Here is a 1,153,433-nt window from a genome sequence, read left to right on the forward strand (position 1 = left end):
TTCTCAAACTATATTTTTAGAGTTGGAATCAGGACTACTGTTAAGAAACATCTCGAAAAAAGTGGGGAAAGCACTCAATAAGTATTAACACAACTTTTGAAATTGTCCAAACAAGAACACAACATTGTTAATAGTTGAAGCAAGTCTCCAAATAGCAGGGGTGGCTGGTGGATTCTAAAATTGGCAGACCTCTGAACGAGCAGCAACCAAATCTGAACTGAAGGAGGGTCTTGCATGGCTTTTTATGTTGTTACTCGAAAATGTAGGAAAAAGGTTCATTTTTAAGTATCAAGAAATCTCACTACAAAAGTTGAAAAAAAGGTTCAAATGATGCTTTTTACATCTCAGATTCCTATACTCCAATACTTAATATTTGATGCTATTGGTCTCTTCATGGCGTTCTTAAGCTACACACCACCCAAACCCACAATAACACCAGTGGCTAGCCCTGGCCATTACCCTTCACAAGCCAGGGCTCTGCAGCTTTTGCCCTGGGCCACAGTGGTCAACAAACATAGGCAGCACTGATAAACTGACGATTCCCATCCCACCTGATGTCATTACATTGACTTGTGCCTAGAGGGCAAGTCAGGAATCCTGCTCTAGATGCTGCCTGCAAAGGATGCCTTTTTAAAAGATAGTTGAAACACTGTCATGTGCTTGCATCCACAGATAGATGATATGAAGAAGTCCAGCTGTATCATGGGTGCAGGCTAACCCAAATTCTGCGTTTGGCCCACAGTGCCTGCACTTGAATGAACTTTAGACTAATTTTAAATAGAAATACATTACCAACCAAGTGAATTAAAAACAGTTGCTTCATAATTTAATCCTACAACAAACACTGCCTTTTGTTGCATTATGTGTTTTCGTTTAAAAAAGGATTTTGTAGATCAAATTGTGCTGACTCAAAGCATTTTATCATTGATTGCTATCTTAACCCAAAAGACGAAAGAGCAAAGATGTCATCAAAGTCAGCATTTGGCTACATCATAATAAACAGAGATGTAATTTAACCCCTTCGCTGCGGCGGCTATTCCGCCGCAGCGCTAAGGGGGTGGGGCACCCGTGCAGCGGCTCCATACTAGTGACGGAACCGCTCCGTCACGGCTCGCGGGTGAGCTGTGCTTGTGACGGAACGGTTCCGTCACGAACCCGCCCGCCCGCCCATTAAAGTGTCAGTGCAGGCGCGAAATCAGCGCCGCGCAGGCGCGGCGAGCGGGCCGTGACGGAACCGTTCAGACACATGCACAGCTCACCCATGGCTTGTGACGGAGCGGTTCCGTCACAAGCATGGGAGGGGTTAAACCTGTGTTTCAGGACATCGTGAAATCAACATGTTCAGCCCATCACCCCAGGATAGGATGTGGCCGAACGTCTAAGGCGGTCGACCTCGAAGCTGGCGAATCAGGTTCGAGTCTCGGTAGGGACGCTCAACATCCTATGATTCTGGGCAAATTACTTAAGCTCCCCGTGCCTAACAAAAAAAAAGAATGTGTCCGTCTGTAGCGCAACTGGTGCTCTTGTAAATCGCTTTGATACCTTCAGGTGTAGTTTTATGCTATATAAAAACGAAAAAAAATTAAATTAAAAAGTATTGATTTTTGCAGAGTAAAGTTTCACTCATCAAACATCTGGGTAACTATAAAAAAAATGAAGCTTTTTAAAATGTGAAGTGAGGCTTGGGTCCGGCTGCTGAACTAATAGTGACCTAGAACCTGGCACTGTCAGAGGGAGGGAGGCTATTGGGCTGCAAAACTCCTGCTGTTTCAGCAGTCTGTGCCCAGGAAGTATGCCTACCAAGCAAAAATCAAACTTGAGAGAGCGCTCCCAACTTTTGAATTCCATAAGGCTTTTATTGTTCTGTGAGAAGCAACAGTCCTGCAGCTGTTTCTGCCACAGAAGGCCCTTCCTCAATACTAAAGTGGACTTTCACAGCAACAAAAAAAGAAAAAAAATGGCGGGCATTGATGTGTTTAACCCCTTCGGTGCTCATGATGGAATGGTTCCTTCATCAGCACCAGTGCTCGTGTGCTTATGACGGCACCATTCTGTCATGTGCACACTAGCACAAAATCCTTCTGCTGTACACAGCAGAGGAATTTCCTTTTTTTTGCCTCAGGAGGTGGGAAAGAGCTTCCCAAATCTCCAGAGGCATTTTTTTGTTTTTGGTGTACTGACAAGCGTGCGAATGGCGCGCTGACTTCATTACATTACAAATTAAACTGAAACTCCATTTCAGTTTCACTGTTTCAGTGCTCGTGGGGCTTTCGCAGTACCGAGCACCAAAACAAACCTGAGAGGTATCATTGGAAAGGGGAGAATCTTCCCTTTCAATTGGTACCCTTCTCTGGTGGATCCCTGCATGGGAATCGCCGCAAGTGGGTGATTTCCAAGCAGGGATCCACCCACTAGACACCAGGTAGTGGGGGAGCGGCCCCATGGGCAAGGGCCTTTGCTCCCCTCATAACAAAATGGGCGTATGAAGTCTTTCTGCACCCCGAGGGGCAGATGGGGCAGTAACCCCTAGTCATCAGGGATTCTCTTTGTATAGCTCAGTGGTGGGGGCTACCCAGAATGGTCATGCCAATGCCCCACCCTCCCCTCAAAAATGCTGAAGTCTTGTTTTTCGCCCTCAGGAGGCAGATTGGGGCAACAGCTCAGGAACTGCATCCCCCCCAGGGGGTGGCAGAAAGCCCACTAGGCACCAGGGATTTTTTTTTAAATACGTAGAGGTGGGGGCTGTGCTGGATAGGCATTCAAATGCCCCCATTCCCCCACAACTTGCCACAGTCTTTATGGCCTCTCTCCAGGTTCTGTTACCCTCCCATGTTGTTCTTACCCAGAATCCCCTGCAAACCTCAAATTTTGCTGAAAAAATCAGATTTTTCTCACATTTTGTTGTGGGATCACTGGGCTGGCACACACTTCTACCACCCAGCATTTCCTCAGGTCTCCTGGTCAAAATGGTGTCTCACTTGTGTGGGTGGGCCCAGTACCTGTGGAAGGGAAGAGCCCAAAAATATATTGTGGAGACATCATAATTATCTATCACAAAATGACTTTGGTCCCGGGGTTTGGCGGATATCTAGGGAAACCTACCAAACTCACACAGTGAGGTGTGACTTGCATGGATCCCCCCAAATTTTCCAACCCAGAATCCCCTGCAAACCTCAACTGTAGCTGGGAAACAAAAAAATCCCTCCATTGTGGAATTACTTCACCAGCACAAATGTCCTACCACCCAGCCTTCCCCTTGGTCGCCCGATAAAAATGATACCTCACTTGAGTGGGTGTCCAATGCAGGATCGCCTAAAAATGTATTTTAAAAAAAATATTGCGCTAAAAGTTCTCTAGTCCCCTCATCCCTATGTTTTTGGCCCTTCCCAGTCTCAGGCCCTCGGCCTACCCACACAAGTGAGGTATCATTTTATTCGGGAGACTGAGGGGAACGCTAAGTGGTAGGACATTTGTCCTGGTGCAGTGATCCAGGCAGAAATGTGAGGAAAATTTGATTTGTTTAGCTAAATTTGCGGTTTGCAAGGGATTTTGGGTAGAACAATATAGGGGGATCCTCACAAGCCATACCTCCCTGAATTCCCCCGGTCTTCTAGTTCTCTTTTCATAGCTGGATTTTGTAGGTTTCAATAGATAGCCGTCAAGCCTGGGACCAAAAATGCAGGTGGCTCCCTGGCAAAACCAGGTAATTTTGTGATAGATAATTTTGATGTCTCCACAATATGGTTGGGCCCTTCCCTGCCGGAGGTACTTGGCCCAACCACACAAGTGAGTTACCATTTTTATTGGGAGGGTGAACGTTTGTGGCTCCCTGCAGATTCAAGAACTCTCAATCACAGAAATATGAAGAAAATGTGTTTTTTTTTACAAAGTTTGAGGTTTGTGAGAGATTTTGGGTAACAGAACCTGGTAAGAGCCATACAAGTCACCCCATCCTGGATTCCCTATAACATCTAGTTTTTTTTTTTTATAGGTTTCCTTACGTGCTGGCAGAGGTAGGGTGCAAAATATACAGCTAGGCACATTGCGAAAAAAAGGTACGTTTTCACTGGAAAAATGTGATGTGTCCATGTTGCGTTTTGGGCCGTTCAGTCACAGGTACTAGGCCTAACCACATAAGTGAGGTACCATTTTTATTGGGAGACTTTGGGGCATTCTGGGTGGGGGGAGTTTGTGGCTCCACGCAGATTCCAGAACTTTCCATCATAGAAATGTGCTGAAAATGTGTCTTATTTGGCAAGGTTAGAGGTTTGCGAGGGATTCTGGGTAACATAACCTGGTGAAAGCCACATAAGTCACCCCACCCTGAAAAGGTACAGGTTTGCTAGGTTTCTCTAGGTGCCGGCTGAGCTAGAGCCCAAAATCCACAACTAGGCACATTACAAAGTAGGGGTCAGATTTCTGTGGAAAAATGTGATGTGTCCACGTTACATGTTGGGCTGTTTCCTGATGCAGGAACTAGGCCTACCCACACAAGTGAGGTATTATTTTTATTGGGAGACTTAGGGAAACACGGAATAGTAGAACAAGTGTTATTACCAATTGACTTTCTTTGCATTTCTGCCTTCCAAACGTAAGACAAGGAGTAAAAAATAAGTCTTTATGAAAAGAGACTTCTAATTCACAAACTTGTATGGGTACCCACAATTTCAGAGATGGGCAAATAACCACTGCTTTTAAACTCTATAATTTGTCCCCATTTCAGAAATATATTTGTTTCCTTGGTACATATTTGTCTCTCTTTATATTTTACCAAATTAATTGCTATATACCCTTTACACAATGAAAAACCATTGCAAGACACAACTCAGTTATTGGCTCTGGGTACCTGGAGTTCTTGTGAACCTACAAGTCTAATATATCACTACAACAAGAAGGGATCAGCAGACATAATGGTATATTGCTTTAAAAAATCTGCTATACTTAGGAGAAGTAACAGGTGAAAACGTTGGCACAAAGTGCTTTTTTTTCAACTCCATTTCAATATTTTTTAAATTCAATTGGTAGGTTCTATAGAAAAACCTTCAATGATGTACACAAATGCCCCCTTGCTGAATTCAGAATTTTGTTTTCTATTCAGAAATGTATAGTTGTCTAGAATCCAGTATTGTTTTCACTCCCCTTACTACCACTAACTGGAAGTAGGTTGAAAGCACAACAAATTGGAAAAACAGGCTATGTCCCAATAAAATGCCAAAACTGTGTAGATAATTACGGTTTTCTGACAAAAGTCTGTCGGTTCCTGAAAGCTGGGAAGATGGTGATTTTAGCACCATGAACCCTTTATTGATACCTTTTGAAGGGAAAAAAACAAATGCTTTCTTCTGCAGCATTCTCCCCCTCAAAAAAAGAATTTGAAGTATTTTGGTCAATTTCTTGATTCGCTCCAAGGGAATCCATAATCGCTGTGTACTTTTAAAATCCTCAAGATGTTGGAAGATAAGGACGCAAAGTTAGCATGGATACCTTATGTGGACAAAAAGTTACAGGGGTCGACGTACGAACTACCCCAAATAGCCAGAAAATGGCTTAGTGCGGGGGAGGGGAGGGACAGCAGGAGGGAGGCCTAGCAGCGAAGGGGTTTAAAAACATGCAGAGCTTTAAGCTTAATTCTTCAATTTGTCTTTAAATGCATGTTTAGCCCTGTACTAGCAGAGGCTAGCCAGGTAATCAACCTCGCATACCACACATTTTTCTCAACGTGAGAAATGCACAAGCATTGAGGTAATAGAAGGACCCTTTTGGTGAAGAGAAGTTGAGAAGATCTAAAGGCCAGAGATGCCAACTTTGCATCAAGGGAAACAGATCGAGTCTCAGTGTGGGCTCACCATCCTTTGTGATCCCAGGCACATCATTTAACATCCTGTGTAATGTAATCTAGTGGTCCTGTGAAGCCCTCCATTGCCCTTGGGAGGAGTTTGTGCTATACAAATCTGCAAAAAATAAGTATTCTCTTTTTTATTTTAGACTATTAGTGCTTAGCAATGGCATAAACCTAACCATGAAAATCCTGCTCCAAATCACCTTTTTGCTTTAGCTCTGAGTCTTATTTGCCACTACCTGCCAGCAGTTGTGCGTTCTGCTCACCTCCGTTGCATGCCCAGAGATCACTGTGGACAGCCTGACAGCCTCGTATTCCCAAACTCCTACCAGGATGGGTTCAAGCCATGGAGACTTTTTGATCCTGTCCCACCCTGTGACGAGTTAGGAAATGGGCAGGTATAGTGTCGTACAGTGTGCACCCTCGCTGATTTGCAACAGCCAAGGAAAACGCAGGGCTTCAGCTTTTTTAATCGGAGTGGCTGCTCTGTGTCATAGAGGGCAGTTTTCTTACATTGTTGCAGGGTACAGAGGACCAGGGCTCAGATCCAGGGGTCGAGTATTCCAAACTCGAGGGGCAATGATGGAAAACCTGCGTCCTCCAGTCCACTGTTTTTGCACGGAGGAACCACCAAATATTGTAGATGGCTACATCTCAGTTCTCTGGTAGGACAATAGTTGATGATCCGCAATTTCACGAAAACAGGACAGTTCAGATACAAGGCCTTAAAGACAGTGCCGCACACCTTGAACATTGTTCTCTGTGCAACTGGCAGCCAGTGAAGGTCCTTCGTCACTTTGGAGATGTGGCCATATTTGGGCAGATAATGTATCAGCCGAGCGGCTTGGTTTTGGATTAAGTGGTTGGGAAGACCCAAGTAAAGACAGTTTGCATAGTCAACTCTAGACATGACTAGGGCTATTATTACTTGGGTCAAAGCCTCCCTGGTAAGGAATTTCTTTCTCTTTTTTTATGCACCGCAGTTGGCAGAAACTTGCTGATGTCACAGCTCCTACTTGCTGCTTGTACAATGACTCCTCATCAATGATGACCCCTAGGCTTTTTACCACCTTTTTTAGTAGAGGGAGGGGGACCCATCTCGCTGGGCCAGAGTGATCGACTCCAATGGTCCACTTTACTTTTCGTAATAAGTATCTCAGTTATGTCGGAATTCAACTTCAACTGATTGCTCTTTATCCAATCCCGGATGAACAGCATGGTGTCCTGACATTGTTGTCTAGATGTGGGGCTGTCATTGATCATGAATAGTAATTACATATCATCAGCATAGTGAAAGAAGGTGATTTCCTTGTACTTAAGGGAACTGACCAAGGGGTGTATGTAGATATTAAAAAGGTGAGGAGAAAGAGAGGAACCTTGTGGTACCCTGCAGGTCAGTTGTACATCAGATGACACGAAGCCCCGCTGCCCTGATCCTTTCAGTTAAAATGGTATGGTTGACTGTGTCAAAAGCAGTAGAGAGGTCCAGTATCACCAAGACTTGAGTATTGCCGTTATCAGCTTCCTTCTGCATGTCATCAACAACTGACATGATCACAGCCTCTGATTTTCAAATGTTGAATATACTCAATTTTAGAGCCTGGCGAGTACTTTGACCGCCATTTCCTCTCCGCTTGTCGGAGCTTTAGTGTTGCTAGTTTCAGCTCGTCTGAAAACCATTTATTAGCCTTGTGTTCTTGCTGGTCTAGATCTATGGAGTGGAGCGTGATCTTTACTGGTCTTCCTCAGCCAGCTCATGATTTCATGCTCAAAAATCTCAATATCCTCCTTGGGTCCAGGCAGGGACCTTCTTAATGCCTGACAGAAGGCCGTAGGGTTGATCTGGGCCAATTTCTTGCGATGATGGGTGGTCCGGTGGGGGGGGGGGGGGGGGGGGGGCTATTCCGATTAGGCAGGGATACTGAAAAGGAAATCAGGTGGTGGTCAGACCAACCACAAGACAATATACTCAGATGCCTCACCGGGAGTCTGGTGGTCCACATCTGATCCAAGATGTGTCCTTTGATGTGAGTTGGGAGATTTACTGCTTGTTCTAAATTTAGATCACTCAGGGCCGCAGTAAGATCTATAGCTTGCTGTCCCCTCTCTTCTAATTACCCCAGTAGTTGAAGTCTCCTATGAGACTGACATTGGCATTATCAATAATAAGAAGTGCAATTGATTCTGCCAGGACCTGAGGGAATTCCTGCATGCAGTTAGGAGGTCTATATAACAGTAAAAATGTAAGGGACAGAGTCGAAGACCCCAGTTGGGTTACTAAATTCTCTACCATGGGTAAATCTAGAGGGAACATTTTAACAAATCAGAGATTTTTCTTAATAATAGCAGCAACCCACTCTTTCTTCCCTGTGGTCCTGTTAGTTAACAGAATATAATACTGGTGAGTAGTAGTCGAGAGTATATCCTGTGAGGACTCCTCTGTGAGCCATGTCTCACTTAGTAGCAATATGTCCGGCGATTGAGACTCCAGGAGATAAAAAATGTGTTCCTAGTGTCTTACTAAGGAGCGAGTATTCAGGTAAATCACCCGAAGATCTGCTCGATTTACTTTCATGAGTAATGAGGGTGGGGCTTGAATTGATCTCAGTCGTTTGGGTAATATACTGGCAACGAAACTCGCTAGCCACTGCTTGGGGAGCTACCAATATGCCTGTTATGTTGTGCTTTCTTATCTTGCATCTTCCTCATTACATTCTAACCCCACTTGCTTAGAATAGGATTGATTCCATGTTCTTAGAATAGGAATGTACATGATGTTCTAGGTCAGTTACGACCTGAAGCTGTTGGTGGATGAGGCGAATAAACTGGACTCTTGAACTACACTTTGTTTCCTGCTTACTTCATTTTGGGAAACACCACATTATTATTGGCGACGATCCTACCTCTGAACGCCTCAACACGCAGCTGTCCTCATCTCGATCTACCTCCCCTGCGGCTGTACTCCATTGAAAGGAAGCGAAGTCTTCCCAGCGGCTGAAACGAAGCATCAAAAGAAGAAAGAAAACTCCTTGATGCGGTGAGGAGTACGGCGGGAGGTTAATTAAAAAAAAGGGGACGTAAAAGATAGAAAATAAACAACGCGCGTTGTTTAATAATCAAGCCGTTAAATGCGCTCACGTGTCTAAGCGCGATCGAGTTCAGCGCGTGTAACAGGAAGGCTCCATGCGTTTCAATGACGCAACACGCAACGTGATAAGGAAGTCGCGCTGCGTTTCAAGCCTCGCTGCGCTCTGAAGCAAACGCGCATTTTGGAAAAAGAACACTGATTGTTCTTATTCATAGTTTAAAAGAACGAAGAGTGAAAGAACGTTCTTGTGAAAAGATTAGAACGTGCCTTTGTTTAAAAAAAAAAGAAAGATGATCTCACAAAGCCTTTTCTATTGTTACTGAAAAGAAAGGCAATTTCTTTAGTAAAAAAAAGTGAGACAAAGAGAAGTTAATTTAACAGAACTTTATCATAAACAATGACATTTCTTTAAAAAAAAAAAGAAAGGTAAATTTATAAAGGACACAACAAAGGATAAGGAGAGGAAAGAGTATATTATACATATAAAAAAAAAGAGGAGAAAGAAAATGCAGAATGTCACCCAACCAGCATTCTTTTTGATAAGTCCAGGTGAACCAAGTGTGAAATGGCAGAAATGGAAGAAGATTTTTGCGAATTATGCGAGGGTTTGTGGCACAAACCTAAGTGCAGAAAGGAAACATTCTTTACTTTTACACTGTCTAGGAGGTGAAGGACAAGACGTATTGGAACACTTGCCGGAGCTCACAGCAGCAGAACAGAGAAATTTAAATGAGTACGAAATAGCCATAGAACAATTAGATCGTCACTACCTTCCAAGGTTGAGCACAATAATGGAGAGATACCATTTTGGCTTGAGAGGTCAGAAGAGAGATGAGTCTGTAGAAGACTACGTATCCGCTCTAAGAAAATTGGCTTCTTCATGTAAATTTGGACAAACATTAGAAGAAAGAATAAGAGATCAGTTTGTCTTAAAATGTGCTCATGACAGCATTCGAAAGGAGTTATGGCTAAAGGATGAACCACCCTTAGAGGAAGTACTTGTAATAGCAAAACAAGTCGAACACATGACCAAATGTGTAGATGAACTGAAAGGAGAAAAAGAGAAAATCGTGGAACCTGAGAAGAAAGCTGAATCCAAAGTAGAGGAAGTAGTTTGTCTGGTTCAGAAAGAGGGAAAAGAAGACAGTGGGAAGAATGACAATGTGATGAATAGATTTAATCCGAGTTTTAATATGTCTAACAAATTTTCTTGTTTCAGGTGTGCCAACCCCGGCCATTTAGCTAACTCTCCAAATTGTCCTGCATTGAAATCGATTTGCAATGAGTGTGGGAGAAGAGGTCATTTTTCAAAATGTTGTAGGACAAAAGGTAATAAAAGGGATAATACGTACAAGAAATGGGCACAACCACAGGTGAAAACGGTTACGTTTCAGGTTAGTGGTGGGGTATTAGAACATCCCACACATTTAGTTAAAGTAGATGATGCCATGATTGAATTCAAATTTGATTCTTGTTCCCAGATCACCATGATTGATGAAGAACTTCTGCACAAAACCTTTGGAAAAAATGTAAAGCTGTTCAAGAGTGACATCTTACCGTTAGGGTATGGCAGTAAACCCATTAAGATTTTAGGTTATTTTATGGCCACTATGGAATTAGGATGCAGAATCATTCCTGGGAAAATTTATGTTACCAATTTTGGGGATGCACTAATTAGTTGGAGAGACCAACGTGACCTTGGAGTTACACTTGATCCAAATGCCACCCCTCAGGTGAGAATTCAGGAAGTAGAAAATCTTGCTGACATGTTTGCTGAAAAGTTTCCCTCTGTGTTTAAGGATAAGTTAGGATGTTTAATTGGATATAAGCATTGTATCAAGCTTAAGAAAAATGCAATCCCTATAGTAGTGAAGGTTAGAAGGATTCCACTTGCAGAACAGGTAAAGGTACAAGAAGAGATAGAGAAGTTAGTTGCAAATAACATTATAGAACCTGTAGAAGCCACAGAATGGTTGGCTCCCATTGTGGTTGCAAAGAAACCAACTGGTGAGATTCGTTTGTGCATTGACCTAAGAGCGTTAAACAAGGAGGTGGTGGTAGACAGATTTCCGTTACCCAACATAGATGAAATTGTAGGCACATGAGAGGGAGCGAGATACTTTACCACTCTGGATCTGGCATCTGCCTACCACCAGGTTGAACTGGACACTTCTTGTCAAGACTTAACTGCATTTGTAACACCGATGGGTACCTTTAGGTTCAAAAGAATGCCATTTGGATTGATATCAGCTGCCTCGGTATTCCAACGAATCATGACACACATACTTAAAGGTCTTCAAGGGGTAAAATGTTACCAGGATGATCTTCTAATATATGGGTCAGACTTGCAAGAACACAATGAACGTGTGTGTGATGTGTTGAGAAGATTGGCTGACTCTGGTTTGACTCTTAAGAAGGAGAAGTGTAAATTTGGCTTAGAAGAAGTAAATTACCTAGGGCACTGTATTAAGAGTCAAGGGGTTTTTCCAAAATCTGATCTAGATGCTTCCATCAGTAATGTTGCAGAACCTATCAATAGAGAGGAGTTATTATCCTTTCTAGGGATGGTAGAATTTTATGGGAAATTTATCATACATTTTGCGGACAAGACAAAGAACATGAGGAGACTTACTGGGAAAAGTGTCACTTTTGTCTGGTCAGATGAGTGTAAGAAGGAATTTGAGGGAATAAAAGAGGAATTGAAGAAAGCTCCATGCTTGCAAGCATTTGTTCCTGGTTTACCTACGTTCATATTCACTGATGCAAGTGAAAAGGGATCAGGAGCGGTGTTGGTGCAAAATAAACATGACCATGACTCTTTAATTGCATGTGCATCCAGGTGTCTTCGTGGTCCGGAGTTAAACTACTCTGTAATTGAAAAGGAGTCATTAGCGATATATTGGGCGCTAAAAAAGTTCAAAAATTTAGTTTGGGGGACTAAATTTATTGTCAAATCTGACCATAAGCCATTAAAAGAGGTGTTTTGTAAAAAGGGACTAGATTCTATCTCTTCTCGGATTAGAAGGTGGATTATATCTTTACAGGAATTTGACTTTGAAGTGCAATATTTACCTGGTGTGTCAAACAAGGCTGCTGATTGTTTTTCTAGATTGGTGAAAAGCGATGATACGGGGTGTGAAGATGACTATGTTGATGAAGATGATTATTTAAATGTTTGTGAGGTTACAGAGGGTGTTGTAAGTAAAGAAGAGTGGAAAGAGGAATTGTTAAAGGATAAGGAGTTGGTTAAGGTAATGTCTCTGTTAAAAGATAACAAGCGTCTTGACAAACCTTGGTCTCTGGTTTCTCAGGAGCTTTCAATTTCAGATGACATGCTAACTCGTGGGTTGAGGCATATACCTCCTTTCTCTTTAAGAAAGAAGTTGTTGTCTCATGCACACTCTGGACATTTGGGAATAGTAAAAACCAAGGAGATGGTTCGCACTCAGTTTTGGTGGCCAGGAATGGACTTAGAAATAGAACGTTTGGTTAGAGAATGCGTTGAATGCTGTGCAAGTGACAAGATTCTAAAAGTCAGGCAAATGCCTATGGTATGTAGAGAGTTACCCAATCATCCTTGGGATGAATTAGCCATTGACATTTTAGGGCCTCTTACTGGAGTTTCTGATACCCCCTACCTGATAGTTTTAATTGACTTGTATTCACGGTGGATCGAGGTTTGCGCAGTTAGTGAGATTACTTCAAGTTCTGTCATCAAATTTTTATCTGATTTATTCTTGAGAGAGAGTTTCCCAAATAGCATACTATCAGATAACGGTCCACAGTTCTGTTCTAGCTTCTTTGAGGATTATCTTAAAAAATGTGGAATATTACACAAGAGAACATCCTTATATCACCCTGAAACTAATGGTGCAGTTGAGAGGGTCAACCGTACATTGAAAGAATGCATTCAGCTCGCTAGAGCTAGTGGCTTAAATTGGAAAGATGCACTAAGAGAAAGAATAGACGCTTATCGTTGCTCCCCTCACTCAACCACTGGTAAATCTCCCTTTGAGCTATTTAGGGGTAGAGTTCCTAACACGATGTGGTGTCCAGGTTGGATGAATCTGAAGAAGGGGTTGGTGGACAATCGTGTGGGTGCTTGGAGGGGGAGAGAAATAGAAAAACAAACTTGCAGGAAAGCATATTTTGACAAAGTTAAATGTGTTAAATTTCATGAGGTAAAGGTAGGTGACCTTATAAGAATAAAGGCACCTGTAGGGAGAAGGCCTTGGTCCAAGTATACCAATGTTAGGCCTGTCATTGAAGTTTTTGGTAATGCCGTCAAAACACAAGATGGGAGGATTTGGAACAAAAGTCGAGTAGTGGTTGTTAGATCGAAGAACCTTACTCAGTCTGACTCTGATACCAAATCTAATCTTTTTGGCATAAGCAACTCTTCTCCCTCTTGTGTCAACTCTTCACCCAGCTCTCGCGTGAGGAGTCAAAGGTTACGCAGTGCTCCAATGTACATGAAAGATTATGTGTAAGCAATGTTCATTTCTTTCCTGCTTATTTATTAATTTCTTTTATCCCTCTCTTTTGGCTTATTCTTCTGTTCACTACTTTTTGTAAAGAAGGGAGATGTGTTATGTTGTGCTTTCTTATCTTGCATCTTCCTCATTACATTCTAACCCCACTTGCTTAGAATAGGATTGATTCCATGTTCTTAGAATAGGAATGTACATGATGTTCTAGGTCAGTTACGACCTGAAGCTGTTGGTGGATGAGGCGAATAAACTGGACTCTTGAACTACACTTTGTTTCCTGCTTACTTCATTTTGGGAAACACCCCAATGCCTAAGTCCTTTAGTACCATAGTATTAAGAGGGGAAATATTTTGCCTCCCTTGGTCACACCTCAGCAGTTCTTCCCTGGAATAAATGATAAAAGGGGCAAAATAACTGGCGTGGATGGGCGCAGACGGGCTTGCCTGTGGCACGCCACCGGCACAGACACGCCATGCTTCCCCTTAAGTAGGCGTGGTAACAGCCTTCCACAGCTTACGTCCAACCATGATGCTGATTGGTTTACCCACTGACCAATCAGCTCTCAGCAAATCCTGCAAAACAAACTACGGACTGCCGAGCTAAGAGGCCAGGTAAGCCGTATTTCGCTGTGAACACAAACCTAATTACAGTCACAGTGCTTTCCCCCACCACAATTCCTAGTTAAAATTCAATAAAACAGTTCAAGCATATAAAAAAGTTGTAGTCGCAGTATGGTCTACACACTTAATCAATAAATGGTTCACAAACTCACTAAGAAATACAAGACCACTTTATAAAAAGAACGCAGGTTTGTATAAGAATTAAGAAACCAAGATCTTTAGAATAACTTTAGTACAAGCAGAGATATCGATTTCAGAAGCAATTGAAAAATTGCTCAAATAACGTTTTCTGAGGCATGCGCCTCGAGCGCTACATCGTTATCCTATAGGAAAAAAGCAAACAGGTACTTGCAAGCGGAGTTCAAGGTGCCATTTGGAACTTACGGTGCTAGGGGGTTATGGTCCAAAGTACACCAGCAGATTCACTTTACCTGCCCTGGTGTGTACAGGTGCATAGGGGCTGGTCGGGATAGTAGTCTTGAATGCTACACTGTTAAAACCAATGGACCTGAAACAAAGGCTGTAAGGTCGAATGAACCTTGGGGGGGGGGGGGTTTGGGGGAGGCGCAATCAGAAGTCGGAGATCCAGGCGGTGGAGCTTGGCTGACTGGCCACACGAGTTTTAGGCTCTCACAGTTGTTGGTATATGTTGGTATACTCGCAGAGAGGAGAAAAACAAGACAGAGCCACTCTGGCTGTGGGTCTTGTCTATCCTGATGTCCCTCGACGTGAAGGGAGGCTTCCAAAAGGCGTATTGTCCGGGCTGGACACAAAACAATCCTTGGCTGGTGCATGTGCCCCAGTACTAAGGGTACTTGCTCTGTGGGGCTCCTGGAGCGTTCAGCATTTCAAAACTCAGCTGAGATGGGACTGACTTCCTAGAGCTAAGGAGGCCTCCTTCTGAAGTGGTGCTCCCTTGGCGGGCCCGATGGCCAGTCACACGGTAAACAGGACAGATGCTGTTTGTGTGGCGGATGCCGGGGGATGGCTCCTCCACCCCAAGAGGGACAGAGGATGCAAGGAGGGGAAGTCCAGGTGAACTCAAAGGGGGGCTCAAATCATGGGGACTCCTAGGCCAAGGGGGCGCAGTCAGAAGCCAGGGACCTGTGCGGTGAAACACGGGTGTAGGGGTGCTTGGCTGACTAGCCACATAAGACTGAGGCTCCCACAGTTGTTGGTATACCTGCAAAGTAGAGAAAAACAAGAGAGCATGGCCACTCTGGTCATGGGTCTCATCTGTGGTGATGTCACTCGATGTGCACGAAGGCTTCCAAGGTGGTGTTGTCTGGGCTGGATGTGAAACAAGTCTTGGTTGGTGAGAGTGCCCTGATACTCAGCTATTGGTGCTGGGAGGATCCTGGAGGGTCTAGCGCCTCGATACTTGGCTGAGAGATGGGGCTGACCTCCTTAAGCCACGGAGACCTCCTCCTGTAGTTGTATTCCCTTGCTGGGCATGATGACCAGCCATACAGTAAACTGGACAGATGCTGTCAGTGCGGCGGATGCAGGGGGATGGCTCCTCCAGCCCACGGGAAAGGATAGCAGGTTGTCGAAGTGCTGGACAGTCCTCTAAGTGTTGAGGAGGATGTACAGATGCAGGATGAGTCGGGTCTTTGCAATTGTTAAGGAGCAAGCAGCAAGGCAAGGTTTGGTACCAGGTTCTGTGCAGGACCTTGGTTCTTGCGTTGTCGTGTCTTCTTTGTTTTTCTTTAGTTCCCAGGAAGTCGAATTGTGAACCTAGTGTTGAGGAACCCCTAAATACTCAATTTAGGGATGTTTAGGGGAGTGCGAGGTAGTAGCCAAAGGCTACTTACCCCTAGTGTGACTACACCCCCTATATAATCACTTCCTGTGAGGAGTGGGTATAATCCTGACCCAGAAGTCCCTATTTCACCATAAAGAAACCCTTCACTGGCTTTTCACTTCGTGTAGCCCACATTAGAACTGTGGCTGGCCTGTGGGTCAAACACTCCTCCTGAATAACAAATTTTTCACCTGGTCTGGTGCCAAAAGTGCCCCAGGGCAGGGGGTGGTGTCCCCCGGTTCAGAGGGGAAGCTGGGGTTGGCTGTCAAAGGCGGCAGAGGCTTTGAAGCCTCTGGCCTTGATATTCTAAATTGGTAGCCATCCATCACCGGTCCTCGGAAGCTTGTTTCCGGTCCATATAAGATATGGCTTGGCGGTTCGGGCTGCACTGTTCCCATGAGGCACAGGGTCAGACTGATTTGCATATGGCCATGTCTGAACTGGGGTGGCAGAGTGAGCTAAAGAATGGTGATGGATTAAACCCAGATCAGTTGACTGGGGGTGAGTGTTTGATTTGCTCAAACGCTCCGTCCATAATCCCCTTTTGTATCGCTTTGTTCGCCCTAAGTTGGCATGGTATGCTCAGACGTGAGTCCCTTGCTCACTTTGCCACTGGATTCAAGATAGCCTGGCTGATGAGGATTATGAATCCGAAACCAGCCCCAGGATGCTTGTTTCCGGTCCAGGGAAGACATGGCTTGGCGGTTCGGGCTGGACTGTTCCCATGAGACACAGGGTCAGACAAATTTGCATATGGCCATATCTAAACTTGGGTGGCAGAGTGAGCTAAAGAATGATGATGGATTAAACCCAGATCAGTTGACTGGGGGTGAGTGTTTGATTTTCTCAAACGCTCCGTCCATCATCCCCTTTTGTATCGCCATGTCCAAGAGAGGCACTTTCCTACACAGTTCACAAATATTTTCTAGGAGTAGGGTTTCCTGGCCTACTGCTGTAAATTGTTGAGAATTCATTGAAGCCATCAATCTGCACTAATGCAAGGACATATACCATATTTACAACAAGGGGTGGCGAGGGACAGAGTCTCTGAATTAAGCAGAAAGCTCTCACCCAGTCAAGAGATCAGGGCTAGATCCAACACCGTTTTTTAGCTCACTGCACCATCCCAGTTTCAGAACCTGGCTGTATGCAAATTAGTCTGTTCCTGTCCCAGTACATGATGGGAACAGGGCAAACCAAACTACAAAAGCCAATTCTTACACTAGGAAGGAAACAAGCTCCCGGGGACCGGTTTCTGGCATTACAGCCGTCTTCGGCCCGGTTTGCTTGAATCCTGATGGTGCAATGAGCAAGGGTCTCACATCTGAGAATACCCTTCCACGCTTAGGGTGGACAAAAATATTTACAACAAGGGGTGGTGAGGGACAGAGTCTCTGAATTAAGCAGAAAGCTCTCACCCAGTCAAGAGATCAGGGCTAGATCCAACACCGTTTTTTAGCTCACTGCACCATCCCAGTTTCAGAACCTGGCTGTATGCAAATTAGTCTGTTCCTGTCCCAGTGCATGATGGGAACAGGGCAAACCAAACTACAAAAGCCAATTCTTACACTGGGAAGGAAACAAGCTCCCGGGGACCGGTTTCTGGCATTACAGCCGTCTTCGGCCCGGTTTGCTTGAATCCTGATGGTGCAATGAGCAAGGGTCTCACATCTAAGAATACCCTTCCACGCTTAGGGTGGACAAAAATATTTACAACAAGGGGTGGTGAGGGACAGAGTCTCTGAATTAAGCAGAAAGCTCTCACCCAGTCAAGAGATCAGGGCTAGATCCAACACCGTTTTTTAGCTCACTGCACCATCCCAGTTTCAGAACCTGGCTGTATGCAAATTAGTCTGTTCCTGTCCCAGTGCATGATGGGAACAGGGCAAACCAAACTACAAAAGCCAATTCTTACACTGGGAAGGAAACAAGCTCCCGGGGACCGGTTTTTGGCATTACAGCCGTCTTCGGCCCGGTTTGCTTGAATCCTGATGGTGCAATGAGCAAGGGTCTCACATCTGAGAATACCCTTCCACGCTTAGGGTGGACAAAAATATTTACAACAAGGGGTGGTGAGGGACAGAGTCTCTGAATTAAGCAGAAAGCTCTCACCCAGTCAAGAGATCAGGGCTAGATCCAACACCGTTTTTTAGCTCACTACACCATCCCAGTTTCAGAACCTGGCTGTATGCAAATTAGTCTGTTCCTGTCCCAGTGCATGATGGGAACAGGGCAAACCAAACTACAAAAGCCAATTCTTACACTGGGAAGGAAACAAGCTCCCGGGGACCGGTTTCTGGCATTACAGCCGTCTTGAATCCAAATGGTGCAATGAGCAAGGACATATACCATGGCGGCACTTTTGGAATTGTTTCAAGTATTGGGCCCCTAATTAGGACCTTTTGTTTTTATTAAAATAATTATATGTGTCTACCAATCAGATGGCTTCACTGGGAGGGACAGCATTGATCTCTTTTACAAAGAGCATATCGGTGCTGGTGTTGTTCAGTGCCCGGGACTACTGTGGCGAAGTGTGCTTTTTTCAGAACCAAAAATATTTCAGCTTTTTGTCAATGTTTGTTATAATGGTGAGGGCCCAGTAGCTCCCACAACAATATAGAAAGAATGTCAAAACGAGACACACTTTGACAACACCAAAAGGCTAACCACATATGTCAGATCTATTGGCTTTGCCAATGCTTGATTATTTTCATATTTCCCATAATCTTTTTGAATCTGGTCACAGTGATTTTCCATTATGAATATTTTTGGGAAATACTAGCATGCATCAACCCATTTTACTAAATGATGCTTCAAAGAACCAGTACCCAAAACTAAACAGTAGTTTAGCAATGTTTGTTTTTCTTAGTTGTATATTTTGTGAATTTTTTTATTTTGAAAGCAATGAATCCCCAATCCTGATTTCAAGGTTCTAATCAGAGAGCATTCTGGGACTTGTATACGTAGCATCATAATGGTTTACAAAATAAACATGAAAACTTGTTGTCCTTGATCCCAAACAATACGTCCTTTGCATCTGGCCGTAGGAATTCAACACCCCTAGAGGTACCACCCATTTCAAGGCATATAAGCTGGGCCAACAACCTTCCAGGTTGGTTTCCTTTCTCCTGTGATGACAGCAGAGATGTACAACTATTTAATTATAATTGGCTGTGAGAAAGTGCCAGCTTCCTCGCATGGTATGCCCCCACTTTTTGCTGAATTGCTGATGTACTTTGACTGAGTGTGCCCTGGGCTCCTGCCAATCAGGTACCCAGGGCCGGTGTTCCTTCCCTAAAACTGTATTGAAACCTAAACCCAATTGACATCTCTGGGCTCTGGTAAGCCCCTGGTAAATGTTACCCTAGGTACCCAGGGCACTGTGACCAGAGAAGGCCCCTAAGGGCTGCAGCACTTATTGTGCCACCCTTTAGAGGCCCTGTACCCTGACACATACACACTGCCTTTGCAGGCTGAGTATCTTGGTGCAGAACTAAACAGAGAGTGAAAAGGGGCGACCACTCGGTCCCCCCGAACGTATGGTCGGGTGCCCCGATCCCCCTGGGAAACCATTTTGGGTGGGAGGCGTGTCTCGGCTGGTATGCCCGAAGTGGCGTAGCCGGGGCGCGCCTTTTCCCGCCCAAGAGGGGTTGTCCTAGACACCTACACCGTTGGACACGCCCCGTAGGCGGTTGGAGGAGGGTCCGCGCCCTCCCGAGGAAGAATAAAAGGAGCAACAACCCAAGGAAGCATCCTCTTGTTCCTGTGCTTGGAAGCTGCACACCCTCGTTGCACGTGAGCCCGAGACGGAACAAGGAGCCAATTTTGAGAACTTGTAATTTTTGTGTTTCTCTTTCAGTGAGTCCGAAGCTTTGGATCCAGGACTTCGAATCGAATATCCGTGGACGATGCCTGGCAAGAAGGTCGGAAAGAAGGTCGGGACCGAACAAATGCTTCGCATGCTGGTGAAGGACATGGCGAACATGAAAAAGCAGATGGCGGCAATGAATGGCACGGGTAGACCGAAGAAAGTCATCGGACCAGCATTGCCGGGAATAGTCCCTGCCGGGAGAGGTAAAAGGGCCAGGAATAGGGCGGCAGGAGGCGAGGCCCCGGTTCCAGAGTCAAATCCGGCGAGCCCGGTCAGTCCGGTGGAGGCTCCAGTTCCGATCCCGGACGCGGGACAGCCGATCCCGGTAGTCAAGTCAAGTCAAGTCAGAAATTTATATAGCGCGCTACATACCCAGAGGGTCTCAAGGCGCTTGAGGAAGGGATGGGAATTACTTGTCGAATATCCAGGTTTTAAGTTGCTTTCTGAATGCTAGGTGGTTCTGAGTGAGACGTAGGTGAGTGGGGAGTGAGTTCCATGTTTTAGCTGCGAGGTAGGAGAAGGATCTACCTTCCATGGTGGTTTTATTGATGCGAGGAATGGTCGCAAGGGCTTGGTTGGAAGATCGTAGCTGGCGAGGGGGGGTGTAGAAGGAAAGTCGTGTGTTGAGGCATTCGGGTCCGAGTTCGTAGAGTGCTTTGTGAGCGTGGGTTAGGAGGCGGAAAGTAATCCTCTTATTGACGGGGAGCCAGTGGAGGTTTTTCAGGTGGCTAGAGATATGGTCTTTACGCGGGATGTCTAGTATGAGTCTGGCTGATGCGTTCTGGATGCGTTGGAGTTTTTTCTGGAGTTTTGCGGTGATACCGGCGTATAGGGTGTTTCCGTAGTCCAGGCGACTTGTAACCAGTGCATGGGTGACTGTTTTTCTGGTTTCGGTGGGGATCCAGCGAAATGTTTTTTTGAGCATGCGGAGGATGTTGAAGCATGAAGATGAGACTGCGTTGACTTGTCTGTTCATAGAGAGTGAGGAGTCCAGGATGATGCCCAGGTTCCGTGCGTGGTCCGTCGGGATGGGTGCTTTTCCAAGGGCCTCTGGCCACCAAGAGTCGTCCCAAGCGGAGGGGGAGGTGCCTAAGATAAGGACTTCTGTTTTGTCTGAGTTCAGTTTCAGACGGCTGTGCTTCATCCACTCTGCTACTTCTTTCATACCTTCATGTAGGTTGGTTTTGGCGGTGTTTGGGTCTTTGGTGAGTGAGAGGATCAGTTGGGTGTCATCTGCGTAGGAGATGATGTTGAGGTTGTGTTGGCGAGCGATGGTCGCGAGGGGGCTCATGTATACGTTGAAGAGGGTGGGGCTGAGTGAGGAACCTTGGGGTACGCCGCAGATGACTTCAGTAGCCTCGGATTTGAATGGTGGGAGGCGGACTCTCTGGGTTCTTCCGGTGAGGAATGAGGTGATCCATTCCAGTGCTTTTCCTTGGATCCCGATGTTTTTGAGGCGCTGTAGAAGAGTGCTATGGCAGACTGTGTCGAAGGCTGCGGAGAGGTCTAGGAGGATGAGGGCGACTGTGTCTCCATTGTCCATTAGAGTACGAATGTCGTCTGTTGCTGCGATGAGGGCGGTCTCCGTGCTGTGTTTGGCTCGGAAGCCGGACTGTGAGGAGTCGAGGGATTTGTTGGTTTCGAGGAAGGCGGCGAGCTGGTTATTGACGGCTTTCTCGATGACTTTGGCCGGGAATGGAAGGAGCGAGATGGGGCGGTAGTTTTTGAGTTCGGTGGGGTCCGCTGTGGGTTTTTTCAGAAGGGCGCTGAGTTCGGCGTGTTTCCAGCTTTCCGGGAAGGTGGCGGAGTTGAGGGAGCAGTTGATGACATCTCGGAGGTGTGGTGCTATGATGGAGTCAGCTTTGTTGAAGATGTGGTGAGGGCACGTGTCTGTGGGGGATCCTGAGTGGATGGAGTTCATCAGGCGGATGGTGTCCTCGGTGGAGATTGGGTTCCAGTCGTTAAGGATGTTCAAGGGGGGTGAAGGTACGGCAGAAGATTGGGTGGGGTGGTCTCCGGGTTGGTTGTCGAAGCTGTTGTGGATGTCTGCGATTTTGTTGTGGAAGAACGAGGCTAGGGAGTCGCAGAGAGCTTGAGAGGGGGTCATATCATTGGAGTTGGCTGAGGGGTTGGTGAATTCTTTGATGATGTTGAATAGTTCCTTGCTGTTGTGGGCGTTGTTGTCTAGTCGGTCTTGGAAAGCGGCTTTTTTAGCAGACCGGATTAGTTGGTGGTGTATGCGGGTGGCGTTTTTGAAGGCGTCCCTGGTGCTGGTGTTTGGGTCTTTTTTCCAGGCCTTCTCGAGGGAGCGACAGAGTTTCTTCGATTTCTTAAGATCATCGTTGAACCAGGAAGCGTTTTTGCTGCCAAGTTTGATTTGGCGTTTTTTCGGCGGTGCTAGGATGTTGGCGCTGTTGGATAGCCATTGGGTGAGGTTAATCGCTGCTTGGTCGGGGTGTGAGGAGTGGGCAGGGGGGTTTTGAAGAAGCGATGAGGAGATCTGGTCGATGGTGATTTTGTTCCAGTTTCTACGCAGAGTGGGTTGAGGATGGTTGTTGGTAGGGGTCTTGTTGTAGGTAAAGTGGACGCAGCTGTGGTCCGTCCACTGGAGGGTAGTGGTGTGACTGAAGGAGACATGTTTGCTGGAGGTGAAGATGGGGTCGAGTGTGTGACCTGCGATGTGGGTAGGCGTAGAGACAAGTTGTTTGAGTCCGAGGTTGGCGAGATTGTCCCGAAGGGAGGTGGTGTTGCTGTCGTTGCTCTTTTCCAAATGAAAGTTGAGGTCTCCCAGTAGGATGTATTCCTCGGAGGGGAGGGCGTGTGGGGTGATGAAGTCAGTGATAACGTCGCTGAATTTTGCACGGGGTCCTGGAGGTCTGTAGAGGAGAGTGCCTCTGAGTGTGGTCTTGGGGTCGGTGTGGATCTGGAAGTGAAGGTGTTCGGCGCTAGCGAGGTTGACGTCTGAGCTGGTAGAGATGCAGATGGAGTTCTTATGGACGATAGCGATGCCTCCTCCTGTTTGGTCGGTGCGGTCCTTACGGATGATCTTGTATCCTTCCGGGATGGCAATGGTGATGTCAGGGGCTGAGGAGGCGTTCATCCATGTTTCTGTCAAGAAGGCGACGTCAGGAGAGATGGTGTCTAGAAGATTCCAAAGTTCGATGGCGTGTCTGTGGACTGAGCGGGTGTTGAGCAGGATGCATTTTAGGTGGTTGGGGTCAGATATCTGTTTTGTGTCCGTGGATGTGGAGTTGATCTTGCTGCCGTCGAACTTGCAGGATTTGCAGGAAAAGGGACCATGGATGTGTCCAGGAGTGGCTTGGACGCAGTGGGGGAGTCGGCCGGGGTTAAGGGCTAGGAGGGTGGCGGCGTCGTAAGTAATGCGGGGGAGGTGGGTGGTACGAGGACCAGGGGGTCTGGCGCTGGGCGCGGTCCAGGCGCGGACGGGCGTAGACGGGCTTACCTTTGGCGCACCTTCGGCGAGGCCGTAGCGCGTGGACGCTGCGCGTGGACGCTGCGCGTTGGGACATCTGACATAAATGGGGAGTGGAGGGGGGCGGAGCGTGGGAGGGTCAGCTGGGAGGCGGGGTCTAGGTGCAGGGAGGGTCTGCAAGGGGTCCTAACAAAATGGCTGCACAGTAAACACAGTAAACAAACAGATCAGCAAAGCTCCGACAACAATCTCGAGGTGCACAACAATAAAAGCGCTAGCAGAAACAAATGCGAGGCAAGTAGCGTTATTGAGCACTGCGTGAAATAATTAATTAAAGCACTTGCAGAGGCACTAAAGCGCACAGGTCACGAGCGCTGCACAGTCAATTATAAGAATAGCGCCTGGAGTACAAATGAGCACAGGACACGAGCGCTGAACAGAATCAATTGAAATTAAAGTGCCAGGAGTTAGCGAGGGGGATATGCCTCCCGAATTGGCCGCCCAGTTGGCGGCGTGGTTAGGCAACAACAACAAGAGTGCTGTGGCACCAGGAGACATGGCCGAAGAGGCCAGGTTAATAATGAAGCAGTTGCGGCAATCGAGAGATGCTGCGAAGGCCTCTTGTCCTCTTGTTTCCCCACAGGTTCCCGCGGAAAAGCCAGCGACAAGCGGGGGAACAACAGCAACAACAGATCCAGCTACTGGTTCGGGTAAGCAGCCGTTGCCAATAGCGGGGAGGGATCGTTGCCCTCGAGGAGGGAAAAGGTGGTTCAACATATCCCGATGGATGTGAAAGAAAGGATTTGGGCTGATAAATATGTGAACATATTTTCACTGTTGACCGATCACTATGAGATAGAGCACGTTAAAAATCAGAAGGAGTTGTTGCATCCGAGTGTATGGCGTGCAAAAATGGCGAATTTCAGAGTAGATGAAACGATCTCTAATTGGGGCAGGGCGTTTGGAATGTTCACAGCAATCATGGGGGAACGTAGGCCTGAAGTGTTGTCGGAATTAGCCTGTTACCAAACGCGTATTATGGAATTTTATGAATCATATGAAGGCAATCAATGGATGGGTTATGATAACAAATTTCGTAAGGCCAAGGAGCACGACTCATCCCTGACGTGGGATTGTTTCGACTCCATTTCCTGGCAGAAACAGGTTATGCCGAACATGGCAAAGTCGTCTTCCTTTGGCGGGAATGGGCAGAGCCTTCCCGCCATTATGTGGCGGCGCACTTTCGGGCAGGCGCCAACGGGGAACAGCACACAAAGACTAATGGGAACTCAGGTAAAAAAGGGGTCTGTTGGAGCTTCAACAGAGGCAAGTGCACCAGGCCACAAGGGACATGCAAGTTCAGGCATGAGTGTGCAGGGTGCGGGCAGTCTTCACACCCCGAGAGTTCGTGCAGAGCCAAGAATGGTGATACAGGAGGTAGAGGAGGGGCCAAACAGGTCTAACATTGACCGAGGGGCAACGTTACCTACTCCTGTTGATATCATGGCAATGATCCCTTGGCTGAACGAATACCCTGATCATGTCTCCGCTGGGGTGCTGCGAGACGGTTTCTCATATGGTTTCCACATCCCGGCGGGGGATTTTCGGGGGGAAGCACAGTGTAAAAATCAACTATCGGTTCAAAAAAATACGGCGGTGGTACAGGCAAAGATTGCAAAAGAGGTGACCCGAGGTCGGGTTGCGGGGCCGTATGTGAACCCGCCAGTTGTTAACTTTGTTTGTTCACCATTGGGAGTAGTCCCCAAGAAGGACCCGGGTGAGTTTCGGTTAATCCATAATTTGTCCGCTCCTAGGGGTCTTTTGGTGAACAATGCGATTGACCCGGGAGTTTGTTCGGTGCGGTACACATCCTTTGATGAGGCCGTCGCCATGTTGAATCGCCTGGGGCCCGGAGCGCTGATGGCTAAATCAGATATCGAGTCAGCGTTCCGGTTGCTCCCGGTACACCCACAGGATCGGCGTCTCTTAGGTTTTATGTTTCAAGGACGCTACTACATGGATAAATGTATGCCGATGGGCTGCTCCATCTCTTGTGCGTATTTCGAGAAGTTCAGTACTTTTCTGCAATGGGCGTTCACCAGAGCCACGGGCTTCGAACAGGTTATGCATTACCTTGATGATTTTCTGTTTTTGGGGACAGCCGGGGGCACGGAATGTGAACAGGCTTTGATGGAATTCTGTAATCTCATGAAAAGATTTGGCGTGCCACTGGCACCGGGCAAGACAGTGGGGCCATCTACTTCACTCGAGTTTCTGGGAATTGAGCTCGATTCAGTGGAGGGGTGCTTCCGTTTGCCCAAGGAGAAGGTAATGAAATTTAAGGCCTCGCTCGAAATATGCCTTGGCGAGAGAAAAGTAACTCTCCATCAGTTGCAACAGGCTGTGGGTCAGCTTAACTTTGCCCTTAGAGTGATACCGATGGCTCGCCCCTTTTCCCGCTCTATCGCACAAGCTATGGTTGGCCTCAAGGAAGGGCACCACCGCACAAGACTGTCAGCAGAGGTCCGCCAGGATATGCGCATTTGGCTGGCATTTCTGGCGGACTTCAACGGTCGCGTCGTGTGGAACAAACCGTCAGCCTCCTCCGAAGAGCTGGGGTTGTGGACCGACTCGGCAGGAAGTGTGGGTTTTGGCGCCATCTTTGGTGATCGATGGTCGGCACAAACATGGCCAGCGTGGTGGCACAATAGTGGGCTCACAGGTAACATTGGGTTTCTTGAGCTGTTCCCCATTCTGGTGGCCTTGAAAACATGGCCAGAGGGGTTTCGTGATCGTGCTGTAGTATTCTGGTCTGATAATATGACTGTTGTGGAATGTATCAATAATCAGGCAGCACGCTGCAAGTGGATTTTGAGATTGCTGAAAGAAATTGTCCTGCTATGTATGAGACTAAACGTCCACTTTAGGGCAAGACACGTGCCGGGGGTACTGAACCAGGCAGCTGATGCACCCTCTCGTTCCCATATGCAGGCCTTCCGGGGTTTTCTGCCCTCAGCGGACTTGGTGGCGGCACCATTTCCCGAAGCTCTCTGGTCTCTCGGTGCCCCGGATTACAAAACCTCGTGGGAGAGAGTCTAGCGCCCAGGACAAGGAAGGCATATGAAGGGGCGTTCCGTTCCTATTGGTCCTTTTTGGGTTCAGCTAGGGGGGAGCATTGGGGGCAGGAGGAGTATGTCCTGAAATTTCTGGTATCTTTACATCAGGCAGGCCGATCACTGGCAACAGCCAATAGGCACAGGGCCGCCATTGCCTTCATGGCGCAGGCTCATGGCATCCAGGACCCCACATCATCCTTTCTCTTAAGGAAGGTACTGCGTGGGTGACATCTCTGGGCTCTGGTAAGCCCCTGGTAAATGTTACCCTAGGTACCCAGGGCACTGTGACCAGAGAAGGCCCCTAAGGGCTGCAGCACTTATTGTGCCACCCTTAGAGGCCCTGTACCCTGACACATACACACTGCCTTTGCAGGCTGAGTATCTTGGTGCAGAACTAAACAGAGAGTTGACATGGCACACATCCCTGTGCAACGAACCTTGGCATTTGTCGTGTTTAAGCAAGAGGTTTGGATGGGCACAGTTTTTACATGAGAAAAATGGGAAAACGTCATATGAACCCTGCATGTAGAGCATCAGATAAACAATTGAAAGAATACCAATGAAATTTTGGAGTAATTTGAAAAGAAGGATTAAATGATGGAGTAATTGTGGAACAAATTAGCCATGTAGGCGCTTTATTGCTGTGCAAATCGGTTTGGGGCAGAAGTCCGACTCATTTCTACACATTGGAACACATCCCTGTGTGCCATGTTCCACAAACACACTGCCCTGGCATACCTCAGTCATCCCTCTAGCTGGGTACACTATGCCAGTGGTGTGGGCACAGGTGCATTAACCCTGTGCCCCTACAGTACCTAGGGCCATTCCTGAGCACTGTAAGTACAGTGATGCCATTAAGAGTATATGGTGCTGGGAGGTTGTCACTACGAACTCCACAGCACCATAATGGGTTTGCTGAAGACTGAGAAGTTTGGTATCAAACTTCTCAGCACATTAAACCCACACTGATGCCAGTGTGGGAATTATTGTAAAATGCACTACAGAGGGCATCTTAGAGACGCCCCCTGAAACCTAACGAATTCCCAGTGTCCTGACTGCGTGGCTATCGAGGCTGCCACCACCAGACATGTTTCTGGACCCCTGGTTCGAGAGCTTGCCGGTCTCGGGCCTGAAACAATGCACATCCTGGGACGAGGTGCCAAGCCTCCTCCCCCAGGATGGGCAGGGGAAGCTTCAAAGGCATGCCACCTTTTGTGAGCTTCCCCAGGCCAAATGCTGTACTCAGCAACTGGCCCCCACCAGTTCTGACCCCCAGTCTGGTGGTAAGACAGGCGGGAAACCCTAAGTGAGAAAAGATGGTGTGCCAGCCTCTGCCAACCCCACCCCTCAGGTGGGAGAGGCGAGGTGAAGCATAACTCCGGGCTCCCGCCATCTTGAGGATGGGGAGCCCTACCCAATCAGAGATAGGCTCTTGCCCCCCTCCTACAGAAGAGGAGCAGGATATTTTGTATTTTTTGTATTTGTATGTCGATTTGTAGAGCGCGATTGCTGCCCGGGGGCGTCCAAGCGCTAAGAAACCAACAGAACAAGAGGAGGTAGCCAGGGCGTTATTGGGCAGCATTGAAGAGGAATGTTTGTAGCTGTTTCCTGAATGAGGTAAGATTAGGATTTTTCCTTAGGTGGAGGGGTAGGGTGTTCCATAGCTTGGAAGCATTGTAGGTGAAAGTCCTACCGCCAGTTCTGGATTTTTTTATTTTGGGAATTGTGACCGTGAAGGTCTGGTTGGATCGCAGATTCCTAGTGGGAAGGTAGTGTGACACTAGGTTGCGAGTGATGAGAGGGCCCGTTTTCCAGAACGCCTGGTGCGCAATGCATAAGGCTTTGAATTGTATTCTTTGGGGAATGGGTAGCCAATGCAGTTTTTTCAGTCCATTTTTGACTGATTGACGTCGAGGAATCTGAAGCAAAGTGCGCGCGGCACAGTTCTGCACCGTCTGTAGTCTCCGTATCGTGTACTCTGGGGCGGCGAGGTAAAGGGCGTTGTTATAATCCAGTCGTGATTGGATAAGGCCCTGAATGGCTACTTGTTTTGCCTCCATCGGTAGAAGATGGAGTACCTTCCTTAGCACTCTAAGGAGGCCGAAGCAGGTGGCTGCCAGTTTGGTGGATTGGGTGCCGAAGGACAGAGATCTGTCTAGCCACACCCCAAGGCTCTTGATACTGTCCTTTGGGGCCGGAGCGGTGCCCAGGCAGGGTGGCCATAGAGTGCTGAGGGAGTTAGGGTTGGCAGGGCCTAGGAGCATAAGCTCTGTCTTGTCTCCATTCATTTTTAATGAGGAGGAGGACATCCAGTCCTTGACTTCCTCTAGGCATTTCCTCAGCCCTCCTTTCGAGGTATGGTTAGCTTCCTGTGCCAGTGAGACCACTAGCTGAGTGTCGTCAGCATATGAAATGATCTTAATTCCATACTGACGAACAACTTCAGCCAGTGGCCTCATATGTATGTTGAAGAGCGCCGGGCTCAGTGAGGAGCCCTGCGGGACTCCACATTTTGATGGTCTGCTGGTAGAGGAAGATGTTCCATCAAATACCCGAAAGGATCTGTCCTGTAAAAAGGATTCAAACCAAGACAAAGCTTTGTCCTTTATGCCGATGTTTGCCATGCGGTCCAGCAGTATGTCATGGCTGACCGTGTCGAAAGCCGCTCTTAAGTCAAGGAGGATCACTGCCACTGATCCTCCCTGATCCAAGATGTTTCTGGATTCCTCGGTGACCATGAGGAGCGCGGTTTCGGTGCCATGTCTTGGTCTGAAGCCCGTTTGGGTAGGATCAAGAAGCTGGTGGTTTTCGAGATATTTGATCAACTGGCTGTTAATGTGTCTCTCTAGAATTTTACTAAGCCATGGAAGGAGAGAGATTGGCCGGTAGTTACTGAGGTTCGAGGGATCCAGATTGGGCTTTTTTAATAGTGCTCGGACCATGGCTTGTTTCCATTGTGGCGGGACTACGCCAGTAGTAATGGAGGAGTTAAGGAGGTCCATTATGACGGGCAGGGTGATAGCCGAGGCTGACATAATGATGTCTGGCGGGGCTGGGTCCCCTGGAGACCCGGATTTGACTTTTTTTACCAAGGACTCAAGAGTCGAGAGGTTAAGAAGAGCAAAGTGGTCCAAAGTGGGGAGGAGTTCAGGTCAGAATTGCTCGCGGTAGAGAGGGTGATGGGAGGAGCAGGGAATGATTCATAAATGGTAGTGATTTTTTGCAGGAAAAAATCTGCCATGTTGTTGCAGTGTACTGCGGTCTTGGTCTCATCTAGACTGGGTGGTAATTTGGTGAGGCTTTTCACGATACGGAAAATTTCCCTGGGTTTGGATTTCGCTAGGATAATTTCGTTGGCGAAAAAGGCTGTTTTGCTGGCCTTGATTTGTTCTTTATATATTTTGAGTAGTTTTTGGTATTGGATTTTGTTTTCTGGCAAAGAGTCCAGGCGCCATTTCCTTTCCGCTTGTCTACACTGACGTTTTGTAGTTCTGAGGGGTTCAGAGTACCATGGAGCTGATTTTTGACAGCGTTTTGTGGTGGTTTTCCGTTTAGGTAGGGAAAGATCGAGTGACTTGGTGATCCATTCCTCATAAGAAAGGTTTGCGAAGCATGGGTCCTCATTAAGCGGGGGTGTGTTGCTGGACAGTTTTTTGGTCCATGTCTCGATAGGGAGGCGGGACCACGGTCTGGCTATTCTTATAGTGGGTTTGGTGGCTGGGGGTCTGGGGGTGTGCCATAAAAAAGGGACCAGTAGATGGTCAGTCCAGGGGAGAGGGAGAGGTGGACTAGTTGTCAAATTGGTACAATTACTGAAAACTGGGTCAAGCAGGTGTCCTTGATCGTGGGTAGGGGAGCTGACCAGTTGGTGTAATTGTAACGCGGCAAGGTCGTCGGTAAGAAGAGCTGCTGTGTGATCTAGTTTGGAATCGAAGTGAAAGTTAAGGTCACCCAACAATGTGAAATTGGCGGTACTGCTGACACGTTCTGCCACAATCCGTGCTAGTTGGATGTGGAATTGTTTTGGGGGGCCGGGGGTCTGTATATGAGGGTGCCTGAGAAGCAGTTGTTCGGCGAGAGCTCCAGACTAAACGCTAGGCTTTCGCAGTCTGGGATGCTTTCTGCAATAATTCGGCAGAGGAACTGCTCTTTGTGAACGATTGCTAATCCTCCTCCTCTGCCTTTTGGGCGGTCTTGGCGGGAGATTTGAAAGCCAGGGGGAATGGCTGTAACCAAGGCTGGGTCCGAATCTAAGGTGAGCCAGGTTTCCGTTAGGAAGACAATGTCGGGCTTGTGCTCCTCCATCAAGAGTGCAAATTCGTTCTTATGCTTGGACAGAGACCTACAGTTAAGCAAGAATATGCGGTACTCATGGCACTGGTCCGAGGGTAGGAGGGGCTTGAGGGTGGATTTGCAGAGGTTGCAAGTATACGGGAGACATTCAACGTGGTAAGGATGCTGGCTACAGTTCTTTTGTAGGAGTCTTAGCTCTAAGAGTTTTCCGGGGCTGTATTGCCTGGGTTTCGTAGTCAGGGGTGTAAGGGGGGTGGCCCTAGGCCCGGACTCGGCGCGGACGAGCGCAGACGAGCTTGCCTTATGCGCGGATAGGGAGTGTACTCACCCCAGGACAGGGACCCATTGGTCCCTGCCCTTGCCCTACCTGTAACAACCCTAGATTTAGTATTTAGGGGCACCCCGAACCTTCCTTCCTGAGATCCCGATTTCAAAACAAGAAGAAGAACAAGAAGAAAGAAGACCTGCCATGCAGTTGCTAACAAAAGGACGACACCAACTGACTTGACCCATCCCTTTAGGCCTGCTGATCCTTGAACGTGCTCCTGATAAACCCCGGCGTCTCCAGCGGACAGCAATCTCGAACACCCCAGAGCATCTACCTGCCTTGCACATCTAAAGACTGGGACTCCCACGAGCAGTGGTTCTGCTCAAACAACCAACACCCCTGTTGCCAGCCAGGAACCGCGAATCCAGCACCACCCGAGCCCGGCCTGTGCCTGAGTGAACAAAGACCACGAGGACATGCCCCCGGCGATTGTGACCTGAAATCCAGTGCCCAAGGACCCTTCTTGACACACCTGACGATGCCTGCAGCCTCACAACAAGGGACCCCTTCAACCACGACCAGCTGAGGGTAGGATTTCCCGAAAGCACCCTGCACCCAGCTGCCCGAGAGCCTATTTTCTGCTAACAAAATTAGAAAGATCCAGGATTCTTTCCCTAGCTCCCAAGGGGCTAACATTCAGGATAAGGTCCCCTCCCATCTTGACCTTCAGGCGAGCTGCCCTCTCTTAACGAAGTTTCCTCCTTTGTCATTGGCAACCTCATTAGGCATTCTGAAGAACCTGAAATCAGGTGCTCCTTCCGACCCTTGCCCTGCCTCTACGTTGGCAGCAATAGCTCCCTCAATTAATCTCTATTTGAACCAGATTTTTAATATCTCCCTGCAGATGGGGCTGGTTCCCGGCAAGTGGAAGAAAGCACACATTCTTCCCCTTCTGAAAAAGCCCAATATGGATCCAGAGCTTCCCGTTAACTATAGGTCTATATCCCTTTTGCCCCCTTTTTTTCCCAAAGTACTGGAAAAACATGTTCACTCAGTCACTTCTGCATTTCTTGAGACTAACAACATTTTGCATCAAAGCCAATCTGGGTTTCGCCCTAATTTTAGCACCGAAATGTCACTTCTGGAAATTTTGTAATCCATTAAAGACGTCTTGGATAAAGGCTGCAAGACTATGCTGATATTGTTAGATATTGTTAGATCTTTCAGCAGCCTTTGATACCGTCCCTCACAGCCGACTCCTGAAGAGACACCAGGAGGCGGGTTTTGGAGGGATGGTTCTCAAATGGTTTGCCTCTTTTTAGTCAAGGCGCCAACAAACTGTGTGGGCTCCCCCTTTTTCCGTCTTAATCCCTCCTCTGGAGGTAGGTGTACCACAGGGCTCGGTGCTTGGTCCAACTTTATACAATCAGTACATGTCCCAATTGGCTAGTCTAGTTGGGTCGTATGGAGTTAAAATAGTGTTGTATGCTGACGACACTGAACTCCTTTTTACATGTGACAAGGATTCAGCGTTCAAGGGGGAAGCAATTAAGGCCTGCTTGTCGGCGGTGTTCTCCTGGCTCCAGCTGAATGAACTTAAATGTAATTCCTATAAGTCGGAAATCATCTTCTTTGGTTGCCCATCTAACATATGGCAGAACTGGTGGCCTCAGGACATGCACCCTCCCGCTAACCCGGTGTCGTCCGTAAAAAATCTGTGTGTAAAACTGGACAATTCTCTGAGTATGAAGCCACAGGTTCAGACTGTGGCCAGTCAGTGCTTTGGCTTTCTGAAAATGCTCAAACAATTTCTTCCATTACTTTCGATCCCTTACAGGAAAACTGTGGTCCAGGCCTTTATTGGTTCTAGGCTGGACTACATAAACATTCTTTATCTGGGTCTTCCAGAGCATCTGCTTACCCGTCTTGAAGTAGTGCAAAATGCTGTGGCCAGGGCCATTCGTTCTCTTGGCCCAGGACCCAGATATCTGCTCATTTGAATTCTCTCCACTAGCTCCCAATCCATAAGCAGATACAGTTCAAGGCCCTGGTGCTGGCTTTTAAGGCCTTACATGGGTATGGTGCCCCTTACTTGTGGAAGAGAGTTCAATGTTATCATCCACAATGCTCTCTTCACTCCGCCTCATTGGCGCTAGTCTGCACTCCGGTGGTGAAATTCTCTCGAATTGGAGACCGCTCCTTCTGGCTGAGAGTGGCAAAACTATGGAATTATCTGCCACTTGCTGTGAGACTTCTTCAAGATCTGCTTCCCTTCAGAAAAGCCCTAAAAACAACATGGCCGTTTCAGCAATAAGGTAACACTTTGCGCTCTGCACACTTTCCTTTTCCTGTCTAGTTCAGTCACACTCACCCAGCGCGGGGACACTCAGTAGAGTAGCTGCGCGCTTTATAAAACCCCGGTTAACATAACAACATAACACTGGAAGTGCAGCATCTATCCTACTCTACTTTCCCACTTGCCCTGTGTAAGTGACCAGGAGCTCAGCTCCCACAGCCACGAAGTCTGCCTGCTCGCAGCCATCAACAGAAGGCCCCCTATCCTCCATAGGATAACATTGTGCCTACTCACTCTGCAGGTTGCCCCTGTGCCGCTGAGGGTGTAACAACTGTATTTACCTGACCCTGGGAGACCCCTGAGTCTACCCCCAGAACCTTAACTCTGCCAGCCGAGTACTTACCCAAAGACGGTTAACATGATTTTCTCAATATGGTAACATTGGCTGGGTGTCACTCAGAATTTCTTCTAAGTGTCGAGTTTTGCAACTTTGAAATATTCCTTAAAAAATCGTCCGAACAACAAAAACGAAATTTCTCACCTGTCATTAGGAGAGATCACAGTGCTGTATCTTTGAGCCCCGCACTGAACCTGAAAAGTAATTATAACCATGATTTACTGTTAACCCAATTTCCCCCATAGGAATACATTGTCTGGTTTTTGCCAGAAATTCTTCTGTTGATTTTCAAAACTTATAATAATAATAAAAGAAATTATAAAGCGCCTGGTTACGCCAACCGGCGTGTCCCCGTGCCGGTTGGCGCGGAGAATAGCCTGTGTAACAAAAACGATTTCTTTCAACTGTGTACAGGAAATGCACCAGGGCTAAATCCAGGATCCAGCCCGAGTAAAAAAAAACATTTGTAAAGTGATTTTATTGCATTTACTTAAAACTTCCCATTGAGCTCAGTTATTTTGTGTTTAACTTGTGTTGCATTTTGCAACAACTGTAACTATTGCATTTAAAAGTAAATTTACTATTTGAAAGTTTTCAATTGCAACATCTCATTCTGAGAAAGTATTTATGATACCTACTGTGATTATATATTTTTATATACAAAACAATTGGCCTAGAGTTCAGTTCTTGAGTGTGTGAGACCATTTGCTGACTGAGTGTGTACAACAAATGCTTTACGCTGTCCTCTGATACTGCCTTACAGCTTGACCAAGCTACCAATTTTGAGAGTAAGGTTATATCTAGCTTTAACCTCTGCCATACCTCTGGGGACTGTGGACTCTGTGCACACTGAACCTTACTTTGGTGCAGTATACACAGAGCCACTTTCTTACATTGGCTCACCTTCAACCATTTCTAAGTTGCGTATTATGCTATCTACTTTGTAAAACAGTTCAGCCTTACCTGAACAGTGGCCTCTCACCACCACTCAGAGAGGGATTCTCTAAGAGAGTCTCTAAAGGAGAGTTATTTAAAGTGTTGGGCTGTAGTCTTCAGGTTGGCACCAGGGGTCTTGGTCGGTCTGTCCGAATCAACACCAGAAGAGGGTTACTGTCAGACAGCGTTCGTTCATAATATTCTGCTGTCCCCATCATAGGGCACAATTGGGGTGAACATAGGATCTTATCAAGTATACATGAATATATAAACTCCAACAATTGCTGCCGTGGTGTAACATCCAAATGTCGATCAGTCCCCAGTTGCTTAAGGAAGTATAAAATCTCTTAGTCACCTTAATCGAGTGCACCCCAAATACCAGTGGTGTAGACTGTTCCAGCTCTATATCATTAACACAATTGTAAGCTCCACTGAGCTAATGTGGACAGCTCATAACTTGCTTAAATTGTGGTGAAGGAATGTTAAAGAACTCAAATTAGTCATGATTTGGGGCATATATGCTACCTAATAGGATCTCCTGGCTATCCAGCCTGCCCTTCACCAGTACCCACTGCCCTTCCTTGTCTATTCTGCAGTGAAGGTGTAAAAGGGACTCTGTGCCTAACCCAAATTAGTACCCCCTTCGCATATGCAGATAATGCTGTTACAAATACTTGCCTTCTCCATCTGCGTTGTAGACTGACTACCTCCTGGGTGGTTGGGTATATATTACTTGGAGGCATGTTATATGCAAACTTCTGTGTCTGATGTAAGCAATTACCTTAAGCCTCTCAGCCATAGACCCTGGGCCCCTTGTGTTCCAATTGATAAGGTCATAAGTTGTCAGGCTCCGTTTTATGGTAACTCTGAATTTGTGGGCTCTAGCCAGCCCCCAGCGTCCCGGAGGCGTACGGCGTGGCAGGATCTCTTAGTCCCTACTCTTCATACCCCTGTATCAACATGCTGTGTTACTCATCCCAGGAGCTCCACTCCTTGCGCTCAGCGGCGGCGTCCTGTTATTCAGTCTTCCCTGGTCGCCATAGGGGTAAGCACAAATGCCCAGGCTGTAATTGGCATCTTACTAGCGTACCTCCCTCCACTCTCTATACGAAGGAGTGTAGCATTAAACATCTTTGTCTACTCCTCAACACCAGGTCAATGCATAGACATGCACAGGAGATTTTTGATCTCCTTTCCACGGACAAACCTACCTGTCTTATGCTTACTGAGACCTGGCTCAATGAGTCCTCTCACCCTGACATTGCTGCTGCCATCCCCTCTGAATATAACATCTTTAGACAAGATAGAGATAAGGGTAGAGGGGGAGGAGTGGCCCTCGTGGTGAAAAAACTCTCACGTGTTCAGTCATTCACACGGAGACCATCAAGGGCGCCGAATCCCTTGCCTTTACCCTATCCCTATCACCTCAGCAATCTGTCAAGGGGCTTTTAGTATATAGACCTCCGGGACCTGCGGGCTCCTTTTTTGAGGAACTCCAGCAAGTCATGTCTGCATTAGTTCTGAGATCTGAGCGGTGTTTATTGGCGGGAGACTTCAACTTCCACATGGAAGATTGCTATAATCAGGATGCTATTAAGATGCTTGATGTTACGTCTGCCTTGGGCTTGCTCCCCTATCTTTCTGGCCCGACCCACGACAAAGGTCATACCTTAGACCAGTTCTTCTCCACCTCACCAATTGAGGTCACTGCACTGCTGCCGGTATTATGGTCCGATCATCGACTTGCCTATTTCCAAATCTTTGGCACTGAGAAACTAGCAAATACTGCTTTGAGACAGCAGGGTAGCAATTTCAGAGCTTATCATCGGGTGACTCCAGATCTGTTAGCCCAGGCCCTGGTGAACCATCCTGTGTCCTACACTGGTGACCTGGACAATGACCTCGAAACCCTGCAGACCTGGCTCTTAGCTAGATTGAATGAGCTGGCCCCTTCACAGCCCCCCCGATCCGGCATAAAACGGGTCTCGGCCCCTTGGTTTACGGTGGAGTTGGCCCACTCCCGCAGACAATGCAAAGTCGCCGAACGGACGCGGAGAGCACAATATGACGCTGAGGCTAAACTGACTTACAGGTCTATGATTAAATCTTATCATAAACTAGTCCTACAGGGAAAGAAATGCTACTTCGCTAAAAGAATCGAGGAAGCAGCTAATTCCTGTAAGGAGATTTTCTCGATCGTAAGGAAATTTACTACCCTGAGATCGAACTCAGCACAGGAAATGCCGGCTGAGACCTGGGCTGATACCATTGCTAATTTTTTTACCACCAAAATTAGGCAGATACAGGATTCTTTTCCCCCGAGACCGACAGTCGATCCCTCGACTTTGCCGGAAGAGCTAGTCCATCTGCACTCCTCTGGCCCTATCCTGGCGAACTTTCCGCCTCTCACGATATCCTCATCCCTAGCACTAATGAGGAATCTTAAATCTGGCTCACCACGTGATCCCTGCCCGGCCAAATTTTTGGCTAAAATGGCAGATGTTGTTAACCCCCTAGCCAACCCTATCTTGAATCTTTCCTTGAGTCAGGGAGCCATACCACATCCCTGGAAACAGGATATGGTTATTCCTCTCCTTAAAAAGCCTAGCCTTGCCCCAGAAGTCCCCGCCAATTATAGACCTATCTCGCTCCTTCCAGCACTCACTAAAATCCTGGAGAAACATGTTCACAACGTGCTCTCCAATTTCCTGGAGTCCAATGAGCTTCCATTAAGCAAAAATAGAATGGATACTTGTTTCTACAAAACCATTGGTTTGTATTCGAAAACCCTCATAGACATCCTGGTATTGTCGTTTGCGGTTTATCTTTTCTCCGCCCCATCAGGAGTCATGGCGTATTCATCGGGTGATCGATTGACGTGCTGGGTGCCTGCCTCACCTGAGGCGACCTCTGGTGCAAGTAGAAGTGTCCAGAGATCAAAAGAATATATGTGAAGAAATAGACTAAAAATAGTGTCTAATCAAAAAAGGTTTATTTATTCTGGATAGTTTAGGCACTGTGGTTAAAAAGGAATTGCGATATAAGGTGGTCAAGTTACTGGACTACCATATCTTTTAAGGGACGTGTCGACATGTTTCAGCTCGCTCGACCCGGTCGGGTCTATGGAGCTTTCGTCAGGACAAGAAACGTATATACAAACAAACAAAAAGAAATTAAGAAATGAGCTTCACACAACTTGTGTGGGATTTAGTGTTTTGAGGAATGGGAAGTTCCCATGCTGTGGAGACAAAAACCGACACAGACTATTATTAAGGTCGGTACTCTATTCAGGTGAGTAGACAGTCATGCTGGATTCTATGGGGAGCGCTATTGCTTGACTCCAAATATAGAATGCGCGCCAACATTGTGGCATTTAAACAGTGAGTATGAAGAAAAGGAAAACAAATTAGGTCTGAGGGGAAAGTGCAATAATGGCGAAACCAAGATTGTGATAGCCAAGGCAACAAATAGTTACAAAACATACATGTATATCACATGCACAGTAGATCAAATGGTATTGAGTCTTGTAGGAAGGGGGAGGCTCTAGTTGGCGCAGTGCAACACTAGCGACAAGCAGGGACTCTCTCTTCCTCGTCAGGCCTGAGGGTTACCTTCCAGACAACCTCTGCTTACCCTCTAGGTAGTGTGGCTTAAGCAGTCGTAGGCTAATCTTTGGGGCACATAGGGTTAAACACTTGCAATAGTACACCTTTACAACCAACCCACCACACAACGAGACCAGACTGTATTCTGTAAAAATATATATCTTTATATAGATTTTAAGCAGGCTTGTGAATACAGTCAACGTACTTTATGATAACGGTTGCAAGTTTACTCAGTTCAGGTTACCACAGTTCTTATGCAGTTCTCTTGAGGCCCGTAGGCCGGTGTTAACCAAAGTCCTTGTGGAGCCGGCGGCTTCCAGGGGATCTGTCCCACGTCGCGTTGCCTTCCCGGGGTCGCTGATCGTTGCGGATCTTCAGCCGAGCAGGTCACTGGTCATCCGGGGCAGCGGTGTTCTGTGGCGGCAGGGTCCTCTCCTTGTCGTCCGCTCCGACCCTGGAGGCGGCGGCTGTGCGGCGGTGGCAAGTGGCAGTACGGTCCCCAAGTGCAGGACGTACCCAGCCAAGTGCCGGTGCAGCTGCGGGCTCACAGCTGGGCTGTCGGGCAGGCTACCGACCTGGCGGATTCTCACAGGGCAACTGTCCGTCTTTGCAGGTGAGTGGCTGCTCGTTATGCAGTCACCTCGAGAGCTCGGACCGGACGGGTCCTCCTTCGCTTTGCTCTCGGGCTCCCGGTGCAGTTGCGGTCACGGTGTTCGGGCCAGCGGCGGCTGGTCCTTACTTTGCTCTCGCTGTTGCTTTGGGCCCCGGTCACGGTGGTCAGGTGGATGTCGTTGCCTTGGAGGAGATTCCTCCGTCGGTGCTGCGGCGATGGTCAGCACCCGCAGTCGCTTTCTTCCAAGGGGGTAGCGTCCACTGGTCCTGGGACGCTGGTCAGGGGGCAAGTTCAGTTGCAAGCCCTAGGAGATCTCTTTAGCAGAGTTTGGCACAAAGTAAAGCAAAAGTCTTTTCGTAGTCTTTTCTTCTTCCTCTCCTTCAGCAGCAAGGCACCAGACACAGGCAAGAGTCAGCACCCTTCCTTGTCTCTCACGGTCCTTCTCGTAGGGCAGAGTCCTTCTGTGGCCCAAACAGGATCTAATTTTCAAGGAGCAGGGCTCCTTCTTTTATAGGCCAATTCTTTTGTTCTCGCAGGCCAGGGGGGCCTTTGCATAGCCACTCTCAGTCTTTGAGTACCCCGGTGGGTGTACTCCGGCTTCTGCTTTCAGTGTGAGGGGCAGGCGCATCAGACGCCCCACAGGAGGTGGAGCCAGCATTGTCCGGACAGGGGTGGCCAGAGTACCTTGTTGATGGGGGCTGCGCCCTTCCTGGGCCAGGCGTCGGCAGAGTCATCCGCCGCTCCCCAGGAGGGTGGAGCCAGCATTGTGGTGGTCGAGCACAGCTACAGTTCGAGTCAAGAGGCACTCCTACCTCCCACTAAGGTGTAATCTGCGCATTCACTACCTGCCATCCCTCCAGCCCTGTCACTCACACATACCAGACAGTCAGATACACATACCAGCAGAGGCGGGCTGAAATGGTTAAGCAAGCAAATGCTAACTTTCTAAAAGTAGCATTTGCAAACCCAGGATACTAAAATAAACTTGACTACAAGAAATATTTTATCATCCTGAGTTCAGGCATACTAAACATGACTCGCTACCATGCTCCTTGAGCCTGCGGGGATTATAGGGTGTAATAATTCCAGCAGCTCAGTCTGGCCTAATGGAGCAGGTAGCCTTCAATAGTGAAATACGGTCTTGGTTGTAAGTCACTACTAGGACATGCCACGCACATCAGGGCTTGTCCTACCTTACACCTACAACGCACCCTGCCCGCAGGCCTACCATAGGGGTGACTAATATGTAGTCAAGGGAAGGGTCGGTGCTGGCAAGTGGGGACACTTGCCCAGCTAGCGTGACAGTACGAGACCGCACGCGGGTTCTGCGGTCGCAGTTCCCAGACACATCTTTACGGCTGCTTCAGTGGGTGGCGCAACCAGCGCTGCAGGCCCACCAGCAGTATTGGCATCTACCAGCCCCGGCACTCTCTAGTGCACTTTACTAGGGACTAACAGTAAACCCAAAGAACCAATCATGGATACCAATCGCATGTACAATTTACAGTAGGGAGCACTTGCACTGCGGCACGGATCAGCCGTGGTGCAGTGCCCTGAGTATCGGAAAACCAGCAAAACATCGGAGGCACATCAGCAAAAGTGGAAGGGAGACTCACGCCAAGGTGCCAGGTCTAACATGTGTCCCCTCCAGCTGAAATGTGGGGGGAACTACCCTTCCCCAGGGAGTTCCACATCACTAAGGCGGAAAAATCTGGACAGACCGTCAGCATTGGCGTGATCGGTGCCAGGGCGGTGTTCCACCGTAAAGTCCATACTCTGTAGAGAAATGGACCACCTCAACAGTTTCGGGTTCTCACCCCTCATCTGCATCAACCATCTGAGGGGCCTGTGGTCCGTCTGAACTCGGAAGTGAGACCCAAACAAGTAGGGTCTTAGCTTCTTCAGCGCCCAGACCACAGCAAATGCTTCACGCTCTATTGCACTCCACCTACTTTCCCGTGGAAGTAACCTCCTACTTATGAAGGCTACGGGTTGGTCAAAGCCCTCCTCAGTCATCTGTGAAAGAACAGCCCCTACACCATGCTCTGAAGCGTCTGTTTGCACTATGAATTCCTTGGAAAAATCAGGAGCCAGGAGCACGGGCGCCGTGCACATGGCAGTCTTCAGGGTGTCAAAAGCCTTCTGACAGGTGTCAGTCCAAATCACATTCCTGGGCTGCTTCTTCGAAGTCAGCTCTGTCAAGGGGGTCACGATCGTGCCATAGCCCTTGACAAACCTCCTGTAATACCCAGCTCTCACTGCAGTCTGGGTCTTGGGGGGTTCCCAAGCCAGGATGGTCTCGATCTTGGGCTGCAAGGGTGCTACCTTGCCACTTCCAACCTGGTGTCCCAAGTACACCACTGAACCCTGCCCAATCTGGCACTTGCTTGCCTTGATTGTGAGGCCTGCTCTGCGCAGGGCCATCAACACTTCCCAGAGGTGTCGCAGGTGTTCGGGCCAGGTACCGCTGAACACCGCGATGTCATCCAGGTAGGCGGCACTGAACTCGTCCAGTCCAGCCAACACCTGGTTGACCAATCTCTGAAAGGTGGCAGGGGCATTCTTCATTCCAAATGGCATAACCCGGAACTGGAAATGCCCATCTGGTGTAGAGAATGCCGACCTCTCCTTTGCCCCATCGGTCAAGGCGATCTGCCAGTACCCAGACGTTAAATCAAACGTGCTGAGGAACCGGGCAGCCCCTAGCCGATCAATGAGCTCGTCAGCTCTGGGGATGGGGTGCGCGTCAGTCTTCGTGACTGAATTGAGTCCTCTGTAGTCCACACAGAACCGGAGTTCGGGTGTGGCTCCCGGCGCAGCAGCCTTCGGAACCAAGACCACGGGGCTGGACCAAGGACTGCTGGAAGACTCAACCACCCCGAGGGCAAGCATCTTGGAGACCTCCTCCTTGATGCAGGCCCGGACCCTGTCAGTCACCCTGTAAGCCTTGTGCTTCACAGGTAAGCTGTCTCCAGTGTCCACATCATGGACGCACCAATCTGTGACACTCTGAACCAGGGAAAACAGGTCTTGAAACTGCCCCAGCAACTGGCGGCAGTCCTCCTGTTGTTCGGCGGTCAGGGTGGGTGAGAGGTTAACTCCATCCACTGACCCATCTTTCTCACAGGCCACCAAGAGGTCAGGAAGAGGCTCCGACTCCTCCTCCATTCCGTCATCGGTTGCCAACAACATGCCCACTTCGGACCTTCGCAATTGGGGCTTGAGGCGGTTGACATGTAGGACCCGCAAAGGGTTCCTGGGCGTCTTCATGTCCACCAAGTATGTCACGGGGCTCTTGCGCTCCACAACCTCAAATGGGCCTGTCCACTTATCTTGAAGGGCACAGGGCTCCACTGGGGCCAGGACATACACCTCTTGTCCAGGCTGAAGCTCGACCAGAGTGGCATTCTGATCGTACCACCGCTTCATTTCCTCCTGGCTCGCTTCCAGATTTGCCTCGGCAAGTTGTCTGAAGCGTCTGGTCTGGTTTCTGAAGGCCAGCATGTAGCTATATACATTCTGGGGAGGTTTCCTGGGAGATTGCTCCCAGCCTTCCTTTACCAAACTCAGCGGTCCTCTCACGGGGTGACCGTACAGCAGTTCAAAGGGGCTGATCCCTACGGACTTCTGTGGCACCTCGCAATAGGCAAAGAGCAGGCATGGTAAGAGGACGTCCCACTTACGCCTCATCGGACCTTCCAGGCCCATGATCATGCCTTTTAGGGTTCGGTTGAATCTTTCAACCAACCCGTTACCTTGGGGATGGTAGGGCGTGGTGAACTTATACGTTACGCAACACTCCTGCCAAAGGGACTTCATATACTTCGATATGAAATTGGTCCCCCTGTCGCTCACCACCTCTAGAGGGAATCCTACTCGTGAGAAAATTCCCATCAGTGCACGCCCCACCACGGGAGCCGTCACTGTCCTCAGAGGGATGGCTTCAGGGTACCGGGTGGCATGGTCCACCAAGACCAGGATGAACCTGTTGCCCATGGCTGTCTTGGGGTCCAGAGGCCCAACGATGTCAATACCCACTCGCTGGAATGGCGTACCGACCACAGGGAAGGGTTGGAGGGGAGCCTTGTTCTTCCCTCCCGTCTTCCCACTTGCCTGGCAAGTTGGACAGGTTCTGCAATAAGCATCTGAACTCTTATGCATTTGGGGCCAGTAAAAGTGGGTGACAAGCCTGTCATAGGTCTTGTCCATCCCCAAATGTCCTGCTAACGGCACATCATGAGCCAGACCCAGTAGGAAGGCTCTGAACTTCTGGGGTACCACCAGCACACGGGCTGACCCAGGTTCAGCAGCCTTAGGCTCTGAATACAGGCGGTCGTTCTCCCAGTACACGTAATGTGTTTTGGCCTGAACACCATTGGCCTGGTCTGCAGCCTGCTGCCGCATACCCACGAGAGAAGGGCATTCTTTCTACTCCTTGCAGAATTCCTCCCTGGAGGGTCCTCCTTCTTGCTGCCAATGGGTCAGCTCAGGCAGGTCCCCCAGTTCGGCGATCTGTTCCCCTGTAGGCTCCAGGGCATCCCCCTCAAGGTCTGCTTCCTCCTGGACCGTGGGAACTTCAGGAGCCGGTTTCCCGCGCCCCCTGCGCCTTCTCCCTAAGGCCGGTTCCTGGGCCTCTCCTTCAGGCCCCAGGACCTCTCGATCACCCCTACTGGCTGCCATCGACCGGGTGGTCACGCACGCCCAGTCAGGCAGACCCACCATCCGCAGGTGAGTCGTCTTCTCCACCTTTTCCCAAGGGGAGTGCTCCAAGTCATTCCCTAGCAAACAGTCAACAGGCATGGTTTTTCTTACACAGACCTGCAGAGTACCAGAGACCCCCCCCACTCGAAGGGAACTTGAGCCATCGGACACTGACTCTCTGAATTATCAGCGTTGATAACCCTACAGTAGGCATGGGGTACAACCTGCTCTTGAGACACCAGGTGCTGCCTCACTGCAGTCACACTGGCTCCTGTGTCTCTAAGAGCCTCAGCTTCCTTACCATTGATGATCACCACCTGCCCATATTTCTTAGTGTTAGAGGGCAGGTAGTTCGCAGGGATCATCTCACTGTCTCCTAGCGAGACTAGGGTCATGTGAACGGGATCTCCACCCCCCGGGACCATAATTTCTTCTCCCAGGTGAACGCTAGTCACTTGTCGGGGCGGAGCACCAGTGGGTGCGGGTTTTCCAAACAGGCGACACTTGGGGTCACTGGATATGTGCCCAGGCTCGCCACATTTGAAACAATTGAAGGGCCCCTTTGGAACAGGTTTACCTGTCGGGGCCCCATTCTGCTTCGGAGGTGGGGGAGGCTGAGAACCCTGCTGCGGGCTCCCTTGGGAACTACTTTGGGGGCCTTTTTGGAACCCTTTCTGTTTTCCCCCTTTGTCCCCCCCACTCTTCTGCTGGGGACCCTGCCCACTCTTGGCGGAGTCTCCCACGGGACCCTTGTGGACCCTGGTGCTGAGCCAGCCGTCCGCCTCCTCAGCAAGCTTCCTCGGGTTGGACAGCTTGCTATCGATCAGGTGTTGGCGTAACTCAGGAAAACAGTGATCAGACAAGTGCTCCCATGCAATTAAATCAAAGAGACCTTGAAAATCATTAACTTTGTTACCTTTCACCCAACCATCCAGTGCTCTGCAAAAGTAAGTCACATACTCCACATACGTATTCCCAGGCCGCTTAGTACACCCCCTAAACTTCTGTCTATACATTTCAGGGGTAAGCCCGTACCTGTTCATTAAAGCTTCTTTCATGTGGGCATAGGATCTCTGATTTTCTACGGGCAAATCTAGCAAGGTATCTCTCCCTTCGCTAAGGAACCTTCCCCACAACCCCGCTCCCCAATCCTTGTCAGGGACCCGGTGGGAGGACATGGCTACCTCGTATGCCCTAAACCACTGTCCTATGTCATCCCCCTTAAAGAACTCCTTAACTACGTCCTTCGGGATGTGCCCTCTTGACTCTACCTGCACTGGCGATGCGCTGCCACCAGAGGGAGGACGATCCAAGTCTCTCTCCTTGAGACTTATCTCCCTCATTTTTACTTCATAATCCATTTGGTGCTTTCGCTCTTCCAGCGCCATTCTTTTCGTTTCAAGCTCCAGCTGGATTTACAATTCTGCCAGCTTTCTTTCGTGATTCCTCGTTTCCTTCCTGTCCGCCAGCTCCTCTGGCGACAGGCCTTTACCAAAGCTGTGCTTGCTGTCTTGCCTCTCGAGATCGATCAGATCCCCAAGTGCATTCTGCTCCGTCGTTGCATTCTGCTCGGCGAGGGCGTCTTGATCCTCCGGGGTCTTTCTGGACTCCAACCAGGCTTTCAGGGCCTTGTAGAGCTCCGGCTTGTTTTTGCAGCCAGCGTGCGGAACCTTGAGTTTCCTACAGAAAAACTTCAGCTCCGTCTTTGAGTATTTGTCCAGCTTTGCGGCGTCCCACTCTACCTCCAACACCTCGGAGGTCGTGGACTCCGCTCCATCCAGGCTCTTTGTGCCCGGCATGGCTTCTGCACTCGGAATCTTCTTTCGGCAAAATTCAAAAAGCAAAGTCTGTGGCTAAGTAACTGGACCGTAATCCTTGTGTAGTGGTCAGAAGCTCAGGTATAGATATCGCAAGTGTAAATTCGAAATCCTCACCGCTGCGTCCAATGTAGGAAGGGGAAGGCTCTAGTTGGCGCAGTGCAACACTAGCGACAAGCAGGGACTCTCTCTTCCTCGTCAGGGCTGAGGGTTACCTTCCAGACAACCTCTGCTTACCCTCTAGGTAGTGTGGCTTAAGCAGTCGTAGGCTAATCTTTGGGGCACATAGGGTTAAACACTTGCAATAGTACACCTTTACAACCAACCCACCACACAACGAGACCAGACTGTATTCTGTAAAAATATATATCTTTATATAGATTTTAAGCAGGCTTGTGAATACAGTCAACGTACTTTATGATAACGGTTGCAAGTTTACTCAGTTCAGGTTACCACAGTTCTTATGCAGTTCTCTTGAGGCCCGTAGGCCGGTGTTAACCAAAGTCCTTGTGGAGCCGGCGGCTTCCAGGGGATCTGTCCCACGTCGCGTTGCCTTCCCGGGGTCGCTGATCGTTGCGGCTCTTCAGCCGAGCAGGTCACTGGTCATCCGGGGCAGCGGTGTTCTGTGGCGGCAGGGTCCTCTCCTTGTCGTCCGCTCCGACCCTGGAGGCGGCGGCTGTGCGGCGGTGGCAAGTGGCAGTACGGTCCCCAAGTGCAGGACGTACCCAGCCAAGTGCCGGTGCAGCTGTGGGCTCACAGCTGGGCTGTCGGGCAGGCTACCGACCTGGCGGATTCTCACAGGGCAACTGTCCGTCTTTGCAGGTGAGTGGCTGCTCGTTATGCAGTCACCTCGAGAGCTCGGACCGGACGGGTCCTCCTTCGCTTTGCTCTCGGGCTCCCGGTGCAGTTGCGGTCACGGTGTTCGGGCCAGCGGCGGCTGGTCCTTACTTTGCTCTCGCTGTTACTTTGGGCCCCGGTCACGGTGGTCAGGTGGATGTCGTTGCCTTGGAGGAGATTCCTCCGTCGGTGCTGCGGCGATGGTCAGCACCCGCAGTCGCTTTCTTCCAAGGGGGTAGCGTCCACTGGTCCTGGGACGCTGGTCAGGGGGCAAGTTCAGTTGCAAGCCCTTGGAGATCTCTTTAGCAGAGTTTGGCACAAAGTAAAGCAAAAGTCTTTTCGTAGTCTTTTCTTCTTCCTCTCCTTCAGCAGCAAGGCACCAGACACAGGCAAGAGTCAGCACCCTTCCTTGTCTCTCACGGTCCTTCTCGTAGGGCAGAGTCCTTCTGTGGCCCAAACAGGATCTAATTTTCGAGGAGCAGGGCTCCTTCTTTTATAGGCCAATTCTTTTGTTCTCGCAGGCCAGGGGGGCCTTTGCATAGCCACTCTCAGTCTTTGAGCACCCCGGTGGGTGTACTCCGGCTTCTGCTTTCAGTGTGAGGGGCAGGCGCATCAGACGCCCCACAGGAGGTGGAGCCAGCATTGTCCGGACAGGGGTGGCCAGAGTACCTTGTTGATGGGGGCTGCGCCCTTCCTGGGCCAGGCGTCGGCAGAGTCATCCGCCGCTCCCCAGGAGGGTGGAGCCAGCATTGTGGTGGTCGAGCACAGCTACAGTTCGAGTCAAGAGGCACTCCTACCTCCCACTAAGGTGTAATCTGCGCATTCACCACCTGTCATCCCTCCAGCCCTGTCACTCACACATCCCAGACAGTCAGATACACATACCAGCAGAGGCGGGCTGAAATGGTTAAGCAAGCAAATGCTAACTTTCTAAAAGTAGCATTTGCAAACCCAGGATACTAAAATAAACTTGACTACAAGAAATATTTTATCATCCTGAGTTCAGGCATACTAAACATGACTCGCTACCATGCTCCTTGAGCCTGCGGGGATTATAGGGTGTAATAATTCCAGCAGCTCAGTCTGGCCTAATGGAGCAGGTAGCCTTCAATAGTGAAATACGGTCTTGGTTGTAAGTCACTACTAGGACATGCCACGCACATCAGGGCTTGTCGTACCTTACACCTACAACGCACCCTGCCCACAGGCCTACCATAGGGGTGACTAATATGTAGTCAAGGGAAGGGTCGGTGCTGGCAAGTGGGGACACTTGCCCAGCTAGCGTGACAGTACGAGACCGCACGCGGGTTCTGCGGTCGCAGTTCCCAGACACATCTTTACGGCTGCTTCAGTGGGTGGCGCAACCAGCGCTGCAGGCCCACCAGCAGTATTGGCATCTACCAGCCCCGGCACTCTCTAGTGCACTTTACTAGGGACTAACAGTAAACCCAAAGAACCAATCATGGATACCAATCGCATGTACAATTTACAGTAGGGAGCACTTGCACTGCGGCACGGATCAGCCGTGGTGCAGTGCCCTGAGTATCGGAAAACCAGCAAAACATCGGAGGCACATCAGCAAAAGTGGAAGGGAGACTCACGCCAAGGTGCCAGGTCTAACAAGTCTGATCGCTGATCTATTATGGACGGGGAGTTGGAAGTCAAAGTGCCCCGCAATCGTCTGTTAAATGGAAAATAGTGCATGTTCGGTGGTGGTAGATATTTGATGAGTCATTTTGGGGTTTTTAAAGGAGACGTGAATAGTGACTTGTGTAACCAATTTAAATGAAAAAAGTTGTAAATACCTGTTTTGCGCAAGGTGAGCACTTCAACAGGGGCACCAGAGTCGCATATGGTAATTTACTGTCAAAGTAAAGATGGGCCCATTGATTAGTACAGTGATTGATCTTACCCGTTTTGCTGGAGAGCGGTGTGCTACCATTCTTACCCATGAGGTACAGCTTAGTGTCCCTTGTGCTGACTCTTCCCCTGGCTATGGGCGGGACTTTAGATTTCAGTCTTTTATACTGGTCCTGAACACAAAGAGGGGACTACTCTATGTGTTGGAAAGAGTACTAGTAAAATGGAGGATACTCAAGGCAATGTTGTTTTTTCAGTAGAACTGGTGCCAAGGAATATGATCGTTCATCCCCAGTATGTCTGTTTTGAGGCGGTCTACCCATCTTTGCTCTTTTTCGAAAAGAGTTTGCTCTGCATTCTGGCTTTTGAATTGGAGCATTTCAATGACTGTCCATCTGAGTTCATCGCAGGTGTGACCTGCCTCTACAAAGTGAGTACTAAGTTTAGTGTTGTTTTTCTTGAGTCTGATGTTGCTCCTATGTTCTCCTATGCGGAGTTTGACTTTGCGACAAGTCATGCCTACGTATTGGCGTTAGCAGGGACAGGTGATTAGGTAGATTACGTGAGTTGAGTTGCAGTTAGTTTGGCTTCTTTGAGTCCACAGTATGTTGTCTGTTAATTGCAGTGTCTTGGTGGTATTCGTGAACTTGCAAACTCCACATGTGCCACAAGGGTAGTGGCCAGTGATTGGGGTCATGTTTGTATCCCAATTGAATTTGCCTGAAGTCAGGCATTCTCGGGCCTCCTACAGAACACCAACAAAGAACCAATAAAAGATCTTGTCACTTGTGTTAACACCTTTTGCCCGGCAACCTATGATGTTCAAAAACTCATAAGAAAAAACTGGCAAATACTGACTTCAGGCAAATTCAATTGGCCCAAACCCAGATTTGCGAACAGAAGGACGAAGAACATCAAAGACGTCCTTGTGCACACTAGGCCAAGGAATAAACCACTCAAGTCTACCATCAGGGATACAAACATGACCCCAATCACTGGCCACTACGGTCTTTCAGGATGCTGGCCCCTCAGTTGTGGAATTCTTTACCGCTGTCCTTGCGGTCCACATCTAATTTGCTTGCTTTTAGGAAGGGTTTAAAGACCTGGCTCTTCACTGGCTAGATCTTCTTAGTTTTATCCTCTGATTCTGCCTTCTTTATATTTTGTTATGTTCTATCAGTTTCCGTTCTGGGTCTGGAGCACAAAGCGCCGGGACACTCCTTTGGAGTAGCCGCGCGCTATAGAAGACCCATAATAACATAACATAACATAACACCATCAGTGTACCACACATACCCATTTAGGTGAAACCTATAGTTAGACGTGACAAAAGAACCATATGTGTAAACTTGTTAATCCAACTCACGCTGCAGGGAACCCACATATGGGCACAGCCTTCCATCCTAGGGTGTCATGCTAAAGTATACAAAAATTTTATGGATGGAATTCTGGAATCATTCTCAGCCAATGAGAACAGTTCAACTTGAACTGCCAGGCTAGGCTCTCCCTGAACTGAAACACAAGAAAACAAAGACTGATTTTTTGCCCTTATAATGGCTCATCTGGCAGATATAGCTTGGTTCCTGAGCACACTGTACTACTGGAACCAAGATATAGTCAAATGATGAGACCCAATAAGGGCCTGGCAGTTTGGGATGGACTGTTCCTATTGGAGCAGTGTCAAAATTGAGTGGCATATGCCGGGGGCCCAAATTAGGTGGCAATTCTGTGGCAATGGTGTGCCACCCTGCTACCTTGCAATTACCAGTGGCTGAGATTAATTCAAGCATTTCCATCAATCACTTTTTTGTATTCTTCAGTAAAACCATAAGGCTTCCTTGCCAGTGTCCAGCTGGCACCTGACCCCTGTTTGCTCCCATGTCATGAGATGTGTATTGCTCCCAAACAGTGGAAAAGGGGCGCTGGAAGTGGAGAAGCTGACTCCTCCCCTGACAAGATGACCTGTGGGGCTGTGGCCAGCCCCTTCCTGAGCTTCAAAGAAGCTCACACCTAGGCTTGTCTCACATTTATCTCTTGATGGCACCAAACCCAGTGGCAGCAGAAGAACTGAGCAGAACTGGTTTATGGGATGGACAAAGGCTTGCCTCCACCCACAAGCTGGCACTGGGCATATAAGTTGATCCCACAGACCTTTCCTCACAAAACTCCTGGTGCTGTAAAAAATCAGACGACAGGCTGCCTTGCCGTCTAAAAAAATCTGAAGGAAGACTAGACCTGCTTCGCTTGAACTCAGGACCCCAGAAGTGAGTTCAAGGGTCTGTTGGCTAACCTCCTGTGGGTGCTGCTACAGGGACACAACAAGCGTGCAGAGGCCTCTCTCTTTGCAACTGTCAAGCTGACTAGTTCCAACTGGACTTGCCTTGTACTCTTCACCACTTCACCAGAGGCTGCTAGCCTCTGGTGAAGTGAGTCCTACCAGCCCCAAGTGATGCTCCCCCAGATCTTAGACGCTTTACTTGTGTTACAGTGTACTCCTCCTCTCCCGAAACGACAAGTGGGACTTTAAAACGTTTTACCAGCTTTCTGCCTGCAGAACTGTCAGAGACCGGGCCCGCTGTTGTAACAGAAGCCATCAGCGTTGAATTGATTATCAGCCTCAGCTTGCTGATTTGTCCCACTGAAGAAGATCTAAGTTCCAGAAAAGTTTCTAAGTCCGAACATATAGGGCATTATGGGGGCGATGCCGAACAGCATTCAATTAGCTTTGAGGTTTTCCCTGGCACTGACTTCACTCGCAAGGAGTGTCTCGTCTTTGTTGACAACTGCACCGAAATCCAACTCTTAAGCAACACACATATATATATATATATATGTGTACAAGGGAGCTTGACTCCCGAAAAGCGTCAATGTAGTTTGTCATTTTTAAATTAAAGGACTTTTTCAACCCTACCGTGGAGTGCCAGGGCAAAAATCTGGATCCCAAAGGATACAATGAGTTACAAAGAAATAAAATATCCAAGACAGAAGTGACTCAAACAGATAGACCCACCAAAGAACAAAAATATATTTCCACTACAACTATATCTTCGAGAGAAGATGCAGACTCGCAGAATACTTTTACAATAATTCTAATGTTGATCTGCCAGGCTACCTTCCAGATCCATTTAAGAAGTTCCGCCATCCCAAATCATGGACTCCTCAATGTGGTAGAAATCCTGTTCTTGATACATACATTTTATCCATCAACAAACTCATCAAGGAATCAACACCCAAAAGGATTTTTGATAACATTAGCAAAGAAGAAAGAAAAGCTCTCCACCGTCTTCAACAGAGAATGGATGTCATTATAAAACCGGCAGACAAAGGTGGTGCAGTGGTTGCCATGAAAGTAAGTGATTATATTGAGGAAGGAATGAGACAACTAATGGATACCAACACTTACAAACCTTTAGAAACTGATCCCACTGAAGATTTGAACAAAGAAATTAAAAACATGGTGGTAAGGTACAGGTGCTTAAACCTCATTGATGAAACAACAGCAGATATACTTGTTCATCCCAAACCAAGACCTGGGAGATTTTATATGCTTCCCAAAATTCACAAAATTAACAATCCTGGCCCATCATCTCTGGCAATGACACCGCCACTGAGAGACTATCTTTATTTGTTGACCTGCACCTCCAGCCCATTGTACAGGAACTTCCATCATTTATTAAAGATACCAGTCACTCCCTTCAGATTATTGAAAAATTAAACCAAACCTACACATTTGATGATGAAACTCTTCTGGCTACATTTCATGTTACATAATTATACACCAATATACCACATGAGGATGGGCTTATGACGTTATCTGAAGCTCTTAGTAAAAGAACTGTGAAAAAACAATCAACAAATGTGCTTACCAACTTTGCTAGAGTTATCCATAAATCCAACAATGTTACATTCAATGGTAAACACTATCTGCAGATACAAGGTACTTCCATGGGTACTCGGATGGCTCCATCCTATGCAAATATCTTCATGGGCAAACTAGAGAACAGTATAATTGCTACTTCTAGCATCAAACCACTGGTATTAGTATGATACATTGATAACATATTTATAATATGGAATGCAGGAAGTAGAACATTGGAACAATTTACAGCTAATATCAACAATATCCATCCTACCATCAAATTTACAGGCAGCAATACCAAACAGAAGCATCATCTCCCTTTTCTGGATGTGCTAGTCACCATTCATGAACACAAAATTACACCTGATCTGTACCACAAGCCTACAGATGCTCATTTGTATCTAAACTGGACTTCATGTCACCCACATCACACTAAACTGAGCATAATCTACAGCCAAGCACTCAGAATAAGACGCATCTGCAGCAATGAGGAAACCTGTAAAGACCATCTACAGGAGCTTGCTACATTATTTAGAAGGCAAGGCTATCCTCTGCATACATATCATACAGCAACAAATTGACAAGTCTTTACAGTTACCCAGAGAAGCACTTATTTGGAATACCAACGCCAGAAACAAAAGAGACAGAACTCCATTTGTAGTTGACTATCATCCATCAGCTCCCAACTACAGAAATATAATGCAAAAAACATTTCCCTTACTGTCCACTTGTGAAAAATTGCAAAAGGTTTTTCCAAAACCGCCAGTCATTGCTTACCGCAGAGCTCCAAATCTGCGATCTCTCATTGTGAAAGCTGAACTCAAGCAAGCTGTAACAAATGCAGGGGTTCATTGCTGTGACTCTAAAAGGTGCATCACGTGTGAATACCTTTTACAAACATCATCAGTTACTAGTTATGTTACCAGAAGGACCTATGCAATAAGGCAGCATTTTACATGTCGCTCAACATGCATTATTTATGTGATTCAGTGCCAACGGCAAAGCTGTAAAAAACAATATGTAGGCCAAACAGTGAATGACCTCCGCACACGATTCAGGAGCCACAAATCAGCAATAATTAATAAGAAAATTGACCAGCCTGTAGCCAATCATTTTAACCTTGTGGATCATTCACTATCAGATTTAAAGATTTTCCCCGTGGAACATGTCTCAAAGGAAGAACTACTGGACTCCAGAGAAAACTTCTGGATGTACCGTTTAAAATCATTGCATCCAGATGGACTGAACATTACTGACAATACAACCTGATTACTGCATATCTCAAGCACTCTCAGGACTGTATTGATTCCACATTCCAAATGGAATCTTCACGCATGATGCTTTTTGAAAATTCAGCTGTGTCATCTGTGCAGCCACTGAGCTTACCATCTTGAAACTACCTGAGGAAGGCGGAAGCTGAAACGTTGTAGTGGAAATATATTTTTGTTCTTTGGTGAATCTATCTGTTTGAGTCACTTCTTTCTTGCTTTCTTATATATATATATATATATAGTTATAGATATATTTATAGATATACATATATGGACTGCCATTAGGTAGTTATAGTTTGGACCTAGTTTCCATAGGAAAAGCGTTTTTCTGTTTTCCCAATAACTTTGGCGCCGGTTGACGAATCTTAGCAAAATTTTCAAAACTCGTGGAGTGCTCCGGTCAACTCATATCTTGAAAGTTTCAGGGTGATTCAGCAAGCGGGGGCCGAGAAAAAGGTGTTTTCTCCATGTTAATTCCCAGAGGAAACTTTAGACATGGCTACAGCCCGAACTGCTGAACGGAATTACACCAAAATTGGGAAAAAGGTAGCCCTTGTTTCAGAAAGAACTGATTTTCTTAAATGGTGTAAATCCGTTCAGTAGTTCCTGAGAAATTTAAAAAAAAGAGGTAGAAAAATGCATTTTCCATAGGAATCTTTAGACACGGCTAGAGCTCGAACTGCTGAACAGAATTACACCAAATTAGGCATAAAGGTAGCCCTTGTTTCAGAAAGAACTCTTTTTCTTAATGTAATCTTCCCAAGATCTCGGGATCGGGGAGACGATAATAGCCACACAACAACAACAAGGTGTTAGGTTTGCTTACACAGCAACTGTTTAATGTACACAGTATTTTAAGGGCAAAGGAAATAAAGAATAAGTGCTTCACTGTCTCGCTATGGTGAGAATACTCCCATCCATCTTTTGCTAAATAATAAAGAAACAAGAAAGTATAACAATACCCATCAGCCGTCGCCCCGGTCCTTAGCAGGGCTGAGTTCCAACCGTCCTCCACATAAATACCGGTCCCGGTATTTCTCCAACGGAGGACACCGTACAAAGTAATGGCCGAAAATGCCGTTCGAATACGACTGATGGGGCAAATTCTGTTCTCTGCGTGACAGCGCCTAAGTTGGTGACCTTGCGCTGAGGAATACAGCACTCGGGAATACCCAGCCGGGCACTCTACCGAAGTGTCCTGTTGTTGTTTGAAGGGAGCGGCCGCTCTACCTTCGGCGTCTGAACGCAGGATAGCGCTACACTGGTCGGGATGATATACACAAGGGGTAGTGACAGTTGCTACACCCCTTTTGGTTTCCCTCCGGTAAGCTTCCAATAATACCCAAGCAGAGACGCGGCAAACACCTCCGTTGGTGTGCGTCTCTGCCCAAAATCCGTCCTGGGAGTGTGGAAAGCAACACTCGACCAAAACTCCTTCGGTGCTAAGATAAAACAAGCAGCCGCTCGTCTTACCTCCTTCTCCGATCCTGAGAACAAGAAATGCGGGTCCGCTACTTCCGTAAAGCTACACGGGTCGGGCTTCCACGGACAACAAGGTTACTGCGGTAATCAAGGAGGCCGGCAAGAATCAAAATATCCGACAACGTCCCGTCGTCCTATGCGTCTTAAATACGCGTTTCCGTGTGCGCGCTAGTCGCTCCAGGCATGCTGGTCTTCGTAGTTTCTTGTCCGCCTGCCGATGCCGGGTTCTGCGGCTGCCTCCGCTGCCATGCCCCGTTGAGCCACACAGCGGACAGGAATTCCTGACACTTAAATGGAGTAAATCCGTTCGGTAATTGCTGAGAAAATAAAAAAATAAACGTTTTGTTATATAGACGCACAGAGGATCCGTGTACCCTCCCAAGCACGAGCTTTATTCTAATTAGCTGTCAACACTCAAAACAGGAAAGTGTTGGCAGCCATCTTGTGCCTTGGTAACCGAGGCACAAGAAAACAGGGAAACAAAGGCGTAAAATAAGAAAAGGAGGCAGGGTAGAAACACCCTGTCCCCCTATGTCTGCTCAGTGAGTCCCCCATGGACCCCCAGGGCCAAAGAAAGCATAAAAAAAAATTGCCAAGATTCGTGCACCCGCACAAATTTTGGCCGAAATTTTTTTTAAACCGATAGGCGGGGTTATTATTTAGCCCCTGGGTGGGCCAAGTCCCGGGGGCATATAAAATTGAAACTGCGGAGCTCCTGGCAGGCCCCCACAGCCCCGGGGACCACCACCCACGGGGCTTTCATTAAATATTTGTGGGGGGCTCATGGCCCACCCGCAGCCCCGGGAACTGCAACCTCCAGGGCTTTGCTTATTTTATGTGTGGGGGGCCTCCAAGGCCCATCCTAGCCCCTGGGACAGCCACCCCCGGGGCATTTAGTTATTATTTTGCTGGGGCACAATGACCCCCACTGACAGGTGGACTGCCACCCCCGGGGCTTTAAAAAAAATCATACACCTGTGTGTGGGGGGGGGGGGCTCGAGCCCCCAACACGCCCCAGGGACCGCCACCTCCCCAGGGCACTAACATTCAAATTTGGGGGTCTGTAACAGACCCCCGAGCCCCAGGGACCACCACCTCCCCGGGACTATGCAAATGTTGGGAGGGGGGCCCCTCCTGAAGGCCTTGATGGACCTGGGGACCGCCACCCCCCAGGGTCGGCTCCTGCAGTGTCCCGGAATACCCACCCCTGGGACACTGCTGTTTGTAATGACAGGGCAGGAGCTGTGCAGCTCCCGCCCTGTCATTACAAACTCTGCTTTGCTTCATTGAAGCTATGGCCCATGAGGAAGGAACCATAGCGTTCCGAAATGCATTGGGCGAAAAGAATCGCCATATTCAATCGATATGTAAATTATTGAGAACAAACGTAAACATGCATATGTGAATGTAACAAAAATGTATTGTCTAGGACCAAAGGTGGATGTGTCCATTTAGGAATGTATTATTATTTTGTAATAAGTAAGGAACTGTATCATTGAATATATACAATTTAAATTTCTTTAATTATCAATGTTAAGACAATACAAGTACTTTTTGAAAAGCAATCAGTTAAGGCTGAGTATTTGTGAATTTAATAACAGTGATAAATAGTTCTCACTAGGAACAGTGCACACTATATGCAGGGTCATTCCTGTAAGTTTGAGAGAGGTGGAACAGGCCACGCCCCTTTTTACACCTCTCTGCACGCAGCTCTGTGGCGCTTACTGGAGGTACCTGGTGATCTAGTTGGACCTCAGGGACCCTCAGGATTCAAGGGGACTTAATCCGCCAACTTAAAACACGCCACGTGGGCGCCTTTGCAGAGTGGTAGAGGGAGAAGGCGGGGCCTGAGGTGACATGTGTGCAAACATGCCCTGTGTCACGTTTTAAGATGGGGAATGAATTCCCCTTCAATCCTGAGGGTCCCTGGGGGCCAACTATCCCATCAGGTACCTCCAAGAAGCGCCAGAGGCCTGCGTTGCAGAGAGGTGGTCTAGGCCACGCCCCTTTTTACACCTCTCTGCAATGCAACTCTGTGGCACTTACTGGAGGTACCTGGTAGACTAGTTGGACCCAAGGGAGCCTTAGGATTCAAGGGGACTTAATCCCCCAACTTAAAAGGTGCCACTGGCGCGTTCGCACAGTGGTGAAGAGAGGGGGCGGGGCCTGAGGTGACATGTGTGCAAACACGCCCTAAGGCGGGTTTTAAGTTGGGGAATGAATTCCCCTTCAATCCTCAGGGCCCCTGGGGGCCAACTAGCCCACAAGGTACCTCCAGTAAGCACCAGAGGCCTGTGTTGCAGAGAGATGGTCCAGTCCACTCTCCTTTTGACACCTCTCTTGCAGTCTTTGTGTTCAGGGGGCTCTGAGCCCGGTCCAAACCAGTTCTGGGTGTCTTCCTACCAGTGCACACCTTCTTTCTTTGATAGTGAGAGTCTGGGCCTCAGACACTCCACAGGAGGAGGAGAAAGTCTTTAATGGCAGCAGCACAGCCCTCTTCGCATCAAAGGTGCTGCTCCTCCCACCACACCAAATGCAGGACAGCCTGTTGCTGTCTCACTTATTCCTCCCTGGTGTCAGGACACCTTCCAAGACCCTGTCACATCCAAACCCAGTCAGTCAATACACAACCAGGTAGAGGCACCCAGGATGGGTAGGACAAGAAACCAGCCACTTCTGAAGGCGTGGTTTCTAAGCACACAAGTTAAAAACCATCTGCACAAAAAGATGTGTTATTAAATTTGGAGTTCAGGCACACTTAACTCCATCTCTCCTTCTTATGCCTATGGGAAGATAGGCTAGAAACATGTGACACAGCCTTCCCCATTCTGTCCTATGGGCAAGATGGCCTTGCACAGTGATAAACGAATTTGGCAGTATTTTTACTGTCAGGACATGGTACACACCTCAGTACATGTGTTACCTTTCACATACACTGCACCCTGCTCAAGGGGGTACCTTGGGTCTACTATAGGGGTGTCTGATGTGCATAAAAAGGGAAGGGTAAATCCTGGCAAGTGGGTCCACTTGTCAGGACAACAAGGCAGTTAACAAACTGCGCGCAGGCACGCAGTGGCAGGCCAGAGATCTCTTTTTAAGGCTACTTGTGTGGGTGGCATAATTAGTGCTGCAGGCCGACTAGTAGCATTTGCCTTACCACCCCTGACACACATAGTGCACTTTACTAGGGACTTTACTAGTAAGACAAACATGCCAATTATGGACGACCAATTATCATAACACTTTATACAGGGAGCACTTGCACTTTGACACTGATCAGCAGTGGCAAAGTGCCCAAAGCATCCAAGTCGGCAACATAATGTCAGAAAAAGGTCTAGGAGGAAGGCAAAAAGTTTAAGGAACTTTAGCCAAAAAGGCCAAGTCCAACACCTGCATTGTACAATTTAAACACTACAGTAACTGTTTAAACAAGTGCTGCAGGATATGGGCCACTCTTTCAGGTTTTTAGGTTGAGCCTGGGCAGCGCATGCACTAGTCTGCGAGCAATGCTGATGCCCATATTTGTAATTGCCTTGTGTCATTGTCCTTCGTAAATGCTGGCTTTTGATTTGTTAATATCCATTAATTATAAAGGGGTAACCCAGTAACCCTCAGAACCTGGTTATTGAAGCTAAACAAAAACAGTGGTTCTGTTGGTAATCACGAATACTTAGTTTCACTGTACTTAATACGTATCATGAATCATGTTTCAAATATCAAATGAAAAGCACAAAGAAATACACAGCACTAAATTCAGTTCTAAAGATAATTTTTTTTTAGTACATACATTTTTGGAATAAATCAATAGATATCTGGCTGTCCGAAACAGAAACACACGTGGACTGTGAAACACTTAGTGACTGGTCGTGATTGGTGACATAGTGCTTTACAGAAATAACACACGTGACATATATTCATACATCTGGACAAAATATTTCACGAGTGTCCACTCTTAAATGCATACGCCACAACAGGATGCAGTATTTCCTTATTTTAGTAGAGGCGTTGCGTGGACGGATTGACTTAAACGTCGACGTTTCGACCCAATGAAGTAGTGCAAATTCATATGCATCTGTGTCGGGTCTTCATCAGGACTTTTGTTTAGCTCTGATTCGTTAATAGGCTTGTTAGTCCCTCCTTAGTATCGCCTTGTTTTCATTTGTAACCTCCCATGAGGACTGGCCTTTTTACAGCGGATGTTTCACAGTACGTCCTATTTAGTCTGTAAACACTACTTTTTTAATGAGTTTCTCTTACTGCAGGCACAAAATGCTTTCCTGTAATATTCAGCACACCATGCGCTGGCGCTTTTTTTTTTAAAGCATTTATCTGTCAACTAGACAAACAAATGCTTTTTTTGGTAAAAGCGCCCGATACCGCGCTTTCACTTTAATAGCGTCCGCGGTCCTTTCTTTAGACATGGCCTGTCTTAAGAAAGGGGCGTGGCCTCTCTTAATGTGAAAGTGCAGCATGGCACGCTTGTAAACAACAAGCATTTGAATAGCTCCCAAGGTTTCAAATCTCTGTGTGGGACATTTTCATGATTTCAGTATCTTTATGAGTGACATTACGATGACTATGAGTGACACTTTGTCACAAGCAAAGTTTAGCAATGAAGAACAGGGAAACACATAAATATCAGAAATTACACCCAATCGAGTAACAACAAACACTAAGAAGATCTTAGAATTTTTTCTTTTTTTTTGTATGTTCTTATATAGTGCTCGAATCACCGGGGAGGTATCTCGGCGCTTGCCTTGGGAACCCGTCCTGGCTTTTCCCTGTGAGATAGCCCCTACAGGGCATCCCCAAGGTGAAAGCCAGGCATCCCGCCACAGGGGGACAGTTGTGGAGATTAAGCAAGCTTAATGCCCAGAGTTGCAGAGTGTAAACCCATGATTAGGTCAGGCACCGAAGCGAGAATTATCGAGTCCGTGGACATTTGAGCTCAAGACCCTGCCGCCTCGGGAATTGAACTCTGGTCCCGGGTCTGACCTCTGCTTCAGGGTCTGCCTGCTCTAACCAGTGAGCCACACTTCTCCACTTCACTTGAAATGGAAGGGCAGGAGAGGCAAACTCACAGCCTAGGGGTCACATCTTAGCCGCAGGATGTAATTTATTTTACAAAAAGACACGCAAATAAAAGAGTAATTTGCACAGGCGTACTAGTCCTATAAGCAATTATCACATAATTTGAGGCACAAACAATGTTTAATTAGGATAAATACACTTTACCTGCGCGCACTTGTAATGCAGCATGCAGACTCCTCCTCACAACAGCTGGGTGAGGCGGCGCCGCGGCCCAGTGGGCTGGGGCCACTGGTGACTTTGATTCCCTCCATTTCGAATGTGCAGTTACACTGATGCGACCTATATGTGCCTGCCTAACTTCACTTACTGACTGTAGTAACAATTAATAGCCTGCCTCATACTGGGTCTCAACCAGCGCTAGTGGGCCTGGAATCGAGTGCGGGATTTCATATTTCTGCATTATTTACAACTTATCATCGATGTATTACTTGCTGGGGTGCCCGCGTTGGTGTGCAGCTCTGCTGGCAGGCTGTACCTTCATGGCACCCAGCACTGCAGGTCACCTGCACTAGACTGCGGTTCGAGCAGCAAGGTCGGAGGAGCTGCTCCGGAAATGCACTCAGTGACTTCTTGATCCCTGAACGCCAAAGCATAGCCGAAACTTACGTTGCCCGCTTGCACTGCAGATGGGCTGAGCACAAGGACAGACCTGTGACTCTCCGTGGTCAATGTAGTTCACTAGTGGCGGTCATTGTGAGGGGAGGGTGGTGGTGACCCGATTGACTCGCGGGATCTCCATTTTTAGGTAATTTCCCATCCATGGCACACGCGGTGCAAGCGCATGCCGTAACTTTATTCTATTGAACTGCAGCCGCGCAACGTGCAGTAGCGTCAGGACGTCCCGGCTTTGTCATAGGTGTGAGTCACGTCCTCAATGATATCACAAACGCGCACAACGCAGAGTAAGGTCAATATTGTTACATTGTGTCATAGTACTACCAACTAGCGCCACGGACTCGGAGCAAGCCCTAAGCATGCCGGGAGTAACGCGCACAGCGCGCTGCCTCTCCACCTCAATTTCAGTCTTAATGGTGCATGAATTCCAGCGCTCCAGCTTTATAGCTGAGGATGCTATATTATGCGTGACTTTTGTATTTCAGTGCGGTGGTGCGGACACCACACTGAAATGCGTTAGTATCACGCCTGATGCGTGATACTTGGCAGGGATGCATTTGCAATGCAACAGGTCCCGCATTTTATAAACTTTGACCTATTGGTATGGTAAATGACAATGCCTTTTATTATTTCAGGTTTTTTTTTACACATAAATAAAAGTCATTTTCATTTACAATGCCAATAGCTCAAAATCTCACAACTGCGATACCTATTGCATTGCAAATGCTTGTTAAATGCATATTAAGTAGGCTACACTTTCAGAATTTGCTTTTTAAACTTCCCTGCTATTTCGAGCCATTCTTTATCAAAATTAGCGTTATAATGTGCTATGTGCCCCTCTCTTTTTAAAAATGTCTCTGGGTGGTAAACTCTCCCCATCCCCAAAGCTCCCCTTATTTCAGTCAAGCTCGGGTTTAAGTCACATTAGGTCACTTTAATACCCACCCGCTTTGCAATGTCACCATCTCACGGACTGAACAAGTAATTACTTGCCTGGCATTTATTTCAAAAGTTGATCTGCTGATTGGTGCATTCAGATGTAATACCATGGTACTAACTTTGCCAAAAGTGAAGGCAGTATTATTGTTAAAATGGCAACATTATACCCTGGTACTAACAAGGTGCAATGTTGCCTAAAGTGCAGACTACATTATATTGCTGAAATGGCAAAATAACCAAATAATACAGCCAGCTAATACTGCGCACGATTCGCTACTATTTTCTTCTTTCCTTGTAGTATCGGCACCCAACGCTGCCTCCTCCTAAAACCAGCACGTCAAGATGGGCTACTTCCGGGTGCGCGTGGATAGAAATCACGTGCTGTCAGAATCCGTCACGTGAGCACGGCGGTTACTGCAGTTTTGTCGCTATGTCTTTCCAGAGTGACGCTTTGCCAAATGAGAGAGATTTTGACGCTTTGCTGCAGGAGAGAGCGGAGCGTCTAGAGAAGAGATGGAAGAGTCTGGAGAAGGCAACGAGTCAAGAGGGTGAGATGGGGCGACATCTGTCGGGGGAAGGCGGGACTTATTTCCAGAAGCTAGTTATTGGGAACTAAACTGTGGGCGTTGTCTCATCAGCTGGCGGAACCGGGGCGGGGTCTATGAAGATGGTGGCGGTGATGATGTCACACGATGCTGATCCTCTGGGATGTTACTGTATCGCCCTGGCACAGTTTTAAAGCAACCAAGTTATGTTGCGTTAGTTCACGCTTGCACTGGCAAGCCGTTACTTTTATTTAGGTCGCCCTACTGAATGTTCTTTATTATTGTTTCGGATCACCTTCCACGTTTCAATCATACAGCCTTAATTTTTTTTCTAAAGTGGAACGTGTATTGCAACTCAGTGTCATCAAAGATGCAATGTGACAGTGTCTTTTCTTAGTTTACTAATCCAGAAGTCTGAAGTTTTCAACATTCTTTAAGCATGAGACCAAATTTACGTATGGTTGATATCGCAGGAATATATATCACACAATCTTTGGCGTCTATTAGATAAGAGCATTTGATAGATATGCTAATAATACGGTAAAATAGCTTCAAATAACAAAAGCTTAAAAAAGTTGACGCAAGATAAAACAAGAATTGGTAAAGCCACTGATAGAGCACGCAGGTTACCCGACCAAACATAATGCACACTCGGGCCCATAAAATACCTTTTCATATAAACTTTAATCAGGTAACCTACACGCTGTTATCAGCAATTCAATTTCCTCCTTTCTATTTTCGTGTACCGGACTTACCAATCCTTGTAACAGGTGCCTAAGATCACAATAGATCAGGAGCTAGTTTGGGAGTAGGTAAATAGCGTAAAAATACCATGCAACATTTGAAATAACGGTTGTACTTTATAATAACCACAAACGCAAGAAGTTTTCAAAACCTTTAGCTAGTTCTCTTCATTCTCAATTGCCATGAGCCACAAATTTACACAGATCAAACTGTCTATAACTAGGATTAGAACGATAGTATAAGCTATGAATTAAAGTAAGAAACATTTAGAAATCGGTAAATAAAGGGAAGGGAAAAATAAGGAACACTCTATTTTAGATCAGCAGTCTTTCACAACTTCACCAGAGGCGGGTAAAGAAAGGGAACATACTAATCAAAGCAGACTTTCAGTTATTACTAACGGTCTATAAGAAACTTATGCAATTTGATTCGTCCAGATGCTCTTATTCTCTAAAGGGAGAGTAAGAATGGAACAAACTATATATGAAAATGATTCTGCATTTGTCTAAGGGTAGGAAGAGAGCGGAACAAGCTAATATACCAGTATGCACCTAAACCTTATTTATAGAAACAGGGTAAAAGACATAGGCAATTATGCTTTATTCAGGACAAGAGAGAGAAGTTTAGAATGACAACATCCACACTCAATTATATTTACCTAGGATAGATTGAAGACTAACCCTGGCCACGGGTCAGTTGGAAAAGGCGGGAAGGGACCCTCAAGGACTTAGGCTGCCAGTAGGCGAGCAGGTACAGCTCATGGACATTTAACAACAAAGAGGGACAAATTGAGGACAATATTTATAGGGGTCCAGTGTACCTGTCCTATGAACAAATAACCAAAGAATGTACAAAGTTCCCCAAAAGGTAATGATTATGTGACTAACGGAATCTCTCTCTCATTGAATGGATGTGTATACGAGTGTCAGGGAATCAAAGTAATCCCTTATCGGAACTTAGGATGCCTCACACAACTAAAAAGCTGGACGACTGTTGTCATCCTATCTGATGGTTGTTTTGTCTCATCATTGGCCTCCTGCTCCAGCGACAGGCTGGCGCTGCAATGCCTGACGGGTAGCACGGGGTGCTACACTTTAGTGGAGTTCTTTTATTCCTGGCCGTTGGATTAGTGTGTTTGAGGGGCCTAGTGGGTGAAGTAGTGAGCGTGAAGGAGTGATTAAAAAAGGTAATTATAGTCCACTCAGACAACTTTATTCATGTGGCTAACTGCCTTATTAAAATGGTGAAGGGAGGGGTACCGAAGCTCAAAAGTGAGGTAGTTTGGCTTCGTTCAACCCTCGCCTATAGTGTGGTCAACATGTTTCATGCCGTATCGGCAATTCTTCAGGACCTAAACGTGCTCATAAACTCATAAGAAAACCTATCCAGGCTGAAAGAAGTATCATATATAACCTGCGTGGTTGAATGTACCAAGGCAGGATGGAGTCCTGCGTGGAATCCCGCCCTAGGAGAAGAAAATAAAGATAAAAGACTAATCATTCTCCACAGCCTCATATCAGATATGCAGGTCAGGTCTTTATGTAAAGAAAGGGACAGACCCTTTTCTCCAGTGATTGTCGTGGCTCAGTGGGGTCACAACTATGAACAGTGAGAGAGAGAGAGATTCATGGTGCGTGCCATGTATAGATATGCATAAGTGAAACAATTTAAAACTATTGACTATACATTATGTACTAAACCCATTGCTTATTACTGATTCGTATGTCAAATGCAAGGGGTTGGTTAGTTACTGAGAGGGTAGCCATGTGCGCCTGAAAGGGGATGAGGATGAACAGGACCCCGGTGCGTGCTGATAAAATGTTGGGATCTTACCCTCAATCCCTGGTAGATGGTCCCCACAGACTGTCCTTGTGGGGCCTGAGCTGCTAGGTAATTTACCTGGATGAAAAGGGGGGATAAGTGGACAAAGTTAAACTGTCCCGGTAATCAGGACATAGGGGGGTAGTGGTGGAGGTGGACCGAGCTGGCCAACAAGCCGTGAGGAGCCCAGTCACGGACCCCGATAACGCCCAAGGGAACGTCACCTGAACAAGGCAGCCGCGGAGGTAGTGATGCCGCGGGCACCAGTCGGGCCCCGAACAGCACCGCCGCATGCCACCCGGAGCCAATCACCATCCAGCCACTTAGAAGGAAATTTCTGCCGCAACTAGATCACGGCAATGCTCCCAGGGAGGCACCGAGTGAGTCCAAAGCCCGGCGGCGCCCTGCGGGAGAACACCCCGACAGAACCAGGACAAGAGTAGTCCTCAAGGGGGCATCCCCGGGGCACCGGGAACAGAACCACACACAACTGCGCCGTGAAATCCGAGGTGCGGAGAATACCGCGGGCCAGCCCCATATGATCCGTCTCCCCACCTTACCTTGAAAACTCGAGGCAAATGCTTGTAGGCACCTACCCCTACCACGGCGACGAAATTGGATCGCTGGACACCCGGCAACTGAGCAGGAGTGCCTGTCAGACTTAAATGCGGAAGTCCGCGATCGCCGTGGGTGGGCGTGGCCGAAGGCTCGTTGCTAAGCAGCGCGGCCAATCGTGTTTACCGGTGTGACGAGCAGGAAGAGGGGGGAGAGAAAGGAAAAGGCTCACACTGATGCCCTGGTTAAGCGCCATCTTAGAGCGGGACTGACCCAGTACACACGAGTGAGAGTGTTGTGTCACTCGAGTGGGTTTTAAGGATTATACCGGCAAGATTCAAGAAATGACACGTTCAGGTTGTGTATGTAGATCTGTTAAGAGGACCTGCTGGACTCGTGGGAATAAAAGAGCCCAACTATCTCTGATGATGGGGGGCTGTATCCCCCGCAGGTAATGATCGGGTGAACACTGTGTTTCTAGACCTCTCTTATCTGGGATCAAGGGTCCGCCCCGGGTTTTTTTTTTATAATACTCGATATTCAAGGCAAGATGCCTAGATCAAACAGCCAAAGGGATCAACCAGGCGCCATGTTGGAACAGTGTAATGTCATGGGGGGTTGACCCAAGACATGTGCTGGTTTGATAAGTCTTTGGCGGAAAAGTATAGTATATCTTATACTATCAGTGAGTGGTTTATCTGGCCAGCATATTCCAGGGGACAGAGTCATTAATTCCCTGTGTGTCTGTTTGTAGACGATGCACCCATCGCTGTTCGATTCTGTATAGGGCTTGTTGGTTGATTGAAGGATGACATTCTAGAACAGTCCATTGTATGCTCTCAGCAGGGTGGCCTTGTTCCTTGCAGTGTTCGTATAGACAAGTGTGTATCTTCATACAGCGGACGTTGCTGTTGTGTTCCATAATGCGCAGCTTTACAGTACGCATTGTCATTCCGATGTAGTTTAACCTGCATGGACAGGTCAGCATATAGATGCATTTAGAACTGTTGCAGTTCGTGTGTTTGTTAAGGTGCCAAGTGAAGTTGTTAGACAGTACTATGGATTTACCTTGTGTTGACTGGGGACATACGACACACGAGCCGCATCGGAAGTGGCCCATAACTGGGGGAAAATCCCAGAGGGTGTTCTGAGGACGAGTACTCGTCTTCTTTGGTCGAGTATGAATCAGAGTGTCTTTAAGATTGGTTGTTCTTTTAAAGGCAAACTGGGGGCGGGGGATGTCCAACCCTGCCGAGTTCAAGATACCCCAGTGGGAGTTCACTGTTTTTTTGATGAACGTGGAGTTTTTAGCGTAGGAGGTGACACATGTGATGATATCCTCTGTCTCCTTGGTGTGGGTTTCCAGGAGAGAATCTCTGTTATTATTGAGCGCTCTCTTCACCGATTGTTTAAGTAGTCTTGTCGGATATCCCCTGTCCTGGAGTTTATGTTGTAAGGTAATAGCTTCTCGTTTGTAGTCCGTTACCAAGGTGCAGTTTCTGCGGAGCCTCAAAAATTGACCGAACGGCAGGTTGTCCCTCAGGGCTCTGGTGTGGTGGCTGTTATACAAAAGGAGGCTATTTCTATCGGTTTCTTTTTTGTAGAGGGTAGTGGTGATTTCTGTGGGAGTCAGCTGGATAGTCAGATCCAAGAAGGGTAAAGAGTGTTCAGAAATGGTACCCGTGAATTTTAGAAATGGATCCTGGAGGTTAATCCATGCGCAGAAGGCCTCACAGCTGGGCCGATCGCCTTTCCAGAAAACCAAAATATCGTCGATGTAGCGACGCCATAAGGTGTGGTTTTCGAGGAACGGGTTGCGATCAGATGGGTAGATGAAGTATTTCTCGAAGGTGGCCTAAGTTCCGATAAGGGATTACTTTGATTCCCTGACACTCCTATACACATCTATTCAATGAGGGAGAGATTCCGTTAGTCACATAATCATAACAGCTCATGGACAGTCAGGACAGGATAACCCCAGGATTTGGATCAGGACTGGGCTCACCAAAGGGTACGACCAACACCTGCAGATTCGGATGCAACGCCTGCGCTACCCCCTCTCTGCAAGGAATCTGCCAATCACCCCGATTGGGTTCTCGAATCTCCCACAGGGGTGGGGAAATCATATCGCCCGACGCCCGAACCATGTTGATTTTTACCACGGGCAAGAAGATGTAATGTTTATTTTGCCCAACGGACATGCAGACTATAAATCGCGTACATGATACAGGCTGTGGACACTCTGGGGCTCACAGCCAATCAGAAAGGCTGGCGGGGAGCTGCAGACGCTTTTTTGGCCTCTGATTGGCTAGCAGCCCATGACTGGGCTCTAGCCAGTGATTGGATGGGGACTGAAACTTCAGTCTCAATAAGCGGAAGTCGCAGCAATCGGGTGTCTTGCTTCCTCAAGATCAATGGGGTGGACGTGCAGAACCCTGCAGAAGCTGTCTCAATTTTAACAGAAGAGGATTGCACAAATATCTCGCTGATGGTGGTGTGACCTGGAACTGGGGTGAGGAGGCAGGGGGGCATTAATTTTGACAGGCTTATGCCAAGTGAGCTTGCGGCATCAGGGGCGTAGGAATACAGTTAACTTTATCCTTGTTGCTCGCGAAGGGAAGAGGCAATGCAAACATCCTGCTGAGAGCTCAGTGGATTGCAGTCAAAATAACAGCATGACGGGAGTGCCCAGTTAAGATTCCACAAGAGAAAACAGAGCGCTAACTCGGGGTTTGGACCGGACTGATTTTTAAGTGGAGCTCACCAATGCATCAACGCATATTATACTACATGTGGCGTTAAAGAATTGTACTGGGGCGTAATTACATTTAAAATTCCCGCGTTCAGTATAACCAAAGGATAGCATTAGAGCAAACGAGCAAAATGATTGTTTTACCCTGCATTGCCTTTGAAAGCTGGTGAAATTTTAAAAGTGGTGGGCGTATATATGACTTTTTAAATTTTCTTTATAAGAGTGCGACAGAAGCTGCTATCCGTTACCTGCAAAGTGCCTGATCGAAGTCGTCTACTTTTTGCCGGTGAACAGTGAGCTGCTGTGTGCTGTTACATAATATATGTAAAGACAAAGAGATGTTGAAATTCCAGTGTCCCGAATCCGTCATTACCGCAGACACTCGTTCATTGGTGGTCTAGAGTTTGCGCCTCACATTGCACACAATGTGACATGAGTTAACAGTATTAGTCTCATTCTCTCTCTTTAGCCTTATTTTTCTCTCATGCGCCCATGTTTCACGCTCTCTTTCCTGCTATTTTTCGGGAGCGTGTGCCCGTGTAACAACATTGTTAAATAACTGCTTGGTTTGTGAGTGCTTCATACAGCCACATGCTGCAAGCGCCTCGGCCCGGTTTCTTTCTCCCCAAAGCCCCTCCTAAGATGTTTCTCGCACCTCATTACTTGCACTTTAACTGTATGGGTCAAACCACACCAGTTTAATCAGAGGACGCCTGGCACCCTCTCTCTTTGGCACATGACATGTTGCGAGTTCGGGGGCACACATTGTCTGCTTTCTTCCAGGTGGCCACAAGGAAAAGCATTTCCCACTAGTGCTCTAACGTCAGATGTAACTATTGTGTGTATTTACAAGCTACGATGGAACTCAGCAAAGTGCTTCGCCAGCACTTAAGGTTTCTCAAACTCCGACTGAGTCTGTGGAAATTACGGACAGAGTGCTCCGCAGCTCTCTGTATCAATCACCTATAGAGTTTGTTGGGTCAGTGACAGGTCAGCTATTCGGACAAGTCGGACAATTTCTCTAGCTAAACCTAGGCTAGTTATACTGTTTTCGGGTCAATGTACCACCCACAAATGTTGCAAGTGAAAGGTTCCCTAAATTCTGATTGGGCAAGGGAGGAGGTTAGGTCATGGTACCTCCTAAAATTGAGACTTTCTCAGACTTAATATTCATTTTCGAACCCACCCCTTACATTCCAGTTCCCATGGCAAGAGAGTTTAAGAAGACAATAGGGTACGCTGTAAAATTTATACGATTGTAGCAAATGCAGGTACAGTTCAGCTTCGTCCTGCTGGGTTGCATGTCAGTTCCCAGGAGCATCTTGGCTTCGGCTGCCAGCTGGCTGGGTTCCACTGCTGCATGACTTTCTTTTCCCCCATCACATGACTGGTACTATACGGGCTTCAAGATGGAGTAGCAAGCGCCTCCCGGGCCCCCGGAGAATGATACATGAAAAGTAAGCGAAAACAATTTAGAAACACAGGAAAAAATGAATACACCGTATACCGTAAATGGCTATACTACATCCCTTACTTTATAATAACTATAGCATTAGGAGTTAGGCAGAACAGACAGCTTTGCAAAAGCAGCAATGCAAGCACGGAGCATGTGAGAAAACAAAGCGACCATTTTAGCAATACTGCGCAAGAGCAACAAGTTCCCTCCAGAACTGCGAGTGCGTCACATCACATGGGTATGACCGACGCATGCGCAGACTAGATTCCCGCAAAGCAGCAACCATTTTTAAGCAAGCATTATTACTGTTTAATAAACACATAGGCAAGCTTCTCTGGGACACCCCGTGTAGTGTAAAATGTGCAATATTAGTGAGGCAAACAAATTGATTACAGAGTTAAAGTTACTCGAGGTTCATGAATTCAAGCAAGTCGCGTAACGTGTGAATACTTGCTCCATCAATCCCCTCTTTGATGATATTTACTATCATCACTATAAATGGAACCAGATGCCAACTTGTCACATATTCCCCAGTTCAATCTCTTCAAGCATTCGATTCATCTTTTCTTTCGTTTCCTTATTAGGGTGAGAATTTTTCACCCTTTTATAAATTTGATTATTCAGTTCCTCCAGTTCCAATTCATCCACATTTCTCTTCACTCCTCTCTTGTTCACAGTATACTTTTTCTGATGCTTGCGACATTTACAACAAATGAATATCAAAAACACTACTATACTCATTCCCATGATTGGCAATAGTATTTTACTCAAAAAACTTTTCTCTAATTTAGAAAACCAATGTCCTACAGAGGAGAGACCATCAGTTAGTCTCTTCCATGCACTGTCAACTTCCAGTGGTTTGAGCTCTTTTTCCAAATTTGTAATATTCCTCACATACCTTTTGATCTCCATACTTTTGTCAGGTATGTAAGTGCAACAATGTTGCGCTTTCAACATTCTACAGACTCTGCCCTCTTTTGCTAATAAGGTGTCAAGAGCAAGCCTGTTTTGTAAAACCATAGATCTGATCGCAACCATCTCGGTATTGACCATCAGGAAACCTCCAGCAGTGTCAGTAGATAACCGATCCACCACTGTTGATAATTTGCAAATTCTGTGTGTATTCAGAGTCACTCCCACTGCAGGTATCAATGCACTAAAAATATCTCCTACTATTTCTCCGGCACTTTCTCTTTTTGTGCGGGCTAATTTGTTAGTCTTTTCAGTGCTTCCAGTGCTTTTCCCCACATGGTATATCTTTGGAAAGACAATACCAAAGTAACAGCTTCCGTACCAATGGTCCGGTAATTTGAAATAAGCCTTGTTTTCGCATATAAAATAAATTCCAGGAAACACTGGCTCTGACCCATCTTTGAATCCCCAACCCCCAATTACCTTATAATTATGTTCTCACTCACTGGAACCAATTAATATGTTATTATAGTAACTAGTCATTTCTCTGTGAAGACAAAGCTTCCCCTTCTTTTCGAAATCCAGCAACAAGGCAGCATTTGCTCTACCATTTGAGGTACTCTCTATATTTTCTGCCCATTTAGGAACTTTCTAAGTTTTGTCTTTGGCCTTCTTTTGGAAACTTTCTCTTCTCTTTTCTGCCATATCTAGAAATTCTTTCTCCTTTTCATGTAAAGAACAAGTCAAGTTATTTTTGTGCATGTCATCTATGTTAATTTTTTCTACAGTTAGAAAATAATCACCCATATATTTAGCTACATCGCTAGTCGTATGTACAGGGTTCAGGTTTCTTCGAACAGGAATTTCAGAAAATGTCACATCAAGGTTTGAGAAGTAATACTGTAACGGTCCTCTTCTGTAAAATAAGCTAGTCAGTATACTACAGGAAATTCCATAGGTTAAGGGTAAGTGATGGTACGTCACGCCTTCAGCTACTGAAGTGGGTAGCTTCATGCAGACATAACAGTCATCTATTTCCATTGTCTCTACATAATGTACTAATAGGTTTGCAAAAACATTTAAATGAGTTTTGTTCCTGATTTTGTTAAAGTGTAAGTCTTCCTCATCTGATGCTTCTAAATCTAGTTTTGTCTGTTTCAGGCTAAGTGGTCTGTCTAGTACGTCTATACTTTGTGGTGTATTTCTAGTATGTGATTCTACAGTGTCATCCGGTAGGTTATTATTGGGGTACAGACTTGGGTTTTTGCTCATCATAGAAGGAATGGTTATAGTCAGTCCTATCCATAGTATTATAATTAGTGCTATACTACATACACATATTTGACAACATGTTTTACAACAATTACGTCTAGGTCTTCCATTCACACTGGAATCAGACATTTTGTCTCGAAAGAAGTTTTTCAAACTCTCTTTGTAACTTTATACAGGTTTCTTACACAGAGCAACTTCAGATTGGCTCTTCTTCTGTACTCTGATTAGCAATCACCTCTTCATTACTTTTGTCACTTATATCAAGATCCTTAAATTCTTCCAATACCAGAAAAGTCCATTCAGGATTCTGATATTTACTGTTTTGTCTTTTTACTCGGGCACTTCTTCTCTTAGGTTTTACTCCAGACTGTTCTGCTTTACTGGAGGCTTGTTTCCTTTGTTCAAGCTTCTCTTCTACAGTCTTTAGTCTTAGTCTTTTTATGAATCTTGGTTCTTTATTCCTTTTCTTGAATCTTTTGACTGGCACTGTTACTTGGCTTTCTTCTAATGCTCTTTTATTTTCGTTCAGTTGTGGCACATCTGCTTCGATGGTTTCTTTTTCCCTATCTGTCTGACTAGTTCCAGGTCTTGGGTCAGTTTCTTAGCTGACCTTGTTCAGGTGTATGCTGGATGTGACTTTGTTTGATTTCAATTTCTTCTTCCTGAACACATTTATCTATTTCTATCTGATCCTGTTCAAGCACTTCGAACCCTTGATTTTCTTCTGCTTGAACTTCCGCCCTATTTTCTATTTGTCCTTTTTCAATCTCAGGAGTTCTTGGAGGTGTGTCGATAATCTGTTCTGTCCCTATCTGACCTTCCTCGTTATCCGATTTGACATGGATTTCGATGATCTGATTATCTTTTTCTATTCCTGTCTCGTCCTCACTATCCCACTCTCTATCTAAGTAGGTTTGTCTTCTGGTTCTTATGGAATCGAATGTCAGGTCGATTACTGGGATCCACTCATCTTGACTGGTGCTTGGTTGTTCGTCATCAGCTACTTCAGGACCAACGTCAGGAGACCCCCCAGCTGCACAACCTTCAGCCTCAGTTTCTTCGTCTTCAGTCACTCTTTTCGTATGGCTGGCATGGATCCACTTCGGCACACCTGCACACTTCACCTCTGTTGTGGTAACAAGAATCACTTGTCTCAGTTTTCCCCACTTCGGTGCAAGGCAACTCGACTGGGTATGTTTCTTTAGTACAACCCAATCACCCGGGTTCAGATTATGGGCTGGAGTTGCAGGCCTGGTGACGGCGTCCTCCCCAATCTGGTGAGAGATAGAACGCACTTGGTCACCCAGTTGCTTGCAGTACTCTAGCACCAAATCATCAGAAATGCTTAGCAGTTTGTGTCCTGGTACCCATGCTTGTCGCATTACTCTTCCCATTAGTATCTCATGAGGGCTCAGGCCTGTCTTCCGATCTGGAATACTTCTGATTCCCATCAGGACAAGGGGTAAGGCGTCTATCCAATTCATACCAGTAGATTCACACATTTTTCCTAATCTTGACTTGATAGTGCCATTCAGTTGTTCTACCACTCCAGAAGCCTCTGGGCGATATGCACAGTGCAATTTTTGGGTAATTTTGAATGCTTCACAGAGTTGGCCTATTACTTCATTCTGAAAATGCTCACCTCTGTCTGATTCAATTGTAACTGGAAAACCGAACCTAGGTATCAATTCCCTCAGTAACAACTTGGCTACAGTAATGCCGTCATTTTTCTTTGCAGGATAAGCTTCTACCCATTTTAAAAATAGACAGACAATGACAAGGACGTACCTCATTCCTTTACAGAGGGGTAACTGAATAAAGTCAATTTGTAGTCTTACAAAAGGTCCTTCTGCCTTTCCGATTGTACCTGGCAAAACTACTGTTTTCTTTCCAGGATTATATTGCTGACAAGTTAAGCACCTCTGGCAGAGTGCCTCCGCAATGTTCCTGAATTTCGAATTGAACCATGTCTGTTTAAAGACCCAAACCATAGCATCCCTTACTATATGTGCATCTCCATGTATTAGCCGGGCCATAGGAGCAAGCAAGCTGTCAGGCAATACAGGCATACCATAAGTGTAAACCATGACACCATCCTCATTCCTTTTCTGACAACCAAACTTTCTCCACCTTCTCTTTTCCTTTGGTCCTGCTGCATTTTGCAATTCTTTCAGTTCTTCCCATAATTGTACATCCTCAAACACCATAAGTTGGAGGCTGTTTCCAAATACCCCCCAACTTGATGTTGACTGACATTTTATACCTTGCATAATATTGGGCTAGTTGGTCAGCATATCGATTACCTGCTGTCACTTCGTCATTGCCAGATTTGTGAGCAGCACACTTGACCACTGCCAATTCTTTTGGTAACTGAATTGCTTCCAGTAGCTCCTGTACAACTCTCCCATTTCTGATAGGAGTACCTGAAGAAGTCAGGAACTCTCTTTGCAGCCACAATTGGCCGAAGTCATACACAACCCCATAACCATACTGGCTATCCGTATATATGGTTGTTCTCTTATTTTTCCCAACTTTACAGGCTCTTGCCAATGCAACCAATTCGGCTACTTGTGCAGACTTGACTCCAAACAAATAGGATGCTTCTACTGCACGTTCTAATGTGCACACTGCATATGCAGCACTTAGGCCTCCATCCTCATGTCTCAGACACGAGCCATCTACAAACAGTTCGAAATCTTCAATAGGCAAAGGCATTTTTTTAATGTCTGGGCGTGGTTTTGTACTGAACTCGGTCAGGTCAAATCAATCATGCTTGACCTCTCCCTTTACTTCTGCAATAAGGGAATCTGGTAATAGGGTAGCTGGATTCAATATGTTACATCGAGTAATGGTTACATTTGCTGCGCCCACCAGGATCCTTTCATACTTAGTCAGCCGACTAGGTGTGAGATACTGGGTTTTAGTTTGGGTCAGTAAGATTACAACTGCATGTGGAACATACACAGTTACAGGATGTCCCATTAAGATGGATTCGCTCTGCTCAAGACTCATGCAAGTTGCAGCTACTACTTTCAGACATCCAGGCAATCCAGCAGCCACTGGTTCCAAAGTAGCAGAAAAATATGCCACAGGACGTCTAGTCAAACCATGCGCTTGGGTCAGGACTGACAGGGCACAATTGTCTTGTGTGTCATAAAACAATGCAAATTCTTTTGAATAATCAGGCAGTCCTAATGCAGGAGCTGTACACAGACAGTCTCGTAATTTGGTAAAAGCTGACATGCTTTCTTCGTCCCACTCCACTGGGTCCTTTGCTCCTTTCTTTGTCATTTTTATTAATGGTTTTGCTAGAACTGCAAATCCCACAATCCACTGTCTACAGTATCCTACAACCCCAAGGAACATTCTGATCTCTTTCTGAGTATTGGGTAGATGCAGGTTTCGAATTATCCTGATTCTTTCTGTGGATACTTTCCTGATACCTTTCTCTATCTGGTGCACCAGATATTTTACTGAAGAGGTACAGAACTGTAGTTTGTCTGGTGATACTTTATGCCCCCCTTCCCCTAAATGGTTCAGTAAGGCAATGGTGTCAACAACACAGTCTTTCCGACGCCACCAAGAGGTCGTCTATGTATTGCACCAGGACTGATTCTCCAGGTAAGACCAAAGATTCAAGGCACCTTTTCAGAATCTGATTAAAAATTGAAGGACTCTCTGTGTACCCTTGAGGGACACGATTCCAGACGTAGACATGACTGTCGAATTCAAATGAGAAAAGGAATTTGCTGTCTGGATGCAATGGGATTGAAAATAATGCGTGACATAGGTCAATGATGGTAAACCATTCAGCATTCCATGGAATTTGGTACAATCTCACTGCAGGGTTTGGCACAATAGGACAGCAAGGAACGACAATTTTGTTTATCTTGTGCAGGTCCTGCACTACCCTGTACTTACCACTCGGATTCTTGATTCCAATTACGGGCGAATTACAAGGACTGCTCATTACCTCCTGTATGATGTTTGCTTCTAATAATCTTTTAATTCGATGGCAACCCCTGCCTTTACTTCTGCACTCATTTTGTACTGTTTGGTATTTGGGTAAACTGCATCTTCTCTTATGGCTATTTTAATTGGGTCAACATTTGCCATTAATCCTACATCTTTTCCTGTAAAATCCCATACCTCTGGTTTCACTGTCTGTTGTAGCTCTTCAGGTAAGTCTTTTATCGTCAGTCTTTTAATCTCGGAGTCAGGCCTTATTAACATTAGTTTGTAAATTCCATCTTCATCTGGGGTCTGAATTAAAACGCCTTTTGGTATGCAAAAGATGGTACAATTCATTTTGCACAACAAATCACGTCCTAGTAAGTTCACAGGACTTGAATCACAGACTACAAATCTGTGTATCTCTTTAAAGTTCCATATTGTGATCTCCATGAGCTCTGTAACTGGGGTACTAATTAATTGATTAGAAACACCCACTACTTGGATTGCTTCTCCCGAGAGGGGTAGGTTTGGAACATCTGCTGTTCTCACAGTAGAACGGGTAGCACCAGTGTCCAACAGAAAGGTGACGTCATTTCCTTCAACCTTTCCTTCAAGGTATGGCCCTGACTGGTCTACCGGCAAGGAGGCGCCAAGCACGCACTCCTCATCCTTCCCCCTCAGGCACCGTCAGTAAGGTTCATCACAGAGGAATGTATCATTCAACAGGAATTGCGAAGTTGCCGCATTTCTATCCTCCCTTCCTTCCCAAACCTCTGCTTCCTCACTCTGTTTTGCTCTGCTCCTATAGTTTGGCCTAGGTGCACAAGACAACTGTTGCTGTTTTACCTGTTGCTGTGTCTTTCGTGGCCCCTCCTTCTGCACCTGTGGATTCAAATCATTATTTGGCACGTTACCATTCTGTACCGCCAGACACTCGTCTCACCAGTGCCCTATCTGTCCGCACCCTTGACAGGGGAACTTCTTTTTGGCCTCCTCTCGGCTCATCTTGACTCTGGGTATTATTATTCATTTTACTTAACTGCTTTTCTTTTTTTTTTTATTAAATGGTTTTTATTGATTTTTGTATAAAATCATAGAATACATAAATTTACACTGAGAGAGTTCACCAGAGCCCCCTAGCCCTCCCCCCACCCTTTAGTCTGGCAGATTTCTATAGGAAAGGAGAAAATATAAAAAGAAAAAAAAATATGAAATATATGGATACCACATTATGCATCGTTTAGCCCAGTATAATAGCTGTGTGCTGTGCCCAGAAATCAATCACAGAGCTGGCATTTGAAAATAATAAATCAAGCTACATCAAACTAGACACATGTGTAATAAAAGCACAACATAAAACTAATCATCAAATAAGAATACAGAGGCCTTTGTCATTTGAACTACAAATACAAGAGCAATTATCAGTTCCTTTGTTCCTTACTACCTGGGTAAATAGTTAAATCCCACATATAGACTTCACTAAGAGTGACACCAATACATCTAAATTAGGTTTGAATGAGTTGCCTATTATTGTTGTTATTATTACCTTGATTATCGCACCATTCCTGTAGCGGAGCCCAGATTTTCAGGCCAGCAGTGCGTTTCTTTCTACCTTTCCCTTTATAGATTGCAATTTCCAACTTAAATGTGGCTAATAATCTGGCGAGCCATTGCTGAAATGAGGGTGCCAGTTCATCAAGCCAGGCCGATGCAATACACATTCTAAAAACAGCCATTGACATAAATATAAATTCCGCCCCTTGTCTATTCCAGTTTGGGTCACTCGCTCCTAAAAGCATTGTTTCAATAGTCAAGATAATGGGATTTTTCACCACCGCTGATATAAACCGCTCAATATCGAGTTTCAGTTGGGATAGGCCGTTCCAGGTAGCAAAAATATGTATACTGTCTGCATTCGGAAAGTGGCACCGGGGACAGTAAGTTCCTTTACCCGAGCCCCATTTTGCAATTTTGTCGGGAGTGTAATATAACATAAAGAGGGTTTTATAAAACTGTGTTTGTAGTTTGGTTGATAGCAAATAATTTTGAGACATTGCCATTGTACTTTCAATTTCAGCGCGGGATATGCCAATTTTGTTTTCCCATTTCGAGGCTATCTTTCCGATATCATCAGGTACAGAGTTGCTTAATAGGGTATATATTTCACTAATGGTGTTAACTTTACTGGACGACAGTGTCTCAAATATCTCACATTTTACACTGATGATTTCACAGAGAGTTCTGTTTGTTATGAAGTCCCGTATTTGTAGGTATTTGAAGAAGTCTCTGTTATTAATTTGAAATTTCGTTCTTAGTTCCTCAAATGTGTGAAACCCCGAAGGAGAACAGAGATTGCCGAAGTGTGTAATTCCGGCAGCTTCCCATTTCTTCATACAGCTATCCCTGAAAATAGCGGGCAGATCTAGATTATCTTTAAAAAGTGTATAGTGTGAGATTCGCCTAATATCCATTATTTTTCTTATTTTTTGCAATATTTTAAAAGAATGTAGAAGTGGCTTAAATTTTACTTTTTTGTGATAACTGTTGTGTAGTTGACGCCATAAATAACCAGAATTTTTTTCACCTAACAATAGGTTATAAATAGAAGGTTGCCCACCCCGTGATGCTACATTTGTTAATTCAATTTGAAGAAGTTCTTGACTGTTAATCATGTTTGCTGCCCAATAATAGAGCCGCAGGTTAGGTAAACCTAAGCCCCCCCGTTCCTTTGGTAGAGTAAGGAATTTTAATGCGCGTCTTGGTTTAGAATATGACCAAATAAATTTTGAGAAGGTTTGTTCCATTGATTTTAAACAGGAGTCCGGGAATTCTAGGCATATTGCTCTAAATAGGTACAGCAATTTAGGGAAAAACGCCATTTTAATGGCGTTTACTCTACCAATCAGGGAAAGGTGCAGGTTATCTAGTCGGTGGAGATCCTTTTGTATTGTCTTTAAAACAGGTTTTACATTAATATCTACCAGAACTTCTAGTTTGGCGGTGATAGAAATACCCAAATATGTTGCATTTGGAGTAACTCTGGGGTCGGCAAAAGCTAAATTATCATTAATCACAATTTGGGTTTTACCTTGATTAAGGGCGTATCCGGAAACAGCTCCAAATTTGGTGGCCTCGTCAACGATAGCAAGCATAGATGGTGCGGGGTTCTTAGTGACGATTGCTATGTCATCAGCATAGGCTAATATTTTAGTGGAGCGATCGCGTGATATAATAGGCTCTATTACCAAATTCATTTCCAATCTTTGTAAAGAGGGATCTAAATAGAGGGCAAATAGCAGTGGCGAGCAGGGGCAGCCTTGTCTCGTCCCTCTTGATATCTTAAATGATTTGGTAAGATTGCCATTGACAGAAACCATAGCGGTCGGGTTGACATATAATTGTTGTATTGCCATGTTAAAGCTTGGGGGAATTCCAACTCTTTTCAAAGCTGCCCAAAGGAATTTCCAGGAGACCCTATCAAATGCCTTTTCCGCATCTAAGAGTATGAGGGCCATAGGGTCTCCTGAAATTCGTGACTGATCAAAAAGTGCGATAACTCTATGGACGTGATCAGTAGTAGATCTTCCTGGGACAAAGATATGTTGGTAATTGGCTATAACTAAATGAATAATTGGGGCCAGGCGATTTGCAAGTATTTTGGAGTAAATTTTAGAATCCGCATTAATCAAGGTAATTGGTCTATATGAGCCTAATTGATCAGGTGTTTTTTTTTTTTTTTGGAAATATTATAATTTTTGCACTGGACCAAGATTTAGGAGGGGTCCCCCCTCTGAAAATATAACCAAATAGAGTCACCATTATATGTTGAAGTTCGGTTAGGAAAGTTAAAAACAATTCCGACGGAAGACTATCTAAGCCTGTCGCCTTTCCCTTTGGTAGATTCTTGATTATTAGTTGAATTTCCTCTAAGTTTGGATCATCCATTAATACCGATTGGTCTGTTTCACCAAAACTTGAGGTGTTTAGTAAGTTAAGATACTCATTTATCATATTTTCTATATTGTTATCCTCCCTTCCCTCTGTATATAATGAGCTATAAAACTGGAAAAAGGCTTCCTTAATGTCTTCGGGATCAGTAACTGTACCTTTTATTGGATCTGATATCTCCTGAATAGTATTGGTCGTCTCTAATTGACGCAAACGGACCGCTAGTTGGTGACCAACAAGTTCATTTACCTCGTATACCATCTCTCGATTAGCAGTAGCTCTTTTTACCGCTTTAGCTGTAATATCATCAATAATTACTGCTCTAGCTATTGCTACTTGAGTTTGGTTTCTTTCGATTATTTCTTTCCCAGCATGCGCTTTGATGGCCTCAATTAGACCCTCTTCCGCCTGTCGAAGTTCTTCTTGTTGAGTCTGAGATTTAATGTGAGATAAACGGTTTGATCTTACGGAGTATTGTAAGGTTTCCCCCCGAATCCCCGCCTTTAATGCATCCCAGACCACATCTATTCCAGTGCTACCCAGATTCTCCTGTATAAAATTTGGGATCCACTCTCGCATATGTGAGCAGTAGTTAGGGTCATGTAACAGGGTTTTTTCAAAGGTCCATGATCTTATTCTTTTTTCAATGGCGCCTATATTCACCATACACATTAAAGGATTATGATCGGAGAGTATTTTGGTTAGTTTATTAATTTTACTTATATTTTTTAAAGAGTTAGAAAAGAAAAAAAAATCAATTCTGGCATACGTGTGATGTGGATATGAGTAGAATGTATACCCAGTATCGTGAGGAAGTTGTGTGGTGGATTGCCATCCGTCTACCAGTCCATGCATGCAGCAAAGATCTTTTACTGCCCTAACGACCTTTAGTTTGCGGCCCTTATATACCCAGTGGTCCTTAGACGACCAATCATGGGGCAAATTTAAATTAAAGTCACCACACAGTATAATCGGTAATGGCCAGTGTGCTAGTTCATTAGAGATTTCGTTAATGCTTGAGGGGTCATCTTTATTGCTACCATAAAGAGTGCAGATCGTCGTTTTCCTCCCTTCAGTATCTTGTCGCATTGTGATTGCCCACCGCCCATTTTTGTCAACTTTGCTTTTCGGAAATGTGTGTCCCTGACCCTTGAACAAGATAGCAACCCCCTTAGTCCTAACACCTTGAGTGGTAGCGCATACAAGCCTAAACCCGAGTGATTTTAAAAGGTGGGTTTGAGCAGCCTCAATATGGGTTTCTTGTAGGCATATTATGTTTGCCCCAACTGATTGGAGCCAGATGGCTACATTTTGACGTTTATTTATGTCGTTTAAGCCACAAATGTTAACAGATAAAAATTTTAATGAAGACATCGTAAAGTCTTAGGTATAATTTTCAAGGTTTGTTCAATCATTGTAGCCAGCCGAGAACTTATCTTCTGTAAGAAGCATTTCGCCATGTGATATCCTTTTTTTAACCCCACCAAAGTAATTAATATTAGCCAGACTGCCCCTTCTGTCCCTCCCCTTTGAGCCCCATCCCTCGGCAATCCCACCCTGTCAAAAGAATAGCCCTCCCCCCCCCTCCCACTCATAGAGGCGTCCTGGATCCGAGGGGATCCAGGTGTGGGCATCTGGGTGGTCAGATCGCCGACGACCACTCTCACAGCCTCCTATCCTGCCTGTTTGAAAAGAACAAGAATCAAAAAATAACTATCGAGAGCTATATTTCCATACCTATAAGAAGGCATAAGTACACAACTGCAGTAACTAGATTGAGCCCAAAACTAGTGTATGTAACAAAAAATATGCATCACACATGTTAAGAGGGCATAGGCAGGTGTGCTATAAAACAAATAGCCGAGTAGCGACCATAGGTATATATTCAGTTAGCAGTATATAGTCTTTATCAGTTTGTCTTCCTGGCAGCATCTGTTAGTTCTTGCAGGTAGCTTTCTGCTTGGATTTCACTGTAGAAGATACGCGTTGTTCCTCTAAAGATTACTTTCAGACGACAAGGGTTCTGCAGGTACACTGTCGCACCAATTTTTTCAAAGGGGGTATAAAGTTGTCGCATTCTCCACCTTCGTTCCACAGTGAGATGTGCAAAGTCTGGTCTGACAAAGAATAGAGATCCGTTATACTCCCGTTTGCTGGTAGGCCGTGCCAGGTCATAGATGGCCTCACAAAGCAGAAAGTTCCCAAAATAAACCAGGATAGCTCTTGGGTATTTAGGAGATTTCTCGGTGTATTTCCTTTGCATAAGGGCAAAGCGATATGCTCGCTGAATTTCCTTGTCCATATCCCATTTTGTTAGTTCCGGGAAGGATTTTTTCAGATTACTTATGTATCCTCTGACGTCATTATTCTCCACAGATTCTGGGATCTTGTTGCTCTGCTAATTTTACTTGTGCCCACATAACCTTTTCTTTTAATTCTTTTAGTTTATTTTCCAGCTCATCTTCACAATACTTAGCGTATTTCAGGACCTCATCTATAGGCTTGGCTTGCCAACAGATTTTATTGTCTTTAATCCTCTGTGAAATTTCAGGTCTTAACCCTAACACGAATCGATAAATGAAATGGGTCATGTCCTTCATTTCAATGTTATCTAGTCCACTGTACGTTTTGAACACCTGTAACAGTCGTTCATAATAAGAGTGTACAGTTTCATCACGATTTTGGGTAGTTCTATCTATGCAGGTCCAATCAGTTTCTTTAGCAGGCACCTTTCCTTTTAAATACAGTATTACTTGGTCATACTTTCTCATCACCTCCGCTATGGGGGCTACTGTCCTTGGGTCTCTGGCATATTCTTAACTTGGCCAATGAACAGCAATTTTTTTCATTCTGTCCACAAATCTACTGGAACTACTATGTCAAAGAACCCATCTAAATCTTTCAGGAGACATTTTTGAACTTTAATAAATCTGTCAACCTGCCTGTCCAATTCTACAGGTTTTTCTCGTAATTTTGGGAAATCATTTGTGAATGACACAATATCATGTCGGGACCATGGAACATGTACATATTTTCCACCTGGCACTTCTCTCATGGGATACAATGTTTCTGCCTTGTCAGCTTCTTTTAGGACATATTCAGAGGACACTTGTCTGGACCTACTGTCTTCCTTTTTCTTCGTCCACCTCGTTTTCCATTTTTCTAGGTCTCCCCATTTCTGTAACAGGTTCAGCAATTCCCTTATCTGCGCCTTTTTCCCTGACACGTTCATGTTTTCTAAGTCTTTGTCAGAAAATTCTGCTCTATAGGGTTTTTGCAATACTTTGGATTTGCTGACATCTATTCCCATATTAGTTGCTGTGTCCATTAGTTTCTCATGGAACACTCTGGTGTTTCTAGTAATACTCTTGCAGATGAACAGTAGTTCTTCCTCACTAAGGGTGGTCCCACATTTCCAGGCATCAGTTCTTCCAATTCAATTTTTAATTTGTAAATATCCAATGGTTTTGGCTGAGGATTTATTTTCTCTAATTCTCGGGTCCATCGATCTATTTCTTCCGGAGTCACTACCGTGGCACTTCGAGTACCTGCAAATGACTCTATCAGGACTTCTCTTGCACTAGTCTGAGTGTTCTTTCTCTGTGCACTGCCTTCCGGTTCCCTTATGGGCAAATCCATCAGGGAAATTACAGACTCGCAATCACTTGCCTGGTCATCAACTATTAAAGGCTCTTTTCTTGGCTGCATTACAGTTGGAGTAATAACTGGAGTCTTTGGACTAGCCTGTCTATCCCCATAAAGAGGAACAACTGGGCCAATAGTTACTGGAATTGTCAGGGCTTCAGGACTTGAATTTAACTGGGATATTTTCTGAATGAGTTCATCTCTCTTTCTCGGTCCTGTAAAACCTTTTCCATGGAGTTTTATGTATTACTTGTGGAATAAAGGTGGATAAAGATTCGAGGCAGTAGGAATTGTCGTACTTGGTCCCTCACCACAGGACGGTCTATAACATGGAACAGTTGTGTCGGGCAGGCCTATAACCTGGACCTGTCGTATCAGATGCACTGGCCCTTCTATTACTGGAAGGCCTAAAGAATAGATTTTTTGAACTCAAGGACCTAGACTCCTCATCATAGGGCGGTGCATTTTTCATTAACAAATCCTCCAGGTATTCATCTTCTGAATCACCCGCAGTCATTAGGTGTCCGGTTTTCTCTGTCCTTTTCCCTCCTATGGGTTCGTCTACAGCACGTACTGGAAATAGTCCTTCCACCAACATATTCTGTCTCCACTGTTTCATTTTTTTCTCTCGGGTCTCCCTCTGATTCTTTGGATACAATTTTGCTAACCCCTTATCCATTCTGGGTCTGTCTCGCTCAAAGGCCTCAATCTCCCATTCTTCTAAAGCCTCATATTGCGTCAGTCTTGGTCTGGGGTGTAAGTCATTCATTCGGGTCCTCAAATTAAACAAAATTCTACCATTAAAGGTACCATCTAAAGGAAATGCCAAAACTCCGTCATCTTTAGTATATTCCACCCAATTTTCCAACCATACACAGGTATGATACCCTTTATCAAATAACATGAAAGATGCAGGAGTATTAGGTGGTGGAATGATTACACCTTCTCTAGTTTTTATGGGCTTATCTTTTTTGAAGTAATTTTTAACCTTGTCGACGAAAGTCATCTTTCTCTTGCTTCCGTACATTCCGTCTAGTCTACGACCTTTCCACTGATCTTTCGCAAACCCTAAGTACCTAGGATCAGGTCAAGTCTCGGGATTAAGCGAATACCACATATATTTCGTAAAACCTATTCAGGCTTAAAGTACGTATTTTTGTTTACAAATTTTTCTTCCAATGCTAGTGCATCTTGTAACTTTCAACAACCAATCAACTCTGTGATTACAAATAATTTCATCCAATGGGTGTGCGGCCTTTCCGTGAGACGCGGTCTCACGCTCCGGCACTCACCCCTCCTTTACAATACCAGCTCCGTTACACACCCGCTGTTTCAACCAATACCAGCGCGGCACAGAGTGACGTCAGCACAGCTGCGCGACTGACGCCCTCCTTCACAAGGTAACGGACACTTGATTTCTTTCTTAAAGTGCAAGTGCTCTATTTAGTTTACAACGTATAACATTCGCCACTGTACTCGAGTGTCTAGAAAGGAAAGATTTGTATCACTGCAAGTAAACCTCTTCTGTCTACTTTTCATATACTACGGATAGATCTTTCTGTCTATCCTTCACACAAGCATTAGAGAACCTGCTACTTCTTTGACTCATCCACTTTTTTCAGGATATATACTAAGTCTAAAGTTTCACTAGCGAACTCCTTTGCTATCACTCAAGCTCCGATGAGCCTACTACTTCTTCCTCGTGTGACCCTTACTAGGTTATATCACAACTGAAGTTTCATTAGCGAACTCGTTGCTATCATTTATTCAATTACTCATACAGAAAACCCTAATTAGCGCTTCCAGTTCTACTTAACCACGCACTAATTTTCCTCGCTGTAAGTGACCTCTCTGCCAAGTGGATTCTCCTCACCACCCGCTATTCTGCCCCCGGGGATTCCAGACAACATATAACAATCACTAACAAGTGGTTAATACATTTTAAAAATCATACAGCAGCATTTCATCACAACCTAAAAAAAAACATTTCATAGTATTACAATATTTTTTACATTTGATCGATCGATTTTGCAAAGAAAGATATTTTTAGCAGCACATTTAATTTTTCACGGTTTATCAACTAGTAAACTATCTACCTATCTTAATTAGTCCTAACCATAGCTCTGCTACCAGAAAATTACTGATAGAGCGAGCAGGTCACCCGACCAAACATAATGCACACTCGGGCCCATAAAATACCTTTTCATATAAACTTTAATCAGGTAACCTACACGCTGTTATCAGCAATTCAATTTCCTCCTTTCTATTTTCGTGTACCGGACTTACCAATCCTTGTAACAGGTACCTAAGATCACAATGGATCAGGAGCTAGTTTGGGAGTAGGTAAATAGCATAAAAATACCATGCAACATTGGAAATAACGGTTGTACTTCATAATAAACACAAACGCAAGAAGTTTTCAAAACCTTTATCTAGTTCTCTTCATTCTCAATTGCCATGAGCCACACATTTACACAGATCAAACTGTCTATAACTAGGATTAGAAAGATAGTATAGCTATGAATTAAAGTAAGAAACATTTAGAAATCGGTAAATAAAGGGAAGGGAAAAAATAAGGAACATGCTATTTTAGATCAGCAGACTTTCACAACTTCACTAGAGGCGGGTAAAGAAAGGGAACATACTAATCAAAGCAGACTTTCAGTTATTACTAACGGTCTATAAGAAACGAAACTTATGCAATTTGATTCATCCAGATGCTCTTATTCTCTAAAGGGAGGGTAAGAATGGAACAAACTATATATGCAAATGATTCTGCATTTGACTAAGGGTAGGAAGAGAGTGGAACAAGCTAATAGACCAGTATGCACTTAAACCTTATTTATAGAAACAGGGTAAAAGACATAGGTAATTATGCTTTATTCAGGACAAGAGAGAGAAGTTTAGAATGACAACACCCACACTCAATTATATTTACCTAGGATAGATTGAAGGCTAACCCTGGCCACGGGTCAGTTGGAAAAGGCGGGAAGGGACCCTCAAGGACTTAGGCTGCCAGTAGGCGAGCAGGTACAGCTCATGGAAACTCAGGACAGGATAACCCCAGGATTTAGATCAGGACTGGGCTCACCAAAGGGTACGACCAACACCTGCAGCTTCGGATGCAACGCCTGCGCTACCCCCTCTCTGCAAGGAATCTGCCAATAACCCCGATTGGGTTCTCGAATCTTCCAGCAAAGTGCTTCGCCAGCACTTAAGGTTTCTCAAACTCCGACTGAGTCTGTGGAAATTACGGACAGAGTGCTCCACAGCTCTCTGTATCAATCACCTATAGAGTTCTTTGGGTCAGTGACAGGTCAGCTATTCGGACAAGTCGGACAATTTCTCTAGCTAAACCTAGGCTAATTATACTGTTTTCGGGTCAATGTACCACCCACAAATGTTGCAAGTGAAAGGTTCCCTAAATTCTGATTGGGCAAGGGAGGAGGTTAGGTCATGGTACCTCCTAAAATTTAGACTTTCTCAGACTTAATATTCATTTTCGAACCCACCCCTTACATTCCAGTTCCCATGGCAAGAGAGTTTAAGAAGACAATAGGGTACACTGTAAGATTTATACAATTGTAGCAAATGCAGGTACAGTTCAGCTTCGTCCTGCTGGGTTGCAGGTCAGTTCCCAGGAGCAAATTGGCTTCGGCTGCCAGCTGGCTGGGTTCCACTGCTGCATGACTTTCTTTTCCCCCATCACTTGACTGGTACTATATGGGCTTCAAGATGGAGTAGCAAGCGCCTCCCGGGCCCCCGGAGAATGATACATGAAAAGTAAGCGAAAACAATTTAGAAACACAGGAAAAAATGAATACACTGTATACCGTAAATGGCTATACTACATCCCTTACTTTATAATAACTATAGCATTAGGAGTTAGGCAGAACAGACAGCTTTGCAAAAGCAGCAATGCAAGCACGGAGCATGTGAGAAAACAAAGCTGCCATTTAGCAATACTGCGCATTAGCAACAAGTTCCCTCCAGAACTGCAAATGCATCACATCACATGGGTATGACCGACGCATGTGCAGACTAGATTCCTGCAAAGCAGCGACCATTTTTAAGCAAGCGTTATTACTGTTCAATAAACACATAGGCAAGCTTCTCTGGGACACCCCGGGTAGTGTAAAATGTGCAATATTAGTGAGACAAACAAATTGATTACAGAGTTAAAGTTACTCGAGGTTCATGACTACAAGCAAGTCGCGTAACGTGCGAATACTTGCTCCATCACCACTAGGTCTCACCTTATATGGAACAATTCGATTTATTGGAGCCCGTAATATTAATTCGACAGCTATTTGCCTACAACCAATGGCCAGAAGCAAGATGAGCATATTGAAGATGGTATACAGCTGAATGACTACAACCCTGAGGCCAGCAGCAATGAGCGTGTTATGGTGGCACTATATCACGGCCCAATTCCCTGCTGACACAACAACACGTACACTGTGGTGGTAGTCTGGGCCGGAAGTCCCGTGCGGCCTCCGTCATTGTAACACAAGAGTGTTACATTGTGTGTTTGCCCTTCCGGACTATGGGTTTCACTACTGCGGAGGGAAACGACTAGACCATTACATTCCATCCGAAATCAGTGTCCAACAGGAATGTCAATGTGGCGTCAACATGCAAAGTCTGCCAGTCTCGGACTTTGCCTGTGGTTTGGTCTTAAGTTGTACCGGTGCTGTGTGTCGCGTTGGCTTCTCACCGGGCTGGCGGCTGGCGCAGCTTCCAAGATGTTATGTTGTCCGCCGTCTGTGGGTAGAGTGACAGTTTCTGGATTCCTGCGCGGAGACAAACTGCCATTTGGAAGGGACTCATCACATGGGCCACTGGGATGTGACGGCTCAGCTTTGCCACGTTGTACCTGCTTGAACCAGGAAATGTTTCGGGTGATCGTTTCTCCTCATATAGCAGTGAGGGCGGTTCCGTTGATGTTCAGTACGGTCCACAGTCCCGGCTCGTACATTGTGCGGAATTTTCCTCTGCTGCGGCGGGGGCGCACTAGGACGGTGCATCCGGGTGCTATGACTCGGGGTCGTGCTCTTCTTCGGCTGCTAGCTTTGTTGTTAGTCATGATTTGTCGAGTTTGCGTGTCAACTGGATTGTATAGTTCTGACACCAAGTTGTCGGCCACTGGCATGGTGTCTCGCCGGGGCCCGGCCAACATTAGTACACACGGTGACCGCTGCGTGCTGCAGTGTGGGGTAGTGCGATATTCTCTTAAAAATCGGTGAAGGGCCACTCCAGGATCAGACTGTTCCGCCACTGCTATTCAGAGAATTTTGTTTAGTGTTCGCCTGAAACGTTCTACCTCGCCGTTAGCTTGCGGCCACTGCGGGGTGATGTAGTGATGTTTGACTCCTAGCTGTGTTAGTAGTTCCTTGAACTCTCCTACTTGGAACGGTGGTCCGTTGTCGGTTTTCACAACTTGGGGTAGACCAAAAACGGTGAACACCTTCTCCAGTACTGGCTGCCGATAGTTGAATGATGTGGGTGGTATGACTTCTACAAGAGGGTAATATGTGTAACTGTCGACCAGGACAGCAGTCACTCTTCCGTCAGGGAAACTTCTGAAGTCTAGACCCACCCATGACCACGGAGAAGGCGCTGGATCCTCTGTTATCACCGGCGCTGGCGCTTCTGGATTGCAGGTGAGTTGGCAGGCACGACAGTTTCTAACAAAAGTATCTACAGCCGCTTCTAAGCCAGGGAACCACATCTTTTCCCTCATCCATGACTTCATTCTCACGGTCCCATAATGGACTTAATGCACCAGAACTGTTGCTCGTTCTTGGAGGCCTACCGGGATGACAATCGGTGACCCTTGTAGTACCATGCCACTGTTGGTAGCGCTTAGCTCGTCGTGGACTCTCCACATTTTCCCCAGCCGGGTTTGTTCTTCTTCGTTCCATCCTGTGATGCCTTGTAGGAACCCTTCACAATACCCACGGCGAAGGGCTTCCAGTACCTTCTAAAGTACTGCGTCATTATCCGTTTCCGCCTTGATCTCTTCTATTGTGAGGGCTCATGGACAGGCCCATTGAGACAGCATGTGTACGTATTCTTCGGTATGTTGTTCATGTTCGTCCCCTCCTCGGAGCACCTCTGGCGGATGTCATGACAGGAAGTCGGCCGGATTCTTGGCCCCGGGTCTGTACTCTATCTCCATTTGGTAATGCTGTAGTTGTATCTCCCACTTGGGAGGCGGATGCGGAGCGGTGCCTCTGAACAGAGGGAGTAGTGGCTGGTGGTCGGTTACGATTTTGAAGGGTGTCCGCTGATAGAGGTGAAAGTGGTTACAAGCCCATTTGATGGTTAGCGCTTCTTGTTCAAATTAAGAGTAACGAGCTTCGGTTGCTGTGAGAGCTTTGCTTGCGAACGCTAGTGGGGCCCACTTCCCTGGCTCTATCTCTTGAGCGAGGAGTGCTCCTAGCCCTAAGGGGCTGGCGTCCATTATTACTTCTGTACGGTGTGCAGTATCGAAGTAGGCCATGGTGGTTTTGCTCAACGTTACCCTTTAGAATGCCTATTCTTCTTCTTTTCCCCATTTCCATGCAGTATCTTTTTTGGTGAGAGCCCTTAGAGGTTCGGCTATCGTAGCAAGGTTGGATATGAACCGACCACAGTATGTGGCCATGCCCATGAAACTCCGGACTTCTGACGCTGTAGTAGGTGCCAGTGCTTGCTGAATAGCTTGCTATTTCCTGGGATCTATCTGCACGCCGTCTTGACTGAATACATAGCCAAATAATTCAATGGACTTTTGGAAGAATTGACATGGTCGACTAGGCGTTGTAGAGTGGCCTGGAGATGACGTTGATGCTCTTCCAGCTTTGCTAAATGTATGAGTATATCATCACTGACGTTAAGGACCCCTTGAAGTCCTGACAGAATCTCTCTGACTGCATTTTGGAATATCTCTGCTGCTGAAGAAATACCAAAATTCAACTTATTGTAGCGCCGTACTCCTAGATGGTTTGAGAAAGTTGTAATGTATCTGCTTTCTTCCGCCAACTTCAGTTGGTGGTATCCGGCATTGAGGTTGAGTGTAGGAAACCATCTGGAGCCGTTGAGATCAGCCAGGATGTCATTGACCATTGGGGTGAAGTGTCGCTCCCACTTTATTGTTTGATTCGGCATGCTCATGTCGATACAGAACCGTATCTTCCCGGGCTGCTTCAGTTTCTCAGCAATGACCGTGGGCGGTACCCATGGAGTCAGTCCGGTCACCTTTTCCATTACTCCTTGCTGCTCTAGACTCTGCAACTCCTGCTCGACGAGTGGCCGGAGGTGAAAAGGTATGCGACGGTGTCGTAAGGCAACTGGTTTCACAGCCTTATCAGTGTGTAGCTTCACAGAGGCCTCTTCGTGCTCCCAAGGCCTTTGAAGAGTTGTGGGAAGAGGTCCTGGATGTCTTGACTGCATTGGCAAACACTACCAGCCCTAGATCTTCTTCAGCTGTATGGCTGCCTACTAAGATGTCTTCCTCTCGGTCTATGACGTAGAATGTCGTAGTGTCTTCGTGAGTGTTGGACTTGACCTGCACCTTCATCTTTCCTTTGAGAGGTAACGGCTTCTGGCTTCCGTATGTCAGGATTTTGACGTTCAACGGTGTTAACGCCGGCTTTGGCTTCAGTTGTTTGTACTGCTGGCAGCCCATTACATTCACGGATGCCCCAGTGTCGATTAGAGCTGTCACTGGTGTACCTGCAATCGCGATGGCGCACGTCGGTTGGAGTCTCCGTCTTCTTTTAAGGTCACTTGCAAATTTATATCAGATAGACTTCCACCTCGTCATCAGGGGATCATTCTTCTAGATACTGCCTCTGATTAGCTGCTGTCTTCACCGTTTTGGGGTTCTCTGCTTCGTCGAGAGATAACTGTCGCACTGCTTTGGACAGTGGTCATCTTCCGCAAGCTCCTCTGCTTTGGCTCCTCCTCGGCAGACGCTTGCATAGTGATTGGGAACACAGCATTTAGAGCATGTCTGAACCTGTGCAGGGCATTCCTCTGATGGGTGTTCTTCATCCCCGCAGTAGCCACAGCGCGGCCCGAGCGATTTTTTTTTTTTGTTCGTTCATCTCCCTCTGGTGCCGCTGGATGGGGTATGCACTGCATCTGCTCTTTCAGTTTTAATCGTTGCTGGCTTTTCTGCCTGTTGGGCAAGTGCGGCCTCCATAACAGTTTTTCTGGCACCGGAGAGTTTATGTGAAATTGCTAAGATAAGAATATCTTCCAAGGTGATTCCTGGCTGTCACAGAATGAGGCTCCGGAGATGTTTGTTGCGGTACCCTTGGATTGCTTGGGTTTTTACTTCCTTATTCTGGTCATTGTCCGTGCAGGTACTGGCTTGTTCTCGCAGGCAAGCGTGAAAAGCGTCCACCGTTTCGCCCTCCCTCTGACGCGCTTGACGGCCCATGAAGCGCTTGTAGTCTGGGTTGAGTTGCGGGTCGAAATGGCCATTAAGTGCTCTGACTGCTGCGCCGTAATCAGTGGGAGCGCCAGTGTTTGGGAGGTGAGTGAACAGTTTGTATATTTCTTCCCCGCCAAAATGGAGTAAGAATGACCTTTTGACCTCGCCGCCCGTCTCACGAGTGGCGGTGAAGTAATTGTTGAGCCGGCCAATCCAGACTGTCTACCTAGGCAATGCTGTGGCTGGATCAATCAGTTCGCTGAACGGAGGTAGTGATGTAATCTGTGAGTGCTGCGACGTGGGTTGGGCAGGCGGCGCATTCTGCTGGGCTGCTGGCACGGCTGCTGCTGCTTGGAACGAAGATGGCGATATGTTGGTGACAGCAAAGTGACTTTCACTGTAGGGTCTGTTGGCATCTCACCAGAAGGAATTGTTGTGTCCCTGACCTGTTTGGCTACACCTGTTTTGCCTCCCTTTTTCGTGATTTCGTTTTCTTTTTTTTTCCTTGTGGATGGTTGGGAGGTGGGCTTTCACTTGGCAGGCTGGGAGTCACCTCTCACAGTTGTGCCCACGGAGGATGGTGCATGCATGCACACTAGCCAGGCAGCAGGGCATCAGAAGGACCACACGAGGCAGGAAGAGAGCGCACACAGCGCCTCTGCAGCGTGCAAGTGTTCCCCAGCACCAGCAGGTGGAGCCCTCGCGTGATGAAGCGGGAGAGGCAGAGCGCCGTGGCAGGCACCAGATCCGACTTGGTAATGCACGTAGGCGCGCGACTGGGAAGCTGCATGGGTGGTACGACTCACCCCGGGCAGACAGCAGGCAGGAGGCACTGCTGGTCCGTTGGCGCTTCAGAAGCGCAGCCGAAACTTCTCGCCCCCTCTCATGCAGCAGCAGGCTTGCTCCGGGACGCCGTGGGAGCGTGCAGGCCTAGGCGCGATGAGCAGGCGCCAGGATGACCACGATCCAGGCACTTGCAGGCTAAGGCAGTAGAGCGTCGGCAGGTGGATATGTACGCCCACCCTTGTCGCCAGTGTTATGGTGGCACTATATCATGGCCCAATTCCCTGCTGACATAACGACACGTACACTGTGGTGGTGGTCTGGGCCGGAAGTCCTGTACGACATCCGCCCGTTTATTTAAGCTCTCTGCCCACGTCTGGCCAGAGAGTGTTACATTGTGTGTTTGACCTCCAGGCTATGGGTTTCACTACTGCGCAGGGAAAAGACTAGACCGTTACTGAGCGGGCAATTTTAAACATTAGAAAGAAAGAGCAATAACCAATGGAACACCCCCCTCAATCTGGAAGATTCAGTCTTATAACCCGATGATGTCACCCAGTGTCTCAACTGTAAGTAAGGGAAAAAATAAGTTGGAAGAAAGGAATAGTCCTGCTTGAGTTGGTAGAAGGGGATAATCCTGTTACGATCAAAGAGCGAACCCACTTGTTTACATTCCCTTTCGTGCCAATGGTTAAATACCTCCAAGTTATGGCCCAGAGGGAAGTCGGGTTGTTTGGAATAGGTGTCATTGGGAAGGGAAACGTCCTCAGTCCGTGTTTAAGGACAACAGAATTCCACACTTTCATCGTTGAGCCTGTCAGCGTCAAGGAGTACAGCCCCCAAATGGGGTGTTTGCGAGGAAGCCAAGCCTCCCCAAATATTGGTGCCAACCACAGCATGGTCCATAAAGACCAATACTTTTCTGAAAGGGTGCGATTCCACTCTACTATGTAGTGAAGTTGTGTAGCTTTGTAATAACGTGCGATCAGTGGGAGCCCCAAGCCGCCGTCCCTTTTCTGACGGGATAGCTGTTTATGGTGGAGATGCGCCTTCTTGCCATTTCAAATAAATCGATTGATAGCTATTTGTATTGTGAGCAGAACTGAGGTGGGGGAGGCCAGAAGGATGGTTTGGTAGACATAGAGTATGCGCAAGAGCACTGTCATTTTAACTGCTGCAATGTGACCAGTCGACGAGAGACAAAGTCGGCACGAGGAGGATAATGTCTTGTTTGTTTCTGGTCTCACCTTTTAAAAGCTAGTGGCTAACAACTGTCTTGTGCAATGCTTCTTGTGTCTTTGTTAGAGTCCTCTGTATTTCCCTGCTGGTATTCAGCATTGGCAAAAATATAAAAAATGTATATATGTATTGTTATGATACTAGTCAGGGGCTGGATTACCTACTAGGTCCAGGGGTCATGGGTGGGACCAGGGAAGGGGGTGGTTACACCCCTTTCCCTTTGTCCAGTTTCGCGCCAGAGCTGAGGCTGGAGAGCCCCAGCACCGGTTTGAACTGGGCTATGCTTGGGACACTGTGTGTGCCCCAGGCAGTGTCTCCTTTCTTTAAGCCCTCCCTGCCCTAATACACAAAACCCTGTCTGGGGTGGGGCTAGCACCTCCCAAGACAGGAAACCTATTGTCTAAGCCTCCCTCGCTGGAAGGACTCCCAGCAGCAGGAGGTCAGACTTGTGTCTGTGGCAGCAGCATCCATTTTCTGATGCTGAGGCTCTGGTTAACTTTAACTGGGAATAGTAGGAACAACATGTCTTCTCCCTCTAGGAGGGTGGAGTGCTACCCCCGGCGCCAGAACTGGCGAGGGGGTAGTATTCCAAATCGTATGACACCTTACTCGACATGTTTTGATGAAGCCAAACCATAGTTAGCATCTGACCGCAAGGTTCATAATGCACTTAAGAGTATATGGTATGGAAATATCCTAGAACAGCTATAAGGACATGGTTCCGAAAGCTGCAGACAGGCTCAGCTCATGCTAGAGCACCATCACACATAAAACCAAGCACTCTGCCTCCAGGATTGTTAAGGCCTGCCATAGGAGTGACTTATAGGTGTATATGTGTCTAGATATAAGGTTAGATATAGGTATACTACATCTAAGCAAGGGGTGATTACACCACCTTGCCCCAGCTGAGTGATCAGCCAGTTGTGTCAATTTGGATGGCCAGCCAGGGGTGGCAAAATATATGCTGCAGCCCCTGGTAGGCCTTGGATGCACCTATGCCCTGGGTACCTATAGTACACTCTACAGGGGCTCATAAGGTGACCCAATATCCAATTGGAGATGTATCTAAGGTACATGGAGTCCATTTTACAGAGAGAGCAGATAACCTGGGGCCCTGATTAGCAGGATCCCAGGCCAACTAATTCGAAAACCAGCTAAACACTAGGCAAAAAATCTGGGGTAACCATAGTCCGGTATCCACCTTCCTACAGAAACCAGCACCCTTAAAACGGATTTTAAAAGCTTCGTGCAGGATCCACGCTGAGACATTACTGAAGTGGACACAATGGTAGACGACCTCGAGTGCACCATGGATTCTCTCGCAGAAGATCAGGAGGCACTGTGACGCTGCATACCTACTTTTGGGGCCCAACAGATTAAGCTTCAGGCCAAACAGGAGGACCTGGATTACCACAGCTGCAGAAATAACCTCATCTGGGGAAACCCCCGGGAGTGAACGGGGATGACATCATGGCTTTCACAAGAGACTTGCTTCAGGCCTTCTGTGGAGGCTCGGAAGAACTCCCCCTGCTCCTTGATAGAGCCCATCGTATTGCGGCCATGACCGGCCGCCCAGACAATACCCGGACATTTCTACTAGAGTAAATATTTTTTAAGAGAGAGAGGCTATCTTGAGGGCAGCTGGGGGAATGCAAATCTGATTTTCCATGGCCACACACTGGAGATCTTCCAAAACCTTTTACCCCTGATGCTCAAAAAAAAAGTGGAGCGTCTTTAAGCTGGTCACACAGAAATTGTGGGAACTAGGGCTCAAATACCAGTGGACTGATTAGAGAGAGAGATTAAAAGCTTATAAAGCATCGGTTACTCCAAACGGAGTGTGTCTGCGCTAAAAATTCCTCCTCTCTGTACAGTGGCCCTTTGTCCAAAATAAAGGTTATCTTGGCACCAGTCTATCTGAGATGACATGAAGAGCCATGTTTTGAGGTTTCTACGGAACAAAACTTCTGAGGGCTGCATCCTAAGATACAACAGCAGTTAGTTCCAAGCTTTCGCAGCTAAGAAGCTAAAGGATCTACCTCCTAATCGTACCCTTTGAATTTTAAGCACTGTCAGCTTTGCTGCGCCTGCAGACCTAAGACTCCGAATAGGTCTGTAAGGGATGAGTAGGGGTCGAAGATAGCTAGGCCCTTTCTCGTTCAAAATCCTATGGCAGAAGCACAGAGCTTTAAAAGTTACTCTGTCCTGCACCGGTAGTTCCCTCAGGGCCGTTCCCACTGGGGCTCGCCCTGGGATGTTTAATAGTATCCGGGCTGCAGCATTCTAGACTTTCTGCAGCATTATCATATTACTTTCTGTGACCCCTATGTAGAGAATGTTGCAGTAATCCAATAGAGATATAATCAAAGCCTGAATAATGGTCTTTTTTTGCTACCAGCAGTGGAAGATCTAAAACACTTCCTTATCATCCTTAATAGGCCAAAACAGGTACCGGACAAATCTGCTATCTGTTCCGCAAAAGAGAGGGTGTTGTTGAACCATACTCCTAAGTTTTTTTTTGTGTTCAAATCATTTTTATTAAACAAGAAGAAAATAAGGAAAGGAAAGCAAATGTACAAACATTAATACAAATAATCATGCAGTTACATTTCAGAGGTCAAACAAAATTAAAGTGACACAGAGAATGATCCAGAGCCACACCTTCATAACTGAAAAATTGACACTCGTGAGGATGGTATTGATACTTGAGGTGACATTATACACAATAGACGCAAAATGACTGATTATAACAATCAAAGTCACCGTTCAGCAATACGATGGTACAATACACCATCCTAGTGATCTCAGTGTGGACTTTAATTAACAGTTGGTTTTCAAAAATATACAATGTATAAACAACCGTCGTGCTAATGTGCCTAGCAATATAAGAAATAGGTTGTGCAACTAGAATGGGGCTCAACAAACAGTGTGCAGGATCTTACTGTTAATATATGGTCATGTGCCTAACAAATGATGGTTATACTATGGCGGGCCAAAGTAAAAGGAGGATGCGTCCAGAGAGGTCCAGAGTCTCTTGCTGGAAGTTTGCCACGGGGAAGAGTTCAGGGCCGGATTATCTATTCCTCTAATACAACATAACCACTCCTTCCAAGCATTGAAAGAGACCTCAGAAGCTGCCTTCCAGTGACAGAGGACGACCTTGCACGCCAGGGTGAGTAACAGGTCAAGTAGTTGAAGATCGTGGTCTTTTACTAACAATGGGTCTATGGCCCCCAGAATTAAGTAGATGAATTCCCTCGTCGGTTTGATGTTAAATATGCGTTCAATATAGTTAAAGACGTTGGACCAGTATTTATGCAGCAGAGGACAGTGGAATAGCATGTGTGGCAGGTCCCCATCAGCTAGGGAGCAATTCCAACAAGTGGGGGTCTCTCTTAGATTGAGTTTAAATAATTTTTGGGGGCTCCAGAACACCCTATTGAGTATCATGTATTTGGTTTAAGAGAAGATTGGTGATACTTTGTGTGTGAGGGCTGAAGCATGGATCTTATCCCAGTTAATAAGTATTCCGGTATTGTTAGGTTCTGCTTCCCATTTAAGTTCGTTTTGTCTCAGTGATTTGCTCAGCGTCGGCGCGAGAAATTTGTAAACTTTAGATACAAAGTGGCCTGAGGATTGTAGGTGAGGGAGCATCTTTTTCAACCACGGTGCCGACTGTATGAACGTGCGTGTAGACATAGCTGACTTTAGTTTTAGGAACGCATAGAAATCAATTGGTTCAAGGGAATGTTTAGACTGGATCGCTGAGAAAGGTAACGGCGTGTGTCCGTCATAGAGATCTGAGACCACATTGATTCCTTTGTCTGACCAATGCTTCCAAAGAGGGGACGAGCCATTGATCTTTATGAGTGGGTTACACCATAGAGATGAGGAAGCCTACTTCTTTATCTGTAGGCCGAATTTATGTGTTTGGTCTAATCTAAGAAGAGCTCTTTTGGTGTTGAGCATGATGTATTTAGAGTGCGTGAGGTGTGACAGGTCCATGGTGAGTGACAGGTCCACGCTGCTGCTGCGAGAGGGGCTTTACCTATGACAGCCTTTTCTATATTGGTCCACAACGGCGTGTAGCCAGGTGTTTCATTGAACCAGGAAGCTCCCTGTTTACATAAGAAGGCTGATTGATAGTTCCTGAAGTTGGGTAATCCTAGCCCACCTTTTTGTTTTGGGAGTTGCAGTTTTTTCATAGAGATTCTGGGTTTTTTCCCTTTCCATGGGAAGTTACTAAATAATTTGTTTATTTTTTGTAGGAAGTATTCTGTAAATGTCATAGGGAGCATGCTTGCCATATAATTGATTAAGGGGGTGACCATCATCGTTAATGTCTCCGCTCTACCCCACCATGACAGGAATTTCGGAGACCATCCTTCCAGGAGCCTGTGTACTTTTTTGAAGAGTATATCTTTGTTGATTTTCAGTGTCATGATTAGGTCCTTCTCCAACTCCAGGCCAAGGTATTTGAAGGTATTTGAAGCTCTTTGGCTGCCAGGTGAGCCCAGAATCGCCTAAAATATTTCTATTACTCATGTTATTTAGCATTTTCACCTCAGTCTTGTCCTTATTCAGGGAGTACCCGGAGACACAGGAGAATTCCTCTTTCGTGGAGAGCAACGCAGGTATAGCTCTATCAGCCTGTTCACTGAGTACTAAAACATCATCAGCGTATGCCGTGAGTTTGATAACGCAGTCATTGAATGGGATTCCCAGGATGTCAGCATTCTCTCGAATTCGGTACAGGAAGGGTTCAATTGCCAGGAGGAATAGGGATGGGGACAAGGGGCATCCCTGTCTGGTCCCTTGCTCTAGTTTGAAAGGTGAGGAGAAAGCTTCACCGGCCCTCACTCTAGCAGTGGGACATGCATATAGCGACATTACCATTCTAGAAAAAAGAGGGCCCAGCTCGAATTTATGGAGTACCGCTTCCAGGTATGTCCAATCCACCTTGTCAAACGCTTTCTCTGCGTCGAGTGTTATCGCAGCAGTGGGCGTGGAGAGGAGCTTAGCCTTTTCTATCACGTGAGCTAGGATTCTGGTGTTGTCACTTGACAATCTATTCTTCAGAAAGCCGGCTTGTGAGGGGTGGATTAAGGAGGGCAGTACCCTCTGGATGCGCTTTGCGAGGATTGATGCAAAAAGCTTATAATCCAAGTTTATTAACGATATGGGTCTGTAGTTTTTGGCGAGTTTAGAGTCTTTCCCCTCTTTTGGAATCACGGCAATCACCGCCTCGGCCATCGTTCCCTTTACCTCTCCCGTAAGACTAATCTCACTAAACGCGTTCAGAATTGGTTCCGTAAGCGTGTGTGAGAAACATTTATAAAATGTTGCCGTAAATCCATCTGGGCCAGGGGCTTTCCCACTTTTTAGAGACTTGATCGCACTTGTAACTTCTGCCTCAGATATCGGTTCGTTTAGGGACTCTTGTTCTGAGGGGGTAAGTGTTGGTAATGCGCACTTGGAGAGGAAATCCACTACTTTCCCTTTATCCACATTTATATTCCTGGCATACAGCTTCTCATAGAAATCTTTAAATAAATCGGCAATTTTATTGGGGTCCGAATTGGGGGTGCCTTTGTCATCCATTAAGGAATTGATCGCGTTCTTTTGAATTTTAAATTTAAGGTAGGCTGCTAATCCTTTCCCCGCCTTATTAGAGTCACAGAGTCACTTGCAGCCATTGCGGCTATTTCTTACACTAATATTATCCTCTGCGTAGTGCTACGTAGTGTAGTGCTGCACCAACTGTGTACAGGTCCTCGTGCAACCTCTAATACTAATACAGCTCAAAGCAGTAAGGCAGAATGTTACACACGACAGATGATGGCTCACACTATAGACACTCCTATAGGGACGACAAACATAAATAACCTTAAAGTGCTCTCACTGAATGTGAAGGGTCTGAATCAACCGATTAAACGACAAAAAGTACTTGATTATCTCCGTAGACAACATGGTGATATAGCCCTACTACAAGAAACAAGACTGGAGGCAAAACACTTTCATACCCTACGTAATAAATTCTTTACTGAAGTAGTAGGCTCAGGTGCTGTGTCTAAGAAAAACGGGGTAGTATTATTGCTAGCCAAGAAGTCCAATGTGGAGGTGGTTTCCTCCTCTGTAGACACCAAAGGCAGATGGATCTCGGTAAAATTAATCAAAGATGACACCGAATTCTACGTCACAACGGTATCCGCCCCTAACACACATGAACCTTCCTTCTGGTCAGAAATCGCAAAGCAGATAGACACCATTCCGGACTCATCGGTCCAAATACTAGCAGGTGATTTCAACCTTCCGTTTGACCCGGCCTTGGATAGAGACTCTAAGTGCACCTTCAGATCAGGCAAAGCACACTAAGCTCTGTACCAGATTTCATATGATAGACACATGGCGTATACAACACCCCGACGGTAGAGACTACTCTTTCTACTCCCCACTGCACGACTCGTTTTCAAGAATTGATTACATATTCATAACTAGGAATGCCGTAGCCAGAATAGAGGAAACAGACATTGCACCACGACTCGTTTCTGACCACTCTTGCATTTCACTTACTCTATCGAATATTAAGCCAACAATCCGCCAGTCAATGTGGCGCCTCAATGACGCCATTCTGAATGATGAGAAGCATAGAGATACTATAGAATGCGCCCTCAAAGACAATTAATAAAAAAGATGACACCTCTGACTTAATTCGGTGGAAAGCTCTAAAGACCACCATAAGGGGACTAATCATAAAGATATCATCTGCAATAAACAAAAATCATAATGCCGCCCTCTTAACTCTGGAAAAAGACATCTCTATACTCCAACGCGAATACCTGCACAGCAGAAGCGCAAAATCACTGTCTGAACTGACCAACCGAAAATATACCTATAATAAATTAGTGAGTGAAAGGGCGGGAGTCTGGCTAGACAGAAGGAAACGCTTTAAAATCTGTGACTCTAATAGGGCGGGAAAAGGATTAGCAGCCTACCTTAAATTTAAAATTCAAAAGAACGCGATCAATACTCCTAAGTTTTTAATCTTTGGTTTGGGAACCGGGGTCTGCCCTAATTCTTTTGGACACCAGATATGGGACCCTAGGGAAGGCTGATTACCAACTACCATAATATTAGTCTTACCTGCATTTAATGGGAGGCAACTGAGATTCATCCTGTTAGCCAGATCAATTAAGCACGTTTTTAAATTTAGGTGCAGCCTCTACATCCTTCTGTTCTAACCGATGATCCGCTGAGTGTCATCAGCATCGGACACCAGCTTCACCCCAAATTTTAGGACTATGTCTGCTAGTGGACGCATATAAACGTTGAATAACATGGGACCTAAGGGCAGTACGCTGTGATACCCCTTGTAACAGGGCTCGGATTTCTGACTTAAAGGGCCATTACAGGACTTGAATGGATCTATCCTGTAGGAAATGCTTGATTCATTCCCAAGTGCTGCCTCTGATACCTGCATCCAACAACCATTCCAAAAGAAGGCCATGGGATACTGTATCAAAAGCTGCACTTAAATCCAACAGTATCAGTGCTTCTGTCCTACCTTCACCTGCTACAATTTTCAGCGCTTCAGAGGCTAGGAGTAAAGCATATTCAGTGCTACATAGAGCCCTTAAACCAGACTGAGTTTGGTGGAGAACCTGGTTTTCTTCCATAAACTTGGTTAGTTGAAAGTTAAGAAATGTTTCTGCTATTTTAGCGAAGAAAGGTAGTAGTGATACTGGTCTCAAATGTTCTGGGAGCGCAGAGTCCAAGGACGTTTTCTTCAGTAAAGGAACCATCATTGCATGTTTCCAGTTGCCCAGAACTGAAAGATGAGTTCAGCAAACTTGTAAGCACACGTGCAATAGCTTCCTTCCCTCGTAACAGCATGTTAGGGGTGATGATATCCGTGGGAGAGCCCGATTTTACTTCTGACATAAGATGTTTTACTCTTTGAAGGAAGGAATGTAAAATTCCAAGTGGCTACTGGGAAGGTGGCATGGATCTTATTGATTTTTCCGAAAATAAACTAACTACTTTATCACAATACTCCGTAGATGCCGGCATCACTGCTGTAACTCGCTCCAAAGAGATTAGTTCTTTGACAATACGAAAGGTGTCTTTCGGGGCATTCTTAGCAGAATCAATTTTATGAGTATAGAGATCCCGGCGTTTTCTCCTGATCTGTTTGTGTTAGTGTTTTAGGGCTTCAAGATATTTCAACTTGTCCTCAGGCTGATAATTCCTCCCCCAGCAACGTCCAAGACATTTACATAGTTTTTTAAGCATTGCTAACTCCTCTGAGAACCATTCCGCTGAAGGGTTTGAGTGGAAACTGTTACATAGTTTCAGGGGTGTTAAGGAGTCAACTGCCTCCTTAATCCTAGAAGAAATTTTTTCGCCAGCTATCTGGGTAGAAGCCTCCAGTTCCGTAGTGCTCAATGTCAATTTGGCCGTGAAGGTGTTGGAATCATTTCCGGGTCCATTTTGATTCAGAAAAACTGTTTCGGTTGGCCCGAGACTTTCCTTGGATTCCTGATCCTAAATAAAAAAATCAAATGATCAGACCATGCCATAGGCACAGGAAGTACAGCTTCCACCTGAGCACTATTAGAAAAGATAATGGGCCATATGTATGAACACATTTTCCCATAGACACAGAATGGGTAAAACCCTTTGATACATCTGGCCCAATATCTAGGTGTGATCCCTAAAATGTGTAGAGGTATGAACTAACTACTCCAGCCCTAGGGCCTGTAATCCAGTTGTAAGCTCACAAATTTCTTGACTACCCATGTTGTCAAAATGTAAGTTCAGGTCAACTAGATTTACAAAAGTTGAGTAGCGGATAGCATAAGAAGGTAATATTTCTGCCAAATCATTAATAAACACTCTAGCCGGGCCCGGGGGACTATAAATTAGATGTCCAGCCACTGACCAATCACTGTTTAGAGACATGGTAAAAAACGCTGCTTTACACCCCAAAAGTGGCAGTTCAGTGATTTTAACCTGGTAATCCTTTTAAAAAATCTCTTCTAACCCCCGCCTCTCTGACCAGGCCTATCTATTCTCAAAATAGCCTATCCCTTTGGTAATGCCTCTAGAATATCCGGCACTGGGGGCGTGGCCAAGATGGCGGGGTGAGCGGACGCTTCCTCCCGTAGCTCCTCCAGCCCGGCTCAGCTCGTGCCCTGATTTCTGCGCTTCTCTCCCCCCACAGCTGCTTTGCGGGTGAGGGGACTGTGCCGGAGTTCCTGGTGCACCTATTGATACTACTTTGACTCCTATCGCCCCGGGGGAAGTACCCCGAAAGTTTGTTCAAAGTTCGGAGCGCGGAGGAGAGCCTGGGAGGCGGAGCGTTTTGCATTGCTGTCCAGGCGCCTCGGCTGGGCCTGGTGCTGAAAACTAGTGATCCCGAGTGTTCGGGCCCGTCGTGCTCCGGAGAATAACAGCACCCCCTGACCGGAGCCTATGTGACCGGTGTCACCAACACGCAGCGGACCCTGGACCTCAGCTGCCGCTTTGGCCCCTCGATACCGACGACGGTGCATGGTGTGGCGAGGGCCCCGGACCTGGAGACGAGGGCCGGAAGCATCTACGCGGCCGCTGGCCTGGATGGACCCGCTGGCGAGACTGTGAGACACTGGCTGCGGACCTTTCTTGCTTACTGTGTCCCGGAGGTCGCTGGCGGCTTCGCCAGCCTGGCCCGATCTCCCGGGCCCGCCCTGCCGCCATCTTCTCCCTGTGGTGCTGGAGTTGGCGACCTCCACCCGTGCCTTAGGCGAGCGGGCGCCTATTTTTTGCCTTGGCTCCTGACCTAATTTACCAAGGGGTGCGCTGCTGAGACCCTGATTTTAGCCCCGATTGCCACCCTGGTCGGTACAACGGCTGTCTCGCCCCGGACTGGGCCGCCATTTTGTCGCTTGTGACGCAGCACCTTTGTCCTCGGCAGGGCCTCACATCTGGTGCCCACGAGCGGCTGGACGCATCTACGGCGGCCGGCCCTGGGCCTTGCCCACTGCAGCGGTCACGATGGCTGGGAGAAGAGGCTCGGGAAGGGGCGACCGCACTCTGCCGGACATGCTCAGCAGGGCCCAGCAGCTGAGGGACAGGACGCAGCCGTCGCCGGGGTCCTCCCGGGCCTCGGCAGACGCAACTGGGGGCGAACCGCCGGTTACGAGGTCCTTTATGGAGGACTTATTTAGTTCCCTCAAGGACGACTTCCAAACGCTGAAGAAGGAAGTGGCCAGCGAGGTTCGAGAAGTGCGAAGAGAGGTGGAGGGCCTTGGCGAGCGGGTCGACACGGTGGAAACGGCGGCCCAGCGCCGGGATGAGGAGATAGTCCATCTCCAGCAGGACGTTCTCCGTCTCCGGGAGCAGTGTGTCGAGCTCCAGGCCCACTCTGAGGACCTCGAGAACAGGTCCAGGCGGAACAACATCCGGGTGCGGGGTGTCCCATCCGCGGACGAGGGGTCGGATCTGGTGGCCTATCTACAGGACTTGTTCCGAGAGATTTTGGGAGAAGATGCAGAATTTCCGATCCGCATAGATAGAGCACACAGAGTGGGCCGACAGCGCCAGTCACCAGCACCCCCACCGGACATTCTGGCGTTCCTGCCTGATTTCCCCTTGAAGGAGCGCATCATGGCGGAGGCCCGCAGGCAGCAGCCCCTAACTTTCAGAGAGCGGCCAGTGGCGCTCTACCAGGACCTGTCCGCCATCACGCTGCAGAAGCGCAGGTCCTTCCGGATAGCTACGGACTTTCTGCGGGAGCACGAGACGCCCTACTCCTGGGGTCACCCCTTTCGCCTCATCTTTAGGTGGAATGGAGTGCTGCACCAGCTGCGCTCCCTCCAAGACATCTGTGGGGTACTGGGACTCACAGCCACGGAGGAAGACGGGGCGACGCCTACATGGAGGCGCTCGGAGAGACGGAGCCGGCGGAGATCGACGAGGAGACAATCGTCGGCGACTGCGAGTCGCCCTGATTCCCCTACCATCAGAGCGGATATGGAGGAAGCCCTGAGGACAGCGGCCAGGAACTTGCCTGAATCCAACGGCGTGGCCATGACGGCCTAACTTCACTCCGGGGGGAGAGCTGCTTAGCTTCTGCGATGCTGGGTTGGGGCTGGGAGTTGGGGGGGGAACGGTTGGAGGTGAGTGGCTGAACGTCCACTTGATTGTTTTCTACAGACTTGCCCGATCGGGCTGGACTGAGACAATGGGGTGTTTTTCTTTGTTTGTGGTTTTGGCTGGTTGCCATGGGTTAGTTTTGGGAGGGCTTAAGAATAGTTTTGTTGTGGGGGAAGTCCCGTCCGATAATGCCCAAGCACGCGTGAGGCCGGTCATGGCCTTCCCTGAGCTCCTGCCCCGCGCGCCCCCGCCGCTGATCCCTCGCTTGCTGCATAGCGCCTCGGTTCCCTGGGGGAGATGCCGTCCTTAAAAGTGGTGACCCTTAATGTTAAGGGTCTGAACAATCCCGTGAAGCGCAGAGCGATCCTATCCCTACTAGAAGGGACGCAGGCGGACATATGCCTTCTGCAGGAAACTCATCTGCTACCCAAAGATTGTCACAGGCTGCGCTCTGCCAAATTCCCCACCCAATTCTTCTCGTCGGCAGCGACCAAGACTGCAGGCGTAGCCATTCTTTTAGCTAGCTCTTTCAGGGGCGAGGTCCTGTACAAATATGCCGAACAAAAGGGGAGGCTCCTGGTGTATCGGTTGCGGCTTGGGGGTATTGCCTTCACGGTTGGATCCGTTTACAGCCCCAACGATCACCAGCATTGTTTCCTGGAATCAGTGTTGGTGGATGTTACTGCCTCGCCCGATCGCCATGTTGTCTTGGGGGGAGACCTGAACATTGTCTTCGACTCGGCTATGGATAGATCTTCCCAGCGCTCCCCGCAGACGGGGGAGCTTTCTCGCGCGGTGCAAGACCGGATTGCAGAGATGGATCTGCATGACCTCTGGCGCACTATGCACCCCACCGATAGGGACTATTCCTATTTCTCTCACGCGCACCGCACTTATTCGCGGTTGGACTACCTCCTGGTGAGTGGACCGCTACGCACGGCCGCCACGACGGCGGACATCGGGGTCCTGTTCCTGTCCGATCATGCGCCGGTTTCCGGCGTCTTTGCATGGCCGGCGGCCTCCCCCTCCAGAGGGTTGTGGCGGCTCCGGGATACTCTCCTGCATAAGAAGTCGGTTGTGAAACGAGTGGAGGAGGTCATTCAGGACTATCTGGTCCACAATGGCAACTCCGACACGTCTCAAGCTACGCAATGGGCGGCCTTGAAGGCTGTCCTCAGGGGGGAATTTATCTCCATTTCCTCGGCCGAGAACAGGGAGAGACAATGCAAGAGGGACGAACTGACTGCGCAGGTCAGGGAACTTGAACAGGTTCACAGCCGAACAGGGGCTCCTCGAGTTTGGAGGCAACTGAAAGCGGCGAGGAAACTCCTTTCTGCGCTGGACCTAGACCGGGCGGAATATGCGGCGTTGTGTCTGAAGCATGCCTTTTACACGGGCGGGGACAAATGCGGTAAGCTCCTGGCCCATCGGCTCAGGGCTGCCCAGCAACGCAATATGGTGAAGGAGCTAGTGGGTGCAGACGGAGTCTCTGTTTCCGGTGACGCAGAGATAGCAGACTCCTTTCGTAGCTTCTATGAGGAGTTGTATGCCGCAGAACCGTCCTCGCCGAGGGACGCTGAGGATTATCTGGAGTCTGTGACCCTCCCGGTGCTTGAGCCCGCCCAAGCTGACCACCTAGAAAGGGACATCCATGTAGAGGAGGTTATCTCCGCTATAGGGCGATTGAAACACGGTAAAGCCCCGGGCCCGGATGGCTACACGGCCTTGTTCTACAAGACCTTCTGTTCCACAGTGGCGCCTATCCTGGCTCGCCTGTTCAACTCCTTCTCCGAACCGGAGGCTATCCCGCCGGACCTTCTTTCCGCGACTGTGTCGGTCATTCCGAAACCCGGGAAGGACCGGACCCTGTGTGGTTCTTATAGGCCTATTTCGCTTCTGAATGTTGATCTTAAGCTCTACACGGGGATCCTAGCGGCCAGACTTGGCCTGCACCTACCGGGTCTGGTGGAGGCGGACCAGGCTGGCTTTGTACCCGGTAGACAGACAGTTGACAACACCAAGAGGGTAACGCACATTTTGGAGAAGGCCTCGCACGTCCCGGGGGAGCGGATGTTACTGTCGGTCGACGCGGAGAAGGCCTTTGATAGAGTTCATTGGCCGTACCTTGAGCTGGTTCTCGGGAAACTGGGAATCGGCGAGAAGTTCCGCACCATGGTCTTCAATTGTTCTAAAAGACCATCGGCATCAGTTCGGGTCAATGGGCTCAGCTCGAGTAGCTTTGTCATTGAGCGCGGTACGAGACAGGGTTGCCCCCTCTCGCCGCTTTTGTTCGCCCTCTACATGGAGCCGTTTGCCCAGAGGATACGCGATAATCCGGACGCTGTTGGGGTTAAGATGGGTCAGTATACCCATGCTGTTAGCCTGTATGCGGACGATGTCCTGTTGACTTTAGATGACCCCAGGAGGTCCCTCCCTGCTTGCGTCCAGGAACTGGACGCCTTTGCTCGCGTGGCCGGTTTTAAAATGAATGTGACCAAATCGGCTGCCCTGGACGTGTCGCTCACCGCGGACACCAGGAGAGACCTTCAGCGTCTTTTCCCCATGCAGTGGTCCTCATCCACGGTGCCATACCTGGGGATCCTGCTGGCGCCTTCGCTACCTGAAATGGTTAAGGCGAATTACTCTTCCCTTAGTAAGAAGATTAAGGAGGAACTCGGCCGATGGAACAAGGGCCTGCTCTCGTGGTTGGGCCGTATTGCAGCGGTGAAGATGACGGTGCTGCCTCAGATCTTGTACCTTTTTCGCGCTCTACCTCTCCAGCCCCCTGTGGGTTGGATACAACAAGTGCAGGCTGACATCTCCCGTTTCGTGTGGCAAGGCCGCAAGCCTCGGATGAAGAGAGTTCTCTCCACGCTCGCTCCGGAGGCGGGAGGTCTTGGTATCCCGGATCTCCGGAAGTATTTTCAGGCGGCGCAACTCCGATATTTGGTGGAATGGAGCAGGTGGGAATCTGACAAGCATTGGCTCTTTCAGGATCAGGCGGTAGCGGGACGCACCCTTCAGGAGGTTCCGTTCCTGCGGCGCGCACACCGCCCGGCTAACCTCTACGCCTCCTTTGTCACCCGGGTTCCCCTGCGGGTATGGGACGCGGTTTGCGAGCTTCGCGAGCTGACTACCTTCCCATCACCGTTTACACCCATAGTTGATGGAGCCGGGAGCTTTTACCCACTGGGTGAGTGCGGGTTGCAGGGCACTTTTTCAGATTTACGGGCCGGAGGGCGTGCTTCCTTTCCAGCACCTCCAACAGGAATTTGGTTTGATGGAGGTGGACAGATTGCGCTATATGCAGGTCCGCCACTGGGCTCTCCAACCCCAGGTGCGCGACGTCGCAGCCCGTCAAATCACTCCTTACGAGCGGTGGCTAGTGACCCGGACCTCGGACGCCAAGCTTATTTCCGATCTATATAAATTTCTTCAACCCCCGCCGTTTCATTTCCATAATCCGGGGAGGGAGCGCTGGCATAGAGAGTTGGGCAGGACCCTGAGCCACAAGGAGTGGGGCAAGATCGCATATCGGGCGAGGCACTCTGCATACCACACTGGGCTGACGGAGACTTTTACTAAGGTGTCCACCTACTGGTATTACACCCCGGAGAGGCTCTATGAGATGCACAAGCTCACCGACAAGGGATGCTGGCGGGGCTGCGGACAGGAGGGTACTCTGTCACACATTCTCTGGGATTGCCCGGTACTGACTGCTTACTGGAAGGAGGTCTTGGACGAGGTGGATAGACACTTTGAGATTGAACTGCCGCGCTTCCCAGCGTATGTCTTGCTAGGCCTCCCCAACGACTTAATGTACCCGCTGAAGTCCCGTAGGGGTAGGCAGATTGCTATTGCGCTAGGCTCGGCGGTCCAAAATATCCTTGTCCACTGGCGCACCTCCACGACCCCCTCCATCACTGGTTGGTTACATAGACTCTGGCAGGTACTGGGTATGGAGAAGATGTCGCTTACAGTGGCTGGGAATGTAGATCAGTTCGAGGAGCTCTGGCACCCCTTCCTGGCACTGCTGTCCACAGAATTTAGGGAGCTCACATGCCCGAGGTACCTGCGCCTACTTAGGCTTACGCCACCAGCGGCCCCGGCGGATTAGGAGGGATGGGGCTGGAGGGCTTAGGGGTTGGGGGTAGGCTGTTCGGGGCGGATATTTTTATTGAGGGCTATTGGACGGGGATGTTGGGGTATTATTTTCCTTTTTCTTTTTTCTATGGGGGCGGGGGGCTTGGAGGGACTGCGTTGTGTTTGACTGTGTTGCAGGAAGCTACTCGCTCTTAGCTTTGGTTGGGGGGGTCGGGGAATATAGGAGGGTTGTGCGCACTACCTTATTGCCTTACGGCTGATGCCTTCCCTTCCCCTCCTGGACCACCAACCTCCCCCCTTTCGACTAGAACTGCTGCGACATGTCTCTTTTATCTCTTCATTGTACTGTATGTAACCTTGACCTCCACTTCCCTTCCCCATGTTCCTTTTGTTATAATAATAAAAAATGCTTTAAACCTAGAATATCCGGCACTGACTGTCCATGCAGCCAGGTTTCAACGAAGAACAGCCCTATTGGCAACTGGTCAACTAATTGCAAATAACTGTGCAACCACTTCATGGCTGATATGTATTTATTAAAAGTGATAGTTTTTAAACATGATTTGAGAAACACTCCTGCCCCTGCTCTGATGACAATGCAGTTAATGAACTAAGAGGCAATTCGGCAGTCATGTGTGTATCCTATTTGTGGCTAGAGTTGTATTATATGTGGAGCAAAACGTTTGTCTATTAAATCAAACAAAATTATTTGTTGTACAGCAGACATACTCAACTCGCGATTTTTAAGGCGCTCTCATATGTGATAAAGAAGAAAATGGCAGCTCAGTGATTGCCCCTGATCACATAATTACTTTAACCAGTTTGTGTTAAGAGCATTATAATTAGGTTTAGATTATTTAAGTCACTAGACCACCAAGTCTAGTAACATTTCTATGGTTTTTCGAGGCCTGTCCTCTTTCCTCCTCCCCTTCCCCAGTATTACCCAGATCTACTACTTGAGGTGGTAACTTTACATTTTTTGTTAGATTGTAGAGCCATTCCACAGGTTTGATGTCTTCGCTTCCCCGCTACCCACGTTTAGGCCCGTTAGTCTGTTGTTCTCACCTGATGGTGATACCGGATAAAGCCCCACCACTGCCCGCCTCCGCTCCATTGTTCCCCCAGAGCTCTCTTTAGTGAGTGTCGGGCAGGTGACACCCGAACACTCGACTCTTGAATCACGAGATACCTCACTGGAAGGCAAGTCATACCTGGCTCACAATGCTTAAATATACCATGATGCTCTTGCATAATTTTCGTAGATGCACTTCATTGTTGTTGCTTTGTTACTGGTCAGCTGTTGCACTACACACTAACTTGTGGTTTTCGGTGCTCACACCGGAGCTAAAGGCTTGTACTTATAAAGCTATTCAAATGTATCTCTGCCATTCTGAGGCCTGATCTTTGTACCACAATGCCGTTTTACGTATGCTTTGTTGAAAAAAATCAGTAAACAGATTCGGAGTAAGAAAAAGGAATGCTAGGCAGGATGGGGACGGTTGGAGAAAGTAATGGTGGAGCTGGTGGATGGGAGAGCATCCCAAAGTGCAAGGGGTAGGGGTTTAAAGGGGAAGCGGCACACTGGGGAGAGGCAACAAGCAGGAAATCACAAGCACTTCCCATGAAGTGGTTTATTTGTAAAAGAAAAAAATATGTTTTGAAAATATGCACAGAGTAAGCATACAAGTCATATGAACAGAACATGGTAAAGGTAAAATGCTCCAGATGTGGAGCAAACGGAGAAAAGGGAGGAACGTCATCAGATATTAACACTCGCAATTAGATAGACAACCAATAAAAAGCAAGGGCTCTGAGCAAAAGCACATGCATATATTTTAATGTACTAGCTTACCGTCGCGCGTTGCTGCGATCTCAGAAGAAAGGAAATTCAAGGAAACTCGTTATGATAACATTCAATTGATATTGTGTCATTTTTATTGAAACATTTTTCATTTTAATATGGAAAACATTCGAAAGTGTGGCTTGAGCAGTGCGTACTCGATCGGCTTCCAATCTTGATTCTCGTTGCTCTCCTGTTTCATTTGAGTGGGCTTGAGCAGTGCGTAATTGATTGGTTTCCAATCTTGATTCTCGTTGCTCTCCTGTTTCATTCGAGCGGGCTTGAGCAGTGCTTAATCAATCTGTTTCCACTCTTGATTCTCTTTGCTCCTTCATTTGAGAAGAACGGGCTTGAGCAGTGCGCACTCGATCGGCTTCCAATCTTGATTGTCATTGCTCGTTCGTTTGAGAAGAACGTGCTTGAGCAGTTTGTGTTCGAACAGCTTCTAATCTTGCTTCTCGTTGCTCGTCTGTTTCTGAAGCTTGTAAAGCCTTTTTTGTTCGTGCATTAGATGTAGATCGACCAATCGATTTCCGTTTGGGGGGCATAACTGTCGACAATGCTCGCAAATTTGCTGATAATTTCAGTATTCGAAAGATTATGAGGGCCCTGGGGGGCCGATATTTAAAAAATGTATATGCCAGAAACCTTCGCAGGAGTGTACTCAACAACTTCCCAAAGTTTCATGGCGATCGGATGAATGGTGTAGTAATGCATTAAGGACAAACAGACAGACAGACAGACGTTTTTTTATATATATATACTAGCTTACCCAGTGGCGGGTTGCTGCGATCTCAGAAGAAAGGAAATTTAAGGAAACTTGTTATGATAACATTCAATTTACATTGTGTCATTTTATTGAAACGTATTCATTTTAATATGGAAAACATTTTAAAGTGTTGTTTTAATTCTGTTTATTTATTCGAGTGCTTGTGGATACACTGTATTTTTTGTTTTTCCGTCTGGTGCATACACAAATAAATCAGAAGGTTTTCCGGTGTGTGAGCTGGCCGCATACAGTTGTCCATGTGAGAAGCACAGATTCTCCAAATCTAGTCCACACACTTGCAGCGAGTGTCCTTGTGCTTTGTTGATGGTCATTGCAAAAGCGAGTCACACCGGAAATTGTTAACGTTCAGCATTGGAAAGATTATGAGGGCCCTGGGGAGGCCGGGGGGCCGATATGGAGCCCTAGGGCCTGTAATCCAGTTGTAAGCTCACAAACTGAGCCTCCCCTTGACCTACATAACAAGCTTTACAACCACGTGCAAATCAAAAGGCTGTGGACATTATAACTGCACCATACTAAGACAAATGCCTGCATATAACATGCATATAACATGCACACCGAGACACCCAAAGACAGATAAGCAGACCTGATGACCATTTTTGTCTATCAGTGCTAGATGGTGAAATTTCTAAACAACAACAGCAATACACAACAGGTTGTCAGATACACAAGATTTATCCTATTGCGTCTCTTTGTTGCTCAAATTTGAATTTATCTTGAAAAAACAAGAGGCATTTGGCAAAACAGGAACAATGGGTTTAATCAAACTCTTTGGCCGAGAGAACAATTACAGAGTCAGGGTCTGAGGACTGTATCAAAGTACAATCAATCTAAGCGCCAATATATACATTTTTTGGAGCATCATAAAACAATTCAGAGACCCTTTTTAGGAAGAGGAGTGTGGGCCTAGTCATGAAGTCAATAATTACTCCCACCTGATAACAAATGCAGGTGGGTCCCGCCCATACGCGGACACTAGAAGGGCCAGTGGATAACTGGTCCAGGCATGTTATCCACTGGCCCTTCTAGTGTCCGCGTATGTGCGGGACCCACCTGCATTTGTTATCAGGTGGGAGTAATTATTGACATCTCGAGTGCGTGATCACTGCGTGTGCTGTGTACTGATTTCCCGAGTGTTCCTAGCTTTATGTGGCATGTAACATTATAGTGTTTTGGGAACACACGTTCCCCTCTGGCTATGTGTGCTTTATTAGGGCCAATCTCCCTGGACCATTGTGGGGATGCTGCCTGTCTGTGGGATTGATCTGGTCTTTTGCTGTTCGTGTGTTTGTTCTGCTGGTTACGAGCCCTCCCATCTGTGATCTGTCAATCACTTGCCTCAGCTCTAGGTTGCAAACTCTGACTGGCCATGTATTTTTGACTCTGTGTTGATGGAGGGGTCATATCGGGTAATTTTGACAGAAGTGATACAAACTAATTTTTATACACATGTATCAATGCGTACATCGACTTTTTCAATATTAACATCTTCAAACTAACTACCTGGTGCAAGGCCTTGGGGCACAAATAAGGTGTAGAAATTCCAGAACCATTCTCCACAAGTGAGCTTTAGCCACTCATGGAAGACCGTGATAAAGGTAATGCTTACACATTAGTAATAGCTGCTGTCCCTGCCACCTCAAGCCAGTGGCGGCCCCATCTGGTCTACTAGTTCATCAGATAGGTGCGCAAGTCAATCTGTATCCACCTTTCAGCGACTAAGCTGGTCCTGTCACCGTGGCACTCTGATGGCACACATTTATAAGCCAACTAAAGAATTACTTCAAGGCAATTATAGAAAGCGATATCTCCGCTCCGTGAACTGCGCGCCCCCTCCACTATACAGTAGACAAGATTCTCAAGCTTTTCCAGAACATTCCAAGCCTAGCTATTGGTAAAGGCAGACATTTGAACTGCCAAATATCAAAAACAAAACCATCATCTCTTCTGTGGATGCCAAAGGCCCCTAGAAATCAGGACGCAGATCAAACCTGATCTGGTAAAATCTTAACGTCAAGGTGAGAACCACCCTGCCGCTAAAGGCCCTGCTCAAAAGAAGACCTCTTCGAAGTGTAGCTGTTTGAATCATTTCACAAGTGTCTTCAGAGATGTTTGCCGCAGCAGGAATCTGACAAGGCAAAACACACATACAGTTCACTGTGATTGGTCACCTACAAAAAGAAAGTTGACGTGTCACACCACCAGCGCCTGGAGCACCCAAATCCACAATGAAAAAGATGACGAAGAACACATTTTCCTAATTTTCTTCTCAGGTGACTCTACCAATAGCAAAAAGCCACAGTCTACATACCTAGGATGTAGATCACCACTCTGAAAGACACAGTAGCATTTGTGACCGCCATGAACAAGACACAGTCAGAAAACTAAAACCTTGACCTAAGCAGTCTACAGAATAACAAAAATCTATGCTTAAGGGGAATGTGAACCAGTGCCACCATATGCACAACAAAATGAGACGCAGAAACACTAATATGTAAACTAAGGTCTTTGTGAAAGAAGCCGGGACTATAACCCTGATTAGCTGCACCACTGCAGAAGAACTGGGAGGTCTCTTTCATGCACTGCATCAACACAAGCTACATTAAAGGATTGCTACGAGATTTCGATCAACTGTTCCAAAGCCTAGGGTGAGTGAAAGCACCACCAGGTCAAATTTGCACATAGATAACCAACTAGTAACCCCTGGTAAAGGCAGTGCTTCTAGCACTGGAAAGTCAAGGATTCATCAGAAAAGTTTCAGACCATACACCATGGGTCTCTCACATGATAGTTACAGTAAAACCCAAGCAGACAGAAGCAGTACGACTTTGCATTGGCAGGCGGCTGTCAAACAAAGCAAAGCGATTTAACTTTCATGACAGATGACATAATCCCTAACCTCAGTGGATTCAAATGGTTCTCCAAGCTAAAGCTTAACACTGGAAACTGCCAGGTGAAAAGAGCTGCTGCATCACTACATTTTCAACTCACAACATACTTAGACGATTTAAGAGATTACACTTCAGTATCTCTTTAACAGTAAAGTTTTCCAAAATGCTGTAAAGGAGGCACTCTTCTAGCCTGCATGGAATCCTGAATGTCAATGACAACATCTTGATCAACGCAGCACCATCAAAGAACCTCTCAGGAGATACAAAAGTACCCTCCAGAGAATCTGAATGTGGATTTACCCTACACCCCTGTCAGTGTGGGAAGTAACGCCTACTACTTTTGTCAAGGGGTCACCACAATAATATATGTAAGGCAGGCCTACTGGATGTGTCAGGGTGTAACATCAATATGTCATATTTATTTGTTACGTTTTATCATTAACCGTATAAGTGCGGGTGTCGGCCAATAGCAGACACCCACACTATCTTCCCAGTGCTTCTGGAATTTGAAGGACTCCACAAAATCCCTATAACCCAGCATTTTCCCACATGTGGCGATAAAAATGCTGCATTCACGTGTGTGGTTGGGCCTGGTTCCAAAAACAGGAATGGATCACATCGAGGTCAATGGAAGTCCCACACAAGGGCTCCCATTGACCTTGGTTTGATCCATTCCTGTTGAAAGCACTAGGCCCAGCCACAAAAGTGGAGCAGCGTTTTTATCAGCACAAGTGGGTAATGCTGGGTAGGAGTATTTTGCGGATTCCTGCAGGTTCATGAAATTACCAACACAGAAATGTAAGCAAAATGTGTGATTTCAGGTAAAGTTTGAGGTTTGCAGGACATTTTGGGTATAAAAGCATTAGGGGATCCACACACGTCCCCCTATCCTGGATTCCCCTAGTGTCTAGTTTTTAAAAATGTGCAGGTTTGCTAGGTTTCCCTAGGTGCCGGCTGAGCTAGGGCCCAAAATCCACAGCTACCCACTTTGCAAAAAAATGGGTCAGTTTTGGGTGGAAAAATGTGAAGTATCCATGATGCGTTGTGGGCCATTTCTTGTCATGAGCACTATGCCTACCCACACAAGTGAGGATCCATTTTTATCAGAAGACTTGGTTGAATGCTGGGTGTAAGGAAGTTTGCGGCTCCCTGCATATTCCAAAACTTTCCATCACAGAAATGTGAGGAAAATGTGTTTTTTCAGTCCAAGTTTGAGGTTAGAATGGGATTCTGGGTTAAACAACCTGGCGAGAGCTACGCAGGTCACCCCATCCTGGATTGCTCTAGGTGTCAGGTTTAAAAAAAATCTGGAGGTTTGCTAGGTTTCTTGAGGTACCAGCTGAGCTAGGGACAAACTCCACAGCTACTCACTTTGCAAAAAACAGGTCAGTTTTGAGTAGAAAATATTTGATCTATCAATGATGCGTTGTGGCCTATTTCTTGTCATGAGCACTGGGCCTACCCACACAAGTGGGGTACCACTTTTATCAGAAGACTTGGGTAAATGCTGAGTGGAAGTAAGTTTGCAGCTCCCCGCAGATTTCAGAACTTTCCATTACATAAATGTGAGGGAAAATGTGTTTTTTAAGTCCAAGATTGTTATTGTATGTTAATTTAATTTAATATAGCGCACAAGTCACCCCCATCGCTGTATCTCTACAGTGCCGATAGACACAGACAGACAGAGAGTTAGTTAAATTAAAACTTTCTTAAGCATCTTCCTGAATTTAGCATGATCTATACCGGTACAGATGTAATAAGGCACACTATCCCAATAGGATGGGTCCAGATAAGAGAAGGACCTGCCTCCGCACCTTGTCAGTTGGATAAGGGGAACCCTAAATAAGGGTTTATCCGTGGAACCCAGATTCATGTCTGAACAGTAATAACTAAGGGCCTGATTTAGAACATGATAGGATGTAATACAATTTATATTTCGGTGGACAGGGTACGTGTCACCATTGTGATGGAGCACCCTGTCCGCCAAGTTCTAAATCAGGCCCAAAACCTATATAAATATTTGGGACCCTTTCCTATAGGGGTTTAGGGCATAGGGCGACGGCTTTTAAAGATTATTCTTTTCTTACCAACATACATTTTAATAAAGTCTATTACATGCAGAAGGAATCCATTTTATGGTCTGCATTGTATACTTGGTGAATGGCATTAGAAATATTATCAGTAAGCCTTTCAGTAGGGGTTCAGATGCAGAGCCAGGAGAGAGATTATGTCATGCAGCTGTGTTTTAGACAACTTGCATTTTGGCCAGTATAGTCTCATTCGCTGATGCAAGTAGGGAATTTCCGGAACAAGAGTTTTCCTGGCAGAAAGAGAAAAGTGAGGGAAATCCTTCTTCAGCAGGCACATCATGTTGAAGCAGATCCCACTAATGGATATAACATGGTCTTTCATGCATAAAGATTGATCCATTTTAACACCAAGATTCTTAACTGCCTGTTTGGGTATGGGGCCAAGACCTAATTTTGTAGGCCACCATTCTAGATTCCAAAATTGTTGGGCCTTACCAAACAGCATGATCTCTGTTTTGTCTGTGTCTATCTGTAAGCAGTTTGTTGCCATCCATTCTGCTATCACTTTCATGCCTTTAGAAGAATGGTCCTTCACTTTATCCAAGTCTTTATCAAAAGAGACAACAAGCTGAGTGTCATCAGCATATGATATTATTTTAAAAACATAGGTCTTGGCAATAATAACCAGGGTGGCCAAAAAAATGTTAAACAAAGTTGGACAGCTTAAACAAGAGCCCTGCAGAACCCCCTATCAATCAACATGGTTTAAGACTTGAATGTGCCCAGCAAAATAGTTTGAGTTCTATTTTCTAGGAAATCTTGGAGCCACTGTAAAGCGGAACTAAAAATATCAATCTCATGGAGCCTTTGAATTAGCCTGGCTTGGGACATGTTGTCAAAAGCCACAGACAAGTCCAACAGCACCAACATAGATGCAGTTCCAGTATCCAGAGAGAGTCTTATGGAGTCAGTGACTGCAACCAACGCAGTCTCAGTGCTATGGACGGACTTGAACCAAGATTGGGATGCGTCCAGAATCCTAATCTCCTCAAGATAGACTGAAGGTTGTGTATTTATTAAACCTTCCAATGACTTGCCCAGAATCGGGAGCAACAAGATACCATGGTAGTTTGTTCAATATTTAGGGTCTACATTGGCTTTCTTTTGTATAGGTGCAACCAGTGCTGATTTCTAGGCCTGAGTGATTTTCCCAGTGCCCACTGATAAAAGAAATAGTGCCCTGATAGGAGGTGTGATCTGGTTAGAAAGTAGAACTGTAATCCGTGGAGGACACAGATGCATGGATGTAATGGCTGGATTTTCTGAGTAGGTGGGATCAGCCCCCAGGGGCCCCTGTGACCCAGCCAAAACGTACTCACCTTCCGTCCTCAGGACTCCTCTATATCCAGGCACCTGGTACCTACCTGAGGATAGGGAACTCGCAATATACAAGCTCATATTATTAAAAACACCACTAAATCTATAGGGATACTAAGAATACTCACTGATTACTAGGGATATCCATACCCTACACCACACTTATTCACATCAGTTGGTCTCGCGGCCACCCTGACCCAGACCGTTCTACCCTAGGGCAGATCTGACACACAATCTGGTGCGTCTACACACGGGCCTGCAGAACCCAATGCTCCCTTTTCCAAATTGTTCGCGATCCTGCGAAACTCCACGTCAGTGTCCTTCCTGACGCTCTCACTTATTTTAAGCCACAATCTGGTGGATTTACACGCCGGTCTCCTTCCCGACGCTCTCATTAACGCCGCATATCAACGACGACCACATTCCTATGAACACCTATACATATATATATATATATTGGGATATTATCTCAGCTGTCTACTCGGGATGAAACTACAATAATAACTTTGAATATGGGTCCGGATTGTATAGTGTACTCTCTGCTCTTGGCATCAAAGGTTCACTCACTCCCTATTTATGTGATCACCACTTACCTGATTGGGATTACTCATCCATTCACATATCTAGTGCTCACCTAGGAGCTATGTTTACCTTTAGTGAACAAGAATAGGGGCTACACACCAGTTTGTTATAAACTGGGGATCTTTTATTTTAGTAATATAAACATTTATACAAATCTAACAAAGGCTATAGGTAGAACACACCACTTAAAAGAGAAGGATTACACATAACAGGAACACTCCGCTGAAAGGGAAAAGATTAAGTGTAGCTAATGTGATGAAAACAATATCACCTGATTAGTGTGAAGTCTTGTTCTAGCTGTCATCTGGGTTCCTCTCTCGTCTGTGCCTTGGCTCATCTCATGCTCTCTCTCTCTCCTGCACTCTTGGGTACACCTCTGCGCTGATCACTCTGTCTCTGGACTCCTCTCCCCCACACGAACTGTCTCTCCACCTTCCGTCTTCAATCTTAATGGTTCCTGCCGCTCTGATCACCGTTCATTCCACTATCTTATTCACTCTGTCTCTGCGCCAATGTCCAATTCCATCTGCTCCCATAGGTTAATCCACGAGCTCTCCTCTATCTCTTCTAAAAGGCATTACTTCAGACTCCAGCTATTCACACCTCCTCCTGATAAGCAACTGCTTCTAACTGCTTCCTTCAGTTCCAGCTCACTATTCAACTCAGCTCTTCTCCAGATTGAACCCTCTCTCTCTCTCTCTGCCAACTCCACTCCACTGCTGGACTCTCTCCTCGACTCTCTCCTCGACTCCCCTCTGCTTGACTCTCTCCTCGACTGCTTCCTGCTTGACTCTCTCCTCGACTGACTGACTCCGCCTCTGCACTTCACAAATATAGAATGCTGTTTCCTCATGGAAAGTTCCATCCATCAGCCCGCCGCTTACCAGGTCTCTGCATCACCTCGCATCAAGGACACACACCCAGCCGGCCGGCCTTTTGTTGTGTCTTCTACACAGAGAATAATACAGCCTACCGATAAGGGCTGGCCCAGACCGGTTCTCTCCAAGTGAAAAACAGCCTTAACTATAAACTTCGCCTTTGCCCTAAAAAGCCTCCCTGCTTCCATCAAGATGGAGTCTCTCTAGCTTTAGGCTTGTAGGCCTGAAAGGGGTGAAATGCTCCTTAGCTCTGTCAGAATACCTACATAAACCATACCAATATGTCTAATATGTCAAAGCCAATAGGCAATAGACAGGTTAAAGTCAAGAATAAAGGCATATTAAGCAGCTATCCTCTTCTAGATCTGGAAAAAGGGCTTAAAAGGGCCAACACAGGCTAAGAATACCTATACTAGATGCGAGCAAGAATAATGATCTATATCACTGCTAAATAAAGCCAAAAACTCTGCCATTACACTGCACCCTAGATCCTTATCTTGCGAGCATCTTATAAACAACAACAACCATCTAAACAAACATCAACATAATCTATCCAACATAGGCTAAAAATACCTATCCTAGATGTGAGCAAGATTAAGATCTATATCACTGCTAAATAAAGCCCAAAAAACTCTGCCATCCACCCTTAGATCCTTATCTTGCGAACATCTGACAAACAATAACATCTAAATAAACAAACATCAACACAATCTATCAACAAATCAAAACCTAAAAAACTCCCTAAAAACAATGACAACTCAAGAAAATCCACCTGAAACTCAATTGTAGAAAATAGAAACCTAAAAACAAATCAAAGCACCCTTGACTTGAATGCTGAAAATATCTGAGATTGGATCTGATAACAAAAGAAACTAACCAAAGCATCCTCAAACTAAATGTTGCTCAACTTCTAATGATAACTGGTGAAATCTAGTGATGTAGGGACTTATGTGTTGAATGAAAACAGCAAGGGGCCTAAATGGGGCCTACTTCGGACAACTTAAGGCTAAATGAGGCCTACCTACTAATGTCAACTTAAGAAATAAATGTGCTTCAACTCCTAATGAGAAAACAAGAAAGGGCCTAAATGAGCCTTACGTACTATAGGCAACTTAAGCTAATGATGACACATGAAACTAGTGGTGTAGGGGCTAATATGTGAGATGAAAATAACAATAGGCCTAAATGAGGCCTACCTGCTGACGTTTGTCAATTTAAAGTGAAATCTGAGAAATACAGTTGCAAGGTCTGGGCAAACATTAATACATAATCATACTAAAAGACACACCACCCAGAACAATCAAAATTTTAAGGTAACCACCCTCTGATCAATCAAGGTGAAAATGTAAGAACAGTAAAAAAAAAAACTACAACAACCCCATTTAAGAACACATGTGGGCACCGCCATTCAAAAAAGTCCTTAAAAAACTGTTTTGAAGAAAACAGAAAAACTATAATAGGTGGCACGTTTTTTTGCTTAAAAAGTGAGGCCTGATCGTCCAAGGGATTATTCAATGTCCAAATTCTTTTATAATACTGTTACAAATAAAACATGTTTTAGTTTTTTTGTTCTTTAAAAGTGGGGCCTGCTCGTAGTGATGTCAACAAAAAATGCAGGCTAGGAAATTAAATAGGTGACATGTATTTTTTTTTTTTTTTTAAAAGTGGGGCCTGATTGTCCAAGGTATTATTCAATGTCCAAATTCTTCAGTGTAGGCCACCACCCTGCATCCTCGGTACTTCCTCCAATGTGGCCATCCATCACCCGGTCTGGTCTGGTCTGGTCTGGTCTGGTTCCATCATCCAAAACAATAAACTAAAATAATAACATGAACATAAAAAGCTAAAACAAATAAAGGGAGCGGGAGGGGAGTGGGCAGACGCACGCACGCACCCCAACTGCAGCAATCCTAGAAACAAGAGAAGAAGTATCATTATTCTTGTAAAAATAAAATTTTCCATTTAAAAAGCACCCCGGGTGCCTTTCATTATTGAAAAGAAAATATCCTAATTAATTAAAAAACATTCAAAATTTAACTTTTAATAACTTTTATCGCAGGGCCTAACATACCCTAATCCTAACTAAGCCAGTCCCACCCTTCAGGGCAAGAGCCATGCTACAGTGTGAAAAAAAATTGTAATACTGCCAAATGATGACAGCATCAGCAGGGCACTGCAAGCCTCCCATTTTCCCAGGTCTGAGAAGCCCGCCCAGGCCCATCCAACTAACTAACTCCAAGGGAAGAGCCAGGCCACCCCGCCCTTAAATAAACAAGCCGTGCGCGGAAGAAAATTGAACTGTAGCCAATCATAACACACTGGGACGTGATCGAAACTTGCAGAATGAAAAAGCTCGTCTGCACAGACCAGCTGGTCTGCCAAGGTCAAAAAACAAATTTCACATGCCTTATTTTGTAACTAACAGAAGCTCGAATTTAACAAAAACAATTCTGTTACAGTGCATTGCCAATTAAAAAAGCTCCAGTTTTTTTTTTTTAAAAGACGTTTGTCCAACTAACTCAACTAAAGGCAAGACATTTAAAATATGGGCACTTATTTAGGGTCCATTTGTCAAAGAGAAATAATTTGTAAAACAACATAAAATGCAGATACATTTTAACATTGTATTTAAGTTCACATTTATAAAAACATACATTTTCATTTTAACATTTTTCATTTCAAAGGCAAATAGTTGCCTGACACTAATTAAAAGCACATGTTACCATGCACAGTCGGACAAGATTTATTATTTTTAAACCAGCACATTCCTGTCTAGATGGAAACCCCTCACAGAAATAATTAATGAAAACAGCTCGTAGCGTGCACTCTAACGGGCTATCTTTTTAACATTTCACTCATTTTAAAAGAACACAGCTTTCTCCGTAAGGTTAATTTATAACCACATCAGTTCCAAGGTGAACCCACACAAATTCGTAGACGCATTTCAAAAGGAATGTGAAATGAACAGAACCCTTCTCAAAACACAAGATGTTACCTTTCCGTCAAGAAACTGACAAAGCACGTAGGCAGACCAAGGAACCAAAAAAAAAAAAAGTCAAAATCAAACCATCAAAAAATCCACTGACTTTTATAGTCAGGTCAGATAACCATGCATGTTGACAGCATGTAAAAAATAAAGGCTGCCATCTGAACTCAAGATATTAACCCTTTGGCAGCTCAAGCAGAATCATTTCCCAACGTCCATTTTTACATGGGAAAATCATTAGCACATTTCTTCACATTTACAAATGACACGTACACATATTTTCAAAAACGTTATCCCCAAGCACCCGAGAAAGATCCAGCTCTCTCCTGCCAAACGTAATGATAACATGCCCTGTCCAAGCCATGACCACATGGCGCTATTCACAAGCCATATTTACAAGACAAGCCTTTCACAAACAACATTTCCAAGGCGCAATGCACAAGGAACACAGCAGATCAACATGAGAACATGCACCTCACAAGTCACAAAAATATGGCGCTATTCACAAGTCATATTTACAAGACAATCTTTTCACAAACAATGTATCCAAGGCGCAATGCACAAGGAACACAATAAATCAACATGAGAACCTGCACCTCACAAGTCACATTAATATGGCGCTATTCACAAGTCATATTTACAAGGAGCTATATTCACAGAACTCCACAGATCATAGAACAATGAACACATTTCACATTGCACAGCATAAGCAGATGCAGCAAGCAATTGAATGGGAAATTTAAAAGCATTGTTACACACAGTTATACAATTGAACCATCACATAGATGTAACTGGCTTCCTCATGTAATGCCATCCTTCAACTCTGACAGTTTAAACACCAAGATGAAAACCATTCCTTCCACCCTGAATAAACCAAATGCCATGATGTAATGCAATCTCCTCACGCTGCAACTGTTCAAGCCAATAGGTCTAACAGGCTACATAAACTGCAACATTACGCCAGATGGAACTAGCGTTCAGGGCACTCCCTCAGAACACATGGGCAACTCTCTAAACACATGGCCAGGCACACAGGCTTCGTAAACTGTCCGACTACGCCAAAATGTAATGGCTGGATTTTCTGAGTAGGTGGGATCAGCCCCCAGGGGCCCCTGTGACCCAGCCAAAACGTACTCACCTTCCGTCCTCAGGACTCCTCTATATCCAGGCACCTGGTACCTACCTGAGGATAGGGAACTCGCAATATACAAGCTCATATTATTAAAAACACCACTAAATCTATAGGGATTCTAAGAATACTCACTGATTACTAGGGATATCCATACCCTACACCACACTTATTCACATCAGTTGGTCTCGCGGCCACCCTGACCCAGACCGTTCTACCCTAGGGCAGATCTGACACACAATCTGGTGCGTCTACACACGGGCCTGCAGAACCCAATGCTCCCTTTTCCAAATTGTTCGCGATCCTGCGAAACTCCACGTCAGTGTCCTTCCTGACGCTCTCACTTATTTTAAGCCACAATCTGGTGGATTTACACGCCGGTCTCCTTCCCGACGCTCTCATTAACGCCGCATATCAACGACGACCACATTCCTATGAACACCTATACATATATATATATATATTGGGATATTATCTCAGCTGTCTACTCGGGATGAAACTACAATAATAACTTTGAATATGGGTCCGGATTGTATAGTGTACTCTCTGCTCTTGGCATCAAAGGTTCACTCACTCCCTATTTATGTGATCACCACTTACCTGATTGGGATTACTCATCCATTCACATATCTAGTGCTCACCTAGGAGCTATGTTTACCTTTAGTGAACAAGAATAGGGGCTACACACCAGTTTGTTATAAACTGGGGATCTTTTATTTTAGTAATATAAACATTTATACAAATCTAACAAAGGCTATAGGTAGAACACACCACTTAAAAGAGAAGGATTACACATAACAGGAACACTCCGCTGAAAGGGAAAAGATTAAGTGTAGCTAATGTGATGAAAACAATATCACCTGATTAGTGTGAAGTCTTGTTCTAGCTGTCATCTGGGTTCCTCTCTCGTCTGTGCCTTGGCTCATCTCATGCTCTCTCTCTCTCCTGCACTCTTGGGTACACCTCTGCGCTGATCACTCTGTCTCTGGACTCCTCTCCCCCACACGAACTGTCTCTCCACCTTCCGTCTTCAATCTTAATGGTTCCTGCCGCTCTGATCACCGTTCATTCCACTATCTTATTCACTCTGTCTCTGCGCCAATGTCCAATTCCATCTGCTCCCATAGGTTAATCCACGAGCTCTCCTCTATCTCTTCTAAAAGGCATTACTTCAGACTCCAGCTATTCACACCTCCTCCTGATAAGCAACTGCTTCTAACTGCTTCCTTCAGTTCCAGCTCACTATTCAACTCAGCTCTTCTCCAGATTGAACCCTCTCTCTCTCTCTCTGCCAACTCCACTCCACTGCTGGACTCTCTCCTCGACTCTCTCCTCGACTCCCCTCTGCTTGACTCTCTCCTCGACTGCTTCCTGCTTGACTCTCTCCTCGACTGACTGACTCCGCCTCTGCACTTCACAAATATAGAATGCTGTTTCCTCATGGAAAGTTCCATCCATCAGCCCGCCGCTTACCAGGTCTCTGCATCACCTCGCATCAAGGACACACACCCAGCCGGCCGGCCTTTTGTTGTGTCTTCTACACAGAGAATAATACAGCCTACCGATAAGGGCTGGCCCAGACCGGTTCTCTCCAAGTGAAAAACAGCCTTAACTATAAACTTCGCCTTTGCCCTAAAAAGCCTCCCTGCTTCCATCAAGATGGAGTCTCTCTAGCTTTAGGCTTGTAGGCCTGAAAGGGGTGAAATGCTCCTTAGCTCTGTCAGAATACCTACATAAACCATACCAATATGTCTAATATGTCAAAGCCAATAGGCAATAGACAGGTTAAAGTCAAGAATAAAGGCATATTAAGCAGCTATCCTCTTCTAGGTCTCGAAAAAGGGCTTAAAAGGGCCAACACAGGCTAAGAATACCTATACTAGATGCGAGCAAGAATAATGATCTATATCACTGCTAAATAAAGCCAAAAACTCTGCCATTACAATGGATGAGCCAGATTTGACTTTTTCTAAAGTCTTCTGGATCTGCTTGAGTGAAAAAGATTCAATTTTTCCAAACTGCAGACACAATAATGAGGGGGAGAGTTGTAGATTGGCAGTGTTTGAGGTTGACAAGGGATTCTGGGTAAAAAAACCTGGTGAGAGCCACACAAGTCACCCCATCCTGGATTTCCCCATGGTCTCTAGTTTTTAAAAATGTATATATTGCTAGGTTTCCCAAGGTGCCGGCTGAGCTAGGGTCCAAAATATCCAGCTACCCACTTTGCAAAAAACGGGCCAGTTTTGAGTGGAAAAATGTGATGTATCCATGTTACATTTTGGTCCGTTTCCTGTCACAGGCAGTAGGCCTACCCACACAGGTGAGGTATCCTTGTTATTGGAAGACGTAAGGGAATGCTGGGTGGAAGTAAGTTTGTGGTTCCCTGCCTATTCCAGAACTTTCCTTCACATAAATGTGGTGAAAATGTGTTTTTGTTTTAGTTAAAGTTTGAGATGTGCAAGGGACTCTGGGGAAAACAATCTGGTGAGTGCCACATAAGTCACTATCTTCTGGATTCCCCTCGGTGTCTAGTTTTCGAAAATGTGCAGGTTTGCTAGGTTTCCCTAGGTGTCGGCTGAGTTAAGGCCTAAAATCCACAGTTACACATTTAAAAAAATATACAGGTCAGTTTTGAATGGCTCCAGTCCTACCCACACAAGCAAGGTATCTTCTTATCAGAAGACATGTAGGAGCATATAATAGTTGGATATTTGTTACTGCCAATTGTATTTAATCTCATTTATGCCTCCCAATTGTCAGCCAGTGTGTAAGAAAGAAGACGTTTCGAAAAATACTGTTAGACCTGGCAGCCTTTGAATGGTGTTTCCCCAGTCTTATCGCTTGTTTACCTTCTCTTTGTCCTGATTTTTTTTGTTGGACTTAGGACTCGGAACACTTCACCACTGCTGACCAGAGCTAAAGTGCTTGTGCTTCGCACCTAAACATGGTAACATTGGTTTATCCACAAGTGGTATATTTAATTTGCTTGTAAGTCCCTTGTAAAGTGGTATACCATATACCCAGGGCATGTAAATTAAATGCTACTAGTGGGACTGCAGCACTGCTTGTTCCACTAGCCCTTCACAACTGTCACTACAGGGCCTGTGTTTACAGTTTACTGCCATTTTGACTTGGCATTTAAAACCCCTTGCCAAGCCTTAAACTCCCCTTATAGTACATATGTCACCCCAAAGGTACCGGGCACTAGCGAGCCCAGCAGCAAGTTGGCCGCTTTCTAGTGGACTCGAACATGGCCCAAACTGCAAGGTCAGCCCGCAGTAGACTGAGGTGATGCCGCCCATGTAATCTACAAGCCCCCTAAATACCCATACAGCATCAGTCTCCACCGTGGCCCACACTGGGCCTGCCACTGCTGCAAGAGCTCTCCTCTCACTCTACGATATCCGGGACACCCTCCGAGAGCTAGGCAGTGGGATGACGAGACTTGAGACATCGGGATCGAATGTGGTGCTGCCAGACTACTCGTGGCCTCGGGTGGGCGGGAGCGGTCTACCTGCTTTGCAGCCCCCTCTGGGGCTTACGTCGCTTGCCACCATCTCTGACTACCACAATGACACTCCCCCGGGCAATGTGACATCAGATGCTTAGGATGGGCGGTGAGGCCGGCGCTCAGGCAGACCACCGATCACCTCTGGAGTTCGGCTAATGACCTGGCCCTGGTTCACTGTCACTGGGCACTGAGGCGGGGGCAGAGACCTAACAACACCCGGGAGGCCTTGGCAGTGTCCCAGAGTCGTAGATCACTGTCAAAGAGTCTGTGCTGTGATCGACCCCCTTGGACCCGGAGGAACCTGTGGCCCAAACTGTGGTGAGTGAACAGCACCCCACGCAATGCCTTCCTTTTGGAGATCGTAGCATTTGGCTGGGCACCTTCCTCCTGCACTGACCATATCATTGGGCCGTGTGTCTTCACTGGCTCGGCCCTGCTGCGGAGGGCCACACTACTCACTTCCCCACCTGGAGTCTGCCTCATTGAGGCCCTGCACTGCCCAATTCCTATCATCCAGCCGGGCCTGCCAATTCCACACTTAACTTCTGACACTGTAGCCTTCTGGACACTTCTGAGGGACCTATCAATCTAGCAAATGGCCAGCATCACTGTTGACTCCCTTTCAGATCTTGGACCTGCTCATCCCCCCCCCCCCCCATCTGGACTCTGCTGCTGTAGGGGAGAGGCGGGGCCCGGGGAGCTGCTGGACATCTTCCTCCACCTCAACACATAGCCTGATATCTCGTGACCGGATCGCCGTTGTGACCACTGGATGCAAACTTGAAAAACTGTGGGCAATTGCTGGCAGGGGCCCTGGCCCACAACTGCCTCATTGCCAAACCCATTGGACCTGCACTCCTGCCGTCTTTCCACCGGTCTCGCTCCTGCCCTAAAATCCAGAAAACCATTTGGAAACAGGACTTGCGCTAAACTGATCTTTGAGGGCAAGCGGCAAACGTGCCATTCTGATATAAATAAGACTGGCGAGCACCCTCCTGGCCCAGCTCCATGCTGACTCCCTGCCAGACAATGACCTACAGGAATCCTAGTGGACATCAAAAATAGCCTGCATGCCATGGACGAAAAGATTGACCTACTAACCAGTCGTATCAACTGTATGGAAGAGAAAGTTGACAAACATGAAGACCGGCTTAATTACCTCGAACCCTGACTGTTGGATGCTGACAATGCGCAGGCTGCCACCGGTGAGCACCTTCTACGCATGGATAAAGTTCTCGAACTCATTAAACTAAAAAAATCACCTTGAAGCACGGTCCTGGTGAAACAATCTCTGCATAACCGAAATCCCGTAGTCTACGGCCATCGGTAAAATGAAAGACTATGTAGAGACAATGCTCTGAACGCTTTTCAACGATGCCCTTTCCCTGGTACACCCACCCACCAGTCACTCGGACCGTGTCCCATCAGGGCCCACGGCTCGATCCATAGTTGCTGGACTCCTTAACTACAGAGACCATGATGCGGTCTTCCGGCTTGCCCACTAATGCCGCTCTGTCCAGTACTGGAAAACGCTGTCTCCTTTTTCTCCTATTTCATGGTGGCAGTGCAAGCAGCCCACTGAGAATTTCTTCCGGCCAAAAGACTCCTTCAGAAAGTGGACATTTGGTATGCACTTCTTTACCCTGCTATGCTGCCCTTTCACCATGAGTGGAAGCCTCATTACTTTACAGACGCTAACGCTGCCCTATAAGTTGCAAAACATACCAACGTCCAGAAGACGCCACCTCTGGTGTCCCTGTAGTATCGTGATAAGAACCTCGTTAGTGACAAGGTTTAGTTTAGTTTAGTTTATTATTAAACTAGCTTACCCGTCGCACGTTGCTGCGATCTCAGAAGAAAGGAAATTTAAGGAAACTTGTTATGATAACATTTAATTTACGTTGTGTCATTTTTATTGAAACGTATTCATTTTAATATGGAAAACATTTTAAAGTGTTGTTTTAATTCTGTTTATTTATTCGAGTGCTTGTGGAAACACAGTATTTTTTGTTTTTCCGTCTGGTGCGTACACGAATAAATCAGAAGGTTTTCCGATGCGTGAGCTGGCCACATACAGTTGTCCATGTGAGAAGCACGAATTCTCCAAATCTAGTCCACACACTTGCAGCGATTGTCCTTGTGCTTGTTGATGGTCATTGCAAAAGCGAGTCGCACCGTAAACTGTAAACGTTCAGTATTGAAAAGATTATGAGGGCCCTGGGGAACCGGGGGGCCGATATTGAACAAATCTTCTAATTTGTTTTTTGCCAGAAACCTTCGTGGGAGTGTACTTAACAACTATCCAAAGTTTCATGCTGATCGAATAAATGGTGTAGTAATGCATAAAGGACAAACAGACATACTTTTGTTTTTATATATATAGACTAGCTTACCCGTCGCACGTTGCTGCGATCTCAGATGAAAGGAAATTTAAGGAAACTTGTTATGATAACATTCAATTTACATTGTCTTTTTTATTGAAACTTGTTCATTTTAATTTTGAAATGATTTTAAAGTGTTGTTTTAATTCTGTTTATTTATTCGAGTGCCTATGGATACACAGTATTTTTTGTTTTTCCGTCTGGTGCGTCCACAAACAAATCAGAAGGTTTTCCGACGCGTGAGCTGGCCACATACAGTTGTCCATGTGAGAATCACGGATTCTCCAAATCTAGTCCACACACTTGCAGCAATTGTCCTTGTGCTTTGTTGATGGTCATTGCAAAAGCGAGTCGCACCGTAAACTGTAAACGTTCAGTATTGGAAAGATTATGAGGGCCCTGGAGGGCCAATATTTAACCAATTATTTTTGTTTTGCCAGAAACCTTCGCAGGAGTGTACTCAACAACTTCCCAAAGTTTCATGGCGATCGGATGAATGGTGTAGTAATGCATAAAGGACAAACAGACATACTTTAGTTTTTATATATATATATAGATTAGCACAGTTAACCCCTTCCATGCTAATGACAAGGTCAGCTCGTCATGGGTGTTACCTGCGCTGTGCTTATGACGAGCTGACCTTGTCATGAACAATGGGAAATAAGGATCTGCAGCACAGGAGGGGAAAACCCCCTAGCAGCCAAGGTGTTAATTAAAACCATTGCAGTAAAATGTCATCATAGCGCTGTTACCACGTTAAAGCCAGAAACAAAGAAAACTATCAAATTTAAGTTCATATACATATTACTGACGAGGCAGTTTTGAAGTTACTATTATAATCACGTAATTTCTTTCCAGAGCCAAGGACCAAATAATTTGGTACAGGAATACTAGGACAGGGGGCAAAAAAAGTTTGTGATAAGTTTTTGGGGGGAGGAACTGGAAGGGCGGGGACAGGAGGGGGTAAAAACAGATTGTCCAAGAGTCTCACATATTTTCCAGCCCTTGCAAGCACTTGAATCTCTAGGGAAGTAAAGCGGAGGGCCGATGCCTCCCAACATGTACTGGTGCCCCTTTTTAAATCTTAAGGTTTTAAAAGAAGTCTTCTGGGAGTGCCAAGGGCGGGACAACAGCACAAAAGATGCAACCATGATTCAGACCTATAGTTGCACAGTCTGCTGCCCCCCTCCTCACTTGATGGAGCCCATTGGTTGAAGGCAGTGGAGCGTAAACCTAAGAGACGCATGAATATTATATTCCTTCGGGCCACTGCGCTCAGACTTTCCAGGAGGTAAAATTGAGGTACCCCAGGGAGGTATGAGTTATTCAAGGGAAGCAGGATAGTTGTTGTTTTTAGGACCTGGATGTCCATCTGGTAGGAAATTTGTCTAACCTGCTTGTTGATGGCCCTTTTCCAGACTGTGGATGGAATAGTGTCAGTGGTTTGTAATGATTCGTCGATGTGTAGTGTTCTTATGGCCTTTCTAATTTGACGGTTCCACGGATTCCCAGAGCTGCCAAGAGTTTCTTTTAACCGGGCTTTAAGGGTGTTGTCTGCGGCTTTTAATGTCCTTATAAAACATTTCAGGGTATCAGCCTCACAGAAAATAGATTGTCTTTGGAGGCCCAGCTCCAGTCGTAGTCGTACCCTGTGGATGTAATTCGGGAGATGAAAGATTTTTTTTAAATGGAAACCTGGGCGTTGTCGAGACTGGCCAAGCATGTGCCAGGAAAGGCCTGATGCCCATAACTTAAGGCAGGGAGAAGAGTGGCTTTAATCACCTTCAGAATGGGTTCGGCAGAAGGACTACTCGGGGACTGATTGAGTCGGGTCAGGCTGTACGTTATTTCTCCAGCACTCTTTTTTAAGGCGGCAAAGTGTACTGATGATCTAGATGACTCGCTAAACCAGAACCCCAAGTAATTGTATTTTGATGTTGTTTTGATCTTTGAGGGCCCAAAGTTCCACGTTAAACTTTTCTTTTTCTTGCAACAGCTGAAGATCAAGACTTTGGTCTTATCCTGATTAATTTTTTGAGCGTTAGCAGTATTATATATGTGTAGCGTGCTCAAGGCTCTTTCAAAGCCAGATTTTGCCTGGTCCATTATAACAATATCAGCTTATTGCAGAATATGCAGGTTCCTTGTTGCAAAGCCCTGTTTTGGCGGAAGGAGACTACTTTCCTCCAGGAATCTCCCCAGATCGGCGGTGTAAAGATTGAACAAGTGGGGAGAAAGAACGCATCCTTGCTTTAGGCCATCTGAGGTTGGAATTTTTGCAGAGACTGTTGTTGGGCCAGTTCTGACTCGTACCCATGTGCTAGGAGATAATGGCTCCTAGCAGACTCTCAGGGATCCCCCACTTGTCCAGTTACCTCCATAAGGTGTTTTGCGAGTCACATTGTCAAAGCCAGTGCTGTAGTCTATAAAGCAGCAATAGTGGGGGAGATGATTTTTTTGCGCTGCTTGATGTTGAGGATAGCTAAGGTAGTAATATTGTCTATTGTGGAGGCTGAGGATCGAAACCCAGTTTGAAAGTATGGTAGAATGTTGTTTTCTGCGACCCATTTTTCTAGCGACCTGAGAAAACACAGAGCATATACCTTAGCCTCAAGATCGAATAGGGCAATGAGTCCGTAATTAGCTGGAAGAGAGGGGTCTCCTTTCTTACAAATTGGGCATAAGATTTCCATGAGTCTGGTAACCGATAGGTAGTAAGCACGTAGTTGTATAAGGGGAGTAATAACAGCCCAATCTTCCAGCGCACATTTGAATACCGCAGATGGAAGGGCGTTGGGCCCGGGAGCACCATTGTTTTTCATGTTTTTCAAATACTTGCAGACCTCGGCCGAAGTGGTCAGCTTGTGGGTTTCTATCTGCGTAGTATTGGCAGGATCTATAATTTCGCCCTCCCTCGAATGCAGAGTATCACTGCAGTATTGTTGAATCACTTACTGGGACCAGACTTCTTCACGGACTGCGTTCCCCCTGCTCTTATTGGAGGAACAAAGCTTGTTTATGTGGTTACAAAAGTGGGTCAAGTTTTTTCCTTTAACAGGGCAAATATTTTTAGACAGTCATTCTGTTCTTTTTCTTTCTCGGCTTCCCATGTTGATTCTTCATAAGATTTGCGCTAATGTTAAAATCGCCTAATAAGAGTACTTCTGCAGAAGCGAATTCCAAAATAGGTTCTTCCAGGTGTTTGACCAAATGGACTGTTGGCAGTGATTTTGATGTTTTAGCTATATTGTGGTAACAGTTGATTAAAAGCAGAGGAAAGGCCCTGTTTGAAGTTGAAAGACCGGTTATTAGTACAATTTGCACGGCCGTTAAGTTCCGATAGAGGGGGGTAGCTGTGATCTTGCACCTGTGTTTGATAAAAATGGAAAGGTCCCCAGAAGCTCTTCCACAAGGACTAAGATTCCACACTGCTGCAGGCGCCCTGTGACTTTAATGACAACGCACTACCTTCTTAAACAAGTTAGAACTTTAATTGATCTTTGATGCCCCACCTGTGGTAGACGGGTGGTCACCTTGCGCATTTTGTTACCTTCTACACTGCCGCTGACCCTGTGTCAACTAAATGTAAATGTAAAATGTAATTTGATACTTGTATAGAGCACTACTCACCCGCAAGGGTCTCAAGGCGCTTGTACGAATACCGCTGTGGAACCCATCCTGGCTGTCCCTGTGAGGCGTTCACTCCTGGGCACCCCCAAGGTGGAGGCCAGGCATCCTTAGCGTTGTGGGGGCCGTTGTGGAGATTAAGCAAGCTATTGCCCAGAGTTGCAGAGTGGGACTCCATGATTGGAATAGGCACCGAGGCGAGAATTATCAGGTCCGTGGAATTTTGAGCCCAAGACCCGCCGAGGCGGGGAATTGAACCCTGGTCCCGAGCTAGACTTCTGCATCAGGGTCTGCCGCTCTAATCATTGAGCCACACTTCTCCACAGTGCAGTTTCTCTACAGCCGCCATTCAGTTCGACCTTGACTGGGGTGTACGCTTGGCTCCCGGCCGAACCCTGGGATGATTACCCCACGTTGTTTGATTTCTGTTGAGTTGGCTATTGTGGTGGGGGTAGAGATCGATGCTCTCAACCATGTTTGGGCATTGGAGTGTGTGGGGGTGGGATTTGTTTAAGGATTTCTGTTGGGATGGGTTGTGTTTCTTGACCCCTTCCCTGCATGATCTCCCATTGGCACGGAACAGTATGCATCACTCTTGGCTAAGCACCGGACTACACCATTTATACATTTGGACCATGCTTGGCCAGCACTCATCACAGGATTTCCCCTCGAAAGTGCGATGACCACAACTAGGTGCCTGACCTGGAACGTTCACGGACTGAACGACCAGTGAAAGGCCAGATTGATCCACCTTTATCTCAACAGGCACTGTATAAATATTTGTTTTCTTCAAGAACTCCACCTAACACAGTCAATGGCATCCCACCTTCTTGTTTATTGGTGTGCGAAAACACATGTATCCCTCTACTCTAATTATGCTCAAGGCACTGCCAAACTCCTGCATAAATGCTTCTCCTGGCACTTAACACAGACTATCAGCGATGCTGCTCGGCTGTATATCCTCAAGCGCACACTCCACAGACACCCAGTTATTCTTGTCTAAATCTACCGCCCAAATGTTGCCAGCCCAGAGTTTTTGCAAATGTTTGGCAGTTGTTAGCCGACTTGGGACAGGGAATGGCGACCTTTGACCCTGCTCGCAGGCAGGTCGCACCCCACGCCACCACACAGCCGCCAGCTGCCTCGTTTCCTCCTGCTGCCTGCTGCCATCTCCCGCTCCTTCCTTCCCGCCGCTGCGTCCCTGCGGCCCTGATCCCCATTGTCCACCCCTCTCCCGCCTCCCAGCTGCTCCTCCCTCCCTTTTCACCTCTTTAGGGGGCTGCGCAGAGGCGTAGGAGCGACCTTTGACCCTGCTCGCAGGCAGGTCACTCCCCACGCCACCACACAGCTGCCTGCTGCCTCGATTCCTCCTGCTGCCTGCCACCATCTCCCTGCTGCCTGCCGCCGTCTCCCGCTCCTTCCTTCCGGCCCGCCCGCCTGATCCCCATTGGCCACCCCGCTCCCGCCTCCCAGCTGGTCCTCCCTCCCTTTCCACCTCTTAAGGGGGCCGGGCAGTGGCGTAGGAGCGACCTTTGACCCTGCTCGCAGGCAGGTCGCTCCCCACGCCACCACACAGCCGCCTTGTTTCCTCCTGCTGCCTGCCGCCGTCTCCCGCTCCTTCCTTCCCGCTGCAGCGTCCCTGTGGCCCCGCCCCCCGATCCCCATTGGCCACCCGCTCCCGCCTCCCACCTGCTCCTCCCTCTCTTTCCACCTCTTAAGGGGGCCGCGCAGTGGCGTAAGAGCAACCTTTGACCCTGCTCGCAGTCAGGTCGCTCCCCACGCCACCACACAGCCGCCAGCTGCCTCGTTTCCTCCTGCTGCCTGCCGCCATCTCTCTGCTGCCTGCCGCCGTCCCGCGCTCCTTTCTTCACGCTGCTTCGTCCCTGTGACATCGCCCCCTGAACCCCATTGGCCAACCCGCTCCCGCCTCCCAGCTGCTCCTCCCTCCCTTCCACGTCTTATGGAGGGCGCGAAGCAGCCGCGCGCAGCGGGCGCACCAAAGGCAAGCCCGTCTGCGCCTGGACCGCGCCCAGCGCCAGTACCCCTGGACCCTGCGAACGCCACAACACCAGACTCCACTTCGACGCCAGCACCCTCTACGCACTAAACGCCGGCCGAAACCACACCAAGCCGCCCCGAAGCGGACTCACTGACCTTTCTCCTGCCACACCTGCAACTTCACCTGCGACAGAACCACCAAACCTCCAAGGACTGGACCCAACCACCTCCGCTGCATACTCCTCAACACCCGCTCCGCACGCAAACACGCTGTCGAGCTCTGGGATCTACTCGACACCTCCGCCCCAGACATGGCCTTCCTGACCGAGACCTGGTGGAAAGACTCCTCGGCGCCTGACATCGCCATAGCCATCCCGGACGTTAACAAGATCACCCGCAGGGATCGCGCCAATGGAATCGGAGGAGGAATAGCCATCACCCGCAAGTCCGCCCTCAAGGTCGCCACCCACGCAGACGACACCCTCAACCCGCCGAACACCTGCACTTCCGGATCCACACCGACCCCACCACCACCCTCAGAGGAACCCTCATCTACAGACCACCCGGACGCCGAGCTCAATTCAGCGACTCTATGGCCGACCTCGCCAGCTCCCACGCACTCACCTCCACTCCTCGGGGGCCTGAATTTCAGCCTTGAGAACAACAACAACACCAACTCCGCCACCCTGACCGACAATCTCGCAAACCTCGTCCTCAGATAACTCGTCACCGCACCCACCCACGCCGCTGGCCACACACTGGACCCCATCTTCTCCACAGGCATCCACGTCGCCTTCGACCACACCACCAAACTCCACTGGACCGACCTCTGCTGCATCCATTTCGCCTTCAAGAAACCAACTACGCACCACTGCACCCAACAGCTGCCTCGCCTCTGCTGGAGCAAAGTCACCGAAGACCAGCTGACCACCACCCTCGCCCAGAACCCACCCACCGACCCCACCAACCCAGACGTCGCAGCCCGCAACCTCAGAAAGTGGATCGATGACTGCGCCAACACCCTCGCCCCACTCAAGAAACCCTCCAACAACCATGCCAGCAAAAGAGCCACCTGGTTCACTGACTAGCTTCAGACCTCCAAACCTCCAAACGCGCCAGCCGGAAACAGGAGAAGATATGGCTCCACGAACGCACTCCGGACAACCACGCAGCCCACAAGGACGCCACTCGCAGACATCACCACCTCATCAGAATAGCCAAGAGATCCTCCTTCAAAGACCGCCTGGATAACAACGCACACAACAGCAAAGAGCTCTTCAGCATCGTAAAGGAACTCTCCCACCCCAGCGCCATACTGCCCTTACAAGAACTGTGCAACTCACTAGCCATCTTCTTCCACCGCAAGATCGCTGACATCCATGACAGCTTCAACACCATGACCGTCCCGACTAGGCCAGACCCCACCTCCCCTGTGAACACCACCAGCACCAACCGCCTGACCTCCTGGTCCATCGTCAACGATGACAAGACACGCAAGGTCATGAACTCCATCCGCTCAGGATCTCCGTCAGACCCGTGCCCACACCACGTATTCAACAAAGCAGACGCTGCCATCGCACCCCAACTACGGAAGGCCATCAATATCTCCTTCGAAAAAGCGACATTCCCGGAAAGCTGGAAACACACCGAAATCAACGCCCTCCTCAGGAAACCCAAGGCGGACCCCAAGGACCTCAAGAACTTAAGGCCCATCTCCCTGCTCCCGTTCCCGGTGAAGTCCATCAAGAAAATCGTCAACATGCAACTGGCCCGCCACCTGGAAGACAACAACATCTTGGACCCGTCCCAGTACGGGTTCACACGAAACCACAGCACCGAGACAGCCCTCATAGCTGCCACAGAAGACATCAGGTGCCAACTAGACAACGGCGAAACATCAGCCCTCATCCTCCTGGACCTGTCAGCCGCATTCGACACGGTCTTCCATTGCACTCTAAAGTCACGCCTCCTAGAAGCCGGAATCCATGAGAAGGCCCTTGACTGGACCACGTCCTTCCTCTCCGGCAGATCCCAGAGCGTCCGCCTCCTGCCCTTCTGATCCGAGGCCACCGGCATCATCTGCGGTGTCCCCCAGGGCTCATCCCTCAGCCCGACGCTGTTCAATGTCTTCATGGCCCCCCTCGCACAAGTGGCCCGCTGTGGGAGGGCAGGTTTGATAAACAGGCGAGGAGGCTGAAGTAGTGGTTTAACAGTAGATGGTTTATTGATAACAGGAGGGGTTGCAAATTGGTTGGATGAGTGTCTTTGGTATTCTTCCTCTTCTGATGACTGCTGTGATGAGCTGGAGGGCATTGAGACGGGCAAAGGTGTTGTCTTGCTCTCTTGATCCTCTTGACCGAGGTGGTCTCCCCGGAGGCTCATAGGAGGATGAAAAAAAAACAAATGGTGGAACCGTGAGAATGAGGTCCTAAATACTATGGAGTTAGATCTTCCTTCACCACATTTTTGTGCTCTATCTACGTCGTTTGTGCCAAGTCTGTGAAGATTGAAAACACTGAAGCGCGCAAAATGAGTTCAAGGAGAGAGGAAAGTGGGTGGGGTAGGATTTTAAGTGCCTAAAGAGGGGAAACAAAAGGGTGCACAATGGTATAGATGAGGTCAAGTTGGTGATGTAAAGTAGTATTCCTGGGTGATCATAGACTGTCGTATAGCTCAACAGGGGTGGGACACAATCTCAGTTAGTACCCTTCCTGTTCACGAGTCCCACCCTGTACTCCCTCCCGCTTCTCCCCTTCCCAGTAACCCCAAGCCGTTAGTACTGACCGGCTCCGCCGTAACTCTCCTGAGTTACGGCCGCTCCTCAGCACCACCAGTCCTCGTACCAGCTTTCTTCTCTTTCCTCCACGTTCCCTGGTGTTCTGGCGTCCGGTATGTCGGGTCCCGCGTCTTCCTCTTCGGGTCCCGCGTCTTCCTCCTCGCGTCCCACGTCTTCCTCCTCGGGTCCTGCGTCTTCTTTTCCGACCTCCACACTCCGGCGTTTCTGCACTCCTTTCGCGCCAACGCTCTCTGCCCTTACTCTTTGACCCTGCCCGATTTTCATTGGCTCGTGTCTCTCTTCCGGTTTGCGGGGGAGTTACTTCCGGGTCAGGTATGTCGACGTGTTCCTGTGGAAAAACAGTAGAGGAGCATGGATTTGGTAGTCCTGTGTGGCGTCGCTAAGATGGAACACATGATTGTGGGTCCCCACCCGGCGCTAGTCCGGTAAGTCTCTCTTCCAATACCGGGTCCTTCTCACACCCGCCAACACTACCTCAACATCCTCTCCTACGCCGTCGACACCCAGCTCATCCGCTCCCTCGCCAAGGACCCGCACACCCCAAAATCAACCTCCACGAGGGAATGAAGGCTGTTGCAGAGTGGATGAAGTACAGCCGTCTGAAGCTGAACTCGGATAAGACGGAGGTACTCATCCTCGGACCCACCCCCTCAGCCTGGGACGACTCCTGGTAGCTGACCACACTGGGAACAGCACCGACACCCACCGACCATGCACGCAACCTAGGATCCATCCTGGACTCCTCCCTCTCCATTTCTAAACAGGTCAAAGCTGTCTCCTACTACAATACCCTCCGCATGCTCCGCAGGATCTACAAGTGAGTGTATCCCGACCGAAACAAGAAGAACGGTGACACAGGCCCTCGTCAGCAGCAGACTGGACTACGGCAACGCACTCTACGCAGGAATCGCAGCCAAACACCTACGATGACTACAACTGATCGTCAACGTCCCCCGCCGCAGCCACATCACCCCCCACCTGAGAGACCTACACTGGCTCCCTGTCAACAAGAGGGTCACCTTCAATCTCCTCACCCACGCATACAAAGCACTCCACAACGCCGGACCAGCCTACCTGAACAGTAGGCTCGGCTTCTACACCCCCACCCGCCAGCTCCACTCCGCCAGCCTCGCTTTCGCCGCTGTCCCCCGCATCCAACGAACAACCTCCGGCGACAGATCCTTCTCCTACCTCGCCGCCAAGACCTGGAACACCATCAGTGCCCACCTACGGCAGACCCAAGACCTACTCGTATTCTGAAGACTCCTCAAGACCTGGCTCTTCAAGCAGTAGCGGCACCCCCACCCCCCAGCGTCTTGAGACCCTCATGGGTAAGTAGCGCGCTTTACAAGTACTCTGATTCATTGATGGTTATGAGATGGCAACTTCAATGTAGTGCTGGAACCCAATATGGACCACTCAGGCGCCCCGGGACAACCCAGCCCTAACTCATCTGAGCACCTCTACACCTTGATGAGGGACAATTGCCTGACCGATGTTTGGTGGCTAAAACATGCGAAGAGAGCACCTGTGTCTTGACAGCGTGCAGCTCATGGTTGCGACCTGACTATTTGCTACTTACCCAAGATGCTCTCACCCGGACCACCTCAGTGTCCACCTACCCTGCACACTTTCTGACAGTGCTCTGGTGCTACAGGAACTGTTCCTGCCTCTAGCTTCCCCGTGGGCCTTTACCTAGTGCTTAGTTCCTGGGTGCTGTGTGACTCGTTGAGTATTTTGCCACTAATGTGGGGTCTGTTTCCTCCTTTTCGATGCTATGGGAGGTTTTCAAAGTAGTTATCCGGGGTGCATGCATCGTGAAGCAGGTGGACGTTCTCAAAGCATTCTTTATGCAGTCAGCTAAGATTGAGGGAGAGCTTAGATCGCTTGAACTTGAAAAATTTGCCACCAAGAGTGCTTCTATCATGGCAAATATTCGCAGACAACTCTCAGAATACAATGAAGAGTCCCTGCGGAAAACTAACTATTTGCATCGCGAAGCAAATTCATGCTGCTAAGGGGACTGCCCTGGGAAGACCTTGGTCAAGATGCTCCGCAGGCTATGTGGCTCGGACTTCATGGCCGAAGTTCTAGAAAAACATCAGGTACGTCAATCCTCCCCTGCCAGCCTGCTACAAACCATGGCACCCTTCTACACCTATATAAACAACAAAGAAACCTAGGGGTCTCAAAAAGAGGATGTATATCAGCCTCTACATAATTATCAAGATGCCTAGATTAGTACATCCAGATAAAGTCAAGACTAACTAATTTTGACTTAGGACAAGGAATTGCAAAAACATGTGTGTACCATCAGTGATTGAGAAGGAGGACCATTTCGGATTCCCATCAAAGACTTGTATGATCAATATTATCACTTGGTTATCCTTTAAGGGTCATGTGTCTCTAGATCATTGAGACCTGTTAAAAACAAGAACAGTGCAGTGCATTGAGACATTGATTGTACCCTGTTTTGAGAAATGGGTTACCGCCCCACAATCACTTAGGGACCATGTGATTCTGATCCGATGGAATCAAGTGCAGTGCAAAAATATATGTGAAAGTGGTGATTTTAAAATAGGATAGAGAATCACCAGGAAAATGTTTATTGATAGAGGGGCCTCTCCCTGTTAAAAACAAGAACAGTGCATAAATATATGTAACTAGCAGTTTAACCAAAAACCTGCATAGGCATGCACTGTTCTTGTTTTTAACAGGTCTCAATGATCTAGAGACACATGACCCTTAAAGGATAACCAAGTGATAATATTGATCATACAAGTCTTTGATGGGAATCCGAAATGGTCCTCCTTCTCAATCACTGATGGTACACACATGTTTTCGCAATTCCTTGTCCTAAGTCAAAATTAGTTAGTCTTGACTTTATCTGGATGTACTAATCTAGGCATCTTGATAATTATGTAGAGGCTGATATATATCCTCTTTTTGAGACCCCTAGGTTTCTTTGTTGTTTATACAGTTTTTTGAGGAATATAACCTAAGCTGGTCTGTAAACATTCCTCAGGCCCTCCCCAATAGTATTGTTGTTTATACCCTTCTACACCTACCTCTACAGCACCAGCCCGGTGCAGTACAGGGAGGAATTGACAGCTTACTTTGACCCCATATAGTTGCTCTGGCTTGACTGGGCCATTGCTTTTACCTAGATTCCCCTTTTACAGAGGAGGAAGTGCTCCACATCATACAAAGTCTCCCCAGTGAAAAAGCGCCCGGCCTAGATGGGCTTACAAGTTCCTTCTATAAGGAGTATGCCAGCCTTTTGGCCCTGCACCTCCTAGTGATGTATGACGATGCCCTGACCTTGAGAGAGCTGCCACTGTTACTCAGTGAGGCAGTAATCGTTACAATGCATAAACCAGACAAGCCTGCAAATCGATCTACAGTGCACAGCATGTTTGCCCTCAAGCATTCCGTGGATCCCCAGCTAGCTGTGGTCGCTGGTCGCTGTCCTACTGGACACCACAAAGGTATTCGATTTGCTGGAGTGGCTATTTCCATTTCCCCTCCCAGCACACCTCGGTCTCAGCCTGCGCTTTGTGCACCTGATTCAGCTTTTATACACCTCCCGATGGCCTGACTACGATTAAATGGAATGACCTCAGACCCATTCCCGGTTGCGAGTGGCACTAGGCAGGGGTGTCCACTATCCCCAATTCTTTTTGCAGTTGCAATGGAGGCAGTGGCTGCCCAGCTACGGCAACACCACCAGCGGCTTAACTTTGTAGCCTGCAGGATCTTAGTATCCATGTACCCCGATGATGTCACGATATATACCCGAGAACCTCAAACAAGTCTAGACCCGGTAATTCGCAAGGTCATCAGGCTTGGAGGCTACACATAAACTGGGCCAAATCCATCTTATGCCCTCTCACCGAAGGCACGCAGCTATTCAAATCAGAATGTTCATTGTAATGGGCCTCCGAGCTGGTGTGCTATCTCGATGTTAAGATCTGTCACGACATCAACTAACTTTGGTGGGCCAATTATGGTAGAGCTCTGACGTAGCTAGAGAAGCGAATCCCGACCTAAAGTAGGCTATCACTGTCCCTCACTGGCCGAATAGTGAATGCAAAAATGGTCGTGCTGCCTAAATTTCTAGACCTATTCCTCAATACCCCGATTGCACTCAACTCACAATTCCTCCGGCCCTGCGCTCCAACTGGTGTCCCTGGTTTGGACTAGAAAACAACCAGGGATCACATGAGAGACCATTGTGTTAAGACCACCCACACTACCATTCGAGCAGGGAGGCCTTAATGCATCCAACATGACCCTCTACGCCCTATGTACTCAGGCCCAATATCTCCACTTCTGGCTTTACCCCACGCACTTTCAGCTACCCATAGTGGTAGAGGCAGACCTGGCAGGTCCATGCCCACTGTGCACAGCCCTTCACATCAACACAAACTAAAATAAAACATTGGGTAGTGTGTCTGGTGGGCTTGGGATGGCATGCAGCGCTGCACACAACTGCTCTTCTTCTGCAGTCCCTCCATTCCTCTCATGCAAAGCACCCAGATACCGGTGCTCCAAGGGCATGGCGCTAGAGCGTGCGCATATAGTTGCAGCCTCATCACATCTATCCCGATGGTCTATTCTTAATCCCCCCCCCCACCCCAGGCCATCTTGCTATACCACCAGATACATGCCACCTGCTGCGGGCTGCACTCCATCTTCCCTACATGCCCGCCTACACTTCATGTGCGTGAATATCTGGTAACAAACACCTCTCCCTGTAAACTAATTACCTGCTTATAAAGGACAATGCAGGATAAGGCACAAGTGTGTAACCCGGCAGCCCGCCCCGCCTGGGATCTAGACATCGAGCCCCCATCACAGATGCTCAGTGGACATAATTACAGGCTGCGTCTCATCCTTTTAAAATTCTTGCATTAGCTATACCGCACCCCACTGCATCTACTACACATGAGGCTGGTGGATGAGGTTCGCTGCTTGGCTGCTCACATCCAAAAGCCTCCTTCCTCCATCTTACCTGGAAGTGCCCATGGTGGCAGGATATTGGTCAGAGGTGTATTCCATTCTGTACCAGATACTGAGCCATCCGCTCTCACAGACCCCACTAGTTGGACTTCTGGACTATGTCCAAGATTTCCCGTCTGGACTCTGAAGCCTGCACAGCTATGCTCCTGCTATTAGCCAAATGATGAGTTGCTATGCACTGTGGCGGGAGGCCCGAACCTCAAGGAGAAGCCTGGCTATGGGAAGACATCTATTGTCAAGAACAAATATCTACATACCGGGACTTGGTGGCACCAAGATCCTGCCCGAAAGACATCTGGTAGCCACTACCACCTTATCTCAGACAAAGAGACACCCCCTCGGGGGGGGGCGTGGCCACGAGCCGAGCATGGGGGACGTGCTATAGAGCGGCTCCGTCCACTGCCTACAATATTAGCATAATATCCTGTTTCCCCTGCTCCCCCGATCGCCACGATATTCCCCCTCGAACCTGGGGGGTGGTGCGAACCTCCGACGGCAGTCTGCTGACCCCGACGGTTGCCGGTGAGCAAACGCGGAGAACGGCCTGAGTGCGGCTTGGATCCTCTGGCGCAGCCGCGGGCTGAAGTGAGGGGGCGGTCCGATACTACTGAGACAGGCTACGGGCGAGACACAGGACGCTGACGGAAGGTGAGCCGGCCGAGATTGGCAGTGGAGCTGGGGAGAGACTGCGGCAGCGAGGGCCTCAGAGCTCAACGGACATCATGGAGAATTGATGGAGATTACTCGTATGGACTAACTGTGTAGGAGGCGGCGCCGGACATACTGGGCCACTGACTGGGCGCGCCTTCCCGCAGCACATTCAGATAGCGCCCCGGTGGCGCCGACCGCTACTTACCTACTTCGAGCAATTGCAACCAGGAGGACTGTGAACGAGCGCTGGGCGAACTGCGCTGAGCGGGGGACCTCCATTGATTCGGGGAACACTGCCTGCCGTGTCCCTCGTGCTATCCGGCGATTCTTACCGAGACGACACGCTGGGGTGCTGCTGGTATTGCATCATTGCGGCTGCGGTCCCGGCGTCTCCTACATCTACCGCAACCCTGGCAGTGGCGCATGGCGGCCATTGGAGTAACTAGGAGGCCTCCATCACCCATCTGACCACCATCAGCGCCCTAGCGATCTGCGCCCCAAGGGTACTGGTGGGGCCTACTGCTGAAGGAGGCCCCGGCACAGACACACTGTGGGCTACCCTTCCACGAATTGCTGTCAGCGACTGCACGCCGGCAGCACTTGCGGCATATCACTTGCTTGCAGGACACCTTTGCCTGCCCCGACTCGGTGGCGGAGGAGGACCACAGCGACCATCACCCTGCAGACGAGGGCCATGGGCAGGAACAAGGCCAAGGTGCAAGACCACAGAGCCAGCGCCGATGTCCAATCTACGGGATCAGAGGATCCACTGGCCTCCTCAAACGTGGAGATGATCCCCCCAATGGGCAAGACCTCGCAGAACGCAAAACTGGACCTCATATTAGCCGAAATTAAGGCATCCAGAGAGGCGCTGGAGTCCCGTATGGACACTATGGCGGCAGGCCTGTCGCTACTCAGGGCAGACCATACCAAGCTGGCGGAGAAGGTCACTGAGCACAAGATAGCGCTGGACGACCTTATCCCGCAACAAACGGTCCACTCAACGAAACTCGAAAATATGAAGAAACAGATTAAAATTATATGGGACAAAATGGACGATGCGGAAGGGCGGGCGCGCCGCAACAACGTGCGCATTTTAGGTATTCCGGAAAGGAGCGAGGGGAAGAACCCCACACAATTAGTGGAGAACTGGCTGAAAAAGATCGTTGGCCCCCAGGACCTCACACCGATGTATAGTGTGGAGAGAGCGCACCGGATGCCGGCGAGACCACCGAGACCGGGGGCGCCGCCGCGCCCACTGATCGCGCGACTACTGCATTACAAGGACCGAGACTCTGTCCTGAGAGCGGCGAGAGAAAAGGCCCCATTGCGCTATGAAGATAAAACCATCTCGGTGTATCCGGACTTCACCCTGGCGGTACAGAGGGCTAGATCATCATTCCTGGGGGTGAAACGCAAACTGCGGGACAGGAACCTGAAATACGCCCTACTGTTCCAGGCCCGGCTTAAAATACTTTACGAAAACAAGTCATACTTCTTCGACACACCGGAGGAAGCAGCGGAGTGCATGGAGGTAACCCTGACACCCCCAAACACGCAGGACCCCTTTGAAGAAGACCAGGGAGAGGGACTTTCACGCCGGGAAGAGCGGAGCCAGACTGCAGAGACCATGGGACGTGCGAACAGATCCACAGCCCCAGGGGGGTCGCCATCGGCCAGGCCTAGGAGGGCGACGGGAAGTGGTCAACTAACGAAAGCCGCTCTGGCAGAACACGACGCTCAGGACCACGCGGCCACAGATAGCCTCTCCGCCACACACACGGAGGTGTCGGGCTCGGCTGACAGCCTCCAACTGTTCCCTAAGATCACAGCACAAGAAGCGAATGAACTGTGAATACAGCTATAGAAGACGTCGGGTGGTAACGTATGAACTATATATGTAAGGGCGATCGGGGGTGGGGGTCTCACTTGCTATGGGCACTACGGAGTGATACCAACAGACTCTGGACTGCTGTAAGTGGTCCCTGCTCCCCACCATATAGACATTTTTCGCTGTAATGCATGCCCAGGTTGGGCAGTAATGTTTGGATCCCGAAGGGTTTTACTCGGGGACCTTGTAGTTATGGGGTTGTTTTTTGTAATGGCATGGGATTCATGGCTGATTATGTGCGCCCGCTCTGTGGTGCAATGCTCACTGACTTTACCTGCTACTAACTGGAATGGGGACCCTTAAAGATTACAAGATGTGCACCTGGAACGTTCGTGGTATGGGGTCTGTCCACAAAAGGCACAGAATCTTAGCTCAACTCAACCGTAGGAATGTCAAAATTGCCTGCCTTCAAGAGACCCATTTAACGAACACAGAAAGTGGGAAATTGCTCAAAAAATGGAAGGAACAATTGTTCGCTACCTCTTATTCAGCATTCTCGAGAGGGGCAGCTGTATGGCTGAGCAACTCAGTCCCCTTCAAACTAGTGGAGCTGCGGTCAGATACTGAAGGCAGATATTTATTTATCCGAGGGTTGCTGGATGGCTCCCCTGTAGTGATAGGCAGTGTATATGCGCCGAACTCGGGCCAATCGGCCTTCCTAGTAAATATTAACGGAGTGCTAGCTGATTGGGCAGATTTCCCTTGGTTAATAGGTGGGGACTTTAATGCAGTGCTGGATGTCTCCCTAGACAGGTCCCATCCGCCCTTACAAGCAACCGAGAGTAGAAAACAGGCTTCAGCGCTAGCACAGTGGGTGGAGGGATGGAACCTTGTAGATGCATGGCGAGGTAAACACCACTTGGACAGGGAGTACACATTCTACTCACCACCTCATAAATTACACACCAGAATTGACCATGTTTTTTGCACTACAACACTGCTGGGGGCGGTAACGACAGCGGAGCACATGGGCATGACTTTCTCGGACCACAACCCGGTGGAAGTCATTTTCCAGTGGGGTAGGACTCCAACACCCATACCAACTTGGCGCCTCACACCAGACCTACTTGAGGATACGACCTTTCGCACAGCACTTGAGGAAGCTATCACATCTTACTTTGCTGTGAATAGCGGGTCTGCGAGTTCTCGCCAAATAGAATGGGACGCTTTTAAAGTATTAATTTGGGGAGAGGCGATGAGCACGCGGGTGGGTATGAGACACAATGTGCTGGCTAGACTCCGGGAAGTGGAGGGGCGACTAGCCATGCTCGAAAGTGAAGCTGCCGGCACGAATGTGCCCTTCACACCACTACAAGAAGCACACATCCAACACGCAGAACTCCTAGAGGAATTACGCATACTGGACTACAGAGACTACACGAGCCGACAGCATGCTCAGGCGGATAGGGCGGGACCCTAACTGGCCAGACTGGTGAAAGATGAACCGGTCCAGCTACCAATACTGGAGGTACTTGAACAAGGGGGGTCGAAGGCAACGACACAGATGAGTATTAATACAGCATTTAGAGATTATTATGCGACACTATACGGCCCACACACACCATTACCTGATGGGGCACTTGAGGAATTCAAGGAGGGGTTAGCGATACCGAGACTCGAGGACCGACCGAGGAAGGAGCTAGCACGACCAATCATGGTGGCGGAAATACGCCATGCCATTCGTACACTCCCACGAAACAAGGCCCCGGGCACGGACGGCCTTCCAGTGGAACTCTATGGAACCTTCATAGATCTTCTGGCACCACGGCTCCTTGAGGTGTACCGGGAGGCACTGAAGTCGCGGGGCCTCCCGCAGACCACACTTCATGCCCTAATAGTGTCACTGCTAAAGCCGGGCAGGGACGGCTTACATATGGCAAATTACAGGCCGCTGTCGCTACTAAACACGGACTACAAAATATTGAGTAAAATCCTTGTGACAAGACTGGCCCAATATATTCCGTCGCTCATTCACCCAGACCACTTTGTGCCGGGCAGGAGCACTGCTATGAACCTGCGACGACTCAGCCAACTTATGCTAGGTGCACCAGGACGGTCGAGCGTGGAGGGATGCATCTCACTAGATCTGAAGCAGGGGTTCAACTCTATTAAATGAGACTACATGCTTGCGGCACTCGAATACTTTGGGATACCGCCAGAGTATATTAACTGGGTAAGGTTGCTTTACACCTACCCGCCTTCACGGGTCCGCACGAATAGATGCATCTCTGCGCAATTGGACATAGCGAAGGATACAAGGCAGGGATGCCCATTATCCCCGCTATTATTTATACTGGTACTGGAGCCATTACTGTGCAGACTTGGAGAGTCTGCACAGCACAGGGGAATACAGAGAGACGGGGTGACCCATGTGGTGTCAGCGTATGCGGATGACATTATCCTCTACTTTGGAGACTTGGAGGGGGATTTGAGACCTGTACCTAACATATTCGATAACTTCAGCGCCATGTCGGGTCTTACAATCAGCGAACCTAAATCGTACGGGTTTTTCTTCTCTGCCGCCAGAGCGGAAACCCACCTACTCTTTGCGCCTCACTCTTTCCAGGTGGCGGAGACCACCTTCCGCTATCTGGGAATACACATCTACAGAGAGACGAGGGATCTGCTAGATGGCAACCTGGGGAGGGCGATAACGGCACTGAGGTCACAAGTGCAGTTCTGGACTACGCTGCCGCTGGCGGTGGCAGGCAGGGTGATCATTTCCAAGATGGTAGTTCTACCCCGCCTGTTGTACTACTTTACTGGATTGCCGTTGAGGGTCCCTGCCTCCATATTCAAAACGCTTAATACGCTGTTGACTGAACTGATTTGGGGCTCTGGGAGGTGACGTATTAGCCTGAATAAATTGCAGCTCCCCACGGACACGGGTGGTATGCTGGTCCCTGACCTCCGGGCATATAACTTTGCCTGCCAATTGCAATGGCTGGCTTACTGGCTGGCAGGACGCAACCTACACGAAATTGGCATGTCAGACTCGGAATGGAATAGGGGAGGTGTCCACACCCTGCTGCTCCCGAGGGCGGAAGTCCCGAGGTCAGCGACCCCCTGCTCCGAATAGCGGTCGAGTACTGGAAACGGGCGGTGAAATATACGTCTACCACGTCAACTTATGCCCCCACGATACCACTGCTAGGACTCCCAGTTGGACTGAGAATACTTTCGACTCTGATGCTTACGGAGTGGCATGACTCGGGCGTGACACACGTAGGGGACCTATTTAGAGATGGCAGGATCATGGCGTTCGAAGACTTCCGAAATACACACCTCACACCCGGAGGATCGTTCCTGCTGCACGCAGGGGTGAAACGCTATATCACACAGGTGTGGACTCCGGACGGGTCCGAGCCGCCCACAAACCCACTACTCACCATGCAGTACCTGATGGGACGGGAAGACACCTGACCAGATGGATTACACACGGTATAAGGGAGGACAGGGCTATCTCATTGCAACCCATACGAGATAAGTGGGAACATGATATTGGGAGGCCGCTCAGGGACAAGGAATGGGACCGGATTTTGAAATCCCCTAAGAAGGTGTCGAGAAACCAGAAGTTCAAATTCATACAGCTCATGCTCTTACACAGGGCATACCTGACACCCCACCGTCTACACACAATGTTCCCCGACACACCTGATACATGTCCCAGATGCGGGGCGGAGGATGCCCGTATAGTCCACATGTTATGGCCCTGCCCCAAAATAGGGTATTACTGGACTACGATACAGGATGACCTGGCTAGGCTGGTCCCCACCAAACCATACACCACACTGGAATACACCATACTGGGACTGGGCCCTGTGGAACGGAAGAAGAGTGTAGGCACACGATTCACTGACTTAGCCCTGATCCTAGTGAAACGTACCATAACCATGAAGTGGAAGTCGCCTAGGCCACCGGACCCTGAGGTGTGGAGGGCGGAGGTGGTGAGATGGGGGAAGGCTGAGAGCATAGCATTGCAACGAGAAGAACGTAGGGGGCTTAGGAAAAACCCCATTTCCTTGGATTGGAACACGTTATTGGGGTCATTTGAGACAGGAAGCGACATAGAGTCAACCCACACAATAGATATAGTGCAAGAGGAGTGATGACATATACAAGAGATACGATGCTCCTCATTGGACTTGACCTGAACAGGATGGGTCCGGTACACGTAATTCCGGGTGCACGAGAAGTGCCTAGTATAAGTGAAGAATTTTGTATACCTTAAGTACGGTTACAGCAGGGTCGTAATAAGCAATGTCTGTGACTAGAGAGAGCTCGGAACCACGAGTGAACACAATGTTAAGTAGATCAGTGCCATGTTTGGAACGTTCTTAAATAACAAAATGGAAATGATTGCATCGTAATGTCGCGACGATACTATATGCGTACAATGTATGTAAAGTGTGAATATACTGCACTGTCGACTAAGAATTGAAATTATCCTGTTAATAAAGAAATTTTCACAAAAAAAAGAGACACCCCCTCCATCTGTTTCAGGGAGGAACTCGCGCAACGCGGGCCCTCCTGCCGGATCGGAGAGTGTACCTGGCACCCTGACTATCTGAAACCTCGAGGTGCGAGTGTAACCTGATCCCTGTGTTTTCTTTTTCCATTAGCCCCCCACTGCACTTTTTCCTCATTGGTGTTTATTCCTACGTAGTCTTAGTTCAAAAGTGATATGATGGAGAGATGTCATAATGTCTTTTCAGAATGTACTGTCTTTCTAACTGTGCCTGCTCCCTTGTCCCTGATCTTCTCATTCTTCTCACCCCTTCCCTTCTTACTTAGAGGCCATCACTTCACTGTTTGTAATGCCAATTAAAACAAAAAAAACTCACCCCCTAATGTAGGCCCTAGGTATCCCTTAGAGCAGGTTGCCATGCAACTAAAAGGTAGGACATGTCCTTTTAAGTTTTGCATGTCCTGATAGTGACAAACACCCAAATTCGTATTTCACTACTGTGAGGGAATTTGTTATTACACTTTTTTTTTGTTGTTAACTTTATTTTTATTGAGTTCCAGGCAATGAAAATTACATTATGCAAGGGGTACATAGTTTACCCCGGACTGATTTCAGATGGAAAGTAAGTTTGTTGGGTAGACCTAGGAGTGTGCACGCTGGAAACCTAGGGATTTCGGTGTCAAAATGTCTGTCAACTTCATTGAGAACTTCTACCCAGTATCCCTCCACCTCCCGACAACCCCAAAGCAGGAGAGTTAGAGTACCCTCAGCAGTCCCTCCAGCAAGCAGAACTCCGACTCGGATTACCTCTATTCAAGCGGACCGGGGTCAAATACCAGTAGGTGGCTACTTTGACCGCCGCCTCCCTACTCGCAGTGTTCCTTGTAGTGTGGTTTGCTCTGTAATATATGGCCTGCCATTCCTGATCAGAAAAAGGCCTGCCCAGTTCACCTTCCCGCCGTTTCGGATCTGCTGAGCGTGGTGCAGGGATCTCCGGGTAAAGCATGCGATAGAGCTCCGAGATTAGTTTCCGATCTGATTTCTTAGTGACTAGCCATTTCTCGAAAGCCAATAGTTTCGGACCCACCTGTGGGCGTACCTCCGGGTGCATCAGCCAGTGTCTAAGTTGAAAGTACTGGTACCTGCGTGGCTTGGGAAGGTCATAGAACCGAGTGAGGTCCTAGAATCGCATAAAGCCTTAGAGATCGAAAAGGTGGTCAGCTGATTTGCATGCGGATGTGCGCCATTGTGGGAAAGCCAGGCTATCCATCCCGGGCTCAAATTCCGGGTACTCAAGCAGCAGCGTCAGCGGAGAGGGAAACGTAGTGAGCTCCCTCCGGGGTGCGACCGCATCCCAAACCCTCATGATTGTGCGCGTTACAGGGGATTTGTTGAGATATTTCAGCCTGTCCGTGCGCCTCAGGAACGGAATCTTCCATAAATCAGTTTGTGCCATCGCGCGGTCCTGAAAGAGCCACCTTTTTCCGACTTGGGCCGGCTCCATTCCACCAAATACCGGAGTTGGGCTGCCTGAAAGTACTTTAGGAGGTTAGGAATCCCAGCCCACCCTAATCCGGTGGCCGATGGGACAAATCCCTGCGCAACCACGGCCTTTTCCCTGCCCAAATGAACTGTTGGATGGCATGTTGTAACTTACGAATAGCTCAATAGGTAGGACCAACTGAGATGGTTTGGAAGACGTATAAGATTTAAGGAAGATGGACATTTTTAACGCCGCAATGTGGCCCAACAGATAGTGAGTGTTGTTGCCATTCACGCAAATCCCCTTGAATTTGAGAACTAAGTCACCCATAGTTCGACGAAACCGTCCGCTCTGTGGACGGGGTTAGAGTAATTCCTAAGTATGGGATCTCCGGGAAAACTCGAAGGTCCCCAAAGTCAGGTGGAATATGCGCGGGCCCGGAAGTGTTACTACCTAGGGGGAGAAGCATGGATTTCCCTGTGTTAATTTTAAAACCCGACACCGCCCCAAAGGCATCTTGCTCGCGTAGGAACGCGGGCATCGACCGCTGAGGTGTGTCTAGTGCAGCCAGGATATCGTCCGCGTATAGACTGAGTGTATGTTGCTCCCCCCCAAAAGAAACCCCCCAGATGTCGGGGTTGTCCCGGATTCTCTGGGCCAGGGGTTCTATGTAGAGCGCAAAAAGGAGGGGATGTTGTACCTGGATCGATGCCCTCGGCTTATCATAGCAGCTCGCAACCCAGGCCCTATATCGATCCCCAATGCCAAAGTGTGCTAGCGTCTTGTCCAGGAACCCCCAGTCCACCCGATCAAATGCCTTCTGAGCATTGATTGACAGTAGCATGGCGTTCGATTGATTATAGTGGGTTTTGTGAATGAGATGCATGAGGGGTTTGGAATGAAGCCAGATTGATCAGGCTCAATGATGCCAGGAAGACGTGGACCCAATCTGGAAGCTAAAACCCCCGTAAACAATTTAAAGTCAAGATTGAGTAGGGAGATTATTCTATACGCGGAGCATTGGGCAGGGTCTTTCCCTGGTTTAGGCAGCACAATGATGTCCGCTTCTAACATATCCGGCGGGATGGAGCCCAGTCCCTTAAAAAAATTAAAGAGTCGGGTTGAAATTGGCGCTAACAACGGGCAGAATGACTTGTAGAATCGCGCAGAGAAGCCATCAGGCCCTGGGGATTTCAAAGGTTTGAGTCTAGAGATCGCTCCGATGACCTCTTCTATCCAGATAGGTGCATCCAGAGCTGACGCCCCCGAGGCGTTGAGGGCCAATGTTGCCGCTCGGCTAAGGTAGACCTCACACACCGTGTCTATGGTCTGGTCCATGCTGTACAGGAACTCGTAGTACTCCCTAAATGTATCCGCAATCTGGTCGTCGGATGTAACCGACGCGCCCCGAGCATCACGGATGGTAGTAATCTTGGCTTGTTGGGTACGGGCTCTGAGTTTGCTCGCCAGGAAACGCCCTGTTTTGTTGCACCCCACATGGTGTGTTTAAGCCGCAGGGCCGCAAATTCTGCCCGGTCTAAGTCTAGGCACGCAAGTTGTGCCCTGGCCGCCTTCAATTCGCGCAAGACCCTAGGGGCTCCCGTATGGCTATGAACCCATTCAAGCTCCGTAACCTTGGCCATGAGAAGTCCTCTCTGTTCCGCCCGCTCCCTATTTTCTGCTACGGAGACTGCTATCAGTTCCCCCCTCACCACCGCTTTCAGTACCCCCCACAGTGTGGGGAGGGATCGTTGATAGAGAGATACTAGTTGATACATTTACTAAGCTGCTAAAGCACCCCTTTCCTATGTAATAAAGATTCTCGTAACCTCCATCTGGCCTTAGGTCTATGTGTACGGGGAACTGTAAGGGAAAGTGACAAGGCATTGTGGTCAGCAGGGATTATTTCCACTTCATCTATCATCGGGGAAAGTTCTGAGGAACCAAGGAAATGGTCCAACCGCGCGTACGTGTGAGTAAAATGTGTATTGAGTACTCTGGGGATGGGCCTCCCACCAAACATCCAAAAGCCCTCTCTGGCTCATCTAAGCCCTCCCATTAAGTGAGATTGCCCCTGTCATGCCATAGCGGTGCCCAGACCTATCTCTGTCCCGGACCATAACAAGGTTGAGGTCCCCACCAATAAGAACATATTTACCTTGAGACAGCAAGACGTCCGACACTGCACCCTTAAGAAAGGATTCCTGCACTGTATTAGAAACATAAAGAGATCCCACAACCATAGTCATGTCTCCCACCATGACCTTGTGTGCCAACAGTCTACCCCTAACCTCCACCCTCTCCCCCACCGAGCCCTGGAAGTGTCTGGCAACCAGAAGGGCTACCCCGCCTTTTTGTCTGCGGTGGAGGAATAATATTGATACGGAAAGACTCTGGAGCGCATCCTGTGCCAGACTTTAGATAGCAAGTGTGTTTCTTGAATGAGACAGATGGAAGCCCCCGAATTCTCTAGGTAGGACAGAATGGCTCTACGCTTGATAGGGTTGTTGAGCCCCTTTACATTCATGGTGGGGCTCGACATAGTGTCAGGGTGTGGTAACATCGCGTCATCCAGGGAATCTCAGCCACCACAAGCCGACCCATTGCGGACCCCCCTCCTGATGACACACCGGTTCTCCCTCCTCCATACCGTCCCCTGTCCTTGCCCCAACCACACACCCCTCCCTCCTCCCAGCCCTTCCAAACTCCCCACCCCTCCCTAAACCCAACTGGATGTCCCCAACATTCAATCAAAGTCCCATGTCCGCTTTCCAACCTCGCAGACATGTGGAAAAGTACCTGTTGGTGCGTGCAACCTTGACCACTAGCGGCCCCTCGCTCCTCCCCCCACCCCCGCCAGACAGCTATGATTCGCTACTACTGTAGCCCCCGCTAAATATTCAGTCAGGCATCAGGAGAGGTGTCCCTGAGTTCCGCCGTCACTGCAGCCTCTTGTTCTTGCGACACAGTGACCAGGTCAGGTTTCAAGCTCGTCGCCGGTGAGGATCTTTGTCTGCGCACCGTTTGCCACCAGCCTTCGCGGGATTGCTGGGACCAGAGAGGCGAGCCCCCCCGACTCCGTGTGATCAACGCCCAAAAGGTCGCAGGTCTCCCGGAGGGACCTCATCTGGTGCAGCGTGCCGTTCCACTTAAAAATCAGTCTGAAGGGATGGCCCCAGGCGTATGCAACTCCTTTGTCTCTGAGAAAGGATGTGACCTCCCTGAACGCCTTCCTTTTCTGGAGGGTTATGGAGGAGAGATCTTGAAAGAGTGCCACCTTATGACCTAGGTATTGTAGTGGTTGCTTCAGCCTAGCTTCCTTGAGAATCTTTTCCTTCAGAAGGAAATCAGGCAGAAAGGCAAGGATGTCGGGTAGAGGAGCAGAGGCCCGTCTCGGTGGGCCCACCCTATGCGCCCTGTCAATTCGAATGTCCAACTCCAGGCCGGCGCCGAGGATGTCTCTGAAAAGGCCCTGTAGATATGATGCAACGTCTGCTCCTTCTGCGGACTGTTGAACTCCCCGGACACGTATGTTGTTTCTGCGTGATCTTTTTTAAAGAACCTCTGCATGGGCTTGCAGGTCTACTTGTTGCTCCTTGAGACAGATCAGTTCTTGTTCGAGTTGTTCCACTTCGGCACTCCTGGATTGATCCTTGCCCTCTAGAGCGGCCACCCTTTCCCCCAGACCATCCATGTTGCGCCGTATCTCCCTCACCTCTCCTTCCACCTCTTGCTTGAGCGTCTGGAAGTCCACCCTGAGTGAGTTAAAGAGCGTTTGAAGGAATGTGCAGGTGATTGGTGCCTCCCCCTCAGCGTTGTGACTTGGATGGGGATGTGGACGGACGGCCTTAGTCTCTTTTGGTGTGTCCCTTGATAAGCATGTCCGTGAGGGTGGGTTAGCCCTTTTTATGCGTTGAGGCCATGATTGCCTCTCCACCACCTACGGCAGATGCTCGGTTCCCTTGTGTTGTGCCTCCTGCTGTGATCCCCGGCTCGGCAGAGACCCCAAATAGTGCTGCCGAGTGCACTTGGTGGCCGTCCACCCACTGAGGCACATGCACCGAATACTGGCAGGGGTCAAGGGCACCTCCCCTGCGTGCCCCGCTAGTGTGGGGGGATTCCGTTTGGCCGGCAATGTGGGGGAGTTGGCTCTAGCCCCCCCCTGCCTCTCCAGTTGCTGGCCGCCTATGCTGTAGTAATGCGGGGAGGGGCAAAGATCACAGCGGGCCCCTCCTCGCCAGTGCCCACGAAGAGTTGTTGAAAAGCTGGTCCGGCTGCTGGACAGCGGGCCACGCTGGCGCACCTGTCCTCCGCTCCTGGGGCCTGGCCGCGAGCACCCGCCCGCCCACCCTCAGGGTGTCCCCTCCGGTGGTCACGCCACAGGCCGAGCGCTCACCTGTGGCGCTGTACTCCCTGTTGCTCCCTGACAAACGGGAGTGGTGCTTTGGTGCCTTGATCGGTGCAGTTGCGGGTACAGTGGAGTAGATTGTGTGGTTCCGGCTCAGCGGGTCCTCCTCCCTCCGGGCCAGGCCCCCAGTCCCAGCCACCACTAACACATGTTTACTATCAGTGTCCGCCTTTCAAGATAAGGCCGCTGCAGTGCAGCTATGGTAAAGGGCACTAGGCTGGCCAGGGGAGCGGGTTCTTAATCTAGTCCCACAACGGCGTTGAGAGTTAACTAGGCGGGTGCAGGGGGGGGGGGGGGGTGGAGGGGCAGCAAGGTCTCTCTCCGGTGTTGCAGAGTGTCTTTACAGGGCCTGGCCGCCAAACCTCCTGCGTGCCCCCGGCGCCATTTTGTGATGTGAAGGCACGGTCAGGCGGCGCCGCAGCCCCCAGTCGGCTCCTGATCCAATGTCCTCCCGCAATGGCAGCCCTGTGTTGTGTAGTGGAAGCGCTAGAGGACCCCGTGTCGACTCCACGGGACCAGGCCCTCCCGGCCTCGAGTTTCGCGGTGTGGTAAATAAAATATTACCCTGTCGGAATTTCTATACTTAAACAATGGTTCATGCATATAATGAGAGGCAGAGTCTGTGGTGTCCGATTCAAAAGGGCTTTATTTCAGTAACTCGAGTTAAGGGAGAATCGAGTTCCATCACCACTAAGGTTCAGGAAGGATCGTCATCTGAACTTTATTCACAGAGTACATTATTTATACATTTAAACATACATTACATTGCATAGAGAAGGCGGAGCGCTCCAGGCAGAGCAAGAGAAAGAGAGAGATAAGAGCATATGGGCGTGTAAAAGGCGTGCACGTGGGCGTTCACTTGAGGAGTCATAGATGAGTCATAGATGGGTGGATACATGGAGGGGGTCTGCATGGTCAGTTGGAACCTTTACCCTACATGTGTGCGTAACTTGGTCATGACGTGCAATTAACGTGGAACTGGGGGAAGCTGGGGGGAGCTAACTTTCGATCTAGTAGGGAAGCCTTCAGTGTCAGGACGACCTGTACGTCTGGTATTATCTGATATCTTGAGTTAGGAGGATGTATTATCTGAAGTAAAAGGTCGCTCGAGCAAAGGTTGCTCATCACCAAGAGCCAGTGTGTGCATATATTTCTTCGTGCATTGCGTGGAGGCCATGGGCTTTCTATGGATGCGAGCTCTGCAAATCACTTAAACGGAGACAGAAAGGCTGGGCTCTATCTCTGCAGACGGGGTTCTGTTTACCTTCTTCACTAAGCAGGAATGTGATTCTGTGGAGCAAGTAGATAACTGTGTGCAAAATACTGTCTTGGCAGGCCGGGCTGGGCCAGAAGTATGCTAAAGTTCAGGGATACATAGCTGAGCTGCAGCTTTCAGAGTGTCTGTAGGCAAGAAACCTGAGGCTCAAGCTGAGCCACAAAATGGGTTCATCTCGACTTTTATTAAATGTGCACCATGCAAATACATTGGCAACATGGGCAACATAGGCCTCATTGCAGAATTAACGTTTCTTTCATGGAAGGCTTGGTACCCTGACATTCTAATGTGGGACAGAAATACAGGGGCATTATCATTACAGGCATGAGAGGGAAAAAATGCATGGGTAACATGCACATGTACTAAACGTGGGGTACACGCAGGGGACACATTGGCCACGTAAAATTTCTATTTCCTCATTCCCTCCTTGTCCCCTACTGTGCCCTTCAGGACACATCTATATTCATGAGACCGTATATCTGATCATACAGCATCATTTGTTCGTCTTTTTTCTTTTGTATACTTGCATGGGGAATACAGGCAGTGGCACACAAGCCGCAAATCGCCGGGCCACATTGCAGACAGAGACAGCAGCTGAATATCATAAGCAGTATCATTCCTAGGAACGACAACACTTTCCATCCCCATGCTGATATTACACCCCAGAGCCAACCGGACCAAGTCCATGTGCCTGGGTTTTGATGTATCTCGTGAGCTATCTTGTGGAGTCTTGTTATTGATGCGTACACGGATGGCGCGTTATTAGGAATAAACACGCAACAACTGGAGCCGATCACTCTACAAGCCCCGCCCCTATCTGCCAGGATGACGTCAAGAACAAGACGATTCTGAAGAACAACAAGTCGCATGGCAGACTGCTCCTCGGTCAAGTTCGCTAGAGCAGATGCAGTCTCATTCACTACTGCTTCAAGAGTTCTTGTTAACCTGCGTATTAGTTTACTGTTTTGGATGGGACCTATGAAGAAAAAGAATCCTCTATTGAAATCTGTATATTGCTCCCAAGCTGTCTGTCTGATCAATCACTGGGGAATCGGTCTCCCTCCTGTTTCTAACATGCACTAGTCGTGAAAATCGATGATAATGGGATGGGGCTAGAAAGACTGGTGGCAGCAGGAACGCTATGTAAGATGTCCCACCCCAGTCTAAGGGCAGACGTACATAGGCTGTCTGACCGCAAATGAAATAGGAATGGCGGGAAGCTTTGAAAGTAGACTTTCCTTTGTCATTGAACTCGACTATAGTATTACAATCACTGTGTCCTAAATGCACTGACCCTTTCTTTCTAACGCACAATTCTCCTTTTACTGGTAGGACTAATATGAACGGTGGACCTGTATTTTGCTCGGGCTGAACATTCAGAATCATAAAGTTAAGGGAAGCATTTCCTTGTGCGTACACTTCATTTTCTAGATCGGTCCCGTTCTTTTGGGGAAGACCATCTTCGTCTGGAAAACATGCCTCATTCATTACTTTATTCAAATCTCCCCATATCCAATCGCCCTGGGAAACTGTGGACTTTCTGTCTAGTGATGACATTAAAGCAAACCATGCTCCGCACAAACCATTGTGCGAGAACGGAAAAGGAAAAAGGGGCAGAACTCCCTTCGTTTTCTGATAAGGTGGGAGTCGGCCACATACCCAGCAATTTGTTACATTGCTGGTTTGATGAGAATGGTGCAACATCCGAATAAAAGTATTGTTGCGCAGGGCTAGTCGATATGACAGTTCATGGGGTGGCAGATCACTGAATGTGTGCTCTGTGGTGTCATTAAAGGAAGAGTGTATATGTGAGGCAATAGGAGGAAAGAAAACATGTAGTGCCAAGCTGATACATATAATCGTTATACTTAGAAGAAACATAATAATCAGAGTTACTATACATTTACTGCGTAAAATCTTGCAGTATTTCTCTCTCATCTTGCTCTTTTTGCTATTCTGGTCTACGATCTTATACATGTCAGGAACCTGTCTAACCGATTCACCACCTAGTGGACTTAAACAATTAAACGCTGTCTGACTTACTAGATCGTAATTTGGACCTATAGTCCTGTTGCGGGGTCTTTTCTAGAAAAGGGGGCTTACAGTCCGTACTATCGGGGCAGTCTTTAGTTTTGATCAAAGTTCCGGAATTTCCGAAGAATTTTTTACAGTGCTGGGCGTGAAGCCAACCTTTGCGTCCCTCGACCTTGACGGCAGTCCTCGTGGTAAGCAGAACTAGCTTCGGTGTTTTCCAGCGTGGCTCAAGAGGGCTCGATCGATCAAAGTTCCGAATGTAGACTAGGTCACCAGGGACGATGGTATGCTCTTTGACTTGGGTGTTGTCGGGGAAAGCGGCGGCAACCTGTGAACGACAAGAGAGTAGTGCAGACATCAAGGAAGCCAGGTAATCTGTCAGCATATTACTGTCAACATCAGTTATTTTCTTAGGCATAGGCGTACCCCACATATTCGGTGGTCTACCAAAAACCACTTCGTACGGAGATAGGCCTGTTCTGGAATGAGCTACCATATGCATGTAGAAGAGGGCAACCGGCAGGGCTACCATCCAATCCACGCCTTTTTCTGCACAGACTTTCGCTAATTTCGTCTTAAGTGTCTGATTGTGGCGCTCGACAAGTCCAGCTGCTTCTGGGTGTCGTACACAATGAAACTTCCACTGGTATCCTAACATAAGGGACACTTGTTTCATTAACTCAGAAGAAAATGGCTGACCGTTGTCTGAGTACACGACACGGGGCAATCCGTACCGGGGGAAAAACTCTCGTACCAATTGCCTGGCGGTGGTCACAGCAGTATAATCTGGGACTGGATACGCTTCTGTCCATCTGGATAGTGCACATACAACTACTAGGATGTACTTGTAACCTCTACATCTGTTCATCTGGATATAATCCATTTGGAGGACTTCAAAAGGATGGTCAGGAGGATGAAATCCACCTTGTTCCACCGGGACACCTTTGCCTGGATTGAACTGGCAACAGATCATACAGGTACGTACTTTCTGTTTCGCTGCTGCACGCAGGTGCTTGTTGAGCCAGATATTCTGTAGACTGTCTAGCATTGCCTTTTCTCCTAAGTGTGCTGGACTATGTGCTGTGTTTATGATGACTTGTACCATAGAGTCTGGGAGAAACCATGTAGCTTTGCCTTTCGTCATCCAACTTGGGTCAGTCTGGACCCCTCCTTGTTCAGTCCATTTCTTTATTTCGTCTGGAGTGGCATGTGTCTGTATGTCGAGTACATCTTGTGAAGGATCCCTGACTGTCATGCTGTTTGTCAATAATGGTCCCTCTGTCTTTGTCGTGTCTGTTGGTGTCTGGGCTGTAAGTTTAGCTGTTCGGTCTGCCAGATCGTTACCCTGGGAAATGGTGTCTGTAACTTTCTTGTGTGCTTTGCATTTCATGATAGCTATGGCTGCAGGCAAATGTATTGCTTCTAACAGAGCCTGAATAAGGGGACCGTGCTGAATTTTAGCCCCATGAGAGGTCAGGAAACCTCTCTCCCTCCATAACACTCCGAAGTCATGAACAACCCCAAAGGCATACTGTGAATCTGTATATATGTTCACTTTCAAGCTCTTGGCTCGTATGCAGGCTTGTGTCAGAGCGATGAGCTCTGCTGCTTGTGCTGACAGTGTGTCTATTCTTTGTGTCTCTATGACTTCGGTATCAGTGGTCACAGCATATGCGGCCACTAACTCTTCTGAGCTTGTTCTCGTGCATGAACCATCTACATAAAGTGTCAGGTCAGGATCGGACAGGGCAATGTCTGTCAGGTCTTGTCTTGGTTTCGTCACTGTATTTATTACTTCCACACAGTCATGTGGTGCAGTGTCTACTGTGCTTGAGGGCAAGAGTGTAGCAGGGTTGAGAATATTGCATCGTCTAATCTCTATGTGTGGCTGAAATAACGTCAGTTCATATCCTGTCAGTCTCGCTATAGTCAAGTGCTGTGTCTGTGTCCTATTTAAGAGAACCTCCACTGCATGTGGTACCTGGACTGTCAGGGGGTGTCCTAACACTATGGAGTCACTCTGTCTTATATCTAGGGCTGTTGCTGCAACTGATTTCAGGCACGCAGGCAGAGCCTGGGCCACTGGATCCATTGTACTAGAAAAATAAGCGCAAGGCTTGTGTTTTCCTGCTTGATCTTGTGTAAGGACAGATAATGCTGTTCCATCTCGTTCAGTGACAAAAAGCGTAAAAGATTTGCTGTAACAAGGAGTCGCTAAAACTGGTGCTTGACATAAGGCTCTTTTTAATTCTTCAAATGCCAATGTATGTTCTTGTGTCCAAGGGAGGACAGTCGAAGACGCTGCCTCCTGTGTTGTCAACTGTATGAGTGGTTTAGCTAGATAGGCATACTGAAGAATCCATTGTCTGCAATATGAAGTGAGGCCAATGAAGGCCCGTACTTCCTTTTGTGTCTTGGGCTGTGAAAGGTTAGCAATTAACTGAATGCGTTCTTGTGTCAGCTGTCTACCCCTCTTGGACAGCAAGTGTCCAAGGTACACCACTTGCTGTGCACAGAATTGCAACTTCGAAGGGGACACTTTGTGCCCCTTTTCTGCCTGGAAGTGTAAAACTGTCAGTGATGCATGTTCGGAGTCTGGTTCTGATCGTGCTGTGATTAGGATGTTGTCTACATATTGGAGCAGTGCAGTGTTAGCAGGCATGTGAATACTGTCCAGCTGTCTTTTTAATGCTTGGCTGTAAATGCTAGGACTCTCTGTAAAACCTTGAGGAGCTCTCGTAAATTTAAAGCTGCGTCCATTTAAACTGAATCCGAAGAGGTACTGACTATCTGGATGAATTGGAACACTAAAGAAGGCATTCTTCAAGTCAATTACAGTAAAGAACGTTGCCTCAGAATCAATAGCAGTCAGTAATGAAGAAATGTCGGGAACCACTGGGTATTGAGGGACTATACATTTGTTCAATTCTCGAAGGTCAATAACTATTCTGTAAACAGGTGGTGCATTAGGGTCTGTTCGTTTAAGAATAGGGATGACAGGTGAATTACATACATTCGAGTAAGTCTCTACTACCACTCCTTGTGAAATGAGTTCGTCAACAATTTTCAGCAAGGCTACTACGGCATCAGGTGGTAACTTGTATTGTCGGATACGTGGCAGTACTACTCCTGTCTTGAGAGTGACACGGTGTGGTGTAATGTGCATGTAGCCTACGTCAGTCGGACCTTGTGCCCATAGATGCTGTGGTACATTCTGGAGTCTGTGGTCAAAATCCTTTAACACATAATGTCCCTTAAAATCACGTAAGAACAGTCGTACTCCTTCCGGAGAACAACATATAACTGCTCCTAGTTCTTTCAATGTCTTTATACCAAGCAAGTTTTCTGACATGACTTAGTAAGTAGCAAGTCTGTGGTACGTGACAATGGACCAACTCCTAGGGAAACTGGTTCCGATACTTCATTAACAATAGGCTTTCCTGAAAATCCCAGGGAAACATTCTGTGAGCCTGAAAGGGGTGCCCCTGGAACCTCGTCATGACTGATGGTAGTTCTGCTTGCCCCTGTGTCAATCAGAAATTTCCTGTCCTTTCCCAATACACGACTATGTACATAGGGACCCTCTTGATCTACGGGCACCTCAATAAGGGGCAAGCCAACTTCCCTCTCTAGGCTGTTTCATGAGAACTGTTGGTATTCTGGATAGTCTGACTACGTGTACTGGTACATTTGTGTCGGGGCAGTAGCAGGTGGCGGTGGGGGTGGTAAGGTCGCTACTGTCTGGTTTGTGTTCTGTGGGGTGCTATTCTGCCTTGGAACGTGTGGTCGTTCTTTTGTTTTGCCTGTAGCTATATTGTGTTTCAGGACAGCACAATCCTTTACAAAGTGACCTGGCTATTTGCAATAATTACAGTTCCCAGTAACAAGTGTCGTGCCTTTTTTGTTCGCATTAGCTGGTACCGATTGTGCAACCAGCACTTTCATTTTCGTATCTTTCATGCGTCTCTTTTCATGATCCTGTTCCTCTCTAATTCTGTTCTGGTGATATTGTAACATTTGCAACATTTGCGAAGGACTATTTGCTTGCCAAGTACTCTCAACCTTCAGTACTCTATTCTTGATCTGGGGTAAGGAATTCTCTACTAATTTGCTCACGAAAAGATGTGGATATGACTCGCTACTGGGCTTAAGGCCACTATTAATAGAAAAACATTTCTCGAATCTAGAATAGAAATCACTCGTGTCCTCGTCTTGTTTCTGTTTACAGGCTGAAATAGCATCCCAATCTTCCTTTTTAGTAATCAATAGTCTCGGCAAAACCTGTATCAGGAGTTCAGGTAGTTCTCTAGCTTTTTCCCCAAGACCAACACCCGGGTGCCGGCCTTTATCCTCTGTTTCCAATACTGCCCAACTTATCTTTTTCTCTCCCACCTCCCAGTCTTTTTCCTTAAGTTTTTCGTAAATACCAGCAGGCAACAGTACTTTCAATAACTTTATAATATCAGCGTACGTGTAATCTCCGATGCGGAGGATGTCTTTTAATTCTCGGTGAAACCCCCCCGGGTCTTTATCATGGCAGGGCAACATCTTTTTCATTTCCAGTATTTTATTTTGGTCAAGGGTGTGTAAACATACACTCGTTGAAGCTCACCCACTTCATTTTTGACGGGATATACCTCTCGTAGGGGATTCTGTCTGTCTATGTACAAGTTCTTTCTGTCGTGATGTGGGGCGGGAAGCATGCATGTGGTCAGGGAAGTCAAGTACTTATGTCGTTGGTCCAGAATGACATTAATTAAATCAGTACCTAGGCCGGTCCATCTGTCTAGAAGGATATCGTCCAGTAATTTATACAATGGACCGGGATCAGAATATCGGTTCTCGTATAACGTGATCAAATGTTGAACCTTGTAAATACCAGCCAAACGCTGTTCGTTCGGTGGAAGGCTCAAGAAAGTCTTGGCCACTATATCACTGTTATATATGTTAGAATTGGACACCCATTGGACGGCTGACCGGACCAATTCCTGTTCGTGTGGAGTGTGGGGTCTCTCGCTCTCTACCCGTCTTTTCAGAGCTTTTTCGGTAGCTTGGAATAGATTTTCAAGGGAAAATCTTTCTTTTATAGCATGTCCCTGTTTACGGTAGTCGAGACACTTGGGCCTGTCAAACTGTCGTGCTTTGCCTACGTAATTTATTTTGTCCTTTTCCTAGCTTTCTGGGTCAACATCTTCCGATGATGACTCATACTGCCCGTCAGACTCTTCCTTGTGTATTTCTACGATCGCCTTTCGTATTTTCCTGTACACATTTTCTGTCTGTCCCTGTTTATCATGCCGACCGGCAGTTATGTTATCACTCCACTCCATCAGTCCTTTCTTTACCTCCTTGCCAGGTTGGTCTTGTTCCCTGATCAGACAGTTAATCAAAAAACGTAAAATGAAGTTCTTAACCTCCACCTTTCTGTGTTCCATGGCCTCTTCTACACTCTCGGGTCCCTCCCCCGTTCTAACGAAATGGTATATTTTAGCTAGGTGTTCCTTCATGCCTGGTAATGTGATCAAATAGTCGGTGGCGTGTCTTAATCTTAGTGAATACACGAGCATTGCACCTTCTCCTGGTACTGGATCATATATGCAATGTGGGATCGTTACACCTACATACTTAAATGGTGTTGATGTCAGTTGTGGCGTACGTGGTGGCCCTAGCCCTAACGGTGTTCGTGTCGCCGGCGGAGTTCGTGGCATTTGCGGTGGCCCCATCGGTGTTCGTGACCTTGGCGGTGACCCCCCTCCCACTGCCCCGGGCCCTACATCTTCTTTCATGATCTGCTGGAGCGGGAACTGTTGGAGCTGAGCCGCTGGTGGGGGCGTAGGGAACTCTGCGTTCACATAGTCTGGTGCGGGCTCCTCTAGATAGGAGGAAATAAAAGCCTCAGCTGCTGTCGGCTTCGCTCTATGTACTCTAAAGGGTACTGGTGGTGGTGGCAACTTACTGGGTACTTCTGAGGGGGTCGCTTTAGCTAGTTCTTCCGAGAGGACGGGATAAATACCAGCAACGAGGGCATTTCTTTCTCTTTCAGCCTGTTCTGCCTTGACCCGTTCCCCCTCCTCCTGCAGTTCTTTTTCTTTGGCTTTTTCCGCTGCGTGTTTACTTCTCTCTGCTTGGTGGAATTCATTCTCTGTTCTCCTATGTGACTCTTTACGCCATAACTCAATGGCATCTTTCTGGGACGGTCTTACTTTCCTTTTCCACAGCGCTTCCTCTACTTTCATAATGCATTCAGAATCCCATGTTCCTGAAGCAGGCCATCTGTACTTTTCCTCTAAATCCTTTGTGTAATCTGCCCATAAGTCTAAAAACAATATGGCATCTAGCCCATGCTTGTTGTACATGAAATGTCCAGGTGTGTCTCTAGGCGGGACGGGAACCGACTCCTCGAGTATCCCTTTCCTGGTCCCTATCTGACGTAGTTTCGAAAACAGTGGCATGTTGGAACTGTCTTAACGGAAAACACAATATACACCAAAATAGACTGACTGAAACAATCATTCACACTACAACACCAAAACACTAAAACAGATACATTCTAACTAATACATGGAAAAAAACATGAACTCGAAAACAGTTTAACTTTATGCACTGGGATCCAGTACAGCCATACCGGTCTCATAAAGAGACACGTCTTTACCGGGCCCACCGTAATGGACACGTCTATACCGTGCCTGTGTGAACAGACACGTCTTTACCGAGTTCAAATAAATGAACCCGTCTTGAACTTTATGCGTTCCCTACAACGGTACTCACCGGGAAGCAGAACTTGAAGGCCTCGGAAACTTGGTACTGCGTGAACTCGATACTGCGATACTGCGGTGCTGCGCATGCGCCTCGGAACAGGTGGGCCTCTGGATACCTCGGACCTTGCTCTCTCACGGCTTGGGCTCTGGTCGGGATGATCCGCAATCCTCACCGCCTCGTGTGGATGCCTGGGTCACAGTCCGTCCTCCTCGTGGGCCTGAGGGAGTAAGCAGGAAGGCCTGCTGGCGTGTACACTTTGAAGTCCGTCACGGCTGTAAAAGGGGGCAAGGGCTGGACCTACATCACCGGCGCATGGGGAAGGGGACTAGTCCCTGTTCGGGCGCCAGATTATGTGGTAAATAAAATATTACCCTGTCGGAATTTCTATACTTAAACAATGGGTCATGCATATAATGAGAGGCAGAGTCCGTGGTGTCCGATTCAAAAGGGCTTTATTTCAGTAACTCGAGTTAAGGGAGAATCGGGTTCCATCACTACTAAGGTTCAGGAAGGATCATCATCTGAACTTTATTCACAGAGTACATTATTTATACATTTAAACATACATTACATTGCATAGAGAAGGCGGAGCGCTCCAGGCGGAGCAAGAGAAAGAGAGAGATAAGAGCATATGGGCGTGTAAGAGGCGTACACGTGGGCGTTCACTTGAGGAGTCATAGATGAGTCATAGATGGGTGGATACATGGAGGGGGTCTGCATGGTCAGTTGGAACCTTTACCCTACATGTGTGCGTAACTTGGTCATGACCAATGTTCCCTCTAATTTTTTTCCTCTGTGTGCGGCAGTGTGGGGTCTCTGTGCGCTGCAGCCATGGTTATGTGCGCCAGGAACCAGACCGCGCGTGTGGGTGCAGCGCCAAATATCAATCCAAACTCATGTTTAAACAAGTGAAAAGACTGGATTTTCACACATAAATCGCACTAGACAAACCTCTATCTCTTTCCAGCAAGACTATTAATCACCAGAGTATCTAGACATTTTAATTGATGCCTGAAAATAGCTGGAGGCCAGGAACATGCATGACATCCAACTCTTCACACGAGGACAACACCCTCATATATGTATAGTCAGCTGCATGCAGCAAAGCCTCGCAGCGGCCTTCGTCTATCTCCATGCACAGCTCACAATCTGGCAGCCAACTACTGCTGTGTATAACTTTTAAGAGGCTTGGCTGCAGAAAGCCCAAAAGCACGATGTGTGCTTTACACATAGCTGCCAAGGTTTCAGATTGCTTGTTTGTGACATTTTCATAATTACAGTGTAATTATGAGTGACATTTCAACAACTGAGTGACCCTTTCTGGCGAGTAAAATCCAGCCATGAAAAAGAGGAAAAACCTATAAATAAAAGAAATTACAGCTATCTGAGGGGTGTAATGTCTCATCTTTATGTTTCCGTCATCTTCATTGCTTGATTTTGCTTGAAAGTGTCACTCTCATTTGTTGAAATGTCACTCAAGATTACATAGAAATTATAAAAATGTCCCCCATAGCAATCTTAATTTAGTCTCTGCCTGCAAAAGGGTCAAAGTAAGTATAAGCCACCCGAGTGCGTGTGCTTATTTTACCGTGTGAAAACAGTATGTGCAGAAATATGTGACTAAACCCATTTGTTGCCCAAGTAAAACAAAATAAGTAACAATGTTGATTTAAAATTTTAGAAGACCGTTATTGCAAACATTAACAAATTCCATAAATCTGCCTTTGTTTAGATGTCTTCTTTCAATGATTGGCGGGTTTTGTGCAGATTAGTGTCTTTGGAGGGCGTGCGAAAGTTTGCGAGAATGATCTGTACATTGGTCGTACATGCTGCGTTTCAACAAGTAACTCCTGTTATGCACGAATCCTGGACGTTTTTTCTGAGGCAGGAAAATGTAACATGAATTTGGTTAAAACCCTATGATGGCTGTAAAATTCTATCGTGAGGTACTAAAAGGGTGGCAACTGTGGTCTAAACTGCAGAGATGGGTGAAAGTAAAGGCTAGTGCCAGTAACTTTTTTTGCAATAATAAATGTGCAATTCCCAATACATCACAGCTTTCGTGCCATCAGGACTGAGCATAATCTTAACAACAGAGCTGGATCGTCGCCTTCTAAGTAAAGTGTTCTGAAACTCTGGTCAGTGAGACTTTGCTATCAGCCTAACTGTGGCCTAAATGAGCGCCTCCCACACTCCACTTTCTAATGCAGCGCTACTTACAGCTCATGTGGTCGGCAGCAATCGAGTAAGTCTGCTAACCAATCACCTGACTATAATAAATTATGGACACCTTCCAGTCTGCTTTATCTATTTTCTGAAATGTTGGCTGCAGTCTGATAAAATAGTTGTTTAACTATTATTTCTTATGCTGTGAAGAAGCTAACGTAAACTCTCTCTTTACTCAAATGATTGTAATTTCTGATATTTATGATTCCCTCTTCTTCATTGCTTTATTTTGTCCGCGAGCAAGTGTCATTCATAGTAGCTGAAATGTCACACATAATTTCAGTGAAATTATGAAAATGTCACACATAGCAATCTGAAACCTTGGCAGCTATGCTTAAACATTGGTAGCTATGGCCTCTGTCCCGCCCGAACTGTCAGCTGAGCAGAGCGCAGAGCGCACATGCATATGCCCGAGCCAGCCACAACAGAGACCTGTAATACTAGCGAGGAGGGGCTGGTGAGGTGACATGATTGAAAGTGGCAAAATAGAGGCGGGAGACACCGCCTGATCCTGTCTTTTCTTTTGCTAAATTTGTTCTATAATGGGCTGTGGCTGCGGGCTGTTTGTGGCCCCTTGTGAAAACATTTGTTAATAGCAGCACCGTCAAGCGCTGCAATTAACAAACATTTTCACAATGGCTCACAATCAGCCCCCAACCGCGCTCCCTTAAGAGAAGACATTTAGCAAGTCCAAAAGCATTTGTGCTTTTGGACTTCCTAATGGCTTCTCTTAAGGGAGCGCGGTTGGGGGCTGATTGTGAGCCATTGTGAAAATGTTTGTTAATTGCAGCGCATGACGGTGCTGCTATTAACAAATGTTTTCACAAGGGGCCACAAACAGCCCGCAGCCACAGCCCATTAGTGCGGAGCAATCTATGATCTTTCCCCCAAACACGGAATTGCCGTTTTCGCGCCGCTCGCGTTTTAAACGCGGGGGCGCGAAAGCACTCACAGGATGAATGTGTGCGCGCTTTCCACGGGACTCTGCGCGCTCGGGGCAGCAATTTGCGCGCGCGCGCGCGCGCGCGTTAGAGGGAACACTGGTCATGACGTGCAATTAACGTGGAACTGGGGGAAGCTGGGGGGAGCTAACTTTCGATCTAGTAGGGAAGCCTTCAGTGTCAGGACGACCTGTACGTCTGGTATTATCTGATATCTTGAGTTAGGAGGATGTATTATCTGAAGTAAAAGGTCGCTCGAGCAAAGGTTGCTCATCACCAAGAGCCAGTGTGTGCATATATTTCTTCGTGCATTGCGTGGGGGCCATGGGCTTTCTATGGATGCGAGCTCTTCAAATCACTTAAACGGAGACAGAAAGGCTGGGCTCTATCTCTGCAGACGGGGTTCTGTTTACCTTCTTCACTAAGCAGGAATGTGAATCTGTGGAGCAAGTAGATAACTGTGTGCAAAATACTGTCTTGGCAGGCCGGGCTGGGCCAGAAGTATGCGAAAGTTCAGGGATACATAGCTGAGCTGCAGCTTTCAGAGTGTCTGTAGGCAAGAAACCTGAGGCTCAAGCTGAGCCACAAAACGGGTTCATCTCGACTTTTATTAAACGTGCACCATGCAAATACATTGGCAACATGGGCAATATAGGCCTCATTGCAGAATTAACGTTTCTTTCATGGAAGGCTTGGTACCCTGACATTCTAATGTGGGACAGAAATACAGGGGCATTATCATTACAGGCATGAAAGGGAAAAAATGCATGGGTAACATGCACATGTACTAAACGTGGGGTACACGCAGGGAACACATTGGCCACGTAAAATTTCTATTTCCTCAGCGGCACTGGGCTACAGCTGTATGCGGTGTCTTGGGCCCCTCGCTGTTTGTTGCTGTGAATGCGGTGTCCCTACTGTGCGCCAGAGTCTCCGACCCCAGACTCGCTGGATGCCCTCTCCTCACCTCAGGACTTCTCGTAGGGGTGGTCCCGGCCATAGTCCCAGCGGGCTGGGCGCCGATCGCCCGCTGGGCGGCCCGCAGCCCCGGCCTCAAGTTTCACGGTGCTGGCGATGGGAGCAGGCAGATCCTGCTTGCCTCTCGTGACTGACGGCGGTGGGGTCAACAGCTCACCCCCGCTACCGGCTCGCTGCAGCCCGCTCACCGCCACCGACGCGATGTACTTGCACTCCGAGGGGGAGCCAGCCAGGCTCGGGGGTCACCTCCGCACCACTGGAGTCTTCCGCTCCGCCGCTTCCGAAATGGTGTTCAATGTGATACACAGCACGGGGAGCCCCGCAGCCGCCGATCCGTCTCACAGCGCCTCCAGATACACTCCTGTGAGCAGCTCCACACTCCCCCACATGCAGGGACCAAAAAACCTATAATTTGGGGCCACTTAAGTTGATTTTGGCCGGGAAAGGAGCCTGGAGCCTCATGGAAACTCGTCTGACTAGTTCGCCATCTTTGCCACGCCCCCCTGTTATTACACTTTTATGCTGTAATTCTTGATTTGAGAAGGAGTAGCAATGTCATGTTTGATATCTTTGGAATATATCTATATATATTATATATATATATATGTATTATATATTTATTATATATAGATATATAGTAATATTATATGTGTACTGCTGAAGACTTGGCTCTCCCTGGAGGAGTTTAGACAAATTGGGCTCAGAAAGGGGTCAGATCGATAAATTGCATATTTCTGTCCTCGCTGGGCTGATACAGAAAATCTTTGGCTCGTTTTAGCACCTGGTAGTGATCTCAAGTCACACTTCCTGGCTTCTCAAGGGGTGCACTTCGCAAGGAGCTGGATTTAATGATACACTGCACCAGGTTTCTCCTCTGTCACGCATCTGTTGCTCCTCACCTGCTGAGGTGGGCATTTTACACAGCCCCTTTGCTCCCAGCCAGCAGAGTACCTTACTGCTTGCAAACCTTAGATCCCAGAGCCTGCTAGCGGTCTTGCAGATCACCTGGGGGATCATGGAGTCCAGGGTTTTACCCGAGTTGGTCCTCAGGGGGCATAAGGGGGCCAACACCCCTGGAGAGGCCCATCCAAGTCCTGGGGGTCAGCTGATGACCAGGTCCTTAGTCCATCTTGGCAGGACATGAGGTGTCTTCTCTTTCCAGCTGGCCATTCTTCGTGTGTTGTCTTGTTTAGGGCCTTCTCAACTGTCTGTGTCTCTCATGCAGGTATTTTTAGGTGGGGGTGGAAAGTTCCAGATGCCAGGCTACCCTGGCAAATCCTAGGAGCCACATCATCCTTCCACCCCAGTTCCAACCCTCCTGCTCAGCATTCTGGGACACTCCAACATGGCTCTGTCAGATTTTCTTTGGGAAGAGCTCCTCAGCTCTGTACCTAGTTGACATCACTAACAGATCTTTTCCCACCAAAATCTCAAAGATGTTGGCTTCAGAGGCTTGGACTTCCTCCTTTGTTCTGTGGAATAGGTTCGGGCTAGGTGCACCCTGACAAGCTAACATACCTTGCTTTCCCTGGAAGAGTCAATCACTAATAATTGCTCCTTTAAGTGGGAATGCTTTTGTTCCTCTTGCTTGGGAGCAGAGCAACTTGGCCTCTTAGAGGGGACAAAGCCTGGAATCTGATTATAAGTTGAGCCAGAGAAATATGACAATTCCTCAAGTCTCGTTAAATGTTGTTTTAATATGTAGAGAACTGCTGAATCAAACTTGGCATGCATATGTTAGCCCAGTGTGACACCTTGCTGGACTGTCTAAGCCAAAGTGGAGCGAAACTGCACTTTAGGGCAATTGAGCCTATATGTTTGATACAGTGAAAGCACTTTAGAGTCCCATCTATGTCTGTCTACCTGTGCACAATTTCTGGGATGTTTATGATGGTAGTCAAACACCCCAGTCCATTCACATGCGTGTGTACCTGTTTTCTCATGTATCCAGCCTAGTGCCCTTTACCATAGCTGCACTGCAGCGGCCTTATCTTGAAAGGCGGACACTGATAGTAAACATGTTCAGTCTAATTACTGTGAGTGAGACCCAGGTAGTGAGACCCACAGTAAATATCCAAAAAACAGGTAGTTCTAAGCGAAAAGTCCTGGTGAAATTTGTTACTATTGATGTACACAATGATAGGTGTGCGCATGAAAGGGAAATTGAATCACTGTTGCCGAAATCACTAGATATGACTTCTCCATCAACCCAGAGTCTGAAATAAGTAGTCAGGCAAGCCCTGCGACCTAGGCAACTGATTGACAGATCACAGGTGGGGTTGTACATAACCAGCAGAACAAATGCACTAACAGGAAAAACCCAGATCAGTCCCACAGATAGGCAGCCACACCACAGAGTTCCAGGGAGGTTGACCTAAAAAACACACCTGGCTTTAGGGGCGCACTTCCCAACACCCCATAAGTTAAATGCCACATGAAGTTAGGAACACTCAGCCAATCAGGAGATAGCAGGCCCAGCACAAGCAGTGATCATATGTTTCCCATGCCGGACATCTGGACATGTTACCCACTGGCCCACATTGTGTTCACGGAAGGTTGAGAGCCACCTGCGTTTGTTATCAAGTGGAAGTAATTTATGGTTCCATGAGTAGACACACATTCTTCTCCCGAAACAGGGTCTATTAAATATTTTATGATGCTCAAAGAAATGTATATAAAGACGCTCAAAATGATTGTACTTTGAGTCAGTCCTCAGACCTGTTTCTGTATGCTGTACTCCCGACCATGATGTTTAATCAAGCAGCTGTTTTGCCAAATGCCTCTTGTCTTTGTATTTTCAAAGTAAACTCATCATATTCAAGTAACAAATAAATGGGTGGAACCAATTTTCATGAAAATGTATTTACACTGCTATGGAATAAGCAATTTTATGCTCTCATCGTCCCCTACAACGGCTCTGACTGGATCCACAAATGCAACCAACATCAAGAATGCTCACTGTTAGAACCGGCTGTCTCTAGTTGGCAGAGGTATGCACTTCTGACAAATAGGGACACACCTTTTCTAGTCAGGGCAAGGGGATCACACCCTTCGATAACCCCTGCTCACCCCCTTGGTAGCTTGGCAGAGCAGACAGGCTTATCTCAGAGGCTGTGTGTTAAGCATTTATGACCACATACAGTAATAAAGCAAATACACTATAAATGGACACGACACAGTAGTATTATAAAAATAAGTATTTTTATATAACAGACCAACTAACGACAAAAATGTACACAATCTTAATAAATACTCGGGGAAGGGAAAAATGATAGTTCAAAGGTAGTTTCTTCTTTAGCACAAAGTCTTTCGTATCAAAGCAAATCTTCTTCTTGGAAACACAGTTCTTAGCAACAGGGTATCCCACACGGGGGCTACACGACGTTGAGGCAAAGTTAATCCAAAGGTTCGGCGTCGACCGCGAGGAGCGCTACGTCGAGCCCGGAGTCACACGGACCCCCAACAACACAGTACCTTTTGGAAAATGAAGCACACGATGATCAGCGGCGTCGAGCAATCCGGCGTCGCGTCTTCGGTGTCGATCAGGCCTCAGCAGGCGTCGTCGTCGATGATGCGGTTGCGCAGAGTGTGCAGCGCTCACGGCGTCGAGAGGGCACGAGGGCGATGCGATCAGCAGCGGTGCAGACACGAGGTCCCTTGGAGCTGGAGCCGTACTCCCACTCACTGGCGTTGCTGCTGGCGTCGGTCGGGCCCGGCGGCCGGTCGTCGAGGAAGCGGGACACGGGCCGTTACCCACTATGTCGAGCTGGGTTCGGCGACGTCCGTCGGCGTCGAGGTTGCCGGCTCTTTCAGGGGTGCTGGATTCACAGTTCCAGCAAATAGCACTTTAAGCAGATGAAGTCCTTTAGCCCTGTGACTTCAGCAGGAGACTGGCACTCTTCCAGTCCTTGGGGATGTTCTTAGCTAGCGTGAGAGTACACACACAGTTCCTCTCTCCTGATTCCTTGGCAAAAATAAAGAAGCACTGCAGGAGTCCCCCCAGCAAACAGCACACTGGCAGAAGGGGTAGGCAAGTCCTCAGATCAGCAGGCCCCTTGTCCTAGGTTACAGGGTTCCTTGTCAGAAGTGATCTGATCTCATGGTTCAGGGGTCCTTCTCTTATACCCCTTTTCGGCTTTGATCCCTTTGTCCATGCAGGGGAATTTCCCAACATCCTGGGTCTGTTGTGGGGGGAGCCAGGCAGAAGCACCTGGCTTATTCACTGAGCAGGGCTGGGTCCTCAGACGCCCAGCAGGAGGTGGAGCCAGCATTGACACTGGCAGGAGCAGAGCCATCGGCCGCTTGGCAGGAGGTGGGGCTAGGATCGTCCATGGCAGGCACAGAGCCATCAGCCGCTTGGCAGGAGGTGGAGCCAGCATTGTATCGGCAGGGCAGGCTATCAGCAACTACTCTCCCCCTACTCTCAACGCAAATGTCCCACTCATCCCACACTGACTCATCCAGACCTGTGGAGCCACCCAGCTCCTGACACACGCAAGACCAGCAGAAACCAGATATGGTTAGACAAGAAAATAGACACTTTCTAAAAGTGCTATTTTCAAACCCAGAGTCCAAAAACCATCCACACCAACGGATGCGTAATTAAACCCCGAGTTCAGGGATACCAAACTCGACATTGCACCATGCTCCCCGAGCCAGCTAGGATCATAGCGTTAATAATCCCGGCGGCCCATTCTAACTAATAGAGAGCAGGCTACCTCGCAATAGTGAAGAACGAAGATGGCGGTAATTCACTATTAGGACATGCCAACTTGGTCAGGCGTGTCCTACCTTATACTTACAACGCACCCTGCCCGTGGGCCTACCATAGGGGTGACTAACATGAAGTCAAGGGAAGGTTTGAGGGGCTGGCAAGTAGGTATACTGGTGCAGCCTGCGTGACAGCACTAGGCTGCACGTGGGTCTCGCAACGACCGACCCGTAGACATTCTTTTACGAGGCCGCTCCTGTGGGTGGCACAACACGTGCTGCAAGCCCACGAGCGGCATTTGTATTTACAAGCCCCGGCACTCCTGGTGCACTAGACTAGGGACTGACAGTAAACCAAATAAGCCAAACATGGATGCAATAGATACATCAATTTAACATAGGGAGCACTTGCGCTATGGCACTGATCAGCAGTGGCACGGCGCCCAAAGCATGTACCAGCAAAACATCGTAAAACAGTGGAGGCAAACAGAAAAAATGGAGGAGAGACTCAAGCCAATGATGTCAGGTCTAACACGTGTCCCCTCCAGCTGAAATGTGGGGAGAACTACCCTTGACCTAGGGAGTCCTCTTCACTAAGGTGGAAAAATCTGGACAGACCATCAGCATTGGCGTGATCGGTACCAGGGCGGTGTTCCACCGTAAAGTCCATCCCCTGTAGGGAAATGGACCACCTCAACAGTTTCGGATTCTCACCCCTCATCTGCATCAACCATCTGAGGGGCCTGTGGTCTGTCTGAACCCGGAAGTGGGTCCCAAACAGGTAGGGTCTTAGCTTCTTCAGCGCCCAGACCACAGCAAATGCTTCTCTCTCTATCGCACTCCACCTCGTTTCCCTGGGAAGTAACCTCCGACTGATGAAGGCTACAGGCAAGTCTCGGCCCTCTTCATTCACCTGAGCTAGAACAGCCCCCACGCCATGCTCTGAAGCGTCCGTCTGGACAATGAATTCTTTCGAGAAGTCGGGTGCCTGGAGTATAGGTGCTGTGCACATTGCAGTTTTCAGGGTGTCGAATGCCGTTTGACAGGCATCAGTCCAGATCACTTTTCGTGGCTGCTTCCTGGAAGTCAGCGACGTCAAGGGGTGCACAATGTTGCCGTAATCCTTGACAAACCTCCTGTAATAACCCGTGAGTCCTAAGAAGGCTCTCACCTGAGTTTGGGTTTTGGGCGGCGCCCAAGCCAGGATGGTATCAATCTTGGGTTGCAGGGGGGCAACCTTGCCACTCCCTACTTGGTGCCCCAAGTACACCACCGAACCCTGCCCAATCTGGCACTTACTGGCTTTGATTGTGAGGCCTGCTCTGCGCAGGGCCAACAACACTTCCTGGAGGTGGCGCAAGTGTTCCTCCCAGCTGGCGCTGAACACTGCGATGTCGTCCAGGTAGGCGGCACTGAAATCCTCCAGTCCAGCCAAGACCTGGTTGACCAACCTCTGGAAGGTGGCAGGGGCATTCTTCATCCCAAAGGGCATCACCCGGAACTGGTATAGCCCATCTGGTGTGGAGAATGCGGACCTCTCCTTTGCCCCATCAGTCAAGGCGATCTGCCAGTACCCAGACATTAGATCAAACGTACTAAGGTACCGGGCAGCCCCTAACCGATCGATGAGCTCATCAGCTCTGGGGATGGGGTGCGCGTCAGTCTTCGTGACCGAATTGAGTCCTCGGTAATCCACGCAGAACCGGAGTTCTGGTGAAGCACCAGGCGCTGCAGCCTTCGGGACCAAGACCACTGGGCTGGCCCAAGGACTGCTAGAGGACTCAACCACCCCTAACGCAAACATTTTGGAGACCTCCTCCTTAATGTATGCTCTGACCTTGTCAGTCACCCTGTAAGCCTTGTGCTTCACAGGAGGGCTGTCTCCTGTGTCAACGTCATGGACACACCAATGTGTGACACCCGGAACCAAGGAAAACAGATCTGGGAATTGTCCCAACAGGTGGCGACAATCCTGTTTCTGCTCAAGGGTCAGTGTGTCAGAGAGGACCACACCATCCACTGACCAGTCTTGCTCTTTAGCACACAGGAGGTCAGGAAGAGGCTCACTCTCCTCCTCTGTTCCAGCATCTGTAGCTAGGAGCATGCCCACTTAGGACCTTCCTAAGTGGGGCTTCAAACGGTTGACATGCAGGACCCGCAAGGGGTTCCTGGGAGATTTCAAGTCCACCAGGTAGGTGACATCGCTCTTCTTCTCCACAACCTTAAACGGTCCAGTCCACCTGTCCTTGAGCGCACAAGGTTCCACAGGGGACATGACCCACACTTCTTGACCAGGCTGAAGCTCTACCAGAGTGGCATTCCGGTCGTACCATCGCTTCATCTCCTCCTGGCTGGCCTCCAGATTTGCCTGAGCAAGTTCTCTGAAGCGCCGAGTCTGGTTCCGAAAGGCCAGCATGTAACTGTATACATCCTGGGGAGGTTTCCTGGGAGATTGCTCCCAGCCTTCCTTGACCAGACTCAAAGGTCCTCTTACCGGGTGACCGTACAAAAGCTCAAAGGGGCTGAACCCTAGAGACTTCTGCGGCACCTCTCGGTAAGCAAACAACAGGCATGGCAAGAGGACGTCCCATTTCCGCCTCATTGGTTCTTCAAGACCCATGATCATGCCTTTCAGGGTCCGGTTGAATCTCTCAACCAGCCCATTTCCTTGAGGGTGGTAAGGAGTGGTGAACTTGTAGGTTACCCCACACTCCTTCCACAGAGACTTCATATAGTTCGAAATGAAGTTGGTGCCTCGGTCCGACACCACCTCTCTGGGGAACCCCATCCGGGAGAAAACACCCATCAGTGCCCGTCCCACCACGGGGGCCGTCACTGTTCTGAGAGGGATGGCTTCCGGGTACCGTGTGGCATGGTCCACCAAGACCAGGATGAACCTGTTGCCCAGGGCTGTCTTGGGGTCCAGGGGCCCAACAATGTCAATACCCACCCGGTCAAAGAGGGTACTGACCACTGGAAAAGGTTGGAGGGGAGCCTTCTGCTTCCTTCCGCTTTTCCCACTTGCCTGGCAAGGGTGACAAGTCTTACAATGGATGTCTACATCCCTACGCATCTGAGGCCAATAAAAATGGGTGACAAGCCTGTCATAGGTCTTGTCCTGCCCCAGATGTCCAGCTAATGGAACGTCATGAGCCAACCCCAGTAGGAAGGCTCTAAAGCGCTGGGGTACCACCAGCACCCGGGCTGACCCACGTTCAGCAGCCTTAGGGTCACTATACAGGAGGTCGTTCTCCCAGTACACAAAATGTGACCCTGACTGATCACCTGAGGATTGCGCTGAGGCCTGCTGCCTCATGCCCACAAGAGAAGGGCACACTTTCTGTTCCGCACAGAATTCCTCCCTGGAGAGACCACCATCCTGCTGCCAATGGGTCAGCTCGGGCAGGTCTCCCAGTTCGGCAATTTGTTCCCCTGTGGTCTTCAGGGCATCCCCCTCAGGGTCTACCTCCTCCTGGACCACGGGAACTACGGGGGACGGTTTCCCGCGCCCCCTGCCTCTTCTCTTCACAGCTGGGTCCTGGGCCGTACTTTCAGGCTCCGGGACCCCATCAACACCCTTACTCGCTGTCATCGATCGAGTGGTTGCACACACCCACTCTGGCACGCCCAACATTCTCAAATGTGTCTCCCTCTCCACCTTAGCCCAAGGGGAGTCTTCTAAATCATTGCCCAGGAGACAATCGACAGGCATGGCGGGCCTCACAGCAACTTGAAGAGTACCTGAAACTCCCCCCCCCATTCAAAGGAAACCTGAGCTACCTCACACTCTTTCTGGGAGTTGTCGGCAGCTATCACAGGGTAGAATGCGTGGGGAACCACCTGCTCTTTGGACACCAAGTGACACTTGACAGCTGTCACACTCGCTCCGGTGTCTCTGAGAGCTTCCACTCTATGGCCATTAATGGTCACCCACTGCCTATATTTACTAATGTTACTAGGCAGAGGGGGTGGAGGGACCATTTCCATGTCTCCTAGCGAGACCAGGGACATTTCTGCGGGACCCCTCCCACCATGGACAACCATCTCCTCCCCTCCCAGGGCTACACTCGCCAACTGACGGGGGGGTGCACGCGGCGGTGCATTCGAATCCTTTTTGGGACACTGGGGGTCATAAAACCGGTGTCCCACCTGCCCACAACCGTAGCAGGTTAGGGGGCCCCTATGAACAGGCTTACCCGTCAGGGCCCCTGGCTTCTTCTCAGGGGGAGGCTGGGAACCTTTCCCTTGGTTCCCTTGGGGATTACTTTGGGGCCCTTTCTGAGACTCCTTCTGTTTACCCTTGTCCCCCCCACTCTTCTGCTGGGGACCCTGCCCACCTTTGGCTGAGTCTCCCACTGGACCCTTGTGGACCCTGGTACTGACCCAGCGGTCCGCCTCCTCAGCAAGTTTTCTAGGGTTAGATATCTTGCTATCAATAAGGTGCTGGCGCAGCTCTGGAAAACAGTTATTAGACAAATGCTCCCAAGCAAACAAATCATAAAGAGCTTCATAACTTTCCACTTTGCTGCCCTTTACCCAACCATCCATGGCTCTGCAAAAATAAGACACATATTCAACCCACGTCGTACCAGGCAACTTCTTACATTCTCTAAAAGCTTGTCTGTACTTCTCGGGGGTTAGGCCATACCGCAACATTAATGCATCTTCCATATGAGCATACGACATCCTATCCGCAACAGGCATGTCTAACAGGGTATCGCTCCCCTCATTCACAAAGCGACCCCACAACCCCGCTCCCCAATTCTTCTCAGGGACCTGGTGGGCCAACAATGCTAACTCATATGCTTTAAACCACTGACCAATATCTTCGTTCCTATGATAATCTTTTATCACATCTTTGGGAAAGTAAAACTTACTTTCTGCAGGCCCAGATGGGATGCTGCCACCAGAGGGATTCAATTCTAACTTCTTTGCTTGGATGTCCAACTCCCTCAACTTGGTATCACGCTCCAAAGCTAACTTCTCTCTCTCAAAATCTAACCTTTTGGTCTCCAAATCAGCTTCTCTTCTACCTCTTGCATTCTCTAACTCCAACTGCCCATTTATCTTTAGCCTTGCCATTTCCATGTTGTATGCACGCTCCTTCGCCCTTTCTTCTCTTTCTTCAGGGGAAAGACCTTTGGAGGAAACACTGCTTCCGGGAGAGGACTCAGGCCCATTCGCTGGCGCCTCCTCTCCCCCTTCCACTGGCGGTACCACCACCGGATCAGTGGGATTTCTGGATTCCAACCAGGCCTCCAAAGCTTTGAGATATTCCTCCTTCAATGTGATGCCTTTGGTAGGAACTTTAAACTGCTTGCAGAAGGATTTCAGTTTCTTCAAGCCGTAGTCGTTTATCTTCGCTCTGTCGAATTCCTCCTCAACAACAACAGGGGTAGTGACTCCGTTGTCACTCATGGTCAAAACTGGCAGTGTTCAAAAAATCAATCAAGCTTCAGAAAAGCGGAGAACCAAAAATAGGATCCTTCCCAATTAGATTGTGACTGCGCTATGGTCTGCTTTCACTACGTAGCGTACACTAATCACTGCACATGGGTCATAATTCTGATTCGGTTCACTTGGTCATCCCTGGGACCTTCTTCTGCGAGGGCTAATATACTTTGCACCAAAAAAATCAATAACATTACTTTAGCGGCTACTTTGATTAAGAATCGCCCTACTTTGGGTAGTAACCTTACCACTGCGGTATCATCCTTCAATGAATGGATGGCGGCAGGGATTTCAGTCTCGTCCAAAGGGAGGGGAGGCAGACTGCGTTCTTCCCCCTCGCAACCGTGGTTCTCCCCGGAGCTACGTTCCCTTAAATTGGCCTGTAAAAAACTTGAGCGGGTTTGGCGGCGATCTTATTGCCCTTTGGCCAAGGAAACACTGCGAAAAGAACAGAGAACCTATTACGCCAGTATTAAAAAGGCAAAGGGCACCTACTACGCCAATCGGATCGCCAAGGCCAATAACAACAGCCGAGAGATCTTCTCAATTGTTAACAGCTTTCTGTCCCCTTGCGCGGAGGAGCGGACAGTACCAGCTTCTAGGGATTGGTGTGAGAGTCTGTCTGGGTTTTTTGAGGATAAGATCGCGGCTATTTAGTCCAACTTTGCCGCTATTATTCCCTCAAATGCCTTAACACACCTGATTCCTCTGAGGGCTCCAGCGGCTTGGTTGACGGAGTTTGCCCCTCCTTCAACTACCGACACTCTTGCTGTGATTAAATCTTTGAAATCCGGGTCACCATCGGACCCTTGTCCAGCAAGAGTGTTAGCGGCGGTTGCCGACGTAGTTGTTCAGGAGGTATCACACTTAGTCGGCCTTTCATTTAAATCAGCCAGCCTGCCTTCTGAGTGGAAACAAGCCAAACTTCTGCCCCTCCTTAAAAAGGCTGGTGCTGATCCGGCGGTTCTGACTAACTACCGTCCGATATCGCTGCTCCCTGCTTTGGCAAAAATTGGAGAGAAACTGGCCTTCCAGCAGCTTAACAAGTTTGTGGAAAGCTCCGGAGCTCTGCTTGAGGCACAGTCCGGGTTCCGTGCTGCCTATAGCACTGAATCGGCTCTTGTGGAAATCTCGGAGGCGGTCAGAGAGTGTTTGGATGGTGGCGGTAGAGCGGCTCTAATTTTATTGGACCTCTCTGCCGCGTTTGACACGGTTCCCCACCAACGCCTCCTGACCAGGCTTGCCGACATTGGCATTGGAGGTCTTGCATTAGATTGGCTGAGCTCATTTCTGTCGGCTAGATCCCAACAGATTTGGCTCCCCCCTTACTCCTCTTCGGCGAGACCTCTCGTGACAGGAGTCCCACAGGGCTCGACTCTGAGCCCTTTGCTCTTTAATATATATTTGACACCTCTGATTGAACTAGCAGAACATCTGGGAGCCAAAGTTATAGCCTACGCGGACGACACGCAGTTGTTGTTTACCTGGCCTGGAGAGGCGCTTGACACTGAGCAGATTCAGAACTGTCTGTCCTCAGTCTTCAATTGGTTAGCGTCTGCTCAATTGAAGTGTAATGAGGACAAGACCGAAATCCTACTCTATGGCCAGTTCCCCCCTGATTTTCGATCCCTACTGTGGCCGGTTGGCTTTCCTGCACCATGTGCCTCTAACACCTTGGCTAAAAACCTTGGGGTCTGGTTTGGGGAAGACCTCCGCTTTGAGGGGCACATCAAGAGGCTCACTGGTGGCTGCTTTGGGACTCTGAAGTCTCTTAGAAAATTTTTCCCTTATCTGCCTGCCCCGGCCTGCGAGTCAGTCGCGAGAGCTTTAATTCTCTCGCGTCTGGACTACGCCAATGCCCTGTTCAGTGGCTCACCGGCCTATCTGATCGGGCGGCTCCAGATTATTCAAAACGCCACCGCCAGACTTTTGGGGAATATCTCCAGGCGGATCAGTGTTAGAAGTTATCTGGAGAGCCTGCATTGGCTGCCGGTACAGCATCGTATTACCTTCAAAATTCTGACTCTGGCCCATAAAGCCATCAATGGGTGTGGCCCTGCCTATCTGATGAAACGTTTCACGCGGTACTTCCCTAACAGAGATTTACGCTCAGCAGCTCAACATCTGCTGCTGGTCCCGCGCTTCCAGCGTGTTCGGCTGGGAGGCCACTCTGTGACTGTAAAGGCCGCGCGCGCATGGAACGCCCTCCCTGCGGCTCTACGCTGCATTGACGAATTCACTGCTTTTAAAAAAGCGCTGAAGACTCACCTGTTTAGAATAGCTGTCTAGTATGTTTGCTGATCTATGCTCTGCGTCTACTGTTCCCCTCTTTCCGCGCCAGGATACTCCGGAGTAATTGTGCGCGCTATAAAACAGCTTAATAATAATAATAATAATAATAAATGCAAGGTCCAAATCCTCACCGCTGCATCCAATGTTAGAACTGGCTGTCTCTAGTTGGCAGAGGTATGCACTTCTGACAAATAGGGATACACCTTTTCTAGTCAGGGCAAGGGGATCACACCCTTCGATAACCCCTGCTCACCCCCTTGGTAGCTTGGGTCCTTCTCTTATACCCCTTTTCGGCTTTGATCCCTTTGTCCATGCAGGGGAATTTCCCAACATCCTGGGTCTGTTGTGGGGGGAGCCAGGCAGAAGCACCTGGCTTATTCACTGAGCAGGGCTGGGTCCTCAGACGCCCAGCAGGAGGTGGAGCCAGCATTGACACTGGCAGGAGCAGAGCCATCGGCCGCTTGGCAGGAGGTGGGGCTAGGATCGTCCATGGCAGGCACAGAGCCATCAGCCGCTTGGCAGGAGGTGAAGCCAGCATTGTATCGGCAGGGCAGGCTATCAGCAACTACTCTCCCCCTACTCTCAACGCAAATGTCCCACTCATCCCACACTGACTCATCCAGACCTGTGGAGCCACCCAGCTCCTGTCACACACACGCAAGACCAGCAGAAACCAGATATGGTTAGACAAGAAAATAGACACTTTCTAAAAGTGCTATTTTCAAACCCAGAGACCAAAAACCATCCACACCAACGGATGCGTAAATAAACCCCGAGTTCAGGGATACCAAACTCGACATTGCACCATGCTCCCCGAGCCAGCTAGGATCATAGCGTTAATAATCCCGGCGGCCCATTCTAACTAATAGAGAGCAGGCTACCTCGCAATAGTGAAGAACGAAGATGGCGGTAATTCACTATTAGGACATGCCAACTTGGTCAGGCGTGTCCTACCTTATACTTACAATGCACCCTGCCCGTGGGCCTACCATAGGGGTGACTAACATGAAGTCAAGGGAAGGTTTGAGGGGCTGGCAAGTAGGTATACTGGCGCAGCCTGCGTGACAGCACTAGGCTGCACGTGGGTCTCGCAACGACCGACCCGTAGACATTCTTTTACGAGGCCGCTCCTGTGGGTGGCACAACACGTGCTGCAAGCCCACGAGCGGCATTTGTATTTACAAGCCCCGGCACTCCTGGTGCACTAGACTAGGGACTGACAGTAAACCAAATAAGCCAAACATGGATACAATAGATACATCAATTTAACATAGGGAGCACTTGCGCTATGGCACTGATCAGCAGTGGCACGGCGCCCAAAGCATGTACCAGCAAAATATCGTAAAACAGTGGAGGCAAACAGAAAAAATGGAGGAGAGACTCAAGCCAATGATGTCAGGTCTAACACTCACCAACCCCAAAACGCATCAGAAATGCAGAGCTTTCTAGGCATGACAAAGTATTTTGACAGATTCATGCCCAGTCTCGCAATAATTACAGAACCTCTGAAACTTGTGACCAAAGCAAATGCCCTGTGGGGTTGGTGTGATGCACAACCAAAAGCGTTTGATCATATCAAAGCAACACAACCATGGAATATTTCGCCCCAAGCAAAGATACAGTGTTAGTCATTGATACCAACCTTATGGGACTAGGGGAGCAGTTGAGGCCCACATATTAGTCTCAATTGTATTTGCCAGGAGAGCCTTGTTGAAAAGGAGAAACAATACAGATTGAATGCGAAGCCCCTGCTATCAAGTGGGGCTACCCATTTTCATCTGTATACATATGCACAACACTTTAGAGTCGTCACATACCACAAACGTCTGGTATATATTACAGCTGCAATAATACTGATTTTCACTAGCGTATTACCCCAGGAAAGACAGTCTAGCCAAATGTTTATCAGTCCACCCTGTCTTTAACAAGTCCTTTAAGTGTACCAGAAGGAAGATACTGAGTGGTATGTGAAAGTCATTGCTTTATCTGTCTGCTTTCCGTGCAGTCAATTGAAGAGCCAGTGAGTCAGCTAAGAATGAATGTCTGCTGTGTTTATTGGCATTTTCTTAATTGCAGTACAAAAACAGTGCAAATCTCCAGAGCACATGATTTCTTTGGTGTTACATCAACAGTATATTTCACTAGCAGTGGTATACAGATGAACAACAATTCGGTGTTCATAGAGGGCACCATGAGCCCCTCCCCCCCACCCGTCACCCAACCCTGATGGATGTACGTTGTTACAATGCATGCATTTACCACGCATGCTTTTACAACGCAGGTTTTTCAATGCAAGTCGTTACAACGACTTGCGTTGGGGGGTGCCGGATAGTGAATAGTTTAATTTACTATTCCAACTCCAGTCCCCGTGGATAGTAGGGAAGGTGTTGGATAGTAAATAAACTATTACCTATCCTAGAGCGCCTCCCCGCGCAATTCGTTGTAATGACTTGCGTTGAAAAACCTACGTTGTAAAGGCACTGCATGGTAAAAGTTGCATCGTAAAGGATGTTTCCCACCCTGATGGATCACTGTGAGTCAGTAAGCCTGAGACCATAGTGTGTTAGCCACAGCTTCAATATTTTCCAGAACTTTTTGAGACAGCCCGTGCAGTATGTGTCGTTTTCTCTCCCAACAAGTACATGTCCATTTCATTTCTCCATTTGGCCATTGATGGGCTCGGTGTAGCCCCCCCATGCCTTTGCCAGGTTGCGTTTGGCCACCACTAACCCCAGTTGAAGCAATGTTAACTTCGGTCTGAGGAGGTCAAACTCTGTGTGTAAGCCCAACAGAACAAACAGGGGACTCAAAGGTATTGTCTCCTCCAAGATAGCTTCCAGCTCTTGCAGCAGGGTTGCCCAGTATCCTTGAATCTGCAAGCATTCCCATACCGTATGGCAGAATGTACCCTCGGTCATGTTGCATCGCTGGCAATTGGGCGCTTCCGCCCTCCCTATGTGGTGCAGACGAGCTCTATCGTAATATGCTCTCTGCAGGTATTTGAATTGAATTAATCTAAGGAGTGACTTGATTGCCACCTCATGGGGTTGCTTAGCGCCATTTCCCAATCCAGATCCTCTAGCTCACCCAAGTTGGCCTCCCATCTCGCCCTCAACTTCTGCAGGGAATCTGGCTTGTTGTTAATTATGGTTCTATATGTCCAGGAGACTACCTTTTCCCCAATCTCACCCATCAGGAGTCGTCCCTCTAACGGGGCGTATTCGGGGACGTCGCCTTTATCTATGTGTTGTACCCGCCACGCATGCACCAGTTGCAAGTATTTATAGTATTGCATCTGACTCATGTCATACTCTGTCTAGAGATAAGAGAATGTTACCAGCTCTTTATGATATAATATGTCTTTAAGTTGTGAGATACCCAACAAGTCCCACTTCCCGAAACCTCTCAGCTTCGCAATTTCTTTAAGACGGTTTCCCACCCAAAGTGGTGCTTCCCTGGTCACTCGGTCCTCCCATTTCATCTGCTGTTCTGCCTTCTTCCATGCTGCTATCACAATCCGTGTAGCTGTTAGGAGCTTTGTGAAGCCCCTCACCCCACAGAGGTAATGTGTGTACGAGCGCCCAGCTAATTGTGTGCGTTCAAGTGCATACGTATCTTGCTGCAAAAGATTGGAATGTATTGGGAGGGCTAACTACTCCCCTACAGATAAAGAAAACTATAAACTTGCACTACGTAAATACCATTCTTTATGCAACACCGCCAGGGCCAATCATGTCAACTCCACGATACTGAAAGCCCAGAATAGTCCCAAAGTCCTATTTAAAGCAGTACAGGAACTTTCCGGAATGTCTTGCGCTCCCAAAGCCCCCTGCTTGGACACCACGCAATGTAATTCCTTGGCTGACTTCTTTAGGGAGAAAATTGACAACATCTACGCTGGCTTTGGAGCTATACTACCTGTTTCATCCAGCTTCTCCGTGCAGAGCCTAGACCAACTTCCTTTTCAGGAAGACTCTGCACTGTCCTCATTTGCTCTTGTAGATAAATGGGAACTCATATCTATGCCTTCTTTTCTGAATCTGCTGGTGGGGATCAAATCCGGTTCTCCCATGGATCCTATGCCCCCCCAGATTCTCTGTACCCTAGCCACCTCCTCACTCTATCCCATTTTGGCTCTCTTGAATGCCTCTCTCATTGAGGCTATTGTCCCTAATGTTTGGAAGCATGCGATGGTGGTCCCGCTCTTAAAAAAAGCTAATGCTGATCCCAGCAACCCAGCCAACTTTCGACCCATCTCCTTGCTTCCCTGCCTCTCGAAAGTGCTGGAGAAACATATCAATCGTCACTTAACATCTCACATTGAATCGGCCAACGTCCTTCATCCTTCCCAGTCAGGTTTCAGGGCGGGCTTCTCCACGGAGTCCACCCTCTTGGGAGTCACGGAGACCGTCAGACGCCAGGTAGATGGAGGGGAGACGGTGGCACTCATCCTTTTGGACCTGAATGCCGCTTTCGACACCGTCTCCCACTCCATCCTTCTCTCTGCCCTGAAGTCTGTTGGTATCGGTGGCTCCGCACTTGCCTGGATTTCCAATTTTCTTTCAGATCGCACTTTTCAGGTTTTCTCCCCCTTCTCTGTGTCCTCTGTTCATAATTCCCCTCATGGTGTTCCCCAAGGTTCTATTCCTAGTCCTTTGTTTTTCAACATTTATGTTAGACCTCTTGCTTTTCTTGCTGAACAATCTGGGTTATCTATTTTTTCTTACGCAGATGATACTCAAATCATCTTTTCTCTCTCTTCCAACCAACACTCTCCCTCATCTTCCCTTCGTTCTGGGCTTATTGATATCGCCAATTGGATGCTGACTAACAAACTGAAGCTGAACGGCGATAAAACGGAGCTGCTCTTGTTTGGGCCGGACTCCGCTCTCTGGGGCCCACAACATTGGCCTCAGCAAATGGGACTGCTGCCAGTCCCAGCAACAACAGCCCGCAATCTCGGGGTCCTCTTTGACAATCAGTTATCTATGAGGCAACATGTGGTCAAAGTCTCAGCCACCTGTACTACCATCATCAGGTGGCTGAGGAAGATCACATGGATGCTTCCCTCAGGCACCCAGAGGTCAGTAGTCCAGGCCTTAGTGACATCTCAGCTGGACTACGGGAATGTACTTCTACTAGGTGCCTGCAAAGAGGTCACCCGCAAGCTCCAAGTGGTCCAGAACATGGCTGCCCGATTACTCTGCAATCTGCCTAGAACTGCCCCAGTCTCTGCTTCCCCGCGCAGCCTGCATTGGTTGCGCATAGTGTCTAGGTCCAAATTTAAAGCACTATGCTTCATGCATCGCATCAAAGCTGGAAAATCCCCCCACTATCTATCCTCCTTAGTCCATCTCTACTGTCCCTCCCGCATCCTCAGATACTCAACTCAAAGCAGATTCTGTGTTCCCCGTTTCAAGCGGGCTAGAGCTGGTGGGCACTCGTTCTCCTACTTGGCGCCCTCGCTCTGGAATTCGCTACCCGTCCCTTTGCGGTCGGAAACTTGTTATCTCAAGTTCCGCAAAGGAGTGAAGACCTGGCTGTTTTCTTTGTAACCTTTTTCCTTCACACTCCTCTGCTTCTGCTTTCCTAGCGCCGGGAAACCTACGGGTAGCTGCACGCTGAATAAACTCATATATAATAATAATAATACGTAGGGTGGTCTCTCTCCACGTGTTCCCATTCATTTACAACAATTAAATGAGCCGCCCAGTAAAATGCCCGAAGATCAGGTAGGGAAATGCTGCCGTTATATTGGTTGAGTTACAATGTCGCCATCGCTATCCTCGGAGGTCTCCCGTCCCAGAGAAACGTCCTCAGTGTGTCGTCGATGTTAGTGAACACCTTATCCGGTATCAGCTGGTATGTGTTTTGCAGAACATAAAGGAATTTCGGGAGCAATATTATTTTGTAAAGCGCCGTCCTACCTAGCAACGTCAACGACGGGGATTGCCACCGCTCCACATCTGAGCAAAACTCCCGAGCACCCTATAAAGATTGCGATCCAGCGCCACTGCTGTATCCATTGTGACATAAATCCCCAGATATTTTATGCCATTGGGGGCTAACTGAAGCCGGCTTGGGCGAGCATTGTACCCTCCACACCGGCCCACTGGATAAAGACATGATTTTTCCCAGTTAATTCTTTATCCCGCATATGCGCCGTAGTCTTCTCAACTAGTCATAATATTAGGAAGCGTTGTTTCAGAGTTTGTTACATACAGTAGTATGTCATCGGCATACAGGGAGATGCGCTCGTCCTCATTCTCTCCTCCCCGGAAACCTGTTATACGCGGGTGCACTCAGATGACACATGCGAGGGTCTCCAGAACCAGAGCAAAGAGTAGAGGGGTCAGGGGATCCCTGTTGAGACCCCATCCTATTGAGGATTCCAACAACTTCACACGATTAACTCTGGTTCTAGCCAGGGGTCTCTCATATAGAATGGCGCTCCATTGCCTGAAGGCAATCCAATCTCCTCCAGAGCCAACATAAGAAAAGGCCAATGAACGGTGTTGAATGCTTTTTCAGCATTGAGGGACAGGATAAGGTGCAGGTCCTTCCTTGAGGTTACCACCTCCAGCCAATTATGTAACCTCCTAAGGTTAAGGCTTGTCGACCTCTTTGGCATAAAGCCAGACTGATCTTGATGGATGAAACCGGTTATTACCACGGATTAGCCTGTTGGCTAGTATTCTGGCCAGTATTTTGGTCTCCATATTAATAAGGCAGATGGGTCGGTACGAGCTACACTTCTGTGGCGGTCTGTCCTTCTTGTGAATTACCACAATTGTGGCTGTCCACAAATCCCTTGGGAGACTGCCCACCTCCTTCACATCAAGATATAGCTGAAAGAGGTACGGACAAAATAGCGTCACGTTCTGCTTAAAACATTCAGTGGGGAGCCCATTAGGGCACAGGACCGTTCCAGTTTTCAACTGACCAATGGCTTATGTGATTTCCTCTTTTGTGATTTTTCCGTCCAGTGTCTGCGACTCACTGGTTGCTAGCTTAGGGAACTGTATTGTGTGAAGGTATGCCTAGACTTCTGCTGGCTCTGCCAGAGAACGTTGCACATAGAAGGCCTCATAATACCCAGCGAAGGCATTGGCTATCTCAACAGGAGTTGTATGGGTCTGTCAATCCTCTCTCTGTATCTGGGCTACCCACCTACTATCTAGCTCTTTTTTGCTAAGCCATGCAAGCAATCTACCCGTCTTGTAACCTGCTTCGTACAGATGCCGGTGCATGGCTTGTATCGTGTGTTGCTCTTCTTTCTTGGCCAGTGCGAAGTATTCCAGACGAAGAAGTTGTAATCTTCGCAACAGGGAAGGGTCGTCACTCGTGATGACCTGCGTTTCGATCTGCAATAGCCGGGATTCAAGCCCCGCAATCTCTTCACCTTCTTGTCGCTTTTTATAGGCTATAATGTTCTGGGCACTATCCCGCAGAGCAGGTTTATATGCCTCCCAAAGCGTGATGGCGGAGTCTACTGACCCCACATTTTCACAATAGTATAGTTCTGTGTCCACCCTGATTTCCTTGGCAACCTGAGGGTCCCTCAGTTTTCAGGGGTTGAGCTTCAATTCCCGGTCAGGTGTTGTGTGCGGGCACCCGCTAAGAGCCACAGGGGCAAATGGTCCGAAAGACCTCTTGCCAGGTATTCTATCTTTTGTATCTCCCCTATTTCTCCTGCCAGGGCCAATATGTAGTCTAACCTTGAGAAGGCTTTGTGTGCGCCTAAATACAAGGAATAAATAGGCTTTGGTCTGGGAATGCTGCCTACGCCATAGGTCAATACGTGTCAGTGTGTCCGCAAACCGTTTAAACTGTGTCTCTTTGGGGCCTCCCATTGGGACAGTCGTACGGTCCAGTGTGAGGACCATTACGTCATTGAAGTCTTCTCCAATAATGTGCATGTCGGAGCCTGCTTCCAGAAGGATAGCTGTAATCTTCTCCAGTGTTTGTCTTTGTAACCTGGGGGGTGCATGTACACTGAGGAAAGTGATGTTTTGTCTGTCCCACACACCCTTAACAGCGACATATGTACCATTGGGATCTATCCAGGTGCTCTCAATTCTGAATGGTGGGCTTTTCCTGATTAGTATGGCCACACCTCTCGCCCCGGCGTGGGCTAGTGTCTTATATACCCCTCTACCTAGGAACCAGCAGTGTGTGCCCTTTAAATGTGTCTCCTGTAGAAGGATGACATCTAGCTTTAGTCTTTTGAAATACGCCACCACCAGCCCTCTCTTGACCTTATTTCCCATCCCGTTTACATTCCAAGAGAGGACTGATACGTGCCTTTACTATGTGTCCCCATGATGTTGTCTTGTTGTGACCTTCCCACTGTTCTTGCCGCCTACCCGGTTCCTCTGTCTCTGTTTCTGTAATCACATAATGCCTACATTCCTGCTATTTTGCCAAATAACTGTGTAAGAACCCCAGCCCCCCCAACTAACCCCGCCCCACACTCCCCAACTATCCAAACAACAGCCCGTGGGTCAACATGACCAACTGTGTCGTGTTCAGATTGGAGAGGTCTGTCGCCCCCCCAAGTTTCTCCCTGTCCCTACAGCCCCCCCACCCTCCCTGCTCAGGTCTACTGGCCTTAACTAGGCTGTCTGAGGGACAGGATCCCGGGCTTCTGATGCCTTAAAACTATCCAGGAGGCAGGGAGACTCTACACAGGAGTAAACAGTTAAAAAAGTCCAACCTAAAATAAAAAAGATTAGGACAGGAAAGGGGGGGGGGAAGAGGGGAAATGCAAGGGAAAGGGATGAAGGAAGTTCAAATACACCAGGAGGAACTGAACACGTGGGATGGCGTGCGAGTTACTCTGTTGGTTTACTGTCCTTGTGACTCTCCAGGCCCGGTACTGCTTATCATTCTTCTTTGTCTGCTTGCTGGGTCCGAGAGTCCAAGTCAATCTCAGTGCCTGCCTTTCCCGGATTTTCAAGGAGATTAATGTTTTGCAACAAGGCGTGATCCTCCTCAGAATCCATTGTAATGTCCTGATCAGTGCAGTCCGCCGAGTGCTGTGGAGCAGATTGTTCCGCCTGCGGTTTCACGCTGGATCTATCCATGCTGTGTGTGCTTTCAGAGTCTGATGCCCGTGGCGTTGACCCTGCCACCCTCCTGCTCCGGTACGGCGTCGCCCTAAAATGCACACTTAGGGCAGTCGCGGTTAGTTCCTCCATTTAAGGCGTTGAGATCTGGGTCTGTTACTGTGTATCGACGGGGCTTTCCCTGAAGTGGCGCCGGGCTCCCTGCTGCTTTTATCAGAGGGCGCTCCTCTAACCAGTGCCAGGCCTCTTATGGAGTGTTGAAAAACAGTGTCTTGGCTTGATAAATCACTTTGAGCTTGGTGGGGAAGAGAAACATGTACATGATTTGCAGCTGCCGTAGTTTATCTTTCACGGAATCAAATGTTTTACGTTGCTTCTGCCCCTCTAGGAAATAGTCTGGAAACACCATGATCTTAGTATTGTCCATCTTGATTTCCCCCTTTTGCCTGATTTCCTGGAGGATGAGGTCACTGTCTTGATAATTAAGGAACCTTGCGATCAGCGGACGTGTTGGGGCTCCCATTGGAGGTCAAGTCCCCGGTATTCTGTGTGCTCTTTCGATTATAAGGCATGGTGAAGAGCGCATCAGGGAGTGAGTCCAGCAGCCATTTACGCAGGTAAGCACTAGCCTCTGACCCCTCAATGACCTCTGGAAAGCCGAGAAAGTAGAGATTGTTTCTTCGGGCTCGATTTTCAGCATCGTCGACCCTCCAGAGCACCTCCTTCATGTCTGCTGTTAGGGCCGTGATCTCTCCTCGGAGCATGTGTGCTGTGTCTTCAACTTCCAATATGCAGTGCTCGGCTTGTGTGACTTTTCTGAGACATTCCGCAGATCTTGGTGGAGCAGGTTAACGTCTATTTTAATTTTGTCGACTTTCCCTTCCAACACTCTGTGGAAGACTGCATTGCCTGAAGCATAACGTTATTGTCTGGTGTGTCCATGGAGGCGGAGGCAGGGGGGTCGGTCATGGGCAGAGGTTTGGCAAATTTGTCCATCTTCCCCTGTCTCTGTGTTTTTGGGTCTTTGTCCCATGCCACCTGCGACCTGCACCCGTGCAGGCAGCAAGGTTATAGAGGCTAGGAGGACCGCGGGGTCACTTGTGTCCGTGATTTGTGTGCTGTCAGCGGGCGGGCCCCGCGTGGCCACTTCAGCTCCCGCACCGGTATGACAGACTCCCTGTTACCATCCACTGGATTGCTTATAGCTACTGCACCTTCTTGCAGGGCTCTGGTGGGCCATACAGAGGTGGGGCAAGGCCCACGTGATGAGTTTTCTCTTTGCTCCCGGATGTCCCTCACAGCCCCAGGTGTCTCAAGGCTTTGCCGCCATCCTCAGGCGGTGTCTCCCTGCCGCGTATTCGTCCGTGATGGCCGTCACTGACGCTCCCTCGTGCCACACTGCAGGCCTACTGGCGCCACACCATGAAGGTCCCCATGCGCTCGTCATAGTGTAGCCAAGGTCTCGGTCCTTCATGGGCACAGCGTGTGATGAGTCCGCGCCGGCCGACCACTCCGAGTGCCGCCAAACTGTACAGGAGCCCCCCAGCACCTCCAAGTCCCCCTCTGCAGTCCTCTCGTTCTGATTCCAATTTTTCCCCCAGGCTACAGGCTCCGTAGCCTTGTGAACAGGCCTACGGGCCACGGGTGACAAACACCGGTCACAACCTCGCAGGTTCTCCCGCCTCTCACTCGCGCCAGCGGGCAGGAACACCACCGCCAGTGTCTCTCTGCAGGGTTCCGCACAGCTCACCGGCCCCCGCGCATCATCTCTCAGTCCGTCACCAGGATCGGCTTCGCGACCCTTCACTGCGCCACACCAGTCATCGACTCGTTCAAGGGACAGAGGAGGGGGAACGAGGAGGAGGGAGGGGGCCGACAGAGTTCCACTGATGCCCGCTCCTCACCACATCTGTCCACCTTGGTCCGAGGTCAGCTCGCAACCCCTCAGTGATGCCTCTTTCATTTCTCGGAGCTCAAGCCTCCACCCTTTTGTCCGTGGTCAGGTATCCGGTCCTCGCTACCTTTCTTTTGGATATGTGCTAGTGTTCGCCGGGACAAGCCAGTCTTGGCACGAGCGCTGTCTTGCCGCAATCAGCCTGTGCTTTTCATAACAGGGTCACAATGGTGAGCGAAGTAATTTACCAGGATCAGTTATGGGCCATCGGAGCTCCGGTAGGACATGTCTAGTCCGCCATGTTGTTGCACGCTCCCCGAATGTCTGCTTTTCGCAGTGGCAGCAACAAAGGGTCATGTGTACAGGACCTTTCCTAGTGCTGTGTGGGTGTAGAATTGTGGTGCCCCATTCAATAAGGACACAGTTCACAAGGGCATTCATGTGGAACTCATTTTTGGAAAGGTTTTTAAGTATCTTTCAGTGTAGAGTACATTTTTATATTGATCTTAATAATAATAATAAAACCACAAAACAGTGTGTCCCCGCGCTAAATACTGCTAAATTGCCCGAGGAGCGAGCGAGAGAGAGCCAAAAAGGTGCAGAGGGATGACGAAGGAATTATACCGGGGGGAAAAAGGAAAGTTTTAAGTTTTCCCCGGAACCTAGTTTCCGAGGGTTCCATCCTAAGATCGAGCGGGAGTTCGTTCCAGCATTTGGAGGCCAGGTATCTGAACGAACACCCACCCATCCTGGCTCTGGTGACTTTGGGGAGTTTAAACATCATCGTTCCGGATGATCTCAGGTTCCTGATGGGGCGATGTATGGTGAAAAGATTTTTCCGGTAGTTCGGACCTTTGCCATGGACAATGCGATGCACAAAGCACAGGGACTTGAATTTAATTCGCTCCTTAATAGGGAGCCAGTGGAGTTTAGCCAAAGCGGTTTTCCCAGATGCTCTGCGGGGGAGTCTGAGCACAAGGCGATGGGCGGCATTTTGAGCACATTGGAGTTGGCAGAGCATTCCCATAATCAAGGTGGGGGGTCACCAAGGCGTGGACTATGGTCTTTCTGTATTCGATGGGGAGGATGTCTAAGACCTTGCGGAGAACTTTTAGTGTGCTTAAGCACCTGGCTGTCACTTTGCTGACCTGAGACATATAGGAGAGATTTGAGTCGAGTGTGATGCCAAGATTGCGCACTGAGTCCACAGGACGAGGTGGGATACCTAGTTCCGCAGGCCACCACAAGTGTGACCATGCTGAAGCGGATTTCCCTACCACCAGCAGTTCGGTTTTGTCGCCATTAAGGCGCAGGCAATTGCTGTTCATCCATGCTGACACTGATGATAGACAGTTGGAGAAGTTGGTGGCATCTTCTCTGTGGTCAGGCGTGAGCTTGAACATCAGTTGGGTGTCATCAGCGTAGCTGACAATGCCCACCCCAAATGCTTTGTGGAGTGTGGGGGTGTGCGGGCCGGAATAACAGGCGTGGAGGCCGGATGTAGTGTGCAATGATTAGCAAGGGTTTTATTGGTATACAGAAAAGTCAAGCCCTTGGGCACGGGGACTAGGTACAATCCTCGGGGTTCAGGTCGGGGTTCCTCGCGAGGGGGTCCGATGAGGAGAACACAGGTAGGTCTTCCACTGCAGGGCTGGTGTTCTCCTTCCTGGTTGCGGGCATTGGGGTGTCCCTCGGAGATAAAGGAAAGAGACACAGGGCAGTTAGTTCCTATGGTCACGGAACTCAGACGACTGACACCGGCACCGGGAGTGTAAGGATGGAAATAGACCGTGAGGGAGGGCGGTAGGGTAGGGGAAGAGGGGAAAGAAAAGACGGGGCGTAGGGACGGAGTGCAAATAGTGGGGGGGGGTTGGGGTGGAAGGTAATTTACAGTGTAGGAGTGAATATAATATACAGTGGGGTGCGCGTGACTTCTGTACAAGATTTACACTAGTTATACTATTTACACAGGGAGGGGGAAACACGGAGAATGGTAACAGTTTACTCACGTGCCCCGCCGTAACTCTCATCCGAGTTACGGCCGCTTTCCAGCCACCTCCTGAGGATGCCACCAATCCTCGCACCAAACGTCTTCCTCTTCTTCCCTCTCTCGCCTCGTCCTCTCTCCTACAGTCTTCTCTGCCGGTCCTTCGCATCTCGCCAACTCCTGCCACGAGTCCACCGCTGGGAACCTCTCCACCTCTGCGTCGCCGGCTTTTCTACCATCCGATCGGGTCCCTGAGGAAAGGCTTCCGGGGTCAGGCGGGGTCACTTCCGGTCCTTTAGTGGCCGTTGTACTTCCGGGGTCAATCCAGGCCGCTTCCGGTCCGCTGTGCTCCGGTGCTGCTGTCGGCGCCTGCAGGGAGACAGAGAGAGGTGTAGCCGGTTTTGGCTGTGGGTTAGTGTTGTCGCCCGTATGGGCGTTCCTACGGGATCGCTGCGCCCGGGAGTTAAGGTCCGCCCCTTCACATCCCCTTTCCCTAGGATTGTTTCTTGTAGGGGTTGGGGAAGGTGGATACCGGGAGAGGTAGTCTGCATTGCCCTGTTCCAGCCCTTTCCGATGTAGTGTTCGAAAGCGAAAGGGTTGAAGAGAGAGGAACCACCTGAGTACTCGATCATTGTTACCCCGGTTACGTGCCATCCATTCCAGAGGGGCGTGATCTGTGTACAGAATGAATTCCCGCCCCTCCAGGTAATACCGGAGGCTTTCTATCGCCCATTTAATGGCGAGTGCCTCTTTTTCAACCACTGAATAATTGGTTTCTCGGGGAAACAATTTCCTACTTAGATATAGGACAGGTTTTTCAGCCCCCTCTGCATCTTTTTGGGACAGCACCGCCCCCAAACCCTGGTCAGACGCGTCGGTCTGCAATATAAAGGGTTGGGTATAGTCAGGACTCATCAGTACTGGCTCCGATGTTAGGGAATGTTTGAGTAGATGAAAGGCATGTAACAACAAGGGGGTTGGGTGTTTGAGGATCTCTTCCGTTTTCGTTGTTTTCTTCAGGAGATCCGTCAGGGAGGCTGCAGTATGGGAGAAATTGGGTATAAATCTCCTGTAGTATCCCAACATACCCAGGAAAGCACGGAGATCTTTACGGGTTTGGGGAAAAGGAATGGCTTGGATGGTCCTGACCTTACTGTCTTGTGGACGGATATGCCCCTCCCCCAGTAGGTACCCTAGATACTTCACGCTCTGGGCCGCTAATGTAGTCTTGGAGGGGTTAATGGTGAAGCCGGAGGCGCCTAGGGAGGTGACAATTGACCGTACATGAGACAGATGCTGTTCCCAGGTGTCACTATAGATGACTATGTCATCTAGGTAAGCGCCCGAGTAGAGGGAGTGGGGTTGTAGGACCTGATTCATGGCCCTTTGGAATGTCGCTGGGGCTCCATGAAGGCCGAAGGGCATAACTTTAAACTGGAACAGGCCCTCTGGGGTGGAAAAGGCGGTCTTGTGTTTGTCCTCTGCTCTCAAGGGGATTTGCCAGTATCCCTTGCAGAGGTCAAGGGTACTTATATACTTAGCCCTGCCGATGCGTTCGACCATCTCGTCTACACGAGGAAGGGGGTATGAGTCGAAGGCTGAGATCTTGTTCAACTCCCTGAAATCTATACAAAATCTGGTGGAGCCATCGGGTTTTGGTACTAAGACGATGGGCGAATTCCAGTTACTGCAGGAGGGTTCAATGATGCCCATTTTTAACATTTGATTAGTTTCCTCTTTTATGACAGCTCTTCGGGCTTCTGGGACACGGTATGGTCGCTGTCTGACTATTTTCCCGGGTTCCGTATGGATGGCATGTTCCACTACTGTAGTGTGTCCCGGCAGGGAGGAAAATACTGTTCGTACTGGTGACAAGGTCTGGCACAGGTCCTGTTTCTTGCTCTCTGATAGCTCTGCATCAAAGCAGCAGACAAGATGGGACGAGGGCCCTCCCATTTCTTTAGGAGGTTGATATGGTATATCTGGGCGGACCCCCTGGTGACGTCTGTTTGGACTTCATATGTGACCGGAGTCACTTGTCTTGTGACAGTGAATGGACCCTGCCATTGTCCTAGCAACTTATGGTCCGAGAAGGGAAGAAGCAACAGTACTAAGTCCCCGGGAACAAAAGACCGGGGTTTGGTTCCCTTGTCGTATTGTTGCTTTTGAGAAGTTTGAGCGGCCAGCAGGTTCTGTCTCACAATCTCTCTGATCTCTCCTAAATGTGTTTTCAGGTTGTTGACGTATTCGGGGAGAGGACGGGTCCGATCTGGCTCGGCTTCCCAGGCCTCACGAGCCATGTCCAAAAGAGTCCGGGGGGCCCGACCATATAGCAGTCCGTAGGGCGAATAACCCGTGCTGCTTTGGGCTTTGCACCGGATGGCAAAGAGGGCCAAAGGAAGCAACTCCTCCCACCTTTTGCTCTCGAGACCCAAAAGTTTTTTCAAGGTGGTCTTTAGCGTGGCATTATAGCGTTCCACCAAGCCGTCCGTCTGGGGGTGGTAGGCGGAAGTTCTTATTTGTTTAATCCCCAGATTGGAACAGACTTGGCGCATAAGGGAGGAGACAAAGGGTGTGCCTTGATCGGTCAATATCTCCCGTGGAAACCCCACCCTGGAAAAAATGGAAATGAGCGCTTTGGCTATGTTCTGGGTGGTTGGTTGACGGAGAGGCACAGCTTCAGGGAATCGTGTGGCGTAGTCCACTACCACTATGGCATACCTACAGCCGCTCTTGGAGGGTAACAGGGGGCCTATAATGTCCATCCCCACCCTAGTGAAGGGGACATCAATCAGAGGTAGGGGCTGTAGGGGAGCTCTCGGTGGTCGGTACCGGCTGGTTTTTTGGCACACCGGGCATTCCCGACAGTAGCGTTTAATCTGAGCATACACGCCTGGCCAGTAGAATTTCTCCAAAATCGCCTCTCCAGTCTTTTCATCACTGAAATGTCCTCCTAACAGATGGCTGTGAGCCAGAAACAATACCTTATCTCGAAACAGCCCCGGGATGACCAATTGAGTATTAGCCTGGGCTCCTCCCTTCCGATACAAGAGTCCGTTCCGTATGAAGAAGTAGGGACCTACGTGTAAGGGGTCTTCATCGGGGAGCGCACGACCCCAGGCATCCTGCAGCACTGGATCCTCTTGCTGTGCGGCACGGAATTCTCGATCGGTTTCCCACGGATGATTGTCCACCTGTGCGGGGCAGGCCAGGGCGAACCCCCTCTTTTCTTTTTTTCTTTGGGCCTTGGTCTTCAAGGGTTTGGGAATCTCCACTGAAGCAGGGGTATCACGGGAGAACGGAGCCTCCGCCCACCATTTCTTCAAGGAGTCTGTGGTGTCTTGAAGGAGATGGGGAAGACCGCTATAGTCGCTCCCCAGAATTGCCTGTTTGGGTAGGTTGGGCACCAAACCGACTGTCAATAAGCTTCCTTTGTCGGTAGGATGTTGCTCACGTACTTGTGCAGTTGGGTAACATTTGGTGTCTCCGTGGACACATTTGATGGCCACCGACCCGGTCACGGGTCCCACTGCGTGAGGTAGTTCTTGGGGACGCAGAACACTATGGCGACACCCGGTATCTGCAAGGGCCATCATTCTGTGTCCGTCGATCTGTACGGGGCAACGGAAGGGCGGAGGGGTTGTTTCTGTGGTGAGACACACATAATTCCTGGTCAACCCTATCTCCATGGGTTCCTCCTTCTGAGGGCATATGCGGGCAATGTGCCCATATCCACCACAATGATAACATTGAGGTCCTGGTTGAGGTGGTCTCGGCATGACCGGATAAGGCATCAACGGGGCTAGTTCTGGTTTTCGGACCACCGGAGGTGGTCTCGATGGTCGGGGATGGCTGCCACGAGCTACGTGGGCAGGGTGTTCTTCCTTCACCCGCTGGGATTCCTGGGCTCGATTGTAGGCACTGGCTATTTCGACTGCACTGTCAAGAGTCAAACGGGCATGTTGGCGGACCCACTTCTGCGTGGCGGGATGTAGGGAAGCTAGATATTGTTCCAGGTATATCTTGGCCATTATTTCTGCCTTGCTGGAGGTCTCAGGTTTTAGCCATCGGTCGGCCAAGTCTTGTATACGGAATGACAATGCCCGGGGATTTTCTTGGGGTCCCTCCTTGGCCTGACGGAGCCTAACCCTATATGTTTTATCATCTATCCCCAGACGTTCCAATATGCACTTTTTGATATCCGCATAAGGGGTTTGTCCCTGTATGTTTGCTTGCTGATAGGCTGCTTGCAATTCTCCTGTCAGTAGGGGACCAAGGTAATGACCCCATCGATCAGCGGGCCAGGCAGCGGCCTGAGCGAGGCGTTCAAAATTGGTGAAGAAAAAGTCGGGGTCTTCGCCAGCCACATACTTTTGCAGGACTACCGAGGGCAGAGATGTCATGGGTCTTTGCTGTCCCATGACGGTTGTTAACTTTTCCAGAGCTTGGTCCTGGGCCGTGCCCTGCCCCTTCAGGACGTCGTGCAACTGTCCCCTGTCATCTTCTGCGGTCTTGAGGAACCGCTCCATCAGCTTGCCGAGAAGTTCCTGGCCTTCTGCCAGCTGTTTGACGGCGGCCTCCATGCTTCCGGGCGATCCCACTTCTGACACCACTTGTGGAGTGTGGGGGTGTGCGGGCCGGAATAACAGGCGTGGAGGCCGGATGTAGTGTGCTATGATTAGCAAGGGTTTTATTGGTATACAGAAAAGTCAAGCCCTTGGGCACGGGGACTAGGTACAATCCTCGGGGTTCAGGTCGGGGTTCCTCGCGAGGGGGTCCGATGAGGAGAACACAGGTAGGTCTTCCACTGCAGGGCTGGTGTTCTCCTTCCTGGTTGCGGGCGTTGGGGTGTCCCTCGGAGATAAAGGAAAGAGACACAGGGCAGTTAGTTCCTATGGTCACGGAACTCAGACGACTGACACCGGCACCGGGAGTGTAAGGATGGAAATAGACCGTGAGGGAGGGCGGTAGGGTAGGGGAAGAGGGGAAAGAAAAGACGGGGCGTAGGGACAGAGTGCAAATAGTGGGGGGGGGTTGGGGTGGAAGGTAATTTACAGTGTAGGAGTGAATATAATATACAGTGGGGTGCGCGTGACTTCTGTACAAGATTTACACTAGTTATACTATTTACACAGGGAGGGGGAAACACGGAGAATGGTAACAGTTTACTCACGTGCCCCGCCGTAACTCTCATCCGAGTTACGGCCGCTTTCCAGCCACCTCCTGAGGATGCCACCAATCCTCGCACCAAACGTCTTCCTCTTCTTCCCTCTCTCGCCTCGTCCTCTCTCCTACAGTCTTCTCTGCCGGTCCTTCGCGTCTCGCCAACTCCTGCCACGAGTCCACCGCTGGGAACCTCTCCACCTCTGCGTCGCCGGCTTTTCTACCATCCGATCGGGTACCTGAGGAAAGGCTTCCGGGGTCAGGCGGGGTCACTTCCGATCCTTTAGTGGCCGTTGTACTTCCGGGGTCAATCCAGGCCGCTTCCGGTCCGCTGTGCTCCGGTGCTGCTGTCGGCGCCTGCAGGGAGACAGAGAGAGGTGTAGCCGGTTTTGGCTGTGGGTTAGTGTTGTCGCCCGTATGGGCGTTCCTACGGGATCGCTGCGCCCGGGAGGTAAGGTCCGCCCCTTCACATGCTTCCACTATGCGAGCCAGGGGTTCCATATAGATATTAAATAAAGTAGGGCTCAGACTCGAGCCCTGTGGAACCCCGTGGCTTGCTTTCCTAAGAGAGGATTTGAAAGGGGGGCAATGCAACTGGAAGCTCCTGTCAGCCAAGAAGGACTTAATCCAGGCTAATGCCCGTCCCTCCACACCCATATCGGACAGCCGAGACAGCAGCGTTGAGTGCAGCACGGTGTCAAAGGCTGCACTAAGATCTAATAGAACCAACGCTGCTCTCTCTCCTACATCCACTATTTGCAAGGATTACAGCACTGCCAGAATTTGTGAGTAACTTCTGTTCGGCTGAATCGAGTTTTTATTAAACAAAGATTATTTAGGTAAACAATCAATAGGTGTAGCTCAAAGCAATAGGAGGAATTTAGAAAGAAAGAATGAGTGGACCCCAGGTGTAAAGAGAAACCAAAACTCAATAAAAAAACTGGTTTGGCTGAACTGCAGTTACTCACAAATACTGGCAGTGCTGTAATCCTTTCCACAAATTCTGATTTAAGATCATTGTTACTGTTATAAAGATTTACTGTACACATAAAGATATGTGATACTTTTAAAACCTTTCCAAAAATGAATTCCATGTGAACGCTTCTTCCAAGATTAACTTAATACCCCTGTTCACATGGACATAAGGGTTGTTCTTATTTCTGTTTAAAAAGTTTGCCATACCAAGCTAGAGGAGCTGGATATCTCCCAGCACCAATAATTTCAGAGGAAGGATGCACAATGCTATGGACTGCAGCCAGTGCAGATGTTTGCACATTACCGGATACGAGGTATACATTAGTCTTCATTGATGTGTACGTGGAATTTCCAGTAATGGAGACTATCATTTCGACATCTTTTGATCTAGTTAGGCAAATCTGGCAGAGACTGTCGCCACAATTGCCAAAGTAAGTACAATGAAAACAGACAACAGGCCTCCATTTCAAGGTAGTGAGCCGAACATTATATATCTCAAGAACCTGGGTTCCATCCCTGTACAATTACCCCATGATGACCGCAAGTCAACGGGATAGTAGGAAGGTTCATATGGGCTCTATATAAAACCTTACTAATATGTATTCTGGAACACCCCACATTGCACTAAGCTCCACTTGCCAGTAAATGTGCTGTTTGAGTATCTGCTGAGGGACACCATATGTGCAGCACCAGAATGGACAGCCCTGCATTCAATCATCAGCTCCACCAACAGAGGCTTGAGTAAAATAACATCAGGGCGAGCAAAGTGAGGCTAGCCAAACGTAACGTATTGTGGAGAAGTGTGGCTCAACGGTTAGAGGCGGCAGACCCAGAGGCAGAGGTCAGCCCGGGACGAGGGTTCAATTCCCGACAAGGCTGGGTACAGGACCAATGTCAGTGGGCCCGATAAATCTCGCCCCGGTGCCACTCTAACCATGGGGTCCCACGCTGCAACTCTGTGCAATAGCTTGCTTAGTCTCCTCTCTGGCCCCATCACCGCCGGGGATGCCTGGCTGCACCTTGGGGATGCCCAGTAAAGGGACCATCTCACAGGGAAAGCCAGGACGGGTTCCCCAGTGGTACAGCGCTGGGACCCTCCAAGGTAACCACGCGCTCTATAAATCCAACATTCATTCATTCATTCATTCATTCATTGTTGGTTCAAGACTGACCCCTAGGAGGAAAATTCAGAACACCATTTAAAAGTGATGTCTGGAAGGTGAGTGAGGTCTGAGGTACGATGAGGTAAAGAGGTGAAAAGAGAAACTGGAATGTATTGGTGTTTAAGAAACTGAGAGTCTGCGATCAACACATGCTAAGACTTAGACACCAGGAGTGAACTGCCAGAACAGGAAGACAACATCGAAAGAAGGCCGAGTAAAACAAAATCACTGACAGAAATTAGCTATCATTCCTTAGGGAGTGAAGGCACCTTCCAGCGTAGGTGTGCAGGGCTACGGTGTTGACACAAGGGATACTACCTTTACTCCAACCTGCAGCCATCCTAAAGGCTGAGTGATGACTGTATTCACAGTTGAGTAGTGATCTAGTGTAGCACACGGTGCCAAGCAGCAAGTCATCGTGCATTCTTGTATCTGGAATGCTTGGTGCTCCACCAGAATTTAATAAAAGGTTACAGTGCACTCTTACCCAGTGTGAGTAGTGTCCTATTTGTATGCTTCTGGCTCCCTCTGTGGGGCCTGCTTCAATCAATCATCACCATGCAAGATCCTGCCATATAAATGTATTTAATTACTGATTTTCTGGGAAGTGCTGATCACTTTTTAGAAACGTAGGCCTTTGTGTCCAAGGGTCTGCTTCTGTGTTTTATCTGCTTGAAAAATTGTTGCTGGATAAAGTTAACAACAGACTAGATTTGTAGCCGTTATGTTACTTGTAGCTAGGTTTTGTAAGTATTTAGGCTTTTTCCAGCATGCTTTGTGGACAATGCGTATAACCCTGAATTTGTTCCAGGTCGCTAATGGAGGGCCTTAAAGCAAGTCTAATGTGACCTCGCTTATATAGATAAAGGCATATTCTGACTTCCTGGTTTTGTGGTGTTTGTAGTCTGACCATGAACATTTGAACAGGGTATTGGTTTTGAAGTAGTGCATCCATAACTAAGGCTGCCACCTGCCAGTAATCTCCTGGATTGACCAATATGTCAAGGTTGGTAAAAGAAATTGAGAAAAGGGGAAAATCCGATACTCTTTCCCTTTGACACAGCAAATATAAAAAAGGAATCACTTTAAAAGTATTTTAGAGCGGTCTAAATAGTTTCTTAATGATTATTAAAGTAAACAGAAGTATAATTCTATGTCAGGACTGGAGGCTTCAGATTATGCTTTTTCCTTCTTCGCTGTTTATTTATCACAACACACAGCAGGCAAAAAAGCAAAGAAGCAGGTTTTAACAGTGTCCCCACAGAAAAACGCCGGTAGGCGGCAACGCGGTAATAACCGTTTTACAGACCCCGGCGGGCGTCAGAAGGGAACTTAGGGCAGAGTACTGACCCAGGAAGGCTCTGGGCGTAACGGTGAGGTGGTACCAGGGGCTCCGGCGGCTCGCTCTCCCCAGCGCGGTTCTCCAGAGGAGAAAAAAACCACGCTGGGACAGCGAGACGCTCCGGCGCCCCCTAGCGGCCGGAGGAGGCCGCGAACTGGGTGAAAGTCGCGTAAGGGACCGCGAATGTCCCCGCGGCTATGAAGGAGCTCTGAAAAAGAACAGAGCAACGGAACAAAGAATTTACAGCTGCAATAGCAATCCAACGAAAAATCACCACAATAACAACAACTCCAATCGTCCACACAAATGAGAAGACAAGGAGAAGCACTTAACTGGCTGCGAAGCAGTGAAGAAAGAGGAAGTAGACACAGGGAGGACGTCCTTTCTAGCCTGCATGGACATTGAGGAAGGACTAAACTATGGACTGCCTGACTTGCTGTCATGGGACTTGTAGTTTACTGAGAAAAATTTGTTGTTGTTGTTCTAGCCCTTTTACCTTTGTTTGGGGGTTTAGGGCTCGTGTTATTGCTTTTTTGGCTGCTGTGTGTTGTGATAAATAAACAGCGAAGAAGGAAAAAGCATAATCCTCGCCTCCATGTCCATAATAGAATTGAAACTTACCGTTACTATGCTATGCAAATTTCAATTCTGGTGTTAAAAACAGTTCAAGGATTTTATAAAAACCCTTATTTAGCTACAGGCTCCTGGTGAATCTAGAACAGCAAATGTTTAAGAAATTGTTAGTCAGTTTGGAGTATTGAGACCATTTTGAAGAGTAGAGAGAAATAGAGAGAGCGCCACACCCAGCAGGGTGAACTGTGCAAGGTATGGTAGGGGTTCAAGACAGTTGATAAAAGACGCATTTTAATGCAAAAAATGCAGCATTGTTTACTTTATAGTGGGATGTTTACATCTGAGTTCTTGTTTTGAAATGTAGTGTCTTTAACACAGAGGTTCAATTATGTTATTATTACTTAGGGCTAGATTTAGAGTTTGGCGGAAGGGTACTCTTGCACAAATGTGCGAATATCCTGTCTGTCTTATTACATGCATGGTCATTAGGACATGCACTAGGACATAAAACACTTGTAACAAGGGGGCACAATATCCGTCAAGCATGTGATGCATGGATTCTTGCCGCACCTTTGCATGTGAATTAAGACAGCAATGAGAGGGGGGCATGGCTTGCCGGCAACTGAGATGGCTGCATAGCTCTGAGGCTCTGAGCCACCTTCATCCCCAAAATATCTGTTTAATTATCCTGCATCTGGGCGCACTGTCATGAACTGGATAACCGCTGCCCTGAGGACTCTCCCGATCTTTTCCTGGCCAAATTGGTGGCAGTAGATCTGGAGCTTTGTTGAAGTGAGGAAGCGCGAGCCGTGCTGATGTCCGGGACAGAATCAAGCGAGCACCGGTGCGGCCCTTGGATCCCGAGTGTGGGGTGGCCCTCGGCTTTGGCATGTTTCTTTCCCGACGGCTGAGGGCAGGGAGGTCGCAGGTGGTGCCCCCCCAATGACCTTGTGAAGTGGAGTGTAGTGGAGTGGTGTGGCTCACTGGTTAGAGGCGGCAGACTCGTAAGCAGAGAACGGCCCGGGATCAGGGTTCAATCCCCGACGCGGCAGGGTCGTGGACCAGGGTCAAACGCCCTCGATAATTCTCGCCTCGGTGCCTACTCTAACCAGGGAACACACTCGGCAACTCTGGGCATTAAGCTTGCCTCATCTCTACAACGGCCCCCCACAGATGCCGGGGATGCCTGGTTTCACCTTGGAGATACCCAGAAAGGGACCATCTCACAGGGAAAACCAAGACGGGTTCCCCAGCGGTCTTCAGCGCCAGGATACTCCTTGGAGTCACAGTGCGCTTTACAAGTACACCCACATTTACATTTACCTTGTGGAAGACTTGAGACAGCACTGCTCCGGGTGGGCTCCAGAGTGCGCTTTTAAATAATCATGCCGAGGGCGTCGGCCGGACGGGTTATTTGGGCCCAAAACTGGAGTTTGGCATGGTGCGGAGGTGATCCGGTCTAGCCCCCCGGTGCGGCCCGAGCAACAACACATTGGACGACAGGAACGAGGTACTCGGCCCCCCAACGCCCCCCCTCTCGCTCGCTGTATGGGTGGGGGTTGAAACTGTGAGCTGAAAGGGACACTGCTCTACGCCTCGTGTGGTGGTGCCCATTCCCCGCCTTCAGCTGGATATTGGTCCCCGCGAGGTGACGGGTTGGCACTAGAGGGTTACATTACAATCAGGCAGTCCCCACCGGATTGCGGGCCCCAGCTGCTCCAGTACGTCATTGAGGTGTGTATGGGGTGTTTGTGACTATCCTCGAGTTCATGGGCCTTTGTCCCGAGGGGCCTGTGCGGTGAAGCAGTTGCAGCTTCTCCCCCTCACCCCCCTACACAGTGGGAAACCGGGTGGGGGCAGACTTGGGCCCAGATTTGACCCACGTGGGACACAAGGCCCCCCCTTCTCTTCTCTCCTAGCATGCTGGACTTGATTTTTGCCCGTAAGCATCCTTTGGGTAATTGGCGACATGGCTACTAATAAAGGGACTCGACAGTCTGGCCTGGCTAAACTGTCCAAGTTTACACTCTCGAAGACAGGAGATGCGGAGGACGGACAGGCGGAGACCGGGATGAAGCCACTGATGCCGGCTGAGGGCTGATCCCTCATGGATGTAATGGAGGCCATCCTGGGAGTGTGCGCGGCACTATAAACTAAAATAGATTCTGCCATGACAGAGATTACTTTTATCCGGGCGACCTCCGCAAAATGGGGACAGAGTCAAGGAAACAGAGGATTCAGTTAAAACTTTGTCGGCTTCTGCAAAAAGTCCCTTGAAGCGACAGTCATACGCCTGGAGACTCAGGCATCCGACTTTGAGGGGAAGCTGGAGGATTATGAGGGTGGAGCTCAGAGGAATAACGTCCGAATTTTCGGGGGTCCCTGAAAAATCGGAGGGGCAGTCCGCAGACCTGTTTGTGGAGGAGCTGATGCAGAAGCGTCTGCAACCTCGAGCCCTCTCGAAATACTTCTCTGTGGAGCGGCACATCGGGTGGTCCCCCCACGGCCTGGAACCACTCCAAGACCCTTGCTGGCACAATTTAGTTTTCCGGGATCGGGATATAAACCTCCAGACGGCAGGACCCCCCCACCTCGGAAACTTGATAACGCCATTGTCACCTTCTTCCCGGACTTCACCTTTAAAGTGCAGCAGAAACGAAGGTCCTTCCTAGAGGTTAAACGTGCCCTCTGAGAAGAGGGCCTAAAGTACGCGATGCTTTTCCCAACAAAACTGAGAGTCCTAGTTGATGGGAAAACATATTTTTTTCAGACCCCGTAGGAGACTTGGGACTGGCTCGAGAACTGGCGTACTTCTTCCATCCGTCATCGATTGTCCCAAGCACAGAGGCATGGCCTAGATTGTTTGCAGGATTGCTCGGGAGGCACAGGAACTGGTTGATCCTTGCTATACGTCCACTGTGTTCAAAACTGGTTCTGGGTGATGGAATGGTGATGGACCCACCTGGACACGATGAGTATTGACTCGCATAGCTGGGGTGGTCGGGCTGGCGTTTTGGGCTTCCCTTTGTTTTAGAGAATCTGATCCTATGGAACTGACGCCACCTTGTCTTTTTGTTTTGCTGAGTTATGAGGGGTAGGGAGGAGGATTACCTTACTTGTTGGGGTGACAGATCCTCAGGTTTAGCTAGCAAGTGTTATGGCTGCTTCACTATATCATTCAGCGGGTTTGTTGGGTGGCCGCTCGGGTGGCTCAGCAGCGGGACATACCCTCCTTAGTTAAGATGTATGGGGATTACAGGCGCTCTGCAAAGTGGGGGGCGGGCAGTTTTGAGTCCACATTGCAGGGAGGCAGAGTGGGGGGGCATCCAGGGTTAAGGTGGTTTTTTTTGTGATTACTTGAGGGTTATGTTATTGAATGTTGTAATTGTTGAATCGACAAGACAATCCGACACACATGCAGAGGAAATGAGAAGCTACACAGGGTCCAGTGGGTACACAGTGGGACAAAAGTTTTAAAATCCTAAGTTGGAATGTCAACAGGCTCAGGGACAAGGTCAAGCGCAGTGTCGTCCTACAGTATGTTAAACGACAGGCCCCCGACATCGTCCTACTCTAGGAAACACACCTGGTGGGTAACTCCTGTACAGCTCTAAATAGATGGGGCTACAAACTTATGGCATATGCTGGCTACACGACCAGTTCGAGAGGGGTTAGCATCATGGCGAGAAACTCCTTTCCATTTTCTGTAGAGTCCACATGGACATACATCGGGGTAGATATATAGGGGTCACTGGTTTATGAGAGGGAAACACACTGACGCTCTTATCGGTGTATGTGCCACCTGCCCTCCAGAGCGAAACATTTAAAGACCTGGGCTCGCTCCTTCTCTCAATCCTGGAAGGTCACCTGGTGGTTGGCGGCGACTTCAATACGGTAGCATCGGGCACCATTGACCGCCACCATCCTCACGAGATTGGGCCTTCTTATCAATGGCTGTCTGACTTCATGGAAGCGCTGGTGTTGGTGGATGGGTGGAGAACGTACAACCCAGACAGAACCTAACACACCTTTCACTCCGGGGCCCACCATAGTCTCTCCCGCATGGATTATATCCTAGTCCCGGCCTCCCAGGTGGCTAATATCCAGGAAATCAAACATTTAGCAAGAGGAATCTCCGATCAATCCCAGTTATGGGCGCAAATAGTCCTCAGCCAGGTAAGGGTGGGGAAAATTGCTCCTATCAATCCATGGTAGCTCCGAGACCCTGGGGTCAGTAAGGTATTACTTGAAGTCGTAGATAATTATTTCCGGGAAAACAAGGGGTCGGTGGGCTCCACGCAGACCCTGTGGGAGGCACTTAAATCAGTTGTCCGTGGTGAAGCTCTATCACAAATTGCTGGGATGAAAAAAGAAAGGCAGAAAGAAATTGTAGAGTTGGAGAATGACATCCTCTGGCTGGAGGAGGAGTTATAAGCTGAGGAAACGCACGAGAAAATCCATGGACTGCACCTCAAACAAGACAATTACAATGCTCTAGCCACAGACAGGGTTAAAAGCCTGGGGAGGAAAAAGCTGGGTAGAATATACGACCTGGGGACAAAGCAGGAAAACTGATCGCGTGGCTCGACACAAAGGAATGGGTTAGAAAGACTGGTGCCGGAACTCATAGGTGCTAACGGCAGATCCCTGACTGACCTACAAGACATTTCAAATCAATTCGCAACTCACTACAGCGCTGTATACCGCAGCATTGCGCCATTTCCTGAGGAAGTCTCCCAGTCTCTATTACAAGATATAGCGCTCCCCACCCTGTCAGAAGAAGACCGTCACTTTCTGGAGGGAGAGTTGATGAATGACGAAATAGCGCAAGCCATCAGGTCACTACACTCAGGAAAAACCCTTGGCCCCAATGGCATCCCCATAGAGTTGTATAAACTTAGACCAGACAAATTAGCCCCATATCTGCAGGCCATTTTCGAAGAGAGCAAGAACCTGGGAATCCTGCCAATGTACCAGAGTGTGGCCACACTAGTCACTATTCATAAGGAGGGTAAACCGAAGACTGACTGTGCCTCTTATAGGCTGATTTCCCTCCTCAATGCAGATCGCAAAATTCTGGCCAAGCTCCTTGCAAATCGCCTTGTCAAGGTGATCAGTGGCTTGGTCCATCCCGATCAGTCAGGGTTCATGCCGCACCGAAAAACCGCCCTGAAATTGTGCAGGGTACATGGGGTGTTGGGGAGAGTTGCCAAGATTCAGGGAGCAGCAATAATTGTATCGTTAGATGCGACCATGGCATTCAATACCATCGAATGGCTGTATCTCTTTGCAGCCCTTGCAAAACTGGGATTTGGCCCGGGCTTCACTCAGTGGGTGCGGTTCCTATATTCGGAACCCCTGGCACAGGTTGTTGTTAACAATTAGAAATCAGAAGGGTTCGGCCTGAGTCGGGGGACCCATCAGAGATTTCTTCTCTCCCCCCTCCTCTACGCCCTTGCATTGAAGCCGCTTGCGGCGTGGATTTGCAAAGACCCAGTGATACGAGGTCTGTGTTGGTCCCCCGAATGGGAGGACCGTATCTCTCTATACGCAGACGATATACTACTGTACTCAGCCTCCCCAAAAAGCGTCACTAGTCGCTGTTCTGGACATCTGGGCGATATTTAGGAGATACGCTGGGTTCTCCATTAATTGGAGTAAGTCCCTCCTATACGTCCTCAAAGGCGACCCACCCATCCTACCACGGGGCTGCCCCAACCAAATCAGCACAGTGGGCTTAACTCACCTGGGTATCTTTGTCTCCCCGGATCAGCCACTCCGTTTCAATCACAACCTTCTTCCACCACTGCAAAGGTTGAAACGTGACATTGCCATCTGGAAACGGCTTCCGCTCTCACTTCTGTGTAAAGCAGCCTTCTTTAAAATGATGTCCCTGCCCCCCTTTCTGTACGCATTACTGAACTCCCTGGAACCCGCTCCAGCATCGTACTTTAAGGAAATCGAGGGCCTGCAGCAGTATTTATTTTGGGATGGGAAATCCCAGATAGCTTTGGCCAAGCTCACATTGAACTGGTATAACGGGGGGAATCAGTCCCCCAGACATCAAAAAATACTAATTGGCAGCTCACCTTGCAGCTATTAACCAAGGCACTTACGGCCGCCCGGACGATACGGGATATGCCATGGATAGGTGGCTCCCACCGGAAGGGAACTATAATAGGGCGCCCTACCCGAAACCCAAAAGCAACTCCCTAACCGGACCAACCAAACACTCGGTCCAAGTGTGGCACACCGCAAACAAATCCCTGGGATGGGGCCAAACGCTCACGTTGGCAACCCCTTTATGGGACTTGGAGAAGTTGGGCAACTTGTGGAGAACAAAAGGGTTCGATAAATGGTACCTCATTAGGATTTCACAGATCAAGGATGTCTGGGTGAAAGGCGATGTAATAACATTCGCCTCCTTGCAACAACAGCATGACCTAGCAGACTCAGAATGCTTCAGATACGCACAGATTCGCCACGCCCTACGTCACATATTCCAACAGGCTCCCCCCCTCGCTTCCCCTAGGAATCCTCTCCACTTGAGGATCGACTGCTGGACGGTCACCTGCCCGAAAAAAACATATCTTTAACGTACAAGAAATGAATCAATAATATGGATGACCCTCTCCGGCTGCTCCGTGAAAAATGGGTGGGGGATGACATCGAGCTCGATGATGAGGAGTGGCAAGAAGCAGTGTCCTCCCCAAGGGTGGTGGCAATCTCGGCTACACACCGATTAGTGCAGCTCAACATTCTCCACAGAGTATACGTCACGGGACCCTGTTTGGTGCGCATGGGTAGAGCTGAGAGAGGAGACTGTAGACGACAATGCGGTCAAGTGGGCACATTCATGCACATAATATGGGAATGCGATCACATACAAACATACTGGATTAAAATACACGACATTCTCAGCAAAGTACTCACATCTGTCCTCTGTCCAGAAGCATGGAGATGCCTACTTAATGTGTGGTAACCTACGGACCTCAATAACTATGCCAAACAATGGGTCACACTGGGAAATATTGCGCAAATGTGGGTGGGGAGCCCCGCAGCCACCTAGAGTAGAGCCATGGAAAGCAGACCTAGATTGATGTATGTATAAGAAAAGACAGTATATGTGGCACGGGGCTGCCCTAGAAAGTGGTCACAGATATGGAGCCCCTGGAACGTCTACTGAGGGAATATTTGCAGCCCGCCACATAGTATTGATCTGGACGAGCCCTCTAACCCATAAAATGTCCTTCCAGTGTACTGTTCATGCAATGCTGTCTGACAATGTCTCTGCTACCCAGAAGGTGTAATTTGTTTCTGCATATTCTATGTCGATGAATGTTTGATGAAAATAAATATTTAAAAAAAAGACAGCAAACAGACAACAAATCTGTGGGGAACTGGGCCAGCATAGCTGGTCCATTAATTCCCACTGCCCGGCCTGAGTACCCACTGCCCGGCATTATTTGCTTTGAGGGAGCCTATTAATACACAAACAACTATGAGAGAGGGAGGCAGGTCTTCACCAGACAGTTACCATAATCATTGAAAAAGCCAGGTCCGCAAGGACCTTTCATACAGAGCAATCAAGAAATTATTTGGTGGGCACCAAGAGATCAGAACTGTGGCAGATGCTATGGGTGTCTTTGGTCACTCATATGCCCCCTAGGACATATGTGGGACCCAGATCCTAGAAACCATTGACCGGTCTATATAAACTTTGGAGACCAAGGTAAACAACATATCCTTGAAAGTGAGCCTTCTCAGACCGTAACTTCGTAAGGTGAAAGAAAGGTCCTTTGAAACAGAAAAGAATGTAGACAGCCTGAAGAGGAAGTATGATATCCTTAAATCTAGAGTCCTATCCCCCATTTGAACTGACTAACCTTTTAGGTAATAGGCTTGAAGACGCAGAGCGCAAGTCCCATCTGAGCAACCTCTGCTTCGTGGGGTTTTACGAGCAAGTTGTGGGGAACTCCCCAGTGCTTTTTTTTAATGTAGTTTTATATAGCGCGAATTTGACCCGAATTGGGTATCAGAGCGCTTTACATAGCACCAGTTGCATTACATGAGGACACATTCATTTTTGTTAGGCACGGGGAGATTACGTGATTTGCCCAGAATCGCAGGATGTTCAGCATCATTGCCGAGACCCAAACCCAGTTCCCCAGGTTCGAGGTCGACCGCCCTAGCCGTTAGGCAACCCCTCTCCCCTTTTCCTGGAACGATGGATTAGTAAATCTCTGAAGTCGAAGGCAATGTCTGCAATTTGTGTATTGAAAAGGACTCACAGGGCTTATGCCCCTCCCCCGTATTATAGCTGACATACTGAACTAGCATGGCAGGAACGTAATACCATGAATGGTCCAAAATTGAGAACAGAACTATGAAGGCCGTGCTATTTGCATCTTCCCATATTACACTCTAATAGTTCAGAACCTCTAGAAATCATTTGCTGTAGTGAAACAGGAACTCAAAGCTATGTTTCATTTTCCTGGAGAAGCTCCGATTAGTACACCAGGGAGAGTCGCCCTTCTTTTTGACCATGGAGGAAGTGTGGTACTTGCTAGAGATGGATGGTAGGAGTTGGCTTAGACAACCAACAGGATGATCTGGAGGTTCCCAAAGAATTAGCCGACAAACTGCTACAGCCAGGAGTCGGAGTGTGGCAATGATCCCGAATGTCTCCAAGATAGTAATAAGGCAAAACCACACAATGGAACTGGAAGTTCAGTCTGCATAGGAGTGATAGGAGCTGGCCACATCAGACTCCAACATGGGGTTCTCAGGGCAATCAACCAGATCACCTGAGTCACATGATTGGACCGAGTGAGACCTGCATAGGGGCATTCTAGACAGCATGATGCGTCCTCTAATACCAACTGAAGTGATATTCGAAGCTGTGAGAATACTTAAATAGTGTAGCATGTATGTTATTAACAGTACATATTAAACTGTGGGGAATGGGGCCTTGTGGTTTAAAGGGAATCCTGGGAGTCAATTAGAAAGTTTGCCACAACTGAGCCCCTCCTGAAAGTGGTTAGGTAACAGACCCATTTTTTGGGTACTGTGGACTCAGCGGTGGTTGCAACCTTCAGCATATAGACTACGATTATTATGATTTTTGTTCTAAGGTTTGAATGTTGGTAGCTATGAATGGCGATCTGAAAGAGTTAGGAGTAAGGGGTTCTGAATTTACACTACTTTAGTCTGGGGAGATCCTAACTGTTTAGGTTTTGGAGTGTTTACCTGTGATGAGGGTGTCTTGTTATAGTACATGTTTGGTTTATCTGAAATATTCAGTGGTTGCTCCTGTCTGGGCACTACTGAGAGAACCTCTTCATAGTACACACAAACTGGAAATGGACTGCAGTTGTTTTCCCACAGCTTTCATGGTTGTACCCTACTTACTTACACCCTACATAGTATGCATATTTATGACAAAATAGTTAGGGCTATACAAATGGGCACATATAATCTCTGAAGCCTTCATAATATTTTGAAAAGACAAATAGGTACATATGCATCTTAGATATCACGTTGTGGAGATTGAGGTACATACCTGACAGACACTGAGGAAGGTGAGGTCAGAAAAAAATGGAGATGGCCGTTCTTCTCAACCATAGTTATGCGAGAAGGGTGTTGATATAGTTGTTACTAAGAGTGCTGTTTGTGCACAGGGGCCTCAGGCACTACCTAGAGGGGAGGTACATATTACTCTTAGGAAGCCCTGAGATTTTCCTTATATACATATGTGCCCCTAATATGTGTTAAGGCTCCTATTTTAGGGAAATATTGGAGGTAGTTGATAATGTAGATTTAGGAAGGAGACTTACATTTTGAAATAAATGGTAACATGGACAGGCAGCTACTGTTTTGTACCAGACAGGCAGGCTCTCAGATCTGGTACGAAACCTATAATGTAGAAACTCCGACTGAAGTTCTGGATTTATTGAATTGTATAGCTCTTTGATGCTCCCAATATCTGACCAGTAGGAGTTTTCATGTTGTACGTCCACTCACAACACATGTAGTAGACTGGATCGATTTTAATTACACAAAAACTGGGACAGGAGTACAGTTAGCAACAACCATAACCGGTTTCTTTCAGACCACTTGCCACAACTGATGGATTATACAATAGTGGTAGGTCAGCCCCTGTATTCCCACTTGGTGATAGCAATTCCAGAGATCCTGCAAAATACAGCCTTCATGTCTGCTGTTCATAGTGCGATAAGCACCAATTTAGAACCAATTGGGGGATACTCGAGGTCCAGGGCAAATGCATTGGAAGCCTTGAAGGTGGTGTTGTCGTGTTGAGTGCATGGATATGATGTGGCAGAAAGGGACAATTACAAGAAGGCTTGATGAGCTGTGAGACCAAATTACTATAGCCATAGCAACAAGTAGCAGAAGATCCAGAATATACTTGGTAACAAGTAGAGCCCAGTCATAGAGTGCTGCGACAGGAAATGATGGACAGAATGCAGAATAAATCAAACATTCACCCCACAGTCAAGGTATCTGGGTTAAATCCATCGTTCATTTGCTCACTACATCACCCCAGTTTGGACCCCGCCATATGCAAATCAGTGTTTACTCTGCCACTTCTGGAAACAGTCCAGCCTGAACTCCCGAGCCGGGTCCTTCCTGGACTGAAAACTAGCATCCTGGGACCGTTTTTGGGGTATCTCCTCTCCTCAGCCAGGCTAGTCATAGAGTACGGAAACTTGGAATGCTTTGGATTAATTTAAACAGGAGGAGTACATATAGAAGTTACTTAAAGAAGGGAATAAATCTGGGGAAATTTTATCCTGGCTGCTGATCAGATCAGGTTAGATACCACACTTTTAATGACACATGTGGGAATTAACGACTCCGTCTCCCAGTACTCGGCAAATCTGTGTATCTATGTCCAGGATACTATTTTTCTCTGGACCTATGACTCTGGTGTATTCTGGTGGGGGGGCTGATATCAGATAGGCGGATTATAGAAGGGAGGAGCAGACATTGATACCCTTGTCCCTGCTGCTATTTGCCCTGGCTGTGGAACCTTTGGTGATATAATTGCGTACATCACTGCACTGCCAAGGATACAGTGCACATGCTATCTATGAATGCGGATGAGACTTTGTTATGTCTTGGAAAACCCCAGGTCTTAATTCTTCGATTGCTACTCAAGTTAGAACACTTTGGGAAGAAATCTGGTCTATAAATAAACAAAAGATAAAACATTCCTGTTCCGTTTGGCAGGGTTGGTTTGGAGGTCCTTGGAAGAGCTCCGAGGGTGGGACTGAAGCGATAACTCGACAAGTTTCGATATTTGTCAATACAATTAGCCCACACTGTAGAAGAGCGATACTCATTCAACGTGGAGAGGGTGGAGAAAAGTATTAAATCATCAACTCAGTTCTGGAATACGCTCCCAATATCTACTAAAGGCAGGCTAGCCAAAGCAAAGATTGTGCTCCTCCCAAGATGCTTATATATTCTGCCAAATACTATGTGGCCAATCTCCAGGCAACCTTTAAGGAGCTTAAGAATTGCGTGACATCATTGATATGGGCAGGTAAATGAAGCTGGGTTAACCTGAATACACTGAAACTCAACAGAGAGGCGGCGAGGCTGGATCTGCCAGACCTGGAATGATCTAGTAGGGGAGCTTTAATATGCAACTGTTTGGTGAGCCACGTTCATACATGTGATCTGGACTGGTACAACATAGCGTAATACTGGGAGGCAGTGCTGACGAGATTACAAAGTACATCAGCTGTTGGTATAGAAACCTCTATCAAGCACTGTCTTCTAGGACAAAATCATAAGTATAAGAAAATGCAGTTAAGGTTTAAGGTTTGTCAAATTGATGCACGGTTCAGACATGGGAGAGAGATATGTTGGAGTGGGATCTCCCTGAAGAAAAAAATTGATGAAAATTAGAACAGACAGTACTGTGGCAAATGATTAGGACATATTGATGTTAAAAAAAACACGTTTAGACCGAATTGACACAACATTGACTTCACATAATCTAAGTTTTGACCAGTTCCTTTTGTTGGTGATGGACACAGCCACATATATGGGGTCCTGTTTTTATCAACAGAAGTGTGGGAAAACTGGGTTATAGGACTTGGTCAATTACTACAATTTCGTAATTTTTTTTCTCACAGAAACATGAAGAAAAATTATGTGTTTTAGACAAAGTTTGAAATTTGCAGGGCATTCTGGGTAAGAAAACGTCGTGGAACCCACTCAAGCCAATCCAACCTTGGTAGCCCCAGTGATTGTTTTTCAGAATATCTGTAGGTTCTAGGTTTCAGTGGGTGCCAGCTGACACTGGCTATTGTAGCTACCCATATCTTCAGAAAGATTGAAATTCAGTTATAAGCTACTGATGTCTCCACATTGCATATGGTCTTTACTGTCATAAGTGTTAGGGCCACCCAAAGAAGTTTAGCACAATTTTTATCAGGAGAACTGTGGAAACACTCAGTGGTTGGATATTTGCTGATTCCCATAGATTCCTTAACTTTTCTTAACAGAAACATAAAAATATTTTCAGATGTTAGCCAAGTGTGATGTTTGCATGGCATTCTGATAATTGAAATTAGTGCGATGCATTCAAGGCACACCAGTCTAGACTTGCCCCCATGTCTAGTTTTCAGAGATGTTTGGGCTAGGTAGGTTTCCCTAACAGACCACCAACCCTGGGCACCTATTACTGCAGCTACCTACATCCTCAGAAAGATTGAACTCAGGAAAAATCTTGTTGTCTTCATGTTTCATTTTGGGGCCTTTACTGTAGTGGACGATGGGCCCACCCTCATAAGAGAAGTGTGGGAACACTTAACAGTAGAACATTTAGTATTGTATATGGAATTTCTCTCAGTTTTTAGGCTTCCACTTTTAAATCGATGTTCAAGAAAGAACACATTTTTAAAGTAGTCACTATTGCTGAGCTCAGATTCTTGGTCACATTTTCAACAAGCATTGCTGTCCATTATACACATTTTTAGGTATTGGCTATACACCGCATGCGCTGTCTCGAAGAAACATGTGTTTAATCAGTGGGCTTCAGCCTGGCTTCAGGCTTCCCATTTATTTGCTCACTCCATCGTGTCTCATATTCTTTATCACCATTTGTCCCTTAGATGCATGGTCATGCCACATCTAGTGTTTAGCTCTCCCCCAGAGCATGAACCAAGTACTTGTAAACATCAACTGCTTTTTGACCATTTTCGGACCTACATTTTTCTTTCTTTTATCAGCATTCTACACAATGCTCGTACTTTTACCAGCTCCGTCCCCTCCCATCTGCCCTCATGCCCTACCACAGATCACCCCATCCCCTCCCTCGTCACTGCTTTTCCATTCATTGCTGCTTTTCGTTTCCCCACCTCCTCCCTCCCATCTCTGCTTGCTCTCTAGCACCTCCTGGTGCTTGACCCATCCACAAATCACCCCTCCCACTCCCCCATCACTGCTTTGAACCTCCATTGTAGTCTGTTTCGTTCTAGTGAGTGGTGGTGGTCTGCTTTTTAATGTCCTATTAGTGTAAAGCTGACATGCTGATTGGAACATGTGTGCCCGGCTGCTATTACTTGGCACTCGTGTAGTCTCTGTTTATTTTCTGCACGTGTGGGTACTAAGTGTTTGTGTGTTTAGACCATATGTGGTCATTCAGCAATGGTGCTTATAGCTGGAAAATCAGATTTCAAGTGAAAAGGGTATGTGCGATCACAGGGCTTGTCAGAGCTTCTAAAGTACCTGTGTCTTCTGCTGTAATTGGGTAGCCGCTTTTCTCCTGAGCGAAACGATTAAACTGTTCATGTCTCACCATGTTGCTTTTCATTTCATAGGGTGGGGCTCTATTTCTTCACATTTCTCTCGTCTGGACACTTTCTTACTTTTTTCGCATTCACCGCTGAAGTGTGCCATTTGCTATTGTTGCTTAACTTGAATTATCTTCAAAGGACCCAGGCTGAGTCTTGATGTCATCAAAGATGCCATGGCAACCGTAGTACATTTAATGTGGTTGTCGATGTAATGTATTTCCTCATGTTTGTTATTGTAAACCAGACTAACACTGCCATTTTTCTTTTTGTACATTTTTATATAGTGGCAACAGCACCCAAAGGTTTTGGAGCACTTTACATTAGCACCCCTTTCTTTACACAAGGGCACATTCATTTTTTTAGGCATGGGGAGATTAAGTGATTGGCCCAGAATCAAGGATGTTAAGCTGATGCCGAAGCCCAAATTTGGTTTCCCAGTTCCATAGTCAACAGCTGTGGCTTACTCCACATTGTCTCCCAGGAGGATGCCGCATCATCTCCAAAGCCTCAGCCTCAGTTCCACATTTTGTGATTACGGTCAAATCACTTTGGGCCTGATTTATATTTCGGTGGATGGGTCGCTCCTTCACAACGGTGACAGATATCCGGTCCGCCAAAATATAAATCCCATAGGATATATTGGAATTTATATTTCAGGGAATGGGATATCCGTCAACGTTGTAACAGATTAATCTGTCTGCCGAAATATAAATCAGGCCATTGCCCGCATTTGCTGTTGGTTGCCCTGTCACCTCCCGCTGTTTGCCCCGCTGAACTCTGTTTCACATATCCCCTCCTCCCCGACTCTTCTTTTCTAATTTTTATTTTGTCTAGTTTTATCTAGCGCCAACACCAGCGCTTTACATTAACACCAGTTACTTTTCACGAGGACACAGTAAACGTAGGAAAATCAGTAAATCTCCCTGTGGTAGCGCACATTTCTGTTGGTTGTTTGTCAACCGCTCGCCCGTCGCTGCTTGCCGATGCTGAACTCCTGTTGCACAGATCCCCTCTTCCCCCAGATCCCCTCCTCCCCAAGATCCTGTCCTCCACCGACTCTGCTTTTTACAATTGTTTTTTGTATGCAGTTTCATGTAGCGCCAACACCACCTGAAGGTATTGAAGCACATTACAAAAGCACCAGTTACTTTTTTTGTGCAGTTTTATATAGCACTACACCATTCAGAGTTTTTGGAGTGCTTTACATTAGATCCATTTACTTTACACAAGGGCACATTCATTTTTGTAGGCCAGTGAGATGAAGTGATTTGCCGAAACTCAAACCCAATTTACCAGCTCCATAGTCGGTAGCTCTGACCCTTCTGCCACATCCTCTCCCTAAAGGACACCATATAATTTCCCTAGCCTCTGCCTTAGTTCTAGATCTTTCGACTAAGGATAAATCACTTAATCTCCCACTTGTTAGACACAACTAACATTGGCAAAGCCAGTAGATTTTCCCTGTGCGACATCTACTATTTTTAGGGCTCAGCTAGATAGCGCATGTGCTGCTCAGTAAGACAGGGCATGCTCTGTCTCGAAGGTATGTGTTTTATTCTATCTATGGGCTTACAGGCCGCCCATCTCCTACCATTGGTAAACTTCAGCGTCACTCTCATTTTCTTTGATGCCATTTGTCATGGCATGCAGGCATCATACCCTGTTTCGGCCCTCCATAGCGCATGTACCAAGTACATGTATTCTTACACTGCTTCCAGTTTGTGCAGCTTCTTTGTATTCGTTTTCAAGCACTCCAAAGGAGTACTTGTGTTTTCAGGTCGTCTTCCTTGTACACATACAACTAACATGCATGTGTATGTACATATTTGAATGCATTTCTTAAAAAAAATTTAAAACATGAACAGCACTTGTTAACTTATTTTTTTTGCACAATTCAATGGTATTGGAGCGCTCGCGCTGTCCTCTGTCTTGCCGTAGCGCGAACACAAGTTGGTGGTATTGAATAGCTTTAAGTGCTCACCAGTTACATTCTACAATTACACATTCATTATTTTCTCTGATTTTGCTTTAATTAAGATATTTTTTAACCCCTTCATTGCTCCTTTTTTCTGCCCTCTTTCACCGTTGCTTGTCCATTTCCCCATCTTCTCCGGTTTCCCTGCTTGACCCGTCCCCCCTGACTATCTCCCTCATCACTGATTTTATTTATTTATTTTTGTAACACTCCTTCTGTCCTCCATCTCATCATAGGGCTATCACCAGCCAGTATTGGAGTGCTTGAAGTGCTCACCAGTTACCTTACTCAGCACAATCTTTGTTGTACACAGGGGGAAGCCCAGAATCACAAACTGTTCGTCCGACCCTGAGATTCGTACCTGGTTCCCTAGTTTGCCTGTCGGCAGCTCTGACCGTTACGCCACACCCTCACTTCACTTCAAAGCTCTTCAACTGTTTTTCCACATTTGTTTAGCAAGACTTCGTCAACACCAAAGAAGCAATGGTAAAGCCAACAGATCTGAGAAATGCCAGAGCTTTTAACCTTGTCAATGGGAATGTCTTTTAGACATGTTGTTTAGCAGCACATCTGCTCTTCAGCATTGTTTAACCACATGGCTGCTGGGCGTTTCCCCCCCCCCCTGTGCTGGAAAATGCCATTTTAGTGGCACCATGACGAGCTCAGCTCGTCATCAGCACACGACACCCGTGGGTGATGACGAGCTGAGCTCGTCATCAGCATCGAAAGGGTTAAAGTCACTGAAAAAGTGCTATGATGCGACCAGTACAGGCCATGTCATAGCGCCTTTTCGGTTAGGAGGGGCAGGATAATAAACTCAACGTGGGGGCGAAGAGCCTCGCGTTGGCTCAACTTCTTGTGATTCTGGTCTTTCAGTGACTTTCAGCCATGCTGAAACGCAGATGTGCAGCTAGACAGCATTCATGTAAAAATAATATACTATTACGGCAGTCAGATATATATATATCTTTTGTAGCTTGACCATTGGAGAAAAAATAAATGTAAAACATTTTCACCTAGTTTTGTTTTTGTCTACCTATTTTCATTACTTTTGATTTAAGTGATTAGTTTCTTTAGAGAAATCATGGGCGAGTTACACCAATGACTCCTTGCTGAATTCAGGATTTTTTTCACTTTTCCGTATTGTCAGCATTCTGAGTTCAGCAATAGGTTTGACATCCCTTTTTCCTACAAAGTGCAAAAAAGTAGAAACTGCAAAAAACTGGTGATATTGTGTTCCTCTGTAAAAAAAAAACTGTGATTTTTTTTTTTTTAAAAGGTATCTTTTTAACAACTCTAACTGTTCCTAAAAGAGGCCAATCTTAGCAAAGCAAGCCATTTGTTGCTGCCAAACTTTAAAAAAAAAACATACACTTTCTTTCATAGAACATTGTGCCAGAAAACAAGATTTTACTACATTTGGCTTCAGGGAAACCCTCATACCTTTGGTGCCTTCAGAATCACTAGCATGTGGGTAAAATGTCCCAAATTTGATGTGGATATCTTTTGTAGGAAAAGAGGTTATGGAGACTTGAGCACAAACGACTAAAAATATATTAAAAAGGGCATAGTTGGGGCAGCCCTGTTTTATTCACCCATTTGGCATTGTTTTTGTATTACGGAAGCACACACTCGAAGCAAGAGTTTATGTAAAACAAATAAATCAATAGTGTGACACTTAGGGCAATTGCAATTCTTTTGCCTTTGTTTGCCATGCCTTGTATGCCTGACCCAGCTCCACTGGGACCTGGTTGCCCATCAACAAATAGTGTTTCTCAACCTGGGGGTCCGCGAAACCTCCTCAGGGAGTCCTCGACTACTTAGAAAAGGAAATAATATTAACAGATTGAAACATTCTATAAATATAGAAGCTATAATGTACAATTAAACATTTTAAAACATGCTGAAAATTAAAATCAGTATCCTCAAATTGATTTGTTGGAGCAGTGTGTGGAGATTTCATTCTTCTATTGCAGAACTCAGTGATGTCATAGAATGACATCACTGAGAGATTCTGGGAAGACAGTGAGTTAAAGAATCTGGAGGTTGCTGTACACTTATGAAGATGTACTCTTGAATAAAGACTTTTATTCATTAACCACTGCCTCTGTGGTTACTACATTTTATGGCGACTAGGATGGGATGTGGCGCACTCTGTCGCGAGACAAAGTGCTTTCAAAGTAAACAAAGCCCAGCATGAAGCCAAGCGGGAGGCAGAGAAAAGTGCTCCCAAAGCAAACAGATGAAGCTAAACGCGAGTCAGTTAATTGAAAACAAACACAAGGCGTGTTAAACACAAGAATGCAGTTTACCTGTCTTAGAAGATGATTCTGACTGGGGAAGGAATTTAATGATATCATTTCCCCATGTATTTACTGATAAGTTGGGTATGCTGAAGAAATTTACTCACCGCATTATCCTGAAAAATAATGCTCGTCCTGTAGTGCATAAAGTTAGGCCCATACCTTTATTAATGAGAGAACCATTACAAAAAGAGCTTGACAAATTGCTAGAAAAATTATTGAGTCAATCGAATCTTCAGAATGGCTTGCTCCGATTGTCGTTGCATCCAAGGAAGGAAATAAGGATTGTCTATGTATAGACTTAAGAAACTTAAATAAAAACATATGGGTAGACCGCCAACCACTACGGAATATAACGGAGATGTTGAGTGTAATGGGTGGTGTATTTTTTTTAGTGTTTTAGACATGTCTGCTGCTTATCACCAGGTAAATCTGCATCCAGAGTCACAACCATTACCTTCTTTTGTCACACCGTTAGGGGCTTACCGCTACCATTGCATGCCATTTGGGTTAGCTTCAGTCCCTGCGGTGTTTCAAAGAATTATGCAGAACATATTTCAAAGAATGCATGGAGTTTTATGCTTTCAGGATGACATAATGGTGGTGGGTAGATCTTTTAAAGATCATGACGAGTTAATCGGTGAAGTTTTGAAAAGAATTGCTGGCCATGGGTTGACCATAAAGAAAGAAAAATGCCAACTGAGAAAAGAGCAAGTAAACTATCTAGGCCATGAAATATCTGCTGATGGAATTAGACCAAAGAAACGTATAGTAAGAGCAATTATTGATGCTCCCTAACCATCCAATAAGGATTTGTTAGTCATTTCTTGGCCTTTCTGAATATTGTTCAAAGTTTGTATCTAATTTCTCAGATACTGTGGAACCTATGAGAGTATTGTTGAAAAAGGTGTGTCATTTGAATGGAATTCTACATGTCAGGCAGCATTTGAGAAAATCAAAACTTAACTAGTTACTGCACCTACCTTGGCTCATTTCGATGTAAGAAAGAAAACTATATTAACAACTGATGCTAGTAATGTTGGGTTGGGTGCTGTTTTGACCCAAAGAACAGCAGATGGAGAAAGAGTAATTGGATTTGCATCACGCCGCTTGCAGGGAGCAGAGAGATCCTACTCTACTATTGAGAAAGAGGCTTTGGGTTGCTGTTTGGCAATAAATCATTTTAGATTTTATTTATGGGGATTGCCTTTCATTCTCAATATGGATCACAAGCCCTTGGTGCTCATTTTCAAAGGTGGAAAAGGTCTTGAAGGAAATGTGACTCCACAAATTTCTCGATGGCTGTTGTCGGTAATGGTTTACAATTTTTCAATTGTTTTTTTAAGGGGTAATAAAAATGTCATTGCTGATTGCTTATTGCGCATGCCGGTTGAGGGAGAAGAAGAGGATTCTTCCTTAGTGTCTGAAGTGGAACCCTTATGCATTGTTAATGATTTAGATTTGACTTTAAGACAGGAAGAGTGGAACGAAACCTTGAATAGTGATAAGGAGTACATGGAGCTTAAGGATGTTATACGTGATGGGTGGAAAAATGTGATGACTTTAAATGAAGAATTAAAGAAATATTTAAAGGTCAAAGATCAGTTGAGTATTCAATTGAATAAGGTCTTGAGATGCAACCGTGTAGTTCCATATAGAATGTTGAGAGGGAAGTTTGTCAAACTTGTACACGAAGGACACTTAGGGAGAAAGAAGCATGTGCAAAAGAAGATTGAGACAAAAGTTTTGGTGGCCTGAAATGGATAGGGAGGTAGAAGAGATTGTGAAAGACTGTCAAGCATGTAGTAATAGTGACAAATGTAGAGTGATCCGTCAACCTCTCCTGGGGTGTGCAGGTGTTCCTGATTGACCCTGGGAGAAGTTAGCAATGGATTTTTTAGGTCCAATTGATAGATTAGGTGTAAGGATAGATTTTTAATTGTTTTAGTGGATTACCACAGTAAATGGTTTGTAGTTAAGTCTGTGGAACACATTACGTCAGAGATTGTAGTTGAATTTTTAAGGAATGCAGTTTTGGAAGAAGGGATACCTAAGAGTTTAGTTACGGACAATGGAGTTCAACTTGTTTCCACTGGCATGGCAAGGTATCTTACATGATTAAGTATTACGCATGATAGGGTGGCGCTATTCAGACCACAAGCAAATGGATTGGTCTAGAGGGTTAAACGCATTATAATGGACAATATCCAATTATCCTTAAGTAATGGATTAAGGTAGAAAGAGGGACTAGATAAGATGATGTGGACTCACCGGGTGACTCCTCACTCTGTTACGGGTGTGTCACCTTTTTGTGATAGAACGACATCACTGAGAGATTCTGGGAAGACAGTGAGAAGCTGGAGGGTGCTGTACACTTATGTAGATGTACTCTTGAATAAAGACTTTTATTTATTATCCACTGCCTCCGTGGTTACTATACAATGCAAGTGCATCAAATAGAATATAGTATGGAGGATGAGTGGCCTCAATTGAATTTAGAAAAGCTCCTACCTTCATTTTTTTTAAAACACATTTTATTGGTTTTCATATGTTCGTCATATACCATACATAGTCATAGATCATCAACTTAAATCAAACACCTCAGTGGATTTCCCCCGCCACACAGCATATAAACCGTCCCTTATGAACGCCATGTTGTTATATAGTAACAATTAACGCATGATCATGCTATCAACCTTGAGTTCCAAACCTTAATTACCAAATAATACACCCCCAACCCTCCATAATCCTCCCTCCCCCTCCCTCTTCACCGGTGTGCAACTGTAAACATTTTATTCCATGTCATGTCAAAAAGCAGCCACAACTGATAACATTCTTCAGTGTACCTGTAAATGCCCAAAGTCCCCACCCATCTCAGTTCTCTCCACCTACTCCTCCCCCGACTGATGATTCCGTAGTGCTTGCACCAGTGTTTCCCATGCATTTGCTGATTCTAGTATCTTATCGTTGTTAAGTCGTCTCGCCTGCTGATATCTGAGTTCACTCTCACCACCTGCCCATTTTAAGAACTCAGCCTTCCATCTCTACCATTAGGGCCCTCTTTTGATTTCCAATGCTTTGTTATTTCTCTCTTTGCCAGCAGTAGTCCCATGTCTACAAATTTGCTTGACACCTTGGTTTTAGATGTGTAAGGGAACCAGTGCAGTATGCATGTTGCTATATCAAATGTTAATTGTCGGTCCGTTGTGGTGTTCAGTGTGTCTCCCACTTCTTCCCAATAGTCTCTTATTTTAGGGCATTCCCATAGCATGTGTTCAAGCTCAGCCCCTGCACTCGCGCACCTAGGGCATGCTGCCTCTTCTACGTTAAAGTACTTCCTAATTTTCCCTGGTGTCAAATATACCCTATGTAGTATATAAAAATGCACCAGTTGAAATCTTGCGTTCCTCGTGCTTTTCCAAGCCCTCCGCATTATCTGTCCCCAGGCCGTCTCCGGTATTGATTTCCCTACCCCAGCTTCCCATTTTGCTCTCAAGGTGTCCAAGGGTGTTAGCCCTTCATTCATCCTTCTAGAATATAGACTGCTTTAAAAGTCCCAGCTGCCATCATAGTGTACTGACATGCCATTGTTGTCCTTGGCTCTGTGAGCCCTTCTCGCCACTGTGCCTGTAGCGCCCGAACTAGTGCGGCGTGTATCAAAAATCCTCCTCTAGGCAGGTCATACCTCTCTTGCAGCGCTTGATACGGTAGCATTACCCCGTCCTCATATAGGTCTCCAATTACTTGGATCCCTGCTTGTTCCCAATCCTGTAAGGGCGTCCAGTCGCCTCCGTGGGGTAGCGCAGTAGCCATCCCCAACGGAATCTCAGGCGCATAAGGATGTAAAACTCCCGCCCTACGCTGTGATCTATTCCAGGACAGTCTCAGTGTTGTTTCCTCCATAGAGAGATTCCTAAGGTCTAGCTTTTGTTGCATAACTCTGAAAGAGAGGACATGACGCGGGATCCCTCTACCTCTCACATGTTCAGGACCCCTAAATTCCTTTGCTACCGCTTGCGTCAATATCTGTAATTGTGCCGCCAAATAGTACAGCTCGAAATCAGGGACCGCTAGCCCACCCTCCGCTTTTGGTATAATCAGCGTTGCCTGAGCTACTCTCTGTCTGCTGGACCCCCACAGGAATCCCACCATCAGTGATTTCAATAGTTTAAATATCGAACACAGTATCCAGACAGGTAGCGTTCTGAAAAAATACAGCAGCCTGGGCAGTGCTGTCATTTTTAATAAAGCTATTCTACCTGTCACAGAAAGCGTGAGGGCAGCCCAAAAAGCAATGCTACCCTTCAGTGCCCTCACGCATCTCCCCATATTTCCCTCCAGCATATCAGTAGCTCCATGATAATTGTGTACACCGAGGTATGGCAGGCACGTCGGTTCCCAGCGCACTTCCCTAGACATCATGGGTAGCAACCCCCCAGGCCTCGTCGGGAACAGTCATGTCTTCGACCAATTCACCCGCAGGCCTGAAATGTCTCCAAATTCCGAGAGCAAGTTTGCAGCTCCCTCCAGTGCCCCCTCTGCATCTTCCAGAAACATCAGCAAGTCGTCGGCATACAACAAAATATACTGCCGATCTCCCCTGCACCATAGGCCATCATATTTCTTACTCAGTCTGGCCCTTGCTGCTAGTGGTTCTATGGCTAGGGCGAACAGTAACGGGCAAAGCGAACATCCTTGATCAGTCCCACGAGCCACCGGGTATTGAGTTGATATCAGTGTTCCAACCCTCACTCTAGCCACCGCAGATGTATAGAGCCCCTTGGTCCAGGCCACAAAGTCGGTTCCTACCCCAAATCGTCCCAATGTCTTATACAGATATAGCCATTCTAAACTGTCAAATGCTTTCTCAATATCAACCGATAACACCACAGGTTGCTGTGCTCCCGGTTGTTCCTCTTCCAATATACCTACTAACCTCCGAACATTAGCAGATGTGTTCCTCGTCGGGATAAACCCAGCCTGATCTTCATGGATCAGAGCCGTCATATGCTGCAAGAGGCGAGTCACCAGAACCCTGCTCAAAATCTTGTAATCAACAGTTAACATTGATAACGGATGATAGGAGGCTGTGTCTGTATCCACCCGGCCAGGTTTCAATAGCGGGATACCGAGTGCTTCCCACATGGAGTTAGGGAGTTGACCCAATTCCTTTGCCTCCTTGTAAACCTCCAAGAGCCTTGGGGCTAATAAATCCACATATTTCCAGTAGAACTCTATCGGCAGCCCGTCAACTCCCGGTATTTTATTCCGGGCCATGTGCTTGATAACACTCCTAATTTCCACTATCGTTATGTCATGGCCTAAGCATTTCACCTGTTCCTCCTCCAGTACTGGGAGAATTATCTCGTCCAGAAAGGAGTCGATTTCATGGTCTCCCGCCAGCGAACTCTCATATAATGCTTCATAATGCTGCAAAAATCGGTTTAATATCGCACTCTGGGTAAAAACCACCTCCCCATCTCCATCCTCTAGTGCCAATATTGGTGAACCTCTTTTTGTCGGATTGGCTAGCCAAGCGAGCAACGTCCCCACTTTGTCTCCCTCAGCATGTGTTTTCGTGAGGGAAGTTTTATGATCAACGCAACCTCTCCATCTCCACTGCCACCTCTTTTTTTGCTGCCATTACCTCTGCTTGAACTTCAGGATAACGTTAATTCGCCCAAAGGGAATTATTTTTGGCTTGCGTCAACTGTGGAACCCTATCCCTTTGGTCTTGGGGTAACGTTAATTCGCCCAAAGGGAATTAATTTTTGACTTGCGTGAACTTCAGGATGCCCAGGTCTGGCTAGGTCCGCCTTTCTCAGTCTACTCTCAGCCCGGTCCACGTCGCGTAGTAGCACTTTCCGTACCCCTACCTGTTTACCAATGCAGAGCCCCCGTATTACAACCTTAAAAGCATCCCATTCCGTCGCCCTTGCGGTGGCCGTGCCAGCATTCTTAGTAAAGTAATGCGTTATTCCTTCACTCACTTCCCTCTGAAAAATAGTGTTTCAGGTCGTAAACACCATGTGGGGATGGCAGACACCGCCGTCATCCAATGCACAGTAACCAACAGAGGATTGTGATCAGACAGTGTTCTGGTGAGATATTCAGTGTGCACTATGGAAGGCACCATCATTGTCGAGCATAGGACTGCATCCATGCGAACGTGCAGATCATGCATCGCGGAAAAGTATGAGTAGTCCGGGTCGTGTGGGTGGCGCGTGCGCCACACGTCTTCGAAACTCCACCTATCTTACCAGTCCAGCCTACATTTAGTCAGTCTGTTTACAAGAGGTTCTGCTAGTGGGGGGTGTGATCTATATAGTGATACATCCGCTATGGAATTGAAGTCCCCTCCAGGCATCACAGAGCCTGTGAAGTAATGTGCTAACGTTTCAGATAACCGCTCTAAAAAACGCGGTTGGTCAATGTTTGGTGCGTAGATGCTACACAGCACTATGTCCCTCCCACGGAGCCTCCCTTCTACTGCCACAAATCTGCCTTCAGGGTCTATTGTCTGTTTCGTTACCTGGAATGGAACTCCAGCTCTAACCCATATTAGTGCTCCCCGTGCAAATGCTGAATATGTGGTGTTAAATACCTGTCCCCTCCATCTCCTTTGTAAAGCTATACCCTCCGCTTGAGTGAGGCGAGTTTCTTGAAGCAGCGCTATGTGGATTCCCCGTCTGACCAAATATGCATGGCTCTTGTGGCGCTGTGTCATTGTGTGGAGACCCATCACATTCCAGGTTATGCAACGTAAGTCAGCTACTGCTCGCATCACTAACATGTATTATCTGCATCTCAAGTCGTATTTCAGCATCCACACCGGTGAACCCCCTATCCCAACTTCCCTCTCAACAGCCTCCCAGCCCCACCCCCCCAAGAACAGGACCTAGAACTAAACAGCTAGTCCCTATCCAAACCACTGCAACAAATAGCACACATCTAAACCCATCAGCTGTAGCTGATGGCATGCCTTATGGGCAACGAGGGGAGCTCAGTGCCAAAGGGTCGCCGCTTATATCTTGCATTCCTTCCGCCCCGAAAACCCTCCAAATAATGAAATGCATTGTGCATGTCCACCCCCCAATCACCACCTTCATTCTCCATGAGCACAGCTAATAGTTCAATCGCATCTCAGACCACCTGGAGCAAAGGCATCCCCCCTCCCCGCACAACAGGCAACCTTAGTATACCTCCCCAAACAGCTCTGTTCACATTACTTCTCCCCGTTCCCAGCCACATCATGATAACCTCCCCAAGTTTAATTTTCATTCATCCAATATCTCATCCGCTGTTGCTGGTGTAATCAATGGCAACGTATACTCTCCGCTTCCGTTGTCTCAGTGTCAGAGTGATCCTTGTTCTTTTCTGACCGGAGACAGCAGCTTCCGATCTCCCGAGAAAGCAGAGATCGCCTCCAACACCCTCCTTCGCTCCTCCTCAGTCTGCGACGTGGAGGATCTCCGCAAGCCTCGCTGCCTTTGACGCAGTCTCTGCGATTTACGCTGTGGTAGCACTTCTGAGGTGTTTTGGGTCCTCCGCCCTTGGCCATCTTTCCCGGCTCTGTAGGATTCCAACCATACGCATGCTTCTTCCGGAGTTTTGTGGAAGCATGTCTTGCCATCCACAATTATTCGTAATTTGGCTGGAAATAACAAGGAGTACTGAAGCCCCTCCTACCTCAGTTCTTTTTTTAATTGCCAAGAAGGATGAGCGGCGTGGCAGGGTCTCGAATCTATAGTCTGGGAACAGGTTGACCTTAATGTTCCCAACATGGTAGGGACCATCGGTGCACGCCCTCCGGAGCAGCAGATCTCTGTCCCGGAAGGCCGAGGGGACCGCCCCTGCTGCGGCGGGTGCGCCGGTACTCTGTGCGCTCGTTCTAATGAATAAAAGGGGGATAATCCTTCCAGTGCAGCCACTTACTTCAGACAGCCCTTCAGGTACCGCACCTTATCTGACCCTTCCGCTTTCTCCGGGAGTCCCACTATGCGGATGTTTTTCCGCCGATTTCTCCCTTCGGCATCCTCAGCCGCCTTTCCAGTGCAGTATTACGTACAAGGCATTTGTCATTGTGGCTATTAGCGCATTCTGCGCCGGCTGTATCACCTGAAGTGCCCCCTTCACCAGTTTCACTCTGTCCGCCAGTTTAGAGTGGTCCGCCCGCAGGAGTGCCAGTCCCATCGCTACTTGCGCTATATCTTGTTGGAGAGCAGTGCGGGAGTCGGCGATCGCTGCCAGGATTTTGTCAAATTGTTACTGCATGTTAGGTTCCCGAGGTATTTCGAGCGCGTCTGGTTCTGTCTGGCCTGGGGGTTCGCTATCTGACAATTGTTGTGCCTGTCCTTCTTCCCCTTCAATTTCCCCATATTGATGTCCGTTAGAGGTGATCCTGTTAGTCACCAGGGGTCTGGTTAAGGTTGCTCTGCTGTCTCACTCTATTGCAAGAGGTCAACTATACAGCTCATCTCCTTCAACAATGCCCCCAGAGTTCAGCGCAGGGACCTAAAACGCCCACAAATACCTGTAGCGGGTCCCAGCTCCGTCTGCGCTCAGGGTCGCCAATGTCACTCCTTAATTAAATGCCCACTTGGGTGTCGCCTTCCTCGCCTTCCATGCCAACTGCTATGTCCCGCCAACAACTCACTTAGGCCAGCCACCAATGTCACTACACCAGATCTCAGTGGCCCGAGCAGGACCAGCCCGCACCCCTCTTTGATGTCCATTCAGGCTTCAAATGCACCCCTCCAAGTCTTAGACGCCTGCTACAGCGGCTCTCTGGCCCCGTCAATCCCCAATTATGTCTGCCCGACCAGTGCTTCCTCGCATGGGGGGTTATTCCTCCATTGTCGCTGCTCCTTTGGGCCTGCCGCCGCTCCCCACGCCTCCAAGTACACGCACTGCACCGCTCCAGCAGCCGACGGGCTGCCACAGGTACTCGTCCCCTCCCCAGTTTGCAGACCGCGGCGTCCCTGGGACCTCGCGCCCGCCTCCGCAGCCCCACTCACCAGGGCAAGTTCGGGCCCTTCCCAAGCTCCCGGGCTGGTCGCTTCATCCGCTTCAACGAGTTGGTCTTCTTCTGGAGTCCCAGGTGGCGCGACGATCTCCACACTCCCAGTACCTTCCCCCTGGCTTCAGCTCTGTAGGCAATGTTCAGGCAGATCACTGGTATCGCGGGTTGGCAGCTCGCTCCGTATCCCACCTCCGTTCCGTCTCTCAGGTCGGGGGTCTCTCAGCTGCCTCAGTCGTCCGTCCCTCTGTGCCGACGGCTCCCTGTCGTGAAGCGGCAGCCGCCGCGATCTTCGCTCTCACTGCAGCCCCGCCACCATTTTGTGTTTGCTATCCGTCCCTGCCTCAAGCCGGGGGAACGGTAAAATGCTCCGGGGATCCGCTCAGCACCTCCTCGGAACCGCACCAAAGTAAGCGCTCGCCACTCCACAGTTCATTGGTGGCATCAGGGGGTCAACAAATCGAGATTACAGGATAAATGTGGGCTTTTTCGGCGGAGCTCGTCGCTCACGCGGCTTCCTTCATCGGCTGCTAAGCCACCCCCCAAAAGCTCCTACCTTCATATTACAATTTTGATTTTTTTTTAATTGTATATGTACTTGCGAATTAAATAAAATGTGTCATCATTTGTTTAAATTTTTTTCTGTGTGTTATTTTGTGGTTCAAATTATTGACACTGCTTAGGCTGGGGCCCTCGGCTACCATTCATGACTCAATGGAGGGTTCCCAGATTCTAATAATGATTCGGAGGGAGGGGTTCCACATTTCAGTAATGATTAATTGGCGGTCTCCAGAAGTCAAAAGGTTAAGAACCACTGAGATAGGCCCTAGGTTCAAGGGTTTCTGACCTTTAGCTAACTGAGACCCTGCAGTTGAAATTCCTGTATCCACCTCACCCCAACCCCAAGTAGGCCAGGGTAGCCGCACGTTTGGTGGAATGGAAGCACCGTCAAATTATATCAGTGCTCCTTTCTAGCTACACTCTAGATTGGTGTCCTATTATGTGAAACAGTGTTTGGTTGGGATGAAGTTACTTTGAAACTCACTTTGCCTCACTGTTTGGCAAACTTGGGTTGGTGTATTATGTGCCCAACATCTACTATTGTGTTCCCTGCGAGGGTACAGATAGTTAGGTGTCTGTATCTGTTAAAGAATTGGCCGTAGTCAAGATATTCACGGGTGGGTTGAGGAATATCTGCACAATGTTTGAAACTTGATCAGACATGTGGTGTTTTCACAAATATAATTTTTTATTTTATTTTATATTTTTATTGAGCAGAGCATGTGAACATTGATATAACATATAAACACACATTGACAGGAGTGCAAACAAGAGTAAAAATGACTTAAAATCAATTCAAATGTCTACAACCAATAACATGTAAAAATAGAGAAGCCGTTTTATATAAAGTTGTCATATATAGCTACCTAGCTGTTCAGAAGACAAAAAAAGAGGGAGTACAGCTCAGTAACGAAAGGATTCTAAAGTACCCCAGTTTTAAAGTGCAAATGTGCAAAATTACTAGACTAAAGTGCAAAAAATGATCTGGAGAACGATCCGGAAAATTACCTCCAAGCTTTCTAAAAAATTATTTGTTATTCAACCAAACATTCAAAAAAGAGAGAGAGGGCCTTACTTCCTCCCTCTTCCCTCAGGGTGATACTACTCATCCATCTGATGTTACCAATTACCCAAAAACTTCTCGTTTTCACTAAACTTCTTGAAACCTCCAACAAGGCATGCATAGGCTTCTTCAAAGGCGTAAGTGAAAAATTGTAAGTGGAAGCTTCCCTAGACCTCCAATTCTGGAGAATTAGAGAGTGGGCCACCAAGGAGGCAATAGAAAGAAACATTTCCTCAAATTCGTCCTGTTTTAGCAAATTCCTAACAGGGCCACCTCAGCCGGTATCCTTATTTTTGAGAGCCCTATTCAGAGCCGAGAAGATCTCCCCCCAAAAGATCCCAAACTAGGACATGTAAAAAAATATGTAGCCAACCCCTTTCCCCATCCACCTGACATCTGTTTTCAACTTCCGGGTACCTTTTATTAAGTGCTTTTGGAATGAAATATGCCAGCCATCGGGATGGGAAGGCCATTCTTTTAAAGTTGGCTGCTTCCAACATATAGCTTCCCATTCGTTATAGGAAAGGGTACATTGCATTACACAGGTCACCCTTTCCAAATGATTCTTTATCGATGGAAGTAGGCCCTGGTTGTGTAGCAAATTATACCAATTCCCTACGCCCCTTAACTTTGCCCCGAAAAGGGCTGTCACAAGTTTATTCGACATGTCAAAGGGCAAATTCAGTTGTTTTTTTTTAAATGGAAAATTTGCAGATACTCAAAAAAATGCAAGCCTCCTCTGATCTCTACACCTCAATAACACCTCCTGCCATGTAATGATCCTGTTCTGAATTAAAAAATATCTGAGTTCTCCTAGCCTCCCAATTTCTCAAGTGGCATGATTAAATTTGAAGGTCGAGGTTCTTACATTCCCTCAATTTTAAATAATGACACCCAGAGGAGCGCGTCACCCTAAAAAAATATTGAAGTCTGGTAGAGTAGTCCTTCATCGCCTTATATCTTGTTTTTTTCAGAAGTTTGGAGGTTTCTAAAAATATCGGGCTTTGAGAACCGGCTTCCTGCACCATTTTTTTTCCCCGAAAAAATTGACTTTTAACCCATTAGAAGCCAAGAAACAAGCCAGTAAATCCAAGAAAGCTGCCTTGTGGTAAGCTTGTATGTGTGGTAAAGCCAGTCCTCCCTTTTCAATGGTTAATTGTAAGGATAAAAGCTTGACCCTTGAACCATTTTTCCCCCAGACAAACTGTCTGATCATGGTTTCCAGCTCTTTGAAAAAGTCTATATTCATTTTAATGGGTAAATTAATAAAAAGAAAAATAAGTAGCGGAAGTATGAACATCTTGATGAGGGATACTCTTCCAACCAGAGCCAGGGGGCGTAAAAGCCACTGTTCTAGCAGCGTCTTGATTTTACCTAACATTCTTACATAATTCAAATTATATAACTGTTGGTACTGGTTGGTAACATATATCCCCAAATACCTCATGAGGGTCAGGCTTAGCAGCTTGCAATTTGAGGTTTGCTGGGAGAAAATTTAAGTCTGTATTCAATAAGAGTACTTCTGATTTATTTTATAGCCCCCAATTAGCTGAAATGTACTAAATTCCCTAATGACTGCTTCCAAATTCTGAGTATTGGGCTTCAAATATAAAATAATATCGGCCGCAAAAAGTTTTATTTTGGCCATACCCAAAATTGGAGCATTAATAACTGCATTGTTACACATTCTAATGGCCGAGGGTTCTATAAAAAAGGTCAAAAGCAAAGGGGAAAGCGTACACCCTTGTCTAGTTCACCGGTTAATTTTTACTGTCTCTGCCCGTTTAGCATTTATTACCACCCGAGCCTGTGCCCCCTGATAAATATTTCGAAGCATTGAAATAACCTGAGAAGGAATACCTAATCTATTGTGTCCCAGTTCACTAGATCAAAATCTTTTTCAGCATCAACCATCATAATATCAGCCGGGATAGAGTTAGTATTACAATAAATCAATGCCTGAATTACACATTTTGGATTTGCTGCCATAGATCTTCCAGCTATAAAGCTGGCCTGATCTTTGTGAATGATTTCCTGTGCGGCGGATAAAAAACGCTGCGCCCAATCTTTCATTAAATCTTATAGTCTTCATTGAGGAGGCTAATGGTAACATGTTTTGGCTTTTTATCCTTTTTTACAAAGCAGACAACAATTATCTCTTTAAAATCCGAGGTGACCTGGCCACCATTCTTAATGTAATTAAAAAGTGTTTTCAGAGGTGGAGTCAATCCTTGTAGGAAAGCCTTATAAAATTCTATCTGGAACCCATCCTCTCTGCACACCTTGGCTCCAGCTGTAGATTTTATAGCTGCCGAAATCTCAGAACTTTTTAGATCTGATTTTAACAGGTCAAATAATCTAGGGAAGTATACATTATCAAAGTATTCCTGTATATTATCTTCCCCCGCTGAGTATTCCGTGGTGTAGAGCTGCTGCAAATGTTTCCCAAAAAATCTGAGGAATCTCCTCCGTATTTGTTACTTCTATTCTGGTCTTAGAGTCAATCACCTTAGAGACTAACGCCGCTTCTTCTAGTTTTTGTAGAGCTGGCTAGCAGTTTCCCAACCATCTGACTTTCTTCGTAGACCTTTTGTTGATAGTATCGGGAACTGCTTATCACTTCTAAAACAAAGAAGTCTCTCAAGGCTTTTCAAGCACTTTCCAGCTGTTGTGGGTGTGATAAGTTCCTTTGAACCTGTGCCCTTTCCACAGGCCCCTGTAATTCAGCTATTTTGGCCCTTCCAGCTCTAGACTGGACGGTCGAAAAGGAAATGGTCTGTCCTCGAGCTGAGGCCTTAAACCCTCCCCACACCGCGAAGGGTTCTGCCGTCTCCTCATTAATCTTAAAATAATCAGAAATCTATATTCTAAAACCCTCAACCTATTCAGAGTTTTGGAGAAGGAGGCAGTCCAGCTGCCATCTGGGCCGCTCCCTTCTTACTTCGCCAAGCTCGAGTTGAAGCCTAATATATGAATGCTCAGAAAAGGGATTGGTCCCAATATCTGCCTTTAGGGTATAAAGAGATCTCGATGTTGGGCAAAAAATCAATTCTGGTTGCTGTCTGATAATGGCGAGAATGACATGTGTAGATATTTTTGGCAACATTGGCTTTACGCCAGGGATCTGTTAGTTGGTAGTCATGTTTAATAATCTCAAAGATTCTTTTAGTGTTTGGTTTCAATTTCTTTTTGTTTTTATTCGAGGTGTCCTTCTTTAGATCCTGTATAAAGTTGAAATCTCCCCCGATAATAATCTGGCAAGGAACACCCCTTAACAGCTCATTAATCTTAACCAGCCCAAGGGGTCGTCTGTAACCGTGCCATAATAGTTTACAAAATTAAGGATCCTCCCGTTCAGTTTCGCCACTACTCATAGCCATCTCCCCTGGAGATCTCTAATAACTTGTTCGAACTCCCACTGCAAATTTCTGGAAAAATATATAGCAACCCCTCTCATAGCTAGCCTTGCTGATGCGAAAAGAGTCGGAAAATACCCTTGGTAATTACAACTTGGGAGATTTAGACTTTAAGTGTGTCTCTTGATAAAACAAGACCTGGGGATTAAAATAGGCAAGCCATCTAATGAGCCCACCATATTTTTGTTTATTAAGCATGGCATTTATATTGACTGACAAAATACTACATTTATTAGCGATTTCTATTTTTTTTTAATAAGCTAGTTGTTTGCTTGAATGCAAACTCCTGTTTACTCCTCTCTTTGTTTCTTTTGCTATTGCTCTTTTTTCTGCTTATGGTCCTCCCAGCGGACCCCACCACCCACCCCAAAAAAAGAACAAACCCCTCCCCACAGAAATGTGGAAACCCCCACTAGCCTTGCAAGCCACATTTCAACCCTCCCTGCTGACCTAATGCGTGTAAAGGAACAACACCCTTGTTGACACCTCTACCCCCAGCAAAAAAAAAAAAGCTTAAACTTTCTTTTATACAAAATCACTTTTAGCTTCCCAAAGAAATCTTTTTCAATGAGCTCTGGGTGTCTTCCAGATTTGAAAAAAGATGAAACCTCCCCGTCACCAAGACGCAGAGCTTTGATTGTTGCGCTATTGAGGCTTGGGCACCCTCAGCTTTAAACAAGTATAACATCCTTACAAACTCCTTGTGCCTACATGCTGCCAGAGCTGTCATGTCCGAGAATATTCGACATTTGAAAGTGCAATTTATTTGGAACTGTCTTAGCTGTATTGCCTTTGCCAGGACTCCCTCTTTAACACGGAAGTCAGCAAAATTCAACAAAATAGTTTGTGGTATCTTTGAATTTGGAAATGGATGAGCGGGTACTCGATGTGCCCTTGTGATGGTTAAATCTCTGTCAAATTCTGAAAGAACCTTCTGTTTAATAAATGTGTCAACCCATTGAAGTGTTTGGGATCCCTCGATTACCTCAGGGACCCCCACTATTCGAAGATTCGACCTTTGGGAGTGGTTTTCCAGTTCCTCTAGCTTGTTCTCCAGAATCTTTTGTTATGGACTGCTTCATTCACCTTTCCCAGCATATCGCTCATTTGATCTTCTAGTAGCGAGATTCTTGTATCGGCTTCCTGCAGTTTAATTGGGAAACATACTGCTTCTTCAATTTTGCCTAGTGATCTCCAGCTCTTGTGCTTTTTTAATTCCCCTGATCTCCTCCAAGATAAGGTTCAACATGTCTCTTATGTTCATCTGTTGCATGAAAGACCTTTCTCTCGCTATACCACTGGTAATTTGTGATACCATCCCATCCGGTTTCGGATGTTCAGCGGGAGAACTCTCAATTTCCAAGCTGGTTTCACCCGACAGTTCCCCAGATTGCAGAGGCTGAGACCGAGGCTGGAGCTAGGGCTGAACCGGATACTGTAACTGTAGCTGTAACAGATTTACCTCCTCTCTTGTTGACGTCTTATTAACATCGAGCGAATACTCCCCTAAATGGGTCGGACTACGTACCTTGTCTGCTACTGAAATTAATAGTTCCATAGAACCATCCTGGTCTTGTACTGCCGGACCCCTTTCGAGGGAAGGGGGTGGAGCCTGCAAAAACAGCTGGGCACACTGCGATGATGGTGGGGCTTGTTGAGAATCCTCTGGCACATCAGGTACTTTTACACTAATCTTAAGAGCAGCTGGTAAAGATGCTTTTTTCGAGAAGAGAGGAAAGTCGTTGGCACCCTTTAGTTCATTTTTAAGCCCTCAAGTTATTAGAGCGTCTTGTTGTTCCTTAGTGGCCAAATTCTATGCAGCTAGGGTCTCTCCTTCTAACTGCTTCGGTGATAGAGCAGGGGGCATCTCTTCTTCTGACCTTTCAAAGCTAACATCTGAGCCTCGGGTTTGTGCTATGTTCCCTTCTAGCCACCAGTGCAGTTGCTTTAGCCTGGGCAATATGATTTTTGGCTTTCAGCCCGGCCGCTGAGTCAACCTTGGCTACCGCATTTGAGTGTTTCAGATGCCTTCCCATTTTCATCTCCTCTGATTTTCCCCTATAATCAGTCTGGGTGCCCCCCTTCACTGAGCAAAGCTGCTCCCAGTTTTTATCAACAAAACCACGTATGCAGGAGCCACTTTCAGCTGTTGAACACCCAGAAAAAGGGTTCCTCCCACCTCCTTCCACCACTCCCAATTCGGCACCTCTGTGCCTCTGTACCCCTTCAGTCTGCTGCTTCCATGGAGCTTCCATTGGTATTCCAGGCGTTCCTGACGTTTCTGGTGTTCTGGCGCTACTTCCAATTCTGTGCCTGTGTTCCTCTGTGTCTCCTCCGCTTTCAGCCCCGGCGTTTCCACGTGAAAATTGCTCCCTACCGCCTACTTCCAGAACCAGCGCCTCGTGATTCCTAATGCCTGCATGGCCCCAGGGACACCTACAGCAAAATCGGACAGCCGTGCGCAGGCCCGCTATATTTCTTTAAAGAGAACTGCGCTTGACGTGAAAAAAGCGGGCAGCAGGAGGTCTGGGCTTTCTGTATTTTGCACCGGAGCTCAGAAAGGCTGCTACTCGCGTTCACTCAAGAACGCCAAACTGTCTGTTCCACCATTGCTGGGGAAGGAGCAGCGTCACCTGAGGCTACTGGGAGGCGGGATCTCCGTAGCCATCCCCTGCTCACAAATATAAATGTTAAGAGTTATGAAATCAGGTTGTCAGCAAGTTGAAAAGAAGGGCGAGCATGAAACAGTGTTAAGAAATATACCTTCATGGAAATTCTCTTACTCTTAATCCTAACTGACTCTCCTTCAATGACAACTATTTTTTCAATCCTGCCTGCCACCACTGACGTTTTCCAGTTTATTGTAAAGCAGTGAAAGCCTCCGCATTAAACATGAAGGTATTTGTTCTATTGTTAGGTCCAGTAATGTGTGGGAAATCTATATGAATCAGATAAACATTGTAAAACAGGACTGCAGATGACATTAGCCAAAACAACTGATTTCATAAAGAATAAGTCTTTAAATTGTATTTTTTCCTCAGATTGCTTCTTAGAGAAGGCCTCAGCAACATTGGAGAGGCTAAGGACATTTTGCAGAGAAGGTGAAGAGAATTTGGATACAAGCACATTTTTACAACTTTATACCCAGGTAAATGTATTATCTTTGTTATACCATGCCATAGTTAAAATCGCTGATGATGTGAAATGGCGGAAAAATTACAAAGTAGATGAAACTTCAATTTTTCATGTGCTTTGTGTGGGTATATATGCTCTATACAGAGGAGAAAACAACGTTTGGAATATATAAAACATCAAAATTCAACCTAAAACATAAGTGAAAAGTATGTTATAGTTACGCTTCAAAGAATAAACAACCTGATATTTGACACAGTGAACTATGTAACCATAACTCGAACATCCAATCCACTCATTAATCTTGAGGTCATGCATGATGTCATTTGGGAATGACCATGTGCTCCAGCTGGGAGAATGTCCAGTGTGCATTGTGTTTAGTGCTGAGGCCACTTTGTCAGGGAGGCATATTACCTGGTTCATGTTGCTTCGCCTATTGAAGATAGGTCCTCCTTCTTGCATTTTGTGAACTTTCCCCCTGTGCCTGTTCAGGGGTTCATGTTCCTTCTCTGGGGAGCTGTAGAGGTAACAGATGACCGGTTTTGCCATGTCATCAGTCTTCTTTTTCTGCGCTGGGCAGTCATATATCAAAGGGGCTGCAAACAGTCTGCTTGCAGAAGTGTTTACTATACATTGTCACCTGCTGGGGAGATGACTGTTCTAACAGAATACATCTGGATCCTTGTTCTAACCATCGTGATCCACTTGCTAATTTGGAAACCACCATTTCTAGATCTTGCCCGAGACCCTGTATGCGTTGTTGCTTGCAAGACATTTTCTTTACTTATAGGGGGCTTAGAGCCCACCCATTGCTTACCATTGGTTGGCTTCACTGTCACTGTCACTTCCTTTCTTTTCTTTGGTCAGTACATGCTGACTTCGCTACGTCTTTCTCTGCTTGACCCTCTCCTGGAGCATGGCCCAAGTACTGCTTCCCTGCCCAGTGTCCCTTCACTGCTCACATTTTCGGACCTACTTTTGTCTTGTAGTTGCATCACACCATAAGGGTGCTTGGGTTTGCAGGCTGTTCCACTCCCCCCCCCCCCAAAAAAAACTTGCTCCTCATTACATTTTTTATTGTTGTTGTATTTGTTACAGAGCGTGAAATTGTCCCAAGGATATTAGAGCGGTTTACATGAGCACCAGAACATGTTACACAAGGGCAGACATAGATTTTAATTTCTTTATAATTTGGTACCTATCCCAGGGCATTGGAGCACCTTTCATGAGTACCAGATTATGTACAAAAGAGATGGTTCAAATATTTTTTTTGCTTCTTTTTTTCTTTAAAAAGTCTATGATGCAGCCAGCTTTGGCATCTAGCACATTTTTTATTGCTGATAGGAGGCGGTGTGAGGGGGATCTGGACCCTCCTAGTGCATGTACTCCATCCCTTCCTCCGAATTTCCTTCTACCGAGCCCTTCCGCTACTATTTCAAATAGAAGTGCTATGATGTGCCCAACATGGTCACGTCGTATGGCTTTTAATTTTTTTTCCACAGAATCTGCCCCGAGACTTGTTAACCCTGTTTTTTGCTCCACCAACATACACGACAGGTGATTTCTCCAGTGAAGCGTAAAGGGCCATCTCTTTTCAGGCTCACAGAAAAATGTTTCTGCAGACTTCTCTCTGAAGACAAGCTAGAAAGGGAAGACATTTCTCATGCTGTGACCAGCACTCTGTAAATAAATATCAGATACCTCCTACCATTCTCCTCTTCATTAGTGGAGAAAACCAAGAAATTCCATAAGCCATAGGATCTTGGGCTGTTTCTGGAATCCTTAGGGTTATTGAGTATGGATACATCGCATTCCCCACCTATGTTAGGCGCTATAGGACGGACAGATCAACTGACATGCACTCGCTGTACTCACTAGGGACACTGCAAGGCTACAGATTTACAACAGTCATAAAGTCATAATTGCCCAGGGATGTACAATACACTGTGTTAGTGCCCTAGGAATTGCTGTATCAATTCAACTGGGGGTTCTTGTTATTTTTCACTAGGTTCGCCATGCATCACAGAGACTTAGGCACTCCATCCAGAAGCCCAGCTGTCGGGCTTCCCATTGTAGGTGACCTGCAAGAGGGCCTAAAGCATCCAGGTCAGGACAGAATAGTAGTCCCTTGGGAAACCCAGATATAATCCCAGTAAGCATCACAAGGGTCTGAAGCTACAGTGCGAATAAATTGAGGAGATTGACGGGTTTCCCGTACAGCGTGCCCTCCACCACCACATACTGGCACTGGGTCAGAGGTCGCCCGGGTCACCACCAAGGGGGATGATCTATGCAGAAAGATAGCTGCACTACTAGAGCCCTGACATATCATGCATGCTATGTCCGATCATGCTGAACCTGCACAAGAAGGAACAGTTGGTACCCAGGAGAGGAGTCTCTTGTAGCATGTTTGATATGATCTAGCAGACCATTGACGTTCCTCATCATAACCTGAAAGCTAGCCTTAACCACTGCAGAGGAGAAAAGGGGGGTTCGAAGCTAGGGTCTCCATGGGAGGAGCAGTCAGCGGCTCCCCTGCAAAGCTTGTTGGGGAGGGTTACAGCATGCACAAGCAGTGCATAGTGGGTGCAACCAATGAACCAGGTAAACCTCTCAATCCCTCACAACTCCACCCTCCCCACACTTCCACCCCAGAAGCATTTGTCACCCAAACATAGAACATAACAAGCAGCAGATAAACAGGCATTAGAGGTGGACCTCTTTCCTACAGAGGATCAATTGATAATAGGTCAGTGGGAAAAAACATGGATCTGCTCAACCCGCTGCCCCCAACAGTAGGCAGAGAAAGAAAAGACGGGTCAGAGAAACCCGCTTCTGTCCCCAACATGGGCATCCCCCTGTAGGTCCCTGGTGGGGGACCCCGCTCCTGAGTGTGAAGTCATTGAGCTCCGGTCCAGGACCCGCCTTCAGTCCCAGAGGAATTAGACAAATTCCATCTGCATCTTCAGTAGCCCCCAGGACTTCAGGACCCTCCTGGCCCCGGTAGTCGGGACAAGTAGCCCTGAGATGGCCGGCCAGACCATCATGCGCACTGAATAGCAGTGCCCAACACTCCCCCTCCAGCCTGTCATCACACTGGCCATGCCCCCAAGACTCTATGGTAGGAGAAAAATAATAATAAAAATAAACGTGGTTTATTATCATTTTATTGTTGGCGGGGGTGATGCTCCCCTGCCGTAGCAGAGGAGCTGCTGCTGCAATGGAAGCTCATAGTCCTCTTGACCAAACTGTGATGGATTATGCTGACTGTGCACAAAAGCCCATTCCCAGGTCTTCTTGCGGCTCGTAGAGAAGCAAGTACGGGATTCGGATATCACTTTCAATTTGGCCGGGTAGATCAACATATAGGCCAATGTGAACATTTTCAGTTTGGCTTTGACTTTGTCAAATTATTTGCACTGAGCCTGGACCAGCATGGTGTAGTCAGGGAAAATCACTACTTGATTTAACTGAAAATGAAGCGTACCTTTCTTTTGGGCCACCTGGAGGATTACATCCCTATCGCAGTAGTTAAGGATCTGCGTGATCATGAGTGGGGCGGCACTGGAGTCAGGCTCTGTGAGCCCTCTCTTCAACAGGGCGCCCTCTGGAATCCAGAATTTAGGGCAGGCATCAAGGAAATTCCATGAAGCAGAGGTTATTACAGCAGGGCCTGTTTTCTACATCCTCTGCTATCGCTTCAGGGGTTCAGGAAGTGGTAATCTGCCTGGCAACTGGCATCTTGAGATCCGCCATCTCGTTGTGAGATTCGTTCCTTGGCCTCAGACACCCTATCAGCAGCACTGCGACGGTCCTGTTGCAGGAGGATCACATCCATCCCTACCTCTCTGACCTTTGCCTCCACCACTTCTCGGAAAGTCTGAATGGCTTAGAGGATAGCTGCCACATCAGTAGGTCAGACTGGTACTACACCGTAGACTCAGAAGGCGGACTCGGACAGCCCACCACCAGTGAGGCGACCCTGTCAATACAAGACTCCATGTGTAGTGTTTTGCTCTTGTCATTTCACCATGACACCAGGAAGGCGGACGGGCACCACATCTCCGGTGGCTCCGAGAAGTACCCAGTCAAGATGTGGGGGGGGCAGGCGACAACCTCACCACACATGCTAAGCTGCCTGCCAGGAGAAGTCTCATTGTAAATGGGGAGGAGGCCACTAGGCTAAAGCAAGCACTGTCACACTCACAGGAGCATGGAGCAATGAACGGCTCCTGTCACCCCCAGCTTCAGCGTGCCTCCCCGCCACACCACGGTGCCAACAAAGAATCAGGAGGTGGCGACAGAGGGGGAGTCATCTGTTAACCTCACAGTAGCAGGTCATCAGAGGGCCACATGGCCTGCTTGCCACTGAGCAAAGCAGAGCAGCACGAGAAGTCGAAACTTCCTAGGCACAGGATCCAAACAGGCCAAGTAGCAAGGTGCCAGAGGCAAGGATGGGGTAAGGTGGGGGCATCCTATCTCAGACAGCCAACAAAGGCATCCAGCTGACTGGTCCCCCCCCAGAGCACCAGAGGTGACACCTGCAAGCCCAGCTGGCAGGGGGGGCGTAGGGGCACTACGCTGGGCAGATGGCCCAGCAAGGACCACTTAGCTAGCCAATCTCCCAGCAGGGAAGGCACCTCTGCAGTGAGGGTATGTCAGCAAAGGCTGGTTCTAAAAGGGTACTGTGTTGCGGGAGCCCAACACAGCGGGCTGCCTGAATGTCCCCAATCAGCAGGGCAGCTGCTATGTGCCTCCAGGGCGTGCAACGGTGCAGAGGTGCCAGCCTCACCGCCATCCACCACTAGTTCCCTGAACAAGCGAAAGTCATCTGATCTGAGGCCTCTCTTCTCTCCCGCTCAGCCCAACAAAGTCCAATGTCGTGGGCAGCCGTCACGATGGGCCAAACAATCCCTCCTAGGCAGCGGGGCCTGTAGCCGTTGAAGCTGTGGGCCCCGGTGGCTCCCCCAGTCCGTGAAAGCACTAGCCGTGCCTCCAGGCCCCATCTGGAATCGGCCCTGCCTCGAGGTCACACCTCCGCTCCGCAGCCATCCCCAGGCGCTATGTGGGGAGCATGGCAGGGATCAGGTCACCTGCACGGTGGCCATTCGGATAGTTGCTAGAGGCAACGTAGGTTGACAGATGGCTGAAGCAGGCGGCTAAGGAGTTTGGATGGCGGAGGAGGTCCGGAGCATTGTTAAAACGTGTCCACCATCTTGGCATCCCTGGCCACGCCCCCATTTATGTATCTTACTGTAAGCAACTCATCTATTGCCATCTCTGGCAAATATGTTTTATGTACTCTGAAATGTAAAACAGCAAATCTAAGCTGAGCAGAGATCGCACAGTAGGCTGGAGGCCACCAGTATCGGTCTGACAGAAACATTACAAAAAGTAACAACAACACTGCACCAAATCAGCATTGGATGATGCATAACCACCTGACCATCTGGACCTTGACGTGGAGTCGTAGAGCTGAGTTCAGAAATAAGTTGTACTGATAAGACAAATATATCTACAAATTTACAACAGTCATAAAGTCATAATTGCAGAGGGATGTACAATACACTATGCATGGCGAACCTGGCATGCAACAGTCTTGAGATTAGACCTCCTTTTACCAGCCACTGATATCCATCCGTCAACAGCGTGTATACTCCGTAGGGGAATCTCTGACCACTCACCGATGCTTGTCTACTTTGGACCTCGAGCCTAATCTAGACGTCTGGTGTGGCATCTTAATGCCTGGTACCTCACAGAAGAATGGCTCTAGGAAAACCTCCAGGCAGATCATGGCTGCTACTTCGAGACCATGTTGGGTTTGGTTGCCTCTTCTGGCTCCCTTTACCAAGCTACCAAGACCACGATTTAGAAGATCTCTAAATCCTACCTCTGTAGGCTGGAAAGGCTTAAGGGGGAGTAGCTTGCACACTTCGAATCCCACATCGCAACTCTTGAAAAGCACTGTTCTACCAGGCCCCTGAGGGGCTTCACCAGCAGTTCAAACTCAATCAAGTCTACCTGCGCCAATTAGCGCATGACGAAGCATGGCAGTGCTGGCAGGCATCCACCTGAAGGGTCTACGAACACTGCAACAATAACAAGAAACTCCTTTATTGGCTTGCTGTGGGTGGGATGAAATTCCATATATTCCAGGTGGTAGGGATGTGAAACGCTGCAGCCTCACCGGCTCTGATGAAAAGGTGAAAGCATTCACTTCTTATTACCAGGCCATATACACCCACCACCCTCAGCCCAAGCGTGACTGGGCTAGTCCATTTCACCACGATGTGGCCTTAACCAGGATTACAGCGCCCCAAGCTGCGAACCTCGAGTCTACTATCTTAACAGACGAGATGGAGGTGGCCAAATGGGACCTGAACATTCGCCGGACCCCTAGAATGTACGGGTTCCCGGTGGAATACCATTGGTGCTTTAGCTCCATGCTTACACCTCACATTGAGAAGCTGTACTCTGAATCGGAGCAGTGGGGCACCTTTCACCCAGTAGTCCTTCACGAGAGGGGCTTGCAGCCGATACCTGCACCTCACACTGTTCCATTTAGTTGATTAACGCAGAGCTCAAGATTTTTGACAAGGTTTTGGCGAGTAGATTGATGCAGGTGGTACCTCACCTTGTCTACGCTGATCATGGTAGCTTCATGCCCCAGCTCCATACTTGTCATTGGATCCGCCAAGTCAATATCGCTCTCTGCCACAAGCTGACTGACCCCATAGTGCTACTTCTGGTTGACTTCGAAAAGGCTTTTTCCGCGGTGGATCGGGTCTACCTAGACCAGGTTTTTACCACATAGGCTTCGGGCCAAAATACCGCCGGGTGTCCCTTCCTCTATAAGGAGCCCACTGCCCAGGTTCTCCTTAATTGTGCAATCTCAGCACCTTTTATCTGTCGCAGAGGCACTCGACAGGGGTGCCCCTAATCAGCCCTCCTGTTTGCCATCTAACCGCTAGCGATAATTAGCCAACATGATGCCATGATATGGGTGTGGTGATTGGGTCAGGGCACAAATGACAAGATAGCCTTATATGCGAATGTTGTGCTCTTCCTCCTGACTCAACCGCAGTTGTTGGGCCCTGGCGCCCTCCATATCCTGGACGTGTTTGAGGATGCTTATGGCCTCTGGGTGAACTGGGAAATGTCTTTTCTGGTTCCGCTGAGAGGTGATGCTGTGATAGTGAACTGACAGAGTACAATGCCAACTCAACACCTAAGGTTCAAGTACCTTGGGGTCCACATATCCCTTCTGCCGAATCTGGCTCAGATTATCAATCTCGCCCCTCTGCTTGCCAACCCAGACGGGCATTGCAGTCTTTGTCCGGTCTCACACTGAACCCACAGGGTAGGGTAGCCTTGTTCAAAATGTTTTTACCCACTAAGTACCTATGTGCCCTATGCAATTTTTCATATCCCATCCCTGCCTCATAGTTCACGCAGCTTAACCCTTTCCATGCTCATGACGAGCTCAGCTCGTCATGATGCACGGTTGAGCTGTGCTGGTGACGAGCTGAGCTCGTCATGAATCAATAGAAATAATGAAAAGTCAGCATAGGAGGGGAAAACACCTAGCAGCCAAGGTGTTAAAGCTCTTATCCGTTCCTCCATTTGGCTGGGGAAGCCTCTCACTTTGCCTGTAATAAGTGCTGCTCTTCAACATGTGATGGGGTCTTCGGTGTTGGCTGATATTGAGCTCTCTTACTGGTAATCTCATCTGCTGGCCATAAATGACTGGATGATGGGGGATTTGGAGTAACCCTGCACACAAAGTAGAATAGGCCCTGCTGGGGGTGGACAGGGTCTTGGGTTACCTATATGGCAGCCCTATCCCCAACACCACGCTGGAACACACTGAGGTGGGGCTGCTCTGCTGGCGCACAGCAAACTCCACTATGGAGTGGGCGCTGTCCGTATCATACAGTCCAAATCGTGGGATTTCATCAGTAGGATCAGATCTGCATCCCGTCCCTAAGGGATGTATGGAGCTCCTCTCACATGACGTCCTTTGCACAGTTACCGGCCCTCTTCCAGTTCGACCACACACAATTTCATAAATACTTACAGGTTTGCCACAGACTGACCGCCATTGTGCCGAACTTACAGGCCTCCCTGAGTACAACCCATAGGAGGCCCACCCGTTGATGGACAGCATTCTTGCTCATTAGTTCAACACATCCCCGATTTAGTCATGCCCCTGAAGCTGTAATGGTAGCGTTGGGTCGGGAGCTTGATGAAGCGGACTGGTGAGATACGCTTATGGCACAGAGGACAACCGTCACTCTGGCCTGACTGTGACTTATCCAACGGAACTTTTAACATTCAACGTACCTAACACTCCTTTGGCTCTGTCGGGCGGGAAAGCTCTCCGCGCCCTAATGGCTCCACTGCACCAATCCCAAGGCAGATTTTTTCTATGTGGTTTGGTTGTGCCAGTGCATCACACCATTCTGGGATTGCATAGCCATACGCGGATATTAAGGAGACTAATCACGCTGATGCCCAGTGTGGGACTTCTTGATATCCTGGCCGACACAGGTGGCAGTTGGGGCGAACGGACACTGGTCTACGCTAGACTCCGCGAGCCTTAGATCGCCAATCGCTGAAGCCCATGCAAAACTCCACAGACGCTAAACCTCCAATTGTTAGAACTTACTCCGTGAACCTCCAATCGTTGGAGCTCATATAAAACTCCGCATAAATCAAACCGCCAACCGTTGGCGTTCAATTTGGAATCTCTAACCATGAGGTCTACGCTAGACTCCGCGAGCCTTAGATCGCCAATCGTTGAAGCCCATGCAAAACTCCGCATACACTAAACCTCCAATTGTTAGAACTTACTCTATGAATCTCCAATCATTGAAGCTCATACAAAACTCTGCATAAGTCAAACCGCCAATCGTTGGCGTTCAATTTAGAATCTCGTTACTCCACACATAAAATGACGTAAACAAAAGAAAATAAACAGGTGCTAATGATTTACACCAACTAACTTTGGTATAAATACAAGCCCAGTGAAAAGGTAATCGCTCATCATTTTCCCGCGCTTGCTGTCGCTGTGAGACATACTTACCCGCCACCGGACATAGGGAGCCCTGCCGACCATCCTCAGGTGAGATTCCAGAATAGAGTCGATAACTAGAAACTAAAATTTGATTATTTGCGATAAGATACAACATTCCCCTTTTCTGTATATTCTTCTTTATATTCACAGGCAGGGAGATCTTTTAACATTAATCCTGCACATACAAGAATCGAGAAACCTTTTTATCTTTGAGACCTGAGAAGTACAAGTATCCAATCCTTTAGGTAAGACGGTTAACAAAAAAGTTAGGGATTCAACTATCAGAAAATAAAGAATACACAACTTACCCCGAATTTTGCATATATATTTTTTCTAGGCAAATAAGATGCCATCAAAACCAATATTCTACTAACAGAATATTTCCTAGAATGGAAGCTTGATTTTAAGACCTTGAGAAAAGATTGATATACTTTATAGGTAAGATAACCGCCATCTGCTGATATATTCCGAACAACTTTAACCAGCTAACTAACCATAATCATCCTTTGGAATATAAAAAGTAAATATCCCATTATCTCTCTTTATGCTCCAAAAATCAGAAACCCAGAATACTCCTGGAGGAACTTATCATGAAAATTATCCAGCACGAATTTATATAAAGGGTTCCGGTTGGCGGGCATTAACTATTTGATTACCAAGCTAATCAGGTAAAAACAGCGTAAAATGCTAGTCTGTTATAAATAACGCTAATCTGACAACTCCTAAAAACTAATAGTCTGCATGATATCGCTTCCCTTTTTTTTTTTTAAGTTTCACCCAGACTTGACGTTGAAAGAATCATAATAAGAAACTGAAAATTTATTTTGATCAGCTCCTTAGAAATTTCCTACTAGTAAGTATCCTACAAACAATACAATAAACTATGATAAATGAAATTCTTCATATTAAACCACTTTCAAACAAAGAAACTTTAGAGTAGACCTCATAAAATAAGAACTATCTATGCATAAGAATACCATAGTTAACTGTGCATTATTTCTCATATGCATATCTATACAGCAAACCTTTTTGCTAGTCATTATGGCTGTCTTATCACACACAAATCTGATCACTTATAAAAATCTAATAAAGCGTCTCTCGAACAATCACTTTTAAGCCAAAAGATTTTGCCATAAATATTCTATGTATATACCCATCCATGGTAACTCCCCTTTGCTGCTTTCCCTTTTTATCACTTAGGATTCTCCTCCGTTTGGTAGATAGACAGAATACCGCAAGGAAATGACAACAAAAAATAAATGTAAATTAGATTGTTTTTATCAAACTATAGCTGCTAAAATTTAGATCTTTCCATTGTTAGAACTTGTTTTTAATTTGTATAAATATATAACTGTGAAACGATATAATTTTGTATTCTATATGCATCTTTACTCTATAGATATTACGTGGCTGCTCCATGAAGAAGGCGCTGGCCGCCGAAACGCGCGTAGAGACTCAATTTTTGTGCCACCTATCTTTTTTTTACTGTTTATTAACCTTCATGTATTGGTGTTTATGTTAAATGTATATTGTGAATTTTTAACCTTGATTCTATGTTATATGAATGAATTCTTTTAACTGTGTCAATTGATAAATAAAATTATGTTTTTAGTCAGCTGTAGTCAACCCTTCATCATTTTTTACCATTAAGGTATTTTAATTTCTAAAGTTGCCTAGGTTGTTATTTCTCAATTGAACGGACACTGGTTGGCATTGCCTTAGCCCTGCCTTAGCGTGAAATATCATGGTGGTGGAGTTTCCCAGCACGGGTGATGGATTGGTGTTTCAAAATGCAGGAGACAGTATACAGAGCACGAGGATGCATGCTCGACTCTAGTGCAAAGGGAGAGACTACTATGGACTCGGTGGCATTCCAGTACTTGAGAACTGATGCAGGTCCTGAAATGCCTTCGGTGGCTATCGGTATGCTCGGGTGAAGGGGATGTGTGGGTTGGGCAGATGGGTGTGCACTGTGTTGTTAAAAGGTCAATAACATTTGATTTATATATATATTTTTAAAAAGATAAGTATATGTACACCTGCTCCCTACTTTTCCTGCCTCTGATATTCTCGTGTATAGGTTTGGGAATACTCACATTTGTAGTACTTAACACAAGTGCCTTGACACAAGTGTGTTCAATGTGTTTGCTTGCTCAGAAATATTTCTGTGTAATCTGTTTTTTGTTGTTGCACATTGCCAAGGGCCTTCTTGCTTTCCCTGTTTATTAACTGCAGCTTGGAATTATATCAATTGGAGGTATCTAAGCTCCCTTTGGTGTGGAATGCTCGTGTACTGAAAGACATGCTAACCAAAGGGCCATCAGTCTGCAGCAAGTAAGCATGGATGTATTACATGGCTTGGCAACTAGGCAGCATAATCATACAAAAATATATAAGGAAATTAGTATATTATGCTGTTGATGTGGAATAAACAGTTTTTGGGTATATATCCTATTCATTCTAATAATATTAATAATTGATACAAATTGAAATATATGAAATACATTATATAAGAATCTACTAAACACTGTAAATTCTGGAATACAAAGGTGTGTGTGTTTTTTTGTGGTACACCTTTTAGTACCTTGCCTGGTAGATCTGTTTCTTAAACATATCTTAAAAAAATTAAAGTATTCCAAAAAGTGATGGATGGAATGCTTGAATTAATCTCAGCCACTGGTAATTAATTACTTGGTTTGTATCCCAATGCATTGTTATTTTACACACCATATCACCTCAGTTTGGACCCAATTATATATAAATCAGTCTTTACCCTACTCCACTCAGAACAGTCAAGCCTGAACTGCCAAGCCAAGCCCTCCCTGAACCAGAACATAAGCAACTCAGTACATGGTTTGCCCTAGTTAAGGGCTCATCAGCCAGGTATAGCTTTGTTCCAGTAACACAATGTGTGAGAAAGTGCCCTCATTGTGCATGGTTGCCCCCACTTTTTGCTGCATTGCTGATGTACTTTGACTGAGTGTGCCATGGGCTCCTGCTAATCAGGTACCCAGGGTCTATGTTCTTTCCCTAAAACTGCATTGAAGCCTAAACCCAATTGGTCCCTCTGGCCACAGGTCAGCCCCTGGTAAATGGTACCACAGGTACCCAGGGCACTGTGACCAAAGAAGGCCTCTAAGGACTGCAGCACTTATTGTGCCACCCTTAGAGGTCCTGTACCCTGACACTCACACACTTTGCAGGCTGCCTGTCTTGGTGCAGAACAAAGTGAAGAGATGACAAGGCACCCATACCTGTGCGCCATGCCTACAACCTACTGCCCTGGCATAGAGCAGTCACTCCTCGAGCTGGGTGCACTATACCAGTCGTTAGGGTACAGGTGCATGAGCCCTGTACCCCTACAGTGTCTAAGTCCATTCTTAGACATTGTAAGTGCAGTCCTGCCATTAAGAGTATATGGTGCTGAGAGTTTGTCATTACGAACTCCACAGCACCATAATGGCTACACTGAACACTGAGAAGTTCGATATCAAACTCCACTGCCCATTCCATCCCTTACGCATAACTCTCAGTCCACCCCATCTTGAAGATGGGGGGACTTAGCCAACCAGGGACTGGCTCATGCCCCCTTCCACTGGAGGTTAGGCATAATAGGGGGTGCCTGCCTTTTACCTACCTGTAACGACCCTAAATCAAGTATTTAGGGGCACCCCTGAACCGTGCTTCCTCAGACAAGAACCTGCAAGAAAAAGAAGAAGAAGGACTGAACTGTCATGCAGCAGCTAACAAGATGAAGACGGCTACTGACTTGGCCCTAGCCCGACCCGCCTGTCTCCCCCTCGAACCTGCTCCTGCAAAATCCTGGTATATTCTGCAGCCAGCAACCTCGAAAACCCCGGCGGACCTGCCTGCCTTACTACAAAGACTCTGTCTCCCGTGAACACCGGATTTGTTCATCTGCAACCTGACGCCATGGATTTGCCCCAATCTGCAACCGCCGTCCACGGCCCAAGCTCGAGTATTCAAACACCACGAGGAGGTCAACCTTGTAATCCTGACCCAAGATCCGGTGACCCCTGACCTGCCTCAAGCCTCCAGCTGACGCCTGCAGCCTAAATCAAGAAGGTCCCCTGAACAGCGACCAGGAGCTGGTATGAAGATCGGACCCCAAAAGGCACCCCTGCACCAGACGCCACAAGGACTTGTGTGCCCAAATCAATGGTCCCTAATCAACCCCCAACTTCCCAACTTAGCTCTTGAAGTGGTGGTCGCACCCAGAAGACCTTCGTCCCCGAGCCTGCAGTGCCTTTGCAAACTGGAGGTTCCCGATTGGAACCAAGAGGGCGCCCGATCTTGAAACCGCACCCTTCACCAGGCTGCCCTAGTGCCGCTGGGGGTGCACCTTTGGTGCTACTTTGTTTCCCCATATGCCCTGAGCTAAAGTCCAGGAGCTTTGCACCCACAGCTGAGTGGCCTGCTAGCCAGCAGCCACCAACCAGAGGCCCCCTGTCCCCCATTGGACATCGTTGGGCCTCAGCACTCTGCACCCAGCGCCCTAGTGCCACTGAGGGTGTAACGAGAGTGCATCCTTGACCCTGGGGAAACCCTTGTTCTAACCCCAGAAGCTCGACTCCAAAGACCGATTACTTACCTGGTAACCGTTAACTTCATTTCTCTGCATAGGAATCCATTGACGGTTTTTCCCTGAAAAATGTTTTAGTGTGTAGATTTGTATGGAATCCTGGAAAATAACAATTGTGCAAAACTGATTTTACTTACCTTTTCTCTAGGAAATGTCATAGTGTGATATCTATTATTGCTGTATGGCGTTTTAGATTCCGAATGGATTTTCCCGATTCATGCCCTTATATAGGTACAATTCATGTTGCCCTTATATAGGCAAAGAAATCAAGCCCTTATTTATGCGTAGCCCATGCAACCCAAATACAGGCATGGCTACTTCCATCCGTTCACCAAACGTCACAACGATTTCTTGGAAAACCATCTTAAGCCGTTATGGACTTCACCTTGCTTGAATATTGATTTTTCTAAGAACTCAGTTAGTTTTACAAAGAACAACTATTCCCCAGGGGTTCATTCATGATGTTCATATGCCTGACTTTACGTCAAACATGGCATTCCTAAACACCTTCAAGGTATAAATATACCTTCACTTGCTATGGAAAAGCACGGTGGTTCAGAGCAGTTCGATGACCTACTTGCAAGTGCTGAAGGAAGCCGACTCTCCAGCTGACGTACTGATCAGGAAGCTGCCCTCCTCTGCTGAGAAGCCCAGCTCCAGTGTTTCTGATTCCCAATGTTCTGATTCCCAGTGTTCTGATTCCCAACACCCCTTGCGGGGTGTTGGGAAATCGAGTGCCGAGACAGAGATACCAGATCTCCTTCATTCTGAGGTATGGAGCTGATTAGAACCTAGAGAAACCTTTGGTAGATTCTTGGCAAAAACTAAACCTATGCTGAAGACCATACTTACTTCTTCCCTCGTACTAGACCTTGGTTAGGTACATTGGGGTAGGCGTATTTCAGAAGCACCAGTTGATGTTTCAGGCTATGTTATTTATGTATGTTTTTTTATATGGCTTAGAAACCACACAATGCCCTTACAGTATTATTTCATATTACTGTTTACGCTGTATGCATTATACTTTGCATTCTGCCTAACGATTGTAGCAGTTCACCTCTCTTGCATGAGAAAGAAGATTGTTCAATAAACCTTTGATTGAAACGCCCGTCTCACTATTTCTCTGCAACTCTGTAGAAACAAAGCATGCACGATTGTAAAATAGATATCTATTGTTTCCACGACTCTGAGAGATATGTTTTTATTCTTGGGGAAACTAAGTTGTCCTGTTTTATGCGGTTGTCAGAAACTAATCCCTTCTTGTGTGTTCGAGAAAGTTTCTAGTGACCTCTGAGCTAGCTGGCACTCACTATTAGCTTTAGTATATTCGATGTAGGACTTAAGTCAGTAGGTCTCTATCAAATCTATAGGATATATAATTCCAATGTTCAGAGTCTATTGGGAATATAGGAACTACACTACATTATTTCTAAAGACAATGGTCTCTAGACAAGGATTAATGAGAGCAAACAATAAATATAGACCCAATCAGTACTATATTTTACAGCTGTGCAGCTTCATATGCCCGATCCCGACAGGCAAGACATGCTGTAACAGAGGTTATTCGCAGATTGGCTGTGACCCCATTCTTTCTGACTTGAGACCACGGGCGCGGCTCACAGGTTACTGGCTTGCCGTCCCTGATATACAGCAGCCCACTGCAATAGGCCACTCTGATTTTGGGACCCCTCCACGGCGCGAACATTTCAAACTCCTTCTTTAAGCTGTTACAGCCTTTATTAGATCAACTCTGACCCAGCATCCAACTGCACAGCCGCGGCCATGGCTGTCTGCATCCTTTACTCTCCCTGTACTTGGCCTGGACTTTTACTTAGTCTTTGCCTGAAACAAACCTCCTCCAAGTCACTCTGTCCTGGATCGAGGCAAAATGTATACAGGCATACCATTGTTAATGTCCTGATGAGGATCCTATATCTTTTGCAAGAATCGAAATGCTGTTGACTTGTTGTACGCCATATAAGCCTCTTTATTTAATACTTATTATGTGTAATGGTGTCTCTACTATAATTTGTTTCTCCTACCAAAATGTGTCTCATATAAACAATTTACTCTGCCTGAGCTTTTTTGTTTCATGTCCTTCCCACTAAGTTGGATACAGGCTTGTGTCCCACTTTATTTGTTTCTTGCTGAAATTTGTCTATATTTAAGCAACTATTTATTAACCCCTTCCATGCTCATGACGAGCACAGCTCGTCATGAGGCACAGTGGAGCTGTGCTGATGACGAGCTGAGCTCGTCATGAACAATGGAGTTCACCAAGGGTCAGCACAGGAGGGGAAAATGCACAGCAGCGATGTGGTTAAAAACACCTGCCCAGCTGGCCAGCTGTAAAATGTAGTACTGATTGGGTCTATATTTATTGTTTGCTCTCATTAATCCTTATCTAAGGACCATTGTCTTTAGAAAAAAATGATTTCCCAAGGTCCCTGACCAACTGTATTTGGGTTCCCTTGTTTTTCATAACCAGTATGATATCTAGGCATATCACACTGAGTAGAAAAAGTAATCTCAAAAGTAACGTAAAACTCGCCTGTAACTTTCATTGCAAAATCAATACAAAGTATATGTACAGCATTTCACAGTATTGCATTACCAGTAATTCAAACTGTAACAATTTCAAAGTACATTTACAATTGCATTACAAACTGTATATTTACTGCAAAGTATTTATCAACTTACCTGTGCCAGGCTTGCTTGGTTCTAGAAAATAAAATAACTAAAAGAATATCTTTATACAAAAACTATTGGTCTGAAGTTCAGTCTTTGAGTGTGTGAATTAATTTGCTGACTGAGTGTGTAAAACAAATGCTTAACACTGTCCTCTGATGCTGCCTTACTGCTCGACCACACTACCACAAATAGAGAGTGAGGTGCTATCTAACTTTACCTCTGTCTACCTTTGTAGATCCACTGGACTCTGTGCAACCTATACCTCACTTTGGTATAATATATACAGAGCCAGCTTCCAACAGTGTGCACAGAATCTATGTCTGACACACAAAATTATCCCAAAAAGGGATGGATGAAATGCTTGAATTATTCTCAGCCACTTTTGCAAAACCCTGGAGTTCTGAGGTATTTTGAGTGCTCATACAGTTATCCCATATACGTATTTAAGAGCAGGGTTTTTGCCCGCTGTGCATTCAGTGGTGCGAAGGTACACCCTACTCCCCTTGGTACAATCCTGAGACTGAAGAGCAATGTCTAATGTCATGAAGCACACACTATTCAGAAACAGAAGAGATTTCTTTTCTTTTCTTCTATTGCTGTGTTTTAGTTTATTCAACGACCTTAGTGGTACAATAAAAGTAATGAATGAAATGCTTGAATTCCTCTCAGCCACTGGTAATTACTCGGGCCGCATCCCAGTCCATTGTTATTTTGCATACCATATCACCTCAGTTTGGACCCAGCTATGACGTCTACAATATGTCTCCCTCCTGTACGTCAACTTATCAATCTATCATTTTCTTCAGGCATAGTACCTCTTACGTGGAAACAAACTTATGTTACCCCTATTCTGAAGAAACCTGCATTAGATCCTCTCAAGCTAGAGAATTATCGACCTATCTCCCTTCTTCCATGGGCCGCGAAGGTTGCCGAGGCCTATGAATATGGTATTCTGTCTAACCATCTGCAGACTGCCAAGATTCTGGACTCCTCCCAGAATGGATTCCGTGCGCTACATAGCACTGAGACTGCCCTTCTCTCTATGATGGAACATCTGCGTCTCATGCTGGATTCTGGTCGAACTGCGGCGCTGGTGTTACTTGACTTCAGTGCCGCGTTCGACACTGTCTCCCACGCGATACTACTACAGCGACTGGGAGAAGCGGGTGTCTCGGATGTAGCGTTGGATTGGTTTCGATCATTTCTGACAGGTCGTACTTTTAGGGTTGTTACACCGCCCTTTGAGTCTAAACCCCATGCTATTGAACAGGGAGTACCTCAGGGTTCGGCACCTAGCCCCATGCTGTTCAATCTCTATGTGCAGCCGCTAGCTGCGGTCGCCAAGCGTTGGGACTTGACTATGGTCTCTTACGCTGACGACACGCAGTTGGCGGTTGCACTTAGCGGGAACTCCGACCTAGAGGCTTCCAGGTTTCGAGATGGTTTGACAGCAGTAGCTGGTTGGATGAATGCTAATTGTTGACAACTCAATGCAAAAAAACCAGAGGTCTTAATCGTTGGCAAACATAGCAACCTCTGGGGCGATAAGTGGTGGCCCTCAGAATTTGGTCCAACTCCCACTCCGGCATCTGAGGTTAAAAACTTGGGGGTCTGGCTAGACCCCGCCCTCAGTTTTTCCGGTCATACAAAAAAAAGTGGCTGCCACTTGCTTCAAGATTTTACGTGGACTCAGGCCAATTTTGAAATTCTTTGATGCCCCCACCAGGCAGTTGATAATTCAGGCCACTATCCTGTCACGGCTTGACTACGCCAGCTCGCTCCTGCTGGGGGCTAATCAGGAAGTTATTCGGATGCAGCGTATACAGAACGCTACAGCCAGAGCCTTGGTAGGCTTACCCAGGTTCTGCTCAGTCAAGAAAACCATTCGGAAACTCCACTGGCTACCTATGACACAAAGGATTGAATTTAAGGCATTATGTCTTTCCTTTAAAATTCTTAAATTCTCTTCTCCCCAGATTCTTGAGCATCTCCTCATGCCTTATGTTCCCTCTCGGAACCTGAGGTCATTGGGACAAAATCTGACCAAAGTCCCACGATTTAAACGCTGTAGGGCGGGAGGGCGTTCCTTCCGCGTTTTGGCGGCAAAGCTTTGGAACTCACTCCCTGCCCACATTTGTGCTATGGATGAGCTGCTTGCATTTAGGAGGGCTATTAAAACATTTCTTTTCCCTCCTGTTTCCCAATGACTGTCTTGCTGTTAATTCATCCTCTCCACTTGTTTTCTTGGTTGTGTTCTTCCATCCAGATAAAGCCCTTTGCTGGGGCAGCCGTGCGCTCTAAAAGTGGAAGTAACATAACATAACATAACATAACTATGTGCAAATTAGACTTGAGCCTGTTCCAATAAGAATATTCCAGCCTGAACTTCCTAGCCAGGTTCTCCCTGAACCGGAACACAAGCAAACCAGGACCGGTCGGGGACATCTAGGTGTTTTATGTGTTCTGATGAAAATATCCTGTTCTTCTCTTCTTGGTTTATATCCCAAATAAAGCTTCCTGGCTGCACAATGTCTTGGTTCCCTCTTTATTATACTTGATATCAGGATTTATTTAGACATCTGAAATGAGGTTCTGTGTTCTGGTCTTTCCATTTGTATCATTTTGCAATTGATATAGGCTTTCTCATCGTCTTTAATTGAAGAATGTGAGATAGTGCTCCAACAGATAGTACCTAAACTGCTCAGATAATAAAAGGATCAAGTCACTTGTTCACCATTTATTTGTAAAGCAACTAGACCTTATCTAGGTGCCCATGTTTGTACAAGAAGATGTATCAAAATGGGGCAGAGCCTTCTCCGTCCTGGTCCCAAAGCTATGGAACCAGCTACCTGAACACCTCTGAAAGGAATCCACTCTCCTCCTGTTCAGGAAGCAGCTCAAAACGCTCCTGTTCAGAAAGGCCCTAAATACGGTCTAAATTCCCTTTTCACACATTGTTCCTGACTTTGTCTAGTATCTCTGCCCTCTCTCCCCTGAGCGCTAAGAGACCTGCCTGTGATTTGGCTCTATATAAATACCAATTAACATTAACAAATGGAAGAAGCAAGCCGATATAATGGAAAGAAACTTAGTAATTATGTTTTCACAGCCTTGCCAAAGGCGAAACATGATTAATATTTGTGAATGTGAGTAGAAAAGTTGTTCCTGAGTTTGGCTCTTTAAATTACATTCCCTACCCCGTGGAGTTAATCAGAAGCATCAAGTTGATCAAAGCGGACTTGCAAGCATGCATTTAAAATACTTTTCTTTTAATTCAAATATCATTGACCCATTCCTTGGACATATTTGCAGGCCAGGAGCAGAATACTAATGCTAATCTTAGTTTTTATGTGTAGTCAGTGGATCAATTTCTGTAGATGTCAGAATGGATCAATTTTGCATAGTTTAACAACGAAGCACACAGCCACATTTTGTAGCCACTGTAATCCTCGAATTTGGTAATTCGAGAGTCCACAAAAAAGACCATTGCAATAGTTGGACTTTGAGTTAATGAAGGCTCCAACAGTGATTTTGTGACTATATGTGGACGACTCCAAATAAAACCAGCATTCATCATCCAGTGTATGAAATGAGAGGAGAGACTTGTGTTAGAATTTCAAAGGATGCCAGGATTTTTGACGACCTGAGTAGTAAATTGCATGGGACATTCATTAAATTGGGAGGTGGAGGACTGAGCAAAGGGTGCTACATAAGTGTTTTGAACCCAAAGGACTACTTCTGTTTTAGAGGCATTAACCTTGTGGCCACCGAATCTCAGCCAATTTGTAATCTTGAGTCTCTCTGGTTTAAGGTCTGAAATGTTACCAAAGTTGCAGCTATCTGTATATCGATCTAGATATAATTGGCAAATGAGCGAAAGTATAGTTCCTCACAGTGAACCAGATTGAAAATTGTCCAAAAATGATACATGTTAAATAGAATGGGCAATAATGCAGAGCCCTGCAGTATGCTACAATCAAGTGGCATTGAATATTACTAATTTTCTGAATAAAGAACAAATTGAAGGATTCAGCCCAATCTTGTGTGGCGACAAGAACATTGAGATAGTGCCAGTGGCAGGAGATAGGTCAGTACTATTTATATTAATTCTCACAGTTCATTTACAACTGAAAGATTTTTTTTTATTATGGTTGTTTTTTTGGGATCAAAAATCAATTTACGATATGTAACAGAGGCAAATTACCAAGCAGCTAAAGTTAAAAGCCACACCACTGTCATATAGCTAATTCTTTTCTATATACTGTGTTAAGTTAGCATGAGCTTATTAAATGTTTAAACACCATTTTTCCTTTTGCTTCATTTTGCACACAACACATAATTGTTGTTTTAGCTTTCAACCCAGAAGAGCTTCGTGATTTACTTGAGAAATAATATGTTATTGCTCTGATATCAGTTTTGCTCGGTACACTGTCTGCACAGTGAGTGCTGAAGGCTCCAAGGATAACTCGACACAGTGTTGTTGTGAGGTCTGATCTTCGCACCTCCATAGACATAACACACATGCTGCTGCCAAAATCTGGCTCTAGGCGGGTTTTATATTGTTGTGCTGAACACACACATAACACACTTGATGGTGCTTCGCATGCAGAGAGCTGGTGGAAGATGATGTGATCCTCTGCCACTGAGATTTTGAGGTATGGGCCCACCCTGCTAAAACCCAAATGAGACCTTCATAGATATAAAATACTATGCTAAATTGGGAGGGTGAGAATTAGGTATTGTTAATTCCTATTCATTACAGCATCTTAGTATGCTGTCACCATTCGCTTTTTATGGACTAGTGACTATGCTGATAACTTTGTTGCTTATAATATGTTTGCTTGTATTATATAAGATACTGCGTTTGAGAACCCTGCATTAGTAAATAAATATTTCAAATATGCACGTGTCCTTATTTACTCCACGTTCTGGTTTGAAATGATTATGTAGCGAAAGAGTGTTCATGTGTTCCACGATACCTGAGGTAATCTAAGTTCATGTTCTGGTTTGTCTAAGAATTGGGAGTTTGTTATGACCAATGAGACACTGTAGCTAGCTCGGTAAGGGGATTTTGGGTACTGAGGTGAGTTTTGGGCCATCCTAATTCACCGAGGTTCCAGGTCTCTATGCACAGTTCTGTAGGAGAACGGAATTCCCGCTACATGGCGCCCATATGTTGTTGGCCTTATATCATGACACTCGAGTAGTATATCATTCAATCCTTAACCCCTTCACTGTCGTTTCCGGAAAACGGTGGTGTCGGAAAAAATCTACCTATTTTTGAAATAGGTATTTTCAAGCTTGAATCTTTCTAAAATGGTTTCCTTGAATTACTACCCGGTTGTGCTACAAAGTTTACTTTGTTTTTCGTATTTCCTGTGCTGTCATGGCTGCCGTGGACATTCCGCAGCATAGTCGCATTGCGGTGCGAGATCATTTGCGGATGTACAATGTGCCTTTGGAAGGCTTGGATGTGATCATGGTGGTGAGTGCGGAAGCTGCTTACCCTTACAAACTGTTTTATTCGTGGGTGACATTTCCGGCGGTAGATGCAAATTCTAATGTGTTCCACACGTACACTCCCACGGCTGTACCTAATGAGTATACTCCGTACAGGGCACAGGAAGTTCCTATTGACGTTTGGCAGCATCGAGTTAGGTTTGGTGGCGCCCTACCCCATACCTTTGTCCATTCCAGGCGCTAGTTGGCCTCTTTTGGCTGGATTTGCTCCTCATCCTCTGCACGGCAATTGTAACGTGGCTGAACTTCGACGACTACATGTAGTTGCAATTGCCGTGATTAGAGCCTTAGTGCATTACATGGACCGTAATCTTCCGAGTGGAGCCCCGGGGGGTGCAGCGCTTCCGGCCGGACAGGGTGGTTTGAAACTCAGTCCCGTCATGGTCAATGCCGTAATGGGCAAGAAGCCCCAGGATAAGGATGATTTTCCTTTCTGGCTTGCCGAGAAATTTGACCAGCTGGAAGCTGTATTTCCTAATACGACTCCTGGTGAAAAACACCGGATTCTTACGCTTAGTTTGCTGAAAGATTTGGCCCCTGAGCTCGTTGACTGTGAGACCTGTGGTAAGATTTTTGCAGCGGTCTATGCAAGGTGCTACGGCACCCCGTCTATGGCTGTGCTGCCTACGGTCCTTAAACGTGTTCAGGATGATCACGGACCGGAGTCTGCGGTGAGAGTTGGGCATGCGCCTGTGTGGCACCTTTGATGTGGTTTGCGATCTCATCCTTGCTAATATCAAGGGGGATGCAGTGAACTTTCAGGTTGCTAACGCTTTGGCGGGGCTTCCCGATGCCGAGAAACCCCGACAGTTAGCGAAAATTATTATGGCGGCTTATAAAACCGTGGGTCGCAATAGTAAGGGTCTTAAGCCTTTTTCTGTTAAGGGGAAAAAGCAGCCCCAGGGACAAGCTTCGGAAACGGAAGTTCTGCCCAAGTCCAAGAAACAGAATTGGCCTAAGAAACAGAAACAGGGAAAGCAACAGCAACAACAACAAACCCAGGTTTCTCGTTCTGCGTCTCCGTTGCCTGCGCAGTCGGAACGTTTTTATGACTTGAGCGATCGCGCGATGATTAAATCTCCTGATCGATTGCAGGCTTCTGAACAACGCTCTCCTCGTTCCTTTCAGGACTCATCGGCCCCGACAACCTGTGGTGGAGGGGGCGGCAGGGGTCGGGGTTGCCAGCAAGGACGTGACCAGCCCCGCCGAAAAACTGTGCAGAAAGGCAAAAAGGCTTGACACCGAAGAGACCGCAGTTTGCAAAGAAGAAAGTCGCAGCCTTAACAGCGCATCAATATGCCACAGATAGTGAAAACGCGGCTTCGGAATCTGACGTGGGCTCTGACCTTGCTGGACAGCGTGGGGGAGATTACCATAGTAAGAGAGGCTCTGCGTCCACTACTGAAGGTGACAGCGACTGATACTTATGTTGTGATTGAAACAGCTGATACAAGAGTTGCTCCCCCTGATAGACTTTTTGAAATTGTCCTGTTAATCGAAGGTGACATACAGCGAACCATTAAAGGGGTATTTTGGGAAAATCTTTCGTCTACATATGACATTTTGCTTTCGGAGGCTGACTGGCCCCCACCTTTTGTTCTCGCAGCTCCGCGAGGGGAGGAGGTAATCCTCCCCAGTTTCGCGAACACAGTCTCGAAAGAGGATGCGCTGCATTTTGCAGAAGAGTGGGCTCTGGCTCTAGCGCCGGCTGTGTACCGCAATCAATGTGGTTGGGATAAATTGTCCCCATGCCACGAGATTCCTTTATGGTCTCAGCCACAACCTCAACCTCAATATCCCATACGGCGTGAAGCTAAGGCTTCCGTCGCGGCTATCCTTGAACAATTGGAATATCAAGGTGTAATTGAAACATGCGTGTCACCGATGAACAACCCTCTTTTTACTGTAAACAAGCCAGACGGTTCAACTTAAACTCGCATTGCCGTAACTGTGCAGTACAGAATACTCACTGCTCTGCCCTACTGAATAGTCTTGTGCGTAAGCGGTTTAAAACCACGCTTGACATTTCGAATGGTTTTTATGCCCATCGATTGGATGGTCTAAGTTCCCAATGGACCTCCTTTACTTGCGGCGGTGTCCAAAAACAATTTCGGCATTTGCCTATGGGCTTTAAGAATAGTCCTGGGATTTTTACTGCCCACATAGTCTCTCTTTTGGAGAGAATCGACCCTGATGCTTGTTCGTATGTGGATGACATATATCTCACAGACGACGAACTTTGGGAGCGTCTGTGTCGAGTAAACGGGATTATTTGTACCTTTGCAAACTGGGGTTACAAATTCAACTTTGAAAAATCGCACATTGCAGAGTACACAGTGTTGTTTCTGGGCTACGAGCTCAACAATGAGGGGAAAGGTTTGGCTCCTCAGTTCCTGGAGAAATGCGCACAACTGCGCGCTCCGACAACACTGAAAAAATTACAGTCTTTACTGGGCTTCTTGAATTTCGGGAGAACATACATTCCGGAATATGCCCAGCATATCAAGCCTTTGTATGCTTTGATACAACCATCTTTTTCCAAGTCATGCTGGCTGCCTGAGCATTCAGCTATTCTGCAGTCATTGCAGGCTGATCTGCTCGCTTCTAATTTCTTACTGACTCGTGATAATCAGATCAACCTGGTGATAAGAATTATCCCTGGGATGGTGGGTTTCACGTACCTGACTTTTAATGAAGGAGACACAGTACCTATTGCTTACTAGTCACACTTGTACACTTCGGCTGAATTGTGCTTTTCCACTGTGGAGAACGTTTTGACGGCTGTGCAGATGGCGATTCTTAAGGAACGTGCCCTGTCACAGCGAAAACGCATGTTGGTTGTAACCCTGTGTCCTGCCTTGGAGGCAGTCACGAAAGCCAGTGTACCAAATTCCAAAGCTTTGCACCCTCGGTGGATTCAATGGGCTGCATCCTTGACATCCCAGGATGTCACGTTTATTTTTGACTCCTCATTACGGTCGCAGGAGTACTTACAGTATGAATTCATTCATCCGGCTCCTTTAGCAATGCGACCCTTGGAGGATTTCCATTGCATCATTTACACTGATGGTTCGGCACAGGTTGTGCATGGCTTTAAACATGCCTACGTTTCCGCATGCGCCATTGTGGTCTGTGCCATGGAGAACGATGAGTTCAAGTCCAGTGCCGTGCACACGCAGACACTAGGGGACTGCACCGCACAATTAGCAGAACTTCGTGCTCTGATGCTTGCATTGGAGTACGCGGATCCTAGTGTGACAACTCTTATCGTAAGTGATTCTTACTACTGTGTCCAGTCTTACAATGAGAACTTGTTCTTTTGGATTCAGAATGACTTTCGTGATTCCAAGGGTAGCACAATAAAACATAAGATGATCTCGGTCCGAGTGGCTGAGCGTAAAGAGCAGTTGCCGCTTGTGTTTGTGATTCATACTCTCGGCCATCAGCGTGTTGGAGTTCACGCTGTCGGTAACTCGCTTGCTGATGAAGCGGCGAAGTCTGCAGTATCAAAATATTTAGTTGTAGCGATTACACGGTCCAAAAGCAAAATAGATGATGACATCTTGGCGGCTGTCGCTGCCACTGAGAAGGGAGGTAAATATCCTGCGGGGTTCCCTTCGAAGTACACATACCACTTAAGTCCAGATAAGGTTCCTTATGTGAAAATTCCTGATGTTGGGGAACGGTTGATTCCCAACTTGGATCGCAGGGCTGCATTGATTACAGCGGCGCATGAAGGTGTGACGTCTGCGCATGCGGGCGTCTCGGCCACTGTAACTCAGCTACAACAACGGTTCTGGTGGCGGGGACTGTACAAACAGACGCGCAATTATGTCCTTCAATGTGACATTTGCCAGCAGATTAAGCCTTCGACTGCTGCGCGTCCGCCTCAGACACAGTTGTACCTATCTAATAAACCACTGGGTTGCGTTTATTTAGATCACTTCGATCCTTTTTCTTCTGATACTGCGTATAAGTACATCTTAGTAGCAGTTGATTCATGCACACACTTTGTGTTAGTATGGCCCCATCGCAGAGCTGATTCACGGACTGTCATAAGAGATTTGCGTGTCTTTGTAGGGATTTTTGCCTGTGGTACCTTCCATTCGGATCAGGGTCCGGCTTTCGCCTCTAAGGCGTATAAGGATGCTATGATTTCGTTGGGGGTCCAAGTCAAGTTTTCGTCTCCGTACAGACCTGAGGGTAATAGTGTAGTGGAGCGAATGAACCATGACTTAAAGCAATCTTTGACCGCACGAGTTATAGGCACTGGCAGAAACTGGTTGGCCCATCTCAATGGCGTGCAGCGTGCTCTAAATAATCTCCCAAGAAGGTCCCTGGGTGGGCGGACCCTGTACGAAATGCTCTTTGGTATCAAGATGTATGTCCCTGACCTCGACGGTCTAGACTGCGTGGCCCAAGCCACGGCCTTTGACGTAGATGAACATTGCAATGTTTTACAGGATCTACAAAAGACCAGAGACAGTCTTGCAAACCCTCACGTTTTGCAGTTTATGCTGCATTATTTAAAAAACATTTTTTGATCCCTCCTTGGACATATATTTGGCTGGTGCTTTTTTCAGTTTACCTTTTTATGTAAATTGGTTTTGTGTTTTATTTTTTCCGTCTCATCGATGGACACTATGTCGAGGAGAGAACATGCATTCGGCATCTTAATGGAACTTTGGCCCCCTTTTCCTCATCACATTCAGCAAACAGACTGAAAAGAGACTTGAATTTTGTTAACATCACTGCTTGGCCGGTTCTTGATGGGATTGTGTGGGATGCAGTTAAATTTCAAATCCATGGCCCTATTGAAGTTGTTAATGTCCCTAATGTACTCAGAGTGAACATGGGGGATGTGGTGAAACAAAACATATGTTCTGATGATTGGGATGTTCAGGCCGTAGAATCATTATTCTCTGATTTGAAATATTATGCTGCCTTTGATGCTGAAGAATTATATTTAGAATCTGCTAATTATGGTGATTTATTTTGCTTTCAACATTTTGGTAACCATTTTCTGCATAAAACGAGTTCCAGAAGGGGTACTGTAAATTACACACAGTGGGAACATTGCAAGGCAGCTCCAGTACATTTTTGAAAAAGTACACTTATTTTACCGACTTTCATCAATCAAGTCCTTTTTTAAAAAAAATGTTATTAAAGTTTTTTTTGACAGCACTCAGAGCACACAATACAATTTACATACGTCAGCCACATATATACAGAAAGCAAAACAAAGCAGAACAGCCAGCACTAATAAATAAAAACACAGACTTTAAAGAAAAAAGAATATCTTAGACAATTATATACACTCCTGATTACATAACATTCCTAAAATCCAAGCCACGTAGTTATAGGTTGCCAAATTTGACAGCTTTGCCTTTTTTTCCGTCGACCCTTAGTTCTATACAGTGCCATCTCAAGGTGATATATTACAAGCAACTTTTTTTGCTTATTAACAAAAGATGGAGGATTAGCATCAAGCCGTTGCGAAGTTATACACAACCGATACAGAGCCATGCATATGAATATCATCCCCTCCTCATCAACCGGTCGCCCATTGCATTGCCATCCAAAAATTACCAAAGATGCAGTTATTTGTACTGGGATTCCCAAACTGACATGTATAAAGGTCTGAATTTCCCTTATGAAGTCTTTAAGTTTAGGACAATTGAAAAACATATGGAGCGAATCAGCAGCTTATTGGCCACAACGACTACAGCTACTTCCTCTACCTGTGTTCCATTTAGCCAGTTTCCCCGGAGTGTAATAAAGTTCAAAAATTGCCATGAAGTGCTGGCTTTTCAACGGGCCATTAAACAAAACATTAAGTGACATTTCAATACTTCTCGTCAAATTGACCCCTTCAGAGCCCAATTTGATAGCCCATTTTGCCTCCTGAAGCTCTAAATCATCTTTAACCTCGCTCAAGAAAAACTGATACAGAGGACCCATTTTACCTCGTGCTTTAAGTAGCTCCATGATCTCAATTTTCCGTAAAATAATTGCGTTTTGAGCTTTTTTCCCCTCACAGTAACTGCGCAGCTGGAGATATTTAAAGAAATCCCCTCGCGGTAGCTTGAATTTACTTTGTAAATTTTCAAAAGACATAAATTGCAATCCTACAAATAAATCCCCTAAAGTACGAATTCCTAAATTATACCATCTTTTCATAACCGGGTCAGCAAATATTGTGGGTAATAAAGGGCAGCCTTGTAGTGGAATGTATATATTCAAATTCTGACCAATACCCAACCTCTTTTTAGTTTTCCTCCAAATTGTATAGGCTGCTATTACCGGCTAAACCTCGTCTTTTTGAAATAACTAGGCTCAATTATACGACTTAAACACTGCTTCGATTCTTGGCCCAAGAGCATCTCATAAATTGAGGGCGCCGCGTGATCAGGAGTTGTATCTTCCGATAACAATAACACCCCCATGTTTTGTAAGATTGCAACCCAATGATATAGCTGAAAATCTGGTAGTCCCCAACCTCCTCTTTCCCGTGGCAGAATACACCAATTCATAGCACGCCGCGCCCGGTGGTAGCTCCATATAAAACGTGAGCACATTCTCTCAATACGAGAAAAATATACTGCCGGTATTAAAAAAGGAATGGCCCGGAAAACATATAAAAATTTCGGAAATATCAACATTTTGATAACATTGCTGCGACCATACAAAGATAAATGGAGGTTATTAATTCTTTGCAGTGTTTTATTTGACGAGGATATAATAGGGTCAAGATTTTTAGCAATAATATCCTCGACATCGGCTGTGATTCTTATGCCTAAATATGTTGCCTCAGAATCTAGATTCATATTCTCAGGTCGTCCAGCCTATGAATGAATCACCTGAGTCTTTGCAACATTTAATTTATACCCTGAATATCGCCCGAAGGCTTCCGCCGCTTGGATAATTCGGGGAAGTGCTTCAATTATATTAGCAGTAACAACCGCAATGTCATCCGCATTTGCATAAACTTTGACATTGTGTCCTGATCTGTACCGGGTTAATATTATTATCTGCCTCTAGTATAGAAATAAAGGGATCGATATATAACGCAAACAAGAGCGGGGAGCAGGGACACCCTCGTCTAGTGCCCCTTGCTATAGACACCTGTTTCGATAGTCTACCCCCTATCCGAAGTGCAGCTGTTGGATGGAGATACATCGTTTGTATAGCTTTTATGAATTCAGAAGGGAAGCCCTTCCAGGCTAGAACTGCCCACAAAAACCGCCAGGTGACCCTGTCGAATGCCTTTTCGGCATCCAACAGGGCCACTCCGACCAGTGATCTACTGTTCTGAGCCCAGTCCAGTATTGCTATTACTCTATGAATATGATCCGTAGTATCTCTGAGCTGTATGAAGCTGTGTTGGCGTAGGGACACTAACTCTGGCATCAGGTCATTCAGCCTGGTGGCTAAAATTTTTGAGTAAATCTTATTATCTGCATTTAATAAAGATATGGGCCGATATGAGCCCATTTCTAATGCATTTTTCCCTTTCTTTTTGAAAATAACTATTGCAGCCTGCGACCATGAATCTGGTGCGTGTCCATTAAAGGCTTGTTGACATACTTCTAATAATTCTTTCTGAATTGCTTTACAAAACGTCCTATAAAATTGCAGAGGGATAGAGTCCGGACCCATAGCTTTTCCCTGTGCTAAACCCATTAACGCCGCTTCCACTTCCTCCCAAACCGGTGGGGCAGATAGCATTACCCTATGATGTTCAGCCAGTACGTTAGTCACTAGAGGAGAGAGATAATGTAGCTCATCCTCACCACTTATTCCATCTCCAGGCTCGCAATATAATGCTTGATAAAATTCATGAAATGCATGAAGTATCCCAGTTTTTGCCTCTTGTAGCCTTCCATTCATATCTGTAATTTTAACAAGATCACCATATACGGCCTTTTCCCTCAACCTTTTTGCCAAGAATCTCCCCGTATTTTCACTATACTCATAAGCTTCTTCCTTGTATTGTTTATATTTTTCCGCTATCTGCTCAGCCACATTGGAATATGCCAGTGTCCTTATAACAGTTAGATCTTGTTGGGCTTTTTTTTATTGCTTCTGAGTCTCCACCTTGATATATTACTTCCGCTAATTTATGTTCTTTCCGAGTAACCTCTGCAAAATCTTGGTGATGTTTACTCAACCATTGTTAACGTTTATAGTTTGAGAAATTGAGTGTTATCCAGTATTGGGGTATCTTTCATAGATTCACATGCCTGAATCATTCCCCGTCGTCGAGGCGGGAGTCCCACGGTAAATTATATATATATAGCAGTGCCTAAAAACCATTAGTAGTAGGCTAAAAAAGTATATAGGCCCAACTAGGCCCAAAACTTAGCAGCCTATCTACCTCATTATGTAAAAAGAACTGAAAATGTAGCCTCAGCCAATCAGCTAACCTCACCCTCTAGAACCTTCCCAGCCCAGGCAGTTCTCCTCAGATTTTCACCGCACTTCGTGTGTAAGGGAGTCTCCCAAGTGCCTACTCAGTTTTCTTCAGAAATTTTCTTCAATTCTTTCAAGATGTCGGAAAAGAAGGCTTTATTCAAGGCCTGTGCTTCATGCTTCAAGAAGAGAGTTCACGTGGACGACGAGCACTCGGACTGTATTTATTGTTTGCATCCTTCACATGTTGTGAAGGATTGCAGGATATGTCGAACCTTCCCTCCTAAGACCAAAAGGGATAGAGAGGCGAGAGTTCTTTTGTGGCTGAAGTCGTCTGTCAGAGATGACGAGGACAGAGCCTCTACTTCTAGTAAGAGAGCCAGTTCCAAAGAGAGGTGTTCCCCTGAGAGATTGAAAAAATCTAAGTTCTCTCATAAACCCTCTGAATCCACAAAGAGTGCTGCGTCAACAGAGTCTTCTACTGTGAGTACAGTCCGCACTAAAGCTGTCACTTTAGTGTCTTCTCTCACTGTTACCACCTATTCTACGTCTTCTACTTCTTCAAATACTGTTTCCACCTCAGCAATTACTTCTCCTGTGATGTCCGTCATGGCCTCTTCTTCTGAGACAAGATCGTCAAGGAAAAGCGCGTCGTCGACGAGTCTACCGTCGACGACCAAATCACCATCTTTGAAGCGCTCGTCATCGCTTCCGTCGACGCTCTCGTCGACGGCTCCCCCGTCGACGAAGACTTCCACTATCCCGTCGACGAAGACCCAGTCGACGAAGATCCCGTCGACGAAGATCCCGTCGACGAAGACCCCGTCGACGAAGACCCCGTCGACGGAGGGCCCGTCGACGAAGGGCCCGTCGACGAAGGGCTCGTCGACGAAGACCCCGTCGACGACAGGCCCGTCGACGACAAGCACGTCGACGAGGGTTTCAGCTCCGTCGACGACTAGCTCGACGACGAGGAGTCCGTCGTCGGATCCGTCTACTAGAACGCCTTCCAAGAAGTCTTCATCCATGATTACAATACCTGTGACGATACCGTCGACGACAACATCGGCAACTCACGCATCTGTTTCTCTTTTGCCATCAACAGCAGCGCTGGCATCTTTGAATGTGCCATCTACGCATTTGTTGCCCACATCTCCGGTTAGGGTGCAGTATACCCATTTTCAGATGAAATCTTTTCAGAGACAGAGTTACTCTCATTTGTCTCCCCTCTTGCCTTCGCATATCTTGGAAAATTACGTGGAAGCAGATTCGGATAATGAAGAGGATGATGATGATGATGATCCTTTTGGAGTGGCCCATCACCCTTCCCAGTTGCACATAAAATATCAAGAGGATGAGGATGATGATGAGGTTCATTACTATCAGGAAAATTTAGCTACTCCTTATCATCAGGAGCAACAACACACAGAGGACACGACTCATCTTCCGTCTGTTCTAGTACAGGATTTGCAGGCCATGCTGGCCGATTATCGTCAGAGGTTTCCACCAACTCTGCCTACTCCAAATACTGTGCCAGAGGACATGCCAGTAAATCCACCGCCACATCCTTCACACTCTCCAAGGCAGGATGTTGGCCCCGGAACTGGAGATCAGGATGTTGACATCTCATCTCCAGATGAGGATGAAAGGGAGGATGGAGAACTTCCGGATTCCACGCCTACGGAACCATGGAATGATTACGTCATTCCTATGCCCTCTCCTAATCTGCCAAAACCTTCAGATTCTCCGCCAGAAGACATAGGAGGTTTTCATAACATCATGCACCGGGCGGCTGCTCGATTTGCAATCACAGTTTCGGTTGAACAAACCAACTGTTTTCTTCATGATTTTAAAGAAGGGTATAGAAGGGTGTCCAGATCTATCCCTATCATTGATTATATCTGGAAAGAAGGGATTGATATTATGAAGACGCCAGCTTCCATCCCGGCGGTTCTTCCAAGAGTCGACAAAAAGTACCGAGCACCACCGGACACTCCTTCATGTTTGATTGGTCATCCGCGTCCTGACTCAGTGATTTCACAAGCGGCTCAACAACGATCCAAAAATCCGGTTGCACCTCTTTCAACGCCTCCAGACAAAGAGGGCAGGAGATTGGATGCAATTGGAAAGAAGTTCTCGGCTAATGCCGCTGCTATTGTCAAGATTGCTAATTCTTTGGCGATTTTAGCACGGTACGACAGACAAATGTGGTCAGATCTGTCGGAGTTCATCAATTTGGTTCCCGATGACCGTGTTGAAGAGGTCAGGAAGGTTGTCTTGGAAGGCGAGCGGGCAGCTTCTGAAATTATCGATTGCGCCCTCGATGTATCTAATACAGCCTTTAGACAATTGGCCGGAGCGGCAGTTCTCAGACGGCAAGGATGGCTCAAGGCGACTTCTTTCAGACCTGAGGTCCAGACCAAAATACTGGACATGGCCTATAATGGCGAGTTATTGTTTGGCAAGCACATAGATGAAGCATTGCTTGCGATAAAAACGGATACTGATACGGCCAAATCGCTGGGTGCACTACAGTATAAGCGAGGTTTTTTCAGAGGAGCAAGAGGCCGTGGGTTTTCATCAAGAGGACATTATCAAAATCAACAAAACCGCCAGTATCAACCTCAAAATAAGCCGTACTACCAGCAGTCCTATCGGCAGTCATCGTCAGCGGGTTTCTCTCGTCAAGGAGGGAAACGACGTTCTAACTACCAGGGACGAGATTCAAATAAACGCCAGTGAGTTTTGCCGGACACCATCCTCCCTTCCCTCCCTCCCCGTGGGCGCCAAGATTTCCGCCTTTTATCAGCAGTGGCGGAAAATAACTTCAGATCAGTGGGTTCTGGACATAGTCAAACACGGACACACTCTGGAGTTCTTGCAGAAACCTCCAACATTACCGCCCAGGGGTCCCTCCCCTCCTCGTCTTCATTTGTTATACATGGAAGCCATGAAAATGCTGCACAAAAATGCGATAGAGAAAGTCCCAGCATCCCAGAAAAATCAGGGGTTTTATTCTCGCTTCTTCCTTGTGGAAAAGGTTTCAGGAGAGTGGCGTCCAATTCTGGATCTACGAAACTTAAACACATATCTGAAAAAGCAGAGTTTCCGCATGGTGACACTCACGGATGTCCTCAATTGCCTCATGGAGGGAGATTTCATGGCATCCCTGGATATGGAAGACGCCTACTTTCACATTCCAATTCATCCAAACCACCGCAAGTATCTGAGATTCACAGTGGCTGGTGTCCATTTGCAATTCAAGGTGCTCCCTTTCGGCCTGAAGTCTGCACCAAGAATCTTTACCAAGACTCTAGTCCCAGTTGCAGCTGCGTTGAGGTCACAGGGAATCCAAGTATTCCCGTACCTCGACGATTGGTTAATAAAGAGTCCGACGAGGACTTCAACAAGGCAATCGGTCAAGAGTGCTCTGTCAATGTTCTCGAATCTGGGTTTGACCCTCAACGCCAAAAAATCTCAACTTCAACCCAGCCAAATTCTGACGTTCCTGGGAGCAGTACTAGACACCTCTCAGTGCAAGGCCTTCTTGACCCAAATTCGTCAGGACAAGATCACAAAGCTGGCAAGCCAAATACGGTCAAAAAAGTCTCTTTCGGTCCGACAGTTTGTTTCCCTGCTAGGGATGTGTTCCTCCGCACTCCATCTAGTCCCACTGGCTCGACTCAGAATGAGGCCTCTCCAGGAGGAATTGCATCGACAATGGCGGCAGATAGACGGATCTTTCGAGGACCGTATCAAGGTCACGCCCAAGATAAAACAAGCTCTTCTGTGGTGGGCGGCAAAGAACAATTTGTCTCCAGGGCTCACTTTTCTTCAGACTCTACCGGAATTTACTCTAACGACAGATGCCTCCATGGAGGGTTGGGGAGGTCATCTCCAGGACCTTCGGGTGCAGGGACGGTGGTCCCATCAGTACAAGCACAAACACATCAACTGCCTCGAGTTGAGGGCAATTTTCCTGTCCTTGCGAGCCTTCCTGCCAAGAATTGCAGGCTCTGCAGTACTGGTGCGCACGGACAACACCACCAGCATGTTTTACGTAAACAAGCAAGGGGGCACAAAATCTCTGGCCCTGTCTCTTCAGGCGCAGGAAATGTGGGAATGGTTACTCCACCACAAAATTTCCCTCAGAGCGGAACATGTTCAAGGAATTCAGAATTCTCTGGCCGACGATCTCAGCAGATCATTCACAGGATGTCACGAGTGGGAACTCGAACAACACCAAGTGGAAACAATCTTCCAGCTCTGGGGCACACCAACGCTGGACCTGTTTGCCACGCAACAGAACAGCAAATGCATATACTTTGCCAGCAGGTTCCACCAGCAAGGATCGAGGGGAAATGCCCTGTTGATGAGGTGGACCGGAATCTTTGCATATGCCTTCCCGCCGATTCCTCTCATTCCAAAGGTTCTACAGAAAATGAAGAGAGAGCGTTGCTCTCTAATCCTAATTGCTCCTCGCTGGCCGAGGCAGTATTGGTTCCAGGAGCTTCTGATACTCTCCCATCAACCTCCACTGCGCCTCAAGCCGACGCTTTCAATGCTGACAAGGGAGGAAGGACAAATACTTCATCCAGATCCTCAGTCGCTACACTTGCACGCCTGGCTCCTGATTTCTTAGAGTTTAAGGACCTGGAGATTTCTCCAGACTGTAGAGCTGTTCTATCTCAGGCTCGTGCACAGTCTACCATCAGAACCTATCGCTTCAAATGGAAGAGATTCTGTTTATGGTGCGGAGAGCATGACGTCCATCCACTACAGGCTCCTCCAGAGAAGATTCTGCCTTATCTGCTGTCTTTAGCCAGATCAGGTCTCGCTTTTTCTTCTATCAAAGTTCACCTTGCTGCCATATCCAGATTCAGGAAGAGTTACAACAAACCATCTTTGTGTTCTTCTTCTTTAATTAAACAGTTCCTTAAAGGATTGTTTCGAGTTTTCCCTCCAGTGCGGCCTCCTCCTCCTGAGTGGGATCTCAATATTGTGTTATCTCAGTTGCTGAAAAGGCCTTTTGAACCAATTCATAAATCGGAACTTAAATTCTTGACTTGGAAAGTGGCTATTCTGTTAGCCCTCACTTCAACCCGGAGAGTAAGTGAGATGCAAGCGTTCACTATATCAGAACCTTTCCTACATTTTTCAAAAGATTGTGTGACACTTAGAACTCATCCTAAGTTTATTCCCAAAGTTCCGACCCAGTTTCACATCAACCAACCGGTGAAACTCAAGACTTTCTTTCCAGACCCCAAGACTCCAGCTGAAAGGATGCTGCATTCCTTGGATGTCCAAAGATGCCTCAAATTCTATTTACAAAAGACAAAAGATTTACGCAAATCTACCCAACTGTTTGTGGCTTATGGTCAAGCTACACGTGGTCAGGCAGTGACGAAGGCAACTATAGCCAGATGGCTTTCCTCTGTCATTGTCTTCTGTCATGAGAAAGCGAACAAGCCCCTGACAAGAACGGTTAAGGCGCATTCCACCAGGATGATGTCAGCGTCTACTGCCCTATTTGCAGGGGTGTCCCTGGAAAACATCTGCCGTGCTGCTACATGGAAAAGTGTGCATACTTTTACCAAGCACTATTGCCTGCAGCCGGTGCTACATGAAGATACGTCAGTGGGAGAAGCAGTGTTACAGCATCTTCTTCACTGAGGTCAGCCTGTTATGGTTTTTCTTGTTTCTATTGCTATATGTGTGCTAATATACTGTTTTAATGCTCTGTATATAGATATATTTTATATGAAGGTATTGTCATGATTTTGCATATGTATTGAAATATGTTATTGCTCTAGTACCTTCCAGGTTGTGTGGGGATATATGGTTTGGATTGTCTCCCACCTTCCTCTACCGACAGTTATGGTGATTACTGCTTGCTACTCTGATTCAGGCATGTGAATCTATGAAAGATACCCCAATACTGGATAAGAAAACAAGTTACTTACCTGTAACTACAGTTATCCAGTATTGGTATCTTTCATAGATTCACATGCACCCACCCTCCTCCCCGGCAAGGCAGTTCTTATTATGGATACTACTTCTCACTTGTGCTGGGAAAATCTGAGGAGAACTGCCTGGGCTGGGAAGGTTCTAGAGGGTGAGGTTAGCTGATTGGCTGAGGCTACATTTTCAGTTCTTTTTACATAATGAGGTAGATAGGCTGCTAAGTTTTGGGCCTAGTTGGGCCTATATACTTTTTTAGCCTACTACTAATGGTTTTTAGGCACTGCTATATATATATAATTTACCGTGGGACTCCCGCCTCGACGACGGGGAATGATTCAGGCATGTGAATCTATGAAAGATACCAATACTGGATAACTGTAGTTACAGGTAAGTAACTTGTTTTCTTTCCCCACGAATAACCGACTTAAATGTATCCCATACTACCCCTTGCGAGGCCGTGCCCTTATTTATCTAAAAAAACTCCTGAATTCGAATAACCATTAGTTGACGATAGTCTTCATCCCCTAATACCTTCCTATCAAAAGTCCAAGTTCTCTGCTGTATCTTTTGTGTCAATTCCAACTCAAGCTCTAAAATCACTGGGTTATGATCCGAGACCAGTTTCGGATGAATAACTATATTGACCTTGTTCAGCAAGTCGGCAGAAGCTAAAAAATAGTCTAATCTAACAAACTTTGTATGGGGTGCCGAAAAAAAAGTATAACCAGGATTCTCAGGATATAAGCATTCCAAACATCATACAAGCCTTGATCCATCATTAAGCCACGTAAGGCGCTATACATCAGAGTTTTTCTCCCAGTATGTCTGTGGTTCGATCTAACATTTAAAGCAGCAGGAATGTTTATATTCAAGTCCCCACATAATATCACAGATTGTGGCCATTGGGCCAATTCCTCGTTAATAAAATTAAACAGTTCCGTGTCATCCAGATTTGGCCCATAAATATTACAGACAGTAAATGTCCTGGATTCGATCATTAACGTTCCTATAACCCACCTGCCCCATTTATCTGCAGCACAGTTAATACACTTGCCCAATCCATGTCTCATCAAAATAGCTACCCCTCTTTTTATCCCGGTTTGTCTAGAACAAACAACCAATTGCATACCCAGATTCTTCAAAAGATCTTTTTTTAACCAAGGCACATGTGTCTCTTGCAAACATAATATATCAATTTGCAGTATTTGAACAATTTTTGCCAACATTTGTTGCTTCTTAACATTATTCATACCAGCAATGTTCAACGTACATATTTTCACATTTTTATTCATCATAAAAGTAAAAAAAAAAAAATTCTATCCCCAGCATGCTTGCCTTTAGACAATACCTCTTCTTCTCTCAATACTAAAAAGATTAGCGAAAAAATATAATTCTCATACTTCTGAGCCTTCAAAACCCACTTGTGCTCTAATGCTGACTTTTCACCCTGCCACCACCGTGTGGTAAATAGTTTTACCTAATCATTTTTCCGTATAATTATCATTACAAGGCAGCTCATATAAATGAGAGGCAGAGTCCGTGGTATCTGAGTCTTACGGGTTTTTAATGGAAAACCTCGAGGTTGGAGATCATGTTCCGTCACCACTAGGGTTCGGGAAGGGACAGTCAACGTTTTATTAACATTACACATTATATATAGTAAAGTATCATAATCGAATCCAATACAGTAGGCGTAACAGGTGGAAAAGATCGAGATAAGAACACATGTGCGTAACAGGAGGCGTGAAAGAAGGCGTGTAATAGGCGTACACGGAGGCGTGCACAGTGCATATCAGAGAATCGTCACAAGAATCGTCACATGTGGGTGGGTGCACAGAGAAAGTTGCAGGATCAGCAGAAAAGTACGGATGCGCGCGCAGCTAGCATGACGTGACATAGACGTGTAACTGGGGAGAACTTTAACACTAGTAGAGGAGACAGAAGTCTGGGATGTCAGAACGACCTGGACCTATAACATACCTGGTATCTTATGTTTGGAGGATGTATTATCTGAAGTAAAAGGTCTCTCGGGCAGAGGCTATTCTATACTGAATGCTAGTGCGTGCATATGTGTCTACGTGTCTACGTGCAGGGGCCATAGGCCTACTATGGCAACGGGAACTGTAAATTACTTGCATGGAGACAGGAAGGCTTGCTCTTTGCTCTGCAGCCGGGGAGATGTTTACCTAAATCACTAGACAGGAATGTATTTTCGAGGAGGCTGGACAGATAACTTGAAGGCAAAATACGGTCTTGGCAGGCAGGCCAGGTTGAGCCAGGCACCGCTTCGCTTGGCAGGAAGTAAGGCAGAGGTCAGGGATACGCGACCATGCTGCAGCTTTCAGAGGCAGGAGGCAGAAAGGGCTTGGAGACAGAAATCAGGGCCTAGCTCGGCAGTGCCAGGAAAAACGTAAAAGGGTACCATGTAAAGACGTTGGCATGGTATGGTTAGGAACTGAATTATCGATCCATTCATGGTGGATCTGAAAGAGGACATGTTAACGTTGGACGCAAATGTATTTGCGTCTTCATATTCGGTCATGGAGGGAAAATACATGTACTCGAAGCACGTACATGGAGCCGTTGGGGTACACGTTAGGGGATACACTTGACCATAAAAAGTTCGATTACCTCATTCCCTCCGTGCCCCTACGGACCCTTCATGATATGTCAATCCTCATGAGTCCATCTATCTGTTCATATAACATCATTTGCTCATCTTTTTTCATTCGGGAGATGGAACGTGGACTTGGATGGGGAATACATGATGTGGCGCACAGACCACAAATCGCTGGCCCACATTGTAGACATAGACAACAACTGAATACTATGAGAAGGGCTATTCCGAGGAAGGATAGGACTTTCCATCCCCAGGCTGATAACACGCTCCAGAGCCAACCGGACGAGGTCCAGGTGCCTGGATTCTGGTGTATCTGACTTGCAATCTTGTGGAGCCGAGTTATGGCTCTATATACTGACGGTGCGTTATTTGGAATGAAAACACAGCAGCTTGATCCGATGACTCTACAAGCCCCGCCCCTATCTGCCAGGATGACGTCAAGGACGAGACGATTTTGAAGAACGACAAGTCTCATAGCAGATTGCTCGTCTGTTAAGTTACCTAGGGCAAAAGTAGTTTCATTTATTACTGCTTCAAGGGTTCTGGTCAAGTGACGTATCAGTTTACTATTGGAGACAGTGCCTAAATAGGGGAAGAATCCTTTATTGAAATCTGTGTATTGTTCCCATGTCGTTTCAGTTTAATCGACAATCGGGAGATCTCTCTTGGGTCTAACATGAATGAGATGAGAATTTCTATGGTAATCAGGTGGGGCTAGAAAAACAGGTGGCAGTAAGAATGCAATGTAACAAGTACCATCCCAGTCTGGAGGTAAACTTATATAAGCTGTATGGCCACAAATGAAATAGGAATGTCGGAAAGCTTTGAATGTAGACTTGCCCTTATCACTGAATTCAATAACTGTACTACAATCGCTGTGTCCTAGATGTACTGAACCAGTCTTTCTAACGCATAGATCACCCTTCACTGGTAAAACTGAAATTGAAGGTGAGTTCGAACTAGTTTCTGACTGAACATTCAAAATCATGAGGTTAAGTGTAAAATTACCTAATCCATACACTTCGTTTTCTAGATCGGTACCTGTCATTTGGGGAAGACCCTCCTTGTCTGGGAAACATGCCTTATTCATAACTGTATTCAGGTCTCCCCATATCCAATTACCTTGGGAAACTTTGGACTTACTGTCTAACGAGGACATCAATGTAAACCATGCACCACATGAACCATTATGTGTAAACGGGTAAGGAAAAAGAGGCAAGGCTCCCATCATTTTCTGGTAGGGAGGGAGTCGGCCACATACCCAGCAATTGGTGGCATTGCTGGTCTGGTGAGAATGGTGTAACATACGGATGAATGAATTGTTGCGCAGCGCAAGTCGATAGGACAACTCGTGAGGGGGCAGATCACTAAATGTGTGGTCTGCAGTGTCATTAAAAGAAGAGTGTGCATGTGAGGCAATAGGAAAGAACATATGCAATAATATACTTATGCCAATAATCGCAAGACTCAGAAAAACATAATCAATAATGTAACAATACAGTAGCTTCGGAGAGATTTACAATATTTCTGTTTCTTGATCTCCTGTCTATCTCTCTCTCTGTTGGGGTCTAACTTATACATGTCAGGAACCTGTCTAACTGCTGCACCTAGGAGAGGACTTAAACAATTAAACTGTCTGACTTACTAGACCTCAACTTTAATCGGTACTCCTGAGACGGAGTTCTCTCTACCAGGGAGAGTTTAGTATCAGTGTCTGGAATGCGAAAGTCCTGGGAATTAATTTTTGGCGGAAGTCCATGAAATCTTTTCACGTGGCTCGAGTGGAGCCAGCCTTTACGGCCCTCTAATTTGACTGCAGTCCTTGTAGTTAACAAAACAAGCTTCGGCTCCTTCCAGCGGGGCTCCAGCGGACTCTTCCGATCGAAATTTCGGACGTAAACATGGTCACCAGGGATGATCTTGCGTGGCTTCACCTCGGTGTTGTCCGGAAAGGCTGCAGCGACCTATGAACGACATGATTGTAGTGCAGACATCAAGGAAGCAAGGTAATCTGTCAGCATATTACTGTCAACATCAGTGATCTTACGAGGCAGAGGAGTCCCCCACATATTCGGTGGCCGTCCAAAAACCACCTCATACGGGGATAGCCCTGTCCTAGAATGGGCTACCATTCGCATATAGAAGAGGGCAACTGGAAGGGCTACTATCCAGTCTACCCCTTTTTCTGCACAGACCTTGGCAAGACGGGTTTTCAGAGTCTGATTGTGTCTCTCTACTAATCCAGCTGCTTCGGGATGCCGAACACAGTGGAACTTCCATTGATAACCTAACAGAAGGGAAACCTGTTTCATGAGCTCGGACGAGAATGGCTGTCCGTTATCTGAATACACGACACGAGGCAAACCAAACCTCGGGAAGAATTCACGAACCAACTGCTTGGCAGTGGTCGGGGCAGTGTAATCTGGGACTGGATATGCTTCTGTCCATCGGGAAAGTGCACATACAACTACGAGGACATACTTGAATCCTCGACAACGGTCCATCTGGATATAATCCATCTGGAGGACTTCAAAAGGGTGATCAGGAGGATGAAATCCACCTTGTTCTACGGGAATGCCTTTACCTGGGTTGAACTGACAAAAGATCATGCAAGTACGCACTTTCTGTTTTGCTGCTGCTCGTAAATGCTTATTGAACCAAAGGTTTTGAATACTGTCTAACATGGCTTTTTCTCCTAAGTGTGCAGGACTATGTGCTGTATTAATGATAACTTGAACCATAGAGTCGGGGAGAAACCATGTGGCTTTTCCCTTCGTCATCCATCCCTGTTCTGTCTGGATCCCTCCTAGTTCTGTCCATTTCTTGATTTCGTCTGGGGTAGCATGTGTCTGTATGTCAATTACATCTAGGGCGGGATCCCTAACTGTCATGCAATGTGTTGGAACTACTGCCTTTGTCATATCAGTATGAGTCTGTGCTGTATGTTTGGCTGTTCGATCTGCCAGGTCGTTACCCTGGGAAATAGTGTCTGTGACTTTCGTATGTGCTTTACACTTCATGATGGCTATTGCTGTAGGCAAATGTATTGCTTCGAACAGAGCTTGAATGAGGGGACCGTGCTGGATCTTGGCCCCGTGTGAAGTTAAGAAACCTCTTTCTTGCCAAAGGACTCCGAAGTCGTGTACAACTCTGAATGCATAACGGGAATCTGTGTATATGTTAACTTTCTTGTTCTTGGCTCGAATACAGGCTTGGGTCAGAGCGATGAGCTCTGCTGCTTGGGCAGACAGGGTGTCAATACGATGTGTTTCTATGACTTCAGTTTCAGTGGTCACTGCATACGCGGCCACTAACTCTCCTGTACTTGTTCTCATACATGAACCATCCACATAAAGTGTCAGGTCCGGATCTGGTAATGCGATATCTGTCAAGTCTTGTCTGGGCTTCGTCTTAGTGTTAATGACTTCCACACAGTCATGTGCCATAGGGTCTGTTGTACTTAACGGCAAAAGGGTAGCAGGATTCAGTGTGTTGCAACGTCTGATTTCTATGTGTGGCTGGAATAACGTTAATTCATAACCTGTCAGTCGTGCTATAGTCAAGTGCTGAGTCTGTGTACGGTTTAAAAGAACTTCCACGGAATGTGGAACTTGTACTGTCAGTTGGTGTCCTAATACAATGGAATCACTTTGTCTGATTGCTAGAGCTGTTGCAGCTACAGATTTCAAACACGCAGGCAGAGCCTCGGCTACTGGATCTAATGTACTGGAAAAATAAGCACACGGTTTGTGTGAACCTGCTTGATCCTGGGTGAGTACTGACAATGCAGTACCTTCGCGTTCTGTGACAAAAAGTGTAAAAGGCTTACTGTAACATGGTGTCGCCAAAACAGGTGCTTGACATAGGGCTTTCTTCAAGTCGTCAAAAGCTTGTGTATGTTCCTGAGTCCAAGGGAGGACAGTCGATGACGCTGCCTCCTGGGTTGTCAACTGTATAAGTGGCTTAGCTAAATATGCGTACTGAGGGATCCATTGTCTGCAGTAAGAGGTGAGGCCTATGAAGGCCCGTACATCTTTTTGTGTCTTGGGCTGTGGCATATGTACAATTAACTGGATGCGGTCAGGTGTAAGCTGTCTCCCCCTCTTGGACAGCAAGTGCCCAAGGTACACAACTTGCTGAACACAGAATTGCAGCTTCGAAGGTGACACTTTGTGTCCCTTGTCGGCCAGAAAATACAGGACTGTCAGAGATGCTTGTTCGCATTCTTGTTCACTTCGGGCGGTGATCAATAGATCATCGACATACTGAAGTAGGGCAGTGTTAGCAGGCATGTGGATACTGTCAAGTTGTCTTTTCAATGCTTGGCTATAGATACTCGGACTTTCCGTGAACCCTTGAGGTGCACGTGCAAATTTAAAGCTTCGGCCATTTAAACTGAATCCGAAAAGGTACTGGCTTTCCGGATCAATGGGAACACTAAAGAAAGCGTTCTTGAGATCTATTACAGTAAAGAACACCGCTTCAGAATCAATAGCTGTCAATAGAGATGAAATATCTGGGACCACTGGAAACTGAGGTATGATACATTTGTTAAGCTCTCTGAGGTCGATCACTAGACGATACACAGGAGGTGCATTTGGATCAGTACGTTTAAGAATCGGAATGATTGGAGAATTACAAATATTGGAGTCAGTTTCTACAACTACTCCTTGAGCAATAAGCTCGTCAACGATTTTCAATAAGGCTGCTACAGCCTCAGGTGGCAATTTGTATTGTCGGATTCTGGGCAGAACAACACCTGGCTTGAGTGTGACACGATATGGTGTAATGTGCATACAACCTACATCAGTAGGGCCTTGTGCCCATAAATGCTGTGGTACATTCTGTAATCTGGGATCAAAATCTCTCAATACATAGTGACCCTTAAAGTCACGCAAAAACAATCTCACTCCTTCCGGAGAACAACAAATTACAGCTCCTAGAGCCTTTAACGTTTTAATACCAAGCAAGTTTTCTGGACAAGACTTCGTAAGCAACAAGTCTGTAGTACGTGACAATGGACCAACTGCAAGGGGAACTGGCTTCGATACTTCATTAACAATAGGTTTTCCTGAAAATCCAAGGGAAACATTCTGTGAGACTGAGAGGGGTGCCCCTGGAACCTCGTCATGACTAATAGTAGTTCTGCTTGCCCCTGTGTCAATCAAAGATTTTCTGTCTTTACCTAATACCTGACTATGTACATAAGGACCCTCTTGATCTACAGGAATCTCGATGAGAGGCAAACCTACTTCCCTCTCTAGGCTGTTTCATGAATACTGTTGGTAATCTGGATACTCTGACTGTGCATACTGGTACATCTGTTGTGTAACGTGTTGTGTTGCGGCAATGGGCTGGGGCTGTGGTACCGCTACGGTCTGTTGCTGGACATGTTGTGGAGCGGGTTGCGGATTCTGTTGCATATTCTGTTGAACGTATTCTGGCCTAGGCTGACGTGGTCTTTCTTTCGTTTTGCCTGTAGCAATATTGTGTTTCAAAACGGCACAATCACTTATAAAATGACCTGGCTGTTTGCAGTAATTGCAATTTCCTTTAACGGGACCTGTAGGGCGACTAGTCTGGGTGTTCTGCATGTTACCTCTCTTCTGACCATCTGCTGGGAAAGACTGGGCAACTAGTACTTTCATTTTAGTGTCTTTCATGCGTCTCTGTTCATGATCGTGTTCCTCTCTGATTCTATTCTGATGGTACTGTAACATTTGTAACATTTGGGAAGGCGTATTTGCTTGCCATGTACTTTCGACTTTCAATACTCTGTTCTTAACCTGGGGCAAGGAATTCTCAACCAATTTGGTTACAAAAAGATGTGGAAACGACTCGCTACTTGTTTTCAGGCCACTATTAATAATAAAACATTTCTCGAATCTAGAATAAAAATCACTAGTGTCTTCATCTGGTTTCTGCTTACAGGCTGAAATGGCATCCCAATCTTCCTTTTTAACTGTCAATAGTCTAGGCAAAACCTGTACTAACAATCCTGGTAATGCTTGAGTTTTTTCCCCAAGACCTAAACCTGGGGTACGTCCTTTTTCTCCATCCTCTAATTCGGTCCACTTAATCTTTTTATCTCCCACCTCCCAATCTTTCTCTTTCAGTTTCTCGTAAATCCCTGCTGGCAATAATACTTTTAACATTTTAAGAATATCTGAATATGTGTAATCACCCATCAGTAACATGTCTTTTAATTCACGGTGGAACCCTGCAGGGTCTTTATCGTGACAAGGTACAATTTTCTTCATTTCCAATAATTCCATCTTAGTCAAAGGAGTGTATACAAACACATGTTCAAGCGTATCATCTGGCTTCCTGATTGGATGTACTTCTCGTAAGGGATTCTGTCTGTCTAGGTGATATGGCTGTCTTACTGGGGGTGGAACGGAAACAAGACGTGGAGTCAGGAACGTACTATATTTGTGACGTTGTTCTAAAATGATGTCAATTAAATCGGTACCTAGGCCTCTCCATCTTCTCAGGAGTAAGTCTTGCAATAAATTATACAATGGACCTGGATCGGACTGTTGGTTTTCATACTGGATAATGAGATGTTGGGTCATATATATACCAGCTAATCGTTGTTCTTCTGGAGTAAGACTTAAAAATGTTTGCACTACTAGACCATCTTTATATATACTGTCATCCTCGGCCCATTGGACTGCTGACCGGGCTAATCGCCTCCAAGCTGACCGGGCTAATCGCCTCCAAGTTTAAATCTTGTATGGAGGCGGTTGGTCAATGGATGATCCAGAACTCTCTGAAACTGAATGGGGAGAAGACTGAGGTAATGGTGTTTGGGGGGAAAGAAAACATCTGGTCAGCCAATTGGTGGCCCGACTCACTTGGAACATGCCCTTCCCCCACATCGTCTGCCAAGAATCTCGGGGTGCTTATAGACCCTGCCCTTGACTTAGGCAGCCAGGTGAGCAGAACTGTTTCCACCTGTTGGGGCCTGATTCATACCCTACGAAGGATCAGGAAATATCTCTCCTTCCAGGCAAGAAAACAAATAGCCGTTGCTCTCATCGGCTCGCGTCTGGACTACTGCAATGCGCTGTATGCTGGACTTAACAAAGGACAGCTGCACCGCTTACAGGTAGTCCAAAACGCCATAGCCAGATTTGTCCTGGATATTCCCAGACGCTCCTCGGCCACTGCAGCCAGGAAAACGCTGCACTGGCTGCCGGTAGAACACCGAATCCGGTTTAAAGTTCTATGTATGACCTACAGAGCCATTGCCAAAAAGAGCGATACTGGAATAGGATCCATCATCTCCCACTATGGCCCCCGAAGGAACCTGCGTTCCTCTGGGAAACTGCGTCTGGCAGCCCCCCGTGTACGAAGAACCAAATGGGGTGGCAGAGCCTTCTCCACGCTTGCTCCTAAGTGGTAGAATGAACTTCCTCTGGATCTGAGATCTCTCCCGTCCTTACAGAACTTCCGCACTGCTTTAAAAACCCTTCTCTTTCAGCAAGCTTATGTGTAGGGTTTTATGTCTTTTTCCTGATCATTCTCTGATCATTTGGCTAGGCGCCTTGATACCTGCGGGTCATTGTTTTGCGCACTACAAATCTCCTTTCAGTTCCTGATCACGTAAGGTAGTGAGTTCATGATAACCTATTCTTTCTTTCAGGATTTTATCAGTAACTTGGAATATATGTTCGAGAGAACATTGCTCTGGTATTGGGGAAAGGTATTGTTTCTTGCTTTCTAGACGAATGGGTCGGTCGAAAGGACTACCTAAAGGATACTGTTTAGGAAGTCTCGCTCTACCTACATACGCTATCGTCTCTCGAGTCACTGTTGGATTCTCTGGCTCCTCCTCGGAGGAGTCTTTATCGTCTGATTCTACTGCCCTATCGGCATCCTGTCGGGTATGTATGGCTAATATTTCTTTACGGACTTTCCTAGTCATGGCATCTATACTATTCTGTCTGTCATGCTTACCTTCTGCAATATTCTGACTCCATTTAGTCAATACATCCATCTCTTCTTGTACATAACCTGGTCGATCTCGTTCTCTTATTAAACAATTAATCAGGAAACGTAAGATTAACCCTTGTGTCTCAGTTTTCTGATGTGCCATGGCTTCACGAACACATTCAGGACCTTCTCCAGTCTGAATAAAATGATATATCCTGTCTAGATAGTCTGGCATTCCTGGCAGTAAAACCAAATAATCTGCAACACGTCTTAAACGTAACGAAGCTAACATCATGGGCCCTTGCTGGCCTGGAACGGGATCATATCTACAATCTGTGAGGTATTCTTTAAGCTTTTCAGCAGGGGCCGCTTTCGGAGTATGTTGTGTAGCTAATTCTCTCATTGTCAAACGGTGCGGTTGTGGCGGGGTTCGGTAACCTCCTACGGCACCTCCCGATGCGGAAGCTTGAGCATGACTTGACGTCATCGCGGGTGGCAAAGACACAGTTAACGGGGACGACTGAGTCGTATCTGGAGCAAAAGGGTTAAGAGGATCAGAAGTAGGGGGGCCAGTGGCAGCAGCGGGAGGGGAAGTGACAACAGGTGCGGGAAGTACGTGACGTGGAGGGGTCGTAGCCCGATTGGCAGGAACATGCTGTGGCAGATTATTATTAACAGGATGTGCGGGTACATTGGTGTATGCAGGAGCTACATCATCTAAGTAGGAAGAAAGGAAAATATCTGCTGCTGTCTTATGGTGGCGTACTTTAGTCGGAACCAATGGTGGCGGCAGGTCACTGGGTACTTCCGGGGTCGCCTTAGGCAGGCCCTCGGCAAGAACTGGATACATGGCTGTAATAAGTGCATTTCTTTGACGGTCTAATTGTTCTGATCTGACCTGCTCTCCTTCTTCTAGTAACTCTTTTTCTTTGACTTTTTCGGATTCTTCTCTACTTCTATCTGTTTTTCTGAGTGCTTTTTCTATTCTTCTATGCGATTCTTTACGCCACAATTCTATGGCATCTTTCTGGGATTGTCTGGCTTTCTTTTTCCATAAAGCTTCTTCTACTCTCATGATGCACTCGGCATCCCATGTCCCTGAGACAGGCCATCTAAACTTTTCTTCGAGATTCTTAGTATAGTCCACCCATAGATCTAAATACAACACAGCGTCTAAGCCGTGTTTGTGGTACATAAAATACCCTGGAGTGTCCCTAGGCGGGACAGGAACTGCTTCTTCGAGTATCCCTTTCCTAGTTCCTATCTGACGTAATTTAGAAAATAACGGCATTTCTACTTTTGCTCGAACACAATAAACACAATAGTGAAAAGCAAACAGTCATTCATACCACGACATGAAACACATTAAAACATTTCGAATAGATACTGTCTAGTACATAGAACACAATGCTTAGGATCACAAGAAATAATACTTGAAGGCTGAATCACTGAATCACTGAATTAACTAGATGCACTGCTAAACAGTACAGACCGGTCCCATAAAGAGACACGTCATACCGCGCTCACCTAAGTGAACACGTACGGACCAGGACTGTGTACCCAGACCTGTCTTGACCGGACACAAACTAATGCACCCGTCTAGATGCGTCCCTAGCAACGGTACTCACCGGGAGCAATACTTGAACTTGAACTGGAAGTCTGAGGCGGCCTCTTCAACAGACTGGACTGGACTTCTACTGCTACGTCTGGTTACTGCGCATGCGTCTCGGCACGACGTCGGAACAGGTGGGCCTCTGGATACCTCGGATACTGCTACTCTCGGCTGGGCTCTGGTCGGGATCCTCCGCACTCCTCACCGCCTCGTCTGGATGTCGACCGCAGTCTCCGTCACCTCCGTAGGCCTGAGGGAGATACAGGAAAACCTGCAGATGCGCATAGATGTCCGTCACAGCTGTGGCAGGGGACAAGGCCTGCGACGCATCTCCGGCGCGTGGGGTGGGGGAGGGGTCCCTATTCGGGCGCCAAATTATGTGGTAAATAGTTTTACCTAATCATTTTTCCGTATAATTATCATTACAAGACAGCTCATATGAATGAGAGGCAGAGTCTGTGGTATCTGAGTCTTACGGGTTTTTAATGGAAAACCTCGAGGTTGGAGATCATGTTCCGTCACCACTAGGGTTCGGGAAGGGACAGTCAACGTTTTATTAACATTACACATTATATATAGTAAAGTATCATAATCGAATCCAATACAGTAGGCGTAACAGGTGGAAAAGATCGAGATAAGAACACATGTGCGTAACAGGAGGCGTGAAAGAAGGCGTGTAATAGGCGTACACGGAGGCGTGCACTGTGCATATCAGAGAATCGTCACAAGAATCGTCACATGTGGGTGGGTGTACAGAGAAAGTTGCAGGATCAGCAGAAAAGTACGGATGCGCGCACAGCTAGCATGACGTGACATAGACGTGTAACTGGGGAGAACTTTAACACTAGTAGAGGAGACAGAAGTCTGGGATGTCAGAACGACCTGGACCTATAACATATCTGGTATCTTATGTTTGGAGGATGTATTATCTGAAGTAAAAGGTCTCTCGGGCAGAGGCTATTCTATACTGAATGCTAGTGCGTGCATATGTGTCTACGTGTCTACGTGCAGGGGCCATAGGCCTACTATGGCAACGGTAACTGTAAATTACTTGCATGGAGACAGGAAGGCTTGCTCTTTGCTCTGCAGCCGGGGAGATGTTTACCTAAATCACTAGACAGGAATGTATTTTCGAGGAGGCTGGACAGATAACTTGAAGGCAAAATACGGTCTTGGCAGGCAGGCCAGGTTGAGCCAGGCACCGCTTCGCTTGGCAGGAATTAAGGCAGAGGTCAGGGATACGCGACCATGCTGCAGCTTTCAGAGGCAGGAGGCAGAAAGGGCTTGGAGACAGAAATCAGGGCCTAGCTCGGCAGAGCCAGGAAAAACGTAAAAGGGTACCATGTAAAGACGTTGGCATGGTATGGTTAGGAACTGAATTATCGATCCATTCATGGTGGATCTGAAAGAGGACATGTTAACGTTGGACGCAAATGTATTTGCGTCTTCATATTCGGTCATGGAGGGAAAATACATGTACTCGAAGCACGTACATGGAGCCGTTGGGGTACACGTTAGGGGACACACTTGACCATAAAAAGTTCGATTACCTCAACCGCCCCCCTTATCCCCCCCCACTAACTCCCTCCCCACAATCCCCACCCAACCGCCCCTCACCCCCCCCCCCCCCCCCCCACACACATGAGGCCCAGGGACTGTTAGTCCCTGCATGATATGGAATACCGTGCCTCCTTTTTCCGAGTCTGCCCAGGAAGAAAGAACACCGATATTCATAAATAAACATAGTCATACCATATCCAAGTCTTAAGTCTTCTAGCATATGTGCTATACACCTTTCTTATTACACCCTTCCACTAATAGATTCTAAGTATTCTTTGGCCTTGCTCTCCGTAAAAAAGAATTTCATCTGCCCTTTAAACAACACTTTTAGCTTGGCCGGATTCTGCAGGTATGCCACAGCCCCTTTACTCTGAAATTGTGGAATCAATTGGCGCAGATGCCACCTTTTAGAGACTGTTGCTGCACAAAAATCAGGTCTTACAAAGAAGCTACAGCCCTTAGCTAACGCCCTCTTGTCAGGACAGGCTTGTACAAAAATATCTTCCCGTGCCAAAAAGTTATTAAAGCATACTAGAATTGCCCGTGGAAAGTTTTCTTCTGCCTGTCGATTTTGCTTCTTATTAAACGGGAAGCGATGAGCTCTTTAAATTTCTTTCATCCAATCCCATGATATCAGATCCGGAAAGGCTTCCTGTAACAGTTCTGCCACAAACTTCCGTGTATCGGATCCCTCTTTCTCCTCAGGGACCCCCAGAAAGCGCAGGTTATTCCTAAGGCTTTGATTTTCCAATTCCATAAGCTTATTATTGAGATCTTCTCTGTGCCCCTTTACTAAGTCCAGTTCTGCTTTCTGAGCGCCCAACTCGTCTTCCAACACAGAAATTCTAGACACGGTTTCCGTCACCCTGTCTGCAGTCTCAGCGCAGCTCTTTATTGCTTTCCTCACCACATTTTTTACTTTACAGCATGTAGCCTGAGTACGTAGATTCTCAGCCTTACTTTCCTCCCTGTGGTTCATCATCGTTTCGTATATGGTTGCTAATGTTCTCTTGTGGGTTGCATTTATCTATAATTACTGCACTAGCATCCAAAGGCTCTAAATCCTTTTTGCCACTCTTTTCTTTAGCCTTAGCGGCTGAGTTACTTCCCTTTTCAGCAAAAGTCTGATGGCCTCTCTTCGTTCGTTTTCCAACTGTCAATTGAGTTGCGTTCGGAGAAACCAAACTAGTCCTCGAGTCGTCAGGTGAGGAGCTTCCCTCACAGGAATCCGCCCAGTCTTTACTGACATTGAGACTTTCCTCTGAGGAGTGATCTGACATTGAATAGAATTTTTCTTCGACCTCTAGGCTTTTACCCATTGAGTGACTAAATATTTCCAAAGTCCCAGTATCTGCCACCACCTCACCCATATCATTATCTTGACTGTTCCCCTGGATCTGGGACTCATTTTGTATAGGGTGTGTGTTGACATTTGGCTCGTTTAGAACTTCGTCTTCCAAGATCTCTGTCCCTTCTTTTTGTGTATTTACAGCTCCACTATTCAATATTTTATTTGTCTCGCTCCCCTCCTCTGTAATCTCGGCATCACAAACCTCACTCCCGTTCAGCAGGTCTATTCTACCAAGGTTAACCGGGCTATCAGAGTCGATCACGCCAACACTTGCGCTTATAATTAATCCTCCTCCTCCAGGAGTTGCTCCTTGCAGCACAGAGTTCTTTTCCTTCTTTCGCTCAAACATTGCCACCAGACTATGTGGCGTTGGCCGTGAGCCGATCGTGCCCCCCTGAACCAGCATTGCTTTTCTGTGCTGATTTTAAAAAGGGTTCCTGGCCTCTCTCACACATTCCTCTGGCGTTTTCAATCTCGGGCCGGTTTCTGAAAATTCCGCTGTGGTGGTAATCGCTGCGGACTTCCCCGTCTTCACCGGCTCCATTCCTGTATTCCTCACATTACCACCATTTTATGCGCTGCGAGTTAGCACCGTCGCTTGTGCCTTTGCCTCCGTTGGTTTTGGAGGCATTCTCACCTGCCCCACCGTGCCACTGCTGCTCTCCACAACGCTCAGGTGGTTCTCCCAGAATAGAATGGGGAGACGCCACAGCCACCAGAGCCAAAATCGCCTGCGCACAGGTAAACAGCCAGCCTGCATTAGTTTTCACGTTTTGTCTAAACAGCCGTCTAACTGCACCCAGTCTTTGTCCTTATTACGTTATGTAACGTTATATCCCCATGAGGGGGAAAACCATACCGTATTCACGTTCGTATCTGTTGGGGAAGGACCGCAGCTACAGCCTGCTCCTTCAGTCTCTCCGTCTCTCAAAAGTTAGACTAACGGCTACCGCAGCAGACACAGGTGCGTCATATCCTAGGTCAACAGCACTCCAAGCCGTCAGCTCTCCCAGCTCCTCCCGGCTCCTCTCAGTGTGCTCTGCTCGAGAACCAACCTCCTTTTACTCAGCCGCTTTTCCTTTCACCAAAAAGCCGCAAAATCCTTGCTTTTCCAGCCCTCTGATTAGCACCTATCATTACGGGCAGAAAACAGCAGTCCGCTCCTTTGGTGACGTTTTTCTTCCCGGGCTTCACGGAGAAGGAGAAAGAGCTGCTCACACAGCCCACGCCACGGACGCCATCTTGCCTCGGAAGTCAATCAATCAAGTCCCGAGTCCTTTTATTTTAAAATGACACAGGAGTCCATGTCCAAAGTTAGACTTACCGATACTAAATTGTTGTATTCGAAGTCCTTTCTAGACAAATTAGCTGTAGAGGGATATGAGCTATGGAAGGAAACCATTGACCTTAAATCGGTTTGGAGTTCTAAAAGTTGGCAGGTACAAAGCACTGAGGCTTTGCACCGTGCATGTCTCATCCCAAATCATATGTTGTTTTTAAATTCTACTATTTTCCAGACAACATGCTTTGGATTGGCTACTTCAAAAAAATTGAATACCCCTACTATTCCTGATTTGGAAGAATATTCCGGTTGGAATAATTTCACACAGTTTTCCATTCGAGAATTGCAAACATTATTGCAAAATTCATCCTTTAATGTATCCAGTTTGGATCCGAAGGGTTGGCTGATGTGGCACAGAAGTTCTGATTCTTTCCAACGTCGCTTTTTGGGTTTATCTGAAGGTTTTACACAAGTCAGGCCTGATCCCCGTTTTGATACTGATCATACTGTCACCACTTACTCAGTGGGCAAATTATGTCAGAATTGGCTACAGCATCTACATTAGCTGCAGTTAAATTACATCTATCCCAGTTGACTGATAATGTGGATTTAAATGATTTCCTAAAGGGCCCGGCTAGTGGTAGATCTAAACAGTGGATTTATGCAGTTTACAATGAAATCTGGAAACTTTCACAAATTGAGGCTGCTAAGCGCCTAAGAGCTATTGATCAAGCTAATTTGGAAAAGGTGCTTGCAGTTGTCGATAACAGTATTAACATGCTTTCTTCCCGCATCTACACGTTGAATAATATTGTATCCTCTGTAGTTGATAGTGTAAATGATGAAGTGTCTGTGTTATACCAGGGTCAAAATCAATTGCGTTCTGTAATTCAATTTGCGTGGACCCTGCAGACACTTAAAGCAGGTAGAGTGCCCTGGAATTACATGAACGTGTCCTCCCTCTTTGCCCCATTTAATTTGACTGACAAACAGCGCATGCTTTCTATGCGTGCCGCATCCTTTTCCATGTTACACATTGAGAGGTTGAAATCTTTACCGTTCTCTGTAGCTGAGACCACTGCTGCAACGTGGCTTATCCACGGATTAATCCCATTACCATTTGCCTTATACAAGTTTACTAATTGTATGCGATATATTGGGATAGGGAGATATGAACCATTAGGGAGCTCATTCCTCCACGAGGCATGGTCTCTTCCGTTCACATATAGGTGCCTGAAAGATGAGAAATAAGTGTATCTTAATGGGGAAGAATGCACAGAGTCTCCTGACCATTCATTGATATGCAGGCACATCCAGTTACATGGTTCCTGTAATCGGGGCCGGCCTAATTTAGCATGTGTTTTGAAAGGTTCCCGCTATCGTTCCCACTTTCACATTACTGGCAAACGGTAGTTATTTACTGTTGAATAACGAAGAGTGTTGTGGGTTAATTAAAGGTATCGCTTATGTGGTAACTGTATCAGAGCGTGTTGTCTGTTGCAAAAACGTTCTGTATCCCCCTACGCATGGGAATTCAGATGTTTCCATCTGGCCGCGCATCCCAACCTTAAAAGCAGAGTTCGATAGTATGAGTAGAATAAGAGCCCTTTTGTCTCAAACAGAGGTGGCCCTGAGTTCGGCCCGAGAAACATTCGTCCTTCACATAGCTAACACGCACACAGAGGTACAGGCGCTTTTAAATACTGATTTGCCGTTACATTTCAGCGAGCTGGTTCATCAAATCTTTAATGCCTCCTCCACTTCTGGCCTTGCTCACTTTTTTAAATTAGTTAGCAGTGGTCTCGTGACTTCGTTCGAGAAAATATTTGGAGTCATCCCTGCCTTCTTTCATTCTATATTTTCAAGTCTGTTTGGTGGCTTCCCTGTTTTGCTAGCATTGGCTGCAGACGTTTTGGTGATATTTTGTTTTATTAAACATGGATGCCCGTCCTGCGTTAGAAGCCGCAGAGCCCCTCCTGCCACTTTCGTAACCGGATGCTTGATTACTATGGCACACTGCCGCTTGCGACTTTAAGCACGGCATTTGGATTATCGTTTTGATTTTCCTATTTCACATGTGTCCAGCCTGTGTTTCATTGCCTGAGCTGCGATTTCGACCGAGCCCTTGATTTGTGTCTCTGCTTGACGGTGTCTCCTGACGTCTATTTTAATCATCTGATGAGCCCCGTAGTTGCTCACGAGTTGGTTTGTTCTGGCGAAAGGAATATGGCCTTGGCAGCGATGCATGGACTAATGGGTCATTGGGACATACTCGCAGCGGCGCATGAGTTCTTGGCACAGAGCTTTCTTGAGAACCCACCGAGTTGTCCTCTGATGATGCTAGAGGATCCAGTGCTGGAGGAGCACGTATGTTCTTTCCCACTACTTAATTGGATGGCTGAACTGTTTTCGGATGATGACAGTGATTTCATGTTGGAGGCTGTTGCTGCATATTTTGCATATTCAGTCCTATCCTGAGATGCCTTGGAGACTTTTATTATTTACGCACGTATCTGTTTGTATTTTTGGAAGGTGCCTTTTGCTTACGAACAATTCTTTTTATACGCCCCAGGCCTATTGACTTAAACTGAAGGGGCCTTGTATTGAGAAGTTTAGACCATTTCATTTGGCCACTGTAGGCCATCATATCTGCTTTTGAAAATTAGCTTAGCTCATTATTATTGAACTCTGCTTTCATGTTATGCCCCGGTTCTGGTCTTACCTTACCTTAATTTTTGACCGTGCTCGGATCATTGGGGGAGTGTCATATAGCTAATTCTTTTCTATGTACTGTGTTAAGTTAGCATGAGCTTATTAAATGTTTAAACGCCATTTTTCCTTTTGCTTCATTTTGCACACGACACATAATTGTTGTTTTAGCTTTCAACCCAGAAGAGCTTCGTGATTTACTTGAGAAATAATATGTTATTGCTCTGATATTAGTTTTGCTCGGTACACTGTCTGCACAGTGAGTGCTGAAGGCTCTAAGGATAACTCGACACAGTGTTGTTGTGAGGTCTGATCTTCGCACCTCCATAGACATAACACACATGCTGCTGCCAAAATCTCGCTCTTGGCGGGTTTTATATTGTTGTGCTGAACACACACATAACACACTTGATGGTGCTTTGCATGCAGAGAGCTGGTGGAAGATGATGTGGTCCTCTGCCACTGAGATTTTGAGGTATGGGCCCGCCCTGCTAAAACCCAAATGAGACCTTCATAGATATAAAATACTATGCTAAATAGGGAGGGTGAGAATTAGGTATTGTTAATTCCTATTCATTACAGCATCTTAGTATGCTGTCAACATTCGCTTTTTATGGACTAGTGACTATGCTGATAACTTTGTTGCTTATAGTATGTTTGCTTGTATTATATAAGATACTGCGTTTGAGAACCCTGCATTAGTAAATAAATATTTCAAAGATGCACGTGTCCTCATTTACTCCACGTTCTGGTTTGAAATGATTATATAGCGAAAGAGTGTTAATGTGTTCCACGATACCTGAGGTAATCTAAGTTCATGTTCTGGTTTGTCTAAGCATTGGGAGTTTGTTATGACCAATGAGACACTGTAGCTAGCTCGGTAAGGGGATTTTGGGTACTGAGGTGAGTTTTGGGCCATCCTAATTCACCGAGGTTCCAGGTCTCTATGCACAGTTCTGTAGGAGAACGGAATTCCCGCTACACCACATGGATTCCGCCTGATGGGATTTTGTTTTCTGTAATACAAATAGTACATCTGTGAACCAAAGTGCTCAACACTTGGGCTCTGCCTAAAGGTGCGAGCCGTTGATAGACATTGTTTGTCACAGTAAAAGAAGAGTTAGCAGTCAAACATTTTTTTCAAAAGTCGAAATGCTTCCTCTAGTGCTGCAAAGAATTTGATTGTTCCATTATTTCTCAAATTTTGATGCAGCTTGTTTACTGCCACAGCGTTAACTCTTAACCAACCAAAGTGGTAAAATCTGGATTGAAATCTGCCAGGTTGAATGAGATGGGAATGAAAGGAACATACTGCAAAGTTTAACTTTAACCCAAATTGGCAACGTGATCCTAGTGATGGGTGAGAAATCATTCCCATAAGCCTTTCCTGCCTATTCAGACAAGGTGCTGTCCAGATGTGGATATTGATCACTCAGCACCATTGCTTCTGTGTTTATTTGTCACAATTCTGCCATGCATGCGGATTTAGGACTATTTGCTTTAAGGCCGTACCTGTGGTCCTCTCCTGTCGAAGATGTTGAATGCCCTCTGCAGATCATTGATGACAGTGATCAAAACTTCCAGTAGTACGGTCTGAACCAAATATAATACCTCAGACATGGTTATCATTTTAACCAGCATGATTCTTCCATCCAAGAGATAATGACACTAGGCCGCAACTGAAGAACCATCTAGGTGTCTCTGAAGTGAAGAATTGTTAAGCTTGACAAATCTTCTAAACTGAGGAGGACATCTATTTCTACATGTATTTCTGAGGGAATCTGGGTTTTAGCTTAGACGTCTGATATTCCAGGGTGGACAGATTAAAAAATTCAAATTGATAGAAGATTGTTTTAAAGCACAAAGTTATTTCTGTGGATCTTAGGCAGGTGACAAAGACATTGTCTTCATATATTGTAAGTTTGAGTTTGAAAGTCTGACTTATTCGGATCTTCATTATTTTTCATTATTCATAGTAAAGCTTACTAGAGTCTCCAGTGCTTATGTGAACAGAAGGGGCAAAAAGGCACTCCTGCCACTTGCTGTTTCGGATATTAAATGGTTGGGAATGCATTCATCTACTCTAACTCTGGTCTTCAGCGTTTTATATCCCAGTCTTACTGAAATACGGAACTGGATCTGCAGTCCGATAGCTGTAAGCATTTGTTCCAGTAAATGGCAATTAGTACAGCTAAATGCACTTTCTGTACATCTAAAGTTATTGGGGTTGCATTTTTGCAAGTCTGTTGCCATGTTTTCTGTCAAACATTTTCAGGAGTTTAGGTCAGTTAGTAGACGTAAGGCTTTGTATAACAATTAGCAACTTTTATCACTGGTTTCCTGAGGCTTAAACTTACAATTTAGCTGAAAACTGAAGACCAAGTACACCCCTTTAGTACTTGACCCTCAGGTTAGGTAACTTGAATAATCCAAGGCTTACTGTGTGAGGTGGTGTGGGTTTTAGAGGTATAGAACTCAACCTCCTAACATCACTTATTATATCAATGTCCAGCCAGTGCTTTTGCATATATAAGAAAAGAAAAGTACTTTACTTTTGTACATGGTAAAGCACTGTACATAAACATCAGAGAACAGATTACACTGATCTCTTTATTTGGATCTTGGTGCAGTTTGGGGAACAGACTCTGCTGTTCATGTAGGAGAGAATTTAGTCAATAGTTGCACAAATGAACCCATTGCCTTCATTAGGAAATCCCCGGGGAAACTAATCCTGTGGTGTCCTTGATTTGATTTGATTTGTGGTTTTGTAAAGCGCTCGTATGCCCGTGGGCGTCTTGGCGCTGTAGAGAAGACGTGTTGTCCTAAACTGGTGACATTAGTTTATCGGGACTTGAATAGCCATGTTTTAACCGCTTTTCTAAATGACATTAAGGAGGTACTGTTTTTGATTGCGAGAGGAAGTTGATTCCAGTCTTTGGCGGCATGTAGCAGGAAGCTTCTGCCTCCCCACCTCATTTGTTTGAACCTAGGAACTTGTAGCAATTTTGCCTGGCTGGACCGTAGGTCTCTTGTGGGGATGTATGGCTTGAGGTATGTTCTAAGGAACAGAGGTCCCGATCCTTGTAGCGCTTTATATGTTAGACACAGTGATTTGAATCTAATTCGTTTTGCCAAGGGGAGCCAGTGTAGCATATCTAGATGGTACGAGATGCGCTCTGATGTTGGTATGTTTAGTATCAGTCGTGCTGCTGAGTTTTGCAGGCGTTGTAATTTGGTCAGGTATTGGGCTTGCATCCCAGCATATAATGCATTACCGTAGTCAAGTCTTGATAAGGCTAAGGTGGTCACCACTGTTTTTCGGGAGTCCATGGGGATGAATGGCAGCAGTTTTCTGATCATTTTTAAGATGAACCACATCGTAGATACTAGTTTGTTGGTTTGGGCCTCAAAGGTGAGTTTGTTGTCTAGCAAGATGCCCAGATTTTTAACTTTGGCCACCGGTGAAGGGCAGTTCCCAAGATCTGCCGGCCACCATTCTGGGGAACAGATTGCTGTATTTGTTCCCAGTAGCATAACCTCACTCTTATCCCCATTTAATTTTAGGCAATTTTGCTCCATCCACCGGCTTACTAACTTCATGCAATTATTGAAGTTATTTGCCGTGGCTGAGGTGTCATTTTTTATAGAGACTACAATTTGCGTGTCGTCGGCGTATGACACTGGCCGAAAGCCACAAGCCCTGATGATTTCGGCTAGCGGTTTTACATGGTTTGTGTGTGTCGTTCTTTCCTGTGCGCAGGATAATCCTTTGTTCCAAAGTCAAGTGGACTCGGTTCAACTAAATACTTGTGCCCCTTCCTTCTAAGATGAAGATGTTTATGAGGCAAAAGTGGACATGCTCTTGTCTGCTCTTGGTGGGGGCAGTGCATCTCACCAGTGGTATGCTCATCTTGCATGGTTAACAGAGTGGGGAAGAGCTGCTTTCGGCCCCAACACAGTCAAGATTCAAGATTCAAGATTCAAAAATACTTTATTCGGATTGCAAAAAATCCATAAAAGTCACACATTTACAAAAAATACATCTTAAAATAGTTTCACAATTTCCACAGAATAGTTAAAAAGCTGCAGGTAATGTACAAGCATTAATGTAAACAATCAATATGATTCAATTGCTAAAGTGCAGTCCTATTTACTAAAGTGCAAAGGCAGGTGGGGCTTTCGGCATGTAAACATTTCATGGAGATTCCATCGATTTACGTGCAAATAAAGTGACTTTCAGAAATGAACTTACACGAAAAATCAGTTCATCATTTTCTAATTTTAAAAGCATGGAGTAGGATTGGGTCAGGGAAACTGGTCTTTGTTTTTTAAAATATGGAACTAAAAACCACTTGATATATTTCATGAAAAATTTACAGTTAAAAAAGAAATGTAAGTCATTTTGTCTGCTGTGTCCATCGCAAGGGCAGGGGCTTAACTCGTTTCCAGAATTCATCGTGCTGTAGCCCATTGGAAAACAAAGTGAGTATTTTATGATCCCAGCTCTTAAGCGATATAATAAGGATCTTTCCCAGTTGGTCAGCGGAAGTCTTAGATATAAAGGGATTTGTTGTGGAGATGAGTCATTGTTTATATTATTCACATATGATTTGACAGTTTGTTTCTGCAATTCTATCTCCAACCTCTTTTCCCTGAAGAGGGCATAGAGTTCAGTTTGTATAACCTTTTTGTCCGTGCTCTTAATCTGGGAGGGATCGTTAAAAAGATGGGTTTTGCCAATGCTATTTAGGCCTTCCTTTGTCGCCCGGAGCCACGGGATGCTCATGCCTTTGTCACAGGCTATTTAGAAAAACAAGTGCCACCCCCACTACTATTCAGTGCTCTTTACTTCGAGCAAACAAATCAAGAAATGAATCACCGATCTGTTTGGTACATTTATTTATACCTGTTGTTTAGAAAAGTTCAAAATTTTAGGCTTAAACGAGTTGTCCGAGGAAGACACTCAACATGTAACCAATGCTAGACAAAAAAGAAGAAAATATATTTGACAAAATTCACACAAACAATTTCACACAAAGGAGAACACACAACTAGTGTGATACACATTTCATAATGAATGGTCATTCATTTAGCGACATTAATTTCATGCTAAAACATTCATTGTAGTAATCGGAACATTAGCTCATCAAACAATATATATTCAATGAAGGAGACACGTTCTAGGTGAACCATGGAAGAATGCAGACAAATTAATCAAACAACCAGTTGAAACAAGAAAACAATTATGTGTTCTCTGCGTATTCCTCCAATGATGCCGACGCGTTTCGAGACCGTGCAACAAGCACTATTGAATCGCATAATCAAATACGCCTCCTTACGCAGGAGGGTTTCCTCAATATCAACAAGACCTTTTGTAACGGGCATTGTATTTTCCCGGTACTGTCCTAGGTATGATTATGATGTTTACATTTTTGATGTTTCGCGGGTTTTCCCGCGTATGTATTGAACGAACTTGTAATGACCGGACGGCATTCTAAGCTCTATGTTATCTTACAGATAACAAGGTCCCGCCACAAGTGTTGTCACATTCAGATCCTCGAGATCAGGCCTCCGGAACCATTTTCAGGTATTAATAGGGCCTAGAGGGGCAATGGGGGCAGTCACCCGGTTACTGAACACAATGGTGACTTGTCGCTCTCTTTTCTGTTTTTTAATACACACTTCTAGATCCACATTGAATGAGCCCTGATGAGAGTCCGTTAACTTGTTGCACGGTCTCGAAACGCGTCGGCATCATTGGAGGAATACGCAGAGAACACATAATTGTTTTCTTGTTTCAACTGGTTGTTTGATTAATTTGTCTGCATTCTTCCATGGTTCACCTAGAACGTGTCTCCTTCATTGAATATATATTGTTTGATGAGCTAATGTTCCGATTACTACAATGAATGTTTTAGCATGAAATTAATGTCGCTAAATGAATGACCATTCATTATGAAATGTGTATCACACTAGTTGTGTGTTCTCCTTTGTGTGAAATTGTTTGTGTGAATTTTGTCAAATATATTTTCTTCTTTTTTGTCTAGCATTGGTTACATGTTGAGTGTCTTCCTCGGACAACTCGTTTAAGCCTAAAATTTTGAACTTTTCTAAACAACAGGTATAAATAAATGTACCAAACAGATCGGTGATTCATTTCTTGATTTGTTTGCTCGAAGTAAAGAGCACTGAATAGTAGTGGGGGTGGCACTTGTTTTTCTAAATATATATACGGTCCAGCCTACCCCACGTCCCGGGACCTATCTCCTTAACTTTCAACAGTTTAGGGCGGGTGCAACCCGCGAGAGTACAAAGGGCATTCAAGTCACTTTGTTCTGTGATTTTTCTCCCATTAATAGGAGGAAGGACACACTGTCCTTCACTTGGGATGTCCGAGAAAGACACTCTTTCATTTTCTGAGAGCCATATTAAATCTTTATGCGAGTCAGACCCCTTCCCTGACGTTGCCCTAAGTACCTCGGCACAACAACAGAATGAGTTCGACAAACTAACGAGACTTAGCAAAAAACATATTAGAACGGAATTACACGGGCATTTCTTGTTGAAGCACCTAAGGGGAGGCACCATCCCCTGGGGCCTTCAAGTAAAAAATGTCCCGGTAATATTTACGGATGACGCTGAATATAAGAAAGGATTCAGTTGCATCAACACGAAGTGCAGTCGGGACCTCATGGTCCATACCATTGAGACCGCACAACGCTTATGCCAGAAGGAACTGGAAGAAATTCAAGAACTCACAAAAAGTATTCTGGACAGTACTGTAGTCCCTGATGCAAAATCTCTAATTGAAAAAATTGAGAAAGACATTCTGGCTTTTCGGGATATCACAATCAACAATAAAACCTCACAATACGAAAAAGACTCTAAATCCTTCAGTTTGGAAAAAGCATACCCCTTCCTGAAGGACGACTATTACACTCAGTCTGACTCGCGCGGCGCACTCTATAAATTTCAGGGTCGGTCACGGAATCGTTTTAAGACCTTTTCAGAAACATCTTCCTCATCTGACTCTTCTGGGTCTGATCCGAAGGGTAATTCCAACAAAAAACAGGTGGCTTTTTTAGACAAAAACCAACAGGGCAAAACAAGGTACAAAGTGCCGTGGGAAATGCGTACGCGCAGGAACCACTATCAATCATAGTGGCTCCAAATAATATTGTCAATTTATCCACTAAACAACTTACTCAGGACGAGGCAACCGTGCTTAATTTGGGGCTCAAATTTGTTCCTAGCCAACAGACTGATTATACTAAACTCAAGATGGAGATGATTGCTTTCTGCCGCAAAATACGCCTGCGGGCCTTTTTTGCTAACCAACCACCCACTGTAAATACTGAAACGACTGGGTTGAGAAATAAATCAAATTTCATCCCAAATCAAAACATCCCAAAGCAAGTTCTTGCATATGAGCAAGTATTATTGTCCTCCATCAACAAATTTGAGAAACAAAAAAAGCATGTCCCCTCAAATGTCAGTAAAGGTCAAAGACAAGCAATTAGGAATTTACAAGAGGATCACTCTGTCCTGATTAAGCCTGCTGACAAAGGCGGAGCTGTGGTATTGTGGCCCAAAGACAAATACCTATTGGAAGGCCAACTGCAGGTTGACAATACAACATGGTACAGAAAATTGCAAGGAGACCCTGTTAAAGAAATCCAAGGATTGATAATACAACTTATCCAGGAGGGCAAAGACAGCGGGTTCGTAGGTATTAAGGAAGGTGAATTTCTTGTTAAGAAGTTCCCCCGCACCCCTGTCTTGTACCTCCTCCCGAAGATCCATAAAAACCTGACTGACCCCCCGGGAAGACCGATCGTCTCGGGTTGTGATTCGTGTTTGGAGCCTATTTCCAAATACATTGATTTTTTCCTAAAACCCTTTGTCAGTGGGGTAAGGTCCTATCTAAAGGATACTACGGATTTTCTAGCTAAAGTTGAGGGCATGGAATTTGATTCTGAATCTGAAATTATGGTCACAATGGATGTGACGTCCTTATATACACAGATCCCTCAAGACGAGGCGCTTGAGGTGATTGAGATGTATTTGGACACTAGAGAACGACCCCATAGAGTACCGACCCAATTCATTGTAAAACTGGCTGAATTGACATTGAAAAAGAATTACTTCCGATTCAATGATCAATTCTATATGCAAATCAAAGGGACAGCCATGGGCTGTCCTTATGCGCCGGAGGTAGCCATTTTGTACATGGCGCAATATGAACAAATGTTCATTGAAAATAATAATCCCTTCCAGAAACACATTAAGCAGTGGTTACGGTACATCGACGACGTGTGGCTCCTGTGGCAGGGGAGCCACTCCGAGCTGATGTCCTTCCACCACTGGCTTAATAATAAACATCAGGATATAAAATTCTCTCTTGAACAGAGCAAAACTGTCATGACGTTCTTGGACGTCCAAATCACCTGTCCAGATGGGCGCCTAAAATCCTCACTCCATCGCAAAAAAACGGACAAAAACACCATCCTCCATCACCGGAGTGCCCACCCTCGCAATCTGAAAAGTAACCTCCCATACGGACAACTACTCCGCATACGGAGGAACTGTTCAAGTCTGGAGGACTTTGACCATCACGCTGAGAAGTTCTGTGATGAAATGATCACTCGTGGGTACCCCAAAAAGATGCTCAAACATTCATATAAAAGGGCTCGATATACACCAAGAGAAAGTCTATTGCAGAACAAAACAAAAAATGATCTAGAACAGATGGTCTGTGTCACAACTTTTGGGCCTGACACACATCGTGTCAGACAAATGGTCCTAAAGAATTGGCACCTATTGGAAGAATTGGAGTGCCCCTTTCCTAGGCCAATCTTTGCCTATCGAAAAAACAGAAGTATCGGCCAACAATTGGTACGTGCCGACATTTCTACACCCAAACCCAAGCAAGACCTCTTATCCAAATGGGGCCTCAAACCAGTTGAGGGGCACCATAAATGTGGTAATTGCGTGTCATGTGGGTCCTGCCTTGAAGGTTCAGAATTTCAACATAAGCAGGTCAAATGGACCAATAAAGGGTTCTCCAATTGTAGGACCAAAAATGTTGTGTACGCTATCACCTGCGTGTGCCCTAAATTGTACATAGGGAAGACCAACCAGCAGGTGAACACCAGGATAACACAGCATAGATCCCGTATTAAAAATAAAGTGCTTAGTGCCCCAATGGTCCAACACTTTATTGACAAATCACACACGGAGACTGATTTCTCCTGGACTGTGTTGTATACAATGCCCGTTACAAAAGGTCTTGTTGATATTGAGGAAACCCTCCTGCGTAAGGAGGCGTATTTGATTATGCGATTCAATAGTGCCCAAACTGGACTCAACACAATGTCTGAAGTATCGAGACTTTAAATCCTTTTAACCTCTTTAAACTACATGTCCCACAATTCCATGCGGCCAATAAAGGTTTATAACTCCGCCCCAAACATGGCAGTACTGATTCGGAATCGAACTTGCAAGTCTGACAACGGAGCGCCTACTGAGTTGGTGAGTTCTCCGTACAAAATAGCTCTCGGTACATTGTAAATGCGCAAACGGACACGTTTTTTGACGGGCTGTGTGCCTTGATTTGACAGGCTGCAGACCACGCAATTGGAGTGCAGTGCCATTTTGCTATTACCGGCTTCACCGTAACGTAAGAAGTATCATTGATTGGGCTGGATCCACGGAAACTGAAGCGAAGGTAAACTAGCACTAAGCAGTAGTATTTTAAAACGCACCCCGCTCAAAACACATATAGTACGATCACTGATAGCCTTGCACTACAATGATACGTTCTTTTGTCCCTACCAGAACGATCAGCAAGCCCATCTACCTGAGACCACTGACAAAATGCTGAGTGTCCAGGTAGGCGGCTTCTCGCTTTAAATACTGTTTGCATACTTTGAATTTTTGAGTTGGTACAATAGCCTAATGAGGCTATTTTTTGGCTCGCATTCCCACAGGTCTAAAGAAGGAATGACGGGACTGTTGAAATAAGAAGGGGACAGGGAGTTTTTCCCGGTACTGTCCTAGGTATGATTATGATGTTTACATTTTTGATGTTTCGCGGGTTTTCCCGCGTATGTATTGAACGAACTTGTAATGACCGGACGGCATTCTAAGCTCTATGTTATCTTACAGATAACAAGGTCCCGCCACAAGTGTTGTCACATTCAGATCCTCGAGATCAGGCCTCCGGAACCATTTTCAGGTATTAATAGGGCCTAGAGGGGCAATGGGGGCAGTCACCCGGTTACTGAACACAATGGTGACTTGTCGCTCTCTTTTCTGTTTTTTAATACACACTTCTAGATCCACATTGAATGAGCCCTGATGAGAGTCCGTTAACTTGTTGCACGGTCTCGAAACGCGTCGGCATCATTGGAGGAATACGCAGAGAACACATAATTGTTTTCTTGTTTCAACTGGTTGTTTGATTAATTTGTCTGCATTCTTCCATGGTTCACCTAGAACGTGTCTCCTTCATTGAATATATATTGTTTGATGAGCTAATGTTCCGATTACTACAATGAATGTTTTAGCATGAAATTAATGTCGCTAAATGAATGACCATTCATTATGAAATGTGTATCACACTAGTTGTGTGTTCTCCTTTGTGTGAAATTGTTTGTGTGAATTTTGTCAAATATATTTTCTTCTTTTTTGTCTAGCATTGGTTACATGTTGAGTGTCTTCCTCGGACAACTCGTTTAAGCCTAAAATTTTGAACTTTTCTAAACAACAGGTATAAATAAATGTACCAAACAGATCGGTGATTCATTTCTTGATTTGTTTGCTCGAAGTAAAGAGCACTGAATAGTAGTGGGGGTGGCACTTGTTTTTCTAAATATATATACGGTCCAGCCTACCCCACGTCCCGGGACCTATCTCCTTAACTTTGTCACAGGCTAGACATTCAAATACAATTTCCTGTGTTAGGGTGGCGCGGTCATTGGTCCAAATGCCAAGCCAAAATAACGCAGGTCGCGTGGCAATAAAGTCAGTTATGTAGGGCAAATTGAGTTCAGCATGGCAAATGTACCCGGATGAAGAGATTGGGGCGCCAAGAAGTTTTCTGCATAGCCGGTTTTCTTCTGTTTGCAGGCTGAGTGGTTTCACTGTCCCCCAAATCTCTGCGCCATAGGTTGCTACCGGGACACATTGCAGTCTATATATTTTCACAATTGCCTTAGTTGTTTCTGACCTCTTTGGACGTGGCAAGGAAAGGATTGAATTTATGGTCTTTGAGAACTTGCCTGTGGCGTGGGCGAGATGCCCACTCCACAGGCCGTTCGCAGCAAAGACCATGCCTAAGTAGGGAAATGATTTGGTAGAGTGCAGCTTCTCTTGTCCAATGGAAATATGATTGAGTTGTTTAGCCCCTGGCCCGCAGGTCATAATATACGATTTTTTGAAATTCACTTTCAAGTCCAATTTCCCCATGAAATGTGCAAAGCTCTTGACCAAGGCACGTAGGGCATTCGGTGTTAGGCCCATGATCACCGCATCATCGGCATACAGAAGTGCGGGTAACAGTTTTCCTTGGATTTTCGGGGCATCAGTTGTCGTCTTTTTCAGGGAGTCACTCAGTCCGTTTATGTAAATGATGAACAACAGGGGTGCTAAAACGCACCCCTGTCGGACACCTCTTTCTACCTTAATTGCCCCTGAAATCTCGCCTTCCATGCCAATTCGTACCTGGGCTTTAGTGTCGGCGTGTAGGTAGGCTAGGAAATGTACCAATGATTCATCAAGGCCATAGGAGAGAAGTATTGCCCACAATTTTGACCTATTCACTAGGTCAAATGCAGACGATAAGTCCATAAAGGCTAAGAAAATAGGTGAAGCCTTAGCTATGGTGTATTTGCCTATTATAAGATTGAGATTCAGGCACTGTTCTGTCGTCCCGACCTTGCTTCTGAAGCCCATCTGGCATCTGTCCAACACCCCTGCTTCTTCGGCCCAGTCATTAACTCTGTTGTACAGCACCCGGCCCAAGATTTTCAGGGTGTTGTCTAAGAGTGAGATGGGCCTATAGTTTGCGGGATCAGATCGTTCACCTTTTTTGAAAATAGGCACTATTATACTTGTGGACCAGGTGTCAGGGATGGCGCCCATCGGCAGGCAATTGAAAACATTGACCAGAATAGGCCCCCAAAATTCTGGTTTATGTTTTATTAAATCGATTGGGAAGCCGTCCGGCCCTGGTGCCTTGTTCCCGAGGCTTTGGTTGATGGCCAGGATGACCTCTCCCTGGGTTATGTCTAATGGGCTCAGTTTGCCCCCGGGTTAAAGTCATCTGTGGAAGTGATAGGGTTGGAATATATTTTAGAGAAGTGTTGCTCCCATTGCTGACTTGAGATGGTGCAGCTGGTAGGTGACAACTGTTTTCCCATGTCCCGCATCTTCCTTACGGCTGGCCAGAAAGTTGCACTATTTCCCACAGCAGCAGAGACTGTTAGTTCATTCCAATGTTCCTCTACCATGGTGGCCTTCCTTGTCCCTGTGGCTGCTTTATAGGCTTGCCTGGTGGACCGTACATCCTCTTGACTCCTAGGTTTGGCATTTAGGGCCCTGCGAAGAGCTTTATTTGCCGCTGAGCAGCAATTGTCGAACCACCTGGGCTCATCGTTGTGTTTTCTATTGGGGACAGTCAAAAGGGTCTTGATAACATTACAAAGATTTGCAAAGTCTTTGACTATCCTTTGGTGGTTCCCATCAATGAGTGAGCATGAGTCAATTATTGATTGATGGTTGCTTATTATTTTCTTCATGATAAGTCCGCTGTCCACCCCTTTCCACTTTAGCCTTAGGTTGTCAGTTGATGGCACAATATCCCTAGCTCCCAGAGTGCGGGGCGGTGCTTGAATCGGGCACAGTCTTAGACTAATTTCCAATGCGTTATGGTCTCCAAAGGCTGTTTCTACAACTCTTGCATGGGTAACTCTATCTAATAGTTCTGCAGACGTAAAGATGTAGTCTACCGTACTGGAAAAGTCTCTGCCTCTGAAAGTTGGAATATATGCAGTTTCATTGTTTTTGCATGTGTCCATTATGTTCAATAGGGTGTGCGTGTTAATAAAATTTTCCAATTCGTTCCCACGTTTGGTGGCTCTATCTGATTGGATTGCGCCTTCTTTGTTTGTCACCAGTTTGGCATTAAAGTCTCCAGCTAGGATAATCCTGTTATTCGCACAGTTATTTGCTGATTCAGTTATTTTTGTAATATTCTCGAATAGCTCTATATAGTTCCTGTTAGGGGTCGAGTGAAAATCGTTGTTATAGAAGTTGATCAAGTATAACGATGACCTACATGTAAACTCGATGATTTGAATATTTGGGCTTTTAGTTGGTATTAGTTTGGTTGCCCCCCCTAGAGTTATCCTGAATCCAATCAGCAGGCCTCCCATGGGGCGTCCAAAAACTGGCTTTTGTGCGCTAATGCTGTGACATTCGAATCCCTCTGTCTGTTTCAGAAGTAGCCCATGTCTCTTGAAACATTATTATGTCACTGTTGGATATGAATTTTAACCATTCCTGGTCCGACACCCGCTGTTGAAGTCCAGCTACATTCCAGCTAATGATCTTTAGTACGGTGTTAGAATTTTTGTGAGGATGTGGTTTCCCATGGGTCATATGTATATCAGAGACTTTTTGGAGGCTGTAGGTATCTCGGGGGTCACATGTTACAGGCCCTTCAATATTGCCAAGTACTTGATCTTCTCTTATTGGTGACAGCCTAAAGCAATTTTGGGTCAGTTGTGTGCTAAGGCTCTCCTTGTCATGCGCCTCTATGTTTTTAATGAACTCGTTGGGACAACCATGTTTTGTTCCATCCAGTTCAATGATCGGTGGCCGTGATGGTGAGAGTCAATCAAACAGCTCTAGGCTGCTGAATCTATTGAAAACTGGTATTCCCCAGTAGGCATCTCTGCTTATTGTATTTCTTTGTGGGTATCTGTGGTTATCTCTCCCCCACTCACCCCAGTTGTTTCCCGTGTCTAGTTGCCCCACCTGGCACCAGCCACCTTCATAAGTGTGATCGTATTGATTGTGCCTATCAGAGTTCCTAGATGGGTAGAAAAAAGAAAGGTGCCTTGTCTCTATACCTTCACTGTACCCCTCACTTCTCCATGAGCAAATGTGTTCTACCGTGCGTGGGTCCTCGTAATTAATAATCACACAATCACCATGTGTTTTCTTTGTCTCGTGGCCCACCCACGGTACTCTTCTAACTGTTAGAATTTTACTCCTACAGTATGGGGGTAGAGGTCTATTATTGTTTAGCCAGTAACTGACTTTATTTAGTAGAGACCAGGTAGGTTCATCAGTACTGTCTGATATTTCGGGAACCCCCGTCATCACCACTACGTATGGACTTGATCCAGGAGGCAGATTGGCGGGGAATCTTCCTTGATGTCCTTTGTTCCTGTCCTTGTAGTTATTAGCGGTGCCCCCCTTTGGTTGTGTCGGGTTGGGTTGTTTCCCTTGTGAATTTGTGTTTGTGGTGGGTGGGTTCGGTCTTTTCGTGACTACCTTTGAGGGTGGGGTTGGCTTGGGTGTGTTACTAGGGACTGCAGCTGGGTTTTTCACGGATTGTCCCAGAGGCTGTTGAATATGTGATTTAGCCGCCACTAGAGTTGGTATTCCTTTTGGGGAAGGGGATTTTACTAGGGCACTTAGTTCATTTAATTGTTTTTCTATATTCCCTAGTCTCTTATCTATGGTGGCAAGATGGACACTTATAATTTCCCCAACCTTCGTGATGAGTTGGTTTGTTGAGGGGCAATCTGTACACAATGACTCCATAATGGGGGAGTCACCTTTATGACCCAGTCCTGTGTTAGATTTCTTGTTAGCCTTTTTAGGGTTGTTAGATAGGTTTTTCCCCTGTTTTCTCTGAGGTAGAGAGTTTCCCTTGGGTATAGATGTATTTACACCTTGGGGCTGTTTCTGTTTCTGTATGGCTCCCTCCCTTAAACCTCGCGATGCTCTTAGAATGGGGGTTGAGTCCTGAAATGTGTGTGTAGTAGCCGATTCTCGGGGAGGGGATGAGTTGGTAGCCAACAGGTCAGAGTCTACAATCAGGATTGGGTCGGTGGCAAGAGCGTGTGTGGTATCTGTTATCGGAATAGAAGGTAATTGGGACTCCACAATAGACGTTGTGGGCAGGCTCTCAGGGAAACTCATAGCTGGAATAGAGTCGGTGACGAGGTCTAGTTGTGTGTTAAAGTTGTCCGTGACATCTAGATTGGGAGATTTCTCCAAACTCCGTAATGAGTCTGAGAGTAGGTGTGTTACAGATAAATCCACAGTGTTGGGCATGGTGTGGATTTCTACACTGGCACTAACTATGGAGACACCGTCAGCAGGGTTGTTCCTTTTAGGGGTGTTTGCTGAAGCAAGGAGACCCAGAGAAGAACGTTTGGCTTGGGCCAGTTCCAGGGAGACTCTGCGTTCCAATAATGATATTCCATGGTCGATCGCTTCATTGGCCCTGAAGATGAAGTTATCGATTGGGCCAGTGACCTTCCCTACTCCCGCAGCGGTCTTGCTGCGACTGCCCCTTGTGGACATGGCAGTGTATTTGACAGTTAAACGCCTGATGGGGGCAGGGCGTGAGTGAAAGGAGTGTCTATGGAATACTTTACTTTAGAGATGACTGATAGTGTGGGACTTAGTAGGGTGGCCCGTCCCGTCCTCCGTCGTCCTCGGACGGCCTCAGACGGCCCGCCCTTTGCCCGGGCTTAGCCCGGCGCTGACCCGCGCGCTCCCGCGCGCTCCCGCGACGCGGGAGATGAAGGTTGCTTTTAAGCGCCTCCTGGCGCGCTCCGCCTCGACGCGACTTCCGGTCGCGGAGGCCGCTGGGAGATGTAGTTTTCCCGCTCCCCCACACTGCGGCAGCGCTGTTGGTGGTAGGCTGCTGCGGGGGGAGGAGACACTCAGCGGTGGAGCAGCAGCGAGGTCGGCGGAGATGGCGATCCTGCAAGGGCTTTGCAAACTGGTATGACAGCGTTTCTCCCAGTGATTCCTGAAGCTTTTTGAGTTATGCACCCACTCCACAGCAGGTGAAGGCTGCTTTTAAGCGCCTCCTGGCGCGCTCCGCCTCGACGCGACTTCCGGTCGCGGAGGCCGCTGGGAGATGTAGTTTTCCTGCCCCCCCACACTGCGGCAGCGCTGTTGGTGGTAGGCTGCGGCGGGGGGAGGAGACACTCAGCGGTGGAGCAGCAGCGAGGTCGGCGTAGATGGCGATCCTGCAAGGGCTTTGCAAACTGGTATGGCAGCGTTTCTCCCAGTGATTCCTGAAGCTTTTTGAGTTATGCACCCACTCCACAGCAGGTGAAGGCTGCTTTTAAGCGCCTCCTGGCGCGCTCCGCCTCGACGCGACTTCCGGTCGCGGAGGCCGCTGGGAGATGTAGTTTTCCCGCTCCCCCACACTGTGGCAGCGCTGTTGGTGGTAGGCTGCGGCGGGGGGAGGAGACACTCAGCGGTGGAGCAGCAGCGAGGTCGGCGGAGATGGCGATCCTGCAAGGGCTTTGCAAACTGGTATGGCAGCGTTTCTCCCAGTGATTCCTGAAGCTTTTTGAGTTATGCACCCGTCAATGTTACTGCAGTTCACGAAGCATGAGTGTGAACTCTCTTCAAGACTGTCGTATTTCTGCACAAACCTCCCAGCTAAAATCCCAGGGTTCAGGTTTAAACACTTTACTGAGAGAGCTGGTGTGGGATGGTGGCTGACCAGGGTGTGGAGACTCTTAGACGATCCCCTAGTAGTGGTGGCTTGGGAATTGCTGATTTTGAACTTTATTATTTATCACCCCAGCCACAGTGGGTGGCATAATGGCTTTCTGGTACTGGACATGAAGAGATGGGCCAGACAGGAAGAATGTAGTAACCACAGAGGCAGTGGTTACTGAATAAAATATCTTTATTCATATTAGTATAGCTTCACAAGTGTACAGCAAACTCCAGCTTCATCAACTGACCATTCTTTCAGAATCTCTCAGTGATGTCATACTATGGTATCACTGGGTTCTACAATGGGAGAATGAAATCTTCACATAGACCTACCCCTCGGGAGGCTTTACTGGCAAAGCTTGTGATCCAGAGGGTTTACCTTTCTACGGCACTCAGTGAGCACGGGGACTATATGCTCATGGATGATCTGCGTGACAATCCCTGGTCTCTGCATTTGAACATACATGGTTGGCACCACATCCATCACTGTTCTGGAGCCCACACCCAATGGAATCCGTGCTGCACTGTGCCTACTCGCCCCCCTCCAGCCCCCTGCCACGGCCGTCCCTCTCATCCTGCGGTGGAAGACGGTTACAGCGGCAAAACACCCCTACACAAGCCCCTACTATGGAGTGACGAAGATTCCCCCGAAGACACTTGGGTTTTTGATGGTTGTTATTACATGTCTAATTTTTTTGAAGGGCCACTACAATAGTTTCCATTACAGGCACACATGGAGCACTGCAAATTAGTGGATGGCCTTACACAGTATCCTGGTATACCGGACACTCTTTCTGATGTATATTATCGACGAGAGTTATAGACTGAGAAGATAACTCATCCAAGTTGATAAGACAGACAGACAAGAAAAATAATCCGTGGGACTAATCAAACCCCTTTTGTACTGGAGATTTACTTAGACACCAATACCAGTCACTAATGATTTAGGGAAATGTACAGTTCCTCCTCTACATATTTATTGGTGTTGCATGTGGGGTTACTTTATATACTTGTAACAGCACCAAAACTAGTTGAACGTTTCCTTATAAAGAGCTAAGAACATATTGAAATGTATATTCTAAAATGCCAGTAAAGATATGTAAACTCTCACTCATGTAAGTGTCTGTAGCACTAGTACAAGCGATGAGAGGTTTATGCTCCGGTTGCACTGCATGAGGTCTGGTAAGTCTTGCTTCAATGGAACTTCTTTAAAACCAAGCACAATCCACCAACCCAACCCATCTGAGAGCCCATCCCAGGTGGCAGTGGTGAGCCAAAGTCATTGATTATGTCCTCTCTAATGATAGAGGATTTCTACTTCATTGGCTCAGGGCAGTTGGATAAGACTGCCAAATGCAGTTGGGTTTAATAAGTGTCTCACACTTATAGGCATTTGCATCTTCCAGCAGGATAACTCTTTGGGCATGCTGTTAATTTTGAGGAAGGCCCCAGGATCGTGTGCGCTTCCACGATTTAGCTCGTACTGAAGAGACACCAGCGATACTCGGACCTCACCACATGTGTGACTGGTGCAGGTCCTCTCCCAGTAGCAGCAAAAGACTTAGTTCATCACCACCTTAGCCCCTTCACTATTCCCTCTTCTAGCAAATGTCTTCCTTATATAAGGGCACTTCTGTTGCTCCTTCGAAGCAGCCCCTCATCTCCTTCTGTCAAGGGAGATTTTAATTATTGGTCAGCCTTACAATACCACTCAACCCCGCCCCCACCCGCCCATGCCTCAAGTTTTCTGGTCTGGAAGTTCAAAACAGGTTTCTCAGTTACCACTGTTTTGGAACCCCGGATTGTAGTAGAGAAATCTTGGCATATTGACTGCAAGTTTCTGCCTTGGAGTGGCAGATAATGTTTGTGTGTTCTAACAGTCAGGCCTGAGATCTGTTTTGGAAAGTCCTGACTTTTGCTTATTCTTCCACGTGCGTTTTGCCTGTTGGTGTCAACAATAGACCTGGGCGGAGTTCGCTGAACTCCACGAAGTGCCAAAAAAACTCTGCAGAGTTACACAAGCTGCAGTGTGCGACGCGAAGTGCCATTCGTGCTGATCTTCCTGCTGTTCTTGTAGAAATTCTACCTGAGCAGCTGCTTGCACTCGCCAACTTATTGTTAGCGAGTATGAACGAGGGAAAAGCTCAGCTACGCTATGCAGTTTTTTCTGCACTCTACAAGCTGCGCAGAGCGCAGAAAACTCCGCAAAGTCCGCAAACCGCGCTGACTTCACCACCCAGGCCTAGTCAACAGGAAGGTGAGGTGTCAAGGTAGATCCAATAATAAGGACACAAAATAGAAAATTAGTCCTTTATTTGTTGATGTTCACCCCCAGTGCTGAGCCCTTTTTTTTTTGTTATTTGGGGCAGTTATCATGCAAACTTCATATTTATTTCCTACAAAAGGTATTCAGGTCAAATTGATGTAGTTTTTTCCCAACATGTTAGGAATTATAAAGTTAACCAGTGTTTGTGGGTTTCTCTAGAATGAACAGGCTAGTGTTGTGGATTCCCTTGAAGGGAATCGAGAAACTGGTCAAATTGTACCCCCATGTTTTTTAAATGGGAAAAATGTAACATGAGAAGAAAGTATTTTTTCCTAGGAATGGCATCCTCAAAAGGTTTACTGAGCTTTGACCAGTCTCTTTCCAGCATTTATGAAGAGGCAAAGTTAAATAAAAAAAATAAAAAAGTAATGTTTTACCCATTTGTGCAGAAGTGTGGCTCACTGGTTAGAGCGGCAGACCCTGATGCAGAGATCTAACCCGGGACCAGGGTTCAATTCCCGTTGTGGCAGGGTCTTGAGCTCAATGTCCGCGGACCCGATAATTCTCGCCACGGTGCCTACTCTAACCATGGGTTCCACTCTGCAACTCTGGGCAATAGCTTGCTTAATCTCCACACCGGCCCTAATCGCTAAGGATGCCTGGCTTCACCTTGGGGTGCCAAGGAGTGGGCGCCTCACAGGTACAGGCCAGGATGGGTTCCTCAGCGGTACAGCGCGCGACACACTGGCTTGTGTAACCAGGCGCTTTATAAGCTCAGTTACTTACTTACATTTGGTTTTGCAAATTTCTGAGTAGCAGTTAGTTTTTTAATATTTTTGTGGTTTCTACCTTTGTGTAGTTTGTGGTGAACATGTGTGTTAAACCTTTATTTATTAAAAACGTTTTATGGAGCGAGAACATGACCCTTGCGGTATCAGAGAACTGTTCATAGAGGCAAAAGCATAAATAAGTTCAGTAATTTAGAGGTCAGCAAAGTAATACCACACAGAGTAAACAATACAGATCAGGGACCAGGTAGTGGGCCCTGCTAGTTCAGTTTCACAAATTGTGCAAAAGATTTCCAGTAACTTTCAGCAAGACAATCATAAAGTGTGTAGTCACAACACAGTAAAAACAATGACAAGTCTGAGATCGACCCTGCTAGTATAGATCCGGAAAGGCCCTAGTATAAAATAGCAATTTACCCACCAATCATAAAATAAATAGAGTACAATGAGTTGGGATAAATGTCAAATCTGGGGATAACGGCCCGTCCCCGCTCGCCCAGTCGTAGGTTTGTTTTGTACTGGTATTGCTTCTGCTTAATTGTTTAACTGTTTTGTTCATTCCTCCTTTCTCCTATTGTATTTCTGTGCCCTTTTTTTCTGTTCCTTTGCCGTTCCTGACCCCTGTGCCCTGTGCCCTTGTCTTTGCCTACTGTTCCTTCGCCGTTCCTGACCCCGTTTTCCCCACCGATGCATCCCCTGTGACCCATCACCCGCTCGACCATTTGTAGGTTTGTTGTGTACTGGTATTGCTTCTGCTTTATTGTTTAACTGTTTTGTTCATTCCTCCTTTCCCCTATTGTATTCCTGTGCCCTTTACCCTATTTTTCTGTTCCTTTGCCGTTCCTGACCCCTGTGCCCTGTGCCCTTGTCTTTGCCTTCTGTTCTTCCACCGTTCCTGACCCCGTTTTTCCTGCCGCTGCCTCCCCTGTGGCCCGCCGCCCTCACTCGCCCATTCGTCCACTCCCTTCTCCCAGCTGCTCCTCCCTCCCACCCCCCCTTCTTATGGCAGCCGCTGCGCGGAGAGGAGAGCGACCCTTGACCCTGTTCCAGGCAGGTTTCTCGCCTTGCTGCAACAGCACCACCTGTTGGTCCCCTGCTCCAGCTCGCTGCTGCTGCCACTGCAGCGAGTTTGAGGCCCTCCTCCACCCGCAGGCTATCACCTGCGCCTCATCCCTAGTGGCCAGTGGTAGGCCGTAGGTGTTTTTATTGCATTGCTTCTGCTTAATTTTTTAACTGTACACTCACTCCTCCCAGCTGCTTCTCCCTCCCACCCCCCCTTCTTATGGCGGCCGCGCCTTCAACGCACCGCTGGCGCGTTGAAAGCGCACCTAAGGCAAGCCCATCTGCGCCCGCCCGCGCCTGGACCGCGCCCAGCGCCAGAACCCCAGGCCCCTGCGAACGCCACGATACCCGACACCGCTACAGTGCCAGCACCCTCCACGCACTCAACACCGGACGATCACACACCTGCTTCCTGGCCGCCACGAAGCACACCCAGGGACCATTCTCCTGCCGGAAATGCACCTTCACCAGCATCTGACCCACCAAGCCACCCACCATGAGAGAACGCAACCACTTCAGATGTATTCTTCTCAACACCCGCTCTGCCCGCAAACAGGTCGTCGAACTCTGGGACCTACTCGACTCAACCTCCCCTGACGGAGACTTGGATGAACCCCTCCTCGGCACCAGACATCGCCATAGCCATCCTGGACGGCACCAAGATCACCTGCAGAGACTGCACCAACGGAACAGGAGGAGGAATCGCCATTGTCTCCAGGAACACTCTGACTCTCGACCAGCACCGCCGACACCCTCAGCACTGCCGAACACCTACACTTCCAGATCCACACCGATTCAAACACCACCCTCAGAGGAACCTCGACTACAGACCCCTCCGGAACCCCGGCCACAGTTCAGCGACTCCATCGCTGACTTCATCAGCACACACACCCTCGCATCCACAGACTACATCCTCCTCGGGGACCTGAACTTCCACCTCAAGAACAACACAACACCACGTCCACCACCTTGATCTACAATCTTGCCAACCTCCGACAGCTCGTCACAACACCCACCCACTCTGCCGGTCACACGCTTGACCCCATCTTCTCCGCAAGCTCCCACGTCTCCTTAAGCCACTCCACCTCACTCCACTGGACCGTCAATCACTGCATCCACTTCACCTTCCGGAAACCCACCACGCACCACCGCACCCAACAGATCCCTCGCCGATGCTGGAGCAAAGTCACCGAAGAGCAGCTAACAACCATCGTCGCCCAGAGCCCACCCGCCGACCCCACCAATCCCGACACCGCTACCTGCAACCTCAGGCAGTGGATTGACAACTGCGCCAAAACCCTCGCCCGATAAATAAACCCTCCAACAGACACACCAGCAAGAAAGCCAGCTGGATCACTGTGGACCTCCAGGCCTCCAAGCAAACTTGCAGAAAACTAGAGAAGAAAAGGCTCCATGAACCGACACCGGAAACTACGCAGCCCACAAGAACGCCATGCGCCAAAATCATCACCTCATCAGATCCGCCAAAAGGGCCTCCTTCAAAGACCGCCTAGACGACAACGCACACAACACCAAAGAGCTCTTCAACATCGTGAAGGAACTCTCCAACCCCAGTTCCAACACCAATGACATCCCACCTTCGCAAGACCTATGCGACTCCCTTGCTACCTTCTTCCATCGCAAGATCACAGAAATCCACGACAGCTTCAACGCCACAACCACCCCAACAGCCACTGAGACCCCCGTCCCCACAGCCACCATCCGCACCGATCCCCTGCTCTCCTGGACCAACATAAGCTACGACGACACCATCAAAATCATGAACACCATCCACTCTGGATTGCCGTCAGACCCATGCCCACACCAGATCTTTAGCCAGCACCACCATCGCACCCCATCTCCGGAAAGCCATCAACATCTCCTTCGAGACCGCGACCTTCCCGGAGAGCTGGAAGCACGCCGAGATCAACGCCCTACTCAAAAAACCCAAGGCCGACCCTAAGGACCTCAAGAACTTCCGGCCCATCTACCTGCTCCCGTTCCCTGCGGAGGTCATTGAGATGTTAACAGACAACTGACCCGCTACCTCAAGGAGAACAGCATCATGGACCCGTCCCAGTGCGGGTTCCGCAGCACCACAGCACCGAAACTGCCCTCATCGCTGCTACCGACAACATCAGGGCCCTGCTGGACAATGGCGAAACCACAGCCCTATCCTCCTGGACCTGTCAGTCGCCTTCGACACTGTCTGCCACCGTACACTACGCACGTGCCTCAACGACGCAGGGATCCGAGACAATGCTCTGGACTGGACCACCTCATTCCTCTCTGGCAGAATCCAGAGGATCTGCCTCCCCCCTTCTGCTCCGTAGACACCAAGGTCATCTGTGGCGTACCCCAGGGCTCCTCTCTCAGCCCGACATTGTTCAATATCTACTTGGCCCCGCTCGCCCACGTGACCTCATGACCTCAACATCATCTCCTATGCCAACGACACCCAGTTGATCCTATCCCTCACCAAGGACCCCCTCACCGCCAAAACCAACCACTACAAACGAATGAAAGCCACCTGAAGCTAAACTCTGACAAGAAAGAAGTCCTCATCCTCGGCTCCACCCCCTTGACCTGGGACGATTCCTGGTGGCCGACCACACTGGGAACAGCACCAACGCCCACCGACCATGCACGCAACCAGGGGTTCATCCTCGACTTTACTCTCTCCATGACAAAGCAGGTCAACGCCGTCTCGTCCTTCTGCTTTAACACCCTCCTCATGCTCTGCAAGATCTTCAGATGGATCCCCACCGAAACAAGAAGAACGGTCACCCAGCAGGTTGGACTACGGAAACGCCCTGTGCGCAGGAACCTTGGCCAAACTCCTGAAACGACTACATCACATTCAGAACGCCTCTGCACGCCTGGTCCTAGATATCCCTCGCCGCAGCCACATCACAACCCACCTGAAAGACCTGCACTGGCTCCCCGCCTACAAGAGGATCACCTTCAAGCTCCTCACCCACGCACACAAGGCACTCCACGACACCGGACAAGCATACCTCAACAGACGACTCACTTTCTACACTGCCAGCTCCTCTCAGCAGACCTGCCCTTGCCGCCCTCCCCGCGTCTGGAAAGCGACCTCCGGCGGCAGATCGTTCTCCCACCTCGCCACCAAGACCTGGAACACCCTCCCCATCCTCCTATGGCAGACCCTTGACCTGCTTACATACAAAAGACTACTCAAGACCTGGCTATTCAAGCGGAAGCAGCCCCCCCACCCAGCACCTTGAGACCCCCACGGGTGAGTAGTGCGCTTTACAAATGTTCTGATTGATTAATTGATTGAAATCAGTCAACACAGGCACTTTTGAAGAAAAAAAAGTATAGGTGCTGATGTTAATGTTCACTCGGGAAAAGCCATTTGACCTGTTTCTTGAAGGCAGCAGTGGAAGGATTTACTCTAATCTCAGTTGGAAGCGCGTCCCAAATTCACGTCTGTACATACTTTTCTTTTTTAATTTGAGTGGTTTCAAGAGTAGAGTGGACGTACTTCTTAAGTTCCGACCTGAGCCCGAAAGAACAAGCTTGTTTGCCAGATAGGCTGGAGTGTTGTAGTGCAAGGCTTTATGCCTGAGGCAACCTATTTTAAAACAAATCATCACTTCAATAGACAGCCAGTTAAACTGAAGCAGGTCCGGTGTAATGAGATCGTGTTTTTTGGAGCCAGTGATGAGCCTGGCCGATGTATTGAGAGTGGCTCTGAGAGGGGCCAAGCTCACTTTAGGAAGCCCCGCAAAGGTCACCAGACTATATTCAGGTGGTGAGATCACCAGGGATTGTACTGCTGGCTGTATGTCTTCAGGTTGACGGAAAGGCTTTATTTTCTTAAAGTTGTTAAGATGAAAGTTGGCACCCCTAATAGTGATATGGGCTTAAATATTCAGGAATTTGTCCAAGGTAATGCCTAACGATTTAGCGGAATCAACCACGTGAGGGGTGCAGTTAAGGGCAGTGATTTGTTTTAGCCAGTCAAGAGTAGGATCAGATTACTTATGGGCGGCAGTCAGTCGGAATTCCGTTTTGAGTGTGTTCAACAAAAGATGGTTCTGTGCTAGCCATTGTTGAGTTTGTGAGAGAGCCTCATTTAGAATTATAATGTCATCTAGAGAGGATATCTTCAAGTAAAGTTGTGTGTCATCCGCGTACATGTGGTAGTGGATGTTAGCATGGTTCAGAATGACAGTAAGAGGTTCCATAAAAAGGTTGAAGAGTGTAGGCGAGAGTTCAGATCCAATCCTAACCGGTGTACTGGATGCAAGGGACTGGTTTAGTTTAATCCTTTGGGTGCGGTTATACAAGAAAGAGGTAAACCACTTTAGGACCGGTCCTGTGAGACCTGTCCTAAGTTGAAGAAGACTAATCAAGTTTTCATGTTTGATGGTGTCGAATGCAGAAGACCGGTCCAGAAGGATCAAAAGACAAGGGACATTTTGATCAATGGATTTCAGGGCCTCATCCACAATGTGAGTTAATGCAGTTTCAGTACTATGCCATGCTTTGAAATCAGATTGAAAGAGGTCAAGCAGTTGAAATTTCTCTATATGTTTGCAGTGCTGCTTGTGGACGCATTTCTCGAGCAATTCAGCAAGGGGCATGATACTGGTGATAGGTTGGAAATTGTTGAGATCAGATAAATCCGAGTTGGGCTTCTTAGGGATGGGAGTGGCTTGCCCCATTTTGAGGCAGTCAGCGATGCTCCCCTTAAGGAGAGATTCATGAATGATCTACGACCAAAGAGGTAGAATGGCCGAGTTAAGGTCTTTAAAGAATTTAGCAGGTAGTGGATCACTGAAATGATTGGCCGGTTTTAGAGTTTATAATACACAGGGAGGGAGGAGGGCCCAAAAATAAAATAGCGTGCGATGTTAGAGGTTTTAACAAATAGCCTCTAAGCTTAGTATGTGGTCAACATGTTTCTGCAGGCTCATTTGTGGATCAGATTATGTATCCTGCTGCTTTCTTCAGGACCTTGTTCGCTACTGCTCTTTAAAAGTGAAATCAAATGAAATATCATATGGGTCTTTCAGTAATAAAACATTCCCCTACCCAAGTTGTAGGAAAGAACTGCTCCACCCCACCTGGCCACAGCTCAGGTATATGCAGCCCCGCACGTCCGGTCGGTGCTCCAAACGTCCTTCTGGACTGTATTTAGTAAGTAGCTTGGTTCTCAGCATAGATATTAGAGTCTTTCTCCACTGGGCTCTTCTGTTAGTGTAGAAGATAAGGTCTGTCATCACAGAGCCCTTAAAGGAAGTAAATGTGTCAAAGATAAGAGTTTCTGGCCATTGTTTGAGGAGATTATGTTTGAAGGATATTTTTGCGTTCAGTGATAAGTTGGTGGGGTAGATTATCTTACAAGCATTCAGACCTAACTGAGCAAGGTCAGGAGCGCTAGCGTTGCAGTGAGACATGATGAGGGTGAGGCACAGATAGCGGAGGAGAGATAGTTCCAGTAGAAGTGCGCACAATAGATAGCGGGGGTAAAGTTGGGGGAATCTGAAAATCTATACATTTCTGAAAAGTAGACCACATTTTAAATTCGGCATAGTGTCATTTATATAGCTTGCTTAAAATTTTCCCCAAAAAACTAATGATTGAAATTAAACACCAATGAATGTAAGTAGGCAAAGCTGAAATAGGTGAGAATGTTTTTTTGTCTTGTTAGCTGATTACCTGTTGTGAGACATTAGGTTGTTGGTTGACTGGGGTGTGATCCTAGTCGAGCAGCGGCCACAATGCCTTGCAGGATGACCACAAAAAGTCACTAAATTACATGAGCTTAACCCTGGGAAGCTTGACACAAAAAACACAGCCAGGCTTAACTAGCGGCAATGTGTAAAGTATTTATGAAGCACACAAACCGTAATGAAGTGAAACACAACACAAGAAAAATCCCACAGCAATTTAGAACATTTTAATACATTATTTGAAACCAGAGACTTCAAAAAGCAATCAATGGAAGTGGAGTTTAAGGTTCAAAATAGCACCTAAAAGAACAAAGCACCAAATATGGGCATCTAGTCGTGCGAGACTAGGTCAAAGCATGGTTCAGATACACAAAGTGGATGAGGCCAGGTCAGTGCTTACCTTCAGACTTAGAAAAATTCTTGAAGAAAAATTTCTGAGAAGGTAAAGTTTAGCAGGGCAAGGCTGCAAGAGGTTTCTGAAGAGGGAGCTTTGTTGTCGGATAGCCTAAGGTCAAAGCCATGGTGAAGATGTCTACGTTCGGACTTAGTCAACGAAATGGAGTTGGAAAATCTTCAGTGGGACGAAGCAGAGGTCTGTAGCTGAAGACTGTTCCACAAGGTCAGATATCCCTTCGGCGAAGGACCACTGAAACGTATTTGTTGTGGAGTAGTATAACGTAGTGGCAGAAGCCATTAAGTCAATCCAACTAATAATGCACCTTGGGCAGGTAGGCGAGCAGGTTGGTCTCAGACCACTTATTGGCCAAATTTTATCTAAGCCCTCAGTTTTGGAAATTGGCCATCTCAGCACCTTAAGCACCATAAACAAGGTTCCAGTACAGGTGGGACACCTCTTTCGGTTCAGGACTCACGCGTCCAAGATGATAGGAGCTATTTATGCCCTTTGGTTTTGAACAGGAGGCCAGTAAACAAGCCCTTAGAGTCCTGGGTTCAGGTGAAGAAGTAGGTTTCAACAGCAGGGCTGGCCTCTGAGGATTCAAGGCAGGCTCCAGGCTGTAAAGCAGTCCTTCCAGGTACAGAAGCAGTCCAGCAAAGTGCACAACAGATCCCAACAGCGGGCAGTCCTCTGAGAGTCCTCCTCTGGTCAAGTTGTGAACTGCAGAGTTGGTCTGAAGGGCCTATTTTTATACCCTGGTGCCCTTCTTGTGGAAGGTGGGAAAAGTTTCTGAAAAGGTTCTTTGAAGTGCATGTACTTTCCTGAGTCCTCTGTTCAGACTTCAACCTGGCTGCCGTGACAGTACAGGGTTGTTAGGCCCTTTGTGTGAAGGCAGAGCACAGATTATTGAAGTGTAACTGGGGAGGTGCTCAGCTCCACTCCCCCATGTAGGCACACTTTTTATTTAAAACAAATATATATATTTATGATTTCCATAAAACATCATATATAACACAAAGACAGCAATGCAACCCAATTACATTATGGTAAAACAAGGGATAGTGCTATCAGATCAGGAAACGTGGCCATATGATACATATGCAAAAGGGGGTAGACTCCAGTTGTTACAGTACGATTACAGCTATAATACATCACGTGCATCAATATAGACAATGATTATACAGTCTCAGTGGTAGGAGTATCATTCGGAACAATGGAACAATGGAACGTAAATATATAAGCAAGGGTTCCCAAATATCGTGCGATCGAGAAGTCGTTGGCAGCTCCTCTGCATATAATACCAAGTTTTCCCTGCAATACATCAGATCTTTGAGCCACTGTGCAACTGTGGGGCTCCGTTTGCTGTCCCACACCATCGCTACTTGCCTTTTTGCGATGAGTAGGGCCACTCTAGCTAGCCTGCCTGTAGCACCTCTTAAAAAAGGGAGCAGGCCCAATAAACACACCTGAGGTGTGCAAGTTAAGGCAACCCAAATAATTGTGGATAACCTAGCAGTTACTTCCGTCCAGTAGTCTCTCACCTTGCTGCAGGACGAGGCCAGGTGCCAGAGGTCCGCACTTAAATCCCCATAGCGTGTACAGGTGTCTGTTTCTCTGAGGCCATATTTAAAAAGCCGGTGAGGTGTGTGGTAGGTCTGGTGAAGGTATTTGAAATGTATGATTCGTAAGTTCCTGTTTGATGTAAGAACGCCAGTTAATGCACATCAATGTTCCCAGACTTTCTGAGTGAGCTGTGGGTCTAGATATTGGTTCCATTTGTTCAGGCTCTTGTTCTCGGGGAGAGCCCTAACAGACCTGGCATCTCGGTATAAATTAGTGATGAGTTTGTGTCTGGTGGGGGTAGTGAGTAAAGTGGGTAAGTCCAGTGATGCTGGAGGCTCTGCATGAAACGTTGGGAAGTGGGCCTGCACTGCTCTTTTCAGTCTATGAAGCGAGAATGTGAATAATAGGGATTTATGTTGGATGTAGTCTGTATCCGTGGGTGTCAAAATTAGGAAATTAATCCTGCATTTTATCAATGCCCGCCTGATCTAGGATGCGCATCAGTACCCCTTCATGTGATACTGAAATGTCCGCATGGCAAGCGATGGATAGAAGTGGAGAGTATAAAGGGAGCTTCCCAGCTAAGCGGCCCAGTGTCTGCCAGGCAGCAATGGTCGAGTTGATGGTGTTGATTGCGCCACGGGGGGGTATTTCGTCGGCTATACGTGATGATGGAGCTCAACGGTGTGGGATGTGCATCACAATGCTCTACTGCTACATGGGGGATGAAACCATGGGGCGCATACCAGAAGTGTGCATACTGCGCCTGCGCGCATAAATAATATAGATACATGTGCGGAACATTAAAGCCCCATGTTTGTAATCCTGTATAAGAGTGTGCCAACATACTCAAGCCTGCCTCCCCCCCCAAGATCAGGCAAAGAAGCAGTGTACCTAATGTCTTAAATAAAATGTGGAGAGCGGGGAATAGGCACATTATTAAAAAGATATAAAAATTTCTACAGGACCTTTATTAGGTCTCGCACTTGCGAACACATCGTGAAGCGATCGTCGCTGCGAGGCCTATTGTGATCAGTTCTGCTTACAAGGAGCCAAGGGAGACGAGAGATGGGCACGCGCGGAAACGGATCAGGTCGCGTGCGCGTTCTCCATCTCCTGTCTCCCTTGGCTCCTTCTAAGCAGACACACACGCAAGCGCACACACACACATAGATAACCCCCCTCGCCGCCGCCGCTGCCACACACACACACGCACACACACACACATACATAGAGAACCCCCCCGCCACGCGCGCGCGCACACACACACACATCCCATCCCTCTCCCCCCCACCCCCCCCCCCCCCCACTCACCGGGCTCTTTTCGTATCTCCCTCTCCCTCCGCAGCGGCTCACTCTCGGCGCCAGCAGGCTCCAATTCAGAGTCGGAGCTCGGCGTGTCTTCTCCGCGATCCACAGCTTTCGCCAGGACAGCCGATGTGCACGCTCACGGCGACGGTGTCTCGTGCGCTCCCACAGCGGTTTCGTTTTCGCGCCCGGCGATCCTCAGCTTGTCTTCCTTGTTGCTTTACACTTTGGGAATTGTAGCCTTGGTTGGCCTATTCTAGAAACATGACTACAAGTACCAAGAAGCCAAGCAAAACACGGAATTGCATGCACTACCAAGGAGTGGAACTGGGAAACTTGCAAGCTATGATGTTAAAAGACGCTTATACATTATTTTTTCACTTATACCTCATTTTTTCATCGTTTGCTTTCTTGGTGCTAGTGGCTGAAGCCTCAATCAATCAATCAATCAAAGCATTTATATAGCGCACTACTCACCCGGAGGGTCTCAAGGCGCTAGGGGAGGGGGGTCCGCTACTGCTCGAACAGCCAGGTCTTGAGCTGCTTCCTGAAGGCAAGGTGTTCCTGGGTCAGGCGGAGGTGGGTCGGGAGGGAGTTCCAAGTCTTGGCGGCCAGGTAGGAGAAGGACCTTCCTCCTGTGGTGGCTCTTCGGATGCGGGGGACGGCGGCGAGGGCGTGGCCGGTCGATCGAAGCTGGCGTGTGGGAGCGTAGAAGTTGAGGCGGCTGTTGAGGTATCCTGGGCCTTGGTTGTGTAGGGCTTTTTGTGCGTGGGTGAGGAGACGGAAGGTGATTCTCTTGTTGACCGGGAGCCAGTGCAGATCTCTCAGGTGTCCGGAGATGTGGCTGCGACGGGGGATGTCCAGGATGAGTCGTGCTGAGGCGTTCTGAATCCGCTGGAGTCTCTTCTGGAGTTTGGCGGTGGTTCCGGCGTAGAGGGAGTTGCCGTAGTCCAGACGGCTGGTGACGAGGGCCTGGGTGACCGTCTTCCTGCAGGTATTTTAAACAATTTACAAGAAAAAACATTTTTCATGACCTTTCTAAAGTTGCTCAGCGTAGCAACGGAATGCACCCGATATTGGTAATTTATTCTGCAGCCTCGATTTTGAACTCCGCCGCACTGCTGTTGGGGATGAAAAATGGTGAGCGGTGGGCTGGTCGGGGTCCCCTCGTGTGGTGTCCCACCGGTGTGCCGCTTCCTTCAGCCCTTCCATTACCATCCGCCCACCACTAAATCTAGCCACGTTCCGCGCCTCTTGCAGAGCTGCCTGCCTCCAGCTTCAGCGCTGCGGCAGGCCCGGCCTCCCCCTGAATCTCCGCAGTGCACCCCCATCCACCCCTCCGAGACACAGAGCCACTGACGAGTGCAGGCACAGAGGGAACCTCCTGCCTTATTACCGCACTAACTCAGGGTGCCGGCGGTGTCAGGCCTCCACAGCACTTTGCAATGCTACACATTAATCAGCCAGACACCGGTGCGTGGTGCAGTGGAGCAGCCCGCGCGCAGCCTTATTAACCCATTCACCCCTCAACACTTTACTGTACGACACAAGTGCTCTGAGGGCAGCAGAGCATCGTGTCGATGGGGACAGGTACGATCACGTCTGTTCTTAACAAAAATTGGCAAATCCAATAGGGCTCACCTTCAGGATCCATTATTTCTAGCCATGCTATGCAGCATGGGTAAACAGTTAAAAACAGTCTTTGGCGCGATTGGCTGCGTGCTTTTGTGGGCCTATGCGCACCTTCACTTTATTTACAGATCAAGGTGGAACGGTAAAAAGAAAAAAAAACACCAAAGCGAATGATAATACAACTACGATCACAGCTCCTACTAATAATAACAACAATTAGAATAATCATGGCACGTAAAATTATATGTGTAATTGTAATCAAATTCGTTGTATACAACACGATCAATACACTATATTGATATTTAATTTGTTACTTTTATAGAGTGGTAATCAGCATAGCACCAGAAACACGATTTGTGTGCCAATTAGGAACCAATTTTATCTGTTTTATGTGACACCTCAGACAGCGCCTGCATATTAACAAGCATTGGCAATGCCAATAGCTCTCACCTACACGAGCCATTGGTCTTTGTAAATGTTTTTTAGCCATGTTTTACAGCAACATGGCTGAAAGTTTTTTTTAAAAGCACTATGACACAGCAATGCTCTGCGTCATATTGTTTTTTAGGTCTCGCCTATACAGCGCGCTGCATAGGAGACCTTTAGCCATCGTGCAGCTGTTTTTGGAAGCACATACTCGTGCTTGTGGTGGCATACACCTTGCAGGTGCGCGCAGGGGCGCGCCACAAGCACGAGTATGTGCTTCCAAAAAGAGCAGACTGCTCTCCCAAGCACGCGCGCGCCTCTCTCCTCGCCCACACGTTTTTGCTTGTGCTTCTTGTTGCTTTCTTTTCATTTCTGTTCGGTTTCCCTTTCTTTCCTTTCTGTTTTCTTCTTTTTCGCTAATGTTTCTCCTTGTCATTCTTTTCCTCTTCCTGTATTTCCTGCTATACTTCTCTAGCCAGGTTCCTTTTGTTCTGCATTATGTAGCTCCTTTTTGCTCTCAATAGGTTTTCTTTCAGTGTGTTTTCTTCCATTCCTTGTACCTTCTCTAGCTCAGTCCATTTCCTGCAGTTGCTTTTAATCTCTTACTTTCCCTTTGCTCTTTGTCTGCCTTTATATGCTGTTGTCGTCCTTCCACCTTTCTTCGAAGCGTCCTTCTATCTATGTCCACGTCAAAGAATAATTTTTCTCATCTTCCCATTACTACCCTTTTCTGTTTACCTCTTGTGCACGAGTGTATGCCACGCGACAGCTGCAGTGCAAGGAAGACAGACTGACCCATTTAATGACAGGTCCAACAAGGACAGACACCATGCACGGGCCACAGAGTATCATGGCATATGTGCCCCATACCAATGAGAAAGAGCTAAGATCGACCACATACTGACCCCCCCCCAGCAGCTTGCATGAAACCACCGTCAGTTCCAAGCTGCCAACCTATGAATGCTGAAAGCAGGGAATCAGGGCTAAAACACCAGTGGGCTAATAAGCATAGGCGATGTGCGATAACGTCACAGGAGGTGATATCACAATCGTATTGTATTCTTCACTGAAATGGTAATAGATTCTAGCCAAACTGTGGTACAAATGATGCTATGTATTCTATATGTAGGATTAATATGCAATGGAAAACATTCAAGTTGAATCCAGTTCTTACTTGGTAATTTGTTTTTGGTGTTTACTTGGGGTCTTCTGCAAGCATCTGGGGTGTATATTTTAACTGAGTATGTCCTTCGTGTTTTTTTCTAGTTGACATTGTTAAACCAATATTTAACAAGCATTTGCAATGCAATAGGTCTTGCATTTGCGAGAGTTTAAGCTATTGGCATTGTAAATAACAATGCCTTTTATTAATGTGTTAAAACCAACACGGAAATAAAAGGCATTGCTGTTTACAATCCCAATAGCTCAAACTCTCACAACTGCGAGACCTATTGCATTGCAAATGCTTGTTTTTATAATAGCGATGTGGTCCACGAGAGAGAGGGGCAGACAAACCCATCTGTCTATTTGATGTTCTAGCCATGTCGTAGGAGTGCCATAATAATCCTGGACTACAATATCAGGATCCCGGTGGACCCAGACTCCCAAATATTTGACCGACTCCGTCGCCCACACAAGGCGGAATTCTAGCTTGTGCGGATGTGTACATGTGGTTATAGGTATCACCACCGACTTAGACTAGTTTATAGACAAACCGGAGAAGCAAGCAAATCGGATGTATTCCCGTAGAACCGGCGCTAAATGGGTGCGGGGTTCCCGTATCAAAAGCAACATGTCACCTGCGTATAATGAAATAATGAGCGAACGATCATGTAGATTCATAGCCGCATGTTTGTGACATTGCTGTATGAGACAGACCAGGGGTTCCAGTGTGAGGGCAAATAGCAGCTGCCATATTGGGCACCCCTGCCGTGTACCTCTAGTTATGGAGATCGAGTCTGAGGTGTGGCCACCCACCCGGACCCCTGCCATGGGTTGGGTGTAGAGTAACTTGACCCATTTAACAAAGAAGGGAGAGAAGCCCATGCGCCTAAGGATATAAAACAAATAGCCCCATTCAACTGAATCAAATGCCTTGGCAGCGTCCAGCATGACCACTGCCGCTGCAGTTCAGGAGAGAGAGTGTGGAACAGAGCGCATAGAGTGCGATAGTTATAGGATGTAGACCGCGTGGGTATGAAGCCAGATTGGTCTGGTAGGACCAATTTCTGAATCAACGGTTGAAGGCGAACAGCGAAGATTTTCGCGAAAATTTTAACGGTATTGATGAGCGATAGCGGTCTGTATGAATCGCAATAAACTGGTGATTTGTCCTTTTTCAACAAGGTAATATTTAAGGCCTCACGAAGGGACGGGGGAGAAAGCCCGAGTTGTATGACTCTGCATACATTTCCAGCAGAAAGGTGGCAAGCTCCTCCGCGTAGGACTTATAAAATTCAAAGGTAAAGCCATCTGAGCCAGGAGCCTTTTTGTTAGGGAGAGAGGCTATGGCCATGCGGATGTCCTCCACCGTGATAGGTTGACCCAGGTAATGACTCTGTCCTTCTGTTAACCCCGAGATGGCTACCTGCGACAAGTAGTCATCAAGCTCCTCTAAGTCAGTCTCACCTACTTGTATAGTGTCTCATACGTCTGTCTGAACTGTTCCGTAATATCTGTGATGCTATAATGGTCATTACCTGATTTGTCCGTAATTTTTGTGATTGTGTTCTGGTGTAGACGATGTGAGATTTTCATGGCTAAGTGGTGTCCCGGTCGTCCACCCTTCCCGTAGGAGCGAGTCACAAATCTCTTTGGGATATATTGTAGCTCTTCTTCCGCCAATTTTAAATGCTCGAGTATGGCTTCTTTGAGGGACGCCAGGGTCCGTTCACTGGGCGCACATTCATATTCGCGCTCAAGCCTGGTCAATGTAGCCTCCACCTTAGCTATTTGGCCCCGTATGTCTTTTAATATACCAGCCGATGTACTGATGGAGGAACAGCGTTTACAACGTAACTTTTACAACGCAGTACCTTTACGACGCAACCATTACAACGCAAGTCATTACAAGGACTTGCGCTGGGGGGCGCTCTAGGATAGGGAATAGTTTTAATTTACTATCCAACACCTTCCCTACTATCCACGGGGACTGGAGTTGGAATAGTAAATTAAACTATTCACTATCCAGCGCCCCCTAACGCAAGTCGTTGTAACGACTTGCGTTGTAAAAGTTGCGTCGTGAAGGCATGCGTTGTAAAAGCATGCGTTGTAACGACATAGATCCGTACTGATGCAAGTGCCCCGAATATTGTCTTTGAAGCCCTCCCATAGTATTCCAGCTCTGTCCACAAATCCCGTATTGCTAGCAAACTATTGTGTAATGGCCTCGCAAATGGTTTCCAAGTAAAGAGGGTCCAATAATGACTCAGATCGAAAGCGCCAAGTGAAGGATCTAGAAGTGATCGTAGGAGCACAGTGGGTAAGTTGCACAGGGCAGTGATCAGAGAGCGTGCGTGGCAGACTCCCCACGTCAGTCACCCAGCCCGCCGCCTCCTCGCTCACCAGCTAGTAGTCAAGGCGAGACCAACTGCCATGCTCAGACTAAATGTGTGGCCTGCAAGAGTTTCTACATGTCTGTGTCGCCATATATCCAGTAGGCCTGATTCCACCAACCCAGAATTAATGACTTGAGCTGCCCTTGGCGAATGACCCTCCCTACCGCTAGATTTATCTTTGGTCTGGTCTAGATTCATGTTTCCGTCCCCTCCCCAGAGAATTGCTGTGTCTGGCCTGACCCGCAGGACCGCAAGGAGACTATCAAACAGTTCAGGGTCATCTATGTTCGGACCAATGGTGACCAGTTTGCCTGTTAATGTGCCGTGCACAATAGCATATCGACCTGCAGAGTCAATATGTGTGCAGTGAACTGTGAAAGAGAGACCCTTTATGATCAGTGTGAGAACTCCTCTGCTATAGGAGGAGTAGGAGGAGGCAAGGCGAAAGCCCGCCCAGCGGGCCCCAACTAGTTGATCATTATATTGCGTCAGATGCATTTCTTGTAAAAGGGCAATGTTAATGTGATGGCGATCTAGGTGAGCTGGCACCTGACGGATCTTTTTGGGCGAATTTAGCCCCCGTACATTCCAAGTGAGACAAGAAATTAACGTACTAGCACTGTGCATAGTGAAAAAAAATGAAGCATCTTGTTTAGGAAATCTACCCCATGTCTGGGATATGTGCAAGAAGCATGAGCAATATCCAGTGCAATAAGTGATCGTCTGGCCACAAGCATAAACCCCAAACACCCCCTCCCACCAAAACACACACCGCCCACTTCAGCAATCCCAACACGCTAAAGCCATCCTGCACACCCTGTAACAAATCCTCAGTAGAGTACCGAGGGATCAACCATTGATGGGGAGCACCCATAAAGGGTGGCGCCGAGCACAACCACCCTCCCAACATGAATAAGGTGGCCGAGCTATTGTGTCTTTCAAGTCTTAGCTCCATGTCATACATCTGAGTTCAGCATGTGAAAGGACTCTCCCAACATTGTGGCAGAAGAAAAAAACAATACACTGAGTAGGCCAAAAGGTGTTGGCGTAAGCAAAGAGACATTAACAATCTTCATAAGCAAGCAATAATCTAGAGCAGGCCGTTATCCATTAAAGGCCTCAACAGGTAGAACACAGTACAATATTCAATGAGGAACCAATATCGTCACTCCACTTCAGTGCAAGAAAGTCATAGTTCGCTATGCCCGTTCGCCGCATCTTCGTGATCCGCAGGTTCGCCATGCTCTGCCTGTCTGGGGGATCGATTGTGGTGGGATACAGTCTTATCATAATCCAAAGCCGATTTTGGGCAATTGAAAAACTTCTATTTCCCATTGTCGTCAACACGCAGTCTGGCGGGATAAAGCATGGCATACGGTATCGGTGCAGCAAGTAAGAATTTTTTGGCGGGCTGGTACTCCCTGCGGGCCTCTTGTACAGCTAGCGTGAAATCGGGGAAGAAAGCCAGAGTGTTGCCATCATGCATGATAGTGCCCTCCTCTCGAGCAAGGCGGAGAACCGCATACCGGTCTCTATAATTGGGAAGGCGGGCAATGATAGGCTGAGGTGGGGCACCTACAGGGGTTCGTGCTCCAAAGGAGCGATGGGCGCGCTCTACAAAGCGGCCTGTATTTGTAGATTCCGGCAGGTCCTTAATGCGCACGTTGTTGCGGCGCAATCTAGCTTCCAAGTCTTTGTTACAGGCCTGTATGACTGTGAAGACTTTTTCCATGGAGATTATCTTAGTGGTAACCTGTTGCAGCCCATCCTCGGCATCCGATATACGTACCTCGGCTTCCCCCAGGCTCTGTGCACGCTTGTCCAGTTTGGAGGACATGTGATCCATGTGGAGGTTGAGATGGTCTATCTTGCCGTCGATAGACTGCAGACTGGTCTGTACCTCAAAGAGCGTCTTGTCAATGTTAGTAAGACAATCATTGGGAGTGTCTGCCTTCGAGTCTGAGGCCGTGTGTTGAGCAGATCTGTTGGTTTTGGGGGGCTCAAAAGTCAGACTCGGCTGGCTCTTTCCCCTGGTGGGCATGCAGTCCAGCGTGTCAAGCACACTGGTATATTAGTGGAATATAGGCCTTCCAGTATCACAGGTAGGGCCAGTGACGAAGGTGGACGCAGTGTCCCCAGTGAGAGCTGTTGCAGTGGAGGCAGAGACACTACTGCATTCGCAGTGCGTTATCTGGTCGTGTTGCCCACTTTTTAATGTCCACAGGTTGGAGCCGAATCTGGATGCGGGGGGGGGCACGTTGTGGCAGAGTGTTGGGGGTCTCGTATTCTTGTCTGGCACCAACGCCAGGGAGGCAGAGGAGGAAAAAAAAAAAACAGGCCCGACCCCAGCAGAGAGGCACCCGGTTAAAGGGAGTACCAGTGGAATTCTCCCAGAAATGGAAGACGATCAGCGCTGCTGGCAGCCCTGCAACGCGGAGCTCGAGGGCAGGTCTGCAAGCTGCAGCAGGGCTGGTGTCAGTGCAGCACCCCAGCAGGATTGCAGGGTCACAAGGCAGATGGCGGCTGAAGAGCTCCTCCGATGATGTGGAAGCCCTGTATCAGCGTGTGTGAAAGCTGCCGAGTAGGCAGGTATGTGGCAATCAGCAGGCAGACATACGGTGCACAAAAACGGTGCTACCTAAAGTGGGTCCGCCGCTGCTCTCCGGCCGACTGCCAGGCCAGAGGACCCAGCGCAGCCCTCAATTAGGCCTGACGAGGCTGGACCGTGCAAGCGGAGACCCGGAGGTGGCGCAGTCTACCAGTCGACGGGGAACTCATCGGCCTGGCACCTGCCAGCGCACCAGGGTCCGCCGCACAGTCTGTCCTATGTTAGGCCCAGGATTCTGCGCACACCCCTAGCGCATCTGGCCCACGACCAGCACAGCAGCGGCCTACCTCAAACGCCCGGTCCGGGTGCTGCCGTAGCCGCCACGTCATCATCGCAGGCCCAACGCTTCACCGGCAGCTATCTCCGCAATGGCGACATTTCCGCCTTCTGTGTTCGGCCAAAGTGCTCCACAGCAGACAGGGAAGCTGTAGCAGTCAGTTGAGGCACGAGGCAGATCCAGATGACCAGGATTAATGCCGGATTATGAGCTTGGCCGGCTGATCAGCTCTACCGAACGGCCATCTTGCTGTGCGCCCTCCAGCCCCGCCCCCCCATGTAGGCACACTTAATCAATTATCTTTTGTTGGTTTTGTAAATTCTTTCATCCGTGCTTTTCCTGTGGTCTTTTTTTCATCAGAAAGTGGACTTTAGTTATAAAGGGGGAGGTGCTAGTCGTTTTCTCCAGGAATGCCACCATGCTTGCACAATTGAGTCTTATCTGCGGGGCCTCTGGTTGGTTTCCAATAGAGGGAAGGAATACAGAACAAACTCATATAGGTTGTCTCCTTCTGCCTCATGAGGAACACCCAAGATGCATATTTTATTGTGCCCCAAGTGATTTCTTGTGACATCTTGTTCTTCTTTCAGTTCTACATTCAATTCCTTTAATGGCAACATTTTAACCAACATTTGGATTGTCTCCTGCGTTCTCTCATCAGCTATTCACTCCAGGTTGTTTGCTCCTCCATTCAGCTTGGTTTTCTTGTATTCTGTTGCTAAGGTCAGTGAGGGTGGATTCCCCTCCGAATTATCTTTCAGGATGTTCTCCCCGTGGGCCTGATTAATAAGGTTTTAAGATCCTTTCGAAACTGGAGGTAAGAGGGTGAGGTGCGCAGGGTGACTGGGAGAGAATTCCAAAAAGCTGGAGCCAGGACAGCTAATCTCGCTCCACCCGCCTTCTGTTTTTTAAAGCGGGGGATGGCTAGGAGGGCCAAATGAGCGGAGCAAAGTTCTCTGCCTGGAAGGTAGGGCTTAATGACAGAACAGATGAATTCGGGAGCGGTGCCCGATCTGGCCTGGTAAGTGAGGCAGCCAAGTTTGAAGAGGGCACGCTCTTTCACAGGGAGCCAATGTAATGCCTTGAGTAGTGGAGTGGCCCGGTGGTATCTGGGTAGGCCATGGATCAGGCGGGCAGCCTGATTCTGCACCAGTTGCAGGCGATGGATCGCGTTGGCAGGGGCCCCATTATAGACTATGTTGCCTTAGTCTATACGAGACAATACCATGGCCAGTACAATTATTTTTAAAGCAGAAGGGGAAAAAAACGGGAAACTTTTCTGATTATTCTGAGGGAGAAAAACAGGAGGAAACCACAGAACCAACTTGTGAATGAACAGTGAGTTGAGGGTTAAGGAGGATCCCAAGAGTTTTTACCTTGGGTACGGGGAGTGGAGGGGCACCAAGGGAAGGGGGCCAAAAAGAGGGGGACCATGGACTGCAACCACCTCCGGTCAGGACCAGCTCGGTCTTGTCCGGGTTGAGTTCGAGGTGGTTGCAGTTCATCCAGTCTTGAATGAACGTCATTACTGTCTGGACGTTCTGGGCAGATGAAGATGAGTGGGACAGATTGAAGATTAGCTGGAGGTCATCTGCGTAGTTGAACACGGTGACCTCCAGCTGCTGTAACATAAAAATGAGGGGGAAGATGTATAGGTTGAACAAAAGAGGGGAAAGTGATGAACCCTGGGGGACCCCACAGTCTACCTTACGGGAGGCCGCAGTGAAGCCTGCCAGATGGACCGCTTGGGCTCTCCCGGCAAGAAAGGATCCGAGCCATGAGAAGGCCAAACCCTCTATGCCCGCCGCCCTGACACGGTTGAGGAGGATGGAGTGGTCCACCGTGTCAAAAGCGGCGGACAGATCTAGGAGGATCAAAGCTTGCGGAAGGTTGATGTCGATACCTTCGCGCAGTTTGTCCATTACAGAGATGACCACCTAGCTTCATTGATCCTGATTGTGCACTTCTTAGCGATGTAGAAGTTGCTGCACTAAATATTCCATAACCATCTATTGTCAATATTCATTGAGAGTAGCCAGAGCACAATCCACATTCTTTTTCTTTTTTTTTTTTATGAAAACCTTTATTGCAACACTCTGAAAGTACAAGTATGGGCCTTCAACTGCAGGGGCCGGCCGCTAGTCATAAGGGTAACCAATCACATCACGGTGTAACACAGCTCATCAGCCGACAGCCCTGAGGTCCGGCAGCGATTCAGGATGAAGTTTGTCTTGGAATGCAGGAATAGGTCATAGGATATAATAAAGGTTTCATTTTCTATTATAGAAATAAACGGATCAGGTGCCATACAATCAAGCTAAAGGAGACGGGGGACAGGCCAGGAAACAGGATATACGTTAGAGACAACAATATGAGGAATCCTGGTGCCAATGCTTATGAATCGAAGTGAACAACAATACGGGATACAGTTTCGTAAGCGCCGGTTCCCAGATCCTGCCCACCCGGACTTTCGATTAACCTAGGAAGCGTGAGCACAAAATTCCAGAACACACTATAATCAGAATAGAACACAGACGATACTGACCCGAAAGGAAAGAAAGGGAAGGGAGAAAAGGGCCATAGAAAATAAGAAAGGCAAAATAAAAAAAAAAAAACATCCAACCCCCCACCCTGCACCCCTGCCGATGGCTATAGCCTAACCCCACTAGCAGCGTGCCTGTCGCCCTAAAGAACTAAAACCCTAAAAGAAGGGAAAGAAAGAGGAAAAGTGGAGGAGGGCCTAGTAGTACATGCCCCCAGCCCCTTAGTCCCCCCGCCAGAAACAGGCACCCCCTATCGCAAAGAGACGGATGTGGAGCGACCCTTATAAAAAGAAATGAGGGGGCACCGTGACACACCGCCCAGCCTCTTAAATCAAATCACCGCAAATCGAACAGTCATAATACCATTTCAAACCGCCCGAGTTAAGTAATCTCACCCCTGACCCTTCCTGATCAGCACACGAGCCCTCCCCAGCGAGACCCAAAGGCATACAAGCAAGTCATAGAGGAGAGGGAAGTCATCAAGAGTCAATCCGTTACCACTTGCAGGAAGTAAGTCCACAGGAGCTTCAGGTGTAGGAAGCCTCCCTCTCCCAACAAGACAGTCCCGATGTTTCTTGCCCCGGGGTCGCAACGTTTCCAAAAAAGGGGGGAGACGATCAGCAGATGAAAAAGAGTCTACAACAAGTCTCCGGGGGTAGGAAACCAGTCAATACCTCAAAAGTCAATAACGGTGGAAGGTGCAGTGGCACTCTCACGACCTCTAGGACACCACCTTCCAGGGCTTCATCCGGCGGTCCCAACACTCGCATCCCCACGGGGTCCTGGCAGTGAGTCAAAATGGCCACTGCTTGAATGGCTACAGATGGTAGTTTCAATAGTGGGGCAGGGTCCGGTACAATAAGTAGCATCCCAGATAGGATTGCATCCATTTTATTCATGGAGACAGTCATTTGTGATTGAAGCGCCCGGAGTTCTGCCAGCAATGACCTCAGCGATGACTCGGACACATTTCGGTCCATGGTCTCACGCCCGAGACCGATAACAATCACCTCCCGAGTGAATTGGTGTCTCCGGGGGGGATAGACAGGGATCACGAGAGGGCAAGCGTGGAAGGTAACCCATCGTTCTCCACAGCCACGATCACCCAGCTTAACGCCGCAGGCCGGGGCCCCAATCCGCCGAACCCCGGAGGGAGCCGGCACCGGGTCCGCGGGACGGGAACCCCCACCTGCCGTCAGTAGCAAGCAAGGTCACCTCTCCATCCGTGCTGAGCAAAGAGAACAATCACTGCCAATTCCGGGCGCAAAAGAAGCCTCCACTACGATCGACCGGACCCTGCCTGGGTCTCTCAGCCGTTGTTGTTGCACTACCACCCGGCCATGCAGATACTCGAGGCCCCGGCTTCACCGATGGAGTAGGCCACAATCTTCAACTCGACGTAACTCCGTGAAACCGGCCGATAAAAATTCCCGGATTTCACCCTTGGAGTGAGGAACTGTTCATGTACGCAGGGGCTGGGCGTAAAATCAGGATATTGTGCAGGATCTTGCGGCGGGATACGGAGGTCGGCGGAGCCGGGAGCCTAAGCAGCCATCTTGTTTGCCGTCATAGCTCCTTCACAATCCACATTTCTGTTGGGCATGGTTTCATGAGCTATACATTGTCTGTGAATATTCGTGGACTAGTGCAGTATCTTTACTTCTTGCCATCTGTAGTGAGATGTAACAGCTTGGAAGAGTACTTGCGTACCAATCAAAATTGGTTCTCATCACTTCTGTCCCCATATACTACAGCCCATCCAAAAAGCGAATCCTTTTTTCTTAAAATGTTATTAAGGAGTTCATGAAGAGTCGGTTTGGCACATAGTCTCTGGTACTGAAACCTCATCTGGTGGGGAAAGTGAAGAAGATACTGTGAGCTTTGAAGAAAAGCCAATTTCAACCAACTGATAAAATATCCATTCAGCATCTTTCATGGCAGGTAGCATTGCTACTTATTATAATGTCCGCAAGGAGAGTCAGAGAAATTCATGCATTTACAATGAAAGAACCATAGTGGAAAGTCATAATGTTAAAAGGCTATTCCAATTTATTTCTAACGTAATCAACATATAGTGCCACTTACCTTTTTAGCCCTTGTGCAGTCCCTGAGAGGTTAATGCACTCTTTGTATGTAAGGAGCTGCTGTAAGTTTTACTTGCCAAACACTAATGGTTTTCATGTATCTAACCAGCTATTTCTTTTGCTGAACCTCACAAAGATTAGGCACCGCCCAAACATTGCTTTGCGTGCTGGATTGCATTAACCTTCCAATTATGCTGCAATACATCTGGAAGACCTCCATGAGGAAAGGTGAAGCTCACTCCAACAGAGGTTTGGCAGCAACAATTGCTCTTTGCAGCCATATACTTGATGGATGGCGGCAAAGCTCCATCCTGGGTTACAATGAATGATTTTACCAAACATTACTGCCTGGACATAGAGGCAGAGAAAGCAGTGAAGCATGCTGTGTTGTGGAACATTTTCAGGTAAAATGGGCCTCAATTGCGCCTTCCACTATTACAGTTACTGCACTGGTTTCTATTCATAATTCAAGCAAGTGAATCTATGAATTATCAACTGCTGGAGAAGAAAATATTACTTATCTGTTACTAACTTACTTATCTTACTGTTATCTTGTTGTGGGATCTTTCATAGACTTGCTTGTGATCCACCCATCTCTGCTTATTAATGAGGCTGTTCTTACTTGTGATCAGAAAACCTGAAGCAGTGGAAGCCTCTGTTGGAAGTAAAGTTCAACGCTTCTGTGAGGAGGGAAGTTCAACGCTTCTCTCCCTTTTGACCAGAGTGTGTGTCACACAATGAGGCGAGTAGGCTGTACATAGCAGGTAAAAAATAAGTGTTTACTGGCAATGCAATTTAGCATGACTACGAAGGATTTCCGATGTGATGATGGGACAACTCCGCATGCGAATCTTTGAAAGTAGCCAAAGTTGGACAACAATATTTAAAGGTAAGTAACTTTTCTTCTGCATCTTAGGATCCTCATTGCTAGTCATAAACGATTGACTAATTCCCTACTGTGTTTGCTGTCGCCGGAGCACATTTCTAAATAGTTCATTTAGTAGAAACAGCATCAAGGAAGGTCTTTGTCCACAAATCCTATTTGTTAATGTGTTGAGTGCAAGCCTAATAAGTACTCATTTTACAGCTTATAGAATCTATAAAACATTGCTGGGTTGAAGGATTAGTGTTATAAGTAAATATTATTATCGCAGAGAAAGCGTTTATAGTATCTGGGCTGCTGTGATTACATTAAGTATGCCATGCAAAGTTACAGCCCTTGCTCTGTTCTCAATTCATAGACTATTTTGGACATCACATATGTTGAGGAGAACAAGCTGGTTGATGAAGATTTTCCTGAAGACTCTTCCCTGGAGCAAGTAACTGACATTATTGATATACTTTCAGAACCAGAGAACCTGGTTAAACAATTATTGCAAAATCAAAAAGTGAGTATTATGTATTGTTGGCAATATTTTATTAGGTATTACAGTGTTTTCTGTACAGAGCTATACTTTATATTCAGTGGCGGCTGGTGACATTTGAAAGTGGTGGGGCGGAAAATGACATTCATACTGCACCGTAGCGAGCGAGCGTAGCGAGCGAGCCCGGACCCCCTAAGGAGGGTTCGGGGGGAATTCCCCCCGAGAAAATTTTGAAAAAATAGTGGAAAAATGGTGCATTTCCAAGCAAATCTGAGAAAGCAGGAAGGTTAATAAAGCAATTGTGAAAGTGCAGGGATTACATTATTAAAGAGCTGTCATATAACATACTAGGTAGCTGCTTATTCAGTATAACAACAGAGCTTCATCACAATATGAAAGAAGCCTGTCAATAGTCAAAGTACAACGCATAAGATTTGGTGCAATAATATCAAATTTCAGTACAAATACATATATCTTATGCAGGACAGCAATATAGCTGCAACAGCTCATTTGAATGGCCAGGCATGGGTGGCATAATACATGCTGCAGCCCCTGGTAGGCCTTGGGTGCACCTATGGTACACTATACATGGACTCACAAGAGTGACCCAATACCCAATTGGCAATGCACCTAAAGTACATTGTGTGAATTTAGAGAGAGAACATCTGGGCTGTGGGTCTGATTAGAAGGACCACAGCCTTTCTAAGTTGTAAACCAGTAAAGCAAAAAGCAAAAAAATGGGGTGACCATAGGAAAGCAGACCCTACTCTCCTACATAACGCTCCCCTTTGGACAACAGGAAAAGACTAAATTTGATTACTCTGCACTCCTAGGAGAAATAAAGGCCTGATATTGATGTATTTACTATTTTAAAATGTACTGATAAAACTAAACCATCCTCAAATCATGTTTCTGCCTTTCCATGTCTCATCTTCAATTATTAATTGTGCATTCCAACTGAGTATTAATGAGAGCCAGGAATCTGAATAGAGAGATCTCTGAATAGCAAATTCTAATGTTAAATATTCTGCATAGCTCTAACTGAGTTATTGGTTTGTATGATTTTAGACCGACTGACTTTCCCAAAGAGATTTGGTCTAGATGTGATAATTCTGTATCTGTATTGCATAGTGTTGAGGGTTATATATATATGAATCTAATTACTAGTTTGTAGGTCAATTTTCCAATTCCTGGTCCTCACTGGATAACTACATTGGGTCCCCTATATCTGACTCCTCTCAGCACAATCAAGATCCATTGGAAAACCAGGTATATGAAACCTGAAGTGTAGTGTTAGTAGACAAGGTGAGAAAAAGTAAACCTGCCCAGTGGTGCTACAACAACTGCTATCCCTAAACAGTACACATTTCAGGAGCGGTCACTACGCAAAAAGATTCATGAAGATTTCAACAGCTGGTCTTGCATTCTTCTGAATTCCACTCTCATAAAACCTCTACTTAGCGAACAACAACCCAAAAAAGTTGATATTATAGTAGCTAAACATGGTTAAATCAAACACAAGAAGGTGTCTGTCAGTAGTGACAGAATGCAATACAGTTAGCTAAACCTACAAAGCACTCACGAATGATAAAACAAACAGTCTAGCTGTTGCATTCAAAATATGACAGAGTTTTATCTAAAATGGCAGCAACTTTTTATGGTGATTGTTTACAACCATACAAAGCTCGTAACCTTTACAGAAATCCTCTCAGAGCCCACTGCATTGAACTATCGCAGTTAAATTATCTCTATCTTAATTAAAGGCCTGCAGCACAAGTGGGGGGGGGGGGGGGGCTACAATAATAAAGAAAAGGCACTCAATGGCCTGTAAATACCTCAGCAGAAGTGCTTTATTGCAATGTATGAAAACATATAAAACATAAACAAATCAGTCTGACCCTGTGCCTCATGGGAACAGTCCAGCCCAAACTGCCAAGCCATGCCTTCCCTGGGCCGGAAACAAGCTACCGAGGACCGGTTTCTGGCATTTCAGCCTTCTTCAGCCCAGCTTGCTTGAATCCAGTGGCAAAGTGAGCAAGGGACTCACGTCTGAGCATACCCTGCCAACTTATGGCGAACAAAGAAAAACCAAAGGAAATGATGGACGGAGAGTTGACAATACAAGCACTCGCCCCCAGTTAACTGATCTGGGTTTAATCCATCACCGTTCTTTAGCCCACTCTGCCACCCCTGTTCAGACATGGCCATATGCAAAAGGCCATGTCTGAACTGGGGTGGCTGAGTGAGCTAAAGAATGGTGATGGATTAAACCCAGATCAGTTGACTGGGGGTGAGTGTTTGATTTGCTCAAACGCTACGTCCATCATCCCCTTTTGTTTCGCTCTGACATCATAGGCCACTGTAAATTCTCATTTTTGCAGGAATCCAGTACCAGACCATGGCCTTCGGCCCAGAGAAGAAGCTTCAGCCAGTTCTCAACTTTATGTTTTTGTATACGAGTGCGAATCAACCTAAATAAAGTGACTTTGTTAGGGGTAAAGGTACACATTATGGTGAAAACCGAGTGGTCCACTGCAGCGGATTGCTCGATATATGATGCACATTGCTTTAAAGGCGTTATATCTAGCTATCTGCAGCCAGTGTAAGAATTTGATGGCTGATGGGAGTCCAAATGGGTAGGCTGAGGAGCCACATTTAAAATTCTCTATAACCTGTGAAGTAGGACGATGGGGTGGGGGGGCTTAGTGGCAAAATCAGCACAGGAAAGTGCTACAGTGATATTGGCTGGAACTTCTCTAAGGAGACCTAGGTAGGGAAATGTGGACACTGGCCTCTTATGAGGTAGAAGCTTTCTTTGAAATCTTGGTACAAGGGAGGGAGAAATTGAGCAACACTAGTGGACTAGTGGCAGCCTACTTCTTGTGGAGAGATGGGTGAGGATGAACATATAAATGTATCTTGTTTGTCAACGTATTTAACTGTAGGCGTTTAGATAGTATGCAGCTGTTAACTGCTCTGAAGCACTCTCCAATGTGACAGGAATTGTAGTTTTATGAATTTTCCAGCTGAGGTCAAGCAGCAGGCTGAGTAAACTACTGAGAAAGAGAAGAGCAATGGTCAAGCACTGAGGGTCTGCATGGCAGATTCACAAATGTCTGAGACATACACCTTAGATGCAAAAGGGATCTGATCTCTAATCACAAAAGACAGTTTGAAACATGAAAAAGAAGGAGCAGAAAAAACGGAAGTAGGATATTTTGCAAATGTTGCCAAACATAAAATAAATAGATCTTTATTCCAAGGCAACTTCAGGTAGAAAGGCAGATGGGAAATTGCAGGACTTTTACAAGGCTACTTCCGGGCAAAACAAGATAAAGTTAACATAGGAAAATACCCCAGATATCTGGCAACGCTCAGTACTGGGTTCCCCTCATGGATCAATGATATTCAAATTAGGTAGGCACCTTTAGGATCCAGCATTTAAGAAAGCTATGGAATTAACTGATGCACAAACATATGAATACTACCCTTTAATTTCACCGTTATGCAAAGGAAAGACTGGTGAAACAGAATACTTCTAAAAACCCAACTGTCATATGCACTGCAATCACATTTAACGTAAACGTAATGTACATACTAGTCATTGTCATGTTAATTTGCACAGCAACTGAAATGTGAATTTAAAAAACAAAAATGTTTCCTTCTCAATATAATAGGTGAAAATATTTACACAATTAGCAAGTACTGAATGCTGCGGCAGAACATGGTGTTCCAAGCTACAGGGCTAAAGTGCCACACAACAGAAGTGACATACAAAACATTATGGACTGACAGCACTGTTTGTCTTTTCGCATGCATAGAATGTAGTGGAATGTTTATGACATGGAGCAGTTGCACTAATAAAATGTTCACGGGGTATACTTTTATGAAAATGTTGCAAAGGCAACAAATGCATCAAGCTTGAGTAAAAGCATAATTTCTAACCTTTTCTCATTTTATGTGAAGTAATGTGTACGTACACATTAGAGGACCACAGTTACCAATATGTAGTGAGTGCAACCCCTTCATTCATTGTCACAGTGAGCACAGTCTCCCATTTAGCACTGATCGCTAATTAGTTCATGTGTTTGTTTTTCAATAAACAGCAGCCGCCTCCAGTTTAACAGTAATCGCCCCCCTGACTCAGATGACGCCAGATTTAGCAGCCTCGTGCCCTAATTCATCATTACCTGTAGAAACCTCCAGCCTGTGACCAGGCTGAGTGAGAAGCGCTCACAGCTGCGCGTCCGAGTCCGACTTTGTGAGCAGAACTTAAGACTGGCAGCCACCAGTCACGGCGCACTGACTGCTCAACAGATCACGACCCAGACCCAGACGGTGACCTTACTAGTACTGCCGGCCCGTCGGTTTCGGTTTATTAACACTCCACAGACTACAAAGAATAACAAATAACTCTGAGATTTTGCTAGTAAAGGTGAGCTTTCCTATCATATGGTAGAGAATACCCCAGAAGTTCTATTACAGGCAGGTCTAATTGAAGCAGGTAGTTTTCAGTGCTTAGCACCCGCACTTAAACATACACGAACACCGCTTTTCATGAGCACCAGCACCATTTAAGGACATATTTATTTGCTGGGAGATTAAGTGATTTGCCCAGAATCAAAGGTGGCCGGCACGTATTATTTTTGCAAATTAGCCACTCTCTAGTAGGTAGATAATGCACCCGATTGGACCCATCACACCTCTGAAGTACACCTTTGATATGTAATAGTACAGGAGCCGACACTTCAAATAAAGTTAATGCCCTGAGAGCGAGGCTGATAATGCCCACGAACGGGTTTATAATTCCAGGAAGCAAACCTGGGACTGATATGCCTGTTTGCAGGCCTGGAAGCTGTCACAAACCGGCGATTCACAATAAAACAGCAGCCGGCCTATCCCAGGCAAATGACCGGGTACCCGGCCTGTAGCTGGCAGCTTACATCCCAGAAACAGACTTTTGACGGGCAGAAAATCTTTTGAGAATGACTCACCAGCACCACATTTATAAAGGGGGTTCTCCTGGGAAGAATGTCCTTGGAAGCAGGCCTGTTGTGCACTGCCACGGTGCTTGTCCCTGCTGAGTGTGTTTAAGAAGGTTTGGGGGCTGTGATGCTCACTACCGGAAAATGAAGGCAGACAGTCCTATCCTGTGGGGTGTCCTTCACTCGCTGCCTGTTCCCGCACTGCTGCGGATGGAGACAGCTAGCTCTTAAGTGTGACGTCGAGGGGGGTGATAGTTGCCTGGTGACGTCACAATGTCCCAAGGCCTGCGCAAAGTCCCATCGCGGTCTACTATTCCTTTAGGTTTTAAATCCTGCTTAGTCGGTCCGATTGGTGCGAGCGATTCTCGGAAAGGCTTTACCCCTGCCCCCCCCCCCCCGACCTCCCGGGAGCCCCTCTCAGGTGAGGGAGGGGGGAGGCTAGAAGGCAACTCCTGTGTGAATGGCAGGCGGATTGACCAGAAACCAGGACTGATGCCTAGGCTAGCATACACTATTGGTGTGATCTCGGGCAATACATACATACACTGATTGCACAACAACACATGCTGCCCTGCTGATGCTAATGCTAACTGTAGGCAAGCGCAGGCCAGGCCAGGGCGGCTATGCAGTACAGTATTACTGCTCGTTTGGGTGAAGGAAGCCTCTATTTTCAAACAGTCACAGTGTGCTGTGCAGTGCACAGTAAAAAACTTACGTGGACCGGTGGACGGTGGACGCGGTGCCGTGTTGCGGTGGTGGTGAGGTCCGGACAGTAGGGGTACGCACGACGTCGCACACACACTTAAGTAAGTTAACCAAGCCAGGCCCAGGGCAGCAGCCAGCAGCAGGACGACGACGACGAGTCACGAGCGACGACCGAGTTGTGAGTGACTCTGGTAGTGGTCACTGGCTGCACTAGTGACCAGTCTATGAGTCTACGACTTCTACTTTCACTTACTAGACCGAAACTTCACTATTAGCAGTTGTTTTGGTGCGCCACCAGCGCCACGCGTGCTAATGGCCAATCACCTCGAATTTGCTTGATAATAGCTACAGGTGATTGGCCAAGCAGTGCGGGCCGCAGCAGAGCAGCCAACACCCACGTTTGGCGGCACCATCCTGCTGCAGCAGCCAATCCTGGCGCAGCGTTAACAGCGCCACTGCGCCAGGATTGGCTTACGAGCAGACTGCTATTTGCCCCTAATGAGACCGGGGCCGGGACTTCATGCCTGTCTAGTCTCCACTGCTAAGGTGGGGGGGTGGTGGACGGACAACAGTACGCATGCGCAGGCCAGTCAAAATATCGAGGCCTCCTGGAGTTCATATGCGCAGTGTGTACAGTTACTGTAGTACACACTGCGCATGTGAAACCCACGAGTCCTCAATATTTTGACAGGCCGGCGCAGCGCGCAGCTACTGGCCAACGCTATTCTGATTGCTCCGCCCCCGCACGGCCACTGCCTTACGCGCTGCCCGATTCTGCCCGATTCTGTCGGGCTTCTCCCGGCCGGGGACGATAGCGCGCTGCAAATTAATCCCGGCTGACTTTTTAAAATAAATTAGACATGTTCTTGTTGGCAGGTGCGTCCATGGCTAGTGGGGCAACGCCCCAACGCCCCCAATGGACGCACCGCCACTGTTTATATTAGGAATGCAAGAGTACTCTGGGATTAGTGGGTTCAAGCTATTTGTGTTATTTAATCTATGACACTTTTGGAAATTAACATAATTATCCAGTATTGGGGTATCTTCCATAGATTCACATGCCTGAATCATTCCCAGTCGCCGAGATGGGAGCCCCACAGTAAAATACAAAAGTATAAGTAATTAATAGGCTAAAAGAGGCCAAAGGCTACACCTTAGTAGCCTATCTACGTCCTTATAGGAAAAGGACCAAATGTCAGCTCCAACCAATCAGCTACCGGCACGCTCTAGAACACTCCCAACAGAAGCAGTTCTCCTCAGATTTTCACCGCACATCGTGTGGAAGGGAGTCTCCCTGAGTGCTACTCAGTTTTCTTCTCTTCAGCTCTTCAAGCAAATATGTCTGACAAAAAAGGCCTCTTCCGCTCCTGCAGGTCCTGTGGGAAGAAGAGGGTCCATGTAGATGATCTACATAAAGATTCTCTTTATTGCCTCTACCTTAAACATGGGGCTAAAGACTGTAAAATCTGCCAAACCTTTCCCAGCAAGATTCTCAGGGATTAGAGAGGCAAGATTACTTTTATGGCTCAAGTCTTCCAAAGGACGACCTCCTTCTTCGGCTGAGGAAGAGGACCGAGCTTCCACATCTAGTAAGAGGGCTAGATCTCAAGAAAGCTCCTCAGGTGAGGGAAGAAAACATCTTAAAACTTCCCAGGATAAGCCAGTTCATAAAGAGAGGATTTCTAAACATTCCTCTGAGCCAACGTCGTCTCTGCCTTTAACACCTTTTACAGAGAGTCCAGGATCATCTTCTACAGACTCTGTAAATAAAAAACACTTCAAAAAATCTTTGTAGACGACGACTGTTCCTTCATCGTCGACGATATGTGTTACGTTGTTGACGCCATCGTCGACGGCAACTGTCACAACAACGGCTATTTCCTCTCCTATCTTGTCAACGAGAATCACTATTACTACAAGGGCATCGGCGAAGGCCATTGACGAAGAATCTATCGATGAAGCCAGTGTCGACGACCACACCCTCAACGAAGTCCCCATCGACGACAGTGCACTCAACATCAATGCCCCCGCCGACGAGGAGCCCGCAGACAACGTCGTTGGTAAGTGCGCCCGTTATCTTACCACCGTCGACGAGGGACCTTTCTACAATACTGATTTCTGCACCTTCAACACCCCCGTCAACGAGAGTTTATCAGCTCAAGACATTTTAAAGGCCTTTTCAACAACAGCCTTTTCAGGACTATAGTAAAGTGTCTCCTCTATTGCCATCCCACCTTTTAGAGGGTTTCATGGAGGAGGAGGATTATGGTGATGAGGATGATGAGGGCAGCTCATAGTCCATCTGAGCTCAATGTTAAATGCCAAGCATTGATGATGACAATGATTACCAGGAAGGACATTATTATCATTAACAATATATGGCTCCACATCATGCCTATCCGTTCCATCACAGACAGGAACCACGCCATGGAGAGATGGCTCATCTGCCTCCAGCACTTATCCTCCTCCGCAAATTCCGACAGAGAACCCATTTCCTCAAGTAGTGGTACCTGCTCCTATATCAGAGCCTACTAAACCTAGTACAACGACTCCTGCACAGGGTCCACCTGACACTGGACACCAGGACACTTTCTCCTCGGATGAAGAAGTTGAGGAAGGCGAATTGCCTGATCAGGCAAATACTCCGGATCCCTGGGATAATTATATAATCCAGACACCATCTCCGCCTCCGCACTTACCCTCTGATTCTCCTCCTGAAGACATACGAAGATTTCATTATTTGATGCAGAGGACAGCCACAAGGTTCCAACTACCTATTACTGTCAAGCAAACAGACTGTTTTTTACATGATTTTAAAGAAGACACTAGAAAGGTCATAAGCTCTATTCCTATTATCGATTACATCTGGCAGGAAGGCGTAAAAATCATGAAGACCCCAGCATCCATACCGGCAGTGCTACCTCGTGTAGACAAAAAATACTGCGCTTCAGAGGACAGTCCATCTTGCCTTGTAGGACACCCGAAACCAGATTCGGTCATATCGCAGTACGCACAGAGACTTTCAAAACCCCTGCAAAACCTATTACCACTCCTCCAGACAGAGAGGGACGTCATATGGACTTTATGGGGAAGAAGTTATCTTCTATGGCAGTGGCAACAATTAGAGCTGCTAATGCTTTAGCAATCATTGGCTGCTATGACCATCAAATGTGGTCCAATATGGCGGGATTGATAGATCTTATCCCGGAGGAACAAGGTAGGAGGCCCGGAAGATCTTATTAGAGGGTGAACGAGCCGCCTCCGAAACAATTGATTGTGCCTTATCGGCAACAGAAGCTTTCGGCAATTAGCTGGAGCAGCAGTTCTTCGACGCCAGGGGAGGCTTAAAGCTACTACCTTCAGACCTGAGGTTCAGACTAAGATCCTGGACATGGCGTACGATGGGGACTCAATGTTTGGAAAACATATTGATGACGCTCTTTCAGCAATAAAGAATGACACGGACACTGCAAAGTCTCTGGGCGCTCTGCAATACAGACGTGTACCTTTCAGAGGAGCCAGAGGGCAAGGATTCACAACATACCAGGGCGGCGATCAGTCAAATCAACAGTATCGACAATACCAGCCTCAATGTCGCCAGTCTTACAACCAATCATCCTACCGTCAGTCATCGACGGCTGGTTTCTCACGCCAGGGTGGCCGTAAGCGAACGCAGCAACAAGACAGTGACTCTGCCAGAAAGCAATGAGCTTCTCAGGGTGCCAGTCAAAATTCTCTCCCTACCCGTGGGTGCGAAAATTTCTGCTTATGTGCAGCGGTGGCACGAGATCACTTAAGACCGCTGGGTGCTGCACCTAGTAACCAAGGGTCACACAATGACATTTGTCCAGAAACCACCTACTATTCCGCCCAGGGGTCCCCCTCCCCCTCGTCTTCACTTATTGCGCAAAGAAGTCTTGCTCCGCAAGGAAGCGATAGAAGAAGTACAATCCACACAGAAAGGAACATGTTTCTATTCTCGTTTCTTACTAAAAAGAAATAAGTCAGGAGAATGGCGACCGATTCTGGACCTGCGCAAACTCAACAAGTTTCTCAAAAAAACTAACATTCCTGATGGTAACACTTTCCGATATTCTGAGATGCTTAAACAAAAGGGATTTCATGACTTCTCTGAACATGGAAGACACATACTTCTATTTCCCTATCCATCCAAAACACCGAAAATATCTGCGATTTACAGTAGCTGGCACCCACTATCAATTCAAGTTGCTCCTGTTTGGCCTAAAATCAGCACCACAGATTTTCACCAAGTGCTTGGCACCAGTAGCAGCGACCATGCGATCCCGAGGAATGCAAGTTTTCCCATACCTTGACGATTGGCTGCTAAAAGCTCTGTTGGAGCAGGAAGCCAATCTTGCCACAACAACTTGTCTCCATCTGTTCAATACGCTAGGACTCACTTTGAAGAAGGAAAAATCGAATTTGCTTGCCACTCAGGTTGCTAGGAGCATCCCTGGACACCGCTCAGTGCAAAGCAGTTTTGTCGCAAGACCGTCAAGTGTGCCTTCAAATATTAGTGGCAACCATTTAAAAAAGAAAGTTCGTTTCTGTTCGAATATTCAAATCGCTCCTAGGGATGTGCTCTTCAGCAATCAACTTTGTGCCTTTGGCACAGCTCAAGATGAGACCTCTTCAAGAGGAACTACAGAAACAATGGCAACAAGCATAACGGTATAATGGTGGACGCACTCCATTCGTGGTCCCAAACAACAAATCTTGCCCAAAGTCTCATCTTTCTGCAAAATATCCCGGACTTCATCTTAACAGCAGACGCCTCCATGGAAGGATGGGGATGTCATCTACAGGACATGCAAATCCAGGGAAAGTGGTCTCAGACACAGAAACAACACCACATCAACAGTTTGGAACTCCAAGTCGTATTTTTGTCTCTTCAGGCTTTCCTTCCAAGGATAGCAGGTTCCTCAGTGCTGGTCCTTACCGACAATACGACCAGCATGTACTACAGAAACAAACAAGGAGGAACAAAATTTGTGACGCTTTCCCAAGAAGCGTAGGAATTGTGGGAATGGACAACGTTCCACTGAATATCCTTGAAGGCCGAGCATGTCAAGGGTCTGCACATACCGTGGCAGATACACTAAGCAGGTCTCAATCTGGCTGACACGAGTTGGAGTTGGAACTAACTCAGGTGAACAAAATCTTTCTGACATGGAACAAACCAGCTCTGGAAATGTTTGCATCACAGAAGAACAAGAAATGCCAATATTATGCCAGCAGGTTCCTTCAACCGGGGCAAGGGGGAATACCCCTTCAATGAGATGGTCCGGGATCTATGCCTACACTTTTCCCCCTATTCCATTAATCCCCAAGGTGCTCATCAAGATGAAACTGGAGGACTGCCGCCTAATCCTGATTACACCCCGTTGGCACAGACCGTATTTGTTCCAGGAGCTTCTTCTGGTGTCACAAGACAGACCCATTCGCCTTCATCCAACAAAGACAATGTTATCTCGGAACAAGGGCCACCTGTCATCAGGGAATAAGGGCCACTGTGGATCCGGATGGACTTCCTAGTCCATCCAGAGCCACAGTCCCTGCACTTACATGCATGTCTCCTGAATTCCTAGAGTTCAAAGACCTCAATATTTCACAGGACTGTCGAGACATAATGTCTAAATCCCGTGCTGAAAGCACTGTCAAAACATATCGTCTAAAATGGAAAAGAATCTGTTGTTGGTGTGAAGCCAATGAAGTTCATCCACTTCAAGCCCCTGCTGAACAGATTCTACATTACTTGCTCTCACTGGCCAAGTCTGGCCTCACTTTTTCGTCACTCAAGGTTCACCTGGCTGCTGTTTCCAGGTACAGAAATCTCCACAGCTTCCTTCTTTATGTCCATCTTCTCTTATAAAACCATTCATGAGAGGTCTTATTTGCACTTTTCTTCCTATGCGTGCACCTCCTCCAGAATGGGAACTCAGTGTGGTTCTAGCACAACTGATGAGACAACATTTGAACCGGTCCATAAAGCAGAACTTAAATTCCTCACTTGGAAAGTAGCTCTCTTGCTGGCTCTTACTTCCGCAAGAAGGGTTAGTGAGATTCAGGCTTTTACGACCAAAGCACCCTTCTTACACTTTACACAGGATTATGTAACCCTTCGGAAAATCCTGAGTTCATTCCGAAGGTATCGACGCAATTTCACATGAATGAACCAGTAATGCTGCAAACTTTCTTTCTGAATCTATCCAGTCCAGCTAACATTCATTGGATGTAAAAAGATGTTTGAAATGTTATCTTCAAAAAACAAAAGATAGCAGAAAGACATATCAACTGTTAGTGGCCTACGGGCAAGGAATACAGGGAACCACAGTGACAAAGCCACAATAGCCAGATGGGTCGCAACTGCCATTCAAATCTGCCACGAAAAAGCCTATAAACCTCTCACGGTGAAGGCTAAAGCGCACCCCACCAGAGCTGTGCTGCATCTACAGCTTTGTTTGCTGGGGTTACACTGGACAATATATGCTGTGCTGCGACATAGAAGAATGTCCACATGTTCACAAGACACTACTGCCTCCTATCTGCACAAAAGGAGGATGCAGCGGTTGTACAAGCTGTGTTACGCCATCTATTTCATTAAGGTCAGATTCTTTACATTTGATGAAGGCTTATTCATTATTAGATTTCATTACTGGTATATTGCTTACAGTGTTCATGCTCCTATGTTTCTCAATTTGTACGTTACTATGCTTGTTATTTTTAAATATTTTCATGCTTATATCCGCTGTCTTTTTAATATGATTATTGCCTTTTATGCTTTGTCATTACAATCAAGGTTATGGATGCCCATTGGTAGTTTACGAATACAGTTCTCCCACCATCCGCTAATGACAGTACAATTAAGGTACTGCTTGCTATTCTGATTCAGGCATGTGAATCTATGAAAGATTCCCCAATACTGGATAAGAAAACAAGTTACTTACCTGTAACTACAGTTATCCAGTTTTAGTATCTTTCATAGAATCACATGTACCCACCCTCCTCCCCGTGGACTCAGTTCTCAGGATTTGGGGGATATTTACTTCCCACTTGTGCTTGGAAAATCTAAGGAGAACTGCTTCTGCTGGGAGTGTTCTAGAGGTTGCAGGGTAGCTGATTGGTGTGAGCTGACTTTTGGTCCTTTTCCTATAAGGACGTAGATAGGCTACTCAGGTATAGCCTTTGGCCTCTTTTAGCCTATTTATTACTTATGGCACTACTTTTGTATTTTACCATGGGACTCCCATCTCGGCAACAGGGAATGATTCAGGCATGTGAATCTATGAAAGATACCAATACTGGATAACTGTAGTTACAGGTAAGTAACTTGTTTTCTTCTCAGGGTACAAATGTCATGGTTAAACAAAATCATTGCTGCCTACAAAAATGTTATTTGCATTAAATTGCAGAAATTAACAATAAAATATCAACAGCTCACCCACAGCTGCAATTAATTGATTTGAAGGTGATATGGGATGCTACTTTGCATACTTATTTTGTATTGGAAGTGGTAACTTCTGCACTCTTTGTACCTCAGATGGATACTGCAGATTGTGAGTGAAGGAAGTTCCCTAAGCTCTCTTCGAGCTTTAGATAACTTTGCTTTTCTACTTCGAGCTATTTTTAGACTTCTGAGATGAAATTTCAAATGTTTAAGAATGATTAATCCTGACAAAACAGACCATGTCAGACTCTCCTAAAAATATAGAAGGTCTTTTCAGACCATGTAGAACCAATAGGGGAAAAGAGGCTTCACTCACAAGGTTTGCTTTTATTGCTTACATTGTGACCACAAGACCAAGGACTGCAAGATATCTTATACTTTTTCTACAAAAACCCTGATAGATAAGGAGAATATACTCTTTCAATAGCTTCACAGATCACAGTCTAGACATATTCCTTCCTCTGATAATAAATCTAAAGGTTCTTCAAGATCATAAAAGAAAGTCCTAGAAAGGGTTCACTCTCATCCAGAACGTCTTCTTGGTCATCATCTAGGGAGATGCACCCCACTTCTAAGGAACACCTAAGACAATATACATAAAATCAGCCAGAGACCAACGTTTGGCTTCTAAGGTAGTGGTTCTGGACAAAATATTATCTTCAAAAGCCTCTGCTGGCCAACCTACTTCTGAACCTTTTTCACCACAGAAAATTGTGCCTTTGGAATTCATTCTAAGAACCAAATTGTCGACATCAGTACCATCAATTGGGGCGAGCGAGGAAGTCCCCATCAGTGAGCTTCCTACTGTCGCTGCAACAAACATTGATTGAAAAAGTGGTCATTCTGCCACCATGGATGAACTTTCATTTGAACAGTGACACCTTGGTAGGGTGACCAACTGGCATGGGTGCAAATTCAGGAAGGTGAGTGTAAAAATTTAGGACAAGGTTAAAATTCAGGAGAAAATTTCAGGACAGGAGGTCAAAATTCAGGACAAAAGGTAGGTTTTTCATGCACAGTAGAAGAGGTCGCACAATACTATGTAAGTAAGTAAATAGACAACCAATTAAGTACAAGTGAAAATAAGTTTATATTAGGTTGAGACAATTGTGTACTTCATGGTTTTTCAGTAAGTGGGCAGCTTTGAGCAAATGTGCAGGTCTTTTTGTGGTAACAAAAAATACCCCACCACTTTTCCAGCCTCCCAGTGAAACGCCCGATGCCCGGTCCTGCCAGTCTGGCCTTGCTACCACCCTCCAATGGTGACCCTCCTCTTCACATAGACCCTCTCTCATGTGTATTTAATTCGTTTTATATTGCTACTCATCCCAAGTAAGTAGGACAGGGTGTCGGAGTGTGTTATATCACACACATATTACATAGAGACAATGACTCGTATAAATGTGAAACTCAAACTATAGGAAATGTCTCAGACCCTCATGAGTTCTGTGTTGTGTTTCTTCCTCTGTCTCTTACTGTAAAAGACTGCAGTATCTGCCAAAAGTGTTCAAAAGGACTCCTAAGGACATGAAGGACACAAGACTTGGAGGGATGCTTCAAAATATGAGGCTGAAGAAGAGAAAACACTACCTTTCAGGCATCTTTGGCTAAGGAATCGCACTTTGGTAAGGGCTTCCCAAGATGGAGATCATCAGAGTAAAGACGAGGTGAACATGCTCACCGTCTATGTCATCTCTTTAGGCATCATGCACAATTTGCTTGAAGACAATGTTGAGAGTCTCAGCCCTTATGTTTTCGCATTCAAAGATTGGCTACCATCACAGGATTAGAAAGAAGGATCATCGGTTTCAACATACGTCTTCATTGACCGTGAAGACAATGTCTTTGGAGACAATAAGATTGCCATCAATGTCAAAGCCTCATTGCTGATCCCTTTCTCTGTCAGGACATTACCAGCAGGTGTTGTCACCAGCGTTCTTAGGAAATTGCCACTAGATGTCCACTGGTCTGTCGACCCCCTGCAGAGTGTCATTCTCTGTTGAAATCTCCATCATTCACGACAAGGAAACATTAGCAAAAGGAATTCCTAGATGTCAAAGTGGATTCTCCTCATACAACTCCATAGATATCACACTGTTCATTTATGGTATGCCTTTCTCTATAACCTACTCAATCTTCACATGGAACTCTGATGGCAGTCTCATCACCATCTCCACCATCTTACTTGATAAAAAAAATCAAATACTGAGGTACAGGTTGCAAACAAGCCTTCACAAAAGATGAGACCTCCTATAACACTGAACCCGCATCCTTTTCCCTTCAAACCTATCAGACCTATTATACAGTTTGAAGATCCAGTTCAGCAAATTCTTTGTCCTCTACAAATTTAACCTCCTTGGATGCTTTCTAAGGCAAATCAAGTCTCCTACATGCCTTGTTCTACCGAGGCTGCCATCATCTTGTAGACATACTCCCAAAAAAAGAAGGGATGATATACCTCCAACATTTTCCTTTTCAAACACCAATGATACCTATTTGTCATACATTCCGACATCGCATGCAGCTTCTCCTTTTCATGCATCATCCATGGATGACATTAACAATTTAATGAGATTTTAGCACAGGGTGCATCAAAACTAAATATTTCAGTGGAGACTTCAAAACCAGCTGTTTCAATCATCCTCAAGACACATATGTCAAGAGCAGCTTCAAATCCCCTGCTTCTTTTTGTATCAAGACTTTTGGATGTAGCTCAAGAGAAGTTCATATTACCTGTAACGATTAAGTCGGCCACTCAAAAACTAATAAAGAATTATAAAGCTACTATAGACAACTGGACTGCCTAAAATGAGCCTCACCCAGACTCAACTATTGTCACTCCAGTCAAACGGCATCATTCTTCAGCTCTGGAAACTACTGCACCTCTGGAAAGAAGTAAGCAATGTGACCAAGCTCAAAAAGAGGTATGTGGTAACTGCAGATCACCTTAAAAATGTGAGTGCCACTGCCCATTTGGGTCGATACAAAGAGAAATAAAGGACTGTATGAAGTCTTTTATAGATGATTTGCCAAAACAGCGGCAAAAAGATTACTTCTAACAATAGAATCAGAGTTTGTTGCTTTCCAGCCAAATAATTAGTGCAGCAGTAGATTCGACAGATCTGGCCTTGGCTTCTTATTGCAATGGTGTGGCCATCAGAAGCCCATTCTAGCTTTGCTTGACTTCATTGAAACCAGACCCTAATTTGCAGCTAATCTACCATTTTCAGGTTCCTCATTATTTGGCCAACAAGCAGGCGATTAAATGCTAAAGACGCAGCAGAAATCCTGCATACATTTGGCCTAAAGGAGGAGAAAAAAATCTTCAAACAATTCAAGCCTAGGCAAAGAAGACCTTACTGACAGACGGTTCAGTACCCTCCATGACCTTACCAACAAATCACCATTTGCCACTGAATCTAGAAGTTGCTCTACATCAAGAGCTAGATCTTAATCCACCTTAAATATCTTGCCACGTTAGCATTTTTAGTTGGTGCTCTTTTGATGTTTTGGTGGTATAGATGGAGGAATGGTTTTGAAATGAATAAAGTATGCATGAGAAACAATACTTAGCACCCACGTGTTTTTTGTGATGGTAGGCTACTCTTCCAAGTGAAGAGTCAGGGCTCCCCCAATGGCAGTGAGGACCGGGGGAGGGAGGGGTGAACGGTGAACGGTTGAAAGGCTGTCATTGTCTCCCCAGTGAATGCCTTCTACTTTTGGTCATTGAAGACTTTGGAGTAGCTCTCTTAAATCTTGCCTGTTTCTTCTGACATTGATATTTTTGCCCTTGGTGATATTTTTGGCAGGATTGGTAGGGCCATGTAGGGTACTGAACCGTCTGTCAGTAAGGTCTTCTTTGCCTAGGCTTGAATTGTTTGAAGATTTTTTTCTCCTCCTTTAGACCAAATGTATGCAGGATTTCTGCTGCGTCTTTAGCATTTAATTGCCTGCTTGTTGGCCAAATAATGAGGAACCTGAAAATTGAAGATTAGCTACCTTCAAATGAGGGTCTGGTTTCAATGAATTCAAGCGAAGCTAGAATGAGCTTCTGATGGCCACACCATTGCAATAAGAAGCCGAGGCCAGATCTGTCGAATCTACTGCTGCACTAATTATTTGGCTTGAAAGCAACAAACTCTGATTCTATTGTTAGAAGTAATCTTTTTGCCGATGTTTGGCAAATCATCTATAAAAGACTTCATACAGTCCTTTATTTCTCATTGTATCGACCCAAATGGGCAGTGGCACTCACATTTTTAAGGTGATCTGCAGTTACCACATACCTCTTTTTGAGCTTGGTCCCATTGCTTACTTCTTTGCGGAGGTGCAGTAGTTTCCAGAGCTGAAGAATGATGCCGTTTGACTGGAGTGACAATAGTTGAGTCTGGGTGCCGTTCATTTTAGGCAGTCCAGTTGTTTATAGCAGCTTTATAATTCTTTATTAGTTTTTGAGTGGCCGACTTAATCGTTACAGGTAATATGAACTTCTCCTGAGCTATATCCAAAAGTCTTGATACAAAAAGGAGCAGGGGATTTGGAGCTGCTTTTGACTTATGTGTCTTGAGGATGATTGAAACAGCTGGTTTTGAAGTCTCCACTGAAATATTTAGTTTTGATGCACCCTGCGCTAAAATCTCATTAAATTGCTAATGTCATCCATGGATGATGCATGAAAAGGAGAAGCTGTATGCAATGTCGGAATGTATGACAAATAGGTATCATTGGTGTAGGAAAAGGAAAATGTTGATGGAGGTACATCATCCTTCTTTTTTTGGGAGTATGTCTACAAGATGATGGCAGCCTCGGTAGAAGAAGGCATGTAGGAGACTTGATTTGCCGTAGAAAACATCCAAGGAGGTTAAAGTTGTAGAGGACAAAGAATTTGCTGAACTGGATCTTCAAACTGTATAATAGGTCTGATAGGCTTGAAGGGCAAAGGATGCAGGTTCAGTGTTCTAGGAGGTCTCATCTTTTGTGAAGGCTTGTTTGCAACCTGTACCTCAGTATTTGATTTGTTTATCAAGTAAGATGGTGGAGATGGTGATGAGACTGCCATCAGAGTTCCATGTGAAGATTGAGTAGGTTATAGAGAAAGGCATACCATAAATGAACAGTGTGATATCTATGGAGTTGTATGAGGAGAATCCACTTTGACATCTAGGAATTCCTCTTGCTAATGTTTCCTTGTCGTGAATGATGGAGATTTCAACAGAGAATGACACTCTGCAGGGGGTCGACAAACCAGTGGACATCTAGTGGCAATTTCTTAAGAACGCTGGTGACAACACTTTTGAATCCATCAGGCCAAGGAGGATAAATATTCATGTCCGCACGCGGAATATAATGCGGACAAGAGTGATACCACTGTGATGGGTATATGTTTTTTATTCTCGGAGTCCAATTGTCAAACTCCAGCATTGACCAAAGGATTAAGATCTTCCGTTCGGAACAGACTACATCTATTTCTGAATAAGCGAAATTTGATCGAGATATCTTTACTCTCCGTACAGAACGGTCTCTTACCAACAGTAAGCCCTGATGAAGTTCTCTGATGGAGAACGAAACGCGTTGGTTGGAAAGTAAAGAATTTGTTTGGACATTGAATATGAAATAAAGTAACTTCATTAAACTCATTCTGTGATCTTTGGGCTTTTTTTCCTCATGCACGCCCACACAATGCCAGCTTGAAAATAGATATTTCCACGGATGCAAACAACAGAAAATGCCAAGAATATGCATCCAAATTCTACCACCTAGGGTTAAAAGGTAATACCCTTTTGAAAGACTCTCTAGGCACATTTCTCTACTGCTTGTTTCCAGTCCTGGGAGGACATAGCCTGGCAGTTCAGGCTGGACTGTTCCCATGGGGAGCAGGGTCAAGGCTGGTTTGCATATGGCTGTACCCAAACCTGAACGGCATGGTGAGCAAAAAGATTATTGATTTAGGCTCAGATTTCTATACTAGGGGTGAGTGTTTGACAGTGTTTAGCTTTCCGTCTATCTTAATCTTATTGTATTGCAAAACTAAAGATATGCAAAAATCATACTGTCTTTTCATTAATTATTTCCCAGTAAGAACAGGGTTACCATCATCAAAATATTCCATTTCTAGATGGATAGTCTATTTTATACTTCTTTCATACCTACTATCTAAGCATCCCAAACCTGGTAGACCTAAAACACATTCTGCACTGTGAAAAGCTACAACTATAGCTCTTTTTAGAAATGTTCCCAATTCAGAAATATGTAAAGCTGCTACTCAGAGATCTATTCAAACCTTTACTAGACCCTACTGTCTAGATTCAGACTCCAGAGCAGATGCTCAAGTTGGGCAGGCTTCTTTGAGGAACATTTTCGGTGATTGTTGAAGTTGTTTTAATTTCATTTCTGACTAATTGTGGGATTGACTATTCTATTTATTGCTATGACTACTGATGAGAATCCCCCGAAAAAGAAGGAAAAGGTTACTCACTTGTAATCCTAGTTCTCTTACAGGGGAATCCTCATCAAAGTTATAAGCAACCCTTCTGCCTCCATCGACAGCTCTCAACAATGTTTCACCCAAGATTCTATGGCAGGACCGGAGGATCAGATTATGCTTTCTATTCTTCGCTGTTTTATTACATACAAAACTCACAGCAGCCCAGAAAGCACTTATTCAAAAAATAAACGTAAACACAAGCTCATGAGACATCAGATAAACTACAATTTCCATGAGTCCATCAACAATCCATAACGTAGTCCTTCCACTCTTTCCATGTAGGCTAGATATGCAGTCCCTCTTTACTGTTCTCCCTCTTTCTTCGCTGCTCACGCAGCCAGTGAAGTGTTTTTTCCGATTCTTCTTACTTTATTGGGGGGCTTTATTGTATGGATTTATGATGTGTGGGGGTCGAGAGGGGCTCGGATTGTACTCTTGATTTTCTTTTTCAGAGCCCCTGAGTCGCGGGAACGTTTTCGTTCCTGACACAACGTTTGTCCCCTACGCAAGTTGCGGTTGCTATACAAGGCCGCTAGAGGGCTCTCCGTCGTCTCGTTGATCCGCAGCGCGGTTCCCTTCATAGGGAGGAGCCGCGCTGAGGTTTGCACCGAGCCGGAGTCTTGCCCTTGCCGTCCCACGAACGCCCGGTCATCCGGGTCTGTATTTTCCCCAATTTACTGACGCCCATTGGGTCTGTACGTGCGGTTTTACCGCGTCAATCGCCTTCGGGCAGAACAGTGCACTTGAGGCGATTTTGCCGACATTCGCCCCCGGGCAGTTCTGGAGTCTGGGTCAGACCCAAAAAAGAGTGTGTGGTAGCGCGCAGTGGGGCGGTAGACCTGGTCAGCTTTGAGGGTCAGCGCGCTTGGAGGCTTAAGTGCAGCCTTGATCGCCACGCGTGTGGCCCTAAGGAATTTACAGTCCTCAGGTCTGTCCAAATCATATTCTGATGCCCATCCTGTTGGGTAGTATTGGTAAAGGGAGTTTTAAGTTCCCTACTGTCTTTGTGAATGGAGCAGGACGGGTTTTACGAGGAGGAGCCCCACTCCTATTTGAATGATGACGAATTTTACAACGCTGTGGATAGCTCTATCTATCGCTGCGTCACGGAGGTGGTGGCCTCATGGAGGAGCGCCTCTCCGCGCGCAAGCCCATGCGGGAGTGACCACGAACCTCCGGGGGCCCTCAGGTGAAGGTCCCCCGGCCCCGAAGAAACCTTGCAGGGAGGGGTTGCCGCAGGGGGGCCAAGGGGTGGACAGGGGCGCCTTTGAACGCCTACGGGATGCATTTTTGGCTAAGGCGACCACTGCCCCCCTACCCCGGCCTCGGCCCCCGATCCCTCGGTGGCTTCAGGTACAGCACCTCCATCTCCAGAAGGGGACTCCCCCGATACTGACGACGATGAGGAGTCGGTCCGCTCTTGGCGACCTTTAAGCTCTGCCGCTAAGTTGCCGAAGGACAGCTCAGGCATGCTGGACCCGGACGAGATTATTCATCCAGGGTCCGCAGCCTGGGCGGCAGGTGACAAGGTGGCGAAGTTTGTGGCGAGCCGACTGCGTAAGCCATTGGAGAAGGACGCTAGGGGGTGCCTACGGGGTGAATGTCCGAGGCCCACACTGGAGGGCAAGGTGGCCCTTACACCAGAGTTAGATGCAAAGATGGCCACCTTCCTCGCTAAATTTATGAAGGACCCTCGCACGGGCATTGACCGCTCCTGACGGTCATGCCAGGATAAGCTATTGGACGCGGTCGGCCCATTCCCCAAGAACCTCGATAAGGTAGAGGAGGCGAAAGTTTCTGGGGCTGCAATTTCCCCAGATGTCCTCTCCAACTGGGCGCAGCGCGTCGTTATCTTCCTGGGTAACGCCAACTGCCCCCTGTTGACGGAGCGCCGACGATCCCTTTTAGTCAAGTTGGATCCGAAGTTGGGGGACTTGGCCTCTTCGGAGGCTGGTGCGGTGGCCCAAGGCGGGCTTTTCGGGGAGCCCTTCATAAGAGAGCTGGGAAAATTTGTGTCCACCTTTACCTCGCTGGACAAAGCTCAATCCAGCATAAAACGGGTCTTCCAACAACGTTTTTCCCAAGGGGCCGGTCGAGGTAGGGGCCGATCGACCGGCCGTGGCGGACAGAATGCCAACAATAGAGGGCAAGGCTCCGGGCGAGGCCAGTACCAAACCTCAGCCAACTTCACCAACTTTTATCCTACAAGAGGGCAGCGATTCGGTGGTCGAGGATTCCGAAAGAACTCTGGCCCTACCAACTCCAACGGTGAGTGTCATGTCTGTAATCCCTGCAGAACAGGTGCTCATTGGGGGTCAGTTAGCGGCCTTCTACGAGGAATGGGCAGCACTTACTGCGGACGCTTGGGTCTTGCAGACAGTGCAAGGTTTCCACATAGAGTTTTACGACCAACCCGTTCAGGCAGATGCACCGCGACCTATGGTGTTTTCGGACGCCGATGCGCAGTTGATTGATGAAGAGGTCTCCGAATTGCTTCGCATGGGAGCCATTCGTCAATCAACTCGCCACCCCTTGGGTTTCTTAAGCAATGTTTTCCTGGTGGACAAAACCGACGGGGGAAGGCGCCCGGTAATCAACCTCAGGAAGTTCAACGGGTGGCTGGTTTATCGGCACTTCAAAATGGAGGGGATTCACCTCCTCCGGGACGTCCTCCGTCCACAGGACTGGATGGTGCGCCTGGACCTCAAGGATGCATACCTTGTAGTTCCCATTCATCCTCCGCACCTCCGTTTTCTACAGTTTTTATGGAGGAATTGCGTGTTCGAGTTCACCGCCCTTCCATTCGGGCTTTCCTCGGCCCCCTGGTGCTTCACGAAAGTGTTGCACCCGGCGGTGGAATACCGGCGAAGTCAGGGTATCCACATGATTGTCTATTTAGACGACATCCTGTTGATGGCGCAGTGCCCGGTACAGTTACGTTCACAACTTCAGGAGACAGTCTGTCTTTTGCAGGGACTGGGCTTTATCATCAACGGCAACAAGTCGGTCTTGGTTCCAAGTCAGACGATGACGTTCTTGGGTTTTGTCATAGACTCCGTAGGAGCCTCTCTCAGCTTGCCGTCCCGAAAGATTGCCAAGATCCAGCATCTTTTGCGGCAGACCATTGTGAAGGAGCGGACCTCCCTGCGGCAGATTGCCAGGGTGGTGGGTCTTCTCTCCTCTTCCATCCAGGCGATTTTCCCGGGTCCCCTGCACTACAGGGCCCTTCAGCGTCTCAAAGCTCAGCACCTCCGGAGGGGCATGTCATACGATCAGATGGTGCCCTTATCGGACGAAGTGAAGGAGGAAATGGAGTGGTGGCTGTCCCACATGGAGGCATGGAACGGTCGGGCGATCTTCGGGTCCGTTCCAGACCTCATCATAGAATCCGACGCCAGCAGGTCGGGTTGGGGTGCTCGCTGCGGGGAATTTTCCACAGGGGGCACCTGGTCTTCTGACGAACAGAAGTTGCACATCAATTGTCTAGAACTTCTGGCGGGGTCTTTCGCAGTACGCTGCTGGACCAGAGATTCAGTGAAATCCTGTGTACTGTTGAAGATGGAAAATGTCTCAGCAGTGCGGTACGTGAACCACCTGGGTGGTCCTCGGTCCCAAGCTCTGGCAGCTTTGGCGAAAGAGTTCTGGGACTATTGCCTCGATCATCAGGTATCCGTCACAGCTGAATATTTACCGGGGCAAGCCAATCAAGTAGCGGATTGGCATTCCAGGCATCTGCAGGACTCCAGCCAATGGATGTTGGATGTTCAGGTCTTCCAGTGGCTGAACGGTTTGTGGGGTCCTTTCTCAGTGGACCTGTTCGCGTCCTGCTTGGATCATCAGCTCCCACGGGTTTTCAGTTGGAGGCCGGATCCTCTGGCGGAGGCGACCAATGCTTTTCTCCAAGATTGGAGTCAGGAGCGGCCGTTTGCGTTTCCCCCATTCTCAATGGTGATGCGGGCGGTGACTCAGGTTCGCCGGCAGGCGGTGGAGTTGGTGATGGTGACTCCGCTTTGGAGATCCCAAGTCTGGTTTCCAGTTCTTCTGGAACTTTCCTGGGATTCTCCAATCCTACTCCCCCGGTTTCCTCACCTGCTGCTCAATCCGGATCGGGAGCTGCATCATCTCCTCACTCACGGTTCTCTCCGCCTCATGGCATGGAGGCTTTCCGGCGACGCTGGTCGCTCCCGGGCCTTTCGAGGTCGGCTGAGGGACTTTTGTCCAAGGCCTGGGCAGACAGTAGGGCGAAACGCTACAGATCCGCTTGGACTAAGTGGATGCGTTGGTGTTTTCGAAGGGGCCTGGATCCCTTGGTCGCAGGCGTCGTTCCTATTCTGAACTTTCTGGCAGATTTGGCGACCAAAGGCCTCGCATACTGAACTATCAATGCGCTGCGTTCAGCGATTTCGGCAGGCCATCATCCTGTGAACGGGGCACCGGTGGGTGAGCACCCTTTTGTTTGTAGGCTCTTGAGGGGCATTCGTCTTTCACTGCCTCCGGAGCCTCGGTACTCAGTCCTCTGGGATGTTAATGTGGTCCTTAATCTCTTCTTGTCCTGGCAACCGAATAAATATTTGTCTCTAAAAGATCTTTCAGCTAAACTGGCCATGCTTTTGTGTTTGGTGTCGTGCCGTAGGGTGTCGGATGTCCGTGCCCTGGATGTCTCGGCGAGAGTTTTCTCCCCGGACGGGGTTACCTTTACGGTGGGGCGTTGCACAAAATCTGCGTCACGAACTATATCGTACCCAGCTTTTGTGGACGTCCCCAAGCTGTGTGTAGTGCAATGTCTGAAAGCCTATGAAGAGATGACTCTGGAACTTCGCCCGCCGGGCGAAAGACAATTGTTAATTGCCTTGCGAAAGCCACACAAAGCAGTCTCCTCCCCCACTATTGCGAGGTGGATGCCCTGGGTCATGCAGGAAGCAGGCATCGATACTAAGCGTTTCGGAGCGCATTCAGCCAGAGGAGCTATGGCTTCTAAGGCTTTTTCTGCAGGAGCTTGTCTTGAGGATTTACTGCGCGCCCCGGATTTGTCCTCGGATTCCACCTTTAAGAGGTTCTACTTTAAACCAGTGTTAGACATAGCCCAGTTGGTGGTAAGTAAGCTTTGAACTAGCATAATCTGAGCCTCCGGTCCTGCCATAGAATCGAAATTTGCCTAGCGGATGTAACGGTAAGTTTCAATTCTATTAAGGACAGGGAGGCAAGGATTATCCCTCCCTGGATATCTTCTTGGAGAAGAACCCACCCGTATTGTGGTAAGTAAATGGATTTCGATCTGATTCTTGAAAACTGTGGAATTTTCATGCTTGATGATGTTGATGCCTTTGCTGTCGACATGGTTTCCTTTACAACGCTTATGCTGTTGTGTTTTTTTGCCAGGCTATGATGGTTCAAAACAAGACCAGTGATGAGTGAGTGTAACCTGCGCGAAGAAAGAGGGAGAACAGTAAAGAGGGACTGCATATCTAGCCTACATGGAAAGAGTGGAAGGACTATGTTATGGATTGTTGATGGACTCATGGAAATTGTAGTTTATCTGATGTCTCATGAGCTTGTGTTTACGTTTATTTTTTGAATAAGTGCTTTCTGGGCTGCTGTGAGTTTTGTATGTAATAAAACAGCGAAGAATAGAAAGCATAATCCTCGCCTCCGTGTCCTTAATAGAATTGAAATTTACCGTTACATCCGCTAGGCAAATTTCGATTCTCTAACTTACATACAAATTACCTGACCACCTGTAAGGGATGATGTGATGCAATGTGTAATGTGAGGTACTTAAAGGCACAGCGACAGTTTTATCTACAATTCTTTGTAATGCAGCCAATTGGCAAATAATTTAACACTTGAACAATGTACAATTTTTATAAACCTTTTCTTCTCTGAATTTCAATGTTCCGGCTACATTGAAATTCAGAGAAGAAAAGTTTTATAAAAAAAAAGAACAAGAAGATTATGAATAAAGAAATCCTTTTTAAGAAAAACTTTGATGGTGTCTGTGCACTTTGTAATGCAAACTATTTGTTTATCTCACCTATCTGCTGCTCTTCAAAGACAGAGCTCAAAACTCAGGCTGTCTTCTGCTGCTAACGTATGGGGAAAGTTGTTAACAGATTCTTTCCACTTTGCAGTCAGAGAAAGAGAAATAAAAGTGAATTATGTGACAATCTTGCTGGGGGTCAATGAAGTATGAACAAAATGCTGTAGGATGCTTTTTTGTAACACACAACAAAGTGTTAATTGTTCTACATGTACACATTCATTAGAAAGGAAGGCAAAAATTAAGCACATTTTGTTATTCTGAAGTGTGATGGGAACAAAGATTTTAATACAAGCAGAACAATTCCAGTCACTTTAAATAGCGATGCACAAATAAATAGTCACTGAAACCTGATTTCCAACTATTATAATTTGTGGACAGTGTAGTTTTATCAGTAAAACTGTATGTGTGTGCAAATATAGTGCCCATTTCAATGGAAATGTGCTGTCTGTAAATGGCAGTGCTGTACCACACAATGCTTTGGTTACATTAAAAAATCACCCGCCTCCTGTCCATTAAATCTAGATAGGTCATAAACACAACTAAAAAGTGGGTCATGGTTCAAAAACGTTTGTGAGGCACTGATTTAAACCATATATTCTTGCATAATTTGTTTCATTGCAGGAGCATACCATCCTGACTCCAGAGTTATTGGAATGCCTATATTGGCGCAGAGGAGCCTTGCTGTATATGTATTGCCATACCATTAGACATACCATCAGGCATAATGAGCAGGAGCAGAAGATCGACAAAAGTACTGACATTCTAAACAAGGTATAAGTCTGTTTTGGATTTTTTTTCTTTAGAGTGCATTAACCCAGAGTGAGTCAATTCAACACTCCACTTGGTAAGAGGCCAGTTTGAAATGACCTTTTACAAACATAGCAGGTATTCTTGTGGGGTCATTTTACATTGAGTGCCCATTGAAGTGCAGCGAGTGTGTGCACCCATTTTCTTATCTTTTGGCGTAAGAAGGTCCTAGAGGACCATTCCACAACCGATTCTACGCTTTGAGGCACTTTGATTTATCTCACTGCAACAAGTTAGTAAAGCTTTTTGACATATGTAAAAATCCACTGTATTTACTTATCGTGGAAGAAATCTATCACTCCTCAGGCGTAAACGTATTTCCTAATACAAAGTTGTATGGAACAAAAACCCCAGCAATAAAAAAAGTTTTTTGAAACGATACTAAATAATTTTTTATTTGCATTTCATATATGTTTGTGTTTTTGTGTGTGTATATGTATATATATATATATATATATATATATATATATATATATATATATATATATATATATATGTATATATATATATATATATATATATATATATATATATATATATATATGTGTGTGTGTGTTTATGACGCGCTTATTTTATTTTTCTAATAGCCCAATATTCCTGTGACCAAATAATGCTGCATTATAAAGAAATAGTCAGTGAATTAGAATACTTCACCCAATAGGTTATGAATGGTGGTTAATATGTTCCTTCCAAAATAGGAAACATTACAAATCAATTGGTTAAAGCAGTAAATCTCTGATATGAGTTATGGAAATTGTGATAGACTAATATCCACCACTCAAATGACTTTCATATTTCACTATACTACTTCACCACTAATCCTTTATGGGTTCCGAAGTAGCGTGCTACTTGCGAAAAAAAGCACTTCAACACCACATCAGGGGTAACCAGTGGCATATAAAAGCAAAGCTTTTTCCCTCTTCTATCCCTCCGCTATCCTTCTGACACCGAACAGATTAACCTATCCACCACTCAAATTACTTTCATATTTCATTATGCTAATTCAACACTAATCCTTTATGGGTTCTGGAGTAGCTTGCTACTCGCCGACAAAGAGTGTTGAGGCCTCGTCAGGGGTAGTAAGCGCTATATAAATGCAAATACAATGCAGTATAATATGAAGGATGTCTTTTGTGTATTGGCATTGTGATCAAGGCCTGTGAGAGGCCGAAACGTTATGCTGCCGTTTGTTGCCAAATAAAATATCAACTCACGGATTACCTGGTCCTGCTGTTTTTCTTCAAGGTAGCGTGGCTGAACGTTGCTCTGAGTGCCTTGCTGAGGACCCGTTTGGATTGTTCAGCCGGTTGGGTGCTTCTCCGGCGTAGCAGGACCCTCCTTCAATTGTCGGCTTGGCGGCAGGAAGCCGCAACCTCCGGTGACCCGGGGGGACTGTTGTCTCTCGTTGGAGAGTTACCGCCTTGCCCCGGAATACCCAGTGAGCGGCGCTGATCCGAAGAGGGAGTTCCGACTCGGCGTGCTGACGGCGGTCGGACGCCCGGGCTGTTGAGCTCGCTCTAGGTTATCGGCGTCAGAGGATACTTTCCGTGAAGGAGTTTTTCCCGGTGTGTCGGACAGCTGCATTCATCCTGAAACCGACATTACCAGTGAGTGACGCGAGACAACGCGTGTTACATATTTTTGACTGTATTGCAACATGGCAGCTGGTGGTAGACGAGGGAGGGAAGTGGCAGCCCTCGATGTATTTGACGACTCCCCGGCTGGGGGGTCGACTGCAGTAGGCTCCACTGCGGAAATTAATGACAGTGCTGTGAACTTACGTGGCCTGTACAAGAAACTGGAGAAACTAATTAAACGTGAGCAGGCCAAGTGGTGGGAGCACCGCTCTTTGAGTAGATATCTGGAGGTGAATCGAATACCGAGGGGGCTGCGAGTACTGCTGGCCCCCAGCTACGTCCAACCTGACCCGGAGATGCTCAGAGAGTGGGCGGAGTGCAATTTGGAGTCTTCGAGGAGGTTGGTGCAAATATTAGTCCGTTATGCTGAGTCGGACCGAATGAAAATACAAAACCAAATTGATGCGCTGAACCTCGAGATTGAGGAGCTAAGTACCGACAAACTGGCAGAAAGCACCAAACTCCGAGAGGAAATGATTGTCCGTGTCCAGAAGGAGGAGGACATCATCATAAAGCGCAAACAATACAAATTTCAGCGGAACAAAACAGACTATCTGGAAGGTTGTATATTTACGTTTGCACGGAAGTATGACGCCAGGAAAGCGTCCCAGCCGCCAAAAAGCACAGTGCCTCCCAAGGAACAAGGAGCCCAACGGGCCACATCATCAGCCAGCTCATCAAATGCAGATCTAAGTTCCAATATAGACAGCGGCTCTGAATATGAAGGAGGTAGAACCCGGTCGGGGTTGGGGTTTACCCGGTTCACGATGGCGCAGGAGATGGAAATGGCGAACGAGGACAACAGGGACATACTACGCCCCAGAGTCAAGCGCCAAAAGGCAGCAAAAACCCCAGCGCCAAACGACGACAGCGCCGAAAAGCCAGAGCAGGACGATGCTCCAAAACGCAAACCTTACAAAAAACAGTGGAGCAAGAAGAAGAAACAACCATAGAACAAACAGGTGTGTTCAATTTTTCTATCATCAATCTAACCTCCTTACAACTCTCTGATTCCGAACTTAAAACATTATCTATGGGCTTATCTTTTTGTCTGCCTCGAAATTTTAATTACGCGGACACTAGAATTGATTTATTTAAGTTTACAAGGAAACTCAAATTGCATAAACACTTTTTGAATAATAAGCCCAGGAACCAGGAGGTTAGACCAGACAGCAACACCAATGATAGCTCAACATTAATTGTTCATGATTTGCCACTCGTTCAAGATATGGAGAGCCTAAGACAAGAACAGTTTGTGTCACAACAAACGGATGTTGATAGTGCTTCCCAGTCTGGCAACACCACAGGTAACCTCACAAAATTCAAGCCTAAATCTACATATACTCCACAGATGCTGCACGACAATTTGGATATCTTCCAGGAGGCCACAGTAAAAGACATCAAGATACTGTACTCACAGACATTGAGGAACAATAAATACAGAAATAACTGTAATAAAAAATACACTGATCTAGTGGCAGAGATCCAAAAGGCTGGCAATGTGATAGTCCGTCAATCAGACAAGGGGGGCAACATTGTTTTGTGGGCAAGGGACTTGTACTTAGAAGAGGCGACTGCCCAGTTAAATGATATCTCCTGTTACAGGCACTGTGATCTGGCGGTCATTAAAGATGCCCAAAGTACATTTTATTCATTGCTCATGGGATGGCGGTCATCAGGTCTCATAAGCATGGATGAACTTAAATATCTAAAAAATGATTTTCCCATTATGCCCGTCCTCTACCTGATCCCCAAGATCCACAAGAACTCGCAGAAACCCCCCGGAAGACCTATTATCTCTGCATGTGGGGGGTTGCTTGAGAATACTACAATCTACGTGGATTCATACTTGCAGGAACATGTGTTAGGATTACCCTCTTGTGTCCAAGACTCCAGTGACTTTTTGAGAAAGCTAAGCACTGTTCAGTGGTATCCATCATACCTGCTTGTAACACTTGATGTTTCTGCCCTATATACCAGCATCATCCATGCGGATGGTCTCAGGGCAGTGGCCTATTACTTGGGGTTCCGTCCGATTGTTCTGGCAGAACACAACAAAATGCTGTTATCAATGATAAAATTCTGTTTGAATAACAATTACTTTATGTTTAATAAACAGTATTTCCAGCAAATCAGGGGTGTAGCCATGGGGGCCTGTTTTTCTCCCAGTTACGCCTGTCTCCACATGGGGTACTGGGAGAGGCAGGTCCTCAGTGGCAAACACTCTGAGATTTGTAGGAATCACATTGTTCGGTGGTTCAGATACATCGATGATGTATGCATGATCTGGAAAGGAACCACCGAACAGGCCACAGAATTTATCGACAAGTTAAATGAGAACAATTACAACTTGTCATTTACCTCTGATATCAGCAGCACACATGCCACCTTTTTGGATGTTGCCATAGATATCATCAATGGAGAAATTCAAACATCTCTGTTCAGAAAGCCCACGGCCGGCAATACTGTGCTGCATGCACAGAGTCACCACCCTCCCCATTTGATCCGCAGCATCCCCTACGGGGAAATGCTGCGGATCAGAAGAGCATGTAGCACTGAAGCACAGAATCAGAAAGCCCAGGAAGAGTGTAAACTACGATTTCTGGCTCGAGGATATGACAAAAAGGTGATCCTGGCTGCCATCAGGAAAGCCAATGCCATACCCCGTTCTGAAGCCCTGGAACATAGGGGGACACGTAATTCCACCATAACCCCAACACAACAACCTGCCAGACTCATTTGGGCCTTTAACAACCAGCATGGTGCGTTACGTAAAAGTGTAAATAGGCATTGGGGTCTGGTCAAATGCGATCCCATCATAGGCAAATATATGCCTACAAAACCAGCGATTACGTACAGAAAAGCCTTTTCCTTACAGGACGCACTAGTAAAATCAAGCCCTGAGTTAGTGAATAAACAAGATTGGTTGGCAGGGAGTAAAGGCTTCAGAAGATGTGCTTCGTGCAAAGCTTGTATTCAGGGGGTGAATAAGACCGAGTATTGCATTCCATTTTCGGACACCCCATGTAAAATCAAGAAAAAAATCACGTGCAAAAGTGAATTCTGTGTTTATGTTTTGGAATGCCCGTGTGGCCTTCGGTACGTGGGCAGTTCCAAATTACAGGTGCATAAAAGGGTCCTTCAGCATCTACGGGCCATAAAGTCTAACGACCCAGCATACCCGGTCGCTAGGCATTTCAGAGAGAAGCATAACAGCAATAGCTCTCTCTTAAAGTATTATGCCATAGACACCATTGCACCTTTGAGAAGGGGTGGTAACAGGGAAGCAGCGTTGAGAAGATTGGAAACACGCTATATTCTCATTCTAGACAGCAAATTTCCCAACGGGTTAAATGCATCAGAAGATTTTTATACCTGTCTATAGTTTTGCTTTCTGTATAGATTATCTCCATTGTATTGTTCCTTGGGGACTATAACATGTATCTCCTTTAGATATTCCACAACATGGTTTTTGTTCAGTACTTCCAGCTTGGCCAGTGGTTTGTCTAGGGATACATGTGCCCACAAGTCATAATTATTTCACCTGGTGATCCTATTGCTTTTTCCGACAGATTAGATTATAACATATTTAACATCATGATCATGTGTATAATCGATTTGGAATCTGTTCGTTGATTTTAATCATATTCACTTGCACTTTTTGTTTAATAATTTCGGTTATCCAACAATTGTGGGTTTACAGATAGCCAATTGTTTTTATCAGATCCAAGTGTATCTCGTGATCAGGTCCCCTGGTTTAATGGTTTATGTACTTCACCATTGGCTCAGACAAATATGTACATCTGTCAAAGTGACATAGTTTTTAATAGATGGTACATGGATTTATCCATACATAGATAGCAGCTTTGGTATTCTTGCTGCATAATTTGCATTCTTTGCACAAAAATACACAGTATTTGTCTGTTCATGTTAATCTCACCTGGATGTGCTTGATCGTACTAAACGGATTTATCCGGTTATTATGTAATTAACATGTGTACATACACACTTTATGAAATACAGACATACACTTATTAAGTGATCTGTTAGGGGGATTTATCCCAATACTGGCAAACTCTTGATTTTTAACATTGGTTAAACTGTTGAGTGCGTGATTTATGGCAATAATGAAATTACGTAGTATTTTGACTATGTTTATTGCACTATGCACTTTACTCCATTCTGGTTGGTTACCGTTTTTTTTGCACTAGCACTTTAAATTCTGCCTTCTGAATGCGTAACACCATGTGATCAAGGCGTGTGAGAGGCCGAAACGTTATGCTGCCGTTTGTTGCCAAATAAAATATCAACTCACGGATTACCTGGTCCTGCTGTTTTTCTTCAAGGTAGCGTGGCTGAACGTTGCTCTGAGTGCCTTGCTGAGGACCCGTTTGGATATATATATATATATATATATATATATATATATATATATATATATATATATATACATTATATATATATATATATATATATATATATATATATATATATATATATATGTGTGTGTGTGTTTATGACGCGCTTATTTTATTTTTCTAATAGCCCAATATTCCTGTGACCAAATAATGCTGCATTATAAACAAATAGTCAGTGAATTAGAATACTTCACCCAATAGGTTATGAGGGGTGGTTAATATGTTCCTTCCAAAATAGGAAACATTACAAATCAATTGGTTAAAGCAGTAAATCTCTGATGTGAGTTATGGAAATTGTGATAGACTAATATCCACCACTCAAATGACTTTCATATTTCACTATACTACTTCACCACTAATCCTTTATGGGTTCCGAAGTAGCGTGCTACTTGCGGAAAAAAGCACTTCAACACCACATCAGGGGTAACCAGTGGCATATAAAAGCAAAGCTTTTTCCCTCTTCTATCCCTCCGCTATCCTTCTGACACCGAACAGATTAACCTATCCACCACTCAAATTACTTTCATATTTCACTATGCTAATTCAACACTAATCCTTTATGGGTTCCGGAGTAGCTTGCTACTCGCCGACAAAGAGTGTTGAGGCCTCGTCAGGGGTAGTAAGCGCTATATAAATGCAAATACAATGCAGTATAATATGAAGGATGTCTTTTGTGTATTGGCACTTTACTACATTTCAGATGGTGATGTATGAATAAATATCCCAGTGAAGGATACATTCAAACCATTATCTACCTTTGTACTAATATCTCTGAAGACTCTATTGACCTGTTAAATGAGAGGGTTTTCAATGAATTAAAAAAAATGTAATAAAGCAATGAGCAAAGCATTTAAAAAGCATGATCATCAACAGAAAATGTATCATGACTTAATTAAGAAACTGCAATCCCAAGAACAAGGTGTTATTCGCAACTCTGACAAAGGAGGTAACATGGTCCTATGGCCTCTTGACATGTACAAAATAGTGGCACATAAACAACTGAATAATTTGGACTGTTCCATCAGAAATCAGTTGGGAGAGTATGCAATATGTTCAGGCCCAATTTCAATCTGAATTAACACAATGGGGAAATGCATGTTTATTCAACCCGGATGAATATCTCTTTCTGAGGAACGAGTTTCCAAAAAGGCCAATATTGTATTTAATTTAAAAAATACATAAAAACTAGGTTCAACAACCGGGAAGGCCTGTTATAGGAGCTGAAGAAAGCCTCTTTGGAAACACGTTGAGGTATGTCAACTTTTTTCTGCAAGAACACGCATGTAACCTACAGTCAGTCATCAAAAGATGAAGGTTTTATGATTGGTTATGGAGTAAAGACTGTCTTCGAATGACACTTGATGTGACTTCACTATATACTAGCATCAAGCACAGCGATGGATTACAGGCAATTGAGCACTATCTGAGGGGTAGACCACGCTGATTATACAAACATAAAAAAATGCTATTCTTTATGACCAGATGGTGCCTTGAGAACAATTTTGTTCCTTTTTAACAAGGAGATTTTTCGGCAGCTAAGCGGTACAGCGATGGGTACCTGCTTCGCCCCCAGCTATGCTTATCTACATATGGGCTAGTGGGAGGAGTAGGTGCTTATCAACGACCACAGTGCTACCTGGGGTGAACATGTTATTTGTTGGTTACATTCACTTGATGATTTATTTGTGGTGTGGAAGAGTGCACAAGAAACATCTGAGGCATTTGTAGAAGCAATCTTCTGTAACCAAGAAGATATATAGTCTTGGGTTGGTTGGTTGATCTCTTACTTTGTTGCTGCTCGCTCGTGGATACTGGCAGTAAGGAGAGCCTGCACTTCGTGACAGCAGTGGATTGCTGAGATTCTCTTTCTCCCCCTTGATACACCTCACCTCGCGGAACCCGCTTCGCGGGTCCCGCAGCGCTCTGCGCAAAGGAGCCAGCAGACTTTGGATCTCTAACCAGCTGAGGACAGGAGGCGCGGGCAGGTGAGCTAGCCGGCGGGGCTGCGAGCACGCAGGCAGGGACTCCGATGACCAGGAGCCCCTGCGCGCCCATTTGACACACCTGGGCTGCTCTCCCCGCTGGCCACGCCCCCCGCCTTCAGTCCAGTAAAAGCGGCAATTTTGCATCGAAAATCGGATCTCTTACTTTGTTGCTGCTCGCTCGTGGATACTGGCAGTAAGGAGAGCCTGCACTTCGTGACAGCAGTGGATTGCTGAGATTCTCTTTCTCCCCCTTGATACACCTCACCTCGCGGAACCCGCTTCGCGGGTCCCGCAGCGCTCTGCGCAAAGGAGCCAGCAGACTTTGGATCTCTAACCAGCTGAGGACAGGAGGCGCGGGCAGGTGAGCTAGCCGGCGGGGCTGCGAGCACGCAGGCAGGGACTCCGATGACCAGGAGCCCCTGCGCGCCCATTTGACACACCTGGGCTGCTCTCCCCGCTGGCCACGCCCCCCGCCTTCAGTCCAGTAAAAGCGGCAATTTTGCATCGAAAATCGGATCTCTTACTTTGTTGCTGCTCGCTCGTGGATACTGGCAGTAAGGAGAGCCTGCACTTCGTGACAGCAGTGGATTGCTGAGATTCTCTTTCTCCCCCTTGATACACCTCACCTCGCGGAACCCGCTTCGCGGGTCCCGCAGCGCTCTGCGCAAAGGAGCCAGCAGACTTTGGATCTCTAACCAGCTGAGGACAGGAGGCGCGGGCAGGTGAGCTAGCCGGCGGGGCTGCGAGCACGCAGGCAGGGACTCCGATGACCAGGAGCCCCTGCGCGCCCATTTGACACACCTGGGCTGCTCTCCCCGCTGGCCACACCCCCCTGTACGCCAACCAACCAGTAAGTGCCCATAGACTATACCTTGATCTATTGTCCTCGCTGCGCGGGAGCGCGCGGGAGCGCGCCGGGAGAAGCCCGGGCAAAGGGCGGGCCGTCTAAGGCCGTCCAAGGACGTACAAGGACGGGACGGGCCACCCCTCTAACATTTATAAAGTCATTGCTGTGGAAACAACATACGAGAAACTTGCTACAAACGTGGAAAAGTTTGTTCCCCGAAGCAAATTATCAGTCGCTTTCAACTGACATCGATAAACACAACATTGGTTAATAACACGGTAACCTTTCATACTACTACTACTATTACCTACAGCGAAAATTGAATATGGCATATAAAAAACTAAGATCGCGTACTATTTTCATGAAAAGAATGGGAACAGAAGAAGCAGTAAGACAAAGTTCCAAAAAAGCGGTAAAACGAGGACGGCTAAATGGCACGCCAGCCATCAGTAATTATTTCCTAGCCATGCCCAAAAACTCATCTTGTCTACCTGATCGTGATTTGTCTATAATGCTGGTAAACAATCCATGCCAAGAGGCAGCTCAAGTGCCTACTACGGATGCTCACACTACTTTAATCTCAGATGATCAAAGTTCCCTACTTAAACCTCAACTATCCAGCTCAACAAAGGAGTCTCAAAAATCTACATCTCTATTTGACTCCCCAAAATTATTCACCATCACACCGGTGAAACAAACAAATCAATCCTTATGCACCGAGGATCAAAACCGAAATGGGAATATTCCGACAAAAAATATATCTGAGGAATTACTTAACATAGTTGATTTGCAAATTGAATCTCACTATCATATACCTGATCATAAAACAGACATGGATATATCATTGAATACATTTCTGCCACATAACATGAACTCTACCAACATGCCGACACCCGTTTCAAAATCCTTACATACCCTACAGGAAATACTCGAATCTGTTCTTTCCTTCTTAGGTAACATCTTGGAAAACTCAGATCAAACCTTGGACACTCAAATTGGCATTCTGAAATTTCTGGTTGAAGAAAAGAGAAAAAAAGAACACACTGAAATAATACAAAATATACACTCTGAAGAGGAAAGAAAAGATCCCCCTGAATTGTTTCAATCTGCAAAAACTCTAACTCTTGAATCCTATGGTAAATGTGACAATAGTACTCAAACTATCGAGCTAAAATCCACACATCTACCTCATACCAGGAGCGTGAAAAATACAGACGGGGATCAAATATACTCTCTGAAGAAACTGTTTAGAGAGGTACCTTCTACACCAATTAAAGAGTTTCCGATCTTCTCCATTAAGAGTGCCAAAAGGATAAAAGAAACCGCTGAAGGGGAAAAACTGACTGCCTTAGTATCAGAACCAGATGAGACTGAAAATGTAAAATCTAACCTAAAGGAAAGTCGCAAAAGATCAACAAGGATAATGAGAAATAGAAGGCCATTAAGAAGAATACACAAAAAGAAAAATAAAAAGGTCAGATTTGAAAATGTTAATACAAACCAGGATCAAGAGGAAAGACCTTTGGACAAAGTAATAACTAAACAATCTGTGGTCGAGGAGGAAAATGCAACTATAGACACAGTGCTCACAAAGCATCTGAATTATCAAGCACCTGAATACGTACCCTTCGGAAATAGAACTGATCAAACAAATAGAGAAAACACAACCAATGTGTTTCAATCCTATGGCGACGATCACCCCTCGACGAAATATCTAGTATTTGAAGAACTTTTTCCCACAGATGATTCATCATTAAATCGAAACAGGGTAATAAATCTGCTGCAGCAAATTCAATCATTACAATCTATTACTAGCAAGGAAATAGACTTAGTCACTTTTCCTGAAAAAGAAAATCTAAAAATCACTAAAGTAGCCTTCTGGTCAACTGTTATTCCCAGGATCATTATAAGAGAAAAAGAAACGTTGCATAAATATGGATATGACGTTATCGAAATATTTCCATCTAAAAATTCCATATTTAAATCAACTGGCCCTATAAAAAAGGTCACCAACACTCATATAAATAATAGAACGTCAAACTTCACAGACCCCGCTGAATTGGAGAACGTTAATTCAAGACAGGAGGTTCTGAAAATTCAGGTAAAAAATGGTCAAAGAAATATATGGACCCAAAATCTTGAAGCAAAAGAGGCCAGAAAAACAATAGATTCTTGGACCTGGATATCAGAGGCCTTAAACGGCAACAAACGAAATCAGCAGTTGCTATGTACTGTTTAACAGTAACCCAAGGATCATCTCGTGGAATATGGCCGGAAAGTCACCCGATAAAATGATTATAGTGCTTAAGGAAAATCCAGCCATTGTAGCCATCCAGGAAACATGGGCAACTAGCACATTTAAACAGAAAGGTTACTTTGTCTATGACATTCCAGCTATAACAACTAGCAGAGGCCATGCCAAAGGAGGCTTGGCTATTCTGTTAAGCGAAGAACATCAATGGTCTCAAGAAATAATTGATTCTAAATCAGACCACTTTCAATGCATCAAAATCCTAACAAAAACAAACGCTTCTGAACAAAAAAGCGCCCTTCTGATCTTTAACATGTATAGTCCTCCGGGCACATCACAAGATGCATCTTTTATAGAAACAATGGAACAAATCTCCAAAATTATTGAAGACCGAGGAAATAGTCCATATCTAATTGTGGGTGATGTGAACGGGAAACTTTCCAATACCGAAATCTGTAAATGGGCAAAAATGTATGAAGATGAGTTGATCGATTTACCCATTCCGATATTCCCTAAAGGGAAAGTAGCCGACAAAAGAGGGAAAATGCTACTAGCTTCACTCCCAAACATAAATGGATTAATCCTGAATGGTAATATAGAAGGCGACAAACCAGCATCTGATACAAGGCGGGGTAACGGATCCTCTTCTATCATTGACTACCTAATATGTAGCATAGAGATATCAGAGTCATTCCATAGCTTGAAGGTAAAATTCACAGAAGAAAGTGACCACGCGCTTTTATGCCTAACCATTGGTTGGTCACTGAAAGAAGCTTCGACCAATCCAATTACGTACCTTAAGGGAAAAATTGATCTTGATAAAAAACAGAGACGAATATTTTGGAACTCAGGGACAATAGACTACATAAATGAAAAGATCCTACAAGAGAACATTCTAACTAAAATACATTCTGAAGATCAAATAATAAACTTCGAATGTATCATGACAACTCTTAAAGGACTTCTTCTTAAGAGAGAAAAACCATGCAAAAACAAAGCCTATAAAAATCCCAATGAGAATATGCTCAGGAGGAAATTAAATAAACTTATACGAGGTCAATACCTAGTTTACTCATCTGCTACTCAGCAAGAGATAAACAAATTAAAAAATCAACTCAGAAGGGAGAAAATAAGGAAAAAAAGAATGCAACAAGACAAAAACTGGGTGGATATACAAGAGGCGGTGAAACAATACAATCAAAGAAAATACTGGTCTTTGATAGCCAAAATAACCGGAAGCAAAAAGAAACTAACTGCTATCCCAGTTCCACCTCAAGAGTGGAAAGCCTACTTAACCGACCTCTATAAAGTGAACGTAACTGAGTTCGACAGTAATGTTGTCGAATCCTATCTGGAAAGCAACTTAATAGAAAAAAGCACAGCACATTCCATTGAAACTCATATTAGAAATGCCAGGAACACTTCAGCGTCAGGCCCTGACCTGATACCAATCAAAGTTCTGCAAACTAATCCTAAGGAATGGAGTCAACTGTTAACATCACTTTTTAACTGTATCTTCTGCACCAGGAGAATTCCTAAATCGTGGCAAGGAAGTACAATAATCCCTATCTTTAAAAAAGGGAATCGAAATGTTGCTAGTAATTATCGCCAGATCGCATTAATGGACGCGACAGGAAAAATTTTCGCTGCAGAGGTTCTAGACAAACTAAAAACCTGGTGCTTCTCAAATGAAATAATACCGAAATACCAGGCTGGCTTTCGTCCCAACCACTCGGTAACGGATAATATTTCCGTACTCCAGACTGTCCTCGATAAATACGTTGGGAATAAATCACAACCAGTATATGCTGCCTTTATAGATTATTCCACAGCGTTTGATCGTGTGGACAGACCAACGCTGTGGAGGAAATTGAGAAGACTCGGGGTTGCTGAAAACTTGTTGCAAATCATTATCCAATTACATACAAATACCTGGTCCCAGGTACAAATGGGAAGTGAAAAAGGTCTGACGAAATCAATCAACACGTCAAATGGTCTTAAACAGGGATGCCTCCTTGCACCAATTCTTTTTTCACTGTATCTGAGTGACCTCCCTTCATATTTGCAAAAATGCTCGAGTCTGCCACCAAAGATTGCCCTTCAGAGTATACACGCGCTACTCTATGCAGACGATATTGTTCTGTTGGACCTCACACCTTTCGGTCTCCAAAATTTACTGGACTCCTTAAATATCTATTCTAAGGATCATTTTTTAATCCCCAACCTAACAAAAACAAAAGTAGTGGCATTTTCTGGTCGGAAAAAAAGTGCCAAATACTACTGGAACCTTGATGGGAAAAGAGTAGAGGAAGTAGACGAGTACACTTACCTTGGCAGGATTTTCACCAAGAACTTAAAAAATCTCAAACACATAAACAATCTAAAGAAAAAATCTGCTATCCATGCCGGGGCACTCTCTAGAATGTATACTGCCACAGGAAGTAGGCATTTCTCCTCACTACTCAAGGTTTACAAAGTAAAAATACCCTCGGTCCTGTCCTATGCAACTGAACATCTGCCTGCAAAACAATGGTCCTTCATGGATATCACTGAAGGAAAAATCTTGAAAAGACTACTACAAATCTCCACATCCACATCTGTACAGGCTCTGAGATTGGAATTCTCTCTGACAAGCTCATTTGCTACAGCTATGGCTAATATTATTCGATGGGCGCATAACCTTCTGCATGCCAAGGAAGGAACGCTAAGATTCTTGCTAAAGACTGAGATATTTTTAACAGATTCCCGCCACCTGATCTTCTCAAAAAATATGTCTGAAGCATTTAAATTAACGAACCTGACTGAAAATATTCTGTCATCATGGACAAAATCCCAACTAAAGCTATTCCTGAAATGCTCTATTCCCAGGCTAAGCTACGATCTTGATTTTAAGTATTGTAGTAAATTATCCACGTACAAAATGTATATAGAGTCGCTGGAATATAAACAATTACGGCCATACCTGGGCCTCTCCCTATCACATGGAGCAAGAAGGTGTATAACTATGTTGCGTTTAGGCATTCTCCCAGTTTCCACTGTTACATCTAAATGGTTCCCGGGAAATTCCCCCATTTGTAACCTTTGTTTTGGGGGTGATCAGGATATTGTGCATATTTTATTTGTTTGTCCTCATGCAACTGTAGTAAATGCACGCGCAAGATACCTTAAGCCGATATACCAGAAATGCAATATTACAACGGTTAATAACTTACTTGCACTTTGTAAGCGACCGACTGATGAATGGGTTTGCTATAATGTCTATAAATTTTTAAAATCCTTTTTAAAATTGTATTGAATACTTAGATAAAACTTATATATTCTGTAAACTGTTTTAAATTTGTGGTCCTCAGTTGAGTACCAAAACAAATAAAAACTTTTTGACTTGACTTGTCTTGGGTTGGTTGTGTTTCCTACATTGGTGGGAAGCACATTGTGTTCTTTAAATACCCCTCACACACCAAAAGGGCCCTTGGTGTCATGCTTCATCATAGGGTCTTCACGCCTCTCTACGGAGCGCGGTGTGCCACTAACCAGCGGGTACACGGGAGCACTTGATGTAACCACTATGTGTAGTGTGTAAGGGTGTGAGTGGTAGGTTCAGGAGTGGATGATGAGCTAGTGTTAAAAAATACCTGGCAAGTGAGGACTACAAGAATTTTTGTGTGGCATAGCCGCAACTGCTGCTCTTGCAAGATCTTTATTTATTTAAGGTTTTTGTAGAGCTCGTAGTAACCCGAAAGCATCCCAGCGCTGGAACCTAGAAAGTCAAGAGGAAGCGGAAGCAAAGAATGCTCATGTGATGTGTCTTCGTACCAACCTCTATTCTGAGGGTAGTGCCCACACTGTTCTCTTTCTCTTTTACTTTATTTCCTGTGTTCCCAGGCATCATGTATATTAACAATAAGCCATCATGTGTTATGTACAGCCACCAGCTGATGCAGGGTCTTATGTTTTTTACCTTGCAGCCCTTTTGTGTTTCTGCATCCAGACACATATAACAGATGTCTCTGGGTAGCACATGAGGACCCATGGCTCATTTATAGATAGCCTGTAGTGTTTATAATGGTGCAGCCCTCTGTGGTTCAGTATTCTGACACATTGAATACTTTGTCTCTGGATATGACATGAGCGCGTGAGGCTCATTTATAGATAGGACTTGCTGTGCATTGATCGCGGTTCCATTGTGAACTACGGGACACATGGGAGTATGCGCATGCGCGCAGCTAGCAAAAGCAGCGGCCCGCCATTGCGCATGGACTAGTCAGCGTTTCTATCCTTGTTGGTTGCTGCCACACACCCCACTAACAAAGATGACCGCGCCTGTGCAAAGCAAGCACCGTTTCACTGCTAGAACAGATGCAGGAGATGACACGTACATTCCTCAAATCCCGGATATACCGTATATGGTATTCAGCGTCACCGGGCTAACACAGGATCTCTCCCAATTATCCAATTAATGAAGGTTCTTAAGCCAGTCCCTCCGTCCTCCTCATTTAACCACGGAGCCGCAGACGGGATGGTTGGGAATAGAGAATCTTCTTGACTTGTAAGTACTGCAAAGCCGAGGCATCAATCACAAGCCTACTACTGGATTCCAATTATGTAAGTACCGAAAAGAAAGCCTATACAAAGACTGTATGTTCTTTTTTTGTCTTATTGTACAGGTTGCTCAATGAGCACCAGATCCCTCTGTTTTTCAGGCTCATGTCACAATTTAACAACTGGTAAAAAGTATGCATCTTCTCTGCCATGTGTTTTTACCTCAGATAAACATTATAATGGATACAGGACTATTTCAACCAATGTCCTTCGAAATAGAGTGTGAGTTTTATGTTATGTGTCTGTTTGTCTTGTACTTGTCATTTTTTTACAGGGCACTGCACCAAAATAGAATGACCTTATGTGTCTAGAAAGTACTCCGGTCACTTTTTTTAGGGCACTATCTAACCATGCTGGATGTTACAACATGAATACCACATGTTTCTTTCTCCTGTGTTCTTCCTTTTTCATTTTTTTTCCTCATTGCAGGTACTTCCGGATAGATATCAAAATGAATAGGCACATTTAGCGTATTACTTACATATTAATGCTTTTAGTACAGGTAATTTACCCCTTTTTCTGACGTGAGTAAGGGGGGGATCTGTGCAGCCCGTCCTGAAGAAGAATCCTAGCTTTGAAACATGTCGACGCACAAGTGAGGTATTGTCTATTAAATATAATAATACCTCCACCACACCCCTTTTAACAATACCAGCATGGAGACCGAATAAAATTTGTTTCAGCACTCACATGCTAGGTATTTTTTTTAAAACACTCACATGTCATTTCATTCCTGACCCCTCCACTCACATATTGTCCAACACCCTCACGAACCACACATAGAGTTTACAACAGTGCTCCCGCGTAGTCGCTGGTTAGTAGCACGCCCCATTCCGTAGAGGGATGCGAAGACCCCTATGATGAAGCATGACACCAAGGAACCTTTTGGTGTGTGAGGGGTATTTAAAGAACACTGTGTGCTCCCCACCACTGTAGGGATCATACCAAGTACTTTACTGTGGATTCCTTTTGTTTATATATATTACGGCCGGGGAGAACGAATCCACAATCTCTCCATTCCCTCTTTCTTTTGTTATTATGACTTAATAGGGATGTCATAGTTAGAAATTAGCTTTTAAAAAACCATTGAAGTTCACTGAAAAAATCATAGGTTTCAGGGGCGTTATAGTTAGCTGGACATTTCACTCTTACAAAACCATAGAAATTCCACTGTTATAGTTAGTTCAGCTAACTATAACTCGCGCACCCTCAGTGCACTGCTCATGACGTCACATATTACATAATTCATGACATGGTCAGTGATATCACTGATAGGCATCCTGTCACAGGGAGGTGTGACCACCTCCCAGACAGGATTTAGTGTATTAGTGGGTTCCCTTGCCAATGCCAGAACGTCTGCATGAGGGGCACATTTGGTGTCCCGGTGTATAGTCCAGTTCAAACCAGTCCTGGGAGCTGTTGGCTCCCGCTCTTGCGTGAAACTGGACAAAGGGCATGCGAGTAAACTCCCCCCTGTCCAGACTCCCCTCTGGGAGAGTTCCCTGAATCATCCCAACCCTTTCCCTCGTTTACTTAAGGTCTTACCTGGATGTAAGGTCTGTGGAGCATCAAAGACACTTGAAGTAATCTCCTTTGAAGTGCAGCAGTCACTTCCCTGCATTCGCAGGCACCTCAGCACTGCTGACCGGTCTGCTGATCCCTAGCTCCTACAGACTCCGAAGGGTTCAACAACACAGGTGGTTATTTTCTATGTATCTCAAGGCCCGAGCTGTCCTCTCACCGAGTTTGAGGCCAGTATTCTTTGTGGGAGCTGCAATAACCAAACCCCTGTGCACTGCATACTTTAGCAAGTGCAAAGGCTTGTTGGCAACTTTGCAACAAGTGCATCGGGCTCTAACGGGCTCCAAGTAGCCCCAACCTCTGGCAACTTCTTCCATCAAGATCTTCAGCCACATCGCATTGTGTGCACTTGGCCTGCTGCTTTGACAAGCTGCCCAAGATCCTCTTGCGACTCCATTGCCTTCGGCCTATTGTTCCAGTGGAGGGTCATCTATGACATCTTTGGCTCCTCTGATTGCCTGGGGCCTGCCCTGACTTTCCTGCTCTTGGTGAGTCACCTGGACCTTGCTTTTCCCAACTTTGTGCTTTCTTGACTTCCTGTATGGGTTGCATTTTCCAAGGCTTGTTGGTGCTCCCACTGGACGCCGACCCCTCAGCACTCGACATCCTTTGTGGGACAACTCGTATCCAGCTGCTGGATGTCCTCAGCAAGCATTGTGGTAACAGAAACTGCTTTACACTCCTATAAGACTAAGCCTGAAGGCAGCTCTTCACAGCTACCACTTAGAGAGATTCTATGGTTGCCTAAGACCTCTTAAATAACCATAAAGGTTGTCTGGACTGTTGCAAGGAGCCCACTTTCATTAGTGGACATCATATACCAGGCCAGATTCTCACATCAGTCAAACACCACAATGTTAATGTACTCTAACCACAAACAAGGCAACATCAAATCCAGGATTCAGTTTCCAGAAGCCAAGCAATCTGGAAATGGCTCTTAGCAGGGAATCTGCCAATTAAAGCATTCACCGCAAGACTTTCAAAACTCTCAAGCAGATGTTCTGGGCAGATTCTTTGTAGAAAATTATAAAAGGTTTCGCTACTGCTACAGTTTAAGGGCCATTTTCATGGGTACGGTTTTAATCGGAAGAAGTATGGGAAACAATTGATATTAGATATAGAATGTCAAATATTTTTGGCTTCCTGTTGTATGCTGGTGTCTACTCGGAATTAGCTGGTGCTAAGGGTTATGCAGGATTCTGAATATTTCTAACCCCGTTCCTAAACTCTGATTCTTGGAATTTCAAAAAGACATCATTTTCATTATCCACAATTTTCTTTTTATACGATTTCAGATTTTCATTTGTTGCATTATCAGCACAGGGTTAAAAAACTTTGTATCTGGTTATCATGTGCTTTTGAAAATTACAAACATTGTACATACCTGCAACCAGAAAAGTCTAACACATATAACAGTATATGTTCTTGTTGATTAGGGTTCTGCACAAAAATTTACAGGAGAAACGTTGTTACTCATTTTACTTTTAGTCCCAATTAAAGTCACAATTTTGTATTTTTTTCTTTTTCTTTTTATTGATAACAAATAGCATATAATCACAGACATCGATATGCAAACATTACAGCGATATTATATCAAGTGCACGTATTGAAATAGCCATTGATTACACAGTCAAATATTGCAGCCGAAAATATGTTTTTACTTTGACAGTACCATTCTACAATTGGAGATATACATACATCTCCACGATGCGCATTCCACCTACTCCATTTCCTATCCAACTTCTTGAGGCAACCTCTGAATTTTTATACCTCTTTTTCTGCAATCATGCATTTTTCGAGTTCAGCCACCCTGGCTCTTGTCAATGGTCTCTCCGCCACCCCCACTTCATTGCTATAGCTCTGTTAACTAGTGTGTATCCCAGGTGGCGAACTGCTGCTCTACCTCAGTGAGATCCGTTGCATTCCAGATGTTAAAGAGCCCCAATGAGGCAGTAAGATTGAACTGCTTCCCTAGTGCCTCTTGCAAGTTCGTCGTGGCCCCCTCCCAAATGGGTCGTATATACGGACAGTCCCAGATAGTGTGCTAAAAGGTTGCGTCCAGGTGACAGCTGCGCAGGCAGAATGCATCCTGCCTAGTTCCTATTTTCGCCAAGATAACCCCGGTAAGGTACGTCAGTATTTTCAGTTGAATCAATCGGAAGCAAAGCGTGATAGATGCCTCCGTGGGGAAATCAGAGCTGCTTGCCAGTCCTCGTCTTCACTGTCACCAAGGTAAGCTTGCCACCTATATCGGAGAGCTAGGAAGGGATTTGGCAGCTTGTTACACAACTTATGATATGGCTTTATCTGGGAGTGGTTCAGAGTAGCCCGTCTTTCAGTGGGGACGATTCTGGGAGCTCTGCCGTATCCGGGATACCTGCTATTAGAGCGTGACAGATCTTCTAGTACCAGAATGCCTCTCCCTGAGCTAGGTCATATTTCTCTTGTAGTTCCCTGAACATGAGGATTTTACCTATTTTAACTAGGTGACCGATGGCGTATAGTCCGATCTTGTCTCATTTGTCAAATCCCGGTTGGTAACACAGGAGGCCTGGTTTGGAGGTGGACCATAGCGGCATAGCTTGGGTCAGCACATCAGCCCAGCCCAGACATTTAGTCGACTGACGCCAAATTTCCACAGTTCAAGCCGTATCTCCCATTCCGGATTTTCGCATACAGAGCTCCCAAACATCCCTCCCTGCCCATCTGACATTTATCTAGCATATAGGCTGGGTCGAAGGGGCAGCGATACAAACAGTGATTCACTACCACCAACTGTGAAGCCCAAAAGTAGAGGCTTATACCTGGGAGTGCGATTCCCACATCATACCACCTTTAAGTCAATGTTTGCAGAGTTATATGGGGCACACCACCGTTCCACAAGAATGAGCCGACCTCCCTCTCGATACTACCGAAATAAGATTCAGGGATCTTGTATGGGCAATTTTGGAGGATATATAAAAATTTCGGGAGAGCCAGCATTTTAAACAGGGCTGCACGGCCCAATAGTGAAAGCGGCAAAGATCTCCAGTGTAGGACATCATTGCAAAGTCCATCTAGTGGAGTAACAAGATTTTTTTCCTGAAAAAGTTTAGGGTCCAGGGTAATAAAGATTCCTAAAAAACGAAAGCCATCAAGGGCCACCTTGACCTCCCATCCAGAGGGAAGCCCAGGAACAGGACCCCGAAGGACAAACAGCACCGATTTTGTCCAACTTTAAAAAAAAAAAAAAAATAAAGTATACAAAGAATTCTTGATCATCAGACCATCAGTCTATGGCAGCTTTTTTTTTTAGAACCTGATCAAAGGTCATGTTCCCAAGGTTGGCTGGTTGCCGAAATAAGTAAAAATATTTAGGAGGACATGTAAGAGCTTGTAGGGAGACGCCAGATACAACAGGATATCATCTGCGTAAAGCGATATAGTCCTTCTCTGTCTCCTCCACTTCAGCCCCCTAATGGACACCGCCCCTCTCACCAAGGACACCTATGGTTCTACAATTAAGGAGAAAATCAGGGTGGAGAGGGGCCAACCCTGTCTGGTGCCTCGCCCTAAGACAAATGTCAAAGGTGTGCAATTGTTAACTTTAACCTGGCCTCTCAGCTCCATATAGAGCAAGCGTATTCAGCCCACATATTTTGGGCCGAACCCCAGGTGTTCTAATACTTAAAAAAGATATGACCATTCTATGGAGTCAAATGCCATAGAGGCGTCTAAAGAGAGCACCAAAGCGTCTTCTTCTATACATTGTTATCTTCCGAGGACATTATGGAGGTGACCGATATTCAGCGCTGTATTCCTTCCGGGCATGAAGCCCTATTTGTCAGCGTGGACCAACGATGAGATTACAGATAGTAAACGGTTGGCCAGGAGTTTGGTCAGAACCTTAGCTTCAACATTAATCAATGAAATGGTCGATAAGAACCACAGCTGTCTGCTGGTTTCCTGGGCTTTCGGATGACGCTGGTCTGCAGGTAAAATGCCTTTCCTGAAGCTCTGGTTATACATGTTTTTAAGATATGGCACGACACAAAGTTCCGCTGACTTAAGGAATTCGATAGGCATTCCATTGGGCTCCATTCCTTTCCCGGATTGAATATGACTAATGGCCCTAAAAAGTTTGTCATCTGTAAGATCTTCCTCCATAACGTCCCTATCCGCCTCAGAGAGGACAGGGAGGTGCATATCTACCAGTAGTTGACGGGAGTCCTCTGTCGTGTACGTTGTTAAGAAGGTATAAACCTTCTCCAAGTGGTCCGTAAAGGCCTCTGCAATCTCTTGTGGGTCATAGATCCGTGCTGCTATAGTCACAATTTTTGCTTTCAACGATTTGTATCTTTGAGAAAGCCTTTAGCAGTCTACCCGAATAGCCTTTGCTGAATGTTATTACTTTTCAGCAATCTAAAGCTTCCATGGGTTTCACCTGCTTCGCCCACTAAGTGTAAATGGCTATAACGCACAAAAATAGACAGTGTTCCCTGTTTTCTTAGGCTAAGAAAAAAATCCAAACCGTGTTGGACTCCGTGCACAGATTCAAAACTCTTTTCTTCCACTTCGCAATGTGAGAGGAGGAAATATTTGTATGTGGCCCTGCGGTGTGCTAGAATCTGGATTCTTTTGTTTGTGTCTGTACCACAGTATGGAGCTAGACACTATTGGAATGTTTTTATAGGCTATGAAAAAAAATCCAAATAGTGTTTAGTTCCTTGGTGACAGCTTCTTCCTCCCTCAATGCCTTCCATGAAGATAATAGAATTGTGAGAGCAGTGGATACACTCTTTAGTGGGTGGGTGCAAGTTCCTCCCTACCCCTCCATAAATATATGCTTTATCCTTCCTACTCCCTTCCCTTTTAGTAGTAAGTATGCCCCTTTTACCAGCCACTGGCTTTGGTCTCTCCCACATTTACTACGAAGGGGCCGATTACGATGCAGTACTTACTGAGCAGACTCAAACGTCTTTATGGTCCGGGTTTCCGAACGCCCGATTACGATGTTGGATTCAGACAGCCTTTCCGAATCGTGCCGTCCGACTCGAATCAGGAGTTGGAATAGGACTTTGGGGTCCTGTAGCGATCCCTCCTGCACCAGGACCCTTCCCAATCGGGCCTGTGGGGGTACCCATGGATCCCCCTTTACCAGCCATGCGCAGTGTGGCAAGAACAAATGGTCCTAGACTACTTTAGTCTAGGACCATTTGTTCTTTGTACCCAGGTCCTTTGACATTATTGGGTTACCCCATTTTTTATAATATGCACAGTGTGACAGGCACCAGGGGGTGCCCGCCACAGGGTGCCCGACTTTCCCCAGACATCCCTTTCTTCAGTGGGAGCCTATGCATTCGGTCGGAACATAGGCTCCCATTGAAGTCAATAAGAGTCTGACTGAATCGTACCTGGGAGCATCCAGATGCATCGTAATCAGTCGGTCGGTCGGACTCTCCTGCTCCGTGTTGGTCGGAAACCATTGCCAAACCGATTCGGTCAGAATGATTTCCGAACCTCATCAAATTAGGGCCTAAGTCCTAAACTTACATGTGTGAGGATCTCATTCCATACTGCCACCAGATAGTGAATGGATTGAACTGGAGTTGGGACAGGTTTGGGATGCTTCACATACAATCCTGCGCGCTGGAGCACGTCCACTGTCAAGTTGAAATATAGATGGGCTTTTTGAGGAAAAGAAGCTTTCATCAGCCAATAATCTAATATATGTAAATCGAAACTTTCCATCCTTTTGAAATGTGCAGCCTCTACTGCCACGCACTTTTAGAACGTTTTCACGGCTGACTTTAGTCCAACAGATGGACCTTATACTGAAAATAGTTTTTATCCATCAGAAACCTCAGGACTTTTAAATGTTGGTATGCGAACTAAGGTATCTGGAAGGTCTACAGGACACATTTAGCATCTCAAATTAAGTTGAGAATAGATCTGGTGATGGTCACTTTCTGAGCTTCTTTATTTAGCCAATTGTTGGCAAACCTTTTTTTTCATTACCACCGAAACAATGATGGAATTCGAGATAAGATTAGATCTGTGAAACTGAAAGTATTTCTTTAAAAGACATACTGGAGTTGCCTCTGCTGATGCAGCCAGGAGGATGTTGATAGCAAATTCCAGAAGAACTGGTATCAAAGAAGCTTAGGAAAAGTAGCATTTTTAGAGGTTGTTTCTCAAACGTAATTGAGGTCTTCGCTGGTGGTGTAGGTATAGGTATATGAGGTTTAGCTGCTTCTTTGACTACAACATCATGAAAGTGTTTATCTTTTGGAGATACTTTGGTTGGAGGTTAGTATCTTCCAATGGATGGTAATGATAAGGCTAAAAATTAAATCGTTGTAGGAGTTGGAGTCATGAGTGGACAAAATCAGTGTCTGCTGCATGATAAAGCTGCCTTTGGAGAGCCAGATATTTTTGTGGGAGCCTGCTCTTGATGAAAAAGGATGGGACCTGCATCTGTGGGGCTAATGAGATATTCTTGGAGAGGTAATCACTTGAACAGTGTGAGCTTGGGATTTATCAAGCCAAACAGTGGCGGTCTTGTGGAAGGAACAAGTCTCAAAAGTAGAGAAGTAACCATTCCCTTTACAAACATAAAATTTTGTGTAAAAACCAGAAGGTGCAAGAAAAAACAAAAGAGAACAAACCAACAAGTTCGATGCCCAATAGGTCTCAGGAGGGGGTGGAGGCAAAAATGGCACACCGCACGCAACGCCTGGCACCCGCTCGAAACCTGCGTACTGCCTCTTAACCAGACCTCCCGAGACCTGTGGGGCGTGGCTCTTTTATTTGACAAACTACACAGGTTCCTCTGATTTTGAGGGAAATCCCCATAACTTGTTGGTTTGTTCTCTTTTGGTTTTTTTTGCACCTTCTAGTTTTTACATTCATTTTTAACTTTCACGTCCTCAGGTTAGGGTGGGCCTTAGCGTGCCCATACCGCCGAGGTACACTCCCCATGGATTTTGGAATCTAGCTGAGTGTATCAGCGCTGGGACGCTCTTGGGCAGCCATGCGCTTAACAAATCTAATTTCATTTAATTCATTCATTTCATGGTCCTGAAGAATGCCCACTAATTTACACATAAAGGGCAGAAACATGTTGACCCCACTTTGGAAATATCCAAACAATTTATTTGATAGTTTCCCAACACATCGTTTTAATATGTCAGGTTGACCACTGAATAAAGTTTTTTATGTGGGATACAACCTGGACATTTTTAACTTTTTTCACACAACTTTCACAAAAAAAACAGCTCCACGGTATCCTGGCGTGGTAGCACACCTGGGAGGCATTCAGCTTCTCCCGTTGGGCCCAATGATGAAGCATGTCACCAACTAGGGTGGTGAGTGAGGGCTTCCTGAAAAAATCCAATGAGATTTGTTTCTTTTACCTTTCTCCCTTCTTGTGCTTATATACACCTATTGAATTACACTCTTCTGTTGTTTGAAATACATTTTCCTGTGGGACTGAGAGTGTTTTCTTTCCTCCCTCTCCCGTTGTTAAAACCAATTCTAGAAGTGTGGCATGAAAGATATAATTTCCTTGCTGCATGAAGGTTAGTTTGTTATGTTTTTTTAATCACCCAGATGCCTATTACCACACAGCCCTTTACTGAAGACACTACAGACAGCTTCAGGCATGTGTTACAGTAGTGTCTGCATGTCTACAATTTGACAGTTGGTCTACCATTAAGAGGACCTCAAGGGTTTGTAGCGTAAAGCAGCATATCTATGTATTGGTGGGAGTTTCATATTGAAGACGTGTTCTCGATGTCCTACGTAGGCCTTCTGGGACTTAAGACAATCAGCCTATGACTCGAGGCCAAGCACCAGATTATAAATCCAACAGTGCCTTTCAAAACTGACAACAGCACGCAAATGATTTACATAAATAGGGAGGTGAAAATGCACATACCAGTCTGAGGAAACTTAGGCTCTCTTGGAATGGGCTTATGAAATTTCAATAATAGCAGAATACTTGCCAGTAGTGACCAATGGCTGAGCAGATGCATGTCGCAGGTCCAAAGTTGACTGTCTCACGTGGGAACCGGTCGTTGTTCAGTTACAGGGAGTTTTTCATTTTTAAGGCCAATCATTTATGGATAGTTTATGAATCTTTGCCTCACGACCACTGCCTCACAAGAAGGCTCTTAACAGCCATGATCAAGTGTAGAATCCCTTTCAATGAATTTTTACGGGGGTATGCTTGTACCTTAACACAATTTCCCCTTATGCTCATCAGCCATGTAGGCCTTTTTAAAAAAAAAATTTAAGATGTAAACCTAATGGCCCCCACACCATAGGAGCTCTCTCTCGGTGTGGGGATATTTTTTTTACATTTATTTTTATACAAGAAAACATTCGTAAAAATGTTACAGGGTAAGCATAGGTTGAATCAATCGCCGTTTATACATCAGTGTTTGTTTAGCTAACCTCACATGACGTTATTTAGTGAAAAAGAGAGACAGGCAGACCGAAAAGGGCAGGACAACAAGGGATGAAAAAAGAGGTAGGGAACTGGCAATGGGTGAGATACATCCCTTATTAATTACATCTCACATTCTGTGGGGATGTTGGAGCACATGTTGGCACGCCTGCAAGTCCGAGAGGGCTATATTGGTTGAGACCAGTTGTGACCAGTTAAATTCAATTGTCTGGGTGGTGTGATCATAGGGGGTACCAGAGTGTAATGGGCCGGCCTAACGTTTTCATGGAGGCTCATAAGAGTCTAGGTAAGTGTCAAGAGATTTCCACATCCTTCTGGAAACCGGTTTCCAGGGTGAGTTCTGTAGTGCAATGTTGACCGCTCCTCTAAGATGCGTGATCCAGTTGATCTAGCCTTTTTAAGATGTCTTACTTGTGTCTTTCCAGTTGGCAATGACCATTTTCACTGCTGCTGTCAGTAGCAGGTCTAGTAGGTCCTTATCGTGTTCCGAGTCCAATTCTGTTCTCATAAATGCCGTGCTGAAGGTGGAAAATTCTTTTGTTAGCGTACATTCAAACAAACCATTTATAAAAACAAAAGATTTTTTCCCAGAAAGCTTTGAGTATTGGGCATTGAAAGATAATATGTGCTAGGTCCCCCTTTCCCCTGTTACAGTTCTAGAATAAAGCGTCCTCCCTGAGACCTAATGAGAATAAGCGACAGGGATCCAAAAAGCCTCGTGAAGCAGCCAGAATTCTGTTTGTGCGAGCACTGGGGAGATCTTATTGCGTGAGGCTGAGGCCCATAGTGTGGCCCATTCTTGTTCATTATGTGTACCTTTAGTTTGTTTATCCCAGTGGGCAACTGCCTTATCATTGAGTTTAGAGGATTTTGGGAGGAGGAGTTTGTATAGCTGCGAGACCTGGTGCCTTCATTGACACATACCGGAAGATTGAAGGTTCTGGGGCAGATAGTTCGTTTTAAACAAGTCCATTCTCATTTTCAAAAAGTTATAGCAGTCAATGTCAGTTAGATTATGTCTTGACTTGAGGTCTGTGAATGTAATGGGGTATGTTACTTTTTCTAGTTGGTAAGGGTGGTAGATACCTTTCTCAAACCATGTATCGAAGGTTAGGCTTATCCCTTCATACGGAATCCTGCTGTTGGCCAAAGTGATTCCATTTTAGACCCTTTGATGCTATTCTCCAGCTTCTTATCTACCTTTAGTAGCGCAAGTTTTTAAAGATAGACTTAAAGTTGTGGGGGTATCTGTTTGCTGTTAATAGAGCCAGTGGGCTTAGATTGTTCAGGATGGCCCTCTTAACCTGTAGCCATACCGCTATGTAATCGGACGGGGGTGATATCCAGTATGAGCCTTGTTTTGCCAGAAAAGCCAACTGGAATAATCTCCTTGGGTTTTTTCCAGTCTTCATTTCTTGATGCTTATCCGTGCTTTTTTCCCATGCCAGAGGAATTTAGATATCAGGATATCCACTTTGCGGTGGAAATCACCTGTGAGGAGGAGCGGGAGCATACTGATCAAATAGTTAATTATCGGGGTGATCATCATTTTAATAGTTTCAATTTTGCCCTACCACGTTATGAATTTTGGAGACCAAGAGTCCAGAAGTTTCTTAATCTTTTCTAGTAGTAGTTTCTTGTTATGGTGTAGCGTGTCAATTAGGTCGCTACCAACATTTATACCTAGGTATTTGATATACCCCGTCTGCCAAGCCAAACCTGACCCCCCAGGATGTCTTCCGTGCAGTGAATGTTTAGAGGTTTGCATCCTGATTTGTTTTTGTTTAGCTTATACCCTGAAAACCCGGAATATTCTGCTATCGTAGCCATCAGGGCGTCGATTGAGGTCTTTGGTTGTTCCGTTACTATTAGTATGTCGTCCGCATAGGCGGCTAATTTTATTTCAACGCCATTGATATCAACCTTTTTTATGTTAGTGTTTAGATTGATATCCTGGATAAAGTGTTCCAAGGCCAGTAAGAATAAGGAAGGGGACAGTGGACATCCCTGTCTAGTACCTTGTTGCAATGTAAAGCGTTCAGAGAGTGATCTTATAACGACGATACAGGCTGAAGGTTCCCCATACAGGGCCATAACCATCTGTATAAATTCCTCCCCTAAGTTGAAGGATTGCATGCAGCGTTCCAGGAAAGCCCAGGAGACTTTATCAAAGACCTTCTCGGCATCTAAAGTGATAGCTACTGCCAGATCTGATTTAGTGGTCGCACGCTCCAATATATGGCAGAGAAGTCGGGTGTTGTCGTTAGACATACGAGTACATAGGAATCCAGCCTGGGAATTGCTTATTAGTTTGGTTGAGAGCAGCGTTGAGTCTAACTGCCAATATCTTTTTTTTTGTTGTTGTTTTTTTTGTTGTTTTTTTATTTTTTTTTGTTCCTCATCTCCACCATGGTACTAATCTGTCAAGATATTCGGACAGGGTAATCTGGCTCATAGTATGACTGACACGCTGCCTCAGCCAAAGGCTGGAAGGGGCCATGTTCGATGTGCAATTCCGTCTGCACCCCTCAGCAATGTCATTTGAACTATTCCACCTTAAGACCCCATTATGTTTGCGTTAGACAGATATTTACCAATAGCCAGTTACCACCATTGCTTTTGCCACCTGATCGCTAAATAAAGAGCGAAGATGTGTTAGCAGAAGAAGTGTATCATGGCTTCGTAACCATTGGAACTGGGGGAAAAAAAATAAATAAATAAATAAATAAATAAAAAAAATTAAAAAAAAACCCAGCTCAAACTCATAGGACTAATATCTGCCAAAATGCTCTCTTATTTGTTATTCCAGACCTGGACATGTCCATCTTTGATGTTTGCAACATTGAGGAGCACCAGTCGTAGAAAGTCGGGGGAGAAGCCTCTTTCCACCGCTTGCATATTTCTCGTCGGGCCAACAACATGGAATAAAACAATAGGTTATTATTAGGGCTGCGTTTCTGCTCCATAACTCCAAATATTACCAACCGAAGATCTATTACAACGGTGGAGCCTGTAAGAGATGTTAATTTGTTACCTATTGATTGCCAATATGATGTTAACTGTGGGCATTCATAGAACATGTGTGTGTCTGAAGCCCCCACTAGGCCACATCGAGCACAAGCAACCGGCTCCGCTCTTGTAAATTTAGACAATCTTTGTGGGGAATAATATGCCCTATGCATAGTGAAAAGATGATTTCTACGAAGCCAAGCCGGTTTCACTAAGTCCCAGAGAACATTGCAAGATGTTATCCATAGTTCATGTAAATTAACAGATGGCAACAGGGAACCCCAAAGTTGATCCGGGAGATGGAATTCACCGTCTATTTCCTCCAAGATTAAAAGAAACCTCCTTTGGTCCTGGTGTCTTATCTAACAGAGAAGCTTCCAAATAACTGCTGCCACCTATGGGCAAATGGACGCGGCGAGATGTCCGAGAGGATAGTGCTTGTGCCCAGCTTGAGATTTGTAAGTACTTCAGTCTAGAAAGATTGGGGCCCACTATACTTACTAAATGTTCCCAGGATAGCATAACCCCTTCTACAAACAGGTCACCCCAGGTTGAGATGTTAGCATCTTTTAGTGGATATGTTAATACATCGTTAGCCCAACCAAGACAAACAGGAAGGTCCCATATGGGAGAACGGTTTGAGTAATATCCTATTTTGGTAGCAACTCTGAGATTATACCAGGTTTTTGCTAGGCCTGACAACACCTTCAATTTGATTTTTTTGAAAAATTTGGGGTCTCCAAACTTAAAAAGAAACCCCTTCTGCCCTATCCCTTCGTACTGTAGTAATGTTTTAAACATTAATCCTATGCCATGATCTGATAGAGTGTTTAAGAGCATTCGGGCATGCGACATCTGAAAAGCCCAGGCATAGATCTGAAGGTCCGGGCCTGCCAATCCCCCCTTCTCCCTGCGCCGCCTTAATTTTTTCCATGCTATTCTTACACTTTTCTTCTTCCATATAAAAGAAGATATATCAGATTGCATCTTCGCTATTAGTGAGGTTTCAAAAAATAGGGGGATACTATTAAAAATAAAAGTTAACTTAGGTAAAATAGTCATTTTCACTAGATTTGAGCGACCCAAAAGCGTTAAAGGGAGATGACTCCAAGAGCCCATTAACTTCCTACATTCCTTGGCAACTAAGTTAAAGTTTGTAGAAGCAATTAGGTTTATGTCTTTAACAATTCTTATACCCAAGTACCTCATACTGCTACAGAGTTGCACTGGAAGCCCTGTTGTTATACTGTTCCATTCCATGACCTCGGTCTTGGAGGCATTTACTTCATACCCGGAGATCTTACCAAATTCCAGTGCTAGCTTTATGGCAGATGGAAATGCAGAGCTGATGTCTTTTGTAATTATCATGATATCGTCCGCATATAGGGACACCTTATTTTCCCAATCTCTATATTTAAATGGTATAATGCTACTCTCATCTCGAATTTTTTGAGCAAACGGCTCAATGTAGAGATCGAAAAGGAGGGGTGACAGGGGGCAACCCTGTCTAGTTCCCCTAGTTATTATAATAGGTTCTGATAAACCACCATTTACCATAACAGAAGCTGATAGCCTATGGTATAACAGCTCTACTGCTCTGCGAAAGGACCGACCCACTCCAAACTTTCCCAAGGCCTCCGACAAGTACAACCAGTTGACCCTGTCGAAAGCCTTGGTCGCGTCCAACGTGAGAACTGCCGGGGGTAATGAAGAGCTAGAAGCCATATCTATTACTCCAATCAAATCGTATGTCAGCTCATAGAGCTGACGACCCCTGACAAAGCCTTTTTGATTTGAATGCAGAACTGAAGGAGCAACCTGACCTAACCTCTTAGCCAAGAGGGGAGTAAAAACCTTGTAATCAGTATTAAGTATTGAAATGGGGCGATAAGAGCCGCAATCGGTGGAGGGCTTGCCTGGTTTCAGGATAAGTGTGATAGTTGCATTATTCCAAGATATGGGTGGTAAATCTCCTTCCAACAAAATTTGATTAAATAATATTGTTAGGAAAGGAGAAATATCTTCCGTAATACGTTTATAAATCTCTGCGGGCAAGCCATCTGGCCCGGCCGCCTTGCCATTTTTGCTGTTATGTATAGCCATCACTACTTCTTCTTCCGTTATAGGCTGATCTAAAAAGGCCGTTTGCTCTAAGGAGAAGGATGGCAAGGAGATCTTATTCAGCCACTCCTTTATACTATCGGAAGTGATATTATTATCCTCCTGATATAACTGCCAATATCTTAGCATATATTTAGCAGTCCACGTTAATAAGGGATATGGGTCTGTAGTTTTTTGGTGACAGATGGTCTTTACCTTCCTTTGGAATGACTATTATGTTAGCTTCTGACATGGATTGTGACACTACCCCCCTAGATGCAGAGTGGTTAAAGACGTTTTTCATGGTTGGTTTCAGCTGATTTAAGAAGGTCTTGTAGAAAGCGGCTGTTACCCGTCCCCTCTGGGCTTTATTTTCTTTCACTGATTTCACCGCCATTTCAATTTCGGTGTAGTTAATTTCTTGACCTAACCTTATTGTATCTTCGGTGCTTAACTGCGGTAGCCCAACAGTTAAGGCTCTGATCGTTTTTGTAAAGTTCTTGATAGAACTCTTGAAAGGTCTTGAGGATGTTTTTGTGCCTTGTGTGGGTTTTGTTGTGACAGCAAACTGGTTGCGTTTGTGTTTTAGGTTGGAAGCAAGCAGTTTCTCTGCTTTATTGGCTTTGCGTGGGTGGAGGGCGTTATATTTATTAAGCCACAGTCCCGCTCTCTCACTCAGGATTTTGTTGTATTTGTATTTTTTTGTGTTAGTTTTGCTAGGAGCTTGCTATCTTGTATGGCCTTTGCATGGGCCATTTCTAAACTTTTGATCTCCTGCTCAAGCTGCGCTAGTCCCAGGTTTGTACTCTTGTTTATTTTTTACTTAATTTTAATTATTTTACCCCTGACGGTCGCTTTCAGAGCATCCCAGAGTGTGTTGGTTCTAGTCCCCGGGGAGTCATTGTCGTTGAGGTAGTCAGGTATAGCGTCCTCTATCTTTTTTTTGTTTGCGGGGTCTGATAGTACATCACTGGTAAAACACTACCTCAGTGGGACAGCTTCATTGTGACACCCGCTCAGTTTTAGGCTGACACATGAGGCTGACACATGAGTGGTCTGATACTAGTCTTGGAGATATGTCAGAGTGTTCGATTAGGTGTGTGTGAGGCCCCGAGATTAGTATGTAATCTATCCTGGTGTAGGAATTGTGTGGATTATAGTAGAATGTGTATTCCCTAGTGTCAGGGTGCTGGAGGCTCCATGCGTCCTTAAGGTTAAATTTGGAGCAGATATTTTGGAGTGCTATGGGCAAGTTTGTGAGGTGATATTGACAGGAGGATTGTCTATCCGTTATGTGGTCCAACGGGATGTTAAAATCTCCTGCCACCACCATGAGGTCGTTTTGGGGGAAGCTATCTATTGTGCAAGACACATTCGACCAGAAGGGTGGGTCGTCCGCGTTGGGGCCGTATATGTTTTCTTCGTGGATTAGCTCCTCCCCCCCTTCTCTAATGTGTTACTAGCAGTCTACCCTCGCTATTGTGGGACTATGAGTCCGTTGTTCTGTTTGATCTTTTGGATATCAGTGTCAAAACTCCTCTCTTTTTTTTTGTTTGCTGGTGAGCAAGCCACCTGTGGGATCCAGTTGCCTCTCACTAGTTTGTCATCCTCCATGGATAGTTTGGTCTCTTGTAGTAGGATATCGCCTTTAGTTTCGGCTAGGTAATCTATTAACTTCCGGCACTTGATATGGTGGTTAAGACCTTTGACATTGAGGGACACTATGCTGAGGTCCGTTGTTAGGGTGAGTGTGTTATTGAGGGCCATCAACTAGGATATAGCGTGGTGGGAGCCTCCGTTCTATATTTCCAATTCTCAGATTCGCTATCTTGGGGTTTGGATTTGATAGGCGGCTGGTACAGTGTGTCTATTGCCCCCAGGTGTTCTGCAAGCAAAGGAAGTGTCATCTCCGGGTGTGCATATATTCCAGGTCACCCAAATGCGTTGGCTACCACAGCATGCCAGATACAGTTTATAGAGAAATAAGATGTGAAAAAGGAAAGGGTGATAGAGAATATAGAAATCAAAGAGCTGAGAAAACCTAGTGCGGATTCCTCCCCTCCCCCCCACTCCCAAGCTTACCTTTCCAGCCAATATGGTGATTTTTGCGAGCGTAGTTAAAAATGGCATCAGTGTGCTGCGATCTCAGTGGCTTGCAGATGATAGGCCGTGCTGATTGGCTTTAATAAAAAGGATTTAAAAGTGGGAACTCTGTCCTGCTCAAACTGATGGTCGAACTTTAGGTTGGTAAGTGCGGCGATCAGGTCCTCAAGAATGACCCTGAGTATTCGTATGTTACCCCTCCGATTGCGGTTCTCAATCTCCGCTGTCCATTTCTGAAGTGACGTGGTAATTTTGTATAGTGCTTTCATCTCCTGACTTGAGCTGTGAGTAGTATCCTCTACATCACTCATCCTTTGTTCAGCTGCTGCGCGTCTATTGTTCACTGTATTCAGGTCCTCTCAACCGCTGCAATCTCGAGTTGAATCGCATCCGTGGTGTGCTTTTGGTTTTAGCCAGGTCGTGGACATGAGCTAGTTTATTTACGATCATTTCTAGGGTGCTGTTGATGTTTGGCTTTTGTTTGAGCGGGGATTCAGATATCGCTGGCTCTCCCTTGCTCTTTTTTAGCTGTTGTTGTAGCCTCGACTCTATGTCCGCCATGATTGTTACCTTGGCGTTTCCTCTGCGTTCCTCTGTTCTCTCGTTGTGCTTGCCGTTTCCACCTTCCAAAGTCTCTGTTGCTATCTATCTAGGTCTAGCCTTCCCTTTTGTTTTTTTGTAGCTTCCTGTGGGATCCTTTACATGGAGCGCTACGGATCTGATAAAACTGGCACCATTCGCTTCAATTGTCTCCTTTCTGTGGTTTAGCGCGAGATGAAAGAGGTCGCAGCAGTATGTAGCAAGAGCGCTCTTGGTGACCACCCTTGTCGCTGCTGCTGCGGGTATCTCACACTTCCCCCTCACTCCTACTCACACTCCGACTCTTGGCCCCTCTGCTATGCACAGTGTGTTGAATGCACATCAGAGCTCCTCAGAGTTCGATTGGGTAGTGTCCGTCCACTGCTGGATGATGCTGGCGGGTGGGACTTATGATGTTCAGGCGTATTGCTCTCAAGGCTCCCGCCACGGTATTGCGCTGCCAGGCCAAGCTGCGTTGATTAAATTTGTGTAAAGATGAGGCGGAGGCAGGAACTGCTGTTAGGAGATTTATTCAAGAGAAGAGAGCCGTCCAGCATGAAGGAGAGACAGGGCAGCTGCAACTGCCAAACAGGGAACACTGGAGGAGAATGCACAGTACAAGAAGAACCCACAGGTGACATCATGGAGTTCCAACAAGTATTGCATAATACAGATCACCACACACCTCCCCCCTTTCTAAAAAAAACAAGATTGAACTACAATGAATAGTAAATCATACATAGTCACGAAATCTGTTGGGTCTAACAATCAACCTAGAGCTTTTCCTTAAACCGTTGTCAACTTGGACATTGGGGGTAGGAACAGTTGCACGAGAAGCACGAGAGGGATCTCTGGCAACGCGAGAAGTGCTCCACCAATTTCCATTTGACAATTTGACAGCATTTTTGCGAACTTCCACAACTTGTTGGGAATCGAGAAACTTGGAAAGACCTTTTTTAACAGTGACAGGATTCTTAATCTTGACCCAGTCACCAGCATGAATACTATGAAAAGACCTCTTAACATGTTCCACGTTACAAGGCAGAGAACTGGAAGATTTCTTGTTGGCACAATCCCATGCCACTTCCAAATCACTACCTTTGTGGAGACTTTTAACCATCCAAAAAGGAAAAGCTTGGGAAGAAGCTTTCCTTCCTCTCATCAATTCAAAAGGGGAGAAGCCTGTAGCAACATGTGGGGAAATTCTATAAGACCATACAAGATCTTTTACAGCTTGGAAAATACAGCTATTGGAATTGAAGGCGGCTTGCACACATTCAACAATAACTCTATTGAACCTCTCGGTTTTGCCATTGCTCTGAGGGTGATACAAAGGAGTTCTGGTGTGTTTGATACAACAATTGTTCAGAAAAACACTCATTTCCTTGGAGATAAACTGAACCCCATTGTCGGTGAGGATTTCTTCTGGACAACCTTCCCTCAGGAAAATTTTGGTCAGGCAATCAATAACGCTCTTTGAATTGGGAACATTGATAGGTTCGACCTCAACCCACCTAGAGAGATGATCGATGAGGACCAAGAAATACTTGGAAGTGTTGGGAAGAACATGGAATGGACCCAGAAAGTCCAGGCCAATTTTTTGCCAAGCCCTGCTGGGTGGGGGAACAACAGAATCACAAACACCTTCCAGAACAAGGACTTTATCGCTGGTGTTACAGCGTGTGCAAAGTTTGACAGCATCCACAATTTGATTGTCCATTCTTGGCCACCAAAAGTTTGATCTGACATTTCTTTTGGTAATGGTGGCACCCAGATGACCAGAATGAGCATCAGCAATAATTTTTTCTCGGTAAACAGAGGGAGGAATAAATTCATTGCCCCTAACAATTTTGCCACTTTCCAAGGAAAGTTCGGAATTGATTTTCCAATAAATTTGAAACTCAGGAGAAAGAGATTTTTCCTTGGGCCAACCTTTCTGTATGAAAGAGACAACATCCCTAAGTACTATATCATTCTCAACAGCATTAACCCAATCATTCTCAGCGAAGGAGATGGAAATTTGTGAAATGTTGGCCACAAAACACTCTTCAATTTCTGTTTCCCACTCATTTTCGTTAGGTTCTTGTATGGGTAACCTGGAAAGACAGTCAGCACGTTTGTTCTTGCCCCCAGGAATGTAAACAACTTTGAAGTTGTATTCTAGCAGTTTAGTGGAGAGTCTAGCCAACCGTGCGGTTGTGCGCTTGACGTTTCTGCCGGAAAGAATGTCGACAAGAGGTCGGTGGTCGGTTTGGAGAACAAATGGTCTGCCCCATAAATAAGATTTAAACTTTTCAACGCTCCAGGCACAGGCCAGCAGTTCCTTTTCAATAACAGAATATTTGCGCTCAACAGGGCGGAGAGTCCTGGAGGCAAACCCCACAGTAAATTCTTTACCATAGGCCAATTGTGAGAGAACAGCTCCTAGGCCATATTCACAGGCGTCAACGGTGACAAAAGTTTCTCTGTTGCCATTGAAAGGTTGAAGAGCAGGAGCTTTGGTGATGTGTTCTTTGATGAGCTGGAAACCTTTCTCACACTCATCAGACCAGCTGAAGGTGGCGCCTTTTTTGAGTAGAAGTCTAAAACATTCAGTGGTCTTGGCGTAGTCTCTCATGAATTTGGAGTAGAACTCACAGAGACCGAGGAAGGACAGAAGCTGTTCTTTGTTAGAAGGAGCAGGGGCCTCAATGATACTTTTGACTAGACCTGGCCTGGGCTTAATACCACATTCAGAAATGGTATGACCAAGGTATTCTACTTCTCTAGTTTTGAATACACATTTACTCTTTTGTAGGGTTACACCTCTTTTTTCCAAAATGTTGAAAACTTGGTCAATGACTAAATTATGTTCGTGTTCAGTTTGAGTGAAGATAAGGATGTCATCCTGGAAGACGACAACATTAGAGAGTTCCTCAAACATTTCAGACATAATACGCTGGAAAACAGCGGCGGCAGACGCCAACCCAAAGGGAAGGCGACGAAATTGGAAAACTCCATCAGGAGTTACAAAAGCAGTGAGATGACGAGAGAGTGGATGTAACTCAATCTGGTGGTAGGCTGCCTTTAAGTCAAGTTTGGAAAACCAAGTGGATGAGCCTACTTTAGCTATCAAATCCTCAATGCGAGGAAGGGGAAAACCATCGACCCAGATAGCTTCATTGAGACTGCGTAAGTCCACACACATCCTGAGATCGCCAGACCTTTTTCTGGCAAGAACAATGGGAGAAAGCCATAATGTGGATTCTACCTTTTCAATGATTTCTTGCTCGCATAATGACTTAAGGTGTTTGGACAAATCTTCTCTAATACTAAGGGGAACGTTCCTAAGCTTGTGTTTGATTGGGGAAACACCATCTTTGACCTTGATAAAGTGTTGAAAGTTGGTAATCTTGCCCAAACGATCTTCAAATTTTTTTTTAAATTTGTGCTCCCAGAATTCACTATTAAAGATGTTGCAAACAGGGGTAGAAGATGCAGGAGAGGAGAGATTGCATCCTTCAATGAATACAGGGTTGGGTAAACCAGGTTTAATGGTGACACCAAATTCTGCCTGATGTATGAGTCCTAGAACATTGATACCACGTTTGGCAACATAGACCTTCCCTTTGATGGATTTGCTAAAGATAGAGATTTCGGCCAAGAAATAACCTAGAAGGTTGATTCTGCTTCCTTCAAAGGCCACAGAAAGGACATCAGGAGGAAGTAGACATTTATTTTGCCAAAGGTGAGAATATTTCTCATAGGAAACGATAGTGATGCGAGCACCGGTATCTACCAGTAGTAGGATATGGTGATTGTCAATGGTGGCATCAACTTCAGGATCAGGGACAAGAAAAGTACGGCTAGTAGTGTCATTGTCTTTCACTACAACAACATATTCCTGATTGGTCACATCACATTCAGAATGTTCAGATGAAAGCTCAAGGGAATTTGAGTCTTGAAAGGAATCATTTTCACACATGACACTACGTACATTACCCCTTCTACCTCTCATGCATACTCTTGAAAAATGACCATTTTTCCCACATTGAGTGCATTGTTGATTGGCAGCAGGACAATTTTTAAAATTGGAAGCATGGTAAGAAGAGCCACATCTATAACAAAAAGTACTTTGGCTGAATTGTCTATTAGGCGTGAAAGGTCTTCTAAAACTGGTGTTTCCCATTCTTTTGAAATAGCCACGAGAGTCACGAGAAATGGAAATGGGAGATTTGGTGGGAAAAGGTACCTTAGTGGAAACAGCACCAGAGATGGAAGTGTTAGAAAGAGAAACCTCTAATTGTTTGGAATCTTCTAAGGATGTTTCAATACTTTTGGCTATATCAATAGCCTTGTCAAGAGAAGGATCTTTGCAGGATAAAAGTTTCCCTTGGATTTGTTTGCAAGAGCACCGAGCAACAAGCTGGTCTCTGATAAGTTGAGAGGTGAAATTGTCAAATTCACATTTAGACGCAAGTATTTTTAAGGCAGTAACAAAGGTATCAATGCTTTCTTCGAGTTTTTGAGCTCTAGTAAAGAATTTATAACGGTGTACAACCATATTCTTGGTTTTAACAAAATACTTGTCTAATTTAGCTATAGCTATTTCAAATTCGTCGGGAGTTTCGCCAGTAGGTGGAACATAGACCGGTAAATGGTCAAAAACGTTTTGCCCTTCTACACCAAGATGATAATACATTAAACTTTTTTTTCTTTCTGCACGGTATCTAAGACCATCAATTGCTCCTAGGTAGGCCATAAAGGATCTCAACCAAAGTTTCCATTCAAGAGGAGGGTCTCCAGGAGTTTGAAGAAAAGGAGCAGGAGGAGATACATTTTGCATTGTGAGACCTTCAATTTTTCTTTAAGTACAAAAAAAAAATTTTGTAAATATGGCAGATTGGATGTGTTGGTCTTTTATTAGGGGTAAAGTGCGTGCAGATCAGTGTGTCGAAAGAAAGAAAAGTTGTGCACGTCAACGTGTAGAGAAACTGCGTGCAGTAGCTGTGCACGTCAGCGTGTAGAAAAGAATGCGTGCAGCAGCTGTGCACGTCAGCGTGTAGAGAAAAATGCGTGCAGCAGCTGTGCACGTCAGCGTGTAGATACTGAATACTCCGGCGTGTTACTGAGGAAAATCAGGCTGAATTATGGCTGTGCGCATCAGCGCGAGATTTGCTTCCTTGTCGAATTGTTAAATAGTGTGCTTGAACCATGCACGTCAGCGTGTAGAGTGTTTAAAGCTGTGCGCATCAGCGTAGAGAACTATTTAAAGCTGTGCGCGTCAGCGTGCTTCGGCTGTATGGACTGAAAGCGAATGAATCCGATGAAGTATTTAAAACTGTGCGCATCAGTGTAGAGAGAAATTCAGAGTTGTGCGCATCGGCATGCGGCTGTATGAGTAAGCTGTGTAGGTTGAAGTCGACAGCTGGCAAAGTCAAGATAAAGCAGACAGGAATGAGGTGGACGCGAAGGCTTTATGACGTAGATGACGTGGTGACAGGCATAAACAGAACGCGTCTTGCTGGTTGCTGAGGAGACATGTGCTGGCGCTGGGCGTCTAGTTGGTTGCTGAGGAAACGCGTGCTGGCGCTGGACGTCTTGCTGGTTGTTAGGAGACCGGAAACGTGATGACGCTGAATGGAGGGATTCCACTACGTCATCATTCTGTAGCGGAGCTCGAAGGTGGCGGAGCAAGCAGCGGAGAAATATGCAGCGTCGATGAGGAGCAGCGAAGACACAGACAGCACTCGGTAGGACTAGACTTTAGACGGTGAAGGCACAGAGAGCGCAGGTAAGACGTAGCGCTAGTAGAAAGAAGGGTAGATAGCGCGAAGCAGGGTAACAGTTAACAAAGCGCTAGAGGGTGTGCTGCTTGATTGATTGATGCGCAAAACGAGGCAAATGGTAGAAAAAGAGTCTGTTGGCTGCGACAGCTCTCTGAGGAGAAACGTGGGGAAAATGTTTGAGAAAAAAAAAGTACTCACAAGAAAGTAGATCGTAGGTATGGAAAATGTTCAAGAGTCCAAACCGTTTTCCTGGGAGTTAGTTAGTGAGTAGATCCGACAGCTGAGGAACAGCTGACCATCCTCAGTCGCCAATGTAAAGATGAGGCGGAGGCAGGAACTGCTGTTAGGAGATTTATTCAAGAGAAGAGAGCCGTCCAGCATGAAGGAGAGACAGGGCAGCTGCAACTGCCAAACAGGGAACACTGGAGGAGAATGCACAGTACAAGAAGAACCCACAGGTGACATCATGGAGTTCAAACAAGTATTGCATAATACAGATCACCACAATTTGGTTTTACGCTCCTTGGCATGAGCGGGTGAGCCAGCGGCACTAAATGGTCTCGGCGCAGTGCCGGCTTTTTCTGATGGTCCTTATTTATCGAAGACAGTTTTGGTACACCAACCTAATTTCCCTCTCTTGCAGTCCACTAATGACACTCTGGAGCCATCCAGTTCTCCTATTAATGGAGAAATATCAAGTTTTTTACCACAACTGCATTTCACTCAGCATCAGTTTTTCAGCTTATCCGTGAACGCCTAGAATTCGGTCATTGTACAGTCCATCTGACTGCCAAGACATTCATGCTAGTACCAACAATCACCAGAAATGCAAATCTAAATGGAAGCACATCTGCATCTGATGTACTGAGCCAGGTCTTCGCACAGTGTTCTCACAGCTGCATGGAGCGCTTCAGTATTTACTACATTTGACCAATTCGGGCCTAATATAGAGCTTCACAAGACTTCACCTGTCAACAATCACTTATTTTTTTGTACAGTTTTCTCTCTGATATTCATAAAATATAGAATAGCTTAAAAATAATAAGTTTAATATTTTTCTGAAGTAATATATATATATTTTTTTTAAATGCCCAAATTCGGCAACATATTCTGTTTTTATGTCCATTCATCCAAAACTGCAAACTCAGCAGTAGCATCACTCCAAAGCAAAATTAAAATATGCAAACCACAAATTTGAGAATAAATGTATAGCTTTGTTTTTCTAACTTTGCTTTTCTTGCTCTACCAGTCTAAAGATGTGTACACTGTTTCGATGGTAACAGCCATGTATTATAAGTTTGGCCTCTGAAAAGTATTTCAATCACAATGTATATTTGAATGGGATTTAAGATGTGTTTACGGCAAATCTGTCTTGTGAAACGAGTGACAATTAAGTGTCGGGTGACCAGTGCCACCAGCAGGAAAAGATTCAGATAAATAAGTAAGAGAAGTAGGAAAACAGTAGGAGTAGGGCAAGCGAAGAATTATCAGTTGGAGAAGAAATATGTGCAGAAGGAGACCAATGTACTTATGATTTTGAATAAAAAGTTGCATGTTGCACACATTTTAATACTCACTCAGGCAGAAACAATTGTTAATGATGAAAAAAAACACATGAAAGCAATTGTGACAGAGCAATGATAAAATATTAATGCTTGTTCAACAGTGTCAGGAATAGTATGTTAAAACACATAAATGAGCCAAGCAAATCTAAATAGAGGCCTAGGTTTCAAAACAGTGAAAAATCTCATTAAATCCTTACCAGCAATTAGACTTTGTGGAATGCTTATTGAACTGAAGGTTAAATACTCCCTGTTTGACTGTGACTGTTTGGTTGGATTATCAGGCTGACCCTGACACAGATCACCGCTCGCCGCCCCCGCGGCTCCCCCCGCCCGCTCCTACAGCCGAATTGAGAGCCATGGGTCCTGCGGCAGGGGGGCTGAGTGAGCCCAGGTACGAACTGCCTGAAATCCAGGGGGGGGGTGGGGGGGGCGCCGTGGGTTGTGTGCTTGGCCCGAGAAGTGCGTGAGGTGCTGGAGGCGACCCCCGAGCAGCTTGAGTGGCAGCTTACGCTCGTGTGGGACTAGGAGCAACTGGGGCAGAGAATTTGACAACTGAACAATTAGACTGAAAACCCCATGGATGAGACACGAAGGAAGCACCGAATAATGGAACTGTAGCTGTTAAGGGGTAAATGGTAGCCTTGAACCCTGAACACCCCGGAAAGACAACTTTATGCTTGAGTAATTGGACTAGAAACAGTTTGATAAAGGAGAGAAGCTAAAATTAAGAGGTGGCGAGGCAAGAGTGCAAGTCACTGGTACACAGGGCTCGAGTCGGGGTGCCACGCGGGTGGACGGCATCCCCCCACTTATTTTACCGGGGGGACACCGTCCCCCCTGCCAAACAGCTGGACTTCACTCTTTGGCCTCTCAGGGACGAGGAGCTTGGCACCTTTCGTGACGTCACTTCCTGTTGTGATGTCACTTCCCGTAACAGCGTCCCCCCACTTATTTTCTTAGGACTTGTGCCCTGCTGGTACAGAGGTAAGTGGATAATTGAAGGGAGTAAAAGTAGATTTACTACCCATTGCAAAATCTGAGCATAAGGGACCAAAGAAGGGGGAGTAACCGAGAACTAAAAGACGATGGCCCCGAAAAGGAAACAAAAACCACGTAAGGGAACTTTGGAGGAAAATCCGGGGAGAAGTGAGTTACTAGAGGGGTCCAGGTCTTTGGAAGAGAGCCAGGAAAGCCAGCCGTCCCCCAATGGGAATAGTAAGGGGACACGAAAGAAGAGGAAAAATAATAAAAAAGTCACTAAAAAACCCCTAAAAGGTCAAAATGGATGTACCTCAATATCTATCTCGAAAGGTAGCTCCTCAGCGACGAAATCCATAAAGGACTTTGTAGGGAAATATTATAAAATCACAGAGCAACCTGTAACAAATTTGGGAATTGAGGAGGAGCGTCAGAGTGAGAACTGCGCAGGAGTCATACTGGAAGAGGAGTTGGAGGATCCCTTGCTAGTAAACCACTCCCTCCTGAGCCAGAACATACAAATAGCAGCGCCACGTCTTTCATCATCCCCAAAACGTTTTTCATTACAAGCCTCAGCATTGGAGAATGTAGGGCTACTGGGAAACGAAAGCCATGTCTCAGGTTTTGCATGGGGGCCCTCACCCAACCAACTATTGCTACACCAAAACGGGCTAAAGAACCTAAGCCAGCAGGATTTCACAAAAAGAGGAAGCCAAGCTGTCCCTGAGAGAAACAGTCTCCAGGACTCGGACATCTCAGCGACACCCTCAAACTCTATGATGGACATACTTTTGATGTTACAGAAAACTCTTCAGGGGATCCTCGAAGTAACAATGCTGAATAATGGGGTCCTGAAATCACAAAAGTTATCCTTAAAAAAGATCGAAGAGGAGCTGGTAGGAATTAAGGTGCAAATGCCGCAGATGCTAAGACCAGTAGCCACCCCCTTGCCCACAGAACAAAGTGTAGTTAGAGATACCATTAAAGCTCCAGATAATGTATACATATCTAAATGCCCGATGCTGATAAAAAGAAGATGTGATTATGTAAGGGTCCATACTAAAGGCAGGACAAGCAAGAAGCAGGGTCCAAAAATTGAAATAAAGGGAACAAGAAAGTAAAGGCAGCAGAGGAGGAGGCAAGCCTAAATGCCCCGGCCCGGACCTTTGTACACATCACTTAGATTCCTGAATTGAGGTGTAAATTCGAAACCAAGCAAGCAAGATGGTGCTGTTCCGTGGCCACGAGGACTCTGCTCCGCCGATCGGAACAGCACCATCGTGCTGTACGCTCGGCTTTAATCATTTCATAGTTTACTACAGGCCCCTATTATCCAGTCAGAAGAGGCGTCTTGAACACTCTGCTGTAACCACTGTTTTCGAACTAGAAGACGTTGTGCTACGTTTAATAAGTAACAAGCTATCAGGCAAGTGAGATTACACCATTCATCTGTGGGGTCACCAGCCCTTTTTCCCCACCCCTTGGTTTCGAATTTACACCTCAATTCAGGAATCTAAGTGATGTGAATTTTGACGCAAATATAAAAAGTGTTTATCTACACTTTTAACTGCTTGAAATAAGCTGTTCTGACCATTTCAACAAACCATTCCCTATATATATATATTCAAGATTACCACAAGTACCACAACATAATTTATCAGGAATTAGCCTTTATCAAGTTGGCTCCCCTTGTGAATATGAAACTATGAGATGATGCTACTCAATTTCTGATGTACTAAGCAAGAACACAATACTTTTACTAGTTTTCACCAGTGACTCCTGAGGAAGGCGTTTTCTCAGCCGAAACGCGCGTCGAGTTTTTTGTCAATTTTTATATTTTGTGTTTGAATTTACTATGGTTTATATACACTGTGTATTTAATGTGAATGTAATTTGTTGTGTTTTCTTTATTGTATCATATAGTTTCAATGTGTTGTAGTTACTATATGATTTTTATCTATGCTAATTAAACATATTTTGAATATATATTTATATTTCATTGTTCCTCTCTCTGTATAGTTTAGACCAATTGTTCACTAACACTTATAGACGACCTAGGTTGTTTCTCTCATATTGGTTTTTACCCTGCCCTAGGAGTCTGCGTACCTTACTACCCAGGGGGTCCTTGTTTAATTCTCACTGTAAATGTGTATATGCATTGGGACAATATGGCTGAATATGGAACTGAGATGGGGAACTTTAAAGAGGATATAGATTGTCTGTTAGAAAAACATTCCTCAGATGTGTTCTTCATTTTGGGGGATTTTAATCATAAGCTGAACCCAAAGAAAGTTGACCGCTGGCAAAAGGAATTGTTGGACGCCTATGGAATAAATTATGCCACTTTTACAGGGTGTGAACCATTGAATCAGGACATAGATATGGGAAACTATCTCAGGATGAAGGGCCTCTTCTGCTTGAATGGCAGATTTAATTTAGATTGCCCAGCAAAGAAGACTTTTAAAATAGGCTCACAAAACTGCCCAATCGATTATGCTTTTATGCTAGCCTGGAATTTCCCTCTAGTCCGTGAATTTAAGATACCCCCAAGTGAAGGCAGCGACCACAATTCGTTGCAACTGAAGGTATATGGGGGAAGGAGAGAGCATAGCAAGAAGGTGATCCCACAAGAAGTAGATTACCCCAAGAGAACAACAACAAGAATTACCGATGAGTACCAGGAAAAATTAAAATCCTTTCAGCATAAGATTAAACTGGAGGACTCTGGAAGTAAAAATCTGGAATGGTATGAGGAGAAGATAGCCCAAGTAGTACAGTGTCTCCGCGTAGAACTACAAAAAGATAAAATAAAGGGTACAATAAACCCGGCCAGCCGATTGAAATGGTTCTCCGCCGACTGCCAAACTAAAAAAAGGGAAATAAGGTCAGTATCAAGAAAACTAAGGAAAAGGTTTAACTTAGAGAGGCAAAACTACCTTATTAAGCTAAAGAAGGAGTTTTAAAAGATGGTTACAGAGGCAAAAAGGGCGCATAAAGAGAAATGCTGGGTAAATTTATTAGAATCAATCGAAACAAAAAATCTAAGACAATTCTGGGAGCTGATAAAAGCAGCATCCGCCCCTATGACAGGAGGAATGAAATGTGTCGTTAGCGCTAGAGGGGGGCGGAGCTAGCCGGCAACTGGAATGGCTGCCTAGTCCCGAAGCTCCACCGTGCACTGCCTGATGAATCCTGCACGATCCTTGCACAGCAGCATGAATACGCCGATTTCGGACCCTTCTGTCTCCCCTGCAAGTGGGGACGGGGGCAGAGAGTTCGGCGGCGTCGAGGACCGGGAGACGCGGCTGTGCGGGGCGGCGCAAAAGAAGCGGACTTGAGTGGTGGTGGAGCCCGGCCAACGTAGCGTGGCGTGCGGTCGCGGGCTCCGCCGGTTATCGGCCCAGCGGCACTCCCGCCCGCCCGAGTGCGGAGCACAGCCGGAGGGTGTGGCTGCCTGCTGCCTTCTGCCACGACCCCGGAGCGCGGCCAGCGGGAGCGGGACCTGGGCGGACGGTCCCCGAGCCGGCGAGGTACCGGGGGAGAGGTGAAGGGCTGCTGCCCCCCCCCCCGCCGCGCGGCGAAGGTACGGAGACCACTGGTTGGAGGGTGCTGAGCAGCCTGATGTGGGGCAGACGCCGCAGGGAGTCGCGCTGAGGACTGCCCCCCCCCCCCCCCCAAGGCACTTAAGAGGCGAGGTGATCAGTCCCCCGGGAAGATTTCGCGCCATCTCCCTAAGGCGCACGCTGGATGAGGCGCTGTTGCAGGCCATAGCGGAGTCGCCTGGGTCAGCGTGGGCAGGAGGAGGGGCGCCCGCCTGATGAGATTACTGTGGAGCGCCTGGTCGGTTGAGAGGCCCCCGGGTTCCTCCGTTTCCTCCTCATTCTGCTTCTTGACTGGACTTCTGTTTGGCGCCTAGGCCAGCCGCGACTGGTGGCAGAGGCACGCACCCTGAGGGCTTTGGCCGATAGTTCCCCTCAGGCCCCGCGACGCAGAGGAGTGGGCGTTGGCATGGTTGTCCTTTCCCGTCGCTTTCCACGATTGAGCTGATTGGGGGTACGGTGGAGTACCTGTGAATTGCGACCCCATATTTACCAGCAGCATATACTGCCTCGGGGACCCCACACCTCCTAGGGCACGGCTGGTGATCGCTGAGAGGCAATGGGCAAGGGGGTCCGAACCCAAAGCAAGCTCCCCTTCTCTCAGAAGAGGCTGCTCCAGCAGAGCCCGGCCACGGACGAAGGCCCCACAACACGGACGGAGGAGGCCCGGAGTGTTGATTCGGACATTAAAACCATGCTGCTCTCTATGGAAAAGGGAATACAGACCAGCATCTCTGCCCTGGGGTCCAAGATAGACACCATGTCGTACAGGATGGACCGGATGGCAGAACGGCTAGATAAGCACGCAGAGAGACACGACATGGCGGAAAGAAGGATGACGGAGGTGGAGGAGGCGCAAACGGACCTGGACACGGCACAGAAGAAGATGGAGAGGATGATGCAGGTCCTGAGCGATAAGACTGAGGATTTGGAGGCGCGCTCTCGACGCTGCAATCTACGCATAACGGACCTTCCGGAGAGCACAGCCACTGGTCCTATGGAACGGTTTGTGGAGCAGCTACTCACAAAACTTCTGGGGGACGGAGTGTTTTCGGCCATGTTCACAGTTGAGAGGGCGCACAGGTCGTTAGCCCCGAGACCGCAACCGGGTGCGCCACCGCGCCCAATAATAGCAAAACTCCTCAACTACAGGGATAGAGACACTGCGCTCCGCCTGGCAAGATCCAAACAGCAGCTGCAATACGAGGGGTCTGCCATCTCGCTATATCCGGATTTCACGGCGAAGGTGCAGGAGGAGCGGAAACAATTTATCCCACACAAGAAGCGTTTACGAGAAATGGGCCTAGACTACGCCTTACTGTACCCGGCCAAACTGCGCGTCAACAAGGGAGGGCACTCCCATATCTTCACGGATTCAAAGGCACTGCAACAGGCGATGAAAAGGTGGGCGAAGGAACAGAAAACACACCCAGAGCGGAACCCCGAGGAAGAAGGGGTATACGGGGTGGGGGGGTCCGCCCGGGTGGCGGTATGCTACACATTTGGTCCGGATATATGATGTGACCTGCTGCAGGAGACGTTGTGAATAATCCTTGATGGTTATAGGCTTGGACCTGGGGACATTGGCGGGATGTAGCCCTGGGCACGATAGGGTAGATAAAGGTGCGAAACAGACAATCTTGATAGGCACGATTGCTGCGTTACTCCTGGTGGTTGTGCATGGCGGGAGCGGAGGGGGGGGCCACAAGAGAGTTCTGAGAGCTAGGCAGAGACTATGTCACTTGGCTACCTGCTTCCCCGCGCGTTAAGCACAGTGTTGTGGTGGATGAACCTAGTTGGGGTTGGTCTGTTGGGGAGTGGGGTGGGCGAGCTACTGTCAGGCCGGTTTGGGGTGGGTCTGCTGTGGGTGGGGGGTAGGATTGTCTTGAGGTGGTTGGGGAGATGGGGTTTTTTGCTATGGTGGTTACTGTTTTCGGATGTAATGGGTGGGTGGGGGGGGAGTGGGACGGAAATGTTCACAAAATGTTCGCTGTATCACTCTAATGACTCGAGAAATGTTGGTGGCATTGCAGATATGTACCATTGTGTTGCACTATGTCGGTTCCGATGGCAGACCCCCAGATAGCGGCCCCGGTTAATCCTGTTGATACCTTGCGAGTGTTAACCTGGAATGTTAGGGGTCTCAATGATCATAGGAAATTGAGGAAGGTGATACACTATCTACAGACACCATGTGGATTTAGCTTTAATTCAAGAAACCCACTTACCACTCACGAGCAAGATACTACAACACAGGGGCCTCTCGGGTAACTCTGCGGCGGCAGGCCACACTACACATTCAAGGGGCGTATTAACATGGGTGAACCCGCGCTCTAAGCTGGTCCAGCGGCCGCTCCAAGCAAACCCTGAGGGCCGTTACCTCATATCGAGGTGCGAGATTAAGGGACACGATTCTAATTGTAGTCAACGTGTATGGCCCTTACTTGCAGAACATATACCTCGGCACACATGCTCTGGGGGGGGACTTTAACCTAGTGTTAGACCCCAGGCTGGACAGATCGTCTGGCCCTATGAGAAAGCCGGCAGCGGCGGCGGTCACTCTTGCGGCTGAGCTGCTGACTCTTGATTTGGTCGATGTGTGGAGAAGCCGAAATGCGGGCAGAGGTGGGTACACACACTACTCTTCCTTCTATGACATCCACACCAGGATCGATTACTGGTTGGTCTCTCATTCCATCATCAGTCAAATTGTGGCGTTCTCCGTACTCGCGCGAACACTGTCTGACCACTCGCCAATACTTTTGGTCTTGGAGACACCGAATCGTAGGATCCCCCCGTTCACCTGGCGCTTCCTGCCCTATGCTTTGCTAGATGACACTTTCCGGGGAGAAATGGCGGAGGAAATTGACCTCTTCTTTGAGAAGAATCTGGGTTCCGTAGAAAACTTCCACACAATCTGGGAGGCATTCAAAGTCTTCATTCGCGGTACGGCTATGGCCAAACACTCTAACGTTTTAAAGGCCATTCGACAGCGACTCCAGGTCCTGGAGTCCCAACTGGCGGCCCTGGAGGCGCAACTCTTGACGGACTCTGACCCAGCGGTGGCTGACAGGTTACGGTCTCTGGTCTCGGAGTTCAATGAGGAGGCGGATAGGGAAGTCTGTTTCATGGGGAAGTACGCCTCGGCCAGGACTTATGGGGAGAGCGAACGCCCCAGCTCGCTCTTAGCCAGAATATTGCGTGACGAGAAACGTTCCCCCAGACTGGCGGAACTTGACACCCCGGGGGGGCACACAGTGTTGACGGACGAGGAGATTCTCTCTGCCTTTCGTGATTATTACTCGGCTTTGTACACTACCAAGACAGCTGACCTGGAAGCGGATATGGACGACTACCTAGAGCAGGGGTACTCATAGTACGGCCCGCGGGCCGTTGGCGGCCCGGCAAGCCTTCCCTGGCGGCCCGCGGACCTTTCAGAGATCGTACCCGAGTTTTTTTTATTTTTTTAAAGGGTTTCTGCAACCAGAGCTCGACTCAGAGACTCTGCTGCCTGTGGGGGCCGGGCGATTTCCGCGGTAGTCCGATTGGGGCTGTAGGGGTGCTGAGAGGTGAAAATAGCCTCATTAACATTCTAATGGTCTTTTAAAGACCTGTGAACTGCTTGGGTGCGGCTGTGTGCGCGCGCCTGGAAGCTGTCACAGCCCGGGAGGGAGGGGGGGGGGGGGAGTAGTGTTTACTTTACTATCAGCCACAAAGGCATTAGCTGCACTTCCTGCTGGCGCCTCTCCGAGCATCAGAACTCCTCCATAGGCTCTCTTCTTCCCATTGTAGGTCACCGTCATGTTGAATGAAGCAGGTTCAATGTGTTGCCTGAGGGGTGTGCATCTGCTGAAGAGCGTTAGTTCAAGTGGATCGATCCTGCTTCAACTTTCATACTCTGCCAAATACGAGTTTCTCAACGGGTCCTCTGGTTAGATCCGACTTTAATCAGTTGCAAGATTGTGCGTGCTGCAGTCATTTATTTCACTGCAAACTTTGAGGCAGAACCCTGCATCCTTATTTTACCTGGCCTATAGTTCACTAGTAATGGTAGCTAAATAACACCTCAACCCCATACCCTAACCGCAATGTTTGGCTGTGCTGTCGGTTTCCACAGAAACTAGGTCTCCTCTTGTCTTAGCAATTGTCCAGTATCGTAATAAGGACAGTTACATGCTACGCATATGAAACTGGCTGCGCAGGACATGCACAGCCCTGCCCAGTGCTACTTGTTAAACTCAGAGTACCTTTTGGAATATAACATTACAGAGCTCTGGCTGCCAACTATAACCTATGAGGGACTGTGTGCCCCTCAATCCAAGGCTTGCCCAGTGCCCGGTATTGTCTGCGAGTCAGCTGCCTGACGGTGTTTGGCTCTTAATTAGGCAGCTGAGAAGAGATGTAAATATTGGGGCCTCAGATCCATCTGTTGTGGGCCTGGTCCCACTTGTGACAGAAAGGTCGTAAAGCCCCCACTGATGCTCGGCATCCTGATCTGATTCATTGATTTATGCTGGCAGAAGGTAGGATCCCGGTGACCCAGTGTGGGCAAAAGCTGGTAAAGGCCTCTGTGTATTAATAGCTCACCTAACTTGCTAAGGATGTTATTAATGAATTAAATGAATACTTCATTCTGAGCTTCCTGCAGCCTGTAGTGTACTGAGTGTGAGAACTATGCACTCTTGCAGTATTACTCTGCTCTGTTTACAGCTGCCTGCTGTTAGTGCATTTTAGTTCAATTACTTTTTAGAGTTTCTTGTTGCTCAAATGGGTGTCATATTTCTGATATGGATATGTTCCTCTTGTCTTCATTGCTTGACCTCGCTTGCGAGAAAATGTCACTCATATTTATTGAAATGTCACTCAAAATTACACTGAAATTATATAAATGTCACACATAGCATTCTGAAACCTTGGCAGCTATGCTCTCAGCGCCCCTGCAGCCCCACTCGGACTACCGTGGAAATCGCCCGGCCCCCACAGGCAGCAGAGTCTCTGAGTCGAGCTCTGGTTGCAGACAGCCTTTAAAAAAAAAAAAGGAGGGAGGGAGAGCGAGGGAGGGAAGGAGAGCGAGGGAGGGAAGGAGAGCGAGGGAGGGAAGGAGAGCGAGCGAGGGAGGGAATGCGAGGGAGGGGAAGGGAGGGAGGGAAAGGAAGGCAGACAGAGGGAGGGAGACAGAGGGATGAAAAGGGAGGGAGAGGGAGACAGAGGGAGGGAAAGAGAGGGAGAGGGAAAGTGAGGGAGGGGAAGGGAGGGTGAGCGATGGAGAGGGACGTAGAGCGAGGGAGGGATGGAAAGGGAGGCAGACGAAGGGAGACAGAGGGAGTGGGGGTGACAGAGAGAGGGAGGGAGACAGAGAGGGAGGGAGACAGAGAGAGAGAGAGAGGGAGACAGAGAGAGGGAGGGAGACAGAGGGAGGGAGGAAGACAGAGGGAGGGAGGGAGGGAGAGAGAGACAGAGGGAGAGACGGAGAGAGAGAGAGGGGAAGAGAGGGGGGAAGGGGGAGAGGGGGAGAGGGAGAGATGTGTGTCTATGCTGGGTCTGGTGGCTCAGTGGACGAAGGCGTCCGCTGCAGGGACCTATGGTCAACCTCATGGTCACCGGTTTTTTTGTTGCTCTAGCCCCGCCCCTTCCCCACTGACTCCGCCCCCACCGGTGCGGCCCTCGGACACAAAACACACTGTAAATTTGGCCCCCGAGATAAAGTTTGTGAGTACCCATGACCTAGAGCATATACAGCTGCCATTTCTGGCGCAATCGGACAGGGAATTTCTCATGTCGCCCATACAAGCGGACGAGCTCTCGGAGGCCTTGGCTACCATGCGCGCCCACAGCGCTCCCGGGGTAGACGGTCTAACAGTGGGGTTTTACAAAGCCTTCAAGGACAAACTCATTCCACACTTACTGTCCTTATTTGACGAGATATGCGAGGAGGGCAGCATGCCCTGCACAATGAGGGAAGCTCTATTGGTTACCATCTTAAAGCCGGGCAAACCTCCGAACGTCTGCAGCTCATACAGACCAATATCCCTCCTAAACGTGGACGCTAAACTCTATGCTAAGGTCTTGGCCACCCGGCTGTCACTCATTGCGCCGGAAATTGTAGCCCCGGAACAGTCAGGCTTTGTGCCGGGACGAAACTTGTCCTATAATATACGAACAGTGCTGGGTACGATGCAGCATGTGCGTCAAGATGCGAAAGCGGTAGCCGTTTTCCTGGGCATGGAAAAGGCGTTCGACTCTGTCGAATGGCCGTTCATGTTACGGGTTTTACGTCGTATGGGGCTGGGAGAGCAGTTCTTGCAGATGATAGGCACTCTGTATTGGAGACCGACGGCTAGGGTGCGACTGGGGGATTGGGATTCGGACCCCTTTCCGATCAGCAGAGGAACGAGACAGGGCTGCCCCTTGTCCCCCCTGCTGTACGCCCTGGTGGCGGAACCACTCACGTGCGCAATGCGGGAATACCACTGGTACAGGGGGGTCAGCTTCCCGTCCTACAAAATAGTCATCTCGATATACGCGGACGACACGTTGCTTTATGTGCGAAACCCAGAATCGAGCCTTGCCCCAGTTTTCAGAGAGGTAGTACGTTTTGGCGCCCTCTCGGGTCTGAAAGTAAATTGGGAGAAATCGGTGGTGTTTCCGCTGACCCCAGTGACGGATAGATTTGACATGGACTACCCATTACGCTGGTCTACGGACCCGGTACGATATCTAGGCGTAATGATTCACACAGACCCGGAAGTGCTCTTCAATGAAAACTACGGGGTGGCATTTAGCAAATTCGAGGATGACGTAGAGCGATGGTGTAAGCTTTCGCTTTCCTTGATGGGACGAGTAGCCATCATGAAGATGGTGATCCTCCCGAGATTTCTATTTCTGTTTGCCACTCTGCCGATAATACTCTCTAAAGCCTTCTTCCGGAATGTAACGAAACTTATGATTCAATTGGCCTGGGGAGGCAAACAACCGCGTGTGCAGTGGAACACTCTCACGCTACCGTGTGAGCTGGGAGGACTCGGTGCCCCTGACCTAGAAAGATACTATAGGGTGGCCCAGGCCACGCACCTGCACACATTGATCCTCGGAAATAGAGACATGCTGCACGTACGCATGGAGCAGCTCTTCGCGGCACCTCTTCCGCTCCCAGCCACGATTTGCACTCCAGTTGACCGCCGGGTAGGCGTACTGGACTCGATAACGGCTACAAAACATGCATGGAATGAAATATTGAAGGCGAGAAATGAAACGCTGTTGTACTCTCCCGCGATGGCGGTGGAAAGGCTACAGTGGCTGGCCCCCATTGGGGACGGGAATGTCGTCCGAGCGCTTCACGGGCTGAAGATTGCGTTGGCGGGTGCTCTGTTTGTGGACGGTAAGGCCGCAACGTGGGACCAGGTGGCACAAACGGTTGAGAACCCGACATTATTGCAGCGGTTCCAATTCCACAGGCTTCGGGGTGCCTTGAGGGACGTCCTGGGCCAGGATATGGCAGAGCCACCGGACATTCCGGAACTCTCTTACGTCATAGCTACTGCTTCCCCACGACACTTAACAACACATCTGTACCAGGAGCATTATCTCCTACAGAGCGCAGGAACCTTCCAAGGCCAGACTGGCTTGGCAGAGGGACCTGGAGGTGGAGATAGATGATGCAATGTGGACATACTGCTGCGCCAACACTAGAAGAGTGTCACTGAATGGACGGCACAGGTTGATACATTTCAAATTCTTACAGCGAGTATATTACACTCCCGAACGCTTACACAGATACGGCCTCCGACGGTCCCCGGAGTGTGAGCGCTGTCACACGCCGGTAGCGGACTTCCTACACATGGCGTGGGGTTGTCGCAAGATCCACGAGTTCTGGGTGGCGGTTATCTCGGAATTAAGCAAGATACTGGAGCATGAACTACCGATAGATCCGGCATTGGTGCTATTGGGATACTCGAAACCTCTGCCTGTGGCGTATAGGCGATTGACGGATATGGGGCTGCTGTTGGCGAGACGTACGGTGGCGCAGTGTTGGATGAGAGGGCCAACCCCAACAAAAAGCCGGTGGGCCAGGGACATGGTGTACTGTTGCACACAAGCTGAACACTACAGCGAGCTCCTCCCTCCTACTAGTAGGCCGAAAAATTTCTGGGGCTTATATAACACTTTCAGACATGCTAGGGAAGAGACAGTGGATGAGCAGGGAGAGGAGAGGGGGGCGACACAGTAACGGTACCCGACCCGGTACACTCCCGGGGCCCCGTGTATGGGTGGGACGTTAGCAACTAGGGAGCCATGGCGGCGGCTGGGTGGAGCATTGAAACCCGGCTGTCCTGTAGCGAATGATGAGTGATAGTAGACCAGGGCTGCTGAGGGGGTGAGGTTGAGACATACTTAGGCCAGGTAGAGGGGGTTACGCTAGGGGGAAGTGAGAGGGACACCGACACAGGATTTGACATGGTACAGGCATTAATGGTTAGATCAGTGAACAGGGTGGTCAGTGGGTGGGAGGGGGGGGATTGGGCGCTTTTTTCGGGGTGTTTTCTTTCCTGTTGAACGACGGGGGGGAGCCTCTTGTAGAGGAGAGGGGGGGGGGGGTTTACATAACACAAAATACACCTACATTCCCGGCTCTACAGCACTCTCCCTACATATCCCACCCTCTGGGACCGAGGGGGACGATACAAGTGTATGGTCACAGTACCAACAATCACTCCTAGTTTACTTGCTGGTTGTACAATGGTATAACGCCGCCGTACCCCAGGGTTAACGGCATCAGGCTGTGTACTTCAGATCGTCTGGTTCTCGCCCATGTTCATCATTGTCGCATCGCCGGCCCTGGGGCGTTGTAGGCGAGAAGCTGTGTACGACTTGGACTATGTTAATAAAGGTGTTAAAAAAAAAATATGTCGTTAGCGAGGAAGTCTGGGAGAAATACCTAAAGGAATTATATGGTCCGCAAGAATACCCAGGAGCTTTAGAGCCTGAGCACTGGCAGGAAATAACAGAAGAATTTAAACTAAACTTCACCAAACAGAAGGTAGAAAGTATAATCGGGAACCTGAAAAAAACCAGAGTGGCAGGGCCAGACAATCTTCCAGCTATAATATTAAAATCACAGATAAAATGGTGGGCAAGATTCCTTTCGCAACTATTTCAAATAATATTAGCAGAAGGGACAATGCCAATGAAGTGGAAAGGTGCTGTAATCAGACCAATTCATAAAAAAGGTAGCATGGACGCGCCACAAAACTATAGATTGATCAATCTCCTAGATATAGGAGAAAAGTTTTTTTCAAAAATAGTGTTAAACAGACTAAATACTTGGGTCGAGGAGTTTACAATTGTACCTACTGAACAGGGAGGGTTTAGAAAAGGGCATTCCTCGATAGATCATTGCTTTGCATTATGGGCAATGGCGCGAAAGTCAACGGAACAAAATGGTAAACTTTGCTGTTGTTTTGTGGACTTTCGGGCAGCATTCGATTCTGTAGATCGGAACCGTCTATGGGAAACTCTTATAAATAAAAATATACCAAAAGACCTGCTGGCTATAATAAAAGAACTACACTGAGGGAATTGGGCACAAGTAATCAAGGATACAGAGGGGTCATTGAAGCCAAAAATACCCATTGGAAATGGTTTGAGACAAGGTTGCGTCCTGGCCCCGCAGTTATTCTCTATATTTTTATCTGATTTGCCTACCAGCCTTGAAGTAGATGGTAGCGCCAGCCCAAGAATGGACGGTAAAAAGGTGCCCTGTCTTTTATACGCAGACAACCTGGTAATACTAGATCAGACCGAACTGGGTCTCCAAAGAAAATTGAAAGTTTTTAATGATTATTGTGCGAGGAAACTTTTAACAGTAAATATGGACAAGACAAACATGTTATGTTTTGGTGGAAAAAGTAATTAAATGTAATTGGTTTTTAGGTGATATTAAATTAGAAGCTGTTAACGAATATCACTACCTAGGGATGTGGTTTGATAAGTCCCTAAAATGGCAAACGCACCTGGAAGCTCAGAAAGTGAAAGCACACACATCGATTTCTGGATTAAAAATGTTTAACCATGATTATGGTGATATGTCCCACCGACCTTTAATAAAAGCATACAGTGCAATGATACCTCCACAAGTACTCTATGGCGCAGAAAACCTTTATTTGAGCGGTAAGGGAGCCTGGGACATAGAGGAAGGAAAATGCCTTAAAACCCTTTTGACATTGCCCCCATCATCAATGGTGCAAGCAATAAGAATTGAATTGGGAATAACAGCTTGGGTGGTCCAATCACAAATAGCAGTGATTCGTTTCTGGAAACGATTGGAAAATGAAAATGGCCCGAAAGTAGCACAATGGTGTAGGAAGGAGATACAATGTAGTAATTTAAAATGGGCAAAAACAAGCAGGAAGAAAATGGTGCAGACCTGTGAGCGTCTAAAGGTGGCTGTATGTCGAGAATCTTTGCGAGTAGAATGTTCTAAGAGCGATTTGAAAGTCAACAGGCAAGAAGTATCTAGAACAACTGATATGAATACCTGGCTAAGAGAAAATCCGTAGAGTTTATGATGTGCTCTTGGTCTAATGAAAATTGGTTCCCTTACCTAGATATCTTACCAAACCCTTGGTATAGACAGGAGATACTAAGAATCCGGATTTGGATTAATCCATGGCTGGTAAACAAAGATTTAAAACTAAAAATGTTGGATTACAAAGGGTGTTGCTAGTGTAGGTTGAGCACAAAAGGTGACTTAGTGCACATCCTGTTAGATTGCATAACAATTCTAGAACTGCGTGAACTATGCCTGCGTCTGATATTTTTCAAATATGGCATAAGAACACGGACTCTGGCGGTTAATCTTCTTACGGAAAAGCCCTCTATAGACATTGCAATCGCTCTAGGGAACTATTTAAAGGGTGTACAAAGATTTTTTTAAACAACACTGAGTAACAGTTTTAGAATCTTATAATTTTAGAACTTTTCCCAAAGAAATGAATATTATAGTAGGGATCAGCCTAAAAAAGTGATGTTTTTATTGGTATTCTGTTGGCAGGTGATGTATTTCTCTGTGGGGACGTTTTATAAATATGCTTGAAATTATCCTTTTGTATTGCTGTAGAATATTTAAACCTGTATTTACTTCTCCGTTTTTGTTTAAAGATTATGGTCTAAATAAACATATCCTTGACTGACTGAATGACTGTGAATCCTCTGTACTCTTAAATATAGCAATGCTCATATACAGGTAAGTAGCATTGAAAACAGCCATACACCACATGTAGTTTATCCACTTCATTATTTTACCCGAGTACTGGCCAGTGAGCTGGAGAGACACATAACTTTAATTGCCCACAAAATCTTTCTTGCTCAGATGTTATACCTCAATCAAGCTGACAAAAAAAATCCTAAGCTGTGATGTTCTTCACTGCTGCTGTTTTCCCAGAGAATTAGCTAGATTTGTTTGAGGTGTGTGGTTGGTGAACATTTGGCAGAAATTGGGGATGGCCTGTCTGCCCATTTCAAAATATATACCTGGACATATACTGTAAAGAAGACAGACAAGATCCCTGCCTATTTTTGACAGATATTCACTAAACTCTAGATAACCTCCTTAGCTTAGTGTAAAAGCCTACTCATTGGACTTCTCTCTCCTTCATTTGCAGAAGGTAAAATGTTATAGCTCCATATTTATTAATTGTTTTAGCCATTGGAGCTCTCCTTGTGGTTGATATCCCTGCAAACTCCAGGCCTTTGTTCAAACTTTGCTTCCCCTGGTTAGCTAAAACTGTCTACCAGGATGATCCTCACAAAAAATCTTGCTTAGCGTTCATCATTCTAGATATGCGGAATGTGACTTTAACAACTTCATTAACCAAATCCTAAACAACAGGGAGGTGTAAAGCATGAAGGAAACGTCTCCTAGTGGAAATTCGTCAAAACGTTCCTCATCTGCTATGGTCAAGAAATGCAGCCCCTCTTCTAGGGATCCTCATCTATAGTCATATGCACTGAATAGTCTCGCCAGTGCGTGGGGATCCAAGAGCACTTTTGAAAATATTTATACATAAAATTATTTAACCTCATATAAAAAAAATATTTGCAGTCCATTAAAGGCTAAGAAGGCTGAATTTCATTTTATTTTCAATTGTTTTTGGGGGGTTTAAATTTTTATAACAACGTTTTTCAAAATAGAAGTCATCCAATACAAGACACACCGGTTCAAGATCTGAATCTAAACAATTACAGATCATCAAGTCAACTTTAGTTCGGTTCTTAAAAACCATAAAAGTACACATAAAATATACATAAGAACATGAAAGATAAAAAATAATAATAATTGCAGTGTAACTACAGCAACTCCCTCAGGTTGTTTAAAATTTCAATTAAACACCATATGTAAATCTCGTTTATTGTTGGTACAACACAGGAGTAGGACAGGGGTCAGGGGCCCGAAGAGTGCCATCCGAAGGCAAGTGTTCCACGTCTAAAAGGAAAGTATCATACATGTTATGTTATGTTAATTTAACGTATTGAGCGGGCCCCACAGGTGTCTTGGCGCTGAGACTAAAAGTATGCCCAGGGAATCGAGATCTAGGTTTGGAACAGCCAGGTTTTAAGATTCTTTCTAAAAGAAGAAAGCAAACTTGCTGACCTAATATGCAATGGGAGCGTATTACATTATTTGACCATACCATAACCAATGCCAACCCCCCGATTTCACCCCCCCCCCACCCCCACCCCCCACCCCAAAACCGGACGTGCGAATCCTGGGAACCATCATGAGCCTAGCATCAGTAGAGCCAAGCTGTCTAACGGGATGATACCAATGAAAACAACTTTTTAAGAATACAGGTGCCATGTTATTCATGGCTTTAAAGCTAAGCATTGTGTCTTAAACTTGATGCGACTAGGTACAGAAAGCCAGTGGAGTTTCCGAATTTCACCAGAAACTGACTTGTATTTAGGCACATTCAATAGGAGTCTTGTAGCTGCATAGTGTACCATCTGCAACTTTTTTAGATGTTGTTTCTGCATATTCTGATACGGTCTATTCCAGTAGTCTAGTTTTTCCAGCACAAGGGCAATCACAACCGTCCTCCTAGACTCGGTAGGAATATATGAAAGAACCTTCTTCAGTTTCTTAATCAAATGAAAGGCAGCAGAAACCATAGCATTAGTTTGCTGTGAGTACGATAGCTTATTATCAACCAGTATCCCTAGATTTCTAGCCTTTGCTACTGGTTTTGGTAGTACTCCTATTTCAGTAGGCCACCATAAGTCATCCCATTTGGGTTGAAGGTTACCGAGAATCACTATCTCACTTTTATCCGAATTAAGTTTAAGGCAGTGCTTGCTCATCTAACTATTGATTTCCAGCATTCAATTTTGAAACTCAGGTGCAGGAGAGACTAGAGCTTTATAAGCAGCTACCACAATCTGTGTGTTGTCTGTATAATAAGTAAGGCTAAAGCGAATTGCCGGATCAAAGGAGCTCGTTCTGATACATAGATATTAAAAAGGGATGGGGTCAGCGACAACCCCTGTGGAACCACACAAGGCAGAACATAGGGGGTCGATTTAAAATGATCAGGGGTCACTGTTTATCTTCTTTCCATCAAAAAAGAAGATAGCAAGGAGAGTGTCAAACCTTTATCACCTAGTTTTTCCAGCCACAATAGTAGCAAATGATGGTCAACAGTATTGAATGCTGCAGATAAGTCTAGGAAAATTATCCTTTATCCATCACTGCCCTAATCTCCTCGGTAGTCTTAAATAAGACAGCCTCCATGCTGTGTTCTGGATGAAAGCCAAATTGCAAGGAATAAAGTAAATCATTATCTTGGACAAATCAAACTGTTGATTCATAATTTTCTCAACTACCTGAGCTGGAAATGGCAGCCTGGCAATGGGACGGTAATTGCTTGGATTTGATGCGTCCAAATTCGTTTTTTATTTACGGAATGATAGACGCAGCCTTACATAAGGTAGGGAAAATTCCAGATGTGAACATGATGTTGTAAATTTCTATAAGAATAGTACTTACTTTATTGGCTATGCCTCTCAGAACTGCGGGAGGACAATGGTCCAATGGGGATCCAGATTTAATTTCCTTAATACTTTTTTCCACTAACTCGCTAGATACCTGGGAAAAGCCCATAAGCACCCCTTTAGCAGAGTCAATGTCAGGGGTGTCCTCAGTTAACTTATGCGAAGAGGTAGCCTCAAATAGGTCATAGATGTTATTGACCTTATTCCTAAAGCTGTTAGCAATATTGTCGCAGAAGCATTGATTGCTTTCCATGGCCGTTTTCCTGGACAGGGAGCTGAGCTTATTAACTACCCCAAACAGTTCTTTAGTTGAGTTCTTAGCTCTCTCTATCTGCTCGGTGAAAGAAAGCCCCTTTTTCGTTGTCTAGCATGGTTTTAAATTTAACCAAAGCAGATTTATAGTTGCTTTTTTCCAATTTGTCATATTGTACACTCCAGCATCTTTCTAGTCTGCGGCCCTTTTGTTTTTCTAGTCGCAATGCCTCCGTGAACTAGGGAGCAGGGGGTAGTTTAAGGTTACCTGAGTCTTTACTAATGGGAAACGTAGCATTAAACGCTTCATTGAGCCAATTTGTATATCTGTTACCTGCCGAGTCTGAATTTGCACTTAACAGAGGCAATGACATATCCTGCTGCGTCAGAAGGGTATTCTCGTCAATTTTATTCCAGGCTTTATAAACAGATTGGTGTGCTCTAGCAGTTACTGCTACTGGTGTTTTCGAGGTAATATGATTAAACAGAATTATAGAGGGATCTGTCCAAGTTAGAGGATATATATCCTTTACTGTCTGAGTAGTTTCTGATGTAAATATACCATCTAGCGTGTGTCCTGCCTCATGTATGGATTTATGCACCACCAGTGCCAGTCCTAGCGACCCTAAGGTATCTAGAAGGGTAGCTGTATCTTTGTCAAGATTATCTTCTAAATGAACATTATAATTTACAAGATTTGTAAACTCATTTGTATTGAATATGGATTAAAGAAGAAAATCTTATTTACTAACAAAGTTACTTCTTGAACTTCGGCGGCGATACTGGAGGATGCCACTGAAAGTCTTTTTCGGATCGAAGCAAAATAAAGTGCTTCACAGAGGGGGTTCGGAGCTGACGATAAAGTAGCTCTGAGATTCTTAAAATAGATTATAGCTAGGCCACCTCCCCTCTTAATGGGTCTATCCACCCTGAAGGATAATAATCCAGAGGGTACCGCTATCACGAAATCCGGCTCCAACGCTGGGTCGGCCCAGGTTTTAGTGTGAAATAGCACATCCAGATTATACTGGGATATGAGGTCTGCTAGTTCATATTTATGTTTGGCTAGGGATCTAACATTGATAAGACCGCAGCACAGGTCTGCCAGAACAGAGGTATCTAGGCAATTCTCATTAGACCTCTCGTATGCGGGCTGACAGCCCTGACCAACAGTTCTGCAGGAAGATAGAACCCACATGCACAACTCTGAAGTTTTTTGTAGGGGATCATTGCCCAAACTGAAGCGACAGCAAACAGGGCCAGAAATCTTGCGGGCGAGGTCTACCAATTCCCTACCTGAGTACCCTACAGGGTCTGTCTCAGCCGGACCAGAGACTCTGGCCATGTACGCGGTTCAGGCGTGGATGGGTGCAGATAGTCTTGCCTTTGGCGGGCCACTGTGCTCGTCCATCTCAGCAAGAATTAAGTAGTGTGTGGTGGCGGTGCACCACAAGAAGTGCTGAGAGACAGGCCGGAAGTAATCAAGGGACCCTAATGACATCGCAACGCCCTCCGCACAAATGGCACGGAACAGGGCGAGAGCCACTTCAGAAAGGAGAGAATCATCGCCAGAAAAGAAGAAGCGTATGATAGCGTATGAGAAAAAAATTTCACACACAGTAATACCATAAAACACACACTAAATTCACTAATAAAATAATTTTAAGGGCACAGTCTAGCAGTTACACACCAATTTGCATTTAAAAGGTTATAAGAGCAAGTAAATAGCGTATAAAGGACGTTAAAATAAAATTACATTAAGTAAAAGTGCAGTAGCAACAGAAGGAGGGTGGGAGGGAGTATCAGCACACATTCACTACCACTGGCACAACCAGACACACCTACAATATCCCTCATCTTTTTATCTAGTCCTTCATCGAGCAAAGGGGTGGGGATCTGGTTAGCCATCCAGCCACCGCCCAGCTACATCAGGTCCGGTCGCCACCTGCAGGAGGGACTGAACCATGGTCTTAGAGGACCCCGGGCTGAGATCCCCACTGCTACTTCAACATCACTGAAGAGATCCATATCTCCAAGTCTCTCTCCGCATGCTAGACAGAATAAGCCCTCCTGAGGCAACACTCCTCTGCATCCGCCAACCCCAAGAAGTCAGCTCACCACCTATCCCAATTTGGCAGTGTCGCCTGTGCCCAGTGAATAGCAACACAGTGTCTGGCCAGCACCAATCCCAATTGAGCAAACCTGTACTTCATTTTCGTATCCTCCTTGGGAAGCGGCAGAATGCCCAGGAGACAATGTTGGATTGTAAATTCAGGTCGAGACCCCCTTTGTTAAGGCCGTCATTGTAGTACCCTAGTCCAATAGGTCTGCATCTCGCAACATCTCCAGGGCACATGGATGAAATCTGCGGTGTCCTAACCACATATGAGACAGCCAGCCATCCTCGTGGGGGTAAACCCTATGGAGCCTCTGTGGTGTTAGGTAAGGCCTGTGCAGATAACAAAACTGTGTCAACTTAAATCTAGCATTACTTGCAGTTTCTTGTACCGGTGCCTGGGCGTGTTTCCACTCACCATCCATGAGTGGGGTGTCAAGGTCTCCTTTCCACTGAAGATGGGCAAGCATTACGTCAGTCTGCCTATCACCATTGAAGGTAGCATACAGTTGGGAGGTGAGGCCCCTATAGAAGCCCAGACCCAGCAGCACCATTAGCACCCAGAGTTGCATGGTTCGTCTGGAAAGTCAGTCCATTTTTTTCACCGGCTGTGTGAGATATGCTTGCATTCTGTAAAATCTATCCAGTGTTGATTCCAAACAGCTCCCCCGCCTCCTTGAGAGTCACAAAGAACTATTCAAGTAGAGGTCTCCCACTCTGGCAATCACTGTGCACCCACAGCACAATGTCCATAGAGGCACTAATTTGCTGGAAGGGCCTGAGCCACCAAATAGGAAGAATCCGGACATAAGGTGCGTGTTTCAAGATACACATGACTGTCTATTTCCCAAGCCTGTGCAACCTGGGATACCATGAACGGGGTGCCCGTTGGTACCCGAAGCCTCCCTCCCCCCCGATGCGGAGTTGCAGAAGTTCGTCCACCGTCATCAGGCCCTCCTATAGTTTTGTTTCCCAATTGGGGATCATCCTTACACCACAACGTTGCGAACTGAATCAATCCCACAAGGTAGTACCACTGAAAATCTGGGAGTCCCAGCCCACCCTCAGCTAGATCTAATTTTAAGATCTCCAGTCGAACTCTGCTACATTTGCCAGCCCAAACCAGAGAGACCAGACAGTGAGGCCGGCAGAATGCAAAAATAATTCTGCATGTTGTGTAGACACCTGGGCAGCATCTCCATTTTACTTAGCACCAATCTGCCCATTACATACATTGGCCCAACTTCCTGAACGCAATTGAAGTAGAGAGGTTTTCTATAACTCTACCCATGTTAAATCCATATTGCCTACGCTGGTCATGCGTTACCTGAATACCGAGGTATCAAAACTGGTTCCCATTACAGGGGAGATCCACCATGTGAGGTCAGCCCTCTCTACGCACCAAGGATGCCATGGAATAAAACACAGTCTTGTGTCTATTGACACAATGGCCCGACCCCCCTCCCAAAGGTAACCATAAGCTGCAGAAGGTGTGGCACCGACCTTCCAGGTTTGGACACATACAGGAGGGTATCATTCATGTATATGGTTACTAGTTGAGTCATATCCCCTACCTGGATCCCCCAGTCACAGAGCTTGTCCCTCAGGTGGATTTCCAGTGTGGCTCAAAGGCAAGTGTGGAGGGGAGCACGGACAGTAGGCAACCCTAACGTGTACTTCTATCAATACTAAAAGCCTCTGACACCACTTAAAAGTACGTAATCTTACCCTGGGTTACGTTTACAAGAGACCCACCCAAGATAAATATCTCGGACCGAACCACATCCTGCGCAGTACTCCCAAAGATACATCCAAGAGAGGGTGTCAAAAGCTTTTTCTGTGTCCAGAGCCACCAACGCTGCCTCCTTCTCTGCCTTTTGGGTGGCATGAATAATATGAAACAGTCTCTGAAAGTTTATGTAGATGCCCCTCCCCGGCATGAAACTACACAGGTCTGTGTGTATACCAAGTGGGTAACCAACCTCCGATGCGTTACAAGGACCTGTGCCATCAGCTTAACATTGAGGTTAAGCATGGATAATGGGCGGTACAAACCGGGGTTCTTTTTGCCTTCACTGAGTTTAAGTACCATAATTTTAGGGTACTCCGGCATATGTTCAGTTAAGATGCCATTTAACTTCGCCTACTGTAGGTTTTCCAGGAGTTCAGGAAGACATTCTGCAGAATATGTCTAAAAAAACTCAACTGGAAGGCCATCCTCCCCCAGGCATTTCCCAGAGCCATTTCTCAGAGGGCCTCTCGCAGTTCCTCCAATTGTAGATCCTCCTCTAGGCTCTCCTTATGTTCTGCCAGCAATTGAGGGACTGCGATCCTGTTAAGATACCCTTCCACCAGCCAGATGGTCACACTGAGCAAGATGGATTGCTAGATTGATCACTGCTTGACCCATTATCATCGTCCCAGCCATTGTTTTCAAGGAGAGAATCCATGGGGTGGGGGAGTCATTCCCGTTTTAGGAGTCAGGCCAACATATGTCCCGACCAATTACCCGCTCTGTGTTTATTGCTGAAGGCAATCCCGCCGCTCATGACAGTCCAACCAGTCACAAATGGCGGCAACTCATCTGGGGGCCTCTGCCAGGGCCAATAGTCTCTACCCACACCCTTCAGCCTTGCTCTGGAACTCAGTCAAGTGGGCCTCCCCCTCCTGAGCTTTGACTCAAGCTTCCTCCGGGTGCCTTGCACCGTACCAAATCTCTCCTCCGTATTACCACTTGAATGGCTACCCACTCTGTGCCCCGTTCCAATTAGTATTCCTAGACCGCATTCCAACAGTAGAGGAGCGCGGTCCTAAAGAAAGCGCACCTGATAGCTATAATAAAAACCAGTCCAGCTGGCTATAGGTGTGGTGTATGAGGTGTAGCAAGAAAATTCCCTAACTGTGCGGTGGCGATCCTGCCAGATATCAGCACACTGCTGTCTGAAACTTAAATGTTTTGGTGTGTTTGGTCTCCAACGTGGGTGGGTACCAATGCATATCTCCGTTAAGGACTGTTGAATTCCCTGGCCCAAAGGATGGGCATAAGTTCAGTTGCTAGAGGCACAAAAAAGTCACAATTGTCAGTGTTGGGAGCATAGATATTAAGAAGGCACATCTACACACCATCTAATAGGCCATGCAAAATAGCAAATCTCCCCTCTATATCTGCTGTTGACTAATGTGTTAAAACAAAAACTGAGCTGCAACCCAAACTGAGAACCCTGACATATGATGAGTAGATCGAGGTTTATAGCTGTCCCCTCCACTTTTTCTGCAGTTTCTGCGCCCCCCTCTCCCGTTCAGTAGGTGCATTTCCTGCAACATTGTTATATGGATCCCCAACTGTCTCAGATAAGTGTGCAACCTATAGCATTTCACAAAAGAGGGCCCAGGCCCTCCCAGTGGACCCACACCAAGCACCCGCAACCTCTCCCTATAAGATAATGTATCTTTGCATGAATGTTACGGTTAGGTGCGGGGACTAAGCATTTACCAACAAGTCGGAGAATACATTATAGGCTCATACAATACCATCTCCTCTGGGCAATCATCACATGGAAGTGGGTATATTACCAGCCATGGCCCCTCAATGGACCCCAGCAGGTAGAAGCACTGGCTTGAGTTTATTCTCAAAAGTGAACTCAGTCTCTGGGATTTGCGTCTCCTCCACCAAGTCCGATACAATTCCAGCTGAGGCAATTGAGTGAGCGACTCGACCAGTGCCCTGGCTGTTTCTCATTCCTGTCGCTGCTGTTCCAAGTTCAAAGTGCTGTCTGTGCAAACAACATCCTAGCACTGGATGTGAAGCGCTGCTTCTCTTCCTTGTCATCGAGACCGCTCGGCCGGCACCCCTCCACCCCCACCGATGGGGTTCCGTTTGGTCCTGCAGCTGGATGCGCTCATGCCTGCAGATTTCCATCCAGTCCCAAACTTCATCTGGTTGCGTGAAGAAGTGCGAGCTACCCTCATGCAGACCTTTGAGTTTAGCTGGATAAAGGAGCATATATTGAAGACCCATCACCCTGAATTTCTGTTTGATTTCATTAAAAGTTTGTATCTGCTGTTGTGCAGTTCAAGAATGATCTGGGAATATCCGGATCACCGGGTTCACATAGGTAGGGTCACCCTTCCATTGTTCTTCCTGCTAAATTGCTTCCCGGTCCCTATAATTGAGGAGTTTCGCAATCAAGGTTCTCGGGACATCTCCTGGATGCGGTGGTGGGACAAGCGACCTATGGACCCATTCCACCACTAAGAACTGCACCAGTTCAGCGTCTGGAAGCTATGTCCGCACCCAGCCCTCCAGGTACAGCACTGGTGTACTGCCTTTGGACTTTTTTGGGAACCTCACTAATTGGAAATTACATCTTTGAGACCAGCCCTCAGCATCTTCTGCCCTTATCTCCAGCCTCCAGGTCTGAGTTTCCAGAGACGCCACTGTGGCCTTAAGCACCTTCATCTCCTTCTGTAAGTCTGACACCTGCCATTCTATGGCAGCTGACTGCTCTGACACCTTATGAACATCCAGGGCGATGGCCTCAATTTTCACCTGCACCGCAGTGCTTGAAGCCTCAATGGTTGCCAGGATCTGAGCTCCCATTGAGCCCTGCGGCTCCTGCAGCCCCCCTTCCCACCCATCTGCTGGCCCTCCATTTCCCCAGGGGCTGTGGGCTGGTCAAGTTTTGCTTGCTGTGTATTGAAAAGTATCCTGTCCTTGCCTATGATGCCTTGCTGAATCGGTAGGCCAATACAGATAGTGATTGGGCTGGGTTGTCCAACAGCCACCGTCCCCACCGAACGGCCACAGGGAAAACACTCAGACTATCACCAGTTGAGCATGCATCGGTGGACCCCCAGTGAAGATGACTAAAGGGGGGAAACATCTGTAGGCTTAGGACCTCCTAAGACCATGCAGGGTGCCAACGCCATCCTGAGGCCCCTTGCAGTCACCACTTCCCTCTGAGACTGATTCAAGAAGCCTCGTCTGTAGGGGAGCACACCTTTGGTACCGGTTCCACAGAGGGAGTATCACAGCCTCTGCCAACTGGTCCCGGGGGGGTGAGAGAGTTTGGCCTCTGCGACCACTTGTCGATTGGTTCCAATTCACTGCCTCACAGGGATCAAATAACATGGGCAACACACTTCAGGCCGCCTCTCCCCTGCTTCACTACTGAGTCCCACCTGGGCTAGGAGTCCAGACTCACAATGGCAGCCAAACAAACAGTCCTCTGGGGCACACATGTCGCACACAAGTACAGTGTTTCACGCACTAGTGGTCCCAGGGCCTCTCCAGCGCCTGCCACACAGGTCAGAGGTGGGGCGACTGCCAGTCAACGTGGTACTCCCAACATGGCTGAAGCGGCTACGGGTAGGCCGCAGAGAGATGTGCCGAAGACGAGGAGCCGATCAGGGAAGCAGTTGCCCCCGTTCGCGGATGTGTCCATGCTAAATTGTGTCCTCAGAGGCAACGCCACATGGGCCCGAGTCCGAGGCATTCCCAACACAAGGGGGCCGGACTGCCATACACTCCTGGAAGGAGGCCTGGTCTGCACACCGCCGTCTGCGGTCCGACAATCATGGTTGAATTAGAGTGGCTCAACCAGATATTGTATTGTAATTGCATTTAAATAGCCTTCCCAGGACAAGGCGTCAAATCACTTTTTCGGCAAATAGCACGCTACTCTGGAACCCATTGAGGATTAGTGGTGAATTACTATAGTGAAATATAAGAGTAATTTGAGTGGTGGATATGCTAGTCAGTTATTTGGATTGAGAAGGATAGCGGAGGGATAGGAGAGGGAAAAGGTTTGCATTTATATAGTGCTTTCTACCCCTAATGAGGTGTTGAAGTGCTTTTTCCGCGAATAGCACGCTTCTCCGAAACCCATAAAGGATTAGTGGTGAATTAGTATAGTGAAATATGAAAGTAATTTGAGCGGGGATATGTTAGTCTGTTATTTGGTGCAAGGGTGGTTTTTGCCTCCGGTAGCGAGTTACACCCTCTCAGTTCAGGATTCCGACACATGCAGGCCGAAGCGTGGACCCCTCAGCGCTCTGCCGTGTCGCCGATCCAGCTGGCCTTTGTTGGTGCTCATGTGGGTGTCTGCAGGTGGGGTGCATATTTGAAGGCTGCAACGCACCCTCGCTATCAAGCACAATGGCACCCAGGAGATCCATGGTACAGAAACAAACCTGGGTGGGAGGAACACATAGGATTTCTTTTGGCAAGTTGGGAGCTCTGGCTTAATGCACCCAGTCGGCCATCTTGCTGGCCACGCCCTCCTTAATTTTACTTTTAAGAAGAAACCACGTACTACCATAAGTCAATGATACAGATATGTGACCACAGAAAATCTTTCACAACCCTTTTTTTTAAATGTAAAAGGAATGGCAGAATTACCCAAAAGGCTGCAATTAAAGGCTAGCATTCCATCATGCCCCACAGGTGATAGTTACGTCACTTCATTTTTATGGGGCCTGGAAACAGGATCCGAGGACAGTAAGCTCTGCCTTTATTGTCTAAAACCAGTGGAAATATTTATTTTACGGCTTCCACTTAACATCTTTATTCACTTAGAGTAGTTTTCTGTCAGAATGCCTTCACTTTCTGTGAAGTGTCCTTCCTGCGGTTAAAAAAAAAAGGCACAAACAGATACACACAGGGCCTGTTTTCACTGCCTTCCCAAAGATCATCACCCAGAGTCACTTAGACACTCCCAGACATTTTCCAGATGGGAGTAAAAAGACAGACAAAATATGAGACTTCAGGCACTTTAAGGAAACAGTAGGAGAACGTTGCTGGGTCTTCCAGAGGCCCTGGGGAAGGTCATTTCAACCAGAACGCTCTTTTCTCGCTCCCCTGGAGGCAGATCCAAGGAGAGAAGTCATCATAGAGGAATCTTGTGTTCCTTATCAAAGTCTAAGATTATGAAATCGAAGCGCTTTATTTCCAAAATGGGCAGTCTGCACACTTGTTCGCCGTTGACAGGTACTCTGTCAAAACAGCACTCAATGTCAAGCCGGCATTCAAATTCGAAAGAACATTGACTATCACCATCGGAGCAGTTATAGACGTTTTAGACACCTCCACAATCTACGTCACATCTTATAAAGTGTCTTCAAAAACTAGTTCTAGTTCCAAGTAAAGATCTAATTAACCTTCATTACAAATATAACCACAATGGTTTCAAAGTCTGTATAAACATGGAGCAGGCACTCCAGGTTCTGACTACTCACAAAACTATTCGCCTTCGAGGAATGCCCCTGAGACAGTACATTCTATCGAACTTTCACCAGGTCCAGGATCATCTCTGAGACTAGAAAGAGTATCAGCTTCACCTCTAGCTCCTCCATCAAGCCCTCAAACAGACAAAAGTCCTCTTCCAAGAATAACTCCTAGGAGAATACATTATACACGCTCTCAATCTAAAAGAACTTTTAGAACAAGATCTTCCTAATCTTATTCCAGGAGATTTAGTAGAAAGTAGTACAAGAAAGTCTCACTGTCACCACAGAAGGTATACGCCATCTTGGACAACCAATTCACATCTTTCTATCAGAGATTATTCTTTAACTCTAACTGACACTCCTCCAGAAAGAGCCTCGCCTGTAGATGATCTCACTACATTCAATTAAGTGGTAATACGAGATGCAGCAAAGTTAAATTTTGCAACTGCTACTACCATGACCTTGACTTCGGTCGAATTTGAAACTTTGCACCATCAAACTTGTTCAAGGCCCTTACTTCCATTGGTCCCAGGTATACTGGAACCTGCTATACAGTTGTTCCCTATGCCAGCTTCTTTAAGATCTGCTCCCTCAAGGCTTTTTAAAATGTACAACCACTGGATCAGGACCCTACATTCCTTAGTCAGGACCCTACTCTAAATTCTGTTATTGTGGCTGCGGTGTTTCCTAATTCTTTTGTCCACCAGATAAAGGGAGCCAGAGAATCGACTCCGTGAGTAGGAAAATGTGAGCAACATCTGCATCCATTGTGAATGCAGCAAATGTTACAGGTCATTTTGGGGGTTGCAATAGATGCCTGTGATTCTCTGTAAAAGTATTACGACAAACTACCCAAAGAAGATGGGCAGGATTTTCAAGTGCAGTCCTTAACAAAGATATGCTGGTTTCTAACCAAATTATTTGAGAAGCAGCATATCATTGGGACCTAGCAGCACAGGCTGACTGGTCTAAAAACAGAAGCTCAGCAAAGAATTCTAAACACTTCCTTTTTAGACACCACATTATTTGGTTAACATGCGGACAATGAAATGTCTCATATGATTACGGAGATGGAGACCTTGAACACAGTTTGCCAGAAAAAGAGAAAATAATTCAGGAGAAAATACAGGACTTATCATAGGTGCTAATTCTCTCAGAGGGTTCAAACCCTTCATTGGTTGCATCCACAACAGCAACAACAAAGACAATCATACCATCCTGAACGATCTTCCAGATGTGAAGGAGGTCAATAGCAACAGCAATTTGCTCCTTCAGGAAAGACTCCCACAAAGCAAAGACTTCCCTCATCCTCCTTGTTTGTCACCTACTCCTGTAGGAGGAAGCATAACCAATTATTCCCAAGAGGGACGGAAAATAACCAAAGGCAATTGAGTATTGAATGTTGTTAAGAATGCATACTCTCTGTGCTTCAAGACTCCTCCTTCAATATCACTAGCCAAAACATTGGCCTATCAGCTTGATCTGTTGCAAAAGGAGATCAACACATTGCTACACAAAAATGCGGTGGAGGAGGTTCCAAATTACAACAAAGGATTGAGAATTTAATCCTGGAACTTCCTGGTAAAAACAAAAAGGTCCGAAAGAAGAGTTCAGACCTATTTTAGAGTAAAGAATATTGAATAAATACATAAAAATTAAAATCGGTCCACAAGGCTATAGATACCTCTCTAAAAGATTTTGAAATGTGTCACAAAACTTTTTCAAGTCTAGATTTTTGGGTCACTATAAGGAAATGAACAACCTACCTGGAACTAATAATACACTACCTAGAATCGATCGTGGATACCCAGTCAGCAAAAGTCTACCCTTTGGTAGCGAGACTATCATCTATCTGTCTGAAGTGTCTCAATCTCTTAAAAATGCATCATCCTACAGCTTAACAGATATCTCTTCTAGGCTCAATGGCATCTTGTATAGTCCTAGCTGCTCAAGCCAGACTTCACATGAGACTGTTGCAACAGTATCTGGAGGAGTATTGGAACTAGTTCTCAGGTAGCTGGGAATAGAAGCTAACTTTTTCACATTCTTTGATTCAGTCTCTTCCATGGTGGATCAGTAACAAAAAACTTAAGGAAGGGGGATACCATTCCATCAAGATTTCCCAGTTAAGACACTGTCACATATTCCTCTCATTTGAAGACTCAAGTTCTGTGGTTAGACAAGGAAAAAAGTAACCCTATCAACCTCCTTGAATTGAGAGCAGTCAGTGGGTGCTGAAGTCATTCCAACCTTTGATCAGGAAAAACTCCCTGTTAATTCAGACTGACAATACAACAATGCTATATTAAATGAACAAACAGCATTGTACTCACTCCAGACCGCCGTTCCTCTAATCCAGGGCTAATTGGAAATGTCTCATCGTGAGAAATTGCTTTACACATTTCCTCCAATCCACCCCATTCCAACAGTTTTGATCAAACTGTACCAATCCAATGACCTTGTCAATGGTGGTTCACTGATCCTCATCTCTCCAAGTGTCCACACAAGAGGTTTCAGTGCAGACGGGACATCCTTTACAAATTAGGGGGCAAGATTCTCCAACCCAACCTTCTTTCATTACGTTTGACCACTTGGCTCCTGAATTCCTGTAATATGTCCATCCAAACTTACCACAAGATTGTATAGACATGTTTATTTAAAGCCCAAACATCCTTCCTCTAGAAAATCATTTGCTTTTAAATGTAAATTTTTTATGTGGTGTAAACAAAAGTGCTACAACCCATCTGCATGTCAAGAAGACGTGATATTACCCTACCTACTTTACCTGGCAAGATTTAATTTACAGGTCTCATCTATTAAGCTATGCCTTTCTGCTATAACTGCCTACATGAAATCTCCTTCTCAAACCTCCTTCTTTAAAATATCTGTAGGTAAGGAATTTTTTGGAAGGCATTACCAAAGGTTGCCCCCCTGTTAATTCTCCTTCTCTGAGGGAACTTAACATTGTTTTATCTAAACTAATGTGTCTGCATTTCAACCTGTTCAAAAAGCTCCTTTACAACCCCTTACATGCAAAGCAGCTTTTTTTTGCCTTACTACCGCACGCAGAGTCAATGAAATCCAAGCACTGTGCGCAGCTGAACTATATACAGTATTTCACAGTCATAGAGCATTAATGAGAACCCATCCTGTTTTTTTCATAAAGTATTATGGACTTTCACATTAATCAAACAATTTCCTTACCTACATTTTATCCTAATCGAGCAACTCTAACAGAGAGATCTCTTGATTCTCTTGACGTAACAAGAGTTTTAAACTTCTCTTTAAAGAAAACAAAAGACCTAAGACAAACTGATAAGCTGTTCATGAATTATTGACCATTGAGAAGAGGTTTACATTACAAAAGCAGTCCATTTCAAGATGGATATTTTCTTGGGTAGTTTTTGCATACCAGCTGGTGAAAAAGCCCTCACCTGGTGGACCTAAAACTCACTCTAATAAAGGGAAAAGCCTCTACTGTAGCTCTTCTTAGAAGTGTCTCCATTTCAGAAATTTGTATGGCTGCAACCTGAAGATCAGACTTGTGTGGGAAGATACTCAAGTAGGGCAGGCATCCTTGAGGTATCTTTCTGGATTAATAGTTAAGCTGTCCCTGTTTCTTGTCCATTCTTTTGTGGGATATGCTTGTTATTCTATTCATGGCTTATGACTATTGATGAAGATCCCCTGGAAGAGAAAAAAAAGTTGCCGACTTGTAATCCTAGTTCTCTTCCTGGGTAATCCTCATCAAAGTCATAGCAACCCGCCCGCCTCCCCAGAGAAGAAATACTATAGTTTGTTCCATTTATGTTTCCTCCAGGATTCTTCATTTTTCAGTAAAAATGACCTGACCTGTCACCTGTGGGGCATGATGGGTTGCTGGGTGCGCTGTGAGGCTCTTAAAGGTTTGTTAGCTAGCCTTTCCTTGCAGCCTAGCGGCTAATTCCGTCCTTAATTCTCTTTTAATTTTTCCTTTAAATAAAAAAAAAGAGGTTTGTAAAAGATTTTCTTCAGTTACTTATCAGCGTTTTTTATTAATAATAGACTTTGAAATGAAAATAAAATTACATTTAACATTCATAGCCTCATATAGGCAACACATTTATTTGTTAGTGAAAATAGTTGATATATTTATACATTTATTTTGTAAAAGTGCTCTGGGAACCTAGCACGAGAACTAGGATTTCAGGTAAGCAACGTTTACCTTCTGTTAGTCAGAGCATCCTCCTCAGAGACTTTCGAACTTTACCCTAAATCCTCTGTGCCAGCCTCCAAGATGCAGACCTTTGCTGTAGGTAGTCATCCCTCTTGTAAAGTCAAGACAGCTGAGAGTTTGCGCTATTTGTTGACATCCCCATAGCCTACGACGGTAAAAGGCATTTTCAGCCATTTGTAGAGATGGCTAATGGCGAATAGTTATAGGCAGACTTCAAATGAGATTGCATCCAACTCTTTCCTGTGGTGCAGGTCAGCAAACGCTTATTAGGAAGTCTCACTGGCAGGATGCCAACAGTGGGAAAAGATGGTAAGGGAGAAGAGAGTGAAAACACCTCTGCGGCTGCCCCTCATCTACTGAATTTCAACAGGTAGTTCATGTGGACAGATTGTGGTAAATGTCATAGTAGTATGGTGGAAACCCGCAGTTAAGGTCACGGGCTGTTGACAAACCTGGACAGTACCTGGAGACTCTCTCCGAGGTCGGGAGCATGGGAGACAGCAGGGTAGATGTCAAGAGGTAATCACTTGATGAAATGGAAAACAGACAGGTCACAAAACTAAAACATAGGAATCATGAAGGGAAGGACAAACACAACTAATTTGTGTGTACGCTAACATAAATTAACTGAGTGGGAGCATTTCAACAAAGCAAGTTGTATGGTACTGACTAGTTTCCTCTGTTGATACTTAGTCAGTTGGAAGCACCCATCCTAACCTGTGGCCTAGGAGTGCAACCATGATTGTTTTTCGTCTCTGGTTGGCCAGTCTGTTTCTCCTTCTCTCTGCAGCAACTGCCACTGGCCCATCCTCCACCTCATCCATCCTTCTCTCTGCACATGTTGCCACAGGCCCATCCACCACCTCTTCCAAGCTTCCCTATACCATTTTACCTGTGTGCTGATTTACTCTTGTGAACAAATCTTTTCCTCTTACTACTAGTTTGGACTTCTTGATTTCCTGATTCTTGACACCGTTGACGACTAAACCTTTGTCTACGACTGTTGGCAAGTCTTCACAAATGAAGAAATCGTTTACACCACTGACCTCCCATTCTCAGTTGTCAGCAAGCATCCTTTTTTGATGTTAAGAGACTCTTTGATGGTAATACCACTATCGAAGATAGCACTGATGTCAACTCTCATCTCTTTCTTGATGCTTACATTGATGATAACCACATAGAGGGCTATCACTTCATCGACAGTCGCTGTATCAATGACCTTTTGATAACCACTTCATCAATCAGTGTCCCATGAACTAGCAATTCTTCAATTCCACCTACATTGACAGCATCACTAGTGCCAGCCGCATCATTGACTCTAGACCATTCAGGAATATGACACCGATTCAGATGATTCTAAGGCCACCGGTATGTCAATGGCATTAATGATAATGATCAGGGAAACAATAGTCACATTAATTCAGTTTCAAAATTATAATTACGACTCTGATGATGATCCTAGTCCAGTACCACAATCGGAGAATCCACTGCCTGATTATATACACAACTTTCATGGTCTTAATGACGGAGCTTCCCAGAAGTTCACATTGCTGATTTTTACAGTTGAGAAAACTTAATTTCTCTTTACAGGTCTAGTCACTCCATGTGAGGAAGGACTTGTCTGTATGTGAAACAGTCAAGATGCATTAACGTTGCAATCCAGATCCATTAGGAGTAAAAAGAGCTTCTGCACTTCTCCAAAACCACTGCTAATCTTACATCAACAACATGTAACTTCGAATTAGATCAAGGGAAAATGGCAACGTTACAAGAGAGATAAGCCAAGACACAGGATATTGTCATGCTTCCTGGTTGCATCGCTGAGATTGATTTACACTGCAAGGTTGTTGAAATAAGAGACGCAAAAATACTTTTGGTATGGCCTTGACAACAACTTGAATACCTAACATTGTATATTATATGCCTTCTGACAATCACTGTATTTCACACTATTTTGCAATGAAGCTTGATCTTTTTCATCAGTTGAAATATAATGAAAGTCAATATGGTCACTGTAAAAAGCAATCTATATAACTGTATTGTGTTTGCTTACGAGAACTACCTTCAATATCACGTGATAACTCCCTGTGGGTTTTGATATATCCAATGTAATGGATAGATGAGCGTAATACGAAAAGCATTCAATCCTATAGTTCCCCTATGCACCCAGAAATTATATATTTGTTCTTATGAATATCAAAAATAGCCTTTGTATTATTCATAAAACACATTAGAACATATCACATATATACACTGTGCCACGAGGCATGACTCTGCAGGGATTGTATACACCATGTTGCCAGTAATGCAATTGTCATAAACATTACATTTAGGGATAACCAACAACTATTAGTAACATTGTACTGTAGCATAACCCATTACGCACAACCCAATTAATGGCACTGAGCATAGTATATTACACATACACAGAAGTAGGAACAGTGCACCAAAGTAAACACTTGCAGTAATACACATTAGCCCTCAGATTTCCTGTAGCACATCAGGGCATAACAGATCAGTTATTCACGTAATCCACAGTGCACTGTAGTTGAAACCTGGAAAAGGCAACCATAACCTCACTGGGAATAGCCCTTACAACTCCTCTTTCTCCCATATAGAGGAGTGGGGGCCTCTGTTAGGGTCTCGCTTGACCTGACAACCAAAGGAAAGAACCCAGTGCCCAGCGCATCAAATCCAGGGCGGGGGCGCAACACACCCTTACTCCTTTAATGGAAAATGCCTTGAAACTGGTGATGAGTATGCAGCTTCCCGCTACCATGCGGCGCAGCTGCGATAATGCCAAGAGTGCCAACACACTTGCGGCCAGTTCCAGATAGGAGGCCCGTCCTGGGCTGCACTGCTATGGCCACAGATGTTAGGCCCCTCTACCCCCTACTCGTGAGTTGATCCCCAGGCAGCTGCCAGTGGTACCTGAAAAAATGCTGTGAGGGGCAAGGATTCCCCCCAGACCTCATTGGTGCAGCTGCAGCAGACATGGAGTGAAGTCTCCATCAATGTTGCTTCTCCTTTTGGCATCAGCCTCATGCCTGTCCGGGCCTTCCGGGTCCAGATTCCTGGACCAGTGGTGAGATCATAGGGGGAGGCTGGGGGGCAAGACACGGAGCGAAGACTCTGTTGGTCCCGCTCTCCCAGACTTCCTGTCTCCTCTGGAAGGCAGCTCTGCCCACAACCAGGCTCGACCTCTGCCTGGCTTCCGGCGGCTTCCTCACTCAGCTCCTCACAGTAGTGGGTTCTACCCACAACCAGTCGCGAGAAGCACACCTGGCTTTTGGTTCTCGCGTGGCAGTTCTTGCTGCGTCCCACAGAAAGAGCCCACTTCTTGGCTCAGGACAATGAAATTGAAGATGCCCAGCACACACTCCTAGGGGGCAGACACAGCGCTGAGGGGCACAGTGCAGAGGAAGTGCTCCACACGCTGTACTGAGGAACAAGCCCACACCTGAACACTGGTCACAGCACGCCCCTCCAACTTACGTTCAGGGCCACAAGCCCAAAAAGAACAAGCACCTAAGTCTGCACTCCCATGGGAGCATTGGGAACGTGGTAGCAAGGAGCAGCCAGGTAGGCCAGGCTAGGACGCAGGGGCAATCCTTCTCTCAGCCCCCCCTCCCAAGAATAGGCCAATCCCAAGGTGGGTCCTCCTGCCTGCCACAAGTAAGCCCCAGTTCAGTTCACATGGGGTCAGAGCCCCAATATTTATATACCACAAAGTCTTTGTTCTGCCCTGGTACAGGGCCCTGGACCCAGTCCAAACGTGTTCTGGGGGCAGCTGTCTAGTGCACAACACTCCCCATTGTAAGTGTAATCCCTGACCCCAACCACACCACATGGGGCGGAGCCGTCATTGTTGAAGGCAGGCATAGCCCTATTCAGATGCAGGTGCTACTCCCCCCCACCACTCCAAGCAGCCCAGGCTTATTCAGCCTTGCGCTGATTCACCCAGACTCTCTGGAGCCACTGCACCTCCTCAGCCCCTGTAACTCCAAGGCCAGACAGTCAATACACAACAGGCAGGCACAAAGACACAGCACACAGAAATGCCTACTTCAAAAAGTGGTGTTTCTAAAATAGTGATAATAAATCCCTGAACACTACTACGCAGCATTTATCACCAATATTCCAAACTTACCAAACTCGAGCACGCTACTCCTCTCATGTCAGGAATTACCATCTGTGGAGAAGTGTGGCTCAGGGGTTAGAGGCGGCAGACCCGGAAGCTGAGATCGGCCCTGGACCAGGGTTCAATTCCCCGCCTCGGCGGGTCTTGGGCTCAAAATTCCACGGACTCGATAATTCTCGCTCCGGTGCCTTCTCGACTCACGGGTTCACACTCTGTGACTCTGGGCAATAGCTTGCTTAATCTCCACAACGGCCCCTCGCGGCGGGATGCTTGGCTTTCACCTTGTGGATACCCTGCCGGGGTTATCTCACAGGGGAATACCAGGACGGGTTCCCTAAGCAAGCGCCGGGAAACCCTTTGTGGGTAGCTGTGCGCTATATAAGCTCAAATACATTTACATTTACATTTACCACTGAAGCACAAATCAGGAAATCCCCAATGCATCCCAATGAGAGGGCAGCCTCACATCAGTGAGAAACCAAATAAATAGGCTGTTTGTCACTACCAGGACATGCCTCACAGTTAAGGCACATGTCCTACTGTGAGGGTGGGTGTGCAGCGGGCCGGAAAAGCAGGCGAGGAGGCCGTATATAGTGGGCTATAGTGGATGTTTATTGCAGATAGTCACCGAGGTAGAACACAAGAGAACAAAAATGACTTCAGGGTACGGGGTCCACTCCGGGTCTTCTTCACAGCTCGCGGTCTTCGTTGGTTCCGATGGCGGCTCCGGTGACGTGGAGGATCCACGGAGGGCAGGGAGCAAAAGAGAAAACAAGGGACCGTTAGTCCAATCCTAGTCTTAGGATTTCTTCAACACTCACCGACACCCGGGACGTGTAGGGGGACGGGACGGAAAAGAGACAGTGAGGGAATGAAGGTATCGGGAGAAAGGAAAAACGGGGCGGTAAGAAGAAAGGGTGTTCGGGCGGGATGTGAAGGAATTGGCGGGGCACACAGTGTAGTGCTACACAACTATAATACAGTGCAGGGGACGTGTTTCTATAGAGAAGGGGAATATTGTACAGGGACTTTACAAGGGACTCCTAGCGAGCAGGCAATAATACGGTTAAAGGCACTCACGCGGTCCGCCGTAACTCTCCCGTTGAGTTACGGCCGCTCTACAGCCACCTCCTGTGGACTCCACCACTCTTCGGTCCACACGTCCGCTTCACCCGTCTGCTCTCCGTCTCCAGCGCCTTCTCCTTTACGACCACCAGTCCGAGGTTCCTGCCACAAATCTCCGACGACTTGCACTTCCGGGTTCTCTCTTTTATCCTGTGCTGTCGCTGCCATAGGGGCGGAGCTTCCGGGGTCCGCGATATTTGAGTCCATCTGACCCGATGTTCTGGTTGGTCCCTGTGGGGAAAAGAAGGGTGTGACTCTCTGGGGTCTTGTTGGCGTTTCAGGTCGAGTCCTTATGGTGGCGTTATGAGGCCGGGGATACAATCCCGGGGGTAGCGAAGGAGGTAAGTTCGGGGAAGGGCGGTGTTCAGGTCGGGGTTGCCGGGATGCCGTCTCACACCTACCTTTTACCTTCACCGCACCCTGCCCATAGGGCAAACTAGGGCCTACCATAGGGGTGACTGATATTTAGTAAAAGGGGAGTCACAGACGTGGAAGCCACTTTATGTACAACGTCACAGCGGCAGTAAACTGCGTGCAGACCCTGCAGTGGCAGAGGCCTGAGACAGGTATGAAAGTCTACTTTGATGGGTGGCGCAAGTATCGATGCAAACCCATCAGTAACATTTAATTTACTTGCCCTGGGTATATGAGATACCACTGTATAAGGGACTGATAGGTAAATTAAATATGCCAAACCGGCGTAGACCAATCTTACCAATTTTACCATAGAGAGCACATGCACTTTAGGCACTTTATCAGAGCTGATCAGTGCTAGAGTCCTAAAACCACAATAAACAGGTCAGACAAAATACAGGAGGAAGGCAAAAGGTTCTGGGATGACCCTGCAAAAAGAACCAAGTCCAACAATAATCCGACAGATGATTTCTTGGGGGAAATAAATACATACATGTCTCTATCTGTATAGAATTCTAGAACAAAAATACTTTTCTGATTCCGAAGATGTTTGTCAATGACTTCTCAGAAGTACAGGTTACTATGATTCTGACTTTTAAACATCAGATCAATCAATCAATCAATCAGTGACACTTATTAAGCGCGCTACATACCCGTAGGGTCTCAAGGCGCTGGGGGGAGGGGGGGTGCCGCTATTGCTCGAACAGCCAGGTCTTCAGCTTCTTCCTGAAGGAGAGGTGGTCTTGGGTCAGGCGCAGGTCGGACGGGAGGGAGTTCCAGGTCTTGGCAGCCAGGTAGGAGAAGGACCTTCCTCCTGTGGTCGCTCTTCGGATGCGGGGGACGGCGGCGAGGGCGTGGTTGGCTGATCGGAGGTGGCGTTTGGGAGCGTAGAAGTTGACTCGGCTGTTGAGGTAGCTCGGGCCTTGGTCGTGTAGGGCTTTGTGTGCGTGGGTGAGGAGGCGGAAGGTGATTCTCTTGTTGACGGGGAGCCAGTGAAGGTCTCTCAGGTGTCCGGAGATGTGGCTGGATCGTGGGATGTCGAGGATTAGTCTGGCTGAGGCGTTTTGGATCCGCTGGAGTCTCTTCTGCAGCTGCTGCAACTATGTAACATGGTTGCCTAGCAAGTATGCTGTTGACCATTAGGAACTAACTACGCATGTTCTTGGAGTCAGCTTGGAGATGAACGCTATTGGCCCAACAATTAATGCCAGAGCAGGTTGATTTTTGACGAATCAAGCACAGTTTGGGGAGCCAAGGTATTTTAGAGTTTTTGAACTGATCTTATACAAGGGCCCATAAGAAATCTGATACTTAGAATAGATATTACGTTTATTGCAGATCCAGAGTCAAAATCTATAAGAAAGTGGTCAGTCTAGACCAAGGGAAATACCCTAAATGACTGAAAAGGGTCAGGTGGGGACCAGACAGCATTTAAAGTGTGACCTGCTGACTGGGTAGGGATTCAGCTAGTTGACTTAATCTGCAGTCCTCACAGTTTGCCATTAACTTGGGTGGGCCTACTTCTGCATTTTTTAATTGCATGTTACTATTAAGCCTAAAATGGCAATATATATTTTTTTGTCTGAGGAAAGGCCGCTACCAACTTGATAAAGCCATCGCTAAATAATTTAGATGTTATTGCTGTTTGGTGTGACAGTGTAGTTAACATAGCATTATTGGGGGAGAGCATGATGGAGGCTGCCATTATCTCAGATTCCTCTTTTGTTACAATTTAGATGTTACACTTAATGAATTATTTTCAGTATATAAATTCTATTCTATCAGGAATCTGTCAGAACAAAGACTCCTCATTAAGTAAAAGTTGGCTTGAGACATTAGAGAATTGGCTATTGGAAACTAAAGCGGTGGGGAAAACTTGGGCACGGCTAGACCAGGCCTAATAGAACATTCTTAGGGACGCTCCCGTATTGGCTCGGGGAGGTGGTGGGGGGTCACTTCTATGGCAAAGGGTAGACAATTCCTGATATACAGCCTTCACCTGGCAATGAGTCATGATTTGTTATGGCTATTCTCTTTCATACCATTTGCATGTATTTTCAGTCCTTCACAGTTGCATTTTGTTCCCTCTTAGTCCCCTCATTAGATCTCCTTTTTCTCTCTTGTGCTGTGATTTTTCAGTATCCCAAGTGCCTTACTCGTGCTTAATTCCTCAGCTTCTGACTGGTCTGGTTTGTGGTGGCGTCCTGGCTCCCTCAGTTCTTGAACAGGTATGTATGCTCAAGGCTCAACCCAGCAACACCGACTGCCAAAAACTAGTAGGCTCCTCTATGATTGTATTTTACATGTGTTCAATCTGGCTAATATTCCCTACTCACAGATGGTTACTTTGAACTTCCATCCCTCAAAAACTGAGGTAGTGCTGTGCCTGCTATCCTTCATCTGAGACAAATACATTCAGAAGAGTGAGATCCGATCCATCATCTCTCTCACTTTCTTTCACTGTGTTCCCTAGATTCCTACAGCTGGTCATGGAAACATCTTTCCCACTCTCATAGGTTTTCAAGGGCAGCAGAGGCTTTCAATGAGTCTGAACACTCAGAACCTAATATCCCATGTTTTTCTCCTGGTCAGTCATTTTTCAGGAAATTATGATTGGATGATCTGCAGTAATGGGAGCATGCCAACCTTTGAGTCAAATCTTGTGAATACCAAAGATATTTAAACCGTATTGAGCTTGAATATCAGAAATTTCTTTCGTGATTTTTGGCCGAGAATGTGCATTAATGAACCACATTTTATATCACCCTGTTAAGAAGTGATGTTTACAGCAGACAAAAAGGAGGGTGTTCAATATGTTGTTGGTTTTAAAAATAATTGTAAGTACCATTTACAGTTTTGTCAGAATGCATAGGTGGTTACAAGAACTAAAGAGAACTAAGCTTCAATAAAGAGTAAGATATGTATGAGGTAGAGGATTATGAATTTGTTTAAGTGTGGAGGAGCATGTCTTCATAACTCCTGGTCTCTGGTTCAGTTTGGACCCAGGGAAAGCCGGATGGGCTTTTCTCTGGCACTCAAAATATCTGCGTAAAAATGGTTATCCAGTATTGGGGTATCATTCATAAATTCACATGCTTGATTCATTCCCCGTTGTCAAGGTGGGAGTCCCACGGTAACATAAATAAAGCAATAATTACTAAGTCTCATAGGCTATCATGGAGAGAACCATGCATTTATTAGCCTATCTACCTCCTTTTCAAAAAAAGGACCAAACTTAAATATAGCCAATCAACAACCAGCACCGGCTAGAACCTTCCCAAGAGAGGCTGTGACCCTCAGATTTTCACTGCACGTTGTGTGTGACGAGATTCTCCCTGAGCTTTGCTCAGTTCTTCTACAATTTCTCTCAGATAAGTCATACTTCTTACTTTTATAGACAATGTCTGATAAGATGGGACTATTTAGACATTGTCAGTCCTGTGGGAAGAAGAGGGTGTATATTGATGACACACATAAGGATTGCTTATATTGCCTCTATCCTCATCATTAGGCAAAACAATGTAAAATCTGCCACACCTTTTCAAACAGAACTCTCAGAGACAGAGAGGGCAGACTTTTACTCAGGCTGAAGAAAAAGAGAAGAGAATCATCAGGTGAAGAGAGCGACACTTCCTCTAAATCACATAAGAGGAACAGGTCGCCTGAGTGTCATCTGAGGAGGGTACGAAACACCCAAGAACCTCCCGTACCGTTAGGCGCCCTTTCGTGTAGCTCGAGGTCATGACTTTTCAAGCTATAGAGGAAGCTTCCAGCGTAACCAGAATTACCAATCCTTCCAGCCACAATATCGCCAGGGATACCAACAACAGTCCTATCAACAGCCAACAACAGCTGGTTTCTCCAGGCAGGGCTTTCTCAGAAAACCAGCATCGCAATCACGCAACTCAGGTCTCAAACAGTGATCTCAGCAGGGTACCAGCATTGTTTCACTCCTTCTCAACAGGTGCAAACATTTCCAACCATATCAGTCACTGGCGCGATATTACAACAGACAAGTGGATATTGGACCTCATATCTTATGGTCACATTTACCAAGTGCCCACCAAACACTCCATCAAGGGGATCGCACCCCACTTGTCTTCACTTACTCAAACAGGAAGCGAAGATTATGCAAAAAAAAGGAGCAGTAGAAAGGGTTCCTATACTTCAGAGAAGGAAAGGTTTCTACTCCCGTTTCTTCCTTATTCGCAAAAAAAATCAGGAGAGTGGAGACCTATCTTAGACCTCAGAAGACTAAACAAATTCCTCAAAAATCAAACCTTCAGAATGATGGTCACGCTCTCAGATATCCTTCGGGACCTCAACAGCAGAGATTTTATTACCTCATTGGGTCTGTAGGATGCTTATTTTCATGTTCCTATTCAGCCCAAACCCAGACAAATTCACAGTGGCTGGTACCCACTATCAGTTTCGAGTCCTTCATTTTGGCCTCAAATCAGCTCCACAGATTTTTATGAAGTTTCTGGCCCCAGTGGCAGCCGCCTTGTGGAACAAAGGTCATCAAGTATTTCCATACTTGGACGATTGGCTCCTGAAAACTCTATCGGTTCATTGCGAAAGCTGCTACAAAGGATTGTGTGGACCTGTTTCACAAATTAGGCCTTTCAATAAACCAAAGAAAGTCATCTATCTCTCCAAGTCAAACCATGACGTTTTTAGGCCTTTGACACCATACAGAACAAAGCTTCCCTCCCACAGGAAAGACCATACCGATTGCAAGCTCTGGCTTTCAGGCTTTCCAAAAGAAAGTACACTTCTGTGAGAACATACAAATCTCTACTGGGCATGCTCTCCTCAGCAATCGACCTAGTGCCACTAGCTTGTCTCCATATGAGACCTCTGCAAGAAGAACTCCAATGTCAATGGATCCTAACTACAGGATCCTTCGATGACGTGATAACTATCACCCCACGCATGAAGGAGGCATTTCGATGGTGGACACTGAAGTCACATCTGTCTCAGGGGCTTTCTTTTCCGCCAGTTATCCTGAAATACATAGTCACCATGGATGCTTCCATGGAAGGTTGGAGAGGTCATCTTCAAGACCTTCAGATTCAGGGAAGATGGTCTGTACGGAAAACACCACAAGCATGTTTATATCAACAAGCAAGGAGGAACCAAATAGCCATCTCTCCCACAAGACGCAGAGCAGCTATGGAGCTGGTTAACATTTCTCAGGATATCCTTGACAGCGGAACATGTGCCAAGACTTTGGAATACTCTGGCTGACGCTCTGAGCAGAACAAAAGACAACTGCCACAAGTGAGAGCTCGAACAACAACAGCTGGACAGGATCTTTTCAGTTTGGGGAAAACCAGCCTTGATCTGTTTGCGACTCAAATCAATTCCAAATGCCGATTCTTTGCAAACAGATTCCCTCTCCTAAATTCTCAAGGGATTGCCGTTTCAATGCACCAGTCAGAGATATATGCTTATGCCCCCCCCCCCTCCATTCCACTAAGGACTGATAACCAGGGTCCTTACGAAACTGAAGATGGAACACTGCCGCCTTCTTCTAAAGCCCCCAGATGGCCCAGACAGCAATGGTACACCAAGCTTCTTCTCTTCTCGGAAGGCCAGCCCATCCGTCTGTTACCAACACCAACTCTACTGACCAGGAACAATGGTCAGATACGTCATCCAGAGCCAGCGTCTCTTCAGTTACATGCGCTGCTCCTGAATTCTTCAAATTTAAGGATCCAACCATTGAGCAAGAGTGCAAATATCTCGTGATAGCACCAGCATGACATACAGACTGAAATGGAAATGATTTTGTCTATGGTGTCGGCTTAATAAGGTGCACCCTTACCTCTCTGCCCCAGAACAAATGTTGCCATACTTGGCAAAATCAGAGTTGGCATATTCCTCAGTTAAGGTTCACCTTGCAGCTAGCTCCAGATATAGATGCTCACCGAAACACCCATCTCGATTCTCTACAAGAATTTTACAGCAATTCATAAAAGGATTGTTTCATACTTTCCCACCTGTCAGAGCTCCTTCCCCAGAGTGGCACTTGAATGTAGTCCTATCACAATATATGAAACAACCCTTTGAGCCCATCCATAGGGCCGACATCAAGTACCTAACATAGAAAGTGGCTCTCTTGTTAGCCCTCACATCAACTAGACAGGGTAGCGAGTACAAGCCTTCACCATAAAACATCCATTCCTTTTCTTTACGGATGAAATGGTTATTCTCAGGACAAACCCAAAATGTATTCCTAAGGTTCCCTCTCAGTTCCACCTGAATGAACCTGTGTTTCTAATGACTTTCTTCCCCGATCCTTCTACGCCTGCGGAACGAGCTCTGCATACTTTAGACATCAAAATATGTCTTCATTTCTACCTGCAAAGGACTTAGCCAGTACGCAAAACGGATCAATTATTCGTGCCCTACTGGCAAGGCCACCTAGGCACTGCGGTTTCTAAAACTTCTATTGAAAGATGGATAGCAACCACAATTCGATTTTGCCACGATAAGGGTGGCAAACCATTGTCAAGAACAGTGAAACACACTCCACCCTGGCAGTCTCTACTTCAGCTGCCATGTTCGCTGGTGTGCCACTGGAAAAGATTGGCAAAGCTGCAACATGGAAAACAACACATACGTTCACGCAGCATTTTTGCCTGGAGTCGACACAGTGGGCAGACACAGCCGTGGGACAAGCAGTTCTACAAAATGTATTTCTTTAAGGTCAGCCTCTTTAAGTAGAGGACTTCTATTCTATTGTCAGTATCAATAGAAAATCTTAAAGATGTGTATTCTATAAATTTGAAAATTATATAATTATGTTTGGAAGACAGTCGATATATTAATTGCACATATCAATACCTTTTATGTGTTTTTACTCTCACCAGCACTTTCAAAAAGTATACCTGTCAGGTGGGACCTCATGGCATACCCTCCAAAGTCCCCCTTACCTTGAACCGAATCCTCTGTCGCATGGAGAAGGAACCGCTCGACGAATCCCCAAGATAACACTTGGTCCAGACACTCTTCCCTACAGGGAAACGGAGTCGGGTAGTAGGAAAGAAGCCAATCGCAGCCACGACAGCTTGGAGAAAAGGCAGAGCAAGAAGGAGAGTGGGTGACGCAGAAGAGACCGGAATGCGGAACTGGATGGAGTTGCTGAACGCCGAGGATGCAGAATCGAAGAAGACTCTAAGAAGAAGCCAGGACCGCGAAGAAGACGCTGGTAATGCCAAAGAAGGTGGTGCGAGGAGTGGTGGATATCCACCACTTCGCCACAACTCCGGAGAGTTGCGACTCGGACGGTGAGTGACACCGGAGACAGGCCTGGGCTATCAGTTAAGGAAACCGGGTAGGAGTATGAGGGAGTGGAGTGGAGTGGGGTGGAAGGGACGGGAAGGATGGGTCACAACGGTGAACACAGAATTTTTAAATAGAATAACAGCTGATACTGTGTTTTGTGTTAGGGTAATATTATTCTATCCTGCTACGTTTATTTTTCTTTTCACCCCCATTTTCTACTCTCATCCTTAGTGGGACATAGTTGGGTGTGGTGACGGATCATGACTTTAACTCTCTCCTAAATTGCAATACTGTAGTGCGGGCTACTTACCGTCCTCTTTATCCTTTTTTTTCACCCCCATTTTCTACTCTCATCCTTAGTGGGACATAGTGGTCTGGTGTCTATAAAGAAATAGGTTGGAGGGACTAGTCTCTCTGACCTCCACTTTTGAGTAGAATTGAACCTTCTCTCAGAGACACTTAGGTGTCTCTTTCTCCTTACATGTTGGGTGTGGTGGCGGATCCTGACTTTAACTCTCTCCTAAATTGCCATACTGCAGTGCAGACTACTTACCATCCTCTTTATCATTTCTTTGAGCTGCCTGTGGGACGACTGATGGGATTGGACAGTCCATCCAAACCATATCCCGCCAGAACTCGAAGACTCTGTGACACAGGACATGGACTTCCAGACATCTCTGACCCTGCTCGACGATCCCAGCAAAGCCGAGACCCGTGGCGGACCCGAGAGACGTGGGATTGGAACTCCTGAACATCCTGCATTTTGCTAACTACATCGACTCCTGAAGTAACTTACAGTTGTGAATTGGGTTACGAGAAGCCCCAGACCGAGCACTATTTGCACTGAAGCTCAGCCTTCCACACTCCACGAGTGCCGCGTGGGGCCTGCTCTTGCATTTCAGCTTGATGCGTCTTCCCGGTTCCTAGTCCATTGGCTATTGAGCCCCTTGAAGACTTTTCTTTGAACTTAAACTGCTTTCCTGGTTGCTCCAGGCTTGCTCCAGCTTCCCTGCAAAGGAGAAGCGCCACAGACCTTGCTGGTCTGCACCAAAGCCAATCTTCATCTCCTGCGTGGATTGCATTTGCCAAAGCTTGTTGGGTCCAATCCGAATACCGACCCTGCAGTCAACTATATCCTTTGTGGGAGAGCTCAAATCCAGCTCCTGGTCATCGTCGACACCTCCTGGACCTCGTGGCTGCAGAGACAAGCTTCACCTCTTCACCTGAGATAATCGATACATCGCCTCGTTCCTTCCTGATTCCTTCCTCATCTCTGGCTAGTGACCCAGACTCTTGTCCCTTCTGCTTTCAGGTTCTTCAGATCTTCGATTCACCCTTGGATCCACCCGGACACTTTTCCTCTGGTCGGCTGCAGCACTTCTTTGCAGATCTCCATTGAAAACGACAACGAAACCCGACACCAAAAGGCAACTATGCACCCGTTTTCCCTGGGGGGGTAACACGAGTACTCCGGTGCTCCCGTGGGTCTTGACTCTCGAAGTGTCCTAGTCTAAAGGGGTTTTGTCGTAGTCCATCCGGAAGTGCCCTTAAACAGTAACTTTGTAACTTTTACATTTCCCATAGAAAGTCAATGGTAACTCGCGGCTGTGTTTAGACACTGCACGCATCTCCTGTGGGCCTCCTACCTCCTAACCTTTGGTTGTGTAGAGTAGCCCCAGTGATTCCCTAGGCCCTAGGCCTACTTTCTATTTCAGAAGTGGCTCATATACCACTATTTTAGTATATGGTTTGTGAGGCCCCTAGGGCAAAACTGTATATGTGCAACCTATCGTATGCTAATTGAGTAACTTGTATTGTGCTTTTACCTTTAACCTCATAAAGAGTGCATAGGGGTTGTGTTTAGAATAAATACATATATATTTGATATATACCTTGTGTGGTGTTCTTTCATTTGGTATTCAAGGGATTATAATTGGTAAAACAACCAGCTTCACATGCTCTCTGAAGTCTTAGCCGGTTGACTGCTGGTCCATGCTACCACTAGGATAGGTTTCTATAGGATTGACTTTACAACTACCATCAATAAGGGTCGATTAGACTGGTACAAGGTGCCCCCTAGAATTAGTGGACATCATATGCCGGGCTAACTTCTCACAACATCTACCTTACTTAATGCCTTTTGTAAATTTGCAGCTACCCCTTCCTACTAGAAGGCAGCCTGTGACACTCTCTTTTCCTTAATGTCCTGTGTGATGTCTCAACTCCCCTCCACCGCTGAAAGTGAAGTTTCAGGTTGCCACTTGAATCTGTTTAATTATAGACCTTTGTGATGTCACAGCTCCCCCTCCTGGAGGGGAGTAGGACATACTTTCGGCCTCTGTTATGGGTGTCCTGCCTATTTGCAAGAGTTTTGCTCTTTATCTGCTCAAGCAGTGTTCAGGTTTCCTCTGGAACGGTGAGCATGTGCCTTTTATGTAGAAAGCTGTCTCTTTCATCAAGATGTGTTGCTTTCACAATAGGGCAACCACATATGAAAGCGCCTACTCAGAGGATGTTTTCCACGATTAGCACTATGTACAGGAACCATGTTGTGCGCATGCTCTTGCATGACAGTTGTGTTGTCCTGTGGGGTATCTTTCACAGTATCATTGTGGAACGCGTGCTCTGTCCATGTGGGAATTATGTTTTTTTGTAAATAAAAAGAGAAGTGCACACAAAAAGTTGTAGTCCGCTGGCACATTGGTACGGAGATGTGGAAGTTCCTTCAAAAAGAAACGCTTCGTATTTTGTGAGTTTTGATCCCGTCAATGCCCTAAAGAGCATCAATTATTCTTTCATTAAATTAAATTAATTGTGAACTTTTATCCTTAGTCAGAATCAAACTAATGCTCTAGAAAACATTTTTTCAGTTATTAGCTTTCTTTCCAGTGAATAGAAACACCTGTAATCTGGGGAGCAACCGTTGACCCTGTCTACAGGCAGGTCGCTCCCCATGCCTCACAGCAGCACCTGTGTGACCATGCCCCTGAGCCCGCGGCTGCCGTGAGATGGAGGCCCCCCTCTGCCTCCTGCTAGTAGTCCACTCCCTGGTATCTGCATTCTGTTCTGCTGTGTTTTACATGGTAGTTCCTGTTCTTGTTTTGCTATTGTCCCCTTATTTCCCCTGTAATTCTCGCTTTTTACTTTTTTACTTTTGTGCCACTGTACCTCTGTACCCCTTTGTTCTCCACCTGTCTGCTCTCTTGTTTTCCCTCCGCTGCATCCCCCGTGGCCCTGCCCCCGATTGCCAATTCGTCCCGCTCCCGCCTCTCAGCCGCTCCTCCCTCCAACCTCCCCCTCTTATGGCAGCTGTGCGCAGTGGGCACGCCTAAGGCAAGGCCTTCTGCACCCGTCCACGCCCGTCCGCGCCTCGACTGCACCCAGCACCAGACCTCCTGGACCCCACGAACGCCACGACAACAGCCACAACTACGACGCCAACACCCTCTACGCACTCAACACCGGATGATCACACACCTGCTTCCTGGCAGCCCCGAAGTGCACCCAAAGACCCTTCTCCTGTCAGAGCTGCAGCTTCACCAGCCTCCAAACCACCAACTCGCCCACGAGATAGAACGCAACCACCTCAGATGCAAACATATGAACAACCGCTCCGCACGCAAACATGCCGTCGAACTCTGAGACCTGCTCGACACTTCCTCCCCAGTGGTCTCCTTCTTGACAGAGACCTGGATGAACGCTTCCTCGGCACCGGACATCGCCATAGCCATCACGGATGGCTACAAGATCACCCACAGGGACCGCACCAACATAGTAGGAGGAGGAATCGCCATCATCTAAAGGAACACCCTGAAGGTCTCAACCAGCACCGACGACACCATCAGCACCGCCCAACACCTACACTTCCAGATCCACATCGACTCCAAAACCACCCTAAGAGGAACTCTTGTCCACAGACCCCCCGGACGACGGCCTCAGTTCAGTGACTCCATCGCCGACTTCGTCAGCACGCATACCCTGGCCTCCATAGACTACATCCTCCTCGGAGACCTGACCTTCTACCTCGAAAACAACGACAGCAACTCTACCACCCTGATCGACAACCTCTGCAACCTCGGACTCAGACAGCTCGACACAATACCGACCCACTCCGCCGGTCACACGCTCGACCCAATCCTCTCCGCAAGATACCACGTCACCTTCGGTCACACCACCAAACTCCACTGGACCGACCATCGCTGCATCCACTTTACCTTCCAGAAACCCACCACGCACCACTGCACTCAACGGACCCCCCCAATGCAGCTCGAGCAAAGTCACCGAATACCAGCTAAATACCACCCATCCGACCCCATCGACACCGACGCCCGTAACCTCAGACAATGGATTGACAACTGCACCAACACTCTCGCCCCAATCAGGAAACCCTCCAACAGATGCAATGACAGAAAAGCCAGCTGGTTCACCGCCGACCTCCAGGCCTCCAAACATACTCGAGAAGAAATGGCACCTCGAACAGACACCGGACAGCTATGGAGCCCACAAGAACGCCATCACCTCATCCGATCTGCCAAAAGGTCCTCCTTCAAGGACCGCCTTGACAACAAAGCACACAACAGCAAAGAGCTCTCAACATTGTGAAAGAACTCTCCAACCCCAGCTCCAACACCAACAACATCCCACTATCGCAAGACCTGTGCGACTCCCTAGCCACCTTCTTCCACCGCAAGACCGCTGACATCCACGACAGCTTCAACAACCATGCCGCCCCGACAGACATCAACACTTCAGACCCACCGCCCACCATCCACACCGACCTCCTGCTCACCAGGACCAACAGGAATGACGAGGACACATCCAAAATCATGAACACCATCCACTCCGTCTCTACGTCAGACCGATGCCGGCACCACATCTTCAACAAGGCTAGCGCCACCATCGCACCCCATATCCGCAAGATCATAAACCTCTCCTTCGAGACCGCCACCTTCCCTGAGAGCTAGAAGCACGCTGAGATCACTGCCTTACTCAACAAACCCAAGGCGGATCCGAGAGACCTCAAGATCTTCCGGCTCATCTACCTGCTCCTGTTCCCGGCGAAGTTCGTCGAGAAGATCGTCAACTTTACCTCAAGGAGAACAACATCCTGGACCTGTCCAGTCCGGGTTCCATAGTAACCACAGTAATGAAACCGCCCTCCTCGCCACCACCGATGACATCAGGACCCTGCTGGACAATGGGGGAAACCGCGGCCCTCATCCTCCTGGACCTCTCATCCGCCTTTGACACTGTCTGCCATCACACTCTACTCACATGCCTCCACAACGAAGGGATCCGAGACAAGGCCCTGGAACGGACCACCTCCTTCCTCTCCGGCAGAACCCAGAGTGTCCGCCTCCCACCATACTGATCCGAAGCCTCCAAGATCATCTGTGGAGTTCCCCACGGATCATCTCTCAGCCCGACTCTGTTCAACATCTACATGGCACCCCTCGCCCTCATATCCCAATCGCATGACCTCAACATCAACTCCTACGCCACCCATCTGATCCTCTTCCTCACCAAGGACCCCCTCACCGCCAAAACCAACCTCCACAAAGGAATGATGGCGGTCGCCGAGTGGATGAAGTGCAGCCGACTGAAACTGAACTCAGTGAAGACGGAAGGCCTCATCCTGGGCTCCACCCCCTCAGCTTGGAATGACTCCTGGTGGCCGTCCACACTGGAAGCAGCACCGACACCCACCGACCATGCACACAACCTGGGATTCATCCTCGGCTCAGCACTCTCCATGACCAAGCAAGTCAACACCGTCTCATCCTCCTGCTTCAACACCCTCTGCATGCTCCGCAGGATCTACAGATGGATCCCCACCGAAACTAGAAGAATGGTCACCCAGGCCCTCGTCACCAGCATGTTGGACTACGGAAACGCCTTCTATGCTGGAGTATATGCCAAAATACTGAAATAACTACAACGTACACAGAACGCCTTTGAACACCTCATCCTCAATATCCCTCGACACAGCCACATCACACCCCACCTGAAAGTCCTGCACTGGCCCTCGTCAACAAGTGGATCACCTCCAAGCTCCTCACCCACGTACACAAGGCGCTACACAACACCGGATCAGTATACCTCAATAGACAACTCACCTTCTACGCCCCGAACCGCCAGCTCCGCTATGCCGACCACACCGTCGCCACCATCCCCCGCATCCAAAGAGCGCTCGCCGGCGGCAGATCGTTCTCCCACCTCGCCGCCAAGACCTGGAACACCCTCCCCATTAACCTGCGGCAGATCCAGGACCTACTAACCTTCAGGAGGCTGCTCAAGACCTGGCTGTTCGATCAGTAGCAGCACCCCTCCCCCCAGCGCCTTAAGACCTTCACGGGTGAGTAGTGCGCTTTACAAATGTCTGATTGATTGATACCAAGAAGAAGGACCAGGGGACGGAGATCCACAACAGGACTTGCATTCAAAAGGATTGTTGTACAACAAGAACTATAATAAACCTACATCATTGGCAAACCTATAAAGCCTCCTAGCTTCTATTTCCGCCCATCTCTCCCACAATACCTTTTGTGAAAACATGGGGAAGTATTCTTAGCACTACCCGCCATCCACTAAGGTGCTTACTAAATATATGTAACTGCTTACTTTTCTGATTCAAGTATGTAAATCTATGAACGATACCCCAATACTGGATAAGAAAAGAGTGACTTACCTGTAACTGCAGTTATCCAGTATTGGTATCTTTCATAGATTCACATGCATCCCACCCTCCTCCCCGAAGAGACTTCTCTGACACTACATTAAGACTGTTCTCTCTTGTGCTGGAAAATCTGAGGGTCACAGCCTCTCTTGGGAAAATTCTAGAGGGTGCTGATTGGTTATATTTAAGTTTGGTACTTTGTTTAGAAAAGGGGGTAGATAGGCTATTAAATGCAGGGTTCTCTCCATGATAGCCTATGAGACTTAGTAATTACTGCTTTATTTATGTTACCGTGGGACCCCCACTTCGATGACAGGGAATGATTCAAGCATGTGAATCTATGAAAGATACCAATACTGGATAACTGCAGTTACAGGTAAGTAACTCATTTCATGTGTGCAATGCCAAATGGCCTAAGAGTCACTAGTGCATGAGATTCACTCCTCCCAATATGTTGTCTGAGCGGGGAAAAAGACAGCAATACAGACTTAAGATATGTGGCTTGACTAGAGTGAAGCCTCCTAGCAGACAGAATGTTTTTACTAGCTCAGATATAGATCATGAGAACAATTCAAGCCCTCAGAAGAATGTAAAAAAGGTTAAAAAGTAATTGAGAAGGTAATAGTTCGGCTTTTAAAACCATGAATTAATCCCTTGATAAACTGACATACATCACTTCCAGTCATAGCTAAATCCTTGACTATCTTTGAAAACCTGAGCAGCTCAGCCTCTGTGGGCTGTTGTAAATCTGTCTCTCTCCACCTCATTAGCCAGAGTTTAGGTCAAATAATGAGTTGAATAAACTGTGTATAGAATATGGCTGTTCTAAATGTTGTGTGCATGAACATGCCTGCATTAACAATAATGACTGAGGATTATCAGCCCTATAACAGGGAATAATCGCACATATGAATCTATGAAAGGTACACATTGTGAATACTGTAGTCTTGCCTAATAATCTTTCCATGTAAAGCTACTCATCTCCTTGAGAGACAGTCTTCACGTAAATGGATAGAGGTGAGGGCAGTAAGATTGCTGTCCAAGTGCTTTGCAAATTCTGCTGGGAAATTTCAACAGCTCTGGCATTGGGCACTATGCTCTTGACTGTATTACAGTTCACATTGTCCCAGGAAAACATTTGAAACTAAAAATGTGGGTGCTTGGATGTCTGGCCTGTAGATCTAGAGCGAAAATCAGTGCTGGAGAACTATTATGACATGTAAGTAACTTTCTCTTTTATCTCTTTTGCTGCTTGTTTGTTCTTTTTTTTACCTTAATGTTTTTAAACTGTAAAGCAAACTGTAGATGCTTTATCTTCGGTACAGCTTCGTGTTTGGTTGTATGTTTGTATCTTATTTTGTGCTGTAAAACTGTAAAAACATTACACGATTGTTAACATCTCAATTCTGTTGTAGTTTCTCAAAGATGGAATCAATTACTTGTTGACTATGCTTAACGTGAAATGCCCTGTTAAGCTAGAAGATGGTGTTTCATTTCAGGACCTACATACAGCCAAACTTCTCAGCCAAGGTAAATACTTATTGTAATTGTATTGAATCTATAAAGAACAGTAAATGTATGTTAAGGGCAGTGAATTTTATTATTTTTTCTCCTTCTACAGTCTTCTTTACAAACATAGCATAGTCATATACTCACAAGGGATACTACTCCTCTATACTACAAGTGGTGCAGTGTTTGTGATGCCAAAACTACCAGCTCTGAAAACTCCAGACCCGGTTTTACTGGTTATGGATCCACAACTGATAAAACCGTGGCTGGAGGGGAACATGCACTTGGGGCAGAGGTGCAGCCCATTCTCACCAAACCCCCACAGCACCATTTGGAGCGCAGACAACACTCCCCCATTGAATCCAAAACCGCCTGAGGCCCTTCATTCCACCCTCACCGAACCCAGTCCCACCACCCCACTGTTATTTAGTTCCTGGTCAGAAGAGTCTGTATTTAGCATAGGTGTACCTGGAATCTGGGAAAACATGCAGATTTTTGTCCCATGTTATTGAATCGGCTAGTTATTACCTGTTCTAGGGGGATATGAATCCTAATAGCTGGTTGTTGGACCTAGAAATGTCAGGTCACCTAGGGTAGCCTGGCCTAGGGTAAGACAGTCACTAAACAGAGGCGCATGTGTAAAGGTTGCCAACCACCCAGCGGTAACTCAAAGCAATTCCACTCAAAATGACGCTACACCAATGTTTTGGAAAAATATGGCTTGATTTATAAAAATAGGTTTGTTTTTCTTTATCTCTTTTACACCAGTATTTCTCCTTAACACCTTCAGTGCTAAGGCATTATCAGTGGTCTCAATATAATTTCCATTGAAATCAATGGCCACTCCATGACGAGCTGAGCTCGTCATGAGCATGGAAGGGGTTAATCGGTTTCACTTTGAGTAATGTATCACACTTTACAACTCCAACTTATTCTTCTCAGTACATTTACATCAAGGTACAATACTAGTCTCACCCCACCTTTCCAACAGTATATGCAGCTAGAGAAGGATATCAGTGATTATCCTAGAATAACATATGCACCTGTAACTCTTATGAGGACTTTACACTTTTCCCTGACAGAAGGTACTTTTAGCCATACTTCAACAGATTGTACTACCCCCAGATCATGGTTCTGTAGCCGCTCTCCTCTGGACCTGAAAACACAAGGATTACTTCACCACGTCAATTACCACCTTCCAGGACTCAGTATGGGGAGCGAACGGGGTACCTGGGGAAGTTTTAATAGCACAAGATCTGAATTTCCCCACACAATGAGACCTTCTGGGAGGAACCGCTCCTCAGTCCCTCTTTGTTATAGCTCTGAGTCTCAGTCTTCCCCCACCACGCACTCCTTACTTACAGTTGGGCCCGCAAGGCCAAAGTCTCCGATCGCCGAGCGGAAAGGGAGACCACGACAGAAGTCCCAGCCGGTAACCTCTGGCGCTCGATCTGCTTCCTCCCGCCCGACCAGCCACTCACTGTCAGCGCTGGCGCGGGGAGGATGGGGGAAAGGATCTCTCCGTGTGCCGGAAACTGCTGCTCGCTCCCCGCCTGACCAGTCACTCAATTCCAGAGCTGGCGCGGGGCGAAGGGCTCACCACAGCTGACGAGAGCAGATTCTGATCTCCCGTTTCCTCTTCCCCGGCCGGCTCCGCCTCACGAAGACAGTCGGCTCAACCAGGCATGCGCGGGTGTGTAGTGTCTCCACACCCGAGCCCGCTCTATTCCGACGGCTCTTCTTCTTCCGCTACGCCCACTCCGGGACCAGTGGTTGTCGCACCAGAGCTGCGCCGCTCAGGGGGATGCTTTCCTCAGCTAAAGCCTCTGCCTAACTCACTCTGATCCAGGGAAGGCTGAGATCGCCTGTCCTGCTCGTTCACGCTACTGGCGATCTCCGCCCTTACTGCAGAGTCCCTGCCTTCTTCTCCCTTGATGAGCCGCTATCCTCACCAGCAGCCTGACACCACAGGTATGAGGGGGGAAGACTCCGCTTGGGTAAATGATAGAGGGGGGATCGAAGGCAAGTACGTCCTCAGTCCCTTTAAGGAGCCAATCGAGGGGGTCACAATAAACGAACCCTCAGCATTAACCCTTCCCTCTTCTAGGCAAAACACTGCCAGAGTTTCACTGAGGCTTCCCAACTGGACAATAGACTGTGCTCCTCAGCAATACAGTCACCCTCAACCACTCATACCCCTTACTTCTAGGCTAGGGGTTGATCAGGTGCCCAGGGTCTCCAGGAATCCCACGCAGCGGGGTCAAGTCAAGTAACCACAAGGAAGGAAGGGTGGTGAATCAATAAGGAAGTGTCCCTAAACTGGGAGGTCAACCCTTTGGCTATCCTACCCCCACCTTAAGCTACAGCCTGTCCTCCAGCTGACTCTCTCTGGCAAGACAAAATGGCTGCCCAGCATTCCGCCTTATATAGGCTGACCCTCAGAGGTCCAGAAGGGACCAGAAGGTTCTGGAATGCCCTATTCTATCCTATGGGTCAGATCTCAGGTGTGACAGTTGTGACAGTTGAAAACCACCATTTTGTAGATCTGAATGAATTCCTGTCAAGAAAGGCACTTAGGCCTAAGGTGAAAAACTATGAGGGCAAAAGAGCATCTATCCCCCAGGCCATCACCATAAAAATCTAGTGGACACAAAAAGATGAGAAGGGTATGAGGGGCAAAAAGGGGACAAAATAAATAAATAATAGGAGGGGCTACGCACAAGGCCAGACAGGTCTAACACGCGTCCCCCCCCAGCTGAAAGTGGGGAGAGCTACCCAACCCCTTGGGAGTCCTCATCACTAAGGCGGAAATACCTAGAGAGACCGTCTGCATTGGTGTGGTCCACTCCAGGCCGGTGTTCCACCCAGAAGTCCATCCCCTGTAGGGAGATGGACCATCTCAGCAACTTGGGTTTCTCCCCCTTCATTTGCATCAGCCAACTAAGGGGTCGGTGGTCAGTTTGAACCAGGAAGTGCGAGCCAAACAGGTATGGCCGCAGCTTCTTCAGAGCCCACACCACCGCGAAAGCTTCCCTCTCAATTGCACTCCACTTCTGTTCCCGGGGAAGCAGTCTTCTGGATAGGAAAACTACAGGCTGATCCAGGCCCTCTTCATTCAGTTGCGATAACTCTGCCCCAATGCCATGTTCTGATGCATCTGTCTGGACAATGAACTCCTTGGAGAAGTCTGGGGCCCTCAGGACCGGTGCTGCACACATTGCCTGCTTCAACTTTTCAAAGGCTTGCTGACAAGCCTCCGTCCAAACTACCCGTCGAGGTTGTTTCTTTGAGGTGAGCTCTGTGAGAGGCGCTACAATAGTGCCATACCCCTTCACAAAGCGACTGTAGTAGCCTGTGAGGCCCAGGAAAGCTCGGACCTCAGTCTGGGTCTTGGGGGGTTCCCAGGCCATGATTGCCTCAATCTTTGCCTGAAGGGGCTGCACTGTCCCCCTACCCACCAAGTGTCCAAGGTACACAACCGACCCCTGCCCAATCTGACATTTGCTGGCCTTGATTGTCAATCCAGCTTGCTTCAGGGCCTGGAGAACTGCTTGCAAATGTTGCAAATGGTCCACCCAACTGCTACTGAAGACAGCAATGTCATCCAGATAAGCAGCGGAGAAACCCTCCATTCCGGAGAGGACCTGATTCACCAGCCGCTGAAAAGTGGCAGGGGCATTTTTGAGCCCAAAGGGCATCACACAAAATTGGAAGTGTCCCTCAGGCGTGGAGAAGGCTGACCTTTCCTTTGCTCCTTCTGTCAGGGAGATCTGCCAGTACCCTGAAGTGAGGTCAAAGGTACTAAGATATTGGCCAGCTCCCAGCCGGTCAATTAATTCATCCGCCCTAGGGATCGGATGAGCATCAGTTTTTGTAACTGAGTTCAGTCCCCGGTAATCCACACAGAACCTCAGTTCTGGAGTGGTGCCTGGTGGAGCAGCTTTTGGCACTAGAACCACCGGACTGGACCAGGGGCTGTTGGAAGGTTCAATGACTCCTAGCTCCAGCATCTTGGTAACCTCACCGTGGATGCTAGCCTTCACCTTGTCTGATAGCCGGTAGGTCTTAGACTTCACTGGTGGGCTGTCCCCTGTGTCCACATCATGGGTACACAGGTGAGTCCTTCCCGGGACAAGGGAGAACAACGTAGAATACTGCTCCAGTATCTGGCGACAGTCCTCCCGCTGTTCAGGAGTTAGGGTTGGAGAGAGAATCACTCCATCCACTGACCCATCCTTTTCTTGAGACGAGAACAAGTCTGGGAGAGGTTCGCTTTCCGCTTCTTCCCCCCCCATCAGTCACCATCATTAAGATGACCTCGGGCCTCTCATGGTGGGGTTTAAGTCGGTTGGCATGAAGCACCCGTAGGGGCTTTCGTGGGGTCTTAAGGCCTACAAGGTATGTGGCCTTACCCTTCTTCTCCAACACCTCAAAGGGGCCTGTCCAGCGATCCTGGAGGGCACTTAGCTCTCCAGGCTCCATCACCCACACTTTCTGGCCAGGCTCCAACTCCACCGGGTGAGCGTTGTGGACATACCACTCCTTCATTACTGCCTGGCTGGCCTCCAAGTTGTCAGAAGCTTGCTTCCACAACTTCGCCATTTGGCTCCTGAAGGCCAGCATGTAGCTCACCACATCCTGGGGGGGTTTCCTGGGAGACTTTTCCCATCCATCCTTCACCAGTCTGAGAGGACCGCGCACAGGGTGCCCATGCAGAAGTTCAAAGGGGCTGAAGCCCACTCCCTTCTGTGGCACTTCCCTGTAGGAAAATAGCAAACAGGGTAGGAGGACGTCCCACTTCCTCCGCAGGCTTTCAGGCAGACTTCTGATCATGCCCTTCAAGGTCTTGTTAAACCTTTCTACCAGTCCATTGGACTGGGGGTGATAGGGAGTGGTGAACCGGTAGGGCACTCCACACTCCTTCCACATTGCCCACATGTACGCTGACATGAAGTTGGTCGCCCTGTCGGACACAACTTCTTTGGGGAAACCCACTCGGGTAAAGATCCCCATTAGGGCCTTAGCCACCACAGGTGCAGTGACAGTCCTCAGAGGAATTGCCTCTGGGTACCGTGTGGCATGATCCACCAGAACCAGGATAAACCTGTGACCAGCTGTTGTTGGTGGATCCAAGAGCCCTACAATGTCGATGCCCACCCTTTCAAAGGGGGTGCTAACGACTGGAAGTGGTTCCAGGGGAGCTTTCAGCTTCACACCTGTTTTCCCACTGGCTTGGCCGGATACACATGTCCGACAGTAGGTGTTAGACGCCACTTTCATCTGAGGCCAGTAAAAGTGGGGGACAAGCCGAGCAAAGGTCTTGTCCTGACCTAAGTGTCCTGCCAAGGGTATTGCATGAGCCAATTCCAGCAGAAAGGTTCGGTACCGTTGCGGAACTACCAAGGCCCTTGATGAACCAGGTAAGGGTACCTTGGGTTCACTGTAGAGGAGTCCATCCTCCCAGTAAATGTGGTAGTGTCCCGTAACGTCCCCTGCTGCCTGGGCTTCAGCCTGTCACCTCAGTCCCTCAAGGGTAGGGCACTCCTTCTGGCCCTTACAGAACTCCTCTCTGGTAGGCCCTCCCTCCACATGCCACTCAGCAGGGATGGGCAGGTCCTCCAGAGAAACTACTTCCCCCTCCACGGACTCCTGGTCCACCACCGCAGGTCGCCGATCTGTCACATGGGGTGTGGAAGCCGAAGCAGGCTTCTCCTGTCTTCGGGTCTGTCCCTTTTTGGCAGCGGGTTGGGCCATTGTTCCAGGCTCCAACCCAGGCGAACTCCCTCTCCGGGCAGTCGCAGACCTTGTGCTTACACAGGCCCAGTCAGGTGTACCCAGCATCGCGGAGTGCGTCCGGTATTCCACCTCTCTCCAAGCATTGTGCTCCATGTCATTCCCCAGCAGACCATCAACTGGCACGGCAGGGCTTACGGCAACTCGAAGTGAACCTGCAACCCCTTTCCACTCTAAGGGAACCTCAGCCACGGGATAGTGGCCCATTCTGCCGTCAGCCATCGCGGCGGGGTGGAGTACATTGGGAACCACCTGCTCTGGAGACACCAGTTGACTTCTCACCATAGTCATACTGGCTCCTGTATCTCTCAGAGCCTCCCCTCTCTGGCCATTGATGGTGATCCATTGCCCATACTTAGCAGTATTTGGGGGCACCTGGATCTTAGGAACCATCTCCCGTTCTCCCAGGGACACTAAGGTGACACCCGCCCACTCACCCCCCTTATGTAAGGGCAACTCCTCCCCGAGCGCTACACTAGCTACTCCCGGGGTTTTTCCTCTGGTGGGAGGGGGTGGTCTTTTTGGGCATCTGACATCTCCCTTATAATGTCCAACACCACCACACTCGAAGCAGTGGACAACCCTTGGCTGCTGGCTTTGGCTAGGATGAGGGTTTCTGGGCGGGTTAGCCTTAGGGGTGAAACCTGTTCCCTTTCCCTGGAAATTGTTTTGGGACCTTTAGAGAACTCCCGCTTTTTATCTCCCCCCTCCTTCTTCTGAGGGCGCCCTGTCCGGCCTTTTGGGAATCCCCTCCAGTCCCCCTTGAGGACACCCGGGTACTTGCCCAGATGTCCGCCTCCTCTGCAAGCTTCCGGGGGTTGGTCAGCTTGCTGTCCACCAGGTGTTGGCGCAGCTCGGGAAAGAATTTCTCGAGTAGATGCTCTTTCAAAAATAGATCATACAACCCCTCATAATCCTTCACCTCACTGCCCTGTACCCAGCCCTCCAATGCCTTCCTCGCATAATCCAGGAAATCCACCCAGTTCTGGGTGCTTAACTTGTGGCTCCCCCTGAACTTTTGGCGATACTTTTCTGGGGTTAGCCCAAACTTCCTGATCAATGCTAGCTTCATGGTGGGGTAGTTAGTCTGCTCCTCCGGTTCTAAAGCTAACAAGGTGTCTCGACCAGTAGGAGGCATATACTTATACAACCCACCCCCCCAGTGCTTTTCCTGGATCCCATGGGCTCTTATGGAGACCTCATAGGCAGCCAACCATTTGGCTATATCATCCCCCTGACTATAGCTGGCAACTATGTCCTTAGGCAAGTAGGGTCGGGTATCCCTGGTTTGGTCTCTAGATTCGCTGCCACCATTTGGAGTAGAAGAGGGTCCTAATTGCAAGGCCTGGAGTTCTAACTCTTTTCATTTGAATTCATGAGCCATCCTCCGCTCCTCCCTCTCCTGTTCTAACCTGGCCAATTCCCATTTCAGTTGCCTCTTTTCCCTCCTGTCTGTGAGTTCCGCTTCAGTCAAGCTTCCTCCGGAGACACTACTGCCCCTCCTAGAGTAGGTCATTGGTCCTGGGAGTAGGTTTCCCACCTCTGGTTGGAACAATCCCTCTACTCCTATGACCGTGTCCCGTCCGTCCCCTCATCCTCCTCCTTCCCATCTCTGTGTGCTTCCACCCAAGCCCTCAAACTAGTCTGGAGTTCCCCCTTCTTGGCACCACGCTTAAAGGACACCCCCATTTGTTGACAGAAGTCCTTTAGCTGGGCCACAGAATAAGTGTCCAGTTCTTCCAGTGCAAATTCCATTTTGCTAAGGGCAATTTTAAGGACACGCACCCAAAAGGAATAGAGTACAAGGGTCAACGGAAGCTACCTCCACCCACCACCAGGAATAAATTTGGAAAAAGCAAAAATAAAAATTAGGAAGTCCGCCAGGAGAAAACTCCAGGTGTAGGATAGTGGATTACACTCAGTTACTGCAGAGTAGTCGCAACCACAGTTTTTATCCCACCGCTAGACACCAACTTGTTGGACCTAGAAATGTCAGGTCACCTAGGGTAGCCTGGCCTAGGGTAAGACAGTCACTAAACAGAGGCACATGTGTAAAGGTTGCCAACCACCCAGCAGTAACTCAAAGAAATTCCACTCAAAAATGACGCTACACCAATGTTTTGGAAAAATATGGCTTGATTTATAAAAATAGGTTTGTTTTTCTTTATCTCTTTTACACCAGTATTTCTCCTTAATCGGTTTCACTTTGAGTAATGTATCACACTTTACAACTCCAACTTATTCTTCTCAGTACATTTACATCAAGGTACATCAAGGTACAATACTAGTCTCACCCCACCTTTCCAACAGTATATGCAGCTAGAGAAGGATATCAGTGATTATCCTAGAATAACATATGCACCTGTAACTCTTATGAGGACTTTACACTTTTCCCTGACAGACGGTACTTTTAGCCATACTTCAACAGATTGTACTACCCCCAGATCATGGTTCTGTAGCCGCTCTCCTCTGGACCTGAAAACACAAGGATTACTTCACCACGTCAATTACCACCTTCCAGGACTCAGTATGGGGAGCGAACGGGGTACCTGGGGAAGTTTTAATAGCACAAGGTCTGAATTTCCCCACACAATGAGACCTTCTGGGAGGAACCGCTCCTCAGTCCCTCTTCGTTATAGCTCTGAGTCTCAGTCTTCCCCCACCACGCACTCCTTACTTATAGTTGGGCCCGCAAGGCCAAAGTCTCCGATCGCCCAGCGGAAAGGGAGACCACGACAGAAGTCCCAGCCGGTAACCTCTGGCACTTGATCTGCTTCCTCCCGCCCGACCAGCCGCTCACTGTCAGCGCTGGCGCGGGGAGGATGGTGGAAAGGATCTCTCCGTGTGCCGGAAACTGCTGCTCGCTCCCCCGCCTGACCACTCACTCAATTCCAGAGCTGGCGCGGGGGCGAAGGGCTCACCACAGCTGACGAGAGCAGATTCTGATCTCCCGTTTCCTCTTCTCCGGCCGGCTCCGCCTCACGAAGACAGTCGGCTCAACCAGGCATGCGCGGGTGTGTAGTGTCTCCACACCCGAGCCCGGTCTATTCCGACGGCTCTTCTTCTTCCGCTCCGCCCACTCCGGGACCAGTGGCTGTCACACCAGAGCTGCGCCACTCATGGGGATGCTTTCCTCAGCTAAAGCCTATGCCTAACTCACTCTGATCCAGGGAAGGCTGAGATCGCCTCTCCTGCTCGTTCACGCTACTCGCGATCTCCGCCCTTACTGCAGAGTCCCTGCTTCTTCTCCCTTGATGAGCCGCTATCCTCACCAGCAGCCTGACAACGAAGGTATGAGGGGGGAAGACTCTGCTTGGGTATTTGATAGAGGGGGGATCGAAGGCAAGTACGTGCTCAGTCCATTTAAGGAGCCAATCGAGGGGGTCACAATAAACGAACCCTCAGCATTAACCCTTCCCTCTTCTTGGCAAAACACTGCCAGAGTTTCACCGAGGCTTCCCAACTGGACAATAGACTGTGCTCCTCAGCAATACAGTCACCCTCAACCACTCATACCCCTTACTTCTAGACTAGGGGTTGATCAGGTGCCCAGGGTCTCCAGGAATCCCACGCCGCGGGGACAAGTCAAGTAACCACAAGGAAAGAAGGGTGGTGAATCAATAAGGAAGCGTCCCTAAATTGGGAGGTCAACCCTTTGGCTATCCTACCCCCACCTTAAGCTACAGCCTGTCCTCCAGCTGACTCTCTCTGGCAAGACAAAATGGCTGCCCAGCATTCCGCCTTATATAGGCTGACCCTCAGAGGTCCAGAAGGGACCAGAAGGTTCTGGAATGCCCTATTCTATCCTATGGGTCAGATCTCAGGTGTGACAATTGTGACAGTTGAAAACCACCATTTTGTAGATCTGAATGAATTCCTGTCAGGAAAGGCACTTAGGCCTAAGGTGAAAAACTATGAGGGCAAAAGAGCATCTATCCCCCAGGCCATCACCATAAAAATCTAGTGGACACAAAAAGATGAGAAGAGTATGAGGGGCAAAAAGGGGACAAAATAAATAAATAATAGGAGGGGCTACGCACAAGGCCAGACAGGTCTAACACTGGTTTTATGTGAGGGGATGCCAACTGTAATCAGAGATTTTAGACAACCGGTATTTTGGCACCTACTGCTGAGCTCATCCTAATGAGAGCTTAAGTGTTTATGACATACAGAATAACTGCGTTCTTCTAATGATCATTAAAACATTGTCACAATTGTGCACGTAACTGGGTGTACGTCATTCCTAGGAGTACCTGCTTGGTCTAAAATGCACCTTCGCTTGATGAGCAAACTCTTGTAGTTTATCCTTCACCCTGGAAAAATAGGTAGCTATGAGCTGCAGAATAAATTGTCATGAATGATTTGGGAGACATCAGGAAATGATTGCTATTATAGGGTCCCAATCCAGCTTTCCTGCTGCACGCCTGATTGCTGCCCTGCTCCAAAGCAGTCCGTGGGGGACTGCAACGCTCGAACTCTGCGCCCGGGACTCCATTTCCCAGAGTCCCCAGGGCGCTTCACAGGCGCGTCAATACTCAGCATCAGGAGGCACTATAAATCCGCCGCAGGGCTCCCGCAGCGCAGGACGCGCGCAGGCACTGCCCAGGCTAAGGGCCGGCCCGCCCGCGCCCGTCAGCGGCTGAAAGAGGCTGGCTGGGCCACGGCTCTTGCTTGCTTCCATCCTAGTATTACGATCGAAGGGGGACTCCACTGAAAGTCTTTGGTATTTGTAAGGGACTTTAGACTTGATTGGGCTTCAGTGGGCTTGTGTGGCACTTACTTGTTGGCGGTATTCATTGTAAAAGATCCTGATTGTGTACACTAAATCCAATATGGGGAAACGAAAAACAGCAAGTGCTTTGCCTAAAAAGAAGCAGGGAAAACGGGAAGGGCCCTGTCTATTGTTAATGAATTATCTTACTGGTGCAATGGGTGCTATTGAAAAACAAATATCAAATGTGGAAGAGGCTATGACCTCAGATAAATCCAATAGTATAGAGGGCCCTATTGTACCCATTAATATTACTAATAAACAAAAAATATTACTGGATCCCCAATTGGAAAATTGGGTAGTACAGCTGGATCTGATGCTAGAAATGGCTGCGTGGTCAACATCTCCGACCATATTGATTGTACTGACTCAAAGAGTGACCCTCAGCCCCCCCTTCCTCACCCCCCCCCCCCCCGAAGCGATCCCCAAATCCCTATAATTTCCAAAAGCAGCACAAGGAACACACTATAAAGGATGTGGCTGCAGTAACCCTACCACAAACAAAAGTAACAAAAAAGGGCAGGACATTGGCACAAAATAAACCAAGTGGGAAGGAGAAAGTCTTAGTCAGGCCAGACGCTCGGTTGCAGAATGAAGTATTAAATGTAAAAAAATAAATTAGAAGCGCTAGATACTTTTCTTAGGGACCTTTTTGGAAAATTAAGCGTAAGATTGGGAGCCATAGAAGAAGTACTGATTAAATCTCATAGCCAAGGTTATTTTATCACGTAACAGATAATATTACTCCAGATCCGGGCAAAAACGTACAAACTCATACCCAAAATCCACTATGCAAAACTGGAAATAGGACTGGGACATGGTGACTAGTACTAGACTAACTGCCCTTAATGGGCGTGATATTAATCAACATGAGAGGCATAGCGGGCCTAGAATGGTAGATGCTCTGAGAGGTCTGGAGTTTGAGAAAGTAGTGCCGTATATAGATCTTCCCCCGGCTGTAACTCCGTATGTTGTGGTCCTAACCAATGCCCCAAGGCTCCATAAAGGGTCTGATGAGTCATGGGAAAGTCTAAGAAACAAATCGTTATGCTGGTTGGGATCCAGAACGTGCCTAATAGATAACCTGTTCAATGAATTTAAAATGGCTAGAAGGGTGGGTTGGATAGGAAGGGGACCTAAAGATCATGAGGGAGATTGTGTAATCTTGAATTTTAAAACCCCTCATTTGATCAAGGCAATTTTATGCAGGGTATATAATATTCCAATTAGCTGAGATCATATTAATATTGTCCCATTAGGTTATTTTTATAAACCTAGTCTTTTTGGCTTCGGGACACAGAGAAAAGTTACTCTGTGGACTTTACCCAGTTTAGGTTATGGTATAGCCACTTCTAATCGTTTTCATATTTTGCAGAATCTGGAAGAAGTAGATTGACAAATTGGGTCTGAGTATGTCAGCCTGAGGGAAGTTCCAAAAACATTTGAGAATGCCTGTCTGAGGGAAGTCCCCAAAAAATCAAGTGCTTTTTGTATAGATCAAATACCAATGAATTTTATGGTTGATGTTGATGAAGGAGCTAGTGGAGCTATGGAAATACATGATAATGAAGTACCGGTGTATACGGTGGAAGATGACCAACCATTTAGGGTCATATTAGAGAAATCTGTTATAGCTGATGTCGCACACTTGCCATTCAGGGATATCACTCCTGGCTTGAGTAATGCAGAAAGTATAGCATCTATGAGAGCCCCTATAGGGAAGGGTAGATGTAATTTTATGTTTTGGAACACTGCTGGCCTAAAATCAAAAGTGAATAATGTAATATGGTACCAATTTATTCAGCAATTCAATGTTTTTAGCCTTCAAGAAACATGGTTGACAGAACCAATACACAATAATGGTTAAAGAACTCTTCATACCAATGCGACAGCCTCCGATTATGGTAGAGCAAAGGGGGGGGGGGGGGTTACGTACATTTCTAATATAGGGGTCGATTAGGATGGCGGACGGACTTGCGTCCGTCCGCCACCCCTGAGTAGGAGGCACCGTCCGCATGGGCAGCGGCGGTCCCTCCATGGCAATTAGGATGTGACCGCCACCCTGGCGGTCACATCCTGTATGTTTTACATTGCGGCGGGTGCTGCTTGAAGCAGCACCCGCCGCAATGTAAAAAATGAAAGCAGTGCATTTGCATGCACAAAGCGGCAGGCACTGCGTGGTGCCTGCCGCTTCGTGCGCGCAAAGGCAGGGGGTACCATAGGTACCCCCCATGTGCACCCCCCACGCAACCTTCACGGGCCTCCAAAGTGAATGTCCGTATGCTTTTCCACGGCGGAAAAGCCGCCGCGGAAAAGCATTTCATTCCCTACATCCTAATATGGCTGGCGGTGTCTGATAGACACCGCCAGCCATGTTAGTGCTTTTCCGCCGTGGCCGCCTTCCGACCACGGCGGAAAAGTGGAGGACAGATTGTCAGACCCACCAGCCATCCTAATTTGGCGGTGGGTCTTTCAGGCCTCCTCGGCGGATTCCCCGCATACTCCGGGCCGGCGGTGGCTTCCGCCGGCCTGGAGTATGCGGGGAATCCGCCATCATAATGACCACCTTAGTTACATTTGGAAAAGTAGACCTGGTATGGGAGGACAGTTTCTATCAAATTATCAGCTTGAAGGTTGATATCAACTGTTTAGTATTACTTGTGAATTATTGCAATAACATTCCTCATGATCTACGAGATGGTATTCTGAAGGCTATATGTGGACATCTGTATAAGTTGCAGGATTTGGGGAACAAAGATATGATTACGCTGGGGATTTCAACAAGGCCCTCTGCCAACATTCGGATAATGGGAACTGTGGTTTATCCTACGATATGGAGATTTTTCTCCCACATTTCCCTCATACATCATATGGAGAATGTTTAAACGAATTCGAATTTGAGCTCAACCTGGGTTTTGCTAATACCCTCAGCAGTCCCCCGGTGCCTCTGGACCCTACATTTAATGGGCATGGATCTGGCTCCATAATAGACTTCATTTTGGTCTCTAATCGCTATTGGTCTATTGTGGAAGACTTTACCCAACATCAAATCACGTTGAGCGACTACTTCCCGCAGAGTGTAGGAATAACACTATTTGAACATACGGTAGGTAAAGTTAATAGCCCAAATACTATTCTGGAAAATATCGCCTTAACTAAACAGAATGGTTATAGTCTGAGTTGGGAGAAGGTGATGCCCTCAGACTTCATGGTTGGGGTGGTAACTAACTGTAAGGATGCAATTATGTTATGCCTGGAGGAAAATGCCCCACCTAAGGATGCTATTGATAATTTTACCGTAATTACAGATTATATAAAAAAGGCTCTTGCCATCAGTAAAAAGCATAAGTATAACTGCAAAGGGAGGAAGGCTTGGTTTGACTCAAACTGTACTAGGACCCAGAGAAATGTAAAACATGCTCTGCATGGTAAACTTGAAGATAGAGATAAAATTAGAAGGGCACGGAAAGAATATAAACGGGCCCTAAAAGATAGAAAGGACAAACTGAGGCCTGGACAGAACTCCATGAAGCATCAATTGCTAAAGATCCCTATGCATTCTGGAGGGCTGTTAATGAGCCATTCCTTAATGATAGGGTGGCATCAACAATTGAGGTCGCTATCACCGAGAATAGGTGTATCGAATTTTTTTAACTTTTCTATGATGTAACAACTTTCCAATTACCTGAGACTGTGATTACCGAAGGTATTCCGGATATAATAAATCTAGTTGCCAGGGAGGATCGAGGTTTGTGACTTAGTGACAAAGGGAATGTCACACTATTCAAGCTTAGTCAGGTTAATCTAGCGATTGCGTCAAGTTCGGGAGAGAAGGCGGCGGGCCGGATATTGTCCCAGTTAATGTTTTTAAAACCAACATCGCTCTATGGGGCCCCTTACTCACTCAAATATTCAATGCCTCAATCTCAACTGGCTTCATCACTACATGGTATGAGTCTATTCTCGTACCAATTTAAAAAAAGGGGACAGAAACGATCTGGCATGTTACCGACCCATATCACTATTAGATTCGACTGTAAAAATTGTAGTCTGAGTCATATTGAACAGGTTACAAGACTGGGCAGAAGAACAGTCAGTGATTAGCGACCTACAGTTTGGTTTTCGCAAAAAACTAGGTACCATAGAGCAGGGTCGAAATTTAAATATGTTATTGAATAAATATACCAAGGCTAAAAAGGGGCCCTTATATTTGGCCTTTGTCGATTTATCTTCGGCCTTTGATTGTGTAAATCACAGCAAATTGTGGCTTACTTTAAAAGAAATGGGTATTGCTTCTTTTTTAATTTCTTTTATTAGAGAGTTTTATTTAGGGGTAAGGGCACAGGTACGGTTTGGGATAGGAGGGGAATGCACAAGTCACTTTGAAGTTAAATGAGGTGTCAGGCAAGGGTGTGCTCTTGCACCCTTTCTTTTTACCCTGTACATAAATAGTGTCGAAAAAGTATTAGTTCAAGATTGTAAAGATCTACCCCAGGCTAGAAAGCAGTTCATGCCCTCATTATTATACGCGGACGACGCGGTATTAAAGGCGCATACCCTGCTGGGACTGCAAAAGGTAGTTTCCAGCTTTGAAACCTACATGTTAGATAGAGGTCTTATTATAAATGCTTCAAAAACATATGTAATGAACTGTGGGCCAGGATGTTTAAAGAAGAAATCTATTTTTATCGATCATAAGCGGATAAATACCACAAAGATTTTTTCTTATCTGGGGATACTGTTTGACCGTACAGGGTCCTGGGTGCAGGCAGTAAGAGCAAGGAGGTTACTTTACATTAAGACCTTGTCCGCTCTTTCCAACTTCAGCTGGAGACTTGGTAGACAACCCTCTGTGGAACTAATGGAAATCTATAAGGTGAAATGTGTTAGCGTTGCTACATATGGTGCAGGCATATGGGGTTATGCAGACGTGGGCTCAATCCAGGTAGTTGAAAATATGTTCTTAAAATTTCTATTGATGGTCCCCAATAGTACCTCCTCTTTTGTATGCCATACGGAACTAGGACTGACTTATATTGAAGATATTATAAAGACTCAACCGGTCCTCTTATGGCACAGGATATGGGTCACTGAGGAGACACATTATAATAGGGGAGTTGTAGTAGATAGTATGGGCCTGGATGAGGCAACAAGGTTGTCATATGTAAAACATTTTTTCATTAATTTAGGTCTACATGAATTTTACGACAAACCATCTACTATGGCTGAAATGACAAGAAAAAAATCATAAGTCTATTTGTCTGAACTTCCTGGCCGGACAAAGACAGTGTGCCGAACTAAATGAAATCTCAGTTCAGGCACACAATCTTACTTTAACTACCTTCTGTCGTCAGCCATATTTACGCCCGCCAATGAAAGATTATGACCAATTTTTGCTAACGCGGTTTCGCATGGGTTCCCTACTCAGATTAATTAGTTTCCCTGTAGTTAATGATTGGACAAAACAGCTTTGCAAATGCCCTTGTGATTACACCTCTTATCAGTCTACGATACACGTGTTATTCTTTTGTAAATTTGATTCCTTCCCAAGGAAAAAATGGATCGTCCCTATCCTAAAAGAATCAGGAATGAGGCTCTGCCACCCTGCTCTTTTGGTACTTCAGCAATTAGAGACAATTGTAGTTGTATTTTCAGTTTCGGTCTTTTTAAAGTGTTTTTAGATTGAGAAAATCAATTATAATGTGATTTAGTTTTATGATGTTTCTCATTTTTAATGCATTTTAATGGTATATTTGTAATGTATGTTTAAATTGTATGTGCTTTTATGGTTACATATTTCTATAACCGAATAAAGTATTTTTGATTTGATTTTTTTAATTGATATTATAGCCATTTGCAAACCAACCCAATCAGGGATAACATGTAACTTTTGTCATGGATATAATTGCCTGTGACTGAAGACAGGAGGAAGTATACAGACAGAAAAAATTATAGTTCAATGAGTGGCTTTCATGGGCTAGAGGAAGGGTTACAGAATAATAATACCCACTGGAAAGTAGTGGCTAAAGGCACAAGAAAAAAATGCTAAAGTACACACAAAAACTTCTGAATACTTTGCTGGCTTAGACCTTGTAGTAGAAATGTTAGGTTGTACTTACTGGACTGGAGCCACTGGATTAGAGTTTGAACGTCATGCTGGTCATTGTTAGACAGGGCATCTGGATGGAAGTACGTTCTTCTCTGAAAAAAGATTAATGAGTCAGTGAGTATTCACACCACCAATGCTTATATAAGCTTAAAGCAGAAAGCACTTGATAGGAAATTGAGTTATTATTATCAAATCATTTTTAATACTGGCTATTGACACAAAAGGTTTTTCATGCTATTTACCTCACAATAATTGACATTTTATCACTCCGTTCTGCCCCTCCCCCATTTACCTTTATGTCTTGGTTTGCACGTGAATATTTGATAAATGCTCAACTTGAGGAAGAATAGTCATGGAATTATGACTGTGATGTCTCTGTAGTGCATCTTTCTTACACCCATTCTATTAAAGACTGTAGGAGTTGTCAAAATATGTCAGGATGCTGAGGGAGAGGGAAGAGGTCTGTCTCAGTGGTAAAAAAGGGACAATGGGTGTAGTGCATCACTTGCTGCTTCTGCTTCATGGGGGAGCGGCCCCCATTTAACCTTCTCTTCCTCTAGCGCTGTCACTTCCGCCACTTCTTGAGGTGAATGGGCAGCTACTTGTCTTCACCTGCATTCCTAATCCTGGTTAATGTTGACATGTCCCATGTCAAGGTGCTTAACCTTGGGAGTCAAATGGTCTTTCTAAACAATTCAACATCGAGACATACTCCTATTTTAGCATCGATGGGCTCAAAGTGCTCTGAATCGATATTGAGGCACCTTTTTGATGTTGAGAGATATTTAGACATTGGAGGACCTCCCCATCTCTAAACAATTTTCCCTTTGTTGGTGAGAACTTGGTCCACTTACACAAGGGAAACCTAGAAGGGGACAGTTCCAACTTTACCACCTTCTCCATATTCTGCAGATTTGCTGATCGCTTCTCAAGGGGTATGATCAATCCAGTCCCCTTGCAGCCTCAAGCTCCTCTTACAGGATTCTGCCACAACAGCCTTCCTTGAAGGTCTCAGCTACTTCTCCATTGTAAAGGCCTATTTGCCAGCTACACCGGCATGACATGAGGTCTCTGTTTGAACATTGACGCAAGTCTAGAGATAGTCTTCCATCTTCCTGTAAGAGATGTAAGGAAGAGAACATGCCCCTCTTGGCAAAAGTAGTGGTTTCTACCAGGTCCAATGAGAGAAATATTGTGAAGATCTTTGGTCTAGGTTAAGGATCTTCATCTAGGTTGTCATCTGGTTTACATGATTTCTTTGCCGGATTCTGATTCAATTCCATCAAGAAACTCCACTATTGATTATCTGGTGGCTTTTCATAGGATTTCAAATTGAGCTACAAGGAAGTTCGATATATATATATATATATATATATATATATATATATATATATATATATATATATATATATATATATATATATATATATATATATATATATATATATATATATATATATATATACAACATGAAAAAGCGGCGTGCTTCTGCCTCTTGCACGGAGGGCGCTCGACAGGATCGCCAATCCTTAAATAAGTCAGAAAACTGGTGTAATCCTATTTGTAGAAACCAGAGTCGAGGCCCCAATTGTGTTCTCAGTGCTCAAGGTTTATTTGGCAAAAAGATAAACAGCCCCAACGCGTTTCGAGGTAAGCCCACCCGTGACCAAGAGGTAGGCTTACCTCGAAACGCGTTGGGGCTGTTTATCTTTTTGCCAAATAAACCTTGAGCACTGAGAACACAATTGGGGCCTCGACTCTGGTTTCTACAAATAGGATTACACCAGTTTTCTGACTTATATATATATATATATATATATATATATATATATATATATATATATATATATTGTCAACACACAGTTTCCATCCGTGAAACTGCTACGCAAATAAGGACACTCCAGCCCAGTTTCTCGATCTCCGCTTTCAAGTTTATTTCCTGCGCACACACACAGTTAACAAGCAAACGCGTTTCAGCGTTGCCGCCTTCGTCAGTGCTCGCCAACGGAGCCATTTTTTGGGGTTTAAATAAAGTTATCATTCAAAACATCACATGTTAAAATAATAAACATAAAAGAGGCACACTAAATTCATTCGCGTTTGGCAGCCATCTTTGAATGGTTAAATCACCATTTACAATCTAATATTCTGCTAAGGCTATATCCTCATTATCTAGAATTGCATTATTTTATACAGCGCATTTTGATTGATTTCCATCATTTGAATCTTTGCTTTAAAGCAAAGATCAAAATGCGCTGTATAAAATAATGCAATTCTAGATAATGAGGATATAGCCTTAGCAGAATATTAGATTGTAAATGGTGATTTAACCATTCAAAGATGGCTGCCAAACGCGAATGAATTTAGTGTGCCTCTTTTATGTTTATTATTTTAACATGTGATGTTTTGAATGTTAACTTTATTTAAACCCCAAAAAATGGCTCCGTTGGCGAGCACTGACGAAGGCGGCAACGCCGAAACGCGTTTGCTTGTTAACTGTGTGTGTGCGCAGGAAATAAACTTGAAAGCGGAGATCGAGAAACTGGGCTGGAGTGTCCTTATTTGCGTAGCAGTTTCACGGATGGAAACTGTGTGTTGACAATATATTACGCGCCCCACCGCGCGTTGAGGAGGCACCCGGAGTGAAGTGGAGCGGCAGGAGGTGGATTGGAGTTACGGATATATATATATATATATATATATATATATATATATATATATATATATATATATAGATATATATACCTCATAATTTCTAAACTATTGAGATAGAGCCTCAAGCTTTCCTTATTGTTACTTTGTTTCTGTAACCTTCCATTGATTCCTTTACAAATCCTTTCTCTGGTCAGACTATCAAGCGACGTCTGGAGAAGAAACTCATATCTTCTTTTTTTTTTTTTTAAAGACCTTTATTGTACACTCATTTAAAGACACAGCATAAGGCCTAGAACCTCTGGGGCCGGCCGCGTCATCTGCAGCTTTTCACCAAAACTTCCAAAATAATACACAGCCTTTTAGCCGACAACCCTGGGGTCCGGCGGCGTCAAATCACTAAGTGCACTCGATAGTATCCAGTTTGTATTGCAGATAAGACATAGGTCTAGAGTTTTCTTTTCATTTTTTTCTTTTTGTTTTTCAACTTGCAACTTAGGTTCAAGATAGCAAATTATCACGTTGGTTGGCACTACATCAATGGTAACACACAGTTTAAGTATTTAGGTACATGGGGACGGAGGTTTGAAATATTCTGTGTTAAGTATTACTGTTGTCCATGCCCTCTCAGAAGCAAGCTGAACAATCTACACTCGCGAAAAAGTTTTGTCGGGTCTGGTCTAAACTCCCAATAGAAACCTGGGACCTTAACCTCACCCAAAATTTCCAATGACCCTCTGCAAGCTGATATGTCTTTTACTCAGTGGGTAGAGGCCTCCTTGGACCTAGCTCTTCCTAAGACTGAATTGTCTCATAGAAGTGGGGAGAATAAGAAAGCCTGGTACACGCCCGACTTGAAACTATTGAAGTTAGTATGTAAACAACAGGAAAGACAGTGGAGAAAACACTACTCTGAAACCGATAAGGCCAATTACAAACTTGCCTTGAAAAAGTATAAAAAGGAGATTAAAATCCCCCAATCCAATTACTTTCAGACAAAAATTAGTACAGCCGCCAACTCTCCAAGAGAAATTTTTAAAATCTTTAAATCCTTGGTCACCCCTCCTTCCCCCATTGAAGACCCAGGACTCGCACAGGTGCGTTGTGAGGAACTGGCAAAATTCTTTTTCACTAAAGTGGCCATCATATATTCATCCTTCCAAAATACTCTTATTGAATTTCCCTCTCCATCCCACATGGCTCTGACCCATCTGAAGGAATTTGATCCGATAGACCTTCCTACCACTCAGCGTCTTCTAAGTAATTTAAAATCAGGCTCCCCGAATGATCCTGCACCCCCTACCATATTAAACCTTGTATCAGACACTGTGTCTCCAGTTATTCAGGAGGTGATCAATGCCTCTCTGGCCTCAGGCCTGGTTCCGTCTACTTGGAAACAGGCTAAAGTTAAGGCCCTGCTGAAGAAACCCAACCGTAACCCTGAAGATTGGGCAAATTATCGTCCCATCTCTCTTTTGCCCACTATCAGTAAACTCACGGAGAAATATGTCAATTCTCTATTGGCTACTTTTCTGGAGGATAACAATTCCTTTCATGCCACTCAGACAGGGGCTAGGAGAAACCAGGGCACTGAAACAGCTCTCATTGCAGTGGTTGAGGAAGCAAGGAAGATCGTAGACAATGGTAACCATGCGGCCATACTACTATTAGACCTGAGCGCGGCCTTCGACACCGTGAACCACTCCATCCTGCTTCACAGGCTTGAGGAAGTTGGTGTCTCGGGCCGCGCACTACAGTCGCTGCATTCCTTCCTGTCTGATAGGACCTTTGTGGTCTTTGAAAACGAGGCTTCCTCCCCCCAAATGTGTCTTACCTGCGGTGTTCCCCAGGGTTCGTCCCTCAGCCCCACCGTATTTAATATTTATATGAGGCCTTTGGCTGAGGTGGTGCTTCCCTGGGGAGTACAACTTGTCACATACGCAGACGACACACAATTGATTATCTCATTAACCACGCATGATGCCCCCTTTGAGAACCTCTCCATTTGCCTCAATAAAGGTCGGGAATGGATGGATGAATCCTTCCTAAAACTTAATGGGGCAAAAACTGAGGTGATGATGTTGGGATACAAGGCACCCACCACAGTAGAGGAATGGTGGCCGGACAGCCTGGGCCAACCACCCAAGCCCAAGACCCAAATAAGGAGCCTTGGGGTGTGGATGGACCCAGCTCTGAACTTCTCAGTACAGGCCCGGAAGGTAGCTGCCACATGCTATGCACTCATGAGGCTTCTGAGGAAAATTATCATTCTCCTCCCCTTCAAAGCCAGAAGGATCCTAGTTCAGGCGCTGATCTTATCACGCCTAGATTACTCTAATGCATTATATCTAGGTGCCCCTCAAGGGACAATCAAGATACTGCAGACTGCACAGAATTGCGCTGCTCGTATGTTGTTGAACATCCCACGGAGAACATCGACCAAACCCGCACTCCGCCAGTTGCACTGGCTTCCAGTGCAACAGAGGATCGAATTTAAAGCTCTGGTCACGGTCCATAAAGTAGTTCATAAAACAGCACCCGCATTGATGCAATCATTATTCTGCCCGTACTCCCCTGGTCGGGAATTAAGATCCTCTAATAAAAATCTCTTGACAATCCCTAAAATAGGGAGAGTGCGTATGGGTGGTCGACGCTTCTCCCTACAGGCCTCAAAACTTTAGAACAATCTTCCACCCTACATCCGAATGGAAAGCAACCATCTTAGTTTCAGGAAGATGCTGAAAACTCTGCTGTTTGTCTAGCTTTGGTTGAATGAACGTTGTCTAAAGCGCTGGGATGCCTTCGGGTAGCCATGCGCGATATAAATACGTAATCATCAAGTGATACGTCACAATGTTCCCTACTCTGTCCTTAATCCCTACCATTCTCTATCTAGTCCCCCTCCCCCTCCTCGTCTGAGCTGACACTATCATCTTCTGGTAGTGGGTCACATAAGTCCCCTCTGTATTCATTTCAGGCAGACCAAGAAGTTCATATCTTTAAAAGCCAATTCTAGGTCAGAAAAAGTAACTATAATAAGGATTGTGACAGGAAAAACTAACTTGCAAAACGTTTAAAAATACAACAGGAAGGAGAGTAGAGTAGTGTTGACATATGAGCTGCAAACCCTAATGAAAACTGTCACTACTCCTTTAGGGAAACGCACCCCATTGTTATCCCATCATGCCCTGTCAGTGGCCGTTAAGGCAGTTTCTAATTTTGAGCTTCTAGAAACAGGATATTAGAGCTCTGAGCTCTACATTGTTTTTTACTGGTTTCCAACTGTAATCCTTTCAGTATTTAAAACTTTGTGGTTCATTGAACATATTTTGAAAGAAGAAGTGTTTTTCGATTCCTGACAGGACTTTATTTTTACATTAATACCTTTTGTGTTGACTAGGTCTGTAATTTTAAACTGATAACTGTTCTGTCATTTCTGACTCTGAGAGCTCAAGGGCACATTCACCTACCCACAGAGTTACATCAGTGGTGGAGATTTCCTCAACCTCTGCTACCTTTACCAACAACTACAGCTCCAGCTGCTACTCAGATGCTTGTTTAGCCTCTGCCTCTTCCTACTCTTCCAGCTGCTCAGGATTGACAGGTTTTTATAAACCTCTCACTCTTAAAAGGTCATGAAGACCACACAGATTCAATTTTAGATGATCTTGATCACATCATCCAAGACATTCCTGAAGATCTCCTACATCTCTTAAAAATCCTACCTCAAGAACTTATAGGTCTTCCTTTTTACCTTATTCCAAAGATATTCTTCAACTTTGATAGAGTCTCATTGTCCCTAATGCAACCTGTTTGTGACAGCAATAACATTTTGGTTAGAGGAGCATCAAAACTCAATTTACTGATGTTGTTCCTCCATCACCCACCTCTGTCATCTTTGAGACTCGTCATCACCCATCTACATCAAGAGCACGTTTTCCACTGGTGTCTGGGGCCTTAGAACTAGCAGTCCAACTTATTACTATCACCAACTTCAGCTTAGTTGGCTCCAGCCAGACTGCGGAAGCAATGCCAGCCACTGCAGTAAGATTCTATCTTTTTACATGTTGATCCACAGCCAGATTCCTTGATTGTTTTGGCAACCAGGAAATAACCATGTCACAATTCCCATTGCCACAATAACCCTGGAGAACAACAGCAAAGTTCTGAACTGGTGTGTAACAAAATATTTTGCCACCAAAGTGAAGGCTGCCATTACCTTCCTAGGCAGGTATGAGACTTCAACAGTTCTCAAATAAAGTGCCTCTGTGAGGACAGATATTTCAAGGAGATGCTACATCAAGAAATGCTGATCTCCAAATAAGTAATCAGGATGACTGCTGACTCATCTAATTTAGCAGTGCATGGATACTGCCATGACCAAGCATTAACGCGTAAATCCTGGCTTCAGCTGACAGCCGTAAGGATTTTATAATGTACTTTTTGTTTGTGTCAGCAATCCTCTTGATCAGTGCAATGCTCAGTTTATGTCCAACTCCAGTCACCACCAACTCAGTGTGCTATTACATCTCAGAAGTTTGTTGTGGCCACGCAAAAGAAGGTGTGTTAGGAAGGGGAACAGCTGGGAAAGAGAAATGAAAGATAGAGGGAGATTGGGGGGTGCTAGAGAGGCAGCTAGCAAGATGGCCGCACTTTGGTGGGGCTCCTGAAGCCCGCGGACACAATCCACCATAATCCTGACATAGAAGCCCGCTGGGACAAGCAGAGAGTGCAGCCCCGACAGTGTGGTAATCTGCACTAGCCTTGCTGAGAAGAAAATAACTGCTGATGTGGTCAGTAAGCATGTTAAACGTGTGTCTGGGCTTGGATTGTGAGGCTGAGACAAAATGGCTGCAGTATACTTGGCGAATACCCGGAGCTGAGCACAGCGTGAGTCACGGTGGAAAGAAGAACCAGTGACTATCCTCTGCCGGGTCGCGCCTGTGGACGGCAGGACACCTGCTTGCTTACGGTTACCTCGGTTGCACATGACAGAAGACTTACCCCCACTATAGGGATTGTGTAGGGATCGTGCAGCGAGAAGTATGAAATAGGCTCGGCTGGAGCCTATGCCATGACTGAGGGCCTGCTGTACGAGGGGTTGAGGCTGGCGGGCGCCGCTGTGCCCTGGGCTTGGCTGGTGTCTCTTGCTGGCTGCAGCGGCGTAATGACCCTCCCCCTCACGGCCCACCTGATTAAAAAAGGTGAGGAGTATGGGGGCTGCCTCATGAGCTGGGAGATGTGTATCGGCCGCTGTGCAAGTTGGCAGAGGGCCTTTGGCTGGGCCCCGTGCATTCGAGGAGCACACTGCTGGACGCGATCCCTGCTCATGCGGCCTGAAGAGCACCCAAAGCTGTCATGAGATCAGCCCAGCACCGAGGACAAAAGTAAATTGGTGTGCAGCGAATGGGCTACAACAGTCCTCATATCTTCAAGTGTAGTTGGCAATAAGGATAACTTCAGTGGCCCAACAGACTGAAGTGCGGTGGTATCAGAACATATTGTCAGAAAGTGCCCTTGGAGGGCGCTGCAGCTGTGCAGCCCTAACCATCCAGTGCTTTGACTAAGCAGTGTAGAGGGTATCGTGCAGCTTTAGAAAATAGTGCTGTGTGCTCAATAATTGTGTCCTGTGTGAACTTACCTGGCTGACAACACAAATATGGGCAGAACAGAGGGAAAACAGGCAAAACTGCCCTTTTGAACCACGCAAGACTCCTAGATGCCCGGAGTGAGATGCAGCTTCATCAGCAGCGGAAGGCTCTCAACGAGAGGAATCAGATGCTTGCTCTCTCTTATTGACAATTAAACAAAGTCTCAACTCTATTGAGTCCAAAAAGGTTGCACTGAATGTATGCATGGACTACATCACTTAAAGGCTGGGAAAACATGACGGATGGATCAGTGAAACAGAACACAGAATTTTGCAGTTGGAGGCTATCACAAACTCTGGCGGGGAGCAGATGCAAAACATGGAGCGCCTCATGAAGGTCATAGCAGCAAAGAATGAAGACCTGGAGGCGCGCTCTCGCCATTATATTTTCCTTATTCTGGGGTGCTGCAGACAGCAAACACCGGAAAGATGGAGGATTATGTTAAATGCCTGCTGGTAAACCTGTTTGTTGCATCCTCCTTCTCCAAGGTTTTAATATTAGAGCGTGCCCACCGATCCCTTGCCGCACGACCACCATGGGGATCGCCCGCCCAGGTCCATTATTGCACGCCTCCTGAATTATAAAGTCAGGGACACCGTGCTTCGCATGGCGCACGTAAAGAGAGATCTCCATCATGACGAATACTCCATCTCCATGTTTCCGGACTTTACGCTGATGGTCCAGGAAGCTCGTAAAAAATTCCTCACTGTGAAACGCAAACTACAACAGGCTAAAATCCCTTACGTGATGTTGTACCCAAGCGAGACTATGCATCACAGAGCAGGGCAAGCAACACGTGTTCAACACTCCCCAGCAGGCACAGGATTTTCTCAAAAAGATACCCTCCTGTGGCCACCGCTTGGAGAGGGATGTCGACGAATCTAGATCGAATTCACCGACCCTTGGCACTGACTTAAGGGACAAACCCTGGTTTGGCTGCTTCTATCACGTGCATGAACGGTATCGTGAGCATTATGTTCTATACACTTTATGAGTACTTTGTGGGGATGGATCACATCGGCAGGTTAAACATTTCTATAAGAGCATAAACATCTGAATAATGTCTTTCTTTACTCGAGCTGTGCTGTCGGGCTCATGGCCTAGATGTTGCCGAAGCCCTGGTTACCCAGGGCACCCCCATGTAAACGGGGAGGAGCGTCAGGCTCTCTTGTATACAACTACCTATGGGTTTCCCCCTAAGGCTAGTTGCCATTAGACTATGGTGTACATGCTTACTTTATATACAGACCTGCCTGCACGGCATACATTTATGTTTGCAAAAATGTCCTGTGTTTGTGGGTACCAGTTACTTATTTCCAGAATGCTATAAATCCTGGTTGGTAATAAATCAAAGATTTTAGGGTAGATGCTGGTCCTTTATGTCAACAATTGATGGGCTAAGTTTTGTATCCAGCTGAACGAAGTGGGCCGCGGGTGTGGATGGCGGTGGGAGGATGGGTTGTTTATTTGTAGTTTGGTGCAGCAGTAATTGTGCATGTAGAACAAGAATAAATGGCCAACAGCACAGACCTACAAGTTGGGTGATGCGACCACCCTGGAGATATAATTATGGTCACACAAATTACGCGACACAAATGCACAAATGAGTATCTCTAAGGCCCCTATTACTCACACCATTCGGTTACTGACTTGGAATGTGTGGGGGCTGCATGATCCCTGCAAAAGGCGGTGTGTGCTTTTATTACCTAGATAATCACCATGTCCAAATAGCAAGGATACAGGAGACCCATTTGGACCCAGGTTCACTGCAGGGATTCACAGGTAAAAGGGCTGCGCATAGATGCTTTGCTTCATATTCAACCTACTCGAGGACACTGCCATACTAATCAAAACGGGGGTCAGCTATTGTCCCCTAGGCCCCCCTCCCCGACGATACTGCATGATGTTGGGTCGACTGGCTGGGCAGTCTGTTACGCTCATTAATTCATTAATTGCTATGCTTCGAATGTAGACCATGCACTGTTGTTTTACACTTTATTGGGCCCCTTATTAGAGATTGGCTCAATGCATCTGGTGTGGGGGGAGATTTTAACCTGGCCCTTAATCCTGATATGGATCGTTCCTGTGGTACTGTAGATCCCCATGCTAGGGCAGGGAAACACTTAAATAGCATAACCATAACAGATCAGCATATGTTAGACGCCTGGAGAGTCCTATACCCTGTACATAGGGAGGGCACGCTTTACTCATCAGTACCTGCAAGCTGGTCAAGAATTGACCATTGGTTGCTCTTGGCGGGGCTATTTATGGGGCTCAAAAAACGTATTCAGACACTCTGCCCCCTGCCAATGAGACTCCATATCGCCCATGGAGGTTCCAACACACAGCACTGCTGGACACTGCATTGCAGGATGAGGTAAGGTGGGAAATTCAGGATTTCTTCCCACGTAACGTTGGCAGCGTGCAGATGATGGCTAGCACATTGTAGAGCTTCAAGTTAACTGTTAGGGGACTGTGTATATCAAAAAGCGGGGGGCATACTGCGTGATATCAGAAACACTTTGTGCAAACAGGAACAGACGATTAAAGAAACCAAGAAATCTATAGTTGAGGTTCCTACGGCCCGCAGAGCTGAAGGAACAGTTAATAGAATACACAGACACATCAGAGCAGGAAATCCACTTTAGGTCTAAGTATGCTTGACCCGGGTTTACGGGAAGAGTGAGAGACCTGGAAAGACCCTACTAGAGACAAGCAAAACTTCCTGATTCACAAACAGTATTTTTGGTGTGGAGGACAAGGCCGGCGTATAGTACGCTAACCCCACAATAATCCTCAATATCTTTGCATCCCACTACCAACAGCTGTACAGTACGCACAGAGTTGGCAAGATTGATGTGGCAGTACACTTCAAAGATACAGCATTTGGCTGGATAAATGACAGCCGAAGTGAATTCTTGGCAGCGGACATTGAGGAAGATGAGGTGAGGGAGGCCATAATGCAGTTGAGCTCGGGCAGGGCCCCTGTCCCCGACGGGCTACCAATTGATTTTTATAAATGCTATATTGATGAAATGGGCCCTATACTTAAAAAGGTATGTGTGAAGGCCAGAGAGATTGAGATTCTCCTGCAGTTGATGTGGCACGCCCTGATAATATCGCTCCTTAAACCAGGCAAAAAGACCAGCAAATATGACGCTTATAGACCTCTATCCTTAATAAATTGTGACTATAAGACTCTAGCTAAAGTACTATATATTAGAACATTGGAATGTTGGGAGCTCCATTGAAGGCAATGGACTGTTCCATACTTTTATAGGCTTTCTGCTCGGGCCTTTGACTCTGGAGCGCACCTTTAACAGCCGGTATAAAGGCTGTAATAGACTTAGTTTGCTCATGACGGGTCTAGTGCTACCTGACCAGGCTGCGTTCATACCCGGAAGGGCAACGTCACACAATTTACGCACGTTCTTTGCACTGTTACAAGATATTGATCCAGAGTCTAATGCAGTGGTTGTATTCTTAGATGCCACCAAGGCATTTGACTCACCGGAATTGGACTACATGCTTGCTATCTGAAGAGAAATGTGATTACCAGCACCATATCTTAGCTGTAATAGACTTAGTTTGCTCATGACGGGTCTAGTGCTACCTGACCAGGCTGCGTATATACCCAGAAGGGCACCGTCACACAATTTACGCACGTTCTTTGCACTGTTACAAGATATTGATCCAGAGTCAAATGCAGTGGTTGTATTCTTAGATGCCACCAAGGCATTTGACTCACTGGACTGCTACTACATGCTTGCTATCTTGAGAAGAATGTGATTACCAGCACCATATCTTAACTGGATAGCTCTGCTATACAACTAACCCCCTGCCATTGTGCAGGGGAATGGGCTACAATCCGCTCCTTTCCTGATCTCTAGGGGCACTCACCAGGGGTGTCCCTTGTCACCCTTGCTCTTCGCCCTTGCCATCGAATCCTTAGCTGCCAAAGTGAAGCCGAGCTGCATAACTTAGACAGCACATGTGATGCCCCATTCATTTGGAGAAGAGTGTGTAATTTGTCAGATTTGCTTGGTTCTGGTAGAAATGCAGGGGTGTTTTCCTTAGTCTCATGTCGCAGCCTGATGTATAAGAAAGTTTCTAAGGGAGTGCCACCATCTTCTCCCAAAAGCGCCTGTCTATCTTTAAACAAACCGTCTTGGTAGAATTCTCCCATGTGTTCAGGTTGCGGGGGTGGGATTCCTGCACTTGGCATGGCAGTGTGATGCAATCAAGAAGAACTGGAGAGAGGTACTATGTGCTGTTTCCCAGATGACTGTATCATTCTACAACGACACCAATAATTGCACTACTAGGATACACAGAAGAACTGCCACCAACACACAGGAAATACTTTGCCCTATGTATGTCTTGGGTCAAAATGTCCGCGGGTCTGATAATTCTCGCCTCGGCGCCTACTCTGATTGATAGCTTTTATTCAATATGCAAGATATCTTATAAGCGTACACACAATACAGCCATTTACAATTTACAAAAAGCAACATTTAAGAAGGCAATATGAATGCACATTAAAAGGATAAAAGGACATGAAGTGCCCAGAATAAATTAGCTAAAAAAGAATTAAACCGCTAGTGACAGTCTCTTGCAACGAATCAACCAAAAGTGTTTTAAAAATTTGGCTATGCCACATACAATAGGAGGGGAAGTATCCGTCATTAGGATACGCAGGGCTACTAGGTAACTACGCGTACCCATATTTCGGCAAAGGGGTTTAAGCCAAAAGCTCCTGGGGTTTGCATAGTCCGGGCATTCAAATAGGATATGCGTAGTAGACTCTATCCTGTTGGGGCAACATGCACAATACGGGGACGTGTGGGCACCTGATTTCCAGTTTGAAACCAAGGCCCCAAGTGGAAGCGAGCCCACTCTAAATTTAAAATACAGTGCTCGGTCAAATGGGAGAGTAATTAGGTCCAGGTAAGGCTCAAAAGCTACAACGTCCTTTACTAACAAAAAGGCAGCCGTGGACTTGCAATGATCCGGGTTTGTTACTAGTTGTTCCGCAACCCATTTCCAGTACAGGCTCTTCACGGCCTCTTTTGGTGGAGCTGAGCGTGAAGGCCAACAGTCCCCAGACCGATTTTCTCCAGTAGCTTTTTAGTGTCTCTCAACCATCTTATTTTTGCCCAACCGCCCAAGCTCATTAACTCCGCCAACCCGTCAGCATACGATTTTAGCTCTTCACCCCTCCAGATTCGTGTCCATAGAAGGAGAGGGCGAAACTGGGCTTGATCTTTGATGTTTTTACAGCCTGTGTCCAACAGCACCGGTACTGTTGGAGTGCTCAGAGGGATGGCGATTATGGATTTTAGGAGCTTACTCTCCACTGTTGCCAAATGGTCCAGACAGCAATGTCCCCACAGTTCGGCCCCATACAAGGCTGATGTTACTACCTTAGCCTTGTAGATATCAATTATTGGGGTAAGCGACCTCCTAGGTGATGCCCGGAATTCCCTCAGGAGGGCTCCTCCTACTCGCTTGTGGTTAAGGACCATCTTAGCAATGTGGGGTGACCAGTTCATGCTGTCCGTAATCCGAATTCCAAGGTAGTCAAATTCGGATACTTTCTCCAGGGCAACAGAGTTAAGAATAGGAGGATGGCCCAGTTTCCGTGGAGGATTTAGGACTAGGTACTTAGTTTTGTCCACGTTAAATACTAGTCCCTTTGCAACACAGAAATCCTGGAAACGGGTTAGCAGTTTCTGGAGGCCTTGCGGAGTCTTGGAGATCAAAAGCGTGTCATCCGCAAAAAGCAAGGTTGGGATCCGCACTCCTCCGAGGCAGGGGGCATCGGCTGGTTCTTGTTGGAGATATTCCACCACCCCATTCACATATAGTGAGAAGAGGGTGGGCGCCAGAACGCATCCCTGCCCCACACCCCTAGACACTGGTATTTTCTCCGTTAGCTCTCTGTTTTTACCCCAGCGGACCTGAGCAAAGGTATGGGCGTGCAGGCTAGTGAGGAGGGACAAGATGTAAGGGGGCAATCCCAACTCATCAAGCACCCTCCATAACTCCTCCCGAGGAACTAGGTCAAAGGCAGTCCTCAGGTCTATAAAGGCCAGATAAAGACTGCCGTTGCCTAGCTCCACCACCTTCCACCCCAAAAGTGCCAACCTGAACACCTGCTCTATTGTCCCCATTCCTGCCCGAAAACCTGCCTGGAAGTCTGATAGTATTTTATTCTCCTCCACCCAGTGGAGGATCCTTCCAAGTATAGCTTTACCTGCTATCTTTTGGGTGGAGTCTATCAGGCTTATTGGGCGGTAGTTCCCCGGGATTTCTCTACATCCTTTTTTATAAATCGGGACCACTACCGCCCCCTTCCAGGATTCGGGCACTGGGCCTCCCATCATGATGTCATTAAGGAGAGCTGCAATAACCCTTCCCCACTCCACTGGGTATGCCCGCATAAGATCCCCCGGGAGGCCATCTGGAACAGCTGCCTTACGGGGTGCTACCCACCCTATTACTTTTTCGATCTCTAAAGGAGTAAAGAGATCATAGGCATGAGGTTTGAACACTAATGGGGAGTTCACCCTAACAGTTAGTTCCCCATCTGCCGGGAGATATAAGGCCCCAAAGTGTTTTACCCAGCTTTGTGAGGGGATATTACAGGGTCTCATAGCTGCCTCGGGCCTATTCCGGGAGCCTACAAGGTTCCAAAAGGCCCTTGAATCTTTACTTTTGCTAGCTTGGAGAAGGTCATCCCAGAATTTCTCTTCCCACTCCCTCCTGGCAATTTCAAGGGATCTGTTATAGGCCTTCCTTGCTTCCTGTATATCGCTGTGGGATTTATGCTTCACTGCCTCGACAAGCCTTGTTTTGTGTACCCTGCATGTTTGATTGTACCAGCCATCATCTGGCTTTTTACTTCGCCTATTTCCTGGCTTACTGGAAGGGATGGTAAACACATTTGTCAAGGCCTCTACTAGGGAGACAAAAAGTCCACTCGCCCTGCCCACCTCTTCTAATGGAGACCCCAAGGTTTTCACTGCTTGGTTTAAGAGGGTTGAAATTTTTCCGACCCTTCCCTCAGAGAGGACCAGTTTGGCCCATTTTATGCGTCTTCCACAGAGTGAGACCACAGACTCGTCGGGGGGAGCTAATGCCGGGTTATTAAGACCCTTTTTTGTATGGCACCACCACTGGTCCATGGTTAAGGAAAGTGGGTTGTGGTCACTTTCAATCGTCGGTACCACTACCATGTCCCTCACATGGTTCCAGAGGTATACATCTAGTAGGATATAGTCTATCCTAGAGGTGTGTCCTGGTCTATTGTAAGTATGGGCACCCCCCCTGTCCGAGATTGTCCTTCCATTGACTGCCCTTAGGTTTAGTTCAAGGCTCAGGGAGTATAATTGAAGGGCCACTTCTGACCATTTCCTAATGGAAGGGATCTCTAATACAGGGATCCCTGACCTGATGTCCTCCTCATCCTGATCAAGGGCAACGTCCGAGCCCAAGGGCTTGAACGTACAATTCATGTCACCCGCGACCAGTATGCATGACTTGTATGGAGTTTTATTCAGGAGAGTCTCAAGGAGAGTTAGTACAGGTGACTTCCTCCCGCCCTTAGTCCCTCTGGCATAAACATTATAGACATTTAGAACTAGTCTTCCCCTTTGGTCTCTTAAGATAATATTTTGGATGTCCGGACAACCTGTCTGTACCTCCTCTATTCTACAGTCTAAGGAGGCGGCTACCCATATGAGTAGACAGCCCGAGGGGCGTCCCCTCCCTGTTTCCGAGGTTAGCGCAGGAGCAGAGTAGGAGGAAAATCCCACCCTGTGTACCGGCTCCAAGCTCCAGGTCTCTTGGTAGATGCATACAGAGTGCTCATCAACCCAGGCATTCCAATCAGGGAGAGCCAACTTTCTTGCGATCCCTGCGACATTCCAGCTGAAAACCTTAAAAGCTAGGTCCGTCACAGCTGGAGTGTCACTGGTCGCGGAAACACTACTACCTGTGGCCCTCACAGAGGGTGCTTGGGAAGAACAATAATCTAGCGGAATATCCATAAAGGCTACCATCCCGCTAGCACCTACAATTGGGGGAGAGGCAGCTCGGGAGGGTGGTGCTACCGTTGGATCTGATCTATTCACAGTTTCTTTAACTGCAACTACGTCCTCGTATACCCTGGTGACATCCTCCTCCAGTCAACAGCACACTGGCACCCAGATAGGATTCAACCCACTACCCCCAAGTCCCCCCGCCCAACATGTCACCCGATTTTGGCAAAAGTCAGGGGTGCTAGGACTCTCCCAAGGCAAGTTAACAATTTGCCTGGGATAGAAGTAGGATAGATCTACTATTTTAACCCCTGGTGCCCCCATGTTTTTTTATGGGAGTACAGATGGAACTCACTACTCTGGGGTCTTGAAAATGTATTATTATGCAGTCCCCCTCCTGATTTTTTTTTCCCTGCCCTACCCACCCTACTCTGCGGACGCTTAGAATAATCCCATCCACACCAAGCGGAATTGGCTTCTTTGACTTTAGCCAGTGGATGCACTTATTCTTGAGAGATTGATGGTTCTCCAATTGGCCATCCTTTAGAGGGGGAACGTTTACCAGAACAGCGACAAATGGTTGACAGTCTGGCGGGAGGTTTACTGGGGGGACCCGACGTATAGGATTTCTAGGGACCACTGTGGTAGTAGCTGGGGCTATAGATTGAGGGGCAGTTTTGGTGACCTTCCCTGTTACTGATCCCTGAGCATTATCTCGTGAGCCAGGTGTTTGAATATCTTTCGGTTTACCACTGCTTATCTGGGGCTGTGTATGAGAGAGTGGCTTGGGCTTGGTTTTAGCAGCCTCTATATGTGTTGGCAGTCCCTTGGGTTTGGTCCCTGCTTTAGGTGGAGAAAGAATTTTGAGTGCTGGGGCTTGCACACTGTTAGTTTCACCCTTATTTGACCTTTTTGGGGGTTTGGGATCTACCTGTGGAGGTAAAGAAACTACTGGGGGCCCGCTCCCCTTTGGTCCCGCGTCCTGGATCTCTCTCTATTTAGTTGTTTAAATGTAGTTTTAAGTGAGTAAAACCCGTCGAGGGTTGATTGTTCTAGTTTGTCTAATCTAGCCCCCAGGTCCTTAACCTGAGTTAGTAGGGGCGTCAAGAGACTATTTACCCTCTCCAAGATAATATCAATAGTCACGGGGTCGGTAGGCTTGGGGGCGTTAACAGTGTTATCACTAGTAGGAGATCCCTTGGGGGAGACTGCAGCATCCCCCTCTACCTCAACTTTGTCTTCTGGGAACAGGCCCTTTTCTTGTTCTTTGGTAAAGTGCGGCCTGTCTCACCAGCCTGCCCTTTTTAAGGTAACCTGCCTTTTTACTTTTAGCCCTCTTATCCTGCCTACTTGCGGCTGTTTCTGTTACAGTTACAGAGGGTGTCCCATCTGGAATTACTATAGTGGGGGTAGGCGGGTTAAGCAGAATTGGCTGGGCGATGACTTTATTTAAGGGCATGTCTGATGCAGGTGGAGATGGTATACTGGGGCCACCCTCTTCCTCGATACCACTAGGAAGAAGCGCGGCCAGATGTTCCAATCTGTCTATATTTTGCCCTATTTCAAGCAGCTGAGGGGGGTCTATAGAATCGCCCAAAACATCAACAAGTGGGACAGGATGGACCCGGTCACAAGCCGGTGTCAGCGCCTGTGCAGCGGCCCCCAAGGATGAGCGTCTGGAAGGGAGGTAGACCTCAGATAGGCGGCGCTCTGACATAGCGATCTCCTTTTCTATTACAGCCGCCACCCTGGTGATAAAACGGTCCATAGTTCCGATAACAGGGCTCCCGGCAACAACCCCCCTTTCGCCCTCACTCCTGAGAAGTTTTCCAGAGCGGGTTGACATAGTTGTAGGAAATCCTAAGGGGTCTCACACGGCCCACCTGTGCACACTGCTGGTGGAAAAGAAAGGGACGTGGCCCAGCCCAGCCTTGACAGCCCCTGACTGCCACAGACTGCCCACCCTTTGCCCGGGCTTCGTCCGGCGTTGGTCCCACGCTGCGTCCCGCGCTGCGTCCCGCGCTGCGTCCCGCGCTGCGTCACCCTGACGTTGTTTTGAACACCTGAGGGCGGGTGGGCGTGGCTTCGCTCCGAGCTGGACACGGGCTCCTGGGCAATGGAGTCCCCATGCGGTGCTCTTGCGTTGCTGGTGTGCTCCTCCTGGAGCAGGAACTGCCTCCTGGTGTGCTCCTCCTGGAGCGGGAACTGCCTCCTGGCGTGCTTCACTCCTGGCACTGCGGGACCCGCGCCAGCGGGTCCTGCGAGGTGTTTTAAACACCGGAGGGCGGGTGGGCGTGGCTTCGCTCCGAGCTGGACATGGGCTCCTGGGCAATGGAGTCCCCGTGCGGTGCTCTTGCGTTGCTGGTGTGCTCCTCCTGGAGCGGGAACTGCCTCCTGGTGTGCTCCTCCTGGAGCGGGAACTGCCTCCTGGCGTGCTTCACTCCTGGCGCTGCGGGACCCGCGCCAGCGGGTCCTGCGAGGTGTTTTAAACACCGGAGGGCGGGTGGGCGTGGCTTCGCTCCGAGCTGGACACGGGCTCCTGGGCAATGGAGTCCCCGTGCGGTGCTCTTGCGTTGCTGGTGTGCTCCTCCTGGAGCGGGAACTGCCTCCTGGTGTGCTCCTCCTGGAGCGGGAACTGCCTCCTGGCGTGCTTCACTCCTGGCGCTGCGGGACCCTCTCTAACCTTGGGTCCCACTCTGCAACTCTGGGCAATAGCTTGCCTAATCTTCACAACGGCCCCTTCAACGCCGGGGATACCTGGTCTCACCTTGGGGGTGCCCAGAAGGGACCATCTCACAGGGAAAGCCAGGACGGGTTCCCCAGCGGCATACAGCGCCGGGACGCCCGCGGTGTGGGCAGCTGTGCGCTTTACAAGTATACAACATTTACATTTATATTTACATTTTTCCTGGCAAAAAGACGGGTGGCATGTAGGTGGGGCCGGGGACATGCTCCCAAATTTAAGGAGTGGCTCAATGATTTAATATACTGCAAGGATCAACTCACCACATATGCAGAGTTGCTGCCGGCTTCCTCATGCCCCAGCGAGATATGGGACTTGTTACTAACATACCTGCGCGATAGCTCTAACCACCCGCTCACCCATTGAGAGGTCGAAACATCCAACTGTGAGTACGGAGCCAGGTGCATAGCATCTGGCAACCTACCCTACATTCTGAGATAGTTAAAATCAAAAGGGATACGCCAGTTTAATGACTGTGTAATGCAACATGTTAATATTGTTGTGCAGGGGTGGATACTATACCAGATGCATATCAGGTTCTAGGAAACATGTATTATGTGTATGTTTGATGATGCATATTTTTGGGATTGTATACTGCGCTGCTGTATATGTTCTATAAAAGTCTATAAAAGAAAAAAAAGATAGAGGGAGATTAATAAAGTGAACTTCCTCAAAGTGAGACCTTAATTCTCACTCTAATACCTAGTTTTAACCTCACCTGAAAAGAGAAGTACTTCTCTTCACCTAGTTTAGAACCTTTCACCTTTAGAGTTTTCCTTTGAAAAAAGGATGCAGTGTGTAGTTTTTACAGTAAGCATAAAGCTTGTGAGACTTTTCAAGCTACAACTTAAAGATACATAGATTGAAGTTTTACTAGGAATAATAAAAATCTTGTACCACATACCATGAACCACTGCCTCCTCCTTTGCATCATTGTCTTTTAAATCTATTTAGTCTGGGTCCCTTGCATTTGCGCTAACTCTCTTTTCAGCCTTATCTTTAAATCAAAAGACTGCACAGCTTAAAAAGGGATTGTTCCTGGGTTGGGGCTTAAAGTCTTGGTTTTACTATTCTGGATCTTTCCTTTGCTATTTATTTATAGCATCAAACCAAAATTCTTTATTGTTCTATGTCTTAGGAGAGACTGAATTTTAAAACATGCCTTTATTTCTACTTTTCATTCAAAAGTCTTGGACTCCATAAGTTATTATCTTTCCAGGAGATATGTCACATGCAAGAGCACAGGATAATGCACGGTGAAAGCCAGGGCAGGACCTCCCTTCATAGCTGTACCCCGCCCAAGACGGCCACCACACTCAAGAGAGCGCAAGGAATTCTGTCAAGTCGCTTGAGCGAAGTTCGAAGACACGTCTTGAGTCAAAGGAAGTACACTGTGCCTTGCATTTAGGGTTCTTTATAGCGCTTCCAAGAGAGCCCAGTCCTGCGTAAATATTGCCTGAAAAGGTGCCTCAGATCAGATCTTGACACCATTTTCAGGCAGAAGGATGTTTGGGTCACATGTGGATGGCAAAATGTGGTGTGTGATAATTGACACTGATGCACTGAAGTCTGCAGCCTTAAAAAGAAGGATTTCAAGAAACATCAGTAACACGTCCCATGAGTGGGGTTACTACCCACGGGATGTTCAAACCCCTCAATGGGCCTCATACATTTTCACAAGTTTTTTTATGAATATGCCTCATCAGATTTTACTTGACTCTTGAGCAAGCACTGGTTTAAACCAATTTACCTGCTTGGGTTGGAGAAACAGACAGACTGTGACCTGCACATCTCCCACAACTTACCTGAAGATATACGTATTAGGTAACAATCAAATCCTGCAAACTATCATCAGGAATACATTTTATTAAAATGTGGGTTACAGGAATACATTTCTCTGAAAAAGAACAGTGGCACACAAGAAGTCTTCTCTCTAAATGTAAAATACTTCATGTATATATGATAGCCATGTTGTAGTGCAGGATATATGGAAAGCGTAATGTCAGCTAAAAGCAGTATGGTGAGGTAAATGAAGGCAGTACATATAAATCATAATAAATATTGGCAAACAGATTGATGACAATCTTTGATACAATGGGGGATGGAAACAGTGCACGCCATTCCCTTCCTCCTTAATCCTATCTGAAGTCTACAAGAGCACTACAATCTTTTCAAAATGAAGAGTCGTGTACATGGAGCACATGCATACTAGCTCATCTTGTTAACATTTTATAGTAATAATAATAATTTACATTTGTAAAGCGCGAACAATCACCCTGAAGGGTCTCGAGGGGCTGGGCCGTCGGGAAAATTAAGCAAGCTATTGCCCAGAGTCACATAGTCTGCTGCTTGCTTGTGTGAAAGGCCACTCTTTTTTTTTTTCTTGAAGCCTGATACCCCATTGCTGTATGATCTTATCCAAGACTTTTTGTTGTATGAGCTCTTGGAATCTCTGAAGCCACTCTCTTCCCGAGTGGCTCTGGCACGGACTTCACTCTCTTGATTTCATGAGCCCTTGATCTGTGATGTAACGTGTGAATAGTAACATGTGAAGTCTCTTGGCGAATGCACAGTTTTTCATTCTAAATATATTCCGCACATATATGACACATGAACTATTGAGAAAATTTCAACCTATAATAGAATTTTTTTTCGGTTATCTTAAGTATTTTTTGTAAAGCTCTCGCTTGCCCCAAGGGGCGTCATGGCGCTAGCTGAGTGAAAAGAAAACGGTTGAAGTCAGGGAAAGGTTAATGTGTGGCAAAAAGCCACCTTTTTTATTCCTTTCTGAAATCCAAGAGATTGGGTAGGGCTTTGATATGTAAAGGAAGGGCACTCCAAGCCTTTGAGGCTCCAAACATGAAGCTTCACCCTCCCCAGTTTGTGCATCTAAATCTGAGAAAGGCCACCAATTTGGCTGATGCAGAGCGCAGAGACCGACTTAGTAAATGCCAAGTAAAACACTTTCTCAATAAACCAGGCCCTATCCCATGCAGCACCTTAAACATTATGCACAGGCTTTAAATGTGACCCTCCGCCTTACTGGAAGCCAGTGAAGTCTGGCAATGAATGGAGATGCTGATTGAAATCTCGGGATTTTGCACTTCAATTGAGCAATCACATTTTGTAGTGTTTGAAATGTATTAAGGTCTTGATGATGGGCATTAAGATAAAACCCACTGCAATAATCGATCTTTGAGATGACAAGAGAGGTGACAACTGTATTCTGGAGATGGCTATTTAGAAAGGAGAGAATTTTGTATATCATTTGTAAAATGAAAAAAGCTGCAGAGGTTATGGCATTAACTTTGTCAATGTGGGAGAGTGTGTCGTTTATTGAGACACCTAGGGGTTATGTACAAGAACTGCAGCTAACTAGCGTCAGTGTTAGTTAGCAGCAGTTTTCGTAACGCAGCCTATCACGAAAAACTTTCACCCTGCTAGCAATGTATTTACAGTACGTCGCTACTTGGCGATAGTAACAGCTAGCCGCCGTGAAAACTGCCGCTAACACTAGCGTCAAGGTGATACAAATTTTAACATTAGTGAGAGAAAAGTGACTAAAGGCCCAATGGCGGCAAAAAAGACTCATGTTAGTCAGCCCAATGTGACTTTTTTTTGCCTCTAGAGGCAAAAATAGCCTATAAGTCCACCTCCAATGAAAAATAGGAAAAAAAGCAATGTAATGCAGAATGGAGCAGCCAGGGCAAAGTGCAACACAGATCAACAAACCACCTAACAGCCAGGATGAAGAGCCAGAGTCCCAAGGGAAGAGGAAATTCTGATTCGGGGCTACAGTTATGTATGAGGCTCATTTCTGGGAAAAAACAGTGATGCATCACTTTTCATACTCCCTCCTTGCAACACAATAGCAGCCAAAACCTTGTTGGGCCTGCATTTGTGACCCAGAGTGGGAGGCAGAGGTGGTGTGGAGTTGCTGGGCTGTGGCAGTAGACATTGAGGTGTTGGTAATCCCCCTTACCTGCTGGTGATGTCTGGCAGGTCCCATGGAGACACTTTGCTGACCTGTGTATGAAGACTGCCTGGCTCACCTTGGAGCTGTGAACAGTGGAGGAAATCCTGTAAGGAGGTCTGCATCACATACCAGGTGCCACCGCTATACCGGGGTGCACAGAGGAGATAACCAAAGGTGGGCCGCCAGCTACAAACTCACCCGCAAGGACCACTCAGATATCCAGGAGGAGGCATTGTCATCATCTACAAAAGTACGCTCTGATGACCATGCACACTAATGACCCATAGAACAACTCCCTTCCAGATCCAGACCAACCCCAACACCACCCTCTGCGGTACCCTAGTAAACAGGACCCTCGGGCCATGAACCCCCATTCACCGATGCCATTGTAGACCTCATCACACCCCAGGCTCTCCCATTCACCGACTACATCCTACTCGGAGTCCTCAAGTTCCACCGGGACAACCCCAGTGACCAGAACACCACCCCCTCCTGGGTAACCTCATCAACATCAGCCTCAAGCAGCTAGTCAGTGCACCAACTCACATAGCCGGGCATACTCTTGAGCATGTCTTCTCCGCCAGCGGGAACTTCAACTACAGCCATACCACATGCTAAACTGGCAGCTGAAGGGGGGCATGAATCATCTGGTGAGTCTGATCTAGCAGCCTTAAGCAACTTAATGACTTTATTGGTGGTGGGCGGGACAAAGGAGCTAAGTTTAGTGCTCTGGTTGCTTGCTATTGAAGAAAATGTGTCTGACCCAGGGACACTGAACAGTGATGAAAAGGTGTTTAAAAATTCTCAACCTTAAGGCGGAAGGCATTGGCCACTGAGTTATAGAAAATGTGACCATGTAGGCAGGGGTGGATTAGCAGAAGTGAGCTTTTTTACTCTTGAAAAGAGTTCTTTGGAGGAATTTGCTACCCACTCTATCTTACTAGTGAAAAAGAGAGTTTTGCCTTGTGATTCCAGAATTTACATCTAGACAGGCAGATCCTATATTTAACCAAACTTAAACAAATACAACTGGTCTGTCGGCAAAGGCAAAATAACATACGGCAGATAAACAAAGGAGTCCGTAATAGCCCAACATGTGTCCAGAAATGAAATGAATCCCATCAGCCCACCCAATGACACAGCTTCATCATCTCGGATTTTGTGAAAGGATTGATCTGGGATAGCGCAACTCACCTCATAAGATCGTGTGTTGCCCTAATCCAAAACCACCAGTGATGGATCAAACCATATAATGTGTATTCTGTGGTGAGGGATAACTAATTTTGCAGTGATAATTAAGGTGAAAATAATCAAAAGTGCAATATAAAATTGGCTACCATGATATTAAGAATGAATTTTATTAAAAGTATATCATGGTTTCAAGGTTAAGAACAGAGTGTGGACAGTTTGAAAAAATAACTGCCGTCAGTTGGCTAAAGAGGGTCTACATGTTTCAGCCATTGTGGGGAGAGATGACCCACGTGGCATTCGTCATGACCGAGAACTACACTACTGCAAAAAATGTATCAAAGTGAAAGAGAATGAATGATACAATAAATCCTGCCATACATGGAATTCCGATGTGTGGGATGTGTGTTCAAGAAAAAGGATTCTTTCCTAGAGAAATACACAGAGAAAGGCAAACAAACAAGTAAACTACAAACACACATATGTATAAGCCGTATGTACAAATGCAAATATATTCATCATAGTGATCATCAAAGGATTCACGTTAATAGATATTGATATTGATTTTACTCACCCAAAATCTTATGGGAGTAAACCTCACCTCTCCTGGGGACTGCTCAGGTGATGAGGCTCCGCTCTAAGCGTGGATAAAAATGGTAAAGGACTGTTAAAATATCCCTCCACCCATCTTCCACCAGCATTGCAACTAGCTAAAAAACCTTGGCACTAATCCCTGATGGGATATATTTCATTTCTGGACACAGGTTGGGCTATTACGGACTCCTTTGTTTATCTGCCGTATGTTATTTTGCCGACAGACCAGTTGTATTTGTTTAAGTTTGGTTATATCGTGGATGGGGGTTATGATGCTACTTGGTCTATAAAAATATTTTTCCCCTTAGACCCTCAATTAATCGTGTATTTGGAGATCCTATATTTATCCTTTTCGTTGCAACAGTAATTTACACTCCAACATCTTTATTGCCTTCTGCAGACCTGTTTCAAGGTCCTTAATTCCTCGAAGAACCAAGGGGCAGTGATACGATTCTTCTTGATCTTAACCTTTTTTTGGGTACTAAGGCTAGTGAAGCAGCCCCCACCTAAAGATTGTAGTTCTCAACTGCACTGTCCACATTTCTCAGAACACCAGATGCAGTATCAGTGAGTAATTGAGAAAACACATTTGCTTGAAACGTGCCAAGCAGGAGAAATGGTCCAAGAAGGGGTAGCTGGGGACGTAAAACGTGACTGAGTGGAATTTTTTTTTAAAAAGATGCGGTGCGATCAGACCAAGAAACGCAAAGTGTAGTTACATTACCTAAAGAAGTCCAAGAACCATCTGACACAGCTCCAACTGGACATAAGCACTCTTGAATAAATAAGCTGTTGAGGCAATCCCCCATATCAATAAAACAAAATTAAAAACAAAAATGAAAGGCAATTCATTATTGTTATTTTCTAATATGAAAAAAGAGACCCAAGAAGGAATTCAGACCCATTCTCAATTTCAGAAAAGCAAACATATGGATAAATATAAAAAAATATGTATACTGGCTTTACTTAGATATTTTCCAATTTACATTAAGGAAACTGGATGGGCACGGTAGTACATCAGAACACATATTTACACATTTGTACCTTGGAGAAACATTGGAAATGTCTCGGGTTTCTGGTAGGCAGTGTTTATTACTTCTACAAGGTCCTACCATTTGGCCTAAAGCCAGCTCCAATGGCTTTTTCTCTATGTTGGTGGTTGTAGCCGCATACCTGAGAAAACAGCTGATACTCCTCTATTCCAGCCTGGACAACTGGCTGATACCCTCAACACCACAGGAGGCCAATAAAGGCACAAAATCCAACAGCGGACTCCAGATGCCGCAATATATTAATCCGAGCTGTAATCAAAGTAACGATTGAATGAATGGTGTGCACAAGCTACTCCTGCATCCGCCGTTGAGGGATGCAATCCGCTTGCTCGGGAAACAAAACTGGAAAAGCAATGGAGCGGTGCACTACCAGAGTGTAGTAACGTTCAATGATGAAGCAAAAGCAGTTCCTTCATTTGGTATCATCCTTTATTTAAATTTATCCAAATTAACAAAAACAGACCATCAGCCAACTCGTTTTTTTAAGGAAACTCCCAGAAGAGCTGTGACGCTTGAACTATCGCTCCAGGCTCCTTCACATTGGCCCTTATTATGGAGGCCGATGCCGCATTGCTATGATCTTTTACGATTTGGGAGGACATTGGACCCCATTTCCATCGCGAATGTTACATTTCACCATATACTTTTGCCCTGACAAAGTTCATTTCCTGAACAAAACGCGTTGGCTGATGTTCTGTTTTTGTTCATTTGGATACATTTAAATAAAGGATGATAGCAACGAAGGAACTGATTTTGCTTCATCATTGAACGTTACTACAGTCTGGTAGTACACCGCTCCATTGCTTTTCCAACACCACAGGAGGCCCTTTACCACTAATAAATGACTATCTCTTCTGTTCATAAACTGGGTTTGCAAGTCACCCCTATCAAATCAGCGTCACTCGCAGTTCAGTCCATTTACTACCTGAACGCAGTGCTGAACACGTGAGTTGCAAGTCTCATATATCTCATAGACTCTCATATATCCGTTGAAGTATCACCGTCCAATAAAGACATCCGATCCAACTGCACAACAGGTATAATAGCTGGGATCAGTGGCATCCTGCATTTTCCTAGTACCTCATTCCAGGTTACTTATGAGGCCTCTGCAGTGTCCCGAGGACCAGTGGTTCTAGTACTTTGGCATCTGGGAAGGCCGACTCCTCTCTCAGTTTGCACTTTACTCATTTCCTAGATAATGCCCAACAGAGAATCTGCTGTGGGGAGTAGCCTACGAAAGGGTATTCCAGCTCAATGAGTTGTGACAGATGGCTCTCTCATGGGAAGGGGTGCTCACATATCACATTCAAGTGCAAGGAATATGGTCCAGGCAAGAGATGTCTTACTACATCACCCCTTTAAAAGTAGTCCAGCTGTACAATTGGTAATTTCCACCAGCTTTTCAGAGACACTTCCTGCTTGTATAAACAGACATTACAATAGAAATGGGCTATTTAAGCAAGTAAGGAGGGGCACATTGCACTACTGTCTTTAGAATGGGGCTTTGCGGGGGGTGGCTGACCGGAGGGAGGCTCGCCCCCCCCGGGGAATTTGGGGCCCCGGGAGGAAGGGTGGGGGGAAGGATTTAGCCGGGGACAGGAAGGGATTTTGGGCTGGTTGGGCTAGCTAGTTAGATTTGGGCTCCTTTTGGGCTGGGGGCTGATAATAGCAGCCGTTTTGGGTCACTGTGCACCATTTAGTGGGACAGTGACCCAGCAGCCGGTGGGCAGTTTCGATCGTTGTCCCTCCCACCCTCCCCTTTTAGGTTAGGTTGTTGGGGGAGTAGAGGGGGGTATGCCTGGGGTCCTGGTAGTCGGGGGTTGGAAAGGGGGTTTTGTGGGAAGCAGGTGCTTTTTGTGTTAGGTTGGCTGGATGTGTTGTCGCTGGGAGCAGGTGCTGGAAAGTTTATGGAGGAGGGCGCTTTTTCCTAGTTAAACGGGGGGGGGTAGGATAGGAGGAAGGAGTTTTACTGGCTGAAGGGGAGGGAGTGTACATATGGCAGATGTTAAACAGTTGAGGCAGGCGTTTGGTTAATTGATAATGATGTTTATGTTGTTGGCGGGGAACTGTTTAGGGGTGGGGGTGAGGGTTTTGGTCAGGTATATGTATAGTTAGTTAGGCCTAGTTTTGTACGGCAAAGGCCAAGGATGGGGTATATTTTCAGGATGCACCTGTTTCCCAATAAAGCGGCCTTTATCACACTTTACATCTGTCTCCGGTCGGTTCTTCCCCCTCCCCCCCCCGTCTCCCGATGGGCCCAAATCGTAAGTTCAGTCAATCTAGAAATGGCTCTTAGGCAAGAATCTACATATGGCAACCTGCAGATCAAGGCCTGCAACTCCTAGGTGTACACAATTCAGGGTCTGACTCACACAGTGGAACATTCCAAGAAAATCACAAGTGAGTTTTGCGTGCCGAAGTACTGAAAGATATCTTTCACAATTGCAAGTTTTCTCAAATAGACCTCTTAGCAGACACAGGAAACAAAAAATGCCTAGACTTTGCTTCCAGGTATAACCAGGTAACGAAAAGTAATATCCTTTTGATAAACAGGTCAATTAGGTTTCTGTAAACCTTTTCTTCATATACCTGATGCCATCAGTCATAATCTAATTATTTACTACGAGCCCAGGATGATTCTCATGGATCTAGAGTTGCCACACCAACGGTTATTCACAATATTCTACTTCTGTCAGTACAACCACACAGGAGGCTACGACGAAGGTTGAATCTCCTGCATAGGTTCAGGGTCCGCATCTTACTCCTCAGCATTATATCATTGAATTTAGCAGCTTTGCTTCTGAACTCATCTAATATTGATGTTTAAATCTTTCCCAAGATTGTATGGAATCTGCAAGAAGCTAACCTCCTTCGACCACAGCACCTATTCTTTTAAGTGGAAGAGGCTCGGCAGCTGGTGCATTCAGAGATCTTTTGAACCATTCAATTGTCAGGAAGAGCCAGTTCACCCGTACCCTTTCAGTTTGGAAAGATTTTGGCTGCGCTTCTCCTAGGTTAAGGTATGCCTTGCAGCCATTACTGCCTTTAGAAAAGGTTCTTCACAATCTATTAGAGATATTATAAGGTATTAGAAAGGTATTCCAACCAGTCAAGCGCTCTGACACCTTCGGGTAAAGCGGCGCTATATAAAATTGCATAAATAAATAAATACATAAATAAATAAACAGCTGGCCCCATGCCCCTCCTGAATTCATCTGCCCGCCTGCTCTTGGGAACCAATAATCTTCTGTCAGCAACTGCAGGCAGACATATTGGCTAAGTACCTTCCATGGGACTGTGTTTGTTTCAGATATGTTACATTAGGGTTTTGGGATTGGGGTATTTCGGAGGATACTGTTTTGAACTCTCTCTCAGCTGCCAAAAGCCTTACATTGTGTTCCATTAGAATAAGAAGGTTATGAGGTCTCATCCAAGTTTAGTGTCAGAGTTTCCTGTCATTTAGACTTCATTATCATCTTTTTTTTTTAAAGAATCTGTTGTCTGCAGCATAAAGGTCCCTCAACACTTTTAGTGTTTGAGGATTCTGATGTTCTACCTTGATAAAACTAAATACTATAGATAGTGTGAACAACTATTTGTTAATTGTTTGATATCGTTTTGTTAAGTTACCAGTTGGCTCACAAAGGTCTTTTTTGGTGGCTTAAAATCATTCATTCTGTTTGAGGCAAATCATACTTGTGTTATTGACAATTTGACAGTTTGGGACTATTCCCTTTGGTCTGTCTGACTGTGGAGACTGTGTCCCCTACTCTTCACAGAGGAGCAAAAGAGGACAGTGTCCGGCCTGCTTGTGGGGATCTAGTGGAGATACTTGGCATATATGTGAAGAAACAGGGACCCCCTGATTTGGATAGAGTTCCTGGGTCAGGGCAAATAATATATGTAAAGTAACGTACCCAGGCAGGCAATATAAACACTGGCACAATTCAATTAGCAAACAGAGCGAAATTGAATGATAAAACACTGAATTAGCATCAAAAGTACATTTTAATAGATTTCATAAAAAGTGTCATGAAATAAATCATTGACATATTGATAAAACACGATTAAAACGGTTCTATTAACAAGTATGCATTGTTTGTACAATAAAGTGATATAGTGAGAGATGGTTTCCTGTCTACGCGTTTCGACACGTTGAAGGTGTCTTCCTCAGGACATTACCATCATGATACTGAGGTACAGCTGGTAAGTACTGGTATGGTTCCCTGTGTAGATAAATAGCATCAATGTTGCTTAGGAGGAGTAGCAATATCCATATGGTTATATTCAGTCCCTGTGCTGCAATCTTTATACTGAGCCGGAGCAGCGTGGTTTTTAAGGTCGAGGCCACGTGTTGTTGCGTTTCAAATAAGGGAACTTGCCAGAAAGTAATAGCCGGCTGTGATTCAGGATGTATAATGTGCCGGGGCAGTAGTGCTATGCAGTTAGAGCACGGTCTGGGCGGGCTCAGGATTTCAGCTGTCTGTGTTTAAAAAGTATGGTGACTGATTAGCGCTAAAATGTGAAAATGGATCTTCTGTAGAACCGCGCGGCTTAACAGCCGAGTGAAATTTGGTCGGGTTCAGATTACCGGCTATCTGCGTAAACAAAATAGTGGCGTGCCGGAGTCACATGGCTAGACAGTCGCGTAAAGCTGGAACATCTTGAAACGACAATTTTCTCTTCCGCCAGCCTAGGACTGCAGTCTGTAAGCACTGCATGTCTCTTGGTCCGTTTTTCCTACGGATCTGGTTGCACAGGTGCTGCCTCAGTGTCCGGAGGAGGTCCGGGCAGTGCTCTCCCAGGCTGTCCCCGCCGGTAGGAATGTGGTGAAGCTTACCATCCGTTGTGGGCTGGACACCACCGAATCTCGGGGCAGCACCACTTCAACATCAGTAACACTTCGTTGCTACGCCTGGATGAGATCGACTGGCTTTTCGGGGGATATCCAGAACACCTTGATGGACGTGCCCTTTGATGGCCGTTGCCTTTTTGGCGACAAAACAGACACCGCTTTAGAGCGTTTCAAGGACTTACGGGCTACAGCCAAGTCCTTGGTCCTCACCACCTACCCTGCAAAATCTGCTTTTTGCCCTTTTTGTGGCTACGGAAGGGGTGCCCCACTACGTTCCAACCAGAGCCACAGGCCGCAGCAAGTTACCCAACAATTGCGCGGCCGGGGACGTGCAAACAACTGTTGTGGTTCGAAGGGCCAGCGGGCAGGCCAGTCCACCAAACCCCCCTCCCCGTGCAGCAGCCTCCAAACCTTCCTAGTCTGACCTATAAGGCCCACCAAATGCCAGTGGGTGGCAGGATTCACCATCACCTACCCCACTGGTGCACCATCATGTCCGACAGGTGGGTTGTGCAAATAGTCCTAAGGGGCTACTCCCTCCCCCCGAATGTCGGAGGATCATCTGGCTCTTCTCCAGCAAGAAGTTACGGCTCTCTTGGCCAAGAGAGCCATCAAGCGCGTTCCTGTCCCAGAAGTAGGTTGTGGTTGTTATTCCCACTACTTCTGGTGCCCAAAAAGGACAAGGGCCTGTGTCCTTTCTTGGATCTCAGGGACGTCAACCGCTTCCTCTGTAAGGAGAAGTTCAAGATATTGACGCTTGCTCAGATCTTGTCTGCCCTCGATCCAGAAAGATGGATGGTAGCGTTGGACTTGCAGGACACTTATTTTCACATCCCTGCCCTGCCGGCACACCGGCGTTACCTACAGTGCACGGTAAGCCACGAGCATTTTCAGTTTACCGTGCTCCCCTTTGGCCTTATCAGCGTCCCTTGTGTTTTCCCGAAAATGATTGCGGTGGTCGCAGCTCATCTGCGCAGATCAGGGGTGTCAGTCTCCCCCTATCTCACGACCCGCTGTTGAAGCCAGGCTCGCCCCAGCCAGTCATCTCCCACCTCCAGACTACGGCCGACCTCCTGCATTCGCTGGGGTTTTCCATCAATGTGCCAAAGTCACACCAGATTCCCTCTCAGAAGCTACTCTTCATTGGAGCGGTTCTGGACACGACGCAGTTCCGGATCTATCCTCCCAAACAGCGAGTCCGGGATATTCAGGCTATGATTCTGATCTTTCAGCCAGATCCCGGGTTTCGGTCAGAATGATCCTGAGGCTGCTGGGCCTCATGGCCTCCTGCATCATGCTGGTTGTTAATGCTAGGTGGCATATGCGGGCTCTTCAGTGGGACCTGAAGTTCCAGGGGAATTTGTCCTATTATATCCAGATCTCAGAGGGCACTGCATGTCAATTGCAATGGTGGCTCACGAACCAGGATTGAGTCAACGGCAGTTCCCTCTCCCTTCCCAAACCAGACCACACGGTGGTGATAGATGCGTCCCTTCTGGCATGGGGCAGCCACATGGGAGAGGCGGAGATCAGAGGCCTCTGGTTTCCTGCGGAGTCCAGGCTTCACATCAACCTACTGGAGCTCGGGTTGATTAGTCTTGCACTGAAAGCATTCCTTCCCACCGTCTGGGGAAGAGTAGTGCAGGTGTTCCAACATTTGGTACTTCAACCAATAGGGCGGGGTGGGGTAGTGGACCCTATGTTAAAAGACCCTCCACCTCTGGACATGGCTGGAATATCAGGGCATAACCCTGGTAGTTCAACACCTGGCAGGTTCCCTGAACGCCAGGAAAGGCGAACTCAGCGGCAAGTGCATGATGGATCACAAATGGCATCTTCACTCGGAGGTGGTCCAAGGTCTCTTTCAACAGTGGGGAGAGGCTTGGTTAGATCTATTCGCCATCGAAGAGAACACGCAATGTTGGCTATTCTGCGAGTTGGAGTTTCCAAGGCGGCACTCGCTAGGCGATGCTTTTCATCGCAAGTGCAGTTGAGGTCTGTTGTACGCCTTTCCGCCTATACCACTTCTGCCCAGAGTGCTGAAGAAGATCAGGCACGACGGGGCCAAAGTCATTCTTGTGGCTCCGGATTGGGCACAGAGAGTATGGTATCCCGAGCTGCTCAACATGGCCATCGATCCTCCGTTGCGACTTCCTCTTCGGGAAGATCTTCTGTCGCAGCAATATGGGATGATCCTCCACCTGAACCTGTTCAGCCTCCACCTCCTTGCGTGGAGATTGAGCGGCGGCAGTTGACGTCATTTGACCTGCATCCAGAAGTCTGCGATGTAATTCTGGCAGCCAGGCGCCCCTCCGCTAAGTCTGTTTACGCCTGCCGGTGGAACAAATTTGTGGCATGGTGCTCAGTAAAGGCTGTGGATACCCTCTCTGCCCCTCTTTCTGAGGTTCTTCTGTTCCTTATTTCCTTGGCCCAGCAGGGCTCTGCTCTGGGCACTACCAAGGACTACCTTTCGGCCATCTCTGCCTTCCTTTGGCTTCCAGATCAGCCTTCCCTTTTCAAGTCCCCGGTTGTAAATCATTTCCTTGAAAGGCATAACTCATCTCTTTGCTCCTATGCCTTTCATTTTGCCTCAGTGGGACTGGAATCCAGTTTTAACGTACTTAATGTGCTTTCCCTTTGAGCCGCTTCACACCTGTCCTATGAGGCTTTTGACTCTCAAAACTGCGTTCCTGGTGGCCATCACCTCTGCCAGACGAGTGAGTGAGCTCCAGGCACTTTCATCTAAGCCTCTTTTTCTCTCTGTACATCCAGACAAAGTTGTCCTTAGGACTAGTCCATCCTTCCTGCCCGAGGTTGTCACTGCCTTCCACATTGAGCAGACCATTACTTTGCCCACCTTCTTTCTGCCTCCCCATCCTTCGAAAGAGAAATAGAGGCTCCACCTTCTGGACCCAAAAAGTGCACTTTCCTTTAATTTGGATCGCACCAAACAGTTCCGGGTGGACGACCAGCTCTTTGTTGGATACCTGGGCGCCAAGAAAGGCCGGGCCGTGCACAAGCGGATTATCTCCCGATGGGTCGTCTTGTGTATCAAAGCCTGTTATTCTCTGTCAAAGAAGTAGCCTTCAGTGGGACCATTCAACCAGGGCAACGGCAACGGCTACTGCTTTGGGACGTGGAGTTCCTCTGAAAGACATTTGTCAGGCAGCTACTTAGGCTTCGTTGCACACCTTCACCAAACACTACTGCCTTGAGAGTCCGGTCCGGAGAGACGACTTTTTTGGCCGTTCTGTTCTCCAGGACTTTCGGTGTGATCTTGGTTCGCAGACCCACCACCGGATTGGTATTGCTGGGGTATCTTTTCTAAGGTAAGGAATCTATAACTAACGTGTTTCTCTCAGCAGAACAAGTTACTTACCTTCGGTAACAATATATCTGTATATAGTTAGTTTTAGATTCCTTACTGCCTCCCCCATCCTCCCTGTTCTGTGAACTGATTTCTAGGGTTAAGGACATCCCTTAAGGGCCCTAGTTTTGTGCACCAGTGGTCAGTGTCTTGCATGTGTCTGTGTTTCTGGTGCGGAAAGTCGTATACAGAACTGACGTCAGCACGCGTGGGCGGTGCCTAAGTAGCTGCCATGACGTCATCCCGGCAATCACGACGCCAACGACGGACGTGGAGCCGACCAATGCCACCCTCCGACGTGCAGAGGTACTGCTGATTAAGGAATCTATAACCAACTAATGTTTCTTACAGATATATTGTTACCGAAGGTAAGTTCCTTATTGATCGGGTTACACCCATCACTCATCTCTCTTCAGGCACAGGGACACAGGATATAATTGACAAGTTCAGACAATATAATAAGATCCTGTATAGTAGCCCATCCAGGCAACTTGCTGGCTGTGTTTCTAGACCATCTCCCCCTTCCAACACTAACCTGCGAGACCCGGGAAAACATAAGAGGCCTAGTGAAAATCAGGAGACTATTAAAGACATGGCCACTGACAAGACCCCTGGCCAGATGAACTGCCAGCGGAATTCTATGCCTCCTATGCGGGCCTGTTGGCCCCCAGGTTGGAGGCACTGTGCACTGCATCCCTGAAGGAGGGCTGTCTACCGGAAACTAAACAAAGTGCGATGGTCATCCCTCTTCCCAAGAATAAAATCCTGGGTGTGCCACATTATGAGTAAAATCCTGGCTACTAGACTACTCCCCCATGTGCCAGCCCTGGTTCAAGAGGACCAGAATTGTTTTATCCTGCTCTGTAGTATGTCCCTTAATCCTAGGAGATTCTGCCACCTCCTTTACCACCCTGAGGTCTGGGACACCCACAAACGAAATATAAAAATAAAATAAGTAGCTAATAAATAAGCTGCTCATTCATTATTCACTGCTCCTTTAATGAGCACACCATAACGCCCTGGGAGGGGTATTTAGCCATAATTTGTTTTGGTAATGCCCCTAGAAGGGACAGGGACATCACCAAATGTTTTTCTAATGTTGCATTGGGGCTTTAGGCATTTATGCAGGCCACCAACAACACTAAAAAGAATAAAACTATAATTCTCCTAGGTCATTGATAGCATGAACCCCCGGAGAACTTGCAATATTTTTGTAAGCATTTCCCAGGCTGAAGCTTTTGATTTACAACAGGGATTACAGTGTCAACTAGTTGTTATATTTCTGGGGGGAGTAAAATGTTGAAAAGAGAAATAAAGGTTTTATTTGGGGAGGGGGAATAATGGGTTTCAAACGATTTCTTTTCACATTTTCTCCTTAAAAATATCATTTACAAAAGTCTATGTAAAAAGAAAGAATCATAGACTTGTATTTTAATAAAATGTTATTACATAATTTCTTAGTGATCAATAATAATAAACATTGTATTGTGTGTATTTTTTAAATATACATTTGAGTAAAATAATTGCTACTTTTTGGAAAAAGATGATAGTTCTGTTTTCAATATAGGTTGTTGCGTGGGGAAAAAGGGGGGTTGGGTATGGGGACTGGCCACAGGCCAGACCCTGTGGCCGCCAACCTTCTGCTACGCTCTTAATGTACTACATTAAAAAAAACTAGAAATTCACTGAAAATGACAAAGGTGAAAATAACGTTATATTTCGGTGAAATGTTCAGGGTTTTTTTGTGTTTTTTTTTTAAACATACTTTATTCTAGTTATCTCAAGTAACTATACCTCAGGCCCTCAGGTAGCTATGACTTGCGCCCGCCATGCACAATGATATTCTCAATGATTTCAAAGATGTCATGAGTGATAGAATATCTAGGATAATTAGCAGTGCATGGTGAGGGCGCAAGTTATATGTAAGGGTACGAGGTATAGCACTAACGGTTTCCGGTTTCGGGACACGAGGAGAGAGACGTGGTGAGGACGCTGTGAAGGCGAGTGAGGCTGAGTGCGGTTGCGGCTGCTCTGAGCCCGTGACCCGTAAGCTGCGTGTGGGGGCTTAGTCCGACCCTCACCACGAACCAACGCCAACGCCGCACGAGCGGGCCGCGATCCTCTGCCCGTGGGCGGGTGTCGCTGACTGCTGATCGTGCCGACCTGAGCAGTTTCTGGTGTGTGCAGTGGTGCGGCCAAGCGGCTGCCTGTGAGCCCCGAGCTGTGTATGGTGAGTGGCATGGGGTGTTCCTGCAGCCACTCACTAGTGCTTTCTGGTGCGTGTGGCTGGTTGTGGAGCTACGCTGTAATTGAGCCCAGGAGATCTGCAATTTGCAGAGGCCGCCGCACCCGCCCGAAGGGTGGGGGAGGCTCGAAGGCCGGCGCCATAACCCTCGTGGTGCCACCAGCGGGGAAGAACTGGTTCTGGGCGCTTTGATGCGCACAGGAACCAGCGGAAGAGGGGTGCGCACCAGCCACCCAACCGGAAGTGACCTGTTGACCTGGCGCCCCCAAAGGGCGTCCAATGGTCAACCTGGCTTTGTTTGAACCCCCCAATCAGGGGGACTCACCTGAGGCCTGCATGGAGGGCTCAGGAGGATTTAAGCGACGCCGCCCTCCCAGCAGAAGCACATCGCATTCGAGGAGCTGGGACAACGGCGCGACAGCAACAACGACTGAAGGAAGAAGAGGCGACTCGGCGAAGGACGAAGCAGGAAGACGACGAGGCTCCGGCAGAAGATCCAGGTCATCACCACCGAGGACGCCTTACGGAGCGCGGCGCGCCGTGCCAGCTCCCCCGAAGCAACAACAGGTAAAAACCGCGACAAGCTCAGGCCACGGGATAAGCACACGCAGTCAGCTTTGCCCCCCAGCAGACGGCCTGACGCAGACGCGAGAAACTAAGAAGCCACACACAAGTGCGCAGAGAATCACGACATGTCGGAATGCCAGCCGGACGAGATGGCGGAGGTACTGATGAAGATCCGCGAGTTATCGGCCATCCACGGCGAGGATTGGCTTCACCCTAACCTGGGTAAAGGGAAGGAGAACAGACCGGTGGAACAGGCGGACGAAGAACCAGGGCCTTCCGCACCCAAGAAACTGAAAAACACGCCGATGAAGAGAACGTCGAAGAGGAACCCTCCGAGGAAAGTGCGGCAGAAACCTCTTCCGCCGAGGCCAGAGGGCAGCGAACAGGGCGAGACGACCGGCAAAAAGAAAAAGGGTGAGCATATTAGCAACATCGTAAGAGAATGTCTAAAATCGCTGGCGCTGGGGCTACTTAATTGCACAGGGCAAGGGGTACCGGGGCCTAGGGAGCAGCGCGCGGAGGAAGCGGCAGGTCTCACGTGGCATATGGTCGACCCGGGGTGGGCCCGTCAGACAAGAGTGCAGGAGCAGGTAAGCTTGTCCGCCCAGGGGGAACAGATTTCCCCGCTACCCGGTTGGGGTTACGGCCCCGTTGCAGGGAGCCCACCTCCGAGTGGGGTAGTCAACGATCATTACATCAGGCCTTCCCCCGGCCCGGCGTCCCTGACTACGAAAGCCACCGGCTTGGCATGTCTCATCCCCCTAGCGGTAAAAGAGAGGATATGGCGCAAAGAATTCATAGACATATTTTCGCTGCTTGAAATACAGCTAGAGGGACTCGATCTAACCACGTGCGACAGGAAAGAGGAGGACAGGAGAGAAAGGCGTGGGGCCAGAAAAGAGCGCACTTTCGACAATTGGTTAGACGCTTTTAGAATAATGGCGTGCATTATAGTGGAGAGGTTCCCCCATTGCGCGGCGGATCTGTGGCTGTACGAGGCCAATATCCACCTAGCACAGAGGCAGTTCCCGGGCGATGCCTGGCTAGAGTACGATAAAGGGTTTAGATTAAAAATGCAGAGGCACCCCGAAATGGAGTGGAATGAGGAGGATGTCTCCGGCTTCATCCACAACATGCTCACAGCCAAAGACGTTAGGGCCTGGGCCGGAAAAGGCGACCAGCCCTTTCGGAGCTCATACCAAAAAGGGAAGAGTGGTTCTTATCAAAGGCGGTCGAACGGGAGATCATACTCCCCAACCGCAACTAAGGCGATCTGTTGGAGATACGAGGCGGGGGACTGCTCATGGGGCTCGTCTTGTAAGTTTCAACATGCATGCGCTAGCCGCGGGGGCAAGCATACCACCGCCGCATGCAAAGGTTCCAAACACGAAGCAAAAAGGGAGAAGAGAGAAAAGAGCAAGAAGCGTTAGCCCGAACGCAGGGGAAAAGAGGGGACTGGTGGACATTTGTAGGCGCCAGCTGGCCAGATCCCCAATTATTACTCAACAGCTGCGCAGATTAACAAACAAATACCCGAACAAAGCAGAGGCCAGGTCACTGGTAGAGGGCTTCGAACAAGGATTTGTTATTCCATTTCATGGCCCGCTCCCCTCGGCGGGGGCGAGCAACCTGAAGTCGGCAAGCCAACACCCCGAAGTGGTTAGCGCCAAGATAGAGAAGGAGGTGAAACTGGGTAGAGTTGAGGGCCCTCTCCCAAAGGAAGTACAAGGAGGCATAGTCATCTCCCCGCTAGGCGTGGTCCCCAAGAAAGAACAAGGTCAATTCAGGCTGATACACCACCTGTCGTTTCCGGAAGGTTCCTCCGTGAACGACGGTATCGACCCCGAAGCTTGCTCAGTGGGCTATGCGTCAGTCGACGACGCAATCGAGCTGGTGAAGGCGACAGGCAGAGGGGCCCTCATGGCGAAAGCTGATATTGAATCCGCGTTCCGACTATTGCCGGTCCACCCTTCCAGTTTCCACTTACTGGGTTTCCAATGGGTTGAGGACGTGTTTATAGACAAAGCCATGCCCATGGGATGCGCCATATCATGCGCATATTTCGAGCAGTTCGCCACTTTCTTAGAATGGGCGCTGCATGACCGGCACCAGGAAGGTGGAAAACTGCACTACTTAGACGATTTTCTGTTCACGGGCCCGGCAGGTTCCGCAGTATGCGCAAACACATTGGCAGCCTTCGAGGAGCTAGCCAGGTCCCTAGGGGTCCCCCTCGCAAAAGAAAAAACTACAACCCCGACCACAAGTCTCACGTTCCTGGGCATAGAGTTGGACTCTATAGCGGGAACGGCCAGGCTGCCCCCAGGCAAAGTAAAGGAATTCCGTGAGGAAGTATCGAAGCTACGGGGTCGGAACAAGGCCACCCTGAGGGAGATCCAAGGAATGATAGGTAGGCTCAACTTCGCGGCTCGGGTAATCCCGCCCGCCAGGGTATTTTCTAGGCGCCTAATAGGGCTAACGGCCGGCGTCACCCACAAGCACCACCACATCAGGCTGAGCGCAGGCGTGAAACAGGACCTGCGGGTGTGGGACGAGTTCCTACAAGATTTCAACGGGGTGCTGATTTGGAGAGCAGGTTGGGTAACGGCCGAACAGATAGCCCTTTACACGGACGCGGCCGGAAGCCTGGGCTTCGGCGCGGTCCTAGGAAACAGCTGGTGCGCCAGCCAGTGGCCAGACGAGTGGCATGCGCAGGGGCTCACCAGGAACATCACGTTTCTCGAGCTGTTTCCGATCATTGTGGCACTGACCATTTGGAGCGAGAAAATAAAAAACCTGAAACTCACCCTTTGGTCAGATAACATGGGAGTGGTGCAGGCCATTAACAGAGGCGCAGCGAGATGCCCGGACATGCTGAGGCTAATGCGACGGTTAATTAAATTACAGCTGGAAGGGAACCTGGAGCTGAAAGCACGCCACGTGCCAGGGGCAGAGAACGCAGCAGCAGACGCACTCTCACGGGCCCAAATGAAGCGTTTCAGAGAACTGGTGCCCGGGGCGGACAAGGAGATGACCCCCTTTCCATCGTCCCTTTGGGACCTGGGGGAGTAGACTTATCATGGCTAGTAGGGCAGTCCCTTACCGCAGAAGCTAACAAAAGATACAGGACATACGCGGGCACAGTAATGAGAGTTGGGGGCCTAAAATCGCTGGAAGACAGGGCAAAGACTCGCACAGCAGTCGAGAAATTCGTGCAATGGGCATTCGAGTCGAGAAAAACGAGATCATGGGCCCAGGCGCATTTGTCCGCCATTGCCCATTTTTCGAGGCTTTACACAGGCGTGGATCCCACTACCTCGGCCTATCTAAAAACGGCATTGAAAGGCTGGAGGAGGGTCGAAGGTAAAAAGAAGGACAACAGGCGTCCCATCGATTTTGCCAAACTGGGACAGCTCCTTGGAGCCCTCACAGGCTTAATATTGGATAAATACGAGCTGCTGCTATTTAGGGCGGCTTTCACGACGGCGTTCTTCGGAGCATTCCGGGTCAGAGAACTGGTAGCCCCCAGCAAGTCGGGCCCAGCGCAGCAATGCCTGCAGGCAAGAGACATTAAGCCAATGGAGAGGGCAGTGGAGTTAACACTGAGGCAGTCCAAAACGGACAGGGCAAGGAGAGGGACGACGATACGTCTCCATTGCATCCCAGAGTCGGGGCTCTGCGCGGTATGCTGGTTGTTCAGGTACATGGGGGCTCGACCAGCTGGGGAGGGCCCTCTCTTCATACATAAGGACGGGAGGAACCTGAGTAAGTTCCAGTTTACAGCCATAATGCGCCAAGGCCTTGGTAAAGCCGGGTATTGCGCGGCTTCGTTTGCCTCTCACTCTTTCAGGATCGGCGTGCGACCTCGGCATCGCAGCATGGCATGCCAGAGGACAGGATCCAGGCAGTGGGCAGATGGCGCTCCAGGGCGTACAAGTCGTACATACGCCCTCACCTCGTATAAAAAAAAATTAAAAAAAAGAAAACAAGGGGGAAAGAAAATGACAAAAAAAAAAAAAAAAAAGGAAGAAGACAAATGAGAGAGAAAGCCCCGAAGGGGGGAGGGGAAAAGGGGAGGGAGTTGCCTTGGGATGCCTCACGGCAGGGTGACAACACACCCCCCGCCCACTCTTAAATGCACACGGTGCGCAGTAAAAGCCACCTAACGGAATACTTTCTTTCGACAGGGGGTCGCCCGCAGCTGGTCTGGGTGGTGGGGCACTCATTCGTGTCCCGGATGGAGTCTTGGTGGCGGCAGGAGGGCCGCAGCATAAACAGGCCCAAGGCGACGTACATCCGGTGGATAGGGCAGCCAGGTATGAGATGGGAGCAGCTACTGCCGACGCTGGACGGCCTCATGGCAGATTCGGCCTGGTTGCCCGACGTCCTGATCATCCACCTCGGGGGCAATGACCTGACCCGGCTAGGGCGAAAAGCAGTCGGGCAAGCCATCCAAAGGGACCTCACCAAGACAGCTGCGTGGCTGGGACCCACGACGGTGGTCTGGTCCGAAATGATCAGCAGGAAACATTGGAGAGGTGCCGATTCCAACAAGGCCGTCGACAACGCAAGAAGGAAGCTAAACGTGGCAATGCACAAGTTCTGCCTCGCCAATGGCCTGGAATCAGTTCGGCACGGCCTCATTCACCCGGGTCGCCCAGAGCTCTATGGGCAAGACGGGGTACACCTATCCGAAAAGGGGATGAAGGTGCTTTGGGATAACTTGTGGGGTGCAATGTCACTCGCAGGTTGCAACTAAAAAAAAAAAAAAAAAAAAATATAAAATAAGAGGAAAGATGGAGAAAGGTGGGAGCCACGAACCAGGTGCAGGGGGGGAGCCGCAGTGAGACGTGGGCCTCCCTGCGGCGTGGCGGAAATCCTACACTGGTTGGCTAAGAAAACACACCGGCGGGCGGTGTGTAAGAGGATGGCCACTCACTTTTGAATGCCGCACGGCAGGGTGACGTGGCGGCATAAAGGAGGGGAGTAACAGGAGGAGACGGCACTCGCGGCCCAGACCCGGCCGGACGGCAGGGCGCAATTTGGTAGCGAGCTGGGGACCTAACTCCCGACTGGAAAGCTCCCCTCCACAACACGCAGAAGGCGTGGGCAACCAACCACTAGAGCACCAATAGACTGGCAACAAACTGGTTGTGTGCAAGCCCCATTTGCGAACTAAAGAGGGCACAAAGAGACTGACACCTGCTACTAGAAGAGGGTGTCATAATGTGTAATATGCCAATTATGATTGATGAGTAATGTTCGAAAAATGGAAGATTGCTTGATACCAGTTTGTGTTATTAATATGTCTTTGGTTATTAATAAACTGCGGCCAACAACGTCCACTACTGATACCAGGCTTTGTTGGCTGACATTATTTCCCACCTTTGGCAGCAGCAGGATGCGGGGGCCGGTAAGTATGGAGACTAGGGGTCTCCGCAGAATAGGCACATGCGAGGGTTATTGCAGAGGCCGCCGCACCCGCCCGAAGGGTGGGGGAGGCTCGAAGGCCGGCGCCATAACCCTCGTGGTGCCACCAGCGGGGAAGAACTGGTTCTGGGCGCTTTGATGCGCACAGGAACCAGCGGAAGAGGGGTGCGCACCAGCCACCCGACCGGAAGTGACCTGTTGACCTGGCGCCCCCAAAGGGCGTCCAATGGTCAACCTGGCTTTGTTTGAACCCCCCAATCAGGGGGACTCACCTGAGGCCTGCATGGAGGGCTCAGGAGGATTTAAGCGACGCCGCCCTCCCAGCAGAAGCACATCGCATTCGAGGAGCTGGGAGAACGGCGCGACAGCAACAACGACTGAAGCCCACCCACCCACACCTAAGGAACAGCAAAAGTCGCAGTGCTGGATAAGGGAAGGGGCGTTAGCGGAAATCCTACACTGGTTGGCTAAGAAAACACACCGGCGGGCGGTGTGTAAGAGGATGGCCACTCACTTTTGAATGCCGCACGGCAGGGTGACGTGGCGGCATAAAGGAGGGGAGTAACAGGAGGAGACGGCACTCGCGGCGAAGACCCGGCCGGACGGCAGGGCGCAATTTGGTAGCGAGCTGGGGACCTAACTCCCGACTGGAAAGCTCCCCTCCACAACACGCAGAAGGCGTGGGCAACCAACCACTGGAGCACCAATAGACTGGCAACAAACTGGTTGTGTGCAAGCCCCATTTGCGAACTAAAGAGGGCACAAAGAGACTGACACCTGCTACTAGAAGAGGGTGTCATAATGTGTAATATGCCAATTATGATTGATGAGTAATGTTCGAAAAATGGAAGATTGCTTGATACCAGTTTGTGTTATTAATATGTCTTTGGTTATTAATAAACTGCGGCCAACAACGTCCACTACTGATACCAGGCTTTGTTGGCTGACATTATTTCCCACCTTTGGCAGCAGCAGGATGCGGGGGCCGGTAAGTATGGAGACTAGGGGTCTCCGCAGAATAGGCACATGCGAGGGTTATGTATTTGAGGCCGACCCGGAGCCTCCTCCAATTTCTAGCGGCTGCAGAAAAGAAAGTAAGAGTGGGGGACTGCCTCGCAGCTGATGTTTGTTGTTATCGGCGGAAAACGGCGGTAAGCATCATTAACCGGTCTGATTGAACCTACTGCTGGATCCGTTGAATTGTTGAACTGACGAACTGAACCCCTCTCTTTGTGGTGGGTTGTCCCCACCTGGTCTTATTTTTTCCCCATTTGACCCCATTTTAGTGAAGGCGGGTGATCGTGCTCCAGCATTGTGGGGGTCTATTGTTCGCGTAATATCCAAATCTTGAGTTTGGCTGAAGGTGGTGGGCAGATTTTAATAATGGGGGATAGCCCTGTTCTGACGCAAGGTCTAGTCAGTGTGCCCTTTTTTGATATTTTGATACGTTGCCAACTTTAGCCTGTAGACGGTAGACACTGAGATCAGGCTGTCAGCGTGGGGCACTGCCTAAACTAAAACAATGTCAAGAAAACAAGGAAATTGTGGATGCCGTGTCCCAACTTAAGCCATGCCAAGAAAATGAAGAAAGTAATGGTGTTTGTACTTCTATAAAGGAGCATATTAATGGGCCAGCCAAATTGGTTGTTGCAAAGGAGCATAAGAATGAGCCTGCTAAATTGGTTGTTTCCCCCACAAATTCAGGTCAGGACTGTAAAAACTTACCGCATGTCATTCAGCCGTCTATTAAGAGTTTTTTCTTTAAGTACTATCAAAAGCAGACTAAAAAACAACAAAGAAATAACTATAATGAGTCTGATAATGCCTGTGTAATATCTTCTTCACCGTCACTGCCAATATGTAGAAAAAGTGTTCACCCTTGTGCATTAATAGAGTCCCAGATGTCTTCAGAAATAGATGAACCAAAGGATGAAGCTGACCGCCAAGATAGGATTAACTATTTTGAAAAGGCCGAAAAAGCTGAGGTTCCGTTAATCTCTAAACTTTTCTCATCGACTCCTGGTCAGTCAAAGACTAAAGCCCAAATTCACTTGCATGACTCTGACGTATGCCTTACTGAGTTAATGATGGTTGATGCACCTCAAGATACCGGACAGGAGGAGCTATGTAAACGGATAGCTGGAAGCCAAAAAGAGTCTGGATCGGTAACCAATATCTCCTCAGGACTGGATCAGAATTTAAGTGAGGAGGTTTTTGTATTAGATTACATTGCTGAAGAATTAGATGGTAAGCGAGGGTGTTCATTACTAATACCAGCTACAGTTGAACTAGTATCCAGTCCAAATGGCCAATTCAACAAATCTGGCAATGTAAGACCTTTTAATTTGGAGCAGTCAAGCATAATTTTGGAGAATAGTTTTACCATTAATAAATCACTATTGGGTCCGGGTGTAGTTAGTGGTGAAAATGCTCCCATCGTAAACAAGCAAAGTAAATCCACAAATATAGTTTTAAATAATCATTTAAACTGAGTGGATTTATCTTTGCTAACTAAATTTGATGGGAATTTTCAGGCCAGATCCAATGCTATAGAAAATACCATCCCTGGACCTGAGCGTGGAATATGGGATTGTCTACTTCACTCTATGGATTCAATTACTAATGCTCTTAATTTTCATTTGGATAAATTAGATATGCAGGTAGACATTTAAATACATTGGCATCACATGTAGTAGGAATCGATGCAAAGCTTCTCCATCTGACCAAACTGATTACTGAAGTTCAAAAAGACAAAGAGAATCAGTTAATAACCTGTACCTGTGCACAACTGATTGATAAAATCTCTGATTTACTGTCAATTGTTAGCTCCATGGTACAGGAAGTAAAACTGCTGTCAGGTAGAAAAGCCCAAGGTAATGAAGAACGCATTAATCTCCCTGGTATAAAAAATAGTTCAAATGGTTCTTCCCATTTTGCGGTGGTTACTAAAGATAAACTAGCCATATCACAAGAAAATAGAAATAGCAGAAATACTAAAAACATTGATATGACTAACCAACCTGCAAATGAAGCCACTAATATGGAAACATCTAAGGTTTCGCATGTCAGCTTTAAAAGTAATAAAAATAAGGACCATTCGACAGCTGATGAGATGAAAAGCGACTGTCCAGAGTCAAGTCAACCTTTAAGTGTCATTAAAAGAGGTGAAAATGATCCCTGAAGTAATCCAAGCGTTGGGTGTAACAGCAAACCCTGAGATTCCATCTAAACGGGCAAGAAAAAGGTTAAGGAAAACTCATAATAAAATATCACAGGATAAAAAACTCCCCAGTGAGGTAGTAATTAAAAACCCTAAAAAGGGAGGGGCGTGGCTAGCAGCCGACGGGAATGGTCGCACTCTAACGCGGCTCCCGACCCCGTCCTGCTTATCCGCCACATTCCATCCGTTGCCTGACCTGAGATCCCCCTAAAACACAGGGGGGCCTCATAGCAGTCCTCAGTGCCAGCCCTGGAGCTCTTATTGTCCTGGTTTGCACTGGAGTGAAAGCGGAGCGTGCCTGAGCGGTGAAGATCTAGCTGAGGGCAAAATGGCGCCCGTATCAGAGCTCCGTCTCCGCAGCTAACCGTGCCCGCTATTGCTGCCCTGTCCTGCGGTGGAGCTGGGGAGCAGACCCCTCTACGACGGACCTGAGCCCTGCAAGTGTCTATCTGGGCTATCTATGACGGATTTGCCGGTTTCTAGCCTGATCCACACGGCCACGAGCGGACACAACAAGACTCCTCCTCCGCTGGGGACCGCCTACTCGACACCCCGGCTTCTGGGCCTGTGGCTGCGAGCGCCCGGTGCATTCTCCCGCATGGATTCCGATTGAGCCCCGACCCGCCGGTCATACCCATCGGTACGTACGGCGACACAGCTGCCGGGCCACACTCACCTCCGGAGCCTTTCTTTGGCCCTCAGCTTCTCTCGGCGCTGTCCCGCCGCGGCCCACTCTGGGGGGGGGGGGGAGGGGGGGGTGGAGGCCCAACCGCCGCATTCCAGCGACCGCCTGCACCGGAGGTACGTCTGAAGCAGGGCTCCTGCTGCGACTTGGGGCAAAACCGATCCTCTGCTGTGCCTGACTGCTCACTGCTGTGCCAGGTGGACGCCTAATCCCTCCCGCTTTCCTACTGCTGCGGGCCCGCGCTACCCTGAGCCTTCCACTCATCGCCCTGGGTGTGGGGCCTCGACGCACTGGTACACTTGTTTCCCGGTCGGCTATCACCTCCTACCGCTGCAGGCCTATAGGATCAGCCTGTGCAGCCTTGGAGTAACGTGAGGCCTTTCCACCTATGCCGGGACCGGAACCCAGACCCTGTATTTCTAGTCTGTGGCGGGCGCTCCTGGATGTCCTAGAAGCCTGAGCACCGTGGTCCTGGTGCCATCGACGCGTTTGGTGGGTGCTACACTCTGAAAAGACACTGTGCCAGCACGCAATGAGGACACGTGCATTACCACGCTGGTAACTGTCGGCTGGGCGTCTTGTTTGGCTGCCTTCTTCCTGAAGCCCTGGACACAATCTGACCCTGCTGGGTGCCCCCGAGAAGCTCCCGCGGCCGTTACTGGCCTAGATCCAACTTTGCTGTGGTGTCTACTTAGACGGGGTGCCCCGGGCCGTCATAGTCCTGCAGCGTTTCCTAGCACTTGCCCGGTTCTCCTCTGTGCCTCCGTGCCACTCCTGAGCCCGGCCCGTAGCTGCTGCCTGGTGGACGTTCTAGGGCTTGTCATTCTCTGGGCGCTGATCTACCCGCCGCACTTGTACTACCAAGCCGAGAGTGTACCACTCCTATTCCCCATGGCGTCGTCTAAGACAAACAGACCCTCCAACCAGAGGCAGCTCAACAAGCACTCCTGGGTCGTTAAGGGAGGCGAAAAACCTGCACCCTCCCCTGAGACCCCAAATCTTACGTGCCAGGAGCGAAGACCCTTACCCTGGAGGACGTTATGCAGGCGATTGCTGGGGTCAGATCCTCCCTGGAGACGCGGATTGACTCGGTCAATATAGAAGTGACGCTGCTGAGGGCTGACCTGGGAAAAATGGACTCCAAGGTCAAGGATGTGGAAGGTAAAACTGCGGCCCTGATTGATGATACTTCTACCCTCCAACGACAGGTGGAGCAGCTCCAGAAGCAACAGCAACAAATGAGCGAGCTCCTGGACGATTATGAAGGAAGGGCGCGACGCAACACCATTCGAATTTTGGGTGTACCGGAGCGAATGGAGGAACCAGCACCGGACCTCTTTGTCGAAAACTTGACCCACCTCCGCCCAAAGAAGCTTTCAAACTTCTTCTCCATTGAACGAACACACAGGGTCCCGGGAGGCAGACCTAAGCAAATCGGGTTCCCCCTCGACCATTTATTGCGAGGGTCTTCAATTTCCGCGACCGTGACGCCATCCTACAGGCAGCCAGGGTGGGACCGTCTCTTCTCCTGGAGAATGCCCGCTTTACGTTGTTCCCGGATTATACCATGAAGGTCCAGGCTAGGCGCCGTAGCTTTCTGGAAGTCAAGAAAGCTCTATGTGACAAGCAAATCAAATATTCCATGCTTTTCCCGGCAAAATTACGGGTGGAACACGAAGGCAAGGCATGGTTCTTCTTTTCGCCGGAGGAAGTATGGGACTGGTTGGAGGGCTGGCGCCGTGCTGGAGGATCTCCGAGCCGCTGAGACGCACGTGACGACTAAGACGATCAAGCACGCACTGAACAGATGCCTGGCAGCCAGGATCTCTTTACCGGTACCAGTGATGTGGGGGACTAGTGTCCCTGTACCTTGGGAAGCCGGCCATGCACTGACTCTTGGGTACTGATCGACGGGCCTGCTCCTTTTAAAGAGACTTAGTTGCTGAAACTGCATTGGTGTTGCAGTTCTCCACACCATACCAGCTCCTGCTTCCGGATGGTGTGTTCTTCGGCCCAAGGCGAGGCCGCACTGACTAATTACCAGGTACTCTATTTGATATGTGAATATGGCACTGGGATTTGTATGCCACCTAATTTCTTCCTGTATTTGATGGTCACTTCACTACTATTGTCAGGCTGGGGTGGCACCGGCTCACCGAGCACCCCTATCATGGTTGGGAGGGCGACAGGCACTCTGCCTAGTTGGGGTGTGGATAGTTTCAAGTCCCCGGGCAGGGAAGCAGGGAGGGGGGATGGATGGGGGGGTGGGAGGGTTTGGATTTTTAATGGTGTTATTACGTTGTCATTGCTTTTCTTGTTTTTTTTGTTTTTTTGCAGAGTCCTCTTCTGTCACATTGGTCATATCTCTCGATCCACTCTAGGTCTTAAGCTGACTAGCTGTTCGCCCCGGGGGCTACTTGGTCCCCTAGGGCCTTGTGAGCTTCCTGTTGCAATGCCTTCCCACACTGGTGCCTCCGTCGGCCCTACCTCCACTTCTCCTTTCCGATGGTCCCCTTAGTCCATAATAAAGATGAATCCCCACTCTCGAACCCTCACGATCCTGTCCTGGAATGTTAACGGTCTGGGTCATAAGATTAAGAGAAGTGTGGTATTCCAATACCTTCGTTGCCACTCCCCCGATATCCTCCTCCTACATGAAACACACCTTGTGGGCAACACATGCAGGGCTCTACAACGGGGGGTTATACATTGTTAGTTCACGCGGGCTTCACTTCTGGATCCCGTGGCACGGGGATCCTAATCAAAAAAAGCCTGGCACTTACTCACTCCAAGACGTGGGCTGACCCCCTGGGCCGCATTGCGACTGTCGAAGCTACATGGGAGGGCCGCCCGCTGAATCTGGTCTCCGTCTATATTCCACCTACACTAGTACAGGACTCCCTTAAGGAGCTCTGCACTCGCATATTAGGCCTCCCCGTCGGTACACTACTGATCGGCGGTGATTTTAACCATACGATGTGAGATCGCAGCCCTAAGCGCAGCTCTCACCGATCGCACTCCGACCTATCCGACTTTGCTCAGGCCATGGGGTTGGTAGGCATATGGCGCCACCGGAACCCGACTACAGCATATTTTTCACATTATTCAAACGCGCACAAAAGCATGTCCCGCATCGATTATTTATTCTGCCCCACAGCCGATCTCGGCTTCTTCCTCCGACCACGGGGCCTTCCAAGGGGCATCTCAGATCATTCGCCCCTTAGTGTGGACCTGACCTACCATCGCCCACATACCCGGGGCCCTATAGTTATTAGTCCCTGGCTTATGCAGATACCTGATATTAAAGACGCTCTCTTTGAACGTACCGAATTTTACTTCACTGATAATGTCGGCTTGGTTAACTCTGCGGTGACTCTTTGGGAGGCATACTTGGCGGTCGTAAAGGGCGAGGTGATGACGCTGAAAGCAGGCTACTTACGTAAGCATAATGAACAGATCCTCCAGGCAGAAATCTGACCTCGTCCATCTCGAAATAGCACACAACACCGCTCCCACTGACGACACCGCTGCCCGCCTCCGTACACAACAACTGGCCTACCAAGCGCTGGCCCAGGAGAGGGCGCGAGCCTGCCTGCTACACTCGCGCCATCGTGTTTATGAATTCGGAGATACTGCTGGAAAAATGCTCGCTTGGCTTGAGCGCCGGGATCAAGGCACTAGATGGGTACTCTCCATCCTTAGGCCGGATGGGGTCACAGTTAATGACCCGCAAGATATTGCGGAGGCTTTTGCGGACCACTTGGAGAATGTATGTACAGCGGGTCCCTCTTACACGGCAGAAGAATCTAGGCAACTCCTGGCAGAGATGCGTCTTCCGCTTATATCTGAGGAAGATAGGGCAGCATTGGACGCTGACATTACGGTGGAAGAACTTACTTCGGCACTATTCGCCATAAACTCCGGCAAACCTATGGGCCCGGATGGAGTCCCTGACGAATTCCTCAAAGGCATGGCCGGAGAGATTATCCCACACTTAAGAAATATGTTTCTACGAAGTCGAGACGATGGTGTCCTCCTATTGGCTCAGCGGCTGGCCTCCATTGTTGTACTCCTCAAGCCGAATAAACCGCCCAATAGTTGCGGTTCTTATCGACCTATCTCCTTGATTAGTGCGGAGGTGAAGGTTCTGGCTAGGCTGTTGGCTACTCGACTACTTCTCGTGCTCCCTTCCTTCATCCATGATGATCAATCCGGTTTTCTCCCAGGTCACAATACGGCATTGAACTAGCATAGAGGCAATAATGTCATGAGTCGTCAATCTGTTATCCAACGAGATGCGGCCATTTTATCCCTTGACGCTACAATGGCGTTTGATTCGATCGAATGGCCCTACCTCTTCGAGGTCCTGGCCCGCTTTGGCTTTGGACCCCAATTTATTAGCTGGATACAGCTTTTGTACACAGACCTCTTTGCCCAGGTTAGAGTCAACGACCACACTTCGCTCCAGTTCCGCCTCCACAGGGGCACCAGACAAGGCTGCCCTTTATCTCCGTTGCTCTTCGCTCTTACCCTCGAGCCCCTCGCACACTGGATCCGCACAGACGTCTCCATCAGAGGTCTCCAGTGGAAAGATGATGTGATTGACAAAATCTCCCTCTACGCCGATGACATCTTGATGTGTCCTCTCCTCGGTCTTCCATCAACAGCCTGTTCCATGTCCTCACCAATTTTGGCAAATATTCAGGGTATTCAATTAACTGGACCAAATCCACGCTATATATGTTGCATGGCTCCCCTCCCCGACTGCCCCGGGGGTTCTCCATCGCGATAGCCACTGATGGCTTTCAATATCTTGGCATTTATATCACGCCTGACCCGAAGATATTTCCTGACCGAACTTTACTTGGCCCCCTGCGCAGACTCCGCAGCGACGTTGCACATTGGCGATCCCTCCCGTTGTCCCTTCCGGGCAGAGCAGCTCTGTTTAAAATGCTAGCTCTTCCACGCTTTCTATATGCCCTGCAAAACTGTCCCTTCTTGATCGCATGTGGAAGGAGAGCTTCGTCTTCTACTGTGGGACGGTGGTGCCGCTCGGATTGCCCTGTCTAAGCTTTTTCAAGGCTGGTACGACGGAGGCATTGCCCTGCCTAACCTCCACCTCTACTATTGGGCGTCACAGTTGGTGGCCGTCAACCACTGGGTACACGGCTCACCCCTTAACCCGGCCTTCCTCCTTGATCGAATTCAAACTGGTCGGGAGGGCTACCTAGGAGCCCTCTACAGCAAGCCCGCTAAACATAGATACGTCGGTCCTATGGCTCACACAGTTGCACTGTGGCACAAAGCCAACAAAAGTCTGGGATGGGCTGACACGCTCTCTAAAGCTACCTCCTTGTGGTCGTCACAACGCCTGGGATCCCTCTGTTTCTCTCAGGGATTCGACAAGTGGGACACGATAGGGATTTCTGAGGTGGGAGATCTGGTCCACAAAGGTACTATCCTGTCATTCAAGGCTCTACAGACCAAGGACTCCCTGGCATCCACTGAATTTTTTCGTTATCTGCAAATCTCACATGCCATTCGGTCCTCCATTCCAGACCTCTCTTCAATTCCTCCTATTTCCCCCCTAGAAGACAGATTGTTATCAGAGCCGCTCCCTGAGAAAGCTATCTCTTACACTTATTGAAAACGGTGTAATAACCTTCCCAACTCTTACCCGTCACTGCGAGTCCAATGGGAAGCTGACCTGGGCCCCTTCGATGAGGAAGACTGGCGTTCGGCCATCATGTCCCCTAGACAAGCGGATATCTGCGATAGATTTCGCCTAATTCAGCTGAAGGTATTGCATAGGGCCTACGTGTCCGCTCTTACTTTGGCGAAAATTGGGCGGCGCCCTGACCCCTTGTACCTACGAGGCTGTAACTTACCTGGCACCTTCTTTCACATACTGTGGGAGTGTCCGAGAATACATGAATTCTGGGGCCGCGTTCTCTCGAAAATGAGCGACTCTTTGGGTAAACCATTGTCGCCACTGCCGAGACCATGTGTCCTTGCTGTCTGGGGTGCCAACGACCTTAATGTTCAAGAACTGCAATGGGCGACTCTGGGTTTTTTGCTAGCCAAACGCTCCATTGCGATAAAGTGGGTCTCCCGGGATAGGCCCTTAGTGGTGGGATGGGTGGCTGAAATGGATCGATGCATGATTGCAGAAAAGACAGTATACAAGATACGGGGTTGCCCTAAGGTGTGGGACAGGAAATGGGGGCACTGGAATGTATACAGAGGCGAACTGTGTGATTCTCCATCTGCTGAATTAGCTATGTCACATGCTGGACCGGTGGGAAGGCTTCGGCGTTAATTGTTCATGCGTCCTTACTGTGAAATCTCTTCCTAAGTGATACTCCAAGTGTGACCATTATTTGACTCTGCTTTTTTCTTATGTTTATTTTTATTTTAAATGTTTAAATTATGTGTTTGTTGTTGACTTTAAAAAAAAATACACTAAACAGTCGATTATACTGCCCTACGATCGCATTTCTTGTCTTAGCATCACGCCTTGACCTGTAATTGCCGCCGAGCCTCCGGGATGTCGGCACACAGGTGTGTACTATTCTGTCTTTCCGTAGCTATTATACGCTGCCGGCCCCAGGGTTGTAGGCATTTACCAGCTGTGTATGCTATGCCTTTTGCAATGAAAACTGTTTAAAAAAAACAAAGAATCTGAAATAAAAAACCTTATTTCCGATTTTTAGACCTACGGAAGAATCTGTAGTTAACTTAAAGGACAAAAAAAAACAGTCAATCTATTAATAATTCTATTCAGGATGAAGCTAACGCTATTATGTGGCCTATAGTCCCTCATCCAGTAAAGACAGGGGTTATTGTGTCTGATCAGCCTCGTAACGAATTGGTTGAACAACATGGAGAACAAAATACCCTTAATCGGAAAATTGTAAAAACTATTAATCAACAATGTTCCAAAAATGATGATGCTGATCTCCCTTGTACTCAAGACCAAAATCCAACGGAGCCGCCTCTATTAAGTCAAGTGGCAGCTCCTGTCTCGGATCTTGTTACTGGGAAGAGGGCCCTAGTAGATTCTAGAGTTAAGGATGAAATAGAGGTTTCTGATCTTCTGTTCGAAATGAGGAAAGAAGTCTTCTGTCCTCAATATACTACGAGAGGTACCTATGACATTTTGAACCGTGGAAATATCCTGAAGTTATTAAACACAATCACAGATTTGAAGGATGTAATATCAGATGACTTGGAATCTGTGGAGTTTAAGAACGATTGTAAGAACTTTTATAATGAAATAACTGTTACAACCTGGCGAAGTGCTGATATTGTTAGTAAAATAATTGCTAATATTGACACATTTGAGAAATGGGGCATCAAAGTTTGGAGTATCCAAAGGTCTCAATATCCAACTCTGTTGATCCATAATAAATCACCTTGTAGCCCGGTTCTAAAGAAGGGTGAACAAAAAATAATCCCGACATCACTTGTTAGAGTGTTGAAAGGTGCTTCAGGTCCATCAACAGAGTTGAATTTATTATGTGCACCTGGCTGGAGTTGTCAGCCAGGTTCACGAATATGTGAAGAGTTAAAGAAAGTCCCTAATCCGGTTGAGGATTGGAGTTGGCTTCCGTCGATATTAACAAATACACATTCTGCAAAGAAAGATTGATGCCGGCCCTCTCTTGAAAAAATACTAAAACCTTTTAAACTCTGTTCTTGGAACACAAATGGTTTTAAATCACTTCTTGAGGACTCAAATGTAACAAGTTTAAAAAAAACTTTTGATATATTAATGTTACAAGAACCCATTATTGGTTATTTTGAATATTTGAATGTGGCAATATGGCCGGGATACCCGTCACCCCCTCCCAACACAATCCCCAAGGATGGGAAGACGGACACAGTTCCTGAACTTTTGGAAGGCGAGAGGGAGTTACCCTCCCGGCCGTATTTATTAAAATATGAAACAAAATTAAAACATTAAAATAACAGTTTCATATCATGTACAATTTTCATTTATCCATTACGATGTTTATTGGCTAACCTTAACAAATCTCTAATACAAAGGTTCTCCTAGCCGAGTCTAAACATCCTGCAAATGCATACTCTCTAAATAAAATTGTACATCCTAACATTACGGGCCAACGGCAAGGTCGTAACCGGTGTCAGATCCCTAATACCAGAACTCCCCCCTCACTTGTGAGGGGCGGGCGCACAGAGGACTGTACCTCTGTGCCAACTTCCAATTTCCCTTGTCTTAGCGGGGGCCCCTTATTTAACTCGACGCCATCTTAGTGGTCGTCCGAGGACTCGTGTGAGGTGTCTAGAAGGTAGCGTAGACCCCCCTCCCACCCCACACTTCTTACCACATCCGCCGTCGCGGATGGCCTGGCCCCGGGAAATTCGTAGGAGGGGCCGTAGCCGCCTCCTCCCCTGGGAGGGGCCTATGACCGCCTTCCCCTTTAGGCGACCCCATACTCAGAGGGTGCAGCCTCCCCGTGTGAGGGGCCAATGGCCCCTCCCCCCGGGCGCTCCCATCCATAATGGGTGGCGCCCCACCTCTAGGGATCTTCCAAAACTGCTCACCGATCATGACCTTACCGCCCGACCAAAAATAAATACGACGTTTAGAAACAAATGAAGAGCGGAAAAAACAGCTAAACTGGACTTACGCAATGTCAACCTTTGCCTCGTCTACACATGTAACACATCCTTCAACTAGACTGTGATACCCTGCTTACTTTGAGTGAAAAAACATGAGATGAATTAACTCATTTTATTGCGTTAAAAAACCATCGACCAATCCGAACTTTATTACATATAAAAACATCCTGGAAAAAAGAGATAATATCACCGTAGATCAACTTCATTGTCATACTAATCATTGCCATAAGGGGCTGGTGGGTGGGTCAAAATTGGCTCCTTTTTCCGTCGAGGGCTCACGTGCAATGCGGAGGTGCAGCTTCCAAGCACAGGAACAAGAGGATGCTTCTTTGGATTGTTGCTCCTTTTATTACTCTTCGGGAGGGCGTGTACCCTCCTCTGGTACGCCTTCAGGGCGTGGCCAACGGTGTAGGTGTCTAGGACAACCCCTCTTTGGGCGGGAAAAGGCGCGCCCCGGCTATGCTGCTTCGGGCATACCAGCCGGGACACGCACCCCGCCCAAAAATGGCCTCCCGGGGGGGATCAGGGCACCCGACCATACGTTCGGGGGGACCAATTGGTCGCCCCTTTCCATATGGCCGGGATACCCGTCACCCCCACCCAACACAATCCCCAAGGATGGGAAGACGGACACAGTTCTTGAACTTTTGGAAGGCGAGAGGGAGTTACCCTCCCGGCTGTATTTATTAAAATATGAAACAAAATTAAAACATTAAAATAACAGTTTCATATCATGTACAATTTTCATTTATCCATTACGATGTTTTTTGGCTAACCTTAACAAATCTCTAATACAAAGGTTCTCCTAGCCGAGTCTAAACATCCTGCAAATGCATACTCTCTAAATAAAATTGTACATCCTAACATTACGGGCCAACGGCAAGGTCGTAACCGGTGTCAGATCCCTAATACCAGAACTCCCCCCTCACTTGTGAGGGGCGGGCGCACAGAGGACTATACCTCTGTGCCAACTTCCAATTTCCCTTGTCTTAGCGGGGGCCCCTTATTTAACTCGACGCCATCTTAGTGGTCGTCCGAGGACTCGTGTGAGGTGTCTAGAAGGTAGCGTAGACCCCCCTCCCACCCTAGACTTCTTACCACATCTGCCGTCGCGGATGGCCTGGCCCCGGGAAATTCGTAGGAGGGGCCGTAGCCGCCTCCTCCCCTGGGAGGGGCCTATGAGCGCCTTCCCCTTTAGGCGACCCCATACTCAGAGGGTGCCGCCTCCCCGTGTGAGGGGCCAATGGCCCCTCCCCCGGGCGCTCCCATCCATAATGGGTGGTGCCCCACCTCTAGGGATCTTCCAAAACTGCTCACCGATCATGACCTTACCGCCACAGGCCGGATAGTTGACCGGCTATCCGGACCCCCCACAAACTCCTACTAAAGGTCATGAACTCACAAACCCCTTAACCATGCTATGAAGTCTCCTATGAGTAAGACATTCCCCTCCCGGGACAAATGGACCCCATCTTCGAGAGACATGTGGCCCCCCTGAATACATCCATGCGGAATACAATGCAACTGTCCTGAACGAAACAACCTACTGAGTTTGTTATTGACTTTCTTAACCGAATGATTCAGAGCTGTCACAGAGAGGGCCCCCCGCCACACCTTCCTGGGAATCATGTGTGACCATGCTATCACGCACCCTGGAACCCTTCTCGCCAACCAACTCACAGTGCTTAGAATTTGCTCGAGCAGTACTCGTCGACCAATGGACACCAAATCATTTCCCCCCAGGTGTACTATGATTACAGACGGCGGTGACCTTGTCCGCCCTAACAGTCCCTCAATAAAACATTGAAATTGGTCAATACAGAGCCCGCCCCTTCCGTGGAAGGTCACCCTGTACCCGTATTCCCCAGCCACGTGAATCATGTCACCTGCTTTGAATACGTCCTCAGCACGCCTCACGTATGAGTGGCCAACGACCCACACCACTCTTTTCTCAGCCGGTGATCTTTGACCGCTGGTCCCCAGGTGTCGGGTCAACTGCACAGTCCGCCCCGCAAAGCCTGCTCGCGAAACTGTAAAGCAAACAGAAACAAGAAGCATGAGTGCATGACATTGGCTTCACAACATGTGCAACCGCACATACCTTTTATAACAGCTGGAGGACCAACGCCCCAATTGTTTCACCTTTTCAACACTCAGACCCCTGGCTGTAGCCTCTGTAGCAGCCCCTATCTGGAAGGAATGGGTCCCAAAATCGCTCGGGTCCAAGCCCGCTGCCGCGATTGCCATTGTTAGTACCCGCTGAAACTGAAACCTAGTCAGCGGGGTGGCGTCGTTGTGTCTCAGCAAGCTTCCCCCCCACGATACTGCCCTTTGCGCCAAATATGCCTCCACGCATTTGACCGGGCACGTGAGGGACCCTTGAATGCGCTGGACAACAACACTGTCCCCGATAGCCCCCTGATCGGTTTTGGACCTGGCTATTGTGACTACCATTGAATCACCCTTGATCAGAATGTGTTCTCGACACAAACCTCCCTCCGTATCCTGCTTGTTCTTTGCTACCAGCTCGCTTACCCGCATAGCCCCATGGAATGCTAAAGCAAAAGCGGCCCAGAACAGTACTGCCTCTGACTGGGATGAACATGTCGCAGGGAGTACGGACATTAACAGGGACAATCTCTCTAGCCCGATCGGGCGCCTCACGTCCCTTCTACGACCCTCGAGCCGTTGCCAACCACGCAGCGCCTTCTTTACTAGAAAGGACGATGTGGGGTCCTTGATGCCAAGCACCTGCGCCATGAAGGCAATGGCGGCCCGGTGCGTATTAGCCGTTGCCGCTGATCGGCCTGCCTGGTGGAGTGGCACCAGGAACTTCAGGACATATTCTTCCTGCCCCCAATGATCCCCCTAGCCGGACCCAAAAATGACCAATAGGAACGGAACGCCCCTTCGTATGCCTTCCTTGTCCTGGGCGCTAGACTTGCTCCCACAAGGTCCTGTAATCCGGGGCACCGAGTGACCAGAGAGCTTCGGGAAATGGTGCCGCAACCAAGTCCGCGGAAGGAAGATAACCCCTGAAGGCCTGCATGTGGGAACGAGATAGTGCATCAGCTGCCTGGTTCAGTACACCCGGCACCTGCTTCGCCCTAAAGTGGACGTTCAACCTCAAACACAGTAGAACAATTTCCTTCAGTAATCTCAAAATCCATCTGCAGCGTGCTGCTTGATTATTGATACATTCAACCACAGTCATGTTGTCGGACCAAAACACTAGAGTGCGCTCTCGAAACCCATCCGGCCATGTCTTTAAGGCCACAAAAATGGGGAACAGCTCAAGAAACCCAATGTTACCTGTGAGCCCACTGTCGTGCCACCACGTCGGCCATGTTTGTGCCGACCATCGATTACCGAAGATGGCGCCAAATCCCACGCTCCCCGCCGAATCGGTCCATAAACCCAGCTCCTCGGAGGAGACTGGTGGCTTGTTCCACATGACGCGACCGTTGAAATCCGCCAGGAATGCCAACCATATGCGCATATCCTGGCGAACCTCTGCAGACAGTCTTGTGCGGTGGTGCCCTTCCTTGAGACCGACCATGGCTTGTGCAATATAGCGCGAAAAGGGGCGGGCCATAGGTATCACTCTAAGGGCGAAGTTAAGCTGGCCCACTGCTTGCTGCAACTGATGAAGAGTAACCTTTTCTTTGCTGATACACAATTCTAAAGAGGCCCTAAATTTCTTTACTTTCTCCCTGGGCAGACGGAAGCATCCCTCCACTGAATCGAGCTCAATTCCAAGAAACTCGAGTGAAGTAGATGGCCCCACAGTCTTCCCCGGTGCCAATGGCACGCCGAATCGTTTCATGAGATCGCAAAATTTAGTTAACGCCTGCGCACATTCCGTGTCACCGGCTGACCCCAAGAATAAGAAATCATCAAGGTAATGCATAACCTGCGTATAACCCGTAGCTCTGGTGAACGCCCATTGCAAAAAAACACTGAATTTTTCAAAATAAGCACAAGAGATGGAGCAACCCATTGGCATACATTTATCCATGTAGTAGCGTCCTTGAAACACAAAACCTAGCAGACGCTGATCCTGAGGGTGTACCGGGAGCAACCGGAACGCGGACTCAATATCCGATTTGGCCATCAGCGCTCCGTGCCCCAGGCGATTCAACATGGCGACGGCCTCATCGAAGGATGCGTACCGCACCGAACAAACTCCAGGGTCAATCGCATCATTCACCGAGAGACCCTTCGGAGCCGACAAGTTATGGATCAACCTAAACTCACCTGGGTCCTTCTTGGGGACTACTCCCAACGGTGAACAAATGAAATTAGCGACTGGCGGTCACCCATATGGGCCAGCAACCCGGCCACGGGCAACCTCCTTTGCAATCTTAGCCTGCACCACCGCCGTATTCTGCTGAACCGATAGTTGGTTCTTACACTGCGATTGCCCCCGAAAATCCCCCGCCGGGATGTGGAAACCATACAAGAAACCGTCTCGCAACACCCCAGCGGAGACATGATCAGGGTATTCATTCAGCCAAGGGATCATTGCCATGATGTCTACGGGGGTAGGTAGTGGTGCCCCTCGGTCGATGCTAGACCTGTTTGGCCCCTCCTCTATATCCTGTATCACCATTCTTGGCTCTGCACGAACTCTCAGGGTGTGAGGATTGTCCGCACCCCGCACACTCATGCTTGAACTTACATGACCCTTGTGGCCTCGTGCCCCTGCCTCTGTTGAAGCTCCAACAGACCCCTTTCCTACCCGAATTCCCACCATTCCTTGATTGATGGTCATTATTGGTGCCTGCTCGAAAGGGCGCCGCCACATAATGGCGGGCGGGCTCCGCCCCATTCCCGCCAAGCGAAGACGACTTTGTCGTGCCCGGCATGAGCTGCTTCTGCCACGAGATGGAGTCGAAACAATCCCACGTCAGAGATGAGTCGTGCTCCTTGGCCTTACGAAACTTACTATCATAACCCAACCATTGATTGCCTTCATATGTCTCATAGAAACCCATTATACGTGTCTGGTAGCAGGCCAATTCAGTCAACACTTCAGGCCTACGCTCCCCCATGATCGCAGTGAACATCGCAAATGCCCTGCCCCAATTAGAAATCGTCTCATCCACCCTGAATGCCGCCATTTTTGCGCGCCATACGCTCGGGTTCAACAAGCCCTTCTGACTTTTGACATGCTCTATTTCGTGGTGGTCCGTTAATAGAGAAAACATATTCACATATTTATCAGCCCAAATCATTTCTTTCGTGGCCAGCGGGATATGTTGGACCACCCTTTCCCTCCTCGAGGGCAACGATCCCTCCTCTGCCATCGGCAACGGTTGCTTACCAGAATCGGTGGCTGATCCCGCTGATGTTCCAACGCCAGACGCCGGTCGTTCCGAGGAAACCTGGGGGGAAACAATAGGGAGATTCGCCTTCGCAGCATCTCTCGATTGCTGCAACTGCGTCATTAGTAACCTGGCCTCTTCGGCCGTGTCTCCTGGTGCCGTAGTACCTTCTGTATTTCTTCCCAGCCATGCGGCCAACTGGGCGGCCAACTCCGGAGGCATATCCCCCTCATTATTGGGCGTAAGGAACTGGGGCCTCCACTGGACTAACCGGGCTTGCCGGGGGTGACTCGGGAACTGGGGCTTCCCCCCCTACTGCCCCATTCCTGGCCCTTTTACCTCTCCCTGCGGGGACTACTCCCGGCAATGCTGGTCCGATGACCTTCTTCGGTCTGCCCATATTATTCATTGCCGCCATCTGTTTCTTCATGTTCGCCATGTCCTTAACCAGCATGCGAAGCATTTGCTCGGTGCCAACCTTCTTTCCGACCTTCTTGCCAGGCATTGTCGTCGGTTATTCGGAACTTGCTGCTCGACACGGTCCTGGATCCAAAGATTCGAAAAACGCTGAAAGAGAAACACAAAAATTACAAGTTCTCAAAATTGGCTCCTTGTTCCGTCGAGGGCTCACGTGCAACGCTGAGGTGCAGCTTCCAAGCACAGGAACAAGAGGATGCTTCTTTGGATTGTTGCTCCTTTTATTACTCTTCGGGAGGGCGTGTACCCTCCTCTGGTACGCCTTCAGGGCGTGGCCAACGGTGTAGGTGTCAAGGACAACCCCTCTTTGGGCGGGAAAAGGCGCGCCCCGGCTGCGCCGCTTCGGGCATACCAGCCGGGACACGCCCCCGCCCAAAAATGGCCTCCCGGGGGGATCAGGGCACCCGACCATACGTTCGGGGGGACCGAATTGGTCGCCCCTTTCCAATTGTGAGGCCTAGTGGTGGCCTTTCTATATATGTCTCTCTGAATCTGAATCTTGATGTTAAGCATTTTGAGATTGATCTCCAGGTAAAATGGTTACAGTGTCAAATTAATTGCTAAACAATCAATTATTTTTTTTAATGTTTATTTGAGCTCGAAAAAGAAGATTAGATCTACACAACTCACACGGCTATGGGAAATGGTGAAAGTGTTATACTATGAACATTTAGATTCAATGATCATCATTTCTGGGGATTTTAATATGCATCTTTTTTCGTATAAAAAGCGGAATATACCCTCAAAATTTTTAGCACAATGGATTAATTGTGAGTTTATAAAATATAACTTAAATATTATGAATAATGATAACACACCTACATTTAATAAAACTGGTAGCCCTTCCATAATCGATTATTCCATAATTTCTGAGAAACTTATGAATTTAGTCCAAAGTTATCATGTGGTTCCAAGGATTGAGAGTGATCACAATCCACAAGTAATTTTTTTGCTTTCCCCTTTGATTGTTTGCCAGAATCTAGAATAATCAAAATTGCTCCTACCGCTTTCAATCTTAAAAGATTAATATGGAATGACAAAACTGAAAAAGATATTTTAGAACTGCTTTCCTGCCTAATTTTAGATGTTCAAGAAGCTAACTCTGAAGGAAAATCTATGGTTTCTCTTTGGCCCTGTTTATGCTCTGTGCTTTTCGTTAATTTTTCTAATTTGAAACCCTCTGGTGGTATAACTTTAAATCCTAGGAATCCAGGGTGATTTTCCCATCACTTACTAAACCTGAAAAGAAGTCTTAATAAAACAATAAGATCATTGTATAGGAAAGCAAAAGGAATATCACATCTGTGATATTCCAACAAATTAGAAAATTTAAAAAAGGATATAGGAACGAAATTTGGAATGCTATACAAGCATATTATAAAGAAACTTGGTCTAAATTACATTGTGCTTGTAAATCTAAAGACTCGCGGTTATTCTGGAGTATTATTAACAACCTAGAAAATGGAAATCCTAGAAGTAATAGTGGCAATATTGATGAATTAAGTTAGGTAAACTTTTTTATCAATCTTAAAATTGTTCCTCTAGGCCCGCAGTGCGATGATGGTAAAATCAATTTTACTCGCCATTGCCAACAAGAGATAACAGAAAGAGGGTGTGGCTTGGATGCCGAGGAGATAGGCAGCGTGAGCCCGGAGCTCCGCGCCCGAACCCGACTAAAATCCTGTTAAACCGCACGAAATCCGGCGGAAAACGGCTGTCCTGTCAGCAGAAGGCGTCGGCGGAGCGGCGGGACCCCGAGGTCGCAGCTACTTGCCGCTAATTAGAGCAGAAACCCGACTCGGCAAACTGCTCTGGGAGCGAGACGCTTCGACCCAAGATGGCGGATTGAGGCCCGGGCCGGCGCTACAGTAGGCCGAGGGAGATCGGCGATCTCCATTCCGAGGGCGCCGGACGAATCAGGGTCGCCGTCGGAGGAACTACTGAGCGACCACAACGGAAGAGATCGCACACAACATCCCCTACTGCACACAGGGAGACGGCGGTAAGCGACTAGCGGGCTTCCCCCTCGGAACACCCAAGATGGCAGCGGTCCAGAGGACCGAAAGCTGAAGACCCCGCAGAGAGACAGGGCTGTGGAGACGGCGAGCAGGGATCCCGCTGGCGAGGGGAGGATTCCTTTTGATTGCACTGAGGAGCAGCCTGCCCGGAGCCCTGCACCCGGAGCGCAGCCCAGATTCGGAAGGGGGACGGCGATCGCACGAAACCCAGACCTAACGAGAGCGACATCCTGAGCGATTAACAGCGGAGGCCTAAATAGGACGGACGCTCTGCTAGGGCTGGGAGCATACGGTGCCTTGAGGGAAGATTGGAGACAGACCGGTACTCCCGCTCTACAGTGGAAGATACGATCGGCGGAGGCTCGGCCAGGGGGAGGCGCGAGAAGCACGAGGCCTATGAGCAGGCCCAAGCACCCTGAGAGCGGACTTGAGAGCGGCTGTGAACACGTGGGAGCCCACGGCCTGGGAAGGGGAGCTTCCTAGGGGACGGCCACGCAAGCCTGGTGGCGATAAAGCCGATTGAGACGACAAACCTGGTGGTTCGTGAAGCGAACGGCGACAGGAGCTGCCCTGCCCAGTCCAGGGCTCTAACGTCTGCTGAGTGCACGCAGGACTGCGCATTGGCATAGATAGGGCGACCCCTTTTCCCTGGTGGGGCGCGGGCCTTCCAGCGGCTGGAGAGAGACCTGGGGTGCCTTGGCTGACTGCCCGAGAGGAACAGTGCTGTTGTAGCGAAAGGCCGCCTGAGAACTGGTTACTAGGGCGGGGAGGAAGCTGGCCAGAAGAGGCGACATTGAGAGTTTGCTGTAACTCGCTGCCTGGAGCCGGTGGAGTCGCCGGTGGTTAACAGAAGAGCGGCCAAACCTTCGCCCCGACACAACGGGAAGACATCCACCCCTACTCTTTGGGTTTCCGAGGAGAAAACCGCCATCGGGTGAGCAAATCGAGATGGGGAAGCCAAAGAGGAAAGGGGACAGAGCTACTAGCTCTGAGACGACCGACGGAGCGGAGCAGGGCCACACGGAACTACAGCAAATGCAGGATCGTATATGGGAAGCTATCACGGCCACGAAAGAAGCTCTACAACAAGACATTGCTCAAGTAGCAACAGGATTGGGGCTCCTACGAGCTGATCACGATTTGGCGGTTGGGCGATGCCCTAGACCGAATACTAGCACTAGAACGACGGGCGAAGGACGCTGAGAATCGCAGTAGGCGCAATAACGTCCGCTTGGTAGTCCTTCCGGAGAAAAAGGAGGGGAACAACATGGTGGGATTTCTTGATAACTGGTTGCGGGCTGAAGTGGCGACAGAAGGGCTTTCACCTTTCTTCACACTGGAGCGGGCGCACAGAGTCCCGGCCAGACCGCCTGCCCCGGCCAGCCACCCCGCCCGGTGGTGATCAAACTGTTGCATTATAAAGACAGAGACTGGCTGTTGCAAAGGGCTAGAGAAGCAGGCCCCTTTCAGGTGGACAATAACAATGTAACAATGTTCCCGGACTTCACATTGGAAACACTGAAACTGCGGGCTTCCTTCTTGTCCATCAAACGGGAGTTGTGTGTGGAGGGCATAAAGTATTCACTCCTCTTCCCGGTAAAGCTCAGAGTCGTGGTGGACGACAAAACACTTTTCTTCCCCACATCGGCGGATGCTTGGGCGTGGTGGGATACTTACAAGGCTGGAACGGACGGAGCTAGAGTCAGAGCTGAGGAGGAACAGCGGAGACAACCGACCAGAAAATCACAGCGCCTTCGGAAGCGTCGACAAAGGACTAGGAAGCCAACGGCATCGCAAACGGAGGAGGAGAGGAAGGCGGCTCTTCAAGCTGTGGTGGACTTGTCGGGAACGGTGCGTAGCCAGTCATGTAAGGGTTCAGACTCTGAGGGACAGGCCACAGGCTCGGAAACGGACCTCTCAGAACTTGGTGGGGCCAGAGGGCCGGTTGTGACGCCACAAACGTCAGAAGAAATCATAGAAGCTTGAGAGGGGAAAATCTGAAGGGCTGTATTATACATTGGACCTGGGGAGTCCATGCCCACCGATGCAAAATACTGTGATGCGGAAGAACGGACACTCATGAGTGATTATGGAGGGGTTGTGGGGCGGGGGGGACGGGAGTGTGATAGCCACCCTCGGAGTCGGGCTATGCCCTGCTGGCCCCTAAGGTCACCGTGGTGGAGTCTGCAGAATATAGGGATAGCGATTGGGGTAGTTGACCCTTTTGGTAAAGTTTGGATGGGAGCTGCTTTGGTAAAGGTGGGTCCTGTTCTGGGGGGGAGGTTGCCAAGAGTAGTTGGGGGGGGCTTGAGGCGAGGGAGGTGGGGTTTGGGGAATAGTTGCATGGGAGGGGAGGGGGGATCAGGGGAAAGCCACCATCAGCGCCTGGAAGATGACTGTTGATACTGTGAACGTGTATGCAAGGGACAATGGCTAGCTGGAGCATTGAAATGTGTGACCTGGAACGTGCGGGGCCTACATACTATGGCGAGAAGGCACAAGATACATGCTTATCTAGTCCGTAGAGGAGTTCAGATTGCGCTATTACAGGAGACACACTTGACAAAACAAGAGGGCATAGCGCTGCAGCGACGATGGCGAGGGCAACTGTTTAACACATCATACTCTGCATTCGCAAGGGGAGCACTGATATGGGTCCGGGCGGGGGTTCCTTTCCAAGTGACTAAACAGACGATTGACCCAGAGGGCAGATTTGTGGCCGTAGAGGGGAAACTTAGAGGTCGGGACATAGCACTCTGCAGCGTGTACGCGCCCAATATTGAACAGTCCGCCATTTTGACGAAGCGTTCAGGCAAGCTGGCGAGCTACTTAACAGGTCCAATAGTTATGGGTGGGGATTTCAATTCCATAGCAGACACCACATTAGACAGGTCTCACCCCCCATTGAATGCATCACCAGTGCATAGGCTAGCGAAGCGCAGGCTAGAGTGGCAGGGGAGATGGGGACTGATAGACGCTTGGAGGGCACTACACCCTACCGTGAGAGATTGTTCATTTCACTCTAGTCTACACGACCTTCAAGTCCGGCTAGATGTGTTTCTATGCTCCTCGCTCGTACTTCCTGCTGTGGCAAATGCGGAGTATTTGACCCGCACGTTGTCTGACCACAACCCCCTATTGATGTCACTAAACTGGATGACTGAGATCTCGCGAGTCCCGACCTGGCAACTGCGGCCAGATACCTTAGACGACTTGCTGTTCAGGGAAGACTTAGGCGAGAGACTCACTCGATATTTTGAGGAAAATAGCGGCTCCACAACCTCCAGGGCAATGGAGTGGGATGCCTTCAAGGTAGTCGTCCGAGGTCATTGTATAGGGGCATATGCGGGTGCCTGCAGTACACTCTTAGACGACCTCGATAGGGCCAAGAGAGAGCTGCGGAAAGTCGAATTGGAGCGCCCTAACCACCCCTAGCTCCAAGAAGCAGTTAGACAGGCCAAGGAGGCAGTGGCGGTGGAAATGGAACGGTTACGAAGCTTTGATCATAAGGCCTACCTGACTAGGGCGCATGCCGAGGGTGATAAGGCGGGAACGATGCTTGCCTGGGTGGCTAACCCGACTAGGCGCAGCCACCCGATCTTGGCCATTGAGGAGGATGGGGGAAACACCTGCAATACCCAAACAGAGATTTTAGACAGATTCCGAGCGTATTACGAAAGGCTGTATGAGAGCGGGTCGGAAGGCGAAGAGTCTGAAATCGACACCTTCTAGGAGGGACTGCAGTTACTACGACTAGAACAAGAACAGTCTGATGACCTGGGTAGAACCATCACACTGGGGGAAATAGGGAGTGCAGTGAAACAGTTGGCTCGGAACAAAACTCCGGGATTGGATGGCTTGCTCATAGAGTTTTATAGTAGATACCTGGGATTCCTAGCTCCGCGCCTACAAGCGGTATATAATGAAGCGAAATTGAGGGGGAGGCTGCCTCAGTCCATGTATGAAGCTCTAATGATCCCGTTGCTAAAGCCGGGGAGGGAGAGTAGTAGACTCTCCTCCTATCGTCCGCTGTCCATGTTGACGACAGACTATAAAATCCTGAGCAAAATACTGGCCAACAGGCTGTTGGGCCATATGACGGAGCTGATCTACAGGGACCAATCAGGATTCATTCCTACGCGGAACACCACCAACAATATACGCCGACTGATACGACTATTGGGAGACCCGTTGTCGGAAACGAGCATGCCTTTGGTGTTATCAATTGACATCGAGTAGGCGTTTGACAGCTTGGAGTGGGGATATCTTTATAGAGTAATGAAGCGCTTCGGCCTGGGAGATAACTATATTGGTTGGACCAAAGTGTTGTACACGGCGGCCAAGGCACGAGTCCGGATAGGCTCCCTGATTTCGAGTCAATATCACGTGGGCCGTGGAACTAGGCAGGGGTGTTCGCTGTCTCCTCTGCTGTTTGCGCTGGCGATGGAGCCCGGGCGGGGCGTTATTACAAGGGCTTAGTTCACAGGGGGACACCGCAGGCTATCTCACTATACGCGGATGACCTTTTACTATTCTTGGAAAACGCGGATGAAGAACTGGAGGGAGCAAAACGGCTTCTCAAACCTTTTGGAAGGCTATCGGGCTTAAAGGTTAACTGGTCCAAATCCTGTTTATTTCCGCTACAAAGGGGGGAGGAGCGACCTGCTAATCTCCAGATACTCAAATGGGAACCTAGTTGTTTACAATACCTGGGAGTGTATATATACCATTCGGCGGCAGATATGTTAGAAGGCAATGTGGGCCGTTGTATCGGTGCACTGAAGGGTAGCATGACCTTTTGGGCCACCCTTCCGCTCTCAGTGACAGGCCGAATCTCCTTACTGAAGATGATAGCACTACTGCGGCTCCTTTACTACTTCCGCACGTTGCTGGTGTGGGTACCGAGCTCTATTTTCCGACAGTTGAGATCAATGGTGATAGCTTTTCTGAGGGGAACAGGCAGACGCAGAATAGCGCTCGACACGTTGCTTCGACCCAAAGATGAGGGGGGCATGGCAGTGCCAGATTTTGAGTGTTACTACCTGGCGGCTCAGTTGCAGGCCTTCACACAAGAGGTAGCGAAGGTGTATCGACGCCCGGAACCAGAAAGAGACGGTGGCACCCCCCGGCATGTGCTTGCTTACATCACCCTGCAGCAGAAACTCCACATCAGAGACCTTTCCCTGGAGGAGCAGACGTTTCGGCTGTGCTGGAATCGGGCGCGGCGGAGAGCAGGGGTACGCCGAATGTATGCACCGGAGATACCGCTAGGTATGGTGACAGCACTCCCCCACGGTGGTGACTGGTCGCGACTGCAGGGGTGGGAAGATGCGGGACTGCAGATGTTAGGTGATCTATATGAGGACGGGGTATTACTCCCGTACCAGACCCTGCAGGAACGCTTTGATCTGCCGAGAGGAGATTATCTGATGCATGCTGCTGTGATTAGAGCCATGCGTGCGCACTGGGGGGAGGGGTTGCAGGAACCCGCTACATCCGTAGCCTGCCAGTACACAATGATGGCAGCTGGCATCTATAAGGCAGTGACCTACCTTTATTCTCGAATGCTACGAGAAACGTTGAAACCACTAACAGCACTGAAGGCCAAGTGGGAACTGGATCTCCAGATGGAGATTCCGGACGCCACCTGGGCGCAACTACTAAGGCGAGCGAGGAAGAGCACGAGAAATGCACGATTTCAATTGATACATTTCTATATCCTCCACAGGGCATACCTCACCCCGGGGAAACTTGGGAAATACTTTGGTGTGGACAACGCAGCTTGCCCCAGATGTAATACTGCAGAGGCGGATTTGGGGCATATGTTATGGGATTGCCCGCAACTACGAGACTACTGGCGGGAGATTGGAGAGGCACTGAATAGCGCTACAGACAGGGAGCTACACTACACTAAAGTGGTAGGAGTACTGCATTGGTTTCCGCACATACCCAAGAATAAGATAACTAGTAAATTTATAGACATGGGACTAATACTAGCCAAACATGAAATTACTAGAAACTGGAAATAAAGAAAGGGACCCACATACAAGCGGTGGGATAACGAATGTCTTAGATGGGCGGCGAGCGAAAGCACACTGAGGTATCAACTAGCCCGACGCACTGCAGACGAAAGGGCGCTCGAAAGAGCGACAGCATGGGAGGCACTAGTGCAAGCGCTCCGAGATGGTACAGTGGAGGATGAAGGAGGGCGCACTGACTCCGAAACAGAAGCTCCCAATAGCACACCAGGTACACACTCTTAGCGAATAGTACATTCCTCCTAGCAATGACCAAAACACACGCTACTTGAGACTCCAGGCGGAGGCATTGGGAGAAGGGCGGAGGGGGGGGGGAGTTGGGGTACTGGGGCAGGAGAGAAGTTAGGGGAAGGGGGAGGGGTGAAAAATATAAAAGCAGACCGCAGACATACTGGCACAAAGATTAAGAGAACTCGGGGACTACTGCAAAGAGTGCGGAATTGACTGACGCCGCCCGACCTTCGGGTTGTGGGCTTATCAGCTGTGTAAACGAATCGCCCGAGCAAACTATTAGTACTGTTGCTGCTATTTTTATTGCAGAACCAAATCTTACATGATATATGTAAGATTTGGTTCTGCAATAAAAACAATGTAAAAAAAAAAGAGATAACAGAAAATGCTGGGTCAGACCTAAGGGTTTATGATTCAATAAGTTCCCCTGATAATGAGCCATGGTCATTGACAAAGTCAAAAAAGTGATAAATAAGATTCTATCAAATGGAGCGCCCGGTCCGAATGGAATTCCATCTTTAAAGTAAACCTAAAAGATTGGCCAGAGGTATAAACGCTCCTGTTCAATGAAGTGCTTAAAACAGGCCAGATTCCAGAATTATGTCAGGGAAGCATTATACAACCAATTTATAAAAGTGGTCCCCAGAATAACCCTTCAAATTATCGATTAATAGCACTAACAGATGTAGATGCGAAAATATTCGCTAGTTGTCTTTTGGAGGAATTTAAATCATGGGCCATAAGAGAAGATTTGATACCAAACTTACAAACTGATTTTAGAAGGGGAGAATCAACTTATACGAATTGGATTTTATTAACATTATTAGGCGAAAGAGTCAAATATAGGAAACATACATTTTTTTTTTGTTTCATTGACCTAAAAGCCGCCTTTGATTCTGTGCCCTGAAATGTACTATGGTCAAAGTTAGTTAATTGGGGTATATCTGATACACTTCTAAAAATGATCAAATTACTATACTCTGATACTTGGGTACAGATCAAAGTTGGAGATGGCAGACATACGACCTGTCGCCTAGAAACTAATATCGGCTTGAAACAAGGATGTGTTTTGGCTCCTTGCCTTTTTAACCTTTTTATGCCTGATCTCCCAGCCCATTTTAATGATGTTATTGCCCACTCCCCCTTTGTGTTGGGTAAAGAGATTAAATATTCACAATATGCCGATGATACCATTTTACTAAGCCAAACTGTTATAGGGCTAAAAAGATTAATAGACTCTTTTAATCTATATGTTACACAAAACGGTCAAAAAATAAACACAAAAAAACGAAAATAATGACCGTGGGAAGAGGTAAACAAGGAGTAAAAGAATGGAATATTAATGGTTTGGTCATTGATTTGGGAATCACATTTGATGATAGTTTGTCATTTAGGCAGCATTTTAATAACCTTGAAGCTAAAGGCACATCTCTCGCATTTGTTTTTAGAAAATTAAGAGCTAAGCTATTATGCCCAAATTATGATCATTTGCTGAAGGTTATGAAAGCTTAAAGTTAATTCCATCTTTGGGCTATGGTTCCATTATTTTCCGGGGCAAAGATGCAAAATTGCTTGACGATATTGAATTAAGGACATATAAATCGTTTTTTAGGATCCCCAGATATATTAGTCGTGCCAATATAAGACTCGAATTTGGTTTAAAGAAACAGTTTTTAGCCAGACAATCCACATTTTTAAAGTCCTTATTGACATTATCTCGAGCTGAAGAAGGTTCGCTAGCAAACCTGTGTTGGCTTGAGCTTTTAAAAGGTGCACATGCGAGTAGTTGGCAAACCTATTTAAATGTTTGTTATTTCGAATTCCCAAACTTAGTTGATGAATTGAGGAGTAAAATTGTTTATAAAACATCAATTAATCAATCAGCGGCTTTGTTGTCTACCATGATGAATAAAGATGAATTACGGAAAAAAAATCTATGGACAATAGCTAACACTTTCACCAAATTATGTCCCCAACCTTATTTGTTATTTTACCTAAAACCTTTGATTAAGAATAAATTCATGTTATTAGGGTTTGGGAGATATCCAACTAAAGACGGAACTCCAAAATGGGAGAAAAGTGGCCATCTAACATTTGCAGACTATGTGAACTGTGTGAAGAAACATTACAGCACATAGTAACACTATGTCCAAAATTGCTAGAAGAGCGGAAGTCGGTTTTAAAGCCTATTTCTAAGGAAATGGGAGTAAGAACTTGTAGGCTGCAATTATTGTATGCCTAAGAGGTGTTACTATTCGTATTATTCATCAATTTGTCAAGTTTATTTTTATAGTTGAAAAGAAATGATGTAAGGTAGATACTTTAATTGATGAAATTTCTGCTATGAAGGATAACCAAAAACTGACAATGATATAATGATTTTAAATGATTTTAGGGAGTTTGTGGGCCATTTTAAGTTTGTCTAAAATGTACCAATTTGCATCTAATGTCACCCCATAATAGTGGATTGTATCTTATGTATACTTTGAAAGTTTTCTTGATAATATTAGCTACTAGCATAAGTCAATTCAATTCAATTTATAATCTTTATTCGGTTCTTAAAAAGACACCATAAAAGCACAGATACAATATATATACACAAAATTAAGAAACGCCGTAAGTGATATTCAGTTTAAAAAAGTATAAATGTTAAAAAAAATTGTACTTGAGGAGAGGGCCAGGGATTTTTAAAGGATTTAAATGTTCAAATACATTAGGGGCCAATGTCTCTGGTGTTCCTCAGTCTTGTTGCGATTCGAATGAAGTTTATCGTGCAAAATAGGGTGTAAGCATCCTCAGCTTCCTGTAGGAATCTCAGCGCCAGTTTCGCGTGCTTGAATTTTAGCTCTTTCAGGATTCCCACCAGGAACTTGCGTCTTGGTGTCGTGTAGAATGGACACAGTAAAACAAAATGAAGGGTATTCTGCGGAGATCTAAGATCGCAGCCGCAGGTACCCTTCTCCTCCACTGTATGGGTAAACCCAGATGGCACTGCAAGGATGTGGTGTAACATGTTAATTCTGAATCGGGTCATGAGGTAGCGATCCTGCGCATTGTACATGACCCTCAGATAAGGTTCCATGCCTTGCTTCGGTGTGAGTTCGTTGTAAGAGAGATTGGTGGATTTATGCTTCTCTTTTTCTGCCCTTGTTGTCTCCAGCTGTGTGAGGAAAAGTTTTTTGACCAAGGTTTTACACTCCGAAGTTAGAGAGTCGGGGGATAGGAAGTATTTAGAACAGCCAATCTCTGTTAGCGACTCCTTGACAAATTTCAGCCAGGGGATTGCGTGGCCTTTGTCTCTTTTGAGGCAATCCTCAATGATTTGTCTGGTTAGGGCCGCCTCGGGGTTGGTCCATACTTTCACCCATGCCAAAAGGGGTTTGGTTTTGATTTTGTCCTCTAGAAAGGGTTCTCCCAGCTCTTCATGTATAATGTGGGCCGAAACACTCTGTGGGACTTTTAATATTCTTCGTAAGAATTTGTTTTCTTCCGTCTGGAGTGACTGTGCTTTTTTACCCAGGAAGCCCCACACTTCTGCCCCGTAACTTACTTTCGCACAGCAGATGGATCTGTATAAGGTCAGAAGTTGTTCTGGGGACCATTTCCCTAGTCTCTGCCCATACCCCATGATAGCTCCTACTGCAGCTGCCAGTTTTGTAGAGTGTTTTTCAATCAGGGGTTTGAACGATAGGTCGTGATCGAATAGCACCCCCAGATATGTGAAAGATTTGACCTGGTCTATTTTGTGTGACCTGATGTTATATGTGAAAGTTCCTTTTTGTGGGTTTCCCTGATGTCATAATAAAGGACTTTTCCAGGTTTGTTGCCAGGTCCAATTTGTCCATGAATTTGACAAACCCGTCAATTAGTTTTTGCAGGCCCAAAGGTGTTCTAGAGAGCAAAACCGCGTCCTCGGCGTAGAGTAGTACAGGTACAGCTCGATGACCGATTTGGGGTGAGTCAACTTTAAGCTTAAGGAGGTCCTGTTCCAGTGCGTTAATGTAAATGGAGAAGAGGAATGGAGCAAGGATGCATCCCTGCCTTACTCCACTGTTGCAGATGAAGGAATCGGTCTTTTTACCTTCCTGGCTATATCTTACGCTTGCTGAGATGTTCCGGTGGAGATTTTGTAGGGTGTCAACTAGTGATTGATCCGCTCCTAGTTCCTTTAGCATAGCCCAGAGCTTTCTCCTGTTTACACGATCGAAGGCCGCTGAGAGGTCCATAAACCCCATGTGTATTGACCCCCTCCCGGCGATGGTATATTTTGCAATCAGGAGGTATAAGTTTAGGCATTGGTCGGTGGTAGATCTGCCTTTCCTGAAGCCGTATTGGATTTCGGAGAGGATTTGTTGCTCCTCTGCCCAATCTTGCAATCTCGATAGGATGACTCGACCCAGGACCTTGGCTGTCACGTCGATGAGAGAGATGGGTCGGTAACATTGGGGGTCATCTCGGTTGCCTTTTTTATAAATGGGGACTATGGTCGCCGTTGTCCAGGACTGGGGGAGGCCTGCCTCCACTGCCTCGTTTAGCACCCTCGTAAGTAACGGAGCCCATAGTTCTGGTCTACTTAGGAATAGGTCTGGTGGAATTCCGTCCGGGCCAGGCGCTTTATTTTTGCTGAGTCCGGTTATTCCTAGTTCGACCTCTTTTAAGGTGAAGTTTAGCTTAGCGGGCTGATGGGCCTCCGCTAGCTCCTCCTGGGGTGCCTGGTTTGAATGGTTATATAGGCTCTGGAAATGTTTCTGCCATTGCTCCGGCAAGATGGTGTTCATAATTTTTGGGGCCCCTTGGTCCTGGAAGCAGGGAGCATTGATCACTTTCCAGAAGGCAAGAGAGTCTTTTCTTTCTGCTGCGTCCCTTAGGTTTTCCCAAGCCTGGTTTTGTATATTTTGCTTTCGTGCCTTCACGGCTTTTTTATATTCGGCTCTGTTCCTTGCCACCTTCATTTTATCCCTTGGTTGGGCATGGAGACTATCCTTCAGGTTTTTCAACGCCTTTGTACAATTTGAGTCAAACCAGCGGGGGTTTAGGGGTGTTTTATTATTAGCTCCTTTGTTTAGTAGGGAGTTTTTTACAACCTGCGCGATTTCTTCGAATGCCTTCACCACCGCACCTCCGGTTACGCAGGGGTCGAGACATTTATCGATTGCTGCTGAGGCTTCGAGCAAGAGTTTTTTATAAAAGCTGTTCCCATCAATTTTGGCCCATTTAATTCTTCTTCCCTGGTCCACTGCTCTTTCCAAGATGGCAGGTCTCTTTTGGGATGAAAAAACAAAACCTTCCATTTTAATAATCACCGGGTTGTGATCACTGAAGCTGCTGGCCTCTATGGTGATTGTGCTGATACTTCTTTTTAAATTAGGAGAGACTAGTGCAAAGTCGATGTAAGAGTGACAACCTCTGCCTTTGAATGTTGGGGTTAATTCTCCTTTCACGTTTAGGATGACAAGGTCCAGAGTTTGGGTAAGGTTGTGCCTTTTCATTAGTCTTTCTAGATCCCAGCCCTCTGTTGTGTGGGTGAAGTGTGGGCCTTTCATGATCGTGCATTTTGACCAGTCGTTATTAAAGGGTATCAGGTTTTCTCAGAGGTGACAATTAAAATCTCCCATTAGAATTAAACTCGTGGGATTTGGTGTCTTGGATAAAAAATTCAAACAATTTTCTAGTTCTTTTATGGCTACGCCCTTCTCCGTTATAGCCGGTGCATTATACCAGTTCATTAGCAGGAATGTTAAACTTGGTGAGGTGAACCTTAGAACTTGGAGGTTGCGTGTGACCCATTTGGTGTTGGACCAGGTGCCCTTAATATCTAAGTTGACATAGACCGCGAGCCCCCCACTTGCTCTCCCCGAGGTAGCCTTTTTTGCAGGGACAAAAAAGCTTTTATAGCCCTCCAGGCTGTAATCATGCAGTTCAGTGGCCCGGGTCTCTTGGAGGCATAGGATGTGAAATTTACTTATGTAGCTGAGCCAGTCCTGAGATGCAAACTTGGTCGCTAGCCCTGCGATGTTCCAGGTAGCTATTAGTAGATTATCATGATTCATGACCTTGGGTGTGCTTTTTTCTACGCCTGGCAAAGGGTTTGGTTGTTTACCCATTGCAGGTACGGCGGCCCGGCTTGATTGCGGCCCGTGGGGGGTGGCGATTCTTCTGTCGGGATTTGTCCCCTCCCCTTTACCCCGGGTGATGTTTGGTGGTGTGCTCCTGCCTCCTGTAGTATGCACAGGTCCCGAAACATCAATTTCTCCCTGGGCGGCTCCTTCTTCTATCCCTAGTGGTGGGAGAATTGGCTCCTTCCTGTTTTTGATCTTTGGTGGAAAACGGTCCATTCTCTGTCAGTCCACCCCTTCGAGTGTGCTGAACCTGTTCCAATGGGCGTACTGCATTATTGAGGAGTCATAGGTAGGGAATACAGGGTTTGGCCTTTGCCATTGGGGTGGGCCATATTGGAAACCCAAGTGCGGTGTTCTATTGTGGCCAATGTTCTGCCTCGGCCTTTGAGGTGCAAGGGGGTAGAAATAGGATAGATGGACCGGGTGAATTTGTGATCGGGTGTAACTCGGGGGGGCGTTGCAGATGAAGTTAACAGCTGCCATGTCTCTAAAGTTCACCGTAATGATGTCCCCTGCGATGGTCTTGGTACCTTTGCCGATCCACTCTCCCCTTCTCACTGAAAGAATTTCCCCGTAGATGTTTGGGGGCAGGGGCCTATGTATTTGCAGCCACTGTGCACATTTGTTTTTTAATTCGATTTGTGATTCCCTTTGGCCCTCCTTTAAAGGAGGAACTCCTGTAAGGACAACTACAAATGGCAATGCCTCGGGTGGAAGATTAATTGTCCTGAAGCGTGTTGCGGTTTTCTTTTCATTGGTGGTTGTCGCGGTGGGAATCCGGGAGGTCCTAGGGTCCACCTTCGGGGTTAGGGCCTTATTTTCTTCTAACGTTTGTGAGGATCCGGGTGGAGGTTTATTGTTGCCGGTAGGTGTTTGATTTTTATTTTTGCCTGCTTGTGGGGTGGAGGCGACCTTCTGTTTTTCCTTTGCTCCTTTCTGCGTGACACTGGTATTGTTGGTGTTGTTGGGCTTGGTCCCCCCATTGGTTGCTAAAGAGACCTTATCTTTTGGTAAACTTGTTGTTGTAGGGTCCTTTGGTTTTGTCGAGTCCCGTTCCTGCATGGGATAGGTTTTCGGGCTAATCCCCTTGTTGTTAACCAGTGATGTTAGTCTATCTATTTTTGCAATGAGGGGTTTTAACAGCACCGTGATGGAATGCTCCAGGTCAGTTTTAAGATCCGCCACCATGTTGGTTATCCAGCATGGTATTCCGGGTGTAGGTGGGTTGATGGGCGTGATCAGGTTGTGGTTACTGGACTTAACATGACCTTTTTTCCTCCCTTGTTTGTGGCCTTCCCTGTGCGGCGTTTTCTCCTCGGGGAGTACGTCTATGTCATTGATGTTTGTTTGAGTGCTTGGTTGTGCGCCAGGTCTGTCCCTGCTGAATTCAGCGGGCGCCTGGGCACAAGGAAGGTCAGCAAAAGATGGTGGGGTTAGGGGCCGGCTAGTGTAGGTCTCCTCTGCCAGGTCTTCGGAGGCTTCTGATAGGTTAATCAGTGATTCCTGGGTATCTTGGATGACAGTTACAGGTGGTAGGGACATTCTTCTCTCTGTATTAGCTATGGCATCGGAAACCGCCCCTATGGTCTGTTTGAGCATTTTATCGATGGCAGTTAGGGTCGGTAAAGGGGGTGGATAATCCGATTTGGCTTTTGTGCTCGATCTTAGGGTAGGCATCCTGGTCTTCTTAGCAGTTTTCCTCATTGCAAGGGGTACTGTGTTGGGGAGTAACGGCCGGATGTAGCTTGTGTCGGTGGAAATGGCCAATAGCCAGGCTAGGTGCCGTGAGACTGTTAGCGACGACTTTTGAGAGGGCAATTTTTATGGGGCTGGCCTAGCCCGGCCTCTTCTGGCCACAGAGGGCCCGCCCTTTGCCCGGGCTTCGCTCGGCGTCCCGCTCGCGTCCCGCTACACGTTACCACCCTATGTTTGTAGAGGGTGTTGCGGCCGGGGGCGGGCTTGCTGGGGGCGCGGCCGTGCACACCTGTGCAGCGCGGGGACTCCTGGTCTATGGAGTCCCTGCCTCACGCGCCCCCAGTTACCTTGCTCAGATCTTAGTTCCTCCCGGGTGATGAATGCTGGGTGAAGTCCTGCAGCCTCGACCCCACACCTTAGCGCGCGCAGCGGCACCCGCGAAGCGGGTGCTGCAAGATGTTAGCGCAGGGCTCAGGCGGTCAATCCCTCCTGGGACACGGGGAGGCCGCAGGGACGAGTGGCAGATCCCAGATCAAGGCGTCGGCGAAGTCGGCATTCTCGGCGTTCTGAAGGGTTTACTCAGGTAAGTCGGTCCCACACTTTAATTCTTGCTGCTATTTGATGAAGTGTAACCTATGTATTATACTATTTTAAAAGTAATTTTGTAATGGCGTATAGCTTTTTATGATATTTTTTTAAATAGTTTACCTGACGATTCTAAGCTGCTAGCACAAGGCACTTTAATTTCTTATTGGTATATTGTATACTATGTACAAGTAGATGTGTAAACGTATGCTGCTAGCACAAGGCACTTTAATTGCTACCCCATCTGTTGTACTGTTTTAAATGGAATTTAACATCGGTGGATGGCACTTCATGTACACTTTTTTTGAAGTTAAAAGTCTACAAGACGATTCTAAGTTGCCAGCACAAGGCACTTTAATTCTTGTTGGTATGTAGTATATCATGTATTATTACCAATAATTTAAAAGGCCTATCAGTAATTTCTGCTGTTAGCAGAAGGCACTTTAATTTCTGATGCTGCCCGCACAATGCACTTTAACTTTTGCTGCTAAATTGTTTATTAGCAAATTGATTAATTGCTGTTGAACAAATTATATTAGGGCAAATCTGTGGACTTCATCTTGTACATAAAAACTCACTGTATCTGTATATTTTTAATTAGATTTTGTTTTGAATATGTATTCTGCTGTTTGTAACGATTTTAATTAATCAACAAATAAACTTTACTTACTTACAGAGTTATAGTTACTTGAGATAACTCCATCTATAACTGGTGAATTACAGTGTTTTTAGAGTTTAAAACTGATAATTTCACCTAACTATAATGTTACTTTAACCTTTGTTTATTTTCACTGAATATATACATAGTAAATACTGTAGCAGCAAAGTTTTGTACATGGCAATATGAATCAATGATTAGAAGATAAAAAAATACAATTATAAAATTGGTATTTAAAATTGCTATAACAATTCATGTGTTAAAAACGGAGTATAAAATGTTGTAGTTTTCATTTCATACATTTGTTTGCATCAATGCAGTTATGTGAAACTGATTCAACTTGATTTGTTAGTAAAGCTATGAGTCCTGTCATAGGCTGTCCCCAAAGATAAATAAAAAGTATGTGTAAAGTGCTAGGGCAGAAATACACCCCACTTTCTCAAAATTGGGAACATATACCTGAAAGTGACCTTCAAATAGTGTAAATAACACATGCATGTAGATGTGCAAATAATAAATTTCTAGAAAAACAGTATATTTATGGTTAAGGTCAGGCAGCAGCCTCTCATTGTTTTGGTTTGTGATATTCATTAATATTATTACAAATCCTCTGTTGTTCCCTTGTGTATAGTTGCAGCTAGTTTATCAGTTTGTATGCATCATTATAAGTAATACTCACGTTAAAACCATGATTTAAAACTGTGGTTTAAAATTGAAGATGCTTAAAAAGTATTTAAAAAATATTTCTTTAAAACCACCCGTGTTGTAATCCTGGCTTTTGGAGGGATTTACTATATACATGTGTAAAGGTCTTCTGTGGTGTTTAACCTCCCAGGGACTTAATGTCGAGATTTTTAAATATATCTTGTTTCGAGTTTTGCAACGCCCCCTCTCCATCACCTCCTCTTCTGTTTTTTGGTACAGAGTCTATGAGGTACTAGAAGAGATGTTGGAGGTCGTTGTTGTGAGTTTCTTGGAAATGTCTGGCTACAGGGTAGGTTGGATCTCGATTTGTGATTGCCCTAAGATGTTGTAAAAATGTTTTGTTTGTAGAGAGTTTAGTACTCCCTACATATCTTAGGCCACATGAGCCTTCCAAGATATATATATATATACGGTGTTTTGTGTATTTTTTTGTTTACACAGTACTAACAGGCCTTACAATTTTTACATTTCATGAAGCACTTTCTTTGTGTAAGCCAATTTTGTGGTTCTATGGACTCTGGGCTGCTCTTAACTAGGCTACAGCTCACAGATGGAGCCCTCCTATAAGTTATACCCAGGGATTTGGGTAAAGTACCACCTATAACGGGTCATTTAACACTATTGGCCAATTGCGCTGTACAATATTTTTGATAGTTTTGTTTTGCAGATTGTAAGCTGTGATGAGCCGCAATTAGTGTTTCTTTGTGGTTTTCTGGATCAGTTTGTTTTGGTTTTAAGAGAGTGTTCCTATCTAAACTCTTGGTTTTAAAAATGGCTGCATCTATTTTCTTACTTTTGGACCCCCTCTCTAGAAATCTGTTTTTGCTTTCCAGTTGTGTTTTTTGCAAAGTGATGGAGTTGCTGCATATCCGTTTGCTTCTCAGCATTTCCCCATAGGGGATACTGTTTACAAGGTGACGAGAGGGAGAAAGCCCAGTAGGAACCAGGGATGTATTTGTATACATATCTAGGGGTGAAGACTGCACTAAACAGGCATTATAATGCCCCACCCCTCCCAATATTTGCCCTGGTCTTTCTGCCCCCTGCTGGGGCGCAGATGGGGGCTCAAAGCCCACTAGACAACAGGATTTTTTTTCTTTCTGAAAAAGGGGTGGGAACTGCCCAGAATGGGCTTTGCATTGCCCCCATCTCACAAAACCAAAAAGGACTGTCATTCTGCCATCCCTGGGAGGCAGATGGGAGTTAGTGCCCCAGATCTGCCCCTCAGGAGGGGAGGCAGAAAGCCCGCTAGGTACCAGGGATTATTTATTTATTTTTTTAAATAAAGAGGGATGGGGCTGCTCCAAATGGGCATGCCAATGCACCCACCCCGAGACCCAAATATTAAGGGGCCCATTAGGATGGCGGGCGGATTGCCCCCACCAGGCTGGCGGTAGCCACCGCCCACCTGGTGGGGGCAATCCGCCCACCATCCTCACATAAATGACCCCTGCCATATTAGTATGGCGGGGGGACCGCGGCGGATGGAAAGACCATCCGCTGCTTTTCCACGGCGGAAAAGGTTTAATATGGTGGCGGTGTCTATTAGACACCGCCAGCCATATTACCATGGGCTTAGTTAGATGCCTTTCCGTGGCGGTGATGTTGCCACGGAAAGGCATGCGGTCTTCACTCTGGGGGGCCCCTGCGGGCCCCCAGAGTGAAGGAGAGGTGGGGGGTGCACACGGGGGGTGTGCATTAACAAAGCGGCAGGCGCCGCATGGTGCCTGCCACTTTGTTAATGCAAATGCATTTGTGCATTATTAGCATTGTAGCGGGCGGTGCTGAGAGCACCGCCCGCCACAATGCTAACAATGCATGATGCGCCCGCCACAGTGGCGGGCCCATCATAATATCCCCCACGGGACCCCAGCCCTTATGGCGGGCGAGCCCAATACCCAATAGGATGGTGGGCGGACTAAGTCCTCCCGCCATCCTAATGACCCCCTAAGTCTTTCTGCCCCCTGGGGGGTTAGATGGGGGTTTTTATCCCCAGATTTACCCCCAGGGAAGCAGAAAGCTCACTAGGATCCTGGGATTTTCTTTTTTTTTATGCGTAGGTGTGAGGGCTACCCAAAATGGGCATGTCAATACCCCCAACCCCAAACCCAAAAGGGACCGTCTTTCTGCTCCCCGAGTAAAATTATACCTCACTTGTGTGGGTGGACCAAGGGCCTGAAACTATGAAGTGCCAAGAACATAGAGACTGAGGGGATAGCCAAGCGAGCTATAAGCAGTCTTTGTTTTTATATATGTTTTTAGGCTGAGTCTACATGGGACACCCACACAAGTGAGGTATCATTTTTATGAGGAGACCAAGGGGAATGTTGGGTGGTAGGAAATTTGTTCTGGCGTGATGATCCTAAACAGAAATGTAAGGAAAGTGGGATTTTTGTTTTTAGCTAAATTTGAGGTTTGCAGGGGATTGTGGGTAGAAAAAGATTGGGGTATCCATACAAGCCATACTTCCCCGAACTCCCCTGGGTGTCTAGATTTCAGTATTGTGTGGATTTGGTAGGTTTCCCTAGGTGGACGGCGAGCCCAGGACCAAAAACGCAGGTGCCTCACTTGAAAAACCAGGCTGTTATGCGATAGATAATTCTGATGTTTCCACAATACGTTTTCGTCCATTCCCTGTCGCTGATACTTGCAAGGCCCACACACACAAGTGAGGTAGCAATTTTATCTGGAGCCCCTGGGGAATGCTGGGTGGTAGGAAATTTGTGTCGGCCTGGTGATCCCACAACTTTCCCACACAGAAATGTTAGGAAATTAGTTTTTCTAAAACTAAATTTGAGGTTTGCGGGGGTTTCTGAGTAGGAAAACATTGGGAGAGCCAAACAAGCCACACCTCCTTATCTCACCTGGGTGTCTAGTTTTCAGAAATATCTGCATTTGGTAGGGCTCCCAAGAAAGGCCTCCAGCCCAGGACCATAAACGCAGGTGCCTCCCTTTCAAAACCAGGTCGTTTTGTGATACATAAGTCTGATGTCACCACAAAATGTTTTGGGCCCTTCCCTTTTATGGATACTTGGCCCACCCACACAAGTGAGGTAGCATTTGTATCAGGAGACCTGGGGGAATGTTAAGTGGTAGTAAATTTGTGTCTATCTGGTGATCCCACCTTTTTCCCCACTCAGAAATGTGAGGAAAATGTCTTTTTTAGCTAAATATGAGGTTTGCAGAGGATTCTGGATAAGAAAACTTTGAGAATTCCATGCAAGCAAACACCTACCTAGACTCCCCCAGGTGTCTAGTTTTCAGTAATGCCTGGTTTTGGGAGCCCTAGATGCCCGCCAAGCCTGGGTCTGTAAACGCAGGTCACTCCCTCGCAAAACCAAGTCTTTTTTGTGATCGATAATTGTGAAGTCTCCACAGAATGTTTTGGGCCATTTCATGTTGTGGGCACTAGGTTGACCCAAACAAATGAGGTTCCATTTTTATCTGGAGACTTGTGGGAATGCAGGGTGGGTGGAAGTTTATGGCTGCCTCGGATTCCAGAACTTTCCGTCACAGAAATGTGGGGACAATGTTTTTGTGTGTGTTTTTTTTTTACAAGGTTTGCAAGGGATTCTAGGTAACGGAACCTGGTGAGAGCCACACAAGTCACCCCATCCTTGATTCCCCTGGTTGTCTAGTTTTAAACAATTTACAGGTTTACTAGGTTTCCCTAGATGCAGACTGAGCTAGGGTCCCAAATCCACGGCTAAGCACATTGCGAAAAAACTGTCCATTTTCACTGGTAAAATGTGATGTGTCCACGCTGCATTCTGGGCGGTTTCCTGTCACTGGCACTAGGCCTACCCACACAAGTGAGGTAGGGAAACTCAGAATAGTAGAACAAGTGTTCTTACCAATTGACTTTCTATGCATTTCTCTCTCTGTATTTTGTTCCCATTTCGGAAATACATAGTTGTCCTTAAACCTATTTTTCATTTTACCAAATAATTTGCTGTATACCCGGTACACAATGAAAAACCATTGCAAGGTGCAGCTCAATTATTGGCTCTGGGTACCTCAGGTTCTTGGTGTACCTACAAGTCCTATATATCCCCACAACCAGAAGAGTCCAGCGGAAGTAACAGCTTATTGATTTGAAAATCTGCCATACTTAGAAGAAGTTACAGGTGACCACGTAGGCACAAATAGCTGTTTTTTCAACTCTATTTCAATATTGTTTTATGTCCATAGGAAACCCTTGAAGGATCTGCACAATTGACCCCTTGCTGATTGTCATTATTGTGTTGTCTACTTTTCAGAAATCCATAGCTTTCCTAGATCCATTATTGGTTTCCCACCCATTTCTACCACTAACTGAAAGGGGGTTGAAAGCACACAAAATAGGAAAAATAGGCTCTGTCCCAATAAAATTGCACAACTGTGTAGACAAGTTTGGTTTTCTGACAAATGTCTGCCTGTTCCTGAAAGCTGGAAAGATGGGTGTTTTAGTACCCCAAATCCTATGTACTATTTGCAGGGAAAAAAATTGACGCTTTCTTCTGCAGCACTTTTTCACTTTTTTCCCATTTTCCCCCAAAATACAAATGTTTGCTGAATTTTGGCTAATTTCTTGGACCCCTCCAGGGGAATCCACAAACCCTGGGTACCTTTGGAATCCTCAGGATGTTGGAAGAAAATGTCACAAATTTGGCATGGATGCCTTATGTGGACAAAAAGTTGCAGGTGCCTAAGCGTGAACTACCACAAATAGCCCAAAAAACAGGCTTAGCACGGGGGGCTAGCAGCAAAGGGGTTATGCTTATTCGGACAAAAAGAATATTTGGTCATTCCGAGAAATCCAGCTCCAGTGTTTTTAAGCTAACCTTGCGGGTTGCTGGGAAATCGAGTTCTGAGAGAGAGATACAAGACCTCCTTCATTCTAAACCAAGGTACGGAGTTGATTAGACCCTTAGAGAATTCTTGGAGAGATTCTTGGCAAAGAATACTAAATTTAAGCTACACCTCACTTACTTCTTCCCTTGTACTAGACTTAGGTTAGGTACACCGGGGTAGGCGTATTTTAGAAGCACCAGTTGAGTACTTTTAGTCATTATTTATTAATGTATGTATTTTATGTTATTTTATATGGCTTAGAAACCATACCATGCTTTTACAGTATTATTTTATAATACTCTTTGTACTGTACGCATTGTACTTTGCAACCAGTATTACGATTGTAGCAGTTCATTTCTTATGCTTGAGAAAGAAGACAGTTCAATAAATACCTTTTATTGAAAACGCCCATCTCTCTATTTCTCTGCACCTCTGGTGAAACGAAGCATGCACGATTAACTGAGTGAAATAGCCATCTATTGTTTCCTCGACTCTAGAGATTGATTTCTTATTCTTGAGAAACAAAGTTGTCATGTTTATGCGGTTGTCAGAAACTAATCCCTTCTTGTGAATTTGAGAAAGTTTCTAGTGTCCTCTGAGCTAGCTGGCACTCACAATTAAGTCTAATATATTCGATAGAGACCTAGTCGACCTCAGTCCTACATGTAAACTATAGTATATGTTAATCCAATGCGCAGAGCCTATTGGGAATATAAGAACTACACTACAACTTGTCTGTTATTAGTTATCTAACCGCATGGCCCAGTGTTCTCACAGATGCCCTCCTCTTTGGAATCTCTGGAGTCGCTGTGACATGGCGTATCTTGTCTCTAGACGTGGAAAACCAACCCACTTCAGATATTAGTGTTCCTGACCATCCCCTTCCACCCAGTCATTCCTCAGACGTGGAACACAACCCTACTTCAATGATTATTGGTCCTGACCAACCCACCTAATACCCAGTCCTGCTCAAGTTGCAGGATCATAATGTTGGGGCTGGCCTACTCATAGGAACTTGACACACCGTCTTGGAGCCACTACTCGGCCTCAATTATTAGCATCACTGTGCACCGGATATTCACGCCTCCCCTGCCAATGCTAATCGCCGCCGGTGCAACTGTACCATTGTAAGGCTACCCAAGGAGTGCCCCAAAGGGCCGGCGCTCCCCTATAAGCCCTGACCACTATGCTCTGGGGTAAGATCTGTGCAAGCCTACCCTCCTACTACGGAGCCTCCTAACACCATGTCAGTGACGAAGGCGCCCGCGTGCACAGGCGCCGTCATGGTAGATAACCGTTTCACAACAAGGGTGTTGTTGTGACGCCTCCGCCCGCAATACCTGTGCTCCCCGTAATACCTGTGCTCCGGTCAAGCTGTCACAGTATACACCTATAATGCAGCGTACTGCTAATTCCCCACAACTGGCAACACAAATGGGTGACAATTATACACTTCAACTATAATGCATGGGTAGCACCTTCTCATGCTGGCACCGCTTGAGCCGTTGAATTGATCGCCCATCACTCTTGGGCATCCGTGTAAGAGCGGACCAGTGCAGAAGACCCGCATGACATAACACCCCCTTCAAAACTTATGTGTACCTGCACCTGGTGCATAGGGCTTTAGACACAGGCCATTAATTCCTATGTACCACGGCACTGCGCGGAGGGATACCCTTGAAGGTTTGACAACAGGGCCTGGGGTGTACTGTTTTGACATCAAAAGTATTGGGAGTATTCCCGCGTGACCCTCCCCGAGGCCATCGCCAAGTAGGCCTGACCTCCCCACCATGTAAAGAAATTGCTGTAATATGCCCAGCATACCTCACTCAGTAAGTAACGCCCCAATGTGGAATCCTGGAGCCTACCCTAGAGGTAACTTATATGTAACGAAAAAAGAATGTTTGGACCATCCTGTCAATTCACCAACTGCGTGAACTGACCCTACAGTGATAGGTCTGAAATATATTTACGGGGCCACCCCCATGGGTGGCCCCACCGAGGTGCCAGCCTGCTAGCAGCATTTGACTTACAGGTCATAGCACCCACCCATATAGTTCCAGTAAATCAGATACATCCTCCTAAGGACACGTAGGCTATGTTGCTCCGCTTTGTATGAATGCTGTTGCTGAAACCCATGAAGCAAAACTGATTCATAACACACTGTTCCCATCACTGCATACTTTATTCCTCAATATTAAATGCAAATGCCCTTAACCTCCTTCAACCTGGCTTCCTACAGTGGTACTTCATCTATTTATATTACCGGCCAAGGTGTTGCTTTAGCCAACTAATGCATTTTCTGACAATTTAGAATGGGGCAAATTTATATGCTGTATCTAAAGGCGCTGAGTACTGACTTACATGTATAACCCTTCTGTGTTCCCCATTGTGTACACGATTCTGCAATGCAGTATACAATGTAATTTCATTCTATTCCTAATTTCACGCAATATTATCTCTATCTATAGTTTGTTACATCCTGTGCATAAGGACTTGTAAAGGGAGGTAACTCCTCCATATATGGAAACCATAGGGTCTGTATCATAATTGCATACACAATTCTACAACGCAATTATAAACTGTCATCAAGTCAACCAGTTTCCAATATCGCTTTCTGGGGGCAATGCTACCTGAGCCATTAGGAAAAGAACAACCATGATCGTCTGGCATTTTGTCTTAACAGCGACACCAGCCAGGCACCCACTGACTTATTAAGTATAATGTGTTGTGTATATCCAGTGTCAAACATATACAACTACACTCTGTAAATTATTGTTTGTGCATGTCCTGTGTTCATTACACAGTGCACCAAACTCACCTAACATTCGTGTCTGTCTCACCCATGTAGTGTACGAGGATTGCATACCCTGCGCAACCATCCACATAGGGCCTGTGCGCAAAGCGGTATGTGACACGCTTGTGCAATCACTCACAACTGACACACCCAGAGAAAAGCGTGCAACTCCAAACCTTCAGCATGCAAACACTGTCCCCAAACCAGAGACATCAGATCATGCAAAGTGGGGTGATGGAGCTGCCCCCCGGTCTGACCCCTGGCTCTCAGTTTCGTGCTCCAACATCTTTGCGCGCATTGCTTGAAGTAGGCGAGCCAGGCCATCTGGGCAGTACCTGGTGCCCAATGGCTGGCACGAAGTTGCTCCCATGCGCCGCCATGAACAGTTCTGAATGCCCCCAAACATGCGCACCAGCAGAGAAATCATGGCTCACAGGCTTATCATTTAAGGACTGCAGCATTTTCCGTGTTATAACAAAGAAGCCGTAGCATGCGCACCAGCAGAGAAATCATGGCTCCATGACATCCTCTCCAGAGTGGAAACAACGCCCATCGTCAAAAAGGAGTCAGTACAAACAATAACTGCTCCGAATAATTTCGAAAAGAGACATGGGTCACCCGTACTGTGCAAGTAAGTATTTCACGGAATTCCTGCACAAAACACCAAGACCAACCTCACCATTGCGACGTCCGATGGCAGTCCCAACTGAAATGACTCACCACCGCGAGCCCTACTCAAGGACCTACGAGAGCAGAGTTCACCTATTCCCAATGTTTTACTCTACCAGAGAGCTCCTTTCACCAACAACGCCACCATCGGAGGCCTACGACCGCCTCCAATAACGCAACTCTCAGCAGCCGCCACTGCTTCTAGAAGCATACTGAAAGAAACTTGTTCCTCAGTTCTACAAAGTGTACATTCATGTTCTGAACCACGTGACGCTGAGCAGCCATGTGGCTCGACCCCGGGCTGTTGCCGCACGCCCAATGCCCCTGAAATCACACTATGTCGAAGACCAAAACATCCTTACACAGTGCAGCAGCATGCACAAACTTGCACGCATACACTCCTTGCCACGCACCCGCAAAAGGTCCATGCACCGCACCCCTCGATTTGCCTAACCCATGAACTGCAACATTACATAGCCCCTACTAAACATCAAGACCAGCGAAACTCTGTATCTAACGCACGTGGTCCTCCAGCCAGGAAATCAGCCATGAGATACAGGATTAATCCGTAATCAACCCCCTTCGTCAATTTTCTGTGAAAACAGTTTGTTTCCTGCCCGATTAATTAGAGGAGGAGACACAGGCGTAACGAAACGTGAGGGGGCCTCCCTGCACGGTACTTAGGGGGCCCCCCTCCGGGCTCAATCAGGAGCTCTTCCGGCCAGAGTTCAGTGCCGAGGGGGCCCCTTAGAGCTAGGGGGCCTGTGTTACGCCCCTGGGAGGAGAGGGGCAATTGACTGACACGGTCCCTCCTTTCCCTCAAGTTTCAATTATGCGCACAGGGCAGCCGTAGGAAACAGAGGCGAGAGGGGTCACCTGATCCAGTCCCCTATTATCACCAAAACAATCACAAAGCCTCCTCCACGACTGCCCCGTGACACAACCAAAGGCCCCCCTTTCTTTACCTCCGTGTACCGTCATGCGCCTAGAACCCAGCCCCACCCTAAAAAATATTTCGGACAAGGACATTACGAATTGCCTCTCTCTCGGCCCCCTTCACCTGGGTGGCAACTTAACGCAGCCCTGCAGGACGAACCCAGTAGTGCCAACAGCTACATGACGCAATACACCCATTTTTTGGCGGGAGCGGAATACTTACACTCCGTCCCCGCTGTCTGCATGTCGATAAGGCTACTCCGCTGAGCCTCTAGCTGCAATCCTTCTCAGTTTGTGCTGCAAGGACAGCTGCTCCTTCTCCTGCAAACGGCCACTGGAAGTGCCCCTGCTTCTCCGGTCTCCGCAAGACCCCGCTAATGAGAGTCCTCCACTGATCCGGCGCTTGGCCCCCCAAGACCGCCCCTGTAACGATGCTGCTTCTCGTGGCCACAGTGCAGGGTGTTGCAAAGCCTCAATGCGAGGCCGCCTGACTCTCCGGAAGCCGCCTCCACGAAGCAAATCGATCCACGTACCTGGCTCTGGGACCTGAGAAGACAAAACAGAAATTAAAGTACCGCCTCCTAGCGAGGCTGGCGGATAAGGGTTCCTTCCCTGAAAGAGAAAAAGAATTACAGCCTCCTAGAGGCTGGAGGGGCAGGCCATGGAGTGCGGAGTCAAAGAGGCAGACTCCCGTGCTCCCCGGCCTTTTAACCCCTCATCCGCCAGGCCAGATCTAACCGGCCTGGCTTTTGTTCCATAGTGATCCGGAAGTGATTAGATCACTTCCGGGTCACTAGGGGAACCGGGGTCCAATCCATGTTGAGGCGCGCCCACCGCGTCATGGTGACGCGATGGGGCTGCGCCCCACCATCGAGAGAGGGGAACGGGTGGGGGGCGGTGCGCCCCGCTATACTTGCGGCGGGCCGATGTCGGCTCGCCTTTCTGCACGTCATGGCGCGCCCGCTTCACTTTACAATGACAGTGTTACGCAGTTCTCAGCAAACACATCTCTTCTAAATTGATAGGAAGCAGGGCCTCAGGAGGGCATTGGTGACTGCCCCGATAATTGGTCATACCTTGAACGGTCTCCTATCACACGCGGTATGGCTACACGGCCACTGACAGGCAGGGACTTCGCCATGGATGGAATTTAACTTACTTACACCGCCTGGGTAAACAGAGGCCTGATGCCCTGCACATCAATGAAGATCACCTCAGTATTTAGTGAATGGAACAGATTGGAGCATCCGGGCTGGTCACTGCTGAATCTTCCAGCAGCCTTTGTCACTGCGATTGCGCCAGTTGAATAAACGAAATAAAAGGATGCGAGCAACAGTAACTGAAAGCACAGATGCTTTTGTAAATGCTTTTCTTCATTTAGCTGCCAGCATTTAAGAGATTGGTGACCGTTTTTGCTCCCCACCCGTGGCGTGTTTGTGTGGCCACATACCCCACAAGTCTGGAAAAGGAGCGTTTTGTGTGACTGTTGTGTTTTACTTGAAGCGAAAATGAAGCCCACGCATGCCAGCGCCTTGTGAGTTCAAGCTGCTCGTCGAAGAATTACAGCATGCGTTTTGCAGGTGTGCCAGCATATGTAGCATGCCATTCTGGCAATACCTTACGAGGGTTCACACGGCGGTTACAGGTCGGAAACCCGCATCAACAAACCCGTTTACGCCTGCAGCAGGTGATAAAATACATCTATGTTCGATATTTCAAAAAAGCAAACTATCCTGCTGGAAGTTTGCAGCCGCTGCTAGTTTAAGGTGCGGCAACTGATGTTTATGTAAGGATGTCTTACTTTTTGGGTTGTTGCCTTGTACTGATTCGGCTTGGCATTCATACACCATTGCTTTTGTGTAGAAAGCTTTACACAAAAAGCATGAAGAATACTATCACACGCCTTTGTTTATTCAAATCGCGCCTGCATGGACTTCCGGCTTCATATTTGCAGCATCCATACGAAGTGTTTGTGTGTGTGTGTGCCGTGATCTTCTATCCAAGAGGGGCTGGCATTGTTCCATGTTGGTCTAAAAAAAAAAAACAACACTGTGGGCTGATGCACCGCGCGTTTTTTGCCGCCCACTCCGCCAAATCCAAATAATTAGCAGCTGGTTGTATTTGCAGCGCCTTCTCATTGCTTGCAGTAAGAAACCAAACTAGTCAATTACCTTTATGGTGTTTTCGTGAGAAAGGCAATCTGCACATTGCCATTTTACTTGCCAGAAAACTAAAATATGAAATTAAGGGCCAGATGTAGGTAATCCCAGTTTACAGACTCTTACCGACTCTATTTCAGATTCGGAAAACGTGATGTAGGTAAAAAATCGGTAAAAATTACTGATTCGGTAACATTCGGATTTTCTCATTGGTATTTACCGAATCAGTAAATACCGATTCGGAAAAAAATGATTCAGTAATACCCATTCAACCCTATGGTCCACCAGGCCCATAGGAATGAATGGGAATTACCGAATCGGTATTTACCGATTCGGTATCACCCACCACACCCCACAACAAAGCAATAGAGGAACCAACCAATCAGATGCAATCACCCCTCCCAAGTACCTGGAAGTGGCCACACCGATGCAGGTGCAGAGCAACTGAACTGTTTGAAGAGCTGGAGGAAACACAGAGGAGCAGGCTGCCCTGAGCATAGCTGAGCTGCAGAATGGAGTCCCAGGATGGCCAGAAGGATGCAGCTGAGCGCAAGAGGAAAAGAAATTCAGCCCAGCAGAACTGCAGGTGCTGGTTGAGGAGGTCGTCAAACACCACACCCTGCTCTTTGGCAAGCAGTCTCTGCATGTTGCAGAGTCATTCAAAAGGAACACCTGGCTGGAGATCCAGTCCAAGGTTAATGGGACATAGATGACCTGAAAATGGTTGATCTGCGGATCATTACCAAAAAAAACCTTGCAGCACAAAGGAAAGAAGCCGGAGCCCCATGTGGAGGGAGGAACAGAGCACCAAGACTGACAGACCTAGAGCAGCTGGTGGAATCCACCATGGAGCCAGATAGTATCCATGGGATCGGGGATGCTGACAGCTCAGCCAGAGCTGCAAAAAACAAGGCAAGATGCATGGACATGAATCCCCACCCTTTACCCTGACCCCCTTCACCAATGTGGATGTCTGTATCACACTCCAGAACTGGTTTTAGTTATTTCCAGCAATGCATCATGGGAGACGTAGTCATAGGAACATACATCAATGCAGTCAACATAGAAATCAGCAAGGTATTCCACACACTACATTCATATCTGATCTGTCCACAGGAGAGTCAGCGTGCAGTACAGCGCAGGAAAGGGAGGAGAGGGCACCGGCAACGGTGAGGAGTGAGAAAACACCCAAAAGAGAAGGTCAAAGCACAGTTCTTCAAAACACACCCACAGCGCAGGCTGCCACTACACCGGAGCGACCCACCACACCACAGTCTCTGTCACCTCTGTTGTTTGGGTCACAACAGTTGGAACCACCAGCACTTTCTCCCACACCAACCTCAGAGTGATCTGTGCTGGGAAGGCCAAGGAGGCATGATGTGCCCCCTCTCCGGATTCTGGAGATGTCAGATGAGGAAGATGTGAGGGGTCTCACACCAACAAATCCACCTCTGGCTGACAACGCTGGGCAGCAGTCTTTATCTGGAGCTGTGCGGGTTGGTGTCCGAGGCCGAAGGGTATGGGAGAGAGGCAAAGGCCAGGATGGAGGTCGTCTTGAGGCCACCATGGTTAAAGTCCAGTGCCTGCAGGCAAAGGGCATTTTAGCAGTTCATAGACAGGTGCGCACTTCAAATAGCAGGATGTCCAACATAGACCGTGGGATTGGCTCCATGACAAAGTGCATGCAGTCCATGGCAAAGGGAATGAGGGACATGACACAGTGCATGAGTGCTCTCTGCAAAAAATTAGATAGTGACCACTCCGAGAGGCGCAGGGATCGTCAGTGCATGCGGCAAGAGACCAAAGCCATGAACCGGCTTGCTACAGCAACCTCCCTGCTATGCCGGCGCTCTGTCGCCATGCAGGATGACATTGTGCACAGCTGCAAGGATTTGTCGAGGGGGATGGGGAGAGTCACCCCTGCCATGGTGCTTTTGCTCACACACCAGTCAGCCACTGCTGGAGACACAGGTGTCGGGGACACAGAAGACTCCACCATCAGGAGTGGCTCTAGCACTCCTGTTCCTGACAGTTGAAGGAGCAGCAGGAGCCAATCTGCTGACCCAGGCACCACTGCAACCGTTGACACCCAGCCTCCCCACAGGACAGGTCACGGTGAGGTAAACTGTGACCACCCAGTGTGGAACAGACATTGTAGTATTATGGTGTGGTATCAGTAAAGTGCCGTAGTGACTATTAAACTACGTACTTCAAATACTAAGCCTGTCTGTGTCTCCTTACTTACTTAGAAATAGCTGCGTGTGATCTCTGCCTGTGTCAGTCTCCCATCTGTTGCTGGTGCTGCTCCTATTGCATAGGGCTCTGCCTTTTCTGTTCTGTTCCATCATCAATGTCCTCATGATGTGTGATCTCCGCCTCTGTGCCTTCCTTGGTGGCAAGATTGTGCAGCATGGCACAGGTCGCTATTATTTTGCAAAAACCACAGTTGATGGACAGAATGCAGAACAATGTCATACATTCATCCCAGTACAGAGATCTGGGCCTAAATCCATCTTTTTATCGCACTCCACACCACCCCAGTTCAGACATGGCCATATGCAAATCAGTCTGACCCTGTGCCTCATGGGAACAGTCCAGCCCGAACTGCCAAGCCCTGCCTTCCCTGGACCGGAAACAAGCTTCCGAAGACCGCTTTATGGCATTTCAGCCGTCTTCAACCCGGCTTGCTTAAATCCAGTGGTGTGGAGAGCATGGGACTCACGTCTGAGCATACCCATCCCACTCGGGGTGACAAATGCAAAAACCTCAGTTGATGGACAGACTGCAGAACAATGTCATACATTCACCCCAGTACAGAGATCTGGACCTAAATCCATCTTTTTTTGCACTCCACACCACCCCAGTTCAGACCTGGCCATATGCAAATCAGTCTGACCCTGTGCCTCATGGGAACAGTCCAGCCGAACTGCCAAGCCATGCCTTCCCTGGACCGGAAACAAGCTTCCGAGGACCGGTTTCTGGCATTTCAGCCATCTTCAGCCCAGCTTGCTAAAATCCAGTGGTGTGGAGAGCATGGGACTCACGTCTGAGCTTACCCATCCCACTCGGGGTGACAAATGCAAAAATCACAGTTGAGGGACAGAATGCAGAACATTCGCCCCAGTACAGAGATCTGGGCCTAAATCCATCGTTTTATTTGCACTCCACACCACCCCAGTTCAGACATGGCCATATGCAAATCAGTCTGACCCTGTGCCTCATGGGAACACTCGTGAGTCCCCTCTCCTCGGAAGCTTGTTTCCGGTCCAGGGAAGGCATGGCTTGGCAGTTCGGGCTGGACTGTTTACATGAGGCACAGGGTCAGACTGATCCTCTGTCTGTAGTCTTGCTCCTCCCTTCTCCATACCCTCTCTCCTGCTGCCTGTAGCCGTAGCCGCCTTGCTATGACGTAGAATGCCACCATTCTGGTAGCACTGTTGCATTTTGGGTCCTTATTTTATAGCCTGCACCTGGTTACCACCTGCTTTTAATCCATGGTATTTACCGACTCCTAAATACCAAATTTCATGAAATTCTGTATTTTTTAGGTTTCCTACATCTCTATAGTAATTCTTTACCATTTCTTATTTACCGATTCGGTGATTAAGAATTCGGTAAATAAGGATTCGGAACATTCCGAATCGGTAAATACCGATTTGTATTTACCGATTCGGTAGTATTTTGACTCCTACATCTCATTTTCCACATACCGGTCGGTAACGGCCGAAATTACCGAATTTCGGCTGTTACCGACAGATATTTGGCTACCTACATCTGGCCCTTGAATACGTTCATCCATCAGAGAATACTCAGCTTGAAAGAAAACATATTTTAGCGATCATTTCTTTTCCTCACGTTTTCTGCGAATGATTCACATTCGCACCTGTTGTTAACGTAGACAACATCCTCCTACCAGAAACCCCTAAACAGATGCCAATGATTGTTGTTGAAGGAAGCCGTAGAGATGCAATCCCTACATCGTCACGTGACCACTCCCTGTCCAGAGGCTGCAAGAAGTAATGCTTTATTCATCATTACTGGTTTACTTAAGTGCAAGTCTTGCCCCTGAGAGCAGCACAGAAACATACCAAGCACAAATGCAAAGGACGACAAGATCGCTAAAGCAACTGCACTACAGATTTCTGTATCCCCTTCCTCTTATGCTACTGCAAGTATAAAATAATATCAGCTAACACAAATACATTTTTACCGCAGTATGTTAGTAACACAAAGAGAAACCAATTTTTTTAGTTACTTCCTGTCTACATAATAGTGATGAAATTAAAGAAATGTTGAAATTGCGTCCAAACCTCAGAAAGTATATTATAATCAGGAAGGCCTGGAGTCAATAGAGGAGTTGGTAGCTGCATGGCCTATGCTCTATTGGAGAAGGTTCTGGTCGGTTCTGGTCGGTTCTTGAGCTGGCCCCCTATAGAGCAGAATTTCTGGAGGTTTGAGGTCTTCTAAAAAGCAAAAATATCCTGTGGTTGCTTCATATTAAGGTTCTTAGTGCCAGGATAGGTTTGCCTGAGCTTTGGGAGACTCCGGAGCTGAGCTGACCAAGGATATCCAGATCGGAACTCCATAATCTGCTGTAGCAGCAGAATCATTTAGCCCTACAGAGAATCAGCTACCCTAGGCAGGCTGTCCATAGAGTTCCTCTCAGTAAAATAGTAAAATCGGAATCATGACTAGAGGAATTCCTAGATGTAATCCAACCACCTCTTGCGAGGAAGTTATACACTCAACTAAGGCATGGCAGTCTACCAATCAGGGCATTTACTTCTAAATAGGCAAAATCGGAGAATGGAGCCTGTCCGGCATGTAATTATATACGAGAAGATGTCCCTCATGTTCTGTTCTTCTGTCCAGCGTATGTAACAATAAGGAAATTCTGGCTGATCCCATTATGTTGGAACCTGGGGTTTAGACCTTGTACGCAGGCCTGCAGGGTTTTAATGTATGATACTTCTCCCCCCATAGTATTTGCTGTATCTCGTTTTCTACTTGATATGTGGCACAGAAGGAAAAGCTTTGTATATTGCCTGTGATCAATTATGAATTTTATATTACTTGGTCCTTGATAACTGTTGAGTTTAATTAATTTTTTATCTCTAATATTGATTCGCTTACTATTTATTGTTTTAAAATGAACTGTGCATTTTATGTATTTTATCTGCACTTTTATGGTCTTTTCGACTGAAATAAAGTTATCATTGATTGATTGATAATCAGGAAAAGTCTGGCATTAACCCAATCAGGCTACAGACTGCTACATCAAAGGCTCTAGGGCTATTTCCATGCTGGTCTCGGACCCTTTCCTTGGATAAAGGTAACAGTGTTTCTAAAGCTGTGTTGCACAATGAGACTGCTTCTCCCTCCCAGTCGCCTTGCAAACAAATGCTGCTCACTTGCAGGGACTTCTGACAACATTATTGCAACATTCCCCCCCTCATGGTGTCCTCCGTGACCTAGTCATTAACATATTAGGTGTCCCAAACCTCCAGAGGAATAGCACAATGAGTGAGGGGATAGGATGAGGGGTGGTTGGAGTGTTACACCCCCCAAATGTATTATTTGATAGTTGGGTACAGTAGCTTTCAGTTCGGTATGGTAAGGTGTCTGTCAGTTTTCACCTGGGACTGTTAAATACTGAGACAAAAACGGACACAGACACTCTCTCATCTCTGTTTTGAAGGTGATAAAACCTGTTTCGTTTACAAAATACTGTGTTTTAAGTATCCCCTCACTGTCCACACTCCTTTTCCCTTCTCTGACCCTGAAGCCCCCCCATGCTCTGCTTCTCATGATGTGCCAGCTTAATTGTTGGTAAATCTGAAGCTCACACCCTCCAGTCTAATTGAACAAGCTACGCCATGCTTGCCTCCACAACAGCTCATCACACGAAAATTCAATTTTCCAGATAATATCTGGAAGTCATATCTTTATGCTCATGACTACTGTAAAGCATCACCTTTCCCTCTCACTATAACTAGTAATAAACAAGCATTTGCAATGCAACAGGTCGCGCATTACATAAGGTTTGAGCTATTGGTGTTGCATTATTATTTGCAACGCCAATAGCTCAAACTTTCAGTAATGCGAGACCTATTGCGATTAGAGTTGTGTTTCTCTGTTTTAAAGATGAGCCTGCACATGTTCGGAGATATTCAGTGTTTATGAACCCAATGAAGATATCCTTGATAGAGAACCAGTGTTACAGGTAAGTAATGTTATCATCTGCCTCTGAAAACTGTTTTGTATTTTCTGGTACTACTAGTAGAACAGTGCATCTTATGGTACGTTCATGTGTGTGCCCTGATTATTATCATAAGCCTTGTAATAAAACCTCCTTTAAAACAACAGTAGTATTCTGTGATACGCTTCTTGACACTGGGAGATATTCATCAGAAGGTGCCATTATGGGACAAGCTCCCTGTAGATCCATTGCTACCAGTATACAGCTCCTTTGTTCATGTAAATAATTATTAGTGGAGCAAAAAAAACTTGTCCTTTTTAGTGACTTACACTTTAACCGTATCAAAATAATGACTGTATGTTTGAATTTAGTTTGCCAAATGTTACAACAAAATATCTAATGTTAATTGTATGCAATTGTTTTGAAGGTGTTTTTAGTGATACACATTTACTAGCCATGATGTATGCTGGAGAAATGTGCTACTGGATTTTGAAGCATTGTGAAGGAGAAGAAAAGACAGAATGCAATCGCATCGACGCAGAAACTAGCTGTGATAAGGGTGACAGTTTTCAAAAAAATACATTGGATTTCCGGGATGTAGGAGAAAAGATGCTGTTCAAATATGTTTCTATTTGTGAGGGGCCACTAAAAGGACTAGGCTGGAGCACAGCAAATGCAATGCAGATACTGGACTTTTTGAAAAAATTTGGAAACTAAGTTTTGGTTATTTGTTTACGTAAAATAACTGAGAATAAACATTTTTAAGTTTCGCAGCTTCCATCCTTTTGCTGTTCAATGTTTGATTGATTAGTTAATTTTATGTTTCCTATGATATTTAGTGTTTTTTCAGAATGTTAATTTATTTCTCTGTAGTCTGTAATTCTAGCTAGCCTCTCAAGCCAACAACTGACTTTGTCTAACCATTTTGCATATTTGTAGGCATTTAACTGTCATTTTAATTTCCATATCCACTTGATTTGCTTTCATGTGAAAAAGGAAACTGAATGAAAATGTAATTCTCTCTGCAACAAGTATTTACTTCTCTACCACAGTTGCAAGGAAAATTGCACTATTCGCATTGAGTGTGGTGCTTCCAAGGCATATCAACCTGAATTTTATAATAGATCTTAGATCAGATTCAGACTGTTGGCCCGATGCAGTCCTCCTGTAGCAATAGAATTGCTTCTGTTTTAATTTCTCTCAATACTGGGATCTCCATTGATAATCATAATCAATCAGTAGTCCAACCCAGATACGAAATCCTGGAGGACTTTTTCCAAGAAAATACACCTTTCTCATTTACCTTCCTCAGTAAGACTAAAAACATCTTCTTTGAAGATTAATAATTTAGCATCATATAGAAATGCTCCGTTGGCCAATTCCATTTATTTACTTTAAAAAGTAAACTCTCAGTAAAGAATGAACATTAGTCAGCAGAGCACTAAGAGAGTAACAAAAAATTCTCTTTCACTAATTCTTTTGATAGCCAGTTTTGTTGCGTTTTGCATAAGTGAAACATACAAAATGCAATTTGTGTTGCCAGCCTCTGAATCCACTTTCATTCGTACATTTATAATGCCAAATTAGTGCACAGCAGTACCTCAGTCGGTTATCAGCATGAGTCCCTGTCCATATTACTCCCACCATTTGCCCAATATTTTCGCATGTTTTTTACAGGCAGACCCTGGCTGTATAGATCGGGTGTAGGTAATGGAGTTGGACCAGTCCTAGGCAGGAGGACCTCACCAGCCTTGTGGAGCCATGCAAGCCTTCCTCCATTCCAAGTCCTCCAGTGTTCTCTAACACCCTTCCCAATTCTTCCTGAGCGGGCCCAGTTGCTCAGGTACATTGAGGACTGGTGTATTTGGTATACTCTACCTTTACCAGATTTTTCCTTGAGTAGTTTAGCCTCCAGAGGGTTGTGTTTAGGGAGGTTTACCAGATCAGGTTTGCAATCCACCAGTTTGTTTAATAATTGAAGATATTGGTGGAACCGAGTTTTGGAGAGCTTAAATTGGATCTGCCTGTCTTGGAAGGAGTGCATGTGGTTGCCCTGCCAGATTCCCCCCATTGTAGAAATCCCAATCATGTCCCATTTGGTGACCCCTTCCAACTGAACGGTGTGTTGTAAGTAGTGACCTTCCCAGAGGGAAGTTTGTTTGGTCAATTTCCCTCCAAACCCAGGGCCTGCTGTGTCTTCCTTCATGCTTTCACAAATGTTTTTAACGGAAATGAAGGGGTAAACTAAAGCAGTGTAGCCAGATAGACAGCTGCCATGTATAGAGGAAAAATGGTTTTAAGGGTTTCCAGCGCTCCAGTATCCTATCATCTTCTGTCAGGGGCAGTTGTTCCACTTTGTTTCCAGGCTCCTGTTAACATGACTCTAGAGTACTGAGCTGGGTTGTTTTGGGCTTATTTCACTTTTGATTCTTCACAAACATCTCTAAAACAACATTTGCTCAAAATCTTTTAACATTTTGAGTATTTTCCTGAGGCGTTTCTTCTTCCTAAAAATGCCACCTTTTTGTGAAGTGGCCAGCTCAGCTTCTTAACAGTAAAAAAGGCAAAAACTGATCTCCATGACTTGTCTGCAAACTCCTATATTACTGATCAATGCAGAACTTTCTGCAGCTGCACCCCGAAGAACAAGGATAATTTTTTTCATGGGCATAAAGAACAGTGAAGACACCAGGACCCCACTCTCAGGACTAACTGGATCAAAGGAGCAAGGATAGAGTGTTCCCTCTACCAGGACCTCTATTGCCGACTCTGAGGGCTCCTCCAGAGGAAGGTCCAAGAAGAGACACCACAAGGAAAAATTGTGCGATCTCTCGTCAACTTGGAGGATTTCGACATCAGTGCTAAGTACTGCACCTGCATATTTGCGGTCAAGGAGGCATTCGACGTCCAAAAGCCGAAGACTTTCAACATTGAGGGAGTCTGGCATCGAAGCAATCTTCAGTATAAGGAATCTTCTTTTTCTATACAGAAATCTGTGGAGTGACTCAGAAAGATGAAAGTGTGTAGGTTACTTTCGACTTCAGACTCTGAATATTCAAGAGCCTATTCTCCATTCCTGCCACAATGATTGAAAATACATGAGTCAACATCTCAGATGCATCAGACATCTCTCTGCTGCCACCTCCTAGGTCTCCTCCGCCAGTGCCCATGGGGAATCAGCCCTTACTACTCACGGTACCTGTCATTCACTATTCCTCCAAGGAGATCCAGAACTCCTCCAGCTTGTCCTAGAACTCACCACAGGTTAAGAACAAGACCAGGTTCTTGTCGTTCTCGGCATTTAAGGCACTCAAGGCATACTTTCGACTTCAGACGTTCTTCAAGATGCAGACGTCTTTTGGGTTCACATTCATCTTCCTTGTTGTCTTCGTCTACATCTTGGACTGGAAGATATAGACCATCTTTGACATATTCACCTCTTGCAAAAATTTTCCTATTAATGACCATAAAACTTTCTAGGATGTTCTCATTAGTAACTATCTATTCCTTAACAGCTGCCACAGCATCAACTTCGGTGATCTTTGAAATCCACCACCAGAAGACATATTAAAATCCTCCAAGCAGCTCATAGCCGGCAATGTTTTTATTTTTTATTTTACAACTAACATTGTGAAAGCAGAACCCCCAAAACATCAAAAACAATACAGGCCACTTGAGCAGGATCCACTATTCATCTGTGTGGATTCCTCCCCAGACTCCGTAGTCATCATATCAGTGGAGAAATACCCTGCTACTGCTACTTCATTCATTGACCCTCAGGAAAAGGAGAGGAAGAAGCTTGAGTCAGTGAGAGGAAGGTTTGTGACACATTCACTACTACAATGAAAACTGCAAGTGCTACAGTCTATTAGGCAGATATGAAAGGTCTCTCCGAGACTCCTTTCAAGAATTTGCTAGCGGCTTGCCTAGGGATCAAGGTGAAAATTCATAAAAATACTTAGAAAAGCATGATTGTATTGATCCAGGATATCAGTGCTGTGGCAGCTGGCAGGCGTAGTGGTGCCCGTCATGTGTCTCTGCCGCTGGGAAAGCCTCGAATCCCCAAGGCTAAGGATGGTGTCATAATAGAATCAGTGTTGCTGCAGACACCTCCAATCTTGCTGCTCATGGTTACTGGCATGACGTGGCCGCATGGTTGAGGCTAATAGTCCTCAAGCCTGAGTTACAACAAAGAATGCTCCTGTTGCCATCCTCAGGAAACACCTTATTTGACACACTCCGATTATGAAATTGGCAGAATGAAAGCCAAGAAGGAGACTCTTAACCCCTTGCGTGCTGCTGTCGGCCGTTGGCCGATGGGAGCACTCCCTCGCTAGGGCTGCCGTCGGCCAACGCCCGACGCGGCCCTGCCCATTTTGCGGTAGCGCCGCACTGCCGCAAAATCACGTCCGCGGCCAAGGGGTTAATAAGGGCTCTAAACCTGAAAAAGCTAAATCAGAAAAAACATTGTTACAGGCCTTGGGATCAGCGCTATTACCCTTCAGTGGCCACAGGGCCAGAGTAATCAATATCAGGCAACATTAGAAAAACTGTAACTCACACCCTATCCAACGAGTGGGACTATAGGAACAACCTCTATGACAGGATCACCAAGTAACTCCCTACAGGACTACAAATCATCCAAACTCGGCAGTCAGACTCATCCTCAACCTCCCCACACAACTCCCATCACACCACACCTAAGGAAGCTCATCTGGCTCCCAATACATACTTGCTTTCAATTCAAACTCCTCACACACACACACATATTCAGGCCACTACACAACTTTGTCCCGCCTACCTGAACAGTTGCATCTTCTTCCACCAGCCAGCAAGACACCTCTGCTCCACACAACTCCTACTCCCACACATCCCACGTATATTTTGACCCAGATCAGGAGGGCGGAAGTTCTCTTACATCGCTACTAAAGCATAGAATGGCTTCCCACTCCATATCAGAGTGTCCTCCTCTCTTCTTCAATTCTGCAAGAAGCTGCACATCTAGCTTTTTAATTAACCAACCTTTCACTAGCTGGGGTAGGCACACACCTGCTCAGCACCAGGATACCCTTGCAGGCATTGGTGTGCTTTACAAATGCACTACAGATTTAGCCTTACCACCAGTCCAGAGGATGATAATCAACTTCTAGTAATAGCAGATAAGCTTCCTAGTGTGGCCTTTTAGTGATTATTTGCTTCTTCCATTTCTGCTACCTATTCCTTTGTGGGGAAACATTTCAAATTTCATGGAAGAATGGAGATTCATCAAAAACAGCAAATGGGTTCTGGATGTTTCAAAGTGGCTGTTCTCTCAGAATCGGATATCCGTCCTCGGGTGATACAACCAAAGATGTAATTTCCCACAACAGGTGAGACGCCTCAGCAAGAGATTGATATTTTTTTTACAGGAACAAGCCGTGGATGGCGAGAGTTCTATTCCCAGAAAGAATTGGGAATTTATTCCAGCCACTTTCTGGTGAAAAAAAGTCCCCAAGAACTAATTCAGGCCCATTCAGGATCTAGAACTGGCAAACAAACGGATAATAGCACAACACCAAATCTACCCACAGCTCCACCAGGGGGATTGGCTATGGTCCATAGATCTTCAGGGTGCCTAATTACAGGTACCCATAGCAAAAACAATCAGACTTTTCTGAGACTTGTGGTAGGAAAGGATCTTTGCAAATACAAGGGCCTTCCGTATGGCATCTAGTCTTCACTGAGGACCTTCTCAAAGTGCATGGATGTGATTGCAGCCCATCTGAGGAAACAAAAGATCTTCGCCTGTCTGTATCTAGATGACAGGATAATCAAGGCCTCAAAATCAAAACAAGTTAATCAGCAAAATTATCCTCTAATATATGTCTTAAATTACACTTTCCTAGGTGCAGTGACAGAATCTCACCTCTCAAGGGATCAGCTTTTAATCCCTACTTGGGTTGTAATGGACTAATATCCATAACAGACCCCTACAACACCAAGTTGTGAGTGTCACATGTAAGCTTACACCCAAGGCCATCAAAGACAAGAGTCAAAGCTCTTTATGACCAAAGCTTGTGATGACTGTTGAGCCAGAAAAAGATCTAGACCAGTTTCAAAGTCGCCAGGGTTGCCATCATTGGATTTGAGGAATGGGAAAAACACAAAAGTAAATGTAAATGTAAATGTTTGATACTTGTATAGCGTACTACTCACCCGCAAGGGTCTCAAGGCGCTTGTACGAATACCGCTGTGGAACCCGTCCTGGCTTTTCCCTGTGAGGCGTCCACTCCTGGGCACCCCCAGGGTGAAGGCCAGGCATCCTTAGCGTTGTGGGGGCCATTGTGGAGATTAAGCAAGCTATTGCCCAGAGTTGCAGAGTGGGACTCTATGATTGGAATAGGCATCGAGGCGAGAATTATCAGGTCCGTGGAATTTTTGAGCCCAAGACCCGCCGAGGCGGGGAATTGAACCCTCGTCCCGGGCTAGACCTCTGCATCAGGGTCTGCCGCTCTAACCATTGAGCCACACTTCTCCAAGTAAGAAGACATGCTGAATTCTCAAAACACCACTTTTCTAAAAGTGAGTCGCCTTGGCAATCCTAGTCTCCAATGCATTCCTCTTCAGAACCTGAATTAGTCATTATTCTGATTAAGACCCAGTACCTGCGACTCTGACAGACCCGGGTCAGACTCCAACCCCTCCGATGCCTCAGAAATCACCTCAGAGGCCCCTGGCTTACCAGAGTTATTAACACCGTGTGCAAACCTCGAGTGAATGTGATTTTCAGTGAGGCCCACAGGAAATCTAAGGGCGCTTTACGGTCTTCCACCAGCTGGTCTTCCCTCACTGCCATTTGACACTGTCTTAATGCTCCTGGCAGTGCCATCTCCCCCATCTGAGCTCTGCTTCCTTCCCTATGCCAATTCCTACACAATCGTCTGTGCCGTTTTTGACAATGATCAAGTGTAATTTACTGGATACAACGATTGCGGTTTACAAGTCACACATGTATACACAGAGGCTGTATGAGGTACAGCGCTATAGAGAAAGGATCCATAATCCTTTTAGCAACTACTCCGCTCCATTAGAGGAGTCGCTACAAGACACTGACAGTGGTGATGTGCAATACATTCCTTGATACCTAGACTTTCAAGGACTAAGGGATGCCTGTGGCATCTACACTTCCTCCCAGTAGGAGCTTGATGACTCCTCTGGTCCTTCTCTACCCGAAGTCACTTTCTACCATTCTGTCATAAGAAAGACCGCAGAGGTTTTAGAACTACCTTCTGTGGAGATGATGCCAACATACTTATTGAATTGCTCCAACCAGCCTCTTAAATGTCTGAGAACCTTCGGCCCCTCAGTGATGCTACACTTGGCATTAGCCGCTTGGGAGAAGCTTACTACTTGCCCTGCAGTGAAAAGAGTTGTTGCTGCTCCTGGTGACCCTTCCTTTCTATCGCCACATCCTTCCCTAGAGAGCTTGGTAGTCCAGGCTTGATGCTCATCCAGCGTATCTCCTGCGGAAATTCCATCTCATCGTGCATACATAGAATCTAATACATTGGAGCTTTTGGGAAAGAGATTACTTTTTATGGCAGTCTTGCCCTGTAATCTTCAAATATGGCTTGCTTTTTGGGTCAATAACACACATGCACTATGGGACTTGGCACGATTAGTAACCCCTAATTTGCCTTATCATCTGCTGATATATTTTTCAGACCTGGTCAAAGATGGGCAAGCATCAGTTAGCCAAGTCAATCTCGCCTAGATACGGCAGATTCAGTTGCAAGAGCCATGAGCTCATGTGTTGCCCTTCACAGACGTGCATGATTACGTCCTCAGGTTTCTCTGTCCAATATACACTGATGGACTAACTGTCTGGTAGTTACAAGTCTTTCATGAATAAATCTGGCTCTGCACTCAAATGCTTTAAGAAAAGCAGAGCTACAGCTAGCTCTCTTGGCCTTTAAAGTTAGTTTAAAGGCATCACTAGATGCTTCTACTTTAGACCACTACAGTCTCCACAGTCCCAACAACAGACTCAGAACTCTCGCCTCAAGCAATTTAAGGGTCAAATTAAGGAGAGAGCATGCGTTGTCGAGCAATCATCCTCTCCTTCTCCCTCACACCAGTGCTTTAAATGGGCCGGTACTGTCCAGTACGTAGTACCGGTACATTTTTATTTTGTGAGGGAGAGTACCAGCACTTCTCAAGGGAAGACGTAATAATTTTAATTGGAGAGTACCGGCACGTCTCAGAAACAAGCAGGTACTCTGGTACAGAGTATCTGCACTTCTATTTTTCCATTTCAAGCAGTGCCTCACACCCTGGGGAAGCATCTCTAATTCCCTCTTGTCAAGTAACAGGGAACTGGTGGGAGGCCAAGTACCCCTCTTTCTACAGGCCTAGGAGGCCATACTTTCAGACTAGTTGCTCCTTCTGACTGTGGATGTGGATTGATTCCAAAAGGCCCCTCCTCATCACTATTCCCAGATCCCTCCCTTCAAAAGACCATCTTTCATCCTGCAAGAGAAGGCAGATATTTTTAATCAAAAAGAGGCAGTGGGGGTGGTGCCATGGCAGGAAAGTGTGTTTTCTGGTATCAAAGAGGGATAGAGGTTTTTGTCTTGATATTATACCTCAGAGTCTTTTATTCCTGTGTAAGGAAAAGTTCAATATGCTCTCCTTGGCTAAGTTTTTATTGATGTTGGAAGTGGAAGAGAGTATTGTGTCTCTTGACTTGCAGGACATACTTTCACATACAGATCATGTTGTCTCATCTGCATTTCATGTTGGAGTCCACTCTTTACCACTTCCAGTCCTCTCGTTCAGTTTGGCATCAGCACCTTGATTCTTCACAGGCTGATGGCAGTGATAGCAGCTCATCTCAGGCATTTGAAGGTCCTGGTGCTCCTGTACCTCGATGACTGACAGCTCAATTTCCTGTCTGTATTGGTGGTGTTGAGCCATCTGCAGGAAGGGGCATCCTTGCTGTTCAATCTTGGCTTTTCAGTCTCACCTACCAACGGCCCTTCACAGGGCTTCCTGTTCATGGGGGCAATACTGGATACAGCATTGCTTCGTGCCTACGCTCCACCAAAGAGGATTTGGGACATTCTAGGTATGATTATGATGTTTCAGAGTGAAGCACAGCTTTGAGTCCTGATGCTCTTGCGCCTGCTAGGTCTTCTTGTTTTATTCACTCTTTCTGACATATGAGGGCTCTCCATTGGTACAGCTGGCAGCATGGGGGAGTTCTATTGGGTGCCATTCTGATCTCCCAGGAAGCTGCAAAGGATTTGATGTGGTGGGTAGTAGAGGAGAATCTTTCAAAAAGGGGTGTCCTTCCACTCTCCACCTCCTGTGGGAAAGGTGGTTACGGATGCCTCCACCCTGGGGTTTGGGATCACATCTGGAGATCAGAGACCTCTGCTGGTCTCCAGAGGAGCAGGTTCTGCACTTCAGTTATGTTATGTTAATTTAACTTCTTAAGTGCAACGGTTACCTTGGGGTGTCCCAGCGCTGAGCACTGCCTATTTGGTTGCTGTGGTGACTAAAAGGTAAATAACCAAGTTTTCGGCCCCTTCCTGAAAGAGAGGAGCTCGGTTGAGTTTCTGAGGTGGAATGGTAGATTGTTCCAGGCCTTTGAGGCACATATGATAAAGTTCCCACCACTCCAGTTCGTTTTTTTGACTGAGGGAATTATCACTCTTATTGCTCCCATAGAGCGAAGGGTCCTTTAGGGAACATACCAATGGAACCGTTGTTTGAGGTAATCGGGCCCCACTCCCTTGACGGGGCTTGAAGACAATGCAGAGGGCTTCAAATTGTGTCCTTTGTTTAACTGGGAGCCAGTGTAGTTGCTTTAGTTCTTTCATAACCGAACAAACTTCTGTGTCCCAGTCAACAATCTGTCCTCTGCGTTTTGCATGATTTGAAGTCTGTTTAGATGGGTTTTTGGATGTTCAGATAAAGACTGTTGCAGTAGTCTTACCGTGACATAATGAGTGCCGTGACCACTGTCCTAAGACTGTTTTCCGGAAGAAAAAACAAACTTTATTTTCCTTATGATTCCGAGGAGGAAGAAACTCGCTGAGACAACCTCACTTATCTCATCCCCGAAAGTGAGTCTGTTGTCCACTATAACCCCCAGGTTCTTCTCTTTTCTTGGTTGGTATGGGTAGAGTTCCCAATTCTTCCAGCCACCAGTCGGGCGCCCATAGGTTCAAGTTGTTGCCAAATATGATGACCTCTGTTTGCTTGAGTTAAGTTTCGGACATTTTGAGAACAGCCACACCGTGATAGCTTTCATTCAGTCATACAATCTGTTTCCTGTTTCAGCTTCTTGCCCAAGCCGAAGAGACAACACTATTTGCTCAAACTGAGGGTATTCATATGACGATGTAAACTTTCCTCCCTTATCTTTGTGGTCCTTCTCTCAATTGACAACATGATTGCAAAATGATAAGTAAATAGGCAGGAAGGAGTGGGCTCTCATCTTCTCTGTCATCAATTGATGAGATTCTGTGCCTGGGGCACCAGCATGGTTTTCAGCTAGATGCCAACTGTCTGTCCGGCTCTGTGAACATCAGAGCTGAAAGTCTGAGTAAGCATCATTTTGCTGACCACGAACGGCGTCTTCGCCAATAGGTAATGTAGTAAATCTTTGCCCTCTAGGCACACCTCAGGTAGACCGGTTTGTCACTGAGACCAACACCCCTTTCCCACAGTTCTGTGCCTTTATCCATTGCAGGAAGCTTTGGAGGACATGTTTTGTTGAAGTGGAATTTTCCACTTTAGTATGCATTTCCTCCCAGACCATTGATTCTTCAGGTTCTCTGGAAGCTTCGCCAAGACTGGGCCTGAGCTGGCTGAGCAGTGTGGGGTATGCAGATGTGCTGTTCCTCTCATATTCTCTGCTTCTTCTCCCTCTCAAGGTAGACCTCCTCTCCCAGTCAGAAGGACAAAGTTTACATCCCAAACTTCAGAGCCTCCCCCTGCATGCCTGACGATTGAGTGAGAACACCTGAATGTGTTCCAATTGCCTATAGAATTGGTGGATAGTATTCTATCAACAAGAAGAGACTACCAAAACATAATATTCTGGAAGGTGGAATAGGATTGTCATATGGTGTGTCAAGTGCAATGTGGACCCCTTCAAAGCTTGACTGTCTGATACTATGAAGTTTGCTTAATCTCTGGCTCGGGAAACAGCCTCAATAACGAAGTCTTAACAACGACTGAAATGAACAACGAATCCAAAACAACGACCTTTATATGAACCACGACATCATCAACCACGACTTACAAGAAGAATGAAACACTAAACAACGAATTAAATGAACCTCAAAATGACCTACTTACTGGCCAATAGGTGGCACTAATGTTATATATATATAAATATACAAGGTCAAGAATGACAAACTAAATGGTATGAGAGTTGTTTATACGTCTTTTCAAGTCTGGGTCCCGCTCCTGGCAGATGAGGAAGATGTAGATCGTTCTCAGGTAGGCCATCTAAATGAAATATGGAATTACTCATTATATTTTTTAATGGCTAAACAATGAAAAGCCGCATAACACCTACCTCTAAATGCCCTGGGAGTTGAGAGAACTGGTAATGAGGATAGTCAGGAAACAGGAGGAGAGAAGGGAGGCAACACCGTCCCAAAGGAAGAAAGCAGGAACCTGCAAGGCCGTGAAAAAGGGGTAGGTGGGGCCTGGGAGTGAATTAAAGACTTCCAGCCATTGTAGTTTACACACCCATGTTCATTTGCAGCGGCCGCCAACTTCTGAGCAGAGCCTCGGGCACAGTCAGTCTTTCGGTGTGGTTCCCCGTAGCAGTCTGCAGTCAGTCAGAGAAAGTGCTGCGGCATTGTGACATTTTTGTCTGCGCTGCATGCGTAAACATTCTTTAATCCAGAATAATGACCGTGGAATAAATCGGAGTGCCTTTCCCTTAGGTGCATTTGGTAATGTATACCAATGTAGAGGGCCATCTACTTACGTTAACACGCTAGTAATGATTGGAAAAGGAATACTGTACGCAGCTGAGGAGCTAGAGGGAGTTTTTTTCTTTTATTGTTCAGGTGTGCCCGGTACTTTTTAAAAGCAGCGGTGAGTGCATTTTAAAAATAGCACAAACATGCGTTCAAACCGCTTACCTCGAGTCTTAGGAGCCGTGCAGGAGGCTGGATTCTTCTCTTTTCTTCTGAGTGACATTCCATTCCGTCTCAGTTGTGGTTGTAGTGACATTTCCCCCTGTTTTCATCTGACATGTGCAGAAAGCAGGTTGCTCATGTATTGTTCTGTTTTGAACATAGTGGGAGATTCTAGATATATGCAAATTAAATATTTTTCGTGGTTTAGGAAGTCGTGGTTCAATACATTAGTGGTTTGCCTTGGATCGTGGTTAAGCCTTCGTGGTTTAGGCACTCGTGATTTACGAGGTAGTTGTTTGATCATAGAACCCTCTGGCTCAGCAGGGCTCTTATGTGAGCAATGAGAAAGATTACTGGACAGCTTTGTCAGCTTTCCTCTGACTTCTAGATCATCCATACTTAATAAATCTCCTATTATAAGGTTTTTGAAGTGACTTACTGGGCTGTGTTTTGTCACCCCGTTTGTGACACCCCAATTGGATCTCAAACTCATGTTAACTTTCTGATCCTCTGCACCGTTATCCATTAAGGTTACTCACTTTTAAAACATTTTTTTCAGGTTCCAGTAACACTGGTGAGGTGTGTCAGTGATTTGCAAGTACCATGTGTACACCCCCATTTTCTTGTTTTTATCCTGACTAGTTGGTTTTGTGACCCAGGAGAGCTTTTCTGCCCATGGTTGTTACCTCTTTTTATTTAACTCCATCCATTACTTTACCTTCCTTTTCTGTCCCACCACATCCCACTAAGGAGGAGGAGAGGCTTCCACTGGCAGGATCCCAGGAGGGTTGTCAGCTTTTACACTAGGACAAGCAAGGACATCTCTTTATAGGATATAAAGGCAAAAGGAAGGGCATGCAGGTACAAAAGAGGTGACTTTCATGTTGGACCATCTAGCATACCAAGGTGTTTTCTGCCCTTGACACAAGGAGCCTCAAGAGAGCATAAGAGCTCATTCCATCAGGGCGAACTCCACTGGTGGCTGGTGATTGCAAAAATTGGTGAGGTGAAATTCCATACACAGAATTGTACTAGGTAAGTGAGCATAGTGAGCAAACCTGAGGCCCGATCTTCTCAGCTGACTGACACGATTCCCTTCAAAGCTTCACCAGCTTATGTTCAACAGAATTTCTCAACTCACATTTATCCATCCATCCATACACTCACTCTCCCACTGAACCATCCACTGCCATCCACACACTCATCCATTCTGTCATTCACCCATTCACTCACTCATTTGTAGTCTCATTTAACTATCTTCCCATTCATCCTCCTAATTCACATTGCCTCATCCATTCACTTCTGCATTTCGGTTATTAAAATAGGTTATTGAAGGCAGCAGGTAGCTCTGCAGTCATTTCATGGTGTTTTGATGAGTGTTATTAATTTTTTGTCTACCCACCGCATCATTCCCAAAGTAACCCACTCAGTTACTCACTCAACTACTCACTTAAGATCAATCCCCTACCTGCCCACATTCAACATTTCTTCACTTGTAACCCACCTTACATCGTTTACCTGCCCTCTCATTTCATCCCCCACATCACGCTTCTCGCTCATTCACCCAATTTTTAGGTTGAGCCTAAACAGCACCTGCACTGTTAGTCGATCTGGTGGCTGTACTTTGTGGTGGTCTGACTCTTCCCACGTTTTGGATTGTATTCTGTCTTTGTCATTTAAAAATCGTAACCTGCAAATGGCTAATGGTGGGTGCAGGTCCCCACCTGGTCTGCATGTTTACTCCCATGGACTATTGCTGCGAGAGTGAGCAGGTATGCCCACGCTCACTGTGTGCCTTTATCTTCTTGTTTGCCTTGTTCCTACCCCTTGCCTCGCCCCCCTAATTCTACAAAAACAGCTTGGTGAACTATGACCAACTTTTGAAAATCAACAACATCCGCATCACTCTGAGCCCAGCAACACCAGCATCAGCGCCACAGCCAGTCAATAGTGAGAGGCCCCTTGGCATCCTGTATTTGCCTTGTGGCCCTTTGTAGTGCTGCCATGTCACAGCAACAGTTGGTTGCCGATGCCTCTTTAGGCAATAGCTTGACAACAGGACAAGATAAAGGTGCAAAAGAGAAGCTTACATTTTGTTTTTTAATTCAGACCTTCTCACAACATTGTTGCAGCATTTAGGCACTATAAATAGCATGTCCTACCATTATCCAATGAGATTACACTTATCCTACTGACCTCAGGAAGATAGACGCCTTTGGTGGTCCTGCCGAGATTTTCGCTTGTGACCTACACAGTCGATGTCAGCTGTGAGCGCTTAGCACACTGCACTATCACGCTGGGTTGGTTCCTTTTTGAGTGTTGGGGGTCTCAAGTGCTCCTTTGTGACAGGGGATGAGGTGACTCAGTAGAGAGAGGACTTGACCATGTGCTCACTACACTTGTTTGAAGTTAGGGGTGTTTGAGAACGTTTGCGGATTCCAAGGACATACAAGTCGCTCTGCTTTTTGGGGTCTCCCGGTATAGGCCTGCATTACCTTGAACCGCTGGATGCTAATTTACGTAATTATTGAGGGGACCTGACCCTGGTCACATCTAGACCTGGACGGTAAATTCCGTTCCGCCTGGGAATTTGGTTAATTTTGTGTTCCGCAGAGAACGTGGAATTGGCAAATTCGCAGAATTTTTTGCTTGTTCGTGCTTCAAAATGCGTGTTCGCAAGATATTTCTCCCCGAGCACGCAGACATCATTCGCGAACAGGAAAAAAGCATTGCGAACGGGCGGAAAAAGCAATTCCGCATGTTCGCGAACACGGTTTGCGTGCTCGCTGAGATTTTTTACTGTTTTGAGGAGCTTTGCGTAGCGCGACTACGCAAATTCCGCCCACCCCTAGTCCCATAAACTGAGGCGAGCGGGATGCCACTCACACTATACTCCACCAGTACAGATAATGCGCTCACGCTCTATTTCGTGCAGTGCCAAAGGGTAGCTACCATAGCTGCAGTGACACTGGGGCCCTTAGGGGCCCACTGAAGCCTGAGTATGCTATAATTTACTACCTCCACAGCAGTCAAATGGCCTACTCTCCATGCTTGCTGTAGGACACATGACATCCTTGCTACACTACTATGGAGTGCCAACAAACCAGCACTTGACGCCCAAACTACCCTCCTTCAAACTTAAGGATGAAGGTGGAAGACTCAATAGGTTCATATCCACTTATTTTAATATAGTGCTTAATCATACTTTTTGACATTTCTAACCACTGTAAATTACTTTTGACTATTATCCAAGTCAATAGTAGTGAATATACTGGCATGAAAAGGGTGGAAGGCTAGCTGGCCAGGCCATTCTAGGACTTGGTATCTCAGCGGCAAGCATTCAGCTCGCTGTGGGCAACCCTGTCCCACCGTTACAGGAAGAAAGAGAATGTGGAAAAATGGGTTTAAACCACTTGTAACCCACATGTACATTTCCCACCTACTACTGGGTAATTGAATGTGTATACATTGCTCACAGCAACACCAGTTTCAAACTAAAGGAATGGGGCACCTTGTTGAAAGTAAAACATTTACATTTTGACGTTTGTCCACGAGTAAAGCAGATATTGGGAGTTTAAAGTGTCACAGCCTTGCTCCTAGGTCTCTGTAAACTCCTGCTTTACCATCTCATAACCATGCTCACATCCTACCCAAGGACTGTAGGTGATCTATTAGAAAGGAGATGCCTTGCTATGTAACAAGTCATTGACTCGCCCATTCACACAAACACACCAAACATCACTCATTGAGTAACCAGTCAGTTTGTTTTATTCTCCCTGCAGATTACATCCTGATGTCTCACTGTCACAACAATAACCAGATACAACCTGCAAGGGAGATAAAACAACCATGTGTAGTTGTGACAGTAAAGAGTTTTGTACTGCCCCATTAGTCCTGCTGATGTGACAGCTCTGCAGCTACAAAGGGAACGAAAAAGAGAGAACAGTAAATAGATTTTTACTTTTTTTACCCCAACTTATTTGGGCAGTGTTTTTGAGGCAGCTGCTGTTCTGATCATCTTGCTGAGTATGAATGGGTTCTTCTCGACTGTGAATACACTAAATAAAGCTTGATTTGACACCACAGACTGACAAAATAGGTGTTTTTGTTGCGTCTTTCGCATGCTTCCTAAGCCCACACTTTCCCATCTGTTACAAGGTGGGGTGTGGTTAATGAAGCTTTCTGTTCCCACCTCACTGTGTGGCGAGATGTTGAAGTGTGGGGTAACTGTTGCTGAGTGGCATGCAGACTTTTACAGCCCCAGCTTGAAAGCGAAACATCCAAAGCTGTATTTAATCGCCGCTCTAGATGATGATGGAGGAATAAAAGTAATGTCATGGAGCTGTGAGGAAAGACCAGGGTTGTACATGGGTAAGCCCTTCTAGCGCTGAATCATGCAAATGCCATGAAGACCTTGCACAAATTCCTAGTTGTGTTATCTTCCCTTTAATTTTGTTTACTTAGGCAAGCTCTTATATTAGGAAGATATAAAGGGTGATGGGGTTCAGCCCCTGTACCAGTATACAGGAGTCACTACTGGCGAAGTTGTCAAAATCAAACTTGGCGGCGTGGCCAAGATGGAGACGGAGTGAGACGTCTTTCAGAATCCCTCCGGCGCCAAGCCCAGCTTAGCCTTGCCTAGCACATATAGCGGCATACTCTACGGTCTCACGTGGACTGATTCGGCTCCCTGAAGAGTGGGGGGTCAGCTCCGGTGCCACGAGCGAGAGTTTTGGAGGGCTGGACGAGGTCTCTGGAGCGGCGATGCCACGCGGCCCTGTAATCTCCGGCCTTGCGTGTTGGAGGGGCTGGACTTCCTGGTCCCGAACGCAGCTGCACGCTGCGGACCCTGAGGAGGAACGGAGGCAGATCCGGCATTTGCGGCCCTAGCTTTGTTGCCTGCCCGGACTGCTGTTGGGGAGCTAGGGAGGTGAGACAGCGCTGGGGTCGGGGGCCGCGGCCACCGCGTGTCCTCCTGCGGTGCGGGCCGGTGGGGTCTGGCGGAGAGACAGCGCCTTGCCCCCCCCCCTCCTCCCGCTCTTCCCCGACTGTTCCAGCGAGACTGCTCTGCCGGGAGGCTTCCCCCCTGCGGCGGTGACCCCCGTGGCGGTGAGGTGGGACCCAGCAACGTGTCCGGACCCAGCGACGGCTGGAACTAGGGCCGTGGCGCCCTGAGAACTACAGGCCTGTGAGCCCCGGCCTTGCGTCACGGACGGGCCCGACCTTCCTGCGCTGCTAAGGAGAGTGACGGGGGCAGGTGCGGAGTGGTGACTGTGGGAGCCTCCGAACTTTGAGCCTCGGCTTGCCGATTGCTGGGGGGGCTGTATTGAATTGGATGGTGCGGGAAGGCTACACAGGTGCGAGGCCGGCTGGAGTTGAAGAGCAGGCACTACCAGCCCGGTCCTAAGAGCAAAGCAGACTATGTGGCCACACGGACGCTCCCCACCACCCTGCCTTGACCCACCTCGACAAATGTAGCTGCCTGGCACCCAGGAGGGTCTCGCAGGGGGTCCGCTGCGCTCCCCCATTGTGGTTGCATATGAAGGATTGTGGAGTCACGCTGCCACGCCGGTGGGCCCACCCTGAGAGGACTGGCACATAAGAATTGGTAGCGCTGCACCGTGGAGAGCACCTGCATTTGGCATCGACAGGAGGTGGCGGATCATTGGGGTGCCAGTCGCGCCGCCTGAAGTTGGGGGAACACCGCATCCGGATTAGGTGGTGCCACGATGTCAGCCGCGTCACGCAAAGGGAAGCCTGGGAAAGATGGCGCAGCGAAATCTTCTCAGCAACCGGCGTCCCCTGGACCAAGCACATCGCCCAAGAAATCTGACGATGAGGCCCCAGCAACCAAGGCCTTTATGGCGGAGCTCTTTGCTTCCATTAAAGAAGATATATCGGAACTTCGCACCCAGCTTGCGCCGGACCTCCGTGAAGTGCGAATGGATGTGGACGGTATTGGAGAGAGGGTGGCTACCTTGGAGGATCACGACTTAAGTATGGCGAACGATGTCCACCAGTTACAGCAAGACATCATTCGGCTCACAGGGCAAAACTTGGACCTCCAGACCCACACAGAGGACCTGGAGAACCGTTCCCGCCAGAACAACATCCGCATTCGCGCTGTACCATGGGACGGAGAAGCGGGCGATCTGCGGGGATATGTCCAGGCCCTTTTCCTGCAGGTGTTGGGCGACGATGATGTTCAGGAAATCAGAATGGACCGAGTACATAGGGTTGGTCTTCCTAGAAGAGGGGGGGGGCCGCCCCCGGACATATTGATCTGTGTTCACGATTTCCAGCTTAAAGAACGCATCTTACGGAAGGCACGGACCATCTCATCACTGCAATTTAGGGAGCACCGTCCGCAGCTCTATCAAGACCTGGCAGGTTCGGCCCTTCAGAAAAGGCGGGAGTTCCGTCCAGTGACCGCCTTGCTCCGGGAACGCGGCATTTCCTATTCGTGGGGTCATCCCTTCCGCATCATCTTCAGGTGGGAGAACAGGCTGGCGCAGATTCGCTCTCTTCAAGTGGCAAAGGATCTTCTGGGTCTGGACGATGAGACCCCCTCACAGGGAGCTGGCGGCTCGCCGCCGCGTAGGCGTAGGCGTTCCTCCTCATGGCAGAGAGTGGGCCCTGATATGGACAGTAGGCGACCTGACCGTTCAGCTAGCTTACTGGAGAGGGGGGATGCTGTAGCTTCGGTGGCCTCGGCGACTTTGGCGTCTTCCCAGCAAAGCTCAGGAGCTGCTTGATCTTTCAGCCGCCAGCTGGTAGGTACCGGAGGGGCACTTGACTTCAGGTACCGTGGGCTTGATTGTACTTTTGGAGAAGACACCCCGGTCTGTGGTCTCTTGGGGTTCCAACAATGGTCCTCCGGCCCCGGCCCAGGAGGATTTCCACGAACTACCATCCACTGGGACTGCCAAGTATATTTGTTTGAATTTGGTTTTAGTTTTGGTCTTGGGGGGGGGGGAGGTGGGAGGGACGTTGGGGACCTTTGCAGGGGGGGGGGTGGTTGAAGAACGGGTGGAGGTTGGACTGGGAGGTGGTGGCGTCCGGAGTGAATGTGTAGTATGCTTCTTTCTCTCTACATCTGAGTTGATTGTGATCTTGATTGTCAGGCCTCTGGGAGGGACTGCTTGCTGGGTGGGAGCTGTTGCCGGGCTTGGGCACCCGAGTTCCGGGAGGAGTGAAGTGATCAGAGCGGGCTTGGTGCTAGTTGGGGCTCGGGGGTCTGCTTGGCTGCCTTTGGGGGGATGGGGAGATGGGCAGGTTGTCGAGTCGTGCATGCAGGGGTGGGTTCTGATTGTCTCCCATGCCGCTTAGTATTGGGACATGGAATGTGAAGGGCCTCAACTCTCCTCAGAAGCGCCAGAAAATTTGGAAATATCTATCCGATCACCACTTAGATATAGTGGGGCTCCAAGAGACCCACCTGGCGCGTAAAGATGAACTTCGATTACGTCATAGGCATTTCCCGCTCATTTATAGACCCTCCGCATCTACTAAACATAGAGGGGTGGCACTCCTGTTCCGGGCGTACCTACACTTCCAACCTATGGGGATCAGCTGTGACAAGGAGGGGCGTTGGCTGATGGTCTAGGGGGTACTTTATGGCAAATTCTGTACGTTTGTGGTGGTGTATGTTCCCAATTCGGGGCAGAATGCTTTTCTCCGAGATCTGTTGGACAGGGCGGGGGACTTTGTTGAGGGGCATGTGGTTCTTATGGGGGATTTCAACATGGTTTGGGACAAGGACTTGGACAGCTGCCGAGCTCAGAGAGCGGGCACTGGGGTTTTTTCTACCGAAACTCAGAGTATGGTTGGTGAGCTTGGATTGATTGACAGCTGGCGATTCCTGCATCCACAAACGCGAGATTACACATTCTTTTCCCATGTTCATCATACCTATTCCCGGCTAGATCATATTTTTGTAAGCCAAGCCCTCAGGGGAGATGTTCGGGATTCTAGTGTCTTCCCTCTTTCTGTGTATGACCATAGCTTGCTGGTACTAGGGCTCCACTGGCCGACCGGAGGGGACGGGGTGAGGAAATGGTATTTTCCTCCGGCGCTTGTCCGGGATGATACCTCCTGCAAGTAATTGCGTAAAGCGATAGGGGAGTTTCTGACCCTTAACCCGGCTTCGGACACCTCCCTCTTTAATGCTTGGGATGCATGTAAGGCCTTCCTGCGGGGCACCTGCCTCAGCCTCAACGCCAACCTCAATAGGTTGAGGAGGAAGGAACGAGAAGACCTGGACGCAGAGCTGGCTGTTTTAGAGCAAGCCCACAAAACCAACCCGTCTAGACTGACTCTTAGACCACTGACTGCCGTGCGGGGCAAATTGAAGGCCCACTATAACAACCGTGCAGAGTTTACCCTCCTTCGGCTTCGGCGTGTTTCCTACTCACAGGGGAATAAAATAGGCAGGCACTTGGCTCGTCAGCTCCGGGACAAGAGGGAGAGGGATTATATTGGCGGAATTCTGGACTCCTCTGGGTCGTTACACCATAGAGATGTGGATAAGGCAAATATCTTTGGCCATTTTTATGAGGCACTCTATAAGGGTGACTCCCTAGATCAAGAGGCTCAGGATCGCTTTCTGGCTGACCTTCCCATCCCACGGGTGTCGAAGGAGTGGAATGAACTCCTCGCTGCCCCGATCTCCAGATCAGAGGTGTTGGATGCTATTAGAGATCTGAGGCTCCACAAGGCGCCCGGTCCAGATGGCTACACGGCGTTGTTTTACAAATCATTTGCAGCGGAGCTCTGTGACTTCTTGGTATCCCTCTTCAACGAAATGACGGCAACGGGGCGAACCACGGGCTCCATGGCTGAAGCTGTGATCACCGTGATTCCCAAGCCGGGTAAGGACCTATCTCAATGCTCGTCATACCGCCCGATAGCTCTTCTCAATGTTGATGCTAAACTATATTCCACTATCATTGCACGCAGGCTCCAGGACCTGATGCCGGCCATCATCCACCCGGATCAGTCAGGGTTTATTAAGGGCCGTCAGACGCATGACAATCTGAGAAGGGTTATACACCTCATAGAGAAAGCCACTCGGTTCCATATCCCAGCGGTACTGGTGGGGTTAGATGCGGAAAAGGCCTTTGACCGGGTGGACTGGGGCTTCATGTTCCGCACTCTGGAGGCCTTTGGCTTCTCGCACCACTTTATCACCATGATCCGTGCGAACTACAGCAATCCCAACTCCAGGTTGGTGATTAATGGACATCGCTCCGCCAGCTTCGCTCACTCCCGGGGAACAAGACAGGGCTGCCCTCTTTCACCTCTTCTCTTTGCCTTAAGCATTGAACCTCTGGCCCTAGCGGTGCGTTAGCGAGAGCAGATAAAGGGACTCCCCTTTTCGGGTGAACATCATAAAATCTCCCTTTTTGCGGATGATGTGTTGCTCTCGATGGGGGTCCCGGCTCAATCTCTGCCATACATTCAAACTCTGCTGTCCGGCTATGAGGAAGTGGCCGGATTTAAAGTTAATTTTGACAAATCGTATATCTTAAATTTGACACTCCCGCCGGCCGAGGTAAAACGACTGCGCCCGCTCACGCCTTTGGCATGGGCACCAGCCTCCTTGCTATACCTGGGTGTCCGCCTGACCCCTTCTATTGGATCCCTATTCGCAGCAAACTTCCCGCCTATGCTGTCGGCCGTGCGCGGAGAACTGGACCGATGGAAGCCGAAATACATCTCTTGGCTGGGTAGGATCCATGCCATCAACATGGTCCTCCTCACTAGGTTTTTGTACCTCTTCCAGGCCCTCCCCATCCCTATAGAGATGGACTTCTTCCGGCGCCTTAAGACTCTATTGCTGAAATTTATCTGGCAAGGGGGCCGGGCGTGCTTTTCTTGACTCTGCGGCGCCCACAGGAGGAGGGAGGAGTTGGTCTCCCTGATATGCACTTGTACTATAAAGCCGCACAGCTGCGGGTGCTGGTAGAATGGTCGCAGCAAGAGTCTGAGAAACACTGGCTGCACATGGGCAGGAGTGTGGCCGGGAGATCGATCTGGAACCTGGCCAGGAAACCCAAAGTGGACAGGCCTAGAAATGCCTACATCAGCACGCTCACTGGCACTGTCTTGAAGGTGTGGGACACGGTAGCGGGAGATGAGCGCTGGACATCGTTCCCCTCCCCCTTCACTCCTTTGCATTTTAATCCGGCCTTTCCGCCGGCGTTGCAGGAGGGACCATTTCGACTTTGGAGAGAGGGAGGTTGTAGAGCCCTTACGCACCTCTTTCATGGCACGGAACCTCTCTCATTTCATATCTGCATGCGTGACTATGGCCTTCCACCCACGGAACACTTCCGATATGCCCAGCTGATCCACTGGGCAACCTCGACGGGACTGAGAGAGGCAGCTACTAGACCGTTCTCGCTCTTCGAGGCCTTTCTTTTACGAACCGCCATGATGAAGGGGACGATTTCCTTTCTATATAAACTCTTGCTAAGTGCGGTAGTCTCTCCTCGTCCCCGCTACAAGGACCACTGGGAGGTTCTCCTAGGTAGGGACATAGCTGAAGAAGAATGGAAAGGTCTCTGGCGAGATATAAGGACTCACAAGCACTCAGTGGACCTACGGGACGCCCATCTTAAAACTATGTTCGATTGGTACCTCTACCCCTCAAAACTACATCGCATATTCCCGGCGACCTCGGACCGCTGCTGGAGGGGCTGTGGTTTGTTGGGAGACTTCCGCCACATTTGGTGGGATTGTCCGGTCATACGGCCCTTTTGGGGCGAAATTTTATCTCATATCAAAGACATGTTGGGATATCCGATCCCGGATTCCTTGTCCTTTGTCATCTTGGGCCTTCGGGATCTGCTATTGGAACATCAGACGAAGGCGGAAAAGCACATTTTATGGCTCTGTCTGGGAGCGGCTAAGCTTACACTGGCCGCGGCCTGGAAGAAACCGACGGCCCCGGCTATGTCATTATGGCACGCAAAGCTGTGGAGGTTGATGAGCATGGAGAGAATGGCGGACATCTTCCTGGGCAACTTTAAGAATTTTATGTTTCGGTGGGGACCATTGGTCCGATTTTTATCGCGAGGTTTGCCATCTGCGGTCTGCCCATCAGCCCTACGAGCACTTCACCTTTTCCAGATTTAATTAGGTTGTGTGATTGTGAGACTGAGAGCGAGAGTGTGTGTTGGCGCCACCACCTTGGGGTGAGGGGTGGTAGCGGGGGGTGGGGTGGGGTTGAGTTGGGGGGGTGTTTTGTACTTGTTGCGGCACTGCATAGCTAACGGAAGATTTTGCTTACCCGGGGGCTCTCGCAACACTCAGATTTTGCTGGTTTGACTTTCCCTTTGGAGGAGGCAGCCGAGGCATTAGGAAACGACTGACTATAAGTCCCTTGTCTTTCGCTGGCACTCCTTGCCTCCAGGACTGCCCAGATTGCTGTGGGGTACCGCTGCAAATGCTTATGTCTGAGATTCTTTCCAAACCCTGCATATGTAATATTGCGGTATTGCCGCCTGTTTTTCTTCTGTCTTTCTCTCTCTCTATGTTTCCTCCCTTTTCTATTTACTCTGCAATAAATAAAAATGTTACAAAAAAAATTAAACTTGGCAAGGGAAGTTCTGGTGGCTGAGACTCCCAAGGTGGCAACATGGTAATCTCTTCACAGCCTTGCAAAGCATTTTTGCTCAGATAGAGTGTTAAGGGAAATAGACATAAGAAGTTACTTATCTTCAGTAATCCTGTTTCTGGTGGATACTGCAGATTCTTCACAGCTTTCTTCCACTTCCCCATCTTGAAAGTTGGTCACCGGTTAATCCTCCTAATAAGGTTAAACGTTAGTTGTTGCACTACACCTTGCCAATAATGTTTTTCATTCTCATTCTTTTTGACTGAACGGCATGGAAAAAATATAGGGGAAACTGATGTAAAGATGTTGGAGCAGTCACTTTAGAGCTTCAGTGTTGCATCCGTCACTGACATGGAGCCAGTGCCCTGTACCTGTGTGGAAGAACTATTAAAAAGGTTTCCCGATTCAGGCTGCATCTGAGATATTCAGAAGGTGAGGAATCTGCATTGAGATAAAGTATCCACCAGCAAGAGTGTTTTTGAAGATGCATAACTTTTTCTTCTATTTCCCCAAGCATTTTCTGTGGCGGGACTGTCCAAGGAACTTTCTTTACAGGTTAAATTTCCATTTCCATTGAGGCATCCAGTCTCAGATGATTGTGACACATGCCCCTCTTTCCGTTTAGGAATACTTACATGGCTCATCTGCATATACAATGGGCATGGTCTTCAAAAGAAATGCCATACCATATCAGTCTGCTAGAAATTAGGACTGTACACCTAGTCCTAAAGACTTACCTTCCTCCTTCCTAGAGTGATGCCCCACTTGTTCAGATAGACAATAGAGCATTCAGGCATTATCTAAGCAAGCAGGGAGGAATGCTTATCGTAAGAAAATAAAACTAAATGCAAGTGATTAATATCTAGGGACCTGAGAATCACTTCAAGTCACCTTTCAGGTTTTTCAAGCAGACTCTGACATGGATAATTCAGGAGAACTACAAATGGGTTCTAAAAGATTCTACCCTTCAGAACATCTTCTGCAACTGAGGTTTATTCAAGTTAGATCCCTTCACAAGCACAGAGAAACAAACATTTCCCAGACTTCAGCATGAGATTTTAACAATCACAGATGAAGGGTAAAACCTTAAGATTTGACTGGGCAGGGACATTTCTTTACGCTTTTCCACTGATACCAGCAGTCATCATCAAACTAAGTTAGTTATTGGACAGAAAGATCTGACAGTAGTGGAGTGCCCGACTTTGGTGGTTCAGACATTCTTCATCTGCCGGAGCAACCACGCAGGGTGCTGCCCTGCAGGTTGGATTACTTTCACAAGTTTGGGGGCCTGATACTTCACCCCAACCTGTTTTGGGGGAATTTGGCATCCTGACTCTGGAATGCTTACAATATGGACACTTAAACCTCTTGAAGGAGAACATAGACACTCCTAAATAATTTAAGTGTCTATGCATAAGAATGTCATACTCTTTTATGTGGAAGAGGTTCTGCACCTGGTGATTGCAACAACACTTTAACCCTACTACCTGTCAAGAAGAAGCACTGATTCCATAACAGCTTCATTTGGCCAGGTTGACCTAAGAGTCCTCTTTTACCAAAGCACATTTGGCATGAATTACTGGCTAAACAACAATGTCCTTCACAAGCCTTGATCACAGTGGTACGTCTTCGAGGGCATTAAAAAAGTCTTTCCTCTAGTATGAAAGCATTTTTATGCGTGGTAACTGAATATTGCCCTTTCAAGACTTAAGGGTTTACCAATTAGACCTATTCACAAAGGTTTCCTGCAGCACATTTAATTAAAAACGGCTTTCCTTGTAACTATAACATCTGCACTCATTATCAATCAATCAATCAGGAAATTTCTAGAGCGCACTACACACCCGCGAGGGTCTCAAGGCGCTGGGGGAGGGTGGCCGAAGCTAGATGTCGAAGAGCCAGGTCTTAAGTAGACTCCTGAAGGTCTGTGGGTCTTCTGTTCGTCGTAAGTGGGGAGGGAGGGCGTTCCATGTCTTGGCGGCCAGGTGGGAGAAGGATCTTCCCCCGGAGGTAGTTCTGTGGATGCGAAGGACTGTGGCCAGTGAGAGGTCGGCGGAGCGGAGTACTCTGTTGGGTACGTAGAATGACAGTCGGCTGTTGAGGTATTCTGGGCCGGTGTTGTGAGTGCTTTGTGTGCGTGGGTCAGGGGTTTGAAGGTGATTCTTTTGTCGACGGGGAGCCAGTGCAGGTCTCTAATGTGGGGGGGTGAAGTGGTCTCGGCGGGGAACGTCGAGGACCAGGCGTGCCGAGGCGTTCTGGATTCTTTGAAGTCTGCTGATGAGATTGGACGGGACTCCGGCGTAGAGGGCGTTTCCGTAGTCGAGTCTGCTGCTGATGAGGGCGTGGGTGACGGTTTTCCGTGTGTCTGTAGGGATCCATCTGTAGATCTTGCGGAGCATGTGGATGGTGTAAAAACAGGTTGAGGAGACTGCGTTGATTTGGTTGGACATGGTGAGTTTAGAGTCTAAGATGACTCCCAGGTTGCGTGCGTGGGTGTTTGGCGTTGGAGGGGTGCCCAGGGCGGAGGGCCACCAGGAGTCGTCCCAAGCGGAGGGGTTGGATCCGAGGAGGAGGACCTCTGTCTTGTCTGTGTTCAGTTTGAGTCGGCTGACTTCTATCCAGTTGGCGACAGCCTTCATGCCACGGTGGAGGTTGGTTTTGGCAGTGAGGGGGTCCTTGGTGATGGAGAGGAAAAGCTGGGTGTCGGCATATGAGATAATGTTGAGGTTGTGGAGTCTGGCAATGCGTGCGAGTGGAGCCATGTAGATGTTGAAGAGTGTCGGGCTGAGTGATGATCCTTGCGGTACGCCGCAGATTGTCTTGGTGACTCCTAAGTGGTACGGGGGGAGGCGGACTCTTTGGGTTCTATCGGAGAGGAAGGAGGTGATCCAGTCCAGGGCCTTGTAGTGGATCCCTGCGTCGTGGAGGCGTGTGCGTAGCGTGTGATGGCAGACGGTGTTGAAGGCGGCAGAGAGGTCCAGCAGGATGAAGGCTGTGGTCTCGCCGCAGTCGAGTAGGATTCTGATGTTGTCTGTGGCAGCGATGAGAGCAGTCTCGGTGCTGTGGTTCTTGCGGAAACCTGACTGGGAGGGGTCGAGGATCTTGTTCTCTTCCAGGTAGCGGGTGAGCTGGGTGTTGATGATCCTTTCGATGACCTTCACCGGGAACGGGAGCAGGGAAATGGGCCGGATGTTTTTGAGATCGCTCGGATCCGCCTTGGGTTTCTTGAGTAGGGCGTTGATTTCGGCGTGCTTCCAGCATGCAGGGAAGGTTGCGGTCTCGAATGAGAGGTTGATGATGTTGCGCAGGTGGGGTGTTGTTGTTGATGAGGTGAGGAAGAGAGTTGGATGGGGCGCCGGAGTGGATGGTGCTCATGGTTGTTACGGTGTCATCGGTGGTCACGTTGATCCATGCGGTGAGGTGGTCGTGGTCTGTTGGTGGTAGCGGTGCGGTGGGGTTGTTGGGTCGAGTTCGGGGGTTGAGGCTGTCGTGGATGTCGGTGACCTCGCGGTGGAAAAATGCCGCGAGGGCGTCGCAGAGGGCTTGTGATGGTGGGATGTAGTTGGTGCAGGAGCCAGGGTTCGAGAGTTCCTTCACGATGTCGAAGAGCTCCTTGCTGTTGTGTGTGTTGTTGTCGAGGCGGTCCTTGAAGGAGGCCTTCTTGGTGGTCCTGATGAGGTGGTGGTGGTTGTGGATGGCATCATTGAGGGCTGCGTGGCTGTTGGGCGTTTTCTCGTCGCACCAGGTATTCTCCAGTCTCCGACAGGCGTGCTTGGAGGCAAGGAGTTCTGAGGTGAACCAGCACGATGGCTGGTGTCCCTGTTGTTGTGTTGTCTCAATTGGGCGTGACAAAGGTGTTGGCAAAGTCTTCCATCCAGTGTCTGAGGGCGTGGGCCCCCTCCTCGGGGTTGGTGGGGTTGGTCGGGGGGTTGAGTGCGAGGTGAGCTTGTAGTAAATCCTTGGTGACTTTGCCCCAGCGGCGTCTAGGGATCTGTGGGGTGCGGCGATGTGAGACGTGTTTCTGGAAGCTGAAGTGGACGCAGTGGCGGCGATGTGGGTGGGTGTCGTGACGATCTGTGTTAGCCCGAGGGTGGTGAGGTTGTCGATCAGGGTGGATGAGTTGCTGTCATTGTTATTTTCTAGGTGGTAGTTCAGGTCTCCAAGGAGGATGTAGTTGGTGGAGGTCAGTGCGTGCGTGCTGATGAAGTCGGCGATGGAGTTGCAGAATTTGGGGCAGGGTCTGGGTGGTCTGTAGACAAGGGTGCTTCTTAAGGTGGTCATGGGGTCCGTGTGGATCTGGAAGTGCATGTGTTTGGCGGTGTTGAGGGTGTCGGCGATGCTTGTGGAGACCCTGATGGTGCTTTTGAGGATGATGGCGATGTCTCAGCCGATTCCGTTGGCACGGTCTCTGCGGTGATCTTGTATCTGTCGGGGATGGCTACTGCGATGTCTGGGGCGGAGGCTTCGTTCAACCAGGTCTCGGTCAGGAAGGCGATGTCAGGTGATGTGGAGTCGAGTAGGTCCCAGAGCTCGACGGCGTGTTTATGTGCGGAGTGAGTTTTGAACAGGATGCAGCGGAGCTTGTTGGGTTCCGTCGTGGTCGGTGACTCGGCGTCTTTGGTGCAGGAGAAGCTGCAATTCCTGCAGGTGAAGGGGCCGTGGGTGCGCTTGGGGACGGCCCTGTGGCATCTGGATGGTCGCCCGAGGTTGAGTGCGAGGAGGTTGTTGGCTAGCTATATAATTTGGTATTGCCCACAGGACCTGGCCCACCCAAAGACTTACATTTCTCTGCAGGATTCACGTACCCAGCTCGAATTCTGCAGGTTTTTTTTTTAATGCTTTATTTGGGCCCGGAGGTCACTGTGGGACCCCCTGAGCAGGCCTAGGGGGTCAGGGTGTTTCTACCCTGTCCCCTTTTCATGTTTTGTTATCTTTGTTGTTCCTTTTTTCTTATTATTAGGTTACTGACTCTCAAGATGGCTGCCAACATTTCCTGGTTTTGAGTGTTGATGGCCAATCAGATTGAAGCTCGTGCTGGGAGGGTTCGCGAATCCAACAAAAATTAACGTGAGCACTTTCCCCCACTATGTATTTATATAAATAGGTAATGTACCCAAATGCACATATGACCCACAGAATATTTAGTTTTCATTCATTATCAAAAATATACACATTTTTCTTATTTATTTTTCATTAGTTGTAACAGTTTGTTCTAAAAGACACACTTATACATGTAATAAATAATCCCTATAATAGTGTGTACAAGAAAAAAAGATCCCTAAATCTATACTGTACGAACAATAGCTATATGTATAACAGAATAACAGACTTACAAATCATGTGAAAAAAACACTACAATAAAATACACAACTACAATGAACATATACATAAGACAAAAATTTGACACATATAAAGAAAATTTTGCAACAATCGAAGAGATGGTGTAAGTGCGCTGATGCGCATTTTGGAAGTATGAAATATTAGAGATCCTTCATCAGGGGTAAGAATTCATCATCATTGAGTAGTGGTCACACAGGGCCATCTATATTTGTGGTACTTTAGCCAACATTGAAGGAACAACAGGGCTCTAAACATGGAGAATTGAGTGTATAATATTGAGGCAGAAACTGCCCCTGGGCAAGACCAGGCGGCTATAGATGTTCATGAGGCGAAATATGAACATATCTAACCCCAGCGTGTTTTGTAAGGTGTGTTGAATTTGTGTGAGTGATGCACCTGGGCTACAGAAGGGGGGCAGGGGAGCGCAGTCCTCAGTCCTGTGCCATAAACAGTGCAGGTGAATCGGGCATTAAAATGATATCACATCAGGGTAGGTGTTGTAATTTATCCAAGAGATTGAAATCTACAGGGAATCCTATATGTCTGTATATTAAGAATATGGTTAAACATTGTGAAACCTACAGTTGACCCAACAGATCCAAACAACTATCGCCCAGTGACCAAGATTCCTCTTCTTGCCAAATTAATAGAGAAATGTGTTCAGAAACAGCTGAGCCGGCACATAGACAACTTCTCACTGTTGGATGACTGCCAATCGGGATTCAGAACAGGTCACAGCACAGAAACAGCAATCCTTCACATTGTCTATGATGCATTGCAGGCACTAGACCTCAATCAATCTTGTCTACTCATCCTCCTAGACCTGTCTTTGGCATTTGATACAGTTAACCATGAAAAATTACTGAACAGACTTCAAGACAGGATGGGAATATCGAGTATTGTACTGAAATGGTTCGAATCATTCCTACAGAGATTCCTAGTAAATCAAGCACTTTCACCTGCTAGGCCAAACACAATAGGAGTACCCCAAGGATCTACTTTATCTCCTTCACTGTTCAACTTATACATTGAACCCCTCACAGAAATTCTGAGAAATGCCAAAATATCTTACCACATGTACGCGGACGACACGCAGTTATACATCAAGATCGAGTCCCTGAAGGACATTATCTTAATGAATCAGGCCCTCAAAAAGACACTAAAATGGCTAACTATCAATCATCTCAAGTTAAACGCAAATAAAACAGAATTCTTACTTATCTCGCCTCAAAAGAACCAGGCAGAAGTGAGGGAATGGTCCGAAATGATTACAGCGTTAAATTGCACCCCCACACTAGTTGAAACAGCGAAATCACTTGGAATCACACTGGATGAGAATCTGGACATGAAATCCCACATTAAAGCAATGGCAAAAAACGCCCGTTTCCATCTGAACTATTTGAGAAAAATTAAACCATTTTTAACGGAGACGGATCTAAAACTAGCAGTACAATCACTGGTTATCTCAAGGATCGAATATGGATGTACAACGCTAGCAGGACTACCAAAAATCTCAACAGCACCATTAAAAGCATGCCTCAATGCAGCGGCAAGACTTATAACAGGAACGAGGAAATTTGACCATATCTCCCCTCACCTGAAAGCTTTAAACTGGCTACCTTACGAAGCGAGGATACAGCTAGAAATGGCATGTATCACACAAAGCGATTCATTACAACACAGCGAAATACCTCGCCCAGAAAATAGAAATCTCAGGAGGAAACAGACCTGCCAGGAGTGCCAAAGATCTGTTACTAAGACCACCTATCTTCAGGAAGAAAAAAACCTATGAGAGGACGTTCTCAGAAGCGGCTCCCAGAATCTGGAACTCTCTTCCTCCGAGCCTCAGAAAAATCACAAACATTACAACATTTAAGAGGGAAACTAAGATCTTTCTTATGAATAAGTTCCTTCCATTGGCAAGACTCCCACCATATATGACTTGGTACTCTGATGATCACTGTTAGATAAAAACTAGGGAAATATATAGAATTACTCCAAAGTTATGATGACAATGATGCCAACCTGGGTCTGGAGAAGATAGTGACCAGATGGAGAGTAACTAAAATCAATCATATCATGGAAAGAGCCAATCTATCTATTTATATTAATCAGTCACTAACAAATCTCACAGCATTGTATACTCATGTTGAAACAAGTATCAATCCTTATGTACCCCTATATGGAAATTCTCTTAACCAAATTCCTAACAGTCATATTGTATATTTATATGTTGTGTTTTATAATCTGCCCCTTTTGTTGTTAAGCGCTCTGATACCCAAGGGTCATGTTCGCGCTATAGAAAACTGTTCAATAAATAAATAAATAAACCCAATAACGTCAAGGCCCACCTTTACGTGGTGGCTGGGGGTATAAGTTATATAGGTAAGATCCTTCCTGCCATCTTGATACATGGAAGATGAAGTCCCGCGGTGTGGGGTGCCGCGCGGTCTTTTCACTGCTGCTCCGATGTTGTTTGTGAATCCTTCTCGGTGCCTAGATATCAATATTTTTTTATTTATTTCTCAGGAACTACTGAACTGATTTACACCATATGAAAAAAAGGTTGCTACCTGGACTATGAACTACCTTTTCGTTAAATTTGGTGTGATTTCATTCTGCAGTTGAAGCTGTAGCCATGTCTAAAGTTCACATGGAAATTACCATGGTCAAAGTCAAAGTCAAAAGAACTTTATTCGAATGTTCATAGTAACATCGATAAAAGCACATTTCAATAAAATCACAATTAACACATAAAATTCATATATTACTAGAAATCACATAAAGTAAAAAGTCACAGACAAAATATACAGTAATTTTTTTTTAAATATAAATAATTATATTGGTTAAAAGTGTATCTCTCGGCAACAACACAATTATCCCTCCATACTTTTCATAAATTTGATTGCAAGTTTTAAAAAGCTACATACATATAAAGTGCAGTCACAACTTAGTAGTTGGAGATAGTAAAGTGCTGGTCGGATTTGTGCAAAATTCAATTGTTTGAGAATAGGTTTTAGATATAACTTTCATGTTACAAGATAAAAAGGGCAGATGAATAAAAAGTGTGCCAGGTCTTGCGGAGACTTATCGTCGCAGCCGCAAGGTGGCAACACTTGGCCTCGGTGGGCCCCCCTCGGTACGGCCAATAAAAGATGAAATAAATCCAGGCGAAACCTCGAAAGCAAAAAACGATCATAACCTGACAGGGGCCATGACAGGTACGGTTCCATTTGCACACAGGTTTTTAGTAACACATGTTTCCGGACACTGTTTTTCTTTAATTCGGCCTCCTCCCGGGCTAAGTACCTAGAAGCAATGAAGGTCTTCTTCACAAAGATAACGTCAGAGTTAGTGATAAGCTCTGGGGATGCAAAAAGGTCAGGACGTCCTAGTTCAGATAAACATTTACTAATATATTTGAGCCAGGGGACTTTAGATCCATTTTCCCATGTTATTGCTTCTTTTAAGATTTGTTGGGTAAGGGGTATTTCAGTGTTTGTCCAACAGTTTAGCCAGCAAAGTATGGGATTTACGGCTATTCTGTCACTCAAATAGGGCATACCCAATTCTTCATGGACAGAGAAGTTGCCTGTGTCCCTTGGTACCCTCAAAACCCGTTTTAAAAAGCTATTTTCTGCAACCTCCAGGCCTCTAGAAGAAGTAAACCCCCATAACTCGCTTCCATAGCATGCGATAGATCTGCTTTTTGCTTGATAGAGTTGGAGCAGTGCAGCCACTGGGGTATTGCCCATTTTTCTTGCAAAGGCAAATATGGCTGCATTAGCCCTGGTTACCTCTCCCATTTTCCTCTGTACTGTGGGTCCCCAGTTTTGCTGGTGGTCAAAAAGGACACCCAAATAGGAGAATGTCTAAGTCACGGGAATTTTTTCCCCATTTACATTAAAAGTGTTTGGTTTTTTATACCCCAAGCCTACCTTCATGACATAAGATTTTGAGTTGTTATTACTCAAATCCCGTGAATTCATGAAGTCATGAAATGCTTTTAACAGAGTTTGTAGGCCTGTTGCAGTCCTGGAGATCAGGACTGCGTCGTCCGCATATAGCAGTACCGGCAGTCCTTTCCGTCCAACATAAGGGTAATCAACTCCCGTGCCTAAGAGATACTGTTCTAGATCGTTAATGTACAGGTTGAAGAGGAATGGGGCTAGAATACACCCTTGGCGAACGCCCCGGTGTATTCCAAATTCCCTTGTTACTTTTAAATCTTGTGTATATCTGACATTTGCTCTTGTGTCAGAATGCATATCGGCTAAAAAGTTAATTAGGTTCTGCTCTATGCCCATTTTTGCCATGACATCCCATAGTCTACCTCGATCTACGCAGTCGAAAGCCGACGATAGATCCATGAATGCCATATGAATTGTACCTTCTCTGGCCATGGTGTATTTCCCTATGATCATGTACAGGTTCAGACACTGGGTAATCGTTGAATGACCAGGCCTGAAACTGTATTGAATAGGGGAAATTATATTATTTTCATCTGCCCAGGTTGTTAGTCTATTTAAAATTACACCCCCTACTACTTTTGCTACAGATTTGATTAAAGATATTGGTCTGTAGCAAAGTGGGCTGCTGCGATCTCCTTTTTTAAATACGGGTACTATAGTAGAAATCCCCCACGACTTTGGGCAACCATAAGCCACCGCCGCGTTAACTACAGCGGTAAGGACTGGGGCCCATAGTGATGGACAGGATTTGAAGAGATCTGGGGGGAGGCCGTCAGGCCCAGGGGCCTTATTACAAGTTAGGCCTTGAATTCCTTTTTCAATCTCATTAATTGAAAAATGCAAACAATTCTCCATAGGAGTAATAGAATAATACTCTGCCTGTGGCTTGTCACTTTTAAAAATGGTGCTGAAATGAGTGACCCAATCTTCCTCAGGAATATTTGTACCAAGGGCCATATTGCTTGAGTCATCAAACAGGGGTTTATTAATGATTTCCCAGAACCTAGCGCTATTACCCAAGATTTTGGGATCTAAGAGGGACTCCCAGGTTCTTGCCTTTACCTCTTTTTTCCGTAATGCAAGGGTTTTTTTATATTGTGCACGCATGGCCTTAATACAGGCCGGGTCTCTAGGTCTAGCTTTTAGGGCCATCTTAAGGTCTCTGTTGGCCTTGGAACAAGAGTGATCAAACCATTTTGGGTTATTTCTAGCATTCCCCTTTATTGGCACCATCAGCAAACACCCTACTGTTGCTACAACCTCCTCAAAGGCAGACAAAGTTTGACCAGGAGATGATGTGGATGACACACAAATTGAGAGATCAGAGCTGCATAGATTATTTATCGAGGTGTACAAGTTATCACAATCCACCATTGTCCATTTTAGGCGGCGCTTTCCATTTATACACTTTATAGTTCCCCGGCCTTCGCTGCGCTTTCGCAGGTCAAGAATGCCACCACCCAAGTTGATAGAAATCGGGTTATGGTCGCTATGGGCATTCAAATGAATGCAAAAATCCGAAGCAGAGTTCACAAGGTCCATGGATAATAGAATGTGGTCTATATATGAACCGTTTAAATTGCCTTTATATGTGGGAACTTGAAAAAGTGTATGCTCAGCCGTCTCAGACATAGCTGCAACTAAATTGTTTTTATCCATCAAGTTGTTAAGCTGAGTTCCACGCCGAGAGTGGTCGTAGTGAAAACCTTTTATGCTGTTGCATCCTAGATGACACATGGGCGTCTCTCCTGGGTTCCCACAGGGATGGGTATTGAAGTCGCCGGCAATCAGCAGTTTACTCGACAAGTTCCTCTCATTATCTCTCAAAAAGTCACACAACTGTAGTAAGTTACATTCTCCAGACTGATTTATTGCGTTGTAAAAATTGATCAAGGTCAAGGTATGTTTTCCCCTTTTCAACTCAAGTACTTGAATGTTCCTATTGCCTGTGTGGCAAATGTTTTTATGGTAGGAAAGAGCCAGACTTATGTAGATTGCCAAGCCCCCCTTTGCTCTTCCACTACTTGAGGGTTCTGCTGGAGTGAAAAAGCTTTGGTATCCCTCGATGTAGGCAAATTTTTTATCTACCAGCCATGTTTCTTTCAGACATATCACTCCGTGTTGTTTAACAAAAAACAGCCAGGTGGGGTCACAAACTTTGTCGGCCAGGCCTGCCGTGTTCCAAGAAACCAAACTTGTGGTGCAAGACGGTCTAGTGTCTACATCTGACTCTATGTCTACGTTTGCAGAGTTAACAGCTTTCAGATAGATAGGCTCTATTCGTGTGACTACCTGTTCTTCAAATATATTGTAATTGTCTTCTAGATTGGCTAGTTCACAGCTGAGAGCTTCTAGATGGTCTGTAGGCTACTCTGGTCTATTTTGTAAAAGTGGGCTCTCTAGTAAAGTTCTTATGTCTGGGCCCATTTACTCGATTGATAATAGACTCTTAGTAATAACAGATTCATTTAGGCCCTTTACACCATCACTTTTATCAGATGTTATCTCAAAATGTACATTTTCTTTATATACATAGGATATTCGCGGTTCAAGTAGTCAATCAACCCCCTCCAGGTCGTACTGCTCATAGAAGGCGTTGAATCTGTTTGAGATAGGAACATTGTACTGGTTGTTCATATTAGTGAGATAGGGGTATTCCTGTTGAGGTACCTTGTGAGAAGTTGGCCTGATATATATTGTTCACTATTCTAGTGAGCACTTTGTATCAGTCCAAACAACCCTCATTGATGATTGGTTGTAAGTCAACCTTATAGACCAGCTATCCTAGTAGCATGGATACGAGCAGTCTTCGGGCTAAACTCTTGAGGGCGTGTTAAGCCAGCTGTTATACCATCACATATACTCCTTGAACACCAAGTGAAAGGACACCACACAAGTGTTATGAAAATAAACAGTGTATTTATTTAGATCACAACAGCCCTGTACTCTTTATGAGGACAGGGTACTAAGCACACAACAAAACTCTTACGAAAATACTTTAAGTTGCACAATTTACACAAATGCCCGAGGGGCACGAAAAACCATATACTCTAAAAGTGGAATGCAAAATTACTAGCAGGTAAGTACTGAACTAATAGGCTTTGGAATCGCTAGTACTTGACTACTGAACCTTCAGATTACTAGCAGGAGGCCTAGGGGACTCGGGTGCAAAGTGTGCACTCTCACGCGGGATGCGGGACAAAGTCTATGGATGCTAGAATTTACAAAGTTAGTGTTCTCGGGCGAACCCGACTAGGTAGAGCTGAAACGAAAAAGGATCTGGACCTTTGGATAGTGAGGCTATGCTGGGGCACCGAAATGCCGAAGTTACCTAGCCCAGGGGCTGCGGCTGCATAGGTCTGGAAAGACGTCGGGAATCCTCGTTGCAGTCTATGGAGCCTGAAAGAAGAAGTTGCTGGCAGGCGACCGTTGAAGAGATTACGATGGATCCAAGCCTGGATCGAAGATGGAAGACAACTGTAAGCAGAGGGGACCAAGTTCTGAATCACTAGCCAGTGATTAGATGGGCACCAGGATGGCACCGGATGGAGTCACCTCGACCAGGTGAGTGGGCGACGCTGGGCTCTGCAGTATCACGGACCAGGAGGCGTTGTCGGCGACCAGGATGGAGGTGCGAGCTGTCCCACGATGGTATCTGCTGTCGTCGTCGCTGGACCCAGGATTGGGGCAACAAGTCTTGGCAAATGCAAGCCCAAGCGGTGGACTTAAAATGGTGTCTGGAGTGGACCAGGAGGGTCCGGGGTGCTCCTCTTTTGGAGGGGAGCAAGGGCCAGTCTGGAGCAAGCAAACCAGCAGTGTTGATGTCGTCGGTCATCGTCAGTAAGGCCACAAGCCAGCGGGCTAGTAGCCAGACAACGCGGTGAGCAGCAAAAAGCAGAAGGGCCCCACGCAGATCTGGTGGATGCTGGAGGGCTGAACTTCGGTGCTGGAGCTGCTCAAGGTTGGGGCTTCTCGGACCCCAAAGCACTCACTCGAGGATCCCTCGGCGGTTGTGCTGGGTAAGCGTCGTGCAGTCTTGAAGATGGCCGGTCCTTCGAGGTCTCGTCGCACCCACGGATCTCAGCTGAGCTGACGATGTGGGTAGAGGTCACAGGTGCCAGGGAAGCCGGGTCTCGTCGTGCTGGCCAGTTGGATTCCGGAGGAAGGACTTGCAGCAAACCGCAGTGTTCTTGGATGGTGCCTGCGGGTGCAGGGTGACTACTCCTTAGCCACAAGGGAGAAATCTTGAGAAGAAGTCGAGAGTTCCTTTCGTAGAAAGTAGTTTCAGGATTCAAAGATGATCTAATTTGGAAGGGGGCCCGCTCCTATCTTTATACTAGGAAAAGGGGCTGGCACGCGACTAGGTCCTGCCCATGGGTGGGACCAGGAAGGGGGGTGGTTACATCCCTCTCCCATGCCGGACTTTCCCCAGCTCAGGGGCTGGTGTGCCCCTGGACTGGTTCTAGCCGGCAGATGCATAGTGAGCACCGGGGTGCCACTTGCAGTCACCTTCCTCTAAAGCCCTGCCTACCTAGGATACACAAACCCTGTCTGGGATGGTGCTAGCACCGCCCCTGACAGGAAACCCTTTGTCCAAGCCTCCCTCGCTGGAAGGACTCCCAGCTGCAGGGGGTCAGACTTGTGTCTGTGGTGGCAGCATCCATTTTGTGATGCTGAGGCTTGAGTTAACTTTAACCGGGGTTCACAGTTACATACATGTCGTGTCCCTCTAGAAGAGTGGAATGCTAACCCCGTCACCAGAATCGGCGAGGGGTTAGTATTCCAATTCGTATGACACCTTACTCGACATGTTTTGATAAAGCGATACCAAAGATAGCATATAACCGCGAGGATTATAATGCACTTAAGAGTATATGGTACGCGTTATCATGGAACAGCTATTAGGACTTGGTTCCGCAAGCTGCAAATGGGCTCAGCTCATGCCAGAGCACCATCTCACACGATTCCAAGCACTCTGCCTTCAGGATTGTCAAGGCCTGCCATAGGAGTGACTGATAGGAATCTGTGTGTCCATTTTAGGGTTAGATATAGGTATACTATATCTAAAGCAAAGGGTGATTACACCACCTTGCCTCAGCTGTCGTGCAGCCAGTTGTGTCAGATTTAGATGGCCAGCCAGGGGTGGCATAATACATGCTGCAGCCCCTGGTAGGCCCTGGGTACACCTATGCCCTGAGTTACAGGGTCTGATAAGGTGGCCCAGTACCGATTGGATATGTACCTAATTATTATTATTATTACATATCTTATATAGCGCCAGAATCGACCCCCGAAGGGGTATCTCCGCACTTGCCTTGGGAACCCGTCCTGGTTTTTCCCTGTGAGATAGCCCCTACAGGGCATCCCCAAGGTGAAAATCAGGCATCCCGCCGCGGGGGGCCGTTGTGGAGATTAAGCAAGCTTAATGCCCAGAGTTGCAGAGTGTGAACCCATGATTAGGCCAGGCACCGAAGCGAGAATTATCGAGTCCGTGGACATATGAGCTCAACACCCTGCGCATCGGGAATCGAACCCTGGTCCCGGGTCTGACCTCTTCTTCAGGGTCTGCCTGCTCTAACCAGTGAGCCACACTTCTCCATGTACCTAAGGTACATGGAATCCATTTTACAGAGAGAGCAGTAGGCCTGGGGTCCTGATTTGCAGGGTCCCAGGCCAACTAAGTCGGAAAACCAGCAAAACACCAGGCAGAAAGTTGGGGGCAACCATAGTCAGGTATCCACCTTCCTACATACCTGATATATTCCTTCCCTCCTCTCTGGGTATATTGCCAAATGATCTGTAGTTCTGTGGTCCTAGGGTATAACCCGACCTGGATATAATAGGTCATCTGTATTATAATGGCTATGATTGCCTACAGTTTCCCAGCTTTGATGTTGATTAATATGGGTATAGGACCCTCTCTGTTCCCCTGGAGGATGTGGATACCTAATACTTGACCCAAGACCATTTGAGGGGTAGAAATAACTAAGATCCATTGTACGGATCAGGCTATTTGTAGAACTATCCCTCCATCTGGTGATGTACCTTGCCATGCGAGTGTCTTTAAAAGTTACAATGATGCACTCTCCTTCTGTAGACTTAAATCTGTGACCCACCCAGTCTACCCTCCTAACGTGGACTATACGGCCATCAAGATGTGGATGAAGTGGCCTATGTGTGGTTAGCCAATGGCTCACCTTGTTTTTTAGTTCCCCGTATGTTTCTGTTTTCCCCTCACCCAGTTTTGGAACGCCTATCATAACTATTGTATATGGATGAGACTCGGAGGAAAGGTTGGTATGAATTGGCTTTTTGAGAGGTTTCCGATTTGGTTTTGCAGTGAGGTCATTTGTGGGCATATTTTGTGACACTATGGGCCTTAGGGATCCGTGCCTGTCAACTTGTTTATCCAAGAATAAACCCTCAGCCGCCCATTCACTCTCATCATTTTCAGGTAGAGGGGACTCAGGGGCTGCATTAGTATCTGAGACTGCTACAGATACACTATTATTATTATGGGCAATAGAATTTTTATTAGAGGCGTTTGGAACTGATCCTGTCAATAGAGGGGGTAGTGACTGTTAAGCATGGGCGAATTTTGCGAATGTGGCGTTCGCGAATTTTGCGAATTTGCGAACTCGCAATCCGCAAAATCCACGAATTCTCACGAATTTGCGGATTTTTTTTGTGTGTTTGCAAGGGTTTCTGCCAGTTCGCGAGGGTTTGGTACCAGTTCGCAATCGCGAACTTACTTGTCGGCTCGCAACGGTCGCGACTATGTTGTTTCTACGTCTGGTTCATCATCACAGGTTCCCAGCATCCTCTGTTTCACCACTGCCACCCTCTGTTTCACCCATGCCACCCTCTGTTACATCAGTGCCACCCTCTGGTTCATCATCACTGTAGATTATGGGGGGGGGAGCAAGCACACCTGCCCTGTTTCAACTGACATGAATTAATTTGGGGTTAGTTTATTAATGTGTCACTGTTTTAAAATTCCAGGTCTGGCACCTGCTTCCTTATCAGTAATTTGCTTTCTGTTGCAGTGCAATTTTTTTTTCCAGGACCTTTGTGGCCTACTTCTAGCTATTCTATGAGCCTGCTGTGAGGGTCAGAGCAGGGTCATACAATTGTTGCAACTAGCAACTGAACTCTGGAGGGGCCCCAGTCAGGAAGCACTACAGGGAATGGTTACTAATGATGAGTTTGAACTCTTGCACCTGCCGAGTGCTTTCAGTTTTGCAAAACTCGTTTTTCTGCAATTTTGCGGGATTCGCAGGGCGCAAACACGCGCGAGATCGGATTCGGAAGCCGCGAATTCGTGCGAATATGCGATTTGTTTTTTTGTGGCGTGTTAGTTCGCAAGGTTTTGTGCGTTTTCGCAAGCCGCTTGTAGCGCAAGGCGCAAAGTTACCCTCGCGGTCGTTCAAGGGCGCGGCCATCTTGTTTGCATGACGTATTTCCGTTTCCGGGCGCGAAGTGTAATCTCGCAAAGTGTGCGGCTCGCCAGTACAATTTCGCGAGGGTTCGCGAGGAAAATCTCGCGCGAACGTACCCGCGTGGTCGTGAACGGGCGCGGCCATATTGTTTCTCATTCATTGCTATGGTTCTGGGCATTCTTTTTGTATCCCCTCTAAATCTCTGCCATCCTTTGCTTGTTTGAAGTTTTTTTTAATCTATTTTACTTATTATCTATCCCTCTATTTTTCTAGCCCTATATTTTTGTGTTTACTGCTACTTTTGGTTAATTTTAAACTACTTTTTTAAACTCTTTTCTTTTCTTCTCTTCCCTATTCTATTTTCTTTATTCCTTTCCGCCCAGACCATGGTGAAAGGAGCCGGGAAGCATCCCGAGAAGGGGAAGGGTCCCGCACCCCGTGCCCGGCTCCCGTGCGGGCGTTTGAGGGGGGAGCAGGTCTTACCCAGGGAGATTTTTAGCCCGGAGGAGGTGGCCGCACTCATTTTTTATGTTCAGCGCCGCCTCCCCAGGACCATCATGGCAGGCGGCAGGATCGGTGTCTGTACGGGATCCGGGAGCGCCGGAAGCGGTGGGAGAAGGTGTGCCGGGCCATGTACCACCACTCTCGGGTCCGGCGCACCTACAACCAGGCCACCCACCGCTGGACGGATGTCCTGACCCGTGAACGAGATCTGCTCGACCTACTTGGCCTTGAGATCCCCGGGCTTGGTGAGCAGTAGTAGCTATTTCTTTACTACTCTGTATTCTCCTGCTGTGTTATTATATTGCAAATTTTTGTTTTTTACCAAGAGGAATAATGCTGCTCATTACATTGTAGGTACATTATATTTCAAAATCTTCTGTGCATTTCAGGTGCACTGCTCTCCTTCTCAGTAGTGTTGCTACTATGCTTATTTGTTTTCGATTTTGTGTTCATTTCATTGGCCTGTGAAATTATGTATGAGTGTAAATTAAAGAACTGCGTAATGCTACACACTAAGGTTCAGATTTTTAATTACCGGCGCATCCCTGCAAAGTAGCAGGGATGCGCCAGTAATTGTGCGCCATGCCACCATCACCCATGGCGCGCCGTATTTACAATGCGGCGCACCATGGGCCCAAAACGTCACCAAAGCGTTACGCATCTGTGCCGTAAAGGCGGCGCATTGCTGGAGTTGCGTCGCAACGATGGCGCAGCTCCACCAATGCTCTGGGGTGCCCTACCTCCCCAATGCTGCGTCAAGCCATACGTCTGCTTCATGCAGGCGCAGGGTTTGAGTCACGCATCATTGTCGTTAAAGTGAGGGATTGAAATCTTGTAGATTTCCCTCAGCCACTTTTAGGATGCGTTCCTGCGCAGGAACGCCCTCCCTTGCGCCGGAACGCCACCTGATGGCGCAGGGCTTTACAACGTGATGCATCTCCCATATGCGTCACGTTGTTAATATACGCCGCACCATTGCGCCTCTTTTGTGCTGCCGCTGCGTCACAAAAGTCACGCAACAATGGAGCAAAAGAGCCGCAAGGGGCTTCAAAATCAGCCCCTTCAGACTCATGTCCAGTCCTTCCTTTGTACACATGGCGATAAGAAGAAATAGTGGTGGTGGATTGATAGTTTGAGTATTTTAATGACTGGTTAATGTAGTAGGAAACTTTTGTGTTGTCGCTGATCTGCAATCACGATGGACTTTGGCTGTCACTTCGCGTGCTGCGGACTGCTGCCTGCCAATCCTAGGCAAACCTTTTTAGTACTTTGTTTAGTGAGTTACATAAGAAGTTTCCAATTCGACGGTCCGCAAATCAAGCAATACTAATAACGTAGTAGACCACATGAGATTGGTCAATAATATATCCAGTGGAATAGTTGTATATTTGCTATTTCGCCAAAATATTTTGTTCTTTTGAAATGTTTGATTTGGTTGACAAATATCATCCATGTTTTCTGTTTTTCTTTCTTTCATGTTGTACATCAGCTTCCCCCAGGGGCAAGAGGAGGACACAGGAGGAGGAGGAGGGTGCTGTTCAGGATGCAGGCCAGGATCGGGCAGGCGAGGGCTCCTTTGCTGGCCCCAGTAAGTTTTAATTTTAATATAGAGTACTTATTTTTTCCTAGCGTTCCTCATTCGGTTTTTTCTAAATCGTCTTTGATCTTCTTGTAGACTGGATCTAAATTATTATCCTGCCTCGACTATGACTCCGTGTGGTATTACTAGATTATTCTTATTAGTCCGTCTGTGTAGCTAACTAAGATTGCACATTTGGCAATTCCATTGGACTCCCATTCTAGTCAGCAATAGCTCTATGCACTGAGTGCAGTCCTCTAGGATTGTCCATAATGTCTTTTCAAGTCTTCTAAATGTTTATGCTTTGACAATTGCCAACAATAAAAAGGTGAATGACCACCAAGAAAGAATAAGATACTACTTTACTTTTGGTTTGGATAGGAGGACAATCCATTCTACTACTGTTGCAGGGACAAATCTGCACAAACAGAACTATGGACACTAAATAATGCATTGCTTAGCTTATCAATTATAATAGGTGCTGTTAGACTTTCCACGTACCTCAGTGATAACAGACTTTGTAGTTGAACCCCCAATCTCCTTACTGACTAGAGAGTGTGGCAGAGTCATTTAGCTCCCAAAGTCACCGATGATTGATCCCCAATGATGTCAGAGGCACCGACTCATGCTTGCAAAAATTGCAAAACCTTTAGCTCATCCACTCTAGTCTGGAGGACCAAAAACCACAGAGTCTATATAAGTTTATAAGCTTTATTAAAAGTAAACACATTTATTAAAATGAAGTTTGTCATAAAAGTAAACGTTTAACTGAAAATGGAAAAGTGCTTAGTGCTGACGATTAATTGGACACATTTCTTGTGGTCGAGCCGAGCTCTCACCTGGTTTGAACTTGATCCTGCTCGTGTTCTTAGAAGTCAAGCTTCTGTCTGTTAGGAGAAAAAGTGGTGCGTGTTAAAAATAAAAAGCAAGCATTCATCAGTTGTGCCAAAAAGTGCAGCAAGACAACAGCCTTCCCTGGAAAAAGGGACATTTTTACTTTAGAGTAGACAGTCACAAATTATTCAATTGTATACTGTTTTTTTCACATTTCTTTCTTCCTCCTAGACCAAATATTATATAGTAGTGAGTGGTGTATTTTAACATTATTAAATGTACTTTGTAGGTGGAACATCTGGAGGCGGGGCCAGCGCGGAGGTGGTGGCGGCATTGGACGAGGACAACTCTGGGGAGGAGGCGGTGCAAGTGCCTGACAAGGACATGCCTGTGAGGGATAACACGGTGGTGGCGGGCAGAGGTAAGCTATATATTCCTTACTTATTGAGATTGAAGACTGCAGAGTGTGCTTTCTGCACGGGTGTATTATAAATAAACCAGGTAGTAAATGTACTTCGACTTAGCTGTGGAGTTTTTGGCGAGAAGAATCCCAATCAGATCTGAGATGAACTTGATGGATGGGATGAATGAAAAGCGAAAGAAGGGTGTAAGTAAGTGTGGAAGGACGAGAAATGTAATGATGACTGGCAAAGAAGAATGATATGTGTTTGATTGGTCCCCGAGGTGGCTGGGAAGGAAAGAATATGGTATGGTGAATGGCTGGGTGAATGATGAAGCAAGGATGGGTGGAAGGAGAACAGCCTGGGTGGGTGAAACAGAAACTGTATGTGTGCATATACTTTGAATGGATGGATGCCTGGATCATTCATGGTACTATCTGACTCTTAGATAGCATATGTGTATCTAGAGAGAGTAGACGGTCACTGGATGAACTAAGTGTTACTTTGAAGAGCATGTAACACCGCACCCGCACGTCCGTTCCAGTGTAGGAAAGGCAAGGAAAAGAAGTTGTAATTTTGTCCAAATACTACCATGAATAGTAGCAGTAGTTTGTATTGCAACTGCAAGCACAGCATATATCCGGTTATTACGGTGGACACTCCCTACCTCTCTTAATAACTTTAGTTTAGTAGTAGTACGTCATTCATGTGTGGGTGTATCACTGTTCACTCAATAATAAGCAAAGCACCAAAAGTCATCCCATATGTCATCAAATACATCCCATGTGAAGTGATAGATAATCAGATTATTTAGCTTCTTCATATTCCTTTTCTAATACTCATTTGCACTATAGGGTGAAAGCTAAATTAATTAAGCAGTAGCCCTTTTAACAGAGTATTCTCAGTTCCACCCGTAATAGAAAAGTAAGAGCTTCACCACCTGCATGTACTGGACCGGTACAGTAACGCAAGTCTGTCTCACTCACCATGGTGTGCGTCTGTTTTTCTCGGTGCAAGTTCACTGCGCTGGCATTAGGCCGGCTTGCATAAGATAACGTACCAATTTTCCTAAACAAGAGAGAAGAATAAGAATAAGACTGGTGTACTGTCATAGTCGACTGTAATGGAAGTCCATAGTGCTCGTAGAATTTGTTCCTTAAACTCCCACTAATGTACCCTATCTCACCGCTGACTCTGGTCCTTCTTGGATCAACAAGATTCTATATTATCCCTTTAATAAACTCACGCCCGGCTGGGCGTTGAAATCATATAGTACTGATTGTAGTCTATATTATTATTCTATTGCCATATTGAAATCCTTAGGACCCTTGTTCTTTGTAATAAGTTACTTAACCCACGGTCCGAAGGCCTTTATTGGGTTCCCTTGTTTTCTAAAAACGATTTGAGCGCAAACGATGGTTTGCAAGGTCTCTAATCCTGTCCAAACTAATAAGTTTGAGTTCCCTAGTACCAAGCACCTCTATCCCCACTGTTCCTTTATTCCCCATCTTCCTTCCCCTCCTCAAACTTCCTCGTCAGGGCTACTATGTCAAACCATGCCCCCCTATACACAGATGACTATTTAAAACATTTATGTTCTGGACCTTCACTGCTTTCGGAAAATGCAGACATTTCTAATCAAACTAATAATTCACTCCCAGAACAGTTAGAAAAGCTGAGGAAAAAGCAAGTCCGCCTACAGCTAATGATATTGATGTTAACTGACTATCTTAAGGCTGAGGTTATCCCCTTGGGCCTCCAAGTCCGGAACGTACCAGGTATCTTCACGGACAACCCGAAATATATAACAGGTTTTAGCTACATAGGGACTACCTGTTCTTGCCACTGGCTAGCACTAGGAATTGACACAGCCTCTGAAACCTTGAAATCACTAGAGGCTGAAATTGCAGAAATTCGAAAACAACTTGAGGCCCCAGATAACATTGCTGATAGTAAAAAACTGATAGAACAAGTGGACAAAACGGTTGCAGAGTTTTACAGGATTGAGCAAAATAAAAAATCCAATAAAGTTAAAAAAGACATAAAAGCCTATAACATTGAGACAACATATCCTTATTTGCAAAAGGATTTTTATACCACCAAGGCATACCACAACCCTCAACAAAATAGACCTTGGGGTAGGTTTAACAGAAGACAGAACTTGGTCGGGTTCTCCGACACCTCAGCCGAATCGTCTGACAATTCAGACGCCGGCGAAGGATCAAGTACATCGAGACGTGGTGGATTAAACCAGAATTCGAATTTTTTAGGCAGAGGCCAGCAACAACCGCCACAGCGAGGGAAAGTCAAAAACCCCAGAGATGGGTCAACCCACCAGGGGAACGGAGGACCAGGAACAACTATTATCAATGGTAATACAGACTTCTCCTACAACAGAGACCATCCCTATCTTTAACCTTTCCACCCATGTGCTAGCACAAGACGAACTTTCCCTCTTGGAAAAAGGCCTCACCTTTGTCCCAACTGTGGCAGCTAACTTTATGGAGTTACACACCGAACTCCTTAAATTCTTTAGACAAGTGCGTCTAAAAGCATTCTTCCAAATTCACCCTTCTCCAGAATGCTATGCTCAAACTCCCTTCCGTCCTCCCTCAACCTTTCTACCATCAGCTAATATGATACCGCCAGAGGTCAATACATTCGAGAAACTAGTCCTCAAAGATCTCTCGATTTGAAAAAGGCCAAAAAAAGTTCATACCCTATAAAATCACACTAAAAGAAAAAGAGTCCATTGTTTTCCTTAAAAACAATAACTCGATTGTGATCAAAAGTGCTGATAAAGGGGGTGGCATTGTCATACAGGAGCTTGACTCCTACACAGCCGAAATTCAGAGACAACTAGGGAATAAAGATCACTACCTGAGACTGGCATCCAATCCAACTAAGGGCATCCAAGAAATAATACAAAAAATAACAACAGAGGCTGTCTCAGAAGGCTTTCTGACTAAAAAGGAATTTTATTACCTAAATGTAAAAAGCCCAAGAACACCGGTAATATACACTTTGCCAAAGATTCATAAAAATCTGAACGCCCCCCCAGGCCGCCCAATTGTGTCAGCCTGCGGGTCAATATTGGAACCCCTAGGAGCATATGTCGATTTCTTTATCAAAGAATTTGTCCCTCCCACATTCTGCTATGTACGTGACTCCATGTCTATGATCAATTTGATTGAGCACCATCCCTTCAATCCACTGACTGACACTCTCTGCACTATGGACGTGGAGTCCTTATATACAAATATTCCGCAGACAGCAGCCTTACTTGTTATACAGAGAACCTTAGACAATCGCCCTCGGCCTCATGCCGTTCCGACATCGTTTATTTTTAAACTTCTATAACTTTGTCTGACAAAAAACTTCTTTACCTTTCAAGGCCTTTTTTATCAACAAACCAAGGGGACATCCATGGGGGCTATTTTTGCCCCAAACCTGGCCATACTGTTCATGGACGAAATTGAAAGACAGACAATTCTCGTGCCCTCCAACCCCTTCTTCTCCGGTGTTATCATGTGGCGACGGTACATCGATGACATCTTCATGATATGGTGATTAGACACCGATGTGCTGTCCCACTTCTTACATTGGATGAACAACAACTGTATGGGACTCCAATTCACCCTCACCTTTGATAAGAATTCCATAAATTTCCTGGATCTGACAATACTTCACCAGGAGGGTGAGTTGTTTACAAAACTTTACAGAAAACCCACAGAGAGAAATACCTTGCTAGAATACTCAAGCAATCACCCAAGGGCCTTGAGGGACTCCCTACCTTTCTCCCAATTTTTGCGAATTAGGCGAAACTGCTCACATAAGGAGGACTACTTCCGTGAGAGTACCATTCTGTCAAACAAGCTTAAAAATAGAGGCTACCCCCGAAAAATTGTCAAAAATGCTCTTAAAAGGGCTTGGTACCGCCCTCGTGAGACTTTACTCGTCCCAAACCAAAAGAAAAAAATGGACAAAATAGCCTGCGTGACAACATTCTCTCCTATCTCTAATAGCGTGAGAAAAATGATTCTAAAACACTGGCCAGTAATTAATGCAGGGATACTGAACCTAGAACGCCCATTATTCGCATTCAAAAAGACTAAAAATCTGAAGGACCACTTGGTTCGGGCAGCTCTCCCAAGCCCCACCAACTCTTCCACTCTTGAATCAGCTTGGGGTCTGTCCCCCGTAGTTGGGCACGTGAAATGCGGTGGATGTACAGTATGTAATCTTACAATTGAGGGAAAAAGTTTTTTATTTGATAATGTCACCTTTAAATGCAACTCACTCACGAACTGCAATACAACCAACGTAATTTACTTGATTCAATGTCCCTGCAAGAAAAACTATGTTGGACAGACATCGCAGAAGATCAAGACCAGGATATGCCAACATAGGAGCCGCATCAGATGTCGGACGCCAAACGCCCCATTGGTGGAACATTTTCAGGAACTCAATCACAGTGAGGATGATATGCGTTGGACTGTACTGAAGTCACTGAAACTCCCACCAAGAGGAGGAAGTATGTCCAATCTACTGAATAGGGAGGAGCTCAAATGCATAATACTGCTAGACTCTATCCGCAATGGATTGAACCGCACAGAGGATTGGACTTCACTACTCTGAGTGCACGGATGCGGTTCAAACCATCCCAATCACTCAAGAATGTCTGTCTCTCAATCATCACAGTGTCCATACTATAATAATGTGAAGCACTGAACCAACCAATGTTTTAATAACACTGTCATTCCAATTAATGTTTTAATGACACTGTTAGGTCAAATGTGTTTGAATGGAGGGCATGTCTGGCCTCTTTCCGCTCGCTGCATGCGCACAACGGTAATTCACCCCAGTCACCACTCACCATTCACGTTTATTAAATTGGTAATACGAATCATGATTGAATTTAATGGCCCACTATGTTGGCAACAGCCACCTAATTCAACAGAGGTCGTTTATAATAATTGCGTCGCTTCGCTTAAATAAGCCTTTAACTTAAACAATGATCAAATCTTGCTACTTGCAACAACCAAAGATGGCGTCCGTTATATGAGACTCCGGCAATTAGTCCAAACTCTTATGTTTACATCACCCATGTGTACCTCGGCAAAATTACCCCTCTAAGATGTCTGCCGAAACACGCTCCACTGGTAACTAGTCCGTCTTCCATTTACACCACCTAGGTGTACCTCGGCAAATTTACCCATCTAAGATGTCTGCCGAAATACGCTCCACTGGTAATTAGTCCGTCTTCCATTGCCATCCCCACTGGCCCTTAAACACAGCCCACGAGTCATTGCAGCACAGCGGACTCGCGCTGCCAGGAAAGGGGTAGAAGTCCATTGCGCTTCACCCCAACCCGCCGTTGCTCCGATCCAGCAACCAGGTAAGCAAATTCTGGTTAGATAGCCCAACTAAGGACTCCGGTTAAAATGGAGCCTCCCCCTAATCCCGTTTAACTTATATTTCCCCAGTATTCTCGTGGGAGCTAACTTATTGGAGACTACCCTCTCCCTCAACACGGCGTATTCTGGACCCAAGGAAAATCCCCCCCTGCACGGCTACTTTACACGTAGCCAGGTAAGCCTCGCCACTCCCGCCAAATCGCGACAGCCCCCCGCCACGTAAGACGCGCTAATGGTAATCATACTGTTTTACCATGCAGCAACCTGAGTACCGAACCGGCAGGAACTATCTCCCCTCCAGTCAGATCAACAATCCTTCAAGCGAATGCGTCTACATTCCAGTAGCGCTAGGTAAGCCTTCACCCCTACCCTTAATAATTGCTAGACACCCACCCCGAGTGTTGTGCTAACAGTATGAATTACTCACCCTGTAGCATCCTGTTCCCTGCACCGGCTGAAAACTCTTTCGACCGGTCTAAACACCCCCGACCCCATGCGATTGCACCCAGCAACGCAAGGTAAGCTCATATAATCATACCTCATTAAGCCCTAATTCCCTTGCCTACTGATGGCTGGTCTACTAACGTTAATCCCCCTTCCTTACCAAACAGCATCAAGGCACGTATATCTATAAGAAAGTCGCAAGCCAATTTTCCCGATAACTCTGGGTTCGAAAATATTCCAAAAAGGTAATGCTTGACCTTCTTGCCCCGGTACTTCATCACTTTTATCACCATCTCACTGCACCCTCACCACAAAACACGCGCCGTGAAATCAATCCTCCCGATCCTTTCGGACACAGCGCCAACACAACCACCAATGTTTGCGATGCTTGTTCACGTCACAGCGCCGTTATTCTCACTTTAGACTTGAGCAACACGGTTGTGAATGTCACAATTTTTCGGATTCCACTGCGCCGTTAGTCTCACTCCAGCCTTTGCTAAAAATTCTTATAAATATCACCATCACACTAGCTATAGACCAGCGAGTAAAAATGTGGAATTGGCCTGTTTTAAAACCTGCACCTGTGCCTTGACGTAATATTCACTCTTGTATATGATTCCATGTTCTAGGCGTATGCCTCAAAACCTGTTTCTATTTTTTCCCCCTTCCTTTTTTACAGGCTTTCGCAGTGTAATGCAGGTACTAATTGTAAAACTGTCCTGATGATGGTCCCAGTTTATCATGAGCCTTTAGGGATCGAAACGTCGACGCGCTATGCAGTGTAACATATGATATAACATGTATACTTGAAATTGTTTACACTGTAGGGTGAATTTGTTGAAAATTATCTATTGTATTTGCAAGTCACCCCTTGGCTCAAAAATTGTTTCCTGCCTGAAAAACCTCCTTCCTTCTTCTATCCCCCTTGCTTTTATCTGTTCCTTTCTAACCTCTTGGGATAGGTACAGGACTGTACCTTATCTCACCGCTGACTCTGGTCCTTCTTGGATCAACAAGATTCTATATTATCCCTTTAATAAACTCACGCCCGGCTGGGCGTTGAAATCATATAGTACTGATTGTAGTCTATATTTTTATTCTATTGCCATATTGAAATCCTTAGGACCCTTGTTCTTTGTAATAAGCCACTAATGTTAGAGCAAGGATGAAGAAGTCGGAGGTTACATAGATACTGTCCTCAATAGTTATGCTTTCAATTTGCTACTTGTACTGTGACACAACTTTCTGCTCAATCATTTTGTGTTAATCTTAAGGAGCATTGGTTACAGACTATGTCTTTCTTTCTTCATATAGTTGCTCCTTCCAAATCCAAGAGACCATCAAGGAGGAGGGAGCTGGCTCGAATGGCCCGGCAACGGAGGCTGGATGCCACTGTCGCTGAATATCGGCGGCTGGTGGCCCTGGAGGAGGAGGAGACGCAGTCTGGTACTACAACAACATCCACTGGGACAGCTGCATCCTCCTCCGTGCGGGCTGCCAGCCAGCGCAGTGCTCCAGCGGTACGGAGCCTGGTTACCAAAGCCAAACGCCACAGCTGAGCAGCAAAGATAGCAGCTGCCCCCCACAGGATTTGCAATGCACTCCGGCGCCGCTTATGCCTCAGAATGTCCTACCTGGAGCAGGAGGTCCTAAGCTATAAGAACTTGGTGGAGGGCCTCCGCTTCGAACATGCCACCCTCCGCAAGGAGCATGATGCCCTGGCTGCTAAAGTCAATAGCACCCTGCCGTAGTGTCCCTTGCCCCTTTTTTAGATACTTTTGGGGGGTGGGAATTGGGAGTTGGGTTTTTTGGGGACTTTTGAAGGAAAATCGTTGGGGTTAGGGAGGGTCTTGCGGGAGATTATTTTGATAGGGCTATAAAAATATACTTTTTGAAACTTTATCTGACCATACCTGTTTTTTACTGCTTTTGAGTCTGGTGGGTGGGGGTTTAACAGTAAGTTTGTTTTCCTGAATAGTCCTAGGACTTTAGTAGTACTACCGTCAATCTCTCGTCTCTCCTAATACTCCATTATACTACCTCCAACCAAACGCTTATCTTACCTGTAATTTGTGTCTGAAAGTAGGGCTAGGCCCAGGGCTGGCTCCACGGGAAATGGCGATTAAGGTTGGCAATCCAGGGCGGATGAAATTTCCTCCTCATTGCGGTGGTACTAGTGGTGTGACACAGTGGCAGTTGCATGGCTATGGAAAAAAAGAAAATGAAACCTGGTTTGCCCTTACTGTAGCATTACAACGGTAGGATAGAGAATATAGCAGGTGACAGTACACTAGACTAGAACAGTGCCACAATGTAGCCTAACAAATGGTAAAGTATTGATAGTATAACTTGTACTTGTGTAGGATTTCTTCGACATTGGCTACTACTACAAGAAATAGTACTGAAGCTGAGTAAGTCTAGAATATATCCTCGGATTCCTTCACCAGCCTGTTGCTATGACCTTATCCTCCCCAGCAAGTGTGTGGAATTATTGATGTCATTTAGTCACACATCAAGCAAAACCACACAGCCCGGGGGAAGAGGGTTAGGGTTTGTAAAATGGATGGGAATGGGGGTTTCTTTTTGGGTAGGTTTTGTTGAGAGAAAAAAAAAAAGCACAGCATGGTCAAACATTAATTGAACATAAAGAAATGTTTGGGTACAAAGCTAACCATAAATATTTTACGTGACATAAAGGAAGTGCATGCACTACTGAATGCATTGTTACTGAAAAGTAAGTAGTACTTTCGACAACCGTGAATGACAGAATGCGACAGTACAGGGCTACATTAAATTAGGTTTAAAAAATAGCCGAAGTAAAACCTATAGAATGGCTGTAAGGATCAATTTAGAAGCAGAGAGAGATCCAAGAAATGCAGTCACACTCATAGAAGAAAAGAATGGATACTGTATCTGTCTGTATGTTGTTGTAGTTGTCCTCCTGTTGAATTTGGTAAGTAAGTTGCATGCAGCAAACAATTCCTCTTATTAGCGGCACTCCTCCATTCCAGCTGATGCTTCGTCCATCAATGTTGGTGACCAGAAGACACCCTGTCCACTGCCTGCCTGGCGGATGCTGAATTGTGGCTCGCTAACGTGAAGCCTGACTCCATCCTTTTTTCCCCATTGCACAGACTGAAACCCGGCCTGTAATTATTGAACGAAAAACAGCACTGATAAATTAATATGTTATGTACGCTGTGTAGTGCAAAAAGTCACACTTTGATTTTCCTAATAGACAGTACAACATTTTTGAAAGTGCGTACTCTGTCTGAGTCACCTTTTGAAGGATAAATAAGTATAGGCAAATTAATTTAGCGGATCTTTCCCCTCAAGCTAGGTGTACTGTAAACTGTGTTTTAGAACAAAATTAGACCCTCCCAGCAGTGCTTCCACCCAGACCCTTACTAAAGCCAGTCGCAAAAATGTAGAAGACCTCAAAAAACGAGGCCTAGCAGAAAACTGGTGACAAAACGTACTTCGAAAGTAAAAGTAAGCCCAAATACCCCCTTACCCACCGTGGATTGTATTCAAACCACTTGCAAGCAAGCAAAAGTATCCATAGCCAGCATCGCTCCAAGACTCAAAACCCCCCCCACCCAAACACATGCAATAGAAATACTGCTAACCCTAACGAGCCCTAAGTTAAGAATAGTGGCAGAGGCTTTCTTTAACTATGCCAAATCCCCCCTTTCCCACCATGGATTTTCTTCAAATGACTTGCAACCAAAATTACACATTCTCACGAGCGCTCTAAGACCCCAGAACTCAGTTGCAAAAATCTAGAACACCCCAAAACACATGCAATCCTGCTGCTAGGGCTAACCCTAACGAACCCTAAGTTACAAAAAGTGCCAAAAGGCTTTTCCTTATGGATTTTGTCCCAACCACTTCTATCCGGTATTAGACCTTCCCAGGAATGCCCCAAGACCCGCCAACCCACCCGCCAAAAAGCACAACACCCCCAAACAGCCCAAAAGGAAAATCTCATACTTACAATATTCCTCGGCCTTCGGTCCAAACGCGCTGTGCAGCTAGGCCATAACTCCCATTTTCCAGCACGGATTTCCTGAAAGGCAAATGCAATCAAGATTAGAGTGTCCCAGCAGTGCTCCCAGACCCCAAAACTCACCCACAAACACCCAGAACCCCCCCAAAGAGCACCTCAAAGGCAAGCAAGTCAGCAAAAACACAAAAAAAAGTCCGCCTCCGATTTGGTCCAAACCACTTTTATCCGGTATTAGAGCTTCCCAGTAATGGCCCCAGAGCCGTCAACTCACCCGAAAAGAATTAGAACACCCCCACAAGTGCTGAGTCTTTCTTCATTGGGCGTAATCCAGCCCTCTGCTTTGATGGAAATAGGAGTCTGGAGGGGGAGGATAGAGGAGCATGTTCTTCTGAACTTGTGAACCTGAGGAATGTAGACTGCGGCACCTTCAAATCAATAAGCAAACAAGTGAAGACAGTTCTGCTGATGGGCTTGTTTTTGCGATTAGGTGATTAAAGTTTGAATTATATTAACTGTGAACAACAAAGAAAGACAGACACACAGGAATAAAAGTGAATAAGGACAAAGAAGAAAGTTATGGATTCATTGTCTCATTTTCAGGGCTCGGTGTCAGGGTCCAGGAATAAGAATAAGGCTTCGTCATCATACTCTGCGAATTCAGGCAGGGTGAGCTCAGTGTCACCTGACAGAGAAGAAATTCCCTCATCTACGTTGCTGTCCACCTCGTCTTCATCCGGTGTGCTTTCTCGTACTCTGTAATCTGGTGGTATGAGGTGCTGATTCATCTTGATCATTGTTAACCTCTCCACATTTTTGGGCGATAGGCGGCTCCGTTTGGGAGTTACAATGCCACCAGCAGCACTGAAAACACGTTCAGAAGACACGCTTGCGAGTGGGCAAGACAAGTAGTTTAAAGCCAGGTTGGAGAGCTGTGGCCACAATTCTTTTTTCCCATGCCAATACGCCAATGGTTCAGCATCAACATAGACCTCTGTTGAGTCATTCAGATAGTCCTGCACCATCGACTCAAGGTCCTCCAAGGTTCCTCCACTTTGCTTAGCTTTTGCTGTGACCTTTTGAGAACCAAACCCAAGCCGATTTAGCCAATCCTCTTCAGCATCCAATGTTACTGTTGTGTCTGATGATCCGGTTGCCGGTGTCTTTAACGGCTGAGAGGTCACTTGTGCCACAGCCACAGGTGCAGAAGTGGATTGTTTTGACTGGGGATGGCCTGCTGATGCTGATGCTGATGTACTGCCTTTTCCATCAATTTTCTGCCGTTCTCTTTCAAACCTCTTGGCTGACAAGGCTAGCCAACGTTTGTACTTTGTAACATCTTCATCAGCAAAAGGAAAGAATGCTCGGCCTGCCAGTGCCTTTTTGTAGCGTGGATCCAGAATAGTAGCACAAATGTAATGCTGGTCTGAGTGGATCATTTTAAGATGTTCATCACCTTGTAGGCGCTCTAATAATTTCTCCGCCAAAACAAAAGGGTTTTTTTTTTCATCTTTTTGAAACACAGAAGACACCTCCTTCAGTTGGAGCTCCAGCATGTACAACAATGGGATAGCTTTTCACAAAATTACAATCCTCCTTGCTGACTGCACGTGTGAAGACCTCAAAAGGACGAAGCATGCGTGTCAGGCTTTTAACTATGTCCCATTGCGCCGCACCCATCCTCAGGTCCTTCTGAGCTGTACCCTGTTTTAAGAAATAGTGATCGAGTACCGTATACTGCTCATACAGACTCTCAAGCACGTAGAAGGTTGAGTTCCAACGTGTTGCCACCTCCTGGATGAGTGCTTCCACTGGCATTCGACGTTCATGTAGCAGGCTCCTCAGATGCTTCCGGGCTTTAAAAGAATGGCTGAAATGGTTGCACATTTTTCAGCAGGTGTCCACTACCTCGTACGCTGGACTGTCTTTATCACTCAAGAATTTTTTGACAACCAGGTTTATACAGTGCGCCAAACACGGCACTCTGAAATACTGACCCAGCTCCATGGCCTTAACTACATTGGCGCCATTATCCGTGGAAACATAACCAATCTGGTGTTTTTTGGGAGACAGCCAGTCAAGGACCTGTGTGTTAAACTCATCCAAAATGTTTTGTGCTGTGTGACGTTTCTCCAAACCAAACATGGCTAGTGTTGCATGTTTCCGAGCAGCTTTAAAAACTTGGTCCGGGTCAACACCTGCGTTTAGCTTTGCTTTAACCCCTGAAAAAGAGACTCAGTGTGCAGTGATGCACATGTAATCAGCGCCTGCGCCACTGGTCCACATGTCTGTTGTCAGATGTATAGTGTGAACAGCACTCTTCTGCAAAGCTGCCCCAATCACCTCCAGCACATCTTCATGTAGTGCTGGAACCGCAACTCTGGCAAAATAGAACCGGCTAGGAACCTTCCATTTAGGGCAGAGTGCTGCCACTAATTCTAGAAAACCAACACCTTCTACAAAAGAAAAAGGGAGAAGGTCCAGAGCTAGCATTTTAGCCAGCTTAGTGTTATACAGATGCGTCAGTGGGTGGTTGCGTTCATATTGCGCTTCTGTAAACAACATCTTTTTAATGTTGCCCCGGACCAAGCATTTACGGGATGATGATGATGATGATATCTTCGACCCAGTTACGCTCACTGATGAACTTTTTCGCATTGGTGTCTCACTCTCTCCCACACTCTTAGTGTGACTCACATGGGGTGTGCTGCTGACAGGGGTACTGGGTGTAAGTGAAGTGTTTGACACGTCTTCTTCCTCCTCGTCATCATCAGATGAAACAGCATTGTTTCAATTCGGGCTTCCTTGATCGCCTGTAGGTGCGCAAACCATTTGACAGCGTGCTTTCTTTCAAGATGACCTCTCTGGCCTCCGGTACCATAGTTGGAACCAAACTTACCACTACTAACTGCCAACTTACAAATGCTACAAATGGCAAAGTTTTCCTTTTTTGGGCAAACACTAAAGAAGTCCCAAACTGCGGACTTGAAATGTCTTTGGGGGCCAGAGGAGGCGGCGATACTGGTGGTGGTGGTCCTGCTACTAATGCCAGATGAAGTGGAGGATGTGGATTGCCGAACTTCAGTACGTTTTGCACTTTCACCACCACTAGTTGAGGTCGAGGTGGATGGAGGTCCCTTCTGGCGACTAAGAAATATGGAAGCGGTAGGTGTTGGTGTACTAGTTAACTTCAATGATTGTGGTGTTTCTTCCATTGCCTCCTCCTCGACAACATCATCACGCTCAGCAGCTTCTTGGGCTAGGGTCAAAATGTCTTTTTGCTGCATGCCCGCTGGGGCTGCAGTGACCTTTATGATGACTGCGTCGTCGTTGTGAGAGTCTTCATCAGAAGGAGTATCCGCCACTTCTTGTTGAGCCTCATCACACTCCATAACTATGAGTCTTTCGACGACCTTCCTTTTACGCTTAAGTACCTTTGTCAGATCATGGTGTGCCTCACTCTCAGACGGCCGTGGTGGTTCCCAATTTTCATCCAGTTCATCAGAAGGAGGTGGGCTTGAAGAAGATGTAGACACCCCCCTTGATCTTTTCCTTGCTAGGGATGTGGAAGACAATGAATGATCATCAGGAGGAGTGGCTTCCTCAAATGATACCTCGGCTTGATTGTCGATTTCCTGATGTGCCCCTACTTCGGGAGGAACAACTATTGTGGGCACTTGTGACCCTCCATGCACCTCTGCTTGCGCATCTCCTTGCGCTGCCTCTCCTTACACATGTACTTGGGCTTGTACTTGCACATGTGGTTGTTTTTGCAGCTGTGGTTGTTCAACACTTGTCAGATGAGTTACAACAACCTGTGTTGATTCAGGGACATTGCTGCTACTTTCTTGCGATGAGCCAACATCACTGGTCGATGGTGATTGAAGAAAGTGCACTGAGCCCAATGGAGCGGGGGTGCTGCTCCCAGCTTGGTCCCCAGCAGATCCCGCTGCTGCTGTAGGCGTACTTTTTTTTTACTCCCAAAAAACGTGGCGGCCGGCACACCAGCCTCCTTGGTAACTTGCTTCTTCTGCTCCTTACTGGCAACTTTCTTGCTAGAGGAGCTACGGTGAACTTTTTTTGGGGCCATCTTCTTCAGAGCAGGTCAGAACAGCAGGCCGCAGTTGCACAAGTTGCAGAGTTGTCTGTGGCCAGACGTGACGTCGCGTGACGTTATGCTGCACACACACACCGCTGCAGGACTTCTTCCTGGCACTGGTTGTTCTCTTGAGTCTTGTGCACCTAAAAGCAATGGAAGACAGAGGAACATCAGTTCAGTTATACACCCCAAAAAAATCGAAAAAACACAGAAAAATCAGCACAATCCCATGCCCTCCATGATGTTTAAATTCAAGACACCCCACAGAAAGACTAGGCCCATGCAACACTCACTACCCCTGGTGAAAAGGCCACAACAACAGGCCAAAAAAACGAAAATCACAGAAAAATCAGCACAATCCCAAACCATCCAGGCCCTCCATGATGTTTAAATTCAAGACACCCCACAGAAAGACTAGGCCCATGCAACACTCACTACCCCTGGGCATAAAGGTTGAAAACTAGGCAAAATGGTTGCAGGCCTAACAACACTGCCTGCATTCAAAATGGCCACTTGCTTCCCAGCACATGGCCTGCCTGTACCAGCACTCAAAATGGCCCCCACCCACATGGCCTGTCCCCATGAACACCCCAAAAAATTGAAAAACACAGAAAAAACAGCACAATCCCAAACCATCCAGGCCCTCCATGATGTTTAAATTCAAGACACCCCACAGAACGACTAGGCCCATGCAACACTCACTACCACTGGTGAAAAGGCCACAACAACAGGCTAAAAAAACGAAAATCACAGAAAAATCAGCGCAATCCCAAACCATCCAGGCCCTCCATGACACTCACTACTCCTGGGCATAAAGGTTGAAAACTAGGCAAAATGGTTGCAGGCCTAACAACACTGCCTGCATTCAAAATGGCCACTTGCCTCCCAGCACATGGCCTGCCTGTAACAGCACTCAAAATGGCCCCCACCCACATGGCCTGTCCCCATGAACACCCCAAAAAATCGAAAAACACAGAAAAATCAGCACAATCCCAAACCATCCAGGCCCTCCATGATGTTTAAATTCAAGACACCCCACAGAAAGACTAGGCCCATGCAGCACTCACTACCCCTGGTGAAAAGGCCACAACAACAGGCCACAAAAACGAAAATCACAGAAAAATCAGCACAATCCCAAGCCATCCAGCCCCTCCATGATGTTTAAATTCAAGACACCCCACAGAAAGACTAGGTCCATGCAACACTCACTACCCCTGGTGAAAAGGCCGCAACAACAGGCCAAAAAACGAAAATCACAGAAAAATCGGCACAATCCCAAGCCATACAGCCCCTCCATGATGTTTAAATTCAGGACACCCCACAGAAAGACTAGGCCCATGCAACACTCACTACCCCTGGTGAAAATGGCACAACAACAGGCCAAAAAAACCAAAATCACAGAAAAATCAGCACAATCCCAAACCATCCAGACCCTCCATGATGTTTAAATTCAAGACACCCCACAGAAAGACTAGGCCCATGCAACACTTACTACCCCTGGGCATAAAGGTTGAAAACTAGGCAAAATGGTTGCAGGCCTAACAACACTGCCTGCATTCAAAATGGCCACTTGCCTCCCAGCACATGGCCTGCCTGTACCAGCACTCAAAATGGCCCCCACCCACATGGCCTGTCCCCATGAACACCCCAAAAAATTGAAAAAACACAGAAAAATCAGCATAATCCCAAATCATCCAGGCCCTCCATGATGTTTAAATTCAAGACACCCCACAGAAAGACTAGGCCCATGCAACACTTACTACCCCTGGTGAAAAGGCCACAACAACAGGCCAAAAAAACGAAAATCACAGAAAAATCAGCACAATCCCAAACCATCCAGGCCCTCCATGATGTTTAAATTCAAGACACCCGACAGAAAGACTAGGCCCATGCAACACTCACTACCCCTGGTCAAAAGGTCACAACAACAGGCCAAAAAAACGAAAATCACGGAAAAATCAGCACAATCACAAACCATCCAGGCCCTCCATGATGTTTAAATTCAAGACACCCCACAGAAAGACTAAGCCCATGCAACACTCACTACCCCTGGTGAAAAGGCCACAACAACAGGCCAAAAAAACGAAAATCACAGAAAAATCAGCACAATCCCAAGCCATCCAGCCCCTCCATGATGTTTAAATTCAAGACAACCCACAGAAAGACTAGGCCCATGCAACACTCACTACCCCTGGTGAAAAGGCCACAACAACAGGCCAAAAAAACGAAAATCACAGAAAAATCAGCACAATCCCAAACCATCCAGGCCCTCCATGATGTTTAAATTCAAGACACCCCACAGAAAGACTAGGCCCATGCAACACTCACTACCCCTGGGCATAAAGGTTGAAAACTAGGCAAAATGGTTGAAGGCCTAACAACACTGCCTGCATTCAAAATCGCCACTTGCCTCCCAGCACATGGCCTGCCTGTACCAGCACTCAAAATGGCCCCCACCCACATGGCCGGTCCCCATGAACACCCCAAAAAATCGAAAAACACAGAAAAATCAGCACAATCCCAAACCATCCAGGCCCTCCATGATGTTTAAATTCAAGACACCCTACAGAAAGACTAGGCCCATGCAACACTCACTACCCTTGGTGAAAAAGCCACAACAACAGGCCAAAAAAACGAAAATCACAGAAAAACCAGCACAATCACAAACCATCCAAGCCCTCCATGATGTTTAAATTCAAGACACCCCACAGAAAGACTAGGCCCATGCAACCCTCATTACCTCTGGTGAAAAGGCCACAACAACAGCCCAAAAAAACGAAAATCAGAGAAAAATCAGCACAATCCCAAGCCATCCAGCCCCTCCGTGATGTTTAAATTCAAAACACCCCACAGAAAGACTCAGTGCACCCACCACTGAGTACCCCTGGGCAAAAGGCCCCAAAACAGCCCAAAAATCGAAAATTCCAAAATTGTAGTTGCAGCAACTGTAATTCCCCAAACAAACTTACTTGTGAAATTTCTAATCCAAAAGTGATCCAAAGAAAGTCAGAAAGGCCTCAAATCCAAATATCCAGCAGCATCCACAAAAAGTAATCCTTCCAGCTCCAGATCCAAATGAAAAGTGACCAGGAGATGGACAAAGCACTGGGAGGAGCCTGCTGGACAGGAACAGGAAGTTGAAGACTGGATTTCTTGTGCAGAATTGCAAATTTTGTATTTTCGCAAGTGCGAGATTGTTGCTGCTCGCCGCATCTACAAGCTCGCAATTGCGAAGTCCCGCGATACGTGATCACGGCGTACTCGCGTTGACAAACTCTCGCTGTGCAAGTTGGCAAGCCGCGATGACGTAATCGCGCTCGCCAAATTCCCGCGGGATCCCGCAGCAAGATCCAAAATGGCGCAGCACTCGCAAAATATCGAGAAAAACAACTCGGCAAACGCTGAAGGACGGTAAGTAAACGCTGCGCGCCGCAAAATTGTATCACCAAGAAAAAATAATCCGCTGCGTGCGAATTTGCGGATTTTTGGTAAATTCGCGAGCGTTCGCGGATTGCGAATTTACCGAAAATCCGCAAAATCCGCGAGCGTAACGGATTTTCCGCCCATGCTTAGTGACTGTTTGATGTTGCCGTTGAGAGATAGGTTTTTTGGTCGTACAGTCTTTTTATTAGTCGATTTTGGTGGACATTTGACTGACGTCTCTTTTATTGGCAATGATTTAAGTGTTTCTAGCACTAATGCTGTGTTTTTGTTTTGTGTAACTTCGGATTTCTCAGTAATTTACTCCAACTTGATAATTCTTTCTCGTATGGGCAACAAGAGGGACCTTATTAGATGTTCTATGTGATTCAAAAGTGTATTATAACTTAAGGTTAATGATTCAGTCTGGCATGACCGGTCAGTGCTGCCTAATATAGTGTCTGACTGTTGGAATGCCATCAGGCTAGGTGGTAATAGAGTCTGGTGAGTAGATGTCTTATTTATCTGTTTAGTCAATCTAAAAGTAGACCAGACGCCTTTTGCTAAGAGCTTGTGTTTACAAATTGGTCGGGAAATTAACCTCCTGTTAGATTTTAACTTTTTCCTATACCGCCTTTTAGGTTTAGTTGTCAAGCTGTCTTTTTCCCCCACAGAGATGTTTATAGGTAGTGATCCCCCCGAGTATGCCTCACACGATGAAATTAAAGGCATAACTTTAGGAGAGGAAGAAGTACCTTGATGTGTCTGTGGGCTACAAATTAGTGGCGGACTACTTTCCCCACTGTTACTGATTAGTGGTGTGCTTGTGTCTGGAAATGAGGTTTCTCTGATTTGGGTGTTTGGCAGTCCTGTAAAGGATTGCATTAGGAGTGATTCCTGTGAGTTTATTGTAGTGTTGAGGGTATTAATAGCAGCAGTATTATGTAATGATAGGTTGGGAAAACACAGGTTAGGAGTTAAGGAAAGGCGTCTCTCTGTGTTTTGAATTGCGTCTGCCACAATGCCTATGGTTTTCTGCAACATAATGTCGATAGCAGCGAGGGTGGGGAGAGGTGTAGTAGGGGCCACTTTGTTCATAGTGGAGGATCTGGCGGCGATGGGAGAATTTTTAACTTTCATCATGTTATATTGAGGTATCCTTAAGTATACAGTATATCTACAGCAGAGCGATACAGTTACCTCTGCTTTAAGTCATGGATATCAGTCAATGGTTAAGAAAACACTGTTCAAGCAGCCAGAAAAATGCGGTAATGAAAATTAAATGTCTGTCACCTTGTGCTGTAGTTCACGAGACAGGATCAAAGGGGGGTGGCCCGTCCCGTCCTCCTTGGGCCTCCGAGGGCCACAGAGCGCCCGCCCTTTGCCCGGGCTTAGCCCCGGGTGCTCCCGAGCGCTCCCGCGACGCGGGTTGACGCGCACTTTATGTGCCGCCTGGCGCGCTGTTGGTTGCGTCTCCCGCCGCTGTGCAGGGCGGGAAACGTAGTCAGGAGCCCCCCTCCGCTCGGCGGCCGCTCTTGGTGTTGGTTGGGGCGGTGGGAGGGGGACAAAGCCAGGCACCGAGTCCACGGGGGGCAAGGTTACCAGTCCTCCTCCGTTATTTTCGCAGCTTCCAGCAATACTTCCCAGGGGTTTGTCAGCGTCACCCGCTCCACCGGGGTGACGCGCACTTTATGCGACGCCTGGTGCGCTGTTGGTTGCGTCTCCCGCCACTGTGCAGGGCGGGAAACGTAGTCAGGAGCCCCCCTCCGCTCGGCGGCCGCTCTTGGTGTTGGTTGCGGCGGCGGGAGGGGGACAAAGCCAGGCACCGGGATCCACGGGGTACAAGGTTAGTGTAAAGTATGAATCCAAACGTAGAAATTAAATACAAAAGGTTTAATTGGTGAAGGGAAAGGCACAGAGCATCCAGAAAGCAGAAGAGCAGGCTCAAACTGCCAAACAGGGAATCTGGAACATAGAACCAGGGAGGCTCACGCAGGAGCCAGGTTCTAGTTCCAACAATGAAATAAATATATAATAAGGAACATCAAAGAAGGGAAATGATAGAATGCAACACATCTTCCTCCTATAAAACAAGCAGAACTGTACAGTGGAGGGAAGAGTTAGGACAGGAACCTAGAAGGTAAAACAACAGGTCTGGCATTGGTTTTGACTCTATGAGCCACAGACTGAGAATGTGGAACATTGTTGCTGTCATGATGAGTAGGACTCTGAGCAGAACATTTGTCATGAGAAAGAATCTGAACAGGACCAGGAGGAACAGGCTTACATTTGGCAACCTTCCTAATGTTCCAGGCTCTGCCATCTTGAGTGATGACAGAGTTTCTGAAAACTTTAACAATCTTAATAGGATTGCTGAACTTAGAGAGACCTTTGAGAGTGAACCCAGGTTTCTTGATCTTGACCCACTCACCCACAACAAAATCAGGAACTCTTACATTCATTTTGCGGTCAAACAAAGTTTTCATATTGTTCTGCTTGGTTACAACACGATTGGCCACTTGCGAAATATCCAAGTGATCAACCTTAACATCTAGCTTCTTAACCCACCAAGGACAGATATCGGAACTAGGAGTTCTCCCTCTCAGAAGTTGGAAAGGACTGACCTCCGTGACAGCATGAGGGGTGATGCGATACATCCAGAGTCTTTCCCTTACCACATCCTTCCAAGACCCTCCCGAAGAACAAGCAAGCTCCACGGCATTTTTAAGGACACGGTTAAACCGCTCAACCTGGCCATTTTCTCTAGGTTCATACAATGAGGTAGTGTGATGCTTGATGCCACAGGAGACAAGAAAATCCTCCATGTCTTGGGAGACAAGTTGGACACCGTTATCAGTAACTAGGATTTCAGGAGAACCCTCTCTGGCGAAAACTTCCCTGAGGAAGGAAATAATAATTGAGGTGGTGGCACAGGAGACAAACTTAACTTCAGGCCATTTGGTGTGATAGTCAACTAAAACCAAAGCAAAACGAGCACACTCAGGAAGACGATGGAAAGGACCAGAGATATCAAAAGCTAGTTTTTGCCAGGGATGATCGGGCCAAGGAACAGGACATAGGGGGGCAGAAGACACCTTAAGCATCTTATCACTATTGACACAATCCACACAGTCACGGACAGTTCTGTCTACCATCTTGTCAAGGCCAGGCCACCAAAAGTTGGTCCTAATGAGACGTTTCATAGAGGACATCCCAATATGAGTCCTATGGGCCAAAGAAAGAATCTTGTTGTACAAAGAAGCAGGAGGAATCATCTTCCCAGCCTTAAACAAGATCCTACCCACCGCCTCAATCTCAGACGAAACCTGACAAAAAGGGGCAAATTCAGGTAACACGGATTTATCCTTGGGCCAACCTCTTTCCAAACAGTTAAAAATAAATGAAAAAATAGGATCTTTCTCAGCTTCCGACATCCAGTCAATCTCAGAGATACCCCTGAAATCATTAGAAACATAGTCATTGACCACAGAAACAATATCAATCTCACGATTATCTGAGTTGGAACCAACATCAGGGCAAGGCAACCTGGAGAGGAAATCCGCCGTGACATTACTCCTACCAGGAACATACAAAACCTCAAAATCATTCTCCTGCAACTTTGAAGATAAGCGTGCAATGCGAGCAGTTGAGTTCCAACCTCCCCCAGGAGACAAAATTCCAACCAAAGGCTTGTGGTCAGTTTTAAGAATGAATCTGTTGCCCCAAACATAATTGCGAAAATGCTCCACAGCCCATGTGCAGGCTAACAACTCCCTTTCGATGACCGCATACCTCCTCTCAGTGAGAGATAGGGTCCTCGAGGCAAAGGCAACACACCATTCCTCTTTGCCAGAAACCTGACCTAACACAGCTCCCAGGCCATAACAACTGGCATCCACGGTGATAATACACTTTTTGTTAAGAGAGAAGGATCTCAAAGTGGGAACATTGATAATATCTTCTTTGATAGAAGAAAAGGCAGACTCTTGCCTTTCAGACCACACAAAGTCTGAGGACTTCCTGGTAAGCTCCCTGAGGGGTTCCATTTTCGTGGCGAAATTACGAATGAACTTACTGTAGTACTCGCATAAGCCAGCAAAGGAAAGCAATTTCTCCTTGTTATCAGGGGAAGGGGCTTTTACAATGGCATCAACAAGGGAACGCTTGGGAACAACACCGTCAGCAGACAAGGAGTGACCCAAGTATTCGACACTCTTACAAAATAATTTACACTTGTTAAATTTGAGGGTAAGTCCAGCATCACACAACTTATTGCACACATCCTTAAGATGGACACGATGATCGTCCACATTCTTAGAAAAAATGAGGATATCATCCTGGAAACACTTTACGAAGGAGCTAAGCTCTTTAAAAATATGGTGCATGGCCCTCTGAAACACCGAAGCGGCGGAGGCTAGGCCAAAAGGCATCCGCTTAAATTGAAAAAGGCCAAACGGAGTGATGAAAGCGGTAAAATGCTTTGCATCATCAGTCAATTCGATTTGGTGATATGCGGAACGCAAATCAAGGGTAGAAAAAATGCAAGCACCATCCAACAAACATACCATTTCGTTTATATTAGGGAGAGGGTGACAATCAGTGATCAAATTGGCATTGAGAGCCCTTAGGTCCACACACAACCTGATACTTTTATCGGGTTTTTGAGCCAAAACGATGGGCGAAACCCATTCAGAGGACTCCACTTCCTCAATAACACCTCCAAGGATCATGTCGTCCAATAAGATCTTGAGTTCAGCTCTTATACTGATAGGTACACCCCTCAATTTTTGTTTGACTGGGATGGCACCATTTTTAACTTTGATCCTATGGGAAAAACCTCTAAGTTTGCCAAGTTTCTATCGTCAGACAGATGAGTACTAGTAGTACAGGAAGCAGTGTTGTGTAAAGGTGCAGCATCGCAAGTAATGGCAACCACAGAGATAGGGTCTTTGTTCCTGGGATTTAAGGTAATTCCAAGTCTGAATTGATCCCTCCAGCCCAGAACATTCACACCTTTGATGGCAATGTACATTTTGATCCAAGCACTATTTCCCCTGAATTCAATAAGGACTTCTTTATAACCAACAACATTAATGTAGGATTCATCAAAGTTTTGTGCAATAATATCAGGTTCATGTGGTAAAATCGATTACCTATACATAATTTGCTATCAATAATCAATAAGAATAACTCAGAAAAATAAGAGGCAAAATCCGGGATATTGAGGTTAACTCAAAAGGGTTTTATTCCTGTAAAAGGAATTGGGTTATTGGCTCGAGCCAAGGTGGCATAACCATTCCATCACCACACAGGGTTCAGGAAGGGAAGACAGACAACATATTGTTTACAGAAATACAGATATATAGTCAATGCATTCCAATGTATGAGCATGTAGTAGGCGTAACAGTAGGCGTAACAGCTGGAAAAGAAGAGATAAAACATGGAAACGTCACAAAACGTCATTAAAAAGGCGGTATAATAGGCGTGCATAAAGGCGTACACTAGAAACGTCATTGATCATGAGGTCACAAAATGGGTGGATACATAAGAGAATCTTGCAATGTCAGCAGAAATATATGGCAGAGATGCGCGCGCAGCTGCTTGACGTGTGTCTGACGTATAACCAGAAGGTGAAAGGACTTGACATTTCGCACTACAAGTGTAGACATAAGTGTAGACATAAGTCTGGGATGTCAGATCAACCTAATCCCAAATCGTATCTGGTATCATATGTTTAAGGAACAGTAGTGTCTGGAAGGGAAAAGGTCTCTCGGGCAGGGACTACTCTATACTGTCTGCATGTATGCGTCTACGTGTTGGCATGCGGGGTGAGGGGGCATGGTCCTACCATGGCAACGGAGTCTATGAATTACTTGCACGGAGACAGAAGAACCGGGCCCTCTGCTCCTGCAGCTGGGAGGATGTTTACTTAAACTACGAGACAGGAATGTGTTTTCGAGGAGTGGAACAGATAATTCGAAGGTTGAAGACGGTCTTGGCAGGCAGAGGTTAGGCTATGCGCCGGAGCCGCGCAGGGAAGTAAGGTGGGGGCCACTGGCACAGAGGTAGCCTGGGCTGAGGCCCTTGGAGTCAGGAAGCAGGAGAGAACTCGAAAAAGGCTCAATGGCATATTCTGGGCCTACTTCGCCAGAGCTGAAAAACGTGTAAAGTGTACCACAAAAAGACGGTGGCACGACATATATAGGAACTGAATATTCAAACCGTTCATGGCGGATCTGAAAGAGGACAAGTTAAAGATGGACGCAAATGTATTTGCGTCTTCATGGCTGGCACAGGAGGGAAATAACATGCACTGCAAGCTAGTACATGGAGACGGTGGGGTACTCGCTGGGGAACACTACTTGATCAAAAATTATATTTCCTCATTCCCTCCTTGTTCCCCACGGACCCTTCATGAAACATCGATTCTCATTAATTGATCGACTTGTTCACTTAACATCATTTGCTCTTCTTTCTTTAGGCGCTTTGAATGAGACCTGGAACGTGGAACACATGAAGTGGCACACAGGCCGCAAATTGCCGGTCCACATTGGATACACAGGCAACAACTGAATACTACAAGAAAACCAATACCTAGGAGGGATAGGATCTTCCACCCCCAGGCAGACAACGTTGTCCAGAACCAACCGGACCAAGTCCAGGTGCCTGGAGTCTGATGAATTAAACTTGCGATCTTATGGAGACGTGTAATAGCTTTGTACACGGATGGTGCGTTATTAGGGATGAAAATACAGCAGCTTGACCCGATGACCTTACAAGCTCCACCCCTATCTGCCAAGATGACGTCAATAACAAGACGATTTTGAAGAACAACAACCCGCATAGCGGACTGCTCCTCCGTTAAGTTACCTAGAGCTGAAGCGGTCTCAAGTACCACTGCTTCGAGGGTTCTGGTCAATCTACGGATTAGTTTACTATTTGAAACAGTACCTAGGTAGGGGAAGAAACCTTTATTGAAATCTGTATATTGTTCCCATGTAGTTTCTTTATAATTGACAAGCGGGAGATCTCTCTTGTATCTATGCTTAACCAGATTAGTGTTTCTATGATAGTCAGGAGGGGCTAGAAAAACAGGTGGCAGAAGGAATGCAATATAACAAGTGCCATCCCAGTCTAAAGGCAAACGGACATATGCGGTGCGACCACAAACAAAATAGGAATGACGTAGAGCCCTAAACGTGGATCTACCATGATCAGTAAATTCAACTACAGTGGTACATTTACTATGACCTACGTGTACAGAACCATTCTTGCGAACACATAGTTCACCAGTAACAGGCAAGACTGCCATAGCAGGTAGAACAGGAGCAGCTTCGGATTCGACAGATAAAATCATGAAAGTGACTGTGTAATTTCCTAACCCATATACTTCGTTTTCTAGATCAGTTCCAGTATCAACGGGGAGTCCCTCCTTGTCAGGGTAGCATACCTTAAGCAGGACTAAGTTCAGGTCACCCCAAACCCAGTTACCGTCATAAATAGCAGCAGTAGAAACTAGGGAATTGAGCATTTTAAACCACGCGGCACATGTGCCATTGTGAGTGAACGGGTACGGGAAAAGGGGCAAAACACCCTTGTTTTCTTGGTAAGGAGGGAGACGACCACATATCCAGCAATTAGTAGCATTAGTAGCCTGATGGGAGTGATGTAACATACTGATGACAGTGTTGTTGCGCAGCGCAAGTCTATATGATAATTCATGAGGCGGTAATTCACTAAAAGAATGTTCAGTAGTAGCATTATAAGTAGGGGAGGACTTAAACAATTAAACTGTCTGACTTGCTAGATCGTAACTTTTGTCTGTAAATTTCTGAAGCAGTTTTCTCAACCAAAGGGAGTTTCGTGTCAGTTTGTGGAGGAGGGCAGGGCTTAGTGTCCAAGTCCGAAGGAAGTCCAAAGTATTTCTTTACGTGGCTGGAATGCAGCCACCCTTTCCTGCCCTCGATTTTTACAGCGGTCCTCGTCGTAAGCAGAACCAACTTCGGCGACTGCCAGCGGGGCTCCAGCGGGCTCTTCCGATCGAAATTTCGGACATATACAAAGTCACCAGGTACCACTTCATGGGGCTTCGTCTCAGTGTTGTCGGGAAAGGCTGCAGCTACCTGTGAACGACAAGATTGTAGTGCAGACATCAAGGAGGCAAGGTAATCTGTCAGCATAAGACAATCAACATCAGTTATTTTACGCGGGATGGGCGTCCCCCACATATTCGGTGGCCTACCGAAGACCACTTCATACGGGGATAGTCCAGAACGGGAATGGGCCACCATCCTCATATAGAAGAGGGCGACCGGCAAGGCAACTATCCAGTCTATACCTTTATCTCTACAGATCTTGGAAAGTCGGATTTTCAATGTTTGATTATGACGCTCCACGAGACCTGCTGCCTCGGGATGCCGGACACAATGGAACTTCCACTTGTAACCTAACAGAAGTGTAACGTGTTCCATTAGCTTGGATGAGAATGGCTGGCCATTATCTGAGTACACAATACGGGGCAAACCATACCGCGGGAAGTATTCACGAACCAACTGCTTGGCAGTGGTCGGAGCAGTGTAGTCAGGAACTGGGTATGCCTCTATCCATCGGGAAAGAACACACACGACTACGAGAACATACTTGAATCCTCGACACCGTTCCATCTGGATATAATCCATCTGGAGGACTTCAAAAGGGTGATCGGGAGGCTGAAATCCACCTTGTTCTACGGGGATGCTTTTACCTGGATTGAACTGACCACAAATCATGCAAGTACGTACTTTCTGCTTGGCTGCTGCCCGTAAGTTTTTATTGGACCATATGTGTTGAATACTGTCTAGCATTGCTTTCTCACCAAGGTGTGCAGGACTATGTATTGTATTAATGATGACTTGTACCATAGAGTCGGGGAGAAACCATGTAGATTTTCCCTTCGTCATCCATCCCTGGTCTGTTTGGACCCCTCCTAGTCTAGTCCATTCCTTAATTTCATCTGGTGTTGCATGTGACTGTATGTCGATCACATCATGTGCGGGATCCCTAACTGTCATGCAGTGTGCTGGTACCCCTATTTGTGTCTGATCAGTTACATGAGTTCGGTTCTGAGCGGTCTGCTTTGCTGTTCGGTCTGCCAGGTCGTTACCCTGGGAAATGATATCAGTAATCTTAGTGTGTGCCTTGCATTTCATGATAGAGATTGCAGTAGGTAGATGTATTGCATCTAACAGAGCTTGAATGAGGGGACCATGCTGGATGTTGGCACCGTGAGAAGTTAAATAACCTCTCTCTCGCCAGAGGACTCCAAAGTCGTGAACGACTCCGAATGCATAACGTGAATCAGTATATATGTTAACTCTCTTATTTCGGGCTTGAATACATGCTTGTGTCAGAGCAATAAGCTCTGCTGCTTGGGCTGACAAAGTGTCAATACAATTGGTTTCAATGACTTCCGTGTCTGTCGTGACGGCGTAAGCTGCCACTAATTCACCTGTCTTTGTTCTCATACATGAACCATCCACATAAAGTGTCAGGTCTGGATCTGGTAACGGGACATCTGTCAAGTCTTGTCTGGGTTTTGTTGTGATAGTAATAACTTCAATGCAATCATGTGCCAATGGATCTACCCCATTTACTGGCAATAACGTGGCAGGATTCAATGTGCTGCAGCGTCTGATTTCGATGTGTGGCTGAAACAATGTCAATTCATAACCTGTCAGTCTTGCTATGGTTAGGTGTTGGGTCTGAGTTCGATTCAAGAGGACTTCTACAGAATGTGGAACCTGTACTGTCAATGGATGTCCTAACACAATAGAATCACTCTGTCTGATTGCTAAAGCTGTAGCTGCAACTGATTTCAAACATGCTGGAAGGGCTTGTGCGACTGGGTCTAATGTACTGGAAAAATAAGCACAAGGCTTATGTGAACCTGCTTGTTCCTGGGTGAGGACTGACAATGCAGTACCTTCACGTTCTGTAACAAAAAGTGTAAAAGGCTTACTGTAACATGGTGTCGCTAAAACAGGTGCTTGACATAAGGCTTTCTTTAAGTCCTCAAAAGCTTGTGTATGTTCCTGAGTCCAAGGGAGGACAGACGAAGTCGCTGCCTCCTGCGTTGTTAACTGAATGAGTGGCTTTGCTAGAAATGCATATTGGGGAATCCATTGTCTACAGTATGAGGTGAGGCCTATAAAGGCCCGTACCTCCTTTTGTGTTCTGGGTGGTGACATGTTTACAATTAACTGAATGCGATCAGGTGTGAGCTGTCTCCCCACTTTGGACAGCAAGTGACCCAGGTACACAACTTGCTGAACACAGAATTGTAGCTTCGAAGGAGACACCTTGTGTCCCTTGTCAGCCAGGAAATTCAAAACAATCAGAGATGCATTTTCACATTCGGGTTCGCTTCGAGCGGTGATCAGCAGATCATCGACATACTGAAGCAGAGCAGTGTGAACTGGCATGTGGATACTGTCTAGTTGTTTTTTCAATGCTTGGCTATAGATGCTGGGGCTTTCTGTGAACCCTTGAGGTGCACGGGCAAATTTAAAAGATCGTCCATTTAAACTGAATCCGAACAAATATTGGCTTTCCGGATCAATGGGAACACTGAAGAAAGCATTCTTGAGATCGATTACAGTAAAGAACGCTGCTTCGGAATCAATGGCTGTCAGCAACGAAGAGATATCTGGGACCACAGGGTACTGTGGTACAATGCATTTATTCAATTCGCGCAGATCAATAACCAATCGATAAACAGGTGGGGAATTCTGGTCAGTACGTTTGAGAACAGGAATGATAGGGGAATTACACACATTAGAGTCGGTTTCCACAACCACACCTTGTGCGATTAGCTCGTCAATGATTCTCAGTAAAGCCACTACAGCATCTGGAGGTAACTTGTATTGTCGAATTCGTGGTAATACCACTCCTGCTTTAAGTGTGACTCGATACGGAGTAATGTGCATGCAACCTACATCAGTGGGGCCCTGCGCCCACAGGTGGGCAGGGACGTTCTGTAATCGGGGATCCATGTCTCTCAATACATAATGGCCTTTGAAATCTCGCAAAAATAATCGTACTCCCTCGGGAGAACAACAAATAATAGCCCCTAGAGCTTTCAGTGTTTTAATGCCCAATAGATTTTCTGGACAGGATTTCGTGAGCAATAAGTCTGTAGTCCGTGTCAGAGGACCTACTGCAAGAGGGAGGGGTTGTGATACTTCGTTGATAATCGGTTTTCCTGAAAATCCGAGGGACACGTTCTGTGAGCCTGAGAGGGGTGCCCCTGGTACTTCACTGTGACTTATCGTGGTTCTGCTTGCCCCTGTATCAATGAGAAACTTTCTGTCTTTCCCTAAAACTTGACTATGTACATAAGGACCATTCTGATCTACAGGAACTTCAATAAGGGGCAAGCGGAATTCACTCTCTAGGCTGTTTCATGTGTATCGTTGGTAGTCAGGGTAATCGTTCTGTGCATACTGATACATTTGCTGTGTCGTGGTTTGCGTTGCAGTAATGGGCTGTTGCTGAGGTATCGCTACTGTCTGTGAAGGAGCTGGCATGGGTGCGATCTGCTGTGTATTCTGGGGTACTTGTTGTGAAGTCTGATCTTGTCTAGGAGGACGCGGTCTTTCTTTAGTCTTGCCCGTGGCAATATTATGCTTCAAAACGGCACATTCATTTATATAATGACCTGGCTGCTTGCAATAATTACATACACCTTTTACGGGAGCTGACGAATTACTAGATTGGTTCGCACCCTTTTTCTGACCATCAGCAGGAACTGACTGAGCAACTAACATTTTCATTTTCGTATCTTTCATACGTCTCTGTTCATGTTCTTGTTCTTCTCTAAGCCTATTCTGGTGATACTGTAACATTTGTAACATTTGCGAAGGAGTATTAGCTTGCCAAGTGCTTTCTACTTTCAGTACTCTATTCTTAACCTGGGGTAGGGAATTCTCGACTAATTTCGTTACAAAAAGATGTGGATATGACTCGCTACTTGCTTTCAGACCGCTGTTAATACCAAAACATTTCTCAAATCGTGTATAAAAATCACTAGTGTCTTCATCAGGTTTCTGTTTGCATGCTGAAATTGCACCCCAATCCTCCTTTTTCGTACTCAATAAACGTGGCAACACTTGTACTAATAAACCTGGTAACGCTTTAACTTTATCCCCAAGCCCTAGGCCTGGCACTCGGGTATTCTCTTCATCTTGTAATGCAGCCCAATCAATCTTCGCATCACCCACCTCCCACTCTTTTTCTCTGAGTTTCTCGTATATGCCTGGAGGTAGTAACACTTTCAGTATTTTCATAAGGTCGGGATATGTGTAATCGCCCATCAATAACATATCCTTTATTTCGCGGTGAAAACCTGCAGGGTCTTTATCGTGACTGGGTACTAATTTCTTCATTTCCAATAATTCCATTTTAGTTACAGGAGTATACACAAATACGCGTCTAAGCGTGTGGTCTGCATTCTGTACGGGGTGCACTTCTCGCAACGGATTCTGTCTATCCATGTAATACATGGTCTTTCGTTCCATAGCGGGTGCTGCGTTAATCTGTGGACATAAGAATGTACTATACTTGTGGCGGTGTTCTAGAATTACTTTAATTAGATCAGTACTTAAACCTGTCCATCTGTTCGTGACCAGTTCTATTAGTATATCACGCAGGGGACCTGGATCAGAATGCTGGCTTTTATATAACAAGAGCAGATGCTGTATCATGTACATGCCAGCTAAACGCTGCTCACTCGGTGTCAAGTTCAGGAACGTATGCGCTAGCACATCATCACCATATTTCTCGGAGTTGTCAGCCCATTGCACGGCTGACCTGGCTAATTCTTGTTCATCCATAGAGTCAAGTGCATGATACCCCATGCGCTCTTGAAGTACTCGGTCGGTGGCTTGGAATAAGTGTTCGGGTGTTTTAGGATTACACATGGCTTCCTGATATATTCTTTTACATTCCGGGCGCACTAGACGCACTGGATCTTTAAACGGTCTTCCTTTACCTACATACGCGACCATCTCTCTGACTGGCGCCTGTGCTTGTGCTAGTGTCTCTGGTTCTTCCTCTGGCTCCTCCTCTGTGGATTCATGTTTATCTGCATCTGCTTCTAGAGCAGCCTTTCTTTTCTCGTGCATCTTAGTTATTGAAGTTCTGATTCTTCGGTACATGTTATCTATACTGGCTTCTTTGTCATGCTGACCATCGGATATATGTCGGCCCCACTTGTGGAGTGCTTTCAAATCATCCGGGTTCGCACCCGGCCTATCTGCTTCTCGAATAAAACAGTTTATAAGAAACCGTAATAGCTTGGCTTTAGTATCCACTTTCTGATGCTCCATGGCCTCTTTAATGCTTTCAGGCCCTACTCCTGTCTGCACAAACTTATATATTCGATCCATATGTTCTGTCATTTCAGGTAGTGACATTAGGAAGTTCGTGACTCGCCGTAAACGTACTGATGCAAGTAACATGTCTACATCATTCTTTTTACCAGGTACCGGATCATATCTACAATCTGCAAGGCGATCTCCATAAAATGTAATATCTGTTCTAGGTGTACGCTGTTGCGCTATTTCTCTAAGACTCAGGCGATGATTTGGTGGCGGAGTCTGGTAACCAGCCCCTCCGGACGCGCCTCCTGAGGCACCGTCTCCGAAAGGGTTAGTCGGATCTGTATCAAGGGAAGTAGGAGGATTCTGGGGAGGAGGAGTAGCTTGCGGGGGAGGAAGAGCATAAGGGTTCAGACCGTTAGGCACAGGCCCTGGCGCAGGCAAGGGCGCAGGCAATGGGGTATTAACATAGGTGGGAGCAACATCATCTAAGTAGGAAGAAAGGAAAACGTCCTTTGCTGTCCTCGGGTGTGTCTTAGTCGGGAGCAATGGGGGTGGTAGGTCCTTCGGTATTTCTGGAGATGCCTTAGGCAGGCCTTTTGACAGGATGGGGAACATGCCATTCATAAGCGTATTTCGCTGTCTGTCTACTTGCTCTAATTTTACTCTGATACCTTCCTCTACTAATGCGTCTTCTCGGACCTTGTCGGGTTCTTCCTTACTCTTTTCTTCTAGTCTGTGAGCTTTTTCTGTGCGTCTATGCGACTCTTTACGCCATAACTCGATGGCATCTTTCTGTGACTGTCTGGCTTTCTTTTTCCATAATGCTTCTTCTACTCTCATGATGCAATCTGCATCCCATGTCCCAGCAGCGGGCCATCTCTGATTCTCGGACAGTTCTTTAGTGTAGTCTACCCACAAGTCGAGAAATAAAACAGCATCTAAGCCATGTTTATGGTACATAAAGTACCCTGGAGTGTCCCTAGGTGGAATGGGAACAGCTTCCTCTAAAACCCCCTTACGGGTTTTTATTTGTCTTAATTTAGAGAACAACGGCATTCTGAAATCTGGCTACTTGATTCTTACTCAGATATGAACACACTATACATAAGACACGTCGAAGCACAACAATGAAAATCGAACATTCACTCATACCACGACATTTGAATGACACATTAAAACATTTCAAGAACGAACCACATTAATTGAGTACAATAACAAGTGCAACAGGATGTACCGCTAAACGGCACGGATACACCTTATACAGGTGCAGACTAGATGTACTGCTATACAGTACAGATACACTGCTAAACAGTGCAGACCAGGCTCGTGCACCCGAACCTGTCTTGACCGGCACAAACTAATGCGCACGTCAGGATGCGTCCCTAGCAACGGTACTCACCAGGAAGCACGGAAACGGAAGGCCTCGGAAACTCTGGACTGGACTCAACACGGACTGGATTCGGACTCGACTCGCGACGTGGATACTTCGGAACTTCGGAACCTGGCGGGCCTCGGTATACCACGGATCTTGCTCTCTCAGCTAGGCTCGGGTTGGGATCCTCCGCACTCCTCACCGCCTCGTCTGGGTGTCGATCGCAGCCTCAGTCACCTCCGTTGGCCTGAGGGAGATACAGGAAATCCTGCGGATACGCGTAGTTGTCCGTCCGGCTGTGGCAGGGGGCTAGGCCTGCAACGCACCGCCGGCGCGTGGGGTGGGGGAGGGGTCCCTGTTCGGGCGCCAGAACTGTGGTAAAATCGATTACCTATACATAATTTGCTATCAATAATCAATAAGAATAACTCAGAAAAATAAGAGGCAAAATCCGGGATATTGAGGTTATACAGAGGGCCCTCTGCTCCTGCAGATAGATCAACAAGGCTCCCAAAAACTTCATTGCAATATAACTTGGTAATAATGGTCCAGGGAGAGCCTGAATCAGCCATAAGTTTGAGCTCCTTACCTAAAATAGTAACGATACAATCTGGAGAGCTTAGAGTTTCTGCAGACTTGGTATCCGTCATATCGCGGATGGAAACAACAATACCATGTTCCAGGTCTTGGGATGACGATGTACCTTGTGACACAGTAGAAATTTTGCCTTTAGAGGAAAAGGAAGAATCCTTTCTTGTACCAGTGTCTTTGCACATTTTTGAAAAGTGACCAACACGTCCACATTTAGTGCATTCTTTTCCAATAGCAGGACAACGAGAATACGAAGCAATGTGGTTGGGATTACCACATCTAAAGCAATAATAATTTTTAGAATTAGACTGAGTTCTCGTATTAGCATTAAGCTTGCTATTGGAAAATGAGGAGGAAACAGTATTAACATTACCCTCATCAATGCTAGAAGAAGATTTGCTAACAGTACCAGAGGAGGCTTTACTTTCTAGAGTTTTCATCCAGCGCTCAGATTGTTCAAGCGCTTTGAAGGTACTTATAGTTACTTCTAAACTGGGATCACCCAGAATCCAAAGCTGTTCTTGAACTTTTTTACTTCTCACGTGTACAATGATCTGGTCCCTGAGCATTTCGTCAGTCATTAACCCAAAATTGCAATGCAGTGACAAAGCTCGAAGAGCAGTAAGAAAGTCATCAAAACTTTCACTTTCTTCTTGAGCTCTAGTATAAAATTTATACCTGTTTAATGCAACACTAGTATTGGGTTTGAACCTATTTTCAATACGTAACAATGCTTCATCATAAACATTGTGATCACCTCCAGAACGCATAGGTGGAAGAGTTCTGAATACATTTTGACCCTCTGAACCTAAACAGTGGAGAAAAATATTTTTTTTCCTTTCAGCAGACATACGTTCACCATCAATGGCTTTTAAATAGGTAATAAACTCTTCTTTCCATCATGACCATGGAATAGATGGTTCACCTTTAGTCTGTAGAAACTTGCTAGGAGGATCAAATTGCATGGTAAAATAGTATGGTTACACTGACTAAATGCAGTAACTATATATTATAGAACAGTATAAGTAAGCCTTAAAACAGTAATGAAGAGTTTCAATAGTAACACAAATAGCAATGTTTTCCAAAAAAAAAAATGTAAAATATCAAAATTGAGAAAATTTGAGAGAAGTTGATGTCCAAAAATGTGAAATGCTGTTAAAATTAAGTAGCAAGCAAGAGTTTCACAGTTTAGTAAAGTTTTGAAAACACGAGTCTTTCCTGAAGGTAGAATAAATACGAATCTTACAATGCCAAAGTACCAACCAGTTTGTAGAGGAGTTGCTGAGCGCGTTGAGATACAAAGAATAGCTGCCGTATGGTTCAGTAGCTGAAGTGTGTCCGGTATGAAACGTTGCTGAGCGCGTTGAAATACAAAGAATAGCTGCCGTATGGTTCAGCAGCTGAAGCGTGTCCGGTATGAAACGCTCCCAGCTCAAACGCCCACAGCTTACACTAGCGCGGACTTCCTCTTGCACTTCACTGCGCAGAAAGCGATATTGGCGTCTTGTGATGCCGCAGAAATGTTCCTCAGGTTCTCCAATCGTCGCCAATTTGTAAAGTATGAATCCAAACGTAGAAATTAAATACAAAAGGTTTAATTGGTGAAGGGAAAGGCACAGAGCATCCAGAAAGCAGAAGAGCAGGCTCAAACTGCCAAACAGGGAATCTGGAACATAGAACCAGGGAGGCTCACGCAGGAGCCAGGTTCTAGTTCCAACAATGAAATAAATATATAATAAGGAACATCAAAGAAGGGAAATGATAGAATGCAACAGTTAGCAGTCCTCCTCCGTTATTTTCGCAGCTTCCAGCAATACTTCCCAGGGGTTTGTCAGCGTCACCCGCTCCACCGGGGTGACGCGCACTTTATGCGACGCCTGGTGCGCTGTTGGTTGCGTCTCCCGCCGCTGTGCAGGGCGGGAAACGTAGTCAGGAGCCCCCCTCCGCTCGGCGGCCGCTCTTGGTGTTGGTTGGGGCGGTGGGAGGGGGACAAAGCCAGGCACCGAGTCCACGGGGGGCAAGGTTACCAGTCCTCCTCCGTTATTTTCGCAGCTTCCAGCAATACTTCCCAGGGGTTTGTCAGCGTCACCCGCTCCACCGGGGTGACGCACACTTTATGCGATGCCTGGTGCACTGTTGGTTGCGTCTCCCGCCGCTGTGCAGGGCGGGAAACGTAGTCAGGAGCCCCCCTCCGCTCGGCGGCCGCTCTTGGTGTTGGTTGCGGCGGCGGGAGGGGGACAAAGCCAGGCACCGGGATCCACGGGGGGCAAGGTTAGCAGTCCTCCTCCGTTATTTTCGCAGCTTCCAGCAATACTTCCCAGGGGTTTGTCAGCGTCACCCGCTCCACCAGGGTGACGCGCACTTTATGCGCCGCCTGGCGCGCTGTTGGTTGCGTCTCCCGCCGCTGTGCAGGGCGGGAAACGTAGTCAGGAGCCCCCCTCCGCTCGGCGGCCGCTCTTGGTGTTGGTTGCGGCGGCGGGAGGGGGACAAAGCCAGGCACCGGGGTCCACGAGGGGCAAGGTTAGCAGTCCTCCTCCGTTATTTTCGTAGCTTCCAGCAATACTTCCCAGGGGTTTGTCAGCGTCACCCGCTCCACCAGGGTGACGCACACTTTATGCGCTGCCTGGCGCGCTGTTGGTTGCGTCTCCCGCCGCTGTGCAGGGCGGGAAACATAGTCAGGAGCCCCCCTCCGCTCGGTGGCCGCTCTTGGTGTAGGTTGCGGTGGCGGGAGGGGGACAAAGCCAGGCACCGGGGTCCATGGGGGCAAGGTTAGCAGTCCTCCTCCGTTATTTTCGCAGCTTCCAGCAATACTTCCCAGGGGTTTGTCAGCATCGCCGTTACCATGGGGAAAACTCGTTTTGGGACCCCACTTTTTTCCCGGTCCCCGCTTGACAAATCACCCCGAAACGGTCAAGACAGGAGCTGACCCAAGTGAACCTTTTTATTGGGAAATTTCACAAAGATTCATAAAACAGCGCCAAAGATATTGCAGAATCAAAAAATGCTTTTCCTATAGAAACTAGGTCCTAACTATAACTACCTACTACCTACTCAAGGATGAAAGCAGGCATCGGCAACCAGGAATCTTTAAAGGTATTTATTTTAGGCAGAAATGAGAACTAGACATCTCATTTTGATGGACATAGCCATCTTGATCACAAAGCGCAGCCACCATTTTCAGACCCTTAAGTACCACTTGATGATACATGGCTGAGAGTAGCCACAGAAGACATACTAGGCATAAAGCAGCTAAAGACAGTAAAGAAATCTTGATTAACATGAAATGTAAGCACATAGTACAATTATTTTGCTAGTCTTTGTGTAGCCTATTGACCCCACGTCACATGCGTCTGGAGACTGTGACGCGCTCTTTGCCGACACCTCACGCCGGGTTCACCAGCAGCAAACAAGCAGGTAGCCTCCTACTTGCACCCATGAGGAAACATCATGGGAAATAGAATATGGACTCACCCGGGTACCCTACAGTGTAGGCACCCTGCGAGCGGCGGTTTATGAACATTAATCCAGTTCTCTTGAAGGACTATTTCCACTCGGGAACAAAAAACCTTTATTATCCCTTGTGCCCCATAGTGCTCGAGATTTTATCTGCCAAATATAGTGCTTATCAGGCAGTGCACTGTTCTACACAAAATAACTTCTTGTGTGCAAACCTAACAGAAGATTGCACGGGTACATAGCTACCTGAGGAAGGCTCAAGGCCAAAACGCACGTAGATTTAATTCTAGCCATGAAAGATACACACAATTTATTCGATTATGTAGTTTGTTTGTATTCCCCTCTTTTTGTGTTTGATGGATATTCATTGTAAATAGGACATAATAATGTGACATAGAACTATGGAAATTAGACTGATGACATGTTGAATATATAGATAAGGACGTATACAGTATAGATAGGATATCATTATTGGATCATGGTATCAAGAAGAGATTGATTAAATATGTGTTGCCCTGTTTATTTAATGATAAGCACATATATCCATCATATTGTTCTTAATTCCCTCCTTTCCCTCATGAACTATTGCATAATAAAATATGAATTGTGATAAATAATTGTCTATGGGTGTGTACATATTTGTACAGGCCTTCGGTCCACCGTATTGGATAAATAAACACTCAAAAAGCAATCATATTTGTGACAAAGTAATATGCAGTGCAGAGTGTTATAATTGATCTAAGGAAATCCATACAGATACAATTTAAGACACACTAACTTTGAGTCAAGAATGAAAGAGAACACAATATATGGCATGCCACAAGTATTGGTCACATGAGGTATTCATGTTATTGGGGATGTTACCATTGTCTCAAGTTAATGTTATAACACAGCTGATTGAATCAAAGCTGACAAATTTTTAGAAACTGTGGTTTGTTAAGCAATAGGGCAATGAATCTCCAAAAGAAAAAATATATATATATAAATATATATATATGTGTAATTCTCAATTGGGCGTTTACAAACCACATGCCTGATTATATGCGTTCCTGAATAGCTGTTGGGAGTTGTGTTGTAGACAAGTGTCTAAATCATGCAACCTCAGACACAGCAAGTAAGTAAGACAAAGAAAGGACATGCAAAAAAGTGTATGAAATGAATATAAACCTAGAAGCCAACCCAAGTGTGTATACATAATTAAAAGTAACCTGCAGAAAAAAATCTCTGTGCGGCTAACAACACTGGAACTCGGCTGTGAGTATGTGGGAAGAGAATACAGAAATCCGTGGGAAAATTCAGACCGTTAGGGATCTTACTGTTAAGCATATTTATGTACCAGGACTCGAGTCTGCGCAACTTTTGCTCCCTATTACCACCCTTGATGTGACTGAGGACAAAGTTAATGACAAAGTACACCATGTCACCACTGTTGCCCCCATGGATCTTATTGATGTGTCATACTTTGTGATTGCACTTAAGTGTTGTAGGATCCTTACGTGTACCTTGTGCAATTATAGGAGTGACGGATCTTGAGGGAAGTGTTATGCAGTAGGCTAGTCAAGTCAAGTCAAAATTTGTATAGCGCACTACTCACCCAGAGGGTCTCAAGGCGCTTGAGGGAGGGGGGAACGTTATTTATCAAATATCCAAGTTTTGAGTTGTTTTCTGAAGGATAGGTGGTTCTGTGTAAGACGGAGGTGGGTGGGGAGAGAATTCCACGTTTTGGCCGCTAAGTAGGAGAAAGATCGTCCTCCCGTGGTGGATCTTTGGATGCGTGGAATCGCGGCGAGGGCTTGATTGGACGATCGTAGTTGGCGGGTGGGGGTGTAGAAGGTTAGGCGCTTGTTGAGGTATTTGGGTCCTAGGTCGTAGAGGGCTTTGTGTGCGTGGGTGAGGAGACGGAACGTTATTCTCTTGTTGATGGGGAGCCAGTGGAGGTCTCTCAGGTGACCGGATATGTGGTTGTGGAGGGGTATGTCTAGGATGAGTCGGGCGGATGCGTTCTGAATGCGTTGAAGTTTTTTCTGTAATTTGGCTGTGGTTCCGGCTTAGAGGGAGTTTCCGTAGTCTAGTCGGCTTGTGACAAGTGCATGGGTGACCGTCTTTCTTGTTTCCGTAGTGATCCAGCGGAAGATCTTTTTGAGCATACGTAGGATATTAAAGCATGATGATGAGACGGCGTTGACTTGTCTGGTCATCGAGAGGGAAGAGTCTAGAATGAATCCTAGGTTGCGAGCATGGTCCGTTGGTTTGGGTGCGGTGCCCAGGGCCGGTGGCCACCATGAGTCGTCCCAGGAAGAGGGGGATGATCCTAGGATGAGAACCTCCGTCTTGTCTGCATTTAGTTTTAAACGGCTGTTCTTCATCCACTCGGCTACGTCTTTCATCCCTTTGTGTAGGTTGGTTTTGGCGGTGTTTGGGTCTTTGGTGAGGGAGAGGATCAGCTGTGTGTCGATAGGAGATGATGTTGAGGTTGTGTTGGCGTGCGATGGCTGCGAGGGGGCTCATGTAGACGTTGAAGAGGGTGGGGCTGAGCGAGGATCCTTGAGGTACGCAGCAGATGACTTCAGTGGCCTCTGATCTAAATGGGGGGAGACTCTCTGGGTTCTTCCGGTGAGGAATGAGATGATCCAGTCCAATGCTCTTCCTTGTATCCCGACGTTGCTAAGGCGTTTTATGAGGGTGCTGTGACAGACCGTGTCGAACGCTGCGGAGAGGTCCAGTAGGATGAGGGCAACTGTTTCTCCGTTGTCAAGAAGTGTTCGAATGTCGTCTGTGGCTGCGATGAGGGCGGTTTCGGTGCTGTGTTTGGCTCGGAAGCCGGACTGTGATGGGTCGAGGGAGCCGTTGGACTCGAGGAAGGCGGCGAGCTGATTGTTGACGGCCTTCTCTATTACCTTGGCAGGGAAAGGGAGGAGCGAGATGAGGCGATAATTCTTACGTTCATTCGGGGTCTGCTGTGGGTTTCTTCAGTAGAGCACTGAGTTCGGCATGTTTCCAGCTTTCTGGGAAGATGGCTGTGTTGAGGGAGCAGTTGATGATATCCCGGAGATGGGGCGCGATGATGGAGTCGGCTTTGTTGACGATGTGGTGAGGGCATGGTTCGGTTGGTGATCCGGAGAAAATGGAGTTCATCAAGCGGATGGTGTCTTCGGTGCTGATTGGGTCCCAGGCGTCAAGGGTGGTGGTGGTGGGTTTCAGTTTGGTGGTGGTGAGGGGAATGGACTGTTTGCCAAAGCTGTTATGTATGTCAGCGATTTTGCTGTGGAAGAACGAGGCTAGAGAGTCGCAGAGGTCTTGAGAGGGGGTGATGTCACTGGTGCCGGCGCTGGGGTTGGTAAACTCTTTGACGATGTTGAAGAGTTCCTTGCTGTTGTGGGCGTTGTTGTCGAGTCGATCCTTGAATGCTGATTTCTTGGTGGATCGGATTAGCTGATGGTGTTTACGGGTGGCGTTCTTGAGGGCGGTCATGTTGTTTGTGGTTGGGTTTATTCGCCAGGCTTTCTCGAGGGTGCGGCAGGTCTTTTTGGATTTCTTAAGTTCGTCATTGAACCAGGGGGCTTTTTTTGATACCTGGCTTGTTGTGATTGTTTTTCAAGGGTGCTAATTCGTTAGCGCAATGTGTGATCCATTATGTGAGGTTGATGACTGCTTCATTTGGGTCCAGGGATTTGGCGGGAGGGTTTTGAAAAAGCGATGTGTTGAGCTGGTCGGTGGTAATTTTGTTCCAGTTTCTGCGGGGAATTTGTTGTGGGTGGTGGTGGGTCGTGGTCTTTCTGTAATTGAAGTGGACGCAGCAGTGGTCCGTCCAATGGAGTTCTGTGGCGTGATTGAAGAAGATGTGCTTGCTGGAGGAGAAGATTGGGTCGAGCGTGTGACCGGCGTAGTGGGTGGGGTTGTTTACCAGTTGTTTGAGTCCGAGATTAGCGAGGTTGTCCAGAAGGGTGGTGGTGTTTCTGTCGTTGTTCTTTTCCAGGTGGAAGTTGAGGTCCCCCAGGAGAATGTCCTCGGAGGGGAGGGCGTGTGGGCTGATTAAGTCGGTGATGTCTTCGCTGAATTGTGTGCGGGGTCCTGGTGGTCTGTAGATGAGGGTGCCTCTGAGTGTGGTCTTAGGGTCGGTGTGAATCTGGAAGTGAAGGTGTTCGGCAGTTGTGAGGTTGTCATCGGAACTGGTCGTGATGCGGATGGTGTTCTTATGGACGATGGCTATGCCTCCTCCTGTTTGGTTAATGCGATCTTTTCGAATGATCTTGTAACCGTTCGGGATGGCTATGGCGATGTCGGGTGCAGATGAGGCGTTCATCCAAGTTTCTGTAAAAAAGGCGGCGTTCGGCGTATTGGTGTCTAGTAGGTTCCATAATTCAGTGGCGTGTTTGTGGACAGATCGGGTGTTGAGCAGGATGCACTTCAGATGGTTAGGGTCGGAACTCTGTTTGGCGTTTGTGGATTTAATGTGGGTCCTGATACAGTTGAACTTGCAGGAGTGGCAGATGAAGGGTCCATGGGTGTGTCCTGGGGCGGCATGGTAGCAGTTTGGGAGACGGCCGGGGTTGAGAGCAGAGAGGGTTGCGGCGTCATACGTTATGCGGGTGGAGTGCAATTTGTGGGGACCAGGGGGTCTGGCGCTGGGCGCGGTCCAGGCGCGGACGGGCGTAGATGGGCTTACCTTTGGCGCGCCTTCGGCACGCATGGGGTGCGTCGGCTGCGCGAGAACGCTGCGCGCAAGTGCATCAGACATAAGTGGATAGTGGGGGGCGGAGCGAGGGAGGTGGGAGCGGGGTGGAGAGATGGGCTAGGAGGCACAACAACAACAAGATGGCAGCAAAAACAAAAGCGAAACCGGACGAGATTGGGGGTACAGTCGGCAATATCACTACGCTATGGGCAGTGGCACCGGCACAATCAGGCACAGAAAAATTAAATAAGCAATGCGGGTAATGCAGTTGAATAAAGGCAGCAGTGCAGTTGAATAAAGGCAGCATTCAATAATACAGCGCTAACGATACAGTCAATCACAGTAAAGCACAGATAATTAAAAGCGGCAGTGAGCAGGATGGCGCTGCGATTTCAGCAATAAGAGCGATGCACAAATTATTCTGAGCACTATGGCGCTACGATACCCAGATGAGTCAGGGAGCGTGGGGAGCGACCGCTTCTGAGCAAGCCAGGACGGTCACAGCACTTGGACACACGGGACGATCCTTAATTTTCAGTTGGAGGGAGGAGCAGCTTGGAGGCGGGAGCGGGGTGGAGAGATGGGCTAGGAGGCACAACAACAACAAGATGGCAGCAAAAACAAAAGCGAAACAGGACGAGATTGGGGGCACAGTCTGCAATATCGCTACGCTATGGGCAGTGGCACCGGCACAATCAGGCACAGAAAAATTAAATAAGCAATGCGGGTAATGCAGTTGAATAAAGGCAGCAGTGCAGTTGAATAAAGGCAGCAGTCAATAATACAGCGCTAACGATACAGTCAATCACAGTAAAGCACAGATCATTAAAAGCAGCAGTGAGCAGGATGGCGCTGCAATCTCAGCAATAGGAGCGATGCACAAATTATTCTGAGCACTATGGCGCTACGATACCCAGATGAGTCAGGGAGCGTGGGGAGCGACCGCTTCTGAGCTAGCCGGGACTCACTCCTGTTTTGACCAATGGTGCAGACCATGCATTTTTGACATTTATGAAAACTAGGGTAGGATGCGAACCATGAATCCGATTTGACCATCTCAGGACTGCTAGTGCAGAATTCTCCCCTCTGATTTAGCTTGCCTGAAAAGAGAGGAGTGGGTGTTTGGCATGGATGGTCCAATAATCGGGTCACTGCGTATCAGATTCTAATGTGAATGAAGGATGTCCCTCACTCTCTGATGGTATGTGTTGTAGCCCGTGATCACTCTCACAATACCCTGAGTGTCAGCTTTGTTCTTTTTCTCTATGAACAGCACTGCTTCCCTGGGTATAGATTCTACTTTGGTCTGTGTGCTTTTCAACAAGCTGGCCTTTAGCCTCTCGCTTGAAATCTATAGTGGGCCTGAACTTCTCTCAAGGAGTAGGGATCACTGCAGTATCGTTTCAGCGTAGGTTTTGGGCATAAGAAGTACTTTGCCTCAGTTTCAGCGGGTGAAATCTCTGTGCATGAAGAATGGAATTTCCTGCAGCTTCCTTGTGGAAAGTCTTGGTGTGAATTCAATTGTTATGCACATAGACCTTCAAGTCCATGAATTAGACCACTTTTACTGCTGTTACTAGTAAAAGATAAGTTTAAATAATTGATGTTTAGACGATCAGCAAAGTCCCTGGCCGTTTCGAGAGATCCTCTCCACAGTACGTAGAGATCGTCGATATAACGTGCTCAAAGGACAATGTTCTCAGTCCATTCATCAGCAAATTCTGAGGTGAGCACCAGTTCCTCCCACCAGCCCATATGCAAATTTGCATAACTGGATGTGAAGCAGGTACCCATTGCAGTCCCTTGGATCTGTTTGTACAAATGCTTGTCAAACAGAAAGAAGTTGTTGTCCAGGCACCACTCCATCATTTGAAGTAACATCATAGTATGTTGATATGCACCTAAAAACCAAAATGTTGATGGATCTGGCACCTAAAAAGTATTTGGTGGCCGTCAATCCTTGTTTGTATCTAATGTTCGTGTACAGGGACAAAACATCTAAAGTCATAAAGACATAAGTTTCATCCCAGGTGTATATAGGCCATATGGACCCCGCAGCATCTGAGGCTGAGGCAGTACAGGGGAGCTGAGGAGGTCGTTTTTTTGAATTGCAAAGCTGGAGAATTAAAAACATTTCATTTTGTTTTTCTTTCGTTTTGGGCACACTTTTGCTGACGATCCAGCCATATGCACATTGGAGTGTGTTTTCATTCCTTCCCCCAAGCAACACCATCCCGAGGACCTACCACATGGGATTCTGGGACATGTAGTCTCCCTTCACGCACGGGATGCTGCACAGGTGTGCTGGATCTTCAGAGGGCGGTGCGGACTCACAACAGCGAGTTCTTAAGAGGCAGAACTTACCAGCTAAGTGTATCTCATTTGTGGAGGCTTTGGGCGCTGACGACGGCAAACAACGGCCAGAAATGCATCCGCCACTTCTCTCATTAAAAGGCCTCCAACTGTTCCCCTTGGGTCTCTGCTCTTCTTTGTCGGGGAGGAGTTCTTGTGACAATTACTTGTGCGCTAGCCAGAAACGCACTTCAGAGATCCCTGCTTCGTTTGGGCTAAGACTTCACTGGCACGGACTGCGCAAGCTTTCTGCTGTTATTTCCTCAAAGTTATTTGAATGGTCTACGTCCGCCTTGGAACCGGGGGAGATACGTTTGCGGTAGCGAGGTCATCCAGACCCCGCGCTGGGCTACCTGCACTGTCAGTGCAGCCCCCGCCATATGAACCCCGCAGCATCTGAGGCTGAGGCAGTACAGGGGAGCTGAGGAGGTCGTTTTTTTGAATTGCAAAGCTGGAGAATTAAAAACATTTCATTTTGTTTTTCTTTCGTTTTGGGCACACTTTTGCTGACGATCCTGCCATATGCACATTGGAGTGTGTTTTCATTCCTTCCCCCAAGCAACACCATCCCGAGGACCTACCACATGGGATTCTGGGACATGTAGTCTCCCTTCACGCACGGGATGCTGCACAGGTGTGCTGGATCTTCAGAGGGCGGTGCGGACTCACAACAGCGAGTTCTTAAGAGGCAGAACTTACCAGCTAAGTGTATCTCATTTGTGGAGGCTTTGGGCGCTGACGACGGCAAACAACGGCCAGAAATGCATCCGCCACTTCTCTCATTAAAAGGCCTCCAACTGTTCCCCTTGGGTCTCTGCTCTTCTTTGTCGGGGAGGAGTTCTTGTGACAATTACTTGTGCGCTAGCCAGAAACGCACTTCAGAGATCCCTGCTTCGTTTGGGCTAAGACTTCACTGGCACGGACTGCGCAAGCTTTCTGCTGTTATTTCCTCAAAGTTATTTGAATGGTCTACGTCCGCCTTGGAACCGGGGGAGATAAGTTTGCGGTAGCGAGGTCATCCAGACCCCGCGCTGGGCTACCTGCACTGTCAGTGCAGCCCCCGCCATATGAACCCCGCAGCATCTGAGGCTGAGGCAGTACAGGGGAGCTGAGGAGGTCGTTTTTTTGAATTGCAAAGCTGGAGAATTAAAAACATTTCATTTTGTTTTTCTTTCGTTTTGGGCACACTTTTGCTGACGATCCTGCCATATGCACATTGGAGTGTGTTTTCATTCCTTCCCCCAAGCAACACCATCCCGAGGACCTACCACATGGGATTCTGGGACATGTAGTCTCCCTTCACGCACGGGATGCTGCACAGGTGTGCTGGATCTTCAGAGGGCGGTGCGGACTCACAACAGCGAGTTCTTAAGAGGCAGAACTTACCAGCTAAGTGTATCTCATTTGTGGAGGCTTTGGGCGCTGACGACGGCAAACAACGGCCAGAAATGCATCCGCCACTTCTCTCATTAAAAGGCCTCCAACTGTTCCCCTTGGGTCTCTGCTCTTCTTTGTCGGGGAGGAGTTCTTGTGAGAAATATATATATATATATATATATATATATATATATATATATACATATATATATATATATATATATATATATATATATATATATATATATATATATATATATATATATATATATATATATATATATATATGATGAAAAAACCATAGGTTTCAGAGGCGTTATAGTTAGAAGTTATAATTTAATAAGTCTTTGAAATTTACTGGAAAAAACATAGCTTTTAGGGACGTTATAGTTAGAAATTAGCATTTAAAAAACCATCGAAATTCACTGGAAAAAAACACGGGTTTAGGGACATTATAAGTAGTTGGACATTTCACTCGTACAAAACCAGAGACATTTGACTGTTATAGTTAGTTGAGCTAACTATAACTAGTGCCCCGCAATGCACTGCTGATGATATCACATATCACATGGTCAGTGACATCACTGATGACATCTTAAATGACATCACTCATGACATCATCCAGTGACTGTGTGTTTCTGTAAAGTTTAAATATGTTTTATAAATATATATAGGCCAAGGTGTATTGACGAATGCGTGAGTGTATGAGTGTCTGAATGGATGATTTAGTAGGTGTGTGACTGACTACATAGGTGAGTGGTTAAATGTGTCTTACTGAATGCATGGGTTAATGACTAAACTGTGAATGTGTGTATCTGTCTATCTGCTGGTGTGTAAGCAGCTGCATGGGTTGGTAAGTAGCTACATGAGTGTCTATATGGGTTATTGATTAGTTGTCTGAGTATCTGTATGGGTGCCTGAGTGTCTGTGATGGTGGGTGGGGTGTACGTGAACTCCTGCATGGATGTGTGAGTGAGTGGTTCACTGGGTGTATGGGTTCAAGAGTGCATCTGTGAGGGACTGCATGGGTGGGTGAATGTGTATGGCTGTGTTGGTGAGTGAATGGATGTCTCCGTGGTACATGTGTGTTCTGACCGGGTTTTTGTTCCTCTTTATGAGTGAAGGTGACTTTAGCATGCTATCATTCTAATAGGAGGATTAGAGCCTCAGACCTGGCCTATTTACATAATTCCCTATTCTTTTCTTTATTCTAGGGCCTATAAGTTTATGTTAGGGGATAGATTCTTTAGTATCAGTATTATTTTGTCCTTTTGTAAAGCTATTAGTATATTTCTGACAGAGTTATGCTTACTTCGGGCCTTGTAGGCCTCGAATGAGAGAGACTCCTTCTTTCTTTTTGCCTCAGCTGCTTGAGACGCTTTTAGGTCAAATATAATGTTTTAGTTATAAGGTGTTGTTCGCTTGGAGAGAACCGGCTCAGGCTGGCCCTTATCGAAAGACTGTATTTTTCTTTGTGTCGAAGACATAACATCAGGCCGGCCAGCTGAGAACGTGTCCTTGGCACGGGGTGGTACAAGAATTTGGTGGGCGGCAGGTTACTGGCTGGAAATTTCCATGCAGGAACAATTTTCCATATTAGCGAAAGCACAGAGAGTTCAAGTCAGTTATTCATTGAGTCAGTTAGTAGATGGCAGCTAGTCGTTAGCATTATCGCAGTTAATCAACTTAAAGCAGACAGTCGCCATTTTGAAGTCCGAAAAAGACCGAAGGCTGATAATCTCTCAGAAAGATTGAAGTTATTTTAGTTGGAGCAGTTGGTGAGCTTTGACATTTAGGTCAGAGCATGCAGAGTGAAGCAGTTAGAGGAGCGAACGAATACTAGAACGGCAGAAACTGATTTATAAGATCGAAGTTGGAAGGTGAAGATAGTGCGTGGTCAAGAGGAGAGAGGAGTAGTGCAGAACAGCGAGAGTTAAGCAGACGAGACAGAGAACAAGAGGAAGGTTCCAGTGACTTGGAGGGGAGCAGAGGAGACAGTGCATAGCGGTGCAGACGTGTATCCGTGACTGCAGGGGCGATCCTAAAGATGAGCCAAGGCACAGACGAGAAGGGAACCCAGATGACTACTGAGTCTAGACTTCGTACTCATAAGGTGACGTCGACCCTTTCTTATTAGCGTGCACACACTTTCTAATTCTTTCCTTTGCTTTTCAGGCTATATTATATTGTTGTTATAATTTGGTATTGTGTAATAAAGGAACCCCAGTTCTTAGTGAACCATTGTGTAACTGTTGTTTTCTTATGGTGAGGTTAACCTTTCTTCTAGTCAGATGCTGTTATGTGGACGGATGCGTTTCCCGTCCGGGTAAATGGTAACTGAACAAGGAGTAGGGAGCACTTATATCAGAGAATAACCTTTGCATATTGTAATTTGGCCATTCTTGTGTGAGAGGATTGAACTGTCTATCTATCACATAACCTATAATATTACATCCCCAGTGGATATTAGATATATACAGAGAAACTTCCCAAGAGAGAGAGAGAGAGAGCTGAAGGTATTCATAGGACAGTGATCGTCGTTGTGTAGCGGCGTTAGTGAGAGCACTGGGATAGCCCAGTGTGTATACCCACAGGATTGTGGCTTGTGTAAGAGAGTGAGAGCACTGGGAGAGCCCAGTGTGTATACCCACAGGATTGTGGCTTGTGAGAGCACCGGAAGGATACGGTGTGTAGTGAGATTGCTGCTAGAGAGAGTGGCATTAATGAGAACATTGATTGAGGTCAATGTTTATATCCACAGGTTTGTGGCTTGAGTGAACACTGATAGTGGTCAGTGTGTAATGGTAAGTAATCGGAACTGCCCCAGGGTAGTCTAGTCTGGGCCTATGTTGCCGCGAGACTGAAAGGTATGGAATTCCTTAGTAATCAGTGAGTATTTATAGTAATCCCTGTAGATTTGGTGGTGTTCTAGAGGATCTAAGCTTGTATATTGCTAATTCCCCATCCTCAGGTAGGTACCCAGGTGCCTTGGTAAGTAGGTTCTGAGGAGGGAGGTGGTTACGTTTCGGCTGGGTTGGTGGTATCTTGGTGAGCTGATTCTATCTGGTCCGGAAATCCGGTCGTTACATCTGGCGTCACAAACCGTTTACGTAAGCCTGTTAGCGCGGTATTGTTTTTATCTTGTTGGTCTGCGCTTGGCGCGTACGGAGTACATTTTGTATATTATTTGTTTATAGTTGTATATATCTTTTTTTTCTTAGCACAATGTTTTTGAGAAGGTCAAAATCTACTTTTAAGTTGCCTGTTGAAATTCCCGGCTGGGAATCAACGCCTTACGAGGCATTGGCCCGTGAGTGGGCCGATTCTACTGGTTTGAGTGAAAATTGGAGTTCTTGTTTGGAACTGGCAGATCTGATTAATGTGATTGCTTGTTTGCAGAAAGCCCCGGTTGTGAAGGGTGATGAGCTTCCTATTTTGGGACGAAGAGGCTGGATTGTTTTATCTGCGTACAGGATTGTACATGAGAAATTTTTGAAATTACAGAAACAATATGTAGAGATGGAAGAGAAGTTTGTTGAAGTGCAGAATGCTTACACTCATTTGAGATGTCAAAATAAATTGCTTGCCGACAAACTAGAGACTTATCAGACAATTGCTGAAAGAGCTGCTGTTCGTATTGCTAAATACAAATATAAGAATCGTCGTGGTCGGGTTTGTAAACGGAAAGTGTGTCTGGTCGTGGCGAAAGCCTGGCTGGACTGGAATCCTGATGAATGGGACGGTAATATCTGGGACTCTAATGATTCTGGCTCCTCGGCTGAGGAGTCTGACAGACGCGAGTATTCTCGCACCGGACGTGACTGTAAATCTAATACTTTTGACAAACTTGATGATTCCGGCGTCCATGGTCGGTGTTCTAAATCTGATGACATTTCTCAATCTAGATGTCCCTCTAATTCTACTGATCGGGCTTCTTCTGATGCTCGTACTGAAATTTCTGCGCATCTGGTTTTTCGTCGAAAATTACAGCAGGCTCCTGGTAATCCAAATGGTATTCCTTTGGATAGTTTGGAAGACTTTACTCAACAGGAAGTTAGTGACATTTTGCAACGATTTCGACAGCGACCCGGTGAGGCCTTGCTTACTTGGATGGTGCGTCTCTATGAACTGGGTGCTGCTGGCATCATGTTAGATGCGGGAGATGCTTTGAAGTTTTGTTCTTTGAGTTCTGATTCTACTGTACAAGATCATTTCCGAAACTATAATAGTGCTGCCAAATTAGTTTGCTTCAGTTAGCGACTGATGGTTGTAATCATAAATATCCCACTGAATCTGATTGGCCTCTGAACGAAAAGCCATGGTATACGTTACGCGATGCGGCACAAAGACTGAAAGAGGAGGTGATGAAAACTGCGATTTTTCTGAGTACGTCTGACAGGTTGTTGGATGGTTTGTTGACATCTTCTGTGTGAAACCGCATTATCCGTTCTTCCCCTGTTGCATATAAACAAGTTATGATGACCTTGTTGATCAATCAAACTGGTAACGTGTTGTCCTTAGTGCTTGAATCTGTACGTCAGCTTGGTGAATTGGGCGAATGGCTTAAACCTGAAAGACAGTCCAGACCTGAGGGTCGTACTGCTGGAAATTATCTTTTTTCTAGGCATGATATGTTTCTTGCTTTGCTGGCTGACGGTGTGAAGAGAGAAGACATTGATGGTGAACCTAATAATCGCTTGTGGGATATGTTTCGCAAGCGTGGTTTGGATCGGAAGGAGGGTGCTCGACGTGTACGGAAGAATGAATGTGATCGTGAATATTCTGATGACAGTGGGGATGATAAACGTCGTGATGATTCTGTGTGATAGACGACGGAATGAGCGAGATGTGTCCCCTCGGCGTGAGAGAGAGAGGGGGAGAGATGACCGTGTTAAAAGCAGATACAGAGATGAAAGGGATCAGTCCCCCGAGATGAGGAGAAGAGAGGATCGACAAAGATTTTCTGAACGTAATTCACAATACTATGCAGATGACAAAAATCCATTTCGTAATGGGGATGGATATGAACAAGAAATTACATCGTCCAAAAAATTTGAGAGCATTTACCCTGATTTGTCTTGGTTGTCAGAACGCAATAAAAATGACTAAGAAATAGGTCAAGCTCCAGTACGCAGTTGGGCTCACAAAGACAATAGACCCTATGTAGATATTGAAATTTTTTGGAGACATCGTAATATACAAAGGGCCCGAGCATTGGTAGATACAGGAGCGGAGGCCACTCTAATTCATGGAAAATCAAAGAAATTTAAAGGACAATTTTTTACAATTACTGGTTTAGGTGGAAATGAGACCACCGCAGTACAAACAAATGTTGAAATGAAAATAGGTAGAATTCCCTGAAAAGAATATTCTGTTTTAGTTGTGCCACTTTTGGAACATATAATTGGAATCGATATCCTTAAAGGTATTACATTGCATTTAGATGATGGTTGTTATCAATTTGGAAGTAGAGGTTATATATCATCCAGACCTGTACGAGTTGGCCGTTTGAGAATGCCTCCTATAAAAATTCCCCAGGCTACAAAAGTAATTTCCCAAAAACGGTACCGTATTCCAGGTGGTCATGAAGAAATCAGTGCTATAATTCAGGATCTAGTGGATGCAGGAGTCATAACTCCGGTTACTTCTGCTTGGAATAATCCCGTGCGGCCTGTGCGCAAAAGTGATAATTCTTGGCGTATGACTGTTGATTATCGCGAATTGAATAAACATACACTCCCTTTGACTGTTGCAGTACCAGACATGATTACTTTAATTGAGAGAATTCAGAAGCATCCAGGAATGTGGTATGCGTCAATCGACATTGCTAATGCTTTCTTTTCAATGCCAATTGCCCCTGAGTGTCAGGAACAATTCAGTTTTACATGGAATGGACGTCAAATGACATTTAGAAGTCTTCCTCAAGGCTTTGGACACAGTCCTACGATCTGTCACCGGCTGGTGGCGGAACATTTATCTGAAATACCCATAAACCCACAAATACAAATTTGTCATTATATTGATGACATTTTGATTCAAGGTGAAACACAGGATCAAGTTCAGACTCAGTTAGATCAGGTTATTGATCATTTACGTAAAAAAAGTTGGGAAATCAATCCCGACAAGTTACAAGGTCCGTCACAAAACGTAAAATTTTTAGGCATCAATTGGCATAAAGGTAATAGAGAAGTAATTCCCCGGGTGAAACAGAAAATCCTTGATTTTGCAGTTCCTAGGAACCGAAAAGAAGCCCAGAGATTTATTGGTTTATTTGGTTTTTGGCGTCAACAAATCCCACATTTGAGTCAGATATTGGCCTCTATGTACAAAGTCACTCGTAAAAAGAATGTATTTGAATGGGGTAAACCGCAGGAAGACGCGTTTGATTTGGCGAAAGAAGCAATTCAGTATGCTTTAGATCTGTGGCCCGTGCGGGATGGTGATGTGGATCTGAATGTGTCTGTGCAAGGTCCTTATACAAATTGGAGTTTGTGGCAAAAACAAGGCAGAAATAAAGTACCGTTAGGTTTCTGGACTAAAAAGTTACCAGATGCTGGTGATCGTTATACACCTTTTGAAAAACAATTACTTGCATGTTATTGGGCTCTGGTGGATACCGAGCAATTGACTTTGGGACATGATGTGATGTTGAGACCTGAAATTCCTCTTATGCAATGGGTTTTGAGTTCGCGAAAACTCATCGAATTGGACATGCTCAAGAGGCGAGTGTGATTAAGTGGAAATGGTACATACAAGACAGGGCACGTGTGGGTCCGAAAGGTGTTGCAACATTACACGAGCAAGTGGTGCAGGCGCCATCGAATGAGACTGGGAGTGATTGCTCCGTACCTATAGTACAGGAATCCCCTGAAAAGTGGGGTAAGCGATTTGATGATCTGTCCGCGGAGGACAGAAACCATGTGTGGTTTACGGATTGTTCAGCAAGGTACATAGGAGAGAAGAGGCATTAGAAGGCAGTGTCCTATAATCCTATCACACAAAAATTGCTGAGTACAACTGGTGAAGGGAAAAGTAGTCAATTTGCTGAATTGTATGCTGTTTACCAAGTTTTAAAGCAGGAACTACCTGGTACGTGTCCCATTTTTACTGATTCCAGGTCCACTGCTAATGGACTGGCGGTTTGGTTACCAACATGGCATGCTCGTAATTGGGAATTGCATTCTAAAAAGCTTTGGGGTAAAGAGTTATGGCAAGAAATTTGGGAGCTGCTTCCGCAAAGTACTGTTACAATCTTTCATGTGGATGCTCATACACCAATAGACTCCCTTGACAAATTATTTCACAACATTGCAGATGAGAAATCTAAAATTGCTGAGGCAGTGGTGGACATGCAGGATTCTGATTTGGCGAGATTGGCGAAATGGGCCCATCAGAAAGCAGGACATTTTGGAGAGAGAGCCACTAGCAGTTGGGCTGCTGATCGAGGAATTTATATTCCTTTAAATTTGGTTAAAGATACGATACTGCATTTTCCTATCTGTCAATATTCTAGACAACGAAAAGTACCCCAAATTGTTAGAGGACATTTACACCGAGGAAAATTACCCGCTCAAATTTGGCAGATTGATTATATTGGTCCACTCCCTATGAGTAAAAATTGCCAATATATTTGCACCGTTGTTGATACGTACAAGGGTCTTTTAGTGGCCTTTCCCTGTAAACAAGCTACCCAAGTAAATACCTTTAAAACATTGGAATTGATTATGTTGTATTATGGTGTCCCATTTCAAATGCAATCTGATAATGCATCCCATTTCAAGGGAAGATTGGTGCAGGAATTTTGTGTGGAGAACAACATTGAATGGGTGTTCCACAGACCGTACTACCCACAGGCAGCAGGCCTTGTGGAGAGAATGAATGGTTTGCTAAAAGATCAATTGCGTAAATTAACTGATAATAAATATAAGAATTGTAGAGAATATTTATTTCAGGCACTGTTGATTTTGAATAATCGTCTCTCTTTAAATTCTGAATCTCCATTAATGCGTTTATTTCCTCCAGCTGTTGATGCTAAACCGAATACAATCAAAAATACTGTAATGTATTGGGAAATTTCCCCTGGAGCCCTGGCTCCATGTAGAGCAACCCCAGGTTCCACAGGCTTGGACCTACATGCCATGAATGACATTACTGTAAAAGGCAGAGATCGAGTTATCATTGAGACTGGCATTGGTGTCAGTATCCCAACTGGAAATGTTGGCCTGATAGCCCCTACATCGGGCCTGGCCTTAAAAGGCATTCAAGTGCTTGGAGGTGTCATTGATGGTGGTTATCAGGGAGAGATTAAGGTACTCCTGCTAAATAGCAGTAAGGTTGATTTACCAATTCATAAGACTGACCGAGTTGCTCAATTGTTGATAATGCCTGTTTTCAGTGGTGAGATTCAAAAAGGCACTGCCCCAACTTTGTTAACTGTTCGAGGACAAAAAGGTTTTGGCTCCACTGATAATCCAGGAGCGAGAGTGTGGGTGCAATCGCCTTAAAATCCCCCTGAACAAGCTGAAATTATTGCAACCGGTCATGATAATACAGTACTTGTCATGAGACAAGGGAGAGATAGCTGGTAAGCTGTTCCAGCTGACAAATGTTATTTACGAGAATGAATGATGCCTGTGTTTGATTTTCTTTCAGATCATTCTCTGGACTGCTGTTGCAGGATGTGCCGGCGTTGGACTCCTTTTGGCCTGCTACGTCGGGAGAGGACGGAACCCCCAGACTCTGGTTGACTGGAGAATCAGAGTGCCACGTTCCTTCGCTGCGTGGGATTCATCATCTAATTTTTGGACTACCCTGGCACGAAGGGTGACAAACTCCCCACATTTCTGTTTAACGCCGATGCGTTCGGTGACTGACATACTAGCAACCTGTTTGGTTGCCGTCCCGGCTTCTTTGGAGACCCTTGCCCATATTTTCAATATATCGAATGCCCGTCCTAATATTATTCTTGGGGATTTCGCAACCCACGAATACTGTCCTTTATGTACTGTGCTATTAGATCCAGTACCACTGATTCATTCTGAAATTACTACATATAATATCACGCAGGGTGATTTATGTTTCTTCCTCACTTGTGATCCAAACGCTATAACTGAATGTGTTCATTTGAAACTAAAAAGTGCTACTTAATTTACAGATCATGAAAGAACTTTATGTTCCCGGAGATCATTGAAATCTTGTACTTCCGTTAAGAACAATATGACCTGCAAAAGTCTTGTAGGTACCCCTAGCCACTATCGCACAATGCTATTACCCTCTGGATGGCTTTTCTCTTGTGGCAATACCTCTTGGCCTTACATTCCTGCAAATATCACCGGAGGACCCTGTGCTATTACTAGATCAAGCTTGCTAATGTTTTCTTCACATCCTAATGCACATTCTCGTGTTGTCCGTGATGCAGTTATGTTGAAAGACAATTGTGATTCCACACTACATTTATATTCTGAATCTGAATATCTTAGTTTGGCTTTCTCTATTCTGGGCGTCCCTGCCCTAGCAGTCTACAATGCTAAATCTTCTGGAAAAATGGCCTGTTGGATGGTTAAATCCATCAATCACACTTCTACTATTCTATCTGACATGTTATTGGACGCCCAGGGTGAACGCAGAGCTATTTTACAAAATAGAGCTGCCATTGACTATCTTTCACTGAAACATGGACATGACTGTTCTGACTTTGAGGGTCTTTGTTGTTTCAATTTATCTGACCATACTAGATCCATTCAGGCTCACATTGACAAATTTCACGACTTAACCAAAGAAGTCAGAAAACACATTGACCAGGGCTGGTTTGACTGGCTCTTTAATTGGTTACCAGACTTACATTCTTTACGTCAGATATTAGGGGGAATCCTGCTTACTATTTGCATTTTAGTTGCTATTTGCTGTTTTATTCAGTGTATTCGTTCTTTACTTCAAACTTGTAGATGTAGTACTAGAAATAGATCGGTTAGTTTTGTTTGATATTATTCTTCGACAGATGTTAGTTCCATTTAGCAAATGATTAGCTGTCTAAAGTCAAGGGTGAAATGTTCTGACCGGGTTTTTGTTCCTCTTTATGAGTGAAGGTGACTTTAGCCTGCTATCATTCTAATAGGAGGATTAGAGCCTCAGACCTGGCCTATTTACATAATTCCCTATTCTTTTCTTTATTCTAGGGCCTATAGGTTTATGTTAGGGGATAGATCTTTAGTATTAGTATTATTTCGTCCTTTTGTAAAGCTATTAGTATATTTCTGACAGAGTTATGCTTACTTCGGGCCTTGTAGGCCTCGAACGAGAGAGACTCCATCTTTCTTTTTGCCTCAGCTGCTTGAGACGCTTTTAGGTCAAATGTAATGTTTTAGTTATAAGGTGTTGTTCGCTTGGAGAGAACCGGCTCAGGCTAGCCCTTATCGAAAGACTGTATTTTTCTTCGTGTCGAAGACATAACATCAGCTGAGAACGTGTCCTTGGCACGGGGTGGTACAAGAATTTGGTGGGCGGCAGGTTACTGGCCGGAAATTTCCATGCAGGAACAAGGTTCCATATTAGCGAAAGCACAGAGAGTTCAAGTCAGTTATTCATTGAGTCAGTTAGTAGACGGCAGCTAGTCGTTAGCGTTATCGCAGTTAATCAACTTAAAGCAGACATTCGCCATTTTGAAGTCCGAAAAAGACCGAAGGCTGATAATCTCTCAGAAAGATTGAAGTTAATTTAGTTGGAGCAGTTGGTGAGCTTTGACATTAAGGTCAGAGTATGCAGAGTGAAGCAGTTAGCGGAGCGAACGAATACTAGAGCGGCAGAAACTGATTTATAAGATCGAAGTTGGAAGGTGAAGATAGTCCATGGTCGAGAGGAGAGAGGAGTAGTGCAGAACAGCGAGAGTGCAGCAGACGAGACAGAGAACAAGAGGAAGGTTCCAGTGACTTGGAGGGGAGCAGAGAAGACACAGCATAGCGGTGCAGACATGTATCTGTGACTGCAGGGGTGATCCTAAAGATGAGCCAAGGCACAGATGAGAAGGGAACCCAGATGACAACTGAGTCCAGACTTCGTACTCATGAGGTGACGTCAACCCTTTCTTATTAGCGTGCACAAATTTTCTAATTCTTTCCTTTTCAGGCTATATTATATTGTTGTTATAATTTGGTATTGTGTAATAAAGGAACCCCAGTTCTTAGTGAACCATTGTGTAACTGTTGTTTTCTTATGGTGAGGTTAACCTTTCTTCTAGTCAGATGCTGTTATGTGGACGGATGTGTTTCCCGTCCGGGTAAATGGTAACTGAACAAGGGAGTAGGGAGCACTTATATCAGAGAATAACCTTTGCATATTGTAATTTGGCCATTCTTGTGTGAGAGGATTGAACTGTCTATCTATCACATAACCTATAATATTACATCCCCAGTAGATATTAGATATATACAGAGAACCTTCCCAACAGAGAGAGAGAGAGAGCTGAAGGTATTCATAGGACAGTGATCGTCGTGTAGCGGCGTAAGTGAGAGCACTGGGAGAGCCCAGTGTGTATACCCACAGGATTGTGGCTTGCGTAAGAGAGTGAGAGCACTGGGAGAGCCCAGTGTGTATACCCACAGGATTGTGGCTTGTGAGAGCACCGGAAGGATACGGTGTGTAGTGAGATTGCTGCTAGAGAGAGTGGCATTAATGAGAACATTGATTGAGGTCAATGTGTATACCCACAGGTTTGTGGCTTGAGTGAACACTGATTGTGGTCAGTGTGTAATGGTAAGTAATCGGAACTGCCCTAGGGTAGTCTAGTCTGGGCCTATGTTGCCGCAAGACTATAAGGTATGGAATTCCTTAGTAATCAGTGAGTATTTCTAGTAATCCCTGTAGATTTGGTGGTGTTCTAGAGGATCTAAGCTTGTATATTGCTAATTCCCCATCCTCAGGTAGGTACCCAGGTGCCTTGGTAAGTAGGTTCTGAGGAGGGAGGTGGTTACGTTTCGGCTGGGTTGGTGGTATCTTGGTGAGCTGATTCTATCTGGTCCGAAAATCCGGTTGCTACAATGTGTGAGTAACTACATATGTGAAAGTCAGTATATGTGAGTGTTGGAGTATAAAAGTGACTATGTGAGAGTGAGTGCGGCTATATGGATGAGTGTGTGCTTATGTCAGTGATTGTATAAGAGAATAAGTATGTGTTAGTATCTGTATAAATATGTGGGGTGGTGTATGTATAACTGTGTAGGTGAGTAAATGGGAGTGTTTGATTCTTTTGATGACTGACTAGCTGAGTGAGTAACTATGGATGGGTGGCAGTGTGTGACTGTCTGTATGGTTGTATGAGTGCATATTATAGTGGCTGTATTGATGAGTGACTGCATGTATGAGTGACTGTATGGATGGGGCAGTGGATGTGTGTGCAGACCTAGGAATCAGTGAGTAGGTATATAGTAACTGGTATTGTTGGGTCTATGGTTTCGAGAATGGCACTCTGTATTTTTTTTATTATTTGGTATATCAAAGGTTATATTAGGCTGTGAGGGGGTGCATCAGAGGATCATGCGGAAGATGTCATGACTAATGTAATTTGAGATCAGTGTTGTCACTGACCATGTCATGAGTGATGTAATATATGATGTCATCAGCATTGCAGGGGCGCGAGTTATAACTAACTATAACTGACAAATTTCTCTGGTTTTGTATGAGTGAAATGTCCAACTAACTATAAAGTCCCTGAAACCTTTGTTCTTTTCACGGAATTTCTATGGTTTTTAAATACTAATTTGTTACTATGAGGTCCCTGAAACCTATGGTTCTTGCAGTGAATTTCAAAGGTTTTTTAAATGATAATTTCTTACTATAACATCCCTGAAAGTATATTTTTTTCAGTGAATATCAAAGGTTTTTTAAATGATAATTTCTAGCTATAACGTCCCTGAAACCTATGGTTTCTTCAGTAAATTTCAAAGGTTTTTTTAAATTATAATTTCTAACTATAACGTCCCTGAAACCTATGGTTTTTAGGTCTAGCTGAGCCAACGCGCACGCATTGCTCTGCGAGAGTGTAGTGAGGAGCCCTAAAAAATGCTTCCAAAGTCTGCAGGTGGATCAGGCACAGTGCATGTGCCGTGCGCACGCACCATTTGTCTGCCTGCAACATTTGGGATAACTTTCACGGCTGCTTTGATGTTCTCAGTGAGCCGCGTGGCCACTGAGAACTTCAAAGTGGCCGTGAAAGTGCTCACTGTTTGCCACCCCCTCCCTTATACCACTTCCTGCTTGTTACAGAGTGCCACTGAGAGGCCTGGAATGCCACACCAAACTCAAGGGCCAATCTGATTTGGCAAACTTTCCAGTCTATGTAACAGCTTGTGTTGGTGAAAGTCTATTTATTTACACAACACATTCAAATGTTAACGTGCTGCCACTCAACCAGGTTTCCAAAAGTCTCACACAAATGTTTCCAAGCCCAATGAGGCGGCCTTGCCCTCAACTTAGAATTATTCTTTTAGTCAGCAATATCAACTAAAAGGATTGTGCATCCCTCGTTTCAAACGGCGCCCTGGCTTTTTTTAGAGACAGTTCCCATTAAATTTGCGCAGTTACTCTCAAATACGCCTCTAAAAATGATCAGATATTTTAGCAGTCACGCCCAGTGGCACAATGAACAGAGCGTCCATGCAATCCATCCTCCACTCAGGACTTGGAGAAATAAAGTTGGAGGTGGCAGAGAGAGCATGTTTGCGGACTCTGCGCGCACATATCCTGAACATGCACGCATCTCGCTTTGCTGTGCATTTGTTTGTTTTCTTTTACGTGCATAAACAGCTCAGGAGAATACATTTCTGAGCAACAGTCCCCGCTGTGCTAGAAACAAGGGAGCAGTTTGAGATTTCCAATCGTATTGAAATGTGAAATATTAATGAAACTCACACACCTCACGGTCAGCAACGAAAACTGGCTGAACACTACGATAAAATCAAACCAGATCAAATTGCCTGTAATTATTTCATTTTCGTGATCAGAAAATATGAAAAAGGAGCACAGTTTGCAGCATGTTCTCATATGTGAAGAGATTGTTGAAGGTAAACGTGTAACATCGCTGTTGGATCTCCTGTAGCTGCTGCGGGATCCTCTCGTGCAGATGGCATCTTACAGAGTCATCGAGCAGGTTTTATTTTACACCGACAAGCGGTTGCCTTGCAACAGATCCCAGCCACCAGGGTGTTGAACGGACAGCCTCCCGATGCCACGGCTGCGTTACAGTAAAAAACGCAAGCTGCAGTAATTACAAACAGAAGGAAATGTCACCACTCCAGGCTGCAGAGGCACAGTTTTATCAGGGAGAGAAGGGTGCGCAAATTCAACATCAAAGCATCTTGCCAAGCCTTGCACAAAAGCACCACAGAAGCCAACAGCAAACACAGGGCGCGTGTGTCAGTGAAGAAACGGTACCTTGTATACGCGTAAAACTGATGCGTTTTTAGGTCTCGCCTTTCAATGCGCATGCGCATTGAGCTTGCGAGACTATGGGGGCTTAAACAGACTTTAACCAACTTGCGATTCCATGGCGATTCCTTGCAGTGCCCGTCAAATTGAAGCTCAATGCGCAAGCGCATTGACAATAAAAGCGCGTGCACATGAAAGCGACAAGGCTCCCTCCCACGGCTATCCCCATCCCCAGCCGCCAGCACCTCCCCTCTCTCTCCCCGCACACAGCCAGGCTCGCATTTCTCCTCCCCCTCCCCAGCCGCCAGCACCTCCCCTCTCTCTCCCAGCACACAGCCAGGCTCGCATTTCTCCACAGCCAGGCTGGAATTTCTCCTCCCCCTCCCCAGCCACCAGCTCCTCCCCTCTCTCTCCCTGCAGTTTCACGGCCGTGTCTTGTCTTAAACCCTTAAACCTGCACAACTCATTTTTTGCCCACTGAAACAGACTATTTTTTTAAACAAAATTCGCCAGCCTTTGCCATCTGTTCCCCAGCCCCCAGCGGCCAGCACCTCCCCTCTCTCTCCCCGGACACAGCCAGGCTCGCAATTCTCCTCCCCCTCCCCAGACGCCAGCACCTCCCCTCTCCAGCACCTCCCCTCTCTCTCCCTGCACACAACCAGGCTCGCAATTCTCCTCCCCCTCCCCAGACGCCAGCACCTCCCCTCTCCAGCACCTCCCCTCTCTCTCCCTGCACACAGCCAGGCTCACATTTCTCCTCCCCCTCCCCAGCCGCCAGCACCTCCCCTCTCTCTCCCTGCAGTTTCACGGCCGTGTCTCATCTTAAACCCGCATTTGACATCTTCGCATTGAATACTAAAAGATGTTGGAAGCATCATTTTCTTAAAAGAATTTGCATTAACTAACGCACATTAATTAGCCTTGTACCGAAAACAAAAAATACACTACCCTAGATGTGTGGTAGTGAACGGCAGCATTCCAATGCTGGTAAGCACAACAAAATCAAAATAAAATGGCAGCCCTCTATCTGTTTCGTGTGCCTTGATGGGGTGGGGGGCTGAGGGGGCTTTCAATGCGGCTTCCCTTTGCAGGCTCAGTTTGAAGCCCTGGTCTTAACTATGCAGCCTCGGCACTCGATACAAACGGAGTAGCAGCAGAAAGGAACGGGCTGCAACTTGCAAAACTCCACGACTCCAAGCGAGCATGCAAAACTCAATTCGCCAGCCTTCGCCATCTGTTCCCCAGCCCCCAGCCGCAAGCACCTCCCCTCTCTCTCCACGCACACAGCCAGGCTCGCATTTCTCCTCCCCCTCCCCAGACGCCTTCACACATTCTCACAACCTCACACACCCTCACACACTCAATCACACTCACACCCTCACACACCATCACTCACCAACACACCCTCACCCACAACCTCAACACCCTCACACACCCTCAATCACCCTCACACCATCACACACCATCACTCAACATCAACCCCTCACCCTCACACCCCCCTCATACACCTCACCCACCCTCACCCTCACCCACAGTCACACACTCAACCTTCAAACTCGCACACCCTCATTCACCTTCACACCCTCACACCCTCACAACACTCACCCTCACTCACCCTCAAACTCTCACCCTCACTCACCCACACCTGTCACACACTCTCACACCCCATTATCCTCACCCCCTCATGTTCACACACCCTCACACACCCTCACCCCTTCACACTCACAACCCTCACACCCTCACTCACACTCATCCCGTCACCCTCGCTCACCCTCACACACCATCACACACCCACACACCCCCTGACCCGCACATCCACTCACACTTACACCGTCCAAGTCCACCCCCCCATTAGCCTCACCCCCTCATGTTCACACACCCTCACCCCTTCACCCTCACAGACCCTCACCTCTTCACCCTCACACACCCTCACCCCTTCACCCTCACAACCCTCACACCATCACTCATACTCACACCATCACCCTCACTCACCCTCACACACCATCACACACCCTCACACCCCCTGACCCTCACATCCACTCACCCTCACACTCACACCGTCCAACTCCACCCTCACAACCGTCACACCCTCACTCATACTCACACCGTCACCCTCACTCACCCTCACACACCCTCACACCCCCAGACCCTCACATCCACTCACACTCACACTGTCCAACTCCACCCTCCAACTATACCCTACAACTCCACCCTCCAATATGACTGCGCATCTATGTTAATGCAAGTGAAGCTTTTGCAGTGTGAATTGATGTGTACCTTACAAAAAAAATGAAAACTTTTTACAAGGATAATATAAAAAAAGTTACTGATGTGTTTGTTTTTGGATTCAGCGCTAACAACAGCATCAATCAACATTACATAGGTCTCTAATAGCTTCTCAAACAACGCTTCACAACATTAATACATTTGAAGTGTACAATATTCACGGAGAAAAAATGAACACTTATAGGCATCATCACAACAACTCACACTCACACCCACTCACCCCCTCACCCACCCACACCCTCAGCCTCACACACCCTCACTCATCCTCACCCTCCCTCACACACCATCACTCACCAACACACCCTCACCCACAACCTCAACACCCTCACCCTCACACACCCTCAATCACCCTCACCCACTCACCATCACACACCATCACTCAACATCACCCCCTCACCCTCACACACCCTCACCCTCACACACCCTCACCCACAGTCACACACTCAACCTTCAAACTCGCACACCCTCACTCACCTTCACACCCTCACAACACTCACCCTCACTCACCCTCAAACTCTTACCTTCACTCACCCACACCTATCATCACACATACTCACACCCCATTACCCTCACCCCTCATCTTCAGACACCCTCACCCCCTCACCCTCACAACCCTCACACCCTCACTCATACTCACACAGTCACCCTCACTCACCCTTACACACCATCACACACCCTCACACCCCCTGACCCTCACATCCACTCACCCTCACACTCACACCGTCCAAGTCCACCCTCCAACTCCACCCTACAACACCACCCTACAACTCCACCCTCCAACTACTAATCCACCCTCCAACTACTAATCCACCCTCCAACTACTAATCCACCCTCCAACTCCAAACGTAAATAGCATTAGGCAACATTTAATTCAATAACTAAACATCGGATTACACACTTGTAGGTATTCAAAAATGAAAACTTAATGCATCGCGAGGACAGTGCACCAATTAATACATAAAAATGCAGAAAAGGATTGTAAAATATAACATTTTTTAAGAAAAACAATAAATGCAAACAAAATAGGGAAACATCTGAATACACAGCGAGTAATAGACCAATTTAAAAGGGGACAAAGACATCTAAAGGACACAAATTCACAACATAAAGCAGTTACTAAAGTAAGCGAAAATAAATGAACCATTAAACAATGGCGGGAAGAATACACAAAACAAAGAAAGTGCGTAATCACAAGAGCACGAGACCTCACATCCTAATTGCAATTCTTCTAGAAATACAATAAAGTATTCCACTCAAACTACACAACAAAAATAATACAATTTTTAAAGGTGGCTTCATGCTTATACTTTGCCACAATTAATACGCATCTGTAGTCGAACATTTAAAAGGAGGTAAACATTGTCTCTAATGAGCAAACACAGACAAAATGACTGTGCATCTATATTAATGCAAGCCAAGCTTTTGCAGTGCGAATTGATGTGGACCTTACAAAAAAATGATAACTTTTTACATGCATAATATAAAAAAAAGTTACTGATGTGTTTGTTTTTGGATTCAGCGTTAACAACAGCATCAATCAACATTACATAGGTCTTGATTAGCTTCTGAAACAACGCTTCACAACATTAATACATTTGAAGTGTACAATATTCACGGAGAAAAAATGATCACTTATAGGCATCATCACAACCACTCACACCCTCACCCACCCTCACCCTCAGCCTCACACACCCTCACTCATCCTCACCCTACATCACACCCTCACACTCTCACAACCTCACACACCCTCACACCCTCAATCACACTCATACCCTCACACACCATCACTCACCAACACACGCTCAGCCTCACTCACAACCTCAACCCCCTCGCACACCCTCACTCACCCTCACACCCTCACACACCATCACTCATCACCCCCTCACCCCCTCACCCTCACACCCCCTCATACCCCCTCACCCACCCTCACCCACAGTCACACACTCAACCTTCAAACTCGCACACCCTCACTCTCCTTCACATCCTCACAACACTCACCCTCAAACTCTCAGCCTCACTCACCAACACCTATCATCACACACTCTCACACCCCCTTACCCTCACCCCCTCATCCTCACACACACTCACAACACTCACACCCTCACTCATACTAAAACAGTCACCCTCCATCACTCTCACACACCATCACACACCCTTAAACCCCCAAACCCTCACATCCACTCACCCTCACACTCACACCGTCCAAGTCCACCCTCCAACTACACCCAATAACTACAATACCACCCTACAACTCTACCCTCCAACTACAACTCCACCCTCCAACTCCACACATAAATAGCATTAGGCAACATTTACCCTCCCCCCTCATCCTCACACACACACTCACAACACTCACACCCTCACTCATATTAAACAGTCACCCTCAATCACTCTCACACACCATCACACACCCTCAAACCCCCAAACCCTCACATCCACTCACCCTCACACTCACACCGTCAAAGTTAAGCATGGGCGGAAAATCCGTTACGCTCGCGGATTTTGGGTAAATTCGCAATCCGCGAACGCTCGCGAATTTACCGAAAATCCGCAAATTCGCACGCAGCGGATTTTTTTTTCTTGGTGATACAATTTTGCGGCGCACGGCGTTTAGTTACCGTCATTTAGCGTTTGCCGAGTTGTTTTTCTTGATATTTTGCGAGTGCTGCACCATTTTGGATCTTGCTGCGGGATGCCGCGGGAATTTGGCGAGCGCTATTACGTAATCGCGGCTTGCCAACTTGCACAGCGAGAGTTTGTCAACGTGAGTACGCCGTGATCACGTATCGCGGTACTTCGCAATTGCGAGCTTGTAGATGCGGCGAGCAGCAACAATCTCGCACTCGCGAAAATACAAAATTTGCAATTCTGCACAAGAAATCCACCAGCAAGCAGCATAAACCTTCTGGAAATGATGATTTTTATCTGAATAACTCCTCAGGTTGACATTTGCCTGCACTTTTTTTGCGAGGAGTCCATTTTGGGGAGGGGGGGGGGGTGGCAGGAAGGAAGTGCCCCACAGTCTTCAACTTCCTGTTCCTGTCCAGCAGGCTCCTCCCAGTGCTTTGTCCATCTCCTGGTCACTTTTCATTTGGATCTGGAGCTGGAAGGATTACTTTTTGTGGATGCTGCTGGATATTTGGATTTGAGGCCTTTTTGACTTTCTTTGGATCACTTTTGGATTAGAAATTTCACAAGTAAGTTTGTTTGGGGCATTACAGTTGCTGCAACTACAATTTTGGAATTTTCGATTTTTGGGCTGTTTTAGGGGGCTTTTGCCCAGGGGTACTCAGTGGTGGGTGCACCGAGTCTTTCTGTGGGGTGTTTTGAATTTAAACATCATGGAGGGGCTGGATGGCTTGGGATAATGCTGATTTTTCTGTGATTTTCATTTTTTGGCCTGTTGTGGCCTTTTCACCAGGGGTAGTGAGTGTTGCATGGGCCTAGTCTTTCTGTGGGTTTTCTTGAATTTAAACATCATGGAGGGGCTGGATGGCTTGGGATTGTGCTGATTTTTCTGTGATTTTCGTTTTTTTGGCCTGTTGTGGCCTTTTCACCAGGGGTAGTGAGTGTTGCATGGGCCTAGTCTTTCTGTGAGTTTTCTTGAATTTAAACATCATGGAGGGGCTGGATGGCTTGGGATTGTGCTGATTTTTCTGTGTTTTTCGATTTTTTGGGGTGTTCATGGGGACAAGCCATGTGGGTGGGGGCCATTTTGAGTGCTGCTACAGGCCCTGGCCATGTGCTGGGAGGGAGGGGGCCATTTTGAATGCAGGCAGTGTTCTCAGGCCTGCACCCATTTTGCTTAGCTTTCATCCATTATGCCCAGGGGTAGTGAGTGGTGCATGGGCCTAGTCTTTCTGTGGGTTGTCTTGAATTTAAACATCATGGAGGGGCTGGATGGCTTGGGATTGTGCTGATTTTTCTGTGATTTTCGTTTTTTTGGCCTGTTGTGGCCTTTTCACCAGGGGTAGTGAGTGGTGCATGGGCCTAGTCTTTCTGTGGGTTGTCTTGAATTTTAACATCATGGAGGGGCTGGATGGCTTGGGATTGTGCTGGTTTTTCTGTGTTTTTCGATTTTTTGGGGTGTTCATGGGGACAGGCCATGTGGTTGGGGGCCATGTTGAGTGCTGCTCCAGGCCCTGGCCATGTGCTGGGAGGGAGGGGGCCATTTTGAATGCAGGCAGTGTTCTCAGGCCTGCACCCATTTTGCCTAGCTTTCATCCATTATGCCCAGGGGTAGTGAGTGGTGCATGGGCCTAGTCTTTCTGTGGGTTGTCTTGAATTTAAACATCATGGAGGGGCTGGATGGCTTGGGATTGTGCTGATTTTTCTGTGATTTTCGTTTTTTTGGCCTGTTGTGGCCTTTTCACCAGGGGTAGTGAGTGGTGCATGGGCCTAGTCTTTCTGTGGGTTGTCTTGAATTTAAACATCATGGAGGGGCTGGATGGCTTAGGATTGTGCTGATTTATCTGTGTTTTTCGATTTTTTTGGGGTGTTCATGGGGACAGGCCATGTGGGTGGGGGCCATTTTGAGTGCTGCTACAGGCCCTGGCCATGTGCTGGGAGGGAGGGTGCCATTTTGAATGCAGGCAGTGTTGTTAGGCCTGCAACCATTTTGCCTAGTTTTCAACCTTTATGCCCAGGGGTAGTGAGTGGTGCATGGGCCTAGTCTTTCTGTGGGTTGTCTTGAATTTAAACATCATGGAGGGGCTGGATGGCTTGGGATTGTGCTGATTTTTCTGTGATTTTCGTTTTTTTGGCCTGTTGTGGCCTTTTCACCAGGGGTAGTGAGTGGTTCATGGGCCTAGTCTTTCTGTGGGTTGTCTTGAATTTAAACATCATGGAGGGGCTGGATGGCTTGGGATTGTGCTGATTTTTCTGTGATTTTCGTTTTTTTGGCCTGTTGTTGTGGCCTTTTCACCAGGGGTAGTGACTAGTGAGTGTTGCATGGGCCTAGTCTTTCTGTGGGGTGTCTTGAATTTAAACATCATGGAGGGCATGGGATTGTGCTGATTTTTCTGTTTTTTTTCCGATTTTTTTGGGGTGTATAACTGAACTGATGTTCCTCTGTCTTCCATTGCTTTTAGGTGCACAAGACTCAAGAGAACCTCCAGTGCCAGGAAGAAGTCCTGCAGCGGTGTGTGTGTGCAGCATAACGTCACGCGACGTCACGTCTGGCCACAGACAACTCTGCAACTCGTGCAACTGCGGCCAAGCCCTTGAGTGCTGCAGAGGCAGTCAGTGTACTTCTTCAATCACCATCGACCAGTGATGTTGGCTCATCGCAAGAAAGTAGCAGCAATGTCCTTGAATCAACACAGGTTGTTGTAACTCATCTGACAAGTGTTGAACAACCACAGCCCCAACAACAACCACATGTGCAAGTACAAGCCCAAGTACATGTGGAAGGAGACGCAGCGCAAGGAGATGCGCAAGCAGAGGTGCATGGAGGGTCACAATAAGTGCCCACAATAGTTGTTCCTCCTGAAGTAGGGGCACATCAGGAAATCGACAATCAAGCCGAGGTATCATTGGAAGCCACTCCTCCTGATGATCATTCATTGTCTTCCACATCCCTAGCAAGGAAAAGATCAAGGTTGGTGTCTACATCTTCTTCAAGCCCACCTCCTTCTGATGATCTGGATGAAGATTGGGAACCATCACGGCCGTCTGAGAGTGAGGCACACCATGATCTGACAAAGGTACTTAAGCGTAAAAGGAAGGTCGTCGAAAAACTAATAGTTATGGAGTGTGATGAGGCTCAACAAGAAGTGGCGGATACTCCTGCTGATGAAGACTCTCACGACGACGACGCAGTCATCATAAAGGTCACTGCAGCCCCAGCGGGCATGCAGCAAAAAGACATTTTGACCCTAGCCCAAGAGCTGCTGAGCGTGATGATGTTGTCGACAAGAAGGCAATGGAAGAAACACCACAATCATTGGAGTTAACTAGTACACCAACACCTACCGCTTCCATATTTCTAAGTCGCCAGAAGGGACCTCCATCCACCTCGACCTCAATTAGTGGTGGTGAAAGTGCAACACGTACTGAAGTTAGGCAATCCACATCCTCCACTTCATCTGGCATTAGCAGCAGGACCACCACCACCAGTATCGCCGCCTCCTCCGCCCCCCAAAGACATTTCAAGTCCGCAGTTTGGGACTTCTTTAGTGTTTGCCCAAAAAAGGAAAACTTTGCCATTTGTAGCATTTGTAAGTTGGCAGTTAGTCGTGGTAAGTTTGGTTCCAACTATGGTACCGCAGGCCAGAGAGGTCATCTTGAAAGAAAGCACGCTGTCAAATGGTTTGCGCACCTACAGGCGATCAAGGAAGCCCGAATTGCACGTAATGCTGTTTCATCTGATGATGACGAGGAGGAAGAAGACGTGTCAAACACTTCACTTACACCGGCCAGTACCCCTGTCAGCAGCACACCCCATGTGAGCCACACTAAGAGTGTGGGAGAGAGTGAAACACCAATGCGAAAAAGTTCATCAGCGAGCGTAACTGGGTCAAAGATATCATCATCATCCCGTAAATGCTTGGTCCAGGGCAACATTAAAAAGATGTTGTTTACAGAAGCGCAATATGAACGCAACCACCCACTGACGTGTCTGTATAACACTAAGCTGGCTAAAATGCTAGCTCTGGACCTTCTCCCTTTTTCTTTTGTAGAAGGGGTTGGTTTTCTAGAATTAGTGGCAGCGCTCTGCCCTAAATGGAAGGTTCCTAGCCGGTTCTATTTTGCCAGAGTTGCGGTTCCTGCACTACATGAAGATGTGCTGGAGGTGATTGGGGCAACTTTGCAGAAGAATGCTGTTCACACTATACATCTGACAACAGACATGTGGACCAGTGGCGCAGGCGCTGATTACATGTGCATCACTGCACACTGGGTGTCTTTTTCAGGGGTTAAAGCAAAGCTAAACGCAGGTGTTGACCCGGACCAAGTTTTTAAAGCTGCTCGGAAACATGCAACACTAGCCATGTTTGGTTTGGAGAAACGTCACACAGCACAAAACATTTTGGATGAGTTTAACACAAAGGCCCTTGACTGGCTGTCCCCAAAAAAACGCCAGATTGTTTATGTTTCCACGGATAATGGCGCCAATGTAGTTAAGGCCATGGAGCTGGGTCAGTATTTCAGAGTGCCGTGTTTGGCGCACTGTATAAACCTGGTTGTCAAAAAAAAATTTTGAGTGATAAAGACAGTCTAGCGTACGAGGTAGTGGAGACCTGCCGAAAAATGTGCAACCATTTCAGCCATTCTTTTAAGGCCCGGAAGCATCTGAGGAGCCTGCTACATGAACGTTGAATGCCAGTGAAAGCACTCATCCATGAGGTGGCAACACGTTGGAACTCAACCTTTTACATGCTTGAGCGTCTGTATGAGCAGTATACGGTACTCGATCAATATTTCTTAACACAGGGTACAGCTCAGAAGGACCTGAGGATGGGTGCGGCGCAATGGGACATAGTTAAAAGCCTGACACGCATGCTTCGTCCTTTTGAGGTCTTCACGCGTGCAGTCAGCAAGGAGGACTGTAATTTGGGAAAAGCTATCCCATTGTTGTACATGCTGGAGCACCAACTGAAGGAGGTGTGTTCTGTGTTTCAAAAAGATGAAAAAAACAAAGACCCTTTTGTTTTGGCAGAGAAATTATTAGAGCGCCTACAAGGTGATGAACGTCTTAAAATGATCCACTCAAACCAGCATTACATTTGTGCTACTATTCTGGATCCACGCTACAAAAAGGCGCTGGCAGGCCGAGCATTCTTTCCTTTTGATGATGAACATGTTCCAAGGTACAAACGTTGGCTAGCCTTGTCAGCCAAGAGGTTTGAAAGAGAACGGCAGAAAATTGAAGGAAAAGGCAGTACATCAGCATCAGCAGGCCATCCACAGTCAAAACAATCCACTTCTGCACCTGTGGCTGTGGCACAAGTGACCTCTCAGCTGTTCAAGACACCGGCAACCGGATCATCTGCACCAGACACAACAGAAACATTGGAGGCTGAAGAGGATTGGCTAGCTCGGCTTGGGTTTGGTTCTCAAAAGGTCACAGCAACAGCTAAGCAAAGTGGAGGAACCTTGGAGGAGGACCTTGAGTCGATGGTGAAGGACTATCTGAATGACTCAACAGAGGTCTATGTTAATGCTGACCCATTGGCGTATTGGCATGGGAAAAAAGAATTGTGGCCACAGCTCTCCAACCTGGCTTTAAACTACTTGTCTTGCCCACTCGCAAGCGTGTCTTCTGAACGTGTTTTCAGTGCTGCTGGTGCCATTGTAACTCCCAAACGGAGCCGCCTCTCGCCCAAAAATGTGGAGAGGTTAACAATGATAAAGATGAATCAGCACCTCATACCACCAGATTACAGAGTACGAGAAAGCGCGCCGGATGAAGACGAGGTGGACAGCAACGTAGATGAGGGAATTTCTACTCTGTCAGGTGACACTGAGCTCACCCTGCCTGAATTTGCAGAGTATGAAGACAAAGCCTTATTCTTATTCTTGGACCTTAACACCGACCCCTGAAAATGCGACAATGAATCAATAACTTTCTTTTTCGTCCTTATTCACTTTCATTCCTGTGTGTCTGTCTTTCTTTGTTGTGCACAGTTAATATAATTCAAACTTTAATAAGCTAATCACAAAAACAAGCCCATCACCAGAACTGCCTTCACTTATTTGCTTATTGATTTGAAGGTGCCGCAGTCTGCATTCCTCAGGTTCACAAGTTCAGAAGAACATGCTCCTCTATCCTCCTCCTCCAGACTCCTATTTCCATCAAAGCAGAGGGCTGGATTACGCCCAATGAAGAAAGACTCAGCACTTGTGGGGGTGTTCTACTTTTTTGCGGGTGAGTTGACGGCTCTGGGGCCATTGCTGGGAAGCTCCAATACCGGATAAAAGTGGTTTGGACCAAATCGGAGGCGGAATTTGTTTTGTGTTTTTGCTGACTTGCTTGCCTTTGAGGAGCTCTGTGTGGGGGTTCCGGCTGATTGTGGGTGAGTTTCAGGGTCTGGGAGCACTGCTGGGACACTCTAATCTTGATTGCATTTGCTTTTCAGGAAATCCGTGGTGGTAAACCGGAGTTCTGGCCTAGCTACACAGCGCGTTTGGACCGAAGGCGGAGAAATATTGTAAGTATGAGATTTTGCTTTTGGGCTGTTTGGGGGTGTTGTGCTTTTTGGCGGGTGGGTTGGCGAGTCTTGGGGCATTCCTGGGAAGGTCTAATACCGGATAGAAGTGGTTGGGACAAAATCCACGCTGATTTTTTTTTGCTATTTCTGACATTTTGCTCAATGTAGCGTTTTCGGGGGCCTGTTTGGGGGGCTTCTTGGTGTTTGTGGGTGGGTTTCGGGGTCTGGGAGCACTGCTGGCTATGGATACTTTACTTTGCAAGAGGTTTGAAGCAAATCCATGGTGGCCGAGGGGGGTTAGGGCCTAACTGCAGAGCGCGCGCGGAGTGATTTGGGAAATTGGCAAAAAAATGACTAAGTCCCCATTTTTGTACTTTTGCTCTTTGGCTGTTTGGGGGTCTTCTACTCGTTTTCTCCTGGGTTGACGGCTCTGGGGCCATTGCTGGGAAGCTCTAATACCGGATAAAAGTGGTTTGGACCAAATCGGAGGCGGAATTTTTTTTGTGTTTTTGCTGACTTGTTTGCCTTTGAGGAGCTCTTTGGGGGGGGGTTCCGGCTGTTTGTGGGGGAGTTTCGAGGTCTGGGAGCACTGCTGGGACACTCTAATCTTGATTGCATTTGCTTTTCAGGAAATCTGTGGTGGTAAACTGGAGTTATGGCCTAGCTACACAGCGCGTTTGGACCGAAGGCCGAGAAATATTAGAGATTTTGCTTTTGGGCTGTTTGGGGGTGTTGTCATGTGCTTTTTGGCGGGTGGGTTGGCGGGTCTTGGGGCATTCCTGGGAAGGTCTAATACCGGATAGAAGTGGTTGGACAAAATCCATAAGGAAAAGCCTTTTGGCACTTTTTGTAACTTAGTGTTCGTTAGGGTTAGCCCTAGCAGCAGGATTGCATGTGTTTTGGGGTGTTCTAGATTATTGCAACTGAGTTCTGGGGTCTTAGAGCACTCGTGAGAATGTGTAATTTTGGTTGCAAGTCATTTGAAGAAAATCCATGGTAGGAAAGGGGGGATTTGGCATAGTTAAAGAAAGCCTCTGCCACTATTCTTAACTTAGGGCTCGTTAGGGTTAGCAGTATTTCTATTGCATGTGTTTTGGTGGGGGGGTTTTCGAGTCTTGGAGCGATGCTGGCTATGGATACTTTTGCTTGCTTGCAAGTGGTTTGAATACAATCCACGGTGGGTAAGGGGGTATTTGGGCCTACTTTTACTTTCGAAGTACGTTTTGTCACCAGTTTTCTGCTAGGCCTCGTTTTTTGAGATCTGATTGGGGGTCTTCTACATTTTTGCAACTGGCATTAGTAAGGGTCTGGGTGGAAGCACTGCTGGGAAGGTCTAATTTTGTTCTAAAACACAGTTTACAGTACACCTAGCTTGAGGGGAAAGATCCGCTAAATGAATTTGCCCATACTTATTTATCCTTGAAAAGGTGACTCAGACAGAGTACGCACTTTCAAAAAATGTTGCACTGTCTATTAGGAAAATCAAAGTGTGACTTTTTGCACTACACAGCGTACATACCTTATATTTATTTATCAGTGCTGTTTTTTGTTCAATAATTACAGGCCGGGTTTCAGTCTGCAATGGGGAAAAAAGGATGGAGTCAGGCTTCACATTAGCGAGCCGCAATTCAGCATCTGCCAGGCAGGCAGTGGACAGGCTGTCTTCTGGTCACCAACATTGATGGACGTAGCGTCAGCTGGAATGGAGGAGTGCCGCTAATAAGAGGAATTGTTTGCTGCATGCAACTTACTTACCAAATTCAACAGGACAACTACAACAATACAGATACAGTGTCCATTCTTTTATTCAATGAGTGTGTGTGACTGCATTTCTTGGATCTCTCTCTGCTTCTAAATTGATCCCTACAGCCATTCTATAGGTTTTACTTCGGCTATTTTTTAAACCTAATTTAATGTAGCCCTGTGCTGTCGCATTCTGTCATTCACGGTTGTCGAAAGTACTACTTACTTTTCTGTAACAATGCATTCAGTAGTGCATGCACTTCCTTTATGTCACGTAGATTTATGGTTAGCTTTGTACCCAAAAATGTCTTTATGTTCAATTATTGTTTGTCCATGCTGTGCTTTTTTTTTCTCTCAACAAAACCTACCCAAAAAGAAACCCCCATTCCTATCCATTTTACAAACCCTAACCCTCTTCCCCCGGGGTGTGTGGTTTTGCTTGATGTGTGACTAAATGACATCAATAATTCCACACACTTGCTGGGGAGGATAAGGTCATAGCAACAGGCTGGTGAAGGAATCCGAGGATATATTCTAGACTTACTCAGCTTCAGTACTATTTCTTGTAGTATTAGCCAATGTCAAAGAAACAAGTACAAGTTATACTATAAATACTTTACCATTTGTTAGGCTACATTGTGGCACTGTTGTAGTCTAGTGTACTGTCACCTGCTATATTCTCTATCGTACCGTTGTAATGCTACAGTAAGGACAAACCAGGTTTCATTTTCTTTTTTTCCATAGCCATGCAACTGCCACTGTGTCACACCTCTAGTACCACCACAATGAGGAGGAAATTTCAGCCGCCCTGGATTGCAACCTTAATCGCCATTTCCCGTGGAGCCAGCCCTGGGCCTAGCCCTACTTGCAAACAGAAATTACAGGTAAGATAAGCGTTTGGTTGGAGGTAGTATAATGGAGTATTAGGAGAGACGAGAGATTGACGGTAGTACTACTAAAGTCCTAGGACTATTCAGGAAAACAAACTTACTGTTAAACCCCCACCCACCAGACTCAAAAGCAGGAAAAAACAGGTATGGTCAGATAAAGTTTCAAAAAGTATATTTTTATAGCCCTAACAAAATAATCTCCCGCAAGACCTTCCCTAACCCCAACGATTGTCCTTCAAAAGTCCCCAAAAAACCCAACTCCCAATTCCCACCCCCCTAAAGTCTCTAAAAAAGGGGCAAGGGACACTATGGCAGGGTGCTGTTGACTTTAGCAGCCAGGGCATCATGCTCCTTGCGGAGGGTGGCATGTTCGAAGCGGAGGCCCTCCACCAAGTTCTTATAGTTCAGGACCTCCTGCTCCAGGTAGGACAGTCTGAGGGATAAGCGGCGCCGGCGTGCCTTGCAAATCCTGTAGGGGGCAGCTGCTGTCTTTGCTGCTCGGCGGTGGCGTTTCGCTTTGGTAGCCCGGCTCCGTACCGCTGGAGCACTGTGCTGGCTGGCAGCCCGCACGGAGGAGAATGCAGCTGTCCCAGTGGACGTTGTTGTTGTACCAGACTGCGTCTCCTCCTCCTCCAGGGCCACCAGCCGCCGATATTCAGCGACAGTGGCATCCAGCCTCCGTTGCCAGGCCATTCGAGCCAGCTCCTTCCTCCTTGATGGTCTCTTGGATTTGGAAGGAGCAACTACATGAAGAAAGAAAGACATAGTCTGTAACCAATGCTCCTTAAGATTAACACAAAATGATTGAGCAAAAAGTTGTCACAGTACAAGTAGCAAATTGAAAGCACAGTACATAACTATTGAGGACAGTATCTATGTACCCTCCGACTTCTTCATCCTTGCTCTAACATTAGTGGGAGTTTAAGGAACAAATTCTACGAGCACTATGGACTTCCATTACAGTCGACTATGACAGTACACCAGTCTTATTCTTCTTCTTCTCTCTTGTTTAGGAAAATTGGTACGTTGTCTTATGCAAGCCGGCATAATGCCAGCGCAGTGAACTTGCACCCGAGAAAAACAGACGCACACCATGGTGAGTGAGACAGACTTGCGTTACTGTACCGGTCCAGTACATGCAGGTGGTGAAGCTCTTACTTTTCTATTACGGGTGGCACTGAGAATACTCTGTTAAAAGGGCTACTGCTTAATTAATTTAGCTTTCACCCTACAGTGCAAATGAGTATTAGAAAAGGAAAATGAAGAAGCTAAATAATCTGATTATCTATCACTTCACATGGGATGTATTTGATGACATATGGGATGACTTTAGGTGCTTTGCTTATTATTGAGTGAACAGTGATACACCCACACATGAATGACGTACTACTACTAAACTAAAGTTATTAAGAGAGGTAGGGAGTGTCCACCGTAATAACCGGATATATGCTGTGCTTGCAGTTGCAATACAAACTACTGCTACTATTCATGGTAGTATTTGGACAAAATTACAACTTCTTTTGCTTGCCTTTCCTACACTGGAACGGACGTGCGGGTGCGGTGTTACATGCTCTTCAAAGTAACACTTAGTTCATCCAGTGACCGTCTACTCTCTCTAGATACACATATGCTATCTAAGAGTCAGATAGTACCATGAATGATCCAGGCATCCATCCATTCAAAGTATATGCACACATGCAGTTTCTGTTTCACCCACCCAGGCTGTTCTCCTTCCACCCATCCTTGCTTCATCATTCACCCAGCCAATCACTATACCATATTCTTTCCTTCCCAGCCACCTCGGGGACCAAGCAAACACATATCATTCATCTTTGCCAGTCATCATTACATTTCTCGTCCTTCCACACTTACTTACACCCTTCTTTCGTTTTTCGTTCATCCCATCCATCAAGTTCATCTCAGATCTGATTGGGCTTCTTCTCGCCAAAAACTTCACAGCTAAGTCGAAGTACATTTAGAGGAGGCTACTACCTGGTTTATTTATAATACACCCGTGCAAAAAGCACTCTCTGCAGTCTTCAATCTCAATAAGTAAGGAATATATAGCTTACCTCTGCCCGCCACCACCGTGTCATCCCCCACAGAATGGTCCGGCACTTCCACCGCCTCCTCCCCAGAGTTGTCCTCGTCCAATGCCACCACCACCTCCGCGCTGGCCCCGCCTCCAGATGTTCCACCTACAAAGTACATTTAATAATGTTAGAATACACCACTCACTACTATATAGTATTTGGTCTAGGGGGAAGAAAGAAATGTGAAAAAACAGTATACAATGTAATAATTTGTGACTGTCTACTCTAAAGTAAAATGTCCTTTTTCCAGGGAAGGCTGTTGTCTTGTTGCACTTTTTGGCACAACTGATGAATGCTTGCTTTTTATTTTTAACACAGCCACTTTTTCTCCTAACAGACAGAAGCTTGACTTCTAAGAACACGAGCAGGATCAAGTTCAAACCAGGTGAGAGCTCGGCTCGACCACAAGAAATGTGTCCAATTAATTGTCAACACTAAGCACTTTTCCATTTTCAGTAAAACGTTTACTTTTATGACAAACTTGATTTTAATAAATGTGTTTACTTTTAATAAAGCTTTTAAACTTAAATAGACTCTGTGGTTTTTGGTCCTCCAGACTAGAGTGGATGAGCTAAAGGTTTTGCAATTTTTGCAAGCATGAGTCCGTGCCTCTGACATCATTGGGGAATAATCATAATCATCGGTGACTTTGGGAGCTAAATGACACTGCCACACTATCAAGTCAGTAAGGAGATTGGGGGTTCAACTACAAAGTCTGTTATACTGAGGTATGTGGAAAGTCTAACAGCACCTATTATAATTGATAAGCTAAGCAATGCATTATTTAGTGTCCATAGTTCTGTTTGTGCAGATTTGTCCCTGCAACAGTAGTAGAATGGATTGTCCTCCTTTCCAAACCAAAAGTAAAGTTGTATCTTATTCTTTCTTGGTGGTCATTCACCTTTTTATTGTTGGCAATAGTCAAAGCATAAACATTTAGAAGACTTGAAAAGACATTATGGACAATCCCAGAGGACTGCACTCTGTGCATAGAGCTATTGCTGACTAGAATGGGAGTCCAATGGAATTGCCAAATGCGCAATCTTAGTTAGCTACACAGACAGACTAATAAGAATAATCTAGTATTACCACACAGAGTCATAGTCGAGGCAGGATAAGAATTTAGATCCAGTCTACAAGAATATCAAAGACGATTTAGAAAAATTCGAATGAGGAACGCTGGGAAAAAATAAGTACGCTATATTAAAATTAAAACTTACTGGGGCCAGCAAAGGAGCCCTCACCTGCCCGATCCTGGCCTGCATCCTGAACAGCACCCTCCTCCTCCTCCTCCTCCTCCTGTGTCCTCCTCTTGCCCCTGGGGGAAGCTGATGTACAACATGAAAGAAAGAAAAACAGAAAACATGGATGATATTTGTCAACCAAATCAAGCATTTCAAAAGAACTAACAAAATATTTTTGCGAAATAGCAAATAGACAACTATTCAACGGGATATATTATTGACCAATCTCATGTGGTCTACTACGTTATTAGTATTGCTTGATTTGCGGACCGTCGAATTGTAAACTTCTTATGTAACTCACTACACAAAGTACTAAAAAGGTTTGCCTAGGATTGGCAGGCAGCAGTCCGCAGCATGCGAAGTGACAGCCAAAGTCCACCGTGATTGCAGATCAGCGACAACACTAACGTTTCCTACTACATTAATCAGTCATTAAAATACTCAAACTATCAACCCACCACCACTATTTCTTCTTATCGCCATGTGTACAAAGGAAGGACTGGACTTGAGTCTGTAGGGGCTGATTTAGAAGCCCCTTGCGGCTCTTTTGCTCCATTGTTGCGTGACTTTTGTGACGCAGCGGCAGCACAAAAGAGGCGCAATGGTGCGGCGTATATTAACAACGTGACGCATATGGGAGATGCATCACGTTGTAAAGCCCTGCGCCATCAGGGGGTGTTCCGGCGCAAGGGAGGGCGTTCCTGCGCAGGAACGCATCCTAAAAGTGGCTGAGGGAAATCTACAAGATTTCAATCACTCACTTTAACGACAATGATGCGTGACTCAAACCCTGCGCCTGCTTGAAGCAGACGTACGGCTTGACGCAGCTTTGGGGAGATAGGGCACCCCAGAGCATTGATGGAGCTGCGCCATCGTTGCGACGCAACTCCAGCAATGCGCCGCCCTTACGGCACAGATGCGTAACGCTTTGGTGACGTTTTTGGCCCATGGTGCGCCGCATTGTAAATACGGCGCACCATGGGTGATAGTGGCGTGGCGCACAATTATTGGCGCATTCCTGCTACTTTGCAGGTATGCGCCGGTAATTAAACATCTGAACCTTAGTGTGTAGCATTACGCAGTTCTTTAAACTACACTCATACATAATTTCACAGGCCAATGAAATGAACACAAAATCGGAAACAAATAAGCATAGTAGCAACACTACTGAGAAGGAGAGTAGTGCACCTGAAATGCACAGAAGATTTTGAAATATAATATACCTACAATGTAATGAGCAGCATAATTGCACTTGGTAAAAAAAAATTGCAATATAATAACACAGCAGGAGAAAACAGAGTAGTAAAGAAATAGCTACTACTACTACTCACCAAGCCCGGGGATCTCGAGGCCAAGCAGGTCGAGCAGATCTCGTTCACGGGTCAGGACATCCGTCCAGCGGTGGGTGGCCTGGTTGTAGGTGCGCCGGACCCGAGAGTGGTGGTACATGGCCCGGCACACCTTATCCCACCGCTTCTGGCGATCCAGCATCCCGTACCCGCCTCCGATCTTGCCGCCTGCCATTATGGTCCTGGGGAGGTGGCGCTGTACATAGAACAGTAGTGCGCCCACCTCCTCCGGGCTGAAAATCTCCCGGGGTGCGACTGTCTCCCCCCTCAAATGCCCGCACGGGAGCAGGGCACGGGGTGCGGGACCCTTCCCCTTCTCGGGATGCTTCCCGGCTTCCTTCACCATGGTCTGGGCGGAAAGGAATAAAGAAAATAGAATAGGGAAGAGAAGAAAAGAAAAGAGTTTAAAAAAGTAGTTTAAAATTAACAAAAAGTAGCAGTAAACACAGAAATATAGGGCTAGAAAAATAGAGGGGTAGATAATAAGTAAAATAGATCCCAAAAAAATTCAAACAAGCAAAGGATGGCACAGATTTAGAGAGGATACAAGAAGCATGCCCAGAACCATAGCAATGAATGAGAAACAAGATGGCCGCGCCCGTTCACGACCGCGCGGGTTAGTTCGCGCAAGATGTTCCTCGCGAACACTCGCGATATTGTAGTTGCAAGCCGCACACTTTGTGAGATTACACTTCGCGCCCGGAAACGGAAATACGTCATGCAAACAAGATGGCCGCGCCCTTGAACGACCGCGAGGGTAACTTCGCGCCTTGCGCTACAAGCAGCTCGCGAAAACGCACAAAACCTTGCGAACAAACATGCCGCAAAAAAAGAAATCGCATATTCGCACGAATTCGCGGCTTCCGAATCCGATCTTGCGAGTGTTCGCGCCCCGCGAATCCCGCAAAATCGCAGAAAAACGAGTTTTGCAAAACTGAAAGCACTGGGCAGGTGCAAGAGTTCAAACTCTTCATTAGTAACAATTCACTGTAGTGCTTCCTGACTGGGGCCCCTCCAGAGTTCAGTTGCTAGTTGCAACAATTGTATGACCCTGCTCTGACCCTCACAGCAGGCTCATAGAATAGCTAGAAGTAGGCCACAAAGGTCCTGGAAAAAAAAATTGCACTGCAACAGAAAGCAAATTACTGATAAGGAAGCAGGTGCCAGACTTGGAATTTTAAAACAGTGACACATTAATAAACTAATCCCAAATTAATTCATGTCAGTTGAAGCAGGGCAGGTGTGCTTGCTTTTCTGCTTGCTTTTCCCCCCCATCATCTACAGTGATGATGAACCAGAGGGTGGCATTGATGTAACAAAGGGTGGCATGGGTGAAAGAGAGGGTGGCAGTAGTGAAACAGAGGGTGCTGGGAGGCTGTGATGATGAACCAGACGTAGAAACAACATAGTCGCGACCGTTGCGAGCCAACAAGTAAGTTCGCAATTGCGAACTAGTACCAAACCCTCGCGAACTGGCAGAAACCCTTGCGAACACAAAAAAAGAAATCAGCAAATTCGCGAGAATTTGCAGATTTTGCGGATTGCGAGCTCGCAAATTCGCAAAATTTGCCCATGCTTAGTCCAAGTCCACCCTCCAACTACACCCTATAACTACAATACCACCCTACAACTCTACCCTCCAACTACAACTCCACCCTCCAACTCCACACATAAATAGCGTTAGGCAACATTTATTTTAATACGAAAAATCGGATTACACACTTGTAGCTATTCAAAAATTAAAACTTAATGCAACGCAAGGACAGTGCAGCAATTAATGCACAAAAATGTAGAAAGGGATTGTAAAATAAAACATTTCTTTCACAAAGATCATAAATGCACACAAAATAGGCAAACATCTGAATACACAGCAAATAATACAACAATTTAAAAGTGGACAAAGCGAGCTAATGGAAACAAATTCACAAAATAAAGCACTTACTAAAGTAAGGGAAAATAAACCATTAAACAATGCCAGAAAAAATCAAAAACACAAGCAAAGTGTGTAATCACAAAAGCACGAGACTTCACAGCCTAATTGCAATTCTTCCAAAACTACAACAAAGTATTCCACTCAAAGTAACAAAAGAAATCTAAACAATTCATTTAAGTATTCAAAAAAATAAAGAAAATAAACCGCATACATAAATATACTCGAAACGAAATAGCCCTTAGAAGTTCAAAAAACAGTTCATGTACGTCAAAAAACAAACAACAGCTAAAAAAACATGAAATTAGAGTTGGCGCTAACATATACATTACATATCCACGTTAAAAAATTATTTACATTTTCTTTAAATAAAAAAGTAACAAATAGTACAATCGCTAACAAAAAATGTCACTATTTATATAAATACACTCATAAACATTAATTAATTTATACATACTATAGATACTACATTAAATTAGATAAAAAATAACTTAGAAATTAAATCTTACCTGTCAAACGGCGCAGCAACAGCACACGAACAAGCACACGCCTTCAGCGCACCACGATTCTCGATCTTCTGGGGAATTCCACTGTCGACGTAAGCAAATCGGAACGCTACGTCAAAAACGTAGTGCTCCGATTGGCTACAGATAATCGTCAATCAAAAGTAAACAGTGACAACACAAAAAAAACTAGAACTCTGACGTAGGTAGCGTCAAGGTGACGCATTGGGTCGGCCATTTTAAAATTAATACATTTAATACGGGAGTCCACAGACACAAAACACACACATAACACTACACATATTAAAAAACACACACACACACTTTAATTACATAAAAACATACACATAAGGCAGGACAATTCAAAAGGGAAGCTCTATCACATTTTATTTAATACAACACATTAAAAAAAAACATTTAAATTACTTATAAACATACACACCCTCATACCCTCTCCCTCACACCCCCTAACTCTCACACACCTTCACACACCCTCAATCACCCTCACACAACATCACCCTCACACACCGTCACACACCCACAACCTCACACCCCCTCACTCACCCTCACACACCCTCACCCTCACACACCATCACACACCCTCAGCCTCAAACCCCCTCACTCACCTTCACACACACTCACACCCCCTCACCCTCACACACCCTTGCTCCCCTCACACCCTCACACCCCTCACAACCCTCTCACAGTCACTACACCTCACACCCTCACCCTCACACACCCTCACACACACTCACCCCCCTCACCCTCGCACCCTCTCACTATCAACACCTCTCACCCTCACACACCCTTATCCTCATACCTCACCCTCACACACCCTCAGTCACCCTCACACCCTCACCCTCACACACCCTAACTCTCACCCTCACCCACTCACACACCCTCAGACTCCCTCACTCACACACCCTCACCCTCACACACCATCACACACCAACGCCCTCACACCCCCTCACTCACCCTCACTCACACTCACTCACCCTCACTCACCCTCACACACCCTCACCCACCGTCACACACCCTCAGCCTAACACGCCCTCACTCAACCTCACTCACCCTCACACACCGTCACACACCCTCAGTCTCACACAGCCTCACTCACCCTCACACACACTCACACCCCCTCACCCTCACACCCCCTCACCCTCACGCACCCTAGGTCCCCTCACACCCTCACACCCCTCACAAGAATCTCACACTCACTACACCTCACACCCTCATCCTCACACACCCTCCCACACACTCACCATCAACACCCCTCGCCCTCACACACCCTTACCCTCATCCCCTCACCCTCACACACCCTCAGTCACCCTCACACCCTCGCCCTCACACACCCTTACTCTCACCCTCACCCACTCACACACCCTCAGACTCCCTCACTCACCCTCACACACCCTCACCCTCACACACCGTCACACACCCACACCCTCACACCCCCTCACTCACCCTCACTCACACTCACTCACCCTCAGACACCCTCATACACCGTCACACACCCTCAGCCTAACACGCCCTCATTCACCCTCACCCACCCTCACACACCCTCACCCTCACACACCGTCACACACCCTCAGTCTCACACCCCCTCACTCACCCTCACCCTCACACACACTCACACCCCCTCACCCTCACACCCCCTCACACACCCTCGCTCCCCTCACACCCTCACACCCCTCACAGCACTCTCACACTTACTACACCGCACACCATCACCCTCACACACTCACCCCCCTCACCCTCGCACCCTCTCACCATCAACACCCCTCAGCATCACACACCCTTACCCTCATCCCCTTACCCTCACACACCCTCAGTCACCCTCACACCCTCACCCTCACACACCCTTACTCTCACCCTCACCCACTCACACACCCTCAGACTCCCTCACTCACCTTCACACACCCTCACCCTCACACACCGTCACACACCATCCCACACCCACACCCCCCCTCACTCACACTCACTCACACTCACACACCCTCACACACCGTCACACACCCTCAGCCTAACACGCCCTCATTCACCCTCACTCACCCTCACACACCCTCACCCTCACACACCGTCACACACCCTCAGCCTCACACCCCCTCACTCACCCTCACCCTCACACACACTCACACCCCCTCACCCTCACACCCCCTCACATACCCTCGCTCCCCTCACACCCTCACACCCCTCACAACACTCTCACACTTACTACACCGCACACCATCACCCTCACACACTCACCCCCCTCACCCTCGCACCCTCTCACTATCAACACCCCTCAGCCTCACACACCCTTGCCCTCATCCCCTCACCCTCACACACCCTCAGTCACCCTCACCCTCACACACCCTTACTCTCACCCTCACCCACTCACACACCCTCAGACTCCCTCACTCACACCCCCTCACCCTCACACCCTCACCCTCACACACAGTCACCCACCCTCAGCCTCGCAACCTCTCACCATCAACACCCCTCACCCTCATACACCCTTACCCTCATCCCCTCTCCCTCAATCACCCTCAGTCACCCTCACACCCCCTAACTCTCAGACTCACCCACTCACACACCCTCACACTCCCTAACTCACCCTCACACACCCTCACACCGTCACACACCCACACACTCACACTCCCTCACTCACCATGAAACACCCTCACTCACCCTCACACAACCTCACCCTCACACACCGTCACACACACTCAGCCTCACACCCCCTCACTCACCCTCACCATCACACACACTCACACCCCCTCACCCCCCCTCACCCTCACACCCCTCACGCTCACACCCCTCACCCTCACCCTCACACCACTCAAGCCACAGATGGGTGTGCGATGGGAGGACTCTCAGCTTGCAGAGCTGTGCTTCTCTCCCCTCACACACCTTCACACACCGTCACACACCCTCAGCCTAACATGCCCTGCTGCACTCTCCTGCTCTCTAGAGATGTGGCATAACAACAAGAGCTGCCATCAAAGTCACGTAAATACAAAACATGTTGCATTCCAAATGCTATAGGTGTCACATTCACAAAAGTTAAAACTATTGGCGTTGTGAATGACAAAGCTATCAATTTAGCTATTTCAAAAATCAACACAAAAAAAAATTCATTTACAAGACCAATAGCTCCTACTTTTCTAATGCGAGACCTATTGCATTTCCAATGCTTGGTTTTTTTGCAGTGCTTGAAATGGAAAAGTAGAAGTGCAGGTACTCTGTACCACAGTTCCTACTTGTTTCTGAGAAGTGCCGGTACTATCCAATTACAAGTATTAAGTTACCCTTGAGAAGTGCCGGAACTCTCCCTCTCAAAATAAAAAAGTGCCAGTACTCAGTAAAAGACAGCACCGGCCCATTTAAAACACTGCTTTTACAGGAATGTATGGCAACAGATAACGGTAACTTTGTTACGCCATAGCACTTACAGTCAAGTAATTTATACAGTAAGCACTTTGGCTCGCCGACCTTCTCCTTTAACAATAACGGACCCGTCATTAATTTTGTTGTGCACTTTAATTACAATGAAAACCTCCCTCGTACAAGATAAATCCGAAACCACGTCCTCCTTGTACATGTATTTGTGACCTGCCTCCCCTACTCCTCTGACGGCTTTTGTGAAAATGGGGCACTCATATGAAACAAGACAATTTAATATTATAAATAAACAGTAAAGTAATGAGCTTTATATAGCGAGAACTCGACCCGAAGGTATTGGAGCGATTTAAATGAGCACAAGTTACATTAGGCAAGGACACATTCATTTCTTGGTAGGCAAAGGGAAATGAAGTGATTCGCCCAGAATCAGAGACTGGAACCTGGTTCTGCAGCTCCAAAGTCGGCAGCTCTGGCCGCAGGGCCACATCCATTGGGAGAGACAATTAAAACAGTACATTTTATTTAACATCGAGTCATAAATGGGTAAATCAGTTCTTTGCTCGTCTGTTCGGGACACGGCCCGCTGTCTCCTCACTGCCTCTTGTAATTGTGGCGAGCAGATGAGGGCGGAATGGCGGCAGATGGCCGGCATGCTTCCTAACTGGATCCTGCCTCTGGGTGGGAACCCAATAAAAACAGCACGCACCCGCCAGTTACTCATCCACCATCTTCCCCTGACCAGGAGCAGAAGGTGGAGGGACCGACTCTCCTTCCCAGCGACCACTCACAGTTACTGTGAAAATGGTGAAAGCGGCCCGCCTGGGAGTCTGCACGCACCTCAGGATATAACCCATACATGTCCCATGTTTAGGGCTCGCTTCCTGCCTCCTCTCCTCGACGCCTCATTAACTGCTTCATTTAACCATATTCCTATTGATTGCCCCCTTTCATTCGAAGGCATAATTCCTACAAGAGGGACAGGGCCGGCTCTAGGCATGTGCAAGCTGTGCACCTGCACAGGGCCACCAAACCCCAGGGGCCACCACGCCAATATATATCTTTAATATATTAATCCTCTGAGGATGGATACATATTTGCGTGGTGGCCCCCGGCAGGGATTTGGTGGCCTCTGGCTCTGTTCCACTTCTAAACTCCCTGACCCCCTCCCCTCTTTACTGGCCTGCGCGCTCCACCCCGCCCGGACCCCCTCTTCTGGGCCCCCTACCTACGCTCCCTGCCCAGGGCCACCATGAGCCTAGAGCCGGCCCTGAGAGGGAGTTAGAGGTCACTCTGCTGCATTTATATGACGGGTCAAAGGTGGGGATGTTTACCGTCATTAGTCCCAAATCAGATCTTTAATCTTTCCAGGATCTGTGGCTATTTAATTGGTGTTATTGTAATTTCAATGCCATTAAGCCCGAATGGACTCTCGTACAGGTTGAAGAGTTCAGACACAATTAGTAGCTTAGTGCAGGTATTCTCGGGCACGAAGAGAATAGGCCCCTACTGCTTGCAAACATTCAAAACATGAAGTCTGCATAATGCTTTGGAATCCTTTCCTCCTCGGTAAATTCAAATGAGGTCTCTTTTCGCGCTTTGCACACGGTGCCCGGGGCAGCGCAGCGCCCTATGTACCTAATGAGCGCCCGGGGTGCTTTAGGGATGCTTAGCTCCCACTGTAGCACATCTGGCTTAATGTGGTTAGTTACCACAGCCGCCACTATGCTTGTTGATCTTTAAACAATTGCTTATGATCGCCAGGCGTAGAAAGCAACATCTCTGCTTTATTAAGTTTTGATTCTGATTTTTCTGCTATAACGTGTTTAGTTGGGCGCAAGAACTCTTTGGAACTAAATGAATAATCTTCAGGTTTAGTAATCTGCTCTGTGACTCATTAGCAGTTCAATGTCTATCATTGTTTGCTAAATGTGATCCTTCCATTAATTTGCTTTGTTTTTCTAAATTTAATCTTCTACTTGCTTTTCTTCACTTTTTGTTTACCATCTTTCTGATTCTACATACTACGTGTCACTTATTGCACTATTTTCTCATCTGCGGTTGAGAAATATGAATTCTTAAGTTCAGCGGTATCTGCTCCTTCTGCTGTTTTTATTTATATTTCTTAGACTTCTGTGATTAATCTTATTCTGTATTCTGAAAGTCTTGCTGCCTCCCTTGACAGCACAAGTCATCTGTTCCTAACTGATGGACTAATACCTTTTGAAGGCTTCCTATGCTATCTCTTCTCTGCGTTTCAAATGCAGCTGGCATGCTCTAGTTGTCTGCTGTCAGACTGAAGCCAACCCATTCCATTTACCCATCTCTGTTGACCCTTCACTTAGGGCCATATGTATCAAGCTCCCCTTTTGCGATTCTCAAATTGCAATTTTTAGCGAATCGCAATTTCAGAATCGCAAAACGGTATGTATGTAAAAAATAGCCAAAAAATAGCGATTCGGTAAAAATTTCTATTTTCATTGCGAAACCCAAATAGCGATTCCTTAATGGAAAAAAATCGCAAAATTGCGAATTTCGCGAATCGGAAACTCAGGTGCAGCATGATGACATCACTAGCAGGAAGTGTGACTACCCATGCTGCACCTGAGTTTCTGAAGCACAGTCAGAGAGAAGGAGTGGTGGAGAGGCAACTCTGCAGTGGTGAAAACAATGGAAGACACTGGAGACATGGCCAGCCAGAACACACAGCAGCAGCAGGAAACCCAGAGGAAAAGGAAACAAAAGTTTTCTGAAGCTAAGTTGGAGGTGCTCATCCAAGAAATGGTGACAAGCCATGAGCTCCTATTCGGGAAGAGATCACTTTGGGTGCCTGAGACACGCAAGCGGCATATATGGGCAGAAATCCATCACAAAGTGAATGCTGTTGGTGCCACAGGAGTGTGGAAGACTTAAGAAAGCGCTGGTACGGTATGCGCCAACGCTCCAAAGAGAATGTGGCTGCCAGGTTGGAGCAGTCCAGGAAGACTGGTGGAGGGACCTCCACTGCCACTGACTCCATACCTCTCGAGGAACTGGTGGAGGGGACCCTGCTTCCTAAAAGTGTAATGGGCGTGCCCGACCTAGACAGCTCCGACCCCCAAGTACCAGGACAAGGTAAGAAGCAAGCCATCATACCCCTGACACCCCCCAACTACCCCCACACACCCAGCAGCGACCCAGGGACAGGACAAAACTAGAAGTCCTGTGCAGGTACACAAGCACACACTGCTATGCATTATGGGAGATGTAGTAACATGCACATTACAGTGGTGCATTTACACCCAGCCAGTCCCCAATAGCATGTGCACATCAGGAAAAGCAAATACAAGACACATGTAATCCCAAACAGTGATATTTAATAATTGACAAGTGCAAGTCAGAACAGTAAATAAATGTGTGCTTTTACGTCCACGGCACCATCTGGAACACGGGCAACAGGCAGTGGAAGACAGGGCGATTCCCCAAACAGACAAGCAGAAGTGCAAGAGGAGGAAACAGAGGAGGAGGACAGCCCAGTACACCCTCCAAAGTGCCACAGGAGAAATGTAGTGCCACCACTACCCCCGTTGGAGGACGAGGGCCAGGACACCGATGGCGATGTCCAAACTGATGCAACACAGCCAGAGCCACAACATTGTGCACATGCTGATCACATCCCAACAGTCCAAACCAGGCCCAGGTCTTGTGCATCCAGCAATGCTGCAGACCCAGGGTATGACACAGTGTTCGGCGAACTGGAGATGCACATGTTGCAAGTACAGCACCTGCAGGCCAAAAACATAAAAGCATTACAGAGGGAAGTCAGGGCAGGCTTCCGGGGCATGACTGGTGCCCTGGAGGCACTCTGTGCCAAACTTAAAGCACTCTGCTAGGCACAGGGAGATGCAGCACCTAGACCTCTACACACGTGCTGTGAACCGCCTGTCCTCTGCTACCAATGCACTATCAAGGCGCAGCATCTGCATGCAGCGCGAGGTGGCAAGAAAACAGCCAGGACGTTGCAAGGGCCATGATCCAAATAACATCTGCTGTAGATGAGCTGCGGGCCGTTTGCACTACTTGACCAGGAGTCCTTACTCCCACGGATGAGTACGCACAATCAGGAAGAAGCAGCATCACCCCCCGCCCACCATGGATAGGCGCCGTAGTGGCCGTACCAGTAGGCCTAGTGGGCCAAGTGAGGAGGGCACTGTGCAACTCCGAACAGGGGCTTCCTCCTGACAGCGCCGCATTTGAAGTGCACTCAATAGGACCTCTGGATGGATGCAGCTACCTACTTTACATGGACACCTGCTCCTGATAAAAGACTTGCACTGTGACTGTAACATGTGCTGGACATTGGGAGAGACATTGTGTGTCACTCAGGCTGTGTGACGTCATTCATCCTAAAGTTAAGGAATAAAACACAGTCTCACTAATGATATCTATCATTGTGTCATATTTTCTTACCTAGAAATAGTTGCGTTCAATCTCATCTCGCTTCTGGCGCCCAGCAGCTGCAACAACTACACCGGCTGGCATGCGTCATGGGGCTGGCCCCTCCACATCTGATGAATCCGATTCAATGAGCTCCACCGGTGTGCTTTCCTGGTGGCGATGTTTTGCAGCATGGCACATGTTACCATTATCTTGCAACAGGTCTGGGGACTGTATTGTAGTGCCCCTCCACTCTTATGGAGGCATCTGAATCTGCTCTTGAGTATCCCAAATGTCCGCTCAATGGTGCCTCTGGTTGCTATCTGGGTGCTATTGTACCGCCGCTCCCCAGCGTTAGATGGATTCAGGTAGGGTGTCAGTATGAACTCACGGACCGCATACGCACTGTCACCTGTGGGGTGGGAGGAATATAGTTAAACACTGTCCTGCACATGCTATCCTTAACAAGTGTGGCCTCTGTTCAAATGCATTTACCTAGTAGATATCCCTCACCAAACTCCCCACTTGTGAGTCGATGGTGTATCCCACTGTGGCGGAAGATGAAAGCGTCGCGCGTGCTGCTTGGGTATATAGCGACAATGTCTGTGATGATATGTTTGGCATCACACACCACCTGTATGGTCCGGGAATGGTAGGATTTGTGGTTCCTGACACGTACTCATTCTGGGAGGGGCATGTGTCCTATCTATGCATCCAATGACGTGGGGAAATTGGGCTATTTGGTAGAAGTCCTGCTTGGTCTGGTCTAGTGCCTATAGGGTGCTTGGGAAGTGAATGTGGTGATGCAGCCTCTGTACCATGGCATCAAGGAAAGCGTGGAAAAAGCACAAAAGTGCACTCTGTAACACCCCTCCTGCTGAGGCAATCAGCCCCTGGAAACTACCTGATGCCAAGAGGTGCAGTGAGCACAGGACCTGGATGTGGGTGGGGATGGAGTGTATCCTGCGTGTGGGGTGTTCAAGAAAGGATTTGAGTTCCTCAATTAAATCAAGGATGCTCTCTTCATCCAGTCTGTAGTGTCCTCCTCAGTCCGCTGGAACATGGTAATGAGCACACAGAATATCCTCTCCTGGCGTCTCCTCCTCTCTGCAGCAGCTCTGAGTCGCAGCCTCCTGGCTATCACATACAGCCCAGCCATTGTGGAAAAAGTCTGCTGCATTGTGGGACCCCTTAAATAGTTTGCACCTGGTTATCACCTGTTCCTACTTGGTGGTAATTGCAATTCTCTAAATTGCGAATTTCGTAAAATTCGCTAATTGCGATCTTTTCATACATTCCATAGCGATTTTTTATTTTGCGATTTCCTGTTGGCGAATTTCGCTAACTGAGAAAATTGCAAAATGAGGATTCGCTGGGGAATTCATAGAATTCTGAGTCTCAACGTAAGGAATCACTATTTTAGCGATGTCTCATGTTGTGATGCGATTGTGCATCATACATTGGAAATAGCACAATTTTAATCGCCATCGCTGTTTTTTGTGATTCGCAGCGTTTGCGACTAAAAATTAGCTTGATACATAGGGCCCTCAGAACTTGCGTCAAAAAGATGGTTTTCCATCGAGTAGCTGTGACCTACTTGTGGAAAGTCGGAGCAATTAGGAAAGTGTTCCCTTTTTGCAGACAAAACATGATAATTGGGCCCCTTCTACTCCAGTCTTACGGCTATGATTTATTTTACTGCAACAATTTTCCTAACATCAACATAACCTGAAAATAGATTGTATTATAATTGCATTTCTATAGCTATTTCTAGCCCTAATGAGGCATTGAAGTGATTGTTGTATAGAAAGCACATATCTATCTATCTATCTATCTATCTATCTATCTATCTATCTATCTATCTATCTATCTATCTATCTATCTATCTATCTATCTATCTATCTATCTATCTATCTATCTATCTATCTATCTATCTATTTATCTATCTATCGCCCTGACTCTATCTATCTATTGCCCTGACTCTATCTATCTATCTATCTATCTATCTATCTATCTATCTATCTATCTATCTATCTATCTATCTATCTATCTATCTATCGCCCTCACTCTATCTATCGCCTTCACTGTATCTATCTATCGCCCTCAATCTATCTATCGCCCTCACTCTCTCTATCTATCGCCCTCACTTTATCTATCTATTGCCCTCACTCTTTCTAACACCCTCACTCTATCTCTCTATCTATCTATCTCTCTATCTATCTATCTATCTATCTATCTATCTATCTATCTATCTATCTATCGATATCTATCGTCCTCACTCTATCTATTTATTGCCCTCACTCTACCTATCTGTCTATGTATTTATCTATCTATCTATCGCCCTCACTCTATCTATCACATTCACTCTATCTATCGCATCACTCTATTTATCTATCTATGGATCGTCCTCACTCTATCTATCGTCCTCACTCAATTTATCGCCCTCCCTCTATCTAGCTATTGCCCTCCCTCTATCTATCTATCGCCCTCACTCAAACTATCTATTTCATCACCACAGCATCACTCAGCACCACCACAGCATCGCTCACGGGCATCACAACATCACTATGCGCTACCACAGCATCACTGAATGCTACAGCATCACTCATCGCCACCACAACATCACTCAGCGCCACCACAGCATCAATCTGTGCAACCATTTAACAACAACTGCTTCAAATATGTTCTATCAATGTTTCAAGCTTTATTACAAATGTCACAAAAAGATGTTAATATTTCACTTCTGTTATTGGATTTTCGTCACAATAAAATACACTGAACATAATCTTCACAAAAGTTATTTACAAAAGTTTAAGCTATTGCCATTATAAATTACAATAACTTATTTAAGTATTAATTATTACAAAAATTAAAAGCCATTGTTATTTGTAATATCAATACATCTAAGTCACATAAATACAACACATATTGCATTACAAATGCTATAGGTGTCACATTTGCGAAAGTTAAAACTATTGGCATTGTAAATGACAAAGCTATTAATTTTGCTATTTCAAAACCAACACACAAATGAAAAATGTGTCTATTAACAATACCAATAGTTCAAACTTTCCTAATGCGAGACCTATTGCATTGCAAATGCTTGTTTTCAGTGTATTTCAAAGGTTTTTTAAACGATCATTTCTAACTATGCCTATATAGGTAGGACATGTGCAGAAAGAGGAAGAAAGACGCAGCAAGTAGCAAGAGAAATGCAGAAAGAGGCAACAGAAGTCCAAAAATAGGAAGAAAGATGCAGAAAGAAGCAAGAGATATGCTGGAAGAACCAACAGAGGTACAGCAAGAGGCCTTGTTGCAAAGTCAACCTGTGCCTGGGCACAACCCCAAATTTTTGCTAACTTTTACTGGTGGTAACTGACTCTGACTGACCCCGGGCTCTGCCTAACCAGGCCCGGAGACAGTGCTATGCTGAAAGCACCTACATACACTACAGTACACTATGGTTTGGGGTACCCCTGTGATTGGCATGACTTCCCCTGTAAGGCCCTAGTACATAATAGAGCAGGGGGATTAAAAGTACATGTAGGTCCCTAGAATATAAACGGGCATGGCAGTTTAGAGGCAAGCGGCCCTTTTCTGCATTTGCATGTGTGCATTGCTGAGCCTGAGGTCAGTTTAAAAGCAGCCCTGCATGTGCAAAAGAGGCAAGAGAGGTGCTGCAAGAGGGAAGAAGGGTGCATAAAGAGGCAAGAGAAGTGCAGGAAGGAGCAAGAGAGGTGCAGAAAGAAGCAAGAGAAGTATAGAAAGACGCAACAGAGGTGCAGAAAGAGGGATGAGGGGTGCAGAAAGAGGCAACAGGTGGAGAAAGGCAGGAAGTTCGGAAAGATGCATGAGATGTGGAGAAACAGGTAGAAGAGGTGCAGAACGAGGGAACAGGGATGCAGGAAGAGGAAGACAAAGAGGAAGAGGGGTACCAAAAGAGGCAAGAGGGGGTGCCGAAAGAAGCAAACGCAGTGCAGTAAGAAACAACAGAGGTGCTGAAGGAGGCGAGGGATACAGAAAGAGGGAACAGAAGGGCAGAAACAAGCAAAAGAAATATGGAAACAGGCTAGAGGGCTGCAGAAAGAAGCAAGAGAGGTGCAGAAAGAGGGAACAGGGGTGCACAAAGAGGCAAGTGGGATGCACAAAGAAGCAAGAGTGGTGTACAAAGAAGCAAGAGAAGTGCAGAAAGAAACAACAGAGGTGCAGAAAGGAAGAGCAGTACAGAAAGGACCTACAGAGGTGCATAAAGAGGCAAGAGGGGTGCACAAAGAGGCAAAAGAAGTACAGAAAGGAGCAAAGGAGGTGCCGAAAGAGACAAGAGGGGTACAGAAAGAACCAAGAGACGTTCATGAAAAGGGAAGAAGGGCGCAGAAAGAGGTACAAGGTGTGCAGAAGGAAGTAAGAGAGGTGTCAAAAGAAGCAAGAGAAGTACCGAAAGAAGCAACTGAGGTGCAGAAAGAGGCAAGAGAAGTGCAGAAAGATGCAAAAGAGATGCAGAAAGAGGCAAGAGGGGTGCAGAAAGAGACGAGAGCATTGCAGAAAGAACCAAGAGACGTGTAGGAAATGGGAAGAAGGGTGCAGAAAAAAGCAAAATAGGTGTAGAAAGAAGCAAGAGAAGTGCAGAAAGAAGTAACAGAGGTGCAGAAAGAGGCAAGAGCGGTGCAGAAAGAAGCCCCAGAGTTGCAGAAAGAGGCAAGAGGGGTACAGAAAGAGGCAAGAGAAGTACTGAAGGAAACAACAGATGTGCAGAAAGAGGCAAGAAAAAGTGCACAAAGGGGCAAGAGAGTTGCAGAAACAGACAAAAGAGGTGCAGAAAGCGGAACATGGGTACGCACAGAGGCAAGAGAGGTGCAGAAAGAGGCAAGAGGGGTGTAGAAATGTACAAGAGAATGTAAATGTAAATGTCCAGTATTTGTAAAGCGCGAACAATTACCCAAAGGTGTCAAGGCGCTGGGGGCCGTCGGGAAGATTAAGCAAGCTATTGCCCAGAGTCACATGGTGCTGGGCAGACCCCTGCCGCCGGTGCCGGGGATCGAACCGTGATCCCCAGCGTCCAGATTCAGTCCCCCTGCCTCCTGCGCCACACCTCTTCCACGGTGCAAGATACAAGATAGAAGCAGAGCAGTGCAGAAAGAACCAACTGAGGTGCAGAAAGAGGCAAGAAAAGTACAGAAAAAAGCAAAAGATGGGCAGAAAGGCAAGAAGTGTGCAGGAAGAGGCAAGAGAGAAACAGAAAGAGGCAAGAGAGGTGCACAAAGAAGCACAAGGGGTACAGAAATTTACAAGAGAGGTACAGAAAGAAGCAAGAGCAATGCAGAAAGAAACAGAGAAACAGAAGGAGGCAAGAAGGTGCAGAAAGAGGCAAGAGCAGTTCAGAAAGAACCAAGAAGCAAGCAGGAAAAGGGAAGAAGGGTGCAGGAAAAGGCACAGGAGGTGCAGAAAGAAGGAAGAGAAGTGCAGAAAGAAGCAACAGAGTTCCTGAAATAGGCAGGAGAAGTGCAGAAAGAGGCAAGAGAAGTGCACAAAGAAGCAACAGAGGTGCAGAAAGAGGCAAGAAGTTCGGAAAGATGCATCAGAGGTGCATAAACAGGCAGAAGAGGTGCAGAAAGAGGAAGCAGGGATGCGGAAAGAGGAAGAGGGGTACCAGAAGAGGCAAGAGGGGTGCTGAAAGAAGCAAGAGCAGTGCAGTAAGAAACAACAGAGGGGCAGTAAGAAACAACAGAGGTGCAGAAGGAGGCAAGAGGGATACAGAAAGAGGGAAAAGAAGAGCAGAAACAAGCAAAAGAAATATGGAAACAGCCTAGAATGCTGCAGAAAGAGGCAGGAGAGGTGCAGAAAGAGGGAACATGGGTACACAAAGAGGAAAGAAGTGTGCACAAAGAGGCAAGTGGGATGCACAAAGAAGCAAGAGAAGTGTAGAAAGAAGCAAGAGAAGTGCAGAAAGAAACAACAAAGGTACAGAAAGAAGCAAGAGCAGTACAGAAAGCACCAAGAGAGGTGCAGAAAGAGGCAAGAGGGGTGCACAAAGAGGCAAGATAAGTGCAGAAAGTAGCAAAGGAGGTGCCGAAAGAGGCAAGAGGGGTGCAGAAAGAGACAAGAGCACTGCAGAAAGAACCAAGAGACGTACAGGAAAAGGGAAGAAGGGTGCAGAAAGAGATACAAGGGGTAAAGAAGGAAGTAAGAGAGGTGTTGAAAGAAGCAAGAAGAGTACCGAAAGAAGCAACCGAGGTGCAGAAAGAGGCAAGAGAAGTGTAGAAAGAAGCAAAAGAGATGCAAAAAGAGGCAAGAGGGGTGCAGAAAGAGCCGAGAGCATTGCAGAAAGAACCAAGAGATTTGTAGGAAATGGGAAGAAGGTGCAGAAAAAAGCTAAAGAGGTGTATAAAGAAGCAAGAGAAGTTAAGAAAGAAGTAACAGATGTGCAGAAAGAGGCAAGAGCAGTGTAGAAAGAAGGCACAGAGGTGCACAAAGAGGCAGGAGGGGTGCAGAAAGAGGCAAGAGAAGTACTGAAGGAAACAACAGATGTGCAGAAAGAGGCAACAAAAGTGCAGAAAGGGGCAGGAGAGTTGCAGAAACTGGCAAAAGATGTGCAGAAAGAGGGAACATGGGTGCACACAAAGGCAAGAGAGATGCAGAAACAGGCAAGAGGGGTGTAGAAATTTGCAAGAGAATACAAGATAGAAGCAAGAGCAGTGCAGAAAGAACCAACAGAGGTGCAGAAAGAGGCAAGAGGGGTGCAGAAAGTGGCAAGAGAAGTGCAGAAAAAAGCAGAAGCGGGGCAGTAAGGCAAGAGGGGTGCAGAAAGAGGCAAGAGAGGTGCACAAATAAGCACGAGGAGTACAGCAATTTACAAGAGAGGTGCAGAAAGAAGCAAGAGCAATGCAGTAAGAAACAACAGAGAAACAGAAGGAGGCAAGAGGGTGCAGAAAGAGGCAAGAGCAGTGCAGAAAGAACCAAGGGGCGAGTAGGAAAAGGGAAAAAGGGTCCAGGGAGAAACACCAGGGGTGCATAAAGAGGCAAGAGAAGTGCACAAAGAAGCAAAAGACATGCAAAAAGAGGCAAGAGGGGTGCAGAAAGAGGCGAGAGCATTGCAGAAAGAACCAAGAGATGTGTAGGAAATGGGAAGCAGGGTGCCGAAAAAAGCAAAAGAGGTGTGGAAAGAAGCAAGAGTTGTGCAGAAAGAAGTAACAGAGGTGCAGAAAGAGGCAAGAGCAGTGCAGAAAGAAGCCACAGAGGTGCGGAAAGAGGCAAGAGGGCTGCGGAAAGAGGCAAGATAAGTACTGAAGGAAACAAAAAATGTGCAGAAAGAGGCAAGAAAAGTGCAGAAAGGGGCAGGAGAGTTGCAGAAACAGGCAGAAGAGGAGTTTCAGAAATAGGAAACATAAGTGCACTGAAAGGCAAGAGAGGTGCAGAAAGAGGCAAGAGGGGTGTAGAAATGTGCAAGAGAATACAAGATAGAAGCAAGAGCAGTGCAAAAAGAACCAACAGAGTTGCAGAAAGAGGCAAGAGAAGTACGGAAAAAAGCAGAAGAGGTGCACAAACAAGCATGAGGGGTAAAGCAATTTACAAGAGAGGTCCAGAAAGAAGCAAGAACAGTGCAGTAAGAAACAGCAGAAAAACAGAAGGAGGCAAGAGGGTACAGAAAGAGGCAAGAGCAGTGCAGAAAGAACCAAGAGGCGAGCAGGAAAAGGGAGAAAGGTGCATAATGAGAGATGAGAGGTGCAGAAAGAAGGCAGAGAAGTGCAGAAAGAAGCAACAGAGGTGCAGAAACAGGCAAGAGAAGTTCAGAAATAGGCAATGAGCTGCAGAAAGTGGCAAGAAAGGTACAGAAAGAAGCATGGGAAGTGCAGAATAAAGCAACAGGTGTGCAGAAAGAGTCAAGAGAAGCACAGACAGAGGTGCAGAAGGAGGCAAGAGAATTGCAGAAAAAGGCAAGAGAGTTGTAGAAACAGGCACAAGAGGTACAGAAAGAGGGGACGGGGTGCAGACAGAGGCAAGAGAGGTACAGAAACGGGTAAGAGGGGTACAGAAAGAGTCAAGAGGGGCGCAGAAAGAAGCAAGAACAGTGCAAACGAACCAACATAGGTGCAAAAAAAAAGCAAGTGAGGTGCAGGAGGCAAAAGAACTGCAGAAAGAGGCAACAGGTGGATGATGAAGGCAAGAGAGGTAAAGAAAGAGGGAAGAGGGGTGCAGAAAAAGGCAAGAGGGATTCAGAAATTTGGAACAGAGGTGCAGGAAGAAGCAAGAGCTGAGCACAAAGAACCAACAGAGGTGCAGAAAGAGGTAAGTAAAGTACAGAACGAAGCAAAAGAGGTACAGAAAGAGCCAACAGAGGTACAAAAAGAGGAGTGCAGAAAGGGGTAAGAGAGGTAGACAAAGAGGCAAGAGGTGTACAGAAAGAGGCTGGAGGGGTACAGAAAGAAAGAAGAGAACTGCAGAAAGAAGTAACAGAGGTGCTAAAAGAGACACACACGGTGCAGAAAGAAGCAACAGAGGTATGGAAAGAGACAAGAGTGGTGCAGAAAGAGGGAAGAGAGGTGTAGAAAGAGGCTAGAGAGGCTAGAGAGTTGCACAAAGAGGGAAAAAGGGGGCAGAAACAGGCAAGTGAGGTGCAGAAGGAGGCAAGAGAACTGCAAAAGGCAAGAGAGGTGTAGAAAGAGGCAAGTGAGGTACAGAAAGAAGCAAGAGAGGTACAGAAAAACACAAAAGAAGTGCAGAAAGAAGGAACAGATGTGCAGAAAAAGTCAAAAGGGGTGCAGAAAGGGGTAAGAGGGATGCAAAAAGAGGCAAGAGGGATACAGAAAGAAGCAAGTGAGGTGCAGAAAGAGGCAACAGAGGTGCAGAAAGTAGAAGATATGTGCAGAAAGAGGCAAGAGAAGTACAGAAAGCAGCAAGAGTGGGTTGTACCCCATTAGTACCAATTTAACACCCACATTTAGCAATAAGTAACGGGTGACCATTCTAGGTTTGCAAAGGGCCTTCCACCACTCTGTGACACTTGTTGCTGCATTTTGGGTAACGTTTGAGCTAGAAACAAGGCTGTTTTTGTTCAAATCAGCAGATTAGGGAATAGATGATGGATTATGTGGCTAATGCAGAAAATGTATAATTGTGCGAAAGTAGGTGCAGCCAAACGGTTGCATAATTCCAGTGGCCCAGCTCATACTTCTGACTAGGTCCACAGGTGCTCCTCAGTGATTACTTCTTTCTTTTGTCTCACTGAGTTCATAGTTGAACTGCTATGGATAAGAGGAAGACTAAACCTGAGGTTACCACTCCACAACAAAGACTACCATACCGCATAATTACTTTCCATAACACATAATCCCACTCTACATATTTCCTATACACTAAATACCACGTACTTTCTATCCACATAATTTCACTACACAACTTGCGGGTGTGGCTATCCAGCTATGCAGGCGGAAATGAATTCCCAGTATTGCGCTGGACGTCCCTTGATTATCCTGATCAGCGTTACAATCCCACGCCATCCTGCTAAAAACAGAAGCGCATCAGGCTCAAGAAGTTGCGCAGATGCGTACCTGGTCGAGTAGGGCCAGAATTTGCAAGAAGTGGGCAGCTGAGAATTCACTAGCGTGGGGCCTTCCCTGCCACCGGGGGTACAAGCGCAGACAGGAACCAGGCTGCAGTGACCAGATCCGACGGGACGCTGGCTGCAGAGACTTAGGACCGGAGTGAGGCAGAACGGCGGCCGAAGCTGCTGTGGTGTGCTACCCAGAAACCCTGTGGAGTGGTTGCCGGATGGACTGACAGACGGGCGCCATCAGACTGCGGTGAGCTATCCTGTGCAGATCCAGCAGCACTCCCCCCCCCCCAGAGCTTGGGAAACAATAGCACAGGGCACCATGGACTGGCCATGTGGCCTTGGGAGCTAAGAAATAGTCAGCGAGGGAAAAAACGGCCCCCAGCAGCGGAAATCAACGCCTGCACAGGAAGACGATGGTAAGAGGCACCCCGCTGGACATAGCAGGAATCGAGGAGTGCCTGTTGACCTGCTGGAGTGAAGTACGCAGCGAGTGGCCTGCTGCGAGGGACTGGGGCCTACCTGGTAGAGGGCACAATTGGCCATTCCCAGACCTTTTGGTGGCAGCAAGGTGCTGGCTCTGCTCAGTGAGACACAGCCTCGCCCGGCTGGCCTGGACTCATGGGCGAGGGCTGTCCCAAAATTGCACGCATAGCATTCTTAGTAGGTGATGCATTGAAGGTGTTGTGTGGGGACCAAGACCAGCCCCATCACACAAGCAGAAGACCCGCGAGGTCCTGCAGGCCTTCACAATACTGTCCAGCTCACAATATGCAAGGCAGCTGAAGTGAAAGCTGAAGTCAACACATGCTCAAGGAATGGATGCCTGTTCTGGTCCCCCTGAGGAGCTGAGACTCACAGCCTGACTTAAACCTAAAAGCGCCCGCCGGCACCAGACTATATAGGCTCCACGTTATCTTAATCCTCTCTGCTGTGCCCGGCTTGACCACTTGATGACTAGGAGGCAACTCTGTTTCCACAGGGAAGCGGTGCCACCACGAATACATCACAAGTCCAATTGTGCCCCATGCCAATTAAATACCAGCACAGCCTGCAGTGGGGTCTCTCCAGCTCTGGATTGCCTCCTTCTACCCTAACTGAAGGACTGGCACTGGAGCAGGTGGCGCTTTCTGAATGTTGTCTGCGCAGAAGTTAGCCATGGGACGGTTGCGAACCAACACGCAGCAAGCTGAAGCACGGGCGGGCACTCCCGAGAACAGGACGTGGAGAGGGAGGCGGCCTAGGCGACACACTGCAATCTGCACTCTCTATTAAATTGGACTCGTTCCTGGTGGCAGTGGAGAAGATCGGGGCAGCACTAGAGCAGATAAGGACCTTGCTGGAGTCAAAAATAGACAATGTGACTTCAGGCCTCACCTTACTGAGCGCAGACCACTGGAAGCTGGCGCACAAGGTCCACACACAGGAACACTCCCTATCTAAACTGAGACCCACAACACAAGGCCACTCCTCCACTCTGCAAGATTTACTCGACCGATTGGACGCACTGGAAGACACTGAATGGTGGTTGCGTCGCAACAACATCCTTGTGGTGGGTCTCCCTCATGGTGAGGAGGGCCGTAATCCAGTGGCCTATGTGGAACGTTGGCTTAGGTACCTGCTCCCGGCAGATGCCCTATCGGAACACTTTGTGGTTGAACGCGCGCACCGTGTGCCGATGCACAAACCTCCGCTAGAGAATAGACCTTGCCCTTTCCTGTTCAAGCTACTCAAATACAGGGATATGTATATGATACTCCGTGAAACACATAAGCTCACAGACATCAAGAACTAAGGCACCCTAATCATGATATTTGCGGACTATTCTGCACAGGTCCAAAGGAGCAGGGTCACCTATGTTGCGGTGAAACGCCAGCTGCGCAAGCTCAATATACGCTCCTCCCCCCTGTTTCCAGCCAGAATACACATCATCACAAAGGATATTACCAGTTTCTTCGACTCGCCCTCCGACGTGTGGGACTGACTAGAGGAGTCAGGACAGCTGTTGGGCCCCAGACCCACGGCGGATCCATCACTGACAAGACTAGGCAATAGAACTCGCCGCTGTGGTAAGTGCAGAGGTCTTGGTGGCGCGCGGTCACTGTCAGCCACTCCAGATGCAATGCAGTGGAGGACCCAGCGTTCCACTCATCACTAGGGACGGCCGCTCTTGAATATTTTGAATTGAACGAAGACACAGCCAGTAGTGCATTAATAGAATGGGAGGTATTTAATATAATGATCAGAGGGCACTGTATGGGAGCCTAATGGAATACCCGCAAGTAGTTGTCTACCTCCCTCGTGAAAATAGAATCTCAGTTGATACGACATGAGCAAGAAGGAGAGGGAAAGGGTAAAGACCTGCGGCACCTAGAGAGGCTGCGTGTAGATCATGCTGAACTGCTAGATCACCTCAGATGTCACAACTACACTGCGCACACAGCCCCTACACATGCCTCAGCTGATCGGGCAGGCCGACTTCTCGCCTGGCTTATAAAACAAGAGTACACCTGCGGTCCGATAGGGGCTATACAAACTGCTACAGGGAATGTGTTATACACACAAAATGCAATCCATAACACCATGACTCAACACTATACTCAAATATATCAATCTTGAGGATGCTGTGATTTGCAGAGGTTGGAGAAGTTTCTGGACCCTATGCAACTGCCGACAGTAACAGACGAGCACCAGAAAATGCTCAATGAGCAGCTCACGTTAGAGGAAATGGGAGATGTCATCAAATCCCTAGCTTCCGGGAAAACACCCGGACCGGATAGCTTGTTGACGGTATACTATAAGTAGGGCTCCCGGTTTTATGGTATTTATTTTTTTGTCATTTCCGTCTGTATTTATCAATATTTATTTTTTGACAACTTTATTTGTATTTATCCATATTTATTATGGTTTTGTGGAAAAATATAGCTGAAACTGGTATATTTCCACATTTATTTAACCAATAAATATAGTTAACATGTGCACACAGGGTATGGAGCAAAAACGACTGCTCCTATCCCCTCAGCTGGGTGTAGTGATTGGTTTGAGTGCCCGGGACCGGAGATACAATACCCTTCCCTCTCCTATGGAACACTCCACAAAACAATAATTTAACGCACAGTGATCCGGCACTCCAGTTAGTGATAAGAATATTTACAAACACACACATTTTTCAAAAACAGAAGGAGCAGGCCGTAGTATGACTTCTTTATTCAAAATTCTTCCTTTTTATAAAAGCACGAGGTAACCAAACACGAGGTAGCCAACACGTTTCGTCCTTACGGACTTCTTCAGGGCTACAAACAAATAGATACAAACACAATTTAGTTTAAACATTATGTACAACACATCATATATACACAATATGTACAATTGTACAAAAATATACATTTAGAATACAATATTTAAAAAGTTGTTTAAAAAAGAAAGGTCATCTTTACAGAATCACATGCGGACTGTGCATTTAGATCATTTGTGTATACACAGATAAATTTCATAGAGACTGTGGCAAATTGCATGAGCCACAAGAAACCTAATATTTTCCTACTAACAAATACATTTATACACAATTTAGACCTGCTGATTCAGAAGAATATAAATTACATTTTCAATTTAAGCATGAAGAAAGAAGAAAAGAGAGAGGGTCAAGGAACCAAATATCAGTACTTTATGATTTTGTTCATATCAATTTCACAAAGTTTGATACAAAGACATTTAGAGAGGGCAGTTCCTGATGCTAACGTTAACATGCTGCGTCATGAGGTACCCTGGGAGACATCTCTATTGGTACCAGTTCACACCTGTAATGATTTATTAACGTGTTCATTGGAATGTGCCTTATATTGACTTATATTGGGAGAATTTCTGTATGTACTTGCTCTCCTTCCCTTTTGGTGATTGATATGTTTTGACAGTATCTTAACCTTTTGATCACAAAGCTGTTACTTTAAAATGATATTTGTGATGATTTATTAGCGTTCGACTGCTATGTTCCTTATATGACTTACTTTGGGAGAATTTCTACATGTACATGTTCTCCTCTTTCTTTTGGGTGATTGAGATTTTTTGACAAAGTATCTTAAACCCAGAAAGGAAGGGAATAAATTCCCCGATTCAGATATTCTCTTTTTATACTTTTGGGGGACAGTTAGTATTTACATCCTTTTAGCAGGAAACAACTTTTTCTTGTCTTTTTTGTGAAATACGTAATATAATCTCATCCCTCTCTTTTTCTTGATCGTACAAGTTAAGTATTTGAAGATATTGAGATATTCAGATATTTATAAATAGGTTTTTATCTATCTTTGGGCGGATTTAAGCCTTTTGCCCAATCCAAAATAGGTAGGACTGTATTTTTTCACACATTTGCCCTATCAAAAATGGCTGTGTTCATTTCCAGAATCCGTAGTAGACACCAGTTCCGAGTGTATGGCGATTGGGCTGTTTCTTCACATGAAATCTTAAAGGACTCCCTTTCTTGACTTATATGGGCCAAATTAGAAGCTCTGAATTGATTGGAAATGGACGTGATTCTGGTTCGTATGAGTATTTTAAATAACGTTGATAATACCATACCGGGAAACCGTTTTAATTATTTTGCTTTTTAAAACTACGGCAATTGCTAATAATACATATTAGATCTTTAGTATGTTCTATACCTCTTGTTAGGGCATCTATATAAATCAAAGTATCATTACCAACTTCTCCTTAGGGCATCTATATAATTCGAAGGACATTACAGAATGGCTGGGTTCGTTTTTCTACGATCCCGGACATTTTTTCACTACTTAAATACACAGTTATTTCGATACGCTCAAAATTGGCAAAGTTGGGATATTCACGTATGAAAAGTATGGGGATGTGTACAAGTGAGTATTATGGGTACACCCTGATCTTTTTTCTGATCAAGTTTTAGTAGGGGGTAACAATCTTCTGTTCTACACCATTACAAGATGGTGACCAACATGGGGAGTCATTAGGGTGCACGCCGAGCGTAATTGCTCTCAGCTGTGAGCTCGGGTGGGCTATTTAAATGCTGTCTTTTTCGTATAGTTTTAGTAAGCAAAATGCCGCCTTGACGTTGAACTGTTTATCAACAAGAGTGCTGATCTCCAAGTAAGTTCTGGGGGCTTGAGTAGGGCTTAGCATTTTTTCTTTATAGCGGTACTTGGGCAGCCTTATGTTACAAGTATCATGCATATGCTATCGTTTTACAAGACTGGAGTCTGCTTTTTGACTTAACACTTTTTATACTCTGGGAATCGCGATTCATATGTGATCTTTATACTTTTTGGCATGGTACTTATAATTTGGATCGTATAAGTATTCTAATGACATTGTCAATTTCACAATGGAAAACCGCTAGACTATATTTGTTTTTTGACTTAGTTCGTTATATGCTGTGGGAATCCCGAACCATCTGTGGTCCCTTGACACTTCTCGGTATGGTGTTTTCATTCTTTTTTAATGTAATTTGCTGTTAAATTGAAAGATTATGGTTTTGGAAACCTTATCGCTCTATGTCTTTTCCTGCACTCCTTGGCTCATATCTGGGGCAAGACAGAGTGCTCCTGTTAAACTATGCGGTTCAGCCACATATTTAAATATGACAAATGTTTTACCTGTATTGTATATAATATAGGGACAAACTATATATATATATTTTTTTTGTCTCATGAGCTTTTCTTGAGACTTAATTGTGAACGTGTATTTGCCCCATTAAAGTTATAAGCTTATCTTGGCTGCTTTTATAAATGTTCGCGCATGATGATTTTTACTATTGTTCTTGAATAGAATGCTTAAGTTCGAATGACTCTTTGAATGGGTTTTTAAAAAATAAGCTCATTTCAAGTAAATCCTCTGGTATTTAATCTTTCCAGTGTTTGGAATACACAAACATAGCACCGCTAACTTCGATGGATGCGACCTATGAATCCATCATCATTGTTCAAAAGGCTTCTTATTTATTTTACTGAGGTATGTACTCCCAATATATCGGCCTATTAACGACTATTTATAGCAGCTCAAATAAATTTTGATATACATTACATGATTGATATTTGTCCCTTAGGAAGCTATTGGAAACATTTATACACACACCGTTTTTTCATGTGGAAATTATCCTATCTAACGATTGAAAATAACGTATTTAAAGAACAAAATTTGGTAAGCTCTTATTCGTAGTCTATCAAATATAGAGGTTTTCAGTCAGGTGTTGTGAACTGGTACCAATAGAGATGTCTTCCAGGGTAACTCACGACACTGCTTGTTAACTTTAGCATCAGGAATTGTCCTCTCTAAATGTCTTTGTATCAAACTTTGTGAAATTGATAAGAATGAAGTCATAAAGTACTGATATTTGGTTCCTTGACCCTCTATCTTTTCTTCTTTCTTCATGCTTAAATTGAAAATGTAATTTATATTCTTCTGAATCAGCAGGTCTAAATAGGGTTTAAATGTTTTTCCTAAAAGGAACATATTAGGTTTCTTGTGGCTCATGTAATTTGTCACAGTCTCTATGGATAGAAAATTATCTGTGTATAAACAAATTATCTAAATATACAGTCCTCATGTGATTCTGTAGAGCTGACCTTTCTTTTTTCAAACAACCTTTTCAATATTGTATTTTAAATGTATATTTTTGTACAATTGTACATATTGTGCATATATGATGTGTTGTACATAATGTTTAAACTAAATTTTGTTTGTATATATTTGTTTGTAGCCCTGAAGAAGTCCGTAAGGTCGAAACGTGCTGGCTACCTCGTGTTTGGCTACCTCTTGTTTTTATAAAACGGAAGAATTTTGATTAAAGAAGTCATACTACGACCTGCTCATTCTGTGTTTGAACAATTTGTGTTTGTAAATATTCTTATCACTAAATGGAGTGTCGGATCACTGTGCGTTAAATTAACCAATAAATATGCAGTCATGCTTGAATGCCTGCCAAGTTTCAATGCTGTGAACACCCACAGAAGATAAATCAATGCACTTATATGAAAATATGCACATTTCACTATCAGCTGTGTGCATAGCTACTGCGGTTTAAGCCTTTTTACTGAAATCCCTTTCTATTTTAACCCCCTCTCCTAGCAATCCAGACAGTTATTAGGCTGGCAGTCATGGCAAAGTGTATTTAGAATCACTCAAAAAGCACCCAATTTCCGTTTTTATCCACATATAAAAATAAATACAGACAAGAAAATGAATGTTTTTCTGTCTTATTTATCTGTAAAAATCAGTAAAAACCACGCCCAAGTGAATCACGGAAGTGTCAAAACAAACAACAAATAATAATAATAGGGTAGATGCGCTTTAATTGTTGGACTCTTGCTTTGCTTTGCGAGCTTCTGGGCTGTGTAGCTCTTCCTGGGAAGGAGTGGGGTCATGCAGGGCAGTGAGGTGGAAAGGGGAGTGAGGCAGGAGGGCAATCAGGTCACCAAGGTCGTTCCGCGCCCTGAATTAATGCTCAAGCCTTACCAAAGCGGCCTTGACAATCCCTCAACCCACCCTACACCCCTTGAGCCCTTGGGACGTACCTCCTTAAGCCGCAGCCCTCCTGGGTTGTGGCGGCTCCTGCGTATTTCCCGGCGTCCACCACTCTTCACACCTCACGTCTGGATCCTTTGGAACGTCCGGGTCTTCTTCCGACGCCAATGCTCTGGTCCCATTATTCTCCCTGGGGTTGTCTGCTCGTCCTGTAACATTGCTTGAATCACCGACTCTGCAATCCACCTTCACGTCTTCCTGACGAATATGTGACGTTTTTCGCAAACAATTACCCTGCATACCAGGGTAATATTCCGCAATTATTACACTGCAAATACAATCACCGCGCAAATTATCACAACGCAAACTTTTCCAACGACTATGCCTTTACCAACCACGCATGCCACTACAACGCAAAGGCATGCATGTTAAAGGTATACTCATTGTAAAAGTTTTAAAGGTAAGTGTGAGTACCCTACCCTACCCTACCCTACCCTACTCTACCCTACACCCTAATGTAGTACCCCTGCACAACCCACCCTCGACACACAGTCCTTTTCCTACATTTACACTACCCAGCACGACCCCCAACACTACCATAAACCACTTTTCTTCCCTACACTAACACTACAACACTACCTTAATACACTACCCCTGCACGACCCTACACTACACAAACACAACATTACTACCCTACACTACACAAACACTACAACACTACCCTAAACCCTAAAACACTACCCCCAGCATGACCCTACACTACACAAACACTACAACACTACCCTAAACCCTAAAACACTACCCCCAGCATGACCCTATGCTACACAAACACTACACTACCATAAACCCTAAAACACTACCCACAGCATGACCCTACACAAACACTACAACACTACCCTAAACCATAAACCACTACCCCCAGCATGACCCTACACTACACAAACACTACAACACTACCCTAAACCCTAAAACACTACCCCTGCATGACCCTACACTACAAAAACACTACAACACTACCCTAAACCCTATAACACTACCCCCAGTACGAACCTACACTACACAACCACCACAACACTACACTACCCTACAAAACCAATACCCCAGCACGAACCCCCAGCCCTAAAAAATTAACCGACCCCCCCTTACCTCTCTCTCGTCGTGGTTCCACTCTCCTTCTGGTTCCATCTTCATGAAGTCTGTTTTTTTTTCACAACGAGAGTGCATTTACCAAACAAGCCTTTACAACGTAATTCGTTGTAAAGGCATGTGTGGTAAATGCACACGCGTTGTTAAAAAATGCGGAGTGATATGCGGGGTCAAAGACCTGGGGGAGTAATGATATGCAGACTCAAAGTCCGTGGAAAAAAAGATTCAGAATAAACGTAGATTACCCTTCCTGACTCCCGATGACGACGTCCCTTCTCTCTGTTCCTGGCTCCTTCTTGTTCCAGCTCAGGGCATCCGATTTGTCTTTTCCAGTCAAGTGCCGGGTCTGGATTGGCTCTGACCCCGGAACCACGGTGGCTCCGCCGTGGGAGAGGGAAGGACAGTCTTTAATTAGCGTTTGGTGATTTACTGGAGTTTTTTCTCAAGACGCGGAAACCACAGTGAGTAGCCTTTTGGCCCCTCTGGGCTTTGAGGGGGAGTTATTTGAGGGACCTCACATCAATAAAGAGATTTTAAAAATATATATATATATCACTGACCAACATACCACATAATTCCACTACACACACCGTACATCCACTGCACTCTAAAAAACATTAGTAAAAAAACTTTTACATTTACAATGCCAATAGCTCTAACTCTTGCAAATGCGAAACCTATTACATTGCAAATGCATCTTTAACTAGTACTTGGGTTTGCAGAGTGGTGGAGAAAGACCAGCGCTCAGGAATTCCACTGCATAGGACTTACAGGAGGTACAAGGAGGGCTTTGTGGCCCCTGAAGTCCCTCAGGAGTAAAGTGGACTTCATCCTCCATCCTGTAGTTTGCCAGGAGGCGTGCTTGCAGAAAGGGAAGAAAGGGGGTCATGGCCTCCAAAGACGTCTTAGCAATCCCACTGTGTGGGACTTACTGGAGGTAACAAGAGGGGTTGTTGGCCCCCAAGGACATCCTTGGGGGCCAACTACCCCTCCTATTACCTCCAGTAAGGCCCACACGGCAGGGTTGCTAAGTTCTCATAGTAGACCGCGCCCCCTTTTCCCAACACTCTGCAAACCCGCTCCCTGGTGCGCTCTTGTATGTGGATTGAAGTCCCCTTCACTGATGGGGGTCCTTAGGGCCAACTGGCCTACCTCTTACCTCCAGTAAGCCCCACAGTGGGATTGCTGGGAGGTGGACACAGGCCACTCCCCCTTTCTCCAATACTCTGCAAATGCTCCTCCTGGTGCGCTATTGGTTGGGGGATGAAGTCCTCTTGCCTCCTGGGGGTACCTGGGGGTCAACTAGCCCTCCTGTTATTTCTACCAAGCCCCACACACCTGGATTGCTGTGAGGTGGTCCAAGGCCACACCCCCTTTCTACACCACTCTGCAAATGTGCCTTCTGGTGCACTACTGTTCTGTGGATAAAGTCCATTAGTCCTGAGATCCTCAGGACACCATGGCTCTGAGGGGTGGTGGTCCCCAGGGCCATCGAGGAGATTCCCTCCTTGGACGTCACCTACCCAGTCGGTCTTTAGACAGAATTCCTTACATCTCTCCTGTCGTCTTTTCCCCGCATTCTTCCTATATCTATGTCTCTCATTCTCTCCTCTCTCAATGCATTGAGACTGAAGTATTTTGTCTGACTCCTGATGGAGCTACCTGGTTTAGCTATAGGGGAGATGGGCCGTGGATTCCCTCCTTGGTCGTCACCTACCCAGTCGGTCTTTAGACAGACTTCCTTTCATCTCTCCTTGTTGTCTCTTCCCTTACCCTCCCTTTCTCAACTCTCCTGCCCCCTCCACTACTTTTCTCTCCTTTCTCTCCTCTCCTCCTCTCCTAATGTATTGCCTATTTTTTGATGTATTGTGTATTTGTTGATCTTTTATGTTACATTGCTGATTCTCATGTAAAGCGCTCTGATACCTTCGGGTCTAGCCAGCGCTATATAAAACTCTTTAAATAAATAAAATTAAAATAAAATCGAGGGCTCCTGTAGGGGGACTATGCGGCCCATAATTAATGAAAGCCCCAGAGAGGTGGCGGTCTCCGTGGCTTGGGGGGTCCCACGAGGCCCCCGCCTCATATATACTAAAGCCCCGGGGAAGCGTGGGGGATTGGAGCCAACCCACTATTTTTTTTCAAACCCTGGGGAGGTGGTGTTCCCCGGGGCTGTGTGCCCCCCATGCATAATAAACTAAGCCCCGGGGAGGTGGCAGTCCCCCATATATAATTTCCTCATTGCCCCTTGGACCTGGCCCACCCGGGGGCTCAAGGAAACGAAACACGGGAGCACCCGCTTTGTTTTTTTATGTTCTCAGCAGGATTCACGCACCCAGCGCGAATTCTGCTGATTTGAAAACAAATTATGCTTTTTTTGGGCCTAAGGGGTCAGTGTGTTTCTACCCTGCCCCATTTTCTTGTTTTTAATCATGTCACATTTAATCAAGTCACAAGATGGCTGCCAACACTTCCTGGTTTGGAGTGTTGACAGCCAATCAAAGGGAAGCTTGTGCTCGGGTCGATTTCCAGTTCCTCAGCGGTCCTCAGATATCAATTTTTTATTTTTTTAATTACTCAGGAACTACCGAATGCATTTACACCATTTAAAAGAAAGGTCGCTTTCTGAACCAAGAGCTACCTTTATGCCATATTTGGTGTAATTCCGTTCATCAGTTCATGCTGTAGCCTGTTCCAAAAGTTCCATGGAAATGAACATGGAGGAAACGTGTTTTGGGACCCCCCCCCTTTTTTTTCTCGTCCCGCTTGATGAATCACCCCGAAACATTCAAGACAGGAGATGACCTGATCAAACTAGTAGTTTAGAAAATTTCTGAAAGATTTGTTAAATGGCGCCCAAGATATTGGCAAAAAAAACCACTTTTTGAATAGAAACAACGTCCTAACTATAACTACCTACTGGTGACCGCCAGTAGGTAATACATACATATATATTAACTTGCGAATTTTGCACATACAGTTAAGTGTATACTTTGACAATGGGTATTATACCAATATTTGTCAAAACTTATAACTATACAGTCAAAAATGTAAATATGTCGAAATGGTATTTTACCGATATATTTTATGTCATAAAATTTTAAAACTGTGTATTTGTATGTTTGCGTATTTGCACTGAAATGGTTTCTAGCAAGAGGTTATTCGGAACAAGTGATAAATCAGGCTATAGCAAAATCAGGAACACTAGCTAGAGAGGACCTTACTAACCAAAAACAAAAATAGCACTTTGGTCACAGTTAGGGAAGAAGTTTTATCTAAAGACGACACGAACACCTTTCGTTTAATCATAGGCTACAGCAAACAACACAAAGAACTAAGTAACATTATCCAAGGAAGCTGGCCAATCCTCCTGAGTGACCAGGTATTAGGACCCCTGCTCCCGCAGAGGGTGTCCATTACCTACAGTAGAGCCCCCTCTATGCGAGATAACCTAGTAGTAACAAGTCCAGAAATTGCAGCAAACCCCATCTGGTATCAGAACCTAAAAGGCTTTAAAAGATGCATAACTTGCAAAGCTTGTACACACGGCATCAGTACAACTACATACACAAGCCCTTTTAGAGCTAAACCATATAAAATTTCTAAAATGTTGACTTGCAAATCAGAAAATGTTGTTTATATTTTAACATGCCCATGTGGGAAAATATATGTAGGAAGTACAAAATTACAAGCTAACCTAAGAATATTACAACATTTGCGGGCGATAACAAACATGGACAATACCTACCCAGTGGCTAGGCATTTTAAAGAGGTCCATGGTGCCAAGAACAAATGGGTTATCCTACTACTTGATTGATTCTTTACCCCCAAATAGACGAGGGGGAAACAGAGAAAGTAGATTACGCAAATTAGAAACAAGATACAGCCTACTATTAGATTCAAAACAACCACAGGGTTTTAACAATACGGAAGACTTGTATACATGTTTAGAATAAACCAACATTTAAGACAAAACTGAAAGGATGATGACAGGAATGAAAAAAGAAAAAAGATGATTTACCATCTAGTATGAGAATAACATGTCATTCATAAACCAAAGAAAACTTTTTTAGTATATAAGAGTATTTATTATATATTTTAAGATGAGAGATTGATATGCCAATTTTAACTTGTATATAGTATTTATTTATTATATTGAGGTTAATAGACATGCTAATTTTCATTTTTTGGATGTTTTGATACATGGATTAACGAATTAATGACATTAGTTGAACTTAATGTGACTGGCAAAGATATTGAATGTGTAAGAGATATCCAAACAAAGGGAATCTACAAAGTGGTTTGGAGGTTTAAATTGGTCGTATACAATATACAGCAATACAAAAACATTATGATAAAATATGATGCTGTATATATATATATCAATTGAATTTTATTGTTACATATAATTTTTTTGTTACTTATCATTTAATTTTGCACAAAATGAGTCTTAGGATTCAGACACTTGCACTTTAGGGGTTGTCATTATTTCATTTAGTTATTATTTATGTTTTGAACTATTTCAATGGAATTAAGAACATACGAAAATGGTATTTTACCATAATCGCCCCTTTAACTTGCGAATTTTGCACATACAGTTAAGTGTATACTTTGACAATGGGTATTATACCGATATTGGTGAAAACTTATAACTATACAGTCAAAAATGTAAATATGTCGAAATGGTATTTTACCGATATATTTTATGTCATAAAATTTTAAAACTGTGTATTTGTATGTTTGCGTATTTGCACTGAAATGGGAAATCCAGAATATGGAATGTAAACAAACATCGATATAAATCCAAACGTAGTATGTTTTCTATATCCATTGAATGGAATGTCAAGTGATGGGTTTGAAATGAGCACTTGCACTTTAAAAAAGCTTCTTGTTGGCCATTACATTGTCGAGTGAACAAGCGGCGGGAGCCGCGAAACACGTCTTTTGACTTTGGGCTAAATAAAAATAACCTAAGAAGAATTTGGGTCCGTGTCCTGTTTCCACGCGGCATGTGCGATTGAGGCGTTTGCGCAAGGCGGTTCAGGATTTTGGAATATATATATATATATATTTGCTTAATAAATCCTAGCTAAAGCACTCGAGGTGTCGGAGTGGTTCTTCATTGAATTTAGAACCTGGGAGCGGATATATATATATATATATATATATATATTTGTATATTCACTGAAAAACCCATAGAAATTCCCATGTTATAGTTAGTTGGACTCACTATAACTTGTGCGTGTAATGCACTGCTGATGACATCACATATTACATCACTCATGACATGGTCAGTGACATCACTCATGACATCACTGATGACACCATCCAGTGAATGTGTGCCTTTCTGAAAAATAAACATGTTTTATATATGTATATGTAAAGGTCAATGGAAGAATAAATGTTTAAATAAGTGTCTTAATGGATGTTTTTTTTTTTTTTAAAATGATTGGTTAACTGGCTTATTAAGTGTATCATAGTGAATACATATATTAGCGAGTATTGTTTAAATATTTAAATGTTTGTATCAGTGTTTCACTTTGTGTATAAGTGGGTGCATGGGTTGGTGAGTAGCTACATGTGTGTTTATATGGGTTATTAGATGTTTTTTTTTAGTATCAGTATAAGTGTCTGTATGATTTGGTGGGGGTGTTACTTAGCACACAGATGCATCAATGGCTGACTCACTGTTTGTATGTGTTTTGAAAACAGCATATGTGCCGGACTGTATGGGTGAATGAGTGTGTATATGTATGTGTTAGTAAGTTAATGACTGTCTTACTAGTGTCTTTATCAGTAACTACATATGTTTTAATCTAGTATATGTGAGTATTGGTGTATATAAGTGAGTATATGTGAGAGTCAGAGATTGAAAGAGTTCTTGTTTAAATAAGTATGTGTTTCTATAAGTGATTGTTTAAGAGAGTAAGTATGTGTTAGTTTCCTTAGAAGTAAGTTGGTAGTGTGTGTATAGCTGTATATGCAAAAAAATGGATGTTCAATATTTTATTTGCATGTGTGAATATGTGTGTGAGCAACTTTTGGAAGACTGCCGGTGTGTTAACGGATGTATAGGTGTCTCACTACATATGATGAGTGAGTATATGTATGACTGACTATATAGAACTGTTGGTGAATGAGTGGATGTGTATGTAAATGGTGGAATTACTGAATTGGTTGTTGTAACTGGTATGGGTATCTCCACTTTTTTGAAAATGTTAGTTTCTATTTTTGAATATGTGTTTCAAGGGTTACTTTACAGTGAAAGGAGGTCAGTCTCTCTGTCACAAGGATGGTGTCATCAGTGATGTCATGAGTGACGTCACTGACCATGTCATGAGTGATGTAATATGTGATGTCATCAGCAGTGCATTACACGCGCAAGTTATAGTGAGTCCAACTAACTATAACGTGGGAATTTCAATGGTTTTATGTCAGTAAATTTTCCAGGTAACTATAACTGGTGTGAAACCTATGGTTTTTTCAGTGAATTTAATAGGTTTTTTAAATGCTAATTCCTAACTATAACTGGTGTGAAACCTATGGTTTTTTCAGTGAATTTCAAAGGTTTTTTTAATGCTAATTTCTAACTAAAAGTCTCACTTTATAAGTAAGACTGTTAGCGCTCTAGTTGTTCTTTAGACCACTCTGGTACATACTATCATTGGGCTATAGTTGCGCTACATCTGGCTGATATTTTGGCTACATTTGTATTTTTTTGTCTCTGGTGGCCATCTTTGGGTTACATTGGGCTACATTGGGCTACATTTGGGCTGTATTTGGGCTCTAACATATATATAGCCCAATGTAGCCCAATATATATTTTTTAAAAGTTAATTTTCTTAAAAACAACTGGAGCATATATCTTGAGACATAGCAAACGCACATCGGGCTACCAGTCCTTACAATTTTTCAAAAATGTTTGTTTTCAATTTTTTAATTTTTTTATTTTTTTGTCTTGGAGCACTCCCGGTGCGTGCCCCGGTGAGCGCCCCGGAAAGCGTAGTATTTTGAAGCGCCCCGGTGCGCGAACCGGGAAGCGTCCAGTTAGCGCCAATGTCGCGATCGAAAACAACATCGTGACGCGTCGCGTAAGCGTGACGTATCGCGTAGCCGCGCGATGTGTCTTATGACGCGCTGCGTAAACGCACCCGGAAGCACTCCGCGGCACGGCACGGAGCGCGTAACGTAAGCGAGCCGGAGTGCTTAACGTAAGCGCATCGGGTCATGTGACTTGAAAATAACACTTTTCATTGGTTCTCATCATTTTTTTTCTCCAAATAATGAAAGCCCCCACCTTTTTTCCTAATTCTTACTTTCTTCATTGAGAGAGCAAGAGATATTTTTGAGGAAACAATGGCATCACTTGTTGCTGCAGCTGGTGCACACCCACCACCACCCCCACCACCAAGAAAAGAAGGTCCACCACCACAGTTTCTTGGAGGACAAGAAGAAGAGGAGGACAAGAAGAGGAGGAGGATCAACAACGAAGGCGCTTCCTCCCTGAAGAACCAAGACAAAGGCACGTTAAAGTGCACTTCATTTGGCAATTCTTCTCTTTTCCTGATGACCAAAAAAAGGTGAACGCCCCTAAAGTCACCTGTCTTATTTGTGACAAAGTTCTCTCCAGGGGCAATCCCTCAAAGAAATATTCTTTTGGTAATTTTACGATGATCCGCCAGATTGAGAGGTGGCATCCCAATAATTTAGCCCAGGCAGAAGTCCAGGAACTTCGAAACAACCCACCCCCTGTAGCCAGCACTTCCTCTTCTCTACCCTCACTTTCTGGTCCTGAAGAACACCAAATGGTGCCAAATATTCAGCAAAAATTTGGCAAGCTCAAATTTGTTTGCATTTTCTGTGGCAAAACATTATGCTATGGTGAACTTAGCGTCACCTTAATAAATAATGCTGTAGACAACCACCAATGCAGCAAGGAAAGAAAACAGTAATTCTTTTCTTTTTTTTGCTCCTGTTGAGCCATTTCCAATTCCCTGTTTTTTGTTTGTTCCCTTAAAAAAAAAATATATATAAAATTGTTCAAAAGCACAAAAAAATAAAAAAATGTTCAGAAAAAAAATAAAAAAAATATAAAACAACAAAAAGAATAAAAAAATTTGCTTGGCAAAAATTTTAAACTCTGGCATTCTTTTTTCTCGTTTGTGCGCTTCCCGGTTCGCTCCCTGGGGCGCGTACCGGGCGCTCCCTCCACCACAATCGAAAAAAATATATATTTTTTTTTGTTGCCCCGCGAGGCCCTTTTATAGCTCCCACATCAAACCTAGGGGATCAGGGCCCCTGCCCCTTATGGTCATTTCCCCCTTTGTTTTGGCGACCTCTTGTGTCTCGATCCTACCGAGACACAAGATGGCGGCCGCTCCGGACTGTTTCGAATGTTTACAGACACCCAAGAACCAATCAGCTTTCTGCGTGCAAGTCGCGTGGCGCGCCCGCAGCCCGTACCGGGGCGCTGTCATAGATATATATATTTTTTTTAACCTAAATTACTCAAAATCCACTGAAGCACATATCTTGAGACATAGCAAAGGCACATCGGGCTACCAGTCCCTACAATTTTGCCAAGTTTGGTGGAAATCCATTCAGCCGTTCGGGCTAAAAGTGAGGTCGACCGCCCTATGGAAATTAACATGGGGAAAACACGTTTTGGGACCCCCCTTTTATCTTAGCCCCCGCTTGACAAATCTCCCCCAAACTTTCAGGGAAGGACCGGGGCGCCGCGAGGCCATTTTGAGGAAATTTTCAGGCAGATTCGTCAACCGGCGCCAAAGTTATTCCAAATAGAATTTTGAGATTTAACATTGAAAAAAATCCTAACTATAACTACCTACTGGAGACCGCTAGTAGGATGGATATATATATATATTCACTGAAAAAACCATAGGTTATAGACCATATATAGTTAGGAATTCACATTTACAAAACCTTATTTTACTCACACAAAACCATTGAAATTCCATATATAGTTAGTTGCACTAACTATATATCGCGCACCCGCAATCCACTGCTGATGATGTCACATATTACATCATTCATGACATGGTCAGTGACATCACTGATGACATCACTGATGACATCTCAAATGACATCACTGATGACATCTCAAATGACATCACTGATGACATCACTGATGACATCTCATTTGACATTACTGATCACATCACTGATGATATCATTCATGTGATAATACGATGAACCTCTTCAGACTCTAATATAACCTTAGATACAATCAGTGTAAACAGACACTCACAGACTGTCACTCATCCATGGAGTTACTCACACACCTAGTCAGTCATGCAAAGAATCAATCACACCTCCATTTCCTCAACTATACAGTTATACAAACTTTACTTATTCAAACATATACTAACACATATTTACTCTCTTATACAATCCCTGATACAAGTTCACAATGATCCATACAGCCACTCACACATTCACTGGCTCTTATGCACAGTTATTTATATATGTCAACTCTCACATGTACTGTGTTTTACATATGTACTTACTTTGACATGTAGCACTGAGATATCCATTCACTCACCAATACACTCATGCACACAGTCAACCGCCCATACAGCTGTTTCCACATGCACTTTTGAAACCATACATCTAGTGAATCAACTGCTCACACATCTATGCACAGAGTCATACACCTCCCAGCCACCCACACACACACTCAGTCTCCCATACAAATACTTGGGCAACCAATCAATAACCCATATAGTTACTCATATAGCTACTTATCAACACATGCAACAGTTTACAGAACAACAGACATAATGATGCACAAATTAAGACAGTTTAGTCACTAACCCATGCACTCAGTGAGACACATTTAATCACTCACTCATACAGTCAGTCATGCACCTACTAAATCCTTCATCCAGACACTTATACATCCACTCATTCTTCAATATGTAAGACATATTTTAACTTTACAGAAACATACAGTCACTGGATGTTGTCATCAGTGATGTCATCAGTGATGTCATTTGAGATGTCATCAGTGATGTCATCAGTGATGTCACTGACCATGTCATGAATGATGTAATATGTGACATCATCAGCAGTGGATTGCGGGTGCGCGATATATAGTTAGTGCAACTAACTATATATGGAATTTCAATGGTTTTGTGTGAGTAAAATAAGGTTTTGTAAATGCGAATTCCTAACTATATATGGTCTATAACCTATGTTTTTTTCAGTGAATTTTCAAGGTTTGGTAAATGCTAATTCCTAACTATATATGGTCTATAACCTATGGTTTTTTCAGTGAATTTTCAAGGTTTTGTAAATGCTAATTCCTAACTATATATGGTCTATAGCCTATGGTTTTTTCAGTGAATATATATATTTATTTTTATTTTTTTACTTTACAGAGTTTTTTATAGCGCAAACTTCACCCGAATCGTGTATCAGAGTGCTTTACATAGCACCAGTTGCATTACATAAGCACACATTCAATTTTGTTAGGCACGGGGAGATTACATGATTTGCCCAGAATCACAGGATGTTCAGCGTCATTGCAGAGACTCAAACCCAGTTCCCCGGATTCGAGGTTGACCGCCCTAGCTGTTAGGCCAACTCCTCTCCCCTAAATATATATATCTATATATATCTAGCAAGAGTCCCATCAACAAAGAAAGGCGGAGACCACAAAAGGGGAACACTTCGGAGTCTTTTATTTTCAAATTCGGCACAAAGGGGCGAATGCAGCATTTTGGCTGTGTAGCCTCATCAGCGCCCAGGAGTAATCAAGAGGTGAGTTGGTATCCGGTATTAATAGTCCTGCCCCACCTAAGCAAAGGTAGTATGCTCCGCCCATCACGGTGATCTGTGTCACCTGCAGCCGTTCCTGGGTGGTTACTGGACTGCAATTCCCAGCATGCAGTGGTTTGCCAGGAAAGGGCCGCCAAATCATGGCGCAAGCAGCAGGGAGTCGTGTACCAAGTCACCAATGGCCTATGATGTCGGTAGAAACATCGAGGCTCCTTAGGTCCCCTAACTGCAACACCTCCGTTAGCAGGCATGAAATCCATGGGGGTAAGTGCCGGATAGCTCCTCACCCAAAGTAGAGTACAATGACTCTGACGCCGCTTCCATTCTTCCCGCGACCGAAGGCGGGTCTGGTCCTTCCGATAACTCAGACATGAAGAGTACTTTTGCTGAAGCAGACCAGTATTGACCAGACCACTTGGATGCATATATATATATATATATATATATATATATATATATATATATATATATATATATATATATATATATATATATATATGTATATATATATATAATTCCAAGGAAGTTCTTTGGCGCTAAGCTGATCTGGCCCCTTGCAGCGGCGGGCTTCGGACGGGATCGCCAATCCCACAATATTCCAACTTATTCGTCCACAGGTCAGAAAGAACGATGTCCAAGCCTCAGTTGTATGCAAAAATGGATTTAATTCACATCCCACTCGACGCGTTTCGGGAAAGCCTTCCCTTTGTCACTCGTGACAAAGGGAAGGCTTTCCCGAAACGCGTCGAGTGGGATGTGAATTAAATCCATTTTTGCATACAACTGAGGCTTGGACATCGTTCTTTCTGACCTGTGGACGAATAAGTTGGAATATATGTATATATATATATATGAAAACAGCAGACTCCCAACTGCTATGGTCGCAGTATTTGGCGAGCGCAGACCTCGAAAACAACTCCTTAATCTTCAATCAGGTAATAGATGAGCCAGACACCAACGTTGTTAGTTGTTGCAGTGCATTTTTAATTAGCAGTGGAAAGTGCAGAGCAAGTGCCCTCCATGACGCGTTTCGCCCCGCTGACGGGGCTTGGTCACATGACGCGCCAGGAGTGGGCGGTGGGTTAAATACAATTAAAAGCCCAAACACCTAAAGAAACAGGTTGTAAGGGTAAAATAACGACATTAATTGGCAATATAATGTGCGAGATGATCTATACATAAACAAACAAATTCCACAAATAAATGAAAAGTTTGCAACAGACGGGCTTCGGACGGGATCGCCAATCCCACAATATTCCAACTTATTCGTCCACAGGTCAGAAAGAACGATGTCCAAGCCTCAGTTGTATGCAAAAATGGATTTAATTCACATCCCACTCGACGCGTTTCGGGAAAGCCTTCCCTTTGTCACTCGTGACAAAGGGAAGGCTTTCCCGAAACGCGTCGAGTGGGATGTGAATTAAATCCATTTTTGCATACAACTGAGGCTTGGACATCGTTCTTTCTGACCTGTGGACGAATAAGTTGGAATATATGTATATATATATATATATATATGTATATATATATATATATATATTACCTACTGGCTGTCGCCAGTAGGTAGTTATAGTTAGGATTTTTTTCAATGTTAAATCTCAAAATTCTATTTGGAATAACTTTGGCACCGGTTGACGAATTTGCCTGAAAATTTCCTGAAAATGGCCTCGTCGAGCTCCGGTCCTTCCTTGAAAGTTTGGGGGGGATACGTCAAGTGGGGGCCGAGATAAAAGGGGGGTCCCAAAACGCGTTTTCCCCATGTTAATTTCCATAGGGCGGTCGATTTCACTTTTAGCCCGAACGGCTGAATGGATTTCCACCAAACTTGGCAAAATTGTAGGGACTGGTAGCCCGATGTGCCTTTGCTATGTCTCAAGATATGTGCTGCAGTGGATTTTGAGTAATTTAGGTTCCAAAAAATATATATATCTATAGACGCTCTCCGGTGCGCACACTGGAGTGCGCTCCCGGCGCGACACGCGACTTCCGCGCAGAAAGCTGATTGGCTTTCGGCTGTCTGTAAACATTCGAAACAGTCTGGAGCGGCCGCCATCTTGTGTCTCGGTAGGATCGAGACACGAGAGGTGGCCAAAACAAAGAGGGAAATGACCATAAGGGGGCAGAGTAGACCCCCCCTTGACCCCCTAGGTTTGATGTGGGGGCTATAAAAGGGCCCCGCGGGGCATTTAAATTTTTTTTTTTTTTTCGTTTTGCGCGGGGGAAGCGCCCGGTACGCGCACCAGGTAGCGCACCGGGGAGCGTAAAATGAGGGAAAAAGATGACAGTTTATAAAAAAAAAGAAGCCTTTATTTAGAAATTGGAGGTAGTTCTAAAAAGAACTTTTTTTTTCTTCTTTTTGTTGTTTTATATTTTTTTTGTGTTTTTTGAACTTTTTGAACTTTTTTTGGCTTTTCTAAACAGTTTTATATTTTTTTTGTATTTTTTTAGGGGGAGAAACAAAAAAAGGGAATTGAAACTTGCTCAACTGGAGCAAAAAAACAAAAAACCCAAAAAATTACTTCTTTTTGGGGCACTTGTGATTATCACCTGCAAGGACGATGAGCTTAACGCTTTTTTCACCATAGGCGATAAGCTTGCCACATGCAGAACAAGTGATTTTAAAATCAGCAAATCTTGGCTGAATGCAAGGCATCATCTCTGATGTTTCTGGTGTTGATGAAGTGGGTTGGGTTCTTTGGGAGGTGGTCCTTGACGACTGGGGGAGGTTACTGGCCAGTTCCCTGAACTCTGCACGAGAGTAGTTGTTTGGGTGCTTTCGGGTCATATGACGAATCATGGTATGGTTACCAAATGAATATTTTTTTTTGGGTTGCCCCGTGAAAGTTCTTCATTGCAGATTAGGCAAGTTACCTTGGCCGCATTCACTTTTTTTTTGACCTCTGGGATTGAAAAAAACTCCCATACAATGTGTGGCTTGGGTTTGTATGGGGTATTTTCTTCAGGCAGCCATCTTCTCCTCCCCTCCTCCTCTTCCTCTTCCTCCTCCTCCTGTTCTTGACCACCAATATAATTTGGAGCTGGTCCTCTTGGTGGTTGTGGTGGTGGTGGTGGGGCAGATGCACCAGCTGCTGCTGCTACTGAAGCCATTATTAAGATCAAAAAGGTACAGAGATGTACAAACAGGTCTTCCTCAGTCAAAGGACAAAGTCAGAATAAGGAAAAAAGGTGGGGTCTTTCATCATTTTGAAAAAAAACTGTCCTGAACCAATGAGAAGTGTTATTTTCAGGTCACAAGACCAGGGGCTTCATCATTATGAAACTAAAACTGTTATGAACCAATGAAAAGTGTTATTTTCAGGTCACATGACCCGACGCGCTTACGCTACGCGCCCGGGGGCACTTCGGGTCGCGTAGCGTAAGCGCGTCGGATGTTTACGTTGCGCGATCGTATTCGCTCGAGTACTTCCGGGTGCGCTTACGCCGTGCGTATCACGCGGACGCGGCTACGCGATACGTCATGATCATGTTTTCGTTCGCGATATTGGCGCTTACGAGACGCTCCCCGGAGCGCGCCCGGGGGCGCTTTATAAAAGTACGCTTTTCGGGGTGCTCCCCGGGAAGCGCACCGGAAGCGCTCCAAAGCAAAAAAAAATAAATAAATTTGGGAAAAATTGTAGGGAGTGGTAGCCCTATTCTAAAGTGGTTTTTACGAAAATTAACTTTGATAAAATATATATTGTGCTACATTGGGCTATATATATGCCAAAATGTAGCCCAAATGTAGCCCAATGTAGCCCAATGTAGCCCAAAGATGGCCACCAGAGACCAAAAAATCCAAATGTAGCCCAAATATCAGCTAGATGTAGCCCAACTGTAGCCCAATGACAGAATGTACCAGAGTGTTCTAAAGAACAACTAGAGTGCTAACAGTCTTACATATAAACTGAGACTTATAGTTATGAATTAGCATTTAAAAAACGTTTGAAATTCACTGAAAAAACCAGAGGTTTCACACCAGTTATAGTTAGGAATTAGCATTTAAAAAACCTATGAAATTCACTGAAAAAACCATAGGTTTCACACCAGTTATAGTTAGGAATTAGCATTTAAAAAACCTATTAAATTCACTGAAAAAACCATAGGTTTGACACCAGTTATAGTTAGCTGGAAATTTTACTGACATAAAACCAATGAAATTCCACGTTATAGTTAGTTGGACTCACTATAACTTGCACGTGTAATGCACCGCTGATGACATTACATATTACATCACTCATGACATGGTCAGTGACATCACTCATGATATCACTAATGACACCATCCAGTGAATGTGTATCTTACTGAAAAATAAATATTTTTTATATATGTATATGTAAAGGTCGATGGAAGAATAAATGTTTAAATAAATGTTTTAATGAATGTTTTTTTTTAAAAAAATGATTGGTTAACTGGCTTATTAAGTGTATCTTAGTGAATACATATATTAGCAAGTAATGTTAAAATATTTAAATATATGTATCAGTGTTTCACTTTGTGTGTAAGTGGCTGCATGGGTTGATGAGTACCTACATGTGTGTGTATATGGGTTATTAGATGTTTTTTAGTATCAGTATGAGTGTCTCTATGTTTTGGTGGGGGTGTTACTTATCATATAGATCCATCAATGACTGACTCACTGTTTCTATATTTTTTGAAGACAGCATATGTGCAGGACTGTATGGGTGAATGAGTGTGTATATGTGTGTGTTAGTGAGTGAATGCCTGCCTCACTAGTGTCTTTATCAGTAACAAGATATGTTTTAATTTAGTATATGTGAGTATTGATATATATAAGTCAGTATATGTGAGACTAAGAGATAGAAAGAGTTCATGTTTAAATAAGTATGTGTTTCTATAAGTGATTGTTTAAGAGAGTAAGTATGTATAAGTTTCCTTAGAAGTTACGTGGTAGTGTGTGTATAGTTGTATATGCAAATAAATGGATGTTCAATAGTTTATTTGCATGTGTGAGTATTTGGTTGTGAGTAACCTTTGGATGATTGTCGGTGTGTAATAGGATGTATAGGTGTATCACTACATATGATGAGTGAGTATATGTATGAGTGACTATATAGAACTGTTGGTGAATGAGAGAATGTGTATATAGATGGTGGAATTACTGAATTGGTTGTTGTAACTGGTATGGGTATCTCCATTTTTTTGAAAATGTTAATTTCTATTTTCCAATATGTGTTTTAAGGGTTACATTACACTTAAAGGAGGTCTGTCATCAGTGATGTCATGAGTGATGTCACTGACCATGTCATGAGTGATGTAATATGTAATGTCATCAGCAGTGCATTACACGTGCAAGTTAAAGTGAGTCCAACTAACTATAACGTGGAATTTCATTGGTTTTATGTCAGTAAAATTTCCAGCTAACTATAACTGGTGTCAAACCTATGGTTTTTTCAGTGAATTTAATAGGTTTTTTAAATGCTAATTCCTAACTATAACTGGTGTGAAACCTATGGTTTTTTCAGTGAATATATATATATATATATAGATATATTATATAGATAGATATATTATATAGATATAATATATAGATATATATATATATAGATATAGATATATGGACATACATATATATATATATATATATATTCACTGAAAAAACCATAGGTTATAGACCATATATAGTTAGGGATTAGCATTTAAAAAACCTTATTTTATTTGCACAAAACCATTGAAATTCCATATATAGTTAGTTGCACTAACTATATATCGCGGACCCGCAATCCACTGCTAATGATGTCACATATTACATCATTCATGACATGGTCAGTGACATCACTGATGACATCACTGATGACATCTCAAATGACATCACTGATGACATCACTGATGACAACACCCAGTGACTGTATGTTTCTGTAAAGTTAAAATATGTCTTACATATTGAAGAATGAGTGGATGTATAAGTGTCTGGATGAAGGATTTAGTAGGTGCATGACTGACTGTATGAGAGAATGATTAAATGTGTCTCACTGAGTGCATGGGTTAATGATTAAAGTGTCTTAATTTGGCAATCATTATTTATGTTCTTCTGTAAACTGCTGCATGTTTAAATCAGTAGCTATATCAGTAACTATATGGGTTATTGAATGGTTGCCCAAGTATTTGTATGAGAGACTGAGTATGTGTGTGGGTGGCTGGGAGGTGTATAACTCTGTGCATAGATGTGTGAGCAGTTGATTCCCTAGGTGTATGGCTTCAAAAGTGCATGTAGAAACAGCTGTATGGACAGTTGACTGTGTGCATGAGTATATTGGTGAGTGAATGGATATCTCAGTTCTACATGTCAAAGTAAGTACATATGTAAAACACACTCCATGTGAGAGTTGACATATATAAATAACTGAACATAAGAGCCAGTGAATGTGAGAGTGGCTGTATGAATCATTGTGAACTTGTATCAAGGATTGTATAAGAGAGTAAATATGTGTTAGTATATGTTTGAATAAGTAAGGTGTGTATAACTGTATAGTTGAGGAAATGGAGGTGTGATTGATTCTTTGCATGACTGACTAGGTGTGTGAGTAACTCCATGGATGTGTGACAGTCTGTGAGTGCCTGTTTACACTGAGTGTATCTAAGGTTATATTAGAGTCTGAAGATATATTATCACATAAATGATATCATCAGTGATGTAATCAGTAATGTCAAATGAGATGTCAGCGATGTCATCAGTGATGTCATTTGAGATGTCATCAGTGATGTCATCAGTGATGTCATTTGAGATGTCATCAGTGATGTCACTGACCATGTCATGAATGATGTAATATGTGACATCATTAGCAGTGGATTGCGGGTCCGCGATATATAGTTAGTGCAACTAACTATATATGGAATTTCAATGGTTTTGTGCAAATAAAATAAGGTTTTTTAAATGCTAATCCCTAACTATATATGGTCTATAACCTATGGTTTTTTCAGTGAATTTTCAAGGTTTTGTAAATGCAAATTCCTAACTATATATGGTCTATAACCTATGGTTTTTTATGTGAATTTCATTGGTTTTTTAAAAGCTAATATCTATAGCTGTAAAATATATTCTTTATTAAGTGACGTATCACGTAGCCCGTGAGACGCCTCATGATGCATCGCATAACCGTGACGTATCGTCTCTGCAGCGCAAACCAAACCCAAAACGTAAGCGCGCCAAAACACGCTTAAAGATATATATATTTTTTTAACCTTAATTAGACAAAATCCACACGTGCACATATCACAAACGTTCAAAAAACACAATATGTCGGACTCCCGTAACGCTGCCGGTTAGCTGCCCGGTTAACGTACCAGGAAGCACCTTTACCGCGAAAAATCGCATTTTTTTTTTCACCCCCCAGGGAACTTTAATAGCCCCCTCATCAATCCTAGGGGTTCAGGAGGGGTCTGCCTTACCCCTTTCATTCATTTACACCTTTTTTTTTTCCACCTCTTGTCTCTCGATCCCACAGAGAGACAAGATGGCGGCTACCAGACTGTTTACAATGATAACAGCCAATCAGCTTCTCCTCAGACTCCCGTTACACTGCCGATTAGCTTCCCGGTAGCTGCCCGGTTACCTGCCCAGTTCGCGTACCAAGACGCGTCTCTACGGCGAAAAAATCGGATTTTTTTGTTTGTTTTTTTTTGGCCCCACGTGGCTTTATAATATCCCCCTCATAAATCCTAGGGGGTCAGAAGGGGTCTACCTTGCCCAGTTTCCTTCATTTCCCCCTTTGTTTTGGCCTCCTCTTGTCTCTCGATCCTACCGAGAGACAAGATGGCGGCCGCTCCGGACTGTTTACAATATTGACAGCCAATCAGCTACTCCTCAGACTCCCGTTACACTGCCGGTTAGCTTCCCGGTTAGCTGCCCGGTTAGCTGCCCGGTTCGCGTACCAAGACGCGTCTCTACGGCGAAAAAATCTGATTTTTTTTTTTTTTTTTGGGTTACACTGCCGGTTAGCTTCCCGGTTAGCTGCCCGGTTAGCTGCCCGGTTCGCGAACCAAGACGCGTCTCTACGGCGAAAAAATCGGATTTTTTTTTTTTTTTTTTTTTGGGCCCGGCGTGGCTCTATAATATCCCCCTCATCAATCCTAGGGGGTCAGGAGGGGTCTACCTTGCCCCCTTTCCTTCATTTCCCCCTTTGTTTTGGCCTCCTCTTGTCTCTCGATCCTACCGAGAGACAGGATGGCGGCCACACCGGACTGTTTAGAATGTTGACAGACACCGGAGAGCCAATCAGCTTCGCTTTGCAAAGTTCCGATACGCGAAAGGTTCGCTAACCGGATAGCTGCCCGGAGCGCTGTTACAGATATATATCTTGATTTAAACGTTAATTTCTCAAAATCCACTGAAGCACATATATTGAGACCTAGCAAAGGCACATCGGGCTAACAGTCCCTACAATTTTGCCAAGTTTCGTGGAAATCCATTCAGCCGTTCGGGCTAAAAGTGAGTCCAACCGCCCTATGGAAATTAACATGGGAAAAACGCGTTTTGGGACCCCCCTTTTTTCTCGGCCCCCCCTTGACGAACCCCCCCCAAATTTTCAGGAGCTGCTCAGAAACAAAATGTGCCATTTTCCTGAAAATTTCAGCCGATTCCGTCCACAAACGCCAAAGTTATTAGACATAGAATTTTCAAAAGTCCCATAGGAAAAAAATCCTAACTATATATACCTACTGGCTATCGCCAGTAGGTAATATATATATATATATATATATATATATATATATATATATATATATATATATATATATATATTCATATTCATATATACCTGGTTTGACCACTGTCAACATTAAACAATTTGAATTTGTAACATTGCTAATCTGTTAATAAGCCTTTACAAGCCAACTACTCTCTGTCCGTATTGTGGGGCCTATTGTGCTTTACAGTCATTGATGTATTGTTGATTGCCTCATTCCTGGACGAAAGGCCCATCCGCTCAAGTGCAGCTATTACTAACATTACACCAATGATCTGTTGGTGCATATTCCATTCTGCTACAAATCTGGTATCAGAGGATGGTTCTCACTGAGGCTTAGGGAGTTAACATTTGCTCCAGACTCAGTTAGAATCTGCCACAGCCCACTCCACCTCCATGAGGTTCCATGGTTCAGATTAGAGTATAAGCAGTGTTCTGGTGTTCCTGAAGCAATTGTGGTGTCCTACGAGTGTGAGTATAAGTAGAATTATGCAGCTTTGAATGCGTGTTCTTGATTGTTGAGGTGTTTGTGGTTTTGATGAAGTTGTGTGTTTCACTGTGTGGTGTCCATTCAGGTCCCGAAGGGCTCGGTGGTGAAGTTGAGATTTTAAATGCTGTTTTTTGTATATTGCTTGAGCTTATTAAGCGAATCTCACTTGCTGCATAGAGTTGAAGTTTGGTTATCGGATTTGTTGTAATCCAAAATCCTGGGACAGATATTGAGATACTTGTCTGTTAACTTTTGTTGTGTCGGAGTGTGGAACATTATCGGCCACACCAAGATAGGAACTATTTAAATTTCTATTGTGAGGGTGTACTATCTAAGATTGATGCCCAGTTGAATCCTTTGTGCACAGGAGTAGGCCATACTAGTCAGGGTTATTTCCCGCTTATCAAAAATTCACTTCATGTGTGTGATAGCACCAAGAAAGCATTATTCCCTATTCTTCCCCTAGAGTAAACTGTGATTTCTCTTTAGTGGAACAGACAAGAGTTGTTGTTTTGTTTTAGTTCAATAATTTGCATATGGAAGGCTGAATACTGTGCTGTGAGAGCTGCTGTGAGGTTCTGCAAACTGCATTATAAGGTGCCGCACCGTTAAAGGTTGGCTGGTGTGTTTGTCATACTTGAATTGGTTGCTATGTCAGAGAGATCACTGCACTTTGATTGGCCGGTTCAGTGTTCTCACGCTGAGATTTGTTGCTAATGTTGTTGCATTTTGCACTGGGATTTGCTGGTTACTGATGGTTATTTCAATGGAAATCTAATGATTGTGGGGAAAGCGAGTACAGAGTAAAGATGGCATTTTTCAAGAAATTAAGAGCTTTGTGTAGTGATTATGTAAGACTACCTGTCCATGAGGGTGAAAAGGCCCCAACAGAGGGCACCCCCGGCAGATGATAACCAAGGTCTGTTTACACACATGTATTTGGATCAAACAATGGAAATAGCTGCAGGGTCCTTGCAGTTTCCACCACATGGTATCTTTAATTTGAGACTTATTGAGAATCTGAGGTGAGTGTTGTATGAAATAAAACCCCTATCAAGGGCTGCTTAATATGAGGCTTTTTCACACAAGCGAAAGAGGGGAAGGAATCGGACTCGAGCACAGAATAAGGTCTGTACTTGGATTGAAGTGAGGCCAGATACAGAACAGCAAGAAGGGATGGAGAATGTAATTGATGGTATGTAGATGCACCCTGCAAAAACAAGAGGAAGAGCAGAGATAAAGAAATTATTAGAGTGGCCACGGAATGAAGAAGAGAAAGTTGGAGCTAGTGACATTGACTTAAGTGATGACTTCTTGGACGATCAGTTGACTTCCCGACCACCTCTGTATAAGACTGTTTATCAAGCTGGAGGGAACCAACATGTTAGAGGCTCCCCACAGAATGCAGACTCATGTGTAATACTCTTGTTGAGTATCCTTGAGGGAGGTTGACACCTGGTTGTTCCAGGTTAACCATTGGGACACTACTATCATTATTGCAGCCCCAGGTACGTTCATTCACTACAGTCCTGTGAATTTATCAGGTGGTGGTACTGCTTAAGATCTGGGATAACCTGAATGGAAGCAACTCTTATTGTGAGTATGCCTGCTTTAGAGGTTAAGGTAAGTGTTGAGCCGCAAACCCCAGAGAGGGATGCCCCTTCAAGGTAACTGGATGTTTTGAGACTAAACGCCGAATTTTAGGTAATTATTTGAGGAAGCCTTGAATTAGGGTTTATAGATAGGAACAACAAAGAGAAACTACTATGTTTGATCAAAGAAGCTGCCAGGCATGAATGTGAACCTACTGCCATTTTAGAAGGAATAGTCAATGAATTTGGGGTCGATTTGCCTAAAAGTCAGAATCTAAAGCAGAATTTTAGGACATTCATAGTTGAAGAAACTCTGAATAACATGCAAATGCCTGGACTAAATTTACACCTAAGAGAATTAGTTGGAAACATTCAAAAGCAGAGTGATTTTCAAAAGATGAAAGATCAGTATGCTCAGAAGCAAAAGAGAAATAAAAAGAAAGACGATGCAGGAGGACCTGATGTGGAGTGTGTTCGAAGCAATTTAGAGGTCAATGCTTACCAATTATGAGAGGTGCAGGGGGTTTATGTGTGCATGTACCTTGGAGTCATGTTCATCTTTTCACATTTACATATCAATTTCCCAAACTGAGTGAAAATATTGACCTTTGGTACACTCAAGTTGAGCAGTTTGCAAACATTTCAAAGGTGCTTTGAGAGGATTTGAATACTTCCTTTGATATTGTTGTCTCTAGTCATTTGTGGGCAAAGTGCAAGGATTCTGTGTAGTGGCAGACTGATAAACTGGCGAGAGTTGCTCAGACTCATGCCCCTTCTCTTGTTGTCATGGAAAAGTATAACCAAGTGATTACCTTTTTAAAAACTAAGGTTCCACAGAGAGATTGATTGGTTGGAGATATCAGGCTACCCAAGAGTCTAAAGAGTATGCGCATGCTTATTATGAGTGGTTGATGCAGGTTTTCTGGCAGGATAGTGGTGTTGACAATCCCGAAAAAGGAAATCTTAATAATTTTGTGCCCCAGCTTGTTCTTGGTTTGGACCTTGAGCTTAGTTTACATATTTAGACAAGTGATTTCAGCACGATCAAAGCCCCTAGATGAGATCCTGCAGTATGCAAAGAATTGTAGTGATGACTTAGAAGTAAGACAGAGGAAGATCAAAGAGAAATTCATATTGGCTGAAATGAAGTAAGTGCAAAAAGTATTTCAGAAAGGCCCATACGTGACAAATTTAGGGAATGGGCCTGGCACTGTAATGCAGAGATTTGGCTATCAGGGTGATGGTCAGATGATGCAGAATGGAAATGATGCCCCACAAGGTAGAGGACAAGGAATGTTAGTTGACCTGAAATCAGAGATGGACATAGCCATGTTGAAAAATATTACTCTGTGTCATTATTGTAACAAGGTGGGCCACTGAAAACAGAGATGTTAGCTGAATGCCATTTGAATGCAAAATGATCTTCAGATGTCAAACATGAATGGTATGTCAATAATATACAAATGTAAAGACCTCAAAATGTTCATATTCCCCAGTGCCCGTTGATGCAGAAAAATAGGGCCAATCCAAGGTTTAATACAAGCCGGAACCCCAGAGTTCACCAAAATACCTTTACAAGCCTTGACAGTGTCCAAAAGTTCTGGGTCTTCAACAGTTTCAGAGAACCAGGTTCTAATCAATCACAATGACAGTGCCTGAGAGGGGAGGCAGATAGCGTGCTTAGCACAAAGTTTGAGGTACACCAGATTGGCCTATATGTGGATGGAGAGGCGAATGGCTGCTTTGTGTTGTTTTTGATTGACACTGCAGCTACTGGAGCATTGAGAGAACTGTGGAGGTCCCAAACCTACCCCTCTCTGGAAAACAAGTCCAAGTTGTTGTAGGCATTTCCAATAAACAGATTTTGAGCCCAGTTCCTGCTAAAGTCGCTGTGAAGATAGGCCCCATTCAGGAGGACCATCAGTTTGTAATATGTGATTCAAGTCCAGTCAATCTATTGGGCTGGGATTTACTGTACAAGCTCTACCTTATGTCCACCGGGTGGTTTTGAGCTTCAGACACACAACGAGGATACAGACTTTAGAATGAGCACACAAAAGTGAACCAGTACATTATTCCCAGTTTTGACAAGGGAGGACATATCCTCTGACTTACAGGACTCCATGAAGGAGGAAGTCTGGAATTTACCTGGCAAGGATATTTACCTGATCAAAGATGTTAAACCTGTGAGAATAACAATTAAGCAAAATGCAGAGTAAAATCAAGCAAAATGCAGAATACCCACACTGCCCAGTCCAACCTCTCACCAGAGGCAGGGACTGGAATCACACCTGTAAGTGAATCCATGCTAGAGCAGGGCATCTTAAAATAGATACTAGGGGGTCCCTGCAATTCACAATAATGGTTTTGCAGACTCCAAATGAGAAGTGAAGAGTTGTTCAGGACCTGCAGAAGTTCAATAATACTTTTGTCCCGATGTGTCCTTTGGTACCGAATCTTACCATGATACTTTTCCAAATACCATGCAACACTTGAGTGGTTCACATTTATTGATTTGTGTCAAGAGTTCATCTCCATTCCTCTTCATGAATAAGGTCAGTTCATCTTTGCCTTACGATTCCAAAATAAAGTCCAGGCATAGTGCAGAGTCCAACAGGGTTATAGGGATAGCCCCTCGATTTTCAGTGAGATATTGAAGAAAAATCGTGAGAACTTGCAGTTGCCAAGCAACTCAGTTCTGGTCCAATAAATCGATGACCTGCTGGTGTCATTGGCATTAAAAGACACAGGCATACAAAATACCATTGCACTACTGAATCATTGGGTCAAGAATAAACACAAAGTGCCCCCTCCAAAACTGTAATACTGTCAGAAGGAAGTCCTGGCTCCCGGGACATCATATTGAGAAAGAGGCCAGTGGCTGTGTAATACATACGGCACATTTTCCTTGTTGGAGCCATATTAAGATGAATGTGTTGCCCCCCCCCCCAGGGCAGCCGCATACTCGTGCTGCCCTGAGTGCTGCTCTGTCATGTGAAAAACAGAATGCCTTTGAAGCTGCTGTTCTGTGTTTCACTGTGCATCTGGTAACCTGCCTGTACTTTTAAAGGGGATTAAAGATTCCCTAGCATGTGGGTGCAGTGAGGGGTTGCACCTGCCTGCAAGGGGATGTCTGTGGGAGCCCATGAGAACCCCTTTCCCCCTCTAGAGGGCTGCTACCAAGGGGCACACTAACAGTGCACCACCTTTTGGTGCGCCTCCTGACAGGTTCTTTGCCTCGGCACCAGTCTCTGTTATACAACGCAGGTGCAGAGGAAATGGATTCCCTCATTTGCATGGGGCCATGCCCCCATGCATATGAGGGAACCCCCTTTGATGAAAGCACAGGAGCTTTATGTACACCTGTGCCATCGGCATTACAGAAGGGTACGCACAAGGGTCTGCGGCCTCTTCTGTAATACCGAAGTTGCTGGAGGCTGATTAAAATGATGTTGGGGTTGACCATGGCCATCTGGACATTACAGCTTTGTATACCAAGACAAGAGCTGATGTGTGAGATATCCCTCAAGAAGAGCCTGATTGTATGTTGTTTGTGGATGGTCTGATTTAAAGGAAGAATGAGAAATTCTGAAAGTGGCCGATGCTGTTTGCACCTTAGAAGTTGCAGTGGAAGCCTCTTATTTGTGCAATGTAACCTCCATACAGGTGGCTGACCTGATGGGTCTTACTAGAGGCTATTGTGTCTCTAACAACTTCAGAGTCGCCAGCTACACTGCCACGGGCGGCTGGTGAGGTTTGTGAGTGGGGGGGAGGGGGGGGGGCGGGCATGCAGGCACATAGGAGACATGGATCTCATGCAGGGAAGTTAAGGGATGCAAAGTAGCAAGAACAGAGCTAGTGCCCTTGCTTGTACGCCTGTTCATCCAGCCTTGCTTCTCTCTTTTTCCGTCTATCTCACTGTCCCTGCCGCTTTCTTTTGTACCTGTTGCTGCTTAGTACCTCTCTGCTGTACCTTGCACCGGTCCCGACCTCTCATTACTCCGTGCCTGTGACCAACTGGCATTGGTGCAAATTCAGGACGGTGAGTGTAAAAATTCAGGACAAAGGGTCGAAATTCAGGACACAAATTCAGGACTCGAGGTCAAAATTCAGGACAAAACTTCAGGACAATTGGATACATTTTACAGACACATCAGAGGTCGCGCAATAGTATAGAAGTAAGCCCAGCAATATCCAAACATTTTCAACAATTTGCAAACCTATCCATCATGCATCTATCATTTCACTCATCCATCCCTCCATCCACCCTTTCACTCATCCATCCATTATCCATCCATCCACGCTTTCACCCTATCCATCTGTACACTCATCCATCCACTCTTCCACCCATCTATCCATTCACTGATCCATCCAACCATTTACCCTTTCACCTATCCAGCCATCCTTTCACTTACTCATCCATCCACTCACCCTTCCACCCATTCACCCTTTTAGTCATCCATCCATCCTCCCTTTCTCTCTCCATCAACCCTTTCACTTAGCCATCCTTCCTTCCATCCATCCACCCACTCATCCATCTACTAATCCACTCATGAATCCATCCATTGACCCTATCACTCATCCATCCTTTCTCTCATCCATTTATCCTTTCACTCCTTCACTCATCTATTCATCCTTTAGTCCATCTACCCTCCCTTTCACTCACTCATCCATCCTTGCATCCACCCTTTCACTCATTCGTCCATCCATTCACCCTTGCATTTATCAATTCATCAACCCATCCATCATGTCACTCATCCATCCACCCACTCACTCATCATCCACCTTTTCACTCATCCATGCTTTCACTCACCCATCCACCCTTTTACCCATCCAGCTACCCTCCCACCCATACATCCAGCTATTTCCTTTTTCTCTCTTCCATCCTTCTACTCACTCATCAATCCATCCATCCTCTCTCATTATCCATCTATTCAATCTTTCATTCATCCATTCACCCTTTCACTAATTTATCCAGCCATCCACCCATCCCTTCACTTACTCTCTCGCCCACCTTTTCATATTAATTTTGAGCTGGGCCTTTTTGCCAAGAGGCCCCTCAAGAACTTCATCTGCGCTGCATGAGCCATTCCAGGACTGGGACAGAAGCCACCCAGTGCCGAGACAGGATCCACCACAGTGGGGGACAGGAGCCATCACAGGCGGTGGGGGGGGGGGGGGGGGAGCCATCACTGCAGCGGGGAAGGAGCCATCACAGGAGGGGGAACAGGATCCACCAGGGTGGGCACAGGGGTGGGCATGCAGTATTCTAGTATCATCTTGGTCTCTTCCAGGGTGGGGTAGGGCTCTTTCCAAAATTTTAGTTTTGCCATCCCCCACTGTGATGTACACTACTTACAGGAGATACTCCAGGAGACTGATTGTCCTCCATACTTTGTTAATCAGTGTGGGTGCGATTGTGCCATTTCTTTATTTTATTACATTAAGACTGCATGTTTGAAGAACCGAGGTTTGTTCACAATGTAGTGACAATATTTAAGCTCTGTGAAGAGAACCAGTGCTGGCCGCCGTGTAATCAGGGCCGGCTCTAGGATGTTTGGGGCCCTGGGCAGTAAGGAAATGTGTGAAGCCCTCCTAAATCGCAGAGACATGGCGCATTCAGGGCTGTTTGCATCTGAATAGAGGCCCCTGCTCCGAAGCTGCCGCCCCTCCCTCTGTCACCTTCAAGCACCTCTTAACGGGTCATCAAGGGCTGAAGGTGTGAGGGTTGCCATCCCGCTGTGCCTCGCCAATAATGCTGGTTTCTGAGCTTTGGAACAGAGTCAAGAAGGGAGGTGGGTGGAAGCTGTGCCGGCTGTAGGGTAGTGCGACCGGTGCCCGAGGTTAAAATTACGGACAAATGGCGTCCGTTAAAGAATGCTTCACGGACAACGAACAGACGGCCGAAATCACGGACTGTCCGTGAAATTTACGGACGGTTGGTCACCCTAGGCCGTTTACCTCTCTTTTCCTGTTGAAAATCTGCGCAATATACACGCTATGCACGGATTGTTCTCGTCCCAAATTTGAATTTGAATTCAGCGCTGAAAACGAAGTAGCATGCCCGGCCACTTGGCACTGTGTAATATGTCTGGCTACTTCATTTCCAACACAGTGCCAGGTGTTGCCAGGCAGTTGAATGCCCTTTGCAAAGGTTGACAATCCCTGTTTAAGTTGTTTATTGGTGTATTTGCATGTTAAACTGGTCCAAACGAAGTGAGACCTTGGCCCAGAAAGAGTAAACGTGTAAAAATTACAGAAGTAACACTAACACAGAAAGTGCTGCACACGCTGCACACTTTGTCTTTTATGCCGCATAGTTTAGTAAACCCAGCTGCATAATTCCAGAGGCCATGCAACAGAGGCGAAATAAACCTGGCCAGCTGGCACCAGCGAGAGCCGTCTCCCAGCATTCTCAGTGTTTAGAGGGTCGTGGGGAAGCCCAGGGGCTGGGGGTGTGCTGCTTCTCATGTGTTAATATTACATTCATGGGGGACAGGGGTAGCTAGCAGTCACTAGGGGTCTCTGTGCTCTGCTTGCCACTTTTTCTTGACACCACCAAGATCGTTTCACTCCCTAGCCCCAGACAGGCTCGTCCACCTCCGGTACATTTCTTAAGAGCCACAACACCGAGTGCACACACAACGGTGTAACCAGTGGCTTGTGTACCCCTGGAAGGTGTTCTCCTGGCCTGAGGGCGGCCTTGCCTTGAGCTGCTTCAGGGCACGTTAGGAAGCCCCTGACAGAGGTAGCAATGTGAGTTTTTATTAAAATGGGAGGCTTGGAGCATGAAAGCTTAACTTGCTTTCGCGCAGTTTGTGTTTAGGAGACACAAATCCAAGGCAATCACAGCAAGTCCGTCCCGACGGATCAAACACAGCCAACAGGAATACAGCACACCTGCTGCCTGCATGCCGAATGCTGATTATGCCGAAATAAGAGCTGCGCAGCCAAACTCTTCCACAGCCTACGCCCCCAGCTTCCATTATCCAACCAGGAGGCCTAAAAGTACCGCAATGGCAATGGGTGCTCCGATTGTTGCCACCCACTACTCTCTCTTGAGAAAGGTCAGCCCTGCCCCTTACCATTCATTTAAATAGCGCGCCGCTCAAATCGCCTGGGCTACAGTAAAAGTGCCCTATTGGAAACTAACCACTTTCTGCTTTTTCTGGTGACTCGCTCCATGCTGACATCACTCTTCTAAATTTTGGCATCGAGGGCGAAGAGTGAAATACTAAGAGCTGTTGTGTCAGAGGATTGCATCCCAGAGACCACCAACGAGGGCTCTGAAACAAGTGAGTAAAGTAAGAGTGATAGTAAACAGACAGTAATTAGGAGATCAAAGAGAACTTGGTGCTTAATCGAAGGTACTCAGCTCCTGAATGGACATACTTCAGTGATACTGGGCCTGACTCGAGAACACGTAAAACTGAGGATCAATAGGAAGTGCTTGAAAAACCTCCATGAACAGCTCTACTACAGTTAAGGTTGACTGATTTTTCATTGTAGACTATTTCAATCCAAGTGAACTGTCCAAATGAACTGATAACTTAGTTGAAACTTATGAAACTTCTTATGGCCCAGGCTCCAGAAGAAGAGGAGGTTAGGCATTTATAGACAAACCGAAAACTGAACTTATATACTGATCTTTGAACTAATCAACATTTTGCTAATTTGTATAAGTAGAAGACAAATAGAATTAACTTTTGCTTTTTGATTTTGTGTTCCTTGAAATCTGACTCAAGAGAAAGAATGGTGTTTAATTCATCAAACAATTGTAGAGTGATGTTCTTGCATGAATATTTAAAGGTCCTGCATGTGCATGACTGCAACATCTGCCTCTACTGCAGAGAGATTGACAAATTTGCATTTTCCCCTCGCTTATTCTCTGTCCTATGGAATAATTCGTAGTCATTTTGTTTATTACTTTCAAATTTTTTATTTTCTTTTTAATGACGTGCCTACGTTGAAGAATTTAAATCCACATGCTGGTGCAAAATCTGTAATGAAGGTACAGATTTATAGTATAGTTTTATTCGATCCATATATGATCATAAAACACATATATACATAAAACATCAAACATGGAATATAGAAGTACATCAGTGATATTTAAAACGGAACTTCTCAACCATAAAATATGTGCTTGGGCCTTAACAAGAACATAGAAGTACAAGCATTGGCTTACCAATAGGTCTCGCCTTTGGGACCTTATACGTTTTTAGTTATCCAGCACAATATCCTTGGTGCAACAACATCAACTGTTGCATGGTCTAATACTTATAAGGTCCAAAGGCGAGACCTATTGGCTATGCAAATGCTTGTTTAAAACTTCTGCAAATTGGGAGTAAACACAAAGTCTACTCCCAGGGGAGCAGGAGCTTAAAAAATGCTACTGCCGGCTGGGAGCAGACTTGACATCTGTTTCCCTGAAACAGATAAGCAGATTGCTCCCACCCGGAGGGGCAGCATAAATAGCTGTTCCCTGGTGGGGCGAGATCAATGCAGCATGCAGAGAGCCAGCTGGGGCCATAGGGGCCTTGGGGCTCTCCGCCTTGGCCCCTAACGTGGTGCATGGTGGGTGCCCTGCGTGGGCACAAGGGCTTCCACCTATATTAAACTGAGGCCCTGGCGACAGAATTGGCTCGGGGAGAAGGGCAGCGTGGCACTCTTCTCCTTAGAGAAAAAAAACCCAAGGCCTTCTGGGATGAAGTCCCCAAAGCATTTTAAGGGCTCGAGGAGGGTTGGCTCCCCTCCCTATTGAAAAAAACAAGTGCCAAATCATGGTGTGACTGATGGACAGTGTGTTTTCTCTACAATTACACATTGAAAAGCGTTTTGAAATCCTTGATGAAGGTGAATGCACCTTTGATTTATTAGAGTGCTATCTTTTCTACAATGCCTGATTAAGACGAGTGGGTTCTTTCTTTTTGTCTCCTGGTCTGAGGGCAGAATTCACGGGACTCCCTTTTAGGTGCTACTGAGTATGCAAAGGTGCCAAATCACCTACAAGCTCCTCCTGTTTGGGCCACCCCTTTCTCGTTTCTCGTTAGTACTATGCAACAGCATTCCATAATTTTCCAGGTTGAGGGTCAGTGTGTTTTCTCTACAAATGCACGTTGAAAAACAATCTGAAATCCTTGATAGAGGTGAATGTGTCATTTATTTACTGGAAGGCAATCTCGTCTATAGTGACTGTCTAAGACAAGTGGGTTTTTTCTTGCCTCCTGGTCTGAGAACTGAGTCCACGGTTTTCGTTTTTAATTGCTGCTGAAAATGGAAAGGTGCCAAATCAACAACAAACTCCGCCCATTTGGCCCCGACCCTTGCACGTTAGCAGTATGCAACAGGGCTCACTCTGGGTAAGTTGGCCACATAGCCTGGTCACAGGCAAGGCCTTGTTGCCAACCCACTGCTGGGCATGGCCAAAAGCGTGTGCAGTGCGGGGTTGGCTGCCTGTGGTGGTTTGCTGCAGGACCTGGCCACAGGCCTGGCCCTGCAGACAACCCCCTACCGAACACAGCCAAGGGGGAGTTGGCTATACCATACATAAAGACAACCCCCGCCAAGCGCAGCCCATATGGTAAACTAGTAATATACACACACAAAAAAAACAAAGGATAAAGTACCATTATATTTAGGTGAATATGGTTGAACTAAAAACACACAGAAATTCAGCAGTTATGGTTAGTAGTGCTAACTACAACTTGCACCCCTGCCATGCACGGCTTATAACCTCACATTTTACATCAATCCTGACATGCTCTATGAAATCACTAATGACATCACTAATGACAACTCAAATCACAATATTGATGACATCACTGATGACATCATCCAAGCTTCTTTTGTACATATTACTCTATAAACTAGTATGGCATTAGAGTCCTGAAAGAAAGTACATAATAGCTCAGAATAATATAAAGCGTTGTTAATGCCATCACAGATACAACTACCTAAAGTGTACCAAGCATGTGCTATGTGCAACATTAACCATATACCATACACTTCCCAGGTAGCCTAAGTCATGTTTTCAATCAGCCACTGATATATGGGAAACACTCATTGCACACTGTGTTGAATATGTACACAACTGTCAGAGAAAACCAAGTCACTCAGTATATTGATTTAATGCCCTACTGCAGACTGGTTTTATCTGTATCAACCCCCTGTCAGTTACTGAACTTACATTAAGAACTTAGATTGATATCAGTAGTAAAGTGGGTACTATAAACAGTGTTTACTCTATGTGTGTGTTTTGTATTTATATAGCGCCTTCTACCCAGAGGTCTCTTAGCGCTGTATTCATACCGCTGTGGAACCCTTCCTGGCTTTACTGTGAGATGTCCACTCCTGAGCACCCCCAAGGTGAAGCCAGGCATCCAAGCGCTGCTGGGGCCGTTGTGGAGATTAAGGAAGCTATTGCCCAGAGTCACAGAGTGGGACCCATGATTAGACTAGGCACCGAGGCGAGAATTATCAGGTCCGGGGAGATTGAGTCCAAGAGCCACCAAGCAGGAATTGAACCCTGGTCCCGGGTCAGATCTCTGCATCAGGGTCTGCCGCTCTAACCATTAAGCCACGCCTCTCCAGATAGAGAGTGTTTACTCTGTACCACACTATTTGCAGACAGTGAAACTCTCATAGGAAATACCCCCGAGCACATTAAAAAGTATCTATCAAGAACAGTGTACATTCTATGAAACACTTGTAAAAAAAAGACACTATTCACTTAAAATACCCAAGGTCTGAAGGTGCTAAAGATTATACTACCTGCAGCATTCATACTTGTAACGACCGGATTCTCGAACTAGATGGGATCAGCTCCTGAGAGCCCCTCTAACCCAGCCGGAACGTAACCACCTCCCTCCTCAGGACCCATCTATCCAGGCACCTGGGTACCTACCTGAGGATGGGGAACTCGCAATATACAAGCTCATATCATTAGAAACACCACTAAATCTATAGGGATTACTAGGAATACTCACTGATTACTAAGGACGTCCATGCCCTACACCACACTCATACCTCAAAGTCTCGCGACCACATGGGTCCAGACTAATCTACCCTGGGGCAGTTCTGATTATTTACCATTACACACTGATCACCATCAGTGCTCACTCGACACGCAATCCGGCGTGCCATACACACTGAGCTGCAGCCCCAGTGCTCTCTTTTTATCTGGTACTGTTAGGGGGCATTGAAGCATTGCAGGGCACAGACGACGTAGTACTAGATCCAGACTACATTTCCCGGCATGATGTGCGCCGCGCACGACGTGATCGGATTGTATCCGGGTCACGTGGGCGGAAGCGCATATTGCCGGTGAAGTCGAGCAGTACGCTGCCGATTATTCTTGCCCTGCGGTTCCCGTGCATTCAAAGAAGTTCCTGGTGCGGTAAGGGTGAAGTTCACCACGGATTCCACTACTTTGTTTCCCTGAGTCGGTATCGGATGGTATCCGGTCTTCTGTTACATGTGCCAGGATTGGGCATACTTATTCGGACTATTGGGGGGTTGGACTGAGACTTCTGCAACCGAGTTTAGCAATCTGGAACACTCTCTTTGGTATATCCTTGGGAAACATAGAGACTGTGATAGTGGACTATGAAATAGATGCCTAACATTTTTGATGCATCAGTGTCCTGGTTAAAGGACAACAAGGAAATTTACATTTTATTTATTTGAATGCCTTCTTTCCCTTCGTTGGCGGGCTTTGCAAGACCGGCTGGTTTGTGAGGTTCATGAGAGGGGAGAATCGAGGTGACAAGTTATGATATTGACTGATGGCCATTATTGTTCATATTGAAATAAGCTTGATTATTATTTCTGAAGCGTGGGTGATGAAAATGTTTACCTCTCATATGACATGGTGCACAATGTCTAAGGGAACAGTATTTAAGTACTAGAGGTTTAGTAGAGGAGAAAGAAGATTTAGAATTTCTCTTCTTCAAACAGTGAGACAGTTCCCATGGTTATGTACAAACTGAAATTCAAATGAAGTTTCATGTTTTTTAGAGGCAAGAGTCAGCAAAAAAGGAAATTGCTATATGCAATTGTTTTAACCGTGGTTTGCTGTTTTCTTTTCTTATATGCAGGAGTGTGTATGGATAAAGAGGTTTCTTTCGGCATGAAAGGTATTTGGGTTTCTCATCAGTAAGGATATGGGTTGAGAATCTAATATAAAATCCTTACGTATGTCGTTGTTGTTTCAGCTTCATGACCAGGGAAGAAACTATGTAAACTTCTTCTGCATCTATGATTATAGTATTTTTCTTTACAGGTTAGTACTGTAGCATAGTGTATAATATAGAAAGGAAGGGATTTAAGAGTGAAGCTAATTATTCTTTTTGTGTTGGGTCTTCTGACAGATCTCCCTCCCCGCTGTCCCCATCCTTTCCTTCCTTGCTATTCACATATTTCCCTCGCTTAACCATCTATAAGTCTGCTTCTTATATAAATTGCAGATTTAGGGCGGTTGAGAGGTGGATACCATTTGAGCATCGCTTCAATCCTGAGGAGCTGTATTGGCCCGGAACAGAATAATCGGCCACGTATAATTATATCCTCCCGGTTGAAGCGAGCTTTATTTGGTATGGCTACCATGGATGATGTAATGGCAGCCCTGGCATTGGTGCAGGTCGAGTTAGCAGCCTCACGTACTGAGACGGCTGTTTTGCAGGCTAAGGTAGATAGAATGCAACATAATCCCTTTGATTTCAGTAATGCATCACACTCAGCATCTAACGCTATGGTTGTAGAGATTCCAACCCCGATTCCCCTAGCGCCACCAGAAAAGTTTACAGGGGATACACACAAGGTTCAAGTATTTTTGTCGCAGGTGATGTTGCATTTTAATTGCAAGCCAAAGGTATTTTCTACCAACCAAGCCAGAGTGTCTTTTCTGATCTCATATTTACCTGGAGATGCAGCACAGTGGGCAGTCCCTTTGGTACGAAATGAAGATGGTTTGTTACACGATTGGGAATCCTTTAAAGAGGAGTTTGAAAAGACTTTTGATCGTGGTGCGGATACATACGCAGCAGACCGAGAGTTATTGGTATTGAAGCAGGGGAACAAAGACCTTCTGACTTATGTCAATACCTTCAGGAGATTAGTCGCTGAAACACATTGGCCGGAAGACAAACAATCAGCGGTATTCTATCAAGGCCTTAGGGAAGAGCTTAAGGATGTTATCCCGCAGGTGGATCCCCAACCACGAACCTGCATACGATTAATTGAACTGTCCATGAGATTGGATCACCGGTTAAGAGAACGAAAAGGTGATCATTTCCGTAAAGAGAGGTATCAACCGCGCTATGAAAAACCTAGAACATCGAATCCAGGGACGTCTGCTTCAGAGCCGATGGAAATCGGAACAGTAAGAGCAGCTTTGACGGGAGATGAAAGAGAACATAGAAGGAAGAACGGGTTGTGTCTTTATTGTGGGAAAAAGGGGCATTATCTCCGGGATTGTCCAATAAAACCCAAAGCAGGGCGTTCCCGTTATGGAGTATCTGCAACAACCACAAAACCCGAGTCGGGAAACTGAAGAGCTTGGAACGTAAGGAAGGGGAGTTCACAAGCGCACTTTGTATCCCTTCACTTCAAAAGGAAGAAGGTGGGTTGAAGGAACATTTTTTTGTTGCTGTAACAGTATTTGTGAACAAGGAACCCTGTAGGACTCAAGCCATGATAGATTCCGGAGCTACTGGGTGCTTCATGGATGTTAATGAAGCACATCGACTGGGTATCACTTTAGTGGATAAACAGGAACCGGAAGTAGTTCTCGCAGTGGATGGTAGACAACTGGAAACAGGTCCCATATGTCAAACGACGGACCCATGTGTTGTGGAATGTTTACCTGGCCATCAAGAAACACTGGTTTTTAACATTATTTCAGCGCCCTCCTATGGGTTGATTTTGGGTTTACCTTGGCTGTCGATACACAACCCTGAAATTGATTGGAAAGAAAAGACTTTTGAACTAAAGTCTGAATACTGTGACACTAATTGTTGGATGAAGAAAAGAGATCAACCTGAAAAGGTGTTACATATCGCTACTGCTGCTGAAAAGGAAATTCATCCGTCCTTCGAATTCCCCAGCAGCCTCCCCATTATTTTTTATCTCGAAAGCCAATGGGGAATTGAGAACGTGTATTGATTTTAGGGCCTTAAACTCGATTACCATACGGAATCAATATCCGTTACCGCTAATTTCAGTACTTCTGGAACAGGTAAAAGGTGCGGTAATATTCACGAAACTCGATTTGCGTGGAGCATACCATCTGGTAAGAATGCGTCATGGAGATGAATGGAAGACGGCATTCAAGACGCGGTATGGCTTATTCGAATATCTGGTGATGCCCTTTGGGCTATGCAATGCGCCAGCCGCTTTCCAATTCTTCTTAAATGACGTCTTACGAGAATACCTGGATAAAATCGTGGTAGTCTACATAGACGATATTTTGATATACTCCATCCATGAAGATCAACACATACAACATGTCAGCCTTATTCTCCAAGCCTTAAGGAAACATCATTTGTTTTGTAAGATCAGCAAGTGCGAGTTTCATGTGTCCTCGGTAGAGTTTTTAGGGGTGATGCTCACTCCCTTTGGTCAGGAAATGGCCGAAAGAAAAGTGAAGGCGATCTCAGAGTGGCCTAGTCCAAAAAACGTGAAGGACATTCAATGTTTTATGGGTTTCGCTAATTTCTATAGACGTTTTATTTCTAACTTTTCTGATAAAGCATCACCTCTTACCCATTTAACCAAGAAGACGGTACAATTCGTGTGGGATGATAAAACGCAAGCAGCATTTGATGTTTTAAAAGCAGCGTTCATTTCGGCTCCCGTTTTGATTCATGCAAATCCGGCACTTCCGTTTATAGTGGAAGCAGACGCTTCAGATGTGGCCATGGGAGCCGTATTGTCCCAAAGAAATGGTGAGACAGGACAGTTGCATCCTGTTGCGTATATGTCCAAGAAGTTCAATCATGCAGAGCAGAACTACACCATCACTGAAAAAGAGCTTCTAGCCATTAAAGAGGCTTTTGGAGAGTAGAGACACTGGTTGATGGGAGCACGTCAAGCCATTACTGTATATACCGACCATCGTAATTTGCAGTATCTACGTACCGTACGTCTTCTGACCCCTAGACTGTTAAGATGGATGACGTTCTTCGAGGAGTATCATTTCATTGTGACCTTTCGACCAGGGAGTCAGAACAAAAAAGCAGATGCGTTATCCCGACAAGATTCTACCCTCAGTTCTGGGAAACCTGCAGAGAGAGCTATATTTGAAGATCACAGGGTGATAGGCGTACTACACACTGAACGCTTTTTGTGTGAGTCAAAGAAAGGTTATCAGACATTTCAATGGAGAGAGTGGTTGAAATACCGTCCAGAATGGATAAAGAAACAAGGAGTGTACATGAAGGGGGTTCAAATGCTGTTACCCACTTTAGCCCTGAGACGTATGGCATTTCAGTGGTGCCATTCGGATCCAAAAGCAGGTCATCACGGCAGAGAGAAAACGGTGGAAAAGGTTTTGAGACACTTCTGGTGGCCTTCCGTAAGAAAAGATGTTCCTGATTGGATTAAAGAATGTGTGGTGTGTGCCCAGAACAAACCTTTAACAGGAAAACCTCAAGGGTTCCTACAGCCTCTTCCCACGTCGGAAATACCTTGGGAAAATATTTCTGTGGATTTTATAGTGGGTTTACCTTCTGATGTGGGACATACTGTTATTTTGGTGGTCATAGACTGGATGTGGAACTCGCAATATACAAGCTCATATCATTAGAAACACCACTAAATCTATAGGGATTACTAGGAATACTCACTGATTACTAAGGACGTCCATGCCCTACACCACACTCATACCTCATAGTCTCGCGACCACATGGGTCCAGACTAATCTACCCTGGGGCAGTTCTGATTATTTACCATTACACACTGATCACCATCAGTGCTCACTCGACACGCAATCCAGCGTGCCATACACACTGAGCTGCAGCCCCAGTGCTCTCTTTTTATCCGGTTCACAATCCGGCGGACCTACACACTGACCACAATCAGTGCTCTCACTAACGCCACTTTCCCTAGAGGCGATCTCATTACACACCGTATCCCCCCGGTGCTCTCTCAAGCCACCTCTCTCTCCCTAATTATTCAGTGGCTACTTACCGGATCAGGGGCAGCATCTGTTCTGGCTGTAACACCTGACTAGAAGAAAAGGTTACCTGTGCTTTAAGAACAAGAGACACACACTGTATGCAAGAACAACACATGCACACTGGTTCACTAAGAACTGGGGTATCTTTATTACAATAACAATAGAATACACATACACAAATCTGCGGGGTCTCTGTAACTAACAGGAACTGTAACACACCACTGAAAGGAAAGGGATTAGACATACAGTATAAGGACAAGGTTATCTGCGGGGTCTCTGTAACTAACAGGAACTGTAACACACCGCTGAAAGAAAAAGGATTAGACATACAATAGCCTAGGGAATAAAGACAAGATTAAGGTGTAAGTGTAAAGCAAATTAGTTTAGACTACCTCACCTATTAGAAGGAATGTTTCTCTCTCTCTCTGGTGGGATCAGGGCTCTCTCTGCTCTCCCTCCGTCACCACAGCTTCACGCCTCTGGCTCAACTGCTTCAGCTGGCAGCCTCAACTCCTCCATCTGCTTTAATGCATTCTGATAAACTGGCAGCCCCAGCTGATAGTTCCAGCTTTGTTCATACGACTGCTCTCTCTCCAGCTTCAGCAATTATCTGCCTTCTCTCTTCATTCCAGAAAACCAATAGAACTGGACTGTACTCTGCAGCTCCAGCAAACATCCTACTCTTCACTCTTCAAGAACCAAACTGACCACTCCTCCTCTCCTGCAATTCGCTAATATAGACTCCTCTCCCCTCATGGAAATTTCCAACAGAGGGCTGCCTCCCACCGAATTCCTGTGCTAGCTCCAGGGCTCTTCGCGCAACCGCAGTGCGCATCTGCATGTTACGTCTGGGCCTAAGAGACAAACACATTCCTCGGATAAGAACCAGTCCTGGCTGGTTTTCCCCTAGCAGACAACAGGCTTAACTATAAACATTAACTTTACCCTTCAAGCATCTCAGCTCTGCAGGGACAGAAAGCAAAATGGAGTCTCTCTAGTTCTGGGCCTTGTAGGCCTGAGAAGGATGAAATAACCCTTAGCTCTGTCAAAGTACCTACACAAACCATACCAATGTGTAATATAAAATCAGGACCACAGGATCCACCCTCTACTATAGGCAGGATAATGAAAGGACACATAATTATGTCAAAGCCAATAGGCAATAGATGGATTAAAGTCAAGAATAAGGGATCTATCATCATATAAAGCAGCTATCCTCTTCTAGGTCTGGAAAAAAGGGCTTAAAAGGTAAGAATACAGATCCTAGATGTGAGCAAGCTTAAAGTCTTCATCACTCCGAAATAGAGCCAAAAAACCGGTCAAGACATTCCACCCTAGACTTTATCTTGCGAACATCTATAAACAACAACAAACAAATAAACAAACATCAACATAATCTATCAACAAAACCAAAAACCAAAAGACTCTCTAAAATAAATGACAACTTAAGGAAATTCCACCTAAAACTTGATGTAGGGAATACAAATCTAACCACCAACTGAAACCAAATCAAAGCACCCTTGAACTAAATGTGCCTCAACTTCTAGTGATAACTGATGAAATCTATTGATGTAGGGCCATGTTTGTGGAATGAAAATAACAAAAGGGCCTAAATGAGGCTTACCAACTTTGGTCAACTTAAGAAAGGATTTGGTGAAATCTGACAAATAAACATGACAAAGAGTCCTCAAGGTCTGGGCAAACATTACTAATAGATGTAGGACATAACCTTACTAAAAGACACACCTCCCAGGACAACTTAAAGTTTAGGGTGACCACCCTTGGAACTAATCCCACTGTTCTAATTACGAGTTAATGAATCAAAGTGAAAGTGTAATAACAGGAAAATAAGGATAACCCCATTCCTACAAAATAGCTGGTGTAGCACTATGCATATCAAGCAATAAATCAAAGAAAATTATCTAAATGTGGTGTATATATTGTCTAAAAGATAACCATGCCAAAGGCAATAGGTAAAGGTCATAAATCATCTAACTCAGAAAACAGTTTGTACTTAATCCCTCTGTATCAATCTGTGGAACACATGTGTGCACCATCATGCAGAACACTGCTTTCCCTTCATTGGCAAGACTGTTTTACAGAAAACAGGAAAACTATGATGTAGGTGAAAGATAAACACATGTATCAATAATGAAATAGCATAGCATACTAAAAGCAAAATATATATGAACTATTTCATTCATGTGGCACTGCATAAACATCAAAACCATGAACAGGACTGAGAGACCTTTTTTAAGTGGGGCCTGTATATGGTAACTGCAAAAGTGGCATAATGTCCATCTGAAATAGAAACATGGGAAAAATGCAAGGCTCAAGAATGCAGGCCAAGAAATTACTTTGCAGACTCCTTCTGTTGGAAACATAATTATAACCAAATAAAAATGGGTTCAGCATTTCATCATTAGGGATCATAGCACATGACTCGTGCAGTACTGTAATTTAGGGTTCAAAAATATATATTTTTTTCAAAAATTCAGTTCACTTTTTAAAAGATATTACTTTTGGCTTTGTCAAAAAAGTTCAGGAAATCCAGATCATCGAAATTGTAATGAAGAGGTATAAATTCATCTGCCAAGGCAGTCAACTGTGGAAAGACAGTCTGTTGATTCATCAGTGTAGGTCACCACCCTTCATCTTCATCTGTATCTTGTGCCAAGAAGGCACTTCCTCCGATCTGGTCATTAGTCACCAGCTTCCGCCGTTCATCCCCCACCATCCGGTCTGGTCTGGTTCCATATTACAAAAACAACAAACTAACATAACAAATAAAAACAATAAAATAAAATAACAAAGGGAGTGGGAGGGGGGTGGGCCGACGCACACACCAAACACCACATCCCAACAACCTGAAACAAAAAACAAGTATCATTAATCTAGCAAAAATACATTTTCCATTTAAAAAGCACCCCAAGTGCTTTTTATTTTCGAAAGAAACCTCCTAATTTATAAAAAGAATTCTTCTAAATCCAAGGAATGATTTAAACATTCTATATAAATCATATTCTTTAAATTTGTTTGGGCAAAATCTAATTTTGTCATACACAGCCAGAAGGGCTCGGGCCTAGCTACTCCTTACTCATCTGAGAAACAGCCCCTCCCTTCAGAAAGATGTTCGCGCTCGGAGTTTTGAATCCGCTCCAATAATAATAAGCAGGAGCCGGGCTACAGTGCGATGTAATTTTGAATCACTGCCAAATGCTGATCTCATTGCAGGAGCAAGGCTACTGCCAACCATTCTGTCCAAGCATCTCTAATCTCTAATCAGGGAAGCTCACTGGTCCTACTGTATGTATCTAACTCCAAGGGCCAAGCGTCTGCCAATTATTCTGCATGTGCAAGGATCCCTTATCTGAAGTCAATGAAGCTGTCTGCGCCGACAGCAAGGAAGAGCGACTTGACCCCCCCTTATATAAACATTTCTTCGCGGAAAGAAATTGTAAAATAGCCAAGAATAACAAGCTGGCTCTCTAAGCTCTCAGAAGTTACCCGGCCTCCACCCTTTCAAAATTCAGAGCGCGAACAGATGCAGGGCTCATATCAGTCAAGGTCAAAGCAGATGCCTTGAAACTGAAAACATTACAGCCTTTCCCAGGGCAGAAGCACTGACCATTATTTTCTAACTAACTGAAGCAGATTTAAACGTGGTAACAAGCAAATTAATAAAGACATATTTTTTGTAAGTAAGTGACATGCTAGCATTTGAAAATAATTATGTCACGAAATACTGCTACTAGCTGAAAGGGAAAAAATAATTAGAACAACATTGCATGCAAACACATTACATTTTTTCAAATTAAACAAGGGGCAACATGTAATTTTGCATTGCATAACCAAGAATTCATAATTCAGTGTGCAAGCTTTTCTATTCTACCTATTAAAAGGGCCAGATTCATCATTTTTTCCAAATAGCCATTTTGTCTAACTGAGTGGGTTAAGTTTCACACGCTATTCTAAAGGGCAGCTTGCATTGGAAAAAAGTAATCATGTATATTTTCTAGAACACATTATTTTTTTAAAAGCACACGGTTGCATTTCACTAATTAAAAGCACATTCTATGATGGGTCTGTTTTATATTTTCTTCTCCACAACCGTTAACGCACTAATGCTAAAACACTGGTTCGTGTGCTATCCACAGCTGAAAACCCTTATCACAATCCGACTGGTTGATTTATAACTTTCCGACCTCTGAGTCTGACACATTAAATCATGAGTTCCAAGGCAAACCCACACAAATTCGTGGAGGCATTTCAAATAGAATGTTAAATGAACACTGCTTTTCTCTCCATGCAAGATGTCACCATTCTGTTAGCAAGCTGACAAAGCACATAGGCAGAACCCAGCAACCAACCAAAAAGTTAAATCAAACCACCATCCATCTAAACAATCACTGACTTTTAGTGTCAGCTCACATAACCATGCATGTTAAACAGCATGTTAAAATAAATACTGCCGTCTCAATCCAATATATTAACCCTTTGGCAGCTCAAACACAATCATTCCCCAATGTCTGCAGTACATGGGAAATTCAAGAACTTATCACTCCACGTTTTCAAATAACACGCGCGTACATCTACAAAACAATTTCTCCAAGCATTTGAAAGAGATCCAGCTCTCTCCTGCCTAACGCAACAATAACATGCACTGTACAAGCCATATCCACATGGCGCTACTCACAAGCCATATTTACAAGAAAGTCAACAAGTCCAAAAAATGACATGCTCTTCAAAAGGCATATATACAAGGCGCAATTCACAAGGAACACAGCAAGTCAAAACGAGAACACGCTCCGAAGAAGCCATATTTATATGGCGCTATTTACAAGGAACTCCACAAGTCATATTACATTGAATATATTTCACATTGCACAGCATAAGCAAATGCAGCAAGCAATTTAATGGGCAATTTAAAAGCATTTTTCACACACATATATACAATTGCATCAATACCAAGATGGAATTGGCTCCCTCATGTAATGTCACCCTTCAAGCCTGACAGTTCAAACACCAAGATGAAAAGCATTTCTTCCACCCTGCATAAGTCAAATGCCATGATGTACTGCAATCTCCTTACGCTGCAACTGGTTAAGCCCATAGGCCAATTTTCGTGCCAAGTGCCAACCAAAAACAATACAGCACACACAGGCTACGTAAACATTTTCGTGACGCCAGATGTAACGACCGGATTCTCGAACTAGATGGGATCAGCTCCTGAGAGCCCCTCCAACCCAGCCGGAATGTAACCACCTCCCTCCTCAGGACCCATCTATCCAGGCACCTGGGTACCTACCTGAGGATGGGGAACTCGCAATATACAAGCTCATATCATTAGAAACACCACTAAATCTATAGGGATTACTAGGAATACTCACTGATTACTAAGGACGTCCATGCCCTACACCACACTCATACCTCATAGTCTCGCGACCACATGGGTCCAGACTAATCTACCCTGGGGCAGTTCTGATTATTTACCATTACACACTGATCACCATCAGTGCTCACTCGACACGCAATCCGGCGTGCCATACACACTGAGCTGCAGCCCCAGTGCTCTCTTTTTATCCTGTCCACAATCCGGCGGACCTACACACTGACCACAATCAGTGCTCTCACTAACGCCACTTTCCCTAGAGGCGATCTCATTACACACCGTATCCCCCCGGTGCTCTCTCAAGCCACAATCTTGTGGGTATACACACTGACCACAATCAGTGCTCTCACTAACGCCGCTACACAACGACGATCACTTTCCTATGAATACCTTCAGCTCTCTCTCTCTCTATGTTGGGAAGTCTCTCTCACTATTCACTAAGGGTTTGCTACTACAATAATATTATGGGATGGCCGAATCACTTAGTGTCAATATTCTTTTAGCCCAAGGGCTCCTCTCTTTCCCTAATTATTCAGTGGCTACTTACCGGATCAGGGGCAGCATCTGTTCTGGCTGTAACACCTGACTAGAAGGAAAGGTTAACTGTGCTTTAAGAACAAGAGACACACACTGTGGAGAAGTGTGGCTCAGGGGTTAGAGGCGGCAGACCCGGAAGCTGAGATCGGCCCTGGACCAGGGTTCAATTCCCTGCCTCGGCAGGTCTTGGGCTAAAAATTCCATGGACTCGATAATTCTCGCTCCGGTACCTCCTCGACTCACGGGTTCACACTCTGCGACTCTGGGCAATAGCTTGCTTAATCTCCACAACGGCCCCTGGCGGCGGGATGCCTGGCTTTCACCTTGTGGATACCCTGCCGGGATATCTCACAGGGGAATACCAGGACGGGTTCCCTAAGCAAGCGCCGGGAAACCCACTGCGGGTAGCTGTGCGCTATATAAGCTCAAATACATTTACATTTACATTTACATTTACTGTATGCAAGAACAACACATGCACACTGGTTCACTAAAAACTGGGGTATCTTTATTACAATAACAATAGAATACACATACACAAATCTGCGGGGTCTCTGTAACTAACAGGAACTGTAACACACCACTGAAAGGAAAGGGATTAGACATACAGTATAAGGACAAGGTTATCTGCGGGGTCTCTGTAACTAACAGGAACTGTAACACACCGCTGAAAGAAAAAGGATTAGACATACAATAGCCTAGGGAATAAAGACAAGATTAAGGTGTAAGTGTAAAGCAAATTAGTTTAGACTACCTCACCTATTAGAAGGAATGTTTCTCTCTCTCTCTGGTGGGATCAGGGCTCTCTCTGCTCTCCCTCCGTCACCACAGCTTCACGCCTCTGGCTCAACTGCTTCAGCTGGCAGCCTCAACTCCTCCATCTGCTTTAATGCATTCCGATAAACTGGCAGCCCCAGCTGATAGTTCCAGCTTTGTTCATACGACTGCTCTCTCTCCAGCTTCAGCAATTATCTGCCTTCTCTCTTCATTCCAGAAAACCAATAGAACTGGACTGTACTCTGCAGCTCCAGCAAACATCCTACTCTTCACTCTTCAAGAACCAAACTGACCACTCCTCCTCTCCTGCAATTCGCTAATATAGACTCCTCTCCCCTCATGGAAATTTCCAACAGAGGGCTGCCTCCCACCGAATTCCTGTGCTAGCTCCAGGGCTCTCCGCGCAACCGCAGTGTGCATCTGCATGTTACGTCTGGGCCCAAGAGACAAACACATTCCTCGGATAAGAACCAGTCGTGGCAGTTTTTCCCCTAGCAGACAACAGGCTTAACTATAAACATTACCTTTACCCTTCAAGCATCTCAGCTCTGCAGGGACAGAAAGCAAAATGGAGTCTCTCTAGTTCTGGGCCTTGTAGGCCTGAGAAGGATGAAATAACCCTTAGCTCTGTCAGAGTACCTACACAAACCATACCAATGTGTAATATAAAGTCAGGACCACAGGATCCACCCTCTACTATAGGCAGGATAATGAAAGGACACATAATTATGTCAAAGCCAATAGGCAATAGATGGATTAGAGTCAAGAATAAGGGATCTATCATCATATAAAGCAGTTATCCTCTTCTAGGTCTGGAAAAAAAGGGCTTAAAAAGGCCAACACAAGGTAAGAATACAGATCCTAGATGTGAGCAAGCTTAAAGTCTTCATCACTCCGAAATAGAGCCAAAAAACCGGTCAAGACAATACTGTACATAGGTTAGTAGCTAGTGCCCACAGTCTTCTAGGTATGTAGAAATTGTCATGCAGAGGCAATTCTGTCTAATAACTCACGGCTGCTTACAATACTTAGTGTCTATTATGCAGAATGTTAACCCAGTTCGAAACTTTTTCAGCAAAAGTAAAAAACATGTGTAGAACATGCTGAACACAAGTCATCAACTCTCGCCTGCACAGAGTTACTCTTCTATGCAAAGAATTCTAATGTGTTCAATACCTCTATACATCTATAAAGCATTAGAAGCATATGCATTTTGTAAACAGTTACAGGCTGTACAAAATTTGGTAGAAAAATATTATGGTAGCTAACCACCACTATGTAAACTAGTACAAACTAACACACTCATTGGATGATGTCATCAATGATGTCATTTGAGATGTCATCAGTGAAGTCATAGAACATGTAATGAGTGTTGTAATATGTAAGGTCATAAACAGTGCATGACAGGGACGCAAGTTATATTCAGATCTAATGTTTCTGCGTGAGGGTTTTTAGTATTCAGAAAAATTGGCGCACAACAAGTAGCGGTGAGAGTAAAAAGGGTACAAAAATGAGGATGGTGCTACTAGGTCAGGGGGAATCAAAAAAAACATGAAAAGGAGTAGGCAAAGCCAACCCTATATAAAGCATACACAAAGTCCTGAGCACACGTCAAGTGAATTATTTCAAAGCACATGTACTGTGCAATATTGAAGTCTCAGCATAAAGAACAGAAATAGGAAAACAAGATCGAAGTTGATTTTTTTCTTTTCATGTGATTGCGGCATGTGTTTCATCAACGGGTAGTAACCCATGACTCTTCAGGGCTGAATAAAAAGCAAACTGCACGGGATCGGTGAACCTGTGATAATTCTAACCCAGTCCTTAACGGGTTAAATCGGTGAAGAGTGGCCACCGTAAGCCTGGAAAGTTACGTGACATCAGGTCCCAGAAAGCAGGGAGCCTTAGGAATGACGGGCGGGTACAGAAGTCAATTGCGAAGTAAAGTTTGTAACTGCAGGTGCCGCGCGTGTTGCTGTACAGAAAAGCTCAAACCGGATACAGGCTGTTTTTTTCTGGGGATCTCCTTTTGATGGGAAATAAAGAGTAGAATATCATCAGCATAGGCTGTGAGTTTGACAGAAGAATAGGACCTATGTCTGAGTATGTGAGGGACAGTGAAATGTTATGAGAAACAAAGACATAATCAATTCTTGAATGAGTATGATGAGTGGAGGAAAAAAAGGAGTATTCTCTGGTGGTCGGGTTACAGAGATGCCAAGCATCAAGTAATTTATGTTGAGCTATAGTGTGGGTGAAAGCTTTATGTGATTTATTGGGACAAAGGAGACTTTAGAGTTTTTATCTAAAAAGGGATCGTACGCTTGGTTGCAGTCTCCAGCCATATTAAAATTATCTTCGATACAATGAGAAATTTTCCTAGCCAAAGCAGACCAAAAGGATACATCTCCACCTGTGGGTGCGTAAACATTGAGGAGAGAGACTGGAACACCTTTTAGCGACAACTTAACATTAAGCCACCTCCCATCAACATCTGATTCTTTATTTTTTTTAAAGTTTCTAAAAACCTTTATTAGTAGTTTAAAGTGTTAACACAGCTCAGTGCCTACAACCATATCATGGCCGGCAGCGTCTATGTATTGTCATCAGGCCTCAAACAGTAATCCTCATAGTCAGTGTACTTTAACACAGCAAGCCGCCTACAACCACTTCGGGCCGGACGCGTTTCATTGATCATTAATGTAACAACTATCTGTATTGGGTGGCATGAAACACAAACAATGAAAATCAATAAAGCTCGTGGTAAGGCATAAACATGGAGCATGCAGTTTCCGCTCACCGTTCAGCGCTGCACACTATACCAGGCAGCGCAGCATGGCATGTATAGCTTCAGTGTGACCTGGAAAAACAAAGAAACGTCGAAGAGCATATTCGGGACACTCCGTCCTGCTGACATTTTCACAGTCTCTGAAAACAGTATCATTCCATAAGTGTCACCAATTCCATGAACCTTGTGGGTGGTAATAGATAATAGCAATACAGAGTGATCTACATATAGACTCGCTAATGGTCTTGCACCTGGGGCCATGACAGCAAGTAGGATGTTAGTGGTGACCATATGTCTCTGGGCCTGGATGCACTAGGTAATAGCTCGGCATGAATGGCAGACTGTTCTTGACAGTATATCATATCATTAAGCCAATCCTTAAATTTGGGCGCCACCCATTGCTCCATCTACAGGCTACCCGTCTCTTAGACATCAATAATGCATAATGCATGGGCTGTGTATCGGCGGTGTGCCAGTGGTACATGTTTGACATAGCTCAACAAAGCAAGCAGTAGTGTAGCTTCTATATGGGCATTGGTCATCTGGCCCAGTGCTGTAAAGACGTGTCCCCAATATTCGTGTATTGCGGGCAGCTCCAGGACAAGTGTAAAAAATCAGCTTGTGGTGCGTGACACCTACGCACCTATCTGTATCTCGGAGGTGATGTCTGTGCATACTAACCGGAGTATGGTACAGTCTGTGTAGATATTTGTAGTGTATGATTCGTAGCCTGCTGCTAACCGATATCCGCTCAGTTTGCGAGCAGCAGTATTCCCATTGTTCCTCCGTTAGATCAACTCCCAACTCCTCTCCCCACTTAGAGGCAGACGGTGAAGCCTCGACATTGTGCCGAGTGTGTATTGCTCGATAAATCAGGGATACTAGACATCTAGGTGAAGGCAGCTGCAAAAGTGTCTGTAGTGGTGTAAGCATCGGAGGCTCATCTGGAAAATCAGCATGTATGGATCTAACTCCTTGCTTGAGGCGTATGTATAAAAAGACGTCTAGTGGAGTGCATTGTATTCCCTGAAACACACTATCGGAATTACGAAATTGTCCATTCTCATATAGATTTCCCCAGGTTTTAATGAATGTGCATTCCTGCAATCTGTGAAAGAGTGTTTCCTGCAAGAGGGGCATGTCCGGATAATACACCAGTGAAAACAGCGGTGAATAAGGGATGGGGACTCAAAGAGTTGTGCAATACGCTGCCATGCCGTAATTGTGGCATTGACAGTGGTCTGTGTGCGTTCTCGGGCATTCAAAGTCATATATAAGGCGCCCTCTATCGGTATTGGATGTACAAGCCAGTGTTCAGCTGCAAGTTGCGGCAAATATTTAGGCTGTTGAATCCAAAAATATAAAGTGTGCCTGAGCGCTGATGTAATAGAGTTCGAAGTCTGGAATACCAAACCCACCCGCCTCATAGGGCCTGGTTAGGACAGCCCATTCCAACCTGGCCTGTTTGCCCCCCCCCCCCATGCTAATCGAATCAGTTCAGATCTAAGGGATTTTAAAAAAAGGCCACCCCGAAAAATATGGAATATTTAAAAACAAATAAAGCAGCTGGGGTAAGATCACCATCTTTATCAGTGATGCCCTACCTGCCGTAGAGAGCGGAAGCGTTATCCAGCGGTTCACCTTGTCAGTTATGCGGGTCAGTGCCACTCCGTAGTTGAGCCTCATGAGTTCTTACTTATTCCTGGTAATGCCAACCCCCAAGTATCGTAGCTCATCCTCCCACCACTCCAGAGGGTAGCCCAGAGGAAAGCGCACAACTGAGTCCGTCAATGGGAAGAGACAAGATTTCCCCCCAGTTTATCTGGACACCTGATAGGCGACCAAAGACAATGAATTCCCTAAGAAGCGGGTTCAGATTATTTTGTGGATCTCAAAAATAAAGGGTGATATCATCAGCATACATAGAAATCAAAATTTGTCTCATGTTGCATTGCAGAGCCATGGCATTGTGGTGCTGTCGCAGTCGCGCTGCCAGTGGCTCCGTCGCCAGGGCAAATAACAATGGGGATAGAGGGTGCTACAGCGGGACTCCAGAAATAAACTCTAAATTGCCATGGCCATTTCTCTAAAACCTCAGAAACACACATAACATTCAACAGTGGGGCCCATTACACTGCATACTTACTCTGTTCATATAATTCAGCTTCAAAGATCTGGCCAACAACCCAGGAGTCCTACTATAACATTGAACAGGTATATCCTTTCCTGAAAGAAGATTACTATTCCCTTGTTGATTCACGTCGGGCACTGTACGACTACCAAGGTAGATCACGTAATCGATTTACCACTTTCTCAGAAACCTCTTCTTCAGGGTCTTCGGATTCAGATAATAGAAGCAACAATTCCAGGAAACAAGTCTCTTTTTTAGACAGGGGCCAGCCACAAAAAAACAGATTCAAACCAGCATGGGAAATGCGAACAAGAAACAGGTTTTACAAATCTTAGAGAAGCCTGATGTGATCGTAAATTTATCGGACAGAGTCCTTACACAACATGAGGAGTCCGTACTAAATCTCGGGCTTAAGTTTGTCCCTAGTCTGAGAACTGACTTTACGAGATTGAAGATTGAAACTCTTGAGTTCTGTAGGAAGTTGAGGCTTCGGGCCTTTTTCTTTCATCAGCCTACACCAGTTGATAAGGAAACGACGGGCTTAAGGAACAAATCGAGCTTCATCCCTCACCAAAATATCCGCAAACAAGTCCTGGCTTTCGAACAGGTATTATTGGCATCCATCAATCAAATGGAGCGAACCAAAAAATATGTACCCCAGAACATCAGCCTTTGCCAACGCAGAGCAATCCAAAGTCTTAAAGAGGATTCCTCTTTAATAATCAAGCAGGCAGACAAGGGGGGTGCAGTCGTCCTTTGGCCTAGGGAACAATATTTAAGTGAAGGTATGAAACAAGTCAACAACACCACATGGTATCGCAAATTGCAAGAAGATCCCACAAAATACATTCAAGGGCTCATCTCAAAAACACTCATTGAAGGCCAGGAACAAGGATTCCTTGGTCCTAAAGAATTCGACTTTCTGAATAAAAAGTTCCCACGCATCCCAATTTTATATCTTTTACCAAAGATCCACAAGAGCTTGGCTGACCCTCCTGGGAGGCCCATAGTGTCTGGCGTGGACTCTTGTCTGGAACCTATATCTAAATATGTAGATTTTTTCTTGAAACCTTTTATCAAAAGTGTCAAGTCATTTTTGAGAGACACTACTGACTTTTTGACCAAAGTAGAAGGCACACCATTTGATCCCTGTACACAAATGATGGTGACAATGGACGTCACGTCTTTGTATACACAAATTCCCCAAGAAGAGGCCCTTGAAGTCATCGAGCTGTATCTTGAGACGCGAGAGCGTCCCCATAGGGTCCCCAAATACTTCATTTTGAAGTTGGCTGAAATTGCCCTAAAAAAGAACTATTTTTTATTTGATGATCAATTCTTCATGCAAGTGAAGGGCACTGCCATGGGGTGTCCTTATGCCCCAGAAATGGCAGTGCTCTACATGGCACAATACGAAATGAGGTTTATTGACAACAATAACCCCTTCAGCGGCAATGTCATTCAATGGTGGCGCTATATTGATGACGTCTGGCTCCTGTGGCAGGGGAGCCAGACCGAATTGAATAGCTTCCACGAATGGGTCAACATGAGACACAGCGACATAAAATTCTCCATGGAAGCGAGTAAAACCAAAATTACTTTCCTGGACGCTCCCATGGTCGATCACTTCATTGAAAAATCCCATACTGAAATGGAATTCAAATGGACGGTACTTTTCACATTTGGTACAGTGCAGCGCCTGGCTGACGTCGACAAGGTGCTACTCCGAAAGGAAGCTTACCTGATTCTTAAATTTAACAGTACACTTACAGGCCTAAACAATATGTCTGAATTATCAAGAATCAACTGACGATTTCGACTATAGCTTATTTTAAAAGAGACACATAACCCCACTTGCCTTGCGCACACCATTCCTTTTTCTCACACTAATAAGGTGGACTCTATCTCATTGATCTATCCCATTGATCAATACATTATTCATATTGAGCCCATAAAACCGGCTCTCCCCTCATTTGTCGCCTTCAACATGCATTTTTGAATAACGCTGAATTGATGACTGTTATCTCAATACTTATGCAGTCACCGAACGGTACTTCGGCGCGTCTAGCAATAGACATGGGACTACGCATCCCACAATGCATTGAGACGCCTTCCTCCTCTGATTGAAAAACCCTCCCAAAATGGCCCCACGTAACGCTAGGCATTCGCACAGAAGCCTCGCATTGTGGACATCTACTGTCTGTGGACAGGTAAGAAGCAACTCATTCTGTCCGCATGCACAAAAAAGAAACCGCTAGCGGTGCAGGCATTCACTCTGCCTTTCGTTTTCTTACACAGCGCGCCACGCATACGGAGTTGAAATCAAGCACTCCTGTATTCACGCCTGGGTTGTCACGATACACGCCACCACCCCAGGTAGGCTTTTGTCCGCCCGTATTTACTGTTTTGCACAATCTGCTGCAATTCAATGCCTCTGTGACACTCATTTTGACTTTATAGGTCAGACATCTCCACCGCAAATAATTACAGATGGGACTCTTTTCCCTCCCGCTAAAGCAAGACGCAAGGTACGGGGCCTTTTCTAAATCGTGTACATTTTTGGTAAAGGCACACATTACACCACAATACAAGCTTCTCTTTTTTTAAACAGGATTTAACGATTCGCAACCTCTACCTACTCCCTCTAAGAGGCGCCGGAAGGTGCAGAGAGAGGTAGGCTTTCAATGGTACTATGTCCTCCCTCCCTTCAATTTCAGAATGTATTGTCTGAACCCCTTTAAACAACATATGCCTCATCTATTTTTAGAAACAAACCATTGAGGCGCGGCCCCCTGTCCACCCACCAGTCCCTAGGAGCCTGATATTTACAGGTACCCCTTTTCCACAACCTCATGGATTTCACCAATTCATGTGAGTTTTTGGCTTTCAAAATTGTTCTATTTTTTCTTTTTACACAGACAACTCACAAAGCCCTGATGAGGGTTCGATAAAGTGCGATTCGAACCTGAAATGCGTCAGCACTCTGCAAGAGCCATTCAAAACATTAAATATGTCCATGTTTATGATTGAACGTTATATGAGCTCTTGCCTTTTACTGAGCTTTGGTTGTCTCAAAATCAGAATTAATTTGCTATTACATATGACTAAAATGTGTTAATATATTTTTTTTTGTCCTGTGTATTCACGTTTTTCATCAATTGTTGTTTGTATAATTGTTTATAATTGTTTCTTTATTGTGTTGATTGTATTGGTATATCTTGTTCTTGTTCTTAAAACTTTCAGAGATATGAAACAATATGAGTAGTAGGTATAAATAAAAGTACCTATACATGTGTCATTGATTTACACTTGTTCCCCCATTTGTCGAAATAATTTCAATCAATGAGGTGTGGGCAGTTTCTATTTGTCTTACATTATATTACGGTCCAGCCCCCCCTCAGTCCCGCCAGGACCTGACTCCTTCTGTGCTGTCAACTTAGGCTATTCTATCCAGCAAATCCGGTTCCCCATTTGATCCCTGCCCTCCCTTGCTGCTACATGCTCTAGTGGACACAGTAAACCCGAGCATAAATGCCATCATTAATTCATCCCTGGCTACTGCCGCCATTCCACCCGAATGGAAATTAGCCGCTGTCAAACCTCTGCAAAAGAAACCCCTAGTAGACCCCACTACGCTTTCAAACCTCCGTCCTATTTCGCTGCTCCCAATTCTCTTTAAACTTACGGAAGCAGCAGTGAATAAGCAACTGACTAGGTATCTGGAGTAAAATGACATCTTGCATCCCAACCAAGCGGGGTTCAGGGCTAAACACTCCACGGAGTCGGCACTTCTGCACACTGTGGAGACCCTGAAGACTGCTATGGACCAAGGAAAAAAGGCTGTTTTGGTTCTGCTCGATTTATCGGCGGCCTTTGATACGATCTCACACTCCGTATTAATTGCCCGCCTAGCAGAATCAGGAATAGCAGGAGTTGCTATTGAATGGCTAAAAAAAATTCTCAGCCACAGGAAGCAAGTCATGGTACTAGGGAAATACCGCTCAGTGGAGAAAGCATTAAAAACAGGGGTACCACAGGGCTCTAGTCTGAGCCCAGTACTATTTAACCTGTACATGACCCCACTGATAGAGCTTATTACATCTTTTCACATCAGCACTATATCCTATGCTGATGAAATTCAGCTCATCCTCGTACTAGACAGCAATACAACAAAGGCAGAGGAAAATCTGAGAGATTGTCTTACCGCCACATTCGACTGGATGAGAAAACACCATCTTAAATGTAATTCTGGTAAGACCGAAATTTTACCATTCGGACAACAAAACCTTTTCTCCCCCAAATCATGGTGGCCACAAGATGCAGAAGTCCCACCAAACACCATTACTACGGCCCGCAACCTTGGGATTAGGTTTGACGAGGCCTTGTCATTTAGGCAACAAGCAGGTGCTGTGGCAGGGTCCTGCTTTAGCATAATCAAAGGCCTCAGAAGATTCTTCGACCTTCTCCCGTTGACAGCCAGAAAGACGTTGGCTCTTATTACATCTCGTCTGGACTACTGCAACAGTCTATATGCAGTCTCCAGTAAAGCAGTACTGCAGTACTGCATAGACTGCAGATGGTCCAGAATGCCACCGCCCGCCTCGTGCTGAGATGGCCCAGGAAGTCGTCTGCATCAGCAGCACTCAAGATCCTGCACTGGTTGCCCATCCACAAAAGGGTGCTATTCAAAATCTTAGTAATCACCTTTAGGTCCTACCACCAGCTGGGTCCTACCTACCTGTCAAAAAGGTTTGGAAGATATGTGCCCTCCCGTTCACTCAGATCTTCCAACCTGAACTTGCTGGTGACTCCCAAATTTAGACTAGCTACGAAAGGAGGAAAATCCCTTGGAGTGCTGGGTGCTAGGGCCTGGAATAAACTACCACTCCAATTGTGCCAGATCCCGTCAGAGAACCTTTTCCGAAACAAAATGAAATTACATTACATTTAACTATTTATTATTTACACCTGCAGTTTTAAAACATATTACCATGGTTTCATTTAAACAACTTTTTATTCAGACACGCCACCATAATGGCAATGGATCTGCTAGAACGAAAATTAGGCGTAGGAAGAATCAAAGACCAGCTTTTACTTCTTAATTTATTTAATTTTTATTCAAAAGATTTTATGTAATTCATTTTCATAAAAGAAAATTAGCATTTATTCTATCATTGTTCATTCTCACTGAGCATTGCTATTTATTCAGGCAATAAATCAAGTAAAACTGTTTAATCATAAAGAGAAAATTCAGGTTCACATTAATTGCATTATTCTTTAAAATAAAACATCAAACCTTGGTCAATGCAACTGAAAGTGAAATTCCGCATGAAAAGATCAGAGAAACCATAGTTAAAACATGCATTTAATTCTAAAGATTTCTACACTAAAACATACCTACCCAGCACTAAACCCCAAATCTATACTTACTAACCCAAAGTCTCCTCGGACGCAGTCTCTCACCCAGGCTCAGTAACCCGCAACAAATCTCCAACCTACAAGGGGTTATCAGCCAGCAGACTGGCATAGTTTCAGGCTCCCAGCATCTCTGCAAACAGCTGCAGTGCAAGAGCATCTCCCTCTGCATTCAGCTCCAATGACATTAAACCCCAAATTTGCTCTGATATTTATACTGTATTTTCTGTCTCACTACCCTCAAATGTTTCAACACTTTCTGGTTTCCCACAACACTTTCCGGATTCCATTCTTTGACTGGTCATGACATTGCAATTATTAGCTCTCAGGATGTTCGTTAATCAACAATGTATTGCTTAAATTTCAGAATGTTCATGAATAACCTTCTGATTAAAAGTTGACAGATACAAATTCGACTTGTCCATGCATTTCTCAACTTCCAGGATGTTTGTAAATAACTTTCTTTGACAAACTGATAAATACACATTCGACAGTTCCTGTTCGTCATTAGGCCTTTTGGTTTAAATGTTCATTTTCAGTGATTCAGCTGTTTTCCTCGTGGTCATTTTTGAAAGACACTCTGCTTTTGTCCTTGGCAGACATTCAACTGTTCTCGCGTTTATCACCTTGGCCTGCAGCCACTTCACCAGCTTTCATTATCAAGTGACCTCGAATCATAGTTAGCTGAGGTTGCGAAGTTGTCAGTGTGGCACAGAGCATGGACGAGTTTCTTTCAGCAAAATGATTTTAAAGTTGTTCAACTGCGCAGAACCGGGAAAAGCGAAGCCATTTTGGAATTGGCAACCCACCAAAACTACGATAAACAGAAAAAGAAAATGTGAATACACAGAATATATGTGTTTTCTGTCCCCCCAACCACCAGCGCTAATATTTACCCTTAAAACTGTTACCTAGCATAAAAGCATCACACTCCAAGCCATTAAAAATAAAGCAGAAAAGCAACATGCAAATGCACAATGTACATTATGACACAGACATGCATTATTACACCACCTAAATGCAGAAACTAGATTAAACATGCGTTTTACATCACTAATTAATATGTTAATCAAACCTGCTAGTGCAACGCATTTCCCACATGTAATGTGTGTGTTTTGGTTAATACACAGCAATCAAAATTAATATATTACTTGATTATGGAGCTGATTGATCTGAATGAGATACACACAAAATCTTCTGTATCTCGCTCCATCAAGGGCATCCCTGCCGTGTACCCCTAGTAATCGAGAATCTCTGAGACAGCTGTCCATTGATAAGCACCTTGGCTCCTGGTTGATCATACAAGAGACATATCCAAGAGAAAAAGAGCAGCGGGAACCCCATGCGGAGCATTACCCCCAAAATTTAATTCCATTCAAGAATCAAAGGCTTTAGTGGCATCTAGAAATATTGCTGCCAAAGGTAATTCAGGGGCTACGCTATTCAATAGTGTAAAGAGAGTCCTCAAATTATGGGATGTGGCTCTGCCAGGGACAAACCAAGATTGGTCCGGGAGGATCAAATGTTCCAGCAGAAGGCTCAGTCGATTAGCAATGAGCTTCGCTAAGATTTTTACGTCGCAATTAATAAGGGAGAGCGATCGATATGATCAGCATAAGTGGGCTGGTTTGTCTGGTTTCAATAGTGAAATAATGAAGGCTTCTCTCTCCCATGAAGGAGGAAGAGAGTAAACCTCTAAAGACTCTTCGTAGACTTCTCGGAGGATTGGGGCCATGAGAACTATATAGTTTTTATAAAATTCCACAGGAATGCCATCCATTCCCGTGGCCATCCCGGATTATAGGCCAATTATGGCATCTCAAACTTCATACAGTTCGAACAGTGCACACAGAAATTCACGATGCACGTCGCTCAGCCAACCAAGGGCTACATCCCCCAGATAGGCATCTAAGTCTAAGTCTCAATCACCGGAGGTGGCATACAGGTTTTCCTAAAGACTTGTAAAGTCCTCAAGTATACTTGCAGTATCACAGCAGCGCGTTCCGTCGGGCCTTTCTAATTCCACCACGTAGTTGGAGTAGCGCGGTTTACGGATTGTATCTGCTAAAGTTTTTCCAAAGCGCTCTCCCTCCCCACAGCGGCAGGCCTGCCAATGTTTACCCTTAAAGTGTGTTTCTATCTGCGCCTCCTCCATGTACTCAGTAAGCTTGGTCCTGAATTTCTCCTGCGTGTCCCGATCTGGTGTATGCGTCAGTGTCGCATCTAGTATCTTCAGTTCGCGCTCTAGCCTATAAAGCGTATTGGTAATGTCCTTGAGTACGCCCGACCCCTTAGATATGCAGAACCCTCTTAGTGTAACCTTGAAGGCTTCCCAAATGGTCTCTACGCTCTGCACCGACCTTTTGTTGCGTGTGAAAAAATCTTGTACCTCTTCACGTAATTCTTCCTGGAAGACTTTGTCTAGCAGCATGTATGTGTTAAATCGCCAAGCGCTACGCGGTGGGCTGAATTCCGCTGAAGAGAGTGCGAGCCTGACAGGTGCATGGTCGGAGTGCGTCCTAGCCAAGTGGAGTGGTGTGGCTCACTGGTTAGAGGCGGAAGACCCGGAAGCAGAGGACGGCCCGGGACCAGGGTTCAATTCCCGACGCGGCAGGGTCGTGGACCAGGGTCAGCGGACTCGATAATTCTCGCCTCGGTGCCTACTCTAACCAGGGATCACACTCTGCAACTCTGGACATTAGCTTGCCTCATCTCCACAACGGCCCCCCACATACGCCGGGGATGCCTGGTTTCACCTTGGAGATACCGAGTAGGGACCATCTCACAGGGAAAGCCAGGATGGGTTCCCCAGCGGTCTACAGCGCGGAGATACCCTATGTGGGGTGATTCAGGCGCTTTACAAGACATCATTACATTACATTACATTACAGTTCTGCACTGCACAGATTGCAGGTCCAAACCCCGGGATAGAATCCAATAGTCTAGCCATGCCCAGGTGGCTGCATATGCCGTAAAATGTGTTCCTTTTCGTTTCAAGGGATGTATGTGCCTCCATGCATGTAACAAGTGATTATCTGTAATGATATCTTTGAGTAAACTGCTTGCTTCAGTACGATGGTGCGGAGCGGGATGTGATCTGTCCAGGGCCGAAGCATAAGTAGCATTAAAATCTCCTCCCCAGATAATGTGATTTGATCCAATGTCTCTCACCGCTTCCCATAAGGAGAAGAAAAAATCTGGGGCATCTATATAACAACACACTAATGTGACCGACTCCAAATCCAAGCGCCCCCAGGCCATGCAGTACCTTCCCTGTTCATCACTGGACGACCCAACCAAATGGAAGGGCACTTGTTTCTTGATTAATATGGCTGTACCCTTAGTGTAGCTGGAGTATGAGGAGAAAACACTGTGCATGGCCCATCTAGATGCAAATGTTTTGACCTTCTGAGGTGAAAAGTGAGTTTCCTGCAGCATTGCTATATGCGTGTGGTGTCTGTCTAGATACGCTAACACCTGCCATTTCTTTCTAGGGTCTCCCAGCCCCCTGACGTTCCACGTGATAACATTCAATTGTGTTCCATTGTCTATAGCCATAAAAGTATGATACAAAAGAATCAAGCCATGTTTTGCAGCGCCATAGCATCTCGTACCATGTGCAGCACATTGTCAATCGCGGTATGCTCAGTGCTCCAATTATTCTCAAATGAAATATACATTCACTGATCGCTAAGCTGCGTGTTCCTACTGTACTCAAAATATCCACCTCCTGTGCGGCCCTCCAACCCACCCATCCCTCCCACTGAAGCAACCCCAACATGCCAGCATTATACACCCACCTCACCCTCCCTGAACCTTCACCCAACCAAGAACAAAGTGCAGCCCCTACCCCAATTATGTGGCAAGATAGCCTGGGGTGATTCCCTCTGAGGGTCATATCTAGGTGGCTACACAACAACCCCTCGCCCTCACAACATTCGCAGCCAAGGCTGCGGCGCCATCGAGCATAAAGGGGGACCGGCGAGCTATCATTTAGCACCCCGAGGTACATTAATCAACGTTACACATACCCTTTTGGTATTGCTCCCCAGCATCTATGATACTACTCACGGGTACAAAAGTTTGTTTCGAGGTCTACAACAGTCAGAGGCTTATTCACTGATCCTCTCCGTCCGCTCCTGCCAACGGTGATCGTCGAGAGTCTTCCTCGTCATTGCCAGGTCTGTTCGAGTGTTTAAGGTGCTTAAGGAAGTCTTCCACCTACTGTGGTTTAGTGAAAAATCTTTGGTTTCCTTGATGCGTGACCCTCAACCGCGCCGGATACAGGAGGGCATAGTCAATTTGTGCCTTGCGCAGCTTCGCCTTGACATTAAGAAACTTCCGTTGTTCCTCCTGGACCATAGGTGTGAAGTCTGGATATATAGAAAAGGATATGATAGTGATTGTTTGCTATGTGCCACTCTCAGTGCTACACCTCGGTCCCTGTAGTTTAGGAGTCTAGCAATGATTGGTCTCGGAGTGTCTCCTGGCTTGGGCCAAGGGCCCAGCGATCTGGGCGCCCGTTCGACAATAAATTGGTTAGAAAAGGCGTCCGACCCAATCGCCGCTAGTAACATCTTTTCAACATAGTCCTCCATTCGGCCTGTATTGGTCGTCTCCGGAATACCTAAAATGCGAATATTGTTGCGCCTACTTCTCGCTTCCAAATCCTCATTTTTGGTTGCAATGATTCTCAACAGGTTATTCTTTCGAGAGAGCTGTGAGGTATGTCTGGCAGTCGTATCCTCTAAGTCCGATATACGCCGTTCCGTTTCTTTAATCCTCTCTTCATGCACATTCATTTTGTGGACTATGGCATCCATCCGCGACGACATCCTATCCACTTTGTCCGCCATCGTGGCAAATCCCTGGCAAACCTCTTGTAGCATATCCTGTATCTCTGTGGGTTGTTCGGATGTTTCGCCTTGTGGCCCACTGCTGCTTGCTTGGTCTTGAGGATCTTGTCCCGTGCGGGTATTTCTCTTAGCAGCTTCAAAGTTGATTTTCGGCTGTCTCGTATCGGTCTTGCCCATGTTGGCTTCGGGCCTACCAGTGCAATCGCTCCCTAGGTCGCTAGCTTAACACTGTGGTCCGATGATCTACCTCCATTGCGGTGGGGACAGTGGTGCTTCTGATAATGGAGGTAGGCGACAGGTTTGACCTTGTAGATCTGCCTCTCTCTGATAATATGATGGATCCACTGGGTGCTGCGTTTCCGTGAGTATGCCGATGATATACTGCGGCCTCATGCACATTAGACGCCAATCGCAATGCACCTCCTTAGCCTATGAGCCTCTGGCAAGTCTCAGGTCTGACGATGATACGCCGGGGTCTAGGCCACGCCAGATAGCATTATCATTGTCTATTGATACCCACTCTGATCCAAACCTGTATTTGTGCCTTCAGTGGAAAATTGCCCTGCTGTTAATTAGGCAAGCAATCGAGCATGCATCGGTTAAGCTTACCCGGAAGCTGCTCCTCTGGTCAACCCTGGATGCAGGCTACAGTTCATGATGGTGTCCGCGGCCTCTAACTGCCAATTGGACGGTATAGTTTATCGGTGCTGCCAGGTGCCTCCCATATCGTGATTGAGCACTGCGGTCGTCCGAAGAGAGGAGGGGGAGGGGGGCAGAGACGCGCAAGAGCTAGGGACCCACCAAGGCTATGCACGCCCCAATCAGGCACAGGATCTGCTTGGCGCAGTTGAGCCCCCCCGCTTACCGCTAGCCCCGGTGTCCGCTTGTAATCGTCTCCCCCCGTAGCACGGGGGGCCACTGATGACGTTCCGGCCGCCGCGGGTGCACAGGCAGGATCTTCTTGGTCGGCGAAGGCCCTGGGCCTGGAGTCACTCTCCAACTACGGTCTGTATCCTCGTGGGAAGCCATGGACTGGTGTAGCTGCCACAGCCGGCATCCGCGCAGGCTGGCCTCTGCAGGCCTCTCCCGGTGAAAGTTCACCAGGGTCACTCGGGCTCAATTTCCAGCCGATCTGGTGGAGATTCGGCTTACATCCATGGGAGGGGCACACCAATCGATTGGATTCCTTAAATGTCCCCGGGGGTGCCAATTAATAGGATAAATTAAGGAATAATGCCGCCAGGCAGCGAGAGCCTCACACAAAGGCTGCCTTTCGCAAGTGCGCCACCTAGCTCCCCATCAACATCTGATTCTTGCGACAATAACTTGACTGGAAGAGATTTACGACAGTGTCGCAACTCCATTTTGTTTACCATCCCCTGGAGAGAAATAAGCCTCATCCACCCAAACCCCTTTTCAATTTCAAAGACTCAATATCCGTTAGGTCTGTTTCTTGTAAGAAAACAATATCGACATTTAGCTTGGCTAAGTGTGACAAAACCCTCTGTCTTTTAATAGGAGAATTCAATCCCCTAATGTTCCATGAGATTAATTTAAGTGTCATAGAACATTAAAACAGAATAGGAATAACAGTGAAAAATAACAGTCCAATTCAATAATATGAAATACTCAAAGATAAAATGAACCGAACATATAATCCAGAAGACCAATTTGTTGCAAAAAAGCTGTAAAGTGTTAGATGGTGGAAGAGAAAACAGAAAAGATGGAATGAGCATAGAACATTGAGCGTTATAGAAATTAGGAAAGCAAAAATAAGAATGAAAAAAGAAGAGAGTCACATGAGAAGGAATAGGTGTAACAGTCAGATTATAAGAGAAGAAGAGAAAAGAATGTGTAACAAAACACATAACAAAAGACAAAACAAATAACATACCTACAAATGACATACCTACGAAAAGAAGACTCAGGGATACACGGGGGAACGGAACGACAAGGAGTAGGCGACACATCCAGGATCAGCCAAACGAAGGACCTCGGAGACACCGCGACGTGAGGATGAATAATCTGTGAGGACGATGGATGATAAGGAATAGGGTAAACATTAGAACAAACAAATGGAACATATATTAAAACATTCGAGAGCAAAAACATCAACATTAACATTAAACAATAAACAGGTTGACATAAAATGTAACTTTATAAGAACTACAAGTATGCCAAGAATTATAGAAAAACATTTCTTAAATAATAAAGTATTATAAGAAAGAAATCAGAGTTTGAAGAGCCTGTAAGGAAAAAAAAACATTCAATCAAGTGTTCAAAAAAGGAGAAGGCCCAGAGGAATCCATGACGACTGCTCTGCAGGAGTTTATGAAGCTATGTAAGTGCGTTGGGTCTTCGTACTTCGTTGTCCTATTGTTATACGTAACTTTGAAGAGACACGGATGAAAAAGGCCATATCGGGTCCCATGGAACGCAATTCAGCTCTCATGTTGAGAAAAGCCTTACGCCTATTAGCAGGAGCTTTGGCATAGTCTTGTGCGAAAAATAAAGATGACCCTGACCATGTTATTCTTGGGGAAGCTTTGACCGCTGAGAGCACTTTCAGTAAGTCTGTATATTCCAAAAAGTATAATATGACTCCTCTTGGTCTCTGTGAAGAACAAGCGTTAAGTGAAGCACGTCCCAACCTGTCAGATTGTTGAATGCTGAGTTGAGTCCTGTCTGGCATGTGAAGTGGTTTAGGGAGAAATGATTTAAAGAAGCTAAGTGTGTCCGAACCTTCGAGTCCTTCTGCTAGTCCATAAATATGCAAATTATTCTTTCTGTTGTGATTTTCGAGATCCTCAATCTGTTTCTGAAGTGCAGACACCTGAGAATGTAGTTGAGAGTCACTTACACAAGTCTCTTTTAAGGAATAAACAGTATTTTCGACTACAAAGATCCTCGTATCTAGTTGAGACCAGTTTCCTGTCAAAACTTGCAGCTTGGTATTAGTCTCTTCCATAAAGGGTCGAAGGGCCCTGATTTCCTCAAGCAGTAATTCCATTGATAAAGGCAAGACTGACTTTGGTGATGACGCAGGGTCTTTTTTAAGACGTTTAGTAATGGATTTCCCAGGAGTCCCAGATGAAGGCTCCACAATTGTGCTGGAGTTCTGAGGCACAGAAAATAAAGAGTTTTCAAGTTTGGAGAATTCGATAAAAACTCTTGAATTATTTATAAAAATATGCTTCTTTGATGGAGAGGAATGAACTGCTTTTGTTCTGCCCATAAACCACTAGCCAAAAAACTCCGGCTTTCAGTCAGCAATATCAGATTGAGAAAAAAGTGCCTCTATGAGAACTCTCTTAAGAACACAAAATGGCCTTCAAATACATTCCTCATGACTCCTCCAGTGATCTTTGTTGACAGTATATAATACCATATTCCAATGTATTTGAGAAGAAATTAGGCAATTTTCAGAAGCTGAGAAACACTGGCCGCAATAACAAATGACCAGTACCAGTATTAGTTGAGCATTTTATGCTTACTTTCATTCAGGAATTGGAGCGTATTACTTTCTGTGAGGTCTCTCTGGGAACATAAAATGGCCGCCAAGGTACATACCTGCAAATCTTCCAGAAGTCTTTAAACTGCCCTCTTTAGCCTCAAGTCCCAGGGCAATAAAGGAGAATGATGCAACATCAGATTCTAGTAAGTAGTAAATAAATGTAAAAAATAAATTTGCAAGAAGTTTAGCATCATATTGTGAGAACCGTGATCAAAATGGCGGCCATGAAATGCGCGACCAAGAGGAAGTTGAATTCACAAGAAAAAACTACTTGCTGGTGGATGAAATGGGGGCCGAGGGTCTCATGATGCACCTCTAATGTTCATCTGTCACTGGATGTCCAATCCAATCCACAAATTCTTTATTTCGGCTATTTGAGACCATAAAAGATTCATTAAAACATTTAAAACACATCAGACACACAATTAAAACATGGCAGGGTGCATTTCACAAGTAGTTCATTTCCCTGTGGGGTCTGGGCATGAGGAGCGATTAACTATATTTCATTACAGTTCATAACACCTTTTACAGATCTTTTAGTATTTTTCCACTTGTCTGCCACATGGCCATTAAAAACTTGGCAACTGCGAAAACTATATGGGGCAGGGTACTTGTCTTCAGTATTCTGTATGAATGTAAATAGTTTCTTATGCCCAAATTCCTACACAATGGCACTAGCCAGTATTTCCTTGGGCTAGTGTAGGCAGGGCAGAAAAACAACACGTGTGTTTCTTCCTCGTCATTCTTATTGCACCCAGGGCAGATTTTATCGTCCCGCACTGTCCATTTGCAAGTGAAAGTTTTGAGGGGCAGGGTGCCTAGCCTCCATTGAATGAACAGTTTCCTTGCCAAAATAGGAAATATAATGTCCATAAAACCTTCAAAATGATAAGAATTTTTGGAGTCCAGAAATTGTTCAGTTAGGGTGCCGACTTTGGATGCACACACAAGAGAAGCTAGACTTTTCTCCTTGGATATTTCAACGAGCCTTTTGCGTGGTACCCTTTGGCAACCTCTTTCAGGAACCTCTCACAACTCAGGAAGTCCCAGGCGATAGAATTCTCTTTTGATGAAAGCCAACCACGGGATTCTATCATGCTGGTTGAGATTCATAACGTGCTTAAGGTCTTCCCTATAGTGGGCAAGTTCAGCAGTGGACCAGAGCCTGTGCCAGAACCTCAGCGGTTTTAATTCCAGTTCATCCCCTATTGAAGGGAGCCCCAGATCTAATCTTAGAGGCAGCAAGGGTATACCTTGGGGGAGAACCAAAAGGCGTCTGAGGAAGTTATTTTCTACCCTGACAAGTTCTCTCCCGGCTTTATGGCCCCACAACTTACCGCCATAAGATGCGGCTGCTTTGGCTTGGGTTTTGTACATCTCCACGGCTGGGCTAATGGGTTTAAAGGTTGATGTGTTCGGGACCTTTAGCATTGCCCCCGACATTTGGGCCAACTTTAAACGGATCTAGCTATCTGAGGACCCCATGATAAGTTCTCGTGTAAAGTTACCCCCAAATATTGGAACGTTCTGACCCTTTCCAGCCTTGCAGAACCCAGTGTTGGATTGGGCCTAGTTGTAAAGGAGGGGTTGAATATCATGAATTTGGTTTCTCTGTTTTAATCTCCAGACCGTGTAACCTACAGAAATCCCCAAACCCATCTAATATCCGTTGAATCCCCATTGGGGATTTGGAAAGCAGGAGGGTATCATCGGCAAACATAATAGCCGGAACCCTCCTGCCTGCCAACAAGGGTGCGTTGTTGTCCCTGACATTGTCAAGGTGGAATATGACACTGTTAACAAAGAGGCAAAACAGGGTCGGCGCAAGAACGCAACCCTGTCTTACCCCTCTGAGAACTGGGAACCTAGAGGACAGCGCTCCATCCCTCCCACACCTAAGCTGGGCAAAATTGCCTTCGTGGAGCCTAATTATAGCCTGTAGTAGTTGTGAAGGAACGCCCAACTCCTTTATTACCTCCCATAATTTCTTACGGGGAACCAAGTGAAATGCGGACCTCAGGTCTACGAACACCATGTACAGACTCCCCCTCTCAATCCTCACTGTTTTCCAGTAGAGAAGGACGAGGCGGAAAATCTGATCCATGGTGGGCGTGTTTTTTCTGAAGCCCGCCTGGAGGGGACTAAGAATCGCATTATCCTCCATCCAGCCGAGGTGATGGTCCAGTAGAAGGCGGGAAAAGAGTTTTTGGGGTACATCTATAAGGCTGATCGGCCTGTAGTTGGCCGGGAGCAGAGGAGAGCCCTTTTTGAAGTAAGGTACTATCTCTGCCCCCAGCCAAGTACAGGGGATCTCCATGCCTCCCAAGATGGAATTAAAAAGGATTAGGAGGTACGGGCCCCAAATCTCTGGATGATATCTAAACAAATCGCCGGGCAGTCTGTCAAGTCCTGGGGCCTTCCCCAACGCCAGTCTCTCTATGGCGTTTACCACCTCACCCAATGTAAATTCTAATTTAACTGCGGGATCAGATGTAATATCAAGAGCCACCTCATTAGCAATTTCAGGAGTGTCTTGATACAATTTGCTAAAATGGGATTCCCATACCGAGGCAGCAATATTTGGCTCCACTGCTGCTTTCGGTTCGCCTGTAACAGTGTTAACCAGAGAACAGAATTTTCTAGAGTCCCTGGTTTCCAGTGCTAGGGATAGGTCCTGCCATCTGTTCCAGTCCCATTCTGACTTTGATTGTGCCATGGCTTCCCTGTATTTACGTCTAAGCTCAGCTACCTTGTTCTTGTTAGTGCCGGACTTTATCGTAGAAATCAGCTCGGTCTTGATCTTTTTACAAGTAGAATTATACCAAGCTGAGGTTCGAGTCTTCTTCTTCCTGGTCGCCACCACCGGGTAAAAGACCTCTCCTAAAGCTCCCACTAAATCTGTGTGGATTTGGGCTAATTTCTCATTAAAATCTATAGCTCTAGGTTGGTTAATTAGTCCATCTATTTCAACTAGCTTGAGGAGTGCCAGTTTGTAAATGTGTGCACTCTTTTGAACTAACTAAATTCCCCCATCTTAGCCTGCGTCTATTGTTGCATAAAACCAAATTTCCTATGCCTTCACTGGAGTCAGTAGATGACAATCCTGCACCAGGAGCAGGGTGAGCCATATCTAAACAAAGGGCGTTATGGTCGCTATCTGATCTTACTATTACCTTAAAATCCTGGATCTTGGACCACAAGCCTGTATCTACAAAAATGTAGTCCAGGCGCGATTCGTGGTCCTTCCTATTGAAGGTACACGCTGAAGGGGTATCAGATGGGGTACGCCCATTACAAGCCCTCAGGGCGAAGTTCAGAGTCAGGGACATAATCTGCACCGCTAGAGGGGACCATGATTTTGGATGGGGGGATTGGCATGAAGGGATCCCCCAATAATCGTCTTCAGCAGTTAGGGCACCCTCCTTCAACCCTTCCAGGGGTTCGAAGTGGCAGTTAAAGTCTCCACCCATCAATATCTTGCAATCGGTGGGGAGTTGCCCCAAAAATGATGTTAGATCATCCAAGGTGGGTGATTCCATGGACGCACTGACTGGGCGCGAGTACACATTGACAATCGCCAGATTGAAGGCGTTAGGCCATTTAAGAAGAACACATTGTATGTCCTCCGAGAAGGTTGGTATTATCTCTGCACTACAACCAATATGACTGGCCACCCAGACAGCGAGTGCACCGGAAGGCCTCCCTTTGCCGTTCCACTTAGCATTGATGTAAAAAGTTGTGTAACCCGCCCTGAGAAGGGGTTCCCTAGCCCAAGTCTCCTGAAAGAGACAGATGTCGTTGGTGCCTACTAGGGAAACCCAATTATCTGAGTCTAGTTTGTTGGCGATACCTGCCACATTCTAGGATAGAACCTTCAAGGGTCCTACGGAAGTCTTAAATGCCGTCCCCCTAGTCCTCTCGGCAGCGTTACCTATAGATGGTATTGCAGACCTATCCGGTGATACTCCCAAATCAGTTGGAGCTTCAGATGTTAGATTGGAACAGAATGGTCTCGAGGATAGAGTAGCGGGATGGCCCTGGGGACTGGTGGTAGATGTGCGCTCCAAAGGGGATGCGACAAGGTCTCGATTGGTGTTATCAATTACATCTACTCCTGTTCCCAACCAAGCAGTTTCGAAAACTACACCTTGAGTATCCACATCAGATGCGCCCATATGGAGTCAGTCAACCTGGTCGAGGCAACTGAATCAATTGGGGTGAGCATAATTGCCATAGACAGGGGTATCATAGCGAGGGGGCCTATACCTTGACCTATCAACAGCAAATCCCACCCTGGTCCAGCCGTCGTCCCTCCTCATGATCGCGTCTCCAACATTGGGATAGAAAATCGACAGGGGGACCAGTTCTATGGATGTGTTCCCTTAACTCCCAAACCAATTGCAGATGTAGGTAGCAACCTAAGAACTCCTAAAACATACGATTATGCAATCTCCCCCTTTTTTCTTAACAGTGTACCCAACCCATGGGACCCTTCTAACCATCAATACTTCTCCTCTCAGATTAGGTGGTAGGGGCCTGTGAACATTTAACCAGCTAATAACTTTGTTACGTTGGGAGTCAAAAGATTCCTCCACGTTGCTGGAAAGCTCAGGTACCCCCATCAGAATTACTGTATATGCCGCCGCCTCTGGAGGCAAATTAACTGCTTTTCGCCGGTTAAGGCTATTGCTAATCCGATTGGGGCAGTCAGCCATTAGGTTAGACGTTCTCTCCTGTCCCGTTGTGGTAGCCGTAGTAGGTGACTTCGACTTCCTAACAGGCAGGGATCGAAGGGACTTGCCTAGCGAGAGGTACTGGGACAGGTTGGGATGGGGTGAGTATGGGGACATTCTCCGTGGAAAGGGTAGTGGGCAGGGTTGAAACCACAGTAGTAGAAGCACTAGGCGGGAGAGAAATCCCACCATTAGACCCAATTGCTCCATTAGTACTTAATCGCAACCCTTGCTGGTCCGCCCTACCCCCACTTAATTTTTCTATTGCTAGAAGTTTAGCCTCAATGCAGTCCAATTTAATCGAGAGGGGATCCAAAAGATTTTTAATAGTGTCAGTGATTGAGCAAATATTGTGCTCCGAGGTGTTTGAGAGTCCCTCTCCAAAGATGAATGGGCCAGTATGCGGAGGTATGTGGTTGGGGGCGCGGAGTACAGGGCTCGCTGTTTCAGTGATGCTCACGGCGGAAGATGATCCTGGTGCATCAGTGCTGTCATCAACGGTGTCTGGAATGGAATCTACTTTAGCCCTTTTAGCACCTTTGAACTTCCTCAGTCTTTTCCTTTTCGGGACAGCGCCCTCTCGGAGACCCATGTGATCTGTTGCAGTAGAAACATTCCCCAAGTCCCTAGTTAAAACACTCTGGGGAATCAGGGAAGATGTCACCTCATCGATGGTATGAGCTGAGTCTCGGTCCCTATGTGAGTTAGATGGTGTCCTCAACTGCTGCAGGACTGACTCTATAGTTTGATCGATGCTATCCATAAGTGACAAGTGGGTAGCATCCAGCAGTTGTGACGATCTAACATTCAAAGATGACCCTGGCGAAACTAGGGGCGAGCTTTCGATCCCTTCTGCTATTTGTTTTTCTAGGACTGTAAGACCCTTGTTTACCACAGTATTAGCCTTAGCTAATACGGTGGCTTCTCGTTTCCCTCGTTGTCATGACGATTACGCCGTACTTCAGGGTAACGAGGCAAAGATTTAGAATTAAGGTGTCCTGCTGAGCACAAACTTAGGGGGGTGGCCCGGTCCGATCTCTACCGTCCTCTAACGGCCTCAAACGGCCCGCCCTTTGCCCGGGCTTCGCCCCTGGCTACGTCCCACGCGCGTCCCGCATGCGCGGCAGTGGGAGTGGTTAAATAAGGGAGTTGGGGGCGGGAAGAGACACCAGGTGCGCTGTGATGGTGAAGCGCTATGCACCCTGGGTCTCGCAGTCCCTGCCCCGGCAGCAGCAGCGGTGAAAGCCCCGAGGTGTAGAAATCCTTCTCCAGATGCAGGGCAGTCCGGGGGAAAAGTTAGAAGCCAAAGTCTGATGCTGGAATCCCAACTCCAGAGGCTGCAAGCGGCTCCCGCACAGCGGGGGCCGCGAGCTGATTGTAGCCGCGAGGGAGCTGGGGGCGGGAAGAGACACCAGGTGCGGTGTGATGGTGAAGCGCTATGCACCCTGGGTCTCACAGTCCCTGTCCTGGCAGCAGCGGCGGTGAAAGCCCCGAGGTGTAGAAATCCTTCTCCAGATGCAGGGCAGTCCGGGGGAAAAGTTAGAAGCCAAAGTCCGATGCTGGAATCCCAACTCCAGAGGCTGCGAGGGGCACTAGATGTCCTCCATGAACCACAACTCGAACCGGAAGCGTGCCATCTCTGAAATCCACCAGGGAGCTTCACCCGAGCACCACCATCTCCCCTGGGCGCCTAGCCATGCCCGACAAAACAATTGTTAACTACATTACAGTGAAATATCCCAGCAACGCCTAACAAGACAGGCGCCCAGACAAAGGGAAACGCATCATGAATCATGCTGAGCAGCCAAGGCTCATCATAGGCTACATGATACTGTGTGTGCCACAAACAAAAGCAAGGTGTTCGCCTATACAATACCACACCGCACAGAACACAGAGAATGCTGTCTCAAAGAAAGCAAATTTCTTCCAACTCAAGTGCCGGGCACTGCATGGAGCATCATGGCTGAAAAAAAGAATTGAAACAAATTCCTCTTGTGATATACAGTGCAAAAATCATGCAGAACAAGTGCTTTGCCTACACTGTACGGTGGTTCATGGACCACTCTGATGTTTTTTGTTTATTAAAGTTTTTCCAATATTCATCAAAGAAACTGGGCTGCAAGCCAAGATTCTGAAGTTGGGATAATAGTAACATCTGCACTCTTATATCTGTACGGTGACATACACATTGTAGATTGTCACAGTATAGATAATAACATTAGAAAAAAATGACTAATCAAACTGTACTAATTTGGAGTATGGTCTCTGACCATGGGTGCTTTAATAGGGCTGCATTTGGTATGTCCTGCGACCTGGCTGAGTGTTGTTGTGTGATTTGCCATTTTTTGCTATGACCAGCGTAGTCGAGGATCAGTGGGTTTTCTCTACTCGGGTTGGCACGGGCTGTGTGGGCATATCAGCTATGTCCACTGTGAGTGTGTATCCTCAATGCGGTCACCTTGTAAAGCAGGTAAGAGGTCATCCCATAATGCTGCGATGGGGTGCCAACGCGGCCCCCTCAGTTCCTCCCTGTGAAATGCCATTGACTCTTCCATGGTCCATTATACCACTGTGGCTTGCAACTGTGGAACCCTATGTGGGGACGCTGCTTTCCACCTCATTGGAATCGATTTTCTAGCCAATACTAGAGCTTAATCGATAAATCTGGTTGTAGTCCCCCTCAACTTGCGATGGTCATGCAACACCAGAAGGCAAGTTTGCAGCCTGTTAAGGTCTGACCTGTCAGGAATGATGCAATTCTCATCCCAGAAGTGTCGGGCCAGAGGACAATCCTAAAACATCTATAATGTGCCTACCTTTGGGTGTTTACAGCGAGGGCAAGCAGAAGATCCCGTGGGGTATATTTCATGCAGCCTAACCGAGGTTAAATATGCTCTGTGTAGGATGTTATGTTGTATGTATTAAAATTGAGCATTACAGGAAACCTTGCAGGGGTACATGAGTGCCCGATTCCATTCTTCGGGTGTCAATAAGCATACCAAATGTGTTCCCAGCAGGCCCGCAGGCCAGATTACAAAACTGTAGCAACGTCTGGAATAGTTCTAACTAACCACATCAGACGTCGACGCTCTTCCCCTGGGGTATAAGGAGCGTGGGTGTCTATCAGTGTGTGTCGGGTTCGCAACCCACCTTTCCCCAAAGGAGAACCATTTTAGCCGTCAAACGCCTGTGAGTTAAAAAGTGTCCCGAGGGAGGGCTTTTTGGTCCATGACTATTTCGAAATAAATTAGATTTTGGTCTCGGAACAGAGCTCCAAGAGTGTCCCTGTAGTTTCCCACGTCATCACCCCTCTCTACCACACTGTTTAGACTGACAGGGAGCTCAGCAGGACTTCCGTTGAGTACGGGAGGGTAGTTGGAGTGTATTTTGTATTTGTAGAGCGCATCAATCGGCACGAGGGACATCACAGTGCTAGGACAGATGATCAAGGTTGGGATCAGTGTCTGGAAAACAGGATGGTTTTCAGTTTTTTTCTGAACAGTGACTTTCAGGGCTTTCATTGCTGGGCTATTGCTCTGCAGAACGACATGTCGGCGGAGCAGTTTTGATGTTCAGGGTACGGTGCGTGTGGGAGGAATGGCTCCTTAAACTTATTCAAGGTAATTGAGCAAATACCGCCGACACTTCTGTTAGGTTTAGTTCTGCAAGCCGTCGAGCGGTCGTGCTGCGAGAGACTATGAGCAAAGTTCGGGGTGCCAAGTGCCCCGGCTTCTGAAGGGAATTGCTGTTTTGCTTGAGAAACAAAGTCTCTGCTTATTCCAAACAAGGACCCCCTAGCAATCCGTCTAGTGCCCAAAACACCTGTTGTGTTATGAGTAGCGCTACATTTACAAAGTATAGCAGCCTCAGCAGTATTTGCATCTTCGATGATGCGACGCGCCCTTGCACGGTTAGCGGAAGCGATTTCCAGAGTTGAGGCCGTGATGAGGTTACTGTTGAAAAAGTCGCGGGTGGTGTCATATATGCTGATAACTAAATAACAGTGTAGGCAACAAGGGGACCCGTCTAGGTAGCTGAGGACCTCGGGTAATTAAGGATTTTTTAGAAAGACAAAGGTCCTAAACTTTTTCAATGCAATTATGAGCAATAAACACAGACTTAGATAAGAACTATGTCTCTTTTTCTCCAATGTCCAGCCGGACAGAGGAATATTTATTTCCAAAATAAAACAAAGATTCACGGTTACTTGAGACACAACACAGATCAAAAACTGGGCACAAGCCTGTACCAAGTAAGAAAGGGGAGAAAACAATACATGGGGAAAAATGACAGACAAACAGAGTGGAGCGAAAGGTGGCTTACAATACAATGCAATCTTGTGTAAGCACAAACCAACAGTAACTGCAACACATATTGCACAAATGAAAAATGCAGTACTGTTAAAACAGTCGACGTGACCTTTCGATCCCTATCTCCAATAATTAACTGGGATCATCTTCAGGACTACTCATAATACTATTGCCTGAGTGTTTTTAGAGGCCTGTGGGAATAAACAGGAGGAGGGAAGAGGGAAAAGAAACAATTTTATCTCAGGAACAATTATATTTATATTTAAAATAAGCATGTCAGACGCACTTAAGTGATTTTTGACGGTCTGTGACGTTGTGTTCTGATGCCACCAGGTCCAGTGAAGAATTTCAAGACAAAATTAAGTGACAGCAGTACGATGTGCACTCGTGGTGACTGGTGTTCAGCGGCGTGTACTGTGTAAAACTCGACTGCGACATAAGTGGGGTGACTACTAGAAAGGGCATAGGCGTAATTGTGCTCATTTTTCAGGTAGCTTGGACAGTGCATTGAGTGCAAGTGTGATCACCAAAGTATTCAGGCTCTTAGCGGTTTGTGAGCAAAGGAGTGCCGGAGTCGGTGAATATTCTAAACGGCGACGCATGATCGATAACCAGTGTGCCGTTTAGGCGGGGCACGGATCGTGCTCTCCTGTGAGGTTAACATTATCGCAGTGAATAACGGGCGGCGGCAGTGACGGTTTTGACAGGGTACAGTACTGGCCTACTCACCGGTTAATGGTGAACCGACGGCGTCTATTTGCGGAGCCTCGTAGGTGGTGCGGTACACCTGAAGGCGGAAGGAACCATGTTAGGTGCTTTCCTTCAATTGTCAAATTACAGTTGTTACAACCACCACATTTCGAACTGGCTGGTGGGGTGTAAGTGGAATAACCATGACTTCACCAAGTTGACTCAAAGGCCAAACAAGCATTGGCCGCTTGGCAGTAAAGCAGCGCGGCCGTGAAAGCAATCATCTGCTTTAAAAAACAAGCAAGCGTGCAGGAGGAGGCGAGGCGAGGCAGCAGGGGGAGGAGGGGGACCTGCACTTGCGGGAGTAGATCACCTCACTTGCACACGTTGCCATTGGTGTCAATGCAACGTGTGCACGTTTTTGGCCCAAAAAGCAAGTCGATTACATAAAGTCCCCTCCTATGCAACGCATGCGCTTTGCGTAGGCGAGACCTAATAAAAAAGTGTTCGCCATTGCATTTAAAACCAAATATCATACAAATACGATAATTAAATCAATAATTGCCTTAAAAAATATCAGTACAATCTAATATCTTACATCTAGTGCGCAATGCACACAGTAAATATTTTGATACTACGAACATAACACACTCAGTATTTTCAGAGCACAATAAATGCAAGGCTACAGTGGGTCTGTTTATTGATTGTCGCTGATGAACCGGAAACACCCACTGTGTCTTGGTTTTCACATACGCAGGGCAAAAAAACATAAAGTGCCCCATAGTATAACAGACATTGATATTCCCTGATTTTATAAAGGATTACATGTAAGTTGACTGAAAAGGATTTTATTGAGCAATTGTAGTAAAGAAGGGAAGAGATTGAAATTAATTCAAGGAGAGGCATTAAGAGAGATTGATATAAGGAGGAAGGTAGGTTAAAAGCTGATGGGGCACATCCAAAGTTAAACTTGGATTAGCAACATGAGTTGGGTTGGATTGAGTGTGTACAGAAGTTTGATGTTGTGGGCGAACGTTCCTGCCCCCGTTTTTCCTGCCGCTGTGTCCCCTGTGGCCTGGCCCCCCCTGCTCTGTACTGTAGTGCCTCTGTTTTTCACTGTGAAGTGCCTTTTATTCCCCGGCCCCTGGTTTTTGCGCCGCTGCATCCCCTGCGACACCACCCCCCGCTCGCCCAGTCGTCCACTCCCCCCTCCCAGCTGTTCCTCCCTCCCATCTCCCCTTCTTATGGCGGTTGCTGCGCGGCCGCACAATAGCGGCTCACCCAAGGCAGCCCGTCTGCGCCTGAACTGTGCCCAGCGCCAGAACACAGCGACCCACACAACACCTGACACCGCTACGATGCCAGCACCCTCCACGCACTGAACACCAGAAGAGCACATACCTGCTTCCTGGCTGCCCCGAAGCAGACCCAAGGACCCTTCTCCTGCCGGAACTGCAGCTTCGCCAGCACCTGACCCGCCCACCGGGAAATAACATCAGATGCATTCTTCTCAACAGCCGCTCCGCACGCAAACATGCCGTTGAACTCTGGGACCTACTCGACTCAACCTCCAGAGACATCGCCTTTCTGACAGAGACCTGGCTGAACCCCTCCTCGACATCCGACATTGCCATAGCCATCCCGGAAGGCTACAAGATCACCCGCAGGGACTGCACCAACGGAGTAGGAGGAGTAATCGCCTTTTCCACAGGAACAGTCTCAGAGTCTCGACCAACACCGATGACACCCTCAGCACAGCTGAACACCTGCACTTCCAGATCCACACCGACCCCAACACCACCCTCAGAGGAGCCCTCGTCTACAGACCCCCCCGGACCCCGACCACAGTTCAGCGACTCCATCGCCGACTTCGTCAGCACACACGCCTTCGCCTCCACAGACTACATCCTCATTGGGGACCTGAACTTCCACCTCGGGAACAACACCAACACCAACTCCGCCACCCTGATCGACAACCCCGCCAACCTCGGACTCAGACAACTCGTCACAACACCCACCCACTCCGCCTGCCACAGGCTTGACCCCATCTTCTCCTGTAGTGTGGCCTAAGCCCTGCTTTGCATGCATGTTATGTTAGCATGGCTTGTTAGAAGTTTAAACGCCATTTTACCTTTTGCCGCTTTGCACACAACACTGCGCCGTCGGCCTGGTCGCCCCCACGCTCCTCTCCTCTCCTGCTCCTGAGCCCCCTGCTGCACAGGCAAATCGCCGCTGAGAGCCGACGCCGTTTGCAGCGCCCCAGCCGCTGCTGGGCCGCCCGCTTGCCTGCACCCGTTTTTTCCCGCCGCTGCCTGCCTACGGCCCCGCCCCACGCCGGACGATTGGCTACCACGACCCTGCCTCCCAGCTGACCCGCCCTCCCGGCTCCCTTCTTATGACGCCCCCTCAGCGACCGTGCAGCCGACGCGAGCAGCGGAAGCACCGATTGAGCGCCGAAGGTGCGCCAAAGGTAAGCCCGTCTGCGCCCGTCCGTGCCTGGACCGCGCCCAGTGCCAGGACCCCTGGCCCTCGCAGACCCCAGCCCACCCACCAGACGTAAGACGCCGCCACCCTCAACGCACTCAACTCCGGCCGATTCCCGGGATGCTACCGAGCCACCCCGAGACGCACCCACGGACCCTTCAGCTGCCGCTCCTGCAAGTTCACCTGCATCCGGACCTGCACTACACCCGCACCCACCAAGACCAAGACGAGCAACAACAGCAGCCACCTGAAGTGCATCCTGCTCAACACCTGCTCCGTCCACAGACACGCCGTCGAGCTCTGGAACCTGCTCGACACCACTTCACCAGACGTCGCCTTCCACACGGAAACCTGGATGAACGCCTCTTCAGCGCCCGACATCGCCATCGCCATCCCAGATGGCTACAAGATCATCCGAAGGGACCTCATCAACCGGACCAAGGGAGGCATCGCCATCATCCACAGGAACACCATCCGCATCACGACCAACACCGACGACACCCTGACATCCGCCGCAAACATTCTTTACTTCCAGGTCCACATCAACCCCAAGACCACCCTCAGAGGCACCCTCATCTACAGACCCCCGGGACAACGCACACAATTCAGCGAAGACATCACCGACTTCATCAGCCCGCACGCACTCCTCTCCGCTGACTACATCCTCCTCGGGGACCTCAACTTCCACCTTAAGAACAACAACGACTGCAACACCACCACCCTGCTGGACAACCTCGCTAACCTCAGACTCAAGCAGCTGGTGACCACCCCCACCCACTACGCCGGACACACACTCGACCCCGTCTTCTCATCCAGCAAGGACATCGCCCTCAGCCACGGCACCGGACTCCACTGGACGGACCACAGCTGCGTCCACTTCAGCCTCAGAAGGACCACGATCCACCACCACCAACAACAGGTTGCACGCAGAAGCTGGAACAAGATCACAGCCGACCAGCTCGCGACTTCCCTGAGCAAGAACCCACCCACCAGCGCAACGAACCCCAGCCAAGCGGCCACCAACCTCACGAAGTGGATCAGCAACTGCGCTGACGACCTCGCCCCCCTGAGGACCCCGCCTAGCAGACCCGGCAGCAAGAAAGCCCCATGGTTCACCGAAGAACTCAAGAGCTCCAAGAAGAACTGCCGAGCCCTCAAGAGAACCTGGCGCAGGGACCCAACACCGGACAACATGACCACCCTCAAGCTCGCCACCCGAAAACACCACCAACTCATCCACGCAACCAAGAAAACTGCATTCAAGGAACGACTGGACAACAACGCCACACAACAGCAAGAAACTCTTCAACATCGTTAAAGAGCTCTCCAACCCCAACGCTGGAAACAACGACATCACCCCTTCGCAAGACCTCTGCAACTCCCTCGCCTCCTACTTCGACAACAAGATCGCGGACATACACAACAGCTTCAGCACTCAACCGACGCACGGCACGACCGAACCACCGCCCCCCACCACCACCCTCCGCTCCTGGACCCAGATCAGCACCGAAGACACCGTCCGCATGATGAACTCCATCCACTCCGGATCTCCGACCGACCCCTGCCCTCACCACGTCTTCAACAATGCCGATGCTGTCATCGCACCCCACCTGCGGGACATCATCAACACCTCCTTCGACACCGCTACCTTCCCGGAGAGCTGGAAGCACGCCGAACTCAGCGCTCTACTAAAGAAGCCATCAGCCGACCCCACCGACCTCAAGAACTACAGCCCCATCTCGCTGCTCCCGTTCCCTGCAAAAGTCATCGAGAAGACCGTCAACAAGCAGCTGGCCGCCTTCCTCGAGATGAACAGATCCCTCGACCTCTCGCAGTCTGGCTTCCGGGCCAACCACAGCACCCAGACCGCCCTGATCGCAGCCACCGATGACATCCGAGCCCTGCTTGACAATGGAGAAACAGCAGCCCTCATCCGCCTTCGACACTGTCTGCCAGCGTACACTATTGCAGCGACTCAGCAACGTCGGAATCCAGGAGAAGGCACTGGAGTAGATCATCTCCTTCCTCGCCGGAAGGACACAAAGTGTTCGCCTCCCCCCGTTCAGATCTGAAGCCACCGAAGTCATCTGCGGCGTTCCTCAAGGCTCCTCGCTCAGTCCAACCCTCTTCAACGTCTACATGAGCCCCCTCGCAGACATCGCACGCCAGCACAACCTCAACATCATCTCCTACGCCAACGACACCCAGCTGATCCTCTCCCTCACCAACGACCCCGCCACCGCCAGAGCCAACCTCCACGAAGGGATGAAAGAGGTAGCCGAATGGATGAAGAACAGTCGCCTGAAACTGAACTCGGACAAGACGGAAGTCCTCATCCTGGGATCCTCACCCTCCGCCTGGGACGACTCCTGGTGGCCCCCCGCCCTAGGCAGCGCACCCAAACCAACAGACCACGCACGCAACCTAGGCTTCATCCTGGACTCCTCCCTCTCCATGACCAGACAAGTCAACGCCGTCTCCTCGTCGTGCTTCAACATCCTGCGCATGCTACGTAAGATCTTCCGGTGGATCCCCACCGAGACCAGGAAGACGGTCACCCAGGCCCTCGTCACCAGCCGTCTGGACTACGGCAACTCCCTCTACGCAGGAACCACCGCCAAACTCCAGAAGAGACTTCAGCGGATCCAGAACGTCTCAGCACGACTCATCCTGGACATCCCCCGTCGCAGCCACATCTCCGAACACCTGAGAGACCTGCACTGGCTCCTGGTCAACAAGAGAATCACCTTCCGTCTCCTCAACCACGCTCACAATGCCCTACATAACCAAGGACCAGGATACCTCAACAGCCGCCTCAACTTCTACGCTCCCAAACGCCAGCTTCGATCGACCGGCCACGCCCTCGCCGCCGTCCCCCGAATCCAAAGAGCCACCACAGGGGGACGGTCCTTCTCCTACCTCGCCGCCAAGACATGGAACTCCCTCCCGACCCACCTCCGCCTGACCCAGGACCACCTCGCCTTCAGGAAGCAGCTCAAGACCTGGCTGTTCGAGCAGTAGCGGATCCCCCTCCCCTAGCGCCTTGAGACCCTCTGGGTGAGTAGTGCGCTATATAAATGCTTTGATTGATAAATGCTTTGATTGATTGCATAGCTGTTTTTGTAAGTTAGGCTTCTTGAAGGTCTACACAAGAGAAAAGGTTTGTTTTCAACATCTCTAGACTTACATCGTGCCCCTAGTCTGCACAGTGAGTGCTGAAGCCATCACGGTTATCATTACATGGTAGCTGTTGTTCGACATGATCGAATAACGCTTTCTAGACACAACAATTTGGTAGCTGTGAACCAACTAAGATTCTGGCGCCCTTATTGCACACTTGCCATGATTTCACACAATTGGAAGATTTTCCGTTACCAGGGATGCAGAGAGCTTATGCTGATCCAGATGTGATTTATTCTTACAAGCCTAAGAGACCTTCTTTAGTTTATAATACATAGTTCCTATAAGGGAGGGTGTTAAAACTAGGCGCTATAAGACCTGTTTTCACCATCATTGTAATATGATTTCTCCTTTTGTATTTTATGGAATTGTAACAATGCTGACCATAGTATTTTTGATCATATGTCTGCTTATGTTAGCTAAGATACTGCACCTGAGATCATGTCGTTAAAATAAATATTTTAACCTTACTCTCTTATTTACTCCTGTTGTGGATTGGTATGAGAGTATAACAAAAGAGTATTCCCACCATTCCTGAGATGGTCCTAAGTCGCATGTTCTAGGTTTTATAATCATTGGTTACTTTGCTATAGGACGAAGAGCTAATGTGACACTAATGCTAGTTGTTTGGGGTTTTTCTAGGTACTGAGGTGAGTTTCTGGTACACCACAAATCACTGATGTCCTAGGTCTCTGTGCACAGTTCTGTGTATGACCAGGATCCCTGCAACATGGCGCCCAACGTTGTGGTCTTATTGTGAGACTCTCGAGCAATGCTTATATCAGTCCACGACCCCCTCACTATAGTTTCCGGTTGACAGTGGTGACGGATAAAACCTACCTATAGTTACTTAGGTCTTTTCAAGCTTGATAATATAAAAAAGGTTTTCTATTGAATTACTACCCAGTTGTGTATTTATATTGCGTTGTACTTATCTTACACTGTGTCGTTATGGCTGTGGTGGATCTCCCAGTACACATCCGTTCGGCTGTGCGCAACCATTTGCAGGATTTCCAAGTCTCTTTAGAAGGCATGGCTGTGGTTTTTGTTGTATCTGCTGACGCAGCGTACCCGTTTGAGCTGTTTTACTCCTGGGTCACGTTTCCTGCGCTTGATGCTGGTACTGGTGTATTTCACACTTACACTCCATCTGCCATACCTGTAGAGTACGCTCCGTATCGGACACAGGAAGTTCCAATTTCTGTTTGGCAGCATGCTGTTTGGTTTAATGGCGCCCTTCCCCACAGTTTGACGGCGGGCAGACAAGGACCGTTGTCAATTGCATGTGCTTCTTGGCCTGTTTTAGCTGGTTATACTCCGCACCCTAATGTGGTGCGTTGTACAGCTGCTGAATTAAGGTTCCTTTATGCCTCTGCAGTGTCAGTTATAAGGGGTCTGGTTCATTACATTTCCCGTAACTTCCCAGGTGGGGCCCCGGGTGGTGCGGCGCATCCAGTTGGGCTGACGGGCTGAAGCTTAGTCCCGTTAATGCGGTTATGGGCAAGCGTCCTCAGGATAAGGATGAAATGCCTTTCTGGCTTGCCGAGAAATTTGGCCAACTGGAGGCAGTATTCCCGAATACCACTCCTAAGGAGAAACACAGGATCCTTACTATTAGTTTTCAGAAAGACTTAGTGCTGGACGTAAATGACTGTACCACTTGGGGTGTGATTTTTGCGGCAGTCTATAATAGGTGCTTTGGCACCCCGTCAATGGCTGTCCTGCCCTCCGTCATTAAGCGCGTTTAGGATGAACACGGACGAGAGGCGGCAGCAGAGTTGGGAATGCGACTCATAGGAACGTTTGACATGGTTCGCGATCTCATCCTTGCAAATGTTATGGGGGATGCAGTAAGTTTCCAGGTGTCTTATGCTTTGCGCGATATTCCCGAGGCGAGAAACACAGTCAGTTACCGAGAATTAACAGACGCGTGATTATTAACTTCAATGTGGCATTTGTCAGGAAATTATACCTTCTAATGCTGCACGCCCGCCCCAAACTCAGTTGTACACATCTAATAAACCGCTTGCGTGTGCTGATTTAGATCACTGCGGTCCCTTCTCATCTGATACTGCGTATAGGTACATCTTAGTAGCAGTTGATTTGTGCACACGCTTTGTGTGGTTGTGGCTGCAACGTAGGGCTGATTCCAGAACTGTTGTAAGGGATTTGCGTGTCTTTGTGGGAATTTTTGCGTGTGGTACCTTCCATTCGGACCAGGGTCCAGCGTTTGCCTCTAAGGCATACAAGGATGCCATGAGTTCTTTGGGAGTTCAGGTCAAATTTTCGTCTCCATACCGACCAGAGGGTAATAGTGTTGGGGAGCGAATGAACCCTGACTTAAAGCAATCCTAGACAGCTAAGGAATTAGGTACTGTCCGAGACTGGCGAACCCACCTCAATAGCCTACAACTTGCACTAAATAATCTCCCTAAAAGGTCTCTGGGTGGGCAGACCCCAATGCTCTTTGGCATCAAAATGTTTGTTCTGGACCTTGAGGGTCTAGACATGGCGGCGGCTGCATCGTTTGACGTAGATGAACATTTTAATGTTTTACAGAACCTACAAAAGACCAGAGACGGTCTTGCAAAGGAACATTTGTCCTCCACATCTGATGCTGCGTTGCAGATTTCGGTAGTCGTCTGGCTACCCCAATTTGGAGAACTGGTCAGAGAGAAGATCGAGAAAAAGAAATAATTCAGTCCCTCCTATCGAGCTCCAGTTTCTGTGCTTGGCGTGCAGGGTACAAGAACAGTCCTTTTACCTCCTCTTCCTGGGCGAAAGGGGAACAAGTACATCTCGACTGACAATGTCAAATTACACAGGATGGCCGATTCTTCTTAGTATGACACCTGCGGTCTCTTGTCCAGCAATGGTGCGTCACTCTGTTTTGGTCGCGGATCCTGCTATCGGGCCAGATGTTGCCATTGAGATTAATACAGTTGTGAATCCTTTATTGAATCCACCTGCTGGTGATCCTCTTAATTATACTGAATATACTTACCCTACTGACTTGTCTATGCCTGATTTGGAGACCCTTGTGGCTAATCAATCCCGTTTTTCATTTGACACTGGCTCAACCACATCTTCAAAAGTTTCGATTTTTGATACCTGGTTTAAAAAACATTTTTTGATTCCCCCTTGGACTTACATTTGGCTGGTGCTTTTTTCAATTTTTTGAATTCATGTCCATCGGTTTTGTGGTGTATTTTTTTCGTTTTGTGAATGGACACTACATTCAAGAAAGAACTTCAATTACAATAATTGATGGAACTTTGGCCCCCCACTCCTCTTCGCACATCATGAAGAGGGACCAGACTTTTGTGAATATAACTGCTTGGCCCATTTTAGATGGGATTGTATGGGATGCTGTAAAGTTAAAGATTCATGGGCCCACAGAGGTTATTAATGTCCCCAAAGTACTTCGTATTTCTATGGGGGATGTGGTTAAACAAAATATTCGCCATGATGATGGGGACGTTCAGGCAGTAGAGGCTCAATTTTCTGATTTGAAATATTATGCTGCCTTTGATGCTGAAGATTTATACCTAGAGTTGACGAACTATGGTGCTTTATTCTGTTACCGAAGTAAAAGACAATATCCCAACAGGTATCAGTTCAAAGACAGTTATGCATGTTTGCTGAAAGCATTACAGGAACAGGAAACAAGGAGACTCAATTTGTTTTTCTAAAGGTTGCTATTCACCAAAATATATCAGACAAAGTTGCATCAGGGTATACATGCAGCACTGTATAGAGAGAATCATGTGACAACCCGAAGGCACTTGGTGCATAGCAATATATACAAGTGGATATAAGTGACGACGCAAGTGATCAGAGTGAACAGAGTGAACAGCGTGGACGGCGCAAGGTGAACATTGGTGTAAATAATATACAGTGGTGGCTCAAAGAATAACAATTTACATCAATTGCATTCATTATTTTCCATTTGGTTGTGAACCAATTGGAAGAAATACGCCTAGAATTGCGCTGTGGTGTCGACGGCGTTTCGATCCTCTTGACTAGGGATCATCTTCGGGATGGGGTTGTCCAATTTGTCGAGTGCTGCGGGGGCAAAGGCGAGAGATCAGGGTGGGCCAAGGCGGGTTGAAGGTGGGGGCTGGGGAGTGAGAGAGGGCAACGAATAGCTGTACTGTGAGTGTCAGGTTGAAACTACTGTAGTGGAGGTAGGAGCCAGCAATGCTGACGGATGTGAATAAACAGCGGTGCCTAGCAATGGGTGTTAAAGAGCCACTGGTTAGCGGGTGAGGATTGTGAGGATCTGCACACAAGTGGTTTGGTAGGATGTGGTCGAGCCAACCGTGAAGTTATAGAGCGAACGATCAAGAGTTGCGCCAAGACTGAGAACAACGCAATAGATGCACCTAGATGTTTAGATAAGCCCAGTGCAGTTTAGGTGTGGAAGATCTGTTTGTGTGGCTATCACAATACAGATGTAGTGGGCTGCACACTCGTTAGGCGGTATCAGTCGGGGAGAAAACTAGCGAGGCTGCGTTGTGGTAAAAGACCGTGCAAAGTGCTCGAGCAGGTCTGAAGCAAACTGCGTAAGACGCGCAGGATGGTTTTAATTTAAACGGCAGAGAGTGATACTAGCATACATCAGGTGGACATGCAATCTTGAGGGGTGGTAGTTATCCTTGGTGGTGGTGAAAAAGAGCGGGGGAGTCTCGGGTGCCAGGGGTGCCGGCCGGGACGGCTGCGTCTCGGAGAAGGCTGTAAGGCAAAGCGGAAAGGGTGAGGTGGGTAGTGGCGGGCCGGGGTCAGGCCGCGTGCGAGGTGAGATTACGGCATACTAACATGAAGAGCAGAGGCTTCCTGACGTGCTTCTAAGTGGGTCCGGGAGAACGATCAATCAAATTGTGCAGCACCTGGCGGGAGGGAAAGAAAACAATAAACATTTTATTTCCAATTCATATTCAGTTGTACCCATGACCACAAGACCTCCGCCCTTATCGGCGGGTTTGATGATGATCTCAGAATTGTTCTTGAGGGAGTTCAGGGCTTTCTTCTCAGCCAACGGGAGGTTGTAGGGGATGAAGCATGGTTGTGTCTTGAGGTCCATTACGTCTCTCATCACCAGCCGTTCGAAGGCCAGGATTTCAGGAGGCATCATGTTGGATGTGGATTGAAAGTGGACAGGGGTCGGAATGGTGACACAGCGAAAGGAGTGGAATCAGGTTTGTCTGCGAAGAATTGTTTCAGGCGGATTCTTCTGAAGAACTTCAAAAGTTTAGATTGCAGTTCGAGGTAGGTTGTCCGTTCAGTGGGAAAAAAGGTTAAGCCTCGTGAAAGCAGTGTGGTTTCTTCAAGTGTCAGGGTGTGGTTTGACAAGTTAAATATAGGAATAGTCAGTTCCACATCTGTAGTGCTTCCGGTGGTGATTATTGAGGTGGTCCCCATTGGTAATAGCGATTGCGTGTCTGGCGTTTGCCTGCGAATTGTGGTTGGTAATGCCAGGTCCTGGTTGGGCGATTCGGTGGTGGTGGTTGTCTGTGGCTGCGGCCTCGTCCTAAAAAAACAGGTGGCAGAAGGGGTTGGGGTCTGTTGGTTGTGCCAGAAGAACCTGAGTCTGAATCTTCTATTGAGGTGTTGGGTGAGTCCGAAAAGGTGATTCTTTGGTTGTTACGGTAGCGCCCCCAGTTGCGTGTTCTTGGCAGGGTGTAGGGTGTGTTGAAGAATTTGTCGTTCAGGTAGGGGTATGTATGTTCTACTTTGTAGTATTTGATATTTTTTTGGATCTTAGTAATTTTTTTATTGAGTTCAAAAGTATTGAATGTAGCAATAGTGGAGTTGATTTTGTCAAGGAGGCTTTTTGAGTCAGTGAGTGAGGATTCTGCCAAAATGAGTTTTTTCTCAATCTCTTCAAGTTCTAAACGGCTATGTTCGATGGCTGTATCTATACCTAGGATCATCCAGTGGCGGGAGCAGGTGGTGGGTAGATGGCTGAAGCTGGTTCTGAATTTTGGGTCTTGAGTAAGATGGCAGGGGTATTGCGAATTTGTAGACCCACATGGATCACGCCTGACCTCAGATAGTCTGTTAGCATGCGTGCATGAAGTTCGGTTCTAATCTGTTTCTTCTTTAATTTTTCTAATTTGTCTTGCAGAACACGTGAGGTATTGGGAGTGGTAGAGGTGGCAGGGGTAGCGGCTGATCCCGAGAGGAGTTACCAGCATTTTGGAAATCACTTCTGCATAAGACAAATACATTTAGAAATGTGGTTAACTACACACAGTGGGAACATTGTCCCCCACCTGTTAAAAGCAGCTCAAAGACTCTTTTGAAAAAGTTTTCTTATTTTATTGATTTTGATCAATCAAGCCCTGATGCATTTTATTTTAAGATGACTGAGAAGTCCTCTTCCAAAGTTAGACTTACCCACACAAAATTACTGTATTCGAAGTCCTTTATTGACCAGTTGGCTGTTGGGGCTATGAACTGTGGAAAGAGACCGTTGATCTTAAATCTTGTTGGGGTTCTAAAAGTTGGCAAGTGCAAGGCATAGAGGCTTTGCATCGTGCATGTCTCATCCCGATCCATATGTTGTTTCTGAATGCTACTATTTCACAAACCACCTGCTTTGGATTGGCTACTTCTAAAAAATTCAATGCTTCTTCATTTCCTGATTTGGGTTAATTTCCCCATTGGAATAATTACACCAGTACATCCCTCAGTGAGTTACAAGCCCTGTTGCGAAATTCCTCTTTTAATGTTTCCAGCATTAGTACGGAGGGCTGGTTGCTATGGCAAAAAAGTGCAGATGCCTGCCAGCAGCGTTTTCTGGGTCTGACCCCTGGCTTTACAGAGGTTAGAGTAGATCCCCGTTTTCAGAGTCATCATTCGGTCACCACCTATTCTGTAGGCAAATTGAGTCAGAGTTGGCTCAAACACTCTACCTTAGCGTAAGTTAAGTTGCATCTGTCCAAACAGACTGACGCCGTTGATTTAAATGATTTTGTAAAAGGTCCTGCAGCAGGCAGATCGAAAAGATGGATATATGCTGCTTACAACGAGGTTTGGAAACTGTCCCAGATTGAAGCTGCTTCTAGGCTCAGAGCTATATTTCAGACCAATTTAGAAAAAGTGCTTGCCGTTGTAGATAATAGCATTAATACCCTTTCTTCCCGTATTTATACATTAGATAATATTGTTTCAGCTGTATTGTACAAGAAGACATTGCGGTTCTGTACCATGGCAAAATCAATCGCATTCTATTATGCAGTTTGCTTGGACTCTTCAAACTTTAAAATCTGGGAAGGTGCCTTGGGATTACATGAACACAACTTCATTATTTTTGCCTTTTAATTTGACTGTTAAACAACAATTTATGTAAATGAAGGATGCCACGTTTTCAATGCTGCATATTGGAAAACTGGAACCGTTACCATTTTCAGTGGCCGAGTCGAATTCGGCAGTTTGGCTCATCCATGGGTTAATAACTTTGCCTTTTCCCCTGTTTAAATTTGAGTCATTCATTCCAAAACTTTTATTCGATTAGCACTTAGCAAATCATAAACAGTACATCATAATTACAGTACATGTTTAAATCACAATATATATTACAGATAAAAACTGATTGACTTTAAAAACTATAGATAAAAACAATTATGACAGTTTGTGTACAGAAGGGTGTAAAATCATGAAAACAGTAGCTCAAACTGTACAGCGAATTTTCAAACATTTCAAAAAACGAGCTACGCATTTAGCGGCATTTTGTGAGTCTAACGACTGCAGGGCCAGATAAGCTGGACGACAAGTTCTCAGGCCCATTGCACGAAGAAGGGGGATAATCCAGTGCTTACGGGGTTGTTCTTAGTATCGACAGAACATAGTTAGATGTAATGTGGACTGAGATGATATTCCATCACACGGGCATTTAATCAAATCGTGGGACCAGTTTAATTCAGTGGGGAAGGTAACAAGACGAAAGAACGAATTAAAACGAAACCTGGTTAAAACAAACTTTTCATAGTTGGACAAGAAAAAAGTTAAATATGGTTGAATACCTACAGTGGTCTGGACCATTAAAATTTGCACATTTGTTGGTTTAATTACTTCTTGAGAAAGCCGCAGATCTCTGAGAAGGTTTAAACAGAGATTTTTTAGGGCACTCCTAGAGATATCTGATGTTGAAGTGGGCTCAGAGAAGTAAGATGTGCAGTTCATATCCTTTAGAAAATTGGAGACACAAAAGAGCCAAGGAATTTTGCTCCAACAATCCAAGGATAAACAATCAGTTATTAATGAACGGGTTAAATGGCATTGCGGTTTGTTCCAGATACGGTGCCATAAAAGGATCGGTTGACATCTGATGATATCTATTAAATAGTCGATGCCCAACTCGATGTGGCAGCCGTAAATTGGGGCGCTTTGAGGAAGTGCCAAGATGTATTTTAAAAACCCGTTTTGGACCTTTTGTAGATCGTCTACGGGAGCGTAGCCCCAAACACCTGCGCCGTATGTTGCTACGCTGTGACATTTAGCGTGGTAGATTTTAAGCAATTCGGCTGGAGCTGGTTTGCCCAATTTACTTGAATAGGAAACAAGAGCAGAGGTTGCTCTCTGATAGAGTAGCTTTTTAGTAGATACTGCTTGTTTCCAGGATAGTTGGTCGTCCATTAAAATACCTAAATAGGGATATTCCCTGGCGCGTTCCAATCTGATTTGTTCTATAAAAACAGGTTTAGGGTTCTTCACCTTGGGCCCAAGATGCATAACAAATGTTTTGCTTTTATTTACTTTCAACCCCAAGGAAAGCATGAACTGGCAATATTTGTCTAGTTGCCTTTGTAGCTGTATCAATGTTCTTGCTAAAATGACTGAGTTGTCCGCATATAATAGAGCGGGAATAGGGCGATGGTTGATAGATGGAAGGTCCTCGCTCCCTACTAGCATGGCCGCTTCCAGCCCGTTGGTATACAGATTAAATAGGAAGGGAGCCAGGACACAGCCCTGTCTGACTCGTTTGGTTACTGGGAATGAAGGGGATAGTTCACCGCCGATCCCATACCTCACGCAAGCGGTAGCATCAGAATAAAGCTCGCAGAGAAATTTTATAAGTGGGGGATCTACCCCCAGTTCACTGAGAATAGACCACAGCCTAGAATGGATCACGCAGTCGAATGCTGCGCTGAGATCAACATAAACTAAATACAAATTGCCTCCTTTTGCCCCTACATACTTGCCTATTAGGAGGGTGAGATTCAGTGCCTGTTCAACAGTGCCAAGTCCCTCCTGGAAACCGTACTGGAGATCGGTTATGATGTTATTCTCCGACGACCAATCTTGGAGACGTTGCAAGATCAGACGGCCTGCGACTTTCCCCAAGGAGTCCAGGAGGGAAATAGGCCTGTAACAGGCTGGATTGTTGCGTTCACCCTTTTTAAAGATGGGGAGCAGAATGGAGGAGGACCAGGAATCTATTAGGCCTATCTTTGACACTGCTGCCATTACCTGGGTAACGAGGGGTGACCAAAGTTCTATATTACTGACGTAGATATCCAGTGGGACTCCATCGGGGCCGGGGGCCTTACCAGTTTTGGATGATGATAGACCATTAATAACTTCGTTTAGATCGAAGTAGAGGTCAATGGGATATATTGAGTCCTTGACACTGTCCTTACCCGTCTGAGCCACAGTTGTAACGTCGGCGGTTGAACCACCGGATATCTTTGAAAAGTGAGCCACCCACTCGTCGGCCGTCACAGCCACGTTTAGATGTTGAGAGGCTGTGGCATCAACCAAAAAGGGTGATTTAACTGTGCGCCAAAACAGGGAGCTGTCTTTGCGTAGACAACTCTCGTGTAGTTGGGCCCAAAGATTTTTCTTTATTTCCTTTTTGCGGTTATGTTTTGCCAGTTTGTAAGCCTTTCTAAGTTTGGCAATTTCAACTAGATCTCTATTTTGACTGTGAAGGGCTTTTTTTACAGCGTTTAATGCTTTACGGCAAGTAGAATCAAACCAACCTAAGGATTCCTGTTCTCTGGGTTTATGATGACAGGATAATTCTGCCTGTATGACTTTTAGGATCTCCAGAAAGCTGGAAATAATCAACTTAGGGGTGGAACCCTACGCTAAACAATTATTCAACCAGGGGAGGGCTTTAGAAATAACTTTGCCAGTAAATAGTTCAGGGTCGACTTTGGCCCATTTTACTGAAAAGCCATTTACCTTAGCCATGCTCAGAGATTGTTGATTTAATAAGCTGATCCTGATGGGGTGAGGCAAAGGGATATTGATTGACAATAAGATACTATTTGGGAAATGGTCGCTGGAAATATCAGAACCTGTCTTAAATTGTTGCAGTTGTCCCTTCAATATTTGGGAGCAAAGAATGTAGTCAATGAGGCTTGACAGACCCCTGCCGTGAAATGTGGGCTTAAATTCGACGGGCGGGTCCGCAAGGTCATTAGCATATTCTAGCTCCAGGGAAAAAAGACAGTCATTTAAGGTATTACCTAGATACGAATGTGAGAAATGGGTCAAGGAGCAGCCGTGTTCGTCTTGGAGACCGCCAATACCTTTCTTATAGTTGTTACACAAGGGAACATTGAAATACCCCCCCAAATCACATAGCAAATATGAGAAGGGTGCTTATTTTGTTGTTCTTTTAAAAAAGAAGTAATTTCAGTTAAAACCTTAACACAATCAGCAGGAAGGAGATTATTATAAAAATTAATGAACAAATATAACATGTACTTATTGAATGAGACCATTATAATTTGAAAGTTCACATTAGTAAGGAGGACTGTTATATTCATTGATGGTAAGTTGTTAGAGAAATATGCTACTAAGCCTCCCTTTGATCTACCATGTAAATTTGAGTCATGTATTAAACACTATGCCATAGGCAGATTTGAGTAAGTATGAGTGTAAAATCCGTTCCGCTCGCGGAATTTGCGGATTTTCGGAAAATTCGCAATCCCGACAATTCGCAAATTTGCACGCAGCGGATTTTTTTGCTTGGTCGCGCTTGACAAATACAATATTGCGGCGCGCGGTGTTCACTTACGGTCATTCAGCGTTTGAAGAGTTGTTTTTCTCCCCGTTTGCGTGTGCTGTGCCATTTTGGATCTTGCTGCGTGATCCCACGTTGGTTTGTCGACCGCAATTACATTACTGCGGCTCGCCACCTTGCACAGCGAGAGTTTGTCATTGCGAGTACGTCATAAAGGCTCGTGATCACGTATCGCGGGAGTAAACAATTGCGAACTGGTAGATGCGGCGGGCAGCAACAATCTCGCACTAGCGAAATTGCAAAATGTTCAATTCTGCACAAGAAATCCAAAAGCAGGCAGCATAAACCTTCTGAAAATGATGATTTTTATCAGAATAACTCCTCAGGTTGACATTTGCCTGCACTTTTTTTGCAAGGAGTCCATTTTGGGGGGGGGGGGAGGAAGGAAGTGCCCCACAGTCTCCAACTTCCTGTTCCTGTCCAGCAGGCTCCTCCCAGTGCTTTGTTCATGTCTTGGTCACTTTGATTTGGATCTTAACCTGGAAGGATTAGTTTTTGTGGATGCTGCTGGATATTTGGATTTGAGGCCTTTTTGACTTTCTTTGGATCACTTTTGGATTAGAAATTTCACAAGTAAGTTGATGTTGTTTGTTTGGGGGCATGGCAGAGCCACCGCCGGAGGAAGATCCTTCTCCTACCTGGCAGCCAAGACCTTTTGACCAGGGGTACTCAGTGGTGCATGGACTGAGTCTTTCTGTGGGGTCTCTTTAATGTAAACATCATGGAGGGCATGGATGGCATTGGATTGTGGTGATTTTTGTGTGTTTTTCATTTTTTTGGCTGTTGTTGGGGCCTGTCCATGTGGGTGGGGGCCATTTTGAGGCCTGGTCCAGGCAGGGCCTGGCCATATGGGTGGGGGTCTAGGGGCCATTTTGAAGCCAGGCAGTGTGCTTTGTTGTGTCATAGGCCTGCACCCAGTCTGCCATGTTTTCATCCATTGTGCCCAGGGGTACTCAGTGGTGCATGGACCGAGTCCTTCTGTGGGGTGTCTTGAATTTCAACATGATTGAGGGCATGGATGGCATTGGATTGTGGTGATTTCTGTGTGCTTTTCGATTTGTTGGCTGTTGTTGGGGCCATTTGCCCAGGGGTACTCAGTGGTGCATGGACTGAGTCTTTCTGTGGGGTTTCTTGAATGTACACATCATGGAGGGCATGGATGGCATTGGATTTTTGTGATTTATGTGTGTTTTTCGATTTTTTGGCTATTGTTGGGTCCCTTTTGCCAAGGGGTACTCAGTGGTGCATGGATTAGTCTTTCTGTGGGGTCTCTCTAATGTAAACATCATAGAGGGCATGGATGGCATTGGATTGCGGTGATTTTTGTGTGTTTTTTGTTTTTTTGGCTGTTGGGGTTGTCCATGTGGGTGGGGGCCATTTTGAGGCCTGGTCCAGGCAGGGCCTGGCCATGTGGGTGGGGGTCTAGGGGCCATTTTGAAGCCAGGCAGTGTGCTTTGTTGTGCCATAGGTCTGCACCCAGTCTGCCCTGCTTTCATCCATTATGCCCAGGGGTAGTCAGTGGATCATGGACCGAGTCTTTCTGTGGGGTGTCTTTAATTTCAACATGATTGAGGACATGGATGGCATTGGATTGTGGTGATTTTTGTGTGTTTTTCGATTTTTTGGCTGTTGTTTGGGCCTTTTGCCCAGGGGTACTCAGTTGTGCATGGACTGAGTCTTTCTGTGGGGCCTCTTCAATGTAAACATCATAGAGGGCATGGATGGCATTGGATTGTGGTGATTTTTGTGTGTTTTTCAAATTTTTGGCTGTTTTTGGTGCCTTTTTCCCAAGAGGTACTCAGAGGTGCATGGACTGAGTCTTTCTGTGGGGTCTCTTTAATGTAAACATCATGGAGGGCATGGATTACATTGGATTGTGGTGATTTTTGTGTGTTTTTTGTTTTTTTGGCTGTTGTTGGGGCCTGTCCATGAGGGTGGGGGCCATTTTGAGGCCTGGTCTAGGCAGGGCCTGGCCATGTAGGTGGGGATCTAGGGGCCATTTTGAAGCCAGGCAGTGTGCTTTGTTGTGTCATGGGCCTGCACCCAGTGTGCCATGCTTTCATCCATTATGCCAAGGGGTAGTCAGTGGTGCATGGACCGAGTCTTTCTGTGGGGTGTCTTGAATTCCAACATGATTGAGGGCATGGATGGCATTGGATTGTGGTGATTTTTGTGTGTTTTTCGATTTTTTGGCTGTTGTTGGGGCCTTTTCCCAGGGGTACTCAGTTGTGCATGGACTGAGCCTTTCTGTAGGGTCTCTTCAATGTAAACATCATGGAGGGCATGGATGGCATTGGATTGTGGTGATTTTTGTGTGTTTTTCGAATTTTTGGCTGTTGTTGGTGCCTTTTTCTCAAGAGGTACTCAGAGGTGCATGGACTGAGTCTTTCTGTGGGGTCTCTTTAATGTAAACATCATGGAGGGCATGGATTACATTGGATTGTGGTGATTTTTGTGTGTTTTTTGTTTTTTTGGCTGTTGTTGGGGCCTGTCCATGAGGGTGGGGGCCATTTTGAGGCCTGCTCTAGGCAGGGCCTGGCCATGTGGGTGGGGATCTAGGGGCCATTTTGAAGCCAGGCAGTGTGCTTTGTTGTGTCATGGGCCTGCACCCAGTCTGCCATGCTTTCATCCATTATGCCAAGGGGTAGTCAGTGGTGCATGGACCGAGTCTTTCTGTGGGGTGTCTTGAATTCCAACATGATTGAGGGCATGGATGGCATTGGATTGTGGTGATTTTTGTGTGTTTTTCGATTTTTTGGCTGTTGTTGGGGCCTTTTCCCAGGGGTACTCAGTTGTGCATGGACTGAGTCTTTCTGTAGGGTCTCTTCAATGTAAACATCATGGAGGGCATGGATGGCATTGGATTGTGGTGATTTTTGTGTGTTTTTCCATTTTTTGGCTGTTGTTGAGGCCTTTTGCCCAGGGGTACTCAGTGGTGCATGGACTGAGTCTTTCAGTGGGGTCTCTTTAATGTAAACATCTTGGAGGGCATGGATGGCATTGGATTGTGGTGATTTATGTGTGTTTTTTGTTTTTTTGGCTGTTGGGGCCTGTCCGTGTGGGTGGGGGCCATTTTGAGGCCTGGTCCAGGCAGGGCCTGGCCATGTGGGTGGGGGTCTATGGGCCATTTTGAAGCCAGGCAGTGTGCTTTGTTGTGCCATGGGCCTGCACCCAGTCTGCCATGCTTTCATCCATTATGCCAAGGGGTAGTCAGTGGTGCATGGACCGAGTCTTTCTGTGGGGTGTCTTGAATTCCAACATGATTGAGGGGATGGATGGCATTGGATTGTGGTGATTTTTGTGTGTTTTTCGATTTTTTGGCTGTTGTTGGGGCCTTTTCCCAGGGGTACTCAGTTGTGCATGGACTGAGTATTTCTGTGGGGTCTCTTCAATGTAAACATCATGGAGGGCATGGATGGTATTGGATTGTGGTGATTTTTGTGTGTTTTTCCATTTTTTGGCTGTTGTTGAGGCCTTTTGCCCAGGGAGTGGTGCATGGACTGAGTCTTTCAGTGGGGTCTCTTTAATGTAAACATCATGGAGGGCATGGATGGCATTGGATTGTGGTGATTTTTGTGTGTTTTTCGTTTTTTGGGCTGTTGTTGGGGCCTGTCCATGAGGGTGGGGGCCATTTTGAGGCCTGGTCCAGGCAGGGCCTGGCCATGTGGGTGGGGGTCTATGGGCCATTTTGAAGCCAGGCAGTGTGTTTTGTTTTGCCATAGGCCTGCACCCAGTCTACCATGCTTTCATCCATTATGCCCAGGGGTACTCAGTTGTGCATGGACCGAGGCTTTCTGTGGGGTGTCTTGAATTTCAACATGATTGAGGGCATGGATTGCATTGGATTGTGGTGATTTTTGTGTGTTTCTCGATTTTTTGGCTGTTGTTGGGGCCTTTTGCCCATGGGTACTCAGTGGTGCATGGACTGAGTGTTTCTGTGGGGTCTCTTGAATGTAAACATCATGGAGGGCATGGATGGCATTGGATTGTGGTGATTTTTGTGTGTTTTTTGGCTGTTGTTGGGGCCTTTTGCCCAGGGGTACTCAGTGGTGCATGGGCCTACTCTTTCTGTGGGGTGTCTTGAATGTAAACATCCATGAGGGCATGGATGGCATTGGATTGTGGTGATTTTTATGTGTTTTTCGATTTTTTGGGGTGGTGTTGGGGCCTGTCCATGTGGGTGGGGGCCATTTTGAGGCCTGGTCCAGGCAGGGCCTGTCCATGTGGGTGGGGGTCTAGGGGCCATTTTGAAGCCAGGTAGTGTGCTTTGTTGTGCCATAGGCCTGCACCCAGTCTGCCATGCTTTCATCCATTATGCCCAGGGGTACTCTGTCAGTGGTGCATTTTATTGGTCTTTCCATTTTGGGGGGTGGGTATAATAAAAATGCTTACTTGCAAACTATTAATTGAAGCGCTACATATGCAACATTTATTTAACTGATGATCCTCTGGCTTCGTTTGCTTTTAGGTGCAGAAAGACGAATCATCAGCCTAATCGTTCCCCATCAGTGCCAGGAACAAGTCCTGCTGCGGTGTGTCCAGCACAACGTCACGTGTGGCCACAGACAACTCTGCAACTTGTGCAACTGCGGCCTGCTGTTCTGACATCTGAAGAAGATGGCCCCAAAAAAAGTTGCCCGTAGCTCCTCTAGCAAGATTGTTGCCTGTAAGGAGCAGAAGAAGCAAGTGGCGCCACTTACCAAGGAGACTGGTGTGCCGACCGCCGCATTTTTTGGGGAAAAAAAGTATGCCTGCAGCAGCAGCGGGGTCTGCTGGGGACCAAGCTGGGAGCAGCACCTCCGCTCCATTGGGCTCAGTGCCACCACGCCAACTTAGGTCCAAGCCCTTGAGTGCTGCAGAGGCAGCCAGTATAGTTGTTCAATCACCATCGACCAGTGATGTTGGCTCATCGCAAGAAAGTAGCAGCATCCCTCAATCAACACAGGTTGTTGTAACTCATCTGACAAGTGTTCAACAACCACAGCCGCAACAACAACCACAAGTGCTGCAAGTACAAGCCCAAGTATATGTGGAAGGAGAGGGGGCGCAAGGAGAGGCGCAAGCAGAGGTGCATGGAGCGGCACAAGTGCCCACAATAGTTGTTCCTCCCGAACTAGGGGCACATCAGGAAATCGAAATTCAAGCTGAGGTATCATCTGAGGGAGCCACTCCTCCTGATGATTTATTGTCATCCAGATCCCCAGCAAGGAAAAGATCAAGGATGGTGTCTACATCTTCTTCAAGCCCCCTTCCTTCTGTTGATATGGATCAAAATTGGGAACCACCACTGCTGTCTGAGAGTGAGGCACACCATGATCTGACAAAGGTAGCTAAGCATAAAAGGAAGGTCCCCGAAAGTCTCATAGTTATGGAGTGTGATGATGACGCTGAACAAGAAGTGGCGTATACTCCTGCTGATGAAGACTCTCACGACGACGAAGCAATCATCAGAAACGTCACTCCAGGCTCAGCGGGCATGCAACAAACAGACATTTTTACCCTATCCCGAAATGCTGCTGAGCGTGATGTTGGTGACGTGGCAATGGGACCACCACCAATGCAGTTAACTAGTACGCCACCACCTACCGCTTCCATATTTTCTCGCCAGAAGGGACCTCCATCCACCTCGACCTCCATTTCCTCAATTAGTGGTGCTGTAAGAGCACAACGTAGTAAATTTCGGCAACACACATCCTCCACTTCACCTGGCATTAGCATTCCCAGTATCGCCTCCTCCGCTCCCCACAGACATTTGAAGTTTGGGACTTCTTTAGGGTTAGCCCAACAAGGGACAACATAGCCATTTGTACCATTTGTAAGGTTCGAGTTAGTCGTGGTAAGATTGGTACCAACTATGGTACCGGAGGCCAGAGAGGTCATCTTGAGAGACAACACACTGTCAAATGGCATGCACACCTAAAGGAGATCAAGGCAGCCCGAATTGCAAGTCAACAAATTGTATCCGTTGATGTTTCATCTGATGATGACGAGGAGGAAGAAGCGTCAAACATTTCTTCACTTACACCCAGTACCCCTGTCAGCAGCACACCCCCTGCAAGATATATGAGCCACACTAAGAGTGTGGGAGAGAGTGAGACACCAATGCGAAAAAGTTCATCATCACCGAGCGTAACCGGGTCGAAGAAGTCATCATCATCCCGTAAAATAGTCCAGCCCACCATTAGAAGCATGTTGTTTTCAGATGAGCCATTTGAACGCAACCACCCAACGGCGCGCCTACATAACACTAAGCTGGCTAAAATGCTAGCGCTGGACCTTCTCCCTTTTACTTTTGTGGAAGGGGTGGGTTTTCTTGAATTAGTGGCAACGCTCTTCCCTAAATGGAAGGTTCCTAGCCGGTTCTATTTTGCCAGAGTTGCGGTTCCAGCACTACATGAAGATGTGCTGGAGGTGATCGGGGCAGCTTTGCAGAAGAGTGCTGTTCACACTATACATCTAACAACAGACATGTGGACCATTTGCCAAGCCGTTGATTACATGTGCATCACTGCACACTGGGTCTCTTTTTCAGGGGTTAAAGCAAAGGTAACCGCAGGTGTTGACACAGACAAAGTTTATAAAGCTGCTCGGAAACATGCAACACTAGCCATGTTTGCCATGGAGAAAAATCATACAGGAGAAAACATTTTGCATGAGTTTAACACAAAGGTCTTTCAATGGCTGTCCTCAAGAAAACGCATGATTGGTTATGTTTCCACGGATAATGGCACCAATGTAGTTAAGGCCAAGGATAAGGGTAACTATTTCAGAGTGCCGTGTTTGGCGCACTGTATAAACCTGGTTGTTAAAAGATTCTTGAGTGAAGAAAGTCCAGTGTGCGAGTTACTGACCACCTGCCGAAGAATGTGCACACATTTCAACCATTCTTTTAAGGCCCGGAAGCAGCTGAGGTGCCTGCAATATAAACGTAAAGTGCCAGTGAAAGCACTCATCCAGGAGGAGGTAACACGTTGGAACTCAACCTTCTACATGCTTGAGCGTCTGTATGAGCAGTATGCGGTAGTCGATCAGTATTTCTTTACACTGGGTACACCTATGATTGACCTGAGGATACAGGTGGAGCAATGGCAGCTAGTTAAAAGCCTGACAGACATGCTTCGTCCTTTTGAGGTCTTCACGCGTGCAGTCAGCAGGGAGGACTGTAATTTGGGAAAAGCTATCCCATTGTTGCGCATGCTAGAGCACCAACTGAAGGCGGTGTCTTCTACGTTTCAAAAAGATGGAAAGCAAGAAGCATTTGAGTTGGCGGGGAAGTTATTACAGCGCCTACTTTGCGATGAATGTCTTCAAAAGATCCACACAGAACAGCATTACATTTCTGCTACTATTCTGGATCCACGTTACAAAAAGGCAGTGGCAGGCAGAGTATTCTTTCCTTTTGATGACGCAGATGTTACAAAGTACAAACATTGGCTAGCTGTGTCAGCCAGTCGGTTTGAAAGAGAACGGCAGGAAATTGAAAGAAAAGGCAGTACATCAGCATCAGCAGGCCATCTGTCAAAAAAATCCACTTCTGCATCTGTGGCTGTGGCAGAAGTGAGTGATTTTCCCTCTCAGCCGTTAACGACACCAGCAACCGTATCATCTGCACCAGACACAACAGTAACATTGTGTGAAGAAGAGGATTGGCTAACTCAGCTTGGGTTTGCTTCTCAAAAGGTCCCAGAAAAAAGTAAGCAAAGTGGAGGAACCCTGGAGAACCTTGAGTCGATGGGGCAGGACTATCTGAATGACTCAACAGAGGTCTATGTTCATGATGACCCATTGGAGCATTGGCATGGGAAAATAGATGTGTGGTAGAAAAACACAACGTAGAGAAGGGTCTGAGGGGAAAACTTTAAAGACCTGCTTGAAAATAGATGTGTGGCCAGAGATCACCAACCTGGCTATAAATTACTTGTCTTGCCCACTCGCAAGCGTGTCTTCTGAACGTGTTTCAGTGCTGCTGGTGACATTGTAACTTCCAAAAGGACCCGCCTCTCGCCCAAAAATGTGGAGAGGTTAACAATGATCAAGATGAATCAGCAACTCATACCACCAGATTACAAAATACGAGAATGCACGCAGGAAGAAGACGAGGAGGACACCAACTTAGATGAGGGAAGTTCTTCTCTGTTAACTGACCTACTCCCGTCTGAATTCGCAGAGTTTGAGGACGAGCTCTTCTTCCCTGACACCGAGCCCTGAAAATGAATCAATGAATCACTAACTTTCTTTTTCGTCCTTATTCACTTTTATATCTGTGTGTCTGTCTTTCTTTGTTTTGCAAAATCTATATAAAAAAACTTTAATCACCTAATCACAAAAACAAGCCCATCAGTAGAACTGTCTTCACTTATTTGCTTATTGATTTGAAGGTGCCGCAGTCTGCATTCCTCTGGTTAACAAGTTCACAAGAACAAGCTCCTCTATCCTCCTCCTCCAGACTCCTATTTCCCTCAAAGCAGATGGCTGGATTACGCCCAATGAAGAAAGACTCTGCACTTGTGGGGGTGCTCTACTTCTTTGCGGGTGAGTTGACGGGTCTGGGGCATTGCTGTGAAGGTCTAATACCAGATAAAAGTGGTTTGGAGAAAATCAAAGCAGAAAAAGTTTTTGCACTTTTGATCACTTGCCTGTCTTTGGGGTGCTGTTTGGGGGGCTTCCAGGTTTTTGTGAGTGGGTTTTGGGGACTGGGAGCACTGCTGGCACAGTCTAATGTTGATTGCATTTGTTTTTCAGGAAATCCATTGTGGAAAAGGGGAGTTAAGGCCTAGCTGCACAGCGTATTTGGACTGAATTGAAGGTAGGCCCATCTTTGCTTTTTGCCTGTTTGGGGGTGTTCTGCTTTCTTGCGGGTGGCTGCAGGTGTCTGGGGGCATAGCTCAGAAGGTCTAATATCGGAATCAAGTGTTTTGGACCAAATCCATGGTGAAAATGTTTTTGCGTTTTTGCTCACTTGTCTGTCTTTGGGGTGCTGTTTGGGGGGCTTCCAGGTTTTTGTGGGTTGGGTTTTGGGGACTGGGAGCACTGCTGGCACAGTCTACTGTTGATTGCATTTGTTTTTCAGAAAATCCAAGGTGGAAAAGGGGAGTTAGGGCCTAGCTGCACAGCGTATTTGGACTGAATTGAAGGTAGGCCCATTTTTGCTTTTTGCCTGTTTGGGGGTGTTCTGCTTTTTTGAGGGTGGCTGCAGGGGTCTGGGGGCATAGCTCGGAAGGTCTAATATCGGAATCAAATGTTTTGGACCAAATCCATGGTGAAAATGTTTTAGTGTTTTTGCTCACTTGTCTGTCTTTGGGGGGCTTCCAGGTTTTTGTGGGTGGGTTTTGGGGTCTGGGAGCACTGCTGGCACAGTCTAATATTGATTGCATTTGTTTTACAGGAAATCCATGGTGGAAAAGGGGAGTTGGGGCCTAGCCGCAGAGCCCATTTGGACTGAATTCTAGGTAGGCCCAAAGTTTTCTAAGTGTGGCTTTTCCCGGGTTTTGCCTTTTGGCTTGTTGGGGCTGTTATACTTGTTTTTTCTCGGATTGACCATTCTGGGGCCATTGCTGGGAAGGTTTAATACCCGAAAAAAAGTGTTTTGGAGACAATACCTGGGGAAAAAGTTTTTGCATTTTCTGAGATTTCGCTCACTCTACCGTTTTCGGGGGCTGTTTGTGGGGGTTCCTGGAGTTTGTGGGGGGGTTTGCGAGTCTTGGAGCAATTCTGGGTATGGATAATTTTCCTTGCTTGCAAGTGGTTTGAATACAATCCATGGTGGGTAAGGGGGGATTTGGGCCTACTTTACTTTCAAAGTATGTTTTGTCACCATTTTCTACTAGGCCTCGTTTTTGGAGATCTGATTGGGGGTCTTCTACATTTTTGCGACTGGGTTTAGTAAGGGTCTGGGAACACTGCTGGGAAGGTCTAATTTTGTTCTAAAACACAGTTTACAGTACACCTAGCTTGAGGGGAAAGATCCGCTAAATTAATTCGCCCATACTTATTTATCCTTCAAAAGGAGACTCAGACAGAGTACGCACTTTCAAAAATATTGTACTGTCTATTAGGAAACTCAAAGTGTGACTTTTTGCACTACACAGCGTACATACCTTATATTTATTTGTCAGTGGTGTTCTAATATCACTTCCTGTTTTTCCATCAATAATTACAGGCCGGGTTTCATCCTGTGCAATGGGAAAAAAAGGATGAAGTCAGGCTTCACATTAGCGAGCCGCAATTCAGCATCCGCCAGGCAGGCAGTGGACAGGGTGTCTTCTGGTCACCAACATTGATGGACGGAGAGTCAGATGGAATGGAGGAGTTCCGCTAATAAGAGGAATGGTTGGATGCATGCAACTTACCAAATTCAATAGGACAACTACAACAACATACATAGACAGTATCTGTTCTTTTCTAATTATCTTTTAAGTAATGTTATTGCAGTGAACTTCTATGAGTGTCACTCTGCATTTCTTTGATCTCTGCTTCTAAATTCATCCCTACAGCTATTGTATAGGTTTTACTTCTGCTATTTTTCAAACCTAGTTTAATGTACAAAGTGTTTCTCTGAGTGCAGAGATAGGCAAGTGAAAACGCATAATTATTACTGCAGCTCTGTACTGTCGCATTCTTTCATTCACGGTTGTCCAAAGTACTACTTACTTTTCAGTAACCATGCATGCAGTAGTGCATGCACTTCCTTTATGTCACTTAAAAGATTTATGGATAGCTTTGTACCCAAAGATTTGTTTATCTTCAATTATTGTTTGTCCATGCTGTGCTTTTTTTTTCTTCTCTCAACAAAACTTTCCCAAAAACCCCCATTCCCATCCATTTTCCAAACCCTAACCCTCTTCCTCGGGCTGTGTGGTTTTGATTGATGTGTGACTAAATGACAGCAATAATTCCACACACTTGCTGGGGAGGATAAGGTCATAGCAAAAGGCTGGTGAAGGAATCCGAGGATATATTCGTACTCAGCTTGACACAGAGTCACTATTGGCAAATGAAAGCAGATTTTCATGTGCGCCATCAACTTGATTGATCATCAAGAACATCCTCCTCCTAGACGTGGCAAATGATTACGCTGCTGTGTCCTTCACCTTCAGTACTATTTCTTGTAGTAGTAGCCAATGTCAAAGAAATTCAACGGAAGTACTAGTTATACTTTCAATACTTTACCATTTGTTAGGCTACATTGTGGCACTGTTCTAGTGTACTGTCACCTGCTATATTCTCTATCGTACCGTTCTAATGCTAAGGTAAGGACAAACAAGGTTTCATTTTCTTTTTTTTCATATGCTGCAACTGCCACTTTGTAATACCACCAGTACCACCGCAATGATGACATTTCATCCGCCCAGGATTGCCAACCTTAATCTCCATTTCCTGTGCAGCCAGCCCTGTGCCTAGCCCTATTTCCAAACACAAATTACAGGTAAGATAAGCGTTTGGGGGCAGGTAGTATAATGGAGTATTAGGAGAGACGAGAGACTAACAGTAGTACTAGTAAAGTCCTAGGACTATTGCATTCACTTACTCTGTGAGAGGCACATAGTTTTGAAAACATTTGGGCAATTAGTAATTACTTACACAACTTGAATCAAGATTCCACTTACGTTTCAGGAAAACAAACTTACTGTTAAACCCCCACCCACGGGCCTCAAAAGCAGTAAAAAACATGTATGCTAAGATAAAGTTTAAAGTATATTTATATCCCTAACATAAATAATCTCCCGCAAGACCCAACCCACCCCCCATCCCTAACCCCAACGAATGTCCGTGAAAAGTCTAAAACAACCAACTCCCAATTCCCACCCCCAGAAGTCTTTAAAAAAGGGGCAAGGGACAGTCTCCTCCTACTGCTGGCTGCTGTTCACTTTTCGGGCCAGGTCGGCATGCTCCTTGCGGAGGGTCTAGAGCAGGGTTTTGGTGTTCAACAGCTCCTGCTCGAGGTAGGACACCCTAAGTGAAATGCGGTGCAACCTTTTTTTGGTACTGCTGTGGGGGGCAGCTGATTTGTTTGCTGCTCGGCGGTGGCGGGCGGCTGCGGTACCCCGGCTCCGTACCGCTGGAGACCTGCTGCGCTGACTGGCTGACCCAGGGATCGCGGAGGAGGATGCAGCTGTCCCGGTGAATGTTGTGGTCGACTGCATGTCCCCCTCCTCCTGGGGCACCAGCCGCCGATATTCGGCGACAGTTGCCTCCAGCCTCCGTTGCCGGGCCATTTTAGCCAGCTCCTTCCGTGTTGGTTTGGAAGGAGCATCTATATGAAGAAAGAAAGACATAGTCTGTAATCAATGCTCTTTAAGATTAACACAAAATGATTCAACAGAAAGTTGTGTTACAGTAGAACTAGCAACTTGCAAGCGCAGTATATAATTATTGTGGCCAGTATCTATCTAACCTTCCACTTCTTCATCCTTGCTCTAACATTAGTGGGAGTTTAAGGAATCAATTCTACGAGCACTATGGACTCACTCCATTAGAGTCGACTATGACAGTACAGCAGTCTTATTCTTCTTCTTCTCTCTTGTTTACCAAAATTGGTAGGTTAACTTCTGCAAGCCGGCTTAATGCCAGCGCATTCAACTTGCACCCGAGAAAAACAGACGCCCGCCATGATGAGTGAGACAGACTTGTGTTACTGTACCAGTCCAGTACATGCAGGTGGTGATGCTCTTACTTTTCTATTACGGGTGGCACTGAGAATACTCTGTTACAAGGGCTACTGCTTAATTAATTTAACTTTCACCCTACAGTGCCAATGAATACTAGAAAAGGAAAATGAAGAAGATAAATAATCTGATTATCTATCAGTGCACATGGTATGTATTTGCTTACATATGGGATGACTTTAGGTGCTTTGCTTTTTATTGAGTGAACAGTGATACATCCACACATGAATGACCGAGTTCTACTAAACTTATTAACAGAGGTAGTGAGTGGCCATCGTAATAGCCGGATATATGCTGTGCTTGCAATACAAACTACTGCTACTATTCATGGTAGTATTCGGACACAATTACAACTTCTTTTCCTTGCCTTTCCTACACTGGGACGGACGTGTGGGTGCGGTGTTACATGCTCTTCAAAGTAACACTTAGTTCATCCAGTGACCGTCTACTCTCTCTAGATACACATATGCTATCTAAGAGTCAGATAGTACCATGATCCAGGCATCCATCCATCCAAACTATATGTCAATAATTCTTCACCCAGCCATGCATCATATTCCTTGCCAGCCACCTCGGGCACCAATCAAACACGTATCATTCTTCTTTGTCAGTCATCATTACTTTTACCTTGCTCGTCCTTCCACACTTACTTACACCCTCCTTTTGCTTTTCGTTCATCCCATCCATCAAGTTTATGTCAGATCTGATTTGGATTCTCGAAAAGAAAAATTAAAGTAAAGTAAATTTAGAGGAGGCTACTACCTGGTTGATAAAAACTTTGTTCTAAATTTGAAAGTATGCTTAACAGTATAGTAACTTAACTGTAGAACATATATACTACACCCGTGCAGAGAGCACACTCTGCAGTCTGCAATCTCAATAAGTAAGGAATATAAGAGCTTACCACTGCCCGCCACTACCGTGGCAACCCGCACAGCAGTTTCCTCCGTCACTTGCACCGCCTCCTCCCCAGAAGTGTCCTCCTCCACCTCCGTGCTGGGCCCAGCACCAGATGTTCCACCTGCAAAGTACATTTAAGAATGTTAGATGTCATAGACATACATCACTCACTAGTATTTTGTCTAGGAATGAAGAAATGTGAATACAGAAACCAATCTAATAATTTGTGACTGTTTACTCTAAAGTAAAAATGACTCTTTTTCCAGGGAAGGGTGTTGTCTTGCTGCACTTTTTGGCATAACTGATGAATGCTTGCTTTTTAACACGCACCATTTGTCTCATAACAGGCAGAAGCTTCACTTCTAAGAACAAATCATCATCACTAGGACAGAGTGACCAACGATTCAGTACCAAAAAGAAAATTTAAAATTCAAACCAGGTGAGGGCTCGGCTCGCCCACAATAAATGTGTGAAATAAATCACTAAGCACTTTTCCATTTTTAATCAACCGTTTATGTTTTATGACAAGCTTAATTTTAATAAATATTTTTACTTTTAATAAAGCTTCAAAACTTAAATACACTGTGGTTTTTGGTAAAGAGTGAATGAGCAAAAGGTTTTGCAATTAGCAAGAATGAGTCCGTGCCTCTGACACTTCTGGACTCTGATTCCGTACTCTTGTCCTGCGTTGGATAATCATCATTGGGGATCAATCATCGATGAGTTCGGGAGGTAAATGACTCTGCCACACTATCTAGTCAGTATGGAGATTGGGGGTTCTTCAAAGTCTGATATCACTGAGGTATGTGGAAAGTCTACCTGCGCCTATTATAATTGATAAACAATGCACTATTTAGTGTCCATAGTTCTGTTTGTGCAGATTTGTTCCTGCAACAGTAGTAGTATTGATTGTCCTCCTATCCAAACCAAAAGTAAAGTAGTATCTTATTCTTTCTTGGTGTTCATTCACATTTTATTGTTGGTAATTGTCAAAGCAAAAACATTTAGAAGACTTGAAAAGACATTATGGACAATCCCAGAGGACTGCACTCAGTGCATAGAGCTATTGCTGACTAGAATGGGAGTTTTGTTTAACACCTTTTGCCAAATGTGCAATCTTAGTTAGCTACACAGACAGACTAATAAGAATAATCTAGTAATACCACAGGGAGTCATAGTAGAGGCAGGATAAGAATTTAGATACAGTCTACAAGAAGATCAAAGACGATGTAGAAAAAATCGAATTAGGAACGCTAGGAAAAAATAGGTACTCTATGTTAAAATTAAAACTAACCGGGGCCAGCAAAGGAGCCCTCGCCTGACCGATCCTGGCCATGTACAGCAGCAGCAGCCGATATCCCCTCCTCCTCTGTCCTCTTGCCCCTGGGGGGAGCTGATGTACAACATGAAAGAAAGAAAGACCCGAAAACATGGATGATTGTTGTCAACCAAATGAAACATTTCAAAAGAACAATAACAAAATATTTTGGCAAAATAGCAAATAGACAACTATTCCACGGGATATATTGACCTATCTCATGTGGTCTACTACGATATTGGTATTGCTTGATTTGCGGACCGTCGACTTGGAAAGTTATGTAACTCACTAAACAAAGTACTAAAAAGGTTCGCCCAGGACTGGCAGGCAGCAGTCCGCAGCACGCGAAGTGACAGACAGACTCCATCGTGATTGCAGATCAGTGACAACACAAAAAAGTTTCCTACTACATTAACCAGTCATTGAAATACTCAAACTATCAATCCACCACCACTATTTCTTCTTATTGCCAGGTGTACAAAGGAAGGACTGGACTTGAGTTTGTAGGGGCAGATTTACAAGCTCCTTGCGGCTCTTTTGCTCCATTGTTGCGTGACTTTTGTGACGCAGCGGCAGAACAAAAGAGGCGCCGTGGTGCGGCGTATATTAACAATGTGACGCATATGGGAGATGCATCACGTTGTAAAGCCCTGCGCCATCAGGGGGCGTTATGGCTCAAGGGAGGGCGTTCCTGCGCAGGAACGCATCCTAAAAGTGGCTGAGGGAAATCTACAAGATTTCAATCAGTCACTTTTAGGATAATGATGCGTCACTCAAACCCTGCGCCTGCTTAAAGCAGACGTACAGCTTGGCGCAGCATTGGGGAGATAGGGCACCCCAGAGCATTGCTGGAGCTGCGCCATCGTTGCGACGCAACTTCAGCAATGCACCGCCTTTACGGCACAGATGCGTAACGCTTCGGTGATGTTTTGGGCCCATGGTGCGCCGCATTGTAAATACGGCGCACCATGGGTGGTGGTGGCGTGGCGCACAATTACTGGCGCATCCCTGCTACTTTGCAGGGATGCGCCGGTAATTGCAAATCTGCCCCTTAGTGTCTAGCATTACGCAGTTCTGTAAACTAAACTCATACATAATTTCTCAGGCCAATGAAATGAACACAAAATCGAAAACAAATAAGCATAGTAGCAACGCTACTGAGAAGGAGAGCAGTGCACCTGAAATGCACAGAAGATTTTGAAATATAATTTACCTACAATGTAATCGGCAGCATTATTGCTCTTGGTAAAAAACAAAAATTTGCAAAATAATAACACACAGAGCAGCAGAAAACAGAGTAGTGATAAAATAGCTACTACTACTCACCAAGCCCGGGGATCTCGATGCCGAGCCGGTCGAGCAAGTCGCGTTCCCGGTCCAGGAGATCCGTCCAACGGTGGGTGGCCTGGTTGTAGGTGCGCCGGACCCGAGAGTGAGACTACATGGCCCGGCACACCTTCTCCCACCGCTTCCGGCGCTCCCGGAGCCCGTAGCCGCTGCCATGATGGTCCTGGGGAGGCGGCGCTGTACATAAAACACTAGTGCGGCCACCTCCTCCGCGCTAAAGATCTCCCGTGGCATCACCAGCTCCCACCTCAAACGCCCGCACGGGAGCCGGGCACGGGGTGCGGGACCCTTCCCCATCTCGGGCTGCTTTCTGGCTCCCTTTACCATGGTCTGGGCAGAAAGGAAGGTAAATAAGAAATAAGAAATAGAATAGAGAAGAAGAAAAGAAAAGAGTTTAAAAAAGTAGTTTAAAATTAACCAAAAGTAGCAGAAAACACAAAAATATAGAGCTAGAATAATAGAGGGATAGATAATAAGTTAAATAGATTAAAAAAAACTTCAAACAAGCAAAGGATGACAGAGATTGAGAGAGGATACAGAAAGCATGCCCAGAACCATAGCAAAAAATGAAAAACAAGATGGCCGCGCCCATTCACGACCACGTGGGTAAGTTCGCGCGAGATTTCCCCCGCGATCACACGCAAACTTGTACTAACGAGCCGCACACTTTGCGAGATTACACATAACGCCTGGAAACGGAAATACGTCACGCAAACAAGATGGCCGCGCCCGTGTACGACTGATAGGGTAACTTGGCATCGTTGTGCTACCAGCGGCTTGCGAAAACGCAAAAATCCACGCCGCAAATAAACAAATCGCATATTCGCACGAATTTGCGGCTTCCGAATTCGATCTCGCGCAAATTCGCGCCCGCGAATCCAGCTAAATTGCAGAAAAACTATTTTTGCAAAACTGAAAGCACTCAGCAGGTGCAAAAGTTCAAGCTCATCATTAGTAACCATTCCTTGTAGTGCTTCCTGAGGGCCACCTCCAGAGTTCGGTTGCCTACTTGCAACTATTCCTTGACCCTGCTCTGACGCTCACAGCAGGCTCAGAGAATAGCTACAAGTATGCCACAAAGGTCCTGTTAAAAAACATTACACTGCAACAGAAAGCAATTACAGATAAGGAAGCAGGTGCCAGAGTGGAAGTTCAAATGACACATTAATCAACCCCTAATTCATTCATGTCAGTTGAGGCAGGGCAGGTGTGCTAACGAATTTTGCAAAACTGAAAGGACTTAGCAGGTGCAAAAGTTCAAGCTCATCATTAATCAGGAAGCACTTACAGCTAAGGAAGAGGTGCCAGCTCAAATTCAGTGACACATTAATCAGCCCCAAATTAATTCATGTCAGTTGAAGCAGAGCAGGTGTGCTTTTCCCCCCATAATCTACAGTGATGAACCAGAGGGTGGCAGTGATGTACCAGATGGTGGCATGGGTGAACCAGAGGGTGGCAGTGGTGAAACAGACGGTGCTGGGATGAACCAGACGTAGAAACAACATGGTTGCGACCGTTGTGACCCGACAAGTAAGTTTGCGTTTGCGAACTGGTACAAAACCTTCGCGAACTTGCAGAAACCCTTGCGAACACAAAAAAAAGAAAAAATCCGCAAATTCGCGAAAGTTCGCAGATTTTGCGAATTCGTGAATACGCAAATTCGCGAATCGCGAATTCGCAAAATTCGCCCATGCTTAGATTTGAGCCTTTAGGTAGCGCTTTTCTCCATGAAGTGTGGAATCTCCCATTTACATATAGGTGCTTGAAGGAAAAGAAGTTTATTTAAAAGGTGAGGACTGCACTTCCACACCAGATCACTCTTTAGTCTGTAGAAACCTGCAATTGCACGGTTCTTGTAATGTTACAGCACCTAATCGTGCATGTGTTTTGAAAGGCACCCCCACCCCGGCTAGTACACCGACTTTCAAGTTGCTAGCAAATGGTAGTTAATTGTTATTAAATAATGAAGATTGCAGTGGTATGCTTGCAGGAATTCCGTACATCGTTACTGTTTCCCAACGTGTTGTTTGCTGTAAGAATGTTCTGTTTCCTCCTCCACATGGGAGGCTCGATGTATCCATCTGGCCTTCTATTCCGACCTTGAAAGCAGAGTTCAACAAGATGAGTCGAATAAGAGCTCTTTTGTCCCAGAAGGAAGTCGCCCTTACATCTGCGCGTGAAACATTTGTCCTTCACATTGCAAACACCCGTACTGAGGTACATGCTTTATTAAATACTGACCTGCCCCTGCATTACGGTGCTTTGATTCACACAATCTTTAATGCCTCGTCGGCCACGGGCCTGGTACACTTTTTTAAAGTAGTAAGTTCTGGCCTTGTGACCTCATTCCAAGCTATATTTGGTGTGGTCCCAGCATTTTTTCATTACATTTTTTCGAGTGTCTTCTACGGTTTCCCATTATTTCTCGCTTTGGGAGCGGGTGTGCTGCTGTTAATTTGTTTACTCCAAAATGGATGCACATTCTGTGCCCCGCGACGATCTGCCCCGGCTGCTCCACCTTCATAACTGGATGCTAGAATACTATGGATCGCTGCCACTGGCGACTCTGAGTGTGGCGTATGGTTTATCTTTCAGGTTCTCATACTTTACTTGTGTGCAGCCTGTTTTCCATTGCCTGGATTGTGGATTTGAATGGGCCCTGGATTTGTGTCTCTGCAACACTGTGTCTCCTTACCTGGATTTTAATCTACTAATGAGTCCCTTAGTTTTTTCTGGTTTCGGGATTATGTCCTCCGTAGTGGCTCATGGGGATTCTGGGCAATTGGAACATATGGACTGCGACCAATGACTTTCTGTCACGCAGTTATCTCGAAGAGAACCCGAGTTGTCCTCTGATGGTGCTAGACGCTCCGACTCTTGAAGAACATGTATGTTCATTTCCATTACTTAATTGGATGGCTGAAAGGTTCATGGATGATGACAACTACTTCCTAGTGGAGGCAGATGCAACAAACAGTGCCTATACGCTGTTGGATTAAAGTGTGATTTTTTTCTGCTTCATAGACACTTACCGAACTTGTGAATTTTTTTTCACTAATGTATTAATGTTTTTCACATTTTATTTTAGGTCTTTTTCACACCATGGCCACCCGTGGATGTTTTCAGTGACTTGGTTACTTTTTAATTCAGATTATTACTCTCAATTATCATGTTTGGCAACATTTTTGACCTTGGTTCTGTTTCACTCGAACTTGAACTCTGCATTCTATGAATCTTGCCCCCTTTATTGTGTGTTCTCCATTCAAGGGGGGGGTGTAGTGTGGTCTAAGGCCTGCTTTGCACACATGTTATGTCAGCATTGCTTGTTGGAAGTTTAAACGCCATTTTACCTTTTGCCGCTTTTGCACACGACACTGCATAGCTGTTTTAGTAAGTAACGCATTGTGAAGGTCTACTCATGAGAAAAGGTTTGTTTTCGACATCTCTAGACTTACATCGTGCTCCTAGTCTGCTCAGTGAGTGCTGAAGCTGTCAAGGTTATCATAACATGGTAGCTGTTGTTCGACATGATCGAGTAACGCTTTCTAGACTCAACAATTTGGCAGCTGTGAGCCAACTAAGATTCTGGCGCCCTTATTATTGCACACTTGCCATGATTTCACACAGTTGGAAGATTTTCCGTTTCCAGGGATGCAGAGACCTTATGCCAGGGGTCGTCAAACTGTGAGGCCCGACCCCCAGGGGGGTCGTGGAGTGATTGAAAGTGGGTCCCACCTTCCAGGTCACACTTCTGTCTATTATTATTATTTCCAAAAAGGTGTCCTGGGGCTAATAACCATCTGCTGACTGAAATGGCAAATAAGAAACACACAGAGGGGGAAGGAGGACCAGCCAAAGGGGGTAACCCACAAGGTATAGGGCCAGGTTTGTATAGCTTCCTAAAGGATAATAGATCAATGGTGAAGTGAAGCAGAGGTGGGTGAAAGTTCCACAACTGTGCGGCCCGCACCAAAACAGTGAGGCCGACTATTCATGTTTTTTTGCAGCAGGGAAAAATAAGAAGATTGGCACAGGCCGAGAGGGGCATACGGGTATGCCCAGTGAGGAGAGATGAAAGGGTGAGAGTAGATGGGATGAGAGAGGACAGCAAGGGAGTGAGAGAATTAGATTGAAGAGGTCAGGGATGAGGAGAAATGTGAAGTGCTGAAGAAGTGCCGAAGCGCAAGAGAAGTGAGTGTGAGCGTAAGGTGAGGGCACAGAAGAGGGATGCTGTTAAACGGTGAGAGAAGATAGCTGATTGATGATCTGTGAGATAAAAAGAAAATTTGGTACGATGTGGGTGAGGGACAACAGCGATGAGGGAAGAGAGGTAGTACAGAGGGTTGTGCTGAGGTAATAGGGGAGAGGGACATTGGTTCAAGAAGGTGTGGAAGAACAAAGGGGAGATGTGAAAGAATAATGGTGGACTGGAGAGATGTAAGATACAAATAGACAGAAAATTGAAGGAAGATACATGAGGTGAATGACAGGTGCTGAGGGGAGAGAGAGGTGATGTGTCCAGAGAGGCCATTATATACATTCGAGAGAGGAGGGCAGTGAAAAGACAGAATGGCAAGAGGTGATTAAACATGAAGTGAGAGGTTGAATGGGGAGAGTTCAGAAGTTGTAAAAAGGGGTGAAAGAAAATGGCTTGCAAAGTAAGAAAGGGATCCAGGGTTGGAAGAGGAGAGAGGGATGGAAGGGAGGGGGTGAGAGGAAAGTGGATGGGTAAACTGCTTAACTCTGCATAAGGCTGCCAGGGTTTTAAGGGACCCTTGCTTAACTAGACATCTTTCTGTTGTTTATTGCTGTATTTTTATTATAAACTCGTTCTGATGAGATTAAATCTTATTTCCTCAGTGTTACTGTGCGTAAAAATGTCAAAATAATGAAGCAATACTATCCCAGTATATGCGGCATTACATAGTATTACTTATTTTTTCTTACCATACAATTTAGTCAAGCCTGCCGCATAATTTGGTCCTCACCTGCCTCATAATTCCAGTAGCTCTGCCTATAGGTTTAGAATTGTTTGTCAGGAGGGGGTCCTTACGCCTGAAAAGTTTGACTGGGGGGTCCCGGCAACCAAAAGTTTGAAGACCTCTGGCTTATGCTGATCCAGATGTGATTTACTCTTACTGAGCGGAAAGCCTAAGAGACCTTCTTTAGTTTATAATACATAGTTCCAATATAGGGAGGGTGTTAAAACAAGCACTATAAGACCTGTTTTCACCATTGTGTTATATGATTTCTCCTTTTGTATTTTATGGAATTGTAACAATGTTGACCATATTATTTTTGATCATATGTCTACTTATGTTGGCTAAGATACTGCACCTGAGATCACGTCGTTAAAATAAATATTTTAACCTTACCTCTTATTTACCTCTTATTTACTCCTATTGTGGATCGGTTTGAGAGTATAACAAAAGAGTGTTCTCACTTCCCACCATTCCTGAGATGGTCTTAAGTCGCATGTTCTAAGTTATCTAATCACATATTTATATACACTTGCTATAGGACGAAGAGCTAATGTGACACTGATGCTAGCTGGTTGGGTTTTTCTAGGTACTGAGGTGAGTTTTTGGTACACCCCAATTCACTGATGTCCTAGGTCTCTGTGTGCAGTTCTGTGTATGAGCAGGATCCTTTCAACACTCCGCAAGCCCCCAATTCTCCTTCAACCACACCACCGAACTTCACTGGACTGGCCATCGCTGCATCCACTAAACCTTCTGGAAACCCTCCACACACCCTCGCCACTGCTGGTGCAACGTCACCAAAGAACAGCTAACCACCACCCTGGCCCGGAGCCCACCTGCCAAACGCACTGACCCCGACACCGCCGCCCGCAACCTCAGACAGTGGATTGACGACTGCCCCAACACCCTCGCCCCGTTTAAGAAACCCTCTAACAGCCACACCAGCAAGAAAGCCAGCTGGTTCACTGAAGACCTCCAGGCCTCCAGGCAAACATGCCGAAAGCTAGAGAAGAACTAACACCGTGAACGAACACTGGACAGCCACGCAGCCTGCAAGAACGCCACTCGCAGACACCATCACCTCATCAGATCTGCCAAAAGGGCCTCCTTCAAAGACCCCCTCAACAACAATGCACACAACAGCAAAGAGCTCTTCAACATCGTGAAGGAACTCTCCAACCCCAGCTCCAACACCAATGACATCCCACCTTCGCAAGACCTGTGCCACTCGCTTGCCACCTTCTTCCATTGCAAGATCGCAGACATCCACAACAGCTTCAACACCTCGACCTCCCGGACAACCACTGAGACATCCGTCCCCACGACCACCATCCGTACTGGCTGCCTGCTCTCCTGTACCAACATAAACCACAACAACACCATCAAAATCATGAACACCATCCACTCCGGATCCCCATCAGACCCATGCCCACACCACATCTTCAACAAAGCCAGCACCACCATCGCATCCATCTCCGGAAAGCCATCAACATCTCCTTCGAGACAGCAAGCTTCCCGGAGAGCTGGATGCACGCCGAGATCAAAGCCTTACTCAAGAAACCCAAGGCGGACCCCAAGGACCACAAGAGCTTGCGGCCCATCTCCCTGCTCCCGTTCCCGGCGAAGGTCATCGAGAAGACCGTCAACAAACAACTGACTTGCTATCTCGAGGGGAATAGCATTCTGGACCCGTCCCAGTCCAGGTTCCGCAGCAACCACAGCACCGAAACTGCCCTCATCGCTGCCACCGATGACATCAGGACCCGGCTAGACAACGGAGAAACCGCGGCCCTCATCCTCTTCGACCTGTCAGCTGCCTACGACATGGTCTGCCACCGCACACTACGCACACGCCTCCATGACGCCGGGATCCAAGAGAAGGCCCTGGACTGGACCACCACCTTCCACTCTGGCAGAACACAGAGCGTCCACCTCCCCCTTCTGCTCCGAAGTCACAAAGATCATCTGCTGCGTACCCCAGGGCTCATCCCTCAGCCCAATGCTGTTTAATATCTACATGGCACCGCTCACCCACATCGCCCGACTGCATGACCTCAACATCATCTCTCACGCCGATGACACCCAGCTGATCCTCTCCCTCACCAAGGACCCCCACACTGCTAAAACCAACCTCCACAAAGGAATGAAAGCCGTCGCTGAGTGGATGAAGAACACCCGACTGAAGCTGAACTCGGACAAGATGAAAGCCCTCATTCTCGGATCCACCCCCTCGGCCTGGGACGTCTACTGGTGGCCGACCGCACTGGTAACAGCTCCAACATCTACCGACCACGCACGCAACCTAGGGGTTATCCTCGACTCCACCCTCTCCATGACAAAGCAGGTCAACGCTGTCTCTTCCTCTGCGTCAACACCCTCTGCATGCTCCGCAAGATATACAAGTGAAGATGACTCAGCTTCTACACCCCCACCCGCAAGCTTCGCTCCGCCGCCCTCACCCTCCCCACAGTCCCCTGCATCCGAAGAGCGACCTCCGGTGGGCGATCGTTCTCTAACCTCGCCGCCAAGACTTGAAACACCATCCCCATCCACATACGGCAGACCCAAGACCTGCTGACCTTCAGAAGACTCCTCAAGACCTGGCTTTTTGAGCAGTAGCAGCCCCCTCCCCCCACCCCCCCAGCACCTTGAGACCCTCACGGGTGAGCAGTGCGCTTTATAATTGCTATGATTGATTGATTGATTGATCTGCTGGGAAGGATCCTACTTTTACAAATAGTCGGTGATATCTTTGACGTTATGATTCCTTCTATAGGAGTAGTTCGAAACGACAGTGTACTATTAGGGATTATTAGTCATTATATTGAAAGGGAAATAGAACCAACACCTCCTGAACCTGGATATAAATATAGGACTCTCAGGTGAACATTATTACAATGTGCGAAAAAGTGGCCATGTTGGAACGCTGACCAATACAGTGATTTTTGCTAATATATTGGAGAACTGTTGTATTATCCTTAGCATTTTTTTTTTATTCGAATCAATCTATTTATCAAATTCCCCAGCGATCCCACTTTCTTTACTGGCATTACATATTGTAAAGGGTAGGGGAAGTAGGGATAGTCGGTCAATATATCAACAAAAGCCCATTTTCAAATATGGCTGGAGATTTGAAATCTGCAGGAATCAGCTCCTACACTATAGTATACCCCCCTAACCTCTTCAGGAATGCAACCAAAACCTTTCAACACAATTTACTGAGAGAAAACACTGATTTCAGACCCGTACTTCAACTTAAAAAAGGCATTATTGTAAATGACCTAATATACTTCACAAAAAACGGCAAAATGGCGCTTGACCATAACAAAGTTATTGAACACACAAGAAATTGAAAAATTCCATATGGCACTAAAACTAAGAGCTGATCAAAATATAACAATCTATAAAAATGGCACTGTACTTATTCAAGCAGCCAACAAGGATCTAAAACAATTTGCCGACTACTTTGCCACCCTAAAAGATCACATTTATAACAACACTCTCTCAAGACACCATCAACGACCTAGCATGCAAACAAATACTCAATTCAGCAGGTACTCACGTAGGACTGACCCTATATCACAAGAACCCAAGCACACTAAACCTACCTTAACAAACTTAGTATCTCAGGACAGCGGATCTCCGCACTCAGAAGACAATTCCTCACCAATCACCAAAATGTTCTTATTACCAACCATCAATGAAAGGTATGTCACTGTATTCCCAAACATGATTGCCTCCCCTCATGGAGCATTTAGTAACATTCACCGAGAAGCAAGTCGAGAAACGATTAGCTTCCCTTCTAAATCTCGCAGCAAATCATCGTCTACTACATCATCAACCATACAAATTCCACATACTTCATCTACAGCAGATAGATCGCATGACAACCAGAGTTCATTGCATACTTCCATCAAAGGCCCCTTGGTCGCCCCACTGAATAAAAAAAACTAAAGGTGGAACTAAAGTTAGCCCTATTACATTACATTACATGGATGTCAAGTTATCAAGCAAACCCATCTCTAGACTCACGGGGACCTCTCATCTATCTTCTTCAAGACAATTGGAACTAGAAACACTTAAACTGCAAACCAACAGTATACCTCAGAACATTAAAAACGCTATCCTCGAAATGAATAAGATTTTACTCCACACAGAAAGATCTCGAAAAAATTAAGGGTTTTCAAGAGTCAGTATTCACTCTCCAAAGCAAGCTAAAAACCACACCCATGCCTCTATCAAATAGACAATATCACCCTTGCAAACTCCTTAATTATCTATTTTAGGTGGAAATGCAAGCCCTACTGCTATCCTATGAATCAATACCCAATGTATCCAGTCTCCCCAACAAGGGAGATGGAAATATAATTAGATCAGTCCCAATCAATGCATATAGAGCAGTGCCCAAACAGAGTGATTGTGGTACAGTGTCTCTCCTCTCTGTCGAGTGTCACTGCGTGAGAGCGCCCCGCCCCGCCTGCCTGAACGCCCGTCCGCCCATTCGTCTTGCGTGTTGTGGGATCGTCATTCAGACGTTGTGGGAGAAGAAGGAGAAGCGTCGGAAAGAGCCTCCCTCTCGTAGCGTATCTGGCGCGCCGGTGTTTGTATCGGCGTTTGCACCCACACCGACGAGTTCAGAAGCAGAAGCGGCACAAGCGGTAAAAACCGCGAAAAACGCGAGGACTGCAAGCCGCGCCGGCGGAGACGCATTGTGCTGCTAAAAACAAAGCATACAGCGACTGGAAAGTGATTTAAAGCGATTGGAAGTGATTGAAGGGAGAAGGCACGGAGGCGAGGGCGCGGAGGCAGAGACCTCGCACGCTAGGCACAAGACAGAGGTAAGTGAAGTTAAAGTAAGAAGTAAGGAGAGAGTAAAAGCTGGTTGTGCCCAGGTCCCCTGGGACTGTATAACAAACGGGCGTGAGCTCAGGACCCCTGGACTGTATAGCAAACGGTGGTAACTACGACTTTCCAACCTTGCAATCCCCGCATTCAAATTATTAAAACTGAATTTTGCATATTGAGCTACTGGAAGCGTGGAGTGTGTAGCTGGGGACTTGGTTCAATTGTCCAGCTGCTGGCTCCTCTTTCATTAAATAGAGCTAGTAATTTCCACAGGAGGAGGAGTTGGTGGAGTTTGTCATATCGGCAACTACAGAGATGGCCCCCAAAAAAATGAAAACAACTGAGGGTCGCAAACTGAGGACAAGATCAAACTCCGCAAATGTAGAGAAAGTGGGCTCCTCGGAGAGGAGCAAGGGGAGCCCAGAGACTACACCTGTGAAAACAAGAAGGAAAGGTGTGAAAAAGAATATAGTGGCTACAAAGAACTTAGGTTGCGCTACATCAAATTCAATGAAGGAGTTTGTGGGGAAACATTTTAAAAAAGTATTCACACCTGTCAAAGATAAAGAAATTATGTCCATCGAGTCAGTATCTTATAATGAGAACTTTGAGAGAGAAGAGATCGGGTATACCTCCCTACCCTTGGAAGTACATATATCCGATTCCCTAAATATGGTCAACCAGTCGTTACAGCTACTATCGGACAATAGGGGTTTAGCGTCTCCAAGGCTGTCATCATCTCCACGAGATCTTTTCGGTAGTGACTTGGAAAGAAGAACCCAAGTTAGCCCGAACACTCAGGAGGATTTAGGAAGAGAAAAAGAAATGGCCATGAGTGGTAAGCTGCATCAAAGAAGAAGCGAAAATAAAAGCTCTCCCGATCTTCGTGATGATAGTACAGACCAATATGGGGAACTGAATTTAACTCCAGAGATAAATCGGGATCTCTCTGCTATGTCTGCAACCTCAATGTTGGATCTAATGCTAATGCTACAAAAAACTCTCCAAGGTCTTTTAGAAGTGACTCTGTCTAATAATGTAATCTTGAAAACTCAAAAAATGTATTTAGCTAAAATAGAGGGGGAGCTACAGGGAATCAGATCCCACATGCCAGATATGGTAAGGCAGATCCCTGATCCGGACCCTGTGCCTGAAGTGCGGGCAGAGGCGCAGGTGGAAATTGTTGAGCAAATTAAAGAAAGACACAAGGTATACATCTCAAAGTGGCCAATGAGGATAATAAGAAGAGGGGAGATGGCTAGACGTGGGAAAATAACAGGAGCAGGAGGGGCAGGTAGGAGATCACTAGGGAATGGGAGGGAAATTCCAGAGAAACGGTTAAGGGTGGAAAAGGAAGTTGGTGAAAAGGGGAATAAAATAAAGGGACCCAAACCCGGTACGAGTACAATAAAGAAGAGAACCCTAAAAAAACAGGAAAAAAATGTGTGCCCTCCTAATATTCCAGCACCTCAGACGAAACAAGCTAATAAGAAAATTACAACACAGACCAAAGAGGCCGGGAGACAGTTAGGAGGGAATCTGCAGACATGGGTCACCCGGGAGGTGCGAGCCATCAGGCCTAATATTCAAACATACAAGGCAAATAGAACAGAATCTCTGATTCCAAACAGGATAATGAAAGAGGGGAGTGAGGATATGAGGCTATACCTAGAACCAATACCTTTAAGGAAAGGGGGTAAGAAATTAGAAAAAAGATTGCCCCTTAATAGGTCACAACTTCTGCAGGGCTTTGCCAAATGCCATAATCTGAAAGCTATAGGATCGAATGACCTCAGACAAGTGGGCTTCAGCCAAACAAAAGAAGGGAAAGAGGTCACTAAAATTATGCTGTATTCAAAACTGTTAAACCAACAAAATGAGGGTGCCAGTACTGATATACATAATAAAGTAACAATTAATGACTACCACAAGTCTGAAAGGAAAATCAGAAAAGGGGATTGACTATTTAATAGTGTTTTATTCAAAAAATTTTTCAACATTAAATTTCACTTTTTTAGTTTTTCAAAGGATATACAAAAGGACATATAAGATGATAAGAAAAAACCACTTTACACGCATTCACTCAATGATCAGGCATATCACTTACAGTCACATCAATCAAAACTGGTAAAAAATATGATTAAGAAAGCAGCAAATGACCTACAGAATGAGGGAATTCGACTACTAACCGAAGAGGAGGTACTGGGAGAAATAGAAGGAATTGGATGGCAAGGAAATAACTTCCTAAGATGCCACGCAGGGTTGGGAAAGAGGCAGGTAAGGATGAGGGACCCAGAAGAAGATGATGAAACCTCCCTGGGTAATATACAAATAGTAGCAAATAACTCAAACTTAGAAAATTGGTGGGGAAATTGGAGCAGGGTTACGGCCCAGGCGGGTCCCTCATCCAGAGCTTTTGAAGGGCAGGGGGAGGAAGGATGGCTAGAAGATATGGAATAGGTAGAGGATATGCCACATAGCATAAGACTGGCCTCCTGGAACATAAACGGCCTAGGAGATGAAGTTAAACAAAAAAATATAAAGGCATTAGGTGAAAACACAGAGATTATATGTATCCAGGAGACCTGGCTATGTGGCAGAATCCCGACAATCGATGGCTTCGTCCAGCTAAACCGATCGGCAAAGAAACAGAGATTTGGCCGTCCAGCTGGGGGAATAATGACCTTGGTGTCAACCAAAATTGTGAGAAAGGTGACAGAAATTACTGTAAAATGTAAATGGCTACTGGTCTGTAGAATAACGTTATCAGGTTGTATGAAAAAGAATATGATATTGCTAATAAATGTTTATATGCAATGGGATACTGTAGAGGAATATGCTGGGGAAATGGGGTTATTTAAAGAAGATATAGATACGATCTGTGAAAAGTATGGTATGGATGTGATCATGTTAATGGGAGATTTTAATCATAAAATGCATCCCAAAAATGTAGACTGCTGGTTTCAAGAATTACTAGAGGCCTACGAGATACCGCAAGCTATTTTTCCAGATTGTATAACAAGTGCTAAGGATACCCAGTTGGGAAACTTTTTGGGAACAAAAAATCTTTTCTGTCTAAATGGAAGATTCCCCTTAGACTGTCCAGCAAAAAAAACGTTTAAAGTGGGCACTCAAAATTGTCCAATTGATTATGTATTTGTGTCCCCTTGGAGTTTCCAACTAATAACAGGGTTTATGATCCTGAACAGAGAAGGAAGTTACCATAATATTGTAGTCCTGGAGTTCCCAAATGTACAATTAGAACCTTGTACCCAAGTTATGGAACAAAGGATGGATTACCCTAAGCGACGTACAACCAGGTTAACGGAAGAATATATGGCCAAATTAGTGCAACTACAACAAAACTTAGATCTGGATGCAGTAAACGGCCAGGGCCTGGACTGGTACGTAGGGAAAATTGAGGAGATAGTCCAAATCCTCAGCGAAGGATTGAGATCCGGTAAAAAAAATCCTAAAGGAAACAGTTTAAAGGTGGAGAAACAAGGAGGTTGGTTTACAAGGGAATGTCGAGAAAAGAAAAGAGAATTGAGGAGAATGGTACGCCGTAAACTGTTAAAAGGTGGGCAGGGAAGTGGAAATACATTAGTATCCCTAAAAAGAGAATATAACATGTTAATCAGGAAGACAAAAAGGGAATTTAAAGAAAGTTGTTGGCGAAAGTTATTAGAGGCCATCGAGTCAAAGAACTTACGCCAGTTCTGGAAACTAGTTCATTCAGCAGCAGATCATCAGCCGGCTGGAATGAACTGCGTTGTGGAGGAAGCAGCCTGGGAGAAATACTTACAGGATTTATATAAACCTGGGAGTTACCGGGAAGAGCATCGGCACACAGATTGGAGCGGTCTGGTAGCCGATATAAAACTTGACTTCACGGTCTCTATAGTTAAAAAAACGATAAAGGGCCTGAAATTAACAAGGGCAGCAGGCCCCGACAACCTCCCGGCACTGATAATTAAAACCCAAACAGACTGGTGGGCGGAATTTTTTGCTAATATGTTCCGAGTAATTTTAGACACTGGAAGGTTCCCTGATAATTGGAAAGGGGCTATAATAAGGCCCATACATAAAAAAGGTGATAAGCACACCCCAAAAAACTACAGGTTAATTAACCTGTTAGATATTGGGGAGAAGATATTTACTAAGATAGTGCTGGCCAAACTAAAGACTTGGGTAGAAGGGAACTCAATTGTCCCGGTAGAACAGGGGGGATTCAAAGAAGGGCACTCCACGGTGGACCACTGTTATGCCCTGTGGGCACTTGCCCGTAAGTCGACGGAACAAACGGGGAACATGTTCTGTTGTTTCGTCGACTTCCGGGCAGCCTTTGACTTGGTGGACCGTGGGAAGCTATGGGAGTGCCTGACTAAATATGAAATCCCAGTGGGTCTACTAGCAATCCTAAAAGAACTGCACAGAGAGAACTGGGCTCAAGTAATTAAAGATACTCAAGGGGGACTGACAAAGAAAATAGATATAGCAAACGGGCTAAGACAGGGTTGTGTCCTGGCCCCACTCCTCTTTTCTATTTTCTTAGCAGATCTGCCAGCAGCACTGGAAGTCGAAAGAAGTGCTAGTCCAAGAATGAGTGGCAGGAACGTGGCAAGCCTGCTATACGCGGACGACCTAGTAATTATTGACCAAACAGAGCTAGGGCTACAGAGAAAATTAAATGTATTTAGTGACTACTGCAAGGCTAAACTTTTAGTAGTAAATATGGATAAAACAAAAATTCTATGTTTTGGTAAAAGGTCTAAAAGTTTTAGCTGGTACCTAGGCAAAACAAAATTGGAAACTGTAAAGGAATATAAATACCTAGGCCTATGGTTTGAAAGCTCCTTAAAATGGGATATACATATTGAAGCCCAAATGGCAAAAGCATCATCCTCTATTTGTGGGTTGAAAAAATTTAATAGAGATTATGGGGACCGGTCGCATAAACCCATGTTAAAGGCTTATGAAGCAATGATCCCTCCCCAAGTATTGTATGGGGTGGAAGTTCTCCACTTCAGCGGCAAAGTGGGCTGGGATCGAGACGAAGGTAAGGTGTTGAAAATGCTTCTGTCCTTGCCAAAGTCAGCGATGATTCAGGCAATTAGATTAGAGACCGGAACAATAGCATGGAACATTCAGGCCAAAATGGCAGTGGCAAGGTTCTGGAAACGACAATTACTAGAGGAAACCCAGAAGGTGTCCCTTTGGTGCAGTAATGAAATCCGGCATAGCAACCTAAAATGGGCAGCGGAGGCAAAAAGGAAAATAAAGGAGGTATCCGGTAGTTTAAAGGTGAGAGTCAACCAGAATCCTGTAGAAATTGCATTCACCAAGGGCCTACTTAGAGCACAAGGAAGGGAGCTATCAAGAAACCAGGACATAAAATATTTGAGAAAGAAAAAGTCGGTCCAATGTATGTTGGAAGCATGGGAAAATGATGCATGGTATCCATACTTAGAAACCCTGCCGAACTACGGATTGAGGTGGGAAATTTTTAAAATCCGAATTGGAATTAACCCTTGGCTAATGGAGGGGAGATTAAAGGCAGAAATGCTATATCCTGACGGTCGATGTAAGTGTGGACTGGAGATGAAGTGTGATATCATGCACACACTGTTAGATTGCCTTACAAGTTTAGAAGTGAGAAAGCAGTTTTTACGGCCATTATTTATAAAATATGGCATAAATTCACGAGGGCAAGCTGCTATTCTACTGATAAAAATGGAAAAATTGGATACTGCAATTGCACTAGGGAATTATCTGAGAGGTGTAAATCGTTTGGCCAGGGAAAAACTCAAAAAAGTATTGTGATTCATTCTTTACCTACTTTTGCAGGACATAATGTGAAAGACCGATGTATGTTTAGTTTAAATGGTTTTAACTTTTGTAAAATAATAATGATGTATGTAAAGGGCTTTTTAAAGATTGTAATGATTATTTTACTAAGTTAAGATGTTTTTAACATTTTTTTACTGATCCTTTTTTAAATTGGAAATACTGAAAAATATGAGCCAATGAAATCTTATGGCTTGCTATAAATGTATAAGTAGAGCAGCTCAGAAAAGTAACTGTGGGTTTTTAGAGACCATTACGCATCAATTGTTATTGTTGGGATTGCAATGTTTTTATAATTTTTATGAACTCGAAGTTTAGAGACCATGGTCTAAATAAACAGATTTCTCTCTCTCTCATATAGAGCAACAATGCCCAAGAATAGAAAGTTAAACCTAAATAATTTGAAGAGAGTAAATTTAACCACCATTAATTAAAACATAAACCCTGGTAATGTTTGGAAACAGCTCTCAGGCCTACTAAGAACTGTAGCTCAACAATGAACCATGCTTCAGACATTGCTGATCTCATCTTAAGCCAAGAAATGAATGTGACAATCCACAATGAATTATGGCTTACCAAATCATCTTCACCATGCATGGATCTATTGGTTCCCCCAAAGGACAACATCATGAGGCTAGACAGACTAAAAGAAAAAAGTGGGAGGTATTGCGTGCATTCATCGCTCAGCTCTTTCTGTTACTCAACTACATTCAGATCCAATCAATCAATCAATCAAAGACATTTGTAGAGCGCACTACTTACCCGGAGGGTCTAAAGGCGCTTGGGGGGGGGGGGGGGGGTGCTGCTACTGCTCGAACAGCCAGGTCTTGAGCTTCTTCCTGAAGGAGAGGTGGTCTTGGGTCAGGCGCAGGTCGGTCGGGAGGGAGTTCCAGGTCTTGGCGGCCAGGTAGGAGAAGGACCTTCCTCCTGTTGTCGCTCTTCGGATGCGGGGGACGGGGGCGAGGGCGTGGTTGGTCGATCGGAGGTGGCGTTTGGGAGCGTAGAAGTTGAGGCGGTTGTTGAGGTAGCTCGGGCCTTGGTCGTGTAGGGCTTTGTGTGCGTGGGTGAGGAGACGGAAGGTGATTCTCTTGTTGACGGGGAGCCAGTGCAGGACTCTCAGATGTCCGGAGATGTGGCGGCGGCGGGGGATGTCGAGGATGAGTCTGGCTGAGACGTTCTGGATCCCCTGGAGTCTCTTCTGGAGCTTGGCGGTGGTTCCGGCGTAGAGGGCGTTGCCGTAGTCCAGTCGGCTGGTGACGAGGGCCTGGGTGACCGTCTTCCTGGTCTCGGTGGGGATCCACCGGAAGATCTTCCGTAGCATGCGCAGGATGTTAAAACAGGACGCGGAGATGGCGTTGACTTGTCTGGTCATGGAGAGGGAGGAGTCCAGGATGAAGCCCAGGTTGCGTGCGTGGTCTGTCGGTTTGGGTGCGGTGCCCAGGGCGGGGGGCCACCAGGAGTCGTCCCAGGCGGAGGGCGAGGAGCCCAGGATGAGGACTTCCGTCTTGTCTGAGTTCAGTTTCAGGCGGCTTGTCGTCACCACTCGGCTACGTCTTTCATCCCTTCGTGAAGGTCGGCTCTGGCGGCGTCGGGGTCGTTGGTCAGGGAGAGGATCAGCTGGGTGTCGTCAGCGTAGGAGATGATGTTGAGGTTGTGTTGGCGTGCGATGGCCGCGAGGGGCTCATGTAGACGTTGAAGAGGGTGGGGCTCAGTGAGGATCCTTGAGGGACGCCGCAGATGACTTCGGTGGCCTCTGACTTGTACGGTGGTAGACGGACTCTCTGTGTTCTTCCGTCGAGGAAGGAGATGATCCATTCCAGTGCCTTCTCCTGGATTCCGACGTTGCTAAGGCGCTGCACTAGGGTGCGGTGGCAGACAGTGTTGAATGCTGCGGAGAGGTCTAGGAGGATGAGGGCCGCTGTTTCTCCGTTGTCCATCAGGGCTCGGATGTCATCGGTGGCAGCGATGAGGGCGGTCTCGGTGCTGTGGTTGGCTCGGAAGCCAGACTGTGAGGGGTCGAGGGATCCATTCGTCTCGAGGAAGGCGGCCAGCTGTTTGTTGACGGTCTTCTCGATGACTTTGGCTGGAAACGGGAGGAGCGAGATGGGGCGGTAATTCTTGAGTTCGGTGGGGTCCGCTGTAGGTTTCTTGAGTAGGGCGCTGAGTTCGGCGTGCTTCCAGCTCTCCGGGAAGGTGGAGGTGTCGAAGGAGGTGTTGATGATGTCCAGCAGGTGGGGTGCGATGACGGCGTCGGCCTTGTTGAAGACGTGGTGAGGGCAGGGGTCGGTTGGAGATCCGGAGTGGATGGAGTTCATCATGCGGACGGTGTCTTCGGTGCTGATCGGAGTCCAGGCGCGAAGGGTGGTGGTGGGGGGCGGTGGTTCGATCGTGGCGTGCGTCGGTTGAGTGCTGAAGCTGTTGTGTATGTCCGCGATCTTGTTGTGGAAGTAGGAGGCGAGGGAGTTGCAGAGGTCTTGCAATGGGGTGATGTCGTTGTTTCCGGCGTTGGGGTTGGAGAGCTCTTTCACGATGTTGAAGAGTTCCTTGCAGTTGTGTGCGTTGTTGTCCAGCCGGTGCTTGAATGCAGTTTTCTTGGTGGCGCAGATCAGTTGGTGGTGCTTCCGAGTGGCAAGCTTGAGGGTGGTCATGTTGTCCGGTGTTGGTTCCCTTCTCCAGGCTTTCTCTAGGGCTCGGCAGTTCTTCTTGGAGCTCTTGAGTTCGTCGGTGAACCATGGGGCCTTCTTGCTGCCGGGTCTGCTGGGCGGGGTCCTCAGTGGGGCGAGTTCGTCCGCGCAGTTGCTGATCCACTTCGTGAGGTTGTCGGCGGCCTGACTGGGGTTCGCTGAGCTGGCGGGAGGGTGCTGGCTCAGGGAAGCGGCGAGCTGGTCGCCTGTGATCTTGTTCCAGCTTCTTCGAGCAACCTGTTGCTGGTGGTGGTGGATCGTCGTTCTTTTGAAGGTGAAGTGGACGCAGCTGTGGCCCGTCCAGTGGAGTCCGGTGGCGTGGCTGAAGGCGATGTCTTTGCTGGATGAGAAGACGGCGTCGAGTGTGTGTCCAGCGAGGTGGGTGGGGGTGGACACCAGCTGCTTGAGACCGAGGTTGGCGAGGTTGGCGAGCAGGGTGATGGTGTTGCGGTCGTTGTTGTTCTCCAGGTGGAAGTTGATGTCCCCCAGGAGGATGTAGTCAGCCGAGGGGAGGGCATGCGGGCTGATGAAGTCAGCGATGTCCTCGCTGAATTTTGTGCGTGGTCCCGGGGGTGGGTAGATCAGGGTGCCTCTGAGGGTGGTTTTGGGGTCCGTGTGGATCTGGAAGTGCAGGTGTTTGGCGGTTGTCAGGGTGTCGTCGGTGTTGGTCTTGATGCGGATGGTGCCCCTGTAGATGATGGTGATGCCTCCTCCAGTCTGGTTGTCGCGGTCTCTTTGGGTGATCTTGTAGCCCTCTGGGATGGCGATTGCGATGTCGGGCGCTGAGGAGTCGTTCATCCAGGTTTCCGTGAGGAAGGCGACATCAGGGGCTGTGGTGTCGAGGAGGTTCCAGAGTTCGATGGCATGTCTGTGGACGGAGCGGGTGTTGAGGAGGATGCACTTCAGGTGGTTGCTGCTGGTGTTCGGCTTGGCGGGTGTTGGTGCGGGACAGGTCCGGATGCAGGTGAACTTGCAGGCGTGGCAGCTGAAGGGTCCGTGGGTTCGTCTCGGGGTGGCTCAGTAGCATCCAGGGATTCGGCCGGTGTTGAGTGCGTTGAGGGTGGTGGCGTCGTAGGTCCGGCGGGTGAGCTGGTGTCTGCGGGGCCCAGGGGTCCTGGCACTGGGCGCGGTCCAGGCGCGGACGGGCGCAGACGGGCTTACCTTTGGCGCGCCTTCGGTGCACAATCGGCGCTCCCGCTGCGCGTCAACGCTGCGCGTGCGCACGGTCGCCATTTATGGCGAAGTGCAGGGAGGAGGAGCAGCTGGGAGGCGGGAGCGTTACAGAAAAAGGGGGCGTGTCCACACTCCCGGCGGCGGCGGGAAGCGGGGAGCGGGGCGGGTGGGCGCAGGGGGCAGTGCACAGGGGGACAATAATATGGGCAGAGGAACAAGCTGGGAAAGAGAGATAGTACCGTTGGGATACAATACAAAACAAAGACACTATCAGACAACAGCAGGGAAAATCGGCAATCGACGAGCGAGGCGGGGGGGCGTGGCCAGGGGGAGGAAGGCTCAGCGAGGCTGAGATGAGCGTCAGGCGGGGGCACACGCAACAGCTGGTGGCCGTGCGGCGCGGGGGTGTCCTAAGGATAGGTCACTTGACTCCTGCAAATGTCTTTCATTTTCCATTACTAATACAGAGAATCAACTGTGCAAGTTTCATACATGTTACCATCCCCCTGCTAAGAATGACCTTTCACAGACCATCTAATGGAATTCATTAGAGCAAACTCTTCCCTCACTACAAAGATATATTCCTAGGGGACTTCAATCTTTGGAACGATCTTAATGATAATATAGTCAACGCCTTTAGAGATTTCCTAGCTGACCAAACCTTGCTCAAGCCTGCACTCTCTCAACTCACACAAAAGGTTTGACTTTGAATCATCTCCAAAGAAAAGGCTGTGAATGGAATCTCAATTGTTCCTTGCAATTGGTCAGATAATCATATTATTACCTTCCAAATTCCTGGTGTAAAAAAAAGAGCTATGCAAACAGTCAATCCAAACAATTGGTTTAGGTTACAAATGCCTTAGACAATGAGAAACTAGCAGCACATTGCTTGAAGGATCTTTTCCCTTATATCAATATGACAAACATTAGCAAACGTTCAGATCACTATAACTCAACAATATCAGATATAATCGATTCAATGGCTCCTTTAAAACCAAAAAGAATCTTGATAAAGATAAAAATCCTTGGCTTAATGGATCCCTAAACAAAGAAAGGCAATAATTGAGACATACATGAACAGAAAAGGAGACAACACACTCCATCCCCCCGGCTAAGACTGCTAAGAAAGACCAGAAACGCCTGCAACAAAAATATCCTCAAATAAAAAAAAATATTCTTTAGAATGGAACTGGAAAACACTAAAAACAGACCATGTAAACTCTTCAAAATGGTAAAACAATCGAATGAAATGGCAAAATCCTCTCAAGAAGGAGCAAAATCTCAAATAAGCTGTGAAGGATTCTCATCCTTTTTCGCAGCAAAAGGCAATTCCTTGGAAAAGGAGCTCAGGTCAGCTGCTGTTAACCTCTCTAGCTGGGGGACTTCACAAATTGATGAATCATTACACCACTATTAGGCATTACCCAAAAATGAACCTCAATACTCAACCTTCAAGCTATTTGACTACAACAATATCACCAAAACCCTATTGCCTATAAAACCAAATAACTACTACAATGATCTTCTCCCCTTAAAATTTGCCATGACAATCAACCAATGTATCATCCCCATTTAGACAATGATAATCAATGCTTCTCTGTCTCAAGGATCCTTACCAGACGTACTAAAAATGGGACATGTTATTCCCATCATAAACAAACTGACTAAGAACCCGTTCGACCGAAAGAATTTTCAGCCTGTGTCCAATATTCCTTTATTTGCTAAAGTTCTAGAAAATTCTGTGCAATAACAACTGAGCCAAAACACATTGCTAAATGTAATCTGTTAGATGACTGCTAATCAGGGTTCAGACCAGATCATAGTATGGAAACTGCAATACATCATAAAGTGGACTATGCCCTACCTGCTCTAGACCAAGATAAGCTTGTCTTTCAATTCTTCTTGACCTATTGCCTGCTTTAACCTTAATAACCCATGATAAATTGCTAGAATAACTTGAAAATAGGATAGGTTTCTCAGGAACCGTTCTTGAATGGTTTAAATCTTTCCTAAGGAACAGAACTCAAAGATTTTTGGTGAATCAAAACCTTTTATCACCTTCCCCAATCCGATTGGAGTTCTGCAAGGCTCAACAATTTCCCCATCACTATGTAACTTACAAATGGAACCTCTAACTGAAATACTATATCACACCTACATCTCCTTCACCATGTTTGCAGATGACACACAGATTTCCATTAGGACTTCGTCATTGGAGGAGATCAAGACAATGAATGAGGCATTAAAAAACATCAGTTCAATAGCTAAAAAGAAATCAGCTTAAACTAAACACGCAAAAACCAGAATTCCTTTTAATATCCCCCATCAAAAGCTCTTCTGATATAAAGGAATTGAGCAAGATAATCTCTGCGCTAAACTGCAGCCTGAGAATAGTGGACTCAGCCAAAGCACTAGGAACCACGCTAGATAAGAACCTGAATATGCGAACCCACATCAACTCATTGACTGAACGTGCCCAATTTTACCTGTGCTATAATAGAAAACTGAAAGCATTCATCAAAACAGCAGACCTCAAAATTGCAGTCCAGGCATTAGTCGTCTCAAGAATCGAATACGGATGTACAACACTATCAGGTCTACCAAAGTTCTCAACAGCTCCACTACAAGCCTTTCTCAATGCGGCCGCTAGACTCCTAACAGGTTCTAGAACTTTTACCACATCTCTCCACACCTGAAGGCTGATTTGGTTACCATATGAATACAGAATTCAACTCAAAATGGCTTATATCACACACAAAGCTATACACTTCAATACGCTGACGTATCTTGCTCAGAAATTGGAGATATCCGGAGGAGGCAGATATTCTAGGAGTGCCAGAGATCTAGTGCTGACCACAGTTCTTTCAGAAGAACAAAACTTATGACAGAGCGTTCTTAGAAGCCACACCTTGAATCTGGAATTCACTGCCTCCAAACATCAGAAGGATGAAGGAGAAGAGATCCTCTATCGAATAGAAACTTACTGGTGCTGGCCAAGCTTCATGCAAGCATTCCAAGGCAAAGGAGTTCAGATGTATTCTCCTGTGCTCCCACACGTTCCAGCCCCTTATCTTAGTGAACCTTGCGAAAATAGAAAAGTAGAAAACATCGCAAAAATTACAGAAAACAATATACATATCACATATATATTCACTGAAAAAAGGAAACTCAATGTGAAAATCACTATATATATTAAAGTTTCTGTGTGGATGTTTATCTGCATGCATTTAATGGAGAGCTGAATAATGAATTGCTGCACTTGTACTGAGAGCACACCGACCATGATCTCTCTTGAAGGTCGTGCAGCAGAGACATCCAAAGTGTGATGGCTAGGAAGCCAACTGCTACTAATATATTGTGACATTTTCTCCATGGGAACTGTGGAGTGTTGCATACTGTTATTGTTATTGTTATGTTGGATTTATAACGCGCCAAATCACCTACAGGTCTCTTGGCGCTCTGTTCCTACAGGTCTCTAGGCGCTACTGTCGAGAAATATTTTTGAACTATCCATTGCTGAGCAAGTTAGATTCAGATTCCCCTATCCACTCCTTTTGCTCCTGCCCAAAAGATTTAGACTCCTGGGCAAGTCCATTCTCACTTATTTGACTAAATCTTTATTTGATTCCGCCTTTTATAGGCTTTATTTGCTGACACCTTCCTTATCTTTCTCACAGATTTCGTCTTAGCTTAGCATACACAGGCATTTTCCCTTCATGGGAAGTTTAATTTGCTTGATTTGCTTTATGACAACTTTGTCTTTGTTTATGCTGATTTACATTCATTTGTATTTTCAATCAATCTTTTTATTGTTATAAGTTAATAAAAACCATCACAATAACATTCCATATGGTAATTTTATGAAACATATGTAACAATGTATAAAATTCAAATATTGACACTATATGTACAATTTAAAATTCATTATAAAATGGTGAGTGTTCTAAAATTAATCATAATTAGAATGAGTAAAGTGCCATTTGCATACTGTTTATATCTTGTGTTGCTTTTTTCGCAGATTTATATAGCACGAACTCGACCTGAAGGTATTGGAGCGCTTTACATAGGCACCAGTTATGTTACACAAGGACACATTCATTATTGTTTGTCCCGCCAGGGCAGTCTGCCCTGTTGTGTCTAAAGATGTTTGCTGGGCTTGTATTCATAGTCGTATTATTGTTCCCAGGCTACCTGATGTATGAGTTAAAAGATGAACATTCGGCTGCCAAGTGAGTGATAGCTTGCGTACATTATTGTAAGTGAACACATTATCCCCAGTGAGTTGTTCAAAGTTGCTACTAAATTTCAAGTGGTGATCCTTTGGCTAAAATAACCTTGTTGTGCCACTGTTGGTTTTATATTTCCGGAAACAGTGTTTCTGTAACGGAATAGCCTGGGTGATTCAGAGGTTGTATTATAATCTGGGAAGTCGAGCAGGGTTGATTTGTTTTTCACGGAGTCTCAGAAATTTCAATAATTTGCAATTGATCTTGGGATCTGTGGTAGCGAGGCCATGCAGCATGTTCGAAACCCTCGTTTATTAAATGCATGTTACAGTAATAGAGTTTGGGGTTGCTTTAAGGCTGTACAAAGGCAGACTAGGTGGTTCATGTCTTCCTTTGGAGTACCACATAGTATGAACGATCTTGAGCCTTTGTATCTCAATGTGCATTGGTCAGCCAAGGATGGCAGAACTCCAAATCTTAGAGCCATCAGCTTTCTTTTTAGATATGCTGGATATGTTGTGATGGGGTATTCTGCTGGTTTTAAACTAATGTATGATTGGACTATTGTTAGACCTGTGTTTTGCCATGGATTTGACTCCATTTTTGCTGGTCTAGATGCATTGAGCACTTTGCCACTACTGTTCAGTGCTAAAGTGCAACTGCTCCCTTTTGATTGGCTATTTGATTTACTTGTCAGACCCTAGTATAGTGCACTGTATGTGCCCAGGGCCTGTAAACCAAATGCTGCTAGTGGGCTACAACACTAATTGTGCCACCCACAGAAGCAGAGTGTACAATGTAACACTGCCCTGCCATTGCAGAGCCTGTGTGCAGTCTGGGACTGCCATGTGGACTTGGCAAGTACACACACTTGCCAGTCCCTAAACCTTCTGTCTTCTATATATTAGTCACTCCTAAGGTAGGCCCAAGGTACCCCTGTGGGCAGGGTTCATTGTATGTGAAAGGTAGGACATGCCCTGGTGTGAGTGGCATGTCCTGATAGTGAAATACTGCCAATTTTGTTTTTCACTTTTGTAAGGCTATCTGTTCCCATGGAACAGAATGGGGAGTTTGTTTATAACACTTTATATAGATAACAAACCCTGGGAACAAGATAGAAAAATAAAATGTTGTATGCCTGAACTCAGAATGTTAAAGTGCATCTTTTAGTGGGGGTGATTTTTACATTGGGTGTTTGAAAATACCACTTTTAGAAAGCCCCCAGACTTTTAGATAATTTATGGGCAATCAAGAGGAACCTTTGCCAATGAGAAGAGCCTGATAAAATGAGGAGCAATACTGACCCTGCGCAGTTTGCTGTCTGGGGTTGGCCTGCAGTGGCTGCTTTCTGCCAAGAAAAAGGAGAAAAGGGACTTTGTTTGCTTTGTCACCTGCTTGAAAGAAGATCTCCAAGGGCTTGAAACTGAGCTTGCCTTCTGTTCCGTGGTCTCGGGAACACACAGACTTCACCACCAGCTCTCCTGAATTTCCTTGTTGGGAATTCTAACCTGAAAAGAGTTGCCTGCTGCTGTCTGGACCTCTAGAGAACTGTTTTCTATTGAGAGCTAGAAAATCGACGCAACATCGAAGAAGTGAGACGCATCTGCACCTGTTTCTGACACACCGCCAAAAAACCGTTGCAGCACTAGCTGCGGCTCGAGAGACCGCTGCACGCCGCATTGAGTGCACTGATCTCGGAAGTCCGGGATCACCACACCGAGTCTGACGCAAGGCCTGCTGTGCGGCTGCACAAGTTCACCCATCTTCACAGAATCATCGTATCGCATTGAGGCACCAAGTCTGATGCATTGTTGGGGGATGCAGTACGAAACTGATGCATCACCTCCCCACGCAGTAATAAACCGACGCCTCACCTACTCTTCGGTAAGAAACAGACGGATCACCTCCCCTGTGCTGCAGTAAGGAACCGACGCATCACCTCTCCCGAAGCAAGGAAACCACACATCACCTTCCCTGAGTGTAAGGAACTGACACATCACCTTCCCTGCGGCCCTTTTTATTTGTTTGCGTGACGCATTCCCAGGTACTTTGTGAGAAAAGTGTTGCATCTGCAATTTGCTTTGAACTGAACTATTTCTACCATTTGAAAGCCTTATTTTTAATACTGTATTGTGGATTTTTGTCGTTTTGTCTTGTTTTGGTTTAGATAAAGATTACTTATTTTTCTGAACTGGCGTGGTATCCATATGTAGTGTTTTCAATGTGTTACTGTATGTATTCACAAATGCTTTAAACACTGCCTCTGAGATAAGTCTGTCTGCTTGTGCCAAGCTACCAAGGGGGTGCTCAGGGTTTTTTTTAGAAGTGTTTCCCCCTTATCCTAACTAGAGGCAGGGGTCCCTATTTGGACAAAGGTGCTTACCTCTGCCAACTAGATGCCCCATTTCTAATATTGGTGGCAGCGGTGGGATCCTGGACATGCATTTGTGATTTACATACAGTGATTGGTGTACACTACTAGTGAGTGCAGACCACATACATTTTGGTAGAATTTCTTTTTCTTCCTTGGAATCTTTTTGCATCTTGAGAACAGCCAATTGTCACCATCACTTGTATCTGTGGATAGGAGGAATTACAAAAGGTGCTGAGGGCCTGGTTGGGAGCAAGGAGTGCCAGTGGGCAGACCGATGAGCCTTTTTTGGAGTGGGAGCAGTTAGAAGGGCAGCAGGATGGGCTAGTGGGCCTAACTGGTGGCGGGTACCTCCCAGGGAAGGCAGCAGTGTGTCTTAAAGGGGTCTGTCTCCAGAAGAGTTGGAGGACAGGGAGAAAAGCAGAGTGCATGAGATGGAGCTTGCTGGGCTCAAGCTGGGGAGCCAGTCTGACATAGAGAATAAGAAATTGGAGTTGGAGAATACAATGTTAGCCATGGAAGTGAAAAATTTTCTTTTAGAGCATGACAGAGTGTTGAGGAAGTTGGCAATGATAGCAAACTGTTTTCTACTGAGAGCTGGAAAATCGGCGCTTTATCGAAGAAGTGAGACGCATCTGCACCTGTTTCTGACGCACCACCAAAGAAACCGCTGCAGCACCTGCCGGGGCTCGAGAGATCGCAGCACGCCGCATCGAGTGCACTGATCTAGGAAAGTCCAAGATCACCACACCGAGTCTGACGCAAGGCCTGCAGTGCAGCTGCACGAGTTTACGCATCTTCACAGAACCGTCCCATGGCATCGAGGCACCAAGAAAAAGATGCTTTTAGAGCATGACAGAGAGTTGAGGGAGTTGGCGCTGAAAGCAAATAGTATAGAGATCACTCCCTCTGGTGGCAGCACACCATCAGTACCTGTAGAAGAGAAAGTATACATCCCCAAGAATGTTATTTAGAATTTCACAAAGCATGAGGACATTGGTCAGTGGTTCAAGGCCTATGAGGTAGCAATGAGGTCCCACAGAGTCCTGAGAGAGATTGGGGAGTGGGATTGTGGGGCCGATTTGTCAGCGAATGAAAGAAGACATTGCTAGCATTGCCCACTGAGGATCAGATGTCTTATGCCCCCATGAAGGAAGCTTTAATGACAAGGTGTGGGTTCAGCCCAGAGCTATACAGGCAGAAATTTAGGAACTGCAAGAAGCTGGAGTCAAGTATTTGGAGGAATATGTACTATATTTTTGCAGAGCAAAGGATGTATGGGTGAAGGCTAGCAAGGTAACTGACTTGCAGGGGCACTATGATGTGGTTGCATGGGAGCACTTGGCCAGTAGTTGTTTTCCAGACCTACACCAGCACCTGATTGACAGTAAGATGACTGACCACAGGAAGCTTGCTGTGGAGACGGACAGCTGGGTCAGTACCAGGGTCCACAAACGCTATGTGGGAAACTCAACCAAAGGTGGAGAGGGTCCCCAGCAGAAGCGTGGGGGGACAAGGGTAAACAGAAGGAGTTCCAAAAAGGGCCCCAAAGTAATCCCCAAGGGAACCAAGGTGAGGGTTCCCAGCCTCCCACTGGAACGAAACAATGGGTCCTGATAGGTAAGCCTGTTCAGAGGGGTGCCAAGAACTGTTTTAATCTAGGTCAGGTGGGCCACTTACAGGGTATCCTAAGTGTCCCAAACCGGCTACCACCGCACCCACTGGTGTACTACCCCGGGAACTGTCTAGTGTAGTCTTGGGGGAGGAGTAGGGTGCCCAAGGTGGGTGGGGTCCCGCTGAGATGTCCCTGGTCTCTTTAGGAGACAGTGAGATGGTCCCAAGGACTCACTTGTCTGATAACACTAAAAAGTACAGGCAGTCGGTGACCATCAATGGCCATAGTGTGGAGGTTCTGAGAGACATCGGAGCCAGTATGACAGCTGTTAGTTGTCGGCTTGTGTCTGAAGAGCAGGTGGTCCCCAACACATTCTACCCAGTAGTTGCCGCTAACAATTCATAGTGCCTCTGCAAAGTGGCACAGGTTCCCTTTGAGTGGGGGGGTCTCAGATACCTTGAAAGTAGCTGTGAGGCCAGCTATGCCTGTTGTCTGTCTGCTAGGCAATGATTTGGAAAGCTCCCCTTGGGCAAAGATGGAGCTGAGGTCTCATTTGGAGATGTTGAGGCTGCCTGAGTGGGTGTGTGTGACCACTCGGTCAATGGCAGCCGGTAAGGGTATTTAAGAGGACCTGGAGCCTGAAAGAGTGGCCCAGGTGCCTGCTGGGAAGAGAAAAGATAAGGGGGCTCGGGAAACCAGCCCCCGAAGTTGCCACAGTCCAGGAGGAGGTTGACCCTGAGGGGGATGCCCTGGAGCCTACAGGGGAACAAGTAGCTGAACTAGGGGTCCTGCCTGAGCTGACCCATTTGCAGCAAGAAGGAGCGCCCACCAAGGAGGAGTTCTGCCAGGAACAGAAGACCTGCCCTTCTCTCATTAGTTTGTGGCAACAGGCTGCAATCCAGGCAGCAGGTAATCAGTCCGGGTCACATTGGATATACTAGGAGAATGGTCTCCTGTGTAGCGAGCCTAAGGTTGCTGAGCCTTTGTCAACCTGTGTACTGGTGGTACCCCAGCGCTTCAGAGACTTCCTACTGGGTCTGGCTCATGATGTGCCTTTGGCAGGGACTTTGTTACTCACCCACAAAGGTCTCAAGGCGCTTGTATGAATACCGCTGTGGAACCCATCCTGGCTTTCCCTGTGAGGCGTCCACTCCTGGGCACCCCCAAGGTGGAGGCCAGGCATCCTTAGCGTTGTGGGGGCCGTCGTGGAGATTAAGCAAGCTATTGCCCAGAGTTGCAGAGTGGGATTCCATGATTGGAATAGGCACCGAGGTGAGAATTATCAGGTGCATGGAATTTTGAGCCCAGGACCTGCCGAGGAGGGGAATTGAACCCTGGTCCCGGGCTAGACCTCTGCATCAGGGTCTGGCGCTCTAATCATTGAGCCACACTTCTCCACTCTCTTTGGGGCAAGACAAGACCTTTGAGCGTCTTGTCACGTAGTTTTACTGGCCCCAAATGAGCAAGCATTCTCATGCTCACTGTAGGTCTTGCCAGACTTGCCAGGCAAGTGGCAAGAGTGGGAGGAAGTGTAAGGCTCCTCTCCAACCTTTCCCTGTGGTAAGCATCCCCTTTGAGAGGGTAGGTATTGACATTGTGGGGCCGCTTGATCCCAAGACAGCCATGGGAAACAGGTTCATCCTGGTCTTGGTGGACCATGCCACCCAGTACCCAGAAGCCTTCCCTCTACGGACTGTGACAGTCCCCGTGGTGGGTCGAGCGTTGATGGGGATTTACTCCTGAGTGGGGTTACCCAGAGAAGTGGTGTCCGACCGGGCTATCAACTTCATATCGAAGCATATGAAGGCCCTGTGGCAGGAGTGTGGTGTAACCTATAAGTTCACTACTCCTTACCACCCCCAAGGTAATGTGCTGGTTAAAAGATTCAACCCGACCCTAAAGGGCATGATTATGGGTCTTGGTGAACCCATGAGGCGTAAGTGGGACGTCCTCTTACCATGCCTGCCGTTTGCTTACAGAGAGGTACCACAGAAGTGCTTAGGTTTCAGTCCCTTTGAGGTCCTGTATTGGCATCCTGTAAGAGGACCTATGAGTCTGGTGAAAGAAGGCTGGGAGAAAGATCCCAGTAAACCTCCCCAGGATGTGTATAGTACATGCTGGCCTTCAGAATCTAGACTAAGTGCTTCAGGCAACTCGCTCAGGTGAACATGGAAGCCAGCCAGGAGGAAATGAAACGCTGGTCTGATCAGAATGCCACTCTGATCGAGTTTCAGCCTGGACAGAAGGTTTGGGCCATTGCCCCAGTGGAACCTTGTGTGCACCAGGATAAGTGGACCGGGTCATTTGAGGTGGTGGAGCGCACGAGTAACGTCACCTACTTGGTGGACTTGCAATCTCCTAGGAAATCTTTGGAGGTCCTGCATGTGAACCGCCTGAAGCCCCACTTGGAGAGGTCCAAAGTGGACATGGTCCTAGCAACAGATGTTGGGATGGAAGAGGATACTGAGCCTTATTCCTGACCTCCTGTCTGCAAAGGGGCAAGATGGGTCAGTGGATGGTATGAACCTCTCTACCGTCCTGACCCCTGAACAGCAGAGTGACTGCCACCAACTGTTGGGACAGTTTGCTGACCTGTTTTCCCTGACCCCGGTGTCACTCAGTGGTGCGTCTATGATGTGGACAGTGGGGACAGTCCTCCAATAAAACATGAGATTTACAGAGTGACTGACAGGGTCAGAGCCTGCATCAATGAGGAAGTCTCCAAGATGCTGGCACTTGGGGTGAATGAGCACTCAGACAGCCCTTGGGCCAGCCCAGTGGTCTTGGTCCGAAGACTGCCGCGCCCGGTGCCACACCAGAACTCTGGTTCTGTGCGGACTACCGAGGGCTCAATTCAGTCACCAGGCGTGACGTGCACCCCATCCCTAGAGCTGATGAGCTCATCAATCGGGTGGGAGCTACCTGGTACCTCAGTACATTTGACTTAACGTCTGGGTACTGGCAGATCGCCTTAACTGATGAGGCCAGAGAGAGGTCCACATTCTCCCCACCAGATGGACATTAGCAATACTGAGTGATGCCTTTTGGGATGAAGAATGCCCCTGCCTCCTTTCAGAGCTTGGTCAATCAGTTGTTGCTTGGGCTGGAGGATTTCAGTGCTGCCTACCTGGACGACATTGCAGTGTCCGTGCCACTTGGGAGGAACATCTGCACCACCTCTGGGAAGAGTTGAAGGCGCTGCGGAGGGCAGGACTCACGATCAAGGCAATCCAGTGCCAGATCAGGCAGGGATCAATGGTGTACTTGGGACACCAGGTGGGGAGCGGCCAGGTGGCGCTCCTACAGCCCAATATTGATACCATTCTGGCTTGGAAACCCCCCCCAAGACCCAGATAGAGGTGAGAGCCTTTTTAGGACTCAACGGGTATTACAGGAAATTTGTCAAGGGATATGGCACCCTTGTTGCCCCCTTGAGAGAGGTGACTTTCAGGAAGCAGCCCAAGAAAGTGAATTGGACTGACACCTGCCAGAAGGCTTTTGATGCCCTGAAATCTGCCATGTGCATGGTGTCAGTGCTTAAGGCACCCAACTTTTCAGAAGAGTAAATTGTGCAGACAGATGCTTCAGAACATTATGTGGGGGCTGTGCTCTCACAGCTAAATGAGGAGGGCCTAAACCTATCTCTAGCCTTCATTAGTAGGAGGTTACTTCCACTGGAACAGAGGTGGAGTGTGATTGAGAGTGAGGCATTTGCTGTGGTCTGGGTGCTGAAGAAGCTGAGAGCATACTTGTTTAGTACTCACTTCTGGGTTCAGACAGACCACAGGGCCCTCAGATAGTTGATGCAAATGAGGGGTGAGAATCCAAAGCTGTTGAGGTAGTCCATTTCCCTACAGGGGATGGACTTTATGGTGGCACACCGCCCTGGTACAGAACACGCCAATGCTAATTGTCTGTCCACATTTTTCTGACTTAGTGAAGAGATCTCCCAAGAGGTTGGGTAGTTCTCCCCACATTTCAGCTGGAGGGGACAAGTGCTAGATCTGGAACTATTGGCGGGGGTCTCCCTTCCATTTTTTGCCTTTGCCTTCTGTGTTTTTTTATGTGTTGGACTCCATTTTTGCTGGTCTAGGTGCTTTGGGCACTTTGCCAATGCTGTTCAGTGCCAAAGTGCAAGTGCTCCCTTTTGGAAATTGTTGTTACGGATTAGTGGTTCCATGATTGCCTATTTGAGTTACTTGTCAGACCCTAGTATAATGCACTCAGTGTGACCAGGGCCTGTAAATCAAATGCTGCTAGTGGGCTGCAGCACTGATTGGGCCACCCACAGAAGCAGCCTATAAAATGTAACTCTGGCCTACCATTACAGAGCCTATGTGCAGTCTGGGACTGCCATGTCGACTTGGCAAGTGTACAGACGTGCCAGTCCCTAAACATTCCCTCTTCTACATATTAGTCACCCCTAAGCTAGGCCCAAGGTACCCCTGTGGGTAGGGTGAATTGTATGTGAAAGGGAGGACATGCCCTGATGTGTGTGGCATGTCCTGATAGTGAAATACTGCCAATTTCGTTTTTCACTATTGCAAGGCTATCTGTTCCTATAGGACAGAAGGGGGAGTTTGTTCATAACACCTTATAAACACAACTGACCCAGGGAATAATATGGAAAAATTAAATGTAGTATGCCTGAACTCAGAATGTTAACGTGCATCTTTTAGTGAGGGTGATTTTTACATTCTGTGTTGGAAAATACCACTTTTAGAAAGTAGGTATTTTCTTGCCTAACCATCCAGTATGCCTCTGCTAGGTTTGTTTATAGCATGTCTGGCTTTGGAGTGTTAGGGGCTGTGGAGGAGCAGTGGCTCCAGAGAGCCTGATAAGTCCGGGCTGGGCTGAATAGGCCTGGTTTGCATTTGGAGTGGTGGGAGCAGTAGCACCTGCACCTGAATAGGGCTGCGCCTGCCTTCCACAATGATGGCCCTGCCACCTAGTGCTGTGTCTGGAGCCGGGACTCACACTGACAATATAGATTGTTGTGTACTTGCAAAGTGCCCACAGAACTGGTTTTGGCTCGGTACAGACACTCTCGGAGAACAAAGGATTTTTGGGTATAAAAAGAGGGGCCTAGAATCCAGACTTTTAGATCACTTCTGGGAAATCAAGAGGAACCTTTGCCGAGGAGAAGAGCCGGATAAGCTGAGGAGGAATACTGCCCCTGTGCTGTTTGATGTCTGGGGTTAGCCTGCAGTGGCTGTTTGCTGCCAAGAAAAAGGAGACAAAGGACTTTGCTGTTTGTTTGTCACCTGCTTGAAAGAAGATCTACAAGGCCTTAAAACTGAGTTTGCCTCCTGTTCTGAAGTCTCAGGGACACAAAGACTTCCCCACCAGCTCCCCAGAATTTCCTTGTTGGGGATTCTAACCTGCAAAGAGGTGCCTGCTGCTGTTTTGGAACTCTAGAGAACTGTTTTCTGCTGGGAGCTGGAAAATCGACAAAGAAGAGAGACGCATCCGCACCTGTTTCCGACGCATCGCCAAAGAAACCGTCCCAGCACCTGCTGTGGCTCGAGAAATAGCTGCACGCCGCATCGAGTGCACCGATATCTAAAGTCCAAGATCACCGCACTGAGTCCGACATAAGGCCTGCTGTGCAGCTGCATGAGTTCACGCATCGTCACTGGATTGTCCCATAGCATCGAGACACCAAATCTGTTGCATTGTTGGGGGACGCAGTCAGTCAGTCAGTCAGAATACTTTATTTCGATAAATCAATATCATAAAATACAATGGTACTATACAAAGGTTACATAAAATACATTACATTAATTATTTATACACGCTAAAAACTGAGTATTAATTATACACAGTAAATAGGAAATATCGAACCCTTTAAAAAATTCCATAAAAATTCATAAATATTCTTAAAATGGAGTCATAATAAAAAAGGTAGAAAAAGACAATCAATATAGTTACCCTGACTACCATAATCCACAGTGCAAAGATTATACTAAATTTCATCCCAGTTCATTTCAATACATTTAAGGGCTATCAATCATATTCTTGTTCCTAGTCCTGACAGCACCCACTAAGAAACTGGCAACATGGAAAATAATCCTAGGGGTCTGTAATAATTGCACGTACAAAAGAGCCGGCTTAACCTGCAAGAACCCAGCCTCCTTTAAAATGGGGACCAAAAATTTCAGCCTTAATTCCGTATAATGACCACAGAACATCAAAAAGTGCATTGTGTTCTGGGTGGAAAAATTATCACACGAACACGGCCTTGCATTTTCAGGGGTACTCCAATTAGGGAAATAACCAAGGTTCAAATGAATCATATTAAAACGGAATTGGGTTAAAAGAAACCTATGATAAGGGCGATTCACTATATTAAGATAGATTTCAGGTCCTTGTTGGCTGGATATAATCAGGTTAGTCCGCGCAGTGTTTTTTTTAAATTCCAGTTGTTCTCTCTCCAGGCTTAGCATTTGTCCCATTGCACCCTTAATTAGTGCAATGTCCTTTGATGTTATTAACTCTGGTGAGGAAAAAAGCTCTCAGGGATGCAGTCAGAAACCGACACGTCCACTCCCCACGCTGTAATAAACGGACGCATCACCGACTCTTCTGTAAGGACCCAACGCACCACCTCCCTGCGCTACAGTAAGGAACCGACGCATCACCCCCCCCCCCCCCCCCCCAAAGCAAGGAACCAACGTTTCACCTTCCCTGAGTGTAAGGAACGACCCATCACCTTCCGTGCAGCCCGTTTTGTTTATTTGCGTGATGCATCCCAGGTACTTTGAGAGCAAAGTGTTGCATCTGCAATTGGCTTTGAACTGAACTATTTCTACCATTTGAAAGCCTTATTTTTAATACTATATTGTGGATTTTTGTCATTTGGTCTTGTTTTGGTTTAGATAAAGATTACTTATTTTCATAAACTAGTGTGGTGTCCTTTTGTAGTGTTTTCACTGTGTAACTGTCTGTGTTCACAAATGCTTTACACACTGCCTCTGAGATAAGCCTGTCTGCTTGTGCCAAGCTACCAACGGAGTGAGCAGGGGTTATTTTGGAATTGTATCCCCCTTACCGTGACCAGAAGCAAGGGTCCCTATTTGGACAAAGGTACCTACCTCTACCAACTAGAGACCCCCATTTCAAACAACTATCATCCAGGCATGTGACTGTGAAATTAGTTTATGCTTGTCTTCAATGAGGGAATGCAATTGAGCTACTTTGTTGATGGCTCAGCAGAATGTGGAATGTGGTAAATTTAGGTCCCATATGTTGATGATTTTTGTTTCTGGTAGTGAGAACTTCAAGTTTTTAATGGATATTGAGTTATTGTCATTATCCTATGACTGAAAATAACAACAAAAGAGTGTTCTAGTGCAGGTAGGGTGGGGTTCTGCACTGAGCACAAGGAGTCTAACACAAGCCCATTTGGTTTGTTAATAAAGCCCTCACTCACCGACCTGGTCGGTGACTTGCTTCATCATCGGGCCCCACCGGGTGTGACCGAATGCCACCCCGGTGTGCTGCAACGCCAGAGTTACTGCGGAGCTGGTCTTGTGAGGATGGAGGGGCTATGTGATAAGTAACGTGAGAAGTGTAAAGAGTGGTGGTTTAAAATTGTCTTGTATGTATCAAAAATTATTTAATAGCTGATCATCAAGGACAAAGTAAAAAATGTGTCGATAAACAAAGCCAACTAATTGGATGGTCTTGTACCGATAACAGGTTCCGAGGGCTGAGCAGGTGTATCAGCGGGAGACTGGCGTAGTGGGCGATGTGCCAAAAAGCGCTGCCTCCCCCCTCCCGAGGTCTATGGGGTGTAATATCACCCCCTGTGAAGTTTTAATTTTGGTCTCTATATTTCTGGAGACCTGAGGCTGTGTGCTTCCCGACTTTTGGTCGGTGGAGCCCCCCTCATTTTACTTCACAAACACGATTTTTCACTTTCAAGGCCTTCGGTCGGGTGGGCCTTAGCGTGCTCATACCGCCGGGGTTTACACTCTAGGTCCTGACGAATGCCTGGTTAACTATACCGCTTGGGCAGAAACATGTTGACCAACCACACTTTCACTTAATGTTATCGGTACAAGACCATCCAATTAGTTGGCTTTGTTTATCGACACATTTTTTACTTTGTCCTTGATGATCAGCTATTAAATAATTTTTGATACATACAAGACAATTTTAAACCACCACTCTTTACACTTCTCACGTTACTTATCACATAGCCCCTCCATCCTCACAAGACCAGCTCCGCAGTAACTCTGGCGTTGCAGCACACCGGGGTGACATTCGGTCACACCCGGTGGGGCCCGATGATGAAGCAAGTCACCGACCAGGTCGGTGAGTGAGGGCTTTATTAACAAACCAAATAGGCTTGTGTTAGACTCCTTGTGCTCAGTGCAGACCCCCACCCTACCTGCACTAGAACACTCTTTTGTTGTTATTTTCTGTTAATCTATTGGGGACTAAGAGTGTTCGCGCTTCTCCCTACCTTTCTTTTTGTTGATAGATTATCCTATGACTGCCATAGCCCACTAGCTAATGTGCTATTATGAGTAATCCGGATTTTGTGCCTTGTTTTGATAGTGTATCTTCTTGCAATGCTTTGTTTCATTAGACCGAATTTTAGTCGAACTTGAGCCGGGGAGGCGCTCTGGGGAAGCCCAAGAACTTGCTTGCATTTGTCAGTATTTTTTCTCGAGTGGAAGAATCTTTCCTGTGCATGGCAGCACTTGCAAAAGACAGTGATGGCAGTAATTTTGCGGATAATGGCTAACAGTGGTTTAAAAGAAGGGGCTGTCCCCCTTTTTGGGTACTGCACAAAAGGTATGCATCAGCGCCTTACCTTTTTTTCGCCAAATGTTGTCTATACATCATGACATTTTGCTTTTTCTCTATGATGAAGCCCAGATATTTATAGCTACCCACTTCCTCTAGGGTTACCTCATTTCATTTGATCCTTGGTGAGTTGCAAGTGCCATTTCCGATTGTCATTGTTTTTGCCGTGTTGATTTTCAGTTTGTTTGTCATGGCGAATGCAGAAACTTCATTTATTGACCTTATAGTTCTACTCTTGAACGGCTCAGCAGCAATATGTCATCCGCATTTGCCAAGCGTGACAATGGCAGTGTTCCTAGCCTGGGTGGGTGAGAGTTCACTTGATCAAGACCCAATGATAGGTTATAAATAAACTGAAAAAGTGGGGTGTCAAGACGCAGCCTTGCATTAGGCCAATGGTTCTGTGTATATGTCTGGACAGCTGCCTCCCATCCGTCAACTTGATTTGTATCCAGGTGTCGGTGTACAGTTGTTTTATTGCTTGTAGAGTTCTTTCATGGAGCCCCCACTGCCTTAGTTTTGTCCACAATATGGCCCTATCAACTCGATCAAAGGAGGCTTTCAGATCTATAAAACATAAAAACAGATTTGTATTAAATGAACTGGTATTTATACAGATATATCCATTATTTGACCACTGACTCTGATAACATTAAATAATTTGTATTTGTAACTGTGCTAAACGGCTTATAAACCTTTATGGTTTGCAAATTTAAAACTGTAACTACGGTGAAGCCAAATGTGATTCACTGTCATTGACGCCAGAGGTGCTGCATCCGTTTTTAGGTTTTGCCTGGCAAAAAGATGCGCTCTGCGCATCTTTTTCGCGCAGGCAAAAACCTGATGAGAATAGTACGGGAGACAGGAACGCCCTGTCTTTCATTGGCTAGCTCCATAAATGGAGGCTAGCCATTGGAAGATGGGCCTGTCCGTCAATGCCGGACCAGATTCGGGGGCGTTCCCGAGATTTTTTGGCTTTTGGCTACGTCACGCTACGTCAGCCAAAAGCCCTTGGGAACGCCCCCGAATCTGCTCCTAATGCCTCCCTTTTCTCTCCCCCTCAATATGTTTCAGTCACAGAAAGGGCCATAAATAGCAGGGCGGAGGGGGCATCCCCAGCCCCCTCATGTGCCCCCTTCTCATCACAGAAGAATTTTGTTTTATTGTTCCGACGTTTCTACTTTTATTATTTTTTTATTCTACTCGATTTCCTACCACGAGCAATGCGGAAAGTACGCCTATTTTGTTTGTTGCAGTACGTTATTCATTTTCATTCTTTTTCACACGGGCGTCAGTGAGCGGGGTTGTTCAGGGAATGCGTGTGGTTTTCCGGTGCCCTGGGAACGCAGTGCGCGTTGTTTTCTCGTTTTGGTGTTAATGCGCCTCTTGCCCTCTATTCATTGGTGGGTAACCTCTTGGTCCCCACGGAGTGGAGGGGGGGGGACAAGGGGGGGGGGGGTTCTGTCCCTTTCCCCTGTGGACCAAAGACTCATGATGGATGCAGTTTGCAACTGAAACAAAACGGCGTTTGCGCTCTTATGGGAAAACTGTGCCACTTCTGTTTGGGAGAGGGGCCCTCTTCCACACCCCCTTCAAAACCCTCCCAGATTCCTTCTTGGAATAACCCTCTCTCTGCAGGTGTCACGCGCTGACGGCTGCACGTTTCGTTTGTCTTTAATTTAATGTCACCCCTGATCTCAAACTGAAACGGGAGCAGTGCCAACAGCAATTGCCTTCTCCGAGGTTTTAAGTTGTAAACATTCTTACCCATGAGAACTAATTGGTATGTGTTATGGCAGCGCAGAAGTGTTGTCACATGCCACACACGCTTTTGCTCAAGTGACATCATTGACCAAATAAAAGCAAATATAAAATTAATTGAATTGCAGTAGACCCTAACGATAGTAAACGCAATTTACGACAGCTGCAGCGTGTCCTGCGTGTCCAGCTCCTCTCCGCCAACTGATTTCTGGTCCTTGTAGTTTGAATTTCCCCATTATAAATCGGAGACTGCAAGTGCGGGGCCCAGGCTGCAGACCAAGAAAGTCACTGGCACGCGAGACAACGAATGCAAAGTCGGTGAGTGAGTACAAAAACATTGAGTGAGAGAACGAGGGAAATACCCAACCTTTAGTGCATAAAAAGTCAGTGAACAAGTGAGTGAAAGAATCAGAGACTCGGTTAGCGAGCACTTACGTAATGCATCTGTAATTCACGACAATGTGTTATCTGTTAGTAAGAGGAAAACATGACAATTTTTTTCTTTTTTTTTAGAAAGTAAGCCCTTTTTTTGGTTCTTAGCTCTGAGGTGGTAGTGGCGTGGACACTATTCCCTGCTTCCTGCTAGACCGCACTGTGTGAACGTGGGCAATCGCGCTTCGTGCACATGTTCCAGCTGTGCAGAAGATGGTGAGTGACAGCGTGCATTTCACCGAGTTGTGTCGTGCATGCAGAAAGCATCGCCGTGCAGGTTAGAGAAGACTACAATATCAATACGGACTATAAATTGTAGTAACATTTTGTCCTTATTGTGGTATAATAATCCTCAATATTATTACTGGAAGAAACTAATTTTAAACAGGAACGTTTCTGAATCGGACCCGTGTAGTTTTTCTCCGGGAAGGATTCGCTTCCTCTAACAGTGTACCAGCACAGTTGCGTCTCCGGCTCTCACACCCTTTATTGGGGATATTACAACGTGCAAGTCTGGTGGACTTGGTACGGGCTGCCCGATGCAAGTTCTAACCCTTCCCGACCTCCCTGATTGCTCCCAGAGGATCCCCCGCATCTCCCTCATCTAAACACCTAATTTTGATGCAAGCAGAAATGACACTCATTTAATAAGTAGGAGCCGACAGGGAGACGCTAACCTCAATTATTGAGTCATGTTTAGCGCCCTCCCAGGATTATTTAAGGCAGGGTCCTGCGTGAGAAGGGACAAGAATGAGGGGGTGCATGCAATAAGGATTGTTTTGTGCAGTGCCACAGGGGCACCCTGGAGCCACTCCGGTTCACTATTACTAGAGGGATTCTGCACATGGCCTGGGGGGTTGCCAATGTGTATGTGTCTTTGGCTTTTTTAAAAATAATAAATAAGATGACTATTTCTGTCTATTAGCAGGCATGTCTAGCCAAAAATAGTGCTGCAAACATTCCAATCCGCGATCCATTCGAGAATGTCTTCGTTTTAGAGGTTCCTGCTGAGAAGTATTATTAGCCTCCAAAGGCACGCTGTCTTGTAAGTGATCAGCTGTCAGATACATGCTTGCATGCTCGCTTTCTGAGATTTATAGATATAAAGGTATTTGTTTGAAATGTTAAGATTCATGATTCTCTCTTCCCTGCACAATGGCCTCTTTACTATCCTAACAGATTATGTTGTTGACGCCGAGACTCGACCCTGGCCCCCCCAGCTCCATAATGTCTGTGTTCCCGTTCCTTCCCGCACCCCCCCTCCCGCTGTCCGTGTCTCCGGCCGTCTGTCCCACCTCATTTACATTAGAACATCTTCAGTCCTGCTCTTTAATAACCAGCTCCCGCAACAACTCCCCGTGCCAAGTCCTCGCATACACTCTTTACATAAAACGATATTCTGCTGCCATTGGAATTTCGTGTCTTTAAGGGATGCCTTCGTGGTGTTGTGGTTTTTTGCTTCCGAGGCGAGCACTGTTGGATGTAACTGAAATCATTACCTTCTATTCTTTCAGTTCGCTGGAGGATTTTAACTCCCTTTAGCTGACAAGCATGCCTTTCATTGAATAGCAGAGGCATTCAAGTTTGTTACGCAGCGAGCCCCGGGGGAAGCAGGGCAGATGCAGGGGAGAGGGAAATGGAAGGCAGCCTCTGCTTGCACGAAATGTGGTTTTCAGCGCAGAGCGTTAGGTTCCTGCCCCCCCTCCCGCTGTCTGTTGCCCCCCTCCCGCTGTCTGTTGCCCCCCTCCCGCTGTCTGTTGCCCCCCCTCCGCTGTCTGTTGCCCCCCCTCCGCTGTCTGTTGCCCCCCTCCGCTGTCCCCCCTCCGCTGTCCGTTGCCCCCCCTCCGCTGTCCGTTGCCCCCCTCCGCTGTCCGTTGCCCCCCTCCCGCTGTCCGTTACCCCCCCTCCCGCTGTCCGTTCCCGCCTCCCCCTCCCGCTGTCCGTGTCCAAATATAATTTTAGGCAAAGCTCTGAAGTTAGGCCGGTCCAGTCGCCAACAGCTAATCCAGCCCTGTCCTCGATTTATTTTTTTCTCCACCTTCACGTCATTGGTCTACTTTTGTCATACTAAACTACAAGTCCCAGCGTGCTAAGCGGTTTGGTGAGCAACGCATTCTTCTCGAGTTACAAATCATGCTCTCTAAATGTTCTGATGCTTATACTAGTATTAAAGATGTTTTTTCAGGCAGTACCTTGACCCGGTGTTGCACTTTCTGTTTTTAGATCGGTGGCCGCGGGGCGGGTCACAGACAAAGCACACAGTAGCACATCTGCACTCATCCTGAAAGCCAGAATTATCACCAATATCGGGAACAAAACTGGAGAAGATGAGGCATTACGATAGAGCTATTAAGAATTGTGGAGCCAGCCAGGCTTGAGCCTCGGCGCCGGCTCTACAGCCCATGATTCTGGGCACATCATTTAATTTCCCCGTTACCTTTAAAACAAACACTGGCCTTGTGTAGGCACATGCACAAAGCGCTCTAATACAGCGGAGTTCGCGCTATATAAAACTGAAAAAATACAAATAAATGGAGAACTGAGAGGAGGGTTTTCTGGCTCCCGTGAGTGTGTACAAGTAGCACCTCAGGGGCGGGAAGGGGTCGAGAGCCAGCTGAGAGGGACTGGGGCGGGGGTGCAGGAGGGAGGGGGAGTGAAGTTTGACAAGCTGCGGCTCCAGCTGAGATGCATACACTTCAGGGAGGGGGGGCGGCAGGCGGGGAGGGGCCCCACAGACGCCCACCCCCAGCACCACTGCAATCCGCGATCCCTCACACTGGGGAGCAGCCCTGCTCTGGGTAATGTGAGCCACAGGGAAACCAATCATGAGGCGAGGGACCGCGTGTGATCTTCAGCAGCCCGTCACTCACTCTTCCCTTTCACCACACTCTCCTTCTCTCACTGACTCTCTCTCTTCTGCTCATACTCTCATCCCGTCACTCACTCTTCCCTTTCACCACACTCTCCTTCTCTCACTGCCTCTCTCTCTTCTGCTCATACTCTCATCCCGTCACTCACTCTTCCCTTTTGCCACACTCTCCTTCTCTCACTGACTCTCTCTCTTCTGCTCATACTCTCATCCCGTCACTCACTCTTCCCTTTCACCACACTCTCCTTCTCTCACTGCCTCTCTCTCTTCTGCTCATACTCTCATCCCGTCACTCACTCTTCCCTTTCACCACACTCTCCTTCTCTCACTGCCTCTCTCTCTTCTGCTCATACTCTCATCCCGTCACTCACTCTTCCCTTTCACCACACTCTCCTTCTCTCACTGACTCTCTCTACCTGTTGTCGTGTCCCGGCGGCAGCAAGCAGCAGGCAGCAGCAGGCAGCAGCGTGCCCTGCGTCCCCGAAGTAACAGCCCTAAAGCAAGCAAGAAGTACGTCCCCCTCCCACCAATCCCTGTTAGGTAGTGGAAACTGTCGAAACTGAGGTGCAGACAGCCCCTCTCACCTTTCGGCCTGGTACCACTGCAACAGCCGCACTACTACCCTACTGACCGTTCTCCACTTCAGCCCCGTCTAAATTACAATTCATGCTTGTGACCCTTTTGCCTGCTTGTGCTTGTTTTCATGACCATATTGCCTGCTTGTGCCTCCGTGTGCCCCTGTTGACTGCTTGTGCCCCTGTTGCCTTCTTGTGCCTCCGTGTGCCCCTGTTGCCTGCTTGTGCCCCCTGTTGCCTGCTTGTGCCTCCGTGTGCCCCTGTTGCCTGCTTGTGCCTCCGTGTGCCCCTGTCGCCTGCTTGTGCCTCAGTTTTCGTGCCCCTGTTGCCTGCTTGTGCCTCAATTTTCGTGCCCCTGTTGTCTGCTTGTGCCTCTGTGTGCCCCTGTTGCCTGCTTGTGCCTCCGTGTACCCCTGTTGCCTGCGTGTGCCTCCGTGTGCCCCTGTTGCCTGCTTGTACCTCCGTGTGCCCCTGTTGCCTGCTTGTGCCTCCGTGTGCCCCTGTTGCCTGCTTGTGCCTCTGTGTGCCCCTGTTGCCTGCTTGTGCCTCCGTGTGCCCCTGTTGCCTGCTTGTGCCTCCGTTTTCGGGCCCCTGTTGCCTGCTTGTGCCTCCGTGTGCCCCTGTTGCCTGCTTGTGCCTCCGTGTGCCCCTGTTGCCTGCTTGTGCTGTGTGGGTGTGTGTGGAGGGCTCTGTGTGGCTGTGTGTGTGGGAAGCTTTGTGTGGCTGTGTGTGTAGGAAGCTTTGTGTGGCTGTGTGTGTGGGGGGCTTTGTGTGGCTGTGTGTGTGGGGGGCTCTGTGTGGCTGTGTGTGTGGGGGGCTCTGTGTGGGTGGGCTCTGTGTGTGTTTGTGTGTGCCATTTGCGAGAGATAAAGCTAGTGGCATTGTAAATGACAATGCCATTTATTTATGTTAAAAAAACATAAATAAAAATAATGTCAAGAGCAATGCCCATAGCTCTAACTTTAACAAAGGCAAAACCATTGCATTGTAAATGCTTGTTTGCTGAGGCCACTAAGTGGAGTCTTCTATAAATGCCTCACCTATACGTGCGATGCCTTTTATTTGGTTTACGAGGTCTCTATGACTACCGGTAGATTAAGCATTTGCTATAAGCACCGCCTCTGATTCTGCTCCACTTGATCAGCCATCTTGGAACTGTAAATATGTAACCTCAGTAACCAAGTCTAATGTATGAAACGTAGACATAAAAGCTAAAAAGAAAAGCATGTTGATTAAAGTTGTTATGGAAATGGCAAGATAAGTAAATCTAAATTAATTTTACTGTAGTCTCCTCTACATTATCGCAGTATTATAAAACATATAGGAACCATTATTAATTTATAGTTTACCTCTGGAATTTGATGTATTATATCGTTACATTTTACAGTATGCTAACAGACGCGAAGGAAATATTTCTACTATAAGATGGCCGTTGTCACTGTCAATTAATACCCGCCCCGCCCCCTAGTTCGCTCAGTTGTCTCCCGACAACTTCCGCACTGAACTACTTAAAGAAGTAAAGCCCGCAAACGTGGAAGCTGAGTCAGGAGATGAGAATATTTCCTGTTTCTTTTGTGTTGTAAAGTGGCGTGTCAACGCAAGGGCGGTGCTAGTGATGGTTCTGCCCACTACAACCTGCGCTTCCTGGTATATCCAAATACATTATCAGACCACCGGAGCACTTGTAAAAGTTTGACTGTCTCTGGGCACTGTTGACTCACTGAAGTTTCTCGCTAGCAGAACAGACAGATCGTGTGCTGCCCATGGCAGAGAATGAGGACCACCCTAGCGAGTGGAGGAGTCGACTGGAGTCCACTGTCCTTAGCAGCTTTCGACACTTCAGGGACCTCTACCTGCCGAGTGTGAGGAGGACACGCAGCCAGGATGCATCAGTCGTGCAAGAGCGCACTGCTGATGGAGAGCACACCAGCGCCCTGCAGTGCCTACCGGTTAGTGGCCCTACCTCGTAATTGCAGATGTCACAAGTTTTTATAAATCACAGGGGAGTGAAATATATTTAATGACGCCAGAGAAAACGCTGCCACCCACCGTGACGTTATAAAAAATATACAAGAAATTATAAATAACTTAAAAAGGAGTGACTTCGCAAAGTAGTAAGTCCGCTCTCGAATGTGTTCAAAGTGATCCCTTTTCTATCAACTGAAGCAGTCTGTATGAGGACCTCGTGTAGTGGTGGAAGAGAGTCAGGATTTCTCGCAGAAGCTGCTATTTCAGACACCAGCTATTTGAATAGTGCCATTTAGAGTTCAAGCTCTAGCCCTTCTCACCAGGTCTTCTTTGTGAGAGGTCAACCCAATCCCGAAATGTGTGTCATTCCCAAAGAATGAGACATGATGTCTCTTCTTGCCAGCATTCTGCGACTAAAAATATGTAGGCCTTTTCAGTTACAGTAACGGTTTGGTCACAGTAAACAAAAAGGCGGGGCAAACTCATGACATAAAATCACATCATATGACAATAAACCGAGACTTTGCCCTTCAGAGAGGTTCACAAACAATGTGTAAAGCTGTTCGCGCAGTGAGGCTGTTTCATGGGTAGGACATTGTGCTCCAAAATGTACGTCTTGCAGTGTATGATGAGTCTGTATAATGCAAAGATGCGAGGATCCACTTAGTGTTGTTTTTGTTTTTTATATGCTTGGGCTACAGCAAAAATATTTTCCATTTCGCATTGTAATTAACATCTGACATTATGCAGTGCTAAAAACACAAGTAAAACCAATTATGCATGGGGCAAGAGTGCTGTGTATACAAAGCTATCAAAGAGTTTGCGTGCATTCTAATCACACAAATGGTTTATCTTCTCTAAAGTGCAAGTGCAATAGAAAAATTGCATAATCTGTTCTGAATAGTAGTCTATAGACTTACATCGTTTGATTCCAATCATTCACACACAATTATTATTGTATGTATCAGTATAGAGCAACCACTGTATACAAAATCACAAGCAAAGGAGGGTAAAACGCAATTCATAGGATCTAACCTTTCTCCTAAAGTGCAATATATACTTATATCCAGAACTATCTGAGACAACTCATATACTCTAACCAGATACCATTTTTATCTCCGCTAAAGTGCAAATGCAATTGAAAGTGCCTAATCTTGTTCTAACAAGTGCACTACAATCTTGTAAATTTTTATTTACAACCAATCGGACACCATTGTGTTTTTTATGTATGTCTGTAAACCAGCCAGTGGATATGAAATTATCAAAAACTCAATTGATCTGAATACCATTAAAGCGCATTATTGCCCTTCCATAATTCACTTGCTTGATATATATATTGCTGATAGACACAGACTATTGAAAACAGAGACCATTTGCCTAAAAGAGATTTTTTGAACTTATATCTACCTCAGATGTAATTCTATTCTTATCTAGAAGATCCTAAACCTTTGGAATAATACTATTTTTCTGTCTCTTAATGTCAGTTCAAGGAAAATAGGTGCACATAGCATTTCAAGGTAGTCTCAATTTTAATATCCGGGATTTTAATTTTTAGAAATAATTGTCCTCTATCATCCTATCATCAGCCTGTAGGGTCTTGTATCTCACTTGTATGGGTATTATTGGTTCCCTTAGAGCCCTCACTAGGCTTGGTATCCCATAGTAATGAAATATATACAATATTATGAGAGCCTGCTATTCGTGTGATACTAAGGTCTCTACCACAACCAAGGCATTACTTTTGACACATCTATAACAGAAATGTGTATGTGTAGAGGCACTGAAGGATGCATCCTGTTTCGGGAGATAGCAGTGAAAGTTGATAGGAGGACACTTTGGGGGCAGTGAATTATGATTAGTAATACAGAATTAGTCAAGCAAAAAAACACATTTCTCATTGGCGTCAATAATATTGATAAAGATTGCGCCACAGTGGCCCAGAGTAACACTAACATAGACTTGGCTCTGTGCAGGTGGGATGTGGTAAGGAGGCAGCTTCCTCTACTTGCCTTCAGTTGCAGTGCTCCACATGTAGCAGCCTACTGGGCATAGCAGAGGTGTTGTGGTTTTAAAAATTGAGCTTTGTCTTTCTAGTTTGTTAAAAAAATCCATTTTTTCTGCATATTCTCCATGCTTGTAAGCAGAGGCGGAAAGTGCCATTGCTGGGTGGATCGCCCGATCCTTCGTCTCACTGCCTTTAATCTCAAAAGATACTTCTGGTCTCACTCGTCCCAAAGTTTGTTCTGAATTAATCCCTGACCGCCTGCACTGTGCATTGGTTTTGTTCATCACTGCAGGAGGAATGGTGAATTTCTGAGATCTGCTTTGGCCTCATGAAAATCGTAGTTCTAGATGCTGAAATCTGTAAGGCTGATGAAAAAGTGATCACTTAAATTAATATGGGTGGCAAGTATGTTGTATTGAAAAGAGTCTGCTTGCCGATGAGTGCCTCACTACTATCCTCAAAGTCAACCTGTTCTGCCTTAAGCCTTCCACTGTCCTCCGTCTGCACCATAGTTGCTAAGTGGCCCCACGTCATCTATGACACCTTTAGTGAGCTCTGTCTTTTTGGGCTAACACCATTGTAGTGTAGTTCATTCAACAGGCAAATGATGAATAAGATATATTTATAATGTATGGAATTCTACATTCCCTGTATACAAACCTACCTCTAATTTCTTTATAATCAGCGACTGGTGATGCACCCAGTCGCTGATCATAAAGGGATGGCAGAACTCAACTGTAATAACTTACTGCAGATCTGGTCTTAAGTCACAGTGCCTGTTACCAGAGCCAGCAGCCCAGTAGAAAGGCAGGTCAGGTCATGAAGGATAATTAACACAGCTGTTGAAATAGCGAAAAATGAAAAGGTTAATGTTCCCAGAATTAAAGCCAAAACCCTTCCAGTGTTTCCGGTAATTGGACGCACCCCAAAAGCACTACGCACTTTAGTACGGGGTTTCACGGATTTTTTTACTGGCCTTGATCTATGCACTAAGTTCAGGAAATCTTTTTAATGTCCTGTGGGCCAAAGAAATACCCTCTAAGTTCCATTTCCGTTGGTGACCAAAAACTAGTTTGCACTTCCGCTTTCCCATATTTAGGATAGGGTTTTGCAAGAATAAGTTTGTAAAGGCCACCAATTCTATTCTCAGTCTCTCCCGCCCATATAGATCAGGGGCAATCCTGGCGATCCTAAAGATTTTTAAAACACAGTGCCTACCTATAGCAACCTATGGTGCAGAGGTTTGGGGTATCGCTAAAAGCATCAGCATCCATGTAGAAGAAAATAGATTTTGCAGGAAGCTGCTGGGCGCACCAATTTCCACTGCTCAGTATATATGCCACAGTGAATTAAAATGAAGTTGTATTGAAGACTTTATAAGGGCACGCCCGCATTGTTTTGGCTAGCCACTATGAAAAACCCTGCAGCATTACTTGGGCGATAATAGAGGATTGTCTCTGCTGTGAGAAAGGGATGGATATCCCATGGCTGCAAAGCGTCAACTTTGGAGGATTGTTTTTAAACCCGCCTACTGCAGAGATTAGATAATAAAGTCCTCAGGTCAGCACTATATGCACTTTACAGCGCAGAGAGATCAGAGAGGCAATTAAAGAAACACACTTTTGCTAACTTCGTACCCATAGAGCGAACTGAGCTTTCCTTGCCCAGCTATATCATATTACTGATGTCACATTGGGAGAGAGGTCTTTTTTTTCGCTTGCAGGCTGGGACTAAAATATTTGCTCTGCTTTCCCCTTGGGTACAATGCTAAACTTGATTCCCTACCATGTCCATGTGATGGCCAGAGTGGACAAACACTCGTACACTTTTTATTTTTCTGTAAGTATTATACTAAATACTCCAAATGGCTGTTAATCCCATTTAAAAAAATCTCTCTCCCATTTTTTTGGTAGATGCAGTTAGCAGTATACTTAAACTGGAAAATGTAGAATTAATCATGCCTGTTGGTACTTTCTTACGCTTATCCAGAAGGGCTCACAAATCAATGTGCAACCTATAAACTCTATTTACACCCTGGTTCTAACAAACTTATTATGTCCCTGTAATTGCTTTTATTGTGCACTTGCTTTGCTACTTGCTCCATATGCCATGAACTCTGATTATGTTATTTATTTGCTCATCGTGATTTTAATCTTGTATGTGCTCTTCTTTTATGGATTCAATGTTATCCAAATAAAGTCTTTTGTATGGATTAGATTGGGAAAGGTTAATTTTGTTTTCTTCTGCTCTGTTTTTCTACCTGTTCAGTGACAACCAGAAAGGAGATATTTATTGCAACATGTTTATTTTTTGCTTTCTTTAGTCAATTATAGAAAAGTTTGAATCTCTTTGCATGTTTCTACAAATTGTGAGCTACTGCGCATTAAAAAAGCAACAAAAAAAGTACTTGTGTTTAACTGATTCTGGTATCTTCTTGCAACAAATATCGCACACATTTTTCAATGTATTTAATTTTGCACTAGAGGTTTTCATGTTTGCAACATGCTCTCTTAAGTATGAAAGAGGTGTGTACCAATGATTTAAGTGGTTTGTGGGAAAAGTACCCCTGCTATAAATAATAAGGATATTGCAATTCACTTAGGAGTTCCATAACCTTATAAAGGTACTTGGCCTTCAGCTTTGTTCCTCTATATAATTATGAAATTTGTCAGTTACTTGCAAAACCCTTATAATGTATGTAAATGGGTACTTTATCCCATATACTCAATACAAATTAGTACTCATCTACTTGGATTTTGCATGTAATTGTGCAATGGGCTAATGAGAAGACACCATTTTTATATATATATATATATATATATATATATATATATATATATACATATATATATATATTCACTGAAAAAACCATAGGTTTCACACCAGTTATAGTTAGGAATTAGCATTTAAAAAACCTATTAAATTCACTAAAAACCATAGGTTTCACATCAGTTATAGTTAGCTGGAAATTTTACACTCATAAAACCAATGAAATTCCACGTTATAGTTAGTTGGACTCACTATAACTTGCGCGCCTGCAATGCACTGCTGATGACGTCGCATATTACATCACTCATGACATGGTCAGTGACATCACTCATGACATCACTGATGACACCATCCAGTGAATGTGTGTCTTTATGAAAAATAAATATGTTTTATATTTGTATTTGTAAAGGACGATGGAAGAATAAATGGTTAAATAAGTGTGTAAATGGATGTTTTTTTTTAAAAGAATTGATTGGTTAACTGCCTTATTAAGTGTATCTTAATGAATACATATATTAACGAGTAATTTTTAAATATTTAAATATATGTATCAGTGTTTCACTTTGTGTATAAGTGGCTGCATGGGTTGGTGACTGACTCAATGTTTGTATGTGTTTTGAAGACAGCATATGTGCAGGACTGTATGGGTGGATGAGTGTGTATATATGTGTGTGTTAGTGAGTGAATGCCTGTCTCACTAGTGTCTTTATGAGTAACTACATATGTTTTAATCTTGTATATATGAGCATTGATGTATATAAGTCAGTATATGTGAGAGTGAGAGATTGAAAGAGTTCCTGTTTAAATAAGTATGTGTTTCTATAAGTGATTGTTTAAGAGAGTAAGTATGTGTAAGTTTCCTTAGAAGTAATGTGCTAATGTATGTATAGCTGTATATGCAAATAAATGGATGTTCAATAGTTTATTTGCATGTGTGAGTATGTGTGTGAGTAACTTTTGTAAGACTGTCGGTGTGTAACAGGATGTATATGTGTATCACTATATATATGATGAGTGAGAATATGTATGAGTGACTATATAGAACTGTTGGTGTATGAGTGGATGTGTATATAGATGGTGGAATTACTGAATTGGTTATTGTAACTGGAATGGGTATCTCCATTTTTTTTGAAAATGTTAGTTTCTATTGTTTGAATATGTGTTTAAATGGTTTCATTACACTGAAAGGAGGTCTATCAGTCTGTCACAAGGATGGTGTCATCAGTGATGTCATGAGTGATGTCACTGACCATGTCATGAGTGATGTAATATGTGACGTCATCAGCAGTGCATTGCAGGCGCGCAAGTTATAGTGAGTCCAACTAACTATAACGTGGAATTTCATTGGTTTTATGTCAGTAAAATTTCCAGCTAACTATAACTGATGTGAAACCTATGGTTTTTTTAGTGAATTTAATAGGTTTTTTAAATGCTAATTCCTAACTATAACTGGTGTGAAACCTATGTTTTTTTCAGTGAATTTCAAACGTTTTTTAAATTCTAATTCCTAACTATAAGTCTCACTTTATAAATAAGACTGTTAGCACTCTAGTTGTTCTTTAGAACACTCTGGTACATTCTGTCATTGGGCTACAGTTGGGCTACATCTAGCTGATATTTGGGCTACATTAGGATTTTTTGGTCTCTGGTGGCCATCTTTGGGCTACATTGGGCTACATTGGGCTACATTTGGGCTACATTTTGGCATATATATAGCCCAATGTAGCACAATATATATTTTTTCAAAGTTAATTTTCGTAAAAACCACGTAAGAATAGGGCTACCAGTCCCTAAAATTTTTCCCAATTTTTTTTTTTTTTTTTGCTTTGGAGTGCTCCCGAAAAGCGTACTTTTATAAAGCGCCCCGGGGCGCGCTCCGGGGAGCGTCCCGTAAGCGCCAATATCGCGAACGAAAAAATGATCGTGACGTATCGCGTAGCCGCGTCCGCGTGATACGCACGGTGTAAGCGCACCCGGAAGTACTCGAGCGAATACGATCGCGCAACGTAAACATCCGACGCGCTTATGCTACGCAACCCGCAGCGCGCCCCCGGGCGCGCCCGGGGGCCCGTAGCGTAAGCGCGTCGGGTCATGTGACCTGAAAATAACACTTTTCATTGGTTCAGGACAGTTTTTTTTCCAAATGATGAAAGACCCCACCTTTTTTCCTTATTCTGACTTTGTCCTTTGATGGAGGAAGACCTGTTTGTACATCTCTGTACCTTTTTGATCTTAATAATGGCTTCAGTAGCAGCAGCAGCTGGTGCATCTGCCCCACCACCACCACCACCACCAACAGGACCAGCTCCAGATTATATTGGTGGTCAAGAAGAGGAGGAAGAGGAGGAGGGGAGGAGAAGATGGCTGCCTGAAGAAAATACCCCATACAAACCCAAGCCACACATTGTATGGGAGTTTTTTTCAATCCCAGAGGGCAAGAAAAAAGTGAATGCGGCCAAGGTAACTTGCCTAATCTGCAATGAAGAACTCTCACGGGGCAACCCAAACAAAAAATATTAATTTGGTAACTATACCATGATTCGTCATATAACCCGAAAGCACCCAAACAACTATTCTCATGCAGAGCTCAGGGAACTGGCCAATAACCTCCCCCAGTCGTCAAGGACCACCTCCCAAAGAAACCAACCCACTTCATCGGGACCAGAAACATCAGAGATGATGCCTTGTATTCAGCCAAGATTTGCTGATTTTAAAATCACTTGTTCTGCATGTGGCAAGCTTATCGCCTATGGTGAAAAAAGCGTAAAGCTCATCGTCCTTGCAGGTGATAATCACAAGTGCCCCAAAAAGAAGTAATTTTTTGGGTTTTTTGTTTTTTTGCTCCAGTTGAGCCAGTTTCAATTGCCTTTTTTTGTTTCTCCCCCTAAAAAAATACAAAAAAAATATAAAACTGTTTTGAAAAGCCAAAAAAAGTACAAAATGTTCAAAAAACACAAAAAAATATAAAACAACAAAAAGAAGAAAAAAAGTTCTTTTTAGAACTACCTCCAATTTCTAAATAAAGGCTTCATTTTTTAAAAACTCTGTCTTCTTTTTTCCTCATAGTACGCTCCCCGGGCCGCTCCCCGGTGCGCGTACCGAGCGCTTCCCCCGCGCAAAACGAATTTTTTTTTAAATGCCCCGCGGGGCCCTTTTATAGCCCCCACATCAAACCTAGGGGGTCAAGGGGGGGTCTACTCTGCCCCCTTATGGTCATTTCCCTCTTTGTTTTGGCCACCTCTCGTCTCGATCCTACCGAGACACAAGATGGCGGCCGCTCCGGACTGTTTCGAATGTTTACAGACACCCGAGAGCCAATCAGCTTTCCGTGCGCACCTCGCGTGGCGCGCCCGGTGCGCGTACCGGAGCGCGGCTATAGATATATATATTTTTTTGAACCTTAATTACTCAAAATCCACTGGAGCACATATCTTGAGACATAGCAAAGGCACATCGGGCTACCAGTCCCTACAATTTTACCAAGTTTGGTGGAAATCCATTCAGCCGTTCGGGCTAAAAGTGAAATCGACCGCCCTATGGAAATTAACATGGGGAAAACGCGTTTTGGGACCCCCCTTTTATCTCGGCCCCCGCTTGACGAATCCCCCCCAAACTTCCAGGGAAGGACCGGAACGCCGCGAGGCCATTTTGAGGAAATATTGAGGCAGATTCGTCAACCGGCGCCAAAGTTATTCCAAATAGAATTTTGAGATTTAACATTGAAAAAAAAAATCCTAACTATAACTACCTACTGGCGACCGCCAGTAGGTAATATATATGATGTCCTCTATTTCTGAAAAGAAAATGCTTCTTTTTTTTTTTACGGATCAGAAGCATTTTGATTTCAGAAATCCAAGTCCGGTTGAGGGGGGAAGCGCTACCCTTGCATCCTGAGTTCGTTTTTGTTTCGCTGTAACACCAGTACAGCTTATTGACATCACAATTTTTTAAAGTGAAGGAAGATTGTGCATTCTGCTTTCATTTTTGATCTGTGGTGGTGGGTGAACAATTCTGCTCCATAGCACTGATCAAACCGGGAGTTACAACGCTGGAAAGGGGTAATTGTCCTCTTTCTAGCACTTCCACTACAGAGTGGGTTTCTGCTTTAGAATGGCCTTGGTACCTGATCTCCAAGCAGGGATCCAGCCCACTGGACACCAGAGACATCCATTTACAGTGTAGGGGGGAAAATGCCCCCATTGGCATGTTTTCCTTTCTACCCAAGGGAGAATTAGTCTTTCTGCCACCCCACCCCTCGGGGCAGATGGCATGTTTAATAAGGGGGGTTGAAAACCCACTAAGCACCAGGAATGATGTTTTTACTAACTTCTTTAGGAGGGAGCGCCTCCCTAAGGGGCTGTGCTCCGTCTGTCCCAGACAGGATAGACTTTCTGCCCCCTGAGGGGTGGATAGAGGATGTTTACCTCCCATTCTGTCACCTCTATAGCGGCATAAAGCCTACGAGGCTCCAACAGGGAATGCTGCTTTTACTATTTTTTTTTACAGGCGATCGCTGGTCCTAAATAGTTTGTGTTGCCCCCACATTTGGCATGCCCCCAATCTGCATCTCGCGAACAGAACACCCAATAGAACATAGGAGGAAAAAAGATCCCAGAAAAATTAGTGGAGGGCTCCCTATCCAGACATCGGGCTGTGCCTCCATTCGAAAGCAAGCCCAACAGTCTTTCTCCCCCCCCCGCCCCCCCACCCCCCACCGGCGTAATCCCTCCCCTCTCCAACCAGTGTTGAATGGGGAGGGGGTTCCTGCAAAAAGCCAGATACAAGGCAGGGATAATTTGTTTGTTTTTGTTTTAGGAAACTAAAAACTGGTGTGGGTGGGCAGCCATGGCACTTGGCCTATCTCCTTTCCCTAAAGCCCCAATAAACTTCCTGCGCGCCTAGGGCACAAAGCATCCCCATGGCATTCAAGACAGAATTTGGAATCATTTGGTGTAGTTTTGACATATGGATCGGCAGAGTAGTGGTGCATCCACTTTTCTTCTTACTTGCCTTGCTTATTTGCTGCACTCTGCACCATGGGCTGCCATTTTTATCGGGATACGTATGGGAACATAGAGTAGTAGATCCTTTTTTATTACCAATGGATTTCACTGCCTTTTTGGCTTCAAAATGTAAGATAGTGTATGGGAAAGAACATATTTTGCAAAATTTCCTCTGAATCACATGACAGTATGGGTATGACCAAATTCAGAGGTGTGCAAATAACAATTGCTTCAAAACTCAGACCCTTGTGCACTTTCGGAAATACATAGGTTCTCTTCATACCCATTTTTCATTCATCATATTTTACAATATGGCTGGGATGCCTGTCACCCCCTCCCAACACAATCCCCAAGGATGGGAAGACGGACACAGTTCTGAACTTTTGGAAGGCGGGAGGGAGTTACCCTCCCGGCCGTATTTATTAAAATATGGAACAAAATTAAAACATTAAAATAACAGTTTCATATCATGTACAATTTTCTTTTATTACATTTTGATGAAGACATGTTCTTTGGCTAACCTTAACAAATCTCTAGTACAAAGGTTTTCCTAGCCGAGTCTAACATCCTGCAAATGCATACTTTCTAAATTAAAATTGTACATCCTAGCATTACGGGCCAACGGCAAGGTCGCAAACGGTGTCAGATCCCCACTACCAGAACTCTCCCCCTCACGGCGTGTGGGCGGCCGCGCAGGGGACTGTACCCTCTGTGCCAACTCCAATTTCCCTTGTCTTGCGGGGGCCCCCATTTTAACTCGACGCCATCTTAAAGGTCGTCCGAGGACCAGTGTGAGGTGTCTGTAAGAAGGCAGCGTGGACCCCCCTCCCACCCCACACTGTCTATCACATCCGCCGTCGCGGATATCCGGGCCCCGGGAAATTCGTAGGAGGGGCAACTAGCCGCCTCCTCCCCTGGAAGGGGCCTATGGCTGTCTTCCCTTAGGCGACCCATACTTAGTGGGTGCCGCCTCCCCGTGGGAGGGGCCAATAGCCGCCTCCCCCCGGGCGCTCCCATCCATAGTGGGTGGCGCGCCCCCTCTAGGGACCTTAAAATTACTGCTCACCGATCATGACCTTACCGCCCGACCAAAAAATAAATACGACATTTGTTTACCTACTAAGGAAGAAAATGAACTGTACATTGCAATATTTGTCTATATTACTATACATTCATCACATCATTAAACTAGACTGTTATCATCCGCTAAACCAAGGGAAGAGGATGTTATCAAGCAAATCACTTTATTGCAGTACTAATGTTGCCATAAGGGGCTGGTGGGTGGGTCAAAATTGCTCCTTGTTCCGTCGAGGGCTCACGTGCAACGAGTGGGTGCAGCTTCCAAGCACAGGAACAAGAGGATGCTTCTTCGGATTCCTGCTCTCTTTATTCCTCTTCGGGAGGGCGTGTACCCTCCTCCGGTACGCCTACTGGGCGTGGCCAACGGTGTAGGTGTCTAGGACAACCCCTCTTGGGCGGGAAAAGGCGCGCCCCGGCTACGCCTCTTCGGGCATACCAGCCGTGACACGCCCCCCGCCCAAAATGGTTTCCCGGGGGATCCGGGCCCCCTGCCATACGTTCGGGGGGTCCGAGTGGTCGCCCCTTTCCATATGGCAGGGATGCCTGTCACCCCTTCCCAACACAATCCCCAAGGATGGGAAGACGGACACAGTTCTGAACTTTTGGAAGGCGGGAGGGAGTTACCCTCCCGGCTGTATTTATTAAAATATGAAACAAAATTAAAACATTAAAATAACAGTTTCATATCATGTACAATTTTCATTTATTACATTTTGATGAAGACATGTTCTTTGGCTAACCTTAACAAATCTCTAGTACAAAGGTTTTCCTAGCCGAGTCTAACATCCTGCAAATGCATACTTTCTAAATTAAAATTGTACATCCTAGCATTACGGGCCAACGGCAAGGTCGCAACCGGTGTCAGATCCCCACTACCAGAACTCTCCCCCTCACGGTGTGAGGGCGGCCGCGCAGGGGACTGTACCCTCTGTGCCAACTCCAATTTCCCTTGTCTTGCGGGGGCCCCCATTTTAACTCGACGCCATCTTAAAGGTCGTCCGAGGACCAGTGTGAGGTGTCTGTAAGAAGGCAGCGTGGACCCCGCTCCCACCACACACTGTCTATCACATACGCCGTCGCGGATATCCGGGCCCCGGGAAATTCGTAGGAGGGGCAACTATCCGCCTCCTCCCCTGGAAGGGGCCTATGGCCGTCTTCCCTCAGGCGACCCATACTTAGTGGGTGCTGCCTCCCCGTGGGAGGGGCCAATAGCCGCCTCCCCCCGGGCGCTCCCATCCATAGTGGGTGGCTCCCCCCCTCTAGGGACCTTGAAATTACTGCTCACCGATCATGACCTTACCACCACAGGCCGGATAGTTGACCGGCTATCCGGCCCCCCCACAACTCCTACTAAAGGTCATGCTTTTACAAACCCCTTAACCAAGCTATGAAGTCTCCTATGAGTAAGACATTCCCCTCCCGGGACAAATGGACCCCATCATCGAGATACATGTGATCCCCCCGAATACATCCATGCGGAATACAGTGCAACTGCGCAGAGCGAAACCACCTACCAAGTTTGTTATTGACCTTTTTCACTGACTGGTTCAGTGCTGACACCGAGAGGCCCCCCCGCCACACCTTCCTGGGAATCATGTGGGACCATGCTATTGTGCACCCCGGGACCCTTCTCGCCAGCCAGCTAACAGTAGATAAAACTCGCTCGAGTAGTACTCGCCGACCGAGTGTCACCAAGTCATTGCCCCCCAGGTGTACTATGATTACAGATGGCGGTGACCTCTGCCGCCCTAACAGTTCCTCAACAAAACATTGAAACTGGTCAATACAGAGCCCGCCCCTTCCGTGGAAGGTCACTCTGTACCCGTATTCCCCAGCTGCGTGAGTCACGTCACCTGCTTTGAATACGTCCCCGGCCCGCCTCACGTATGAGTGGCCCACGACCAACACCACTCTCTCCTCAGCCGGTGATCTCTGACCGCTCGTCCCCAGGTGCCGGGTCGACTGCACAGTCCGCCCCGCATAGCATGCTCGCGAAACTGTAAACCAAACAGAAGACAAGAAGCGTGAGTGCATGACATTGACTTCACAACCGCACATACCTTTTATAACAGTTCGAGGACCATCGTCCCAGTTGTTTCACCTTCTCAACACTCTGACCCCCGGCTGTAGCCTCTGTAGCAGCCCCTATCCTAAAGGAATGGGTCCCGAAATCGCCCGGGTCCAAGCCCGCCGCTGCGATTGCCATTGTTAGCACCCTCTGAAACTGAAACCTCGTCAGTGGGGTGGCGTCGATGTGTCTCAGCAGGCTACCCCCCCATGTATCCGCCCTTCGCGCCAAATATTCCTCAACGCGACAGTCTTGGACCTGGCTATTGTGACCACCATTGAATCACCCTTAATCAGAATGTGATCCCGACACAGACCTCCCTCAACATCTTTCTTATTTCTTGCCACCAGCTCGCTCACCCGCATAGCCCCATGGAACTCTAATGCGAAAGCGGCCCGGAACAGCACTGCCTCGAACTGGGAAGAACATGTCGCGGGGAGTATCGACATCAGCAGGGACAACCTGTCTAACCCAATCGGGCGCCTCTCGTCTACTCTACGACCCTCAAGGCGTTGCCAACCACGAAGGGCTTTCTTTACCAAAAAGGACGATGTCGGGTCCTTGATGCCATGCGCCTGCGCCATGAATGAAATGGCGGCCCGGTGCCTATTGGCTGTTGCCACTGATCGGCCTTCTCTGTGTAGTGCTCCTAGAAACTTCAGGACATAATCCTCCTGACCCCAATTGTCCCCCCCTGCCGGACCCAAAAATGCACAATAGGAACGAAACGCTCCTTCGTATGCCTTCCTTGTCCTGGGGGCTAAGCTTGCTGCCACGAGGTCTTGTAATCCGGGGCACCGAGTAGCCAGAGTGCTTCGGGAAATGGTGCCGCCGCTAGGTCTGCGGAAGGTAGATAACCCCTGAAAGCCTGCATGTGTGAACGAGAGAGTGCATCAGCCGCCTGGTTTAGTACACCTGGCACATGCTTCGCCCTGAATTGCACGTTCAGTCTCATGCAAAGTAGTACAATTTCCTTCAGTAATCTTAATATCCACTTGCAGCGTGCTGCCTGACTATTTATACATTCAACAACAGTCATATTATCGGACCAAAACACCACAGAGCGATCTCTGAACTGATCCTGCCATGCCTTCAGAGCCACAAAAATGGGGAACAACTCGAGAAACCCAATGTTACCTGTGAGACCGCTGGTGTGCCACCACGTCGGCCATGTCTGCGCCGACCATCGATTACCAAAGATGGCGCCAAATCCCACGCTCCCCGCCGAGTCGGTCCACAAACCCAGCTCGTCCGAAGAAGCTGGCGGCTTGTTCCACACCACTCGACCGTTGAAGTCCGCCAGAAACGCCAACCATATGCGCATGTCCTGGCGAACCTCTGCCGACAGTCTTGTGCGGTGGTGCCCTTCCTTGAGACCAACCATGGCTTGTGCTATGGAGCGGGAAAAGGGGCGGGCCATTGGTATCACTCTTAGGGCAAAGTTAAGCTGACCCACTGCTTGTTGTAACTGATGGAGAGTAACTTTCTCTTTGCTAATGCACAGTTCCAGGGAAGCCCTGAATTTCGCTACTTTCCCCACTGGCAAACGGAAACATCCCTCCACAGAATCGAGCTCAATTCCCAGAAACTCAAGTGAAGTAGATGGTCCAACCGTCTTACCTGGTGCCAATGGCACCCCGAATTCCTTCATGAGAGTGCAAAATTCATGTAAGGCCTGCGCACATTTTGTGTCGCTGGCTGCCCCCAAGAACAAAAAATCATCCAAGTAATGCATAACATGGCTATGGCCAGTGGCTTTGGTGAATGCCCATTCCAAAAAAGAGCTGAATTTCTCAAAATAAGCACAAGAGATGAAGCAACCCATTGGCATACATCTATCCATGTAGTAATGGCCCTGGAACACAAAACCTAACAGACGCTGATCCCGTGGGTGTACCGGGAGCAACCGGAACGCTGACTCGATATCTGACTTCGCCATCAGCGCTCCGGGCCCCAGGCGATTCAACATGGCGACGGCATCATCGAAGGATGCGTACCGCACCGAACAAACTCCTGGGTCAATCGCATCGTTCACCGAAAGACCCCTCGGAGCTGACAAGTTATGGATCAGCCTAAATTCCCCCGGGTCCTTCTTGGGGACCACTCCCAACGGGGAACAGATGAAATTAGTTACTGGCGGGTGCCTATATGGGCCGGCAACCCGGCCAAGGGCAACCTCTTTTGCAATCTTCCTCTCAACCACCGCTGGATTATGCTGAACCGACAGTTGGTTTCTACAAAGTGGTTCCCCACGAAAATCCCCCGCCGGGATGTGGAAACCATATGAGAAGCCGTCCCTCAACACCCCAGCGGAGACATGATCAGGATATTCGTTTAGCCAGGGGATCATTGCCATGATATCAACGGGGTAGGTAGCGGTACACAATGGTCCCCCTCAGACCTGTTTGGCCCCCCCTCTACCCCCTGTATCACTATTCCTGGATCTGCACGCACTCTCGGGGTGTGAAGAACTTCCGCAACCTGCACACATATGTCTGAACTTACATGTCCCTTGTGGCCTTGTGCAATTGCCCCTGTTAAAATTCCAACAGACCCCTTTCTTACCCCCATTCCTTGGTTGGTGGTCACCAGCGGGGCCCGCTCGAAAGGGCGCCGCAGGCTGTTGGCGGGAAGGCCCCGACCCATTCCCGCCTAGCGAGGACGACTTCGTTGCGCCCGGCAGGAGCTGCTTCTGCCAAGAGATCGAGTCGAGACAATTCCACGTCAGAGATGAATCGTACTCCTTGGCCTTACGAAACTTCATATCGTAACCCATCCACTCATTGCCCTCATACGTTTCATAAAAATCCATTATTCGTGCCTGATAGCAGGATAATTCGGGCAAAACCTCGGGCTTACGTTCCCCAATAATTGCACTAAACATCGCAAAGGCCTTGGCCCAATTTGAGATTGTATCATCAACCCTGAATCCCGCCATTTTGGCTCGCCATACACTCGGGTGCCACAAATCCTTCTGTAACTTAACATACTCCATCTCGCGATGGTCAGTCAGCAGAGAAAACATATTTACATACTTATCAGCCCATATCAATTCTTTCGTGGCCAACGGTATATGTTGGACCACCTTCTCCCGTCTTGAGGGCAAAGACCCCTCCCTTGCCATTGGCAATGCCTGCTTACCCGGCTCCATTGCTGTTCCCGCTGTTTTTTCGACGCCAGCTGCCGGTCCTTCCGAGGTCACCTGTGGGTGGACAAGAGAGAGATTTGCCTTCGCAGCATCTCGCGACTGCCGCAACTGCTGCATTAGTAACTTGGCCTCTTCGGCCGCGTCTCCCGGTGCCGTAGCACCCCCTGTTTTTCTGCCAAGCCATGCGGCCAACTGGGCGGCTAATTCCGGAGGCATGTCCTCCTCGCTGGCGGGCGTAACAACAACCGGAATCGGTTGGCCCGCGTCCGGGATCGGTACCGGGGCCTCGACTGGAATGACCGGGCTTGCCGGGGGTAACTCGGGAACCGGGACCTCCCCCCTGCCGTCCTATTCCTGACCCTTTTACCCCTTCCCGCGGGGACAACTCCCAGTAATGCAGGGCCTATAACCTTCTTCGGTTTGCCCGTATTATTCATCGCTGCCATCTGCTTCTTCATGCTCGCCATGTCCTTTATCAGCATGCGAAGCATCTGGTCAGTCCCGGACTTCTTTCCCGCCTTCTTGCCAGGCATTGTTAACGGCTATTCGATCCCCGTTGCTCAACACGGTCCTGGATCCGTAGGCTCGAAGTCGCTGAAAGAGAAACACAAGAATTACAAGTTCTCAAAATTGCTCCTTGTTCCGTCGAGGGCTCACGTGCAACGAGTGGGTGCAGCTTCCAAGCACAGGAACAAGAGGATGCTTCTTCGGATTCCTGCTCTCTTTATTCCTCTTCGGGAGGACGTGTACCCTCCTCCGGTACGCCTACTGGGCGTGGCCAACGGGTAGGTGTCTAGGACAACCCCTCTTGGGCGGGAAAAGGCGCGCCCCGGCTACGCCGCTTCGGGCATACCAGCCGTGACACGCCCCCTTCCCAAAATGGTTTCCCGGGGGGATCCGGGCCCCCTACCATACGTTCGGGGGGACCGAGTGGTCGCCCCTTTCCATATGCATTGCTGCATGGTCAGTACATGCTGAAAAGCCATTCCAAGTTGCTGCTCAATTGTTGGCTGTGGGTATGGTGGGTGTGTTTTTGGAAAACCTAAAACCCCTACACATCCTTGTGACTTCAAGGGCCTGACAGACATAATTGTCTGTATACTGCTTTGTAAATCGGCCATTGTGGCAAAAAAATACAGGTAAAAACATTGTCCCCGTCGCTATTTTTTTCCCATTTTCCTTTTTTTTCAAAAGATCAGTGTGTTTGGGAAAAAGTTCAGGCATCAAAACAAATAGCACTTGCTGAATTCAGATTTGTGTCTGCTTTTCAGAAATGTATAGATTTTCGGGTTCACCAATGGGTGCTGCACTTGTTTCCACCACGAGCAGCAAATAGATTGAAATCACAAACATTTGGAAAATTTGACTTCTTAGAAAAATGCAAAAACTATGGTAAAAACTTAAGTAATTAGTGTTGTAGTTTGAGAAGTGAGTGGAAAATCTAATGTTAGTTTAAGGGAATTCCTTGCTTTCAATGGTAAATTAGCAAGCACTGTATTGGTCACACCTGCAGTGCCCCAGAAAGGGTTGAATACCCCATTGCTAGAAATTGGGTCTGTAGTTGGCAGTGGTCCAAGTAGGGACTACAATCTTAGTCAGGGTAAGCTAAGTAAACACTAATAATTAACCCTCTGGTAGCTTGGCACAGAGCAGTCGGGCGTACCTCTGTGCATATCTCTCTCCCTCTTTCCCTCTTTACACCTTTACCTCTTTACGGCTTTACCTCTTTACCGCTTACCTCTTTTTTTTCTCCCCCCTCCCACACGCATACACAAAAATACTCCACATAGTTTTAGCTAATTTTTTCATGAATACATCAAGACCAAAACAACAAAAATCCAAATAGTAGAACTGGAGTTATGAATTTTAAAAGAATAAACTAAAAATAGTAGCACTGCAGGTTTACTTGAGGTCACGCTGGACTGGGGCAAATCCAAAATTCAGGCTGACCGTAATTGAGGGAAGACCTGCTACATGACTCGCGTGGGTCCCGCTGAGAAACTACCCTGAATGGAGCAAAGCATCAACGTCTTGATGTGTTGACGCTGATCCGCACAGGCGATGACAAACCCTTTTAAAATACAGACACTGCATTGTTGTTAAGCCTCGCTGTCCGTCGTCATCGAGCTGCGCAGTCTGTCGATGTGATGTCATCGATCTGCTCCAGTGTCGAAGGGCAATGTGTCGGTTCTGATCGACGCAAAGTCATCACTGCATCGATTTTGATGGTTCTGAACAGCAGAAATCACATGTCAAGGGCCCCGTTCAGGATTGGCACCACTTGGCAGGGCATGACTCACAGATGGCAGAGTCCAGGTGCTGTTGAGGAGTTGAAGGTAGTCTTAGATGGCTCTGAGACTTCAGAACAGGGAGCAAGTCCTTAAAGTCACTTTCGGTTCAACTGAAATGGGTCCAGTCCTTGTGATCAGCAGGGCAGAAATCAGCAGGTAGCAGTGCAGCTCAGCAAAGCAGAAAGCAGTCAGGCAAAGTGGCAATCCTTGTGGAACAGCAGTCCTTCCTCCTAGTGGAGTTCTGCACAGGTCCAGTAGTGTAGGATCAGAGGCTTAGTACTTAGACCCAAATATGCCTTACAAGTGAGGGTTAATTCAGAGCAGGCCCTTGAAGTGCACAGGCCCCCTTTCATCCCAGCCCTGTGTGCCAGGCTAGCTGTGTGTGTGTGGGGGGGAGCTAATCAGCCCTTTGTGTGGGAAACAGGACTCTGTCTGTTCAGGTTTAAGTCTCAGCTCCCGCTCCCTCTTCCTGCAGAGGAAGAGCTAGTAGAATGTATATTGATGCAGATGAGTTCTCAGTCACACCCTTCTTTCCTGTGTTTTTGGCTGTCTAGGGGGAAGCACAAAGTGTAGGTATCCCCCATCACAGATGTGTATTGGAGACAGGCTGCAAGACACACTGAACTTTCTAAAAGTGGTATTTCTAAAACACTTATGTTAAATCCAACTTTACCAGTACAGAGGATTTATCATTGCCATTCCAAAGATATGAAACATGATGCAGCTACTCTGTTCTAATCAGAAATTGCAGCTTAAGTGTTTTAAGGTCTTCCCAATGCTAGCCTACAAGAGGAGCAGGCCTCCGTAGCGAAAAATGAATGTAGCTGTTTGTCACTACCAGGACCTGTACAGTTTAAAAGTACATGTCCTACGTTTAAGTTATACGGCACCCTGCCCTTAAGGGTATCTAGGGCCTACCTTAAAGGTGGCCTATGTGTAATGAAAGGGGAGTTTAAGGCTTGGCAAGTGGTTTTAAATGCCAAGTCGAAGTAGCAGTAAACTGCATGCACAGTGGTAAGCCTTAGCAGGTCTGAAAGGCTATGCTTGTCGGTGCTACAACCAGTGCTGCAGGACCACTAGTAGCATTTAGATTACAGTCTCCGGGTATATGGTATACCACTTTATAAACCACTGTTAAGTAAACTAAATATGCAAATTGAGCATGCACCATTGTCACCATGTTTATGGGATACGCACGTGCACTCAAGCACTGGTCAGCAGTTGTAAATTGCTCAGAGTACTAAGGCCAACAAAAAGATACAGCAAAAAGAGGAAGTTAGCAGGCAAAACGTTTGTATGGGTGTTAGACTACCTTCTAACACCCATAGATTGGTAAGTGTGTGGTATTTATTGGCGTACTGGAGGGCAGTCTGAAACAGATTTTTATTTAAATTCTTGCCCTTTTAAAGACCAACATCGGAGCCTCAAGTTCAAAGTCCCCTGCTGTCAGGGTATGTAAGTTTCATTTTTATACAAATAGTATAAATTTGGTGCAGGACAGAATAACAATTCTATTCAATGGTTGTCTCTGTTTCGGTATCACAAGGGTATCTGAGGAACAATGCCAGGTTCTTTTCATAGACTGGGTTACATGTCATCGGGGGTAACCTCTCGACCCAAAAATGTAAATGTAAAAAATGACCAGAGTTTGATAGGTAATACTTTAGCTTCCTTGAAAAACTCCGATATATTTTTACAACTGCGTATAACCTCGAGAATTTGCCCATAAGGAAGTAAGCCCTGGAGTGATCTGGGATGGTGACTTGAATACGATAAAAGGGGATTCCTTTTGGTTGGCACTGAAAGAAAATCATATATGTTCATTATCGGATTTTCTTATAAAGTCAAGCACAGGTGCCTCATAGTGGGATGTACGTTGTTACAACGCATGCTTTTACCACGCATGCCTTTACAACGCAGGCTTTTCAACGCAAGTCGTTACAACGACTTGCGTTGGGGGGTGCTGGATAGTGAATAGTTTAATTTACTATTCCAACTCCAGTCCCCGTGGATAGTAGAGAATGTGTTGGATAGTAAATTAAACTATTACCTATCCTACAGCCCCCCCCAGCGCAATTCGTTGTAATGACTTGCGTTGAAAAACCTGCGTTGTAAAGGCACTGCGTGGTAAGAGTTGCGTCGTGAAGGATGTTTCCCCTCATAGTGCATCTTAAATGTCAACACCTTGCAGTGAAGTAAGGCATGTATTTAGAAGTGATTGTGTACATTGCCATATTATGAACCCTTGATTTACAAAGAGCGAGCGACCCGAAAATACCCTTGAGGGCTTGGGTAATTAAAGTGAAAAGGTAAAGTTGCCTTCAAGGGGATTTATTTTAAACGTATTTGGTAACTTAAATTGATTTTAGAAGGATGAATTAATAATCCTTATTATGAACCAATCAAGTGCTATTTAGCTTGTAATTCAATATAGATACTTAGTTTTATCAGGACACAACATACAAACAAAGACACAAGGTGTATTAGAAAAATATAGTTTTATCAAAAAATCATCGAGATAAGTGACTTCATATACAGATAAGTAAACAGATAAAAATTAGGTCTGTGGGTACACACATAAGTAAATTGCTACGTGACTCAACCGAACCTAAACACCACCTATCCCCCAGCACATTGAATAAAACAAGACAGGGATAAGATGTACGGTCGACTTTTCGGTTTCATAAGAGTCAATTGTAGAAACCATCCTCAGGACTGCTGTCAATTATGATCTGTATAGAGGTATTGTAATCTGAAATTAAAAATATTTACAGTTACAAGTCTACACTAACTATATTCATTACACCTTGGTGACAAAACAAAATATTAACGACATTTACAATACAGTGACACAGTGATCTATACAACATAGAGAACATTGTGAACCTAAAGTTCATTTTTTGATAACAGACATTTCAGTATTGACATATGTACATATTGTTTAACTTAAGCAAAGCCTTGTATGAATCAAGGAGTTGTTTCCACGCTTGGTCATTTATCCGCGAGTCATTGAGTAGACATACACAGGATTCATGATGCTAAAGCCTTGTTGCTTTTACTTGTGCAAAAGAAATAGCTTTGTAAATTATATATTTTCCAAAATCCTCTATTTCATCGAGGTTTGTAAGTACCTGAGTGGAACAATTCAGGGAATCAAGTTATTAATATCTTGTTCACAGTCTAAACATCCCAGTTTATAACATGGACCAAAGTAAAAGGCTGTCTAATAATACATTTTTAGTAGTCGATTTCTTCAAGTTATCATGCGGATGTTATATGGTTTGTAAGTACCTGAGTGGAACAATTCAGGGAATCAAGTTATTAATATCTTGTTCACAGTCTAAACATCCCAGTTTATAACATGGACCAAAGTAAAAGGCTGTCTAATAATACATTTTTAGTAGTCGATGTCTTCAAGTTATCATGCGGATGTTATATGAAACCATATTAAACACGTATCAATGGACAGTCGCTGATTACATATCACTTGACAGTAGCCTCACTATCACTGTAAGACTGAGATGGCAGGGAGAGAGGTACCTGAGATTAAATATCAAGGGAAGAGTATAAGATGACTCAATTTTAATTCAATTTTAATCCAAAAATAAAATAGTTTACATATTCAGTGTATTCTGCACCTTCTTCGCATGAAATACGTACTGTAAGTTACACTTTGTTAAGTTGATTGACTGAAACATAAAGGATCAGAGATATTGAATCCGCCCATTCATAAGGCTGGTCAGAATGCCTATCACATAATTAAAAGACATACCTGCGAGTCGTTCAATATCTTGACTCAAAATCCGAACACAATCTATCGAGGATACACGCAAAGTCGTGTCTGATCTTCACACATATGGAACATAAATTCAACTAGCCATAGGACGATAGTCTAGAAGATATTAAATGGTGTCAAAACGTCAGTGTCTCAATGGACCAAGAAAGTAATAGTTTGTAGCGCAGTTGGTGGTAGTAGTCTTACCTAGTTAAACTGGCACAGGCAGAATGCGGTGTACTCTTCTATAAAACCAATGTGGACGCAGAACAAAGTCAAACCCGATCGTATCACGTGAGAGAGATTAATTTCAGGACAGATATTTGCCAATCCTGTAGCAGTAGTCTAGTGAATAATGAAAGCGGTATACGAGCGTCAGTGACACAATGGACGAACCGCGATTTAATCTACTTGGTAATTCGTCGGTTCAATCTTACCTAGTTACGGCAGCAGTGGCAGAGAGTAGCGCAGCGTCTAGTCGATTCAGGACGAGTGATAGCTGCAATACTCTCTACCATTTAAGGGCGGCGTTTGGAGATCCAAATAGGACTGCACTTGGCAGCCATATTGGACTAGTCAGGAATTTAAATACAACAGATGGTGTGTATGTCGGTTTGCAAGTCAGATTAAATAAGCGCTACATATACATATAATGTAGCCAAGTGAGGGCCACTGGAAATTGTCGCTTACGTTTTAAAAGATTGAAAACATTGCGAAAAATTGAGATAATTTAGATAATTTAGGTAGATGGTCTGTCATTCGGATTTATTCATAGAACATCCGCATTTATACAGGTTGTTATAAGTATTCAACTAGCATCATAAAGAGACAAACATAGTGTACATTGATGACTAGGATCTTATAAATTCATAGAGACATATACAGACAATAATGTCTACATGTATTAATGTAAGGAATGCTATAAGCTCATTAGAATATACAGAGATAGTCAAACCTAGATGTATTATCTCCGGTAGTTCTAATAATAAATCAGTTGGTATAAAACATAGATAAGCTTATATAATTCAGAGATTCCATGGGGACATAGTGAGTTGTTCACGAGAGGCATGCTAAGGCATGCCATTCAGTTGCGGAATTCAAGCCTCTTTTGACAGTGTCAGTAAGGCAGATGAGTTTGCCTTCTCGTAGTGTCAGGATCCTGTCCATGTTATTTTGTCTCTTGTTTGGTTTTATCACTTCGAGAACCCACCATATCATATCAGTTTTCTTATGTCCTAGTTGCAAAAAATTCTCAACCAAGGGAGCAGTTTCTTTTCTGCAACGTATTCGCGACTGATGTTGTAGGATGCGCTTTTTTATTGGTTGAATTGTTTTACCCAAATAATGTAGCTGGCAGGGGCATTGAATGCAATAAACCACGTTTGTGGTATTGCAGTTTGAGAAATTTTTATTTGTGAATTGGACATTGTTAATTTTACAGGTTTTTACCGTCGTTGTAGTTGCACATGCTGCGCAATTGTTACATTTGAAGTGACCTACTACTGGACTAAGTTGCCTCATGTTATTCACGATATTTTCAACAGGAGTGCTATCATGGGCATGAATTAACCTGTCTTGTAAGTTAGTACCTCTTTAAACGCAAAAAGGGGTTTCTGCATAAATTCAGGAAATGAATGAAGTAAATTCCATTGTCTTGATACAATTTTCTTAATTGCATTTGAGTGTGTACCAAAGGTAGATACAAAAACAATATTGGTTTTGTTTGTTCGATCTTTGACCGTTAGTAGAGTGTCACGGTCGTAATACCAGGCCCTTTTCATTGATTTCCTCAGTAGTTTACCCGGGTAGCCGCGCGAGTGTAGTTTGTCTTTTAGTTTGTTAGCTTCATAGAAATAGTCATCTTGAATGTACAATTTCGTCGAAGACGAAGAAATTGTCCAAATGGTAGTCCATCTTTCAATGCTCGAGGGTGATGACTGGTATATTTTAGAAGTGTATTCCTCGCAGTTTTTTTGGGTGAATAAGGTGGTAAAAAGTTGATTATTAGTATCAACCTTAATATTTATATCAAGGAATGGCATTTCCGCGTTATGTTCAAGGGTAAATTGAAGATTGATGTTCCTGGAATTTAACCATATATGAAAATCTTTCAATTGGTCAACCGTACCCTCCCAGACTAGAAAAACGTCATCTATATAACGTAGCCATTTCAAGATGTTTGAGAAAAATGGATTAGAGGAGTGCCAAATATGTTCATCTTCAAACTGTGCAACATAAATATTTGTTATGTCCGGGGCAAAAACAGCACCAATGGCTACTCCTTTCTGTTGTTGGCTTCACTGGACTCTGAAATCCGTCCAGCTTCTACCCCCCTAATGCAATGGTCAATAAAGACATAATCACCTTTGAAAATGCCACACTTCTAGAGATAGAAAATCTCTTTAAGACTCCGTGTAAATTTAGGCCCAACTTACCCAAAGAACAACAAGTAGCTCTACAAAATCTTGAGAAGCTACCAGATGCAATACTTAAACCAGCTGACAAGGGTGGTGGGATAGTCTTATGGCAAAAATCTAAATACAATGATGAAATGTTGAGACAATTATCTGTCCCAACTCACTATACAAAACTGACCTGCAATCCGACTAAAAGATTGACCACAGAAATTACAACTTTGAGCCCGAAAGGTCTAGAGGGAGGTTGGCTCAATGAGAAAGAGGCCTCTTTCCTAGTCAATAAAACACCTACTATACCTGTAATCTATATGCTCCCCAAGGTGCATAAAGATTTAAACAATCCACCAGGCCGCCCGATTGTGTCGGGGTGTAACTCAATCCTCAAACCCCTGGCACAGTATGCAGATTTCTTTATTAGACCATTCGCTGTTGAACGCTCTACTTATATTAGAGACACTACAGCAGTAATAAATGAGGTTGAAAAATTTCAATTTGATCCAACAACCAACATACTTGTTTCTATGGATATAGAAAGCTTGTATACTAACATCCCTCAAACTGAAGTTTTAGATATACTCAACACACTTTTGGAATCTAGACCAAGGCCACACTCTGTCTCTACTGCTTTCATCTTAGAATGTACAAGACTGCCTCTATGTGAAAACTGTTTCCTATATCAGAACTCCTTCTACCAACAACAGAAAGGAGTAGCCATGGGTGCTGTTTTTGCCCCGGATATAGCAAATATTTATGTTGCACAGTTTGAAGATGAACATATTTGGCACTCCTCCAATCCATTTTTCTCGAACATCTTGAAATGGCTACGTTATATAGATGACGTTTTTCTAGTCTGGGAGGGTACTGTTGACCAATTGAAAGATTTTCATATATGGTTAAATTCCAGGAACATCAATCTTCAATTTACCCTTGAACATAATAACGCGGAAATGCCATTCCTTGATATAAATATTAAGGTTGATACTAATAGTCAACTTTTTACCACCTTATTCACCCAAAAAACTGCGAGGAATACACTTCTAAAATATACCAGTCATCACCCTCGAGCATTGAAAGATGGACTACCATTTGGACAATTTCTTCGTCTTCGACGAAATTGTACATTCAAGGATGACTATTTCTATGAAGCTAACAAACTAAAAGACAAACTACACTCGCGCGGCTACCCTGGTAAACTACTGAGGAAATCAATGAAAAGGGCCTGGTATTACGACCGTGACACTCTACTAACGGTCAAAGGTCGAACAAACAAAACCAATATTGTTTGTGTATCTACCTTTGGTACACATTCAAATGCAATTAAGAAAATTGTATCAAGACAATGGAATTTACTTCATTCATTTCCTGAATTTATGCAGAAACCCCTTTTTGCGTTTAAAAGAGGTACTAACTTACAAGACAGGTTAATTCATGCCCATGATAACACTCCTGTTGAAAATATCGTGAATAACATGAGGCAACTTAGTCCAGTAGTAGGTCACTTCAAATGTAACAATTGCGCAGCATGTGCAACTACAACGACGGTAAAAACCTGTAAAATTAACAATGTCCAATTCACAAATAAAAATTTCTCAAACTGCAATACCACAAACGTGGTTTATTGCATTCAATGCCCCTGCCAGCTACATTATTTGGGTAAAACAATTCAACCAATAAAAAAGCGCATCCTACAACATCAGTCGCGAATACGTTGCAGAAAAGAAACTGCTCCCTTGGTTGAGCATTTTTTGCAACTAGGACATAAGGAAACAGATATGATATGGTGGGTTCTCGAAGTGATAAAACCAAACAAGAGACAAAATAACATGGACAGGATCCTGACACTACGAGAAGGCAAACTCATCTGCCTTACTGACACTGTCAAAAGAGGCTTGAATTCCGCAACTGAATGGCATGCCTTAGCATGCCTCTCGTGAACAACTCACTATGTCCCCATGGAATCTCTGAATTATATAAGCTTATCTATGTTTTATACCAACTGATTTATTATTAGAACTACCGGAGATAATACATCTAGGTTTGACTATCTCTGTATATTCTAATGAGCTTATAGGATTCCTTACATTAATACATGTAGACATTATTGTCTGTATATGTCTCTATCAATTTATAAGATCCTAATCATCAATGTACACTATGTTTGTCTCTTTATGATGCTAGTTGAATACTTATAACAACCTGTATAAATGCGGATGTTCTATGAATAAATCCGAATTACAGACCATCTACCTAAAATATCTAAATTATCTCAATTTTTCGCAATGTTTTCAATCTTTTAAAACTTATGCGACAATTTCCAGTGGCCCTCACTTGGCTACATTATATGTATATGTAGCGCTTATTTAATCTGACTTGCAAACCGTCATACACACCATCTGTTGTATTTAAATTCCTGACTAGTCCAATATGGCTGCCAAGTGCAGTCCTATTTCGATCTCCAAACGCCGCCCTTAAATGGTAGAGCGTGTTGCAGCTATCACTCGTCCTGAATCGACTAGACGCTGCGCTACTCTCTGCCTCTGCTGCCGTAACTAGGTAAGATTGAACTGACAAATTCCCAAGTAGATTAAATTGCGGGTCGTCCATTGTGTCACTGACGCTCGTATACCTCTTTCATTATTCCCTAGACTACTGCTACAGGATTGGCAAAAATCTGTCCTGAAATTAATCTCTCTCACGTGATACGATCAGGTTTGACTTTGTTCTGCGTCCACATTGGTTTTATAGAAGAGTACACCGCATTCTGCCTGTGCCAGTTTAACTAGGTAAGACTACTACCGCCAACTACGCTACAAACGATTACTTTCTTGGTCCATTGAGACACTGACGTTTTTGACACTATTTAATATCTTCTAGACTATCGTCCTATGGCTAGTTGAATTTATGTTCCATATGTGTGAAGATCAGACACGACTTTGCGTGTATCCTCGATAGATTGTGTTCGGATTTTGAGTCAAGATATTGAACGACTCGCAGGTATATCTTTTAATTATGTGATAGGCATTCTGACCAGCCTTATGAATGGGCGGATTCAATATCTCTGATCCTTTATGTTTCAGTCAATCAACTTAACAAAGTGTAACTTACAATACGTATTTCATGCGAAGAAGGTGCAGAATACACTGAATAGGTAAACTATTTTATTTTTGGATTAAAATTGAATTAAAATTGAGTCATCTTATACTCTTCCCTTGATATTTAATCTCAGGTACCTCTCTCCCTGCCATCTCAGTCTTACAGTGATAGTGATATGTAATCAGCGACTGTCCATTGATACGTGTTTAATATGGTTTCATATAACATCCGCATGATAACTTGAAGAAATCGTCTACTAAAAATTTATTATTAGACAGCCTTTTACTTTGGTCCATGTTATAAACTGGAATGTTTAGACTGTGAACAAGATATTAATAACTGGATTCCCTGAATTGTTCCACTCAGGTACTTACAAACCTCGATGAAATAGAGGATTTTGGAAAATATATAATTTACAAAGCTATTTCTTTTGCACAAGTAAAAGCAACAAGGCTTTAGCATCATGAATCCTGTGTATGTCTACTCAATGACTCGCGGATAAATGACCAAGCGTGGAAACAACTCCTTGATTTATACAAGGCTTTGCTTAAGTTAAACAATATGTACATATGTCAATACTGAAATGTCTGTTATCAAAAAATGAACTTTAGGTTCACAATGTTCTCTATGTTGTATAGATCACCGTGTCACAGTATTGTAAATGTCGTTAATATTTTGTTTTGTCACCAAGGTGTAGTGAATATAGTTAGTGTAGACTTGTAACTGTAAATATTTTTAATTTCAGATTACAATACCTCTATACAGATCATAATTGACAGCAGTCCTGAGGATGGTTTCTACAATTGACTCTTAGGAAACCGAAACGTCGACCGTACATTTTATCCCTGTCTTGTTTTATTCAATGTGCTGGGGGATAGGTAGTTTTTAGGTTCTGTTGAGTCACGTAGCAATTTACTTATGTGTGTACCCACAGACCTAATTTTTATCTGTTTACTTATCTGTATATGAAGTCACTTATCTCAATGATTTTTTGATAAAACTATATTTTTCTAATACACCTTGTGTCTTTGTTTGTATGTTGTGTCCTGATAAAACAAAGTATCTATATTGAATTACAAGCTAAATAGCACTTGATTGGTTCATAATAAGGATTATTAAATCATCCTTCTAAAATTAATTTAAGTTACCAAATATATTTAAAATAAATCCCCTTGAAGGCAACTTTACCTTTTCACTCATCATATTGTGAACCCTTCATCAATATATCTCTTCCAAAGATGAATATGCTCTCTGAATGAATTCACAGGTTGCAAAATAGTGGGTCTCTAGGTTGTCCATGTTAAGAATCATAAAGTTGGGAGAAAAAATGGTTCCTGTCAATATTCCCTTCATTTATAAATATAATTGATTATAAAATTGGAAAAAAGGATGGCTGGCCTTAAGAGAGGGAAAAATGAAAGGTGTGGGGACTTGATGAGTGCAAGTGTCAAGGAGCTTTTGGATTAAAAAAAAGACCTTCAAGATGAGGAATGTTACTCAATATTGTGAGTAACCAAGAAGGAGGGAGCTGAAACAAAAGGTTTACCTTAAGTGATGTTAATACAGTCTCTTATGTAGCAGTGAATGGTACAAAGGTTTTTATAATGAAATCTGCATATTGACTAATGTTTTTTATTATAGAGCCACAACAGAGACTATAGGCCTGCCTGGTGGTGCATAGGTGTGTTTATTAATTTCTGGCAGTGTATATCTAACAGGAGTAATAGGATTTTTTGTATTCAGCAATAGAAATAAATTGTGATTTAAATACCCAGTTTCCTTTGTATCTGAAGTCATTTGTAAAATTCACTCTTGGATTTCTCTTTCAACTTTCTGTTAAGTTCATATGGAGTTCTATATTTGACAGTTCACTATACGTTTCTTGTATATACTCATTTATGTCTTGTTTTGTAAGACTATACTCCTCCTTTGTCTGCTGATTTTATGACGAGAGGACATCTTCTTAAGTGTTTCAAATGTTGTTCTTTCTTGGCGAGAGATATTGTGAAGAAGCTAGTGGTGTTTGTGTTGGAACCCAAGGATCTCTTTGGAAACTAATTTCCCAAGACGTACTGTCCCACCTTTAAGATTTACATATATTGTTTGATTAAATAATAAATTACAAATCTCCATTTGGAACTCAAAACATAGATATTGTATTTATGTGTGCTATTGCTTGATATAACTTCTTTTGAGAGTGACCATTGTTCCAGTAAAAGTTACCTGTACTCTAGGTCCCTTTGACTTCCATGTTTCCTTTCTTTCTTTAAAATATGAAGTATTTGAAATAAAAAAATATTTTTGGATACATAATTGTATGAGCTCTGATAATTGAACACTGGTAATTATTGACTAATGTTCTCCGATCATTCCGAAGATCGTATCTGATGATTCCATGTTTTCAGTTTTAGTGACCTGTTAAAATGTATATATTTCCATCACATATCTAAAAGGTTATTTTTTTACTTTATTTCAGGTTTATGTGCAGCTGAATATCATGTCATTTGTTTCTCCCAGGGACCTATGCCAATTGGGTTGTACAAATCATTATTGGTACATGATGGTCCGAGATCCAGTGTTGTGGAGGTATTTTCTCCTGCGAGATCTGCCCTCTTGGTCTTCTGTGGACTGGCATTCATTACCAAGTGCAGATATTTTAAAAACCTCCTGTTCAGAGACAAGTGATGGTACACCCCCTGATTACATGACAATGTAAGTTTGTCAATTCTCTAAAGCTGCACTATTAGATGCATAAAACTGCTTCTTGTTCCCATATAGAAAGATAGTTGTTAAAAATATTTTTACCCTCTACTGTGTCGCCTCTGTTAAGCCTCTTGCTTCAAAGATGTGTTCAAATGGCCCCCCGTGTTTTATTGATTGACATTTTACCTTCCATGTCTGAGACAAAATAGTTGATGTGCCCTACATTCTTCCACTTAAGTGCTATGCTGCATATGAACCCAGATCAGTTGACTGGGGGTGAGTGTTTAATTTGCTCGAATGCTCCGTCCATCATCCCCGTTGGTATTGCTTTGTTTGCCCTAAGTTGGCAGGGTATGCCCAGACGTGGGTCCCTTGCTAACTCTACCACTGGATTCAAGATAGCCTGGCTGATGAGGATTATGAAACCGAAACCGGTCCCAGGATGCTTGTTTCCAGTCCAGTGAAGACATGGCTTGGCAGTTCGGGCTGGACTGTTCCCAAGAGGCACAGGGGGAAACTGATTTGCATATGGCCATGTCTGAACTGGGGTGGTGGAGTGAGCTAAAGAATGGTGATGGATTAATCCCAGATCAGTTGACTGGAGGTGAGTGTTTGATTTGCTCAAACGCTCCATCCATCATCCCCTTTATTATTTCTTTGTATATAAACATGTGGCAGTTTTTTGAAACATAGTAATTCAAAAGTAATAGCAAAGAAAAAGCAGGTGCAGTACCCCACAAGACACCCTTACCTTTTTATCTCCTACTCAATAATTTGCATGAACGTGAGAACAGACTCAGTGCCTCTATGATCAACCTAATTTGTTGGTTATCAGGGATAAGATTTTTCTCAAGATAAGAAAGAACTGAATGTCATAAAGGGATGTTAAAGCTGAGACTATAATTATTGAAGATTCTGTAATCTATAGGACCTTATTTAGTAATGATTCTGTAATCTATAGGACCTTATTTAGTAATAGCATTGCACATAATTAAGGCAGGCTGGCAGCAACCAAAGCTGTTTAAAGGCATTTTTAAAAAATTGATCAGTTGTAGTTGTTGATCCTGTGACAGATTAATGGTGAAACTTTGAAAGGTATTTTGTAGGCAGCCACTTACTTTCAAGCGTCTTACATCTTTAATTAAATCACCACTGGTGATCTTCATGCTCGCAGAGCCAACCATTCCAACGTAGTTTTCATGCAAACCATAATCAACCTGGTGCTACTCTAGATGTCCTTTATTCAAGGAAAAGGACTGCTGCTTTTGAAGACATAATATTGCAATGCACAATGGCAATAGGAATAGGACTATGAAGGATGTCGAAAAGAGAAGTGAGATCAAATACAGGGTGATTCTTATACATTCAGAATGTTTATATACATCGATATTTCAAGTAGTATTTAATATAGATGCGTAGTGTCCCCAGGTGAACATGGAACTCATAACACCGTGCATAAAATTTTGTGACATTGAAAACGGGTTTCCATAATGACAAAGTCGACCATTGGTTTGGTACAAGTTGAACACAGCCATCTGATATAATAATCGAGACTGGTAAATGGTTCGCTATCAATTCGGTCGACGGCTTTTCAACCCCGTTAGCTGTGACCTCTCCATGCAGGGACATCTGTTGATTGATAACACATTAGAGTCTACCGTCTACTTTGTAATTTGCCTAGAACTTCTTCAGCCTCTTCTTCCCTGCGTAGCCTGCATTGGCTGCGCATAGAATCCAGGTCCAAATTTAAAGCACTATGCTTTATGCACCGTATCAAAGCTGGAAAATCCCCTCACTACCTATCCACTTTAGTTCAACAATATTGTCCTTGTCGCACCCTTAGATCCTCCACTCACTGCAGATTCTCTGTCCCCCGTTTCAAGCGTGCTAGAGTTGGTGGGCGCTCTTTTTCTTATCTGGCACCCACGCTCTGGAACTCGCTTCCCATCCCTTTGCGGTCTGAAACATGTTATCTTAAGTTCCGCAAAGGAGTGAAAACCTGGCTGTTCTCTCTGTAATCTGTTCCTTACATCTCCGTCTGCCTTCTATTACTTCTGTTCTCCTAGCGCCGGGAAACCCACGGGTAGCTGTGCGTTCTACAAAATCCGATATTATAATAATAGAGTAAATCACGTGGGGCCATAACCAGCTAGGACACTGGAATTATATGCATATAGGCAAACTGACAGTCTAATCCTCTCTCAGGTACTTACTCGAAGTGATATGAGTGCTTCCCAGGGAAGTGAAGGTAGAGGAAAGGGTACTCGTGTGGGATCCCTGCTGGGAACTAATAAAATGGGAAAAGCGTTTAAACTGTACGTTAAAAAATGCATGGAAAACTCAAGTGCATTGCACTAGTAAACTGACTGATCGAGATACTATGTACAAGGAATTAATCACAGGACTTGTAAGGTCGCAAGGAGACAGACTTGGTCTTAGCATGTCACCAACTAGGTTGGTGAGGGAGGGTTCTTTAAAAAAAAACATGAGTGACTCTTGTTGATAGCCCTTTACCTTTTGGCTTCAATCCTTTTTTTTTTTTTGTAAATTGAGTATTCCCCAAGGGCAAAAAGAGTAGATGCTAAAATTTCCCTCCTCTCCCGTTGTTTATGTATATGTGTAATTTCTCCTAAATCAAAATTCCAAATCGGAAGCACACATATTTTAACCTTAGTTGCCTAAAAAAAAGCAGCATGATATGAGGACAATGATTGATTGCATACTTTTCTTTAACCAGAAAAGAGTTATTCTGTGTGGCGTATTTTTCTAGGTCTTTGACTGGGGATTTGGTTGAGATGTATTTCTCCAACCGTCTTTTGAAGCTAATTCTGAGCTTTCTTGGTCCCTTGGTGTGAGACATCAGGACCTGTTTGCAGTGTGTCCCCACTCTTTGCCCACATTTTGACTACTAGATGCTGGTACCTGACTGATTGTGCTCTGGGTTTCTGCAGACCAGACCCAGGGCCTGTGCTCTGTGTAAAAAGTACATGGTAATTTGGTATGATTACAACTGGCAATGACAGACTCCTATAAGTCGCTAGTATATAAGAAGGTAAGGGGGAATCAAACTACATATAAGTCTAGTAAATAATAGGGCAGAGAGGTTTAGCGACTCAGTAGATTTCTTGCACTGGAGTGTGCCCAACTGTGGTGCCGGCTGTCATTTTAAAAGCCAGCCCTGCCTTGCAGGCTGCTTTTAAATTGAAATTATATATAAATTAAACTTTCGATTTAAAGGTACTTCCAAAGTATAAATCTACCTTATTTGTACATATGTCGCCCCTAATGCCCCATTGGTAGGGTGCGTTGTAACTTTAGGCAGGGACATTATAAAATATGTTTTGTAAGCCCTGTTGAGGGGAAAAACTGCCAATTTCATTTTTTCAGATTGTAGTGAATGGCACCTTAGACTAACAGTGTAATATTTAAGTATAAACATTTTTTGGAGCCACTTAAAAATAATCTTCTAGGTATCAAATTAATAGTTAAGATAAATCCAATAACTTGCCACTGGTAGATTTATAATTACCAATAACTGTGACACAAAAAAGTTATTAAGCCTCTTTTCTGTGAGCTAACATCCAGCCTTTTAGCTGTTTTTGCTGGCCAGGCTGCTCTAATGAGGTGTGAAAAGCCCTGCTGGAGAGACAGTGGCTTTTCTGTGGGCAGATAAGTACAAACTGTAGAGCAGATGGCAGGAAGAGGGTGAGGGGTAGCCAAGCTGGTCTTCAAAGGGCGAATGACACTTTAGGACAGAACAGGATGACCTCCACACCCTGCCACCCCTGTAATTAGATAAGGGAGATGGTTGGAAGGGGAGTGTTTAGGAAAATTAGCTGCAAAAGTAGCTTGGGTTAGCCTGACCCAGCTCCTCTGGAGATACTTTCTCCATTTTAGATTTTGAGAGAATAGTGCTTTCTAGGACAACAATATGCCATACTTTGGAGGAAGTGGTCATGCGCCTGGGTGGCACCCTGCATCTCATTGATCAGTGTTGTCCCCCTGCTTTGACGCCTTGGAAACTTGATAAATATGGAAGAGCTGCATAGCTCCTGAGATCTGCTGCCTGAAACTACAAGAAGGACTGCCCTGCTGGAATCTGGATCTGCAACTAAACGACTGCACTCTGATGGACTGCACCTGCCACACAACCTGCTACTACAACCCTAAGGACTTTGCCTTTCTTCAAGAAGGATTAAGGAGTGGACTGTCTCCAAGCTTTAGGTTAACCGAGCCTACCTGCATCATTTCCACCAAGATTCCCTAGTCTCCATCCTGGAGTGTTTTTAGTGGACTTTTAAGGATTTGGCCAGGTGAATTGTGGAGATAGTAGTCCAGACATCTCAAGGACAATCTAGGAGATGCCAGACCCTTGGGTTTGTGTTTTGGATACATTGAACTCTCAAGAGGAACTTCAGGAAGTAGTTCCAGAAGTTTGGAGCAACTTTTGGAAAAGGCTTCATAGGCTGACCGACTTGACGTCGCGAGTCAAGCCAGCTACTTTCAACCGCGACCAGAATTTCAGGTTAAACCTGCTGAAAGCTCCGGAGCTGCAGACTTCCTGGATTTGACCTAAGGCATTGCAGAGTAGCTATCCGACAACGATGGATCGAAATTAGCCTGCTGGAGGTGAACGCTCTATGTTGAGAGAAATATTTTCCAGAAAAGTTTCTAAGTCCGAAGGTAAAATTTTGAGCCAGGCCTCCCGCTAAGTGTATCTGACCAGAGCTCCGTCGCAGTCTGCCTCACACTTTGACTTTGTCCCGGTCAAGCATGACCAGATGTCCCAAAGTGGCACTATCCCCCGGGCAGGCGCAAGATGTCACTGTTTGTTTTCCTGTTGAGGCGGAAGCCGGGAGGTTGCTGTTGTGTTGTGTTGCCAGATTTACATGTGCTAACGCTGGGCCTCGCTCGCGGATTTTATCGCGGCGCTTCCCCCCCCCTACTTTTAATTCACTTTGGAAACCATTTCCTGCACTCTGCTTTATTTTAGCAGTTTTAAACTCACCTACTCACTTGCTTTCCCCCGCATTCCGAGTGGTACTCAGCCGAGTCAGGTGCTGAGTCCCTCGGTCCCGGGCTTCCGGCAGCGGACATTTTGGGTTGGGAGGCATCACACTCTGCACTAGAGGTATTTTATGGAGACGTTCATACCTCCGTATCAGTGCCGGAGTCACGCCAGAGTCCAGTTCGTCTGCGCCCGTCAGCGACAAGGAGGCGCCAGGGGCCAGGTACGCTGCTCCCTCACTCCCTCTTGCCTCAGGAGAACCCCTATATATCCTCTCTTCTTTACGAGCCCTCAAACCCCCCTTGGCTGACTTGCCATCATTCCTCCTCCCCGGAAACGCTTGTAAACGTCCTAGATTGCGGCTGTAACAAGATAGTCAATCATCAAAACATCTCGGATACCGCCAATAAACGGCCTTCCTCTATAAAGCCAGGTGCTCCACTCACCTCTACCCACACTAGTTTCCTCATTAATACCCGCTCGTTAGTTAAAAATAATATCACCTTTAAGGAATTCATCTTAGAGAAAAAACTTTCCTGGTTCTTTATTACTGAAACTTGGGCCACGGACTCTTCAGAGCCGGACTTAATAAATGCTATCCCTGAAGGCTATGCCCTGGCTAGAATGGACAGAGTAGGTCGTGTGGGAGGGGGGTTGGGGATATTATACCACAGCTCGATAAAATGCTGAACCTTTTACCTGTCCTCTCCGCTTGATCCCCTCCAGGCTATGCATTTCACCCTAAACCCCTCCTCCACGGTCTCCTTTACTGGGATTCTGATCGACAGACCCCCTGGCCCAGGGCTGCTTTTAATCATGGACTTCTCAAGATCCTGGTACCTTACATCGATAGACCTAATCTAACCATTCTTAGGGACTTTAATTTCCATTTTGAAAATTCCAACTCCCCCGACACCGTCCATCTGTTGGATTCCCTAGCTTCCTGTGGGCTGACGCAGTTAGTCGGTAGTCCGACCCACTCAGCTGGGCACACTCTGGATGGGGTATTTACCAATGACCCCCGGCTCCAGACTGGTTCTCCCCTCCCTCTGTCCTGGTCGGACCACCTGGCCGTTCCCCTTGAATTCATTCTTCCCCTCCCCACTAGGCCCCAGCCGGACCTCAACAAGTGGGAACTGAGGAGGAATTTTAGGGAGATAAACAATGGTACACTTACTCCCTTCCTGTCCAAACTTAAGCCCCTGCCAACAAGGGATGCCTGCGGCTCTTGACCTCTCTAATACTCTGGCGGATGCCGTTGAATCCCTTGCGCCGACCTTGCAACACTACTCTGCCAGGAAGCGGCCTTCGGCCCCCTAGTTCTCAGACTCCCTCAGGACCCTTAGACAGGGATGCAGGAAGCAAGAAAGACTATGGAGGTCACACCTGGACCCTATAGAGAAGGACAAACACAAAACCCTCCTCAAGGGCTATAAAGCGGCAGTGCTGGCAGAAAAGAAGGCACACTATTCCAAATTAACTGCCTCACTTAGTTCCCCCAGGGACCTTTCAAAATAGTTGACACCCTATCCCTCCTTCAGTCACCTGACCCTATAGTAGCCTCCCAAGATCTGTGTGATCAGATTTCCACCTTTTTCCATACTAAGATCATGGATATTTACACAGACTTGGAAGCCCTTAATCTCAATCCTTTGATCCCTGCCCCACCCGCTGTGACTCTGGAGAATCAGGTGACCGATCCCCTCAGTCGGTTCACCCATTTTCCCCTCCTCACTCCTGACCATCTTAGCTTGCTTCTGGACAAGCTTAAGTCCGGATCCCCGCTTGACCCCTGTCTCCTAAAAATCTTGAAAGAATGCAGGCAGGTAATTTTGCCCCCCCTTGTTGAGGTAATGAATCTGGCTATTTCAGAAGGGGTCTATCCCCTAACCTGGAAAATGGCTATTGTCAAGCCCTGCTGAAAAACCTACTCTGGACCCCGGGATTCTAAAAAACTTCCGCCCCATTTCCCTTCTCCCTGCCCCTGCTAAGCTCCTGGAGGCACACCTTAACCATCATTTGAGTGCCTTCCTTGATAGCTCCAGCTCCCTGGATCCCTCACAGCACGGTTTTCGGAGGGCACACAGCACGTCGGCGCTTACAGTGGTTGTCGACAGGATCCGGGCAAAGGTCGACAGTGGCCAGACCACTCTACTGGTGCTGTTAGACCTAACGGCAGCTTTCGACACTCTGTCTCCAACTATTCTTGCTAGCCGCCTCAGTAAGCTGGGAGTTGAGGGCCCTGCACTCAGCCTTCTTACATCCTTCCTTGACCAACGGAAGCAAAGGGTCAAGCTGGGCGATTTCATCTCGCCAATCAAGCCTGTGAAGTGTGGGGTCCCCCAGGGCTCCTCCTTGAGCCAGACGCTTTTTAACGTCTACGTGGCCCCACTCGCCAGGCTTGTAAGATCTTTTGGGCTAGAAGTTCTCTCCTACGCCGGCGACACACAGATCATGGTCTCCATATCACAATCTGTGAACATAACAGCTCTATACTTTAAAAACTGTATGGAGGCGGTCGCCGGCTGGATGGTTAAGAACTTCCTTAAGCTGAATGGGGAGAAAACTGATGTCCGTAATTTTGGAGGCAAATACGAGACCTGGTCGATGGACTGGTGGCCCTCTGCTCTTGGCGCTTGCCCTACGCCATCCTCCTCTGCCCGCAACCTGGGTGTTATTCTGGACACCACTCTTTCTCTTGACAAACAAATTAGCAGGACAGTTTCTACCTGCTGTGGTGCCCTAGGGATTTTAAGAAAAATCACCCACTATCTCTCCCTAGAAGCACGCAAGCAGGTCGCGGTGGCTCTTATAGCCTTCAGGCTAGACTACTGCAATGCACTATATTTATTTATTTATTTATTTATTGACATTTGTAGAGCGCAGCGAATACCCGTGGGCGTCTCGGCGCTAATTAAGGGATGGATCAGCAACTGGGGTAAAGAAGATATACAAGGCTATTGGTCAAATAACCACGTCTTTAGCTGTTTGCGGAATGTGAACAGGGAGGGACTTGCTCGGATATGTGCAGGAAGGGTGTTCCAGAGTCTGGGGGCGGCAACCAGGAAACGCCTGTCGCCCCAGGTGACTGTTCTAGTGCGAGGCACAGCCAAGAGGTTCTGAATAGAGGAACGAAGAGATCGGGTTGGGACATGATGGAGAAGATTCTGTTTGAGAAAGTGGGGACCTTGATTATTGAGTGACTTGTAAACAATACACAGCGATTTGAATTTGATACGGCTGCGTATCGGGAGCCAATGGAGATCCCTAATGATGTTTGTAACTGGTGCGAACTTGGGGATCCCAGCCAGCATTCGTGCGGCTGCATTTTGGATTGACTGCATCTTATTTGTCATTCGGACTTGGGCATTTAAGAATAGAGCGTTACAATAGTCCAAGGAGGACAGGACTAGTGAGCTGACCAGTGTTTTCCCGGCCGTGTTCGGTAGGAAAGGTAGTATTTTCCTAATCATTCTCAATTTCATATGAGCTGAAGCCGCAGTTTTATTCGCATGTGCCATAAAATTGAGGCCAGCATCGAAGATGACGCCTAGATTTCTCACTTTGCTAGCTGGACTCTGCGGGGGACCGAAAGATGGTGGCCACCAGACAGGTGACCAGCCCGGGGACAGGTGACCGAAGATGACCACTTCAGTTTTTTCTGAATTGAGTTTCAGACAATTCGTGGCCATCCAGTCACCTATTGCCCTCATTCCTCTCGTGAATCGATTGGCCACTTCCTCCCCGTCCCCTTTGATAGCCAGTACCAATTGGGTGTCATCGGCGTAGGAGGCATTAACAACAATCTAGGCATTAACAACGGTTTCGCCCAACGCCTGCAAAATGCAGCGGCCCGGTTTGTCGTGGATGCCCCAAATACTCATCGGGCTCTGCCATCAGGAAGAACCTGCATTGACTTCCCATGCAGGCTAGGATAAACTTTAAGGCTCTCTGCCTTACGCATCGTGCCCTGAACGGGACTGGGCCCAAAGACATTCGTTCACTTGTGTCCCACTATGTCCCCGGTAGGGCTCTTCGCTCCTCGAACAAAAATCTGTTGGTTGTCCCCCTGAGTATCCAAGGCCAGATGGGGCCGAAAGGCCTTCCGCTTCCTCGCACCCAGACTCTGGAACACGCTCCCTGATGACCTTAAGTGTCTTGCTTCCCATGCCCTTTTCCGCAAAGCACTCAAGACCTGGCTCTTTCAAGAAGCATACCTGTAACCTGCCCTTGCCCTCCTCTGATCAGACAGCTGTACCATCTCTCAGCGCCTTGATGCCTATGGGTTTAGTTGCGCTCTATAAATCCAAATTTCATTCATTCATTCATTCATTCATTCATTCATTCATTCATTGATTCACTATATGTTTTTAAGCCCTTAGAAAATGTTTATCCTTTAATAAATCATTTCCCTGGTTCCCTAAATTGGATATTTGTTCATAAAAATATAATCTCTTTCTATAAATTGAATTTGGATTTTTATTGTGTTGTGTCTTGCGTATTTAATGTATTGGTTAGTTGAAGCTTTTATTCGATATGCAAGATATCTTGAAAGCGTACACAGAACACAGCATTTACAAAACTGGAAGAAACATTTTTAAGAAGCAATATTGAATGTACATTTAAGAAAGATAAAAAGCCATATGATGCCAGAATAATTTAGCTAAAAACGAATTAAACCGCTATTGACAATCTCTTGCAACGAATTAGCCAGAAATGCTTTAAAAATTTGGCTACACCACAAACAATGGGGGGGGAAGTGTCCGTCATTAGGATGCGAAGGGCTACCAGATAACTACGCGTACCCATATTGCAACAAAGGGGTTTGAGCCAAAAACTCCTGGGTTTAGCATGGTCCGGTCATTCGAACAGGATATGCGGTATAGACTCTGTCCTAGTGGTACAACGGGCACAAAAGGGTGACGTGTGGGCACCTGATTTCCACTTTGACACCTGGGCCCCAACTGGAAGGGAGCCCACTCTGAATTTGAAATACAGTGCTCGATCAGCTGGAAGGGTAATTAGGTCCAGGTAAGGTTCGTAAACTACTACATCTTTTATTGTTAAAAAGGCAACTGTAGATTTACAATGACTAGAATTTATAACTAGCTGATCCGCAACCCAGTTCCAGTATAATATTTTCAGAACATCTTTTGGTGGAGCCGTTCTTGATGACCAACAGTCCCCCAGCCCAAGTTCCTCCAAAAGCTTTTTGGTGTCTCTCAACCACTTAATCTTCGCCCAACCGCCCAGGCTCATTATCTCAGCCAACCCTTCAGCATATGATTTTAGCTCTTCACCCCTCCAGATACGTGCCCATAGAAGGAGCGGACGAAGCCGGGCTTGGTCTTTGATATTCTTACAGCCTGTGTCCAACAGCACAGGCACTGTTGGAGTGCTCGGAGGGAGGGCGATTAAAGATTTCAAAAGCTTACTCTCTGCTGTTGCCAGGGAATCTAGGCAGCAATGCCCCCACAGCTCTGCCCCATACAAGGCTGATGTTACTCCCTTAGCCTTGTAAATGTCAATTGCTGGGGCAAGCGACCTCCTCGGTGATGCCCGGAATTCCCTCAGCAGGGCACCTCCTACTCTCTTGTGGTTCAAGACCATCTTGGCAATGTGAGGTGACCAGTTCATGCTATCCGTAATCCGTATTCCAAGGTAATCAAATTCGGATACTTTCTCCAAGGGAACAGAGTTGAGAATAGGTGGGCGGCCCAGTTTCCTTGGAGGGTTTAGAATTAAAAACTTGGTTTTATCCACGTTGATTACCAAGCCCCTTGAAATGCATAAGTTCTGGAAACGGGTTAGCAACTTCTGGAGGCCTTGCGGAGTCTTGGAAATCAAGAGCGTATCGTCCGCAAAAAGTAGGGTTGGAATCCGCACTCCCCCGAGACAAGGAGCGTCGGCTGGTTCTTGCTGGAGATATTCCACCACCCCATTAACGTATAGTGAAAAGAGGGTGGTTTTAAATACTTTACACACCTGTCTCCTAAGTTACGCCTGCTTCTGCGTTGTCAGCTACCAAAGGTTGAGCCAGGGAGTAATTTCTGGAGCCCTTGTCTGAACCTTTTATTGTGTTTGTGACCTTATTACTAGTGGTAAGTAATAATTATCACTACTACTAATAAACCATTTTCAAACACATGAATTGACTATTTTCAACTCTTTTATAAAGTTTACTATAGTTGGATGTCCTGGTGGTTTTCCTTGTAGGGTAAGAATCTTGAATTCTTTGCATAGGATGCCTCTGAAGCTATTTGGGTCTGCTCTTCTCATAGTGAATCAGTATTTTACCACAGCACCATTATTTTACAGCTCTTGGTCAGCTAGGTCAAACTCAAGGTGAATTTGTGCAGGATTTGAGTAATGGGGAGAGATAAATATGAATCTAAAAGTTAGCACTGTCCTAGTCCTAAATTGATCCATGAACTGAAATTGTCTGGAAATGTTTCTGTGCCACTTGTGAAGGATGGCAGATTTCTCAAACTTTATTAAATCTAAGAGGGACAAATTGTCTGTCTCATTTGCTGATCGTTCCAATAATGCAAACTTGAGTGCTGCCACTTTGTGTTTTTAAGGCCTCTAAATGGACTTTATGTTCACCTGTTTTTGTGTAGGGCGACACCCATGTAGGTATATGAATCTACAGATTCCACTACAGCCACTTACTTTCCTGATGGTGTCCTTTGCATTTTATGTACCAAAGGATACAATTTTGGTTTGCTCATATTTAATCTCCAGTTGGTTTTGATCACTGTGGTGGAATTGATTCAGCCAGTGCTGGTATAGTCTAGGAGGACTATGTGGGACAATATGGGACATCACCTCCTCACCAGCTCTCACTGAATTGCATGGAACTGAACCAGTCTACGACTCCAAATTTGACCCTCCACTCCTCTTAATGACATTGTTGCCCGTTGATTTACACGTGCCCAAACTTGTTCATACTACTCCGAACAAATCGTCTCCCTTTTTGTGTCAGCTATTGGCCGATCTGTCTGTGCAAAATGTTTCTACCATTTCTCTGTTTTTTGTAAAGCGCTCTGATTCCCCTTCCTGGGTCTTGTTCGCGCTATAGAAAACTCTAAAAATCAAATAAATATGTCCTCTTGAAATTGGATAACAATTATTCACTGTTTGTTCAGTTTGGGTGGACAGGCTCTTGAGTTGTTTGTTCAAGGACATCGAAATGTCTGATACATACAAGTCAAAAAATGTTGGTGCAAGGACACATCTCTGTTTTAGTCCTTTAGTTATTGGTATTTTGTGCATCGAGCCGGTGTTGTAGGGTTTAACATGAATCAAATTAAAAGAATAGATGTTCATAATGGCATTCAGCTATTTCCCTGCAAGACCCTGCTTTGCTCAGTTTTTTTGCCAGAGTTAGTATTTATTAATAGAATCAAAAGCTGTCTTAAAATCTATGAAGCAAGCATGTAATTTGCTAAATGCCTGTTCAGCTTTGTGAATTAAAAGGCTTAATCCTATAATGTTTCCTTGTGCACTTCAATTCGCTTGGAATCCAGGTTGGAACTACAGGAGTGGATTTTTTTCTTGTGTCCAAGTTTTTTAATCTTTTAAAAAAATAAGATGCATACTATTTGAATACTATGTCCAATAATACTATTAATCTATAATTGATTGTGTCCTTTCTAGTACTTTTTTTATAAAGTGGATAGAGATGGACTCCTTGCCTTAATGAAGGAACAAGGCCTATATTGTAGCAAGTAATAAACACATTTCCATTCACATTGAACAAATGTCCATTCACGTTCCATGCGCATATCTGTCGCCCACGCACTCCTCACCAGCAGACATTGACTACGGAAATGTGCTCTATGCTAGAATCGACAAAGCACTCCTTCCCAAACTCCAGATCATCCAGAATGCCGCAGCAAGACTGTTGTTCAGCATTGCAAGACATGACCACATCACCCAGCACCTCTGCGACCTCTACTGGCTTCTGTCGAAAAGAGATTATCCTTCAAGCTGCTCACACACGCACACAAAGCACTTCATAACACCGTACCCCAATACCTCAATAAAATAATATTTTCCACGCCCCAAGGGGAAATCTCTGATCCCCTGACCTAGCACTTGCCGCGGTCCACTGCATCCACAGAGCCAGAACAGGGGGGGGGGGGGGGGGGCTGATCCTTCTCCAAATCGCGGCCAAGACCTGGAACAAACTCTCCCTCCTCATCAGAAGAAGCCCGGCACTGGAAATCTTCAGAAAGGACCTCAAGACCTTTCTCTTTGGTCTTTCAGACCCTCACGGATGAGTAGTGTGCTCTATAAATCCTTGATTGATTGATCTGGATCTGCGCAATTGTTTTACGCTCTATCTCACTTATTCCTATGTTAGGAGCTAAGCTATGGGTTAGTTGTGGGAAAAACCAAAAGTCATTGTGGTTTTTTCCCCCTCCAAAGTGACGGTTAGCCACAACCAGTCCTCTTGTGCGAGTAATGTCTTGGTATAGCAGTGGAGATTGCCTGGCCTTATCATATGGATTGTTGGAGAGTTGACTTTAAACTTTTCCTCAGGACCATTTGCTTTCTTAAGAATTGTTGAGTTTTTCTCATTTGATGTTTGAATTCTACCCTCCTACAGATGGTTCTTTAAATTGCACTTCGAATACTTGGTATGGTTACTAATATGTTGCAAGACTTCATATATGTAGCTGAATAAATACTTATGGCCTCCAGCAGTTGGTACAGGTTTTTTTTAAGATACCTGGCTATAATTCTCATTCTGAGAGGGACCATTAGATTCCCCAACTCAAGTAATTTTGTGATAGCAATAAAATGCTTAAATTCATTTTATGTCGTTAATGTCAACTTTATTCTCCATTGTGAGCTGGAAGAAAGGAAACAGTTGAAGCAGAATCTTCGCTAAATTAATTTGGCTCTGGAAAGACTCTTAACAATTTTAATGTTTCCTCATTTTAATATATCTTGAGGTTCTCTAGATGTATAACAAGGTCAGGTATACTGTTAGATTTTTCAGTTGTGGCCAGTGATATTTCTAAGGAATCAAAACTGTTTTTGTTTTGTAACGGCAACTTTAGTTGAGTATTGATTTTCTGTAGGCAAATTATTACCAGATGTTTGTGTGGAGGTGTTGTAACAGTTTGGTGTGAACTTAATGATCTTCATTACTTTATCAGGCTTGGACTTGTTTTTGTTTGCTCTACCTTATAGTACATGAACTCCCATCTTGTTTGATGATTTATCAATATAAATCCTCCACAAGGGGGGGGGGGGCTCATCACTTTATTTGGAAGGAAGGAGTATGTCACTGACTTGCATTTGATAATCATCATTGCAACTGTTTTGCAAAGAATGGTTTGATACCTTTTTTTAGATGGCGTATTACCTTCTTGCAAATTTGGGTTGATGGTTCCAGTAACTCCAGTGGCAAATTTTTAATTTGCAGGCTTTTTGGAAAATATTGGATAGTTTGAAGTTGGTTTGATGCTTTCAAATCTTTGCTTTTAAAATTCTCCTGGATTTTAGAATTCTTGGGTAATCTTTCTTTCTTTTTAATTTTTTTTTTAAGATAAAGGCAATGAAGTTGTTGTCATTATCTTCTTGAATGGTTGTATTCTCAAGTGCTCTTGATTTGTCATTCAAAGTTGCTAGATCATTGTTTGTTTCCTCCAGATGCAGGAAACTTTTGAGTGTTATTCGATATTGTTGGTTCTGCCAATAAATATCATGTTCGCTGTTCACAGTGTGAATAAGTGCTGTTGTGTTAGTTTCATTTCTTCTAACTGATTTGGAGTGTGTTGGATCTTTGTGCCTTATGTTTTTGTAGGTCTACAATGAGACTATGTAGAATTGTTGATACATTATACAATCCATCTTATAGTGGGACACATGTGTGAGTCCCTGGTGTTTTCAAATGCGTCCTGTTCCCATTTTACTAGGGAATTTAAAGTACTCATTGTCTTATCGATGGGTATTATGGATTAATGCACTCTATCCAAAATGGTAGGTTGTGTTTCCTGGATTAGAGTTTGTTTGGACTATGCTGTGATGATTACATGTAATACCACAGTCAAACCAATGTGTGAGTTCCTTTGATTTACTGTGTTGCTGATTATTCTGAAGATATATACTGTAAGGAGATCAGTTTTGCTGTCATGGTTCACACAAATTATCTTCTAATGAGGTTTCTAATAAATCCTATCTGGCATATCATAATGACTTAATTCAAACTGGTTGTCCATGTGCTCCATTTCTTTTCTTTTTTTTTAAAGTGGACTTAAAATTGGGATTGTCCTTGACTTAAGAGGTCGTCTCAACTTGCAGATGATAATACAGCAGTTGTGTGAATTTGCAATGTACTCTGGTGTTTATTAGCAAATGAGTTGTGCTTGGTATCTGCCACAGGCAGTTAATCTACTAAGCCCTTGTTAGATTAATGCATTCACAAGTACAGTTACTTTTTCTATTATGTTCAACATTGGGTTTCAGGTTGGCAGAGGAATGCACCCTGTCCAGAAGATCCTCATTCCTACATTACAACACACCCTAATTTATCCTGTGCTCACCCTCTGGTAGCTTGGCACGGAGCAGTCAGGCTTAACTTAACAGGCAATGTGTAAGTATTTGTGCAACAATTCAAGCAGTAACACAGTGAAAGCACCACAAAAATAGAACTTAATTTTATAAATAAAATAAGTCCAAATGACAAAAATTCAACTTGTGGAAATCGAGAAATGAATTTTCAAAGAATAAATGTAAATTAGTGATTAAAAGCAATAAGCTCTTTAATGGGGTATCTGGTTGTGCTCGATCGAGACAAAGTCAAAAGCTCAGGCCAACCGCGATGGGGCGTGGGCCGGAGAAAAGGACCTATATGGACATGCAAGTACCTTGATCTGGGCTTGCGTCAACGTGGAAGATGTGAGGTGCAGCAGAAGCGATTCGTCAGTGTTGAATCACACCTTGGGTGAGATGCTTCGAGTTTCTCAACACAATGGCGGCGATGTTGGGTATCGAATGCGAGTCGCCAGTTCCAAAGGTGATTTGCGGCTTCTACTCCTGCAGCAGGTGATGTCGATTCTGTAGGCGATGCGTTGGTTCTGAGTGCGATGCGCCAGCTCCGTTCCATGCTTTGACAAGGTTGTGCTGGTTTCCGACCCACACATAGGCGGAGATGCTCCGGTTCTGATCCACGCAAAGACAAGGATACGCCGGCTCTGATAAGGATGCATGGGTTCTGGTTGTAGAAGCACCTTGAGCCTCACTTCCAAGGGTCCACTTCCGGGTGGCACCACGTGGCAGGGCAGGCTCATAGCTTATAAAGTCCAGATGCAGGCAGTTGAAGTCTTTTATCCCTGAGACCTGGAACAGGAGGCAAGCCAGCAAACCCTTAGAGTCACTCTGGGTTTTAGTGATGCAGGTCCAGTCCTATTCAACCAGGCAGGATAACAGCAGGCAGCATAGCAACTCATTATGGCAAGAGCACAGCAAATCAGAAGTCCAGAAAAGCAGCAGTCCAGCACTGCCACTAGGCTGTCCTTTCAGCAGCACAGTAGCTCTTCCTGGTCACAGGTCCAGAATGTGTACTGAAGTGATGGTGTCAGAGGACCAGTTCTTATACCCAGTTGTGCCTTTAAAGTGGGGGGGCACTCAAAAGAAACCTTTGAAGTGCACAGAGGTCCTCCCTTCCTGCCACAGTTCCAGACTCACTCCAGGGGAGTATGCAGCCCACTGTGTGTGGGCAGGGCACAGCCTATTCAGGTGTGAGTGTGAGGCTGTGCCAGGTCCTTCCTCCCCTCTCTCAGGAGAACTCATCAAGACACACCTCGGCTCCTTTTGTTTGTTGCTGTCTAGCGGGAATACACAAAGGCCAGCTGTCACCCAGGTGAACAGTGACGGGCAGCAGGCACCAAATGGCTAAAGTAAGTAAATGCCCAAAAACATTTGCTAAGCTGTAATTCAAATTAAACTGGGAGTCCAGGAACCCCAAACTTGAAAAGTCTGTCTCTTCATAATTGGAAATTAAAGTGAAAGATGTAATATGGTAATCCTCATGTTATCCTGTGGGGGAGATATGCCTTGCAGTAGTGAAAATCGAAATGGGGAGCTTTTTACTAGCAAGACATGTAAAACTTAAAAGTGCATGTCCTGCCTTTTAAATACATTGCACTCTGCTCAGTGGGTCATAAAGGGCCTACCTTAGGGGTAACCTTTATGCATAAAAAGGGAACATTTAGGTCTGGCTAGAGGTTTATCATGCCATGTTGAAGTGGCAGTATAATCTTCATATACAGGTCCTGCATTGGCAGGCCTGAGGCATGGCTAGAGGGCTACTTAAGTGGGTGGCACAATGAGTGCTGCAGGCCCGCTAGTAGCATTTAATTTACAGGCCCTATGCACATGTAGTGCCCTTTCGAAGGGGCTTTTAAGTAAATTAAATATGCCAATTTGTGTTCAGCCACTGTTACAATAACTATGGGAGAGAGCACAAGTACTTTAGCACTGATTAGCAGTGGTAAATTGCACTGAGTCTTAAAGCCAGCAAAAACGAGGTCTGAAAAATAGAGGGTTGGGGGAAGACCACCCTTAGGCTGTTAGGTCTAACATATTACTTTAATTTTTTTGGTGCTTGATGAAGTGCTCTGTTTGCATTTATTTATTTTGCCTTTGATTCCTCCTTGGTCATTTTGGTAGTTGGGTCAGAAGAAATTTGTTGTAATTTGGTTGGCACCTCTGTTCGGTTGCAATGATTGAAAATATTAGATCTAGAAATAAGGCGATATCTTTTAAAAACAGGTTTCAAGTTAATCAATCAATGACCACTTATGGAGCAGAGCGCATAGCTACCTCAGAAGAGGTGTTGCGGCGCTAGCCGCCTTGAGAGACGGAGAATCTCCAGACACTACTGCTCCTTCCTACAAAAGCCAGGTTTTTAAAGTATTTCTGAATTCCTGTTCTGTGTCCAACTAGCGCAGGTGGCTGGGTAACACGTGCCTCCTTGTCGCATTTTTAAAAAAAAAACAGGGGACATTGAGAAGACGCTGCTGATTAGATCTGTGTCCACTCCTGATGATATGGGATGTGCATTGAGCTGAGATATCTTGGGCCTTTGCCGTGATAGGCTCGGAAAACCAGGGTGAGTGCCTTAACCTCTATCCTCCTGGTCACAAAGCCAGTGGAGCTGTTTCAGATGAGGAGAGATGTGCTGGTGGAGAGTATTAGCCAGGTGGTTGCCCTATATAGCATCTTTGCTTGTGCATCTGTCTGTGATCCTTGTGAGAAATGATTTATATGATTTTAGACGTCACTAGGAGCTACACATTTATGTCCTTTAATGTACATGAAAGTGGAGTGCCTCCCTTTAAGATAACGATGGTACCTTAGCTGTAGATATAACTCCGCTGTTGTCGTTCATTGCTTAAAACACAAGGTCAAATGCTGTTGTTTTTGAACCCATATTCTATCACAAGGTTTGTATTGTTGCTCACTGCCTACAAAAATGACCTTTGCGTTTGTTTCAAACACAAGGGGCAAAAGGCAGAGAACAAATGAAATAGATATTTGTACTGACCTGGAGTTGCTGCAGGCATTGATATTGATGGAATGAAACTTGCTGTAGTGACTGGGGTGGGAGGCGCTACATCAGGTGTTACCACCAGATTTATGTTTCTCACATTGGTGCTGGCAAGCACCACCAACACAGTCTATCACCCCTCACAACCCCCATTTTCCCACCCACACTACACTTTGTTCATCACCTGCTGTAGCCTCTACCCCCCTATCCCTGCTTGACTCCTCGATGAAGATAAGGGAAACAGGAGTCTGCTATCATCTAGTGTGCTTGAGGTGGAGAGAAGGAGCAAGGGATGAAGGATGTAGCTTCTTCCCCAGCCTATTACTTGCCAATGACTACGCCACACACTAAGCTTAGTATTACACGTCTTTATTCATCTATGTGCAACTGCAAGCTCAACATTCTAAATCAGCCTTCATTGCATTCCACTCTAACACTTACGTCATAACTCTACGGAGTCTCTTTGGAGCCAAAAGGGTACCATCTCTGCTAACTTGCAGGACGCTACATCTTCCCCTGTTGACTGGAAAATTTTAATTTTTACAAAGTATATACAGAATTAAATCTCTTCAATCAATCTTTTGGCTCTTTAATTGTTCAACATGATCTTGTAACAGGAAACTAGGAAGTATGACCATCTATGTTTGCTTTTATGGTGCAGAGGCAACAGCAGTCACTGGTGCCTCAGACCCAGTCTCTCCTTCTACATGTAGATCTCATGAATGAGGATTTAAATGCTGAAAGTTAGAAGAGTCTCTGGTAATAGACTTCACACTGCCCTAGTCAGTCACCATGTGCCCCTTAGTAGACACCACTTGAAAAGGTTTTGCATCAAATGGGGTATCAGATTTTCTTTTCTTTATCTTGAACTTGAGTAATCAAACGCCTCTCCTCAAAACAATGTTCTTTGCATGTCCTCTTTTGTCCTCATACACTTGCATCTTTTGTTTCTGAACCAAGTCCTTCTCAAGAGTTGCGTTCTAGTTTCTCTCTGTCTGATTGGTCCACTGAGGTATCTTGGTTGTCATTGCTCGCCTGAAATTTAGTGTCACAAGACTTTCTCCTGTGGTCAAATGAGGTGTTGAACGATAAGCTCTTAGGGTAGAATTTAACACCATATTTAAATCAAGCTTTTCAAGATGAGCATGCTGCACTGCTTTCTTTAGCGTACCTGAAAACACTCAACTAGTCTGTTGTACTACAGCCACAGAGGTGTGCTCTTCTTTCTGCTCAGATGCTCTACGAAACCTTTAAACTCATGTCTTTTAAATGGCGGGCCATTGTCAGATTTTAACATGATTGGAACACCCTATGTTGCAAAGATGCCATCTAGTTTCTAAATGACTCGGTCTTGAGTGGTAGAAGAAAGATCCTTGATTAAGGGAAATCAGTAATATTTGTCCACAATCACCATCAACTGATGTTCATTGTCAAGTGGACCAAGCAAGTCAATGGCTTCTCTCTCCCAGACATGTTTCGGAAGTACTGGCATGTTTAAGGTGTGTTGAGTAACTTTAGTAGAAAGACAGTTGCACAGATGGCAGGCCTTTAATTCTTTCTCAACCCACTCTTCGAGATAAGGAAACCAAACTCTGTCTCAGAGAGATTGATTTGTGCCAACGATTCCATTATGCCATTTGTGGGCCACTTAAATCCTCTTTTGCCTCCGACTCTGGAATCGGGATTCTCGACCCTCACAAAATAGCTCCTTCCTGAGTTATGGACAGTTCATCATTGACATTTTTGTATATTTGATATTCACCCTCACTGGTGAGAGGTCAGGGGTGTTAGTTGCATGACTAATGTGTGATTATATCTTCCAACTTTATAATGACACTATCCTGGCTCATGGCAATGATAATCTGGTTTTACGAAATGGCAGCTGGTGTGTTTGACTTACAGGCTTTACTTTATAGGCTTTAACCATCTTGGATGGAGTGCCATGATCTTATTTTATTTATTTATTTTACCATTTCTAAAGCGCATGGTTACGCCAACTGGCGTGTCCCCATGCTAGCAGATTCGCAACTAGGACCTACAGTTAAGCACTTCGCTATAGGTTGCTGAGTAATGCAATCTTGTAATACTTCTATCATTTAATATGCGGAGGAAAATAGCCAGGTTTTTATCTCCTTCCCAAATTGGCCTTCACATGGATCCATTCTTATGGTTTCTGGGAGTTCATTCCAATATTTTGCTGCAAGATAGCTAAAGGACCGGGCCCCCATTCTTGCTCTCCGAATTCTATGAACTTTCACTAGTGACCTACCTTCTGATCGTAAGTTACGCCCTGGGACATATTGAGAAATTAGGTGGTATAGGTAACGGGGACCCTTTTTTGCAAGTATTTTATGGCAGTAGCACACGGACTTAAAAAGGACCCTTTCTTCCACCGGCAGCCACTGCAGTTCTTTCAGAGCTTTCCTGGCGGATGCTCTTCTAGGGAGATTCAATATCAGCCATGCGGCAGCATTCTGCACCACCTGTAATTTGACTGGCCCCCTTTTGGGAGCCCCCAGATACAGTACATTACCATAGTTCAATTGTGATGTTACCAACGCATGGACTATGGTTTTCCTTGCATTTGGAGGAAGGAGGTCCAGGATTTTCCTCAGGGTTTTAAGAGTTCCAAAGCATCTGCCCACTACCCTTCGAATTTGAGCCTCGAAGGTCAATTTCGGGTCAAACATGACTCCCACATTTTTTACTTCTGATTTTGGCATCGGGACAAGTCCCAAGTTTTTTGGCCACCATGAAAAAAGACCCCAAACTTGGTAGATTGCCGACTATCATCACTTCTGTTTTATGACTATTCAATTTTAGGCAATGATCGGACATCCATCCTGCTACCTCTTCTAGACTCGGACATCCATCCTGCTACCTCTTCTAGACACCTGATGAAGTTCGGTGCCTTCATTTTGTTATTTCTAGATAGTGTCACAATTAACTGAGTATCATCAGTGTATGATACAGTGGTAACTTGATTTTTTTTCTACAAATTCTGCCAGTGGTCCCACATAAAGATTGAATAGTGTGGGACTCAAAATTGATCCTTGCGGGGCTCCCTGCGGCAACATGATACTCTTAGAAAGCTGTGACTGCTGTAACACTTGGAAGCATCGTAGCGATACCCTCTATGCCGCATTCCTCTAGTCTCTGCAGAAGTAGCCCATGTGAGACGGTATCGAACGCCGCACTTAGATCCAATAGAATCATAGCTGTAGTCTGCCCATCATCTGCACAGCATCTCATTGTGTCAGTAGCCAGGAGTTGAGCAGATTCTGTTGAGTGGGCTGTTCTGAAGGCAGACTGAGAGGGATGTAATATGCCATTTACCTCAATGTGATTAGTTAGCTGTTTATTAACTATTTTTTCCGCAATATTAGCAACAAATGGTAGCAGCAAGATTGGACACAAGTTTTCTAAGACTGCTGAGTCTATTGACGTTTTTTTTTCAGTTGGGGTACTATTGCTTATTTCCAACTGCTGGGGACTTCTCCCTTCTAGAAGGAGATGTTGATAAGCTCATAAATATAAGGCATAATGTGATCTGCCCCCTTCAAGAGTTGTTCTGGGCGGGCCGGGTCTCGGGGGGGAGCCAGATTTAATTCCTTTGTCAATTATTTTTAATTCCTCTAGTTTCGGCATTCTAAATTCACTAAACCTATCCCCAATACACATTCTATCTTTCTTGATTTCGGAGCTTTCTCCCGGGCAGGTTTTTATTGGGAAGGCATTATATATCTTAGCCACCTTCTCAGCAAAAAATTCTGTGATCTTATTGCAGTTTTCTATTTAGGGCGTTTCTTCTTCTTTCCGACTGTCATGTGTTTTAAGTGTCTTTAGTATAGTGAACATTTCTTTTGATGAATTTCTTGCTTTTTCCATGTAGAACTCGCATCTCTTTCTCTTAATTAATGTATGGTATTTTCTACTTTCATTTTTATATTGCTCTTTGGCCTTATCACATAAATCTTTGCGCCAAATCCACTCCAATTTCTTGCAGCCTTTCTTAGCTATAGCCAGAGTTTCATTATACCAGGGAGCAGATGCCATTTGTCTCTTGGCGCTCTTTGTAGTCCATGGGGCTATCTCTCCTAGAGCACCTGTTACCCATTTCTCATATTGGTCATTGGCCTTATTTATCTCTGAATTAAGTATTGGTTTATTTTTTCCAATGCCAGTGAGAAAGAACTGGGATTAAAGCCTATGGGTGGTCTTTACCCCCAGTACTTCTAACCTTTGATTACTCACGAATATTGAGAATGGAATTAAATAGTGTTCAGTTCAAGGCATAGGCCAAGGTGCTTCGACCTCTATTTCCTTTTGATTGGTAAAAATAGGGTCAAGGATATGTCCTTTTTGGTGCGTTGCTAATTTCACCTGTTGGCTCAGGTTCAGTGCCTTCAGATCACTACATAGGGATTTAACTTATTTGTTCTCATTGCTGTCAAAGTGCAAGTTCAGATCTCCTAGTATATAGAAATATTTATGGCGTAAGGCAGGTTGAATACTTCTTTCTCCTAGGCTAGCTATGAATTGGGTAGCTGGGCCAGGTGGACAGTATATTAAAAAGGTCATATCGTCCGTCACTGATAGTTTAAAAAAGAGTGATTCACAGAGGTCTATACTTGCTTCTCTTATAGTGCACTTCAAGGAAGACTAATACATAATTGCAATTCCTCCCCTTGAATGAATGAATGAATGAAAGAATGAATGAATGAATGAATAACTTTATTGTGTGGTTACTTAAAACCATTACATTAAGACCAAAGTATAAAATTACAAAAGTTAAAACCGAAAATGTTTCTGCAGGCAAGCATTTATGAAAAGAACCCAGAGTTCAAAAGAGCACACGCAGTCGGAGACCTGGAAGGGCCACCCAGTGTCCCGCAGCAAAGTCTCTATTCCTGTGCGCCCTTGGCTGCCATCAGCTCGGACCGGGTCTGTTGTATAAACTTTCCGAACGAGGCCATTTGTTTTACTATGCTCAAGGAGTATAATTGATGGATTGCCTCCTTAGCTGTGCGTGACCCCGCGTCCCTAAGGATGGGACTGAGGTAAAGGGTGCGGGGTGCACGTAGGGCAGGGCAGCAGAATAATAAGTGGGCCAATGACTCGCGTTTGTAATTACAGAGTCTGCATTCCCGAACTCCCGTACCAGCATTTCCCGGGTGGTATAGTTCTTTAAGCTGGAGGGGGTGCAGTCTGTAGGCTAGAATCTTACGGAGGGCTGCGAGGCCCACGGCCTGTGTGAGATGGTTTCCAGGGTTATACGCGGTGTGCGGCAAGCATAGAGACTCATGAAAGCCTCTTTTCGCAAGAGACTCAAGGTCCAAGTCCCGGGAGCAGGCACGCACTTGCTTTTTGATTGCGTGTTTGATGGTCGTGTAGTTGACAAGGTCTGGATTCCACGACTCAATAGCAAGGTCAAGTTGTGTCATTGCTGATTCAATGGTAGCTGACCAGGGTTTCCCGGGTTTCATGAAGATATGTTTCAAGACGGCCTTCAGTGTGTTGTCGCGTGCCGCTGTTGTAAGATAGTAATATTTGCTTAGGGCTGCCATCTCTTCCAGATTTTATTGGTTGAGTGAGAATTCCAGGCGAATTAGAGTGTTTCTTGTACATTTTGGTAACTGGTACAGTCTCTTGTATGCCCCACAGTGAATTTTTTCCAGCTCCTTGTTCAGTTTGCCTGGGTACGCCTGTTGTGCGTAATTGAGGGCCGGCATTAACTTAGCCTTCAGGACTCTTTGGATGGCAGTTGATAATGGGCTATATAAAGAGGCTTGTAGTTTACATAGGGCGAAGGTGATGGTCTTCCCTTTACCCTGAATTTTCTTTAGGTGGGTGCCACACAAGCCCGATTTGTGGAAGGAGACCCCCAGGTGCGTGTATTTCTGTGTGCTGTCCAAGGTCACATGTCCGAGGCTCCATTTTGCTCTTTTTTGTTGGGGTAGTGCCCAAAGATGACTGTTTTTGACTTGGTCGGGTTTGCTACCAGCCTGTGTTTGTTGTTGTATGTTGCCAGGGCGGTAAGTGCCTTTTGAAGCCCTATTTTTGTGTGGTCCAGGATTACGAGGTCATCCACATATTGCATAAAATAAATTTTGGTTTCCCCGATCTTTGGCGTTGCTAAGGTGGCCCCCGACAGGGCTATCTCCATGTATGCTGTGTATAAATTAAACAGCAGGGGTCCCAACACGCACCCTTGTTTTAAGCCACGGTTCGTGTCGATCTTGTCGGTTGCAGAGTCACTTGAAAGTTTAATTCTTACCCAGGTATTTTGGTACAAAGATTTTATCGCTCTTAGCAAAGAGGGGTCGATGTTCCAATGGACCAGCTTTCTCCATAGGATGGTACGATCTACTCCATCGAACGCAGCTGAGTAATCGATAAAGCAGGCGAATAATGGGAGACTTTTGCGCAGCCGCGCTCGATTGGCTAGGTAAGAAAGTGCAGTGATATTGTCTACAGTCGAGGACCCTGGTCTGAAGCCGGTTTGACAGAATGGCAGGAGGTTTTCTTCGCTTGCCCAGTCTGTGAGGTCCTTCAGGATGGCGCTGGCGTAGGCTTTGCCCTCGATGTCTAAGAGGGCGATCATGCGGTAGTTCGTGGGATCCGATTTGGTCCCTTTCTTGTGGATTGGGTGCAAGAGCGAGCCTCGCCATGAGTCAGGCACATCCCCCGTTAGCCAGCAGTCAGTGTATAGGTAGGTCAAATTTTCGGACCAGAAGTCAATGTTTGATTTGAACAGGTGGCCTGGTAGGCCGTTGGGGCCCGGTTCTCCGTTTGGTCTGATTTTTTTAAATATTTTGGACACTAGAGATTTTCCGGGAGGTGGCGTGGTATCGATGATTAAAGCCGGGTTCTCTCTTAATGAAGGCATATCGTGTGGCCGAGTGATTGGTCGTTCTTAGTTGTAGAGCGCTTTTACGTGAGAGACCCAGACTGATGCCTCGAGGGAGTTTTCTCTGTGGTTTGTACCTCGACCAAGGTGACTTATGTAACTCCAGAACTCTTGTGATTTCCCGGGGCTCAACAAATCGAAGATTTTCAGCCACTGAGCCTCACAGTGGTTACGCTTTGCAGCCCATACTTTTTTGGAGTTGCTCTTTGCGGCCTCCTGCAGTTGTATTTTGTTTGTGATTGTGCGGTTTTTACTGAGGGCTTTTCGTTTTTTGTTTAAGTCTTTTGCACTTGTTTTAATGTCTGCATTAAATCCAAAGGCCGTCGGAGGATGCCAGTGGGTTGTCCTTTGTTTGTCCCCGCGTCCCCGGAGTATTGCCGCTAAAGTCACGGTGATTCCGTCCCATATTGCTATTGCGTCCAGGCTGTGTTTGCTCGGAGGCCAACCTGCCCACGAGTTTGCCCAGTTTTTAAAAGTTGCGGTGGCTACCTGTCCCCATTTAATTCTTCTAGGTAGCTTTATTCATTCTTGGCCGTCCGTTGCCCCGATGCATACGGGCCTATATCGTGATTTCACTGATAAGTTCATAGTGATTGTTAGGGCTGCATGGTCGCTGTCATTGCGTTGGTGAACAATGAAGTTTGCCATTTGGGCTTGCAGTTTATCGCTTAGGATGATATAGTCGATCGTCGTTTGATTGTTGTACGTGGGACCGACCTAGGCTCCCGGGGTGCGACTCCCTAGCCTCATTCTTCCACAACAAGATTGCAGACATCCACAACAGCTTCGACAACCAACCCGGAGTCCAACCCACCCAACCACATGCTGAACACTCTCCCCCCGCGAACACCCTTAACGACTGGAACCCAATCTCCACTGAGGACACCATCCGCCTGATGAACTCCATCCACTCAGGATCCCCCACAGACCCATGCCCTCACCACATCTTCAACAAAGCAGACTCCGTCATAGCACCGCACCTCCGAGACGTCATCAACTGCTCCTTCAACTCCGCTACCTTCCCGGAAAGCTGGAAACACGCTGAACTCACCGCCCTCCTGAAAAAACCCACAGCGGACCCCACCGAACTCAAAAATTACCGCCCCATTTCGCTCCTTCCATTCCCAGCCAAAGTAATCGAGAAAGCTGTCAACAACCAGCTCGCCGCTTTCCTCGAAGCCAACAAATCACTCGACTCCTCACAATCTGGCTTCCGAGCAAAACACAGCACTGAGACCGCCCTCATCGCAGCAACAGACGACATTCGAACTCTACTGGACAATGGAGACACAGTTGCCTTCATCCTCCTCGACCTCTCTGCAGCTTTCGACACAGTATGCCACAGCACCCTTTTACAACACCTCAGCAACATCGGAATACAAGGAAAAGCACTTGAATGGATCACCTCGTTCCTCACCGGAAGAACCCAGAGAGTCCGCCTTCCACCATTCAAGTCCGAGGCCACCGAAGTCATCTGTGGCGTACCACAAGGATCCTCACTCAGCCCCACCCTCTTCCATGTATACATGAGCCCCCTCGCGGCCATCGCCCGCCAACACAACCTCAACATCATTTCTTACGCGGATGACACTCAACTAATCCTTTCTCTCACCAAGGACCCCTGCACCGCCAAAACTAACCTACACGAAGGAATGAAAGAAGTTGCTGAATGGATGAAACACAGCCGTCTGAAACTGAACTCAAATAAAACAGAAGTCCTCATCCTAGGTACATCCCCCTCTGCATGGGATGACTCCTGGTGGCCGGAAGCCCTTGGAAAAGCACCCATCCCGACAGACCGCGCACGGAACCTAGGCGTTATCCTGGATTCTTCACTTTCTATGAACAGACAAGTCAGCGCCGTATCCTCATCCTGCTTCAACATTCTTCGCATGCTCAAAAAAACATTTCGCTGGATCCCCACCGAAACCAGGAAAACAGTCACCCATGCTCTGGTCACGAGCCGACTGGACTACGGAAACACCCTCTACGCAGGTACTACCGCTAAACTCCAGAAGAAACTCCAACGAATCCAAAACGCCTCAGCCAGAATCATATTAGACATCCCACGCAACGAACACATCTCTGGCCACCTGAAAGACCTCCACTGGCTACCCGTCAACAAGAGAATCACTTTCCGACTGCTAACCCACGCACACAAATCACTCTACGACATCGGACCAGAATGCCTCAACTCACGACTGTCCTTCTACACCCCCTCCCGCCAACTTCGTTCTTCCAGCCAAGCCCTCGCCACTGTACCTCGCATCAACAAGACCACCATGGGAGGCAGATCCTTCTCATACCTGGCTGCTAAAACATGGAACTCACTCCCCACTTACCTTCGCCTTACCCAGAACCACCTAGCATTCAGAAAGCAACTTAAAATGTGGATATTTGACAAGTAATCCTCCTCCCCTTCCTTAGCGCCTTGAGACCCTCTGGGTATGTAGTGCGCTATATAAATTCTTTGACTTGACTTGACTTGACTTTAAGAGCACTGTGTGCGCCGTCGCCAGTTTGTAGGATTTTAAAAGTTCATTCAGTGCTTTGGCGGCCCCGCGCTGTTGGTTTTGCTCAGTAGAGTCCCCTATGTTGTGAGTGTTGAGGTCACCGAGGATAATGCAGTCTAATGATGGATGGCGTAGCAGTAAGGTTTCTAGTTGGTTTGCAAGTGTGAGCGAGTTAGCTGTGTTCTCCTGCAAGTTATGGTAGATGTTGATTAGTAGTATTGGAGCAATACCGTTGGTGGAATGGGGGAATTTCAGAATGCCCGCCTAAAGGGTGTCTGGTTGGTTATGAAATTCCATGAATTCTATGTTCAACAAGTGTTTTATGTAGACACAAGTCCCCCCTGAGGGTCTTCCAAATATGTTGTTCTTTTTTGCTGCTTTGCCATATTCTGCATAGCCTCTTAGCGACAGCCGTTGAGTCAGCCAAGTTTCCTGTATGCATATAATATCTGCTTCCTCCAAGAATTTCACCGCGGCTTGGTTTAGTAGCAGCTTTTTGAGGCCTGAGACGTTCCACGTTAATATTTTTAAGCTCTCGGTGATTCTCTTTTTATTTAAAGTATTTACTCGCTCAATGGGAGTGTGTTGATAAGATCGGGCTAAATTTGCAGGGCTGAGTGTATTAGGAGTTGGAATTTAGTGCTGATGACAGCCAGGACCAGACTTTGCTTGCGTAACCCCTGGTTGTACACAATCGATTTCCTTGGCTGGGGTTAGTTGTGATCTTGATTGGGGTTCCATTGATTGAACTAGTGTTTATGCTGCCTTTACACCCCTGAAGGACGGACACAACTTTTGGCCGATTGATGGAAAAAGCATTTATGCGTGTGATGCCAACCACGCCCTGTTCCTTGTTGTCCAGCTTAGAGTGTGACATCAAAGTTTTTAAAATTGAGGGATATTTTTGGGCCGGCTTTGCCTTTATCTTTATGCCCCAACTTTCCAATAGAGAATGTTGGCTCCTCAGTGCCTCCGCCAGGTCTGGGCTGATGAAAGTTAATTCCATTGTTTTGTTTTTTTCCTCCGCATCCAGGGGCAGGAAAGAGATGGTTTCGATGTCTGTGTTTTTTTTTTTCCAGAACAAAATTTTATTGAAGTACGGACAAAACACAAGGGGGGGGACACTGTCCCGCATTACAACGCAGGACTAATGAGCTCAGGCATGAAAAAGGATATGCAGTCAGTACAAACAATACTAGAATAATTACCCGCCCCCCCAACCCCCAACACCCTACCCCCCCACCCCACCCCCCCGGTCCCACCCCGTTCCCTACACAGTGTCTGCTAGTCTCAAGGCATAAAGCTAGATGATACCAAACGTGTGCGCTCCCTGCCGCCCAGGGTACAACAGTTAAAGATCCTCTCCAGTGTCCTGGGCCATCGGTGGTTCCAGCCACAGTCCTCTGTAGTCCGCCCATCTTTTCCATATCTATGTTTCCGAGGGCATCCCCTGGCCTCAAAGACAGGTCGCTCCAGCCCCATGCAAAAGTCCATCCCCCGTCTCCAAACTTCCAGTAAGGGGGCCCTGGGGTCCTTCCAGGCCCTGGCTATATCTCGCTTAGCCACAGTGAGACCCAAGACCAGTAGGTGGCGTTTGTATATGTTACCCCCCACCTGTTCCATGACATGCAGCAAGCAGAGTTGCGGTGATCGGGGAAGGTCCCAGCCCAGGACTTCAGCCAAGCAGTCCCAGACACCCATCCAGTATCTCGCCAGATTTGCACACGACCACACAGTGTGTACAAACGTCCCAACCTCCCGTCCGCACCTCAAGCACTCAGGGGAGGCAATCAAACCTGCTTTCCACAGCCGTTCTCTGGTAAAATAGGCCCTATGTAAGTATTTAAACTGAATAAAGCGGAGACACATCGTAATGGCAGCCCCCCTAGGGGCCTCCAAGGCCTTCCTCCAGTCCTCCTCTTTGAGAGCTCCAACATCCCTTTCCCACGCAGCGCGTGGTCCATCCAGGGAGGAGGAGCAGTGTGTGACCAGGGTCTGGTATATATTGGAAATTTTCTTCTCCTCCAATTCCCCCATAAACACCTTAGCCTCCAGGGGGCTAAACTCGGGCAGGGACTCTAATCCCACCAGCGAGGGAGATAGTGCATGACGCAACTGCAGGTATTTAAAGAATTGGGTCTTGGGCATGGCATATTCCTCCCTCAAGGTCTGGAAAGACTTAAGGGTGGTGCCCCTCATGACGTGGCCGAGCGTAGAGATGCCAATAGCGTCCCAGCCTTTGAATCCCTGTAGGGACACCAGCGCCAGTAGTCGTCCGTTCTGCCACAACGGGGTCTCCCTCGTCAATTTGTTCCACCACCCCATGTGGCGCAGAGCTGCGCGCCACACACGGAAGACCACCTGAGTGACCATGGGGAGCCTTTTCCTGATAGCCGCTGAGTAAAGAATGGTGTGTACTGTGTCTGGGTCCCTCAAGTACCGTTCCAGGGCGTAGGTCGGGTCACTCCGATCCCCATACCACCAGTCGTTAAGCACCAATAGGTGCGCCGCCTGATAGTATGATAAAATGTCAGAGGTGGCCAGGCCCCCGCAGTATGTATATAGGAAGCAAGTGCGGAGAGCAACTCTCGCCACTCCCCCGGCCCAGAGGAACTGACTCAGAGCAGCGTTCACTTGATGAAACCACTGCGGTGCTATAGGGCATGGGTGGTTTTGCAGCTGGTACAGGAGGCGCGGCAGGGCCACCATTTTAAAGATCGCCGATCGGCCATATATGTTCAGTGGCATTCTGGACCAGGTTCTCATGTCCGAACGTACTCTGTCCCATACGGGCACCACATTGCGCTCCCATGCCACATTCGGAGCGTCCGTGATAAAGACGCCCAGGTATTTGAGTCCACCTGCCGCCGTCTGCAGCGTCGAAGCCCATGCACCCAGTCCTTCGCCGTCGCCCAGCACCCACAGCTTAGATTTTTGCACGTTTAGATGCAATCACGTAACTTCCCCGAAAATTCTCATTATCTCTAGGACTCTGGGTCCGGACCTATTAAGGGCCGTGAGGAAGAATAGGACGTCATCGGCATATAGCGCGATGCGATAGGAGGGGCCCATTTCCCATTCCAGCCCCCAAAGTTGTGCGTCCATCCGCACCCACGCCGCCAGAGGTTCCATGGCTAATGTGAATAGATAGGGTGAGAGAGGGCAACCCTGCCTGGTGCCCCGTCGGATGGGAAAGGGTTTGGACGACGCCCCGCCACACTCACCGACGCGGTCAGGTCCGTATCGAGCAGGCTCAGTTACGAGAGAAAAACAGGGCCGAGATTGAGGCGGGACAGCAGCGCCCTAAGGTACACCCAGCTGAGAGAGTCAAATGCCCTATCAATATCGGCCAGGAGGAGCGCCGTTGGGATCCTAGCGGCACGGGCCGTCTCCACAACCACCTGCGCGAGGCGAATGTTGTGTCTGGTTGCCCTATGGGGCATGAACCACGCCTGATCAGGGTGCACCAAATCAGTGATATATGGGAGGAGGCGGTTGGCCAAGGCCTTGACCAATATCTTCGCCTCAAAATTTAAAAGGGAAATCGGCCTGTACGAGGAGTGGTGTTCAGGGGGCCTCCCGGGCTTACAGAAAACAACAATTTCGGCATGTCGCCAGTCCGCTGGGAGGCGACCACCCTCTCTGGCTGCTTCTAGTGCCAACCTATAGCGCCCCTCCAGTTGAAGGTGAAAGGTTTTCATAAATTCACACGGGAACCCGTTTGGTCCCGGGGCCTTACCAGAATTCAATTCCCCAAGTGCCGTGCCTAGTTCCTCCAGGGATAGGGGGAGTTCCAGCCGATCCCGGTCCTCATCCGAGAGCGCGCGCGGCGGGAGGTCCGCCAAGAATTTATCAACTTCCTCCGCAGGGAGGACCTCTCTGGGGGCATATAGATCCGCATAATACTGTGCAAAACTGGCCGCTATGTCCTCAGGGGCCGACAACTGGTTTCCTCGCTCATCTCGAATGCCCGGCAGGGTCTGAGCTCGGAAGGTGTGTTGGCAGAGTCTGTAGAGCATGGTGCTGGATTTATCCCCCCACTGATAAATTCTGCTCTGCGTGGCCAGCCAGAGCTGGCGTGCCTCATTGAGTACCAGGGATGAATACGATTGCTGAGCCTTCAGGAGCTGCCCCACAGCTTCATCTGTGTCACCCATAGTGCATTCTCTCTCCAGGTCCTGAACCCGCCTCGCTGCCTCATCCACCTCTCTCTGACGGGTCCTGCGGGCCTCCGCACACCTAGCAATGTCCACCCCCCGGAGCACCGGCTTCAGCGCCTCCCACTGGGTGGCGGCGTCCACCTCCGGCCCGTCGTTCTCCGCCCAATAATTGGAAATGGTTTCACGTAGATGTGAGCGATAGCTATCCTGCTGCAGGTGCCACGCAGACTGGCGCCATCTGAAGGGCTGTCGCCTCTTGTCCAACAGCAGATCCAAGGACACGGGGGAGTGGTCCGAGATACCACGAGGGAGAACAGCTGTGGAAGCGACCCTCGCCAGCCAGGAGAGCGGCACGAACAAGTAATCTAGTCCTGAAAAGGACTTGTGCACTGCCGACACATAGGAATATTCTCGACTCAAAGCATGCTGGTAGCGCCATGTGTCAATCCAACCCATGCCCTGCGCCAGGCCATGAAGCCTCGTCGGCGCCGTAGCCTGGGGTTCCCTACCGGGCCTATAGCGGTCCATCCGTCCATCCATCACATCATTCCAGTCTCCCCCCACAATCGCCAGTACATCCGGGATATCAGCCCACACCTCGAACAGCTTCTCGATGAGTGCATCTTGCAACGGGGGCGGAGCATACACACTACCAAAGACCATCGGCTCATCCCCAACCATTCCTTTAACAAACACATATCTACCATGGGCATCAACCCAGTGCGTCTCGTGTACATAAGAGAGCCTGCGGTGTATCAGGCCCGCCACCTCCCGGGACCCCCTCGCAAAGCCCGCATGAAACACTTGTTGGTAGCCATATCTTTGCAAACTGAGGGTCTTGGTGCCCTGGAGGTGCGTCTCCTGTAGGAGGAGAATGTCCGCCCCTTCCCTTTTCCCCAGCCGCAACACTGCCACTCGCTTTATTTTATCCATTATCCCCCGGACATTCCAGCTCACCACTCGTATCGTTGCCCGTGGGAGGCCTGGCCGTTGGGCATCAACCATTGTCTATGGGGAGAAAATGTAGAGTCCTGGGTTCTTGGAGCCACACACACATACAATACAATTGCCAAAGTAACGCAGACACTGTTTCAACCTCTTCTACCCCCCCACCGCCCTCCTCCCCACCCCCGCCACCAACCCCACCCAGTCATCCCAACCTCCCCGCCAGCCCCAACCCCTGTCCCAACCTGACCCCCAACCAAGTCCCCCAACTGCCCACCCCCCCCCCCCCCAAAATACCTCATAGAACACTGAAGTATCTGTTGCGGCATGGGCGGCCTCGGGCCCAAAACAGAGCGCCCAAAGCCTACCATACCAATGGATCCCAAACACCCACTAAGCTAAAACTCCCCCCATCCCCCTAACCACTCCCAACCATGTAGGAGGCAGGTAGCCCCTGTATCGGAGCACCCCGAACCCTTCCCATAGTCTTAACAATTGGTGGAGTATCCAACCAAACGTGTCAGTGTACTCAGTGTGCAGTCGTCCGCAGAGCGAAGCACAGGTGGACCACTCCCCTCAGCCGGGGCAGCTGGTATCCGTAGGTGGGCAAGACCACCCATTGTCCCTCAGCCACCTCCACCCGAGAGGTCCGAATCAGTGGACGCAGCAGTCCGAGGCTCAGTGTTGGAGACATTGCGCCTCCGAGATCTGGACTTCCTACTCCTTTGGCTTCGGGCGTTCTGATCACTCTGGGTTTGCGATGAATCGCTCGTGTGTCCCGGATCAAGGTCCGGCTGGGCATGAGGCCTGACCCTCACCGTTTCATCCGTCCATCTGAAGACGTCTTCTGGCGTATCGAAAAAGTGAGTCCTGGACTGAAAGACCACTCGTAGGCGGGCCGGATAGAGTAGGGAATACTGAATCTTCAGGCCCCGAAGTTTTGCCTTGGCGGCCAGGAAGGAGTGCCTCTGTTGTTGCACCATCTTGGTGTAGTCGGGGAAGATCATGATCTTGTGATTTTCAAATAACAGAGAATCTTTGGCCCTCGCCTCCCGCAGTATAGTGTCTCTGTCATGGAAGTTCAGAATTTTGGCGATCACCGGCCTGGGCCGTTCACCTACCGGCGGTTTCTGCGTCAGGGCCCGGTGCGCGCGTTCAATCACAAAGCAGCGGGACAGGGTATCCGGGGGAGCCAGCTCTCCAGCCATTGGGAAAGGAAACGTTCCATGCTGCCCTTTTCACAGCCCTCCGGAAAACCCACAAAGCGAAGGTTGTTCCTGCGCGCCCGTCCTTCGGCATCCTCCACCCGAAGTGCAAGACCCTTCTGAACACTCTCCATCGCCGCCACTTTCTTTTTCAGGGTCCCGACATCATCTTCCACCACGGAGATCCTGGACTCGGCCTCTGTAATTCGCGCCACAGCGTTGCGCAGGTCCTGTCTCAGGAGGGTCACATCCGCCCCAACAGCCCCAATCTTGGCGTCCAGCATGTCCCTTGATTGGGTGATTGCTGCCATCAGCGCCGCGTTATCCGGCCCCGGCACCTGGCCGCCCTGCTCTCCGGGGCCGCCATGTGGTTCCGTGAATTTGTCAATGGGCCCCTGCTTAGCGGGTCCACCCCCCCCTCTGGTCATGGCCAAGGCTGAATCCAATAACACTGTCCTCAAAGCGTCGGCGGATCCTTTCGGCGGGGCAATCCACACCTTCAACAGCTGCCAAGGGTAGTTCACTGTCCAGACACCCCCACAGGCGTTACACTCCTCACGCACACCGCCGCCGTCTACACCGGGTGAGGGGAGAGGGCCCCACAACTCGTCTCCGCAGACCCCTGCGGGCCAAGTCCCAGCGTGAGCGAGAGCCGCCTGGGGCACCTCTCCCTATATGTCCACCACCACTGCCTGCACTGGTACACCTCGCGAGCCCCCACGACATCCAGGGGATATCCCAGGCCCGGCAGCCTGCTCAGGGCCCCAAACAGTCTCACTGGTCTCTGCGCCCCCCAGTAGTCTCTGTAGTGCGATGGGAGGGGGGGGGTTTCACCAGGGGGGGAGACACTCACGGTTCGTTGGACCCCTCCGCAGGGTCGGCGCCAGGGCCACACCGGGTCCACCGGCACACCTGTCTCGGCACAGATACGGGCCCCTCCGGTTCGGCCTACAGGCCCTCCGTCCACTGCCCTGGCGATCACAGGTATGGAGAATTCAGCAGTCTGGGCCAAGCGCATGACTGACCCCTCAGCTCCCGGGGCTCCGCTGCGCCTGCACTCCCGGCCCAAGGATAGGTGCTGGTGACTCTGGGTGGGGACCACCAAACTCGAGGCCCCGGCTCCGCCAAGGCCAGGTAGGCCGCAACTCCTCCGCGGCGGCCTCCGGGCACCAGTCTCTGCCGCCGGTATTGTAGTGAGAGGCAGGGGACTCCGCGATGAGTCGCTGACAGCAGGCAGTCCCAGATCCGGACCGAAGAGCGGCGCCGCAGGTCTCCGGGCGAGCCCTCCGGACCAGGTGCGCCAAAATCGAGGCCCCGGCTTGTCCGTCTGGCACTAGGCCGCCCGCTGTTCCGACCTGTCTCACCGCCCTGAAAGGTCCCGGAGCGCTGCTCTCGGCGTCGGATGGCTCCCAGTATCGTCCGCCACAATCACCCCAGACGTGGTGCACTTTTCGGGTCCGGGGGCCAGGATAATAGGTCGGATAATCTTCGGGCCAGCGGGAGCTCTAGAAAGCCACGTCCGCCATCGACGCCCGCTAAGCCACGCCCGATGTCTGTGGTTTTTATGCCTTCCAGTCCCGGGATGTTTGCGCAGAGTGTTAGAAGATTGCTGCGGTTGAGGATGTCCCATTTTCCTTGCGAGGTATATTCTGGATGTAACAGTATTTTCCGATCCTTCGCGCTTGCTTGACTTGCAGAGCTTGCGCTGGCCTCGTTGAGCCAAATTTTTCCCTGAGTCCCGATTGGAGGTAGCGGTGTCGGACCGGGCTGGTAAGAGTTTGTCTGCTGTTTTGCCCCTGTTGTAGGTTGAGGCGCCTCAGTGAGCATTAAGCTGGGTGGGCTGTTCTTCCATAGCGTGTTCACGGCGTGCTCCAGTTTGAGGCTTGTTAACCCAAGGGGGGCGCTCTGGAAATCTCCAATTATGTCATTGGGAGTTTTTGAGTTATCAGAGTCTAATGCTCTGCTCAATGTAAACTTAGTTTGCGCTGAGTGCTCAGAGCTTGTTTGGCCGGACTCCCGCTCGTGTGGCGTGGCTTTATTTGCTTCATCGTGGCTGTGTACCTGCGATTCGTGTGTGTGTTTTTGTATTGCCAAAGCTGTTGCGGGTTGAGGGTCCGCAAGGAGAGCTGGCAAGCTTGGATCCGGTGCAGAAGTGACTGTGTGTGGATTTCCAGTAGTTGGTTCGATTTCTTCTGCGGTGTGCGTGGTGGCTGCCAGGTTGGGTGTTTCTTCTGTTATGGTGTTACCGGAAGGCTGCTTATTGGGCCGTAACCAATTATGAATAACACTGGTGGCATATGCATTGTTTTTCTTCTCCTTGTTGAGTTTTCTTAGTTTTTTCTTGTTTTTCCTTGACAGATTTTGTGACTCTGGGCTGGGCGGTTTAAGGGTTTGTTGAGAAACTTGGTTTTCAGCCTTGATCAGGGTAATTCTTGTTCCACAAGCGGTGGGCATTGTAGGCGAGGCCATGGAAGCAGGCTTTTCCGTGATGCTTGGGCAGAGAATTGCTGGGCCGTTATCCATAGAGTGTGCCTGGGCGGAACCCTGTGTGATTAAAGGCATGCTCTTCTGACAGTTTTTTTTATTTGCTTCACCCTTGAGGTCCTCTATTAATGTGGTCATGATATTTGGAAGTTTTTCTAAACTGTGCAGGATCGGACTGCAACTACATGACTCTGGCTTGAATTGTGTACTGTCCTGCGCTCTGCGTATCAGAGCGTTCAGGTTGTCCAATTTTGAGTCTATCCCAGAGATCAAGTTTGCCACTATCTGTAGTATATTGATCTGGACATCAAGCTTGTCTGCGTGCATTATCGCTGCTCCTGTCATTGAGAGAAGGGCTTTGCTAATCAGTGATAGATGATTTGTGTTTGCAAAGCCGCTATAAGGGAGCGGGGGCAGGGCCGTTTTATCGTGTTCCGGGGGGCCCGATCTTGGCGAATTCAATAGATGATTTAGGGTCCTGACTAGTGGTTGTCGGGTTGCTCCTTCCTTTGTGGCGGGGGTGCCGTTGGCCAGACCTGTGTGCATCGCTATGATGGGGGAAGTTGTTCCTTTCTTATCGATGCAAGTGCTGTCTGAGGTGTCGAGTGTATTCGCTTTAATTGAAGGAGGGGTGCTCCGCTGACAATCCTCTGGTGGGGGGAGAGTCAGGGCCGTGGTGTTTGATTGGAAGGGCCCGAGCGCCACCCTATCTGATGTAGTGAGTTTGAAGGGTATTCCGCTCTGGAGGGTAAGTATTGTTGGTGAGAGGGGAATTCTGTTGGCCCGGGGACTTGCGAGTGTTGGACTCGGCCCTTCCTCCCTTGCTTTAGTAGTAGGTAAACTGTCCGAAGTCCTAGGACAGGCGGGGGGGGAGGTTGTTTTGGGGCTCAAAAAGCTTCTTATGCCTCTGTTTCCAGCGGAGCAGTTTGAGCGTTCTATGGTGCTAGGCCTAGGCTTGTACACGTTTAACTTCAGGGGACTATAAGGCTTCCCCGTGGTGTCAACTGGGGGGTGAGCTGTGGGGAAGTGAGCCGGCTGTTCCACGGTAAAATCGATGTGAGGTCCCGGAAAGGTTGGAGTTGCTCCAGTCGCTCCCGCTGATCCTGAGTGTTCCCCATCCCAGGGCCCTGGGCCTTGATAAGTCCCCCCTAGTTCTAACACTGAAGGGTAAAATAGCTTCGCCTTCCGTCTCTTGGCAGAGCTATGTGGCCGGGGCCTCTCCTGGGATTGGATTAGGGTAGAGTTTCTGGTCCTCATTTTGGGGTTGATTGAGTGACTTGCCGGCTCCTAGGCAGCTGCAACTTGGTTGGTGGAACCCACGTAGTAGATGGAGTCTGTGGGATCTCCTGGAATCTCCTGCTAGGTTGAAAGGTGCCCTGGCCTCCCTGCTGCTGCAAATCCAGTGCTTGTACTGGTAGGCAAGCGTAGTTACCCGGGGGAAGGACCAAGCTGTGTGCCAAAAACTGTGGGCGGCCCCTGGTCGCAGGAAAACCGTTCCGCTTCGCCTGGGTCTTTGTTCAGAGGCTCTGGGCTCTGGGTATGGGTCTGCTGTGTGCCGACCGCTGCTGTGCGGGGAGTTGTGGTTTTGGAGGCTTGGGGCTCTGGCGCTGGCCTGCTGCTGGGTGCTATGCTCCCGTTGTGCCCGTGACCCCTGTTGATGTGGGCCGCGCTGAGCTTGGCGTCCCCTGGCCCCTGGCCTCCTGGACCCTATGGAGGGTTGTGGGGAATTGTGGGGGAGGCGCCAGGAAAATCCGTCCCGCACCTCTAAAATCTGTCCCGCACCTCTAAAAGCGGTCCAGGCCTCCAGGCCTCCCCCAGCTTCACTTCCCCCTGATTCTCCCAGCCACCCCCCTGCACCCAGATCCCGGGCAAAGTCTGCTGCTCCAGCAGCTCACTCTGGGGCGGGGGGGGGACGGGGGAGTGCAGGCAATGAGGTGGCAATGAGGTGGCAATGAGGTGGTGAGTACCTGTGAGCTGGGGGCTGCGATGCCGCTTTGCTTGGCGGCTTGCTTGCTTGCCGCTTTCTGTGGCTTGCGCCATCGCCGTCCGCCGGCTGCAGGTGAAAGTAGTTCAGTTCCGTCGCTTTGCTTGCTCACTTGCTCGCTCGCTCGCTCACTTTGGCTGCCCCTTTAGATTTTCGACGCTTTTTCGCCAACCGCTGTGACAGGTGATCGGCGGCTGCGGACAGCAAATAGCGGCAGGCAGGGTATTGGCGGCACCCTATCTTGCCTCAAGATTTCCTAGCCCTCCGGGAGGGCATCCACAATATCTGGATCAGAGCTATCATTCAGCCAAGTCTCTGTTAGGAAAATTGGGTCTGTTTTTTTCTCCTTTAAAATGTCATAGATCTGAAGTTTGTGTTTGCCCATTGACCGACAGTTTAATAGCATGAAGCACAACTTCCTCTCTTGTTTTTTGACGTTGTTGCAACCTGCTTAACTGTTCTTACAATAAGCACATTCCAGTGCCTTTCCATCTACTATTTTTACATTGTGGTTGGACCTGTTTGTTTTGTCTAAGTTGGTCCTCACTAGAATATCTAATTCTATGCTGTGGTGACAAAGCTCCAGGGTTTCTGGCCCCGGGGCCTGGACTGGCGCGGACGGGCTTGCCTTTTGCGCGCCCCCTGCGTGCGTCCGCAGCGTGTCCTAGGTATCATCCGGTTTTTATGGGGGAAAGTCTGGGCCGCTCAAACGCCAACCGCTCCTGCAACTGGAAGTGCCTCCTCCCTCCACAACAAACGGGATACTCCCGTGGTGGACCGGGGAAGGGCAGACTAATCTTTAAGAGTAAGTGCCAACATATATTTTTAAAAAGCCAGTTACAGCGATCTTTATTTTTAAAAAGCAAGACGTGGGCAATTTAAAAAGCAAGCTGTGCAAAGTATGGCAAAATAGCAGCGAGCGCAGTGCGATTACAGTAAATGCTTACGATCGCGCGTCTGCTGCACCTTCTAGGTATCATCCGGTTTTTATAGGAGAAAGGCTGGGCCGCTCAAACACCAACCGCCCCTGCAACCAGCAGTGCCTCCTCCCTCCACAACAAACGGGATACTCCTGCGGTGGACCTGGGAAGAGCAGACTAATCTCTAAGAGTAAGAGGCAACAAATATTTTTTTTAAAGCAAGTTACATCGATCTTTATTTTTAAAAAGCAAGACGTGGGCAATTTAAAAAGCAAGCTGTACAAAGTATGGCAAAATAGCAGCGAGTGCAGTGCGATTACAGTAAATGCTTAAGATCACGCGTCCGCTCACCTTGTATAGACACTCTGGAAAAGTAGTTGGCGGAGTTCTGATCCTTCCCATGCACAAAGTTATAATTGTACTCTTTGTAGTCTTAGTCCCCATTGTCCAGTGCAAGGAGGCATCTTGTTCTTTGGATTGCCAAATCTAGTTAATAAAGTTTGATGATCAATTACCAGTGTAAATGTTCACAAGTTCATACCATGGCTGAACTCTATTTTTGAGGTTGTGAATAAGCATGTTCTGTTTAAGGCATATGCTTGTATTTGCATATGCAACAATATGCTTTCGAGCATTCGGATGTCCACTGTGCTGTGCAAGGACGGCGCCTAACCCGACTGGGCTAGCATTGACAACAACCTCTGTAGGAAGCTACGGATTGAAATATGCTATTTTAGTAGCATTCTCAATGGCTGGTTTGATTTTCTTAAAACTTCTCACATTCATGTGACCAATGAAAGGAAACATTATTTTTCGTCAGCTCTCTCAGTGTAGCACTTCATTGCAAAGTCTTGTATATATATATGGAACAGTAGCTGGCCATGCCAAGAAATGAAGGCCCCATTGAAACATCTTGTGGGTGATCATCTTTTGACAGCGCTTGTGCTTTAGCAGGATTCAGTGTCATACCTGCAACAGAAAGGATATGGCCAAAGAATTTTAACTTTGTCTTGTGGAACGCACATTTATCTGCATTCAAGGTCAAATCTGCATCTGCAAGTAAACTACATATGTTGGTGAGAGCTTTATCATACACTTTTTTTTTTTTTTGTGTAGCTCCGAAAACCAACAGGTCATTGCTGTAATTGAATACATTCATGACAGGCTGTATGATACGTCGCATGACGTCTTGAAGAGTTCTCCAGCCCAGGACACACTGAAATGTAGTATTTTGTATCAAAACAGACCAACATGTGTAGAAAAAGTTGTAATGCAAGTAGAACTTGCTTCTAGTTCCAACTGATTATAACCTTTATTCAAATCTAGGCGAGAGATGACCTTTGCACCTTTCAATTTCGTTATGTCAGCAATGTGTGGACCAGGATGTCGCTCTCGTTCAGTTGTCTTGTTTGCCTTATGTATGTCAAAGTATGTGTACAACTCCTTCACTGTCCCTTTTGGGCACCACCGCTATCTGAGAAACCCAAGACCATTAGGTTGCTCAATTATATTGTGCTTAAGTAACGATTCAATTTCTTTTTCAACAGCATCTTAAATTGATTAGTGCTCAACTCCGAGCACTACATCTTCCTAGGCAAACTCAACTTCGGCCTCCAGCAACTGGTCACCAACCCCACCCACATCTAAGGACACAAGCTCGACCCCATCTTCACCTCAAGTGACAGTCAAGTACAACCACGCCACCCAGCTGCCCTGGATCGACCTCCACAGCATCCAAATACACAATCTCAAGACCCACCAACACTGGCATCATACCCCCCAACTCCATTCACAGAAACTGGAAAAAGATATCGGAAGGTCAGTGGAACAGCGCCCCCAACTTTCACTTTCCTGACACATCACTCAACACAAAACATGACACTAAGAACTTCTCCCAGTGGATCACAGAATGCGCTGACACAATCGTTCAGCTAAGCAATGGAAACCCAAAAAAGAGTCAGCTGGTTCAACTAGGAGCTGAAATCTACCAAATACAACTGCTGTCAGCTTGAAAGTAAGTGGTGCTCCAGCAAGACCACACCCCTTGGAAGATAGCACTTAACCAGTACCACCTCCTCTTGAAAGAAGCAAGAATGCCCTAGCAGTCTATAAAGAAGCCAGCACAAACCGCAGCTATTTATTTATTTAAGAAGCTTACAAAGCTCGCAGCTACCCCCAAAGGGGGTGTCCCGGCGTTACAGAGTACATGTCAATCATGAGACGGATCTACCGAGTACATGTCCATCATAACACGGAACTACAGCGTGACTCCCCAGAAAAAGTAGTTTTAAGGATTAGTAAACAGCCAGGTCTTGAGTTGCTCTGACTCAATGAACCTCAGGTCCAGAGGGAGGCTGTTCCAATACTTGGCCGCAGCCACTCCGAACGTTCTGCCCCCACTCCTTGCGCGACGAAATCTGGGTGCCACCAAGAGACGCAGGCTGTTTGATCTCAATGATCTGACAGATACAGATAGTTTGAGTCTTTTACTCAGATAAGCAGGGCCAAATTCGTTAATAGCACGAAAGGCAAGGATTAGAACTATAAACTGAATGCGACGGGAGATGGGGAGCCAGTGCAGTTCTTTCCGATAAGCTGCTACAGAGTTACGAACAGGGATATTTCCAATGAGTCTAGCCGCCGCATTCTGAACAACTTGTAACCTTTCAATAAGGTAGAGGGGAGAGCCGGCATAAAGACTGTTGGCATAGTCTAAATGTGCCGTAATAAGAGCATGGACAATAGTCTTGCGGGAGACCAAAGGGAGATAAGGAAAGATCTTCCTAATCATGCGCAGTTTGCCAAAGCAGGCAGAGGTAACTTTATTGACCTGAGCTTTACAGGACATAGAGTTATCAAATAGGAAGCCGAGATTGCGGGCTGATTGGACTGGATTTGGAGGGGGGTTCAGAACGGTAGGTCACCACAGGGTGGCGGGAGGGGCAGATTTTTAGCTAAAAAAAAGAACCTCCGTTTTGTCAGTATTCAAAACCAGATGGTTGGAAGCCATCCAAGAGCAGATGTTGCCAAGGCAGTTGCGAAAGTTGGAGAAGTGGAAGTCAGAGTGGTCTCTAAAAGAAAAGACAAGCTGAGTATCATCAGCGTAAGAGACCACCTTGACCCCCCCAAGACTCAACTACCCTGGCAAGCGGGCCTAGGTAAACATTAAACAAAAGAGGGCTCAAGGCCGAGCCGTGTGGCACACCACACAAGAGAGGTTTGTCCTCCGATTCAAAGGGTCGAAGAAGTACCTTCTGAGTCCTCCCTGAGAGGAAAGATTTAATCCAGGTCAGTACAGTGCCTCCAATCCCCAGCTGCTGCAGACGAACCAGAAGTATATCATGGGACACCGTATCGAAAGCAGCGGACAGGTCGAGGAGGACCAACATGGCCTCCTCGCCCCTGTCCACACACTCTCGAATTGTCTCCGATACCTCCAGCAGTGCAGTCTCAGTGCTGAAGCCGGTTCTAAATCCCGACTGGGAGTCGTGCAGCAGCTGGTTAGTTTCTAAATATTAGGCCAATTGCCTCTGAACAACCTTTTCTAGGATCTTAGCAGGTTTAGGCAGAAGGGATATTGGGCGATAGTTACAGAATTGTGTGGGATCCGCATCTGACTTTTTTAGGATGGGGAGCAGCATAGCCTGCTTCCACACTGAAGGGAACTGACCGTGGGTCAAGGAGGAATTCCATATGGAAAGGAGAGGACTGATTAAAACCGGGGCAAGATTTCCCATCACTTTGGCGGGGACTGGATCCAGTGGTGACCCTGATTTAACCTGACTGATTAGTTTCATGGCTGTATCAAGCGTGAGCTCTTCAAAAAAATGAAACGAGCATTGCTGGGAGTCTGGCTCAGCTGTCCAGGGGCGTGATACAGCTGGTTCAAATGAAGAAGAAAGCTTGATAATTTTATCCTGAAAGAAATCAGAGAGCCCATTGCAAAGGGCCTCAGTGGGAAAGCTCTGGGTCTTCAAGGCAGGGGGATTCACAAAATCGTTCACTATCTTGAAGAGAGTTTTGGTAGAGTTCTCAGCCATTTTAATTAACTGTGAGAAGTAGCATCTCATCGTGGACCGTTTTAGTTTTTGAAATTTATTCAAGGCCGACTTATAAACTGTTTTGGCCTTAGGATCATAGGACTGCCGCCATTTACGCTAGGAACTGTTTTCCGTCTTGAAGTAGTTCTCCAACCTCAAAGCCACTGAAAACATTACCCTCTCCAAAGAACTGTGTGATGGACTTCATCCATAACAAGATCTCGGCCATCTATGAAAACTTCACAAGCCAACACCCAGCCGCCGACAGCATCAACCTGATTTAACCAAGAAACACATATTCAGAAATCCTGCTCACCCACTGGGACCCTCTCTCAACTCAAACCACAATCTCCATCATGAACACCATGCACTTGGTTGCACCTACGGACTCTTTTCTCTACCACATCTTCAACCTCTAAAACAAGATGATTGGCGTCAAGCTCAAAGAAGTCCTGAACACCCATCACCTGGGCCTCATTCCCCAAGGACTGGAAACACGCTGAAGTGAAACCCTGCAGAACCGGAGAACTACCGGCCCATCTCTCTGCTCAACCAAAGTACTTGAGAAAGCAATCGACCAGCAATTCATCCTACACCTGGAAAACAACAACCTCCTGGACCTCTCTCAATCCGGATTTTGAGCCAACCACATCACTGAGCAACCCTGATCGAGCCACCGACGACATCAAAGCTCTCTTCGACCATGGAGAAACTGCAACCTTTTCTTCCTGGACCTGTCTACTACATTTGACACCGTCCCCCATCACATCCTGATGAACATACTCCATTACATCGGAATCCAGGGAGATCCACTCAAATTGATTGTCTCATACCTCACCAGAAGAACCCAGAGAATCCATCTCCCACAGTTCACTTCGGAACCCAAGAAGCTCTGCGACGTCTCCCAAGGATCTTCCCTCAGCCCCACCCTCCAACATCTACATGACCCCCTTGGCCTACACTGTCAGTTTGCACGGTCTCAAAATTTCCTACGCCAGCGACACCCAGCTCCTCCTCTCTCTGCCAGATGACCCCTCAGTTACTAGAGACAATTTCCACAGATGCATGATGGACGTCAGCGACTTGATGAAGAACAACTGTCTCAAGCTAAACACGGACAAGACTGAAGTCCTCATCTTTGGGAACAACTACTCACCATGGAACGACACATGGTGGCCCGCAGAACTCAGCCCACCCGAGCCCTGACAGATCACGCCTGCAACCTCTGCATCTTCCTGGACAGCAAGTAATCCATGAAGAAACGGATAAAAACAGTCTCAACCACCTGCTTCCTCACCTTATGGATGCTCTGCAAGATCCTAGGTGGCTCCCAGTCTACACCAGAAGGACCATCACACAGGCTCCCATCAACAGCAGGCTGTACTACAAGAAGAGAAAGGGTAAAAGTGCCGTCAAGGGAGTTTGTTTAAATGACAATTGGAGGTTTGGACTGACTTAATAGTATGAATAAATTATCCTTTTGTGAAATTAATTCATCAGAAATAAAATAATTAATAATATATAGTCATTGATCAAAAAACACATACACAAAACATGAATAACAAACACAGAGGTGGAGGAGGAGCTACGACGGAAAACAAGATGGCTGCTTAGGTTCCCGGCTCCGCTGACCTCCGTATTCCGCCGCAAGATCCTGTACAATATTCTGACCTTACGCCCAGCCTCTGCTTGGATGAAGTGTTCCTCACTCCGATGGTGAAATCCCCAAATTCTTATCGGCTGATTTAACGAACTTACACCGAGTTGAAGATCGTGGCCTGCTCCGGAGGTGAAGCCCGGGCCTCGAGTATCTGCAAGGCCAGGCTGCAGTGCAACAACATCGGCTGAGAGACCCTGGCAGGGTCCGGTCAATCGCAGTGCAGACTTCGTCTACAACCGAATTTGGTGGCGATTGTTTTCCTTTCCCAGCATCGAGAGAGAGGTGACCTGCTTGCTGACTGTGGGTGGGGATCTCCGTCCCGCGGACCCGGTATAGATTCCTGCCGGGGCTCGGCGGGTCAGACCCTGACCTGCGGTGTTACGCCGGGTTACCGCGGTTGTGGATAATGGCGGGTCGCCGTCCACACTTGCCCTTTTGTGATCCTGTTCGTTCCCCCCGAAAATGCCAGTTTCACCCGGGGAGTTGATTGTGACTGGTACCGAACTTGATACCATGGATCGAACGGCGTCTGGACTAACGCTGAGGTCAATATTGGCAGAACTTTGGGCGTTTCATTCGCAAATGGATGTGTTATTGACTAAAATGGATGCATGCCTAACTGGGATTCTGCTTGAGGTACCGGACCCTGCCCTACGGTTAAACCAGCAATCTACAGCCATTCAAGCAGCGGCCATTTTGACTTTGTGCGAGGACCCCGTGAGGCAGCGAGTATGGAAGCGAATGTCGAAACCAACGGATGGCGCTCTGGAAGATGGTGTCCCCGAGGCCGTGAGTGTATCACCGTGCCCCTCATCACCATTAACCATTAACTTTGGAGGTATCGAGTGGCTTTCCCCCCCCGGAGACCTATGCTGTAGACTCTTCTCTCATCTTGTGGTTATCTCTTCCTTTTTTGGAGATTTTACGATCCATTAGTGGGTCACCATAAATGTAACAATTGTGCAGCCTGCGCCACCACCAAGATTGTAAAAACCTGCAGAATTAATGAGATCAATTTTACAGCTAAGACCTTTTCGAACTGCAATACCACAAATGTGGTTTATTGCATTCAATGCCCTTGTTCGCTACACTATTTAGGTAAAACCATTCAGCCAATTAAAAAACGTATTCTGCAACACCAATCGCGGATTAGGTGTAAAAAAGAGAACGCACCTCTAGTTGAACATTATCTCCAATTGGGCCACAAAGAGACTGATATGTTGTGGTGGGTTTTGGAAGTCATCAAACCTAACTAACGACAAAATAACATTGACAAAGCTCTCTCTTTGAGAGAAGGCAAACTCATCTGCCTGACTGACACTGTCAAACGTGGCCTCAACTCTGCAAGTGAATGGCATGCCCTGGCATGTCTGACCTAATCATTTTCTGATAATAAACTGGTCCAGTATGTGTATCTTCTATTCTAGTCAATGCGGCTGTACTTGTACTAGAAATATGCTCACGATGTGTCACACTTGTCACTAATTGGAATATTTACTTTGTTTCATAATCATGTATCTGAACTATGATTGTATTTTTATGGAATTACGATTGTATTTTTATGAAAATAGTTTTGATGTACTACAGATGTTTTTTTAACAAATTTATATTTCACAACCCTCTAAGATATATTTGGTTTATATTAACGTGCAGTGGTCAGAGTATGCACATTGTTCCTTAAAGAGACTTTTCTGATGACTCATAGGCATCGCTGTAGAGATCCCCTCTCCAAGATGGCAGCCCCTATATGTCTTCACATTTTTGATGTCTTGAGTGACATAAACTGATTGCTATTTATAATCTATGGCGACTCGTTTGGCTTTCATTCACCCTTTCCACGAGTGACCTTTTATAATTGACTAGCCCATTGTTTTGATAAATCTCTCTGTTCTACAACAAATCACAATCTTTTTCGGAATTCACTTCCCGAGACACAATACCCTGGCAGGATTACCAGATGTGAATATTGATCTATACAAGTCATTGATGGGAATCCTCAATGAGGTTGACTGACAATCACAGGTGGCCCATGTCTTGGTGATTTGTTCTGTTAGTTTAATTTGATAGTCACTTCCTTGTGTACTTAATAAGACGTTAAGGTAGTTAGAAAGAGATCCCAACAGGGTTTCTAGTTTAGACCCCTAAGTTTGATTGTTATATATGCTGTGGGGGTTGGGACTGCTGATCCGTCACAGGCACTGTGTCCATCTGCAGGACTGACCAGCGTGTGGTTTTCTTGGAAGCCTTGCTGTTTGCCTTCGAGGAAGTGCGTTGCTATCTGTCTATTTTTGGAAAGCTTGCAGTGGTCAGCTGGTCTCCTTTATCTCTAGGAGGGAGGGCCATGTGCAGCAGAACTCGAGCTTCGTAAAGCGTTTGTGAGCCAACCCTCTAGTTGTTGACAGTGAAGATTAAGTGCAGCGGGAAGCCCCAGCGGTACAGGATTTTATTTTCGCCCAGGTAGGACCTTCTTGAAGTCATGTAATTTGACCAAGGTCTGGAAGGAAATGTCCTGGAAGAGTTTGATTGTGTCACCCCTGAAGGTGATGAAATCCAATTTTTTTTTTTTTTAAATTTTATTTTTGGTGCAAAACAAAGATAATAGGTACATTGTCATCCATCGCATTTCCATACATAAGTTACTAGGTGAATGAGGTGAAACAATATTCACAATGGCAAAACTTAAAACAGCCACAGTAGTATATAGCATTGCGAGTCTCGTCGACGATGTGATGAATAGGAATATACTTGAGTCGAGAAAATACAGTTTGCATTTTTGTGTTTTGTTGGCTACTATCCGTCTGGGTCTTGCCGTTTACACCTTGCAATAAACATAAAACAGTAAAAACAGCACACTTTAGTCCGGCACGTACTTGAAGTAGTAGCTTTTGGCACTCGTAGCACAGTCCATCCGTAAAGAGAGCAGTGTATTGTTGCATAGCCCCCTAGTTCCCACTCCCTCCCATGCCACCTCCCACGGGTGCACCCACCCACCTCCGTTGTGCTCGCCCTATTCACCTAGTTACAACCCAATCAACGCTCCTCGTCACTCTCTGACCCTCCGTCATCATCTTCCTCCAATGGTTCGCAGATATCCCCCCTGTATGCGTTCCAGGATTGCCACACCCCGTTCCATTTACGCGGGTTACCCCTCAATTTGTACACCGCCCTTTCAGTCAACATGAGCATGTCCATGTTGCGGAGCCATTGGGGCAGCGTGGGGAGATCAGCCGACCCCCACTTCTGAGCTATGTCCCGTTTCGCTGTTACCATCCCCACTGTGACCCAGGTTCTTGCATAAAAGGTGAGGTCAGTCGGCTCCCAAATGTTTAGCAGACAGAGCCGCGGGTCTAGGGTGAGGGTGGTGTGAAGAGCTTGGGCCATCGTGCGTATTACCCGTTGCCAGTAGCCGACTAACAATGGACATTCCCACACCGTATGTATGAAGGTCCCCTCTGCCCCGCAGCCCCTAAGGCAATATGGATGATCCGCCCTGTGCAGTTTGTGAAGTAATGTACGGGTGTAGTAGATTCTGTGAAGAAATTTTAGCTGCACTAGGCGAAATTTAGACGATATGCCTGCTTCACGGGGGGATGCCATGGCTGCGTTCCAGTCATTGTCATCCAGGTCACCCACTTCCGCCATCCATTTGTCCTTCAGTTTCCCCAGTGGATCAGGCATATTGTTAATCAGCTTGCGGTATGTCAGCGATGTCGCCCCTTCTTGCATGAAGTCAGTAAGTAGCCGATCCTCCAGAGGGGAGGATTCGGGCAGGGGTGCGTCTGGTGAGATCGCTGCCTGTAGTGCGTGTCGGACCTGGATGTATCTGTAGAGCTCTGTGTTCCCCAACTCATATTGGTCCTGCAAAGTGGCAAATGAGATCACTCCTTCCCTCGTCCACATGTCCCCCACCGTGGAGATGCCGATGCTGTCCCATTGCGCGAAGCCCTTGGAGCGCCGCAAATGGCCCAATGCCTTTGTGTCCCACAGGGGTGTAAGTTTCGTTATGACGCCATCCCACTTCAACTTTGCCTGTGCCTTGTACCATATACGGACTGTGTGTTTCGTAGGCCCCGTGAGTTTTGCCGCCACTCCACGGTGATACAGTGGGGCCAATAAGGTGTTGGCACCCAGTTGTGCCCTGTCAGCCTTGTACGCTGGGTCTTCCTGCGGGGCATGCATCCATTGGTTAAGGATTTTGAGTTGGGCCGCCCAGTAGTACAACTGTACATTCGGGAGGGCGATGCCCCCGTCGTACCATCCCCTGTTTAGTTTAGTGTGGGAAATGCGGGCTGGCTGGTTGCCCCATAACAGGCCCGAGATTTGCGCCGTTATTTTCTGGAGGTAGCCATCCGGCACCAGATACGGGGCGTTCTCCAGCACATATAGGAAGCGCGGCAGAGCCATCATTTTAAATAGTGCTGCACGGCCAAGGAGTGTTAGGGGGAGATCTTTCCAATGTCGCACGTCTCCTCGGAGACGAGCTAAAGGGGGTAGTAGGTTGAGGCGTGAGAAATCCGCCTCGTTGCGGGCGATATGAATCCCCAGGTACTTAAATGACGTTTGGGCCAGTTCCAGTGGGCAGGAATCCGGGAGAGGCGGGAGTGGGCCTCGCAGTTCAAAAATGGTGGACTTAGCCCAGTTAATGGTGTAACCCGAGATTCGCCCATGAGCTGTACAGAGAGCCAGGAGGTTAGGGAGACTCTCTTCCAGATCTGTGAGATAGATCAGCATGTCGTCTGCGTAGAGGGACACTCTGTCCTCCCACAACGGGGTCCATTGTATCCCTTTCAGGAGTTGGGTGGTACGAATCGTAACCGCCAGTGGTTCTAAAACTAAGGCGAAGAGCAGGGGTGAAAGCGGGCAGCCCTGTCGTGTGCCTCTGCCGAGGGGGAAGGTGTTTGAAATATGGCCGTTGGCCGTCACCTGCGCCACCGGGTCCTTGTACAGCATTCGTATCCAGGAAAGGAACACCGGGCCAAAACCCATACGCGTGAGTACTGCAAAGAGGTAGCTCCATTCCACCATATCAAACGCCATCTTGGCGTCCAAGGAGAGGATGGCAGCCGGTTCTTGCAGTAGTGGAACTCGCGCCAACACGCCATGCACCCTGCGGAGATTTAAAGCAGTGCTGCGGTGTGGCATGAATCCGGACTGGTCCGGGTGGATCAGGTGTGACAGTGTTGGCAGGATCCTGTTCGCCAACACTTTGGCAATAATTTTGGCCTCCGGGTTCAAGAGGGAAATCGGCCTATAAGAGGTGCATTCGTTGGGGGGCTTACCTGGTTTCGGTATCGCCACAATAGTAGCCATCCGCTGATCGAGCGGCAGCGTTCCCTGTGTTCTAGATTCCTCGTACATATTGAGTAGGGGTGTGCTTAAGGATTCGGCCATGACTTTCAGCCATTCAATGGATATCCCGCTGGGGCCCATCGCTTTGCCTGGATGAAGGGCGCCTATGGCCACCTGGATCTCCTCCACCGTGAGAGGTGCTTCTATGTCCTCGGACATCTCAGGTGTCAGCTCTGGCAAGGGAACATGTTCAAGGGCAGTCTGCACCTCCCCCTCCTCTACCACTATCTCTGGGGTGTAGACTGAGGCGAAATAATCGGCGAGGACGTTTACTATCTCATCGGGGCGGGTGTGGTTGTTGCCCTGTGGGTCCATAATCTGCAAGATATTCTTCCCCCCCCCCTGTCTTTTGTCTAACCATGCCAGCAATTTACTGGCCTTGTCTCCAATATCGTATACCCTGTGCTGTGTAGCTGCAATGTCCGACATCGTGACCCTGCGCATGTGATCTGTGAGGCGGTGCTGGTGGATCTGGAGTTCGTGAAGCGTGTCGTCAGAGGGGTTTGCCATATGGGCCGTGTTGGCCCGCTCTAGGCCTAGTTCTATTTCGAGGGCCTCCCGCCTGTGCGTCTTTTTGTGATTCGCTATCACTGCTATGGCCTGACCCCGGAACACTGTTTTATACGCCTCCCACAGTATGGAGGGAGAGGCCACCGAGGACTGGTTTTCTTCGAAGTACTGTTGGGTTGCCTTCTTAAGATCTTTGTTAATCCGGGGCACTTTGAGGTAGCCCGGGAAAATCGGGAATAATCTGCGCCGTGCCATGGTCGAAGTGGTGAGTGTCAATACGAGTGGCGAGTGATCAGAGACCCCCCGTGGTAGTATCTCGGTTTCGGCTATCGTAAGGTGACCATTAATCAAAGTGAAGAAGTAGTCTATCCTGGACAGGCTATTGTGTGTGGCCGAGTAGTATGTGTATTGTTGCTGAGTAGGGTGCAGAGCGCGCCAGACATCCACCAGCCCCTGTGCAGTCAAGAATGTCTGGAGTCTGTTGGGCCCACCTGCGTGCGTACGTGGGGGAAAGCGGTCCTCTGAGTTTGTGAGCGCCATGTTGAAATCCCCTCCTAGTAGTAGTTCCCCATCAGGGAGTGTTAGCAGGAATTTGCCCAGATCCGGCAAGGCCTCAGAGTGTAGTGCTGGTGGGATATAGACAGAGACTATATTAAAGAGTTTCCCCTCCCACTGGCCATGCACTGCCGCGAATCTGCCATGGTCATCCGTTGCTGTAGACTTGACGATGAACTTGGAAGATTTTTTTTGTAGGATACCGGTACCACGGGACCCTGAGGTGAACTCCGCATGCACTACCATATGATAGCCTCTCCTATCCAGGGCCTTCGTGGCCGCCCCCGACAAGTGTGTCTCCTGCAGGAGAATGAGAGCCGGGCCCCGTCTCCTTATCCCCTGTAACACTAGCCCTCGCTTGATCTTATCCCCCAGGCCCCTCACGTTCCAGGACATGACAATCAGTGAGTTCTTCGTGGTTGGGCTATCCGTTGCAGCCATTGCTAAACTCCCAATCAGACCTCCCTGCGCCCCGAGTGTGCCAGTAGTTCTTGGTTACATAGAACATGCCTAGATGCTTAAGTGTGCATAGAACATAAACTTGTAGGACCAAAAAGTCCCATAGAAAAACCTTTTCCAACTCTACCCCCCTCCCTGCCCCCCTGCTACACGGACTTAGAACTGCCCGCCCCCCCAACTTAGCAGAGTGCATACCTCATCCCCAAACCAGTGTACTTGCGCGTTGGGGTGAGGGACTCTCCGCAGCCGGCAGTCTCTCATTCACACCCCCGGAGGCCCTTCACCCAGTGTCCAATGGCGGGAAGCGCTTCACAGCTTAAAAGTCTCAATACTGAAGTACGAATGAGTTGTCCCCAGGCTTTCATTGTTCCTCAGTCTCGTCCATGCCGCCCTCAGCTCCCAAAGAGTCACTGTTGTCCGGCCTCCCGCCGGAGGCCTGCGAGTCTCTGCGATGGCCATCGGCCCGATCCTTTCTGGAGCGATTCGTCCGTCTGTGGTTCTGACCCGGCCTCCATCCCTCGAGCCATTCTTGCACGTTTTCGGGGCAGTCGAAGAACCAGGTTTTGTTCTCCGCTACCACCCGTAGTCTTGCGGGGAATAACATGGAATACGGCAGTTCCCTGGACCTCAGTTCCTTTTTCACGTCGAGGAACGTGCGTCGCCGACGGGCGACTTCCGCGGTGTAGTCGGGGAAGATGGCAATGGTGGCGTTCTGGATCTTGAGGGGAGGGGAGGACCTGGCTGCCTGTAGGATTGTGTCCCGGTCACGGAAGTTAAACAGACGTGCCACTATGGGTCGCGGGTTAGCCCCTGGCTTCGGTTGGCCACCCGGGACTCGATGGGCCCTCTCCACCGAAAAGAAGTTGGACAGTCCCTTTGGCTTTAGTTCGTTGGTGATCAGGTTCTCTACAAAGAGATCCATCGCCTTCACGCCTTCCGATTCCGGCACCCCTATAATGCGGATATTGTTGCGCCTGGAACGCCCTTCCTGCTCATCCAGCTTCTCCCTGAGCATTCTATTGTCCTGCGCCATCTTCCCCATTTCGCGCTGGAGTTCCGCGACGTCTTCCACCAGTGATTTTGTGATCACCTCCATACTCTTGACCTTCTCCGACATTTTGTGGAGGTCTGCTCTAAGTAGGGTGACGTCCGTGGAGATTCCGCCAACAGTAGTTTGCAGTTGTGCCAATGCCCCCATGACGTCGTCCAGCGTGGCCTTCTTACCCCCAGGGGAGTCGGCTGTTTTACCGGTCTGTTCCTTCCCCGCCGGGGATCCGGTGGGTTTGTCGGAGGTGAAGCGATCTATACGAGTCTGTGTGACGCCGCCCTTAGGGCCTTTCCCCGCCATGCCGCCGAAGGTTGTGCTCCTCGTGCCCCTACGCGCCAGGATGTAGGGATCAGTGCAGGCCCCCAGACCAGTCCGATACAGCACCGAACAGGTCGGGCGAGCTTCTTCGGGGCGAGAGGTGCTCCGTAGGTCGCCAAGTGCGTAGCGACGATCAGGTCACAAGATGGCGGGTACTCACTCCGTTGTCGATGCCCAGGCTCTCGGCACTTTAGGAGATGACCTTCGAGGCTGTCAGGATTCCAGCGGCCCCTCCCTTGGGCACTGCTTTCTTGATTTGCCTGAGCCGCCGTCTCCGACCTCCTGAGGTGTGGTCGAATTGTTGAGGCCACCGCCGCACGGGCACTTCCGGTCCAAGTTCTCCGGTCAGGATGCACTTCCGGCGGGGTGAAAAGCCAAGGAAGGTCCCGGCTCTGGAGGTGTCGGCAGGCCGGTCGGAGGCTTCGACGTATCTTTGGCTACGGACGTCGGATTTTCTCGCTGCTTGTCGCTGCTCACTCCGCCCGGTCCTGGGATCCGGTGCCTGCCTTTGGGGCTTGAAGTTGTAACGGATTTTGTGTCGGATCGACGAAGAGGCCGCTTCAGCCGCGGAGCTCGTCCCCTATGCTGCCGCCATGATCGGCTGCTAGCCACGCCCCCTGAAATCCAATTTTTGGGATGCTTTCAAGATTTCTTCCTTAACCTAGATTACTGCCACGTTCTTTGGTAAGTACGCCAGCTGCAAGATGGTTCTGTCTGTAGTAGTAGTAGAAGACACAGTGGGAGCGGTTGAGGTCCCTTCCATGGGAATCTGGGAGGAAATGGCGGAACAGGACCAAACGTAGTTTTCCAGGTCGGCAGTGGAGATGATAGCACTTACGACTCTGATCCATATATTGTTGCAGTGGGATCAGTTTTCATAGTCCTCCAATATCTTGCTCAAGCTTCGTCATCAGGATTCAAGAATTTACACCCTCTAAACAAGGTCATCTTGCATTTGGTCTTGTTGTGCCAGTGTCTCATCCACCAGGCCATTACAGGATTCGACTCCCTTCACTGACTGGTCTAGATCTGTGAGTGCTTTTGCAAATGTTGTATTCATGGCTGCAAAGTCTTTCCTCATTTCATGTAAGAGGGATAGGATGTCCCCCCTTGTTGCAGGTGAAGCTAAATCAGGCAGGCTTGTGCTGTCCCCCAGCGTGGCCTCTTCAGAAGCTTCTACGTGACCACTACATTTAGCGCTGTTTGCGGAAGTTAACATTTCTTTAATTGGGATGGTTCTCTGGGGCTTGATGCCATACAGTCCCCCACCCCTCTCAGAGGATCCGCTGCTTGAGAGTTGTGCAGGCGGGTCATGCCACACAGGGCAGGGGATCTGTAAAGAATATTCAAGAACATTTCCCCATAGGGTCTTGCAGGCTTCCAGTCAATATATCGCTCTTACATGGCCCTCTGCTGTCCGTAAGACAGTGGCTCGATTATGCTATGGGACTGGATCGCCAGCAGCCCCAGCGCATTGAAGTGAAGAGTCAGGGGACTTGTCAGCCTCCGCCTTGATTTTGCAGGGTGGGGAGGCTCAATTTCGGCCCTGCTCGTTGAGGTCTCCCCCCCTCCCCTCCACCCCCGTTCAGACAGGCGGCCATCTTGGGTGTACGGTAACAGCGGGCACACTAGTGCAGCCTTGACTACGCGCCTTCACCACTCACCCCGACAGCGATCTGGTTTCCAAAGAGGTCTGCTGAACAGGTCACTTCCTGACCTCCACAAAGTTCATTAAATGGCCATGGCGGACATTATTGTGATCCTCGGCTCGGCAGCTCAGGTGAGGCATGCCATTTTGAGCCTTAGGCTTCGCCCAGGCCACACCCCTCCCAATATATGTATATATTTTTTTTCCTCCATAGTCTCACTCTCCCTCGGGGAACCTTTTCTTCATCTTGTATCTGACTTGTAAGGACACAGCATCAAACAAATGTAAGACTGGAAGATTTCTTTGGTATATTGCCTACAGCCAGCATCAGCAAGGGTGCGCTGAAATGTAGGGAAACCCATACGTGCAAAGGTAACATTTTAGACAAAGTCAAGTCATCGACCAGCTTACATGGTGAACTTGTGGTTATACCTAACTGTTAAAACCTGGTCTGTTTATAAGCTTTTTTGGTGATTTTTATTTTTTTTGAGTTGAGAGTAATTTCTTGCAAGAAATATTCCTTTATTACGTTATTTAACTTCATCTGAGAGCATTATTTTTAATTTACTATGAAACTGCGATGCGCACAATATTGAATTCCAAGAGCTAATGCCTCCTTCATTTCCAAAAGGAGATAATGCACTTCTTCTTTATGGAGCCCCTTCTGCAGAGGTACAGCCTTTGATGGACCATGGTGTGTAGCCAGTCGGCACAATTGCATGATTGTTTCTTGCCTTTCTAGTTACTAAATCTGAAAGTTTCTTGTACTTGCCAGATTCCTCCCATTCCACCTAAACTCATGACTGCATCTTAAGCTTCCCAGAGGCGTGAATCCTAATCACAAATTCCTAGAGCAGCCACTTAAGGGATTCACTTTGTTAGGCGGTCTTTGAATATTCATTCCAGATTCTGCACTTCTTTGTATCATGATTTTTCAGATGCCTTTTTCTTGATTTCTGCTGTTATCTACTTTGTGTCAGTTCATGAAATCTGTTTTAAGCAGGTGGGAAGAAGGGCTGAGCAGGCATCCATTGTAAGAGGAAGGTTGCCTTCGTGGTGATTGGCACTTCTTCTAATTCCTGCTGTCCATTTCCCTTGCATCTTCCTAGCTCGCATTATTTCATGCACAGCATAAAAGCTTGTGCTGTGGAGGAGACTCCGGTGACACATTGCAGGAACTGAATCCTAACTTACGGCATTTAACACACGTTTTGATGCTCTTCTTTCAAAGTTTTAATGCTGCCACATCCTATCGTCCTTTGAAATATCATCTTCTATTTTGTCTGCTGCACCAATGGGTTTACAACTTGTGGAAAGGAGAGAGGGCCTTAAAAGTACCCAAATAAAGATTGAGACATTGCTTAGATTCTCTTTTTGTGTGTGTTTTTTTTTGTTAACAAATGGAGTTATTTTTATTTATTTGCTTATGTTTTTTGTTTCCTACATGGTGTACTTGCAATTTCCTTATGTGTTATTTCACAGATATTTAACAACCTGTCCTGACAGCCGAAAATGTGTGAAGTCGAACCGGCGCATGTATGGAGCAATGGCTTCACTGTGGCATTCACTGGTGGTACAGACAGAACCTCGCTTTGCTATGTTTGGTCCTGGTCTTGAGGAACTGGATGATTCTTTGGTAAGAAGTATGATGACTTCTCCAGAACTTCTTCCAGTTGCTGGCTCCCCACAACGCCAGATTGATGGTAATATTTTAATTCCCCTTATGAAGAAACTTGCAACCGGTTGTTTTGTATTCAGGTTACAAATAAACATTTGGAACTCATACCTGTGAGAAAGTGTCTTTTTTGCGTAGTGACCCCCATTCTTTGTGAGGAATGCTACTGGGTTTTGAACTCTGCGCACTTGAGCACTGCTGATTATTTCCCTATGAGCCCTAAAACGTGGTAAAATTGGCTGATCTTCAATGGGTATATTTAACTTTCATTAAGGCCATGACTGCAAGCCTGCATGTGTAGCCTGAGTGCTGAACGTCTAACACCACACCACTTCCCAGAGTCAGCCGTTGACTGCTCGACTTTGCTACCCTGAGGGTGAAATGCTAATGGAGCTTTGTGCTCAAAGTCAGATCCCATGGCTCCACTGCTTGAAGGCTCGGAATATGGCACTCTGAGCCCATTAATCCCCCTCTGCCCTGGGACTCCTGAAAAAGTTATATGTAATATAAGAAACCTAGGAAGAGGAAAATGTTTAATATACCATGTTAGCACAATACTCCTGTAGAACCTTTTGGCTATCAAAGCAAAATTAAAATGTAGGCTTGAACCAGAGAGTTAGACATAGTAAAAAGCATTTTTTTAAAGCTTTAATTTCAAGCAATTAATCAATAAATCTTTATTCAGTTTATAAGCATGGCAAACCATTAAAGCACAATATCATAAATACATAAACACAACATAAAATTATCCAAAACTGAATCCATGTAAAACTGCATTCATTACATAACAGGTAAAATACAAGAGCTACTAATACATAAGCCCTCACAATTCTAAATATGCCAAAGTTTTACTTTCACGTGGAACACAGATGAAAAACTCGGCAACAGCATCACATACAATTAATATGTTGCACGACTATTTTGTTGTATTATGTATACTCTTGTAAGTCCCGCCCAAATTGTAAAGCGCTCTGATACCCGCCTGGGTCAAGTTTGCGCTTTATAAAACTTTCAAATACATAAATTCTGTGCTGTAAATTGATCAAGTACGTAAATCAAACAACTTTGTTTTAAAAAACTGAATAACATTTACAGAAAAGTTCCAAGTGCAATGTCGACTGAATGGATCTCCTTGTCGCAAGGGCATATCAAGTTATTAAAACCCCAGCAACCCCTTTCTGGAAGTGCAACCAAATGATGAATTATTCCTAGACAACATTATTAGGATATACCAACGGTGAACATTAGTGACCAAATTCAAATAGGGTTGAGTCCCCAAGTACTCAAATATCTTTCATGTGCACTTGGGCCATTAGAGAAATCTTTTATTTCCCTTTTTGAAAACGGTACCATGTTTTCAGGGCTCTAGTCCATGTCAACAATACTCAGAGCCAGCCACAAACCTCTGGGGGGTAGGGGGGCGGGGGACTTCCGTTCCATTTAACCAGAACGAAGGCCAGGTCGATGAAACAGTGTAAGTATGTGTCCCCCTTCGCACGGGGTCGCAGTCCTAGAAAGCAGGATTTAAGGGAGGGGTGAAGGTGAGTGAGTGTGTGGACAATGCTGCCACTAATGATATCACTTCAGTACACGTCCGTTATAATTGAACGCAAGTCCATGCCGTGTGCATGCATGAATTCTGCGTTCTGCAGTTTGCACCGGGGGCATTCTGGGGAGCTCATTGGAAACATGCGTTGAATGCAGAGTAGTGAAAGGTAAATGTGGTGTGTATAGTAAAACTGGGTGAAGCGAAACCTGGGATTACGGGAAATATCCTTAGTCAACAGTAGGACGCGGGGCCACGCTGTGTCAGTTAGAGGTTCATGGAGCACTTTGTTCCATCTGGTGCGAGCCCTTGTGGTATGGTCAGGAGGAGTGGTGTTAAGGGTGGAGTACAGATACGTGACAGTATAGTGCGTGGAGTCAGACCTCAACATTGACAGAGCTTGCAACAGTGGCAGCTCAGCCGCCCTAGCACCCCTTGTATCATGGGCCACCTGTCGTAAAGCATGATATGATTGGAATAGGACAGTGTGCAGTCCATATGTCTCGACCATGTCCGGGAATGGCATGATTGAAGCGGTCGCTCCTCACGCTGCTCCCTGATCTGCTTGCCGCCTGTGGTATCGTAGCGCTATACTCCCTGATTGCTCTCTGCTACATCGCATTGCTCCCACAAGTATCAGCGCCTGAGTGCATTTTACATTGATATTGTAGCGCTATTATTTGTGCCTGATTGCATATTCCTTTGGTATTGTAGCGCTATTGCGAAAGTGCGCTTTCAAGTGATTTAAATTGTGCTGCGCTGCCTTTTGCCTGAATATTTCAGTTGTGCTTGTCTGTGCCGGTGCCACTGCCATTATCATCGTGTTCATTTCGATTGTGCCCCAATCCTGTTTTGCTTTTGGCTTGCTGCCATTTTGTTGATTGTTGTTGTGCCTCCCTGCCCGGCTCTCCACCCCGCTCCCGCCTCCCAGCTGCTCCTCCCTTGCCCCCGCCCCCTCCACTATCCACATATGACAGATGCTTTTGCGCGCAGCGGTCGCGACCCATGCGCGCCGATGGTAAGCCCGTCTACGCCCGTCCGCGCCTGGACCGCGCCCAGCGCCAGACCCCTTGCCCCCCGCATTACATACGACGCCGCAACCCTCTCAGCCCTTAACGCCGGCCGTCTCCCAAACTGCTACCAAGCCGCGCCAGGTCACTCCCATGGACCCTTCACCTGCCACTCCTGCAAGTTCGACTGCATCAGGACCCACACCAAATCCACAAACTACAAACAGAGCTCCGACACTAACCACCTAAAGTGCATCCTACTCAACCCCCGCTCAATCCACAGACACTCCATTGAACTCTGGAACCTACTCGACACCACATCGCCAGACTTCGCCTTTCTTACTGAAACATGGATGAACGCCTCATCAGCACCCGACATCGCCATAGCCATCCCGGACGCCTACAAGATCATCCGAAAAGATTGCACCAACCAAACAAACAGGAGGAGGCATCGCCATCGTCCATAAGAACACCATCCGCATCACCACCAGTTCCGGCGATAACCTCGCTTCCGCCGAACACCTTCACTTCCAGATTCACACAGACCCCAAAACCACACTCAGAGGCACCCTCATCTACAGACCACCAGGACCCCACACACAATTCAGCGAAGACATCACTGACTTCATCAGCCCACATGCCCTCCCCTCCGAAAACTACATTCTACTGGGAGACCTCAACTTCCACCTGGAAAAGAAAAACGACAGCAACACCACCACCCTCCTAGACAACCTGGCCAATCTCGGACTCAAACAACTTGTCGACACCCCCACCCACCTTGCCGGACACAGGCTCGACCCTATCTTCACCTCCAGCCAGCACATCTCCTTCGATCACACCACAGCTCTCCATTGGACGGACCACAGCTGCGTTCACTTCAACTACAAAAAGACCACGACCCACAACCCCCCACAACCTATTCCTCGAAGAAATTGGAACAAAATCACCACCGACCAGCTCTTCACATCGCTTAACCAAAACCCCCCTACCAAATCATTGGACCCAAACCAAGCAGCTACCAACCTCACACAATGGATCACCCACAGCGCCGACGAACTAGCACCCCTGAAAAACCATCCAATCAAGCAAGGTAGCAAAAAAGCCCCCTGGTTCAACGATGACCTTAAGAAATCCAAGAAGCTCTGTCGTACTCTCGAAAAAACGTGGAGAAAAAACCCAAACATTGACAACCTAGCCACCTTCAAGAACGCCACCCGCAAACACCACCCACTGATCCGATCCACCAAGAAATCAGCATTCAAGGATCGACTTGACAACAATGCACAAAACAGCAAGGAACTATTCAACATCGTCAAAGAATTTACTAACCCCACCGCCGTCACCAACGATATCACTCCCTCCCAAGACCTCTGCGACTCTCTATCCTAATTCTTCCACAATAAAATCGCAGAAATACATAACAGCTTTGAAAACCAGTCCGAAGACCAGTCCACTCCACCCTCCCCCGAACCAAAACCGCACTCTAACAACCTTTGCGCCTGGAACCCAATCACCACCGAAGACACCATCCGCCTGATGAACTCCATCCACTCAGGTTCGCCAACCGACCCATGTCCCCACCACATTTTCAACAAAGCAGACTCCATCGCACCCCACCTCCGCGATGTCATCAACTGTTCCTTCAACTCCGCTACCTTCCCGGAAAACTGGAAACATGCCAAACTCAGTGCCCTTCTGAAGAAACCCACAGCAGACCCCACCGAACTTAAGAACTACCGCCCCATCTCGCTCCTCCCATTCTTCGCCAAAGTCATTGAGAAAGCCGTAACTAGTCAGCTCGCCGCCTTCCTTGAATCCAACAAATCCCTCGACCCTTCACAGTCCGGCTTCCGAGCCAAACACAGCACCGAAACCGCCCTCATCGCAGCAACAGACGACATCCGAACACTACTGGACAACGGAGAAACAGTTGCCCTCATCCTACTTGACCTCTCCGCAGCCTTCGACACAGTCTGCCATAGCACCCTCATACAACGCCTCAGCAACATCGGATTACAAGGAAAAGCACCGGACTGGATCATCTCGTTCCTCGCCGGAAGAACTCAGAGAGTCCGCCTCCCCCCTTTTAAATCAGAGGCCACCGAAGTCATCTGCGGCGTACCTCAAGGGTCATCACTCAGTCCCACCCTCTTCAACGTATACATGAGTCCCCTCGCATCCATCGCGCGCCAACACAACCTCAACATCATCTCCTACGCAGACGACACCCAGCTGATCCTCTCCCTCACCAAAGACCCAAACACCGCCAAATCCAACTTACACAAAGGAATGAAAGAAGTAGCCGAGTGGATGAAGAACAGCCGTCTAAAACTAAACTCGGACAAAACGGAAGTCCTCATCTTAGGGTCATCCCCCTCTGCCTGGGACGACTCATGGTGGCCACCAGCCTTGGGATCCGCACCCATACCTACGGACCACGCACGTAACCTGGGCTTTATCCTGGACTCCTCCCTCTCGATGACCAGACAAGTCAACGCCGTCTCATCATCATGCTTCAACATCCTACGCATGCTCAAAAAAATCTTCAGTTGGAACTCCACCGAAACAAGAAAGACAGTCACCCACGCACTAGTCACAAGCCGACTGGATTATGGAAACACCCTTTACGCCGGAACCACAGCCAAACTACAGAAAAAACTCCAACGCATCCAAAAAACGCCTCAGCCAGACTCATTTTAGACATCCCTCGGCAAGCTCACATTTCCGACCACCTGAAAGACCTCCATTGGCTCCCTGTCAACAAGAGAATAACGTTCCGTCTCCTCACCCACGCACACAAAGCCCTTTACGACATAGGACCTGAATGCCTCAACATGCGACTTTCCTTCTACACCCCCTCCCGCCAACTACGATCGTCCAATCAAGCCCTCGCCGCAGTTCCGCGCATCGACAGATCCACCATGGGGGGAAGATCCTTCTCCTACTTAGCGGCCAAAACCTCGAATTCCCTCCCCACCCAACTCCGCCTTACACATAACCACCTCTCCTTCAGAAAGCAACTAAAAACTTGGATATTCGATAAGTAAAGCACCTCCCTCCCTCAAGCGCCTTGAGACCCTCTGGGTGAGTAGTGCGCTATACAAATCTTGGAACTTGAGCTTGAGTGAGTGCATTATCGGTCCATGGACATGAGTCAATGTGCCTTAGTGTCTGGCGCAATAGAGGTAAGTCCCAAATAATAATGGAAGGAGAATATGGTTGAATGGGGCCTTTGGGGTGCAGATACCATCGCCAGCAAGAGCAGGCCACAGTCATTAAATGGAATGAAAGTGTAGAGCGGATTGTGGAATCAGACAACCAAGTGTAGGTAGCTATTCCTTGCAGAACTGTATGGACAAGCGCAGACTGGGGGCGCGTCAAAGCACCAAGCCATGACCTGGGACATTGCAGTAGTGCCATGGCGTAGTACAACTCACAGTTAGGCGCCCCAGGCTGCCTTCCGTAAGTGGGCGCTGCAGTACTGACCAAGCTATCCGACAGTGGCCTGAGCTCCAAATTAACTCCAGCAGCAATCTGTTCAAGTCACGGAAAGGGAACCTGGAGAGCTCAAGAATTAGAGCTGCAAAATAATACAACCCGGCCCAAAGGAGATAGCAGCACTGCCACTTGGCCATGAGCATCTAATGTGGTGTGATGCAGAAGGCTTAAGAGTTGACAAATGTTCAAAAAGTGCCTTGGTCCGGGATAAACCCAGATTGATCCGGGTGGATCAGTGATTGTACAAGAGGGAGAAGGCAGTTAGTTCTGACCTTGCCTAGTGTCTTGCTGTCTAAATTAAGGAGGTATATTGGATGGTATGAATGGTCATCGAGGGGATCCCTATCTGGTTTAGGTAGGACCTGTATAAGCTCATCACAAAGGTAGACAGCCATATTCCCTAGTCTCTTCTAAAACATCCAGGAGGCGCTGTGTGGTCTGGGTAGGGAATGTGGCATAGTACTTGATGGGTTGATCATCAGAGCCAGGTGTTTTACCATGGGCAATCTGGGACATGGCAGTGCGCACCTCGTCTAAGCCCAGAGGCTTCTCTAATTCAACACTGTGCAGCACGTTCAGGTGCGGCAGATGTAAGGCGTCAAGGAAACCAAACAACATACTGGTCAGTGCCACAGCCGGGGCGGAGTAAAGCATGCTTTAGTAATCCTGGTAGGCCCTGTTAATATCGAACTTTGTGGACAACAACGTGCTATCCCTCGATCGTATTGCGGGGATATGGGCGTGCTACTGGTCCTCGCGTACCATCCATAACATCACCTTCCCATCAATTTCACTGCCCGCATGCAGTAAAGCTAAATGATGCTTGTAGTAATGCTTACTCCGATTAAGTTCTTTGTTTTGTTGTTGGTGTAATTGTGTGAACTGTTCATTGGCAGCCGCCTGGTTGACCACTCTCACCTCTAGGGTGCGAAGGTTGTGTTCAGTGGTCAGAAGGTCCTTAGTCAGTCTCTTGCGTATAGCCCATGTGCCCGTGAGGCATTTGCCTCATATCACCACTTATAAGCATCCCATTCGACAGTATGAGTCGATGCAGTGCCTGTGTTAAGTGGGAAATAGAGTTCTATACATTGCGTGAGGTCTGCGCGAAAGGGTGGGTTGGACAGTGCCTATACTTGATGACACCATGGAGGAATGAGGGGGGGGGGATGCTCCAATTGAACAGTGAGCATCAGAGAAGAGTGGTCAGTCAAAGTGCGAACCAGGTACTCTGCTCCGGCCATTTGAGTGCCGAGGTGGGGCTTGCAGAGTAAGAGATCAATCCTAGTGTGAAAGTCATGCACAGGAGAATAGAAAGAATAGTTGTGGTCTATCGGGTGTATGAGTCGGCAGGCATCATGTAGACACATATGGGTCACCCACCATCAGAAATGACGAGTGGTGCATTTGGACGGCATCTCATGGAGCAGGGGCGTAGAGACGCAATTAAAGTCACTGCCCGAAAAGGCGAGAGAGGACAGGTCGCTTAGGAGCACCAGGGTTAGTGTTGAGGAACTCACATTGATGTGTGTTGGGGGCGTATAGCGCAGCAAGGGTTAGGAGAGAGCCGTACAGGTGACCCTCAAGCACTACATACCTACCCAGTTGTATGGAACTCTCGGAGCTATCCAAATAAGAACTCCACTGGCAAAAGAAGAGGATTTAGTGCCATGTACCTGTTCCCGCCAGCGCATTCGGAGTTTGTGTATTTCAGTGGCGGTGAGGTGCGTTTCCTGAAGCATTGCCTTGTGGACATGGGTCCTCTTAAGATGAGCATATATGCGATGGCATTTCATTGGTGTAGCCATGCCCCGTACATTCCAGGTCATGATATGATATTGGGGGATGTGTGTATTAATTTGGAGATTCAGCATGGGGAGTGTATTGTGCGCGAAGGAGGGAGTAATGCTTAATACTCTATCCTACCCACTAACCCACCTAAAAATGCCCATGCAGTATGAGGTGAACCCAGGTCACGGCGGTAAGTGTTGCGGAACAAATCGGTCTCTAGTAGAGCATCTTGGGAAAACTTAACAATTCAGCCAGATAATATAGGTTACAAAAAGTGCAAAAACAACAACATCACTACATTAAAAGATAGAGTCCACATAGGAACCTACGAGAGGCATGGGTTCCTGATTGAGGAGTGTAAACAGCAACTGTGCTGTGACGGCAATGTCTAATGTGGCAGTGATGGTGTAGGCCAAGTTAGATGAAACCGCTCTCAGTCCAGCACCCATGGAGCGCTACTAACAGGTCAACTGCAAGCGATGTGTGTGGGGGGTGGGGGGGTGTCCGCCAATGTCGGGGCTTCATTACAGCTCCGCAGCAGTATTAACAGATCATCTGTCGATCTGGGAGTAACCCTCAGTCCACGGTGAACACGGTCAAGCATGGAGCGATAACGCCGATTTGGTTTCTTCCGCTCGGTTTGTCAATTAGCGGTGGTTGGTGCATAATAGGTTCACCTCTATCGAAACCGGGTTAGGGCGGGTCTCCAGGCAGGGGCGGCCTTAGGCATGTGCAAGCTGTGCACCTGCACAGGGCCACCAAACCCCAGGGGCCACCATGCCAATATATATTCTGAATATAATAATCCTTTGAGGATGGATACATATTTGCGTAGCGGCCCCTAGCAGGGATTTGGCGGCCACCGGCACTGTTCCACTTCCAAACACCCTGATCCCCCCCCCCCCCTCTTCAATGGCCTCCGTGCTCCACCCCGCCCGGACCCCCTCTTCCGGGGCACCCTACCTACGCTCCGCCATGAGTCTAGAGCCGCCCCTGCTCCAGGGAAGTCAAATTGCGGTTTGTGAGCCTGATGAGTCTGTTCCAGGTGTTGAATGCTAATCAGGATTTTCTCCCCTCGTGCCAAATCCGTGGCACCGGCCTTGTCCGTCGTCTGTTGTGGTTTTGCGGTTTTAGGTTTAACCAAGTCCGCTAGGTAGTGTGATACCCCAGGCTGGCCTCTGTAAAGGGTGCCCACCTCGGTTGACAGGTCAGATTTTCAGATGTGCTGGCCACAGGCGGTCTCAGCCAAGAGCTGGAGAAGGGCCATGTAGAGTGGTGCGGATAGTTGCAAAAAATCCAGGTGTGAGACAGTTATATGAAAGCGGTGATGTGCAATTTTCACGGGGGGTGGGCGGGAAAAGGTGTCCGGGCAGCAGCAATCATCGGTGACCATTCAGTGCACAAAGAGATGCAGCATTCTTGTGGCTAACACGCTACCAGTGCGCCAGCACCTACACCTACCAACAATTTTGAGGTGGAGATCTCCGGAGGAGCGACTCCTCAACAACGTTGCAGGCACCCCTGCGGTGGCAGGTTCAGGCTCTATATGATGGATTTCAATGTGACAGTAAAAAGTGAGCAGCCGAGGCGTGGAGGCCAGTGGCCTCCAGAGGCGCACCAGAAAGATCTCCAGAGCCACCAGAAATATATTATTCCAGTCTTCTTGTGCCCTTCTTCCTCCCCAATTCAGAGTGCAACTCTTATCTGCAGTAGGGTGTGGCTCAGTCCCACTAAAACTGCGCAGCCCTTGTCCTCACTGCAGGATCCTCTTGTGGGGGCGACAAAGAGCCAGCTCCCCACAACTCTAGTAGTGGATGCCGGTCGGCCCTCAAGACAGCAGCATTGTAAGTCAGGCAGGTAGAGGGAATAGCACTTTCATCAGCCCCACGAGATTCGGGTGCTTGTCCAAGGAGATCAGTGGTCCACTGTCCTTGTTCCTTCATCACATTGCAGCAGGCCTTGACTCGGCCCGTGTAAGCCGCCACTCCCCCCTTAGGTACGCTCACCGAACGGGTCCCAGTGCACTTGGCAGGGAGTCGGCCTACCCGGGTGAGCACGGTGGTGGGATCCTGCATCGTCTAGACTCTAGATCCAACGATGCAGCTCCTGACAGTGTAGGCGCAGAGGGCCTGTTGGCCGTGCAGCCAGGTAATCACGCGTCCATCACACTGAGTTCGTATCAGGTCAAAATCTCCAGAGGAGTCTGGTCAAGGAAAGAGTGTGGTCGTAGTGCGTTCCCCACCCTCGCACAGTCACCCCAGGGCCAGGCATACTCGAAGGATGGGGGAGATCTCCACAACACCATGGTGCTGGGCCCAGCGGGCAGCAGGTCCGGGTCTCCTGGGACATCAGGGGCCCGGTGCAGAGCATCTAGCAGGGCGCTGGATAGGCTAGGTCCACACCTTCCACCATGCGACAAAGAGCAGTGTCCGTACAATTCGTACAATCGCCATATTCTCAGGCGGAAGAAAACACAGCTCTAGGTGCCCTTCGGGGTCAAGACCTCAGTCCGATCTGCTGCTTGTTCTCGGATTTACGCCAGAGTCAAGAGTGACACACTAGCAGGTGTGGGGACCGAGGATGGTAGGGATGCGGTGGATAAATGAGGATTATTGGGGGCCCGATGCAGAGCTCCAACTTACACTTCCATAGCAGACACCAGATGCCAGCTTGGCCACGCCCCCAAAGGGACAAGTCTTTAACGCCTTTTACCACAGCTCATGGTAACTTTTTTTTTTTAAAGACTAATCCTCAGATCTATCTCCTATAGTAAGACTACATTGTATGCATACACAAGTATCGGTATGGGCCAATGGTCATCTTTGGGGGTGTTGGTGCCAAGTGAATGCAGTTTCTCATCAAAACCATTGATTAAAAAAAATAGAAGAGAAAAGGTACATGGAAGCATCCCTGCCTCACCCCTCTTCTTATCTTAAACAAATCGGTTGGTCCCCTTAGTGGCCCAAAACAAACCCTAGATGATAAACTATTATACATATGAGCTAGAAAGGAGATTATATCCTTTGGTTCACCCTGTATATGCTTACACTTCCTCGGTTTGTTATGGTTCACTAGATCGCAAGCACTGCTTTCATTTAATTCACTACAAGTAGAACGCAAATAAAGGGGTTATCCGGTGTAGATTACAATGTTTTTAGATCTCTTCTCGTTTTCCAACACTGCATCTCCAACAGTTCTCAACAAGAAGCATTTTAGAATGTTCCTTTGTTCAATTTTCAGGTGTATTGTGATATCCTTAACTGGATTGCCCCTTTGATTTCATCTCAGAGTATGTTCCTTCTAATTAACAATGCCAATTAAAGTCAACATTTCACCATTAGGGGTCGACACAAAAATAAAGGTAGAATACACTGTTGCTAATGCTAACAGTAAGACTGGAGTTTTTGGGTTGCGTTTTAGTACTCCCAATTTCCCTTAGATTAAAATCTTGAAATTATGTAATATACTAATATTAATATTATTAATGCAATACAGTTACAGGTTATACCGTTTTTATATGATTGCTATATTGTTAAACTGTTCATTTGTTTGATTTCATGTCAATCTTTACAAATAAAGCTATCCAATATCTATCAAAATATGAAGCAAACACTAAAAATACAGGAAGGAGCCTCACCCTTGCTTCAGTTCCTCTTTTTTCTTCCAAGCAGAAGTGATCAGTTTGTTCCACTACATCACATTTCTCTCAACATGGTTCTGAGGTTTTATTTTCCTTAATATGTTAGGTGGTGACCATGCATTGTCTGAATCTCTTTTGCTTTGCTAGAATTGTACCGAGGTGTTTTAAAAAAAAAATGCTTCAAATAAATTTCAATAAAGGTTATGGAATCAATACCACTAATTACTACTCATTGTAGGACTACTACAGATGGGTTTATTTTAGAAGAACCTTGTACTAGCTATCGTATTGTCTTCAGCAATCTACTGTAATACGTCTTTATTAGAGAAAGCATTCAGTCTATTGCTATGTATGCTCTATACTGATGCCCACGCACAGATTGAGAATTTTCACTTTACTGATGAGGACTCTACAATTTTGTTGCACTTAAATCAGCACTCTCCGGTTCATCAGGGTTCAACCCACAGAGAAGTGTATTTGAACATCTCCAGATGATTTGTGGGGTGAAAGTACCATGTGATCGTTACTAGGTGCTGATTAAGCCTGGGTTCACAGTGTTGTTCTAAAAAAACCTAAGCCCCTCTAAGCGGAGCTCCGCAAGCGGCAGAGTGTGTTAGGTAAATGCTATTCGCATTTATTTTCAGAGCAAGGTGGTTGTCCGCACTGTGCAAATGAAAAGGAAAAGGCCTTGATTAACTTTTGTCACCCGGCTCTGAATTTGGGGACTCGTCAGCCTTGCAACACTTTAACACTCCCTGCAGAAAAGACAATGGGTTCAAGGAAGAATACAGTGATTATAAAGGCAGAAGACTTTGGCTTTCCGTGACCACAGTATTGATCGCAAAGACCACATCGTCCATTAACTTTACCCAAGGTCTTTGCACAAATAGACAAAATACCCGGTGCTGCTCCGCTGGTACTGTACCCATCCAAATCTATTTCAAGATAAATTGCAGCATGCCTAAACATTTTTAATCACAAGCAATTCTTTTCTAATGAGATTTCACTTTTAGAACTGGAATTCCAGTTTTCCCCATGTGGCACTGTTTAGGGCTTAAGCTTAGCAGTAGTTTTTAATTGCTGAACCACAGCATACTAGGCCTGTGGTCTTGAAAATGTTTTCCATACACGGGCTCAGACTGCAGCTAGGTGGCCTACTGCATTCCAGCCTATCCACAAATGTTCTTCTTTAGAGGACCCATTTCAACAATAACCTATGTCTCTGTTGTGGCACAATCTACGACAGACACATCACTGAATTCTGAGTCTACCCTTCGTTAACATATGTGCTATGGGCTCCACTACTTCAGCATGTATAGCTACACCTCCCACCCTCTGTTTTGCTATTAGCTCCCACTTCCTCTACCAGATATAGTGGAGAAAAATTATTATTCTAATGTAAGGTCTGCACATTTGGAAGATGATGGGACTATCCATATTTTTTTTTATTATAATTCTGTTGTGCTGTCTTTCGCAAACAAAAACAAAATTGCCACTCCACTCGCCCAAGCCAGCACCTCTACTCTACTCCAGAAGAACCTGAACTGGACAGTGATAGGAATAGACATTTAATTTCTTGCCCAAGTAAATGACCTTTAAAAATTCTCATTCAAATATCGAGTCTTCATGAACAGTTTGTGATTATGGCCACTAGAAAGAGTCTTCCTCCAAGATTTTGGAGAACTGATTAAAAGCACCTGGAGCCGTCTGAAGGTAAGCGTACCAAAATGTTGCCCAGACATGCTTTTTACATCTTCAAATGATTAGTCTGCTGTTCTGGCTATTTATATATGTATATATTTGTGAGGTCCATTTAAAGGGCCCGATTCTGATCTACTTCGGAAGGGCTCCGAATCGGATTTGGTTTTACCCCTTGTTTCCGACTGACTCGTTCCCGATTGCGAATGCCCAAGTATGATCCCTGGAAACCCTTAACACTGATCGAATCGTTTCTTGAAGGCATACGCAGAGATAGAGCCCTCCGTAGCTGAATCTTACAGCGCTATGGAGTAGGTTTTCCAAGCTAGCAAGTACAATGAACTATTCGGACAGATTACTATTTCTATATAAAAAGGCTGCCGGAATTGGTCTTTGGGGGCCCGTAGCAGACCCCTGTCACCCGGGGCCCTCTGACTCGTGCCAGTGGGGGTACCCATGGGTCCCCCCTCTTTTCAGACCATGCACAGTGTGGCAGGCACCAAGGGGTGCCCGCCAGCGGGAGCACCATGATCCCCAACCACCCCTTTTGTCAATTGGAGCCTGTGTACTCATTTGGTACACAGGCTCCCATTGAAGTCAATGGGAGTCCAACTGAATCGTATCAGGATGCATTCAGATGCATCGTACTTGTTTGGTCGGACTACCCAGACACGAGTCGTATGGAAAGCATTCCGGACACGAGTCATTCGGTTTGCCTTCCAAACGAGATTGGAATCAGTCCCAAAGATGAAAAGTTCAATGAACAAAAGCTCCATAAAGATGGCACTTGATGCACAGCTTTCATTGCATTTTTGTTAAGTCTATTAGCATCACTGCTTATTTCCACCATTAAAGGTGGCTTAACTTGTGCCAGTTTCCTATTAATACTGTTATGACGTCAGTTGTCACGTAACTTGCTTTATCTAATGAAGCAGTCTTTGAGGGAATACGATGTATTCTGCAGCAGTGTTGGAGAAATTACCTTTTCACTTGATGACAAACCACAACATTAAACAAATTACCTGTTAAAGTTGGCAGGAACGCACTGTTTTCATGTAACCGCACCATTACCCCATAGCGTCCTGGTAGTTGTAGTTTAGTTTTTCACATAAAGTTCATATTATTTCTCAGCTAATGCCGTCTTTCGAATTTGTAACTTTAGACACCAGTGTTTCGGGATTCCTCCCTCATCAGTAGAGAATATTTACTAGTTGCTGGACATGCTGCCAATTTTCTCGGGTATAATCCCACTCGTAGCGCGCAGTCGTTCCAAAGCTGGTCAGCTTAGGGGTGGTTTACAACAGCCTTTTGTCCGTGAGAGTGGGTAGGAACGCACTGCTTGCATGTAACCGCGCCATTACCCCAGGGCGACTTGGTAGTTGTAGTTCAGTTTTTCACACCAAGTTCATAGTATTTTTCAGCTAATGGCGTCTTTCAAAATCGTATTGTAAACAAATGACCTGATGAAGAGCTTTTTAAATTAGAATCATAATGAGTCCCTATAAACAAGTTTGTTCATTCATTTGCCTTTTAGGGGTGCCCTGTCATGCATGCCATGACAAAAAGATCTTATTAAACACAATGCAACAATAGGATCACCAAATAACCTGGCTTGACTGCATGACTCAATGGCTTTTTAGGGTGAGATGTGCCAAGAGTGACTGATAGTGGTATTTATTCAAGTCGAAGCTATCACTTGCATTTGCTCTGACTAGATTTTCTCACTGCATACAGGGCCCTTTAAGTCCCTCTGCTTCTCTAAGGAACATGTACCCAGGCCTAGGTGCAGGCCAATGCATGCCATGGATTATGAGTCCACTCCATAACCTTACTGGTCATGTGGTGGTCTTCAGCTCACCAACTCTTTGTGTTTGGTAACATGAAATCAATTTGTCAGTAGCTTGTGGGCTTTATCGGGCCTCACACACGTTTCCATTAATTGACTGTCCCCTTACTATTCCTTTAGTGGTAGATTGGCAGAGAATAAAGGCAGCCCTTGGGACAAACCCCTATCCTCAGTCAGACAGCTCATACAAAAGGGAGTAGGCATGGATTCTACCCTAGGCTTTAAAGGGAAGAGGCATTGAAAGTCACTGAAAGCTGGGGTGCAGGAATAAGATTGTGAGATTTTCTAGTTTCCACTTTGATTCTTCCAGTTAATTATAAGACTGTGCCACCTTCAACATGGATTTGTGATACTGGAGGCTAATTTAATCTAAAATAAATTAACCCTTGTAAAGTTATGTTCACAGATCATGTCCTGGTACAGTTGGACCTAATCTCAGTGTCTTTGACAAATATCATGACTTTTCAATTCCAATTTCTTATTTGGACTTTAATGTTTTGTTTAGATAACCTTTGAAAATGTGGTTATGTTTTGTTAAATTATTGATCAGAGGTGACTAAGATAATTTTGTTTTCTTAGGTATTGGATCAGGAGTTAGTTTTCAACATAATAACCACCACAGGTTCAACATCCTGACATTGTATTCAACTACCAGGTAGGCACCTATTTTCATGGTGATTGGCATCACTTGTTTTCTTCACATACATTCTGTCATCACATTAAACCTTGAACATTGAATAGAAATTACAACTAGATGTACCATGTACTGCTCACAAACTACTTGCCTCAATTTGCAACCAGACGTTTTGCGACCAGTAAATATTTTTAACAAACTGACCTATGCACCATTAGGTCTTTTCTTAAAAATAAGAATTAGATTGAGTCGCTATTCAATATTCCTTGTTAACATTCATTAGGTAAGTCTAGAATTGAAAATCAATCCTATCGACAGTCATAGGGAAAGTGACCTGGAAGGGTCAACTGGCAACCATGTCTCTAATTGATTTTCTTTTTTCTTTCAACAATTTTCTATTGATGTATCGTTCAAAGCATGACAGGTCTGTGAACTTCTATATTATCAATCCTAGCATGGAAACAAATGATATATGAAGAAGAGTAATATCTTAGAACATTATAACAGATCAATGAAAAATAAATCATCAGTAAGGTCACATATAACAGTCCACTTACACCAATCCTGGTGTACATGCCGGAGTCGGTTATATGAAGGGCAGGACATTTTTTAGGGGCAAGTGGTATCTGATAAGAATACCCATGTAAAAGCAATTGTTTTCATTTGGTCTTTCAGTGATATGTCATTAGTTCGTAGGTTGCTTGTCCGTGTATTTCAATCATCCATTCCCGAATATCAGTCTAAGAGTTAATCTGTCATAATTACAAAATTCATAGTTTAGCCTAAGTTCTTGCTGGTGCAAACTATTCTTTTTTCTGTTATGTAGTTTCTTGGTAATTTGTGGAGTCATGTAAAAAAGCTGCTTGACCACAAATCTCCAATATATTCTTAATGGTATCTCCAATTGTGCACCTGATGTGTTGTAGGGAGTGACATTCCCAGTGAATGTGGACTATGTCACTACCTGGGTTAATGCATCTCCAATACGATACCCTCTACATTATTTCAACCCAATTGAGACTTCGGGGAGACCAATGCCACCTATTCAGGACTTTGCAGTAACTCATAGTTATGTTGTGCCTCCCTTAGTGCTTTACCATGATTTGTCATGATTTCTGCCCAGTTTTCTTTTCTTTATATTGCTTGTAGCCGATTTGACCACCAGGTCCTCAGAAGGTTGATGTGGGTGTTGAGAAAGAATGATAACTGAGCTTATTGTATAATCCTGACATTACCCCTTTAAATTAATCCCATTTACAGATGTGTTGCAGTAGTGTAGAGTCTGTCATATCTGGCTGCAGTGGCACTAAGGAGTTATTCAGGCAGTGTCATAACCTCTGAAAACCACAGAACATGCATCAGCAGAAGTTATAGTCCTCAAGTATCTCAGCAAAAGTTTTCAACCACCCCTGATACGTACATGGTTACTTGCCATGATCCTGTGGGACTCAAAGCCCTTCCAGAACAGTTCAAGCACTACTACGATAACGTTACTATACCCCATAGAGGGAGCTCTTTGTGGAGAGTTCTGTTTTTTTCGGTTTAGCGTATCCTTTTCACCAGTATTGTACTGTTGTTTGAAAAATTGGATTGGCTGTAAATTTTCGTAGATTCTCAGTGGGATGTAGCGAGCATTGCCTATTCACCTCTCTTCACAGTTCTTTCTATGTGGACCCAGTTTGGGGTGTCTAGGCTAATGTGTATTGTGTATCTCACTTGTGGCAACTGAAACAGCCAGTAGTATTCAATGTGTGGTAGTCGCAGCCCACCCCTTTCTGGTTTCTGCCTATAATTTGCCATCTTCAAGTCGTGGCCTACTTCCAGCCCATATGAATGACTTAATGAGCTTTCTAAATTCAGCAAAAGATGTGTAGAGGTATGCGATAGGCAAAAAAGAAATATATAGACCTGTACTTTGCCCTACATGGCTAGTCCTAGAATTGACCACCCCGAGAGATCCTTCTTTATTTTGGAGATCAGAGGGTTTACATTATCTTCTCCCACACTCACCTAACCGGTATGTAAGTTGAGCCCAGGTTGACGTAAATTAGATGTTTTCCATGTGAAGGGATTGTTCGGTATCTACCCGATGGTTGTATGATGTTAATTTTAGACCTAGAGAAGTGGGCTATTGTCCGAGTTAAGTAGGGTATACATTTGTGAGGATTAGTCAGTGCAACTACTATTTTATTGGATTTTAGGAGTATTTTGTGGCCTCCTGTTCTGCTCTTTTTACTTTCAATAGCTGTATTCCTCCTAATAGCCTAGCCTAGGGATTCCAGTGCTAGAGCAAATAGTAGTATGGACAGATTGCATTCTTGACGTGTCCCTCGACTTTTGTCAAAAGCAGTGGACAAATGTCCCTTACCACTTGCCACTGATGTAGGATTAGTATAGAGCCGTTTGACATTATTCAGAAGTCTGTCTCCAAGGTCGAGAATGTTCAAATACAGTAAATAAATACGGTCACTATACCCTGTCAAAGGCTTTCTCCATTCCATTGAGAGCACCACCTTCTCCTCTTATCCTTTACTTGCCAATGGATATGGACAAGCGATCGCAGATGGGTTAGCAGAGGAATAGTATGGTATAAAGCCCACTTGGTTGTGCTGAATGAGTTGGGGGGGATCACTTTTTTTATTCAAGTAAAGATTTCACCCTATAATGGACACTATCTGTTTGGTATTTCCCTGGTTTTTGGTCATTTTGGCCTGGTTCGTTTCACCTGGGGGAGAGTGCCCTCTTGTATATTCTTGAATAGTTTATCTAGTAACAGTGTGAGTAGTTGTTTATTGAGCTTATAATAATATTCTGCTGGGTATCTGTCAGTCCCTGGTGCTTTAATATATGGAAGTTTGACTATTCCTCGTGCTATCTCGTCTTCAGTGACGTCTTAGTTCAAGACATCAGTGTGTTCTAAAGTTTGTTGTGCTAGGAGCAACGCAGATGATAATGCTTTCATCTCAGAGGAATAATTATGTTGATCTGCCTTTACAGCAAATTATAATATTCCCAAAGCTAATTAGGTATAGGTAAAGGATGGGTGGTGAGCGTCCCCCGTTCCTCTCCGTGTAGCAGGTTGCTTATGTTGCAGGTTGCTTAAGTTGCAGGGCTAAAAGTCTACCTGGTTCTACCCCCCCCTCTTAGGATGCCACTAAATGAACATGAATATTGTTTTCTTGGACTGGGATGTGTACAGTTGTTTCATTTTTGACATTCAGGAGGTAGTGAAGATCTGTTTTTAAATGGGCTGTCTCGTATTTGCAAGATAGTGGTATACATTGCTTTTCTAGCAGTGTTTTTTGAGTAAGGGCTTCTGTTTTTTTCATGGCAGTCTCTCATAATCCATTCTTCTATTCTGGATTTACCAGCAGCCCATACAATGAGGTATAATGTCACTGGATGTTCATTTTCCTGTATATAGGTATGAACAAGTGTTCATAACCTTGCTTTATCATGTAGGATTCTGTACTAGGACATATTAAGCTTCCAGTTGCCTGGTGGAGGTCCTCTTAAACCTCCTTTATGCATTATGTCGGTGTCAACAGCCCTACTCAGAAGGTGGTATGTGGATATCAAGAAGTAATCTGTTCTGGAACTCTAGCTGTCTGGGCACAACATAAATGCTTATTCCCTATCCTCCGGGTGGAAACATTTCCAAGGGTTCGGGAGACGGAAGTCCTGATGGACCACTCATAATAGTCCTGTGCCGGTTGGATTCTGGGATGTTGTATGATGGGTGTTGTCCATATTGGAGTCTCACATTCCAATCTCCTCCCAAAAGTGTCTGTGTGTGGGTTTTTGAGCTGGTACCTGGAAATATCTTAGATTGCCCCAGTATTGGAACTTTCATAGATTCCCATGCTTTGTATCCTTCCCCGTCGTCGGAATGGGAGCCTCTGTAAATAGAAAATACCATAGCAGTAGGTACAAAAGAAAAACCTAGGCCTCATCTCTTTTTGTAGCCTATCCGCCTCTTTTTGTAAAAGAGACCAAAAAAGTTGCAACAACCAATCAGAATTACCTCACCCCATAAAACCTTCCTGAGAGAGCCTCAGATTTTCTACTGCACGTTGTGCTAAGGGAGTCTCCTCTGAGCTCTGCTCGGTTTTCTTTCTACAGTATCAAAAACAACCTTATTTTTCTACAAAGATGTTGGATAAAGAGAAGAAAGCCTTGTTCAAGGCTTGTGCTACCTGCTCAAAGAAGCGTCTGTATGTGGATGACAAGCATACAGATTGTATTTATTGCTTGTACCCGGACCACAAAGCTATGGAATCTAAGATCTGCAGGACCTTCTCTCCTAAAACATTGAGGGACAGAGAAGGAAGACTCCTGACATGGCAGTAAAAGATGAAGTCTAGAAAGGAGGTCATTTCCAGCGACAGTGAAGAATCCTCTTCGGCTTCCTCTTCAAGAAGATCTAAAAAGAGGGGTAGGTCTTCCCCTTCAACATCTGCTGAGCCTCCTTTTAAGCCCTCTCAAAAGGCCTCTGATCGGTCTGGTAGGTCTATTCCCCGAAAATCTTCTCACTGAGGTGCAAAGGAGAAAGTGGGATTGATTTCTGAGGTGGTTTCTTCTCAGAAGGGGTCACAAGGGCCTTCTGTTATCTCTCCACCTACTGGGAAACCAAAAGGTTTTAAAAAACCTAGTTCCCTACCCCAGGATTCGAGGTCTGACAAGAAAACCCGCTCGTCGACGGTGACATCTTCAGGTACATAGACGACGACTGCGAAAATCCTTCAATCACCCATTTCTGCCTTGTCGACGACGACAGCCTCGACGTCTGGACCATCACTCTTCTTCGTCGACTAGATTAATATCCTCGACGTCGACAAGGATGACGCCGACGGTGGTGTCGATGACGACGAAGACAACGTCGATGACGGCGATGGCAATGACGACGTCTGCTTTGATTCTGACGACGAGCTCGTCGACGATACCGACAATGGTTTTGGCTCTGTCGACGGCGCTCTCGTCGACGACTACCCCATCGCCGCCGACGATGATCCCGTCGACTGTGACTCTGTCGACGGTGCAAAAAGTAAGAATTTCAATAAGAAGACACCAGATAACACCGGAAATGACGTCCCCACGAAGGGTGACACCCTTGCCTCCTGCATTACTTTTAGAGGAGGAGTCTTCAGAGGAAGAAGATGATGACGACGATGGTCCTTATGGAGATGCTTACAGTCCATCGCAGCTCCACGTAAAATACCAGGATTCTGATTCAGAAGGCTACTATGAAGAAGTGCGTCAGCCTCCTCCCAGAGAAAGAATTCAAGAGCAATCTCAACAGGGTATGGTTTCGATGCTCTGATAACTGACCTACAAATGATGTTAATGGACTACAGAAGAAGGTTTCCTTCTGTTATGGCCGGATTTTCTGATTAGATGGGATCAGCCCCTAGGGGCCCCTCCAACCCAGCCAGAACGTAACCACATCCCTCCTCAGGACCATCTATCCAGGCACCTGGGTACCTACCTGAGGATGGGGAACTCGCAATATACAAGCTCATATTATTAGAAACACCACTAAATCTATAGGGATACTAAGAATACTCACTGATTACTAAGGATATCCATACCCTACACCACACTCATACATCAGTTAGTCTCGCGGCCACTCAGACCCAGACTAATCTACCCCAGGGCAGATATGACACACAATCCGGTGCGTCTACACATGGGCCTGCAGAACCCAATGCTCTCTTTTCCAAACGGTTTACAATCCGGCAAACCTACACGCCAGTATCCCCCCTGACGCTCTCACTTACACACGGGCCGCAATCCGGCAGCCCTCCACGCTGGTAATCCTCCCCAGCGCTCTCACTAACGCCGCATATCAACGACGACCACATTCCTATGAACACCTTCAGTTATATGTCTCTTCACTAAGGGTCTGCTACTACAATAATATTATGGGATAGCCGAATTACTTAGCGTCAACAATTCCCTAGCTCAAGGGCTCCCTGTTCTCCCTATTTATTCAGACTTACCGGATCAGGGGCAGCATCTGTTCTGGCTGTAACATCTGACTAGGAGGAAAAAGGTTACCTATGCTTTGGAACAGAAGACGCTGTTTACAGGATTATGGGAGGGTGTACTAACTTGGTCCCTTAGTTGCAGGTTTCCTCTCTCCCTATTCACCATTACTTACCTGATCAGGGGTAGCATCTGTTCAAACAGTAATACCTACTAGGAAAGGAGATCACCCTCACTGTATGGGGACAAAGATATACACACTATGTGATTGAGTTATTTCTTGATTTAAGCGCTCCTACTCCCTTCTGATCCATCAGTGGCTCAACGGCAACTGGCTAGAAGCCAGGCTAGCTTTATCATAAAAAAACTCATGCACAATAATTCACTAATTAATGGGGAAGTTTATTGTAACAATAATAAAGTACACATATGCAAAACTATGGGGTCTCTATAACTAGCAGTAACTTTAACACACCGCTGAAAGAACAGGATTTAACATACAATTTATCTGCGGGGCAACAGGATCTTTTAACACACCGCTGAAAGGGAAAAGATTAGACATACGATAGCCTAGGGAATAAGAACAAGATTAAAGTGTACTAGTTCAGACTACCTCACCTATTAGAAGGAAGATTTCTCTCTGCCTCTGGTGGGATTAGGGCTCTCTCTGTCTCTCCCTCCTTCACCACATCACCACGCCTCTGGTTCAGTTGCTCCAGCTGACAGCCTTCTTTGCTCTCTGCACTGCTCTCTCTCTCCTCATCTTCAGCAATCGTCTGCCTTCTTTCTCCATTCAAGAACTGCACTCTATTCTGCAGCTCCAGCAGACATCCTGCTCTCTTTTTCCAAGCTGAACTGAGCTCCAAGCTGAACTGAGCTCCAAGCTGAACTGAGCTCCCAGCTGTTCTGAGCTCCAAGCTGTTCTGAGCTCCAGGCTGAACTGCACACAAGCTGGAATGAACACTCCTCCTTTCCTGCAGCTCGCTAATATGGATTCCCCTCCCCTCATGGAAATTTCCAACAGAGGGCTGTCTCCTACCGAATTCCTGTGCCAGCTCCCAGGCTTCCACGCAACCGCAGTGCGCATCTGCATGTTACGTCTGGGCCCAAGAGAAAAACACATTCCTCGGATAAGAAGCAGTCCTAACTGGATTTTCCTCTAGCACACAACAGCCTTAACTATAAACTTTACCTTTACCCTGAAAAGCCTCTCAGCTCCATCAAGATGGAGTCCCTCTAGTTCTAGGCCTGTAGGCCTGAAAGGGATGAAATACCCCTTAGCTCTGTCAGAATACCTACATAAACCATACCAATGTGTCTACTATGTCAAAGCCAATAGGCAATAGACAGGTTAGAGTCAAGAATAAGGGATCTATCATCATATTAAGCAGCTATCCTCTTCTAGATCTGGAAGAAAGGGCTTAAAAGGGCCAACACAAGCTAAGAATACCTATCCTAGATGTGAGCAAGACTAAGATCTATATCACTGCTAAATAGAGCCAAAAACTCTGCCATTACATTCCACCCTTAGATCCTTATCTTGCGAACATCTATAAACAACAACATCCATATAAACAAACATCAACACAATCTATCAACAAACCAAAAACTAAAAAACTCTCTAAAAAGAATGACAACTTAAGGAAATTCCACCTGAAACTCAATTATAGGGAATTCAAATCTAACAACCAACTGAAAACAAATCAAAGCACCCTTGACTTGAATGCTGAAACATATCTAAGATTGGATCTGATAACAACAGAAACTAACCAAAGCATCCTCAAACTAAATGTGCCTCAACTTCTAGTGACAACTGGTGAAGTCTAGTGATGTAGGGACTTGTGTTGAATGAAAACAGCAAGGGGCCTAAATGGGGCCTACCTACTTCGGACAACTTAAGAACTAAATGTGTTTCAACTTCTAATGAAAAAAACAACAAATGGCCTAAATGAGGCCTACCTACTATGGTCAACTTAAGCTAATGATGACACATGAAATCTATTGGTGTAGGGACTTAAATGTGTAATAAAAACAACAATGGGCCTAAATGAGGCCTACCTACTATGGTCAACTTAAGGTAATGATGACTCATAAAATCTATTGGTGTAGGGGCTTGTTTGTGGGATGAAAATAACAATGGGCCTAAATGAGGCCTACCTACTATGGTCAATTTAAGGAAACATTTCGGTGAAATCTGAGAAATAGACATGACAAATTATTTTCAAGGTCTGGGCAAACATTAATACATAATCATACTAAAAGACACACCTCCCAGGACAACCTAAAGTCTAGGGTAACCACCCTTTGATCAATCAAGGTGAAAATGTAATAACAGTAAAAGACAACCCCATTTCTACAAGATAGCTGGTGTAGCACTAACCCTAAAACAGTTAGCATCCAGTTTACATCACACTGTGGAACACATGAGTGCACCACCATTCAAAAAAAAAAGTCCTTCATAGGCAAAAACTGTTTTGAAGAAAACAGGAAAACTATAATAGGTGACTGCATCCTAAAAAGCAAGGATAGAACTACATAAAATCAAAACCATGATGACATGTTTCTTTTTTTTTTTAAAGTGGGGCCTGTTCATAGTGATTGCAAAGAAAAATATGGGAATAATGCAGGCCAAGGAATCATATAACAAAATCCTTTTGCGATTCTGTCACAAATTTAAAAAAAGTGTCTCTGTTTGTTCAAGTCCAATGTCAATTTTGGGACATCAGTGTAGGTCACCACCCTGCATCTTCATAGACACGTCCTCCTCCGTTGATCCACCACCAATCCGGTCTGGTCTGGTCTGGTCCCATCTTCCAAAAATAACAAACTAACATAAAAACATGAAAGTAAAAAACTAAAATAAGAAAGGAAGTGGGGGGGGGGGGCGACCCACGCACCAACACCACAACCCAGCAATCCTAGGACAAGAAAACAAGTATCATTAATCTTGCATGATAAAATTTTCTATTTAAAAAGCACCCCGGGTGCCTTTTCATTATTGAAAAGAAAATATCCTGATTAATTAAAAACATTAGCAAAATCTAATTTTTAAGTACATTTTAGAAGGGCCGAATCATACCCTAATCCTCTGTGAGACAGCCCCTCCCTTCAGAATACGCAGGAGCCAGGCTACAGTGTGAAGTAATTTGAGTCACTGCCAAGTGATGATCTCACAGCAGGAGCAGGGCGCTGCAAGCCTCCCTTTCCCCAATCAGGGAAGCCCGCCCAGGCCTACTGTATCTAACTAACTCCAAGGGCCAAGAGTCTGCAAGAATCCCTTATCAGCAGGCAATGAAGCTGCCTGCGTCGACAGCCAAGAAGAGCGAGTTCACCCCACCCTTACATAAACATTCTGTCCGCAGAACAAAATTGGATTATGGCCAATCATAACGAGACAGGGCCGTGTTCGGAGCCTGCAGAGGAAAAAACCTGTCTTCACAAACCAGCTGGTCTGCCAAGGTCGACAAACAAATTCCTTTGGAAACTGTTCCCAGGCTTGATTTCTCTAACTAACGAAAGCTAGCATTTTAAAAAAAAACAATTCTGTTACAATGTACTGCTACTTAAAAGCTCCACTTTCTAAAAAGACTTTTGTCTAACTAATTCAGCTAAAGGCAAGACATTAGAAATATGAGCAGTTATTGAGCATGCAGATCAACATACAAAAAGGGGCAATTTACTTCTGCACACAAGATTATGCATTCTGCATTTGAAAAAACGAATTATCATGGACTATTGAGTTTAATATTTCTCTGCACAAATATCTATCAGACAGCATGTTTATCGTGCAAGGTCAGCTGTTGAAAGAGAAATAATTTTAAAACAACATAAAATGCAGACACATTTCACCATTGTATTTTGTTCAACCAGGGGCAACATGTAAATATGCATTACAGCATAATTTATAGCGCAAACTTTTCAATTCAACCTAATAAAAGGGCCACATTCAGATATTATCAAACAGCCATTTAATTTCTAACTGAGTGAGTCAACTTACATTTGCATTTTAAAACATCTACATGTGAAAAAACGTTCAGCTTGCATTTCGGAAAATAATAATGAGAACACATTTATTGTAAAAGCACACGGTTGCCTTTCACTAATTAAAAGCACATGTTACCATGCACTGTCGGGCAAGATTGATTATTCTCAACCTGTGATCATTGCAAAGCATCAGCCAGCACATTCCTTTCTAGATGGAAAACCCTCAAAGAAATAATTAATGAAAACAGCCCGTAGCGTGCGCACACCAACTGGGCCATCTTCTAATATTTCACACATTTTAAACCATGCATTCAAAAATAATTCTCCACATGTCTATGGATGCATATTAAGAAGCACATTTAAAAGAACACAGCTCTCTCCGTGCAAACCCTTATCTCAATCTGACTAGTTGATTTATAACTTAGCGACCCCTAAGAGTCAGACACATGAAGTCATCCGTTCCAAGGCAAACCCACACAAATTCGTAGACGCATTTCAAAAAGAATGTGAAATGAACAGAGCCCTTCGCAAAGCACAAGATGTTACCCTTCCGTCAAGAAGCTGACAAAGCACGTAGGCAGACCCAGGAACCAAAAAAAGTCAAAATCAAACCATCAAAATATTAAAATAATCCACTGACTTTTATAGTCAGTTCAGATAACCATGCAAGGTAAAACAGCATGTTAAAAATAAAGACTGCCATCTCAATTCAAGATATTAACCCTTTGGCAGCTCAAGCACAATCAATTCCCAATGACTGCAGATACATGGGAAAATCATGAACTCATCTCTCCACGTTTACAGATAACACATACACACATTTTCAAAACGTTATCCCCAAGCACCCGAGAGAGATCCAGCTCTCTCCTGCCTAACGTAATGATAACATGCCCTGTCCAAGCCATGACCACATGGCGCTATTCACAAGCCACATTTACAAGACAAGCTCTTCACAAACAATATATCCAAGGCGCAATGCACAAGGAACACAGCAAGTCAACATGAGAACATGCACCTCACAAGCCACATTAACATGGCGCTATTCACAAGCCATATTTACAAGACAAGCTCTTCACAAACAACATATCCAAGGCGCAATGCACAAGGAACACAGCAGATCAACATGAGAACATGCACCTCACAAGCCACAATAACATGGCGCTATTCACAAGCCATATTTACAAGGAGCTATATGCAAAGAACTCCACAAATCATATTACAATGAACACATTTCACATTGCACAGCATAAGCAGATGCAGCAAGCAATTTAATGGACAATTTAAAAGCATTTTTTACACACATTTATACCATTGGCCACCACAAAGATGTAACTGGCTCCCTCATGTAATGCCATCCTTCAACCCTGACAGTTTAAACACCAAGATGAAAACCATTCCTTCCACCCTGAATAAGCCAAATGCCATGATGTAATGCAATCTCCTCACGCTGCAACTGTTCAAGCCCATAGGTCACACAGGCTACATAAACTGCCAAACTACGCCAGATGGAACTGGCGCTCAGGGCACTCCCTCACAACACATGGGAAACTCTCTAAGCACATGGCCAGGACACACAGGATAAGTAAACAGTTCGTGACGCCAGATGTCATGTCTGGCGCTCAGGGCACTCCCACACAACACATGGGAAACAATCTAAGCACATGGCCAGGACACACAGGATTCATAAACAGTTCGTGACGCCAGATGTCATGGCTGGGTTTTCTGATTAGATGTGATCAGCCCCTAGGGGCCCCTCCAACCCAGCCAGAACGTAACCACATCCCTCCTCAGGACCATCTATCCAGGCACCTGGGTACCTACCTGAGGATGGGGAACTCGCAATATACAAGCTCATATTATTAGAAACACCACTAAATCTATAGGGATACTAAGAATACTCACTGATTACTAAGGATATCCATACCCTACACCACACTCATACATCAGTTAGTCTCGCGGCTACTCAGACCCAGACTAATCTACCCCAGGGCAGATATGACACACAATCCGGTGCGTCTACACATGGGCCTGCAGAACCCAATGCTCTCTTTTCCAAACGGTTTACAATCCGGCAAACCTACACGCCAGTATCCCCCCTGACGCTCTCACTTACACACGGGCCGCAATCCGGCAGCCCTCCACGCTGGTAATCCTCCCCAGCGCTCTCACTAACGCCGCATATCAACGACGACCACATTCCTATGAACACCTTCAGTTATATGTCTCTTCACTAAGGGTCTGCTACTACAATAATATTATGGGATAGCCGAATTACTTAGTGTCAACAATTCCCTAGCTCAAGGGCTCCCTGTTCTCCCTATTTATTCAGACTTACCGGATCAGGGGCAGCATCTGTTCTGGCTGTAACATCTGACTAGGAGGAAAAAGGTTACCTATGCTTTGGAACAGAAGACGCTGTTTACAGGATTATGGGAGGGTGTACTAACTTGGTCCCTTAGTTGCAGGTTTCCTCTCTCCCTATTCACCATTACTTACCTGATCAGGGGTAGCATCTGTTCAAACAGTAATACCTACTAGGAAAGGAGATCACCCTCACTGTATGGGGACAAAGATATACACACGATGTGATTGAGTTATTTCTTGATTTAAGCGCTCCTACTCCCTTCTGATCCATCAGTGGCTCAACGGCAACTGGCTAGAAGCCAGGCTAGCTTTATCATAAAAAAACTCATGCACACTAATTCACTAATTAATGGGGAAGTTTATTGTAACAATAATAAAGTACACATATGCAAAACTATGGGGTCTCTATAACTAGCAGTAACTTTAACACACCGCTGAAAGAAAAGGATTAAACATACAATTTATCTGCGGGGCAACAGGATCTTTTAACACACCGCTGAAAGGGAAAAGATTAGACATACGATAGCCTAGGGAATAAGAACAAGATTAAAGTGTACTAGTTCAGACTACCTCACCTATTAGAAGGAAGATTTCTCTCTGCCTCTGGTGGGATTAGGGCTCTCTCTGTCTCTCCCTCCTTCACCACATCACCACGCCTCTGGTTCAGTTGCTCCAGCTGACAGCCTTCTTTGCTCTCTGCACTGCTCTCTCTCTCTCCTCATCTTCAGCAATCGTCTGCCTTCTTTCTCCATTCAAGAACTGCACTCTATTCTGCAGCTCCAGCAGACATCCTGCTCTCTTTTTCCAAGCTGAACTGAGCTCCAAGCTGAACTGAGCTCCCAGCTGTTCTGAGCTCCAAGCTGTTCTGAGCTCCAGGCTGAACTGCACACAAGCTGGAATGAACACTCCTCCTTTCCTGCAGCTCGCTAATATGGATTCCCCTCCCCTCATGGAAATTTCCAACAGAGGGCTGTCTCCTACCGAATTCCTGTGCCAGCTCCCAGGCTTCCACGCAACCGCAGTGCGCATCTGCATGTTACGTCTGGGCCCAAGAGAAAAACACATTCCTCGGATAAGAAGCAGTCCTAACTGGATTTTCCTCTAGCACACAACAGCCTTAACTATAAACTTTACCTTTACCCTGAAAAGCCTCTCAGCTCCATCAAGATGGAGTCCCTCTAGTTCTAGGCCTGTAGGCCTGAAAGGGATGAAATACCCCTTAGCTCTGTCAGAATACCTACATAAACCATACCAATGTGTCTACTATGTCAAAGCCAATAGGAAATAGACAGGTTAGAGTCAAGAATAAGGGATCTATCATCATATTAAGCAGCTATCCTCTTCTAGATCTGGAAGAAAGGGCTTGAAAGGGCCAACACAAGCTAAGAATACCTATCCTAGATGTGAGCAAGACTAAGATCTATATCACTGCTAAATAGAGCCAAAAACTCTGCCATTACACCTTCCCATACTCCTGAAACCATTCAGACACCCCCTCCACCATTGCCACCTTCCACTTCAGCTGAGGTTCAGCCAAGAGATCAAGAACCTGCGGAGATCCGACAAGGAATAACATCAGGGCAAGTGTATGGGGACAATGATGACGATTCCTCAGATGATGGAGGAAATGTGACACAGGTCCCGGATCCAGATAGAGAATAGAACGAGTTCATTATCCCAGATCCACCTTCACCTTCACCGGATCCGGTAGATTCACCACCAGCTGACATCGGTGGTTTCCATAACCTCATGGAAAGGGCTTCAAAACTGTTTGGCCTGCCAGTTCCAATGGATCAATCGGACTGCTTTCCTTACGATTTCAAAGAGCCATACAGAAATTCCATCCGCTCTATTCCCATCATAGAGCATGTTTGGTCTGAGGGAGTGAAGGTCATGCAGTCTCCAGCAACTGTCATTCAGGTCCTACCGCAGTTGGAGAAAAAGTACAAGACCCCTGATGATAGTCCTGCGTGCCTGGTTGGTCAACCAAAGCCGGACTCTGTGATCTCCCAGGCGGCATAAAGGAAGTCTAAGAACCCTTCGGCTCCAACCGGATAAAGAGGGTAGACGCCTGGACAATGTCGCCAAAAGATTCTCGTCAATGTCAAGCCTCCTGGTTCGTGCGTCCAATGCACTTGCAATTTTAGGACGATACGATCGCCAAATGTGGTGCGATATGTCTCCGTTTGTAGACCAGTTGCCGGAGAGTGCTAAGGTGGATGCAAGGAAGATCTTAGAAGAAGGGGAGCGATCCTCCGCGGAAATAATTGACTGCGCCATGGACATCGTCACAACTGCTTTTAGAGCTTTAGCAGGTTCGGCTGTCCTCAGGAGACAGAGCTGGCTTCGGGCTACCTGGTTTCGCCCTGAAGTGCAAAACAAAATATTGGATTTGCCTTTTGATGGTGATATGCTTTTCGGAAAGCACATAGATGATGCCTTACAGGATATCAAGAAGGACACGGAAACAGCCAGGTCCTTAGTCACTCTTCGCTATTCCGAGGAGCAAAAGGCAAAGGTTACTCAAATAGAGGAGGATACCAACAACGTTATTCCTCGTATTCCCAATCATCTCAAACCTACAGGCCTCAGTACTCACAAAGGCAGGGTCAATCTGCTTCTTTGTTTCGGCAGCCAACAAGAGGCCGTCAAGGTCGCCAGGGCAGAGATTCATCTAAGAGACAATATCGGCCTTCTGGCTCTTTCTACTGTTCCTTACCCTAAGGTAACATCAGTGGGGGGCAGGATTTCTCATTGTCTGCGCAGCTGGGGGATCACTACATCAGACCAGTGGGTCCTGAATATCATTCGGTTTTGCCACACGTTGGAATTTCAACAGCTTCCTTCTTCCAGAGCTCCTCGCGCCACCGAGGCAAAACATCTGCGACTTCTACGTCTCGAAGCCCACCAGTTATTCATCAAGGGGGCGATAGAACCTGTACCTCACTCTCAAAGAATGAAAGGTTTTTACTCCAGGTTCTTCCTGGTTCGCAAGACGGAGGAGAAGTGGCGTCCAATATTATATCTAAGGGAGCTCAACACCTATTTCATAAAGCTGTCATTCAGAATGGTCACCCTTCAGGACATTCTACGTCTTCTAAATCCAGGGGAGAACATGGCAACTCTGGACCTAGAGGATGCGTACTTCCATGTACCGATCCATCCATCTCACAGGCGATTCCTACGCTTCACAGTAGCCAAGAGCCACTTTCAATTCAAGGTGCTTTCTTTTGGTCTCAGGTCCGAACCACGGATATTTACAAACGTTCTTGCCCCAGTGACGGCGTTTCTCAGAAGGCAATCTCTAGAGGTCTTTCGTTTCCTAGACGATTGGTTGATAAAAGCTCAATCCTTTCAGGCAGCTTCCAAGGCAGTCAAAAGCTGCATTCAACTTTTCAACCAACTGGGTCTCCAACTCAACAAGTCCAAATCGGTCCTTCTCCCTTCCAGGTCGGCCAGGTTTCTGGGTTCCATTCAGGATACGAATCGCTGTAGGAACGAAAGAAAAGACTTATTCTATCAGCTCGTCTCTTATAAAAGAGGAAATCTCTATCAGTCCGTCTCTACAAGTCCCTGCTAGGATCGATCGCATCTTACATACCATTAATTTCACACTGCAAGCTTTGAATGCGTCCACTACAAGAGCAACTGGACAAACAATGGTGCCAGGCGAAAGGCTCATTCGACGACAGGATAACAGTGACACCAGTAATGAGAAAAGCAAGCAGCTGGTGGATGATAAAGGACAATATCTCAAAGGGTTTAACTTTTCAAGCTCTCTCCATCTCCCATGGTTCTGACCACAGATGCCTCACTGGAAGGCTGGGGAGCAGTGTTGCAGGAGTTACACGGGGCGGTCATTGGAAGCCCGAACAGCGTAAGTTCCACATCAATCTGCTTGAACTCAGGGCAATTCACTTAGCTTTACAAGCAATCCTTAAGAGAATTCAAAATCGCACAGTGCTAGTTTGCACGGACAATACAACGGCCATGCACTATAGAAACAAACAAGGCAGGAAAAGATCCCAGATTCTTTCAAGAGAAGCTCAAGAAAATTGGAACTGGGCGATTCTCCACAAGATTTTTCTTACAGCGGAACACCTTGTAGGTTCACTCAATACAACAGCAAATGCATTGAGTCAATCAGTCACGAGTGGGAATTGGATCAGGACATTCTCGAGGAGGTATTCTTAGTTTGGGGTACTCCGACCATAGACCTGTTTGCATCACCAGAAAACAAGAAATGCCAATTCTACGCAAGCCGGGATCCCCATCAAGGGTCATAGGGGAATGCTCTTTCGATAGCCTGGTCCGGTGCATTTGTTTACGCCTTTCCTCCGATACCCCTAATTCCCAGACTGACTAGGAAACTCGAGGCGGAACCTTGCAAAATGATTTTGATCGCACCAGCGTGGCCCCGGCTGTTCGGGTTCACGGAGCTTCTCCTACTCTCTCAAGATCAGCCAATTCACCTGCGGCCCATACCGTCCCTTTTGACAATGTCTCAAGGTCAAGTGCTACATCCAGCCTCGAGCCCATTCCAATTGACAGCGTGGCTCCTGAGCACAGAGAATTCCAGAATTTGAACCTCAATAAGGAGTGTAACGAAATCCTGTCTCAGGCTCGTGCACCAAGTACGAATAAGGCTTACCAGGCGAAATGGAAAAGGTTCTGTCTCTGGTGCCAACAGCAGAATCTCCATCCATATCATTCAGCTCCGCATCAGATCTTACCTTACATTCTTTCTCTGGCTAAATCAGGTCTGGCTCATTCCTCTGTCAAAGTACATCTAGCGGCTATCTCTACATTCAGGCGGACATCCTCCGGTCCTTCTCTTTCGTCGGCAAGAATTATCAAGCAATTCCTAAAAGGACTCTTCAGAGCTGTTCCTCCAGTCCCGCCGCTGCCTCCGGTCTGGCAGCTTAACTTAGTTCTGGCTCATCTCATGAGAACCCCATTTGAGCCGATTCACAGAGCGGATCTTAAATTTGTTTCATAGGAGATGGCTCTTCTTTTAGCCTTAACATCGGCTAGGAGGATAGGTGAGCTCCAAGCACTCACTATTGTGGAACCTTTTATGCAGTTTAAGAAAGACATTCTAATCCTTAGAACAAATCCAAAATTCATTCCAAAGGTCCTGACGGATTTCCATTTGAATGAGCCGGTGGTTCTAAAATCTTTTTTCCCTCGACCAACTTCTCCAGCAGAAAGGTTGTTACATTCCTTGGATGTCCAGAGATGTTTGAAGTTTTATCCGGAACACACAAAAAGCTTCAGGAAACCATCCCAACTCTTTATTTCCTACATTGCTCCGCGGAAGGGGTTTCAGCTTTTAAAACAAGGCATCTCTCGTTGGAATTCCAATGCAATTCATTTTTGTCACCAAGAAGCGGGCAAACCGCTGGAAAGACGTGTTCGGGCTCATTCGACGAGATTGGCTGGCTGCTATAGAGTATATGAAAATTAAAGAATTGAAGACTACACTTGCTGTTTTGGAAATCACTGCTTTTCTGCTGCTATACGTTTATTTCTTATTGTACTTCAGTACTAATCTAGTTGAATTTGACATTCAGATGTGTGTGCATAGGGTTTGCCTTTTTTTGAATCCCAGTGTTACACCAGCTTGCTGGTTTAACCTATGAGTGGTTATTAGGTTTTTCCACTCACCCAGTTGCACCACCTTAATTTTCTCTTGTGCTTTTATTTTTGGCAGTGTGCCCATTGCTTTGCTGACACTTAAAAGAGATCAGTCTCATCATCTGTGGCCCTTTTCGCAGGAGTCCCGATCAGAGACATTTGTAGAGCAGCTACGTGGAGCAGTACCCACACGTTCACAAAGCATTACTGTTTGGACTCTTCAATGGGAAGCGAAACTGCAGTTGGACAGGCAGTCCTGAGAAATCTACTCAGTGAGAGGTCAGCTTTTCCTACAATCCCTCCTTCCTATATTGCACATTTTGTATCACATACTGTTTTCCTTTCAATGGTGGCAGGTTATGTTTGTTTCCTATGATAACAAGTGTGATAGGATGTATTGATGCTCATGTAACAAAATGTGCTGTTATTGCTTACTGCTAGCTACTCTGATACAAAGCATGGGAATCTAGGAAAGTTCCAATACTGGGGCAAGAAAACAAGTTACTTAACTGTAACATTGGTTCACCAGTATTGGTAACTTTCATAGATTTGCATGTGCCCACCCTCCTCCCCTCGGAAAAGCTCAGCCTTTTACAGATGTAGTTACTGTTACACAACGGCTACGAAAATCTGAGGCTGTGAGGCTCTCTCAGGAAGGTTCTATGGGGTGAGGCTATTCAGATTGGTTGTTGCAACTTTTTTGGTCTCTTTTACAAAAAGAGGTGGATAGGCTACAAAATGAGACGAGGCCTAGGTTTCTCTCTTGTACTTACTGCTATGGTATTTTCTATTTACCGAGGCTCCCATTCCGACCACAGGGAATGATACAAAGCATGGGAATCTATGAAAGTTACCAATACTGGGGAACCAAAGTTACAGGTAAGTAACTTGTTTTCTTTTTATGTGTTATTGGGCCATACATTGACAAGATAGTCATACCTGGTTGCGTATTGTAGCCTTGATAAAGCTGTAATGATCATAAAGGTCCTTCCATATTGTGTGTGTTTTAAGCGTTAGGCCCTTCCTTATAAAAATCTACGCTTCCCTTATGATATGTCTTCGTGGCTATTGTGGCTTTCTTACCTGCATGATATTACCTACCCACCCATTCTTTATGCAATTTCTGATTCTCTTGTATCAAAGCGATATCCATGTGTAGTGCATGCAGGTGAAATATGATTCTATTTCCTTGTACTGCAGTGGGTTAACCCATTAAAATTGAGGAAGATGACATTAAAGCCATTCAGCATCTGCGTCATCAGTTGGTGATGCCCATGTCAAGTTTAGATCGTTGAGTGTAGCCTCGAGGGGCAGGTCATTTATATATTGTAACAGATTGTGATAGTATTGTTCCTTAATGGAAGCCTGTCAGTGTGGGCTTGATTCTGAGGGAGCATGTGTGTCTAATGTATGTGCTACCTATTCCTAATGTGTAACTATTGAGAAGAGGGATACAAATACAGGGAAAGTATGGAATTATACCATATTCCGCTGATATACTTTAAAAGTGGGTTGTCCGAAGAGAGTTGATTCATCAGTACTAAAGCCTGGAGTATGCCTGTGTGGTCCAAACGTATGATCTATAACCATTGGTAAGGTGTTAATTTTGGCCGTTTAAATTGCCCGCTGGGTACTGATGATGTTTTGAAGCGTGACAGTCAGAGAAGGCTTGTATGAAGTTGTAGGTGTTACATGATGTTATCCTCTTACGGTCTGTATCTGGCAATAGGAGTGTCGATGTTGATGGCTAATGTTTGTCTAATGTATGTATGATGAAGATTGATTTGGCAGGAGAGTAGGGAACTAGGTATGTAGATCTTCATTTTGTAATATATGTTAGAAGTCAATACAAATCAGGCATACAACCCTCAATACACACTTACAATAATAAACATAGAACATTCCACAAAGAAATTCATTGATATTCCTTTTAACATTATAATTAATTGATTTTTCTTTTGCATCTTATAAAACATCTCAAAACATTGATACTGATATATCAACCCATCATTAAAATTGCTGCTAAAATTCCACAAATCAGTTTATTCGTACCACTTTAAAATTCAGTAAAATAGGTTGCTTCTGATATATCTTTAGGCTGCACCTAGAATCAGCAAAGTTGCCATTTTAAAATTCCGTCTGCACAGTAATACAATCTGACCTAACCAGAGGGATTATTTCTAATAATTCTTCAGACTCTTAAAACGCAGCCCCATCAATTAGATACATTTGATTGTACACCCTATAAGTTTCTTCGTATTTCCTGAGAAACAATAATATGTTGCTTCTTTAAGTGCGCAAGTACCCACTTCCCTAATTAGTGGCTTCAAGTACTTATTTCTTACATCCTGCAGAAACCGACACAGGCATAGGGTGTGATAGATTGTTTCAAGGTATGTAATCAAAAATGACGGTAAGGGTTAAGACCAGGTATGCACAAGGGTATATTCCAGAAAAAAAATTCATATCCAAAATTGTATCAGTTGTAGCACTCTTCTTCCTGTGGTTCACCGTCCAAGCCACAAAGATATCCATAAATATAAATAAGAAGAGAAGGAGTGCCAAATACAAGAAAAAAGATTTTTCAGTCCAATACTGTAGTCCAACAATTCTTTATTATGAGCTTGTTCCAAAATCCAAGATTGTCCAACAGAAAAAGATGTATTCAATCCAGTGTAGTATATTCAAAACAAAGATTCAATATCTCAATGTTAATGAGGTGATAATCACTTTAACACAGCATTCGTGTTTCGTCCTACTTGGACATCATCAGGGCTGCGAAACGATAAACAAAGAAAAAATATAATCAAAATCCGTCTTAATTACAGCAAGATAATCAATCAATATTAATGTACAATACATTGCCCCATTATGGTACACATTTTAATTCTGATTCATATATATTATATACACCCACATTCATCCTGCCTATATTCCATTCTAGCATGTTTCATAAATTGAAACAAATCTTAACAGTTGCAATTAAAGATCCACCTTTTCTTTTCACAGAAATACAACCTATAGATCTCTACAAAACCTACATCTCTGTGCCCCTTAGTAAGGTTACAATGCAAAAGCAACATACCTTCATTCTCATATGATCCGAATTAATGTACAAAATAATCATGAAAAAACACGAAGTTCAGTCATTCACACCTGTTAAAATCAGATTTAGAAAGAGAAAAGAATACAAAAAACCAAACAGGTGGAGGTAAGAATATTATAAAAGTAGAATCCAAGAAGAAAGTTATTCTAACCATATCCCCTATACAAAAATGCTCACCATTGAGTAACACCATTCAGTTTCCAATGGCGTTGCTTGGCTCAAAATGCTTCCAGTGCTTACTTCAATTTCGACTCAATAGATAATCTGAAAAAATGAAAGGATAAAATATATCTTCTCTACAAACCAACATCCCAACCTATATTAAAGGGAAAAACTCCCAATGTGTCAGTAACTGCCCACGTGCCATAAACCACCCTCGAATAATTCCAACAATTCTCAATGTCCCACCTCATTTATATCATAAGTAAAATATATATATATAGTTGAGAAAAGGATATTTATACTGAAAAGTTCCAAGAAAAAATCCTAACCACATCACATATATAGCAAGTGCTCACCATTAAACAACCAAATCCAATTCCCAAAGGCATTGTTTAACTCCAAATTGTACCGGTGTTTGTTTTGATTGCAATTCAGTCGATAATCTGAAAAAATATATACCACCATCTCGCAGTCTAGAAATCAATATAAATCCAACACTATCTAAAGTCCATCAATGTGGTTTCTTGTTTAAATTATGTTTCAACTTCTCAAAGAGACTTCATGAGCAATGCTGCCTGCAGAACGGAGATTATCTTATCAAGCAGGTGCTCGACCGAATAAACAATTCTGGGCAATTATCGGGCTGTTAGGGCGCGCTCATTTCTAAACAACAACCAGATACGAGTAAGTGAGTGGAAGGAAGCGATGGCGGGTGCAGGAAACCAGTCTCATAGTAACCGCAACACCGCCGCTTTGTTTTGATACAAGATATGTATTTTAGAAGTGTGGTGTGCAGGGGGACTCACTGCATATCTGAGACTGCACATTCGCCAGCTCTTCGGGAGAGAGAGTGCGGTCAGACATGCACAGTGCTGCACCGAGAGGCCTCTTAGCACATGTCCATGCCTTGATGTCTGCAGCTCTCACAATGTGTAAACTCAAAGGCTGCACAAACTACTACTCATCTGCGTGCTACAAAGCTCACATAATTAACTGCAGCTTCATTCACTTTCTTGTGCTCTCTTTCTAAGTGTCTCTCTCTCAAAATCTTGTTTTACCATCCTTCCTCTTCCTCTCCCAATTTACCAGTCCACCCATGTCTCCCAATCTCTCCCTCTCTCTAGCCCCTCTCTCTTTATACATTTCCCTATCCCTTCTCCTAATGTCTCTCTCTCCCTCTCTCTCTCCCTCTTTCTGTCTCTCACCTTACCCACCCCCTTGTTTTTTCATCCCACTCTTGCCCTCTATCTCTTATTTAATCCACCCATCCTTCTCATGCAATCTCACTCCCTCTCTATTTATCTTTCATGTTACCCACCCCGTTGCATTATCTCCCCCCTCTCTTGCTCCCTTGTCTTACTCCTTCACCCAAGTCGCACCATCTCTCTTCTTACTCTATCGCCTTACCCACTCACCTTTGTCTTCATCTCTCTCCCCTTTACGTCTGTCTTCATCTCTCTCCCCTTTCTACCTAGCTCTCTCTCCGTGCCCATCCACCCATGTAGCCCCATCTCGCTCTCTGTCCTTAACATCTCTTGTTTCTTCTCCTCGGTATCTCTATTTCTCCCATCTGTTTTTTCCGTATCGCTCTCCCCATCTCGCATACTCATCTCGCGTTTTTGTTTGTTTGTCTGCCGCAGTATCTGCCTCTTATCTCTATGTGTCCATCTGTCTTTTGTTTCTATGTCTGCCATCCTATCTGCCTCTTATCTCCATCTATCCGCTGCCCCCGTCAGAGCACTTCAAAACAGAAATAACAACATGTTCAGCATTAACAGAGTCTCTTGTGTTGGTGAAGATATATGGCGTTGAAATATTGTCCGGTCAATATTCCTCCCACTCCCATTTAGTTCCATTCGCTTGGGGATACCGATCTTTGTCTTGATGACACTTTGTTCAACCGGAAAAGCAGTCTTCCCACTGTAGGCTTCCTAGTCGCAAAAAGAGAAGTATACCAGGCTCGACAGGAGCCATTATGCGAAAAAGGAAGAGGTATAAACGGTGTACCTCCTTTCTTTTGATGTGCAGGCATCATCCCACAAATCCAACAGTTCGTGGCATTCGTAGCAATGTGGGTATGATGTAACATCTGAATAAAAGTGTTATTAAGGTAGGATTGTCGATGAATCCAACAGTTCGTGGCATTCGTAGCAATGTGGATATGATGTAACATCTGAATAAAAGTGTTATTAAGGTAGGATTGTCGATGCTTCAATTCTTGATATGGGAGCGTAAAGAAATAATGCTCCTCGGGTGTCAGTGTAGTAACAACAAACAACTCACGAGCAGGAGTTGTCTCCTCCACAGACTATGCTATCGTTGCCACAATCACTAGGACAACAGTAAGCCCTACAGCGCAAACATTTTTCTTCTTTTCCATTTTAATCCAAGCACAAAAACAATTCTTCCTGAAACTAAAGTAGTTGTCAGAGCTCTTACCCCTGGGCAGCCGTTGATTTCTTCACCACGGGCCAAGACGGGTGTCAGTAATCTAATGCAGGGCTGATACACCCCCCCACTCCCCCCCGTTCCCACATCGGCTCACCGTTTCACTAACCCAGGGAATGCTCAGACAACTTTCACAAGCGCTGCAGACTTTTCTCTCGGTCTCAAATTATATCTCGTTGCTCCAGGGATTGTCTGGTCCGGGAAGAACTCCTCAGAGCCTTCAGGTGTCACAGCACCGCCTTTCTCTGCAGTCAGAACCTCTCGATGGTCGGTCAACACAGCAGGCTCCACCAAGGTAGGAAGTACTCGCCGACAATGGGTGCTGTGAATCCAATTTTTCCGGTTTGTGACTCGAACTGCTGTCCTCGTGGCAAGTAGCACTTGCTCTGGCCCACGCCACCTTGGCTCCAAACTGCTCGATCTCTTAAAGGACTTCAGGAGAACAAAATCACCAGGTCGGAGATCATGGCCTTCACCTGTAGATCTATCAGGAAGTGCTTCTTGAACCTGTTTAGAAACCAAGTTATCAGTTAGCTGTGCCAAATAGTCATTCATTAAGACACAAGGTACATCATACACAGAACTTGGTTTAGGAATTCCCCAGATATTCATAGGCCTTCCAAACAAGATCTCATAAGGTGTGAGACCTGTTCGAGAATGAGGCACTGATCTAATAGACAACAATGCCAGTGGCAACGCATCTGGCCAAGTCAGAGAAGTAGAAGCCTGTATCTTGGCTAATTTTAGCCTCAGAGTAGCATTGTTTCTTTCCACCAATCCTGCTGATTGTGGGTGGTAAACTGCATGAAACTTCTGTTTGATCCCTAATCCTTTCAGGACATACTTGATAACGTCCCCTATGAAATGAGGTCCGTTATCACTCCACAAAAATCTACAAACACCATAGCGAGGGAAAAATTCCTTCAAAAGTACCTTTGCCATAGTAATTGCAGTATTGTCCTTTGTAGGGTACGCCTCAATCCATTTACTGAAGGCACATACCACCACCAAGACATACTTCAGATTATTACAGCATTCAAGCTGAATATAATCCATCTGCAAAACTTCAAAAGGTGCAGTTGGTGTAGCAAATCCTCCTGCTGGAGTTCGTGTCCCTTTTCCAGGATTGAATTGTAGGCAGATCATGCAGGAGTGTACTACCTCTTAGCTGTGCTAGCAATTTCTGGATGCTCCCAAACTTGTGTAAGCAATTTCAATATTGCTAAAGCTCCAACATGTGCTAGCCCATGTGCCATCTGAACCATAGGTTATACAAAAGCTATAGGCAACTTCCATCTATCCATCTGTTTGTTTCGCCAACATCCTTCATCATCCAACTCTCCATCCTTGGACCATTGCTCCCGTTCTTTGCCAGAAGCGGTCCTCTGATCTCTAATACTTCCTTCCTAGCATCGTGCCACCGCTCAGCTTATGACTTCACTACATACATGGAAGTAGTGTCAGGCTGCATCGCAGTCTCACGTACCACTCGATCTACAAAAGCATTTCCTTATCCCACCTTATCTGTCACTTTCTTGTGTGCACTACGTTTCACTATAGCTATCTTCTTTGGATGTGTTAATGCAGTCAGAAGATTATGCACTAGTTCTCCGTGCATTATCTGCATCCCGTGTTATGTCAGAAAACCTCTTTCCTTCCAGAGCAGGCCAAAATCATGGGCCACTCCAAATGCATAGCGGCTATCTGTATAAATGTTCACACGCAAACCTGTACTAAGCTCACACGCTCGTGTCAAAGCTATTAGTTCCGCTGCTTGAGCGGACTTCTGTGGTATGCGAGCTGTCTCCACTATTGTGTGAAGCGTAGTAATTGCATATGCGGCTGAAGTTGTACCATCCGGTAACTTCACACAAGACCCATCAACCCCCAATTCTCCATCTACATCTGGAAGGGGCGTATCTTGCAAATCAATACGACCCTTTGTTTGTTCCTCAGTCAGGAAAATACAATCATGTGTTTCTTGCGCCTCAAGCTGAGTCGCCGGAAATGGCAACAACGTGGCTGGGTTTAGTGTTGTACATCTCTTCAGTGTAATATGAGGAGCTAACAGCGTCATCTCATATCCTGTCAGACGAGCGCTAGTTAAGTGCTGCGTCTTTGTTCGATTCAAAAGGACATCAACAGCATGGAGTACCAGCACCAACAGCTTATGTGATAAGACTTTCCCTTCACTCTGGCGTATTGACACAGCTGTTGCTGCAACCGATCGAAAACATCCAGGCAACGCTCGAGCAACAGGATCAAGTACTGCTGAAAAATATGCACAAGGGCGTTACTTATCACCATGTGTCTGTACTAAAACTGACAATGCACATCCATCTCTCTCGTGTACGTACAATGTAAAGGGCTTTGTGTAATCTGGAGTACCTAACACTGGTGCTGAACAAAAGACTTGTCGTAACTGTCGAAAAGCATTCTCACTTTCATCTGTCCATGGAAGGGGTGTTGGAGTATCTTTTGTCAAAAGTGCTAACAAAGGTTTAACAATGTATGAAAATCCCAATATCCATTGCCTACAAAAAGAAGTAAGACCTAAAAATGCTCGAACTTCTTTCTGTGTAGAAAGTACTGGTGTGTCTAAAATTGCCTGAATGCGCTCTGATGTGAGTGCACGCCCCCCTAGGTAGGTTACCTTTGGTCTACAATACTGCAGTTTCTTTCTCGATACTTTGTGATGATGTGAATTATGGAAAGAAAGCAAAGACAGGGTACACCTTTCTCATTGTTCAGGGGTATCGGCTGCCAACAAAATATCATCAACTTATTGTATGAGCGCCACACCTTCGGGTAGAACAAAAGAATCAAGTTGTCTTTTTAATGCTTGGCTATAAATACTAGGACTCTCAGTATAGCCTTGAGGAACTCTACAAAATCTATACCATTGATTATTCAAAGTGAAACCGAACAGATATCGGCTATCAGGATGAATAGGGATCGAAAAGAAGGCGTTCTTCAAGTCTATAACAGAGAACGTAGTTGCAGTAGGTGGAACTAAAGTAAGAAGTGTTGTGATGTCTGAAACCACTGGGTATTGTGGCACCACTATCTTATTCCCCTCCCGTAGGTCAATTATAAATCGATAAATCCTAGTATCCGTATCTTTCTTCAAAATTGGGAGGATCGGACTGTTACAAACATTAAATGGAACTTCTTCAACAACTTCAATAACATCTTGTACAATTCGTGTGAGTGATTCCTCACCCTCCTGTGAAATTCGATATTGAGACATACGTGGCAACACCGCTCTCTCCTTTACACTAATATGCACCGGTGGAATGACCATCTGTCCCACATCAGTATCTGAAGTAGCCCACACAGTTTTAGGTAGGGAGGCTAATGCAGTATCCTCTTTAGCAATGCAAACTATGTTCGTTACTGGATAATTGTCATTCAAAAACACACGCACTCCTTCAGGGGAACATCTTATTGTGGCTCTGAAATACTTGAGCATATCCAGACCCACAATATTGTCTGGTGTATTTGGGGAGAGCAAAAACGGGCACGGAGCAGCAAACTTATCACCATGAAATGCAAGTGCTTGTGACAATGGGCTAAGGGAAGGTGTTCCATTGAACCCTATCGATGTAATCGTTAAGCCAGACAGGGGAGCCCTCGGAACCAATTGTTTAGACAAAGCGCTATGAGTAGCTCCTGTATCAACCAGAAACTGATCAGTAGAACCAAAAATATGTGCTGTAACATAAGGACCCCTCTGATCTACTGGAACTTCAACTGATTCCTCACCCCATCCTACGCAATCCTATGCATAAGCAGAATCATGTAAATCAGGCTGCACATAATCAGACATCTGGTATTGGTTGCGCCTATCAAAAGTATTGAACCCATTTTGTACCCGCACATTAGAATCAAACCTAGCGCAATCGTTCGTGGTGCCTCTGGGTCCTGAATTTTCCGTGCGATTTCTCATTGGTCCTCGGCCACGGACATAGCGTTGTGAGCGCAACAACGGACACTCATCTGCCCAATGGCCAAATTTCCTACAATACCCACATTGGTCAACAGCCAAATTCGAACGAGTGTAAGAGGAACCATAAAATCCTCGTCCGCCTCTATCGTTTACCTCTAGGAGGTGGAACATAAACCTGAGATAACATAACCTTTGTTTTCAATTCTTTAGACTTTTTATCCTTGCTACCCTTCGCTTCTCATTCCTGACGCTCGTAATATTGAGCCATCGTCAGGAGGGATGCCGGTTGAAGAGGAAGTCCAAGAACTTTCACTAGCTTTTAAACGGCTAGCCACTACTGGTAATAGATTCGTAACATACTTATCTACAAACAAATATCGGCCCGTATCGCCGTTAGCGACTGGCCACTAAAATCATGGAAGGCTTCCTCGAAACGCGTAAAGAAATCTGAAACTGATTCATTTGCCTTTTGCTTACAAGAAGCTAAAATAGTCCAATCAATCTTTTTAGGGGGAATAATCGTTTTTAACTTAGTTAATATTGCACCAGGAAGATCTAAAATCAACTGACATGGCTTTTTCGCTGGTTCCCTATCCTCATCTTCCCTCTCCATCTCCTTCCATAATGCCCCATACACTGCGCGATCATCAACTTTACGCACGGATCGCCACATATCAGGTGGCAATATTAGCCCGAAAAATAAATCAATATCAGCTAATGTCATAGTACAAGAATTTATGGCTCCCTCAACTGCCTCATAGAAAGCGGCTGGATTGTTTCGCGGATCAGGCAATGCAGCTTTAAGTGCCATGACATCTGCCCTATACCAGGGAGTATACACCCAATTATAAATAAAATAATCTTTAGCATCTACAGAAAACTCGCATAGGCTTTGCATGCACTATTGCGGTCTTATCTGTTCCAAAGATAGATGATTGTTTCCCGTCGACCAACCCCGTCCATCCATCTGTTTTATCTTTCCGTTTCTCCTCCAGTAGATGAAACGCCTCAGTTCGTAGTTTAAACAGCCGCTTGATCGTATCAGTCACCTGGGGGAGAGTAAAAAGACCTTTACGCAATTGCTTACAATCGGTTGCTACATCATCAGGTTCGAGAATATCAGAAACTTTTCGAAGCATGTCAACAACTTCTTCTGCAAAATGCTAAGTAAAATATATTTGCTCTCTATCTTGCCAATCCTTTAACCACATCAGCGCGGCGCGAATTTTCGCGCTGTGCTGAACGTTCCTAAGAACGGGCGTGGTCATGACGGAACGGTTCCGTCATGAGCACAGCCCAACCGATGCTCATGATGGAACCGCTCCGTCATGAGCGTCGAAGGGGCTAAAGTATCTAAGATACTAGAAACAGTAACAGTATCATGAAGTGCCTGACGGGCGATCTTTCTTAGTTCGGCCGCACGGTCCACCGACTTCATAGAGCGGGTATCGTGTTTTGTTTTATCAGCCCCGGAATCCTCATCGTCGCCAGATGGAGCGGACGGAACGGCATGCGGATGCAGAGGACGATCTAACAATGAAAAATCATCTTGTGGTTTAATAAGGACAGTATTAAGAGGTTGCCGAACAGCATATTGGCCAGATATCTGTAATCTGCGCTCCTTCTCCTGTCTCACTTCCAATTCTTTCACCTCTTTCTTCCTTAATTCTTGTGCTTTTTCATACACATTCTTCCGTTGTTCTTTTTCAATCAGCGCTTGCTCACGCTAACATACTTCTTTCACCCACATTCGTAAACATTCAAACATGTCTTGTCTAGATTTTCGCTCGAACATACACTGTTCCACATACTCAATCTTTCGCATATCAAATGACCCATACTTTGGCCAACGTAACTCAGGATCCTTTCGCGTGTATTTCCTCCACAATGTGCTGTACAGTATAGAAGAAAGACCATATTTTAAATACATATCTCTATGAGGCGTCCCCTCTGGGAGAGCCGGCTGCAATTCCTCACGACTTAATCAGTTATTTCCACAAAAGCAGCACATCCTACGAGGTGCGCTAAAAGCAGGCATGCCAAAAATAGTGCATAATATGCAGTATTATAATCAAAGTAGCACTTAAGGTATCTGTAATACGTTGTGCCGTTCAAATCAAAATCGCATTTTAGAGAAAAATCTCCTCATTACCTGCCTATATGTGTTGCAACGCATATATTACACTTACACATGCACATCATGGCTAGTCATACCAAACCAAAATTGCCACATCAAGCGTATCCTAAACCTGCCTTGTCAATCCCAGGCTTCCAAAACCCACAGCAAGTACCGTACAACGGTTCTTACCAATCACAGGGCGTCCAGGTTCCAACTGCCAAGTTCTAAATTCGACCAAATGGCCACTGCACGGCAAGCCAACAGAAGAGATCTCAGTCGAGGACCGGCACCACCTGGATGGTCAGAACGGAAAGAAAGGAAAAAACGCCTTGGATGCCAACACTCGGGTCTCCTCTGGCATGCGATCGCAACCGCAGCGCGATTCCAATCCTTCGTCAAGACCACTCCTTCGGGCATCCGAGTCGCCAATGAGCTCCACGTGTCGGGCGCCAATTAATGTGAGCAAGCCTCAGCTAGGCCTTCTAGTGCTAGGGGTTGGCCCTTCTCTGCACAGAGTCCTCAGACCATAGGAAGAAGTTGGCAATAAAACTGGAAAATACAAAGACAAAGTTTATTAAACCTTTAAAGGTGGTACTACAGTCCACACAACACCCTTCAGTATTGTATAGAGTAGCACACCGAACTAAAGCACATAGCCCCTTTTAAACACATTGAGGGGCTCAAAAGAAGGCGGTACAGAATACAAGAGCAGTTTTATGACCATACAAGGACATGTTGGAAAGCACAATCGATGAGTGGGCGGAGTTAACAGTTTTCAGAAACTAGTAAACTCATTCCTATCTGGAACTAATTAGTAACAGCCGCAGACCCTACTGGGCATGTCTGGGAATGCTGGAAGTGGGGGATGCTAAATCTAGCCTGTTGCCAGGCAGACTTCAGGCGCAGTTAACAAGGAGATAGGACAAAGCACATGGCAATGTATGGCATACAAAATGGCCGCTACGAATACAAAATGGAGTCGGTTCATTTGCTACGATAATGGTCAAATACAGCATGTCTTCTGCTAATGCTTAACCTAATGGCTGTTGATTTACAACATTAGGTAGACTTGTACCCAAGTGTCCGTACATAGTTCTATTAATAGATGCAGAAGAGCACCATCTATTCCCCATTTAAATAATTTTGTCTAGAACTTGTGTCTTAATACTGCGTCAAATGCAGTGGAAAAATCCAGAGCACAAAGAACAAGATTAGTTTGTTTTAGTGTTCTTGTTCAATAAACAAGACTAGTTAAAAAGAGTTTATTATCAATGGTGGAGGAATTAGGGCTAACATTTGTTTGATTCATTGGGATATGGTCCCCACCTCCCACCCAGTCTGAAGATGCTTTGCACATAAATTACCACTACCTTTACCAAAGCAATAAGCAAGTGGCTACTTGGGTCAGACTTTTGCCTTATCCTATAGCTTGGCTGTAGGTGGTAATCTTTCCATGAGGGTAACACTTTACCAGAGAAGATGGTCTGGGTAAATAATAATGATTACTAGATGATAGCCGTGCACAGCTTGATGATGATACTTAGGTTTTAGGCGTGGCTCGTGCTCCTTCGTTTACTCCCTGCTTTGGAGTATTTACTATGAACTGAGGATTGCACTAGCACTCAACAGTGCCAGTGTCACAAAGGGCACTGATTTCTAGTGTGCTGGATTCACCAGCAAGTTTTAGTCAATAAAGTTTTCAGAAACTTGAATTTGCTGTTTACTGAAGTATTTTATTCATACTTGTACGAGTATTTTCATGAAGGTATTCAGTAATTATACTTTATATCCAATTCCTTTTACAACAATCCATGTGTTCCAATGCATTTTGGCCCACTGGCCTTCATCTGGGAAATCTATGAAACAAGGAGTGGTATCTGTCACTGATACTTATTCAAAACAAACTATATTTAAATCACTCTATCTTTGTCATGTATTATCTGTCATCGATAAATGAATTGCATACAAGATAATTTGAAAGTTAATAAATGCCCTCTACAGTTACGCGCTGGAAACTGCTGTCAAATATTCTAGTCAATTATACACATACGTTCTTCGATGCTAAGGGCAACATTGTAACATTGTCAATTCATTTCACGGTCAAGTTGGTTAGCGTAGCGCATTAACAAACGGAGGTTCTCTTGCGCTTTAAAGCAGTTCTCATGTGTTAAATAATCGAGTTCGAGCTGCCTCTGAGAGGCCGTGAACGCACCGCTTTCTTACCGGGAATGCAGGGAATTGAATTCTGTCTGCGCTGGCAGCGGGACGCTTTCGGTGCGATGCAAGTTGGCGTGTGACGTATGTGGGCTGTACTCTGGTGTTTTAAAACCGGAATTACTCAATTTTACACTTATGCATAGCTACTTTAAGTGGGAGGATAAGTGGTTTCTACAAAAGTCTGGTACCGCCATGGGAAATCCTGCAGCCCCAGCATACGCGAATATTTTCATGCATCAGTATGAAAATAAATACATTCTACAAAATGTACAATGGCAACAAGGTCTACGTCTATATCTCCGATATATAGACGATATCTTTATTTTGTGGAAAGACACTGAAGACCGATTGATCAATAATATCCAACAACTGAACCTGATTGATCCAAGGATACAATTCACCCACGTAGTACATGAGAATCAAATTAACTACCTGGACGTCACCATCCATAAAACTGGTGAGAATTTTTCAACCACTTTATACACCAAGACGACTGATCGAAACAACCTGCTCGCCTACCAAAGCTTCCACCCTACCCCTCTCAAACAACACTTACCGTATTCTCAACTACTTCGAGTACAAAGAATTGTCTCAGACCCGGAGGAATCCAAGACACAAGCACAAATCATGATTAACAAATTCAAAAAACGTGGATATCCAAATGAGGTGCTACAAGATGCCCACAAAAGAGCCACAACAAAGAATAGAAAGACCTTACTTTCTTCACAAAAAGGTGAAAAAACTGCCAAAATTACATGTGTGAGCAAATACTCTACAATCACCCCCCAATTCAAGAAAATCATTAAAAGACACTGGTGTATGCTCAAAACAGAACTGGATTTTAACAATATTTTTCAGGACGAACCTGTGTTCGCGTTTACTAGAGCCAAAAACCTAGGTGAAATCATAAAGAAACCCATGCTCGCAAAACCTCAAATAACCTTCAAAGGCACCGTCCCATGTAGAAATTGCAGCAATTGCAATAACATCATGGAGGGTAACACCATCACCCACCCCATGCGGGGTAACAAAATCAAGTTACAAGTCAACGGCACCTGCGACACAAAAAACATCATCTACATGTTAAAATGCCCATGTGGCAAAGCTTACGTGGGACAAACAGAACGCAAACTTAAAACAAGATTGACTGAACATAAAAGCAATATAAGAACCAAAGTGTCCAAATCAGCGGTTGCCGCCCATTTCATTGAACATAATCAGCAGATCAACCAAATAAGAGCATGCATATTGGAGATTGTGGAAAAGAATGAAGAAAGAGATAACAGAAAGACTTTGCTGAAACGTGAAAACCATTGGATATTTTACCTACAAACTCTGCGCCCTCAGGGGATAAATGAACGAACTGAATTTAGTTGTTATTTGTAATTCATGTATTTTTTCACTATGTAATACAGTTACCATGGTACAATGTAACAGTCAACTATGATATTCCTGACACAAAGCCCGCCATAGCATAGAATTCAACACATATTTAGACACTGGCCCTTTAATTGACAAGCGCGCGGTTTTAAAACACCAGAGTACAGTCCACATACGTCACACGCCAACTTGCATCGCACCGAAAGCGTCCCGCTGCCAGCGCGGACAGAATTCAATTCCCTGCATTCCCGGTAAGAAAGCGCTGCGTTCACGGCCTCTCAGAGGCAGCTCGAACTCGATTATTTAACACATGAGAACTGCTTTAAAGCGCAAGAGAACCTCCGTTTGTTAATGCGCTACGCTAACCAACTCAACCGTGAAATGAATTGACAATGTTACAATGTTGCCCTTAGCATCGAAGAACGTATGTGTATAATTGACTAGAATATTTGACAGCAGTTTCCAGCGCGTAACTGTAGAGGGCATTTATTAACTTTCAAATTATCTTGTATGCAATTCATTTATCGATGACAGATAATACATGACAAAGATAGAGTGATTTAAATATAGTTTGTTTTGAATAAGTATCAGTGACAGATACCACTCCTTGTTTCATAGATTTCCCAGATGAAGGCCAGTGGGCCGAAATGCATTGGAACACATGGATTGTTGTAAAAGGAATTGGATATAAAGTATAATTACTGAATACCTTCATGAAAATACTCGTACAAGTATGAATAAAATACTTCAGTAAACAGCAAATTCAAGTTTCTGAAAACTTTATTGACTAAAACTTGCTGGTGAATCCAGCACACTAGAAATCAGTGCCCTTTGTGACACTGGCACTGTTGAGTGCTAGTGCAATCCTCAGTTCATAGTAAATAATAATGATAACATTTTACTCCAGTTAGTTAAGTCTGAGCTGATGACTGCTATCGATATGCCATTCAGGCCTGCAGCCCGGGAATCTCGGCTATAACCATAAGTTTTGGTCCTTAATATGAAAAGGCCTACACCTACTTATGTATAGGGCAGAGTATCATAAGTCATGAAGTAAATGGAAAGATTTTATAGAATCGCTAAACGGAAAAAGTGATAGGGAGTTCAAGCCCAATATCAGTACATCGAAAACAGGATAGCTCCTATAGGACCGTGACCAGCACATTATCACTGAACATAGTTAATTTAAAATCATCTGGTCCTAGTCACCTCCTATTGATAATAAGGGTTATTACATTTTCTTTAAGCCTGGGTTTTCAATCACAGTGAAAACAGTATGTTATGTTATGGGTATTTGTATAGTGCATGGCTACCCGAAGGCGTCCCAGCGCTAGCCGAGAGAGAGAGAGGTCACAACATCTTTATAGGTGGGGGTTTGAAAAAGCCACATTTTCAGAAGTTTACAAAATGGAAGGAGATTAGGTTCTGAGTGTAAGTGGATGGGAAGAGTATTCCAAAGCCTAATAGCGGTGAAACAGAAGGATCGACCACGACTTCTCATCCTGTTGAATGTAGTGACCACAGCTAGGTAGAGACTGGATGATCAAAGGCATCTATTCGGGTGGTAAGGGGAGATGATGGCTTGGAGGATGGATGGGCCTTTCTTCCAGTAAGATTTATGGGCAATGCATAGAGATTTAAATTGTATTCTGTCCACAACTGGGAACCAGTGTAGGATGTTCAGGGCAGGCCTTGCAGAATGGCTATTGGGTGTCATTAAGAGCAAATGCAAAAAGAACAATTTATGGACAGAATGCAGAAAAATGTCATACATTCCCTACAGTACAGAGATCTGAGCCTAAATCCATTGTTTTTTGGCTCACCTTGCCATTCCAGTTTGGACCCAGCCATATGCAAATCAGTCTTGACCCTGCTCCAATGGAAACAGTCCAGCCGGAGCTGCCAGGCCAGGTCCTCCCTTGACCAGAAACAAGCATCCTAGGACCAGTTTCGGGCTTTCAGCCCTCATCAACAAGGATAGCTTGACTCTAGTGGCCTGGAGAGCATGGGACCCACGTCTGGGCATACCTGTCCCAATCGGAGTGACAAATGCAAAAAGAACAATTGATGGACAGAATGCAGAACAATGTCATACATTCACCCCAGTACAGAGATCTGGGCCTAAATCCATTATTTTTTTTGCTCACCGTGCCATTGCAGTTTGAACCCATCCATATGCAAATCAGTCTTTACCCTGCACCCAATGGGATCTGTCCAGCTAGAACTGCCAGGCCAGGTCCTCCCTGGACTGGAAACTAGCATCCTAGGACCGGTTTCAGGCTTTCAGCCCTCATCAGCCAAGATAGCTTGACAGAATCTCAACTAATGACATCCCCATCCATCCCCGGCCACCAAATCATCTCTCGCAACCTTTTCTTCGTGAGGGTTTGCCCAAGATGACCCTCATGAGCCAATGAAATGATTTTAACAATCAAACCTTGCAGCAGCACACATTTCTCATTATTTATAATATTCTTTTGCAACAAAAGCCCATCCAAGATTTTTAAATAAGGTTTTACTCACCTGGGTACTGTACTCTCTCGTCTATTCCCTTTAGGTTTAAAGTATTTTTTTGGTGCAACACCCAAAGAAAAAAAAAAAAGGGACACAAGTATCCATAGCAAATAAAGTGTCACGTCACCGCGGCCAGCGCCGCACTTCTGGCATTAGTTTCTCCAAATGGCGTCTCAACTGAGGACTAGACCGCAGCGACATATAAGGATAAGCAGTGTTGCAGTTAACATAACACCCCCCCCTCCAAACTTCCCACCCAACTCCCCAACCCCTCACCCCTCCCCCATTCCCTCCCCATCGTCCAGTGCGTAGGCCAATCCCTTGCCATCTACCTCGGCCGCTCTTTAGTGTAAGAGTGTAGCGCAGTGTTCATTCAAGAAGTCGGATCTTCGGGTGTCGTAAGCCTTAGGAGGCGGAGGTATCTTGGACAGGTGATTTCCCTGAATTCAGTGAGTAGCAGGGACCGGAACGGCTGCCAGAGTTCATCAAATTGTTCTATATCCCCTACCACTGTAAGTGACAGTTTCTCCATTCCTAACACATGCCACAGTCTGTGGAGCCAGCTGGTGACAGAGGGAAGCGTGGCGGTGCGCCAGTGTAGAAGAATGGTCTGTATCGCCGAGCCTAATGCAATGGCTATCTGTCTGCCTCTGCGAGATCTAAGGGGATATCTCAGCCCATTCGGGAGCCCTAATAATATGTATGCTGGGAAACGTGGCAGTTCGTTGTCGAAATGTGAGTCAATGTCATCTATTATTTCTTTCCTGTAGGATTCTAGGAGTGGACAGTCCCATAGAATATGTGTCAGTGTGCCCACCTGCCCACATCCCCTCCAGCAAGTGCTATCCTTATGATGGTCCATTTCATGTACACGTTCCGGGGTATAATGCCAGTAGGTTGAAACCTTGGTCATTGTTTCGGTGAGTCCCATGTGGTATGCCGAATGCCTTGCCCTGTATGATATCTTCTCCCTTTCCTTATGGCTCAGTGTCCTGCCTAATTCCCTCTCCCAACGCTCCCTCCCGGGGTTGTAGAAGTGTGAAGAAGGCGGTTGCAGTGGCTGATAAAGGTCGGTAATTAGTTTCGCATCCGATGTGAGGGATAAGACCCACTTCTCATAAGGGAGCAGTCGCCTGTCAACCGCCTCCCGCACCTGTGGGTGCAACGCCCAGTGGCGAACCTGCATGTAGCGGAGCCTTTCAGTCTCTGGGAGTGAGTACTCCTGTCTAAAGCGTGGGAAGGGAATGACCCCCTCTGTGTCGTACACATGACACAGTGCCCGGCACCCGGCATCTCGCCAGTGGGCAAAGGCCCCTCTCTCCATCCCTGGGGTAAAGTCCGGATTGTCGACCAGCGGCGTGAGTGGTGATGGGAATGATGTAAGATTATGAGCTGTGTTGGTGGCATCCCAAACCCTTAGAGGCACTCTGGTGACAAAAGAAGCATATCAATTCGCGGGAAGATGAGCTCGGCGCAGGAATGGCACCTCCTGCAGGGGCCGGCCCGCCACCGCCTGGTTCTGAAAGAGCCAGTGCTTGTCCGATTCCCACCTACTCCATTCCATCAGGTAACGCAGCTGTGCTGCTTGAAAATACTTGCGGAGATCTGGTATCCCTAGACCCCCAGCCTCTGGGGCCAGCATGGAGAGTGTCCTTTTCATTCTGGGTTTTTTGCCCTGCCAAATAAAACGCGCAAGATCTGCTTGCGTTTGTTGAATCCACCCCATGGGTGGCTGGAGCGGCAAGGCCCGGAATAGGTACAAAATCTGGGGTAAGACCGTCATCTTGACTGCAGCTATTCTGCCCAGCCAAGAAAGAGTGCTGCGGGTCTGCCGTCCAAGTTCCTCTCGTATCTTTGTGCTTAAGGTGGTGTAGTTAGCTGCCACCATAGCCGGCAGGGTGGGAGCCAGCTGGATCCCTAAATAAGGCACCAGATCCGATGACCAGAGCATCGGGCACAGGCCCTGCAGGTAAGATCTAGTGGCCTGTGCAAGCGACACGTCCAAGGCCATTGATTTCCCCACATTCATCTTGAAGCCCGCCACCGCGGCAAAGGAGACCATCTTTTCCATGCATACTGGAAGGGAGGTCCGGGGGCTATCCAGCGACAGTATAACGTCGTCCGCATAGAGGCTTATGGTGTGAGTGAAGCTCCCAAGCCTCACCCCCGTTGCCGCCGTGTTGGTACGTATCCGTTGGGCAAAGGGCTCCATATAAAGGGCGAATAACAGGGGCGAGAGCGGGCATCCCTGCCTAGTGCCCCTTTCGATGTCAAAACTCCGTGAGCTGTATCCGTTCACTCGTACTGTCGCCGTCAGGAACTTATAGCAATTAAAAATCATGGAACGGAATTTCTCGTCTATACCCACTTTCATCAAGACCCGTTCTAGATAGGGCCAGTGTACCCGGTCGAACGCCTTTTCGGCATCCACCGCCAACATCATTCGCTCTCCGGGGATTCGGGAGGCTTTCTCAATGAGGTGAACTTTGTGTTATCCACCGTCTGCCGTCCGGGGACGAATCCCGCCTATTCTGGTTCTATAAGCCCCGGCAGATGGGGGGCCAATCGGGCCGCAAGAATGTAGCTTAAGGTCTACATTCAAAAGAGATATCGGCCTGTACGAGCTGCATTGCGTCGGGTCCTTCCCGGGCTTAGGAATAACCGTAAGAGAGGCTCACAGGAGGTCCGTTGGAATGGCACTGGGGTCCACAAACGAGTTGAACAGACTGGTGAGGAGCGGAGCTAATGACGTGCAAAATGTTTTATAGAAGAGAGACGTGTATCCGTCCGGTCCCAGAGCCTTACCGTGCTTGAGCTTGGCAATGGCGGAAATCACCTCCTCGATCCGGATATCTCTGTCCAGGTATTCTGCCTGCGAGGGAGCCAAGGAAGGGAGGGCGACCGAGGCCAGGTATGCCTCTGTCGCCTGGTCATCCGGGGGATCCCCAGCGTAAAGATTTGCATAAAACTTGTGAAAGGTTTCAGCAATTCGGGCATCTTCCGTGACCATCGTCCCCGTGGGGTCGGAGACCCCTTTCACCATCTGTCGTTGGTGCGCCACCCTGAGCCAATTCGCCAACAGTCGGCCACAGCGGCCCCCTGTGTAGTAGGTATGGCGAAGACGCAGCGCGGCGTATTCCGCGCGGTCCATATCCAGGGCCGTCAGGAGTTCCTCGCGCCCGTGATCTGCCTCCAGATTTGAGGAGCCCCCGTCTGACGGTGTATGTGTTCAAGTTCGCGGACCCGGTGGGTAAGTTCGTCCCTCTTACTCTGCCGTTCTTTATTTTCAGCCGAGAAGATGGACAGTAACTCCCCCCTAAGCACAGCCTTCAGGGACGCCCATTGTGTCGCTAGAGAGGCGTCAGAGTTATCATTGTGGGACAGATAATCCTTAATAGTGTCCGTGATATGTTTCACCACCGCTTTCCTGTGCAATAAGGTATCTCTGAGGCGCCAAACCCTGGGAGGGCGGGACACGGGCGGTAGACAGAGCGTGGTGGACACCGGGGCATGGTCCGACAGGGAGACTACTCCCATCTCCGTCGTCGAGGCCAAAGCGCGTACCGGGGCCGTGACCAAGAGATGGTCCAGCCTCGCGTACGTTTTATGTGCGTGGGAGTAATATGAATACCCCCTTTGATTGGGATGTTCGCACCTCCAAAGATCATGAAGGTCCACCTCTGCCATCTGTGCCTTACACCCGGCCGAGAACTCCCCGGCTTGTGGGAAACGTAGTGCGGACCTGTCTAGGGACGAGTCAAAGACCATCTTGAAGTCGCCACCAATGACAACATGCCTGTCCTGCTTGGCCGTGATGTCTACCAGCGCCGACCTTAAGAAGCGTTCCTGCTGTTCATTAGGGCTTTACAGGGACCCAATCGTGAAGGCAATACCCCCAATCCTAAACCCATAAGCCAGCAGCGTGCCTTTGTGTTCTGCATGTTTGTGGAGGACCTCCCCCCCTAAAGTGTCTGGCCACCAGAATCGCCACTCCGGCAGTCTTAGTGTTGCTGGAAGAGAAAAATTGTGTCGGAAATTTATGGGAGCGGAGCCTATGGCAGTCGTGGGGCAGTAAGTGGGTTTCCTGAAGGAGACAAATATCTGCCTGGGTGCTCTGTAATAGGGACAACACCGCTCGTCTCTTGATCGGGATATTCAGACCCCTGACATTAAGGGATACAATCTTAAGGGTCGTGGGCGGCATGTGAGACGATGGAAATGATTGCGTAGAATTCCTGCTTGAGGGGAATAGGGCATGTGAGTGCTTCTCGGGTGGTTGCGCCCTGTTTCATGCACTGGACCACACACCCTCCCCTCCCGGTTCCCTCGTCCCCAACCATAACTCCCCGGACCCTCCCCCCAAACCCTTCCCCTCCTGACCAAAACTCAAAACAACCCCCACATCCCCCCCCCCCCATTCCCTTAAACAGTTCCAGAACCTCATAGTCCCAGTCCGGACCTCAGAGGACAAGTCTGTGGTAAGTTACTGAAGTGGACGTCCAGCCACTACACTCCCGCCCGCCACCCCCATCACCCAGAACCACCAAACCTGCATTGTGAAAAAGCTGTGTTGATCTCCCCCCGGATTCATCTTAGGCTGTCAGCGCAACATCACTCGAGGCCGTGTCCCTGGCCGCCTCCCGTACTGCATTGTCCATTCCGGCCCAGATGGTAGGCGAACCCGGTCGAGCAGAAGAAGCAGAAGACCAGCGTTCAGAGATTCCCTGCCAGCCGTCTCTGGTGGTGAGCCTTCGACGTGGTGTGTGTGCTTCTTCGTCAGTCGCGGTGATTCCCAGTACCCCGCATGAGTCCTTGAGGGAGCGGAGCTGGTGCAGGGTGCCGTTCCACCGGAAGATAAGCCGGAATGGATGTCCCCATGTATATTGTGTCCCATGGTCTCTCAAGAAGTTAGTCACTATTTTAAATGTTCTGCGTTTCTGGTGCGTGATCGCCGGCAAGTCCTGGAAGAGAGCAACTGGGTGCCCTCGGAATTGCAACGACTGCTGTTTCCTTGCTTCACGGAGGATCCGCTCCTTAAGCGGTAAGTCCGGCAGGAAGGCCAGGATATCAGGCGGCGGCGCCGAGGCCCGACGCGCCATGCCCACTCTGTGCGCCCTATCTATTCTGATGGGAAAGTCTTCTGGCTCACCCAGTATCTCCCTGAACATGCTTTGCAGGTACTCAGCAGTGTCCTCCCCTTCTTCTTTGGAAGCCATCCACAAAACCCTCAGCCAACAACGCTTGCTCTTTCAAAAACGGGTACAATCCGACTAAAGGAATAAAATTCTGCAACACGATGGGTGAGGGGCCCTTGCCACCCAATGCCCTACTGGCGTGCCCCGTCTGGTCTCTGTGTGTGGGAGGGGGGGGTTCTGGCCGTTGATACAAGTGATGGCTGCGTGCTGGGCACCACATTTGCGGGCAAACTTACATGCTGTACCCCAGGTGCATGTTCCCCCATTGAACAGTCTGCACGTTCCAGAGTTGAAACGTCTAGGTCCGGACCCCTGGCCCCTCCCCCGACCCCCACGAAAGGGCTGCTTAAAGGGGCGCCTAGGGAACTGTTCCCATTTCTTGTTGTCTAACTCACCCTGTGCCTTGTATGATGTGTCTCTCTGTCCGCTACCTGTTCTGCACATGTGTTTGATCCAGAGTTGGATATCTTTATGGTCCCACCCTAAGTCCGGACAGTTAGCCATCGTTTTCCTAAAATCCTGATCATACCAGAACCAACCCATCCCCCCGGACTCCCTTGCTCCCTGCTGGATGGTGTTGGCGTATTCCATCAATGCCTCACTCTGAGCCGGGTCCTTCTGCACAATCACTGCCGCTAAGATGTTAAAAGCCTCAGTCCAATTCTCTATGTTTTTTTCTGGCCAATGCTGGTACCTAACTTTTTTATCATCCTCTTTTCCCCCCATCCTCCTAGTGTCTGCACCCGCATTGTCATGCATCAACAGTGTCAGAATATCAATGTACTCTCTCCTCCATATCCCTTCCTTGGCCGCCTGTGGTACCTGCCGTGCCAGGGAGCAACGGCCGGATGCCAATGGAGCCTGTGGAACATTAGGCTTGGATGGCCCCACAGCGGCCGCCGGGCCAGGCCGTGCTAATCCCACTGAACCGCCTGTGCCGCTGGCTGTGATTGTTGCAGCCCCCCCTACCGCACTAGCCGGAGCGGGCGCCGACCCCATAGCAGACGCCTGGGCGACATCCTGAGAGTTGGCCAGGTTGGCAGGCGGCGCAGCTGGTGCTGGCACTGCGGCTGAGGGAACCTGCAAGCCAGCTAATGAAGGCCCGGGACCGTGCGACCCTGCAGTAGGAGTTCCTTGCTGAGCCCACACTTGAAGCACTGAATCAGAGGTTGCAAGAGCGGACGGGGGTGGTGCCATACCTTTAAGCACCGCCGCAACATCATCTAAACATTTCTGGAAGAGTGACATTAAACCCAACATTTCGTCCATGGCCTTACCCATTTGGGCCAAGTCTGTTAGGCCTGCGGCCGTCTCATGCACCACGGTAGGTGCCACGGTCAGTTCGGTGGGTCTCGCCACGGGGGGCGGTGGCGTCGGTCGGGGTTCCTTTTGCGAGTATTCTTTCGCTTCCGAGTGGACCTTCGCGTCGCTTCACCTGAGGGACCCGCCGCGTCCTCAGGGTTGGGGGCACTGGTTCGCCCCGCGTCCTCTTGCCTTCGCGCCTCGATGAAGCCCTGGGCCCACGCTGGCCCCTTTGCCTGTGCCATGGCCAAAAATTCTGCCCACAGCCCTTCTTGGGGTAGCGCGGCGCCGCAAGTGTCCATGACGGTGGCTTCTACCCTTGCGGGTTCCTACAGATGAGAAAGAACGTGAGGTTGCGCTACTCCTTGCCGAGCCTACTGGTAACTCCAATTTGCTGGGCTACGCTACTGCCAACTACATTACTTACAACCCACACCCTTCCGTGGAACCCGCATCACTGTAATTACCTGTTGAAAAACTTTGTTAATTGTACCGCGGCTGCCAGTCCTTCTGAAGTGTCCCCGATCGCGACCTGAAAGATCACACCGAATTACTCAAGTTACAAGGCTGCAGCGGTTTGTATCATGACAGTTCGTAACGGCGCTGTAATACATTGCGTTTCAATGTTATATATAACGGAGTGATAGTTGTTGTACATTTAACTTATGCAACTTACAACCATGATAAAGCCAATAGTCCTGGCATGGTATAGGTGGAATGTAACCGTGTTGTGTTGTATATCTGTTTGAATGGACAGAAGCAGCGCAATACCAGTCGAGCTGCACTCTATGCGAAGCACAGATTTTCTAGGGGAGTACAACACTGTGATCTCAGGCGACCACTCCCTCCATGCTGAGAATTGTTAAACCACTCTATTGCGTCGGCTTTTAACCCGCATCTCACTCCCCTTCCGTTTGCCTGAAAGTGCGCTGCACAAGGGACTCTGCCAGCAGGTGTTTGCAATCCTAACTCCCTATCATGCTAATTACAGAACATTCGCGCACCGCCTGTCAAACCATCCATCCGTGATCACGAATGCAGTTTTGCTGAATTAAGCTGTTGTCTAAATCAACCATAAAGGGAAAGGGCATATTACGCGGCAGCATGTTTCTATGGAGTTTAAACAATGCTAGTCGCCTGCATGTACACAGCAGGTACATTTTTGGTTTTAAACTCACATGACCTATGTTACGGCCAGGTCCCTGGTATTCGGTATTGCCGGGCCTGGGGTCGCTTTCGAAGCTGGCCCAGAGCTCACTCGATAGAACAGGCATAGCGACTTGTAGGACAGCATACATCACCCAGCACTTATAAGATAAAGAACGCTGTTAGGCCATTAATAGGGTCATGCATGTGCGTACGGCTGCACTCAGGACACGCTTGCGACTATGTAGCGCTCAGCCTGTGTAGTTTCGCGGCAGGACCCGAGCGTCGTTCTTGGACGGTATCCCGGCAGTCGGACTGGGACGCATTTACCCCGCAGCGCGTTAGTAACTATTTAAGCGGCATGGCTGCTGAAACGATCGCAGCGGGCGCTACAATGGTGCCTTCCCCACGTGCTTTTGCCGGAGCCAAAGAGCCGAGAGAAGCGGTCTTGTGTGAAAAGTCATGGCGCAGCATTCAGTGACAATGAGAGCGTCTGTGCAGGGCACTCTCGGTACAGCGAAGTCGCCCTCAGGCGAGGCGGGGACCGGAGATGCGCAGGTACCCACGGCCTCTGGCGAGGCCCCTCTGAAATTGGCTCCAACAAGACACTGTTGCCACATGTAAGGGTAATGGCATTGCTAAGGGGGTTGGACCAGACTGCTCGGGCAACGCGCTGAATGAATTAAACTAAACCATGGGTTCCTGAAGATTTCCTCGATACGTAGTATCATATAAATTAGGCAAATAACTTCTCCCCCACGTGCACATTAAATTGAATGGGTGTCTGTTGGTGACTTAGTATGCGACAGTCACAGCGCCATAACACGCATTTGATCTAGGCCCAGTTCGCGCGCTACAACAGCGGGGCAAATCACGCGCCCAGAAATCGCGTGGTAGGTACGTCTAGTTTAATTTGAAAACGAGACATCATGTCCGCCCGTTAACACTTCCACAATACTCATTAACGTTGAAACCAAATTCAAATTATACTCGGTTGAAACAAACCGCACAGCTCCTCGTGAGACCGCACCGCTGACTGCATAGCGCCAACAATCGCCTAGAATTTGGCGCCAACCCGGGACAGCGGCTCTCTCGAGGGCGAACCCGTTACGTTTCCCGCGCTTGCCTGGAGGGACTAACCCCATGCCATGGTTTTAAAAACTTTGCCGTAGCCCGTACAGCACTGCTAGCTCGCTCCTCCCCCAGACCCAGCTACCGTCCGCTCAGCTTATAGTCCCACCACCACTTACCCCCCCCCCCCTCCCCCCCCCCCCGTGGCCGATACCACTGGGCCCCGTACAATCTGGTCATGCCCAGGGACGAGGCCGGGGGTAGGCAAGACGGCAGCACATACCTCGCGAATTGACGACGACCAGACGATGCGAGACGACCGGAACAGAGCAGCGCCACGGGAGAATCAGGAAGGAGAGAGAGGCCGAGCTATGGCTGCTGCAGAATAAATAGCGAGGCGCCCCTCTTCCCCTTGGTGAGCCCTCCCCTTTGGCCAATGAGAGGTGGACGCGGGGAGGGGCACCTGATAGGTAGGCTTGTGCTAGCCGGGTGGGACTAAAGCGCTGCCCCGCCCATGCTTCCCTGCGGGTCACGCGGTCAGCGGCAGAGCTGAACGGCGCGCTGCTGTGTCCCGAGGAAGTAAAGGAGAAGAAACCATCAACTACCTTGGCCCGACCATCGCCCCGACGCCCAGACCATCCGAAGCAGAAGTCGTGGAGTCCGACGAGGTCCTGAGAAACTGGAGGTACTGCCGTGAAAGGGATTCCAAACCGGTATCCGAGAGTCAGTGCCCGCTGCAGGAGAGGGAGCTGGACCCCTTCCGGTATCACAAGAACACCAGTCACGTACCTGGAGGTGCGTGGCTTCCAGAGGTACGTTCCAGAATTTGGGGGTGGTTTCATCGTCGTACCATAGGCAGTCCTCACTCTGGGGTGGAGGGAGGGGACCGGTGATCGTAGGGCGGTCTCACTGTGTCTCCCCCTGTTCGGATGAAGAGACTCACTTGGTGACGGCACGGGGGTCCTTTTCTCCCATACCCCTCCCCTCTTAAAGCCATATATCAAGAAAGAGGGCGTAGTCCTAAAACCTTTTCTTTTCTTTTCTTTTTAATGGTGTCTCCTCCGGAGTGGACCCTGAGAAACCTTGCTTCCCTGACGTTCAGGAGAAACGAAAGCGAGAATCGGAGAACAAACGCCCTTCTTCGACCAACATCATAGAATGTGGACTGTGTGGACTGTGACCAATGATTATGGAGACCTTTTTTTTTTTTAATAAACCCTTATTCCCATTACTTCCTTCTTGGCCTCTACGTGTTTTATGACACTCAGATTTATTGACTTCGCTGCATCTTTCAAATGCATGGGGCAAGCTCTGGACTAAACTGAATAAATGGAGTATTCCACCTCCCCTACTCAAATGTCTTTATACAGACACCTGGGTAAAAGTGAAAGTGACTTCTGGCTTGATCACAGCAACAAAGGTAGAAACCAACAAGCGCCTTAAACAAGGATGTCTGCTTGCACCCCTGCTGTTCAATCTATATTTGCCCAATTACCTAGAAGAAACAAGAGCATTCACTACACACAAAATACAGCTGTTGTAGTATGCTGATGACACTGTGTTATTAGATCAAACACAAATCTGGCTCCAGAGACTGTTTGAAACCCTGGCCAAATATTGCAAAAACAATAATCTGTAGATTAATGCAGCAAAAACTAAAGTGATGATCGCTAGCCGCAAGATCATCAAGAGTAGAGCATGGTTCTGTCAAAGGAACAGAATCGAGAAGGTCTCCACATCCAAATATGTAGGCATATGACTGGACAGTCTGGGGCGACACACAGCACATATACTTACTCAGCAAGCTGCCGCCAACTGCTTAACCTGGTCTTTCTTTAAACTAGAAAAAATCTATCCAGAGCTCACACTTGTATGCGCTCGTAAAGGTAGTTGCTAGTAAACTGTTTCCCACCATTGCTTATGGTGCCATTACGTTCAGTAGAAATCTGGCAGAATTTGCAAGAGAGATCTCTAGTTATCAGCTCTATTCAACTCTACAACTCGCGCCCAAATACGCTTAGAATTTAATCTAACTTCCTGTTGGACTTGGCCCTTTTTGCAGGGTCATCCCAGAACTTTTTGCCTTCCTCCTGTATTTGTTCTGACCTGCTGTTGGTGGTTTTATGACTCTGGGCACGTTACCACTGCTAATCAGTGCTAAAGTGCATATGCTTGCTTTTGTAAATTGTGTTATGGATTAGTATTTCCATGATTGGCTATTTGATTTACTTGTCAGACCCTAGTACAGTGCACTGTGTGCGCCCACGGCCTGTAAATCAAATGCTGCTGGTGGGATTGCAGCACTGATTGTGCCACCCACAGAAGCAGCTTGTAAAATGTGATGCAGGCCTGCCATTGCAGAGCTGTGTGCAGTCTGGGACTACCATGTCGACTTGGCAAGTGCACACACTTGCCAGTCCCAAAACCTTCCATTTTCTACGTATTAGTCACCCCTAAGGTAGGCCCAAGGTACCCCTGTGGGCAGAGTGCACTGTATGTGAAAGGTAGGACATGCCCTGATGTGTGTGGCATGTCCTGATAGTGAAATACAGCCAATTTCGTGTTTCACTATTGGAAGGCTATCTGTTCCCATAGGACAGAATGGGGAGTTTGTTTATAACATCTTATAAACTTAACTGACCCTAGGAACAAGATGGAAAAGCAAAGTTTAGTATGCCTGAACTCAAAATGTTAAAGTGCATTTTTTAGTGAGGGTGATTTTTACATTCTGTGTTTGAAAATACCACTTTTAGAAAGTAGGTATTTTCTTGCCTAACCATCCAGTGTGCCTCTGCTAGGTTTGTGTATTGCATGTCTGGCTTTTGGATGACAGGGGCTGGAGAGGGGCAGAGGCTCTAGAAGTCTGATGAGTCAGGGCTGGGCTGAATAGGCCTGGTCTGCATTTGAAGTGGTGGAAGGAGTGGCTCCTTCACCTGAATAGGCCTGTGCCTGCCTTCCAAAATGGCGGCTCCACCCCCCTGTGGTGTGTCTGGAGCTGTGGCTGACACTGACAATGGAGTAAGTTGTGTACTAACAAAGTGCTCCACAGAACTGCACCGTAGGCCTGACGCCTGCTGACGCCGTGCTGCATCAACTCTGAAGCAATCATCGAGGCCGCTGCCTGCATCGGAGCCAAGGACACCGCTCATGATGTCCCCAACGCACCGGCCAGACTCGCAACTCAGCCTCGACTTCAGCGACGCCAGTGATTCATCAACGCGGAGCATATCCTCGACGTAGGTGACTCCCGAATCCATCGACACACTACAGTCATAAGGAACCGCCGCCTCGCCGCCATTTATGACTTCACCTCCCTGACACAGTAAGGAACCAACGTCTCACCTCCCCTGCGCTACAGTAAGGAACAGAGGCATCACCTTCCCTGGGGTCGTAAGGAACCAAGGCCGCAGGCTCCAACAAAGCATCACCTTCCCGACACCATGCACCGTCTTTGCTTTCATCAATTACGAGGTACTGTTCTTTGTGGGTCTGTTCGACTCTCGGCCTGACGTCGCGCACCACGCGGTCGGTGCTGTTCTTTGAGGATTTTTATCTGTCACAACGTCATAATAACTCCATGTGGAGTTATTTGTTGCCACAAGCTTTATTTGAGTGAATAACCTATTTTTGAGGATATCTTGATAACTGTATTGTGGATTTTAGTTGTTTTGGTCTTGTTTTGGTTTAGCTAAAGATTACATATTTTTCCAAACTGGTGTGGTGTCCATTTGTAGTGTTTTCACTATATTACTGTATGTGTTCACAAATGCTTTACACACTGTCTCTGAGATAAGCCTTTCTGCTTGTGCCAAGCTATCCAGGTGGTGAGCAGGGGTTATTTCAGGAGTGTGTCCCCCTTACCCTGCCTAGAAGCAGGGGCCCCTATTTGGACAAAGGTACCTACCTCTGCCAACTAGAGACCCCCATTTCTAAGAGTTCCCAACAGCTCATATGTAATGCAAAGTACTTATCTCACTGCATAAAAGTGAAACAGACCCCTCTGGCTCTTTAGACCTTTCTTTATGGGTACTTTTAATTAGGGCAGAATTAAAATGGAAGCGTTATATGATGAGTTCGCTGATAGATTTAGAAGCACATGAAAATGGGCGGCAGATCTTCCTATAAAAACATACAGCAGAACTCCTGCTAAAGGAAGCCAGGTTAATATCCCGGAACCAAAACATGAAAGTATTGAAAGAAAATGTCCATGATAGTTGGGCTTTCAACCTTTATGACTTGGGATCATGATATTAAGTTAAATAAAACTAAGATTTGGCCTGATCCAACTCAAAGTGCATTGGTATGCAAGAAAGGAAGGGGATGAAAGCAGGACATGCAGACTATTCAAGGTGGGAGCAGAGACGCTAATATACATAACCTGTATTTGCAAACTTCTACTGCCTTATAGGAGATTTTGCCTGCACCCCCTTCTGCTAGTACTAAACGTTTGCACATTTCACGATGCAATGCCCTGATGCTTGAAAGGCACATCCACACAGCTGTCGGCAACTGAGAAACAGCCCCGTGGCAACCGTAAACGCAGAGCAAGGCAACAATGGTAATATAGCGCTTCTTTTTAATAAAAAGAGATGAAAATACAGTCTAAAGATACAAATTTCTCCTTGAGCGCCAACAGACTATTGCCAAATATGACAACAGTCCAGCAGTACAAACCACTTTATAGCATTGAGAGGACTATAAAAAGCCGTTAGAGGTGCACCCAATTAAACGACACTTCCCAGCCACACCAAGACCTGAGATCCGAAGGTTCAATTGCTTTAAACTCTAGATCAGTATCACAAGGCACTTTATTGAATGGGCAGGACAATAGTACACACAGAGACCTAACTGAGACTGCCCTATTGCACTTGCACAAGGTTAGGCCCTGCCAAAGAGGGAGGCATAGCTGGGTGAATGGACAGATATCATAGCCAAATATAAACTGCGGACACATTTTCTTTCCGACAACAGCTCCTGTCCCTCCTCTGGCAGTGGACTTATGTCTATTTATTGTATCAATTTTAATGAAATTGTAATGATTTTAAATAATTGTACGATACATTCGTCTTATCATTCCCCATCCATCTTACCACAAGACAACACACTTCCACTAATACCTATGCTTTCGTTTCTAAATGCTTACATCACTATCTTCACAAATACTGCATGCTCTCCCATTGATGGAAGCAATCTGAATTTTCACGCCTGGCATAAAAACCACCCCCCACAATCCCTCGTGAACAAAACTTAGACCGTCTCAACACCTGTTTACAATGTTAACTTTGTCATGAACTTCTATGCCTTTGTATTCAATGGAAGTGTTAACGTATCCAATTGGTCCATTTTTAGTCCAGCATGGGCAGCTGGAGTGACATCTGACTTTCTTATAGCCCCTTGACACCCAATAAACATTCAAAAATCACATCAGAAATTATAGTGATGCAAGCACCTACATTCATTATTAAACTCTCAATCTGTCCACGAGTCTTGCGGCCGTTGACCTGATCACTGCAGTTTTGCTCATTTCCCTGTGGTGCATTCACAGTCAGGACCAAATACTCTTACTTTATTGCACCTCTTTTTCATTTAGTATCAAGTTGACATCCGGTTTCCTGGTGTTTCTACAGACTTTGGCATAACGTTTGACCACCATAAAGATACCACATTTTTTGAGGACAGAACTAAAAAATGTACTGTATGTTTCAGTAAAGCACATTTGTTGCATCCTATACAATTAACTTTTTTTTTTTAAAACCTTTTTATTGGAAGACAAGCAAAAAGACAGTAGTGACGCACATACACAGCATACGAAGATTCAGGGATAGTGCAATGCGGTAGTGCAGATGAATAGTCCAGGTGTTAAGTCCAAGCGGGTAACAGGTAGGCAGGTGTGGCATCACAATTTTAGCAAACACATGAAATGCAGCATATCTATACAGAACATACAAGTACATCAGCAGTGTGGGTACAAAGCATACATCTTTACATGAAGGGGAACAACAGTAGTACGGTGGGTGCATACCCATAGTGCGACAGTCCCTGAGTTGAGGCATTCTAAGCAGGGTCGCAGAAGAGTAGGCAGTGATCCCCCGCTTCCCCCCCCCGGTGACCGTACAGTGTAACCCACATAAGTGACCTAACAGTAGTAGAGAGAGACCTCCCCGGTCGCCTTGTCATACGGCGTTTAGTAGACAGAGGCGGAGTCCCATCAAACAGTATCCCGTCAACCCACCCCAACCCGATCTTCACTGTCCGAATCAGTGTCCTGCACAGCCCTGGTAAGTAGGTACACCTGCAGCGGGCTCCAAAAGTCTTTAGGCCTACAGCGCACAGGGCCTATACAATTAACTTCCCTTTTTCCAACACCAGCTAATTTATTGTGCGCTTTAGCAGAATTCACAACGCGTTGCATTTCATCTTCAGCTTTTCCCAAATCTTCAACTTCTTCTTGTGCTTTCTCTACACTATTTAAATTCCCAGGTGCTTCATCTGATGTGAGGTTCTGCAAGTAAGTAATGTCTATTGTCTTTTTACTATAGCATTTACCCCCCTACTTATCTCTTATTAACTCATCAACATCCACCATGACCCTCAGATTTGCTATGCTTGAGTCTACTCATTCACTGACCAGTTCCTCAGAGAATTCTTTTTTTATTTCTGACCATGCTGCTCTTTCGGACATTAAAGACATTCTCTGAACGTGTCACAGCCGCTTTGTACTCATTGTACTCTTAGTCAGCAGGAGGTACACATCAAGGAAGATGCTCAAAAATTGTCTGCGCATCTATTCCTAAACAGTGTTAAACATGCATTTCCTCATCTCAGAACGAAAATGAAGGCATTCGTTCACAAAGCTATGTAAACCCTTCCATCCAAAGTTTGGGTGGGACTCCTGGTGACTGCAACAAGGCTGCTAATGGTGCCTACCTACTTCATTTAACCAGTTCCAATGCAGTTTTCATCATAAAGGATTAATTGTAGTTAAAAATATGGTAAGATTCTCTCTAAAAGATCATTACTGCCCAAGAAATAAAGAGCCACCTTGTAACTCGGTGTGGTAAATAAAGAAGCAAGGGTTCCCCACACCACATGAATATGCACCAGAGGATTCATGATGATAATCTCCTGACTAATGAGGAATGCTCCACTGCCAACTCCCGGATTCCTTGCCGCGACTGGCAACAGCATCACCTAGACATTAAATATGTATAGCTGTCGCCAGTGACATTTACAATCCGTCCTGCAAACTGGATGCCATGACGCTCTCAGTGAGATGGTTGCTAGTTGCACCATGTCACATTTGAAAAAATGGTTCCTGGATGGTATGTCGCCAAACGCCTTCCAACCTCCCAGCCTTCCAGCCTTAACCTCTTTCCTTAGCACCGAGTTGGCAGTAGGGATTGCGCCTGGTCGCTGGTTTTATGGATGAGTAACCAATGGAATGCTAGTGAACATGCGCCTCCAGGGAAACGGTGCAAAGCTGAGCAGCTTCTGATGATGGAATCGCTTGGATATCAACTGTCGGCCTGTTCTCGATGGCAAAGTGTTGTGGCTTCTGCTGTGGGCCTCGGTCTCTTGATCCGTGTTAAGAGAGGCATCTGTACACTGTTGCTTAACAAATACGGTTTACTGCAACTCAAAACTTGGGGACACTCCAGTCTCCACCACAATAATTCTCAACTGCCCTTCCCATAATCTCCAGCACTATCACCTTCAGAATCCACTGCATCATAGATACTAGCACATTCATACATAAAACAAAAAATTAAGCCACAACAATTATCTACACTTTCTAATAACCGGTAACAAAGTCGAGCATCACTTGAAGTAGAATTGAAAGCTCAGTCAACTAAGCTGTAGTGTTTGTTTTTTAACTTTAGATTTTTGTTAAAAAGAATATTAGAACACTCTATCTATTGTAAAGTATTGTAATTTCTGCAATCCAAACTATTTAAAGTAGGAGAAGCTTGTAGCCTCATACGAGGGGAACAGAATATCATCAGTTTGAAATAATCTTCGTATTGAAATGGTCTAGCATGAATTATCGCATTATAAAAAACCTGTTCTAGTAAGAAAGATGAAAGCAATCAAATGACAACCAAATCCTAATGAGCCACCCAAAATAGAGCTCAAACTATATTTAAAAAACAAAGCAGAGCAAGATGAGCAAATACACTTCATGTTAATTATAGCATTCTTCAAAACATCCCTATTTATTTCCAGATTGTTTTTCTGCTTGCTTGAGATATGTCTGCTGATGATAAATGTTGGGGATTTGTGGCCAGTGCCCTAATCCTTGGTCTCCTAAAATAACGCCTTTATTGAAAGAGCAAATTATTTTTTCCTCTTTTTAGCGATATAAAGTGAAATTCTAGCAAAGATTAATTACAACACTTTTGAAAGACGAGGGAAAAAAAAGTTACAATGTTAGCAGAATTAACTGACCAGTCTGACCTGCGACATTGTGACCAGCCTTAATGTAATAGGGGGTAGGGGAGGTACTTTTATTTTTCCAGGTTGGCAAGACTTACCGTACTTAACCTTCTAATGCCAATAAAGATAGATTTCAGGTCATATTTTCACAGTGATAATGATCAGCAGGATGGTAGAGTGCCCAGGAATCGGGTAGGCTACGATTAGTCCGTGCGACCAGTCTTAAAGTAGGAAGTAATTTGCAATCTAGGACTTTTGAAGATGATTTAGTTTCTTCTCAGGTTGTTATCCTTGACTGTTCTTCCCCTGCTTTCATGAGATGTATTTGTAGGCATTATGCTTGCCTTTAAAAAAAAGTGTATGGCTACTGCACCAATTCCAAGCTCCCATTTTGCTCATTTGACAGCATCCCTGACTTATGGTGCCATATGAATTACAAGACCTTTTCTGAGTACCTCTCCTTTTTTGGTGTACACATACACACATGCTACCCATATATTTAGTCCTATCTTTAATTAGTGTGCCTGTGTCTTGCACAGCCTCCATCACACTTTTGGGTGCTGCACCCCAAGTCAAGACTAGAGCACCTCTTTGGTCTCCATTGCACAGTAGCAAAGTGCTTACCTCATAGGATCACAGCAAATACAATACACCTAACGTGCCACCCATTGCAAAATACTCTTAGGCCCCCCACAAAGGGTGACTAAGTCCTGTACACATACTGCAGTATCATTCTGACCTCTGTCGTGTAAAGTTCTCACATTACGGTATATTATTTTAAGGATTTTTCTGACACAGCTCATGGGGTATTTTGTGATGTATATACACTTGCAAGGAAATCCTTTTCTTCAAAATTGCAACGCAGTTAAGGAAATTTGGAGGATAGGCCAGTATCCGACAATTAATTTGGTCCAGATTACTTTTCAATAACAGATTTGTCATTTTGAGTGCGTTCTGTTCTCAATTAACTGAATCAGTGTTGTTTTGCTGTCGATTGCAGAAAGGAAAGAGAAAGAAAACGAACAGGTCTAAATGCTTCAGTCAATAAAATGTTTATTCCTGAGAATGGCACAACCGAGGATCAACTCTCAGTCCAATACAGTATAATCCCACAAGTTCAGGAGGTCTGCAGGGTAGTCGATGGATTCATTTACGTTGCAAATGCGGAAGCACATAAAAGTAAGTGATTTAAAAAAAATCTATATTAAAATTATTGGGCATGCTGTTGTAGTTTGTCTTGGCCTTCTTGATATTTTGGCAACGGGGACTAGATGTGCTACAGAACAAATTCTTTATTTTTTAATATGTTATTTATTAACTTTTCTGGTCATTCAATGTAAGGCAAGCACATTAATTTGAAAATAGCACCTTTAGTTAAAAGAAACACTCCAATCAAGACATCATTTTGCTGCACAGCCAGACTTTATAAAGTATAAATAAGTGAAATACACAGTGAATAAACATGAACTACTCTGTGATCTTTGATGAAATGAGACCCAACACAGTTGGTAAGTCACCACTTTGCATCATCAGACTTATTCAAAAGCATTGTTACCGCACATCATCAATTTGAAGGTCTGTTAAGCAAAAAACAAAACATATTCATACACTATCACTATATCGTTTGCCCTAGCAGTCCGGTTTGCATTTCTATTAAGTGCCTGCCATATCCTTACAAAATACCAGATCATTCAACCATATCCTCTGTGCTGTGGTCTGGATCCTTTATTTTGGTGGTCACTGTTTTCCTCATCACCAACAGCTGGCTAAAAACTGGAGCATCTTCAAAACTTCTTGGTCCGGAGATCTTTCATACCCATTCATGTTCCACATGGGTTCCTGGGGAGCTCTACACCTATGTGCGATAAATGTAGTTTGAACATCCTCCCAGAATGTATAAGCAGTTGGAGAATTTCAAGCTAACAGTTTATTTAAATCTACCTTCAGTACAATACATTAGTCCTGAGGGACCCCACATGGGAGAGTGGAAGAGGGGAAATCATAATTGTCCAAGGCAACTGATTGTATCCTATCGGATAGAAAAGGGGAGATCAAAGCTAACGCATTGTCCGTAATGTCCAATGAGTTTAGAGGGCATGTAACAGGTTATAGTCGAATGTGTCGAACGCTGCTGACAGGTCGAGCACAATAGGGCCGCAGCACCACCTGCATCTAAGACTGCTCTGAATTCATCAGTGGCTTTTATCAGGGCAGTCTTGGTGCTGTGCTTTGCTCTTAATCCGAATTGGGATTCATACAAGAAGTTATATTCATGTAAATATCGTGTAGGTGGATTATTCATAACTTTTTCCACCAGTTTAGCTGTAGGTGGGAGACATGAAATCGGCTTCTAATTATTAGGATCAAATTCATCAAGATTAAATTTTTTCAAAAGAGACAAAATCGATGCCCTCTTCCAGATGGAGGGAAAAACACCCTCCATAAATGTAGAGTTAAACATTGAGGTTAGGATGAGGCCGAGGATCTCGGGAACTTGTTTAACAAGCATTAGAAATGCAATAGGTCTCGCAGCATTAGAGTTAGTGCTTTTAGAATTGTTTATGGGTTTTTTTGTAAATCTTTAGCATGAGGTTGAGGGTGAGTGAGGGTGAGGGGTTGAGGGTGAGTGAGGGTGAGGCTGAGGTGTTGAGGGTGAGGGTGAGTGAGGGTGAGTGTGGGTGAGTGTGGGTGAGGGTGAGGGGTTGAGGGTGAGTGAGGGTGAGGGGTTGAGGGTGAGTGAGGGTGAGGGGTTGAGGGTGAGTGAGGGTGAGTTAGGGTGAGGGGTTGAGGGTGGGTGAGGGTGAGTGAGGGTGAGGGGTTGAGGGTGGGTGAGGGTGAGTGAGGATAAGTGAGAGTGAGGGTGAGTGAGGGTGAGGGGTTGAGGGTGAGTGAGGGTGAGTTAGGGTGAGTGGTTGAGGGTGGGTGAGGGTGAGTGAGGATGAGTGAGAGTGAGGGTGAGGGTGAGTGAGGGTGAGGGTGAGTGAGGGTGAGTGAGGGTGAGGGTGAGTGAGGGTGAGGGTGAGTGAGGGTGAGTGGTTGAGGGTGAGTGAGGGTGAGTGAGGGTGAGTGAGGGTGAGGGTGGGTGAGGGTGAGTGCGGGTGAGTGAGGGTGAGGGGTTGAGGGTGGGTGAGGGTGAGTGAGGGTGAGTGAGGGTGAGGGTGAGGGTGGGTGAGTGAGTGTGAGTGAGTGTGAGTGAGGGTGAGTGTGGGTGAGGGTGAGGGGTTGAGGGTGAGGGGTTGAGGGTGAGTGAGGGTGAGGGGTTGAGGGTGAGTGAGGGTGAGTTAGGGTGAGGGGTTGAGGGTGGGTGAGGGTGAGTGAGGGTGAGGGGTTGAGGGTGGGTGAGGGTGAGTGAGGATGAGTGAGGATGAGGGTGAGTGAGGGTGAGTGAGGGTGAGGGGTTGAGGGTGAGTGAGGGTGAGTTAGGGTGAGGGGTTGAGGGTGGGTGAGGGTGAGTGAGGGTGAGGGTGAGGGTGAGTGAGGGTGAGTGAGGGTGAGGGTGAGGGTGAGTGAGGGTGAGGGTGAGTGAGGGTGAGTGAGGGTGAGTGAGGGGTTGAGGGTGAGGTGTTGAAGGTGAGGGTGGGTGAGTGTGAGTGAGGTGTTGAGGGTGAGTGAGGGGGAGTGAGGGTGAGGGGTTTTGGGTGAGTGAGGGTGAGGGGGAGTAGTTGAGGCTGAGTGAGGGTGAGTGAGGGTGAGTGAGGGGTTGAGGGTGAGTGAGTGAGGGTGAGGAGCTGAGGGTGAGTGAGGGTGAGGGTGAGTGAGGGGTTGAGGGTGAGTGAGGATGAGTGAGAGTGAGGGTGAGTGAGGGGTTGAGGGTGAGGGGTTGAGGCGAGACCTAAAAACCTGACGATCGTAGGGTTTAGCAAGATTTTGGGGGTGAATGTAAAGAGGCTTGATGTGTGCATAAGTGCCTCTCAGGCAATACGGGTTTAGCAAGATTTTGGGGGTGAATGTAAAGAGGCTTGATGTGTGCATAAGTGCCTCTCAGGCAATACTTAGCATGAGCCCCTTCCCCTCCAAGAACACACCCCCACAGAGTTATTTTAAGTTTGCACAGCTGCATTTCATGTCCAGATGAATACTGAGAATGATAATTTTTCATCACTGAATAGAACTGATGTAGCTTATGAAAATAACACACAGTATTGCAACCCTGCATATGTAAAATGAGAAACAGTGTTGCAAGAATGTATCTGTGACTTTGAGACTTGAACCCGTTTTTTTTTTAAAATATACTTTTTTGGTTGTTAAGAAATGAGCATAACAAAAAGACAACTGTTTGGCAGGGTTATGACGTCACTTCCTTAAGCTCACTAGAGCAGTCCAGGCAACCAGAACAAAACAGTGTGTTTTTCAGGCGATATGAGAAGGGCAACACATAACAAGAGGCACATGTCCGCGCTGATTGGGCGGAGGTTTCCGCCCATCACGTGCCACCGCGACATCCGAACACAGGGCTTGCAATGCTTGGCGCGCGGCCGGACATGGTGTCAAGCAAAGGGCGGGCTGGAGCTGCGCAGGGAGAGTGCAGAAAAAAACATAACCCTGCAGGTTTATTTTTTTTATTTAAACTGATGTTGTGGAGCTATATTTCAGCTCCTGCGTCCAAAAATCTTCTGGCACGCGGCCAGCTGTAATGAGGAGCAGTTGTGCGCTTTGAGCCTGCATGTTAAAACTCCTCGTTAACAGACACCACAAATGTCGAGCAAACAGCGTGTTTTGCAACCTCCGGATCAGCTTTTCTTACATCGGTGAGCTTGTCGTGCAGGCAGGCTCCTCCCCAAAAAAAGTAGTTAAAACCATAATGTGTTTACCAGAACACAGCTGAGAGAAAAAGTGCTGAATAGCAGGGCTGGGGAATGACATGGCTGAGAGTTAGTATACACAACACTTTAAAAAACAAGCCTTTCACCGTAACACGGCGGGCAGGGGAGGGGGCGGAGAGGGGAGAGGTGCGACACGGCAGGCAGGCAGGGGAGGAGAGTAGGAGGAGGAGGGGGGAGGACAGTAGGGGAGGCACGGCCTAGCGGCAGGCAGGCAGGGGAGGAGAGGAGGAGGGGGGAGGAGAGTAGGGGAGGCACGGCCTAGCGGCCGTGCAATCAAGTAGTGAGGGGGCGGAGCTGGGGGAGGCTGTGAGAGAGAGTAGGCAAGGCTAGCGGCAGGCAGGCAGGGGAGGAGAGGAGGAGGGGGGAGGAGAGTAGGGGAGGCACGGCCTAGCGGCCGTGCAATCAAGTAGTGAGGGGGCGGAGCTGGGGGAGGCTGTGAGAGAGAGTAGGCAAGGCAGGCGGCTGGGGGCATGTGCACGCGCATTTAAGCTCAATGCGCATGCACATTGAGCTTAAATTTCTCGTGCACTGCAAGGAATCGCCACGATTCCTTGCAGTGTGGATAAAGAGCGGATAAGTGCCAATACTCTCGCCTTGCTCGATGCGCATGCGCATCGACAGGCGAGACCTAAAAATTGAAGGGGACGAGGGTCGTGGGGAGAGCTAGCTTTTTCCTGTAAAATATGGGTGGTTACCTCATCCAAACATGGACATATCAATGCATGGGAACCTGGGAAGCTGTCCTATCTGATCGAGAGTTTGGATCATCCCTTTCCTTTTCTGACAGGGAATACATCTTTTAGAGCTACTGATGCCTCTTTATCACAGCATCATTTCGCTAGCGCTAGAGGTATCACACAACCATCACTCAGTGTTATTATTTAGGGAATGTGATCAGATTAGTAATATTTGGATTATATTTTGTAATGTGGCCAAGATAAATGTGACTGAAGAACGTGTTGAGCCCAGAACATTGCGTATAAGGAAGTGGCTATAGAATAGCGTTGTGCAAGTAAGTGTATCAATGTTTTATCTGCCCACACCTCATGAGTTTACTTTCCTACATGCCACCTAGAGTTCATTTCTGCTTTTTATGTCTCTTTTCAGAACACAATCGCCAGGAAGAAATTGCCCATATCATGGCAATGATTGACCCAGTTTTTGGGTCTCCAAACAGACCTTTTTTGGTGTTGTCTTGCATCAGTCAAGCAGGAGTGAGACGGATCCCCTGTGTTTACATAGCACATGAGCTGTGCCTCAATCTATTAAAACGCCCCTGGATGGTATGATACTGTTCCACCATTTCTGTTCTTCCAGGTCATTAGTGTTCTTTTTATGGCTGCCGCTCCCTCTATACTGTTACATTTGATTTTACAGTGGGACAGAAAGGATCGTGGACAAACTGCTTAGAAAAGGGAATAGAGAAGGGACTGCAAACACCTGGTTGCACTTTGATACAAGTTAGTATGAGAACTCAATATGGATATTCTTACATTTGCGCAGTTAAGTCTCAGTTGAACTCCTAGGATTTGTATTCTAAAATACATATGACAATACTTTCCCGAAACCTGGGTACTCATTTTTTCTTTCCCTCTTTTTATCAGTAAATTGCAAATATTAAATGTTATTAACTACATACATTGAGGAAGTCGCTGGATTTGCAGAGATGGAAGAACACATAAAAGCTTAATGCAGTGAAGGCATGCTTTCAAAGCCCCTACACCAAGGAACATCCAAAGTTTGTAATTGGTAGTCGGATCCATGACATATTTTTAGTATAGCTACTGACTATGTACACCGAGTTTGATTCAGAGTCATTGTATTCAAATGTATCTCATTTGGTCATATGGTATGGATCCGCTCCCTCTCCCCCGACCTCTGCACTACATCTTTTCGACTTCAGGTGTGAGCCCTAGTACCTGTAACATACTCCTTGCTCCTTATTATTTTGATTTTTTTGCAGTTTCCTATAGCGCAAATTCGACCCGAAGGTATTGGAGTGCTTTACACGAGCACTAATTAAATCACACAAGGTCACTTTCATTTTTGGTGGGCCCGGGGAGATTAAGTAATTTGCCCAGACCTCAGGATGTCGAACGATGCTGAGGTTCGTACCTGGCCCCCCACTTCCAAAATCAACCGCTCTGCCCCTTATGCGACATCCTCTCCCTCAGTAGGTAGTAGGGTCAAGCTCAAGCAAGGGGTAGTTACGAGTGTGTACAACAACATACACAATCCAAAGCAGCTCATGAGATAAAATGACGTTGTAGCCAAACAAACGAAATTTCAGAGATAAATAAGATATTAACTACAAAATACGTGTTGATTAAAAATAAGCAATAATGCTACAACTTCATGTTGCGTCAATCAAATCAGTCTGACTGAAACAGAAGTTCTTGGGGGAAGGTGGTAGGAGGGTTCTTCTGCTAAGAATTGTTTTACAAAATGGGGCTACATTGTTCATTGTACAGCGCAGTTTACCAGATATATTGGCCTAAAAGGTTTTACGTGCGCTTCAGATGTGAAAACAAGGAACACTTCAGTGTTATTACTCATAAACATTTGACAGCATTGTTTTTTGTTTGTTTTAGGTTCAGAATACAGAAGCAACAGCACTAACTGGACTATTGGATGGGATTGAATGGATTCTTGGAGAGTGTGATGTAAAGACATAAAAATGCCTGAGAACAGGTTCACTGTCATTTCCTCAATAAGAGATCAGCATTGTCCATATAAACATAATATTGAAGACATTATTAATTCCATGTGAAACATTTAATACTTTTTCTCTATCTGGGGAATTTTTATATTTTGTTAAACTGCACCTGAAATGAGTTCCTACTAAATTTGTATTAAAAAAGATATATTTTCAAATGTTACTTATTTTCGTAAATGTTCTAAATGTAATTTCAGGTTTGAGGGTACTTTCTAAGTACATGAACCATGTAGCAATACACAGTTCAGCAACTCCTGGATAATCTTTATTTTAAGCTTACTGCTGTGTAGCACTGTCCAAACATAATGCCTTGAAAGAATCTGCAGCAATTGAAAGCAAAGTGCAAGAGATTAAGTTATGGCTACCCTGTCTTTGCCCTCGTGAGTTGTATAGTCACCTGGCTAATTGTCCTGTATAGAGCACATGTGCAACCACCAATGTGGGCAGACATCAAGTAGAGAAATCTGAGAGTGCTGGAGAAAACGAGCATTGCAGGCTTGGGCCTACGCAGGCTGAAAAGGATGTCCTTCCCTCTCCCCTGGCATCAAAAGACCGTCACATATCCGGACTCTGATTATAAGGAGAGCAAATGAGGCGATAACAGGTAATATCAGGAATGATAATTGCTGGTCCACACATGGTGAGCTCGTTTCAGTGGAAAGTCTGAGTAAGGCAGAGATTGTCATCATACCACCTCCGCATGTTAGGCTTACCCTGCTTCTACAGATGAGGGTAGAAAAGTTGGGGCAGTAAATGACGTGGAAAGTTGTGAATGAGAGTTGAGTGCCAACAAATGTTATTGACTACTGTTGAAAAAGAAATAATGTAATTTACAGTTCAAGAGCCATCAGGTGGGTACCATGGAACCACAAACATGTAGCTTGCTCTCATGAGGATCATTTTGAACAAATAGAGATAGCTGCAGAGATAATACTGTGCTCTACAAGTATGTGAGGGAATGGAACAGAGGGTGGATAGAGCATGGCTAAACGTACTTGCTAGAATCTAGATGAAGAGCACCTAAGTTTATGGTCCAGCGCCATATTATTTAATGGCCTTTGCAGGTACGGCAACTTGGTAAATATGGAATAGAAGCATCCACGCACTGAGCCACTGATAATGGTGCAGAACCTTTGTGCACAAGAGCTGTATAAAATAGTAACCATCTAGAAGACGGGCCTGTTCGGTCACTGTGATGCAGTGGAGATAGATAACTCCAAGTGAGGACCCGGCAGAGTAACCAAAACTTCTTTATACAATCTTGGTCATCTGAACAAACCTCTGTTGTACCATAGCTAGAATTGTGCATGAGGTGCCTGTGAATATATTGATAGTAGTTGTTCGAGTGCCCCAAATGAGGATCTGAAGGTGTGCCTGGCAGAACGCAAGATTGATTTGGATAAAATCCTTTCAGAGAACAACTCACAGTGGAAATCCGATCATAGTAAAGACAGGATGTCATCCAGGGTATGACATCAATGCTTCAATAACATAACTTTAGACAGTGATACATTAACTTTTGTTTCGCAGGTGCAAAGACCTCAAAACCTCCTCCAGGAGCAACAATAATAGGATCCAAATCCTGGAAGAGCATTCGTAAAGGTGTGGCATCTATGCCAGCCAGTGAGGGAAAGGGGTCATTGAGTGGGCAAGTAGAGTGGGTAGAAAGAAATATCTTCACAGAAGTTTAAAAAATACACCGAGTGAGTAATACATAGCTTAAGAGAAGCATACTTGTGCCAAAAGAAATGCTCTCCATGCTCCCACTTGAACAGCTGTTACCTAAGTGATGTGTTGACCCTACACTCTCCAAAGAACCCATTTCTAGGAAGGGATGTGCCGTGCTGCCTAATAACATGGCATTCCTAACGTGGTCTGTAGTGGGCCTAAAAACCAATGTCCCAGAGCCAGCTTTATATCCACACAAACGAAAGGGGTCAGAAGGCTATTCATGGCAACAGTAAGATGACTCCTTTCATATTGACATTGTCAGCACAGACTGGGCAGAAAGAGCACTACAATGATATCTTGACCCTGAGACATGTCAGCGAAGATGTCTATTTACAGTTGTGGAATAAATTATCTTGAAAGTGTCAGACCCTTTGGTCAAGTACTCTTCAGTCACCTCAGCTTTTATGAAGAAATGGAAATTGTGCTTCTTACTTTTTAAAACTGAACACATAGAAACAAATGGTGGTTCCTCTTTACATAATCATACTGGATGTAGTGTGGGAAGGGCACTGTTGAAATCATATGATGATAAAATATACAATTCATATTTATAGAATTTATTATAGAAACGACGTGCTTAGGAAGTGATGGTGATGCATAGCAGGTGAAAAAACAAAAAGCAATGTGTAGTACATTTTCGAAGAACATTTTAGCCCAGAATGAATTTACTATATTCAAGTGCAGGCAAATTTTCTTGGCAAAGGATCTGAAACACTATTGACTATTTTGTTACAAAAAGCCACTTGAATAGGGCAGACGTTTCAACTTGTTTGGACCAATGCGTGAATAGACATCAGGACAATAAATTTCAAGCATCCGATGGAGCTGTAAAATATAATATAAAACAATTAAACTTAGTGAAGTAAAGAAATCGATGCTGCTAAAATGTGTCCCAAGTAACTAGAAAATAAAAGCTAACTTGGAAAGCCAAGAAAGTCCTTACATTGATCAAAAGCCAAAAGTGATACAGTGAGAAAGATTGGCTGAAAAGCACCTCATGGTGCGGATACAAGTCACAATGACAAACAAGGCTAGTGACGTACCAAAAAACTATGTGATGGTTGGCATGGGGAATAGTTAAGAAAAGTGGAGAAGGCTGCCCCTAATGCTTAAACTTCAAGTGGGATAAGTTATTTAGCACCACAAAACATGAAATCACCAACCATGTTGAAAAGTAAGGTGTCTTCATTGAACAAGTTATCATTGTCTTATTGGAAAAGGTAGCATCACCAAAGGTATTCTACTGGTTCTATTAATAAATCAAGTATTATCTGTAGTTTGTTGGACTCTAGTGACAGATTCTTCTTTCTCGTAACAAAAATCTTTGCTCCTGGACAATGTCTTTATCTGCCAAAAACAGCCAGTGTCTAGAATCAGATCAAACAGAGACATTAGGAGTTATTAAAAAGAGCGTGCTAATTCCTCCTGCCACATTAGCGTTCCCCTATCCCTTCTCATACCACATTTTCTGCATTTTAATAATATTCAGAGACTGCACGCTCCAGGAGTGTGCCTTTTTTAAGCATGGCATTACCTATCTTGCTGTTTGTTCAACACTGCTTCATTATATTAACACTCTACGAGGAGCCTACATGCATATCTGTAAATGTAGTGAAGAGATAAGTGAACAAAGCCATTCATGCTTTGGAAGGATTTCGTTTCATTTAGAGGGACCTTTTTTTATCTCTGCAGGGGATCTCTTAGTGGAGAAAGCAATGAACGCATATCCGCTACCGAACAGAAATGGCCCATTGCACCTTCTCGTCTCTGGAGACCTGCTTCAGGTGTAAGCAGGCGAAGACCTTACGAAGGACAGCCCATACCACTTAGAGTGCAGAGGAATCCAGCCAACCAGTGGAGCAGCAGGAACACCTCCTGGTCCCTGGGCTGCAAGCACCGAACCTCCCACAAAGACGATGGTTACCATTAACCTCTTGACTGCTTGGGCTCACTTTGTCTCCGCCACCGCGAAACCCTTTTTTGGATGTTAGGGGTAGCTCACATTTAAACCTTTATTAATTATTGTTACATAAAAGGTATTTTTGCCAAAGTGTTTCCAATATCTAAAGGTATGGAGGGTTTGTAGACTCCCTGGAGGAAACAGAATCTTTTTTTTAAATATAGTACATTTTGTGGGATTTTGTGTGGGAGAAAAAGTGCTGTGCAAGAAAACATTTCTTCCCTAAAAATGGAACCAACTAAAGGTTGCTGTGCTTGGGTCACCATATTTTTACATTTTCCAGAATTCCTATCACCCAGCTTTCCCTTATTGTGTAGGAATTATGTGGATCCTCTCAGATTCCAGTAGTGGAAAAAATCCATAAGCACACATTTTTTACAGGGTATTTTGTGTCACCTGATTTCATTGCCCTCATATGTTCAACCACTTTACCTCCCAAAGCTCTGTGCTTCCCACAGAACAAATTTAGTGCCACAATTCATATTTGTGTGGCTTACAGTCATCTTCATTCCCATTGCTAAAACATCTGTTCTTGTCCAGAGCCCATCTGCACAACCGACAGTGGGCACATAAATAGAAACCTAAAGTAGCCTAAAGTATGCTGTGTCAGCCAACACATCTGTTGTTGTTCTTTAGGGTAACCGGGGCTCCAAATGGTTTGTAGTGACCTACCTCTATGAAAGGTAATGTAGGGTTCATCTGAAATGTACTAGCTCAGCGTTCTGTCTGATTGGAGTAAATGCCAATGTTTCTGTAGACATTTGCGAAATCTGCGTGAGGTCCAAGTGTAATTATTCGTGCTTGCTTTGATTTAGCCCTGTCCTGTTTATTGACATCAAAGGTACTTTTCTGATCTACTTTCAAATCCCTGTTTCTGGCAGAGCAAATAGTATGTATATTGTATTCCCTCTAAATAAATCTCGCTTCCGTATCTTGTAGACATTTCTGAAAGTATTGCTCATTGCCACAAATGCATCTGGCCCCCATCAATTCCTCAAAAGGGATAGAATTTATCTGGCATGTGGGATTTTAAGTAGTCGTAAGAAGGGTCGATTTGCAGGAGGTTACCAATTTGTGAAACAGCTCAAAATTGTTGCCATTCAAAAATTGTGGTGTCCACCGTGACTACTCTTAAGTCCACTGTTTACACCGGAATCAGTGCTTACATCCAAGTCCTCAAGAACCCTTGGAACATTGTAACTAGATCTTGTTCAAGATCAGAGAATTATAATAATACTCTGTGTCATGGAAATCATGTATTAATAATTCAATGTACAATACCTTTATTACTATTGCTCTGACACGCCTAAAGTGAATGCTGTGTACAGGGAATTATCGATACAAGACATCCATGACGCGTGGGCAGTGGACCTAAAAGTAAGTCACAGTGTTCATCACAATTGTCGAGTGGCAACAATTTAGAGCGGTTTCACAAATCTGTATGTGGGACCTAGATAGATGGAAAAGTAGAACTTTGATACAATTGGGTAGGGGTAGGGATAACTTCAACCCCGGAGAGCGTGTTGCTCTGAAGCAATTGCATTGTGATGATTTTATTTATTTATTTTATTTAGTAGTTTGTAGAGCGTGCAGCTACGTCCAGCGGAGGTGTCCCGGCGCTGAAGATATTACCTCTCAAAGGGTCCGTGAGATGATGTGGGGATTAGATAATTTAGAGGAGGGAGAAGAGCCAGGTCTTGAGTTTTTTTCGGAATAGGGGTCCTGACGTCAAGAATCTTAGCTCTGTAGGAAGCTGATTCCATAGTTTGGAGGTGGTCACTGCAAAGCCTCTACCTCCTGTGCGGGCCAGGCGAAAACGGGGGATGATCATCAGGCGGAGGTGGTTGGATCTGAGGTTTCGGGAGGCTTGTGAGAGTTTGATTCTATGGCGCAGGGAAAGAGGGCCTCGATCATTCATAGCTCTGAAAGCCAGGATTAAGGCTTTAAATTGAATGCGGAGTCTCACTGGGAGCCAATGAAGCTTGATCAAATGGGGGGAAATGGAGTGGCGGTAAGGGATGTTGCAGATCAGCCTGGCTGCTGCGTTCTGGACTCTCTGAAGTTGGTTTATGAGATACGCCGGGGCACCTACATATAGACTATTTGCGTAGTCCAAGTGAGCGGTGATGAGAGAATGGACAACTGTTTTACGAGAGTCTATTGGTAAGTATGGGATGATTTTTTTTTTTTTTTAAATTAATTTGTGTCTTGCAGGAGAGGGCAGTGTCAAATTGGAAGCCCAGGTTACGGGCAGTTTGAACTGGGTCCGAAGGAGGGTTGAGCTCAGTCGGCCACCAGAGGGTGGGGGTGTGGGGGTTATTAAGTTTTAAGTTATTAGCCGACATCCAAGAGGCAATATTCACCATGCATTGGCGTAAGTTATGGAAAGATTTTTCGGAGTGGTCTTTGAAGGAGAACACTAGTTGGATGTCGTAGGCGTAAAAGGTTACTTTGACACCCCATAATTCGATCACTTTTGCTAGAGGTTTTAAATATACATTGAATAAAAGCGGACTGAGAGCAGAACCCTGCGGAATGCCCCAGATCAGTGGTTTCTTGGTAGAGAGAAAAGAACCCAGCATCACCTGTTGGAATCTGTTTGTGAGGAAAGATTTGATCCAGGTGAGGGGAGTTCCGCTGACACCTACCTCTTGCAGACGAGTCAGCAGTGTGTCATGGGAGATGGTATCGAGTGCTGCGGATAGGTCGAGGAGGACCAGCATGGCCTCCTCTCTCCTATCCGTGCATTCTCGAATCAACTCTGATACCTCAAGAAGAGCTGACTCTGTACTAAAGTCCGGTCTGAATCCAGATTGGCAATCATGAAATAAAGAGTTGGATTCAAGGTAGTGGGATAGTTGCTCTTGGACTGCTTTCTCAAGCACTTTAGCGGGCTTGGGCAGGAGTGAGATTGGCCGGTAATTGCTTAAGCAGGAGGGGTCGATGCCAGTTTTTTTTTGGATTGGAATAAGCATAGCATGTTTCCAAGCGGAAGGGACCATACCTGAGAGAAGGGAAGAGTTCCATATTTCAAGGAGGGGATCGATAATTAGAGGGGCTATTTCGTTCATAACTAAGGCCGTGGCTGGATCCAAAGGAGAGCCGGATTTACATTTCACGAATAGGTTCAGGGCATGCTCCTTAGTGAGAGGGTGGAAAACGGTAAATGCATGCTTGCAGATAACGACAGGTTCCTTGGTGGTATTGGTAGCGCTTTGAAGAATAGTTTCCGCAATGTTGGATATTTTTTTTACGAAGAAGTCTGATAAATTTTCACTGAGTGCTTGGGAAGGGGGGACTGAGGTGGACATAGCACTGGGATTGGTAAAGTCTTTTACAATATTAAAAAGGACTTTGGAAGAGCTTTTTGCCTTTGCAATGGTGTCCGCGAAATAGGAGCTCATGGAGTTACGTTTAAGTTTACGAAACTCCTTGAGGGTGTGTCTGTAATAAGCTTTGGCTTCTGGGTCATAGGTCTGCCGCCACTGTCGTTCTATCTTTTTGCACTTACTTCTGTGTTCTCTTAGTTTCTGAGTGAGCTAGGGGGCTGACTGTTTTTGTCTGCGGGAGGTGAGGGTTTGTAACGGGGCTAATTTCTCAATAGCAGTTTTGAGATTATTGCTAAATATGAGAACCGCTTCGTTGAGATCATCAGGGAGCGGGTTTAGTCTTTTATGGAAATGTTGTTCTAGGGTAGAACATGATATCTTGTGCCATTTTCTGCCTTGTGTTCTGATGGCAGACTCCTTTTTGACAATTTGAGTTGAGGATACCTCAAATGGAATTAGAAAATGGTCAGACCATGTCAGAGGCAGGGTTTGAAGGATTTTTAGTTTTTCATGGTTTGAAAAGATAAGGTCAAGGGTGTGTCCTGCAGTATGAGTAGGGCCCTTAACTTTTGACCTTATGATGACCTTATAATAAGGGAAGCAGATACAGGGGGAAACTTTGTGGTCATGAACAGTGTTGATTATGACCAGGAGTTATATACACAACTAAATAATGAGTTGTGTTATGTAAAATTGGATGTGAACCCTACTTTTGAATTGGCTAAAAATATTAATGGTGAACTGAAGAAATGGCATGAAGCGGCTTTGCTGAATGGCGATGAATACTACTCTCTACACGTTGATACATTTCCTAAAAGACACCAGGACTGACCATTTTCAAGAGGGAGGCCCATCAGTTCGCACATTAATTGGCCCACCAACAGTTGCCAGAGCTTATAGATGTTTTTCTGCAACCATTTGTGATTAACTTACTCCCTCATATATGCAACACTAAACATATACTTATCTTGTTGAATGACGTGACATGGGACTCAAGGCATGTGGATGGGAACACTTGCTATCGCCTCACTTTATACAACACGAGAAAGAAAGAACAGCAATTAGGCTGGTTCTAAACACTAGATCTACACTTCTATTGGAACACACAGGAATGCTGTTCATAAAGACAGAAATTATATTGGAAAACTTTTTTGGGGTTCAACAATGAATGGTGGTATAGATAGCTACAAGGGACTGCGATGAGTTTCAAGTTTGCCCCTTTTTTCGTGAACCTCTTCATGGGGTGGCCTGAGGAGGGCCAGATCTGGATCCCACGTGGTGTAAGGTGGAGTGACCATATTTTGTATTGGGGGCAACTCCTACATGATTGCTTTATGATTTGGATGGGAGATGTGATGCTATTAAAAAGCTTTTGTGATTACATAAACACGAATGATTCAAACATGCAATTTACATACCAGTATGGGGATGAGAAGATTGTCTTTCTAGATGTTGACCATTATATTAATAACAATAGGACTAACAGTAGGTTATTTCTTAAGTCAACCTCCTGCAACGTGAGTGAAGGGGTGAAAGGTCCTAATCCCTTACTAGCCAATGAATTGAGCGTATAGTTTTCTCTTTTTCTCTGGTTCTTGCCCTTGACGGGGGAGCAACCCTTAACCCCCTAAGGAGTGGAATCTTTTCCAGATAAATCTCAGATGAAAAGCACCTTGCCCAGACAAACCTTTAGACTCCTGCAACTTGACCCTGAATGCAACTAGTTCACATCCCATATGCTAGATAAATGCTATCCCTTTTGGGGAAATTATGCGGGCCAGACGCAATTGTAGCAATGGGCAAGAATTTCGGAAATGTCTACAAGATATGGAAGCAAAATTTGTTCAGTGGGGCTACAATAAACATACTGTTCGCTCCGCCAGAAACAGGATCTTGATAGTAGATCAGAAAAGTTCACTTGGTGTCAATAAACAAGTCAGGGGGAAAACCAAAGAAAGTACGACTGATTATTAATTACTGTTGAACCTCGCATAGATTTCACACATGCCTTCATTTGGCATTTACTTCAATCAGACAGAATGCTAAGCGAATACATTTCAGATAAACCCAACATAACTTTTCATAAAGGAAGGTCACTAAAACATTTTGAGCCCGTTACCTTAAACAACAGCAACGGATGAGTTGGCTGACACATACTTGAGGTTTCTATAAATGTGGCCACTGTGGGATGTGCAGATGGGCTCTTTACTGGACCAGATGTTTTAGCAACGGGATACAGAAGAATTCATAATCCACACAAATATCAATTGTATTACTAAGTATGTTGTGAACGTACTTGTATGCAAGTGCAACCACATATATGTGGGAAGAACAGTCCAAGCTCTCAGGGACAGAGTGGATGAACATATGAGGGCAATGAAATCAGGTGACACAAAATAGCCTAAAGCTGTTCTTGCCTTGACATGTGACATATGGCAGCCACAACATCAACATATGGCAGCCACTCTCCTAAAATATGGATCAGTTACAATGGAGACTTAGTTGCAGAATAGATACGTTAGGGATTTTCAGAATGAATACAGACATTACAATGGCGGTCGCTGTAGTGGAAGATGCATCGTCAGTTTTCTATTCCTATGAGGAAACAAAGGGAGAAAAACATGGCACCCTAGAAGAACACGGGTATCACAGGATGTACTCACTGCGATATCCCAGGCATATTTGGTGCAATTTTGAGCTGTATTTTTAGGTAAGCACGAATGACTGTTAGAGTTTGCAGTGAGTTAAGATACAACTTGTTGTAGCGGCATTTGAAGGACACAAACTGACAAGTCACCTAAGTTTCTGTTGAGCTTAACTCGAGACAGCAATTTTGGTTATGAGGTAGGAGCCGCTTTACACTAAGTGGTGGTAAGGAGGTGATCGGTAGACTAAGCTTTGACACTAATTTGCTTTAACTTTGTTTTCAGACATGTTTAACAAGAACAAGGTATTAGGTGCACTTTTATTGGCCTTTTACACAAAGTGCTGGTAAGGAGGGGATCGGTAGAGTTAGTTTCCACACGTAAATGTTATATATTGATTTTTAGATATGCATAACAAGAATAAAGTATTTGGTGCACTTTTTCGTTGGTTTAAATTGGGACTTACTGATTAGCACATAAAAGATTAAATTTATTGCCCCTCCATCCAAAGTAAACTTTTTGAGAATGCTATTTGATTGTATATATATGTCTTGATTTCACTTTGGAGTAGACCGTGGTGGAGGCATGTTCGTAACCTACATCTACACATGAAATGGTCTTGTATATTTATTGTAGTGGCATTCATAACTAGTTGTCCTTAAACTAAGGACCATAAACTATGCATCAGTTTTGTATAAATTTGCGCACGGGTTTCCACAAAACTGTCATATATTGAGGATAACGTGGAAACATGTATCTTGTCACAGGGTGAAACTAGTCACGTTAAGGAAATCTTTTTTGCCCCATGTAAAATGGAGGGTGTTATATGGTGTAGCCCTGATGAAGTTGTGGAGCAAGATGCCCAATCTACGAAACAGGTTTGGCAGTGCACAATGGAGCAATAAAGATTGAACACATAACATTAATGAACGTTGGAATTTTAGAAATAATTTTTATACAAATGCTTGTTTTTCTGTTGAATTATAAAGCCTAGAGTATTTTGAGGGTGTGGATGTGATCACCTTCCCTTTGAGCACTGTACTACAGATTAATGACAGTACAGATATTGTGTGAAACACATAAGTGAGCGCCAGGATTTCTCAATCGCCCCCTGTTCAAAGCCTTAAGATTCCAAAGGTGCACAGCAATGAAAATGCATGATTTTAGGCAATGTTTGAGGTTTGCAGGGCATTGTGTAAGAAATTTCTTCAGGAATTGTTCCGGGTCCTGAACTCAAGCTCCTCAGATACCAGACCTTCAGTAAAAATCCTGTATTATATTCAATATAAATATTTAGCCAGGCCCCGTGGAGAGGTGGTGTAGGGTCTCCTCACTATATTTAGAAGAAAGAAGAATTTGTTGAGCCTGGAGTCGCCCCCGAAGGGGTATCTCCGCACTGACAGCGGAAGAAATAGAGGGTAATAGGGCGGTCAATGATTAAAAAATTTAGTTTTCAATAATTTGCTTATGAAGATTAGGGCCCTACCACACCAATTTCCGTCAGTCTTTGCAGTAGCCTGTGATGAGCTACAGTATCAAAAGCTCCGGACTGGTCCAGCAGCACTAATGATACTGCCTTATTATTATCTAGAGAAAGTTTAATGAAGTCTGTCACACCTATAAAGGTGGATTCGGTAGAGTGTTTTGGTCTAAAACCAGACTGCGAGGCGTCAAGTCTTATTTGGGCTTCAATGTATTCCTTAAGCTGCAAGTTGATATATCTCTCTAAAAGTTTTCTCATGAGCGTAATGAGAGAAATTTGGTGGTAGTTGGATAGCTCTGCAGGAGGCACGTTAATCTTTTTACAAATTGGAAGGATTTGAGCAGATTTCCAAGCCAGAGGCACTTCAACTGAGACAGAGAGTAGTTAAATAAAGTGCATATTGGAGGGGCAAGATGCTGTGCCAGCAGGGCGAATAGTCTAGCTGGCATGATGTCCTTAGGGGAACCTGGTTTAGCTGTTTATCTCTTCTACTTTGGAATCCTGCAGGGGTGCCAGCTAAAACTAAAATTTTCTTTTTGGAGGCTGTAGAAGGAGGAATGTGAGTGTCAGAGATACTGGCCTCCCTGGAAAATTTGTCATAGATTTTGTCAAATTATCCATTAAAAAACTGGTGATATTAGAACTAGGGCTCCCGGTTTTATGGTATTTTTTTCTTTACATTTCTGTCTTTTATATATCCATATTTATTTTTGGGGCATTTTATATTTATCCACATTTATTTTTGCTGCAAGCACAAAAAAGACGCTGCAGCTAGTATTTTTCCACATTTATTTAAATAGACCAGGCACACGTGCACTCGATTGTTATAGGTGTACATATATTTATATATACGCCAAATAAAGTAAACACAATACAATTGGTAATTTAAAAAAAGAAAAGGCACTCATTCAATTTTTGTCGCACTTGCATGATCATGCATGTCCAGACTAGGCATTAGTGCAGTCAATGTTTGTTCACACCCACTTGGGTTGTTGGTGGCATTGTTCTGGATGCTTCATTCACTGGAATATTTATGGCATTAGCATGTTTGGCATGGCCATCCCACAGCTCTTTCGGAAATTGGAGCCTATGGTAAGTGCTTTTTAGGTCGAGCATTCGAGACCTATTGTAATTTTGTATGTTGAGTTAAAGCCATCCCCCAGCTTTTGATTTGTTTGTTTCTGTGTCCTTCAAAAATCCTAGCTTGCCAGTGGTCAGTCCTGCCTCTTTGTCCCTCCTTTCTCTCTTCCATTCCTACCATGCAGCAGGGACTAAGTACTGTCTCATCACACTGCAGGTCTTTTGTCTGTTCTCTGGGGGACTAGTTTGTTTCCTGCTCTGTTTCTGTTTGCCTGTGTGTAGTTTCGGCACCATAGCCAATCACATTCAAATGTAGTTTTCCTCCCTACCACCTCCTCCTAATTCCACAGTTGTATTGGGGGTACTTTTTTTGCTATTCCTCCCTCTTCATGGCTATATTTTTAGGCTTTAAGCAATTTTCGCTGTTGACTGTCATTTGGGCTTTTTTAAGAAGGATGTTAGTTTGGGTTTGGACTTTGTTTTACGGAGGATTGGGCTGGTTCTCTTTTTTTTTGGTATTTCATGCGGGCGTTTTATCTATAACAATGGCGGCAGCGTGCCTTTATTTTGTTCGCAATGACTCTCCCACCACTTTAATTACTTTGGCCATGGACAAATGGACCACCGTTTTGCTCCTTCAACCAGGTCTTCTTGGGCTGCAGCTTGTACAAGGAAAGGGGGCAGTACACTGCACATGGATTGATACTTCTTTGTTCACTGATTGGTATTGTTTAATGGTATTTCGTCCGATCTGCATATTTTTTGTAGTCACGGGGAGAGCAAACTCTGAGACGCGAACTCCATTCCACGGCCTCATAGACAGCATATAGTATTGTGTGTGATATTTACGTTATCAGAGTGTCTCCTAGCATTCGTACCTCTCTTATCTACATGACACAGATCACTGAACTACATGCATTCTTGAGGCAGCAAAGCGATATTGCTTACTTTTATGGAAAGATTCCATATATTTGGAATCGATAGGTACTAATGATGCAACAACAGTTACACAAAGACATACTCATGAAATCATTTTTTGCCTCCCAGTTTTTTACTCTAAAGAGGACTCCAATTATATTCACGGACAAAACTGTTGATGTTGCTTTAAAGTGTGAGAGCGTGCTACACTGATTTTAGGTTTGATGGTTTAGTTGTTTTCAAAGCACAGAACATTTTCTCAGTTAGAAGTGTCTAAACCGCGCTTGGCGCTCGCTGTCTGGGGAATAACGGGCTCCTGACGGTGCAAGTCTTTGCACCAGTAATTGGGAAGAAGTCGCTTCTGAGCCTACTCCAGTGACATGACTTGTCAAAAGGTGTTCTCGCTTCTGCTTCTTGCTTCAGGTGGAGGGGAGGCTCCTTTGAGCCTGACATATGCTGGTGATTTTATTGTTGTTGTTGTTGTATTTTTTACCCTTCGGGTTTTGTGAGTAGCTAACTATTCACTGTACCATGGGTGTGTATTTCCTTAGATACCATTATTTACAGAATGCAGAATGCCTTATTCGATATTTTACGGAACTACTCTTACAGCCCATTTGGGTTTGTTTATCACCGATTTCCTGTATCCTGTCTATCTGCTACGTCTCATTGATCTACAAATGTGATTGCTCCTCCTTCACTCCCCGCTCTCCTACGCAATTAAAGTCCCTTGTAGTTAGTCCCCCAACATAGGGCATGGCCAAAGCCAATGACTCTGGCTAAACACTTCTAAGGTCCCAAAGGCGAGACCTATTCGCTATGCAATGTTTGTTACATATTGGAAGCAAATGTCTTCCCTCTGCTCTTGGAAAAGATGTTTGAATTAGTGGTATTGATTAGGTCTTATTTGCGCAGCTGTCTTCGAAGTGCTATTGGTCCCCCTTCTTTAAAATATACATAGAACGTGTTTTGTTTCCACTACAAGAGTGTTTTTTTCTCACCACATGCCATTGGCCGTTTTTTGCTACATTGCACCTTCTAGAAAGTGCTTCCATCTGAATGCATGAGAAATCTTAAAAGTGCATTACTACTAAAAAGTAAACTGCATCATTACGGTTTGTCACATTAAGTTCACTATCTCCTAAGTTATATGCTGAAAGCCACCCTTAGTTTTTTTCCCAGTATTGGCAAAGCCAGGACTAGTTTTAATGTGCTAAATGGCATTTGTATATGTTTGTGCCTGTGTTTGCTCATCAAAGCTAGTTTCATTGGTGTTGCCAATGCTTGCTTTTGGTTGTTTCTGCCACACTTAAGTTCACAACCCCTCTAGCACTAGGATGGTGCTACAGACGTCTGACCCAACCCCTCCCCTGTGCCCCCCTCGTCCTCTTTTCCCCTCCCATATAACAAAAAACCGAGGTTTCTGGGGCTGCAGCTGACGTCCTGGGGTGTTTTACACCTGTTTTTTTCCAAGTTCGTCTTGTGAAAGGGTGCCTTCTGCCTGTAGACGAGTTTTTGTGTGAGCCTCTTAAGGGAGAACTATCAATACGAAGCAGCTAGGCCTGGATGGGCTGAATTTCCCTGGTTATTGTTAGCTGTCTGTTTCAACGTTTTGGCTTGTGGGTGTTTCCAAATTAGATTTCAGTACACCCCCTGCTTGTCGTGGGCCAGTAAGAGATTCATTAAGGTTGAAGGCAGAGACTACATTTTCTCCCCTGCTTGCTCCATATCTGCAGAACATTCTGCTGTCTCGGATTTGTACTGACTTTCTGTGCAGGGGAGAAATGAGCAGCTAATGCTCTTAATAATCCTCTCTGTCTTCAGGTTTGTAGTTGGAATAAACAGCGTTCCAGTGTGCACTTGTTCATCCCTCTCCAAAGCTGCAGTGTGACTGCAGCGATATCAAATTTCACCTGGCCATTTCTTTTGACAGTATTTTTCCGTTTCTACTCATAAATACAAAGGAAAACAAGTTTTCGGTCTGTATTTTTATGTAAAAATCCTTTATTTATTTATTTAAGCTTGTATCGCGCACAGCTACCCACAATGGGTTTCCCGGCGCCAGTGATAGACTGTAGAAGAAGGAGGCTGTATCACCTTGGCTTGAGGCCACAGCCGACTATTGGTCACGCTTAGTGAAAAGCAGAGTCTTCAGAGCCTTACGGAAGCGGAGTAAGTTGGTCTCTGATTTTAATGCCAAAGGGAGGGAGTTCCAGTATTTGGGACCCAGAGTGGAAAAGGAGCGGCCTCCCATTTTTGTCAGCTTCCATCTTGGCACTGTAAAGTTACCAGTGTCCGATGACCTTAGTGAGCGCAGGGGTCTGTAGGGGTTTACCAGCCCTTGAATTTAAAACGGAAAACCGGGAGCCTTAATTATAATGTAAAACCTGAGAAATAGGAATAATGCAGGCAGTTGGAGACATACATGATTTAAGGATCTTGTAAAGTTCCTTTGCGAAATTCGCTGCTTCGATTAAATGCTCATACATATATCCTTTCAGAATTAACTTAATGTTTTTATGGAAGGTGGTAACCGCCTATTTAAATATTTCTTTCTCTGCCTGTGATTGGGTTTTAAGCCAGATTTTTTCCAGCTTTTTACACTTAGATTTCACCCTACGAAGTTCTGGGGTAAACCAGACTGCATGCTTTCTTTGAGATTTGGGCTGCTGTCCCTGAAGTGGAGCCAAAATGTCTAAGGCTGGCACTATTGCATGATCGAGATCATTGAGTTTAGTATTTATTTCCCAGGGCTTGGCAAACGTAGGTGGTCTGAACTCCTTCGAGAAAGCTTCTTCTGAGATGTTATGCCATTGTCGCATGATCCTCCTGATAGGTGGGACGGTGGCACCAATCTGATGAGTGCTATTAATCTGGAAGTTATTTAGTGAGTGGTCTGACCAAATCACTAGCACTGGAGGTTGGAATGTATGTAAGGAGAATTTGTGAGGATAAGATCGAACATATGCCGTGCTGCATGGGTAGGCCCTAAGTTAATTCTTTCCAAACCTAGGGAAGCCATGTTTGACAGAAAGAGAGCGACGTCCTTATTCTCACTATTTTCACTATGTATGTTAAAGTCCCCAAGTAGCAGGAATTGTTTAGAAGAAATGATGTGGGGGGGCGATCCTTTCCATTAATTTTAAAGAGGTCTTTAAGAGACGCCCCGGGGATGCGATCTACATAGGCACCTTTCCAGCAATCCTGGGGTGAGATTTCAATCTTAAAAAGACAAATCTCTATCGAATTGTCTAAGGAAGTATCCGTTCTAGTGATATTCAGGGATGATTTAAAAACAATAACAACACCTCCATGTACTTTACTATGTCTATTAATGCACAATTTGATACTGGTCGGGGAGGGCTAATGCAATGGCCTGAATGGAGAAGGGTTTGAGCCACGTTTCTGTTAGAAATCATACGTTGGGGAGCCTGGGAATTCACTAAATCCCATATTTCAGTGCAAAGATCTAACCTTTACTAGAAAGGCTCTCAAACTATAGGTAGGACAAACAGAAGCCTTTCTGCCTAAATTCACAGAAGTGTTTGTTACCGCCTTTGAATCATCAACTCAGTCTTGGAGGGTGTATTGTGCACACCCATTAGATCTTGCTATGAGACAGTGGAAGTGGCAGTATATACAAGAAAACGGCCCAACCTGGTTGGCTGAAAGAGAATTTGCATGACAACCCCGTGAGCCGACAGCCAAGTTTACCGACTCACTTGTGCAGTTAAGCTCTGCCCTAGTGTAGCTGTAACTCTGTAGAGGATGGCTGTCATAAGGGACAGGGGTCCTGGCTCCTGGCAACGGAAGGGCATAGACGGGCGCAGACAGGCTTACCTTTGATGTGCCTGAGACGCCCGTCCACGGGATCCTGTCCACTAAGTAGACAGGCTGAAGACAATTATCCCACCTGCCTTGGGGCCCTATTGCCGGAAGTGGGGTGAACGGAAATGTATTAGGTAAAAACAAAAATTAGACTGCTCGCACTCTTCACTCAATCGAGAGTGACCCGCAGTGGACATGTGCAGTTAAAGGGTAAGGAATTAAAAAACACATCATGTAAAAGAAGCACATTAAAAATATTAAAATAGAACTGCTCGTGGGGTTAGTTACCCTAGTTACACTAAAGTCGTGCAGAGCGACCAATACCCAAAGCACAACCTGAGAGTCCATTGGAAACAACGGACAACAGTTATAATTAATCGTAACAACCGATAGGCATGCAACTAGCCTCTGTATATTTAGCATCCTTTGATTTGGATGGGATCCCTCAAGCCTCGCGCTTTTACTAAATTGATGGAAGCCAATCTACTAGCAGGATTTGCACAAGCTAGAATGGCTTGGCCATAAGCCTCTATTTATTGCACTAACCGCTGGTTATGGATTTTATAAAGATGTTTAGAGACCACTAATAAGAGAGAACCACTATTACCAGAAGCCACTGCACATTGCACTTAATTAAATATGCCGGCCGTAAGTCTATAAAGTGGCACTGATTCGGTTCTTTGATGGGTCACCTTTTAATATTTTTAGCACTAACCCCTACCTGCAGACTATAGGACCAGATGTACCACCGTTGTTTGCGGTCACAAAGGGGTTTTAGTCCCATTTGCAACTGAAAAAAACGCTTGGCCCACGTACTAACCCTACTTTGTGAGTCACTAATCACTTAGCAACTCGCAAAATAGGGTTAGCAACACGCTATTAGGAAGGGGCGTTCCAAGGGCGTCCCTCCCTAAGAGCGACTCCAAAGCCAATGTATGAATGTTTTGCGAGCACCATTGCAGTCACAAAACACTCTCAGTTTACCACCCTTCTCAGAAGGGTGCTAAGGCACTCGCAAACAGGAAGGGGTCCCCAGGGAACCGCTTCCCCTTTGGGATTGCGTGCGCAAATATTTTTTAAGGGCAGGCAGTGGTCCCAGGGACTACTGCTGCCCTTAAAAAATTAAATATAAGTTTCATTTTTATTTTTTCAATGCTTCCCGTTTTCCTTTAAGGAAAATGGGCTGCATTTAAAAGCAAAAAAAACTGCTTTATTTAAAAGCAGTCCCCGACATGGTGGTCTGCTAACCCAAGCAAGCCACCATCCCTGGGAGTGCTAGCCATTCCCAAATGGGTCGCAAATTGAGACTGCCTCATTAATATTCATGAGGCTAAAGATTTGCAATCCCATTGGGAATCGCTAACAGTTTCAGACACTGTTTTTTTTTTCTTTCCTTTAATCCTCATTTGCCTCTAAAAACACAATTCAATTTACACCCATAAATGGAGGTACCATGCCCCTCTGTGCATATGTGTTGGAAGCAGGGGGAGGGGAGAGAGGAGACATCTGCTTCGAGACCTTGCCGCCCTGGTTTACATGAAGCAACGTCTTCCAACTTCCACCTCCTCACTATCACTCTGCATTCCCCTATGAGCCGAAGCACAGATTGGGAAGCACAAACGGAGAAAACCAGGATAGCTAGACGAGGCATAGCAGGCATAATCATTGGATATCAAGATTCGTTTGTAGATCACACCACTCCAAAATGGGAGACCAAAAATTGTGAATCTTAAAAGCCTTCATATCCGAACTGGCCTCATGTTTAATAGAGGACAACCAATCAAGCAACCTGGGAGTAGATGTAGATATCCACTGCTTGCAGATTTCTCTACGTGCCAGCAGCATGGAATAAAAGAACAACTTTGCTTTGTTCTCTGTAATTCCTTCAAGGGAGTCTAAACAGGCAAAAAAGACCGACAAAACGCTTACCTACTCGCATCATTCCGGAATGACTGAATCTCAGGACAATCCAAACACATGTGCACATCATCTTCTTTCAGACTACCGCACTTAGGGCATGCCACGTCACCTCTTCTTCCGAACTTAGCCTACTGGACGCCCCAGATGCTGTCTATGTGGATAGAGAAAAGGTGATTTCTTCTTAGGCGCGCAGGTTTAACTGTTTTAAAAAGCATAGACATTGATACTTGCCACTTATTTTCCAGCGAAGATTCCGGCAAGCATCTTCCCCATAACTCTGTTGGCAAAGTAAAGGCTCCATTCTCCGACTCCGCCATCAGCCAATAGATCATCGCAAGCTCTTTTTTGATAGTTGCCTCTTCTATAAGTCTATCTGCCAGTTCATTTGGACTTCCTATCACCGTGCCTGGGTCTTGGAACCAGATTTGCATTTGGAAATACTTGAATCAGAATACTTGCTGATTCGACAGCTGATTACATATTTCCCAGCTTATTTATTGGGCTTCAAGTGAAATATGGTTCCATGTAGTTAGATCTGCCTCTCTCAATGGTCAGCTAGGACATCTTTTGTCCAACCTGGTGAGTCCCAGATAGGAGCCATGGAGCTATAATATGGTATCTTTAGAACTTTTCTGACCCTGTACCAAGTCTCTGCCAGGCCTCTCAGAATCTTCAGCCTAACTTTCTTAAAATATTTAGGGTCTGCATAATTGAACATAAAACCCTGGCTGCCTCCAGGCTCCTGTCTTGACATAACACCTAGCAGTCTCCCCAGTTCCGATGATGTGGGAGTATTTAACAGCATTTTCCCATTGTTTAGTAAGAATGCCCATGAATAAATTAATAAGTCCCGCAGAGCTAGGCCCCCTTTTTCTACCCTCCATTTTAGTTTCTTCCAGGCTATTCTTGGGCCTCTGCTCGACCAAATAAAGCTACTTATTTGGCCTTGCAGTTTTTTGAGTGCTTCACTTTCAAAAGGGAGGGTGATGGTGTCAAACAAAAAGGTTAATTTTGGGAGAATCATAATTTTTATCAAGTTAACTCGGCCTAGCAGAGTAAGCTGAAGATGTGCCCAGATTTTTAGGAGCCCACTGATCTCTTTTTTTGCCTTCCCAAAATGTATTTTTGTTAATTTAGTGATATCTTGTCAAATCAAAACTCCCAAGTATCTCATTACCTCCTTTTTAACACCTTCCCCAACTTCTAGATTCCAGGAAATTATTTCGGTCTTCTGTTTATATCATATCCTGATACTTTCCAAAATCCGTTGTTCGTACATTAATACAACCCAAAGTATTATACAGATTGGTTGTATAGATGAGAATATCGTCGGCATAAAGGCCCAATTTCTTATTCCGGCACTGAAATTGGAAAGGTATAATCTCAGAATCTTCCCTGATTCTTCTAGCCAAAGGCTCTATATACAAATTGAACAAAAGTGGTGATAAGGGACACCCCTGCCTCGTGCCTCTACTGATAGAAACAGGGTCTGCAAGGGAGCCATTAATCAGTAATCTAGCTTTTGGCGACCTGAATATGGATTCCAGTATTCTGCTGAAGTTTCTACCACGGTTTATGGATCTTGCCACTGACTCTAAAAAGACCCAGTTAACTCGGTCGAAAGCTTTAGTGGCATCTAAAGCTATTACCGCAGGTATAAGCTCATGGGTAGATGCCAGGTCTATCGAGCCAATCAATGAGTAAGTTAGCTCCTTTAGGTACCTTCCACGAATAAAATCTTTTTGATCTGTATGGATGAACTCTGTCATAGGTCCATCGGCCAATATCTTTGCGAAGATCTTGTAATCGCAATTTAATAAAGATACTGGCCGATACAAATCGCAGTTTGATGGACATTTGCCGGGCTTCAGAATTAGGGAGATGTTTGCATCATTCCACGAGGCTGGCATTTCGGATCCGTTAATAAAAAGATTATGAACGATTTCTAAAAGAATGGGTATTAGAGTATTTGCCAAAGCTTTATAAACCTCAAGGGGCAAACCGTCAGGGCCTGGGGCTTTAGTCTTCTTTCCTTGTCCTAATGCAAGCTCAGCTTCCCCTTCCTTGATCGCCTGGTTTTGTCAGCTGTAAGAGCATTTTTAGTGCGATGACCTAGCCATACTTCGACCTCATCTTGAGTGGGTTTTAGATCTTATTGATAAACCCTGCTGTAATGATTATAAAAAAGCTTACTCGTTCTCCTCATTATCACTGATGAGGACATCTGTGCGATCGCATTTCCCCACCTAGTGCTCCCCCAAAACCCCCACCCCATGGAAAACCCGGCCCTACTTCTACATGGCTCAGAGCCATATGAGTGCCCCCCTCAGAACGTACATGGTAGAAGTAGTTATAGTGTAATTTTCAATTAAGTACCTGAGTGAGTTTACCTATAGATTTATTATGTATTTATTTATTTTAAATCATTAATGAGTTTCTTAAATTTAATTCATACCCTTGGTTCCTGATTCACAGAAAAATTTGTCTTTCATCTTTTCCTACATGCTGTGGTACTGTAGCGGCATTCAAAGCTGAAAGGCCTAGCTCCCTGTTTGGAAACTTTTAATAAAGTCAACTAGCTTATCAACAGAATAAAAAATATGCATCTTGTTCAGCATAATCTTTAAATAAGCAGGGAATCTTAGCTGAACTGAGGCGCCCAAGCGCTTTAAACTATCGATCCTTTGCCCCATCTCCCATTGCCTGTTAAAGGTAGTGACCGAGACGTCCGATCTTATCTTGCATCTGACTCCATCTACCTCAATTGACTTCATCCCCAGGGCTTTTGAGAGGATTTTTTCTTTCAACGAGTAGGTTAAAAAATGTAATATGATTTTCCTAGGCCTAGACCTATTTGTATTAAGTCTAAAAGGATCTCTGTGGACTTGTTGCATATCTTTCGCTAATTCCTCTTCTGACTCTTCCAACTGGAGCTTGTTTTTAATCAACTTCACAACATATGATTTGATGTTATCTCCTTCTCTGCCTTCGGGCACCTTCAGAATTTTGAGATTGTTACGTCTCTGAACATTTTCTAGCCTTTCAACTCCGTCCATACTCTCTTTTTCTACAGTCCTTAATTTAACAATTTCAGCACAATTTGCCTGCACCGTCTCCCTAACTTCTTTGACCTCCTCCTCTAGTGTTGTTGTTCTATTACTGAGGTCATCTATCTTCCTGTCCATTACTTCGCAGGCCTTTTCTATCTCCAGCTGATTAGACACTGATATTTCGAATCTGTTCTTAATTTCATCTAATAAGACTGCTAAAAGTGCTCCGACTGATGAGTGTGGCACAAAGCGGCCCTGGAGCTCCGAAAGGGGAGAGGAGCAGCGGGCAAGATCTCCTTTCGGGGGGGAGGAGGCAAAGTAGGTTTCTTTCGAAAAGAGGCCAGTGATACCTTCCTACAGGGGATGAAGCTCTAAAGAAAGGCAGCCTCCCGAAGGATTTTGAGAAGGGAGGTGCCTGCGAGGAGGAAGCCACAGCGCCCCTGCAAATGAAATACTTTAATACAGAGTTCAAGAGAGGTAGGTGGAAGGTACTATTTGGTGGCACGCCAGCGGAGAGGGTATCTATGTATGCTCTCCACAGTTTAGCAGAAACATTTGGAAAGGGAGACAGACGGGTGGAGTGTGAATTTGTGAACTGTAGAGAGACCTCTGTTGGGCGAGAGAGGAGACAGAAAGGTGGGAAGGGCGAGAAGGGTGACAAAAATGAGAAGGGAAAAAAGGAGAACGAGTGGAGGGAGGTGGAGAAAATAGAGAAGGTGGAGAGAGCAGAGAAAGAAATAAGAGCAGGGGTCCCTGAAATTTCATATACCACAGTTAAAAAACCCTCTGTTCCAAAATTAAGACATAGGAAATCCCTACAAAGTTTCTTACAAAAAAAACCTTTCAGGATCTTAAAGTAAAAATCACCCCTTCTCTTAAAACCTATTTTAGAGTCTTTCCAAAGGTATTAATGTTGGGTGAGAACAAGATGGCAGGCTCAAATAATCACCTGGAGAAGGATGTCGAGAGGCAGTCTCAAACACTGTTGTGCATAGCATTTTGTGACTTGCAATTTGTCACAATTTGCGAATGGCAAAATGCTGTGGTCGTACATCTGTCCCTTAAATCAGTAATTGCATGTATTCCCTTGACCGGGGTGGGGAACAAAGAGGGATTGCTATAAAGCTTTATTTGACCAGTGCTTTCCATTGATGTTGCAATCACGTCTAACCTTTGGCTTCAATTACATACCCTCTGAATAAATCAATTGTGTGGCACTATGGATAGATTGTGATGTTGCTGGATTTTATCTTGATGCTATGTGCGGGGTACTGGCATGAACTGATGAATTATGACACCATGTGATGTTATGCTTCTCATTGTATGCAAGTATTTATGCATTGTTATGTGTTGAAGTTACTTAAAACAGTAAAAGTTTACCTCAACATGAGACCCGTGTAGGACACACCATACTTTGCCTCCCCCAGGTAACTAGTTTTCATGAATTTCTGGGTTTGGTAGGATTCGAGGAGGCACACAAGCCTGGGCCCAATTACTTCAGCTACTCATGCTTCAGATGTTTCCACATCAAGTTTTGAGGTCTTTTGTGTTGCAAGCACCCAGTAGGATAGCGTTTCCATTGGGACATGTGGGGGGAATGCTGGTTGGCACGAATTCTTAGGATCATGGCAGATTGTAGAAGTTTACGTAACAGAAATGCAAGAAAACTATGTTTTTGGCAAATGTGGATATCTGCAGTGCATTGTGTTTGAGGCCCACCACTCTGGACTCGCCTTGCTGTCTACTTTTCAGAAATGTCTGGGTTTGGTAGGTTTTTCCAGGTGGTGTCCGACCAGAGCCAAAAAAACTATTGAGATTTGGCCCCACTCAGCTCGCCCCTATGTAAAATCATTGCCTAAAAGAATCAATCCTATTTCTCACCTGTTCTTTTTTTTACTTTCCAGGCCAACCGCTTACTACAGCCTTCACTATATTAAAAATGGGCCAGTTTGCTGGCCTCCCACTTTTTTCTCACCCTTTCATGTACCCTCTTGGAATAATTTTTTCCGGGCTTCTTCATCCACCCCAGGGTCAGTTAGATCTTTCTCTAAGATCCGAACCTTTTTCTCGACTGTTGATACCTCCTTATGATATCTACGTCTTCTTTTTTTAGCCGCTAATTTCCCTAACCTACCTTGTTGAAAGGCTTTATAAGCGCCCCCAATTACTCCATATGTGGCTGAACCCTGATTAAAAAGGAAAAACTCTTCTGTTTCTCTAGTCAGTGTAGCTATAACATCATCTTCCTGCAGAATTGTACGGTCTAAAGTCCATCTTGATTGGGAGGCTTTCTCATATAGCTTTAGATGTATAATCACTGCTGAGTGGTCCGACAAATGAGCACCCACATGTTCGACCTTCTGAATCCACTTGGTCAGATCACTATCGGTAAGAAAATAGTCTATCCTGTACTGGTGTCTATATTTATGTTTATAGAATGTAAAATCTTTTTTTTATTTCCAGCTTTCTGCCTCCAGATATCACAAAGTCCCAGCTGGGTCATTATTTGTGTAAGGAACATAGACATTTTTGGGTTTACACAAGCTCTGCTGCGTGAAATCCTATCTAGAGTATGATCTAAAACTGCATTAAAATCACGGACCATGATGATTGGATCAGAGGAGTCCACCAATTTAGCTAACAAATCACCCAAAGGGGAGACATCATCATGGTTGGGGCCATAATATACCACTAGAGTGAAGGGATACCCTAAAACCTTTGCCTTAACCACTAACCATCTTCCGGCTTTGTTTGAGGTGTGGGCCCCAAACACCACTTGCGACCCTCTTTTTGCTAAAATCGCCACCCCTTTTGTTACTGCCGACTGAGATGTACAGGCTACTTGAGAGATCCAGTTTTGGCAGTTGAAGAGATCCAAACCCTCCTTTTCTGATCAGTGGGTCTCCTGCAATGTAATAATCTGGTATTGTATAGTATTGTAGAATGGTATTTATTCTCCTCTTACCCTAAGGCCATTTGCATTCCATGAGAGAACTTTTATTACCTCCCCTCTCCTCTCTTCCATCTCTCTTGGAGATTTGAAACCCAGTACAGAGGCAAAGAAAAACTAATCAGTACTGAAAATACTTCAGAGGCTCTAGAGGATCATTTTTTTTCTTTTTTTCCCCACTGCTCCCCACCTAGTGCTCCCCCAAAACCCCCACCCCATGGAAAACCCGGCCCTACTTCTACATGGCTCAGAGCCATATGAGTGCCCCCCTCAGAACGTACATGGTAGAAGTAGTTATAGTGTAATTTTCAATTAAGTACCTGAGTGAGTTTACCTATAGATTTATTATGTATTTATTTATTTTAAATCATTAATGAGTTTCTTAAATTTAATTCATACCCTTGGTTCCTGATTCACAGAAAAATTTGTCTTTCATCTTTTCCTACATGCTGTGGTACTGTAGCGGCATTCAAAGCTGAAAGGCCTAGCTCCCTGTTTGGAAACTTTTAATAAAGTCAACTAGCTTATCAACAGAATAAAAAATATGCATCTTGTTCAGCATAACCTTTAAATAAGCAGGGAATCTTAGCTGAACTGAGGCGCCCAAGCGCTTTAAACTATCGATCCTTTGCCCCATCTCCCATTGCCTGTTAAAGGTAGTGACCGAGACGTCCGATCTTATCTTGTATCTGACTCCATCTACCTCAATTGACTTCATCCCCAGGGCTTTTGAGAGGATTTTTTCTTTCAACGAGTAGGTTAAAAAATGTAATATGATTTTCCTAGGCCTAGACCTATTTGTATTAAGTCTAAAAGGATCTCTGTGGACTTGTTGCATATCTTTCGCTAATTCCTCTTCTGACTCTTCCAACTGGAGCTTGTTTTTAATCAACTTCACAACATATGATTTGATGTTATCTCCTTCTCTGCCTTCGGGCACCTTCAGAATTTTGAGATTGTTACGTCTCTGAACATTTTCTAGCCTTTCAACTCCGTCCATACTCTCTTTTTCTACAGTCCTTAATTTAACAATTTCAGCACAATTTGCCTGCACCGTCTCCCTAACTTCTTTGACCTCCTCCTCTAGTGTTGTTGTTCTATTACTGAGGTCATCTATCTTCCTGTCCATTACTTCGCAGGCCTTTTCTATCTCCAGCTGATTAGACACTGATATTTCGAATCTGTTCTTAATTTCATCTAATAAGACTGCTAAAAGTGCTCCGACTGATGAGTCTTCTTTGTCTGAATGTTTGGGCACTAGGTCAGATTTTTTTCCAGCATTGAATACAACACTTTCTAAATTATTGCCGGAGTTTGTTTCTAACATTCCTGCTCCATGCTCTGCCCCCGTCTAGAGAGTCTGGGAAGGTTTCAGAGGGTTAGGAAAACATGGTGGCCGGTGAATAGCAGGTCGCGGGTGAGCTCCCGGAACGTCTGTGGTTCTTTGAAATAGACTCGTAATGTGGGAGCGGAAAATGCTCTGAGTTTGCCCTTGGAAGTAAAAATATGCCCTTTTGAACCAATGAGCCTGTGAAGATTAACAGTTTGAAAACAATGTACGAGTACTACGTTACCTTGCCTTCAGGCTCTTCAGGCTCTCGGCTCCCGGCTGCCGACCTGTAGCATGGTGAGAACGGGTTGGTCTCGGTGTGCTGCGGGAGGTGCTGTGTGTGAGAGGCAGTGGGGTGAGGCGGCTCGGCGTAGAGTTGGTGCAGGCTTGACGAGGGATGCAGGCACTTCACAAACCAGCACGGCGTCAGAGCGAGTGTGGCACAAAGCGGCCCTGGAGCTCCGAAAGGGGAGAGGAGCAGCGGGCAAGATCTCCTTTCGGGGGGGAGGAGGCAAAGGAGGTTTCTTTCGAAAAGAGGCCAGTGATACCTTCCTACAGGGGATGAAGCTCTAAAGAAAGGCAGCCTCCCGAAGGATTTTGAGAAGGGAGGTGCCTGCGAGGAGGAAGACACAGCGCCCCTGCAAATGAAATACTTTAATACAGAGTTCAAGAGAGGTAGGTGGAAGGTACTATTTGGTGGCACGCCAGCGGAGAGGGTATCTATGTATGCTCTCCACAGTTTAGCAGAAACATTTGGAAAGGGAGACAGACGGGTGGAGTGTGAAATTGTGAACTGTAGAGAGACCTCTGTTGGGCGAGAGAGGAGACAGAAAGGTGGGAAGGGCGAGAAGGGTGACAAAAATGAGAAGGGAAAAAAGGAGAACGAGTGGAGGGAGGTAGAGAAAATAGAGAAGGTGGAGAGAGCAGAGAAAGAAATAAGAGCAGGGGTCCCTGAAATTTCATATACCACAGTTAAAAAACCCTCTGTTCCAAAATTAAGACATAGGAAATCCCTACAAAGTTTCTTACAAAAAAAACCTTTCAGGATCTTAAAGTAAAAATCACCCCTTCTCTTAAAACCTATTTTAGAGTCTTGCCAAAGGTATTAATGTTGGGTGAGAACAAGATGGCAGGCTCAAATAATCACCTGGAGAAGGATGCCGAGAGGCAGTCTCAAACACTGTTGTGCATAGCATTTTGTGACTTGCAATTTGTCACAATTTGCGAATGGCAAAATGCTGTGTTCGTAAATCTGTCCCTTAAATCAGTAATTGCATGTATTCCCTTGACCGGGGTGGGGAACAAAGAGGGATTGCTATAAAGCTTTATTTGACCAGTGCTTTCCATTGATGTTGCAATCAAGTCTAACCTTTGGCTTCAATTACATACCTTCTGAATAAATCAATTGTGTGGCACTATGGATAGATTGTGATGTTGCTGGATTTTATCTTGATGCTATGTGCGGGGTACTGGCATGAACTGATGAATTATGACACCATGTGATGTTATGCTTCTCATTGTATGCAAGTATTTATGCATTGTTATGTGTTGAAGTTACTTAAAACAGTAAAAGTTTACCTCAACATGAGACCCGTGTAGGGCACACCATACTTTGCCTCCCCCAGGTAACTAGTTTTCATGAATTTCTGGGTTTGGTAGGATTCGAGGAGGCACACAAGCCTGGGCCCAATTACTTCAGCTACTCATGCTTCAGATGTTTCCACATCAAGTTTTGAGGCCTTTTGTGTTGCAAGCACCCAGTAGGATAGCGTTTCCATTGGGACATGTGGGGGGAATGCTGGTTGGCACGAATTCTTAGGATCATGGCAGATTGTAGAAGTTTACGTAACAGAAATGCAAGAAAACTATGTTTTTGGCAAATGTGGATATCTGCAGTGCATTGTGTTTGAGGCCCACCACTCTGGACTCGCCTTGCTGTCTACTTTTCAGAAATGTCTGGGTTTGGTAGGTTTTTCCAGGTGGTGTCCGACCAGAGCCAAAAAAACTATTGAGATTTGGCCCCACTCAGCTCGCCCCTATGTAAAATCATTGCCTAAAAGAATCAATCCAAATGTCCTCTCGATTGCCATAGTGAACTTAAGTCGCAAACGAGCAAAACGTCTAAGGCTTTAGGGGTTGGGTTTAATGTCAGGATGGGCCAGATCACACCACATGATTATTATTATTTTTTTATTCCATTCATCCACTGGTCTTTCACACCCTACTATCAGGAAGGATTGCCCCTATCAGGACAAACCTCCTATCTTTCCCCACGGGCCAAAGATACTATTCAGTCTTTGAGAGGGGGGTGGGGGTGGTCCAGCTCAATGTCGTGCTAGGCAACCCCCATCCTTTTATTTTGGTTCATTTTTTTAAATCCCTGGTGTCTAATGGACTTTCTGCCGCCCAGGACAGATTGAGGACATACCCCCTGTATCCCACTAGGGCGGGTGTTTTTCCCCCTCTTGTGGTGGAAGTCTGGCTCAATGCCAGGATGGGAAGCCTGCACCCATTTGCTTTCCCCAAAAGGAAGAAGTAACCCCAAATTCTTTCGTTGTTTTGGTACCATTTTGAAATCCCTGGCCCAAAGCCAGGGAAAGATGCTGGCACCCCTTACTTTTGCACAAATGTAGAATCTCTGGTGTCTAATAGGCTATGCACCTTCTAAGAGTGCAGATTAAGGGTATCTTCCCCAATTAGGACAAACATCCAATCTGTCTCGGAGGGGGCAGAAAGACGCCAGGAGTAGGCCCCCCATTCTTTGTTTGATTTGGCCCCCTCAGGGGTGCTTCATGAAGACTTTACTGCCCCCTTTTGGGGTACAGCCACCACCTTATGCCAAAGTAGTCTGTCCCCACTCCTTTGTCTTTATTTTTTGATTTTGTTGGTGCCTAGTGGACTTCTGTCCCCCCCTCCACTCCCCAAAGGTAACAGAAAGAATGTTCTGCCCTTTTTGGGGTGGGTAGAGCAAGTAACAGAGGCCCCTACCTAAAGAATTATGCATGTGTACAGATAAAATGATAATTGTAATCAATTAAACAATTAAAGTCATAATAACGCCACAGTGAGTGCCAGTGTAGAACAATAGGCTTGGTGCTCCTTCATAAGTGACACATAAACTAAGCTTCTGCTTTGGTGCCCATACTTGGACATGACCTCCACCTCCATAACACCCGGTAGGGAGCTCTATGAATGCAGAGGTCACGTTCATAGTACCTGAGGGGTTAATGTAACATTTCTTCAACAAGTAGAGCAGGCTTAGTTGGATCCTGTGGTGCTCACATATCGGTATATGTCTGTTACAGCAATGGGTGTAGCCAAGCCAATGAGGCTCGCTCTTATATGGCTGACAGGTGCAGGAATTCTGCAATTTTATATATTATGTTATATATTTATATGTAGATAATTTTATTAGCAACAGCAGTGCAAAGCTGTTCCCAAAATAACATGCAGACTTTTCACATAGTAAAATGACACTTCTGTAAAGTTACTGAAGGCAAAGCAGTTGCAGTGGCATGCTAGTCAAGAAGCAGAGAACTATGTGTCCCGTCACATTCTTAACCACTTGACTGTTAGGGCTTTTCTCTCTGGTGCTAAGCCTGTAGTAGTTTGCACTCAATTCTTCATTAAAAAAAAACTCCGCAGACGGTATCCACACCAAATGTGTATCCTTTTTTCTAATATAATGGGAATTCTGAAGGTACCTGGTGTTTATAGGTCCCTGGAGGGAACCAAGAAAAAAAAATATTGCTAAATATTTTTGGGGGGGAAAATGGAAACAAAATTCTTTGTACAAAATCTTATGTTTTTTCTTCCTTTCAAAAAATGGCAGAACTGAAAGGTTTGCTGTGCTGCTATCACCATCTTCCCAGCTTTCATGAACAAAAAAAGTTGTTACTAACATTTTTTTTACCACAGTTTTATCCCAGATAGTTATTTATTTCTGAAAATAGATATGATTCTGAATTCAACAAGGGGTAATTTGTGTAGATCCCTTAAGATCTTCCTAAACAAATTAATAGCTGAAGTAAAAAATTAAACAAATGAGTAGGAAAAAATAGCCATGATGGGCATGTTAAAAAAGCAATACACCATTGCATCCGATAGACTCTGCTAGTCCCGGTTTCAGAGGTTCTCCAAAAATGTACAAACCAACAACTGAGCAGCAGCTTATACATTTTCTTTGTATAATGGAAACGTATGTATTTCTGAAATGTGCACAAGATACTGAGTTTAGGAACAGTGGTTACATGTACACCTCTGAATTTGAGGTTACCCATACTATCCTGTGATTCAGAGGACATATTGCAAAATGTCTTTTTTGTATTTGAAAGCCAAAGATGCAGAGAAATACAATTGATAATAACAAGTACTCTAACATTCTGCGTTCCCACATTTCTTCTGATATAAACTGTATTGATCTTATGTAGCTGGGACTAGAAGCTGTGACAAAACACATCCCGTAACCAGCAGACATCACATTTGATCCTGTAAAATAAACCCTGTTTTTTTATAATGTGGGTAGCTGTGGAATTTAGGCCCTAACTCAACTGCCACCCATGGAAACCTACTAAACCAAGATATTTCTTAAACCTAAACATTCAGAGGAGTGCAGAGTGGCATGAGTCTTTTGGATCCCACAGGGTTTTCTTTTACCTAGAAGTCCCTGCACACTTCAGACCTTGGCTAAAAGCACCCACTTTGCTCAAATTTCTGAGAGAAAGTTCTGGTAGCTGCAGGGATCTAAAAAGTTCCTACCATCCAGTATTCCCACACTTCTACTGATAAAAACATTATGTCAATTGTGTGGCTAGGCAACTGTGATTTCACATTGATTTTAGCGATACAGAAAGTATTTTTATGTCCAAAATTTTAAAAATATAATGTGAATTCACGTGCTCAATCAGCTTGTCTTCTTATGGATATGCTATCCCTAGATATTACAATCGCTTTGGGGAGGTTTCTGAAAGCAATACACAACTTTATAAAGGAGAAATTAAAAGAGGGATGCTGATTTTAAAACTTTTTAAAATGTTCTTCCAAAAATGAGATTTTATGGATGACAATTTTATGTATTTATATATTTTGTTCTTTTGTAAATGGTGTTAAAATAAAATGTGTCTTTTATTATGTTATCACCATGAGGATCCAAAAGATGTGTATGGTTTTAAAGAATATGGTCTAAATAAACATTGTTTATCTCTCTCTCTCTGTGACACTGAACACAGCAAAATACAAAGTGGAGACCTAAAGAAATCTGAGGAAAAAATGACCCTGTTTGGTGATGTGGGTAACTGGGGATTTTGAGCCCCAACTTGCCCGCCACGCAGTAAAACCTGACAAACGCAGATATTTCTGAAAAATAGACACATTGGGAGCTCATGATTGTTGGACTTGCAAGAATCCCATTGTTTGTTTGCTACCCAAAAAGGCGTTTAAAGCCGCAAACTTAAGCTCAAAGTACACCTTTTCCTCCCATTACCCTGAAGGGAAACCATGGTTTAAGTATTTGGTTTTAAAGGTGTCGTTTTAGGCTATGCAATTTCCACATTTGTAGAGTAGAGTCCTAATACTAATGGTATACCCCATTGGGCAACAATGGTGTTGATGGTTGAAGGCAATTTGTGGAACTGTGCCAGTTTATTTCGGAGTTTATAATTACATTTGAATACAACACGGGAGACTAGAAGACCAGCTACACCTGCGGACAAGACATGACTTTGTTTCTTAATGGTCTTTAAAATTTGATGTGAGAGAGGACTGAATGTAATCATCCAAACACTTTGGTATGAGTAATTATTATGGGCGGTGCTATGCCCTTTTTATAGTGTGTTTAGTAATTAGTTAAGGGTAGTCTATATGGGCTAATTTCAGCCCAAGGTTTCAGCCACACAAGCAGCGTTTCTTTTTTTTTTAATTCAAAAATACCTGGTACAAACTTCAATAAATATATTATACATTGCATTATTGTTTAAAAAAAATACAATATAATAGATTTAAGACACAAACAATTCTACAAGGTACATGCTAGAAAGGGTCTTTCTAAAAAAAAAAGCTGTAAAGACATACAGGGAATAGTATTTTATTTCTTCCGGATATAGGTACAATAAAATCAGCATTATACTTGAGCAGCTTATATCGGGCGTCAAAATACAATAAAAACAGCCTCCACAAGCTGTTTTCTTTGTTATAATCGGGAGTCCCTCCAACTTTTAAGTGAGGCCCAGATATTCAACCCCATTTCCGGTGTTTTCCTGCCCTTATGCTCATATAGGAAGGATTCGATATTATGTATACCCAGAAGTCTGGCCAGCCACATCTGAAAGGAGGCAGCTACAGTATCCTTCCAACCCGCTGAAATGGGAATCCGAAGGACTGCAACAGATATAAAAACAAGGGTTTTTAGCCCCAGATTACTATTGATTCCTTAACCCTTTCGATGCTGATGACGAGCTCAGCTCGTCATGATGCACAGTTGAGCTGTGCTGATGACGAGCTGAGCTCGTCATGAAAGCAAAGGAACAATGAAATGTCAGCACAGGAGGGGAAAACACCTAGCAGCCAAGGTGTTAAGGTAGGGGATAGGTTGATCTTAAAACATGGCAGCCCCTCCCAAAACTTCTCGATTTCCCCTCAAATTGAGTTTAATTTCTCACATTGATGAAACATATGCAGTAGATTAGCAGGCCCTTCTAGATACCTAGGGCATCTATCATCCTCCCTTTTCCCCCAGTCATACAATTTGGCAGGTGTGAAGTATAGGTTAAAAAGTGTTTTGTAGGGGGGCGTGTCTAAGATGGCGGCGTGATCGGACGCAGGTCTCCGGAGCTCCCTGCCCGATCACGCCATTTCGCCGAAAACTGCCGCATTTCTCCCCTAATTTGCTCACGGAGGTGACAGTACCTGCCCGCTGGTGTGTAGTGTGTTGACATACCGCGGCCCCTGCTGCAGTGGGATTGCTGAGAGCCCGGACTTAGCGCCTCCGGACGGCGGCTGCACCGGCGAGTGAGGGGGGGTTCCCTCGGCGGTCTGCGGAGGTCTGTGGCTTCCTCGCGGGGTGGAAGCACTTCAGTATACCCTGCGCTGCCTTACGGGGTTCCGCCGCCGCTGCCGACCATCCGGGCCTCCAGGTGCTGCCCACCCCGCCGACACCTCCACCCTGATCCGGCAGCAGTGTCACGCGAGGCCCCGGCGCCTGGCCTGGTCGCGGACACCATCCACAGCGGCCCGCCGGTGTGACCGGGGGGGGGCTGGCCTGCCCCCTCCACCGCGGACCACGCGGAACACCTTCCCCTGCTACCGCACCTACTGCAGGAGGCGGCGGCCGCCGACCGACCGGCCCGATGGACGACTGAGGGCCCGGCCGCTGGCTGTGTAATCGAGGCCCCGGCTTCGGGCCTAGTCTTCGCCCAACTTGTGCTCCCGCCGGGAGCCGGCCTGGACCCCTGACGGGTCCCGCACCTGGGGTGGCCCTAGGGACCGTCCTCCTGAGCCTCCTAGTGGCCCCCTGCAGCACGGGACATCACAATGCAGCCCTGAAGCACCAACAGGCGGACCCCCGGACGCTGGACCGGCCTAGTGAGCAGTGACCCTAGGCACGCCGGCCTTGCACAGGTGAGGAGAGTTGAGGAGGGGGCGGGGAGAACTCGGGGGGCGCAGTCGAGCCCCCGGTGAACGGATATTTCTGTGGGCCATGTCTGCAGGTTACCAGATGTCAACCCTGGAGCGCCTCGTGGGGTGGTGATACCGCACTCCCTACACATCGATCTGTCACTAGCCCGGGTGAACGCTGATCCCCCGCTCCCCCACTCGGCAGGTGATCATCTTGAGACAGTGGTCCTCGCCCAGACTCCACCATACATAGCCGCCTGAACACTGCTACACCCTCTGCCCCTCTTCCGCCTCTCCGCACTCCACTGCCCTATCGCCTGACAGGGCCCCACGTCCTCCCGCACCATGGCGGGTCAGAGAGGCAAGAAGGGATCGCAGACTCTCCCTGAACTGTTGGCTAAATCACAGCCCAGGTCCAGCAAAGACCCGCCGTCCCCGGGGACCGGGAAATCACCGCCTGAGGGCTCAGATGACCATGTGCCCATCACCAAATCCTTCTAGGAGACACTTTTCAACTCGCTCCGGGAGGATTTCAAATCCCTGAAGCAAGAAGTGGCGGAAGAGGTCAGGGAGCTCCGGCGCGATGTGGAGGGCCTTGGGGAGCGAGTGGCCGCGGTCGAGGACGCTGACCAGACCAGGAGCGCCGAAATCGAACAACTCCAACAAGAAGTCCTGCGGAACACCTGGACCTCCAGGCCCATACTGAGGACCTTGAGAACCGCTCCCGTCGGAACAACATACGGGTCCGGGGGGTCCCTCAGAAAGACGAGGGGGCTGATGTCGTCACATACCTGCAAACCCTCTTCAGAAGCGTCCTAGGAGAGGCAGACGACTTCCCCATCCGCATCGACAGGGGCACATCGAGTGGGACTGCCCCGCAGGGCCCCGGCTCCGCCACCGGACATATTGGCTTTCCTTCCGGATTTCCCGCTAAAAGAACGAATCCTCCGGGAGGCCTGACGTGCTCAGCCCATTCAGTTTAAGGACCACCCCATCGCCCTCTACCAAGATCTTTCTGCCACTACCCTCCAGAAAAGGAAGGAATTCAAGCCGGTGACTGACTTCTTGCGGGAGAAGGAAGTTCCATATTCCTGGGGGCATCCCTTCCGGATAATATTCAAGTGGAACGGACGATTGCAGCAGCTGCGGTCTCTTAAAGACACGTGTGACCTCCTGGGTTTGGACCAAGTTGACACTGAGCCGGTATTTAGAAGCTCGCAGGGCCCTTCCAGGGGGGGCTGGCAGACTGTACATCACAAGCGATCCCCTCATCGGCGCCTCAAACCAGACGCCTCAGTCATTTCCCGGGAACGTGAGACTGCTGTGGCGGAGGTGATCAGGGAGACCTCTTCCCCAGAGTGATAGTCACTTTTGCTAAGGTGACTGCATCGCAAATGCTCTGCACCACGGCGGGTGGGTCGGGTGGGGGGCCCGGAAGAGCCGCCATCGGAGATGACCCCTTCAATGTTCTTTACCACGATCCTGTGTGCTGTGACAGGATTGGGACTACAGGTTTCAGGGACGTTGGGACTGGGTGGGTGGGAACGGGGTGGGGGGTTTTGTTTTGGTGCCACAGCCCACCTCTGTTCTTCTCTGCATGTACTGCCTTGCATACTTTGGCGCCTGTGGGTTGTTCTGGGGGGGGATGTTGGGTTAGGGAGGGGACCAGTGTGCCACGCTAATTCTGTTCCGGTGCGGAGAAACTCTTAACCGGGGTACAAATGCCGGTATGGAACTCGCGCCCACGCAATATGTCCACGACCAGATACACAACGAAACCGAGTCAAACATTACTCGCCTTATACTACCACGTGCTGCCTTAACTCGACTACAATCCACTCTGCGCTATACCACACACCCCCTGCGTGATGACAGACACTACCCTTAAGGTTATAACGCTTAATATAAAGGGGCTCAACAACCCGATCAAGAGGAGAGCTGTTCTCTCCTACTTGGAAAACTCTGCAGCTGATATTTGCCTGCTGCAGGAGACACATCTCCTGCAGAGGAATTGGCACAGAATGCGCTCGCGAGCCTTCCCGCAGCAACTCTTTTCCTCCCTTCCAACGAAGAATGCCGGGGTTGCGATCCTGATCTCTAGATCTTTCAGGGGGAGGGTGGGTGACAAGGTGGGGGAAATCAAAGGCCGCCTCCTGGCACACACTTTTACTTTAGGCGACACAACACTTACAATTGGCTCCCTTTATGCCCCAAACACGGGTCAGGAGGCCTTCTTAAAAGGCGCCATTTCCGAAGTTCTTCAAGCCCCGCATACACCCCTACTCCTGGGCGGGGACATTAATGTCGTTATGGATACACACACCAATCGATATGGACACCGCTACGGAGACACCGGGGCCTTGTCATCCGCCGGTCGTAAATGGCTGTCAGATAGGGGCCTGGTTGACCTCTGGAGAGCCCGACATCCGACTGCCTCACAATTCACATTCTACTCACATGTACACCGCACCTACGCCAGGCTTGACCACTTCCTGGGCTCCTCGGACCTTCTTCACACTCTTGGGGACATTGCCATCATTCCTGCAGCCCTCTCTGACCACGACGGGGTGGAACTCTCCCTCACTCTCCGCGTATCCCGCCACCCCCGAGGCCCATGGCGCCTCCGTGAAACCTTGCTACAATGCCACGCTGTCACTAAACGTATTGGTGACTGCATTGATGCTTACCTGTCCACCAACGACACACTGGGCATCTCTATGACGGCTCTCTGGGAGGCCTTGAAATCGGTCGTGCGGGGCGAACTCATATCTATCGCTGCAGCGGAAGCTAAGGACCACAAGTGCAAACGAGAGGACCATACGGCGCGGGTGGCGGAGTTGGAACGAGTACACAGCCGCTCGTGCGCCCCTCGCGTGTGGAAACAGCTAAAAGCGGCTCGGGCCCAGCTCGCCAGTCTGGATATAGACCGGGCGGAATTCGCAGCTCTCCGCCTCCGACATACTTATTATGTCGGAGGGAACAAGACAGGTCGTCTACTGGCCAGCGCTCTAAAAGCTAAGACCCAGCGGGCCAAAATCAATACTTTGGTTGGTGCCAATGGTGAGGTGCTCGCGGACGACGCGCAGGTTGCTGAGGCGTTCCGTTCTTATTATGCCTCCCTGTACCGAGAGGAGGAGGCCGCACCCAGGGATATTGAGGCATACCTGGACACTGCGGCCATCACCGCACTCCCTGAGGCCACCGTGGAAGCCCTCGACGCCCCCATAAGCCAGGAAGAGGTCCTAGCCGCCATATCCCGGTTGCGCCCACTCAAATCCCCGGGGCCGGACGGCTTCTCGGCTGGCTTCTATAAGCTTTTCAATCGGCAGTTGGCCCCGGTGCTTGCCCGCCTCTTCAATTCCTTTGAGGGGGTGGGAGCCATACCCCCGGACATGTTGGCCGCTGAAGTGGTGGTGCTCCCTAAACCGGGGAAAAAGCCCACGCACTGCTCCGCGTTCCGCCCCATCTCATTGTTGAACCTAGACCTGAAGCTATTTACAGGTATCCTTGCTGCGCGCCTTGGCCCGTGTCTACCTGGCCTTTTGGAACCGGATCAATCTGGCTTCGTTCCTGGCCGCCAATGCAGCGACAACACCAAACGGGTGCTCCACCTCATTGATAAGACACACTTTCAGGCTTCGGACTCTGCGCTTCTCGCCATCGACGCAGAAAAAGCGTTCGATCGCGTAAACTGGACTTATTTACAGCATGTACTCTGCCGGTTTGGCCTCAGTGATCGGTTTTTGCTCACGCATAGCGGGTTGCTACCATCGCCCGCAGGCCACGGTTCGCTTAGGGAGCCTGCGCTCGTTCCCGTTCGAGATCCAACGAGGCACCAGGCAGGGATGCCCCCTTTCCCCCCTCCTATTCGCGATGTATATTGAGCCGCTAGCACAGAAGGTCCGAGATAACCCGAGGATAGAGGGCATCAACTTCGGGTGTGAGCCCCACCCCATCAGTCTGTATGCGGATGACGTCATAGCCACCCTGAACAGCCCTGATACTTCTATACCTGCCTTTATGGAGGAACTTGACTCGTTTGGGGCGGTCGCGGGCTTCCGCATCAACGTCGCAAAATCCCTAATCTTACCTCTGGGCTAACATGCGCGCCCGCAAGCCCCGGCTATAGGACGCGACAGCGGCCTTCAGTTAGCTGACCGGATACCATACCTGGGCATTACCTTGACTCCCTCAACGGATCTCACGGTTTCCACTAATTACGCCGCTCTCACCACCCAGATCCGATCGGACCTGACGAGATGGTCCAAACAACCTCTTTCCCTGCTGGGGAGGGTGGCAGCTGTGAAAATGTCCATCCTGCCGCGGATTCTGTATTTGTTTCAAACGATCCCAATTATGCCCCCAAAAGGCACATTGAAAGCCCTGCAGGACTTGCTGTCTGGTTTTATCTGGGAAGGGAAAAGGGCACGACTTCACAAATTGCTTACATACAGGAGCATGGATGAGGGCGGTCTCGGAGTCCCGGACCTAGTGCGGTACTTCCAGGCATCCCAACTCAGATACCTGGTGGAATGGTACAGACCCGAATCAGAGAAGAGGTGGCTCTTCCAAGACAGGGCTTTGGCGCGGATGCCGCTGTGGAGGGTTCCGTTCCTGGCTCGCCAACACAGGCCGAAATACATGTCGCGGTCCCCCATCACCCGCACAACCCTACAGGTGTGGAATCGAGTAGCACTTACACATGGGCTGACTACTTTCCCTTCTCCTTTCACTCCTATACTAGACAACCCTGACTTCCCCCCGGGTCAAGGCACGGGCGCATTCTCTCAGTGGCGGGGCTCGGCATGCCGGGCTGCGGGCGACCTTTTTGACTTGAACGGATTCCTTCCCCTCGAGGACATTAAACAAGGATACGGGATAGAACGTCCTCATCTCTTCCAATACCTTCAACTCCGACATTGGCTCACTGACCCCAACGTCATCGCCCTGGTGGGCCGCCCCATGACGGACTTTGAAAAATGGCTGCTTACTAAAACTACTGACAGGCACCTTATCTCCGAACTCTATAAAATGCTCGCGCCTTCACCCTCCCTGGCCAAATCACCTAGCCAAAGACGTTGGGAGGCTGAACTGGGGAGGACATTGTCTTCCAAAGAATGGGGGTACATTTACTATAGAGCCTCACACACCACACGCAACACCAAGGCAAGGGAGACGGCAGTCAAACTCGCCATATACTGGCACCTTACTCCTGTCCGACTACACCAAGGGAACCCGAAGCGCAGCGGCCTATGCTGGAGGGGGTGCGGGAAACAGGGTACCCTAACCCACATCCTCTGGGAATGTCCGGGGCTGGGAGATTTTTGGAAACAGGTCCTGGGCGAGATCGATTCCACCTTCGAAACCGAGGTCCCGAGACTCCCTGCATACACTGTGTTAGGCTCACCCAATGCATTGATGTTCCCCCTAAAATCATTGCGTGGTCGACAGATGGGTATTGCTATGCAGGCAGCCACGCAACATATCTTGTCACTTTGGGGCACTGCGACTACACCTACCCATATGGGATGGCTCCACAAACTGTGGTTCACCCTTGGGATGGAGCGCATCCACGCCACTCTCACTAATTCCACTGACGCCTTCCGCAAAACGTGGCTTCCCTTGCTAACCATCCTGTCCAAGGAATTTAATGAAATTACCTGCCCCAAATACCTCAGAGTTTTGCGTCTCACCAACACCACCGATGACCCCCGGTGACTTTACTCTTGGTCCTGTCGCACTTCCACGACATACTGTTAATCGCGCTGATCTTTATGGGCACACTGGTCGGGGTGGGAGGTGGGGGGGTTCTCGGGGGGAGGGGGAGGGGGTTTGTGGTTCTTGTTGTTTTGCATATGTCATTCTTTTGCCCTTCCACGCACGACGTCAAACCGCTTATTGGGCATATTTTCATTGCTTATCCTGGCGCACTAGGGAAGACATGCTTGTCTGTCCCGCCCGCATTATATGCTCTAAGCCTACTTTTCTTGCGAAGATGTCTTACTATGTGCCTGTTCAAAATTTTCAATAAAACACCTTTGAAACTAAAAAGTGTTTTGTAATGATGTGCTCTCAGATTCGAGGAGTGGAAAAGTTTCTGATCTAATTGCAGGGCTTTATCCACATCTACATCCGGATCCCCCAATTTCATTGCCCAGGAGACTTCAGATTTTTCCAGATCATCTTGGATCCCTGTCATTAGAGAACTATATAACATTTTGATCTTATGCCTCCTTTTAGTAGGTAATCCTTCATATTAATTATATCTCCTAAGGAGATCCGTGAACTCATGGCCATTATCGTTTTGAAAATCTGGAAAAATGTAAACCCTTGATTGGCCGGAATGCCATACTTCTGTTGAATATTCTCAAACCTCATCTGAGTATCCCCTTCAAAGATCTCTCCTAATGTTTTGATTCCTTGCTGCTCCCAGAGCTTCCCCATTCTATCATTACTAAATTGTGGGAAAATACTAGATTTCCAAAGTGGTAAGTGACAATTGATTTTCGGAATTGCCAATGATCTTTGCACTAGCTTCTTATACTGCATTTTCTTGGAATACCGCCAATCCGTTTTCCGTAATAGCAGTCCCAAGACTTCTCTGCCCAATAACAACTTGTATAAATAGAGGGGAGTTTGGTTGCCGAACGGGTATCAGCCAGATTCGTGGCTGGGTCGAATAGTATTGCCATTTCGATTAGCAAGCATGCCCACTGATAAAATCTAACATTAGGAATTGCTAGCCCCCCTTTTTCCTGTGGAAGAGACAAATATTTCAGTGATTGCCTGATTTTACCGTATTGCCATATAAAGCTCATAAAAATTGCCTCTATTGACTTTATCAGGCCCTCCTCTATAAGAAATGGGATAGAGCGAAAGAGATACAACATTTTTGGGAGCATGGTCATTTTCAAAACAGAACAGGCCAGCAAATTAAAACCTCTTATGTTTAACAGATGTTTCTTTTCCCAGGGTAGCTGGGTCTCCTGTAGGCATAACACATCAATAAAGTTCGAACTCACAAAGTGAGCCAGCCTTTGCCTCTTCCTCCAATCTTTTAAGCCCCCGATATTGACTGAGCATACATTAAGTTTCCCAATTTATCCCTTTTAGGTTATTGCCTCCCTTTTTCATCAACCAAAACAGTTGTACAAGTATAAAAAGCCCTACATCGCACAAAACCAAAACCAAGTAGCACCAGGTGTTCTCTCTTTTTTTGATTTTTCCCTCCCTCCCCTTTCTTCCCAACCCCTACTACCCTCTCAACCCCCCAAACCCCTAACCCCCTTCAACCCCCTACCCTCGCTCCCACCTTCCTCACCTGCACCCACCTCCCTCGTGAAGCGCTCAGACCTAGGTCTATGCATGTGATGTGTGCAGCAATAGTGGCCTGGGTCATTCCTAATCCAATCTGAAAAAAAAACCTTATCCCCCCAACCTAACGAGTGAATATACCAAAAGAAACAGCAAACCATGATTTAAATTGTTATGGATTATTGTTAATCAACCCCATCACCCCACCAAGCCTTAGATCATACATTTCAGCAAGTCCTACAGTAGAAGTTATTCTCTATGATTACCCATAGCTTCAAGATATTCTTTAGCTTTTATTTTGGATGCAAAATACTGAGTCTGTCCATCGTGAATCACCTTAAATTGTGCTGGATTAATAAGATAGAGTTGGATATTTTTTTCTTGAAATGGCTTAATTAACTTCCTTAGCCTCCAGCGTTGTTCTACCATTGTGTGGCAGTAGTCTGGGTGGACAAAGAATGAAACCCCCCTGCTTGATCTCCTTGTTTCAGGTCTGGCCTTCTCTGATATTGCCTGCCGCAGGAGGATGTTCCTCAAGAATACCAAGATCGCTCGTGGCTTATCCCCCTCTGTTGAAGCAGCTCGTATTTTAAATGGGGTACGATGTGCCCTTTGAATTTCGGCCTACCAGTTCCACTCAAGCAGCTCCGGAAAGGTAGATTTAAACAGATCAATTATGTAGGCCCTAGTGTCTGACCCCTCCACCACCTCTGGAACCCCAACACCCTGAGGTTATTTCTCCTCTGTCTGTTTTCGAATTCTTCCAGTTTCCACTGGATATCCTTGATTTGAGCATTTTGAGCCTCTACTTGGGTGGAGGCAGCGGCCGCTTCTGTTTCCGTCGCTACTATCCTTTCCTCAAAGTTCGTCACCCTGTCTCCTACATTTATGCAGGCCTTGGGGAGCTTCCTTATTACCCCCCTGCATCTTTCTCATTGCTGCCTGGGCCTTGCGACTATCCTGGTGCGTTTCTTCCCCATGAGAAAGAATAGCCTGATGTATTATCTCCAACATAGGGGGGGTTGCGGCAGATTCTGTAGTGGGTAAACCAGATAGTGGGGTGGCAGATGAGTAATCCCATTTCAGGTCTTTTCTACCTCAACCTTGTGTCTCTGGCTGAGAGTTAGGTCTCTTAGTGGTTGTGGGGGGGGGTCTAAGTCGCTATCCTCAGGATTTGAATCAAGATTACTATTCCCTGGTGACGAGCTCAGATCATCTCCGGACCATTCGGCCCCTTCAGAGACGGAGAAAAAACAGTCACTAGGGTCCTTATCCTTATCCAGTTCCATTCTGTCTTTGTCGCTTGTTATAAGATCAGATGCCCCCATCATCTCGCGGACCTCTACCACCGGAATAGGATGATGGAACCCTATTTCAACTTCCAACTCTCCCGATACAGACACTTTTTCTGAAGCATGTATATTTTCATCATTATTGTCTCCATTATGGATCAGCCTTGTGGAGGCAGTTTCCTCAATTGTAGAAGTCTTCCCCCATGTTGCCTGCCCGATCATTCTCCCCTTTCTCTGTGTCAGTAGGGGTTGGGGGGTCTGTCACTGGAGCAGTTACTGAAGCGGTACCCGGTATGGCTGGTTTAATTGTACTGCCTTGGAGGATGACCTGGGATTCGCCTAGGCTCACCCATTGATTTGCTTTTCTCTTACGTCCTTCTGCACACCGGGCGCCGCCGCAGCCGCTACCGCTCCCACCTTTGCTGCCTCTATCAGCGGCTCCTTACAGCGCATCAGCAACTTTTATCGAGGGGCCGGCTGGTCGGTTCTTGCCCGTGGTTCTGCTATTCCCTCTACTCGGCGGATCTGGTTTTGGCGTCTGCTGCGTGTCGCCCGGCATCAGCTCCGCTGTGCTTGACTCTGTTGCGACAGAGCTCGTAATTGCCTCTCCTCGCAGTTTACGACCTGCCGCCACCGCTTTAGATCCAGCATTTGCTGTCGGCTTTGGAGCCATTCTTCCACCGCTCCGCTGAATCACCAGGTGAGGCAAATACTTCCAGATAGAGCGCTCGAATAGCCGCAGCCGAATCTTAGTGAGAGCTACCCAGAGCCTGAGATGAATCCTCTGCTGCCCCAGCATAGAGGTGTGGGGTATTTTCCTCCGAGATACTTTAAACTGTTTTAATACATTGTTGGCTTGCTACATTCAGCAGTCCTGTAGGGGCTTCCTCTACTCACAACCAGACCCAGCTCGCCAGTGCTGCAGCCGACCTCTAGCTGGTCACCATCTTGCTTCTCTGACCGAGGGATCCACAAACAAGCAGCCTTTCATAGGGGTCTCAGACCGGCCACTGCAATTTCTTAGCGCAACCTCCACTGTCATGTTGACCTGGCAAGTGCACACACTTGACAAGCTCTACCCTTCCCTTTTATTACATGGGACTCACCCCTAATGTAGGCCCAAGGCGGGGTGCAGTGTATGTGAAAGGTAGGACATGTACTGATGTGCAAAGAAAAAAGTTCCACAGCGGATCTTACAGCCAGCACCTCTATTTTCCGATGTCCCTCTAGTGTCCAATTTGATGTTGTGCTGATAACCTCCAGGACCTGCTGCGGTTTGGTCCTACTGGAAATCCAGACAAAGACTTAAGAAACAGAACGGAGGCAGCACCAAGGATGAAGTAGCCAGGACAATGTAGTATCAAAAATAAATTCTTTTATTTTCTCATTTATAGGACAGCCAACGCGTTTCGCTCCCCAACCATGGGAGCTTCGTCAGGGCGAGAGTATTGGTCAGAACTTGAAGCGACGAAAATGACGTCAATGGAATCGTTTGATTCGAACAATACAGATGCCTATGTCAAAATTCCGTTATCCGGATAATATTTTAGCCAAGTCAAGGGTTTATACGTAAAAGACACAATTAGTCCAAGGAGGTGATGTTCCAAAGGTTAGTGTAAAATTTCTGGCATCCAAAGAACAGTACATGCGCAGACCATAATAAGCTGCCACCAAAATTGCTCAAGAGCCTCCTTTCAGTGCGGTGTCCCCATGACGGATTCGATCGACTCCGTCATGGGGACACCCGGATAACGGAATTTTGACATAGGCATCTGTATTGTTCGAATCAAACGATTCCATTGACGTCATTTTCGTCGCTTCAAGTTCTGACCAATACTCTCGCCCTGACGAAGCTCCCATGGTTGGGGAGCGAAACGCGTTGGCTGTCCTATAAATGAGATAATAAAAGAATTTATTTTTGATACTACATTGTCCTGGCTACTTCATCCTTGGTGCTGCCTCCGTTCTGTTTCTTATGTACTGATGTGTGTGACATGTCCTGATAGTGAAATACAGTGTATTTTGTTTTTCCCTATCGAAAGGCTAACTCTCCAATGGGATAGAATGGGAGTTTATTTATGTCATCTTATAAGCATGACTTCCCACTGAGACCAGGTAGTAAGATGGAGTTTAGTATGCCAGAACTCAGAATTTTAAAAAAGGATGTTTTAGTAAAGATGGTTTTTATATTGTGTGTTTGTAAATACCACTTTTAGGAAGTGGATATTTTCTTGCCTAGCCATCCTGGGTGCCTCTGCTGGTTTGTGGATTGACTGTCTGGCTTTGGAGTGACAGGGACTGGGGATGTGCATTCTCTCAGACAGCTACTGGGGGGGTGAGGTGTGTCCTGCCTTTCCTGAATGAGTCAGGGCTGGGCTGAATAGACTTGCACTGCATTTAGAGCAGTGAGCAGTGGGAGGAGATTTCCCTGCACCTGAATAGGCCTGGTCTGCCTGATACAAAGCTATCTCCACCTCCTGCTAGGAAGCTGGGCCAGAGAGGACAGAACTGGTTTGGACTGAGCACAGAGCCTCTCTGCCACAAGAGAACACAGCTATTGAGTATAAATATTGGGGAAGGAGAAGTACTGCCCCTGTGCTGTGTGGGGTTGACCTGCAGTGGCTGTTTCTGCCAAGGAGAGGACCAAGACTGTGCTGTGTATCCTGCTTGAAGAGGATCTCCAAGGGCTTGGTATAGAGCTTGCCTCCTGTTCTAAAGTCTCAGGGACACAAAGACCTCATTCCTGTGTCCTCCTGCTGCTTTGGCTGCCACGGCTGCCACGGAGGGAAATAGCAACACCGACACCGGCAAGCGACTCAGCGACCTGCAGCGAGGCAGTGGGCACCACTCGTGAATTGCAGGACGCACTGCCTGACTTGCACTGGAGCCCAGACACCTGCTGACCCCGCTCCATACTGACTCTGGCACCCTCACTGATGCTGCTGCCTGCACCGGAGCCGAAGGCACAGCTTGTAACGCTCATGATGCACCGCCCCACCTGCACCGCACCCCTGACCTCACTAATACCGGTGCTTCATCATCACGGAGCTGATACTTGATGTGGGAGACCTCCCAAATCTGTTAACCCTGCATCAGCATATGGAACTGACACCTCGACCCACCACAACGTCACTTCCCCAGCAACAGTAAGGAACCCATGCCTCACCACCCCTGCATGGCAGGAAGGAACCTTGGAGGGGAACCAACGCCTCATCTCCCCTGTGGTAGTTAGGAACCGATACCAATGAAGCATCTCCTCCCAAAGGCTGTGCACCATCTTTGTTTCCATCATTTGCCACAGTGCTGTTCTTTGGGTTTCTTGTGACTCTGGGCACGATGACACGCACCTCGGGGACAAACCATTACTTTTGTATTTTCATCTGTTATGACGCCGTAATAGCCCTCGGGTGAGCTAATTGTTTCTTTTTCGTGAATAACCTATTTTTCGTGATATCTTGACATATACATAGATAGTGGGTTTTAGTAAATTTGGTCTTGTTTTGTTTAGATAAAGATTTCATATTTTTCTGAACTGGTGTGCTTTTTTCAGTGTACAACTGTATTTGTGCACAAATGCTTTACACACAGCCTCTGAGATAAGCCTGTCTGCCAAGCTAGCAAGGTGGGGAGCAGGGGTTGTCTAAGGGTGTCACTCCCTTACCCCACATCGAAGCAAGGGTCCCTACTTGGACATGGGTGCAAACCATTGCCAACTAGAGACCCCCATTTCTAACAGTGAAGACACCCAATAAACAAACTAATTTGCAGATAATGTCTCACAGATATTGATAGAATGGAATTTTACTCTCCCAGCAGTGCCAAGTGAATTGGACAGATACGAAAAAGCCAAAGGCTTTAGAAGAATGTTGATAAATCAGATACAAAACATGATAGTTGGCTTAAAGAAGTTAAAAGAATGTGATTCATTCAAACGAGCAGTAATTAAAAATGGGGTAAACCGCACAAACTTATTACGAAGTCCTCTGTGAAGGTAACTGGTTACATTTCAAACTAGTTTTAATAATTGATTTAACTAGCCAGAAACATATGTTTAGCTTGTGAGGAGGGATAATAAATGTGAATAGAAAATGGAATGGCCTGGATTGCCCTGACGTATTAAACTAGTATTGAGTGGTGCATTTAAGAGTAATCAATAGATGGACAAAAAGCTGAAACTGAGTAAAAATTGGTTACATTTTAATAGACTGTTTGGATGGGTTCATGAAATACACTTCAGTTCCGGAGGGAAGTGATATTAGCACGATAATGACAAATATGGTAGAAATCTGGGAAAAACATCTGGGCAAATGTCTTTTTAAAATTTTTTTTCTTTTTTATTTGAACCAGTACAAACAAGAGTCATAACATAAAATGTACTATTACAGACGATCAAAACATACTGACAAAGTACTGTACATAGATGCTAATAGACGAGAGGAAGGACTAGACAGGATGATTATAGGGTGACATAGAAGGTTAGCATTGCTTAAATAATACATTAATTATTACACAGAACAATGTCGGTTTAAGTCATTTAGTGACTCAGATCGCGTTGCTAATATTAGTAATTGGATTAATACCAGCTTTCCACTTAGTAACTGGAAGCCAGATCGCCTCGCCCATTTTCCTTGCCTTAAAACCCCATGTAGCGTATATGGCAGTTTCATAACTAAAGACGGCAAAAAATCGTGCCAACCACATCTGGAAGCTAGGTGGATCAGCATCCTTCCATCGTGCGGACAAAATAATTCTTAAAACAGCTGTACCAATAAATACCATTCTTTCTTCAGTTATTGAAAGATTCAGAGAGTTATCATACCCCAGTACGTACAGTGTCTCAGACTCCGGGATTTTATGCCCGAATAAATCTTCCCAAAAGTCAGATATCATGCTTTTGATTAAAGCAAGCTCATTACAGTTACTAAACATATGGATTAGAGTAGCTGGTCCTTGTAGACATCTGGGACATAGATCATTTTCCCTTTTACCCCATGCAAATAATTTGGCGGGAGTATAATAAAGACTAAATATAGTTTTGAAGAGCTGTGCCTGAAGATTACTTGATATGAGAAGGCTGTGGGTCAGGTCTAAGCATCTATCAATATCTATATTGGGATTTCCTAATTTAGCAGCCCAACTTGTTTCAGTTTTTTCCAAATCATCTTGAATTTAGGTCAAAAGGATATCCTATAGTATTCCAATTCTATTAGTTGATCTATTCATTGCATCGATAATTTCTATGTTTAGCAAACAGATAGTTGATTCTCTTGCTTTCAGCCTAGCAAACACCTGTACAAATTTAAGATAATCTCCATTAGACAATTGATACTTCAGCTTTAAATCAGAAAAAGTAGTTACAAATTCTTTACACAAAAAATCATTCACTGTACTAATTCCCAGCATTTCCCATTTCCTAGATATGACATCAAAATCAAGGCCCTCTGTAACGTTTGAGTGCCAAAGAGGTGTATATCTATTGATTTTCCCAATATTCATGTGTTTAGTGACCTTAGACCGAACCCTCCAGGCACTAGTTACAATTCCAAATTTGTGATTTGTTTTATAATATATCGCGTCTGTTTGCTTCAGGAAAAGACCCTTAGCCTTCTGCCCAAGTACCAGCTCATATATTGACGGTATTATGCTACTATCTGTATTGTTTAGATTATCTGACGCGCTAACCAGTGGGGCCATTTGTTGAAGGAATGTAGCCCAATAGTATAGAATGGTATTAGGAATGGCTAGCCCGCCTCTATTCTGTGGTATTGAGAGAAGTTTATGGGATCTCCTGATCTTGCCTTGCTGCCATACAAATTTGGACATAATAGAGTTAAACGTTTTTAGTGTCTTATCATCAATGGCGAGAGGGATCGCTCGGAATAAATATAAAAACCTGGGTAACACATTCATTTTCAAAAAATTGCCTCTACCTATAATCGATAGATGAAGACTATTTACACGATCCAAGTCAATTTTAATAGTAACAAGGAGTGGATCAAAATTAAGATTAGGTATAGGTTTGATATTAGGGCTGATAGTGACACCCAAATACGTAGCCTTACTGGCTCTCCTTTGATCCCAAAAAATAATATTATCCGTACATAGTATAATTGTCTTCCCCTTATTCAAGGAATATCCCAAGTGCCCCTAGAGATGTTAATGTAACCAGATTCCGAACCCATCATCTGTAATTTTGCCTTGTGGGATAAGTACATAGATTTGATGGACTTAATAAATTTGGGGCCAAAATTATTTCGTGCCAGGACCGCCCATAGGAAATTCCATGAGACATGATCAGAGGCCTTTTCGGCACCCATAGGATCATAGACATCCGGCCCCCGTAACAGACATGGCATCAAATAAAGCAATAGCCCTACGTGTGTGGTCGATGGTGCTCTTGCCAGGGACAAACCCATGCTGCCATGGGGAGACCAGGTGCTCTATGACCCCTCCAAGCCGAACTGCCATTACTTTAGCATATAATTTGGAGTCCGAATTGATTAATGAAATGGGACGATAAGAAGTTAGTTGCTCTGGGGATTTACCTTTTTTAGGGAAGACAATTATATTAGTCTTGTTCCATGATTCAGGGGGAACCCCGTTCCATTGTATCCCTAAAAATAAATCATGAAGTATAGGACCAAATTGACAGCTCAATATTTTGTATAGGTCTAGGGGTATCTTGTCAGGGGCAGCAGCTTTACCTGATGAGAGTGATGAAAGAGCTGCCATAACCTCAGCCAATGTAATTTCTTTTTCGAGATCCTCCCGAGAAGCATCATCTAATATTCTCCCAGCTTCAGGATTGTCGAGAAGATTATTAAGATCTAAACATGATTCTCTTTCACTCGTAGTTATGATCTCTGTATATAGTTTCTGATAGTATTGTTGGAAGGAATGGATAATATCTGGGATTTGTGTGTAAGTCTGACCTCTGTCCAGTATAGAGCTAATATTATTAAAAACATTCTTCTGTCTAATATGTAGGGCGAGCTGCTTACCAACCCTTTCGCCACTCTCATAAACATCCTTCCTGTGAGCTCTATATGTTTTGGCTGCTCTCTGACTAAGGCTCGAGTTGAGTTCTGATTTCAACACTACCACTTGATACAAAGCATGTTTACCATCTCGGCCCTGCGAGATTTGTGTGGTATGCTCTTCTTCTACTTTGGCCAGGGCTTGTATCTTTAAATTATATTCATTAATTGATTATTTTCTAGCCCTACTTTGAAAACTAATTGTTTCTCCCATAAGAGCAGATTTAAAACAATCCCAGACTACATTCCTTGAAGCACTAAATCGATTGTTATAAAAAAATTCTTCAGCCCAGTTTTTAATAAAAGTAATATAATCCTTATTTGCCAAGAGTTTGCGATCAAACGTCCACGGCCTATGCTGTCTATTTGAGGCTTCGACATTAATTGTAAGAATAAGTGTGTTGTGGTCTGAAATGATATTTGGTCATTTAGTAATTACAGATTGTGAGGCTAGATCACTGGCAACAAGCATATAATCTATTCGAACGTGCTTCTGATGAGGACATGAGAAGTAGGTAGACCCCGGATCCTGATGCTTCGTGTGATCTCATATGTCAATAAGGCCAAAGCTATCTGACAGTCTTTTAATAGCTTTGTAAACCTTCGGCTTGCTACCAGTATATTTACTCGCTTGTAGCCCGAGTGATATATTAAAATCACCACATATAATAAGTGGGCCCTGCCATGTAGCGAGCTCAGATTCTAGATGTTCAAAGATTTCGGGATCATCTTGGTTAGAACCATATATAGTACAGATAGTAATACCGAGGGCAAGCTTCACAAACTGCCGGGGGTGGCCGAAGATTGAGCGCTGTCTTTGTTTAATTTTCTCCTAGAGGCCAATACCTCTTGTCTTGGAGAACAATCCGTTACCGACGCTTGGTGCCCCTTTCCCTTCGACTTCACCTTTCCCATGGACGAAGATGCATTCACTGGCCCGCCTCCATTCTGCAGCTGCTCACTCCGCTGCTGACGTTCAGTTTCTTCACAGAGGTTTCTAGTGGCTTTGGCAACTCTGGCTCTCGCTGCGGCGGCCGAGGCTGCCGATGCTGTCTTAGGCGGCATGATGAAGGGCTCGGAGAAATGAAAGGTCCCGGCAGCAGAGCACTTTTGGTGTGCTATTTCGAGAGCCTCCCCTGAACAGTCGCTTCGGATGAGCGGGTGAAACGTATCGTGGGAACAACAGGAGCAGCTCGGCGAGGCGGTGAGAATTTTAAAACGCTGCCCAGCCGATCAGCGTGTATAACGATGTAAGGAAATGAGCTTCTGGTTGAGGCGATTCAGTAGAGTTCATTTCTCTTTTTAAAGAACTTTGTTGTTTAAAACACTCTAGCACTTCCACCGGTATTTACGTGCAGGCAGATTTCTTATCAGGAGGTGTAACAGAAAGTCGATAGTAACAGGTAGTTACATTCCTCTGGTGATAGCGGAGCTCAGGTGTGTTGCTGCAGCGCGGTCTAGAGCCAGACCGCCATCTTGCCCCCCTTCTGGGCAAATGTCAGCTCATTTTTCTCATCCTGCCTTCTCCATGATCCAGTTCAACCTGAAATTCACTCTATCATTGATAGTAGATACTTATGGCATTTAAGACAAGGGAATGTAGGGCGAAAGTGGGGGCTGAGAGGCTGAATAGGTGTAAAGTAGATATTGGGCCATTCATCCTATTAATAAAGTGCCAGCCATTAGACTGGTAATGACATTTAAAAATATTTAATAGAAGCCATTGTCTTCACAGCATTGATGTCTATTTTGTATCCAATGGAAGAGTAACAGAACAAAAGGATTGGGATAATATATGGTAAGGTATACCCTTAAGTCTCAGATATTCAGAACATAGAGAACCATAGTATAAACTAATGTTCCATTGGTAACTGAATGCACATGTTCTCCAAAGGATCTGTTCTTATACTACTGGCAGGTTGAAGGTGTTGGTCTGTGGAAGGTACTGAGATACTTATTGTAATTGTATTTATATAGCGCTCACTTCCCCAGACAAGATGACTAAACGCTTTTCGGCGAGTAGCATGCTACTCTGGACCCTAAAAGGATTAGTGGGAAATTAAGATAGGGAAATCTGAGTATAATATTAGTATAGGGAGGTAGAGTAAATTTGAGCAGCTACATGTGAGTCTATTAGTTAGATTGAATAGAGTAATGGAGGGATTGAAGAGGGAAGCAGACCAGAAGTGTTAATTGGGAGTGTAGTGTAGTTCCTATATTCCTAATAGGCTCTGCTCTAATAGAATCTGTGTAATTCTCTCACGATACCTCATGGCAAGGAGGCATTGTTCCATGGTAGTCTGGGTATCGCTGGTGACCGGACATGCCATATCGGAGCAGAAGGAATAAAAATAGAATTCCTGCTACGAGTCCCAAGATGAGAGGCAGGCGGCCAAACACAGAGTGCACGAAATTTGGAAAAATGCAGAGGACTGCTTCAAATGGTGTTAACAGTCCCGAAAAAATCGTCTTAAATACATGTGTGATGCCACTGGTATCAGACATGTTTAAGATTTGATTTAACATTTCTGCGAAATGTACTGAGCAGTTTGTTGGTAATAATGCATGTATCTCTGCAGAAGTCCTTGCAACTTGCAGATCATACGTTTCTATAGACGAGGTTAGTGGCTCTCAGTTTTTTTGCAAAAGAATGGCTTTTATTCTGCTTAAAGTATCAATTCGTATAGAAGAGATATTCAGTGAAGGCCATAACGCCGTCTCCCTGTCTGTCTTGCTCTTTGGATACAATACTTGCATACAACAAATGACACACTAACTAGATACGCTTTTCCTGGCAACATGCCACAACAGCTGTGTTCATTGAGCATAACGTAGCTGCCTTTGGATAGCTGCCTGAAAATTAGTTCTATCACTGTGGAGGGTGTACCGTGCAGGTGGCAAGAGAGGTTATTTGCAAAACCTTTGCAGGCTCCGTGTAATTAATACCTTGGCATAAAAGTGTACCGGTTAGTGAGTTCTTACAATTTTTACCACTAAGGAATACTTCCTTTCCCCCATTCCAATATTTGTGTGTGTATGGTAAAGTCCAGGTTGACTTAATGTATTCTTTACCCAACCTTTCATACTGGACCGCTGGTATATGCTGTAGACCATACTGAAATTGGAAAATCGTCACTGGTATCGTGATGGTGCCATGTATTATCCATTCAAAGACAGGCTTCTCAGAAACTGTCAATGGTAATCTTTCCAGTTTTTCAATGCTCAGCACCATATAGTCTGCTCCTCTTTGTGCCAAAGAGATTTGTTTATCTGTAAGGTTAAATACAGCAAACAATGACGTTGTGTTGATTAGACACCATGGCACGTAGCCTGAACAAAGATTTTGTATCGTCCAGCCTAGCTGCATTATAGAACGTAATTGAGACTGGCCATGTTGTAACATTAGCAAGTCCTGTTCTATTATGTCGATTGCAGATGATATAATGCTGTCCAAAGAATATATTCTGGAGGACAGAGTCGTTAACCCATTGTCCACTACAGAGAGAGCTTTCTCTAAATTAATACAACCAATTTCTCGTATTCTTTCTGCAGTTTCCATTTGCGTTATTTTCCAAGCTTCGTTGTACGCAGAGTATATACCGGTGTATATGAAACCTTTTTGACGTGGTTTGCGAGGCCCCATTAAGAAATCTCGCAAATCATTGCCTTCTTGAAGTAAGATAAGTGTTGTTAGATATCGGGAAGTGTAGATTTCTGTAGCCATTCAAGGCATAGTTTCCCTACACTGTAAGTAGTTATTATTCCTTGATGTTGTCTCCGGGAATATCTTGGATCTGGTCTATTCATTGTGAATCCTTGTGTTTTGTTCAGGAATCTATCTTGACAGTTATTCATGTCTGTAGGCCAGATTAACCATTTTTTCCAATCAGGATTAGTTCTTTTTTGTTTCAAAATATAGGGTACGTCTATCTCCTTTTCTGTAGTATCATTACTGTCAGATGTGGGTTTAGGTATAGACGGTTTATTTAAGTCTTTTATCTTAGCTAGGCCAAGACAAGAAGTTTGTTGAACAGTGTAATTTAAAAACATTATTTGTACTGGTATAATGCAGGCTCGAAACAGGGCTTCTAAACCTTGTACCTGCCAGTCTTTCGTGCCCCAGACAGTTTTTGTCTCTATGCTGTCTTTCCAAAAGTCAAAACCTAATGTAGACAGTTGAGATTTACACTTTGCAGAATACATTTGTTTAGTATTGGTCAACATTGTTTTCATTCCTGTCTTATTCACATTTTTGAAAATGGATTTGTAACATTAAACCCTGAGAAGTATGGAAACTTTTCATAAAATGTTTTTGATCTGCCCTTTGGCGGCGTTGGACAATGTTCCCATTGATTATAAGTAAAAACATTCCTAGGGTTTGCAGATTTATGCAAGTAATGGTGACCATAGTGATTAAAACAATACATTTGTTCATAATCTGATGAACCTTCTAAGTATTCATGATCTGTAAATTTAGCTGACATTTCTAAGTCTGTCATCATGTTGTTAACAGTTTCAAAGTCCCAATCATCAGAAAATGTGCTGGGTGAAACCAAGCCACTCAAAGAAACCTTAAACTGGTGAGGAATCTTCAACAGCTCCACCGGGCCATAGATTTCATAATCAGTTCTATCCCATGTTATACCACCTAGTATAGGAACGGCTGTGATGTTTACTGATGAGAGGTCTCTTCGTTCACGATGAGATGATTTGTGAGGTTTCAGGAGCAAGTTGATTTTCTTACTTGCTGTGTCCATTGTACTGTATTTTCCATCTATCATTTGTCCCAAACTTAAAACCAGAATGAGCCAGAGCAGGAGGAACAGTACACCTAACACAATTCAAAATTCAGTCCATGGTGAAACCAGATGTGTTTTTTCAAGTTGATGAAAGAGTTTTGTTATTTTTTCTTTGAAAGTTTTATTTGCTGGCGTATTTTCAGGTTCGCTGGGATCCTCAGAAAATGTATCAAAGTTGATGAAATAGCCAGAGGCAGTTCTGTCAATTGTTGGAATTGCATGCAGATTGTTATTACTCTTTGGAGCTGCTTCTTCCTTTGTCATATTTGTATAGTTAGATGCTGCATCATTGTACACAGGAGTTTCTTGACGAACTGTATTTGGGTATCCAGAGGCACAAGTTCCATGGCTTTGTTGCAGAGTCCTTCTTTTCTTACTGCAGGTTTATCAAAGGTAATAAGTCTTTCAGTTTGAACCTCTTGGATTGTAGCAAGATTTGGTCGTCAGCTACATCTTGGGAGTCCACTGGGCCTACTACTTATTATTGGCCACATGATGTGGTTTGACCAGGTCGATAGACACAAATCTGTTCTCCCGTTTACCAGCAAGGTGCGGTAGTACTACTGATCTTGTTCCGTGGATTGCTAAGACAGGTACTGCTTTTCTGTAAGAAGGCCCAAATTCCCTCTTTACCGCAAACTTTTCCCTGACTAGATCCCCAATCTTTGGAATCCAGACCGGTCTTGCTGGAACAGGTGGTTTTTCTTCAGTGGTTGTTGGCTTTTGTATCGTGTTACTCAGACTTCTTCGTTCATTTAAGTCCTGTAAAACAGCCAAAGGATCTTTGACATCAAAGGTTTATGTTCCATCACTGAAGTCTGACAATCGAGGTCTTTGATCATCATTCTAGTACCAAATAGTAATTCATATGGAGTGATTCCACCAAGAGAATTTCTTGGCAGATTGTTAAGACTACGTTGGACACTTATTAGATGTTTGACCCACCCATCACCCGAACCTTAGCTGTTATGGATTGCTTTATGTCATGTTTTTTTCTTTCCACTAACGAATTACCCTCAGGATGGAAGGGACTAGAATACCGCAATGCAACGCCCAAGCTAGCCATGGCCTCCTTGTAAGCTCGAGAGCTAAACGGAGGACCCTGGTCAGAATGTAGCGTGCCGATTGCGTATGTGCCGATAAAGACTCGCAAATCCTTTATAACAGTTCTGGCTTCAACCTAGCGCTGAAGCCACATCCAAATGAATCTTGTGCAGGAATCCACTGGGACCATGATATATTTATAGTTACCATCCTTTTGTAAAGGACCACAGTGGTCCAGGTAAACACACGCTAGTGGTTTATCTGAAATCAGAAGGGGCGTCTGTGCAGGTCGCTTTACTGTTGAAACTTTCATTTTCTGGCAGATTTCACATTCTAGAACATAGTTTCTAGTTTGTTTCCTCATGGGCGGCCACCAGTACCTTTGTTTTAATAATGATACTGTGGCCTAAACTCCTGCGTGTGCAGACGCGAGTCCTTCGTGTGCTTATAGATCAGTCCTATCCTATGTTCCATGTTTGGAATTGCCCTATCCCCCACTCCAGGGTTTCTAGCAAAAGGAACATTATTCGCAGCAGTTATATATGAGAACTTTACTGGAAAGCCTTTTGGGAGTGTCCTACCACTGTCTTTTACTGAAGCAGTGACAGCTTGCTTTATTTCGCTGTCTATTTTTGTTTTTGACCGAGTGATTGCAGCTACTGAATCCGTTTGTACAGCTGCCTTCGCGGCTTCATCAGCTAATGAATTCCCTGCAATGTGAACGCCATCACGCTGATGACTCAGTGTAAGAACCACGTGAGTCTTTTGTAGTTCTTTTTGCAAAAGAACTACTTGTTCCCAAAGCATTTTATGCTTAATTGTGCCACCTTTTGCATCTTTGAAACAGTTTTGGATCCAGTTCTGCAGATATTCATTGTAAGACTGGACGCAGTAAAACGAATCACACACTATCAGTGTGGGGAATTTGCGATCAGTATTTTCAAGCGCCAACTTGAAAGCCTGTAGTTCAGCTCGCTGAGCCTTTAACAATCGTGCACGTAGCACTATAGGCTTGTTTACATCCAAATGCGAGCTGTGCTGATCCTTCTGTGTAGATTATACATCCGTAATGTTCTAGAGGCAGAATCTCGGTCGGCAGAGGACATTCGTGTTTGTATTGTAGGAATTCTTGTGTCTTCAAGTAGGGGTCAAGGACGTATTCAACGTTTGTTGCAGCAAGATAGTTAACCCATTGAATCCATCTCGGATGTAAAGCTTTAGCATTGGGAATGCTTGCCTTTGGTACTGCCTCTAAAGCAGGTACAGGTGTAATGATCATTATGCGTTTACTCTGCACAAGAGCTCTCTTTTTTGCTACTGCAGTTTGAACCACTGTCAGAATTTTATCTGTAGAAGTGCATTTTATTTCTGCTTGTGTGTACAAGTGTGATTTGTATGCTATTGTTACCTTTTCACCTTCATTAAAGGTCAGGTATGTGAATCCGCATCTCCCTGGGATGATTCGCATCACAAGGTTGCGCACATTGTGGCGTGTTTCTAACTGTGTTTTTGCTAACATGTCTGCTTGCTCTGAATGCAAAATCTCTGTGTGTTTGAGTCCAATTAGTTGGTTTGAAATCCGGTTTGATTAGTTCGTAGAGAGGTTTAACCCTTTCTGCGTAGTTTAGAACATAAGTTCTTCCAAAATCCAGGAAATCTAGAATTGACTGTAAGTTTTTCAGCGTCTTTGGAGGCTGGAGCAGTGTGCATTTCTCTAGAAAGTTTGCTGCCAGGCTTTTGCATTCACTTGAAAGTTCGTATCCTAAGAATAGGATGTTGAGGTGGGCAATTCGTGATTTCTTAAAATTGAATTTGTACCCTTCAGATGCAAACCCAAGTATTATGGTATTCATTCTTTTTAAGTGTACGTCCAAATCATTGTCTGTAAGATAGATGTCATCGACATAAGATAATGCCTCATCATCGTACATTTGTAGTAACTCTGTTACTCTGGCTGAAAATAACCCTGGACTATTCTTGAATCCCTGGGGTAGACGGCAAAATTGTCGCTGTGTCCCCATAATTGAGAAAGCGGTATTTTTTCCCCACAATGTTATTCATCAGTGCTGCACTGTGTGCATTTTGTACTGCAAAAGTTTTGCAACAAGAGTTTAAATGTCTGTAATCCAAAACTAGACAATATGAATTGTCTGGTTTGGAGACAGGAAACAAAGGATTGTTCATTGAAGAGGTGCATGTTTCAATCACCCCTTGATATTCAAGTTGATCTAAGATCTCCCTGACTTGTTTTTTAGCTTCTTGCTTAACTGGATACTGCTTTTGTGCCATAGGCTGACTTTTTAACTCGATTTCATGGTGAGGAGAGTCCTCATCCCATCCTACGTGATTTTTGTATAATGCTGGAGCCTGGGCTACAGCCCATTTTCTCGCATATGTGTATTTTTTATGAATTGGAATGTTATGTTATGTTATAAAGCCTTTTGTTACGCGCTCTATTACTCAAGAGTATCCTGGCGCGGTGATGTAATTTGAGAAGGCTGGCATAATTATCTCTTCGCCATGTGGGCACTCCCTGACAAATTTAGGTGGCCAGTCTTGTTCAGCTAGAAGAATGTCATAGCCTTTAGAGAGCTTCTCCCAAAAGAGTGCTCTTATTTTTCTAGTTATGTTCCCCTCTATCCGGAGTGTTACCTCATATAACTTGTGGGATACATTAACCCTGGTGTCGGCAGTTTCAACTTGGATGCATTCATTCAAGTCCACTGTCTCCAAATGATCCTTCAGGATCTTGCAAACTATGGTGACTTCTGCTGCGCTGTCTAGCATTGTCTGGGACCACTCCCCGTTCTTGAGTTGTGTCCTCAGGATCCTTGGCATTTCTGATTTTTATGCTTGCTACCTTCTTTTTGGTGAATTGAGTTTTCTTATTTTTTGTAAAGTCCTCTTCGTCTTTGGACGTTACTCGATCTTCCTTCTGTTCTGATCGTCCTCTTCTTTCGGATTTCTGCAAGGAAGTCTGAAAGGTGTGAGAGGAACGTGTATCAGCATCTTGATATCTAACAGGTTTTCTGAAATTATCCCTATTTCTGAGGTTATACCTTTTGTCAGAGGGCTCCCGTTGGGGAGCCCTACCTTTCCGTTGGGGAGATCTTCCTCTGGACTGGGAACGCTTCTCTTTAGGAAGTGTCTGTTTAGTACATTCCCACTTCTTTTTAGGAGTAGTGAGATTATTTTTGATTAACACTTTTTCAGGATTTTCTGTTGGGGTTTTAATGGTTTCCCACCCAAACTATCTCTACCTAGTTCTCCATAAGATTTTTCAATAATTCTTGACGGTTCTTATGGCTGGTCTGTGATATCTGTTTCTTTTAATTTTTGGCGGATGGCCACAGATGCTGCTTCACCTTTAATGTTGGCTAATAGTACAGCCGAGACCTGTTTAAAATCTTTTAGTAATTTCATACCAAGATTTAAAGCAGGTTCTGGTCCGTATTCGTTTTGAATCTGTCTCAGAACGTCTGGTATTACCGCCATAGACGGAACACCATGTGTTTTTGTGTAGATTGAAGCAAAGACTGTACCCCAAGTGTCGCAGTCCTCCACATGTGGTGCTATCCCCATTGGTAAACAGATTGTCAGAATTCTGTGTTTCTCATGAGGTGTACTATCAGGGAATACTGCCTCTATCTGAGTAATTTTTTGTGTTAACCAAAACGGAATTTGTTCCCTGTTGGCCGGCAGTTTACCAATGACTGATTGTATTGTCTGTGGTGTGATTGGGTTTGTGTTCCCCTGGTGATGGGTGTGCTGTGGAATCCTCACAGTAGGTCGGACTGTTAAGTTCCGCATTACATATTGAACCAATTGTCTATGTATTTTAATTAACTGTTTTAGCTATACTAACAGTTCTGGACCTGTCATATTTTCAATGTCAGGATGTGGTGTATAGCTGGCTAGTACCGGTCATGTAGCTCCTGGTCTACCTAGTGGACCGAGACTGGTAATGTGATTTTGATGTTGTAAGGCGCCTTTAAACTAGAGCTGATGCTCCTGGTAAGTTAGTGGAATTTCAACATCCTCGTAAGGAACTTATTCCGTTGGTGATTCATCTACTTTGTAGTAGTGGAACTCATGTGTTACTGCATTTGCTGCAGAAAACTGTATCCATGAAGAGAATACCTCTGTCTGCCGATATTCATGTGCCTCTATAACAAAGATTACCTTACCACATCTCAATGATACTCCATTATTTATGAGTTTGTAAGTTATTGTTTTTCTTACATTTGCCGGGATGATTACAGCATCCGGGTCATTTTGTTGGAGACTTGTGTCATCTAAAACTGCTCAATTCCTCATCATTATCCATCAATATGTTGACCGAAAGTTTGCAGAACAAGTTTCAAGGAAACAAAGATTAGGTGCACAATATTTTAGAACACTGTATCCTTCAACGTTGAACAAACAAAACTAATACATAATATTTTCGTCCTACTCTGTTATGGTGGATATTATATCCTTTAACCCACTCCAGACGTCTATTGGAGTATTATACGGGAAAAAGGGGTCTGTGTGAAAAGCACGACTGAGTTACTCTAGTATCTAGCGTTAAATTATCGCCTTACCAAACGCTGGGCGCCACTTAGTGTAGTTCCTATATTCCCAATAGGCTAGGCGCATTGGAATAACATATACTATAGTTTAGACGTAGGACTGAGGTCGACTAGGTCTCTATCGAATATATTAGACTTAATTGTGAGTGCCAGCTAGCTCAGAGGTCACTAGAAACTTTCTAGAATTCACAAGAAGGGATTAGTTTTTAACAACTGCATAAACATGACAACTTTGTTTCCCAAGAATAAGAAATCAATCTCCAGAGTCGCGGAAACAATAGATAGCTATTTCACTCAGTCAATCGTGCATGCTTCGTTTCACCAGAGGTGCTGAAAAAATAAAGAGACGGGCGTTTTCGATAAAAAGTATTTATTGAACAGTTTTCTTTCTCAAGCATGAGAAATGTACTGCTACAATCGTAATACTGGTTATAAAGTACAAGGTATATAATACGATAAGTATTATAAAGTAGTACTGTAACAGCATGATATGTTTTCTAAGCCATAAAATACCTAAAATACATGTAATACATACAGTGATAACCTAATGACTAAAAGTACTCAACTGGTGCTTCTAAAATATTCCTACTCCGGTGTACCTATCCTAAGTCTACTACAAGGGAAGAAGTAAGTGAGGAGTAGCTTAAATTTAGTATTTCTCTGCCAAGTATCTATCCAAGAATTCCCTAAGGGTCTAATCGTCTCCGTACCTTGGTTTTAGAATGAAGGAGGTTGTGTATCTCTCTCTCAGGACTCGATTTCCCAGCAACCCGTAAGGGTAGCCTGGAAACACCAGAGCTGGATTTCTCTGCAGGAGAAAAGACAGAGTCTCTCAGTGCATCTGCTGGAGGGTCGGCTTCCTTCGGCACTTGCTGCTGCAGGGCGTCGGGCAAGTAGATAGTCGATCTGCTCCAAACCACTGTGTGTTTGTCTGGGCAAATGTAGGCATATTTATACCTTGAAAGTGCCGAGTTTGACGTATGATTGGACTTAATAATGTCATCAAAGACTCAGTTCTTTGAAAACTCCATGATTTCCTAGATAAATTCGTATTCAGGCAAGGGGAAGTCCCTAGCTGCCGAAGGCGAGTTTCTGTAAGAAATCATTGTGGATTATCTGAACTTAGTGGAAGTAGCCATGCCGTATTTGGGCTGCATAGGCTCAGTCTAAATATGGGTATGATTTCCAAGCCTATATAAGGATTGTGTGATTAATACCTATATATGGGCATGAATCAGGAAAATTACACTAGGGTCCTAGATTCCTACATAACAGGAGATCATAGTAGTAAATTGAGGCCTGGAATAAGTAAATCTGGTGGTTACATATATTTTACGGTCAACAAAGATGTTGACTGCTACTTTCTAGAAGATGAATGAAAGCTCACAAATCGTACATTCCGTGAAGAGACTTTGGCATTCCTTGATTTTAGAAAAGTGTGTGCTTGTGACTTTATCTAACGAGAGCTAATTTTCATAAAAGTGTAGCAGCTGCTTATTGATCAATCCCGTAGATCGGACAAGGTTGTGTTTTGTCCACCAAGAATGTCGGCATTACAGACTTTTCTCGTCACAACAATGAGTGTGAGGATATGGAGCTTCCTTTACTCTGCACATCTCATTGTTCTTTGTTAGTGCAGTATTTAGGAGGCAGGTGGGGTACAGGGCTCCATGGGGCTTGATTGGAATATGTTCAGGTCCGTTTTCTGCGCGTGTACTAAATTCGAGTCTAAACGTAGATTAACAAAACTAAGAAATGGTGCAGAGCCGTGTAACTCACCCGGGGCGTGTAAGTTCATGAAAAATGTTAATAAATCTTGACTTTTCTGTGAGTGCTGATAGCAGACAATATTTGAAGCAGGCTCTACAACCTTGAATCAGCCTGACAAGAAACATAAAGTAGAGCTAAGATTAAAAAAAACGTCAGAGCCACATGATTTCTTCCAATTACAACAACTCGATCTTGGTTCATGCCGCGTGCTAAAGCAACTTCTCAATTCCTCACTATCTGAATCACATGTCCCACAGGAGTGGAAGCATGCTATGATTGTTCCTTTACTGAAAAAGGCTGGAGCTGATGCTGCCAACTTATCTAACTTCAGGCCAATCTCATTGCTTCCCGTTCTTTCAAAGATCCTGGAAAGACATATTAATATGCAATTAACCCATCTTGTTGAGAGCTCGGGATTTTTACATCCGTCTCAGTCAGGCTTTAGAGCACATCATTCCACCGAAACCACACTTCTAGGAGTTACCGAGAGTCTGCGACACAGTGTCGATCGCGGAGAAACATCCGCTCCCATTCTTCTTGATTTGAGCGTAGCGTTCGACACTGTGTCTCATTCCATCCTTCTTGCGACTCTTCGGTCCCTGGGAGTGGAGGGCGCTGCTCTAGCCTGGATAGCCTCTTTTTTAAGTGGCCGTACTTTTCAGGTCTTATCTGCCTCTGCCTCCTCTATAATTTGTCCATCGGCGTACGGCGTCCCCCAGGGGTCTACACTTAGTCCTTTACTATTTAATATTTATGTGAGACCCCTGGCCACTATTGTGGAGGAAGCCGGTCACACTTTATACTCCTGCGCCGACGACACACAAATTATCTTTTCTCTTTCTAACAAGGAGGGAAATGAAACCTCTGCTTTGAAAGTAGGTCTTACCCGAGTCTCCGGCTGGATGAAGTGCAATTTCTTGAAATTAAACGGTGACAAGACCGAGGTTGTGATACTGGGCAAGGGTAAGGATCCCTGGGGCCCCCACCATTGGCCCAAGGATATGGGATCTACCCCTCAGCCCGCCACTGTAGTACGCAACCTCGGGTTCCTCATTGATGATAAACTCACAATGAGACAGCAGGCTGTGAAGGTGGCCTCTATTTGTTTTGCCACTTTGAGATGGCTTCAAAAAATGTGATGTTGCCCCCTTCCACACAAAGAACCGTAGTCCAGGCGTTGGTTGTTTCACACCTGGATTATGGTAACGTTCTCTATCTTGGAGCCGATCTGACAAACTCCAGGTTGTTCAGAATGCGGCTGCCCGGCTCCTTCGCAATGTCCCTAGAAGAACATCCGCCTCTTTTGCACTTCGTGACCTTCACTGGCTCAAAATCCCGAGCCAAATTAAATTCAAAGCCCTTTGTCACGTCTTTAAAATCAAACAAGGCTCAGCCCCCAAATATCTTCAGGGCCTAGTTCAGGTCTACAAGCCAAGTCGAATTCAGCGATCCTCAGGGAATGGTGATTTTTCCGTTCCCAGATTTAGGCTAGCAAAAATGGGAGGCTGCTCTTTTTCCCATCTGGGTCCTAAATTCTGGAATGCTCTTCCTGTGACCCTAAAGACGGAAACCAATCTTTTTCGTTTCCGCAAGGGACTCAAAACTTGGTTTTTTCAGCAGTGAATAGAAGCTACTTATCAGTAAAATCAGCATGTTAGTTCTTCTTCTTTAGTCTGTCCCTGAGCGCCGGGAAACCCACTGCGGGTAGCTGTGCGCATTATAAGTTTAAATAAATAAATAGGTGGGATACTGCTTATATTATTCATTTGTTTTGTTACATTTCTGTATTCTTGCATATGTATGCTTATCGTTATTAATATTTATGTTTTGTTTTATGTTCAAAAATTACGTTGGTACACTCAAACTCAGATGCTGGCCAGATTCTAGCACCATATGCAGTCATGTATAATGCAAACAAACAGACATTTAAAAATATTCACATTTGCAATTCAAATAGGTGCGCCTTTGTTTTTTTTTTAATGGAAATCTCATTAGTCTTTTATTCAACTTGCAGTAGTGTTGCTGAGCATAGATGTTGGCCTGGCTGCGATGATCGACAGCAAGGAGAGTTAGTTACACAGAAGACAAACTACTTGTATTTTTCTGATTTAAAAAGTAAATGCACACAGGGAAACTCAGTATATGTGCCTACGAGTGGGAAAACCTGTAAAAATAGAAACCTGGGTGTGTTAAATACAATCTGAAGATTTCTGTCCTCGCATATCTCTCCCACGCTCCCATCAAAGGTGATGTCTGAAATAGAGTTCCACAGACTCAGATGAAATGGCAGAGATGTGCACATGAAAGTGCTTGAAAGAGAGCAGCAGCTGCCAGATTCCATGGCCTGATTAGGAGGTGGCCGGAGTGGTATGCACGGGTGGAATACTGTTCTGGTTGATCTCGTCGGGTCTGGCTTGGTGTTAATTAATACACCTAGATTTACCTGGATCCAGTATTATTACCTGCAAAATCCAGGTGATCAAACTACTGAGGGTAGGGCAGGAAGTGCGAATGCGCCCCCCAGGGGAAATGAAGTCGGCAGACCAGTCTTCCCCTGAAGTGTTCGTGCGATAGGTCAGGACAGGGTGTGAGGTAGCGTAGGGGTGGAATAGGGGGGGGGGTAGGATAGAGTTTAAAAGGGGACAGGAGAGAAAGTCCTTCCTCTTCCTGTTCCCAGCGCCTTTAGGGTTAGGTTAAGAAAGTTTGAGGAGAGGTTAGTGCAGTTTTTGTAAATTTTTCCAGCAGGATAGCGTAGGTGTGGAGGCAGGGTTGTGTTAAGCTCCTTACCGGGTCAAGGGGCTGTGAGCAGTCGTGGATCCTCCGGTGCCCCGGAGGCATGCGTGTTTCTTGCTGTGCTGGCGTAGGTGGGGAAAGGGCATCTCCGGCAGGTAGGCGGTAGCGGGTTTTCAAGGCGGGCCATGGTGGAGCCGGATGCGGTGGCGGTTCGCGCCGCGCTGCTGGTTCTGGGTCGGTCTGGGAGGTCTGACCTCCTTCAGCCCGGCGTGCTAGAGCAGGCATAGGTCGGGATAACCCGGACGCCATGCTCTGCTTCCGCTGAAGTGGCCGGGGTGGTGGCGACTTGTCTTGATGAGCCGCCACCGTCCAAAACAGGGCGAGGGCGGGGCGGGAGGCAACAGGAGCCAGGCAAGCATGGCGGAAGGCATCTGAGCCTCCCCGCGTGCACCCACATTGAGCCGGCTGCTGTGGAGCAGCCGGAGAAGGCAGGCAAGGGGGCCGGGGTGGGGCGGCCCGGATTGTGCAGGTGGTGTCTGGGGGCCCGGGAGTAGGAGTGGCACATCCAGGTCAATTTGCTGACTGAGGGTGTTTTGGGGAGTGGACAGGGGACTCCAGCAAGGCCAGCGATTGGGAGGGGGAGAGGGCCACAGAGGAGCCAGCAGGGGATGAGGTTATACTGTGCCTGTCGGATGGGGGGTTCAGAGGAAGGGGAAGGGGGGACACGGGGCAACAGCCTGTGGATCTGTCATGTGGTAGGAAGGGTGTTCCAAGGGAAAAGGGCCCCTGAGGGCCCCCGTTGCTCAGACAGACACCCATCACCCAGGGGAGGGGCGCCCCAGCCCCTCCCCTGGGTGATGGGCAAGGTGAGGAGTCAGGCCAGGAATCCTGGGCTGCGCGGTGGGAGCGCATGTCACAGGAGGAGAGGGTCCGCGACCAGCGTCGCATCATAGCGGAGACAGAGCAAAGGTGGCAGGCTTTGTGTGCTGCCAGGGAGGCAGGATGGGGGAGGGTGCCCAGGGGCATGGTGCCCCCGGTGCCTGGGTTGGTAACAGGTGTAGGCAGATGCCAGAGAAAAGGGGCGGCAGCGGCCAGTGGTGTGTGGGTCTGGGTAAAGGGGCCAGGGACTGTTTTGGCGTCAATGGGACCTGAAGGCGCTGGGGCCCCCTCAAGCGCAGACGGCCTGGGGGGGATGCAGGCCAGCGGTGGAAGCTGGCAGAGGCAAGGGTGGGCCAGCAGGGAGCAAGATGGCCTCCAAACATCAGGGCAAAGCAGCAGGGGGTCTGAGGCAGCCTGCCCTCCACTGCAGGATCGAGCAGGAGCTGTTCTGGAGTGCGAGTTTGTGTCTGGGGTGAGAGGAAAAGGTGCGAAGAGAGTGGTGAGCGAGGTGCGGAGAGCAGTTTTGGATGAGGAACAGCTGGACTATGACGATGATGAGGATGAGTTGGAAAAGGATTAGTTGAGTGAGGAAGGATGTTGGGAGAAGAGTGCGGCGGCAACAGAGAAACTTAGTGTGTTACAGGGGACGCAGGCCAGCACAAGTCGGGTCTCGCAGGTGGGACTGAAGACGGCGGATGCCAGGCGAAAGGACCGGGAGGTGCCCATGAAACTTTCAGGTGAGGGCACTTGGTGGGATGCGTGGGATGATGGTGCAAAAGGGGGACGTAAGATGGCCTGCCGGTGGGGGTAGGGGATGGGTCAGTCATGGACGCAGGGGCGCAGAGGGGTTAAGGGGGGGCTGTGGGGGAAGGGAAAGTGCAGGTGGTGGTAGCCAGTGTGCAGACTGACAAACCGGAGGACTCTGGAGGTAAGGAAGATGGGAGGACAACCACCGGAAGAAGTTACCATATATGGGTTTGAGGATGCCACTTGGGTCTCATTTGTCGGAAAAGATGAGAGCGAGGATATGGAAACATGAGTACGTAGATGTATTCAAAGTGTTGCATAGGGAGATTCAGGCAAAGGAAGGGCCCAAAGAGGAAGAATGGGAGTTGACTAGGCGGCCGAGAGTGCCTATAACGATGAAAAATTAGATGTCGGCGTTTTTGATTTACACCAGTATTTATTGTGAGAAGCATGGGGACAGGGCGATAGCGCTTTTCAAATATATGGATGTAATCAAAAAGGCACAGCTGCATTTTGGGGGATTTGCATGGCTCCGCTATGATGAGGAGTTTAGGGCCAGGATTAGCGTTAACCCAGATAAGGCTTGGGGAGACATTGATCAGGAGCTTTGGGTTCAGTGGATGTCATCTACACAGGTGGCGGGGTCTACGCACACAGCCAGTCGCCTTCCAGTCGCCTACCGGTCTTTTCAGTCGCGTCCCGCCCAGTCTGGGGCGGGTGGGCAGGGATCTTCCGCAGGAGCAGGGAGTCAGGGTACCTACACGGGGACCGCTGGTCAGCAACCCAAGTCTGGGGGAGCCACCATTGGGGCAAGCTGGAATTTTAATAAAGGCTTCTGCACGCGACACCCTTGCAAATTTAAGCACGAGTGTTCCAAATGTGGGGGACGACACCCGGTTACGCAATGCTTTACGCTGGCCACACCTTCCGAGCAGTGGAGGGTTACAAAAGGCCTTGGACAGGCTGGGCCAAAGGGCCCCTGCACCGGTTGATGTGGTGACCATGGGTCCATGGCTCTCTCGGTACCCTGATAGAGAGGTGGCTTTGAAGTTGCATTGGGGGTTTACAGAAGGGTTTCAGGTAGGGTATCGGGAGAGAAGGTGGGCGGAGAATTCAAATTGCAGAAGGAAGTGTTGGAAGGCTCGTTTGACGCGTGGCCGGTGCCGGACTTCATTATTTCACCTTTGGGTGTGGTCCCTAAGAAGGAGCAGGGTGAGTTCAGGCTGATTCATCATCTGTCATGGCAGGAAGGGAGTTCAGTGAATGATTTCATTGCGGAGGAGGATTCCAGGGTGTTGTATGCGTTGGTCGATGATGCCTTTGGTCTGGTGCGGGTTTGTGGTCGGGGGCGGAACTGGCTAAATGTGACATCAAGTCGGCCTTTCTCCTCCTTCCCATTCACCCAGCTGACTTCTCTTTGCTAGGAATGCTGTTTGGGGGGGGGGCATTTTCGTGGACAGGGTCTTTCCGATGGGTTGTGCAATTTCCTGCGTGTTTTTCAAGACTTTCAGTTCTTTTCTGCAGTGGGCCTTTGTGGACCGGAGTGGGCACCGGCTGGTGTCACACTATTTTTTTGAGGTTTTTTTGTTTGTTGGGAAGAGGGAGACTGGTGAGTGTGGGGCGGTGTTGACGCTGTTTCAAAGTTTGGCTCAGGTTTTTGGAGTTCCTTTGGCGCCGGAGAAGATGGCAGGGCCCAGTTGCTGTTTGACCTTTTTGGGTGTCAAACTTGATTTACTGGCATGGCAGGCGCGTCTGCCGGAACAGAAGGTGTCCGAGATTTGGATGGTTCTGTTGATTTGAAGTCTGTTCAGCGTCTGTTGGGTTTGCTGAATTTTGCTTGCCAGGTGGTGAGGGCCGGGAGGACATTTTGCAGGCGCCTCGGCATGGCCATGTCATGGGCGGTACATGTCCCGGGTGCAAGCAATGACATTACGGATGCGTTGTCTCGTTCGCAGTGGCAGCGTTTCAGAAGGCTGGCGCCGGGAGCGGAAGCTTGCAAGACCAAGGTGCCGGAGGGTATCTGGGCCTGGGGGGAGTGAGAGTAGTGGGGTTGGTGGAAAGATCTATAGCTGACTCCACGAGGCGCTCCTACAGGCTGGCATGGTCTGAATTTGGCGCGTTTCTAGGTTGGACCCGGAGCGCGGCTATGGCTTTCACTGTGGGTGGTGCTAATCTCTTTTTCTTCGTAGGTTGCGTTCGAGGGCCAGGGTCCAAGACGGTTACCTGAATCGCTGGGCATTCCTTGGTTGTTTGGGCAAAATATGCGGACAGACAGGTATACAGCCGTAGCCTGGGACTGAGGAACATCCATCATGAGGTCCAGTGGTGAGGTAAGAGTGCATGTGTTGGGGCGACTTGCTGCCCTGGCTGACAAACAAGGTGGCTCAGCTGGGCTGACCGGACATGATTGTGCTCCACTTGGGGGAAAAGGACTTAGTCAAGCAATCGAGAGTGGCATTGCTACATTTCATGCAACGGGACTTGGAGGCCATAAAGAGCAACATGGCTGGCGCCTGTATTGGTTGGACTGAGTTTGTACCACGACGTGTTTGGAGAGGGGCATTGAAGCCGGCAGACATTGAAAGGGCGCAGCGCAAGTTGAGTAGGGCTATGAGACTTTTTTGTGCTGCATATGGGATCAAAGTGATTGCTCATGTGGGCCTAGGGCTGGAGGAGCCCCTTCTTTTTGGAGACGATGGAGTGCACCTTTCGTACATGGGAAACACTTATTATTTGATGGAATTGCGGGATACTATCAGCATGTTGTGGAATGAGTCTATCTGGTGCCGGCGTGATTGAGGACAAAAGGTGCACTGGTTTGGGGTGGGGCAGGTAACCGCCCTCCGGGGGTTCCCTGGTTGGCAGGACTTGGGAGGGGTGGGGAGTCCATGACGGGCATAATCACCCTTCCGGGGAGGGGGATACAGGTGCAGGATGGGGGTGTGGCAGGCAGGAGTGTGTTGGCTGGAGATGCTGGAGGAGGTTATCTTGGGGTGAGTATTGCTTTGCTCGCCCTAAGTTGGCAGGGTATGCTCAGACGTGAGTCTCTTGCTCACTTGGCCACTGCATTCAAGATAGCCTGGCTGATGAGGACTATGAATCCGAAACCGGTCCCAGGATGCTTGTTTCCGGTGCAGGGAAGACATGGCTTGGCAGTTCGGGCTGGACTGTTCCCATGAGGCACAGGGTCAGACTGATTTGCATATGGCCATGTCTGAACTGGGGTGGCTGAGTGAGCTAAAGAATGGTGATGGATTAAACCCAGATCAGTTGACTGGGGGTGAGTGTTTGATTTATTCAAACGCTCCGCCCATCATCCCCTTTTGTATTGAGTTTACTGCTCAAGCAGTGGAGCCCTACTCTGCAGTTCACCAGTCTGGTGACAATGGGATAGTCAGATGACCAAAGAGAAGTTTTTCCATTTTATTTAATTTCACCTAAATGCAGTGTGACTATGTCCACTTGGGCACTGCATTCATACTGACTCTAAAGATGCCTTTTATCTTCTGAAGAAAAAACACAATAATTTTCCCAGTGTACATAAGATACTATCCAAAATCCAAATGAACAAACCAGGGACACTAGAGGACGAAGATATATATTAAATAGCGTAGGGCTGTGGAAGGAGCTCTGAGGTACCCGCAGCTATTTGTAATTTCTAAGCAAATAAATGGGCCATGCCAATTCACGGCCTTGTGACATACGCTAATGTAAAACAAACTGTGTAGTAAGATGGTAGGAGATACAGTGTCGAAAATTGAGACAGATCTAATAATATAAGTGCAGAAGGGAGTCACTGGTCACATTTAGACCTGAAACTGTCCGAGGCTGCTATGTGGGTCGTTTCTGTGATACAAAAAAGCCTGGAGCAATAACCTAAGTATCTAAAATATTATTAGTATCTCAGTAAGAGGATATCTGCTCATTTATGCATTTTTTCAGGATCTTAGAAGTAAATGAAAGCAACGAGATGGCTCCATAATGACTTAATACATTGGGATTTGTTGGATATTTCTTTTACCGATGTTGGCTTGTTTCCAGTGATCTGGTACCGTAGCCGATGACATAGATCATGGGTACTCGCAAACTTTCTCTCGGGGACCAAATTTACAGTGGGGTTTGTGTCCGAGGGTTGCACCGGTGGGGGCGGGGTGAGTGGGGGAGGAGGCGGGGCTAGAGCAACAAAAAAAACTGTGATCATGAGGTTGATCATAGATCCCTGCAGCGGAAGCCTTCGTCCACTGAGCCACCAGATCCGACATACACACACATCTCTCTCTCTCTCTCTCTCTCTCCCTCCCTCTCTCCATGTCTCCCTCTGTCTCACTCACTCTGACTGTCTGTCTCCCTCTCTCTCCTTCCCTCTCCCTCACTCTGTCTCCCTCACTCTATCTCCCTATATACCGTCCGGTATTTCAGTATGATGTCTTTAAGGCATTCGTAATTTGAGGTTCCCATATTACGGACGCCTTACAGACATCATACTTAAATCAAATTGGAGAATTTCAGGAAGGTATGCTGTCCCCCTGTGAGAGGCCCCACTTTTAAAAGTTTCCACTCGGGGCTCTCTCTCTTATCTTTTAATCTGTAGACTGAGGCTGCCTGCAGCAGCCCCTCCCTGATCTCGCAGAGACTGTGGACTGGCCCATTATCATTCTGAGACTGCAGACAATTATCACAGATAGATTGACAATGGGCCCTATCATAGTGACAGCATGTGGTGTGCCTTCTCCTGCACAAATCTTGATTGCAGAAAAGGCTTGATGTCCCTTTGCAAAGCTGCACGTATACTGAAAAACTGAAGTGCACGATTGTCTCAACCGTATATAAACTTATTTTGGCTTGTACTTATTTTGGTTGTCTATTTACTTATATACTATTGTGCGGCCTCCTCTAATATGTCTGTAAAACGTATGTTTTGTCCCAAATTTTTGTCCTTAATTTTGACCTTCTGTCCTGAATTTTGGCTTATTATCCTGAATGTTTACACTGACCGTCCTGAATTTGCACCCATGCCAGTTGGTCACCCTACACAACGTAGATGTGTGGCGAGGAGGGATCACTAGGAGAGACTGATTTATTAGAGGTCTAGTAAAGCAGGTGAAAACTCTTTAGAAACTGCTCATCTGTTAATGTCATGTTCAACAGTTTACAATTAAAATTAAGGGTTGACTTTGAGAAACATAAGTCCTGAAGGAATCCCTATTTGGAAACAGTGAGACACATTTTTTGAGTTACCTCGCAATAGTGGCATTAAGGGAAGACAGAGGCATAAGGCAATATTAAATAGCACATAAAAATGCGGGCAGAGGGTTACAAGCTGGCGCCCCCGGTGTGTAGTGGAGGGTGACTAAGGGCTGGTGACAGCTACCAACGAGCAGTGGCGTAATGATAATTGAGGGGGCCCCCCTGCCAGGTTCGTGGAGGGGCCCCCTCCGGACTCTATTAGGAGCTCTCAGGCCGAAGTGCAGTGCTGAGGAGGTCCCCTTGAGCTTGAGGGCCCCCCCCGCACTGCGGGGGATGCTTGGGCCTGTGTTACGCCCCTGCCAACGAGTTCTCATTAGCAAGTAAATGAATCCGACCATGTTCTTGCGGGGAATGAGATTTTGATATCAATTTATGATCAATTTAATAACTTATCTCATTCGTCAATTTTGGACCGTTAGTATCTGTCATTGAGTAAAAGACAAACCCCACATAGGTTAGATAAACCCCATAAACTGACGCCACTCGGAAGAACCACTTACAACTGATGAAGTTTTGAAAGTTTTATATAAAAGTCAAATTTAAATGCGATACAATTCCCTCAGGATAAATCTCAAAGTATACAAATACAAAATCAATTCCAGAATCTGCAATTTAAATTATCGATTTGAAGTGGTTCCTTTGCGTCATCTACAGAAAGAGAAAATAATCAAGTTAAATCTATCCCTACTCTATACTAAGTGACATCCCTACTTTGCAAGTTCCTAACCTAAAAAGGTGTCAGCAGTTTGACTCCCAAAGAAGTTCAAACTCTCTTAGCCTCTAAAGGTAACTTAAGTTTCAGAAGCAGTACCCTCTCTGCCTACCCATCCGCTCTCTAAGGGTCCTCGGCCTACTGCTCTCTTGCGCTCTGATCTCTCTCAGCGCATCTGCTCAAGTCATCTGCTCTATTGCCCTTCTCTCTGAGCTATTCGCCTTCGCCTTCGCTAATGGCTAATTGCTCATTGCTATCTTCTCCCGGGGTGCTGTCCCTAAAATACACAATCACAGTGTGGGTGAAACGCCCCTTCGACGCCCACCACGGACTTTCCCCGATGATGTAATCTTCCAGCCTTTTCCTTGCTTCGTCTCTTTCGCCGTCCGTTAAGTTGACCTTTCTCCTTAGATGTCATCTTCGTCTTCTTGTTGGTGACTTCATTCAATATTATAATTGACATTTCAGAGCACAAGTCAACATCGTCAACAGAACTTTAAACTACGACTATGATGTTGACCCTTCTAGGTCCTGTGAATGGACTTCTCAAAACAACTCTCAAATTCTAGGCGCTTCTTATCACGTTCAGACCATAAACCTTGTCCAGCGTTGTCACCCTAAATCTAGTAATCGCTAGACTCCTTGGCTCGCACGTTCACAGCAAGGCTATTCACGACTCCTGTGAGCCCACTAAATCATATACAGCGGACTACACTCCCGTGAACCCTTGGTCAGTCAGGTTAAAATCACAAATGACCTAAACCTTTCTAACATTCTTACTAAAGCCTTCTACACAGTATAACCTTTAACACACATTTATATACTCGTATTTAGCAATCCCTTTACATAGAAGTGAATACATTATACATTGAATACAAACTACATAGGGTATAACTTTTATATTCTCATTTGCTATATCGTTTATACATGCTCTACGCATTTCTTCACGTTTCATTTCTCGCCGCTTCTCCATTTAAGGTTATACACGTACATGAATTCTACTTTGCACGTTCTACATTTCGTAAGCATTTCTATACATTTCTACATCAGCCCACTACGTATACGGCCTTCTAAATCTAATGCATATTCTAAAATGAATATAGTTACATTTCCTATATTACTTTGGATTATCTCAGTTAACTCTATGCTATAAGTGTCAACTTCACGTTACAATATATATTTCATTCCTACGTTATACGATGTGCTTGTAAATATGGCCTATACATAATTTTTATTCAAATTTGCGCTCTCTCATTCTATTTGTAAGAAGTGAGGCGAAGACGCAGGGTGCATATGCAGCGGTGCTAGGCCTGTTATTCACTAAAGTATGCATTTATGTGCGTATGTATTTATTTACACATCGTTTTATTTAGCGTCGACTGTACCCGTCTGATTTTTCTGAGCGCTGTACAATCCTCAGTAGCCTCAACTGTGTACTACCAGGGATTTGGGGTTTCTTTGCATGGCATATAAGAGTTCATCTGATGGTAGACCTAAGCGTAATCATTGTAGCAAATCATTTTACAGTATCTATTTTATCACGTTAGTGTACCCCATTCCCGGTACCTTTCAATGGGAAGACTAACAATGTAGAGAAGAAAGCCACCCTTTTGTGAGCGTTTTTTGTCTATCTACATTTCCTTTGAAGCAGAATGTAAAATAAATCTGACTTTGATGCACAGTAAGTATCTGACCTCTAGATGTCAGTATGGTGCCACTAACATACCAAAGGGACTAGCAGAATCACTTTCATACCAGCGCTCTGGAAAAATATTTATATTTCAACTGTGCTATTGAAGTTGTGTGTTTTTTATAGGTATGATCATTGTTTTTATCGAAGTTATCAGTAATAATAGCACAGCGATCGACATACGTTGTGGTTATTGATTTTGTAAACATTTTTTTTACAAAGAGTTGTTATTCAAGAGACATAATCCTACTTTAAGTGCAGCGAACTACATACTGAACATCTCAATACGATTACCATGCCACTTTTCAGTGAGTGCAAACATACATGAAGTGGGAATATGGGAATAACACAAAACTAGTCACCCAAATGTAATTAATTTAATGTTTGCAAAATTAGCCCAAAATATATTTTACCCGCCTTTAGTGAAGACATGCAGCTTGAAAAAAAGATTTTCACTGGGAAAGGAATAAACGGCAGTGGGTTGTATGGGTGAGTAGCTGGCTGTTTTGAAGTCCAGCGACAGAGTGACCTTTGATTCAGCCCCCTTCAGCCGATTGGTTTCCGAGGACCCAATTACGACTTTGGTGGTGCAGCGCTGGGTCTGCCCTGCCGCCAAAGCTATGGTCAGACCCCCTACCGGATTAAGAGCTTTCTCCTGTCTGCCGAGCTGGTTTTTGGAGTTCCAACGGCAGTGCCTCAGAAAATTGGCACCACAATGGCAATATCAAAAACAGTTCCTGCACGGCCTGGACTGGTGAGTCCAGGCCCTGCTGGAACTCGGGCGCATGCACACAGGGTTCTGCCCCCCTGTGTGAGCCCCCGTGCGGAGGAGGCACCTTTACTTCCTCTCTGCCACAGTGTTCATGGAGGAGGAACCTCCATGAAACCACCAGCGGAGAGGAAATTCATAATATGATTGGCCGGGCCGCGGCGATCTTGGCAAGCATATTGCGGCCTCCTGAACACCGCTATACCGCCGGGGAACGGTGGTTTCCTGGCAACTGAGGCAGGCTGTGGTGGTCCCACCGCCCGAATCGTAATAGGGCGGTCGGGAGACTGCTGCGCTCCCACGAGTCTGGAGGGCCGTGAATCGCCAGACTCGCAATCGGGCCGTAAGTGCTTTCCTTGGTTTGCTAATATTTGTAGGGACTGTATATCAAGGCCATCGCAATTTGAGGATGTCTTATGTGTGTTCCCATTAGGTTTTTGTGATGTTCGTTGATTAGCCCTTTTGTTAGACTACAGATGTTACATGACATGAAGCTTCTAATCTAAGGTCTGTTTATTAATGTATTTACTTTATTGATACAGTGACCTTTTAATTGCTGGTTGGTTACATATTTTTTTTGAGGAGGGCTGCTATTTGGATGCCTCAGTCTGCCATAAAGATACAGTGCTATTCACTAATCACAATTGCATATTGCTGTCATGATGACATATTGTTGGATTTCTGGCTTATTATGTCCAGAAAGTAAATACGATTGTGCTCATAAGCTTGCTTAAATATGCAACAAGAGTACTGGCCTACCTCAAAACTATCTACTATGCAATATTTTGCAGTCTTATTACAGGAGGCTAGTCAGCTAGCACTTGGTGTCTCTCTGGGTTGCAATGGCAGAGGACTAGTCTTTACCCAGGTAGAGAGAGCAACAGGGCAACACAACAAGGCAGCAGCCTTCCAAATCAGCAGTCCAGAAGAGTGGCAGTCCTTAAGCACAGTAGTTCTTCTTCCTGGCCGAATGGTTTCAGATCCAGAGGTGTACTGAGTTGGTAGGTTTAGAAGTCGAATATTCATACTCAGTTGTGCCTTTGAAGTGGGGGAGACTTTAACAAGATGCCTTTGAAGTCCATAGTCCCTTCCCTTCCTGCCCTGGCTCGTTACTCACCATAGGGGATTATTTAGCCCTTTGTATGTGGACAGGACACAGCCTATTCAGGTGTAAGTGAGGCAGTGCTCAGCTCCGTCCCTCATCAAGCCTGTTAATTGCAGTTAAGGCCCATCAAATCACATATGAGCTCCCATTTCGGGTGGCTGTCTAAAGGGAATGCACAAAACCCAGCTGTCACTCACCCAAGAGGTGTATTCAGAGAGAGACAGCAGGCACCAAATGGCTAAAGTAAGGAAATGCCAACTTTCTAAAAGTGAAATTTCAGAATTAGAATTTAAAAACCAACTCCACCATAAGTTGTGATTTTGAATTGTGATTTCAGAGACACCATACTTGAGTGGGCAATCTCTTCCCAATTGGAAATTACACTTATCTAATGTAAAGATGTAATCCCAATGTTATCCTGTAGGAGAAATAGGCCTTGCAGTAGTGAAAAACGAATTTAAGAGTTTTTCACTACCAGGACATGTAAAACTTAAAAGTATGTCATTCTTTTAAAATACACTGCAGCCTGCCCTTGAGCGGTCTAGGGCCTACTTTAGGGGGGCGTTGTATTTATTAAAAATGAAGGTTTGGGCCTGGCAAGAGGGTTAATTTGCCAGGTGGATATGGCAGTTTAAAAACTGCATACAAAGACTCTGCAATACTAGGCCTGAGACCTGTTTAAATGACTACTCACGTGGGAAACACAATCATTGCTGCAGTCCCACCGGTAGCATTTAATTTACAGGCCCTGGGCACCTGAGGTTCACTTTATTAGAGACTCATAAGTTAATTAAATGTGCAAATGGTGGATACTTCAATCAAACCATGTTTAGGGGAGAGAGCGCATGCACTTTAGCACTTGTTAGCAGTGTTACAGTGTTCAGAGCCATAAAGAAAACAAACATGAGGTAAAAAAATAGGAGTGGGAAGGCAAAATCTTTGGGGGTAACTCTGCAGAAAGGGCCATTTCCAACAATATACTTATGTTAAAAGGTGATTTACACACAAAGGAAGTACCCTCCGTTGGCAACAAAACCCAAAGTGCTCAGTGCGGGAAGGTTGTGAGTTTGGCTTTAACACAGTGCAAAGTTGATTTTAACACATAAGGCAGATTCCACTTCAACCTGCCCAAAAAGGTTCTAAAGTGCTCGATGCAAATTGTCTATGTGTTTGGCTTTGCCACACTGCAAAGAGGTCCCCTCAGCTGGTGTCTTCAGAATGCTCCCTTGCTCCTAATAGTCTTTTCCCATCAGAGTTTAGATGCCAATTCATTAAATGATTATGCCACAAAGATGTGGGAAGTGCTTAGGGCCCCCCAAGCTACCCTCTTTTCCTGGTTTTTTTGTAGTGCATTAGCCACCACTTTCATGAATTTCAAGACCCATCACCGTGACAATTCTCCTTTCAGGTAGAAGATGACAGAGATCTTACAGTATCTCACGTTTAATACTCAAAACATTGTTTGTAGCCGTAGCTGCCTCAGAAGTTTTAATCTTCCACAGATGCATAGCACGTGGTTGACTGAAAAAATATCAAAACCAGAAATATTGTGGTATATATATATCGTGTCAAGTAAATCGAGCAGAAAAATATAGTTTTCCTTTTCTTATAATGCAAATGACAAAATAAATACACATATATGTATGTTTGTATGTTTATTTGAATATATATAATGTACAACTATTATGAGAATTTTAATTTATATAATCATTTACACATTTTTTGTAAATTTTAATATTATAACATATCTATTTCAACAGACAATGAATTAAAACGCTCACTCAGGGATCAGTTGATTAGATTCGATTTAATACCAGTTACTTGTTTCAGGGAGAACACAGTCTCCATGTTCACACAATGGAGTTTATCAAACCACTCCATTAAAGGGGTAATTCACAAAGACAAAGGACAATTTTTTGTCTTTACATCCTGGTTTCAACATAGTATCTGTGGCATCCATTTTGTATTGGTAATTCTTACATCTGAAATAGTGAATGATAAACCGTTAGTACGTTACAGTTACTTTAGCAGGTCATAAGTATATATTACCAGCACGCATAACATATCTGTGTCAGTATTCCGTTTAATACACTAATTGGAATTACTGAAGTTGTGTACATGTTATGTACCTCCATAGTGACTCTTTTGGAGAGGTGAAATAACTCGGTATCTTCATAACCTCTACTCTGTTCGCGCCGAGTGGCTTGAGTTAATCCATATTTTTAATATACTCTTGGTTATCCCAGTATAAGAAATTGGATTTCTGGTTGGCTAGGGCATGCACCTGAGCCAGGCAGAAACCACCCCTGTATCGGGCAAGGGAGTTACACACTGAAGATAACCCCTGCTCACCCCCCTGGTAGCTTGCCAGGAGCAGTCAGGCCTATCCCAGAGGCAATGTGTAAAGCGTTTGCGCAACACACACTCTCAGCAGTGACACACTAGGTACACCACAAAAGAAACTCTAAACAAAGTTATATAAAAATAGCCTTTGTATTATCCATAAAACACACCAGAGCATAATCACATATGCAAACTGTGCCACCTGGCACTAGGTATTACTTTACAGGGTATTATATGCATCACTGGGCCAATCGAGCCACTGTCATCACCATTTTAACACACCATTAGTAAAAATCACAACCAGTAACTACTGGTAACATTGCATGTAGCATAAACACATTATGCATAGATCACCTTAGACATACAAACTAAATTATCAGTGAACCACAGTACACTCACGAGGTGCACACATCACCTTAGGGCCTTGCTCCCAACCAAAACACAAGGTGACATCCAGGCCAACTGGCCTTCCTCAGGGGCCCGTCTTGGGCTGTCCCGTAATGCCCTCTGTCCAAAAGCCAGGGCTCTGAGCATGTGGCTTTTGTCTGCCACCAGGCTGCCAATGTAGCAGGGTACAGGCCTCAACAGGCTGGTACCAAAAATAGGGGCGAGGGTGCAGCTCACCTGTGTCTCCTTAATGACACCAAAATGCCCCCCATGTTGCAAGTGCCATGATCTAGCGGTGCAGCTGTGTAAATTGCAACAGGCACCAATAATGCCTTGGGAGCCCCCCTCACTGGGCTCCTCCAGTGCAATTAGCAGGCACCAGCTGAGTTCACATTCAGCTCCACTCACGGAGCTTCTCTGGGGAAACTGGCACAAGCAGGCACCAAAAAGGTACTTTGGGAACCCCACACACCGGGGCTTCTTCTCTTTTTGATGGGCAAGGGGGAAGCACTGCTTCCCCCCGTGTGGGCAACCAAGAAGCTCCTACCCAACGTTGCAGTGCGTCCGGGACCCTTGGGTTCTCCCAAACCTCAGTTTCGGGATTCCCGCACTACAGTAAAGACACCGGTGTCTCTTCAACTGCGTGGACGCCACTCTCCCAGCCAGGCAACGGCCTGATTTCTGATCACATGTATGTCTGACTCTCAGCGCCTGTTTCCTCTGCACGGGCCCCACCCATAGTCAGGCTGAGCCTCAGCCTGACGTCCAGCCCGCGGGTGATTATGGAGCGAGGTCTCATTCTCGTCTTTGGGAACAGCGTGACTTCTTGACCTAGTAGTGGGATCACACGAGCCCCCACCAGGGCTCCAAATGCCCAGTCACAGCAATGTTGGGCAGGGCTCTCCACGCTGTTACCCCTCTGATTGCAAAGGAAGGGTGAGGCTGCACTTCTCCAACCGCTACCTCTCTGTCTGCAGAGGAGAAAGGTTGCACTTCTCCACGCTGCTACTGGCGACCCCAGCGGCATCCAGACGGTCTACAGCATACAACACCTGGCAGTACTCTTCCCATGTAAGGGTGCTTAGCCCTCGCCATGCAGCTCAATCTACCCAGGCAGGCCAGCACACCGGGGTACTTCAGCAGGGCATCAGCTTCACTCCCACAAGCAGGGAGTCCCAGATAGTGGTTCCTCCTGGCAGTCCAGCAGCCTACTGGCTGCAAGTATGCACCAAGCAGCACACACATGGGGTCACAGCCCCAATACTTATACTACATGTCTTGTTTGTTCTGACCTGGCACAGGGCTTGGGACCCAGTTCTAACTAGTTCTGGGGGGCACTGAACAAGTGCACAACAGTCCCCATTGACAGTGTAGGTCCTGGCCCCAGACACACCCCAGGGGGGCGGAGCCAGCATTTTACAAGGCAAGCACAGACCTATTCAGGGTCAGGGGCTACTCCTCCCACTACTCCAAAAGCAGATCAGGCCCATTCAGCCTAGCACTGACTCACCCAGCCCCTCTGGAGCCACTGCACCTCTCAGCATCTGTCGCTCCAGAGCCAGACATGCAATACACAACAGGCCGACAAAAAGACACATAACACACAGAAATGGCAACTTCTAAGATTGGCATTTCTAAAACAGTGATAATAAATCTGCACACACCATTACACAGTTTATATTACCACTATTCGAAACATGCCAAACTTGATCAACCTACTGATTACCACTAAACCATTTATCATGGAATCCCCAATGCATTCCTATGAGAGGGCAGCCTCACAGTAGTGAGAAACCAAAAAGGCTTTTTGTCACTACCAAGATATGCCACACAGTTAAGGCACATGTCCTACCTTTTACCTACATTGCACCCTGCCCATAGGGCTAGCTAGGGCCTACCTTAGGGGTGACTGATATGTAGAAAAAGGGGAGTCACAGACGTGGCAACCACTTTATGTTCCATGTCACAGAGGCAGTAAACGGTGCGCCCAGGCCTGCAATGGCAGAGGCATGAAACAGGTTTGAAAGGCCACTTTGGTCGGTGGCGCAAGCTGCGCTGCAAGGCCCCCAGTAGCATTTAATTTACTGGCCCTGGGTATATGAGATACCACTTTAAACGGGACTGATAGGTAAATGAAATACACCAAACAGGTGTAGACCAATCTTACTGTGCCTATCATTGAGAAAACATGCATTTTACACTGGACAGCAGTGATAAAGTGCCCAAAGTCCTAAAACCACCAACACTAGGTCAAAAAAATACCAGGAGGAAGGGAAAAAGTTCAAGGATGACCCTGCAAAAAGGGCCAAGTCCAACACCCAGTGTCTGAGTCGGTATGCTGATTTGAAATTACTGAAGTTGTGTATCTATCATATCCCCATGGTGGCCGTTTAGGAGGGGTAAAATAACTCAGTACATCCCTTCACTCTAGTATGCTTTCGCCAAGTGACTGACTTAAATTATTCGTCAACTACTCACAGGATATGGAGGAGCTGCCCTAAAATGTCATAATTGTCTACTTAATCCATTCCCCCAGTGGCTGTAAAGTCCCAAGACCCACTAATGCCAACTGATAGAATTCTTATCTATACTGGCAAAACACTGCCAGAATGCTATGTGAGATGTATATTGCTTGCTAAGCCCATGAACCCAAAGTTCACGCTCCGCTTGTGATGCATAAACTAACAAAATCATATAAAATATTACTTTCGTCATACACAAACTATTTTTAAAAAACGTGAAAAAACATAATCTCATTTTAGAAGTGCTCTGTTCCATGAGGAAGTGATAGCGAACAAAAGGGTAGGTGACCTCTATCAGCATCTCCCTTCCGAATTAGGCCCCTTCCTTTTCTCCTGTAAAGTGAAAAACATATAATTTATTATACAGTTAAAAAAAAAAATCAAAACAGATTGAACACAAGTGATGTCTACTATACATCATACAATACAATCAACATGTACGACTTTCTGAGAGGGAACTATCAACCTTATCGCAAACATATTAGTCAGAGCAGTCCCAACATTCTATCTAATCCTAGATAGAGTCAGTTTTCATGTAGGTGTATGCCTAGCTTCTCATCCTGATTGTTGTCCCATGGGCTCTTGGTTTGAAAGTCAATAATATGCCATGATTCCCTTTCCTTTGGTGAATGGAAAGGGGAGACCACTCGGTCACCCCGAACGTATGACCGGGTGCCCCGATCCCCTGGGAAGCTGTTGCGGGCGGGGGGCGTGTTCCGGCCGGTATGCCCATAGCGGCGTGGTCGGAGAATGCCCCTGCCGCCTAAAAGGGTTGTCCTAAACACCCGCCCGGAAGTCCGTGCACCTATGGGCGGGATGGGGTCGCGGCCCCGCCTTCCCGCTGCTGGATAGAAGGCGTGGGAATCCAGGGAAGCGTCCTCTTGTTCCTGCGCTCTGAAGGCTGCACCACTCGTCGCTCGTGAGCCCTCAAGGGAACAAGCTGCAGTTTTTTGAACGTGTAATCGTTGTTTTTTCTGTTTCAGTCGTCAAGGCATAGCTGGAGTCTGAGTCGCCACTGGACAACAGGCAGAGATAAAGCAGAACGCAGGTATGCCTGGCAAGAAGAGTGGAAAGAGCTCCGAGATGGAACGAATGCTGCGCACACTGGTAAATCGAGTGTCGGCGATGGACAGAAAATTCAGTAAAGTAGACCAGCTGGGTCGCGGCTTGGCGGACCTCCGGAAACAAGTGGAGGCCCAAGCGGGGCCCTCAGGGCGACCTAAGAGGATTGTGGGGCCTGCTTTGCCAAACATTACCCCAGGGGGGGAAAAGGGGAAAAAGAGGAAGGGGAAAGCAGGTCGCAGTAGCACCAGAGTACAGCCCGGTACCCACACTGGATGGGGGATTGCCAATCCCTGTGGTTATCACACCGCTGAATAACGACCAAATGCCTCCCGAACTAGCGCTTCAGTTGCGGCGGTGTTACCCTGGTTGAAGAAGGGAGCGGGGGGATCCGCGGCTGTGGAAGACCCGGCCGAAGAAGCTAGGCAGATTATCGAGCAGCTAAGGCAGACGAGGGGTGCTGGGACAGCGAACGTGCCTTCTATTTCTTCACAGGTGGTGAATCTGGTCGCGGTCGAAAACCGGAATAAGTCGACGGACACGACTGGAGGTGCGGCGGAAGCCGGTGAGAGATCACTCCCAATGATGGGGGAGGGCGCGGTACCCTCAAGGCGGGAAAGCTTGGCGCAACATATTCCTATGGCAACTAAGGAACTGGTGTGGGCTAATAAGTACATAAACATGTTTTCATTGTTGACTGATCATCGAGAGTTAGAATATGCCAAGACTCTGAAGGATTTATGGCACCCCAGTGTATGGCGGGCAAAAATGGCAGAATTCAGGGTCGAAGAGTCTATGATGAACTGGATCAGGGCCTTTTCTATTTTTGTGGCAATTATCGCTGAACGAACACCAGAACTGTTGAGTGACCTGGCTTGCTACCAGAGCAGGATCACGGGCTTCCATGAGAAGTATGGAGGAGAAGAATGGAAAGGGTATGACATGGCTTTTAGAAAAGCGAAAGAGTTTAATGAAACACTGACTTGGGATTGTTTGGATACTGTATCGTGGCATGCGCAGTTCTTGACGGGATCAGGGGGTGGATCAGGGTCGAGCGTAAATGGCTCCAGGGCCTTTCAACAGAAACATCCTCAGTCCTTTCGACCAACCTACGGGGGGGGAGTCTCAGCCTAGATCGGGCAGGACCGGAAATAAGCGAGGAGTGTGTTGGGGTTTCAATAAGGGAACGTGTAGCAGGCCGCAAGGAACGTGTGGGTTCAGGCATGCGGGCTCTAGTTGTGGTAACACCTCTCACCCCGAAACTAGCTGCTGATCCAGAGCCAATGGTACCAGAGGAAAAGGGGGTACCAAGCAGCATTGATACGGTGCCACGGAAGTCCAAACAATCGCCCGTAGATATTCTGGCTTTGACCCATGGCTGAACAAATACCCTGATCATGTGTCCTTTGGGGTCCTGCGAGATGGCTTCTCGTATGGCTTCAAGATCCCGGCGGGTGATTTTCGGGGGGCCCCCTCATGTAAGAACCATCTGTCAGTTCAGCACAACCCGGCGGTTGCCGCCACGAAGATCGCCAAAGAGATTGGCTTGGGGCGGGTTGCAGGACCTTTTAGTGACCCACCAACGGCCGATTTTGTGTGTTCCCCACTAGGGGTAGTGCCTAAAAAGGACCCGGGGGAATACAGGCTCATCCATAATTTGTCGGCACCAAGGGGGGCTTCCGTCAATGGGGCGATCGATCCAGACATTTGCAGTGTGAGGTATGCATCTTTCGATGACGCAGTGGTAATGTTGAATCGCTTAGGCCTCGGTTCATTGTTAGCAAAATCAGATATTGAATCTGCATTTAGGTTGCTTCCGGTACATCCCCAGGATCAGCACCTGCTGGGGTTTACATTTCAGGGGAAATACTACATGGATATGTGCATGCCGATGGGTTGTAGCTCATTTCTGGAGTTGGGTGTTCTCGAAGGCCACAGGGCACCAACATGTGATGCATTATCTTGATGATTTCCTGTTTCTCGGCCCAGCGGGCTCTCGGGACTGTGCACAGGCATTGCGGGATTTCTGCGTGCTCATGCGGGGTTTCGGGGTACCGTTGGCGCCAGGTAAGACGGTGGGGCCAACTACCTCCCTGGAGTTTCTGGGTATCGAACTAGACTCCGTGGAGGGTTGCTTCCGCTTGCCGGCGGAGAAGATCGCCAAATTCAGGGCTTCCTTGTTGCAGTGTCTTCGGAACGAGAAAGTGACACTGCACCAATTACAGCAAACAGTAGGTCAGCTTAACTTTGCATTAAGGGTTATGCCAATGGCTCGCCCTTTCTCACGATTCATTGCCCAGGCCATGGTTGGCCTCAAGGAAGGGCACCATTGCACGAGACTGTCAGCAGAGGTCCGCCAGGACATTCCTGGCGGATTTCAAAGGCCGAGTAGTCTGGAGCAAGCCCCGGCCTCGTCGGCGGAACTAGGCTTATGGACCGACTCGGCGGGCAGCGTGGGGTTTGGCGCGATCCTTGAAAACCGTTGGTCGGCCCAAAGATGGCCAGCATGGTGGGAAGCAAGCAGTTTGACGAGTAACATTGGCTTTCTAGAGCTATTCCCCATCTGGGTGGCTCTGTCGGCATGGAGTTCAGAGACCGCTCGGTGATATTTTGGTCCGATAACATGACTGTGGTTGCGTGCATTAACCAGCAGGCAGCACGCTGCAAATGGATATTGCGATTGTTGAAAGAAATTGTGTTGAAATGCTTGAGATTAAACGTACAATTCAGGGCAAAACATGTGCCGGGTGTACTGAATAATGCAGCAGATTCGCTCTCTCGTTTTAAAATGCAGGCTTTCAGGGATTGTTTACCCTCAGCGGAGCTAGTGGCAGCGCCATTTTCCGAAGCATTATGGCAAATCGGCGCCCCGGACTACAAAACCTCGTGGCAGCCAGTTTAGAGCCCAAGACAAGGAAAGCTTATGAAGGGGCGTTCCGCTCGTACTGCGCCTTTCTGGGCCCGGCATGGGAGCATAGATGGGGTCAGGAAGGGTCCTTTACCCAATTTTTAGTAGCACTTCATGAGGAGGGCCGGTCGGCGGCAACCGCCAGTCGGTATAAGGCCGCCATATTATTTATGGCTCAGCTCCATGGTATCAGGGCCCCGACGGACTCCTTCATAGTCAGGAAGGCGCTGCGCGGCTGGCAGCGCTTAGAGGGGTGCAAAAAGGATACCAGGCACCCAATAGTATTTGACAGATTGACCTCCTTGTTGGCTAAACTGGAGGTGACATGCTCCTCACCTAGCGAGGTTGCACTATTCCGGGCAGTGTTCGCGTTGGCTTTCTATGGGGCCCTGCGGGTGAGCGAACTAGTGGCTGCCAACAAAAGAGATATGGAGGGGGGTCTCTGCAGGGATCACATGCAAGTGAGGGGGGATTCTCTGCTGATCACGATAGCCAGGTCAAAGACGGATCAGGAGGCCCAGGGGAATAGCATTGTGTTGCAGCGCACTCCAACTAGTCCCTGTTGTCCAGTGAGGCATGTTGAGGCCTACCTAAAACAGAGGTTGACAACGTAGGGGGGGGCCTTGCTGCGACAAGCGGACGGCACCCCGTTAACGAAGTTTCAGTTTCAGAGGGTGCTGGCAATCACGATTGCAGCTGCGGGCTTGAACCCGAGTGATTTTGGGACCCATTCATTCAGGATAGGGGCCGCAACAGAAGCAACGGCTGGGGTCTACGGGCAGACAATGTTAAACAATTAGGCCGCTGGTCCTCGAATTGTTTCAAACGATACGTGCGGCTGCACATGTTGTAAGTTACTGAAGAAGTGCATTCACGCTTGTTGTCTTTTGTTTGGATTACAGTTTCATGAGCCTGTGACGCAGGGCAGAAATTGGGACCGGCCCAGTGTCAGCTAACCACCACTTCAGGAACAAGGAATGGAAGACGAGTGGTTTGGGTCGTGGGCCACTCATACATGAGGCGTGCCGGGGACATATTCAAGGCAGGTGATGTGATCCACACATCTGAGGAATATGGTTTCAGGGTGTCCTTCCATGGGAAGGGCGGCCTGTGTATTGACCGACTGCAAAGTTTTGTGGAAGATTTATTAGGGCGGCACAGGTCACCGCCATCTGTAGTCATAGTGCACATGGGGGGCAATGACTTGGTAAGGTTGGGCAGACGAGCTTTAATTGAGCACATACTTTCTGCAGTTAGTTGGTTAGCTAAGACGCTCCCGGGATGTACAATAGCTTGGTCTCACATGATTCTGAGGAGGGTATGGAGGGGTGGTTTGTCCACAACAGCGTTGAACCATTCGGTAAAGAGTGTCAACAATAAAATGGAGAAATTGTTTCGCTCTGCTCATCTTCAAAGCATATCTCATGGGTGCATCTGGGGCGATCACTGTTATTCTGATGATGGGGTACACCTGTCCGGGGTGGGGAATGACTTATTGATAGGAGACATGATAGCTTGGCTAGTGGGGTTGAAGAGGCATGACCTATAGGAGGTGTGGGGGGGCCAGATAGTCGGTCAACTATCTGGCCTGTGGCGGTAAGGTCATGATCGGTGAGCAGTGATTTCAAGGTCCCTAGGGGGGGCGCCACCCATTATGGATGGGAGCACCCAGGGGAGGCGGCCATTGGCCCCTCCCACGGGGGGGGGGGCGGCACCCATTACGGATGGATCGCCCAGGGGGAGACGGCCATAGGCCCCTCCCAGGGGGAGACGGCTATATGCCCCTCCCCAGAATTTCCCGGGGTCCGGATATCCGCTCCGGCGGAAGAGAGTGCGGGGAAAGGGGGGGGGGGGAGTCCACGCTGTCCTTCTTACGGATACCCCGCACGGGAACTCGGACGACCTTAAGATGACGTCGAGTGAAAGGGGGCCCCCACGACAAGGGAAGTTACAGTTGGCTACGAGGGTAAAGTCCTCTGCGCATGCGCCACTCACACGTGAGGACGGGAATTTGGTGATAGGGACCTGGCACCGGTTAAGACCTTGCCGTTGGCCCCTAACGTTAGGATGTACAAATTCGTATGCAATGCATTATGTCATGATGTTAGACTCGGTTAGGAAATCTTTGTATTAGAGATTTGTTAAGGTTAGCCTGAATACCTGTCTTCATCAAATGTAATGGAAGTTGAATTTGTACATGATACATGAAACGTTTTTAATTTAAAGTTTTAAATTTTGTTTCATATTTTAATAAATACGGCCGGGGGGGTCGTGAGGCCCCCCTGCCTTCCAAAAGTTCAAACTGTATCTGTCTCCTCCCATTGGGATTGGTGGTGGAAGGGGTGGCGGGCATCCCGGCCCATAGGACTCTGTTTCCACCCCTGGGATTCTGCTGGACCTGCTCCATGATGAAGTATCACAGCAGTGAGCTGTTGGACAAGTGGTACTCCTCAAATGTCGATGCCACAGGATAGTGTGAGTCTTTGTTGTTGATCGCCCTTAAATATTAAAATATTCTCTTCTTTAATGCAAATGCAGTGCTCTCCACATACCTTAATTTACAAGGGCACTCAAGAACATAGCACACATGGGTAGGACTGCAGATCAGGAATTGACTGATCGTTTTACTAGTTCTATGTGTATCATATGTTTTTACCATGTAGCTCTTCCTGTATGCCTTACAGTGGCTGCATTGAAAGAACCATAGAGGGCTGTGCCGTTGTCCCATCTGTCTGTTGGTAATGTCTCCTTTAACTAGGATATGTCTGAGGTTTCTCCCTGTCCTATTTGTGCCCTTGGGACGTTTAGGCAGATCCTGTCCTATAATCGGATAACATTTCAGAATATTTCAGTTTTTGTTAAGAATTCTAGATCTTGTTGGATTCCATGCCACAGTCACTACGTTGAAACCAGGATATAACAACAAAAAATTGTCCTTTGCTTATGTGAATTACTGTTAAAATGGAGTGGTTTGATAAACTGTCCAGTGTGGGAAAAGGGAGACTGTGTTCTCTGAAATGCGTAACTGATATTAAATCGAGCTCATAAACTGATCCCCTGATTGAGCATTTTACTTCGTTGTCAGTTGAAAAATTACGGCTGGTGCACTTCGCCAGCATGTGCTCCAACTACCACGGGAGGATTAGGGATGAAAGAAGCATTGAATCAATTTGAAATAATGGATGCCCCTCAAACAGCCGGCCGATTAAGGAATGAATGGACAGGAAATACTGAAATTCTGAGGAAGAGAGTAGGAAACAGAACCAAGATCCCATTCGGAAGTAAGGGACTTACACAGTTTTCCTCAGCGACAGTTCCTTAGAAGAAGTGATTTCCTCCTGAACAGAAAGGAAGACGCTGAAGCCATTGAGAACCGCATCCCAGAGGTAAGTGGGTTCAAGTCGGTTGTTTGGTGTGGGGGTAGTGGGGATTGGAATGGGTCAGAAGATGCGGTTGATCTCACCTGACACCCTTCAACTCTGACCAGACCGCCTCACATCTATGGACAGCGGTCTGCAGGAGTATTGACAGCACGGGAACTGACATTCGAGTGTACATAAGATCGTGTCCACAGTAGTGACACGCCACAATCACACATCCTTATCGGCAGTAGGAACTCTATGCATTTTATAAGAGAGAAGGGGTTTTTGACCGAAGCTTCCCAGTTATCAGCAAACTATCACTCTTACGTTTGTTGAACATAGTTGAGATTTGCACACACAATATGGATGAAGAATCAGGAAGAAGGGCGGCTGCCCAGAGCCTTTTCGCAAGAGCTCCCAACAAAGGTCAACCCATAAAAATAACAACGGTCAAAGACACAACTTTGCATGACAAACTTAAGAAGCTGGAGAAATTGAAAAAAGCTGAGATGTCGAAGTGGTGGGAAGCTATATCCTTACAAGAGTACATTGACAGGGATATGGTCCCACGAGGCCTTAGAATATACACTACCCCATCTTACGAATCCAGAAACCCGAAAATGTTTGAGGAAAGGGTGTCAAATTGATTTCGATTTGATTTGATTTGATTTGATTTGGATTTATACAGCACATAGCAGCCCCAGCAACGGGGCGTCCCGGCGCTACCCAAAGTACAGGTGACTAAAAAACCGCCCAGACAGAAGATGAAAGTTATGCCGGCTATAGCCAGGTCTTTACGGACCGCCAGATGATTCTGGAGCCCTCTAATGGAAATTGGAAGAGAGTTCCAGAGTTTAGCTGCCAAAACTTTAAAAGAGCGACCACCCACTATTGCTCTTAGGACTCGGAGGGGGTGGGGAACACATACAAAAACGTGCCTCATACCTTAAAGATACAGGGGACTTTTTGTTTAAAATAAAAGACTTTCATTGGCAGAATGATTATCTTTTAATCACTTTAGACGTTACCTCACTCTATACGTCCATCAAACATATGGATGGACTATGAGCATTGAAGCACTACTTGGCAAGGAGAGGACAATCCTATATGGAACACACCAAAATGATTGTCAGCATGGTGGAATTGTGTCTAACAAACAACATTTTTATGTTCCAAAATGTATTGTATCAACAATTACGCGGTGTTGCCATGGGAGCCAGCTTCTCCCCAGCTACGCGTGTTTACACATGGGCTGGTGGGAGGAGCCGGTTCTCATGGCAAACTACGCGGAGACACTAAAGAAACATGTAAAATGCTGGTGGAGGTTCATAGATGACCTGTTCCTGGTTTGGCAGGGTAACGAAGAGGAGGCAAGAGAGTTCATTGCTGCGCTCAATATAAATGAACTTAATCTTAACTTCACAGCAAACATAAGTAAAACCAGTGCAGTGTTTTTAGATGTGGAGGTACTGATCAATCAAGACAATGTTGAGACCAAATTGCACAGGAAACCAACAGCAGGAAATGCAATTTTGCATGCCAGTAGTTCGCACCCTAACCATCTAGTGCAAAGTATTCCTTATGGTGAGTTACTACGCATTAAAAGAATCTGTAGTAATGATGAGGCACTAAAAACAGCACAACAGGAGTGTATTGCCAGATTTAAAGCCAGGGTTACAGTAATAAATGCTTGGAAAAAGCCTTAACGAAATGCAATTTGGTCACAAGGGAAAAACTCATGAAGAAACAGCCAAAACAAGCCACTACTCTAGATGAAATAGTCAGTGATTTTAGATTCATTCTAGATTACAATCGTCAAGAGGTAGCTGTACGAAAACTTATTAACAAAAACTGGCACCTCATAAAACAAGACTCCATAATTGGCAAAACAGTCTCCAAAAAGCCCTCAATAACATACAGGAGGGGTGTATCCATGAAAGATACTCTGGTGAAAAATTATCCATGCGGCAAGCCAACCAAGCGACCTTGGTTGGCACAAAGAAAAGGGTTTATACATGTAAAATATGTAAAGCGTGCCAAAATGGAGTGTCCAAAACCGAGTACACCACACCTTTTGGGGGACCAAACCTGGAAATAATAAAATCCTTAAACTACAAAATGGATCATGTGGTGTATGTGTTGGAGTGCCTGTGCAATTCAAGATATATTGGTAGTACCTTCTTGCCGGGCCATAAACGGATACTCCAACACATAGGAGCCATAAAAAATCACAATCAGGCATATCCGGTGGCACGCCACTTCCACGAAAAACATGAGGGCAACCCTAAAGGCTTAAGATATTACTTTATCGATGCAGTTTCAAGGAACAAAAGAGGAGGGGACAGAGAAAAATTCCTAAGGATATTAGAGATGCACTATATTCTCAACTTTAGATAAGAAGCATCCTAACGGGCTGAACAGCTCGGAAGAACTGCATGCAAGTCTTTAATACGAGGATAGGCGGCCCGATCCAGTGGTTATGTCAAGTCCTCCAACAAATAATATGAATTGTAGAGTCACAGGATGAGGTACATGAACTAGGATCGCATGAGAAATAGGACTCAACATATGAAACCGCCTTCGAATTCTGATTAATTAGAAACAACACATTCCCCCTAGATAGTTTTTAAAGTTACCACGGTTTTAATGAAACACAATTAGCACTTTATTCTATATTTGCACCGCTGTTTTTTGCACAAATCTTTTCCTTTAGAGCAGCGGTCTTCAATCTGTGGGGCGCGACCCCCAGGGGGGTCGTGGAGTCCTGGGAAGGGGGTCGCAGACTCTGCAGAGTGCAGTTCCTGGCAATGGGCTGAGGGTGCTCACGGCGGAAGCCTAATTCACACCGAGGTGTGAAAAACATCAACGCCTCATTAAGAAGTAAAAGGTCTTTTAAAGACCTGTCAAGTACTTGGGTGTGACTGTGTGTGTGTCCCTGAAGCTGTTACAGCCGGCTCACATACACGAGCTGGGGAAGGGGGCTGGGGGGTGGGGTCTGGGGGAGCAGGCTGTAGTGTAGCCCTTTGAGCTCAATGGATGTTGCGCACCTGGAGCTGTGGGTCCCGTGACACGTCCCCCGCCCCCAGCAGGGAGGCACAGAGATGCCCTCCCATGAGTGGGAAAAAAGAATGAAGAGGACGCAGAGAGATACTGATTCCCCTCCCCCCCCCCCCCCATGAGAGAGGCACAGAAAAGGTGGGTGGATGATTTATGGGTGGATGGATGAATGAAAGGCTGAAGGTTGGATGGATGTGTGAAAAGGTGGGTGGATGAATGATGAGTGAATGGATGGATGAAAGGGTGGATGGATGAATGATGGATGTATGGATGGAAGGATGAAAGGGTGGATGGATGAAGGATAGATTGGCGAAGGATAGATGTATGGATGGAAGAATGAAAGGGTGGACAGATGAAGGATGGATGGATGAAAGGGTGGATGGATAAATGATGGATGGATGGATGGGAGGATGAAAGGGTGGATGGATGAAGGATGGATGTATGTATGGATGGGAGGATGAAAGGGTGGATGGATGTATGAATGGATAAAAGGTTGCATGGATGAATGATGGATGGATGTGTGAAAAGGTGGGTGGATGAATGATGGGTGGATGGAAGGAAGGGTGGATGGGTAAAGGATGGGTGAATGTAAATGTAAATTGATACTTGTATAGCGCACTACTCACCCGCAAGGGTCTCAAGGCGCTTGTACGAATACCGCTGTGGAACCCATCCTGGCTTTCCCTGTGAGGCGTCCACTCCTGGGCACCCCCAAGGTGGAGGCCAGGCATCCTTAGCATTGTGGGGGCCATTGTGGAGATTAAGCAAGCTATTGCCCAGAGTTGCAGAGTGGGAGTCCATGAATGGAATAGGCACCGAGGCGAGAATTATCAGGTCCGTAGAATTTTGAGCCCAAGACCCACCGAGGCGGGGAATTGAACCCTGGTCCCGGGCTAGAATTCTGCATCACGGTCTGCCGCTCTAATCATTGAGCCACGGATGGATGATGGATGTATGGATGGATGTGTGAAAAGGTGGGTGGATAAAGGATGAGTGGATGGATGAATGAAAGGGTGGATGGATGAATGATGGATGTATGGATGGAAGGATGAAAGGGTGGATGGATGAAGGATAGATTGGTGAAGGATAGATGTATGGATGGAAGAATGAAAGGGTGGACAGATAAGGATGGATGGATGAAAGGGTGGATGGATGAATGATGGATGGATGGATGGATGAAAGGGTGGGTGGGTGGGTGGATGGATGGATGAAAGGGTGGATAGGTGAAGGATGGATGGATGTATGGATGGGAGGATGAAAGGGTGGGTGGATGAAGGATGGGAAGATGAAAGGGTGGATGGATGTATGAATGGATAAAAGGTTGCATGGATGAATGATGGATGGATGTGTGAAAAGGTGGGTGGATGAATGATGGGTGGATGGAAGGAAGGGTGGATGGGTAAAGGATGGATGTATGGATGGGAGGATGAAAGGGTGGATGGATGTTTGAATGGATAAAAGGTTGCATGGATGAATGATAGATGGATGTGTGAAAAGGTGGGTGGATGAATGATGGGTGGATGGAAGGAAGGGTGGATGGGTAAAGGATGGGTGAATGGATGGATGATGGATGTACGGATGGATGTGTGAAAAGGTGGGTGGATGAATGATGAATGGATGGATGAATGATAGATGTTTGGATGGAAGGATGAAAGGGTGGATGGATGAAGGATAGATTGGTGAAGGATAGATGTATGGATGGAAGAATGAAAGGGTAGACAGATAAGGATGGATGGATGAAAGGGTGGATGGATGAATGATGGATGGATGGATGTGTGAAAAGGTGGGGGGATGAATGATGGGTGGATGGATGGATGAAACGGTGGGTGGATGGATGGATGAAAGGGTTGGATAGGTGAAGGATGGGAAGATGAAAGGGTGGATGGATGTATGAATGGATAAAAGGTTGCATGGATGAATGATGGATGGATGTGTGAAAAGGTGGGTGGATGAATGATGGGTGGATGGAAGGAAGGGTGGATGGGTAAAGGATGGATGTATGGATGGAAGGATGAAAGGGTGGATGGATGAAGGATGGATGTATGGATGGAAGGATGAAAGGGTGGATGGATGGATGTGTGAAAGTGTGGGTGGATGAATGATGGAGGGATGTGATCTAACAGGCGCATTTATGGTTGTCAAAAGTTGATGATGAGGAGTACCAGTTTCTAGAAACTTTTGTTGGAAGGGGGTCCTTATGCCTAAAAAGGTTTTACAAGGGGGTCTCGCCATCAAAAAGTTTGAAGACCTCTGCTTTAGAGTAAGATTGAAATGCTCAAATTGCCAAATCGAGTTTAAACACTATAGATCTAAAAACTATAAGTTCTGACTCCTAACCAAATTGCAAGTAGAGTCACAAATGGATTTATCCTAATATGTCTAATTTTAAACTCTGCTGGATAGTACAGAGGTGTGTATACAAAGGCCAAATGAGATTTTATATAATATCATAAATGACAGTGAATTATCAATTTTTCCATATTTATTTATTTATCTAAGTATTTATTATAATTATGAGCAAGGGGTATTTTAAATGTATTATTACATACATTTGCACTTTTGCACATTTGAGCGCATAGCCATGTTTATAATAATATATAGATGGGTATTTATATTTATATTTATATGTATATGTGGATATGTTTTTGTTTATATGTTTATATATTTATGGATATATTTACATATTGATTGGGACCTTGCCACGCACAACTATGAACCAACATATGGACTAACCGTTTTTGGTTTGGGAGTAAACGAAGCCCAAGGAAGTTATCTGTGTATTTATACTATTATAAGGAAGTAAGGTGACATTGAATTATTCAACCATATACATTGCAAGCCATAAGGAGGTAAAATTATGGCTTGAAGTTGTGTATTTTATTTTATGTATATAAATCAGCACTGAGCACTGTTTTTTGCACCTAAAATCACATGGTATACAAGTAATCAGTAAGAACCAAGTAGACATAAAAATTGAAAAAGAACATGAAAAGAAAAAAGAAAAAAAGTGCAACCTATAAAAAGTAATGCTATTGGTAAAGCTGTGTCATGTGGGATGAAAGGCGTTATAGCTGCCATCTACCTGTTTGTCAATCTGTGATCCTGTGAATTAAACAAACCGCTATTGAGGAAGAATCCTGGGTCTGTGCTCTGTGTTCTTTTGGAAAGCTTTCGAGGAGAGAAGATTCTCTTGGATATATATATATACATATATATATATATATATATATATATTTTTTTTTCACTGAAAAAAACATAGGTTTCAGGCCTTATATAGTTAGGAATTAGCATTTAAAAAAACCTTTAAAATTCACTCAAAAAACTATAAGTTTTAGGGGTGTTATAGTTATCTGGACATTTCACTGATACAAAACCTTTGAAATTGCTCCTATATAGTCAAAACCAAAGTAACATTTTAATTGGTTCAAAATTTCAACACTTTCAAACTCACATAATCTTCAACCTACACCCATTGCACAAAACACCTATCTAAACCCAAAGGTGAAAAAGTCACCACTCAATATTACACTTAACCAACATCTAAACACTCAAACTTGTTATTTAAATGTATTTTTTTGTCTTTTTAGACCACCGTCTGCGCACGGTGCGCAGACCCGGTGATTTTTTTTAAAAAAAAGTTTTTTTTTTTCGATCTTCGGGGTCCTTTAGAGACCCCATGACAAAACCTAGGGGGGTCACGAATCTCTACCCTGCCCCCTTTTCAAGTACTAGCCTTCTGTTTACAGCTACCATCTGCCACAAAAACAAGATGGCGGACAGCACTTCCCCATCTCGACTGACTGGAATGTTGACAGACGTCCAAAAGCCAATCAGAATTCCGCTCGCGCACGCTAGGGTCCCCGCACAGTGCAAGGACCGTGCAAAGACCGTGCATGAACCGTGCGCGGACGGTGTCCCGCCCATAGATATATAATTTGGGAAAAGTCAATTTTCTCAACAACTACTGGAGCGATTTTCACCAAATATAAAAAAGGCACTACTGCATACCAGTCCCTACCATTTTGCCAAGTTTGGTGTAATTCCATTCAGCTGTTCGAGCTGTAGCCGTGTCTAAAGGTCCTATGGAAAATTGCATTAGGCTAAATTTCAAATTCAATGTTTGCAAAAACTACTGGAGGGATTTTCACTGAACATAGCAAAGGCAAATCTCCATACCAGTCCCTACCATTTTGCCAAGTTTGGTGTAATTCCATTCAGCCATTCGGGCTGTAGCCGTGTCTAAAGTTTCCTATGGAAATTAACATCGGAAAAACATGTTTTGGAACTCCCCTTTTTTCTCGGCCCCCGCTTGACGAATCCCCCTGAAACTTTCAGGGAAGTAGAGGAGCGGAGCGAGGCAATTTTAAGGAAAATTACACTCAGATTCCTCAATCGGCGCCAAAGTTATTCCCAATAGAATGTTGGGGATTTCCTATGGTAACTAGGTCCTAACTATATATACCTACTGGCTATCGCCAGTAGGTGATATATATATATATATATATATATATATATATATATATATATATATATATATATATATATATATATATATATATATATATATATATATATATTAGCAGTTATAGTTAGGATTTTTTTCAATGCAAATTCTCAAAATTCTATTGTGAATAACTTTGGTGTCGGTTGACGAATCCGCCTGAAAATTTCCCCAAATTTGCCTCGCGGAGCTCCGGTCCTTCCCTGAAAGTTTGGGGGGGGGATTCGTCAAGCGGGGGCCGAGATAAAAGGGGGGTCCCAAAACGTGTTTTCCCCATGTTAATTTCCATAGGGCGGTCGAACTCACTTTTAGCCCGAACGGCTGAATGGATTTGCACCAAACTTGGCAAAATTGTAGGGACTGGTAGCCCGATGTGCCTTTGCTATGTCTCAAGATATGTGCTTCAGTGGATTTTGAGTAATTTAGGTTAAAAAAAAGATATATATCTATGGCAGCGCCACGCGACTTGCGCACGGAAAGCTGATTGGCTCTCGGGTGTCTGTAAAAATTCGAAACAGTCCGGAGCGGCCGCCATCTTGTGTCTCGGTAAAATCGAGACATAAGAGGTGGAAAAGTCAAAGGGGGAAATGACCATAAGGGGGCATGGCTAGACCCCCCCTGACTCCCTAGGTTTGATGTGGGGGCCATAAAAGGGCCCAGCGGGGGGAGCGCCCGGTACGCACACCGGGGAGCGGACCGGGGAGCGTACCATGGGGAAAAAAGAATGACAGACTTTTCCAAAAATGAAGCCTTTTTTATAAATTGGAGGTAGTTCTAAAAAGAACTGTTTTTTTTCTTCTTTTTGTTGTTTTATATTTTTTTATTGTTTTTTTGAACATTTTGTACATTTTGTACTTTTTTGGGGTTTTCTGAACAGTTTTATATTTTTTTGTATTTTTCATGGGGAGAAACGAAAAAACAGGGAATTGAAAATGGCTCAACTGGAGCAAAAAAAAAAGAAAAGAAATAATTAGGGTTGATTGGGGCATTTGTGGTTGTCCCCAGCAAGGACGATGAGCTTTACGCTCTGTTCTCCGTAGGAGATGGTCTTCCCACAATATTTATAGATAATCCTGAAATCTGCAAATCGTGGCTGAATGCAAGGCATCGTCTCACTTTCCTCTGGTGCCGACGGAGTGGGTTGCTTCCTTTTTGAGGTGGTGCTTGTGGTGCTTGTGGATTGGGGAGGGTTACTGTCCAGTTCCCTCATCTCTGCAGCGGAATAATTTATTGGATGCTTGCGCTGCATCTGGCGTATCATCGTGTTGTTCCCAAATGAATATTTCTTATTCGGGTTTCCCCTGGAAAGTTCCACGCCACAGATTCTGCAAGTCACCTTTGCTGCATTTACTTTTTTCTTCCCCTGTGGGATAGAAAAAAACTCCCAAATAATGTGTGGTCTTGGCTGGTATGGGGTATTTTGTTCTTGAAGCCATCTTGAACTCCCCTCCTCCTCCTCCTCTTCCTCTTCTTGCTGACCACCAATGATATCTTGAGGTGGTACTCTTGGTGGTTGTGGTGGTGGTGGTGGTGCAGATGCACCAGCTGCTGCTACTACTGAAGACATTATATTGATCAAAAAGGTACAGAGAGGTACAAACAGGTCTTCCTAAGTCAAAGGACAAAGTCAGAATAAGGAAAAAAGGTGGGGTCTTTCATCCTTTTGAAAAAAAAATGTATTGAACCAATGAAAAGTGTTATTTTTAGGTCACATGACCAGGGGCTTCATCATTATGAAACCCAAACTGTTATGAACCAATGAAAAGTGTTATTTTCAGGTCACATGACCCGACGCGCTTACGCTACGCGCCCCGGGGCACGCCCAGGGGCGCATCACGTAAGCGCGTCGGACGCCTACGTTGCGCGATCGTATTCGCTCAAGTGCTCCCAGGTGCGCTTACACCGTACGTATCACGCGGACGCGACTACGCGATACGTCACAATCATGTTTTCATTCGCGGTATTGGCGCTTACGGGAAGCTCCCCAGTGCACGCCCCGGGGCGCTTCATAAAACTACGCTTTCCGGGGCGCTCACCGGAGCGCGCACCGGGAGTGCTCCAAGGCAAAAAAAATGTTTTTAAAAATTAAAACAAATAATAATAATTTGGCAAAATTGTAGGGACTGGTAGCCTGATGTGCCTTTGCTATGTCTCAAGATATATGCTCAAGTGGTTTTTACGAAATATAACTTTGAAAAAATATATATTGGGCTATATTGGGCAATATATATGTTAGAGCCCAAATGTAGCCCAATGTAGCCCAATGTAGCCCAAAGATGGCCACCAGAGAAAAAAAAAACCAAATGCAGCCCAAATATCAGCCAGATGTAGCCCAACTACAGCCCAATGACAGAATGAACCAGAGTGTTCTAAAGAACAACAAGAGCGCTAACAGTCTTACTTATAAAGTGAGACTTATAGTTAGGAATTAGCATTTAAAAAACCTTTGAAATTCAATGAAAAAACCATAGGTTTCACACCAGTTATAGTTAGGAATTAGCATTTAAAAAACCTTTGAAATTCACTGAAAAAAACATAGGTTTCACACCAGTTATAGTTAGGATTTAGCATTTAAAAAATCTTTGAAATTCACTGAAAAAAACATAGGTTTCACACCAGTTACAGTTAGGAATTAGCATTTAAAAAACCTATTAAATTCACTGAAAAAACCATAGGTTTCACACCAGTTATAGTTACCTGCAAATTTTACTGACATAAAACCATTGAAATTCCCACGTTATAGTTAGTTGGACTCACTATAACTTGCGCGCCTGCAATGCACTGCTGATGATGTCACATATTACATCACTCATGACATGGTCAGTGACATCACTCATGACATCACTGATGACACCATCATTGTGACAGAATGACAAACCTCCTTTCAGTGTAATGTAACCCTTGAAACACATATTCAAAAATAGAAACCAACATTTTAAAAAAAGTGGATATACCCATAACAGTTACAACAACCAATTCAGTAATTCCACCATCTATATACACATTCACTCATTCACCAACAGTTCTATATAGTCACTCATACATATACTCACTCATCATATGTAGTGATACACCTATACATCCTGTTACACACCGACAGTCATCAAGAAGTTACTCACACACATACTCACACATGCAAATAAACTAATAAACATTAATTTATTTACATATACAGATATACACACACTACCACCTTACTTCTAAGGAAACTTACACATACTTACTCTCTTAAACAATCACTTATAGAAACCCATACTTATTTAAACAGGAACTCTTACAATCTCTCACTCTCACATATACTCACCTATATATATAAATACTCAATTATACTAGATTTAAACATATGTCGTTACTGATAAAGACAATAGTGAGACAGTCGTTTACTCACTAACACACACATATCCACCCATACAGTCCTGCACATATGCTGTCTTCAAAACTCATACAAACAGTGAGTCAGTCACCAACCCATGCAGCCACTTATACACAAAGTGTAACACTGATACATATATTTAATTATTTAAAAATTAGTCGCCAATATATGTATTCACTAAGATACACTTAATAAGCCAGTTAACCAATCAACTTTAAAAAAAACAAACATACATTAAGACACTTATTTAAACATTTATTTTTCCATTGACCTTTTTCATATACATATATAAAACATATTTATTTTTCAGAAAGACACACATTCACTGGATGGTGTCATCAGTGATGTCATGAGTGATGTCACTGACCATGTCATGAGTGATGTAATATGTGACGTCATCAGCAGTGCATTGCGGGCGCGCAAGTTATAGTGAGTCCAACTAACTATAACGTGTAATTTTATTGGTTTTATGTCAGTAAAATTTCCAGTTAACTATAACTGGTGTGAAACCTATGGTTTTTTCGGTGAATATATATATATATATATATATGTAGTTTCAATGGGTTTTGGTCTTATGTCAGTTTCCACTACTCCCCTCGTGCACTTTAAAATGGTGATTGTTTGTTTATGTGGCTGGCTATTGAAGAAGACCGCCTGGTCGAAACGCGTCGCCAATAAACGCTTTGTGAACACGGACCCTGGAGTGCGAGTCTTTTGTGTGTTTCCTGGGACTTTACTCTGTGCAGGGAACCCCTTCGAACATATACTTCCGGGTTTCCGACACCCGGGACATGCACTGACCTCGATGGGACTGGAGCGGAGAAGTCGGAAACTTTTCCTGCAAACCGGCTTTGGCCAAAATCTGCTCCGACCACCTAATCCGACATAGGGAGACTCAATGTGCCGCCGGAGATCGATTGGTGAGTTCAGGCTGTGGAGACGCGCTTCGGAAGGTGCGCGTTACTGCATCCTACTCTTGCTGATTGTGGACCCGTGCAGCGAGCAACGCCGGAAGGCTTTGAAGACTCGGATTGAGGTCAGAGGTACCGCGCTACCGATTTTAAGGAAAGCGCAGCAGGGATTTCCTTTCTGTGGAGAAAATAACATTGTGCCATTGAGGGAACGCCACACTGGTCTGACAACAGGACCAGAGGCACACAGAAGGCGGCGGCTGCCGCGTCTGTAACAACAACCACGAAAACCACCACGGTGAATGAAAGCACCACATGCAAAAACCGCCGTGCTGGCAGGGTGGATGAGGCGAGGTCGTTATTTTGTGAGACGGTCAACGCAAACATGAGTACTGTGAGTACCAATGAGACGGCAACTACACCGCCGGCTAAAACTTTAAAACAAAGCTATTCCAATATGAAAAACTGATGAAAAAAGAAATTAACAGATGGTGGGAGGTAACTTCTCTGGACAATTATATAGAAGTCGGCAGGGTGCCGAGAGGGTTGCAAATTATGATTACCTCTACTTACCAGAACCCCCATCCCAAGTTAATATCCGACTGGTCTGAACTGATGGCAGGGACTTGCAAGAACATGCTTGGTTTACTGTCTAAATATGCTGCCATGGAACTGGAACAGGTCATCATAGACATTGGAAAACTTAAGGAAGAACTTGATAAACATGACGCAAAAGATGAAATAACCAAGGCAATCGAACAAATAGAGAAGAGACTTGATAAATACGAAGATGAAATCAAGCAAAAGAAGAAAAGCAAATTCCTGAGGGACAAACAGGATTATGCCAGTGGGCGGATCTTGACGTTTGGCAAGAAATACGATGGAGCCATTAGACAGTTTAAACAGCTTGGAGCAAGTGCACAAAAACGTAACGTCACGGTATCGGAATCAGGCTCGGAAACCTACTCCGATATGGATGAAGTATTGGATACAAGCGGGAGGAATCTGCTCTCCTTTAAACCTTTGGAAGAATATGATTTTTTACAATCGGTAATGACACTCAGAGCCAGACCACTGGAGCGGTCATACGGAAGAGGAAGAGGCGTAAACACAAGAGGAAAGTCACAAGGCGCGGAGGAAAGAAGCACAAGAGAAACAATGTCACATGGGAAAACAACACGACAGACCAAGCAGCAATGATGGGTGAGCCCAATTTGACTATCATTAACATTTCCTCCCACACCTTGACTTTGGCAGAGAAATCGGTATTGGAGTTGGGCTTGAGTTTCTGCCCGATGGCCAATTTTGATTATAGCCAAACTAGAATCGATGTATTTCTTTTTGTTCGCAAACTAAAGTTAATGGAAATGTTTACGGTAAAGAAAAAACGGGCTCTTGAGCAAAAGAGCAATGATACAGATTGGAGCACACAGGTGTCTAATTTATTACAAATACAGGATGTTGACAGTTTGGCAAGCGCGTTTGAATTGTGTGGTGAAGATGTGAGTGGTTTGAGTGACTCTGAGATACTTGACAGGATGGGCTTGTCGCTAGGAGGACGAAGTGTAACAAATCACAGACCCAAATTCACTTTCAATCCCATCACACCACATGACAACCTAGAGACATTCCATGATGTTGTTACTAGAGATCTTCTCTCATTATGGGAGAGCAGTAAGAACAGACATGCGCATAATCTCTCGGCAGACCAGAGGAAAGCCCTCTGCACACTTAATGCTGACCCCTGTTGCATTATCAAACCATCCGACAAAGGTGGGAATGTTGTCTTATGGGATGTAAATCTGTACAGACAGAAGGCAAGGAGACAACTAGAGTTATCAGATAACTACAGGAGATCAAACAGGGAAGAATACGTAGCAAGCATTGCAGTGTACCATGAAAAACCTAAAGGCTGGAGAGGAAAGAACCTGCTAGCTGAGTCAGAATTGAGATTTTTATGTGTGAAACAGCCATTCTCCCCTTGCTTTTATATGTTGCCAAAGGTCCACAAAGACGAGACCAACCCACCTGGTAGGCCCATTGTTTCTGCCAATGGCAGTCTTCTTGAGAGCACATCTATTTTTCTTGACACCTTTCTTTTCCCATATGTCCTTAACCTCCCCTCGTACTGCAGGGACAGTACGGATTTCATCACCAAAATAGAGGGTATCAGATGGGAGGACAGTTTCAGGTTAGTTACAATAGACGTGGTCTCACTGTACACGTGCATCAGACACGCTGATGGTTTGAAAGCATGTAGACATTTTTTGAGGGACAGATCTGTTTACTTTTTACAACAAACTGAAATGCTGCTTGAAATGTTGGAATTCTGTCTGATTAATAATTTCTTTCTGTTTGATAACAATTGGTTTAAACAAGAGGTGGGCACGGCGATGAGAAGTTGCTTTGCTCCCAGTTTTGCCTGCATGTTAATGGGTTGGTGGGAGGAACAAGTCCTATGGTCAGAGGAAAACACCATTCTCACTCATCACATTGCCTTCTATACCAGGTATATTGACAATATCTTCCTGATATGGGATGGCCCCAGACTTGAGTTGAACAAATTCCTTGCTAACATCAATAGGAATGATGTCAATCTAAAATTTACCGACAAAACAGACCAAATAGAAATGGACTTCCTAGATGTAACAGTAAAAGTTGTGGAGGGAGCCATCGAAACCATCTTATATAGGAAACCCACCTCAGGCAACAGCATACTACATGCTAGAAGTCACCACCCTAACAACCTCAAGGACAGCATCCCATATGGAGAATTCCTGAGGGCTAAGCGCAACTGCAGCTCAGATGCGGCATTCAAAAAAGAGAAGACCACCATGACACAGAGATTCAAGGCCAGGGGCTATTCTGACCAGGTGCTGCTGGTGGCCAAAGAGAAGGCCAAAGCAAGGAAGAGGGATACACTCTTAACCAAAAAGACAGTGAGAGATCATGAGAACCTTGGATCCAACAATGTCAGGATGATAACGACATACAGTGTAGAAGCAGGCAGAGTACGTGCGATACTGAAGAAGCACTGGCACATTGTAAAGAGTGATCCAGTTATAGGAAAAGTGATCAATAAACAACCACCGCTAACATACAGAAAGGCACGCTCTTTGAAGGAAATGCTAGTAAGGAGCTACTTCGAGGCACCCACGAAGAAAAAGAATTGGCTGAAAGAACAGAAAGGTTTTTACAAATGTGGCAAATGTAAGGCCTGTGCCACTAGCAAAAATGTCAAGTCCTATCCCCTTCCCACAGGCAGGTGTGAGGTGATTGTCAATTTCATGAACTGCAATACCGACCACTGTGTGTATGTGATTGTCTGCCCGTGTGCAAAATTCTACATTGGCAGCACCATCTTCCCAATAAAGAAACGTATATTGGAGCACATGAGGGCAATTAGGAATGTTGACATGAGCTATGCCACTGCGCGCCACTGGTTACGCTTCCATACCAGCGATGTTAATCACTTTTCCTTCTTTGGCATTGACAGAATTCCTGCGAACCCAAGAGGGGGCAACAGACTTAAACAGCTACGTGTCTTGGAATCCCAGTACATCATTCGTCTGGATTCAAGAAACCCCTTTGGCCTGAATGAGGATGAGGAGTTACATGTGCATATTGGCTGAAAACCCTATGTTAGGCCTTAACAGTCTATGTATCCTTGCACCTGACCCTCATCTCTACCCCTCCCTCTTTCCAGCTGTTGTGTTTGCAACATCCGACTCACACTTTCCTTCAGAGAGGGCTCTCTCTGTCGACAGATGTGAGGTTAGGAGCTTCACATTAAAGCTTAATCAAGATGACCTCCTCACGACCCACAAGGTCAAGCACATGGGGTAGATCACACCTGATGAGCAACCCATCACTACATCACTCTGGTTATAATTTCCCTCATTCCCTCGTTGACACACTACCTTACACCACGTTTTAACTGCACAATCACACCCAATTTATACATTTGTTGTAGGTCTAGCTAGGCTCTCAACAGTTAGTATAGGGTTCATCTTTTGCCCAATTCACGGTGCTGAAAGACTGATTTTAGCACTTTTGTTTACATGTAGCCATTTCCCTGGATTGGCTTTTTAAACCGGGATATCCCCTCACTCCCTATGACCTAGCCCCATCCCATAGGACATACAAATTCGGATATATTCTCTTGGCAGTTTGTTTAATAGTTAGATAGAAAGATTGGCCACATGGCCCGACTCAAAATCTGTCCTTTGTTAAACTCTATTTTCTTTTCCCCCCTTATCATAATGAAATGGACTGACCCAGTGTCAAATATGTGATAGATTCGCCATGCCAAGACTTAACGAACGGCCACTTGGCCTCCCAATTTTAGTACTTCAGATGTAGTTGTAAATATGGACTCAATGTGGTGCGAATATGTAGACACTGATCTAGTGCTTTTAATTAGGCCACTTGGCCGCAATGCAATGAAATGTGAATGTATTGTTGTAGTGTAAATATTTAATTTACAATTGTTTGTTTATTCATTTAAAACTCATAAATGTCACTTACATTTAATTTCAAGCACTAATGTCTTACAATCCTGTGCACCTTTGAGTCTTTCCTTCACTGCATTTGTAGTCTTTACGAATATTGTTGTTTCAACGGGTTTGTGGTCCTATGTCAGTTTCCACTACTCCCCTCGTGCACTTTAAAATGGTGATTGTTTGTTTATGTGGCTGGCTATCGAATAAGACCGCCTGATCGAAACGCGTCGCCAATAAACTCTCTGTGAACACGGACCCTGGAGTGCGAGTCTTTTGTGTGTTTCCTGGGACTTTACTCTGTGTAGGAAACCCCTTCGAACAAGGCGGGAGCAAGCCGCCGAAACGCGTCTAAGCAGCAACTGATCATTTAAATAAATCTTTAGGATTCAGATTCACGGAGTCAGCTCCGCCTTTTATGCAAAGTTTGGTGTGGTAAAGAATATATATATATATATATATATATATATATATATATATATATATATATATATATATATATATATATATATATATATATATATATATATATATATATATATATATATATATATATATATATATATATATATATATATATATATATATATATATATATATATATATATATATATATATATATATATATATATATATATATATATATATATATATAACCTACTGGTGGTCGCCAGTAGTTAGTTATAGTTAGGATTATTTTCAATAGGGAAATCGCAACATTCTATTGGGAATAACTTTGGTGCCGGTTGAGGAATCTGCCTGAACATTTCCTCATATTTGCCTCGTGGCGCTCCGGCCCTTCCCTGAAAGTTTGGGGGGGATTCGTCAAGCAGGGGCCGAGATAAAAGGGGGGTCCCAAAACAGGTTTTCCCCGATGTTAATTTCCATAGGGTGGTCGACCTCACTTTTAGCCCGAACGGCTGAATGGATTTCCACCAAACTTTGCAAAATTGTAGGGACTGGTAGCCCGATGTGCCTTTGCTATGTCTCAAGATATGTGCTCCAGTGGATTTTGAGTAATGTAGGTTAAAAAAATATATATATATCTATAAGAGCGCCCCGGTACGCGCACTGGGGCGCGTACCAGCGCACTACGCGATACGTCACGATGATGTTTTCGTTCGCGGAAATAGCGCTAACGGGGCGCTCACCGGTGCGCGCACCGGGGCACGCCTCAAGACTGCGCTTTCCGGTGCGCTCACTGGTACGCGCACCGGGAGCGCTCCAGGGCAAAAAAAACCCCCAAAAAAACCATGAACAATATACATAAAGAAAATAGTATTACATAAATATACAATATAGGATTCATTATAAAAAATATTACATTTCATAGTTATTGTAATTTGCTATTAAAAAACCTTTGAAATTCACTGAAACAACATAGGTTTGAGGCCCTATATATAGTTAGGAATTAGCATTTAAAAAACCTTTGAAATTCACTGAAAAAACCATAGGTTTCACACCAGTTATAGTTAGGAATTAGCATTTAAAAAACCTATTAAATTCACAGAAAAAACCATAGGTTTCAGACCAGTTATAGTTAGCTGGAAATTTTACTGACATAAAACTATTGAAATTCCCACGTTATAGCACTGCTGATGACGTCATATATTACATCATTCATGACATGGTCAGTGATATCACTCATGACATCACTGATAACACCATCCTTGTGACAGACTGACAGACCTCCTTTCAGTGTAATGTAACCCTTGAAACACATATTCAAAAATAGAAACTAACATTTTCAAAAAATGGAGATACCCATACCAGTTACAACAACCAATTCAGTAATTCCACCATCTATATACACATCCACTCATTCAGCAACAGTTCTATATAGTCACTCATACATATACTCACTCATCATATGTAGTGATACACATATACATCCTGTTACACACCGACAGTCTTCCAAAAGTTACTCACACACATACTCACACATGCAAATAAACTATTGAACATCCATTTATTTGCATATACAGCTATACACACACTAGCACATTACTTCTAAGGAAACTTACACATACTTACTCTCTTAAACAATCACTTATAAAAACACATACTTTATTAAACAGGAACTCTTTCAATCTCTCACTGAAATTAAATGAAATGAAAGAAGAGACTTGCTAAAGCGCACTGAGGCTAAGTGGCTTCCTGGCGCTTGGCCAGGAAGCCGCTTACATATACTTACTTATATACATCAATACTCACATATACTAGATTAAAACATATGTAGTTAGTGAGGCAGGCATTCACTCACTAACACACATATATACACACACATCCACCCATACAGTCCTGCACATATGCTGTCTTCAAAACACATACAAACAGTGAGTCAGTCACCAACACATGCAGCCACTTATACACAAAGTGAAACACTGATACATATATTTAAATATTTAAAAATTACTCGCTAATATATGTATTCACTAAGATACACTTAATAAGCCAGTTAACCAATCAATATTTTATTAAAAATAAACATCCATTTACACACAAATTTAAACATTTATTCTTCCATCGACCTTTACAAACACATATATAAAACATATTTATTTTTCAGAAAGACAAACATTCACTGGATGGTGTCATCAGTGATGTCATGAGTGATGTCACTGACCATGTCATGAGTGATGTAATATGTGACGTCATCAGCAGTGCATTGCAGGCGCGCAAGTTATAGTGAGTCCAACTAACTATAACGTGGGAATTTCAATGGTTTTATCTCAGTAAAATTTCCAGCTAACTATAACTGGTGTGAAACCTATGGTTTTTTCAGTGAATATATAAAAAAAAAAAATATATATATATATATATATATATATATATATATATATATATATATATATATATATATATATATATATTCCAAAACGCTGGTAGTCCCAAATGAGTCGCACACGAGGCAGCAGAGAAAGGTTACCAGCCTTTTAATTTCAGGTATGGAAGTACACCAGTGGCAGGCTAAAATGTACAGCTTCCCCTTTGAGCCTGACGCGTTTCAAGTTTCCTCTTCTTCAGAGGCTGCCGGGAAAGTTCGTGCAGTGGCGGGCAGGCAAACCCACAATTAAATGCTTTGTCACGCCTCCAGGCGATATACAGGAATTGTGGGATATGTAGTGCCCAAATATTCACCCAATGATTATGGCGCACTCATAGCTGTGGTCGATGGAGCCCTCAAGTGAGCCCCCGCCACAGTGTGCTTCCTCGATCCTGCCCTGTTGCTCCACATAGGAGGTGAATCCATCCTCGTGGCCCCTTCAGAATTGCAGGTTGGTGCGGTGCTCGGCGGATGGGCGTCCGCCCTCTAAATTCCAAAACAGAGAAAGGTTACCCAAATATTCACCCATGATTATGGCGCACTCATAGCTGTGGTCGATGGAGCCCTCAAGTGAGCCCCCGCCACAGTGTGCTTCCTCAATCCTGCATCCTGCATTTAATTGTGGGTTTGCCTGCCCGCCACTGCACGAACTTTCCCGGCAGCCTCTGAAGAAGAGGAAACTTGAAACGCGTCAGGCTCAAAGGGGAAGCTGTACATTGTAGCCTGCCACTGGTGTACTTCCATACCTGAAATTAAAAGGCTGGTAACCTTTCTCTGCTGCCTCGTGTGCGACTCATTTGGGACTACCAGCGTTTTGGAATTTAGAGGGCGGACGCCCAATTGGCCGAGTACTGCACCAACCTGCAATTCTGAAGGGGCCACGAGGATGGATTCACCTCCTATGTGGAGCAACAGGGCAGATTCGAGGAAGCACACTGTGGCGGGGGCTCACTTGAGGGCTCCATCGACCACAGCTATGAGTGCGCCATAATCATGGGTGAATATTTGGGCACTACATATCCCACAATTCCTGTATATCGCCTGGAGGCGTGACAAAGCATTTAATTGTGGGTTTGCCTGCCCGCCACTGCACGAACTTTCCTGGCAGCCTCTGAAGAAGAGGAAATTTGAAACGCGTCAGGCTCAAAGGGGAAGCTGTACATTGTAGCCTGCCACTGGTGTACTTCCATACCTGAAATTAAAAGGCTGGTAACCTTTCTCTGCTGCCTCGTGTGCGACTCATTTGGGACTACCAGCGTTTTGGAATTTATTGGGCGGACGCCCATCCGCCGAGTACCGCACCAACCTGCAATTCTGACGGGGCCATGAGGATGGATTCACCTCCTATGTGGAGCAACAGGGCAGGATCGAGGAAGCACACTGTGGCGGGGGCTCACTTGAGGGCTCCATCGACCACAGCTATGAGTGCGCCATAATCATGGGTGAATATTTGGGCACTACATATCCCACAATTCCTGTATATCGCCTGGAGGCGTGACAAAGCATTTAATTGTGGGTTTGCCTGCCCGCCACTGCACGAACTTTCCCGGCAGCCTCTGAAGAAGAGGAAACTTGAAACGCGTCAGGCTCAAAGGGGAAGCTGTACATTGTAGCCTGCCACTGGTGTACTTCCATACCTGAAATTAAAAGGCTGGTAACCTTTCTCTGCTGCCTCGTGTGCGACTCATTTGGGACTACCAGCGTTTTGGAATTTAGAGGGCGGACGCCCATCCGCCGAGTACCGCACCAACCTGCAATTCTGAAGGGGCCACGAGGATGGATTCACCTCCTATGTGGAGCAACAGGGCAGGATCGAGGAAGCACACTGTGGCGGGGGCTCACTTGAGGGCTCCATCGACCACAGCTATGAGTGCGCCATAATCATGGGTGAATATTTGGGCACTACATATCCCACAATTCCTGTATATCGCCTGGAGGCGTGACAAAGCATTTAATTGTGGGTTTGCCTGCCCGCCACTGCACAAACTTTCCCGGCAGCCTCTGAAGAAGAGGAAACTTGAAACGCGTCAGGCTCAAAGGGGAAGCTGTACATTGTAGCCTGCCACTGGTGTACTTCCATACCTGAAATTAAAAGGCTGGTAACCTTTCTCTGCTGCCTCGTGTGCGACTCATTTGGGACTACCAGCGTTTTGGAATTTAGAGGGCGGACGCCCATCCGCCGAGTACCGCACCAACCTGCAATTCTGAAGGGGCCACGAGGATGGATTCACCTCCTATGTGGAGCAACAGGCCAGGATCGAGGAAGCACACTGTGGCGGGGGCTCACTTGAGGGCTCCATCGACCACAGCTATGAGTGCGCCATAATCATGGGTGAATATTTGGGCACTACATATCCCACAATTCCTGTATATCGCCTGGAGGCGTGACAAAGCATTTAATTGTGGGTTTGCCTGCCCGCCACTGCACGAACTTTCCCGGCAGCCTGTGAAGAAGAGGAAACTTGAAACGCGTCAGGCTCAAAGGGGAAGCTGTACATTGTAGCCTGCCACTGGTGTACTTCCATACCTGAAATTAAAAGCTGGTAACCTTTCTCTGCTGCCTCGTGTGCGACTCATTTGGGACTACCAGCGTTTTGGTATATATATATATATATATATGAGGTACGTCCAGTTCCTAGTACAACGCAGCGCAGCGCAGTCAGCCACACCGTCAATCAGGAACCAGCGAGACCCAAACGTGGTGCAAATTGATTTTATTTAAAGTTCAGCCCAGCACCAATCCGCCATGACGCGTTTCGGCTAGAGATAGCCTTGATCACATGACAATGTCACGAGGGATGACCACCCCTTTTAAAGTGCAAGTAGTGCCATCACATGTAATAGAAAGCGAAAACATAATCAACTTTCAATTAATTTACAAAATTATTGTATATATATATATATATATATATATATATATATATATATATATATATATATATATTACAATTCCAAAGTTCTGCAGTGAAGCAAAGAGTCGCGCACTCAAGGATTTCAGTTGTGAAGTTTTTAATCACCGGATATCGCATATATATATATATATATATATATATATACATACAATAATTTATATATATATTTCAATTGAACTCACCTGCGAGAGTGCGACCTCTTTTTTTGTTTACACTGGGCTCAGTGAAAACAGGCGAGAAAAAAAAAAATATATATATATATCAACAAAAGTCCTGAACCCTCTGTTGCTGTAGACAGGTATAGGTACAGACCTCAAAAAAACGTGCTTCCAGTAGTGGATATTCAGTGCATGAATCTTTTATTGCAGTGTTGCCAGCATGACGCGTTTCGGCTGCACAAAAGCTGCCTTGATTGATGAAAAGCAACGAGACTCCCAAGAGTTTCGATGCTGCCTGGTGCAAACCACCTCTAATTCTCCTTGAGAATAGCTATCAAAATAACGAGGCAGACGCTGGGAGTTGGAAGGCGAAGAACAAGTTTATTTGCTCTAGAGGAGAGCACATTGCATTAGACACCGGGGCTATCGTCAGGAGGTGCTCTAACTGCATCTCTGAGGCCTGGCCTTTTGTATGTTTCTATCGACACTTTATTGCATGGTCAAACATTCCTGGCGTTACTTTATTACATAGTGAAACATCCTTGGAATCCCCGCCTTAAGCTAGTTCTCACACAAGTCCAGTAGCAAATGTTCCTCCACCCGGATCTTACAGATGATTGATATCTCGCAGCTGGGCATTCTGACAGGACCTAAAACCTGTGCGATCGGTCAGATCAAAGGGGTCGGGTCACTGATTAAATTCCTGCCCCTTTGTTGGTGAGGCAAGTTCTGTCATTACATGGGCAATAAACTAAGTATGCAGGGGTGTTAGCGCCTGAGCCGGATTGAGTAGCCAGGTGCAGTGGAGGAGGTTATCAGGGAGGCCTGATTGCGCGCAGAGGTTGAAATGAAAAGTGGGTTTGGTGTGGGAAGTGGCTCTAGGGTATTGTCATGCTGACATGTTTTTACGACCCCGGTATGTGTGCTCGGGTTCAGTCAGAGCACGGGGGCGGATGAGGCAGCTAGGGTGATGTAGAGGTGACCAGCAATGTGGGAAATGGCTGCAGTGACTAAAATTGTTGCCGCTTACGCGCTCGTAGGAACCTTCATTACACAAGATGGCACCGGCAATGTTCATATTTATCGTCTTATTTCCACATGATCACATTGATATATATATATATCCATACACAAGAGTCCCACCATGGGATTTCACGCACTCTCAGGGCAGATCCACGCGACATCGGGATAATGTTCAGGAAAGTTTTACTGGTTTCCACGCATCGTTTAATATTTTCTCCCTACTTTCAACCGTAGCAGTAACCTCTTAATGGGATCAGGCCAAAATGCATATTCCTAAGGTTATATTTAACCTGGTTTGATAGTCACTGGGTTGAATACTCTGAAAGAGCACCTGGAGTGCAGAGATCTACTGCTCACCAATCATCTCAGCAATTGTCTATAAAGCCCACCAGCTGAGTCCATGCAGACTGTGTTTAGAGCACAACTCATCCCCGCCCTCAATTATGGCCATATGGCCTTTCCCAGTGCCCTCAATACGTTTTTAATTAACTCCCAGAATAAGCCTATGAGAAAAGTGTACTTGCTCCTTGGAAGGACAGAAGATCGAGGCTGAGCCTGGAACTGGGCCTACGGAGGCCTAACCTTGCTGGACAGGGGGATCTAATAACGTATTATCTCATAAACTATGGGTCCCTGAGCCTCGCTCAAATATCACCGGAGAGCAATTTTTGACAAAGCAGGGTGCCCATGGCAATTACAACTTGCAACTGCAATAACTGCTTGAAGATCAGGAGAGAAAGTCTGCACATGATAGACATCCAATTCTCAGCCTGTAAAAAAGACCTTGGGAGTCTTAGGCATAACTTCCTGACAGTGGCACTGGATACATAATTTATACCAGGGAAGGCACAGCCATATTTTCATCTTGCACTCTCTGCCCAGGCCTGTAAAGACATTCTCTACATGAGGCTAATTGCTCTGCCAATTGCAGATTTCAACCCTGCCTGGGCAAATAAAGGGGAGGCAATCCAAATGCAGGCTATGTAAACATCGCAAAGATTCTTGGCTCCATGTATTGTGCTGTTGCCCCAGACTGGCCGAGGAACTGCACCATCTGCTCCTTCCCCTGTTTCGGCTTAAAGCCGTTAAGTGTTACAGGGATGCATCAAATCTGTGCTTTACCCAAAACACTCCCAAGACTCTAGCTAGATTGAGGAAATTCATTAGGCTTATTTGCTACTCACTAGCAGGAGCGGTGACAACAGTGACTAGAAGCGGTGACAACAGTGTCTTTCCACAAGCAGCCCACAAGAGATCTGTCAATCCTGAACATTTAACTCCGTGGTTCGAGTGAAGAGTATCACATGATTACGTGGTTCAGGATATGAAAATTAACAACTTGGAACCATCACTCACCTAAGGAAACTTTCAAACACTGAGTGCAGGGAAATCTTACCAGCTAACCTCCAAATATCTTGTGGTGCCTAGTCGTGTGCAGCTGTTGCCCAAACACCAGGAGGATCAAAAAGTTTGCGTCAGGCAAACTGCACTCTACATTTTCATCCATGTACCCTTGGTCGCTGCTACTTTAAACACGGTGGCATTCTTTGGAGCCCAGTCATGTGCAGTTGGTGCCCAAATAGTAGGAAGACTAAGAAGCTTCCACTAAGCACACTGCTCATCCTTGCAACTTTGGACGCGGTTATTATAAAGTTTATTGTGTTACTTTGCATTTGACCAGTATCTTTGCCAAGTTTTAATTTTTTAAATATCAGTGGAATAAATGAATTTGCACTCTTTACAATTTACTTTTATAACAAATCCTGGACTGTATCATAAATGATTTTATCGTCATTTTATGAAATGGCTCTGACATGTAATGATTTGAATTAATCGAACATGAATAAACGTATTCTACTGCCCAACTACTATGTGCTTTGGACATAACATCCTGTATGTCATGTTATGCCATTATCATTGTATGCTGCACGCGCGGGCTGCACGCCCAATATCATTGTATTTGTATCAAAAATGGTGCTGCAAGTTTGCCTGGGAGATTACTTCTTAATATATTCTTTATTCAGAACACTGATAGAGTGTGCTAGTAAAAAGACCCCACTCTGAAATTGGCTCCTGAATTTTCTCCCATAGTAGTTGTTTCATTGTGCCAGTGGCTACGTTTTTTTCTTATTTCTGACAATACAAGACATACTTTGCATGAATGGCCTGGTCCTGTTTTGTCAGGTTGGATTCCAACCTGATTTGGTCTTGGCTGGTTCAAATGGGAAGAGCAAATAGGCATCGATAGCAAACACATTGTTGTTTGTCTATCCATTATAAAAAATGTTTTTGGAACATAAGAAATTGTGGGCATCAGTTTGCGTGCAAATACCATCAGCAAAGCTCTGGTATTTTGACAAGTCCGGTTTTTTTATTAGTCGTCCCCTTGTGCGAGTCAGATGTTTGGCTGTTGACTTCAAAGTGCCTAATTATGCCCTTTTCTACCCCTTTCATCCAGAACGGCACCCAGATATTTTAGCATGTCACTCTTTCTAGGCAAGAGCCCTCCATGAAGCAGGCACCTTTTTGATCATTTTCCTTCCAAAAATCATTGTTTTTGTTTTAGTTATGTTAATGGTAAGAGCATTATCTGAACCGTATCCGGCTAGGTCATTGAGCAACCTCTGGAGACCCGCTTGAGTGCAGTCTAGAAGAACCATGTCATCAACATATTGAGAAATGTGTATTTTTCTCCTGGCTAAGCATGGGGGACAAATCTTGAGAATGACCAAATCACATTCGATGTCTCACATGTATAGGTTAGATTTTAAATAATGTCGCCTGGTGCCCCTGCAGCTCTTATCTTACTTAATGCCTTGCCCATGTGTGTTTCATTTGTCCATAAGTTCCAAATATTTTATTCAATTTCAGAATTGCAGCAGTCCTTTTAATGCTACTGGTAGGTCTTCCGAGCAAGAGGCCCGCAGAGCCTTTTTTTCGCTTCTCTTCTGATGCTCCCAGGGGCTCATGTTGCCTCATGCTGACAGATATTATTGAAGATGACACTGGGTTCGCCTGATGTAAGTTCTTATATTCGAACCACTGCTTTGGAGAGATGTTTCAACTGACAGGTTTTTGGTTTTGTGTTAACTTTTTTGCCAGGCCCCAGAATTTCCTTGAGTCTTTTGACTTGAGGGCAGCACGAGGTTTGGCCCAATTCAACTCCTCCCTCTGTAATCCGTTTATAGTCTCATTTCTCTTTTCTATGTGCTTGCCTCAGAAGTTTGGTTTTTCCTTCCAAGTAGGGCTTTATTTTTTATTTATTTTTTATTTTTATTTTGTTCTTTACGGAATGTTGTGCTTCCTATCCCCACTCTATTGAGTGCTCTGTTTAATGGGTATCTTTATGAGTTTCTCTGGTGTGATTCCCCCTCCATGCTGCTTTGCAGGGCTCTTACTGAATTGCTTTGTGTTTTTGTTACACCTGGGTTTTACTCCCTATTTATTCCGTTAATCTTCTCGATTAAGGTCACTTCAGGGGGACTTTACCAACTTTCAGCCAATCAGTTTAATAGGGGCACTTTGCTTCGTTGACCATGAGCATGATTTTAGTACGTCTTTCTAGGTTTATATGAATCTTACATGACAGTGCTGCATCATCACTGGAAATGTTAAGGCTTTTACGTAAGTCTTTTATACTATGAAAAGACTCAATCAAAATCCATATGTAGTCTAGCGTGTCCAGTCTGAACGGAGAGGTGTGTGTATAGGTGGCTGGACTGTCGGCCTTTAGGCGGCCATTCCTATATCGCATACCCAAGGCTTCTAATGAGCTTTCCAATTGTTCTCCAAAGACCTATTTTTTCCTGGGCTTGCGATACCACTGGGGAAATAATCCAATATGCGTTCTCCATGTCATACACTCTTCAAGATTACTGGTCCAGAATACGTTCGTGTTAAACTCACCTGCAAATCAGCAGATGGGCAGGTGGATATTTCACCTTTGAACCTTCTATCTCTCCACCAAAAGCCCTGCAGACTCACTTTTCAGTGTTGTGGACTGGTGCAAATAAATATTTCCAAAGAATAGTGTTTGGACCGTTCCCTTGGGGTGACATTTGACTGATTACATTTTTGCAAATATGACATCACCATTTCTTGTCCAGATTTTGATGCATTAACCGCCAGGTTGTTTTTCACTTGGGCAAAGACCCAACCCCTGGGGTGTTCTCTGCAAAGAGAGGGCAGGGCTGGGGCTGTACATTCTATATATTCTGGGAGGGGCTCCAGGTCCAACAGTCTCCTGCAGACAAATAACATAATTCACAGCTAGTTCATCCAAGTTCCTTATTTTATCATCACACCATGAGATATCTCTTGCATTTCAGAAGCTGATCTTAATCACTTTTGACATTTCCTTTGATTGACACCCTTTCCTATCACCAGGGGTGCTGATTTAAAAATCTTACCAACCATTTCCAGTTTGCAGGCTGGGGTTTTTCCCGCTCCATTCTTTGCTGTACCCGCGAGCATCTCGACTCCTAATCCCAGGGTGTTTGAGCAGTTACCGAATTATATTTTTGTTGCCTGCCACTTTGTGCTCCTGCAAGCTTATTGTTATTTTCCCAGGCACGTTTAGGATCCTTTAGCCCTCGGGGTGATAGCTTCCCTTAGACCTTTTGCTGCAACACTATCCATCTCTTTTTCCTCTCTCCACTATTGGATTACATTTCCTGCATCAGTTTATGGCCCCAACATTAAGTCTGTGCAGTTTCCCTGTGACCCTTTTGCATTTCTTAGCACTGAAGTTTTTCACAGCCAGTGACCCCTTTCTGAGTCCCTGCATTGTGAATTTTAAGAGGGGGGGAAGGGATTTAAGAATCAAAGGGTATTTATCAAACTGATTGATGATCAAATTGATGCCCCAAGCTGATAATTGTTTTGTTGTCATGAATCTCTGGGATTTTATTTCCTCCTTGAGACCTATCTCCATAGGTTCGATAATTTCCCCACAGCCCAGAGCCTTGAAAGCAGCATAGTCAATGTAATTTGACAACAACTTTTCCAATCTCAGAAGTATTGCAGCCAATCTGATATTGTTCTGTCTGTTTAGTATCTATCGTCCACGGGACCAATACTCCGAGCATCATTTTATGCTATATGGTCCCTTTGTTGATCCCCAATTTCTGTTTTCAGGTTGTGCTATGAAAATCCTTATAATCCGATCTCTTTTTGCAAGACACTGCAATTGTGTGTATTGTTTTCTGCTGAGTAACCTTGCCATACAAGGCCGTAGCTCACTTTTCCCCTGTCTCCTTGATCACTTCTGCGCTTGGGGCCAGCCAGTTCAATATCGTTATCAACTGTAGGCGATCTGTCCTCCACTCTAAGTTGAGGGCTTCTGCTGCTTGAATTACATTGCTAAAGTTAGCCATTCCCCCTTTTTGAGTCCCCATATCGTGTTTTCCAATTGCTACTGCTGTTTTTTGGCCTTTTGCATTTATCAAATCTTCAGCTCTTGACTCCACCAGGAGTTGCTCAGCTATTGAGGTGACACGTTCTTTTTTAACTTTCACATTCCTGGTTGGCCAATGGTTCACTGTTGTT

General features: G+C 46.2%; 2 protein-coding genes across 4 annotated transcripts; both read left to right on the top strand.

The window, feature by feature from the left end:
- The first annotated feature begins 61,502 nt into the window (after positions 1-61,502).
- RIMOC1 (RAB7A interacting MON1-CCZ1 complex subunit 1) lies at positions 61,503-576,580 on the top strand. Its single transcript, XM_086960587.1, has 6 exons — positions 61,503-61,689; positions 239,215-239,321; positions 338,868-339,014; positions 365,294-365,443; positions 459,869-459,983; positions 573,419-576,580. Exons 1-6 carry the CDS (start codon positions 61,572-61,574, stop codon positions 573,706-573,708), a joined length of 927 nt encoding a protein of 308 aa, XP_086816713.1. The 5' UTR covers positions 61,503-61,571; the 3' UTR covers positions 573,709-576,580.
- A 295,901-nt stretch (positions 576,581-872,481) lies between these two features.
- Positions 872,482-1,036,660, top strand: FBXO4 (F-box protein 4). 3 transcript variants are annotated; one of them, XM_086960588.1, is made up of 7 exons: positions 872,482-872,957; positions 903,102-903,337; positions 960,094-960,314; positions 975,892-975,967; positions 1,029,959-1,030,137; positions 1,034,889-1,035,064; positions 1,036,373-1,036,660. In XM_086960588.1, the coding sequence occupies exons 1-7, from the start codon at positions 872,772-872,774 to the stop codon at positions 1,036,454-1,036,456; spliced, it is 1,158 nt and encodes a 385-aa protein (XP_086816714.1). In that variant the 5' UTR covers positions 872,482-872,771; the 3' UTR covers positions 1,036,457-1,036,660. The 3 variants fall into 3 exon arrangements, with proteins under 3 accessions (XP_086816714.1, XP_086816716.1, XP_086816715.1); XM_086960589.1 differs by having other exon boundaries at positions 872,515-872,957; positions 903,143-903,337; XM_086960590.1 differs by lacking the exon at positions 1,034,889-1,035,064 and having other exon boundaries at positions 872,514-872,957.
- Positions 1,036,661-1,153,433: the final 116,773 nt, after the last annotated feature.

This window comes from Lissotriton vulgaris, chromosome 3_1, assembly GCF_964263255.1.
Source record: "Lissotriton vulgaris chromosome 3_1, aLisVul1.2, whole genome shotgun sequence".
NCBI lineage: Eukaryota > Metazoa > Chordata > Amphibia > Caudata > Salamandridae > Lissotriton > Lissotriton vulgaris.

What these genes read in the sequence shown, in the direction of transcription:
- RIMOC1 (XM_086960587.1), top strand. Translation starts at nt 61,572, where the DNA reads ATGTCTTTCCAGAGTGACGCTTTGCCAAATGAGAGAGATTTTGACGCT. An exon ending in TTTTACAACTTTATACCCAG is followed by an intron (nt 239,322 to 338,867) that starts GTAAATGTATTA and finishes CTCAATTCATAG; the next exon opens with ACTATTTTGGACATCACATA. An exon ending in AATTATTGCAAAATCAAAAA is followed by an intron (nt 339,015 to 365,293) that starts GTGAGTATTATG and finishes GTTTCATTGCAG; the next exon opens with GAGCATACCATCCTGACTCC.
- FBXO4 (XM_086960588.1), top strand. Translation starts at nt 872,772, where the DNA reads ATGGCAGAGAATGAGGACCACCCTAGCGAGTGGAGGAGTCGACTGGAG. An exon ending in GCGCCCTGCAGTGCCTACCG is followed by an intron (nt 872,958 to 903,101) that starts GTTAGTGGCCCT and finishes ACTTTATTTCAG; the next exon opens with GTTTATGTGCAGCTGAATAT. An exon ending in CCCACAACGCCAGATTGATG is followed by an intron (nt 960,315 to 975,891) that starts GTAATATTTTAA and finishes TTGTTTTCTTAG; the next exon opens with GTATTGGATCAGGAGTTAGT.